Source organism: Ambystoma mexicanum, chromosome 6p (genome assembly GCF_040938575.1).
Source record: "Ambystoma mexicanum isolate Mex_15411 chromosome 6p, UKY_AmexF1_1, whole genome shotgun sequence".
NCBI classification, from domain to species: domain Eukaryota; kingdom Metazoa; phylum Chordata; class Amphibia; order Caudata; family Ambystomatidae; genus Ambystoma; species Ambystoma mexicanum.
In genome coordinates, this window is record NC_090935.1 from 638,265,158 (window position 1) to 639,418,590 (window position 1,153,433).

At 46.2% G+C, this 1,153,433-nt stretch overlaps 2 protein-coding genes across 5 annotated transcripts; one reads left to right on the forward strand and one right to left on the reverse strand.

Annotated features, from left to right (window-relative positions):
* Positions 1-165,181: 165,181 nt before the first annotated feature.
* UTP15 (UTP15 small subunit processome component) lies at positions 165,182-605,358 on the reverse strand. Its single transcript, XM_069627496.1, has 13 exons — positions 605,230-605,358; positions 564,316-564,497; positions 525,641-525,733; positions 525,382-525,566; positions 493,779-493,957; positions 470,409-470,534; positions 424,033-424,168; positions 369,460-369,544; positions 295,067-295,225; positions 278,109-278,210; positions 224,519-224,652; positions 182,601-182,659; positions 165,182-165,853 (listed from the first exon to the last, which is right to left on the reverse strand). The coding sequence occupies exons 2-13, from the start codon at positions 564,403-564,405 to the stop codon at positions 165,621-165,623; spliced, it is 1,581 nt and encodes a 526-aa protein (XP_069483597.1). The 5' UTR covers positions 564,406-564,497; positions 605,230-605,358; the 3' UTR covers positions 165,182-165,620.
* Positions 605,325-859,047, forward strand: ANKRA2 (ankyrin repeat family A member 2). Of its 4 annotated transcripts, none has more exons than XM_069627498.1 (11): positions 605,325-605,455; positions 661,973-662,072; positions 662,401-662,492; positions 729,014-729,388; positions 752,192-752,350; positions 777,928-777,993; positions 792,982-793,079; positions 804,469-804,594; positions 854,067-854,133; positions 854,238-854,318; positions 858,115-859,047. In XM_069627498.1, the coding sequence occupies exons 4-11, from the start codon at positions 729,103-729,105 to the stop codon at positions 858,168-858,170; spliced, it is 939 nt and encodes a 312-aa protein (XP_069483599.1). In that variant the 5' UTR covers positions 605,325-605,455; positions 661,973-662,072; positions 662,401-662,492; positions 729,014-729,102; the 3' UTR covers positions 858,171-859,047. The 4 variants fall into 4 exon arrangements, with proteins under 4 accessions (XP_069483599.1, XP_069483598.1, XP_069483601.1 ...); XM_069627497.1 differs by having other exon boundaries at positions 662,404-662,492; XM_069627500.1 differs by having other exon boundaries at positions 662,404-662,488.
* Positions 859,048-1,153,433: the final 294,386 nt, after the last annotated feature.

Here is a 1,153,433-nt window from a genome sequence, read left to right on the forward strand (position 1 = left end):
TGCATGTTGAATATCTGAGCACCAAGTCTTGTTTTTGTCACATATGTCAGGTATAGGAATCGGGGATTCTAGTTCTTTCAGTATAGTGACCAGTTCTTTCATACTTGAGTTGAAGTTAGCAATACGTTTGGTATATGAATTTCGTTTTGCCAGGCAAATTTCATTTTTGTAGTGCATAGAGATAGTGGTTACTTTGCCTTTGTTCTCAGTGGAGGGGTAAAAAGTCTCCAGGTGGTTTCACACTTCCTTTTCAAGATACGTAGGTCTTTTAATTGTGAAGTGAACCATTTGTTTAAATGGGATTTTGGTTTACTTGCTCTCAATTTAAGTGGGGCAATATTATCCAGTGTAGTAAGCATGATTTTATTGTATTCATGGACCAGAGTACTCGGGTCTAGGTTGTCAGATAAAGAGTTTAAGGTTGGAATCATAGCCGGGATCACTTTGTCCACTGTGATATTCTTTTTGTTTCTAGTTAAGTAGGGTGGCGCTGTTTGTGGGACTGTGGAAGGAGGTCTAGTGGTGAACAGTGTAAAGGACACAAGTGAATGGTCTGTCCATAGTTGTGGCGTGATGGCGGTAATGGTAGCCATACAGTTATGATCAGCTACTCAGTCTAGAGTTCTACCTTTGATGTGGGTTGGTTTGTTAACTTTTTGTGATAGTCCTAATGCAGTAAGAATATTGTCTATTTCAGAGGCATGCTTGTCAGCTGGATCATTAAAGCCTAGATTAAATTCGTCTAGTGGTACTAGTTGGGTGGTCGTTTTGAGGTTGTTGCCTAGAATGGTGTGCATATCCTCCTCAAATGTCCCAACGGGGCCAGGGGGTCTGTAAAGTAGATGGATGGTGAGTGACTGGGAGTTATTTAGGGGAATTTTGCCAGTGAGGATTTCAGATGATTGCAATGTTTGTGGGGGTGGGGGGCTCGTCTCAGTGATAGACTTGCTCTGGAAATAATGGTGATTCCTCCACCTCGGTTTCCATCTCTATCTTGCCTACATATTGTGTAGCCGTCTGGGATGGCTAACATGAGTGAGGGTCCTGCAGTGTTATGTAGCCAGGACTCCGTTATGACAAGGAAGTCCAGGTTTCCTTCTGTTATTAGGTCAGCGATATCCGTCGCGTGGGCAACGAGAGATCTCGCATTTAGGAGTGCTCCTTTAAGGGAATGTGCTTCCGTTTTGGCGATATCATTGCGAGGCGTAGGTAGGTTACAGTCAGTTAGCTTGGTAATGTCGGTCGTAATCTGACTAGCATTGGCACAGGGCACAGAGGAAGACATATGTTGGTTGGTAGAATTAAACTTCATGCTGGCATGATAATTCGTTTTTTTGTTTATCGGAGGTAGGAGTCTAGTGTTTTGGGCAGCTCGTAGCTCAGGGGTGAGAAATAGTGATTTGGGCAGCTTGTGACTCACAGGGAAGAGAAACAGTGATCTGGGCAGCTTGTGACTCACAGGGAAGAGAAATAGTGATCTGGGCAGCTTGTGACTCACAGGGAAGAGAAATAGTGATCTGGGCAGCGTGTTACTCACAGGGAAGAGAAATAGTGATCTGGACAGTTTGTGACTCACAGGGAAGAGAAATCGTGATTTGGACAGCTTGTGACTCATAGGGAAGAGAAACAGTGATCTGGGCAGCTTGTGACTCAGGGAAGGGAAATAGTGGTCTGGGCAGCTTGTGACTCACAGGGAAGAGAAATAGTGATCTGGGCAGCTTGTGACTCACTGGGAAGAGAAATAGTGATCTGGGCAGCTTGTGACTGACAGGGAAAAGAAATAGTGATCTGGGCAGCTTGTGACTCACTGGGAAGAGAAACAGTGATTTGGGCAGCTTGTGACTCACAGGGAACAGAAATAGTGATCTGGGCAGCTTGTGACTCACAGGGAAGTGAAATAGTGATCTGGGCAGCTTCTGACTCAAAGGGAAGAGAAATAGTGATACAGGCAGCTTTCACACCTAGAAATCCTTTTGGTAGGAACATTCGGGAGAGCATGCATTTCAGAAATGCAAATGTGTCATATTCACAACTCCTTGTAAACTAGTGCCCTTTTATGTTTTGTTTAATTTCCCTTGTATGTTAACAGCAAGTCACCACCACAGTAGTCTGATGGCAACCTAGACTCGTACTTTTGTACAAAGTGTTTAAGAAATGAAAACTCTCTTTGGCTCAGCAGTTATTAGACTTTTAAGCCTTTCCCAATGCCATGGTCCTTGACAGCCAGGTCATTGCCCAGCAATCTTTTCTCTGGCAGGAACACGTTCGTACACAGAAACTACCAAAAAATGATCCCACAATTACACGGAGCGCCAACAGGCTGATAAGAAATGACTCCGACCCCGTGGAATGTGGCACTTATTCCGTGATAAGTGGAGCCCTGTGCGCATGACACCTGGCTTTGAAACTGATCTCATGCTCCAGTGGTGATATGATCCGAGCTGTGTTGGCCAGGACGGCTGCTGCTGCACTATCTGGAGCCATGCCTCCCACACCTTTGGGTAGTTGTAAGTAGATTTAACTGCGAGAAGGATACATTGAACACCAACAGGATACGAGAGAATTGAACACCAGCACGATAGGAGAGAATTGCGACAAAGCAAAGGATTTGTGTCACACTTAAGCTTGAAGAAGCTGGATTTACTGATCACTCCCACTTGCGGCTTCGTGGAGAGTCCTGGAACCAGAAGAAACCTCTCCCCCATTGATCCATTACTTGGGGAAGAGAGGCGAGGCAAGCCCCAGAAATCTCTGGCCAAAATGTCTCTGTTGTAGCTACTTGTCTGGTGCTGGAAGAGTTGCCTGGATTAATGCATGGTTTCATGCCAGACTGTTTGTTTCTTTCCATTCAATTACCTTCTCCACGTGCCACATGACTGTTTCTGCAGAGTCCACTAACCCAATCCATACTGAGGTGCGTCTCAGGGACCTCAGCTTCCATGCAGAGCAACAGACCAGGTCTGCGAGGTGGTGGCTATAAAGATTGAACAAATGGGGTGATGCACAGGGCAGAGTCCTGTGGCACCCCAAAAAAAAATCGCATCTGTTTAGACTTAAAATGGCGGCATAGGAAAGGGCAGTGTCCTATGCAACATGCAGGCCATCAGCCAGCGAAGTGCAAGCCTTGGAGTGTGACAAACCAAAATGATTGTGTTGTTGCCAATGAGGTTTCCCTTCTGCATTCACAGCAGCATTAGCATTTCGGAAAACCTGCAATGGAGTTCAGACATGGAGTTTACATGCCCCTGGGAGATGCAATCTGACTATTCCTGCAGATTGGTTTAATTAACACGGTTTCTGCTCTGATATTCTGCACCAGAAGGAACCTAACAAAAGCGTGGAAACCAATTTAGAAGTGACGGTTGTCATGTGCGATTATGGTGGCTACCATTTCAGATCTCAACACGCGCATGCAAGCATAGCAGACATCGCTGCATTCACTGGGTGCATGCAGCGGAGGATAGGCAATCCTCGCGACATGCCTGCGGCGAGTATGGAGCGGGATCAGAATCAGTGGAGGAACCCTACTGCGGGGGTACAGAATCAGTCGGGGACTTTTCCCCAATGTCTCCAAGCACATCAGAATAAAGCCCTCCGGTAGGCTTTTCTGTGGTGCTCACTCGATGGCACTTTGCTTGGGGACATTTGCCTTGTGCTGTTATGTGCTGTCATGTGTCTATGTTTGCTGTGCTTAAGAAATGTATATAGGTCCATCTACAGGCTGCCTCCTAAAGTATTTTGGAAGGCTAGATTTATTGAATGCACACAGTGTTGCATGTCACTCAGACACACCTTTGGGGTACTTCTCCTAAGATCAATACGACAATAAATAGAATCACCAAATAGCCGAAAGAAGAAACAAGACCATGCATTCATATCGTGTGCAAATGCAGGTGATTTTGGAAGGGTGGCCAGGTGTGCCAGGTGACCTTTTCTTGGAGGGGCATAAATATGCCCCATGAATGTGTGCAAGCGAGGAAGATGAAGCCAACCAAGGTGCCCTCTGGGGAGTGCTCCCCAGGGAAACGAGGTGCATTTTACAGCACACTTAAAAAAAAACTTTGCAATTGGTTTTGCAGAGTAACATATGACAAACAAGCCAATAGATGGCAGGTTCACAAGAGTACAAAGGAGAATGATCCAACATGTTGTCTTAGTACCTCTGCACACAATAGATGCCAGAATTCTCCCAGCGCAAGAAGACATTGTCATGCTGGCGGTGCCCACAACATATGCCAATATTCTGCCAGTGTAATATTTACATGCTACCTGTGCCAATATATGTCAATATTCCCATGTAAGAGCACACTAAGGTTGGCTTTGCCCGTAATGCCAGTGATATCTCTATGCCGCTGTATAGAAACATGCCCATCCATGCTGTGCCACTGTAGGCCATTAAAGCATGTAAGGACATTCGCGTTGGCTTGGCCGATAATGCCAGTGATATTGTATATCCACTGTATATAACCATGTGAATGCAGCTCTAGCACCATAGGCCAGAATCTCCATCTAAGACACCTCAGGTTGTCTTTGTATATGATGTCAGTAAGTTGCCATGGCATGCTACTTTAAGAAAACCTGTTCATCCTGGTGTGCACCAATAAGCGCCTTCCGCCATAGGGGCCTGACACCAGATGCTCTCTTCACAATCGCCCAATCCTCTCTGTCTGTTCATCACATCCCGCCGCCTCTACATACCTTTGTATTGGCTAAAACGCACTCACGCATTCTAAACTCCTCTGATGAATCTTCCCATACATTGGACTTCGGTCCCCCAAGGGTGTTCATTTACAGCGCTTTGAGGACATACCAATGTAAAAAGGTGCTATACAAATGACAAATTATTTCAAAAAAGGTAGCAGGCGCTCCTCTCCAGAAAGAACATGGCATGATAACCTGCTCTGAGATGAGAGTTTGCAGCACACGCTTTTTGCTCACTGTACCTTTCACAGATGGGAAATATCCATTTGCATATCAATCTTTGTCCCGCCCACATGGGCAGTCCAGCACCGAAATGCTATGGCAATTCCTCTCTGAACAAGAGTACCGACAGCAACCCCATACACGTGTTTCAGCCTTGTTGGGCCTCATCAGTGAGGTCAAGCTGTGCTTCTCTGAGCACAGTGAGCAGGGAGTCCACGTCTGGTTGCCCCCAGGTAACTCAGGGTGACCAACCCCAAGTTCCTTGCACATATTTGTGCTGAAAACTCTCATCTCAGAACAGGTTATCATGCCATGTTCTTTCTGGAGGGGAGCGCCTGCTACCTTTTTTCAAATGACAAATTACATTGCATTACATCACACTCCCCGCACAGACTCAATCACACTCGAATCACACTCATACACACGTGCGCTCACAGGTCAGCTGTTGCTTCACTCGCCCCTCTTCCTACTCTGAATCAGGCTGGGAATCTGGGCGCGGGGTCCGGATAGCCTCCAACAAGAACATGAGACAAGCAGGAAGGGGTGAAGAGACAATGGTTTCCCTTCATGGGCCGGGTTTCCAGTGCCCATTCAGGGACATACTGTCGGTCAGGCAAGGTCTCCCCAGTGCCATTAAGAGTGCTGCACATGAGCCACTGTCAGGGCACTGATAGCCTCCGGCCTTCGCCTATGTGCCGCATTTGGCAGACCTTAGGAACACCACTTTTCTTTACATTTTCAATAAATCTATGTATTTTTAGATTTGTTGCAAATGCAAAGACTGCATGAGGCAAATGATATATTTTCTCCCCAGTTAGCGTTTGGGAAAATTAGGGTGGGTGGAGCCCTAGGGTGGGTGGAGCCCTAGCACCCCATAAAGATGAGCCACCAAGTGTCGTGCATTCCTTTTCTGTGTATGTCTGTTCAACATAAGTCATTCTAAACTTGTGTTAGTCAGAAGCGTATTTGCAGAAGCTTCAGCAGTTTAATTCTGCAGAAGTCTTGTGATGGGGGTGTCTAGTAGGAAAGATTTCAATGTTTGTAGTTACGAGTCTGCCATCTTGTGTCATCAGGAGTGTTGAGAGCCAGCATGGTCCCTGGATGTGAAGGACAATCATTTAGAGCCTGGGCCCCGCCCACGGTCTGCTGGCCAGTAATGCTGAATGGCAGTCAGAGAGTCAATGGTAGGGGCTGACAGGGTCTAACTCCATGTGGCTTGTCTCAGAGATTACAATGGTCTCCTGGTGGTCTCCTGTCACGGTTCTATGTGATCTGATCGAAAACATTTAATCGAAGAAGAATACATTGCAAAATGTTCTTTTGACAGGTTGATTTAGCCGTATTTATATGCTAGGGGTCGGGTGGAGACCACCGCAGCCTGCCCCCTTAACCCATCTACATTAATTATTTCCCTAAACCTGCTCCTCACATATATATGACGTAATGGACTGCAGCAAAAACTCCCGTTCCCTCATGTCAGTCTGGGTGAGGCTAGACAGAACGGTTTATAGTGAAAAGAGCGAAAATAAAATCTCGAAAAAAAAGGTTGAAAAAAAAATCTCGAAAAAAAAAAAGTTGCATTTTTTTTCAATACGTTTTTTTTTCGAAATGGGGGGGGTCCCCCCTAACCCCCCTTTTTCATTTTTTTTTTATTTTATCCCTTTTTTTTCACTTACCTGACCCCAAAAATATATATAAATAAATAAATAATAAATTCGACCTTTTTTTTCGAGATTTTTGTTTCGAGATTATTGACATTCGAGATTTTTTTTCGACCTTTTGACTGACCACCAGAGAGTACAGGTGTGACATCACCAGTGAGTAATTGTGGCCATAATATTTGTTTTCTTAACTTCAATTCGCCATCTGAAATGTGCCCCACAATCGTTGCTGGCCGCTACATTCGGTGAGCAAGCCGGAAGTGATATATGCAGGCTCCTTGCTGGGATTGGTATAGAAAAAGCTGTGAATTCACATTTTGCAACTACCTCTATTTTGCTCAATCCATCTACTCACGTGTGGCTGTCATGAAGTGGCGTGATGTCCCCGGGATTATACATGGCAGACACCACCTCATCTACACAACCTCTTTGCTTCTCACACAGGCACTTCCTATTGCTAGAACGGAAAGTGCGTATCCAGTTATTGATGTCACGATATGTCGAAAATACCCAACCAGACATCGCTGTTGCTGTTTGACCTTTATTCGACTGTGAAGTTTTTAGGTATAAAACACATCCACATGTAAATACACATTAACAATTGATTACATTGTTCATAAAAACCAAAACATGTTAAAATCACAATTAATAAAATATAGATCAGTATGGAAAGGAACCAGTCCTTGCTCAACTCAATATTACTAAAAGACTAGTACAAGAGTTCTCTTGCAATTCCTAGGGATGCTTTGTGTGTGCTTGTGTTGGTAAGCATGGCTGTGAGTGGCATCTTTCTCCTTAACCATGCTCGATAAATCTATCGCAGTGCAAAACGAACAACATTCAGGTTGGAGGTAGATTTACGAAAACCAAGGGAATCCGTGCTAGAGTTACCCAAGTTTACGATTCCCACTGGTAAATGTTAAATGTTGGAACTGGTTCAGCCGTGGCTTTCCTTTTAGACATGATGGCATATCTGTCAAGTAATACTCACGGTTATAAGGTATGAGTTATGCCTCTGTAACTACTGTTCTCCAGCATGGGTCTGGAATGGATTCACATGCTCATGAATTTTCCCCATCATCAGGCTGAGAATCCTTAGTAAAAGAAAAAACAGTTTCACTTTAAAATTGCATTTGTTCTCTAAACCAATCACTGTCCTCTGGGTCATACTGCCCCCAACCAATGACAGTCCTCTACCTAAGCTCCACCCCTGGTGGCCATCTTCAGATTTGGTAAGCACGTAAAGTGGCATTATGAACCAAGAAGAGCCACAGTGGGGAAGGAGGGAGGGTTTGCATGTGAATCCATGCCAGACTCATGCTGGAGAACAATTGTTAAAGGTAAGTAGCTTAAACCTTCTCCAGCATGGGGTCTGACATGGATTCACATGCTTATGAATAACTATTACACAGCAGTACATATACCCAACCACGGGAGATGGCAAGGCTCAACATAAGCAATAACACTCACCTCTGGAACAGACTCACCGCAACTGAACAGGTTGCGTAGCACCGGTTGACCGACTCAGGACTCCTCCCTGGAATCCCTGTCAATGCAGTAGAATCTCATGAAGGTGTGTGTGGACCTCCACATAGCAGTCCTGCAGATGTCGAGCAGGGGCACACCAGAGAGAAACGTTGTCATCGCTGCAATAGCTCTTGTGGAATAGGCTCTCGGCTGTCTTGCAAGAGGTCTATTAACCAGCCAATGACAGTGCATGATGCAGTCGGAGAGCCACCTGGAGATGGAAGCCTTCCACAAAGCCTTTCCGTGATTCACACGGCCAAAATTGACAAACAGCTGAAAAGTCATCTGAAAGTTCTTCGTGCCTGCCACATAAAACATCAGGGCACGAGGAATGTTCAGCGAATGTTAGGCCCTCTCCGCCAGAGATGACAGATTCGGGAAGAAGACAGGTAACATCAAAGGCTTGTTGAGGTGGAACTCTGATGGTACCATCGGCATAAAGGCAGGGTATGTATGCAGTACCACCCTTGAAGCATGGAAGGATAAGTATGGCTGTTTGCAAGACAGGGCCTGGATCTCCTCGACTAGTCAAAGTAATCGCCAGGAGGAAAGCTGTCTTCCACGATAGAAACCAGAGCAATGAGTATCATCTTGCAGTGACATCGCCTGCGTGTGTTGATCACTCATAGCAGGAGTGGTAATGGAGGGAAAGCATATAGGAACAGTTCCCCCAAGGGAACGAGAATGCATCACCCATGCTCCTCGGCTGAGGGAACCTCTGGCAAATCTCTGCCACTTGGAATTCACCACCACCGCGAAAAGATCGATCTTAGGTTGACCCCATTCGTGGAATAGAAGATCCACCTGTTCCTGGCGAAGCTCCCAATCGTGGCAAGAATGTAGTTCCCTGCTGAGCGAGTCCGCAATGGTATTCTTGATGCTCACCAGGTGTAAGGGGACAAGAAACATGTCCTGAGGAATGGCCCAGTGCCACAGATCCTGGGCCTCCCTGGAGAGAGCCAAAGAGCGCTTCCCGCCCTGCTTCCTGATGTAGAACATTGTGATGGTGTTGTCTGCGAAGATCCTCACCACCTTGCCCCTCATCGACAGCAGGAAGGACTTGAGGGCCCAGAAGACAGCCAATAGCTCCAGGATGTTTATGTGAAGGGCCTTTTCTTCTGGTAGCCAGAGTCCTCTGGTATACAACTGTCCGGAATGAGCTCCCCAACCTTCCATGGAAGCATCCGTGGTGACTGTCTCCTGATAAGTAGGGACTTGCAATGGGGCCCCTTGTGTGAGGTGACAGTGTACATCCCATCACTGTACTGCTCATCGGGACTCCTCATATAGGGTGATCTTGTCCGTCCAGGATCCTGAGACTTGCACCCATCTCGCATCCAGAAACTCCTGGAGATGCCTCATCTGTAGTCTGCAACGGTGGACGAGGTTGATGCAGGAAAACATTACATCATGCTCAACAGAGACATGACAGCTTGCACAATAGCCGACTGCACCAACAACTGGCCACGCACCTTCCCTAGGATGGCTACCACCCTCTCTTCTGAGGGAGGTGCCAGGAAAGCCACCGCATTGAGTCGTGCCCCCAGAAACAGCACGATCTGTGATGGCTCCAAGCAGGACTTTGTCCATATTTCGCACAGATTTTGAAGAGGCATCTCTCCACCTTGGTCATGGTGGAAAAGGCACGAGGTAGGCCCAAGTCTGGGCCTTCTGATCAAGATCCTCGATGAAGCTTGATCTTCACTGACAACTGGTCGAACGATGAATTCAAAATTGTTTTTTAAAAAACTGACTGTTCAAAAAATTTGAAATATAAGGAAAAAGCTCAGAGAGCACTAAGAGAACTCCCAACAGTGAAGGGTGCAATAAAAATTCTGAAGACGGCCACCACGGGTGGAGATTAGGGAGAGGACTGTCATTGTTTGGGAGCAGTATGACCCAGAGGACAGTGATTGGTTTAGAGGAGAAATACAGTTTTAAAGTGAAAGCAAAACTGTTTTGTCTTTTTCCCAAGGATTTCCTGATGACGAGGAATATTCATGAGCATATGAATCCATGTCGGACCCCATGCTGGAGAAAGGGGTTTACTAACAAGTAACTAAATATTAACATTGGGCAAGGACTATAAAAGGACTAAAATAAAAAACACAGTTTATGACATTTAAAATCGAATATGAAATTGCTACTATAATTACCATATATAAGTAGACCAATACGTGCACCAATAAACAAGACTTTTCTTTTCTCCTCTTCCTTCCCTCTCCCCCTCCCATGCTGATTCTCCATCTGTCACTGCGACTGAGGCCTGGTCCCTTCAAAGTCATACAGGGGCCAGACCACCCCCTACCAGTCTCCCAAGCATCCTTTGCTAGCACTTGTCCTCAGGCTCCCTTCCCCCGGACTAGCCCAACCTGGTCCTCCCTGTCCACTGCACTCCTCCGCCCTCCCCCAATGCCCTGGCACTTGCTGCCTTGGCCAACCCAGCACTTGACGGACCCCACCCTTGTGGGTACCTCAAACCTGCACTTCTCCCTCTACCCCCTCCCCCTGCTCTTACCACCTTGTCATTGCACGGTTGGATTGTCACAAGCCAATATAACCGTTTTTGTGGTCTGTGCGATGAAAGAAAGAGGAGGGAAGGCAAGGGGAAGAGGGGTAGAGCGGGAAGGGTCAGTGAGATGAACATTTACAGGGCTCAACACATAAAAACATACGGGTGAGTGATAGTGATGGTTGTGATGAACATATAGGACCTGATTCATGGAATTCTTTTGCACGATGCAAAGTGACTGCACTTCCAACAAACACCCTACAAAAGTACTCTTTGCACCCCACTAAATGGGCCTAATTCCTAGTGCAAAGAGTACTTTGCAGTGCAAAGTGATTCTGCACTGCATAAATACACTTTGCTACGCTCTGTGAATCAGGGTGTTTGGTAGAGCAAAGTCACGTTGCACCAGTGCAAAGATCGTGCAAAAAAATTCCATGAATCAGGGCCATCCTTTTCAATGTTTTGAGCCAGAAGAAAATGTACTCAAAATAAGAGACAAGAGCTTCCCTTATTGGCCAGCAGGACTTTCCTGGTGGCCATTATTAGTATGGTGATGGTGTAAGTCATGTTGTGTATCCGCGATAGCCTTGAGGTGTCTTTAAAAGTGCCTAGAATTGATAACCAGATAATCGTTTTCGATTCCTTCCTTATTTGACTTGATTTTGTTATTTGTATTGTGCATATTTACTCCCCCAAGGGGGGGAAAAGGCGGACAGAAAAAACTGTATCTAGTTGCAAGTGGTATTCAAGGTACAAAACAGTATTATAAGAAATTATTGGAAGTTTTTCTGAAATGTAAAATGTTTAATCAATTTTGCAGAGAACAATCAGAAGTGAGTTCAAATGCTGCTACCCATCATAGAGAAACACTTATCGCCTCTGTGCAGAAAGTGAGATGATAGTACAACTAAAAGTGAAAGGTGTTTTATTATTATTAGGCTATTTATTGAGCGCAGACCTAGCTTTGGGAGGCAAAACAGTGTTTTACAATTGTAGGGTGAAGAACACGGTTAGGGAGCAGAGAAACAAGGGAGTGGAGATCTAATAACAGGGGAGCGAGGGCAATTGTCAGCAATGGGGTCTACAAGTAACCAGGGGAGGAAATAGTGGGGATCATATAACCCAGTCTCAGGGATGGTGGGGGAGTTGATGGTGTATGGACCTAGGTGCTAGGGGGGGGCATTTCTTGAAGAGGAGGGTCTTGTGCCCATTCCTGAACTGTAGAAGTGAGGGGGCACGTCGAATGTTGATGGGGAGGAGGTTCCGGAGTCTTGGGGCGTAGAAAGAGTCAACCTGCCTTCTGTTTTTTTCCTACCTGCACCGGCGGATTTCAAGTCTACACATGTCCTTACTTCTGAGAGATTGTAGGCCTGCGGAGATGCTGAGTTTCTCAGTGAGGTAGCTAGGGGGCTTCAAAGGTGTTGACCAGAAGACTGGAATGACCATGGGCCTCATTACACGTTAGGTGGTAGGGGGTTAATGGGGCCATTAGAGCTGCCGGCACCGTTAACCCCCTACCACCTCATTATGAGGTCTGCTCGCGGGACCCGCTAAGGACGCCTGGTAAAACCAGGCATCCTTAGCGGGTCCCGCGAGCAGACCAGGATGCTAACAACAGGCCCGTCATTAATGGGCCTGTTGTTAGCATCATCCCCATTCCCATTGAGCCCTATGGGGACAGAAATGGGAATGGGGATGTACCGGGTCCGCGTTCCCTGAATGGGGAAATACCAGGCCCTCCAAGTTCGGAATGGCCCGGTATTTCCCCATTCAGGGAACCCGGACCCGGTACCCGGAAGGGGGTAGCCATGCCGCAATAAGCGGCATAGCTACCTCCTTCCTCGCAATGAGGCCCCATGTAGGGAGATAAGGTACAGGTGGGAGCAGAGCCATGGAGGAACTTAAAAACAAGACAGAGAATCCTAAAAGGAATTATCTGTTGTACCGGCAGCCAGTGAAGTGCTTTGCGATGGGAGGAAATTGATGCACATTTTGGCATTTTGGGCTTTTAGTAAACAATAAATATGTTTTACCGGAAACCCTGTGAACATAGTGTTACAATAATCCAATTTAGAGTTAACCAGTGAGCCAACAACTACTGACCAATCGTTCACTGGAATAAGAGGAAGGATTGGTCACAAAAGTATGAGGTGGTAGTAGATGTTTTTCGCTGACCTGAAAATTGCAATCCCGTTTGGATTGCCAGATACAGCCAAGGTTTTTAACCTCATTAATATAAGATGTTGGAAGTTCAAACAAGGTAGGGAAGTTCGACTGCAACATATTGGACATCATCCAGCTTTTTATTTCCATTGCAATTAGAAATGTGTCCAAGAGAATCAAAGGAATTTTTTACATGCACATAAATCTGCATGTCGTCTGCATAAGAGTGGTTCTGTAAATCAAATTTTGAGAAGATGTTCAGAAGTGGCTGAATATAAATATTTAACAATCAAGGTGACAAAGAAGCACCCTGCAAGGTACTGGTAATGGCCTGGAAGAGCAAGTTCCGATCTTAACCTGTTGGGTTTGCTCGGATTGAAAAGAAATCAACCATTTTATGCAATATTCAGACACATTAGCAACTTCCGCATGACTGGACTTTAGAATGTTGACATTGATGGCTTCGAATGCCACAGAGAGTTTGAGTAGGACCAACAAAGTAAGATCAACCTCTATGGCTGGTTGTAGAATATCCTCCCAGGCGCTCACAAGTGCTGTTTCAGTTCCATGATATGGCCTGAAACCTGATTGGGAGGGATCAAAAAAAGGCAGTGTTCTTCCATAAAATGTAATCGGACAGTAACCACCTTCTTCAGAATCTTTGCAGGCCATGTCAGGCCAGCAATAGGGAGATAGTTCTGGAGCATATTATGGTCCAATGAGGGTTTCTTTAGAAAAAGTGTTAAGATTGATCCTTTAAGTTCTTTGGGAGCCACTCCTTGGGAATCAGAGGAGTTAACAAAGCAGGTGATGAATTCTCTTAACTCAGTAGCCAGACGTTGGGCGAGGCAAGCAAGTAAGTAATCATAATTATGATTTGTGGGTTTTAGTGTCGTAATTAAAGTATCTCATCAGAAGTGACTGGAGCAAACTTAAAAGTATGGGCAAAAGCAGATGTCGTGGGGTTTGTTTCAGATAAAGAGATTTGAGAGGTATGAGCATCAATGTTATTTCGAATCATAAAGAAAAATTCTTTAAACTCATTTGCCAGTTGAGGAGCAGGTGGTAAAGATGACAATATACATGATGGGTTAGATAACGTTGAAAGGTTCTCTGGGCTTATTGATCGCCATGTTGATGTGATCTTGCAAAAAGCTTGACTTAGCAGAGAAAATTGATTTTTTTGTAAATATTGAGGGCAGGATTGTTTTCGTTTTTTCAACACAACTTTTCTTTTTTTTGGTAATCCTGTTTAAGGAAATGAAGGGAGATATAGTATCACATATTAACTGCTGCGTGACCAGAGGGGGTTATGGTTAAGTCACAGAAAATCACACGTTTTTTATGCCATTGCATTAACAATTAGATTATTGTTATTATGTATCAACAATTATTATTCTCAACATAGCAGTCAATCACAACCATGATCAATCTTTTGATACCTTTATTTGAGGAGCAAAGGTAAGTAGGGCATGGAAGGTTTTACCTAGATGTGTTCCAGTGGGAAAAAGAGATAAAATAGTGCCGGTAGGTGAAAGGCAATAAAGGGGGATGGGTTGGCCCAGATAAAGGATTTCAGTTTTTGGGGGTGTTGAGGCATAAAGAGTTGTTTATAATCCAGTGATTCATTCTAGATAGAAAGTGTTAGAGGAAACCACTGTCTTGGTGGGGTTTAACCAGATGATATGAAAGTCTAAAAAAGGAAATATAGTAAGGGCAAATCAGGTCAACGACTGGCTTGAGAAAAACAATATAAAGACAATGCAAGTGAACAGAGCCCTGGAGCCTGGCAGAATTCAGGAGGGAGGGCCTGGAGAGGAACGGGTCAGATCAAACTTGGCATTCTCTATCGAAGGAACAGAGGACTGTCACTGGGCATCAAGTGAACCCCTAAGGCGACTGAAAGGTAAAGTAGGATGAGTCCCGCTGGCTTGCCTTTGTCCACTGAGAGCAGCAGTTTGTCCTTCATAAAGAGCAGAGGAGAGCTGGTTCCCTTAGTAGTCAATGTTCATTATAATACAACAGCTGTTGAGTAGCCATGTTCCCCCCGATTTTCGGGATAAATAGAGCACTCTCGACAGGGCAAACAGTGGATTTGAATATGCCCTTGGCCCATTTTCAGATAGATATCCTGTGTTGTATATTAGAAAAGTTTCTCCACCTTATCTCCCACCTGTTAAAAAACAAATTTAAATAAAAACAATACAACGTAGTCTTTACGATGGGGGAGATTCAGGTTTTCTGAGCTGAGAGCTTGTAACCAGAACCGCCAAGCTGGGCCCTGGCGTCACAATGTTATCTTTGCTGCCGTCTGCAGGACCAGGCTGAAGTTGCTCATATTATGCCCTCGTTTGTGGACAGCCTTGATGATGTCTGAGGGGGTTGTGTGGTCGAAAGAAGATTCCAGGGCAGAAGCAAGGTGCTGAGATGCCTCTGAGTTCCGATGATGGGACATGTTGATTTTTATTGATTAATAAGTTTATCGGCCAGCTCCTGGGAGGCAAGAGAGACTGGGGGCATTTTAGGTGGGGAGGGCAGTTCTATACCGATTTTAAGAAAAACCAAAAATCAAATTGCAGGAAGATGAGGCCAGTAGCATTTAGAGCACTAATAGAACGCTGTGAAAATATATCCTGTTCCTCTTCATCAGTGGCATCTCATGATCATTAACGCGCAGACTTAAAAACTTCAAGAACACACTGAAAATCACGGGTCGTTGAAAGTTATTTCTCCCATAGAATATGGTTGGTACTCACTTTCAGCGACGTCATTTATGGGGTCGCCAGAGGTCGCAACTGCGACCTCTGAGGTCTCCCTTGCGACCTCTAAGAAAAAAAAGAAACATTTTTTATTTTTATAATGCATGCTCCTGGGCTGTGGCCAGCCCCATGTGGCTCTTTACTTCTGGAGTGGCTGGCTCTCATGTACAGGCCGTTTTAAAAAAAAAAATAAGAACAGGAGTGCCACAAGTGTAACACTTTCAGCATTGACCCTAAATAAGAAAGAATAGGAATACCAAATAATGTGTCTTTCTGGAATTCTATACAATAATTGCTAGACTCATTAAAGGTTTATTTCAGGCACACTTCAGGGGGTGAGTCACTGATTTAGTCTGTTCTTAAACGCCGCAACTCAGCCTTTCATCCTTCTGAGGTTGATAAATGAGTACAAACACAGGTTGGGTGATATTGGGTGTATATTTTTTCTATATAAAGCGCTTAAGCGTAAGTGCTATATAATAACACATCATTATCATTTGGTCATGGGTGTCTGCTTGCATTCACAGTAATTTGGTAATATGGTCCTATACACACTGATCTTAACGATACATATGGCGATCCATCGATCCATTCTTGTATGAAATGTACATCACATTATAGTGATATTGTAACCATATTTTTCGTAATGTACAATGCTATGTGATACAAGTGCGTGAAGTTATTATAGTATTTATTGTTACACTGTGGTTTTTATGTTGTGTAACTTGCCTAAAACGAATGCAAATAATATTTAAAATCAAAATAAGGCAAGTCCAACAGGCAAGTGTTATTGGGTTGCATACAGTAAAACAGAAAAATGTGATCATTCAAAGCACCTTACATAATGCATAAAGCCAAGAAATTAAAAGGTGTGTTCTCCCGCCCCTGTCAGAGTCCACCCCCCCGCCGCACATCCTGGATAAAAGTATTACCTGGGGGGCCAGGCCAGTGACAGTCTCCTAACTCACTGAGAGTTTACCTGCCTCTCCTCCACTCCACGAGTAACTGCTAATATAGCCCCTTGACTACCCACTCCTACCCCATGTATGTATATATATATACATACATGGGGTAGTAGTGGGTCTCTCCTCTCTCTCTCTCTCTCTCTCTCTCTCTCTCTCTCTCTTTCTCTTTCTTTCTTTCTTTCTTTCTTTCTTTCTTTCTTTCTTTCTCTCTCTCTCTCTCTCTCTTTCTCTTTCTTTCTCTCTCTCTCTCACTCTCTCTCTCTCGATACATAAGGCGCTATATAAATGACAAGTAACATAACATAGCTTACAGCAATGGAATATTAACTGCTGCAGGGAAATAGACAAAGTTGGCCGTCAATGTGGCACGGTGAACAAACAAAATTGGAACCTGCTTCATCAACCAAACAGCAGCACAATCACTTCGACGTGCAGCTGCCCAGCTGGCCCTGGCCCAGTGTGGGCCTCTGGAGGAAACCTGGACCCTGGGGTATGGTACGCCCTCAGTCCCAGCTGCCCAGCCTCTGGAAGAAATCCGGCCCCTAGGCAGGGCTCAGGTCGCGGGAACATGTCATATTATGTGGTCTTGTACCATGCACTGCTGCCACTTGCGTGGTCTCTTGGCGCACTGGCAGATCTGCAATGGACGGAGGGTTGGGGGTGGTGTTAGTGGGATTAGAGCAAGAGAGCTTTGATGTGCTGTTGGCAGCTTCAGTTCAGAAAAAGCGGTCACTGAGCGTTGGTGTGTTTTTGGTTGGTAGCCGTCACGTGGTGTTGGGTTATGAGTGTGCATGGGTGCTTTGTGTGTGCTTGTGTTTGGTTTTATGTTGGATTTAGTGAAATGTGTGTGGTAGAGGTAGGGTTGTGTTTAGTTTGAGGGTGAGTATGCAGGGTATTGAGTTTTTAGTAGGGTTGTGAATTTCCTACCCCAATAAAAATCATTCCGAGGGCGGCACATTTCCTACCTCCAAAATCCATCAAGTATAACACATTTACAACCCCCAAAATACATCTAAATTCTGCCCACAGATAACTACCAATAATTCTATCAAGGGGGTGAAGCAGGTAATCTATACAGGCTAATAATATGATGGTGGTAATGTAGAAGTGGCAGGGTTTGATTGAGTGCACTAGTGACTGTGTTCTCTGTCCGTGCCAACTTCCCTTAGTTGTAGCTGCAGGATGCTTTGTTGGTTGTCCATGGTCGAACAGGGACAGCCATGCACATGAGCTGCCCAGAAAGGAGGTGCCCTTTGCCTCTTGCCCCCAGCCGGCAGCTCAGGTGGGGCGGCCCTGAGTTCCTTAGCTCAGAAGGCAGTTTTCGAGGGAGGCCAGCCACTCACGGGGAGGGTAAGTGGGAAGAGTGCAGGCAGAGGGAATGGTGGGGGTCTGGGAAGGAATCTGGGAATCTGGGTATGGAGAGCGTATGAGGAAAGGCAGGGTTGTTCTTAGTTAGGATTGTTAAAGAGCCCTGTTTTTAACAATTTTCTGAAGTTGAGATGGTACTCTGTCGTTCGTATTTCCTTTGGGAGTGAGTTCCAGTGCTATGTTGCTATTCAGGAGAATTCTGATCTTCCAAATTTTTGTTTTGAGTATTGTTTTGGTTCAATGACGATGTTGCTGGATCTTGGTGTTTGTGTCGGTTTGTAGATGGTAACTTTTTCCTGTATGAACCCTGCTCCTTGGCCGTGTATTGCTTTGTGTGTTATGCACACTGTTTTGAAGAAGATACGCTTTTTAACTGCCAACAATGCAGCGTTCTTATTGCCGGTGTTATGTGATCTCTTCCGATATTAGTCTTGCCACTGCGTTCTGTACCCGTTATAGCTTCCTCAGCAGGTAATCTGGCATTCCCAGGTAGATGCTGTTGGCGCAGTCAATTCTTGACATTACAAGAGAAATGATGGCAAGTGTTCTGTGTGTGAAAGGGAGTATCTTCTTCTTAATTGTGTGCAGGTAGAAGAAGCATTTCTCAACTATCGCAGGAGGATTCCCAGGTTTTGATTACCTTTGGTTGTCTTCAGACATTTTCCCAGCTCGGACGGGCATGGAAAGTGTTGGTTGTTTGCCAAGTCATTGGGTGTGATCATGATTTCAGTTTTGCTCTGGTTGAGTTTAAGGCTGTTGGTCTTCATCCATTGGTTTAGTTCCTTGAAACAGTAGGTTAGTGTTGCATTTTCCTCCTCACTGGTGTTGATTTTGTAGATGATTTGGGTGTTGTCTGCATAGTTGTTGCAGGTGAGGCCACGTCTTTTGATGAGGTTTATTAGAGGTGTCATGTAGATATTAAAGAGTAATGGTGATAGTGACATGCCCTGTGGGACTCCACAAGTCGTTTTTTAAGCTGTTGATTTGACTGGTGTTAAGCCACGTTGTTTTGGTTCTTCCTGTTACAAATGATTTGATTTGAAGGCCTGTGCACTGTTTCTGTTTCTAGTGGGAGGTTGATGAGACTGCAATAGTATTCTGAGGTGTTTTCTGGGAGAGGATGGTTTTGTAGACGTTTGCTGGGCAAGGATCTGCTAGGGAGCCTACCTATTAGCTATTGCTCACCAAGCTGTTGAATGCATCTGTTGTGATTGGTGCTGGGGAGGTTTAGTCTGGTCATTGGTTCTGGTGTCGGCTGACTGGGTTGCTAATTGGAGTTATTTAGCCTGCTTGGTATGATTTTCTTAATGTTGGTGATTTTGTTCCCGAGATGATTGGCGAGTTGTTGCACATAGATGGGTTTTTCATCTCATTTATGATGCTGAACATTTCTTTTTGGGCGTTCCCTGCTCTTACGATCTGTTTGTTATAGTATTTTTTTGTTGATTTTAATATTTCTGTTTTGTATAATCTGATCTGCCTTGGATATGTTTTTTTTGTGTTGGTCATAGGTTTTTCTCCATTCTTGTTTTAGTTTCCTGTTTGTTTTTTCATTGCTATGAGGTGGGGCGTGAACCATCTTGCCATTGTTTTCTTACGTGAGGGGATGAAGGGTTTTTCCAGTGGAATCTCATCAATTGTTTCCATGATCACTTTATGATCGTGTCTGTTCTTTCTTCCATGCTCGTTGCGTCTAGGGTGGTGGGTGACAGTTTTGTGGCTACTACTTTGGCTTTTAGGTCCATACTGTTGATGCTTATCCAATTTCTTTTCCAGGTTGGAGGATTATTAGCAGGATGGTTGGGTGTTCTAGATGGAGAATGTACCTATGAAGGGTACAATAAGGTGATCACTCTAGAGGATTTGCATTGGTGGTGGTGAATCTAGTCTAGTCTTGGGAGGATAGCTTAGTGGCAACGTGCTCGCCTTGGAAGCAAGACGACGCAGAGCAAGACAGGTTTGATCCCTGGGTCTGCGCTTAGAAACCTCTGGGTATTAAGCGCATTACAAATAACCAATTACAATTACAATCTAGCGTTTGGCCTGCTGTGTGTGTCGCTCCTTTTACAATTTGCAGTAGTTACATTGTTGCTTGTTGATTGGTTAAGATTTTGGGTGAGTTTATGTTCTCTTCCTCGAACCAGATGTTGACATCTCCAAGAATGATTAGGTAGCCTTGCTTAATGGCCAACTTGGTGACTGCTTTCACCAAGGTGTCTACAAATGTAGCATCATAGTTCAGTGGTCTGTAGATGAGTACAAACGTAAGATTTGTTTGAGGGTCTGAAGCTAGGTTTAGGATGAGTGATTTGCAGTTTGTGATGTTTAATGTTTGAGCTATTGTTATTTTTTGATGGTCCTTATAAGTCCTCCTCCTCTTTTTCCGTCTCTATTCGATTGCTTGATTTTGAAGTTGTGGGGTAGTCAGTTGTGCACTATGACCTTGAACTTTTGGGTCAGCCAGGTTTCAGTGAGGAATAGGATGTTTATCCCTCTGTCGCGTAACAGATCGTAGATTGTGAGCTTTGACATTGATCTGCCGTTGATAAGGCTGCAGTATATCTGTTTGGTCTTTTGCTGTGTCCTTTGGTGTTCATGTTGGTGTTCGTTGATGCCATCGTTTGCGTGTTTTGGTCTGCAGAGTTTCTTTCTTCATTGAGTAGTTTGGTTAGGTTCTGGATTGGGTGATGTCTTCATGCTGGTGGACGGTGTCTGGCCACTTTTTTCAGGGGGCGCCCTCCATTCCAATTTTGTGTTTTCAATTAATACATTTTTTAAAGTAAGAATTTGCTCCTTCCACTTGTTAAAACAGCACCTTGTCCGAATCGAGGTAGCACGGGTCAGAGGCAAGAAACTCAACTGCGAGATCTAAAGAATATCTGTGCAGATCGGCATGAACTCGGCATATTGATTTTCTGCTCTACAATCTACAGCACACGTTTTCTTACACATTTTAAGATATAAAAGGTGTGCACCTTTCTATTTAGCAGGCAAGGTTTTAAGAAATCATGCTCTTTTGGGAAATGCTTATTTGTCCTGTGGACTTTCTTGAGTTGGGAAAGACACCTTAAAATGAAATATGCAAATGTCTTTCAATTTACGTTCACTGCATGTGAAGTACCCCCAATCTTTTTAGGACTCAAACCCTATCCTGTGTAGCATTCACCCTCCGCCCCCCACACCCACCCCCACCCTCACCCCCTCATCCCCTCATTGGCCCAGTGTGTGGTGTCTGGATTTCGGTAATTCCTTTGTGTGCACCTTCTGTATCTCTTTGAGAAATCTGAACCTACCAAGCAGAAAGAAGCAGCAGTGACCATTTCCAGGCTTTATTTTATTTATTTATTTATTTATTTAGGCATTTGTAAAGCGCACCTAACCCTAACATTCTTTAGAAAGGTACATACAGATTAAAGGCATTGAAATTGCTGCGGATTGGGGTTGGCTACCTTTGTGAAGTTGGTTGGATACATTTCCTAAACGTTCTCTTTGGCTACTGTGTTCAATGCCCCTCTTTTAATATACAGGTGCAGATGTATTAAGTAGTCGAGGGCATATCCAGTATATTAGTCTGGCAAGCATGGTATTGTTCTTTACATTGTCTGATATCGTCAGTGGTACTCGTACACACATCTACTCGGTGTCGGTGGGCGTCTTGTTTTGTGCCTGGAGCTAAACGTGTGCACAGGCACTCCGCCTTGGGAAATGTTGTTTCAGTTCCCAGTGAAGTGTTTGTTCGCCGGTGAACTCCTTTCCCGCACTTCCTGTTGAAGTTCTCCGCGCTTTGCGACGGCGTGGCTGTTTCGACATTGTTTTTGCGCGGTGCAGTAAGTGGCTTTTAGCTAATTACGCGACTGTCCGAAATCATAGGGCTGAGGCAAACATGGCATTTTTTGATGAAATCTCTGTTTCCTTGGACTGTCCCGTGAATGCTTCGGATTGCACATAACACTCACAGCTGTCTGCTGTATTTACACACAGAATGCCCAAAGGGTTTACGGAAGCCCTGGTAGCGCAAATGCGCAATGCCCTTGCGGGGTCACTGGCCCCTTCATTTTCAAGTCATTGTTTTGCATTGAATTTCCTTCTATTGTCTCAGTGCGAGTTCAAGAAAGCAGATGTGCAATCTCGCGAGGCGACCTGACGTCACCGCGGGTAGTTCCGAACAATGAAGTGACTCACACTATCGCCAACTATGTCACAGCTGCAGGTTTCTCGTCGCCTGCGGCATCTGACAGGAAACACTTTAGGAGTGACAGGTGGTCTTCAAGGATGTGTGAAGGATTTCAATCCACTGTGCTTATGTTACAAAAAACATAAACATATTAAACCTCAGTTCTTTCAAAGAACAAAACGTAGCAATCGTTGGATAAGAGGCTAGTCTGAATCCCTTAAAAGGGCAAGGGTGGTGCTGTAGGGCCATTCCTTGAAGGTTGGGTGCTTCTTTCCTAAGAAACCAGTGCTTCAGTACCAGAGTCTCTGGCATCATACGCAATTCCTCATTTGCTGTCTGGTAGAGCGGAGACTGCCGCTCATAATCCACATTTGGAAGCATTACTCTGCTCGGTACCAGTAGGGCTTTAAGTGGGCTGGGGCTAGGCGGGCCAAGCCCCGGCAGCCTCCAAAATCTCGTTTTGAGGCGGGGCCCTGCCAGGTCTCATTAGTCTCCCCTGGCAGCCCAGCCACTACATGACAAGGATTTTTTTCTAAAGCCTGAATCTCTCTTGTGTGCGAGAGCTTCAGGCTTCAGAAAAAAATGCCTTTCATCCATAATTGTGGCGCTGCATGGTGCCTCCAAGTTACAAAGACTGATGATGCTCCTTGCAATGCCCATTTCTATGAAGTCATTTCTGTTGGTGCAATCCATGTGCAGATTAGGAGGTTTATATGTATGTTGCCCTACAGCGCCTGGACAGAGCTCTAATAGATGAGTTTCCTGCATCTGTTATGATTCTGCAGTTTTATTTATTTGTGTTATGTGTTAAAATGCCATCTACCACTAATCTTATCAAAAAAGTAGATTGGGGCAGGGTTGGGCTGTTTGTGGACGCGAATGAGACCATATCCCCACCCCCAGTCTTTCAATGCTGGATACTCCCCCGGTGCTCTGTGGCTGAGCACAGGGCAGACTAGGTCTCGTATCTGTCCTGTGCACAGCCACAGAGCACATTACATTACCCTCCGTTATATTTGCTTAAGTTATACAAAGCGCTTTTCGTGGCGTTGCTTACCAGTGACTTTAAAGGGCTGAGACTGGCCGCATTCCGTGATCCAGCTACACATCTGATGCCGGATCTCAGATCCGGCAAGAGCTGGCCCATTGGCCAGTGCTGGTCATATGCACTCTGCTACCGGACTCAGAATAGGGGAACAAGTCCTCTGAAGTTTGTCCTGGGAATTCGTATATTGTGATTCCTGATGAGGGAGCAGAATCTTTTCTAGAGACTCCTTTAATGCCCCTGTTTCCAGCAAGTTGTTCCCTAGTACTGGAAATCTCTCGACCGCCTTCTTTTTTTTTGGGGGGTGGAGGGGAAATTATCTTGTTTGCAGCCCCTTTGGTGCCCAGTGTCCCTTGCTTCCCCACTTCCTGATTCCCGATCCCTCCCGCCTCCCAGACCACCCACCACCCCTGATTGGTGAATATCTCTGTGCTCTGCAGGCCTAGACACCAGCAACAGCCTCTGCTCACCTCGTTTGCTTCTCTAAAGCAAGGTGAGAGCATCCTAGGCACGCTGCTCCATTGGGCATAATTTCTAGTGGTTGTTTTGGTAAATAGTCTTGTATGCAGCCCCTTTGTGCCCAGTGTCCCTCACTTCCCCACTTCCTGATTCCCGGTCCCTCCCACCGCCCCTGATTGGTGCTTCCACCTGTCATAACTGACCCTCCCAGGGCAGCCCCCTGCCCGTTCAGCCCCTGCGGCTAAGGACCCCAAGGTAAAGGGCGGCTCCTTTAGAGGCGGCACCATATCGTGTCTGCAGGTTTCAGCAGGGGAAGCCAGCAGCCAGCCATCAACCAGCAGCGACAATTAAGGTAAGAGTGGCTAGGATGGGGTAGAGCAATCATTCTTCCCTGGAACCCCTAACCACTTTGCTAACTATCCAAACACTTTAAATGTTAGCCTACGTCACACCTTAGGGAACTGTTCAGACTGACTACTATCAAATCCGCTCTCGCAGCATTGATTCATATCTAGAAAGTGCCTACTTTGGAAGTGCTATAAGTTATTGGCCTATGCAGCACACTTAGAAACTGTTTTTGCAACACTGTTTCACCTCTGGAAAGTACACACTGTGAAATTACTGTGAGTTCCTGTAAGTGAATTACCTGCCCACGCTACTCACCGACAATTTGTTCCCGCTACATGGATTGTCATGTAGAAAGCGCCCACTGTGATAGTAAGAAACTCTGCCCCTATCATACACTAAGATTTCTGTCCTCGTTTGACTGACTCACTCCTTGAAAGCCACTCTGATTCACATCTAAATAGTGCCCACTGAGAAAATACTCTGATTTACTCACTTAGAATTGCTCCTGTTAGCTTAAACTGCAGCTAGAAAGTGCCCCCCTCAGATTTTACTTTGTTTTATTCTGCCTGTCCCACACACTTAGAAATTGGTATAAGGGGCTGATATTACTGTGATTGATTCGTTCCACACTCTTTTTCTCTTGCTGCATTGATCCTCATCTAGAAAGTGCTGTCTGTGACTTTGATTTGTTCCTGTTAGTCTGATTTGCATCTAGAAAGTGCCCTCTGAGCTATTACTGTGTTTTATTCTGCCTGAATTATTACTGTGCTCTATTCTGCCTGCCCCACACATTTAGAAATGTGCTCTTGCTGCATTGATTCATCTAGAATCTGCCCTCTGTGGCTGTCCCACACACTTGGAATTCTTCCTGTTAGCCTAATTTGCACCTAGAAAGTGCCCCCTGAGCTATTACTGTGTTTTATTCTGCCTGAATTATTACTGTGCTCTATTTTGCCTGTTCCCCACACATATAACTGTTCCTCTTAGCCTGATTCAGATCTAGAAGTGCCCTCTGAGATTTCACAGTGATTTATTTGTATTTGTTCCACACACTTAGAGATTTGCTCTTGCTGCATTGATTCTCATCTAGAAGGTGGCCGCCTCTAGGTCTTAGAATTGTTCATGTTGGCCTGATTAGCATCCAAAGTGCCCCCTGAAATATTACTGTGTTTTATTCTGCCTGTCCCACCACTTAAAATTGTTCCTGTTAGCTTGATTAACATCTAAAAGTAACCTCTGAGATATTACTGTGATTTAGTTGTGCCACACACTTAGAAATGTGCTCTTGCTGCATTGATTCTCGTCTAAAAAGTGCCTCTGTGAATTAGAAATTGTTCCCGGTAGCTTGACTCACATCTTGAATAATACTGTGATCTATTTACCTGCGCTGCTCACTTAGAACTGCTCCTGTTGGCTTTATCCACACCTAGAAAGTGCCCACTGCGATTGATGTACTTCTAGAAAGTGCACACTGTGATGTTTCTGTGATTTAGTTGCCCCTGCGGCTCACTTAGAACTTCCTACTGCTACCCTCTTTGGCCCGCTCCCACTGCCCCGGTGACCAGTATCTAGACCCAGATTGTACATCTTGGGCCTACACATCTACTGTTACTAGATCATCAACCTCCAAGTACTGCACTGATGTCCCCCAAGATGAAGATCCCTACTCTTGATATACCCCCTCCCCCGACCGTCCTGATCCTTAGCCTCCCCGCTCCATACCCACCCTCCATCCCTCTCGGCACATGGCCCGTGCTCTAGCACCCAACTTCACGACCCCCCCTCTATTCCCCACATGATCACAAACCACGTCCACTCCCCCTGTACTTCAATACACCCAGTGTCATGGTGCATGCTTCAAAACCCCTGGAACTGATGGGCCCACCCCAGTCACTGGCACCCATAAGGGCTTATCTAGCCCCAAAGGAGTGTCCTAGAACCTCCTGGACTCAGTCATGGCGCCTTTGGCGCCAGGCTCATAATATGTGTTGAACTGCTTGGGACTACTTACTCAGCCTAGTGAGGCTGACCCTTTCTGCATAACCAGGGTGTGGCTGAGGGACTACTTTACCTGAAGGGCAGGGTGTGGTAAAGGGACTACTTTACCTGGAACTACTTGCAAGGCTATTTAAGCCACACCCTGCAGGCAGAACACGCTTCGCGTTATTCTGCACTCCTGCAGCGTAACACTCAACGTGTCTGCTCAGTCCTCGAACTTCTACAGCCACGCCTGATCGGAGATTCCAATCCATCAGTACCTGAGAGAAGAAAGAGAAGAAAATAGGAGTTAGTACAGCAACGAAGGCCTTACCTGCAGTACTTCATCCAATAGGTCGCGCCTTCAGCTGATCTCCGAACCGCCGCCCTTGCAGAGAAGAAGGTATCCACACCTGTATCCAATACTCACCCGGGGTTGTCATTCTTCCAGAATACGTTGGGGCGCAGTGGCGACTGCTTTCATAGGGCGGGGGGGCGCTGACCCCTCTAACTTCCCAAGAAGTTGTGCTTGGTGCAGCACAATAGATTCAGAAGTTATTTTCTCTTCTGAATCTGTTCTGCTCAATTTGTGAATGAGCACTGCAGCGCAACGATTCATAAAACAATTATTATTTACACACTCTCTGACACTGTGTGTGTTGCCTTACCTGCGTCTCTTCATCATGGCATGGGTGGCTGCCACAGGGGCGCGTCCCGTTTTATGCAGATTGTTTCTGCAGTAAAGTGCATGGAGCTCGTAGCTTCACACACTCTACTTAACAGCAGCAAATTAGGAGGCTGGCGGGGCGCTAGATGGGTGGCCCCGCCAGCATTAATATGTGCGCAAACAGCGCATCTCCTGATCATCTCTGACCTTGCTTACAGTTAGTCAAGACAGGTCACATAGCAACAGAAATGTCATTGGCTGTTTGCCAGCCACTGACATTTCAGTGTGGGTGGGGTGATGGGCGGATGGTGCGTACATGCCATACTGCCGCCTTCACTTTGTCTTGGGAATCGATTGGTGACGGAGGTGTTAGAGCTGGCCAGCCGGAGAACAGCAGGCCTGCCATTTGGCAACTCCAGGCTCCATGGACCGCTGGTAAGTAAAAAGTTAACTTTAATTATTCCCAAGGTGGGGACAGACTGCTCCAGAACCGTCCAGTGCTCTGCCCTGGGAAATGAAATGCAGGGACAGAGCAGGGCCTAGTTGGAGGACTGGAGACGACGCCGTCATGGTGTAGTCCCGACGAGTCGTCCAACTAGGCCCTTTGGCTCCAGTTTCTAGGCCAGGCACGCAGGCTGGGTAGGCCCTGCATAGCCTGGCTAGCACTTGGGTTGGGTGAGAATCGGAGAGGAGAGCCCAGCCGGGGCATCGATGCAGGGCCTACCTGGGCTGGCCTGCTGTGGGAGCATGAGTGAATGGAATGCCCCTCGAGTCTAGACCCAGCTTACAGTAGCAGAGGAATATAATGTATTGCTCGTTCCGCCAGACTATTCAGTAAATAATTTATGAGGCCAGCGGCGATCAACTGTCTGCCTATTCCTCACACAGATGCTCACCTTCTGGTGAGTTATACTCATGTTGCCAAGCACAAGTGGGTGTATTGAGAGAAGGTTACCAATGAAGTAGGCTGTTCTGAACTTTCAGGTGCTGCCCCAACACCCTGAGCTGTAACATTGGTCCGTGTGTCTTCAGGTGTGCATAAGCTTGTTGTAATAGTGGTGAACCCGGTAGTCCCGGTGGGGTCCAGAGATGTATTTGCAATTGCCACATGTTCACAGATTTAAGGCAATGGAAAACAAAGAAACGGGTTTAGCGCCAGACAGCATGACCATGTATGGCATGTGAGCGACCGTTTTTTGTGCAGGGGTATGCTGGCCACCATAGATGTGTTTCTGTGCAGTGTAGTGGGCAGCACCATCTACTGAACAAAAATCCATGGTTACTGCAGCGCTCCCTGTGGTGACGAACAACTGTTATGACAACTCGCTGTTCGTCATGCGTCACCGACAGCTCCACTGCACGATTTTTTAAAATGCCATCTAATTTATTATTTATAATAAATGAGATGGCCTTTTGAAAACCGTGCAGTGCGGCCCACGCCATATAGCTGGCCTGATGCAGCCTTAGCTCGCAACTCTCGCTCCCTGTGTTGTGGGTTATGCAAAGTGTGAGAGAGAGAGAGAGAGAGAGAGGGAGAGAGAGAGAGAGAGAGAGAGAAAGAGAGAGACAGAGAGCGAGAGAGAGAGAGAGGGCAATGAAGTATTAAGGTGCAGTAAAAAGTAGTGGAAAGAGTTGTGGTAACATTTCCCCTGCTTTCTAGTCCATCTATCAGTCTACCCCGTCTCTTGCTCCTCTTCCTATCCCTTCTCCCCTCCTGTGATTTCTCTCCCTTTCTTGTGTACTTAATCATTGCCTATTGCACTCTTTCCTTCCCTCCCTCTGTTTTTCTCTTCTCCCACAAGTCCCACGGCCACCTCTCCCCGTGGCTACCCCGTCTTCTATTCCCCTGTCCATAAATTCAGCGCATTTGTGTTTTATTGGCCCTGACAAGGCATCAGAGGTAATGCCAAAGTGAATGCATCAGGTCCCTGGAAGGAACAAAGAATCGTTTGCAGTCTCCATGCATTGCATGCCAACCTTGTGGGTCGTGTGTGTGTAACCTAAGCTCATTGAAAGAGACACTTTCGTCCTGGCTCCAAAATCGTGTTCACTTCTTGAAGCAGAATTTAATACACCACTTTGCTGACCAGCCTCGTGCATGTAGGCCACTACTGGGGTAATTTGGCGCAGTAAGCACCCCGTATTTGCATATAGTATTTCCTGTAAGTACCTCACCTTTTGGTAGTTGTCCTTGGCACCACAGGCCTTATAGGCATTGTAAAGGGAGCATTTATTGTTTTTTACGTTTTGGTTGCCTGATTAAGAAAATGATGAGCCTGATGAAGCTGCTTTACCTGGAGTGCACTGCTGGCTCGTATTCATTTGTTGATTCTTATAAAGTATGCCAGCCCGTGCACTAGTGGGTCCTCCAGTAAGGCACTTCTCACCATGAGAGAACATCAAACTGTGTGGGGTCAGGGGAGGCACAGTTCGATGGAGTGAAGCTGCAAGTGCCAACATCTGCTTGTAGCCTGGTAACCTGGGAGCAATTTATCATGAGTGGTCTCCATTTCTTTTGAAAGCAAGCATTGGCAAGGCCAACAGTCTGGGCTTTTGTGTAGGCATGGGAAAGACACTTTCCAGGCACTTTCATAGTAGCATTAACTGCCTGTTGATGGTAGTAGGTGCAACATGGTGCAAGTAATTGGGATTCTAATACCAGTGTCAGGCAAATGGACCAGCTATTCTCAAATACAAGCTGCTGTAAAATACACCATCACACTTGCACATGTAAGAATAATGCACCCCCATTAGTATGTAAAACCTAATGCTTTTTATATCATATTGCTGTGGGTTTGGACAGTAAATTGCACATTTTGGAATCCATTTTTCAAAACTTCTCGCACAGGGGTAGAAGCCCCCTGCACCGCTCTTGCTGTGGGTTGGGCGCGCTCGCTCGCTTCCAATTTCCCACCGACAAATTTATGCCCACCACCTTTCAAAGTCATCAGCCGCCACTGTTGGGGCGGTTCTTCTCATCGCCGTCCTGGAGCCGTGCCGCGCCTACAAAGAAAATAAAGAAACAGCAGGTTAGTCACGCACGAAAAAGAACAGTTATTCAGACATCCAGCGCCACTCACTCATGGTAATACTCACCTGAAGGAAATCTGCTCAGCATTTTAGGAAGAGTCATTCTTCATCCCAAATCCGCACGAGACCGCGCCTGAAAGAAAAGACAAAACACGTTTAAAACTTGGGCAACAAGGACTTTAAGCACCTATACCAAGCATCCATTGGCATAGAGACTTACCTGCTTAATCCAGCTATTCCAGACTCAGCCACAGCCACGCTGGATCAGTGAAGTAACTAGGTCCAAGCAAAGACTGTGCTTACTGCGCCCCTGTTAGAGATTGCAGGACGGAGAGCCTACCCCACAAAACTCCAATGTGAGACAGAAGAGGACAAGGGCATCAGGAGGTGAAAGGAGGTGGCACCAAGCCAGCCCCACTCAGTAGCTAATATCTTGTTTCGACCTTGCAGACAAACACCTCCTGGGGTGATATCAATGGAGAAGACGCGAGCAAGCATCATCATTCAAGCAGTGCCATACCAGTACAGACATCATTCGTGAAGCTATGTGCTACGCCCCCGTGGAGACCAGGTGAGCGTGACACCCAGACGCTGGGCGCCCACTCTCTTACCATCATCCCTCGTCCAGCTCTAAAATCAGAGCAGCACTCTGGCATGCCAAACAACTGACCCCTCAAGTGCTTAACCCCCTTTTCCCATCCCAGCCTAACACATTGACTCCCACTCTCCCTCTGACATCTATTGAGAACATCCTAATACACCCGCCAATAAGCCTCACCCTCCATCGAACTCCCAAGCCATCGGAGCGCTCTGGCGTTCCATACAACGCAAACCCAGCTCCACTTCCACTCCATCCTTATGCCCTCTGAGGAACTCCCCTCCCTCTCTACCAACCTCCCATGCTGCCCACTCCCTCCCCCTTAGCCCACTTGGGAACACACCACTCCCTCCAACCAACCTCCCATACCAACCCTCCAGCACCCATTACCCCTACTCAACCCCTGCCAAAAACCACCCCCTTTATATCTCTTTCCCTCTCTGAAAGTAGCGCATCTCACCCTTGCTAGAACGATAGCCTCATCTCCCTCCCTCTCTGAATCCCCACCCTCTCTCACACCCTTAGGGCACCAAATCACACGAAATGCAGAAAAAGCGACTGGTCCTCTCCCTCGACCCTCTACTCCTCACCACTTCTGCATCAGCCCTCCCTCCCAGCCTCTCTCCCCCATCCTGTGCACTCCCTCTCCCCCAGTTTCCACCCCCTTTCTCTTGACTTCTCACCCTGTACACCTAAAGGTTTGCCCACCTGAACCCCCTCACACCATCCGACCCATCCACCACCACCCCAACCCCCCTTGATCCTCCCCTCGTCTCTCACATTCCTACCTCAGCCTGCCTACTCTTCCCCCACCCCATCGACGTAACCCTCCCAGCAGACACCCAAGCACCACAGGCACCCAGCCCCTCGCATACCCCTCCTTAACCTGTCTCAACACCCCTGATTGTTCCTACTACTCCCACCACCCCACCGTCATGTCCCTCAAGCGCCCACTCTGATGAGCACCACAAAACCCACATCCCCCACGAAGTCACTTGCATCCTTTTTAACAGCACTCAATAGCAAGAAACAGACACAGCATTTTTGACCTCCTATCCTCTGACAAGCCGGACCTCATTTTTATCACCAAAACCTTGTTGTCTGACGACTTTGCCCCTGTAGCACACAAAGCCTTTCCCCCTGGCTACTCACTCATCGCCCACAAAAGACCCTCTGGAGGTGGCTGAGTGGCAGTCCTCTTCAATCGTCATTCCTCCGTCTGACTCATGGAATCCCAGTCACGCACTGCCTCCTGTGAATCCCTTCTAGTAAAACTATCTCTACCACTGACTTTTACTGACAATTTCCTCCTCAGCTACATGTCCCCTGGATACGACAGACATTTTGCCAGCAACCTCTATGCTTCAATAGCTACCATTCAAGTATATCACCCCCCTCTTACACTCCTAGGAGACTTTAATATCTGGTTTGATATCCCCTCTAACCCATGACTCGTCCGCTGGTTGATAGTCTTGATGCACTCAACCTCTCCCATCATACGACTGACCCATCCCACTTAGGTGGGCATACCCTTGATGCAATTTTCAGCTCCCATGACCTGATTAACTTATCCCTTCCCAAACCACTCATCTGGCCTGGCCACTATGCCATTCCTTTCTCTATCCACACCCCTGCCCCTCCCACTACAGCCCCCCAGACTCCCTGTGATCTCAAATGCTGGAACAAATTCAAGATCCTTCCCAACCTAGCCGAAGCCCTGCTTCTTCGCCCCCTGCAACGCTCCCCCAGATAGAGCCTTAACCATAGACTCCTTCAACTCCTGGCTTAATGACTCACTAATACCTGTCACCCGCATGCGCCCCACTTCCTCACGCAATGGACGTCCCCAAAATGGTTCACGCCTCTCCTGAGGAATGCCAAAAAACAAAATAATGCTCTTGAATGCAAATGGTGAGCATCCAAAACCAATCTCAGCAGATCCATGTTCGCCCGGCACCACCGTAACTAGCTGAAATCCAAAAGGCCAAAAAATCCTATTACAATAAACTAATTCTCAACTGTGACAACCACAGCAAAGAACTCCACAGGATCATATCAGAATTCATCAAACCCACTTGCTCCTCTACCCATTCCACCCCACACAATCACTCTGCGACTCCCTCTCCCTACAGTTATACAACACCGCTCTTGACAGGATGACATCCCTTAACAACAAACTGTCCTCCCCACACCCCATCACTGACCCCTCATGATCCCATTGTCCTGACACCCAATTTCCCTACCTTGGAAACCTTCAAACCCATCTCCAGAGATGAGTTCCTTGGCTTGCTATCAGCCAGCAAGCCCTATGGGTCAACCCTCGACCCCTGCCCAGCCTCTGTCCTGAAAGAAATATTCTCATCTACCTGCGCAGGACATAAGCATGTACCCCTCTATGTACACCTTTCTGTAAATGTAACTAAGTTTCTATGCAAATGTAACTAAGTTTCCATGGGACAGCGCCACGATGCCCGAGGGCTGCCTGCGCGCTTTATAAATGCAAATAAATAAAAATAAACCAGGAAACAGTACAAAAGACAATGGATGAAGTCATGTCATTAGGCTATGGATAACAATGTCAACACCTTTCTGAGGAACTGTGACATGAAAAACATGACTTGTCTATGGATTCATGTAAACACTTTCGGTTTATTGTATCCTACCTAAACGGGGGTGAGCATGTTTGCATCTTGCAGAATGAATCCATCAAGCACTATGTTGGCAGGGTAGCCAGGATTGTGTAACAAGTGGGGCCTGGAGCTGATGGAGTAGGGCCCATGCTAAGGGGAGTCCACAGAGGGAACGGGGCTTGTTCTGCTCCTGTACGAATGCGCAGGAACGACCAATCATACATTTTACAGTGCATTTTATGTGATAAGTTAGGTAAAAAGGGACACACTTTCCAATCGGTTTAGTAGGTTGAGACATGAAACAAAAGCCCATTAGATGCCAAGTCACCAACAATGCACAGCAGAATGTACCAATGCCCACTATATGCCAGTACTCTGCAAGTGTAAAAAGCATTTTCATACTAATTATGTCCATTCTGGCGCATCTAATATAAAAGTATCGCTATGTAAGAACATGCTCTTGTGGGCTTTGCCTCAATGCCAACAAAACAAAACGTCATGCCACAGTAAGAAAACATGCCCTCGCTAGCTACACAAATCTCCCATCCCCACATAAGAACCCTCATCATGTTGTCTTTGCCCCTTAACGCCAGTAAAATATGTCATACCAGGATAAGAAAACATTGCCTTGTGGGCTGAACCAATGCCCCCCCAATCTAAAAACACTTATGTTGACTTTGACCTTAACATGAGTAAAGGAAACATGACACAGTAAGGAAACATGGCAGCACCTCGCCCATGTAAGCACATGATTTTGGCTTTGCCCTCAATGCAAGTACAAAATTACACGCCACAGTAGTACCCAGCCAGTCCCACTGTACTGCCCTCCCCCCACACCAAACCCTCCTTCACATAACACTTTAGTTGACTTTGCCAACAAATTGGCACTAAATCTTTTCTCTCTCTCTCTCTCTCTCTCTCTCTCTCTCTGTCTGTCTCTCTCTCTCTCTCTCTCAGAATAAATAATCTAATTTACTGCGAAACTAGCCACATCCAGCAACAACTTCAAAAACATCTGCGTGCACGTTTATTTAAATAGCGGCCATTTTAGGTTGCCACAACAAGAGTTATAGCCCACTATCTTTGGAAGCGCGTTCTTGTCCAAATTAGCTCTAGATCCTTTGAAGAACCTTTTTCTGGGAGGATTTATGAGTTTTAGAGGTTGAATAGACTATACATTTGAGCACTATGATTGCTATGGATTATTTCACATCTTGAGAAGTGCCCAATTCTTCTTCTTATTCTTTGTCTGTTTGCAGGCATTTAGTCTGTCTTGGACTGAATTTCTCTAGACCATGTGTTGGCTGTCAATACAGCATTGATTTGTCATTATGGTGAGATGGCGTGGATTCTACAAGTGGGAAACAATGAACTGGATCAGCTAATCGTGTCATGTCCCTGTACATTGGGAGGGTCCACTTATCAAGCCCGAAATCATCAAACACGAGGGAAGATTAGTTAGGTAAGATTCTTTGTAATCCGATCGGACTGCCTTCGGATTGATCAGGTGAGTCATGACCCAATTCGTAAATATTCTGATAATTTGATTTTGGCGTATTGTATTGCAGGTACAATTATTGACCAGGTAACACCAATATTTTGATGTGCCTGGGTAATTGTCTACCTGCTTTAGGGCATTATTCCGCAGCGATAGACAATCTTTGCAATTTAGCCATCCAGCACCACAGGAGGGGTCACTGGCGTGTACTATGTACTGTAAGCATGGCATTGGAAGTATAGTGTTTAATGATATTTGGCACAGACAAACCAGACATGCCTCCGAACTTTAGTGGCCAATCAATGGTAGTTTTGAAATCCCTCGTATTGAGTATATAGAGTCAATTCTATTAAAGAAAAAGGCTAGACCTGCAGCATTCGATGTTTTGCAGAATTGGAAAAAAGAAGCATTACAGCAATTTAAGAGTAGGGAAAAACATGCGCGCCGTCATAAGACGAACCCTGAAAAAGCATTATTGTAGTATGGCCAAGCTAAACCGTCTGAGTCAGCTAGGAATATGGATAGGGCTTCTCACATGCTATTCAGAAAATCTATCCTTTTAAAGATTTCCATGTTTCTGATGAATTAATTGACAAATTGTTAAATGAACGAAGGCCTGCCACTGCGCCACCTCCGTATGTTCCTCTTCCTGCTGTTGTGCCTCTTCCTGCTGTTATTCCTGCTCTGCCTGTTGTTCCTGCTCCTCCTAATGTTCCTCTTCCTCCAGTTGTTGTTTTTCCACCTGTTCCTCTACCTCTTCCTATTGCACCAGTAACAGTACCTCCATTGAATTTGCCTGCTCCCCCTCTCCCAAGTGGTCTTGTACCGCTTGTCGTCGATCAGGGTGTGGGGTCAAGGGTTGTCACTCGTAATACTGTATCTCCAGAAAAGAAACATGAATTGATTGCATGGGCTAAGCATTGTATAGAGAGAGCTGATCAAACTAATGTTTTTGCCACACTTTCTAATATGGATAATTTTCCTGAGAAAAATGTTTTCATTGAAGGTTTAGGGATTCATTTATGTGTAATGTGGGGCAAATTAAATAATACAGATCTCCCGCAAGGTTTAAAGGATCTAAACACTTTAGCGTTTTCAAGAGACACTGTGGAGAAAGTAAATGAGCATGTCGAGAGGTTATTTGAGTATAGAAAGGAGTTGGAAAGGTTACAGAATGAGGATGACAATGGGGAAAGTATGTATGTACAGAAACGGTTCTTCCTTGTCGAAAATCGATATCTGAGGAAGCATGAATTTGTGCGAAAGACGCACTTAGATGGATTTCAGATAGGTCGATAACTCCAGTTAAGATATATGACACATACAGTCAGTATACGCCAAAAATACAGAGGAAAGTAATACAGGTAATGGTAGAGTACCTACAGGATGATTGTGTGAAGCGAAAGATTAGTTGTCCCACAGAGTTATTGAGTATTTATAAGAGAGCTTTTTCACTTGACACTTCTTCAACTGCTTTAGCGCTCGATTTAGCTCTGCTGCTTAGTAAGCGTTCGGAGTTGCCTACTTCTCAGTTGCCTATGAGAGAGGTTCCTCCGACATTTGTCCCAAAGTTTGTGATTGCGGCCGATGCTGCAGCGGGTATAGTTGCTGTGAACATTCCTGCACATTATGTATCACAGTTTGTTCACGTCCCGTTCTCAAGACAGGAAGTGAATACTATTAGACAATCTATTCCTGATGTTAGGAAAAATCCGACAGGATTCTATAAAGAAATAGAGTCTGTCTTTCAGTCCTCAGTATTCACCCTAGGTGATATTGATTTGTTATTTCCTGTACTCCTCCCCGTAGGTTTGTGGAAACAAGTTAGGACTATAGACAACGTACCAGGGTTGGGAGATACATGGGCCAACATAACTATACTCGATGGAGAAAAGCCAGCTGGTGAGAGACCGCCCCAGGTGATACTAACTTTGCCTGATAGAATCATTGCAAAATTGAAGACTATAATTCCCGAAAAGAGGATTATCTGGGACAAGCTTACGGCCTGTGTCCAAGGGAAGTCTGAGGGTGCTACCGAGTTTTTTAATCGGTTCAAACAGGTATTCTTGGATTTCAGCGGACAAAACTTAGGCACAGAGTCTGGGAAATATTATTTGTGGACAAATTTGTGCGTAGATTGCTGCCTGACATCCAGTCACAAATTATGTCTTCTGAGAGCGCTTGGCATGCGAAGTCCCAATCAGAAGTACTGCACATGGCTCAGTACTACGAGAATCGTGTCAACAATGAAAAAGATAGAGTTGAGAAGCGAAAAGTTGATTTAAAGACTAAAGTATTATTACAGCAAATTGTTAGAGGCCCCAGAGGGGGTAGTTCGCAGATTAGAGGTCAGTATGTTCCACAAGGGAATGTGCCCTTGGGTCCTGTGAACATTAAGCAGTGTGCCTATTGTCGACAAGAGGGTCATTGGCGTGCACAATGGCCCGTCCTTCAACAGAGGTCGAATAACACATTTGGAAATATGGGTAGACGATCCATAGGTCGCCCGGGTGTTGGGGGGCCCTGGTAGAGGTCAGTTTACACAGGATCCTAGAGCAACCTTTTTCACAGGATAATCACACTCCGAGTGTGAATACTAGAAACATATTTGATCATCCTTCTGCTGCAAATCTATCTGAAGAGCTTCCTTTTGATGACATTCTGTTTCGTTAGGATTGCCCGAAGCAGGGTTTGGAACCTACACCTATTCCCATCAATCAGAAAGGCCCCTACGTTGAAATGGTAGTGGGAAATAGGAAACATCTGTTTTTGATAGATACTGGAGCACAGAAGTGTTCCATTGATCATTCTCGGGTTCAAAACATTCCACTGTCAGGGCAAACCAATGTTTCTGTAGGGTTTTCTGGCACACCAGTTGTTTGTCCAGTTTCTTCGCCGGTACCTATTTCTTTGGGTCCCTTTACAGACCACTGTCCATTTCTGTTGACTTCGAATTGTGGAGAGAATTTGCTGGGGTTGAATCTATTGAAAGAATTAAATGCAGTAATTCATTGTTCTTCTGACGGAGTGTGTTTGACGATTTCACAACAGCAACTTTCTGTCTCTCAATTCTTAACCAGACCTTTGCCGCCAGAATTCATTGATGTACCAGAGAGCTTATGGCCAATTGACGACAATGATGTCGGTGTTTTACAGATTGAGCCTGTTAAGATAGTCTTGAAACATGGAATTGAGCTGCCACGCAATCCACAGTATAAGATTTCAGTTGAGGGCGAGCGAGCTTTGAAGTGCATTGTTTCTGATTTTGTGCATCGCGGGGTGATTGAGGACGTTTCAGGTAGTTTGTGCAACAGTCCGATTTTACCCGTGTACAAAAAAGGCGATAATGCAATTCCATTCCGTTTCATAATTGATTTACGTGCCATTAATAAAGTCGTCGCTCCGCAATTTCCAATTGTCCCTGATGTGACGACAATATTGACCATGATTCCAGCTACAGCTACTTACTTTAGCGTTGTGGATCTGAAGAATGCTTTCTTTAGTATTCCTATACACAAGGACAGTAGATACTTGTTCGCGTTCATCTTAGGGGGACACTCGTTCACATTTACTCGTGCACCTCAAGGTTACACAGAGAGTCCTAGCATCTACAGTAGGGCTTTGAAAGAACAGCTTGATACTCTTGAATTGTCCTCTACTTGTACATTGCTTCAGTATGTTGATGACTTGCTTTTAGCTGCAGACTCCGAAAGTGCCTGTAAGGAGGGCACTGTGTTGTTGCTTATTCATCTAGCTAAACATGGTCACAAAGCTTCGCTTAAAAAGTTTCAATATTGTTGCCAGGAGGTCGCCTATTTAGGCTATCTCCTGTCAAAGGAGGGAAGAAGATTGACACCTGAAAGAATAAAACACATTTCTGGCATGTCTGTCCCAAATACACAGAAGGAAGTTAGAGCCTTGATAGGTATGTATTCTTACTGTAGGTTGTGGATCCCAAACCTCTCACTAGCGATTAAACCGATGTTGGCTTTGATAAAGAAGGGCATTTCTTCGCCATTGCCGTGGAACACGGAGCACCAGCAATCATTTGATTTGCTCAAGACTGCATTATGCTCGGCACCAGTTTTGGGCACACCAAACTATGAAAAGGCCTTTGTGTTGTTTGTGCATGAATGTAATGGATGTGCTTTGGCTATATTAACGCAGGAGCATGGAGGGAAGAATAGGCCATGTGGTTACTTTTCTTCCGCCCTTGATCCTGCAGCATGCGCTTTGCCAAGATGTTTGCGAGCTGTCGCTGCTGCGTCTGTAAAACAGAGTGAGGGAATGGTCCTAGGCCATGATCTAACCCTGATGGTGCCTCACTCTGTAGATGTTCTACTAAACAGAACCCAAACACAACACCTCACTTCCGCACCGTTGACGAGATATGAATTGATCTTGTTTGCTCCTCACATCCAAATTAAGAGGTGTTGTGTTCTTAATCCGGCTGAACTCCTACCTTTCCCGCAAGGTACTGTTTGCGGCGACGAAGAGTCACATGACTGTCTGTATACTACCGAACAAGAGACAAAGGGTAGAATTGATCTAAAAGACGCTCCTTTGAACAATCCGCAAGGAAAGCTGTTTTGTGATGGCTCCTGCTTCAAACTTCCGGATGGTACATCCACAGCTGCTTATGCAATCACCACATTAAGCACGGTCGTGGAAACCAAGAGAATCACGCATAACTCCACGCAGGCCGCAGAGATTATAGCATTGATCCGAGCTTGTAAACTTTCCGAAGGGCTTACAGTAAACATATATACTGATAGTCAGTATGCCTTTGGGGTGGTTCACAACTTTGGGAGACTTTGGTCAGAGAGAGGGTTCTTAACTTCACATGGCACAAAGATCCAACATGGCTCCCTAATAGTACAACTGCTCTCAGCGCTTGCGCTCCCTGCTCAGTTAGCTGTCATAAAATGTGCAGCACATCGAAAGATTACAGATGATATAGGAAAAGGGAATGCTTTCGCTGATCAGATAGCTAGACAAACTGCCACCGATCTCTTTACGGAGATGTATGTTTCAAGGGAGACTGTAAATGCCTATGAAATGGATGAGGGTGTTGGGTCTGTACGGGATATCCAAGCCGATGCCACGTTAGAAGAATCCAAGAGGTGGGCTGAAGGCTTGGGGAAACTCGATGTTGATGGGTGTTGGGTGGACATAGTTGAAGGGAAATTGCTACTCCCTGACGCTTATGTGATGATGATGGTCGTCATGGCCCATGGTCCTATGCAAATATGTGCCCAGAAATTTACGAAAATGTTAGAGAAAGTTTGGGCAAATGACAAAATTTCGAAAATTGCCCAGCGCTATGTTCAGGACTGCATGATTTGCCTACAACACAATGTGGGAAAGGGGACATCAACTCCAAGGGGAAGTTTTGGGCCACCTTCTGTCCCCTTCTAATTCATTCACTTCGATTTTATTGAAATGGAACAGTGCAACAATATGAAGTATGTATTAGTTGTCATCTGTGCTTTTAGTAAATGGGTCGAGGCTTTCCCTGTCAAAGATGCTACAGCCATGACTACTGCGAAAACCATGTTAAAGGAGTATTTTCGTCGGTTCGGGCTACCAAGAGTCATCTGGTCGGACAATGGCCCACATTTTGTCGCTGCTGTAATTATGCAGATATGTGCACCATTACAGATCGACAAACGGTTCCATTCGGCCAGACACGCTCAGAGCGCCGGACTAGTAGAAAGATACAATGGTATCATCAAGAACAAGTTCGCTAAGACGTGTGCCGGCACTAAATTAAAATGGCCGGACGCCTTACCGATCGTGTTATTAGCCATGCGTACAGCCCCTCAAACTAAGACTGGGCTCGCTCTCCATTTGAGGTGGTAATGGGGAGACCTGCCAATATCTGGAATCTTCCTAAAGGTAGATCTTGAAAAATGTTGAAAATGTACTTCTTTCAGATTATTGCAGCCAGTTGACTAAAAACCTGTATTTGATTTATCACCAGGTGCGTGAGGCTTTACCCTGTGTGATACGAGGGCCCGGGCCACAGAATACGGCCTGGGGACTGGGTGCTCATCAAGGCATTTGTGCGTTCTTCCTGCCTTGCACCTCGTTGGCGGGGCCCATTCCAGGTCCTGTTGGTCACACAAACGGTGGTGCGTGTCTCAGGCAGAAAGAATTGAATCCATGCAACGCATGTCAAGAGACTTCCTCACCCAGTGCCACACGATACAGAAGAAACAGAACCCCTCGCTAACGCTGCAACCAACGATCCAAAGCAGTAAATAGCACTGAGAGTGCATCAGAGAATCTTTCTGAGCCTGTGAGGCTTGGGGAACCTGCCATTCTGTCTCCACACACTCCAAAAGTTTTGCTTCCGGAAACTGTTGTTTCAAATTCTGCATCTTAACTTGCTCCTGATACGTTGCTCCCAACGGGAAGTGACGACACATTGTTTCCGGATTCATCAGTACCGGGAAAAGCAAGGTACAATCTGCGTCCAAGGAAATAGAATTATGCCATGGTTTTGCTGTGCATTTGAAGAAGGAAAAGAATCATCGAGGGCTTGTTTTTGCCCAAATTTGAGAAAGGGGATTCTCTTGGCTAGGGTTGCGGAAGGACTAAGAAGTCGCGCGGCTGGGAGGTCACCAGCTAACTGGGGTTTGTCGTTTGAAGACTACAATGCCTGCCACCGCTACCGCTCGTATGGGACTTGTAAATGATCGTGTGACCAGCCGGGATAATGGACAAAGCATCTGGGCCCCGAAAACGTATTGCTGTGTTTTTATAATAATATTTGGTTTTATAATAGTCACTGTCTTAGGCTTATGGTACATTGAGGAAACTCATCCTTTAGAGTCCTTGTTACCGACTGAAAATGTACCCATTTTTCCTACTCCCTTCGTACATTTGCATACTCTGTCCCTTAGGGACTCCCAGCATAGACAAAGGTACCATAACAATACTCTGTTACTAATCATGAATGCTACGCATGCCATTTTTAATAGGTCCAACTGTTGGGTCTGTTCACATTTACCGCAACATAAGGATAAGGGGTTAGGTTGGTATATTGATCCTTTACCTTTGACAACTGCTTGTTATGCTTCTCTTGGAGCACTGTTCTTTGGCCGATGGAACGATAGCATCTCGGGGAACTTTGATGGTACTAATTTGAATAATTTTGAGAAACGTGTTCTGACTCCCCTGGGATGCTCGCTTTTCGTAAATAGGAGTAAGCTCGATGTTGCTTCTATTAGGCCTCTGATAGACTGTCTCGTCCCTTTCAATCTTTGATTTCCTTAAAGAGGGCTCTGATAGGCAATAAGGATGCCATGCCTCTTTCTTACACTGTTAACCATAGCCCCGATTCAGTTTCTTTCTGCATACAGAGGAATGGTACTCAGTCAAACTGAGATTTCAAAGGTTGTGCGTTGCAAATTTGACTGGGGAAGACAGACCTTTGTATGTAGGCTAACCTATCTACTTTGTTTGCGGTAATGTAGCATTTCCACGGTTACCCAGGGATTGGCAGGGAACCTGTTATTTGGGGATCCTGTTACCTGGGGTGTTCATAGCTAGTACCGTAGAGGTTTCAAAGGCTCGTCCACGGCGGGACGAGAATGGTGACACTCCAGCACAGGTCTTGGGAGATGTAGCAAAATCATTTGTGGCATTTTGGGGGCAGATAGCGAATTCCGAAGATATCAGAAGACTAGCGAGAGTACTGGAGAGAATCATCAACCGGACCACGGACATACTCTATAATATGACATTAGAACAGAAAGTGATAAGACTAGTAGCGCTCCAGAACTGGATGGCATTAGATGTCATTCTGGCTGAACGTGGTGGAGTGTGTAAATTAGTGGGGTCCGCTTACTGTGTTTTCGTGCCAGATTCCTCCCCAACTATCTTCAAAGCAATGTAGAATCTGCACGTCCTTAGTTCAGAAGTGCATGTTCCCGAGGGAAACTGGGATCTTAGCGCTTGGTTCTGGGACTTGTTGCGATCTTGGGGTTGGAAGGTACTTTTGGTCTTATTGATCACTTTGGGAATACTGTTGTTTCTTTGTTGTTGTATCCAGTGTTTACCTAGGATATGTGCAATGCTAGGGGGATGTTGCGCACAAGCAATAGGTACAATAGGACATAAAGTGTATGCCCCAGATAAAACTTACAAGGAATATGTGTTAAAAGAAATTTTAGCTATTGATCTGATGGCAATAGATATTTCTGACAGCGATTCAGGGTGCATGAACGATGATGCATGGAGTTGTTTGCAAGGAGATCAGAAGTAGTTTAGCACTTGGCATAGGCCAAAAGGAGGGTTTGTCAAACGGGAAATTATATCGTACCTCCTATTGCAATGAATATATGTATATTGGCCTACGCCAAGCTGCTTATAAGCCACTTGCGAAGAAGCCCGTGTTACAAGGTCCTGACCTTAGAATCAATGTAAGCCACCATTTTAGGTCAATCCACCATTTTAGGTTCTCTCCCTGTGAGTTAAAATGGAGGACGATGTCATTCCGAAATACAACATGGCCGTCTTGACCTCTGTGTGCAATTAATATGTAACTTGCTTGCAGGCCACTTGTTGGGGTTGTGAACTGAGACCTTGTCCTTCGCTGACCTGTGTGTAAAGGATTGCTCATGCCAATGAAACTAATCCGCGAGCATATGTTAAGAACAATGTATGCAAATACTGAACTGAGAACACTTGTTTAACTACATTGTATTAATGTTTGAAAAGACCTTTATGAGAAATCCTAAAATACACTGTTACCGTGTAGACTTGTTGGCGAATGTATTAAAGACAAAACCCTATGCATATGGATGCGTGAACTCGCATGAACCCTAGATCAGTAATGTATTAGAGGAATATTAACCCGCAGTAGGGTTGGACATCATGTTCGCAAACGTATATAAAGCGGGACTATTCTAATGTACAGCCCCACTCCCTGAGCACACTGAACCACGCTGGAGTACGTTGTGTTGTACTGAGGGCCGATAGCTATCCGTTACTTTTGTCCTTTGAAACTGTTCAGTATAAAATAAAAGATCTTTGTATGTTCCTTTGTAACCCGTGTTCGGTGTATTTCCTTTTGGGGTACTCAGCCTTGATATTTTCGCTTTGTTTTCACAATCCAGGATGAGGCGCCAACCATTGCTCTTCTTAGGAACCAAAAATCAAAGAGAAAACCAGCCCTTGCCTCACTCTGCCGAGGGTGCCAGTTGTACAGGGTATTTCGCTATAAGCTGATTATACTCCTTAAGCAGGAGAGGGGCCAAAAGGCACCTAGGGGCTGGAGGGAGGGTGGTGGGAAGGGCATTGTGCAAAAGGGAGGCAGTAACCCAGAGTTACTACCTGCAAGGCCAAAGCATAGGTAGTGATTGGAAGAATACAGAGTATAAATCAGACAGAGGCAAATAACTTTGGGACTACGCTGGGGAAGTTCCAGGGCAGCATCTTAAATATTGGAGGCAGAGAGAGAACCTGCCAGTTTCGAATCACCTGGGAGAGGATTGCTGAAGGAAACATGGATGTGTGCCAACCGATGGTAGAGAGAAGCCTGAGTGCAGCTTCTGGCGCGTGGCGTTGGAGGGGAGAGGAGATGCAAGAGACTGAGGTGGATGTAAGGCGTCCTGAACCAGAGCGAGTGACAAGTAGTGGTGTGACCACAAGCAAGTCATGGTGGGAATGAAGGTCAGTGAACAGCGCTGATACCACTTCCATTAAGGTATCATGCAGTGAACCGACCGAAGGAGGAATGAAGAAATTAGAAGGCAACCTGACAACCAAAGGAGAGGGAGCCAGTCTGTTAGAAACCCCAGTGACGTTATCTCTGAACAATCCAGGTAACGGGGAGAGCAGGAGACCGAAGATCATTATTAGAAAGCTCATACTCGTCTCAGTCGAGATAAAGTATCAAGAGTACCTAAGAAGACTGAGAATCCTTACTGGAATGCTCATACTCATCTCAGTCGAGACAAAGTAGCAAGAGCACATGAGAAGAGTGAAAATCATTACTGGAATGTTCATGCTCACCCCAGTCAAGATAAACTACCAAGAGTACATGAGGAGAGTGAGAATCATTACTTGAACGCTCTTAGTCACCCTGAAAGAGCTAAAGTGAGAAGAGCTCATGAATAGAAGGAGAATCAGTACTGGAATCCTCAAACTCGGCCCAGTCAAGATAAAGAGTGGACATTGAGAAAAAGGAAAATCTTGAATCGGAATAAAATTGCCCATTGGAAGGAAAGGGGTAATCCGAAATAGAAATATGCAACAAGAGAGCAAGAAGGACAGGAGGAGTAATCAAGTGAAAGAGACGGATGAGAAATTGAAGAACCCAGCATCTGATGTGATGTCATAAAAGTAGTTACCAAGAACTATCTAAGGCTACTTTATTGAACTGGACTTGGTGAAAAACCACTTTACAGGAGAAGGGAGTAATTCTCCTGTGCTTCTGTTTTCGCATAGTGGTAGGATTAGGATAGGTTTGTTTGGAAAGTGGACTGAACTTGATTTGGACTCTCAATGATGAGCACCTTAGTTAGCTTTGTTAGGTAGGGAACACCCTTAGCATAGGGAGATTTAGCAGTTCTAACCTTTCACGTAATAAACAGAAACAGTGAGATAAAAAAATCAGAGTCCATGTTCTTCTTCTGACCCGCCATATATGGTGTCAGCAATGGGATTACGATAACCTGATATCCTCATCATAGTTTCCACAGAACCTAAAAACAATAACATTAAGTTGGGCCTGAATCTTTATATCCTGAATCCCGAAACAATTCTAACATTTTTACTCCCCAAGGGCAATGGATACTGCGGAAAGACAAGGCTGCTCCTAGTCTAGGCTTCCACATTGACATTCCTCCCGGTTTTAAGGTTTATGTGATTTCACAGGGCAAACCTTGGTGGAAAAATGGATGAATGGTTCTTTCTATTTTTCACTATGAAGAATTCCAACTCATCCTCCTGAATGATTCCAGTGAACCTACTGAAATTCAGAGGGGAAAATTGCTAGCACATCTTCCAAACAAAGTCCTCAGACCAGAACCATTGGGTCACAAAACCAGTGGAGAGGTATAGAAAATATGGTCCGGCTGGGTCTTAGAGAACCCCTCCCCCCGAGAGAAATAAATATTCACTTATTTACATAACGACGAAAACAATCCAAACACAGTCTCGCACAACAGCACATGACAACTACCGAGTGAAAAATCACACCGACGCTCAGCGAACAGTGTAAACTGAACTGAAGCTGCCAACTGCACATCACAGCTCTCTTGCGCTTTTTCCATCTCTGTCCTATAAACCTACCCTACCCTCTTCTTTTACAGATCTACCAGGGGTCCACTTCGGAGGTGATAGTGCGCAGTATAAATATCGTTTAACATAACATAACAGGTGTTATATCCCAACGAAATTGACATAGAACCCAACATCTCCCTAAAGAATATAGGAACAGAAACTAAGAGTCTTTTTTCCTCCGTTCTATATGTTCAAAAATACACAAGTTCCCACTTTGAGAAGAAAGGATCCATGCATATCTCTCTTTAAAAATAAGCAACTCCAAAATCAAATAAAGAATCAACATCTATATGCGGGAAGCCAAACCATTTATAAAGTCCCCACCACTGTTTACCATTAAAGAGCTTGGGCCCAGCATGTTGCTGGGAGTAAGGGATGTGCCGTTCACCAGTGACAACTATCTTTTGGCTGGGAACGGTCCTTTAAAGGAACGGTACATTGTATTCATGGAGATGTTCAAGATTATCCTTTTACTCCAATATTGGTGATCATTTTGGGAGAAACCTACAATGAGAGGCAGACACAAATTTGAGGTATTCTTAAAGTCAGACACTTTTGGTAAACAGAAATGGGCTGTAAAAACGCCTCTCTAGCCCTATCCTAAAGAAGAATTTCCCTACCTAGAAAACTAAAAACTAAAGATCTGTCTGTGTCAAGTATTCAGCAATTTAAAAACTGTCCTCTGCCCAAAACATTCTAATCTGACCCTCACACTAGAAGCAAAACAACAAAGGGTGCAATGGAATGTCTTTTGACTTGATGTTAGTTCATAACGCAACAAAAATATATATGGGTATATTCAACAAAAAGTGTTTTCCAAGGAGAAATCCTTGGATCCAGAGGGTGGTTCCCTTCCCCTGGACTTTTAGGTAGGATGGCAAAAGAGTTTATTTCCAACAATAGTTTCTTTATGTCACAAAAGTGCTTCGTTATCCAACAGTTCCTTTGTTTCAAAAAGTGTCTTTTTAACCAACAGTTCCTTTGTGTCTTTGTACTGGAATCACAAAGCTCTTTGCTCAAACAATAAATTCCACAACAGTCTCCCATTAGCTTTTCTTGTAACTTTGGCAGATTACCTGGTATGCTCCTCTGCCAGGAAGCGTCTAATGGGCTTTTCAGATCTCCTGGTATGTTCCCATGCCAGATTTCTTCTCATAATGTTAGAGTCATTTCACAATGTCCAGTGCCTGGTGTATCTGCCTGCTAGGACTTCTTCCATGTGCTTTTTGGATCCCCGGGTATACCCTTCCAGGTATCTTGACACAATGTCAGAATCTTTATACCACTTTGGCGGATTGCCTGTCATACTGCCCTGCCAGGAATCCTTCTATGGGGATTTCAGATGCCCTGGTTTACTCCCCTGCCAGGTATCTTCCCCCAAATGTTAACTGCCTGGTGTACTCTTCTTGCTAGGACTTATTATTAGTTTCACTGTTCTTTTCACTATTCCACAGTAGCATATACATTGCCTATGGTAAGACTTGCTTCAGTTTCCCCCCACATTGGCATCTCATGCATCTTTACTTGCTTGGGGTTTGTTGCTCCACTTTGTCTTATTGGTACTCAAACATTCCTCTTATTGGGTATTGAATTGTCATTGGGTTGTGTCTGCATGTAAACCTCTTTTGAGCAGTGTCCATATTAGCAATCTCATTCCATTCATTCATTTGGTTGCATGCATGTCAGTATGCCCCGGGTCCGCAATGACTTTGGGCAGACTCAATGGTCGTTTACAGTGTCTCCAACTCTTGGCATGCCTCTGCAGTGAAGCTTCCTCCTTGGGTCGGCTTCTTACACAGTACAGGTTCCCCCCCCCCCCCAGCGTTTCCTGCAGCTCCGCGTTCACTCACCGGCTTTCCTCTGTGGCCTGGACCATAGAACGCTGTCACCACGACTGTACCTCCAGGAACTCCATTGAGGCTCCCAGTGCTTCCACGGTCCTTCAGGTGTGCATGCTGCACCTCTCCTTCCTTCACGCCACGCTATGTGTGACTCGCGTTCAGGAGCCATTGCATGGATTTGCACGTCTTCTTTTGCACTACTTTCTCCTGCACATTCTTTCTCTCCCGTTCTGCCTGTCCCATTAGAGCAGATGGCATTTTCAAATGTCCCGTGCACTTTAGGCCAACACAACACAAGCCTGCACGTTAGACTTTGGGCTTCTCTTAGTTTGCATAAACTCCTTCCTCCTCTTAATCATCTCAGTACCTGAGGATTTATGGGAGTTGAAGTCCATAGATGTTATTGGATTTCTTGAATGGTGTGTGAGAAACCTAAGGGTGTCCTCACGCCTACTCCCCTTGAATCCTCTTCTCAAGTGGCCAGGGAAAGACCATTGCTTTTGGATCCTGAGCCTGGGGTTGGAGAAGCGAGTAAGGATCACATGAGTGGAGTGTCCTTGGGGATGGGAGTGGAATTCCCACAAACAAGACATGGTATCTCATTTCCCTACTGATGACCAATCCATCCCTCTCATGACCTTTATGGGCTACTGTAAAACCTCTCCCTTCATTCCCCCACATTTAACCTCGGAAAGTACTGGGACGAGGAAGAGGAGAGACAGAGTAATGAACACTAAATCTTCCCATCCTGTTACCGGGACGAGGAAGATGCCTGCATAGTATTGAGAGAGTCAGGCATGTCCCCTTAATTATAGTCAGGCATGTCCCCTTAATTATAGTCATGCAAGCCCATTTGAGCATCCACACCTGCAACCTGTGAAGTGGTTGCAGGTGTATAAAGAGAGAGCCAGAGAACAGCAGGCAGAGCAACAGGGAGGCCTGTGGGGAAGAGACCAGCAAGGTACCCTTGTCCAACAGAGGCAGCCATGGTGGGAACTGTGGAGGAGCCAGTACGCTGACGAGCAGCCCAGAGAACCTGTAAAGCCTGAGGCGAGTTGGGCCTTTGGGCTGTCACAGGTGCATGAGCCTCCTTGTGGAGGAACCTGCAGCTGCAGCTGTGAGCTAGCAGGAGAAAGAAGGACACTATCTGTGTCCAGGCCAAGGTAGTGCAGCTACCACAGTGTGCAAGATGGCACCCGGTGTGTGAGCGGGGCTCGCAGAAGCTGGTCTGCCGACCTACGAAGCAGAAAGGAAGCAGCAGGAGTCAGGGCCATTTTAACAATTTTGGGGGGTCCGGCACAGACAGCCTTGGGCCCCCCGCCACCGAAAACCCATGTTGCCCCCCTAAACCCATGTCCTACTCCCACCCCCCTCCAAACCCATGTCGCCCCCTTCGACACGACACCCATGCCCCCTCCACATCTCGAGACTAATTCAACAGATACTCCACTAAGCTTTAAATGGATTATCTGGTTTATAGTTAATATTTCAAATTCAATTATTTCGAATGCAAAAATGTCGAAAACATTAAGTCGAATTTTTTTTTTCGAATGTTTAATTTTTATTTTTTTTATTTTTTTTTAATGGGGGGCTCCCCCACCCCAAATCCCCGTTTTTTTTACACTTTATTTTACTTACCAAAACCCCGAAAAAACGTATTAAATAATTAAAAAAAATTACATTCAACATTTTTTTTTCCCGACATAATATTTTCAACATTTTTGCTTTTGAAAAAATGTGTTCCACATACTGACTGGACACCGGATTATCTAGTTGTTATTAAAATATAAACATTATACCTCTGTGATCTGTTTCCCCAAGAGGATTATATATTAAGGACATTTCATTTTGTTTTTGTTTCGAATAATATATTTTGTAAGAAAATAAAGGAAAAGGATTTTAAGCAAGCATTTAAACATTATTTCCAAGGCCTCTTTGGCTCCTAGTCCACCCCTGACAGCATCATAAAGCAGCAAACCCTGTGTTCGGCTTCAAGGTGTCACAAACCCTTCCGCATATCCAAGCAAAGCAGCGAGAGGCCTTCCTCATCCACTTGAATTCAGCGGCAAACAGGCCCCCCCAAACCACCCCCGGTGGCACTGACAGCATAAGAAGCGCTGGCAAGACCTGGAGAGGTGGATACACCGTCTGTTCACTATTAGGCTTGTCTACCCACAGGAGGTGGCTTTCCACCACTGGAGCTGTGGCCATGGGAAGGAAACCCATTAATGTCATCGATAAGGCAGGAATTGAGGGACTTGGAGACGTGAAAGCAGGGAGTGAGGGTCAGTGCTTTACAGAACACCCACATCACTGAAAGACATATGGGTGCCTGCCTCCATATATTGGCAGACATGGTAGAAACCCCACATTGTTTCCGTGGGTTTACCGTCCACTGTATATTAGCAATTATTTGAATGTCTTAACAATTATCCTGCTGAAACTTGCATCTAACCAGTTGGTGCTGTAACTGTTTAGAAAACGTTCTTTTCATGAGGAAATCAAATAGAAAACTTATCAAACAGTCCACAAGTGTGTACACATTTACATAACCAGCACCAACACCTCAGCTGCTCCTACCAGCGGTGGGCATAGTGCTGCGGCATGCATTCCGACTGCACTACAGCATATAGTGAGAGAAAGCTCAGGGGCCACAACAACTTGCCTGTGAGGCTGACACCCCAGGGAAAGGGTAAATATGCAATGCTGGACAAGCCAGTGGATTGCACCGTGGAGTGGGGCAAGGAGCTGCAGCCAGAATTTGACTCTGATGTTGACGCTTACCTTCAGCACATGCTTGAATGCCCGTTAAACGAAGGAGGACATTTGTGTTCCCACAAAAAAAAGCCAGCCACATGCAATTCAGAATACAGAGGATTGCCTCAGACCTGTGGAGCCAGAAGTGGCAATTGTGCCTCATAAGAAACAGTATGTGCCTGTTAATGGCCAGGGGTGGTGCACAATGAGCCTGGGACTCTTCAGAACAGGGCCAGCTACAATATTGGTCTCTATTGTGTGAAAAATGTATAATATATCATCAAGGAACAACATGAGCTTAAAGAGCAAAAGACAATGATATGTGCCATAGCATTCCATCAATTGTATCCCAGCATCTTCAGCTGGCACTCCCTGTGATCATGGCATTGCCACCCCTTACACACTTCTGTATCATCCCAGTGCTGCCTATACTCTCCTTGACACCCACTGGCATGCCTATTGCTTCTTTCATGTCCCCCTCCATGCCACCTATCCCCTTGATTGACAGGTCCACCAGTGGCAGTTCCCACGCACCGTCACAACCCTGTGTACTGGATATCTACATACCAGTAAACCCCACACCTTTTCAACCTCTTGTCCTGGTTAATCTCTGCGGCAGCACAGATCCATTGCACCCACCTCATAGTGCACCAATGCCCATTTGCCAATGTGAGATATTACCCCCAGAGAATGAGCAGTACATTGTTAGCAGTTTCAAATGTACCACCCCGGGTGAGATGATCAGTGATGTGTTCAAGCACCTGAACAGTTTTGCATTTGGTATAACATTGATGGGCTGGAAACCAAGGCAATTTCAGGACCACAATACTCTGATTTGTGCATGTGCGATTTACTGGGGATCACACACCGAACTCATTCTTGCCGATGCACCACCAAAATGAATGGTAACATCTGTGGCCCCACTGCCCTGCTTCCTCCCCCACCGCATTTAGTAAAACAAGTATCTCTCACATCCTCATCAAGCCAACACCTAATGACGCTACCCTACAAACCACAAGACTACCCACCTTATATAGAAACGCCCCCTGATGAATACAGATTAATTAATGTATTCATGCATTCCTTTATATACTTATTTAATTATGCTTTCCTGTTGAATTAATATCTGCAAACAAAGATGCCAAAAAAAAGCTGCTCTTTACAGGGGGGTGACAAACCTGCAGAACATAAAATAAACGTCACATCAATAAACAGTGCTAATCTTCAGGGAGTGAGTTGCTAGTTTATGCTGACGTAACCATACCAACAGAAATGAGGGCATGGTTTGCATCCGGCGGCACACAATATTTTTCAGAGTTCAGACTACAACGCCCATAATCCTACACATTAACTGTGCTGGGTAGGGATTTGGGAGATTTTGTCTAACCAATTAGAAAACAAACAGCTTTTCAGATACTTCAGAGACTCCCATGAAAAGACCCCTCGCCCCCCTCCATAACCTATGGCTGCGTCAGGGACAGAATAAAGGATTCATTTTGGAAGAATATGGCTGCTCTGTGTTCATTTATCAATTAGAAAGGCGATTGGAATTGTGCACACGATTCGAAATGAACGGAAGAACAAATGCATCTTTTTCAAAGCAACTGAAAGGTGTGAGCCCCTGTTTCCGGGCATGTACACGAGTATGCGATGGATAAAGACAAATTGACTATGACATGGGTTATTTTCCCAGATAAGCCGCATGTGAGAAACCTTCTGTGGAGCAGATGCATTTGACAACTGCCTGCATTTGCTGCGTCACCCAGATGCTTTACTCTGCCTTTTCCCTGTTCAAAAGGCAGGTTTTGCATGTATGAAATCAGAGGTACGTTTTCAGTGTCGGTGCATAAAGGCTCCTGCCTCACTGCCACAGCTGACCACAGATGAGATCCTCAAGAGGTCCCATACACAGGACCTCGTGGCGCAACGGTAGCACGTCTGACTCCAGATCAGAAGGTTGCGTGTTCAAATCACGTCGGGATCAAGTGAGTCTCCATTTTAAATCCTGTGGTCGGTTTGCCAAATACTGCGCAGAGAACGCGCAGAGTTAATCCTTAACTGTTTGATAAACCTATGTGTTCACCCAGAGAAGGACCCCCAGTGTCCGGCGGTTGATGTTTTGTTGTGCACTTGGGGCAATCCTGCTGCACACAGTGGCGGCGGAAAGGAGGGGGTTCACAGTGCCGCTAACAGCCCTGTTACATGTTGAGGGAACTTGGTGTGATGTTAGGGCACATTGTGGCCTGCACAGAAAACAGCCCCACCCAAACTCATGCCAACAGGGGCATGTTGACACGCATACCCTTAGGGTAAGCGCTGGGTGTACAGAAATGCACTTTACAAATAAGACGCTTTTAGCTGTTAAATGTGTTTGGGAAGCAGAGGAACCTGCTGCTATTAATACTGGACACTGCGCCCGCCGCCTTTGTGGGCCATCTCTGTTCTCGGCATCTGAGGTGGCTCTATAATGGGGTGAAGAGCCAGCATCAAACAAAATGGAAGATGAAGAAAACTAATGCATTCCTGGGTGGGCCTGAACCACCAACAGTCCGCCACAGAAACGGCGGATAACATCTTCTATGAGGACATGTCACAGTCTAATGGCAGAGTCCTGGTCAACACTGCACCATTGCCAACCTACCTGAGACAGAGAGAGCTGAGCAGCAGACAATCATTCTTCTTCTAGTCTCTCACCGTCCTTCATCAATGTCACGAGCCTCCACAGCACGCGTTGCTGCCTGCTGGCTTGGCTTCGGAAGATAAGGGAGGCTGGAAAGCTGCGCAGAAGTGCACTGCGTACTCCAGCCCAGCCTGCACTGGCATGTGCCTTATTCCCGGGGGCTGGGGGAGGAGGGGAACGCACAAGCAAGAGTTTTTGTCAACAACTCTTGCTCGTGGTCCTGCGTCGTCCTCCTCCCCTCTCCCCCACTGTTGTTGTACAGTGAATCAATCATGCCATGACATGGGGAATAGAAACCACAGCGTCGGCTCGCACCTGCTGCTTGCAAACTTCAGACATAGTCTGAAGTTTGCAAGCATCAGTGCACAGACATGATGGACAAAGGACACACAAATTGGGGGATAAAGGGCACTAAATCCCCCCACTTAAGATTGTGGGGGGGATTTGTCCCCCCATACCACCCATGTCCTACGCCCATGGGGGGGCACTCCAGGGCCACCAGGATGGGGGCCAGGGGCACGTGCCCCTTTTGCCCCCTCATAGAGTTGTCCCTGGCAGGAGTTGCTGAGGGCAGGTGGGTGTCAGGGAAAGGCATTCGACAGCCAGAGCGCTCCTAGTGTGCTGCGAATAGGTAATGAATTACTGAACTGAATGGAAACTTGAAATTAAGCATACTGAATGCATATTGAATACCAAACTCACTACAAACGTGAAATTAAGCATATTGAATATCTGTTGAATACTGAACCAAATGAAACCTTACAATTAAGCTTATTGAATACGGATTTGAGTAAAACGTTATGGGCAAAGTAAATAGCAGAGGACAGTCAAAGGGAAAGTACCCATAAGAAAACAACCTATGAAAAAGAGCACATGTGTGAAAGAGTGCCATAGAAAGGTGGGACATGACCTAGAACACCACAAAGCGAACTTTATGAGAAAATGCAGTGCGGCAAGGTCAAAGACTGGCAAGACATGTGCGACACATTATGGCTGAGCCAAGAGGCTAACCAGGAGAAGCCAGAGTAGCGCAAACACTGCACATAAAGCAAAGAGGCCAACAAAGAGAAACTAAGGGAACGTGTCTTTGCACACAGGGACAAGCATAGAGGAACCTGTGTGGGCTGAAAAGCCTAGGGATCCTGGTCGCGTGACCTGTGATGGTTGGACCGTGTTGGTCTGACAACTGCACCTAGACCAGTGAGCCCTGAATTTTTTTTGTGAAATAAACCAAGGAGAACTACATGTGAACTGGTGATGCAATCCAAAAGGAGGATCAGGTTGACCTTCAGTTGCGTTAAACTTTTTGAAAAGACTGAAACAAGAACAAGTGTCCAAGTTAAAGTCTTGGGGAATGGAACCCTGAGACTTGAGGAACTTCAAATATTGTCTGGAGAACGAAGCCTCAAGACCCTTTTATTTTGAACTGTATTGCTTGGAACTTGGGGAAGAGAACCCCGAGGATTGTGTGGAACTGTATTGCCTTTAACAAGGGAAAGTTAATTTTGAGACTTTTGTAGAACTTTCTTGAACTTGGGGAAGGGAAGCTGAAAAGGAAGCTGGGAGATGGAAGTAGATCAGAACTTTGTGTTAATCATCATTGCTATCATTATTAACATCCCTACACAGTGGTTAGCTTTAGTTGTGAGGGCAAGGATACGCTTTAGAAACAGACAGACTTTTAAGTTTAACTGTTTGACTCAGACGTTCCTTAGTTTTGTTCAGGTAGGGAAATCCCATCTTAGCATAGGGCAAGCTAGGCCTTCTACCATCCTGGCATTTGATTAAATAAAGTAGTTTATTCTGAATTCTGAATCTGTTGTCTGTGTCTTGGTTCATGATGTCTTCACAGGTGTTGTTCAAATGTTTCATATAAAGACATATCACAAACAGGTGATGTTATATGTATGTTGTGAATGTTTGAGTCATAGATGAGGTTTTGTCTGGAGTGACATAGAGGAATGGTTTTCTGATTTTTACAGTGAGAGGGAATCATTAGGTGACAACAAGCTATTGAGAGCTCGGGTATTATAGAGCTTTTTCAGGGAAAAGCGGGGGAATACTGTGTCTCATCCGATGGTGTCCCCCCCATGTGATCCTGCCTCATGATCAGGTAGTGGCTGCTGTCCCGGGCCACATTTATATTTATTCATTGGGTATTTATGAAGGGACTATACAGTAAATGGTCTTTCTAGGTGCCACAAGACAAAAAAGGGGGTGGGTGGGACAGGGAAGAAAACAACAATGATGGTCCTACTAGGCCTTGTGTCATTTGGATTGTGCAAGTGCAGTAACAAGAAGTGCAGGGGGGAATGTTGGCCGGGTGGAAGGCATAATGCTATGGGAAGGGAAGTGTGGGGCAGGGTGGAGGCATACAAGTGAAGAGGGGGTGTAGGGAGGGGAAGAAGAGGGCCCCTGGGGTAAGGCAAGTGCTAAGGAAAGGCCAAGTGGGCAAGTGCCAGGGGATGCAGAGAGTACAGGGAGTGAGGACCACATGCTAAATGTGAGGATGGGGGTGGACCAGGCTTGATAGGGATGCACATCCCACCAGGCTAGTCAGGGAAAGGAGGCCAGGACGGGCAAGTGCACGTTAGGGGGGGGGGTCCTGGAGTAGACTGGACGAGGAGGGCCTGGTGCCCTGTAGGACTCAGAAGGGACCAGACAGCCAATCAATGTGGAAAATGGGGGGAGAGGGAGGGAAGAAGAGAAAAGGAGGGTTTTGAGAAGCTTCCAGAACTTAAGGAGATCCGGGTCAAGCCTGAGCGGGGCAGGAAGGTGAAAGGGAGGCATCATAAGTGAGACACTGATACAAGAGTTACAAGTTTCAAAACCTTTATTAAAATTCTTGGGGTTTGGAAAAACTCCTACTTTGCCCTATAGCTATGATGGGAGTAGACTCTACCATCAAATAATAAAAAAAACCACAGTCCTAATCAGTCTTTGTCAAATCAAAATGGCCTATACTAACAAAACCTAATACCTTTCCTATCTCTTATACAAAAAGTGTAAAAAAGGGGAATGTGAATGCAAAGGAAAGTCAGTGTTATAACAAAGGATCAAGGTGGCTGAGTCAGCTCTCCTCCCCACGTTGGAAAGCACAGAGTAAGGCAGCCCCCACAAACAGGGTGATGAACTCTGGCTCAAGTTATCAAGAAAAGGCAGTTCGAAAACATGGGTGAGGCCCAATTGGCCTTCCACGTTAAAGTCACTTATTCTGGTTTTCTAAAAGTTCTTTCACAGTACAACAAAAGTTCACAAAGGTCTCCCTCTGTCAGGCTCGGACCTCGTAATCACAGCTTTATTCACATTTGTTAGGGGTTCCCTTCCCATAACTTATTTCATGTTTCCGTTCTCAATCAATCGGGCTCTGACCCTTCACTGATGTCCAAGACTTTCGAATGTGCAAGGCTTTTACCATAGACTTCCGCAGGACCACTTTGACTTTCACTTCAGCTCTCCTTTATGTTATTTGCCCCAGTGTCTCTTGGTCTTTGTAGTTCCATACCACAATCATAAAAGTTCAAAGAAATCTTCCCCTTAAAGCAATCAACTTTTAACATCCCTTTCGTTGGGGGTAATCTTGACCATTGCGAATTTCAAAGTTTGTTCTCTCTGCCGCTTTATAACAAGACATCAAACATTTCGCGGAGACTTTCGAGCAGGCTATTTCTTTTTGCCAGACCACTCCGCTACTCTGAATCACTGGCTTCACAATTATTGGTAACTTAAAAGTTCACTATTGGTTTGCTTTCTTTCGTGTCTCATCAGCATGTGTGCAAACTTCGACACTGTTGTGGCTTCAATTTTTCCTAGATACAAACCAGCCTTTCATGTCTTTCACTAACTCAACAGTTGTGTGCATTCCTATCTCATCTCTGTGGCTTTGATTCACAAGTCAAGGTTGATACCACAGGCTTTGCCTCACCTCCCCGACTCTGTCGTTCACCTGTGAGGGTCACTGGCATCTTTGAAACACAATGCAGGTTTATTCTTCTCAGCGATTTGGCATTCTTCATGTATCCCTCACAGTTTCCCGAAGGCAATGACCTCCTGCAGGATCTTCAGGGTTTCCCTATCCTTCGCTGGTCCCCCGATCGGTCTTCCTGCTCCAATGGGTTCGCCTTCGCCCTGGAAGATCTGCTCCGTCTCATGTCTCACCTTGCTCCGAGTGTGTCTCTATGTTCTGCCTTTTATCCATGTGGAGGAGCTGATGGGTATCAGATATATGTGATTAAGGTCAAGTATCTGACTTTGCCTGACATGATTATTGGGACATGTCCAATGAGATATGTAAGTGTTAGCCTCTTTTCTCTCATTCATCCTCTTCCTTGGCCTAGTGTTTGTGTAGAAACAGGGTCTGGGGGGTTGGAACGTGGGAGAATCCTATAAAATAGGATGGGGTATGGGCACGGGAAATGGGGTATACCACGTCTCACCATCGGTTGCCTCACCACCACTCCTGAAAGATTCCTGACCCAGGTGATCCTTCCGCAGTGGTCCACCCCCAGGGTCTGGATTCAAAGGCAATGGCCATGCCATGGCCACCTGAGAGCGATCCCCTGGGACTGGTAAGTGTGACACCTTTTGGTTTCTCAAAGAGGCCATTCCACAGTGAGGCTCCTGCTGAAGAGACAGATCTAACCCCCACACTTTGATTGGAAAAGCATCCGATCTGCAGAGAGTTGGAGCTGGGAGACCGAAGGGCTCTAGCAGGGAGGTATTTAGGGAGAGAGAGTTGGATGTAGTGAGGTCCTTGCAGCCACCGGGAGCCAGTAGAGAGATTTAAGGGCTGGAGAGTTGCTCACTGGGCTTGAGACCACAGATAACTCTTGCATTCCTATTCTGGATTAGTTGAAGGGGCGAAAGTAGGATGCAGGCAGATTGAGGAAGTGGGCCTTCTTGTCAACGTCCGCAATGTGAGGAGAGCAGGAGAGAAAGGAGTCAAAGATGACGCCAAGGTTTTTAGCCTCACAAGAGAGGTTTTTAGCCTCACAAGAGGGGGAGGGGGCCCATGGAGGGCGGCCTGAGAGTAGGAGGGAAAGACGGAGCATGCGTCCCAATGAGAAGGAAATCAGTCTTACTGGCATTAAGGCAGAGATTGTTAGCAACGCACCATGCCTAAAAGCAGTCAGTCAGGAATGAGCGGGTAAGAAGAGGAGGCAGTGGAGGGAAGCTTGAAGGAGAGCTGGGTGTCATCCGCATAACACTGGAAGTGAGAAGAGAAGGTGGAAATCAAGTGGGCAAGGTAGATGTTGAAGAGCCACAGCAAGAGGGTAGAGCCCTCTGGTATCCCGCAGGTGGAGTGTGTGGTGGACAGAGAGGAAAGGGCACAGTTGAACCTGGGAAGGTCGGTCAGATAGAAAGGAGGACAACCAGTATAGTGCCAGGTCCATGATGTGATGGGTACCACAGAGATGGTTTATAAGGGTGGCATGATTGACCTATTCAAAGGCAGAGGAAAGATCGAGAAGGATGAGAACAGAAGGAGAGTTGGAGTCGAGATTTGAGAGCAAGTCTTCATGGGTGTTCAGGAGAGCAGTTTCTGTGCCTCTGGCTGCTCCGAAGCCAGACTCGTGGTGACAGCCAACAGATTCAGTGTGGTGGATCAGTTGGGAGATGAATAAGAGTTTGCCCAGAAAGGGGTTAATGGAGATAGGGCGGTAGTTAGCTGGACAGGGAGGGTCGGCAGAAGGCATTTTTAGGAGAGGGTGCACAAGGGAGTGCTTAAGGGGTAGAGGGAAGGAGCCAGTGGCAAAGGAGTGATTGCAGAATTCAGCCAAGCTGGAGCAAGAGAGGCAATGTTGTCCTTGATCATTCTGGAGGAGAAGGGGAGCACCTGTTTGGAGGAGACTTTCATAGAGAGGATTTGTTTACAGACCTCATCTGGTGCTATTGGTGAGAAGGAGAGTAGGAGGGAAGGGGAGAGGGGGAACAAGGAAGACCTGAGAGCGGGTGAGGGAGGAGGTAGGGGAGTATAGGAGAGCGAGTACAGGATGTCCTGAGTTTTGGTTGTGAAGTGGGAGGCAAGTGCAGTGCAGAGGGCCTGGGATGGAAGAAAAGAAGTGGAGACTGCAAAGGATTGGCCAGTTACTTGCAGATTTTGAACAGTGCAGCCCTGTTTTTGGTGCGCTCAGAGATGCAGGCTTGGATATGGGCCCTCTTCTTGCCGATGGAGAGTCTGTATTGCCTTTGGAACAGGCAACAGGCCAGTCTGTCAGTGGATGTGCTTGAATCCAGCCAAGGCTAGTTCGGAGTTATACCAGGTGTTGCGCTTGGAGGCAGGCTTCATGCGGATCCTCATGACAGTGGCAAGGATGTACAGGGTGTTGAAGATGGAGAGGTAAAGGCTAACAAGGGTTAGAAAGGGCTGTATCAGTGTGAGAGTCAGTGACTGGACTGGGATGGGGAACGAAAGTGGTGGCAAAAGCAGCAACTGATACTCACTTCATCGGTCAAATGACGAAGGAGCCTGGCAGTGCGGGCAGAGGCTTAGCCGGGGGACCCAAGAGATCCAGATGAGAGGACAGGAGAGCATGGTCAGACCAGGAGAGAGGTGTAGTGAGAGGGTTGAAGATGGGGATGTCTGCTGAAATGAGCGCATCCAGAGCATATGGGGGGGCTACAGCCGGGGAATCAGTGATGGCTCCAACAAATTAATCACACAACTGTTATCTCTAACCTAACTGAAGATGTAATTCTGGGTAACGATGTCCCACAAGTCCATCAGTGGCTTGCCGAAATCGCCCAAAAAAATGAATCCCCTATTTTTAGATTTTGAAATAAGGCCAAAACCTACAATAATAAAATCAGTGGCAGAAACAGATTTCCCTGAAGAACTGATAACACTGATTTTCCAACTTTTGGTGAACGACTAGTCAATGATAGATACCATCTCAAGAGCCTCCTATTCTCCCCAACATTCCTGGGAATCATCTATCAGTCACCCGGAAGGACCCATCTGGAAGGGGGAAATAAGAAAATCTAGAACACCAGAAAACATAACTATATCTGATCACTGGTATAAAGCCAAGAATAATGAATCTGAGGAAGAAGGGGTAGCCAGTAAACTAAGGTAAATGGTATTTGACTAATCGAGGGATTCCATCACTTCTCCCCATGGGAGAGCCTTTCCCTGTGAGACTAGGGAGGTAGGTCCGCTAAGTAATACCCTCCCTAGGGGTAGATGCAAGTGGGACCTCACCGGGAGAGACTCCCCCTCTGGGGACAAGGTCTCCGATTCTTATGAGGATCTTCCTGAGCAACATATCACTAACCCACATTCATAAACATCTAATGGAAGAAGATTTGAAGAACAAACTAGAATCTGTTTCAGCCAAACAATCTGAACCTATGAAGGAACACTTATATGATACTGAGACGAAAAAAAACAATTGGAAGAATACAGAGTATAAATCAGACAGAGAAGAATGACTTTGTGACTACACCAGGGAAGTCCCAGGGCAGCATCATAAATCTTGGAGGCGGAGAAAGAACCTGCCAGTTTTGAAACACCTGGGAGAGGAATGCTGAAGGAAACATGGACGTGCGGCGTCCGATGGTAGAGAGAAGCCTGAGTGCAGCTTCCAACGCGTGGCATTGGAGGGGAGTGGAGATGCAAGAGACTGAGGTGGATGCAAGGCGTCCTGAACCAGAGCGAGTGACAAGTGGTGGTGTGACCACAAGCAAGTTGTGGTGGAAATGGAGGTCCGTAAACAACGCTGATACCACTTCCATTAAAGTATTGTGCAGCGAACCGACCGAAGGAGGAATAAGAAATAAAGAAATTAGAAGGCAACCTGACAACCGAAGGAGAGGGACCCAGTCTGTTAGAAACCCCAGTGATGTTATCTCTGAACAATCCACGTAACAGGGAGTGTAGGAGACTCAGGAAGAGGACCTAAGATAATTGTTGGAACCCTCATACTCATTTCAGTCAAGACAAAGTATCAAGAGTACCTGAGGAGAGTGAGAATCATTACTGGAACACTCATGCTCATCCCACTCGAGACAAACTATCAAGAGTATATGAGGAGTGAGAGAATCAGAACTGGGGCATTCATACTTGTTCCAGTAGATATAAAGTGCTAAGAGTTAACGGAGGGAGTGAGAATCAATACTGGAAACCCATGCCAATCAAGATAAAGAGTGGACATTGAGAAAAGGGAAAATCTTGAATTTGAATACAGAGAAAGGATTAACATTGCCCCTTGGAAAGAAAGGGGTACTCCCAAGTAGAATAAGACCAGAAGAGAACAAGAAGGATAGAAAGAGTAATCAAGTGAAAGATGGAGGAAACATTGAAGAACCTAGTATCTGAACTGTGTGATTTGATAAAAGTAGTTACAAGATAACCCACCGCACAGGAGACGGGAGTCACTCTCCTCTGCTTCTGTTGTTCTAATAGTGGTAGGACTAGGGTAGGTCAGTTTGAACAGTACACTGAAATTAAGGGCTTCCCTCCTGTCTTTTCCCTGTGACCTCCACCCAGAAGGATGGCCCCCTCGTCCACCGTGGGACCCGGAATGCTGCTTCTTCAATCACTGCAGCATCGAATGAGGCCATGCCAAGATGGCCGCCAAGCTTTCTTCTTTGTTTGCACCGTCCTCGGTGCTTGGAGGCACGTCCCCGTTTCCTGCCTCCTGATTGGCCCCTGCCCTCATCAAATGCAGAGACCCGGCCTAGCCGTGAGGCGAAGCCGGGTCCGCGCATTTAAGGGCAGCGCTTAAGGGCTCCCTCCTGTCTTTTCCCTGCCCTTTCCATGAACTTGCCTGCAGCCTACCCTCCTGGTCACCCAGCGTTCTTCTACACCTAATGCAGGGTCCCGGCGCTAAGGTAAGGAGTGCACGTACCTCTGCTTCCTCCTTGTTCCGTGTCTACATTCTTTACTTTATCCCCCCTGGTCTTCTCCACCACCTTCATCTACCACTTGATTCTACAGTAAAACCCAGCACCCAAGTGAACTTGACTATGCAGCATCACTTGTTGCACCATCGTTGACTCTTTTTCACCGCCCTCCACCTCCAGTTGACTCTTGCTTCAGCCTGTCCACCTGCCATTGGACCCTACCCTCAGTGCCACAACAAACATTCTCGACTTTGGCACATGTTCTTGCACGCCTTTCATCTTCTGTGAACCGATCATCTACAGTCTCTAATTCCACCTCAGTGGAATCTTGTAACTCATCATTGTTAAATACTGTTTGAAATTGTCTATGCACTTTATCATTCTATACCGCACTCCTGCCCTCCATGACATTGGGGGATTACCTGTACCTCATGCATGTTTCACCCTTCCTCAATTCGAACGCACTGCAAATGTTTGGTCCATTATCTATGCATGTTTCCACTGTTTGCATTCACTGTCTTTAACTTACCTTGAATTGCTACCTCTATATAACTCGTCCCTGTACACCTGTTCTGATCCATCTACCCCCCCCCTTTTTTGCCCTATTGCCTCTTTCCCTCTCCCCTCCGGTCGTCTGCCACCCTCCTGCACTGCGTAAATTGTCATCAGACATAGTAATGTTACTGCTTGCTTTGTTCTCCATTACCTCCTGCCTTACTTGTTTTTTGCATTTGCACTATCAGAAATGTCGACAGACCTATTACGATAGTTATTTTTCACATTCTTTATTGCTTCAAGGACTTTTGCTGAATGTAACTGTATTTTCCTATGTTCCCTCCCTCCTTGAAGCGCTTTGAAACACTTTGTGTATAGGCGCTATATAAATAAACAATCATAATCATAAAAAACTTGATTCAGACTCTCACTGACAACTGACGAGCACCTTAGTAAGCATTGTTAGGTAGGGAAACCCCTTAGCATAGGAGTTAGGAGTTTTCACCTTTCATTTAAGAAACAAAAACAGGGAGATGAAAAATCAGAGTCCGTCTTCTTCTTCTGAACCACCACACTGGCCTGCAGCTTCCTGGTCATCCAACAATAAGACATTGAAGTCCTCCATCTCCTCAGCTGGGAGAATCTATGCCATCTCAGAGAAAAGACTCAAGGGACCAAAAGAGTATTTGGTCAATGCGCAGGATACATGGAGTGCCCACATAACAAGACTGCTTGAAGTAATCCCCATGCAATCCCAAGCGTCCAATCTCTTGCTCTTCTTGTGCATAGGCGGCAATGAGAAAGAGATGTTTTTGAGGCTTGCCGTATCTGCCTATGCCACCAAACTCTCTGGGGAAGGATTCATGGAGAAAAAAGCTATATCTGAAGGTGCAGGGTGATGCTCTTTCACAAGACGCCAGTACAAAATGGGGATTAACACTGGCTTCTCCCAGGCCATCAACACTGAGGTTTCCACAGCCGGGCTGAAAGGTGGTAGAGTTCCTGCCTTTAGACCCTCATCGAGGAGATTGGTCAGTTAAAACTGAATAATGGGCCTGGTAGGTGCTGTAAACCCCAGCATGTCCACTACCTTCGGCATCATGTTTTGGAAAAAACATGAGATATTATCGGAGCCAACGCAGGAAGGATGTCCATCTCCGTGGGGGTGGGAGGAGGTGAAGGTGGTGTGCAGCCAGCTGGTCTCCTGTAGGCCTTGCATCAGATCCACAAAGTCCTCTCCCTCACCTTAACATTCATCTGCAAAGTCCTTGGCTGCACAGAATAATTGGGATTAACCCGAACACAATAGGATCACCCTCCTCATCCGAGTTGACTGACATCTTTGACCAATATGCTAATTGCAAACGGTCATACTCTTGCGGGTTAGTGGGCACTGGTGCCAATCAACACAGAAACAAGAGGGACAGACACAGAGAGCTCAAAGTCTGATCCACAAGGTGCTGAGCCAGAGGTGTGGCTCCCAGGACTGTTTACAAGCATAACAGTGCAGTTGCAGTTGAGAGAGGGATGCCAGCAGGCTGCGTCAAGTACAGTAAGTCCTCTGGACACCACTGGCGCCAGGGCGAAAGATGCTGGCACCAGGCACCTGGTGAAAATAAGCATTTTCAGCTGGAGCTCCACCCATAAGTCTGAAGTAGAGGATTTGGTGAAAAATAGTAAATGTGGTGCCAGAGCCAAAGCCTCCACTAGCACGCTCTGAATGCTCACAAGGCCTAGTAGGTTAGGTCTTTATCTTCCAGTGTATTCATTGGTTTTTCTCCCATGTTCCCTTCGTATTGCCCTGTGGGGGCTTTGAAACACAATTTATTTGTTGTATAAGCACCTAATAAATGCCCAATAATTAAAATGAAGAGGCCCTTGACCTGGAGTGACAACTCCTTTTCTTTGAGAAAGAATGGTGCTTAGAGGTGTCGCTTGGGGGGAGAGACCCCAATCCAATGCTTCTTGTCCTTCTGGACAAGAGGGTGATCATTTTTCTCCACCGCCTTCCATTGCTTTGAGCCCAGGCAGGGTTGGATTGGGAACGAAAAGAGGCCCTGGAAATCATTTTCAAAGAGGCCCCAGATTACATATGTTCAGCAAACCCAACCCTTTTCCTATGAGAAAATGTGGAAATAAAATAGGTTACCAGACAAAAGAGGCCCAGGGTGCAGACTGCAGAAGCCTACCAGGAAATCTCCAGAGTCCCTTATAAACCTGTCCACCCCTGAGCCCAGGGACTTGGAAAGGGTTCTTTTGAGGCTCTTATTGTAAAGGGTGAATCATTTTGTAGAATTCTCCCCAAGTGCCTTGGGATTGATGTTCTTGTCCCAAACAGTACAAGCTGTCTATCATAATCTGCACTGGGCCTGAAGCTCAGGTTTTGCAGGAGTTAAGCAGTGTGCAGCACAAGAATTAGCTAAGTGGCATTCCATAGACTACAGAGTGCCAGAAAATAGGTGGTCATGGGGCACGTTGGCTTCTTACACACTGGCCCCCCATTTCATGTCTGATGTGGGGCGAGCATCAGCACTGGGTGGAGGCTTGTTTGCCCGCTGGTGGGAACAAAGTTTTCGACGACAGATGGTGCTGGCGAGAAATATCAAACATTATGAAACTCTGGGAAAAAGAGATCGATTAGAAATCCCTGCTATTAGTTTTAGCTAAAACACCACATATAAGCTGCAACTATTGTATTGGAGTGACACTAAGTGGAAGATGGGATATGAGCAGCTTGTGGGTGCTGCTTGGCTTTTTACCTCCATCCCCCCATTGCCTGCACATGGCCATACCAATCCCTATGGCCATTCCTACCCACTTCCTGCCCCTCTCCGCCCAAAACACATCATCCTGGGATCTCTTTGAGCTAGCTTTATCAAGCTGTAACACCAGTCTTTGTGCTGTAAGTGTTTGCTAGTGTTATTTCAAAGCAGTCTACTGAGAGTTAATGGCTTAAGTGGAGATGTAAATGGGCTAGTTGTGTAATAATTATCTCCTAACTCCAGCCACTTGATTTATAAGCAGTATATAGTTCCTTGTGCTTACACTGTGAACAGTGTTGGCTTGTGTATAGGCACTGCCATTACATACCCAGGTACTTAAACCATTTTGCAGCTGCTACCCTTAATAGCCAGTTAGTACCATTCTGACAGTGCTTGGCAAATTTCTATCCCATGCCTACACAAAAGCTACAACTGTTAATGTTGGTTTTCTGGACATTTGTGAAGGTGCTTAACTAGCAAATAGTGCATCTTCATGCCAAGCTCAATACATGAAATCAGTAGCATGTGCAGCGACCAGGGACGCATGAGCGCTTCCCCTGGAATAGGGGTCTCATTATAGTTGGAACTTTATAAAGAGAAGAACAATCTTCATCTGACAATCGGAGAGATCCATTGGGAAATGAATCCCCAGAGGCCAACTGGAGAACTCGGTTTTGTGAGGAATTAAATGTGTACATTTCTGTAGCTGTTCTCCTTTTGCAACTGGTAATTACGTAAATGTTGGAATATATATATATATATATATATATATATATATATATATATATATATATATATATATATATATATATATATATGTGTGCTCCTTGGACGTATGTGAAGTAGCCCGAGTTGGTGCCCTGAAAATAAATTAGCTAGTCAGTCACACCCCTAAAATGTCACTGATGGCATCATGGTCTCGACAGTATGTACATACATTTTGGATTTTGGAGGGATAACACCCGACTTGCACTTCATGATGGAGGCAGCAACCCAACACACGCTAGAGAGGTGTTTGAAGGCTGCTTGCCTGCACACGAGCCACATGCAAAGTGAAACAAGTTTACCGGAGGATCCAACAGCCTTTGCACGAATGAGAAGACATTAAAGCTTTCTCCACAGCTAAATTGCAGAAGTAACTTAAAAAAGTGGAAACTAAGAATTGAATGTATTTAATCTACAAGCAGGCAAACACTGTATGTAAAATGAACTTGTATAAAGGCTGCACAAGGATACTGGGAGTCATAGGTTTAAAAAAAAGACTTGTGTAAAACATGCAAAGAACAAGTTACTTTCTTACCTGGTAACGTTCTTTCGATGGGATGGTCCGACGACGTATTCCATATCTATGACAGGTAATGTCCACAGCTGTGCTGCTTCGGAAAATCTTTGGCGTCTGCGTCCTGCGTCGATGACGTCGATGCGCCGTCCCCGAGGACCTCCTCCGACGGCCGACGTCACCCGATGTGATAAGTAGGACGCACAACGCCCATAGCCTCAGTTATAGTTTTTTCCCAGAACGTGTGCCACCAACTTTCTGCCAGTCAGACACACAAGGCCTTGCGAAACGCAAGCTGCAATCGCAAAAGAAATTCTGCAGCGGGGAAGGCAGGGAGGGAGCGATATGGAATACGTCGTCGGACCGTCCCATCGAAAGAACGTTACCAGATAAGAAAGTAACTTGTTCTTCGAGGGGATTGGGTCCTCCGACGTATTCCATATCTATGACAGACTCCCAAAGCAGTACCAAGCAAGGAGAAGAGAAAGAATTTAGAATACAAATTTAGCATGCCCAATCAAATTGCGGAATAGAGAACTGCCTTGCCAAAGGCCAGATCTTGCCCTCTGATGGAATCAAGGGAATAGTGACGTACAAAAGTATGTACTGAAGCCCAGGTGGCTGCATTACAGATGTGACGAATAGGAACTCCCCTCTGCAGGGCAGTAGACGCAGCCACTCCTCTGGTAGAATAGGCCCGCAAGCCAGCCGGAGGGTCCTTACCCGCCAAGCGGTAACACTCGGAGATAGCTAAAATAATCCAACGAGACAGTCTGTTTCATCACAGCTTGTCCCAAACGCTTCCCAGCGTAACCAATGAAAAGTTGATTGTCCACTCTGACCCAGGACATGCGCGAAATATGAAAGCTCTATGCTCTCCGAGGATGAAGCCTATGGAGCCTCTCCTCTTCCTTACCAGAATGTGGAGGAGGATAGAACGCCGGAAGAACAACCTTCTGGCTCAAATGAAAATCCGAAACCACCTTCGGAAGAAAAGAAGGACGAACTCTAAGGACAACCCTGTCCTTGTGAAACACAGTGAAGGGTGACTTAACTGAAAGTGCCTGTAACTCACTCACTCTGCGAGCGGAAGTAACCGCAACCAAAAACACAGTTTTCAGAGTCAACAGCCTCAAAGGGCAAGAATGTAAAGGCTCAAACGGAGCACCCATAAAAAATTTAAGAACAAGGTTCAAATCCCAACCTGGCACCAAAAAAGGTGACGGAGGGAACACATTAGTGAGCCCTTTCAAAAACTGCAAAATTAAAGGAATCTTAAAATAGGCACACTCTTCAGACTAGTGCTTAAATATGGACAGCGCCGCCAGGTAACCTTTAATGGTCCCCACTTGCAAGCCCCTGTGGGCCAAAGAAAGCAAAAAAGACAAAACCATGGGAATGTCGTATTCAAAAGGATCCACATTCTGAACTCTGCACCAGTCGCAGGACTTTCTCCAACGGCAACGGTACAGAGACTTTGTTGCCAGCAGCCTGGCCGAGAGCAACACCTCCATCACGTCTTCAGGGAGGTCCCAATCCTTATACCTCAACCTTTCAGAAGCCAAGCGTGAAGATTGAGGGATCTGACCTCTGGATGGAGAACCTGACCCCCCTCCCGTGAGAGAAGATCGTCCTGGTAAGGAAGACGACGTGGAGAGCAGATGGACAAGTCTAGAAGGTCCGGGTACCACGTCCTCCGGGCCCATGCCGGAGCAATGAGGATCATCCGTGAACCGAAAGCTCCTTTTGGAGGAAATTCCCGCGAGCAAAACCTTTCACACTTCCGGTTGACACTGGAGGCGAAGAGATCCACTTGAGGGGTCCCCCAAAGGGCAAAGATCTCCAGGAGAATCTCCTGAGCCAGCTCCCACTCGTGAGAGATCGTGCTCTGCCTGCTCAGAGCGTCCGCCATCTCGTTGTCTCCGGCTAGATGAACTACCGAGATCGAAACTTCCTGCTGGATGGCCCAGAACTCGAGCTGCATCGCCTCCCTGCACAGCGGAAGTGACCCTGCCCCCCCTTTTTGTTGAGGTAGTGCATGGCCACCATGTTGTCCGTCAGAATCAGGACACTCTTCCCCAGCACAGTCGGTAGAAAAGCCTTCAGGGCTAGCCTGACGGCCCTCAGCTCCAACAAATTGATATGGAGTCTGGACTCCGACGGAGACCAGCGACCACTGACTGCCAACTCGTTGGCATGAGCTCCCCATCCCATGAGCGATGCGTCCGTCACGATCGTCACCTCCGGCCAGGGCAGCCAAAATGGGGCCCCCTTCATCAGATTGCCCTCGACGGCCCAGCACAGAAGGTCCCGGGCTACCGAGGGCGGCACCTGAACAGGGTCCGACAGCCTGCCGGAGGACTGAGACCACTGGAGCTTGAGTGCCCACTGCAAAGACCTCATCTGCAGACGAGCCTCTGGCACCAGAAGAATGCAGGATGCCATGAGGCCGAGCAGTCTCAAGAACTCGGACGCTGGGAGATTCTGGGCAAACTGAAACTTGTGCACCATCTGCTGAATGTGAAGAGCCATCACCTGAGGAGGAAAACACTGCCCCAGGGAAATGTCGAGCACTTCTCCGATGTACTGGAGCCGCTGCGTTGGTGTCAAATGGGACTTCTTTAAATTGAGGGAGAAGCCCAGCCTGTGAAGGGAGTGGCAGGTGACGGACAGATGATCCAAGACTTGCTCGGGAGAGCTCCCCCTGATCAACCAATCGTCCAGGTAGGGGTAGACGTGAATCCCCCCTTTCCTGAGATGCGCTGCCACCACCACCATGAGCTTGGTGAAAAACCTTGGGGCGGAGGTCAATCCGAACGGCAGGACCCGAAACTGAAAGTGCGAGTCGCCAACCGCGAACCTCAGGTACTTCTTGTGCTTGGGATGGATCGGCACATGGAAGTAAGCATCCTTGAGGTCGAGACACACCAACCAGTCCTGAAGTTGAAGGGCCTGGAGGACTTGAGAAAGAGTCACCATCTTGAACTTGTCCTTCCTGAGAAGTTTGTTCAAACCGCGCAAGTCCATGATGGGTCTCAATCCCCCGTCTTTCTTTGAAATAAAAAAATAAGGGGAATACCATCCCTTGTTCCTCTCTGCTACAGGCACCAGTTCTATGGCGCCTTTCTCCAGCAGGGCTTGAATTTCCTGCGCAAGGAGCGGATCCGGACTCTTCAAAGAGAGGTTCCCTGGTGGATTGTCGTGAGGCCTCTGCCGAAAAGGAAGACAGTAGCCGTGGGTTATGATCTCCAGAACCCACACATCCGAAGTAATGGCTTGCCACTCTACAAGATGCTGCGCCAGCCTTCCCCCAACCGGCGAACCATGGGACCTGGCCTCATGACTGAGTGGTAGCGGCTGCGGCGTTGCCTGAGGGCAAAGAGGCAACTGCCCGAGCGGCCTTGGCACCTCGAGTACCTTTGTTTCCACCTCTGGCACTCTTACGATGGCCTCTTTGACTGCTAGCTCCTCTCACTTTACTGAAGGACGAGTAATAGCGAAAGGAACCTCCCCTCCATTGCTGTCCCCTAGGACGAAAAGGCGGAGGTTGGCGAACTGCAGCACCCAACGATTTCGCTGCAGCTTTGGAGGTCTGCAACCTCTCAAGTCTCTCGTCAGCCTTGCTGCCAAAAAGGTGTTCACCGTCAAAAGGCAGGTTGAGGAGCCGGGACTGCACATCAGGAGCGAACCCAGACTTCCGCAACCACGCAAACCTGCGCATTACGGTGCTCGCCGCCATGGACAGGCTGACACAATCCGCCAAGTCCAAACCCGACTGAACGGCCTCACACATAGCATCCTTGCCATACTGAACCATAGCAAGGAAACCATCCCGTTCGTCCCCTTCGGGAATATGATCAGCCACTAATGCAACACAGTTCCACAGAGTGTGCGTGAAACGAGACAAGGCACATATGGAGTTGGCCGCCTGAAGCGCCATAACCCCGAAGAAAACACTTTCTTCGCCCAGCCGTCAAAACGTTTGTCGTCCCTATCCGGAGGGATGGTAGGATACGACGCCTGCTTTGCCGGGGCCGTAGCCGACTGCACCACCAAACTCTCTGGGGTGGGGTGCCTAGACAAGTAGCAGGGGTCGCTACTGGCTGGACGGTATTTTTGCGACAAAGACTTGCCCACTGCCGGGAGACTCTCCGGAGCAGTCCAAGCCGCCGCCACCCTTCTCTGCAGAGCCATATGAAAAGGCAAAACCGGGTCAGTGGGTGGACCGAGATCAAGGATGTCCGTGAGATCATCCTGAACGAACTCCCCTGGGGGAGCTGACCAACCCAAGTACTCGGTAACCCGAGACATAAGGCGCCGATATGAAGAATCGGCATGATTGCCAGGCTCCGGCCGACAAAACTCCACCTCCGGAGAGGTGTCCAGTCCACTGGCATCATGCAGCGACTGCCTCAGGTCATCAAACTGGCTATGGCCCGAGATAAGGTCATCTGGAACCGCAACCGGAACCAGGCCGCCATCATAACCTTCATCACCCTCTGAAATGTACTCCAGGCGGGGAGAGGAAGACCTCTGCGGACCAAAGCAGTGCCGGACCTCAGCCAAAGCCTTTCTAGGGGCAAACCCCGTGCCACGGGGCCCCTCCGACACCACCGCCTCGAAAGGTGCCGGCGTCGACAGAAAAGGCATCGAGGGCGCCGAACGAGTCGGCGCCTGCGTCGACAGAAAAGGCGTAGACGTCGAGCGAATCGGCGTCGATGACAGCTGCAGCGCCGTCAGCATCGGCGGCATCGACAAAGTCCTCGAAGCCGGAGCTCCGAGCGTGTCTCTCGACAACCTGGGCACCGACGACGTCGACGATGACCCCCTCGAAGACGGAACCTCGAGAGAAATCGTCGACGACCTCGGCGCCTGTCATGATCTCTGCTTCCAAAAGGTCAGGGTTTTCCCAACACCCTTGGAAGCAGATCCATAACCCAGGTTCCGAGTGCAAACCAGTCCCAATTGGGACCTTTTGGACCCAGTCCAGGCGCCAGTGGCACCAGGCTCATAAATATGCCCAGTCCCAGCGCTGGAAGCGCCGGGCTCATAATGCTTGGGTGGACTTACCTGCAGCAGACCATGCTGCTTACTTGCCTGCCAGTTGAGCCTCTGATCCTCTTCTGTTTGGAACTACTTTTCCTGTTGGGTGGGGCAGGAGCCACTCCCTAGATTCAGAACACTGGAACTCTTCTGGAAAGCAGGAACTCTTTTCATACCTAGGCGTGGCTGTGGAAGGAGACACCTAAGCACTACAGGAGGCTATTTAAACCACACCCGATGGATGAATCTTGCTTTGCGTTATTCTGCATCCTCTGCAGCAGAACGCTCATTGTGTCTTCTGCATCTGATCCTGGGCCTAAGGAAAAAGGCTTACCATCCTGAATCCAGTCTTCAGCAACACCTATAAAGACAAGAAAGAACAGGTTAGCATTACGGTCTTCAGTGACAGCTCTTCACTTACCTGGTCCATCGGCTGTCACCAACGCCTCGCGCTGCATTCTGGCATCTGAAAGACAAAGGCATACCTACTCTCCGTGCGCTCCGGAGGTCTTCACACTGCATTCCGGCATCTGAAAGACAAAAGCTTACCAACTCTTCGCACGCTCCGGAGGCCTTCGGCGCTGCATCCCGCATCTGAAAGACAAAACAAGGTGCGTTTAAAGACATTGGGGAACTTTAATACTCACGTGCCATTACTCCTTTCCACATCTAACCCAGTGGGTATTCCGGCACCCTGCAGCCGCTCCGAACTTGTACCTGCAAAATAAAAAGACAGTTAGAGCGCATTGTGAAGCAGGCACCAAGCGCTTACTTACGTGCTTCCAGGCGCTTCTATTCATCACACGGGCTCCATCTTCAACTCACTTCAGCCCGTCATCCGCCATCGCCGGAACCCTGCAAAACAACAGACATCATTACTAAAGACTTTAAAGACACTAGGATTACTCGAAACTTACCGTTCGTGCAGTAAACGACGGACAGCAGTCCTCTGAAGTCAAGAGGCCTGCTCCCCTTATCCAGTGAAGAAACTGGTTACAGCACCCTGCCCCGAGGCAGATGGAGAGCACGGCGTTCACTTACCTAAGGTGAGAGCGTTAACCTTTGGGGTTCTACAGGAGAAGAGAAAGGGAAGAAGAGAGAGACATTCAATAACCCAGTTCCTTAATACCATATTTTCTATCTGCAGACATCTTACCCTTCGAGTCAGACATACAGTGCACAGAGGTCCAGCCCAAAGAGCCAGCCGTGTGTTACACATCACCTTTGAAGATACGGTATACGCCCAGTCAAGACCGGCGCCTCTACGGGAATCAGGTGAGCGTTACAGAACGCAAAGCCTAACACAAAACTCCCGTCCAGGCGCTATGGAAACCTCGAAAACCGACCAGCTGGCCCAGTTACTTGGGGAACTAAGGGCAGAAGTGCATGCAGCCCGTCAGGAAACGAACGCTCTAAGAAGGGAACTGATTATTTCCAAGGAGCGAACAGATGATCTCGCTAGACAATTGCTACAGTCACAAGCCGGACAGACCCCGTTACCCGCATCTGGGGGAAATCTTCCTTCTACATCCTCTATGAATCCAGTGCAGATCAACCTACCTGGGAATGTACCTCTGGCTCCGCCCGAACGATTTTCTGGTGACCCAAAGAGGTTTGCAGTATTTATCAATCAGTGCCGGTTGCATTTCTTATGCCGGCCAGCAGCCTTTCCAACTGATCAAGCTAAAGTAGCTTTCGTGCTTTCGTACCTTAGTGGCAATGCGGCAGACTGGTCGATCCCTCTAGTAAATCAAGATGATCCGGTCCTCCATGATTTTCAAGCTTTTCAGCTCAGTATGGAAAAACTGTTCGCAAGACATTCACAGGGGCAGGCCTTGGACAATGAGCTTCTTTCGTTGCGACAAGGTAATCAAGACCTTTTGGCTTATATTGCGTCTTTCAACAGACTGATAGTGGAAACTCAATGGCCTGAGGACAAAAGGATTACGCTGTTTTATAGAGGTCTACGTGGAGAGCTCAAAGATGTGTTAGCCCAAGTAGTGAATCCCCCACAAGATTGTTCGGACTATATAGACTTAGTCGTTCAAATAGATCACAGACTGCAGAACAGGAAGGCCGATCGTTCCAAGTTTGATGCTCGAGTATTTTCCAAACCGCCAACTCCTTCCAAAGGAGTAGACTCCGGGGAACCCATGCAAATAGGGGGTCTGAAAGGTCCTCTAACACAAAAGTAGCGGGAAAGGAGAAAACAGTTGCAATTATGCCTCTATTGCAGAAAATCAGGGCACTTTCTTCGAGACTGTCCGGTGAAACCTGCCAAGAAGGCAGTAGGAGCTGCAGTTACCAAAGTTACAAATTCTGAGCAGGGAAACGACCTCGCCCGACAAGAATAGAGGTCCTCTTGCCGAGCGTGAAAACCAGTTCCGTGACCTCGCATTTCGTGATACCTATGGTCCTCATTAGCCCTGATAATCCGGATCGATTACATGCAATTGAAGCTTACGTCGACAGCGGTGCCATCGGCAATTATGTGGATCATGAAACGGTTTTGAGGATGAATCTAACTCTTTTTCCCAAGGCTGTAAAGGACGTCATTACTACGGTGGATGGTACGGAGATAGCCTCCGGGCCAGTAACGCATACCACTCAAGAGGTGACGCTAGTAAGTCAAGATGGACACCATGAAAAGATCGTGTTCGATGTGATCAAGGCCCCTCAGTTTCAGATTATTCTAGGAATACCTTGGTTAGAGAAACACAATCCTCTGATCGATTGGCGAGCAAGAACGGTCCAGTTTCCAGAATGTGTCTCTACTTGTCACCCTCCACCTGGTGTTGCACTGGCAGCAATTTCTTCAGAGACTCCCCAATTACCTCCCGAATACCTAGAATACCAAGATGTTTTCCGGAAGGATCAGGCTAACTCTCTACCTCCTCATAGGTCTTATGACTGCCAGATAGACCTGATACCTGGATCTACTCCTCCTTGTAGTAGAATTTATGCCCTCACCGAGCCTGAGAACCTTCACCTTCGACAATACCTGGATCAATACCTGGCAAATGGGTTTATTCGTCCTTCCAAGTCCCCTGCTTCTTCAGCTTTGTTCTTCGTTCCAAAAAAGGAAGGAGACCTTAGAACTTGTATAGATTATCGCTCCCTGAACCAGATCACCGTTAAGAATAGATATCCGTTACCTTTGATCCCTGAACTCCTGGACCAAGTCAGAAAAGCATGCATATATACAAAGCTGGATCTTAGAGGAGCTTACCACTTTGTACGAGTAAAAGAGGGCGATGAATGGAAGACGGCCTTCCGCACCAAGTATGGGCTATTTGAATATCAGGTCATGCCCTTCGGACTTTGCAATGCCCCGGCCGCCTTTCAATATTTTATGAACGATGTCCTCAGAGAGCTCATAGATGTGTGTGTTGTTGTTTACATTGACGACATCCTCGTTTATTCTTCATCGGAATCTGAACATCGAAAACACGTGAAAATGGTCCTCGAAAGATTGCATCAACACAAACTTTTCGCTAAGTTGGAAAAATGTGTTTTCAACGTGACTGAAGTTGAATTCTTGGGATTCATATTATCACCTGGCGGAGTGCGTATGGATTCAAAGAAGGTCGATGCAGTTCTCAAATGGCCATCACCATCCTCCGTAAAAGGTGTGCAAAGCATGTTAGGCCTCGCTAATTTTTACCGCAGGTTTATCCCCGAATTCTCTCGAATAGTCCAGCCCATCACTGCCTTGTTAAAGAAAAACAAACGTTTTGAATGGTCTACCGAGGCGGAACAAGCTTTCCAGGATTTGAAGACTAAATTTATCTCTGCACCAATCTTAAAACACCCTCGCCCCGAACTCCCCTACATCGTGGAAACTGATGCTTCAAGCCTTGCCATGGGGGCAGTTCTATCACAAAAGGACCCGGTAACCAATCAGTTGCATCCCGTGGCATTTTGGTCCCGTAAATTCTCGCCTCCTGAAATCAATTACACGATTACTGACAAGGAACTTCTGGCTATCAAGTCTGCCTTTAAGGCTTGGCGGCATTATCTGCTGGGGGCCCGACACACCGTTACTGTGATTACGGATCACCGAAACCTGCAATATTTGAAAACCGCAAAAGCCCAATCCTCTAGACAACTCCGTTGGGCATTATTCTTTGCCGAGTTTGACTTCATAATTACCTATCGACCTGGTACAAAGAACGGTAAAGCTGATGCCCTTTCTCGGATGGGAGTGGAAGAACACTTGATCAACCCTAAACCTGTACCAATCATTCCCGAACAAAGAATTCTGGGTGTAATCGCCACAGAATCCATAGAGGAAGTTAAGGATAAAGCCAGGCAACTTGTAACTCCAGCAGACATACAGAATTGGCATCTGCAGGGAAAGGACTTTGCAGTAAAGGACAACTTATTGTATTTCCAAGAACGATTATACCTACCCAGCACAGATTTACAGAAAAAAGTAATCTCTTGTTATCACGATTCTTTAATGGAAGGACATCCCGGTATGGCCAAGACCTCAGAAAAGATCAAGCGCTACTTCTGGTGGCCGTCTTGGAAAAAAGATATCAGAGACTTTATAATGTCCTGTGGAGTATGCGCCCAAAACAAGAGTCAAAAGGAAAGACCAGCAGGCCTCTTACGCCCTATTGACATCCCACCTCGCCCTTGGCATACGCTTTCTATGGACTTCATCACCGATCTACCTCCATGCTCCGGATACAATACGATTCTAGTAATCGTGGACTTATTCTCCAAGATGGCGCATTTCATTCCGCTCAAAGGCTTGCCAACAGCAGCAACTCTGGCCCGAGAATTTCTCGAAAACATCATCCGACTGCACGGTTTTCCTTCGGTTCTAATTTCGGATCGAGATAGTCAATTTATTTCTCATTTTTGGCGAAGTTGCTGTCGGTCGGCTCAAATTGATGTGAGACTATCGACCAGTCACCACCCTCAGACCGACGGACAAACCGAGAGGACCAATCAAACTCTGGAACAGTATTTACGCTGCACGCTGCAACAAACGGAAAAAACTTGGAAAGACATCCTTTGGATAGCCGAATATGCCTACAATAACTCTGTCCATTCGGGAACTGGGAAAACCCCGTTTTTTCTTTTGAACGGCAGTCACCCTCGAACCTCGGAGTTGGATCCCCTCCAAGATCTTGAAACACCAGCAGTAGACTACCTGCATTCTACAATCACCCAAGCCTTTAAGGAAGCTGTTTCTCACCTTCAAAGGGCAAAAGAACAATACAAGAAAGGAGCAGATCAACATCGGAAGGAAGCCCCTCAATATCAAGTAGGGGATCAAGTCTGGTTATCCACCAAATATCTACCTCTAAAAGGGCCACGCACATTCAACCCAAGATACCTTGGTCCCTATTCCATCACTACCATAGTAAACCCAGTAGCGGTCAAGTTGGACTTGCCCCCGCACATGAAGATACATCTGGTCTTCCACGTCTCTCTATTAAAACCTGTGCAACCTCATAACCCGACTAACTAAATCTCCAAAACCTATCCTAGTTGATGGAGAACTCGAGTTTAAAGTCAAAAGCATTCTGGACTCCAAGATCTCCAAATCTAAACTATTTTACCTAATTGACTGGAAAGGCTACGGCCCCCAAGAGAGATCCTGGGAACCTGCTGAATATGTCCACGCTCCTCGCCTAATCAAAAGATTTCACCGAACATTTCCTGACAAGCCAAAACCCCCGGAGAAGCCCGGTTTGGGAGGGGCCTTGAGGGGGGGTACTGTCATGATCTCTGCTTCCAAAAGGTCAGGGTTTTCCCAACTCCCTTGGAAGCAGATCCATAACCCAGGTTCCGAGTGCCAACCAGTCCCAATTGGGACCTTTTGGACCCAGTCCTGGCGCCAGTGGCACCAGGCTCATAAATATGCCCAGTCCCAGCGCTGGAAGCGCCGGGCTCATAATGCTTGGGTGGACTTACCTGCAGCAGACCATGCTGCTTACTTGCCTGCCAGTTGAGCCTCTGATCCTCTTCTGTTTGGAACTACTTTTCCTGTTGGGTGGGGCAGGAGCCACTCCCTAGATTCAGAACACTGGAACTCTTCTGGAAAGCAGGAACTCTTTTCTTACCTAGGCGTGGCTGTGGAAGGAGACACCTAAGCACTACAGGAGGCTATTTAAACCACACCCGATGGATGAATCTTGCTTTGCGTTATTCTGCATCCTCTGCAGCAGAACGCTCATCGTGTCTTCTGCATCTGATCCTGGGCCTAAGGAAAAAGGCTTACCATCCTGAATCCAGTCTTCAGCAACACCTATAAAGACAAGAAAGAACAGGTTAGCATTACGGTCTTCAGTGACAGCTCTTCACTTACCTGGTCCATCGGCTGTCACCAACGCCTCGCGCTGCATTCCGGCATCTGAAAGACAAAGGCTTACCTACTCTTCGTGCGCTCCGGAGGTCTTCACACTGCATTCCGGCATCTGAAAGACAAAAGCTTACCAACTCTTCGCACGCTCCGGAGGCCTTCGGCGCTGCATCCCGCATCTGAAAGACAAAACAACGTGCGTTTAAAGACATTGGGGAACTTTAATACTCACGTGCCATTACTCCTTTCCACATCTAACCCAGTGGGTATTCCGGCACCCTGCAGCCGCTCCGAACTTGTACCTGCAAAATAAAAAGACAGTTAGAGCGCATCGTGAAGCAGGCAACAAGCGCTTACTTACGTGCTTCCAGGCGCTTCTATTCATCACACGGGCTCCATCTTCAACTCACTTCAGCCCGTCATCCGCCATCGCCGGAACCCTGCAAAACAAGAGACATCATTACTAAAGACTTTAAAGACACTAGGATTACTCGAAACTTACCGTTCGTGCAGTAAACGACGGACAGCAGTCCTCTGAAGTCAAGAGGCCTGCTCCCCTTATCCAGTGAAGAAACTGGTTACAGCACCCTGCCCCGAGGCAGATGGAGAGCACGGCGTTCACTTACCTAAGGTGAGAGCGTTAACCTTTGGGGTTCTACAGGAGAAGAGAAAAGGAAGAAGAGAGAGACATTCAATAACCCAGTTCCTTAATCCCATATTTTCTATCTGCAGACATCTTACCCTTCGAGTCAGACATACAGTGCACAGAGGTCCAGCCCAAAGAGCCAGCCGTGTGTTACACATCACCTTTGAAGATACGGTATACGCCCAGTCACGACCGGCGCCTCTACGGGAATCAGGTGAGCGTTACAGCGCCACAGGTGTCGACGTCTTCTTTGAAGACGGCACAGGATCACGCGGTCTCGAGCGCGTCGAGGACCGGGACCTGGAACGGGCATGGCGAGAACGGCTACCCTTGTCCGAGCGGGACCTCTCCTGCGAGCCGTGCCGACCACCCAAGCCCGAAGGCGTACGGGCGGTGTCTCTCGACCGGTGCCGACCGACCCCACTCAGAGGCGCGGACGGACCAGTGCCCTGCGATTTCAGAATCGCTAGCATCTGCTTCCCGAAGGAAGCCCATTCCTCCGGTGTCGCTTGCATGGAGGGATAAGCGACCCGCCGACGGGCGGAGTCCTCGGAAGAGGACGGAGAAGGCGACCTATGCCGGCGCTTCCTGGAATGCCTAGAAGAGGCGGAGGAGTGGCGAGACCGACTCCTGGAAGGAGACCCACCGGACTTCCGACGACGATGCGGAGAGTCACCCGTCGAGTCATCGGTCGAAAGCCCCGCAGACCTCGACTTCCGGGGCTTAGACACCCGGCCTACCGACAGCTTCTTCTTGCGTTCCCGCAAGGCCTTTGCAGTTAGCAACTGGCAGTCGACACATTCGTCCGTATCGTGGGCCTCCCCGAGGCACCAGAGGCAGGCGTCGTGCAAGTCCGTGACCGACATCTTGGACCCACAGTCCCCGCAGTTCTTGAAGCCCGGACGCGGGGTCGAAGATGAGAAAGACATCGCCACGAAGAGGTCTTCACAACCAACCGAACAGGTTCAACGAACCGAGAATAGAAAACAGCAACTCCAACGAGTCGAGGCGTACCGAGATTCACGAAGCGAACACGTTCGCGGAAAAAACGGAACTGAGGCTATGGGCATTGTGCGTCCTACTTATCACATCGGGTGACGTCGGCCGTCGGAGGAGGTCCTCGGGGACGGCGCATCGACGTCATCGACGCAGGACGCAGACGCCAAAGATTTTCCGAAGCAGCACTGCTGTGGACATTACCTGTCATAGATATGGAATACGTCGGAGGACCCAATCCCCTCGAATCAACATTTAGATATAGCCCACATGAGATTTCCGAACAGAAGGGTAGTAACCCATTGAAATTAAATGACCCACGATATTAAAAAAAAAATAATAATAAAGAAATGTCTACTAGTTTTATGTAGGCTCATCTGGGATTGGGTCTGAAAGTCAATTGCCCTGCCAGATTCCCAATTTAGCACTGGCCTCTACAGGCTCAGTGTGTATTGACCCACTTTACACTGTCTAGATGGAGACAAGGTCCTGGAGCTATATTTTTCCTTGAACTCTGGAGGGGAAGTTGGGGAATGGGGTAGGTGCTACTAGTGGAAGGGTTTGTGTTGGGGGGAGGGCTCAGGTCACCTTATAGGGAAAGGTGCTTCAGCAAGCCAACCTTTCCAATTGAGCGCATGCTGGGAATTCTGGGTAACACCTTATTGGTGTCCAGGATTAGCTCTCCCAATAGGCAGTGATTCCCACTTTTTCCATTCCCTTTCGGAAAACATTTGTCACAAGGAGGGAGGACCTGACACACCTTGCACACAAAACAAAATTCTGTATAACCAGTTTTAATCCGAGAACATCAGTATCAATAAAAGGAAGTTGCCAACCAACTGTCTACCTTGTCAGACTTGGTGCGCAGTGCATATTGGCCAATCGCCAATCTCAGTAGGGATATTTCACCAACTTCTTCTGGTCTGCTCTTCGTGGAGCTTTGGCTACTCCCAACGGTTTACCAGGAACCTTGTATTCCCGCCAACTCTAGTTGTAGCGACAGGACAGGATAAAAAACACCTGCAATGAAGAATGTTTCCCGCTACCGGATTGTGAAAGAACTTCATATTTGTGCATTGTGCATCCCAGTAGCCTGTAGTGTCAAACCTATTCCTGTGCATTATATGCGAAAGGGAGGGAAAGAGGGTTAGCTTTTGACTCTCTTTGCCTCCCTTTTGCTAATCAACTTACCCTCTAGAGTCAGGCCCCCCCTTCAACAAAAAAGAGGGTTCCCCTTTGCCTTACTTATCTCCTGCCATATGTACTGCGTCCTAATAGCATTGAGCCAACTGCTCAGCATATTGCATTGCTTATGCCTACATTAATCCATATAACTGCTTCCTTCACGCAGACTTTTCATACTGTCCAGACCGCGATCTCTATATCTGTTCTTAACCGAGATTGTTCCTACTTATTAGGTTTTCGGTACAGTTTCAATCCCTCAGTCCACCTACCAGCACACTACTGTAATCATTAGCCACTCCACACAGGCCTTTACACGCTGTGCCAATGCTGCGTCCATACCGCGCTACACGCACCCTGCCAGAGCGCCCGCTCCAACGCAAACACACGCCTCGCCTAGCGTCTGTGCACGCCCTTCTCACACCAAGGAGCCACCTAGCAACAGGTCTGGGCACTCACTCCCTAGAGGCTCCACCTTAAGCTACACTGCTCATTCTATCATCAGCTGTATCCTCACATGTCACAGTGCTACACAACATCAAACTCTCACTACTAGTGCCAACAACATCAGTCTATACGAAACCACGCTTGTTCACCCAGAAGTCATGACCACCTACAACACAGTTTGCTCAAGGGGTACATTTATCTTTCTTAACACAGGCCTTGACCGGTTATACTGCCCCAGACATCACCCCCTGCCTTGCCCCACACCATTCCTTCCCAGCACACCAGCCTATCGAACCACACCACACCGCCACATCCAAACCTTGCCTCTACTAGGCATAGCACGCCGCACACGCCTCTCCACCAGAACCACACATAACATCACCCTAACGAGACCCACCACTGCATCCATAAGAAACGCCAGACTCTCAGCACGCACTCATCACAAGTACCCCTACACCAAAATCCAGCATGTATCTCCACGTTCCAATGCGATAGCAATGCTTAAACCTCTTGTGATGCAGGATGAGCCTGACACCATCACCCAGCGGATCACCACCAACTACGAGACCCCGCAAAAAACATCCAACTTCAGAGAAATCCACCCTCAGGCCAACTTGACCCTAACCCCTAGCTCTCCCAAAACTAGCCAGCCCCTATCAGGAACTCTACTAAATGTAAGATCCCTTGGCGCCCATGCCATTGATATACATGATAGCATACTGGAATTCAAATTAGACTTTTTAGTGCTCACTGAAACAGGGCTACATACAGCCTCAGGTCCACAGACCTCCCGAGTAAATCCTACTCAGAGAAGACTGCCAAGATGCCATAGGCAGTGGGGTGGCAATCATCTTCAAAACCTCACTCCAATTCATGGAATGTAAAATGGAATCTCTACCAGGCTACAATCTCCTCTCACTTAAACTAGCCATTAGCCCTAAGGTAACAATCAATGTCCTAATAGTATATAGAGCGCCAAGCACCTCAAATAATCCTGACATAGACCTACCCCTATTAATCACAACTGTTCTCTAACCCAAAACTAAATACATCCTCCTAGGAGACCTCAATTTAGGCTACAATGACCCAATGGACAATAAAGCCACAGCATTCCACAATGCATTTCTAGAAATGCAATTTACGCAAATTGTGAATGCTCCTACCCACTCAAAAGGTAGAATCCTTGATTGGATACTCATCCTGAATACCGCAGTATCTATAGTAAACCTCATCAAGATGCCATGGACTGACCACTGTTTAATCAAATTCAACATAAACGTAGCCACCGACCCAATAACAAAAAAATGTACCCCTGTACCCATACTGGTCAGAAACTCACATAAACCCACTCCTGAGAATCTAAATCTTCTTCTTAACAACCTGCTCCACTCCAAATCGATAGATAATGTTAATCCGGACAGCATCTCAGATCACTACCTCCAGTGCCTGAATACAGCTATAAATTAAGTAGCCCCTCTCAAAACCAAGCTGGCCAAGCCCAAACGCAGTTCCCCCTGGTTCAATGACGAACTCATAGAACTCAGAAGGAAAAAAAAGAGCCTTAGAACATTTATCTAGGAAAAACCATTCCTCAGAACTCCAAATCAAACTCCAACAACTATCCAAAGCCTACAAACTCAGAGTACTTTCCCATAAAGCTAACTCACTTAACCAACATATCTGTCACGACCCTCACCCAAAACCCCCTCTGACAAACCCATTGGCCAGGTGGAGTCAGGACTCGGGCCTCTAGAGCCTGGCATCCTCTTCAAAAGCCCTCATGGGGCCAGTCCTGGCGCCTATGGCGCCAGGCTCATACACCATGAAAAAACAATGTGCTTGGGAACTACTTTATTGTATTGTCAGCCAACATGGAGGCATCCACATAACTTGGTTCCTAAGAACCAAGCTATGCGGTCTAGTGTTTTGGGTGTGGTAGCTAGGGACTACTTTACCTGGACTATTTTGTTGGGGCTATTTAAACCACACCCGAGCAAGACAACACGCTTCGCGTTACTTTGCAGCTTGCAACGTGACGCTCACGGTGTCCAGCTATTCCCTCGAACCTCAGAGAAGCAGAATCTGCCTGCAGTCTTCATCTTTAAACACTCGCAGCTACTGAGAACAGCTTCCTCGAATCTGCACGCCTCCCGGACAGAACGACCTGAAAGAGGAAGATAGAGGCAACATTAAAGAAAGCAGTAGAGACATTTACAAATTAAGAACTGCTCAAAAGGCTTACCTGGCTGGTCGCCTCTCGGCTGGCACCACTCCGGACATTCCACTCGCGCTGAAGAACAACGCGACCTACATGGAAGGAAAACACAGGTTAGCAAAGGCAAGACTTTGCAGCGCTGCGCATAGCGCTTACTTACCGCATCATAGCGCTCTTAATGCGACATCATTTACCAGCGGGGGTCAACCAAGCCAGTTCGCCGCGCTGAAGCTCTGCATACCTAAGGGAGAAAAAAAGAGACATTTTAAACAAAGAAAGGCAAGCAGGATAGCAACAAAACTAACAGCAATAAGACCTACCTGAACAATATCAAACGGGCCGGCGTCAGTGAAGTAACTAGACCGCACTCGCCGATGAAAGACAGCGCGCCCCTGCAAAGAAGACAGGACGGAGAGCACGCCTAATTCTACCACAAGGTGAGGAGAGGGCCCCAGAGGGACTGAAATCATACGGGGGTGGAGGGAGGATACTTACCCCAGTCGGTCAGTCTTGAACACAGTCCTCCTGTAATTTCAGGCAGAACCTTCCCCGCAGACCACATCAGGGCAAAGCTGAGAAGCATACCAGCGAGTAACCCGGCTGGGTGGCGTCCCTGTGGATACCAGGTGAGCGTAACAATATCTCTAACACGGCTTCTAATACTAAATAACAATGTACTATGATCAGAGAACTTGAATCCCCCAACGTACCCACCTTCCCAGTCATCACTGGTAAAGCCTGGTGTACCACTATTCAGGATGCTCTTTCCTCTAAAGTGAATACACTCCAAAACAAAATAGCCTCGCAAAAAAAAGCTTTTAGAGCTTACAGCCAATCCGCCTCACCCACCAGGCAGTTACGAGGTCTGATGTACACGAATTCCAATTAGCCCAAGTCACCAATGACCAGGTTCTCAAAAAAATAGCATCACTTAAACCTTCCAACTGCAATGGCGACAGTTTCCCTGCTAAAATAGTTAAAGACTGCGCCACCACCCTAGCACCTATCATTACCAAATTTGTTAATGCGTCTTTTAACTCTAGTGAAATCCCATGATCCATAAAAGTAGCGTGGATTACACCCTTACTTAAAACACCTTCATTAGACCCTAAAATCCCTACCAAACCCACCTAGAAGAAAAACACCTACTAGGGGACAGACAATCAGGTTTCCGTCCTAGACATAGTACCAAGACAGCCCTTCTGGACCTAAAAAATCAGATGGACTCCTTCAGGGACTCTGGTAGACTTTGTATCCTACTACTTCCAGACCTCTCCACGGCCTTTGATTTAGTCGACCATGACAAATTATGCTAAACCCTAACCACCAACTTCCACTTCTCCAAGAAAGCTACTACTTGGATAAAATCCTTCCTCTCTGAATGCACCTTGAGAGTCACCGTAGGTGACGAAGCAGCTGATCCCATCCCAGTACCACTGGGAGTACCGCAAGAATCCTGTCTCTCCCCCACACTCTACAACTCCTACACAAAGTTACTCTTCACGGCTCTAGATGCCATGGGAGTAATTTACATAAATTTCGCTGATGACACACAAATACTTATACCTATTACAGGTAACCTCGAACAGGACACGGCATGTATTAACAAAATCTACTCTCCTATCCAAAACTGGATGGCCAACAACAGTCTCTACCTCAATGGAGAAAAAACAGAGATCCTCATAGTCGGCTACCCAGCCGCCTCAGCAAGCTTCACCCTGAATACACATCCATAGTTATAGACGGTACCCCTATCACCATATCTCACAAAGTCAAAACTCTAGGAGTATACCTTGACTCCAGTCTCACTATGAATAAACATATTAGTGCAGTTGCCTCTTCCAGGGCAGACACAGCCAAACTTATCACATTAAACGGGCCTCTCCTCTCCGCAGAAAACTGCCTCTCACTTGCCAGAGCCCTGATCTTAACAAAGATAGACTACTGCAATATCCTCCTATTAGGCACCTCAAAAAAGAATTTAAACAAATTGCAACAAATTGCAACTCCTCCAAAATAAAGCCATCAGAGCAGCACGGGGCATTAACACAAGAGAACACATATCTCAACACAGAAGAGAAGCTCACTGGCTTCCAGTACAAGCAAGAATACTCCACAAAACTCTCACTATCACCCATAAATGCATCTCAGATAACGCCCCCATCTACCTCTGCCAAAGCATCTCACGCAAAACCACAGCCAGAACACTCCGATCCGCCAACACACACCTCCAAATCGCACGCTTCACTACCTCCAGATGGATCTATGTGATCACTGCGATGGCCGAAAATGCCGACTCTTTTTTTTAACCCTTTACAACACATATATATGCTGGGGGAGACCCCCCGCAGCCCTCCAATATTACCATTATACTCAAAACCCCCACATATATATATGGTGTAAGGGAGGGGTTAAACAGAAGAAAAAAAGTGGGCATTTTCGGCCGTCGCAGTTCCCAGGTCGACATTTTTGTACGATTCCCCTCCAGATCAGGTAATGCCAGCTTCCCCATAGCAGTCCCGCGCATTTGGAACTCACTTCCCACCCACCTAAGCAACAAAACCTCCTTCCGAAATTCAAGAAGCTACTAAAAACCTGGTTGTTTAACAAATTCTAACATCGCAATACCAATCCACTTCTTAACTTGCACACCCAATGCCTCCCTAGCCTTTATGCCTCTGACTTATTCAAGTACCTCACTTTGTCAACATGTGTAACCAACTTGTTTTTTCGTATACCTATGTAACTGCTCAAGATGCCTAAAATGATTGTAACCTACGCTGTGATACCTAAGGGTTTCTGCGTATAACCAAATGTAATTAAAATAAATAAATGAAAAATAAAATAAATAAAAATAAAGTCATTTCATTTAGATGGGATGATATAGCTAGCATTCTTTGGGCATCTGCTTAACTTGTGGATCACACAGAGAGCTTGACAACTTTAGAGAGAAACATACTTCACAGCAGCCAATTTACATTGTGGTGATATGCAAGGCCCCGATTGGAAGCCTGCAAATCATCATGAATGACGGCAGTACGCCTCGCGATACCGGCTAGCACGGGTTCCACTCTGTTTCGAATGGCATGATGCGCAGGCATTGCGGTGACGGTTTGTGTGGAAACCTCCGACACCTGCAGATGGGTCCGGCCTGGGGCATGCCGGCAGGTGCATACTGGTGCAGGCGCAGGCTCAGGGGCGGGATTTGGCACAGGCACCTCCACAGCGATCTGCACTGCCTCCAAGCCCCTGAGTCTGGACTGCACCAGTCACACCCACCATCACCCCTGCCAGGCCCCAAGGGCTGGGCTGATACGGCCTCCTCCTCCTCCTCCTTCTACTCCTCCTGCTCCTCCTCCGCCAACCTGGATGACTCCCCAGTGTCTTCCGCAGTGGATTGCCCCTGTGTGAGCTCACCTGTCCTCCCCGCTGCCAAGGAGGCCACGTCCACCTTTGCCCTCTTGGACCTCCCCTCAGCAGCTGTGGCTGATGTTATAGACGCGGCACCAGTCTCCTCGCTCCCCGATGATGTTGACCTACTCGATGACAATGGCATTGACATCCTATTCATCACAGAAACATGGCTAGACGACAACTACAAAATCACAATCCAAAGCTGCCTTCCAACCAACTTCAAATGCCTTCAAATAGGAAAAACACAAAAGGAGGAGGCATCGCAATAGCTTTCAAAGGACACCTGAAAATAAAAACAGACAAACCGCTCAACATCCTCAACTGTGAAACCATGGTAATACACCTAACAGCGATCCCAAAAACCAACATCACATTCATCCTGGTGTACAGACCACCGACATACGATGCAACCTTTGTCGACAACTTCATAGAAAAGATTGCCAACATAGCTATCAAGCACGAACATCTAATCATCCTGGGGGACTTCAACATCTGGTTTGAAGACAGTCACGGCAACTCCCAAAACTCACTGATTGGACAACTTATGACCATGAAACTATGACAGCTAGTCGAAGGGTCAACACACTCAGCAGGACACACCCTCAACGCAATTTTCCCCAAGGAAAATCTCATCACCACGGCACCGCCGATACAAATACTGTGGGGCGACCATCTCATCATCCCATTTGTGATCACTCTACCAACTCAAGTCTAAATCAAACCCCCTAAACTCACAACCACCACAAAAAGAAACTGGAAACACATCAAAGAAAGCAACCTATTTGAACAACTGTAGATGACCAAACCCTCAACTACAGAACTAGAGCTAGCTGACCTAGATGGGAAATCGGAGCTACTACACAAATGGATTACAGATACAATTGACAAGATCGCCCTGGAAAAACCATTCCCCCCATCAACAAAAAAAAAGAGCACTGGCAAAATTGTTCACACCACTACTAAACACCATGAAAAAGGAAAACAAAAAGATAGAACTGGAATGGAGGAAAGAATACAACACAGCCAAAAAAAACACTGTTCCAGAAACAAATCCGTGCATACAAGAAGGAAATTAAAAAGGCAAAGAGAAGGCATTATGATGACAGGATCACCAATGCCACCAACACACAAAAAGAAATGTTCAATATCATTAAAGAGAAGAGAAACCCACCAGACTGTGACAACACCCCAACCCCCTCAGAGAAACTATGCAACGACCTGGCAGACCACTTCTAGAAAAGAAATCAATGACATCTGACAAACCATACAAAACAGACCAACCAATCGCAACATACAACCACATGAACCTAACACAGAACCACAGCACAAACTCCAAAACTTTCCCGAAATATCAGCCGAGGCATTCACCATGCTGGTAAAACACAGCAAGAAGGCAGGATCACCCGTGGATCCCTGTCGCCGGACATCTACAAATCAATCCTTGCACAAGGAACCCCAGCAGAATATTACAGAAACCTTCTAAATCTATCACTAGCAACCGGAACTGCACCAAGGACCTTCAAATCAGCATATATCAAACCACTTTTAAAAAACACAAGTGGCGACGTAGAAGACCTCTCCAACTACAGGCCAATTTCAAACATTCCCTACCCAGCCACAACTCCTGGAAACCTAGGTATACAAAATAACCCAAGAACACGTAGAAAAACACCACCTGTTAGACCAAGCTCAAGTCAGTTTCAGACCCGCAAGAGGAACAGAAACAGCACTACTATCCATCTGGGACGACCTAAAAACTAACGCAGACTCAAACACAACCTCAGCCCTTATTCTGCTCGACCTCTCCGCAGCCTTCGACACAGTTAGCCATGACACCCTAACCAAAAGACTAGAAGACATAGGCATAACAGACACAGCACTACACTGGACTAAATAATTCCTTGCAGACAGAACAGAAACCGTATGGATTAAACCCTTCAAATCCACCCCACGAGTTAACGACTGTGTAGTGCCACAAGGAGCCTCACTATCACCACTCTACTTCAACATCTACCAGACTCCAGCTATCAGAATGTTTACAAAATACAACATTACATGCTACAACTACGCAGATGACACTCAAATCATCTACAAAATCGAAGACACCCAAGCCAATCACTCAACCCTAATCGAATGTCTAAAAGAAGTCTTCAACTGGATGAATGCCAACAATCTGAAAATCAACCCAGGAAAGACAGAAATCATGATCATATCCAAAAACCAAGAAAACAAAATCCCCATCCCGTGGCCAACGGAAATGGGAACTGCACCATCACCATCTAAGGTAGTAAAAAATCTGGGAGTCCTGATGGACAACACCCTAACCTTAGAACCACAAATAAATGCAATCATCAGGAAATGCTTCTTCCTCCTCCACATGGCAGGAAGGATCCTACCTTTCCTCTCCTCTCCAAGAATCGACTATGCAAACAGCATTTACCTCGGAATACCAGAATACCTCCTGAAGAAACTACAGCAGATCCAAAATGCAGCAGCCAGACTACTCCTCAAACTATCCAGAAGAGACCACATCACTCCTGCCCTAAAACATTACACTGGCTCCCAGTAAAACATTGCATCACCTTCAAAACAATGTGCATAACATAAAAGGCATTTAGCGGACAAAGAGCAGCATTCCTACAAAAGAAAATAACAATCTACAAGCCAAAGAGACTCCTCAGGTCAAGCAGCGATATCCACCTGGAACAAAAACCATACCTTAAGAAAAAACCTGGAGGCACCTCCTTCTCCCACCTAGCCGCAAAAACCTGGAACAACATCCCAAAGGAAATAAGAAACACCAATGACCACCTACAATTCAGAAAATTACTAAAAACCTGGCTCTTGAATACCACAGATTCAAAGTGAAAAACGAAACAGAACGGAAAAAGGATGACATGGACAACACCCAGAACCGACCAGAGAAACTCCGACCACAATTAGATAGGTAACGCCAAGTCAATAGAACACAAACGACACGCACAAGGACAGAATCAGCATACCCAGCCAATCCCAGCCAACATCCTCACTCACCCCATAATTACTACCAGATACCACACTGTTATAGAGTTGTCAGAATGTTAGCAATCACCACACTAGAACTAAGTTGTGGACATTAGCATGTACACTGGCCGTATGAGTGGGAAAGGAAGGCAGGTAAGGTTATGAAGGAAGTTGATAGAAGGGTAGGCCAGGTGTGAAAGGGCCTGCGAGTACCTGACAAACCCAGATCAGGACAGAGGTGCAGAAATGCTCCCACACCCCATCCCATCTGGGGAGACTACGCAAACCCAGCGCCTCACTTCGAGACAGAAATGCCAACTAACCAATCCACTAACAATTTCCCCCTCTGCATACACCTCTAAAAAATCTAAACCAAACACTACCACAACCTACAGCACAACAAACTGCACAAACTTCACTACACTGCAACAACAAAACAAAACACACAGACTCACACAACAGTACACAACGACTACCAGCCGCAAACACCCCAAGCCCAGCCAATGGACCCACCGGGCTGAGGCCGCCAACAGCACATCACTGCTCTCTTGCACTTTTCCAGCTCCCTCTCCCTTCAGAGCCGCCAGAGCGCCAGGGGACCACTCAGGTGGTGATAGTGCGTGTTACAAATATCCTTTAACATTAACATTCCAGGGTGCATGACTGGGCCTTGCGTCTCTGCCCGGTGGGGGCATCCTTGCTGCCTTGCTCCACAGCACCTTCTCTGCCCTCTTCTTCCAATGCCACAGTGGATAAGGAGACATTGAACACAAACCTCAGGGTACTGTACCTATGTGTGTTTGGCACAAAAAATATCCACATGATCTACACTGCCAAAGCTCGCAACCATCACCACCCTCCACAACACATAGGTACATGCAATGTTCATACATGCACATACATGTCTGTCCCTCACAACAGACAGTCACATCCTTGGACATGCCACTGTCACCACCTATAAATTGTGCATGCAACAAACACACATGCATCATGGGACATACTCATGTCATGCACACACATCACCTCACAGTCCTGAGCCAGTGCAGGCAGTCACATCTCAGACACATACACATGTACACCATGCCTGTTCATGATGTTGATGACAACACCCATGTGTCACACCTCTCACACGGGCACGTCTCAGACACATGTGAGAAACCACATGCACATTTTAATAGGCTGCAGTACAACACACTTGTTAATGTGAAAGGATATTTGTACTGCACACTATCACCACCAGAGTGGTCCCCTGGCGCTCTGGCGGCTCTTAAAAACGGGAGAAGGGGGGTGAGCTAGTGGGAATAAGCTGGGAAAGTGCAAGAGAGCAGTGATGTGCTGTTGGCAGCCTCAGCCCGGTGGGTCCATTGGCTGGGCTTGGGGTGTTTTACGGTCAGTAGTCGTTGTGTGCTTTTGTGCAAGTCTATGTGTGGTTTGTTTTGTTGTTGCAGTGTAGTGAAGTTTGTGTGGATTGCTGTGTTTAGGTTTGTGGTTGTCTTTGGTTAGAGTATGAGAGGTGTATGCAGAGGGATGAAGTTGTTAATGGATTGTTTAGGTATTGCTGTCCTTACAATTGTGTCTAGGTGTGATGTTTGCTATCATTCACTATTTCATCTGAGTGTGGCACTTGCTAATCTTCAATACTCTGGCCCTCATTACAAGTCCGGCGCTGGACCATGGTGCTGTTAGCACCATGGTCCATGCCGGACTCCGGCATGGTGGATGGCGGAATTAATGCCCCATTCCAAGGTGAGTGGGGTGGTAATTCCCCATAGGGCATAATGGGAATGGGGAAAGGCGCTAAGTACGGTGCCGCAAATTGCGGCACCGTACTTAGCACCAAGGTCACTTTGCGGCATGGGTTTTAACGCCTGCAAAAAGCAGGCGTTAAAACCCGGGACCTCTTAATCAGGCATTAAGAGTTAACGGCGCCGACGGCGCCGTTAAACCCTTAACACCTGACTTGTAATGAGGGCCTCTGTCTAGATGTGAGGCAGGCCAGTGATCACGATTCTATCCAAGTGTGGCACATGTCATCATCCACAGTTTCATCTAAGTGTGGCGTATGCCAACACTCACACTTCTATCTAGATGTGAAGCCAGCTAAGTTAAGAATTCCATCTAAGTGTGGCACATGTGTTACAGATGCTAGAGTTAAGAATTCCATCTCAGTGTGGCACATCCTAACATTCACAATCTTGTCTAGATGTGACGGAAGCTAAAGTTAACAGTTCCATCTAAGTGTGGCACATGCTAACATTCACATTTCTATCTAGATGCGATTCCAGATAAAGTTAAGAGTTCCATCTAAGTGTGTTACATGCTAACATTCACAATCCTGTCTAGATGTGACGGAAGCTAAAGTTAAGAATTCCATCTAAGTGTGGCACATGCTAACATTCACAATCCTGTCTAGATGTGAAGTAAGCTAAAGTTAAGAATTCCATCTGAGTGTGGCACATGCTAACATTCACAATCATGTCTAGATGTGACAGAAGCTAAAGTTAAGAATTCCATCTGAGTGTGGTACATGCTAACATTCACAATCCTGTCTAGATGTGACGGAAGCTAAAGTTAAGAATTCCATCTGAGTGTGCCACATGCTAACATTGTTGCACCTGTCTAAAAGGTGACGCCGGGTAGTCTTGAGCAATCTCTATATGTGTGGTACAAGTGAACATTGGTTAGTACGCTAGTGTGTAGTGGAATCCCACACTTACACTTCATCCAAGAATGGATTTAAGCTGGTGGTCATTAATTTCTCTAGGTATTCAAGGTGCAATTCTATGGCAGTTTACGCTATGGAAGGTAAGGTAGAGTGGCGAGGGCTTTCTGGAGTACAGTGATTGCTCTACGCCCCACCCATGCCATACTCACAGCTAAAGTAACACCGCTGGAATCACGCATGCTTCATTGTAGATACATGCAGCACTGTCAGGGACATTCACACAGGCATCCGTACAAGAGGCATACTTGCTGTAAGGCCAAGGTGCACATTCCCACCATTCATCAACATGCACCTGCACAGTGAATGACAGCAACGCATGGACACTCACCTGACAACTCCAGATGGCGCTGCAAATCGCTGACTTGGGTGTACAGCACCGGGTAAAACATCTCTAGGACCCGCATGTCAGTGTTGCTCAACCGGCCCCGGCGCCCCCCCATGGTTTTCCCCAGCCCGGAGGAAGCACCAGGCCTTGAACTGGTCCTAGATCAGCGTCCGTCCTTCCTTGCCGACTTGCGTTGGTCTGTGGAAGAGGGCATCATAATGCCCCAGGACATGCTCCACCAGGATGTCAACTTCCCTGGCTGAGAAGCTGACAGCCCCCTGCCTTGCTGCCACAGGGTTGCCACTAACCTATGAAGATGTTAGTTGAGACATGGCAACCCTTGTGCCAGGTGTGGGTGGGCAAGGTGGTCCTGGGGCTGGGCTGTGGAGCGGTGGTCTGGCACGTTGGGAGTCTTCTGGATCAGCTGAGGTGGTTACAGATCCGACGACAGGAGCACTGGCAATGGCTGTAGAGCAGGCACTCAAATTGCAGGGCATGTGGGCAGTAGGCACACACAGTGGACAGGCAGCAGCAGATGGATCTTAGGAGGCAGCTCAGGGCAGTAGGAGGCAGGTAAATTGGCTTGTAGGCAGGAGCGCGTGGGTCTTCCGTGTCATTCGTGTGGGCAGCCGGAAACATAGTGACGGTTACTTTGTGTGTGCAAAATCAGTGCATACACGTGAAATCAGAGGAAAGGACCTAATCGCGTAAATTATGTGACATGCGCTGGCCGTTGGGCATTGCCGTTCAGAATCGGGATGAAGGTGTACGTAGGATAACATTACAATGTACATGCAATTTGTATGATTTGATATATGATATGATATAAGGCATTTATAACGCGCCTATACACAAGTGTTTCAAGGCGCGACGAGGCCAGGGAGGGGGAACAAAGGGAGGACAGACAGCGATCCTACTAGGCCAGGTGCCATTTAGATCGGGCAGGTGCATGGGATGGGAGAAGGGAAAGTGCAGGAGGAGGGGGAAGGGACAGTGCAGTACCACGGAAAATTATCACAAAAATCAGTAACGGCCAGCAGGTGGCAAGCGCAAAGGTAAGTGCAGGAATCAGGTGTCAAGTGCTGGTGGTGGGACTGTAGGGATACAGGAACAGTCCCAAGTGCTGGGGTTGCCAGGCAGGCAGTGCAGGTGTGTGAGACTTGCGGGGAAGGGACCTGGGCCCGGGATCATCAGAGGGTGGCCAGGTAGCCAGTACAGTTTCAGCCAGGAGGTCAGCAGGGGAAAGGAGGAGAAAAAGCAGAAGCGAAGAGGAAGGTTTTGAGGTGCTTACGGAACCGGAGATGGTTCTCCTCAAGTAGCGCACGGACGTGTGGACTTCGGAGTATTTTGGGGTGCCACACAAATTGTTCACTACTGTAACAGTGCATACTTTTTTGTTGAGGGAGTTGCCTCTGTGCACCTGCGCATGTATTTTCTTTTTTCTTCTCAGGCTAACGTGAGTTGCATACGCATTATTCATACTCTGAGTGTCCCAGTGTATCGTGTACCCCCATTCTCAACATCAGAGTAGCTTACCTGGGCTTCACGTACACATTTTTCATGTGGGTGGGTGCCACAGCATACCGCGTAACACATTTTATTTTCAGGTGAGCTATCAAGGGGTCGCGCACACACATTTCTGATATTCTGGGTGCTTGTGAGTTAAGCGTCCCGTTAATATTTTCACTAGGGGTGATATTGAGCCTTGCTGGAGCATAGTAGTATGTTCAACATCACGTACCCGGCCCCCTCACAGAAATTGCCCAGGACAATTGCTTGCTGCTCCTCCCTTTGTACAACTACATCAGTACCATGAGGGGGAAAGTGTAACGCTCACCTGATTCCCGTAGAGGCGCCGGTCTTGACTGGGCGTATACCGTATCTTCAAAGGTGATGTGTAACACACGGCTGGCTCTTTGGGCTGGACCTCTGTGCACTGTATGTCTGACTCGAAGGGTAAGATGTCTGCAGATAGAAAATATGGGATTAATGAACTGGGTTATTGAATGTCTCTCTCTTCTTCCCTTTCTCTTCTCCTGTAGAACCCCAAAGGTTAACGCTCTCACCTTAGGTAAGTGAACGCCGTGCTCTCCATCTGCCTCGAGGCAGGGTGCTGTAACCAGTTTCTTCACTGGATAAGGGGAGCAGGCCTCTTGACTTCAGAGGACTGCTGTCCGTCGTTTACTGCATGAACGGTAAGTTTTGAGTAATTCTAATGTCTTTAAAGTCCTTAGTAATGATGTCTCTTGTTTTGCAGGGTTCCGGCGATGGCGGATGACGGGCTGAAGTGAGTTGAAGATGGAGCCCGTGTGATGAATAGAAGCGCCTGGAAGCATGTAAGTAAGCGCTTGTTGCTTGCTTCACGATGCGCTCTAACTGTCTTTTTATTTTGCAGGTACAAGTTCGGAGCGGCTGCAGGGTGCCGGAATACCCACTGGGTTAGATGTGGAAAGGAGTAATGGCACGTGAGTATTAAAGTTCCCCAATGTCTTTAAACGCACCTTGTTTTGTCTTTCAGATGCGGGATGCAGCGCCGAAGGCCTCCGGAGTTTGCGAAGAGTTGGTAAGCTTTTGTCTTTCAGATGCCGGAATGCAGTGTGAAGACCTCCGGAGCGCACGAAGAGTAGGTAAGCCTTTGTCTTTCAGATGCCGGAATGCAGCGTGAGGCGTTGGTGACAGCCGATGGACCAGGTAATTGAAGAGCTGTCACTGAAGACCGTAATGCTAACCTGTTCTTTCTTGCCTTTATAGGTGTTGCTGAAGACTGGATTCAGGATGGTAAGCCTTTTTCCTTAGGCCCAGGATCAGATGCAGAAGACACGATGAGCGTTCTGCTGCTGAGGATGCAGAATAACGCAAAGCAAGATTCATCCATCGGGTGTGGTTTAAATAGCCTCCTGTAGTGCTTAGGTGTCTCCTTCCACAGCCACGCCTAGGTAAGAAAAGAGTTCCTGCTTTCCAGAAGAGTTCCAGTGTTCTGAATCTAGGGAGTGGCTCCTGCCCCACCCAACAGGAAAAGTAGTTCCAAACAGAAGAGGATCAGAGGCTCAACTGGCAGGCAAGTAAGCAGCATGGTCTGCTGCAGGTAAGTCCACCCAAGCATTATGAGCCCGGCGCTTCCAGCGCTGGGACTGGGCATATTTATGAGCCTGGTGCCACTGGCGCCAGGACTGGGTCCAAAAGGTCCCAATTGGGACTGGTTGGCACTCGGAACCTGGGTTATGGATCTGCTTCCAAGGGAGTTGGGAAAGCCCTGACCTTTTGGAAGCAGAGATCATGACAGTACCCTCCCTCAAGGCCCCTCCCAAACCGGGCTTCTCCGGGGGTTTTGGCTTGTCAGGAAATGTTCGGTGAAATCTTTTGATTAGGCGAGGAGCGTGGACATATTCAGCAGGTTCTCAGGATCTCTCTTGGGGGCCGTAGCCTTTCCAGTCAATTAGGTAAAATAGTTTAGATTTGGAGATCTTGGAGTCCAGAATGCTTTTGACTTCAAACTCGAGTTCTCCATCAACTAGGAAAGGTTTTGGAGATTTGGTTAGTCGGGTTTGAGGTTGCACGGGTTTAAATAGAGAGACGTGGAAGACCGAATGTATCTTCATGTGCGGGGGCAAGTCCAACTTGACCGCTACTGGGTTTACTATGGTAGTGATGGAATAGGGACCAAGGTATCTTGGGTTGAATGTGCGTGGCCCTTTTAGAGGTAGATATTTGGTGGATAACCAGACTTGATCCCCTACTTGATATTGAGGGGCTTCCTTCCGATGTTGATCTGCTCCTTTCTTGTATTGTTCTTTAGCCCTTTGAAGGTGAGAAACAGCTTCCTTGAAGGCTTGGGTGATTGTAGAATGCAGGTAGTCTACTGCTGGTGTTTCAAGATCTTGGAGGGGATCCAACTCCGAGGTTGACTGCCGTACAAAAGAAAAAACGGGGTTTTCCCAGTTCCCGAATGGACAGAGTTATTGTAGGCATATTCGGCTATCCAAAGGATGTCTTTCCAAGTTTTTTCAGTTTGTTGCAGCATGCAGCGTAAATACTGTTCCAGAGTTTGATTGGTCCTCTCGGTTTGTCCGTCGGTCTGAGGGTGGTGACTGGTCGATAGTCTCACATCAATTTGAGCTGGCCGACAGCAACTTCGCCAAAAATGAGAAATAAATTGACTACCTCGATCCGAAATTAGAACCGAAGGAAAACCGTGCAGTCGGACGATGTTTTCGAGAAATTCTCGGGCCAGAGTTGCTGCTGTTGGCAAGCCTTTGAACGGAATGAAATGCGCCATCTTGGAGAATAAGTCCACGATTACTAGAATCGTATTGTATCCGGAGCATGGAGGTAGATCGGTGATGAAGTCCATAGAAAGCGTATGCCAAGGGCGAGGTGGGATGTCAATACGGCGTAAGAGGCTTGCTGGTCTTTCCTTTTGACTCTTGTTTTGGGCGCATACTCCACAGGACATTATAAAGTCTCTGATATCTTTTTTCCAAGACGGCCACCAGAAGTAGCGCTTGATCTTTTCTGAGGTCTTGGCCATACCGGGATGTCCTTCCATTAAAGAATCGTGATAACAAGAGATTACTTTTTTCTGTAAATCTGTGCTGGGTAGGTATAATCGTTCTTGGAAATACAATAAGTTGTCCTTTACTGCAAAGTCCTTTCCCTGCAGATGCCAATTCTGTATGTCTGCTGGAGTTACAAGTTGCCTGGATTTATCCTTAACTTCCTCTATGGATTCTGTGGTGATTACACCCAGAATTCTTTGTTCGGGAATGATTGGTACAGGTTTAGGGTTGATCAAGTGTTCTTCCACTCCCATCCGAGAAAGGGCATCAGCTTTACCGTTCTTTGTACCAGGTCGATAGGTAATTATGAAGTCAAACTCGGCAAAGAATAATGCCCAACGGAGTTGTCTAGAGGATTGGGCTTTTGCGGTTTTCAAATATTGCAGGTTTCGGTGATCCGTAATCACAGTAACGGTGTGTCGGGCCCCCAGCAGATAATGCCGCCAAGCCTTAAAGGTAGACTTGATAGCCAGAAGTTCCTTGTCAGTAATCGTGTAATTGATTTCAGGAGGCGAGAATTTGCGGGACCAAAATGCCACAGGATGCAACTGATTGGTTACCGGGTCCTTTTGTGATAGAATGGCCCCCATGGCAAGGCTTGAAGCATCAGTTTCCACGATGTAGGGGAGTTCGGGGCGAGGGTGTTTTAAGATTGGTGCAGAGATAAATTTAGTCTTCAAATCCTGGAAAGCTTGTTCCGCCTCGGTAGACCATTCAAAACGTTTGTTTTTCTTTAACAAGGCAGTGATGGGCTGGACTATTCGAGAGAATTCGGGGATAAACCTGCGGTAAAAGTTAGCGAAGCCTAACATGCTTTGCACACCTTTTACGGAGGATGGTGATGGCCATTTGAGAACTGCATTGACCTTCTTTGAATCCATACGCACTCCGCCAGGTGATAATATGAATCCCAAGAATTCAACTTCAGTCACGTTGAAAACACATTTTTCCAACTTAGCGAAAAGTTTGTGTTGACGCAATCTTTCGAGGACCATTTTCACGTGTTTCCGATGTTCAGATTCCGATGAAGAATAAACGAGGATGTCGTCAATGTAAACAACAACACACACATCTATGAGCTCTCTGAGGACATCGTTCATAAAATATTGAAAGGCGGCCGGGGCATTGCAAAGTCCGAAGGGCATGACCTGGTATTCAAATAGCCCATACTTGGTGCGGAAGGCCGTCTTCCATTCATCGCCCTCTTTTACTCGTACAAAGTGGTAAGCTCCTCTAAGATCCAGCTTTGTATATATGCATGCTTTTCTGACTTGGTCCAGGAGTTCAGGGATCAAAGGTAACGGATATCTATTCTTAACGGTAATCTGGTTCAGGGAGCGATAATCTATACGAGTTCTAAGGTCTCCTTCCTTTTTTGGAACGAAGAACAAAGCTGAAGAAGCAGGGGACTTGGAAGGACGAATAAACCCATTTGCCAGGTATTGATCCAGGTATTGTCGAAGGTGAAGTTTCTCAGGCTCGGTGAGGGCATAAATTCTACTACAAGGAGGAGTAGATCCAGGTATCAGGTCTATCTGGCAGTCATAAGACCTATGAGGAGGTAGAGAGTTAGCCTGATCCTTCCGGAAAACATCTTGGTATTCTAGGTATTCGGGAGGTAACTGGGGAGTCTCTGAAGAAATTGCTGCCAGTGCAACACCAGGTGGAGGGTGACAAGTAGAGACACATTCTGGAAACTGGACCGTTCTTGCTCGCCAATCGATCAGAGGATTGTGTTTCTCTAACCAAGGTATTCCTAGAATAATCTGAAACTGAGGGGCCTTGATCACATCGAACACGATCTTCTCATGGGGTCCATCTTGACTTACTAGCGTCACTTCTTGAGTGGTATGCGTTACTGGCCCGGAGGCTATCTCCGTACCATCCACCGTAGTAATGACGTCCTTTACAGCCTTGGGACAAAGAGTTAGATTCATCCTCAAAACCATTTCATGATCCACATAATTGCCGATGGCACCGCTGTCGACGTAAGCTTCAATTGCATGTAATCGATCCGGATTATCAGGGCTAATGAGGACCATAGGTATCACGAAATGCGAGGTCACGGAACTGGTTTTCACGCTCGGCAAGAGGACCTCTATTCTTGTCGGGCAAGGTCATTTCCCTGCTCAGAGTTTGTAACTTTGGTAACTGCAGCTCCTACTGCCTTCTTGGCAGGTTTCACCGGACAGTCTCGAAGAAAGTGCCCTGAGTTTCCGCAATAGAGGCATAATTGCAACTGTTTTCTCCTTTCCCGCTCCTTTTGTGTTAGAGGACCTTTCAGACCCCCTATTTGCATGGGTTCCCCGGAGTCTACTCCTTTGGAAGGAGTTGGCGGTTTGGAAAATACTCGAGCATCAAACTTGGAACGATCGGCCTTCCTGTTCTGCAGTCTGTGATCTATTTGAACGACTAAGTCTATATAGTCCGAACAATCTTGTGGGGGATTCACTACTTGGGCTAACACACCTTTGAGCTCTCCACATAGACCTCTATAAATAGCGTAATCCTTTTGTCCTCAGGCCATTGAGTTTCCACTATCAGTCTGTTGAAAGACGCAATATAAGCCAAAAGGTCTTGATTACCTTGTCGCAACGAAAGAAGCTCATTGTCCAAGGCCTGCCCCTGTGAATGTCTAGCGAACAGTTTTTCCATACTGAGCTGAAAAGCTTGAAAATCATGGAGGACCGGATCATCTTGATTTACTAGAGGGATCGACCAGTCTGCCGCATTGCCACTAAGGTACGAAAGCACGAAAGCTACTTTAGCTTGATCAGTTGGAAAGGCTGCTGGCCGGCATAAGAAATGCAACCGGCACTGATTGATAAATACTGCAAACCTCTTTGGGTCACCAGAAAATCGTTCGGGCGGAGCCAGAGGTACATTCCCAGGTAGGTTGATCTGCACTGGATTCATAGAGGATGTAGAAGGAAGATTTCCCCCAGATGCGGGTAACGGGGTCTGTCCGGCTTGTGACTGTAGCAATTGTCTAGCGAGATCACCTGTTCGCTCCTTGGAAATAATCAGTTCCCTTCTTAAAGCGTTCGTTTCCTGACGGGCTGCATGCACTTCTGCCCTTAGTTCCCCAAGTAACTGGGCTAGCTGGTCGGTATCCGAGGTTTCCATAGCGCATGGACGGGAGTTTTGTGGTAGGCTTTGCGTTCTGTAACGCTCACCTGATTCCCGTAGAGGCGCCGGTCTTGACTGGGCGTATACCGTATCTTCAAAGGTGATGTGTAACACACGGCTGGCTCTTTGGGCTGGACCTCTGTGCACTGTATGTCTGACTCGAAGGGTAAGATGCCTGCAGATAGAAAATATGGGATTAATGAACTGGGTTATTGAATGTCTCTCTCTTCTTCCCTTTCTCTTCTCCTGTAGAACCCCAAAGGTTAACGCTCTCACCTTAGGTAAGTGAACGCCGTGCTCTCCATCTGCCTCGAGGCAGGGTGCTGTAACCAGTTTCTTCACTGGATAAGGGGAGCAGGCCTCTTGACTTCAGAGGACTGCTGTCCGTCGTTTACTGCACGAACGGTAAGTTTCGAGTAATTCTAATGTCTTTAAAGTCTTTAGTAATGATGTCTCTTGTTTTGCAGGGTTCCGGCGATGGCGGATGACGGGCTGAAGTGAGTTGAAGATGGAGCCCGTGTGATGAATAGAAGCGCCTGGAAGCACGTAAGTAAGCGCTTGTTGCTTGCTTCACGATGCGCTCGAACTGTCTTTTTATTTTGCAGGTACAAGTTCGGAGCGGCTGCAGGGTGCCGGAATACCCACTGGGTTAGATGTGGAAAGGAGTAATGGCACGTGAGTATTAAAGTTCCCCAATGTCCTTAAACGCACCTTGTTTTGTCTTTCAGATGCGGGATGCAGCGCCCAAGGCCTCCGGAGCGTGCGAAGAGTTGGTAAGCTTTTGTCTTTCAGATGCCGGAATGCAGTGAAGTGAAGAGCTGTCACTGAAGACCGTAATGCTAACCTGTTCTTTCTTGTCTTTATAGGTGTTGCTGAAGACTGGATTCAGGATGGTAAGCCTTTTTCCTTAGGCCCAGGATCAGATGCAGAAGACACGATGAGCGTTCTGCTGCTGAGGATGCAGAATAACGCAAAGCAAGATTCATCCATCGGGTGTGGTTTAAATAGCCTCCTGTAGTGCTTAGGTGTCTCCTTCCACGGCCACGCCTAGGTAAGAAAAGAGTTCCTGCTTTCCAGAAGAGTTCCAGTGTTCTGAATCTAGGGGGTGGCTCCTGCCCCACCCAACAGGAAAAGTAGTTCCAAACAGAGGAGGATCAGAGGCTCAACTGGCAGGCAAGTAAGCAGCATGGTCTGCTGCAGGTAAGTCCACCCAAGCATTATGATCCCGGCGCTTCCAGCGCTGGGACTGGGCATATTTATGAGCCTGGTGCCACTGGCGCCAGGACTGGGTCCAAAAGGTCCCAAATGGGACTGGTTGGCACTCGGAACCTGGGTTATGGATCTGCTTCCAAGGGAGTTGGGAAAACCCTGACCTTTTGGAAGCAGAGATCATGACAGAAAGGCACAAGAGGGAACAGTGGCCGCGGTGGCCGAGGTGTCCAGGTTCGGGACATGCAGGGAGCGGTATGCTCCCCACCCAACAGGGTCAGGGAGCTGCAGGTGATCCCGACGTCCCCAGCACCCAGGGTCCGGGAGATGCAGGGGCAGCTGCAGTCCCCACCACCCAGGCTCAGGGACCACCAACCATGCCTTTAGTGGTCGTGGCCCAGGTCCATGGAGACGCAGAAGAAGATGTTGTCCGTGCGTCAAAGGGGAAGGGACATTCCCACAAAATCCATGTCCCCAGCACCCAGGGTCCAGGAGATGCAGAGGCAGCTGCAGTCCCCACCACCCAGGCTCAGGGACCACCAGCCATGCCTGTAGTGGTCATGGCCCAGGTCCACAGAGACGCAGGGGCAGATGTCTGTGCATCAAAGGGGAAGGGACGAGCAGTGAAAGGACCAGGCACCAGCACTCAGGGTCCATGAGCTGCAAGGGCAGTTGCAGTCCCCACCACCCAGGCTCAGGGACCAGCAGCCATGTCTGTTGTGGTCACGACCCAGGTCCACAGTGACGCACGGGAAGATGTTGTCTGTGCATCAAAGGGAAAGGGACATGCAGTGAAAGGACCAGGCACCAGCACCCAGGTACGGCTACCTGCAGGGGCTACTACTGTCCCAGCATCAGTGGGTGTTGCCATAGCCCAGGCCACTAGTGCTCCAGCCCCTACTGACCCAAGTGGTCCCAGCCACACAGGGTCTGCACCACCTTCCAAGAAGGCAAAGCGTGCAGTAGCGGAACCGGCTCAATCCCAATGCACAGCACAGGAGATCGCCACGTCGAGGAAGAGGAGCTTCAATGATGAAGAAATCCAGATCCTCGTGGAGTACGTGTGCATACACTTCCGTGACATGCTCACGCAGGCAGGGAGCACACATACGCCTGCTCAGCGTATGGTCCACTGGCAGCAGGTCACGGATTGCATCAACGCCTTGGGCAATGAGAGGCGCACCGCTTGTGAGCTCATGAAGCGGTGAAATGACATCCTCCATCGAACCAAACAGAAGCTGGGTGCCAACTTCGTTACTCTGGTGACTGGAGGTGGGTCACCACATGAAGAGACCGTCAGTGAGTTGATTGATGTGGAGCAGATCCAAGGCGTGGGAGGCCTGCCAAATTATTAGGAAATGACTGGTGAGTGATGAAGTGTGTGCAACCTGAAAAGTAGATTGTATCAATTGTTATGATTGTGCAGCACTTCTACCTGCATTTCTATGACTCGCATGGGCGAACCATGTCATGGTGTACTGACCCGCACTTGGTGTCGAGCAGACTGCATACTACCAATGTGCTGCACACCTTGATTCTCCTCATCACCACACCTGCTCCATCCTTTCCCGTCACTCTCTGGCCGACCTCTCTTGGCCCTCTTCCTGCTCCCACCTGTGATGCTGGATACCTTGGATTAATCTTCCACTCAACACTCTCCTTATCTCCTCACATCTCTGACGTCTCTGTGAGGTCACACTACCAGCTGCACCTCATGAAAGGTATTCATCCTTTCCTCTCCTTCCCCAGCAGCTCACTGTCTCCAGGGCACTTATTCTCTCTGGGCTGGGCTACTGCTACAGCTTCTTTCTTGATTTGACTGCATCAACTCTCTGCCTTCTACACCTCATCCAGAACAGGACTGCAACAATTGTCCTTGTTCTCAAGCCCAGGTATCGTATCTCTCCAGGACTGTGATCTTGGCACTGGCTCCCAGTGGCTACGATGATTAAGTTCAAAACACTCTGCATTGTCCACAAGGCCTTCTGGGTCCTGGGTCCGCAATACCTTAAACTCTATCTTCCTAAATATCTTCCTTATCAAGCTCTCCAATCATCCCTCTCCTACTCCCTCAGGGTCAGTCGCTTCTCGCAGCAACAAGTTGTTGTTTGATGTCTTTCTTCGGCTGTGGCCTCCCTCTGGAACAGTCTCTCTACCTCCCTGAAACTTGAGGGGGAGCTTTTACGGTTCTGGAAGCACATCTGATTCTTCCTCTTGGGTTGTGCTTTCTCTCCTCCTCTCCCTTTGCTGTACTCCTGGCTGAATCTGAAACTGCACTGGTCACCTGTCCACCATCTGATCACCTGACCGGTCCTCTCCCCCGCCAGTTGCACCCATGCACTGCCTCCCTGGCATCCCCCGCACTTGTGGACTGTTTTCTGCATCCCTACAGCAGCACTTGACACCTGATATCTGCACTTTCCCTTCCACTGCCACCACCTGCGCGAATTTCACGTAGTGCTTATGTAGTAATGTTTATTTTACTGCCATTCCCATGTACTGCACTGCCCCCTCCAACCCCCCACCCACCCCAAGTCTCCCCTTCTCCCTTCTCCTGCACTTGAGCAATCTCAATGTCACATGGCCTCATGAGGTCAGTGTGTGGCTTCACTCTATTCACCCTCCCTTGCCTCGTCCCACCTTGTAACACTTATGTATATGCACTTAATGAATCAAATATCATGTCATGTAACATAAGTTCTACATGGCTTTGGGACAGTGGTCATCAAGAACTGTCTCATGTAAATAGACAGTTCTGGCATGCTTAGACAATGTGGCATCTGGGTATTTACATCAGTGATGTTTGTGACTGAACCATGCCAATCAAGCGCTTGTGTCTGAAGCAGGTACTATACACCATGCACTGCATGTGTTGTTGAGTCCATCCACACATGTCCATGGGTGGTTTCAAGCTTCCCATACCTTCCATTTACACTGGCAGCAGGTGGGTGAATGTGCCATGAGTGACATAGCATGTTGATGTGTTGCAGGCCACCACTGTGATACCTATGTGTGTGGCTATGCTATTTACATGGCTCTTCATGTCTTTTTGTGTCCATGTGCAGGTGATGAGGCATTGGATGATGCAGAGGAGGAGGTTGAGGAGGGACGGGATCCTGAGCCGCCACAGAGCAACAGTGGAGGACATGTTGTGGCAGCCCATGATACTGCACTGGTGGTGCAGCCCATCCATGGCTTGACTCAGTATGAGTCCACCTCTGATGAATCCAGTAGCTCTGGTGGTGAACTGGCTGGCTGTTCCTCTATGCTGTTGCCGTTGAATGCATCAAGTGTTGTGCCTGTTGTAGCCCATGTGTCTGCAGGGGGTAACGTCCCCTCACATGTCCAGTCAGTGTTCTCACGTCCGTCTGTGGTGGTTACGGCTGCAGGGCCACGCTCCACTGTATTTTTCCTGGTCCTGGAACAGCTGAGCAAGGGAGGAATGCAGGCCTGCAGCCACAGACAGCGGCATCACATCAAGGGCCATGCTCCCTTGGGTCAGGCAGTCGTGGGGCCCGCACATGCGGTGGCCGTGTTGCGGCTGGCGATACAGTGTGTGAGCAGTCCATGTATAGTGTTGCACGACAACAGGGTGCTTCCTATGATATGTTGACTCAGGCCATGGATAGGGTGGCCGATTCCATGATCCCCCCAGCAACACAGGCAGAGCACCGGCTGCAGGCATTGCACTCCAGATGCCGCTCACACAGGATGCACATGGGGAAGCAACAGGAGCAGATGGGCCGACCTGAGGTCTCTGCAGGCATCCCTGTTTGCAGAGGGTCGGGCCCACAGGGAAGCAGTGAATCAAGTGTTTCTGGCCCTCAGAGCTACACTGGAAGTGCTAGAGGCAGCCCGCAGTGCACAGTATGAACAGCAGATGCAACTGTTGACTCGTACAATCTCAGAAGAACTCTGTACATCCCGTGAGGTGTTGCATGGGGACCATCAAGTCCTCATGTTGCAGATGCACTCCTCAGTCCCACCTGGCCGCTGCCATGGAGGACCAGGCCAGGGCTATAGGGGGTGAGCCTCCCTTACCACTACCACCTTCAGATGCTACACAGCAACAGCCCTCCAAGTCCATGATAGCCGTGCAGCCCATTAAGCACGGAGGGCTTTTTTTCTCTACATCCACACATGTGGGTGTTGACGTGCACCCTGCCCCTCCACTCTCCTGGGTCACTCCCCGACCCCCGGTCCAACATGGACATTCATTTGTTTTTTATTTCCTTGCTTTTCCCCTTGAGGACCTTGGTTACTTTACTGCCTATTTTACCCTAGTTGTGCATCTGTTTATCCTTTGTTCATAGTTCGTCTACTGGGGTTCAGAGCAGCCAATCTGTGCACCTTCCCTTCCCTTGTCTTACCTGTGGTCTCTTGTGAATTTATGTAACAGTGTGTTGCCTTCGGTTCCCTCAAAGGGCTTCCGCTATAGGTTCCAGCTGGGCCCATACCAGCTTGTCTCATGTTAGTACACTCCTTGTTTGTGCCTTAGGGTCCAGACACAGAAGCTACTCCTGTTACCCCTTTCCATGGGCTTGCACGGAGTTGTGCCTGTAAAAGTAACTTGCACAGTGGCATTGGGCTTCCCTTATATCTGTGGGCAGTCTCGAGTCCAACCTGTGTATACACCTCTAGTGGGATTCCTCATTGTTTGTCCAGTGCATGGTTCCCATCCCTTTTTTTTCTACTTTGAGATCCATCCTTTGTTCCTGTTCTGTCATTATTTACCTTGCACATCTCCATTCTTGTTTGACTTCCTGGTCTATGTGCATACCTGAACCCTTACATTGGCAGAGGCACACAAAACCTATATGTGTGCCCTGTGCAACTTACAACACTTTGAGGCACTTGTGCAATTATGATGAGTCACCTTCAGACAGATTCACTGTTAGGTCCAATGTTTATGGTATGTTGTACTGGAAATGACTGTTCCTGTCAACATTATTATGGATATGTATGAGCGTGTGTTATTTCTGAACTTGTTCAATGCATCGTTCAGCGATTTGTGACAGTAGTGTGTTGTATTAGACATTTATGTATCTGGTTTGACATTGTATGGCATGGCGTTTCAATTATTTTACATGACGTGTGGGAGGGTTTATGTGACACACCGGCAATTAGATGTGTACTTGGTGTTAGTGGCTACTGCCTCTTCTATGTGTTCCTTTTTTACACACCAAATTGAATTAGTATTAGTTCTAAGGGATGTACACAATGTAGCACTTCCAAGGACACATTCTCAGGGTGGTTTGGTGGACACAGATGATTGTCCCTTTGTCATCATTGAATGGTGCCTGGTATGTGCCAGGGCTGTGTGCACTCCACAAGGGTTGGATTTTACGTGGAGAATTGTGCCACAAGCTGGGTACGGGCAGCCTCGCCATGTGCCATTTCCCCTACCATGCGCAGGCATGTGGTTGGGGATGTGGGGGCACCACCGTGTACACTGGTACGCCACGCCGTGTTGCAACATTGTGCAGGACACATGCTGCCACAATGATTCTGCACACTACTGGTGGGGCATATAGCAGCTCACCACCAGAGTGGTCAAGGGAGTGAAAGCGTGACTTGAGCACTCCCAATGTGCGCTCCACTATGGCCTGAGTTGCAATAAGGGCTGCATTGTCTCTTACCTGGGGTGGTGTGGCAGGGTTTTGTATTGGCGTCATAATGTAGGTGTTCAGAGGGTAGGCACTGTCCCCTGCAGAGGTGAAAATGTTTGTCATTGGTGTGTATGTGTGTGTGTGAGACATGCATGCATGTGCACAGGCATTTGTACTCACCAATGAGCCATGTGTTGCCATGCCTCCCAGCTTCCAGGGCCTGGTGTAGGGGTGACATTCTGCATATGAAGATCATGGGTGGACCATGGAGAGTTTGCATATACAGAAGTAATGATCCCCTTGGCATCACATACAATACTGCACGTTACGGAATGGCAGTGCTTGCGATTGATGTACTCTGTGGCCCTAGGTGGACGTAGAGCCACATGGATGGAATCAATTGCACCAAGCACTTTAGGGAAGTGTGCCATCCCATAAAAATCCAGGACCACGGCCTGCCTTTCTGCAGGTTCTCTGGGCATGTAGATGTGCCTGTGGACTAAGGGGCGTGCACCTGGTGTAGGCAGCGTGACTGCGTGGGCTGTGAAATGCCCCCAACCATGGCAGTTGTCCGCTGAAATGACCCAGTGGCCAAAGAATGCATAACATGGAGCACCTTTTGTAAGGGGCTCACTCCTTGGGAGCACAGGGTGGGTGATGTAAGGTCATCCTCCCACTCCGTGACCAGGTCTAATATGATAAACCTATACCTGGCATAGACCTGGTCATCAGGCATCCCAAAAAGGCTGGTCCTAGGTAGAAAAATGCAGGCCCGGGCCATTCTCCTCCTCCTGCGGTGTCCCATGATCACTGCTGCGAAATGGTACATTCATCATAACTGTATACGCGCATTTGTTGTTCGCGCAGCCTTTTTATAGTTTTGTTTTAGTGCACAGTGCCGCTTTCACGTGGCATACGTGTTTCCAGATTTGCACGTCTTTTTCCACGCACCGGAGAGTCCTGTTTAATTCCATGAATACAGGTTTTAAGCACCAGCATGGGCGTTGCAAGGAGTTTACTGTGGTACTTCCCTCGTTACGCCCACATTTTCGCTTGTTGTTCCCCATTCCACGTGTTCCGCCCCCTTTTTAGGTGACTGTGCAGTAATGAAGGCCCCTTCCCTATGAGTCTCGCGCAAGGCGTTCGTAGTGTCGCAGTGACGTGTTGGACCCGTGCAGATTCCTCGCAAGTCCCATTTAAGCCCACGCATTGTGTTCCATGAATACACAAACTGGCGCATGCATGCGTTTTCGCGCACAGCACCCCCTTTTTCGGCACTAATAATTCCATGATTCGGGCCCCTAGTGTATCATTGTGGCAAAGTTATCGTATCTTTTTTCAATTTCTTCAAATATGGGTTGGTGTTTTGCTTTATTAGGATGTTAAGATAAAACCCCAAAGAATTCTGATTGGACTTTTCTAAACTGTGGAGCACAGATAGGCTTATGGTAATATACTGGGCCCACCAGGATGTCCGACCCAGCTCAAGTCTTATTACTCTTATAGGAACTGAGACTGGATTCTAAAACCGATACTGGAAGTCTGAGTACCTGGTTTAGAATCTTTCCTTCTAATACGTCAAAGAACTTTCTGCTTGAGATGTTCATGAGCTCACACCCATAGAGCACAATGGGCGACAATTTCGCTTTGGAGAACTCAATTAGTGGAGCCACAGAATAGGCACATAGTTTACCCTTTACCATTTTCAGCAATGACAAGCAGGAGGCGATCTTATCATCAATTCGAAGCCTGTCAATTTCGCTTTGTTTTTTTTGGGCAATATCATAGCCCGGGTACAAAATTGAATCAACTCGCTTGATTGGCGAGTTGTTCAGTTCCCACGTGTGCTCCCTGCCTTTCTTTTTTAGTAGAACTGACCATTGCATAGGATTTTGAAGTGCTTATTTGCAATGAGTTTTCTTTCAGATATTTCTCTAGCCCATTCAATTGTCGCTGGAGACACGCAGGGGTATAATCCATTAAGAGGATGTCATTGTTAAATGCAATGCAGCTCAGTTTCAATCCTGACCACATCGGTACATAACCTCCCCACTCTTTTCTGGCCTCCCACAGGTCGGCCAGATAGAAGTTAAAAAGAGTGGGGGCCAGCACACAGCCGTAGGGTATACATTGGTTCAATGTAATTTCACCTGAAAGTTCCCCACGATATTCAGTCTCACCCTTGTGGAATTGTTTGAATATAGGAGTTGAAGCAATGCCAACAAGGAAGGGTCTATATCCCATTTCAGCAATTTGGACCACAACTTGGAGATGTCAACGTTATCAAACGCAAATGTTAAATCAATTGCTGCAAAAAATAAGGAGCACCCTGATCCAACATCTGACAGACAAGCTTTCAATGTTAGCCCACTGATTATTGTGCACACACCCTTCCTATACCCAGCCTTCAGCGGGCTGAGTAAATTGATCTTTTTCTCCCACAACCTTAAATCGCTCAATATTAGATTAGATATTTTTTTTGATGAATTGTCAAGGAGTGAGATTGGTCTATAATAGGATGGTTGTGCAACGTTTACCTTTTTAAAGATTGTGACCAGTATTGATTCTGTCCAAGATGTTAGGCACTTGTTGTCTGATGTTATATGTTTAAACAAATGGGATAAAATGTCCACCCAAAGGACCGGATTGTCCTTAAATATTCCATTGGTTATGCCATCAGGTCCGCTTGCTCTGGTGTTTTTTAACTGGTCAATTATAATTTCTATGTCTAGATGATCAAAGGTAAGGAATAATGGTTTGCGACTTTTATCATACACTACGACAGCTGCGATTGAGTCTGCATTATATTTGCTGGAAAAATAGTCTACCCAGTCACACACACTTACTCCACTCGATTGAGCGACTGCCTGTCGGTGAATTTTATTATTCATTTCCCACCAAATCGCTTGTGTGTCTTTTTTGACTATTTTATTCAGCAAATCTTGATTGGTCTTTATATATTTGCATATTTTGTACAGTTTACATTAACTCTGATGACATCATATTAAGATCTTTTTGTTGTTGGTCTTTCTCATCCTTCTTCATATCAATACGTCTAGCTATTTCTCTGAGAGATTTTCGTACCAAATGTTTGTGGATTTGGATAGTGCTATCATAACTCTGTTTTATTTGGTAAAATGGGGTGTGTGTTTGTTTTTGCATTATCCTACCCTTTGGCTTTTTTAATCTTTCCAATAGTTTTGTAAAGTTCTCAGGGGACGTATGTTAGCATTTGTCAATATAACTCAGGGTGTTCCACCACTCCAACAGGTGTAGATTGACATCACCTGGATTTGGGAGATGTTGGAGCACCCTGTTTCCAGAATTAGACACCACCACTGTTTTTTCGTACTTCAACAATCTGGTATTAGTGAAACTTTCCACAATCAATGCTATTTGGAGAATTGAATGATCACTAGTATTTGTTATGATGATTTCAAGGTGTCCAATGTGCTGTTGCTCAACGTTTCAAATAAAATTATAATCGATAGCTGATGATGCAAAGGTGTTAGACCATGTGGGTGTGTCTTTAAGGGCACCCCCATTTAATAAATTGGTTTGTATAAAGGCCCACCGTGAGAGAAATTGTGACCATACGCTTCCGTTATTTGTTCTTCTTGCCTTATAAACAGTAGGCAATGCTCTCCTATCTTCATCCAAATCCTCCTATTCAAACTCTCCAACCAGACACCGACAATTAAAGTCTCCCACATCTACTTTTGGGTATACCATTAACCAATCAACCAATATATCCTCAATCTCATTCAAGGAGGGAGAGAGAGGAGGGGAGGGAGGGGGAGAGGGGGGGAGAGGGGGGGAGAGAGAGAGAGAGAGAGAGAGAGAGAGAGAGAGAGAGAGAGAGAGAGAGAGAGAGAGAGAGAGAGAGAGAGAGAGAGAGAGGTTCAGTGGATTAAAATATACATTAATGGAGCTGGTGGATGCTTCCTTCTGTCCATGATCTTTGTGGTTAAGATAGAATTACTATTTGTTTCCAATCACGCCTACCACGCTAGAAACGTTTATAGCTGTGATAAGCCCACCTTTGGGCCTACCTCTGGTACCCTTGTTCGCTAACTTTGACACAATAGTAAAGCCATCCCATACAGGTAGAAACGTTAGCCATGTTTCCTGCAGGAGAACAAGATTGAATTTGTCCCATACCACGTTAGTTTCTCTATTCAAAAAGGAATTGTGACCCCTTGAGTTCCAACAAAAGATGTTCCATGTTTTAAGTGAAATCTGGTCGACTTCGACCTGTGAAGGGTAAAACTGAGGGGGAGCCAACCCCAATTCAATTCTTCATAGTTACAGTCAGTATCATACTTGTTATCGGAGTCGAAATGACGTGTGATTGTTATTGTTGGTTTGACTGGAAACAAATTATGTCCATCTACTTGATGTGTGTAGTAACATTCAAAACTTTCAAGTAAAATAGCTTCCTGTTGATCAATGTGTGGTTTTCTACCATTTATTAATGGAAATGTACAGCACATTTCCCCAAATGATTATGATCAAACAAATGAACAAACTTGATGTCTGCTGATGAGATTGAATTGAGCTGGTGGATGGACATTAGGAGTGCTAACAATCTGCTTATGCTAAGCCGAATTTTATAACCGCTGTCCCATATGGATTCGACGATTTGAAAGTATTTGTTTCCTTTTTGAAAAAGACTTTCTGACCTTTCATCATGTTGTAACTTTTTCTTTAAAGAGCCAACATCTTGAGCTGATTCATCTTCCTCCTTAGCATAATAACCCTGATACCTTGGCCGTTCATTGACATGGGTTTCTTTTTTGTAAAATCAATTAAGGGGGACTGACTTCTTAAATGGGTTGAATCTGTTTTGTTGACTATCAGTGTTACTTTTCTTTTCCTTTCTTCCCAACTCTGAGGAACCGCAGTTTGTGGTATCGGTACTCGTTTGGGTGAACTGCCCATTTGATTCTTCAGTACACATTCAGTAGCGGGGTTTAAAGACATTATGTGGACTTTATCTTTCATGGGAACTATAAGTTCTGCTTTGGTTTTATGTGGATTCTTGTCCGTTTTAGTCATTGCAAATTAAAACCTCATCAGTAGTGCTTATAATATCACTAGAATTAGCCTCACCTCTTCTTTTATGTTAAGAGGTCTGCTTTTCTACCCGCAGCATGTTGCGTAGAAACTTGCGAGACCCCTTATTAGAGGTTTTGTGTTCGCCTCTCATATTTTTTGTTTCAGTTTCTTGTTGATTTCCTCTTTCAAATTAGTTTTTGCGCTTTTGAGGTCGATAGAAGGTTTATCTAATGAAGAGATGTTGCTCTGGCTTTCATCTATTGATGCTTTGTGGTACTCTTCTTTTCCTGAATTGCTGTTAACTCCTGATCTTTTGTTGGAAGATTACTTGGGTGGTTAACAATTTTCTCGCTTGTTTGAGATTCATGTAGAGAAGGTTCTTTAGTCAGAAGTAATCTTATTTCATTCAGGGATTGTGTATTAAGTCATACTTCGTGTACCACAGTATCATAGAGGCGGATGAATGACTGCAAAACCATGCTGAGGGCAGCCAAAGAGGAAGTTCTGCCTTCTGTTGACTCGCTGATTGAGTTATTTCCTTGAAAAAGCAGTGAGGAGTGATCACATGACATTATTGAGTCATCTATTCCTGGGTTCTCAGGTCATAGTGATTCTGCGAATTCAGCAGTTGAAGTATCCTTAGATTTGAAAAGTCTTGGTGACATACTCAATCTGTCACGCAGGCCCTCAATCGTCTGTATCTCATTCTCCAGACTCACACATGCTTAAAAGAGTGTGGCATTTGCTTGATGTTCAATTTCTGTTAGAATGTGACCAGAAATTTCGGTCTCAAGATTCTGCGTGCAGGAGGCAATTGATTGTGTTTCGTTTATTACTGTTATCTGACACTGTACCCCCCCCCCCCCCATCCTTGATCACTTGACTGAACAGTTTGAGAGGTTGAGGGGTAAAGAATGCAGAAATCTTTCCTAGTTTCTTTTTGCCCAAAGATTTGGTGTGGTTTATCTCATTACTTTCTACGAGATCACCCACCAGAGCAGAGTCAGCCCTCCGGAGCACATTGCGTTTCATTCTTCCAGACATACTTATTGTAGTTTATTCTCATACTTATTGTAGTTTATTCAGAGGATCAAAAGGGACTAGCCCCGCAATCTAGTCCGGACTCTGCGTTACTAATTGGTAATTGGTGGGCAAGTTTAATTGTGGCTGCTGGGGTTTTGATTCCTAATACAACTCGCTCTTTCCTTGTCGGCTTTTTAATTCCTGATTGTATGGAGGGCGGAGAAAAAGGTAAAGAGAATGTGACCAGCCACATGCACTCACCGTTTACCACGGGAGGCTAACTGACGTCTCTTCCTCCTATGATAACACTCACCCTGATGCCATGCGCTGTTCGCCTGCTCGGACTGTGCTCCACTCTACCCAACTCCGAGGACTTGGGGAATGTTTTTCACACAGCGCTCCACCTCTCAAAAGGATAGCTAGTGTAGACAGACCACTTGCATAGCTGACTGCAGGGACTGCACTCCACTCTACTCTACCCCACTCCACTCTGCAGACTTGGGGAATGTTTTTCACACAGCGCTCCACCTCTCAAAAGGATAGCAAGTGTAGACAGACAACTTGCATAGCTGACAAATAGTTGTCTTACTCTATGACCTATGGCACTTTAGAATCTTACTTCCTGCCCCCCTCTCCTTTCTGCTAAACCACTGGCATTCTGGAGCACTGAGCTAACACCCTAAAATTCCAGAGACGTATGTCTCTTCCCTAACACCTGGTCAACACAACCTCCCCTGGTTGCTTGTAGTTCACTTGCTAACAATTGCCCGCAACCCCACTCCCCGATAGTAGCTCCTGCTGCTTTGCATCTCTGCTTGTCTAACCTTGTACTTTCCCCTGTGACTTGTAAAGCACTTTGTTGCTTCCCCAAGCTAGGTCTGATTTGTGGGCAGGGATTGCTTAAATTAATGTTCTTGTGGTTGGGCCTGTTTCCCATTGATATGATATATGTCATTTATAACACACCTGTACACAAATGTTTGTAGGCGCAACAAGACAAGGGGGGAGACAGAGGGAGGACAAGACAAACAATCTTACTAGGCCTTGTGTCATTCAGATCGTGCAAGTGCGACATTGCAAAAGTGCAGGGGGAAGGGAGTGGGGGAGGTGCCAGGGAGAGGGAAAAGGGAAGTGCAATCAGGGAAGCATTGCTCTGAGAATGTAGCCAGGCAGTGCGGCTCTGAGTAAGTGCAAGGATGCAAGGATGCAGGGGGCAGTTACAGCCCCTAAATGTGCGGTGGGCCTGAAGGCAGTGCAGGGGCGATTGATCACAGAGGAACCTGGTACCCAGTGAGACTCTGGGGGTAGCCAAGCAACCAGACGCTGCAGAAGACAGGTAGGTCAGCAGGGAAGAGAGAGAGAAAGCAGAGGAGAAAAGGAAGGTCTTGGGCCGCTTCCAGAACTTAAGGTGGTCCGGCTCAAATTTGAGAGGGGCAGGGAGCCCATTCCAGAGCAAGGCACCTGCAGAGGCGAGAGATCTACCCCCCACTCTCTGCCTGGAGAAGCGTCTGACCCTCAGAGAGTTCGAGGTAGCTGAGCGAAGGGCTCGAGAAGGAAGGTATTTTGGAAGAGAGAGTTTGATGTAGTGCGGACCACAGCCCCAGAAAGCCTTGTGGACGATGCAGAGGGTTTTGAACTTGATCCTTGCAGCCACTGGGAGCCAGTTGAGAGATTTCAGGGTTGGAGAGATATAGTACCTGGGCTCGAGGCCAAGGATCAGTCTCGCAGTCCTGTTCTGGATTAGTTGCAGAGAGTAGCGGAAGGCAAATAGAGAACCTGGGCTCTGGAGACAATGAGCTTCTCGGGGAAAGTAAGAAAAGGAAGAATCTGTGATGTCAGGAGAGAAGGAGAGAGTAGAACTGAAGATGACACCAAGGTTTTTTGCCTCACAGGAAGTCGAAGGAAGAAGGCCCACGAAGGGCGGCTAGAGTGAGAGGGAAATCAGGAGCAGGGGTCCCAATGAGTAGGATCTCCGTCATACTGGCATTCAGGCAGAGATCGTTGGAGGTGTGCCAATCCTGAATCGCAGATAGACATTCAGGAATGAGAGAGAGAGAAGAGGAGGCTGAGGGGAGCCTGAAACAGAGCTGAGTCTCATCCGCATAACACAAACTTAGAGGAGAAGGTAGATATCAGGTGGGTCAAAGGGGCCAGTTAGACATTGAAGAGCCATAATGAAAGGATAGAGCCCTGGGGAACTCCACATGTGGAGAGAGACTTGGTGGAGAGAAAGGACCCAAGTTGGACCTGGGAGGGTCGGTCCAGGAGGAAGGCGGTCAACCACTCCAGGGCCTGATCCGTGATGCACACAGTGAGCAAAAAGCAATGGCTGCAGACTCTCGAAGTGGGAAAAAAAACACAGAACCGGTTATCATGCCATGTTCTTCCTAGAGAGGGGCATCTGCTACCTTTTTTAATTTGATTGGTTTTGAAACACAAGGGTTATATGTACAAGTACATTCATGTTGCCTTCACATAGGTACATCGATATGTTGTTGAGATTAAACAAGAGTAATGCTACTAACCGCATTAAACCTCCTCCCCCTTATGAATTAAGTGTTTCTACTCCCTCCCTCCCTCCCTGCCCTCCCCAAGACGGTCTGGCGAGTTTGTCCATTTTGTCGGTGACAGTTTAGTCTGTGCTTTGCGCAAGATGGGATGTTGGTCTCGGTTGGCTTGCATGTGTTCGTTGGGTGCGTCAGGCCTGATTACCTCTATGCTGTTTGGTGGTGGCCGAGTCTCATACTCATGTTTTGTTTATGGCGGTTCTGGATCTTCTGGCGTTGTTCGTCTTTGGCTTGGGATGTATATATTGGCGAAGTCACACCAGGTTTCTTCGTGGCGGGCTGCCTTTCCATGGAGGGCTGCGGTGATTTTCTCCATCGTGTATATGTTTGTTGCAATGGCAGTCCATTCCTTTTTGACTGGGAGGCGTGGAGATTTCCATTTGATGACCAGACCGGCCCTTGCGGCAAGTAGAAGTGGGGATGCCAGTCCCTTTATTCTAGTTAGTTTGTCTTCTTCTTCCAGGCCAAATAAAGTCAGGAGGGGAGATGGTTCCCGCTCAATGCCGTCTATTTCTTTGATCCATCCAAGCACTTCCTTCCAGTATATACAGACTTTGGGACAGTCCCACCACAGGTGCCAATAGTTAGCCTCCGCTCCACATTGTCTCCAGCTTTTAGGGCTGTTAGTCTGGTACATTTTCGATAGTCTGTGGGGATTGTACTGCCATCATAGAAGTATTTTTATGGCATGTAGTTTATATTGTGCGGCGATGGATATTCGGGACGGAGTTTTGCAGATTGTATCCCATGCCTGTTGATCAAATTCTCTGTTGAAGTCCTTTTCCCATTTCTCTTTGAGGCAGTGGTTCAGATTTTGGTCTTTGGTGATCAGGGCACTGTACATGCGTGCGATCAGGCCTTTGTTCGTGGAGGTTGTATCGAGGGTTTTCTCAAAGGGAGCGAGTTCTCTCTATCTTGGTTTTCCACTCCCGTCTGGTTAGGACTCCCTTCAAGTGGAGATAAAGAAAAGTCGGGATAGGACGCAGTTGGAGGGCGTCTTCCAGGTCTGTGATTGATATGAATTTGTCGACTCTCCATAGTTGTCCGACGCTTTCGAGTCCTGCATCAAACCAGGTTTGATATCTAGGATGCTCCGGGATTTCCTCTCTGACCCCTGGGGCCCAGAAATGGCTCAAGGGGGATGGCCATGTGGTCACTCCCACCATCCCTTTTCCCTCCTTCCATATATTCCATATGGTTCCCAGTATAGGGTGGTTTCGCAATTTTCGTGTGAGTTGTGGTCTGGGGACCCAAAGCCATTCCGATAGCGTCACAGGGGTCAGGTTATCGTTGTCCAGTTGGACCCACTGCAGGTCTTTCCTGTCTCTGAGGTGGGGGATAAGGACTCTCAACTGCGCGGCCTGATAATATTGTTCGATGCCGGGGAGGCCTACCCCCCCTTGATCCTTTGGTAATTTGAGAGTTTCGTAGGGTATTCTAGGCTTCTTTCTTTCCCACAAGAATACAGTTAATGCCCTTTACACCTGTTTGAAAAATTCTTCTCGGACTGTGACGGGAAGTACTTGGAAAGGGTATAGGAAGCGTGGGAGACTAACCATCTTAATGGCGTTCAGGCGTCCCATCCATGAGATCGTAAGGGGTTGCCATTTTGCGAGGTCTGCTTTAAGGGCGGCGAGGAGTTGGGGGTAGTTGGACTTGTATATATCGGCGAGGTCTCTCGTCAAGTTGACGCCCAGGTATCGGAGTGTGGGACCTCCAATGATGAGGCCGAGTTGTTCGAATGCTGCTCTTTGGCTGGTGGTAGGTCCTGTAACGGGAAGAGGATTAATTTAGCTCTATTAATTTTGAAGCCCGACAGGGCGCCGTATTGCTCAATGAGGTAGATTACTTTGGGGGTTGATGTCATCGGGTTCTGCAAATGGAGTAGGATATCATCTGCATACAAGGCCAACTTATATTCTTTTCCGCTCACGTGAAGCCCTTCAACGCCTTTGTTAGCTCTAAGCATTTGCGCCAGTGGTTCCAATGATAGCGGAAATAGTATTGCTGAGAGGGGGCACCCTTGTCGCGTTCCTCTGCTTAAGGTAAACCAGCGAGAGTATTGGGAGTTTACAGCTACAGAAGCTCGGGTGAGGGGTATACAGCTTTGATTACGCGTCGGAGAGTGGGGACGAGACCTATTTTCTTAAATGTAGCTTCCAAGAAGCACCATTCGACCCCATTGAATGCTTTTTCTGCATCAATTGAGAATAGTGCCGGTGAGTTTGGCATTTTCTTGGCTTCGTGTATGAGGTGGAGGGTCTTGCGGGTTGAGTCGGCACCCTGTCTTCCAAGTATGAATCCCACCTGGTCGTCGTGGATTATAGCGGGCATGTGCGTCTCCAGTCGTACAGTGAGGACCCTTGTGTAGATTTTGGCATCTGTGTTTAAGAGGGAGATAGGGTAGTAAGAGGTGCATTGGGTGGGGTCTTTTCCTTCTTTCGGGATGACCGTGATCAGTGCGTCAGAGACGGATGCTGGGGCGGTGCCAGTTTGGAGGATATGATTGAAGAGCTCGACCATTACTGGGAGGAGGGTGTCGCTGAAGGTTTTGTAGAATCCTGCTGTGTAACCATAATTTCCGGGGGCCTTCCCTGTTGGGAGTCTTTTGATTGCATCTGCTATTTCTTCGCCCGTGATGGGGGCGTCAAGAGCTTGTGCTGTGTCTCGGGATAGGCTTGGGATGGTTATCGTGTTCATGTATTCTGCGATTGCACTCTCGTCTGTCGGGGTGTCCGAGGTGTACAAGTTCTCATGGAAGTTAGCAAAGGCTTTGGGAATGTCGCTGGGGTGGTCCCCGTGGGATTCTGTTTCATAGTGTATAGTTGACACCCATCTCTCTTTGCGTTGCCCACGAGGTCTGGCAGCGAGGAGCGCGTCGGCTTTATCCCCTTTCTTGTATTGTTTCTGTTTTAGGTATTGGAGTTTGCGGATGATCTGGTCTGTTTCCAGCTGCCGCAGTTCCTCTCTCTTGCTGGCGGCCTCCTCTATTTTCCAGCATCTGTTAGAACCGGGAGATTGAGCGCTGCGGTCTAATTGGGTTACTTAGCCTGTTTTCTATGAGTTGGCACTCTCCTTTACCTGCTGCTCCTTCTTGGATTAGTGCTCCTCTCCAAGTGGCTTTCCCCACCTCCCATACCGTGTTTATCGAGACTTCGCCTGTGTTATTGAGCTCAAAGTATTGGTCGATCTACTTCTCAAGATATTCACGAAATACCGGGTCTTTCCAGAGCGTTTCGTTACAGCGCCACTTTGAACTTCTGTGGGGGAGTGCCATACGACTGAGGGTAACCGTGACCATGTTGTGATCTGACCATGTTATAGGAGATATATCGAATGCAGACATCGCCTCCGTTAGCTCTGTTGTGAGATATAGATAATCGATTCCGGTGTATGTGGCGTGTAGCGTTGAGTAAAATGTGAACGTCGTTTCTTGCGGGTTCATGTGGCGCCAAGCATCTGTTAGTTTGTAGGGGTCCATCATATGGACTATCACTGAGCGGCCAGTCTCTGGCAGGGTGTTCGCCAGTGGGTTTCCGGCTTGTCTGTCCAGGGTTGGGTCGACCCACATGTTGAGGTCACCTCCCAAGATGACTTCGCCCTCTGCTTCAACCATGACTTTAGGACCATGTGTTGTAGGAACCTGGATTGGCCAGAGTTGGGTGCATATATAGAGGCGAGTGTGATGGCGGCGCCCTGTATCTTACCAACGAGCACCAGCGCTCTGCCACTTACATCTGCCCAGGTTTTCTGGACTTCGAATTGTATCCTTTTTGTGATCAGGATGCCGATGCCAGCTTTTCTGAGCAGGCTCGAGACCCAATGTTCAGTGCCTGTCCGGGGGTTTAAGATCCTTCTTTCTTCCCCTTTAATGTATTTGTTTTCTTGTAAGAGGAGTATGTCGAGCTTTGCCCTTTTGAATTCTCTGACCACGAGTGACCGTTTGGTGGGGGAATTAAGTCCCTTGACATTCAGTGTCCCTATTTTGATTGTGGTTGGCCTGTCGCTTACCTTGTCGTTATTTGCCATTGCTGTGTGCTCTTGGTTTATCTGCCAGGTCCCATCTTTTGTCACTGGTTGCCACCGAGATCGGAGTGTTCCGTTGAGTGTGCTGGACCGTCTTGGCTTTGGTGTCTTTATTTTTCCCTCCCCCCCTCCCCTTAGGGGAATACAACACAGTATCCCCTGCCCTCTGTTCCTTTTGTTCATCTTTCCCCCTATCATCAAGGGCTTGCATGTTGACTTGGTGGCGTCCGATTCGGACTGGGTGAAAACTGTCAGTCTTGTGTAGGACCACCGGTGGGAACCATTACCGCACGGTCCATTTCTCACATAAAAACCAATTATAACATTTTGAGCTGCCCTCTCTCCCCCTTCCCAACTTTTATCACTCCACAAAAATGTATAGGAACAAAAAAAAGATATTTTGATACATGCAGTTTGAGGTCCATCGTGAGGCGGCTGTGCCGTTCCTCCCCTTGCAAGGGGTCTCATCTGCAAGTCTGGACCCGTGCTGAACACGTATGGTTTGCCTGGATCATATCGGATTGCCCCTGTTACAACACTGGGTCTTGGGCCTTGGGAAGATGTGTTCATTTGTCGCTTTCTGGAGTGTTGTTGCCCCTTCTGTACTTTCTTGAGCCTTTCACTCTTTTTCTCCTTGGTCCCTGAAGTTCCCACCGCTGACTATTCCGTTTGGGCCCTTCACGTTCTCTTTCCTTTGGCCCCGTTCAGAGAAGTTCGGCGATGCAGTCGCAGATTTCCTCTTCGGATCGCAGCTGGATTCTTCTGCTTACGTGTTCGAAGGTGAGGGAGAAAGGGTAGCCCCATCTATATCGGGTGCCCTGATCTTTGAGCCATTTTGTGAGTGGGCTGGATAGGAGTCTCAGCGCTAGGGTGAGCGAGGATAGGTCCTGGAAGATGGTTATCTGGGCACCTCCAAGGTTAAGGGGGCCTCCAGATCTAGCCTTCTCTAGTATCCTGGCTCTGTCTTGGTATCAATGAAATCTTGTGAGGACTGATCTTGGCCGGCCGGGCGGGCCACCGGCTCTGTGTATTCTCTCTGTTTAGGCTCATCGATATCCTTGTCTGCCGTCAAGATCTTGATAATGTCATGGATGTTTTTTTTGTAGGTCTTCCTCCGATTCACCTTCATGTTCTGGAATACCAAAACAGCGTAGGTTGTTTCTCCTCTCGCGATTTTCTTCATCCATTTTTAGTCAAAATTCCTCCTCTCTCTTCTCAATCTCTCATATTCTAAGGTCCATTTGGGTTTCAAGAGTGTCTATGGAGGCTTGATTATTCTCGACATTCTCAACCCCTTCTAGCCTTTCTTCGATGTTGTCCATTCTCTGTGCTATTTTATCTATTTTGTCGCCTAGATTGGCTCCCATATTTTTTATCTCGTGGAGCAAGGCTGCAATGTGGCAGCTGCACCTGTTTCTGTGGATTCCATGGTCTCTATGATCCCGATGTCGGGGGTTGGTGGGGTTGGAGTGTAGGCGTATCCCGCCAGTTTTGCCCTAATGTCTATGGGGTGGTCACTGCAGCATATGAGGCACACGCCCCTGAGTCGGTGGCCCAACCCTCTGCACCTCGGTGCTCGCAGGTGTCTTCAGGATGATTTCCGTAAGGGATGCGGTCCGGGTTCTCCATGCTCCTAGGCGGCGGAAGGGAAATGCGTAGGGCATGATGGTTTAGTGAGCTCACTAATTGTTCTCTTAGTTGCGGCGGGCTGGTTCTTGAGTCTGCCGGATCCCTGCGTGAGCGTCTCTGTCCTGCGGGGGTTGGGGGCTAGTGTTCGTGCCAGGTGACCTTGTGCTTCTTGTTGGTTGCAGCTTTGTTTAGGGCCAATGCCACTTTTCGGTTAAAGAGTGTGGAAATGGGGTGGCGCGCTTTCTTCTGCAGTTGCTATGGGTCCTTCAGTGTGGTCCGATGTCCAAATATGTGGGTCGTGGGGAGGGTGACCCTGGGTTCCCTTTTTGGGCAGGTAGCTCGCTTGGGTCTGCTTCGGGGTATCAGTTGGACGCACTTCAGCCCCTGTTGAACGTGTTGCCTGAGTAAAAGGCTGGGCGCCTGGGCCTCTGTGGGGCTTTGTGTAATGAAGTGGGCTGTTGCTCCTGGTTATTTCTAGGGACTGTGCAATGAGGTGCACCACAAAGCATGCAAATGGAGTCTTCGGGCTCTGTTGTATTTTACACCGGTACCTGGCCAGGAGAAGGGAAGGGAGTGGGCCAAAGTCTAATGTTTGTGCTTAGTGCATTCGGGTGCTAACTGAAGGAAGTTGAGATTCACTAGTCAGGTTGAAGCCTGGTGACATCCATTAGCACCCTGTGATGTGCTGGAGATTGTAACGGGGTGACTTGCAGGCTCACTTTCTACCTGTGGTTGGCCTAGGTGCACGGTGTTCAACGGGCGTAGTATTTGCTCAAATATGAGCGTTTAGGGTCTCAGAGTTTAATGCTTGTTTCTTCTTTTTTTTTTCCTTCCCCTTCTTCTTTCCCTACCCTCCTTCCTTCTCCTCTAACTTTTTTTTTTTTTTTTAAACTTTATTTTAATGGCGGAGTCTTGGAGGGCCCTGGGGTCTTTTGGACATGCGCGCCCCTCCTCTGCCTCCTCGCGTTCTCCAGAAGGCGGGGGGAGGGAGGCGTCGGTGCGTTGGTGTGCAGACTGCAGGACAGAGGGGGCCCCCTTGCCAGGGGTTCAGTGGCAGTGTGCGGTGATTGCACGCACACCGCAGCTTCGTGGGCAGTGGGTGGGGGGCCGCCTACCTTTCCCCTTCGGCAGGCGTGTTCCGTGTCTCCAGCCGGTGTGTAGCACTGCGCTGATTGTAAGCGTAGTTTCTCCTGCATTCACAACGGAGGGGGAGGTTGACTGCACGGGGGGAGAGGCAGACCAGGCTTCACTTCGCTCCGCAGGTCCGGGGCCCACCTCCGACAGTTGCACGGGTTTCCCAGGGCTCAAGTGCACTTTGGAGCTGTTGCACGCAGGCTCTTCTCCAAAGACGGGCCTTTGTTGCATGGCACCCCTGCAAGGGGCCATGGTATCGTCCAGTGTGCTGTGGCATGGTCACATGGTTACCCATGTGACCATCTTAATAAAAGGTCCGAGCCGCTTCCGGCTCGGCAGTCGAGACCAGCGAGACTCCGTGGTGTGTGTGTTCTTTGTGTCAGCGCCATGGCGGCGCCCCACCACGTGTGCTGGGCCCAGGGAAGGGGCCCAGCTCCAGGACGGTGCCCCTGCCGGGCAACGCCGTCCGGACGGTGCCCCTGCTGGGCAACGCCGTCCATGTGTGTCTCCCTGGCCCTGTGAGTCGGGCCAGGGTGGCGACCCCGGCCTGGGTGCCCCCAGAGCCGGGGCCGCGGTAAGCCGATTGCCAGCCGGCCATGTGTGGAGCTCCGGTGTCCCGGAGCGGGTGGGATGAGCCCCCACCCCCAACCGAGGCGGCGTGACCGCCGCACATGTGTGTCCCTCGTCGGGTGCCACCCGACCCGAGCATGGGGCTGCCCGGTGGTCCGGAGCAGCCCCCAACAATGGCGACGAGGCGAGGGGCCCCGCGTGCCCCCAAGAAATTTTGGTGCGGGCCCATTTCCAACGGGGCCCGCGCAGGAGAATTGGCGTGGCGGGCCCAACACCAGCTGGGCCCGCGAAAAAGGAGGATGGCGTGCTGCCTGCCCGTCCCCTGAGGTTGTCGGGTGAAGCCCGCGGCATCGCCGCGTGGAGGAAGCGGCTGCAGGGAGGAGGCGATCCCCCGCCCCCCCCCCCGAGGAAGGATGGCGAACTACCCGCCCGTCCCCCGCGGGAGACGGAACAAGTCGGCAGCTGCGCCGCAAAAGAAAGAAGGAAATGTGGCCCCGGGAGAGATGTGGCGGCTGCGGCAGGAGTAAGGAGGTGAGTCGCCGCCCCCCCCCCCCCCGCCGGGAAAGAGCGGCGAGGTTCGCTGTAAGGAAACAACGGAGGCCCGTGGTGGGTTTCCCATTGCGGAGGAGGGGGGGGCGGTGCCTGAACGACCCGGGCCCGCAGCGGTGAAAAATGGAAAAAAAAATGTGATGAGGCGGGCCCACCACCACTGGGCCCGCAAGGACAATGGGGCGCTCGCTCCGAGGAGCGGGCAGAGTGGATGCCCAGCGGCCCTTCCCGAAACACAGAGGTGAGCTGCCTGCCCCTCCCCCACGTGCAAGCTGCCGGAAAGTAAATGAAAACACTGGAGCCCCTGCTACGGCCTGAAGCCAGACAAGGGAATGCTGCATTGACCACGTGAGTTGCGGCTGCCCCCATCGGCCCGCGATAGAGGAACACATGAGGCGGGCCCAAAACCAACTGGGCCCGCGCAAAAAAAAAAAAAAAAAAAAAAAAGAGAAAAAGGCGATGATGCAGGCCCAAAGAAAAATTCCAAGGATGCAGGCCCAAACCAAACGGGGTTTGCTGATGGATCAAAGGAGGCACTGCCCCTCCCTCAGCAGCGACACGGAGGGGAGCTGCCTGCCCTCACCCCAACAGAAGCCGGGCCCATCCCAATCCGGGCCCACAATGGAAAAAGAGGGGTGTGGATGCGGGCCCACCACGGACTGGGCCTGCAATGGAAAGGAGAAAGGGGACAAAGGCAGCGGGCCCAACACCAGCTGGGCTCGCAAGGACACGGGCTCTGAGGGGTGTTGCCCCCATACAAATGGACCTAGCCGATGTGGCCCCTGGGCCTCCCCAGGTGCGGCTTTGCCGGTTTTTGACTTTGCTGTGACTGTTCTATACGAGTGCTGGTGAGGATGCAAGCTGGTTTCCGGCGACTCCACGAGTATGGGAGGTGGGCATCATAACTGACGTCCCCCTGTAGACTGTGAGCCCGTAGACACGAGTTTGCTTAAAATGGCCCAGGGAGTGGGAAATGTTGGGTGGTGCACACCTGTAGACTCGGAGTGCTTTATGTGGTGCCAGTAGCCCCCAGTGGTACTGTTTAGTGACATGAGAGCCACTCACCCAGGTTAATAAAGGGTGTGCAAAGTAGTAGAGTGGCTCAAATAGTAGTAGTTGTGGTTAGGTGGGGATTTTGGGGTTTTTCGTTTTGTTGTTATGAAAAAGGAGGAGTGTTGCATGGCACCCCTGCAAGGGGCCATGGTATCGTCCAGTGTGCTGTGGCATGGTCACATGGTTACCCATGTGACCATCTTAATAAAAGGTCCGAGCCGCTTCCGGCTCGGCAGTCGAGACCAGCGAGACTCCGTGGTGTGTGTGTTCTTTGTGTCAGCGCCATGGCGGCGCCCCACCACGTGTGCTGGGCCCAGGGAAGGGGCCCAGCTCCAGGACGGTGCCCCTGCCGGGCAACGCCGTCCGGACGGTGCCCCTGCCGGGCAACGCCGTCCATGTGTGTCTCCCTGGCCCTGTGAGTCGGGCCAGGGTGGCGACCCCGGCCTGGGTGCCCCCAGAGCCGGGGCCGCGGTAAGCCGGTTGCCAGCCGGCCATGTGTGGAGCTCCGGTGTCCCGGAGCGGGTGGGATGAGCCCCCACCCCCAACCGAGGCGGCGTGACCGCCGCACATGTGTGTCCCTCGTCGGGTGCCACCCGACCCGAGCATGGGGCTGCCCGGTGGTCCGGAGCAGCCCCCAACAGCCTTCAGGAGTTCGATTTCGATCAGATTTTTTTACCAGTGTGGGGTGTGGGGGGGATCTTCCGCCAGCTTCTGGTCGGTTTTGGGTTTGGCGGGGTCACAAGATGAGGGCTCAAGTCACATCAAGGACCTACGGCCACGGAGCTCACAAGGAGTTAGAACTCATCCATGCTCCCCCTGGTGGCCAACCCCTGCTACCTTTTTTGTATTGTTTATAAATAACCTATAAATAAATCTTACACCACTCCTCATTTACATGACACCATTTCCTCTTTCAACTCATCAACAACTCAAGCCTTGCATGCTTTCACTATCCAGACAATGCCAAAGTCAGCTACAAACGTACAGACAACTAATACTATAAACTAAACTTTGGCACTTGCCTCACAGTAGTTGACACATGGATGATAAATTGACAAAGTTAACCTAACCAAAACGAGGACCTGCTGCATCACCCAGGCTTAAAGAAATAGGAGCCTGCCAACAATAATCAACAACTATGGACAGTCCCCTCACATAAACCGGAGGTAAAATCCATCATAACAATATTCCTCAAACTATGTATCAACTGTAGCATCAGGCCAGATCTATCTAGGAGGAGTGATCCACTACAAAAACACTGGTATCTCATGGAGTGCTTGCGGTGTGTCACGAAGTGTGTTCCGTGCAGCCAAATAAGAAGGCTACTTTGGGTGATTGAAGTCTCATCACTGTCTATCCAGGAGGAGTGATCTACTACAAAAACCCCAGTATTGAGTGGAGCATGCGTGGTGAGTAAAACAAGCTCTTAACTATTAACATATTGTGGTTGGTGATCTTCTGAAACACCTCGGAAAGCTGTAGCCTTAGAAACAAACGGCACTAAATCCGCATATTGTCTAGACCTGTTGAGTGTATTTAATGTGCCGGGGAAACCAGCAAGTATAACTTGCAAGGCAAAAGACCACCCCAGGTCTATGAAAAAGACAACAGCTGGTGGAAAAAAAGGGGGAGAAACTTTAAGCAGATGTGTACCAGAATTCCCCCCCCATGGCATTGTGTACAGGGGAAACCCCATGGGCACGAATTAAAGGGGAAAATGACATCCTTCTTTCCTATTGAAGTGCAAACAATAACCGCAGCTAGAACATCAGATGGTACATCAACAGGATACATCAACGGGATGAGAGTATGTGAATCCTACTATGGTGAGTGGTGGTGAACAGGACCAGTCTAAATTATCTGCAGTAGATAACAACTGGAGTTGTATTATTCGCTCCAAAGAAGTGCAGCTGCTGCAGGTGATAATCTCTGTCCTGAAGGTACTATTAAAACCACACAAGCAACGGTAGAAGCATTGAGGACCTCCGAGCCAACACCCGTTCCTATTGTGATCAGAGATTATCAGCGTCGCCTAATCTAGATGTAGAAAGTGAGCAGAATGAAAGCTATGCTTATACCAATGATCCCAACATGCCGATGCTCACAATTTGCACTGAAAATCTTATTGAAACTTTGTGGGAAAATTGGTTATGTCAAGGAACTGGGGAACCAAATTACCATTGCTGAGCACCAGATTGAAGGAACCTCTGGTGTGATGGATCCTCCAGTGGCAGGGGAATCCCATCAGGTACCTGGTAATAAAATAGTGCAACCAGATGGAACCTCGACCATCAATCTGGTACATAGTGACCCTGATAAATCATGTGAAAGCTCTACTGCTGAGCTGGTTTTGAAAGGGAAGCAGCGACGTACGCTGAGACAGCAGAAATCTAAATGTAAAGAACAGACTGAGACAGAGATCCATCCTTTAGAAAGTACTGTCCACATCTCTAGCATAAATAAAGCATCTAAGAAGGCACGAAAAAGAGTGACACGTAGGAAAAAAGGCCATCTAGAGCAGAAGGCACTCTGACTAGTTATGTTATGTTAAAGGTACTTATATAGCACACCGTCACCAATGGTATTGGTCCCCAGGCGCTCTGGCGGATCTGTAAAGGAGGAGGAGGGCGGGGAGGGTTAGTCGGGTGGAGAGTGAGAGAAGTGGCGTGCTGTTGGCCGCTTCAGTTCGGTATACACCATGCACTGAGCTTTAGTGCGAGCATCGGATGAGACCTTGTGTGCTATAGGTGTTGTTTATGTGTTGTTTGTGTGTTGGTGATGCAGTGTGGTAAAGTGCGTACGGATTGCTGGGTGAGAGATGGTTGTGTGAGTATTGGGTGGGTTGATTATGCAGAGATTTGGAAGTTGGGTCTGTATCCTGGTTCTAATACTTCTTGTTCTTTTTGAGCTATATTCCTGTGGGTGAGGAAGTTGCTGATTCCTTATAGGCCGTCTGACTGTAGTGTCTGATGGTGTTGCGGGCACCCAACTGTATCCAGATTAGTACTGTATTGTGCGATAGGTATGTCTGATTTGTCTCCCTCCTGTGTGGGAGCTGAGGTTGGGTACTCCCTGTTCCCTTGCGATCTATTGTGACATTAGTCTGTAGGAATTTGGAGTGTGTCAGGGCCAGGGTGTAGTTAATGAAACATCCTGGTAATTCCGTCTTGGTCAGCCTATGTTTTCAGTCTTTAGTTTCCTCCTGTTGTGGCTATCTCTCAGTTAGTCGTTCAGTATGTTGTGGAGTGTCTTGCTTGAAAGCTTATTGTTTGGTATTTGCTTGTGTGTGATGGAGCAGCGCGTTCCCAGCTGCATCCTGATGAGCATTGTATAGTCTGGTTGGGTGTGTATTTATCATTTTCTTGTTTCAGAGCTGAGGGATGGGTGCTCCCTATTCCCTCGCTATCTATCCGGACAAGGGTCTGTTGGAACATGGCTTTGGTTTGGGCCATGGTGCTATTGATGATTCGTCCTGGTACTTCTGTCTTGCCCTTGCTACGTATTTGGTCTTTTGGTTAGTCGTTCAGTTTGTCATGGGATATCTTCCTTAAAAATTTTACCCAATTGATTGCTTAGTGTGGATTGGGATCTGTCTCTTTGTTCATCGTTGTTTTAGTTGTGTGTGTGTGTCCTTGTGGGCGGTCTTCTAGTTATGAAGTGAAGAGCCAGGTTTTAAGTAGTTTCCTGAATAGTAGGTGGTTTCTTGTGTTGCGTATGCACTTCGGTAGGTCGTTCCATGTTTTTGGTGTCTGGTGAGAGAAGGAGGATCCTCAGAGTTTTCTTTTATTGTAGGGTTTCGGTTGCAGGCGGATGTTGTTGCTTGATGTGAGCATTCTTGTCGTTTGATGTAGTTGCAGTTTGTCTCTCAGGAACTCAGCGCCTTAGTTGTGTACTGCTCTGTGCGTGATGCACATGGTTTTGAATTTTATTTGTTGTTTTATTGGTAGGCAATGTAGTGTTTTTAGTGCAGGTGTGATGGGTTCTCTTCTGGGCAGTTTTAGAAGTAATCTGGCTGCCGCATTTTGTATGCATTGTAGTTTTTTTAGAAGTCGTTCGGGCATACCCAAGTATAGGCTATTGGCGTAGTCTACTCTGGACATGACGAGAGCGATGATGGTGGTTGTTTTGTTTGCAAATGATAGGAATGGTAGGATCCTCTTTGCCGCTCCCAGAGTAAAGAAGCATTTCTTGAGTAGCACGTTTACTTGTGGCTCTAGGGTGAGATTATTGTCCATCAGGACCCCAGGTTTTTTACAGTCTGCAAAGGTGCTGGGGTTGTCCCGAGATCCCTTGGGCAAGGGATGAGGTGGTTTTCTCCTTCATCTTTTTTGACCATCATTATTTCTGTGTTGATTTTGAGGTAGTTTGCATTCATCCAGTTGAATACATCACAGAGGCAGTTTTCTAGTGTCGAATAATAGGAAAGAAATTCTCTCTAATCAAACTTGCGAGATATGGATTTCTGATTATTCACAGGTGTTTATTAGGATTTGCTGACGCGTGTGTCGACAAAGGTAATTTTCAAGGCTAATCATAAAAGGCTGTTTGTCATCCCAAGTGTGTGCACAATGGCAGGTGTGATACAGTTATTACATCAAGAAGAGAGAAAGGTTGGCAAACAGAAGTGACTGTGTGCAAGACTGGTGCATAAAAGTGGTGATGGGGTAACAAGTAGGGCAGGGCATACAGCGAGGGAGGAAGGGGAGAAAGCAAGATATATATTACATTAGTTGAAGCATCCCCAGTGGGGGGCAGCCGCATTTGGGAGTGGATATAGTCGGCTAATAAAGGCTTACCAAGAAAGATGTGGTAAGACTCAAACGCGCCTTAAGGTCAGCAGGGGGAGGCCCATGCAGTAATATCTGTGGGTAATCCACAGTTCACGGGAGAGGTAGAGCCTGCGAGGGACAAAATGTGGTTTGACAATTTAAAACAATGGTTTTATTCACAGGAAATAACATGGAGCTGGCATGATGTCTGGTAAGGAGCCATGGCAGTGGTGAAGCATGCGTTGAATGAGGCAAAATGGGCGAGGACACCTGGTTGTAAAAGCAGCATGTCTTTGGAGGGAGTGTCTGAAGGCATTGCTGCGTGAAAACATATGTGGCTGTCTAAGCAGCATGCTGTTGGAGGGAGTGCGGTCCTAACATAACCTGTTAACATAAGTAGTAACGGTCAAGCCCTAACGAGGACATCTATTGCCCATTTATGGACAGGTGCTGTCTGTACCGAATCAAGAATGTATCAATTTGGAGGCGTGTAGGTCAGAGTCCTTAGTTGTGTTAAGGTGTCTGAGGGCAGAAGGTTGCTGTGACGTTCGTGAGTCGAGCGCAAGTCTAATGCAGAGGCGCTGTAATACTATGAGGGACAGTGCCCAATGTTGGGCAGGTATAGGCGGCATTTGTAATTAAGGAGCCAGTCCCACTAAGGAACAAGGTTGGTGAGGAGGAGCGCCCTTGCAGTGAATAAGACGGCACTGCAGCCCTCACCATGCTGAGTGTGCATAAAATGTGTTCGTAATCATGTGTGCACAATCAAGGAACTCAATTAAAACATCCGATCGTATATTCGTGAGGGTCACAGGGACTCGTGAGTGAAGGAGAGAAAATAGTTATCTAGTCACGGCAATACAAATATTAAAACCTGACTGCAGAACTGGAGGCAAGCCGCCTTAACTGAATGTTACCCGTACCAGTGGTCTCGTTTGGTTGCACTGGTTACAGTGTCGGTCGTCATTTTAACACCAGAGTTAAATAAGACGCAAATACTTTAGGCTTAATGACGTGGCAGGCAGCTATTCGGCACTATGGATTGGTCTAGGTTAATCAAGGGCTATGTGTTCAGGGTGCGCTGGTACCTCATTTTAGGTGGTGGAATAAAAATCATACACTGTTAATTAAGAGAGTTCAAAGTTGCATTCATGATGCAGTACCATGCGGGGAGTCACCCCTACATCTAGCCATTGTAATATAGAGGGGAATTGTGTTAAGTGTGTACCCATACAGGGGATGTTGTATGAAAGAGTCATCCTACTGTTTAGTAAGTAGGAAGAGTCATCCTACTGTATAATAAGGCTGGCCGGAGGAGAATGAGCTCCTGGGATCTCAAGGTTGAATTTTTTGAAGAAGAGTGGTATCTGGGAGGGATCCTTATGTATCGCTATTACAGGGGCGTGGATGGAGGGAGCAATTTCCCCCATGAATAGATTAGGTGTATTCAAGGGCCCGATATGTTGGATGCCAGTGATAGTACTGAGGACCAAGTAGTGCCCAATAAAGGGCTCTTCTTTGCTCCGACGAGAAGCATGAACTATACAGACGCTCACATAGATGTATTCAAATACAGACAGAAACTGAGACTAAGAGTTTTTTGCTTAAAATAAATTACATACATCAGAATCTAAGCACCAAAGCACTTGACAAACTTAAAAATGAGTATCACATTATAATAAAGGAAGCCGATAAGGGTGGGAATATTGTCATGGACAGGCAGGACTAAATCAAGATGGCACACAGCCAATTGGGCTCAACAGAATGCTACGAACCACTGCTAGCCAATCCTATCAAGACCATCAGAAGTGAGGTGAAAATCATAATTAACAAATGGCATAGATTGGTATTCCTGAGCGATGAAGACGCCCCTTTTTTGGTGGTTGACCACGCCTGTATGCCAACCAATCTTCCTGCCTAAGTGCATAAGGAGAACAATGTAATTCCAGAAGGCAGGCCAATAGTTAGTGCAATGGGATGGGTTATGAAACTAATAGCCCAGTATATTAACACCATCATTCAGAGAGATGTCACCAAGACCCCCACGTACATACGGGATACCATGTATATCTTGCAAGTCTTACAGGGCTTGAATTGGCATCCCCAATACATGCTCATATCCATGGACGTACAACGCTCTTTATACTTATTTCAACCATGACCTACCGTTGGAGTTGATAGATTTTACCTACCCAATGAGTCTGCGTACTTCTCGTCTGGAGATGCTGAAAAATTACTCCTTTTCACTTTCCAATAATGTGTTCCTGTTCTATGGAACACACTACAGGCAGAAGAAGGTGGTAGCTATGGGGGCCACTTATGCCCCAGCGGTAGCTAACCTCTTTATGAGCAACTTTGAGAAAGTACATGCTCTATTCAACTTCAAACACAAGAACATTGTAAAATGGTACCGCTACATTGACATCCTAATTTTGTCTGGCACAGAAGAACCACCCTTTGGGCCTCATTATGGGTCTGGCGGCAACCGTGCTGGTAAAACTGGTAATGAATTACTGGCGCCTGACTTTCCGGTGCCACCGGGCTATTCCAAGTCCGGTGGCCGGGAAGTCAGGGGACAAAGGAGCACCGGCACCATTAACTACGGTGCCGGTGCTCCAGTGAGAACTCTGCGAGAGGGTGCCGTCCCACCCGGCAGGTCCGACCCTGACACACAAAGAACATGCTTACACAGTTCTGTAGAGGACAGATACATATACATACTGTCAAAAGCCTTTATTGCAACTAACCATATGGAACAGAAAGGCTGATAACAATGTAAATAGGATATGTGATCATGTTAAAGGTTGAAAATCATTTAACCAATAAAACATTAAAAAAAACATGGAACTACAGGATCGTATAAGGAACCTGGAAGAGCCAAAATACTAATACATTAATTTTCTTTTTTTAACCTCTGTTTATTCTCTTTTACAATTAAACATGCAATGTTACATGTAAACCAAGAGAAAAACAAACTAAGTACGAAACTAATCGGGATGCTAATAACTTATAAGAAGAATAGCACAATATAGACGCCATTATAGCATAACTATAGTAAAATTACATGAAGCCACAGGCCTCAGAAAGAAAAGCGGAATTAGGCTGCACGAAGCACCAGGCCAGGGCTCACAGCCAAGGTCGGGGACAAGTAGAACATTCCTAAGCCTCAAACAAGGAGCCACCTGTAAAATAGCAGAATAAATCCTCACTAATTGCAGACCAGAAAGTTCTATCTTGCGGTCTTCACCCACGTGGTGCAGCAGAGCTGAACACTGGCCATTTACTTGTGGTGGGAAGATGAGCAGTTCCCAGAGAAGCAGCCACAAAGTGATACATGTGTTGTTTTACAATGTTGCAACCCGGCAGGCACACTCAAGGCAAAGCGGTTATACTGATGTCAACAACGGGGACACATTGTCTTTCTCATCACCTTGAGAAGGTGCATGGAACGCTGAGAACAGAGCTGGGTCCCAGGCCTGGGGAGACCAGCTCCAGCCAATCGGGGGTGGATGGCAAAGGGCAAGGGCCAATGGTAATCCTGCAACAATGTAATCGATAGTTTCTGGGGAAGGTTCAGGCAAGCCACCTGACATGAGCGGGCCAGTTAGCCAACATCTATAGGTGCCTGTTATAGGTAATACCACCCCAACCACCCAATCATACATGTTTTTGGGGAAGAGCCCGATTTGTGAAGTCAGACCTCGACAAAAGTCCCTGACATTGGCTCAGGAGCTGTGATTGCTGGAGAATTCTGTTTTTCCTGTATGATCCGTGTCTGTTATGGAAAATAAAGAACAGTTCTAACCTGCTCTTGGCCTAGTCCTCCGTCTGTATACCGGGGGAGTGTTCATTGAACAGAAGAACAAGTTACTTTCTTAGCTGGTAACGTTCTTTCGATGGGATGGTCCGACGACGTATTCCATATCTATGACAGGTAATCACCACAGCTGTGCTGCTTCGGAAACTTTTTTCGGCGTCTGCATCGATGACGTCCATGCGCCGTCGTCGAGGACCTCCTCCGACGTCATCCGATGTGATAAGTAGGACGCACGACGCCCGCAGCCTCAGTTGTAGTTTTTTCCCCCCAGAACGTGTGACATCAGTCAACTTCCAGTCAGACACAAATCCTTGCGGAACGTAAGCTGCAATCGCAAAAGAAATTCTGCAGCGGGGAAGGCAGGGAGGGAGCGATATGGAATACGTCGTCGGACCATCCCATCGAAAGAACGTTACCAGGTAAGAAAGTAACTTGTTCTTCGAGGGGATTGGGTCCTCCGACGTATTCCATATCTATGACAGACTCCCAAAGCAGTACCAGAGCAAGGAGGAGGGAAAGAATTTAGAATCAAAATTTAGAATTGCCAATCAAATAGCAGAGCAAAGGACCGCCTTGCCAAAGGCCAGATCCTGTCCCCGGATGGAATCGAGGGAATAGTGACGTACAAATGTATGTACAGAAGCCCAGGTGGCTGCATCAAAGATGTTGCGAATAGGAACACCCCTCTGCAGGGCAGTAGATGCAGCCATACCCCTGGTAGAATGGGCCCGCAAGCCAGCCGGCGGGTCCTTACCCGCCAAGCGGTAACACTCCGAGATGGCCAAAATAATCCAGCGAGACAAAGTCTGTTTCGTCACAGCCTGTCCCAAACGCTTTCCAGCGTAACCAATAAAGAGTTGATCGTCCACTCTGACCCGGGACATGCGTGAAACATAAAAGCTTAAAGCTCTCCTAGGATCAAGCCTATGGAGCCTCTCCTCTTCCTTACCAGGATGCGGAGGAGGATAGAATGCCGGAAGAACAACCTTCTGGGCCAAATGAAATTCCGAAACCACCTTCGGAAGAAAAGAAGGACGAACTCTAAGGACAACCCTGTCCTTATGAAATTCAGTTAAGCCACCCACCCTTCACTGTAAGTGCCTGTAACTCACTCACTCTGCGAGCGGAAGTAACCGCAACCAGAAACACAGTTTTCAGAGTTAACAGCCTCAAAGGGCAAGAATGCAAAGGCTCAAACGGAGCACCCATAAGAAACTTAAGAACAAGGTTTAAATCCCAACCGGGCACCAGGAACGGTGACGGAGGGAACACATTAGTGATTCCCTTCAGAAACTGTGAAATTAAAGGGATTTTAAAGTAGGAACACTCTTCAGACGAGCGCTTAAAGATGGACAGCGCCGCCAGGTAACCTTTAATGGTACCCACTTGCAAGCCCCTGTGGGCCAAAGAAAGTAAAAAGGACAGAACCATGGGGATGTCACATGCAAATGGATCCACATTCTGAACTCTGCACCAGTCGCAGAACTTACGCCAACGGCAACGGTACAGAGACTTTGTTGCTGGCCTTCGGGCCGACAGCAACACCTCCATCACGTCTTCAGGGAGGTCCCAATCCTTATACCTCAACCTTTCAGAAGCCAAGCGTGAAGGTTGAGGGATCTGAACTCTGGATGGAGAACCTGACCCCCCCCTCCCGTGAGGGCAGATCATCTCGGTAGGGAAGACGACGTGGAGGGCAGATGGACAAGTCGAGAAGGTCCGGGTACCACGTCCTCCGAGCCCACGCCGGAGCAATGAGGATCATCCGGGAACCGAACTTCCGTAACCTCCGCAGCACTTGCGGGATGACGGGGACTGGAGGAAATGCGTACAGCAGCGGGAATGACCACTCCACCACGAACGCGTCTCCTAAGGCTCCTTTTGGAGGAAATTCCTGCGAGCAGAACCTCTCACACTTCCGGTTGACACTGGAGGCGAAGAGATCCACTTGAGGGGTTCCCCAAAGAGCGAGGATCTCCAGGAGAATCTCCTGAGCCAACTCCCACTCGTGAGAGATCGTGCTCTGCCTGCTCAGAGCGTCCGCCGTCACGTTTTCGTCTCCGGCCAGATTAACTGCCGAGATCGAAACTTCCTGCTGGATGGCCCAGAACTCGAGCTGCATCTCCTCCCTGCACAGAGGAAGTAACCCTGCCCCCCCCCTTTTTGTTGAGGTAGTGCATGGCCACTGTGTTGTCCGTCAGGATCAGGACATTCTTTCCTCGCACAGTCGGCAGAAAAGCCTTCAGGGCTAGCCTGACGGCCCTCAGCTCCAACAGATTGATATGGAGTCTGGACTCCGACGGAGACCAACGACCGCTGACTGTCAGCCCGTTGGCATGAGCTCCCCATCCCGTGAGGGATGCATCCGTCACGATCGTCACCTCCGGCCAGGGAAGCCAAAATGGAGCCCCCTTCATCAAGTTGCCTTCGACGGCCCACCACAGAAGGTCCCGGGCGACCGAGGGCGGCACCTGAACCGGGTCCGACATCCTGCCGGAGGACTGCGACCATTGCATCTTGAGTGCCCACTGCAAAGATCTCATCCGCAGGCGAGCCTCTGGCACCAGAAGAATGCAGGATGCCACGAGGCCGAGCAACCTCAAGAACTCGAACGCTGGAAGCGTCTGGGCATGCTGAAACTTGTGCACCATCTGCTGAATGTGAAGAGCCCTCATCTGGGGAGGAAAACACTGCCCTAGGGAAGTGTCGAGCACTACTCCGATGTACTGGAGCCGCTGTGTTGGCGTCAAATGAGACTTCTTTAAATTGAGGGAGAAGCCCAGCCTGTGAAGGGAGTGGCAGGTGACGGACATATGATCCAGGACTTGCTCAGGAGAGCTCCCCCTGATCAACCAATCGTCCAGGTAGGGGCAGACGTGAACCCCCCTTGCCTGAGATGCGCTGCCACCACCACCATGAGCTTGGTGAAAACCCTCGGGGTGGAGGTCAATCCGAATGGCAGGACCCGAAACTGAAAGTGCGAGTCGCCAACCGCGAACCTCAGGTACTTCTTGTGCTTGGGATGGATCGGCACATGGAAGTAAGCATCCTTGAGGTCGAGAGACACCAACCAGTCCTGAAGCTGAAGGGCCTGGAGGACTTGAGAGAGAGTAACCATCTTGAACTTGTCCTTCCTGAGGAGTTTGTTCAAACCGCACAAGTCCATGATGGGTCTCAAACCCCCGTCTTTCTTCGAAATCAAAAAATAAGGGGAATACCATCCCTTGTTCCTCTCTGCTACAGGCACCAGTTCTATAGCGTCTTACTCCAGCAGGGCTTGAATTTCCTGCGCAAGGAGCGGATCCGGACTCTGCAAAGAGAGGTTCCCCGGTGGATTGTCGCGAGGCCTGTGCCGAAAAGGAAGACAGTAGCCGTGGGTTATGATCTCCAGAACCCACACATCTGAAGTAATGGCATGCCACTCTACAAGATGCTGCGCCAGCCTTCCCCCAACCGGCGAACCATGGGACATGGCCTCATGACTAAGTGGTAGCGGCTGCGGCGTTACCCGAGGGCAAAGAGGCAACTGCCCGAGCGGCCTTGGCACCACGGGTACCCTGTCGTCAACCTCTGGTACCCTTGCGTTGGCCTCTTTGACTGCCAGCTCCTCTCGCTTTACTGAAGGACGAGTAATAGCGAAAGGAACCACCCCTCCATTGCTGTCCCCTAGGACGAAAAGGCGGAGGTTGGCGAACTGCAGCGCCCAATGACTTCGCTGCAGCTTTTGAGGTCTGCAACCTCTCAAGGCTCTCGTCAGCCTTGCTGCCAAAAAGCTGTTCACCGTCAAAGGGCATGTTGAGGAGCCGGGACTGCACATCAGGAGCAAACCCGACTTCCGCAACCACGCAAACCTGCGTATCACATGGACCTGCTGACACATTCAGCCATGTCCAAACCCGACTGAACGGACTTGCACATGGCATCCTTACCATCCTGGACCATAGCAAGGAAACCATCCCGCTCGTCCCCTTCGGGAATATGTTCCACCGCTAATGCAACACAGTTCCACAGAGTGTGTGAGAAACGAGACAAGGCACAAATGGAGTTGGCCGCCTGAAGCACCATACCACCAGAAGAAAACACTTTCTTCGCCCAGCCATCAAAACGTTTGTCGTCCCTATCAGGAGGGATGGTAGGGTACGACGCATGCTTTGCCGGGGCCGTGGCCGCCTGCACCACCAAACTCTCCGGAGTGGGGTGCCTGGTCAAGTAGCAGGGGTCGCTACTGGCTGGACGGTATTTTCGCGACAAGGACCTGCCCACCGCAGGGAGACTCTCCGGAGCAGTCCAAGCCGCCGCCGCCGCCACCCTTCTCTGTAGAGCCATATGAAACGGCAGTACCGGGTCAGTTGGGGGACCAACATCAAGGATGTCCGTGAGATCATCCTGCACAAACTCCCCTGGGGGAGCAGACCAACCCAAGTACTCGGAAACCCTAGCCATAAGGCGCTGGTACGAGGAATCGGCATGAGAGCCAGGCTCAGGCCTACAAAACTCCACCTCCGGAGAGGTGTCCAGTCCACTGGCATCATGCAGTGACTGCCTCAAATCGTCAAACTGACTATGGCCCGAGACAATTTCATCTAGAACCTGACTAGGAACCAGGCCATCAGAATCCTCATCCACCTCCGAAATATATTCCAGGTGGCGAAAAGAAGGCACCCGAGAGTGCTTGCTCTTAACCAGAGCCTTCCTAGGGGGTTCCCCCGTGCCACGGGGTACCTCCGACACCCCGGCGTCGAGGGCGTCGAGAGAACAGGCATCGGCGCCGAGAGAACAGGCATCGGCGCCGAGAGGATTGGTGTCGACGTCTAGTAAATCGGCGTCAACATCAGATGCAGCGCCGCCAGCATCGATGGCGTCGACACAGTCCTCGAAGCCGGAGCTCCGAGCGTGTCCTTCGACGACCTGAGCGTCGACGGCTTCGACGACTTCCTCTGAGCCTCGAGAGAGAGCCTGTTGACGCCCTCGACGCTTCAGACGTCGATGTCTTCCTCGAAGACATCACAGGTGCACACGGTCTCGAACGCGTCGAGGACCGGGACCTGGAACGGGTACGTCGAGAACGAGTCCCCTTGTCCGAACGGGACCTGTCCCGTGACTCGTGCCGACCACTCTTGCGAGCGGTGTCTCTCGACCTCTCACTACCGACCCCACTCAGGGTCCGGACGGCTAAGTACCCTGCGACTCGAGAATCGCCAGCATTTTCTTCCCGAAAGAAGCCCATTCCTCCGGCTTCGCACGGCTGGTGGGGTAAGCGACGTGCCGGGCAGAGTCCTCAGAAGAGGACCTGGAAGACGACCGCTGTCGGCGCTTCCGAGAATGCCTCGAAGAGGCCGAGGAGTGGCGAGACCGACTCCTAGAAGGAGACCCACGAGACTTCCGACGATGACGCAGAGTCTCTCCTCTCGAATCATCCGTCGAAAGCCCCGCAGACTTCGACTTCCGGGGCTTGGACACCCGACCTACCGACAACAACTTCTTCCGTTCACGTAAGGCTTTGGACGTGAGCGACTGGCAGTCGATACAGTCATCCGTGTCGTGGGCCTCCCCGAAGCACCAGAGGCAGGCGTCGTGCGAGTCCGTCACCGACATCTTGGACCCACACTCCCCGCACTTCTTGAAGCCCGGACGCGGGGTCGAAGACGAAGTAGAAGACATCTTCACACGAAGGAGATTCTCACAAAAACGAACAGGTTCGAAGAACAGATCTCCAAAGAGTCGAGGCGTTAACCGAGATTCACGAAGTAACACGTTCGCGGAAAAAACGGAACTGAGGCTACGGGCGTTGTGCGTCCTACTTAACACATCGGATGACGTCAGACGTCGGAGGAGGTCCTCGACGACGGCGCATCGACGCAGAAAAAAGTTTCCGGAGCAGCACTGCTGTGGTGATTACCTGTCATAGATATGGAATACGTCGGAGGACCAATCCCCTCGAAAATGCAGTGTGAACCCCGGTACTCTCTGGTATACCTAATACAACATATCAGGACAGTGGATACACCTAAATTATTCATGGGGGCAATTTCTCCCTCCATCCACTTCCCTGTAAGAGTGACACAAGGTTCCCTCCCAGTTCCCACTCCTTGCCTCTCCAACAAACTGAACCTTGAGCTCCCAGGGGCTCACACTCCTCAGTCCAGTCTTATTATACAGTAGGATGCTGCTTCATACAACATTGCACCATATGGGTACGCACTTAACACAATTCCCCTGCATCTTACAATGGAAAGCCCTAGGGCCCGCCCCCCCCCATGGTTCTGCCTCATGAATGCAACTTTGAACTCTCTTAACTACCAATGTGTGGTTAATTGTTTTATTCCACCCGAATTGACGTACCTGAGCACATAGCCCATGATTAACATGGACCAATCCAGAGTGCATGCACCGCCAGCGAATAGCTGCCTGCCACGTCATTAAGCCTTGCACATTTGCGGCTTATTTAAATCTGGTGTCAAAATGGAGACCAACAGAGTAACCAGTGCGACCAGCAGACAACCAGTAAGAATAACATTCAGGTAAGGAGGCTTGCCTCTGGTTCTACAGTCGTGTTTTAATATTTGTATTGCCGTGACTAGATGATACCCATTTGCTCTTCTTCACTCACGGGTCGCTATGACTCTCACGAATATGTGATTGGATGTTATAATTGAGTTCCTTGATTATGCACACATCATTAGGAACGCACTGTATGCACACTTGGCACAGGGAGGGCTGCAGCGCTGATCTTATTCACTGCCTCAGCGCTCCTTCACCAACCCAGTTCCTTAGTGGGAGGCCGGTTCCTTAACTACAAATCCCGCCTGTACACACCCAGCACTGGGCTCTGCCCCTCATTGTATTACAGCGCCTCTGCATTAGACTTGCGCTCGACTTACAAACCTCACAGCAACCTTCCGCCCTGAGACACCCAAGGGCTCTGGCCTACACGCCTCCAAATTGATACATTCTTAATTCGGTACAGACACGGCACCTTTACATAGATGGGCAACATTTATTTTGTTTTTATAGAGGGCTAAATGCCCAGGGACCTCAGGGTGCACACAAAGGGACAAACAAAAGTAGAGCCAGGCAGGAAGAGAGCAAGTACAAGTTAATGTCCTTGTTAGGGCTTGACCCTTACTACTCATGTTAACACACTAAGTTAGGATGGCACTCCCTCGAACAGCATGCTGTTTAGACAACTGCATGTGTTTTCATGCAACAATGCCTTCAGACACTCCCTCCAAAGATATGCTGCTTTTACATCCTCATGCTCCTTCACCCACTTTGCCCCGTTCAACACATGCTTCACCACCGCCATGGCTCCTTACCAGACACCATGACAACTCCATGTTATTTCCTGTGAATAAAACCAGTGTTGTACATTGTCAAACCACATTTTTCCCTAGCAGGCTCTACCTCTATCGTGAACTGTGGATTACCCACCAGATATTACTACAGGGGCCTCAATCTACCGACCATAAGACGCGTTTAAGAGTCTTACCACATCTTTCTTGCTAAACCTTTATCAGCCGACTATATATCAACCCCCAAAGCCGGCTGTCCCCCACCCAGGGTTGCTTCAACCAAAGTAACCTAATATATATCTTGCTTTATCCCTTCCTCCCTCGCTGTATTCCCTGTCCTACTTGTTACCCCATCACCAATCCTGCACACATTCACTTCAGTTACCCAACCTTTCTCGCTTCTTGATGTAATAACTGCATCACACCTGCCATTGTGCACACACTTGGGATTAAACAAACATGGGTGATAAACGCTGATTTAACTGTATTGACGTTTATGATTAGCCTTGAAAATGACCTTGGCAAATTCTAATAAACACCTGTGAATAATCAGAAATTCAGATCTCGTGAGTTTTATTAGAGAGAAATGCTCTCCTGGCATCGTGAAGTGTCTAGCGCGAATATGGCTTGTCTCACAATACTTCAAATTATCGACCAGGGACAGTGGGGCATCGTCCTTAGTAAACCACATTCACACACAGCAGCACACGAAACAATCTCACCTGGAAGGGCTTTGGTCCCGCAGTTCTACTGCTCCCAATTATCACTACAAGCCGCTTTGTATTTACAGTTAGGTACCGGAGAGTGGGAAATGGTAAGAAATGGTTGAATCGCTGAGACCTTTTGCAGACACTACAGCTGATACCGCAATTCAGAGTATTGGATACTTGAGACTTTGATTTTGTCGAGCCAGTGGATAGTGAAAATAATTTAACACAAACTCACTGCTTTAACACAGATACAATTGCTATGATTCGAGTATACAAAAATAAGTTTTAACCTTGGGTAATGAGCTGGATGCTAAGTTGGTAATGATGGCTGACCCCAAATGTGGGAAGGCACTGGAAGTCCTCCAAATTGTGACAAATAATGGGGGGTGGGGGAATCAGGGGAGTAAGAGTGACAAAGGAGGCCTCCAGTGGGGACACCCCAGAGGTAATTCAATGGCTCCAGGGGCTTGTGCCTGCCAATTCATTAAACGAATCATGATCATGCAGAATAATGACCTGGAATACACAAGGGTTTAGCCACCTGTTGAGCCCCAAATGCTCCTCAAGGAAGGTTGTAGTGAATTACATTTTTCTGTTGGAAGTAGGCTGGCTCACCACACCAATTCATGTAGATGGGTTTCAGATACATCAGGGATATGACACACAAAACAAAAAGGATCAAAAGGAATACTGAGCGGAGGCTTAATTATTGGGGTGAAGAGCAGTATGAAATCTAGTAGGATTGTGATAGCGCAAGCAACGGAGAACGTATTGGCTGTTGAAATCCGCACAACAGAGTAGACTGTTAATAATTAATATGTATGACCCCCCCCACCCCCGGTGGAAACACTGATGAAATATTTGCATGCAGACCTGTAATGCTGAGTGACTTGTCTATGGGCAATGAAGAGGAATTGATAATGCTGGTAGGAGACTTGAACGCTGGATGTGTCTGTAAGGATGAAATCTATGAGAGACAATGTTAACAAGGGAAAAGTACTATGATTCAAGCAAAGGGAAACAAGCAGAGTAGTAATGCTAAATGGTAGATCGAAAGGGGATCAACCTGGAAAGTTCACATGGGAAAGTGGGAAAAAGAAAGCTACCCTGGTCTATGCCTATGTTAGTATGGCGCTTCTGCCCTTGTTTCACTGTTTGAGGGCTAATATAAACCCAAACAGTGATCATTCCTTGTTAACCATACACACTAAGCTGCCTGCTGACATTGAGGATGCTGGGAAGATTGGCGATGTGCAAGCTAATGGAAAAGGGAATCGCATTAGTTGGACACCTAAATGTATCAGTAAGGTGACTGAATATAGGAGTAATTTTAGAGACACGGATTTACATTTGTTAGAGGAAATGTCGGCTAACGAAATTGAGGAATGGCTGAACAAACGGTCATCCTCAATGGCATTGAATTAAGGAAGTTATGCCATTAACGCGGGAAGGCGGGGTCAGAAAATATTTGATAAAAAGATGAGGGATAGGAAGAGTAATGCAGAGGGAAATGAGACAAGTATGGCATAGCGCCCTTGATACTGGACTCAAGATGTCACCAGCAAGGGTAATTAAAAATACCGACATGACAAAATGGTCTGCGCTTAACGTCAGATGGCAAGATATGATGTCAATATTAAAAGGTGGGGTTACCTGAAACCTTTGGAAGCTATTGGGCACCAATAAAGGGACCAAGGCTAGTCAGGTGATACATCTGAAAGACTTGGGGTAAACATATTAAGGAATGCTTCACTTCCGATGGTTGTACTTTGCGAAATGTTGGTCCTTGCAGGGACGTTCTAGACCTTGCCCTAGATAAAGATGATATTGAAATTAAGATTCAGGGCTGAAAAGGGTCACAAGCTCCAGGGTCAAATGGCCTGGCTAATTTGGTCCTGAAAAGTAATCCTGAGATGTGGGCCAAAATATTGTTAGTATTGTTCCTGGAGAATGTGTAATGAAGGGATTATACCTAGGACGTGGCAGCATGCAATATTGATACTGATATATAAAAAAGGTCTGCACACTTTACCCTTCAATTATGGGCTTTTATCCATGTTAATTGTGACTGGTAAGATATTTGCCACTTTACTTCTAAGAAAGTTGGAAGGTTGAGTAAATACTGCACTACTCGACCCCTTTCAAACAGGACTTAGAGCAGGACCCTCCACCATGCGCAATCTATGGTTGATAGATACCTTGATTTCATTTATTCTTTGAGCATTTGTTAGGCGCCTATACAACAAATGGTGTTTCAAGGCAACGTGGGGAGGGAACAAGGGGAGTAAATAACAATGGCAACAGCAAATATACAATTGTGGTCTTACTAGGCCTTGTGACATTCGGAAGTGCAGTGCAGAGAAATGCGGGATATAGGGAAGGGAGGGGGCAGGGGGATAAGGTAAGGGCAAGTATTGGTGGGAGCCCAGGAGGGAAGTGCCAAGGAGCGAGGACACTGGCTAAGTGCTAGGGCAGAGGAATCCCAATGGTGGGATGTACAGTCGCCAGGCAGGTAGCTCGCAAGGGCAGTGCTGGGGGGATGGGCGGGTGTTGGTGTCGACTGGGTAGAAGCCCTGGTAACCTGTGACATTCATGAAGGACCAGGCCGCTAGTCTCAGGGGCTGTGTCGGGGTTAACAGGGGAGGGAGAGGGGAAGATGTAGAGCAAAGCAGAGTTGAGAAGTTTCCGGAAATTGAGGCGGTCCGGCTAAGGTCTGAGAGGGGCAGGGAAGCTGTTCCAAAGAGAGGCACTAGCCGAGGAGAGAGACCTGCACCCCCCCCACTCTTTGCTTGGAGAAGCATTTGATAAGCAGAGTTAGAGGAGCAGAGGGCTCTAGCAGGTAAGTATTTTGGGAAAGAAAGTTGGAGATAGCGTGGTCCCAGGCTCCATAAAGCCTTGTGGATGATGCAGAGGGTCTTCAATTTGGTCCTTGCAGCCACAGGGAGCCAGTGGAAAGAATTTAGGGCTGGAGAAATATGGTCCCTGGGCTTGAGGCCAAGGATAAGCCTTGCAGCCCAATTCTGGATTAGCTGAAGTAAGCATAAGGAGCAAAGGGAGAGATTGAGGAGGAAGCTGTTGTAGTAGTCCAGCCTGGAGAGGACCAGAGCTCTGGTGACATTGAGCTTCTGGGAAAAGCTGAATAAAGAGAGAATGCCTCTAAGGAGGTGAAGTGGGCCTACTTGGCATGTGGGATGTATTGACCCACTTTTGCTCTGCCACACGGCATCCCTATGTCTGATGGTGCCAGAAACATCAAAATGGCCGCAAAACCCTTGTGCGCGCCAAAACCTTTGAAAATCGCGCTTTGCAACACGAAAAGATGGCTGCCAAATCAACCATGCAGGTTGTCAGTGGTGGAACAGAGATCTCACTCCTGAAACATGTCACTGGGCTGCCCAACAAGTAAAAAAAAAAAAAATGGGAGCACAGAGGGAAAAGCAGTGCTTTGCTGAAAGAAATCCAAAATCTTGCTTTTAAATCCTTTTTCTTGGTTGCTGAATCTACAGAATGCAGGTATAAAACACTCTCAAACAGCCAATATTATTGCTGGGTGTTACAATTCATTTAGATGAAGAAATCATGGTGATATTACAATGTCCTGAAAAGCTGAATTTGTCATAAAAACATCCACAGCTAATGTTGCCTGCCAGTGGAATCTGTCAAAATCTAGGCGCAGTACTCTCGGTCACCTGCATGACAGCTGTCAGAAGCCTGCATTAAAACTGTAAACTTATACAACTGAAATCTAATGTCTGAAAGCTAAGTGACCTGTTATTGAGAGTAACCTAGGTAGTAACTGTTTAATCCCATGGTTTAGAATCTGGAATCAGTGTTCTAGCTGCTCGTTTTGAAATTACAAGTTTATTTTAAACCAAGAAAAAATTGCAACAGAAATAACTTTTGGGTTTAAGTCTGACTCAAAGCCACTAAACCAGTATAACAGCTTCCCCCACAGAGGCCAGGCCTCTCTCTCCACCAGGAAATCACACCTATGTGATAATTATGGGGTTGGGGAAGAAGACAATGGACTTCCTCCAGTCAAAGGAAGTGTGAAGGGTCGTAACTTGGCCTGGGCCCAGGAGGAAATGGGAGGAGACCGCTTCTGAGCTGCAGGGAGAAGAAGGAGGTGGAGACAAACAGCCACCTGTGGCTGGACATTCACAAAAACATTTTGTTTAAATACATATAACTTACTATGTAAAATTGTGAAAATTATAGAAATAACAGCATTGTTACTGTGATTTCTGGATGCACGGGTGAAGAGATGCCAGAACTGTGTGGCATGTTCTAGGAAGAAATGTCAGAAAAAGTGATATTACACACAATGTATTTTTGATAGAAGCATGACATTTCATACACTTATGCCCATATTTAATGCGCACATTTGTGGAAATTTGCTCCGAAATTGGACATTATGTTCCGGACAAAAAGGGCAACATTCTGTGAAAAACAGACACACGATCTTACAGCGACGAGGTTTGGAGGACTATCTGCTACACAAAACATGTAATCTATTTATGTTATTGCTATAGAGTTTGCACATTTGTAAATATGTATTGTACCAAAAGTAGATTTTGTGATCACGAGGCGAGGGGTGGACTCTAGGCCTTGTAAAACCACATCATCATGATGACAAACTGTTTTTCTCCTCCTATCAAGGGAGAGAGGAGACCCTGACCAATCCCTAGCAAGAGGGGTACGCTTAGGATAACACAGCACACACACCCCTTTATCATAAGCATAAATAGAGACAGCTCAGGCTCACAAACACACACAGATTCACCACCTAATCGATTGCTGGCAGAGCACACTGGAGCAGAACCATCCATCTTCCTTGCTACAGACTCCAGAAACCTGGAAAGCAGAAAGACCCATCATATAGCTGAACCATTTTCAGCTAGGCCTTAAAAGAACCAGAACCCACCCTAGAAACCTAAGGGGAACCAAAGAAACAGTCGGGCTGTGCTGTACTGCTGAAAAGAATGATCACCAGAACCAAAAGATCCGATCCAGTCCGTGTCGTGCTGCAACCAGAACCATTGCAGACCCGATCCAGTCCCGTGCTGTGAACAGACCCAGTCCAATCCGGTGTGCCCAGCTGCCAAACTCTGACCAGAATCCCCGACGGTTCAGTTTGAAACCCAAATAGTGAGTATCTATAGATAAGACTGTGTCACTAGCATATGTACTGCCCATAGCAATCCCTGTATTAAATCCATCCTCTCTTGTATTCAGAACCGGTAGCGTTAGGAGTATTTTTGAATTGTCAGAGCTTTTCTTGCGCTAAATTACTCATTTGTTTTCTAAAATCATAAATCATTAGTGTTGTGAGTAAATAAATTGAATTCCAGAACGAAAGTGAGTATCCACCACAGGAAGGGACCCTGGCCAGGACTGTGGAGATTCATGTGTGGCATTCTCTTTTTCTATAGTCATAATCTAGTACAAGAAATCCCATTTGTCTTTTAAAAGTGCATTTCTGTTTTCCCATTCTTGCGCCTTTCTGAAAAAAATGAGCTCCACTAAAACATCTATAACTTCCTCAGTTTTTATGCTAGAAACAAAAAATAAAACAACATCTGCTTGTAGCTAACATCCACAGCTTTAATTTGCATCCAAAACCGCATTCCAAATCCATATAGTTCTCCCGTAATGGCAGAACCCCAAATCCACCAAGAGGAAATCGACCCACTATAAGCCAACAAGAGCACTCCACCCAAGCAAATTGCCTTTAGCAATAGCACCAAACGTCAACAAGAAACGTCACAATAGCTCTTCATTGTCACTTTTGGCTACCAGGCACTGGAACAAAATTGCAAGGTCTTTACACAAAGATAAGCTACCTACCCTTTAGAAGATCGTTTGAAAATAGACTATTCACAATACTTCAGCAGGCAGATTAAAAGAACACCCTTAAAGATCAGATCAAACAGAAGCTTACCGGACAAACCTCTATCAATCTGGAAAACAAACTGACACACCCCAAAACGGGAGCCCTTAGGACATCTTACAACACAGATGAGAATCAAGGACCTGAATTCAAAACTACAGGGACAACAATCCTGAAAAGCATGAAGCAACTGAGGCGGGACACTTGAGTTAGTTCCAACAGGAAATACCTCACACCTGTGCAGAAGACCAGAACCTCGGTTTGGTCTTAAAATACACGCCAGAACAAGTAGAGCAACATGAATAAAAACCCATGCATGGATCACAGAGTGGAACTCAAACAGTTCAGTCTGGTTCTAAGACACCACCTTTCTTTGAAAGGGGCAGGTCTTTCTGGACCCTATTTGTTGCTTGAGCCATGGTCACATTGCCTCCTGCGATGGCGAGATGGCCTCCGGTGGTGTTTGGACCCATCATTTCCTTAGAAGTCTGATGGTCTGGTCTATGCAAGAGCCAACTGTATAGTTCCCCAAACCTACTCTCCGATGCTCAATTGCACCACTTGGGTAGGTATTATCCCCTGTGGGTAACTGTGGGTAGGATTTTCTCCTCCATACCTGAAAAATCACTTCTAAGAAATATGGGGTCAAACTTAAGGTCTGCTTCTGCCACTATTGACTGAAGCCCAAGTCACTTGTCATTTTCACATGTCGTTTCATTCTTCTGGGTCTTGGAGATCAATCGCACTGCCCCCTTTGCGATTTCTAGGGGATTATTGCCAATGATGCACCTTTTCTATCAGGCTCTGCCTGGTACCAATAAGCTTTTGAGTCGAACGCTTAAACAGGCGCTCTTGTGACTTCTTGGGGCCTCAAACTGACATCCAACTCACTGGGGTTCACTGGAAACAACATTATCCTGGTACAAACACCATAGTTCACACCCTTCACATCCTACTCTTTTTTTCCTCCTCATTCTGCTATCCCATAGCCTCCTCTAACTACTCCTCCTCTTTAAATCCTCCTCTTAACACTTCTGTCCTTCTCCTCCGAGCTCTCCTGTCACTCTCTAACACCAGCTGTTAATAATGATGTCCTCTCTCCCACAAATTCAGTGGAATTCTGGCTCAGGGCCAGGACAGGTGAGTGCACTGGAGTAATGGAGAGGGGGCGGTGTTGATGCAGCGTCCACACGGTGGGAAATGGGTTGGAGAGGGATTCCCCATTGAAATTGGGGAGACGAGAAAAGAAATGGTGACTTTGCAGGGCAGTCCTCTGCAATGTTGTGCTTATAAATGCAGGCTTTTGACCTAGATCCTAATCTTTAACAACAGGAATCCTTTCAATGTCTCAAAACCATGGGACAACATTTCAAGATGCAAACTAATCAGACATAAAAAGTCACTCACCGCCTCAATACTACACATACACAAAGCACACTATTTCTTACTCACCAAGAGTCAACTTCACTAGCCAGTGACTAGTGCAGGTTTTGAACCCGGTCATCACTACCTCTTCCTTCCCCAATCAACAGACTTAGTTTCAATCTACTTGCACCTATATACCATATACATGAATCCCTGCACCTCCCCTTCCCAATGCACGTACTACAGTTCTATTCCGGATTTCCCCCACCACATTAACATGAATGGGGCAGCTGAGAACTCCCAGCTTGTCCCGCAACATCTTTCGCTGCATCAAATAATATCCTCTTTCCAGAAACGAGGCTCACCCAGTGGCCTATGACAGAAAGCTAATAGATCTTGTGTTTCCCTTTAGATGCAAACGTAACTCACCATAGCGACTACTGTATTCCTAGTCCAAAATCCACTTGCCTCCATACTTATGGGCGTTTACGAGAAAGAGGGATGTGACCAGAGTGTAAGCACAGCAGCGCACACTTCCCCTTTTTGATTTGTGTATTGGTTATTTGTAATGCGCGCTATACAGCAAATTTGTGTTTCAAGGCACATCAAGACAGGGTGATGGAAAAGGAAGTATAAAACAAAAACATGTTCTTAAAAGGTCTTGAAGCATTCGGAACGTGCAAGTGCTGAAGCATGAGAGCTGGGGAGAAGGGGACGACGGGCGAAGTGAAGGGGTGGAGAGAAGGGAAGAAATTAACTTAATGCTCTGACTAGGTCGTGAGACATTTTAGAATGAGCAAGTGCCGAGACAAAAAAGAGGGAGGGGAGTGCAGGAGGGTCAGGGGGGTGAGAGGTACAGTACATGTGACAATTAAAAGCGCTGGAACAAGTGGTAAACTGCAATAAGGAAAACCAGACATACAATTGTGGATAACTTATCAGAGTTACTGCAGACTAGAAAAGCCTCAACTCAGGGAATGAGGGGCTACATCAGGCATGCAAACAGCAATTAGACTAAGCAGGATAGACTGTCTACAGGCTGGAAAAGCCTTGCCTCAGGGAATGAGGGGCTACATCAAGCAGGCTAAAAAGAAACCAGGTTTCAAAGTCAACTTAGTGGTGGCAGGTAAGTCATTGCAAACACAGCAAGGTTCCAATGTCAATCCGTGGTTGCAGGCAAGTCAGTGCACAGCAACAGCGCAGGTACAAAGACCATGAAGGGGTAAGGTGAGCGGAGCAGACCCAAACAAGCGATGAAGGGGTGAAGGTAGACAGAACAAGCACAACACAGGGCAGTGAGCTGAGGTGAAAGGGAGAGGTGGGTAAATAGCCAGAAGAAGCACAGGCTGCAAGTTAAATACCAGGGGTGCAGATAAGCAAGAAGGAGAAACTGCAAGTCAGATAACTGGTTGTAGATCAGAGAGAAGAGGGGCACAGGGGTAACAAACAACATGAAGAACAGAAGGCAGAGAAGGGGGGAATCAAGGAAAGTGGTGGAAAGGTCAGATAAATGGATGCAGGTAGGTGCAACATTGCACAGCCCAGGAGGCGATGTATCAACCAGATGGTAAACAGCTGAAATGACAGTGAGGTAAGTGGGGTGGAGGGGTAGTGAAGAACAAGATTGGGAGAGACAGACAACATTGGGGTGTAAGGAACAGAAGAGTGCAGGATAGGGTGATAGAAGGGCAGCAATTGAGCAGGGGAGCAAAAAGCTGCAGACGAGGGAGTGGAATCACCAATAGAAGGAACTAGACAGTGGAAACAATACATGCACCGTAATAGAAGATGGTTACGGAGAGCGAGTATAGAGGAGGGAGATGAGATTTAAAGAGCGCTAGTGCAAGAACGAGGGGAGAGGAGGCGGCAGGGGAAGGGGTGTCGGCAAGGATCAAGTAGATCGAGGAACGGGGAGCACAACTGCAACAAGCTGCACCCGGCAGTGGTGAGAGTGAGGGGTGGGAGGGGGAAAAAGTGAGGGGATTGAGGAAGAATGTTAAGAAGGGCACAGGCCAAAACAGGGATAGGCAAGAGTGGGATGGGCATCATGAGAGGGGGCAAAAGGAGAGAGGAGAGCAACAAAAAACAGGGGGCAGTAGAAAGCATCAGTTAGAATGGAAAGATAGGAGTGAGCAAGGGGATAAGAAGAGAAAAACATGGTAAAAAGGGAGGAAGAGGCCTCCTTACCTTAAGCATGCAAAACAGCGGTGCAGCGCACAGCTAAAAGAGGGACTAGATGTAGATGAGGTGGCGAAGGCAGGGACACAGGAACAAGGCGGGTAAGAGGACTGGCACCATTGCACTGACAGCACCCGGACAGGCCCAGACAGGTTCTTTTAAGCACCCTTAGATGGGCCATATGAGGGGGCTGGCTTTGCGTGCCGGCTCCCAGTCTTCTTAGTAATTTCAAGCAGTCCAGCCCAATCCGATCACAGCAGAGGCAGGTTGCATAGCCGCGAGGATGATCCGGCTGCATCGGTAGCCATGTTGGAAGGTCTGCGCACCATCAGTGTAAAAGGAGCCTGGCAGGGTTCATGGGCAGCCCTATGTAGTAATCGCGTGGAGGTGGCTGCATGCATTGCCACGCCCTCAACACCACCGCACAAGCTCCAAACCTCCATCCCGGAGTTACGTTATCCATTGATAAGACCGGAAGGACAAAATAATAAGGGTAATTACAAAACACCACCTTGTCTCTGTGAACGGTAACTTACGTTTCCTCCGAAGACAGGCCCTGTAACCTACTAACCCATGGGCTGATGTTCTTGCCACCAGAAAAACAGTATTCCAGGAAACAAGCTGCACATCCACAGAGAACATAGGCTCAAAGGGTTTATGGGCCAATTAGGTCAAGACTGTTTAAATCCCATGCTGGATTGGCCTGTGCAATAGAGGGAACAGGTGAGACAGCCCCACAAAGTGGCATTTAATGATCGGATTAATAACAATTACTTTTTTTGTGGAAAAAGTAGGCATCCAGAGCCACCAGGTAGGTTTTACATGAGAACACCTACCTCACTGATAGGACTTGGAGTCCCATGAAAACCCTAGGCATTCCAGTCTGAGTTGGTACCACTGTAGATTTTGTGATGTTACTAGAAAGCCTCAATGAGAACATGAGGTTCAATAGAGCTTGAAGAAACATATCAACTGATCTGGCGAGAATCCCCCAACAAGCCAGTCCTCTAAATATAGGTAGAGGTGAATTCTGCTCAAGCAAAGGTAGGCAGACAGTGTGGCCATCAGCTTCGTTAAGAACCTCAGGATTAAGGAGAGGCCGAAAAAACCTTGTACTGGTAATGGCAGTTTCCTACGGGGAAACTGAGTAAGCGCTGATAAGAGGGACAAATCGCCAGGTCATCTGGCTGCAAAGAAGTCTGAATAATTACTGGGGTAATCATCTTGAACCTTTCTTGGGGTAAGAAAAGTTTGTAAGGGGAGTAGCCAGCCTTGTTCTTTTCTGGGACAGCAAAGAACCTCAAACAGAAGTCTGACAGAGATTGTGGGAATAGAGCATGCTCCTCTAAGGGCTTTTTGGATCTCGTTCTGCAAGAGTTCTGAACCTTATGGGCGTGGTGTAGATCTCAACCATCTAGTCACAGATGTTTTAAGGACCTGGGCAGGGATGGCTGTGAGAAGCCACCTCTGGGAGAAGGGCAAGGTGGTTTCTTGTGGTAGGTACTGGGGACATAGCAGTCCGATTTCATCTGTCGAGAAAACCTCTAAACCCTCCTGTGTACATAGATGGAAAGGGCTGCCTCTGCTGACCTGTCGAACCAGACTTTGTCTATGCATTTAAAGATTTTGAAGTCTGTGTGTTCATTGTTCTCTTATTAAGCTCCTCATCAGTGTCTGTGCTGAAGAGCTTGACCCCATTAAAGGACGTTCCAGATGACTTTCTTGGACATCAGCCTGAAACCTGCTGGCCCTTAACAGAGCCCGACGACCCAGAGCTGCTCCAACAGCCATGCTCAGTCTGCCCTGAACGGGAACCCACCTCTGTAGCAAAGATTGATAATCACCCAGCTCTTTACAAAACTTCCAATTTGCTGCTGCCATCACAGTGTCTGAGTTTGCTTACCTCAATTTGATCAATTCTGCCAGCACTGTGCAGAACTCTATTGTTCGTTCCTACCTACCTAGCGGGCTTTGCGATGAGGAAGAGGATGCGGAAGCTCCAGCTTTCCCAAACAGCGTCGCTATTGCAACAATGGAAGCTGACCCATTAAACAGAGTTTCTCACCTGGTAGACAGCTATAGTGAATGTCCACCTTCTTGGCTACTGGCGGAAACAGACAGTGGGTTTTTCAACAGCTTGATTGCCTTACCTGCCACATTCAGTTAATTTATTGTTTGCATGTTATCGTTTGCTTGTCAAAGCGCTCACAGGTGAGGGAGGGAGCAAGGGTGGGGAAATACATTAAAACACAATATTTAAGACCAGTGGTGGGTGGGGGGAGCGGGAAGGGAGAGGGACAAACCTACTATGCCTCGTGGGTATTCAGAACGTGCAAGTGCAGCAAGGAAGAGGGAAGAGGGGGGTAAGTGCTGGGGAGTTCGAGTTCATGGGTGAGTCACAGATGAAGTGCTAGGAATGTTGAGTGCTACACGAACAGGGGCAGCGGGAGGTGTAAGCGCAAACCTTCAGAGCAGAGGGTGTGCAGATGCAAGCGCTGTGGATAGAGAGGAGCTGGGTAGAATTGGTGTGGGAGGTCAGGGCCTCGAGGATGCATAAGGGCCAAGGACACTGATTCAGCAACAGTGGGATCAGCAGAGGAGGGGGGGGAGGAGGAGGTAAAGAGGAAAGTCTTAAGGAGCTTCTGGAATTTGAGAAGATCCTGCTCAAGGTGCGGGGGTGCTGGAGGGGGGATATTACAAAGGTGGGAGCCCGCTGAGGAAAGTGATCGACCCCCTGCCCTCTATTTAGCAAAACGCATTACACACAGAGTTGGTGCCAGAGGTACGTAGTGGTCTAGAGTGAAAGTATTTAGTGAGATAAAGTTGAAGATAAGATGGTGTGGTTCCCGGGCCCAGACAGCCTTGTGGATCCCCGGGTCCACGCTTAGAAACCTCTGAGTATTAAGCGTGTTATAAATAACCTATCATATGTAGAGGGATTCAAATTTAATCCGTGCAGCAACTGGGAGCCAGTGAAGACTTTAGTGCAGGAGAGATGCAGTCCCTGGGTTTAAGGCTAAGGATAAGTCTTGTTGCCCTACTCTGGATTAGCTGGAGAGGTCTCAGAGTGGAAGATGGTAGATTCAGGAGGAGGCTGTTGCAGTAGTCAAGCCTAGAGAGAACCAGGGCTTGGGTCACATTGAGCCTCTGAGGGAAAGTGAGAAAATGTAACATTCCTTTGAGAAGGAATATCTGAAAGTGGGACTTCTTGCCAATGTCCCGAGTGTAAGGGAGGAAGGAGAGAGGAGTCGAAGAGGACTCCAAGGTTTCTGGCTTCAGTTGAAGGCGCAGGGGGAGAGATCCCAAGTAGGAAGGCAAGAGTGAGGAGAAGGAGGTTGCAGGGGTCCCGATGGGAAGGATCTCAGTTTTACCGGCTTTGAGGCAGAGATCATTGGAGGCGCACCAGGACTGGATAGCAGATAGGCAGTCAGGGATGATGGAGGCTGCAAGATGGTCAGCAGGCAATTTGAAAAAGAGCTGTGTGTCGTCTGCGTAACACAGGCAGTTAGAGAAGAAAGAGGAGATGAGGCCTGCAAGGAGAGCAAGGTAGATTTTGAAAGAGCCAGGGGTAAAGAATAGAGCCCTGGGGACACCACAGGTGAAGAAGGAAGTAGGAGAGGAGAAGGTGCCCAGGATGACTTTGGAAGAGTGGTCAGTTAGGAAGGAGGTCATTCAGTCCAGGGTCCGCTCCGTGTTACCAAGGGTGTTGTGGAGCCTTTGTATGAGGATGAAGTGGTTGACTATCTGAAATGCAGAGGAGAGATTGAGAAGGATGAGGCAGCCAGGAAGTTGGAATCCAGGGATTTGAGCAGTTCTTCACTGGTGTTCAGAAGAATAAGTTACTTACCAACTGGTAACGTTCTTTCGAATGGATGTTCCTCCAACGTATTCCACATCTTTGACATGTTATGTCCACAGTGTGCTGCTTCAGATATTTTTCGGCAGAGGGTGTCCTGCCCCGATGGCGTCGGGTCGGAGTCCCTCGAAGGCCTCCGTCGAGGGTGACATCGGAGGTTATAAGTAGCACGCACGGCGCCCGTAGCCTCAGTTAATTCTTTTTCCCCTCCACAACATGCAACATACTCGTACACAATGCCTGCTTGACTGCACATAGCCTTGAGGGAACGCAAGCTGGAATAGCAGAGGAAATCCTTCAGAGGGGCAGGCTGGGAGGGCGATGTGGAATAGGTTGGAGGGACATCCAGTCAAAAGAATGTTACCAGTTGGTAAGTAACTTGTTCTTCGAATGGATTGTGTCCTTTAACGTTTTCCACATCTTTGACAGACTCCCAAAGCAGAATTAGTTATCGGAGGAGGGTGAAGAATTCAGATATACCCAATCAGATGGCAGAATAAAGCACTGCTTTACCAAAGGCCATATCTTGACCATGGAAAGTATCCAGAGAGTAATGCTTGACAAAAGTGTGGATGGAAGATAACATTGCAGCATCACAAATGTTCTTAATAGGAACTCCCCATTGCAGAGCTGTGGAAGTAGCCATGCCCTTGGCGGAATGAGCTCACAAACCCTCAGGAGTGTCCTTGCCAGCCAATCTGTAACATTCAGTAATGGTGAGGATAATCCGCCTGGACAAGGTCTGTTTGGTACCAGCCTGGCCCAAACGGTGTCCAGTATACCCCACAAAAAGCTGGCCATCCACTCTGACCCTGGACATCCTAGAAATATAAAAGCTCAAAGCTCTCCTAGGGTCCACCTATGGAGTCTCTCCTCTTCGTTACCAGGATGAGGAGGATGATAGAAAGCAGGAAGTACCACCTTCTGGCTCAAATGCAACTCAGACACTACCTTAGGTATGAAGGACGGATGTACTCGCAGTACAACCCTATCCTTGTGGAAGACAGTAAAGGGTGGCTTAGATGAAAGTGCCTGCAACTCACTCACTCTGCGAGCAGATGTAATTGCAATCAAGAAACCGTCTTAAAGGTCAACAGTCTCAAGGGGCAAGAGCGCAAAGCTTCAAACGGAGCACCCATCAGGAATCTTAAGACTAAATTTAGATCCCAAACCGGCACCTGAAAAGGGGACAGCGGGAACACATTAGTAAGGCCCTTCAGAAACTGGGAAATCAAAGGAATCTTAAAATAAGAACATTCTTCAGACGAGCGCTTGAAAATAGACAGCGCTGCCAGGCAACCTTTAATGGTACCCACTTGAAGACCCTTGTGGGCCAAAAAGCAGGAAACGAACGAACCATGGTAATGGTACACTGAAAAGGATCCACATGCACCAGTCACAAAACTTACGCCAACGGTACCGGGATTTGGTTGCCGGCCGCCTGGCCGAAAGCAACTCCTCCATCACGTCATACGGGTGGTCCCAATCCTTATATCTCAACCTTTCAGAAACCAAGCATGAAGGTTGAGAGTCTTGACCTCTGGATGGAGAACCCGACCTCACTCGCACGAGAGTAGATCCTCTCTGTGGGGAAGGCATTGTGGAGGTTAGATGGGCCTTTCCAGAAGTTCCGGGTACCACACTGTCCTGGCCCAATCCGGAGTAATTAAGATCATGTGGGACCCGAACCTCTGCAACCTCCTTAGAACCGGAGGAATGACGGGGACCGGAGGAAACTCAAGTGGGAATGATCAATCCACGACGAATGCGTACTCTCAGAGGAAACTCCCTTGAGCAAAATCTTTCGCACTTCCGGTTTGGCACCAGTCGCAAACAGATCCACTTGAGGGGTTCCCCAAAGGGCAAAGATCTCCAGAAGGACTTCCTGAGCCAATCCCACTCGTGGGAGACCATGCTCTTCCTGCTCAAAGCATCCGTCGCTGCATTCTCCTCTGCGGCTAGATGAACTGCTGAGAGGGAGATTCCCTGCTGTATCGCCCAGAACCAGAGCTGCATCGCCTTTCTGCACAACAGGAGTGACCCTACCCCCCCTTTTTCTGTTGAGGTAATGCATGGCCACTCTGTTGTCCGTCATGATGAGGACACTCTTCCCTCGCACAGATGGCAGAAAAGCCTTCAGGGCTAGCCTGACAGCCCTCAGCTCCAAAAGATGTATGTGGAGTCTGGACTCCGACAGAGACCAATGTCTGCTGGTGGTCAGCTCGTTGGTGTGAGCCCCCCATCCTGTGAGGGAAGCATCCTTCACTACTGTCGCCTGCGGCCACAGTTGCCAAAAACAGTTCCCCCTTCATCAGATTCCCGTCACTGGCCCACCATAGAAGATCCTTTGAGACCCTGAGCGGAATCTGAATGGGATCTGATAGATTGCATGAGCGCTGCGACCACTGCGTCTTGAGAGCCCATTGAAGGGATCTCATCTGCAGTCTGGCCTCTTGCACCAGAAAAGGGCAGGATGCCATGAGGCCGAGCAACCTTAAGAATTCGAAAGCAGGAAGACTCTGGGCATGTTGAAATTTGTTGACCATCTGTACAATGTGGTGATCCCTGACCTTGGGAGGCGAGTACTTCTCCAAGGATGTATCCAATACAGCGCCAATGTACTGGAGCTGTTAGGACGGTGTCAAATGCGACTTCTTGAAATTGAGGGAGAAGCCCAACTTGTGAAGGGAGCAGCAGGTGAGAGCGAGATGATCCAAAGCTTGTTCGGCAGAACGCGCCCGGATCAGCCAGTCGTCCAGGTAGGGGTAGACGTGAACCCCACTCTCCTGAGATACGCTGCCACCACCACCATGAGCTTGGTGAAGACTCTCGGGGCAGAGGTCAATCCGAATGGCAGGACCCGAAGCTGAAAGTGCGAGTTGCCAGCCGCAAACCTCAGGTATCTACTGTGCTTTGGATGGATAGGCACATGAAAATAAGCATTGTGTAGGTCCAGAGACACCAAGCAATCCTGAAGTCGAAGGGCCTGAAGGACCTGAGAAAGAGTGACCATCTTGAACTTGTCCTTCCTGAGGAACTTGTTCAAGCAACGCAAGTCCAAGATGGGTCTTAGTCCTCCGTCTTTCTTGGGAATAAAAAAAAATATGGGTAACACCAGCTCTAGTTCCTCTCCGCCACAGGCACCAGTTCTATAGCGCCTTTTTCTAGCCGGGTCAATATTTCCTGTGCAAGGAGCGGATCCGGAATCTTCAAAGAGCTTCACCGGTGGTTTGCTGTGAGGCCGACGTAGTAATGGTAGGCAGTAGCCATGGGCTATTGTTTCCAGAACCCACGCATCTGAAGTAATGGCTCGCCACTCTTCGAGATGCTGAGACAGTCTGGCCCCAACCGGATAACAATGGGACCTGGCCTCAGAGCTGTTTCGGAGCGGCTGGGGCAGCGCCTGAAGGCAAAGAGGCAGTTGCTTAAGCGGCTTTGGCACCTTTTCCCTGTCCACCATGGGTATTTGTACGGTGTCCCCTCTGGCTGGTTGCCCCTCTCGCTCTACCAAAGGAGGAATATTAACGAAAGGAACCCCCCCCCCCTTCACTGCTGTCCCCTAGGATGAAAAGGCGGAGGTTGACGCACAGCTGCACCCAAAGATTTAGCAGCTGCTTTGGAGGTCTGCAACCTCTCAAGGCTCTCCTCAGCCTTGCTGCCAAACAGATGAGAACTGTCAAAGGGCATGTTGAGAAGACGGGCCTGCCCATTCAGAGCAAAACCAGACTTCCGCAACCACGCAAACCTGCGTATCACGGTGCTCGCAGCCATGGAATGGCTACCACTATCAGCCGTGTCCAACCCCGACTGAAGGGATTCACACATGGCATCCTTGCCATCCCACACGATAGCAAGAAACCCGTTCCTTTCTTCCCCTTCGGGAATATGCTCAGCCGCAAGAGAGAATTCCACAGAGTGTGCAAAGATTTTGCCAAGGCACAGGTGGAGTTGGCTGATTTCAGTGCCATACTCTCCCAGCTGAAAATACATTGTGTGCCCAACCATCGAAGCAGTTGTCGTCCCTATGAGGAGGGATGGTAGGGTACACAGCCTGCCTCGATGTGGCCGTGGCCACCTGATCCACCAAACTCTCAGGGGTGGGGTGAGTGGAAAGGTAGCCAGGGTCGCTACTGGATGGGCGATATTTTTAAGTAAAGGACTTTTTGACCGCCGGAAGAATCTCCGGGGTCTGCCAATAGCAGCCAACCTTTTCTGTAACACCATGTGGAAAGGCAGCACTGGGTCAGTGGATGGACCCCGATCTAAAATATCAGTCAGGTCATCCTGATCAAATTCAACTGGAGGGCTGGACCACCCTAGGTACTCTGTAACCCTCGACATCAACGTCCTATAGCATGAGCCCCAGGCTCTGGCCTACCAAACTCCATCTCAGGAGAAATGTCGAGCCATTGGCATAATGTAAAGATTGACACAGATCTTCAAGCCGACTATCCTCACAGGCCATGTCAGGCTCATCAGGAGTCTCACCAGGAACAACAAAAGGTTCCAACTCCACCTCAGACCTCTCCTCATCCTCATCCTCATCGATATCTTGCAGAGAATGAAAGAACTCCCTCCCAGGCACAGGAGCAGACCTGGACTCAAGGACAGACCTCACACACTGAGACACAGCCTTTCTCAGAGGATTCACATCCACAGGGGCCTCCAATGGCAAATGCCGGCCAATTGGCCCCGAAGGCGTCAACGGCTTCGTCAAGGGCGCTGAAGGCTCTGAGGGACAGATCGAAGGCAAAGCCTCTACAGGCATAGTCGATGGACAGGGCACCAACGGAGTCGACGCCGGGCTCAACCCCATCCCAGACTTCGACGGTCTCGCCGGGGAAGAGGACCGCGACCTGGAACGTCTCTGGAGATCAACCTGAGCCTTGTTCGAACGGGACCTCTCCGATTCCCGAAGTTTATCGCGCCGACCGCACAGGCCCAGAGGAGCGCGAACATCAGACCGAGACCATTCCTTGCCAGCTTCCACCGAAGGCACAGACGGAAGGCCTCGAGATTAAAAAATCTCCAGAATTTTCTCCCTGAAGGCCTCCCATTCCTGTGGAGTGGAGGATTTCGTGGGACAAGCCACTTTTCTCGCAAAGCCATCATCCGACGGGGAAGGCAACCGGTGACGCCGCTTCTGGGAGTGCCTCCACGAGGACGAGTGGCGGGAACCACTTCGGGACCGAGATCCCCTGGACTCCCTCCGATAGGGAGAGTCACCCCTCGAGTCATCGGTGGAAAGACCCGCCCAAAAGACTGCTGATTTACGGGGCTTGGACACCCGACCTACCTGCAATTTACTCTTACGCTCCCGCAAGGCCTTGGCAGTCAACGACTGGCACTTTGAGCAGTCGTCCGTATCGTGGTTCTCGCCCAGACACCACAAGCAGATACGGTGAGGGTCTGTGATGGACATTTTGGACTTACAGTCCCGGCATTTTCTAAAGCTGGACCGCGGGGTGGAAAAAGAAGACATCGAAGAAGATAAAACAAGGACCCCAGAGTTCTCGAAGCAAACACGTTTGCGGAAAAAACAGAACTGAGGCTACGGGCGCCGTGCATGCTACTTATAACCTCCGATGAGGTCACCCTCGATGGAGGCCTTCGAGGGAAATCGACCCAGGACGACCACTGCCGAAAAATTTCAGAAGCAGCACAGCTGTGGACATAACATGTAAAAAATGTGGAATACGTTGGAGGACACAATCCTTTCAAAGAGCAGTTTCCATGCCTCTGGATGCTCGGAATCCAGATTGATGGTTGTGGAGACGACTGACAAGTTCAGTGTGAGAGTTGAGTTGGGACAGGGCCAACTTCTCCAGCAGTTTCCCCAGGTAGGGGGTGATGGAGAGAAGGTGCTAGCTGGCTGGACAGTTAGGGTCTGCTGACAGTTTTTTAAGGAGGGGGATACACAAGGGAGTGCTTGAGGGAGGAGGGAAAAGAACCAGTAGCAAAGGAGTGGTTACAGAGGTCAGTGAGTGCAGAGGCAAGAGAGCCAATGTTGTCCTTGATGGTTCAGGATGAGCAAGGGGAAACGTGCTTGCAAGAGACCCTCATGGAGCCGACAACTCTGGTGACTTCTTCCGGTGAGACCGGGGCAAAGGAGGAGAAGGGTGAGTGGCCAAGGAAGGCAAGGGGGTGAGGGATGGGTTGGGAGATTGAGTGACAAGGCTGTTCAGGATGTCCCGAGTTTCAGTGGCAAAGTGTGAGGCCAGTGCATTGCAGAGAGCCTGGGAAGGAGAAGGGGAGGAGGAGACTGCAGAAGGGTTGGCTAGTTCGCTGCAGATCTTGAAAAGTTCAGCTGTGTCATTGGATGCGCTGTAGACCCGCCACTGTATGTGGGCTCTTTTCTTTGCACGGATGGCGAGTCTGTATTGCCTTTCGAACATGCAGCAGGCCAGTTTGTCAGAGGATGAGCCTAAGGTTAGCCACTTCTGTTCTGATGCAAGTTCGGTGTCGTACAGGGTGTTATGCTTAGAGGCAGGTTTCAGACGGATCCTCATGACTGGGGCAAGAATGTCAAGAGTATTGGTGATGGAAAGATGGAGGTTGCTGAGGGCAGAGTCAGAGGTGGAGTCAGAGGTGGGTGGAGGCAAAGGCAGTCACTCGTTTCATCGGGCGGTTGTTAGTGAAAGAGGTTGGTGGGACTTTTGGGGGGGGCGTATGAGGGCATCCATAGTGTGTCCAGCCGAGTGGGTTGGTCCGGAACGGAGAGGGAAAGCGAGGCGCAGAGGTCAGTTTATAGAATGGATGCAGAGCCAGAGGAGTCCAGTTGAATGTTGAAATCACCCAGGAGGAGGAGGTTAGAGGTGGACGAAAGTAAGGAAGAGCAGAAGTTAGCTCATCCAGAGAGGAATAGGGTGGATGGCGCCCCGAGGCCAGTAGATGGTAGCAATGGTCAGGGTGGAGATGGGAGAGATGACCAACTTGCAAACCAGGCTTTCAAAGGAATAATAGGGCTGGGTAGGTAAGATGGAAGCAGGAACCCACTTGGGGGAAGATTAAAGGGATGGTCCAGTAAAAAAATGTATTTAAAAAATAGATAGGCAACATAAACAAAAAAATACTAGCACTTTTTTTTTAAAAAACTTCCTATGTAAAATTTTGAGCTATTCAAGCTCAAAATTCGCAAAAGCAAGCACATGGGCGCATCCATTTTGTGAAATGGATGCCCGCCTGTGCTGGTTTTTGCTTTTGCGGCACTAATGAAGGAAAAGCCAGCCAGGTGTAGTAAACAAAAGCTACCGCTGGGTGGCTTTTCCTTCATTGGTGCTGTACGCAGAGGACGGGGACCGGAGACCAGAGCAGGAAAGCTGCAGCCGAATCTCGGTAAGTGCTATTTATTTTTTTTTTTTTAAATAAGCACTAGCTGTGTTTTTTTTTCTAAGTTTTCCAGGCTGGAGTAGCCCGGAAAACTTAGAAATAAAACCGCAGCTTTAAAAACGTATTTATGTTTGCGGTCGCTTTTGAAGCGACCGCAAACATAAATACAACGTTGTGTTTGAAAACGCTGCTGTTTTTCTTTCCAAGTTTCTCAGGCTCCTCCGGCTCGGAGGAGCCCGAGATACTCGGAAAGAAAAACCGCAGTGTTTTCAAACACAACCGCGTTGTGTTTCTGCCTGCTGTGGCTATCACTTTGGGTCTCCGGTGCTCCCCCAGGGAGCTCAAAATTTTACATAGGAAGTTTTAAAAAAAAAAAGTGCTAGTATTTTTTTTTTTATGTTGCCTATCTATTTTTTAAATAAATTTTTTTACTGGACTATCCCTTTAAGGCAGACCTCCCCGCATGTGCGGAGAGGTTGAGGCTTGGAGATTATTTTGAAGCCGTCGGGGAGGAGAGAGTCCAAGGCAGTGACATAGCTGGCCCTGAACCAAGTCTTGGTAAGAGCGAGAATGTCGAGTTCAATGTCTTAAAGACAAAGGCGACAAATGTCACAGGAGTGTTTGTCGGCTGAACAGGCATTAAGAGTCGCCAGGTGGACGAGGTCTGTGCCTTTGAAGTTGAAAGTATGTACCAGATTTGTCTACCGATTTAAACGACAGTAAAGAGAACAGGATGCCTTGATCTGACTGAAATATCTCAGGTATACTGCATCATGACCGAAATCCTGCCCCGAAATGCCTTGCCAGACATGGGCACCTCCTCAGTGTTTCTTTAGAGACATTGACATCACCCTGATAATCTTCTAGCAACCTAGGTGGCAATGGCGGTAATGGTGGAGGAGGTCCCTTTGGCAATAGAGGCTGTAGAAGCATTGACAGAGAAGTTGAAGGTAAAAGACGTGGGAAAGGAGGTAAACACCTAAAGGGTTGGTGGTAAACGCACCAAAGGGTCTGATCAGGGGATATAACACAAGACCGAAGTTGCTCCCGATGCCAGAGAGACAGATGCTTGAGGCTCACCTCAGTAGTTGTAGACTGGGGTGCATAACTGGCAAGAGCACTTCAGCATAAGGCCTTTGAAATTCTGCCTCATTGGGTTGGAATGCATGAGGTCTATCAATCTCTCGGAGAAGCGATCTTCCCTCAAGGCGTGGTCATGTCCCGAGCTTGTGGAAGGCCCTGAGGAGCCACTAGCCTTGTAGCCTCGGACACTGGGAGACCAGCCCACTATAAGTAAGAAGGGGCAGATGAACCAGCAATCCTGTCAGAGCTTGCTGGTCCTGTGGTTTCAGACACTGCTGGAGCGCCATCACCCGGTGAGTGGCCCCAGTCTGAACCAGATACCGTTACCACTGGGAGCGTATAGCATTGTATCCCACAGCTGTGGGACAGTGATGTGCAACCCTTGGAGGATCGGTGCGCCGAACTTGCAGCAAACAGAGACCCCTACATTCCCATGGGTGGAAGACTCAGTAACGAGCACAGTATGGGCCTTGGGAAAAGTCCCAGTACAAGGAAAATTGCCCTCTGGGACAGTACCCCTGGTACAAGCCCTGACAGACAGAAGTCCCTTCAGACCGAGGTTTGGCAAAAGATCCCGAAGGATGCTCTGTGCCAGTACCAATATCCTTGGCAGAACACTGCAGGAGCAGTGACTAGCTGTGACAGGCCCAGGGTGGGCCCTCCTGGCCAAGTCCACTCCTGGGAAAGAGTTGCTTGGTTGGGATACCGAAGAGATGAAAGGCTTACTTATCTCCTTCAAAGCCACATTTCTTGGGGCGATCCAGAGAATGGGCCTTGCAGATCTCCTCCCAGCATGTCAGCCAGTGCTTTAGTGACTTCTGTGAAAGTGTGTCACAGAGCGCACAGGTATCCCAGCAGTGAAGAGGACCCAAGCACGCTAAACGCAGAATGTGAGTGGTCTACTGCTACGAATGACCTGTGAAACCCTGTGCACATTGAAAAACCTGATTTACTCGGCATAAACGGAGAAGGAACTGAAGTCAGTTTGGGGAAAAAGAATCCAAGGAAAGGATACCGCAGGGAAGTGACAAGCTGAGGAAAGGAAAACTGTCAGGTGTCTAACACAGAGAAAGGGACTGAAGGTTCTGGGTGTGTGTAGGGTGGAGACTAGGGTGTGGTTGTGCTCCATGCGTGCACCCGCCTCTGTGCGCAAAGTTTTTGAAGGGGGAAGCATGAGTTGCTGTGCGCTCCACTAGAACTTCCATAAGTATTGAGGAATAAGGACAGGAAAAAGGAGTAATATACCAAAGAATCACTACCACAAACCACATAGAATCAAACCAGCACTGGGTTACTTCTGGCCCAAGCCCTTACCACCACCACCACCACAGGTTTCACATCAGCCTCCTCCCTTTATCCCCACTAATCCCCCCCTCTATTTGCAGAACCAAATGTCATGAAACCAACAGAAAAGCAGACCGGGTCTGCCCAGGACAACTTTACACATAAGGTGGTATGTAGCACCTCCCCCCATGGAAAACATGCCAGTCAGGCATTAAGACAAGCTACACAAGCAACACCTTGTAACTAGATGTTAGCCTGATTCACTTGTACATCTTGCACTCCATTACAACAGAACTTTACTTTATCCCTCTGGGGTCACAGCCACTCACCCGCATTCATCTGCAATAATCATTGCTCAACCTCACCCACCCTAACACACATCACCACCTCAAATAGAATGCAACAGAGTCCTAGGAACAAATTCCAACCAGTTGTACACATAACCAGTCTTTCATTCTCTTCTGACCATCACAGCACCCATTCTCTCATCTGATTTCCATGGGCTGCTATCAGGGACCTAGCTGCTCCTTACCGACCTTTGTGCTGGCTATAAAATGCACACACGCATTTTAGAATCCTTCCTTCATATCTTGGACCAAGGTCCTCCAAAGGGCATTCAGCCCCCACAGCGCTTCAAGGCCATACCAATGGCAGTAGGCGCTATACAAATGCAATATCATAACATAAAACATTGGCCTTAAACTGTTCCTCTCGGTTTTGCTTGTACATACGATTAAGGAACCCGTTCAAATCAATGAGCAATTTTACTTTTTCATCCTACTAATTATTTTGCAAGTCATACCCACAATATCTGAAAACAATTCTCGGGCCAACAGAGCAAAGACCAAGATTTATCAAGAGCGCATTATGAAAAATACTTAATTTTCCAATTAGCTTGAGAAAAAGAAGCTACGGGCAACATAATTCTGGTAAATCCATGGTGGTTTATCGGTGTCCCTTGCATAAGGACAAGTACAAAAATTATCAGCAATAACATTTGTAGCAGGGCAGCTTGGGAAAGTGAATGTAAATATAAAATTGACATTTGAAACAATTAATTCACATTAATGACATATGCATACTTACCAGACTTGCAAAATATATTTCAAAAGTTCTAACAAAAATATATTTAGCATAAAACCCATTAAATTCAGTATAGCACCAACATGTCATAAAACTGGGGGTGGGGTTTAGTCCGTTTTGTTTTTAAGTTTTGTCATTGAATGAGTAATAATTAAAAGTCACTTCACATCACATCTTGCAAAGGATAGTTGTCTAGACTGCACATTTTGTGAAAAGGATCAGTGTGGAAAAGTAGTTCTTCACAGCAGATCAACGATTGTTCAACCAGAGTGGTGCAGAATCAAATATCCATACTAGACTCGTGCTGTGGTTGGTCTTTAGAAATGTCACTGGATTTGGGCTGTAGCACAAGTGTATCTTTTTTCGTTGTCATGGTTGCAAACAGTGTATCCATCATCCCTAAAACCTCCATCAGTTCTTCCTGAAAATCCATTTCTTTTTCGATGAGATCTTGTAGCCTTAAAAACTGTTTATCAATGACTGATGACTTTCCAACAACAGGCAAGTAGATATCTAAGATTCAAAAAATGAAATAAATGAAAATCACAACATGCTCATTTACACACCTTCTACTGACTTTCTATGCAGTAAAGATAGCTCTGTAAAAGGTTATGTTTGGAATCAATATTTCACAATGCACAGTAAATCATGAAAAGCATTCTACAGACGGAGGAAATGGGCATTGGCGCAAGAATGTGTCCAGACTTACAATTAAAGAAACCTTCATAAAGAGGAGGTGGACGGCAGGATCGGAACAAGACTAGACTTGGATTGGATGAAAACTGTGCACAGTAACTGGCAGAGAGTGTGGATGAATAGCTCTACACATAGAGAACATTGCCTCTAATCAGGGGCTGCCACATAGACAAAGGTTTGAATCTCCACCAGACCGACTCTGGTCTTCATCCTTCTGAGGTTGCCAACAGAGTACCACAAATGTGGGCTATAAGAATGGTTATTGAACCACCTGTTAACAAGTAGACAAACTGATTAACACTAGTGTGTGGTGCAATAAAAACACCAATTATTGTTACTATGGTGTGCAGGGTAGCAGAAATCAGACTGAAAACAAATGTAAGAGTAAGAATGGAAAGAAAAATCAGAAACCAAGATGGAGGGAATGGAGATGGGTTGGTAGTAGAGATGCATTTGAAACTGGGGAACTCGTGGCTTACAGCTAGGTTAAAATGGTACACTAACGTGGTTATCGGCTGGTACTGGGAGGCTGATGGGACACTGCAAGGGATAGGATTGACTGGGTGATTGACAGTCAAATCAGACAAATCTGGTTTATCATAACAAAGCTAATGCATTGATATCTACTATTCACGGTACAAAGTAGTTATTAGTTGCCATGGTGTTGTGATTACAAAGCCTCTGTCATAATCAATTAGTGGAAAGAACCAACAACAGTTTTTACTGCTAATTATGTGCCTATTTCAACCAAAGATGATCTTATGGAAGACTTGACCAAATTGGGCATATAATTTCTAGTCAACCTCCACAGAGTGGATTTTGTAATGCAAACATCCATACCCTATCCGATTCATTCCTTCAGACTAACGATTGGTTCAGGGTTAAATTATGAAGGCAGTGTGCCTCTATTAAATGTTCTCGCCCTGGGCTCGCTTTTGTTTTGCTCTGTATATAATCTCTGGATATCCAGGGCAGAATATTACAGGTCCCCTATTCTTTATGTATACATGGTAGAAAACAAAAGATCTATCTTCAATAAGGAAGCACATCAGAAAACGACTTTTCTTCAATAAAACTCAATTTCAAAAACCTGCGCTTATATCATTCTTCTGAAAGAGCATGGGCATGTCTGAGATGGGGATGAAATGTCCAGCCAGACAATATATTTCTCAAATAAGAATTGATATAGGGCATATGTACAAAGGATGCCCAAAACAACTCACAAAAGGATCTTCACCAAGATGAGGAGCAAGGATGGATATTTTCTCCAAGATGTGGGTAGTTCCTTTGACACTATTGTTTTTGTAAAATGTCCATCAGTGAAGCGTCTAAACAAAATGTCTTTATAGGTTTGGGACTGGGTTCCCCCTTAGGCCTCACATGCACGATTTCCACAAGTTTTCCAGGAGTTTTGTCAGTCTCATTCTCAGGTCTTAGGGTTTCCTGCCCCCTTCGTATGGCTGACAAGTAGGTCCATCGCAGGTCTGCAGATTTTGGTGGTCCACCTTGAGGAGAAAAGGCAGAACCAGAGTTTCTGCTCCAGAAGAGCGGCTGGGGAGAGGTGGGTGTTAGGCAAGAATTGATGTAGTAACACTGTGTGAGACTACACAACACTTGTCCACTTGGTATTAGGTAACCTACCTTTTGGTATAGGGCTGTACTATACAAGGTGGTAGTGTGTCTGAACAGTCAGGCCTATCTCAAGAGGGGTAAATGTGAGCTGTACAGCTGCAGCAATGAAATTAGCAAATAACAGTAGCCAAGTAACACTTACAACCAAGGTTTCAGTTATAAATAGTTATTTAATTAACATCACATTTTAAATAAGCGTTCTTTAAGAAGGGCGAGATATGCAACAATCAAATAAAACTTTAAATTACTTTTCCAGAATCAGCATAAGTTTAGTGGATACTCTTTAGAGATCCTTTTTACACACTTCCTACACCCCGAGGTGACTTAATTCACAAGGACAGCAATGGCATTTATCTATCACTAGTACACTTTGCAGATTCTGAGGTTGCAGAAAGGAAATGTTAAAGAAAAGAAAAAGGTTAAACAGGTTCTCAGGGCATGCGAGTATACTTTAATCTTCCAATGAAGTCTAGACAAAACCTTTCCCAGCAATAACAGTCTAAACACAAGTGATCACCTCTGAGGTGTTAGGCAAAAACTGATGTAGTAACCCTGTGGGAGACTACACTACCCTTGTCCTCTTGGTATTAGGTAACCCACCTATTGTTATAGGCCTGTACTACACAAGTTGGTAGTGTGACTGATGTTGGGAAGGAGCTAGCGCCTTCCTTCATTCCCAAGCGATTTTGAATTAGGCAAGACTTATTTTAACTGTTTCTAAGCACTACAAGAGACCAGGGGGAGGAGGGGCACTAAAGAGGATGCAGTTATTTAAATATAAGGTGCAAATAACTATTAGCTGAATAAATTGGTAAATGTAAAATTCTATTTAGTTTTTCTCAAAGCACAGTAGAAGCAGGCTCTCGGTCAAAAGGAATGTGGCCCACGCTAAAAATAGACTACAGGCATTGCTGTGGTGTTCGCTAGCTCTGGCAGGCCAGCACGTAACTCAGCAGCTGTTTGCCGTCTGTCAAAAAGCCCAGGCAGACTAAGAGGCTCATGTACACAATACAGAATTATGGAAAACAAGGTTTTGAGGAGATTATAAGACCAGATAAAAAAGATCAGTCGAATGAATGAAATATGGAGAGCATGACAGGAAAATATTTTTATATATAAAAGTTAATAATGTAGCAAAATGATGCAAAACCAGAGCTACAGTGTATTCTTGCATATGCTAGCAGTATGTTCTAAAACAGACATCGCCGGCCATGAAGGAAGGAAGACTGCAGCACCCTTTGTAGGGAAGAAGGACCGTTTTTGGATGGAGCCATGCCCATATCCAGAGATGCCACTACAGCAAGTTGTTATCCTTGCAAGATAGACTCTTGGCCGTAATTCCCTAGGGAGGTGAACTTTAATCTGGTGTGAGAGTGATTAGGGGTACCCATATAATTAAGGGGTACACCTGTAATTAGGGCCTACCTTACACTGAGCAGCAGGCCCATCTCAAGAGGGGTAAATGTGAATGTAGAGCTGTTGCAATGAAATCCACCAATACAAGTAGCTAAGTGACACTTCTAATCAAGGTTTTTGATACCAATATTTATTTATTTTAAATAAGCATTCCTTAAAAAGGGCAATATATGTAGCAATCAAATACACTAAGATACTTTTCCAGAATCTTTAGAGATGCTGCTTACACACTTCCTACATCCTGAGGTGACTTCACTACCTAGGACAGTAATGGCATTTATATATCACTAGTACACTTGGTAGAATCTGAGATTTGTGGAAAGGAAAGGTTAGAGGAAGGAAAAAAGGTTAACCAGGTTCTCAGAGCATGTGAGCACTTTAAATCTTCCAATGAAGTCTAGATAAAAACCTTTCCCAGCAATATTAGTTTAAAACCAATTTATCACCTATGAGGGACAGTAAGTACCAGAGTCTGCAGGGAACCAGGACAGCCAAAGTCAATTGGAGGAAAGTCTATGGAGCTGAGGCACTTCTTAGATAGCAAAGTCTTGCACAAAGTTAGAGAGTTTGTTGAAGAAAAAAATCAATATAGGGTCACAAGCTGTTACACTTATGAAGGGTAGAGCTGAAATAAACTCTAGCAAAGCAGCTATTGTGAAGAGCATGCTACTGACACTGAGGTAAGTACCCCAAGTCAGAACAGTACATTTGCTTAGAAGAAGAGGGTCCAGCTGGCTTCTGTCTGGTTGCAACTATGCAGATCCTGGGTTCCTCAGCCTCAGTCAAGGGGACAACAGTGGGGATGTCTGGGGACTCTGCGGAAGCAATTTGGAGGTCATCGGCAGCTACATGCTCTTTATGGATCAGCAGCACTTTGGGATTTCAGCGCGCGGTAAACAGTACCACCATGGATCTTGAATGCCGGTTAGTCTTCCTTCACTTCTTAAGTCCTGCACTCTGGTGAGGGGACTCTAGCTCTGGTCGTCCTGCTTCTGGAGGGTCCTTAGGAGACTCCCGGAGCTTCTGGCCTGATTGCAGACATTGCACTCAATTACGGAATTCTCGACACCTGGCACTCGGTTTCTGCAGCAGCAAAGAAGTACAGCCAGTTTGGGAAGATGGTCCAGCAGAGTTCGCCTCTGGGTTAGTTGGTCCCACTAACCCAAGGTAAGTCGTCCCTTCTGGAGCTTCTCTTGTCGATCAGAAAAAGGAGTTTCAGCACAGCAGCAGGGCTTCCCCGGGCAATACAAAAGTCCAGGTGGATACAACAAGCTTTGTTCATGGTTTCCTTGTCTGGTGTTCTTTCCAGTGGTCGACTCTGCCTCTAGTCCCATAACCCTCACCTTTTAAGCAGGTTTATCCCATTCATGCACAGCCTAGGCTGTCCATCGCACGCATTTTTGGATTATTCCATTCACTTGGGGTTGTTGTCCAGGAGGATTCCAAGGTTATTTACAGCTTTGGATGGTGTTGGTGGGTTTCCCAGTTGTCGGTCATGGAATGAGTTGGTTGTTTCCTCTGTCTTCTGGTGTAATCATTGTTGGGTACGATTTTGATAGCAATGATAAACCTTCCTGACCTGTGTCAACCCCAGAACATTTTGCTTTACTGGTAGATTTTTCCTTATACCGCAGTGAGTGGGAACCTTTTTCCACACTCAGCCTTTTACTCTTTTTTTATGGGTGTCATTTTTAAAACTCTAAACAGTGTCTCTTTAATTTTATCCTCTGACTACTTTTGACACATATTGCCTATTGTTACTGGGTTGACCTTGGGGCTCCCATTTGAACTTTCTCTGGCTATCCTTGTGAGAACTACAGTTCCCAAGGGTAGAAAGGATCTTTGGATCCCTTTTATATTTTATTTAGGTGTGACTAGCAATCAACACCTAATGTGGAGTGATGGGAGATACTGGCCATCCCCTTTCTCATTCTAAATGTAACATTTATGTTACAAGGACAGACGTACCTTTAATGACTTGTGGCAGTGAACCTTTTTATTAATTTGGTGCACCTTTACCACAGGCTGTTTCCATAGCCCCAGTAAAGGCACCCATGGGTGCTCATTTTACCAAAATGGCCCCGGTCTTCTTTTTTTTGCCATTTTAGCGTTCCTTGTCATTTCTTGCTCCTTCCCCTGACATCCAGGGTGGAAAAATCCTCTGTGTTAACTGTAATCCTGTTGATTCCATAACCAGGCTCCAGAGTGTCTGAAGAAGTGAGGGAGGAGTCCAAAGCTCTGCAGTCCTTCAGCCGGACTGTAAGAATCCAGTTCAAATTGTCCTGAAAGTACTGCCAAACCCCCAAGTTTGAAAGTTGCATGGTTGTTTGATTGGCTGGGTTCCTGCATAAAAGTCTGCTCCTGGAAGCTAAAGAGGTAGTTGACCTCTGGAACCGAAACCGAAGAGGATGATGCAGAAAATGCAGCTGAGACAATTTCCAGCAAACAGAGAGCATGCTGCGTAACCGGAGCCTGTGGTTACCCTTCCTTCCAATCGAACTGGGGACTCTGAAAACGACGACCCTGGACCAGAGCCTGCTGAGACCCACTAGACTCAAGACAACCTGCATTTTGAGCCATACCGCATCATGTTGCGCCCTTGCAGGGCTGCAATACCCTAATACCCTGGGGACCTAGAGCCATTGTGCGGTGCACGGTCTTCCAAACTCCGAATCTTGCTGAAACTTTGTGGGCATCCTGATGGACTTCCAGAGAAGTGAATCGAGTCCAAAAAGGCCCCTCACCAGAGTGCTGGACCTTGCAAACGACGAGAATCTGACCACAAATATTCTGTCTTCTTCTGGCTCTTGAAAGGGCGCCAAATCCACAGAGCTGCATTCAGCCGTGAAGACTCTTGCCTGGAGCCTTCTGCGTCAATCTTTGCTGAAAAAGCCCATCCAGGGTCCTGTCTTCTGTCTTCATGATACGGAATGAAGCGTCTGGGTTTTTGGCTGCAGATCCTGAAGTCCTCCTGTTGCAAACTATTCTTCTGTGTTGAAGTACTGTGTTGGCTTGCGCATTACATTACATAAGTCTCTTGTGATTCCTGTGTAGTCCGGGGGTGTTTCCTGTGAATGGGAGTCCTCTCGTCCAGTTCAACCAGGCCCCTGCTGGAATCCTTTTATGGTGTTTTATCTGAAGTCCAAGGAGCCTCAACTAACTTTGAAAGTAGAATACTTACTTGTTTGAACAGTCTTCCTCTGGAACTCTTTACTGCAACTGAGCCCTATCTCACCATGCCTACAGCTGGCTTCTAGACCACTGGGGCCCTATTCGGCCTCTGAGATACCTCATGCAATAGAATGGCTGGATACTTAAAGGGGTCTGAATTGAAAAGTAAAACAAGTGTTGAAAAGTGTACTTTGTGAAAGATTTAGTTGGTAACTGTAGCTCAGAGTGAACAGTTAAAAAAGTGCTTACCTTGAAAGTGTTCTGCCACTTGTAAAAGTATATGTAAAGTCATTACTTACCTTAGATATGTTTTGTCATTCTGAAAAGTATATATATGTTTTACCTACTGGAAGAGCTGTGTGCCATTCTGAATAAGTGTACTCAAAGTCTTACTTTCCTTAGAAACTGTCTAGCCATTCTAAAAGAAAGTAGATAGCAGGTTAATTTACTCACCTGTGAATTGGGTACCCCACTACCCAAAAGTAATGCTGTTGGTTCCAATTTACGGTTTATGTTAGGATATAAATGTATGCGTGTCGCCCATTAAGTTTTGCCTACCCTAACTTGCCGTTAGCCTGTCCAGAATAAGTCTGCCTTAGGTTATACTTACCTCTAAGTTGCTGATAGCTACTTCTGAAAAGTGTATAGGTTTTACTTGCCTTCGGTTAGTTGTGTGCCATCCTAAAACAAGTTAAAGAGTTATTGCTTGCCTTAATCTGTGTTGAACTGATCTAAAAATCAAACTGTAATAGTATATTACAACATTAGGTTTTACCTGCCTAGATTAGCTTTGTGCCATTCTTGAAATTCTTTGTGTTCTTAGGTGTAGCTAACCTTTGTCTGCCTTGAACCATCCCGACGGAAATAGTGTAATAAGTTTTTACTGATCTTAGGCTGTTTCACTGAGCTAAAAAGTAGATGTAATTGTAGATTACCCCATAAGGTCCAACTCCCCTAGTATAACTATGTGGTATCCTGAATCAGAGTTCTAGGTTTTTACTATTGCTGGAATAAGTGTTGACTATTCAGAAAAGTACATTGTCCAGTTGGTTTACTGAGCGATTTCTTGCTGACCGTCATGGTACAAATGCTAGGCTCTAACACCCTTGTATTACTGAAAGTAATATAAAAGTAACTATTGATTCGACTTCCCTATAACTACTGGTAGGTATTCTAAATAAGGTTGTATGCTTTGGTCTGTGTACCTTCAAGCATAGTTGTATGTTTTTATAAATGTGTTTATGACTATGCCCAGTACTCACTCCAAGACTTAACTTGACCTACTTCTATTTAAAATAAACATTTCGTTTTTATAATACTTCTGGTTGTCAGTGTTTCTATTGAACCCTTGGTGTCCTACAGGTTCTATGTACTTTCCTACAACCCTCTGTCCCGCCGAAGAGAAGTCTGGCTGCTCTGTCTACGTTACCATATACTCAGGTGGAACAGCCTTATACTAAGAGTGGAGTCTTGTACTGTCAGTTGAACTTCAGAAAAACTGCCCTAACAATCATGATTTCATTTTTGTCGGGGTTGATTTTTAGTTTGGTATTGTTCATCCGTTGCTAGAGCTCCTTGAGACATAAAACAGCCAGCACAGTACATAACATAATACAACACAAAATATATATTATATATATTTGACAAAATGTGAGGCAAAATAATAAATATGGTGAGGATGGAGGTGCAATCAATCGATGGTGCTAATCCGCCCAGTCATGGAAGACTAGGTAGGCCAACTAGTGTACTGTAAGTCACATATTATACAAAACTTTATGTTTTACACATTTTGAGACTGAACTAAGAATCTCTAAAGCAAAAAATGTCAGTGACAAAGAATAAGATTTCATTCAAATGTCAGCAAGTATCTTAAATAGGGATTTAAATCAAGAATATGTTCATATTGTGCCACTGTCCACACCACACATTAGCACAATTGTTTAATTTTAAATATATGATGAATGTGTCAGAATTGATCATATTGATGTATTGGGAAACTAGAAGATGTGTTGCATTTCTCAAGCAGAAAATGGTGATAGGTTTCTTAACAGATGAGTAAGCGACACTGCGAAACCAGACGGCAAACTCAAAATAAAAGTATCGTATTCAGACTTCTAATTTATTTTTATTTATTTTGTACATTTGTAGGCGTGCACAAAACCCCCAGTTATCTAGGCGCCAGTTGCGAAGGAGGGGAGGCGGGAGGTACCAGTTAGAGATGGAAACAAGCTACATGAGAGTCACATCTTAGTTAAAGAGCAAGGTTTTGAGGTGTTTCTTGAAGACATGGTTGATTTCGCAGGTAAGGTGGTAATTTGTTCCAGAGCGCTGGGGCACGAGCTAGGAAACTGGCGCCGCATGTACGTTTCCTGTTGTAGCGAAGTGTGAGGAGGCAGTGTTTCTAGGTGGATCTGGTGCGTCTGGTAGATAAGTGTTTTTTGATGGTGTCCGCGAGGTATTGGGGAGCCTCGTTGGAAATACATTTGTAGGTGATAGTGTCTTGAATTTAATTCTGCCCATAACTGGGAGCCAATAGGCTGGTTATATGGCTTCTGAGATGTGGGCATGTCTTTCAATGCCAAGTGCTGCCCACAGAGCATTGTTTTGGATGGTTTGGAGTTTGTGCAGATTTTTTCTGAGGTTCCAAACAGTAAGGCATTGCAATAATCCAGTTTGGATCCTATGAGGGCTCATGCAATTTCCAGTCGATTCTAGGACGAGAGGAAAGGCTTGCTGGCATTGATTAGTTTGATTGTGTACCCTGAGGAGGCAGCAATGTGGTTGACCTGACAGGTCGTGGTCAGAGGGGAGTCAAGGAAGACGCCAAGGGTTTTGACGGACGTTACTACTGAAATCTTGTGGCCGTAATAATGAAGGTTTTGTAGTCCTGGTGTAATCTGGACAGGCGTGATGCTGTGCCAAGGATGAGGATCTCAGTTTTATCATCGTTGAGACATAAGCTGTGTGCTGCCATCCAGGACTGGATGGTTTCGTAGATGGCATTGATGTGACAGGCGTCTGTGGGGTAGTGTCCAGAGAGGAGTATGAGGATTTGTGCATCGTCCGCATAGTTAGTGTATGAGATGCCGACAGCATCTAGATGGTCAGAGGGGTTTGGTATGGAACAAGTTACTTACCTGTAACTGTTGTTCTCCAGCATGGGTCTGGCATGGATTCACATGCTCATGAATATTCCCCGTCGTCAGGCCGGGAATCCTCGGTATAGAAAAAATCAGTATCAGTTTCGTTTCTGATCTGTCTTTCTTAGTAGTAACCAATCACTGGTCTCTGGGTCCTACTGCCCCCAGCCAATGACTGCCCTCTCCCTAAGCCCCGCCTCTGGCAGCCATCCTCAGATTTGGTAGCACGTAAAGTGGCAGTATGACCAAGTGAAGAGCCGCAGAGGGGTAGGCGGGAGGGTTCGCATGTGAATCCATGCCAGACCCATGCTGGAGAACAACAGTTACAGGTAATTAACTTGTTCCTTCTCCAGCATGGGGTCCGGCATGGATTCACATGCTCATGAATAACAGAATACATAGCAGTACACACATGCACAACCACGGGAGGTGGCAAGGCTCAACATTATATATTAGCACTCAATCACGGTCTATGGAGAAGAATTTATGTTGTACCTATTACATATGTATATTTAGTACACCATATACCTTTAACAGCACTTGCTGGGGGCCGTCACTCTACAGAGAGATATGGGACCCCCAGTCTAGAGGAAAAAATATAAATAACGGTAACTAATTCCGCTTCGTACAAAAAGGTCCTTGCATATAAATAACGGTAACTAATTCCGCTTCGTACAATAAGGTCCTTGCATATAAACACAATAAAACAGACCTATACTTCAGTCCAGCTCATACTTTAATAAGGTCGACCGGTTTCATAACCACACTTGTTTAGGTCATCTTCTTCAGGACATATAGTTTATGAAACCGGTCGACCTTATTAAAGTATGAGCTGGACTCATGCTTTCTTATGATCTATGTCACAAAACAACTCGACATAATCAATGAGAATTTAATGTGACCTGAAGTATAGGTCTGTGTTATTGTGTTTATATGCAAGGACCTTATTGGTTAGGATCCTTAGGTGTGTTAGATCAGCAAGAGGTGTCAGATCTTTATAGGTGCTAGCATTACGTTGTTTAAATAAAATTAAACAATATACAACGTGCTGCATAGAAAGCCCTAAAAAAATCTAGTACCGGGCATTATCTAATGTAAAATGCCCCATTTTTTCCTACAATTTTTCTAAATTTGTTCTTATGAATTATTGTTGTTAAAACACTAAGTCTGATTTTTAATAAATGTATTTTTTCTTTTTGTACGAAGCGGAATTAGTTACCGTTATTTATATTTTTTCCTCTAGACTGGGGGTCCCATATCTCTCTGTAGAGTGACGGCCCCCAGCAAGTGCTGTTAAAGGTATATGGTGTACTAAATATACATATGTAATAGGTACAACATAAATTCTTCTCCATAGACCGTGATTGAGTGCTAATATGTATTATGAATACACGGTAGGAATGTAAATTTGACTTTTTTAGAGGTCATCAAATACAAAAAAACCCTTTGTGTTTCAAGGCTCAACATTAAGCATTACATAAACTCAACATTAAGCAACTCTTACCTCCTCACCAGGCTCACCTTAAGCGAACAGGTTGCGCAGCACTGCTTGGCTGACCCTGGACTCCTCACTGGAGTCCCGATCGACGCAGTAGAATCATGTGAAGGTGTGCGTCGACCTCCACATCGCAGCCCTGCAGATGTCCAGCAGGGGCACACCAGACAGGAACGCCGTGGTAGCAGCGATCGCTCTGGTCGAATGGGCTCTCGGACGGCCGGGCAGCGGTCGGTTTGCCAACCGGTGACAGTGCATGATGCAGCCGGAGAGCCATCTGGAAATGGAAGTCTTCGAGAGAGCCTTCCCTTGATTCACAGTCCCAAAGGTCACAAACAGCTGTGATGTCTTCCGAAAACTCTTCGTGCGGTCCATGTAGAACTTCAGCGCTCTAGCTACATCCAGCGAGGCAAAGTCCTTTCAGCCGGCGATGAAGGAGACGGGAAGAAAACTGGCAACACCAAGGGTTCATTGAGGTGTAAGTCCGACGGCACCTTGGGCATGAAGGAGGGTTGCGTCCTCAGCACCACCCTCGTGTCGTGAAACGTCAAGTATGGCGGCTTGCAAGATAGGGCCTGGATCGCTCCCACTCGTCGTGCGGAGGTGATGGCCACGAGAAACGCTGTCTTCCACGACAGAAACTTCAACGGTGCCGAATGCATAGTCTCAAATGGGCCCCCCCCCCATGAGCCTGGTCAGCACCACGTTGAGCTCCCACTCCGGGGCAGGGGCCTTCACTGGCGGGAATGATCGGAACAATCCTTTCATAAATTCCTTCACCAGTCGATGAGACCACAAGAACGCCCGTCCCATAGTTCTGGTGTATCGTGAGATGGCGGCCAGATATATCTTGATGGAGGCGTGAGCTAATCCAGCCTTGGCCAATGACAGTAGGTACGGCAATACTTGAGGGGCCGGAATCCGCAGAGGATTAATCTTCTGTGCACGGAACCAGACAGAGAATCTCTTCCATTTAGGTCCGTAGCACTTGAGAGTTGAGGACGCCCTGGCCTTTGCAAGAACCTCTCTGCAGTCGGCCGGGATGTCGTACCCTCCAAACTCTAGCGCTGCAGGAGCCAGGCCTGCAAGTTCATCGACTCCGGGTTGTGGTGAAGAATGGCGCCTCCTTCTCTGGAGAGAAGATCTGCGTCCGTCGGCAGTTTGACTGGTGTGGACGTTGACAAGTCCAGAAGGTCCGGGAACCAGATCGGTCTCGGCCACGCCGGTGCAACGAGGATCATCCTGCACCGGGACCTCTTCAGCTGGTTGATGAGCCGGAGCAGCAACGGCAGCGGAGGGAACGCATACAGAAATAGGCCGTCCCAGGGGAACGAGAAAGCATGGCCCATGCTCCTCGGCTGGGGGAACCTGCTGGTGAACCTCCGGCACTTGGAATTCGTCGGCACCGCAAAGAGATCGATCTGGGATTCGCCCCATCGTCGGAAGAGTCGATCCACTTGATCCTGGCGTAGTTCCCACTCGTGGCATGAGCGCCGCTCTCTGCTGAGTGTGAGTCGGCGATGGTGTTTTTTATCCCTACCAGATAAAAGGCACCAGAAACATCCCTTGGGCGACGGCCCAATGCCACAGATCCTGGGCTTCCTTGGATAGGGCAGAGGATCTGGTTCCGCCCTGCTTCCGGATGTAGAACATCGTGGTGGTGATGTCGGTGAAGATCCTCACCACCTTGCTCTTGAGGGACGGAAGAAGAGACCTGAGGGCCCAGAACACTGCGCGGAGCTCCAAGATGTTGATGTGGAGCGACTTCTCCTCCGGGAGCCAAAGGCCTCTCGCGTGAAGATCTCCGGAGTGCGCTCCCAAACCTTCCAGGGAGGCATCTGCCATCACCTGGTGAGCTGGGGTCTGAAAGTCCGTGCCGGCCGACAGATGAGAGCGGGTACCCCACCACTGGATCGCCTGACGGAATGTCTCGTTGAGAGGGATCCTGTCCTTGAAGCTGCCCGTCGACTGGACCCAGCAGGCGTCGAGAAACTCTTGTAAGGGGCGCATCCGAAGCCTGCAAAGGCGCACCAGATAAATGCAGGAGGACATCATCCCGAGGAGGGACTTGATAGATCTTACCCTGGCCATGTCCGTGGCCAGCAGACGCTGCACCTTGCCCAGAATGGTCCTGGTCCTTTCCTCCGACGGCGAGGCCAGCCGCGCCACTGTGTCAAGCTTGGCTCCCTGAAACAGGGCGACTTGCGATGGAACCAGGTGGGATTTTGGAAAGTTGATGGAGAATCCCAGGTCCATGAGCAGCTGGATGGTCTTCGCAGTGTGCTCCACGGCAAGCTCCCTTGCCCGGATGAGCCAGTCGTCCAGGTAGGGGTAGACTTGGATCCCCTGTAGGCGCAGCCGCGCCGCCACCAGTGCGAGGCACTTGGTGAACACCCTGGGTGCTGACTTCAATCCGAGCAGGAGGGCCTTGAACTGGTAGTGCCGCACTTGGACCACGTACCTGAGGAACTTTCGGTGTCATTTTAGAGTGGGGATGTGGAAGTACGCATCCTCCAAGTCCCAATGACAAGAAATCGCCCTCCTCCAGCTGTCCCAGCACGTGCTGGAGGGTGACCATCCGGAACTTCTGTGCCTTGATGTACTTGTTCAGTCGTCGCAGGTCCAGGATGGGGCGCCATCCTCCTTTCTTTTTTACGAGGAAGTACCTTGAGTAAACTCCGGAGCCCCGAAGCCTCTTTGGGACGAGCTCAATGGCACCTTTCTTGAGCATCGCCCTTACTTCCAACAGTAGTTGAGGGACGTGATTTTCCTTCCTGGCCACAGGTGGAACGCGAGGGCACTTCTTCTGGAACTCAAGGGTGTGCCCTTGGGCCAGGGCGTCCAGCACCCAACTGTCGGTGGAGATGGACTCCCACACGCTGACTAACCTCGCCAGCCGGCCTCCCACCGGGGTGCTTCGGCAGGGACCCGACCCTACGGTCGGTTCAATCTTGTTTGGAGGCTGCCTTGCCTCCTTGACCGCCCTGTCGACGACGGGCACCACCTGACTTGCCGTGTCCCCTGTAGGCTTCCTGGGATGAAGATCTTGGCGCTTGGCGGTACGTGGAGGAGCCACTGCCGGATCCCTTGGAGGCACCTTGTCTGCCTCCAGAGCTCCGAAAGGACAGCCGTCGTCGTTGGAGCACTCCCAGTGCCCGGGCAGTCTCCGTGTCTGTCTTGATGGCCTGAAGGGACTCATCAACCGCCTTCCCAAACAGGTTGTTCCTGTCGAAGGGCATGTCCAAAACCTTGGTTTGTACGTCCTGGCGGAAATCCGTCGCCTTGAGCCATCCTCACCGTCTCAGGCATACGCCATTGCCCAACTTACGGAAACCGGTGTCGGCAATGTCCGCTGCCACTGTGATGGCGTGATCCGAAGCAATCTCACCTTCCTGTAGGATTTCAAGGGCCTCCGCCCTTTTGGCGTCCGGAAGGAAGTCCAACAGAGGGGCGATTTTGAACCACAACTCCCTTGAGGAACCTCGTCGGCGACACCGTCGCTCTCGTCGTCGCCCTTGTCGGGATCCCTCCCGATGGGCTGGGCCTCTTCCACGACTTTGATGAGCTCTTCTTCAGAGGTCGTGTCCATATCCACGATGGCCACCTGCCCCTCCCCCACCTTTTCCAACGAGGACTTCGTGGGGGTCTTCTCAATGAGCCTGAAAGACGACTCCCTCCGCGGTGGCAGGGAGACTCTGGGTCCTGAGGTCGCCTCCACTGGCGTAGCCTCCACAGGCTGAGCCAGGGCCGCTGCGACATCCTCAATCGAGGTCTTAGCAGGGTGAATTAAGGTCATCGTCACCTTCTGTACGCCTGGGGCCTACACCTTGGGGGGAGGGTCCGAGCCTCGCTCCCCCTCTGCCGGAATCTTCGAGATCGACCGGGGCCTCTCCAGAAGCTTCGCCGGGTTCTCTGACTTCCTCTTACCCGAGCCAGAGCGTTGGCTCGTGGTTGATGGCGCTGGGGAGGATGCGCCCTGCCTGGCAGCCAAGGAGCCCGACCGTTCGGCGCTCCCAGTGTTCGCGGTGTTTGGCCTTTTGTTGGGCCCCCGTCGCCGGGGCGCCCTCACAGGACTTAGAAGACCGCTCAGACTTTTTTCTTCTTCTCGCCTGACGGGCTCTTCCCTTCCAGCCAGTTGGCGAGACGGAGGTGGCGATCCTTCATTTTCCGCTCCGACATGTTCCCACAAAACGCACAGTCCTTCTCCGTGTGCGTCTTGTCCTCATGGAGGCAGTAGAGGCATAACGAATGCTCGTCCTCCTTGAAAACATTCTGAAGCTGGCATCCAGGGCAGGTCCTGAACAGCTTCCGGGGGGTCGAGCTTCCTTTCTCCTGGGCCATGTCCGGGGTAGGCCTCTGAACTTCTGGAATCCTCCAAAAGCGTAACTCGATGAAATCTTCACCCTTGAGGGGCGTAGAAAACTCCAAAACGGATCCCCGTTGATCGGATGTAGAAATGGTGGAGCTTGAGGCTCTATTTAACCAAAAAATGAGAAAAATCTCCTAAAAAAAGTGCGAAAACGCAGCAAAAGCTCGAGAGCTACAGCACGAGGACTCCCAACACTTGAACGTGCAGTAAAAATCTGAGGATGGCTGCCAGAGGCGGGGCTTAGGGAGAGGGCAGTCATTGGCTGGGGGCAGTATGACCCAGAGACCAGTGATTGGTTACTACTAAGAAAGACAGATCAGAAATGAAACGGATACTGATTTTTTCTATACCGTGGATTCCCGGCCTGCCGACGGGGAATATTCATGAGCATGTGAATCCATGCCAGACCCCATGCTGGAGAAACACGTTATACAAAGTGGGCGATACACAAGAGCCTTTGGGGAAGCCACGAGCTGTGGGAGAGGGAGGGCAGTGGACTCTCCTGCAAAGACACAGGTAGATCTGTTGGCTAGGAAAGGTGCAATCCATTTGGTAGCCTCTGGTGAGAAGTGTGCAGAGGTAGATAGTTGGCACAGGATGTCGTGGTCAACCAGCTCAAAGGACAGAGAGAGTAGTAAGAGGAGAGGGAGCCCTGGTCGATGACTACATCGAGTTGGTTTTTTAGGTCTAAGTGGGCCATTTCTGTGCCATGTTTGGGGCGGAAGCCCGATTGCCTGGAACCCAGGACATGGTGTGCTTCTAAGAAGGATTGGATTTGTAAATAAGCGACTGTCCATAATTGTGAGCAAGAAAGGGACTGTGGTGATTGGGCGGTAGTTAGTGGGGGTGGCTGGGTCGAAGGAGGAGGAGAGAGCCAGGATTCTTTGAGTGAGCTCGAGAAGGTGCAGGAGACAAGGGAGGTGTTAATAATGGCGGCAATGAGCAGAAGTAGGGGTTCTGCGCACTCCTCAACTAAAGAGGCTGGACAGGTGTCATCCTTACAACTGGAAGGCTTGAGACCTTTCGACTATGTTAGCTAGGTTGGCTATGTCCACTGGTTGGAAGTGGAAGGGCGGCATGCTGGGCGCAGCATTAGGTGTGTGGAGGTTAGTCGTGGGTTGAGGGGCCTGCATTAGGAGGGCTTATTGTTTGAGTTTTCTTTTATCTTAAAGCTTTGCGATTTTGGCCATGAGCGTGTTTTGGATATGGTTGCACCAAGCATCATCCTTGAGGATGGAGGTGGGTGGGGAGATGGGGGTCTCTAGTTCTCTATATTGACACCATTTGGAAGATCAGCTCAAAACACACGGGTGCCCAGCGCATGCAAGTCACACTACTCACCAATTATCAGATCTGCAACGTTGATCAGGACTGGGGCAAATCTTGGGTCCACAGCATGCCTAAGGGATAGCAGACTATTAGCAATGTGTTGAAGTAAAGGTAAAATCATGTTTGGAAATGAATGAATGAAAACTTAAACACTCAAAACAAATGTCTACCACGCTGAACAAGTGACTTCTTCCAATAGCTCAGAGTGAAGCAGAGAAGATGATTAAGTAATTTAAAAGAACTATAAAAACAAATTAGAACCGTGAAAGAATTGTTATTCAAATATTTCAAATATGCCCTACCAATGCAATTATTACATTGATAAAAGGACTGAACAACTATTACTAAATTACAAGACAATCAACTTTTTGGGCTGGAGATCTATGCTAATTACATGGTAAAATGAAGATAAAAATGTTAGGGAGATTTAGGAAATGCAAGAAAAAAAACCTTCCTGTAATGCAAAAGTAGATCATGGCTGTTAGGTAAGAATTTGTCCAGTCCAACTGGTGTGGGACTACACAAGATGTATTTCTTGGTAGTAGGTAACCCACCTTTTAATATAGGCCTGTACTACACAAGTTGGTAGTGTGACTGAGCAGCCAGGCTTATTTTATGGAGGATAATGTGAGCTTGAGAGCTGTACAATGAAATCAGTAAACACAAGTATCCAAGTAAACACTTACACACTTAAAGTTATAATTAATTATTTAAACACAAAGATCTTTAAAGCATTATTTAAAAAGCAGCAATTCTTTGTAACATTAATCCCAAGTTAGGATTAAAAAAAAAAGAGAACAATGAAGCAGGTGAGTAATTCATTCATATGTTTCACATGTTCCAGCACTCAGAGGTGATATCAGTATAACAGTTATATTGTGAACACCTTTGTAGTATTGAGTTATTTAAGGAAGGAAAGGTTAAGGTTAGATCAGAAAAGACTGATAGGTTATAAAACCAGTGAGATTCTCCAAAAGGGATGCAGGCAGTCATTTATACCAGCATTAAAGTTTTCAACATTGAAAACCGGTAAGGGAATAAGCATTGCCAAAGTCAATAGGTTCAGAAGGAAGCCTTTAGGGAACCAGAACAGCCCAAGTAACTGGACAAGTAAGAAGTTACTTACCTGTAACTGTTGTTCTCCAGCATGGGGTCTGGCATGGATTCATATGCTCATGAATATTCCCCGTCGTCAGGCTGGGAATCCTCGGTAACATAATAAAGAAATCAGTTTCATTTCTGAACTGTATTTTTTAACAACCAATCACTGGGCTCTGGGTCATACTGCCCCTAGCCAATGACTGCCCTCTACCTAAGCCCCTCTTCTGGCAGAAATATTCAGATTTGGTAGAACGTAAAGTGGCAGTAGGACCAAGTGAATCCATGCCAGACCTATGCATGCTGGAGAACAACAGTTACAGGTAAGTAACTTGTTCCTTCTCCTGCATGGGGTCTGGCATGGATTCACATGCTCATGAATAAAGAATACATAGCAGTACACACATGCACAACCACGGGAGGTGGCAAGGCTCAACATAAACATCTCTTACCTCCTCACCAGGCTCACCTTCAAGTGAACAGGTTGCACAGCACTGCTTGGCCGCCTCTGGACTCCCCCCCTGGAATCTCGTCAAGGTGAGTAGCAGCCCTGCAGATGTCCAGCAGGGGCACACCAGACAGGAACGCCATAGGCGCAGCGCTCGCTCTGGTCGAATGGGCTCTTGGACGGCCAAGCAACGGTCGGTTTGCCAACCTGTGACAATAGGTGATGCAGCCGGAGAGCCACTTGGAAATGGAAGCCTTGGAGAGGGCCTTCCCATGGTTCACATGTTCAAAGTTCACAAAAAGTTGAGGCGTCTTCCGAAAATTCTTTGTGCGGTCCACCTAGAACTTCAGCGCTCTAGCCCAAAGTCCTTTCCGCCAGCGACAAAGGTGTCTGAAAAAACATAGGTAACAGCAGGGGCTTGTTTAGAGGAAAGTCCGACGACACCTGGGCATGAAGGAGGGGTGCGTCCGCAGCACCACCCTTGTGTCGTGAAAAGTCAAGTAAGGTGGTTTACAGGACAAGGCCTGGATGTCACCCACCCGTCGCGCAGAGATGATGCTCACGAGGAACATGGTCTTCCATGGCAAGAACTTCAGTGGAACTGTCTGCATAGGTTCGAATCGAGGGCCCATGAGCATAGTCAGTACCACATTGAGTTCCAACGCCGGGCCTGGAGCCTTCACCGGCGGGAACGAACAGAACAGTCCTTTGACAAACTCCTTAACCAGACAGTGTTACCATAACGATGACCATCCTGGAGATCTGGTGTAGCAGAAGATAGCCACCAGATGAACCTTGATGGAGGCATGGGCCAGTCCAGCTTTGGCCAACAACAACAAATACGGTAGCACCTGCAGAGCCGTGACTTGTAGAGGGTCGATATTCTGTGCATGGCACCAAATGGCGAACCTCTTCCATTTATGTCCGTAGCATTTCAGAGTAGACGATGCTCTGGCCTTGGCAAGCACCTCCTTGCAGTCCACTGGGAGATCGTAACCCGCAAACTCTAACACTGCAGGAGCCAGACCTTCAGGTTCAGCAATTATGGGTCGTGGTGCAGAATTGCGCCTCCTTTCCTGGCGAGAAGACCTGTGACCACTGGAAGCTTGACTGGAGGGGATGCTGACATGCTGAGAAGGTGCGAGTACCAGATCTGCCTCGGCCATGCTGGTGCGACTAGGATCATCCTGCACCGGGACTGAGTTGATTGATGAGTCGAAGAAGCAACGGAGGAACGCATACAGAAACAGGCCATCCCAGAGGAATGAGAATGCGTCCCCCATGCACTCCGGCTGGGGAAACCTGCTGGCGAACCTCCGGCACTTGGTGTTCGTTGCCATCGCAAACAGATCGATCTGGGGATTGCCCCATCTGCGGAACAGGTGGTCCACTTGGTCCTGCCGAAGCTCCCATTCGTGGCAAGAGCGAAGCTCCCTCCTGAGGGAGTTGGCAACAGTGTTCTTTACTCTTGCCAAATGAAACGGAATGAGGAACATCCCCTGGGCGATGGCCCAGTGCCATAGGCCCTGAGCCTCCTTGGATCTGGTCCCGCCCTGTTTCCAGATGTAAAACATCATGGTGGTATTTTCTGTGAAGACCCGCACCACCTTGACTGAATGACTTGAGTGCCCAAAACAATGCCCGTAATTCCAGAATGTTGATGTGCAACGTCTCTTCTCTGGCATGAAGACTTCCGGTTTGAGCTCCCCATCCCTCCAGGGAGGCATCCGTCGTGAGAGTCTCCTGGTGTGGTGGGGTCTGGAAACCTGCGCCTCCTGACAGATGAGAGTGCACTCCCCACCACCTTATCGCTCGATGGAAGACCTCGTCAAGCATGATCCTGTCCTGGAAACTTCCTGACACTTCGATCCAACAGGCGTCGAGGAACTTCTGCAGAGTCGGATGAGGTAGATGCACAATGACATCATGCCGAGCAGAGACTTGATGGTCCTCACCGTGGCGATCTTCAGTGCTAACAGCCGTTGCACCTTGCCCAGAATGGCCGCAATGCTCTCCTTCGATGGCGCCGCCGGGCATGACACTGTCGAGGCGGGACCCCGGGAACAGCACATCCTGCGATTGCGTCAAGCAGGACTTTGCGTAGTTCACTAAGACCTCCAGATCCGTCAGAAAGCAAACGGTCCTTGCGGCGTGTTCAACAGCGACTTCCCTTGATCTGGCCCGGATGAGCCAATCGTCCAAGTAGGGGTAGACGTGAATCCCTTGCAGTCGTAGATAGGCCGCCACCGGGGCCAGACACTCCATGAAGACCCTATGTGCTGATTTCGGCCCAAAGGGGAGGTCCTTGAATTGGTAATGCACCCCTTGTGAATGGGGATGTGGAAGTATGCATCCTCCAGGTCCAGAGAAGACAGAAAGTCCCCCTCTCCCAGCTGTCCGAGGACGTGTTGAAGAGGGACCATGCAGAACTTCTAAGACTATGTATTTGTTCAGCCGTCGCAAGTCGAGAATGGGCCTCCAGCCCCCGGTCTTCTTTCGTACGACGAAGTACCTTGAGTATACTCCAGAGCCCCGGAGCCGCTTTGAACCAGCTCCATCGCCCCTTTCTTTAGCATGGCCCGAACCTCCAACAGCAGTTGAGGGATGTGGTTTTCCTGCCGGGCCACCAGTGGTATTCGGGGACACCAACGTTGAAATTCTAAAGTGTGTCAGCGGGCGAGAGCATCCTGCACCCAAAGGTCGATGGAGATGGTTTCCACACGCTGACAAAATTTGCCAGCTGGTCTCCCACCAGGGTGCAGGGGTCGGGGCCCGTCGTCCCGGCCGGTTCATTCCTGCTTGGAGGTAGACGGGCCGCCTTGCAGTCCCCGACGACAATGACGTCGTCCTCAGAAGTTCTTGGAGCGGCCCCTGTTCTCCTAGGACGAGGAACGGGGGGGTTGATGGTAAGCAGAGGATCCTCTGTCAAAACCCTTGGAGGGGAGGGTAGATTTTCCTCCTGAAGAGGAGTCTCTGTGTCCGCTTTGATGGCCTGAAGAGACTCATCCACAGCTTTCCCAAAGAGGTTGTCCCCGTCGAAGTACATGTCCAAAACCCTTGTCTGGTCCTCCTGGCGAAAATTGGTGGCCTTGAGCCAACCAGAGTGGTGAAGGCAAACGCTGTTGTCTATTTGGCGGAAACCTGCGTCTGCGATGCCCATGGCCACTGTGATGGCGTGGTCCGACGCCATCTCACCTTCCTGCAGAATCTCCAAAGCTTCTGCCCTCATCATAGGGAAGAAAATCCAGCAGAGGAGCGAGCTTGAACCACATCTCCTGGTCGTAACACGCCACGATGACAAGGGCGTTGGAGGCCTTGATGGTCGTCGCAGCAGAGTAGATCACACGCCTTCCCATCGCATCCAGCTTCTTCCCCTCGCTGTCCGTCAGGAGGGGTGGACTGAGCCGAAGACAGAGCCAGACGACTTCTTCCTGGCCGCAGCGAGACCACTGAATCTGGCGATGGTTGTGCCTGCAAGCACTTGGGTGCAGAGTGACACCCTGTACTTTTTCTCCAGGCGGTCCCTCTTCGCCGTAGCCGTCGAGGGGTTCTTCATGAGTTCCAAGCCTTCATCCCAAATGGCATCCAAGAGAGGGACTGTAAGGATGGTCTTCCTCTTTGCTTCTCGTCGTTGATATAAGAATCCCTCCTCCTCCTCCTCCGGCACAAGCTGAAAAAGCTTTGACGCCCTGGAGATCATAGCATGGAACGATCCAATGCCGTCCGGAGAGGATGATCTGGGCAGAGTCGGGGGTGGACCCCCATCCTGCAGTCGTCGTCCGAGCCCATCATCGTCACAGAGTCCGGATCCATCTCGTTCCTTGGAGGGAGAGAGGGTGGAACGGGGTGACAAGGAGGCAGATGGTGTGTCTTCCTCTTCTTAGCCGGAGGTTCCCCTGTCTCCAACGGGGACATCGCCACCGGGGCCGCGGAAGGAGCCATGGGGGGGAGGAACCGGCATCCTCCTCTGAATCTCGGATACCAGGTGTGCAAAGTAGAAAGAATGTCCGCCGGGGGGGCTTAGGAGTAGGGACTGGACCCTCCTCGTCCTGAGCCCCTCTGTCGCCTTCCTCGACAGTATCCTCGCCGTCATTGCCTCCATTGTCATCCTCGTCGGTACCTTCGTCGTAGGGCGTGATCCCGACCTCTCCCTCGTTGCGATTGCCTTCCTGGATGGTCTGAAGATAAGTGAGCTCCTCCGAGGAGATGTCCGTGCTGTGGAGAGCCTCCGCGCCCCCCCACCCTTTCTTTGCGTCCAGCGATGACGGTCTCGGGGAGATGACCGGCATCTTCTTCCCCGGGGTCTTCTCGATGGGCTGGAATGAACACTCCCTGCTGGCAGGGAGAGACACTCTCGCCTTCGGAAGTGTGCACTGTGGGTCTGCCTCAGCCGCCTTCAAAAGGGACGCCACCACCACCTCGATAGAAGGAGGAACCATTGCCGGGTGTACCTGGGCCTTCACGGTCAGGACCGGTCCCTTGTCCTGCTTGGCCTTAGCGGTCAATCCGGATGCCTTGTCCTGCTTGGCATTCTCCTTAAGTGGAGGGTTGGAGCCCTGATCCCCCTTGGCCTTCCCCAGCAGGGGAAGGCCGGCTTTGGACTTCTCCTTAGCCGTCTCTGGGGCCACCCTGAGCTTGCCCGGAACTTCCTCTTGGACGAAGATCATGAGCGTTGGCTGGTGACTGAAGATGTTGGATGCGCCCTGGCCAATGAGGAGCCGTTCGCAAAGGTGCTCCTGGTGGCAGCGTACTTGGGGTGCTTGGCCTTTTGTTGGACCCCCGCGGGAGGGGCGCCCTTCAAAAGACTTAGAAGTCTGCTCGGACTTCTTGTATCTGGGAAAGGCATACTCCTGGGACCCACCCAGTGTAGAGGCCTTAGCCTGTAGCCACTCCTTCAGCCGTCTATGCCGATCCATCATCGTACGAGCCGCGAGTTCACGGCAAAAAGCACAATCTTCCTCCTTGTGCGTCGGGTACAGGCAGTAAAGGCACTGGGAATATTTATCCTCCATACAGACATTCCGCAGACCGCAGTCGGAACAATTCTTGGAGAGAGGGAGAATCCTCCTTCTCGTCCGGCATGGTCAACGCAGTGTATGGCTTGAAGAATTTTCTGGAAGCCTCCACGAAGAAACTCGACGAAATTCGCCCTTGAGGGGCATTGAAGAATCCGAAAAACGGGTCCCTGTGTTACGCTCACCTGGTCTCTGCGGGGACGTTGGGGCACGGTTGGAGCCCCCCCAGGAGCGGACTCCCTTGGATCGCTTTTCTCCCCCAACTGCAGCGGTATCGAGGACCTGGGGTGCTGCTATTGTTCCTGAGAGAAGATGAGAGGTGGTGAGCATAGAATGGTGGTGCAGTGATTCCCCTCGACCCTTTTGTGCCCAAATGTAGTGCGCAAGAGTTTGCCCATGCAAGCTCACCTGTTTTGATGTAAGGATGGGCTCTCTGTCCTGCTTTCCTTCAGCAGGGGCACTGTGGATGGAGCTAGTTGCTTCACTGGTCCTGAGTGTGGAGGTCCAGACCGGCTGCGACCATTCGTCTTGAAGGTAGGTTTATTACTATGATTATTGTCCGTATCCTTTGTGATAATTTTCCCCAATGATTATTGTCCGTAACCATATGTTGTCCTTTCTCTGCCTAGGTATGGAGATGGCCCATAAGGGCAGGAGGATGAAAAAAGTCAAAAGGTCTATCGCGGAGGACATACTGGTGGTAAGTAGACTGTTCCAGAAACTGTGCCAACTTCGTGAGTTGCGCTGCTGAACGTGTTATAGTCTATGCGATTGTTCACCTAGTGTTTTCTTATTCCCTTTGTAGGTGCAGCTGGTCGGTGTTAGCTGGTGAGCGGTTTCCGGACTCCAGCAGGCTGCCGGAGATGAAGATCCGCATGGATTCTGCGCCGGAAGATGGCCCTGTGTTGATGGGAGTTCGGGACAGGTAAGGATGCTAGGCGGCACCCGCGGAGGACACGAGAAGACTGGTAAATTGAGTGCGGCTGTTGCAGAGTAGGAAGCAGTAGCAGTGCTCCTTCAAGCGATGGCGAGGCTGACTCAGGTAAGATGCGCCCGGGGACTCGAGAGTTGGAAGCAGGTAGCAGGAATTCCAGTGATGGCGTGGCCTCAAGGTAAGATGTGCACGGCGGCTGCAGATGGGAAGCAGATGGCAGTGCTTCTAGCGATGGCGTGGGCTTCAAGGTGAGATACGTGTGCGGCGGAAGCAGATGGCAGTGCTTCTAGCGATGACATGGCCGATTCCAGGTAAGATGCTGGAGGGTTCTAGAGACTGGAGATGCAGGTGCTGAACCAGGTAAGAGTCTTCTGGATGGCGGTAAGCGTTACGCTGCTCTAGCAGACTAACGCGAAGCGCCAGCATGCGGGTGGGGCCGGCTTATATAGCCTGGCCCCAGCCACTCCCCTTAGGCCCCGCCTTGTGGCCCCCACCTTGCCACTCCTCCTGTCTTCTGCACGTGCCTTCCCTGTATTGGTAGGGCCCCACCCGGCCTAGATGCACAGGCTTTCTGTATTCTGTGTGCAGAGCACACTTTGTAATGAGCTTGGTGCCATATGCGCCAAGACTGGGTCCATTGGGACCCTGCAGGTGGTGAAGTAATGGTCCTTGACCAGTGGCCATGACACCCCATTAGTCGGAAGGTTGATCGATGGAGCACAGAGTAACATAGTAAAAGCACGAGAGCTAAGCACAAGGACTCCCAACACTTGAACGTGGCTGCCAGAGGAGGGGCTTGGGTAGAGGACATTCATTGGCTAGGGGCAGTATGACCCAGAGCACAGTGATTGGTTGTTAGGAAATACAGTTCAGAAATTTAACATTTTTTGTGGTTTTGGCGCCTTTTTCTCAGCGTCAAAGCAGATCGAAAAGCTCCAATTAGGATTTCCTTGATCCCTCGGTCCCGACTCTTGTGAGGGCACTCTGGACACAGATGTCTTGCTTCTGTAGGGTCCTCTGAAGATCTGGCCGGATTTGGACTTCGGAAGACAATGCACTCACAGATGGTTGAGATACCCCGGGTACTGGGATTCTGCAGCCTTGGAAAGTCGCAGCAAGTCAGGGGCTGCACCAAAAAAAGAGTTTGTCTTAACACTAATTGAACCCACCAGCATAAGGGAGGAAGTCGTCCTTTTAAGGGTCTTCCCTGTTGATTCAGAAACGGGTCAGCAAAGCTGCAGGGATTCACCAGTCCAGGAGGGTGCTGCTGGCATCTTCTCTCGTCTTCTGCTTCGGATGTTCCCCTCCAGTGGTCGACTCTGCTCTTAGTCCCAACAACCTTGCTTTTTATGCATGTTCCCATTCATTCACATCCCTAGGCTGTCAATCACACAACAGGGTGGCTGTCCTCCAGTACAGCCAGCCGGCCAATTGGAAATGGTTTCACTCAGGCACACCTAGAGACAAAGGACAGGGAGGTTTCGGGACCCTCCCTCACTTCCTGCCTTTCCAGACACACTGGAGCCTGGGCGGGCTTCAGGGCTGAAGCCCACCAAAGGCAAAAGACACTGAGGACTGAAACCTGATGCAAACAACAGAGTAAAAGCCCAGAAGAAACTAACAAGAAATGGCGAAAGAACAGGGGCCATTTTGTGAAAATTGTCACTCTTTGGTGCAGCATTGCAGCTGAGGTGTCAGTGTTACGCTCACCTGGTATCCACGGGGACGCCACCCAGCCAGTTGGTCGCTGGTATCCTCTCAATGATTCCCTGGGATGATTCTCGTGGAAGTTATGCCTGGAAATACAGGAGGACTGTGTTTAGGACTGGCCGACCAAGGTAAGTTTTCCCCCCACCTCCCGTGTGACTTCAGCCCCTCTGGGCCCTCTTCTCACCTTGTGGTATAAGTTGGCGTGCTCTCCGTCCTGCTTGCTGGGCAGGGGTGCGTTGACTTTCGTGGGCGTGTGCGGTCCAGTTACTTCACTGAAGGCGGCCCAAGTAATGTCTTTCAGGTAGGTCTTATTGCTGTTTATGAGTTGTTATTCTTGCATGCCTTTCTCTGTTTGATGTCTTTATCTCCCTTAGGTGTGCAGAGCGTCCACGTGGCGAACTGGCTAAGCTGGGCCTCGCCGGTAAACGATGGCGCACAATAAGCGCTATGACACAGTAATTAAGTGCTTTGCGCAGTAATGTCTTGTCTTCGCTGACCTGTGTTTTCTCCTTTTTTCATAGGTTGCGGTGTGCTCCCAGCGTGTGTGGTTTTCCGGAGCGATGCCGGCCGAAAGGCGATCAGCCAGGTAAGTCTTTTAAGCAATTCGTGGTTGAAATGTCTCCGATATCTCCTTTAATTATGTCTTTTCTTCCTTTTTCAGGTCCTTTGGTCCGGGCGAATGTAACGCTCACCTGGTTCCCACGGGGGCGCTGATCTAGTCTGGATTACTGCGGCCTCTTCTAGCGTGATGGGCAGGACCCGGAACACCGATTGGACAGGACCTCCAAATCGCGCTTCCTTGGCCCGTAGGAATATCCTTCTGCAGATGAGAAAGGGGATTAACAGTCTGCAGAATGGTGTGCTAGCTCCCCCCTCTCTATTCCTCCAAACCCGGTTTAAGCTCACCTTATGGTTTGGGAGGTTGAACTCTCCATCCTGCTTCTGGTGCAGGGGCGCGAGTTCGTCCAGTTACTTCACTGGTTTTCAGAAAGTCGCTGGCAAAATCCACTTGACTTTCCTGAGCGATGCGCCGTAAGTATGAAAGTTCAAAGTTCAAGTGAGGCCCCCTTTATGCTGTCTTTCTCACCTGTGATCTGTCCTTTATTTCAGGTGCAGAATGAAGGCGATGCGTCGAGGGGTTAACCTGCCGAGGTGAGTAGTAATGAGGGCGATCCCTCTAGATGTCCTTATCATTCCTCTGAAATGTCTCTAGTCCTTTCCCCATAGGGGCCGGGGTACGGTACCTGCCAACGGGGCGGCGCCGACCCGAAATGTGGAAGAAAAGCCGGTAAGTATTATGGCTGTTAATCAGGCTTTCCTTCTGTGTGTCCTTCTGCTCACCTTTTGTTTCTTCCTCTCTCCCCTAGGTGCAGAGATGTGGCGTCCGATGCGGACAGCCGCGATGGAGCCGGGAGATGTCTCGAGGACAGGACAGGTGAGTGAAGCGTGGCGCTGCAGCGAGCAACACAATGCTTTTAAATTGAAGTCTTCCTTCAGGGATGCTGGCGAGAAGATTCTGGATGCAGGTAAGAAGCTTGAAATAATCATTGGTTTTCACCTTTCTCTTCTCTTCCTTCCTTGCAGGTCTTCCAGGTTCAAGACAGGCGTGGCTGTAGTCCAGGAGCAGGAGCAGACACGGTGAGCGTTAAGCTGCAGGAAGCAGAACAACGCGAAGCATGAGCTGCTGTCTGGGCGTGGCTTAAATAGCCTCCAAAGAAGTCCCAGGTATGTATCCTTCCCCAACTAGGTATGTATCCTTCCCTGGCCACGCCCAAGTGAAAAAATAGTCCCTATGAAAAAATAGTCCCTTTCAGGTCTCGGGGAGGCCTGAAGCATGCAGCATGGTCTGCATCAGGTAAGTGCACAAAACACCTCCCTTTATGAGCCTGGCGCCTATGGCGCCAGGACTGATGACCAACATGAGCCTGGCGCCAGGACTGAGTCCAAAGAGTCCCTTATAAGAGGCCGCTGGGTTTTTACCCGAGGGCATGATGCCTGCTTCCAGGGGTGCTGGGCCTAGCCTGATGCTCCGGGGGTAGGCATCATGACAGCGAAGCGCAGATCCAACAGAGCTACTCTGGAGCTGCGAGCAGTGCAGGATGGAGATCGCACGTAAGATGCTGCTGCTAACTATGTTCTTTTGTCTTTCTGCAGGTTGTGATTTCCCAGGCTTGTGAGTAAGCTGTACACGGTGAGCGCCACATTGCTAGCTGCAAAGTAACACGAAGCGTGTTGTCTTTTTAGGGTGTGGTTTAAATAGCGTCTGCAAAGTAGTCCAGCTAAAGTAGTCCCTAGGCCACCACACCCAAAACACTATACCGCATAGCTTGGTTCTTAGGAATCAAGCTATGTGGATGCCTCCATGTTGGATGAAAGCCTAAATAATGTAGTTCCCTGAGCAGATGGCTTTCACTATGCATGAGCCTGGCGCCAAAGGGGCCAGGACTGGCCCCAAGAGGTACTGCAGCGTGGATGCCAGGCCTTATTTGAGATCCGAGTCCCGATTCCACCTGGCCAATGAGCTTGCCAGTGGGGATCAGGGCTGAGGGTCGTGACAGTCAGCCTGTAGATACATGTCACTAGGTAGTACAAAAGAAGAAACCACTGCCACAAGCCATTCAAGTAAGTTCATGTAACAAAATGTTACATGAGGAATGGGTTAAAGCACTCCACATAGGGTGGTGTGTGCTGGACCCATGAAGAAAAGGTGCGTCAGACAGAGGTCATCTTACTATTCTTGGGAACAGTAGTTCACCAAGAAAATGTAGTTCAACATTAAGAGAAGTCCAAGAGACTGATCAGTGGCACTGCACAAAAGGTGTTGTGATTCACAATGCAAAAGCAGATGCCTATGGAGTTTACCAGACTTCATAAAACAGTAAGGAACATAGAAAATCATATCCAGGAAAACACATGAGTGAAAAAAAGGACCCGCTCGGGAGTAAAAATTAAAAAGCCCCGAGTCCAGCAAAAGAGCTGGGGGTTTCCAAGGATAAACGGAATTGGCACAGAAATGAAAATTCTCCTTAACGGTTTCAGCTGAGTTGCATGCCAGTGCCACTCGGTAGCAATGCCTGGAAGTTCACAGCCACAGAGCAAAGCACTATGGATTTCCAGACATTAAATGACATGCTCATTGTTGGTACAGTTTTTCTGTAGTCCAACTAAGGGCTTAGTAATACCATACAACCGAGACAGTACAAAACTCGGTGACATGTGATTTTAACAAATTAAATTATAATGAATGCTGTAATGTCAAAAGTCTTACAATGAAAATATAAAGAATTTTTTATTTTTGTTATTTTGTGGGGTCCCCCACCATGCCCCCTATATCACTATGCTTTTAAACCCACTCCAACCCCTCCACACCCGTTTTAACCCTTTACCCCACCCCATATACATTTTAAACAAAAAAAATGATATTTTTTCGTTATAACATTTTTGTTATTACAGCATGCTCTGTAATGTATTTGTTCAAATCAGTGCATACCCAAAACTCCATTCTTAGAATAAGAAGTATTATAAAACAAAGGTTTATAGAGTTAGGCCAACTTAAGTCTTGGGAGTAATTACTTTGTCATAGAGTCAAACACATTATAAAAACACTTCACAATACTTGAAGGTACACATATCAAAGCATAAACCTTCTTTAGAAAGCTACAGTATTTCTAGGCAGGTCAGACCTTAAACATAATTTGTATATGACACACCTATTCATGGGGAGTAAAACCATAAGTTACTTTCTGAATACTTAGCGTAATACAAGGGTAGTAGACCCTAGCAGTTGTGCAGTGACACTCAGTTAAAGAATCACTTAGTAAACCGACCTGCAAGTATACCTTTTGTTTTTTATAGTGGAAGACGCATTCTGGGGACAGTAACTTATAACCATTTCAGGATAATGGCACAGTTATACTAGGTAATTTTAGGCTGGCACGGGTGTTAAGTAAAACCCATATACTTCTTAAAGGAGCAACTTAAAGGTAGGTATAAACCAAAGTGTTTTAGAATCGGTATAAAACAGACCAGGAAAAGCAACTCAGTTGGTGAAGTTACACAGTAATATTCTAAAAGAAATAATTAAGTGGTGCCAACAGCATTACTTTTGGGAAAAAGGCACAACAAATTCACAGGTGAGTAAAACAACCTGGCATAGACTTTTCAGAATGGCACAACACACGTTCAAGGTAAGTAAGAACGTTTTTAACTGCTCAATCTAAGTTACAGCTACCTACCACAAGTAAGCTTTTAACCACTTGTTATCTTTTCTAGGCAACAGGCCCAATCCTTAGAAATTCTTTCCCTTATTTTTGGAGATTGGATTCTCGTCACTTGCAAGGTCTAGCACTCTGGTGAGGGGACTGTTCGGACTCAATTCACGTCTGTGAAGGTCAAGCAGAATGCCACCAAAGTTTCAGCTCGATTAGGAATTCGGAAGACTGTGCAACGCATAATGGCTTGAGTTGCCAGGGTACTGCGGTATTGCAGCCCCGCAAGGTCGCAGCACGATGTGGGATGGCTCAAAATGCAGGTCTCCATGAGTCTAGTCGATCTCACCAGGGTCTGGGTCGGTGTCGTCGTTTTCGGAGTCCACAGGTCGCATGCAAAGAAGGGTAACCGCAGACTCTGGTTATACAGCAGGCTCTCCTGTCGCTGGAAATCTCAGCTGTGCTTTCTTTATCTTCCTCTTCGGATTCAGGTCCAGTGGTCGACTATCTCTTCAGCTTCCAAGATCAGACTTTTATGCAGGAACCCAGCCAATCAAACAGAAGTGCAACATTCAAACTTGGGGAGTTGGCAGTCCTTTCAGGACAGCCAGCCTCCCATTTGGAACTGGATTCTCGCAGTCAGGATGTGTTAGGGAAGATTTGGTGTAGTACCCTTTGTGTGCACTACAACAACCTTGACCTCCTGGCAATAGGAATCCAACTTTTGGTATAAGTCTGAACTACACAGGATGGTAGTGTGGCTGAGCAGCCAGGCTTCTCTCAAGAGGGGTCAATGTGAGCAGTAGGGTGGTTACACAGAGATTCACAGTGACAAGTATCCAAATAAACACTTACACCCAAGGTTTCTTGATTAAACAATTACTAATTTATTTAACAGTCAGTTGGAATAAGCCTTCTTCAGAAGGGGCAATGTAATAGTAACACACAAATACACTCCAAAATACACATTCTTAGTTTCTCTAAATCAGCAAGTACCCATATGGGATGGCACACACACTTCCTACACCCCCAAGGGACAAATATCTAACACTGTGGACATTAATATATCACTGGAACATTTAGAGCAATACGGAGATAGTTGTCAAAGAAAAGGGTTATTAGAATCAAACAAGCAATCACACAAATATTCTGAAGCAGGTAAGTAATTTTGAAACCCCCAATGCAAGGTAAATTAACCCTTTCCTGGAAGGAAGGTAAAACACACAGTCAGAGGGAAGAAGAGTCATTCAGGGAGCCAGGACAGCCAATGTCAATTGAACAAGAGTCTAGGTGAGCTGAAGCACTTCTTGCAGGTAAGTAAAAATCTTACACAATGTTTTAGAAGTCTTTGTCGAAAAATCAATGTAGGGCCACATGCTGTTTAGGCTTGTGAGGAGTAGAAGATGCAAGCAACTCTACAAAAGCAACCAAACCAAGTTTCAGCTGAGAACAAGTAAGGCTACACAACAAGAGGTAAGTCCCCTTAGTTTACAGTACCATTGGTTAGAAGAAATGGTTCAGCTGGCTTCTGTTCCTGTGCAGCTCTGCAGATCCTTTTGTTCCTGTGCCTCAGTCGTGGGGACAAGAGGGGAGACTTCTGGGGACTCCTGCACTGCAATGGGACGGTCAGCAGCAGCAAAGGGCAAACTTCAATTCAGCAGCACTTCGCGGTTTCGGCTCCTCGCGTCTCAGCAAATAGCACCACTGTGGGTTCTCGGATAGCACTCTGGACTTTTTTTGCATCTGGGGTCCAGCACTCTTGAGGTGGCTCAGGCTTGGTCAGTCCTGCTTCCTGGGAGTCCAGAGGATCTTCCTGGAGCTCGGGTCTGACTTAAAAGTGATGCACTTGATTTGGTTTTCCTCTCCCTGGCACTTCGGTTCCAGCAGCAGCAGCAGCAGTGGAAGTACAGCCGGCTTCGAGAGGATGTCCAAACGGGTTCACTTTGGAGTCGATTGGTCCCACCAACTCAAGGGGAGAAGTCGTCCTTGCACGGCTTCTCTAGTCGAGGCAAATTCAGAGCTTCAGCGCACAGCAGCAGGGCTTCACCGAGCAAACCACCGGTCCAGGAGTTGCAGCAGGCGTCTCTTCCAAGTTCTTCTTTGGATTCCTTCGTCCGGTGGTCGACTCTGCCTTCCAAGCCAAAAAGCCTCGCCTTTTATGCAGGTTTCTCCCATTCATTTCAGCATAGCTGTCAATTACAGAGGGGGTGGCGGTCCTTGCCGGACAGCCAGCCAGCCAATCACCTTTGGGTGCATTCCTGTAACCAATAGGATCACTTCCTGCCCCTGCCAGACACTCTGGAGCCAGAGGCGGGCTTCACTCGTGAATCCCACCAAAGACAAAACGAACAAAGGGACCAGAGTAAATCTCAAGAAGACCTTTCCAGCAAGAAATGGCAAAAAAAGAATACCGGGCGATTTTGACAAAATGGGCACCCATGGGTGCTGTACTGCAGCTGTGAACGCAGCCCGCGGTAAAAACACACCACGGTAGTTAAAAGTAAACCACTGCCACCAGCCATTAATTGTACAAAGGGTAACATAAAAATGTTACATGAGAAACTAGACAAAGGGGATACTAAGTAACCCCTCCAGCAACCTGCAAGATAGAGAGTGCTGGGTTTAGAAAGTTACAAATGTAAGTAAAGTCAATTTCACTTCACTGCTCTTGGAACCAGTAGTTTATCCAAGAGAAGGTATTTAAATCTTTGGGAAATCTAAAAGACTTCCCTGTAGCACTACACTCAAGTTGCTGTGTGCTACAATGTAAAAGATGATGCCTATGAAGTTTGTCAGACTCCAAAAACCAAAACAAACAGTGTTCAAATCACATATAAATACATGAGAGAGTGGGGAAAAAGGTCTCAATCTCCAGGTTAAAATATAAAAAGTCCTAGAGTCCAGCAAAAGTGCTGGGGGTCTCTAAGGTAGAAAAGAATTAGCACATTTCTGAGAATTCTCCCTACCAGGCTGGAAAACAAAGGGCTGCAGAGGTTTGGACTCCTTCCTTGCTTCCTGCCTTCACAGACACTCTGGAGCCCGGGTTGGCTTCACCGAGGACTCCTGGCGAAGATAAAAATCACACAAAGGACTTTCCCGGCCTGGAGGTTAGGGCAAACACCAAGAAGGGACAAGAAGTGCAGAAATGGTAAAAAAAGAAGACTGGGGCCATTTTGGTAAAACGGTCACCCAGGTGTGCCTTTACCACAGCTATGAAAACAGCCCACAGTAAAGGTGCACCAAATTTGTCAAAAGGTTCACTGCCACCAGCCATTTAAGGTAAGCTTGTCCCTGTAACAGAATTGTTACAGTGCTAGTGAGTAAGGGGATACATTGCATCTCCCAGCACTTAAGGTGGGATGTGCTGGTTTTCACCTGACAAAATGTAGAGGGGATAGAAATATCCTTTCTACCCTTGGGAACTGTAGTTCTCACAAGGTTAGTCATAGAAACTAAAAGGGGAGCCATAAGGGCAGACCCGTAACAATAAATCGATATATACCAAGAGTTGTCAAAAGGGATCAAATTAAAAAAGGACACTATGGAAAGTCTTACAAATGACACCCATAAAAAGAGTAAAAGGATCTGAGAGTGTGTAAAAAGGTTCCCACTCACTAAGGTAAAGGGAAAAATAATCTACCAGTCGAGCAAAAAGTTCTGGGGTTCTTGCAAGCGAGGAAGATTTAGCTCTAAAGTTAAAATCTTACCCAACACTCATCTTTCAGCTCCATATTAAATAAATGCATTATCCTATACAGCAGGACTATTTTACATTCGCTATGTATTAAATGACACTGACATAGTGTACAATTAGATGAAAACAATCTTGAGTAAAAACGCGAGAGTTTAATGTCACGACTTATGGTCCTTGGCGCTGTGGCCCTGCACTAAAGGCGGCAGGCGGCACTGTTAACTGATATGACTTGTTACCTTAAGTCGCTTATTCTACTCTCTTGATAAAATCAGGCAATTGTCACTGTAGTTCATTATTTCTATGTTCGGCAGAGACATACTTAAATTATGCCATGATGCGAGGCCGGTAATCTTGGTTAAAACAAACCTGTTCCCCACACATCACTTAAGGGGCAGATCACATATTGCCTTGAAGCATAGGCACCCAGACATCAGCCCAAATAGCCATATTAGATCAAACTTAGAACAACCAGCGATATGACGGTTGCCCTTGAATGCTTCAAAAGATACCAAGGCTACGGAATAACCTATTACTGGCTAGAAACTCATTTTTTTGCATTCACCCTTTTGCAGGTGTTCTTGCTCATTGACAGTGAGCACAAAGCAATAGGTACTAGGAAAGAGGTAGGCAAAACTCGGTGTCTATTTTAAGAGACTTTACAACAGTGCTGTCCAACAGCAGGCCTCGGGGGAGGGCGTGCCCCTGATGGGTTTATAGGATTTCCCTCATTAATATTCATGAGAAAAAATGTGCATACTTTCAGAACAGTTGTATGCAAATGTATCCCATGAATATTAATGATGGGTATCCTGAAATCAGACCTAGACTGGCCCTGGAGCTGGACAACCATGCTTTGCAAGGTTATTTGTCCAGCCAAAGTTTCTGCACTACGATGTACACGTTCAAACAGTGGTTCAAACAGAGGCGATGGCAACATGAACGCAAGGCCTTCCATGTTGCTGCCATACAAATGTGCTGCAAGGAGTACTCCCAGGAAGGCAGCATCCAATGCGTGTTACCTGGTGGTGCATGACATGAGTAGGCAACTATATATTCTATATACTGTAAAAGAAATATATGAATATAGTTATGCTATGGACCGTCCCTTCACTATACAATATAAATAACGCCGTGCTCCGCAGGGTTTTAAAACTCTGCTTGCTAGCCCTTGAATACCACAAACCCACCCACCTCAGCATCCCATATCCATGAGGCCTCGTCTAAATATTTGTATGTATACTATGCCATATATATGTCCATATTTATGTCCATAGGCGTCCCGGGTAGCGAGTGGGGCAATTACCCTCCCTACCCCCACACATCTAGCCAAGGATACTTAAAGGTGCTCCTCTGACCAGCCGGGAATCACTTTTTAACAATCCCTTTGCAAAGCTTTCCTTTATTTTGGCCTGAAGCAGACATCACGGGAATAGATGGACCATGAATACCACTGGGGTGGGGGCCAAAGTGAAACACGTTCCTCAAACCTAAATCCACACGTTCGGTTCTACTTCTTCTTTGGAGTATGTCAATCCAAAGTACAGGTTTAAAGCGGTTACTGGCTTGTCAAGCTGCTTAATCTAAATTAAATACTCCCATTATGCTAACAGAAGGTATTAGGAAATTGGGTTCTGGGTGCAGACTTTTGATTTTCACAATGAGGGGAGTCTTTCCATCACCCCGAATATCATCAAGTGTCCAGGCCAGTACTTCCTCTTGTCAAAAAGAGGATTTTAAAGCACATTTTCTTAGAAGCAATAGCAAAAAGCCATATGTTTTACAGGCAGCTGGAAACGTATGAAATATTCAGCAACATTCACTGAACCTCCTGAGCTACCTTGGTGGCTGTTAGGCAGAATTCTCAAAAATGTGCTAATTCCCCCACCTTAGAGACCCCCAGCAACTTTGCTGGATTTTGAGGACTTGATTTGTTTTACCTGGAGAAAGTGTGACCCTTTTTTTCCTCACTCATATTTTGATGTGTCTTTTACCCGTGTGTTCTTTGATTATGGAGTTTTAGACAACTCCATAGGCATCATCTTTTCGGTTGTGTCACACAGCACCCTCAGTGCAGTGACACAGGGAAGCCTTACAGGCTCTACCAACTTCCCTGAGAAAGTAAAGTTAAATTGACTTTAGTAGTCTTTTTAAATTCCTAGACCCCAGCACCCCCTGTCCTACAACAGAGTGCTGGAGGGGGTTACCTAATGTCCCCTGTGTCTAGAAACTCGTGTAGCAGTCAAATGCTACCCTTTCCTCTTCAAATGGCTGGTGGCAGTGGTTTTACAATAAACTACCATGATTTTACCCGACCGCGAACACCGGTAGCATTACATCAACGGGAGCCATGTTTTTCAAGATGGCGTCTGAGCCCCCTTTGTTTAAACAGGTCCAGGTCGTCTTTTTTTGCCATTTATTTTTGAAAAGGTCCTTCTAGAGTTTGTCTCTGCACGCCAAACCAGGCTTGGTCCCTTTGTTCCATCGGAGGTGCACAAAACTCCCTGTGCTTAGTCTCCTAGGAGACCGGAGTGCACTATGGCGTGATTGCCTGGCTGACTGTCCGGCAAAGACAGCCACCCTGCTGGGTGAGTGGCAGCTAGGCTGGAATGAATGGGAGGAAACTGGATAAAAGGCAAGTCTCTCGGCTTGGAAGGCAGAGTCGACCACTGGAACGAAAGAACCGAAGACGAGTTGAAGAAGACGACTGCTTCAACTCCTGGACCGTTGGTTTGCCTGGTGAAGCTCAGCTGCAGGTCCGAATAGCTAAGTTCATCTCGACAGAAGCCCTTCAAGGATGACTTCTCCCTTCCCTTTGAGTTGGTGGGACCAATCGACTCAACACTAAGCCACCTGGACACCGTCTCGGAGCTGGCTGTTTTTTCCTCAGAGTGCTGCAGGAAACCGAATAAACAGGCAGAAGGATACCAGCTTGAGTGATTGACTACAGCTACCAGGAATCGAAGAATTGCCAGCTTTTGTGACCAGTCCCCATGCAGTGCAGGAGTCCCCAGACGTCCTCCCTCTTGTCCCCACGACTGAGGCCCAGGAGCACATGTCTTCTGCTGCCCTTTTTCTTCGTTGTCAGGTATTGTGAATTGAGACTGAGTACTTACCTCTCGCGGTGAAAGAGCATACAACTTTCCAAACTAGCAGGCCTAATCAGCTTGTGACCCCACAAATAATAATTCTTGTTGCAAAATATTTCCAATAACTTTTACAAAGACTTTAACGCTTGATTACCAGAACCGCTTTTACCTATCCAAGACTTTTAGCCCATAGACTTTGGCCAAACCTATTGAATTGAATTGACTCTTTATGAACTCAAAGTATCTGCACTGTTTTAAAGTATTGTGATTCTTTCATGTTCTGAACCTATTTCTTTTTGCTACTCCTTCAAAGTATTCTAAATGCCATTTTGCTCCCACTTCAAAGTAGTGTGAATGTCTCAGAACTTTACTGAGTATAGTATTGAAGTGTATTTGTGTATGCTCTTTAAACTGCCTCCTTCTAGTGAATGTTGAATACATTTGTAAGTGTTTAACTAAGAAACCTTGAGTAAGAGTCTATTTGAACACCTGTGATTGTAGACATCTGTGTAACATCATTTACTCCTCACATTCACTCTTGAGATAAGCCTGGCTGCTCAGCTCCGCTACCACAAACTGTGTAGTACAGACTTATACCAAAGGTTGGCTTTGCTTACACCTGTAGACTTCGCTGTGTGTAGTTGTCCCAAAGGGTACTGCACACAAACCCTGCCTAACACAAGGATCTGCTCGGCCGTGACCCATAGAGGGGTAATCTTCTGAGACCGGCACCATGTAGCGAAACGCTTCTACTTGTGACCGTAGAGCTTCAAAGGAGACGACGCTCTGGCCTTTGGCAAGGACCTCCCTACAGTCCGCAGGCAACTCATATCCTCTAAACTCTAGGGCTGCAGGAGCCAAGCCCTCAGGTTCAGTGATCCTGTGTCGTGGTGAAGGACTGCACCTCCCTTCTCTGGCGAGAAGATCCGGAACCACTGGCAGCTTGACCGGAGGCGACACGGACAGGCTGAGAAGGTTTGGGGACAAAATCTGCATCGGCCACGCCAGGGCGATGAGTATCATCCTGCATTGGCACCGTCTAAGTGTGTTGATGACTCGTAGCAGAAGAGGCAATGGAGGAAACACATACAGAAACAGGCCTTCCCAGGGGAAGGAGAACGCAACCCCCAGACTCCTCGGTTGGTAGAATTGGTTGACACACTTCTGGCATTTGAAGTTCGATGCCATCGCAAACAGATCCAGCTGGGGCCTTCCCCACTTGACGAAGATGCGGTCCACCTGGCCCTGCCTAATTTAACACTCGTGGCAGGAGCGCAATTTCCTGCGGAGGGAGTCAGCAATGGTGTTCTTGACTCCTGCCAGGTGAAGAGGAATGAGGAACATCTCTTGTCCGACGGCCCAGTGCCACAAGTCCTGCGCTTCCTTGGAGAGCGCTGGGGATCAAGTGCCCCCTTTTTTCTGATGTAGAACAATGTGGTGGTGTTGTCCGTGAAGATCCTCACCACCTTTATCTTCAGAGATGGAAGGGATGACTTGAGGGCCCAAAACACAGCACATAGCTCTAGGATATTGATATGGAGATCATTTTCTTCTGGCAGCCACAGGCCTCTGGCGTGCAGGCGTCCGGTGTGGGCTCCCCAGCCTTCCAGGGAAGCATCCTTGGTGACCGTCTCCTGTTATGGGGGGTTTTGAAACCCTGTGCTCCAGGCGATGTTGGGGTGGATGCTGCACCACTGTATCATCGGACGGAACTCCTCGCTGAGTGGGATCTTGTCCGTGAAGCTTCTGGACGGACACCTGTATCCAGCGAGAGTCCAGGAACTCCTCAAGAAGTTACATCTGTAACCTGCAGAGCTGGATAAGGTAGATGCAAGACATCATGCCGAACAACGACTTGATGGTTCGCACCGTGGTGGTCTTCATAGACAACAGTCGCTGTAACTTCCCCGGAATGGCCGCTACACTCTCCTCCGAGGGTGATGCCAGGCAGGAGACCGTATTGAGTCTGGCACCTAAGAACAGTGTGTTCTGCGATGGTGTCAAGCAGGACTTTGGATAGTTGATGGATATCCCAGATCCATCAGCAGCTGGACAGTCGCCTTCGTGTGTCCGATGGCCAACTCTCGCAAGCGGGCCCGGATGAGTCAGTCTTCGAGGTACGGGTACACGTGTGTAGCCCGTAGACGCAGATGGGCCACCACTGGTGCCAGGCACTACGTGAACACCTTGGGGGCCGACTTCAAGCCGAAAGGACAGGCCTTTAACTGGTAGTGCTGTCCCTGCACCACAAAGCGTAGAAACGTTCAGTGTTTCTTGTTAATGGGGACGTGGAAGTTGGTGTCCTCCAGGTCCAGCGATGTCAATTAGTCTCCTTTTTCCAGTTGGCCGAGCGCGTGCTGCAACGTGACCATCCTGAACTTTTGGGACTTGAGGTACTTGTTCAGATGTTGCAGGTCTATAATGGGCTTCCAGCCCCCGGTCTTCTTTTTGACTAAAAAGTATCTGGTATAGACTCCAGAACCCCGTAGTTGCTGGGGAACTAGCTCTATCTCCCTTTCTCGCAGCATGGCCCGCACCTCCTCCAAGAGCTGAGGGATGTGCTGCTCCTGCCGGGCCACCGGCGGGATCTGTGGACAGGTGTGCTGAAACGCTAGGATATGTCCTTGGGTAAGAGCATCCAACACCCATCGGTCGGTGATCTTTTCCCATTCGCTGACGAACCTACTCAGCAGGCCTCCCACCGGGGGCATGGGTGGGGGCCTGAAGTCCTGGCCGGTTCAGGCTTGCTTCAGCGTCCTGCCTTGCGGGAGACGGCGGCGCGGTCCTCCTCCACCGTAGGCCTGGGAACGGACCCTGTAGGCTTCCTGAGTCGTGGATCTGGAAGGCTGATGGTTCGATGAGGAAAAACCTTTTCCCTACCTGCTCGACTTCCCTCTGGAGGAGCGAAAAGAAGAGCGATGCTGCTGGAGTGTGCCCATGGAACGGGCCATCTCCGTATCCCCTTTGATGGCCTCTAGGAACTAGTCCACGACCTTCTCAAAAAGGTTATCTTTGTCGAAAGGCTAGTCCAGTACCTTCACCTGGACTTCCTGGCAGAAACCTGGCCTTCATCCAGCCTTGGCACCGAAGGCAGACACTGTTCCCCATCTGCTGGAACCCCGTGCCTGCAATGTCCAGCGCCACTGATGGCGTGATCGGATGCTATCGTCCCCCCTCCTAGAAGAGAGCGATTGCCTCTATCCTCTTGTCATTGGGGAGGAACTCCCAAATCGGACCCAGCTTGTACCACAGCTCCTTGTTGTACCTAGCAAGGATCGCATGTGCTTTAGCTGCCTTGATGGTGGATGCCGCAGTGTAAATCACCTTTCTTCCCATGGTGTTCATTTTCTTCCCCTTGCTGTCCAGAGGGACTGAAGACGAGGATGCGTTAGCGGACTGTTTCCTTGCAGCCGCCGAAACCACCCAATCCGGCGATGGTTGTGACCTCAGGCATTTGGGTGCGGATTCCAGTACTCTGTACTTCTTCTCCAGAATATCCTGCCGGAGCCGTGCAAGGGTTCTTCAAGATGGCCAGGCCCTCCCTTCTGGACACGTTGTCCAGAAGAGGCACCGCCATGATTGTCTTCCACTTGGCCTCGTGTCCCTGGTACAATAAACCCTCCTTATTGGTTTCTTCGGGCACAAGCTGGAATAGCTCAGAGGCTCTGGCGATCATGGAATGGAAAGACTACACCTCATCCGGTGGGGTGCCCTTGGCTGCGGAGACACTCTGCAAAAATGTTGTTATGGCCGCTCCGACCCCGAACCCGTACCAGTGTCTGGGTCTGTGTTTGGTAAGAATTGGTGTAGTAACACTGTGTGAGACTACACAACCCTTATCTGCTTGGTATTAGGTAACCCACCTTTTGGTACAGGTCTGTACTCACAAGTTGTTAGTGTGACTGAGCAGCCAGGCCCAACCCAAGAGGGGTTTAATTTGAGCTGTAGTGCTGTAGCAATGAAATTCGCAAATACAAGTAGCCAAGTACACCTACACAAGGTTTCAGTTATGAATAGTTATTTAACATCAATTTTTAAATAAGCGTTCTTCTAAAAGGGCAAGGTATGTAACAATCAAATATACATTAGAATACTTTTCCAGAACCAGCACAAGTTAGTGGATACTTTTGAATATGCTTTTACACACTTCCTACACACGGAGGTGACTTAATTCACAAGGACAGTAATTGCATTTATATATCACTAGTTATACTTTGCAGATTCTGAGGCTTGGAAAAAGGAAAGGTTAGAGGAAGGAAAAGGTTCAGCAGGTTCTCAGGGCATTCCAATGAAGTCTAGACAAGCCTGTCCCAGCAAGACAGTCTAAAAACAAGTTACCACCTTTAAGGGACAAATTTCAAAGTCAATGGACTAGAAGAGTCTGCAGGGAGCCAGGACAGCCAAAGTCAATTGGAGCACAGTCTATGAAGCTAAGGCACGTCTTAGTTAATAAAAGCCTTGCACAAAGTTGGAGAGTTTTGTAGAAATCGCTTGTAGGGTCACAAGCTGTTACACTTGTGAAAAGCAGAGTTTTAATCAACGCCAACAAAATAAACCAATGCAAGTCTCAACTGAGAAAAGCACAGCTAAAGGTACTGAAGTAAGTACCCCAAGTCTAAACAGTACCTCTGGTTTGAAGAAGAGTGGTCCAGCTGGATTCTGTCCTGTTGCAGCAATGCAGATCGTGGGTTCCTGGGCCTCAGTCGTGGGGACAAGAGGGAGGACATCTGCAGGACTCCTGCGGCAGCAATTTGGAGGTCGTCAGTAGCTACGGGCTCTTTCGGATCAGCTGCACTTTGCGGTTTCAGTGTGGATCTCAGATACCGGTTGGGCTTCCTTCACTCCTCGAGTCCTGCACTCTGGTGAGGGGACTCTAGCTCTAGTTGTCCTGCTTCTGCAGGGTCCTTAGAAGACTACTGGAGCTTATGACTGGATTGCAGATTGCGGATTTCTCTACCACTGGCACTCGGTCCTTGCAGCAGCGAAGAGGTACAGCCAATCAGGGAAGATGGTCCAGTGGAGTTTGTCTCTGAGTTAGTTGGTCCCACTAACCCAAGGGAAGAAGTTGTCCCTTCTGGAGCTTCTCTTGTCGATTCAGAAAAAAAAGCTTCTGCACAGCAGCAGGGCTTCACTGGGCAATTCGAAAGTCCTGGAGGATGCGTCGTTCACAGTTTCTTCGTTGGGTGTTTCTCCCAGTGGTCAACTCTGCCTCTAGTCCCAAAATCCTCGCCTTTCAAGCAGGTTTCTCCCATTCATGCACAGCTTAGGCTGTCAAACAGCAGGGTGGCTGTCCTCAAAGGACAGTCAGCCAGCCAATCAATCAAATAAATTTATTTGTATAGCGCTCTATCACTCAAGGCATCATGGCGCTCAAACAAAAGATAGTCAGGATAGATGTAAACGAATCCCAGGTGTAAAAGGGGGTATGTATTTCTGAGCTTTATCTAAAGAGAAACATTTTGAGATGCTTTTTAAAGGATGGGAAATCCTAAATTCTTCTCAAATTTTCAGGCAACGAATTCCAAAGCCTGGGGCCGGCCACTGAGAAGGCCCGGCCACCGAAAGGTTTTCCTGTACTTGGGTATCTGGAGGGGTGCTGCTGAATTTGAGGATCTCAAAGAACACAGCTGCCTTTATCTAACCAGTTTCTCCTAGATGGCTTAGCATCCATTTCCAACTAGTGCACGGAGCATAATTCAGTGCCTTAAATTGTACCCGAGCTTCTACAGTGAGCCAATGGAGAGGTTATCTAGCCTTCGTCACTCCTGCTCTGGCTGGGAAGTGGGTAACCAAACACACTGCTGCGTTTTGTAGCACCTGCAGGCGCTGAATAATAAAGGCAGGCTGTGCCAGGTAAACAGCATTACAAAAATCCCATTAACACAAGCTGCCACTACTTGAGCATGAAACACATCTGAAATAAACAGGAGGACTTTCTTTAGCTGTTTGAGCTTAACAAAGCCTGCACCATACAATGAGTTAACCTGCGCCTTCATAGACGGGGATTCTGAAAGCTTTACACCTAAATTGCGAACTGTCTTGGAAGGCTTAGGTAATGGGCCCAATGATGCTGGCCAAAAAGCATGGGCCCATCCATCAGCAGCCCCTGGCGGGCCCGAGATCAGAATCTGTCTTCCCGCCATTCAACTTGAGCCAATTTAACTCCATCCAGACGGACGGCTTCCAGGCAGTTTTTTAGCTCATCTCTTACATCGCCTTGCTTAGTGTCTAGTCTAAACAACATCTGTGTGTCATCTGCATATGAGAAGACTAAAACCAAACAGATAAATCAAGATCAGCAAAGGGTGAATATAAAAATTGAAAAGCAGGGGGAGAAAGAGCCAAACCCTGCGGAACACTGCAGGAGACCGAAACCGGAGAGGAGCGGTAGGGGTGAAGGGAAACCATCTGCGAGGGAGAGGTCAAGAAAGCATGAAACCAATCCAGTGCTGCCCCAGCAAACCCAGCCTCGCCATCAATATTCCATGATCAATGGTATCGAAAGCGGCCGACATGTCCAAAAGAATGAGACCTGTCGTGCCGCCTTCATCCCTGATCATGATCCAATACCCATACCACAACTGATTCGGTTCCCATCAAGGGGCGAAAGCCCATTTGGAATCGATATAAGATCTCTTGACTTTCCAAGAAAGTTCTGTGGGATGCATTGACCCACTAGGCTCTGCCCTGCGACATCACACTGTGTGCTGCTTTCACCAGAAACAACATGGCCACCAAAAAGCCATATGCGCGCTAAAAACCTCTGAGAAGTGCGCAGGGAAACTGGAAAAATAGGCTGCCAATCTACTTTGCCTGTGTCAGTGGTAGAACAGGAGACCACACTGCCAAAACCGGTCATCGGGCTGCCCACAGAGTGAAATGGAACTACCTGAAAAGGCAGTGTTTCATTGCTAGGAAAACCCAGAAGTGCTCTAAAATCAGTTTTTTCCTTGGCTGTTGAAATTGCAAAATAATGGTTCCCAAACATCAGAAAACATCAAAAATCCTTGTTGGGTGTTAACCATCACCTTATTTAAGGAATTCCCATAAGCACAATGTCAGGTGAAGCAGATTTCATCACAAGAATATCCACATTTAAAAAAAAAAGGCTTGCCTGGACAAATCTGTCAGAATATGGGCACAGTACCGCCACCTGCCTGTATCAAAGCTGTCATTTACTTAAACTGTGAGTTTAGACTTGTACATTAAGATCAAATTGTGTAAAAGAAGTGACTTGCCATCAAAGGCAATATAGGTTGCTACTATTCAATCTTTATGTTTTAAAAAGATTGGAATTAGAGATCTGTGTGTCTACTTGTTGAAAATGGAAGGTTTATTTTAGCAAAGATAATTTTAAACAAAGTGTTTTAAAGTGAACTGATGCTAGCCATAGAACCTCAAAGGCAAATTCCACAGCGTGTTCCAAACAAAGGTGCATTCCTTTTGCTCTCTGCCCAGGAACTCTGATGCTAATGAAGAGGAGGAGATTTTGCTCTGCTTCTCTGGGGAGAGACAATAGGCTTCCTGGACTGAAAGTGAATGCAAATTGAAGTGTCAACAGAAACTACTGCCAACAGGAAGAGAGGCCTTGATTGCTCTTGGCCCAGCAAAACCATGGAGGCAGGACCAGATGTATCTGTAAACCACAAGAAAGTATCTTTTTAAAAAGACTCAGAACTGTGCAAAATTTGTAAAAATCTGCAAAATATAGGTTAACATGAAAATTATGCTCACAGTTTGAAACTACTCTGAACTCTGTTCAGAGACAGGACTACAGAAATTGTAATTTTGGAGCAATTGTGATGATGCTATAAATATGAAACTTCACAGGATTATGTCCAGATGTCATGCGCAGATAGGTAGAACAATGTGGACAAATCTGACATTGGGTACCCAACCAAAAGCGCAAAAAACTGTCAAATCTGAACTAAAGCTCTCACTAAGATGGGACTCGGACAGATACTTGCCCTACTAAATCCGTGATGTAAATATGTATTGCGAACAAGTTGGTTGTATTGTAAATATGATTTATATGAAAAATAGATTTACTGTGCAGAAACAAAGGGGAGGTACTCCCTGGGTTGTAAAATACAGCATCATCATGAGGCTAGATTTCCTTCTCAAATCAGGAGAGGGTAAATACTCTAACCAATAGGATTCCTAGAGGGTGTGCCTTGTATAATTCAGCCTACCCACCCCTTAGGGAAATACATAAATAGGGACAGCTTAGGACCTACAAACACACAGATTCACCCATCAACTGATTACTGGCGAAGCACTTTGCAGGAGAAACCCATATCCAAGACTCCAGAACTTTGAAAGCAGAGAGGCCCAATTCCAAAGCTGAACCCTTCTCAGCTTGGCCTTTAAAATCTTGAAACCTGATTTTACCCCCAGACTTCCAAGGGGAACAACCAAAAAGAACCGCCTGGCTGTGTTGGTTCTGCTTTCTCGCTAAGAACTCTTGCTAGAATCCAGAGATCCAAACCTGTAGAGCAGAGCTGTAACCAGATAGCTGCAACCCAGAACCAACCCGTCAGATCCAGTCCAGAGGCCGTGCAGTGTCCAGAGTGCCGTGCTGAGTGCAGAACCAAGCGCCCTGAATCCTGTCCGGTGGGCTAGCAGAATTCCAGCCCAGAAATCTTTGACCAGATCCTTGACGGGTCTATTCCAAACAGTAGTTGTGAGTATCTATAGCATAGAATTGTCCCTAGCCAGTATTTTTCCTTAAGTAATCCTATCCAAACCATTCTACCCTATCCAGAACTGCATTTTAGAACCTCTTTTGTTTTCTTGAATCTTTCTCTCATCGGTATGGTCCTTTGATAATAGTAGTGATAATATCATCTTTGCGCTAATATAGTTGCTGAAGAAAGGCAAGCGTCTCGTCAGGTAGAAACCATCCGGAGATGTTGCTGGATTGGTGGCTGTGCTGTCGTGTAGCTTGTGGCTTCATAGACTCCTTAGTGTAAAGAAAATCCTGTTTGTAATTCAACATCTTTCATTTAAAAATCTTGACTCTTTCTGAGAAAAACTTACCTCTGCTAAAACCTTCATAACTCCCATACCGTATATGCTAGAAACGGAATTTAAGTGTCAAATTGAAGCCAACATGCTCAGCTTTCCAACGAATCCTTCTAGTCATTCCGCAGTCGCATTTCTCGCGCGCGGAAAAGTTTGCTGCAAATTTTACATTTGGCTAAATTTCATCACGTGTAAAACTACTGTTCTTTGCATCTGACCTCAGAAGTTAGTTTTCAACATGCTAGTTATTCAATCATCATCGCTAGTGTTTATCTGGAACTATAAAAAGCGTCTCCCACTAGTTTTGAATCCAATTTAGTAAATGAAATCCATTTTTCAGTGTTTTTCCCATTCACTCCAAGCCACATTCAAAAGCATTTGACCTGTTTGAAATCATTCCTGTTTCTCTCTATGCTTGCTGGGGGAAATTGGGATTGAACTGTATTTGTTGAATTCTGTATTTCCTGAAACCTGTGTTCTCTCCTTCCATATCTTTATCTTGCATATTGGGGGGATTGAGTAGTGTGCAGGGGGGAAAAAGTGACATTGTATTTGACTGAACCCACACAAAGTATTTTTCTATGCTGCATTATTTTTCCTATCCATACTCCTGATTAAAGAGATTGTTGATTGTAGCATCACCCCAATGGTGATCATTGTATAAATATTAAATAGTGTGATATATATATATATAGTGAAATCCATCAAATAAATCTTAATTTTGCAAAACAGCCTGCTTCCTGGTTCAGTGCGACCGGGGGGATTCAAAGAGATGTGTGATATAAGGGTACATCATTCAGAAATAAAAGAACATAGACACAAATATATAATTAAGTGTTCCAGCTGTGCATCACACGCTAGGCATTGACTTAGGTGGAGTGCCGGGTTGAAATCACTTACAGTTCGCAATTGGGGGGTCACTACTGCTTCCAAAACCTTCATAGGAAAGGGCAAGAGTGAAATAGGCCGATACGTAGCCAAAATAGAAGGATCAAGTGATGGCTTTTTCAGCAATGGAACAACGAAAGCCTCTTTAAGCTTAGACGGAACTACGCCCCAGCCAGTGTGTCATAAAACTCCATAGGCGCTGCTTTAAACAGTCTCATTGGAATGGGATCTAAGGGTGACGCCGATTTAAGATGTGCAACTATCTTAATTAGCTCCTCCTTGTTCGCTAAGGCGAAGTCGGAAAAAACAGTCCTCTGCCTTTTTTCTAGCCGACAGACTAGGGATAACACTTTCAATGTTCGCATGATGTAAATCGCTTGGGTTTCCCTTATCAAAAATTCCCTTCCTAATCTCCTCAATTTTACTACTAAAGAAGGTAGAGAGCTCATCACACAAAGATTGTGAGGTGACTATCTGTGCATTACTATCCGGTTTAGTAAATTTGTTAATGATCTTGCATAATGTTTTTGGGACGTTCACTGCTGCTTGGATTGAATCGTCAAAATAAATAGACTTGGCCATTTGTGAAGCCCTATGGTAGATCACGTGCTGCTGTTTATACCTTTGTTAGGCAGAAACCTGTGCAGTTCCTTTAGGGACCACTGCAAAAGACTTAGGACTACAGGTGTTGGCAGTAAACCCAATTGGTAGCAGTCTGTACCACCCAGATTTACCTGGTAGCTGTGGCTGAGCAGCCAGACTTCTCTCAAGAAGAGTTAGACAGTATATAAAGTATACAAAATATGTACAGAGGTACAGTAGCACAAGCAAACACTGACCAGAGCTTGGGTATAAAAGTATATAATTATTTATTTAAAAAAAACCACTTGTAAAATACACTAACACTAATATGGCAAGCAAGTTCAAACACAGTCACTATCAATATATATACATCCCGGATTACTTATTGAACAAGTCTTAGTTAAAACACCACTTATTTGCAGACAGGTGAGCGCTTAACCTAAGATGGATCTCCAATAAGTTAGTTAAAAAGGGAGGGAAAAAGGTAGAATTAGGACAGCAAGTCAGAGAAAGGCAGAGTCTACTGTTAGAGCAAGAAAGTTCATAGGCCAGGCCCACTCTTGGAGAGAGAAAGGCGGAATGTGTCCAAGATCACACAGTTCAATAGTACTTTAAAAAGTCTTTACAGATAGTTCAAAAAGGTTTGGATCAGTTCAGGAAAAGTTAGTTAGCATGTCCCAAGTCATCCCAGGATAGAGAGTCAAGGATTTACGGGACACCTTGAACAGTCTGTTGCAAGGGAGACCAGGCGGGACACAGTACCTGAAATGGTGAGAAAGCTCCAGCGGGGGCAGTTGTTCCTGGCAGCCGGTGCAATTCGGTGCTTTGTCCAGGGGAAGAGAATATCTCGACGTGGAGGAAAGCTGGAGGTCGTTGCCCTGCCAGGGAAGAAACCAGCCGCGGAGTGTCCCGGTTAACGGGTACTACCCTTTTATTTGCGGCAGTGGTGAAGCGTGGCTATCCGGCCGCCAGGGTGCTTGGCACGGGCGATTCGACCACGAGATGATCCAGGAAGGTGAAAAGAGGGCGAACTGGTCCCCACCAGTTCAGAGGAAGACTACTCTCCGGGATGAAGATCTTCTCTGTCGTTGGTGAGACGGTTCAGCAGGGCTCCACCGGTGGTGTCGTCATTGCAGGTCGGCTCAGCTTCTCCCTCTTTGGATTCTTTGGTCCTGTGGCGACTTCTGAAGTTCCAGACCCCAAAGCCCTGCTTTTATTCAGAAAACCCCCATTCATCAGTCCTAGCTGTCACTCAAACATGATAAGTGGTGAGCCGGGGGGCTCATCGCAAGAGTCTGACTTGAGTTGCCGAGGCAACTCAGTCCAGGGTGCCTAAACCCCCCTCCCACACATCCTGTAGACCCAGACAGAGTGGCACCACTTTTGGAGGCTTCTGTGCAGAAGCCCGCCAAAGAGTGGAACAAAGGGCTCCACTTGGGTTGGAGTTACAGAGGCGAACACAAACGCCATTTTAAAACCGAGTCCTGGCAAAAAGACCCAACCGGGGAATAAATATTAAATAAATAACCCAGCGGTATCTTTAACATTGCACCAAAAAAGTGGTGCGTTTAAAATGAATGGGAAAATCCCATAGGAAATATCCCGGTGGAATATTTCGCGTGGTAACCACTGCCACCAGCCAGAAACTCGACGAGGAGGGACTGCACAGTGCCCCCTCGAAAAACAGACCCAGCGGCAATCTAATAACCCCTACCAGTACTTCCACAATATGATGGTTTGTACTGGTTCTGTTCACAATTTAAGACTAGTAAAGTCAATGGTGCCTTTACATGCCCTGGGAGACAGCAGTCAGTCCCAGGGTATGGAGTCTATGTTTGGGGGTCACTATGACACCCCTGTGTTACTGCACTGAGGGTGCTTTGTAACACTTACCAAAAATACATGAAGCCCTATGGAGTAAAAGACCCCATAGCCCATAAAACACATTACAAAGTCAAAGGATATCCCAAATCATGTCTAAGAGTGGGAGAAAGAGTCTCACTCTTAGCAGGAGAAATCCCAAAAATCCAGCAAAGCTGCTGGGGGAGTCACTAGGTTTGGGAAATTAGCCTATACAGCGAATTCTCCCTAAAGACCTTTGACGAAGATGAGCCTCGTATCATTTCCTCCATTCCCGTTCTTCCTGCCATACCTCCAGGCGTAATGCCCGGAGTATACCAGGAGGCACAGTAAGAAGGCGGCTTCTTCGTCAGTTTTAAAGGGGACAGTTTGTCTGCTACAGACGCCAGACCGTTGACCAACCTAACTATGGCCGTGGATAGGGGGCCTAACTTGTCCTTTTCATCAGCCTTCTGCTGGATAACTTTATGAAGGACCGTAGAGGGTTCCACTCTGGCCCAGTTTCGTCCCAACCACAAACTATTATGGTGAAGAGGCTGTTTCGCAGCTCCTACAGTAATTATAAATGGCACAACCAGATGATTCGACCACGTAAGCGGAAGACTGGGAAACACCTCTAACAAAGCCCCTTGGGCAAATATCAAATCCAGGGTATGGCCCTTCGTATGGATGGGACCAACCACATGCTGTGTCAATTTTAGTTGCTTCATGGCTCCAAGCAGAGCCCCATGAGCTTGATCCAGTTCTGTTTCAGCCCATAAATTAAAATCCCCAAGTACAACCACATTTTTGTACTGCAGGGTTAAGTTAAATGCATCACCAAGAAAGGGGAGATTCATTGCCGGGGTGCGATAAACCAATACAAAATGACAAACCCAGGACGCATTTACCACCACTCTTACCACTAGGCATTCCATTTCAGATTCCATGGGGGTTTGTAACAACGTACACTCATATTGCGCATTGTATATCACTGCAACCCCTCCTCCTGTTTGGCTGACCTGGCAACTTTTAGCAAGGCGTAATTTATATTGCATCAGAACCTGTGGCATCAGTGAACCAAGTCTCTGTGACAAATACCAGATCCGGGCAGTGATCCTCTAATAGGGAGAACATCTCCAACCTATGTGCCACAAGGGAGTGTGCGTTAAGCCATGCAAATAGCGGCGAGGGGGCAAGAAACAACTCATGCCTGGTTTCCTGCCAGCCCGAAGGAAATACTGTACCTAGTGGCGCTAAGGTGAGTAGCTTGCTGCAAGACATGTGCAGCTTTCCAGTATGCGGTGCCCAGACGAGCACAGAAAGGCCGAACTTTGGCCTGACTTCGGGCTGCACTCAGTTACTGCACTCCCGGCGAGGGTCCTTAAATAGGGAAATCATTGAATTGTATTGACTAGCCCCTGAGGAGGCTGAAGAAGGTAAGCGAAAACGAGAAGATACTCACGTGCAGAAAAGTGTGCAGGAATGAAAGTAAAGACAACTGGGAAATGTAGTGCCCGGAAAAAACACCAGTTTACACAAGTCCAGGTAAACTTGAAGCCGAAAAAACGGCATACAAGGAAACAAAATAAGACAGAGAATTCAAAACAAAATAGATCAGGACTGGTTGCATTAATGCACTCCTAGAGACAAAGGACAGGAGAGTTTCAGGAACCTCCCTCATATCCTGCCTTTCCAGACACACTGGAGCCAGAGGCGGGCTTCAGGGGTGAAGCCCGCCAAAGGCAAAACAAACAAAGGGCTCAAACCTGGCTTGGCGTGCTGAGTAAAACCCAAGAAAGATCAAACAGACAGAAAATGCAAAAAAAGAAGACGGGCCATTTTGACAGGAATTGTCACCCATGGGAGCTGTACAGCAGCCGAGGATATAGCCTGCGGTAGAAAAGCACAAGGGAATAGTTTCTTACCTGTAACTCCATTTCTCCAGCATTGGTATCTTTCATGGATTCACATGCTTAGAATATTCCCCGTCGACAGACTGGGAACCCTCGGTAAGCTTATAAAGCCTTTTCCCCTAGGAAAACGTTCGACACTTGTGTCCTATCTACGTCATTTTGGGCCGCGCACGCACGCCCCACTAGGACGTAGTGGTATAAATGCCCCGCCCCCGCGGCTCCCTTCAGATTTCGACCCCTCCAAAGTGGAACAGGGTGAAACAAAAACTACAAGATGATTGCATTTTGGGGAGGCCGGAGGGCGCATGTGAATCCATGAAAGATACCAATGCTGGAGAAATGGAGTTACAGGTAAGAAATTATTCCCTTCTCCAGCATTGGATCTTTCATGGATTCACATGTTTAGAATAGAATGCACAGCAGTGAACTTGAAACAATGGAGGAGGTGTAAATGCAATCCAGCACCCACCCCATCCTGCAAAAGGCGAATCATGATCACATAAGATTTGAAATTAACAACATGCCACAGTACTGCACCGAGTAATATTCATATAAGCCAAAAAAGCATACATAAAACACACACGTTCATCTCTATGCGTATATTCGTACATATATATATTCGTACATATATATATATATATATATATATATATATATATATATATATATATATATATGACAATGCATTACTTACCGTAAAAGCATTTCTGATGGTTGTATCTGCTTAGATTCACATGCTGTGCATAGGTCCGACATCCAGTGGTCACTGCGGAGTATTGCATTTTGTTTAAAAGATGTCGCAAGACTGCTCGTCCCATTTGTATCTCGTCCGCATGCTGTCGTTCGAGGCAGTAGTGGCGGGTGAATGTATGGGGCACTGACCATGCTGCCGCCCTGCAAATGTCTGTCAGTGGAACCCCCGCCCACAACGCTGTCGACGACAAAGTCGCCCTGGTCGAGTGAGCTCTCGGACGTCCTTGTAGCGGTTTACCTGCTTTTGAGTGACAGAAGGCAATCGTCGACGAGACCCATCGGGCCAGTCCTTGTTTTGAAATTGCCTTCCCCTTTGTCCGAAGGCCCATATGCAACGAAGAGTTGCTGCGTAAATCGAAGTTGTTGAGTTCGATGAAGGTAACATTTTAGAGCTCTCTTGACATCCAGGGTATGCAAGACCTTTTCCGCAGCTGATGAGGGAGTCGCGAAGAAGGTGGGCAGGACAATGGATGAATGTTTAAGTCATAGGAACTTTCGGGATAAAACGAGGACTTGTTGACAAGATCACTGTCTTTGAAAAATCTGAGATATGGAGGGTCTATGACCAATGCCTGCAACTCTGAGATCTGTCTAGCCGATGTTATGGCTATTAGAAAAGCCACTTTCCATGATAAAAACTTCGACGACATGGCCATTGGCTCAAAGGGTGGTTTCAATAACCCTGCAAGTACCATGTTAAGGCTCCACGTCGGTGGAAAACGCTTAACCGGGGGAAACGTCCGGAATAAACCTCTCATGAAGTGTTTCACTAACCTGTCCCTAAACAAGGGCGTTGATTTCCTCCCTCTTGTGAACCTAGAGATGGCCGCCAGGTGAACCTTTAGTGATGAAAAAGACAAACTACTCTTCGCCAAATGTAGATACGGGAGAAGCTGTTCCGGAGTAACCCTCAGAGGTTCCACTCCTGCCTGTCCTTGGCAACACGTACAGAATCTCCTCCACTTCCACCTGTAGGACTTGTTGTTGGACGGGGCCCGCGCAGCCTGTAATATCTTCCGACAGTCCGAGGGAATGTTCAAGGCACCAAATTCTGAAAAGTCAGGAGCCAAGCTGTGAGGTTAAGGCTGCTCGGGTTGTGATGCCACACCGTTTCTTCGTCCCAGGACAAGAGGTTGGGCACCTTCGGGAACGTTATCGGGTGATCCGCTGACAGATGAAGCAGGTCGGAAAACCATGGTTGCCTCGGCCAACACTGCGCTATCAAGATGACTCGGCACCTGTACCTGCGTATCCACTGCAGAGTTCTCTGTATCAGAGGGAACGGAGGGAAGGCGTAGAGGAACTTGCCCATCCACGGGAAGGAAAACGCTTCTCCCACCGAATCTTCCTGTGACCACCTGCTGGCGTACATCTCGCACTTCTTGTTCGCCTTCGTGGCGAAGAGATCCAGCGGAGGTCGCCCCCATTTCTCGAAGACCTTCGACAATTGATCGTTGTCCATTTCCCACTCGTGAATCTGGTCCATATTTCTGCTGAGCGAGTCCGCCTGTTCGTTCCTCACTCCTGGAAGGTGATGAGCTACAATGGATATATCGTGTTTTAGATCCCAGTGCCACACCTTCTGAGCCTCGATGGAGAGGGTTCTGGATTGCGTGCCGCCTTGCTTCCTTAAGTAAAACATTGCTGTGGTGTTGTCTGTTAAAACTCTCACTGTGGATCCCCTGATGTGAGGCAGGAACGCCCTCAGGGCCCAGCGGACCACTCTCAATTCCAGAACGTTGATGTGCAGGAGAGATTCCTTCTGAGACCAACAGCCTTGTGTCTGCAGAGTGCCCATGTGCGCTCCCCAGCCAGTTAGGGAACGCGTCCGTCACCACGGTGAACCGGAACTCCGGCTCCCGTAGGGGTACTCCTTTGGAAATATTCTGAACTCTCTTCCACCACCGAAGAGTTGATAGGAGCTTGTCGTCGTCGACGGTCAGCCGGTCTGACCAGAGGCCCTGAGCCTGCGTCCAACGATCCGCCAAAAACTGTTGCAGTGGCCTCATGAAAAGGCGGCAGTTGGGCACCAGAGGAATGCAGGACGCCATAGCTCCCAGGATTGATGTATATTTTCTCACCGACAGTCTGGAATTGATTTTCAACTGACTTGCCAATTGACTGAGCCTGGTGATCCTGTCGAGGGATGGTCTGACTAACCCCAACTGGGTCTCGAACTGTGCACCCAGAAACACCAAGCTTTTTGACAGCGTTAACAAGGATTTTTCGAAGTTTATCGCAAACCCCAATTGTTGCAAGAGGCTCATGGTGTCCTGTAGACTCCTGTGCGTCGACGCCGGGGAGGACCCCCTCACCAACCAGTCGTCGAGATACGGGTATACATGGTGGCCTTGCCTTCTCAGCCAGGCTGCCACCGGAGCCAGGCATTTCGTGAATGTTCTGGGGGAAGATTTTAGTCCAAAGGGAAGAACTGTGAACTGGTAGTGAGTCCGCCCTACCACAAACCTTACGTACTTCTTGTGTCGCCGACACATCGGTGTGTGGAAGTACGCATCCTGCAGGTCCAAAGGCGCCAGAAAATACCCTTCTTGAACTGACCTGATCACCTCCTGGAGCGTGAGCATCTTGAACTTTATGTTTTTCAACGACTTGTTTAGCTCGCACAGGTCTAGGATGGGACGCCACTTTCCATTTGGCTTTTTCACCACAAAGTATCGGGAATAAACCCCTTGACCCCTTTGTGATGACGGGACCAGTTCTATAGCCCCTTTTTGTAGCATAAGTGCTACTTCCTGCAGCAACACGCTCAGATGGGATTGAGCTACACACGCCGGTGGAATATGCGGAGGGTTGCTCTTGAATTGCAGGGAATGTCCGTATTTTACAGTGTCCAACAACCATTGATCTGTTATTAGCTCCCATTCGTTGATGTAACATGATACTCTGCCCCACAGAACGTTCCGATGCCTGTCATTGCTGGTCCTTGCTCTGTTTATCCCTCGTCGACGAGTAACCTGCTCTATTCTTGAGGGCTTTGTAGTCACGGCGGCGTTTAGCCGTTTGCGAAGCTCGCCTGTATCCCTGTGAGGAATATGCTGGCCTACCGAAGGGTCGGTCCCTCGATGCTCCTCTGAAGGGACGAAAAGACCGGAAACTCCGACCACCCTGGAGGGCCCCCAAGGAACGCGCCGTGTCCGAGTCCTCCTTCATGCCCTTCAGGGCTTTGTCGACCTTCTCGCTGAAGAGGAGGTCTCCTTCAAAAGGCATATCCAGTACCTTGTACTGCACCTCCGGTCGAAAGTTGGTGCATTTTAGCCATGCCGGTCGTCGGAGAACTACGCCGTTGTTCACCTGCTTAAACCCCGACTCCGCAAGGTCTACTGCAATGTTTATGGCATGATTTAAAGCCTCCTCACCTTCCCTGACCAGCAACATAGCTGCTTTACGATGTTCATCTGGAAGGCGTTCGAGTATAGGCGCCAACCGATGCCACATCTCCCTGTCGTATCTAGCAACAATGGCGAGAGAATTGGCCACCTTCACTGTGGTATCACCTACCGACAGGACTTTTTTGCCGAAAGCATCCTGCCGTCTAGCATCACTTTCCGGGGGGGTCGTACACTTGTGTTGAGCCCTTGCCTTTCTCGCCGCCGATACCACAGAGTCAGGTGTTGGTTGTGAGGAAAGGCACTTGGGATAGAGTCCGGGGCTTTGAATTTTTTCTCTAGGCGACCCTGCATCGCTGGCTCTGAGAAAGGGTGACGCATAGTTTGAAGACCTTCCTTCCACACATGATCCAGGATGGGCACTGAAAACACTGACCTTCTCCTTTTACCCATGTGGTCAAAAAGAAAACAGTCCTTTTCTTCTTCTTGGGCCAGCCCGAATTCCGTGCAAGCCCTGGCCATCATGTTGTGAAATGACCAGATATCGTCTGGGGGAGACGGCTGAGCCGGGCTCCTCGGGGTTTCCAATTCTGCATCGACTCCCAGGTCGGATCGCTGGAGGGGGAAAGGGAGACCACCAACGACGCTCTGCTGCCTGATTCTGAATCCAACAGTTCCCCTTCCTCGTGGCGTGGGGCCAAGAGATTTGCTTCCGGAGGCTCTGCCGCGGGGGTTGAAGGTGGTGGGCGGCGAGACGGACCCGGGTCGTCGACGACCGACCTGGCCGGAGTTGTTTGAGGCAGTCTGTCATCCAGTGTCCTCAGCAGCGTTTGCAGCGTGGACAAGACCTCCAATGATAAAACTGATTGCGGATTGAGCAGGGGGGCAGAACCCGGAATGCTCCCGGAGAAAGGTGTGGTAACTTGTAACCCAAGGTCTGCAGGGGCAACTATCCTTTCACCCTCGTCTCCCGAGGACACCGACAAGGCCTCTTGCTGTAGAAGTTTGTCCGGCAAAATTGTGTCATAGACCTCTGGACGCCAGGCCTCTTGCGGGATATCCGTCGATGAAGCAATAGTTGGCCCCGTCCTCGCCGCCTGCAATCCAGGAATGGTTGATGTCAACTGCATCAGCGGCAGAGAAATAGTTGACGACTGCCCAACCATCGACGACGGTGGTGGTGGTGGTCGCGCAGGCTTATGCGTTGCTCCCGCCTTTTCTGAACTCGACCTGCGTTTCTCTGTCTCTCGACTCAAGGTCGATCTAAGACGATTGCCCGAGGAGGATTTAGATTTTTCTTTGTCTTTCTTCGCTGAGGATGAGGACGAAGAGGCCTTCTTCGAAGAAGAGTCCCTGGAATGGCCTACCGACGATTCCTTGTCCACCGGTCACGATTTCTTTACCGGGGGTTCCGATGACGATGAGTGGCGCGGGGCCCCTGAAGATTTTGACACCGAGGCCGCGCTGCATGTGGAGCCCACTTCCGAAGGCGGGTATGCCCCTGCTCTGTCTTTCAACCATGCAGCAAGTCTGCGACTCCGATCCTCAAGAGTCTTCTAGGAGAAGCCCTTACATATGTCGCACTTGTCAGCCGAGTGATGAGGGTGCAGACAGTAAATGCAGTCCGTATGTCCGTCCCCCTCGTACACCTTCTTTAGTCCGCACAGGCGGAACAGTGCTTTTCCCGACATTAGGAGAAAAACCGCAACAGCACAACCTAACCAAGTAGAAAATACACGAGATGTTCCCACTTTGGAGACGGTTGAAATCTGAAGGGAGCCGAGGGGGCGGGGCATTTATACCACTACGTCCTAGTGGGGCGTGCGTGCGCGGCCCAAAACGACGTAGATAGGACACAAAAGTGTCAAACGTTTTCCTATGGGAAAAGGCTTTATAAGCTTACCGAGGGTTCCCAGTCTGTCGACGGGAATATTCTAAGCATGTGAATCCATGAAAGATCCAATGCTGGAGAATGGTAGGAACATTAACCCACTACCACGAGCCATTTAAAGTAGTGAGGGTAACAAAATGTTTTACATGAGAGAGTAGGATAAGGGGTTACTAAGTAGCCCCTTCAGCCCCCAACAAAGTAAAGTCAATTTCACTTCAATATTCTTGAGAACAGTAGTTCACACAAGAAAAGGTATTTAAACCTTATGAGAAATGTAAAGGATTTCTCTGTGACACTGCACTGAAGGTGCTGTGTGTCACCATACAAAAAGTAGATGCCTATGGTGTTTGTAAGACACCAAAAACAGAGGAAACGTATAATCCAAATCAGGTCAAAACACACAAGGAAGTGAGAACAAGGTCTCACTCACTCACTCACTCACTCACTCACTCACTCACTCACTCACTCACTCACTCACTCACGGGTCCAAATTTAAAAGTCCTAAAGTCCAGGAATTACCACAGCAATGAGAATTCTGCCTAACAGTCTGCTGGGGGAGAGAGCCTGATGCAGATGTGGAGGCTGAAATGGGGGCGTCGGGTGACTCTTCCTCTTCTTCGCTGGCGGCTGATCGGAGGCCTGAGGGACCACTGCAACCGGGCCCTGTTGTATCCTCTTCTGGATTTGTGGCATCAAGGTGTGGAGAGTCGACAAGATGTACAGAGACACATCCCTTGGCTGAGTTGGCATGATCGGAAACACTAGGTCCTGCGCTGCCGTCGTCCTCTTCCAAGTGCTGCTGGCATCTCGACTTCTGCTTTGGATTCCCTGTTCCAGTGGTTGACACTGCTTGTGGTCCCAAAATCCTCACCTTTTATACTGGATCCCAGTCATTCACACTCTCAGAGCTGTCAATCACTTGAGGAGACCCCCAACAGTACCTTACAGTTAATTGTCTTTCTCCACATGGCCAGCACTAGCCACAGGCTTCTAGGTGCTTTACTGAAAATGAGGCAGGCTGTAGTTTGCAAGAAATTTGCAGATCCGTGTTTGTGGTTAGTTAGAATGTGCCTTAAACTTTGAAGTTGGAAAAGCCAAAGTTACCCAGTGCCAGTGTGTTATGACAATGTTGTCTTGTCCTGCCGGTGCAAGTATATGATTGACCGCTCAAAATAATGCTGATGAACGCTTGGTGTGTTATTATTCTGGACGTGTCATTTGGGGGCCTGAACTGGAGCGCATAAGGATGGCAGGTCTTCAGTCTCTTGTGTATAGCTTAAGTGTAATTAAAACCTGCATAATGTAAATAAAGCCACTTGAAAAGGCTCACAGCTAGTAGGTGTCTGGAATACACCAATCCGCTTTGAAATTACTACACAGTGCTGATCTACCATCTGGTGGTGGCACAGAGGTGCTTCAGGCAAGTTGGTGAATCAATGAGGCAGAGGCAGAAAGAACTTCCAAATACACAAGTTACTATAATGAGTAAACTCTTACCTTAACAAGAAACCAAGAAGTAAACTGAGCTGTTTTTCATCCCGCCCTGCAAGTGCATTTTTTAGAGTACCCCGGCGGTTCAATTCCTGCATTACTGCCACTGTCACTTCTGGCGTCCTCACTCGTACGTTGGGCTGTAAAATGAGAAAACATCAAACAATGCAGGGAAGAATGACATATTGCAGCTTCATATTCATGTATCCACACAGATATCTTGGAGGTGGAGGGGAGGGGGATTCGACCACCACAGCAGGCTGGTAACACGTTTTAATAACCAGACACTGTTTTGGATTGATACTTTAAGTCTGCGCTTGAAACAGAACTAAAGTTGACAATCTCTCTGCTAATGGATGCACTCATGTTGCAACAACTAGTAATAAAACTACCAAAAATTATCACTTTTGTTTCTTGCCTCAAATCCATACAATCTATTTGTCGTCCGTGTGAACATTCTGTAACCATATTTTTCTTATTCTCAAAAAACATGCAGATTAGCCACATTACTTACTAGCGTCTTCCTCTGCTCGTGTATAGATGTGGCTTTGTACATTAGTCTCACAGGCAAGGCATGGAGTAGTGTACAGATGGGACAATAACAAACCACCAAAACAAACACAGACATGTTCACAACAGAATAACTGGGATACACATACATCACGCTAGGGAGTGAGACAGTTGCATGGAAAGCGTTCTAGTGGTAGGAGCTGTACAAGGGTCAAGAGGGTCCATCAGAGTCTAGCAGGCTTCAGAAAAGGGACACTGCAAGCGTGTGCTACAGCACACAGAATGCAGCAGCTAGAATGTAGTGGGACCAAGTTACTTACCTTTAACTCCTGTTCTCCAGCATCGCTATCCTTCATGGATTTGCATGCTCATGAATATTCCTCGCCATTAGGCTGGGAATCCTCAGTGATATTAAAGCAGTTTTGTTTTAAAGCTTTAAACTGCTTGGCACTTATATAGCCTATTGCCTGTTACTTTGGGTCAGACTGCCCCGGCCAATGACATAAGTCCTCCCTAGCTCTGCCTCTGGTGGCCATCTTCAGATTTGCCCATGCACGTAATGTGGCATTAGGAACCAAGAAGAGCCAGAGGGGTAGGAGGGAGGGTTGCACGTGAATCCATGAACGATATCAATGCTAAATAGGAGTTACAGGTGAGTAACTTGTTCCTTCTTCAGCATTCGATTTTTATGGATTCACATGCGCATGAAAAAGATTATACAGCAGTACATATACATAACCAATGGGAGGTGGTACAGCTCTCCAGAAGCAATGAGAACTCATCACTGGAACACTCACCTCAAAAAAATAGGTAACGAAGCACTGCCTGGCCGTGATGGGATTCCTTCCTGGAATCCCTGTCAATGCAGTAAAATCTTGTGATGGTGTGGGTAGACCTCCACATAGTCGCCCTGCAGATGTCAAGCAGAGGAACACCAGACGGGAACACAGAAGTAGAAGCCAAAACTCTGATGGGATGCGACTTTTGTCTGCCTGGCAGAGGCATGTTTGCATGCCGATGACAATATGAGATGCAGCCAGATAGCCACCTGGAAATGGAAGCTTTCCTTTTTCAACAGGTCCAAATGTCATAAAAACATGTGAAGTTCTGTGAAAACCTTTTGTGCGAGCAATATAAAACTTCAAGCCTCAGGCAACATCAAGCGAGTGCAATGTTATCTCAGCAGGAGAGGTAGGAGAGCCAAAGAAGACGGGCAGAACCAGTGGTTCATTTAGGTGGAAAGCTAACAGAACTTTCAGCATGGAGGAGGGATGCATGCATAGCACCACCCTGGACTGGTGAAAAGTCAAATATGGACGCTCGCAGGATAGAGCTTGTAGTTCTCCAACAGGTCTGGCAAACTTCAACAGAGCCCAGTGCAGGGGCTCAAATGGAGGACCCATTCACTTGGAGAGGACCACAATGAGCTCCCACCCTGTGCTGGGGCCTTTACCATAGGGAATGCCCGGAACAGACCCTTGAGGAACTCCTTAACCAGTCTGTGTGACCAAATGGAGGCCTGCTAGCTGTTAAGAGTATAGTGAGATATAGCCTCAAGATGGAGTTTAACAGCTGCGTGTGTGAGCTCTGCCTTCGCTCACGACAGAAGATATGGCAGGATTTGATTAGCGAATCGAACTGCTGCGTAGGACATCATACAGAAAAATGCTTCCACCTGTGCTTGTAGCAGTATAGAGTAGAAGGCGCTCTAACCTTCGCTAGAATCCTTTTGCATACTAATGGTAATGTGAACTGCCCAAATTCTAGGGCTGTAGGAGCCAAGCCGTCAACTTCAGGGAGGCTGGGTTGCGATGCTGAACAGATACTCCGTCGCTGGAGAAGAGGTTCAGTAGAGGAGGTCATTTGACCAAACGGGCCACTGACCGATGCAGGAGTTTGGAGTACCAAATCTGACGTGACCATGCCTGAGCAATGATGATCATCTTGCAGTGACTCCATAGCCGATGGGCAAAGGCCAAGGGACAAGACCTGAGGAACTCTACGCAGCTCTGCTGCGAGAGCCACCATCCAGCGACATGAATTCTGCAGCTTCCCTGCATCGAGGACCACTGGAGCATTCCCCCGTAAGAAGATCAGCTGCCCCTTTAAGGTACCACTGATTCAAAATGCTGTTCATGCAAACATATCTGCACCAACCCACCTGGGTTCACTTAGTTGTGCCCTAATTAATGCCCAGTCACTACCAGTTCATGCTCTTGACATTCACGACCTCATCACAAATGGAAACTTAGATCTTTTAGTAATTACTGAGACCTGGCTCCATGAAGCTTCAGGACCAGCCCTAGCCCTCCCCACCATCTTCAGGTAAGACCGCCCCATTCTAAAAGGTGGTGGGGTAGACCTCATTGCAAAAGAGTCAATTGCAATCAGAAAGGTCCAAGGTGAACTAGGCTTTAACAGCGACTATCTGCTCGTGAAAGTCTGCCCATCACTCAACTGCACTATCACCCTCCACATTCTGTACCGTTCCCCTGGACCCGCTACAGACTTTCAGGAATCCCTCTTACATGCCATTTCAGAGGACCTTAATAAACGACCAAATCAATCCTCCTGTGAGACCTCAACTTGGACCGGAATATCCTTCCGACTCACAAGCAGCCACCCTCAACAAAGCCCTCTCCACCTTAGGTTTTAAACAAGCAGTCACTAATCCTACCCACATAAAAGGTTGCACCCTGGATTGGATTGCCTACCACAATTGCAATCCTTCCATCACCCCTATTCCCTGGTATGATCACTACGCCATCCATTTTGAACTTAAACTTAACAAGGGGCCCATGACATACCAGCCCCCTCTACCACCTGCACGTGCTAGGAGCTCCCGCCTTCTCACCAAAGAGAGACTCCTACCTCACCTACTTGTGCCGGCCCTTCAACCACCCTTCTCAAAATACCTGGATACTTTGGCCGCCAACTACATCTCTACCATCTCCCAAGCAGTAGACGCCACAGCTCTGCTCACCTTCAGGAAGGCCAAAAGTACCAAACACACTAATTCCTGGTTCTCACCTGAACTCCCTGAACTACGAGCCAAGAAAAGAATAGTACTCTCCTCCTAGCTAGCCAATCCTAATGACTCCACTAAACTAAAGTTCAAAACGTCATCAAAAGAATACAAAAATGCCATTATTAAAGCAAAATCAAAATCATTTAACACCAGGATCTCAAACTCCAAGTCTGGATCTAAAGAGATTATTTGCCATCTTTAGAGAACTGGAATCGATAGCTCCCACTCTGCCCACCCTCTTTAAAGACAAGGAATGGTGTAATAGTGTCCAGGAAGCCATGTTGGACAAGCTGAATCTGCGGCAAAATGAAATCATTGATCACCAACAAGCTCTGGGAAAACATCTCTACCGTCCCTTGTAAACCCCCCACTGACGTTCCCTCTCTTCCTTTAAGGAAATGAGCGAGCTAGAAGTGGCAGCACTCCTCAAATCTATCAAACCCTCGAATTGTAAAGGAGATACTTGCCCAGCCCAGCTGATCAAAGAGCGCAACCACCCGGACACCATTCATCACAGCCTTTATCAATGCCTCTTTCACAACTGGCCATGTCCCTGCCTGCCTTAAAGAAGCCTGGGTACACCCACTCTTAAAAAAACAGCACTTGACCCAAACATCCAAACAAATTACTGGCCCATTGCTACGGTCCCCTTTTTACTCAAAAATCTGGACAAAGCAGTTTACCTGCAGGTACACAAATTTCAGTCCAACAACTTGCTGGGTCTCAGGCAGTCCGGCTTCCGCCCAGCCATGGGACCGAAACCACACTACTGGACTTAAAAAAAAAAAAAAGAGATCGATTACCTCAGGGACGCGGGAAAACCTGCTCTCCTCCTGTTCCTCCACCTGTCTGCAGCATTTGACATGGTGGACCATGATACACTCTGCCATCACCTCTCCTCTGCTACTAACTTCTCACCTAAAGCTACAGCCTGGGTCACAATTTCTCCAAGAAAGAGTGATGAAAGTCTTTTCAGATCAAGCATGTGCTAATCCTAATTCCAGTAAGTGTGGGGTCCCTCAAGGATCCTGCATCTCACCTACCCTTTACAACGTACTCATGAGGCCTCTCTAACTTCCTGGACGCGCGTGGCATCACATATACCAACTATGTTGATGACACGCAGAACCTCATCACCCTTACGGGTGACTACAAAGCTGACAGCAAAACTCTTAATTCCATCTACTCAGAGATTCAAACCTGAATGGCGGACAATTGGCTGTGCCTCAATGGCAAAAAAACTGAGATCTTACTTATAGGTTTACCAGGAACTTTCAAGAAATTTGACTTAAAGTACAACTCATTCTCAGTTGATAACACTCCCATCATGGTATCACATGCTGTGAACATCTTGGGGGTCTATCTTGACTCAAAACTCTCAATGAACAGACAAGTGAACGCCATCTCATCTGCCGCCGCAGAAACAAAACAAAATTGCCTTACCATAGTCAGAGCAATAATCGGGACTAGGCTGGACTATTGCAATGCTCTTCTGGCTGGCACTTCCTCATAAAATATTATAAAACTTCAGGCGGTCCAAAACAAAGCACTTAGAGCAGCCACCAGCATTTCCAAATATGACCACATTTCAGTTACCAAAAAACGTGTCCACTGGCTCCCCGTCATGGAACGCATCTTGTTAAAAACCCTTGCACTCACCCACAAATGTCTGCATGACAGTGCTCCCCTTTACCTCTCACAAAGGATTTCCAAAACCTCCTCAAATAGACCTACCAGAACGGCCTACTTAAATAGGATTACCATCCCTAAGACCCTCAGAGTGAGGGCAGGAGGAGCCAGCCTTCCGGTCATTGCAGCATCCAACTGGAACACCCTCCCTCCTCACGTAAGAAATATGGACTCGTACACAACATTTAGGAAATCTGTCAAAACATTTTTGTTTGTATACTGCATCATCTGAACACTTTCTGTAACTAACTAACTTCCTGTATATGCATGACTGCTGTACCAAGCTAGGCCTCCACTCATTGTAACCACGAGCTAAGCCTAAATACTGAAACTAAGACATATTCTTGCAACAGCGCTTCTATGTCCGTGGACTGTAGCGCGCTTTACAAATTCAAATAAATAATAAATACAAATTAGTGTATTTAGCACTCGTGGTAGAGGTGGAATTGGAGGGAATGCATAGAGGAATAGGTCCTCTCTTAGGGCGAATTTCTTTTTCTGTGCCAATTCCCTTTAACCTTAGAGACACCCCCCGCCCCCAGCTATTTTGCTGGACTCAGGGCTTTTTAATTTTAACTCCTGAGGGAGTGGGACTTTTTCCTCACTCATGTGATTTTTCTGACTTGGATTTTTGTGTTTCTTACTGTTTAATGGCGTCTGGTAAACTCCATAGGCATCTGCCTTTTTCACTGTGACAGAGCACCTTTTGTACAGTGCCACTGAAATGTCCCTTGGACTTTTCTTAATGTTGAACTACATTTTCTTGGGTGAACTCCTGTTCCCAAGAATAGGAAGACCCCTGTCTTACTTACCTTTTGTTTTGTGGGTCCAGCACACACCACCCTCTGGAGTGCTGGGGGGTTACATAGTAACTCCTTTGTTTATTTATTTGGATTTATAAAGCGCACAGTGGCCCTGGGGCATTGTGGCGCTGTTACAGAGGATTCACTTGCATACATCCCGCCTCTCATGTAACATTCGGTTACACTAACTTGAATGGCTGGTGGCAGTGGTTTCTTTTTTACTAACTTGTGCCATGTATCTGCAGGCCGATTCCTCAGCTGCAGTATAGCACCCAAGGGTGACCATTTTCCCCAAATGGCCCGTTGTCTTTTTTCACCATTTGTCAGTTAGCTCCTTCTGGGCTTTTACTCTGTTTGAATCGGGTTTGTGTCCTTTGTGCATTTTGCCTTTGGCGGGCTTCAGCCCTGAAGCCCGTACACGCTCCAGTAGGTCTGGAAAGGCAGTAAGTGAGGGAGGGTCCCGAAACGTCCATGTCCTTTATCTCTAGGTGTGTGAGTGAAACCAGTTCTGATTGGCCGGCTGGCTGTCCAGAAGAACAGCTTCCCTGCTGGGTGATTGACAGTCTAGTGCTGTGAATGAGTGGGAACTTGCTTAAAAGGTGAGATTTTTGGACTTGAGGCAGTCGACCACTGGAGGACAAAATCCGATGAAGACATGAAGAGACGCCAGCAGCACCCTCCTGAACCGTGAAATGTTCAGTGAAGCCCTGCAGCTGTGCTGACCCCATTTTGGTTTCGACTGGGTAGACCCGTACGGGACGACTTCCTCCCTTGGGCTGGTGGGACCAACTAGCATTAAGACAGGCTTCATTTTGACGCAACCACCCACTTGCAGCGACTTTGCAAGGCTACAAAATCCCAATGCCCGGGGACCGCTGCCCATCATTGAGTGCATTGTCCTCGGAAGTGCAAATCCGGCCAAAACTTTGTGGGCATCCAGAGGACCCCACGGAAGCAGGACATCTTCACCCAGAGTCCCCTCACAAGAGTCCAGGACCGAGGGATCAAGTAACTTCTAACCGGAGCTGTTCGTTCTTCTTTGGCACTGAGAAAAAGGTGCCCATAACACAAAAGGCTGCTGAATCAAGGAGAATCCATTGCTGCAGAGCCACTCTCTCTCTCTAGTGCTGCCACAGAAGCGCACCAGATAGCCTCCCTTTCATTACCACGACCAAGGACCAGGAACAAGGGTCTGCTACACTGGAACAGGAAGGCATCCAGCTGGAACTAATTCTTCAGTTTAAAAGGTAATGTGGGGCTTGTGGTGCACCAACCTCTTGCCAATTGTGGCGATTCCTAGCTTAGGGAGTGCCATTTAGAGTTGACCTCAACTCACTTGCACTGGCCTTTCAGCTTGTGCTTCTTTAAGGTGCCTCCTCTTGAGCTACTGTAATTTTCTATTTGAACTACTGACTTTTCTAAAACATTTTCTAAGAAGAGAGCATCTTTGAACTAGCCCACTGCCTTTGGATGTCCTGGCTCCCTACAAGGCCTCCTTCTGAACCCATTGGCTTTTAAAAAAAAGAAATTATTTGATTTAGTGGACAGATTTTCAACTTTTCAAATACAAAACAAAATTAATATATCACAAATATGGACAAAAGAGAAAAGAAATCTTGATTAACAGTTACAATTATTAAAATTATCATCATACTCATACATAAATAAATATTCAAGAAAACTTAAATGAAGAGAACCAAAAGGGGTTCAAAATGAAAAAGTCTCAGATTTCCAACTCAAACAAGATTTCTTAGTTTTTTTCCTAAATACATTCAAGTTACAATTAAACATAATGTCTACAATTTCAAATGTTAAAACTTATCCTTACATTCATTCATAACTGACTATCTACAATAACAAATGAAACGACAAAGTTAAAATGCATATCTTTCTGGACTAAGAATCTATGCCATTACACAGTTTAATCAAATGACGACCAAGATGACATTATCTTTTACTCATCAAGGACAAGGTCAGGTAGAATCATGTCCAGGAATTGGACAATTGTCATTTATATTGTTATTCTTGGATTATATAACATTTGCCATTTTTGATACTGGCTTAGATGGTTCTGAAGCAATAGCTTACCCTTGAAGCATTTGCTTCGTGCACTGCTCACTGCATTACAATCAACTAATAGATGTTGTAAGGTTTCAGTTTGATTTATGTTCAAACAGTAGCAGCAGTAGTTTTGCTCATTAGAAATGATTCTCCTTCTGCACAGTGCATCGCAAGTGTTCCACATATTTAACCTAAATCTCAAGTACCTTCAGCGAAGGACAGGGCAAGGGTACTTTACAAGATAATTTGCTGTCACCCCATATCTCTTGGTACCAAACAGAAATAAGTCAAAATCTTTATGTAATAAACACCTCGTTATTTTTTCTGCCCAGTCGTACTGAAATATTTTTATCTTTGCCCGATCAGAGTTTGTGATAAGTAGATGAATTGTCACAGTTGAATCAGCTAATGCATTTAAAATGTGTTTACGCCATTTATAGGGAAATTTATTTTTGGATGTGAGCAGATTGTGAGCTATGACCTGCAAGATGGACGGTTTATCTAAGCCAACCAACGCCTTCCGCAAAAAGGCACATTGTTTCCATATTATGTGTGAATAGAGTGATGAGAGACCTAATTCGTAGCAAATCAACGCTAGGGGGGTGTCATTTGGCAATTGCAGCACTTGTTTACAATACACCGATTCTATGTTGTCCCAAAATATATGATCTTTCGGTTCACTAGCTTCTAGACCATATAGTAAAATTGGAGTCACTTTCATTTTATAAAACATAATGGCATGTTTCAAAGAGAATTTACCAAACATTTTAGTGAGTATCTTAGTTTGAGACACTAAAGATTGTAATTTACTTTTGACTTCACATATGTACTGTATTGTAGATTTCCTATATTGAATTAACACACCTAAATATTTATACTGGTGTACGTTGTCAAGTTTACACTGTTGCAAATACCAATTGTGATTATGTATCTTGGATTTCTGATTGCTTTTACAAATCACCATCTGTGTTTTGCTAGTGTTGATGTTTAAATGATTAGCTTGAGCATATTTGCCAAGTTGTTCCAGCATGTTTTGTAGTCCCATCGGTGTTTGCGACAAGAGGACCAAATCATCAGCGTATAATACGGGACCTGTTGTGTTCCAATTTTGGGAGGATCACCCAAACAATTTGTCAAATAATCACCTATGTCTAATATATAGAAATTAAACAAGAAAGAGGCTAAGGCACAGCCTTGCTTTAGACCCCTATGGGTGACAATGATAGGTGATAACTTGCCATCTAAAGAGATATGTACGCGCATCAACGTGTTCGTATGGAGTAACTTTATTAATGCTAACAGAGATGGAGGGCAGTTGTGCTTTTTTAGTTTAGACAGTAGCACAGTTCGATCAATTGAGTCGAACGCGGCTCTGAAGTCAACAAAGCCCAAGTACAAGGACTGACAAGGCAAATATGTTGGGAATCGCGCCCAATCCCCTGACAAAGCCCGATTGAAAGGGGTCTAATAGTGGTCCTTTTTCTGACCATGTATTTAGTTGTTTGAGAATTATCCCACAAAAGATTTTTACTGGAGCATCCAGTGATGATATAGGGCGATAGCTGTCGGGCAATTGTCAATCGCCTTTTTTGTAAACTGGGACAGTTATGATTTGGGTCCATGTTAGAGGTAACTTTTTACTGTGATTAACAGCTGAAAGGATGTTAAATAATATGGAGGCCCAGAGTTCTGGATGCATTTGCATGACATAATTAGATAAGCCATCAGGGCCAACTGCTTTTGATTTACTAGCAGTTTTAATGAGGTGAAGAATCTCAGATTCATTGAACGTGAGCCAAAAAGAAATTGGTATATTTATGGTGTCTGAATTTAAGCTGTTTACAGGAACTGCATAAAGTTGACCAAAATGTGTAGTCCAGAGGTGTGTACTGACAGCTGTAGTCTGGGCGCTAATTTGGTGAATGCCCAAGGCTTGATTCATTACTGCCCACATGTTGGCGATGTTTTACTGGCGAGAGTGCTTAACATATTTGCTCCATCTCTCTGATACAATAACATTCTATGCCCCTTTACCCAGTTCCTATAGTTGTGTACTTTTTTCGATAAAACAGCTCTGACGGCAGGAGGATGCACAGCAAGTTTTCTTAGTTCAGCACGATATATGTTTTTTTTGGTTCGTATCATGTTATCAAATGTGTTCAAGTGATTTTGCCGCTTACTAGTACAAAATTTTGTTTGTTGAAAAGCCTGGATCGCATTACTATATACAATACCAACACTTTCTAGTGTATTACCAACGCTCAAATTTGACTTCATCAAAAGTTGTTTGAAATGTACTAAGGCATCCTCCTCTGACCATCAGAGACTGTTTCCACCTGCATTCACTACTAGACATCCCTACTTAAATACCCTCTTGGTAGGAGAGCGAGCCAACTGGGCGCTCCATTGAGTTGTTAGCATATTGTGATTGCTGGTATCAGAAGGAGTGACACTGAATTCTTGCACAGCCGGCCACAATGCTATATTTACATAGATATAATCGATAACTGATGGTATGTCTGAGGCAAAAGCACCATTAAGGACATGTAAACCTCTATAATTGACTAAACACTTCCATCGCAGGAGTCTCTTATTGAGGAGCCCACGTACATTGTCCATGCACTTTAGATTTAGATCACCAGCAAGTACAAGAAACCTGTTATGCTGATCTTCAGCAACCATATCTAGCAAGTTATTCAGATCTTTAAAAAAACACTCATCACTCAATGCAGCAGGATTCCAATACACACTCAGAATGGCATAATCATCAGTAAGAGTCTTAACTTTGACCAATAACAAATTCATTTGGGGCTGCCCAAAACTTAGAGGTGGGACCAAGGTTCATTTTGACCGCAGTGATGAGGCCTGACGTGGGTCTTCCTACTAATGATATCATGGCAGGATTCAGATGTACTTCAAAGTCTACCCAAATGGGGGGGAACGGTTAACCAAGTCTCTTGGAGGAGTACTAGATCATATTTATTTAACTGATGTTGATCACTGTTCAAGAGAGGTTTAAAACCTCTTGTGTTCCAACTGACGAGGGATATTACATGTTGGTTTGTAGATAGATCTAGTTAATTTTGCTGCGTCTTATTCTGGCAATTGTAAGACTTGTTTGAAGGGGTGTTTGACACTTTTGGTAACTATGAAATTTGGTTTATAAAATTGAGCTGGATTTTGCTGAGAGGAAACCATCTGTGTTCGTTGGTCAATGCTCAGCTCAAATCCCAATTTGAATAATGATTCTTTGGCTTGCCAGATAAGTTCTGTACCACTCTAGATTGCATACAAAGCCTCACTGCACTTAAGTTCCGCTTATCAACAAATTCAACTAATGCCAAATCAGCAGAGACAATATCTTCTGGTTGTTGAATATCTGAGAAGATTGCCATTACGGCTCTTCGATTTAAATCGTATTGAGATGGGGATGGTTTGCATGCTAGAATTAATGAGTGCAAACCAAACATTTTTTGTTAATGACTGGGCCTCCTTTTTCCACATTCTTGCTCTTGGGAATTTCTGTTTCAACCAATTGTTTTTTTAGGGAGTCAGTGAACTGTAGATTTCCAAGTGCATTCTCAATGAAGCGAATGACTGTACCAGAAAGATCGTTCATAGATGAGACGACATTGGTTCTCATGGCTGAGGACTGAACTGGGAAACATTCACTAATGGAGGGGACCACAGTTCTTACTTATGCATTTGCTGGAGTATTATGAGCCCCTTGGGGGATTGAAGATGTTCCAACAGCACCTGACTCTAAAGACAAGCCCTGCATAGTGCATGCTTTGCTATCTGGAGGAGAGGACCAGGGGCTGCCGATCTAGGCTGCATATGCTCACATGACTTTTTATACAACTCGATTTGAGGTTGAGCATATCCAGACATATAGGCATCAACAGCTTTTCTAATTTCAGCTCTATGTTGGTTTTCACTTAGCACATTCATTGCTTTAGTTTTATTTAGTAGTGCCTTGTACCTGACTGTTAAGAGTCCAAGATGCGACCAATTGTAACAGCACCAACTGCATTTCGTTGTGTTATTTCTTTCAAAAGGTCATCCAAGGGAGAATAATTCAAAGCTTGAGCTGGTTGGAAGCCTGAAAGGCTCATTTTCTTTTTGGCATGCATTTGAAAGGAATTTGTTTTTTGATCGCCTGAGAGGCAATCATGTTTTTCTTTGGAAGCGAAAGTGTCTTAAAACATTTTTTGTTAACGCCGCTCCCGTGTGTTTTGAGATGGTTTTGTTTTTTGAAAGTTTTGAAGCAGGATTTCTTTTTCTCTCCTGTTTATTTCTGCATTTGGGCAGGGGACAGAACTTGTACAAGTGCGTCGATAGGCACACAATTGGAAATTCCACTCAGATTTGTTAACTGACCCATTTCTGGCCTATTCTTTGCTCTATGTGCAGAGAGTGTGCCACTGAAAAACAGTCGAATATCCATGTTAAGTGACCCCCCCCCTTGTACCCTTACCTCTAACCAGTGTTGAATTGAGTTATGCTAGAGTTTGAGCAGAGTTGGCTGAGCTCACTGCAGGTGGGGGATAGAGAGGCTGAGCGGCATATGCCCGATTTAAATGAAAGTATCTTCATGGTATAGGATCCACTCTCGATTGTGAGCGCGCAAATTGGATCGAGAGGAAGTTGCCAGGAAATATTCTCCGCCCCTCTGCCGCGGCGACGAGGCTAAGAGGTACTTCCTGGTACTTCCCTCGGTGCGCGCGGGAATCAGGTTAAATAGGCAGTGCCTGTAAAGGGGGCGTGGCTTCTGATCGCAACACTGTATAAACACAAGGAAACGAATATTACTATATATTCCTTCCGGTATAGTGATTCAAAGTTAAAATGTCACGGTCAGTTACCGTTGGTCCAAGAAAAGACATAGTAAATGCAGCAAAAGAAACAGAGTCCACAATCTGACGTGTAGTCCAACAATCAGCGTGCTGAGGCTAAGAGGTACTGCCTGGTACTTCCCTCTGTGCTTTGGCAGTGCTTGTTCCCTTACTGGTTTTAATTGTTGAACACTATTAATGCTGGGATAAAAGACTGCCTATATCCCTCTGGGAGAACCTAACTGTTTTTCAAAATACCAAGTATGTTCAGATCCAACTATAACTTTCCCCTCCTGATAATTCAATATTGCAATGGTGATCACAAGTAAGTGCTATTACTGACCTCAAGTGACATCACTAAATGTGCTGGAATATGTATAGCATATTAAAAGTTACTCACCTGCTTTATTGCTCTTGTTGAATTGAATCCTAACAATGCGATTAATGTTATTAGCAGTTGCTGCTCTTTAAAGATTGTCTAATTATCCTTGTGTATAAATAAATATGTATACTATAACGAAGTGTGTGTTTACATGGATACCTGGATTTACTGATTTCACTGTACAGCTCACATTACCCTTCTTAAGATAAGCCCGTTGCTCAGTCACGCTACCAACTTGTGTAGTACAGACCTATATTAAAAGGTGTGTTACCTAATGCCCAGAGATAAGTCTTGGCAAGTCCCACACCAGTTGCACTCTACAAATTCTTACCCAACACCCTCCCAATGGATCGAGAAGACGTCCCCTAGGCTTCTCACTTGAGGATATCGGCTGGCAAACTGGGGGTACTTGGAGTTGGCCACTGTGGTGAACAAGTATATCTGTGGGTGACCTCACTACAAGAAGAGAAGAAGAATCTGGCTCTGATGACGCTCCCATTCATGGCAGGATCGTAGCTCCCTGCTGAGGGAGTCCACTATGGTATTGTGACAGTATGGGAGAGCGGGTCCCCACCCTGCTTTGCGATATAGAAGATGGTGGTTGTGTTGTCTTTGAAGATCAGAACCACCTTGCCTTGGAGTTTGGGTTTGAAGCACTAGAAGGCCCAGAACACTGCTCGGAGCTCCAAGACATTTATGTGTAGTGTCTTTTCTTTTGGCTGCCAGGGTCCTCGGTCGTGGTGTTGGCCCGTGTGGGTTCCCCATCCCTCCAGGGAGGAATCGGTTGAGAGCGTGGCCTGGTGTGTCGAGTGGGGAAAGGGAGCACCCAGCGTGAGGTGATTGCGATGATTTCACCAATGTAAAGTTCAGCAGAATGCTGAATTGAGTGGGATCTTGTGGTTCCAGGAGGCTGCCACCTGGCATCTAGAAATTCCTGGAGAGGCCTCATAACCGCAAGAAGCAAAGTAATCGTGAAGCTAGCTACATGCTTTAATAGTTATAGTGCGGCAAGCGCCAAAATATACATATATACTTCAAGAGCACTTTATGAATGAATAGTTCCACTACGTACTTAAGCAGAAGTGAACAAGAGTCAGAAGGCCTCAATGTTCAAGTGTGTCGCAGCAAAGAAATCAAGAATTTAACAGATTGAAGCGCAGCTAGGGCAGACCATGCCAGGAGAGGCAAGTACTTATCAGGATGGAATTGGCTGACATTGGATACAATTAAGGAGAGAAGAACAGAGGATCTTGTTCAAGAAAGGTTAAGATAAACAGACGTCAGAGGACTGGTAGAATTTATCTAATACACGAAAAGACTTGATTTCATGGTGTCCAGTCGCGTGATGGGAGGGTGAAATCCTCACACCTAGGCACGAGAAGCCAGCTGTACCAATACTCCTTAAAACATTTCAGAGCACTGTGCAGACTCAAGGCCAATCGTCAAAGAACTAATTGACACATGACCACTGAGATGAGTGATTGTAGCATAATTGGTGGGAAGCAGGTGCAGAGACGAGCTCATTTGCAGCTGGCTGTTCTTTCTGCGTGCTGCTAGACGTAGGTGGAAAAGAATGAATGGAGTTGAAGACAACCAAATCATAGTGGACCGTGTAATTAAGGGTCCTATAGTGTGTGGAGCCAATGGCACATTGTAATTTTAGTGACGTTTATAGTGGCCATTTTGAAGGGAGGGCTTAGTTGCCCCACCTGATGTTAGTTGTCCAATCTCCTCACCCCGTTACCATATACAGATATAATCCCTATATTTAGTCACTTCCTAAAACCAATTAAACCTCCTGTTAGGGTTTGTCACGTAGAATGACGTTAGTGCATACGCAGGTCACACGCAAGTGATGATGGTTTTTTGCTATAAGAGTTATGTTTTTTCTAAAAAGTCGAGAGAGAAGATCGAGTGATTGCTGATGTTTGTTGTACTCCCCGTTTTATTAACCTGTTAATAAAACAGACTACCTTTGCCAAACTATTGAGTTGTCTTATTTATTGATGCACGAGTATGAATCTGCATCCCCATCTATCTCAATGGTAATGCTCCTCATCTTAAAGGACTGTTTTGGAAGACATCCAGGTCAGACTGTTCAGTTTGCCGCAGAGCTAGCAGCTGCAAGGGGGTGAGTCGTCCAGGTATGGGTAGAAGTAAATGCCTTCACGGTGGAGATGAGCCACCACCAGAGCTAGGCATTTTGACAAGACTATTGGCGCTGACTTTAGGCTGAAAGGCAAAGCTTTGAACTGGTAATGGTCATCTTGCGAAGTGAAGGAAGAGTCTGCGTTTGCAGTCGATGGGTATGTAGAAGTATGCATCCTCTTTAGAAGGGAGGAAACTCCCCCCGCTGCCCCCCCGTTCCAGCTGGTCGAGCACCTGCTGTAGCGTGGCCATGCAAAACTTGTGATTTTAGGAAATTGTTGAGTTGCCTGAGGTCCAAGATTCATATTCTTCCAAAAATTCATAATATGCTTAATCCCCCAGGCAGACCGATTGTGTCTCTCTGTGGGTCCATCTTGGAACCTTTGGGTAAATTTATTGATTATTTTCTCAAACCTTTGGCTGCCGAAACTCCTACTTTTTTGTCAGATACTACTGATGCCATTGTCCACCTGGAAGGCCTTCCCTTTGACCCTGCTAATAATTTGTTTATTACTTTAGACGTGGAATCGTTATATTCAAATATCCCACAGTCTGAGTCGTTGCCAATTATGAAATTTTCCCTGGACCTTCGAAGTGATCCGCAGCTGGTTCCTAGTGAATTTATTGTAGATTTGCTAGAAATTGCCCTAACTAAAAATTACTTTAGGCTCAAAGATAGTTTTTACTTACAAGTCAAGGGAACCGCAATGGGCGCAGCCTTTGCTCCCAATTACGTGACCCTCTTTATGTGGGCCTTTGAAAAGGTCTCCATTTTTGATGATTCCAACCCTTACCAGCAATCCATCATTTTTTATAAGAGATATATAGACGATATCATCATTATTTGGGACAAAACTAAGGGAAACCACGATCAATTTTTGACATGGATTGATTCCCAAAATGACCATCTACGGTTCACTATGTCTACCAGCAGTACGTCTATTTCCTTTTTGGATCTCCAACTAAAAACAAAGGATGGAATAATTACAACAGACTTGTATCGTAAAACTACTGACCGTAATACGATCTTACATTTTGAGAGTTTTCATCCCCAATCCCTAAGGGAAAGCATCCCCTATGGACAATTCCTCAGGGCTAGACGGAATTGTACCGACAAGAAGGACTTTGTGACACAATCCAACACTATAGAGGATAGACTTTCCAAGAGAGGGTATCCTCGGCATATATTGCGGCAGTCACGTAAAAGGGCACGTTACCAACACCGTGAGGTACTATTGGCCAAAAACACTCGTGCAAATTCGAACCACTCACGCATGGTCTGCACTATGATTTACAGCACATACCATGCAGAGATTAAGAAGGCTATAGGCAGACATTGGCATCTGCTCCAAATTAATATAGCAGACCTTGAGCGTCCGATGTATGCCTTCAAAAAGGGAAAGAACCTCAAGAGGCGGACAGGTCGCATGTCACCAAGGCACCATTAACTATCACTCGAATGTGGGGCATGGAGAAGGTCACTGTCCACTACCCGTGTGGGCAGTGTTGCCAGTGCGGATTTACTATGGCTACCAACACCGTCACCATTAACCACAAGCCTTGGAAATTGAGGGGCCACACCACATGTAATTCCAAGAATGTGGTCTATGTTATAACGTGCCCTTGTATGAAGTCCTATATAGGTAAGACATCGAGACCTATAAAATTGAGGATTTCAGAGCACAGATCCCGAATTAGAATGCATAATTTGTCTTCGCCCTTAGTGGGGCATTTTATTCAGTATCAACATAGTTGTAAGGACTTACAATGGTGGTGCCTAGAGCGTGTCTTAGGGCCTGACCAATATGCTACGGCTAATAGACTTGCCTCACGCGAACACTGGTGGATATATAATACTCAAAGCCATATTTCCGGATTAAACGCTCAGGAGGAATGGCAATCAGTGTTCAACAGGACTCCCAGATACTAATGTTGACAGGGGATTTTGCGTTGGCTGGGAGATCCTGCACAGTGCCCACGTATACTTAATTAGAAGGCAATCTCATCCACCTAGATACAATGAATCTTTCATGATGTGAGATAGGTCCTTCTGGTTATGTGACATTACTTGTCAGCCTGTCATATATATATTTGCTACCTTGTTGCGTTTTGAATCCCTGAGGGTGTATTCCATCAATTGACAGCCTGACTCTCTTGGCTGTTATTCTATAACGTGAACTTATTCCACCACTTATATGGTACAATTCTTATTGACTGTGCCGCGGCTACGTCATGTTGTTGCTTTCAATTATTATTTTTTACATTTATATTTGATATGTATTTTACATATATGGTATTCCAATTGGGAGGGGCTTCGTTTCCCATTGCACTTTTAGGATATAAATGGTTCCCTTCTCTTTTCCTTTTTGCTTTTTTGGATTCATTATCTTTTTTTACATCTTGTTTTATATGTAGCTAAATTTGCCACTTTGGATACTCCTGTTTCACTGCACATAAACCTTTGGAGACATTCTTATGTGTGATTTTATACCCTTACATCTAGGTCTAATTCATAGAGACCCCGTCTATGGCACGGCCTGATTAATACTTCCTGGACTTATCGACAGGATTCCGGGACCAGCCTAATTGGTTGAGACTATGGTAAATATCTTTTCTCCCACATTGTTTTTCAGACCTCATGACGCAATTGAGCTATGGTTAACAGGTTGGGGCCTTTGGGATTCACTCACAGATCATCCACTTTTATATGTCTATTTTTCACATTGTTGATGTAACTTAAAATTTCTATTTTTTTTCCTCTGTGTTTACATTTTAGGTGTGTTTTATACATTGTGAAATGTTTAACCTTGTTCTCTAAATATATTGTGTAAATTAAGACACAGATGAATTTCAAAGAATTATGACGCCTACGGGAATGCCACGTCCTGATGAAGATGGATATCGTCGGCTTTTGAGTTAGACGCGTTGTCTCCATCGAAACTACTATCTGTTAATTGTGCCAGGTCTATTGTACTGTATGTCACATTGTTCCTGTCCTGACACAAGAGTAGTTGAAGCATAGCATCACTTGGCTAATTTTAGCGTTTTTTTCAATGTTTATGTGTTCATTATATTGTGCAATGCTGTAACTAACCATTGTGGTTGGCTGCATGATCCTTTAGTGACTAGATTGCCCTTTGTTGATTTATTTTTTGGCCCTTTTGCCTTCAGATCTGAATAGGCGATTGTGGTTTCCCTTATCGAGTGACTTTCTTCGCTCGCACGGGAAAACCCTTTTTGGGATCAATCTAGTAGCATCTAGGTCTACTGTGATTTATTTCTTTGACTTTTTCACTTACAGCCAACAGTGAAACTAGCACTCAGTCACTTTACACGATGCACTTTATGATTGATACATTAATGTTGTCACTTTGCGTATTTTTTGTACAGAACTTCAGATGATTTAATACTTATTTTAACAAGTACAAATTCTAAATAAATACAGTATTTTTAACGATTGTTTCGTTCTTAGTGGATTGATCTGTGTTGTGATCCTTGGGGGTCCTCCCCCGTTTTGGTGGCCATTTAGCAGCCTGTTTGAGTATCTTCAATTCATTCCGCTGGCTGGTTTTTCATTTATATTGATCGCTGCTTCCCCTCTGCCAGCGAAGTAGGGGAAACCCACCTCTTTGTTTTGAGGTCCAAGATGGGTCGCCATCCACCAGACTTTTTTCGCAATAACAAGCATCTGCAGTACACTCCCGAGTCCCAGAGATGCAATTCAACTGCTTGTATAGCCCCCTTTTTTAGTAGGGATCGACATTCCTGCAAGAGGGGGCAAATGTAGTTCCTTTTTTCTGTATTGGAGGGATGGATGGAGATTTGCCTAGAAATTCCTTATCTTATCACTTACCTAGCCTGCTGCCTTAAACACAGCACTTGCTACTTGCTGGCTGCACTACCACTGTTTATTGCCTCCATTTTCTATTTATTTTTATTATTATCTGCTCTCCTCTGCTCCACACTTTCCACTCTCCCCCTTCCATGCACTTTTTCCCTTTTCCCATTCCCATGCACTTGCGCGTTCTCAATGTCACTGGGCCTAGTAAGATCGTTGTGTTCTCCCCTGTCCCCCTCCCTTGCCTAGTCGCGCTCTGAAACACTTGTGTACGAGCGCAATACAAATAAAATATCATATCATGTAACAGTAATATATTAATGCCAACAGCATCCTAGTTATTTAAGTCACTTGAGGGTGTAGGAAGTGTCTGTATGCCATCCCCAATGGGAATTACTGAATCTAAAGAAACCTAAGAGTGTGGATTTTTTTAAGTTTATTTGAGTGTTGCTTTTATATTGCTCCCTTCCGAAGACGGCTTGCTTAAATGATAAAAAAAATATATTAATTTATTTACTTATCAAGAAACCTTGAGCATCACTGTTTATTTGAATACTTGTCACTGTGAATCTCTGTGCAACTGCATTACTGCTCACATTGATCCCTCTTGAGATGAGCTTGGCTGCTCAGCCACACTACCAACCTGTGTAGTTCAGACTTATACCAAAGGTTGGGTCCTATTGCCAGGAGGTTGAGGTTGTTGTAGTGCTCCCCACGGGTACTACCCCAAATCTCTACCTAACACTGGTGGCAAGCGGTGAGGATCTATTGCAGAGTGGTTACATTGAGAAATTGCTCAGATTTTAATTCAACTAAAAACCTTCACAAGGCTAAGCTCCACTAGGAAAGCAATTGTAACGTGCCAAGTATGGACTACTTCTAGCAGGAAGCCCTGATAATTTTACCAGTACATCAACTTAAGGAAAATGTAAAGTCAGGAATCTCCCTGTTAAAAGGAAAGAAAAAAGAATTGATTACAAGATTGATGGAAAGTCAAGGTTTGGGTAGTAAGCCTGTAACACCTACTAACCCAGGAAATGTGGAAAATGATAATGAGGATGTTGATTCAGAGAGTCTAACTCTAATGTCATAGAAGAGTCAGAGGAGGGAGAGGAGTCTCAGGAAGAGACCCCCTCTAGGCCCCAAACTGCCCTTTTCCTTCAGCCTATTTCCACCAGAAACCTGCAAGGTTCATCAGTGAGTCCAGAGTTTGTGTCTCTTGAAAAAAGGAGACTTGAGCTAGAATTCAAAAGATTACAAATCCAAGCTGAAAACAAACATCAAGACATCAAGCTCAGGGAACTAGAAATGCAGCATGCTCTTGAAATGAAGAAACTGTCTCTTGAAAACATTTCTATGCCAGAGTCCTCAAAGTCTTTCAGTCCAAAGAGGCAGCGAGTATGTATGATGTGAAACTTGATATTTTGGATTGGTTGGGTGCCTTTGAGTATAATCATGGGATTCGGGGTCTTACAGGGAATCAGTTAATTCCTTGCTTTTTGTCTAGGCTCCCCCAGGTTGCACAGGATGCTGTAACAGAGTTGGGGGAAAGATTGGAGTATGAGAATGTGAAGCTGGCTTTAATAGCTAGGTTTGGGAAAACTCCTTCCCAGTACCTTAAGAGGTTTAGGACCCTCAAAAAGACTGATGGTACCCCTTGGCCTACCTGGGTGTGTGAGTGTTTGAAAAACTTTGGTTGGATTAAGGGTTACAGAGTAACTACTTTTGAAGGAATGAGGAATCTGTTTTTGTTGGAGTCTATTTTTGATGGCTGCTCTCGTGAGCTGAGACAGCACTTGGCTGATTCTAAGGAAATTGATCTCAAGAAGTTAGCAAAGGCTGCTGACTTGTGGGTTGCCAACAGGGCCACTCACAAGGATGCCGGGGCCACTCCCAAGAAGGATGAGGGGAAGCAACACACAAAAGATGACAGAGAATTCTAAAACCCCCCATCCAAAAGAGAGCCACAAACATAAGAAGGGTAAACAGCATTGGAAACCAGGTCAGTCTAGTGAAACCTCTGGTGCTAAACCAGAGGGAGGTCAGCAGAGGCCCCCATTTGTCAAACATTTGGAAAATGTTATGCATGTGGGTCAACTGGCCATGTGAAAGGGGATGATCCCAAATGAAAGGGTAAACCTTCAGAGGTCCACACTGCCACCTGAGCCTTCATCCCAGAGGAAGAAGTTCATATGGCAAGTGGAAACTCATCTACTGGCTGAAGACCCCACTGGAGTCTCTGCCAGTGTTTCTTTAGTGTCCCTGGGTCTGTGGGAACAGCAGAATGTAGATGTGTATAACTCTATACCAGATAACACAAAATAAGATTACAAGGACAGTGTACTTGTGAATGGTCAGGAAACCCCTGCCATTAGAGACACTGAGGCCAGCATCACAGTGGTGGATGAAACTTTTTTCAAACCTGAGGATGTTGCTAATGCACCCAAAAGGACCCACTAAGCTTGCTGGAGGCCCTATCTAGATGGTTCCAAGACTACCAGCTCTGATCCAGTGCAACAATGTAACTGTATGAATACCTGTCAGTGTACAAAATGAGGTGCCTGGGAGAGTCCGGTTGGGGAATGACTTAAAAGCTCTTGGAATTGTATCAAGCACCCCCAGGCCTCCCAGAAAAAGGAAGCAGACTAGGAAGTCCAGAGAGCAGTCTTTGACTGAATCTCAATGGGAAGTTACTGAGGCAACTTTAACTCCCAGACCACAGGAAATACAACCTTCTGAATCCCGGAAGAAAGAGACAAAGGGGAAAACTAAAGTCTCAGGAAAACAGAAAAGTAGCACTCCTGTGCACAAAACCAGAACATTCCCGAGAGGACAGTCCCAAGTCACACATGTGACCCCTACACCAGCTGAGGCCGAGCGTGAGGTTCAACTAGAGGATGGTGAATCAGCTACTTAGGAATCAGAGCTGGAAGAATCCCTTCCCCCCGTTGGAGATCTGGATCCTAAGGACCACCCTGAGCTGCAAGCTTTGCTTGCAGAAGGTGGCCCCTGTAGGGCAGACTTAAGCAGAGGTCAAAGAGAGTGTCCTACTGTTGAAGGACTTCGCCAACAAGCAGCTTCCCAGCTGGAAGGTCAAGAGCCAGGGAAGCACAGGCTGTACCGGGAGGATGGCCTCCTCTACAGTGAGCCTATTGAGACTACCCCAGGGGACAACAGAAGGCATGTGGTGCCTCAGGAGGTAAGACCTCAGTTTCTACAGTTAACTCATGAGATTCCTGTAGCTGGTCACTTAAGCTCAAGGAGAGGCTTTCTCTTTATTTCTACTGCCCTAAAATGGGGTCAGATGTAGATAATTACTGTAGAAGCTGTCACACTTGTCAGACATCTGGCAAGAAAGGATCCAAGAATGTGGCACCCTTGGTGCCTCTCCCAGTGATGGGAGTCCCTTTTGAGAGGGTAGGGATTGAAGTTGTTGGTCCCTTAGACCCTCCCACATCTTCAGGCAACCGATTTATATTGGTTGTGGTGGACCATGCCACCAGATATCCTGAAGCCATACCTAAGATGACGGTTACTGGTCAGGCAGTGGCTAAGACCTTGCTTGGTATTTTTACCAGGGTTGGTTTTCCTAAGGAAGTTACCTCAGACACAGGGACCAATTTTATGTCCCACTACATGCAGACCATGTGGAAAAACTGGAGTGACCCACAAGTTCTCAACAGCCTACCATCCCCAAACCAATGAATTGGTGGAGAGGTTTAACAGAACCATGAAGAAGATGATAGGTGCTTTAGAGGAGACCCTTAGAAGAAAGTGGGACCTTCTACTGCCATGCCTACTCTTTTCTTATAGAGAAGTCCCTCAAGAAGGGGTTGGCTTCAGCTCCTTTGAGCTTCTCTATGGTCATCTGGTTAGAGGTCCATTGGCCCTAATCAAGGAGGGGTTGTAGAGTGCTCCTTCCCACAAGCCAGTGAGGGTCATGTGTTAGGTCTCCGAAGGAGAATGACACATGATGACAGAAGCTTCAGATAACTTCAAAGCAGGTCAGGCTCTGGTGAATCATTGGCATGACCAGAAGGCTAACATGGTTGAGTTTACTCAAGACCAGCTGGTTTATAGTCAGTCTCGAAACAAACATTTCGAAAACAAAAGCTGTGACATGCTATGTTTAACATGCAAAGTGCATTTCTGTCTAAACTAATCCGTCGACAATAGTCATGGATTGGTTTCAATTGAAATGCACTTTTACATGTTAAAAGTAGCATTTCAATGCTTTTTTTTTTGGTAACGTTGAAACGTTAGATGGAGCTGTCCAGTGCTGTCATTTCAGCACTGGACAGCTCCATTTAACGTTTCAAGGTTTTAGTGTATATTGAGGGGGGTTCCCCCCAGTTCCCCCAAACCCCATGCCACCCTCCCACCCCCAAACCTAACCCAAGCCCCAACCCTAACCTGAACCCAAGTTTCGAAAGGCAAACTTTCGAAAAAAATTTAAAACAAATTTTCATTCGAAAGAATTGCATTTCGAAAAAAATAAATCGAAAGTTTGCCTTTCGAAACTTTTGTATTCGAAAAAATGACTCGACACCGACCAGCTAGTTCTAGTTATGGTACCTACAAGGCAGAGGGCCTTATAGGACAAATGGATTGGACCCTTTAAGGTTATGGGCAAACATTGGAGAGGTAAATTGTTTGGTGGACCTAAGGAGGCCCCCAGGGTCTTTTTCACCAACCGACTAAAGGCCTATGTCTCTATACTAGAACTGGGAGCTTTTCTTCTAGCTTCTGCTGCTCAGGAGGAGGAGAGTGAGCCTCTACCTGACCCCACCTCAGGGGACAACCTTTAGATGGAAAGATAGGAGTTAATCTCTCTTCTGATCTATCTGACACTGGAACAACAGGCAGAGTGCAAATCTTTGTTAAATCAGTTTGCCCCTCTGTTTTCTCAGACACCAGGCTTGGCCCCTTGGGGCCAGCATGATATCCTCACTGGTGACTGTCTACCTGTCAATAGCAGGGGTTACAGGATGCCAGACCATTTAGGGACCCACGTAAAGGAAGTGGTCAAGAAGATGCTTGATCTTGGGGTAATTGAGCCATCTACAAGTCCACGGGCTAGTTCTTTTGTACTAGTACCAAAGGCACGATACAAGGAATTGAGATTCTGTGTGGATTACAGAGCTCTTAAGGCAGTCACCAAGACTGATGCCCATCATTTACTTAGGACAGATGACCCCATGGATGAACTTGGTTCATCCAAGTTCCTCAGTACATTTGACCTAACTTCAGGCTATTGGCAAATGGCTCCGACAGACCATGCCAAGGAGAAAACTGCATTTTCATCTCCCGGAGGCCTCTACCAGTTTAAGGTTATGCCTTTTGGATTAAAGAATGCATCTGCTACATTCCAAAGGATGGTAAATCATGTTCTGAATGGGATGGAGGACCTCTGCACAGCATACTTGGATGATACTGCAGTGTTCAGCCCTACTTGGAAAGAACACAATATGTTTGTCAATACCACCTGGGATATGTTTTGCAGGCTGTTGAGTAGGCGAATCTGACCATAAAGGCAAGTCAATGTCAAATTGGTTAGAGTAAAGTGGTCTACCTTGGACATGAGCAAGGAGGAGGTGAAATCAGTCCATTGCCTAGCATGGTACACGCTGTACAATACTGGGCCACCCCTACTACTCAAACCCAAGTGAGAGCCTTTTTAGGTCTCACAGGTTTCTATAGGAACTTCAAAGAGAACTATGGGGGGGCATAGCTTCTCCCTTAAATGTGACCTCTTCACCCAAATTCCTCAAAAAGGTCAAGTGGAATGAGGAGTGCACTAAGGCATTTGAAGGACTTAAGAAAGCCCTTTGTCAAGCTCCAGGCTTAAGAGCTCCTGACTACAACCAGTCCTTTATTGTACAAACAGATGCTTCCAATTCAGGTATAGGTGCAGTTCTGAGTCAGCTTGGTGAGAAAGGCAGTGAATGTGAATGTTTTGCCATTGTGTGGTCTTTGAAAACGTTTAGTCATACTTATGGATCTACTTTTGTAATTCAAACAGACCACCAACCCTTGAGATGGTTAATGCAGATGAAGGGGGAAAATCCTAAATTGTTAAGATGGTCAGCCTAGAGGGGTATGATTTTAACCATAGAACACAGGTCAGGGTGTAATCACCAAAATGCTGATGGTCTCTGCAGAAAGTATGACCGGCTGGAGTAGAGAGATTCATCCAGGGGTGGATTAAATCCTCCTGTCCCTTTGTTGGAGGTGGGGGGAGGGGGAGTGTTAGGGAGAATTCTAGAAATGTACTAATTCCTCTCTACCTTAGGGACCCCCAGCACTTTGTCTGGACTCCAGGACTTTTTAATTTTGAACCTGGAGAGAGTGAAACCTTTTTCCCCACTCTCTCATGTATTTTTCTGATTGTTAACTCTGTGTTTCCATATGTTTTTGGAGTTTGACTAACTCCATAGGCATCTTTTGCATTGCGTCGCACAGCACCATTAGTGCAGTGACAGAGGGAAGTCTTTCAGATTTCCCAAGGTTTAAATACCTTACTCTTGGATTAACTACTTTTTCCAAGAGCAGTAAAGTGAAATTGACTTAACTTACATTGTAACTTTCTAGACCCAGCACACACTAACTTACAATAGGGTGCTGGAGGGATTACTTAGTAGCCCCTTTGTCAAGCTTCTCAGGTAACATTTTTTTAATGTTACCCTTAACACAATTAACGGCTGGTGGCAGTGGTTACTTTTTACTACCGTGTTGTGTCTTTACCGCGGGCTGCGTTCGCAGCTACAGTAAAGCACCCATGGATGTAATTTTTGTCAAAATGGCCCCGGTCTTCTTTTTTCACCATTTCTTGTTGTTTTGGTCCTTCTTGAGATTTATTCTGCACGCCAAACCAGGTTTGGTCCCTTTGTTTTGTCTTGGGCAGGCTTCATGAGTGCAACCCGCCTCTGGCTCCAGAGAGTCTGGTGGGGGCAGGAAGTGAGGGAGGTGCCCGAATCTCTCTGTGCTTAGTCTCCCAGGAGACAGGAATGCACTCCCAGGTGATTGGCCGGCTGGCTGTCTGGCAAGTACAGCCACCCTGCTGGGTGATTGACAGCTAGGCTGGAATCAATGGGAAAAACCTGCATAAAAGGTGAGGCTTTTTGGCTGGACAGAAGAGTCAACCACTGGACAAAGGAATCCGAAAAAGAACTGGAAGAAGACGCCTCCTGCAACTCCTGGAGCGTTGGTTTGCCTGGTGAAGCACTGCTGCTGTGCTGAAGCTCCAAGTTCGCCTCAACAGAGAAGCACTGCAAAGACGACTTCTCCCCTTGAGTTGGTGGGACCAATCAACTTCCAAATAAGCCACCTGGACATCCGTCTCAGAGCTAGTTGAATTTCCACAGAGTTCTGATGGAAACCGTATAGCCAGGGAGAGGAACAGCCATTTTTGTGCATTGCTTTAAGTTGGCCAAGAGACTCCAGGAAGATCCTCCGGACTCCCAGGAAGCAGGACTGGTCGAGCCTGAGCCCCCTCAACAGAGTACGGGACCCCAGATGCAAGGACCATCTTGACAGCCAGAAACTGTGGTGTTGCTGCTTGCGGTAGACGCAAGGAGCTGAAACACCAAAGAGCCACTGATTTGAAGTTTCAGTTGCGGTCGGTGGCCATTCCATTGTGGTGCAGTAGTCCCCAGGAGTCCTTCCTCTTGTCCCCACGACTGAGGGCCAGGAACAAGCAGGACCTGCAGAGCTGCACAGGAACCAGGATCACCAGCTGCATCTTTTCTTCAAACCAAAGGTACTGTAAAGTCTGAGAGAACTTACCTCTCCCTGTAGATTTGCTTGTAGCTTCAAATTCACAAGTCTCCCGGCTTGTGACCCTACATTTGATACTTTCTGCTTCAAATAACTTTTAAAACATTGTGCAAAGACTTTTTACTCACCTTCAGGAAGTGCTCCAGTTACCAAGGCTTTTGCCCATTGACATTGGGTTAGCCTAGTTCCCCGAGAGCTCCTCTGTTGTGGTGTTGCACCCATCCTTCTAGGAAGGGATTAAACTATTCTGCATTGGGGGGGTTCAAAAGTATCAGCCTTGTTTGCTAAATGCATTTGAGATCTCTTGTTTATTCTGTTGAACCTTTCTTTTGACATTCTCTCTGCCTACACTAGATGTAACAGTAATATATTAATGCCAACAGCATCCTAGTTATTTAAGTCACCCGAGGGTGTAGGAAGTGTCTATATGGCATCCCCAATGGGAATTACTGAATCCAAAGAAACCTAAGAGTGTGGATTTGTGAAGTGTACTTAAGTGTGCTTTTATATTGCTCCTTTTTGAAGAAGGCTTGTTTAAATGACTGGTAAATAAATAAATAATAGTTTTACCAAGAAACCTGGAGTATCAATGTTTATTTGAATACTTGTCACTCTGAATCTCTGTGTAACCACCCTACTGCTCACATTGGCCCCTCTTGAGATAAGCCTGGCTGCTCAGCCACACTACCAACCTGTGTAGTTCAGGCTTATACCAAAGGTTAGTCCTATTGCCAGGAGGCTGAGTTTGTTGTAGTGCACCCTAAGGGTACTACCCCAAATCTCTCCCTAACAAAATCTAAGATGGGACCCAGTTTATAGCACAATTCCCTGCTGTATCGTGAGAGAATGGCTAAAATATTGGCTGCCTTAATGGTGGAGGCGGCCGTGGTAATCACCAGCTTTCCAAAAGTATCCAGATGCTGTCCTTCCTAGTCTGGGGACACCATGCATGGAGAAAGTTGGTCGACTGATCTCTTCCCTGCCACAGCGGACACTACAGAGTCAGGGCATGACTGAGCGTGAAGATACTTGGGTGCAGTATCCAGAACTTTATATTTCTTCTCCAGGCGATCCTTTTTTGGAGGAGCAGAGAATGGATTTTTCATAACCAACAAACCATCCTCCCAGATCAAGCATACGGGTGGCCATGACTGATTTCCTGGAGGCTTCACGCCTCCGAAACTCAAAGCCTTCCCTTAGTCTGCTCTTCCGAAACAAGATCAAAGAGATTCACCGAACGTGTTAATGCGTGAAAAGAACCTCTCTCGTCTGGTGGTAAATCTCGGGAAGGCGGATCAGGGGTCTCCCCATCCGCTGGCACCTGGTCATCATACTGATCTGTAGTATGCGTATGTTGGAAAGTGCCTTTGTCCGGACCGGTATCCGCGATAATGAGGGCCGCCACTGGGACAGAGAACAACTGAGGCATTGGCGGAGGAGGCCGAGGTGGTGGAGCTGTTGCTGTCCTGATGTGCGGGCAACGCTGGAGGAATCCCCTTCTAGAGGCATCTTGAGGTGCTGGAGGAGGTAGACGGTGCTGCAATTCTGTGACCGAAGTTTGTAAATCAGACAGGATCTACAGTGACAAATCCGTGGGTGCCGGTGGTGTTCCCAAGGGAACTGTAAACACAGTAGAGGGTGGAACGATTGGGTCAGGTGACCTTTCCACTTCCTCCTGGTCGGAGAATAAAACCTCCAGGGGCTGTTCTTCAGATATGCTACCCTCTTGCAGATGTTTGTAGCCTGTATACCTCCATACCTCATGGTGAAGGCATTGAAGCAGTTGAATGGCTACTTCTTAATACAACAAATCTCAGAGGTGAAGCTGAATTTATCATTGAACTATTGAACATTATACTCTACAATAGTTATTTCCGTTTTTTGGGCAAATACTATTTGCAAACGTCAGGAACCTCCATGGGGTCTTCCATGGCTCCAATGTATGCTAACACCTTCATGTTCAAATTTGAAAGTGACTTTGTACTAGACCATCCTAAATGGTGACCAAACCTATTGATTTGGAAACGTATTATTGACGACATTTTTGGAATCTGGTGTGGAACCCATGATGAACTAAAATCTTTTTTTACAAACCTTAATTCGGTCCACTCAAGAATCTAAGTTCACTATTGAAATTGGGAACCCATTTCTCCATTTCCTAGATGTTAACTTGAAGATTGAAAATGGTAATATCACGACTAATATTTACCACAAACCTACAGATGCTAACAATCTACTACATTTCTCAAGTTTCCACCCGAAGGCCATGTTACAAAGTCTCCCATACAGCCAGATCCTGAGACTCAAAAGAATCATTTCAGAACCGGAAGGACTTGACACTGAGTGTTCTACACTTATTGAAAAATTTAAACAAAGAGGTTACCCAGACACAGTATTAAATGAGGCAAAGAATAGATCATTTAACGTGTCAAGATCAGACTTATTGAAACTTAACCCTCTGGATAAAGATATCCCTTTACTATTCATATCCAAATTCTCTCGTCAGAGTTTCCAAATCAGTAAAAGCATCAAGAAACATTGGACAATATTACATAACGATGCATCACTTTTGAGTTTGTTTCCTAAAGCACCAATGATGTGTTTTAAAAGAGGTAAACACCTGAGGGATAAACTAATTAAAGCAGAAAGACCACTTAAAGAAAACCAGCAATTCTTGACTACCCAGAAGAAAGGTACTTACCCATGCCTTAACTGTACACACTGCAATAACACCACAAGGGGGAAATATGCTTTCCCATCCCCAAACAGGCAAGAAAATTAAAATACACGATTTTTCCACCTGTTTGACAACAGGGGTTATCTATACTATACTATCAAGTGCCTGTGTGGTAAACTCTACGTAGGCCAAACTACTAGACCAGCCAAGGAACGTTGGCCAGAACATAAATCCAACATACGATGTAATAGCCAACGATCACCGGTGGCAAGACATTTTATACAATTGCTCAAATTAGATTCCAGATTCTTGAGGTTGTAAAAAAAAACCAAAGAGGATTATCACTCAATGCTCCTGAGGAGAGAACTGTTCTGGATAAACTACTTGGACACTGTATATCCAAAAGGTCTTAACGAAGAACATTCACTCAATTGTTTCCTATAAGATATCTATCTTTTGAAAAAGGTTTTGAATTTGATTGTGAATCTGTAACATCTTATTGACTTTAAACCTTTCATGTGATTTTATTCTGGGTACTCTACAGTACTGAACCATGGAGTTTTATTTTATTAACATCTCTCGTCATGCAATATTATCAATATTGTGAATTGTTTACCTCTCTGCATTGCTGACTAGACTATACTTTACAAATTATGTATTCATCCATTTGAATCAAATAATATATGGATAAAAATACCTTTGTTGAATATCTGTTTGTATTTAACAATCCTTGTACCTACTTAGATCATGTTCCACAGATACATTGTAAAATAAAGTTTATTTATTGGAATATACACCAGTCCATATACTGGGAAAGGTGTTTTCGCCAGCTAGCTATCTCTTGCAAAATCTCTTTGCCATTAGCTTGTGTGACGTTAGACCCTGTGACACCAGTGACCGCCAGACCCTAATATAGACCATCCTTACGACTTATTTTAGACTATCTGTAGTGGTTCTCTCTAATTTCACATCTGTCGCATCTGTTTAGTTCAGATCATCTTTTTTCATCCACTCGTTACTTTCAGTACTTCCCAATTTATATAAAAAAAAATGTAACATTTTTTTTCCGAGTTTTGTTGATTTCTACTTATTTCGATTGTTTTTGAATTTATAACCCTCTAGGATTACTCCGGAGCTTACAGCATTATTGTCCTACAGAGTGCGTTCTATCAGGATGCACATCCGTTCGTTTACTTTTTCTACACAGTCTATCGTGGCCGCCATGTTACCACTCGATAGACACGGTCTGTCCTTCCTTTAGTTTTTGCAGTCCGTCTTTTCTCATTGGATCGCACGGCTCACGTGGAACACATTGCCCTCTTTTAAAATGGCGATTCACGTCGTCATGGTAACGGTGGCCCATGCTTCCGCGTTTACTGTTATACGGCTTTCTCGATCCTACAGGTAGGATCTATCGTAGTCAGTATAGAACGATCAGGATTCTAGGGGCTCCCACCTAGCTCTATTCCTATTACCTCTCTTTTTTACCCCATAACCATGGTTTTCCTGGTTCGATTTGCGGATGACTGCATGACACGCTAGATCTAATTTTTTTGTACTATTTAGGTACATTTAAATTACATTTATTTTTTCTTCACAATCTTTCTTTATCTACCCCGTTTTCATCTTTCCGTATCTATGACTATACTTTACATTTTCGTCCACTATATGTTATTGTAGATCCTGGTTATCTGAATTATTTCGCTCTAGACACACTACGCGGACGATCGCCCACAACCATTGGTGACTACCTAATACCTCCTCATCTAACTGGACTCTTACACTACACGAGAACAGCGTAAGTCATATGTATTTGGTTGAAAGATCCATTTTATAAAGTCCTTGCCTTGTACCTGCCTAGAGATCTTTCACCCCCCCCCCCGTGTTTGGGATGATTTAGTTATCTGTACATACACGATTACGTTAACCAACTTTTGACACTAATTGGCATTTTTTTATACGTTTTTACTACGTTTTACACGATTGATACCAGTGTCCTATCTATTTCAAATATTCCTTTCCAGATTGAACTATCTCCATTAAATACTGATCGATTGGTCACCATCATTCATTCTTTGAAGCAGCCTCCTGCATTCAAGATACGCACTACGCCTTGTTTTCTTTGGGGCATTGAAATTGCGCTCACATCATTCTACTTCATCAGGTAATTCTTTTTTTTTTTCCAACACTTTATTAGTTTTCTCATAAACAACAATAGTAAGAGAAACAATGTTTCACAGACAGTATAAGCATGAAATATACAAACTGACAAAAGTATCTTAAACAGTTCATTTCAAGCTGAAAACCAACCATAGTGAAACAACCATCAAAAAGAACCACAACCACACCAGACAAGACAAGACAAGACAAGACAAAAAAAAAAAAAAGGAACCCCACTCTCTACACCTCGAATACCATTACCGCCAAACAATGCCATCTCCCCATCAGCCATACAAGGCCATAAAAGGACCCCACAATCTCAAATAATCTTCATCCTTATCTTTATTATGGAATGAAACCTTGTCATACTGCGCCAACACATGTAATTCTGTCAGCCACTCATCAACATTAGGTTTCTTCCTTGATTTCCAAACCCTGAGAATCAACTTAATAGCCACCATAATGGCCCTATCAATCCAGCAAGAATGTCTCGCAATTCGACCACTCCTATCTTTACGGGAAAGTAAGATGACATTCACTGCCGACCTCCGCAAAATCACATCAAAAATCAAATCAATTTTATCAATCACTGCCGTCCAAAAGTCCAGCACTCTCGGGCAATCCCACAGTAAATGCACTAAAGTACCTCTATCCCTGTTACAACTCCAACACAAATCATCCGGTCGGAGCCCCAATCTAAACATCCTAACAGGTGTCCAATACACCTTCCCAATAATTTTTTGTCGAATTAACCGTAAGCCCATATCAGGACCCAAATGCAAATTAACCTTTAGAATGCATTTCCAATCCAACTCAGAAATCTCATCCAGAACATCATCAGACCAAGTATTTCTCAATCTAGACCATGCCTCCCGAAGTTTCTCATTAATAGGCATAAATTGCATATAAGTACGCACTCCATATTCCGGACCTTCCAATAAGGTAGCAATCTCCGGTTTATTTCCAATAGACCCATCAGCCAAAACCAATCTACAAGTTATCAAATTTTCAAAAGCCAAGTATCTATTCAATTCACTTCGCCTCAAACCATACCTGTTCACTAATGCCTCAAAACTCAATAACCTATCCCCATCCAATACATCTGCCAATTTCAGGATACCCTTATTAATCCAACTAGGCCAACTCAAACATTTATTATCAATCTGCAAAGCAGCATTGTACCATATAGAAGCATCTCTACTGAATCCATAACTCATATCATTATCCCGAAACCACTCCCCAATTACTTGTCTAGTAGCCACAACCGGGCACAACTTCAATATCTTAAATCGGCAATTTATCCATACTATATATGGATCTCAAGTCAAAGGGAGCACAAACACCCCTTTCCATACGCAACCAAATTGGTTCATTCACCGCTCTATCCCTAAAGTAATATGAGCTTTTTTTAAGTACAAACGCTTTATAGTATTTCATCAAGTCAGGGAATCCAAAACCTCCATCTTCAACTTTTTGCACTAGCATGTATTTCGGAATCCGAGGCCTCTTACCAGAACCCCACAAGAAAGAAGAAAATAGTTTCTCAATCTTAAGTAACTGCTTCTTATACAACAACAACGGGATGGATTGAATAACATACAAGATTTTTGGCAAAAGAACCATCTTAATTGCATTGATCTTTGCCCACAGGTTCAGAGTCAATTTCTCCCATCTCCTAATTAACAATGACATTTGCGCTTGCACCAAATTCAGATTATATTGCTGTAATTTCTTCAAGTCCCCAAAAATATGAATTCCTAGATATTTAACCCCCTCTGGAGACCATTTACAATTCCATGTGTTCAAAACCGTATTCACACGCCGACCAGACAAAGGAAAAACCTCAGTCTTGTCCCAATTCACCTTGTGTCCTGACAATTCACCCACTTCTTGAAACATTGATTTTATTACATCTCCACACACTTCCGGATTCGATAACATAAGGAGCATATCATCAGCATACGATAGAACTTTCACTTCAACCTTCCCAACATTAATACCCTTAATAATCTCACATAGTCTGAGATAAGTAACAAGAGGTTCCAACGCCAAATCAAACAAAAAAGGTGACAACGGACAGCCTTGCCTCGTGCCCCTTAACAACTGAAATGGATCTGAAATCACCCCATTAACCAACACCCGGGCCTTAACATCATTATGAATACAATCTACCATCCTCATAAAAATCGGGCCAAAACCCATTTTCAGTAAAGTGAATTCTAGAAATGTCCAGTTTACCCTATCAAAGGCTTTTTCAGCATCAAAAAAACCTATGACTTCATTTGTGTCCTTCCCAAATCGGTCATCAACCACATTTAACACGGTTCGAATATTGTCATAACCATATCTCCCTGGAATAAAACCCACCTGTGACCCATCAACCAGATCTCTCATACAAAAACCCAATCTGTTAGCCCAAATTTTTGTGAAAATTTTAAGGTCCACATTTAGCATTGAGATAGGCCTATAATTCCCACATCTAGTGTGATCTTTATTAGGTTTTGGGATCACCACAATCATTGCCTCTTTCATGGAATCACACATCATACCCGATACTACAAAATCATTATAAAGGTCACACAACACAGGTGCCAACTGAACATCAAATTTTTTATAAAATTCTGAGACAATACCATCTGGACCCGGCGATTTTCCATCATTCATTTGCGATATAGCCAAACTAACCTCAGCAACCTCGATTGCAGCATCAAGAGAGGTACGTTGTTCCCGAGTCAGGCTTGAGAGTAAAATTTTCTCAAAAAATGTGTCCAGTCTATCAGAAGTCGGGTCACAATCTTCTCCATACAATGCCTCATAATAACCCTTGAAGTAACTACATATATCGCCATTTCTATTTAAAGTAACCCCCCCCATCAGTTTGGATAGAAGAGACACATAAATCAGACACCATCTCCCTAAGCTTATACGCCAGTAGTTTGCCATTACGATCACCCGATTCCCAGGACTTCTGTTTCGAATAAAACAAACTCTTACTTGCCAAGTTTTGAATGTGGGTCTCCAATTCCGCCTCCAACTTACGCAATTTCAGTTTGGATTGTCTTGAACCGTTAGTAGCACAGACTCTCTGCAAATTTTTAATCTCTTCCTCCAAATCACCAATCAAACTTTGTTTTTTTTTCTTCACATGGGCAGCTCTACTAATCAATTCACCCCTCAAAACCGCCTTAAAACAGTCCCAAACAGACTTAATACTGGCCGAGTCTAAATTTTCATTAAAGTAATGACCAATGAAAGCCTCCAAGCCCTCTACAACCAAATTATCTTTCAGCATTTCAGCTTGCATCTTCCACCTCCTCGTCTTAGTACTCTTACTATCCAAAATCAACTGGAGGTCCAACAGAGCATGATCTGAGATACCTCTCTCTAGTATGTTTGTTGAGATTGTTTGATCACTCAAAGCCATACTAATAAAGAAGTAATCAATTCTGGAGAAAGAATCATGAACAGGCGAATGAAAGGAAAACTCTTCTTCACCACGATGAAGTTCCCTCCATATATCAATAAGATTGTATTTGAACACAAATGTCCTGAGTTCCTCACTAATCCTCTCATTATAATACCTACACTCTGATCTACGATCTATTTTACTATCCATCACTAGATTAAAGTCACCACCCAACACTAATGAATCACCCTCCATACCATCCAACAAAAGGCTCAATTGATCAAGAAAAGATACAGCTGGCGAGCATGGCGCATACACAGATCCAAATGTCATTTTTTTCCCATCAAGGAGCACATCAAGTAACATGATTCTACCTTCCCCATCCATAACTGTCTTTTCAATCTTAAACAACAAGCCTTTCCTAAACAAGATACTTACCCCTCTAGATTTAGAATCATAACAATTCGAGACCGCTCTAGAATATTTCGAGTTGGCCAAGTATTTTTCAGTTTGTTCGTCCAGATGAGTCTCTTGAAGAAAGACTACATCAGCACCACTCCTCCACAATCTTGCTAGAACCTTGCGTCTTTTCACAACATTCCCAATCCCCTTAACATTCCAAGAAACAAAAGTTAACGCAACCATAACTCCCAAATTAGAACAGTATCATAGGAGCAGTAACCATCAAGATCAGAGGCAGAGTTCCAAAAAATAAAAACAAAGTGCATAGACACAACAACAACAAAACATTTAAACGAACAAACAGATAGAAAGTACAAGCTTTGCACAAAAAACCAGTCCGATAAGCAGCGGACCTAACACATGTCATATTATATACATCGAGTAAACCATTCTGAACCATACCCACCAGAGACGAATCTCCAACCCAAACCTTATATAAAGTAATTCACAACAATATTCCACCCCCCGAAATCAATCCAGCTCATGTGAATTCCCTTTTTACCACCCCCCCCCCCCCACCCTAATCAGGTAAAAAACACATTCTCAGAATATTCCCAGAATTAAATACTGCAAGCCCGTCATGACCCCACAACCCAACACACTAATCCCTATCAACTAATCATCACAAACACCTAAGAGATCTAATCCGAACACCGCCTCCCCAAAAAAAAAAAACCTCAGTACACCATATATATACACAATTCCCCAACCGCAAAACTCAGAGCCCATACAAAGGCAACTACTAATACCCCATAAACCCACTAAACCATTCCCCATTTAAACCCCACAGTCAACATGAGTCAAGTGGTCAATGAAATCAATATGTCAGCCTGCAAAAATCTCAGTACCATACCCCCATCCCCCTAGGAGACCGGATACGAGGGTGTGAAAAGAGAACAGTTTCCAAGTAGACCCAGAGAACACAAAGCATTCAACCCATATTTAATTTGACTCAAGAATCCCTCATAACAGTTTCCGGGCCCCAAAAAAATCAAGACTACCCCCGCCCCTATTAACGGAACAAAATATAGAAAGAGAGGGAAGAGGGAATGAGTGTAAGCAGCAGGAAGTCATAGGAACACCTCCATAAAACCATAAAAAGAACCATAGAGCGCTGAAGATGTATGCCTCCAAGAACCTCTCGTATTCAAATGAAAGTTATGTGCTACCCCTTTCCTGAAAATATCTGCAACCATATAACTCATCCCTCAGGGGTACTGCAGTAGCAATAAAGTCTATAAGGGATGACATTTCAACATTCCCCCACCCCTTCAAAAGATCAACAACCCACATGTACCCCATATACAGCAGCATCCCAGAGATAAAACAGCAGGGAATATCACAACTGTGGAATTTTGATGAAATGTATAGTGCAACTAGTCATAACCACTTAAAGAAATAACTCGGGGCCCTTGAACATTCTTGTTCAAAAATTTTTTTTTTTCATATATGCAAACCAGAAAAACCAGAAAAACAACCAGATGCTATCATCAGTCCCATATCCAGTCTCCCAGCCGCAGCTCCAGTGCACAGCTCCAAAGTCCCATAATCCAGAACATTCCTCAAATCCAACACGTTCGTATTGGGTGGTGCATTACAGCTCTGCCTGAATGCTAGTTAAATTCCTCCATACCACCTTAAGTCTTGTGAGAGTCTCCCTCCTTCCGATGTGACCCCGGTCCCTGCAATGATGTTCAGCAGAAGTCAGGCGTGTGCAATCCTTTCCAGTGAAAGGTGATCCAATGAATCTCCCCTGAGCATCAGATTCTTGTTCCATTATACCCCAGCTCAGCCAAAATAAGACCACATAATAAAGCACTTCCATGAAGCGAGGGCAACGAGGTAATTGATGACAGCATATGCGTACATGCACACCATGAAGGGGGCTCTCAGGGAATTGCGGTGCATCCATTGTCATTATAGGCAAGTTACACAGCACGATTAAATGAAGCAAAAGCATTTGAGGGACACGTACGCTCTCAAGTTATGCTATGAGCATGAAGTACAAGTTCGTTCATTTGGGAGACAGCCACGGGATGTATGAGCCGACGCAACCCCCCGTAACAATGTTATGGAAATGTCACAGGCTTACCAAGTTGCGGAGAGGAAAAACGGGGGCTCCACATAACGCGAGCCGGGACGAGGTTGCGCAAACTGAAGCACACTGGGAGGATCCATGTGAGTGGCTGAAGCACTGATCATGACGGGCTATAGGCCGCAGGGTGATCCAGCCGAGTTCCGCTCCCATTGCACCATCCCGATCATGATCGGCTGAACCAGGAAGTACAATCCATGTCAGCCACGTTACGTCGTACGTAACGAAAATAGAACAAGGTGCCTTACTCTAAATTCACCATCCGGGAAAGCAAACCCCACTCTTATTCCGGGAAAAGGTATAAGTAAATAACATTCGAAACCGTTGTAAATAACGGAATACAGGCGGCGGCCATTTTTATCCACTAAAAACAACAGCAAAGTAATAAAACTAGTAAAATATTATTTTAAAAAAAGAAATACGTGCAGTTAAGCATCTGTCATCACCACAGGCTAATGTGTGTCAGATCGACCCTTTCTCCTCCTCAGTCTCTCCCTGGCCCCCAGACCAGATGAAGTGCCTTCCATTGGGTCCAAATCTAAGCCAGTTAGGAAATTCTCAGCCAGTTTGCTCTCATTAAATGAGTGCAGTCGACCATCTACCACAATCTTCAGGATTGCTGGATAAACCATGTAGTATTTTAGGTTCTTCTCACGTGCTTCAATCTTAGCCCCAATAAAAGTTTTCCGTTTATCCATGATATCCTTACTCAGGTCTATGAACACCATTATTTTGTTTCCACCCCAGGCAAGATCCTTCAGTTCCCGGGCTTTCCTCAGCACCAACTCTTTGACAGGGAATCTCAGGAATTTAACAATAATATGTCTTGGCCGCTCACCCAGTGCTGGTTTAGGTCCCAGAGACCGGTGGGCCCTCTCCAGCTCCAATGAAACAGCTGTATCAATATTTAACAACTTGGGTAAGGTCTTATTTAGAAAATCAATGATGTTATTTCCTTCTGCTTTTTCTGGAAAACCGGCAAAACGAAGATTATTCCTCCGTGAAAGATTTTCTTGCTCTGAGAGCTTCTGAGTAATCCTCTCGTTGTCCATCTTCAATTCCCTTATCTGGTCCATCAGTTTTAAAGTTTTTTCATCAACCACATTCAAGTGATCTTCAACTGAATCCACTCTTTTGGCCACTGTGGAAAACTTCTCTTCAGACTTTAAAAGGGCCGTCTTTATTTCTCCAATGTCCAGTGTCATTTTGCTCAGCATCTCAAAGAGTTTGTCCTCTCTTGTCTCACCAGAAGTATTCGTCTCATCACCTTTCTGCCGTTTAGCATCCGGAGTAGCAGGGGTTGACATCCTTTCACGAGTTATTATTATAGTAATCACAGTATAATATCAGGGAGCATGAAAAAGGTTAGGTACAGGAGCACAGCAATCAAGCTGCCATCCCTGGAGCTGACAGTTCTAGAATCAGGTAATTCTGACTTACTATTTCTATTTTTCTCCACACTGGATATTTGGGAAGGCGGACGGGGACTCCTATTGGATCTCTCGCCACTTAAGCGGCATGCTCCTCTCTAGGGGCGTCCATTTGGGAACTATTGATTTGACTGGTCTTTTTGAACCATTATGGTCCCTATAAACTTTATGAAACACAAATTGATGTGGATGTAAATATATTAACATTGTGTTGATTGTAACCTTAGAAACAGTTACTTTTTTGTTATTTAGAAATTCTTCAACCTTTTAGGAATCACTCTTCAACCTTTTAGGAATCACTGTATAATACTCTTGGTCAAACTCTGTTTTTGGTAATATGTATATTTGTTTATAGTCTGTTTATGCCTAAGAAGAAGAGGAGGAGGAGTCCATCCTCGAAACGCGTCGCCAATTGAAAGACTACTGGCAACATTTCCTCAATTTATTTTCTCTCTCTGTAACAACATTGTGATTATTTTTGTCTTTGTATCCAATGCACAATCTAATCCAAAAGAAAATATATACACTTATGTGTTTTTACAAAATTGGTTTTGGTTGAATTTCATTATTTATTCATGGACATTATTACCTTAATGTTATAGTAGTTGGTTTAGCCAACACATAATAGTGTGCAGGGGACGGGAGGGTTCAAAAGCTTGAATCTACTCTTTCTTTATTTACACTTTATGAATGACTCAGTTATTCTAGGTAGGTAAAACCTAAGGAAGACTTATTCTGTGCAGGCTAACAGCAACTCAGGGGAAGCAAGACCCAGTTGGGAAATGTATACACCTATTCTCTGAAAGAAATAGTGAAGTCAACAGCATTACTTTTGGGAAGAGGCACAACGAATCACAGGGGAGTGAAATAACCTTCCATCTACTTTCTGTTAGAATTGCGAAAGAGTTTCCAAGGAAAAAAAGATGTTACATATACTTTTCAGAATGGCAGAACCTTTTAAAGATAAGTAGAAACTTACCAACTGATGACGTTCTTTCGACTGGATGTTCCTCCAACGCATTCCACATCTTTGACAAGTAATGTCCACAGCTGTGCACTTCGGAAACTTTATCGGCAGAGGGCGTCCTGCTTCGATGGCATCGGGTCCATGTCCCTCGAGGACCTCCGTCGAGGACGACGTCGCAGGATGTTATAAATAGGACGCACAGCGCCCGTAGCGTCAGTTTAAGTTTTTTCCCCAGAACGTGTGGCACCAGTCTGATGCCTGCTGGACTGCACTTAGCCTTGAGGATTCGGAAGCTGCAATCGCATAGGAAATTCTCCTGAGGGGTAGGCTGCGAGGGCGATGTGGAATGCGTTGGAAGAACATCCAGTCGAAAGAAGGTTACCAGTTGGTAAGTAACTACTTCTTTGAATGGATTGCGTCTTCCAACGCATTCCACATCTTTGACAGACTCCCAAAGCAGTACCAGTAAATGGGAGGAGGGAAAATCATTTTTAGAGACCCAATTAGATTGCGGAATAAAGAACCGCCTTCCCAAAGGCCATATCCGGACCATGGATTGTATTCAGGGAATCATTTTTTACAAAACGTATGGATTGAAGCCTAAGTAGTGGCATCACAAATATTCCTAATAGGAACACCCTGATGGAGGGCGGTGGAAGTAGCCATGTCTCTAGTGGAATGAGCTCTCAACCCTTCCGGAGGGTCCTTACCCGCCAACCAGTAACACTCTGTAATGGTGAGGATAATCCACCTGGACATGGTCTGTTTGGTAACAGCCTGGCCCAATCGGTGTCCCGCATAACCTACAAAGAGTTGATCGTCCACTCTGATCCTAGAAATGTAAAAGCAAAGAGCACTCCTAGGATCCGACCGATGGAGACGCTCCTCTTCCTTACCAGGATGAGGAGAAGGGTAGAAAGATGGAAGAACCACCTTTTGACTCAAATGATATTCAGAGACTACCATAGGTAGAAAAGAGGGACGTACCCGCAGTACAACTCTGTCCTTGTGAAACACAGTAAAGGGTGGCTTAGATGAAAGTGTCCGCAACCAAGAACACATTCTTGAAGGACAGTAATCTCAAAGGACAAGAGTGCAAAGGTTCAAACAGAGCACCCATGAGGAACTTCAAAACCAAGTTCAAATCCTAAACCGGCACCTGGAAAGGTGATGGCGGAAATACATTAGTCAGTCCTTTAAGAAACTGGGAAATCAAAGGAATCTTAAAGTAAGAACATTCTTCAGACGCGCGCTTAAAGATAGACAGAGCCTCCAGGTAACCTTTACCCACTTGAAGCCTATGGGCCAAAGAAAGCAAGAAAGACAAAACCATAGGAATGGAGCACTGAAAATGATCAACATTGTGATCCTTGCACCAGTCGCAGACCTTATGCCAACGGTACAGGGATTTTGCTGCAGGCTGTCTGGCCGAAAGCAACACCTCACCTCCATCAAGTCATCCGGGAGGTCCCAATCCTTATACCGCAACCTTTCAGATACCAAGCGTGAAGGTTGACAGTCTTGACCTCTGGATGGAGCACCAGAACCCTCGTGCCCCCCCTTGCGCGAGAGCAGATACTCTCGGTGGGGGCGTGGAGGGCAGATGGCCATTTCCAGAAGGTCCAGGTACCACGCTCTCCTGGCCCAATCCAGAGCAATGAGGATCAAATGGGAACCGAACCTCCATAACCTCTGCAACACTTGAGGAATGACGTGGACTGGAGGAAACGCGCACAGCAGTGGGAATGACCAAACCACCACAAACGTGTCTCCTAAGGCTCCTCTTAGAGGAAATTCCCTTGAGCAGAATCTCTCGCACTTCCGGTTGACACTGGTGGCAAAGAGATCTACTTGCGGGGTTCTCCAAAGGGCAAAGATCTCCTGAAGGACTTCCTGAGCCAACTTCCACTCGTGGGAGACCGTGCTCGGCCTGCTCAGAGCGTCCACCGCCGCATCGTCATCTCCGGCCAAATGCAGAGATCGAAATTTCCTGCTGGATGGCCCAGAACCAGAGGTGTATTGCCTCTCTGCACAACGTAAGTGACCCTACACCCCCCCACCCTTTTTGTTGAAGTAATGCATGGCCATTGTGTTGTCCGTCATGATCAGGACACTCTTCCCCCGTACAGAGGGCAGAAACGCCTTAAGGGCAAGCCCGATGGCCCTCAGCTCTAACAAACTGATGTGGAGTCTGGACTGGCGGTCAAGTCGTTGGCATGAGCGCCCCATCCTATGAGGGAAGCATCCATCACTACCGTCACCTCTGGCCATGGTTGCCAAAACTGTTCCCCACCTCATCAGGTTCCCTTTGTTGGCCCACCAGAGAAGATTCTGGGAGCCAGAGAGTGGAATCTGAACTGGATCCGACATCTTTCCGGAGAACTGTGACCATTGCATCTTGAGCGCCCACTGCAGGGATCTCATCCGCAGCCTGGCCTCTAGCACCAGAAAAATGCAGGATGCGATGAGGCCAAGCAGCCTTAACAATTCAAAAGCCGGGAGACTCTGGGCACCTTGAAACTTGTCCACCATCTGCACAATGTAATGAGCCCTTACCTTGGGAGGCAAACACTTCCCCGATGTACTGGAGCTGTTGGGATGGTGTCAGGTGCGACTTCTTGAAATTCAGGGAAAAGCCCAGCATGTGGAGGGCACGGCAGGTGACACCAAGATGATCCAACACTAGTTTGGGAGAGCGTGCCCAGATCAGCCAGTCGTCCACGTAGGGGTAGAATTGAATCCCCCTTGCCTGACGTACGCTGCCACCACTATGAGCTTGGTTAAGACCCTTGGGGGGGAGGTCAATCCGAATGGCAGGACCCGAAACCGAAAGTGCGAGATGGACCAGCCACAAACCTCAGGTACTTTCTGTGTGTGGGATGGATCGGCACATGAAAGTAAGCATCCTTGAGGTCCAGAGACACCAACCAATCCTGAAGTTGAAGGGCCTGGAGGACTTGTGACCATCTTCAACTTGTCCTTCCTGAGAAGTTTGTTCAACCAACGCAAGTCCATGATGGGTCTCAATCCCCCATCTTTCTTTGGGATCAGAAAATAAGGGGAATACCATCCCTTGTTCCCCTCCGCTACAGGCACCAGTTCTATAGCACCTTTCTCCAGCAGGTACAAAATTTCCTGCGCAAGGGGCGGATCTGGAAGCTTCAAAGAGTTTCCAGGGTGGATTGTCGTGAGGCCCCTGTAGGAAGGGAAGGCAGTAGCCGCGGGCAATGGTATCCAGAACCCACGCATCTGAAGTAATGGCCCGCCATTCTTCGAGATGCTGAGACAGTCTGCCCCCAACCGGAGAATCATGGAACACAGCCTCACGAATGTTTGGAAGCGGCTGCGGCAGTGCCCGAAGGCAAAGAGGCAGCTACCTGAGAGGCTTTGGCAACACGATTTCCCCGACCACCACGGGTACTTTTTCACTGGCCCCTTGGACTGGCGGCCCCTCTCGTTCTACCAAAAGAGGAGTAGAAAGGAACCTCCCCTCCACTGCTGTGCCCTAGGACGAAAAGGCAGAGGTTGACGCATCGCGGCGCTTTAAGATTTCACTGCAGCTTTTGAGTTTTGCAACCTCTCAAGGCTCTCGTCAGCCTTGCTGCCAAATAGATGTGCGCCATCAAAGGGCATGTTCAGAAGACGGCTTTGCACATCCGGAGCAAACCCTGACTTCCACAACCACGCAAATCTGCGTATAACGGTGCTCGCAGCCATGGACCGGCTCCCACTGTCAGCCGTATCCAAACCCGACTGAAGGGCCTCACACATGGCATCCTTGCCATCTTGCACGATAGCAAGGAAACCATCCCTTTCTTCCCCTTCGGGAATACGCTGAGGCACAAAACATACGCTCAGACGCAAAAGATACACACATCCACAGAGTGTGTGTAAACTTTGCCAAGGCACATGTGGAGTTGGCCGATTTCAAGGCCATGCTCCCAGCAGAAACCATCTTCCGCGCCCAAGCGTTGAAGCGCTTGTTGTCCCTATCCGGAGGGATGGAAGGGTACGCCGCCTGCCTCAAAGTGGCCGTAGCCGCCTGAACCACCAAACTCTCAGGAGTGGGGTGAGCAGATAAATAGCTGGGGTCGCTAACTGAAGGGCAGTATTTTTTGGTCAAGGACTTAACAGCCGGAAGAGAATCTGAGGACTGCCAAGCAACTGTCACCCTTTTCTGTAAGGAAGGATGAAAAGGCAAAACCGGGTCAGATGACGGACCCTGATCTAAAATGTCCGTCAGATCCTCCTGCACAAAGTCTTCAGGAGAACTGGACCAGCCCAGATACTCCGAGACCCATGACATAAGCCTTCTGTATGAAGACTCTGCATAAGCCCCATGCTCAGGTCTACCAAAGTCCACTTCCGGGGAAGTGTCCAACCCACTGGCATCATGGAGGGACTGTCTCAACTCCTCCAACTGACTGTCACCAGAAAATTGTGGAGCCCCATCCAGTACACCAGGGTCCTCAAACTCAGACCTCTCCTCTTCGTAAATGACCCACGAACGAAAGCAAGGCCGAAACAAACTACTAAATTTCAGTTTAGACCTATAACAATCGAAGAGATGAAGAAAACGCTCTCTAACATCAGAAAATGTACTTTCACCTAAATATTAGAAAACCAGACATTTATGCTCCCTTCCTTAGAAAAATGGTAAACGCATATTTCCGGGATCAATCAGTACCTACTATAATTAAAACAGTCACGGTTACCCCATTGCCAAAGAAACCTGAACTAGACCAACACGATCCTGCAAATCTAAGACCTATTACAAATTGCAACTTCCTGTTGAAAATATTAGATAAAGTAGCCACTGAACAACTCCAGAACTATGTAGACGAGAACAACCTGCTGCACCCCCAACAGTCGGGCTTTGGACAGGCCACAGCACCGAATCAGCCTTACTAGATCTGCAGACCGAGATGCTAGGTATATTGGACAAGGGCAAATCAGGTCTCCTGATATTACTGGACCTCTCGGCAGCCTTTGATCTGCTCAATCACAAGAGGCTCCATGAGGCCCTAGAACTCTCAGGAAACTGCTCACTAGAGGCAACAGAATGGATATCATCATTTCTACAAGACAGACAATCCAGGATTGTCTGGGGAAATAAGGCCTCGGGAACCAAACCAGTGGACTGTGGAGTCCCGCAGGGAGCTAGTTTCTCTCCCCTACTGTTTAACCTGTAAATGCAATGCCTATGTACCATGCTAACTCAACTGGGAATATTCTTGACTAATTTAGCTGGCGATACTCAATTGGTATTCGAGCTTAGTGGAGACTATAATCAAGACAGTGAAAAACTTATGACTATATACAACATCATTGAGGGCTGGATGAAAGACAACTGGATGTGTTTGAATGGGACCAAAACGGAACTAATGATCTTTGGATCCACACACGCCAGGAAATAACTAACTCCTTCATACTCCGCGTTCAGTTTAAAAAATGCCCTAATTCCAATATCCGAGAAAGTAAAGACACTGGGACTCTACTTACAAGCCTCACTAGGAGCATAGGCCCATACAGCATATTTAAAAAGGAACTGTCAGTACCACCAAAAACTCCTGAGAAAAATTAGACCCTTGCTCAACCATAAAAACAGCATTACCATAGCCAGAGCAACTATACTGTCAAGATTGGCCTAGGGCAACTCCTTGCTTCTGGGAGCGAATATGAAATGCCTGAAGCAATGGCAGGTAATTCAGAATAATGCCGTTAGGACAATCACGGGTAGGCCAAGGAGGGAACACATCACAGGCGATAGGAAAGATCTACACTGGCTGGTCATGGAGGAGAGAATTACTTTTAAATCCCTCACAATGGTCCACCGATGCTTGTATGGCAAAGCCCCAGCATACTTGAAAAAACACTTCAAGTGGCATGAACCATCTAGAAATTTAAGATCCTCCAACAAAGGTCTTCTCCAGACAACCCCAGCTAAAAAGCAAAACGGCCTGGGCAAGGCCTTTCCAAACAGAAGCATCCATAAATGGAATGAACTGCCCGTATCCTTGAAATTAGAAACCAACTACATACTCTTCAGAAAAAAGTTAAAGACCCTACTCTTTAAATAAACTGGACTAGCAACCTCTCTCAGCTCCCCATGATGCGATCTTGTGTGTCTATTCTTGTCCCGTTTTTGTAATCACTGTCCTGTCTTTTTGGAATGCGCTCCGATGCCTGCGGGCTTTAGCGCTATATAGATAAATAAATAAGTCAGCCAGAGGGAGGGCAAACCCAGGTCTGGTGACAGAAGAGGGCTTGGAGTCCACAATTGGTCTCACAGACTTCGACTTATCCTTCCTCGGAGGATCCACAATGCCCGGGAACTCCCCAAAGGCGTCGAAGGCTTCGACGTTGAGTGTCGTGAACCTCACTGTCGGGTGCGCCGACGGCGCCATGGGCTTGTATGAGGGTAAAGCGTTGATGTCCGAGTCGGACAGACACGGCGCCGATTGAGTCGATGCCGGCCTCGAGCCCACCATAGGTAGCTGTGGTCTTGCTGGGGACGAGGACCGAGACCTAGAGACACGTCTCTTGCAAACCTTCGATTCCTTGTCCGTGCGGGACCTCGATGGCTCCCGATGTGTGTTGCATCGCGAACCCGAGCCCGAAGGCATGCGAGCCATGGAACAAGACGGTTCCTGTCCGGCTTCGTCAGAAGGCGCGACCGGACTTGTGTCCTGCGATTGAAAAATCGCCATCATGGATTTCTTAAACACCGCCCATTCCTCCAAAGTCGAGGACTTTGTAGGGCACGTAACCTTCCTCGAGGCACCATCCTCCGAAGAGGACAGGGAAGGCGACCGGTGACAGCGCTTCCTCAAGTGCCAGGACGAGGAAGACGAGTGGCGGGAACCACTCCGGGACCGAGATCCCCGGGATTCATTCCGAAGCAGAGTCGCCCCTCGAGTCGTCGGTGGAAACCCCCTTGGACTTGGAAGTCCGGGACTTAACGGGCTTCGAGCCCCAACCTACCTGGAGCTTCCCCTTTTGCTCCCGCAAGGCCTTAGCAGTCTGAGACTGGCATTTCGAGCAGTTGTCGATGTCGTGAAACTCGCCGAGGTACCACAAACAAATGAGGTGGGGGTCGGGGAGCAACATCTTAGACTTGCAGTCCCAGCAGGTCTTGAAGCCGGACCGCAGAGTCGGAGGGGTCGAAGAGAAAGACATCTTCAGTGACGAAAAAACACACGAGGCGCGCCGAGTCTCAAAAAGTTAACACGTTTGGGGAAAAAACAGAACTGAGGCTATGGACGCCGTGCGTCCTATTTATAACATCCTGTGACGTCATCCTTGACTGAGGCCCTCGAGGAACATGGACCCGACGTCATTGACGCAGGACGCCCTCTGCCGAAAAAGTTTCCGAAGTGCACAGCTGTGGACATTACATGTCAAAGATGAGGAATGCGTTGGAGGCCACAATCCATTCGAAATAACTTTTGTAACTGTTCACTCTCAGAGTTACAGTTACCAACCAACTTCTTTTGCAAGTAAGTAACTTTTCAACACTTTTTCTCTTTTCTAGGCAAAAGGCCCAATCCTTAGAAGTCTTTCCCTTATTCTTGGAGCAGGAGTGTTCTGTGTGGCAGAAGGTGGGTTACTAGGTTCTTAAGTAGCAAAAGTCAGAGTTCCTAAGGAAGACTGTTAGAACAAGTAAGATCTTTACTTTTAGAATTTGTTGAGGGTCCAGGGATTTAACAGAAGACATGCTAGGAGGATCCCAGCAGTGGCCGTGGGTAAACTGGTTGAGAGACCTCCCAATCGCATAAAACACCCCAAAAGTACACAGGAATAACAAGCGACTTAAGGTAAGTAAATACCCAATAAGGATTTTGCAGCACGAGGACTTCAGGATTTACAGCCAAGGACTTTTGCAGCAAGGATCACAGGGAAGGCTGTAGGCAAGGTTTTCCTTGTGGCTGGATTTGGAGCCTTTTTCTGGAGCACAGTAGAAGACAGAATATCGTGGGTCAGATTCTCGTAGTTTGCAAGGTCCATCACTCTGGTGAGGGGACTTTTTGGACTGGAATCATACCTCTGGAGACCCAGTAGGATGCCCACAAATTTTCAGCCAGATTTGGAAGACTGTGCACAGCACAATGGCTTGAGGTCCCAGGGTATTTGGGTATTGCAGCCCCACAAGGTCGCAGTACAGCGTAGGATGGCTCAAAATGCAGGTCTTCTTGAGTCTAGTGGGTCTAGTGGGTCTCACCAGGCTCTGGGGCATCATTTTCGGAGTCCACAGGTTGATTGGAAGGAAGGGTAACAGCAGGCTTGAGTTACACAGCAGGCTCTCCTGTCTCTGGAAATAGTTTCAGCCATGAACTCTTAATCTTCCTCTTTGGTTTTGGTTCCAGTGATCGACTACCTCTTCAGCTTCCCAGGATCAGACTTTTATGCAGGAACCCAACCAATCACAGAGTCTTGCAACATTCAAACTTGGGGGGTTGGCAGTTCTTTCAAGACAGCCAGCCTTCCCCTTTGAACTCGATTCTCGTAGTCAGGCTGGAAGACAAAGGGCTGCAGAGGTTTGGGCTGCTCCATTGCTTCTTGCCTTCACAGACAATCTGGAGCTTGGGCGAGGAGTCTCCAGAGAACTCCTGCCGAAGATAAAAATTACACAAAAGAATTTCCCGCCCTGGAGGTCAAGGGAAGGAACAAGAAAGAACATGAAATACTAAAATGGCAAAAAAAGAAGACAAGGGCCATTTGGGTAAAATGAGCACCCATGCGTCCCTTTAGTCGGGCTGTGTAAAGGTGTACCGAATTAATAAAAAGGTTCACTGCCACCAGCCTTTAAAGGTAAGTTTGTCCTTGTAACAAATGTTACATTTACAATGAGAAAGGGGATACTCAGTATCTCCCCACACTCCACATAAGGTGGGGTGCTGGTCTCCCATAATAAAATGCAAAAGGGATCAAAGATCCTTTCTACCCCTGAGAACTGCAGTTCTCACAACAAGAGGAAGTTTAAAGGGGAGCCCCTAGGGCAATCCAGCAACAACAGGCACTTATTGGCAAAAAGTTGTTAAAGAGGATTGTAAATGTTTATCTGTAAAGCGCTTATACACAAGTGAAGTGCTTCAAAGCGCTTCAAGGAGGGGAGAGAACAAGGGAATACAGTTGTCATTCTTAGGCCTTGAAGTTTTCGAATGATCTTTTAAAAGAGACTATGGAGTCTTAAAAGGGACACCCATAAAAAGAGTAAAATATTCTGTGAGTGTGGAAAATGTTTCCCACTCACAGAGGTACTAGGAAAAATAATCCACCAGTAAAACCCAGGTCAGGAGGATTTATCATTACTATGAAAATCATGAGATCATTACTGTGCTTCATCCCCTCTCCTAGTGAGACCCCCCCCCAGCACTTTTTGCTGGACTTCTGGACCTTTTTCTTTTAACCCTTTAAGTGCCAAGGACCTGTTCCACCTGTGGGAACGCGGAAGGTATGACATCTGTTGTTGGAGACGTGTTTCGGTGAGTGGACAGAGGGAAATGTCTCTGAAAATGGCTAGAAATAAAAATTCTCAGACCTTTCACTCTTGCCAACCACCGAAACACACCACCACCAACACATGGCCTACCTTCACATGTAAGGTACATTGGGACACCTGTGGGAACGCAGGACGGTAGGCCATGTGTTGTTGGCGGCGTGTTTCGGTGGGTGAGCAAAGTTAAATGTGTGGAAAAATTGGGGGTTTTTCGCCACATTTTGGACTTTGCCTGGGATTCTGGGTAATAAATTCTGGGCCGGTTTGCGCAAGTCAGACCTCTGCGGTTTCCCACGGGTGTCCTCTTTTCGGAAATGCATGAGGTTCCCCATTTTCCTTGGTGGCTTGGACACCCAAGGCCCATATCTGTATGGTGTGCCCGTCTGGAAAAATCGTGAAATTCAGCTGTCGGAAAAGGTAGGTGCACCCACACATGTGAGGTACCGTTTTCATCGGGACATGTGTGGGGAAAGCGGGAAGGTATGACATTTGTTGTGTTTGTGTGGTTTTCATAACGTTTCTACCCATTTGCTGGTGCTCTTTGTCACACAACTCTTTCATTTCCCAAATGTGCCCTACATTTAGTCACTGCTTTAGGCACCATACACTTCTGTAACCTGCACAAGTCGCCTACCCTTGAAAAGTTCTGCCTGTGCTCTTTCAAAAAATGTATGCTTGCCGTTCCTCACCACATTGGTTTTCTTGATTCACACATGCTAACTACGTCTGTTCGGGCCGCAAGCATAAAACTCCTGTGTACCATGGCTCAGTGTTTGGCTTGTGGTATTGCTTATTTTGTGAAACACTACACAAAATGCGTGCTTTCCTAACTGCAAGAGTCAGGGGAATGTAGCGGAGCATTGTTTTTCTCAAAATTCATAGAAGCCATTACTGTACCAAGCCAGCCATGTCCACCACATACCTTCTTTTCAGTCATTTTCCCGCTTGTTCCCCAAACTATGGCATTTTCCCTTATCTAGTTTTTGTCCAACCTGTGCAAATCACCCCTTCCTAAACTTGGAATTTTGTCTACTTTTAAGAAATGTATTCTTTTCTGTCCTCCAATTCGGCTTTCCTACGCTTTTCTTCCATTCCGTCCACGCATGTCCAATTGGCAAAAATGGCCAAAATCGCCTACCTCTCACAAAAAGGTTGATAACCACATCAAAATAATTTTATTTCGTTTCCACTCAACCTGTTCTTGAAAGCCAGGAAATTGGGGAATTCAGCAGAGCAAACCATTTGTTCTTAGCTCTTACAAGGAAAAAGCCACAGGCTTCTTTGTACATCATTTTATTGGCATTTTTTGAAAAATGCCAACATTATCTCCCTTATTGGTTATTTTCTCTCATCCCCCTACAGCAACCTAGGATTCCTGGGTGGCGTTACGACCACCGACACGCGGGAAAAAAGGGGCCACATTTGGCTGAGATATCTCATGTAACAAAAAAAAAAGTTACAATGTCATCCGGAACCAATGCAGGAACCTCACCTTTCTCAGACCCCTCATCCACCTCAGAAATATAATCCAGAGGCTGGAAAGAGGTTACAGAAAAAGGCACAAAGACATGTTTAGCCTTAGCCATCGCCTTTCTGGGGGGTGCCACCGTTCCACGGCTACCTCCGACAAGGCTGCCTCGAAAGGCGTCGAGAGCAACGATGGAATGGGCATCGACGTCGAACGCGGCGCTGACAGCTTTGACGGCGTCGACACAGGCCTCGAGGGCGGAGTCTCGAGCGTGTCTCTCGACAGCCTGGGCTCCGATGGCGTCGACGACTTCCTCGGAGGTGGGGACTCAAGAGAGTCCGTCGACGACCTTGGCGCCGCCGATGTCTTCCTCGAAGACTTCACAGTGTCTCGCGGTCTCGATGGGGTCGAGGACCGGGACCTGGAACGGGCATGCCTAGAGCGACCATCCTTGTCTGACCGGGACTTCTAAGGCGCCCGGTGGTTGTGACGACTGCTCGAGCCCGAAGGCGGACGAGCGGTGTCTCTAGCGCGGCCTCGACCGGCGTCCTCAGACGGCGCGGCCAGACCGGAGCCCTGCGATTGAAAAATTGCCAACATCTCCTCTAAATCCTCGGAAGAGGATGGGGAAGGCGACCTGTGACGGCACTTCCTGGAGTGCCTCGAAGAGACAGAGGAATGGCAGGACCGACTCCCAGACCGAGAACCCCCGGACTCACGACAACGATGCAGAGAGTCTCCCCTCGAATCGTCCGTCGAAAGACCAGTGGAACGCGACTTCCAGGGCTTGGCCACATTACCGACAGACAGCTTCTTCTTACGCTCCCGCAAGGCCTTCGAAGTGAACGATTGGCAGTCGACACAGTCGTCCGTATCATGGTGCTCCCAGAGGCAAGCGTTGTGCGTATCCGTCAGGGACATCTTGGACCCGCACACCCGACACTTCTTAAACCCGGACCGCGGGGTGGAAGAAGCAGAAAGTCATATTCGATAGCAATGAAGAAATAGGTTTGAAGAACCGAAAGAACAGGATTCAGTAGAATCGAGGCGCGCCAAGATCACCGAAGCGAACACTTTTGCAGAAAAAACAGAACTGAGGCTACGGGCGTCGTGCATCCTAATTATAACATCCAGCGACGTCGGCTCGATGGAAGCCCTCAAGGACGGCGTATCGACGTCATTGACGCAGGACGCAGATGCCGAAAGATCTTCCGAAGCAGCACAGCTGTGGTGATTACTGTCATAGATATGGAATACGTCGGAGGACCCAATCCCCTCGAAAATGTATTTAAACAATAAGAGAAGTCCAATGGACTAAGTGGCACAGCACCTAAGGTGCCGTGTGTCACTATGCAAAAGCAGATGCCTATGGAGTTTACCAGACTCCATAAAACAGTAAAACACAAATATCACAGTCTGGAAAAATACATGAGGGGGTGAGCAAAAGGTCCCACTCACTCAGGAGCAAAAAATCACAAGCCCTAAATACAGCAAAAGAGCTGGGGGTCTCTAAGGTTAAAAAGGGAATTGGCACACAAATGAACATTCTCCCAAACAGCTTTGTGCCATTCCTGAAAAGTGTTCATTCAGGTGTAGCTGACCTTGGTTTGCATGGAGCATTCCAAAAATAGTGTAAAGAGTTCTTGCTCATCTTAGACTGTGTTCCACTGAGCTGAAAAGTCTGACTTACCTAAAAACCGTTAGGTGTTCTAAAGGTGGTATGTGCTTTGATCTGTGTATTTAAAGCATAGTGTTGTGTTTTTAGATTGTGTTTATATGCTTTATGATAGTACTTACCCAAGAATCTCTTGATTTGCTTGTATGTAAAATAAACCCTTATGCTGGTGGGATTCAGGCTAGCAGCCACTTGTGTGCCATCCCCCCTGGACATGATATTGGCCGATTTTGCATACCGTATAAGCGAGGACAGTCTTTTTCACTGGTGTGATGGCTTTTGGCGGTTGGGGAAGTGCTGGTGTACGGCATATGCATTTACCATAGCAGCGGCCGGCTCTACTCTGCTACTTTCCACAGGGTGACCGTTCACTCAGTTGTGTCTCCCGTCTCTGCTGTGAATGCCAATGCAGTGAATCCTGCAATGGTCGATTTGAATGCTGGGAGCAAGGCGTATATCAGGAATCCTCACACCACAGTCACAGGGGGCCTGCAAACGGTAAAGACCGGGAACAGAGATGCTGCAGACACAGCAGCCTAGAGGGCAAGGTCTGTGCCATCTCACCCAGAGCACAACGTAAAGGGAGGAAGAAGGATGTACATTTGACAGCTTCAATTAATAGCGAGGCTTCAAAAAAGATGCCAGCATTTTTTTTAACAGCATAAAATTAAAAAGTGCAACTCTTACTTCAAGGACCGTGTCTAGAGCCTTGGAAACCTGGAAGCTTTTCAAAAGTTTGTCATACTTCTTCAAGTGTTCTTTTACCGGTCTGCTAACAAAGATGTCATCCTGGAATAAAAAATAAAAAAAAAAGTAAAGGAGGGCAGATTTAAACTTCCATAACATCGAACAATGGAAAGTGCCATGCACATCTATGTTGCCTTTTCTGTAGAAGATCACAAATTGTTGCTGAGAAAATGGCTGGTGTAAATATAATATATACATTTTATATAAATATGTGTAAGTGCTTCTTTGCTGTGCCCGTCTAACTAAGATTCAGAGTACTTACCTGCAGCTCACATCTTCCTCTTAAAGTAAGCCTGGCTGCTCTGCCACACTACCAAGGTCCTGAGCTAGTACAGACTTCTACTAAGAGTTGGGTATCTACACACCACTGGGATAGCTTACTAAAGTTGTACTGCCAGTAGGACTTTAGAAGAACTTGCCTAACACTAATTTTACCAAAATACATCACCCTCTCCCTTTTTCGCCATTTTAGTGTTCCTTGTTTTTTCTTGTGCCTTCTCCTGACATCCAGGGCAGGAAATTCCCTTGTGTGATTTTTATCTTCGGCAGGAAAATCCTGCGGATTCCCCCACCAAAGTTCTAGAGGCAGGAAGCGAGGGAGGAGTCCAAAACTCTACAGTCCTTTGTCTTCCAGCCTGAGTGTGAGAATCCAGTTCAAACTGGGAGATTGGCTGTCCTGAAAGGATTGCCAACACCCCCCCCCCCCAGCCCCAAGTTTGAATATTGCAAGGCTGTTTGATTGGCTGGGTTCCTGCATAAAAGTCTGATCCTGGGAGCTGAAGAGGAAGTCGACCACTGGAACCAAAACCAAAAAGGAAGATGAAGAAACCGCAGCTGTGACCATTTCCAGCGACCGGGGAGCCTGCTGTGTAACCGGACCCTGCAGTAGCTAAGTAACTTTAGAGTGAAAATGTATCATAAGAAAGCAACGTATCATTTTATAAATTGAAATTGATCGCATCAATTTTAAAGCCATAATTCCATAATGGGCAAGTGATTGGACCAGTTAAAATCCAGCACGTTACCTTACTCTTACAGGTTTGTTTTGAAAGACCAGACCACTGATAAAAGCAAGCATTGGCAATGCCAATGGTCTGGGCTCTTGTGTAGGCATGGGAAAGGCACTGGCCTAATGCTCATACACAAGCCAAAACCGTTGGCTTTGCCAATGCTGGTCTCTTCTAAATCGAGTTGTTGAAGGGTGACTTGGTTGACATTTTTATTACACAATTTGCACGTTTACTGCCCCAATTAAGTCATTAACTCTCAGAAGACTTCTTTGACAAAACACTGGCAGGCATTTCGAATGCAAAGTTTGATAGTAAACTCGATTAAAGCTACTGCAAAGAGATCCCAGGAGGAGGTGTTTTGGGCAGGGAGGGCGAGGAAGTGCGTGGGAATGGCCATATCGATTAGCATGGCCATGGCCAGTCAATGGGTGGCCAAATAACCAAACACCTGCAAGCACGGTGTCGCTCCTCATATGCCACCTAATAGCCCAAACTAAAAATGACTGTGGACACGTCAAAAGTGATGGGAAGGGACAAGCCATATTGCATGCACATGATCAGAAGGTAGCTTTATTTCCCCCAGAAGCTGCTTACCATTGATAGGATCACAGTAAATTATCTAGAACAGATAAGTCTTCTCTTCGCAGCGAAAGGTGTTTCTGTGTCCAACTGGAGCAGCTGTGCCTCGTTTCCATATGAATGGCTCAAGCCCTTGCTAGGGAGATTTATCCTTTTTATGCTTCATCCCCTCTCCTAGTGAGATCCTCAGCATTTTTTGCTGGACTTCTGGACCTTTTTCTTTCTATCCTAATGAGTGGAGCCCTTTTCCACCCATTCATTCTGATTTGCTCTGACATTTGGAACTCAGCACTCTATTTTTTTACTTTCTTATGGGGTCTACTTTCTTCCATACCTCTTTTAAGGCATCTGTGTTTTAATTTTGCAGCACACAGCTCCTTGTGGGCAGTGTTGCTGGGATCCCTTTGGGTTCTCCTTGGCGATTATGTTCCTATGCTTAAGTAACTACTGTTCTTAAGGATGACAATGCATTACTTACCGTAAAAGCATTTCTGATGGTTGTATCTGCTTAGATTCACATGCTGTGCATAGTCGGACATCCAGTGGTCACTGCGGAGTATTGCATTTTGTTTTTCGTAGTCGAAAAGAGGACGTCGACAAGGCGCGTCTAATACCATCCCTATAGTGACGTGCAGTGTACCCACAATCCCTCACACGTCGAGGTCCCTCTGTTTGTATTTTTTCTGCTCTGAGGGAGCCTTCTATACGTGAGTGAGTACAGAAAAGCGAGAGAGATGTAGAAAGATGTCCATGTTCCTTCCATCCGAGCGGGGAGGAAGGGTGCGCGCATGTGAATCTAAGCAGATACAACCATCAGAAATGCTTTTACGGTAAGTAATGCATTGTCTTCTGATGTTTGTTAATCTGCTTAGAATCACATGCTGTGCATAGACTAGCGAGCAGTACCCGGAGTTGGAGGTGGGTTGTGAGAAGGAACAGTAGAGAAAAGATGTAATAATACTGCTTGTCCCACCTGGGAATCAGATCTAGAGTGAGCATCTAGACAGTAGTGTGTTTTGTAAAGGTGTGTACAGAACTCCAGATTGCCGCTTTGCAAATGGACTCAAGGGGAACGTTTGCAATGAATGCTATGGATGCCCCAGTACCTCGAGTAGAGTGTGCTCTTGGCTTGAAGGGTAGTTCTCTCTTAGCAAGAGTGTAACAGAGAGTGATGCATTGAGCAATCCATCTAGATATAGTGGACTTTGAGACTGCATATCCTTCTCTTCCTGCTGCCACCGAGACAAAGAACTGATTAGACTTTCTCAGTGGCCTAGTTCTTTCCATATAAAACATGACAGCTCTATACACATCGAGTGTATGCAGGCTTTTTTCTCCCAAATTGGAAGGGTTTTGAAAGAACGTTGGTAGTTCTATTGACTGGTTGACATGGAATTTCGATATGAATTTCGGTGCAAACCTTGGGTGTGTGCGTAGAACCACCTTATGTTTGTGAACTGTTACGAAGGGGTCTAGAATAGAAAGAGCATGTAGTTCACTTACTCTCCTAATGGAGGTGATAGCTATTAGGAAAGCAGTCTAAAGTGTGAGGTCCTTGAGAGTTGCCTTGTACATGGGTTTAAAGGGTGAGCCCATGAGCCTGGTAAGTACCACATTAAGGTCCCAGCTGGGAGCTGGGTTTGCTATCGGAGGGTGTATTCTCTTTACCCCCTCCATGAAGGCTTTGATAACTGGGACTTTCCACCATGACACCTTAAGTTGAGAGGTGGTGTATGCAGAAAGTGCCGCTAGATGGACTTTAATAGAATTGAACACTAGACCTGAGTCCAGTAAATGGGTCAGGTACAGGACAATTTGTGTGGGAGAGCAGTGGACTGGGTTGATGCTCTTACCTCTACACCAGATGACAAATCTTTTCCACTTGCTAGAATAGGAGTGGAGAGTGTTGTGTTTTCTAGCTTCTTTGAGAATGTCCATGCATCTCTGAGGGAGTTGTAAATGGCCAAATTCTATGACCTCATGAGCCAGGCTGCTAAGTTCTAGTTCTGTGGGCATGGGTGTAGTGTCTTGCCCTTGTCCTGTGACAGCAAGTTGTACGGGCAGGGCAGTTTCACTGGTGGGGACAGGGACATCTCCATCAGGTGCACAAACCATGGTTGGCGGGCCCACATTGGGGCTATCAGTATCATGGTGACTGGTTCCTGGTGCATCTTGTGCACTATCTTGTTCAGCAGAGGAGTCAGGGGGAAAAGCGTAAACAAATTTCCCTGACCATGGTATCCAGAGACCGTTCCCCTTGGAGCGGTTCTGTGGGTATCTGGAGGCTTAATCTAGGCATTGTGAGTTCTCCAGAGTTGCGAACAGGTCTATTTCTGGGAAGCCCTATTGTGTGAAGACGTCGAAGACGATGTCTTCGTGTAACCGCCATTTGTACTCTGAAGGCAGAGGGAAGTCTCTGCTGAGTTCGTCTGCTAGCAGATTGAGTTCCCCTGGTACATGTTGTGACAATAGGAACATGTTGTGTCTGAGAGCCCACTTCCAGATGTTCTGGGACAGCTTGGACAGTCCTGGAGAGTGAGTGCCCCCTAGCTTGTTGAGGTAGTACATGGCTGTGGTGCTGTCCGTGAGGACCATCACTGTCTTCCCTTGTAGGTGTGTCTGGAAGGCTTTTAGTGTCTTGAACACCGCAAGTAGCTCTAATAAGTTTATGTGTTTGGACGCTACGCTCGGAGTCCAGACTCCGTGAGCAGTCTGATGGGATAGGTGAGCCCCCCCATCCTGCGAGGGATGCATCTGTGGTTAGAGTGGCTTCCACTGCGGGGGTGGCGAATGGTTTCCCCATTACCAGGTTTTCCTTCGACCACCACCGTAGCGAGAGAACCAAGGCCTGCGAGACCACCACTAGATCGTCCCATTGTCCACTGGCCTGACACCACTGGCTGTTGAGCCACTCTAGCATTGGGCGCATGCGCAGGCGCGCGTGAGGTACCAAATAAATACATGACACCATCATTCCTAGCAAGCACATTGCTTTGCGTACCGTCACCTCTCGACCGGCCACATATTGAGGGATCTGAAACAGCATATTTTGGACCCTCTCGTTGGAGGGGAAGACGAGGCCGTCCTTTGTTCGAATTAGAGCCCATATGAATTGTTTGATTTGGCTGGGGTCTAAGCTGGACTTCTTCTCGTTGATGGAGAAGCCCAGTTGGAACAAAAGGTCTACTGTCTTCTGGGTGTTTGAGAAGCATGTCTCGTAGGACTCCCCTGTTATGAGCCAATCGTCGAGGTAAGGGTATACTGGTATGGACAACCTGCGCAGGTGGGCCGCTGCCAGTACCTTCGTGAATACCCTCGGTGCAGACGCTATGCCGAAGGGTAGCACTCTGAACTGTTAGTGTGTGCCCTCTATCATGAACCTGAGGTATTTTCTGTGCGCTGGCAACATCAAAATATGAAAGTATGCCTCTTTCATGTCTAGTGTTGTCATGTAGTCCCCCTGAGATAGCAGGGGAATTACCTCCTGTAATGTTACCATATGAAATTTTTGTGGTTTTACAAATTTGTTCGCTGGGCGCAGATCTAGTACAGGGTGCATGGTTAGGTCCTTTTTGGGTACAAGGAAGTACACTGAATAAATACCTTCCATTACCTGAGATAGGGGCACAACCTCTATTGCTCCTTTCTGTAGCAGCTGTTCTACCTCTTGCAGGAGGATGACAAGGTGTTCTGGTGACAGGTGGCGTCCCCTTGGAGGTCTGTAGGTGGCTGACCGATTGAACTCTATACACTACCCGTGGGCTACGGTTGACAATACCCACCGGTCTGATGTTATTCCCTCCCATGCTGAAAGGAACGATGTTATCCGGCCCCCAACCGGAGACGCATGGGAGGGGACCCGAACCGTCGGGTCATTTGTTGTTACTTGCCGGGGTGCCTCTGGGGCTGGAGCCCCGGCCTCTGCCCTTGCCACGGCGTTGTCCTCTTTGGTTATACTGGTTACTGGTACCCTGATTAGAGGGCCAGTTGCCTGCAGTGTAATGCTGTTGCTGGCCACGAAAAAAACGCTTGTTCCCAAATCCCCGCCTGTTTGGAGGCTTTGAGATTTGGTCTAAGGTCTTTATGGTGTCGAATTCTTTCTTCGCATTTTCCAGTGCGTCGTCCACTGCCCTTCCAAAGAGATTTGACTCTTCTATTGGCTTATTAATGAGTGATGCCTGCGTTTCTGCCTTGAAACCGGAATTGCGAAGCCAGATGTGATGCTTCAGCAGAATTCCCTGCACCAAAGAACGCCCAGAAGTTTCTGCCGCATCAAGAGTGTTCTTAATGATGCTCTGGTTGACCAGAGCTCCTTCTGTAACTGTAGATAATAAGCGAGTTCTTAGAGGTTTGGGGGCTTCTTCGATGTCCTGCTTAAGCTTTCCCCATTGAGCATCAGCATAGCTTGCCAACAATGTATTATTATTGGCAATCCTAATTGAAAACGCTGCCGAGGCGGAAATTCTTTTGCCCAAGGCATAGAGCTTTTTCCCCTTCTTTATCTGGGGGTGCCTCGCTGGTTGACAGTGGAACCCCAGCCCTCTTCCTTGTGTTAGTCACCACTGAGGAGTCCGGGGCTGAGTGACCCCTGATATATAATGGGTCTGACTGAGAGGGTGAGAACAATTTCTCGATTCTTGGATTGACCCCTCTTACCAGTGCGGGGGTGGACAGCGATGGGGTGAGTCGTCTTTTAACCGAGGCGAGGATAGGAATAGTTCGACGAAATCAGTATCTGTGGTGACCTCCCCAGTTTCAACTTCGAAATGCGGTGCTGCCTTCCTCAGTAGCACACTGAAGGTGGACTGATCGTCTACTGGAGATGGGTTCCTGACCGGTGTGGTCTGAGGAGAAGAAATGTCTATAATGTCGGGGTCTGTACACCCTGATGGCGACTGCCAGGGCTGTAAGCCACCTTCACCTGGGTCCTCCTCGTAGCCCTCCTCACCTATGTTAGTGTCATCATGAAAACCTTCTCCCTCTTGTTGGTCTTCATTATTCACAAACTCATCCTCTTCCTGGAAGTGAGAGTCCTCTTCAGTGAGGTTGTAAGAGTTCATGTCTTCCTGTAGGGGGTTAAAGAGCTTCGGGTATTTAGCCCATGGCCCCTCCTGGAGTACCTCCCTTGGCCTCTTGGGTGTCCTATTTTCTGGGACGGCCATGAACCTGTCTAGTTTGTCCATACATGACTGGAACCTCTCTACAGTCCAGTAAGGTAGGCCAGAGTGGTCTGGGAGTGAAAAGGGAGTTCCCTCACCCTGTTGTTGCTTAGTTCTATCCCATAGCGTCGAAGATAGAGTCCCTTCGCCTTCTCAGAAACCCTCTTGCTGGCTAGGGTCTTCTGTCGACGGTGGGAGCTGTCCCAACCTACCCTCCGGCGTCCTCTGCGTTTCTTTGGCCTTGTGAGCGGTTTTCGACGTGTCACCCGCCGTCCGTCTCTGGCTGTCTTTAGAAGCTATACGCGCGAGGTTTTCGGCGATCAGCTTCTCCGGCGAGGGATCGGCCGCTGGCGCGCTAGACAAGGAACAAGTTACTTACCTGTAACTGTTGTTCTCCAGCATGGGTCTGGCATGGATTCACATGCTCATGAATATTCCCCGTCGTCAGGCTGGGACCCCTTGGTAAAGAAAAAACCAGTATCAGTTTCGTTTCTGATCTGTCTTTCGTAGTAGTAACCAATCACTGATCTCTGGGTCATACTGCCCCCAGCCAATGACTGCCCTCTACCTAAGCCCCGCCTCTGGCAGCCATCTTCAGATTTGGTAGCACGTGAAGTGGCAGTATGACCAAGTGAAGAGCCGCAGAGGGGTAGGCGGGAGGGTTCGCATGTGAATCCATGCCAGACCCATGCTGGAGAACAACAGTTACAGGTAAGTAACTTGTTCCTTCTCCAGCATGGGGTCTGGCATGGATTCACATGCTCATGAATAAAGAATACATACAGTGCACACATGCACAACCACGGGAGGTGGCAAAGGCTCAACATTAAGCATCACATCAAACTCAACATTAAGCAAATCTTACCTCCTCACCAGGCTCACCTTAGGCGAACAGGTTGCGCAGCACTGCTTGGCCGACCCTGGAATCCTCCCTGGAATCCCGATCGACTCAGTAGAATTTCGTGAAGGTGTGAGTCGACCTCCACGTAGCAGCCCTGCAGATGTCCAGCAAGGGCACACCAGATAGGAACGCCGTGGTAGCTGCGTTCGCTCTGGTGGAATGGGCTCTCGGACGGCCAGGCAGGGCTCGGTTTGCCAACCGATGACAGTACATGATACAGCCGGAGAGCCATCTGGAAATGGAAGCCTTCGGGAGAGCCTTCCCCTGATTGACAGGTCCAAAGTTCACAAAGAGTTGTGACGTCTTCCGAAAACCCTTCGTGCGGTCCACGTAGAACTTCAGCGCTCTAGCCACATCCAGCGAGTGCAAAGTCCTTTCAGCCGGCGACGGGAAGAAAACAGGCAACACCAAGGGTTCGTTGAGGTGGAAGCCCGACGGCACCTTGGGCATGAAGGAGGGGTGCGTCCTGAGCACTACCCTTGTGTCATGAAAAGTCAAGTACGGGGCCTTGCAGGAAAGGGCCTGGATCTCTCCCACCCGTCGTGCGGAGGTGATGGCCACAAGAAACGCTGTTTTCCACGACAAGAACTTCAACGGAGCCGAGTGCAGAGGCTCGAACGGAGGTCCCATGAGCTTGGTCAGCACCACGTTGAGCTCCCACGCCGGGGCCGGAGCCTTCACCGGCGGGAACGATCTGAACAGTCCCTTCATGAACTCTTTCACCAGACGATGAGACCACAAAGACGTCCGCCCCGTGGTTCTGGTGTATCGGGAGATCGCAGCAAGATGAATCTTGATGGACGCGTGCGCCAGTCCAGCTTTGGCCAGCGTCAGTAGGTACGGCAGTACTTGGGGAGCCGTAATCCGCAGAGGGTTAATCTTCTGTGCGTGGCACCAGACAGAGAACCTCTTCCATTTGTGTCCGTAGCATTTAAGAGTTGAGGACGCCCTGGCCTTTGCAAGAACCTCTCTGCAGTCGGCCGGTATGTCGTATCCTCCAAACTCTAACGCTGCAGGAGCCAGGCCTGCAAGTTCAGCGACTTTGGGTCGTGATGGAGGATGGCGCCTCCTTCCCTGGAGAGCAGATCCGCGTCCACTGGCAGCTTGATTGACGGGGACGCTGACAAGTCCAGAAGGTCCGGGAACCATATCTGCCTCGGCCACGCAGGTGCGACGAGGATCATCCTGCACCGTGACCTCTTCAGCTGGTTGATGAGCCGGATCAGCAATGGCAATGGAGGGAACGCGTATAGAAACAGGCCTTCCCAGGGGAACGAGAAAGCATCGCCCATGCTCCTCGGCTGGGGAAACCTGCTGGCGAACCTCCGGCACTTGGAGTTCGTCGCCGTCGCGAACAGATCGATCTGGGGTGTGCCCCACCGTCGGAAGAGGCGGTCCACTAGATCCTGTCGTAGTTCCCACTCGTGGCACGAGCGCAGCTCCCTGCTGAGCGAGTCGGCGATGGTGTTTTTTATCCCTGCCAGATGAAACGGACCAGAAACATCCTTTGGGCGACGGCCCAATGCCACAGATCCTGCGCCTGCCTGGACAGGGCTGGGGACCTGGTTCCGCCCTGTTTCCTGATGTAGAACATGGTGGTGGTGTTGTCGGGGAAGATCCTCACCACCTTGCCCTTGAGGGACGGAAGGAAGGACCTGAGGGCCCAAAACACTGCACGGAGCTCCAGGACGTTGATATGGAGGGACTTCTCCGTCGGGAGCCAAAGGCCTCTCGCGTGCAGATTTTCGGTGTGCGCTCCCCACCCTTCCAGGGAGGCATCCGTGGTCACTGTCTCCTGGTTGCCGGGGGTCTGGAAGTCCATGCCCGCTGTCAGATGTGGGCGGGTGCCCCACCACCGGATCACTCGTCGGAAACTCTCGTCGAGTGTGATCCTCTCCTCGAAGCTGCCCGTCGTCTGGATACAGCGCGCGTCCAGGAACTCCTGCAACGGGCGCATCCAGAGCCTGCACAGGGGGATGAGGTAAATGCAAGAAGACATCATTCCGAGGAGGGACTTGATGGACCTCACTCTGGCCGCATCCGCAACCAGCATCCGCTGCACCTTGCCCAGAATGGCCCTCGTCCTTTCCTCCGACGGAGAGGCCAGAAGCGACACTGTGTCGAGCTTCGCTCCCAGAAACAGTGCGTCTTGCGCGGGCACCAGGTGGGACTTGGCGTAGTTTATGGAGAATCCCAGGTCCGTGAGAAGTTGGACGGTCCTTGCCGTGTGCTCCACGGCGAGCTCCCTCGTCTTGGCTCGGATGAGCCAGTCGTCCAGGTAGGGGTAGACGTGGATCCCCTCTTGGCGCAGCTGCGCCGCCACCGGTGCGAGGCACTTGGTGAACACCCTGGGTGCCAACCTTAGTCCGAAGGGAAGGGCTCTGAACTGATAGTGACGCCCTTGGACCACGAACCTGAGAAACTTTCGGTGTCCCTTTAGGATGGGAATATGGAAGTAGGCATCCTCCAAATTCAACGACAGGAAATCGCCCTCCTCCAGCTGACCCAGGACGTGTTGGAGGGTGACCATCCGGAACTTCTGTGCCTTGATGAATTTGTTCAGTCGTCGTAGGTCCAGGATGGGATGCCATCCTCCCGTCTTCTTCTTCACGAGGAAGTATCTTGAGTAAACTCCGGAGCCCCGAAGCCTCTTTGGGACGAGCTCGATGGCGCCCTTCCTGAGCATCGCCTTTACCTCCAAGAGAAGTTGAGGGACGTGATGTTCTTTCCTGGCCACAGGGGGGGAAGCGCGGGCACCTTTTTTGAAACTCAAGCGCGTGACCCTGGGCTAGGGCGTCCAGCACCCAACGGTCGGTGGAGATGGACTCCCACACGCTGACGAAGCTCGCCAGCCGGCCTCCCACCGGGGTGCTTCGGTGGGGGCCCGACCCCACGGCCGGTTCAGTCCTGTTTCGACAAGGCTTTGCCGCCTTGACCTCCTTGGCGACGACGGCGGGGTCCGCCTGACTTGCCTCGTCCCCTGTAAGCTTCCTGCGACGACGAACGGGCCGCTTGACGGTAGGTGGAAAATCCGCCGCCGGAACCTTTGGAGGCACCCTGTTTGCCTCTGCCGCTCCGAAAGGGCGGCCGCCGTTGCTGGAGAACCCCAAGAGCCCGGGCCGTCTCTGTGTCTGCTTTGATGGCTTGAAGGGAATCGTCCACTGTTTTCCCAAACAGGTTGTTTCCATCGAACGGCTTGTCCAAGACTCTGGTCTGCACGTCTTGACGGAAGTCAGTAGCCTTGAGCCATCCACGCCGCCTAAGGCACACGCCGTTGCCCAACTGGCGAAATCCAGTGTCAGCGATGTCCGTCGCAATCGTAATGGCGTGGTCCGACGCCACCTCTCCTTTATGCAAGATCTCTAGGGCATCCGCCCTCTTGTCGTCCGGTAGGAAGTCCAGCAGGGGGGCCAGTTTGTACCACAGCTCCCTGTCGTAGCGGGCTACGATAACCAAGGCGTTGGCCGCCTTAATCGTCGTCGCTGCAGACGAGATGACCCTGCGTCCCATCGTATCCAATTTCTTTCCCTCGCCGTCCGGCGGGGAAGTCGACGTAGAGGCCGCACCCCCCCCGCTTTCTTCCTGGCTGCCGCGGAGACGACGGAGTCCGGGGTCGGCTGTGCCCGGAGGCACAAGGGGGCCGCGTCCGGGACCCGGTACTTCTTCTCGTACCGATCCCTTCTAGCCGGCGTCGTGGATGGGTTCTTGAGGAGGGTGAGGCCCTCATCCCAAATATCGTCCAGTAGAGGCACGGAGAGGACCGTCTTCCTCTTGGCCTCGCGCCGTTGATAAAGGAAACCTTCCTTCTTCTCTTCCGGGCAGAGCTGGAAGTGCTCGGATGCCCTGGCGATCATGGAGTGAAACGATCCAATCTCGTCGGGCGGGGAAACCCGGGTGGGAGGTGACGATGGCAGATCCTCGTCGTAAACCTCGTCCGTACCCGTCGCGGCTGTGTCAGTCCCCGTATCATCCCCACGAGTCGTGGACGGGGAGGAGGGCTGAACAGGGCGCGATGGCTGAAAAGGAGGTGGAGGATGAATCCTTCTCTTAGGGGGCGGGCTCCCAGAAGGGCCTGGCTCCGGGTCCCGCGTCGGGAGCGGTTCCTCTGCTGGTGGCAACGGCAGTCTCGTCCTTATCTCCGAGCATAAGGACTGTATAGCCAACAAAATGGCCGCCGAGTTGTCTTGCGGCGCTGGTTGAGGGGAGTCCGACGGGCGGTCAGGGGCCCCGTCAGCACCCTCGACGTTATCGTCGTCTCCTATGTCGGGATCCCTCCCGACGGGCTGGTCTTCTTCCACGCCAACGCCGTGGCTTAAGACCTCGATCAGCTCTTCCTCAGAGGTTGAGGCCGAATCCATGACGACCTCCTGCCCCCCCTTTTTCTTCTCCGTCGGAGGTTTCACAGGGGTCCTGTCGATGGGCATAAAAGAGGACTCCCTCCGCGGTGGCAGGGAGACTCTGAGCCCCGAGGTCGCCACCACTGGTGTTGCCTCCACAGGCTGAGCCAGGGCCGCCGCGACTGTCTCGATAGAGGCCTTGGCCGGATGGATTAAGGCTTTCACCACCTTAGGTGCGCTCACTGCCTTCTCCTTGGGGGGAGGGACACTGCCTCGCTCTCCCTCCGATGGGGCCTTCGAGCTCGACCGGGGCCTCTCCAGGAGCTTCGCCGGGTGCTCGGCCTTCCTCTTACCCGAACCAGAGCGTTGGCTCGTGGTTGATGGTGCCGGGGAGGATGCGCCCTGCCTGGCGCCCATAGAGCCCAACCGTTCGGCGCTCCTGGTGCCAGCGGACTCGCAGTGCTTGGCCTTGTGTTGGACGCCCGTCGCCGGGGCGTCCTCAAAGGTCTTAGAAGACTTCTCGGATTTCTTCTTCTCGCCTGACGGGCTCTTCCCTTCCAGCCAGTTGGCGAGACGTTGATGGCGGTCCTTCATGGTCCGCTCCGACATATTGCCGCAAAACGCACAGTCCTTCTCCACGTGCGTCTTGTCCTCATGTAGGCAGTAAAGACAAAAGGAGTGTTCGTCCTCCTTAAAGACATTCTGAAGCTGGCATCCAGGGCAGACCCTGAACAGCTTTCCGGGCGTCGAGCTTCCCTTCTCCTGGGCCATGTCCGAGATGGGCCTGAGAAACTTCTGGAGTCCTCCAAAAGCATGGCTCGACGAAATCTTCACCCTTGAGGGGCGTAGACGAATCCGACACGGGTCCCCGTTGATCGGATGAGGAAACGGTGGAGCTTGAGGCTCTTTTTGACCGAAAAATCAAAGTTTTTGAGAAAAAACGTGAAAAAAATAGCACTAACGCTCGAGAGCAATAGCACGAGGATCCCAACACTTGAACGTGTGGTAAAAATCCGAAGATGGCTGCCAGAGGCGGGGCTTAGGTAGAGGGCAGTCATTGGCTGTGGTCAGTATGACGCAGAGATCAGTGATTGGTTACTACTACGAAAGACAGATCAGAAACGAAACTGATACTGGTTTTTTCTTTACCGAGGATTCCCAGCCTGACGACGGGGAATATTCATGAGCATGTGAATCCATGCCAGACCCCATACTGGAGAATGCCGAGTCTTTACTGGCAACGTATGCAATCTTGCGAGGCGCGTCGCCTGAGGGTTTGGGGTTAGCGTCCTTATTTACAGAAAGCCCAGTCGCCGGTCGCGGAAGCGGTGGCGGGGAGGGCTTGCGACCCTTACGGTCGGCGGAAGACGCTGGTGGGCCCGACGCCTCCGTTGACGCTATGGCTGCCTTCGTCTTTGACGAATGCGTGCCATGGGGTATGTGCTTATGTGTTTTTCTGTGTCCGTCCTTGTCGCCGGGGTGTTCATCCCCATAAGCGGGGCGTGAGCCGGGCTTGTCGGGGCCGGACGACGAGGAGCGGGAAACGCTCCTTCGAGAGGTCTACAACCTCCGTTGCGGAGGCCGTGTAATCACTGTCCTCGTCACATTCGGCGGCGGCAGCAGCTGGCGAGGAGTCCGACCTAGACATCGCATAGGCTGCCCACCTTTTGACCCTGCGGTCCTTTAAAGTTTTGGGTTTAAGTAATTTACAGGCCGCACAGCCGTCCTCTTTGTGATCGAGGGGCAAGCAACGGTTACACCGTTTGTGCTGGTCCTTCCAGGTAAACTTGCCCTTGCAACGCGGGCAAAACCTAAAGGGCGTCCTCTCCATAGCTGAGGGCATGAAATGTGATTACAACCTCGAAAGAGAGGGAGGGGAAAGAGAATGGCATTCTCAGAGTGTTAAAGAAATGACCACCAACCCCACTCTCCCTACTGTATTAGGCCGGCGAGGCCCGGCCAAGTGTTTGGCAGCGCCGAAGGATCTCCTCCGCTCGTCCCTCCGTCGAAGATCTTGCTCGGCGGAGAACAGCTTGGCAGCTACGTCAAGGAAGGGATCTATGTGATAGTTAATAGCAAAACGACCAAGTGTCGAGGAAATGATTTTGCAATGTCTCTCGAGGAGCTCCGCATAAAGGCGACCAATAACTGGGCGTAAAAAAACAATCTGAGGGACCTCGACACGTGAGGGATTGTGGGTACACTGCACGTCACTATAGGGATAGTATTACAGACACGCCTTGTCGACGTCCCCTTTTCGACTACGAAAAACAAAATGCAATACTCCGCAGTGACCACTGGATGTCGGACTATGCACAGCATGTGATTCTAAGCAGATGAACAAACATCAGAAAGAGGAATACCTTGTATCCTTCCTAAAACGTTATACTGCGCGTGATTAGCACATGCCACCTTATGGGGAGTGTTAAGGGAATACCTAGTATCCCCCCCCCCTTCCCTCAGCTCCTGTGACTGTTTAGTCACAGACCACATTCTAGTTATAAAGGAGTGTTGTGAACCCCTACTGAGAACGAACATGGATCAAATACCCTGTTTCATGGAATTTCTTCCACTCCGGAGGGTCTACAACCATGTTTTAGCTCACTGCACCCTTCACAGAGGAGACAAAATCCATAGTCCAGCACCGAAATGCTAGGCACATGTCATCTGAACAAGAGTACCATCAGCAACCACAGACACGTGTTTTTGCCTAGTCGGGTCTCATCAGTGAGGTGAAGCTGAGCCTCCTTAAGAGACAGTGAGCAAGGGGTCCATGTCTGGATTACCCTGTGTCTGGACACCTTCTGAGAAAAAGGCGCCAAAACCGCAGACTGACCAAAGAAGCTGAAGAAATCTGTGACAAGGGTCCCCTCTTGAGACTGCTGCTGACACCTCCCAGTCGGAGACTGTCCTCATCACCAGACCGAGGAATTCGGAGACCGGGTCAGTTGCTGCTGCACAGAGATTCCAGCCACACAATTATTTTTCTAACCTAAGGTACTGTGGGGTGAAAAGGTATTGCTTACCTTAAACCAAGAAGTCAGTACAGGGTGCTGGGAGTGCACAAAGCGGTATCTGGGGTGTCCACTCTCACATCTGATCAAGGCTGCCAGCTTGTGTCCCTTTTGAGAGTCCTTTAACGGTATCGGGTAATATTATCGCCACCAAAAATATCGCCGTACATATGGTCGTCGGGAACGGCCATAGGCGATATTTTTGGTGGGGATAATTTATGGGGTAAATGGATGGGTGGGTTGCGGTGGTGTCCCCCGCTCCCTTTTAAAATATATGGGGGTTGCGGGGGTGTCCCCCGCAGGTTCCATATCGCCGCAGAAATATGGCGAAATGTTTGTACAGCGATATTTTTGCGGCGATATTATCACATGGAACCCCTTTAACAGGGTCTCCAACGTTGCGTTAATCCTTCTAGTATCTTATCCTGGAGACTGAAAGTTTCCAAAGGAACTTTTGCTGTTCTGCTCCATCTTAAGACTTTGAGCCCTTTCTGAACTGACTTTTACATAGAGTTAGGGACCAAGGGACCAGACTTTACAAGCGTTAGTTTGCTCCAAAACCGCCTCTAGAATGTTAAGCTCTGCTACTGTACGACTAATCAACCCTTTTCCTTCGCAAAAAACATAATCTTATGTGGTTTTGCTAACTAAATACAATTACTGTATATTTTTGTCTGTGATCGAGTGCACGGTATTACTGATAATACTGTAGAACTCTCATTAGTAGTGTCAAATTCTGTAACAACTGTAACCGCAAGCAACTATAAACTAAGCAGTGGCCTTTGAAAAGTATGTACAAGTAATCCTACATGTGTTGGTTAAGTTAAGTATTTTAAGGCATTTCTTGTGTAAATAAAATTACTATATAATTTAATGCAAGTTTATTGGTTTAAGTGTTTCTTTGGACTACTGCACTTAATGGGTTCAGTGTACTTACCTACAACTCACATCTTCCTCTTATGATAAGCTTGACTGCTCTGTCACTCTACCAAGGTTCCATGAGTGGTACAGACTGATACTAAGAGTTGGGACCTGTATATCATTGGGATAGTTTTATGAAGTCTTACCTCAAGTGGACTTTAGGAAAACTCCTCTAACAGCCCTGAAACACCCCCCCTTGGGCATGACCTTCACTAAGGCAGGCTGCATATAGGACGAGCATGCAAGTATGTTCCTGGCACAGAATGAGGCTTCAATGCATTCATTTAAATAAGTAAAAGAAAGCAGTAGCATCATCAAACCCCAGTCTGATGCTCTAAAAAAACAGACGGACAAGTTAGAATTTTCCAAAGCCCTCTGATGCAATGGCCGGGATACTTCCACAAATTGGTTCCACCATGCTTCCACCAACATACACACTTCAAAAATAAATTAAAATGTTATTTGAAAGAATCCCTTAAACACTAGCTGGTTAGGCCAATCCAGCACACTGGAACCTCGTCACCTACTTGTCCACTCGGTCTTCCTTACCCTCAACCGCAAGAAATCGTACTAGAGACCTGATGCACGCCCCTTTCCCTGACAGTACACAGGGTCACACTAGTGTAAACTCTGCTTAACCAAAAGTAGACTAACTCTGAAGATGTGACAAACATGACATTTTTATCTCCGGTTTTGTCAGTAACAGGTCTCTGCAATTCACAATTCTGGTTTCTGGATGTACAGTGCAATAAAGTGTCAAGGAGCCACTTATTCCACACTCAAAAACATACGACAGATCAGCCAGTGCCACAAATCCTTCTGTTAGTATGATCGGCAGATTAGATTGTCATAAAACAAATTGAGCAAGGATGGAGAGTTAGACACTTTTGAAATTAAACAGGAGGCTTCTTGGGTCTGGACTGCATCCTTGTGCAGGTCGCATTTCAGGTATCAATTGCTTCTCAACTGGTACTTACCTGTTTAGGCATGTAGTCTTTCCCTTTCACAAAGATACGATATGCTGGCCGCCTCTGCCGCTTCCCCTTAGGAACTCCTTCCTTTTTCTCCTCGTGCTTTCGATGTTTTACATTTAACACACTATTGGTTAGTCCCACTACAATCATTTCATCCTCAGGCTGAAATCAAAAGAAATAGGCAAGTCAGAATAAATATGACCATCTGTTTTTGTCTGGTGTTAACAATTAAAAGTGGCCAACAGACCCTTTTTAGGTTTTCCAAATAAATGCGTTATCCCAGTAAATTGTGCCCACCTGCTTCAGAAAAGGAAGATCTTTAAGCAGACTACTTTTAGGAGGATGTTCCTATACCATACGTTTCCGGTTCAGGAAGATCAACCCATAACTAGATTTGCAGCGTTTGTCTGAATATGCCCAACTCTCCAGGTGTAAACGTGGCAGAGCAGTCCAGGCTAAGCTCTCAATAGAGGAGCAGTGTGGTAAGAAGGTTAAGAGAAGAAACATGTAATAAACACACAATACGACAATGCCCATTATTATACAAGTGTAACATTATCAGCTTTAACAGAAATGGAGATCCAGTATGTTCCAGGGAAATCGTTTTTTAGCAAGCCTTTTTGTTGTGATTTCTGGAAAAGTAAGTTGTTCATTCTTAACTCCCCAAACAAGATTCAGGATTAGCATTTTTTGAATTGAAGAAATGCTTTTAAAGGGTAAAATGTCAATGTTACGGAGTTTTACACAAGTTGCTGTCTGTGACAGAACTTGGAAAAGCCCACCTTAGGCGAACAGGGCTACACACCTTAGTTTAGGCCTGAACCACACTGAGGTTTGGTAGAATGGCAAGCAACCAGGCCTATTCTAAGGAGGGAGGAAGGCTGTAATGAGGTGCAAAGAGCCTACAATTAGTCCAAGAAAACACGAATACAATTTGAATTTATATAAAAACAGACATTATATACACTAAGGCAGAGGTGATAATTCACAAGTCAAGTAAGTACTTTAAAACAGAAAGAGAATATAACATCACTTTGGAGTATTCTTAGATAATAAAACACAGTTGTAGTAACTTTAGAATAGCATGAATGATGACAAATCAGTTAGTGAAACCATCCGAAACATATGTGCAGACTGTTGCAAACGTTAACTTTTGTCCAGCCTATCTTAATGAGTCCAGCCCCATCTTATTTGAATCTGTGTGTTCAGCTGGGTTACTGGGCCGCCAGGGGTGGGGAAGCAAAGGCAGGAAAGCAGGGTAAAAGGTCCAGAGTGGCAGAGTTCCGCAGGAGTCTCGTCCAGTATTGCAGGTAAGTAAAGTTCATTTTTCAGAGGCAAGGTAATCGGCGTGTTACCTTGTAGCTTTGCCCCAAGGACCAGTGTCCTAAGGCAGACTTCGTGTACAATGGGTAGTCCACACCAATGTAACTATGAGAGACCTGGAGGGGTGTTTGATAAAGGAATCTCAGCCGCCAGGGTCACAGGATCAAGCAAACAACCCACAGGTATATTGCACGAGGGGTAGGACAGTACCTTTAGTTGAACAAATAGTTGCTGCACGATGGTTCCAGCGGTGAGACAATAGCAAACCCAGTCACTGGATTCTCGGTCTTGGTGACAGAAGAAAGGGACTTAAGTGGATCTGGTGACAGCTCTCGTGAAGACGGACACCCAGCAAAGGAACTTCCCGATTCTGGCTTGTTGGCGCCTTTTTCAGGCTCGGCTGAAGGATGGTTGTAGTGGCGGGTTACTCTTCTAGGTCCTAGTCTCGAGTGAGAGGACTTTCGGGAGCTGGATCGGGCTACTGTAGGCTTTGGATGATGCCCACAAAGTTTCAGGCAAAACCATGCATCAGGAGACTATATACAGCTATGCAGCCGAGGTCCAAGGGTATTGGCGAATTGCAGGCCGTGAAGGTTGCAGCTCCCTTGTGTCCCCTACCACAGCTGCGAAGACAGCAGGTGATAAACGTTCGCACAAAGTTGTGCAAAAGATACACTACCACCAGCCTAAACAGATAGACCTGTCACAGTAACCAAAACGTTACTGGAGAGTCGAGAAAAGGTATACATTGGATCCCCTCAGCACTCCACGTAAGGTAGAGTGTGCCGATCTAGCAAAATAAAAGACAGGTAGGCAACAACACATAAGCCGCACCAACAGCACACGAGGACTGACATCGATCCGATACTCGCACCAAAGCTCAGCACCCGGTGTATACCGAGTTGAAGCTGCCAACAGAACGCCACTCCTCTCACTATCCTTACTAACCCATCCCACCTTCTCATTTACAGATCCGCCAGAGCACCTGGGGACCAACTCCGTTGGTGACGGTGCGCGGTCAAATACCTTTAACATTTAACATAAAAAGGATTGCCCTGCCTTGGTAAATTTAAGAGTTTGCCAAGTAAAGTAAAAACAATCACGGGGAAGCTCGAGGAGCCTTCAGCAACCCTATGCAGAAGGCGCTATGTGCTGCTTTTGTATATTTTAAATGCCTTTCAAATTGGAAGCATGACTCCACAAAGAAATACCAAAAAAAAAAAAAAGGTAAAGCGTTCGTATGATCAGAGTAAAATAATGAGTGAATGTGGAAATCAGTAAAAAAAAAAAAAAAAAAAAAAAAAACACTCCATTAGTCCAGCTAAAAGTGCTGGGAGACTCACAGGTGGAGAACATTTTGCACAAGATGGAAATCTAACAGTCAATAATAAAGTACTGCGGTTATGCAATTGCTGAGCAGTCAATGTTTTGAGAGAGTCAGCACAAGCCATGGTTATGTTTGGCCGTTCTAATGGTTACCCATCATGCAATGTTAACCAATGAAAAAATGGCAAAGAGAAAGGCTCTGATTTGAAGAAGAAAAAAGGACGGTCAAAAGTCACGGTCCAGCAGCAGAGGTGCAGGGTGTGCAGGTGGAGCAACACAGCCACAGAGAATGACAGGACTACAGGCAACATCACTGAAGCCAGGAGAAAATAAACTTGATTTTGGGGTGCAATTGAACTACGTCAGTAGCATTGGTTGCAGCCTCAGTGGCCAAAGTGGTCCAGGCAGTGCCCTAGTAGTTCAAGAAAAGTGGGATGCTGTCTTGGACAGTCGTAGGTCAAACTCTACCTGGCAGTCCTTTGCAGAAATATTGTTGCCCAAGATGGAGGTAATCCGTGTGGGGGCTTAGAAGTGCTGTTCAATGGAACCCAGAGGGAGGGAACTCAGCTGAGCCAAGTGGCAGGAGCATTGATGCAGTTCCCTCCTGCTGTGTGGAGTGTGATCTGGAGTGGAAGGAGCAGAGAAGTACGTCACCACTGGTTTGTAGGTTCAGGAGCAGATTGTTTGCTTCTTCCAGCTGCTTCCGGAGAAGTGCCAGCAAATGAAAAAAGGTATGATGAATGCTCATTTTCTTTGGAGTAGGATACAGATCCAGCCTCGCCTCCAATCAGGCCCACTGTACTGTACTATCCAAATATTTGGCAGTCACCATTGGGAAGATCGCCACATCAAACCTTGCCGGTGAATATGATGTTAATTCAACAATGAATCCCAGACAAACTTTCATACAACCGTTCATATCAGATCATGGCTACTCTGAGCTCAGTAAGAGAAGTCTTATGTTCTAGGCTGGGTAATGGGACTGGGGAGACTAAGGTACCTGCGGGCTGACACTTGATCCATGATACACTCACTGGAAGAGAAACTGAGAATTCCTCTGGCTGTAAAGGACAACAGAACAGACAATCCCATGGCAAGGCGCTAGAGTCCAACAGGATGGTAGGGACCACCAAAGCGGTGGTCAACCTTCATGACAATGAGGGTTCAGCGAAGGGAAGGAAGTGACAGAGATAATCCCTCATTAGAGAATAGGTGCCAACTACTTCACCACAGAATACACTGCAGCAAAGTGCAGGAAAATGCTCCAAACAGCAGAAACTACATCATTACTAACGTGACCAATACTGTATTTATGTCATTTGTTAGAACAGTTTCTCCAGTCCAACAAAGGGCTTAGTAAAACCATACAATTGAGACAGTACAAGACTCCACTCTTAGTATAAGGCTGTACCACCTGAGTATATGGTAGCGTAAACAGAGCAGACCGGCTTATCTTAGGAGGGAGAGAGGGCTGTTGGAATGTACAAAGAACTTGTAGTATACCAAGGGTTAAACAGAAACACTTACAACCAGAAAGTAGTATAAACAATTAAAGGTTTATTATAAATATAGTTAGGCCAAGTTATGTCTTGGGGTAAGTACTTTGTCATAGAGGCATAGACACATTATAAAAACACAACACAATGCTTACAGGTACATAGAACAAAGCATTAATCTTGTTCAGAATACTTTACAGTAATTCTAGGAAGGTCAGGCCTTACAATACACATTTAGTATAGGACATGCCTATAACAAGGGTTGTAGACCCTAGCAGTTGTGCAGTGACACTCATTTAAAGAATCACTTAGGGCCTCATCACGAGTTGGGCGCTAACCCTGGCAGTTTTACCGCTGGGACTATTAGCCCTACCACCAAACCCCCGGCGCTATTAGCGTCAGATCACGGGTTTGGCGGAATGGGCCCAATGGGAAATGTTTGGTGCCATTACCGCCGGCGGTTTTACCACTGGCGGTAATAGCGCTAAAATCGGCAAAATTGCGGCAGATTTTAAATCCGCCAAGCCTATGATTTGGGGGGCCTTAAATGCGGCAGTAATAGCGCTACCAAAGCATTTAAGGGTTACCGCCAAACTCGTGATGAGGCAGTTAGTGTTAGGGAGAAGAACAAGTTACTTCTTACCTGGTAACGTTCTTTCGATGGGATGTTCCTCCGACGTATTCCTTAGCTTTGATAATTCGTCTCCAGCTTGCTGGCCTCGGAAATTTTTTTCTCAGTAGAGGGCGCTGCGCATCGACATCCGTCGAGTTGGTGTCCCTCGACAGCCACCGTATCGGCGCCGACATCACCATGCCCATAAATAGCCACGCGTAGCGTCCGTTGCTGAGTTCCGTTTTGCAGCATAAGATAAGTCATGCCTGAATTACCTTGAAGGAGCGTAAGCTGCAACCACAAGGGAAGTATTACTGCGGGGATGGATGGGAGGGGCGATAAGGAATATGTCGGAGGAACATCCCATCGAAAGAACATTACCAGGTAAGAAGTAACTTGTTCTTCGAAGGGATTGTGTCCTCCGACGTATTCCTTATCTTTGATAGACTTCCATAGCAGTGGTGTGTAATTGGAGGTGGGAGTAAAAACACCATATTTCCCTTTAGGAATGAACAGAATGTAAAACTGCTTTGCCAAACCTAGTCTCTTGACTAGAGGAGGAATCCAGGTTGTAAAATCTTGTGAAGGTATGTGCAGACGACCATGTGGCAGCCGCACATATGTCTCGAACCGGAACCCCTCTTTGGAGGGCCGAAGAGGCAGCGATACCCCTGGTTGAATGAGCCCTAAGATTTTGAGGAGGCTCTTTCCCTGCTAGTTTAACATTCCCGAATGGCCAAAATAATCCATCTGGAAATGGTCCGTTTTGTTTTCGGTAGTCCCAATTTGTGCCCTGAGTAACCTACGAACAGTTGGTCTGCTTGCCTAATCCTAGCAAGTCTGCTGATGTAAAAGCTTAAAGCCCCCCCTTGGGTCCAGCCTGTGTAGCTTTTCTTCCTCTTTCCCCGGATGGGGAGGAGGATAGAATGAAGTTAAGGTAATTTTCTGAGTGATGTGGAATTCAGAAGCCACCTTTGGGAGGAAATTAGGCAATTAGGCTTCACCTGTAGGACAACTTTGTCTTTATGAAAAATTGTATGAGGGGGTTTACAAGATAGAGCTTGTAATTCGCTCACCCTTCTAGCAGATGTTAGTGCCACTAATAAGACAGTTTTAAGGGTGAGAAATCTTAGTGAACAAGAGTGGAGTGGTTCGAAAGGAGTACCCATCAGGAAATTTAAGACTAAATTTAAGTCCCATAAGGGAACTTGGAATGGTCTTGGAGGATAGACATTAGTTAATCCCTTTAGAAATTTTATTACTAAGGGTAATTTGAAATACGATGGCTCCTCTGCTGTGCGCTTGAAGATCGATAGCGCTGCAAGATAGCCCTTGATAGTGCCAACTTGAAGGCCTGAATTTGCCAAATAGAGTAGAAAGGATAACACCGTTGGTGTACCACATGAAAAGGGGTCAATATTCTCTTCTCTACACCAGCTGCAAAATGTGTTCCAACGGCAGCGGTATAAAGACTTTGTTGCTGGCCTTCTGGCCGAAAGCAACACCTCCATGACGTCATCAGGGAGGTCCCAATCCTTGTATCTCAACCTTTCAGAAGCCAAGCGTGAAGGTTGAGGGTTCTGATGTCTGGATGGAGAACCTGACCTCCCTTTTGTAAGAGAAGATTCTCCTTGAGTGGAAGGCGAATTGGAGGGCAGATGGACACGTCCAGAAGGTCCGGGTACCACGTTCTCCTGGCCCAGTCTGGTGCAATTAGGATCATGGTCCTCCGGAATCTTCTCAACCTCTTGATCATTTGAGGAATGACAGGGACTGGTGGAAACACGTACAGGAGTGGAAACTCCCAGTCCACTACGAACGCGTCCCCTAGAGCTCCTCTCGGGGGAAATTCCCTTGAACAAAACAGATCGCACTTCCTGTTGGTACTGGTGGCGAACAGATCCACTTGAGGGGTTCCCCAAAGGGCGAAGATCTCCTGAAGGACTTCCTGAGCTAGTTCCCACTCGTGGGAGACTGTGCCCTGCCTGCTCAGAGCGTCTGCTGTCAAGTTTTTCTCTCCGGCTAGGTGAACTGCCGATAGAGAGATTCCTTCTTGGATTGCCCAAAACCAGAGCTGCATCGCCTCTCTGCACAGGGGCAGTGATCCTACGCCTCCTCTTTTGTAGAGGTAGTGCATGGCCACTGTGTTGTCCGTCATTATCAGGACATTTTTCCCCTGTACAGATGGCAGAAAAGCCTTCAGCGCTAGTCTGATTGCTCTCAGCTCTAACAGGTTGATATGTAGTCTGGACTCCGATGGAGACCAACGACCGCTGATGGTCAAGTCTTTGGTATGGGCTCCCCACCCCGTGAGTGAGACATCTGTGACTACTGTTATCTCCGGCCATGGTTGCCAAAACAGTTCTCCTTTCAAGATGTTCTCCTGGCAAGCCCACCACTGAAGGGCTCGAGCCACCTTGTTTGGAACCTGAAGGAGGTCTGTCAATCTCCCTGAGAATTGCGACCACTGAGTTCTCAGTGCCCACTGAAGAGATCTCATTCTCAGGCGAGCCTCTGGCACAAGGAAGATGCAGGATGCCATGAGGCCTAGCAACCTCAAAAAGTCAAAGGCTGGGAGACATTGGGCATTTTGAAACTTGGTGACCATCTGCAGAATATCTTGAGCCCTAACCTTTGGTGGCGAGGCTTTTCCCAGGGAAGTGTCCAGGACTGCTCCAATGAACTGGAGTCTCTGTGATGGTATCATCTGTGACTTCTTTAAATTGAGGGAGAAGCCCAGTTTGTGAAGGAAGTGGCAGACATAATCTAGCTGGATCTGAGCTTGTTCCGAAGATACAGCCCTGATCAGCCAATCGTCCAGGTAGGGGTAGACGTGAATCCCTCCCCTCCTTAGACTTGCCGCCAATACCGACATTAACTTGGTGAAGACCCTCGGGGCGGAGGTCAGCCCAAATGGCACAACTCGAAATTGATAATGAGAGCCGCCAACTGCGAACCTTAGGTATTTCCTATGTTTGAGATGGATTGGCACATGGAAATAAGTATCCTGGAGGTCCAGAGATACCAGCCAGTCCTGGAGCTGGAGGGCCTGAAGGATCTGAGAGAGAGTTACCATCTTGAACTTGTCCTTCCTGAGGAACTTGTTCAATTCTCGTAAGTCCAAGATAGGTCTAAGTCCTCCAACTTTCTTCGGTATGAGAAAGTAGGGGGGGGGGGGGGGGAGTACCAGCCCTTGTTCCTCTCCGCTAAAGGTACCGGTTCTATGGCATATTTCTCTAGCAGGTCTACAATTTCCTGCAAGAGGAGCGGATCTGGAACTTTCAGAGAGCTGTTCCCCGGTGGATGACTCTGAGGGATGTGTAGAAAAGGCAGGCAGTAACCTTGGGCAACTTTCTCCAATGCCCAAGCATCTGACTTAATAGCCTGCCATTCCGTCAGATGTTGAGTTAACCTGCCCCCTACTGGTGTCTTGTAAGGAGAGTCCTCAGAGCGGTTTGGAGGCGGCTGATGCAGATGCCAAGGGTAAAGAGGCACCTGCTGCGGCTTTTGTATTTTTTAACCCGTCCACCTCGGGTGAATTTTTTCTGACCCCTTTGAACCGGCTGTCCTCTGCCTCTTCCGAATGTGGAATAGAAGCGAAAGGACTTACCTCTCCAAGAGGTTCCTAAGGGGCGATATGGTGTCTGACGGATTGCAGCTCCCAGGGATTTTGCTGCTGCCTTTGATGTTTGAAGCTTTTGTAAACTGTCATCCGCCTTCTTACCAAAAAAAGAAGAGCCTTCAAAGGGCATATTCAAGAGTCTGCTTTGCACATCTGGAGCAAAACCAGACTTTCGCAACCAAGCAAATCTCCGGGTTGTTGTACTTGCTGCCATGGCCCTGCTGATGCTGTCAGCAGAATCGATGCCAGTTTGAAGGGATTCACACATTGCGTCTTTACCATCCTTAATGATGTTAAGAAACGCTTCCCTTTCTTCTCCCTCCGGGAGGCAGTCAGCCGCCGATGAAGCACACGCCCAAAGTGTGTGGCTGAACCTTGTGAGCGTACAAGTAGCATTGATGGATTTCAACGCCATGCTACATGCAGAAAATACTTTTTTGGCCATAGAGTCATATCTCTTGTCATCCCTGGCCTGTGGAACAGTAGGGTAAGCCGATTTACTACCTGATGAAGTTGCTGCCTGAACAACCAGACTCTCCAGAGTTGGGTGTTTGGATAAATATTAAGGGTCAGCAGTAGACACCCTATACTTGGCTGATCATTTTTTGTTAACCGCCGGGATAACCTCAGGGGTTCCCCAGTTTGCCAATATTTTCCTTTGTAATGCCGCATGAAATGGCACCACAGGATCCTCCTGTGGACCTTTAACCAAAATGTCTGTGAGGTCGTCTTGCTGAAAAGCAGGTGAGGGTGTAGACCACCCCATAAACTCTATTATTCCTGCCATCAAGGTTCTATAAGGGGTTTCAGCATGTTCACCTGGGTCTGGTTTGGCAAATTCCACTTCTGGGGAAGTGTCCAACCCACTTGCTTCATGTAAGGATTCTTGGGAGGTCCTTAAACCTACCTTCCTCAGAGGTAAATTCCTCTGGTACAGGAGTTGTAGATCCCTGCAACTCAAAAGGTCTCTCCTGATCCAAATTCTCCCCTTCTTCATAAATAGATGCTAAGGCTCTGGAATGATCAGATCTTGGAAATGGTATAAATCCCATTTCCAGAGCAGAAGGGGCCAAATTCGTCATAATTGGCTGAGAAAACGTCGACGCGGACGTTAAAGGCTTCGAAACCATCGAAAAAGGCGTCGAGAAAGTTGGTAGAGGCCGCGAGGAACTCGAGAGTATCGGAATTCTACTCGAGGTTGTCGACGACATTCTCGTGATCGAGGCTCTGGGTATGGCCACTGGCTGTGAGGTGGCCGTGGGTTTGTCCTTTCTCGGCGTCGAAGACGGCGTCGAATCGACAGACCTGTGCATCGAAGAACCCTTCGATAAGGCCGTCGAAGACGCAGATCTATGCGTCGAAGACGCGTCCTTGCCGTACTCGAGGGTTTGTGACGCTCTCGAGTAACTTCTTTCGCCGGGTGCTGCGACTCGCGGCGTTTTGATTTTTCGGGTCTTTCACCCAGGGTATCACCCTCAGCAGTCTTCGAGGGGGTCGAGGCCGCTTTCTCAAAGACGCTAAGCATCTTTTTCCTGAATTCCTCCCACTCAGCCTGAGAGCTATGTTTTGTGGAGCAGGAGACCCTTTTCGGGGAAACGGAAGAAGAAGACGACGAGGTAGGAGATCTTCGACGTCTCTTTTTTTTAATGCTTAGATCTCGAAGAGTGATGGGAACTGCTTCGTGACCTAGAACGAGAATGTCTTTTGTGATGGCGAGGAGACGAATGTCTCGACTCCGCCGAGGAAACTTTTGAAGAAGTTTTAACTGCCTTACCTCTTTCGAGCTTCCCCTTACGCTCCTTCAAGGCTTTCGCCGTCATGGACATGCAGTCCTCGCACTCCGAACAATGGTGCTCGACTCCCAGGCACCACAAACAGATCCTGTGAGGATTCTTTCCACAATCTCGACATTTTTTGAAGCCGGACCGTGGAGTCGTCGGTTCAGATGAGGAAGCCATCAAGTACGAGTCGGTATTCGAGTAATAATGAAGTATATTTAACTGAAGAACAGAGCAACGATATTCCGAGGCACCACAAAGCGCGGAGAAACGGAACTGAGCAACGGACGCTGCGCGTGGCTATATATGGGCATGGTGACGTCGGCGCCGATACGGTGGCTGTCGAGGGACACCAACTTGACGGACGTCGATGTGCAGCGCCCTCTACTGGGAAAAACATTTCTGAGGCCAGCAAGCTGGAGACGAATTATCAAAGATAAGGAATACGTCGGAGGACACAATCCCTTTGAAAGTTCATTTCTCTGTCAATTCCTTTTAGCCTTAGAGACCCCCCCTCAGCTCTTTTTCTGGACTCGGGGCTTTTCAATTTTTACTCCCGAGTGAGTGGGGCCTTTTTCTCACTCATGTGTTTTCCAGACTATGATTTTCTATGTTCCTTGCTGTTTTATTGAGTCTGGTAAACTCCATAGGCATCTGCTTTTGCATAGTGACACACAGCACCTTTTGTGCAGTGCCACTGAGAAGTCACTGGGGCTTCTCTTAATGTTTAACTACCTTTTATTGGGTGAACTATTGTTACCAACAATAGTAAGATGACCCCTGTCTTACTTACCTTTAGTTTATGGGTCCAGCGCCCACCGCCCTATGTGGAGTGCTGGGGGGGTTACCTAGTAATTCTTTTAACCGATTCCTCATAACATTTTGTTACACTAACCTACTTGAATGGCTGGTGGCAGTGGTTTCTTTTTTACTACCTAGTGACATGTATCTGCAGGCTGATAACTCAGCTGCAGTGCTGCACCAAAGGGTAACCATTTTTCCAAAATGGCCCCTGCCTTCTTTTTTGGCCATTTCTTGCAAGTTAGTTTCTTCTGGGCTTTTACTCTGTTTGCATCAGGTTTGCGTCCTTTGTGCGAATTGCCTTTGACGGGCTTCAGCCCTGTAGCCTATCCAGGCTCCAGTGTGTCTGGAAAGGAAGGAAGTGAGGGAGGGTCCCATAACTTCCCTGTCATTTGTTTCTAGGTGTGCCTCAGTGAAACCACTTCCTTCTTGCCGGCTGGCTGTCCTCAAAGGCCAGCCATCCTGCTGTGTGATTGACAACTTAGCGCTGTGAATTATTGGGAACTCGCATAAAAAGCGAGGTTTTGGGGATCAAGAGCAGAGTCGACAACTGTAGGACAACATCCAAAGCAGAAGATGAGAGAAGACCCCAGCAGCAACCTCCTGGACCGCAAAGTGCCCGGTGAAGCCCTACAGCTGTGCTGACTCCGTTTTCGAATCGACAGGGAAGACCTGTAAAGGATGACTTCCTCCCTAGGGCTGGTGGGACCAACTAGCCTCAATACAAATTATTTTGGCGCAACCCTGACTTGCTGCGACTTTCCAAGGCTGCAGAAGCCCAATACCCGGGGTACCTCGACCACTTGTGAGTGCATGTCTTCCGAAGAACGATTCCGGCAAAATCTTTGTAGGCATCCAGAGGACCCTACAGAAGCAAAAAATCTGCGTCCAGAGTCCACTCACCAGAGTCCAGGACTGAGGGATCAAGGAAATCCCAACTGCAGCTTTTCGTTCTACGTTGGAGCTGAATAAAAGGCGCCAAAATCACAAAAAGCTGCTGAATCAATGGAAATCCATTGCTGCCAAGTCCCTCTCGAGTGCTCCTGCAGAAGCCCGCCAGACGTCCTTCCTTTCGTCAACACGACCCAGGAAAAGGACCAAGGGTCTACTGCATTGCATGGTGAAGGCATCCAGCTGGGACAATTTCTTAATTTGCAAAGTACTGCAGGGCTTGGGATGCATTATTATTTTGTTATTGGAGGTGCTTTCTATCTTTGGGAGTGCGATTTAACCCTACCCTAAGTTGACTCCCACTTAACTGCACTGGTCTTACAGCTTGTGCTTTCTAAAGGAGACACCTCTTGAGTTGCTGTGATTTCTATTTTGAACACGGACTATTTAAGAAAAACTTTCTAAGAAGAGAATTCAAACTATTACTTTGTCAATTGACTTTGGCTGTTGTGGATCCCTAAAGGCCTCCTTCTGAACTTATGGGCTTTGGCAATGCGTGTTCCCTTAGAGGTTTTAAATGTTGAACACTTTAATGCTGGGATAATTGACTGCCTACATCCCTTTGGGAGAATCTAACTATTCCGATAACCTATCTGTCTGTTCTGATCTAACCCCAACCTTTCCTTCCTTGAGAAACTCAATATTGCAAAGGTGAGACTATATAAATGCTATACTGACCTCAAATGACATCTGGAACATGTGTAACATGAATGAATTACTCACCTGCTTTATTGTTCACTTTTTTAATTGAATACTAACATGGGATTAATGTTACAACTAATTTCTGCCTTTTAAAGAATGCTTTAAATATCTATGTATAACTAAATAATTTATCATAAATTTAAGTGCATACTCGTTTGGTTTACTGATTTCATTGTACAGCTCACATTACCCTTCTTAAGATGAGCCAGGCTGCTCAGTCATACTACTAACTTGTGAAGTACAGGCCTATATTAAAAGGTGGGTTACCTAATACCAGGAGAAGTCTTGTGTAGTCCCACACCAGTTGAACTGCACACATTCTTACCCAAAACTTAGTTAATCAACCTGCAAGTATACTTTTCTGAATAGTGGAACACTCATTCAAGGAACAGTAGAAACATATAACCACATTCAGGATAACACACAAGTTAAACTAGGCGAGTACGACCTTTTGGTGTACTATAAAATTACAGTTGCTTTTCAGCTCAGTGGAACACAGACTAAGGTAAGCATGAACTCTTTACCCAAATGTAGGATTGCACCAGGTAAACCAAGGTCAACCTACAGAACACTTTAGGAATGGCACACAGCTATTCTAGGCAGGTAAAACCTAATGATGTACTATACTATTACAGTTACTTTTCAGGTCAGTGCAACACAGACTACGGTAAGCAATAACTAACTTATTTTAGGATGGCACACAACTATTCAAGGTAAGTAAACCCCATATACGTTTTAAAGGAGCAACCAGCAACCTAAAGGTAGAAATGAACCCAAGACTGATTTAGAATCTGTATAAAACAGACCAGGGAAATCAAAACCCAGCGGGTGAACGTACACTCTAATATTCTGAAAGAAATAGTTAAGTGAAGCTAACAGCATTACTTTTGGAGAAGAGGCACAACCAACTCACAGGTGGGTAAAATAACCTTGCATATACTTTTCAGATTGGCAGAACACATTCAAGGTAAGTAAGAACTTTTGTAACTGCTCCCTCTCAGAGTCACAGTTACCAATCAAATCATTTACAAGTAGGTACACTTTTAAACACTTGTTCTCTTTTCTAGGCAACAGGCCCAATCCTTAGAAAGTCTTTCCCTTATTCCTTTAGCATGAGTGTTCTCAGTGGCAAAAGTGGGGGGTCACTGGGTCTCTAGTGTCCAACAGGCAGTTCAGGATAGGCACAGAAGTATAAAAAGTCAGAGTTCCTTAGGAAGACTGTTCGAACAGGTAAGTATTACACTTTAGAGAGGTTGAAAGGGTCCAGGGACCTCTGAGAAGACACTCTAGGAGGATCCCAGCAGTGGGCCTGGGTGAACCTGATGAGGACTCCCAATCACAAGAAACACCCAAATGTTACACAGGAATCACAAAGGCTTAAGGTAAATACCCCAGCCAATACAGTACCTTAGCACAGATTGCAGCAGGGGACACTTGAGGATCTGCAGCCAAAAACCCAACCAATGGATTCCTTGGTCAGCAAGACAGGAGTTTGGAAGGGATTTTGCAGCAAGGATCAATGGGGAAGGCTCCAGGCAAGGGTTTCGTCACTTGCAAGGTCCAGCCCTCTGGTGAGGGGACTTTCCGGACCTGTATCGTGACTCTGGCGATTCAGTAGGATGCCCACGAAGTTTCAGCGAGATTCAGAAGACTGTGCACCGCACAATGGCTTGAGGTTCCAGGGTATTGGGGTAATGCAGCCACGCAAGGTCGCAGCACAGCGTGGGATGGCTCAAAATGCAGGTCCTGTTGAGTCTAGTGGGTCTCACCAGGCGCTCGGTCAGGGTCGTAATTTTCAGAGTCCCAAGGTGGATTGGAAGGAAGGGCTACAGCAGGCTTGCTCCAGTTACACAGCAGGCTCTCCGGTCGCTGGAAATCGTCTCAGCTGTGGTTTCTTCCTCTTCGGTTTTGGTTCCAGTGGTCGATTACTTCTTCTGCTTTCAAGATCAGACTTTTATGCAGGAACCCAGCCAATCAAACAGCCTTGCATCATTCAAACTTGGGAGAGGAGGGGGTGGTTGTCAGTCCTTTCAGGAAAGCCACCCTTCCAGTGTGAACTGGATTTTCTCAGTCAGGCTGGAAGACAAGTGGCTGATGAGTTTTGGACTCCTTCCTCGCTTCCTGCCTTCACAGACACTCTGGAGCCTTGGCGGGGTTAATCTAGGTGTCCCGCCAGAGATAAAAATCCACACAAAGGACTTTCCTGCCCTGGAGGGCAGGGGAAAGACCAAGAAGGGACAAGAAGCATGAAAATGGGCACAAAAAAAGACTGGGGCCATTTTGGTCAAATCTGGGAAAGCAAAACCAAATAATACACTTTAAGAAGAATACAGTTATTCAAGGTAGGTAAACCCTATTGTTAAGCGTTTACACTCATTCAGTTAAGTATAATAAAACAGTACTGACAATACTTTTTAGAGGGGGGAAACACCATTCAAAGTAACTAAAATAACGAATATACTTTATAAAGGAGCAACCAGCAACTTAAAAGGTAAGTATAAACTCCAGGACACTTCGCAACTTATTTTTTTAAAAAATGTTTTCTTTTTTTATTTATTTTGTATATTAATCAAATTTGATTTTTGCAAAAGAAGTTACAAATCTGTTCAGTCTCTAAGGTCTTTCCATGTCTTAAGAAAGAAGTCTTATGAAAAGTGAGAAGAGTTCAGAAGAAATTCTAAAGAAATTCAAACGAAGTCCAGGCATTAAAATGCATTGTCTGTGCTCCCTGAGTGTCTGCCGACTGATTTATTAGGAGGAGAGACTTTTCTATATGTTGCAAGAGTTTGTAGGTGGCCACCAACCACGAAGTTTTGTCTCATCATCATGCGAGACCAACATAGGTCTTCATCACTCAAATACCAAGTCTGAGAATAGGTGTTTCATGTAGTGAGCTCTCATAGTTGAGGTGCCTGAACAAGAAAGAAGGAGAAGACGGATCGACTCCACCAGTTCTGGTGAGTTGCAAAATCAGCTTCCTGTGAAGGTCGCCTGCCCTCGAATGGTCAAAATTTCATTTTTGTGTAATAAGTTGAACCTTGCTCTCAATAGAAGATTCCTTGCCCGTTTTGATGGAAACTGCTTTAAAAAAAGGTTGAGTCTCGTTCAGTTTCCTCGGATTTTGCAGTAGGTGACGCTAACTTGTTTGCAGCAGCTAATTCTCCTGTCACGATCCAGTCAAGCTCTTCGATCTTATTTAGAACTTTCACCGGATTTGTTTTCAGGGTTTCTTCGTCCATCCCCACCTCTTGTAAAGTCTCCAGGTTTTGTTTTGTCCACTGGTTCAGCATCTTGCATCCTACACGCATGATTTCTTGTAAGGGTGTTGCATTTAACAGTGGCCGCGAGTGATAAGAGGTTTAGCTCTTTCCTGATGTAGGCTATCGCAGTACTGTTTGGCATGCCCAACACCTTTCTCCAAAATTTGGCCTCCAATCTTGGCCACAGCGTCTTGGGGATGTTTGGCATCGCCTCGGCCCCGTAGGTCAATGTTGGCACACTACTTTCATCTCATAGAAGTTTAACACAGGGATCAATGAAAAACGGCAATTTTTTTGTCGATAGGACGTCCTTGGGCCGCTAGTTTTCCAGTTTTTTCATTCAAAAACGTTTGCATGGCTTGCTCGTTTTTGGTGTTATCGAGTGTGACTCCAAGGTATTTAAACTTAAATACTTTTTCAATTGCTTTCCCATCAAGACTCAATGTGATGTTTTCCTTTCTTTTTGTGCCTTTATACAAAATAATAAATTTAGTTTTGTCTTTGTTGATCTCCAAGTTGTTTGCTGAGATGTAATTCTGTAGGCTTCTGAGCAGGTGTTGCAAACCTATCGATGTATAGTCGAGGAGAATCAAGTCGTCGGCGTATAAGAGTCTGTTTATGGGTGTTCTGCCCATCTTGGGAGGAAAACAACGTACCTATGTGTCTGTATCTTTGATATCTCCTATAAAGGCCAAAAACAGTGCTTGCGCCAACGGGCAACCCTGCTTAACTCCTCTATGGGTGAAGATTTCTGTTGATAGTAAGCCTTGTTGATCCAGTCGCACCCGCATGTTAGTGCCTGAGTATAAGGCTTTGATTGGTGCCAGTATTGAGGCGGGACAGTTCCACCTCTCTAGTTTGTTCCAGAGCAGTGACCTGTCTACACGGTCAAATGCTTGTGCAAGGTCCACAAAGACGATTAGTGTTTGCGGACCACCTTCAAGGACCTTGTTTTTTAAAATGTTTTAGCGTCAGGATGTTGGCTGCTGTTCCTTTATTTTTCTTAAACCCTGTTTGTAGGAAGTCCTCGCACAGCGCCCCTTGTTCTACTTATCTTGTTTTGTTTGCGATGGTCCCTTTGTATCTTCTCTTTTCTTTAGTTATCATGCCAATTATCAGTGGTAGCGTAAGGTTGAGGCGTTTGCGCTGTGCCGCTCGATGAGGTCGGTTCATTCACCTCTCTAGTTGATTCGGTCAGGTCATAGCCCATTTTCAGCAAGCTTTTAATTTTGTTTCTTAGCTGTCGCTGTACTGTCGAACTAATGTACAAGTGAGCTGTTTCTTTCCGTTTCCTTTGGCTGGGGTCCACAATGAGTAGGTCTTCTGTTCTTATTCGTTGAAGGTTTGGAATGTAACTGAAACTGGCTAAGATCGAGCTTCGATTTAAAATGTCGTCATTATGTTCCTCAATTTGCTCCAACTTTAGGATCCATCTGGCTAAATATTTTTTCTTTGTTACTTTGTTATAAATGAACAAGTTACTTTCTTACCTGGTAACGTTCTTTCGATGGGATGGTCCGACAACGTATTCCATATCTATGACAGGTAATGTCCACATCTGTGCTGCTTTGGAAAATCTTTGGCGTCTGCGTCCTGCGTCGATGACGTCAATGCGCCGTCCCCGAGGACCTCCTCCGACGGCCGACGTCACCCGATGTGATAAGTAGGACGCATAACGCCCATAGCCTCAGTTATAGTTTTTTTCCAGAACGTGTGCCACCAGATTTCTGCCAGTCAGACACACAAGGCCTTGCGGAACGCAAGCTGCATTCGCAAAAGAAATTCTGCAGCGGGGAAGGCAGGGAGGGAGCGATATAGAATATGTCGTCGGACCATCCCATCGAAAGAACGTTACCAGGTAAGAAAGTAACTTGTTCTTCGAGGGGATTGGGTCCTCTGACGTATTCCATATCTATGACAGACTCCCAAAGCAGTACCAAGCAAGGAGGTGGGAAAGAATTTAGAATACAAATTTAGCATGCCCAATCAAATTGCGGAATAGAGAACTGCCTTGCCAAAGGCCAGATCTTGCCCCCTGATGGAATCAAGGGAATAGTGACGTACAAAAGTATGTACTGAAGCCCAGGTGGCTGCATCACAGATGTGACGAATAGGAACTCCCCTCTGCAGGGCAGTAGACGCAGCCACTTCTCTGGTAGAATGGGCCCACAAGCTAGCCGGAGGGTCCTTACCCGCCAAGCGGTAACACTCGGAGATAGCTAAAATAATCCAGCGAGACAAAGTCTGTTTCGTCACAGCTTGTCCCAAACGCTTTCTAGCGTAACCAATGAAAAGTTGATCGGGACTCTGACCCGGGACATGCGCGAGATATAAAAGCTTAACGCTCTCCTAGAATCAAGCCTATGGAGCCTCTCCTCTTCGTTACCAGGATGTGGAGGAGGATAGAACGCCGGAAGAACAACCTTCTGGCTCAAATGAAATTCCGAAACCACCTTCGGAAGAAAAGGAGGACGAACTCTAAGGACAACCCTGTCCTTATGAAACACAGTGAAGGGTGGCTTAACTGAAAGTGCCTGTAACTCACTCGCTCTGCGAGCGGAAATAACCGCAACCAAAAACACAGTTTTCAGAGTCAACAGCCTCAAAGGGCAAGAATGTAAAGGCTCAAACGGAGCACCCATAAGAAACTTAAGAACAAGGTTCAGATCCCAACCTGGCACCAAAAAAGGTGACGGAGGGAACACATTAGTGAGCCCTTTCAATAACTCCGAAATTAAAGGAATCTTAAAATAGGAACATTCTTCAGACGAGCGCTTAAAATATGGACAGCGCCGCCAGGTAACCTTTAATGGTCCCCACTTGCAAGCCCCTGTGGGCCAAAGAAAGCAAAAAAGACAAAACCATGGGAATGTCGCATTCAAAAGGATCCACATTCTGAACTCTGCACCAGTCGCAGAACTTTCTCCAACGGCAACGGTACAGAGACATTGTTGCCGGCCGCCTGGCCGAGAGCAACACCTCCATCACGTCTTCAGGGAGGTCCCTTATACCTCAACCTTTCAGAAACCAAGCGTGAAGATTGAGGGATCTGACCTCTGGATGGAGAACCTGACCCCCCCCCCTCCCGTGAGAGCAGATCGTCTCGGTAGGGAAGACGACGTGGAGGGCAGATGGACAAGTCTAGAAGGTCCGGGTACCACGTCCTCCGGGCCCACGCTGGAGCAATGAGGATCATCCGGGAACCGAACCTCCGTAACCTCCGCAACACTTGCGGGATGACGGGGACTGGAGGAAACGCATACAGCAGTGGGAATGACCACTCCACCACAAACGTGTCTCCTAAGGCTCCTTTTGGAGGAAATTCCCACGAGCAGAACCTTTCGCACTTCCGGTTGAAACTGGAGGCGAAGAGATCCACTTGAGGAGTCCCCCAAAGGGCGAAGATCTCCAGGAGAATCTCCTGAGCCAGCTCCCACTCGTGAGAGACCGTGCTGTGCCTGCTCAGAGCGTCCGCCATCTCGTTGTCGTCTCCGGCCAGATGAACTGCCGAGATCGAAACTTCCTGCTGGATGGCCCAGAACTCTAGCTGCATCGCCTCCCTGCACAGCGGAAGTCACCCTGCCCCCCCCCCCCACCCCCCACCCCCCTTTTTGTTGAGGTAGTGCATGGCCACCATGTTGTCCGTCAGAATCAGGACACTCTTCCCGTGCACAGTCGGCAGAAAAGCCTTCAGGGCTAGCCTGACGGCCCTCAGCTCCAACAGATTGATATGGAGTCTGGACTCCGACGGAGACCAACGACCGCTGACTGTCAGCTCGTTGGCATGAGCTCCCCATCCCGTGAGGGATGCGTCCGTCACGATCGTCACCTCCGGCCAGGGCAGCCAAAATGGGGCCCCCTTCATCAGATTGCCCTCGACGGCCCACCACAGAAGGTCCCGAGCTACCGAGGGCGGCACCTGAACAGGGTCCGACAGCCTGCCGGAGGACTGAGACCACTGGAGCTTGAGTGCCCACTGCAAAGATCTCATCCGAAGACGAGCCTCTGGCACCAGAAGAATGTAGGATGCCATGAGGCCGAGCAGTCTCAAGAACTCGGACGCTGGGAGATTCTGGGCAAACAAACTTGCGCACCATCTGCTGAATGTGAAGAGCCCTCACCTGAGGAGGAAAACACTGCCCCAGGGACGTGTCGAGCACTGCTCCGATGTACTGGAGCCACTGCGTTGGTGTCAAATGGGACTTCTTTAAATTGAGGGAGAAGCCCAGCCTGTGAAGGGAGTGGCAGGTGACGGACAGATGATCCAGGACTTGCTCGGGAGAGCTCCCCCTGATCAACAAATCGTCCAGGTAGGGGTAGACGTGAATCCCCCTTTCCTGAGATGCGCTGCCACCACCACCATGAGCTTGGTGAAAACCCTCGGGGCGGATGTCAATCCGAACGGCAGGACCCGAAACTGAAAGTGCGAGTCGCCAACCGCGCACCTCAGGTACTTCTTGTGCTTGGGATGCATCGGCACATGGAAGTAAGCATCCTTGAGGTCGAGAGACACCAACCAGTCCTGAAGTTTAAGGGCCTGGAGGACTTGAGAGAGAGTAACCATCTTGAACTTGTCCTTCCTGAGGAGTTTGTTCAAACCGCGCAAGTCCATGATGGGCCTCAATCCCCCATCTTTCTTTGAAATCAAAAATTAAGGGGAATACCATCCCTTGTTCCTCTCCGCTACAGGCACCAGTTCTATGGCGCCTTTATCCAGCAGGGCTTGAATTTCCTGCGCAAGGAGCGGATCCGGACTCTTCAAAGAGAGGTTCCCTGGTGGATTGTCGTGAGGCCTCTGCCGAAAAGGAAGACAGTAGCCGTGGGTTATGATCTCCAGAACCCACACATCCAAAGTAATGGCTTGCCACTCTACAAGATGCTGCGCCAGCCTTCCCCCAACCGGCGAACCATGGGACCAGGCCTCATGACTGAGTGGTAGCGGCTGCGGCGTTGCCTGAGGGCAAAGAGGCAACTGCCCGAGCGGCCTTGGCACCTAGAGTACCTCCGTTTCCACCTCTGGCACTCTTACGATGGCATCTTTGACTGCTAGCTCCTCTCGCTTTGCTGAAGGACGAGTAATAGCGAAAGGAACCTCCCCTCCATTGCTGTCCCCTAGGACGAAAAGGCAGAGGTTGGCGAACTGCAGCACCCAACGATTTTGCTGCAGCTTTGGAGGTCTGCCACCTCTCAAGGCTCTCGTCAGCCTTGCTGCCAAAAAGGTGTTCACCGTCAAAAGGCATGTTGAAGAGCTGGGACTGCACATCAGGAGCGAACCCAGACTTCCGCAACCACGCAAACCTGCGCATTACGGTGCTCGCCGCCATGGACCGGCTGACACAATCCGCCAAGTCCAAACCCGACTGAACGGCCTCATACATAGCATCCTTGCCATCCTGAACCACAGCCAGGAAACCATCTCGTTCGTCCCCTTCGGGAATATGATCAGCCGCTAATGCAACACAGTTCCACAAAGTGTGTGTGAAAAGAGACAAGGCACATATGGAGTTGGCCGCCTGAAGCGCCATACCCCCCCGAAGAAAACACTTTCGTCTCCCAGCCGTCAAAACGTTTGTCGTCCCTATCCGGAGGGATGGTAGGATACGACACCTGCTTTGCCGGGGCTGTAGCCGCCTGCACCACCAAACTCTCTGGTGGTGGGGTGCCTAAACAAGTAGCAGGGTCGCTACTGGCTGGATGGTATTTTCGTGACAAAGACTTGCCCACTGCCGGGAGACTCTCCGGAGCAGTCCAAGCCGCCGCTGCCCGTCTCTGCAGAGCCATATGAAAAGGCAAAACTGGGTCAGTGGTTGGACCGAGATCAAGGATGTCCGTGAGATCATCCTGAACGAACTCCCCTGGGGGAGCTGACCAACCCAAGTACTCGGTAACCCGAGACATAAGGCGCCGATATGACGAATCGGCATGAGTGCCAGGCTCCGGCCGACAAAACTCCACCTCCAGAGAGGTGTCCAGTCCACTGGCATCATGCAGTGACTGCCTCAGGTCATCAAACTGACTATGGCCCGAGATAAGGTCATCTGGAACCGTAACCGGAACCAGGCCGCCATCAGAGCCTTCATCACCCTCTGAAATGTACTCCAGGCGGGGAGAGGAAGACCTCTGCGGACCAAAGCAGTGCCGTACCTTAGCCATAGCCTTTTTAGGGGCAAACCCTGAGCCACGGGGCCCCTCCGACACGAAAGGCGTCGAGGGCGCCGAACAAGTCGGCGCCGGCGTCGACAGAAAAGGCATCGAGGGCGCCGAACGAGTCGGCGCCGGCGTCAGCTGCAACGCCTCCAGCATCTGCGGCGTCGACACAGTCCTCGAAGCCAGAGCTCCGAGCGAGTCTCGACAACCTGGGCGCCAACGACCCCCTCGAAGACGGAACCTCGAGAGAAATAGTCGACAACCTCGGCGCCACAGGCGTCGACGTCTTCTTCGAAGACGGCACAGGATCACGCGGTCTCGAGCGCGTCGAGGACCGGCACCTGGAACGGGCATGGCGAGAACGGCTACCCTTGTCCGAGCGGGACCTCTCCCGCGAGCCGTGCCGAACAACCAAGCCCGAAGGCGTACGGGCGGTGTCTCTCGACCGGTGCTGACCGACCACACTCGGAGGCGCAGACGGACCGGTGCCCTGCGATTCCAGAATCGCTAGCATCTGCTTCCCGAAGGAAGCCCATTCCTCCGGTGTTGCTTGCATGGAGGGATAAGCGACCCGCCGACGGGCGGAGTCCTCGGAAGAGGACGGGGAAGGCGACCTATGCCGGCGCTTCCTGGAATGCCTAGAAGAGACGGAGGAGTGGCGAGACAGACTCCTGGAAAGAGACCCACCGGACTTCCTACGACGACGCAGAGAGTCACCCCTCGAGTCATCGGTCGAAAGCCCCACAGACCTCGACTTCCGGGGCTTAGACACCCGGCCTACCGACAGCTTCTTCTTTTGTTCCCGCAAGGCCTTCGCAGTGAGCGACTGGCAGTCGACACAGTCGTCCGTATCGTGGGCCTCCCCGAGGCACCAGAGGCAGGTGTCGTGCGAGTCCGTGACCGACATCTTGGATCCACAGTCCCTGCAGTTCTTGAAGCCCGGACGCGGGGTTGAAGACAAGAAAGATATCGCCACAAACAGGTCTTCACAACAAACCCAACAGGTTCAACGAACCGAGAATAGAAAACAGCAACTCCAACGAGCCGAGGCGTACCGAGATTCACGAAGCGAACACGTTCGCGGAAAAAACGGAACTGAGGCTATGGGCGTCGTGCGTCCTACTTATCACATCGGGTGACGTCGGCCGAAGCAGCACAGCTGTGGACATTACCTGTCAGATATGGAATACGTCGGAGGACCCAATCCCCTCGAATGCTGTTATTGTGATGTAGTGAGGTTTGGTCGAGCTATTTTGTACCTCTCTATGAGTTTTGCTTCTTTTGTTGCAATCTAGGTACTGCAAACAAGATTTGTCGGAGTTCTCAAGCGATATTCTTGAGTTTTTCCTCCGGTATTGCCCCAGGTCAAATTCTCTTGGATCCTTCCGTTGCCTAGGGCATTCCACACGGTTGCTTGAAGTGTTCATATTAGAACGACTCTCCTTTAGTTCACGAGCCTCAAGTTCCCGCAAGTCATTTCTGTTTACTTTTTTCTTCTGGTTATTCCTGGTCTGGCTGTTGATCTGACTTACTTGGTCTTTCGATGACCTTGTCTTATTTGCTGTGCTCTGTTCGGAGGAGTGCAAGGCTTTCCTAAGTTCGTGCTATGTCGTTCCATGCCCCGTCCTGGCGAGTTTTTGCTTGGCCTCCTCCTTTTTGATTCGTTTGTCGTTGTTTCGCATGCATCGTTTGTTTTTGCCTTGTTTCTTTCGTTAGCCCGGATTGGGCTATCGATCGACCTTACTTGTGCTTTCCGTGACCATTGATCATTTGTTGCCCTTTGTACTGGGGACTGAGGCTCATCAAATTGCACACTTATGTTCATCAGCTCGTCCCTCTCCAAGAAGTCTTCAATTGTTTTCGGTGAGTGAGAATCCAATGAAGTTAGCTGCGCTGGAGAAGTTTCTTCTCATGCACATTTCTGTTTTGGCTTTGCGCCGTTCGCCGCTTCTCTTGGGCCTTTAGATGGGACCTTTCAGGGGCGATTTAGAATAAAGACTGGTTCCAGTGTCTTCGAGTTAGTAGGTTCGTCTATTCTCACCGAAGGTAGCTTCTCATTCCTTTTTATTGTGGTTTCTCTTTAGAGATATGTGTTAAGTCGATCGTGATCGACGTTTGACTCTTGTTTCTTTTGTAGCCGCCAAGTTAGGCCGATGGTTCTATGCTGCCAACGTTAGTGGAGATGGTCGTTCTTGTGCCTTCGGCTGAGTCTTTTCCTTGTTGTCAAGGGCCATAAATATAGGCTTCCAGAAAAGCTATTTTACCAGACATTGTAGCCTGAATCGATGTATGGTCTTTTAGGGAGTCACTAATCCTTTCATGAAATTTCATGAAGGGAGCTAGTACTATTGTTAGAGCCGACATTATAGATAACATGTCCAGTTTCTTTGATGGCGTGGCCCCCAGGTTTTGATCTAGGGTGTGGTGGCGTCTCCCTTTTGGGGGAGAATCCACCCAGAGTGAGCGCGGTGCTGGGCATTGGAGGCTAGTTCTTTGTGGTTCCAGTGAGTTTGTTCTTCGACTGACTGCCACGTTTAAGGGGTCCCAGAGAGCCAATTGGCTATGTGCTCTCAGGGCAATTATTTTTCTAGGAAGTGAGTTGTCACTTCTTCGAGGTCTGGTATTCTGCAGAGGCTCGCTGGCAGCAGCTCGTCCTGTCTCTCCCTGGTCGATTGGTGTGCCTGTCCTTTCCAATTGGGTGGCTGCTAGTGTGCCCCAGCCTCCCGGAGACTGGGGTTGAGTAGGCTTGTCTTCCCTCAGTGCACATACAGGCAGGACGTCATCCTGAGAACTACCAATGATCCGTGCTTGTGATGGCGTGTTTATGACCATTGAGTCCTTTGGGATAGGGCTTGTACTCAGCTGCGGTTCTTCCAACACTCTTGGCTCTACTTGGGGTGAGTGCAGCTCCATTAGACCTGTCGTTCCAGTGGAAGGACTAGGGCTGTTAGGCGTGCAGTCTCTTGGGGGTTCCGATGTGTTAGGGCTCTGGGTGTTTTTTTTCTGTATCCTTCAGTGTAGGCACTGCAACATTTGAGATGAGCTCAACCGAGTTTGGGGGATGCCCATCTAGTCGACGCTGCTTGGACACTGGCAAGCAGTCGTTCGGGGCCTCCAGGATTTCTATGTCCGTTACTTCCTCTCTGTAGCTGTTTTTGACCTTGGGTCTGAGGTTGAACTAGTTCCTTAGGTTGCTGCACCCGCTAGGAGCTCTATTGCTCCTGTTTTCCCTTTGGGGTTTTGTTTTTTTGTTTCCAGTTACTGGTTGAATTTTTACTTTGTGGCTCTGGTTACAGGGCTTGGTTTTCTTTTTGGCCCCTTTACGAATGTTTATGCAGGCTGTTGTTGGGGGCGTCTGGCCTTACTAAGTCTGCGTTTCTTTGTCTTTTTTTGTGGTTCAATGTGGTGTTTTCAGTGCATGAGGGCAGACCTTCCAGGTTTTTGTCCGCGTTATGCGGCGAACACTGGGCAGAGTAAAGACTCTGCTGTGCAACTTGTGGCTCGAGGGTGGGGCCCTATTTTTGCCTGAGCAAGTCACCGCAGACTAGGCGAGCCGCACACCCATCTTGCTCGGCCTCAGCCACGGCGCTCGTCTGGGCCCTGGCCCCCAGTGCCACCATCTGTTCCCCAGGCCACCGGAGACCGAAGGCGCCCCCACCCCAACAGGCCCCCAGGCCGCTCCCCCGTGGGGGCCGCCGGCGCCTCCACAAGTCCACTCAGCGAGCCTGCGGGTCCGCCCGACTCCGCACCAGCCGGAGCCTCCACCAACGCTCCAGATGGCGGCCCCCTCCGGGGATCGACGCCGGAGAGCTCAAGGGCGGAGAGCCCCAATCGGGCACAGCCGGGAAGGCACAGTCTGAGGGGCCAGCCAGCACCTCTGCCAAGTCCTCCCGAGACTCCCTCCAACACGGGGGCAAGTCTCCACAGGTTAGTGGCGACGAACAGTTGGTCATTTTCAGTTGGCAGGGGCATAATGTTACCTTTAAGAAAAGACGTGGAGGCCAGATGCACGCCTTTCTTCAATGATGTAGTTGTGTCGGGCCGTTTTTTCTCCGTTGTTGGCTTTGAGCGGGCACTTCGCAGCCGACGGTCTTCCTCCTCGTCCGGGTCTGAACAATGGGAGAAGCGTCCATTGTGACCCGTGCAGCCCGGCCAGCCCTGCCTGCCAGGACTGTCACTCTCCATCGCTCCGCGGTTGCAGGCGGTATCAGTACTGTGGGTCCACCCACCAGTACTTTGCTGGAAGACAGACTCCAGCAAGGGAAGCAGAGTGTAGAGTAGCAGAAAGCGATCTGTGAAGCAGGAGCAGGACTGTCACTCTCCGTCAATTTGCAACTTATTCTATTATAGAGATACAGTTACAACACTAACTTCTTTAGCAAGTAAGTAGTTTTCACACTTGTTAAAATTTTCAAGAAAGAAGCCTTATCTTTTAAAGTCCTTCCCTAGTCTATAGCATGAGTTTCCTCAGAGGCATAAGAGGGACCCTACTGGTCTACGAGTCAGCTGTAGGCAGGTCAGGATAGGATTCCGTTGTTGGAAAGTCAGTGTTCCAGAGGATCTCTCTTCAGACAAGTATTCACTTTAAAGTTAGTTGAAAATGTTCAGCTACTTCCCAGAAAGCTCCCTATATACGTTCCAGCATTAGGCCTGGGCGAATAGTATGGGAAAACTCAAACACTCGAATCACCCACTCAGCCTCAAAGGACTCGCACAAGACTTAAGGTAAGAAGTGCCCAGGCCAACACAGTACCTCAGCAGAAAAGAAGAGCTTCTGAGTGGATGCTTTTAGGATGCAGCAGCACAGGATCCGGTCCCTCGACTCTTGGTCTGGAGACAAAAGAAACAGCAGCAGTAGCCAGACGAGACTTCCAACAAAGGATTCTTAAAGGCTTCTCGTGGCTCTGTGGTTTTGGCACACTTTTACAGGAACCAGATTAAGAACTAATATCACTGGTGAGGGGACTTCAGGGATTCGAATCATGGCTGTGAAGGATCAGCAGGAGTCCACAAAGTGTCAGCAGGAATCGGACTTCAGAAGACGCTGCACTGTACCCAGACTCAATGTCCCCTGGTATTGGCAGTTTGCAGTCCAGCATGGTCACAGAATTGGTGCAGTCGCACGGTGTGAGACTACACAACACTTATCTGCTTGGTATTAGATAAGCCACCTTTTGGTATAGGTCTGTACTACTCAGGTGGGTAGTGTGACTGAGAAGTCAGGCCTATCTCAAAAGGGGTAAATGTGAGCTGTAGCAATGAAATTCATAAATACAAGTAGCCAGGTAACACCTACCCTCAAGGTTTCTGTTATAAATGTATTTAATTAACATCAGTTTTTAAATAAGCGTTCTTTAAAAACGCAATTCACGTAACAATGTAAATATACTTTAAAAATACGTTTCAGAATCAAAATAAGTTAATGGATAATCTTTGGATATGCTTCTTGCACAATTCCGACACCCTGAGGTGACTTCAATCACAAGGACAGGAATGGTATTTATAGATCACATTAGTTATACCTTGCCGATTCTGAGGTTGCAGAAAGGAAAGCTTTAAGGAAGGAAAAAGGTTAAACAGGTTCTCAGTATATGTGAGGACACCTAAATCTTAAATCTAGACAAGCCTTTCCCAGCAATAACAGTCTAAAAAGAGTTACCACCTATGAGGGACAAACAATATCAAAGTCAATGGACTAGAAGAGTCTGCAGGGAACCAGGACAGCCAAAGTCGATATGAAACTGTCTATGGAGCTGAGGCACTTCTTAGAATCAAAGTCGTGCAAATAGTTTGTTAGAAAATGACTTTTAGGGTCACAAGCTGTTAAGCCTGTGAAAGGAGAGTTGGAATCAACTCTAAAAGTAAGCCACTGCACTTCCCAACTGAGAAAAGCAGAGATAAAAGACAATGAGGTAAGTAACCCAAGTATGAACAGTACATCTGGTTTGAAGAGTGGTCCAGCTGGATTCTGTCCTGTTACAGTGGTGCAGACCCAGTGTTCCTGAGCCTCAGTCATGGGGAAAAGAGGGAGGACGTCTGGAGGGCTCCTGCGGCGGTAGTTGGGAGGTCGTCAGCAGCTACGGGCTCTTTTCGTTTCAGCGGCACTACGCAGTTTCAGCGTTTAGTAAACAGCACTGTTGCAGATCTCGGTTACCGGTTGGGCTTCCTTCACTCCTTGGGTCCTCTACTATGGTGAGGGGACTCTAGCTCTGGTCGTCCTGCTTCTGGAGGGACCTTATGAGACTCCTGGAGCTTCTGGCCATATTTCAGACGTTGCACTCGACAACGATTTCTCGACCCCTTACGCTCGGTTCTTGCAGCACTGAAAAATTACAGCCAGTCGGGGAAGATGGTCCAGTGGAGGGCGTCTCAGAATTAGTTGGCCCCAATGACTCAAGGGAAGAAGTCGTCCCTTCCGGAGCTTCTCTGTAGAATTGAAAAGGAGTTTCAGCACAGCAGCAGGGCTTCACCAGGTAATTCAAAGGTCCAGGAGGATGCAGCAAGCTTCGTTCATGGTTTCTTCGTCTGGTATTTCTCCTAGTGGTCGACTGCCTCTAGTACCAAAACCCTTGCCTTTTAAGCAGGTTTCTCCCATTCATGCGCAGCCTAGGCTGTCAATCACCCAGCCAGCTAATCAGGACTGGTTTCATTCAGGCACTCCTAGAGACCAAGGACAGGGGAGTTTTGGGAACCTCCCTCACTTCCTGCCTTTCCAGACACACTGGAGCCCAGAGACAGGCTTCAGAGCTGAAGCCCGCCAAAGGCAAAAGGAACAAAGGGCTCAAACCTAGCTCAAGGCACAGAGTTAAACCCAAGAAAGAACTCACAAACAGAAAATGGCAAAAAAAGGAGACCAGTGCCATTTTGAGAAAATGGTAACCCATAGGTGCTGTACTGCAGCTGAGGATTCAGCCTGCGGTAGAAAAGCACAACGGTAGGAAAATTAAACCACTGCCACCAGTCATTTAAAGTAGGGAGGGTAACATAGAAATGTTACATGAGAATGTAGGATAAGGGGCAACTAGGTAACCACCCCCACACCCCCTAGCACTCCACATATGATGGTGTGTGCTGGACCTACAAAGAGAAAATTTAAGTAAAGTCAATTTCCCTTTACTATTCTTGGGAACTGTAGTTCACACACAAACAGGTAGTTAAACCTTATGAAATCTAAAGGATTTCTCTGTGACACTGCTCCGAGGTACTGTGTGTCACCATACAAAAAGTAGATGCCTATGGAGTTTGTCAGAGACTCCAATAACAGTGAAAGCACATAATCCAAATCAGGCCAAAACACATGAGAGAGTGAGCGAACAAGTCTCACTCCAGGGTAAAATATTAAAAAGTCCTAAAGTCCATCAAAAGAGCTGGGGGTCTCTAAGGATGAAAGGAATTCGCACAGAAATTAGAATTCTCCGTAACAGCATGTCGAGGGATGGCTCGTTTTGCAGGTCTCCCCGAGACTAGTGGATCTCACCAGCCTCTGGGTAGGAGTTGTATTTGGTACCCTGAGGTCGATAGGAAAGAAAGGTTACATCAAACTCCGGTTAGACAGCAGGCTCTCCATTCGCTGGAAATCGTTACAACAGTCTTTTCTTCATCTTCCTCTTTGGATTCAGCTCCAGTGGTCGCCTTGTCAGCAGCTTCCAGGATCGGCTGGCTGCCCCAATCAGGACAGCCAGTTCCCCAGTATGAACTGGTTCCTTTTAGGCAAGACCACGTTCTGCAGAGTTTTGGACTCAATTCCTGCCTTCACAGACACTTTGGAGCCTCGGCAGATAATGCAAAGTGTTCCAGTCAAAGACAAAACTTCAACCACTATCTTTCCCGTCTAGGATGGCAGAAGACGACGCAAGATACAAGAAAACAAGAAATGGCGAAAAAAGAAGGAGCCCACCATTCTAGCAGAATGGTGACCCTCCTGTGCATTACCGGGGCTGATTTGACAACCTGCGAATAATATGGACTAAAAGCCACTATGGTATAACCACTGCCACCAGTCATTCAAAGCATTTTGTAATTGTAACAAAGGTTTTACCACGATAGCGAGAAAGGGGATACATTGCATCTCCCCAGCACTCCACATAAGGTGTGGTGTGCCGGTCTCACAGTCGAAGTAAAAGGGATGGGAATCCCACTTTACTCTTAGGAACAGTAGTTCACCCAAGATATTAAGAGATCCATACACACACTATGGCGTGGCATAAAAAGGTCACCCATTAAGAGAGCAAAAGACTAGGTGAGAGAAAAAAAAAAAAAGACTCCCATTCACCTGGTTACAAGGGAAAAAAAAAATCACCAAGTCCAGCCAAAGGTTCTGGGGTTGACACAGGTCAGAAAGATTTATCACATTTATGTAAATCTTACCGAACAAGAACTCAAAACAGCTTTGCGGCTGATGCCGGCCCCACCGCTGCTGCCGAATGCTGTCCCTTCCGGAGCAAACAAAAGGTCTCTAACCTTGCCTGGGTCTTGGGGGGGATGCGGCCTTCTCCCAAACGGCACAAACCGCCAAAAGCCTCTTACCCGAGAGGCGAAACTAAAGGATGGCTTTGTCAGTTGTTGGACAGCCAGGCCCAGCGACTTCGCAGCTAATTTGGTGTCCTTGACTTTTCTAAGGACTCATCAGCCTTCGGACCGAACAGATGCTCGCCATCAAAGGCAATGGCGTGCAGATAGGCCTGCTGACACATCATTGTAGCTGACACCATAGCCCTGTCCAGACAATCTACAAAGTCCAGGCCCGATTGCAAGCTTTGGTAGACTACCTCCTTGCCGTCATCTACCAAGTGCAGTAAACCTTCCAGCATTTCCCCTTACGGATGTGTTCTGCTGTTTTCTTAATCGTCCTCCAAAGGCCGCGAGTGTACTTGGCAAAGGCGCACAAAGCATTCACTACCTTGAGAGCTATGCTACCAGAAGAAAATACCTTCTTGGCTAAGGCATCGTATTTCTTCGAGTATCAGTTGGTAAGTCTGAGGTCAATGTGGACGTCGTGGCTGCCTGGACCACTAAACCCTCAAGCGTAGGGTAAGTCGACGAATATACAGGATCTCCCCTCGCAGGCTTTTATTTTTTCATCAACCCTGAGTCCACCGGAGGTGTACAGTTTCAGGTAGGATTTTCATATTCAAGTTAAATCTTCCTGACGTGTCTCAACCCCAGAATGCTTTTCTTTGACTAGGTAAGTATTTTAACTTGACCCTAGGTGAAGGGGAATCTTTTTCCTCTCTCACCTAGTCTTTTACACTTTTTATGGGTTTATAGTTTCCTATAACTTTTGAGCTTACGCTAGGTTACCCCTTTGGGTTTCCCTGTTAATTTCCCTTTAAAATACTTTGGTGAACTACTGTTCCCAAGGAGGAAAGAGGGATTTTCATCCCCCTTCACATTTTATATAGTGAGCCAGCACACACCCACCTTTTGTTGAGTGCTGGTCGAATTGTTACAACTGCAAGTTTTCTCGAATGGCTGGTGGCAGTGGTTTTACCTTAATGACTAGAATTTTTTTTAAAATTCTTTAATCAAACCAGTGAGCGTGTACATATTCAGCCAAAGGAATTCTTCTCACACCTCAAAATATTACCGGTACCTCCCATGCATTTTGCATTTCCAAACAAAATTAGAACAATAAACCCTGCTATAATCCCCCCCCCCCCCCACCCCCACCTTCACTCCCCTAGACAGATGGGTATTCTCAAATTACTGCGTAAGAGTCATTGTTCGGGTCAGGCAACTTTTGTTCCCTTGACCATGGCAGGCTCTGGTGGGATCTAGAGGCAGGGGGACACATCCTCTCAGCCGGAGCGACAACTCACTCCATGTATGCCTTCCTGTGGGGGAAGTCGGTGCCGCTCCTGACCACTGTTTACAAATGTTTTTCTCCAAGAAGGTCACCCTTCCCGCAATAAAAGGTAAAGCCCCTGTGATATTTTCCATTTTAAAAAATGTCCCCAGCTTTCCGGGCCTACTGTTTTTCAGTAGGGAGGTTTGCACTTTTCCACCTCATGGTGAGACAAACCCTTGCTGCCAGCGACAAGGAGTGCGGCATGTGCGGCATACATCTCCATTCCCCTCCCACTTCCTCTAGCCCAAACAATGATGTGAATGGACTTCTGGGTCTTTCAATACCATCCAGGTCTTTCACCCACCCCAACACCTCCTTACAAAAAGTCTGCACCCTTGGGCAGGCCCCACCACATATCCCAATAATTGGCTTTCCCACCACAACCCCTCCAGCACGTTGGGCAAGATCCCGATACATTTTGGAGAGTCAGACCTGGTCGTACCGCCGGCTATAGAGCAGCTTCAGACCATGCAACTTGTACAGGCAAGAGACTGATGTTCTATGGGCACCACTGCACAATTGCCGCCATTCCTTCTCCTGAAGCTCCCCTCCCAAGTCGGTGTCCCACCTCTTCTTCAGGGCATCCTCTCTCATCCTTTGGGCTTCTATCAAAGCACCATAGATCCCAGAGATCAAACCTTTAGCCTGTACTGCTGTACTCAAAATGTTCTCTAACGGTGTGAAGTCCCTCTGTAGGCTTTCCTTCCATTTATCTGACAGCAGGATCCCTTTTAATTGCAAATACTGGAACACTGACAATGCTCCCATTCCCAGACCCTCCGCCAACCCTTCCAGTGGCACGCAGACGTTCCCCTTCAGCATCTGTCCCACCCTCTCCAAGGCCGCCTAAAAGCACTTTTGGAAGTGCAATGGTGGTTGTATATCGTCCCTAACTGGCAGTGCCCAAATATGACTTAATGGAGATGGCTAGGTGATAACTCCCCTCATCTCCCGTTTGGTCCACCAGAGTTCCAGAGGCGACCCAGTATCCTGTGGTCAAGCACTTTCCGCGGCATTGCCGCTTTAGGGGCACTCCACCATTCGCTCAGTGTCACTGGTTGCAAGAGATGGTTCTCCAACCCAACCCACTGTTTATTTCTATCTTCCCGCAAGTGCGGAACCAAGGATCTAAATTGGGCTGCGCAAAAATAGGCATACATATCTGGGAGATTAACTCCCCCTTCACTCTTGAGTCTTACCAGAGTGGAATAGGCTACTCTTTGCTTCTTACCCTCCGAGAGGAACCGATTGATTCTACGTTTAATGTCTAGGATGTGGTCACCTGGCATGGCTATGGGCAATATTTGGTAGAAGTGTAGCACCCTGGGGAGTAACGTCGTCTTGACAGCATTAAACGTCCCAACAAAGACATTGTTAACCCCACCCCTCTATCTAAATCCGCAAAGAGGCTTTCCAGGAGCGGGGGAAAGGTTGCCGCATAGAGGTCTTTTGTGTCCTTGGTGATAGTTATTCCCAGATATTTAAATGCCACCCGTTCTATTGGGATTCCCAACTCTTGCAGCGCTCCCTCATATTCTACTTCCGTCTTGCAATATGGGAAAAGGATCGACTTTTCTGTGTTAACTTTAAGGCCCTCTGACTGCCTGCATTCTCTAATCAACCATAACACCTCCAGAACTGAAGTGGCTGGGTTCCCCATGTACAAGAGCATATCGTCAGCATACATCTCTATTTTGTGGGTTCTCCCGGCGCCCCCCCTACTCAAATTCCTACTATGCCCGGCCCGGTCCTTATGTTGCTGAGTGGTTCCACCGAGAGCGCGTAGAGGAGTGGCGAGAGCGGGCAGGCCTGCTTTGTACAACTGCACAGGCAAATTACCTGGATACCCATTAACTGTCACCCTTGCCTTTGGTGCCCTATATATCGCGTGCACTCCCCTCAGGAACGCCACCCTAAAGCCATATTCCTTCAGTACCGCAAAAAGGAACCCCCACTACACCCTATCAAAAGCTTTCCCTCCATCCATTCTTGAGTGCTCCATGATATTTAAGGTTTTGTGTATTTAAGGTTTTGCGCACTGCGTCTCCCTTCTACCTCCCCATAACAAAGCAGACTTGACCTGGATGTATCAGCTAGGGCAGAATCCCCTCCAGACGAGTGGCAAGAGTCCTGGTGTACACTTTCTCATCGGTATTCAAAAGGGAAATGGGTCAGTACGATTTACAACTCCCACGGTCTCTGCCTTCTTTTTTCGGATTACTGCTATAATGGCCTTATGTTAGGTAAAGATTTGGGGTACCACCCTTTCGGGGGGGGACTACAACAACCTTAGCCTCCTGGCAATAGGACCCAGCCTTTAGTACAAGTCTGAAATACACAGGTTGGTAGTTGGCTGAGCAGCCAGGCTTATCTCAAGAGGTGTCAATGTGAGCAGTAATGCAGTTACACAGATTCACAGTGATAAGTAGTCAAATAAACACTGATACTCAAGGTTTCTTGAGAGAACAATTATTAATTTATTTACCAGTAATTTCAATAAGCCTTCTTCAGAAAGGAGCAATATAAAAGCAACACTTAAATACACTTAAAAAAGCCACACTCTTTGGCTTCTTTAGATTCAGTAATTCCCATTGGGGATGGCATACAGACACTTCCTACACCCTCAGGTGACTTAAATAACTAGGATGCTGTTGGCATTAATATATTACGGTTACATCTAGAGTAGAATAAACAAGAGATCTCAAATGCACTTAGCAAACAAGGCAGATACTTTTGAACCCCCCACCCCTTCCTGTAAGGAGATGTGTAACGCAACAACAGAGGAGAGAAGGACTCTTCAGGGAACTCGGCTAAGCCAATGGGCAAAAGTCTTGGTAACTGAAGCACTTCTTGAAGGTAAGCAAAAAGTCACAATGTTTTTAGAGTTTACTAAAGAATAAGAATCAAATATAGGGCCACAAGCCGGGAGAATTGTGAAGTAGAAGCTACAAGCAAATCTACAGTGAGAGGTAAGTTCTCTCAGACTTTACAGTACCTTTGGGTTGAAGAAAAGATGCAGCTGGTGATCCTGGTTACTGTGCAGCTCTGCAGATCCTGCTGTTCCTGGGCCTCAGTCATGGGGACATGAGGGAGGACTTCTGGGGACTGCTGCACCACAACGGGATGGTCACTGACCGCAAATGGCAAAATTCAAATCAGTGGCTCTTCGGTGTTTCAGCTCCTCGCGTCTACCGCAAGCACCACTGCGGCTTCTAGCTGTTGAGATGGGTGTTCCTTGCATCTGGGGTCCCGCACTCTGTTGGGGAGGTGGTGGGGGGGTATAAGGCTTGGTCAGTCCTGCTTCCTGGGAGCCTGGAGGATCTTCCTGGAGTCTCTTGGCCAATTTAAAGCAACGCACACAAACAGGTGTTCCTCTCCCTGGCTATACGGTTTCCAGCAGCACTCTGTGGCAATTCAGCTAGCTTCGAGGCGGATGTCCAGGTGGCTTACTTGGGAGTGGATTGGTCCCACCAACTCAAGGGGAGAAGTCGTCTTTGCAGGGCTTCTCTGTCGAAGCGAACTTGGGAGCTTCAGCACAGCAGCAGGGCTTCACCAGGCAAACCAATGGTCCAGGAGTTGCAGCAGGCGTCTTCTTCCAGTTCTTCTTCGGATTCCTTCGTCCAGTGGTCGACTCTGCCCAGTGGAGTAACTCTGCTGAAAATGTTGGGGGGGACATGACACCTGAAGAAAAGTTGCCCCAGCAAAATGAACGGGGACAAAATGGTGTGCCATGAAAGTTGGGGTGGGAGGGGTGGGGGAGACAAACAACCCTGTCCCTCCCCTAAAATTACACCCATGACTCTGCCTTCCAGCCAAAAAACCTTGCCTTTTGTGCAGGTTTCTCCCATTCAATCCACCCTAGCTGCCAATCACCCAGCAGGGTGGCTGTCCTTGCCAGACAGCCAGCCGGCCAATCACCTAGGAGTGCATTCCTTTCTCCAGGAGACCAAGCACAGGGAGTTTCGGGCACCTCCCTCACTTCCTGCCCCCACCAGACTCTCTGGAGCCAGAGGCGGGTTTCGCTTGTAAAGCCCGCCAAAGACAAAACTAACAAAGGGACCAAACCTGGTTTGGCACGCAGAGTAAATCTCAAGGACGACCAAACAACAAGAAATGGAAAAAAGAAGACCAGGCTATTTTGACAAAAATGGCACCCATGGGTGCTTTACTGTAGCTGTGAACACAGCCCGTGGTAAAGACATGATACGGTAGTAAAAAGTAACCACTGCCACCAGCCATTAATTGTGTTAAGGGCAACATATAAAATGTTACATGAGAAGCTAGACAAAGGGGCTACTAAGTAATCCCCCCAGCACCCTATTGTAAGATAGTGTGTGCTGGGTGTAGAAAGTTACAATGTAAGTAAAGTCAATTTCACTTCACTACCCTTGGAAATGCAGTTAATCCAAAAGGAAGGTATTTAAACCTTGGGAAATCTGAACACAGTGCAAAAAAGATGCCTATGGAGCTTGCCAGACTCCAAAACCATAAGGAAACACAGAGTTAACAATCAGGAAAATACATGAGGGAATGGGAAAAAAGGTCTCACTCTTTCCAGGTTCAATATTACAAAGTCCTAGAGTCCAGCAAAAGTGCTGGGGTCTCTGAGGTAGAGAGGAATTAGCACATTTCTGAGAATTCTCCCCAACACCTTGTCAAAGGATGGTGTGGCTACTCCCCCTGTTCTGATGTGGTTAAACAGCTCCACCATGGGCAGAGATAAACAACCGCCCAACCGCTTGTAAAACCCCACTGTAAAACCATCTTCTGGGGACCCACCAGCTGGTAGCTGACCGATAGCTGCCAGCACCTCAACCCATTTAATGGGGGATGCCAAAAATGCCCTCTTCACTACATTAAGTGTTGTCAGCCCTGTCTGTTTCAAATACTGTTCCAACTCCTGATAGTCACCCCCTACTCTGGCATACAGCTGTTGCTAGAATTTCACAAAGTCTTCCATGATCCCCTTCAGATCAGTCACCCATTGATTCCCTTCCCACTGGATGTGTTCTACTCATCTTTCAGCTCTCTGAGCATCATGCTGCCAACGAGTCTGCCTCATCTCCCTTCTCATAGAACGTGTGTTTCAGAAATGTCAGATTCCTAACCATTTCCCCCACATCCAGCACCCACAGTTCCTCCCGTTTCAGTTTTATTGCTTCTAAACTCCCTTCCTCCACTCCCCTTGCCTCATGCATTTGCCTTTCCAATTCAACAATAGTCCTACAGAGATCCTTCTCCCGTAGCCTGCACCCCATCTTTCTTCTAGCCTCCTCGCTTATCACCAGCCCCCGACAGGTGGCTTCCCCAGCCTCCCACACTGTGCCTATTCCCACCTCTCCGTTACCATTTTCCTTGAAATAGTTTTCAAATGGCTGTATTGTGCTCCTGGGGGAAGACCAAATCCCTCCATAAGTAATCATTGCAACGCCATCTAGCTTCCCTTCTATTCATCCCGCCAGGTCTATCTCCATGGTGACATATCGTGGTCCAACCAACCCACAGGGCGAATGAGGCACCGAGTGACCCTAGCCATGTGTTCCTTCTCTATTAGCAGTTAGTCTATCCTTGTGAAGGATTTATGCACCCCAGAAAAGAATGTGAAGCCCCTTTGGTCTGGAAGTAGTGCCGCCCAGACATTCCCTAGGCCCTTTCCGGCCTTCTGAAACCCACCTGACTCTCCCTGCCCGCTCCCGCATTCAGCCCACTGTTAGCAAGCCTGTCAGCGCACACGCGTCTGCCCATGAATTGAAAACTCCTCCATTTATAAACATCCCTTTCGCCACAGCGTTCAACGTTCAACGCTTCCTCATTGTAGGCTTTCTGGCACTGATTTGGAGTATGCACCGCTACAAAGAGCACCCACACCTCCTGCAGGAGCCACTGCACCATCAACAACCTCCCTTCCAGTAGGGTCCTCTCTTCGGTTTGGAGCAGGCGAAGTCGCCTATGGATCACAATCCCCACCCCTTTTGTGCTACCCCGAGGCCTAGAAAACCTTGCTAATGCCCCTTTCTCGCAAAGGCCTCTCCTCCCCTGCCTTCAATCTCGTCTCCTGAACAAAGAGAGCATCCAAAACAGCCTTCCTAAATTCCTGTCCCACCAGGGATTGCTCAGTGGGGTAATTGAGCCCCTTCACATTCAGGGTGGGCACCCGCAGCATATTGCCCCCATTCTCACAGAAGTTATCCCCTCCATCTACCTGCCGCTGGTCCTCCAGTCGTGCCCTTCTGCCTCTGCCCCTCCTCACAATTTGCCACTTCCTTCACTCTTATCCTATTATTCTTCCGTTCCCATTTGTCCAAACCCCCCTGCCCTTGTTGAAACATAACTTTTCGATCCACCTCCATCATTGAACATAGAACTAATCAACAAAGGAAGACAACCTCTGGGAACTGAGGGCCACCAGTGGGATGCTCCCACCCACTGAAAGTTCAGAAGAAGTTACCAGATCACTTCTCACTTTATGTATCCAGGCAGCAACACAGATTCAACAGTTCAACAGCTAGTCCCCACCTCCCATCATGATGGTTTTGTTGGTGAAAGGCCACAGAGTTTCACGTACTTCCTGCTGATCTTGCTCCTCTTACGCCTCAAGGGGCCGCCAAACAATGTCGCCTCCCCTGGAGGTCGAGGACCATGGGGACCTTCCAGTTTCTCTGCACCCCCCCTCCTCCGTTCGGTACCTCAACACCTGCTCTGCTTCCCTGGCCATGGTGACTCGGTAGTCCTCGACGTCCTTCTCGAAAAGCAAAGTGAAGGGGTAGGCCCATCAATACCGAATTCCTTTCTCGGTCAGCCATCTCGTCAGCGGGCGGCAGTCTCTTCTCCGCCCCAACATCAGACTAGATAAGTCTTGAAATATTCGTACCTTGGACCCCAAGTACTCCACTTCCTGCAGCAGAACCTCTGTTTTCTCTGTGTATCGGAGGAACTTTACCACAATGGTGCGGGAGCCGCCACTAAATACTCTGCCCCCCCGTGAGCCCTTTCAATCTGCACCGTTTTTCCACCCTCCTTTCTAAACAGGAGGTCCACTATGTCCTGAATTTTCCTTTCCACTTGAGCAGTGTTTAGCCATCCCTCTGCCAGCCCAATTAAACGCAGGTTTTATCTACGCTCCCTGTTCTCCATGTCATCGAGCTTCAGGGCCATGTCTTCCTCCCACAGTTCAATGTCAGACATTCTCGCATCCAGCCTCATCTCTATTAAGTCAGCATTCAGCTGGTTATGCTCCAGTCACTCCACCTTCTCAATTTTCTCACCTTTCCCCCCTTAAGTCTGTGATCGACGTCTAAATGTCTGTATGACGAGCCTTTATCTCTGCCATGACCCCTGCTATGTCCTCCTTGATTGAGGCTCCGTCCATGGTGCCTCTTGGGATGGGTTTAGTCCCTTCTGTTCCACTCGCCTGGCTCCGAAAATGCTGCAGCGCTGCCAGCGATGATGCTAGGGCTCCCTTAGTGATCCACACCTACCTCACTCGTACCTTTGACTCATGGTACCTTTGGACTCATTCGAAAATCCTGAAGGATATGAAATCCTACTAACCAAATTTACTCTTAACCACAAAATCACTATCAACTTAGTAGTTACCTATAGGTCGCCCAGTTCCAACACAACCAGAAATAGACATACCACTCCTACTAGCACCCTTCATCAAACCCTAGACCAAATGTGTCATTCTTGGAGACCTAAACCTAGGTGTCAATGACCGGTCAGACCATAAAGCCAAAGCCCTCCATGCAGCCCTCAAAGACATGCACTTCAATGAATTGGTCATTTCACCCACACATATAAAAAGGGAGAATATTAGACTGGATATTATCACTCAACACCGACATAACTATTGACTCCATCACACCAGTAGTCTGGTCAGACCATTATAGTATACATTTCACCCTCAACTGTAATGATATCCATACTCCTACGATCACAGCCATAGACACATACGAAACCAGGAACAACCGCAAACTCACCCCTGACAATTTGAACCCCCTATTAAGCAGAACCCTCACAACTACAATGATCACCAGTGATAACCCAAGTACTTTAGCAAAGACCTATCATACTTGCCTCACAGAAGCAATAGACTCACTAGCACCCATCATAACCAAAACACGCTGCCAAACTAAAAAATCATCTTTCTGGTTTAAAGATGAATTACTAACACTCAGAAGAACCAAGGGTGTCCTCGAACACGCATACAAAAAATCCCCCTCCACAGACACTGCAAATGCTTTCAACGTAGCCAATAAAGCGTACAAAACAGCTATCATATCGCACAAAGCAAATGCGTTTAATCTCTGCATCTGCAACGCAGCCTCAGATTCCAAAGAACTGTTCTCTATCCTAAGAAAACTGGAGAACCCTATTCCACCACCCAGCCAAACTAACATCACTAAAGAATGGTGCACTACCATTCAAGATGCCCTATCCTCTAAAATCCAATTGCTGCAAAAGAAAATAAACAATAAGAGAAATAATCACCAGTAAAAATAATGAACCCACCGCACCTCGAGCACCTTACGACTCTACTATACCCTTGTTCGACTCCACACCAGTAACTCAAGAACAAGTGAGTTCTACCATGGCCAAGCTGACAGCATCTAACTTTAAGGGTGACAATTTCCCAGCACACCTAGTCAAAGAGTGCGCCACCTCTCTCACCCCCATCATCACCAATTTCATCAACGCCTCCTTCAGCACCAATCTAGTCCCAGCCAGCATCAAAGCAGCCTGGGTCACACCACTGATAAAACTACCCTGTACCCCACTATACCCACTAATTATCGCCCAATAACCACCGTCCCATTTCTACTCAAGATTATTGATAAAATAGCCTACTCACAAATTCAAACACACATTGAACAGCACCAACCCCTAGGAGCTCGCCAATCGGGCTTCAGGTCTAACCATAGTACAGAAACGGCACTTCTAGACTTGAAATCTCAAATGGATACCATTAGGGATTCAGGGAAGCTATGTATGCTACCATTACTAGACCTGTCAGCAGTGTTTGTTCTTGTAGACCATGACAAACTCTGCACCTCTCTAACCAACGATTTTAACTTTTCAAACAACGCCACCCTCTGGGTCAAATCTTTCCTCTCTGAACGCACCTCAAGAGTCTCCATAGGTAGAGTAGCAGCAGATCCTATAGCAGTACTTCTAGGGGTACCACAAGGCTCCTGCCTCTCACCAACATTATACAACACCTACACCCAACTCCTCTTTGCAGCACTAGACGAAATGGGTGTCTTCTACACTAACTTTGCAGAGGACACCCAGATCCTCGTCCCCATCACTGGGATCTATGACCAAGATACCCTAACGATTAATAGAGTCTACTGCGTTATTCAAAATTGGATGGCCCGAAAGAGTGTATGTCTTAACAATGAGAAGACTGAAATTCACATTGTGGGCTCTGTCGCTAAAATAGCCTCTCTCCAGGTACACTATTCAGCAATCAACATAGGCGTCCATCTAGATGCCAACCTCTGATATGGCCAAACATATCTCAGCACTCTCCTCATCCACGTCATACACATCTAAACTCATCACATTAAGCTGCCAATTTCTAACACCCACTAACTTCATCACTCTAGCAAGAGCACGAATACTTGCGAAGTTGGATTATTGCAATGCGCTACCGTTAGGAACTTCAAACAACAACCTTGTCAAACTCCAATTTATGCAAAACAAAGCACGTTGTGCTGCCCTAGGCATAAAAAAAGCTGATCACATCACTAACATTAGGAGATAAGCACGTTGGCTGCCCATCAAGGCAAGAATACTATTCAAAATACTATGCGTTACTCACAAATGTCTTGCCAGCAAAGCACCCATCTACCTCAACAATGCCATTAAGAAAAAGAAACCCACCCGGGTGCTAAGATCCAATAACGACCAACTCCTGGAAATCCCCCCCGCTTTAAATATGCCAGAGCAGGAGGAAGCAGCTTCCAAGTCCCCGCCCCTAAACCCTGGAACTCACTCTCTGTTCATATTAGAAAGGAAGACTCTTTACCCAAATTAAAAAAAAAGTTTAAAAACCTGGCTCTTTAATAAATTCTAGTCTGAATATGGAAGCATCTCTTTCCCTTGTCTTATTTAGCCTCAGCCCTGCAGTAATATCGCACTATACGTATATACTCCCCTATCTATTTCTCTTCCTGCAACCTTCTCACTATGTAACTATATCCATTTTCCTTCTCATAATAATGTCTCTGAATAACCATGTAAATGTAACTATGTATATTCCATTGCCAATGTAACCACGCCGTGATACCCCAGGGTCTGGGCGTGTAATAAATGTAATAAAATCAAAATAAAAAATAAAAAGGGTGGCAGAGCTCCTTTCACACCCCACTTTCGTTCTGCATCATTCGGGGGCCCCCAAATCGTCTGTTGCTCCTGGTGCCCGTCTTCCACTCCGGGCACACTGGTCGTCGCGTTGCAGATCTATTGCGGTATGCGCAGCGTATTCTTCACCCACTTGCCCTTCTGCGCTGCCACTGCCTGCTCCTCTGTGGTGATGTGCCTGCCCCTTTACTCTCCCCAGTCCTGTGCCACCACCACCTACTCCGGCAGCCTGCTCCCAGCCCCCCAGCTTCTTTTTTGCCTCTTGTCGGATTCCTCCAAGGGAGAGTGGCTGCCTTTGGCTGGCTGGCTCCTCCCTTCCTTGCAGCCTGGTAGGGGTTGTGCGTGGTCTCAGAGGCATTTCTCAGGACAGCCGGCCATGAGTGTCACTGCCGTAGCTCCCACCCCCCGCCGCCCCTTCCGGGTAGGCCACGTGCCAGCCTTACACACCTCATCCGCGCCACCCAGACTTCCTGTCAGGTGCACCTCTTCACTGCTCAGACCGTGCTTACTTCCTGAAATGCTCCTCATAGGGGCTGACCAACAGAGTCTCTCTTCCGGGGGTCAATCTCTGAACCTGCTTCTCCTACCCGCACCTACAAGGGATACAGGCTTGAATGTCACCCCGCTCGAAGGCAATTCATCCCCCGGGGTTTTGCTGATCAGGTCCCCCTTCTCCTGTACAACTGCAAGGCTGTCCTCCCCGCAGCATCTCCGATTTATACGCTCCAGTGTCTAGGTCACTGCAGCCAGAGCCGCCTGCGCTCGTTCTGCCTCACGCGGTCGCTCGCTTCGCTGTTGGGTGCCACTGCACTTCATTCCTCCCAATGTTCAGCTTTGGCATAGCTCTCAACCATTTGTCTCGCAAAGGCGGGTGAAATCACCAGATTTTGTTTTTGGCGGGTGAGACGCCCATTGAAATGAATGGGCGTGCAGGAGGCTTGGCGGGTGAGGCAGCCCTTTGCAAGGCGGGTGACACCCGCCAAAAGCGGGTGAGTTGAGAGCTATGGCTTTGGGGAGGTTGGGTCGCCCATTTTTTACAGCCCCCTTCGGGTCCTGAGATAATTTTCGCTCGCAATCCGCACGGGCCAGCTCCCTTGCTGCTCCGTAGGCCAGTCACCCCCCTCCTCTGTATAAGGCATCCTTTCCCGCCTGCGCCTCTCCACAGGCCGCTCACGCCAGCGACCTCTCATGCAGGCTGTAGCTTTTAAACTTTTGTAATTTTCACCCTTGCCAACTTCCACATCTAGACTGCTACCGCTGCCCCAGCTTCTTATGCCGTGTCGTTAACTTCAATCGCTCTATATCATCCCTTTGTCACCAGCGAGCAGCAGTCTCAATCTTTAGGCGGCCATCGCTGCCGGAGCCCTGTGCTGGTCTCTGACATGTACTCCTTTTTACTCGCAGGCTGTTAAATTCAACCTCAGTAATGCACAGTCCTTTTTTCGCTATTTCCTGCTGGCTTGTAGTTTGAGGTCTTCTCCTGCCATTCTAGGTGGGAACGACCTAAGTGGGAGTTTTGTCTTCGGCAGGAATACTTAGTATTCCCTGCCAAGTCTCCAGAGTGTCTGAGAAGGTAGAAAACGAGGGAGGGGTACAAAACTCTGCACCCCTTTGTCTTTCACCTTGCCTGAAAGAAGCCCATTCTCAATGTGGTGCTGGCTGTCCTGACTGGACAGCCAGACTGCCCCTTTCTGTAAAAGGCAGGGAGAAATTGCTGACATTGTGCTGTAGCTTCCATTAACTACTAAAAAACCTGGAAGCTGCTAACAAGTCGACCGCTGGCACTGAACTCGAAGAGGAAGATGAAGAAACGACAGCTGTAGCGATTTGCTGCGACGGGAGAGCCTACTGTAACCCTTCCTTCCAATCAACTTGGGGAAACGAAAAGGACGACCCGACCCAGATGATATCTACTAGACTCAAGTAGACCTGCATTTTGAGCCATCCCACGTCGTGCTGCGATCTTGCGGGCTGCAATACCCCAATACCCTGGGACCTTGAGCTATCATGTGGTCCATGATCTTCCAAATCAAGCTGAAACTCCTTCTCCTGACTGTCCAGAGACACGATTAAGTCCTTGAAGTCCCTTCACCCGATTGCTGGACTGGAGTAGAGCGGGGAATCCGAACAGTGATAATTCAGTCTTCTCTTGGCTCCTGAAAAGGGTGCCAAAACCACAGACCCACGTACAGCCGCATAGAAACTCTTGCATGGAGCCGAACGCTGTTGATCCCTGCTGCGGAATCCCAACCACTCTTCAGTCTTCATGACAGGGAATTAATCGACCAGGTTTTTGTCTGCAGATCCTGAAGTCTTCCTTCTGCAAACTCCTGTGCAGAGGTACTGTGTTGGCTAGGGTATATACTTACCATAAACCTTTGTGATTCCTGTGTAGCTTTGGGGTGTTTCTTGTGATTGGGAGCCTCTCACCCAGGCCCACTGCTGAAATCCTCCAGGGCGTCTTAACCAAAGCCCCTGGACCATGTTGCTTCAATGTGTTGCAAAGGGTCTGCCGGCGCTCTGGTCGTCGTCTTCTTCGGTTACTTCAGCTTCCAGTGGTTGACTTGGTTTTCATTCCAGAAGCCTCGCCTTTTATACAGTTCCAGCAAACAATCTGCTGCAATCTCTCTCAGCATTTTACAGAAAGGGTCGTTTGGCTATCCAATCAGGACAGCCAGGCCCCCTGTGGGAGCTGGTTCTATTCAAGAACTCTGGCAGACAAAGGACAGGGGGGTGGAAGACTCCTCCCCCACGTCCTGCCTGCCCAGACACTCTGGAGCCTAGGTAGGGATACCCAAGGGTTACACACACAGACACACACACCCCCCACCCACCCACCCACCGACCGACCGCCCCCCCCCCCACTCCCCCACTTCCCACACCCCCTTTCCCTCCCCTCCCCCAGAATGGTAGTAAGGCTAACCAAGAGCAACCACGCTAGTAATGGTGAAAAAAGGAGAGGCCCAAATTGGTGCCAATCTCTCAAACTATCAATCAGGGTATTTATAATGTGCACTATCGCCAAAGGCATCGTGGCGCAGTAGGCCACCCACAGGGAGACACAGCTCTTACTCAAATAGGTGGGTTTTAAGGTCAGGCCTAAAGCGATCAATGTCAGTAGTTAGCCGCAGGGCTAACGGTAAAGAATTCCAGAGTTTTGGCCCTGCGACCGAGAAAGCTCGGACACCCATTCGCTCGTTGCTACAACTTGGAATGCCCAACAATGCTGCAAAACTTTTGGGAGAGATACCAAGTATCGCTAAGAAGGGTCGGATTGGTTGTTTTCCCAGGTCGCATGGAGGGAAAGGGTCATAAAAGGCTTGCGTTACACAGCAGGCATCTCCGGTCGCTGGAATCAGCTACAGCCATCTTCTCTTCTTCCTCATCGGTTTCAGCTTCAATGGTCGACTTGTCTTTAGCTTCCAGAATTGGACAGATATACAGGAACCCACACACAACTTCTGCAAACTCTCCCTGCAGTTTAGTGAAAGGGGCGGGTGGCTGTCCAATCAGAACAGCCAGCCTCCCCAGTTGGAACTGGTTTCACCCAGGCACACCAGAAGAGAATGGGCTGCAGTTTCAGACTCCTCCCTCACTTCCTGCCTCCATAAACACTGTGGGGCCTAGGCGGGCTACACAAAGGGTTCCCGCCGAAGTGAAAACTTCAACTAAGACCTCCCCAACCCAGGAACGGCAGGAGAAGGACCAAGAAGGACCAAGAAAGGACAAGCACACCAAAAATGGCAAAAAAAAGAAAGCAGCCACAATTCTAGCAGAATGGCGTGACCCTTCTGTGCATTACCGCGGCTGCTTTGACAGCCGGTGTGTAATATTAACACAAAAGTCATTAAGTATGTCCACTGCCACCAGCCATACTAGTAAGCTTGGACAGTAACAGAAATGTTACTGGAGCAGCGAAAAAGGGGATACTATGAATTCCCTTCAGAACTCCACATAAGGTGGGGTGTGCAGATCTCACAAAAGGAATTGTAAAAAGGATACAAATTATCCTTCTACCCATGGGAACAGTAGTTTGCACACAGAACCGAAGAGAAACCCCAGCAACACTGAACAGAAAGTGATGTGTGCTGCAACAGGAAAAGGCATGAGCCCAAAGGTTACAGCAAACTATAAATTTCAAAAATAAAGTATGGAGAGACATAAAAAGGTCCCCCATAAAAAGACTAAAAGAAGGGGTGAGTGGGTGAAAAAAGATTCCCCGTCACCCAGGAAGATAAACAAATAATCCCCAAGTCCAGCAAAAAAGTTCTGGGGGTCTCACAGGTGAGGACAATTTAGCAAAGAAATGAAAATCTAAGATTCATTGTGTACCTCTGGCCCCACTCTCACTCTCCTGAGACTAAGCCTGGACCACTCTCCAAGCTTACCTTGATTGGGTTTGGCTAACCTCTCAGAATTCCCCTGTTCACTATAACTAGGGTGGGCTCCTAAAATCATATTCTAGAAATGTCATCTTAACAGTTACCATGTGTCACATCAAAAGTACTTGCAGAAGCAGATGAGAAGCTGCAACATTCCATTTAAAGAGATGGAATACCAGCATGCTCCAGGTGGTTAGCAGGTACTGCAGCATTAACAATGTTAGGAGCCACTTTCAAGTCTTGGAATATGCCTGAAATCTCGCCAGTCATCAACCTAAGCCAGTCAGAGTGGGAGCAGGACCATTGGCACCAAAAATATTTCTAACATACCACTGTGTAAAGGTGGGAGAAATTTCTCAGCCTCGGAAAGAATGAAGACAGTGGGTAGGAAAACGGAAAAAAAGATAACTGCTGAACCAAAAACCAAGATTACAAAGAAAAACATGGTTTGGCAAATTGTCAGCCTAAACGGCGAACATCTGAAATAACCTTCTCTTACTCTGCTCTTGACGCACAAGACCACATTCTCCACCTATGCATTCAGCACCAGGAGGAACTAAGATTGTTAATCGGGCTTAAAATTCGAGTTTCCAACAGATCATGCATGTATATTGGTTGCTTAGCAGTTGTAGAGTAATTGCGTGCCCTACTTGTACAAAGGTCGAAAGCAGGGCTGTGTTAGACTGGATTCCTATCCTCTGGCCTGGTGAACAGGTGTATAGAGGCCAACCTAATTTGTGAACAGGGACAACTCAGGGAGCTCTAGCCCAAGCAATCCAGGTAGTATGGAGAGTGGCCAATGCTAAGTCACAGAAATGTGAGTCTAGTAAAGGGTCCACAATGAGCCCACAAGGTAAGTAATCAAGTATTCTTTAATTTATTTAGTATTTATAATGCACCTATACATAATGTTTTTCGGGCACAACAAGACAAGAGGGTGGAGAAAGGAAAGAAAACAAAAACAATCCTACTGGGCATTGTGACATTCGGAATGTGCAATTGCAGTAAGAGAAGTGCAGGCGGGGTGGGGGGGGGGGGGGGGGGGGAAGGGGAGGAGTGCCAGTCAGGGCAGAAGGGCCCGTGAGAAAAACTGAGTGCCTGGGGAAACCAGGTGGACAGAGCCAGGGGAAAGCAAAGAGTGCAGGGGAAGGAAGGCCCACAAGCTATGTGCGAGGAAAAGGGCTGGAAGGGCTACAAGGGTGCAGGTGGAGGGGGGGTTCAGGGAGACCAAGTGCAGGGTTAGACTGTAATGGGGTGGGGCTGGTTCCCTGAAGACTCTGAAGGAACCAGGCAGCCAGTCAAGAGACAGACATGACATTAGCGGGGGAGAGAGATGAAGAAGAGAAGAGGAGGGTCTTGAGAAGCTTCCGAAACTTAGATATGGCTCAAGTCTGAGAGTGGCAAGGAGGCCATTCCAGAGTGAGGTACCTGCGGAGGAGAGAGATCTACCCATCCACACTCTGCTTGAAAAGCGTCTGATCTGCAGAGAGTTAGACCTAGATGAAGGAAGGGCTCTAGCAGAGAGGTAATTAAGGAGAGGGAGTTGGATGTAGTGGGGTCCCAGGCCTTGTGGATTATGCAGAGGGTCTTGAGCTTGATCCTGGCAGCAACCGGGAGGCGATGGAGGGATTTGAGGGCTGGAGATATGCAGTCCCTGGGCTTGAGGCCAAGGATAAATCTTGCAGTCCTATTCTGGATTAGTTGAAGGAGGCGAAGGGAGGAGTTTGGCAGATTGAGGAACAGGCTGTTGCAGTAGTCCAGTTTGGAGAGGACCAGAGCTCTGGAGACATTGGGTTTCTGTGGGAAGGTGAGGAAAGGGAGAATGCCTCTGAGGAGGTGCAGCTGAAAGTAGGCCTCTTGTGATGTGAGGAGAGCAGGAGAGAGAGGAGTCGAAGATGACACTACGTTTTTTGGTCTCACAGGCGGGTGAAGGGAGGGGGCCCGTGGTGGGTGGCCAGAGTGTGGGAGGTACAGAGGGAGCAGGGGTCCTGATACGAAGGATCTCTGTCTTACTGGCATTAAGGCAGAGATTGTTAGCAGAGCACCTGAATAGCAGACAGGCAGTCAGGAATGAGAGAGGAAGAGTAGGAGGCGAAGAGTGAAGCTTGGAGGAGAGCTGCATGTCATCTGCATAACACAAAGTTAGGAGAGAAGGTGCAGATCAAGTGGGCTAGAGGAGTCAGGTAAATGTTGAACAGTTGAGACGAGAGGATAGAACCCTGAGGGACTCCTCAGGTGGAGAGTGAGATGGTGGAGAAAAAAAGGCCCAGTTGAAGGTCGGTCCAAGAGGAAGGATGTCAACCAGTCCAGAGCCAGTTCCGTGATGCCAAGGGTATACCAGAGACGATTTATCAGGGTGGCATGATTGACCATATCAAAGGCAGAAGAAAAGGTCAAGAAGGATTAGAACGAAAGTAGAGCTGGAGTCGAGTTTAGAGAGCAGGTCTTCACAGGTGTTCAGGAAAGCAGACTGGTGGTCGTGGAGACAACCAACAGATTCCGTGTGGTGGATAAGCTGGGAGATGGCCAGCTTCTACAAGACTTTGCGCAGGAAGGGGATAATGGAAATAGAACGGTAGTTAGCCGAACAAGGAGGGACGGCAGAAGGATTTTTGAGGAGAGGTTGCACAAGGGAGAGCTTGAGGAGCGAGGGGAAGGATCCAGTGGCAAAGGAGTGATCACAGAAATAGGCCAAGGCTGGAGCAAGGGAGACAATGTTGTCCTCAAAAGTTCTGGAGGAGCAGGGGTGCACCTAGTTGGATGAGACCTCCATAGAGCAGACTTGTCTAGAAACCTCATCAGGTATTACGGGAGAAAAGGAGGAGTGGTGGGCAGAGGGGGGCCAAGGGAGGCCTGAGAGTGGGTGAGGGGGGAAAAGGGTGAGGAGTAGAGGAGAGTGAGGACAAGGTGTCTTGAGTTTTAGAAAGTGAGAGGTCAGAGAAGTGCAGAGTGCCAGGGAAGGAAGAGGTGAAGTGGAGACTGCAGTAGGGTTAGCGAGTTCCTTGCAGATTTTGAAAAGTTCAGCTGTGTTTTTAGTGGCCACAGAGATGCAGGCTTGGATTAAGGCCCTCTTCTACGAGCAGATTGAGTCTGTAATGCCTTTGGAGCAGGCAGCAGGCCAGTTTGTATGGGGATGTGCTCGAGGCCTACCACTTCTGCTCAGCCGCTCGGCACTTGCGTTTCTGTCCAGGGGAACTGCAGATGGTGGCCAGAGTCAGAAAGACACCAAGCCTGCAGACAAGGCATTTGAAAGAGGATTAGGCCTGAGTGGGTATGATAGTAGCAGGGACCTGCTTAGGGAAGATCAGAGCAACTCTGCCCTGGGTCGGTAAGGCCTGGGCTTAGAGTATCTTGTAGCCCCCATGGAGGAGAGTGTCAAAACTAGTGACAGAGCTGGCAGTGAACCACATCTTGGTGAGAGCACGGACGTCTAGGTCGAGGTTTTCAAGGAGGTGGCAGATGTCAGAGGAGTGTTTGAAGGCAGAGCAAGAGTTGAGGGTAACTAAGTGGAGCAGGTTGCCACTTTTGAAGGTTTTTCCGAGGAGAGGTACAGGAGTGTGGTACACCCGTCGGAGGTGGCAATTGGGTGGCAGAAGGAGGAGAGGGGAGGAAGTTGATGAGATGGAAGACACCTATCAACAAGGAGGAGGTTGGGCTGGGAGCCTTGGACCATGACAGTGCCATTTCGGTAGACATTAATGTAGACCCTAGAGGACACGAAGGATGCCAAAAGTACCTCTCAGCGGGTGCCACCTTGAATGGGAGGGGAGGAGAAAGGGGAAAGCACAGAGACCACAAGGGGAATCAATAGGTCTGGCAAAGGAATGACAAAGAGGATGTCATTGAGATTCTGCCTGGAAGAAACATTGACATAGGTGTCAGCGATGGGTAGGCCTATATTGGAGACCAGGAGATCCTTCTTCCACTTTTTCCTTCCGGATTTAGAGTTGGTGATAGAATAGCCATTTGAGAAGATAGGGGAGATTGAGAGCACCATAGAGGGAGAATGCGGAGAGGAGGAAGGGGCAAGGGGCAGGGTAGGAGAGGGGGCAGGCGGAGGCAGGAATTTCAGAGCAAGACACCAACTACAACCAACAGCAATGACACAACTAGAGCCAAGTGTCAGCGAAGGAAGAAAGGCCTAAGTAACAATCTAGAAGAAGTGCAAGACCTAGAAGCGAGTTATCAGGACAGAAGGAAAAACCTAGATAGAGGAAAGAGGGGAAAAACCCAATTTCTTAAATCCAGGAGCAATGCAAGAACACACATTCGACTTTCCTGAATAATGGTGTAGCACATACGACCAGATTCTTTACTGATTTTTTCAATGATTGAGCCACTACAAGGTTAGCCACTTTTTACACTACAAGGGTCTTTCAGGGCTGTCTTTAGCAACTGGTGGGTGTCTGCGTTGAAGGACTGCATTTAATATTCCTCTGCCAGTATCGCCCATGTTTCTGTCATGTGCATAAGGGTTCCAACACATCAGCAGGATTAGCTGTTCCCATATGTTTGGTCGACCATGCCATGATCTTGGAGTGAATTTAGTTTACTGCATTCAAACTGCAGGTATTATCAAAATACACTTTGACAAGTAGTTATAAAAATACTCTATGAATTTATGGCCAAGCAAACACTATACAAATGACTAAGCAAGTAATAATATCACACAACACTCATAATAAAATACATATATACAGCCATTGTAGCCAGTGCAAAAAAAACAATACCCGCAGCATCACACAATACTGAAAGGAGAGCTATGGTTAGCTTTGCAATGGATGTCCTCAAGATTACAACCCTAACTTCAGAAGCCCAACCCTAAACTGACTGGGGCCTTGTGCCCTAAAAGTTCAAAAAGTTCCAAGTCGTTTGTTTCGAGAGCTGGGAAAAAGTTAGGAGGAGGGTCTTGTGGATGGGAAAACGGTTCCAAGTGTCAGGTAAGTATCTATTCTAGAAAACAAAACTATCCCCAGCTTTCGGGGGGCTTTCAGCAACAAGTATGTGTTAGGATTTTTTTTCTCAAGTCCAACTAAGGGCTTCTCAAAACAACAGACAGTACAAAACTCGACTCTTAGTAGAAGGCTGTACCACCCGAGTATTTGGTATTGTAGACGGAGCAGCCAGGCATATCTGAGGAGGGAGAGAGGGCTGTGGGAAAGCACACAGAATCTGTAGCATACAAATGGTTCAAAAGAAACGCTTACACCCAGAAGTATTCTAAAACGGTTTATTATAAATACAAGTAGGCCAAGGTAAATTTTGGTACGCAAGTACTTTGTCATAGAGACAGTATAAAAACAGAACACAATGCTTAAGGTACACAGACCAAAGCATAGACCTTGTTCAGAATAACTTGCAGTAATTCTAGCAAAGTCAGACCTAATCATACATTTAGAATAGAACACACCTACTCCTCGAGGTGTTGGGGGGGGTGTAAACCCATAAGTTACTTTTAGATTACTTAGAGTGAATCAAGGGTAGAAGACCCTGTCAGTCATGCAGTGACACTCAGTTAAAGAAATCACTTAGTAAGCCTACCCTGTTACCAGGATACTTTTCTGAATGGTGGAACACAAATTCATGGAACAGTATAAACCCAACTACATTCAGAAACACACTCGGAGTTAGGTACGTTTTTCAAAAGAAAAACTGGTGTGGGACTTAAGATGTATGTCTTGGTATTAGGGACCCAACCTTAGTATAGGCCTGTACTACACAAGTCGGTAGAGTGGCTGAGCAGCCAGGCATATCTTAGGAGGAAGTTATGTAGAGCGGTACAATGAAATCAGTTCACAAAGGTATCCAAGTAAACACAAAGTTATATTAAAATATATGTATTTATATATACAAAAGGCATACAAGCAAATCTAAAATGCAGCAACTACAAATAACATTTAATGTGAAATAGAATCAATTAATATAAGAAACAATAATGCAGGTGAGTAACTTTTTCTATGCTTTACATATCCAGCACACACAGTGACGTCAATTAAGATCAGTATCAGCACTTCTATAGATCACCTTTGCAAAATTGAGACAGGAGGGAAAGTTTCAAAGTTAGGCAGAACACAACTAGCAACTATTGATAACAAGTACACTCTCCCAGAGGGCTATAGGCAGTTTGTTTTCTAGCAATAAAAGTGTTAACAATTAAAACCTATGGAGGAACCAGCATGGCCAAAGCCAATAGGATCAAGAAGAGGGCCCTTCGGGAAGGAAACCAGGACAGCCAAAGTCAAATGGACAGTTCTGATGATCTTCAGAGGAAACACAGGAGCTGAAGGGGAGCCTACCTGATAGTGTAAGGCCCGCAAAGGGGAGTTTATGTCAACTATAAATTGAAGAAAACCGTACTTCCCAAGCCAGGAAGCACCGAAAATAGCACAAGTTAATTACAACCGAAGCCCCACAGTACCTTGAAAGTGAAAATTGTAGCTGGCTTCCTTCTAGATGCAACGTTGCAGACACCGATTCATGCTCCTTGATTGTGATGACGAAAGGGGGGACCTTTGGCAGGACTCTGCGGCAGCATTCAGGAAAAGGGGTCAGTAGCAATGATGCAGCGGCTCTTTGTGGTTTTGACACCTTTTTCTTAGCGCCAAGGAGAAATGAATATCGCTGGTTGGATTCTCTTTGATTACTCAGTCCTGATCTCTGGTGAGGGGACCTTTGGTGAAGAATTCCTGCCTCTGGAGGTCCACACCGAAGCCTGCAAGGTTTCAGCCGGGTTCGATCATCAGAAGACTATGCACTCTATAATGGGTATTGGGATTCTGCAGCCCAGGAAAGTTGTAGCAAGTCGGGGATGGCCCAAAATGCAGAAGGTCTTGAGGCTAGTTGGTCCCACCAGCCTAAGGGAGGAAGTCGTCCTTGGTGGGTCTTCCCCATGTATGTGAAAACGGGGTCAGCACAGCTGAAAGGCTTCACCAGTGCTTTTGCAGTCTTGGAAGGTGCTGCTGGCGTCTTTGCTCGTCTACTGTTTCGGATTCCTTGTTCCAATGGTCGACTCTGCCTGTGGTCCCAAAATCCTCATCTTTTATGCTGGATCCCAGTCATTCACACACTCAGAGCTGTCAATCACCTGAGAGTTGCTTCAGCCAGGCATACCTACAGACAGACAAAAGGCAGTGACGTTTTGGGCTCCTCCGTCACTTCTCGCCTTCCCAAACACACTGGAGCCTGGGCGTGCTTCAGGGCTTAAGACCGCCAAAAGCAAAACTCACAAAGAACTCAAATCTACTTTAAAGGATAGAAGAAAACCCCAGAAGGAACCGACGAATTAAAAATGGCGAAAAAGGAAGACAGGCCTTTTTGAGAAAATGGTCAACCATAGGTGCTGTACTGCAGCTGAGAAATCAGCCTGCTAGTAAACTGCACAAAAGGTAGTAAAAGGTAACCACTGCCACCAGCCATTGAAGGTAGTTAGTTGTAACAAAATGTTACATGAGGAGTGGGAGAAGGAGTTACAATGTAGCCCCCTCAGCATCCTACATAGGGAAGTGTGTGCTGGACCCACAAAAAAGTAATCTTACTATTCCTGGGAATTGTAGTTCTCACAAGAAAATGTATTTAAACAGAGAAGTCCAAGGGACATTTCAGTAACACTGTATATAGGGTGTTGGGTGCCATTAAGCAAAAAGCAGTTCCCTGTATTAAATATATGGAGTTTACCAGACTCCAGTAATAGAAATCCCAGTCAAAGAAAAAGAAGGAGTGGCAAAAGGTTTCACTCACTCAGGAGTGCTGGGGGGTGACCTAGTCGCCCCTTATCCTAAATTCTCAAGTAAAGACACTGAGGTAAGTACCCCAAGTCTGAACAGTACCTCTGGTTTGAAGAAGAGTGGTCCAGCTAGATTTGGTTCTGTTGTGGGGACAAGAGGGAGAACGTCTGGAGGACTCCTGCGGCAGCAATTTGTAGGCAGCTACGGGCTAATTTCGTATCCACTGCACTTCGCGGTTTCAGTGCGCAGTAAACAGCACTACCGCAGATCTTGGATACCGGTTGGGCTTCCTTGAGTCCTTCAATCTTGTGAGGGGACTCTAGCTCTGGTCGTCCTGCTTCTGGAGGGTCCTTAGGAGACTCCTGGAGCTTCCGGTCAGATTGCAGACGATGAACTAGACTATGGATTTCTCAATCCCTGGCACCGGTTCCTGCAGCAGCAAAGAAGTACAGCCAGTCGGGGAAGATGGACCAGTGGAGTTCCTCTCGGGGTTAGTTGGTCCCACTAACCCAAGGGAAGAAGTTGTCCCTTCCAGAGCTTCTCTTCTCGATCAAAAAAAGGAGTTTCAGCACAGCAGCAGGGCATCACCGGGCAATTCAAAGGTCCAGGAGGATGCAGCAAGGTTTGTTTACGGTTTCTTCATCTGGTGTTCTTCCCAGTCGACTGACTATTGCCAAAGCCCTCACCTTTTAAGCAGGTTTTTCCCATTCATGCACAGCCTAGGCTGTCAATCGCACAGCAGGCAGCCAGCCAGCCAGGACTGGTTGCATTCAGGCACTCCTAGAGACAAAGGTCAGTGGAGTTTCGGGAACCTCCCTCACTTCCTGCCCTTCCAGACACAATGGAGCCAGAGGTGGGTTTCAGGACTGAAGCCCGCCAAAGGCAAAACAAAAAAAGGGCTCAAACCTGGCGCAAAGCACAGAGTGAAACCCAAGAAAGACCTCACAAACAGAAAATGCAGAAGAAAGACTAGGGGACATTTTGACAAAATGGTCACCCATGAGTGCTATACTACAGCCGAGGCTTCAGCCTGCAGTAGAAAAGCACAATGGTAGGAACATTAAAACACTGCCACCAGCCATTTAGAGTAGTGAGGGTAACAAACAATGTTACATGAGTAGGTAGTATCCTCCCCAGCACTCCACATAAGATGGTGCGTGCTGGACCTAAAAAGAGAAAAGGGTAAGTAAAGTCAATTTCACTTTACTATTCTTGGGAACATTAGTTCACACAAGAAAAGGTATTTAAACCTTATGAGAAATCAAAAGGATTACTCTGGGACACTGTACTGAAGGCGCTGTGTATCACCATACAAAAAGTAGATGCTGATGGCGTTTATCAGACTCCAAAAACAGTGGAAACACAACATCCAAATCAGGTCAAAACACATGGGAGAGTGAAAAAAAGGTTTCACTTACTCCAGGGTTAAAATTATAAAGTCCTAAAGTCCAGCAAAAGAGCTCAGGGTCTCTAAGGTTGAAGGGAATTAGTACAGAAAAGAGAATTCTCCCTAGCAACTTAATGTTGTAATTTACAATTACAGTTGCTATTCAGATCAGTGGAATACAGTCTGTTAGGTACAAATTAGTGCAGTCCAACTGGTGTGGGACTACACAAGACTTATCTCTTGGTATTAGGTAACTCACCTTTTAATATAAGCCTGTACTACACAAGTTGGTAGTGTCAATGAGAAGCCAGGCTTTTCTTAAGAGGGTTAATGTGGGCTGTAGAGCTGTTCAATGAAATCAGTCTATACAAGTCTATACAAGTATCCAATTAAACAATTAAAGTTATATAATGCATTATTTATTTATACACAAATATATTTAACAAATTCTTTTAAAGGCAGTAATTAGCTGTAACATTAATCCCAAATTAGGATTCAATTCAAAAAGTGAACAATAAAGCAGGTGAGTAATTCATCCATTTGTTACACATGTTCCTTTAAGGAAGGAAAGGTTAGGGTTAGATCAGAACAGACTGGTAAGTTATAAGAACAGTTAGACTCTCCCAACGGGATGCAGGCAGTCTATTATGCCAGCAATGAAGTGTTTAACATTTAAAACATGTAAGGGAACAAGTATTGCAAAAGCCAATAGGTTCAGAAGGAGGCCTTTATGGGGCCAAAGTCAATGAGCAAAGTCAAAGTTCTCAGGCTCTTCTTCTTAGAAAATATTTCTTAAATAGTCAGTGTTCAAAAGAGAAATCATAGCAACTCAAGAGGAGTCACCTTTAGAAAGCACAAGCTGTAAGGCCAATGCAGGTAAGTTGAGGTCAGCTTAATGTAGGGTTAAATCACCCTCCCAAAGCTAGGAAGCACCCCAAATGGCAAAAGTATAATGTACCCCAAGCACCACAGTACCTTTGAAATGATTAAGTTGTCCCAGCTGGATGCCTTCAAGATGTAATGCAGTAGACCCGTGTTCCTGGTCCTTAGTCGTGGTTAAGAAAGGGAGGACGTCTGGCGGGCTCCTGCGGCAGCACTCGAGAGAGCAGCTCGGCAGCAGTGGATTTCCATAGATCCAGCGGTTCTTTGTGGTTTTGGTGCCTTTTTCTCAGCACCAAAGAAGAACGAAAACCTCTGGTTAGTATTTCCTCGATTCCCCCGGTCCTGGACTCTGTTGAGGGGACTGTGGATACAGATTTCATGCTTCCGTAGGGTCCTCTGGATGCCCACAAAGATCAGGCCAGATTCGGAACTTCGGAAGACAATGCATTGACAGGTGGTTGAGGTACCGTGGGTATTGGGATTCTGCAGCCTTGGAAAGTCACAGCAAGTCGGGAGTTGAGCCAAAATAGAGGTTGTCTGAGGATAGTAGTTCCCACCAGCTTAGTGGAGGAAGTCGCCCTTTATGGGTCTTCCCTGTCAATTTGAAAATGGGTTCACTGGGCACTTTGTGGTCCAGGAGTGTGCTGCTGGCGTCTTCTGCTTCAGATGTTGATCTCCAGTCATCGACTCTGCTCTTGTTCCCAAAACCCTTGCTTTTCATGTAAGTTCCCATTCATTTACAGCCCTAGGCAGTCAATCACACAGCAGGGTAGCTTGTCCTCCAGGTGGTACATTATTTTTTTTTTTTGTTGTTTTTTTTATTTGCTCCCCCAAGCCCTGTTTTTCTATTATTTTAACCCCATACCCACACCTTTAAACGCTTACACCACTACCATATATATATTTAATATTCTGGTATTTTTTCGGTATTATGGTTCTCGTTAAAACGGAACTGTTTTGTTTTCAGTAAAATGACTGGATACCAAGGTGCTGTGTGCCACAATTCAAAAGCAGATGCATATGGAGTTTACCAGACTCCATAAAACAGTAGAAAATACCACCCCTTCAGCTGAGGGTACACCACCACAATCTAACCAAGGAAGGCACTTTTTAGAACAAATAAAACGCTACCAGAAAGGCACACGCCAAACTGGCAAACATGTACGTTTTCAAAACCAAACAGCCCAAAATACTCCAATACGGAACACCAGCACAAGGGCAGGAGGAGGAGGGGGGGGGGGAGAGAGGAGGACCAGATTTAAACAGACAACCAACAGGCATTCTAACGAGAACAGGATCCAAACAGGGGAACACATTTAGTGGTTAATTTATCGGATAAGGTTCTTACCACTCAGGAGGAAGAAGTCCTTAACAAAGGGCTATCTTTCTGTCCAACAACCTCGTCTGATTTAGTCAATTTTCAGATTGACCTTTTTAAGTTCACATGCAAGCTTAAACTTAAGAAATATTTTGCCACCCAGGTTAAGCAATACAAACCGAAAGACATTCCTACTATACCTAGTACCTTATCTATCACAGATATTGATAACATACATGTATTAACCAAGCTAGCCTCAGATCTGGATCGTGAATTAACAGAGACCTATCATGACCTTGGGATCTACTATACCAATCTCCCTGTTTACGAAGTCAAATCAAAGTCCAAATTTACACCTCAATTGGCCAAAGAGAATATCATCGAAACATTTCATCTATCAGTAACCAAAGATATTCACAAACATATGGATAAAGGCAATAAGCCTTCTAAACTGATATCCGAGTCCAACCTCAACAAAATGGAAAGGGAGGCCCCTGACAATCTATGTAAGGACACCTATACGTGAAGCAGATAAGGGGGGAAATATTGTGTTACTTAATGAGAATGATAACATTTATATGGGTCACACCCACCTCCAGACACCAGGGTGTTACCGGCAACTGCAGAGTAATCCCACTGTTACCATCACACATAATCTATACCTTCTGATTGATCACTGGCACAGCAGAGGGAACATCATCGATGATGAACGAATACACAATCCTGTGATGCCAGTGATGTATTTTTTACCAAAAATCCACAAACCTTATAACATGCTACCAGAAGTAAGGCCCATAATGAGTGGGATAGGGTGGATTACGGAAGGACTCTCCACCTATATCAACAATATCCTTAAAGAACATGTACTTAAAACATCTACTTGCCTTAAAGATAGCTCTCACGTGCTTCAGTTTTTAGCTTCTATGGATTCGAAAGCTGACTATTTGCTGGCCACTATGGACGTAACAGCCTTATATACGTCTATCAGCCATGAGTTAGCTATACGTACCATTGATTATGTATTTAGAAATCATTCTGCTTCCTTTTTTACACATGTGAATATGCTGAAAGATTTTCTAAAGTTTACTCTAGACAACAATGTCTTCATTTTTGATTAATCTTACTTTTCTCAAATGAAGGGAGTGGCATGGGAGCCAAGTATGCAACCTCCCTGGCCAACCTTTTCATGTATAACTACGAGGAACACCACATCTTTACTAACAATGCATTCCTAGACAAATTGGTGCTCTGGAAGCGCTATATAGACGATGTACTAATCTGGAAAGGTACACCTGATGAATTTGTCATCTTTGGAAAACACTTAAATGAGAACGATTTTGGTATTAAACTGACAGGAGAAAGCAGCAATTCTTCTATTAACTTTCTTGATCTTACAATGTACATCTTGCAAGGTCAGATTGAAACCAGGACCTTTAGGAAACCCACTGAGGTTAATAGCACACTACATGCCACAAGCTGCCATAGGAAATCTACAGTTATGAATATTCCAGCAGGAGAATTTCATCGAGCACGACGTGACTGTAGCACGGATGCAAGCTATGCACATGAGTCCACCATTTTGACTAACAGGCTCAAAAACAGGGGTTACCCAATTTAAGCCATTACGTTGGCTCGAAACAAAATTGACAAAAAAGATAGGAGAGAATTGTTACAAACCAACTCGAAGGGTGGGCCCTCAAAACAACGAGGACATCATAACACAATTTTCTGCTAATGCACATGAACTGTATTAAATAACTTAATAACTGTTAACTGTATTAAATATTGTTAATCGCCACTGGAATCTTTTGAAACTTGACAAAAACATTCTTCCATATGCCAGTGAGAAACCCTCATTTGTATTCACCAGAGAAAAAACTCTTAAAAATAAATGGTGTCCCTCATTTGTCCACAACTCAAAGCCCGATGGCTCGGACTGGATGAAACCAATGAGGGGTTTCTCCAAATGTGGCAGTTGCACACTTTGCAAGTATGCACACCCAGCTTGTAAGGATTTCACCAATCATTTGGGTTTTAAAACAGTAATCACGGGCTTCATTAACTGCAGAACTAAATATGTTGTCTACGCAATTGTGTGTGTGTGTAGGTCAAAAGATCTATGTGGGGTGTCCCATCAGACAGTTACGTATTAGGATAAGGGAACACTTATCGAGTCTCAAAAAACAAGACCATCTGCTACCTCTGGCTTGACATTGGCAGGAATGCCACCAAATGGACAATGTGGATGATATCCGATTTGTTGGATTAAAGAAAGCCACCATGGGCAAAAGAGGTGGTGATCTCAAGTTGAAACTGAGACAAATGGAGTCTAAAATAATCTGTAACTTGCACTGTGTACTTCACGGATTAAACACAGATCATGAGATGAATGTTTTTTTGAATAGATTTGGTGATTGTAACCACAACAGATATTATATGAACTTTGGTAACCGGGTACTGCATTGATGGTTACCCGCTGCACGACACCAGCCCTGCCATTTCTGTGCTAATTTCTGACTCAATTTACCAGCCGCCACCTAGCTCTTCTGTGATTTTCCACATTTGCGATGCTAGCTATCTAGCCCTTCTTCTATGGCTATGATATACTTTAAGTATCATTCTGAACAGAATTTCTCTCATTGTACTTTACTTTTGCTTCTGATTTTCATAATGGATCAACCATTCTATTTTGGCAGATTATCACGAGTATTTATCCCCACCTATGATTATTCTGCCCCTGTGACCGTTATACCCTACCACAACTGACCACCCTTCTGTATCGGTAGTTCCTTGCTCAGAATCGTCTAGAACAGGACGAACCTGCAATGTACTCTGACCTGCACATGTCGCCATTGCATGCACCTGTTCCCCCCCCCCCCCATCTCATATACTTTAGTCCGACTGACACACTCGTCCATCGTTTGACATAATTTTATGATCTTTGACCAGGGTTCCCAATAGACTTGCCACTCCCTTTGATCGCTCTTTAATATATTTCACTTACTCATAATTACTAAACCCTTGCTGACATGCAAATCAGTAGCACTCTTACTCCTTTTTCTAAGGTATCTAAATTGGGTGATATATTCTGCCACTTCACCTCGATACAGCATTTATTTGAGACTGCTCAGCCTTATTGTTTACATTCTGACAACACAATCGCGTCTCGCCGTTCTGCCATTAGCGCGAGCATCCAGTTCAGTTAATATACGCGCTTTCATCCCATATATATGCTTATTCAAGGTACGGACACGCTGTTTTCATTCTATTTAGTTTGATTTAGCGTGCAGCCTCCAATACTAAACTTTTAATTTACCTTCATCCTGTCCTCTTGTTAATTCTGAATGGCTACATTTATTCTATAATCCTTAGGTATTAATACCTCATATTGATCCATCTTCTGAAACATCTGATGGAATTCAATTAAGTTATTTTATCGCCTCCATGGGGCTATCCTAGAATACCTAATAGGTAAGCTCCTTATATCATTTATGGGCCTCATTCCCCAAGTCATGTGTCTTGTTAATATTTACCTCGTATAACTGCCCATCAGCTTCCAAACACTGTTCGGTATTCTCAACCCAGTTTTACTTTGCAGACATTTTTCAAGAAGTTTCACACTTGCAATCTTGCAAGTGTTCAAATCCATGCTCTTAAGGGATTTATCCCTATAATTTCTTGGTGAGTGCATATATTACAACACTCACACTAGGTTATTTGTCTGACTATAATGGGGTTACTCTTAATTCCACCAGTTCTCTCTCAACTGAGTAAACTTTATCTATTTGGAGTGGCAACCTTTCAGGTTTTTTTTTTTTTTGAATCACCAGTGCATGGCATACTCAATGTAATTCATTTCAGAACTTGCATCTCATGGGTTTTTGCACAGACTATTTGGGAATACGCATTAATGACGATGTAAATTAGAAATTGAAGAATCATAGTAACTTCTGTAAGCAATGACCCGATGCTAAGTTTACCGCCCCGTCTTCTCCCCCCATCTGCTCTCTGTACCCATCTGACTGTTGGGCTATCAACTTGAAATTGGGTATGCATACCCGTGCTGTATATTTAATTACATATGAATATGAAATTGAATGAACATGTACAATTCTTGGTCATCAATATGTTTTCACTCATGGTTTGCTTTATGATTTGTTTTTTGTCACGCTTATAATTTTGCTATGTTTTGCGGTTTTTTCTTTGTCATTACTTTTTCATTAACAATTGTTACAGCCTTGAGGACGACCCTTTAGTCGGAACACGTGTCGGCTAGAAACACAATACAAATCTCCATTCATAAATCTGGATGGCTGTTTTTCGAACACTGAATGATATTGTGACTTGAAAATTAGAACTTAGTGTTCCTTGCGCAGTAGCACTATAGCACTACACACCTACCACTTCTATGAACATAGAAAATCAGTCAGGAAAACACATGGGTCAGTGAGAAAAAAGGCCCCACTCACTCGGGAGTTAAAAATTAAAAAGCCCAGAATCCAGCAAAAGAGTTGGGGGTCTCTAAGGTTGAAGGGAATTGACACAGAAATAAATATTCTCCCCAACAGACTAAAATAAGCAATAACTCTCTACACTCTTAGGATTGCACAAAGCAGCAAGGTCAGCTAAACCCACAATACACTTATTAAGAATGGCACACAGCTATTCAGGGTAGGTAAACCCCAAGGCAGACATTCTGGACAGGCTATACCGCAAGTCAGGGCAAGCAAAATCCAGTTGGTGAACTTCTACATTCAATTCTTAACAGAAATAGAAAAGTGAAGCCAACAATATTACTTTTGGGACGAGCAGCCTCCAATTCACAGGTAAGTAAAATAACCTTATATACTTAATGGAATGGCAGAAAACATTCCAAGGTAAGTAAGAACTTTTGTATCTGTTCATATTTCATAGTGACAGTTACCAAACCAACTCTTTCACAAGCAAGTACTTTTAAACACTTCTATTTCAAGGCAAAAGGTCCAACCGTTATAAGCCCTTCCCTATTCTTGAACAATGAGTGTACTCAGTGGCAGGGGGGGGTTCAGTAGTGCTCTAGTGGGCAACAGACAGGTTAGGATAGGCGCAGATGTAGGAAAAGTCAGATTTCTGGAGGAAGTCTCTTCAAAACAAGTTAGCAGTTCACTTTAGAGCAAATTATGTTCCAGGGACTTCAGAGAATACATTGTAGAGGGATCCCAGCATTGAGCCTGGGTAAACAGGATGAGAGGACTCCCAATCACACGAATCAACAACAAAGCATTACAGGAATCACAAGGCTTAAGTTAAGTAATACCCCAGCCAACACAGTACCTCCGCACAGAAGAGGAGTTTGCGGCAGGACAACTTCAAGATCTACAGCTGAAAACCCAGTCCTTGAATTCCTTGTCGTGGTGACTGAAGAAAGGACACTGGAAGGGTATTTGCATCAGGGATCAACAGGGAAGTTTCCAGGAAAGAGCTTCTTCACGGTTGGATGCGGCTCTGAGGTGTTGGTGCCCTTTTTAAGAGCCAGGAGAAGACTGAATATTGCTAGTCAGATTATCGTACCTGATCGGGTCCAGCACTCTGGTGAGGGAACTTCAAGGACTCAAATCCGGTCTCTGGAAATCCAGCAGGATGCCCCCAGAGATTCAGCAAGATCCATAATTCTTAAGACCATGCACTGCACAATGGCTCGAGGTCCCAGGGTATTCGAGTATTGCAACCCCGGCAAGGTCGCAGCAAGTCATGGGATGGCTCAAAATGCAGGTCTTCTTGAGCCTAGTGGATCTCACCAGGTTCTTGGTCAGGGACGTCTCTTTGGGTAAACAGCAGGCTCCGGTTACACAGCAGGCTCTCCGGTCGCTGGAAATCGTCTCAGCTGACTTTTCTTCATCTACCTCAACGGATTTGGTTCCAGTGGTCGACTATCTCTTCAGGCTCCAGGATCAGACTTTTATCCAGGAACCCAGCCAATCAAACAGGCGTGCAACATTCAAATCTGAGGGGGTGGCAGTCCTTTCAGGACAGCCAACCTCCCAGTTAGAATTTCATCCAAGCAGGCAGGCTGGAAGACAAAGGGTTGCACATTTCTGCCCTAGAGAGTAGGGGAAGGACCAAGAAAGGTTAAGTAGCGGAGGAAATTGCAAGAAAAAAAGACCGGGCCATTTAGGGAAAATGGGCACCCATGGGTGCCTTTACTGCAGTTGTGGAAACAGCCTGAGGGTAAGGTGCAAATTAGTAAAAAGTTCACTGCCACTAGCCAATTATGTTAAACGTTTCACAGTAACATAAATGTTACAGCTGTAGGTATAAAGGGGATACACAATCTCCAAACACTCCACATAAGGTGGGGTGTGCTGGCCTCACCAAATAACAGATAGAGAGGATACAAATATCCTTCTACCCTTGGGAACTCTAGTTCACACAAGGTAAGCCAGCGAAATAAAAAAAGGGGAGCCCAAAGGGCAGCCCAGAAACACTGCACAGAACGTGCTGTGTGCTGCAACAATAAAATGTAGATGCTAAAAAGTTGTCAAAAAGGATAGAATCAAAAGGCCACTATGGAGAGTCTTAAAAATGACACCCAAGAACAGAGCAAAAAAAAGTGCGTGTGCAAAATGGCTCCCAATCACCGGGGAACAAGGAAAAATAATCCACCAGTCCCGCAAAAAATGTTCTGGGGGGTCACACAAATTATGTTATGTTATTGAGCATTTGTATAGCGCCTTTTGCCATTGGTATGATCTCAAAGTGCTGTGGGTTGAAAGCCCTCGGGGATCGAAGTCCAGGTCAGTGGAGAAAGTAATTAGCGCGTGTGCGCACTCACTATATGTGTGCAGCTAGGCTGCCAGTATTCGGTAGCTGCAGTTCAAGGTCAGTGGAGGTGTGGGCGTTACCAGGCAACATGGGCACAGCTAGGCCAAATTCTTCATAGGGAGCTGAATTTTAGTGGAGTCAGGGTTATATATGAGATTATGTGTGAAGCTAGTCCGAATTTTTCTGTGGGTATAGCAGTGTTCTAGAGAGCATTGAGGGTGTCCCCCGTTCTCCTTGGGCTCAGTAACAGGGGTCTGGGATGTCCCCATCTTACCATTACGGTAAGCGGGGATAAGATTTAAAAAAAAAAAAAAGGGACCCTGCAGAGTCAGCACGCCCCCACATAAGTGGGAGGAGCTGATGCTGCAGGGGTTCAAGGATGACAGCGGCGCACACAGGAGTGCGCTGCAGTAAAGGTAATAGGTGGGGGGATTGTGGTTTTAGGGAACGTGGGCCGGGGCAGGCAGCCAGAAGTTATCCATCTGATCACTGCGCCGTAATTGCAGTCGACATTTGTCTGCGGAATTACTGGCGGCGCAGTGATCACATAGATCCTCTTGAGATGGGCGTGGCTGCTCTGTCACACTACCAACTTGTGTAGTACAGACCTATACCAAAAGGTGGGATATCTACTACCAAGCAGATAAGGGTTGTGTAGTCTCACACAGTGTGACTGCATCAATTCTTACCCAACACTGGTGGTAGGCAGTGGGATTGGCGTAGCGTGGTTTCATTGACTATTTGTTATACTTGTGCCCAACTAGACCAGCCACAAGGCTAAGCTCCACCAAAAAGTTAAGCAACTGTAACATGCCACATATGGATAACTTTAACGAGTCAGCGCTGACTTGCCTGACAGTAGAACAACTGAAAGATGTGTAGACCCAGGGGCCCGTCTCTGAAAGGAAATAAATGTGAATCGATTGTAAGGTTGTACGGTTATACGGTACTCCCGCCGAAGACAAAACGAACAAAGGGACCAAACCTGGTTTGGCGCGCAGAGTAAATTTCAAGAAGGACCTTTCCACAAATAAATGGCGAAAAAAGAAGACCAGGGATATTTTGACGAAAATAGCACCCAAGGGTGCTATACTGCAGTTACGAACGCAGCCCGCGGTAAAGACAGGACACGGTAGTAAAAAGTAAACCACTGCCACCAGCCATTAATCGCAGAAAGGGTCACATAAAAACTTTACATGAGAAGCTAGACAAAGGGGCTGCTAAGTAACACCTCCAGCACCCGATTGTAAGATAGTGTGTGCTGGGTCTAGAACGTTACAAATGTAAGTAAAGTCAATTTCACTTTACTGCTCTTGGAAACAGTAGTTTATCCAAGAGAAGGTATTTAAACCTTTCGAAAATCTGAAAGACTTGCCTGTGTCACTGCACTGAAGGTGCTGTGAGTCACAATGTAAAAAGATGCCAATGGAGTATGTCAGACTCCAAAAACCATAAGAAACACAGAGTTCAAATCACATACAAATACATGAGAGAGTGGGAAAAAGGGTCTCACTCTCTCCAGGTAAAAATGAAAAAGTCCTAGAGTCCAGCAAAAGTGCTGGGGGACTGTAAGGTAGAGAGGAATTAGCACATTTCAGAGAATTCTCCCTAACATTCTGCGACCGGCACCAGGTCGCAAAGCGCTTCCATTTGTGGCCGTAGCACTTCAACGTCGACAACGCCCTGGCCTTGGCGAGTACTTCTCTGCAGTCCACCAGAAGCTCGTACCCACCAAACTCTAATGCTGCAGGAGCCAGGCCTTCAGGTTCAGCAACCCCGAATCGTGGTGCAGAATTGTGCCTCCTTCCCTGGTGAGGAGATCCGTAACGACTACCAGCTTGACTGGAGAGGATGTTGACATGCTGAGAAGGTCTGGGTACCAGAACGGCCTCGGCCACGCCGGTGCGACAAGGATCATCCTGCACCGGTACCGTCTGGGTTGACTGATGACTCGAAGTAACAGTGGGAACGCGTACAGAAACAGGCCTTCCCATGGGAAGGATAATGCATCCCCCCCATGCTCCTCCGGCACTTGGTGTTCGTCGCCATTGCAAACAGGTCGACCCTGGGATTGACCCACTTGAGGAACAGGCTGTCCACTTGATCCTGCCGCAGCTCCCACTCGTGGCAAGAGTTCCCTGCTGAGAGAGTCGGTGACGGTGTTCTTTACGCCTGCCAGGCGGAATGGGATGAGGAACATCCCCTGGCGACGACCCAGTGCCACAAATCCTGTGCCTCCTTGGAGAGCGCTGGGGATCTGGTGCCACCCTGCTTCCAGATCTAAAACATTGTGGTGGTATTGTCTGTGAAGACCCTCATCACTTGCCCTTGAGGGATGGTAGAAATGACCGTAGGGCCCAAAACAGCCCGTAGTTCCAGCACGTTGATATGCAGTGTCTTCTCTTCTGGCTGCCACAGGCCTCATGTGAAGACGTCCGGTGTGGGCTCTCTAGCCTTCCAGAGAAGCGTCCGTCGTGACCGTCTCTTGGTATGGGTGGGATCTGAAAGTGCATGCCCCGGCGATGTTGGAGCGCAAGCCACACCACCTTATCTCTCGACGGAACTCCTCGTCGAGCGCAAGTCTGTCCTGAAAACCTCCAGACCCCTGGACCCAAGGGGCATCGAGGAACTCCTGGAGTGGACGCACGTGCATTCTGCTGAGCCGAATCAGGTATATGCATGACATGTCAAGCAGCGACTTGATGGTCCGCACTGTGGTGATCTTCAGGGCCAAGCGCCGTTGCACTCTAGCCAGGATGGCCGATACTCTCTCCACCGACAGGGCTGCCAGGCAAGCCACTGTGTCGAGTCTGGATCCCAGGAAAAGGGCGTCCTGCGATGGAGTCAAGCAGGACTTTGCATAATTCACTGAGCACCCCAGGTTCGTCAGCAGCCGGACGGTCCACGCCGTGTGGTCGACAGAGATGTCCTTTGACTTGGCCCGAATGATAAGGGTACACATGGATCCCCTGTAGTCGCAAATGGGCCACCACCGAAGCCAGGCATTTGGTGAAGACTCTGGGCGCAGACTACAGTCTGAAGGGGAGCGCCTTGAATTGGTAATGCTGCCCTTGGACGATGAAACGCAGGAACTTGCAATGCTTTTGTGTGTATGGGGACGTGGAAGTAAGCGTCCTCTAGACCCAACGACGACAGAAAGTCTCCCTGCTCCAGTTGGCCGAGCACGTGTTGCAGCCTGACCATCCAGGACTTTATGTGCTTGTTGAGTCGTCGGAGGTCGAGAATAGGCTTCCAGCCCTCTGTCTTCTTTCTTACAAGAAAGTATCTGGAGTAGACTCCAGAGCCCCAGAGCCGCCATGGGACGAGCTCGATCGCCCGCCCCTCTTTTTTTTTTTTTTAACATGGCCTGGACCTCTGGGACATGATGCTCCTGCCGGGCCACCGGTGGAATACGAGGACACTTTCATTGAAATTCCAGGGTGTGCCGTGGGCGAGAGCATCCAGCACCCAACGATCGGTGGAGATGGTCTCCCTCACGCTGACTAAGTTCGCCAGCCGGACTCCCACCGGGGTGCATGGGTGGGGGCCAGACATCCTGGCCCGTTCAATCTTGCTTGAAGGTTGAAGGGTCGCCTTGCAGGCCTTGACGGCAGCGTCCGCCCCCGAAGGCCTTGGAGAGACCCCTGTTGGCTTCTTGGGTCAAGGAGTGGGAGGGTTGGCAACAAGAGGATAAGCCCTGCTGAAACCCTTCGATGACTTGAAATACTTCCCACCTGAGGAACAAAAGGACATTCGACGTTGCTGTAAGGTGCCCAGGGCACATGCCGTCTCTGTGTCAATCTTGATGCCTGGAGCGCTTCATCCACCACTTTCCCGAACAGGTTGTCCCCGTCTAAGGGCATGTCCGGGACCCTCGTCTGGACCTCCTGTCTAAAGTTGGTGGCTCTGAGCCAGCCATGGCGGCAAAGGCAGACTCTGTTCTCCATCTGGCGGAAACCTGTATCCGCAATGTCCAGGGCCACTGTGATGGCGTGGTCCGACGCCACCACTACTCCTTGCAGGATCTCCAATGCCTCAACCCCGCTTGTCATCGGGGAGGAAATCCTGCAATGGGGCCAACTTATACCAACGTTCCTGGTCCTATCTGGCCACGATCGCGAGGGCGTTGGCAGCCTTTATCGTCATCGCAGCAGAGTAGATAACCTTTCTACCCATGGAATCCAATTTCTTCACCTCGTTGTCCGGTGGGGTGGAAGAAGAATATGCCAAACTCGACTATTTCTTCCTGGCTGCCACCGAGACCACCGAGTTCGGTGACGGTTGATACCTTAAGCACTTTGGTGCAGAGTCCGGCACACTGTACTTTTTCTCTAGCTGGTCCCTCTTTGCTGGGGCTGTCGAAGGGTTCTTCAGCAGGGCCAGCCGCTCATCCCAAATGTTGTCCAGGAGTGGGACCGAAAGGATGGTTCTCCTCTTCGCCTCCTGGCGCTGATATAAGAAGCCTTACTTCTTTTCCTCTGGCGTGAGTTGGAAAAAGCCCCGATGCCCGGGCGATCATTGAATGGAAGGATGCTACTTCGTCCGGCGGAGAAGCCCTGGGCTGAGGTGAGGTGGGGGGGGGGGGGACTCCCATCCTGCCGTCATTATCCGTGCCAGTTGTCGCCGTGTCTGACTCAGTCGCCTTCGGGGAAGAGGGTGGCATGGAGGTGTGGGATGCCTCCTACTCTTCTTGGCCGGTGGTTCCCCCGGTGTCAATTAGGTGGCCGGAGCCAGTTCCGCGGGAGGAGTGGGCGGTGGGCCCGTCGGCATTCTCCTCTGTATCTCTGACACCAGCGTGTGGAGGGTCGAAAAGATGTCCAGTGAAAGATCTTTCCATGGCGCCTGCGGTGCAGGCACGCTGGGCCCAGGGCCCTCATCATCTCGGAGACGGGAGCAGAGGGGCCGGGCCCTTCGTCATACCCATTGACGGTAACGCCGTCTACATCACCGTTGTTGTCATCGTCCCCATTGTCGGTGTGGACGGAAAGGATCCCATCCTCATCGGAAGAAGAAATGTCAGTTCCTTGGAGACCTTCACCACCCGCCCCACCCCCCCCTCTTTCTTCGGGTCCTAAGGGGTGAGTCTCGGGCTGAAGTCCGGCATCCCCTTCTCCAGAGTCTTCTCAACTGGCTTGCTCGAAACCTCTCTCCTGGGAGCAAGACACACCCTGGCTGTCGTCTGGGTACCCTCAACCAAGCCAGCCCCTATGACCTTTGTTAGGAAGAATTTTCATAAATGTGCTAATCCCTCTCTACCTTAGAGACCCCCAGCTCTTTTGCAGACCTTTGGGACTTTGAACTTTTAATTCTGTTGTTTTTCTGTGTTTATTTTCTTTGATTATGGAGTTTTAGATAACTCCATAGGCATCATCTTTTCATTGTTGTGTCACACAGCACCTTTAGTGCAGTGGCACAAGGATTCCCTTTGGACTTCCCGAGGTTTAAATACCTTCTCTGGGATGAACTACTGTTCCCCAGAGAATGTAAAGTTAAATTGACTTTACTAGTCTTTTTAAATTCATAGACCCAGCACGCATTATCTTCCTATAGAGAGCTGGAGGGGTTACTTAGTATCCCCTAGGTCTAAACACTTTTGTAGCTGTCAAAAGCTACCCTTTCCTATTGAAATGGCTGGTGGCAGTGGGTTTATAACAAACTATCATGATTTTTCCCGACCGCGTACAACGGTAGCTAAAAATCAGGGCAGCCATGTTTTTCAATATTGCGCCCAAGACCCCTCTGTAAAAACAGACTCATCTTTTTTCGCCGTTTCTTTGTGGAAAGGTCCTTCTGGTGTTTAACTCTGCACGCCAAACAAGGTTTGGTCCCTTTGTTTGTGAGCCTTTGGCGGTCTTCAGGATTGAAGTCCGCCCCTGGAGTCCGAATGTCTGGGGTGGGTAGGAAGTGAGGGAGGTGCCCGAAACTCCCTGTGCTTCGTCTCCTAGGGGACCCAAATGCACTCTGATGTGATTGGCTGGCTGACTGTCCGGCAAGGACAGCCACCCTGCTGGGTGAGTGACAGCTAGGCTCGAATGAATGGGAGAAAACTGTTTAAAAGGCGAGTCTCCAGGACTGGAAAACAGAGTCGACCTCTGGAACGAAAGAACCGAAGACAAGCTGGAAGAGGACGGCTGCTGCAACCACTGGACTGTTGGTTTGCCCGGTGATGCCCTGCTGCAAATTCAAATTGCCAGAACTCCATTCGACAGAGAAGCTCCTTAAAGGACGGCTTCTTCCTTTGAGTTGGTGGGACCAATCAGCTCAGAAGACACCTGGATACCATTCTAAATGCTGGTTAAGGTTTAACCAGGGAGAGGGAAACCAGTTTGTGTCTTGAAGCAACAGCTATTTGAACTGAAGTCCCCCGACGTCCTCCCTCTTGTCCCCACCACAGGCTCAGGAACAGCGAGATCGGCAGGAACTGCCAGGAACCAACGTCTTCAGCTGCATCTTTTTTTCTTCATATTAAGGTACTGTGCCATCTGGTTGAGAGATCCTAACTCTCGCGGTAAAAGTTTGTGAAACTTTCCCAACTTGCAGGCCTAATCAGCTTGTGACCCAGCATATCATTCTTTTCTGTCTTAACTACTTCTGAGAACTTTTACAAAGACTTCTCCGTTTTTTACCACAGCTGATCTGTCCTATCCAAGAACACTAGACTATTGACTTTGGCCTGGCCTATTGAATTGAACTGACCCTCCTGGTACCCTGAACCTTTGCCTAACAGAAGTGTTTTCTAATCCATTGTACAAATCTATGTCTTTCTATTCCCATTGAAAGTAATTCAAGTGCCATTTAGCTCCTTTTTCAGGGGAGTGCAAACTGTCCCTACAACTTACAGTTTGTTACTGTAGTGTATTGGTGTTTTATATTAAGTTGAGTTCTACTATTGAATGTTTTCTAAAAGATTGTATAAATAAATGTATAAGTATTTTTTACCAAGAAACCTTGAGTATAAGTATCTACTTGAACCACTGTGATTGTGATACTTCTGTGTAACTTCATTTACTGCTCACATTCCCTCTTGGGATAAGCCTGGCTGCTCAGCTTGCTACCAAAGAGTGTGTGGTACAGACTTATACCAAAGGTTGGTTTTTGCTTACACCGGTAGTCCTAATTGTGTGTGGTGTTCCCAGAGGGTACTGCATGCAATTCTGCCTAACAACCTTCGAGAGTGACACCACAACCAACTCGAGGGAGGATGTTGATTTGGCCTGGTGTACCTGGGCCTTGACAGAGAGGCCGGCTCCCTTGTCTTGCTTGGCCTTTTTCACGGCCGGGTCGGAGACCTTGTCCTGCTTGGCCTTCTCCTTCGAGGCCTGGTCAGACCCCTTGTCTGGCTTGGCCTTCTCTTTCATGGGTTGGTTGGACAAAGTACCCTGCTTGGCCTTCTCCTCTTTGGCCTTCTCTGGAGTCTCTCTCAGCTTCCCCGGGGTAGCAGACTTCCTCTTGGACGAGGAGCCAGAGTGGTGTCTGGAGACCAATGCAGACGGAGCGCCCTGACCGGCGCGGGACCCGCACCAGCGGTGACCCTGTTGGAAGCAGATTTGCGGTGCTTGGCCTTGTGTTGGGCCCCCATGGGTGGGGTGCCCTAACAGGACTAAGCAGCCCGCTCAGTTTTGGATCCGGGAGAGGCATGCCCCTGAGAAGCACCTGGGGTAGAGGCCTTGGCCTTCAGCCACGTCTCCAACCATTGGTGTTGATCCTTCATCATGCGCTTAAAAAAGCCACGGCAAATCACACAATCTTATTCTTTGTGCGTGGGGTGGAGACAATGCAGACACTGGGAATGCTTGTCCTGCGTGAACACATTCAACAAACCGCAGTCGGAGTAAAGCTTGAAGAGGGAAGCGCCGTCCTTCTCATCCGACCTTATCCACGCAGTGTAGGCCTGAAGAACTTCCGGAAGCTTCCAAGAAGAACACACTATGAATTATGCCATTGAGGATGTCTGCTAATCGGAAGGATAATCGATTGGGCACATGACTGATAATTAGAGTTATCCTATCAAAAAGTGAAAAACCGCAGAAAAGCTTGAAGAGCGAAACGCGAGGACTCCCAACATTTGAACATGCGGTAAAAATCTGAAGATGGATGCATGGGGAGGGGCTTAGGTAGAGGGCAGTCATTTGTTGGGGGCAGTATGACCCAGAGCTCAGTGATTGGTTTATAGGAGAAAGACAGCTCAGAAACTAAACTGAAACAGTTTTTTCTTTTACCGAGGATTCCCAGCCTGACGACGGGGAATATTCATGAGCATGTGAATCCACGCGAGTCCCGTGGAGACTGGAGAAGAAGGGCTAACAAATAGCAACCATGCTAGAAATGGATAAAACAGAAAGAAGCCACCAAGTTGGTACTTGGGTGACCTTATTGTGCACAACCGGGACTATGTATACAGTCTGCGGTAATGAACAGCACAACATTTGGTACAACACGTCCACTGCCACTAGCCATAACTAGAAGGTCGTCAGTGTGACTACAAAGTCACAGAAGCAGAGAGAAGGGGGATACTAGGTGTCTCCTTAGCACTCCACATAAGGCGGTGTGTGCTAATCTCTCACTCTCATAGTATAAAGTTTTAGGAGGGATACAAATTATCCCTCTATCCTTAAGAACTGTAGTTATTCGATGATAAAGAATCTCAAAGAAGAATCCAAAGGGTTCCCAGCAACACTGCCCATAAGTAGCTGTGTGCTGCAAAAGTAAAACCCAGATGCCTTTAAAAGATATACGAAGGAAAGTAGACTCCATAGTAAAGGTAAAACAGAGAACAGAGTTCCAAAAGTCAGAATAAATAAGAATGAATGAGTGGAAAGGGCTCCACTCATTCAGAATAGAAGGAAAAAGTTCCACAAGTCCAGCAAAACATGCTGGGGTTCTCACTAGGAGAGTGGATGAATAAATCTCACAAAGACAATGCAGGACCATAAAAGAAATGTCCTGACCGGGCGAGGCAGGAAGAAGGCCACAGGGCAAGATGGACAAAAGCACAAGCAAAAGCCCAGTGGCACGGCCATGTTGGGACACTATCCACAGTTAGTAGCCAAACATGGTAAGGCTAAAGAAAGGTATTGCAAGAATAGTCACACTGCAACTGCTGCCACCAGCTTGTCTTTAGGCACATTTAAAGTAACTGAAAGATCCCTTTGAGTGTAGTCAAGGGTCATAACAAAGGAAACCCCATAGCACTGCATCGTAAGATGCATTGTGCAATCATAAACAGTTAACCAAAAAAATAGATAATGTATAAAGAAAATGGAAACAGTTTCCCAGTACCGACAGCCTTAAGGACTGGTTGGTTTCCCCTTAACAATGAACGAAACTGCAGTGGAGTGAAGGCTTCACTTCACTGGGAGAAGTTAGGTCAGAGCACCAAAACAAAAGCAAAATGTTTGGGGGTTCATAGAAATTGAGGGAAGTTGCTAAAAAGAGAAATCGTTCACTGCGTGATGGAGACCCAGTGAGTACCTGTCACAGCTAAAGGTTTACTCCAAGTGTTTGCATTCCAGAAAATGTTACCAGCTTCAGCCCTTTACATGTAGGTAGCTCTTATGAATCAGTGAACTTCAAGACAATACGACTGTATCCATAGTTTATACAGCACGCACATATCCCCCAATGTCCTAAAACAAATAAATCACTGGAAATGCTGTTTCCTACATACTCACTGCCAGTGCAAGACTCAATATCGATGCTGCATAGTCAAAGCTGTGAACTACTTTATAGTTTGTTGTACTGTAGATCTTCACGTGCCTGTAAAACATACAAGACTTTCAATTAGCCCAAAGTAACATTAATTGTACTTTACATGTCAGTTTCAAACTATTGTGTAAGAAAAGTAGGGACTTTCAAGTCTTTAGTTCTCCTTGGCCCTAGAGTCATTGGCAAGGGGCTCTCCAAAGAAGACAGAGCCAGTTGGATTTCAGCAGCCACCATGACTTTCCACGTGGACTTCAAGTACTCTTCCCACATGATTCAAAGCTCATCTACAAGTGCAACGGTAGTCACAATTGCGTTACTGGTCTCGTTACCCTGGAAAGCAAACGCGTGACTTGGAAGCTGAAGCACGAGCTCACAAGCATTGGTATCTTCCATAGATTCACATGTGGCCCACCCGTCAACCCAACATGAGGCCCGTGTGTTACAAGAATCTGATGATGGCCTGCAGGGTGAGCAAAGGGGGAAGGAGTGCCTTTTAGGTATAAGGGCAAATGGCCCTAAATGATTCTAACAGAGCACTAAAATAAGTGCAGTTTTCTTGTGTATACAATTGGAACTGCTTCATTAATGTACCGTGGATTCCCAGCCTGATGTCAGTGAATACCCAAAGCATGATAATCTATGGAAGAACCAATGCTGGAGAATAATTTTTATTAATTACTTAAACTTAAAGAAAAATAAGTGACATTTCCTGACATGAGAGAATGGCAAATTGCTCCCAGGGTTGTCTCATTAGTTTTAGCATAACAGAGCAAATGTGCAAAGCCTTTTCAGTACATTGGAGATGGGGCAGAGGTCAGGACTGTGGACAGCTGAAATCCACACGGTTGCCATCTGTCAATTACCCATAACCAAAAAAGTGATGTGTGAAACGTTATGAATGAATCTCTTTGGCATTGCTCTGCCCCACCTTTCACAGCTTTTTTTTTTTTAAGTCTGACTGCACCAATGCACAAGGGGACCAGCCATGTGTAGGTCAGTCTTGGTCCTGCCACCAGTGGGAGCAGTCTAACAGAACTGCTAGTCCACCTCCCCTGTTCCGCCCAACACACCAAGACCAGACATGTTTCGGCCTTGTTGGGCCTTACTAGTAAGGTGCAGGAAAGCAAGGAACCTACGTTTTTGCAAATCCGTCTCACTTCATGTCACAGTTTAGACAATCTATAACTAGAAGATGGGATTGGTCGAAGGTTATGAAATAATCTAAACCACTGCCATTGCTCTGGGTAACCTTCCACACTATCGTTTCTCTGCCCGTATGCAACATTGCAGCTGATTAGCCATCAGCGCCTGATTTTACACCAACAATTCAGCTGAAAAGCAGAAGGCTACTCATGCAAGTTGTGACAAACTGACTTCCACCCTGCAGGAATACAGGCATGAGCAGAGGCCAAAGTGCCTGCTCAGCCCTCACACTTCTACAAACCAACACAATCACAAAGGTAAAACGGGCACAGTTAAGAGATATACCCATTTCCAGCCAAAGGCGAAACACACACATGCAGGCATAACCCTCTCAGGATGGTAGGAGAAGGGCTGACAAAAACAAGCAAGCTAGTAATGGCGAAAAAAGAAAGGAACCACCAAGTTGGTACTTGGGTGCCCCTATTGTGCATAACCGGGGCTATGGACATAACCTGCGGTATAAAAATCACACAATAGTTAGTATAACACGTCCACTGCCACTAGTTATAACTAGAAAGTTGCTTATGTGACGAAAAAGTCACATGAGCAGAGAGAAGGGGGATACTATGTATCCCTTTGGCACGCCACTGAAGTTATGTCTGCCAATATCTCAGACTATAACGTTTCAGGAGAGATACAAAGTATCTCTCTATGCTTATGAACTGTAGTTACTCTAGGATGTTGAAGACTTCCAATGGGGTCCCAGCAACTCTGCCCTTAAGGAGCTATGTGCTGAAAAAGTAAATTACATATTCCTTAAAAGAGATCTGGAGGAAAGTAGACTTCATAGGACAGTAAAACACAGAAGAGAGTTCCAAAAGACAGAGCCCATATGAATGAATGAGTGGAAAAAGGCTCTACTCATTCAGGCTTGAATGAAAAGGGTCCAGAAGTGCTGGGGGTCTCACTAGGAGAGGGGATGATGCACACAAACTATAACTCTCCCTAACAGAGGCATGTCTTGTTCCAGCCGCAGATTCACCCCCAATGGTCCCTGTGGATGGTTAGGGGACAGAGCTTGCCTGTCTTCGAACACTTGCCTTCACCTCACAACGGGAGGACTCTAGAAAGTACTGCTCTCCCAGCAGGGCCCAAAAGAAATCTTCAAGTGGTGGGGTCCAAAAGAGGATTCCAAGAGGATTCAAATGAGTGGTGGAAGATCCCGTCATGATGCATGCCTCCAGACATCCGGATCAGGCCAGCCTTCCCCAGTTGCAGGCTCCCATGGGGACCTTTAAGGCCCCAAAATGTTGTCAGAAGCCTTCCTGGAGCCAGTCCTGACGCCTTCGGCGCCAGGCTCATTATTTAATCATGTGAACAAGGATTCAGTGAACATGGAGGCACACATAGCCCATTCTGGAGGAACTGAGCCATGCAGTCTAGCTTCCAGGGTGTGGCTGGCCTCAGGATCCACGGACCATCAGCACCTGTTGGAGAAAAGGAAAGAACAAGCAGAAGAACAGCGGTTGTGTTCTTACCTAAGAGGCAAGTCCTCCGACTCCATCGGAACAGCCTTCTCTTCTGCCGTTCCCGAGAACCACTGCACCTGCAGAAAAAGACACAAGAAGGGAGAGCGAATACTCACCCGGAGGCGACAGTCTTCGAGCATTGCATCAAAGCGGTTCACGCAAACGCTGCTCCGGAGTCACACCGCACCTGCAGAAAGAGAAAACGAAACATCAGGTTAGTCGCGCAAAGGAAAAAACCATTTATAAATCTTGACGCTGCGCTCTCGCGCTAACACTCCAAAACCACACCTACAAAGGAATAAGCACAATAGTGAAAACTTTGGCAACAAAAGAACACTTAAGCAAAACTGATATCATTAACCGATTGGTACAAAGACTTACCTACGGGAGTCACAGCTGGTCTGGATTCCTCTACATGCCGCAGGATCAGTGACGCAATTAGATCCAGTGAAAAGCCTATGAACATTAAGGCGCTCCTGCATTCAGACGCAGGCCGGAGAGTCCGCCATTTAAACACCTAAGGTGAGACATAAGCACAGAGGGAAGCACTAGGCGAGTAAGGGAGGTGAGAGTCTTGCCTATCCAACGCAGCAGGTTAACATCTCTGTTCAACATTCTAGGCAAACGCCCACTCGTGAGAGAAGTAATGAGACAGAGAAAGACACGTGCAGACGTTCATCGCTCAGCTTCGTGCGACGCCCCCGTGGAGACCAGGTGAGCGTAACAGAACTCCGAGCCGAGGTGCACTCTGCTCGACAAAAAACAAATGCTCTAAGAAGAGAACTGATTGTGAATAAGGATCGCACGGATGAACTAACCAGACAATTACTTCAATCGCAGGCTGGGCTAACACCGTTACCAGGAATGGGGTCATCAGTCACAGCTCCGTCAAGTAACATTGTACAGGTGGTTCTTCCGGGGGCCGTACCTTTAGCTCCACCTGAACACTTCGCTGGAGACCCAAAAAGGTATGCGATTTTCATGAACCAGTGGCGCCTTCATTTCCTATGTAGGCCTGGAGCCTTTCCAAACGACCAATCAAAGGTGGCCTTTGTGCCTTCATATCTCAGTGGCAGCGCTGCGGATTGGTTGGTACCACTAGTTAATCAGGATGACCCTTTTCTACAGGACTTTCAGAGGTTTCAACAAGATATGGGGAAGTTGTTTGCCCGGCACACCCAAGGCCAAGCACTAGACAATTAACTCCTGTCTTTGCATCAAGGGAACCAAGATCTGTTAACGTATACCGCAACTTTCAACAGATTGATAGTGGAAACTGGTTGGCCCGAAGACAAGAGAACAACACTGTTCCATCATGGTTTGAGAGGTGAGCTAAAAGATGTTTGGGCTCACGTGGTAAATCCTCCAAGAGACTGTGCGGAATACATCGACTTGGTGGTGCAACTAGACCACAGGCTGCAGAATTGAAGAGCTGACCAAGCTAGAATGGAAAATCAGGTTTATGTGCGCACTAAAGAAAACGTTTCCAAACCCACCGACATGTCCGAACCTATGCAGTTTGGAGGAGTTCGGGGTCCATTATCTAAGACCGAAAGAGACAAAAGGAGACGACGACAGCGGCCATTTCCTCTGAGAGTGTCCAGTGAAACCACCCACGAAGGTAGTTGGGGTCGCTGACAAGGTTGAGGCAGAACCGGAGATGGAAAACTTCCATGCCCGACAAGCGTAGAGGTCCGTTTGTCGAGCGAAAAGAAAGATCCTCGCACCTAGCCTTGTCAATAATTCTTATCAGTCACCAATAACCGTCTTACATGCATGTGGTCAGAGCATACATTGACAGCAGAGCCATTGGCAACTATATGGATCAAGAATTAGCTTCAAGGATGAATCTTCCTTTTTGCAAGAAGGCAACAACCGATTTGGTCACCACTGTCGACGGAACAGAGACATCCTCAGGTCCTGTAACGCATTCAATGACAGATGACACTTTCGTGCCAAGATGGGCATCGGGAAGCCATTGTGTTCAAACTAATCAAGGCTCCACAATTCCAAATAATTCTGGGAATGCCGTGGTTAGAAAACACATAATCCTCGCATTGACTGGCGTGCTAAGAGATTGACTTTCTCCGACGAGTGTGCTCACACATGCTATAGGGTGGGAGAATCCTTGACTAAAGAGGTGGCAACAGACATGAGTCTAACAAACCGACTACCCCAGGAGTACCAAGATTTCAGGATGTCTTCCAGAAAGACCAAGCCAACACTCTGCCGCCACATAGACCATATGACTGCCAGATCAACCTTATACCTGGCGCACAGATTCCATGCGGTCAAATTTATTCTCTCACTGAGCTTGAAAACCTCCATCTAAAAAAGTATCTAGACCAATATCTAGCCAACGGCTTCATTCGTCCATCAAAGTCCCCGGCGGCCTCGCCCTTATTCTTTGTACCTAAAAAGGAAGGAGATTTAAGGACTTGCATTGACTTCCGCACATTGAACCAAGTGACTGTAAAAAATCGGTACCCCTTGCCTCTAATCCCTGAGCTGCTGGATCAAGTGAAAGACGCTCGGATTTATGCTAAGTTAGATCTCAGAGGGGCATATCATCTTGTACAAGTCAAAAATGGAGATGATTGGAAAACCGCCTTTCGTACCAAATATGGGCTATTGGAATACCAGGTGATGCCCTTTGGGCTTTGTAACGCCCCGGCGGCGTTTCAATACTTCATGAATGACGTCCTACGAGAACTAATTGATGGTTGCGTCTTAGTGTACATTGACAACATTTTGGTGTACTCCTCTTAGTAGCAAGACCATGTGAAACACGTCCGTGCTGTCCTTGAGAAACTTCGGCAACACAAGTTATATGCTTAATTAGAAAAATACGTCTGACATGTCACCGAAGTTGAGTTTCTTGGATTTGTCCTAACACCTCGTGGTGTTCGTATGGATTCGCGTAAGGGAGATGCCATCCTCCATTGGCCCTCTCGAACTTCAATCAAAGGAGTCCAGAGTATGCTCGGCTTTGCAAACTTCTATCGCTGGTTTATCCCAGGTTTTTCGCCACTTGTGCATCCCATCACGTCCTTACTGAGAAAGAATAAACGCTTTCAATGGTCGGATGAAGCGGAAAGAGCCTTCCAGGACTTTTAAGAAAAATTTACCTCAGCCCCGATCCTGAAACATCCTCAGCCAGATCTCCCCTATGTGGTAGAAACCGACGCTTCCAGTTTGGCAATGGGGGCAGACCTCTCTCAAAAGGACCCTGAGATGGGTCAACTTCACCCAGTGGCCTTTTGGTCACGGAAATTCACAGCACCAGAATTAAATTACGCCGTGACAGACAAGGAACTTTTGGCCATCAATGCAGCTTTTAAAGCCTGGTGGCATTATCTCCTAGGAGCAAGACACTGTCACAGTGATCACAGATCATCGCAATCTGCAATACCTAAAGACGGCAAAGGCCTAGTCATCTCGCCAACTGCGGTGGGCCCTGTTCTTTGCTGAATATGATTTCGTGATTACATACTGACCCGGTTGTCGGAACGGAAAAGCTGATGCTCTGTCCCGCATCGGCGTAGATGAAGCATACACAATCCCAGATCCAGTATCCATAATCCCGGGAGGAAGAATCGTGGGAATTACGACATCTCTGACCTTGGATGACATCCACAAGAAAATTCTGCATCTCATTGATGCAAAGACCTTGCAAGATTGGCCTACCAAAAGCAGTCATGGACCACCTGCCATATTTTTGGGGACGCCTTTATCTACCCAGTAAGGAACTTCAGGAACAGGTCATCTCAAATTACCATGAATCACTAGTGGAAGGTCATCCTGGAATTGCTAAAACTGTAGCCAAGATCAAAAGGAATTTTTGTTGGCCAATGTGGCGTAAAGACATCATGCAATTCGTGCCATCATGTGGTATTTGTGCACAGAACAAAGCTCAAAAGAAAAGACCACCAGGTCTATTACAACCTCTGGACGTTCCACCGACACCCTGGCATACGCTGTCTCTCGATTTTATCACCGACTTACCTCCTTGCAATGGATTCAATACCATTTTAGTGGTAGTAGACTTGTTTTCCAAAATGGCTCACTTCATTCCACTAAAAGGAATACCTACAGCATCCATCCTGGCAAAGGAATTCCAAAAAAAGATTGTGCAAATACATGGGTTCCCTTCCGTCCTGATTTCAGATCATGGCAGCCAATTCATCTCACATTTTTGGAAAAAATGTTGCGCGTTAGCCCATATCGATGTAAGACTTTCCACTAGTCACCACCCTCAAACCGATGGTCAGACTGAGAGAACCAACCAAACAATGGAACGGTACCCAAGATGCATGTTACACAGTACGGGAGGTAATTGGAAAGATGCTTTATGGATAACCGAGTATGCCTATAACAATTCTTTACACTTAAGCACTGGGCAGAGTCCGTTCTATACGATTTATGGGATACATCCACAAACCTCCAACTTAGACCCACCTCAACTTTTGGAAATGCCAGCCGTAAGGAGTCTGCACGATACCATCACACAAACCTTCAAAAAGGCGGCGGAACATCTAAAACAAGCTAAAGAAAAACACAAAAGATTTGCAGACCAACATAGGAGTGAAGCTCCGAAGTATCAGATTGGGGATGAAGTCTGGTTGGCCTCGAAACACATACCAGCAAAAGGAACTCACACTTTCAATCCCAGATATTTAGGACTGTACACCATTAAAGCCATTATCAATCCAGTGGCAGTGAAATTGGAGTTACCTCCACATATGCAAGTTCATCCCATGTTTCACGTCTCACTTTTAAAACCTGTGCAACCAGGAACTCGAGTAACAAAACCACCAAAGCCAATCATGGTCGACGGGGAACCTGAATTTGAAGTTAAGGATATTTTGCACTCCAAGGTTATCAAATCAAAACTATTCTATCTAGTTGACTGGAAAGGCTATGGACCACAAGAAAGAACATGGGAGCCTAGTAACCACATTCATGCACCACGCTTAGTAAAAAGGTTCCATCGAAATCAATCAAGCAAGCCTGGACCAGATGGAGAACCCACCCTGAGGGGGGCCTTGGCGGGGGGGTGCGGGGAGTGCTGTCATGATGCATGCCTCCAGACGTCAGGATCAGGCCAGCCTTCCCCAGTTGCAGGCTCCTATGGGGACCTTTAAGGCCCCAAAACATTGTCAGACGCCTTCCTGGAGCAAATCAGGTGAACAAGGATTCAGTGAACATGGAGGCACACATAGCCCAGTCTGGAGGAACTGAGCCATGCAGTCTAGCTTCCAGGGTGTGGCAGAACTCGGGACTACTTTACCTGGGACTATTTGAGCAAGGCTATATAAACCACACCCAGAGGACAGAACACACTTCGCGTTATTCTGCACTCCTGCAGCGTAACGCTCACCGTGTCTGCCCAGCTCCTGTTTACCCGGTCTTCAGCCAAGCCTCAGGATCCACGGACCATCAGCACCTGTTAAAGGAAAGAGAACGAGCAGAAGAACAGCGGTTGTGTCCTTACCTAAGAGAAGCAGTCGTCCGACTCCATCCGCCTTCTCCTCCGACGTTCACGGGAACCACCGCACCTGCAGAAAAAGACACAAGGGAGATCGAATACTCACCCGGAGGCGACAGTCTTCCAGCATTCCATCAAAGCGGTTCATGCAATCGCTGCTCCGGAGTCACACCGCACCTGCAGAAAGAGAAAACGAAACATCAGGTTAGTGGCGCAAAGGAAAAAAAACATTTCTAAATACATCTCGACGCCGCGCTCTCGCGCTAACACTCACCTGCAGAAATACTGCGCAGCGTCGCAGTGAGGGGCCCAATTCTTCATCTGGCACCTCCAAAACCACACCTATAAAGGAATAAGCACAATAGTGAACACTTAAGCAAAACTGATACCAAGAACCGATTGGTACAAAGACTTACCTACGGAGTCACAGCTGGTCTGGATTCCTCTATAGGCCGCAGGATCAGTGACGCAACTAGATCCAGTGAAAAGCCTATGAACATTAATGCGCCCCTGCATTCAGACGCAGGACGGAGAGTCCACCATTAAAACACTGAAGGTGAGACATAAGCACAGAGGGAAGCGCTAGGAGGGAAAGGGAGCTGGGAGTCTCGCCTATCCAACGCAGCAGGTTAACATCTCCGTTCAACATTCTAGGCAAACGCCTACTCGTGAGAGGAGTAGTGCGACAGAGAAAGACACGTGCAGACATTCATCGCTCAGCTTCGTGCGACGCCCCCGTGGAGACCAGGTGAACGTAACAGATCTCTTCTTTTAAAAGTAAATGTCTGCAGGTGATTGGACTAAAGTTAGCCTGCCTTAGTGGCACAATTCCTGTTCTTGAAAGATGTGGACTTTGCCCTTCTGACATCACACCCAAAGTGCTTTGTGCTACAGGAAGTAGAGGGCACAGAAAAGGGGGTGGTGGGACTGGCTACACTAACCCCACCCCCTTACACTTCTCAATAGAATTGAAGGCCTTTAGAAATGTATCACCCTGGTGTGAGGCCCAGCTAGGGACGTTGATTGATCAAAATGCTAGAGGCAGCGAAAGTGACATCACACACCTGACATCGTAGAAAGTGATGTCACATGGCCTTTGACCCAGGTGGAATCAGTTCCTCTTTAACCCCAGTAATATCACTAAGTGGCTTGAGGGAATACAAAAAATACACAAACATTTTAAAATACCAAATCGGTACTAAAGAAGACAAGTATATTTTAGATTTTCAAATTTTAACAAGGGTGCTGCCTTAAAATGCCATGGGCGGGGTCACAATATGACCAAACAGATATGCCACTTCAGCATTGCATGGCCAGTTACTTCCATAGTATGGCAATTATAGCTGCATGTCGGCTAAGGTGTTGTCATTATATAAGTAGAGCCCTACATTGCCAGTTGTTGCGATAAAACAGTATCCAGAAATCCAATAGATGCAAGGCGCCACAGTCGACAGGAGCATTAATGCTTTAATGATAATGCTTTGTTATTTATACAGCAAGCACTTTCACAAAAGCGCTATACAAAGCAGTTGTTTGCATACAATTATTCCAACCGAAGGTGGTACTCATTTATCAACTTTGGAATGATGAAAGGCTGAGTTGGCCTTGGACGGGTTTCAAACAAGTGACCTGCAGATCACACAAAGATCGCTGGTGCAAGCGCTCCACCCGTTGAGCTGTCTTACCAATGTGCCATTAAAAATGCAATGCCATAATAAGATAACATGTCAAAATTGGCTGCACAATGTGGTCCAGACAGCCAATACTACTTATGTTTGCTGTAGCAGTGATCATGCACAGTAATAAATGCCATGCCACAGTAAAACATATCTGGACCGGCTGTGCCAATAGGCCAATCTAACCATGTAATAAAGATTTACTTTATCATAGATGCCTAGAAAAATATACAATACCACCGTAAGGAAATTCTAGACTGGCTGCACCCAAATGCCAGTCTAGACAGGTAACACTTACCATTCTTACTTTAGCATATATTGCTAATATGGATTTCTCGAATCTGACCTGGACGACAGATTTTAGGAGGCCAACCTAGTTATAGTGAACAGGGGGACTCAAGTTAGCCAAAATCCAATCAAGGTAGCAATGGAGAATAGTCAAAGCTATTCTCAGTAGAGTGAGAGTGGGGTCAGGGGTCCACAATGAGTCCACACAGTGAAGCACAAAATAATTCAATTTAGACCGGAATGAACAAAAATACTATATTTATTCTAGGCCCAAAAAACACACAAAAAAAATTAAACAAGGTATGTTATGTTATATGGCATTTGTATAGCACCTCGAAACATTGTGGGGATAAACACTCTTCTGAAGGCCATAGTGAAGGATTTCTAAAATGCGTGTGTGTTTTTATTTATTTTTATTTACAGGGCGCTGGTCACAGTCCTGGAGGCATAGTGGCGACAACAGTAACAAACACAAAAAAAAGCAGATTCACATAAAATCAGAGGTCAGATCCCGCATCAGCAGAACAGCAAAGTCTTAGTCCAGCTTTAAAAACTCCCATGGATTGACACAAACTCAGATCTACGGGAAGAGCATTCCATATTCTTGGTGCCGCAAAATGAAAGCCCTTTGCTACTACATCAAGTTTAGCACGAGGAGTTTGAAGAAGACCCACTTTGTTGGATCTCCATGTTCTTCGGGGCGGTAACCAGGAGATGTGATTAGATACGTATGCCGGACTGACTCCGAACAGGCATTTATGAATAATGCACAGTAAACGAAAGGGTATCCTACTGGCCATGGGAAGCCAGTGCAATGCTCTCCTCGCTACGGAAACAGGATCACTCCTTTTCAGTTCTTCGACTGCTCTCACCGCATTATTTTGCGTGATCTGGAGACGCATAATATCTCCTTCACCTATTCCATGTAGCAGGCTAGAGACATAATCTAGTTTAGCTTCAATGATTGCCCTTGCAATTGTTGTCCGATTGTCATGCGACAGAAATTGCCTAAGTTGTTGTTAGGCAAGAATTGATGTAGTAACACTGGGTGAGACTACACAACACTTGTCTACTTGGTATTACGTAACCCACCTTTTGGAATAGGGCTGTACTACACAAGTTGATAGTGTGACTGAGCAGCCAGGCCTATCTGAATAGGGGTAAACGTGAGCTGTAAAACTGCAGCAATGAAATTCGCAAATACAAGTACCCAAGTACTTAAGGTTTCAGTTATAGTTATTTCATTATTTAACATCAATTTGTAAATAAGAGTTCTTTAAAAAGTGCAAGATATGTAACAATCAAATATACTTTAAAATACTTTTCCAGAATCAGCACAAGTTTAGTGGATACTCTTTAGAGATGCTTGTTACACACTTCCTACACTCGCAGGTGACTTCATTCACAAGGACAGTAATGGCATTTATATATCACTAGTACACTTTGCAGATTCTGAGGTTGCAGAAAGGAAAGGTTAAAGGAAGGAAAAAGGTTCAACAGGGTCTCAGGACATGAAAGTATACTTCAATCTTCCAATGAAGTCTAGACAAAACTTTTCCCAGCAATAACAGTCTAAAAACAAGTTATCAGCTCTGAGGGACAGAACATGTCAATGGACTAGAAGAGTCTGCAGGGAGCCAGGACAGCCAAAGTCAATTGGAGCACAGTCTATGGAGCTGAGGCACTTCATAGTTAATAAAAGTCATGCACAAAGTTAAAGAGTTTTTTTTACAAGCTGTTACACTTGTGAAAAGCAGAGTTGGAATCAAATCTAAGGTAAGCCAATGCAGGTCTCATCTGAGAAAAGCACAGCTCAAAAAGACACTGAGGTAACTACTAAAGGGTAAACGGAAGAGTGGTCCAGCTGGATTCTGTCCTTTTGCAGCGATGCAGATCCTGGGTTCCTGAGCCTCAGTCATGGGGACAAAAGGGAGGACGTCTGGAGGACTCCTGCAGCAGTAATTTGGATCAGCAGCACTTTGAGGTTTCAGCACGCGGTAAACAGCACCACCGCAGATCTTGATACCGGTTGGGCTTCCTTCACTCCTTGGGTCCTGCACTCTGGTGAGGGTACTCGAGCTCTGGTCGTCCTACTTCTGGAGGGTCCTTAGAAGAGTCCTGGAGCTTCTGGTCGGATTGCAGACATTGCACTAGACTACGGATTTCTTGACCCCTGGCACTCGGTTCCTGCAGCAGCAAAGAAGTACAGTCAGTCGGGGAAGATGGTCCAGTGGAGTTTGTCTCGGGGTTAGTTGGTCCCACTAACACAAGGGAAGAAGTCGTCCCTTCCGAAGCTTCTCTTGTTGATCAGAAAAAGGATTTTCAGCACAGCAGCAGGGCTTCACCAGGCAATTCAAAGGTCCAGGAAGAGGCAGCAAGCTTCGTTCACGGTTTCTTCGTCAGGTCTTTCTCCCAGTGGTGGACTCTGCATCTAGTCCCCAAAATGCTTGCCTTTAAGCAGGCTTCTCCCATTCATGCCCAGCCTAGGCTGTCAATCACACAGCAGGGTGGCTGTCCTGAAAGGACAGCCAGCCAATAAGGAATGGTTGCATTCAGGCATTTCTAGTGACAAAGGACAGAGGAGTTTCAGGATTCTCCCACACATCCTGTCTTTTCAGACACAATGGAGCCAGGGGCGGGCCTCAGGGCTGAAGCCCGCCAAAGGCAAGACAGACAAAGGTCTCAAATATGTTTCGACGCACAGAGTAAAACCCAAGAAAGACCTCACAAACAGGAAATGGCGAAAAAATAAGACTGGGGCCATTTTGACAAAATGGTCACCCATGGGTGCTGTACTGCCGCTGAGGGTTCAGTCTGGGGTAGAAAAGCACAATGGTAGGAACAATTAAACCACAGCCACTTAAAGTAGTGTGGGTAACAAAAAATGTTACATGAGAAAATAGGATAAGGGGATACTATGTAACGCCCCAGCACTCCACAGGGGTTGTGGTGGACCTACAAAGTAAAAAGATAAGTAAGATCAATTTCACCTTACTATTCTTGGGAACGGTAGTTCAACCAAGGAAAGGTATTTAAACCTTATGAGAAATCCAAGGGACTTCTCAGCGACACTGCACTGAGGGTGATGTGTGTCACTATACAAAAAGCAGATGCCTATGGAATTTGTCAGATTCCAAAAACAGTGAAAACTTGAAATCCTAGTCAGGGAAAAACAAGAGGGAGTGAGAAAAAGGTCCCACTTACTGAGAAATTACAATTGAAAAGTCCTAGGTCCAGCAAAAGAGGGGGAGGGGTGTGTGTGCGTGAGTGTATGTATGTATGTAGGATACATTACTAACCGCAATCGTATTTCTGATGCTTGTATCTGCTTAGATTCACATGCTGTGTATAGGCCGATATCTAGTGGAAGCTGCAGAGTATTACAGTTTGTTTTTCAAAACTCAAAAAGGGACGTCGAACAGGGCATGCCAGTAATACTATCCCTAGTATGACGTCCCCTGTACCGATGATCCCTCACGCGTGTAGGACCCTCAGATTGGATTTATTCTGACATGAGATGATATGAGGAGTAGCGCGAGTACAGAGAATCCAAGCAGATAAGATGGATAAGACTACAAGCATCAATGCGCCTTCTCTCAGAGGGGAGGAAGGGCAGGCGCATGTGAATCTAAGCAGAGACAAGCATCAGAAATACGATTACGGTGAGTAATGTATCCCTTTCCGAGGCTTGTGGAATCTGCTTAGATCACATGCTGTGCATAGATTAGCGAGCAGTGTTAGAAGAAGGAGGTGGGATGTGAGAAGGGTCATGAGCAAACAAATGTCATAGAACCGCTTGTCCCACTTGTGTATCTGTCTTGGAATGAGCGTCAATGCAGTAGTGCGGAGTAAAGGTGTGAATAGAGCTCCATGTAGCTTCTTTGAAAATACTGTCTAATGGGACATTTGCAATGAAAGCCAGAGTGGCTCTAGTACCTCTTGTAGAGTGGGCTCTTGGAGTAAAAGGCAGTGTTTTGTCTGAAAGGGAATAGCACAGTTGGATATATCTGACTATCCACTTAGAGATGGCATTTTTAGAGACGCAATCTCCTTCTCTGCCTGGCGCTATGGAGACGTACAGTTGATCTGTTTTCCTTAGCGGTCTGGTCTTGTCTACGTAGTAGAGGACCGTTTTCCTCACATCTAGTGTGAAGTTCACCTCAGCAGAGCTTTTGGGTTCCTGGAAGAAAGCCAGTAGCTCAATAGACTGGTTAACATGGAATTTGGGAATTAACTTAGGTGGGAACCTAGGGTGAGTGCATAAAACCAGTTTGTCCTATGTATAGCAAAGAAAGGATCTTGCACTGACAGAGCTTGGATTTCACTGACCCTTCTTATAGAAATAATGGCTACTAAGAAGGCCGTTTTGTAAGTCAGGTGTTTGAGACTAGACTCATGCATGGGCTCAAAGGGTGGTCCCATGAGCTTAGCAAGTACCGCATTAAGGTCCCAACCTGGTGGTGGGTTAGAAATTGGAGGGTGAAGTCTCTTTACCCCTTCCATAAATGCTTTAACAACTGCCACCTTCCACCATGACACCTTGTTATGGGAAGTGGTGTAGGCTGATAAAGCTGCCAGGTGTACTTTTAGTGAGTTAAACACGAACCCTGTATCCAGTAGGTGGAGCATATAGGTGACCACATTAGAAGGAGTACAATCAACGGGGTCGATTTGCTTATTCTGGCACCAAATAAAACATTGTTTCCATTTATCATAGTAACAGTGCCTCGTGTCGGTTTTCTTGACTCTTTCAAGATATCCATACATCTCTGAGGTAACTTGAGATGTCCGAACTCTATGACTTCAGGAGCCATGCTGCGAAGTTCATCGAGTTGGGCTAAGGATGCACTGTTAGTCCCTCGTGCTGGGAGAGTAGGTTGTACTGGCACAGGAGTTGGATGGGGCAGCACACCGCCAGTTTGCGTAGGTGTGGATACCATGGTTGTCTCTCCCACATGGAAGCAACCACGATGAGCGTCATCGGTTCCCTGTGGATCTTGTTCACCACTTTCCTCATCAGAGGGGTTGGTGGAAAAGCATAGGCAAATATCCCTGACCAATTCATCCATAGGGCGTTCCCCTTGGAGCCTGGCTGGGGGAACCTGGATGCGAAGTCTGGGCATTGCCCGTTTTCGCTTGTGGTGAATAGGTCTATAGTGGGGAAACCCCACTGAGAGAAGAGGTCTCCTACGACCTCTTCGTGTAGACGCCACTCGTGTTCCTCTGGGAGGGGGATCTCTGCGCAGAGCATCTGCTAGCGAGTTCAGTTCCCCTGGAACATGTTGGGATGACGGGTAAATCTTCCGTTTGAGTGCCCATTTCCAGATTTTCTGGGCAAGCTTGGACAGATTGGGAGAACGAGTGCCCCCTTGTTTAAGTAAAACATTGCAGTCGTGCTGTCTGTTAGGATCTGCACTGATTGGTTGGATAGGAGGAGTTTGAATGCCCGAGGCGCTCTGAAAACTGCCAGAAGTTCCAGCATATTTATGTGGTTCTGAGCCACTGTGCGAGACCAGAGACCCTGAGCTGTATGGTGAAGGTAGTGAGCTCCCCACCCTGCCATGGAGCCATCTGTTGTGACAACGGCCTGTATCTCTGGATCGTAGAAGGGATTCTCTCTTGTCCAGCAGCGAAGACTCTGTACTAGTGTTGGCGAAACGACTACTAGATCGTCCCACTGACCACTCGCCTGAGAACACTGTTTCGCAAACCATTTCTGCATGGGTCGCATGCGCAGGCACGCGTGGGGAACCAGGTAAATGCAAGATGCCTAGCAAACCCATAGCTTTGCACACCCTTATCTGGCCACCGGCCTGATATTGAGGAATTTGCAGCAACACATTTTGAATTATTTCCTCTGATGGAAAGGCTAACCCCTCTTATTTAGGACAGCTTCTAAGAACAGTTTTTGAGGTGCCGGGCACCAGGCTTGACTTTTTCTTGTTGATTGAGAAGCCCACTTGGAAAAAGAGGTTGATAGTTCTTTGGATGTTTACTCTGCAAATTCAGGGGGCGGGGGGGACTCCTCTGTGATGAGCCAGTCGTCCAGGTAAGGGTACACTGGGATTGCCACCCTACATAGGTGCGCCGCCACCAATGCCAGTAACGTGGTGAATACCCTTGGAGCTGAGGCTATTCTGAAGGGCAGCAACTTGCATTGTTAGTGCTGGTTGTGCATCTTGAAACGCAAGAATCTTCTGTGCGCTGGGAACATTGAAATATGAAAATAGGCATCTTTCATTTCCAATGTTGCTATGTAATCCCCCTTTTTTAGTAGAGGGATTACCTCTTGTAGTGTAGTCATGCAGAATTTTTGTGGCTTGACAAACTTGTCTGCAGGGCGCAAATCTAATACTGGGCGCATTGTCAGATTTTTTTTTGGCACAAGGAAGTAGGTAGAATAAATAACCCTGGTTGATCGGGACGACTTCTATGGTGTCCTTTGCTAGCAGAACGGCGATCTCCTCGAGGAGGATCTTCTGATGTTCCAGCGCCCATGCATCCCCTACTGGGATGCATGGGCGGGAACCTGAAGCGGAACGTAACTGCTTGTTGGGTGGGGTACCGCCTCTGGCGGGGCTGCCTTTTCCCCTAGCGCGACCCCTGTGTTGCCTTCTGGAGTAGCCCTGTGAGGATTGGGATCGATTGTTACCCCATGAGGTTCCCCGATTTTGGTAATAGTTTTAAACTTTGGCCCCGAAAACGGCAAAAATTGTTGTTACCCTTATTTATTGGTGAGTTGGCCAAGAGATTTCAGGGTCTCGTACTCATCCTTTGTAGTCTTTAAAGCTTCCCCTACTCCCTTGCCGAATTGTACATTCGGCTCCACCGGCATATCTATCAGGGTTGCTTGGGTTTCAGGTTTGAACCCTGACTGCCTTAGCCAAGCGTGATGTTTTATGACGGTGCCTTCCGCAATTAACCTCCCAGCATTATCTGCTGCATCAAAGTTTGTTTTTAGCATGCAGCCTGATACAGACCCAACATCTGCTGCCAATCGAGCCAACTGGCTCTTTAAGGGTTCGGGTGCGGAGGATACCAAATCAGATGCCTCCTCCCACTGATGGCAATTGTAGCTTGCCAAAAGGGTGGCACTGTTGGCAATTCATGCCCGATAGGCTGAAGTGGAGGCAACCTTTCTACCCAGAGCATATATTCGTTTACTTTCCTTATCAGGAGGTGCTTCCGAAAAAAGCAATCTGTGTACCTGCCCTCTTTCTGGTGGTTGTTACGACCAGGGAATCAGGCTTTAATTGGCCTCTAATGTACAGGGGATCGGAGGGTGCGGCACGCAACAATTTCTTGACTCGTGGATTAACCGCTCAAGTGAGATTTGGAGTTTGCAGCGAGGGATCAATTCTACGCTGGATGGATTTTAACAGAGGGATAGCTTGAGGCGGGTATATGTACGAAAAGGTGGGAAAGAAGCCTGTATGATCACCCCCCTCTCTCCCTACTGTACAGGGCCGTAGCCAGAGGCCTTCCAAGGCCCGAAGTCCGTCATGGCAGTCCTCAACGGCTGACTTCCTCGATCTTCACTTGCGTCGATCTTCGGCGTACGGTAGAAGTGAAAGTATTAACGGTAATTGTTCACTATAAACGGCTAAGCGCTGAAGGAACGCCGCAACATGTGTCCAACTAGTATGGTGGAAAAAAACCATCTGAGGGTCCTACACGCGTGAGGGATCATGGGTACAGGGGACGTCACACTAGGGATAATATTTCTGTCACGCCCTGTTCGACGTCCCTTTCGAGTTTCGAAAAACAAACCAATACTCTGCAGCTTCCACTAGATGTCGGCCTATGCACAGCATGTGATCTAAGCAGATTCCACAAGCCTCAGAAAAATATAATATAATATATATACACATATAGTAAGATTTGGGGTAGTACTCTTAGGGTGCACTACAACCACCTCAGCCTCCTGGCAATAGGGACCCAACCTTTGGTATAAGTCTGAACTGCACAGGTTGGTAGTGTGGCTAAGCACCCAGGCTTATCTCAAGAGAGGTCAATGTGAGAAGTAATGCAGTTACACAGAGATTCAAAGTGACAAGTATTCAAATAAACACTGATACTCAAGGTTTCTTGATAAAACAATTATTGATTTATTTACCAGTCATTTAAACAAGCCTTCAGAAGGGAGCAATACTCAAATACACTTAAAAAAAAATCAACACTCTTAATGTTAAAGGGCATTTGTACCGCGCACTATCACCACCGGAGTGGTCCCCTGGCAGCTCTGAAAAAGGAAGGGGTGGGGGCTAGTGGGAGGAAGCTGGAAAAGTGCAAGAGAGCAGTGATGTGCCGTTGGCGGCCTCAGCCCGGTGGGTCCATTGGCTGGGCCTGGGGTGTTTGCGGCCGGTAGTCATTGTGTACTGTTAAACGAGCCTATGTGTGTTTTTGTTTTGTTGTTGCAATGTAGTGAGGTTTGTGTGGTTTGTTGTGCTGTAGGTTTGTGGTTGTGTTTTGTTTGGAGTTTGAGAGGTGTATGCAGAGGGGGAAAATTGTTAGTGCAATTGGTTAGTTGGCATCTTTATCTTGAATTGAGGCTCCGGGCTTCTATAGTCTCCCCAGGTGGGGTTCGGGAGCACCCTTGCGCCTCAGTCCTGATATGGGTCCATCCGGCCTTCAAGGTCCCTTTCACATCTGGTCTCCTCCTCTCCCATCCTCCCTTGCGGCCCTACCTGTCTTCCCTTCCCACTCGTACGGCAAGTTTCTTTCAATTTAGTGATTCCCATTGGGGTTGGCATACACACACTTCCTACATCCTCAGGTGACTTAATTAACTAGGATGTTGTTGGCATTAATATATTACTGTTACATCTAGAGTAGGCAGAGAGAATGTAAAAAGAAATATTCAACAGAATAAACAAGAGATCTCAAATGCACTTCACAAACAAGGCAGATACTTTTAACCCCCCCCCCCCCCAATGCAGAGTAGTTTAACCCCTTACTGGAAGGATAGGTGTAACAACAACAGAGGAGAGAAGGCCTCTTCAGGGAACTAAGCTAAGCCAATGTCAATGAGCAAAAAAGTCTTGGTAACTGAAGCACTTCTTGAAGGTGATTAAAGTAATTGCACAATGTTTTAAAGTTCTTTGAAGAAGAATCAAATGTAGAGCCACAAGCCGGGAGACTTGTGAAGTAGAAGCTACAAGCAAATCTACAGTGAGAGGTAAGTTCTCTCAGACTTTACAGTACCTTTGGTTTGAAGAAAAGATGCAGCTGGTGATCCTGGTTCCTGTGCAGCTCTGCAGATCCTGCTGTTCCTGTGACTCAGTCGTGGGGACAAGAGGGAGAACTTCTGGGGACTACTGCACCACAACGAGATGTCGCCGACCACAGCCAGCAAACTTCGAATCAGCGGCTCTTCTGTGTTTCAGCTCCTCGCGTCTACCGCAAACAGCACCACCGCGGTTTCCCGCTGTCGAGATGGGCTTCCCTAGCATCTGGGTTCCCACACTCTGTTGAGGTGGCTCAGGCTCGATCAGTCCTGCTTCCTGGGAGTCCGGAGGATCTTCCTGGAGTCTCTTGGACAACTTAAAGCAACGCACACAAACTGGTGTTCCTCTTCCTGGCTATACGGTTTCCAGCAGCACTCTGTGGAAAATCAACCAGCTCCGAGACGGATGTCCAGGTGGCTTACTTGGGAGTGGATTGGTCCAACCAACTCAAGGGGAGAAGTTGTCTTTTCAGGGCTTCTCTGTCGAGGCGAACGTGGAGCTTCAGCACAGCAGCAGGGCTTCCCCGGGCAAACCAATGGTCCAGGAGTTGCAGCAGGTGCCTTCTTCCAGTTCTTTTTCGGATTCTTCGTCCAGTGGTCGACTCTGCCTTCCAGCCAAAAAGTCTCGCCTTTTATGCAGGTTTCTCGCATTCATTCCAGCCTAGCTGCCAATCTGCCAGCAGGGTGTCTGTACTTTGCAGACAGCCAGTCGGCCAATAACCTAGGAGTGCATTTCTGTCTCCTAAGAGACTAAGCCCAGGCAGTTTGGGCACCTCCCTCACTTCCTGCCCCCACCAGACTCTCTGGAGCCAGAGGCAGGTTTCACTCGTGAAGCCCGCCAAAGACAAAACAAACAAAGGGACCAAACCTAGTTTGGCGCAAAGAGTAAAGCTCAAGAAGGAACAAAACAACAAGAAATGTCGAAAAAAGACAACCAGGGCCATTTTGACAAAAATGGCACCCATCTGTGCTTTACTGTAGCTGGGAACGCAGCCCTCGGTAAAGACACGACACAGTAGTAAAAAGTAACCACTGCCACCAGCCATTAATTGTGTAAAGGGTAACATAAAAAATGTTACATGAGAAGCTAGATAAAGGGGGTACTAAGTAATCCTTCCAGCACCCTATAGTAAGATAGTGTGTGCTGGGTCTAGAGAGTTACAATGTAAGTAAGACAATGCATTACTTACCGTAAAAGCATTTCTGATGGTTGTATCTGCTTAGATTCACATGCTGTGCATAGGTCCGACATCCAGTGGTCACTGCGGAGTATTGCATTTTGTTTTTCGTAGTCGAAAAGGGGACGTCGACAAGGCGTGTCTGTAACACTATCCCTATAGTGACGTGCGTTGTACCCACAATCCCTCACGCGTCGAGGTCCCTCTGTTTGTATTTTTCTGCCCTGAGGGAGCCTTATAGACGTGAGTGAGTACAGAAAAGAGAGATATAAAGGAAGTCTATGTTCCTTCCATCCGAGCGGGGAGGAAGGGTGGGCGCATGTGAATCTAAGCAGATACAACCATCAGAAATGCTTTTACGGTAAGTAATGCATTGTCTTCTGATGTTTGTTAATCTGCTTAGAATCACATGCTGTGCATAGACTAGCGAGCAGTACCCGGAGTTGGCGGTGGGTTATGAGAAGGAACAGTAGAGAAAAGATGTCTTAATACTGCCTGTCCCACCTGGGAGTCAGATCTAGAGTGTGCATCTAGACAGTAGTGTTTTGTAAAGGTGTGCACAGAACTCCAGGTAGCCGCTTTGCAGATGGACTCAAGGGGAACATTTGCAATGAATGCTATGGAAGCCCCAGTGCCTCGAGTGGAATGTGCTCTTGGCTTGAAGGGTAGTTCTCTCTTAGCAAGAGTGTAACAGAGAGTGATGCATTGAACAATCCATCTAGATATAGTGGATTTTGAGACCGCATCTCCTTCTCTTCCTGCTGCCACCGAGATAAAGAACTGATTAGTCTTTCTCAGTGGTCTGGTTCTTTCCATGTAGAACATGACAGCTCTGCGTACATCTAGTGTATGCAGACTTTTTTCTCCCGAGCTGGAAGGGTTTTGAAAGAACGTTGGTAGTTCTATAGTTTGGTTTACATGAAATTTTGAGATGAATTTAGGTGCAAACCTTGGGTGTGTGCGTAGAACCACTTTATTTTTGTGAACTGTTACGAAGGGGTCTAGTACAGAAAGAGCCTGTAGTTCACTTACTCTCCTAATGGAGGTGATAGCTATTAGGAAAGCAGTCTTAAGGGTGATATCTTTAAGAGTTGCCTTGTGCATGGGTTCGAAGGGAGGGCCCATGAGTCTGGAAAGTACCACATTTAAGTCCCATCCGGGAGCTGGGTTAGCTATCGGAGGGTGTATCCTCTTTACCCCCTCCATGAAGGCTTTGATAACTGGTATCTTCCACCACGACACTTTAAGTTGGGAAGTGGTGTATGCAGAAAGTGCCGCTAGGTGGACTTTAATGGAATTGAACGCTAAACCTGAATCCAGTAAATGGGTCAAGTATAGAATAATGTCAGTAGGAGAGCAGTCAACTGGGTTGATGCTAGTACCTCTACACCAGATAACGAATCTTTTCCATTTGCTAGAATAGCAGTGTCGAGTATTAGGTTTTCTGGCTTCCCTGAGGATGTCCATACATCTCTGTGGGAGTTGTAAATGTCCAAATTCTATGATCTCAGGAGCCAGGCTGCTAAGTTCATGGTCTGAGGGCATGGATGCAGTGTCCTGCCCTTGTCTTGTGACAGCATGTTGTACGGGCAGGGAAGTTTCACTGGGGGAGATAGGGACATCTCCATCAAGTGAGCGAACCAAGGTTGCCGTGCCCACATTGGGGCCACTAGTATCATGGTAACCTGCTCCTGGTGCATCTTGTGCACCACTTTGTTGAGAAGGGGAGTCGGGGGAAAGGCGTAAACAAATTTCCCTGACCATTGAATCGACAGACCGTTCCCCTTGGGCTGGTTCTGGGGGTACCTGGAGGCGTAACTTTGGCATTGTGAGTTCTCCAGGGTTGCGAACAGGTCTATTTCCGGGAATCCCCATTGCGTGAAGATGTCTAAGACGATGTCTTCGTGCAATTGCCATTCGTACTCTTCGGGCAGGGGGAAGTCTCTGCTGAGTTTGTCTGCTAGCAGATTGAGTTCCCCTGGTACATGTTGTGCTAGTAGGAACATGTTGTGTTTGAGAGCCCACTTCCATATATTCTGGGACAGCTTGGACAGTCCTGGAGAGTGAGTGCCCCCTTGCTTGTTGAGGTAGTACATGGCTGTGGTGCTGTCTGTGAGGACCATCACTGTCTTTCCTTGTAAGTGTTCCTGAAAGGCTTTCAGTGCTTTGAACACCGCTAGTAGTTCCAGCAGGTTTATATGCTTGGATGCTAAACTCGGAGTCCACACTCCGTGTGCCGTCTGTTGGGATAGGTGAGCCCCCCATCCTGTAAGGGATTCGTCTGTGGTTAGAGTGGCTTCCACTGCGGGTGTGGCAAAAGTTTTCCCTAATAACAGGTTTTCTTTTGTCCACCACCGTAGCGAGAGAACCAAGGCCTGCGAGACCACCACTAGATCGTCCCATTGTCCGCTGGCCTGACACCACTGGCTGTAGAGCCACTCTTGCATTGGGCGCATGCGCAGGCGCGCGTGAGGTACCAAATAAATACATGACGCCATCATCCCTAGCAAGCGCATTGCTTTGCGTACCGTCACCTCTTGGCCTGCTACATAATGGGGAATTTGAAACAGCATGTTTTGGACCCTCTCGTTGGAGGGGAATACGAGGCCGTCCCTTGTTCGAATTAGAGCCCCTAGGAATTGTTTGGTTTGGCTGGGGTCTAAGCTGGACTTCTTTTCGTTGATGGAGAAGCCCAGTCGGGACAAAAGGTCTACGGTCTTTTGGGTATTGGAGAAGCATGTTCCGTAAGAATCCCCTGTTATGAGCCAGTCGTCGAGGTAAGGGTATACCGGGATGGATAATCTGCGCAGGTGGGCCGCTGCCACTGCCAGTACTTTCGTGAATACCCTTGGTGCAGATGCTATCCCGAAGGGTAGTACTCTGAACTGGTAGTGTTTGTCCTCTATTTTGAACCTGAGGTATTTTCTGTGCGATGTCAACATTAAAATATGAAAGTATGCATCTTTCATGTCCAGTGTTGTCATGTAATCCCCTTGTGATAACAGTGGGATTACCTCCTGTAAGGTCACCATACGAAACTTTTGGGGTTTGACAAATATGTTCGCTGGGCGCAGATCTAATACAGGGCGCATGGTTAAGTCCTTTTTGGGTACAAGGAAGTACACTGAATAAATACCTTCTGTTACCTGTGATAGGGGGACGGGCTCTATAGCTTCTTTCTTCAGTAGTTCTTCCACCTCTTGAAGAAGAATGGAGAGGTGTTGCGGTGTCATGCGCCGGTTCCGTGGGGGTTTGTACTTCGGGGAACCGTTGAACTCGATGCAGTATCCGTGGGCTATGGTGGATAATACCCAACGGTCTGACGTGATTCCCTCCCATGCTGAAAGGAACGATGTTAGCCGGCCCCCGACCGGTGATGCATGGGAGGGGACCCGAATTTTCGGGTCATTTGCTGGTATTGGGCGTGGAACCTCTGGGGCTGGAGCCACGACCTCTTCCTTTGCCACAGCGTTGGCCTCTTTGACTGAACTGGGTGTTACCCTGGTTGGTGGGCCAGTTGGAGCCAGAGTAATATTGTTGTTGTTGGTTCTGCTGCTGTCTTTGGCCACGAAAGGAGCGTTTATTACCATAGCCTCGCCTGTTAGGGGGCCTAGAAATTTGATCAAGAGTCTTGATGGTATCAAACTCTTTTTTAGCATGTTCTAGGGCCTCATCTACTGCTTTCCCAAACAGATGCGTCTGTTCAATGGGTTTATTTATGAGGGAGGCTTGGGTTTCGGGCTTAAAACCTGAATTGCGTAGCCAAACGTGGCGCTTGAGAAGTATTCCCTGCACTAGGGAGCGGCCAGCCGTCTCAGCGGCATCTAGGGAGTTCTTAACGATGCCCTGGTTTACCAGTGTGCCCTCTGATATTATAGCTAGCAGGCGAGAACGCAGAGGTTCAGGTGCTTCCTCTGCTTCGCTGCGCAGCTTGTTCCACTGTGCATCTGCATAGCTAGCTAAAAGTGAGTTGTTATTAGCAATTCTAGTAGAGAAGGCGGCGGAGGTCGTGATTCTCTTCCCCAGTGCGTAGAGTTTTTTGCCTTCTTTGTCTGGAGGTGCTTCACTAGTGGATAGTGGCACCCCTGCTCTTTTTCTTGTGTTGGTAACCACAAGGGAGTCCGGAATAGAGTGTCCTCTGATGTATAAAGGGTCAGAGGATGAAGGGCTGAAGAGCTTTTCTATTCTAGGGTTGACCCCTCTTACTAAAGCTGGGTTAGTAAGGGAAGGAGAAATTCTTCTTTTAATAGAAGCCATTAGTGGAATAGATTGGCTAACAGGGGCTTTTTCTTTGATGACTTTTTTTACAAAGTCAATGTCTGGAAGAGTTTCCCCTGTATCAATCTCAAAATGCGCTGCTGCCTTGCGCAATAGTGCATTGAGGGAAGGTTGGTCATCTATGGGAGAGGAGTTCCCATGTGAATCCTTGAGAGGAGAAGGGAGAAAGGCATCAGGGTCTGAATGTACTGATGGGGATTGCCAAGGCTGCACTGACGGTGAATGCCAGGGCTGCGAGGTAGCTGTATCCTCTTCAAACCCTGTAGGAGTGGTGTAAGGATCTTCTTCGAACCCCTCTTCCTCAAGTTCTACCTCTTCTTCTCCACCCAAACACTCCTCATCTTCTTGGAGGTATTGCTCCTCCTCAGTGAGGTCAACCAGCCTAGGAATCTTGACTCTAGGGTCATCCTGTGGCCATTCTCTTTGTCTTTTGTGAGTGGGTGGGTCTTGGTTTCCTAGAAACCTTTCCATTTTCTCCATGCAAGAATGGAGTCTTTCAAGGGTCTCATGGGGTACCCCTGAATAGTCTAGAGGGGGGAAATTAGTGTTTTCGCCTTCGAATCGTTTCGAACGCTCCCACAACGTCGACGAGAGGTTCCCGTCTCCTTCTGAAAAGCCTTCAGGTAGTTCGGAAGCGTCCTTTGGAGAAAGGGGCAGTTCCTGGCTACTTTTGTGTTTTTTCGACGCGGTATTCGACGTTTGTTTCGTCGTCCGCGTACGTTCGTCTTCGGCGACAATTCTCGCTAGGCTCTCGGCCACGATTTTGTCCGTCGAGGGCTTTGGTGTCGACGTTGTGTGCGTTGCGCGTTGTACCTCGACGGTCGCTCTATGGAGCGTTGCGTCGGATGTTTTTGGGGTAGCGCCCGTGTTAGATGGAAGCCCAATCGCTGGTCGCGGCTGCGTTTGCGGGTGGGGCTTGTGACCTTTACGGTCTGCGGTAGACGCCGGAGTGCCCTGCGTCCCCTTCGGCGCTGATGGATCCTTCGTTCTCGACGAAGAAGAGCCGTGGGTAATGTGTTTAGCCTTATGGGGTTTGTGTGCGTCCTTGTCGCCGGGGTGTTCATCCCCATAAGCAGGGCGTGAGCCGAGCCCGTCGGGGCCGGGGACGGACGACGAGGAGCGGGAGCGCTCCTTCTGGGGGTTCATGACTTCCGTAACGGACGTCGAGTTATCGCACTCCTCGTCACTTTCAGTAACAGCGGCAGCGGGTGAGGAAACTGACTTCGACATCGCGTAGTCCGCCCACCTCTTAACCCTACGTTCTTTAAGAGTCCTGGGTTTTAAGAGCTTGCAGGCTGCGCAGCTGTTCTCTATGTGATCGAGGGGTAAGCAACGATTACAGAGCTTGTGCGTGGGCAAAACTTAAATGGTGTCCTCTCCATAGCTGAGGCAATAATAGCTGGCGATAACAACCCCAAGGGAAAGAAAAGGGAGAAAGAAAGACATTCTCAAAGAGAAGAGACAAAGTTCTAACCCCCACTCTCCCTACTGTAAGTTGGCCGTCGAGGCCATGCCACGTGTTCGGCAGCGCCGAAGGATCTCCTCCGCTCTTCCTCTCCGTCGAAAATAGTTCGGCGGAGAAACAGCTTCACAGCTAACGTCGAGGGGGAGGGATCGTTACCAGTATATTAAGTTATGACAAAAGGACCGAGGTCCGTGGTAAGTATAGCAATGTCTCTCTAGGAGCTCCGCGAAAGGCGACCAGAAACTGGGCGGAAAAAAACAATCTGAGGGACCTCGACGCGTGAGGGATTGTGGGTACAACGCACGTCACTATAGGGATAGTGTTACAGACACGCCTTGTCGACGTCCCCTTTTCGACTACGAAAAACAAAATGCAATACTCCGCAGTGACCACTGGATGTCGGACCTATGCACAGCATGTGATTTTAAGCAGATTAACAAACATCATTAACAAACATCAGAAAGTCAATTTCACTGGATCATGCAGTGTTATGCAAACACCTAGTATCAGCCGCCCATTTCTTGAGTGATGCTATAGCCTGGTTACAATCCTTCCTAGCCAACCATAAGATGAGTCTCTTCTCCCCCTCAGCGTCCGCATACCCAATCCAAAACACCTGTGGTGTGCCACAAGGTTAATGCGTCTCACCAACAATGTATAACATCTTTACCAAGCCACTCTTCGATAAACTCGACAGGCTGGGTACCACATACACCAACTATGCTGATGACACCCAGATCCTCATACCCCTTTCGGGCAACTTTGTCGAAGACACAGCTCTGGTAAATAGGATATACCTCCTAATTCAGGCATAGATGGCCTCACATGGCCTCTGCCTGAATGACGACAAAACCTGAGATTCTGATTCTGGGTTCCGACTCTGTTAACCTGAAAAAACTTAGCCCCAGCTATGCTGCATTCAACATTGACGGCAACGTAATCAAAGTAGTAACTGAGGTAAAAACATTAGGTGATCTTGACTCTACCTTATCACTCAAAAAACAAGTTAGCGTCATGGCCTCATCAGCTTATACCTGTAAACTGATCAGGGCCTGTAGACCCTTTCTATCCAAAGCTAGTTGTATCACGCTCGCTAATGCGCTAATAATGTCTAAGCTACACTACTGTAATGCCCTATACGTAGGAGCTAACAGACACATCCTAAATAAAATGCAAATCTTACAAAACAATGCTTTGAGAGCAGCTCTGAACATATTCCTCATAGAGCATATATCCAACATCCGAAGAGACCAGCAATGGCTAGAAATTAGCGACAGGATACTCCTTAAAACAGTATCTCTCATCTTCAAATGCCTTAATAATGCAGCACCCCGTTACCTTTCTGCCAGACTGACCAGAAGAACCTCAACTCGCCACACCAGATTATCCAACCAACATTGCCTAGAAGCGCCCAGATTTAGGCTTTCAAAAACTGGTGGAGCCAGTTTCCCAGTGAAAGCTGCCCTCTCTTGGAATGCACTTCCCACCTGCACTTAGAGCGGAACAGCAATATTTCAGATTTAGATGCAATCTGCTAAATTGGCTTCGAACCAAGGACATCTAATGTTGCCCGACCACTACCTATCTGTGCCTCGGACTTCTGGACGACTCCTTTGATTCTAAATGTATCACTCTGCTGACTTTATTACTGTATATATCCTGTATATTTTACCCCTGTACCCACAATTGTGTTTATTCATGTTGCAACTAAGCTTCAAATATCCTTGTAACTGCTGCGCCCAGCTACCTGAGGGTTTGGTGCGCATAACCAAATAAACAAACAAACTTTACTGCTCTTGGAAACAGTAGTTAATCCAAGACAAAGGTATTTAAACCTTGGGAAATCTGAAAGACTTCCCTGGGTCACTGCACTAAAGGTGGTGTGTGACAATGCAAAAAGATGCCTATGGAGTTTGTCAGACTCCAAAAACACATGGAAACACAGAGTTAATAATCAGAAAAACACATGAGTGGGAAAACGTTCTCTCTCTACAGGTTCAAAATTAGAAAAGTCCTAGAGTCCAGCAAAAGTGCTGGGGGTCTCTAAGGTAGAGAGGAATTAGCACATTTCTGAGAATTCTCCCTAACAATGTGTGCGTGCATGCATGTGCGTGTTCGCTATGTCAGAGTACTCTTGGAAAAGGAGGGTGTGTTAGCTGCTAAGGATGGCAGCGAATGTGGGGGGTGAGGAGCAGAATCCTTTGTGTGGGGTTAAGGTGGAATGACGGCAGTGAATTTTGAAGTGTATAGGGGGTTCAGACGGTTTGCTGGGATCTGAATAGATTTCCCAATCGTGTTTCCAATTGGGTAGCAGGGTGGGGGGGGGGGGGTTGGTGACATTCTTTATGGGAGGCTGGTGGTTAGAGTTGAGAAGGGAGTGGTGCCTAATGGGAGTGCTTGGAGGGCAATTTTGCAGGTTGAGGGGAGATTTCACCGAGTTAGGTGGCTTGGGAGAGGTGGCAAGGGTGTAGGTATGGGGGATGTCTTGGTTCTGGATGTGAAGGAGGGGGAGGCATGTTCAATAGAAAAGGCATGGGAGGGTTTCATGTGTTAAAATCACAGCAAAAATGGCAGTGAATACAAAATATCGCGTTGTTTTGACGCTGCAATCCATGTAAAGGATGCGGGGGACACCCCAGGAACCCCCGGACTCATACCATTTAAGGGGAGCGGGGGACATCCCCGCTCCCCTTAAATGGTGTAATGGGGTACACCTTTAACGGGTCAAACCACTGCATTTTTGCCGCAATTTCTTTTACATGCAATATTTTTGACGCGATTTTATCACTGCATACCCACGGGAGGCACTGTTCTTTGGGAGTTTAGGGGGAGCTGAGGCATGAGTGTAAGGGTTGGAGGGGCTGCTGAACAGGAGGTGGTAGCAACGATTGCATGTGGAGTGTACAGAGAAACAAAGTGCGGATCAGAGTGCGGTGCTTGTAGTGCTGGAGAGCGCGTGGGCGTGGTGGTTGAGTGGTCCAGGGAGGGGAGGGACTGGGGTAGGAAAGGCTGCTGGGAAGTGTGAGAAACCAGAAGGTGTCTCACCTGCTAGTCCCCGGGGGTGTCTCTCAGGTGGCCAGGGCACGGCCATCGCCTTTGGATCAAGACCCTGGGGGTGGACCAGTGCGGGAGGATCACCTGGGTGAGGGGTCTTTGGGGAGTGGGATACCTGATGGTGAGAAGCGGTATCTTTTCCCTGCAACACCTTTACCCTATCCTACCCAGTAGGATATATGGAAACTCTACCCCCACCCCTCTTTTCCTGCACAAACACTTTCACACGGACAGCCCACTCTGGGAGAAAACAGACTCACACCCGAGCCGTGTACCTGACATGTCCCACTACTATGGTCAGACAATTAATGGTAATCATTCACACCTGACGTCCATTAAACTTCTCCATATGGATAAAGGACGGAGCAGAATAGCAGACTCTGAGTGAGGCAAAGTACACGAAGGAACATCAATTTCGAGACGGCAGCTGAAGGAGGGACGAAAGACGGCAAAACAAGAAGGGTGCACAGGGAGGAGAAAGCCTTGACCTTTCTGGTGGAAAACTTATTTTCTAGACACCTTTGGATTTCAGAGAATAAGGCCAGGAAACCAAACTGAAGAATCCTTTTTTTTGTGTCAGAGATTCCAGGGGCCCTCCTGCATGGCTGATAGAGTAGGAGAGAAGCATCACCCACCGTTGTACCGTCCTTGGCTCCAAGATCAACACAGCTGGTGAGCTACGGAAACCGATGCAAGACCGGTACGTGTTCAAGTCAAGGTTGCAAGCTGCAATACAAAGAGCAAGAATAAAGATTGTGGAAGGCGTGTGATGAAAGACTCAAGGACAGCCTAATGGCTGATGGATGTTTGAACTTTAGCAAAGAAAATACAATATTCGTGACAGAGTGGTCCGGCACCGCAAGCGTGCTTAATCGAGGGTCTCTAAGATATTCAGCCAAGAAGTGGCATAAACAAAAGTAAAAGATAAAGAATAAGGAATGGTGTTAATCGAAGTGGTCCTGCGACGGTTTAAGCAAAACCCATCGCACAATCAAAAGTTTTTGATTTTTGATACAAAGGGATCTGAGCCGTGAACAGGGGAACAGTGTGGCTGCATTGAGACTCTGCGGCCAGCTCTTATCTGGAGTATCCCCTCCGAGTATTCAAACTCGGAGGAGTTAGCCAGAATTGGATTGCTCAGGGGCCCCGTTATGTTATAGATTTCCTTATAAAGTGCAGCACGGCCAAAGGCCTCAGTGTGCTAAAGGGGTAGGCATATCACGGAACAGCATCAGAGTCAGTAGAATCAGAATAAAAAAGTGGACTTCGTCATTAGTACTAAAAAAGAATGTTTTAATGGATTTCCTAAACCCAGAAAGACAGGAGGCATTGCGAAAAGATGCTGGTATAGCATTCCAGAGAGTAGGGGCCTGAACAGAAAAGCAACAGCATCCATAACGTTAGTTTATACCGAACATAAAGCCTGGCGTTATCAGATGATCACAGATTGCGACTAATGGAGGATTTAGTCACCCTGTTGGCTAGGTAAATAGGAGCTTGGTTGGAGAGACATTTATATTACAGGGCGAGTATTTTTTGAGAAATACAATGATCATTGTCTATGTGGCCTAGAGTGTCCGACTCCTATCCATTTCAAACCAGCTCCAAATGCACAGCTCCTCGTGCTGGACTTCAGGCTGAGCCTGCGGAAGAGCATGAGCACATATGTCCTTCCCTACAACCAAACAGGACGATTCGGGCCAAACAAGGCCAGTTCATCACAAAGAAAGGGCTTAAACAACAAGGTAGCCATTTTGCATACTACATGGGGAAAAAGGCACTCAAATTGTGAAAAATAAAGGTGCAGAGCAGTGCACGAGTATAATATGACATGCATTACACCGTAATAGCATTTCTGATGATTGTATCTGCTTAGATTTACATGCTGTGCATATGGTCTGACATTCAGTGGTAACCGCAGAGTATTGCATCTCATCTTTCGAGACGTCGGCATAGGCATGCCTATAACACTATCCCTAAAGTGACGTGTAGTGTACCCAAAATCCCTCACGCGCCGAGGCCCCCTCCGATTGTATTTTTTCTGCCATGAGGGAGCCTAAGGCTAATGTGAGTGAGTACTTAAAAGGGAGAAAGTAGAAAGACGTCCATGTTCCTTCCACACGAGCGGGGAGCTAGGGTGGGCGCATGTGGATCTAAGCAGATACAATCATCAGAAATGCTATTATGGTAAGTAATGCACGTCTTCTGATGCTTGTTAATCTGCTTAGAATCACATGCTGTGCATAGACTAGCGAGCAGTGCCCAAAGTTGGAGGTGGGTTGTTAGAAGGAACAGTAGTGAAAAGATGTCTTAATTCTGCTAGTCCCACCTGAGAATCAGAGCTAGAATGAGTGTCTAGGCAATAGTGTTTTTAAAGGTGTGTACAGAACTCCAGGTTGCCGTCTTGCAAATGGACTCTAGGGGAACATTTGCAATGAATGCTATGGAAGCCCCAGTGCCTCGACTAGAGTGTGCTCTAGGCTTGAAGGGCAGTTCTCTCTTAGCAAGAGTGTTAACAGAGTGTGATGCATTTAACAATCCATCTTGAGATTGCTGATAGAGAGCGTATCCCCTTCTCTACCAGCTACCACTGAAATGAAAAATTGGTTGGTCTTTCTCAGTGGTTTAGTTCTTTCCAGATGAAACATGACTGCCCTGCGCACATCTAGTGTGTGTAGGCTTCTTTCTGCCACTTTAGTGGGGTTCTGGAAGGAAGTAGGTAGTTCAATTGATTGGTTCACATGGAACTATGAAATAAATGTAGGTGCAAATCGAGGATGAGTGCCCAGAACCACCTTCTCCCTGTGGACTTTAACAAAAGAGTCTAGGACTGAAAGGGCCTGTAGTTCACTAACCCTTCTAATAAATGTGATCGCCACTAAAATGGCTGTCTTGTAAGTAAGGTCTTTGAGATTTGCCTTATGCATAGGTTCAAAAGGAGACCCCATAAGTCTGGCCAATACCACATTTAGGTCCCATTCGGGACCAGGGTTTGAAATGGGGGGATGAATTCTTTTAGCCCCTTCCATGAACCTTTAGGGAAACCAATCCTGAGTCTAATAAGTGAGTCAGGTACAACACAATGTGGGTAGGAGAGCTGTCAATGGGAGTGACGCCCTTGGCATTGCACCAGATAAAGCGTTTCCATTTACTAGAATAGCAATATCGGGTGTTAGGTTTTCTATCTTCCCTAAGTAGGTCTATGCATCTCTGAAGGAGTTGAATGTGTCCGAACTCTATGACCTCAGGAGTCAGGCCGCTAAGTTCAGAGTTTGTGGGCACGGGTGCAATGTTTCTCCTCTGCCCTGAGATAACATGTTGTACGGGCAGGGCAGTTTCATAGGAGGGGACAGGGACATCTCCATCAGATGAGAGAACAGGGGCTTGCGGGCCCACATGGGGGCCACAAATAATATGGTGACTGGTTCCTTGTGCACAATCTTGTTGAGTAGGGGAGTCGAGGGAGGGGGGGGTGGACCGTAGACACATTTTCCTGACAATGTTGTCCAGAGCCCGTTCCCCTTGGAGCGGTTCTGGGGGTACCTGCAGGCGTAGTCTTTGTTAGGGAGAATTCTCAAAAATGTGCTTATTCCCTTCACCTTAGAGACCCCCCAGCAACTTTGCTGGATTTTGAGGACTTGATTTTTTTTACCGGGGGGGGGGCATGACCCTTCCCCTCCTCCCCACACTCTTATCTATTTTGATATGTGGTTTACCTTTGTGTTTCCTTTGGTTAACCCTCAGTGCAGTGACACAGGGAAGCCTTTCAGGCTTTCACAAGGTTTAAATACCTTCTCTGGGATACACTACTGTTTCCTTTGGGAAAAGGCACAACCAAATCACAGATGAGAAATATACACTTACATCTACTTTCTGTTAGAATGACAAAACAGTTTCTAAGGAAAGAAAGATGTTTCATATACTTTTCAGAATAGTGCAACACACGTTCAAGTTAAGACATTTCTTAAATGTTCACTCTGAGTTAGTTACCAATCAACTCTTTTTCAAGTAAGTAGCTTTTAAATTCCCTTTTCTAGGCAAAAGGCCCAAATTAAAAAAACTATGCATAGCCTACAAAATTACACGCATAAAAAGAGTAAAAGATTCTGTTAGTGTGGAAAAAGGTTCCCACTCACAGAGGTAAGGGGAAAAATATCTACCAGTAAAGCAAAATGTTCTGGGGTTGACACAGGTCAGGAAGATTTGTCATTACTATGAAAATCCTACCTAACGCTCGTCCCTCCCAGACTAAGGAACAGGAGGATCTAATCCTCACCAGGATGGAGCTCATGTTTCAGGTCGGTTAAAATGTTTGCCGAGTCCACCAGCAATCCTTTTGTAACCCTTGCTCTGATACTTTAATATTAGTTATCATTTACAACTATATGACCTACAAGTATTATTGGGCACTTTGCTCTTGTCTAATGTATAGGAGATCTGATTTAACAGTCCCTCGGGAGTTGCGACAATTTCTGAACCTACAATAGGCTTTATAAGGGGGTTCTTGTGCAGAAATCCCTTATATCTAGAGAGGTCTCCATGATTCCTCACCACCTCCCTCACGAGAGCAAGTTGGGTCTCAGGTATTTTAGTTGCAGGGGTTGTGGCAAAGCATTGTACATGCTTCCTCTTAGATCTGGTTTTACCTTGGCAAGGGGTTTCCCTTCTAACACTAGGATTTACAAGGGGGCCTTCCGCAGAAGATCCCACAGTGTCAAGGTGTTTAGCCCTGCACTTATCTTTTCTGGATTTCCACCAGCTTTGAGGTTTACCAGTCCTCAAAAGCCTAGATAGGTTTACAACTTGTCTATCCACCCCTTCCTCAGAAGCATGTGGGTCAAATACTTTATAATTGGAACTGAAAAGGTGGAGCATGGCTTAGGCTCCCATTTCCCCAATATTCTAGATTTAGATGTGCCTTTGTTAGAGGTTTCCCTGCTAACATTAAGCCTTACAGTAGGAACCGCTAATGAGGATGCCACAGGTTTAGAGTTGTCTCTTGAAACAGAGACCCTAGCCTTGTTGGAACACCTATCCATCTCTCCTGTAGGAGTAGTTGGAGTCAAAGACTTTTTATTAGAAGCCCTAGTATGAAATCTATTACGTTTCTTATAACTCATTTTGGTTTTCAGTTTTTCAGGCCTGGAAGTTCTGGGTACTCTGAACTAAAGGAGAAAACTTAATTCCTACATTGGGTCAAGGAAGCTCCTTGTGCTCTTAGGTTTGTTAAAAACACCTAAGGTTTTTTTTTTACATCCATCTGGATCACCTCCACTGTAAGTGTGTTTTCAGGTGTATCCATGTTTAGAGTTTTAGGAACCATTTCCTCTAAGTGGGTTTTCAAGTGGTTCAGCCACTACAAGTTTAACTGAAGGGGCCTTTACCCTAAAGGACATACACCACACAGGGTGTGTGACATGAACACCAAGGTTCCTGTCAGCCCTAGGAATTGCCTCCACAGCAGTGGGTCAAGAGTCCAGGTTTTGAGATTCAATGACCCCCTCCACTGCCTGAGGTTTCAGAGGGACTTGCTACCTCAGGCTCAGCTGTAGGCAGAGTCACAGACTCTGACAAAGTTTTTACTCAGTGTTATATTATTATTTTCTTTAATGTGATATAGTTTAGTACAGAAGTACAAACTTTACACATAATAACCATACAAAAGAAAAGAGAAATAAATATACAAAGGAAGAAGAAAATCATCTTAAAATCCACTTAACATACCATATTCTATGTGCAAATCTAAATAAATGAATAAGTAAAATAAAATAGGATAAAATAAATAAATAAATAAATAGAGACCATACAGCCCCCTACGCATAATTGACGTTGTGTTCAAACAACAACTCTTATCGTAACTATAACCATTAGCATAGACGGCACAAGCACGGTCTCTACTACATTAATCCAAGGGACCATCTGGGACTACGTTTTATACAGACCTTAACATCCCGCCAGACCTGAAATAGTGCCATGTGTAATTTAGGGTTGCGGGTGTTGACACACTGTGTCCAGAATTCTGTTTGTTCAATGTATTCTTTATTATGAACAAATCCGCCCAGATGATTAGTGCGGCTAACTCTCGTCCCAGTGCACAATGTAAAAACATGTCGTGCAGTTTCAGGTTCCTCAGAGAGATCACATACTCTACAGAACCTATCTGTTTTAACTAGACCCTTCTCCTGACCCCTGGCAGCCAATAATGGTAGATGATTAATGCGAAGGAGTAGGAGAAAACGCCTCAGTTCATCCGACGGGCTTAGATTTAAATATGGCTGTGGCTTCATAAAGCTGTAGAGGACATATGTGATAAAGTTATAGGTTTTCAGGCCTTCAAGGTGGGCATAGTTGCACTGCCAATCCCATAGCCTGAGTCGATACCCAAACTTATTGAACAGACATTCATTCTCACAACCCCACTCCGGTTGCCATCCCACTTCCTCACATAATTTAGTCAGCTGGAATTCATAGCTTTCCAACTTGCCTATTTCCATATCCTTACTAATGCACCCCAGAAGGTCATTTGTCGGTACATTCTTAAGGCGAATATAGAATTCCACCCGCTTTTTTAGCACCATGGCCCTGAGAGAACTAATTCCCAGTTCAAGTCTGATCACGGCCATAGGTATGCATTGGGGGAGACCCAAAATTTTCTTCCAAAAGATACCCTCTACAAGCTGTAACCATCCCAGGTTCATATTGTAGAGAGGATCTAGACCATAGGTAACCATCGGGGCCAAGCATTGGATATACAATTGGCGAGCCGCCCATATCGAGAACCCACTACGTTCTCGCGTAAATTTATAAATAAGTGCTGTCAATTGTGCAGTTTTCCGCAGTTGAATACAGGTGGAGTAGTTGCCCTTATAATCAAACTCTACACCTAAATATTTGTAGCTAAGGGTGTAGTCAATTTCTGTCACCCCAATCGTCATGCGAGGTCTAGCGACTCTCCCTGCCGAGAACAAAAACAGATTTGTTTTATTGGTGTTGATCACAAGTTCGTTAGTCTCGGCATAGGTCCATAATTGCTTTGCAGATCTTACGAGTCCACTAAAGGTGTGGTCTAAGATCACCAGATCATCGGCATATGCAAGCATGGGGCAATGGCTAGAGCCGATTTTGGGGGGACAGTTGTTGACTCCCTGTAGGCAATCTGGTGCATCAGACACAAATACGTTGTACAAAGTAGGGGCTGTGACACACCCCTGCTTCACCCCTCTGGTCTGGGGTATGGGATTAGTCATTGTCCCGCAGTTATCCAGACGCACCTGCACCGTGTTATCCGTATGAAGAAGTTCTAGGTAATACAATAGAGTTTCAGGGCAGCCAAATCTCCTGAGCTTCTCCCACAAGAGAGATCGGTTCACTGAGTCAAAAGCGGCCCTGAAATCTATAAAGAGTGCATATATTGGCGGATTAGAGTGTCTCAAGGCTTTAGTTCTAAGTGCATTCATTATGAACAGATTATGGGTGGTAGAGTAGCCTGCCCTAAAGCCACTTTGGAATTTGTCCAGAATGCCAACACTTGCCACCCATTTTACGAGTTCGCTGAGTATGAAGGCAGCAAACATCTTTCCAGTTCAGTCCAACATGGATAATAGCCAGTAATTTTCGGGTCCCGTTCTATTACCTTTTTTGAACACAGGAATAAGGATTGCTGCCTGCCAAGATGGTGGTATTTGACCCTCCTGGAGAATTTTCCTAAACAGTATATTAAGCAGGCATGCCCAGAAGGGGGGATTTTCCTTCAGCACCACATTTGAGAGACCATTCGGACCCGGCGCACGGGAGGGATTAAGTTCTTCAATTCTGCTTTGGATTTCTTTAGTGGAGGTCACAAAAGGGGGAGCCCTAGGTTTCCTCCTCATTGTGTTACTAGTGTTAATATCAGCCTCACCATTGCGTTTTTCCAGGAAAGAAATCCAATCATTCTGGGCTATGGGATTAACCATATTTGATGATTTCTGCCCCTTGGCCTCCCCCAAAACTGACCAGATGTTCCGGGTATTTCTGCTACATAGTGTGCTAACCGTGTGTTGCCAATTAGCCAACTTTCTCGCTCTCTTATGTATTTTCAGCCACCACCAATATTCCTTTTTCAGTTTCCTTGTCATTATGGCAGCGGCCGTTCTAGATAGCGGGCCGTCTCTGGTCCAACGTATATCTCTTCTCAATTTTCGCTTTCTATCTCTAATGGCCCTGTCATAATTAACCTCTTTCGGGATCTTCCCCACCATCGTGCGCGCCTTACGGGCGCCATGCTCACACGAAAAATCACTAATCCATTTTTCAATTTGCATTGGTGACATACAATTGAGTTGGTCAATCATTTCTGGGCCCCATTTTGCAGTAGCCCTAGAGGCATTTGCTATATTCTTATCCGACCAGGAGATGCGATTTAAGGAGTGATTACAAGACAGTTGTCCCAGGTTTACCTCCGCCCCCCTGGGGACAGACACTCCCATAGTCAGGATCAGAGGATCGTGGTCACTCCATTCACTTTCTTTTACCAACATATCATGCACAATTGAGGCAACCTCCCCACTAGTGAAGATGTAATCAAGAGTACTCCCCGATCTTCCGTTACTCCAAGTATTCTTGCCAGGCCTATCACTCTGAGTCCGACCATTAATTATCTCCAGGTCCCAGCAGCCAAAGAATCCCAACCAGCCCTCCCCCTCCTTGTCAGTGGACGGGAGGTCCCAGAGACTATTCCTGGACAAATAGGGATTATTGCCGGTACCTCCAGCACAATTTATATGGCAATTTAGGTCCCCGGCAATAATGGCAAGAAACTTTTCATTGGTCGTTCTCCATTCAGCAAGGAGATCATGGAGAGTATCTTGAATAAGTTCTCTTGTCCTTGCTCCTGGTGGATTATAAATGTTAACAAGTAGCATTCTTTCGCTTGAGGTTCTTATATTAAGCGTCACTTCCGCAGCACAAATATAGTCACAGTTAGGAACTGGAATCTGTCTGCTCGAAATCTTGTTCCTCACTGCAATGGATAAGCCCCCAAACGAACGCCCCCTTTCTCCCTTCTTCGCCAAAGTGTGATATGTCCTGTATCCATCCATATCTGTGGCAGATGTCAGCCAAGTTTCTTGCAGTAGAATGATTGGATGTTCATTTATAAGAGCCAGCAAGCCCTTGTCAGAAAGGAGGTGTTGGTGGCCATGAGTGTTCCAGCTCAGCATAGAGTAATCTCATGGCTGCTGCAACACCATGGGCAATGAGTCCGCTAGCCATTTCAGAGTCTTCTGGATATCAGCTAATTGGACCTTCTCGGTGGGTGGTTGAGGGGGTATACCCGCCTTGTTTTTAGGTACCATATAGTCCTTGCTGGGGAGGGATGGATCTTCCTTCTCTTTGTTCGCATCAACCTCCACGCCAATCTGTTTTAGGGATTTCTTGTGCGTCCGAATTAGCTGCGCCGAGGCTAGAACACAGCAGTGGAGGGCTGAGACATTAGGGTTACACACCTCCAATGGTTCGACAAAGAGGAAATCTTCCGAGCGTATTACACGCAACTGAGGAATTAAGTGCAGTTTGGCCAGAACTTCAGTTCTTGTCAACCATAAATCTCTTTTTTTCTGGTTCAGGTTTTTAATCATGCAGATTTTACTTGCTTGAATATCCTCTTGTTCTTCAGATTCGTCTATGGGAGGGGATGTAAAGAACTCTTCCCCCTTGCTTTCCTCATTTCGCCCAGGCGACGAGCATTTAGTGGATTCTCCAATAATGCTAATCGCCATTACGGAATCCGTGTCCTCCTGGGCCGCACTCTCAGCTTCTTGTACTGGGTCTGGGATAATCCAGCCAGATAGGGATCCCACCCCTTTTCTGGCACGTTTCTTCGCTTTCCGACCCCTTTTTTAACTTTTTTTTGTACGAGCCGCCGGCGGGATGGTAGGGAGAGGCAATTTCTACTGCGGCGTTTTTAGCCGCGTCCCGCTTCTGATGTCTGCGTTGCTTTTTGGTCAGAGGGACGACCGTATCGGCTTCCTCAGGCTCTACAGGATTTACTTTATCCCTTGGGTCCGTAGGGATTGAGACTTCCTCTATTACAGACGGAGTTGGTGGGGCTAGATCTAAACTCCCCAAGGGGTTTGATAGGCTAAGCTGAATAATGGTGTTTGTGTGGATCCTCCCACACAGCTTTAGTAAACTTTTCAGCGCAAATTGTACTGATGCCATAGAAGCCTGCAGCTCACTTATTGCCCTGCCATTGGAGTCTTCCGTCAACCCCTTACGCTCCTCGTCCGTATGCTCCAGCTCTTCTGGGTCGATGAAGAGGCTAGGGGATGCCGATAGTCGGCCCAATGTTGGCTCTACTGGGGATGTAGGGATGGGCTGAATGGGAAGGATGCCAGATAAGTCGGAGATCGAATTATCCGTGTGCTTGGGGTTAGAAGTCACACTGTCTTTTTGATGCTCCTCTTGGGCAGGCCTCAGAACCTGCGCTTCCACCATAATTGGGCTTTTCCCAGCGTGAACAGGCTGTTTGTTTAAAGTTGCCATTGATTTTTGAATCGATAGACAGAGATCCAACAATGAATTGTTGTCTATGTCTTGGTAGTTGGTGGAATCTAGCACCCCACTGCCATTGTGTGGGGGGTAGAGAGTCTCTTTTTCAGGTTCCACCATATCCCCCCCCATAATGGGTTTAGGTACTCCATTCCCAAACATGGCCGGGATGGTTCCTTTTCCTGGTGGGCCACAATCTCCGTTAGCGGAAGCCTTTTTTGTTGACTTTAAAAGTTGTTTCTCCCCTTTTTCCCCATTGCCTTTACGCAGATTGTATCTTGCGTTCCCCGTTTTGGATTTAGCCATTGTTACCGGGCGCACCTTAATATACAGTGGGGATACCGTAAGTGATACCCCGTAGACAGATACTTTGTAAGGTGTCGCTGGACAGCCAGAGAGAGTAACAGCCCACAATATGTAGTGAAGCCTCAAGCTGAATCAGAGAGGGGGAATGCCCTCCACATTCTCCCTGCCAGGACGCTGCCTCGGTGTCAACAAACAGTGTTTACCTTACCGCTCTTCAAATATCCCTTTAACAAGTCCACGCCCAGGTCCTAGGATATTGTCCACCGCAGTCCACAAGTGACCACAAAGGACCACTTGTCCTCCCACTTCTCCGCGCGCACTCCGCGCTGGAAATGGTGTTTTGAAGAGTCTGCTGCTGCTCGCTGGTGCAAAGCTCCGCCTCCAAATAATGGTAACTGTGAAAATACTCCAAATGCACCACGAAAGCACCACAAAGGACCACTTGTCCTCCCACTTCTCTTCTCAGTGTTATATGTTGAACAGGAACACTAAGTTCTTGTCAACTGGGTGAACCACACACTCTAGGTGAGTTTACAAGAGGTTCTTTCACCTCTATGTTAACTGAAGGTGGGGTCACACCAGTGACCAGATTAATGGCAATACACCATATTAGGGATGGGACAGAAACATTAAAGTTTTTGTCTACCTTATGAACCACTTCCACAATTTGTGGATTTTCAAGAGGCTCAGTCACCTTAGCAACAGCTAAAGGTGGGGTCAGAGGAATGACCTCTAGCTTTGTGGGCTTAGGGGCTTGGTCCCTATTTGAGGTTATGGGTGCTACACCCAAGTGCCCTTCAGAGTGGCAGCTAATACCTTTTATCTCTTAGAAGGGGGTCTCGCGAGGGCACCTCTCTTACTTCAAGGTTAAGAGCCCCAACCGTTTTACAAGGGGGCTCAGCTGAGCCAAAGTCTGCAGCTTTTCTGCTATACTCAGTATTAACAGATTTCCTAAGGGATGAGGAGATGGCATTTTTAGACCTACCTTTATTCTTAGAGTCCCTTAAGGGGTTTAGGCATTGAGAAGCTTTCTTCTTATATCTATTTATGAGAGCTTCTTTTACCCTATCCCAGTTACTTTGTTCCATTTCATGGAAATCCAAGATCACTAGGTAGTCTCTCTTGGGAAGCCTAAAAAGAACCCAGGGTATTCCATCACTCTCACACAGACCAAACTTTTACAAGTGAGGTCAAAAGTTTTCAGCCATACAACAATGTTACACTTCATGTCATATTGACTCAACAATTCTGGAATCCTGGAAGCTGCAGACGCAGAAGACCATGAAAAAGAACAGGGGTGCAGAAACCTGTTTTCTACAGATTGGCTATACTTTTCCCACTTTCCCTGATCTTCAAACTGTGTTTCCATAGGAGTTGCCTTTTATAAAGTTCCAGAGTCATTTCAGAAGTCATGGTAGGGAGTAAGGTAGAGGGGGGGAGAAGGAGAAGACGGGTGTGGGAGGGGGGTAAACTACCATCCTCCTTATCAGAATCCTTATATTCCTCCTCAGAGGAGTTTGGGCAGCTGTCTGAACCCTCATCACCCTCACTCTCAGCAATATTGTTAGAAGTGGACATAGGTTCACTGGAGCCATTCTTATGGTCCCACAACCTTCGTATTAAATCAAGCTTACTTCCTTTACAATTGAGGCTTGTCTCTTTACACATTGTGAACAATCTTTTCATTGCAACATTAGAGTAGTCCTCAGGCCTAAAGCAGGCAATGGTGTTGGTTCTTGTGTTAAATACAATAAGTACACTTTACTTTGGCTAAACCAAACCTACTGGATGGTTTCCTTTAGACACAAAGTATATCACAAGGCATAAATTAGTTTTCCGAAATTGATTAGCAGAGTTTGCTAATAAAAAGTTTCTTGATTAGCAAACGCGTCCATTTGATTAGCAATGTTGTACTAATATTTTTTAATGTCCCCAGAAGTTATTTGGATCCAAAACATAAATGAGCATCAATACAGCATTTTTGTGTACCTCTGAAGATAGATATTAGTGAGATGAATCAGGCCTTGAAAATTCTTGAATTCCACTAGACCTGCAGGTTAAGTAATTTAGTTCACCTACTCGACCTAAAAAAAAAATGCACTCGACCCATAGCGACTGGGGGACTAAATAATCTAAATGCGCTTTCTGCAAAATGGTGCACGTCACCACAAACCCACTTTATTTGACACGCTGCTGCCACCCAAACGCCAGCTATGCACAGTGAAACCTATTTCACATTTACTGAAAAAAAAGTTCATGTTCCATAAAAGTTCCAAAAATCCCATGCAAATAGTACTCGCCTTTCATAAATCTACTGGACTATGAGAGTGGGTGAGTGGACTTGCAAGCTCTGGCTGAGTGTCTGTAAATGTTTAGCTGCATGAATGGACACAAATAAATAGGATAAAAAATATGATAAAAAAAACAGTTTGGCCAGCTCTCTCCCTGAGGTGCTAATATATATTATGCAATCATAATCATAGATCAGTGAGCTCTGGAGGCTAACTACAGTGTGTGGTATTGCAGTAGATGTTTTGATGTACAGTCTGGATGGAACTTTTGTTAATTCTTTTGCGTAAACATCTAGTTAGCCTTGTGTATTCATTATGTCAGAGAAAGGCCAAGCAGAGTAGATGGCTTAGCAGGAAGAGAACTGGTCAAACGAGGTGGAATACTGTAGTTTGCTGCCATCTTGCTGTCAGGGTGACTGGTATATAACCGCTCATGTGTTGAGCACTGATATTTAGATACATTAACCTAAACGTTACTGTACGCGATGGAGACAATTCAGTGTTAGGGAGAATTCTCTGTAAAGGTTAATTTCCCAAACCTAGTGAGTCCCCCGGCAGCTTTGCTGGATTTTTGGGGTTTATTTTTTTTTCTCCTGCTAAGAGTGAGACTCTTTTTCTCCCACTCTTAGACATGATTTGAGGTGTTCCTTTGACTTTGTATGTGTTCTATGGGCTATGGGGTCCTTTACCCCATAGGGCTTCATGTGTTTTTGATATATGGGTTACACAGCACCCTCCGTGCAGTAACCCAGGGGTGTTGTAGCGACCCCCAAACAGACTCCATACCCTGGGACTGACTACTGTCTCCCAGGGCATGTAAAGTCACATTTAGCTTTACTAGTCTTAAATTGTTAACAGAACCAGTACAAACCATCATATTGTGGACGTACTGGTTGGGGCAATTCGATTGCCCCGGGGTCTGTTGTTCGAGGGGGCACTGTCCAGTCCCCCCGACTGAGTTTTGGCTGGTGGCAGTGGATACTACTTTTCGACCGCAAATATATTCCTATGGGATTTTCCCATTGTTCGAGGCTACCACTTTTTAAAATAGCCTCGAACATACTGCCGGTTTATTAAATTCATATAAATTCACCGGTTGGTATTTTTTGCCGAAACTTGGTTCCTTCTGTGACTCCAACCCAAGTCGAGCCCTTTGTTCCTCTTTTTGGCAGGCTTCTCCACAGAAGCCTCCAAAATTGGTGCCACTCTGACTGGGTACCACAGGAGGTGTGGGAGGGGGTTTAGGCACCCTGGACTGAGTTGCCCCTGCAACTCAAGTCGCACTCTTGGGTGATTGGCCCAAGTGGTGAGCCGCCCGGCTCCCCACTTAGCATGTTTGAGTGACAGCTAGGCTGAATGAATGGGGGTTTTCTGCATAAAAGCAGGGCTTTGGGGACTGGAAATTCAGAAGTCGCCACAGGACCTAAAGAATCCGAGGAGGGAGAAGCCGAGCCAACCTGCAACAACGACATCACCGGTGGAGCCCTGCTGAACCGTCTCACCACTTTTCCCGACGACAGAGGAGATCTCCAGTCCAGAGAGTCTTCTTCCTTTGACTGGTGGGGATAACCAGTTTGCCCGTCTTTTCGCCTTCCTGGACCATCTCGTGGCCGCCTTGCCTGTGCCAAGCACCACAGCAACCAGAATACCACGTTTTACCACTACCGCGAAAAAAAGGGTAGTACCTTGTAACCGGAAAACTCTGCGGCTGGTTTCTTCCCTGGCAGTGCAACGACCTTCATCTTTCCTCCAAGTCGAGACCTCCTCTTCCTCTGGACGAAACACCGACTTGCACCCGCTGCCAGGACCCCAATGGAGCGTTCTTCCCATTTCAGGTACTGTGTCCCGCCTGGCTTCCCTTGCGACAGATCGTTCGGGGTGCCAGTAAATCCTCGACTTTCTAACCTGGGTTAGCCTGGGGCCTGTTAACTAACTTTTCCTGACTTGATCTCAATCTTTTGTGAATTATCTACAAAGACTCTTTGGGCCTAGCCCCACTGTGTGATTCTGGACACATTTTGCCTGCTCTCTCGAAGAGTGGGCCTGGCATTTGAACTTCCTTGCTCTCCAGTAGACTTTGCCTAACCTGCCTCACTGTGGTTCTTTGAAAAGTATTGAAATTGTGTGCTTCCATAACTCTGCCTTTTTTCCTCCCTTTTTATATAACTGAGTGCCATCTTAGGTTAAGCGCTCACCTCTGTCCGAAAATAAGTGGTGTTTCTCACTAAGGCTTGTCTAATAAGTAATTAGGGTTGTATATATACAATAGTGACTGTGTGTTGAATTTACTTACCTCTTTTTGTGCTAGCGTAATTTACAAGTGTGTCTTTAAATAAATAATTATATACTTTTACACCAAAGCTCTGGTCAGTGTTTGCTTGTGCTACTGTATCCCTGTACCTATTGTGTATACTCTATATACTGCCTAACTCATCTTGAGAGAAGTCTTACTGCTCAGCCACAGCTACAAGGTAAATCTGGGTGGTACAGACTGCTACCAATTGGGTTTACTGCCAACCACCTGTAGTCCTAAATCTTTTGCAGTGGTCCCTAAGGGGACTGCACAGGTTTCTGCCTAACATGCAGTGTTTTACAGAATCAATACTGTAGTTCTGCATTATGCAACAACTTAAATTGTTAGGAATGGAATTGCTTCACTGTTTAATAAAGTTACGCATTCTGGTCTTTGCCAAAGATATATATCGATGCCAAAGAGGATATAGTTAGCTTAATAAAAGTATCATCCAGATTACTTCTGGTTTTCAATTATTTGAAAAAGAAAATATTCTTGCCTAGCACTACCACACAGGCGTTTGGCACTTAAGAGTGAAGGAGATGATTATTATTGCACTCTCTCTTCATTAGCCCTTTCAAACATGCAATGAACAGAGAAGAGGGCGAAGAGATCGAGAGAGGAATTCAGGGTGAACAGTGATTTATTCAACAGGGTAACTTAAATAGCTAACTTTGCTATACAAGTGTCAATTTTATTTGCAAACCTACATAATTGCATAGCAAATTGCTATGCAACACTGCTTACTTTATGCCTTGTATCACCAATCACTGATGCAATCCACATTTATCCCAGCACATGCCAACAGTGTTAAGTAAGAATTGGTGCAATCACACTGTGTGAGCCAACACAACCCTAATCTGCTTGGTATTAGGTAACCCACCTTTTGGTATAGGTCTTTAATACACAAGTTGGTGGCCATGCCCATCTCAAGAGGGGTAAATGTGAGCTGTAGCAATGAAATTCGTAAATAGAGGTAACCAAGTAGCACTTCACTCAAGGTTTCTGTTATAAATAGTTATTTATTTAACATCAATTTTTAAATAAGCATTAGTTAAAAAGGCAATTCATGTTACAAGGTAAATATACATTCAAATACTTTTCAGGGGGCGCACGCATGGACACAGCCTGAGCGTGTCTCTCTGGTCCAGACAGCCTGAAAACGTGGTCTGAGCCCCCACTAGGACCCCACCCCCTGGACGGTGGCTGCCAAGATTAGGTGGTCCCTGACATCTCTGTCCACACTCCGGTCCAACAACGGAGCGGATCGATGCAGGGGAAGCGGAGAAAACAACGCAGCGACTGTCAGCGAGAAAGTCAAAGTAATTCTGCAGACAGGATAAACAGTAATGTTGGCCCGGACCGCCACGAGAACATCATGGGGACTCAAGCAGCGAGGAGGCCCTAAAGGAGTGGAGGGTGCATTCTGACATCCCCCAACCCCAGCAGCGGGCGGACCCAGATGGGGATGAAAAGCAGAGAGGAGAGTACAGCGTCCCTCATCAATGTATGGAGGCGAGAGGAGCAGCGGGGGAGCACCAGTGCACGTGAAGAGGCTGAGGAAGTCCCCGACTATACAGGGCATAGTGAAAGGCCCTCTCCGGCACGGGACAGACATTGGTGGAGGCTGGGACGCCTAGTGGCAGGGGGCGGAGAGTGTCGGCCCACGCAGCAGGGCTATTGTGCTCCAGTGTTCTGAGGTGGAAGGCCACGTGTAGCCCGTGCAGGGGAGCAACTAGGTGAGGGGGGGGGCCCCGGGTTTAAGCCTGGGGCATGTGACTGCCAGGGAAAGTCCCCCTCCCCCCACATAGGAGGAACTATAACAGAGGGCAGAGGCATTCGGGGCAGAAGGCTACATACCTAATGATGGAGCAGACAGGAGGGTGAGGCCAAGTATTCCCAGGAAAGGAGTATACACAGAAGCCAGTTGGGACACTGTGATGGGGAGAGCCCCCAGGCGGAGAGAAGGAGAAGTGGGAAGAGTGCCCACCGCACGGTGCCCACCCTGTCTGTTCCCCTACTCCTCAGGGCAAGAAGCGCAGAGGGCCGGAGCTGGCGGCCCCCCCGGCAGGGCAGTGTCAGGAGGCCCAATAGTAGAAGGAGGAGCGGGGTACGAGGGAGCCCCCAGAGGAGATCCGGGGGACCCCACTGTTGAGGTGACCAAGAGGAGCACCGTATTAACAGGGACCAGAGCTGGAGGGGCGCCCCAGATCCAGGAAGCAGGTGTGTACTGATCGCAGTGAGAGCCCAAGCACAGTGCCATCTGGAAGGGGAGGAGGCACTGCTCCCGGCCCAGAGGAGACAGGGACAACACGAGAAGAGACTAGAGCGAGTTAAAAGGACATAGGGTGCTGGGAGACGCCACCAGGGCCCTGCGAGGAGTAAGGCAGCGAAGTAAGGAGAGGACACCACCCTGGTAGGCCGGAAGGACTGGAGAGTGCGCCGTGAGACCCGAGGTGAGGTGGGACTAAAGAACCCCCCCTAGGCACTGCACCCCAGGAGATAGAAGACCGGTAAGCAGGGAAAGAGGAGGAGTACAAGGAGAGGTGAGGGGCCACGGCTGAGCACTGTGAATAGGGCCCAGGGGAGATTGAGACCTGGGGCAGCCATCAAGGCCCCACTGAACTAAAGGCAAATTGGGAGCAGCCGGCCCTGCAAATCACTAAAAAGAAAGACTACCCCAGGGACAGGTGGGATTGGCGCAGGACACAGATGGAGAGGTGAGGCCCCCCTCAGATGGAAGATGGGCGTGTGCCCACCTAAGGTCTGGCGCAGGAGTCTGCCAGGGGATAGCAAGGGGGTGAAGCTGCCACAACAAGGACACCCGAGGGAGAACCACAGAGCCTCTGCGCAATAGCAGGGGGGGGGGCAAATACAGAAAGAAGAGCAAGGTCTAGTCCTGCCCGCCCGAACGAGGGGTGTTGTGCGTGGGCCGGGAGTAGAAAAGTCCATCACCAAAACAGATTAACGCATCGTAAAAGAGCATTGCTGACAGGCTGCTGAGGAGGCTACTGAGAGCACAGGGAGCCTGGAGCTAAATGCGCTGGAAAATCGCCCTGGAGAGGTTCCAATTTCAAACCCCCGAAGCCGGTGCACCCCAGACCCAGCCCACCCAGGCCAGAGTCATGGAGGAGGACTCTGTCTACCAAGAAGGACATAGCCGCCCTGTTGGAGGAAATCAGGGGGATATGCTCAGCACTGGGCCTCAGACTAGATAATAAAGACAAGAGAATGGACTCCATCGATGAGGGTTAACAGCCTGGAGAACAACGTCACTTGACACGCTGGAAACACAGATGGACATGAGGCTCTCGGAACTGGAAAGGGGGGAGACCGAAGTGAAATTAAAAATGTACGACTTTGAAAACGGGGAACCAAGAAACAACCTATGTTTTTTCGGGTTCCCAGAAAGAGGGAGAAACCGAGGGGGATATGAAGAGGTCAATCATGTAGGTACTGAGAATCCTGTTCGGTTCAGATGCGATCGACAAGCCCACGATAGTCACAGCACACCGAGCGGGGGGACATAGAACTGTGTTGGCGAGGTAACACTACTTCCCTGAAAAGGTGAAGATACTTGAAAAGGCGAGGAAGGCGGGTCCAGTCACTTATGGGTCTGCAAAGGTGGCTATCCACCAGGGACTGTCAGCCTTTACGTTGGCTAGAAGGAAGCAATGCAGCCCCCTGACGAAATGGCTCATTGACAAGGGAGTGAGATACCGATGGGTCTTTCCCTTTTCAATATCCTTTGAACACGAGGGCTACTCTTACAGACTGATAACGGAAGATGACATTCAAAGGGTGATCACTGAACTCATGGGGGACACTCGGCCCCTCCCAAGGGGCCCAGGCCAAGTGACGGAAGGAGCATGCAGCAGTGACCAACTGAAGGACAGACGGAAGATGCCTAAGTCTCGGAAATTCAGAAAACTCAATACTCCCCCAGGGGGAAGGGGAAACAGATGAGTTTACTGGGGAAAGGTATCCCTGGGAGTTTTCTGCTTTGTAAGGAATGAGTGGTGGGGCCTATGGGGCAGAATGTCAGAGGAGGAAGAGAGGTGTGCCGAGTAGGGGTGGAAGGTGACTGGAGGTATCTGGAGATGGGCGCGGCTCAGGGAAAAGTGCTCGAGTTATAGCGGGTCCTGGCTACAGGAGGTCCACTGGTGATTGATTCAGTCTAGGGTGACGGATCTGGGCGGGGTTCAATGCCGAGGGGGGAGGCATGGGGGCGAAGGGGAAGGAGGAGTTGGGTGTTTTTTACAAAGTTCAGTGTGCAAGGTTGCATGGTTTGGTAAAGGTTTCATGGGCTCCGGAGACGGAAGCCCATCGAGGGAAATGTCTCGGGGGAGGGGGATGTTGTGTGGTGGTCCAACGGTGGAGCAATGTCTGGATCGGGTGAGATGAGAGTCGGCTCCCTCAATATGCAAGGCCTCAACTCGCCAAATAAGAGATCGATGGTGCTCCATGAATTTAAGCGGGCAAAGTTAGACTTGATGTGGATTTAGGAAACGCGTTGGCATTGGGGCAAAGAGCCCTGACTGCGATCCCAGGGGGTGGGAAAAGTGATCATGGCCTCTGATGTGAAGAAACGGCAGGGGGTGGCGATCCTGTTTTGTTGTGGAGTCGGTTCTCACTGATACCACTGGGAGATACGTGTTCTTAAAGGGTTTGTGGCGTAACAGCCCCCTCACACTGCTTTCAGTCTACGCTCCAAATGTGGCTCAAGGTGACATTTAGGAAGGGGTCCCGGACAAACTGATTGAGTTTGCGGAGTGTCAGTTGATGGTTGGCAGGGACTTCAATATGGAACTAGACCCGGAGGAGGATTGCAGGAGGATTGGGGAGGGGCTGGTAGTGAGGGCAGGGGTGTTGGAATGTCTTGGCCAAATAAATGAGGTTTTGGGCCCGGTTGACTCCCTTACAGCCCCCACGGAAGGGGATAGGCCGTTCACTTTCTAATCGACCGCCCACAATTCATTCTCTCGCATTGACCCGATCCTGGTGGATGAAACCCTGAAAGCGCAGGTTTTGGAGTCTCAGATCACTCCAATTCCATGGTCTGATCAAGATATGGTTGTGGGCTCGCTCAACATGGGGTGGGGAGGTGATTTGGGGGGAGGGGGGGGGGAGCTGGCGATGTAACGATTTCCAACTAAAAGATAGGGAGGTACAACAGGAGCTGCTCGCGGAAATCAAAGAATATTTTTCTCATAATGATACAGGGGAAGTGAGAATCCAATCTGTGTGGGAGGGCTTCAAGGCAACGATCCGGGGGGTACTGATTAGGATAGGCTCCAAAAAGAAAAAAAGAGAGGGAAAGGAAGATGAGCAAACTACGGCATAAGATAGCGCATATACAGCCAGGAGGGGGTGCAGCAAAACTATATCTCTCCGCCAGAATCAAAGGAGCGCCGACGCTATAAAACACAGTTGAAGGCCATTAGGATATAAGACACGGAAAATAAGCTCCTGTCCCTGAAACAGATATACCATGAGAAGGGGGATAAAGTGGACAAGATTCTGGTTGGAGATTGAGGGAAGAGAGGAAGCAGAGAATGATGGGGCTATAAGGGCAGGAGGAAGGTGGGACTGTTTTCGACCCCAGGGGCATTGGGAAAGATTTCACTAAGTACTATAGCAACCTCTATGAGTCGGAATGGAAGGGAGAGGAGTCAAACATAAATGCTTTGAGGGGTCTACCCATTCCGGGGCTCTCCCAGGATGGAATGGAGAAACTTGAATGCCCCATGTGTGTGGAGGAAGTCTTAATGGCTATTAAGGGTATGAAGGCAGGGACAGCCCCGGGGGAAGATTGGTTCACCATTAAGTTCTATAAGCTGTTCAGGTCCCTCTTGGCCCCATGCTTAGTGAAGGTGTACAACGCATGTCTGCAGGGGGAACCCCTTCCCTCGACGATGTTGTTGCAAACAATAATAGCCATCCCGAAAGAGGGGAAGGTAGAGGGGAAAATGCCAAAATTGGTATAGAGACCAGGTGGGCTTCATCAGAAGGAGACAGGGCTCAGACAATATTCAAAAGATTATATAAATTTGATTCATGGTGCACAGGAGGGTGACCTGGACACCCGTCTGGTATCGCTCGACTCCAAGAAGGCTTTCAACTGAGTGGAATGGCCCTTCATGCTGAAGGTCCTGTAGAGGATGGGGTTCGGACCGAACTTCCTGAGATGGGTAGCTGAGCTCTATAATAAACCTAGAGCTAGAGTCAGTGTTAATGGGGGACTCTGATTTTCACGCTGACCAGAGGAAGAAGACAGGTGTGCTTTTATCCCTGCTATTTTACTCCTTAACGATGGAGCCACTGGCGATTGCGATCCGTTCTAATGGGCTGATTAGGGGCATAGTGTCATGATCTCTGCTTCCAAAAGGTCAGGGTTTTCCCAACTCCCTTGGAAGCAGATCCATAACCCAGGTTCCGAGTGCCAACCAGTCCCAATTGGGACCTTTTGGACCCAGTCCTGGCGCCAGTGGCACCAGGCTCATAAATATGCCCAGTCCCAGCGCTGGAAGCGCCAGGCTCATAATGCTTGGGTGGACTTACCTGCAGCAGACCATGCTGCTTACTTGCCTGCCAGTTGAGCCTCTGATCCTCTTCTGTTTGGAACTACTTTTCCTTTTGGGTGGGGCAGGAGCCACTCCCTAGGTTCAGAACACTGGAACTCTTCTGGAAAGCAGGAACTCTTTTCTTACCTAGGCGTGGCTGTGGAAGGAGACACCTAAGCACTACAGGAGGCTATTTAAACCACACCCGATGGATGAATCTTGCTTTTCGTTATTCTGCATCCTCTGCAGCAGAACGCTCATCGTGTCTTCTGCATCTGATCCTGGGCCTAAGGAAAAGGGCTTACCATCCTGAATCCAGTCTTCAGCAACACCTATAAAGACAAGAAAGAACAGGTTAGCATTACGATCTTCAGTGACAGCTCTTCACTTACCTGGTCCATCGGCTGTCACCAACGCCTCGCGCTGCATTCCGGCATCTGAAAGACAAAGGCTTACCTACTCTTCGTGCGCTCCGGAGGTCTTCACACTGCATTCCGGCATCTGAAAGACAAAAGCTTACCAACTCTTCGCACGCTCCGGAGGCCTTCGGCGCTGCATCCCGCATCTGAAAGACAAAACAAGGTGCGTTTAAAGACATTGGGGAACTTTAATACTCACGTGTCATTACTCCTTTCCACATCTAACCCAGTGGGTATTCCGGCACCCTGCAGCCGCTCCGAACTTGTACCTGCAAAATAAAAAGACAGTTAGAGCGCATCGTGAAGCAGGCAACAAGCGCTTACTTACGTGCTTCCAGGCGCTTCTATTCATCACACGGGCTCCATCTTCAACTCACTTCAGCCCGTCATCCGCCATCGCCGGAACCCTGCAAAACAAGAGACATCATTACTAAAGACTTTAAAAACATTAGAATTACTCGAAACTTACCGTTCGTGCAGTAAACGACGGACAGCAGTCCTCTGAAGTCAAGAGGCCTGCTCCCCTTATCCAGTGAAGAAACTGGTTACAGCACCCTGCCCCGAGGCAGATGGAGAGCACGGCGTTCACTTACCTAAGGTGAGAGCGTTAACCTTTGGGGTTCTACAGGAGAAGAGAAAGGGAAGCAGAGAGAGACATTCAATAACCCAGTTCATTAATCCCATATTTTCTATCTGCAGACATCTTACCCTTTGAGTCAGACATACAGTGCACAGAGGTCCAGCCCAAAGAGCCAGCCGTGTGTTACACATCACCTTTGAAGATCCGGTATACGCCCAGTCAAGACCGGTGCCTCTACGGGAATCAGGTGAGCGTTACACATAGGCACTGGGGAGATAGAGTGCACGCTATCGCCTTTTGCGGATGACATACTGGGATATCTCACCAATGTCCAGCATTCACTTCCAGCGCTCATGACGCAGATTACAGAATATGGCAGCCTCTCTGGGCTAAAAATTAACGAAGGGAAATCATTCATTATGCCGATTCTTAAGCACAGCCCATGCTCGATTCCAAGAAGTGATACCAGGGAATGAGAGTTGATGACAAGGGCTTAAGGTACCTGGGCATTCAAGTGACTAGGGACTTGGAGGAGATGATGTCAGCTAACTATGACTCATTCCGTATATGGCTGACGGCAGATCTGAAAAGGACCCTCTTATAATGACTTGGTATAGACGAATGACAACTATTATTGCTTTCCTTAGTTTGTGTACTGAAAAGCAACTGTAATTGAAGATTACACAAAAGGGTTTACTTACCTTGAGTAGAACTGTTATCTGAAAAGAAGTTATAGGTTTTTACTGTACCTAGAATAAATGTTCGATTATTCACAAAAAGTATACTGTGCAGTTGGTTTACCAAGTGATTTCTTGCCGAGCGTCACGGTACAACCGCTAGGGTCTACTACTCTTATATTACTGAAAGTAACCTAAAATGTAACTATTGGTCCGACATCCCTAGAACTCTTGTTAGGTGTCCCAAATAATGTTTTATGCTTTGGTCTGTGTACCTTCAAGCATAGTATTGTGTTTTTCTATAATGTTTTTATATGATCTGCGATGGTACTTATTTCCCCCAAGATTTATCTGGGTCTACTTGTAGTTAAACCATTTTATTTTTTTTTTTTACACTATATAGTGTTTGTGTTTCTGTGGACCATTTTTATTACAATTGCTTTGTACTGATTCTGCAGCCCTCTATCCTTCCTAAGATAGTTGGACTTCAGAAAAACTGTCCTAACAGTTGGTGGTGATTGGGTCAATGATACCTTCCTAGGCCTACCTTAGTGTATCAGGATTGATTGAGTGAGTTACTTATCTGACCTTTCTTGATCTTTTTGAACATTTAATCATGACCACTGGCATCACTATCACATAGTAAACCTACCTGACAAGTATAACTTTGGAACTGGTGACTTTAGGGCATAAGGCGCCACAAAATCACAGGGCTGGATTTACTAAGTGTTAGAGAACCGTTTCATGGTTACTCTGTGATTCCGCATCCGATTACTTACCTGTCGTACACTGGTTATTCAATCAAATGCTTTCCATCTTCTCCTAACGGTGAATCTGTATATCCATTGTATAGCAAGTGTGTGACAATATTTACCTAGAGGTTTCCTTTGCTTAGTGTGTATTTTAAAGGCCTAATACATCATTGTTTATTTGTGTACTTACTTGTCTAACTGAAATTATTGGTGTTCTTCTGTGTGGACTCATCATAGCCCTAGACCACTCTCTGACACTCCCTCGTATGTCTAAGACTTACCGCTCTGCAACCTACCTTCATTGAATTTGGCTAGATTTTAATGGCTCTGGCTTTCACCGCAATAGGATGGCCTCCCAAAATCCACCCCCAGGACTGATTTTAGAAATCCATTTTAACACTACACAAAAGGTAAATTGGGGGTCAGGGATCCACTACTTTGGCAGCCAGGTTAAAATGCCAAAAAGGGGCAGCACAACCAAATCAGCCAGCAAATATGCTGGGGGTCTCACAGAATGAGGCTGTAAAGCAGAAACGAGGAAATACATTCCCAACAGTTGCAGAAATCAATTTTCACAGATAAAGCTGACATTCCACCTGGTAAGCCAAACCGACTCGTACAATTAGAAAAAAAGTATGCTTTGTATTGATTTTGAGGTTTTTAAAAACCAGTGATGGAGAGAAAAAAGAAATCAAATGTCTAGCCAGTTCTATTGTTTGTTCTAAACATGCAAAAGCAATTGCTGTTTCGTAAAAAGAAGAACTGTAATACATGGAATGAAGGAATACATTAAGAATACTCACCTATCCAGTGAGCCAGACAGCAACCTATGCCCTGAACTGCTTAGGCACAGACTGGTTACAGTTTTATGATGATTCCGCAGTGAAACTAGCAATTGACCTCCCCTTAGCATGTCCCAGATCTTAACATATCGACCACCTGTACGGCAGAAAAAGAGAAAACAATATTTACTGTTATAAATGTATAAAGAATTTAAGAGCCATTCGGACTATACTGGCTGATTTACTATCCCACTTCCCTGCCCAAATGTCTCCAGATTTACCCTCACTTAGCCACTTCCATTGATCCAATGTGTGCACCGCAGGGATTTCTTAACTTTTTTTTTTAAACACTGGTTCTCCTAAGAGCATTAAGGATGCTAGGCCTTATTTAAGATTTGAGAACGTGAGCTAAAAAATTGGCAATTAAAAAAAAAAAAAAACACAAACCGTCGTATACTAAATATGTAACATAGAATGTCAATGGCAAACAATATCAAATCATTATATGTTCACTTCATGAAATAGAGACAACCAATGGTACCCTACACACCAGACAACAAAAAGTAAAGGGTATGTGTTAGGGAGATATATCAGTTGTATTCTTAATCCCCTCTCCTAGTGACACCCCCAGCCGTCTTTGCTGAACTTCTGGAACTTTTTCTTTCTCTCCTGAATGAGGGGAGCCTTTTTCCCCCTCATGCATACTTATTTGATTCTTGACTTCTGGAACTCTGTTCTTTTTATTTAAATTTATTCTATGAAGTCTTGCTTTCCTCCATATCTCTTTAACCCCGTAAGAGCTAAGGACGAGGTATCTTGTCCTCAGCACTACGTTTGCAGTGCGGACGACGAGATACCTCGTCCTTTTTAGCACTATAGTTTGTGCGATTGATGCAAAGCAATGATCCTCCTCGTGGCCCAAGGGTTGGATTTCCTTCAGTTTCACGTCAGCGTGCATAATGCGTGCTGACCTGACACTTTAAATTTCACCGCCGCAGCTATTTCTGGCTGCGGCGGTGAAATGGAAGGTAGGTGCCTCCCTCGATCGCCGGCATGTCTCCCATATCGGGTGACCACTACCTCCCCCCCCACCAAGTGCTGAGGCTGTCCCTGGGAGCCCCAGCAGGGACCCCATTCGTTCCCCAAGGGAATTTCTGTAATGCAGCCCAGCCTGAGCTCCAGGATGGTCATGGGTAATGTCCCTCATGTGGGTTGACCGTCCACAAGCCTAGCAGCGGTTCCAGGGTGCCCCTGCAGGGTCCCAGTCCTTTCCCAGAGAGAAAAGCTGTAACGCAGGCCAGCCAGGATTCTAGGATGGTCGGAGGTGATGTCTCCGGCCTTGGGCACCCGTTTCCCATGTGGGTCGAACATGCCACCCCTCCCCCCAGTACAGCAGCAGTTCAGCGAGCCCCGGCAAGGTCCCCATTCTTCCCTGGAGGGAAAAGCTGTAACACAGCCAAGCCAGAGATCCAGGCTGGGCTTGGGGATGGTCGACCCACATAGAGTGCCGAAGGCCTGAGACATCCCCCACTACCACCCTGGAGCTCTGGCTGGGTTGTGTTACAGCTTATCCCTCTGGGAATGGACGGGGACCATGTCGAGGCTCTGTGGAACAGCCGCTGGGCTTGTGGACGGTCAACCCACATGAGGGGACAGCCGCCCAAGGCCAGAGATATCACCCACAACCATCTTGGAGCTCTGGCTGGGCTACATTACAGAATTTCCCCTGGGTAACGGATGAGGACCCTGCCGGGGCTCCCTTGGACAGCCGCTGCACTTGGGGATGTTTGCCCCATGTGGGAGACAGCCACCCAAGGCCAGGGACATAACCCCATACTATTCTGAAGCTCTGGCTGGTCTGCGTTACAGTTTCTCCCTCTGGGAAAGGTCGGGGAGAACTCATGTAATAGACAAGGGAAGAACTGGATAACAAAAGGATTCTACCTTGAAAAGTATAACAAGTGTTTAAAAGTTACTTACTTTTAAAAGAGTTGGTTGGTAACTAACTCTCAAGTGAGCAGTTATCAAAGTTCTTACTTGCCTTGTGTGTTGTGCCATTCTGAAAGGTATATGCAAGGTTATTTTACTCGCCTGTGAATTGGTTGTGCCTCTTCCTAAAAGTAATGCTGTTGGCTTCACTTCACTATTTCTTTCAGAGTATTAGTGTGCAAGTTCACCAACTGCGTTTTGCTTTCCCAGTTCTTTATTATACAGATTCTAAAACAGTCTTAGGTTTATACCTACCTTTAAGTTGCTGGTAGCTCCTTTAAAAAGTATATGGGTTTTACGTACCTTGAATAGCTGTGCACCATCCTAAAATAAGTTAAAGAGTTATTGCTTAGCGTAGTCTGTGTTCCACTGACCTGAGAAGCAACTGTAATAGTATATTACAGCACTAGGTGTTACCTGCCTAGAATAGCTGTGTGCCATTCTTAAAAAGTGTTCTGTAGGTAAAACTGACCTTGTTCTGCCTGGTGCAATCCTAAATTATTATAGAGAGTTCTTGCTTATCTTAGTCTGTGTTCCACTGAGCAGAAAAGCAACTGTAACTGTATATAACGCCAAAAGGTCTTACTCACATAACATAGTATAACTGTGTTATCCTGAATGTGGTTATAGGTTTGAACTGTTCCTTGAACTGGTGCTCCACTAGTCAGAAAGTATACTTTCAGGTTGGTTTACTAAGTGATTTCTAAACAGAGTGACACTGCACAACTGCCAGGGTCTACTACCATTGTATTACTGAACGTAATTAGAAAGTAACTTCTGGTTTTACTCCCCATGAATAGGTGTGTCCTATACTAAATGGGTTTGATAAGGTCTGACGTGCCTAGAAATACTGTTAGTTTTCTAAACAAGGTTTATGCTTTGGTCTGTGTACTTTAAAGCATTGTGTTGTGTTTGTATGGGATACATTACTCACCGTAATTGTATTTCCGGTGCTTGTATTTGCTCAGATTCACATGCTTTGCATAGTCCGACATCTAGTGGAAGTTGCAGAGTATTACAAGATGTGTTTTCAAAACTCGAAAACGGAAATCGACAGGGCGTGTTCAGTAATACTATCCCTAGTGTAACATGTACTGTACCCATGGTCATTCAGCCGTCGAGGTCCCTCAGATTGTTTGTTTCTGACATGAGGATGCATGAAGTGTAGCGCAAGTACAGAAGTGATAAAGCAGAAACAGTGAGAAACCAGAAAACATCTATGTGCCTTCTACTCCAGTAGGGTGGGTGCGTGCGAATCTAAGCAGATACAAACACCAGAAATATGATTACGGTGACTGATGTATTCCTTTCCGGAGATTGTGGATCTGCTTAGATCACATGCTCTGCATACATTAGCGAGCAGTATCTGGAGAAGGAGGTGGGAAGTTAGAAGGTACAGCAGAAAAGAGATGTTTTAGGGACCGCTTGTCACACCTGTCAATGTGTGTCAAAGCAACAATGCTGTGTGAAAGTATGGATGGAGCTCCATGCAGCCTTGCAGATGGCGTCCAGAGGGACATTTGCAACAAAAGCGGTTAGGGAGAATTCTCCGAAATGTGCCAATTCCTCTCTACCTTAGAGACCGCCAGCACTGTTGCTGGACTCTAGAACTTTTTAATTTTTAACCTGGAGAGAGCGAGACATTTTTCCCACTCATGTATTTTTTCTGTGATTTAAACTCTGTGTTTCTTGTGGTTTTTGGAGTTGGACAAACTCCATATGCATCATTTTGCATTGTGTCACACAGCATCTTTAGTGCAAGTCTTTTAGATTTACCAAGGTTTAGACATCTTACTCTTGGATGAACTACTGTTTCGAAGAGCAGTAAAGTGAAATTGACTTTACTTACATTGTAACTTTCAAGACCCAGCACACCCTTGCTTACAATAGTGTGCTAAAGGGGTTACTTAGTAGCCCCTTTGTCTAACTTTTCATGTAAACATTTTTATGTTACCCTTTACACAATGAATAGCTGGTGGCAGTAGTTACTTTTTATTACCGTGATGGGTTTTTACCGCGGGCTGCGTTCGCAGCAGCAGTGAAGCACTCATGGGTGCCATTTTTGTCAAAATGGCCCTGGTCGTTTTTTTTCACAATTTCTTGTTGTTTAGGTCCTTCTCGAGATTTACTCTGCGCGCCAAACCAGGTTTGAGCCCTTTGTTTGTTTTGTCTTTGGCTGGCTTCACGAGTGAAACCCGCCTCTGGCTCCAGTATGTCTGGTAGGGGGGCAGGAAGTGAGGGAGGTGCCCGAAAGTCCCTGTGCTTAGTCTCATAGGAGACAGGAATGCACTCTTAGGTGATTGGCCAGCTGGCAGTCCAGCAAGGACAGCCACCCTACTGGGTGACTGACAGCTAGGCTAGAATGAATGGGAGTAAGTTGCATAAAAGGCGAGGCTTTTTGGGTTGAAAGGCAGAGTCGACCACTGGACTGTTAGACAACGTTTGTATGCAGTACCCTCTGGGACCACTACACACAAATAGGACTACAGGTGTAAGAAAACCAACCTTTGCTATAAGCCTGTCCTACACAGTTTTGGTAGCGTGTGGAGCAGCCACGTTTATCTCAAGAGGGGAATGTGAGCAGTAATGATGTTACACGGAGGTCTACAATCACAGGTGTTCAAATAAACTCTTACACTCAAGGTTTCTTGAATAAACACATTAATTTATTTATCAGTCAGTTATAAAACATTCAATAGAAGGCAATCACATAGTAACATAAATATGCTTCAATACTGTACACTCAGTTTCTGAATGAGACAAGACCCTTTTGGGATGCCCCACAGACCCAACCTACACCCACAGGTGACTTTAGTAACAAGGGTGCGGGGGACATTGATCTCTTACTGTTGGCATTCAGAATACTTTTCAAGAGGAGTAAAAGGCAAAGATTATCAGAACATAAAAAACTACAATTATTCTTTGACAGTGCAAATACTTTGAGTTCACCAGAAGAGTCAATTCAATTCACTTCAATAGGATAGGCCAAAGTCAATGGGCTAAAGTCTTGGATAGGATAAAGCGGTTCTGGAAAGTAAACGAAAAAGTCTCTGCACAAGTTCTCAGAAGTAGTTTGTAAAAAAGAAGAATCCTATGTGGGGTCACAAGCTGATTAGGCCTGCGAGTTGCAAAAGTTTCAAGCACTTTCACCGTGAGAGGTAAGTTCTTTCAGTCTTGTTTTACAGTACCTTACAAAGAAGCAAATTAATCAGCTGATGACTTCTGTTCCTGGCAGTTCCTGCAGATCTCGCTGTTCCTGGGCCTCAGTCATGGGGACGAGAGGGAGGACGTCGGAGGACTTCTACACTGCACTGGGACAGCCAGAAGCTTGCAACCGGCAAACTTCAATTTCAGTGGCTGTTTCGCGTTTCAGCTACCGAACTGGTAACAACGCTGGTCCTGGCTGTCAAGGTGGACTGTTCTTGCTTCTGAGGTCCCGCACTCGGCTGAGGGGTGTCAGGCTCGGTCAGTCCGACGTCGTGGGAGTCAATAAGATCTTCCAAATGCTTTAGGTCAGCTTAAAAGTAACACAGACTGGTGTCCCTCTCCCTGGTTCTACGGTTTCCTGCAGCAACACTGAGGAAATACAAACAGCTTTGAGAGGAGTGTCCAGGTGGCTTACTTTAGAGTTGATTGGTCCCACCAACTCAAAGGGAGAAGTCGCCCTTGCAGGGGCTTCTCTGTCGATTGGAACTTTGCAAGTAGGCACTGCAGCAGGGCTTCACTGGGCAAACCAATGGTCCAGGAGTTGCAGCAGGCATCCTCATCAAGCTGGTCTTCAGTTCCTTCGTACAGTGGTCAACTCTGCCTTCCAAGCCAAAAGACTTGCCTTTTATTCAGTTCTCTCCCATTCATTCCAGCCTAGCTGCCACTCACCCAGCAGGGTGGCTGTCCTTGTCGGACAGTCAGCCGGCCAATCATCACAGAGTGCATTGGGGTATCCTAGGAGACCAAACACACGGAGTTTCGGGCACCTCCCACACTTCCTGTCTACCCCATGGAGCCAGAGGCGGGTTTCACTCCAGAAGCCCACCAAAGGCGAAATGAACAAAGAGACCAAACCTGGTTTGGTGTGCAGAAAAATACTTGAGAAGGACCTTCCCACAAAGAAATGGCGACAAAAGAAGACCGGGACTTGTTTTAACAAAGGGGGCTCAGACGCCATCTTGAAAAACATGGCTCCCATTGATTTAACGCTACCAGTGTTCACGGTCGGGTAAAATCACGGTAGTTTGTTGTAAAACCACTGTCACCAGACATTTGAAAAGGAAAGGGTAACATTTGACTGCTATATGAGTTTCTAGACCCAGTGGAAACTAGGTAACCCCTCCAGCACTCTGTTGTAGGACAGGGTGTGCTGGGTCGAGGAATTTAAAAAGACTAGTAAAGTTAATTTAACTTTCTCTGGGAAACAGTAGTTTATCCCAGAGATGGTATTTGCCTTGGGAGAGCCTGTAAAGCTTCCCTGTGTCACTGCACTGAGGTTGATGTGTGACGCAACCGAAAAAATGATGCCTATGGAGTTGTCTAAAACTCCATAATCAAAGAACACACAAGTAAAACACATCAAAATACATGAGAGTGGAGAAAAAAAAAGGGTCACACTCTTTCCAGGTAAAAAATCAAGTCCTCCAAATCCAGCAAAGTTGCTGGGGGTCTCTAAGGTGGAGGGCATTAGCACATTTTTGAGAATTCTCCCTAACACTCGTCCCCCCAGACTAAGGGACAGGAGGATTTCATCCACTCATGGATGAATCTAATTACTCCAGTCGCTCATGCATTCTGGAGACCATCAGCATTTTCGTGATTTCAGCCCGAGCTGTGTTCAATGGTAAAATCAAACCCCTGTAGGCTGATTGACCATCTTAACAATTTAGGATTTCCCATCTGCATTAACCATCTCAAGGGTTGGTGGTGTGTCTGAATCACAAAAGTCAATCCATACAAGTATGGTCTAAACTTCTTTAGAGACCACACAATGGCAAAACACTCACGTTCTATGGTAGCCCACCTTCAAGTTCCTTCAGCTTTCTGCTGATGGAGCAGATGGCATGTTCCAAACCCTTTGCATGCAGCTGACTGAGAACTGCACCTATACCTGTATTGGAAGCATCTGTTTGCACAATGAAGGTTTGGCTGTAGTGAGGAGCTCTTAAGACTGGAGTTTGACAAAGAGCTTTCTTAAGTCCTTCAAATGCTTGAGTGCACTCCTCATTCCACCTGACCTTCTTGGGGAATTTGGGTGAGGAGACCACATTCAAAGGAGAAGCTAGGGTCTCATAGTTCTCTATGAAGTTCCTATAATAACCAGTGAGGCCTAGGTAGGGTCGGCCTGATTTCACCTCCTCCTACCTCATGTCCAAGGTAGACGACCAATTTGACATTTGCTTGCCTTTATGGTCAGATGGGCCTGCTCAAGAGCCTGCAAAATATATCCTAAGTGGCCAATATGTTCTTACAAGTAGGGCTGAACACTGCAAAGTCATCCAAGTATGCCATGCAGAAGTCCTCTATCCCATTCAGAACTTGATTAACCATCCTTTGCAATGTTGCAAGTGCATTCTTTAGTCCAAAAGGCATTACCTTAAATTGGTAGAGGCTTGCTGGGGTCAAAAATGCAGTTTTCTCCCTGGCATGGTCTGTCAAAGCTATTTGCCAATAGCCTGAGGTTAGATCGAATGTACTTGGCTGAACCAAGTTTGTCCTGCAGTTCATCTGTCCTAGGTAAAGGATGGGCATCAGTCTTTGTGACTGCATTTAGAGCTCTATAGCCCACACTGAATCTCAACTCCTTGGATGCTGCCTTTGGCACTAGTACAACTGGACTAGACCATGGACTTGTAGGTAGCTCCATTACCCCGAGATCAAGCATCCTGTTGACCTATTCCTTTATGTGGGTTCTTACATGATCTGACATCCTGTAACCTCTGATTTTAACAGGTAAATAATAACCAGTGAGAATCTCATGCTGGCCCCAAGGGGTCAAGCCTGGTGATAGTGAAATCAGGGAGGCAAACTGATTTGACAGAGATTTGCACCTCCTGTTGTTCAAGTGTCAGATTAGAAGAGAGATCTAAAGGTTGTGGTTAGGGAGAATTTTCATAAATGTGCTAATTCCTTTCAACTTAGAGACCCCCAGCAACTTTGCTGGATTTTGAGGACTTGATTTTGTTACCTGGAAAGAGTGTGAGCCTTTTTTCCCACTCGCTCATGTAATTTGAGGTGTGTTTTACTCGTGTTCTTTGATTGTGGAGTTTTAAAATAACTCCATAGGAATCTTTTCATGTGTGTTACACAGCACCCTCAGTGCAGCGACACAGGGATGTCTTTTTAGACTTTCCAAAGGTTTAAATACCTTCTCTGGGATAAACTACTGTTTCCCAGAGAATGTAAGGTTAAATTGACTTTACTAGTGTTTTTAAATTCCTAGACCCAGCACACACCATCTTCCTATATAGTGCTGGAGGGGTTACCTAGTGTCCCATGTCTAAAAACTCATGGCAGTCAAATGATACCCTTTTCTATCGAAATGGCTGGAGGCAGTGGTTTTAGAACAAACTGCCATGATTTTTCCCGACCACGAACACCGGTAGCTAAAAATTGGGGGAGCCATGTTTTCAAGATGGCGCCTTAAGCCCCTTTGTTTAAACAGGACCCGGTCTTCTTTTTTTCCCCCCATTTATTTTTTGGAAAGGTCCTTCTAGTGTTTGTCTCTACGCGCCAAACCAGGTTTGGTCCCTTTGTTTCCATGCCTTTGGCGGGCTTTAGGACTGAAGATTGCCTCTGGCGCCTGAGTGTCTGGGGTGGGCAGGAAGTGAGGGAGGGGCCCGAAACTCACTGTGCTTAGTCTCCTAGGAGACCCAAATGCACTCTGGCGTGATTGGCTGGCTGACTGTCCGGCAAGGACAGCCACCCTGCTGGGTGAGTGGCAGCTATGCTGGAAAGAATGAGAGAAAACAGTTTAAAAGGAGATTCTCCAGGAATGGAAAGCAGAGTCGACCACTGGAACGAAAGAACCGAAGAACAGCTGGATGAGGACGGCTGCTGCAACTCCTGGACCATTGGTTTGCCCGGTGAAGCCCTGCTGCAGGTCCGAATTGCCAAGTTCATCTCGACAGTGAAGCCCCTTCAAGGACGACGTCTTCCCTTGAGTTAGTGGGACCAATCAACTCGTAAGCCACCTGGATACCATTCTCAAGGCTTGTTAGGATTAACCAGGGAGAGGGATACCAGCTTGTGTGCTTTAATCTACAGCTACTGGAACTGAAGTGACTCCATCTTGTTTGCTTTTTCGACGATCCCGTGCATTGCAGGAGTCCCCCGACATCCTCCCTCTTGTCCCCACAACTGAGGCTCAGGAACAGTGAGATCTGAAGGACCTGCCAGGAACCAACGTCTTAGTTGCATTTTGTTATTCTTACTAAGGTACTGTGCCAACCTGATTGAGAGAACGCCACTCTCGCAGTGAAAGTTTGTGAAACCTTCCCAACTTGCAGGCGTAATCAGCTTGTGACCCACATAAGATTCCTTTTCGCCTAAACTACTTGTAAGAACTTTCGCAAAGACTTTACCGTTTGATACCAGAACTGCTCTTTCCTATCCAGAACCCTAGCTTATTGACTTTGGCCGGGCCTATCGACTTGAATTGAACTCTTCTGGTGAACTGAAACTATTTGCATTGTCTAAAAAGTATATATGATCTATGTTACTTACCTTGTGCCTTTTGCTCCTTTCTAAGTAACTGAACTGTCATTTGGCTCCTATTTCAGGGGAGCTCAAACTGTCTCAAAACCTTAGAATTTTGTATTGAAGTGTATTGGTTTATAATATTAAGTTGCCTTCTTTTAGTGAAATGTTTTCTAAATGATTGTGTAATAAAAGTGTTTTACCAAGAAACCTTTGGTACAAGTGTTTACTTGAACCACTGTGATTGAAAGTCCTCTGTGTAACTACTTGTTCTGCTCCCATTCACTCTTGAGATAAGCCTGGATGTTCAGCTCGCTACCAAAAACTGTGCGATACAGACTTATACCAAAGGATGGTTTGGCTAACACCTGCAGTCCTAATTGTGTGTAGTGGTCCCAGAGGGTACTGCCTGTAATTCTGCCTAACAGTTGTCCCCTGAGGAGGTCAGGAAGAGGTTCACTCTCCTCCTCCTATTGAGCAGAGGCTAGAAGCAAAGCTCCTAATTCTGGTCTAGATACATAGGCTTTTAGACGGTTGGTGTGAAAGACCCTGGGGCCTCCTTAGGATTGCCCAAGTACACCAAATAATTGACTCGCCAAGTTTTCCCACAACCTTGAAGGGTCAAATCAAGTTGTCCTGAAAGGACCTCTGCCTTGAAAGGGCCTCTGCCTTGTAGGTACCCTAACTAGAACTTACTGGTCTTGAATAAATTCAACCACGTTGAACTTCTGGTCATGCCAATGCTTCACCAGAGCCTGACCTGCTTTCAAGTTATCATATTTGCATATCAGTCTTTGTCCCGTCCACACGGACAGTCCAGCACCGAAATGCTATGGCAATTCCTCTCTGAACGAGAGTAACAACAGCAACCCCATACACGTATTTCAGCCTTCTTGGGCCTCATCAGTGAGGTGAAGCTGTGCCTCTCTGAGCACAGTGAGCAGGGAGTCCACGTCTGGTTGCCACCAGAATTTATCGACATCAGACTCCAACTTAGGCCAGCAGAAATAAAGCAGAAATAAAGAGAAATCATTTCCTTGCTCTTCTTGAAGCTCAAGTGACCAGCCAAAGGAATCTTATGGGCTAACTGTAGGAACTGGTGTCTGATCTCCTAGGGCACTACAAGTCTTCTGTAGTCCCCTGGGATAGACTCTGTTGGTTCACTGTAGAAGAGGCCATCTTCCCAGTACAACCTGTGCTTCCATGGCTCTTGCCCGTCCAACTGGGAAGCTGCCTGTTGGCGAAGGCCTTCAAGAGTAGGACACGCTTTGACCTCTGCTGAAGATTACCCTACAGGGGCCACCTTCTGCCAGTAAAGACTACTGCTCAGGATGGTCTTTAGGATCCAGATCTCCAACAGGGGGAAGGTCTTCCCCTCCAGCTCTGAATCTTCAGCAGCTGATTCAACCTCTTCTGGTTGTTTCTCACATTCAGCATCAGCTGGTGGAGTAGTCACAGGTGTGACTTTGGACAGTCCTCTCAGGGATGCCCTTGTTGGTTGCACATGAGTGCTCTCTGACTTTTTCCTTGACACATTGGTTCTCCCCTTTGTCTCTTTCTTCTTGGAAATGGCAGTTATTAGTTCCTGTGGACTAGGTGTTATAGATTCCTCTTTAACAACCTCTGGAGAGTCATATAAGATACTCTCTCTGGCCTTCCTTGTCTGCTCCTGTTTCCTTTTACTGGGAGGCGTGGGGGTGCTTGATACAACTCCAAGAGTTTTTAAGTCATTCCCCAACAGGCCTCTCCCAGGCACCTCACTTTGTACACTAACCGGTATCTTGACAGTCATGTTGTTGCACCCGATGAGAGCTGGTAGTCTTGGAAGCATTTGGATAGGGCCCCCAGCGAGTTTAGTGAGGCCTTTGGGTGCCTTAGCAACATCCTCAGGTGTGAACAAAGATTCATCCACCACTGTAATGCTGGCCCCAGTGTCTCTAATGGCAGAGGTCTCCTGACCATTTACAAGTATACTGTCCTTGTAGTATTCTTTTGTGTTATCTGGAATAGAATTATAGACATCTAAATTCTGCTGTTCCCACAGATCCAGGGACACTAAATAATGGAATGCCCTTCCTACACATCTTAGAACTGACACCTCTTTCTGGTCGTTCAGAAAACAGTTAAGAACTCTACTCTTCAGATCAGACGGACTACAACAGAAGCTTGACCTTGGTCCAACACCTGTGAAACCTGTGTATTTAAATTGTATAAATGTATATATGTATATAAACCTGGTTTTCTTAATATGTAAAAATGCCTTCGAGTAAAATGATGCTAAAATCCAAAGAAATGTAACCATATCCTTAAGCTTGTAACAGCGCCTAGCTGCCTCTGGGTTTTTGTGCGCTTTATAAATGAATAAACAAATAAACACTGGCAGAGACTCCAATGGGGTCTTCAGCCAATATTTGAAAGTTTCCACTTGCCATATGTACTTCTCCTGGGGAAAAGGCTAAGGAGGCAGTGTGGACCCCTGAAGGTTTACCCTTGCATCTAGGATCCCCTTTCACGTGGTCAGTTGACCCACAAGCATAACATTTTCCAAATGTTTTGACAAATGGGGGCTTCTGCTGACCTCCCTCTGGTTTGGCACCAAAGGTTTCACTATCCTGATTCGGATTCCCATGTGGCTTACCCTTCTTATGTTTGTGATCCTCTTTTGGATGGGAGGTATTAGAATTCTCTTTGACATCTTTCTTGTGCTGTTTTCGCCTCATCCTTTTTATGAGTGGCCCCAGAGTCCTTGTGAGTAGCCCTGTTGGCAACCCACAGGTCAACAGCCTTTGATAGCTTCTTTGGATCAAATTCATTGGAGTCAGCCAAGTGCCGTCTCAGCTCAGGAGACCAGCATCAAAAATAGAATCCAACCAAAATAGATTTATTTTTTATTGATTTAGCTGACATATCAACTTTTCAATATCAATACAAAATACAACATATGCACATATATGAAAGTAAACACTGTACTTCATGATTAAAAAGGTTGCATAAACTTCAAAATGGAGCAACGCATATGCACAAAATTAGGAGCCAAACTTAAGAGCTTTTAGAAAATTCACAGAAGCTAACTGAATAGACATTTTACCAGCACATAAAATATAAGGCCATCGTAAATCCATTTCCAAGGAGCCCAAGTAAGAACAATGGTCTCTAAAATAAATGTGTTGCAACTCTTAATGCGGGACAAAGTGAAATAAGAGGCTCAAGTGACTCAGGTATGTCTCTATTCGCACAAAAGCGTCAAAAATTAATTTGTATGTCAATTTTGCGTCTCGCTTGAATATCCCGCGTGGGCCACAGGTTGAAGCATAGCCTTAGGATGGCACTTCGCATAGCCGAAGAGGGAGATTTTACCAGATACGGTTCCATACTTTTCATGCGTTTGGGATAGAAAATTTGGTCACCATGATTCTTGTATTTTAGACATCTGGTCTGGGTCGTAATCCAGTCATGGCGGTATAACATATGTTTTGCTTTATCTGGGTTTGTGACCAAGATTTCTATAGTAATTTCAGCTCTGGCTAAAGCAAGGTGAACTCCTCTCATCCATTTTTGTACAAAAACATGAGAGGTGGAAAACGAGTATGACGACAAAATTTGTAAGATGTTAAAACAATCAGTTGAAATCAAGCATTTCCAAAAAAAGAGCGCAAAGGCGCCACAAATAGACAGCATGGAGCGAGACTAGGCCAAGTTAATGGCGAAGACATGAGGCTGGGATACATTGTGGCAGGGAGAGAATACCTCTACAGAATTTTGCTTCCAATTGTCAAATAAGGAATGAGGCCAGCTCAGCTGTGTTTCGAGGCCGTAAACAATACATGGAATGGCTTTCTGATTCCAGTAAGATAAAGCAGGGTTCAGTGTGAATTTGCCATAACAATTTAAGATCATCTTGGTTTGTGATATGGCAGTGGCTAGTTTTTGCTCCACGCTATATACTTGGCCTACAGCATGTTGTCTATCCTCAAAAGACATACCCAAATACGTGTAACTAGGAACAATCAACAGTTTGGTTTCTTTAACGGACCATGTGAATTTATTATGAGTTGGTTTAAATCAATGTAAGTACCGAATGCGGCCATTAGTTTTTGCAGACCTATTGGTGTTTTTGCAATAAGAACTAGGTTGTCAGCATAAATTAATGTTTTGATGGCAGATCCATTTAACATTGGGGAGTCAGAATCTACAGCAGCAAAAGTCTGGCTAACATCATAGATGACATAGTTAAAGATTGCAGAAGCGAGTAGACACGCTTGTTTGAGGCTCCTGGCATTAGGAATTGGAGAAGATAGTAAACCATCTAGGTTCAGACGGATGCGAATAGAAGTTTGGGAATGTAAGGCATAGATGATTTCATGTATAGGGTGGCAGGGCAGAGGTCTCTCTCCAACTTCGACATCAGCATTACCCGGGATATTGAGTCGAAGGCGGCATGTAGATCTATGAATGCAAAGTAGACCAAATGTTTGGATATGTGGCACTGAGCTTTTATAAAATTGACCGGCTGTCGTCCATGCATTGAAATCACAGCGTATAAGTTTGGCAAATAACTAGCCCGGGGCATCCAACAAGGTGATCGGCCTGTAATTCTGCGGCAGGGTACAGTCACCTTTTTTGTAGATTGGAACAATGATTGATGTTTTCCATGATCGGGGTATCTCTTTGGATTGAACAACTTGTTTGAATATTTTGTCCAAAACCAAAGCCCATGATCTTGGATTGGATTTGAACATTACATTGTGAAGTCCATAGATTTCTCATTCCTTCAAAAGTTTTAACTCTGTAACCTTTTACCCAACCATCTAGGTTTTTCAAACATTCACACACCCAGGTAGCCCAAGGGGTAAGTACCATCATGCTTTTTGAGGGTCCTAAACCTCGTAAGGTACTGGGAAGGAGTTTTCCCAAATCTAGCTATCAAGGCTAGCTTCACATTTTCTACTCCAATCTATCAAGTTCCCCCACCTACATCACAGCATCAGTTGCACCCTGAGGGAGCCTAGACAAAAGCCAATGAATCAACTGATTCCCTGTAAAACCCTGAATCCCATAGTTATACTCAAAAGCAGCCAACCAATCCAAAATATCAAGCTTCACCTCATTCATACTCACAGCTTCCTTAGGCATGCAAGGTCTCTTAGGACTGGAAGACCTAGAAGATTCTGGGAGAGAACCATTTGTAAGAGACAATTTCTTCATTTCAAGAGCATGATGCATTTCCACGTTTACTTTCAGTTTGCATTTGGAGACTTTTGAACTCTAACTCAAGTCTCATTTTTTCAAGAGAGACACATTCTGGATTCAGTGCTGGACCTGGTAGGGTCCCTGTGGATAAAGGTTGAGGCCCAAGAGCTTGTTGAGGTGCAGAGGGGCTCACATCCTCAGACTTCTACGACTCTTCCGACCCTTCAATAACAGAGTTAGACTCCACATCATTATCATCCTCATCATTTTCCACATTTGCTGAAGGAGTAGGTGTAACAGACCTACCACTCAGACTTTGATAATTCAACAACCTTTCAGTCAATTCATTTTCCTTTCCGTTAACAGGAAGATTCCTGACCTTACACATATCTTTCAGTTGATCTACTGTAAGAATGACTAGTGCTTTCTGTCTGAAGTTATCGATATCAGGCATTGTCATGATTCCTGCCCCTCATGTCCCCAGCCCTCCAGGATTTCAGGCTGGGGCCAGGCCACGATCACCTATATGGCCCTCAAGGGCCTCTCCATCCCTCCAAAGACCCACTTGGAGTCAGACTTGGCACTTGTGGCACCAGACTCACTCACACTCACTCCCATAGAATAACATTGGGGATTGGAATTGTAGTGCATTGATGGGGACAAGATGGATGCCCCCACATATTTCGGTTCCCAGAACTGCATGTGTAGTCTAGTCTTTTGGGTGTGGTTCAGCCCAGAGACACCTTGGATACCCAGAGACTATTTAAGCCACGCCCAGGCTGAGAAACATGCTTTGTGTTTTCTGCACCTGCAGCGTGACACTCACTGTGTTCGGATCGGTCTCCAGTAGGCCTGCATCTTTCTTCTGCGCTCAGCTATTTCAAGAACAAGAACACAGTTAGGAACAGCCTTACCTTGCGGCGCTTCTGCCCATCATTCATCGCTTCTTCTGTTCTGCAGGCATCTTCGGCGGTGTTACACCCATCCCGGCACGCCGCTTCCTAAGGAAAAGGGAAAAGAACAGAAAAAAGGCATTAGTAAGCATTCAGCAAATCCTCGCTTATTTTTAAAGACTGTACGAGCTTCAAACGCTTAGCTGAATCCCAGCCGCTCTGGGGGAACTCTGTCTCCGGAACTTCTCATTCATCTTCAAGAGGGAAAAGACATTCCAGGTTAGCGTGGAAACATCTAGAGGCGCCGCATAATGCGCTTACTCACCGCATTTCTTCTTCATAGCCGGCATCCACGCTGAAAACGTTGCGGCACCTAAAAGACACAGAAAAAGAACTCAGTTCAATACAAATACAAAAGGGTCACATCGCGCTCTCACTCACCTTCAGCGCTACTCATCTCAGCAGCACGTCGCCATCCCGGACGCCAGCCATCATCTAAGGAAGGAAAGGAACGAAGTTAGACAACTGTTCAAAAGACTCATTCTACTTACCTGTCGGACTCTTGCCAGTGAAGTAACTAGGCAGCAACGAGCCTGCATCAACCAACACGCCCCCTGCGCTGAAAGCAGGATGGAGAGCACACTTTCCAAGAAAACAAGGTGAGCTGGGGATCAAAGGGAAGGGTTGGACCCCGGGGAAGAAGGGGTTCAAGCACACACAGAGAATAGGGAGTTAAACTCTACCAATCCTGTGTTTCAGGCCCAGTCTCCAGTCGAATAGACTCCAGGGAAGGGTTCGAGGTTACAAGAGGTCAGAACAGGCTGAATGACGTCCCCGTGGATGCCAGGTGAGCGTTACAGGCATAATTAAATTGCTTTCTAGTGGTGCTTAGCCTTGTGAAGGTTACTATTTGAACATACATAAAGCAGAACTCAATTTAACACCTACACACTTTATCCCACCGCCACCACCAGTGTTAGGCAAGGTTCGTGTGCAGTACCCTTTGGGACCACTACACACAACTAAGTCTACAGGTGTACGCAAAACCAACCTTTGGTATAGGTCTGTACTACACCGTTTTTGGTAGCGGAGCTGAGCAGCCAGGCCTCCAGAGGGAATGTGAGCAGTAAATGATGTTACACAGATGTCTACAATCACAGGTGTTCAAATAGACTCTTACTCAAGGTTTCTTAGTTAAACACTTATACATTTATTCAACAGTTGGTAAAAAACATTCACTAGAAGGAGGCTGTTAAAGATCATACACAAATACACTTCAATACTATAATTAGTAAAGTTCTGAGACATTCATACTACTTTGAAGTAGGAGCAAAATGGCATTTAGAATGCTTTGAAGGAAAAGCAAAAAGAAATAGGTGCAGAACATGAAAGAATCATAATACTTTAAAACAGTGCAGATACTTTTGAGTTTACCAGAAGAGTCAATTCAATTCAATAGGTTCGGCCAAAGTCAATGGGCTAAAAGTCTTGGATAGGTAAAAGCGGTTCTGGTAATCAAGCGTTAAAGTCTCTGTAAAATTTCTTAGAAGTAGATTGCAACAAGAAGAATTATTTGTGGGGTCACAAGCTGATTAGGCCTGCTAGTTGGGAAAGTAACACGCACTTTCACCGCAAGAGGCAAGTACTCAAAGTCTCAATTCACAGTACCTTACAACGAAGAAAAAGGGCAGCTGAAGACGTCTATTCCTGGCAGTTCCTGCAGATCTCGCTGTTCCTGAGCCTCAGTCGTGGGGACAAGAGGGAGGATGTCAGGGGACTTCTGCACTGCACGGGGACTGGTTCTAAAAGCTGGTAACCTGGCAATTCTTCTATTCCTGGTAGCTGTAGTCAACCACACAAGCTGGTATCCTTCTCCCTGGTTATTCGTTTTCCTACACCACTCTGAGGTAAATACAACCAGCTCCGAGACAGTGTCCAGGTGGGCTTAGTGTCGAGTTGATTGGTCCCACCAACTCAAAAGGGAGAAGTCATCCTTGAAGGGCTTCGACCGTCGAGATCAACTTAGCTATTCAGACCTGCAGCTGGGCTTCACCAGGCAAACCAACTGTCCAGGAGTTACAGCAGCTCGTCTTCGGTTCTTTCGTTCCAGTGGTCGACACTGCCTACCAAGCCAAGATCCTTGCCTTTTATCCAGTTTCCTCCCATACATCCCGGCCTAGCTGCCACTCTCACAGCAGGGTGGCTATCCTTGCCGGACATTCAGCCAGCCAATCACACCAGAGTGCATTTGGGTCTCCTACGACACTAAGCACAGGTAGTTTTGGGCACCTCCCTCACTTCCTGCCCACCGCAGACACTCAGGCACCAGAGGCGGTCTTCAGTCCTGAAGCCCGCCAAAGGTGAAGGAACAAAGTGACAAAACCTGGTTTGACGCGCAGACAAACTCTAGAAGGACCTTTCCAAAAAGAAATGGCGAAAAAAGAAGACCGGGACCGGTTTAAACAAAGGGGGCTCAGACGCCATCTTGAAAAACATGGCTCCGGTTGATTCAAAGCTACCAGTGTTTGCGGTCGGGTAAAATCATGGTAGTTCATTGTAAAACCACAGCCACCAGTCATTTGAAGAGGAAAGGGTAGCATTTGACTGCTACATCAGTTTTTAGACACAGGGGATACTAGGTAACCCCTCCAGCACTTTGTTGTAGGACAGGGTGTGCTGGGTCTAGGAATTTAAAAAGACTAGTAAAGTTAATTTAACTTTACTTTCTCTGGGAAACAGTAGTTTATCCCAGAGAAGGTATTTACCTTGGGAGAGCCTGTAAGGCTTCCCTGTGTCACTGCACAGGGTGCTGTGTGACACAACCGAAAAGATGATGCCTATGGAGTGTTTTAAAACTCCATAATGAAAGAGCACACAACTAAAACACACATCAAAATATGTGCGAGAGTGGGGGGGGGGGGAGAATAGTCACACTCTCTCCAGGTAAAAAATCAAGTCCTCAAAATCCAGCAAAGTTGCTGAAGGTCTCTAAGGTGGAGGGAATTAGCACATTTTTGAGAATTCTCCCTAATACTGCCAGGAACCGAAGTCATCAGCAGTATCTTTTTCTTCATTGTAAGGTACTGTAAAACAAGACAGAGAACTTAATTCTCACGAAAAAAGTGCTTGAAACCTTTGCAACTCACAAGTCTAATCAGTGTGTGGCCCAACATTCAATTCTTCTTTTTACAAACTACTTCTAAGAACTTGTGCAGAGACTTTTTGGTTTACTTACCAGAACCGCTTTATCCTATCCAAGACTTTAGCCCATTGACTTGGGCCTAGCCTATTGAATTTAATGACTCTTCTGGTGAACTCTAAAAGTATCTGCCTTGCCTAAGAATAATTGTGGTCTTTTATGTTCTAATAACCTATGCCTTTTACTCCTCTTGAAAAGTATTCTGAATGCCAACAATAAGATATTAAATGTTCCCAGCACCCTTGTTACTAAAGTCACATGTGGGTGTAGGTTGTGTCTGTGGGCCATCCCAAAACGGTCTTTTCTGATTCAAAAACTCAGTGTACAGTATTGAAGTATGAGAATGCATTACTTACCGTAAAAGCATTTCTGATGATTGTATCTGCTTAGATTCACATGCTGTGCATAGGTCCGACATCCAGTGGTCACTGCGGAGTATTGCATTTTGTTTTTCGTAGTCGAAAAGGGGACGTCGACAAGGCGTGTCTGAAACACTATCCCTATAGTGACGTGCGTTGTACCCACAATCCCTCACGCGTCGAGGTCCCTCTGTTTGTATTTTTTCTGCCCTGAGGGAGCCTTCTAGACGTGAGTGAGTACAGAAAAGAGAGAGATATATAAAGGAAGTCTATGTTCCTTCCATCCGAGCGGGGAGGAAGGGCGGGCGCATGTGAATCTAAGCAGATACAATCATCAGAAATGCTTTTACGGTAAGTAATGCATTCTCTTCTGATGTTTGTTAATCTGCTTAGAATCACATGCTGTGCATAGACTAGCGAGCAGTACCCGGAGTTGGCGGTGGGTTATGAGAAGGAACAGTAGAGAAAAGGTGTCGTAATACTGCCTGTCCCACCTGGGAGTCAGATCTAGAGTGTGTATCTAGACAGTAGTGTTTTGTAAAGGTGTGCACAGAACTCCAGGTAGCCGCTTTGCAGATGGACTCAAGGGGAACATTTGCAATGAATGCTATGGATGCCCCCGTGCCTCGAGTAGAGTGTGCTCTTGGCCTAAAGGGCAGTTCTCTCTTAGCAAGAGTATAGCAGAGAGTGATGCATTGAACAATCCATCTAGAAATAGTGGATTTTGAAACTGCATCTCCTTCTCTTCCTGCTGCCACCGAGACGAAGAACTGATTAGTCTTCCTCAGTGGTCTGGTTCTTTCCATGTAGAACATGACCGCTCTGCGTACATCTAGTGTGTGCAGAGTCCTTTCTCCCAAATTGGAAGGATTTTGAAAGAACGTTGGTAGTTCTATAGATTGGTTTACGTGGAATTTAGAAATAAATTTCGGAGCAAACCTAGGGTGAGTGCGTAGAACCACTTTATCTTTGTGAACTGTAACGAAGGGGTCTAGAATAGAAAGAGCCTGAAGTTCACTTACTCTCCTGATGGAGGTGATAGCTATTAAAAAAGCAGTCTTAAGCGTGAGGTGTTTAAGAGATGCTTTGTGCATGGGTTCGAATGGAGAGCCCATGAGTCTGGTAAGTACCACATTAAGGTCCCATCCGGGAGCTGGGTCAGCTATCGGAGGGTGTATTCTCTTGACTCCCTCCATGAAGGCCTTTATAACAGGGATCCTCCACCACGACACTTTGAGTTGGGAAGTGGTGTATGCAGAAAGTGCAGCTAGGTGGACTTTAATGGAGTTAAACACTAGACCTGAATCCAATAGGTGGGTCAGGTATAGGACCACATGTGTGGGAGAGCAGTCAATAGGGTTGATGCTTTTACTCCTGCACCAGATGACAAATCTTTTCCACTTGCTAGAATAGCAGTGGCGAGTGTTCGGTTTCCGGGCTTCCCTGAGGATGTCCATGCATCTTTGCGGGAGTTGTAGATGTCCGAACTCTATGATCTCAGGAGCCAAGCTGCTAAGTTCATGTTCTGGGGGCATGGATGCAGAGTCCTGCCTTTGTCCTGAGACAGCATGTTGTACGGGCAGGGGAGTTTTACTGGGGGGGATAGAGACATCTCCATCAAGTGAGCGAACCATGGTTGTCGTGCCCACATTGGGGCCACTAGTATCATGGTCACTTGTTCCTGGTGCATCTTGTGCACCACTTTGTTGAGAAGGGGAGTCGGGGGAAAAGCGTAAACAAATTTCCCTGACCATTGCATCGACAGACCGTTCCCCTTGGATTGGTTCTGGGGGTACCTGGAGGCGTAACTTAGGCATTGTGAGTTTTCCAGGGTTGCGAACAGGTCTATTTCTGGGAATCCCCATTGTGTGAAGACGTCGACGACGATGTCTTCGTGCAGGCGCCATTCGTACTCTTTGGGCAGGGGGAAATCTCTGCTGAGACTGTCTGCTAGCAGATTGAGTTCCCCGGGTACATGTAGTGATAGTAGGAACATGTCCTGTTTGAGAGCCCACTTCCATATATTCTGGGCCAGCTTGGACAGGCCTGGAGAGTGGGTGCCCCCTTGCTTGTTGATGTAGTACATGGCTGTGGTGCTGTCTGTAAGGACCATTACTGTTTTGCCTTGTAGGTGTTCCTGGAAGGCTCTTAGCGCCTTGAACACAGCTAGTAGCTCCAGTAGATTTATGTGTTTGGATGCTACGTTCGGAGTCCACACTCCGTGAGCAGTCTGATGGGATAGGTGCGCCCCCCATCCTGTGAGGGATGCGTCTGTGGTTAGAGTGGCTTCCGCCGCGGGTGTGGCAAAGGGTTTCCCTTTTTCCATGTTTTCCTTTGTCCACCACCGTAGCGAGAGAACTAAGGCCTGCGAGACCACAACTAGATCCTCCCATAGTCCGCTGGCCTGACACCACTGGCTGTTGAGCCACTCTTGCATTGGGCGCATGCGCAGGCGCGCGTGAGGTACCAAATAAATACACGACGCCATCATTCCTAGCAAGCGCATTGCTTTGCGTACCGTCACCTCTCGACCGGTTACATATTGAGGGATCTGAAACAGCATGTTTTGGACCCTCTCTCTGGAGGGGAAGACGAGGCCGTCCTTTGTTTGAATTAGAGCCCCTAGGAATTGCTTGATTTGACTGGGGTCTAAACTGGACTTCTTTTCGTTGATGGAGAAGCCCAACTGAAACAAAAGGTCTACTGTCTTTTGGGTATTGGAGAAGCATGTTTCGTAGGAATCCCCTGTTATGAGCCAGTCGTCGAGGTAAGGGTAAACTGGGATGGACAACCTGCGCAGGTGGGCCGCTGCCACTGCCAGCACCTTCGTGAATACCCTTGGTGCTGATGCTATGCCGAAGGGTAGCACTTTGAACTGGTAGTGTTTGCCCTCTATCATGAACCTGAGGTATTTTCTGTGCGCTGGCAACATTAAAATATGAAAGTATGCATCTTTCATGTCCAGTGTTGTCATGTAATCTCCCTGAGAAAGCAGTGGGATTACTTCCTGTAAGGTTACCATACGAAACTTTTGGGGTTTGATAAACTTGTTCGCTGGGCGCAGATCTAATACAGGGCGCATGGGTAGATCCTTTTTGGGTACAAGGAAGTACACTGAATAAATACCTTCCGTTACCTGAGATAGAGGCATGACCTCTATGGCTCCTTTTTCCAGTAGTTGTTGTACTTCTTGGAGAAGGATGGCAAGATGTTCCGGTGTCATGCGACGTCCCCTCGGGGGTCTGTAGGATGGGGAACTGTTGAATTCGATACAGTATCCGTGGGCTACGGTGGACAGTAACCAGCGGTCTGACGTTATCTCCTCCCATGCAGGAAGAAAGGATGTTATCCGGCCCCCGACCGGTGTTGCATGGGAGGGGACGCGAATCTTCGCGTCACTTGGAGTTGTTGGGGGCTTGGGAGCCTCTGGGGGTGGATCCCCGACCCCTCCCTTTGCCCCGGCGTTGGCCTCTTTGGCTGTACTGCCCACTATTGGTTTGGTAATTGGTGGCAGGGTATTGCTGATGTTGATTTTGTTGTTGGTGTTGGCGTTGGCCACGAAAAAAGCGTTTGTTGCCATAGCCGCGCCTGGTAGTGGGCTTAGAGATCTGGTCGAGAGTCTTGATAGTGTCGAACTCTTTTTTAGCCATCTCTAGGGCTTCATCTACCGCTTTTCCGAAGAGGTTAGCGTCCTCGACAGGTTTATTTATCAAAGACGCCTGTTTAAAGCCTGAGTTGCGCAGCCATACATGGCGCTTTAGGAGTATTCCTTGTACCAAGGAACGTCCTGCTGTTTCTGCCGCGTCCAGAGAGTTTTTAACAATGCTCTGGTTCACTTGGGTTCCTTCGCCAATAGTTGACAGTAGGCGCGTACGTAAAGGCTCCGGTGCTTCCTCGGCGTCTTTTCGCAGTTTGGCCCACTGCGCGTCTGCGTAGCTTGCAAGCAAGGAATTGTTGTTGGCAATTCTTGCTGAGAAGGCAGCCGAGGAAGTAACTCTTTTTGCAAGGGCATATAGCCTCTTGCCCTCCTTGTCAGGGGGTGCCTCACTGGTGGAAAGTGGTACCCCTGCCCTCTTTCTAGTATTAGAAACCACTAGGGAATCCGGAATGGAATGTCCCCTAATGTAGAGGGGGTCTGAGGGTGAAGGAGTGAAAAGTTTTTCAATCCGTGGATTGACCCCTCTGATCATAGCGGGAGTGGACAGCGAAGGTATGAACCTTCTATTCACTGAAGCGAGGAGTGGAATGGTCTGGCTGACCGGGGGTTTTTCTTTAATCACTCTTTCTACAAAGTCCAATTCTGGAGAGAGTTCCCCGGTGTCGAGTTCGAAATGCGCTACTGCTCTGCGCAACAGTGCATTGAACGTCGGCTGATCGTCAATTGGAGACGTGTTCCTAACTGGAGAATTGTCCGGAGGAGTTAGGTTTAGGACATCAGTGTCGGAATACACTGATGGTGATTGCCAGGGGTGTGAAGGTCCCTCTTCTGGGTTAACCCCGAAGCCTTCTTCTTCTTCTATAATGTCTGTTCTGTCTTCCAGACATTCCTCCTGGTTCTGTTCTTCATTGTCCATGAAATCATCTTCTTCCCCGAAGTATTGTTCCTCCCCAGTGAGGTCATATACATCTTGGAAGTCTGAGGCTGTGTCCTGCTGGGGATCGACTAGCCTCGGATTTTTGGCCCTGGGGTCCTCCTGAGGCCCTTCTCTAGTCCTCTTGGGAGTTTGAGAGGCCTGGGTGCTCATGAACCTTTCCATCCTCTCCATACAGAGGTGGAGTCTTTCCATTGTTTCATGGGGTACCCCAGAGCGGTCTGGCGGGGGAAACATAGGGTTATCTAACTCGAAATGGCTCGACCTCTCCCAAAGCGTCGAGGAAAGTGTCCCGTCGCCCTCCAAAAAACCTTCAGGTGTGTCGGGAGACTCCCTGACTGAAGGGGGTAGTCCCTGCTTCCCTTCGGGCTTTTTCGGCGTATCCTTTAACTTATGCGTAACGCTCGACGTAATCTTCGGCGTACGCTTTTGGGCGTCGGCTACAGCGATCCTTGCTAAGCTATCGGCGACTCGCTTGTCGGCGACTCGTTTGTCGGCGGAAGCTTGAGTTTTCGACGCTATGGGTATCGAACGCTCTACGGCGGTCTGCGCTTTCTGTTGATGCGCACCGGCCGATGGTTTGGTGGCAGCGCCCTTGTTTGCTGAAAGCCCAGTCGCAGGTCGCGGCTGCGGTTGCGAGAGGGGCTTCGAACCCGAACGGTCCGAGGAGGCCGCCGGTGGAACCTGCGTCTCCTTGGGCGCCGAAGGTCTTTTCGACTTCGTCGAAGAAGAGCCGTGGGTTGTGTGTTTATGTGGATCTTTGTGTGCGTCTGTGTCGCCGGGGTGTTCATCCCCATAAGCAGGGCGTGAGCCGAGCCCGTCGGGGCCGGGGACAGAGGACGAAGCGCGTAAGCGCTCCTTAGAGGGGGTTTCGACTTCCATAGCGGAGGTCGTGTTATCGCGTTCCTCGTCACTGTCGGTGGTAGCAGCGGCGGGTGAACCTTCGGCCTTCCACATCGCGTAGGCCGCCCACCTTTTAACCCTTCGGTCTTTTAGAGTTTTAGGCTTAAGAAGCCGACAAGCCGCGCACCCTTCCTCCCTGTGATCGAGGGGCAAGCAGCGGTTACACCGTGAGTGCTTGTCCTTCCAAGTGAATTTGCCTTTTCCATAGCCGAGGCAATAAATCGCGATAAACACCCCAAGGGAAAGGAAGGGGAAAGGGAAAGGCATTCTCAGAAAAGACCCAGAGATGTCCCACGACCCCACTCTCCCTACTGCATATGGCCTGCGAGGCCAGGCCACGTGTTCGGCAGCGCCGAAGGATTTCTTCCGCTCGACCCTCCGTCGAAGATTCTTTTCGGCGGAGAACAGCTTACAACTGCGTCGAGGGAGGGATTATTAATATTAGAGAAAAAACGACCAAAGGTCGAGGAGTTGCAATGTCTCTCGAGGAGCTCCGCGTGAAGGCGACCAGAAGCTGGGCGGAAAAAAACAATCTGAGGGACCTCGACGCGTGAGGGATTGTGGGTACAACGCACGTCACTATAGGGATAGTGTTTCAGACACGCCTTGTCGACGTCCCCTTTTCGACTACGAAAAACAAAATGCAATACTCCGCAGTGACCACTGGATGTCGGACCTATGCACAGCATGTGATTCTAAGCAGATTAACAAACATCAGAAATTTGTGTTACTATATGATTGCTCCCTTCTAATGATTGTTTTATAACTGACTGATAAATACATTAATAAGTGTTTATCCAAGAAACCTTGATTGTAAGAGTTTATTTGAACACTTGTAATTGTAAACCTCTGTGCAACATCACTACTGCTCACATTCCCCTCTTGAGATAAGCCAGGCTGCTCAACACGCTACCAAAACTGTAGTACAGACTTATACCAAAGGTTGGTTTGCTTACACCTGTGGTCATAGTTGTTTGTAGTGTTCCCAGAGGGTACTGCATACAAGCTTTGCCTAACAGTCTACAAGTACAACTTTAGTTAATCAAAGGCATCAGCCTGGAAGAGAACTCCACATTTGCGACAGACTTCGATGGCAGGAAAAACCAATCTGAGGGACCTTGACGCGTGAAGGACCATGGGTACAGTACACGTCACACTAGGGATAGTATATGATATAATATAATGTGGCATTTATAATGGGCCTGTACACAAGTATTGCTAGACATGCCCTGTCAACATCCATTTTCGAGTTTCGAAAATAAATCTTGCAATAATCTGCGACTTCCACTAAATGTCAGACTATGCAGAGCATGTGATCTAAGCAGATCCACAAGCTCCAGAGTATGTGTTTAGGACTATGACAAAGTACTTGCCCCCCCAAGACTTAACTTGGCCTAACTTGTATTTATAGTAAACCTTTATTTTGTATACTACTTCTGGTTGTCAGCATTTCTGTTGAACCCTTGGTATACTACAAGTTCTTTGTACCTTAATACAGCCCTCTCTCCCTCGTAAGATAAGCCTGGCTGGTCTGTCTATGCTACCATTTACTCAGGCGGTACATCCTTATACTAAGAGTGGAGTTTTGCACTGTCTCAGTTGAATGGTTTTACTAAGCACTTAGTTGGACTTCAGGAAAACTGTCCTAACAGGCAAACTTGAGAGACTGCCCCAATGAGAACAAGAAAAAATATAGAGTCTCAAAAGGAAAGAAGAGCCTCAAGACCAAAACTTCCGTCAAGAAGAGAGTTCCATTAAAAGAGAAACTCAAGGTCACTCCAGTGACTCCACCACCAGCTGAGGCTGAGTTGGTAACAGAGGAATCCCTGGAAGAACCATCTGCTGATGAATCATTGGTTGATGAGATTCAACCCTGTCTAAAGGATCTGGATGATATATGATATGATAGTTTATTTATATAGCGCCTATACACAATGTGTTTCAAAGCGCCTCAAGGCAAGGGAGGGAACAAGGGAAAATACAATGACATTCTAACAGGCCATGAACAGTAAGGATCTAGAGACGATTCTGAGCAGCAGACTTTGCTTGCAGAAGGTGGACCCTCTAGGGCAGACTTTGGTAAGGGACAAAAGGCATCCTCCTCTTGAAGGTCTGCGTCAGCAGGCAGCTTCCCAGAGTGAAGGGCTAGAACCTGGGAGGATGGCCATCTCTACATTGACCCTACGGAATCCATCCCAGGGGACCTCAAGAGACTGGTGGTACCCCCAGGAGATGAGAAAACCATTTCTGAAATTAGCCCAGGAGGTTCCTCTGACTGGTCATACGAGTTAAAAAACGACCAAAGAGAGACTCTCACTGTATTTCTACTAGTCCAAGATGGGTGCAGAAGTAGAAAAAGATTGCAGGAGTTGCCACACTTGCCAATTGTCTGGCAAAAGTGGCTCCAAGAATGTGGCACCCTTAGTGCCCCTCCCAGTTGTGAGAGTTCCTTTTGAGAAGGTAGGGATTGGCATTGTTGGCCCCCTAACCCTCCAATCTCCTCAAGCAACTAGTTTATACTGGTTGTAGTGGCAAATGACACTAGATAACCTGTGTTAGGGGAGTTTTCCTAAAGTCCACTTGAGGTAAGACTTCCTTAAACTATCCCTTGGCACACAGGTCCCCAACTCTTAGTATAAGTCTGTACAACTCAAGGAATCTTGGTAGAGTTGCAGAGCAGTCAGACTCATCATAGGAGGAAGATGTTAACTGTAGGTAAGTACACTGAATGCAGTAAATACAATAGTTCAAAGAAACACACATCAAATGTTATATTAAAATATACATTTATTGTATTTACACAAGGAAGGTGAATACTTAGCTCAATTAACCAACACACATAGGAATTCTTAAAACTACTTTTCAAAGGCCACTGCTTCAATGGTAGTTGCTCACGGTACAATTCTATATATATTTTTTTCAACTTTGTTTATTGGTATAACAACACATTCCCACAATCCTTTAACATACCCATTTGGAGTACCATCATTACAGAAACAAACAAACAAAACAAAAAAAATGGCTATGCATGTTTACATCTGCTTTCAATATCCCAGAGGACATTTGTCTAATGCACCTTTTTGAGTCCGATGAGAACCTAAGCCACACAGTACTTCAGCAGTGAAGAAGAGCTTCCACATGGATGCATTCACGATGCAGCAGCACAGGAACCGGTCTCTCAAATCTTGGTCGTGATGACGAAAGCACGGACACTGGATGGGAACTTGCAGCAGCAGACGACAGAAAAGGCTCCCAACAAAGGATTCTTCAGTGCTTCTCATGGCTCTGTGCATTTGGCGCCCTTTTCAAGGTACCAGATGAAGGACGGTCGTTGACTATCAGAATCGCCTCATTGTCTCGGTCCAGCACTCTGGTGAGGGGACTTCAAGGAGTGGAATCGTGTCTCTTGAGGTCCATCAGGAGTCCACAATGTGTCAGTAGGATTTGTTCTTCAGAATACGTTGCAATGCAATCGGGCTCAATATCCCATGGTATTGGCGGTTTGCAGCCCAGGAGGGTCAAAGCTTGTCGTAGGATGGCTCGAAATGCAGGTTGTCTCAGGACTGGTGGATCCCAACAGCCTCTGGATCGGAGTCATTATCTTCGGGATTCCACTGTCGAATCAAAGAAGGGGTCAGCACAGGCAGCAGTTACACAGTTGACATCTCCAGTCACTGGAGCTGTAGCTACAGCAGTCCTCTCCTCTTCATCGCATCTTCTGTTCCAGTGGTCGACTTGTCTTCAGCTCCAAGATTCAGGCCAGATATACAGAAACACACACACAATCATCTGAAAACTCTAAGTGCAGTTTACAGAAAGGGGCAGGGGCCGTCCAATCAGGACAGCCAATTCCTCAGTGGGGACTAGATTCTCTCAGGCACATCAGAAGACAACGGTGAGCGGAGTTTCAGACTCCTCCCTCACTTCCTGCCTTCACAGACACTCGAGTCTTGGCAGGCTACATAAAGGACTCCCGCTGAAGGCAAAATAACAACTAGGACCTCCCTCACCCAGGACAGCAGAAGGAGGACCAACAAAGAACAAGCACACTAAAAATAGCAAAATAAATACCATTTTAGCAGAGTAAAAAAAAAAAATCACAAAAGTTAAGTATGTTCACTGTCATCTGCCATAATAGCAGACTTGCCACTGTTACAGAAATGTTACAGGAGCAGAGAGTAAGGAGATACCATGCATCTCCGCAGCACTCCACATAAAGTGGGGTGTGTTGGTCTCACGATATAAAATGTAAAGGGGATGTAAATCCCTCTCTACCCTTGAGAACATGTGTTCTGCAAGGTAAGTCAAGATAAAATAAAGAGGGAAGCCCAAGGGGGAACTCAGCAACACTCCACAGAAAGTGCAGCATGCTGCAATATTAAAAATGTAGATGCCCAAAAAGTTATGGGAAAGGATAGATTCAAAAATAAATTATGGAGCGTTGTTAGCCAAGAATTGACTTAGTAACCCTGTGGGAGTCTACACAACACGTGTCCTCTTGGTATTAGGTAACCCACCTATTGGTAAAGGTCTGCACTACACAAGCTGGTAGTGTGACTGAGCAGCCAGATTTATCTCAAGAGGGGAAAATGTGAGCTGTATAGCTGTAGCATCGAAATTCACAAATACAAGTATTCAATTAACACTTACACTCAAGGTTTTCTAGTAAATAATGATTTAATGGTCAGTTTTGAATAAGCATTATTTAAAAAAGGCAATGTACAACAATATAAATATACTTCCAAATACTTTCTCAGAATCAAGTAAAGCAAGTAGATATTCTTTAGAGATGCTTCATACACACTTCCAACACCCTGAGGTGACTTCACTAACTAGGATAGTATTGGCATTTATATATCACTTTTGTACTTGGTAAATTCTGAGGTTGGCAGAAAGGAAAGGAAGGAAAAAGGTTAAACAGGTTCTCAGAGCATGTGAGCACTTTTAAATCTTCTAATGAAGTCTAGATAAAAACCTTTCCCAGCAATATTAGTTAAAAAACCAATGTATCACCTATGAGGGACAGTAAGAATCAAAGTCAATGGAATAGAAGAGTCTTCAGGGAGCCATGACAGCCAAAGTAAATTGGAGCAAAGTCTATAGAGCTGAGGCACTTCTTAGATAGCAAAATGTCTTGCACAAAGTTAGAGAGTTTGTTGAAGAAAATCACTGTTGGGCCACAAGCTGTTACACTTGTGAAAGTTAGAGCTACAGTCAACTCTAGAAAAGCAGCTACTGCAAATCTCAACTGAGAAGAGCAAGCGACAAACAATGAGGTAAGTACCCCAACGTCAGAACAGTACCTTTGGTTAGAAGAAGAGGATCCAGCTGGCTTCTGGTTGCAGTGATGCAGATCCTGTGTTCCTGGGCCTCAGTCGCGGGGACAAGAGGGAAGACGTCTGGAGGACTGTGCCACTGCAAATCAAAGGTTGGCGGCAGCTACGGGCCTTCTTCGGATCAGCGGCACTTCACGGTTTCAGCGCTCGGTAAATAGCACCACTGCAGATCTTGGACACCGGTTGAGCTTCCTTCAGTCCTTGAGTCCAGCACTCTGGTGAGGTGTTAGGTAAAGATTTGGGGTAGTACCCTTAGGGTGCACTAAAACAACATTAGCCTCCTGGCAATAGGACCCAACCTTTGGTATAAGTCTGAACTACACAGGTTGGTAGTGTGGCTGAGCAGCCAGGCTTATCTCAAGAGGGGTCAATGTGAGCAGTAGACCAGTTACACCAAGATTCACAATGACAAGTATTCAAACAAACACTTAAACTCAAGGTTTCTTGATAAAACAACATTTATTTACTGGTCATTTGTATAAGCCTTCCTTAGAAGGGAGCAATACTATTAACACAAAAATATCTCCCAAATACACACTCTTAGATTCTAAATCAGCAGACACCCGTTTGGTATGCACCACAGACAATTCCTACACCCTCAGGTGACCTTAATAGTTAGAATGCAGTGGGCATTGGCATATTACTGCTAGCATTTAGAATAGTACAGAATGGTGTCAAAACAAAGGTTAGTAGAATATACAAGAGATGACAAATATTTTAAGCAGGCAAATACTGTCAACCCTCTCCAATGTCAGAGGAGAGCAGAGTCTTTCAGTGAAAATAGGTTAGGCCAAAGTCAATAGGCAAAAGTCCATGTAGCTGAAGCACATCTTGCAGGTGAGTAAGAAAAGTCTTTGCACAGGGTTTTAGAATTTTTGGTGAAAAAGAGGAATCAATGTAGGCTGTTAGGCTTGTGAAGAGTAGAAACAAATTTACAGCAAGAGGCAAGTTCTCTTAAGACTTTACAGTACCTTTAGTTAGAAGAAAAGCAGCAGATGACTTCTGTTCCTGTGCAGCTCTGCAGATCCTTGTGTTACTGGGCTTCAGTCGTGGGGACAAGAGGGAGGACTTTCCTCACTTCCTGCCCCCACCAGACACCTTGGAGCCAGGAGGTGGGTTTCACTCGGGAAGGCCGCCAAAGACAAAACGAACAAAGGGACGAAACCTGGATTGGCGCGCAGAGTAAATCTCCAGAAGGGCCTTTCCACAAAGAAATGGCGAAAAAAGAAGACGACAGGGGCCATTTTGACAAAACTGGCACCCGTGGTGCTTTACGGTAGCTGCGAACGCAGCCCGCGGTAACGACACCACAGTTATAAAATGTAAACCACTGCCAGCAGCTATTCATCGGGGAAAGGGTAACAAAAATGTTACATGAGAAGTAAAAATGAAAAGTCCTAGAGTCCAGGAAAAGAGCTGGGGGTCTCTAAGGTAGAGAGGAATTAGCACATTTCTGAGAAATCTCCCTAACATGAGGTGACTCGAGCTTGGGTCGTCCTGCTTCAGGAGGGTCCTCATGAGACTCCTGGAGCTTTTGGCCGGCTTACAGATGTTGCACTCAACTACGGATTTCTCTACCCCTGGCACTCGGTTCCAGCAGTATCAAATAAGTACAGCCAGTTGGGAAGGTCTTCCAGAAAAGTTTGTCGCAGGGTTAGCTGGTTCCACTAACCCAAGGGAAGAAGTCATTACATCCGGAGCTTCTCTTGTCAATCAGAAAAAGGAGTTTCAGCACAGCAGCAGGGCTTCAACGGGTAGTTCAACGGTCCAGGAGGATGCAGCAAGCTTCGTTAATGGTTTCTTCGTCGGGTTGTTCTTCCCAGTGGGCGACTGTCTTCAGGTTTCTCCCATTCATGCACAGCCTAGCTGTCGCTCACACAGTAGGGTGGCTGTCCAATCAGGACTGGGTGCATTCAGGTAACCAAGGAGACAAAGGACAGGGGAGTTTCGGGCACCTCCCTCACTTCCTGCCCTTCCAGACACACTGGAGCCAGAGGCGGATTTCAGCACTGAAGCCCGCCAAAGACAAACCAACCACAAGAAATGGTTAAAAATAGAAGACCGGGCCATTTTGACAAAATGTTCCCTCATGGGTGCTATACTGCAGCCGAGGATTCAGCCTGCGGTAGAAAAGCACAATGGTAGGAAAACTAAACCACTGCCACCAGCCATTTAAAGTAGTGAGGGTAACATAAAAAATGTTACATGAGTAAGTAGGAAAAGGGGCTACGAAGTAACCCCACAGCACTCCACATTAGATGGGGTGTGCTGGACCTACAAAGAGAAAAAGTAAGTAAAGTCAATTTCACTTTACTATTCTTGTAGTTCACCCAAGAAAATGTATTTAAACCTTGAGAAATCTAAATGATTTCTCTGTGACACTGCACTCAAGGTGCCGTGGTCAGTAGATGCCTATGAGGTTTGTCGGACTCCAAAAACAAAGAAACAGATAATCCAAATCAGATCAAAATACACGGGAAAAGGGCATTCTCACTCCAGGGTTAAAATTTAAATGTCCTAAAGTCCAGCAAAAGAGCTGGGGGTCTCTAAGGTCGAAGGGAATACTCTGTAACAAGAAAATGACACCTATAAAAAGTGTAAAAGAAAGTGTGAGTGGTGAAACATTTTCCCACTCAAACAGGAACATAGAAAAAGAATACACAAGTCCAGCAAAAAGTGCTGGGGGTCTCGCATGTGAAGGTGATTTGGCATATGAATGAAAATTTCACTCAACACTCCCAAAAAGGAATAAAAGGTTAATTGGGCTACCAATGCAGTAAATCGGTTTGCACTCACAGAGAATCCAAATAGCTTCCTGCTCCCCCAAACCCAACTTGAGTTATTCACACAAGGCCACAAATGTGGTGCTTAAGAAGCACTGTCAAGAATAAGATGGGGAGGCTACATAGCCAGCTCCTTATGAATTAAAAGATTTCAAAATAATAATTTTATATTTGAACAAACTTTAAAAAAAAAAATAGGTGGTGCCCACCTTTTCCACACTTTGTATTTCGTGCTTAAGAAGCAGCCTTGGGATTAGAAGCCTTATGGGCAACCTAGGTCCATATACTTTTTAATGAGTGAAAAAGGGTTACAATGGCAGGGGGATTTCTGCTGACGTCCCTCTGACCACTAATAAGAGGTGCCACATCAAAAAACAGCAGGAAAGGCTAAAGCGTGGGTCTGGCATGGATTCACATGCGAACCCTCCCTCCTGCCCCTCTGCGGCTTTTCTTGGTCATACTGCCACTTTACGTGCTACCAAATCTGAAGATGGCTGCCAGAGGAGGGGCTAGGGAGAGTGCAGTCATTGGCTGGGGCAATCTGACCCAGAGCTCAGTGAATGGTTTATAGTTTGTAAGTGAAAGTGAAACCGTTTTTTCTTTTACCGAGAAGTCACGGCCTGACGACGGGCAATATTCATGAGCATGGGGTCTGGCATGGATTCACATGCTCCTGAATAAAGAATACATAGCAGTACATACATACACAACCATGTGATGTGGCAAAGCTCAAGAGAAGCAATTACTCTTACCTCTGGGACAGGCTCACCTTCAAGCAAACAGGTTGTGCAGCACTGCTTGGCCGACCCTGGACTCCTCTCTGGAATCCCTGTCGACGCAGTAGAATCTTGTGAAGGTGTGCGTAGACCTCCACGTAGCAACCCTGCGTATGTCCTGCAGGGGCACCCCAGACAGGAACGCTGTTGTTGCAGCGATCGCTCTGGTGAATGGGCTCTTGGAAGACCGGGCAGCGGTCGGCTTGCCAACCTGTGAAAGTGCGCGATACAGCCCAAGAGCCACCTGGAAACGGAAGCCTTGGACAAAGCTTTCCCATGGTTCCCAGGACCAAAGTTCACGAAAAGTTGAGACGTCTTCCAGAAACTCTTTGTGCGCGCCACATAGAACTTCAGAGCACGTGCCACCTCCACCAAGGGCAAAGTCCTTTCAGCCGGCGACGAAGAAGCTGGAAAAAACACAGGCAACAACAAAAGTTTGTTGCGGTGGAATTCCAACGTAACCTTTGACGTGAAGGAGGGGTGTGTCTGCAGCACCACCCTTGTGTCGTGAAGTCAAATAAGGCCGCTTGCAGGACATGGCCTGTATTTCACCTACTCTGCTGGCAGAGGTCATGGCCACAAGAAAAGCAGTTTTCCACAAAAGGAACAAGAGGGGCTTGATGCATAGGCTCGAAGGGGACCCCCCCCCCCCCATGAGCCTAGTTAGCACCACGTGGAGTTCCCACGCTGGGGAAGGCACCTTTACTGGTGGGAACGAACGTAATAGTCCTTTGAGAGACTAGACGGTAAAACCAAAAGAAGACCGTCCCAGAGACCTGGTGCAGCGGGAGAGAGCTGCCAGATGCACCTTCAGCAAGTACAGAAGGATCTGCGGAGGCGTGACCCTCAGAGGGTTGATCTTTTGTGTCCGGGACCACGTTGTGAAACGCTTCCACTTGTTCCTGTAGCACTTAAGAGTCGACGACGCTCTGGCACTGGCAAGGACCTCCCTACAATTCACCGGTAGCTTGTACCCACTGAATTCGTAGGCTGCAGAAGCCAAGCCTTCAGGTTCAACGATCCTGGTTCGTGATGGAGGATTGCACTGGCAGCTTGACTGGAGGTGACGTCGATAGGCTGAGAAGGTCCGGGTACCAAATCTGCTCGGCAACACCGGGGCGGTGAGTATCATCCTGGAACGGCACCCTTTGAGTTGATCGATGACTTGCAGCAGGAGAGGCAACAGCGGGAACGCATACAGAAATAGGCCTTCCCACAGGAAGGAAAACGCATCCCCCATGCTCCCCGGCTGGTGGAACCTCCTGGCGAATTTCTGGCATTTGAAGTTCATCCCCATCCCGAACAGATCGATCTGGGGTTTGCCCCACCTGAGGAAGAGGCTGTCCACTTGATCCTGCCGAAGCTCCCACTCGTGGTAAGAGTGCAGCACCGTGCTGAGGGAGTCGGCGATGGTGTTCTTGACTCCCGCCAGGTGAAAAGGAATGAGGAACATCACTTGGGCGACGGCCCAGTGCCACAAGTCCTGTGACTCTCTGGAGAGCGCTGCAGATCTGGTGGACCCCTGCTTCCTGATGTAGAACATTGTGGTGGTATTGTCCGTGAAGACCCTGACCACCTTGCTCTTGAGGGATGGAAGGGCCCAAAACACTGATCACAGTTCCAGAACATAGATGGAGATACCTCTCCTCTGGTAGCCAAAGGCCTCTGGTGTGGAGACGTCCGGTGTGGGCTCCGCAGCCCTCCAGGGAAGAGTCTGTGGTGATCGTCTCTGATATGCGGGGCTCTGGAAATCCGTGTCCCCAGAGATGTTGGAGCGCACGCCCCATCACCTTATCGCTCAACAAAACTCCTCGTCGGGAGCAATCCTGTCTGCAAAGCTTCTGGACACCTGGATCCACCGAGCGTCCAGGAATTCCTGAAGGGGTTGCATCCGCAACCTGCAGAGTCTGATCCGGTAAATACACAACAGCATCATGCTGAGCAGCGACTTGATGGTCTGCACCGTGGCGATCTTCAGTCCCAACAGCTGTTGCACCTTGCACAGTATGGCTGCTATTCTCTCTTCCGATGGAGCCGCCAGGCAGGAGACAGTGTTGAGCCTAGACCACAAGAATAGCACGTTCTGCGATGGAATCGAGCAGGATTTTGGATAGTTCACGGAGAACCCCAGATCCGTCAGCAGACGGACGGTCCTGTCCGTGTGTTCGACGTCTATTTCCCTTGACTTGGCATTGATGAGCCAGTCGTTGAGGTATGGGTACACATGTATCCTTTATAGACGTAGATGGGCCGCCACAAGTGCCAGGCACTTCGTAAACACCATGGGTGCCGACTTCAGTCCGAAGAGAACAGCCTTGAATTGGTAGCGTTTTCCCCGTATGACGAAGCGCACACACTTCTGATGCTTTTCGTGAATGGGGATATGGAAGTAAGTGTCTTCCAGATCCTGCCTACTTCCAGATCCAGCGACGTTAGGAAGTCTCCTTCCTCCAATTGGTCGAGCACGTGCTGCAACGTGACCATCGTGAATTTGTCAGACTTGAGGTACTTGTTTAGATGTTGCAGAACGAGAATGGGCCTCCAGCCCACGGTCTTCTTTCTTACTGTAAAGACTGGAGGGGGGTGTCTGTACTTCTGCTCTCTATATGGTAGAGGAGAGGCACAGAGGACCTCAGCCAAGATTCTCTATTATTGGTGACGTAGTCGAGCAATCAAGGCCTAGCTTCTCAGGAGGTGATGCGGGCTGGTTCTTAAGTACAGTGTAGTCCCCAAGTCCACACACTGTATTACTGAAAACACAGTCTTTATATAATTAATATTCAAGGTTATGTACCTTATCATAATAACTCACTTTGTACTTAGAAATCAACAATGGTAAATATATACAATTCTAAAGTGGTACCACCAATATTATCAGATCTCATGAAAGTGCATCAACTAAACGGTCAGAATGTCACACAGATCAATAACAAGGAAACCAGCAATACAGATGGGACGGAAAGCAAGATGGTTGAAACAATAGGCAGAATTCTGTCCCCTATCAATAGACACAGTTCTGTGTGGAGATATTCCCCCCCCCTCCCCACCTGGGCAACCTTTAAAATAAAGATATATCACAAGCCCGGTCCATATATTGCTCAATAGTCTTATTCTCTCCTATAATGTTTTTACCCCCCAATGTACTTGGTGGAGCAGAGTTCTTCGAAGAAGCGTCGATGGATCCTTCTTGAGTGACTCCCTTTAAAGCAGGAGTCGAGAGGTGTCTAAGAGGGGGAACTTGGCGTCGACGAGAAGTTAGAGGGTGCCGAGACCACGGCGTCAAACCAGGCGGTGCTTGTCGGCGACGTCCTGCGAGGATGAGGTGTGCGGGGCACCTCAGCGATTGATTGTTCAGGACCGCAAAGAGTTTCTGAAGAACTGTGGCCCAGCAAGGGCATCGAGTCGTCAAAGTCTTGGTGGCGGGAAACCCACTGGAGGATTCTCCTCGGCACGTCCGCGTCCTCGACTTTCTTTGGCAGGACAAAGCGGTCGACGGTGCGGACAAGGGAGTCCTTCGATTCAAATGTTCTTAGGCAAAGGAGCGGGCGGCACGGTGTCAAGTGGTCCCCGCGTCTGGGCAACACAACTTCGGCGGGCCTCCAGCGGTTACACAAACCTGCGAACCCTGGTCGACGGCAATGGACTTTGACAGCAGCGAACTCCAGGTGCTTCACTTTGTTCTCCTCAGCGGTCCCCGTCTCCGGTCGGCATCCTTTCGAGGGTCTGACTTCCAGGGAGCTTCGGCGAAGGTTAGCGGTGCTCGATGATCTCCCTCAGAGCACGGGAAGAGGGCGCCTTACCAGGTCCTCTCTCGGATCAGTCTCCGACGAATTTGCCAGCTTTCAGATCAGGCCGAAGCAAATTCAACAGCAAGTCTTCTTCCAGCTGGGCATCGAGGAACAGCAGTTCCAGTTACTCTTAAAGTGTAGACACAGCTTCTGAACAATTTCCAGTGGGGAGAGGTCCCCAGATATACTATTCTGCCTCTCATCCACACTGCTGGGTCACACTCAGCAGCCAATCATACAGAAGGGCATTCATGCAGTCATTCAGCCAACCAGGCATATAGTGCATTCAGGCCATACTCCTCCCTCTCAGACACTCACAACAAGGAATGTGGATTGGGACAAGTACCCAGCCATTCAACACTACCCACTGCATTCAGGCCAGTTTCGGGCAGGGCTGTCTCAGTCTTTGTCTCTCATACCAGAACCCAGACAGCCACAACAAGTGCATATTGGTCACACACTCCATTCACCCAGGTCTCACCCACAGGGTGTACGCACAACATACAGTCACTGGGAAGGCTCCAGCCAGTCTGGCCTGGACTTCACAACAACACCATATATGGAACTTCTACCCAACAGCCAGCCAGGGGGAAGGGACAGAGTCAGGGCTTCCCAGGACTTTGGGAAAACAAGTAACAGGCAATAGAAAGCAAGAGGCCACCGGGGCCATCTTGTTTTCAACTGATTCCAATGGCAGGGCCTGGGTAGCCCAAAATGGAGGATACTCGGAGCACCTGTCAAATTCAGCATGGAGCTGCCACCAGCCCATACCCTTCTCTGTGGGCCACCCACAGGTACCCAAAAACATACACTAGGGGCACAGGGTTGTACCCCCACCCATGGGTGCCATAGGGGTATCCCATGGGTCTGTACACCAAACCAAAAACAGGAAGAGCTGCACTGCCAGGAGTCCCGCATGGACTCCTGGGCAGAAAACAATACAGAACACAAATGAAAAAGGACTACAGGACAAGGACAGGGAGGCCCTGTCCCTCCAATGCATTTCCAGCATCACACTTACCAAGAAATATCTGCAGTAGACTCTGGAGCCCTGGAGTCACCTTTGAACCAGCTCTACCGCCCCATTTCCTATCATGGTCTGTACTTCCTGCAGGAGCCGAGGGATGTGCCGCTCCTTCTGGGCCACCGGTGCGATCCGATAACACTTCTGTTGGAATTCAAGAGTGTCCGTGAGCGAGAGCAGCCAGCACCCATCGGTTGGTGGAGATCTTTTCCCACTCGCTGGTGAACCTCGCCAAACGGCCATGGGTGGGGGCCCAACGTCCTGGCCGGAGCAGTCTTGCTTCGTGGCCTGCGGGCCGCCCTGAGAGCGACAACGGGGGCCACCTCCGAAAGCCTTGGAACGACTTCTGTAAATCTCCTGGCTCATGGAACGTGAAGGTTGGCGGTAAGAGGATGAACCCCCGCAGAAACCCCTCGACGATCTGCCGGATTTCCCTCCTAAGGCACGAAAGGAAGGACGATGCTGCTGAAGTGTGCCACAGGCCTTTGCCGTCTGTGTCAGTCTTGATGGCTTGCAATGATTTGTTGACAGCCTTCCCAACCAGATTGTCCCAGTTGAAAGGCATGTCCAGGACCCTCGTCTGAACATCCTGCCGAAAGTTGGTGACTTTCATCCAGCCACAATGGAGGCAGACACCGTTCTCCATCTGTCAGAACCGTGTGTCATTGATGTCTAGGGCCACGGTGATGGCATGGTCCAATGTCACCTTGCCCTCCAGCAGAATCTGCAGAGCATCGCCCCACTTGTCGTCAGGAAGAAATTCCAGCAGCTGGGCCATTTTATACCACAGCTCCCTGTCGTATCTGGCCAGGATCGTAAGAGCGTTCGCTGCTTTGACTGTCATTGCCGGCGAGTAGATCACTTTCATACCCACAGCACCCAACTTCTTCCCTCGCTGTCTGGCGGAATGGAGGCTGTCAATGAGGGATTTGAAGACTTCTTCCTCGCGGCAGCCGAGGCCACCGAGTCCTGGGAGGGCTGCAACCGCAGGCACTTGGGTGCAGACTCTGGCACCCTGTACTTCTTTTCCAGCCTGTCTCTTTTCGCGAGGCGTGATTCCTCATCAGCGTCAGGCCCTCATCCCAAACGTTGTCCAGGAGAGGCACCGCTAGAATGTTCTTCCTCTTGGCCTCTCGGCACTGGTAAAGGAAACCTTCCTTCTTGGTCTCTTCCGGCGTCAGCTGGAAGAGCTCAGACGCGCAAGCAACCATGGCGTGGAACTAACCCACTTTGCCTGGGGGAGACGCTCTCAGTGGCAGGGAAACGTCGCAATCATCGTCCATGTCAATCCCTGTATCCCTGGACGGGGAAAGGGGGGGTTATGTGAGGCGGTTGATGAGGCAGCGTGGGGTGCAGTTTCCTCTTCTTCTCTGGCGGTGCCTGGTGCCATCAGAGCAGGGGCCGGGGGTGCAGTGGTTATCCTCTTCTGGAACTCCGTCACCAGCATGTGGAGAGTTGGCAGCATGTCCAGCCATACGTCCCGGGGGGGGTTCCGGGGGGTAGGCTTGAAGGGCACAGCGCCCACATAGTCGTCCCCCTCGACGAATCTTCTGTAGTCGTCGTCCTCAGCGTTGCCGTCGGCATCGTTCCCCGGGTCCTACGGGACCGTGTGAACGCACACCATGTCCACTTCGTCCATAGATGAAATATCCATGCCCTGGAGCACTGTAGAGGCCCCCACTGCCCCCCTTTTTTGCATCCTGAGGGGTTCGGTGCCGGATCAGGGACGGCAACCTTTTCTCTAGTGTTTTCTCCACCGGCTTGGCCGAAGCCTCCCGCCTGGGAGGAAGGCCACTCTGGGCGCTGCAGGGTCCCCTGGCCCGGGTGAGCCCCTTTTGCTTTCGAGAGGGCAGCCGCCACCACCAGCTTGATCATCGAGGATGACTTTGCCTAGACTACCTGGGTCTTCGGGGGTAGGTCAGACACCTTACCGTGCACATTGGTCTTCTTCGACTTCTCCCTCAGTTTTTCCCGGGGTTAGCCAATTTCCTCTTCGAGGAGGAGCTGAGCGATGGCTTGTGATGGAGGCAGACAGTGAAGATGAGCACACCCTGCTCGTCCTGGGACCCGTTTGCGCGGTGACCCCGGCAGAAACAGACTTGCAGTGCTTGACCTTGTCTTGGGCCCCCTGCGGCTGAAGCGCCCTCAAAGGACTTGGGCGCCCACTCCTCAGACCGACCGGTCCTCGGTAAGGCATGCCCCTGCTTGCCACACGGGGTAGACTGCTTGGCGTTGAGCCACGCCACCAACTTACTTACTGTGCCGATCCTTAATGGTGAGTTTGGTGAACACCAGGCAAATTTCGCAATCCGCTTCTTTGTCGTCCGGATGGAGACAGAGGCACTGGGAGTGTTTGTCCACCACAAACACATTCCTCAATCCGCAGCTGGAGCAGAGCTTGAAGAGAGAACCTCGGTTCTTCTCCTCCGACATGGTCCGGCGTGCGGTGTAGGCCTGATGGCCTTCTGGAATCTTCGATGAAACTCTCAACAATTCTTGACCTTGAGGGCGATGAAAGACACCGACAAACGTATTCCTGCTTGCCGGTCAAAGGAACGAAAGAGCACACAGGCTCTATTTGACAAAAATAGGAACTTTTTAATGAAAAAGCGCGAAAACTTAGAAAAGCTAGGAGCAAAACACAAGGCCTCCCAACACTTGAACGTGCAGTAAAAATCTGAGGATGGCTCCCAGAGGAGGGGCTTAGGGAGAGGGCAGTCATTGGCTGGAGGCAATATGACCCAGAGATCAGCGATTGGTTTATCGGAGAAAGACAGTTTGTAAGAGAACGTGAAACTCTTTTACCGAGGATTCCCAGCCTGACGACAGGGAATATTCATGAACATGTGAATCCTTGCCAGACCCCATGCTGGAGAATGGCATTTCAAACACCTTTTAAACTGTAAAATAGCTAATGTTATATATTGTGTGCAATGTCCCTGTGGGCTCCGATATGTGGGCCAAACTACAAGACCAATACACAAAAGGATTGTGGAACATAGGTCCAAGATTAGATGTAGAACACTGACAGCCCTTATGGTCCCACATTTCACACAAAACCACATTCACAGGATGATATATACTGGTGGGTCCTCAAAGTGATCAATAACACACCCAATAGAAGTGCATCACTTAACCACAAAGAAGGGTGGTGGATACAAAAGTGTAACACACAGAGGGAAGGACTTAACAAGGCACACAGTGTAACCGGATATATATGAGGCAAGGCCAGTTACAGAATACAGCTTATACGGCCCATAACATTTACGGATCATTGAAGGACACCACATCATACCTGCCCTCTAGGGGCTTATGCAGCCACCAACAAGCGGTGCAAAGACCGATATAACATAGGTTTACATCTCTTGTATTGCGCACTAGGCAGCTCCCATCTGATGGGGGTCAAGATAACACTGCTCCTCCCCTGCTTTTCCTCCTCAACCTCGTCATCAAGATGCGAAGGCTGGTTACCTAGCAACCACACCACGATCCATTCAAGAGTCAGCACTCCGGCACCCCTACCTCAAGGCAAGGCCGGCCAGATACGCCCATAAGCTCCTCCCGTTTGTCTTCTCCTCCCCAACCTCGCAACTAAGACGCAAAGGCTGGTTACCTAGCAACGACACCTCAGAGACCCATCTTGGACCATGTGACCGTACCGTGGCCACGTATTCACGACAGTCACGCAGGATGGGTGCTCAAACAACCAGCAGATGACAACGCACCTACCCCTCGATATGGTTACCTTCACAAATGCCCAACGTCTGCCAAACAAATCCCTACATAAAGGCAGAGGCAGCCTATTCAATACTTTCCACCTGGACAAAGTCACCAACGCTGAATGACTTCTTCCCCGCACTGTTTCCAGGCCAGTTACACTACAGTCAGCATACTCCCCCTGCCGCAGCATACATCAAACCTGTGATAGAAGGCCCGGCACACCTCTATCATTATGCTAACTCTTAGCCCCTATATATTTGCCTTTGTCACATCGCTGATACAGAGACATAGACCCAGCCCGCCCTGCACAAGACGAGCTCCTCTAGATCAAGACTGCATAAGGTCTACAGGAACCTTGGCCACATTATAGATGATTGGCGCTTTTCATGCGAGTGCATAGGGGTCACAGACGACACGCAGGTCGGACACATCATAATCCACTGAGCCTGAGACTCCATAGAGGCGGCAGAACATCGCTCTGGAGTAGTGCAGTAGCACAATACCTCACCTAAGACCCGCCATGGGTAAGGATAGTATTAACTAACCCTAGTGTACAAGCTAACTAGAATGTCGCTGTATACATAGTTAAAATGTCCCCTCTTTGATCCACCTGCAGGTCCAATCAGCCACAGGGACTAAAGGTCAATATTGCCCACCGGACCCAGACATTTGATGAGGCCAGTTTTTTGGTCACTCAGCCCCCAGGATGACACAACAATCTAAGTCAGTACACCTAATCCATACCAGATATAGATATAGATATATAGATATATAGATATTCCCTCATTCATGTCTTTATGCAGGGGTCCCCCCCAAAAGAAATTGAACTGGGTCCTTAGGAAGGCAACAGTCAAGTCATAGACCGCTGCCGAAACGTCTCACTGTACCGACAGATAGGCCAACAGCCACCGACGCATAGTTAAAGGGGGCTGGGGAATAACAGCTAGACCCCCCCCCCCCAACAATGACCTTTTATTGACTATTGACGTAGAACTGTGTTAGGTAAGAATTGGTGTAGTAACACTGTGTGAGGCTATACAACGCTCATCTGCTTGGTATTAGGTAACCCACGTTTTGGTGCAGGTCTGTACTACACAAGTTGGTAGTGTGACTGAGCAGTCAAGGCCTATCTCAAGAGGGGTAAATGTGAGCTATAGAGCTGTAGCAATGCAATTCGCAAATACAAGTAGCCAAGTAACACTTATACTGAAGGTTTCAGTTATAAATTGTTATTTATTTAACATCAGTTTTAAATAAGCTTTAAGAAGGGCAATTTATGTAACAGTCAAAATATACTTTAATAATACTTTTCAGGATCAGCACAAGTTAGTGGATACACTTAAGAGATGCTTTTTACACACTTCCTACACCCTGAGGTGACTATTTGCAAGGACAGTAATTACACTGATCTATCACACTAGTTATACTTGCAGATTCTGAGGTTGCAAAAGGGAAAGGTTAAAGGAAGGAAACACGTTAAATAGGTTCTAAGGGCTTGTGAGTATACTTACACCTTGCAATGAAGTTTAGACAAGCCTTTCCCAGCAATAACAGTCTAAAACAAGTCACCACCTATGAGGGACAGCAATATCAAAGTCAATGGGCTAGAAGAGTCTGCAGGAAGCCAGGACAGCCAAAGTCAATTTGAACCCAGCCTATTGAGCCAAGGCACTTAGTTAATAAAAGTCTTGCACAAGGTTAGAGAGTTTGTAGAAATCACGTGTAGGGTCACAAGCTGTTATACTTGTGAAAAGCAGAGTTGGAATCAATGCTAAGGTAAGGCACTGCCAGTCTCAACAGAGAAAAGCAAAGCTCAAGACAATGAGGTAAGTATGCCAAGTCTAAACAGTACCTCGGGTTTGAAGAAGAGTGGTCCAGCTGGCTTCTGTCCTGTTGCAGTGATGCAGATCCTGGGTTCCTGAGCCTCTGTCGTTGGGACAAGAAGGAGGACGTCTGGAGGACTCCTGCGGCAGCAATTTGGAGGTCAGCGGCAGCTACAGGCTCTTTTCGGATCAGCTACATGTCACGGTTTCAGCGCTCAGTAAACAGCACCACTGCAGATCTCTAGTACTGTCTGGGCATCCTTCACTCATTGGGTCCTGCACTCTGGTGAGGGGACTCGAGCTCGGGTCATCCTGCTTCTGGAGTGTCCTTCGGAGACTCCTGGAGCTTCTGGCCAGATTGTCGACGTTGCACTCAACTACCGATTTCTCGACCCCTGGCACTCGGTTCTTGCAGCAACGAAGAAGTACAGCCAATCAGGGAAGATGGTCCAGTGGAGTTAGTCTCTGGGTTATTTGGTCCCACAAACCCAAAGGAAGAAGTTGTTTCTTCCAAAGCTTGTCAATCAGAAAGAGGAGTTTCAGCACAGCAGCAGGGCTTCACCGTTTCTTTGTTGGGCGTTTCTCCCAGTGGTCGGCTCTGCCTCTAGTCCCAAAAACCTCGCCTTTTAAGCAGTTTTCTCCCATTCATGTACAGCCTAGGCTGTCAATCACACAGCAGGGTGGCTGTCCTGCAAGGACAGCCACCCAGTCAATCAGGACTGGTTGCATTCATGCACTCCTAGAGAAAAAGGACAGGGGAGTTTCGGAACCTCCCTCACTTCCTGCCCTTCCAGACACACTGGAGCCAGAGCCCGCCAAAAGCAAAACGAACAAAGGGCTCAAACCTGGTTTGGCACACAGAGTAAAACCCAAGAAAAACCTCAAACACAGAAAATGGCGAAAAAAGAAGACCTGGGTCATTTTGACAGAAATGGTCACCCATGGGTGCTATACTGAAGCTGAGGATTCAGCATGTGGTAGAAAGCACAATGGCAGGAAAATTAAACCACTGTCACCAGCAATTTAAAGTAATGAGTAACAAATTGTTTTACAGGAGGGTGCAAGATAAGTGGCTACTAGGTAACCCCACAGCACTCCCCATAAGATGGGGTGTGCTGGACCCACAAAGAGAAAAGGTAAGTAAAGTCAATTTCACTTTACTATTCTTGGGAACGGTAGTTCACGCAAGAAAAGAGTATTTAAAGCGTATGATAAATGTAAAGGATTTCTCTGCAACACTGCACTGAAGGTGCTGTGTGTCACCATACAAAAAGTAGATGCCTATGGAGTTTGTCAGACTACAAAAACAGAGGAAACACATTATCCAAATCAGGTCATAAGAGTGAGTAAAAGGGCTCACTAACTCCAGGGTTAAAATGAAAAAGCCCTGAAGTCCAGCAAAAGAGCTGGGGGTCTCTAAGGTTGAAGGGAATTAACACAGAAATTAGAATTCTCCTTAACAACCTGCCACTTGATTAAATCGCTAATCAGCCTAGATAAATAGTGATCCAGACTTGGAATTGCTGACTGCCTAGTCTGAAGTAACAGATAGAAATATTACACGAGTTGAATAGACCATGTGCTAATGAAAAATCTAAGCAAAATAAGATTCTATGTTACGCACTTGTTTTGTTGCACATAGCTTTAAATGTTTTCTCTTTCTTTTTTCACTTTGATTATTCATTTGATTAAAAAGGAAAACAATTACTAAATAGATGTTGAAATTTGGATTATGTGTTCTAATCCATAAGCGTTCATTTTGAAAAGCCTCTATTTATGAAGGAGATCGCTGCACAGCAGCCCCTCTGTTTTCCACCGGTTCCTTGTCTTTTCACATTTATTTGCTTCACTGTCAATCCAGTAACGAGATGTTGCCTAAATAAGATAACAGATGTTGGGAGCCCTCCATGTAACCCCTAAAACAAAAATAAAAAACAGCAAAAGTCAAAACCCAAAGCCCTACACATTTCCCCAAAAATGTATTCAGTTTTAACAAGCTGTCCCCTCATTTCCTTATTGGATGACTTCCGCTGATAGAAGGCATGTGAGCACGATACGTGCGAGGTAGGTAAAGAGAAGAGTGGCGAAGTGGGGGCTGGGTGGGGATCGGAGTGAGTAGGCATGCTGGAAGACATTTCAAATGATTAATCAATGTGCAATTGTGTGAGCCCATTCTTTTGATTGGTGCCAAAGAAGCCCTTTCACAAAAAGAGTTAGAGGCTAAAATAATATAAATATATCAAGAGTCTGCAGATCCTGCCGACATTGGCAAACCTGGAAATTGTGGCAGGAGGAACAACTAATCTGATGGCTTGAGAAACCAATGCATTACATACCTGCAGACACTAGAAGGCCCCCGGAAGGGTACAGCAGAACACTTTCAACTGGTTGCCCATGCTCCATGGTCATGACACTTTTTTCTGCTCGCGCATCGAATACCTTCACAGTGTGATCGTATGAACCTGTCAAATTGCAACAGATATATTTGTTATGGTCTGTCCATAAGAGGGAATAGGACAATGCACAATCCAAACAAAAAAATAAAAAGTAATATTTCCAATATACTTGCAATACCAGGAAAGCACATTCTTTTTTGCAGCTTTCCCAGTCTACTTCAATGGGAATCTCAGTGTATTTGTGGATTGTTATGAGACACTATCCTTATTTCTGAAAGTCAGATCTTTTAAAACCTTGCAGTCTGGATCAGTGGACAAGGAGCAGAATTCCTACAAAACAAAATAATCTACACGCCAACAAGACTCAGGTCACGCAACGAAATCCTCCTGGAACTAAAAACCATACCTTAAGAAAAAACTTGGAGGCACCTCCTTCTACCTCTACCACTTAGCCGCAAAAACCTGGAACAACATCCCCAAAAAAAAAAATAAACACCAAAGATCACCTATAATTCAGAAAATTACTAAAAGCCTGGCTTTTCAACACCACAAACTCAAACTGAACACTGAAACAGAAAGGAAAACGGATGACTAAACTAGAGAGGACACTGGTAGAGTGGAACACAGGCGACACCATGGAGACGGAGTCAACAACCCCAGCCAATCCCATCCAACATCTTCACTCGCCCCTTTATTTGCTACCAGGTACCACAGTGTTGTGGAATTGTTGGGATATTGGCAATCACCACACTAGCTAAATTGTGGACATTGGCAGGTGCACTAGACGTATGAGTGGGAAGGGAGGATAGGTGGGGTTGTGAGGGAGGATGGTGGAGGTGGGAGCGATATGTGAAATGGACCTTGAATACCGGACGGGCCCAGATCAGGACAGAGGCGCAGGGGTGCTCCTACACCCCATCTGGGGAGATTACGCAAGCCCAACATGTCAATTCAGGATAGAGATGCCAACTAACCAATTCCACTAACAATTTCCCCCTCTGCATACACCTCTCAAACTCCAAACCAAACACAACCACAAACCTACAGCACAACAAACCGCACATACTTCACTACATTGCAACAACGAAACAAAAAAAAAAAAACACACAGACTCGCACAACAGTACACAACAACTACTGGCCGCAAACACCCCAGGCCCAGCCAACGGACCCACCGGGCTGAGGTCGCCAACAGCACATCACTGCTTTCTTGCACTTTTCCAGCTTCCTCCCACTAACTCACCCTCCCTTCCTCTTTCAGAGCGGCCAGAGTGCCAGGCGACCACTCTGGTGGTGATAGTGCGTGGTACAAAATGTCCTTTAACATAAACATTACCTCAGTTTTTGGAGCATGTTCTGGAGACTTATCATTTGTATGCTTCATCCCCTTTCCTAGTGAGACCCCCAACACTTCTTGCTCGACTTCTGGACCTTTATCTTTCTACCCTGAATGAGGGAGCCTTTTCCCCCTCACTCATTAAAGAATGCACCTGCCACATTCCAGAAAATGGTTAATCATGTTCTGAATGGGTTAGAGAACAATATTGCAGTGTTCAGCCCTACCTGGCAAAAACATCATTCACCTGGGATGTGTTGCAGGCCCTTCAGCATGCCAATCTGACCATCAAAACAAAGTACCAAGTTGGTCAGGGTAAAGTGGTCATGAGGTAGGATGAGGCGAGATTAAGCTCTTACCCAGCAAAGTACAGGCTGTACAAGGCTGGGTCACTCCAACTACTCAATCTCAAGTAAGAGCCTTCCTAGAATTTACTGGTCACCACAGCAACTTCATCGAGAACTATGGGACCATAGCTTTTCCCCCGAATACTGTATCCTCTACCAAGTACCCTAAAAAGGTCAAGTGGAATGAGGACTGTGAAAAATCCTTCCAGGGGCTGAAAGATGCCCTCTGTAAAGCTCTAGTGCTGAGAGCTCCAGATTATACTCTGGCCTTCTTAGTCCAGACTGATGCTTCCAACACAGTAATAGGAGCAGTCTTGAGTCAATTTGAAAGCAAAGTCAGGGAACACCCCATCTACTTTATTAGTAATAAACTAAAAGATAGGGAAACCAGGTGGGCCACAATTGAAAGTGAATGGTTTTTCTATTGTATGGGCATGGAAGAGGTTCAGGCTATACCTCTATGGAATTACTTTCAGGATTGAAACTGACAACAACCCTTAAGGTGGTTGATGAAGATGAAAGGAGAAAACCCAAAATTTGTCAGGTGGTCAATTATCCTTCAAGGCTTCGACTTCACTATTAAGCACAGGTCAGGTACCCAACATAAGAATGCTGATGGCCTCTCCAGAAAGTATGACCAACTGCAACCACAGATTAATCCAGGAGTGGATTGATCCTCCTGTCCCTTAGTCTGAAGGGGACGAGTGTTAGGGAGATTTATCATGTTTTATGCTTCATCCCCTCTCCTAGTGAGACCCCCCACACCCCAGCACTACTGTCTGCGAGAGTGTCTGAATGGAATCAGTTCCTAATGGGGGGCTGGCTGTCCTGATTGACAGTCACCCGCTCCGTTCTGTAAAATGCTGAGAGTTTGCAGAGGAGTGTGTGAGAAAACTGGATAAAAAGGCAAGGTTCCTGAGGTGAAAGGCAAGTCGACCACTGGAACTGAAGTAAATGAAGCTGAAGATGACCAGAGAAGCCTGCAGACTCTTCCAATCACTGTGAAGTGACCACTGCCGTCCTGACACCATTTTCTACTTGACAGAGGAGCTCCAAAGAGGACTCCTCCTTCCATTTGGCTGCTGGGACCAACCAGCCCTGAGATGAACTACAAATTGAGCCATCGCCCGAGGTGCTGTGCCTCGCCAGAACTGAAGACTGCAAATACCAAGAGACAACCAACCCATTTGCAGTTCCATGTATTTGAAAGGCCGAATCCGTCCAGAACTTTGGTGAGCTCCAGTTGGACCTCCAGAGGCCCGATCTGACTCAAAGTCCCCTCACCAGAGTAGAGGACTTCAGAAGCGAAAATCGACTGGACGAATACCGCATTAGGTGCCAAAGTGCAGACTGACCAAGGAGACTGAAGCAATCCGTGACAAGGGTCCTCTCTCGAGACTGCTGCCGAGACATCCAATTCAGAATCCCTCCTTTCATCAGCAGACCGAGGAATCAGGAGACCAGGTCAATCGCTGGTGCACAGAGGAGAATCCAGGTACGAACATTTCTTCTAGCCTAATGTACTGTAGGGTGAAAGGTATTTCTTGTAGAGTGAAAGGTACTTTGAACCGAGAAGTCACTCCAGAGTGACTGGAGTGCTTAAAGAGGTGTCCAATGTGTCCACTGTTCCTCTAACCAAGGATTGCCAGTCTGTGTCCCTTGGAGAGTACTCATGCAGGGTCCCCCACGTTGTGCTGATTTGCCAAGTAACTTATGCTAGAAACTGAAAGTAGCCTGAGTAACTTTTGCTATTCTGCTACTTCTTAATGATCCACCCCAAACGGACTGTTTTTGTTTAGTTAGGGATTGGACTTTTAAAGCGTTGGCGAGCCTGAAAGTTTCTCTAGAACGTGAAGCTCTGTCACTGAGTGATTAACCACCCCTTTTCCTTCCTAAAAGACTTTATCATATGTGGGTTTGATAACTAAATACAATGCCTGTATATCTTTGTCCTAACGTGAGTAAGCATTAGTACCGATGATATGGTAGAACTGTCATTAGTGTCAAACTAACAATTGTACCGCAGGCAATTGCCATTGAAGCAATGGCCTTTGAAAAGTATTAAGAATTCCTGTGTGTGTTGAATGATTAAACAACGTATTTAGACACCTTGCTTGTGTAAACAGATTAAATGTATATTTTAATTTAACATTTTGTGTGTGTTTCTTTGGGCTATTGCATTTACAGGGTTCAGTGTACTTACCTATGTTAGGTAAGAATTTGTAAAGTCCAACTGGTGTGGGACTTCACAAGGCTTATCTCTTGGTATTAGGCAGACCTAACTCTTAATATAGGCCTGTAGTAAACAAGTTGATAGAGCGACTGAGCAGCCAGGCTTATCATAGAAGGGGTAACGTGAGCAGCAGAGTAGCACAATGAAATCAGTAAACACGAGGCACCAAGTAAGACATGCATTACCCACTGTAATAGCATTTCGGATGATTGCATCTGCTTAGATTCACATGCTGTGCATATGGTCCGACATCCAGCGGTAACCATGGAGTATTGCATCTCGTCTTTCGGGGACCGAAAGGGGACGTCGGCATAGGTGTGTCTGTAACACTATCCCTATCGTGACGTGTAGTGTACCCAAAATCCCTCACACGCCGAGGCCCCTCCAATTGTATTTTTTCTGCCATGAGGGAGCCCAAGGCTATTGTGAGTGAGTACATGAAGAGAAAAAGTAGAAAGACGTCTATGTTCCTTCCACCCAGAGCGGGGAGGCAGGGAGGGCGCATGTGAATCTAAGCAGATACAATCATCAGAAATGCTATTACGGTGAGTAATGCACATCTTCTGATGCTTGTTAATCTGCTTAGAATCACATGCTGTGCATAGACTAGCAAGCAGTACCTGGAGTTGGAGGTGGGTTGTGAGAAGGAACAGTAGAGAAAAGATGTCTTAATACTGCTTGTCCCACCTGAGAGTCAGATCTAGAATGAGTGTCTAGGCAAAAGTGTTTTGCAAAGGTGTGTACAGAACTCCAGGTTGCCGCTTTGCAAATGGACTCTAGGGGAACATTTGCATTGAATGGGCAGTTCTCCCTTAGCAAGAGTGTAACACAGTATGATGCATTTGACAATCCACCTTGAGATAGCTGATTTAGAGACCGGACCCCCTTCTCTACCAGCTGCCACTGAAATGAAAAATTGGTTCATTTTCCTCACTGGTTTCGTTCTTTCCAGGTAGAACATGACTGCCCTGTGCACATCTAGTGTGTGCAGGCTTCCTTCGGCCATGCTTGTGGGATTCTGAAAGAAGATGGGTAGTTTGATCGATTGGTTCACATGGAACTTCGAGATGAATTTAGGCGCAAATCTGGGATGAGTGCGCAGAACTACCTTATCCCTGTGGACTGTAACAAAAGGGTCTAGGATAGAAAGGGCCCGTAGCTCGCTAACCCTTCTGATAGAAGTGATAGCCACTAGGAAGGCAGTCTTGTAAGTAAGGTCTTTTGACTTGCTTTATGCATTGGCTCAAAGGGAGATCCCATGAGTCTGGTTAAAACCACATTAAGATCCCATCCAGGAGCTAGGTGAGAAATGGGTGGCGAAGGGGGATGAATCCTCAACCCCTTCCATAAAGGCCTTAATAACCGGTATTTTCCACCATGACACTTTCTGCTGTGACGTGGTGTAGGCTGAGAGAGCAGCAAGATGAACCTTTAGGGAATTGTCCTGCATCTAACAAATGGGTTAAGTACAGTACAATATGCATGGGTGAGCAATCTATGGGATTGACGCCCTTGGTAGAACACCAGATGACAAAGCGTTTCCATTTACTGGAATAGCAATAGCGGGTGTTAGGTTTCCTAGCTTCCCTGAGTATGTCCATACATCTCTGAGGGAGCTGTAGCTGTCCAAACTCTATGACCTCAGGAGCCAGGCTAAGTTTAGAGTTTGGGGGCATGGGTGTAGGGTCTCCCCCCCTGTCCTGAGACATGTTGTATGGGCAGGGTAGTTTTACTGTCAAGGAGATGGACATTTCCATTAGATGAGCGAACAATGGTTGGCGGGCCCACATGGGGGCCACCAATATCATGGTGACTGGTTCCTGGTGCATCATGTGCACTATCTTGTTGAGAAGGGGAGTCAGGGGGAGGGCTGGGAGGGGAAGCATAGACAAAATTTCCCTAACCATGTTATCCAGAGTCTGTTCCCCTTGGAGTGGTTCTGGGGGTACCTGGAGGCATAGTCCCCTGAGTGGCAAACAGGTCGATCTCTTTAAAGACCCATTCTGCGAAGACGTTGGAAACAATGTCTTTGTGCAGGCGCCATTCGTACTCTACGGGCAGTGGGAAATCTCTGCTGAGCATGTCTGCCAGAAGATCGACTTCCCCTGGAACGTGTTGGGTCAACAGAAACATCTATTGTTCGAGAGCCCAAATCCAAATGTTTTGTCAGAACCAGAATGGTCTTCCCTTGTAGTTGAATCTGAAAGGTTTTTAGTGCCTTGAACACTGCTAATAGCTCTAGCAGATTTATATGGTTGGATGCTACTTGTGGTATATGAAGCAGGTGAGCCTCCCACCCCGTGAGAGATGCGTCTGTCATGAGAGTGGCTTCCACTGCGGGGTGGTGAAGGACTTCCCCCTTCAAGAAGTTTTCCCTCAACCACCACTGCAGAGGGAGAAAGAGGGCTGGCGAGACAACTACCAGATCTTCCCATTGTCCGCTGGCCTGATACCACTGGCTGTTGAGCCACTCTTGCATGGGATGCATGCGCAGGCGCGCATGTGGAACCAAGTATATGCATGACGCCATCATACCTAGCAGCCGTATGGCTTTGCGTACCGTCACCTCCCGACTGGCTACATATTGAGGGATCTGAAAAAGTATGGTCTGATCCCTCTCGTTGGAGGGGAAGACGAGGCCGTCCCTCGTCCGGATTAGAGCCCCCAGAAATTATTTCACTTGACTGGACACTAGACTGGACTTTTTTTCATTGATAGAGAATGTCCGACTGAACAGAAGATCTACGGTCTTCTGGGTGTTCAAAAAGCATGTGTCGTAAGAGTCCCCTGTTATGAGCCAGTCGTCGGGGTAAACCGGGACAGATTGCCACTACTGCCAGGACCTTTGTAAACACCCTTGGCGCTGAGGCAATGCCGAAGGGGAGCACCTTGAATTGGTAGTGCCTGTCCTCTATCATGAACCTTAGATATCTCCTGTGCGCTGGCAACATTGAAATATGAAAGTATGCATCTTTCATGTCCAATGTTGCCATGTGGTCCCCCCGTTTCAACAGTGGGATCACTTCCTGTAGCGTTACCATACAAAACCTTGGAGGTTTTATAAATTTGTTCGCTGGGCGCAGGTCTAGAACAGGACGCATGGTGAGGTTTTGGGTACAAGGAAGCACACTGAATAAATATGTTTGCCTGAAGAATAGGGATAGCTTCTATGGCTTCCTTTCCCAGAAGCGCTTCCACCTCTTGAATCAGCATCTGCAGATGGTCCGGTGAGAGGCGTTGTGAACGTGTAGTCTGAACTGTGGTGGTCGGGCGAATTCCATGCAGTACCCGTGGGCAACTGTCTTTATAACCCACTGGTCTGAAGTTATCCCCTCCCAACGCCCCCCGACCAGGGTGACATGGAAGGGGACCTGGATCCGTTGGTCATTTCTGACCAGAGGCTGCGGCTCCTCTGGGGTTGGGGCCTCTGCCGCATCGTTGACCCCTAGGTGGGTAGTTGGCAGGGCTTCCGGATGCTTGTCCAGAGTTCCAATTTCCCGTATTGTAGTTTTGACCTGCACGGGATTGGCCTCGAAAGGACCGACGACAACCTTTGGGGGGGAAGGCTTCCAAGTTATTTGTTGTTAGGCTCTTTTTTGGCCGTCTCCAGAGCATCGTCTACCGCTTTACAGAAGAGATTGGTCTCTCCTGTGGGATGGTTAATAAGAGCGGCCTGTGTATCAGGCTTGAATCCTGAGTTGCGGAGCCAAGCGTGCCCCTTGAGTAGTGTACGCCTTGGGCCAGGGACCCGTCTGCCGTCTCAGCAGTGTTCAGAGTGTTTTTTATTATATTTTGATTTACCAGCCTGCCTTCGGCCACAATGGTGAGTATTTTGGACCTAGCGGGTTCAGGACCTCCTGGAGACCTTCTTGTACAAGGTTCCATTGTGCGTCTTTATAACTGGCAAGCGGCATAGTATTCGGTATGCGTGTGGTGTATGCAGCTGCCGAGGTAACACGTTTACCTAAGGCGTACAACCTTTTAGATTCCTTTTCCGGAGGTGCCTTCCCTGTAGCAAGGGGTACCCCCGCCCGTTTCCGGGTGGTAGTGACTACCAAGGAGTCGAGGTGGCGTGGTCTTTGATATATTGAGGGTCAGTGGGAGATGGCTGAAATAGTTTTTCCACTCTTGGATTCACTGCCCAGGATTGTGCTGCCATGACCAGGGAGGGGGCCAACCTTCTTTTAACAGAGTTCAGGAGAGGAATGGCTTGGCTTGGCGTGGGAGGGGTTCTCTTTTAGGATGTCCGCCACAAAATCTTGTTCAGGTGCCGCCTCCTAGGTGGCGATTTTAAAGTGCTCTGCAGCCTTTCTTAAAATGGCATTGAAAGCCATTTGATCGTCCACAGGCAAGGCCTGATGGGCCAGAGTGGTGGCAGGGGAATCCAGGCATAGGACATCAGTGTCCTGATCTTGCTTAGGGAGCGTCCATGGCGCCGTCTCCACTTGCTGGGTCTCCTCCCAGTTGTCCATGGCATCCGCCTGGTCATCAGGGTAGTCTTGCAGAAAGGAAGGCTCTTCTTCCTCATCATAGATGTCTTGGTAAGTGTCCATTTGGACCACATCTTCATGGTGGACAGAAGCTGAAGGGTCTTGAGTGTCAAGATTTTCATGGGATTGTGAAGGCGACATCAAAAGAGGGTCTTCACGAGATCTCTTAGGGGAATGATGCTCCGAACGCGAGACAATCCTTTCTAGACGGTCCATGCATCCTTCAAACTTTTCCCTGGCCCACTTTGATGTGCCAGAACGGGCAAAAGGTGGAAAAACGTCACCTTCTCATTGGCGTCGAAGTTTATCCCCAAGGGTGTTGGACAGAGGATCCTGACTGTCCTCGTAGGTGTCGCAAGCACTGGGGTGCCATGACGTGTCTTTAGACTTGTCTACAGCACGCTCCATGCGTTCGCTGGCGTCTTAGGCGTCAGTCCAACCGCCGAAGTAATCCTTGCAATACTGTCCTCAATCTCTGCTGAATCGGTGTGAGTTAACGGGTCAGCGGTAGACCTACCGTGGAGCTAGAGGGCCTAGCGGTAAGATTTTTCGCCTGCGGAAAGGCGAGGAGGCCTAGGAGTAGGTTTCGGGCCTACTGGGGCCTTAGGGAGCGCCAGAGTGTTGGATGATCGCGCGTCAGCGTTTAAACTCGATTTAGAGGTAGCGTCCTTAGTTTTAGAGTGCCCAGTCGCAAGACGCTGCTGCGGATGCTGGGAAGGCTGCTGATCTACGGCGGTCCTGTTGGCGCTTTCACCTTTTTCGACGGAACCGTCAAAATCGGTGGTGGGGTTGTGTGTGTGGTTTCTGTATGCCCTTGTCGCTGGGCGTTTTCCCCGAAGCAAGACTTACGTCAGGCCTAGAGTGGTCGGGGACGGGTGTGGTGGACCTAGAAGTGTCCGCCTCACTTTCGGCAGGTGTGGCGGTGGGGGAAGAGGGTTCAGCCAGCGACATACCGTACGTGGCCCACCGCTTTACACGGCGCTCCTTAAGGGTCTTAGGCCGAAGGAGCTTACAAGCCGCACACCGCTTCTCGACGTGATCTAAGGGTAGACCAGAATTACACGTCCTGTGCTCGTCTTTCCACGGGTACCTGACCCTACACTTAGGGCAGAACCCAAATGGTGTCCTTTCCATAGCGAAAGGTATAGACAAAGATGACCAGACCTAGAGGGGGAAAGAGGAGAGAAATAACAAAAAATATAGCCACCTCCCCACTCTCCCTACACAGAGGGCCCGGCCACGTGGATGGCTCAGCCGCCGGATCTTAGGCAGCGAAATCCACCGCCGTAGAAACTTCCTGCAGTCTTCGCCGAAGTTGCTTGAATCGCCGAAGTGACTTATGGGGAAATAACCACAAAGTCGGTACAAAGATAATGTCTCTTATGAAGAGCTCCGCTATAGGGCGATCAGTTATCTGGGCGGAAAAAAACAATCTGAGGGACCTTGCACGCAAGGTATTTTGGGTACACTACACGTCACAATAGGGATAGTGTTACAGACATGCCTATGCCGACGTCCCCTTTCAGTCCCCGAAAGACAAGATGCAATACTCTGCGGTTACCACTGGATGTCGGACCATATGCACAGCATGTGATTCTAAGGAGATTAACAAGCATCAGAAACAGAGTTATATTACATTTTTTATTTTTATATACACAAGGCAAATTAAGCATTCTTTAAAAAGCAGCAACTAACAGTAATATTCAATGGAAGATGGAATTAATCTGAACAAGAATCAATACTGCAGGCGAGTAATTATTTTCTATGCAAACATGTACCATCACACGGAGTGACATCAAGCAAGTGCAGTATTAGGACTTACTTTTGTTCACCATTACAAAATGGAGACTGGGAGGGGAAAATGGTGAGTTAAAGTAGAAAACACTTTCAACTGGTTCAATCGTGCATTTCTCCCAGAGGGATGTAGGTGTTAGGCAAGAATTGGTGTAGTAACCCTGTGGGAGACTACACAACACTTGTCCTCTTGGTACTAGGTAACCCACCTTTTGGTATAGGCCTGTACTACATAAGTTGGTAGTGTGACTGAGCAGCCAGGCTTATCTCAAGAGGGGTAAATGTGAGCTGTAGACCTGTAGCAATGAAATCCACAAATACAAGTAGCCAAGTAACACTTACACTCAAGGTTTTTAAATAATTATTTATTTAAAACAGCAGTTTTTAAATAAGCATTCTTTAAAAGGGCAACGTAACAATCAAATATACTTTAAAAATCTTTTTTCCATAATAAACACAAAGCTAGAAGATACTCTTTAGAGATGCTTTTTACACACTTCCTACACCCTGATGTGACTTCACCAAGTAGGACAGTAATGGCATTTATATATCACTAGTACACTTTGTAGATTGTGAGGTTGGTAGAAAGGAAAGGTTAAGGAAGGAAAAAGGTTAAACAGGTTCTCGAGCACGTGAGCACTTAAATCTTCCAATGAAGTCTAGACAAAAACCTTTCCGAGCAAAAATAGTTAAAAACCAAGTTATCACCTCTGAGGGACAATAAATATCAAAGTCAAATGGACTAGAAGAGTCTGCAGGTAGCCAGGACAGTCAAAGTCAAAGTCAATTGGAACACAGTCTATGGAGCTGAGGCCCTTCTTAGATAGCAAAGTCTTGCACGTTAGAGAGTTTGTTGAAGAAAAATCATCTAGGGTCACAAGCCAATACACTTGTGAAGGGTAGAGCTGAAATCAACTCTAGCAAAGTAGCTACTGCAAAAGTCTCAACTGAGAAGTGCAAAGGTAAAGACACTGAAGTACCCCAAGTCGGAACACTCCCTTTGGTTAGAAGAAGAGTGGTCCAGCTGGCTTCTGTATGGTTGCAGTGATGCAGATCCTGGGTCTCAGTCGTGGGGACAAGAGTGAGGACGTCTGGAGGACTCCTGCGGTAGCAATTCTGAGGTCGTCGGCAGCTACGGGCTCTTTTCAGATCAGCAGCACTTCGCCGTTTTAGCGCTCGGTAAACAGCACCACCGTGGATCGTGGACACCAGTTGGGCTTCCTTCACTCTTGAGTTCTGCACTCTGGTGAGAGGACTCGAGCTCTGGTCGTCCTGCTTCTGGAGGGTCCTGGGGAGACTCCTGGAGCTTCTGGCTGGATTGCAGACATTGCACTCGACTACAGATTTCTCGACCCCTCGCACTCAGTTACTGCAGCAGCAAAGAGGTACAGCCAATCGGATAAGGGGGTCCAGTGGAATTCATCTCGGGGTTAGTCGTCCCACTAACCCAAGGAAAGAAGTTGTCTGTTCTGGAGCTTCTCTTGTCGATCAGAAAACGGAGTTTCAGCACAGCAGCAGGGCTTCACCGGGCAATTCAAAGGTCCAGGAGGATGGAGCAAGCTTCGTTCATGGTTTCTTCGACGGGTTGTTCTTCCCAGTGGTCGACTGTCTTCAGTCCCAAAACCCTCACCTTTTAAGCAGGTTTCTCCCATTCATGCACAGCCTAGCTGTCACTCAACCAGCAGGGTGGCTGTCCTGTAAGGACATTCAGCTAGTCAATCAGAACTGGGTGCATTCAGGCTTTCCTAAAGACAAAGGACAGGGGGGTTTCGGGAACATCCCTCACTTCCTGCCCTTCCAGACACACTGGAGCCAGAGGGGGGTTTCAGTCCTGAAGCCTGTCAAAGGTAAAACGAACAAAGGGCTCAAACCAGGCTTGGCGCGCAGAGTAAAACTCAAGAAAGACCTCACAACCAGAAAATGGCAAAAAAAGAAGACCGGGGCTATTTTGACAGAAAGGTCACCCATGGGTGCTATACTGCAGCTGAGGATTGAGCCTGCGGTAGAAAAGCACATGGGAGGAAAATTAAATCACTGCCACTAGCCATTTAAAGTAGGGACGATAACATATTAAATGTTACATGAGTAGGTAGGATAAGGGGCTACTAAGTAACCCCTGCTGCTCTCCACATAAGATGGTGTGTGCTGGACCTACACAGAGAAAAGGTAAGTAAAGTCAATTTCACTTTACTATTCTTGGGAACAGTAGTTCACGCAAGAAAAGGTATTTAAACCTTATGAGAAATCTAAAGGATTTCTCTGCAACACTGCCCTGTAGTGTGTCACCATACAAAAAGTAGATGCGTATAGAATTTGACAGACTCCAAAAACAAAGGAAACACATAATCCAAATCAAGTCAAAACACGAGAGAGTGAGAAAAAGGGCTCACTCAGTCGCGGGTTAAAATTATAAAGTCCTAAAGTCCAGCAAAAGAACTGGGGGTTTCTAAGGTGGGAGGAATTGAGCACTAAAATGAACATTCTCCCTAACAATAGGCAGTCTTTTATCCCAGCAATAATAGTGTCCATTAAAACGAACTGCAAGGGAGCAAGCACTGCCAAAGCCAATAGGGTTCAGAAAAGGAGCCTTTAGGAAACCAGGACAGCCAAAGTCAATGGGACAGTTCCAGTTCTGATGCAGCTTTTCTTAGAAGAAAGTTATCAAACAGTCAGGAGTTCTTTGAAAAATCATTGGAGCTCAAGGGGAGCCCACTTGATGGAGCACAAGCTGGAAGGCCTGCAAAGATGAGTTGAGGTCAACTCCAAAAGGGGTCAGAATAGTACTTCCCAAGCAAGTGAGCACTACAAAATGGCAGAGGTAGTTATACCCCAACCCCCACAGTAACTTAGAATTGAAGGCGGTTCTAGCTGGATGCCTTCCTGATGCTGTGAGGCCGACCCTTCCTGGTCCATGTTCGTGGGGACGAAAGGGAGGACCTCTGGCGGGCGTCTGTGGCAGCACTCTGGAGAGGGACTCTGCAGCAATGGATTCCATACGATTCAGCGGCTCTTTGTGGTTTTGGCACCTTTTTCTCAGCGTCAAGAGAAACGAATAGCTCCAGTTGGAGCTCCCTCGGTCCCTCAGTGCTGGACTCTGGTGAGGGGACTCTGGATGAGGAATTCCTGCTTCTGGAGGTTCTTGAAGGTGCGCCCACGAGGATTTGGCCGAATATATTTGTGTGAGGGAAAAATTTTCATTTGTGTAATTCCCCTTCAAACTTAGAGACCACCAGCTCTTTTGCTGGACTTGAAGACTTTTTAATTTTAACCCTAGAGTGAGTTAGCCCAGTGAGTCTGACAAACGCCACAGGCATCTACTTTTTGTATGGTGAACCACAGCACCGTCAGTGCAGTGTCACAGAGAAATCCTTTAGATTTCTCATAAAGTTTAAATACCTTTTCTTGTGTGAACTACTGTTTCCAAGAATAGTAAAGTGAAAATGAATAGTGACTCACCATAGTGACTAACTTACTCTTAGTCCATAGTCCCCTTTCCTCCATTCTGTACTGTATGGGCATCCTTTGTGACGGACGGGAGACAGAACCGTTTTCACCAGAAAAATCTTATTCGCCTTTAAATTTAGAAGGGGGCGCGGCCCTGGGAGCATGCGCTCGACTGACTCCGCCCACCAGCACCACTCCTCAGTCCCCATTGAGGGATCGACAATATACATCATTGCCTAATGATACCCATATTATTAGGGGGAGGATGGTGGGACGTATGGAAGAAAGGGGACTATGGACTAAGAGTATGTTAGTCACTATGGTGAGTAACTATTAATTACTCTTACATCCCGTCCCCTTTCCTCCATACTGTATGGGTGATTACAACTGAATGTAGCCCTAGGGTGGAGAGGAGACCCTCCTTAAGCAAACAGGTTTCTTAGAACCGCTTGCGTGAAAGCCGCATCTAACCAGTAGTGCTTGCAAAAAGCAGAGGGGGTGGCCCAGGTGGCACCCTGCTGATGACCTCCTGGTTCCCCTCGCACCCCACCCACCCCCACCTAGTTTCATGCTTAATACCCTCTCCTAGTGAGACCCCAGAACTTTATGCTGGACTTCTGGATCTTTTTCTTGTTCTCCTGAATGAGGGGAGCCTTTTTCCCCTCATACATTATTTCTTGCTCCGATCATGGGAACCCTGTTCTGTACGTTTTCATGCTTTCCTCCAAACCTTTTGTTAAAGGCATCTGGGTTTCACTCTTGTAGCACAAAGCACCCTATGTGCAGTGTTGCTGGGAACCCAACTACTGTTCTCAAGTTTCGAGGGATACTTTTTATCCTTCTTAGCTTTTCCTTTTGAGAGATCAGCCCACACACCACCCTATGTGGAGTGCTGAGGGGTAATCTAGTATGCCGCTTCCACTGCTGCTGTTACAGAAATTTTACAGTAACCACCCTATAGTTATGGCTGGTGGCAGTGGACGTGTTCTACCGACCTTTGTGCAATTTTCCACTGCAGGCTTTAGTCACAGCTGCGGCTATGCACTGGAGGGTCACCTTTGTTATGACATGGTGGCTCCTTTCTTTTATCGCCATTTTGTGTGGTTATTTCTTGGTCCTTCTACCATCCTGGGAGGGAAGAGTTCCTGATTTGAATTGGGTCTTCGGCGGGGACCCTTTGTGTAGCCTGCCGAGGCTCCACTGCGTCTGCAAGGGCAGGAAGCATCCCAAAACTCTGCTATTGATCTGATGATTTGCCTGAAAGGAACCAGTACCCACTGGGGGGCTGGCTGTCCAATAACCCACCCTTTCAGTAAACTGAAGGAAGTTTCCAGAGGGAGAGTGTGAAATCCTGATAAAAAAGGTGAGGTTCCTGAGTAAGAAGGCAAGTCGACCATTGGAACAGAAGATCCGAAGATGACCAGAGACACCTGCAGCCCCTTCCAGTAACCACAAAGAGACCACTGCTGTCTTGACCCCATTTTTGAATCGACAGAGGAACTTCGAAGATGACTCCTTCCTATGGCTGGTGAGACCAACTAGCCATAAGACGACCTGCAGAACGAGCCATCCCCCAACGTGCTGTGACCCTCCAGGGCTGCAAACTGCCAATACCAAGGGGACCTCCAACCCAATTGCAGTGCATTGTTTTCCCATGAACTAATCCTCCCAGGACTTTGATGAGCTCCAGTTGGACCTCCTGCGACAAGATCCCTCTCCTCAAAGTCCCCTCAACAGAGTGCAGGACCGAAAAACCGAGGTGGATTGACCAGGCGGTAAACGTTAATCCTTGGAGCTTGTAAAAGGGAGCCAAAACTGCAGACCGACGTAGAGTATGAAGAATTCCTTGCTGAGAGTTCTTTCTCTCGACTGCTGCTGCGACATCCCTTCCAGAGTCCCTCCTTTAATCACCACGACCAAGGAACAGGAGACCGGGTCCACTGCTGCTGCACTGTGTAAGAATCCAGCTGCATTTCCTTCAACGCTCCTAAGGTACTGTGGGGCACTCAAGCCATCTTGTCACTCCTCTGTTACTGGAGTGCTGTATCCGGTGTTTGGGTGTTCACCCATACCATTCTCCCATGCCTAATGCTTGTGCACCTATAGGGCGTACTTTCCAAGGTCCCTGATATCAAAAAAAGCATTCTACTGACTAATAATCAATGTATCCTACTTTACCTTCTCTGCTGCTGTGTCAGATCTGCATTTCCTCCAAACTGACTCTGAAGAACTCACAACTAGTTAGGAATGGACTGTTAAAGCCTTGTGGCCTATGAAAAGTATAAGTCTATGGAAGTATTGAACTGCTATTGTTAGTGCTAAATGACCCTTTTTATCCCTACAACTGAAAATTTTCTGAGCGACTATTGGTTTACTCACCAGATGTTAAATAGTACTTGCATACCTGAATATAACGTTGCCTTGTGTATATAAAATAAATGTCTATTTTACTGTAACTACACGTGTTTGATAGTTTCTTTGGGCCTATGTATTTACCGAGTTCATTGTACTTACTTACAGCTCACATCCTCCTCCTCCTAGGATAAGCCTGGCTGCTCTGCCAATCTACCAAACCTTTGGGTAGTACAGACTTCTACTAAGAGTTGGGGTCTGCACAGCAAAGGGATAGTTTATAGAGTCTCACCTGCTGGTAGACTTAAACTCCCCTAACAGTACTTTCAGTGCTTTCTGCGGAACCTACTGAATTTGGAGCATAAGGAGCAGAGATGGTCACTCTCTGCCTCACTCACAGTCTGGTGGGTGCCACCAATACTGCTACTGGTGGCTATGCCCAGCAAACCTTTCCCCTCCATGGACACAGCCAGCCTCATCATCATCATCATCCAGACCCCATCCTGAGTTTTGACCTTTCCCCGATTCATATGCCACTATCAGAAGGCAATTAAGTACCTCTATTAAGGACAATATGTTCATTTTTCAAACCCCTCACAATGCTTCTCTTCCTCCACACACCAGAGCTTGGGGTACAAAGCCTGCCACACTCTTGGGTACAAGCTTAAAAACTTCAAATATACATACATTGATAGTGAATAATTTTTCTGAAATTATATAAGACACATTTACAATTCCAATTAATCCTGCACAGGTCTGGAGCACAAACGACAAAAAATGTATCCAGCAATTTGCAATGTAGTCATTGGGAGGTTAATGTGGAGTATTCGACATACTGAAGAGTGTAATGTAAGGTCTTTATTGTAGCACACCAGTACTATGCCACATGCATACTTATTTTGTGTTAACTACTTACAGTTCTCAGTGGCTGCTCTTCTGTGACCTCTTCTTAAAGAAAGCAGAAGCAGCCTGCCACGCAGACAGGCAAACTCCTTGATTCTTAGTAGACATCCACCTCGGAGCAGCTCCAGAGGCCCCCACCGTGCCCCAAACTGCTTTCACAAACGGGCGTGAATGGCAGACTGCCACAGGTTGACGTCCAGGAAATTGGGATTAGCCTCGTGTTAGGAAAGATTTCTATTTTAGGCAACTTTCCCCTTCATATTCGATGGACCCCCAAACTTTTTGCTCTCGTTTTTTAACCTGTCCTGACGTGTCCAAGGGAAGGGAAGCTTTCAGCTTCATTTCTCTGGCCTTTTGCTCATTTGTCTTAAGAAACTGATTAGTCTTTCAGACTGTTAGTATTGGGAAACCATGTTTCCCATTTGTCTTTTTACCTGTTTTTGGTAACTTTTCTAGCAGTGCACACAGCATCTTACAATGCAGTGCGTGGGGATGCTTTTGCATCACCCTAGTCTTTTACACTGGAGATTTTTGGTTACTTTTTGTGTGCGTCTAGAGACAAGCCATGGCAGCAGTTACAGTTTTACCATTTTTGCAGTACTTTTAGTGTGCACATTCGGGTTCATCGCGCCTGGCTACTAAATGTGGCTAGTGCGGCGAGATTTTTCACTTGCTCTTAATGCCATATTGTTTCTTGCCATTCTTCCTGCCTTCTCAGGTCATAAAATCCCAAATATATGGTCATCCATTTGCCCGGGAAAGCTGTCGTCTCCAGGTGGTTGGCCATCATCCAATGATCAATGTTTGTGAGGCAGGATACGAGGTTGGGGTGTGGGTGTTAGGCAAAGTTTGTATGCAGTACCCTCTGGGACCACTACACACAACTATGACTACAGTTGTAAGCAAACCAATCTTTGGTAGAAGTCTGTACTACACAGTTTTGGTAGCGTGTTGAGCAGCCAGGCTTATCTCAAGAGGGGAATGTGAGCAGTAATGATGTTACACAGAGGTCTACAATCACAGGTGTTCAAATAAACTCTTACACTCAAGGTTTCTTGAATAAACACTTAATTTATCAGTCAGTTATAAAACATTCAGTATAAGGAGGAAATCATATAGTAACACAAATTTACTTCACTATTGTACACTCTAAGTTTCTGAATCAGACAAGACCCTTTTGGGATGCCCTACAGACACAACCTACACCCACTGGTGTTTTTAGTAACAAGGGTGCTAGGGACACCGATATCTTGCTGCTGGCATTCAGAATACTTTTCAAGAGGAGTAAAAGGCAAAAATTATCAGAACATAAAAGACTACAATTCTTTGACAGTGCAAAAACTTTGAGTTCACCAGAAGAGTAAATTCAATTCGAAGGACCACTACAAAGGACAGTGCGCCTGTCTTTGCCAGTCCACCCTCCTGAAGCAGCTACCGAGGGCAGGAGCCCCTGCTGCTGCAAGTGCTTACTCCTGGAGGAGCAGCCGCGTCACCCTGCATCCTCCACACATTGGGGGTAAGCTTTTCATCTTACTCTGCCTCCCCTGCACATGCCGTGCCATCCCACGCTGGCCTGATCTCCCGCTGTAGCATCATCGACGTGCCCGGTGCATCTGCAGGACTTGGATCTCCACGAGGAAGTCTAAAATGTGCGTTATTTTGTTTATTCGTTGCCTAGCAATGAACGCACTGCAGCCGATTGGCCGCACCAAAGCTCCAGTTCATACATCCGGCACCAGCACCAGAAGGCGTGAGCTGGGTCCGCATACAAAGGACCACTACAAAGGACAGTGCGCCTGTCTTTGCCTGGCATGCCGCGTCGCAGCCGCAAGCCCCTTTATGACTGACCGCCATCTGACCGTACTGTCTGCAACAGCGCCCCTCTGCGGTATGCCTCTCCAGCTCTCAGTGGCCTTCTGCCCATCCTGATATACCCGCCAACCCTGGTAAGGCACGGTGCCTAGTGCACCTCGTATATCTACATCTGCAAACAATGGTACTATGATTGCTATGTTTTTAGCCTCTATACCTACTTATGCTGGGCGTCTCTACTTAATTGATCTCTCACCTAGAAGCACCTATTGCCATATCTAGTCCTACTTGTGTACTCACCACTCATTACTTGTCTGCCTCCCTACTGTTGTCATGTGGTGGCATCTACACCTCGATACCCGACCACACACTCCTGCTTTGAGATTCCATGCCCAATCTCGTATGCCACTGATCGCGAACACCGCACCCGGGACTGTACGCCAGTCATTGCTTTTATGGATGATTAAGCTTCTGTTCACGGCGTCAGTCCCCATCAGCCGCCCTGCACACTGCCTAATTATCTTGCACGCTATATTAATTGCCTCAAAGTACTCGTCATTGTGCGGATCCTCATCAGCCCGACTGACCTACCTGTACACTGCCAATTGTCTTGATATATTATTTGCCCCAAAGTACTAGTCACTGTGCCGATCCTCATTAGCCTACCTGATCCACACTACCATGGTCACCTTCCACAAAGTTACCCTTGCCATGGCCTCCTTCCTCCCTCTATTATACACGATCACCCCAACTAACTTCCTCCTACCTCGCAAACCCAGCAATAAAAACATTGCAACAGATGACACCCTCACTAGGATTGCAGCCAGTCCTTCGCTCAGCCCTCTTGAATGGATACAGCGTTTCGCACTACCTCCCACCCCACTTATCCCTTGTCCCATCGATATTAGAAACATGCAATTAGGCTCTCGCTTCCCTAACCATAACATTTCTTTAAGGATGTTGAATCAACACATCCTGCCCACTCCTAAAAAGCGCCTCCCAACTACCTGCTCAGCAGCAGCGCCTGAGTTTCCAAAATCACCTGCCCCCACTTCCACCATCACAACTTTTCCACCAACTATTGCCCCATCATCTTCTACAAACCTGAGCACAGGAGGACCTAAAGCCACTCCTCTGCACCCACTATCAAAGGAGCACTTATCAATGCTCGATCACTAGTGGCCCACACCTTCGATATTGCTGACCTGATCACAGCCAACCGCCTGGACTTCCTGGCCATTACCGAAACTTGGCTCCATCAGGCAGCAGGCCCAGCAATCTCTTTAGCCCTGCCAGAGGGATATACTATTATTAGGGCTGACAGAAATTCAGGCAAAGGAGGGGGAGTGGCCTTCATTACAAAAACCCATCTGGACCTCAGAGCCACCTCCCAAACCAGCCTTCCTTCTGCAGAACTTTTATCGGTTAAAATCGCACTCTCACCCACCCAAACTATTCTTATGCATCTCATCTACCGTCCACCAGGCCCAATCTCTTCCTTTGATTAAGACATTACCAACCTCCTCTCCACCAACACCAAACTTGGCTCCCAAACCATCTTCCTGGGAGACCTCAACCTAGGTTTACAGGACCCTACCGACACACACCCTAGCTTTGGAAAACTCCATCACCCAACTGGGTTTCAAACACAGAATCACAGAACCGACACACAGCAAAAGCTGAATACTGGACTGGGTGTCTGACCTTAACTGTTCCATTACAATTCTCCAGAATTAACAAGTGGCCTGGTCTGACCACCACTTCATTTCGTGCTCTATCCAAGGAACCACCCCTCCCAGCATCACCCTCGCTCCCCCCACCCTATCCAGAAACTGACGGAACATCACAATTTCCAGTCTGCGGCCGCTTATCAATAACATCTTAGACTCGTCCAAGTACAAGAATCTAGACTCGGATAAGTTAGTCGACCTATATAATGTTACACTTGAATCAGCCTTAAACACTGCTGCACCTCTCAAACAAAAAAAATTCAAACCAATCGTCCACCTCAACAAGTAGTTCACGTCTGAATTAAAAATCCTAAGGAATACCAAAAGGACGGCAGAAACCGCATGTTCACTACAGCAGCTGCAACCTATAAAGCGGCCATCCTATTCACTAAAAAAAGAAGCATACAACACCAGAATCACAACGCCAAATCAAGTACCAAGGAGCTCTTTAGTATTACTAAAGGAACTAGAATCTCCAGCACCCCCTTCTTAGGACTGCACTAAGTGCATCCAAAATCCAGTAAGTCTTAGCTGATAAAATCACCTTATTACAAAATAAGATTGAAGCTAAAAAGAATAGCCCCTCAAGCTACCTTTGCCCTAAACCGGCGTTAGAGAAAAGACTCCTCTTTGCCCACCTTTTGCGTTCTCGTACGTGACCATCATCTGCCCAGCCTCCATCATTAAGGAAGGAGCTAAAGATCTGGACCCTTTAATCGCCACATTGATAAACTCGTCCTTCAAAACTAGTCAAGTACCCAACAATCTTAAGCAGGCCTGGGTCAACCTCACTTAAAAAAACCTAACCTAGACCCTAATATTCCAACAAATTACAGGCCTATCACTACCGTCCCCTTCATTTTAAAAATACTGGATAGAGTCGCATATCTGCAAATCAAGAAGCACTTATAAGAAAACAATTTATGAGGCCTTAGACAATCCGGCTTCAGGTCGAGACATGGAACGGAGACAGCTCTCCTGGACTTGAAAATCCAGATGGACGAGGCAAAGGACAAAGGCAAGCTGGCGATCCTCCTGCTCTTCGACTTGTCTGCGGCCTTCGACCTAGTCTACCACCAAATCCTAACTGGGCACCTTACCACAAAAGCAACCTTCTCCACCAATGAGTCAAATTGGATCAATTCCTTTCTCTCCAATCGAACCACCAGAGTTTTTTCACCCCCAGCAGACCCGAGCACTATACATTGTGGAGTCCCTCAAGGCTCTTGAGTGTCACCCACATTATATAATATATTTACGAAGCTCCTCTTCGATCGCCTGGACAACTTGGGTGTCGTCTACACTAACTATGCTGATGACACGCAAGTCCTCATCCAGCTCACTGGTTGCTATGATGAGGACTCGGAGCTACTGAACATCTACCTAGAAAACCAGGCCTGGATGGCCACCAAGAGTTTGTGCCTAAATGATGATAAAACTGAGCTCCTAATTGTCGGCACTCAGGCACGCCTGAACAAACTTGACCAGAGGTACATTTCCTTCACCATCGACGGAAACATGATTAAAGTCGCCAAGGAAATAAAAACCCTTGGTGTCCATCTCGATTCAACACTGTCCCTAAAGAAACAAGTCAGCTCTGTTGCGGCCGCCACAGCCTATACCAACAAGCTAATCTACAGGTGCATTTCCTACCTGTCTACTAACAGTTGCTTAACGCTCGCCAGAGCCTTAGCCTTGTCAAAAATCGATTACTGCAACACACTTTTCCTAGGCTCATCTGGACAACTCACTGAGATCAACACTCAACCTTCCTAGATCCAGCCACATTTGGCTATCAGTTTGTGATGGAATTACTCTTCGCACCTTGGCAATAACACATAAATGCCTTACGAACACAGCCCCCAAATACTTGTCACATTACCCCTTTTAAGATAAGCCGGATTGCTCAGCTACTCTACCGACTTGTGCAGCACAGGCCTATATTAAGAGTTGGGTCCCTAATACCAAGAGATGAGTGGGGCACACCAGCTGGACTTTACAAAATCTTACAGAACAATGTTCACACAGTTAACAAAATGTTTACCGTGCCTCTACTGAGAACGAACAAGGGATTCTCACATTTTTGGCAAAGGCTAGCATTTTTGCACAGATATTCAAAAGAAAATGTATATTAAAGTTAGGTAGCTCATAATGGGACACTCGTGGAAGTGGGCTCTTCCCCAGCAAGCTAAATGCCACTTTCACCTCACAAAATGAACGGCGACTCGTGTGCTTCCTGTTAACCTAGACAATTTAAAACAGCAAAGGGAAATCGTCTGCTATATTACACTCTAGGTGTTGCTATTGGGTCTGCAAGAAATGACTGCTTGGAACCCAAACAAAGCACTAGCATTCCCCTTTTCTTATCCAGTTTTTACTAATAAATACTAGTAGGAAATCCACAGATTTCGATCTGATGTTGTGTAAAAATTATTGAAAAGGAAAACAGGGTGCTTTAACTACATCTAGGATCCAAGGGATAATCCATGATGGTATTGCCATGCCAGTTCAGGGACTGTAAGGCTCTAGCAGACAACCTATCAAAGAAGATAAATCGATCTGCCTGTTCAAGGAAGGGATTCCATGGTTTTCGCTGTCCTGTCCTTCCAAAAAGGAGTGTAGCGTTAAATCATTGCAGGACAAATACATTCAATGCTGCAATGCCAAGATACTTCACTCAGCTGTCTAACAACCAGATAGTCCAGCAGAGTATTCTAATCGAGCACTAAGCCCCCAAACCACACAACATTGTATTGAAGTGGCTGCACGAAGACATATGTCGAGCATGATAGCGTAAATGCAGTGCTTCATCAGCTAAATAATAAAATATTAGGCAAGAATGTTAAAATATCACAAAAAAGCCTACATACCCGTCACAAAGAGATCTGCATTCAATTTGCTTGTACAGCCACACCGGACATAGTCAGTGTGTTCTTTGTAGGACACAATATCAGTAGAGTTTGGAATATCCCACAACTTGCACATGTAATCATCAGATCCAGAAAGGACTCGAAATTTATCTGAAGTGAAGCCCACAACATGCACAGCTCTGCAAAATAAAAACATGAAAAGGTTAAATGCAGGACAAGTTTCCATCCAAATCAAGTGAGACAGGACACATTTCTGCCGCTAACACCAGAATAGTGTAGGCAGCAAAAGCAGCTCATGAGTATGTGTTAGGGAGAATTCTCAGAAATGTGCCAATTGCTCTCTACCTTAGAGACCCCCATCTCTTTTGTAAGTCTAGAAACAACCCTAACCAAGTATAGAAGGTATATTATGTTGGCCGAAAACCAATTGCATCACATGACCAAAACCGCTAACGCAGAATCGTCAATAAAACCACAGCGCGTCCATCTTTTTTATTTTTTTAATCGTTTTAATTAACATCATAACATGTATTGTTGCACATTCTGAATATCTTAGGTAACCCCCTCCCTCCCTTCCCTTCCAGCACCCCAAGACCGCTCCTGTCTCCATTTAGTTCCGCCTTCGCTGGTAGTTCATTATGGACTGCCTGCATCTTCGTTTGAGGAGGCCTCCTCTCTTGGGTGAAATAGTGTCACTGTGAGGGCCACCCATTGTTGCAGATCTACACTAGTGTCCTGTTTCTGCTCACGCTGTGCGTTCTCCCAGGCCCCTGTTTCTGCTGCCGACCATTTCCGAAGATCCTCCCACCACAGTGTTACACTTGGGGTTTTTGGGCTTTTCCACCCCATTGCAATGCGCCTTTTGGCCAGGATGTACATCAGGTCCCTAAGCTTGTTTATAGGTTTGTTCTTCTTGTATCTGCCCAGTATGCACGCCTTTGGAGAATGTACGTCCAAGGTTATGTCCACTTCAGCCACCTTTGTCCCTATTTGCGTCCAAAAGGTTTGTAGTGTCTGACATCCCCAAAACATGTGGGTCATCCCTGCGCGGGGTTCTTTGCATTTGGGGCATTCTGTGACTCTCGCTCCCTTTAATTTAGAGATGACTTCAGGAGTGAGGTAGGCTCTGTTGATGATCTAAAACTGTATGAGTTGCAATCGGGGGTTTCTGGACACCTTCCACAGGGCGTCCATCTTGTAAAACATCCACCATTTGCTTTTTGTTTTTTTGCTTTTTGCTCTTCTGTCAAATGCTTTGCAAAACGTATTATATTCTGAAAATCTCACAAACGGTTCGAGGCCACAGCTTGCATGTTGAAAGATCAGCCCAGACAGGAATGCCAAACAGTACAGAAATACATTGTTTTCCTCCCTCACCAAGTCCTTGAAAGCAAGCAGAAACGGCATTTTATCAGCGGCCCAGGTGCCGGCCTGTCGCACTAAAGCTGTAGAAATAGGCAGTTAAAACATGAATTATACTTTTCTAGCGGTCCTCCTTCGCGGATCTTCCTTAGAACAGGCTGACCCCTAGTTCATGAATAGAAACTAGTAGATAAGGTGCTTTGGAATGTGTCTCTCTCGCGAACACGATATCCTTGCTGAACGAGTGCTTTATGTTCTTTATAACAAACTATGTCTGTTGCTAAATATAATAGATTGAGTAAGAAACTTGTCATAATTGTCAATCACTGAACCCTAGCTGAAGAAGATACATTATGGGCGGTTCTAATGTGCCTTGAAGGCTGTTTTATTATATATATGTAACGGTTTGTATGATGTTCGCTCTCTTGCGTCTCACGAGGTCTGGGTGACACACGTTGCAAGACGTTAGACCCAGTCGGCCGACTGAGCATATTTTGCAATAAACCATAGTACTTGGAAAATCGAACCTCGTGTCTGTCGTATCGCTGGTATATGGTGATTGTGCCTTAGTCTCCATATGCGGAGGGTCTTCAGGGCCTAGCACTTTTGCTGGACACTAGGACTCGAGACCCTTTTTCTCACTCCCTCATGTATTCTTATGTGATTTTAACTCTGTTCCTTTTGGTTTGTGTAGTCTGACGAACTCCATAGGCAGCTTTTGCATTGTGTCACACAGCACCTTCAGTGCAGTGGCACAGGGAAGTCTTTCAGATTTTCCAAAGGTTTAAATACCTTCCTCTTGGACAACTATTGTTTCCAAGAGCAGAAAAGTGAAATTGACTTTACTTCCTTTCTAGACCCAGCCCACACTATCTTACTATAGAGTGCTGGAGGGGATACTTAGTAGCCCCTTTGTCTAGCTTCTCATGTAAACATTTTTATGTTACCCTTTACACAATTAATGGCTAGTGGCAGTGGTTACTTTTTACTACTGTGTTGTGTTTTTACCGAGGGCTGCGTTCGCAGCCACGGTCAAGCACTCATGGGTGCCATTTTTGTCAAAATGGCCACGGTCACCATTTCTTGTTGTCTTGAGATGTACTCTGTGCGCCCAACCATGTTTGGTCCCTTTGTTCATTTTGTTTTGGCGGGATTCACAAGTGATGCCCGCCTTTGGCACCAGGGTGTCTGGTGGGGGCAGAAAGTGAGGGAGGTGCCCCAAACCCCCGGTGCTTAGTCTCCCAGGAGACAGGAATGCACTCAGAAGGTGATTGGCCGGCTAGCTGTCCGGCAAGGATAGCCACCCTGCTGGGCGATTGACAGCCAGGCTAGAATGAATGGGAGAAACCTGCATAAAAGGCAAGGCTTTTTGGCTTGGAAGGCAGAGTCGACCACTGGACGAAGAAATCCGAAGAAGAACTGGAATACCACCTCTGCTGCAACTCCCAGACTGTTGGTTTGCCCGGTGAAGCCCTGCTGCTGTGCTGAAGCTCCAAATTTGTATGGACAGAGAAGCCCCTGCAAGGACGAATTCTCCCCTTGAGTTAGTGGGACCAATCAACTCCAAAGTAAGCCACCTGGACATCCTTCTCTGAGCTGGTTGAATTTCCGCAGAGTTGCTGCTGCATCCGAATAGCCTGGGAGAGGAACACCAGTTTGTGCGCATTGCTTTTAAGTTGGCCAGGAGCTCCAGGAAGATCCTCTGGGCTCCCAGGAAGCAGGACTGACCGAGCCTGAGCCCCCTCAGAGTGCGGGACCCCAGATGCAAGGAAGGCCCACCTTGACAGCCAAGAACTGCGGTGTTGCTGATTACTGTAGACGCAAGGAGCTGAAACACCAAAGTGCCACTTGTTTGAAGATTGCCAGTTGCCATCAGTGAGCATCCCATTGTAGTACAGGAGTCCCCAGAAGTCGTCCTTCTTGTCCCCACGACTGAGGCCCAGGAACAACAGGATCTGTTCCAACAACAGGATCTGCAACGGAACAGAATTCATCTGCTGCATTTTTCTTCAACCTAAAAGGTACTGTAAAGTCTGAGAGAACTTACCTCCCTGTGTAGATTTGCTTATATGTCACAGGTCCCCCTGCTTGTGGCCCTACATTTGATTCATCTGTTTCACCAAAGACTTCTAAAAACATTGTGCAAAGACTTTTACTCACCTGCAAGAAGTACTTCAGCTACATAGACTTTTGCCCATTGACATTGGCTTGGTCTGGTTCCCTGAATGACTCTTTTCTCCTCTGTTATACATTGGGGGGTGGGGGGGAGGGGCCCAAAAGTATTTTGCCTGCTTAAAAGAATCATTGTGATTGCTCTTTTGACACTCTCAAAGCCTAATCTGAATGCAACAGTAATATGTACATGTCCAGTGTCCTAGATATTTAAGTCACTTGAGGGTGCAGGAAGTGTCTGTGTGCCATCCTCAATGGATCTTTAGTAATTGTGAGAAAACTAAGAGTGTATTTCTGAAGTGTGTTCAAGTGTTGCTTTTATATTGTTCCCTTCAGAAGAAGGCTTACTTAACTGGCTGGTAGATAAATTAATAATTGTATCAAGAAACCTTGAGTATTGTTTATTTGAATTCTTTTCACTGTGAATCTCTGTGTAACTCTCCTACTGCTCACATCGACCCCTCTTGAGATAAGTATCGCTGCTAGGCCACACTACCAACTTGTGTAGTTCAGATTTATACCAAAAGATGGGTCCCTATTGCCAGGAGGCCAAGTTTGTTGTAGTGCACCCCAAGGGTACTAACCCAAATCTCGACCTAACAGTATGACTAACAGGGGGCAACATTTTGCGGAATTGGAGATTCATGAGAGTGACCCAGTATGGGAGAAACTCAGCTCACTGGTGAGATTCCTATTCCTACACTGTGCAGCAAAGACCTGCTTTTAAATCAACAATCTGTTGACTTTCCAAACTATTTTAATGTTGTTACATATTTACCAACGTACCAAATAGTCACTCACCTCTAACAGAGAGCACAGTTGTCCAATCTGCTCCAGCTCTTTAATCATTCATGAAAACAACAACTCAGAATTAATGATGTCCCAGGTGTACATCCATTATTTGTCTAGGGGAAAACGAGCAGTATGAGCAGATGAGAAACTGCTCTTAAAAAATGAAGTACACTCATTGCTACCAGCTATGTTGGAGAGGTCTTTTGAAAAACACTTCTGGTTATAATCAGAACCTTAACAAAAGCAATGATTTGTTTTTGTCAGAAATATACAGAAAGGATGTCAACTGGCAACTTCATAAAATAAAATAAAATACTTTGGAATGTTTTTAAAATCAAGATTAACATCTCTGTGTCGGCTCTGAAAAATCACTTAAATGAAGAATCTTCATTATTTGTTAATTTAGCAAGAACATGCACATTGTATAGGCAGATCGCCTTGTGCTGTGGTATGTTGAAACAGTTTGCATTGTAATATGAAGGAAGCACAAATATGCTTACTTAATAAATACTTGAGCTATGCAACAGCATCCAATTTAAGATTGGGCTGTTGAGATTAAATAAGAGATTAACATAATTTAATAGTATATGCTAAACTGGGTCAGCACTTCATTGGTCGTCCTCAAGTCAGTGACTTCTATGGATGCTTGCAGACCAAATCCCAGCAGTTGACCACATTCTTGGTACAGAGTGCCAGCTTTTGTGACACCAGAGGATAACCTTAATCAATCAATCAATGCACAATTCAAGCATTTGGGTACCAGACAAACAGTTCTGGCTACCACAAACATGTTTGCCGAATGCTCCCAGGTAAAATCAGGAGATGTGGATTCCAGAAATACAACCCCTGGAATCACCCAAAGGTAACCCCACACATTCATGTGTAATATTCTATTAAGAGGTTGCATCAGAATAATCGCACAGCATTGTCATTCCCAGTCTCCACCCAATCACACTCCCGGGCAACCAAGGACAGTTGCCTGGCTATTGGATTTCACAGCACTACAGTCTCCATTTTGGGAACTTCCAGGAATAAAAGGCTTTGTGTGTCACAGTACTAACCAAGTGTCCTCAATGAGGTAGCCACCATCATAACGCGGCTAGAAAAATATATGGTTGGCGTCCTTGGCGAGTTACCAATGGGAAAATATTCAGGGCATAATGAAACACATGCAAAAAGTGAAGGGGAAATCACAAACATGAGCAAATGAGGACTTTCTTTTTTACAATGGCTGTTTGGGTATTACAACACCATTTCCAAAATGTAGTCCACCAATTCAGCATTTCCTACTAAACTGTAGATTTTTGTACCACATTGGAATGCTTGCGACTGGCCAATTTAATCTCCCTCCATTGTTATAGAAAACCTTAAACAGACTAGAAATTTGCAGAAGAAAATGGTGAGAGGGAGGGGGTGGAAGTCACTTGAAACTGCGACAGAAATGTAAAAACAAAAATAAGAGTTACTCATTAATTAACGGTTTCTTTTAGCACTTCAGCCCTGAGTCAGACGTCCAGTGACTGAACACAGAATGTCTGATAACACTATAACCGCTCAAATGTCTACGTGGCATGTCTCCATCATTCCAAGGTTACACCATTGTCGCCCCTAAACAGGTATCCTCCCCATTAAGCTGGTGCTCTGAGGCCCCACAGCTTCCTCCATGAAGGCCCATCTCAGCCTCAAAGAAGAAATACTCTACTTCTGTCCACTGTGGTGGGAAGATGATCTTGGCCGAGTTTGCAAAACCTGGATGGGGTCGGCAGCATGTGTAGATGGGGCGACAGGGTAAGTGGCCGGAGGTGGTGGCCCCAAGTGCAAGAGTCATACAGAGTAACTTTCGAGTTCATACAGGTGAAAAAAAAAAGGATGAGCTCAGTTTCCACAATAAGGTTAATAGAGCACCAAAAATTCAAGAAGCACGATGATGTATCAACAATAGGCTATTATCTGTTAAGATAGATTTCCAAAATCTGGCCTGGTGGACACATTTCAGGAGACCACCCTAGTTATAGTGAACAGAGGAACTTGAGAGGTTAGTAGAACCCAATAAAGATAAGCATGGAAAATGGTCAAGGCTTAGTCTCAGAAGAAAGTGAGTGGGGTCAGGTGTCCACAATGAGCCCAAACAGTGAAGCACACAGTAATTCCACTACATATTAGGCCCAGAACACACCAGTAAAATATAACAAGTAGTATTATCAAAAAATACTCAGCTATAAAACATATATACAGTCACCTTAGGTTTGTAGAAATGCATACAATAACTTATTTAACACAATGACGGCAAATAGTGATGCAGTAAGGAAGACCAGTTCACAAGAACAATACCCTAAATTTGGAAGTCCAATCCTTAGGTTGAATGGTGCCTTGTGCTCAAATGTCATACAGCTGGTGTGGGGACAAAGTTAGGAAAAGTTCTTTTGGTGGTGAACAACGTTCCAGAAGACTGGTCAACAATATTACAGGCAAGTAAGATTATTTTCCTATCCTTTAGAAAAGCTGGTAGAACAAACGTTCAAAAAGTGATGGAATGGATTAAACCAAAGTTTATTCTAAGGGTTATTATAGGGCAGAGAGGGGCGGCTGATCAGTACCAACCCCCACTGACTCAGATTGTCCAAAGGGACTAGGAGTCGCTGAAGGGAGGTTTTCCAGCCGTTAGATCCAGTGGAAGATGCCCAGGAGATGCAGGTGCAGAGGGGATTCTGGTCTTATCCAGCTGCTGAGTGCAAACTAGTGTGACAAAGAAATGCAGCAGGCACCGATGCATGGCTCTCCGGGACACTCTACCAGACAGGGGAAGGCTGGTTCCAGTGACAGTCATGGCAGATAGGTGACAGCAGGCATATCTCCAGTCGCGGTTGAAGACGACCTTGCAGGGCTGGTCGCTTGATGCTGGGAAGCTGAAACTTGGCATGAAGGCGACTTGTGGCACGAGCTGGCGACCACCGAAGTTCCAGATGAAAACAAGGAACAGTGATGCTTCTGTGGAGGTAGCACGCCTGAGAGCTAGCCGGTCCACGGCTGGAACTCGAGAAGGTGTCGCGAGCCTGGTTGGCCCCACCAGTCCAAGGGTTGAAGCACCACAGAGTGCCTTCACAGATAAGGTAGTCCAGTAGGGCCTTACTGTCAAAATGCAGGAGGGGTTGTCAGGCCTCTTCGGGAGTCGTACACAGATCAGTCGCTGCTCTTCTACACAGGATACTTGGCTCCAACACAGATTTGAAGAAATGACTGCAGGGGTCCTCTTGTCCCAAATCCTGGCTGCAAGCAGGTCTAAGCCTTACCATTGCTCTGCACCATTCAAACAGCCAGCAGTGGTCCAATACGGGACAACTGTGGGTTTCACTCGTGCATACACTCCAGACTCCTTGGCATCACAGATGTGGAGTGGGACCAGACTGTCCCCACCCACTTTCTGGGTCCACACACAAGTGGCATGCGGTATCCCACGCAAGCTGCAGCTCTCTCAGGTGAATGCGTGACCATATAAGGGATTTCCTGATCTGAGAAGGCAATAAGGAGGCCAAGAAACAACATGGCCAAAGAACAAGCGATAAATCTTGTGGCACAGCCCTTTTAGGGCACTAGCCATGTTTAGTAGCCAGACGTGGTAAACGCGAATGTAGAATCAAAGTACTGCAGAAAACGTAAAAATATAACTACTGCCACCAGCTTGTCTTTGGGAACATATACAAGTAAACACAAATCCAAAGACTAGGGTGATACGAAAGTATCCCCACTGCATCGTAAGATGCTGTTCACCGCTAAAAGGTTAACCAAACGGGTACAAGATAAAAAGAGAAACAGGTTCCCAGTACTGATCGTCTGAAGGATTGGTCAGTTTCCCTGTGACAAATGAGCAAAAGGCTAGGGAAGCAAAGCTGAAGGCTGCACTTCCCCGTATAAAGTCAGTCCAGGTCAAAAAACAAAAGCAAAAAGTGTGGGGGTTCAACTAATATGGAGGGAAAGTTGCCTAAAAGAGAAATCTTTCCTAACACCCGCCCCCACACCCCAGACTAGAGACAGGGGGGACCTAATCCATCCCTGGAAGGGTCTTCTGTTCAGTCGGTTATACATTCTGGACCGCCCATCAGCATTGTTATGTTGTGCACCTGCCCTATGCTCAATGGTGTAGTCAAAGCCTGAAGACTTAAGGACCACCCGAGTAAAATTTAGGATTCTCTCTCTACATGTTCATTAGCCACTTTAGGGCTTACGGTCAGTTTGCACATTGAAGTGAATCCCATAGAGGTGGGGTATCAGTTTCTGAAGGCTCCACACTATGGAAAAACATTCCTTTTCCAGTCGCACACCTGCGCTCTCGGTCCTTCAACTGGCGGCTAATAAAACATAACAAGTTCCCTGCCTTTCTCATCTAACAAAGGATGGCGCATATCCCACTGTCAGAGGCATCTGTCTACCAGAGACCTTTCATTGTGCAATCAGGTGCCCAGAGAACAGGGGCCTGACAAAGGGAATCCTTCAGGCCTTGAAAGGCCATCTCACACTCCTCAGACCAAGAAACCTTTTTAGATTTCTTTGGAGTAGTGGGGGCAGCCAGAGGGGCTGCTATGTTGCCATAAAGTTTCTGTGATACCCAGTGAGGCCTAGAAAAGCATCACCTGGCTATGGGTTGTGGGGGTTGCCCAGTCTTGCACAGCTTGAACTTTGCTGGGAAGAGGCTGAATCCTGCCCCCACCAACCTCATGTCCGAGGTAGGTCACTGAACCTTGACCAATCTGGCACCTGGTAGTCTTTATGGTCAGGTGAATAGCCTGTAATACAATCTCCAGGTGCCTCACATGTTCCTCCCAAGTGGGGCTGAAGACTGCTATATCATCCAGATATGCAATGCAGAAATCACCCAACTCATTCAGAACGTGGTTGACAGGATGTCTGTGATTTATTCAAAAATATTTTACCTAATGGATAAGTAACCAAATATATTTCACAGAAAAAACGAAATTAACTTTGTACTTTTTCTACATTTTCTTTTTAATAATGCAGTGGGAGAACCCCTGCAGCCCCCCTTTACCCCTCCCTACCCTAACTTATACCCTTACCCCACATCCCACCTTTTACACACCAAACATATACCACTTTACCTACCTTTTTTGGTGAAATAAATTCGGTCACTTCTCCGTTGTATTCAGTGATTTCTATAGTATCATGGTTGACTAGCCTTGGGAATGTGGCAGGTGCATTCTTCAACCGAAAGGGCATTACCCTGAACAGGTAAAGACCCTCAGGTGTTGAAAACGCAGTCTTCTCCTTAGCATTTTCTCTCAGGGATATTTGACAATACCCTGCAGTGAGGTCAAAGGTGCTAAGGTACTTAGCTGCATTTAGCTTGTCCACCAACCAAAGTATAAAGCCTGGAATTATGGAGAAGGGGGGAAACTTGCCTCTGCCAAGCTTTCACTTCACCTTGCTGTTGTAGAGTCAGTTGAGGAGACACTTTGCCACCCTCAATGAAGCCATAAGAAGGCTGCTCTGTGTTAGGACAGTTTTTCTATTATCCATGCCTTCATAAAAATCATACCTGAGGCAGTACATAAGCTCCACTCTTAGTATAAGGCTGTACCACCGGAGAATGTGGTAGCATGGACAGAGCAGCCAGGCTTAACTTACGAGGGAGCTAGGGCTGTAGCTTGGTACAAATAAATTGTAGCATAAATATGGTCCAAAGAAACACTGAAACACTATGTATTGTAAAAAATAAATGGTATATTTAAATAAAAGTAGGCCAAGATACATCTTGCAGAAATAAGTACTATAACCCATCATATAAACACAATCATAAAAACCAACTCAATACTTAGGGGATACAACCGAAAGTATAACCTTAATAATGGAGGATAGCACAAGGGAAACGTACTGGTCTTGGAACCAAGACCACGCAGAGCAACAGAGGTTTGAATCCTGAATCTGCACTTAGAAACCGAATTCCGGTATTAAGCGCGTTATAAAAAAACAATTAAATACATTAACCTACAACACATTTCGACTGGCAGTTAGCTATTCATAGGGAGTAAAACCAAGTTATAGATACCTTTTGAATGCAATCAGTAATTCACTGATAGTAGACCCTGTCAGTCATGCAGTGACTATCAGTTATGAAATCACATAATAAACCAACCTGGTTACAAGTATACTCCTTGCAATATTACTTTTTAGAGCTAGTAAAACAACCAATATACTTTCTGGAGGCGCCTTAAGCTACTCCATGATAAGTAAGAACACACAGTAACTACTTTAGACTGCACTAAGCAGTTTAAGGCAAGCAAACCTCAAATTAAACTTTAAGAAAGACACAATGGGCGTCATTATGAGGTTGGAGGTAGCCTTGCCGGTTTTACCGGCAAGGCTACCTCCAAACTCTCATCCGGGTCCGGCACCCGCGAATGGGCAATTACCGGGCTATTCCGGACCAGCCAGACCAGCCGGACCCGGTAATTGCCCTTTCGCAGGTGCCTAGCCCGGTACATCACCATTCCCATTGAGCCATTCCTGGGAATGTGGAGGGGTAGCACCGTTAACGGTACCGGCGCTACCATCATGTTCTGCTTGCGTGTGCTGGTACGGCCACAAGGTCAGACCTAGTGGCAGCAAGAGCACCCGCGAGCAGAACTCCAAGTATGGCAGTACGGTAGCAACGGTGCCGGTAGCGATACCGGCGTTGCTGTTGCCTTACCGCCATACTTGTAATGAGGCCCAATGTATTTCAAGATAAGTAATTGACGTAGGGTATTACAGCCCAGTGAGGTCGCAGCACGTCGTGCGATGGCTCACAATGCAGGTCTTCGAGACTAGTGGATCTCATCAAACTGGGTAGGGTTTGTTACTTTCGGACACCCAGGTCAATTGGAAGGAAGGGTTAGATCATTCTCTGGTTACACAGCAGGCTCTCCGGTCGCTGGAAATCGCTACAGACGTCTTTTCTTCATCTTCCTCTTCGGGTTCAGCTCCAGTTGTAGACTTGTCAGCAGCTTCGAGGATCAGTATTTATCAGGAACAACTTCTGAAATCTCTCCCTGCAGTTTACAGAAAGGGCTGTCTGGCTGTCCAATCAGCACAGCCAGCCCCACCATTGGGATGTGGTTCCTTTGAGGCAAGGTGGAAGACAAAGGGCAGCAGAGTGTTGGACTCCTCCCTCGCTTCCTGCCTTCTAAGACACTCTGGAGCCTGTGTGGGGAATAAAAAAGCATTCCTGCTGAAGACGAACCTTCCACCTAGGTCGTTCCCAGCTAGAATTGCTGGGGAAGACCTCAGAAACAACAAGGATACTTAAAAAATGGTGAAAAAGAAGGAACCCTCCATTCTACCAGAATGGTGACCCTTCTGTGCATTACTGATGCTGAATTAACAGCCTGCGTGTAATAAGACTAAATAGTCACCAAGTTAAAACCACTGCCACCAGCCATTCAAGTAAACTTGCAATTTTCACAAAAATGCTACAGGTAAGTAAGCAATGGGATACATTGTATCCCCCAGCACTCCACATAAGGTGGGTGTGCTGGCTCACTATATAAAATACAAAGGGGATGAAAATCCACCTTTACCACTTGGGAACAGTAGTTCACCCAAGTACATTAAACAGAAGGGGAAACCCAGCCTAAGCCTAAAAGTTATAGGAAACTATAACTCACTATACATTAGAGAGAGACATAAAAAGGTCTCCCATAAAAAAAAAAAAAAGAGTAAAGACTAGGTGAGAGGGGGAAAAAAAGATTCCCACTCACCCAGGGACAAGAGGAAATAATTCCCAAGTCCAAGCAAAATGTTCAGGGGTTGACACAGGTCAGGAAGATGTATTACTGAAATTAAAATCGTACCTACCACTCTGGGACAGGTTAGGGAGAGACTCCGATTCCTTTGTCTCCCGTTCCGAAACCAGGAGCAGGTCTCCTATTTCATCCCAAAGGACGAAATCCTTAAGCCTATTCATAGGGAACTCCACGAGAGCTTTTCTAGGTATTCCAAGGTCTACTGAATAGTTCACCCTGCCAATTCTTTAATTTCTTTAAGGCCCAGACCGTGAACTCATGATCAGGGTTTTCAACTGCACGCATGATAGAAGAAGCTCCCACTGCCTTCTTTGGGGGTGCACAGGGGCTCCAATCATACTGTGGAGAGTTCCAAAGAATCCCCCTTTCTCAGACCAACTGATTGTGGGTGAGAGGTGGATGATGCAGAAGTCACCTCATCTTCCTTCCAAAGGGCCTGGCTGAACCTGGACGTGAAGGTACTGCCTAAGTCAGGCACACATTCTTCATGGAATATACCACTGGTAAGCGTGTCCAGTAAAGCTATAGGACAGTCATTATCTAAGGTGGGCCAGCATACGGTTACCCGGTGGGGTGATCAGCAACAACTAAGGTAATCATATTAACTGAGGATGTACAGCGATTCAGAGGTCTAGCTAAGTTAGGCCCTGCCTCTTCGAAGGATGTCCCCGCTACTGTTAGTGGTGCTTGTGGATTTTGAATCCTTGTTCCACTTTTGTCAGAATGCTGAAAAGAAGTGTAACCCGTAGAGTGTTTTCCAGTGGGACCCCCTCTCCCCCATCATGGGCCTGCAGGATTGCATGGGTGACAACTCTGGAGTTATCTTGATATCAAGATACACTGCCAGGGAAACTTCATGCACCAACTGCAGGAGAAAGAGCCACACATCCCGAGGAACCACCAACCTCTTATGGTCTCCTCTAGTGGACTCTTTGGGCTTACGTACTAGTAACCCATCTTCCTGTTGGATTTTTTGCTTCAGAGGAGGCTCATCCTCCAACTGGAAGCAGACCTTTCTCCTCCATAGGCCTTTAAGTGAAGGTCTTTTCAGTTGGCCCTTATTAATCACTTACTTGGGGTACTCTTCTACAAGCAAGCTTGGTAATGCAGCAGGCCCATGGGAATAGAGAGTTTCTGGCAATGCCTCTTCCTCATCAGGTTCAGGGATTTGGCCAACAACCTCAGTTGTAGGTAGGGCAGGGGGAATATTACCCCCTTACTCTATGTTTTTCTCTCCTTTAAACTTAGGTTTCCCCTTTGGCTCAGGTGTTCCCTTAAACATGGCTAAGGCAGTCAGATTTTGAGACCTAGTGATTCAAAGGTCTGCAGAGTGTCTCTAAGGACCTACGTCTTGGAGTATGATCTCTGACAGAATTATTCTAGGAACTCTTCCCCTCACTCTGGGAAATGCTCTATCCACTACACTATTCACAGCTACAATAACAGGGACGTTGAGAGTGCCCTACAGTCAACCGAGTTGTTACCACTGGTTCTCTGGCAAGAGCCTCTGGGGTTTACCAATGTGAAATCTACCACAATTGGACTGGGCCCAGTGTTCCTAATAGACACTTGCATCTTCTACCAGTACACTAGCCTCAGAAAAATACATTTTAGGATTGATCAGGCACGGCAGCAGAAGTTCCAGCAATGTTCGGTTGTAAGGACAAAAACTCACTTCATATCCGATGTCTCTGTGATCATCTCATTTTCCTCATGAGAAAAGGCCAGATTCGCAGAGTGGACCCTAAGGTCTTACCTTTACATCTGGGGTCAACCCTCACATGGTCACTTGCTCCACAGGTTACACAAGACCCACTGGATCCATGAATGTAGGAAGGCTTAGAGTGTCCACTTTAATGCTTGGGATAGATCGCCCCACTACCATTTTCATGGTCATCTGAGTTATACCACTTATTAAACTGTTTGTGGCCCTTATGTAAATAGATTTCATCAGTAGTCCCGCCCTCTTCCCTTTTTTGCTTTTTCCCCTCCACATGCTTACCTGAAGCACGCTTGCCCTTATGCGACTGTAAAGGTGTTTCTGCCCTTAAATCCTATGAAAGGAGTCATTAGCAACCTGTAGGTAACCCTGAGATGGGGGACTTACACCTTACTGCACACCTGTCCAAAACGGAACCCAGGAGGTATAGACTGTGAAGGATTTGGTTGTGCCCTGGGGTTGATCAGCTCTGATGGCTGACCTTTGTGCATGAGAAACTGTATAAATAAAACAGACATAGCCTTATGTCATTTGAAATGCATGAGCAGATTTTATAAATAAATATGTATATATACACATTGGGCCCTCATAAATACATAAATAAATTGTAACATAAGATGAGGGGGGCGGGAGGGCGTGACGCTTGAACTTCAGACAAAGAATAACTAATCAAATAGCCTGAATTCCTGAATATTTGATATGGGGTGGTTTGGCGCTTGAATTTCAGACAGAGTAAATAGAGCCTACTTACACCACCATCTAGGCCCTGCTAACAGATGCCTCTGGGAATAAAACATAGGTTAGTGTGTATGACAGTAGCTTCTCATTTAAACCCGAATAGGTCAGCGCCTAGGCACACCTGCATTTACAACTGTTAAACACTTCGCCTGTGCCTTAACGTAAACATTTCTTACAGCACCTCATTAGTAGACATGAAACAGTGCGTCTAGCTATACAACTTGGAGAGTTTCATCTTTCTTTTCTTTCCTCCTCCGAGGTAACCCCTGGACATTACCACCGGCCTATAGGCAGCTGCAGTCTGCCACACGCACCACTCAAGATCACCACAGGACCAGACAAACCATATACAATTACATGCAAAAGAAACAGCGAACGGAAAAACTTTCTCTTCTGGAGACATCTAGCTCCTCCTTTTTGCTCATTCAATAATACCTTTCAAATATGAAACCCTGGCACCCCCGGCGCCTGTTCGTAAAACCCCGGCCATACTAGGCAGAGGGAGAAAATAAATGCATCCCCACTTTCACCAGTAAAACCGAGCACACTTCCGTCGGTACTGCGTTCACTTATTTAATACTCTGCCCGAATCGACGAAATAGTGCATATTACACTGGCATACAATACTCTTGCTGTGATACCATTGTCTTCTCCTGGGGGGAAAACCAGTAATGTAAGGGGGTAGGTTTATGGTTACTCTCCTCCACAGCCAGCATTTAACCTGACTCACACAGCTAAGGACATTTATTGGAGATGCACACTTTTGGTTAGGAATCCTACGCAAATAAACTTTGGTAGGAAGAATTACCAGCTGAGGTAAATCACTATGTATATGTGCGCAGTCCGTCCGTCACTGATGACAGAAACAGGCCCTTCACTCACTAGTAACAGGCCAAAACATGGCTCCTCTGTCAGATGTCGCCCGGGTGATTGTGTATGAGAATGCATTACTTACCGTAAAAGCATTTCTGATGGTTGTATCTGCTTAGATTCACATGCTGTGCATAGGTCCGACATCCAGTGGTCACTGCGGAGTATTGCATTTTGTTTTTCGTAGTCGAAAAGGGACGTCGACAAGGCGTGTCTGAAACACTATCCCTATAGTGACGTGCGTTGTACCCACAATCCCTCACGCGTCGAGGTCCCTCTGTTTGTATTTTTCTGCCCTGAGGGAGCCTTCTAGACGTGAGTGAGTACAGAAAAGAGAGAGATATAAAGGAAGTCTATGTTCCTTCCATCCGAGCGGGGAGGAAGGGTGGGCGCATGTGAATCTAAGCAGATACAACCATCAGAAATGCTTTTACGGTAAGTAATGCATTCTCTTCTGATGTTTGTTAATCTGCTTAGAATCACATGCTGTGCATAGACTAGCGAGCAGTACCCGGAGTTGGCGGTGGGTTATGAGAAGGAACAGTAGAGAAAAGGTGTCGTAATACTGCCTGTCCCACCTGGGAGTCAGATCTAGAGTGTGCATCTAGACAGTAGTGTTTTGTAAAGGTGTGCACAGAACTCCAGGTAACCGCTTTGCAGATGGACTCAAGGGGAACATTTGCAATGAATGCTATGGATGCCCCCGTGCCTTGAGTAGAGTGTGCTCTTGGCCTAAAGGGCAGTTCTCTCTTAGCAAGAGTATAGCAGAGAGTGATGCATTGAACAATCCATCTAGAAATAGTGGATTTTGAAACCGCATCTCCTTCTCTTCCTGCTGCCACCGAGACGAAGAACTGATTAGTCTTCCTCGGTGGTCTGGTTCTTTCCATGTAGAACATGACCGCTCTGCGTACATCTAGTGTGTGCAGAGTCCTTTCTCCCAAGTTGGAAGGATTTTGAAAGAACGTTGGTAGTTCTATAGATTGGTTTACGTGGAATTTAGAAATAAATTTCGGAGCAAACCTAGGGTGAGTGCGTAGAACCACCTCATCTCTGTGAACTGTAACGAAGGGGTCTAGAATAGAAAGAGCCTGAAGTTCACTTACTCTCCTGATGGAGGTGATAGCTATTAAAAAAGCAGTCTTAAGAGTGAGGTGTTTAAGAGATGCTTTGTGCATGGGTTCGAATGGAGAGCCCATGAGTCTGGTAAGTACCACATTAAGGTCCCATCCGGGAGCTGGGTCAGCTATCAGGGGGTGTATTCTTTTTACTCCCTCCATGAAGGCCTTTATAACAGGTATCCTCCACCACGACACTTTGAGTTGGGAAGTGGTGTATGCAGAAAGTGCCGCTAGGTGGACTTTAATGGAGTTAAACACTAGACCTGAATCCAGTAGGTGGGTCAGGTATAGGACAACATGTGTGGGAGAGCAGTCAATAGGGTTGATGCTTTTACTCTTGCACCAGATGACAAATCTTTTCCACTTGCTAGAATAGCAGTGGCGAGTGTTAGGTTTTCTGGCTTCCCTGAGGATGTCCATGCATCTTTGCGGGAGCTGTAGATGTCCGAACTCTATGATTTCAGGAGCCAAGCTGCTAAGTTCATGTTCTGGGGGCATGGATGCAGAGTCCTGCCCTTGTCCTGAGACAGCATGTTGTACGGGCAGGGGAGTTTTACTGGGGGAGATAGAGACATCTCCATCAAGTGAGCGAACCATGGTTGTCGGGCCCACATTGGGGCCACTAGTATCATGGTTACTTGTTCCTGGTGCATCTTGTGCACCACTCTGTTGAGAAGGGGAGTCGGGGGAAAAGCGTAAACAAATTTCCCTGACCATTGCATCGACAGACCGTTCCCCTTGGATTGGTTCTGGGGGTACCTGGAGGCGTAACTTAGGCATTGTGAGTTCTCCAGGGTTGCGAACATGTCTATCTCTGGGAATCCCCATTGTGTGAAGACGTCGAAGACGATGTCTTCGTGCAGGCGCCATTCGTACTCTTCGGGCAGGGGGAAATCTCTGCTGAGTCTGTCTGCCAGCAGATTGAGTTCCCCGGGTACATGTAGTGACAGTAGGAACATGTCCTGTTTGAGAGCCCACTTCCATATATTCTGGGCCAGTTTGGACAGGCCTGGAGAGTGGGTGCCCCCCTGCTTGTTGATGTAGTACATGGCTGTAGTACTGTCTGTAAGGACCATTACTGTCTTGCCTTGTAGGTGTTCCTGGAAGGCTTTTAGCGCCTTGAACACAGCTAGTAGCTCCAGTAGATTTATGTGTTTGGATGCTACGTTCGGAGTCCACACTCCGTGAGCAGTCTGATGGGATAGGTGCGCCCCCCATCCTGTGAGGGATGCGTCTGTGGTTAGAGTGGATTCCGCCGCGTGTGTGGCAAAGGGTTTCCCTTTTTCCATGTTTTCCTTTGTCCACCACCGTAGCGAGAGAACCAAGGCGTGCGAGACCACTACTAGATCCTCCCATAGTCCGCTGGCCTGACACCACTGGCTGTTGAGCCACTCTTGCATTGGGCGCATGCGCAGGCGCGCGTGAGGTACCAAATAAATACACGACGCCATCATGCCTAGCAAGCGCATTGCTTTGCGTACCGTCACCTCTCGACCGGTCACATATTGAGGGTTCTGAAACAGCATGTTTTGAACCCTCTCTTTGGAGGGGAAGACGAGGCCGTCCTTTGTTTGAATTAGAGCCCCTAAGAATTGCTTGATTTGACTGGGGTCTAAACTGGACTTCTTTTCGTTGATGGAGAAGCCCAACTGGAACAAAAGGTCTACCGTCTTTTGGGTATTGGAGAAGCATGTTTCGTAAGAATCCCCTGTTATGAGCCAGTCGTCGAGGTAAGGGTAAACTGGGATGGACAACCTGCGCAGGTGGGCCGCTGCCACTGCCAGCACTTTCGTGAATACCCTTGGTGCCGATGCTATGCCGAAGGGTAGCACTTTGAACTGGTAGTGTTTGCCCTCTATCATGAACCTGAGGTATCTTCTGTGCGCTGGCAACATTAAAATATGAAAGTATGCATCTTTCATGTCCAATGTTGTCATGTAATCTCCCTGAGAAAGCAGTGGGATCACTTCCTGTAAGGTTACCATACGAAACTTTTGGGGTTTGATAAACTTGTTCGCTGGGCGCAGATCTAATACAGGGCGCATGGTTAGGTCCTTTTTGGGTACAAGGAAGTACACTGAATAAATACCTTCCGTTACCTGAGATAGAGGCACGACCTCTATGGCTCCTTTTTCCAGCAGTTGTTGTACTTCTTGGAGAAGGATGGCAAGATGTTCCAGTGTCATGCGACGTCCCCTCGGGGGTTTGTAGGATGGGGAACTGTTGAATTCGATACAGTATCCGTGGGCTACGGTGGAAAGTACCCAACGGTCTGACGTTATCTCCTCCCATGCAGGAAGAAAGGATGTTATCCGGCCCCCGACCGGTGTTGCATGGGAGGGGACGCGAATCTTCGCGTCACTTGGAGTTGTTGGGGGCTTGGGAGCCTCTGGGGGTGGATCCCCGACCTCTCCCTTTACCCCGGCGTTGGCCTCTTTGGCTGTACTGCCCACTATTGGTCTGGTAATTGGTGGCAGGGTATTGTTGATGCTGACTTTGTTGTTGTTGTTGTTGGCGTTGGCCACGAAAAAAGCGTTTGTTGCCATAGCCGCGTCTGGTAGTGGGCTTAGAGATTAGGTCAAGAGTCTTGATCGTATCGAACTCTTTTTTAGCCATCTCTAGAGCTTCATCCACCGCTTTTCCGAAGAGGTTAGAGTCTTCCACAGGTTTATTTATTAAAGACGCCTGTGTCTCTGGTTTAAACCCTGAGTTGCGCAGCCATACATGGCGTTTTAGGAGTATTCCCTGCACCAGGGAACGTCCCGCTGTTTCTGCCGCGTCCAGAGTTTTTTACAATGCTCTGGTTCACCTGGGTTCCTTCGCCAATAGTTGAAAGTAGGCGTGTACGTAAAGGCTCCGGTGCTTCCTCGGCGTCCTTGCGCAGTTTGGCCCACTGCGCGTCTGCATAGCTAGCAAGCAAAGAATTGTTGTTCGCAATTCTTGCTGAGAAGGCAGCCGAGGAAGTTACTCTTTTTGCAAGGGCATATAGCCTTTTGCCCTTCTTGTCAGGGGGTGTCTCACTGGTGGAAAGTGGTACCCCTGCCCTCTTTCTAGTATTAGATACTACTAGGGAATCCGGAATGGAATGTCCCCTAATGTACAGCGGGTCTGAGGGTGAAGGAGTGAAAAGTTTTTCAATTCTCGGATTGACCCCTCTGATCAATGCGGGAGTGGCCAGCGAAGGGATGATTCTTCTCTTCACTGAAGCTAGGAGGGGAATGGTCTGGCTGACCGGGGGTTTCTCTTTAATTACTCTTTCCACAAAGTCTAATTCTGGAGAGAGCTCCCCAGTGTCCAGTTCGAAATGCGCTGCTGCTCTGCGCAACAGGGCATTGAAAGTGGGCTGATCGTCAATTGGAGACGTGATCCTAACCGGTGAATTGTCAGGAGGATTTAGGTTTAGGACATCAGTGTCGGAATATACTGATGGGGATTGCCAGGGGTGCGAAGGTCCTTCTTCTGGATCTTCTCCGAAGCCTTCCTCTATAATGTCTGGCCTGTCTTCCAGACATTCCTCCTGGTTCTGTCTTTCATCGTCCATGAAATTATCCTCTTCCTCCAAGTATTGTTCCTCCCCAGTGAGGTCGTATACGTTATGGAAGTCTGAGGCTGTGTCCTGCTGGGGATCGACTAGCCTTGGATTTTTGGCCCTGGGGTCCTCCTGAGGCCCTTCTCTAGTCCTCTTGGGAGTTTGAGAGGTCTGGGTATTAATAAACCTTTCCATCCTCTCCATACAGAGGTGGAGTCTTTCCATGGTTTCATGGGGTACCCCAGAGCGGTCTGGCGGGGGAAAAATAGAGTCATCTAGCTGGAAACGGCTCGACCTCTCCCAAAGCGTCGAGGAAAGTGTCCCGTCGCCCTCCGAAAAACCTTCAGGTGTGCTGGGTGACCCCCCGACTGAAGGGGGTAGTCCCTGCCTTCCTTCGGTTTTTTTCGGCGTGTCTTTCGACTTGTGCATAGCGCTCGACGTGTCCTTCGGCGTACGCTTCTGGGCGTCGGCTACAGCAATCCTCGCCAAGCTCTCGGCGACTTGTCGTTTGTCGGCGGAAGCTTGCGTTTTCGACGCTAGGGGTGTCGATCGTTCTACGGCGGTATGCGCCTTTTGTTGATGCGCGCCGGCCGATGGTTTGGGGGTGGCGCCCTTATTTGCCGAAAGCCCAGTCGCTGGTCGCGGCTGCGGTTGCGAGAGGGGCTTCGAACCCGAACGGTCCGAGGAGGCCGCCGGTGGAACCTGCGTCTCCTTGGGCGCTGAAGCTCTTTTCGTCTTAGACGAAGAAGAGCCGAGGGTTGTGTGCTTAAGTGAGTTTTTGTGTGCGTCAATGTCGCCGGGGTGTTCATCCCCATAAGCAGGGCGTGAGCCGAGCCGTCGGGGCCGGGGACAGACGACAAAGCGCGCGAGCGCTCCTTAGAGGGGTTTTCGACTTCCGTAGCGGAGGTCGTGTTATCGCGTTCCTCGTCACTGTCGGTGGTAGCAGCGGCGGGTGAACCTTCGGCCTTCCACATCGCGTAGGCCGCCCACCTTTTAACCCTACGGTCTTTAAGAGTTTTAGGCTTCAGAAGCCGACAAGCCGCGCAACCTTCCTCCCTGTGATCGAGGGGCAAGCAGCGGTTACACCGTGAATGCTTGTCCTTCCAAGTAAATTTTCCCTTGCAAAGCGGGCAAAACCTAAAGGGTGTCCTCTCCATAGCCGAGGCAATAAATCGCGATAACCACCCCAAGGGAAAGGAAGGGGAAAGTGAAAGGCATTCTCAGAAAAGACCCAGAGATGTCCCACGACCCCACTCTCCCTACTGTATATGGCCTGCGAGGCCAGGCCACGTGTTCGGCAACGCCGAAGGATTTCCTCCGCTCGACCCTCCGTCGAAGATCTTGCTCGGCGGAGAACAGCTTCACAACTGCGTCGAGGGAGGGATTATTTAATATTAATGAGAAAACGACCAAAGGTCTAGGAGTTGCAATGTCTCTCGAGGAGCTCCGCGTGAAGGCGACCAGAAGCTGGGCGGAAAAAAACAATCTGAGGGACCTCGACGCGTGAGGGATTGTGGGTACAACGCACGTCACTATAGGGATAGTGTTTCAGACACGCCTTGTCGACGTCCCTTTTCGACTACGAAAAACAAAATGCAATACTCCGCAGTGACCACTGGATGTCGGACCTATGCACAGCATGTGATTCTAAGCAGATTAACAAACATCAGAAATCTCCATACAAGGTAAATAATCCGCTTAAGGACCTTGACAGCCCTTCTTACCTTCACCGGGGGCGGTGGGCGCGACAGAAAACACCCAGGGCTTACCACTCATTCCGTTTAGTCAGCCCCTACACTTGACTGACACCCGCTGCCAGCAAGGGTACATACATTAAGTGGGAGGCCAGCCTTTCCTACTCTGGCCTATTCCTTCGTCTCTGCACTGATAGCCCAGTCAGTGTGCTGTGGGGTTCTGTTTCTTTGCTCAATCTTGTCGTTGTCATGCTCTGTGCCGGACCCTACAGCCTGCCTGCTACACCCATCGCCGAATTGGCAACACAGGTCACGATAACGGCCTCGAAGAAGCTGGAGGTGGGCCTTGTCAGGAAAAACTCCCCAGGGCTGAGGTAACCCCTCTACACCTCTCCCACACATACACCTAGTACCCTTAGGGTGCACTACAACAAACTCAGCCTCCTGGCAATACGGATCCAACCTTTGGTACAAGACTGAACTACACAGGTTGGTAGTGTGGCCTAGCAGCCAGGCATATCTCAAGAGGGGACAATGTGAGCAGTAGGAGAGTTAAACAGAGATTCACAGTGACAAGTATTCAAACAAACCCTGATACTCAAGGTTTCTTGATAAAACAATTATTTATTTATTTACCAGTCAGTTAGTCAAACCTTCTTCAGAAGGGAGCAATATATAAGCAACACTTAAACACACTTCAGAAGTACACATTCTTAGGTTTCTCAGAATCAGTAAAGACCCACTGGGAATGGCACACAGACACTTCCTACACCCTCAGGTGACTTAAATATCTAGGACACTGTGGACATTAATATATTCTGTTGCATTGAGAGTAGACTTTGAGAGTGTCAAACGAAAGTTATTAGAACAAACAAGAGATCACAAATATTCTTAAAGCAGGCAAATACTTTTGGACCCCCCCCAATGTATAACAAAGGAGAGAAGAGTCATTCAGGGAACCAGGCTAACCCAAAGTCAATGGGCAAGTGTCTATGTGGCTGAAGCACTTCTTGCAGGTGAGTAAAAGTCTTTGCACAATGTTTTTAGAAGTCTTTGGTGAAACAGATGAATCAAATGTAGGGCCACAAGCCGGGAGACTTGTGAAGTAGAAGCAAATCTACACAGAGAGGTAAGTTCTCTCAGACTTTACAGTACCTTTTGGTTGAAGAAAAATGCCACAGATGATTTCTGTTCCTGTGCAGCTCTGCAGATCCTGTTGTTCCTGGGCCTTAGTCGCGGGGATAAGAAGGACGACTTCTGGGGACTCCTGCACTACAACGGGACGGTCACTGATGGCAACCGGCAAACTTCAAACAAGTGGCACTTCTGCAACACGTGGTTCTTGGCTGTCGAGGTGGGCCTTCCTTGCATCTGGGTTCCACACTCTGTTAAGGGGGCTCAGGCTCGGTCAGTCCTGCTTCTGGAGTTCTTGGCCAACTTAAAAGCAACGCACTGGTGTTCCTCTTCCTGGCTATTCGGTTCCAGCAACAACTGCAATGGAAATTCAACCAGCTCCGAGAAGAATGTCCAGGTGGCTTACTTTGAAGTTGATTGGTCACACCAACTCGAGGGGAGAAGTAGTCCTTGCAGCACTCCACTGTTGATACAAATTTGTAGCTTCAGGACAGCAGCAGGGCCTCACCGGGCAAACCAACAGTCCAGGAGTTTCAGCAGGCGTACTCTTCAAGTTCTTCTTTGGATTCCTTCGTCCAGTGGTCGACTCTGCCTTCCAAGCCAAAAAGCCTTGGCTTTTATGCAGGTTTCTCCCATTCATTCCAGCCTGGCTGTCAATCACCCAGCAGGGTGGCTGTCCTTACCGGACAGCCAGCCGGCCAATCACCTTGGAGTGCATTCCTGTCTCCTCGGAGACTACACGCAGGGATTATCAGGCACCTTCCTCACTTCCTGCCCCCACCAGACACCCTAGAGCCAGAGGTGGGCTTCACTTGTGAACCCAACAATGAAAACAAACAAAGGGACCAAACCTGATTTGGCACAGACAGTAAATCTCAAGAAGGACCTAAACAACAAGAAATTGTGAAAAAAGACTGGGTCATTTTGACAAAAATGGCACCCATGGGTGCTTCATTGTGGCTGCGAACGCAGTCTGCTGTAAAAACATCACACAGTAAGTAAACAGAAACCACTGCCACCAGCCATTAATTGTGAAAAGGGTAACATTAAAAAATGTTACATGAGAAGCTAGACAAAGAGGCTAAGTATCCCCGCCAGCACTCTATGGTAAGATAGTGTGTGCTGGGTCTAGAGAGTTAAAACGTAAGTAAAGTCAATTTCATGTTACTGCTCTTGGAAACAGTAGTTGTCCAAGAAAAAGGTATTGAAACCTTTGGGAAATCTAAAAGACTTCCCGGTGCCACTGCACTGAAGTTGCAGTGTGACAATACAAAAAAGATGCCTATGGAGTTTCTCAGACTCCAAAAGCCAAAAGAAACAAAAAACAAATAGAATTAAAAGTACAAAGCCTCAAAGTTCAGCAAAAGAGCTGGGGTTGTCTAAGGTAGAGAGGAATTGGCACATTTCTGAGAATTCCCTCTAGCAAAGGGTTACACGACACTGTGGGAAACCCAAAGATCAGCACCAATGGCCAGCTTCTTAGGATCTAACCTTAGAATCTGCCAAATGCTGCTTAAACTCAGGGGAACAAGAGGCAAAATTATGTTCCAGTATGACCAGATTTATCATGACTCCAAAAGGGGTTAATTTATGGCCTTCTACCCAGCCACTCAGGTTTTTCAAGGAATCTGTAACAAAAGACACCCAAGCATTAACCTGTTTCTTGTATTCTGTGAACCTCTAAATATTGGGCAGGAGTTAGCAAACTTTAAGAGGAGAGCCTTGCTTCAATTTGTCAAATCCTTTCTCAGCTTTTGACATTTCCATAATATGGCACTTCAGTCAAAATTGGGTAGTCTGCTGAGCAACCATGCAATCTTGTGAGACTCGCCTACTTCCTGCACCTACCAAGCATACTCAAAAGTTGTAAGCAAGCCTATGATGTAATTCTTCTCATCCTACATAGTGAGCAGATCCTTAGGATATCTAGGATGAGAAGAGGATCCAGAACCACTTCCAGACCCTGTGGAGGAGCCTTGAGACTCTTGTATTCAGGCTAGCTCCAACTGAGGATGCGCCCCCCCATCCTTTCGTTTCTCAACCCACTCAAATTCCAGCTTAGCCATTTTGAAATCCCGGTATGTGCTGAGCTGAGCGTCTTTCAATCTCCCACATGACCTCATCCTCAGAAGCTGTCAGGGAAACATTGGTAGACTTTTCTTCTTCTTGTGCCCTTTCAATAATGGCAGTTACCACAAGTCAATTGCTACTGCTAGGGTATGCCCCAGCACCTACAGTATCACTATTGCTAGATAAAGGAACAATCCTAGACTCCTGATGGTCAAACAATCTCTGTACAAAATCAGCTTCGTTTCCAGAGGATGGCAATCCTCTACACACACTTTTTTAAAGAAGTGTGTATTTTAAGTGCAGCAAGAGTAGACATAGTGGCCAGGAAGAAGGACAAAGTACAACATGGCCAAAGAAGAAGCAAATATCTCATGACAACCATTTTAGGGCAGTAGCCACGTTTAGTAGAGACACGCTGGAAACACAAATGTGCACACTAAAAATAATGCAAAAACTGTAAAAATGTAATGGCTGACACGAGCTTGCCTTTAGGCACATATAAAAGCAACCGAAAATCCCAAGTGTAAAAAGCTAGAGTGATATAAAAGTATCCCCATTGCACCGAAGAGTAAGGTGCTGCGTGCAATGAAAGAACAAGAATAAAAAAGGGAAACAAAGTCTTCCCAGTACTGATAGTCTGAAGGACTGATCCGTTTCCCCATGACAGTGCGCAAAAAGGCAAGGGAGGTGGAACTGAAGGCATTACGTCCCTGAAAAATGCCAGGACAAGATGAGAACAGAGCCAAACAAACGGGTTTCCATTAACTATTGAGAGAAAGTTGCAAAAAGAAAACCTCTTTTCCAACAATAACCATCTCGGTCATGCATACTGCCATCAGAGCAATATTGAATGCACTATACCCATTGGTTTTATTGTATTTTAGGCACAGAGAAAAAATGGTGATGAAGTTCCAAATCGATGTTGGTCATGTTAAAATAAAAAAATAGGGTATGAGGCTTTTATTAGCTCCACTTTAAGGAAGTAATATATCAAATTAAAAATAGGGATCAATTGGGAATAATCAAGCACAATTTGATTGTTCACATCAGTTCATACCCTGAGCAGACCCAGGAGCAATCCAATACAGGGGTTGGTCATACAAACTAGTCGTGACTAGTAGGCAACATTGCAAACAAATGTTTTAAAAGCAAATGGACAACACCATTGAGAAATTGTAAAGTGTTATTGCAAATTGATTTGATGCTATTGAATTAGAGATATTCAGCATTGAACATCAGTGATTTGGAATGTATTAAGTACATATACTGTTTATGAAATCATAGCAAATAACAAGAGATGTATGCACAAGCACTTTATGAAAAGCTGATACTTTAGATAGTATCAGCGTCGTAGCGGCAAAAGTATGCCACAAAAACATATATGCACTTTCATACAAATGTTCTTTGTAATAAATTAAGAAATTTAAATTGAATAAGGTGTTTTCCCTATGTTTGTAGTCTAAACAGTGGATATATATTTTTGGTAGGATATTGTGACATTTTACTATGTAATGTATGCTTCCATTCACTTGGACAATTATTTCCTTATGATGTTACAGTTCCCAGGTCCATGTGCTTTTATGGATAATCACACTTTGTGATAGAAAAACAGCTGGAAGCGCAGGAAGACTTTCAGTAGGTCGGTAGACCAGCCACTTGTAAGTTGCAAGAACAAAGCAGCAAGAGAGAAGGAGGGGGCAGGAGACAGCCGAAATATCCCTGTACAAGGGGTATGGCTAAGTCCAGCCAGCCAATCACTAAAAGGGGCTTGGGCCAAAGGGTACATTGACCAACCATTCTGGTTGATCAATGGAACTAACACTTAGTCAAAGCCACGCCCAAAGGAAGTGAGCAGGAGAGTCCAGGGACCTATATTGGCCGAAACCAGTTAGTCCCAATATGGATTCTGCCATTGTGGGCTCACAAAGAGCCCAGGTGGTCAGAACGGCCATTTTGCTTTCACCTCATATTTACAGAGACTTGCCAAATCTCTTGTAGCTGAACGCAGGATATATACAGAAGTAGATGGCATGGGACTCTTTCATTGTCCTGTGTTGACCATACACACAAGGCATTCCCGGTGCACGACAAATGGGGCTGTGAATGTGAAGAGTGACCAGGGCACATAAAAGTGAGATGCGGCACCACAAGAAAAGGTCTGTTGTTGGTGTGGGAGGGTGGGGGCATCAGTGAAGTGTTTGGTCAATATGGTTTTGGAACATTGGGTCGGCAGAGTGAAGGAGCAGTGCGCCAAACCCCCAATAAGCCTCAGAGGGAAGTAAAGAGTGGGTTTTTGTATGTAGAGGACACCAAGGATATTGGAGCTGGCAGGTTCAGGGAAGGAGATTGCTGGGGAGTTTTACTAACGTCCACCTGTGGTAGCACTATAGAAGACTCGCACTTTGGGGCACAGGGCTACAACTCTTAGTACAGGCCTGATCAACACAAATATGTTGGTAGCAATGATTGAGCAGCCAGGCTTATCCTAGGCGGTAGAAGGGCTGTAGTGAGTACAAAGACCTTTGAGCACACTTATAGTCAAGGAAACACACAGTGCAGTTCTATAAAAATATGGTTATTTATTACACACACTAACTTCAAAGTAATTCAGGTAAGTAAATATAGTTAACACAGACAGATATGTACACTAAATATTTGCTGTTGCAATAATCGTTTCAAACAGTACACTTTTAGATGATAATCCGGTAATTACAAGAGTAGTTTCAGGTTAGCAAATCTTACATTTACCAACAATTACTGAATTAGCAATACTGGTAGGTTAACAAATTTAGGAAAGCCTTATCTTTAGAAGTCCAACCCTATCTAGGGAATTAGAGTCTCAAAGGTCAGATTGGGACAGTGGGGATCAAGTAACCCTTGGGCGGCAGAACAAAGAAAGCCAGATGCTGTCAAAAGATGTCAAATGCACGGGTGATGCTTTTCGTAGAAAGTAACACATTTTGATTCAAAGGGTTCAGGGGGACTAAGTAGGCCACCTGAAGGATTTCAGGCCCTAGGACGGATGTCCTTGGAAACGGGAGAACATAGTTGGGTCGCCCACCCCAACGTGACTCAAGAAGCTCCGGAGGATCGAACAGCAACAATAAAAACTGCCTAGGTAAGTACCCACGAGTTAGACAGTGGGCCTCATTTTGAACCTGCCAGTCCGGTAACAAGGGTGCTTGTAAGCTTACTGGCACCGTTGTTTCCCATACCGGCATATTACAGGTCTGCCTGCCAGAGCCGCAATGCACGGCAGGTCTGACCTTGCCGGGCACAGCGGACACGGCAGACAGACCGGTCACGAAAGCACCGGCACCGTTAGCAACAGTACCGGTGATTCCGTGTCCCTACTCTCTATGGGACTCTATGGGAATGGGGACTTACATTTTACTGGCGCCTGACTTTCCGGACCGCCAGGGTTGTAATCTCCCAATGGCACTAGGAAGTCAGGTGCCGGTAAATATTTACGGGTCCGGCGGCAACCCACCGGTATCACTGGCAGGGTTACTGCCAGACCCGTAATGAGGCCCAGTATCTTCTATGATAAAGAATGTTCGGGTATCTGGCCTTGGCGGCTGGATGATTAACTTTTGGCGGGAGCAGACAGGCAGACTCCGTCACAGGGAAGCCCAGCAGACCATCTTCATGGCACTTGGTTGTTAAAGATCAACACAGGCTTTGTAGCAGTGATGGTTATCACCTGGCAGTCTTTCGTCCTTCTGTCGGTCCTCGACTCTTCTGAGGAAACTTCTACGATCAGCATGCAGTCTCTGTAGGCTCACAAAGATGCTCACAGGTTTGCAGCCAGAACTGCACTCGACGAGACGATGCACTGCAGCAAAGCCAGAGGTCCCAGGGTATTTGCAGGCCTGGAAGGTCGCAGCGCTACGTGCAATGGTTCAAACTGCAGATGTTCCCGAAACTGGTTAGGCCCATCAGTCGAAGCAAGACGGTCGCCTGGTCTGGATCTTCCCCGTCACTCAGAAGAAAGGGCTGGAGCTGCAGCGGTCACTTAGCTTGGCGATCGCTGGAGAATGCTGCAGACATCCATCTACTTCCTTCTTCAGAATGTTTCTGCCAGTGGTCGACTCTGCATGCAACATTCAAACTTTGGGTGGTGGCTGTCCCTTGAGGACAGCCAGGCACCCACTTAGAACTGGATCGTAGCAGACACACTGGAGGACAAAGAACTAAGGAGTTTCGGTGTCCTCCCAGCTTCCGGTCGAATAGTCCACCAAAATGCTGGGTGACTCACTAAGTGGGGAGAATTACACACAAGATGGAAATTCTACCTAAAATAGGGGCTGCAGAAATGGGAATCAGCAAGGGGTAGTCAGTGAGTGTAAATCAGCAGCAGACAGCATAATCAGAGAAGACTTATTGGGTAAGACGCATATTAGGGAAGACAAACCGATCCCAATTGAACTCTTTTCTATGTATTCCCCTGTAGGGAATGCATACACCCAACTGTTCTCCCACAGACTACATAAAAGTATACCTTTGTCCAACAGTGCATCAAAATTCTGTGAACATATAATCACAAAAGTCCTCCTATGGACAGTGACTGGATCCATCATTAATTATGGAGATGTGGCCACCATAACTGGACTCTATTCTCAATATGAAACCTCTCCAATGATATGTACAGGGACAGCATCATACGTTGTCATCCGAGTTAAACCTTTGACATTGTACCCAAACATTCACCTGGCTAGCCTAAGTGCCTTGCATATTTGTCATAAATACATGCACTGTGCTTTATCAACTCTGAGATGCCACCTCCAATTGAGGTATTCATAAATCCCCCACAGCTTTTTTTCCATTCCCTAAAGGTCATCAGCAAATAGGAATATTTCCTTTTCAGCACTTGTTAACATAACTAAAAAAGGAATTGAAATGGCCCTTTACCCATCACTGAGGGACAAAAATAGTTACAATTGCTATGTCATCAAAGTGAACTATTAACAAGGTATATCAGCATACATAAGTTATTACTGACCTCCTCTTAGCCAATTAGAATGTTAGGAATACAGACAATAACTGTTAGCATTAACTGCAATCAAGACATTCTGACTTTAGAACCAGCCATGGCATTCCCATGCATTACATCTTGGAAAACAACAGAAGGCATTTTCATAAATTCAAGAAGCAGCAATGCAATTTCCTGCAAGATTTCTTTCAACAGAGCACTCCCAACTAATGTAACACTACAATGTTAAAGCTAAAACATGGAACAATGTTTTCACATTTGTATGGGAAAATTGGTGTAATTATTATGATTAGGGGATTTAGGGAGCATGGACATAGCTTTGGGGAGCAACAGAGTCCTTTACAAGTCATAGGGAAGGCAGAGATACAAGGGAGGGTGGCACCAACAATGAGGGATCACAGGCTATTTAGCAGCAAGGGGTCTACTAGCATCCAGAGGTGGCAACAGGAGTGGGGGGTGGGAGGGGCGAGAACTCCAGTCTCAGGTTGGGTGGGAAGTGGAAGGTGTGTGGGCCTAGGTGTTAGCGTTAAACCATTCCTTGAAGAGGAGGGTCTTGAACTGTTCACTTAAACATTGAAACTAAAGCAAGCTCATGCCAATACTGTTCCAAATTCCACTGAGTTTAGAAATTAAAATGCTTACCTTCCGAAGAAAAGTTGTTTAAATATAAAAAAATGAAACTGCATTTAATTTACAAACCCATGGGTGCATAACTCATTATTCATCTAACATATTTTACTACACTACCACAACTCTTCAAAACCTTTATTGCTAACAACACTGTAGGCTAATGAAATTGTACACCTTGAGGGGGTGGGGTGGGGGACGGGGTTCAGTGTGGGTCATTATCACTTTCGTTAATGGACCTTTCCCAACCTAATATCCTCGATTTTGCCTTGGGCCATAACTTGGGAAAATGTCATTTTTGCAGGATAATGACCGCTCCCCCAGTTTATAAGGCTATTGGGATCAGACGTAAACTGAATCAGGTACTACAAACTAACTCAAGGTGGTTCTAGTGACATGGAGCAGGGCCTCAGAAGACAAATATGGTCCTCTGCAGAAGCAGGGATGCCTCAATGGATTATTTTCAATCAAGAAGACTACACGATCTGAGGTACAAGAGAGATTTTCTTATTTGAGGTCCAGAGACTTGATTGAATTTTATGAACATTTTGGAGAAGAAGTTGGATCCTAAGTTGGATCCTAAGTCGCATTGGGAAGGGGCCTCACCAGCAAGAACAAGATTGGTAATCAGCTGATGAGAGCATTGTTGAGTCCCTTATTGAGTCTACCACTGGAGTTGCCATAAAAGGTACAACTTGCCTAGGGAGTGAACGAGGTGCAGATTCCAAAAAGGGTGAGATTGTGCCCAATAAACTCTGCAAAAAGTCCAAAATACAAACTTCACAAGATGGAGGCTCAGGACAGAAATATTCATATCCCTTCAAATATAGACGAGAAATAGAAAAGGATGTCTAGTTCAAGTTGGTAATACAATATTGCATGGTTCATACAACCGGTGAATAGTTATAAAAAAAAACAAGATTTGCAGATACTAGTATTTGCTTTGATCCACAGACTGAAGCTATCCATGGTCAACTAGTTTCCTTACTTGTTATGTCCATCAAACTGTCTTAGTGCTGCCTTTCCATTCATATCAAACAGTCGTACTACGCCATCCTCACTCCCGGCAACAAGCAGTTGTCCATCACTCCTGTATGTGCCACAATATGCAGTGTCTTTAAATCGGGAGAACGTTTTTATTGGCTCCTGAGAGTACCGACCGTAGATATGGATCTGTAACAAGGAAGACTGTTATTTTCTTGTCTAAGAAAATATTACAGCTAAATAAACGTGGCTTTTCAACTTACTCGTGTGGATGCAGTCACAGCATAGTTGTATGGAGGAAGTGGGGAGAAATCTATGTTGGTCACTGCACCAAATTCCTTTATTTGAACAGGCGTCTAAAAATAGGGAATACAAGGGTAACAGGGGATTACAAAGAGAAAAATGCACAATACATTATACAAATAGAGTTCATTGATGTGTGAAGCGTTGTATTTCTTTTTGTAGCTTTTTCCATCACTTCAATGGGACCCCCAGCAAATTAGCTACCTGTTCGATTACCATGATCTAATTTTGGTGACGGAGGAGTTTTTAAACCTCACTCAGTGGCTGAACTCACTTCATTTTGGGGCACTCTTCAGTCTTTATTGCCAGTCGTGGGTGTTGAGATGGATTTCCAAAATCAACCCTTGGGGTGTATTTTGGGAGGCCAGCCTATTATAGTGAAATAGGAGTATTGTCTAGCCAAACTCAATCAAGGTAGGTAGCAGAGCGGTAAGGCTTATAATTAGGAGGGCGTGTGAGAGTGGTCTAGGGCTACAATGAGGCCACACAGATCAACAATAATTCTAGTTAGACATGTTAGTACACAAATATTACATTATTCGTTAGGCCTTTAAATACCCGAGCAAGAAACCGTCTAGGCAAATATTGTCACACAATTACTATAAAATATATATTAATCCTTAGGAGAAGATAGAAAGCATTTGATTCAATAACCAGATTAAAACAGGTAAGTACTCAGATGGATATAGAGCAACTCTAAAACCGTTTCCTAGCACTTATTAAGTCCAGCTCTAAAATGGTTTTTGACTGTTAGGGGAATTTTCCTAAAGTCCTACTGGTAGTAGGACTTTAGTAAGCTATCCCAGTGGTTTGTAGATCTCCAACTCTTAGTATCAGTATGTACTACCTCAGGACCTTGGTAGAGTGGCAGAGCAATCAGGCTTATTTTAAGAGGAAGATGTGAGCTGTGGGCAAGTACACTGAACCTTAGTTAAGCATGCACAGCAAAGAAACTGACACTTATAATTTATATAAAATTATAAATGCACCAGAATCACTTTAAATACTTTAGATGTTAACACTAGAACACTTCAAAAGACACTTTCACTTTTGTGTTTGTGCGCCGTTACATTTGTAGCAACGTTAGAAAGGGAAAAGACAATGTTATCGTATTAGCAGTTATTACGTGCACCTGTGGTTTCTAACTGTTTATACAGTAATACATTTACTCTGCAAACAAAGTTACTTTAAGGGAGGAAAATGGTTAGTTAGTGTAACATTAGCTTGATTCAAGTTTCTCGAGAGAGTTTCTTCACACAGCAAGTCTTTCAAGTTAAAAACAAATGCAACCATAGATGGAGGCAGTTTGGAGAGGGCTCAAAGTCTTGACAAGCAGCAGAATACGAAGAGTTCCAGAGGATTTCGCCCAGTCTCTAGTGTTATAGAAGCAGCAAGTTAACAACTAACAAGGGAAACCTGTAAAAGGACTCCAAGGGACACAAGCAGCAGCTTGAGTCGGAGGTAGGAGGGGGTGATCCTGGACAACTCTAGGTGCACTCCAAAGCTCTGGAGCGACTTCTTTGATTCAGGTAAGCAATACCTTTTTCCCCACAGTACCTTAGGTTAGATGAAAATGTTCATGCTGGATGTTGCAGCTCCGGACCAGACCTCTGGAATCCTTGGTCTGATGACTGAAGGCAGGACAATGGACGGGATCTCTCAGCAGCAGTCTCGAGGGAGGACCTGTGGCAGGACTTTCAGTAACTTCTTGGTTCACTATGCGGTTTTGGTGCCTTTTCTGCAGCACCAACAAAGGACACGGATCGTCCGGTCCATTTTCTTTGCTTCTTGCAGTCCTACACACTGGTGAGGGGGATCTGGGCGAGTTGGATCCATCTCTGGATTCAAGAAAAGCTTTGGACGGATGCCTTTCCACAACAATGCACTCGAAATGGGCGGCAGGTCTCCTGGTATTGGGGTTACGCAGCTCTGGAAACTCAAAAGACCTTGGGAGATGGCTCAAATTAAAGTTTGTCTTGGCACTAGTTGTTCCCATCAGCCCAAGGGAAGGAGTCCTCTTTGGAGCTTCTCTGTAGCATAGAAAACCATAGAAAATGGAATCAGGACAGCAGTGGTCGCTTCACAGTGTTGCAAAGGGTCTGCTGGCGTCTATGGTCGTCTTCTTCGGTTAATTCAGCTTCCAGTGGTCGACTTGCTTTTCACTCCAGAAGCCTCACTTTTATACAGTTCCAGCACACACTCCTCTGCAATCTCTCTCAGCATTTTACAGAAAGGGGCGTTTGGCAGTCCAATCAGGACAGCCAGACCCCCTTTCGGAGCTGGTCCTATTCAGGTACTCTGGCAGACAAAGGACAGAGGGGTGGAAGACTCCTCCCCCACTTCCTGCCTGCTCAGACACTCTGGAGCCTAGGCGGGGATACCCAAGGGTTCCCGCCAAGCTAAAACAAACACACTGACCCCACCCCCCTCCCCCCGCTCCCAGAATGATAGAAGAAGGGCTAACAAAGAAGAGCCATGCTAGTAATGGCGAAAAAAAGAAGGGAGGCCGCAAGTTGGTACTTGGGTGCCCCAATTGTGCACTACCGATGCTATGGACATAGACTGCGGAATAAAAATGACATAATAGTTGGTAGAACGCGTCCACCGCCACGAGCCATAACTAGGAGATTGTCCATGTGATTAAAGTCACAGGAGTAGAGAGAAGGGGAATACTAGGTAGCCCTTTAGCAATCCACTGAAGGTGGTGTGCCAATCTCTCAGACTATAGAGTTTTGGGAGAGATACTCTGTAGTTACTTGAGGATATAGAAAAAGAATCTTAAAGGAGGACCCTAAGGGTCCCTAGTAACACTACCCATAAGGAGCTGTGCACTGCAGCAGTAAAAACACAGGCAGACTCCATAGTACAGATAGAATACAAAGAATAGAGTTCCAAAAGAGAGCCCACAAGAATGGATGAGTGGAAAAAGGCTCCACTCATTCAGGATTCAGAGAAAAAGGTCCAGAAGTCCAGCAGAAAGTGCTGGGGGTCTCACTAGGAGAGGGGATGAAGCAGAACAATTATAAATCTCCCTAACAGGGACTTGTGCCCTAAAGTCACTAGTTCCAGAGTTATACTTTTCAGGTCGGTTTTTTGTGCGATTTCAACGATCCTAGTGGTTATCACTCAAGTTCAAAAAGGTTTGAAAAGTTCAGGTAAGTAACACCAAACCCCAAAGTCAGGAAAGAGAAGGATGGGGACATTACTTTATGCCCATGCAACCCTATGGGGTCAAAGGAAACTGGTATGTTAACTTACCCCCTGACTCAGATTTCTCCAGAGACCAGTGCTGAGGTTCTGGAATCCGTTGGGGACAATCATGCAACTGTTTACCATCTTACTGGTTATTCTCTATATGGCACAGGTTGGATCAGGCCTACCGGTTTCAGTGGTTTGTACTGATTTTACCACTTCATTCAGGGCCAAAATAACAGCACAGTGAAATGTGCTGTTCCACATTTACTTGCAGCATACACTTAAGTACCCCACCTGTAGATGGAAAGAAACGGGGAAATCAGAAAAAAGACGCATCATTTTTGTTTAGTATGTGTGTATGTGTCTATACATCTCTTAGTGACGTTTTGGGTTGCAATAGGGCATGAAGGTTCTTACCCTTATTTTTTCAATCCTGCATATGTCGGTCCATTTGGACGGGACATCTCTAGTTTGCTTCAATTCGGACGTCTTCATTCAAACGTTCCGAAAAACCTAGAGTATTCAAGAAGGAACAAGTTACTTACCTGTAACTATTGTTCTCAAGCATGGGTCTGGCATGGATTCACATGCTCATGAATATTCCCCGTCGTCAGGCTGGGAATCCTCAGTAAAGAAAAAATCAGTATCAGTTTCGTTTCTGATCTGTCTTTCTTGTAGTAACCAATCACTGATCTCTGGGTCATACTGCCCCCAGCCAATGACTACCCTCTCCCTAAGCCCCGCCTCTGGCAGCCATCCTCAGATTTGGTAGCATGCCAAGTGGCAGTATGACCAAGTGAAGAGCCGCAGAAGGGCAGGTGGGAGGGTTCGCATGTGAATCCATGCCAGACCCATGCTGGAGAACAACAGTTACAGGTAAGTAACTTGTTCCTTCACCGGCATGGGGTCTGGCATGGATTCACATGCTCATGAATAAAAAAATACATAGCAGTATACACATGCACAACCACGGGAGATGGCAAAGGCTCAACATTAAGCATTACATCCAAAACTCAACATGAAGCAATTCTTACCTCCTCACCAGGCTCACCTTAGGCGAACAGGTTGCGCAGCACTGCTTGGCCGACCCTGGAGTCCCGATCGATTCAGTAGAATCTTGTGAAGATGTGCGTCGACCTCCATGTAGCAGCCCTGCAGATGTCCAGCAGGGGCACACCAGACAGGAACGCTGTGATAGCAGTTATCGCTCCGGTCGAATGGGCTCTCGGACGGCCGGGCAGCGGTCGGTTTGCCAACCGGTGACAGTGCATGATGCAGCCGGAGAGCCATCTGGAAATGGAAGCCTTCGAGAGAGCCTTCCCTTGGTTCACAGACCCAAAGTTCACAAACAGTTGTGACGTCTTCCGAAAACTCTTTGTGCGGTCCACCTAGAACTTCAGCGCTCTAGCTACATCCAGCGAGTGCAAAGTCCTCTCGGCCCGCGTCGAAGGCGACGGGAAGAAAACTGGTAACACCAAGGGCTCGTTGAGGTGGAAGTCCGACGGCACCTTGGGCATAAAGGAGGGGTGCGTCCTCAGCACCACCCTCGTTTCATGAAAAGTCAAGTATGGAGGCTTGCAAGATAGGGCCTGGATCTCTCCCACTCGTCGTGCGGAGGTGATGGCCACGAGTTACGCCGTCTTCCATGACAGGAACTTCAAAGGCGCCGAATGCATAGGCTCGAATGGGGCCCCGCCCATGAGCCTGGTCAGCACCACATTAAGCTCCCACGCCGGGTCAGGAGCCTTCACCGGCGGGAATGATCGGAATAGTCCCTTCATGAATTCCTTCACCAGGCGATGAGACCACAAGGACGCCCGTCCCGTAGTCCTGGTATATCGGAAGATGGCAGCCAGATGTATTTTGATGGAGGCGTGAGCCAGTCCAGCTTTGGTCAGCAACAGTAGGTACGGCAGTACTTGAGGGGCCGTAATCCGCAGAGCGTTAATCTTCTGTGCACGGCACCAGACAGAGAACCTCTTCCATTTATGACCGTAACACTAGAGAGTTGAGGACGCCCTGGCTTTCGCAAGAACCTCTCTGCAATCAGCCGGGATATCGTACTCTCCAAACTCTAGTGCTGCAGGAGCCAGGCCTGCAAGTTCAGCGACTGTGGGTCGTGATGGAGAATGGCGCCTCCTTCTCTGGATAGAAGAACCTTGTCCGCCGGCAGCTTGACTGGTAGGGACGTTGACAAGTCCAGAAGGTCCGGGAACCAGATCTGCCTCGGCCACGCCGGTGCTACGAGGATCATCCTGCACCTGGACTTCTTGAGCTGGTTGATGAGGCGGAGCAGCAACGGCAACGGAGGGAACGCGTATAGAAACAGGCCGTCCCAGGGGAACGAGAAAGCATCGCCCATGCTCCTCGGCTGTGGGAACCTGCTGGCGAACCTCTGGCACTTGGAGTTCGTCGCCGTCGCGAACAGGTCGATCTGGGGTTTGCCCCATCGTTGGAAGAGCCGATCCACTTGATCCTGTCGCAGTTCCCACTCGTGGCACAAGCGCAGCTCCCTGCTGAGTGAGTCGGCGATGGTGTTTTTTATTCCTGCCAAGTGGAAGGGAACCAGAAACATCCCCTGGGCGACAGCCCAGTGCCACAGATCCTGGGCCTCCTGGGATAGGGCTGGGGATCTGGTGCCCCCTTGCTTCCGTATGTAGAACATTGTGGTGGTGTTGTCGGTGAAGATCCTCACCACTTTGTCCTTGAGGGACGGAAGGAACGACTTGAGAGCCCAGAACACTGCTCGGAGCTCCAGAATGTTGATGTGGAGACCTCTCCTCCGGGAGCCAAAGGCCTCTTGCGTGGAGATCTCCGGTGTGGGCCCCCCAAACCTCCAGAGAGGTGTCCGTCGTCACCGTCTCCTGAAACGCTGAGGTTTGAAAGTCTGTGCCTGTAGTGAGGTGAGCACGGGTGCCCCACCATAGGATTGCCCGAAGGAACTCCTCGTCGAGAGGGATCCTGTCCTCGAAGCTGCCCGTCTCCTGAAACCAGCGGGCGTCGAGGAACTCCTGTAGCGGACGCATCCAAAGTCTGCAAAGGGGTACAAGGTTGAAGCATGAGGACATCATCCCGAGAAGGGACTTGTTGGACCTCACCCTGGCCACGTCCATGGCTAAAAGGTGCCGCACCTTGCCCAGGATGGTCTTGGTCCTCTCCTCCGAAGGGGAGGCCAATTGCCCCACTGTATTGAGCTTCGCTCCCAGAAACAGTGCTACTTGCGATGGAAGCAGGTGGGATTTGGGGTGGTTGTTGGCGAACCCCAGCTCCGTGAGTAACTGGATGGTCCTCGCCGTATGTTCGACGGCGAGTTCCCTTGTCCTTGCCCGGATTAGCCAGTCGTCCAGGTAGGGGTAGACGTGGATCCCCTGCAGGCGCAGCCACTGGTGCCAGGCACTTGGTGAAAACCCTGGGTGCCGACTTTAATCCGAACGGTAGGGCTCTGAATTGGTAGTGGCATCCCTGAACCACGAACCTGAGGAACTTCCTGTGCCTTTTTAGAATGGGGATGTGGAAGTAAGCATCCTCCAGGTCCAACGACGATAGGAAGTCGCCTTCCTCCAGCTGTCCCAGCAAGTGCTGGAGGGTGACCATCCTGAATTTCTGCGCCTTGATGTATTTGTTTAACCGACGCAGGTCCAGGATGGGGCGCCAACCGCCCGTCTTCTTTCTGACGAGGAAGTACCTTGAGTACACTCCGTAGCCCCGGAGCCTCCTGGGGACCAGCTCGATGGCACCTTTCTTGAGCATTGCCTTCACCTCCAACAGCAGTTGAGGGATGTGATTCTCCTTCCTGGCCACGGGAGGAATGCAAGGGCACTTCTTTTGGAATTCCAGCGAGTGCCCGTTGGCCAGGGTGTCCAACACCCAACGGTCGGTGGAGATGGACTCCCACACGCCGACGAACTTCGTCAGCCAGCCTCCCACCGGGGTGCTCGGTGGGGGCCCGACAACACGCCCGGGTCAGTCTTGCTTGGAGGCGGCCTTGGCCTCCTTGGCGACGACAGCGGGATCCCCTTGCTTGCCGCGACCTCTGTGGGCCTCCTGGGAAGAGGAGCGGGCCGCCTGGTGGTAAGTGGAGGAGCCACCGCTGGATCCTTTGGAGGCACCCTGTCTGCCTCCAGAGCTCCGAAAGGGCCGTCGCTGTTGAAGCACCCCAAGGGCCCGGGCCGTCTCCGAGTCGGTCTTGATGGCCTGTAGAGACTCGTCCACCGCCTTACCAAAAAGGTTGTTGCCGTCGAACGGCATTTCCAACACTCTGGTCTGGACGTCCTGGCGAAAGTCTGTCGCCTTGAGCCATCCTCGTCGTCGGAGGCAAACTCTGTTGCCCAGTTGGCGAAATCCGGTATCGGCAATGTCCGTTGCCACCGTTATGGCGTGATCCGACACCACCTCGCCTTCCTGCAGAATTTCTAGGGCCTCCGCCCTCTTGTCATCAGGCAGGAAGTCTAGCAGGGGAGCTATCTTGAACCAGATCGCCCTGTCGTAGCGGGCCATGATCGCTTAGGCATTGGCCGCCTTAATCGTCGTTGCCGCCGACGAGATGACTTGTCGTCCCATAGAGTCCAACTTCTTGCCCTCGCTGTACGGCGGGGAAGTGGAAGGTGAAGCCGCCGCACCCGGTGCCTTCTTCTTAGCCGCTGCTGAGACGACAGAGTCCGGCTTGGGTTGGGCCCTGAAGCACAATGGGGCGGCATCGGGGACTCGGTACTTCTTCTCGTACCTGTCCCTCTTGGCGGGTGTCGTGGAAGGGTTCTTGAGGACAGAAAGCCCCTCGTCCCAGATGTCGTCGAGCAAAGGCACCGCAAGGACCGTCTTCCTCTTGGCCTCTCGTCGTTGGTACAGAAACCCCTCCTTTTTCTGTTCTTCAGGGCAGAGCTGGAACAGCCAATTTCGTCGGCTGGAGGGGTGATGATGGGATGTCCGCTGTGTCATCGCCGCCGTCATCGTCTGTCCCCATCGCTGTATTCGTCGCCGTATCCTCTCTAGGGTTCGGCGAGGGGGATGAGGGGTCCACCGGCCTCGCAGGCACGAAGGGCGGAGCAGGGTGGACTCTCCTCTGCTTGTTCGGAGGGCTTCCCGACGGGCCTGGTTCTGGATCCTCCGTCGGGGTCCGTGGTAATCTCGTCCTTATCTCTGTACATAAGGATTGGATTGCCAACAAAATGGCCGCCGAGCTATCCTGGGGCTCGGGTAATGGCTGCGACGGACGGGATGGCCGCTCCACTGGGCCCTCTTCGTCGTCATTGTCGCCATCTTCGATCACGTCAGCAGGTAACGCCCCCTGGGATCGAACCTTCTCGAACCTCTCGTTGAGGCCTATGGACCTTTCGTTGGGGCCCTTCACGGTTTCCACCAGCTCCTCGTCAGAGGCTGATTCCCAGTCTGTAATGGCCACCGGACCCCGCCCCTCTTTTTCCGCCGGGGACTTCACGGGGGTCTTAATGATGGACTGGAAAGAGGATTCCCTCCACAGTGGCAGTGATACTCTGGGCCCAGAGGCCGTTTCCACTGGCGTAGTCTCAGCCGGCTTTGCCAGGGTCGCAGAGACCACTTCGTTAGAGGCCTTTGCCAGCTGGATCAAAGCCCTCCCCCACCTTAGGTGCATCCTGGGCCTTTGCCTTGGGGGGAGGGTCAGCGCCTCGCTCCCCCTTCGAGATCGACCGGGTCCGCTCCAGCGGCTTACCCGGGTCCTCGGACTTCCTCTTCCCCGAACCAGAGCGCTGGCTCATGGTCGAACGTGCCGGGGAAGTAGCGCCCTGCCTGGCAGCCGAAGAGCCCAACCTTTCGGCGCACCCGGTGCCTGCGGACTCCCGGTGCTTGGCCTTCTGTTGGGCCCCCGTCGCCGGGGCGCCCTCACAGGACTTAGAAGCCCGCTCAGACTTTTTCTTCACCTTCTCACCTGCTGTGCCCTCCTCCAGCCAGGCGGCGAGGCGGGAACGGCGATCTTGTTTGGTCTGTTCCAAAAGGTTCTTGCAGAACGCACAGTCCTTCTCCACGTGCGTCTTGTCCTCATGAAGGCAGTAGACACATTGCGAATGCTCATCCTCCTTGAAAACGTTTTGCAATCCGCATCCAGGGCAGCACCTGAACAGCTTGGATCTCGGTGTCGAGCTTCCCTTGTCCTGGGCCATGTCCGTTGAGGTAGGCCGCAGATCTTCCGGAATCCTCCAAGAAGTGTAAACTCGACAAAAACTTCACCCTTGAGGGAAGTAGAAGAATTCGGAAACGGGTCCCCGTTGTCTGAAGTAGAAAAGGTGGAGCTTGAGGCTCGATTAAACCGAAAAAATGAGAAAATCTCCTGAAAAAGCGTGAAAACACAGCAAAAAACTCGAGAGCTAAAGCACGAGGACTCCCAACAATTGAGCGTGCGGTAAAAATCTGAGGATGGCTGCCAGAGGCTGAGCTTAGGGAGAGAGCAGTCATTGGCTGGGGGCAGTATGACCCAGAGGATCAGTGATTGGTTACTACTAAGAAAGACAGATCAGAAACGAAACCGATACTGATTTTTTCTTTACCGAGGATTCCCAGTCTGACGACGGGGAATATTCCTGAGCATGTGAATCCATGCCAGACCCCATGCTGGAGAAACGACTAGGTCTCTAGGTTTGTTAGCGGCGGGATATCATCTCAGTCATAATTACTTTGTTAATTTCCTAAGTTAAGTGCTTCATTGGTGAGTCTGGTCAAATGAACACGACTCCATAGATCTTTACCAGTTCAACTTTTTTGAGGGGAGTGTTCTATCACAAAGAAAGCACTCCCTTGTTGGTTATGCCGCAGCTCTGCATTTACTTCTCTGACCATACGGGCTGCATGAGGTCTCCTTTTTCACTTTGGCCGGTCTGTTGCAAGAGCTGCAGACCGGCATCTAAAGTTTATTTTTATTAATGTGTGACACTTGCGCGTATGCGCATGTTTGAGTGTCGACAGGCGATCCGTTGTTCCATCGGGCACCATCTTGCAGTGTATTACATAACTACTGGCTAAATAATGTAGCCAAAACGGGAAGCGCTATGAACTAAGCACATTCAGCAAGACCGTGCTTGTTCTATCTAGATTTTAAATCAGGCAAGAATGTGAGTGAATGGACACTTAATGACGTGGTTACAGAACTGTTGATGTTTTTAGATCCGTTTTTTTATGATTCCTTCCCAGATTGAGTAACTTTCGCCAAAGTGCTACAGATTGTCAGAAATTTGCAATTCTAAGTTTATGAATAGACAAACTGAATATTTAAATGAAGCATTCATCGATTAAAAAAAAAAACATTTGACAAGTTTCAGATTTTTTTAAATTTGAGTTTGAAAATCAATATCAAGTGCTTGCACCCTCGGATGACTGTTTTTTTATCTCTCTGGCCCTCAAAAAGGAGCAGCGCAGATTCATCTGGGTTGCACGTCTGTGTCAGGGCCAGTTCGTCCTATAATGGTGGATCACTCCCGACTGACAGACTACTATCTTGTTCATAAAGTGGCAAGTGTTTGCCAACTAGTAGGTTCATTTAGACCTGTAATGTCAGATTTTAAACGGAAAATCCATAATTGCTCCCTTCGAAAAAGTGAACTATGAAGATTCCCTCCCCTTCTAGGGATGGACACTTTTTCGATGATAGTCCAGCTAAAATCAGTCGAACCATTGTACAAAATGCTCTACCATCGGTGCTGTTCGTTTTTTTGTGCGAATGCATGAGCGATGTTCCGCTAGTCTGGTTTTTATTGGATGTGTAGTCATGCCCACATATCGCTTTAGACACGGGCAGGTGATAAGGTAGATAACATTATTACTGTTGCAATTCGTAAAAGTTTTTAGTCCACGGGTAGTGCCATCCGATATCAAGAGTACTTTATACAAAAAATAAGTTAGTGAGAGACCCTGAAGCACAGAGTGGATTGGGACATCCTGAAAAATATGTAAAACCAATAGTATCCACTATGCTAGAACAAATGATTCCAGCTAATGTGTATCCAAAAAGATATCACAATTATTTTAAGCCTCAATAGATGCTGAAAACAGACCTTGTTAGTAAACAAATTTAATGGAGCATTTTGAGTTGCAAAAACAAATTTTGTAGAACATTTTTAAAAAGACATTGTAGGTTAGAAAAGAGAAACAAGATCAAGGATGGCAAACAAATATTGAATCAAATTACAATAAAGAATGCAGCGTTCAAATCTTGAAGTAAAAAAGAAATCAAACAACATTAAGAGATAAGTCAAATGACAAGCAGCGAATGCATCGAAGTTGGATCATAGCTAAGAGAAACAAAAGGAAAAAGAGGAAAAGCTACGGCCTCTATTAGTGTTCAAAAAATTCCAGTGTCCAATTTTTGTTTGTGTTAAACTCAAAAGTTTATGCATTTGTCATGATGCCTACCCCCGGGGACTCAGACCAAGTCCAGCAACCCCGGAAGCAGGCATCAAGTTATCCCAAGCAAGCCCAACAACCCCTGCTAGGGGCTATTTGGGTGCAGTCCTGGCGCCTATGGCACCAGGCTCACATGGAGAGTCAGTCCTGGCGCCATAGGCGCCAGGCTCATAGATTAAGACTTACCTGATGCAGACCATGCTGCAAGAGCTCCAAGCCAAAAAAGGCTTGGAAGGGACTTAACCTAGGGACTACCTGGGACTACTTTGGAGGCTATTTAAACCATGCCCGAAGAGCAGCACACGCTTCGCGTTATTCTGCATCCAGCAGCGTAACGCTCACCGTGCCTGCAAATCTGCATCCAGCCTTCTGCCACGCCCGCCTCGAGTTTGGAGCTCCTAGGAAAAGGGAGAAAGAAGGAGAAAAGGTTAGAACAAGAGTAATACCTTTGATCCTTACCCGAATTCCCGATCCATCGCACCTTCGAGCTGGAAGAAAGAAGTTATTTTATGCGCGTCGCTTCGCCTGCTGCAGCGCCGCGCTGAACTCACCGGCCTTCGCAGCATCTTCACATTCTACCGCATCCTCCTGCATGTTCCCGCCGCACTCCGGCACCTAAGGAGAAACAAAAGGACAGCAAGGTGAAACAAAGGGATCAACAAGGGGAACCCTCCTCACCACAATAGACTTACCCGATTTTACCGCCAGAGGTATTATTCCCCGAGACTTCATACTTTCTCTCAGCGCCTGAATAAGGGAGAAAGCAACAGGTTACATATTGACATTATTTTATCGAACTGTGTTGGATAATACAAATCCTTACCAGAATATTACCGGTTGCCATGAGGAAATCTTCACTAGGGTCAAGCTGCAACCTGCAAGGAATCGGACAAGAGTGAAAGTCAGGCATTTGAACCCTTACGAACTACATACTTATGGCGTTTTGCCGTGAATCTCGGAGTCAATATTGTTCTGGAACTCACCAATTCCTTCGAGCCAGTGAAGCAACTGGTTACCTACGCGCCCCTGCGCTCAATGCAGGATCGAGAGCTGATCTTTTCAAACCATCAGAGGTGAGACTATAAGAGGGGACATCACATGTGATCAGTGGGGAGAACAGCGGGGGTGGGGGAATTTACGCTCAACTCCACGGGTGGGTAATTCCCTTTCTCCATTTGCAGAAGAATATTCCTACGGGCCAAGCAAACGACGTTAGGTGGGCCAGTACAGTCTGTCATCTCGGCCCTACGCGTCACATTGGTGGAGACCGCAGCTGTCCAGTTCAGATCGACGCCTCTGTGGGAGCCAGGTGAGCGTAACAGTATTGCAGGTCTGCCGACTTGCTAATGTCAAGAGAAAATCCAAGAACAGAAACAGTCTGCAAAGGGACTCAGTTTAGATATAACATCCCTATCCAATGTAGAATTTAAACAACGAGAAGTCTAAAAAACTGTACAATGTTTTTGTTGACATAATGTCACGTTACGGCGAAAGTGCCCCCTGCTGGGCAAGATATTTTGATCGAAGCCTTCATCAGGGCAGAAAAGAGAAGAACTTTACCCTGTGTGGAGGCAGACACACAAAAAATTATTTTTAGGAATGTTTTCAGAAACTAATGGGCTAGAATGAATCTCATATTCGGATTGCAATTGTACAAAAACAAGTGAGAACAGGGTCCTTAGCCTGGTCAGTAGCAAGGACTGGTTAAGTGCTCATTCGGCAAGGGCTGGGGTCCCCCACTGATTCAAGGGGCGCACCACGGACTTGAAGGCAGACAGGTTCAGCTCCCACAACACGCGTAGTGGTTCATAATTAATAAATCAAAACCAAGGTTGGTCTAATGTGGTGTGTCACAAAGTCAAACAAAATTCCTAAATTCCAAAATTGAAAGCTATTTGGCCGGTTCTTGTGTTAACCACCAAAAATACAGAAATCCAAATGTAAAGCCATTTGGCCGATTCTTATGCTAGCCAACATTGTTTCTACAAACCTCTTGTTGAGGAAACCACGACTTTATTTCAGGTTGCCATTATTAAAAGGAACGTTAAAAGGGCAATGGTACCTTGATTTTAGGAGTCCTCGGGGCTAAGTACGGCGAGATGCGCAGTTTGTAGCAGCTGGGTATTCTGAAAGTGAAAGTCCCACCTTGCCGTTTCCTCAGAATGCAGAGCTCGTGTCTGCTTCCATGTTTCCTAATGTGGGAGAAGGGGAACTCGCTGTAAGGTCGGAAATTGACCTGTAGTTAACAGGGCACATGTCAGTCTCGTGCAAACTTTATTGAAGGGCAAGAAATACACCATGTACCTAACATAATAACTCGTGTCAGAGTCTTGTTCTGCTGGTCTTCTGTGCGGCGTCCTCGCTTCACGTCTGGGGCGATCTGAAACAGACCGTCACTCCAAGAGCTGAGTCGCGGTATGCAGAAGCGTAGACGCTCCTGCTGGAGGTGTGTCTAGCAGGCATGCATCTGATTGGGCAAGATGGCCTGGCTAGCCTCCAAGCGCTGCCGCATGTCGATTGGTGCGAGGCCGCCTCAATCACTGCAACAAGGCAAAAAACAAAAAGGTAAAACAAGCAGTGCTCTACCTAAAGGAAATTCGCGTGTGGTAAGCTGCTCGAGTCATACTCTGCATTGCTCCCTGACCAAGGTAGAACATTTTGTTCACTGCCACAATGTTGTGCAGCTACATGAGTGGTAGATGGATGTAGTTAGGGCTCCATATCTGGAGCGGAGCATTTATCTAGTGCTACATGTGTTCGCTTGTGAGGGAGAGCGAAAAGTGAAAGTAAACATACCCTAATTGAACATACCCTAATTGGTGAATATGCATGTCTGGTGGAAATATATTCAAGAATAGTATTAAAAATATAATGAGTGAATGGAGGTGGTGAAATCTGTATTATTAACACCTCACTTACAGGGTACTAGGGCCCTGAATGTCTGTGAGTTAGTATGCAATATGAGGTTGCTCTGCGTGGGGAGGTAAACCATGAGCCATTAGGAAGTAACTGGCCCCTGGGCAACAGACGTGTTACTCCTATTCTGTGTGGGTTGCTGTGGGTGATGCCTATTAGATGTGTGTTTGGGCATATTCTTCTCCTAGCACAAGAAGGAGAAAGAGTGTAGAAAGAGTGTAGATCATAATGGTATGCACACACGGAGTGTTGTGAATACCATGGTGACAGGGTTAAGAATAACCTGAGGTGGCAGTGAGAGAACACAGAAATGTGACTCCAAGCAGAGAAGAGGCACAATGGCTCATGTTCATATTAAAAAGGTAGAAATTCTTCATTCAAACCATGAGTATGAGTAGAGAGTCTATGGATCCATCTTGCTTCCTTTTGCTGCAGACAGTGTGGTATGTTTGAGGATTCTTTTATCACATCTAGAATCCACCATTTTATGTCGTTGGGAGTGTGATGTTTCTCCATAAAATGGCTCACAAGGGGTGCCGATGTATTTTTGCACCTTATCCGAGAGCGGTGCTCCAAAATTCTGATGTTGACGGGCCTACTCATCTGACCAACATATCGTAGACCGCAAGGGCATTTGATACAGTAGATGACTTGTTTAGTTTTGCAATTTGTCAAAACGTTCAAACACCAGGTCCTTGTCCCAATATTGAATTCTTTCATTTTGGAAGTAAACTAACAAACTGAACATGATCCGCAAGGAAAGTGCCCTACGGTGCTCCTAAGATCCCAGAGACCTGTTCTTGGTGCTGGCTTCTTAAATTTGGAGTGTACGAGAGTGTCTCGTATATTCTTAGCTCTTTTAAAAGCCAATCTTGGTACTGGTGAGTCTGGCTGGCTCAGTTTTACAATAGGCCAGTATTTACAGATACTTTTTTTATTTGAAAAGTGTGGGGTCCATGTGCGATGACACAGGACATTTTTTGGTGTTCGAAATTATGTTTAGGAGCAGTGTTTTGGGTCAATAGAATTTCTCGGTCAGTGAATCTTGCTCTTTACTTGTCTCCAGAGATAAGTTTCTTCGGATAGCCTCTTTCCGTTAAACAGTTGGCAAGATCATCAAATGGTTGATGAAAGTCACAAAGATTGGTACAATTTCTCCTGATGCAGAGAAATTGTCCATATGGCAAATTTTCTCTCAGATGTCGAGGACGACTGCTAGAGAAATGTAATAAAGTGTTTCTAGCAGTTTTGCGATAGAGGCAGCATTTCAAGCTGCCACTGTCATGTTTGACCTTTAGATCTAAAAAATAGCAATTTCTTCATTGCTTTGTTCCATAGTAAACTGAATGTTGCTGTCAATATTGTTAAGCCAGATCAAAAAGAGATCAAGATCAGTTTCAGAACTACTCCATATGAAGAGGATATCATCGATGTAGCGTCTCCAATTTGAAATGCAGTTCTTATATGGGTTGTTGTCACACAAAATATTTTTGGATTCAAAGGTAGACATATACAGAATCGCAAAGCACGGAGCAAATGTTGCACCCATTGCGGTTCCCTTGGTCTGTAAATAAAATTGCAATTGAACTAAAAGAAGTTCTTACATAGAGCTAGTGTCATTAGTTCCAGAATAAAATTGGGAGGGATCCGATCTTGTTGGTCCCGATGGGTGAGTATTTGATATATGCAGTTGATGGCCTGGTGTTGGGGGATACTTGTGTACAATGATTTTATGTCCATTGTCACAAGTTTTTGGGTCTGGGGGTCGAAAGGTACATTTTCAAATATTTGTATAGTATGTGTAGTGTCATGTAAATAGGTAGCCGTTTTGACACTTCAAGGTTTCAGAAATAGGTCAATAAATGTGCATACTGGTTCCAAAATGGAACCACAGCACAAGACAAAAGGTCTTCCCAGTGGTTTTTCGAGATTTTTGTGAATTTTAGGTAGGGCATACAGTGATGGTGTCCAAACTTGGCTTGTAGTCCGAAATTTGTGTTCCTCGTCACTGATCCATTGTCGTTCATAAGCATATTGTGCTGCCTTTTCTATTTCAGATTTTATTTCACTGGCGGGATCTTTTCTAAGTTTTTTTGTAACTCTCTTGATCTTGTAATAGATCATTCATCATTGTAAGATATTGGTCACTGGACATAATCACTATCCCACCGCCTTGATCGGCTGGTTATATCACAATTTTTGGATTTTTTGAAAGTTCAATCAGGGCTTTGTGTTCAGCTCTGGAAAGATTGTGTTTAAAAGGTTTTACTTCCTCCTTTAGTTTTTCAAGGTCCTTAAGGATACATTTTATTATTTCTTTTGGGACTTCATTGTCTTGGGGTCTGAAAGTAGACGGGATGTTCAAACCAGAATCCATGTCTAAGGTCTTTCCTGGGATGCCCTCAAAGAAAGCTTTCAGACAAATTGTCCTGAAAAAAACACAAATTTCCATTTCAGTTGAAAACCAGTCAGTCATTTGAGAAGGCACGAATGATAAACCTTTGATTAAAACTGAAATTTGTGAGGGTGTCAAGTCCACCTTAGCTAAATTGAAAATAAGAATTTCTTTGGATTTCATTCTCACCGCGTCTTCTGACGTCTCCTCCCCTGTGACTGGCGTTGCGTGGGGGCGTACTGCGGGAAACATGGTTGCCCCCAATATGGTACTCCCTGCACTCCTCTGCCTAAAAAATGGGGGCAGAGTGAGGGTGGGAAATTGGCAAACTGTGGTTGTTTGTTGTACCTCAACTGGTCATCTGAGCTACTACTGCTTGAGTTGGAGAAAGATACACATAAACGTCGCCCTTTGTTTTGTGGTTGTGATGCTGTTTGTTTTTTAGCAGTTTTTGCAAATTCAGCTGTGGTATAATTTTCCAGTTTGAAATCCTGGATGTCTTTATTCAATTTTTTAGTCTTTTTTGCAATGGTTGATGTTTTGAAATCGTCAAATAGTTTGTTAGTTTCTCTCAGTTTTTCTTTGGTATTGGTAATGGCCTGATTTTCAACAACTGTTTCTCTTCTACGTCCAATTCTTTTTGAATCTCAATGCTTAAACATTGAGCTGTGGTGATAGTCAGTACCATAAGGTCACAACTGCATTTGATTGCGATATGACTGAATGTGGTAGTGTACTCCCTGTCTGTAAGAAAAAGACAGGGCTCATTCCTGACGATTAAGCCTGTCGGAATGAAATCTGCTCGTAAGTATTCACGTAAAAAAATGACCGTGTAAATCAGTGCGAGAATTCTTCTTTTTAAGTTTGAGCAGATCCTCACTGCACGTTGTTTGAACTACCCCCGGATTTGACCTACTTTGGTCAAAAATGAAAGGTCCTTTTATAATGTCTGACGTTTTTTCTAATGAGTAGCTGAAAGTTTGACTTTCTGCCATAGCCAATTTGGAGAGAGGAACCCGAGAACCCAACCCCCCCGCCCCCAAGTTCCCCCTGTGCGCCTTGTCTCAGAGGGGACCAATCAATGCAAAAAACCCATACAATCACAACAAAAAAAAAACAAAAAAAGAACGGGTTTGATTTTATACATTTTAAAAAAATAAAAGGTAATGCCTCCCTTAGCAAACCGGTTGCTGTAAACTTCATACAAAAAATAAGTTAGGGAGAGTCCCTGAAGCATAGAGGGGACTGGGATATTCAAGAAAATATGTAAAACCAATAGTATCCACTATGCTAGAACAAATTTATAATAAGTTTAAATGATTCCAGCTAATGTGTATCCAAAAAGATATCGCTATTATTTTAAGGTTCTATAAATGCTGAATACAGACCTGGTTATTACATTTAATGGAGCATTTTGAGTTGCAAAAACACATTTTGTAGAACATTTTTAAAAAGACATTGTAGGTTAGAAAAGAGAAACAAGATCAAGGATGACAAACAAATATTGAATCAAATTACAATAAAGAATGCAGTGTTCAAATCAAAATAACTGAGTACTGCAGGGATTTTCTCATTATGTACTGTCAGTTTTCCATGCTGTTCAAGTGTTGTATCTCTTGGAATGTTTTGAGCTCTTTTTCGTGCCCGTTTGATCGTCCACTTTGGATAGCCACGGCACAGTAGTTTTTAGGCCAGATGGCCTGATTGTTTCTCAATCTGCCAGACTGGAGCAGTTTCTCCGATATCTTAGGACTGCCCGAAAGGAAGGTTATTCCTCAGGCTCGCTGGATGGTAACTGTAATGCATTTCGATCAGTTGGCTTGTTATAAACTAGAGTTGCGGCTTCGCCATGCCTCATTTCCAGGTTGAGATCCAGGAAATGAATAGAAGTTCTACTATGGGTCTAAGAAAAGGTCAGAAAGTTGTTTTGTTTGTTCAGCCAGGTCATGAACAATATCAAGTCTTCCTCATTGCCCGTGAAGATCATGATGACATTGTCAACGTATCTTGACCATAAATCAATTCTAGTGGTCCAGAAGTTGGTGTTGCTGTAAATTGTCTTTTCCTCGAACTCTGCCACATAAAGTGATTTGGGTATCAGAATTAATAACAGGCTGACCTGGGATGATTATGTTATTAAACAAGCCAAAATGAGAAAGATTTTTTCTCCTTTCCGACATGCCATTATGTTGGACTGCGTAGGATTTAACAGGAACAGCTCAGGTAAGCATCTGTCTACCTTCTACGGTTTAGAACCGAGGATCGCGCAGATATACGCATGTGAAACCTCACTTATTCTTGGGCACTAAAGCAAATCTCATGCGTCTTCTGCATAGATGGCTAGGGATACAACTCCTTCTCTAAATGAAGCTGGGTTTGCTTTATCAAACATCTTCTGTGTTTTCCTTAATCTTTACATATAAAGCTGAATGTATGTGTGTGCATGTTTGTTCAGCTCTAAAATCCACACCGTTGAACCCACTGCTACCAACTATACATGGATTCCTCATTTGTCAGGGGAAAGATTGCAGTCTATGTTTGGATGCAAAATATTTACTCCGTAGACACCCTCAATTACTGATGCGCACCCCGATTCACTACAGTAGGTACTAGAAGGAGGCAACATTTGGAAAAGAGTCTGAAGCAAAATGTGATATGTAGGTTATTCCTTTAAAATGTATTACTATTGTATACAGTTAAAAGTGTTTATTAAAGTATTTTTAAAGGGAATTAAAAGAAATATTTGGCAAGGTTACAGTTTACTTAAGTTCATTCACGAGAAGAGAGCACAATCTTTCTTGGAGATGATCTCGAATGTGCTGAAGCCATTAAGTAACTGAAGCATGCCGCACAAAAAATGAACATCACTTGGAAAAGCTCCATTTGATGCAAAGCGAAAATCATATCAAGGGATTCTAAAACACAACAAACAGCAGCACGTCTTGCCAACCAGAGGACAAGAGCAACTTTCTCCAGGGCAAATGAAATGCCAGAGCAAACCTAAGCAAGACTTGCTGACATGAGGACAAGAGCAACATCCTTCAGGGCACATGAGGCACCAGAGCAAACTGAAGCAGGATTTGCCGGCAAGAGGACAAGAACAACATTCTCCAGGGCACATGATACACCACTCTATCAGGGCACGGGCAACACTGAGTAACCCAGCTAGTGAGTATATACATCAGGTCAGTTTTAACCCCACACAATGAACCCATGAGTAGGATTGACACATTTTGATCCTACAGTTCTTTTTTATATGCTGATGATCATCAGTTTGTTATATTTCTCGTGCATCCAATTTGATGAACTTCATTTTACGCAAAGTGTATGTTAATTTATGTATCTGGCCATTATATTTGTGAGCGACTAGCTTGCCTACTGGACATGGGTGATTACTTAAATGTTGTGCAAGGTAAACTGTGGAAACAGGTCCTGAGTCTTTCTACTGCAATACCAAATTGCATTATTAGGCATGAACTTTGCCTCAATTCGCTCACGGCCCGCTATACCTGGCGTCTGCTGGCTACCTAGTCTAAGATCCTCCGCACACCGCAGTAATATCATGGATACCGGAATATGTAATGCCTTGCTGTCAGAGCGTTTTTTTCCCCTCAGGCGTTGGGAGTAAGAAGACCCCTTTTAAAGTCACTGACATTCATGAAGATGAAAGCTCCTATAAACCCCAGAGTGATAATAAAGAGGAGTCGTTTAATATTACCACTTTAGACCTTGAAACCCCTAATTCCTCTGTAAAGCCAAATCCTTCATTGAATCTTTAAAATACTCCTATAGGGAATATAAATAAGGAAAGAAATTAACTTGGTTTTGATAATTCAATTAGAAATCAGATTTTTACATTGTGAACTAAGTCCCACAATTCCCAAAGTGCTGGGACGAAGAGGAGGGCTGCAGAGGCACAAGACTGCAAGTTGCAGCCTATTAGGAGTAATGACCCACACCTGAGGGAGACTGGGAGGCATAAAAAGCCAATACCAGGGGACCTCCGACATTTTATTTGTGAGGTCCACCGCCTAACAGCCTCTACATGGATCTGCTCAGTATTACTAAGGAATCCACCATTTTTTTCTGTCAATTTCTTTTGTTAAAAGAATGCAGGTCACTGATCCGTATTGGTGGCAAGGAAGAGGAACTAGTTCAGCGACCAGGTTATGTAAAGGCTGAACTGTACAAATTAGACTGGGTGGAAACAGTGGATGCAATTTACCTGTACACTATGTATGCTGAACATGCCACATTTGTTCATAAAATAGAATTTAGCCCCGGTTTTTGCAGTGGTTACCCTGCAACAGATTTTGTGGCATCTACCTATGTTTTTGCATCAACTAGTTTCAGTCTAAAGAACATATTATTCACTGGAAAGGCCATGAGACTCAATTTGATAAGATCTATTGTAGGTTCTGTGATAGTACGGATGACCAGGAAATCCTTAAACATTGGGTCACTGCCTGTCCGTACTTTTGGGAAAATAGAGAAAGAGGTTTCAAACAAAATGCTCCAAGGGAATAGGATTTCTCTATTGACCTTTTCTGGTCTCGGTTAATGTGGGGCCACAATATATCGCTCATTTTATCTTTGTATCAATTTTTAATATGCGTTTCTGTTCTTATACAGTGAGGATTGTTTTTTGTAAGGTGGCTTGTCTAACCAATATCGCAAAGAAAGAAAATAATAAAGGAGGCAGAATTAACTAGATCACAGACGGCTGTCTGACTGCCAGCACCCTATAGATACCATCGGGAAATAAGAGTTTCAGGATACAATTAAAAACACCAATATATCGGAAAATATACTGCTAAAACAATACTGCATGAAAAAAAGAGATATAGAATACCTTGGCAAGAAATTGCAGATTGGCCCTGCAAAATATCCTGTTACTGTTATATGGTTCACAAAAGACTTTTCACTTGAGAGATCAACTTTTAAAAACTCAGACAAATGGTTAAGGAAAAGCCCGATACTTTACGGGGGAGGATAGAATGCAGAAAAATTAGGATTCCACCTATAGTAAAGTACAAACTTTCAATGTTCCCCCTTTTGTCCTAAAAGTCCTTCTTCAAAAGCCTAGAGAAACTAATGGAAAAAATGCATATGAAATAATGGACCAAGAATTGGCATTATTAAACTCAGACGTCAAAGGCACTTGGCAGGGCTACATTTCGCAAACCTTAAGCAATAAGAATTTCTTTTGAAAAGGAGACATGTATACTTCTGGTTCAACTGTTCCCCAAAGTGCCACTGGATTGGTTAGACCTGGAAAGAGCAATTCATTTAATTTGATATTCTTATCTTCATTGTTTAAGAAAACAAAAACACTTTCCACATAATTGAGGAAACCATAAGAATATGCAGGAAACTAGAACACAAACTGCAAGAATCAAGTTATAGCAGTGTGTGGAACCACTCAAACCTTTAAATTAAACAGAAAGCCATCCGTTGGTCAAGTGGCTAACCAAACATGTGTCTAGTGGCTGAATTCTTTAGGATTAACACAACCCTCCCCCACCCTCTACTCTGCATGTCCACACAAGATTAAAGCGTAACTGGTTGTAACAGCGCCTTGACGCCTATGGGTTTAGTGCGCTTTATAAATGTAAAAATAAAATGAATACAAATAAATTATTGCTTGGATGCCTACAAACACAAACTTCAAAACACTGATTAGTACACTACTACCACATAACCAAATCGCTAACTTTCCCTGGCCTATAACCCCACCTCATCAACACCCCATAAACATCCCATGCAGCTTTTTACATCTAGAAGCGGGGTTGGGGGTGAGATTGCCAGATATACATAATGGGAAAATCTAGGAAACAGATACAGGGGTTTCCATCGCTGAATCCCAATAGCACAAAGTTTGGTAACAAACAATCAAAATGTATGTTTCAGCATCATTGTCACAAAAGATCTTTAATCTTAACAAATCTTTCTGGATTCCAGTGAAATGCGCACTTCGAACATATGCTGCAGGGCTTGCAAAATCGACTCACACAGTTGAGGAAAATGTATGAAGGATGAGTACCATTTCTAGGGTTCTCAACCTTTCTGGCCATCATGGGGGTATTTGAAACTTGTATTTTAGATTAGCTGCAAACAAACTTTGTTTGCGGTAAATGGAAAATATATGTTTCACTGTACATGGCTGGTCACAGTGTGGCGGCATATCGCTACATATGAAGTGTGCTTCTGATGACAAGCACCATTTTACGGTAAATTATTTGTGACCCATCAACATGGGGAGAGTGAATTCTTCTTATGTAGGGTATGTACACTAAGGTTCTTGACTGCAGGTCTAGTGTGATTTTCTCAAAGAACGTCTGAGGCCTGATGCTGGCAAATCTTGCACTGGCACACTCATGCACCCAATGCATGAATGCGACACTATAAATGCATTCTGGACGCAGATTTGTGGCAGTATGCAGCAACTCCTGGGATTCTCGCATCTGCACTCCAGCTGCATGCTTCAGTGTGCATCCCTCTTAAAGAGAAAGACTCAATGTTTCGATAGTGACTGTAAACATGAGCTCAATCATAGGCAACTAGAAAAGTGAAGACAAACTCCATTATGCTAGATGGAGAACAGAAATTGTTTAGGGCATGAGATGCCCAAAAAACATCTTTAACAGTCACTCCATCCCTTTCCAAACAGAGCAGTTTATGGTTTCCCTTTGGAATTGTAAATGAACAAAGTAGCATGGACTCCTGGCATAAATATCACTTTTAGAATACTTTTTCGTCTTTTACTTCAACCCAACCCACATTCACACCCAACACTACACTAACCAGCTGGAATTGTATACCATGTCAAACTTTATGCCTGGACCATCTAGTGTCTTCCAAAACATAAGGACACCCTAATTTACTGCTCATACAGCTCCTTCTCATATCACTGCGAATTACCTATCTGAAAGAGCCATATTTTAACATCAATCTATGATCGCAGTGCCATTACATTCTGGCTTCATAATTGTTTTGTTAAGTGCACATTTTATTTTATTTTCCATTTTATTAAATATTCACTACTTTTTAGTAATACCCGATACGAAGAAAACTAGTTCAGCATTTGTGCTGTTTGTTCAATTGGCCAAACCTTTCAAAAATGTATAAAATTGTTATTACTGTTTGTTGTTTTATAATTCTGTTTTTATACAAAATTATTATGTAGCTCTATGACCTTCTGTTGATCTTATTTGATTATTTCTCAAAAACAAATTAAAGTGAAAACAAGAACAGGCTGTTCACAAGTTATCACAAAGCAGGGAATTTGAGCAAATAATTAATGGGATAGTGTGAGCACGCATTTCTTTTCTTGTATAATTTTAAGGTGAGGGTTAAGAAGCTGTATGCCACTTTGTGTAGCTATTACCCAACTGAAATAAGTCCAATAATTAGTATGACTGTTATTTTGTCGAATGGTTTAGTGGTTGTGTCTGGCTGTGCTAAGGTTTGCAAAATACGTCAGGCACTACACTCACTGCTACTGCTGATGCTGTCACTGCAACGTTTTTCAGAGGGGAGAAAGAACAAACATGCAGGTTCTTTACAAAGCTGCATGTAGTTTAGAAGATGGTGCTCTTTGTTTATACTGTCTTAAAGAAAAGAAACTTATGATCGGAAAAATTTATTTTTGTGCAGAAGAAAGTAGTGCATGTCCCCAACTAATCATATTGTGGTGTGAAACTACTATACTATGCCAAACACCACCATAGTCTTTTCACAGTACCGGTACATGGTCTGATTCTTTGGAGGACGAGGAAAGAAAAACAGGGCAATCCGTGGAGAAGAGAGAAGCATGAATAGTATAGGGACACACAGAACCAACACAGAATATACTATGAGACTATGAAAGAAGAAAGGGTGGGGGGTGTGAGAGAAAGAGAAAGAGTGAATGAAAGTGAATGAGAGTGAGTGAGGGTGAGCGAGCGAGAGAGAGAGCAAGAGAGTGAGAGCGAGAGAGAGCGAGAGAGCGTGTGTGAGAGAGAGCGAGATATGGCAGGCAGTGATTCGGGCACAATACTGCTCTAGAATAGTAAAAAGACTTGTGGTAACTAGCATTTTCCAGTGATGGTGGCTTTTGGTACCATAGAAGTGCTGGAATTAGTGGAAGCATAGCTGTGCAAAGGCCCAGAGATGTACTCGGGGATCCCGTGAAGTGGCCAAAATTGACAGGTCGAGTTTTTGTTAGGCACTTTATACAAATCACAGGTCTATAATCTGGGAATGCCAAGCCAACTGCCACAAGTGAGAGCCAATGATCAGCCGTCTAGAAAGTTGTATGTGTGAACCGCAATAGGAGGAAGAGAATAAGGAAGCATGAAGTAGAAACCACTCTAAGAGCTATTACATGCATGGTCTGCCCACGACTCTGACGCAAGTAGTGGAAAATGAGGAGATGATGAACTGGCATAATTTAACCGCTCTGCATGTTCCGCCCTGGGTCATACACTCACCAAAATTATAAAAAATGGTGCAATGTAAAAAGGACACACGTGGCCATTACATAATCATAAGAGCTGGTGTGAGACAGCCACATGTAAGAAATTCAAACAACTTGGAAAAGCTTCACTAACAATTGGTCCTTAGAAAATCATTTAAATTGAGGTTTGCCTACAAGCAAATGTGTACTCTATTACAGATGGTTAGGACTCAACTGATGTGAATCCTTTCACAAAGGCACCCAGAAGAGATGCATGACAAAATAAAAAAACACTGAACACTGGCTAGAAGGTCATTCTAACATTTCATGTACCTCAAAACTATGGGTTGCGCTTTGGTCCATGACAGTGGTCTATATATTGTAGTAGCAACTATTGGTCATAATGGTTGGCATCAGTGCATTGTACGGGGTCCAAATGGAAGTCAAAAGCATTCTGCAGAGCTAAGACAGATGGTGGTAGGGCAATATCTTAATTATTACTCCAGAAAATGCAAGCTTGCTAGCGGCATGCTGAAGGTTAAAATGACAGCAAATGTCAACAGCTCAACATAAGCGGATGTGCGCATCAACTGGAAAAGTAACTTCTTTATGATTCAATGGTTACTGGACCACAGGTGGCCTGTAACTGTGGTAGTGTCAGATCCTCACAGTGTCAACAGGCAGGAGGTATTTACAGCTTAATTCTGATGAGTAGCACCAACCGGAAGACCAAAATGTTGCTTAGGAAGCCTTTCTCTATGCCAATCTTCTTAAGTGGTGAACAATTTGTCACAGTATCTGCAGTGCCAACAAGTGAAATGGCTAATTGGAGCAAAATGTGATGCACTACGTTGGTCCAACAATTTACATCACGGCAAACACATTCTCCAAGCAAAACTTTCAAAACAGGGTAATTTAGGTTTATATCAAAATTGAGAAATCAAATGTTCACCATATTTGCCATTTGCAGAAAAAAGGTGCACTGCAATCTGCAAGTCTGAAAGCTGGATTTAAGGAACTGCTGATCACCTGAAGGTTTTGTTGTGGTTAAAAATGCCCAGGAAATCATTTTAGATGTGCAGCAACAGAAGAACAAGTTACTTACCAACTGTAACATTCTTTCAATTGGATGTTCCTCCCACGTATTCCTCATCTTAGATATTCGTCTTCCAGCTTGCTTCTTCGGAAACATTTTTTCACTATAGTGCGCTGTGCTCGAAGCCGAGGTGTTGAATATCCCTCGCGGGCCGCCGTCGACCATCAACGTCATCCATAGTATAAAGGGCTCGAGCTGCGCCAGTTTGCCTCAGTTCTGTTTTTACAATGTTATTTGCTGCATCAGTTGACCAGGCTTTATTGACCTTTGGCTCTGAAGGAGTTTAGAGTGCAACTGGCGTAAACTGTATGGTGGGGTACGATGGGAGGGTCCATGAGGAATACGTGGGAGGAACATCCAATCGAAAGAACGTTACAGTTGGTAAGTAACTCGTTTTTCGAATGGATTGTGTCCTCCCACGTATTCCTCATCTTAGATAGGCTCCCACAGCAGTATGAATTTGGAGGAGGGAGTATCAGATGGAAAAAGTAAGTCATGCACTGACTGTAGGACTGCTTTATCCAGACGTTGAATCCAGGCAAGAATGTTTCACAAAGGTATGCAAGGACGACCAAGTGGCCACTGCACAAATGTCTTGCATTGGGACACGCCTCTGAAGAGCCGTTGAAGTTGGCATGCCCCTAGTTGAATGAGCCCTTAGTCCATCTGGGGGCTCTTTTACAGCCAAGTTATAACAAAGGCAAACAGGAACACTTACCTGAAGTATAGTGGCTTAGTCGCAGCAGGACTGGACTACCACATGCAAGGGACCAGTGAAGGAACTCGGTACAGATCATACAAGCGCCCCTGCCAGAAGAAGCAGGAAGGAGCGCTCGCCAGAACTAATTAACAGGAGCAGCATCACCCATTACCACCAGTCACCACATAAGCGAAGAGGGCGAAGATGGACCCGAGCGACCTCACCCCCGGGAGGGCTGCAACCATGTCCCAACGCCTCTGCAGAGACCAGGTGCGCGTAACACTACCTCACAGGAGGTATCCAGGCCACGGGCCGTCTGGAGGCATTCATTTAAATCCGCTATTTTCGAATTAGGGTCTACTAATTCTTCTGGGACATCCCTAGTCCAAAGTTTTACTCCAGCTGGAGTAACATCCTTCTCGGAGGATTGTTCCTCAAAAATTCAAGACATAGATCTGAAGAAATCCTGTCTAGGCTGAGGGTGGCACACTTTTTCAACCGGCAGCACTCTTGGCTTCGACAAGGGAGCCGATTTTGGCGCCAGAATTAGCGATGGTCTCGATAGTGGCATCAAAGTCATCGAGGTCGGCTTCGAGAGCGCCTTTGAAAGATGCGTTGAAGTAGCCTTCGACATGGGCTTTTATGGTGGGTGGGTTCCCGACGCCATCTTGCCCAGTGTTACCTCTGATTTATGCACCAGTAGGTCTGATTTTATACTAGGTGTCTGGGATATATCCTCCGACAACACCCTCGACGATTTATCGTCGGATATCAGGCATCTGGTCTTTGACCTCCCTGTCACTTTTGGAGTGAGTAGGAGCATGGTCTCCACGTGGTTTTTTCAAGGGGGGTCAGGACTGCGTTCTCGAAAATGTTTAAAGGCATGGTCTAGTAAAATCTTTTATTGTCCCTACGGGTCGGCCATGTTTTTTTAAGCCTAAGTGGCTCGATTTTAGAAAACTTTCCTATGGACCTTACCCGGGTTTTCGTCCATTAAACGCACGCGAAAACAAGCACCAGGGAGCCGCCATTTTCTGATAATCCTATCTTTCCCCCCCCATCGCCCTGGCTGACCTGCTTTTGCGGCACTAAATAAATTCCCCCGCCCCTGAGCCTGTCATCAGCAGACTCGTACCGCCCATTTCCCAACGCCAAAGCACGTCTCGTGTCAACATTCGCTGCGCTTCAGCTAATGACGTGTCGCCAAGGAAATGGCAGGACGCCTCTTTGCTCAATAAGTATAAACAGACCGTTTCACAAGACACAGCAGCAGATTTTCGATTGCATTCCTCTCTCTGTGTTACTTTGCGTATTCTGTGACTCGTTTCAGTGCTCTGGTCAGCTACCTTCGCCGCTTGTAGCCCGTGTGAACACCTGTACCATCTCGGTAAATTATTTTACCCTGTTTACCACACAATGGCTACAATAATGCCCTACATGTACGAGCCCGAGTATACCGAGGAGGAACTACTGGAAAGGGAAGCACGCGAAAACGATGGGGATTCGGACGGCAATTGGCAGGACGAATCAACAGATGAAGAGCCTGGGCCTAGTCGAATGGACGGCGTCTCCACCTGGTGCACATGCAATCGGTGCGAGCTAATGCCAACTGAGGACGAGAACTGCTGCTGCCGAGAAAACCCGGGATGCCTGGCCTACATTTCGGAAGGCGAGCCACGACCGCAATGCATCACCAAGCTGCCAGACTTCAGGGCAGCCTGCCTCATACGGGCCGTGTTGAGAATAATGATGGTGCTTATGCACGAACTTCGCGCAACTGTTCGTCCTCGTAATCAGAGTAACGAGTAAGTATACTCTGCTTGTCATGCCACTCCTATTTCATGATCTTCTACTGTATCCAAAATTACATCTACATATCATTGTAACGCATGTAAGTCGTTCAATAGTGTGCATTGTCTAGATAGCATTTGTCCGTGCAGAATGCCATTAGTTACAAGAATTGTCATTGACAACAAACGTTTATTAAACTTATCTTGGTCATTTAAAAACAGTTTTTTTCATTCCTTTTCACAGGTGGTACAGGCTGGTGGCCTATCGTTCCTTTACATGGTGGCTCCACGGGAGGCTTGGACACCGCGTTCGAAGAGTGATACCCGCCTGTGCCGTTCGTGCCATTAGAGAAATGTTCCCGAGTGACAGCGGTCAGTACAGGGGATTTTCTCTCGCTGTGCTGCAACCTGACCTGTATAATCTTTAAAGTCTTGTATTTTTGTGTCATGAAAATAAGATACAAAATAAACCACCACATATATTTTAACAACGTTTGTTTCGATTTTTTAAATTAATCAAGTGTGTCTCCATTCAAGGATGGACGTCAGACATCTGTGCTCCGAATGGGTGAAGGTCTAGTCGCTGTGAAGCAGGGTGGTCACTATCTATCTAAACTAACATAACATATTCTCGATAATGCATGCACTAAATAACACTTGTTCAAAGTCTTTCAGTAGGTTATGTCTCTATAAAAGTCACACATATATCTATACTAACAATTACCATTGGATTATACAGGCCTTAGGGTCTTGACCACTATAATACACCGGTTGAGGTGTGGGTCTGTGCTCACAAGAATCTCCGGTGTGTGGCATTTGTTATTGATAAGCAACGATATACTATCATTGATATAAAGGCGATATACTATATATTGATATAAAGGCGGTTCGCGCCGGTGGATGCGCGCTGGCATGGGGGGCTGCCAGGGGTGCGAAAGGCCAAGGTGCCAAACTACATATACACTTCAAAAGGTGTCCCACGCCAAGGGGCCATTGTTCACATGGTCTCCTCAGACCCTATGTCTCCAGGCAGGCCTCCGCTGAGGCAGGCCGCCCCCCTGCAATCCACATAAGTGTGTCTCCATTCAGCAGTCTTCCTGTGCCTTATCTGCACGCCCCAGGCCCATCCATCCCACCCCCTGTATCAAAGGCGGTTCGCGCCAGTGGATGCGCGCTGGCATGGGGGGCTGTCAGGGGAGCGAAAGGCCAAGGTGCCAAACTACATGTACACTTCAAAAGGTGTCCCACGCCAAGGGGCCATTGTTCACATGGTCTCCTCAGACCCCGTGTCTCCAGGCAGGCCTCCCCTTGAAGCAGGCCGCCCCCCTAATACCACGACATACATACGTCATTCATTCACAAACACACCCCAGTTTCTAATACTTTAAAAACCACTCGATATGTCTCATGAGAACATCTTTGTGCTTTGCAAGTCAACTCCTGAACGTGCTACCTGGGAACCACTGAGATCTATGCTAATCTGCTCGTCGTCGTGCTATCCGTGAACTTCTGTGACCGCTTCGAGCATACCCATCAGTGCGCTACCTGTGGCCATCCACCTTTTCTCCCGCAACATACTGCTCTGCTTGCTGAATCCAACTGTTTGTTGGTCAAGGTAAGGCCATGTATCCTGGTCATATTTCGCAGATTTTTTAATTTCTATCTATTTGCGAGTAGAGTACCCAATAGGGCTATGTTCATTGGTCTCATTGCTATTGACTTGAATTTCCATTGCTATGCTAACAATAGATCTATTTATTTTCATCTGTGTCAATTGTAATCGAATTGCATCCTTCGGGGGTCCAGTCTATGATGTAAGCATGTTTCCTTCTCGTGCAATACAGAACATCCAAGGGATGAGTCACATGTTCAGTTTTTAGTCACATCATTTATACATTTCTGCAACTTATGCAAATACTAAGCCGCACATAATGAACTGGTATAGTTCCTGCGACCAAAACAAACCTTGCATTGATCATTGTATGATTCATTTACTTTTGTATCAAATCTTTATTCTTGAAGATTGTATAATAATGTCGATATTTACTTTTCAGATTTATCAACAATGCCTGCCTGTTCGATTAGTGGTTGCCCTTCGAAGACCCATGCCAAATCTGAAGTCACTACAATGCATGTATTCCCGAAAACTGTTGATCGAATAAAAGAATGGGTCAGACATTGCGGATATCCACTGGATGAGCTGGAAAGTAGAGTCCAACAAGTCTTACAGGACAAGAGGGGTGATCGATACCGCATCTGCAGCCGGCACTTTTCCTTGGACATGTACACAGCATCTTGGGTAACAAATAAGAATAAACTGCGAACGACACGGAAATTGCTCGAAAACGCTATTCCCACTCTATTCGTCCACATTCCGCCACCGGTGAGTCAAGTGTCCGGATTTAGCTTTAGGCCTTGCGGTAGTGTGTAGGTATCCGAACGGATTAATTGATATTGTAGGTGTTCTATCCCTTGTAATAATTTCGATATTGATATGATTGTATAGTTTTTTGAATAATGACATTTACCAATATATTCTTTTTCGATTTCATAACCCACAAACGCAATATATATATATATGGGAACAGGGAACTGTGCTGTATTGAGCATTTTACAAGTATTCTGTCGCCTTACATGGCTATTTTTAATATTGGCATTTCATTATCAATCATTAATTTACCTTTACAACTTCTTGACTATCCCTTGAATCTGAAGCAAGAACATTCTACATCCTTGACGTGGTCGCAGTTATCAACCACTTCTAGCGTGTATCAGGTAATCTTACTAGGCTAATCCGCTACAGACCTGTTTTATGCATGTCAAGTAATATTTTTATTTTATCGTGTAATCATTTTACCGAATGTTTGGTTAGTGCTTTCAAATTGATATACACCTTAGTTATCGTCCACTGGTGTTTGTTTTCGGTTATAATTAGTGTTATCCATACTAATGCAAGTACTGTCTTTCAGGGAGATGCTGAAGCGTCCGCCACATCTACAACATTTCTAGATGTTCTTCAACAGCAAGAGGTATGGATACTGACAGCTCCATCGAGCGTCATCATCAGAGCTGGAATTCTTGTCGTTTGATTGTTCTACACAATGTTTCATTCGTGGTTAGCCGTTGATATGTACCTGTGCTGTCGACCCCAGGTGTGTGTTATGTTTTCACGATTGTAATCCTCACTAATGCAAGTACTATGTTTCAGGCAGTTGATGGAGCATCAACCCCTGCACTTGATGCAGAGCCTCACATTCAAGTAATTCCAGGGGAAGTGGAAGCGGGACCTTGCGTATACGAATCGGCGCAACAGCTTTCGGAAGTGCGCACTACATTTGCAACATCCATAGATATTCTTCAGCAGCACGAGGTATGGATAATGACAGTTCCATCATGCTTGATCATATAACGTGATTCCATTTGCTATACTTTCTTCCCTATTAACGCAAGTGCTCTGTTTCAGGGAGACGACGAAGCTTCCACTACAATCACAACATCCAATTTAGATGATGCAGATGTAAATAAAATCGGAGAAATAAGTCGATTAAATGTGATCATATTTAGATTTTCCTTGATTCTTTTGGACAATGCATCATTTGCGGTTATCTCTTTATATGTACCTGTGCGTTCGACCCCAAGTGTGTGTTATATTTCCAATATTGAAAACCATACTAATCCAAGTACTGTGTTTCAGGGAGACGACGGAGCTTCCACCACAATCACAACATCTCATTTAGATGATGCAGATGTAAAGGAATCGTTGAAATAAGTCGATGAAATGTGATCATATTTAGATTTTCCTTGATTCTTTTGGACAATGCATCATTTGTGGTTATCTCTTTATATGTACCTGTGCCGTCGACCCCAAGTGTGTGTTGTGTTTCCAATATTGAAAAGCATACTAATGCAAGTACTGTGTTTCAGGGAGATGCCGATGCCTCCTCTCCAATACAACCATTCATGGCAGTCCATGCAGAGCCAGAGGTATGGATACTGACAGTTCCATCGAAATAGATCATCACTGGTCGAATACTTGTCGTTTGATTGTTGCACACAATGTTTAAATCGTATTTGGCTATTGAGATGTACCTGTGTGGTCGTCCTCACGTGTGTTTTATGCTAACAATATTTTGATACATAGTAATGAAAGTACTATGTTTCAGGGAGACGATGGAGCCTCATTCCGTGCTGTCTATGCGGATACAGAAAATATAGTCGTTGCAGCGCAAGAGGAAGGGAGGACATGCGGAAACGAATCGGAGCTACAGCGTGCAGATGTTGAAGGTCGAATCAAAAAAGTTGCAAAGAAAAAAAAACAAAAAAAGGTTAGTTACAAACAGTTCATAACTTTAAAAAAAAAGTTTGTGCTGGGGACTATTTTATGTTATTTTCCAGTCAATTCTACTACACTCCATCTTGTGTTTAAACTGAACATCTCTTTTCCAATCTCTCCTCCAGTTACCCGTGGGCGTCAGAACTATACACACACAGACAGTGAAGCGAATGAGAGATGTGGCTTGCCAGACAGTGTACACTATGGAGGAACTATTAATTGAGGCGAGGCGTGTTCAGGCTCGAGATGCTCATGTCCAATGGCCAGAACATGAATTAACTGTGTTTGGAGACTACAGCAAAGTTGCATTGGACCATAGCTACAGTGTGACCGCACCACCACAAGAAGATGTTATTGAATGTATTGAAGATAGCTCTGAAGTAGTTGCAGATCAATTTACACAATCTACACCCGCCAAAAATTTGCCACCAAAAAAACCTGTCGACATTGTTGTGTTCTCCCATCAATGTTGAAGTAATAGATGTCGAAATGACAGAGAATGAACCAGCCGCAGCATCCATAGACGTATCAGAACTTGATATCAGCGATATTGCTTTCCAATGTGTTGAAATCTCCACAACGTCACAGGCCGAAACAACGTTGACGCAGGATGACAGTCTAATGAAAGAGAGCAAATACATTGTATTCGACAGTTGTTTGATGGAAATTATAAGTATGCTGAAATGTGTGCATTCCATAAGAGGGAAAGTATGTGGGAAGCCATTGATTAATGTGACTCGTCAAATAAAGGCAGTAACGTCAAAATAAATGCCGCCTGTAGATTAAATCATAGGTTCTCATGGTCTGCACAACCGATACTGGGGAAACTGCCAGCAGGCAATCTACTGTGTGCAGCTGCATCACTTTTTAGTGGCTCCAGTTTTAGAAAGTTAGAGGCTTTCTTTCAGTTTGTGGGACTCCATTTCATTTCTAAAGCGCTGTACTACATATACCAACGTGATTATCTGTTTCCGGCTATTAGTGATGCTTGGAAAATTGAACAATTGTCTCTAGCAAGTACATTCGAAGGCAAACGATTCAGGCTAGCCGGCGATGCACAGTGTGACAGCCCTGGATTTTCTGCCAAGTACTGCACCTACCACTTTCAGGACATGGATAGTAAGAAAATTGTGAGTTCGGTGGTCGTGCAGGTAGCACAATGTACATCGTCAGTGGCCATGGAGAAACTAGGATTTATAAAGTCAGTGGAATATCTACAATCAAGGGGAATGCACATCGACCTCATAGCCACGGATAGACACGTTTCAATTGCCAAGACAATGAGAGAGCAGTTTCCACATATTAAATATCAATGTGACGTATGGCATCTTGCTAAATCAATCAATAAGAAAATCTCAGCTGCAGGGAAAAAAAAAAGGTTTTGAAAGTATTTTGCAGTGGTCACATTCTAATACCAACCATCTTTGGTGGAGCTCAAAAACTTGTGAGGGGTCCGTGGAAATACTACTTGAAAAATGGCCGTCACTGATGCACCACTGTACCAACATTCACCGCTGGACAGCAAATGAACATTTCCACCAATGTGAACATGGCCCTTTGCCCCCAGAGGAGGCACGGAAGAAGAAGTGGTTGATTCCATCTTCACCGACACACAAAACCATTGAGAAGATTGTTTTCGACAAAACTCTATCAAGAGATTTGAGAGGACTGACAGAATTCTGTCACACAGGAGATTTGGAGGTGTTCCACAATATGTGCCTAAAGTACAGGCCAAAGCGCTTGCATTTTAGCTTTCGGGGCATGAAACATCGCACTCTACTAGTGGTCTTGGCCCATAACAGCAATGTCGGACGTGAACAATCTAGGACTAGGGGTAAAGTAAGGATGTCTCGCTACACTAAGGTGTTTTCAAAACGAAGTAAGCAATGGGTGATCAAACCAATCTATGATGAAATGCAGTTCGACTTTGTGAAAGGCCTTATTGTTGCTGTGTTAGAGAAGCACAGATCTGGAATTTTGGACGTTTCTGTGCAGAGCAGTGATCCATTGCCACTGAACATTGCGACTGTGCCATGCCCACCCGAAGCACAGCTGATTGTGAAGTACAAATCCCGGTTTAAATAATTGCAATACGATTGTCTTTTTGTAAATAAATGTTATTGTACAGTGTACCTGTAAACCTAACCCCTACCTTCACCACCATGGGTGGCGAACAAGCTGGGTGTCATCTTTGAATTCTCTCTATTCACCTCACATATGTGTATGTATATATTTTTCTCATGTCTCATCTCATGTAAATGTAAATGCTGCGCACTGTTAACAGAGGGGAGGCTTGCATATTACAAATAATAAAACAAACAAACAAACAATAAATCTCAACTCCTGTGGTACTTTATACTTTCCCTGACCTTCCGCAAAAAATTAAATGTCTCAATTTGGGCTGCAAAGCTCGCAGACAACGGGGACAAAATTTGGGCACTTAGAACGCGCCAGCCAAGCGGGCTGTGGCATTTGGGAGAGAAGCCAGTTCGCATTTGCACATTGAGGCGCACTACATAGACGGATTCTAAACTTCAAGTTCTCACAGATGCCTATACTACGTGATGTTGCAAATAAAGACTGCGAAGGACAGCGCCCAGATGAGGCCCACAAGTCGCACTGGAAGTATAAGGGTCTATTGTTTTTTGACCTTGAGACAGGGACCATGCCGAAAGAACTATATTTGAAGGGAGTGCGCAATAACGTAAGAGACGATAAGGCAGAAAATTCAGAAACTAGACCGAGTTTCATTTTAGTTCAGTATAAGAAAAATCGTTGTCAAGAGCACGGTCCGTTTTACAGACTGCATTACGAAGAGACACAATGGAAATTTCAAATATAATGTAAGTAAATCTTTACACGCTTTTATACCGGAATGAAGATTTAATGAATGGATGCATGAATAAATGAATGAAGAGCTAGGAAAAGCAAGTAAAACGTGTTTGTAGTGGGCACATGGGCATGCAGGTCCACTGGTCTCACCGATCTCGGTCCTTGGCCCAGCCACTTTTCCCTGCACTGCCTACCTGCACTACGTGACTGTCTCTGTATCCTTCAGCCCCTTCTCCCGGCATTTACCTTGCACTTGCCACCAGCTGGCCCTATTATTTAATTTGTATTCAACTAACCATGTACAGCCCTTCCCCATGCGCGATCAGTAAGACACCTGGCCTAGTAGGATCGTTGTCTGTCTGCCCTTGTTCCCCACCTGCCTCGTCACGCCTAGAAACACTTGAGTATAGGCGCGTTACAAATGCCATATCATATATCATATCATTCCTCACGCATGTAGACTGTCGTTTATCATTGTGTGTTTGCCTCGACTTATCTCGTTACTTTTCGCATTGATTTTAGAGACAAACATACTCCATTGAATTATCCTTGCAAGCAAATAGTTTCTGATCGGCCGTAATAAATAAAATGAGTAATATTAATGAAGTTCGGCTAGCGAGACTAATTATAATTTTTTTGTTTTCATAACAGGTATTTGATCCCATTCTGCCAGACACCGGCGGATGGATTCTTCAGCAGACACCTACAGCTTCGTGTCAACAACTGGAGCACGATCACCATATTATGGGACGATCGCCAAGGGCCCACATGCCCTTACGCTGTACTAGTGTCTAGAAGCAACATATCAACCTTTAGGCTGGACTAGTGCCTAGTTGATGGAACAGCCTTGCGGTTCAACGTGCTTCCAAAGTGATTCTTTTTACGAAAATGAACACCCTGTGTACCATAAAGGAACAGCGCGTGACTCAAGATGAACCGGAACAGTTATTGCGGATACAGATAAAAGAAAATAAATGGCTTCCGGAGTCCATATGGCAATTGCTGAATATTCTCTAAACATTGAATGTCAAATAAATGTACTTTACCAAATGTACCGTGTTGCTGTTTCATTTTAAAGTACAGTTTCATATTCCGAATTGTGGCGCGCTGTATTGTGAGTTGATCTGTGTGGGTTTCCGGGTTCTGTGTGGAGTCGCGCAGAAGACGACTGGGCGCGTTTGCCTACGCAGCACAGTAACGTCACAGAGAGAGGCAGGGAATATGAATGTTTTGATAATGTCAGGCTCGGGGGCGGGGGAATTGATTTAGTGCCGCAAAAGCAGGTCAGCCAGGGCGATGGGGGAAAAGATAGGATTATCAGAAAACGGCGGCTCCCTGGTGCTTGTTTTCGCATGCGTTTAATGGACGAAAACTCGGGTAAGGTCCATAGGAAAGTTTTCTAAAATCGAGCCACTTAGGCTTAAAAAAACATGGCCGACCCGTAGGGACAATAAAAAATTTTACTAGACCATGCCTTTAACATGGGTGTGCGGAAAGCCTCCCATTTCTCAGAGGAATCATGTTTGGAAGGATAGGGGAGGACACTCGTGTCCGCCGACGAGGAGGAGGAAGAAGAAGGATATCGGTTTCACCTCTTCTTAGATCTTTTCAACTAAGACGAGGAAGATTTCCTCTATCAATCTCGATTTCCTCAACCTATGACGAAACTTCCCCTCCAAATCCCTCGATCCGTTTAGTTTTCTCAAAGAGGACTTTGAGGATTCCTTCCACACTGCTAGTTTACCTCTATGGTCCTTCAGAGCCTTGTTTGCCTGACAGGAACCACACTCGTCGACCCGATGGTCAGGGCACAAGCACCGACGGTGGGGGGGGGGGAATGGGTGGGGTGGAGGGGGCAACAGGGGTCAGTGATCGATTTTCTTCCTGCACTTCTGACATTTTTTTAAGCCAGTTTTAGGCGAGGAAGGATTCGACAAAGACATAATCGATTGAAGAACTGAGGCACTGTTCTCGTGTCACGAAGCAAGCTATCGGAAAAACGGAACTGAGGCTAACGGGTGCGGCTTGACCCCTTTATACTATGGATGGTGTTGATGGTCAACGGAGGCCCTCGAGGGGCATTCAACGCCTCGGCCTCAAGCACAGCACCCTTTAGTGAAAAACAAAATCCAAAGCAGCAAGCTGGAAGACGAATATCTAAGTTGAGGAATACGTGGGAGGGCACAATCCATTAGAAAATTAGCTTCACATTAGAGGTTTAAGTACAATCAGAAATCCGGGTTAAATGGAATGGATTCACATGATTTAAGTGTAGTTTCCATTTTTCATGATTCTCGATCTCATAATGCTTCATACATTACACTCCTCTGTACACTCCATGGCAGACAGAGGAAACTGGAACATTCCAAACATTGTAATACAAAGAAATCTCACAATACCCTTCAGAAAAAACACAGTGGGAAAGCATTCAAATTAAGTGTCTTCCTAGATGATAGGTCATCAGAACCCACCAAATCCATATGTGCTTTGCTTCAAGGATCATTGAAGTGTAGGGTAATCAAAGTGGAGCACTCTTTGGGGACAGTTTGTAACAAATACACCCATATTCCTCACCTTATAATTCTTCCAGTACAACGAATCTTGCGTAACTTTTTCTCCAAGCTTAGGAAGGGACTGAACCACTACTGGCTTGTAGTTTGCCATTTTGCAAATAAATAATTCCAACTGAGAAAAGTGTACTTCTTCAGTGGGAAGTGTGCTTGGAACAAAAACGTAGACAGTTTTCAATTAGATACCTGCAAAGAAAATAACATATTAGTACACCAATACACATAGAAAAGTTAAATTAAATGGCCATCAAAACAAGCAGCATGAACATACAGTTGAAACGGGATGGTAAACCCTCAGAAAAGCTAGTCAAGCGATGCAGATTTGTGAAACAGTATTCCAACTGGGAAAAGACTGGTGAGCTTTATGAGTAGAGGGTTTTTGTCTTGCTTTTGTAGAATAGACTACACATCTCAGCTAGATGACCATTTCAGATTTCATCGGACAAACCACACAATTAACCATATGCAAATCGGGACAATATCGAGTGTGGATTATTGCTTTTTGTGACAGTCACATTACCCTAGCCTCTTATGGGGAACGGGAGACTTTGGGCAGCAAGAGTGCCCACGAACATAAAGAAGGCAGGCAAGCCTCACCACAACTCTGCCACGCAGACACCTTGCGATAGAGAACAAAAGTGAGGTATATTGAACACCGGGAATGAAAACGCATTCAGACTCCCCATTCATGCACAAACAGTGCATCTCCCTCGTTGATCAATAAAAGCATAGTGAAAACGTGTCCACCTCTCTATTTAGCAACAAAGACTGTCAATAGAACACAAATCTAGCCTTTAAACCCAACTGCCGCTACCAATCAATAAGTATATACAAGAACCAGGTAGTACGAAAGAGCCACGGTTTCCTCAGTCGAGAAGAAGGGAAGTAGAAATGCAGACGTTGGCCATAGAGCTTTGGACCCATAGCGAGGAGAGAGACCCAGAGAGCTAATCAATTTAGATGGGCCAGAGGACTGGAGCAACTAAGGCGCCATAACACCTTTACAGTGAGAAGTGCACTATATCTTGTGCAGAGAGAAAGATACGAAGGGAGAGCCAGACTCTGAAAGGGAGCCAATGGGACAGGAGGGCAGGGGGAGGTGAGAGCCAGAGGGAGCTACCTGAAAGCCTGCAGTGGTCTCTCGTACAGTATAGATCACCAGTTGCAAAAGGAAGAGGAAAAGCCATATGCTGGCTGTGGGCTGAATCTCAGACCCTGGCGAGCGACCATAAAAGGAGAAGCCAGAGCCTACAGAGCACTCAAGCAGCCCAGGAGGTGGACTGCTTTCTGTTGGGTGATCAAAACATCAGCGGGGCAAGGGGGAAGAAATTCTTGCTGGCCAGAGTGATGATACTCTGGCAGTGGGGGTGACATTTCTACTGGTAAGGCATCCACAAAAGATGGGGATGGGGGAATGACACTTGCTGGTAGGGGGTTTTGCCACACTAAGGAATCTATTAAGGCAGCACATGCCTGAGGGGAGCCAATACGGGAACCTGAGATACAACAAAATGTGCTGGCTGCTACATCTGTGGGACTTTGAATATTAGATTAGGAAACAAGGAGTTGGAAACAGGTGCTTTAGCATAGGCCCCTGCACACAGTTTTAATTCCCCATTTTGACACCTTGTGTATACAGGTCTTTAATGGAAAACCCATCGGCCCTACGTGCATTCACCAGCTTAATACCGATTAGAGGTTGGGCAAAAGGACAGACTGGGACTTAATGAGAAGCTTTATCCTTTGTACCAGGGTGACCAGGAACACTCAGTTGAAATAAACCCCTCAACATTTTGTTTAGTTTCATCTTATTCACATTTGGTTAGCCCAAGCCAGTCGGGCCATTACATTTGTGTTGCTTTTATGGTCCCATACTGATACAGGAGTTCAACTAACCATAACCTGGAGGCAAGAACAAATAAACAGGTGATTAACTTTATTTTCCATCTTCCTAGCATTATGCTGATCTCGTACCATCCCATTTCCCTTCTGATTTATATGGTGAACTGAGCATTAAACATGCTGTTGGCAACTCAGCTGCAGGGAAATATCTGGAACACCCCCCCCCCACCTTAGAGACCCCCAGCTCTTTTGCTGAACTTTGGGACTCTGGACTTTTTAATTCTGTTTGGTTTGTTTTCTGTGTTTATTTCTTTTGGTTATGGAGTTTTAGACAACTCCATAGCACCATCTTTTTTGTGTGTGTCACACAGCACCCTCAGTGCAGTGACACAGGGATGTCTTTTAGACTTCCCACAGGTTTAAATACCATCTCTGGCATAAAACTACGGTTTCCCAAAGAATGTAAAGTGAAATTGACTTTACTAGCCTTTCCAAATTCTTAGACCCCAGCACCCACCGTCTTACAATGGAGTGCTGAAGGGGTTATCCCCTGTGTCTAAAATACGCATGTAGCAGTCAAATGCTACCCTTTCCTATTGAAAAGGCTGTTGACAGTGGTTTTACAACCAACTACCATGATTTTTCCCGACCGCGAACACCGGTAGCAAATAATTAGGGGAGCCATGTTTTTCAAGATGGAGCCTTAAGCCCCTTAAAAAAAACTGGTCCCGGTCTTCTTATTTCACCGTTTCTTTTTGGAAAGGTCCTTCTAGTGGTTGTCTCTGCACGCCAAACCCGGTTTGGTTCCTTTGTTTGTGTGCCTTTGGCGGGCTTCAGGACTGAAGACTGCCTCTGGCGTCCGAGTGTCTGGGGTGGGCAGGAAGTGAGGGAGGTGCCCAAAACTCCATGTGCTTAGTCTCCTAGGAGACCCAAATGCACTCGGACATGATTGGCTGGATGACTGTCCGGCAAGGACAGCCACCCTACTGGGTGAGTGACAGCTAGGCTGGAATGAATGGGAGAAAACTGTTTGAAAGGTGAGTCTCCAGGACTGGAGAGCAGAGTCGACCACTGGAACGAAAGAACCGAAGACGAGCTGGAAGAGGATGGCTGCTGCAACTCCTGGGCCATTGGTTTGCCCGGTGAAGCCCTGCAGCAGGTCCAAATTGCTAAACTCCATTCGACAGAGAAGCTGCCTCAAGGACGGCTTCTTCCTTTGAGTTGGTGGGACCATTCAACTCAGACACCTGGACACCATTCTCAAGGCTGGTTAGGATTAACCAGGGAGAGTGACACCAGCTTGTTTTCTTGAATCTACAGCTACTGGAACTGAAGCGACTCCATTTTGTTTGCTTTCTTCAACGATCCCGTGCAGTGCAGGAGTCCCCCGACATCCTCTCTCTTGTCCCCACGACCGAGGCTCAGGAACAGCGAGATCTGCAGGACCTGCCAGGAACCACGACTTCAGGAGCATTCGTTTCTTCATACAAAGATACTGTGCCAACCTGATGAAGAACGCCACTCTCGCAGTGAAAGTTCGTAAACCTTTCCCAACTCGACAGCTTGTGTCCCGACATATGATTCTTTTTCGCCTAAACTACTTCTAAAAACATTCGCAAAGACTTCACCGTTTGATACCAGAACTGCTCTTTCCTATCCAGAACACTAGACCATTGACTTTGGCCTGGCCTATTGACTTGAATTGAACTCTTCTGGTGAACTGAAACTATTTGCACTGCCTAGAAAGTATATGTGATCTATTCTTACTTTTGTCCTTTTTGCTCACTGCTAACTTATTGAAGTGCCATTTTGCTCCTATTTCAGGGGAACTCAAACTGTCTCAAAAGCTTACAGTTTCTTATTGAAGTGCATTTGTTTATATTATTAAGTTGCCTTCTTCTTGTGTAATGGATTAATAAGTGTTTTTACCAAGAAACCTCGAGTATAAGTGTTTACTTGAACCACTGTGAAAGTCCTCTGTGTAACTGCTTGTACTGCTCACATTCACTCTTGAGATAGGCCTGGCTGCTCAGCTCGCTACCAAAAACTGTGTGGTACAGATTTATACCAAAGTTTGGTTTGGCTAACACCTGCAGTCCTAATTGTGTGTAGTGGTCCCAGAGGGTACTGCCTAGATTTCTGCGTAACACCGTTTTTCACCGCATTTGGTGAAACAGCAGTTGTACTGCCTTTTCATTGCTTTTTTTGGAAGGGTGGGGCTGGTTTAAGGGTACATGTAAAATTGTTTATTACGGTGATGGAAAAGGGGCATGTGTGTCTGCCTACCAAAAAAAAAAGAAGTTGTGAAAAAACTAGCAAAAAAGCCAAAAGCAATCAGATGTCCCTGATCCGTTCGGACAACAGAAATTCAGTTGTACTCCGGGATTCAAATTGTGGGGAGGTGTAATTAACTAGTGGTTACCTGGTTGTAACCTAAAAGAGCCTGGTTAGCTGGACACAAACAGCTCCCAGGAATACTTTCGACATCCACAGATCACACTAAAATACCTGTGTGACACTTAGGTTTGAAGTTCCAAAATGTGACCCACAGCGAGTCTCCGGTCATTTTTAGTTTTTCACTCAGTTCATCAACCTCAGCCTCCTAGCCAGTCTCTACCCAGGACCAAACTAGCAATGTTCATTGATGCATGTCTACCTGGGAGCATCTAAGATTCCCTGGTTTTCAGTGTGCCCTAAAGGCAGCCTGTAGTCTCTTCTCGAGCAGGACACCTTACCCGACTCCTTGCGTTAGATCCCTGGTTGAGAGAAGCTCATTGTACTCTTAGTAGGCTGCACAGTGCTGCAGCCATTTTGTGATCAGAGTACAAAAGCATGTTCACTGGAGGTCCCCATTTAAATGCAACCTGACTTCGATATCTAGTGAGAACTTTTTACTTCACCTCCTTAGAGGTACTCTGCCTTGCCTTGCCTTGCCTTTCCTCTCCTTCCCATAAAAGCTCACTGTCTCCCAAGCTCTGGTTCTTTCCAGACTGGATTACTGTAACAGCCTCTTTCTAAATCTACCTGCCTCCACTCTCCGCCCTTTACAACTAATCCGGAACAGGACAGCAAGACTTGTCCTTGGCCTCAAGCCCTGGATTTCGCATCTCTCCAGCCTTGAAATCCCTTCATTGGCTCCCAGCGCATGCAAGGATTAAATTTAAAACCCTCTGCATTGTCCACAGGCTTTCTGGGGCCTGGGTCCAAAATACCTTCCACTATCCCTCTGTAAATACCTCCCCTCTCGAGCCCTTCGCTCCTCTACTTCTAAATCCCTCAGGGTTAGTCGTTTTGCAAAAAACAAGCTGGAGGTAGATCTCAGTCTTCGGCTGGTGCCTCCCTTTGGAACAGCCTCCCGGCCACCTTGAAACTTGAACAACATTTTTGGTTCCAGAAACTTCTCAAGACCTTCCTCTTTGCCTCTGCATTTGCCCCCCTTCTCCCTTGTTGATACGTTCCTTCTCTTGGCATCGTGAACCTGGCCACCCTCTTTTCTTTCAGTCCCAGGTACCTGCTCACCCTGCCACCCTCCTGCACGCCTGCACTGCCCCCAGGCCACCATCTGCACTAGGGTTCTGTATCTGTACCCATACAGTCCCCCTCCCACTTTTCTTCTGCACTTATCAGATATACCTTTCTGACTAACTTTCACCTGCCACTTGCTGGCTGCACTACTATGGTTTATAGCCCTTATTTATTATATTTCATATTTAGTTTTCTCCTCTGCCTCGCACTTTCCACTCCCCCCCTTTCCATACACTTTAACCCCCCCCCTTTTCCTTTTCCATGCACTTGCGCCTTCTTAAATGTCACTGGGCCTAATAAGATCGCCGTTTTTCTGTTTTTTCTCCCTTGTTCCCTTTCCTTTTTGCCTGGTCGCGCTCTGAAACACTTGTGTACGAGCGTGATATAAATAAAATATCATTTCATTGAAAAGATGAAGGCTCAGCTTCTTCACTCTACAATCTGATAGCAAAGTACTGCTGGAACCTGCGAACACTAGAACTCACTTCTGGATCGACCACGTTGGTTATCCCTCCACTTGACTCGGCGGGCACAACCGAGTCTTAGACCTTAAGACTCCAGGTCTCATCGGAATAGCACGTACAGCCACTTAGAGTCTTTACTCGTGTCTGGGGAGCCTACTCTCTGGCAACAAACCAGTAGTGGGTGGTGTCTAAGACTTACAACTGTCAAAGCATTATCTTACCTTTTTCAGAACCGCTGGGCTTCCACCTACCACTGCTATTGGCACCAAAGCAGCAATCTCGTCTGCAGGCTGCATCCACTTCCAGAACCAGATTCACCTATCTTGGGTCCAACAACATCCGTCAACGGTCTTTGCATCATTTTATGCAGCCAGGAACTCACCGCTTGCACACCATGTACCTTCGCAGCTAGAGAGTGAATTTCAAAGCTCAAAGGCTTGCCGCTGCACTTCGTCACAATGGACAGCATTGGGGCAATTAAAAAAAAAAAACAAAAAATTGATTAAAAAAGATTTTAAAAAAAACTAAAAAGAAAAAAAAAGGCCTCATCAAAAGGGGGTGGAAGCCACTCTCAGCCAGTGGTGGGAGGCCTACCAGGGAGAGATCCAGAGTCAGTCCAACTCCTTAAACCCCTCCCCACGCCCCATTGTGCTGAGATGTTAGACCACTATGTACCAGAAACATTCCAGTTTCTCTGTTAACTGAAAATCACCAGGCGTCCATCCACGAGCAAAAGGGATACCTGGGAACCCGACCGAGCATCAAGAGAATCACCTGCATGGGGAGAGAGAGCCCCACCGGAGAAAGAAAAGCCAGAAGCCCTCTGAGACCCCAGCGCAGCAAGAGGAAGAGAGTCCAAAACCTTAAATCAAACACGGCAGCACTGCGGTCTAGCCGAGCTGCCGAAAGTAGCAGATAAGATCACCCACTGACACAGCATCCCACTAGACCACTGGGGACACAGAACGGGGAAGACCCCACCTTTCCACCAGAGAGAGACTCCACAGAACAGGGTCCCAAAGCATGAGCATTGGCTTCTAGTGCTGCCAGCCACCATAAGGAGCAAAGCTGTGGAGCGAACGATTAAGGGAGAGGAGCCCACGGGACAAGCCAGTGGTCCCCTATACCACAAAGGGAAGTTGGGACAACTCTTCCCGAACTAACTTACCTGGAATGGGTCCCAAATATAAATATTGGCCCTACAGGGCCTCCATCATTGATGCACAGCAAACCCAAGCAGATAAATTGAGCAGGGCTTAGTACCCCTTCTTATGACATGCCGACACACACGTGCCCAGAGTTGGGTAGTCAGGTCCAGATTGGCCAGAGAGTGTCACCCAATCCCAGCAGAGGAAGGGTGATTTAAACAGAACAGCAATCGAAAAGTGCAAGTTTTTCAGGTGAGGTCTGAGGTGGAGGACAACCAAACACCAAGGAGGGAGCGGCGGCTTGAGGAGAAGGATGTTGGAGAAGGTGCAGTATTGGCTTAAGAGTGAGTAGCTCTGCATGCGTTGGAGTGAAAGGAGGGTGTTTGAATAGGGGTTGGAGGGAGGAGTGTCAGGTTTAGTGGTGTAGATGGAGATCGGGCTGTGTAGACGGCCGAGGGAGGGGCCGTGCGAGTTGCTGTGCAGACAGACAAGGGAGCAGTGAATAGAGAAGTAACATCAAAAGGATGGAGGCATAACTATGAGGAGTGAGAACATCCAAGGGGCAGAAAAGTGGTGGGAGGAAAGACACGCTAGACAAGAGGCAAGAGTAGAGGAGGGAGAGGCAAGAGTGTGTATGTAAGAAGAAGCCAGAATCATATAGTGTGATGTGAGGGGTCAGGAATGCGCAGCAGACAACCAGATAGAGTTTTTTCACAAGTAGACATTTTATTAATTTATAAGGGTTTGATAAACGCCTCACTTTCCCTAACCCATGAACATGTCCCTGCCTATAAAAAACTAAGTCTAAAGGAAAACACTAATATCTAAGGATATCTGTCCCTCACAGTTATATATACAACAAAATAATATAGCTATCATATAGCTGTTCAAATGCAACACATTAACAGTTATATGTAAACAAACTTTATAACCATGTATCATACCCAGGGTTGGATCCCCTTCTCCAGTATTAAGGCAACACAAAAACAACACAAAGTTCCTTTCAATAGCCAAGTTCTGTTTCAAACACAAAGTTCCTTCACTCCAAGTGAAAAACTCACGGTTTGTTGTATATATACAAGGTTTGAGATATAACTAGGTTTGTCACTCTTCAGTATAATTGTCAGAGGTTCCACAAGCTCTTGCTTAGTAAACCAAATTACCGTTTTCACACTTCCATTGAATATTTCAATATGACTTCTCTTTGAAGAACTACTTCACATTTCTTCTTCATAAACATCAATTCTTTGTCAGGATGGTTGTATCACAGTTCAACATAAACACATTAATGGACTTGCCACTTTTCTTTTCATCACAACCTTCCACCACAATGCAGTTCTCAATATCTTCTTGCTGGTCCACTAACCTGCCACAACTACCACCAATAATCCCTTTCCATGTATACTCGCATGCCAGATTGAAACTCCTACCACTACTACAAGCACTCTGTGGTGAGGCCTGCAGCAACTTTAGAAAAGCCTTTAGCTTTCAACATCAGATTCACAACTCCTTACAAAAGGACACTGCACCCATTGATGCAGTTTGTTCCACTGAATTGTTTGCCACATGCAAATCAGGTTTTGCTCCTCTCCCTCTTGATAATTTCTACAAGAAGGACTTCTTTCCTGCCACCTTGGGTTCCTAACTTCACACTAGGTATCTGCTGGTAATGTCTCTTACTCCCGTTTCTCTCCTTGAAAGCTGTCTCCCCTTTTATATACAATTGCCCCTGTTTGGGTTCGGCAATACTGGCTGTTATCTTCCCCTTCAGATAGTAGTCTCCTTTGTAGACTATTAAGAAAGCGGTATCCTTTGCTTTTCCAATGGCCTTTCTTTGGCTTCGGCAATGCTGGTTATCTTGCACAAATATTGCCTCCTCTCTATCTTGGCAACAAGGGGTAGTTCTTGTTCGCTTATTGGCCCCTTTTACTTATAGTCTTGTTTCAATATTCCTCCTGCTTTCCTTGGGTAATGATGGTCAGATTCTCCATTCAAAATTGCTCCCTCCTTACTTTGGCACAGGTGGTTACAGTCTCCTGAATATTGCCCCTCTTTACTTTGGCAATGACAGCTGCAAACTGTGTTCTCTCTCTCTCTCTTTCTCTCAATATAGATATTTTGCCAAAAATGCTTTCTCTCATTCATTCTGTATTCAAAAAGCTTGCCAACAGCCAGCGGTCTATCACACAGTGCCCCGGGGTCACCACAAAGACCAACTCACCGGTCTCTCCATGAGTGTCCGCACGACCCGCCGCAACAACAACTTCTTTTGACAGGACCAGAGCTTTTCACAGGACCAGTTGCACTCCTGTGGCACGCAGATTTCAGAAAGGGAGCCTTCCTTGCTCCCGGTGTACTCTGGTAGCAGCACTGCTTTCCGTTGCGCGACCTCTGCATGTCTGGTTCCTGGCTCCTACGACCCTCTCGTCACTGCAAACACAGTGGCGGCTCCGCCGTCTCCATTTCACAGCTTCTGCTGCTACCGCTACTGCTGGCCATTACTACTTCTCCTGCTTCAAATGGCATGCACCTGAAGGAGTCTTAAATATTGATAAGTCCCGCTCAGGTGTGGTCCATCAGAAACACTAGACTGCAGTTCTGTGCTTCCGAGGGCCTCTTACTCGTACCAGTACCTGGATCGTTATGGGACTTGAAGTCCTTAATGTTCTTGTTCCTCCTCTCCCCTCTCCCCCCCCCCATCTAAGGTTTAAATCTTAACCTTATTTAATTCATATGGGGAGGGTTTTAGAGGATTAATGGATGGTTCTTATTTTCATAGCTCAAACCTACAGGGGAAAATCACCTTTAGCAGAAGCAATGGTATTAAGGCTCTGATCCTTACATATTCACATATCCCATGTTGGCAATCATTTTCACTACTGACAACTTGGGCAATTAGGGGGAAGGGAAGCCTTACTCATAACAAGCCATTAGGTATTAGGGAATTATGGAAAGCTCATCCTCCGAAGAAGAATACTGCGTCCCTCCTAACAGAGTCATCCCATTACCCTGGTGGCCTTCTCCTCCCAGGTGATCCACCCAGCTAATACCGGTGTCCAGTCATTTGGTCGACTACAAACTGGTCGACTGCAATTTGGTCGACGTCATTTGGTCGAAAACCAAATGGTCGAATTTTTTTTTTTTTATTTATATATGTGTTTTGTGGGTTTTCGTGGTAAAAAAAAAAAAGAAAGAAAAAAAAGGGGGTTGGGGGGGGGACCCCCCCAAAAAAAAAAAAAAAAAAAAAGGGTAAAAAAAAAAAAAAAAATTCGACCATTTGGTTTTCGACCAAATTGATTCGACCAGTTGTCCAGTCGACCAATTGATTTCGACCAAATGACTGGCAACCGCTAATACCACCCCCAAAGTTAGGATCAGGTAGCGGCTGCTTTCCCCTGGCCACCTGGGAGGAGACTTTAGGCAAGGATTCTGTGAGGACTCTGCAGGATTGATCACATTGATTAGATCACCAACGACTGGAAAGAGTAGGGATATTGAACGTAAAAAGAAAAAGCATAAAAAGGAAGGCAAAGTAGCAAAATATGAAAAAACACTTGATGACTGGCTTAATAAGGAAGCACATACTTATATCTATAAATGTTTGATGACCCTTAGTAACAATTACTCCTTATACGAGACCTCTATCAAATTAACTAATGTCTATATGGCTCTGTAAGAACTGGAATCAGGTAACTTATCACAGGTGGTGTTAACTAGATCAGACAGAGAAAAGATGAAGTTGCTCTTAAAGTCAAGAGAAATTGACAAAAGCTATACATTTGATGATTATGCTTTTATCATCGAGAACCTCCTTGGAGAGGATGCCCCATTAAAACGCGACAAAATGTTTTCCCTTATGGATTTAATCCCTGCCTTGAGGGTAACAAAAGGAAGACATTGAAACAATAGCGTTTATTTCAGACCTTGACATTTACACCACAGGTGTTCACTTTACATCTGCATATATTCTTTAACTAATATTTGAGCATTCTGTTCACTTCTTGCACATGGGCTTTGAGATCCTTGGTACCCCCTCGAACGCAATTTCACGAAATAATGTAATTGTTGGGAATTCTGAGAAATTCTGAGCTCTAGTATAGGTATAAAAATACGTACTACGATTTTATAGAAAAGAAAAAAAAAGTGAACCTAAAGAGGAATGGGGTTGGCTGTCCACAATATAACCAACTAAGCCCCATGAGAGATCCTAGCCCAGAATGCTAATTTATTAATTCATCATCATCTTGGAATACCATGGGTAATACACATTTTATGAACAGGTCTGAACAGTAGCATTTATTCTGTGTTATAAAAGATTTTTCTTTACAACACCTGTCCCTCCATTGTTATGGACCACCCAAACGTTTTGCTTTCATTTTTTAATTTAACCAGTTTTTTCTGCAGTGCGGTGAAGCCTTCAGCTTGGTTTCCCTTAGTCTGGTTACATTGTTGCCACTTTTGATAACTTTGTATAATTGTGCAATGCTGTACACATTGTTTTGTCCTAGACTAACACCATTTATTTATTTTGTCATTTATATAGCGAACATAACCCAGAGGCATCTAGGCGCTTTTTTCCTTAAGTCGTCGGTTACAGAGGTTACTTGTAGCAAAAAGAGTTTACAGTCATTGCATAAATGTACATTTTACATAATTATGTCACATAGGTAGCAGAGTAAAGATTTAATAGTTCTTTTGTGTTGGTTTACAAGTCACTTGCTGAAGAGATAGTTACATACAAAACAAGAAGCAGTTGCATAGATTGTAGTTTACAGAGAATACAAGCTAGAATGTGTAAGTAATGGCGGATGGTTGTCTGTGATACAGTTACCCTTCAGTTAGTTACTAACTTGGGCGAACAGCTAGATTGTGAGGCCTTTACGGAATGACCATAAAGAGGGGTCTGTCCTCAGGCATGGAGTTCCAGTATTTGGCCGCAATCACTGGAAAGCTCTATCTGCCCACTTTTTGTCATCTGAACCTGGGGATGGCGACTTGGCCCTCGTAAATTGCGCGAGTGGGTCTGATGGACTGTGTTCGAGACTTGACTTACTAGGTAAGCTGGGGCTCTATTGTATAGAGATTTGTGAGTCAGTGAGAGGGTTTGAATTTGATCCGATCTCGGGCTGGAAGCCAGTGGATGTTACGTCTGGCTATGGAGGTGTGTCTGTGTTTTGGGAGGTTGAGAGCGGCTCTAATGGCATTGTTTTGCACAGTTTGTAATTTGTTAAAGTTTCGGGCATTGGTGCCTGCAAAGAGGGAGTTGCAGCAATCGATCCTTGATAGAATACTTGCTCTGGCTAAGGTGGTGCAGTGGTCTGTGGATAAAAAAGGTCTACTGGCTCTGATTAATTTGGAGGTGTAGGCTGCTGAGGAGGCTATGGCGTTAACTTGTCTGGTTAGGGTGAGTGAAGAGTCAATGTAAATACCTAAGGTTTTTACCTCTTTAGCTACAGTAATGAGGTTGCTGTCGATGTTGAAGGATTTGTATAGTTGGGGTAGTTTATTCAGTTTGGAATGGCTGCCGATGATGAGTAGTTCAGTTTTATCATCCTTGAGACAGAGCTTGTGTTGCGCCATCCAAGCTTGTACAGTGAGGTTGATTTTGTTTAGTAGGTTAGAGTCGGTGTCATAGGTTCCGGTGATTGATGAGAGTAATTGGGTGTCATCCGTGTAATTAGTATACGTGACACCCAGTTTATCTAGGAGGTCAATGAGTGGCTTCGTGAACACGTTATACAGAGTGTTTGTTTGTTTATTCATTTATAATGCACGCCAGACCCGAAGGTATCAGGGCGCAACAGTACAGAATATGCAAAGCTTAAGTTACAGGGTTACACAGTATGAAAAGCAGAGGTGTATATACATGGCAATAGTAGGTCAAATAAATAGATACATATGGGAAAGCGTACATTGATTGATTGATTTATTTGTACATGATAGACAAATGGATACATGTGTATATACAAGCAAGGTGCAGCAGGGAGTCCTTTGTACACTAGTGTGGAACTAAGTATCAAAAGAGTTCAGCCAGTTTATTAAGTTAGATCTGAATTTGAGGTAGGGCTGCTCTTCTCTTCTAAGATGTGGCAAGGAGTTCCAGAGTTGTGCCGCTCTGACTGGGAAGCTGCCGCCCCCGGCCTTAGACAACTTAAATCTCGGTATGATGAGGCTATTGGTATTGATTGTTCTCGAAGGTCTGGCGGAGATTCTCCTCTGGAATCTGTCCGTGAGATAACTAGCGGCTGCATTGTTCAGAGCTTTGTGAGTAAGGGATGCAACTTTTAAATTAATTTTATTTTGGGTGGAAAGCCAATTATTTTGGCGCCTTATGGAGCTGCAAGATCTTTTAGACACACTAAAAGCCGCTCTCAAGGCATTGTTTTGAAGGATTTGAATCCTATGGATAGTGGATTTGTTAGCACTGATGTATAAGGCATTACAATAATCTAGCCTAGATAGAATACGGGCTCTGGCCAAGATGATACAATTGTCGGCCGTGAAAAGGGTTTGCCTGTTCTGATGAGCTTACAGGTGTAGGCTGTGGCTGAGGCCATGGACTTCACCTGTTTAGCAAAAGAGAGGGTGGAGTCAAGGTAAAAGCCAAGTATCTTTAGTTCCTTGGCCACCTTAATGAGGTTACCATCAATTATGAATGAAGAGTAGTCTTGGCCTAATTTCTTGAGGTTGGGGTGGGTACCTAGGGTGATAAGCTCGGTTTTATCATCATTCAGGCATAGACTGTGGGTTGCCATCCATGCCTGGATGAGATATACTGTATTTACCAAGGCCAAATCCTTATTGTAATCCACAGAAAGTGGGAGGAGAATCTGAGTATCATCTGCGTAGTTAAGTGTAGGTGATACCAAGAAGGTCCAGATCATCAAAAAGGGGCTTAGTAAATATATTGTATAGATTGGGGGAGACACAAGAACCCTGTGGTACGCCGCAGGTAATAGGGATAGAGTCTGCCGCTGCTGATGGGGAGAACACCCTCAGGGTCCTGTCACTTAGGAAAGACTCAATCCACGCTATAGCCTCTTTGGAAAAGTGGGCGGCCAAATCTAGGTGGCTGCATAGGACCTTGTGGTTTACAAGGTCAAATGCAGCCGAGAGGTTGAGCAATAGGAGGGCTGTTTTCCCTTCATCTCATAGCTCATCAATTTGTGCCTTCAGATCAATAAGGGCAGTCTCAGTTCCATGTTGAGGTCGGAATCCTGATTGTTGTGCTCCTAATAGCTTATGCAGTTCTAAGATTTTTTTTATTTGATTGTAGGCGATCTTGTCCAGGATTTTTAACAGAAATGGAACTGTCGTGACAGGACGGTAATCTGTGGGTATGAGTGGATCTAGGGTTTGCTTGTTTAGCAGAGGCAGCACCCAGGATTGTTTGGTAGGGACAGTGCCAGATGCAAATGAAGCATTGATTAGTTTGGAGACAAATGGGGAAAGATCTCTTGCAGCATCTTTTATGAGCTGGGCTGGGCAGAGGTTGCCATGGCAATGGGATGGCTTGAATGAGAGGATAACTTTCTGTACCTCAAGAATGGAGGTTTTGGTGAACTTGAAGCAGGCTAAAGAGTCATGTTCCTTCAGAGGGGGGTCGGGAGTATTATTGTTGGCCTGAGGTAGGTGATTGAGTGTGGCTTTTATTTGGCCATTTTATTTTGAAGTGTAGTTACTTTATTGGATAGTGCCTGTTGTATATTTGAGCACCACGTTTTATCTTTGGTGCCGTTATCAGGAATAGTGATGAGGGATTCCAATTCCTTGACGATAGCTCTATTGTCTTCTGAAGGGTGTAGCCTCCACGAGGTCTCACAACTCCTCAAATGTTCCAATAGGGCCAGGAGGTCTGTAGATAAGATGGATTGTAAGTGTCTGGGAGTTAAGTAGTGGAAGTTTGGCTGTGAGCACTTCACATGAGTCGGTAACTAAGAAGGGTGTAATTCTCATGGCTAGGGTGGATTTTACGATGATGGCAATACCGCCACCTCGCGTCTTGTCTCAGTATGGTATAGCCATCAGGAATTGCTAATGAGAGTAGGGGTCCTGCTGCTTCATGCAACCAAGACTCTGTAATAGCAAGGAAGTGCAGGTTGTCTGCCACTATCAGGTCAGAGATATCAGTAGCGTGAGCAGTCAGAGATCTGGCATTTATTAGCGCTCCTTTGAGAGGGAGGGCCACTGCAGTGGCATGAATGCGAGTAGGTTTTATTTTGTGGTTAAGGGTCGGGTCCTCATGATATTGGGGTTAGTGACGTTTTCCTTCTGGCCATTAGTTCTTTTGTAGGCTGAGGGTAGGGATCTAGCAAGAGGTTAATAAAGTTCAGTTAGTCTCGATCAGAGTCTAGAATTTCTGGAGGCTAGGCTGCAAGGATTACTTAGATGCAGGCCTGGTAGACTCGATGCAGGGTGATCCATAGTGATTGGACTGTCTAGTAGTCTGTTGGCCAGATCTGGTCGGGCTCGCTCTTTAGTTGTTAGGTGGCTAACGCAAAGCGATAGGTGGGTGATTAGCAGCAGAGTTATCAGGGTGCAAAGACTGTAGACTATAATGCGCATGATGTAATGCATCTTTGGTTATGGCTTGCTATAAATTAAGAAATGCTCTAAATTAAGGTGCACATTGTGAATAGAGGCAATTAGTTAGACTAGACTGGTCTAGTGGACTTGTCTAGGTGGGGCGCGCAATGGTCGCTGCATCAGTTCTTAGGAAGAAAGGCTGGTTCCACTTTTGTCTGGATGGGGCACGCAATAATCACTAATGCGATTAATACAATTAACACATCGCTAGTTCCAGATTTGTCTAGATGAAGTAAACAGTAGCGCAATGACAGTTGCAATAGTTACGAATAGGCTGGGACCAACTATACAGTTGGATTGTAATTATAATCGAACATCTGGTGACTGATAGGCACACAACACGTGAGGCGAGGCAGTTAGGGGACTGCGGGTGTCGTGATATGAGCCCAAGCTAGATACTCGCTGAGAGGGGTGGAGACACTGTGGCATTACAAGAGAGTACTTGTAGTGAGCTTAAAGCATAAGGCACATTCAATGAGCAGCAGATGGCTGGTTCAAGACAGTTTACTGATGCACGCTAAGCGCGAATACTTGAGGGATGCATTAGACTAAAAGTAATAGTATTCATCCTCGTTTAGACACAGAATAGAAATGGACAGCAATGGTGCGGCTAGTGATCGTACTCGCGTAGTTTAACAGTCCAATGTTTAGCAGTCCGGCCAGACTTGGGGCATTTGAGATAATCTGCAGGTTGACGGTGGGCCCAGTGGGGGTAATAAGTCGGGTTAAAGGGCTGACAGGCTTAGGTGCTCCCGGTGCAAACAGGGGCAAAAAGGGCCTTTACTCTCGTGGGCCTTCACGCGAGAGGCCCGGCTTCCGCCTGCCAGCGGGCGTTTGCAAATTCAAATACAAACGTTGCTAGGAAACGTGTAAACAATACACAGGGCAGCCATTTCCAAGGGCTACTTGTCGTGGCTTCGAGGCGACGGCTCAAGGAAATGGATGTGAGTGGGGGGGACACAAGAGCCTTAGGGTATTCCACAAGAGACAGAGGCCGGTGCAGGTACTGCCAAAGTGGAGAAAACTAATTGTGTGGTTAGAAAGGAATGATTGGCACTGGTCGAGAAGTCACCAGCTAGGGCGAGGTGTTGGCATAGTATATTATGATTAACTAGGTCGAACGTTGCCAACAGGTCGAGTAGGAGGGGAATGGCTAAGTCCTCTTTTTCTTTTATTTAGTCCATTTGGATTTTGAGGTCTAAAAGCGCTGTTTCCGTTTCGTGGCCAGGGCTGAAACCTGACTGCCGGAGGCCTAGGAGATTGTTTGATTCAAGGAATGCTTGTATCTGTAGGTAAGCTACTCTGTCGAGTGTTTTCAGAAGAAAGTGAACCGTGGTGACAGGCCGGTAGCTAGTGGGAATATTAGGGTCAAGTGTGGGTTTATTGAGCAAGGGGAGTACCCAAGTTTCCTTCCGGTTATCTGGCACTTTGCTAGAAGGGAAGGAGTTATTGATTAGAGTTGTAATGAAGAGCGCAAGCTCATTGACGCAGTCTTTAATAAGGTTGTCATGACATATGTCACATTGGCATCTTGACAGCTTCAATCCTTTAATGATTTTTATGGTTTCGGCAGTGGATACAGGGGGAATTCAAATTTGTGGGCCGTAAATGGAGACAACGGTAGAGTTGGGTGGTGGGGTGTCTTGGGTAAGTTTTGCTTTTTTGATTTTGTTTTCTAGAAGGGTGATTTTGTCAGAGAGGGCTTTTTAGACGTTAGTGGTTAGGGAGAATGCTCATAAATGTGCCAATTCCCTCCACCTTAGAGACCCCCAGCAACTTTGCTGGATTTTGAGGACTTGATTTTTTACCTGGAGAGAGTGTGACCCTTTTTCCCCCCACTGTCTCATGTATTTTGATGTGTGTTTTACTCTTGTGTTCTTTGATTATGGAGTTTTTATAGACATCTTTTCGGTTGTGTCACACAGCACCCTCAGTGCAGTGACACAGGGAAGCCTTACAGGCTCTCCCAAGTTTTAAATACCTTCCCTGGGATAAGCTACTGTTTCCCAGAGAACGTAAAATTAAATTGACTTTAAATAGTCTTTTTAAATTCCTATACCCAGCACACCCGGTCTTACAACAGAGTGCTGGAGGGGTTACCTAGTATCCAATGTGTCTCCAAACTCATGTAGCATGCAATGTTACCCTTTTCTATCGAATTGGCTGGTGGCAGTGGTTTTGCAACAAACTCCCATGATTTTTTCCCCAACCGTGAAAACTGGTAGCTAAAAAGTACGGGAGCCATGTTTTTCAAGATGGCGTCTGAGCCCCCTTTGTTTAAACAGGTCCCGGTCTTCTTTTTTCACCATTTCTTTTTGGAAAGTTCCTTATTGAGTTTGTCTCTGCGCGCCAAACCAGGTTTGGTCCCTTTGTTTCATCGCCTTTGGTGGGCTTCAGTAATGAAGACTGTCTCTGGCGCCAGAGTGTCTGGGGTGGCCAGGAAGTGAGGGAGGGGCCCGAAACTCACTGTGCTTAAGTCTCCTAGGAGACCCGAATGCACTCTGGCACGATTGGCTGGCTGATTGTCGGCAAGGACAGCCATCCTGCTGGCTGAGTGGCAGCTAGGATAGAATGAATGGGAGGAAACTGGATAAAAGGCAAGTCTCTTGGCTTGGAAGGCAGAGTCGACCACTGGAATGAAAGAACTGAAGACGAGCTGAAGGAAGACGACTATTGCAACTCCTGGAGCGTTGGTTTGCCCGGTGAAGCCCTGCTGCAGGTCCGAATCGGTGAAACTCCTTTCGACAGAGAAGCCCCTTCAAGAACGACTTCTGCATTTGAGTTGGTGGGACCAATCAACTTGTACGCCACCTGGATACTGTTCTCAAGGCTGGTTAGGAATAAGGAGGGAGACAGACACCAGCTTGGGGGCTTTAAGGAACAGCTACCCGGAATAGACGTTTTGCCAGCTCGTGGACCCGTCCCCGTGCAGTGCAGGAGTCCCCGACGTCCTTCCTATTGTCCCCACGACTGAGGCTCAGGAACAGCGAGATCTGCAGAACTGCCAGGAACAATCATCTTCAACTGCAGCTTTTCTTCATTTAAAAAGGTACTGTGAAAACCTGATCGAGATAAATTATCTCACACAACTAAAGTTCGTACAACTTTTGCAACTTTTAGGCCTGATCAGCTTGTGACCCCTAATAGGATTCTTTTGTTCGCAAACTACTTTGGAGAACTTTTTCAGAGACTTTAGCATTTGAAAAACCAGAGCCGCTTTATCCTATCCAAGACTTTTAGCCCATTGACTTTGGCCTATCCTATTGAATTGCATGGACTCTTCTGGTGAACTGAAAGTATCTGCACTGCCTAAGATTACTTCTGTATATATTCTAATATAACCTTTGCCTTTTTACTCCCTTATTTAAGTAACCTGAATGCCATGTTTCCCCTACTTCAAAGTAGTGTAAATGCCTCAGAGCCTTATTGAGTACAGTACTGTAGTATATTTAAGTGTGATATTAACTGCCTCCTTCTAGTGAATATTTTGGAACGGACTGTAAAATAAATTAAAAAGTGTTTTACCAAGAAACCTTGAGTAAGAGTTTGAGAGATTGTAATTCTAGACCTGTGTGTAACATCATTTACTGCTCACATTCCCTCTTAAGATAAGCCTGGGTGATCTGCTCCCTACCAAAAATGTGTGATACAGTCTTATACTAAGGGTGGGTTTTTGTTTACACCTGTAGACAGAATTGGGTGTAATGGTCCCAGAGGCAAGTGCATGCAAATCTGGCTCATCAGTGCACCAGGGCTGATCCTTAGATCGGGTGATTCAAGCTCCTTAAGAACGGAAAAGAGCTCCCTGGTGCTCGATTGAGCACCCTCAATTCTCTGGTACGCCGAGGATTTTCTGGTTACTTTAGGTGTGCCTAAGGGACAAACTTGTGGCAGCAGTTACGTTTGCTATTTTTTGATGCATTTTACTTTAGCCATACCGCGTTTGGCTACCTACTGTGGCTAGTGTCCAAACATGGCCGTGCCACAAGGTTTTTCCATTTGTCCCTAGGTCTTTTCTCCAACCAGTCTCCCTGGCCTGGGAAAGCGAAGGCTTTTTTCGTGGGCTACTGCAGGGCCATGTGTGTGGTCCCAATCCACAAGCTGGTGAAGAGGAGGAGCCAAGTACCCACCCACTCCTGTTACCCCTCTTGTAGTAGTTACTGATTTGGTACCAACGTATGTGACAGCAGAGCAGAGCGTGGGCTCTGTCCAGTACCTATCAGAATGACAGCGCCTATTAATGTACCGATACCTAAGAGAACCTGGACAGTAAGAGATCCATTAAAGAAACCATATATACATTCAAGACAATATGATGACCAGTTGAATGAAATACCCGAAGAAGCAAAGCAGATTGAAGAGGGAAAATCGAGATCAAACTCCTGCCCCTGACCCCAGGCACATCGACAGACAGGACAGCAGGAAGAATAAGGAATACACTTATCATTTGAACCAGGCCCCAGCGCACCCATGGGTGACAAATATGCTGAAAGACACCCACTTCACCAACATTGCAACCTACATGCTACATTAGCCAATGCAGCAATACCAGAATCTACAAAACACAAGAATCCCTGTTTAAAGGCTTGCAGATGCCTATATGAATTAACCTGATCTAATTGCACAGTGTAAAGCCATGTTTCAGGAAAATCACAGCCAAGTGCATTTGTCTCACTTTTGTGCTGACTTTAGCAATGCTCCTCGCAAACCCAGGAGCAGCCAAGGTCTCACAGTAAGATAAGATTAATTTCTTTGAACGACTGAACTCTGACAGACAAACATTTTAATTCTTCACAAATATGAGTAAGCTACGGCAGAACATCCAGAGCCCAGTGGTTTTTTTTCTTCCTGGGAACGAAAGACATTTTCGCAAGACTCGCACACCATTTGAAACATAATTGTAACAAGATTGGCTCATCTCTGGCTAATGAACACAGAGCCCAGGGGCGAAAAGCCTGTTTCAGCTAAAGGTGATGGGTACAGATTCATACTGCAACAATTTTAGAATTAGGTAATGGGGGTGGCGCAGCTAAACCAACCCACTGACGCAAAAGTCCTAATGTCCAATTATCAGGCTTCCAATACGGGTTACATAGGTAACCTATCACTTAGCAGCCAATAGCAGGATGAGATAGAAGATATGATGACCAGAGAATGCTGACAAGCGACGAAACACTAAGAAACTATCAAGGATAAGTGATATCCTGGGATCAAGATGAAGAAGCTTTTGCCACAGACCTGATGAAGATATTTAGTCAGTGTAAACTTGTACAGATGCAAGTAACCGCAAGCGGCAGAGATTTTGTGAAGCTAGCTATATGCATTGAATAATTTTAGTGCGGCAAGCTACCTCAAAGAGCACTGAATGGATGTTTCCACTATGCATCATTTTGTGGGTCTTGCCACACATGTGCCCTTCGTTTGGTATTGCGGTTGTTTGTTAAACCAATGTCAATCCATTGTGTTCAATTATGTTAATTTTTGTTTGATTTGATTTTTTGAATTCTTATTTAACCATGTACTGAATTATCAGTCTCTGATGACGAGCGTCTTAGCTCGAAACACGTGTCAGGCTGTCCAATACTTCAATTAAAATTTACGCTAACTGCAGTTCTAATTGTGTTTTGTGCGCGGATATCGGGCAAACCACCCCTTGGTCTTCATTTTGTTAACACAGTATTTGAACAGATTAGCTTGTTGCTTGGTATATAACACAAGTTTTCTTCAGCATATCATCTGCAAGGGAATGGTGTATGTGAGAAGCTCAACGGCTTGTTAAAAGAAAGGATAGCCAAGTTGAAGCTTACTCTGAAAAAAAGGATAGTTGCACAGCCTTCCACTGGCATTGCATGCACTCAGAAACCAGCCTGGTTCTGACCATCATCCTACGCCACATTGACTGGCAGAAGAATGAGAACACCTTCAATGCCTCCGAACTAGAGCTAGATGTGATGCTCAGCCAAGTGCAGAAATACTAGGGTTGGAATTGCAAAACTACCTGAATTGTACGACATCTAGTTCTTCTGTAATTTCAGGACAGATGCGGGTGCAGGGCAGTACAGAACACAGAAGGAGATGCTCCAACAAACAAGCCTAAGGAATTATGTGTACCATGTTCATATCCTGGTGACTCACACATGGAAAAGGTGGAACGAGCCAAGATTCCACTGACCCTTTATAGTGGAGGACATAACGCCATCTACTGTCAAATTGCAGGATAGGCAAGCCTGGCTGTTCCTCGGTGACATCAAGTTATATACTGGAAAGACCCCTCTGCCCTCAACCCGTCACAAAGAGACTATAGACAATGGGAAAGAACCGCAGCACGTACAGACAAGGTCTATGATGAGAAAGAGGACGCATAACCAGAAAAGTGGTAAAAAATGGAGGAACTTTTGTTTATGAAATCGTGACTTAATTCTGGACATTCCCCTTTGAGCAAAGACATAAGGGAAAAAGGACATAATTCGAACATTCTGTGCATCATAGCTTCAGGGTGAAAAGAAGATTTGCATTTATAAAATCCACAATAGCTTGCTGACTTTGGACTGAGGCACACAAAGCCTTGACAGAAAGGATATGCCAGATTTTGACCATGGATATATGAATTGGAAGAGGATACAGTATCCAGATTCATTGAATACAGAGCTTTTGTTTGGACTTACTCATGGTGTCACACAATAGTGACGACACCAGGAATATACTAACCTACTTTGAGCTAGTGCTAAGATCCTAGCCGTCTTGGAAGGAAAGACTCACGAGGATAACCGAATACCTTCAAGATCCTGACAGCGAGAAGATAAGAAGATTGCTCACAGTGGTCATAGAACAATTTCTGTTACTACCGGAGCACAGTGAGGGCAAGACAAATATCCCTATCAGAAAAAGCAGCTCATAGACTGGTCAGTGTGGTATTCTTTCCTTTAATTGAAGACTTTCCAGATCTTGTTGGGAGACACGCTGATGTATTGATGTTTTTCTGTGACCCAGCAAACACTGAGGACTTAAGTGTGATCCTAAATGGCATCCGTATCCAGGTGGCAATGTACTCTGAGCGAAATCACCGAAGGGTGTAGAAACCTTAATTCGAGGGACAGATCGAGAAAGTGTTGACAAGGAATACACTTTCATTTCATGCTGACAAGGAAGCAACATGTCGTCTGGGTTGAAACAGATTCGCGTTATCGATTGGGAGCTGGTCTACGTGGTACATGAAATATAGACTCGCTGAATCTACTGCTTCATTTGAAACATTCGTTTTGAGAACCAGAACTGGTTCAGACGGGAGACAGTCGTTTTTCGTTGCCTAGCAAAGGAACATTTGATCCAGAACTATTGATCAGTGAGCCAAGGCAGCAGCTTCCAGAAGCAAGCGAGGATGCAGACACATTAAAACAAGCGTTTGCTTCCTTAGGTAATCGAGATGGGAAACCTGAGCAGCAACGTTGTGCTGCCTTAGGAGGAGCGACGTCCATATTGTCATAGATCCAGATGCTGCAAACTCACTTACAGATGTATTATCTATGCATGCATTATATTTATAATCATATTGCTATCATTGACGGTTAGGACAGCTTTTTTCATAGGTGCACAAAGTGTCCAGACTCCTGTGCACTCACCCGAGAGTATATTAAATGAATGCATATTACCTACAAGATTGCCCAGACCCTATATAGTAATTCCTGTTACAAGAAAGAATGACAGAGTGAATTAACTTGAAATGAATGTTGCGAGTACTGATACACACACTGCACTTGTTTTGACAAATGTGTTTCAACGCCGGAGAAGGGACGGCAAAGCAAACCAAACAAGGAGTTGATGAACGTTACACCTACACAGATAATGAGCACTAACACCCCTGGTGTAGTGTCAATCATTACAGAATCAACTTCCAGAAGATGGGGGGGGTTGTTCGAGCAAGTAATGAGAGGCTTCATGCCTAACGGAGTTGTGAGACAAAATGAACTTTCAAAGACACAAGGTACCTGCAGAAGCATCCCGTCTGCTGATGGATGTGGCTGAGAATCCTCCAGCCAGAAGAATTTACAAAGAAGTGCTTTGTGATATAGTGGTAGAAGCTCATGTGAAAAGGACAAGGTCCAAAAGAAATCCACGAGAAGACAATCACGACCTGAATGATTATTTGGACAGCACAGCACATTTTGGAAACAACATATGGTATCAACATATGAAAAAAGTTGGAAGACGGACATCAGATGAAGGATGCTTTGTATGTGCACTTCTGCCATACAGCATGGGAAATTCAAAAATCTTCATAGCTATCAAAATAGACGTCCAGATGGCACAATGTCTGTCGCATGTAGCAATGTGTAAGACCAGAGGTCAATTCATGGGTTGTGATGCCTATCTCAAATGGGCAACTGAACTGACAGATCCAGATGAAGACGATTATGTGCAAGATACAAAGACAAGAGACACCCAACAGACCAAGAATCATGTGATCAGATATGAAAAGCCTGGAGTGAAAGGAGCAGAAATCAGAAGAGAAGTGAACAAGAAACTGAATGTCACAGGAAAATGCGCAGATTATATATGCGCAGATTATATTCGAAAGTGAAAGAACAGAGGACAGATGCAGATCTGGGCATCAGTGCTTACTCCAGATGGCTGGGAAGAAGGAGTTTGCAGAGCATGGGTCGCAACTGGACATTACCAACCTGCCATTGACATAGCTCAAAACGGATGTAAGCCGTTATGGCCAAGGCTGGCTAAACTGCTGACATGGGTCAAAGATAAGGGAGGACTCTTACAGATGGTAGCATTCAAATGTTCTAAATTCTGTTTTAGAAGCAATGGAACAAGGAAAATGGGAGGGACCCGAAATTGTGACCGGATCTTTGATGTTCCAGGAATGGTCCGTGGAACAGCAGCCACTATTGGGCTTGTGGATCCCAGGCCTACATCAGACTGCCTAAGAATTGGGGAGGAATATGCAGACTGGTGAATGTTCCAGCACTGGTGATTCCGAAAAGTGATTTGAACATTGACAATTTAGCGAAAGCAGATGCACACCTGAGGAAGAAGAGATCTGTGGAGATGGTGAAGAGGATGAAGAGGGAGAATTACTTCGCTGCAAAATCGATAGAAGCCTTTGAAGCCATTCCATATGAACACAGACTGCTCGGCCAGACCTCTTCAGTATTCACGTTGATCTTTATACCAGCAATTCAGGTTGGAGCAAATACTAAATGGTTGCAGATTACCAGATGTGAGTTACTGCAAACCATTAACTCGAACATAAAAGGATTCAATGCAATCGGAGAAGAATTGAGAGCCATAAGACTAATGACACTCCAGAACTGATGTGTTCTAGATATGATCACAGCTATGGATGGAGGCGTTTGTGCAAAAATTGGAGAATCATGTTGCACATTTATACCTTCTCATGATGATGAGAATGGAACCTTGACAGAGGCCATAAACATTTTGACAAAAGTAGATGACGACAGCTGGTTTGGAGCACTTTTCTCATGGGTTACATAATGGATGGCAGACGCATTAAAGTTTCTTGGAGCCTCGTTGGTGACGATACTACTTGGATTCTGTATAATGATATGATAGGTTATTATAACGCGCTTAATACCCAGAGGTTTCTAAGCGCGAACCCGGCGATCGAACCTGTGGTGCTCAGTGTCGTCTTGCTTCCAAGGTGAGCACACTGCCCCTGAGCTATCCTCCAAGACTAATCATGATAATAACCTCACAATGCAAGAAAACAACCAAGAAAGCCACAGGGATGAATATCATGATTGATGTTGAGCCTGGGTGGAAGCCAAAAGACCTAACTGATGAAGAAATAAGAGACTTTGTGAATGCCAGCATTAATGCACCACAGGGAACAAAGTTTTTGTATCCAAAGGATCATAGAAGATATGTGGGAAGATGGATCTATTGCAGTCCAAGTAGAGAATATCAACTTATGACATGGAACAAAGATGAGCATGTAAAAACAGTAGGATGCCTGAAGGGAGCCATAAGATATGGACCCCTAAGAAGCATTTCTTCAGACCAGGATGCCTGGATACAAAGGATAAAGTGAGAGTGGTCGATTAATCGCCCAGAGGGGGGAGTGAAGAGGACGAGCCAAGAACCCCCACTCCGGTTAACCCTCTTGTAGTAGTTACTGATTTTGTACCAATGTATGTGACATAATCTGAACCGTAAAACAAGCAGAGAGCAAAGCGTGGGCCCTGTCCAATACCTATCAGAACGACAGCGCCATTAATGTACCGACACCTAAAAAAACCTGGACAGTAAGATATCCATTAAGGAAACCATATCTACATTCAAGACAATAGGATGACCATTTTGATGAAATACCAGAAGAAGCAAAGCAGATAATGAAAGAAGATGAATGGTAACGGCATAGGAAAAAATCGAACTGACGCCCAGATAGAAGATATGATGACCAGAGAATCCTGACAAGTGACGAAACACTAAGAAACTATAAAGGATAAGTGACATCTTGGGATCAAGATGAAGAAGCTTATGCCACAGACCTGATGAAGATATTTAGTCAGTTTAAACATGTACAGATGCAAGTAACCGCAAGCAGCAGAGATTTTGTGAAGCTAGCTATATGCTTTGAATAGTTTTAGTGCGGCAAGCACCAATGTTTACAACATATATACCTCAAAGAGCACTTCAGGTGTAAATGGATGTTTCCACTACATATATAAGCAGAAAATGAACAACGTTAGAAGGCCTCAATGGAGTGTGTCGCAGCAAACAAATAAGAATTAAGCAGAATGAAGCCCAGCTGAGGATTGCCGTGCCAAGGAGCCAAGGTCTTATCAGGCTGGAATGAACTGACATTGGATGCAATTAGGAAGAATAGAACAGAGGCTCCTGTTCAGAAAGGTCAGAATAGACGTCAGGGGACTGGTAGAATTAAATCAAACACACAAAATAGCACTAAGACGACTCAATTTCATGGTGTCCAGACAAGTGATGGAAGCAGGCTGGAAGGAGGAAACCCTCACACCTACGCATGGGAGCCCGCAATGCCCATACTCCTTAAGAATTCTCAGAGCACAGTGCAGACTCAAGGCCAACCTTCAAAGAACTAAGTGACACATGACCATTGAGGTGATGATTGATTGTTGCATAATTGGTGGAAGCTGGTGCAGAGAAAAGCTCACCCGCACCTGGCTGTTCTTTCTGCATGCTGCTAGACGTAGGTGGAGAAGTATGAATGGGGTTGAAGCCAACCCAATCATAGTGGACCACGTAATTAAGGGTCCTATAGTTGTAGAGTCAGTGGGACGTCGAACTTTTACTGATGGTCATAGTGGCCATTTTGAAGGGAGGGCTTAGTTGCCCCACCTGATGTTAGTTGTCCAATCCCCTCTCCCAGTTACCATATACAGATATAGTCCCTATATTAAGTTAACTTCCAAGAACCAATCAAACCTCCCGTTAGGTTTTTAAGTTTGCAACGTAGGATGCCGTTAGTGCATGCGTAAGTCACACGTAAGTGATGACGAAAAAGTCGTCATGTTTTTTATAAAGTCGAGAGAGTGAGAAGATTGAGCGACTGCTGATGGTCGTTGTACTCCCCATTTTATAAGCTTGAAACTGACTCACTTTAAGACAACTCAATAGTTTGGCAATTATTGATGCACAAGTATGAATCTGCATCCCCACCCATCTCAAGGGTAATGCTACTCATCTTAAAGGGCCGTTTCGACTAATTGGCAGACATCCAGGTCACTGGTTGCAGTGTGTCTGAATGGTATGCATGAGCTGTGCCACCAGTGGGCCTGATTGGAGCAACGCTGAGGTGCGTGCGTGTGTGCCAGACCTTTGACTAGTGGTAGTTAAGGCTCTTGATTTTTTAATAAGAAGATGACCCCTGCACCTATTCTTCAGCGATCCTGGAAGAAACCTGAAGGAGCCAAGTATCCTGTTCAGCTGCAAGACGTGCAAGGAGACCGTGGACCTGTTGGAATACCTTCTGCTGCTGGCCTGCAAGAGCCCCGTGTAGTAGGTGAGATTCAGAAGTCCTGCAAAGGTGCTTTGACCCTGGGAGTGGAGGGAACATCCATTCTCGACATCAGCTCTGAGTCCTGCGAAGACGAGCCCTCAGAAGTGCCCCTGCTGCAAGTGGCTGCCCAGCTCAGAGTTTGGGCTATAGTGCTGCACACGTTGCCATTCCATGTTGAGGGCTGGAACTTGGGGTGGGAGGTGATTAACAGCCTGTGCTACATCGCCGCAATATTTCGTGATTCCAGCAGCAGGGGGACCCAAAATAGGAGACAAAGTCCGACCGCGATAAATATGTCCCCAGGCTTCACCGCACTTTGGTGGCAATCATCCAAAACAGCTTTCCTTCATCCAGTGCTGTGCTGAGAGGAGGTCTGCACTGAATTCTTCTGAATTCTCCAACCTAAAGACCTTGCACCAGCATTTTTCACGGCTGGAGAAATGCAACTTCTGGGCATCCAGGATCGTAGCTTAAGGGGGGAAAATCAACCCTGGACGCTCTTCTAAGAAAAATTAAAGTATGGGGTGATTTGTAACAGTGCTTACCTGAACCCCTAACTCCCTGTTAAAAGTTTAGTAACTTTTAGAAACTTTTATAACAGTTTGGCTTTGCCATTGCTTGTTCATGCAAGCATCACAAAAGTAGGGGACACTAGGATAACTTGTTGTCTACCCCTTTGAACTCTTCATTGGACTCCAGAAGCCATTCACTAACTTTTTCCAATCTCACAAAACTGTGTGGATCTTTGGTGAACTTTTGGGTACAAGGCCCCATACATCTTAGGAATGGAGTTTTAAAGTTAGTGTTTCATCTCTGTAGTGCTGCATACTAATACTTTTCCTGGGGTCTGCTATGCATTTTGCCCTACTCTAATGATTGTATATGTATCTTTTATTCAGTGTTCTTTGACAAGATTACATGCTAGTAGTCATTTTTCATAAATGGGGGCAGGGGGAAAAGGGATGAAGAAAAACAAAAACAGTCCTACTAGGCCTTGTGTCATTCGGCTCGTGCAAGTGCAGTAACAAAAGTGCAGGGAAGAGGTGGGGTGGGGGGAGTGCCGGTCAGGGCGGAAGGGCCCACGGGTTATGCGAGTGGTGGACAAGTGCCAGGGGAATGCAGAGAGTGCATGGGGAAGAAGGTCCATGTGCTAAGTACAAGGGACGGGCTGGAAAGGCTCAAGGGAAGGGCAAGTGCAGATTTGGGAGAGGGGGTTCAACTGAGACAAAGTGCAGGGGTAGACTTGTTGAGAAGGGCATGGTGACCTGTAATAATCTGAAGGAACCAGTCAGCCAGTCAAGGGGGGCAGAGGGGCATTAGTGGAGGAAGAGAAAAGGAGGGTCTTGAGAAGCTTCCGGAACTTAATGAGATCTGGCTCAAGTCCGAGAAGGGTAGGGAGGCCATTCCAGAGGAAGGCACCTGCAGAGGAGAAGATCTACCCCCCACTCTCTGCTTGGAAAAGCATCTGCAGAGAGTTGGAGCTAGAAGACCCAATGGATCTAGCAGGAAGGTATTTACAGAGAGTTGGATGTAGCAGGGTCCCAGACCCCAGAAAGTCTTATGGATGATGCAGAGGGTCTTCAACTTGATTCTCACAGCAACCAGTGGAGAGATTTTAGGGCTGGAGAAATGCAGTCCCTGGGCTTGAGACTAAGGATAAATCTTGCAGTCTATTCTGGATTAGTTGAAGGGGGTGAAGGGAGGGGTTTGGCACACTGAGAAAGAGGCTGTTGCAGTAGTCCAGATTGTTAGCAGTGCATCATGGCTGAATAGCAGACAGTCAGGGATGAGAGAGAAGAGGAAGAGGCAGTGGAGGGAAACTTGAAGGAGAGCTGCGTGTCATAACACTAAGTTAGGAGAGAAGGCAGAGATCAAATGGGCAAAATAGATGTTGAAAAGCCAAGGCAAGAGGCTAGAGCTCAGAGGGACACCACAGGTGCAGAGTGAGATGGGGAAAGAGAAGGGGCCAGTAGAACCTGGAAAGGTCGATCAGAGGAAGGAGGTTAACCAGACAAGAGCCAGGTCTCTGATGCCAAGGGTATCGCAGAGCCGATTAATAACGGTGACATGACTGTCCATATCAAAGGCATAGGTAAGGTCAAGAAGGATGAGAACGGAGGGAGAGTTGGAATCGAGATTGGAGAGCAAGTCTTCAAAAGGTGTTCAGGAGGTTTCCGTGCCTCTGGCTGCTCTGAAACCAGACTGGTGCTCATGGAGACAACCAACAGATTCAGTGTGGTGGATATGCTGGGCGATGGCCAGCTTCTCCAAGAGTTTGCCCAGGAAGGAGGAAAGGGAGATATGTCGGTAGTTGACCAGACAGGAGGGGACGGCAGAAGGCTTTTTGAGGAGATGGTGCACAAGGGAGTGCTTGACGAGTAGTGGGAAGGATCCAGTGGCAAAGTAGTGATTGAAGAAATCAGCCAAGGCTGGGGCAAGGGATGCAATAATGGACTGGATAGTTCCAGTGGAGCTGGGAGCAGGGGAGCACCTGCTTGGATGAGACTTTCATGGAGCAAACTTGTCTAGAGACATCATCAGGTGCTAATGGAGAGAAAGAGGGTCTACTCACCTTTCTACCTTGAACTGGTTTGGCTACTGCTCCCAGATTTGTCCCTGTCACTAAATAAGGTTGGCCTTCTATAATCTGTCCACCAGGCCAGAGTACAGAAAATCAGTGCCAACACTCTGAACAACATTGCATTATTACAGGAGACTTGGCTTTGCACCCAGATTGATATTGATGGTTATAAGAGAGTCGCAAAATTGGTCCGCAAGGGCCCACATGGAACACAGTCTGGACATCCAATTAGTGCTTTAAAACATAATTGCACTCTAAGTGAATACATCCAACACATCGCCTGTCCACAAGTTCTTGCGGGTAGTCTTCATTTTCAAATTAAGATGGAAATCATAGAAGTTCTGGTCATAAATGTGTATGATCCCAGGGCAGGGAATTCATGGCACTAACGAATACCATCACTGATACTTTCTCTTACGGTAAAACTGAACCCATTATATTAATTGGAGAGGAGTTTAATGTAATGCCTTTTGTTCAGCCTCAGAAATTGATTTTTCTTACACAAAGATACAGAATATTCCTCAACCTAGAAAATGGGCACAATTTATGGAGGATCATGGGCACATAATGCTTAATTACAGGACTCCGGGGACATCATTGAGAAGCCCACTTGGGAAATGCAAAATATGTTCAATACAATAGAGTATATGTTAATGGTCCTAATTATGCTATGGCTGGGCGATATGGACCATAAGTCATATCTCGATATTTTTGGACTGAATGGTGATATAATAGATATATATGGCATACATTACTCACCGTAATCGGATTTCTGATGCTTGTATATGCTTAGATTCACATGCTATGCATAGGCCAACATCGAGTGCAAGCTGCGAAGTATTACAGTTGTTGTTTTCGAAACTGGAAAAGGGACGTCGACAGGGCCTACCAGTAATACCATCACTAGTGTGACGTCCACTGTACCCATGGTCCTTCACACGTGGAGGTCTCTCAGAGTGTTTTGTTCTGACATGAAGTGTAACGCGTGTACAGGTGTATCCAAGCAGAGAGATAAAAGAAACCTCATACAACATCTACGCACCTTCTCTCAGGGGAGGAAGGGTGGGCGCATGTGAATCTAAGCAGAACAAGCATCAGAAATACGATTACGGTGAGTAATGTATCCCTTCTGAGGCTTGTGGAATCTGCTTAGATCACATACTATGCATAGATTAGCGAGCAGCGTTTGGAGAAGGTGGTGGGTCATGAGAAGGAGCAGCGGCAAATATATGTTTTAGAACCTCTTGTCCCACCTGTGTATCTGCTTTGGAATGTGTGTCAATGCAGTAGTGCCGAGTGAAAGTGTGTACCGAGCTCCATGTAGCTCCTTTGCAAACGCTGCCTAAGGGGACATTTGCTATAAAAGCCAGAGTAGCTCCTGTGCGCCATGTGGAGTGAGCTCTTGGTGTAAAAGACAGTGTCTTGTTTGATAATGAATAGCATAGTTGTATACATATGGAGATGGCATTCTTGGAAATGCGGTCTCCTTCTCTGCCTGGTGCTGCAGAGACAAACAGCTGATCCATCTTTCTAAGCGGCCTGGTCGTTTACGTAGTAAAGGACCGCCCTCCTCACATCCAGTGTGTGGAGATTAACCTCAGCTGAGCTAGATGGATTCTTGCAGAAAGCCAGAAGCTCAAAGGATTGGTTTACGTGGAATTTTGAAATGAATTTAGGGGAGAACCTAGGGTGAGTACGTAAAAACAATTTATCCTTGTGGAAGATAAAGAAAGGGTCCTGCATTGACAATGCTTGCAATTCACTAACTCTTCTTATGGAAGTAATAGCCACTAAGGAAGTCTTGTACATCAGGTGTATAAAACTGCATAGGCTAGAATGGGGGCCCCATGAACTGCGCTATTACATTGAGATCCCATCCTGGCAGAGGGTTTGAAATTGGAGGGTAGAGTCTCTTTACTCCCTCCACTAATGCCTTAATGACTGCAACTTTCCGCCACGATACTTTACTTTGAGAGGTGGTATAAACTGAGTTAAGTACTAACCCTGAATCTAACAAGTGGAGCATATAATTTAGAATGTGTGAAGGAGTACATTCTATGGGGTTTATTTGTTTGACTGGCACCAAATTACAAATCTCCTCCACTTGTCAAAATAGCAGTGCCTAGGGTTTGGTTTTGTGCCTCCTTGAGGATATCCATATACCGCTGTGGTAGATTAAGGTGTCCGAACTCTATGACTTCAGGAGCCATGCTGCCAAGTTCATTGAGTGTGGTTGTGGGTTCATCGTTGGTCCCCCGCGTTGTGTTAACAGGTTGGTTAGGTACAGGAGCTTTATGGGATCGCACATCGCCAGTTTACACAGATGTGGATACTGCGGTTGTCTCGCCCACATAGGAGGAACTAGGATGAGCGTCATCTGTTCTCTGTGCATCTTGTTCACTATCCTGCTCATTAATTGTGTTGTGGAAGGGAAAGCCTAAGCAAATTTCCCTGACCAGTTCATCCATATGGCATTCCCCTTTGAGTCTGGCTGAGGAAACCTGGGCGCAAAGTCTGGCCATTGCTTGTTTTCTCCTGTAGTGAACAGGTCTAGGTTGGGGTAACCCCACTGAGAGAAGATGTGGTCTACGACACTGGAGTCTAGTTGCCACTCGTGTTCCTCTTGGAGGGGATCTCTTCTCAAAGAGTCTGCTAGAGTGTTGAGCACCCCGGAACGTGTTGGGAGGATAGAGACATCACCAGTCTAAGTGCCCATTTCCATATTTTCTGCGCCAACTTGGACAGTGTGACCCCCTGTTTGTTGATGTAGAACATGGCAGTTGTGCTGTCCGTTAGAAATTGAACCGCTTGGTTCGTCAGTTGTGTTTTTCGAAGGCTTGAATCGCTTTGAGTACTGCTAGTAGTTCCAGCAGGTTCTGTTCTATGACGTGAATCCACAGACCAAGTGCTGTGTGGTGCAGGTAATGAGCCCCCCACCCAGAGAGTAACGCGCCTGTCGTGTCAATCGCTTGTGCCGCGGGTTTGTGGAAGGCCTTTCCCTTTAACAGATTTTATCTTGACCACCAGTGTAGGTTTTGAACTAGTGTTGGTGAAACGACCACTAGATTGTCCCACTGACCACTTGCCTGAGACCATTGTTTCGCCAACCACTCCAGCATTGGTCGCATGTGCAGGCATGCTTGTGGGACTATATATATGCGCAATGCCATCATGCCTAGCAAACGCATTGCTTTGAGTGTGCTTATCTGGAGATCGGCTTGATACTGGGGTATTTGCCGAAGCATGTTTTGTACTCTTTCCAAGGATGGGAAGGCTAAGCCCGTTCTTGTATCTAGTACAGCTCCTAGAAACTGCTGTGATGTGTTTGGTACAAGACTTGACTTTTTCTGGTTTATCGAGAAGCCCAATTGGAATGGAAGATTTATGGTTCTTTGCGTGTTGTTTGCAAAGATGGGAGTTTCTCCTGGGATCAGCCAGTCATCCAGGAAGAGGTACACTGGGATAGCCATCCTGCGCAGGTGCGCCACCACAACTGTCAGCACCTTGGTGAATACCCTTGCAGCTGAAGCTATTCCGAAGGGTATCACCTTGAATTGGTAGTGCTGGTTTGCTAATTTGAACCGCAAGAGTCTTCTGTGTGCTGGGAGCATTGAAATATGAAAATAGGCATCTTTCATATCCAATGTTGCCATTTAATCCCCCCGCTTTAGCAGGGGAATTACCTCTTATAGCGTTGTCATGCAGAACTTTTGTGGCTTTACATAAGTGTTTGCAGGGTGCAAGTCTAACACTGGGCGTATGGTTAGATTTGATTTTGACACAAGGAAGTATGTTGAATAAATACCGTTGTTACCTTGTTGGCCTGCACGATCTCGAAGGCATCCTTGAGGAGCAGCGCGTTGACTTCTTCTATCGAGATGAGTTGTTCTTCTCTTGATGTCTTCCTGTGGCGTGGGGAGAGGTTTGATGGTGGGTTTTTTTTGGGAGCTCCATGCAATAACCTCCCGCTACTGTAGAAAACACCCACTTGTCCGTGGTTATACCCTCCCACGTGTGGGTGAAGTTTGAAATGTGTCCCCCAACTGGGGAGGCATGGGAGTGGACCTGTAGCGGGCAGTCGTCGTTCCTCCATCTCGAGAAGTGGAGGGTCTCTCCCGGGCCCCTGCACTGGTCTCTTAGATAACCCTGGGACGATTGACCCTGGTTATTGTTCCACGATTAATTCTGGTTTTGACTGTATCCGGAGCCTTTCTGGGGATTTTGACTGCAAAAGCGGTGAAAATAGTTTCTGCCTCTTTGCCCAGTTTGTTAATTTGTAAGTTGGTCAAGGGATTTGAGTGTATCAGACTCCTCTTTGGCAGATTTATAGCATCCTCAACCGCTTTGCCGAAAAGTACATTTGGTTCCACAGGCATGTTAAGCAACTTTGCCTGTGTGTCCAGTTTAAAGCCAGACTGGCGAAGCCAAGCATGGCGCTTGAGAATGGTTCCCTCTGCAATTACACGGCCTGCATTATCTGCATCGTCGAGGTTGTTTTTCAGCAAGCTGTTGGCAGTGGCTATGCCTTCCGCAGCCACAAGGGTGAGTTTGGATTTTAGAGGTTCTGGTGCAGATTTCGGTAAGGGCCGTGACTACGTCCCAATTTTGGCAGTCATAGCTCGCCAACAGTGCAGAATTGTTGGCGATCCTAGCTTGAAATGCTACTGAAGTTGCAACTTTGCATCCCATGTTATAAAGTTTCTTGCTCTCCTAATCTGGGGGAGCTTCAGAAGAGGCCAAAAGGTGTACCCGCCCTCTTTCAAGTAGTTGTGACAACTAGAGAATCCAGCTTACGTTGACCTCTGATATATAGGCTCATGCACTTCCCCTACGCTCTATAACCTTTTCACCCTACCACTATTCAATGATCAAGAAGAATTCGGCATAACATTCACATATTATGCCAATGATACACAAATTCTTCTTCCACTATCTGGTGACTATCGGCAGGACCTCAAAACTCTACAAAACACATATGCTATCATACAGGCCTGGATGGCAGCAAATGGCCTTTGTCTCAATAGGGAAAAAAAGAGATCTTACTGGTTGGCCCCAAAGAGACCCTACAAAAACTAGACAGCAACTACTGCAACTTCAAAATAGAGAACACTGTGATCACAGTCTTTGCCGCTGTAAAAACTCTGGGAGTTTTCCTGCACTCAACCTGGTCCATGGATAGACAAGTTAGCTACATCTCCTCCTAAACAGCACTTACAACTAAAATTATCAATGCTGTAAAATCCCACCTCTCTGCCAAGAACTGCCTCAACATTGCTAGAGCTACGATAGGCGCAGAATTGGACTATTGTAATGTCCTCCTACTCGGCACATGCACCAAAAACATGAACAGATTTCAAATTGCACAAAACAACGTGCTCAGAGCAGCTCTCAGTATCCCCAGGAGAGAACACATCTCTCAGGCAGGACAAGAGGCCCACTGGCTCCCAATCAAAGAGCGTATACTGTTCAAGACACTCACAGATGCCCATCACAATCAGCACCGCCCTACCTAGTGGAACAAATACACCAATCTCAAACAATCAGACCTAAACGTGACATATACTCACACCAATTCACAATTCCTGCTTTTAAGAGGGCCAAAACTGGTGGGTCCAGTTTCGAAGAATTAGCAACAAAATCCTGGGACTCACCACCACTCTAACTTAGAACAGAAACTTCTCTCATGGCTTTCAGAAAGGCTCTGAAAACCAAATTATTCAAGTAGACCGCACTTGCTCCGCTGCTCCCCTGTAACCTTGGAACATGAATACTGTATGTACCTAACCATTCAACCTGCACCTAAAATACTGTACCAAGTGAATATTCTGTAACAGCGCCTCGATGCCCGAGGGCAGTTTGTGCGCTTTATAAATTGAAATAAAAATAGGGGATCAGGTGGTGCCGGACGGAATAGTTTTTCTATCCGTGGGTTAACTGCCCTTGTCTGATTGGGCGTCTTAAGAGAGGGTTGGATCCTTCTTTGAACTGACTTTAAGATGGGTGTGAACTGGGTGGCAGCTTTTTTGTCTCTCAGGATATCTTCTACAAAATCTTTGTCCTGCTGGACCTCCTGAGTCTGAATACCAAAGTGCTCAGCTGCTTTGATTAGTAAGTCATTAAACAATAGCTAATTATCAACTGGAGAATTAGGCAGAGGTGAGTCTTGCGTAATGGGAGAAGAGATGGTGTAAACCTCTGACTCATCATCATCCCCATAGTACTGATATTTCTCTTGGTCCTCTTCAGTATCTGTATAGACATTATAAAGCTCAGCAGAAGTGCAAGACCTCTTTGCTGGAGGCTGGGATGAAGAGAGGGGCTAAGGAGTGGAAGGCAGGGTCTGAGAGCTTGAGGCTTGACCAGTGGGAGGTGTAACCTTGACATTTTCTAGAGCCTGAGGATTCTCTGCAAAAAAATCTGCAAAGAAAGTCATTCTAGACATCACCCTATCAATGTCCTCTGCTGGCCATTGGGCCGAGCTGGGAATGACCCCTGGATAAGGTGTAACAGGGGCTAGGGTTGTGGGGTCTTTGTTATGTAGCGCCTCACATAAGGGACCCTCATCCTTCTCTTGTGGTACAGTGTCCCTTTCTTCGGAAGGGGCAGGCTTTTCCTTATGAGGCTTGTCCCTATCATTAGGATGAGGAAGATTTTTTGGATTGAGAGGCTTTAAAGAGTCTTTCTGGGACATGTTTTTTTACCAGATGTGATAACCCTGAACCTTTAGGCTTCACTGCCGATTTCAACGATGTTCGGTTGAGAAAGGTTTATCGGCAGGGTCTTTTGTTTTATGGGGCCTGTCGCGAGGCGACCGAGACTTGGAGTGCCCAGAGCACAGGGACTCTACTGATCTTCCCCTAGACGCCGAATCTGGGTGTTTGTTCGGCAGAGCCGACACATCGCCACCGGGTGTGTGTTTAGTGTGGGAAAAGGGGAGTGCTCTTGCCGCTGGGTGCAGTCCCCACAACAGTAACGCTGGCCTGTCTCCCGGGGTCAGGGGCTAGCACTTGGGAACATTGCTGTTCCCTGTCGCCCTTGCCATCCGAAAAGACGGCCCTGCTGTCGTCACTGGAGGCTCCCTCCACGTCCATGGCGGCCTCGGTTGTATCAACACTTACCCTTGCTTCACATTATAGGCGCTTTAGGGTCTTTGTTCTGGCTAACTATCCTCATATATGGGCACAAACTGTATTTTCCAGGTCTATCCTGCTTGTCAATGTGGACGACCTGTTAAATGGGGTACAATTAAATGACATCCTGTCCTTCCAGACAGACTGGAGCCAGAAGCAGGCTTTAGGGCTGAAGCCCACCAAAGGCAAGACAAACAAAGGGCTCCAATCTGTTTCGACGCACAGAGTAAAACCCAAGAAAGACCTCACAAACAGAAAATAGCAAAAAAAAGAAGACCGGGGCCATTTTTGATAAAATGTTCACCCATGGGTGCTATACTGCAGCTGAAGGTTCAGCTCGCATAGAAAAGCACAATGGTAGTAACAATTAAACCACCGTCACCGGTCATTTAAAGTAAGGAGGGTAACATAAAAATGTTACATGAGAATGTAGTTTAAGGGGCTACTAGGTAACCCCCCCCCCCCAGCACTCCACATAAGACGGGGTGTGCTGGTCTCACAAAGAGAAAAGGTAAGTAAAGTCAACTTCACTTTACTATTCTTGGGAACAGTAGTTCACACAAGAAAAGGTATTTTAAACCTCATGAGAAATCTGAAGGATTTCTCAGTGACACAACACTGAAGGCACTGTGTGTCACCATACAAAAAACAGATGCCTATGGAGTTTGACAGTGAAAAAACACATAATCCAAATCAAGTCAAAACACACGATGGAGTGGCAAAAAGATCTCACTCACTCCAGGGTTAAAATTAAAAAGTCCTACAGTCCATTAAAAAAGCTGGGGTCTCTAAGGTTGAAGGCAATTAGCACAGAAATGAGAATTCTCCCAAACATGAATGCACCAATATTCACATGTACACCTTTATATAGTGTTCATGTTTGCTTTGCGCATAATTCAATAATCAACACCCATAACCAAAAGTACCTCCAGGATTAAAGAAAAACAAACGAAAAAAAAAAACTGGATCCAAAAAAGAAACAAGCAATAAACAAATGGAACCACAAAGTCCCATCACCCGAGGTTCAACTACCCACAACCTACCAAATACAAGCAACAACAAACCACAAAACGACAAAGACTAAACCCAAAAGACCAGGAAAAACACCAATCGAAAGAGGATGCCCACTAAGGAACACAACCCACACATCATGTCTCGCCACAAGGAAGACAAAGAAGCCAGAAAAGACAACAGAAATAATAACAAACCCCAAACCACTCGGGAAGGCAGCGACCAGCATGAACCCACAAACCAAAAAAGCTTGACAAACATCTGAGATAGGCCAAGGAGACATAAAAATAAAGCAAAGACAGACTGCAATGCTCGCTACCTGTCCACACATGACAACGCGGTAACCAAAAACAGCACAGCAACAACGAACCGACAGCCAACAAGCGCCACAAATACATACCCAACCAGGACACCAACGGAACACGACAACTAATAAGCCATCCCAGCCCGGTCTCCATAGTGTTCAGCATTCTGTGTTTACTGTATGTGGGTGCTGTGAAGTAAGGCAAGGCATTTTAACACCCACAGTGACCTGCTATCAAACAAAACAGAATTCATTTTTCGTTCCAGCTTAGGCACTTTCCTTCGTCCGTTGCTCTTTCACGAGCAAGTTAGGGTTTTCGGCTCTGCCCTAAACAAAACCGTGTTTACTAGCGAGCAAGGCCCATATCTAAAGCTTGGGAATTATTTGTAATTGGAGTTCAGCCCTGGCCTTGCTCCCTCTGGACCCCTCAGATTCCCCCATTCACATTATCTGCCTGGCGCCGGCATCTCGGGCTGCACTGTGTTTATGTAATTGAGACTGGGACAGTATTTCAGTGTGGAGCCAAGCCACAGGGTTCCATTCTATAAAACCTGCCTAAAAAGCCCCCTCCCGCGATCGCCAGCACCCTGACCAGTTCGAGGCAAAGCAAGCATGAACAATCGGCTGAAGCCACAGTAGCCCGGCGCTGGCTCTAAAGGGGGTTTAAAATCAAGGTGATATCGGGCACTTTACAGATGCCCGTAACTGGCCCTGGCATTAAAAAAAGTAGGATACTTCGCAGTCTGGGAATGTCCCTCTTAACACTTTCCGCAAATCAGGGAGTGGGCAATAAGCAGTTCACTCTTAGGGTCTGTTATTAGGGAAATGTCGAATGCAATTTCCTCCTTCAATTATAATTTTAAGTTCATGAAATGTCATAAGAAGAGCGGTGGAAAGAGGTTATGCTCTATATCCAACAGTGCAAACACCTTTACACTGCAAAACCATTCACCATCCTAAAATATGTTTCTTGGATTTTATGACTTGTCCGTGCACTCACTGGAAATGATTTACAAATTTAGTTTCCCCTTAAATGCACCCGTTTTGACTTTGGTATAAATTTAGTTTCCCCTTAAATGCACCCGTTTTGACTTTGGTATATTCTACAAAAGATGAATGCCTCCCAGAAAGTCCAGTTTGTGAGAAACATTACCCAATATTCAAACAATTATCAATTTGAAATAAAATATCTGGCAGGCACCAGTCTCGTATAAGGAGAACCTTCATTTTCCATTTACGATGCATTATTGCATACTTGCCAACCCTACTGATTTAGGCAGTAGGCTGCTGCTTTTTAAGTAGTCCTACCGCCTACAGATCTGGGTGACAGAACCTACTGCTTTTTACAGTGGCAGGTAATTCAGGTAAGTCTAAGGCAATTAATCGGTCTGTGCATTGGGGGGGGTAAGTGATACATCTGTGCAATGGGCTCAGATCAATCCACTGACCTGACAGTTACATGACTCTGCCCTGCCCTCTTGCCAGGATACACCGAAAGCAAGTTAAAGAGCGTACCACTATCACACACCATCTGCCTATAAGAGTGAGGAGGTTATCAGTCTCCATGTTGTTCCGTGTTCAACCGCCACTTCAGGAATACATATGTTTGTACTGCCCGGGCTGGTGCTACATAGCAGTTGCAAACATTGCCTACTGTTTGATTATTTTCTGTGAAGTTAGGTAATTGAATTTGGTGTTAACTCACCATTCTCACAATTATACATATGAGCATCTTTCCATGTTGTGCTTTTTGATAGGTTGTGGATTTTTGAATGCTCCAGTGGTGCCAACAATGTATGTTTTGTAATTTCCTGTGATGTCATTGCTATGCTAAGTATGATTTTTGAAACGTGAAAAAACCTACATCTTTTTGGTCACAGAATGTTGGAAAACATGTTATTGCCGTGATGAAAACAACCACATAATTAATCTACATATTCAGAAGTACAAATGCGAAAGGCGCGGTGCAGTAGCTACATTTCGACATTCCTAGTGTTTCGCCGTGAGCACCAGATGCACTAGAAACTGCCGTGCCTGAACTGTACCGTAAATAAGATTCGGAGCAGCTGCTGTGTCTACGCTACCAACAAAAACATGCTGCCCTGTGTAATTTCAAAACCAGGTGTTTAGAAAGTCACGTACTTCCAATGTTTAATGTCAAGATGTCATAAGTACAAACTACAGCTTCAACGTGTATTTCCAGAGGTTGCAAAAGGGCTCCTCTTAACAATATAACAAAGGGGTGAGACCGTCTAAGATAATGGATGCTAAAAGAAATGCATATCAAATTCAATTCAGAAGTTGGATCGCATGCACTCACCTCATGCTGCCGGGAACATGAGCGTTTCGTAAAGGGTAGTGTGTCTAGTTCCCATCCGAGAAACGGACCTTAGCCACTCTCCTCCTCCACTTCATCACGTGGGCCGCTCTGCATCACGTGGGTTTCAACGTTTACGTCGTCATCTTTTTTGCAAGAGCGCGAGAGATTCCTCATTGCAAAGCATAATTCGTATAGTTGATTATTTGGTGCTTGAATTTGTTTTATGGTAAGTCTTAAAAGTTATCTCATGTTGATTGTTACTTTAATTCATCGCGGAAATATTGGGGAGGGGGTATATCTATGCATTTTGGTGGTTTGTAATGTGCATCAGGGGTGAGATTTACTTAAAGTACAGGCGGATTCAGTTATTTTGGGGGGTTTCTCATCAGATGGGCGATTTGCCCGGGTGGGATGTGTTTTATTGAGTGGGGTTAGGCACAACGGTTCCTCCCTTCCCAATGAGACTGCACTGTACAGCTAACAGAAGAGCCTCCCCGCTGGAGAGGGGAAGGGGATTGGATGATTTGTTGTGTGCAGCAGATGGGGATATGTGTTTTATGCGGACACGTATTTGGGTACGAATTTCCAGCATAACATTTGGGGGGTGATTTGGCATTCCCCCGTGAGGGAAAGGGGTTGTTCATTTGCCCCTTTGTAATGTGTGGCAGAGAAGGCTATAGAGAGGCCTTATATTGTTTTCATTTTCAATGGTATATTTAAAGTCTGTATGAGACCTGATAGCATTGTGTGTTTGTTTAAAAGTTTGCCGATACTTTGTAAAATGCCTTTCCTGCGTCATGACGTGTTTTTGTTAAGTCGTCGTGACGTTTCACGTAGGATTTATATACGTGCTTAGGAAGAGAAATTGATTCATCATTCACGTAGGAAGGAGCGTTCAGATGTTTATTGTGTATGCCTCGTGAGAGCTGCAAAGCGCTAGGTATATTTAGGTACCGGTGGCTTCGTTTTTTTCTATTTTGATTTTGGTTGCAGCAACAGCGGTTCTTTGTGTGGCTTCTTGGCTGTCTTTATATAGTATTTGCTATCCCATACCGATCTAGTATCCCCTGGTCTTAGGCTGTGTTCGGCTCATCGCTAATTGGCTGCATTAAGTCTTAGCACCACCTCCGTAAGGCTGAGCACTGGCCCTCCTCTTCTGAGCTGTCGTAGACACATCAGAGCACAGAGGGAGCTGGCCACATTGTTGTAATAAACGCCGTTTATTCCGAGAGAAAGCTTTGCATTAAACTGCGAGCCTGCCCCCGAGGAAGCAGTTTATTTTATTTTTATTCGACACTTACATAGCGCACAAACCCTGAGGTATCTAGGTGCTTTAACTTAAAAATACGGGTTACAGTAAGTGCGTCAGGTTACAGAGAATGAAGCGTGGAAGGTACAACAGGTAATAGAGCATACGCCAAATGCACAAGAGAAGTACATGCTGAGGTCAACCATTGAGCCTGACCAGTTTTGCCAGGCGACAGCAGCACACCAATGCACAACCAATGAGCAAATACATGGTACCTACCCCATGTTGCAGGTATTAATTAGGGGGAACTCGCAGTCTTTGCAGAGTGGGATGAGGGGGAAGGATGGAAAGCTTTCTCTCAGAATAATAAACGATGTTTAATCTATACCCACAACGGAAGGAAGCTCGGCATTTCATAACTTGTCATTAAAATACGACGCTTCGACTGAGGACGCCACGAGTTACAGCTCATTAACTGCCTGATTCATGGAATTATTTGCGTGAAAAATGCAGATTTGTGCCCGAAAATGCCCATACTTCAAACGGATTTTCGGGCAGAAAGTTGTGCAAATCTGCGTTTTTCACGCAAATAATTGCATGAATCGGGCTCTAAATGTCGAGCTGTGCTCCGTCCTGGTAATGACAAGTTACAGGTCATAAAATGTTTATTGGGGCTCCCTATAGATTCTGTTCTAGTGGTGAAGAATATTCTATTGTCCAGTCGGGGGTGTATGCAGCATTGCAAGAGTGTGTGTGTGTGTGTGAGTGTGTGAGAGAGGGGAGGGTGGTTGCCACGATAAAAGTCCTGCTACTTTCCCCTCAAATGCAGTGCGTTTAATTCCATATGATCTCATTTGCGCCCACCCCTGCCCCAATCTACTTTTTTGGTAACATTACTAGTTCCATATGGCATTTTAACACAACAAAAAAATAAAACTGCAGAATCATTACAGATGCAGGGAACTCATCTATTAGTGCTCTGTCCAGGCACTCTGGGGCAGCACACATACAAACTTAATTTGTATATGGATTGCACCAACAGAAATGACTACTCAGAAAACGACATTGCAAGGACCATCATCAGTCTTGGCACTATAGAATAAGTTGCCATAAGTAAGTGGCAAATAATATTGTTGGGGAAAAAAACCTAAATTGCGCTGTTATATTTGGAGAAACTCAGCTTTTTCTTTTTTTAAAATAACAGTGTGATATATTAACACACATGCTTTGAAATGAATCACTTACAGAGCTGCAGATAAGACACTGTGTGATTACATGATCTGCCCAGGATCACACACTTTGGTTAAATGGTGAAACCAGGATTGCATTTCATGTGCTTAAATAATACTTTTATAGCAATGCCTCGGAAGCAAAGGACATTACATAAGAAACAACCCTTTCATAATTAACTTTACACTATATACATCATTATAGAAATATGTTGAACAATAAGAGGATAGCACGCCTTTACACAAGTGTTTCAAGGCGCGGCGAGGGGGTAACAAGACAGCGATCTTACTAGGACCAGTGACATTGAGATGGCGCAAGTACAGAGAAGGGGAAAGGGGAGAAGTTCCAGGGGAAGGGCAGGAGGAGCAAGTGCAAGACATAGGATCAAACATTGAAAAACAAGAATTGTGGCCAGCAGGTGGCAGTGCAGGGGTTAAGTGCAGGCAAGTAGGTGAGAGATAGGTGCAAGTATGGGGGGGGTTGTAGGTACAGCCCCAAGTGCAGGGTTGCCAGGGGGGCAGTGCAGGCGTACAACTGGAAGGGCAGGAACCTGGGCCTGTGGTTCAGAGGGTATCCAGGTTACCATTGCAGTATCAGACAGGAGAACAGCAAGGTAGCAGAAGAGAGCAGGCAGAAGCAAAGAGGAAAGTCTTGAGCTGCTTCCGGAACCAGAGATGTTTCAGAGAGGCAGGGAGGCTGTTCCAGAGGGAGGCGCCAGCCGAAGAGAGAGATCTGCCCCCAACTCGTTGCTTGGAAAAGCATCTGACCCTCAAGGAGTTGGCGGTGGAGGAGCGAAGTGCTCAAGTAGGTAGATACTTCAGAAGAAAAGCTGGAGATATTTTGGTCTCAGGCCCCAGTAGGCCTTGTGGACAATGCAAAGGGTCTTGGAACTTGATCTTTGCAGCCACTGGGAGCCAATTTCAGTGCCCGAGAGATACAATCCCTAGGCTTGAGGCTAAGGACAAGTCTTGCAGTCCTGTTTTGGATGAGTTGCAGAGTGTAGAGGCAGGCAGATTTAAAAGGAGGCTGTTACAGTAGTCAAGCCTAGAGAGCTCTGGATACAGTGAGCTTCTGGGGGAAGGAGAGGAAAGGAAGAATGGAGTTGGTAGTTCGACTTCTTAGAGACGTCGGACATATGAGGAGAAGAGAGAGGAGTCAAGGATATCCCCATGGGTCTTAGCCTCGGTGGTGTGAGCAGGAAGAGGCCCAAGGTAGGCCGGCCAGAGAGTGGCGGGAAAGAGGGGTGCGGGTTTGCCAATGAGGAAGATCTCCTCCGTGCTTGCATTCAAGCAGAGATCATTGGCGGCGCACCACTCCTGGATTGCAGTCAGACAATCCGGGGTGAGAGAGGGAGACTGAAGGCGATCTGGGTGTCATCTGCATAACACTGGAAATTGGAGCAGAGAGCAGCAATGTGGTGGGCAAGAGGTGCCAGGTATTGGTTGAACAGCCAGGGAGAGTGGTTACCCTGGTGGAGAGAGAGATAGAGGAGAAGAAGGACCTAAGTTAGACCTGGGAAGGTCGGTCAGAGAGGAAAGAAGTCAGCCAGGCCAGAACCTGCTCGGTGATACCCAGGTTATCACAGAGCCGGTTGAGATGGATGGCATGGTTGACCGTGTCAAAGGTAGAAGAGAGATCAAGTAGGATGAGGACAGAGGGGAGATTAGAATCAAGGTTAGAGAGCAGGTCTTCACAGATATTCAGGAGAGCATTTTCCGTGCTTCTGGCTGCTTTAAAGCCAGACTGATGGCCATGGAGACAACCAACAGATTCAGTGTGAAGATTACGCTGGGAGATGGCCAGCTTTTCCAGGAGTTTGCCCAGGAATGGAGTGATAGAGATCGGGCAATAATTAGCCCGAAGGGAGGGGTCGGCAGAGAGTTTTTTGAGAAGAGGTTGCACAGGAGAGTGCTTCAGGGGGTAGGGAATGGTCCCGGAGGCGAAAGAGTGGTTACAGAAGTCAGCCAGGGCTCGAGCGAGGTTGTCAATGTGGTCCTTGATGGTTTTGGAAGAATCTGTTTAGAAGAAGTTTTCATAGATCGGACTTGTCTTGAAACCTCATCAGGCGAGAAGAGAGGAAAGGCAGAGAAGGGAGTGGGGGTGGTCACAGGGCGGCCGGAGGAAGAGGAGAGAGTGGAGGGAGAGGCTGGAGAAGATTTCGTTTTATTCTCCCCATCCTGCATGCAAAGTCACAATGGCATCATGCAGAGTAATGTGAGCCTAACAAATCCCCCTTGGGTAAAGCCATAGTCATTATTTCATAAAGCCTGCAGCATTGTGCAACCTTCTCACTGCTGATCACTCCCACCCATGCACATTTCTAAAAGGACAAAAGTCCCTGCTAATAGTCCCCCGCCTCCCTCCCATTAGTGCCTAATGGCTCACATTGAAATGCTTTGTTGACACAGAGAAACTTGAGAGCCCTTCTGCTGCTGGCCGGAACTCTTTGGGACATTGTCCTGGCAGAGGTTTCGGAAAGAGTAAGGTGTAAGGAATTGCTCAGCACACATTATCCTGTCAGCGGGACATCTTTCCAGTTGGTCACCCTCATTAAGGTGCCGAACGGGTGAGGTGGCCCACTGACAAAAGTCCTGGTCAGGCTTGGGGGGGGGGGGGGTTGGGCAGTGTGCCCCATGCACCCCCCGCTCGGTACGCCACTGTGCCAGTTGTTCTCCAGCAGGTCAAGATATGAAGCTTCTCAGTCCCTGCTACCGCATCTGAGTTTTATGAACCATCCTTGTGCATTTCGCCCATCCTCCTGATTGAGGGGCTTTAACACACCACATAAAACTTACACCATTAAGTTTTGCACTTTTTTGGTCAAAATGTTATCTTCAAGAAAAAGCGTGAACAGTAATTTCAACAAAGTGATACATCCTCGTCATATACCGCCACAGATTCCTTACATAAATCAAGAAATGCAACCTTTCGAATACAATTTTCCATCAAAGATGCACAAATAGAAACAACCACAAAGAGCAATACATAAGGAAAGTCGGCAGGTACAAGGTGTGTCTGTGACAGACAGGAACATCGACAAGATGGAGCACATTGATATAACAAGCATTAGCAATGCCAAAAGTTTGGGCTTTTGTGTAGGCCTGGGAAAGGCACTTGCCAGGCACAGTCGTATTGGTATTAACTGCCCATTGATAGTTGCCGGTGCAAAATGGTGTGAGTACCTGGGCGTCTAAGCAGTGCCCGGCAAGGTCCTAATATTGTACACAAGCCAAAATGGTTGGCTTTGCCAATGCTTGTTCTTAACAGGACTTCGAAGAAAGAAACGCAGAGTGCTTATAAATCAAGTGGCTGAATGCAGATCTTGCTTCAGCATTTTTATTATACCAGTAGCGTGTTTACAACACCAATTAAGTCTGCAAGCTGTGTGGCCCTCCTCATATGCCGACACCTAAAGGGTTTCTGTCAAAGAGGCTGATACCTTAAAAGTAGGTATTGGGACAAGGAAGCGCAACATGGAGGTAATGTGCCTGAGGGAGATGTGTACAAATGAGCATTTCTACACTTAAAGTTGTCTTACTTAAATAAAGCACATAGTCTTGTTATTGTTAACATGATACTGTATTATTCTTCATAAAGCATCTATGCTGCTATGACACCCGGCTGGTCTGTATAGTGTAGTTCGCTCCACGAGCAGGAGAGCCCCATGGGAGCAACCACTTTGCCTGCCACTCTGCGCTTTTCTGTGCAGCGCCCTGCGACACCCCCACACTCCTCCCCGCACCACGAGCCGTGTGCCCTCGTGGCTTGGGACGGAGCGATGTGGGCAACACAGAGCGCGGCACTACAGTATGCTGTGCAGAAACATGGACACGGTAGACATATGTTGTGCTTCTCACCCCTTACAGCATCTGCAGGTAAGCCCTCAATTCAGAACACGAGTGGGATACTGCTTTGGTGCCTGCGTGCAGCAGGCACGCATTATGTTGCCTCCCGTAAACAATGGCCTGGGCTCACAGACCCTGAGTCAGGAGATAAGTGAGATGTTGTGCTGCTCCAAGTGCCACCTCTTCTCTCCTGCACGTCCTTTGGTCTCACGTCCTTAGTTCAGAAAATGTGCATGAGTGGCGTACTGTTCTGATGTATTGCTTTTTTGTGCAGCTCAATATAGAAGCCCTGCAAGATTATTTGCCAGCGAGTAGGATTGATACAGCCATCCCTTCGAAGCCCCACGGCCACAAGCTTGTTAAAGCATGTTAGCTGATTCTAGTGCAGTTCTTGGTGTAATCGCCTGGTTTAGCAAAATCTGCCATACCAGAGGATACTCTTAGAAAATGGAACAGTTCCTATTTCATGAACCTCCCGGCCGTGGAAGCTGTCAATGTTTTTAATGCTGTGAGGCCTCATTAGAATATGTTTCACCATGAAAATGTTTGAAATAAAAAAAAAAATATGTTCGCTACTCCTGTTCACATGCAGATCACTGTAGCAAGTGTATTAATCCTCTCCACAGCAAAATTACCAGTCTAGCTAGCTCACAGGCTGTGAATATCGTACATTTTTTAAGAAGGAGATGCATGCAGCAGGCACAGGCAGTATTTAAAAACAGATTATTTGGCATGCATATTAATGCTGTTCAAGGGTGCCCTAGTGATTGGTAGTTTTCCAGAGGTGGGATTATACTTATAAAAAGTGTTTATCCCTTCCATGATGATTTTCAAGATGCCACATTGGGTGTTGGAATGGTAAATGTTTGTCTTTCTCTCTCTCTCTACCTGTCTCCCTCACATAATCTTTGACAAAACACCCTCCATAAACTAAATGCACTCTTGCCACTTCAATAATACACCTTGACCATTAACCTCATATAATTTCAAGGTCTTTGATAGACCCTGAAAGTATAAAAGTCTCAGTCTAGAGGTGATCCTCAGATCTCTGTGGTGGGGCCTCAACCCACGGAACAACTTTACTGGCTCAACAGATGGCTATAGTCGGCCATGGTCCACAATCGCTGTCCATGATCGGCAAGACTTGACGATGATTGGCAATAGTTGGCCCTGATTGCGGATGGTGGGCCATGGTTGGCAATGATTCGTTTTGGGATAGGCAACCGTGGTTGATTTGGATGTTCGGCAATGGTCGCCTGCTGTCTGATCCTAAAAAAACGTTTGCTAATATGAATAATGCCAAATGCAAAACCTTTTAACTGCAGCTAATCAAGACAAAAGACAGTTCAGCCAAACAAAAGCCAGACTCTATATCTGCCTCTGTCAACCCTTATCTCCTAGTCATCATTTAGGGCATTCATTTTGGCTCGCATGCAGAGGGGAACTAAACCACCAACTCGTGGAGCCAAAACTTAAATATTCAACATTTAATCAGTACTCAAATAATTCTACTAAAATAAAAAGTCAAATAAAAAACAAATCAAATCAGAGATATAAAAGTAAGTTTGAGTCCCTGTAATATAGCCAAAGTTGTTAATGTCTCTGTTGCAGAGATATACTTGTATCCTATGGGTCAGAATTTCCCATTCCCAGTTAGATTGCACAAACGGTTAATATGCCTGCTCTAATTTGTCTTGTTACATGTACTGCACATACCTACCATTCTAAACAACGGAAGAGCTGTGACCCCTGTAGCCTACCCCCGAAAAATGGAAAGATATATTACGATTTGCTGATCATAAAACAAACATCCCTTCTTAGAAAGGCAGGTGGCTCGTTTCAACAAAAAAGGTGGTTCTTTCTAGCAGCACTCTGATGAAACCATTTTGCTGTTAACGTGTTTAACAAAATCAGATAATTTTTATGTGTCTGTCCCTCTGGGTATTAAGGAAGCACCAGCCTTAGGCATAGGCAACCTGGGCAGTTTCCCGGGACGCCACATTAACATAATTTACATGGGGCACACTAGCCTCTGCCACGCCAGCATGGAGGGGCCTTTAAAAAGCTCCTTTGTGCTGGCACGGCAGTGGCTGATGCACCTCATGTAAGATGAAAGGCTCCACTATTCTGGGCGGCAGCAGCGTCCAACATAAGTGAAAAGGTCCTCCCATCTGGGAGGACTTTTCACTTCAGTTGAGTGATGCTGCTACCCAGCATGGCAGAGTAGCTTTTCAAAGAGTGCGGATGCGTGGTTAAGGCACCCCATTTAAATTAAAAACGCCTGCTCTCGTGCTGGCACTGGGTGCTCCAGCACAGGAGCTGGGCTTATTTCGATTAATTAGGGCGCTGCTGCTACACCAGAATGGGACAACCTTTGAAAGACTGCCCATGCTGGTGTGGCAGCGGCACACTTTTTAAGTGATAAGCTCTCTGCTCCAACACAGCAGCTTGGAACTTTTCATTTACTATGACGTTGCTTCTACACCAGCACAGGATAGCTTTTGAAAGGCTTCCCTGAGCTTGTGTGGCAGCGGTGCCCTATCACCCACCAGGTACAGAGGGATGCTCTGCAGCACACCGGGCTTACAGCCACCCATCTGCCTCATTGGGTAGAGCTTGCTGATGTGGCACTTTGGAAGGTTCTGGACGAAACAGGGACTTGCCTATACTTCAGAAACCTGTTCCAGAATCAGAAGACACTGCTCTAGTATTTGTGTGAGTGAGTGGGTGCTGTGCATGGGGGATGCAGCCGCTTCACTGGTGTGCTGAAGAGGGACACATTGAAACAATCAGCAAGGGATCCTAGCATTCTCAATGTCCCAATACGAGTCTGTTTGGGTTTTAGCTGAAGACTGTGACGAGAGCCAGGCCTAGTTCTCAGCTGTCAAACCCTTGGAGGAAGCCACTTCCCAGGGTTATGATCAAGCTCAGTGGGACAACTTGTCAACTAACTGCCAACTAACCCTAGTTTTGGCAGAGCCTCAGTTTTTTGTGATTGCCCAGATACAATTCCCTTTCACACTTTCCCTTCAACATAAAAAGCATACAGTAGTCGCTCAGTGGTCGATGCTTGCACCCTATGCCTGTTTACCCACTGTGAGAAACCTGAAGGTGTCTCCCTGGCTAAACCCCAGGGATCTCTCCTCCAGGTGGCCAGGACACAGAGATCCAGTTCCTGGGGGTGGACTAGTGAGGGTGGATCACCTGGATGTGGGGGGGTGTCCTCAGGGAGTGGGATTGGGACACTGATGGGTGAGACGCGGCATCCCCCTTCCTGCAACACCTTTTCCCATCCTGTTCTGTAGGACATTCAAAAACACTGCCCCTCCCACTTTTCCAACACAAAACCTTTCACACAACCACCAAAGCCGTTTACCTGACTTGTCCTAATACCAGGGTCAGGCAATTGATCATAATCACACACACCTGATGGCCCTTTCCCTTCCCCACAGAGATAAAAGGTGGAGCAAGAGAGCACATTACGAGCAAGGCAGACCGCACGACGAGACAGCTATCCAGACCAGGCAGTTCAAGAGGAGGAGAAAGGCAGCAAACAAAGAGAGGCCGACTAGGAGAGACGCAAGCTTTCCCTTCTCGACAAAACCCTGCGAAACCTCTGCTCAAGGAATCGTAATACAGAGGACAATAGCCCAAGTGTCCTGCAGCAGATATCAAAGGTACACGCAGTGTATCGATGCTGATAAGCTGGAGCGAGCAAGACTCCTGCTATCGTGGTACAGGCCTTGACTCCAGTTGCGAGGAAAGCCAAGCAGTTCATCACAGCCAGTGAGTCGAAGGGGAAACCGATAAGAACCGGACTGAGGGGAATGAAAGTCAAAAAGTAGTTCAAAGAACTGTAAAATTGTAAAGGGGAGACCAGCTGCAGAAGGGGACCAGCACCACATGGGTGCTGCTTCGAGAAACTCTGGTCAATCCCCGTCAGACTGAAACTACAGATACCAGAAGGCCGTAGGAGAGCCGCCGAGTGGTCATACAGGAGGTCAAGCAAAATCCCCATACACTCGAAAGGCTTTGACCTAAGAACTATAAGAAAGCAAGGGAAGTAAATCCTGCAAACATTGAAAGTGAATGTGAATGTGAAGGTAGCTAGAGTGAACCCGGAAGAAGGATGCTGACGAAGAGGGGGCAAAGTCTAAAGTCCCAAGAAACAGTGTGTTGACATACATGAACCCGGTAGAGGGATGTCCACTATGAGCTGTTAGAAAAGACATTAAGATTTAGGAACCAAGAGAAAGCCATAGTGAACCCAGTGGATGTCGTGTTCAGGACTTTGACTCACCTGTTGAGGCATGGTGATCTTCTTTTTGTGGTTTCTCTCTTATACGTGAAGAACGGGTCTCGTGAAGGTACGGATGTGATTCCCCTGACGCCACTCTGCTGAGTGGTGAGTATGGTAATTCCAGGAAGTACACCAAATCCCAGGGGAGACACAGGAATCGGGAGGAATAATTGAGGCCGGGAAGAAAGACTGAAAGCCCAGGGAGGAAACAGTTGCGGTCTGAAGGCGGCTGCGGAAGAGGTAATGACACAGCAAGTGTCACGGACTCCAGGAAAGGAAGGGGGTACCTCAAGGGTAACAATACCGTAGAAGGACAATCCAGGAAACAAGAGGAAGAGGTTTCAGAATTGCACAGAGCGCAGAAACTACTGAGCGTTGAGACACACTGAACAGCAGGGGTGGGGCGCTTATCAAGTAAACGAGGAAGTCCCGGGAAGTAGACCACAGTTCCCAAACTGTATCCGCCATGTTGAGGGGTCCAGAAGTCTGCCGTGACACGGCGTCAGAGAGACCAAGATGCCCAGAGGGGGCGGTAACAGGGTTTCATGACAGTATGTCCCCTCCTGGGATTCGTTCCCCGCCTCCCCCACCCCCCTTTGCCTGGATGTATCCGGTGTCACCGTTGCAGCAATCGGTGGGCATTGATGTTGGAAATTGGCTCCCAGGTACGTTCACTTGGTGGATAACCTTTCCATTCCACTAGGTACTGTAAACGTCCTCTTCTGTATCTAGAATCACAAATAGAATCACAAATCCTGGGAACTTCGTACTCAATCTGGCCTTTGACCAAAAAGAGGAGGAGGTCGAGGTATGGTTTCAACAAGGATGTGTGAAAGACAGGGTGTATCCTATTCCATGTGGCGGGGAGACAAGAATTGAAAGGCCACAGGGTTGATAATTCTGGACAATGTGAAGGGTCCATAATATCGGGGTGCCAGTTTGTTTGGTCTCAAGTGTCTGGGAAAATACCGGGAGGATAGCCATACCTTGTCCCCTATGGCATAAAAAGGGGTAGACGTCTTTTGGTGTCCGCATACTTCTTTACATCTTTTCTGGCCATAGTCAGATGGTTCTTGACGTTTTGATGTGTTGCTACTAATTGTGCTGTCCAGGGGTCAACTGAAGGGACCAGACTTGACGGAGGCAAGACCGATGGAAGAACAGATGGATGAAAACCATGATTGCAAAAGAAAGGGCTGGTCTTGATCGCAGCATGGTCGGAATCGTTGTAGGCAAATTCAGCTATCGAGATCAAGACAGACCAATCGTCTTATACCCTGGAGGCGAAACATCGTAAATATTGTTCAAGGGTCTGGTTAACCCTTTCTGTAATGCCATTGGTTTGTGGATGGCAACCAGAGGACAAGGCTCCTTGGATACCCAATGTTTTACACAGATGCTTCCAAAACTTTGAGATATATTGAGGCCCATGGTCTGAAATAATCTTGGTTGGAAGTCCATGTAGACAGAAGATATGGGTCACAAAAATGCCAGCCATCTCTGGCGCCAAAGGTAATTTAGACAGTGGAGTGAAGTGGGCCATGTGAGAGAAGAGGTCTATGGTGACCATTATGGTGGTATGTCCCCTGGAGAGAGGTAGATCCACTATAAAGTCTGTTGCTATGGTTTCCCAGGGTCGGGATGGTAGATCCGGTTGGAGGAGAAGAGCATGCCAGTTTTCTATTGTCTATCTTATTTTGGTTACAGATGGCACATGCCCGGATGAATGCCTGAGCGTCCCTGATCATCATGGGCCACCAGAAGTTTCTCTGAATGGATAGAAGGGTGCACTTGATTCCACGATGCCCAGAATGGTAGGTGTCAAGGCACAGGTGTATTATCCTGTTTCTCAATATTTGTGTGGGTATGACTAGCCGCAAGCCTTTAAAGAGGTACCCATCCCTGGTGGTTAGATCCCATGGGTTGTTTTCTTGGTAGTCTTTCGAGAGGTCAGAAGTTGAGGTTTCTGTCCTGATTATATCCAAAAGAGTGTTAGCCTGGGCTATGAATACGGTGCTAGGAAAAATCCTGGGAAGGGCATGTGTTCTGGTGGGTAATCCGGTCGTCTGGATAGGGCATCCGCAACAACGTTGGATGTTCCAGGAATATGCTGAATGCGGAACTGATATTGGGCAAAGAAGAAGGCTCAGTGTGCCTGACGGCTGTTTCTGCACTCCATGGATTGAAGGACCTGCAGATTCCTATGGTCTGTTCGCACCAGCATTGGGTGTCTTGCACCCAGAAGGAGGTGGCGCCACTCCTTGAAGTCTTGATGGATGGCAAGTAGTTCCCAGGACTGAATAATGTCTCACTGGGAAGCAATGTCCAGGATAGGTATGCAATGGGGTGTTCTTGGTTATCTTCAGCTTCTTGTTTCAGGACTGCCCCTATTACATACTCCGAAGCATCAGTCTCCACTGGGAAGGGCTTAGTTGTGTCCGGTTGGGCTAGGATGGGTCCCTGTGTAAACTTCTCTTTCAGAGTTTGAAAGGCGGCTTCTTGTGTGGATGAACACCGAAAGGGCGTATCTTTCTTTAGCAGGGACACGATTGTCTGAACAATGGAGGAGAACGTAGGTATGAACTTTCTGTAGAAATTCGCAAGGCCCTGGAAGGATTGTATCTGTTTGACGAAACACGGGGCAGGCCAGGAAGTAATTAATGGCTTCAACCTTGGTTGGATCCATTGCCACCCCTTGGGGGCTCAGGATGAAGCCTAAGTAGCGTACCGAGCATACATGAAAAATACATTTCTTGGGTTTGGCTAACAAATGATGCTCTCGTAGTCTTTGTAGTACTAAGGAGACATGTTCCTGGTACAGGGCTGGATCGTTGAAATACACCAGTATGTAATCCAAGTAGATTATGACAAAAAGAAACAACATGTCAGAGAAAACCCAGTCCATGAAGCGATGGAAGACAGCAGGGGCATTGGCGAGACCAAAAGGCATAACCAGGTATTCGAAGTGTCCAAAGGGTGTTTGGAAGGCAGTCTTCCATTCATCGCCTTCCTTTATTCGGATCAGATGATAGGCACCTCGTAGGTCTAATTTGGTGACTATCACAGCACCTCGAAGGGCTTCCAGTATGTCCGAAATAAGTGGCAAGGGATAACGGTCTTTCTGGGTGCATTGGTTCAAACCCCTGTAGTCCAGGCAAGGTCGAAGTTCTTTGGTATCTTTTTTGGGCACGAAGAACAAGGAAGCTCCTGCTGGGGACTTGGAAGGACGGATAGTTCCATTGGTGAGGTTGGTGTCGAGATATTCTCGTAGGGCCATTTTCTCAAGTTCTGAAAGAATGAACATCCTACCAAAGGGAATAACTGCATCCTCTTCTGTGTCGATGCCACAATCTTCTGGTCTGTGAGGAGGCAAGGGTTGCACTATGGCTGATGAAAAGACGTCTGAGAACTGGTGGTAGACTTCCGGTACCTGATTGATATTGGACACAGTAAGTGGTTGGTGGCCTGATCTTCCCTTGTCTGTGGGTATGGGGGGGTTGAGCTTTCTGTGATAGACAATGTTATAGACAGAATTTGGATCCTAGAAACAGTGATCCAGCTCCCCAATTGATGAAGGGATTATGTCTTTGTAACCACAGCATGCCCAGGACCACTGGTTAGTGAGCCGCCTTTATGATATCAAATCGTATGTGTTCCTGGTGGTTGTGGATGGAGAGCAGAATTTCTGCGGTTTGCTGGGTAATGGGTCCGGAAGATGAGGGTGAACTGTGTATTCCTTCGACTGCTTGTATGTCGTCTTTGGGTTCTCTAGGGACCTTGTGCCTTTGGGCACACTCTACCCATAGCTCCGCAATCCACTAGAGCGAGGACTGAATGAAATCCTATCTTGGTGGAAGCTAGGGTCACTTGAAGAACCACTAAGGTACATCTTGAAGAAGGGTCCAGGGAAGGAGGGGTGGAACAGGTTCCTGTCTCCCGAAGCTGGGCTCCGTTCAGGATCGGGAGCTGGAGTTTCCCGAACGCCTAGGGGGAGCGATGGGACAATTTCTTACCAGGTGCTTGTCTGACGCACAATACATGCATAGACCACTGTCAAAACTGTGAGTCCTTTCTTGAGAAGTCAGGGGTCCTCGAATGGCACCCAGTTGCATGGGTTCAGGCTCAGTGGAAGATGTTGAGGGTGGTTCCCTGGAAACAAGATAAACTGGTGATGGTTTCTGTTGGGGACTCTGTGTTTTCTTCCTTTCTGCCTTTCTCTCCTGGATACGGAAATAAATCTGTAATGGCGGATCCAAAAGAGCTTGGAAGGACTCTGGCCGGCTACCCTGACTAGTTCATCCTTGACCTCTTCATTCAAACCGCAACGGAATAGGGTGAAACATGCTTCTGGAGACAAGTCAGCATCCTTGGCGAGCAGCTTGAATCGGGTAACGTAGGATAACATATCTTGGGTGCCTTGCTGAATCTCCAGCAGCTTCTCTTGAGCTGAATACACCTGGTCTGGGCGGTCGAACATGGCCTTGAAAGCCGCAATGAAACCATCATAGTTGTCCAACAATGGGTCCCCTGCGGAGACTAGAGGAGTAGCCCAGGCTAGGGCATTTCCCAAAAGGTGGGATATCGCAAAACCCACCTTGGCCCTGGAAGTGGAAAAATAATAAGGTTTACATGTGAAGTGGACCAGGCAGGAGTCCAGGAAGGGGCGAAGTGTCTTTGGAGCGTCGTCATACTTGTCCACTATGCCACCCACTGAGGCGCTTTCCTGGTAGGCCGAGTCTCGTGATAGCACAAGCTGTTTCAAGGCTTTATTTTCTGCCTTGAAGTTCTGGACCTCCGTGGATATCTCCTGTATACCCCGTAAGAGATCCTGGAGAGCGGGATCAGTTTTGGGCAAGGGATTAAGTTGTGGGCGTCTCAAACTGTTGTGTTCTGGACTTTGGCTCACTTGTTGAGGCTTTGGTAATCTTTTTTGTGGTTTCTGGTTTCTCCCTTTTTCGTGAAGAGCAGGTCTTGTGAAGGTACGGACGTGATTCTCTCGACGCCACTCTGTTGAGTAGTCAGTCGGGGCTCCAGCCCCGGGTGAGTATGGTTATTCCAGGAAGTACACCAAGGCACAGGGGAGACACAGTAATCGGGAGGAGTAATTGAGGCCGGGAAGAAAGACTGAAAGCCCAGAGAGGAAACGGTTGCAGTCCGAAGGCGACCCCGGAAGAGTTAATGACACGGCAAGTGTCACGGACTCCAGGAAGGGAAGGGGGTACTACAAGGGTAAAAATACCAGAGAAGGACCATCCAGGAAACGAGAGGAAAGAGGTTTCCGAATTGGACAGAGCACAGAAACTACTGAGCGTTGAGACACGCCGAACCGCGGGGGCGGGGCACTTATCAAGTGAACGAGGAAGTCCCGGGAACTAAACCGCAGTTCCCAAACTGTATCCGCCATGTTGAGGGGTCCGGAAGACTGCCGTGACATGGCGTTGGAGAGACCAAGATGCCCAGAGGGGGCGGTAACAGGGTTTCATGACAGTGGAGGGAGACTGAAAGCAAAGAGGGGTCTGCGCCCAGAAGAGGGGGACCCAGGAGTGAAGCCATCACCCGAGAAATATGTAGAACAGAACTTTGTGTTTTTGTTTTTGTAAACTGATCAGGCCCTCGGAAACAGGAGACTCAAACAACCACCGAAGGCCTTGATATCGATAGGAACTGTTTTAGGATCCAAGCCCGTAAGAGGGGATCCCGGAGTGGAAGTCATCACCCAAGACCCACTGAAAGGGAATGTATATTTGATTTGTGGAAAGCGATTGGTACCTGAAAAGGCAAGATACTTTTTGAAGGTAAAAGAGACTTGGCCATCGAGGCTCCTGATAAGCTAAAACGTATTATTATTATTATTATTATTATTATTAAAACAGAACTGTCGTCTCCTGCTGGGAGAGCTGGAGACTGTGCTGTGCTCCAAGATTCCCACCTTACCCAGTGCTCAAAACATGGGCAAGGAAATCCCAGGCTACCATATCCTGGCATATTATTTGTGAACACTTCTTTCTTTTCTTGAAAACTATCCCACACCCTTTTTGTATTAGTTGTAAGGTTTGATAATAGGTTTCTTAGTATAGGACCTTTTTCATTTGACACAGCGCCACTAGGACTGCCTTATTTATGTTTCATGGTCGACTCTTGCTCCCATCTAAGATTTTGGTTTAGATTAGGCATTTTTCCAACCTGCGTACAGTTTAATAAACGCCCTTGAACTGTAATCACTTGTGTCTGTCTTTACTGTTGCCACCTTGAGTTCCTTACACCGCCCTCCCCCCTTTTTCTATCTGCCCCCTCATCCACAGAACTTCCTGACAAGAGTTAATATCTGCCAACTAGATATGTGCCACCACACGTAGATAATGGCGCTATTGGTCTATAGGAGGCACATAGAGGGAGGGAGCCTTGCTATAAAGCTCTTTGCCAGACTTTGACAAATGCAGGGACACTTTAGGATCAAATTTGTTAAGAAATACAGCCGTTAGACCATCCAATACCAGAACTTTCGATGTGGGAAGCACTTCAATGGCATTAATTATATCTTTTTGCCGTTCTTGGGGTATTTAGGAGTATAGGGTGCTCTGATTTAACTTGCGCATAGTATATCGCATAGGTTTGCTTTGAGTTCCATAGAGAATTGTGTATTCTTCCTAGCATACAGTGTCTTGCAATAATTATGAAATATATTCACTATGTCACTCAGATCTGACATGAGTGTCCCTTCATCATTCAATTTGATCGCTATGTTTGTAGGCCCCCGTTCAGAACGCAAAACAAAAGAGGTGATTGCTGGAAGGTTTAAAGTTAATATTTACCTCTGGCATTGCTCTGGGCAACCCTCCAGACCATTGTTCTTGCCATTACAAAATGGGAAAGACCATATGCAAATCAGGCTTGGTCCTACCCCAAAAGGGGCAGTCCAGCCTGAACTACTAGGTCACATCACTACTGCACGAGACCACAAGCATCCCCAAACATGTTTTGGCCTTGTTGAGCCTCATCAGTGAGGAGTAGCTTGGTTATCTCGGCCCAGCAGTCACGGGACCCACGTCTGGGCATACCCGTACCACTCAGGGTGACTACAGCAAAACAAAAGAGGTGATGGCTCTTTCAGAACACAACAGTCAGGCTAGGAGGAGGCAGGTCTTCCGTCCTCTCCATATTTCGGGTCTGTATCTGGGCAGAAACGAATTTCACCTCCTTATCTGCCAGTGATCGGAATTGGTCCAGTTTAACTTGTATGGATGGAAGCAGGATGTTATTGCTGGACCTGTTCCATTTCAATCTCAAGCTGTCTGATCTCTACCTCGAGTTCCGTCAAACTCCTCCTTCTGGCCGTATGAACTCCATTCTCTATGCTTATGCAGCACAAAGATAAACCGTAAATGTCTTCCAGATAGACAGTCAGGGAGACCAAGCCGATATTAGTTTAACCCTTTAAGTGCCATGGGTATTTCTCCCCAGTGCCAGGGCCTTTTTTGGTGATTTCGGTATGTGGCCATTCAATGGGTTGTAACCTTTTTGTTACATGAGATATCTCGGCCAAATTTGGCTCCTTTTTTTCCCACATGTAGGCGGTCGTAACGCCATCCAGGAATCCTAGGTTGCTGTAGGGGGGGTGAGAGAAAATAAGCAAAAAGGGTGAAAAATTTGGGTTTTTTAAAAAAAATTCCAATAAAATGATGTACAAAGAAGCCTGTGGTTTTTTCCTTGTAAGAGCTAGGAACAAATGGTTTGCTGTGCTGAGTTCCCCAATTTCCTGGCTTTCAAGAACTGGTTGAGTCAAAATGGAAAAAAAACATTTTGATGTGGTTATCAACCGTTTTGTGAGAGGTAGGCGATTTTGGCCATTTTTGCCAATTGGACATGCATGGACGGAATGGAAGAAAAGGGCAGGAAAGCCGAATTGGAGGACAGAAAGGCATATATTTCTGAAAAGTAGACAAAATTCCAAGTTTAGGAAGGGGTGATTTGCGTAGGTCAGGCAACAACTAGGTAGGGGAAACTGCCATCGATTGGGGGAAAAGCGGGAAAATGACAGAAAAAAAAGGTATGTGTTGGACATGGTTGGCTTGGTACGGCAATGGCTTCTATGAATTTTGAGAAAAGCAATGCTCCGCTACATTCCCCCCACTCTTGCAGTTAGGAGAGCACACATTTTTTGTAGTGTTTTACAAAACAAGCAATACCACAAGCCAAACACTGAGCCATGGTACACAGGTGTTTTACGCTCACGGCCTGACCAGACGCATTTAGCATGTGTAAATCGGGAAAACCAATGTGGTGAGGAACGGCAAGCATACATTTTTTAAAAGGGCACAGGCAGACCTTTTCAAGGGTAGGTGACTTGTGCAGGTTACAAAAGTGTATGGTGGCTAAAGCAGCGACTAAATGTAGGTCACATTTGGGAAATGAAAGGGTTGTGAGGCACCAGCAAATGGGTCAAAACGTTATGAAAACCACAGAAACACAACACATGGCCTACCGTCCCGCGTTCCCACAGGTGTCCCGATTAAAACGGTACCTCACATGTGTGGGTGCACCTACCTGGCCGCCAATAGGAAAGCTTAAAACACAAGTAACCCCAAGTCTGTTTTCAGAGCGGAATCTCAGACATTCTGCTGACCGGCACAACATACAGATATGGGCCTCGGGTGTCCAAGCCACCAAGGAAAAAGGGGAACCCCATGCATTTCCGAAAAGAGGACACCCGTGGGAATCCGCAGAGGTATGATATGCCCAAATCGCCCCAGAAGTTATTGCCCAGACACCCCCGCAAAGTCCGAAATGTGGGGAAAGAAATGCATTTTCCTCACATTTCGCTCGGCTCACCCATCGGCGCACGCCCCCAACAACACATGGCCTACCGTCCCACGTTCCCACAGGTGACCCGATGAAAACGGTACCTCATGTGTGGGTGCACCTACCTGGGCGGGAAGGAATAAGGCTAAACCATTGCTATCCCCCCCAAAGGGTTTGGGGAGGCAACCTACAGATTTAGGCCTGGGGTTTTGCAGCCACCAAGAAAAACAGGGACCCCCATGCATTTCCGAAAAGATGACAACCGTGGGAATCCGCAGAGGTATGATTTGTGCACATCGCCCCAGAATTTATTACCCAGACAGCCCCCGCAAAGTCCAAAATGTGGGGGGGAAAAACACATTTTCCGCACATTTCGCTCGGCTCACCCATCGAAACACGCCCCCAACAGCACATGGCCTACCGTCCCGCGTTCCCACAGGTGTCCCGATGAAAACGGTACCTCACATGTGTGGGTGCACCTACCGGGGGTGCAAAAGGAAAAGGGTAACCCACTGTTCACCCCAAGCCTTTCACCACTGCCCATTGTGTTCATGTGGGCAACCTACAGATTTGGGCCTAGGGTGTCGAAGCCAGCAAGGAAAACGGGGAACCCCATGCATTTTCCAAAAGAGGACACCCCTGGGAATCCAGAGGTCTGCCTTGCGCAAATTGCCCCAGTTTTTATTAGCCACAATCCCCGACAAAGTGTGATATTTGGTGGGGAAAAAACACAATGTTCACTTTGTCTGGGGTTCTGGGTAATAAATTCTGGGCCGCTTCGCGCAAGTCAGACCTCTGCGCATTCCCACGGGTGTCCTCTTTTGGGAAATGCATGGGGTTCCCTGTTTTCCTTGCTGGCTTCGACACCCTAGGCCCAAATATGTAGGTTGCCCACATGAACAAATTGTGCTGTGGCGAAAGGCTTGGGGTTACCAGCGGGTTACCCTTTTCCTTTTGCGCCCCTTGTAGGTGCACCCACACATGTGAGGTAGCTCTTTCGTTGGGACACCTGTGGGAACACGAGAAGGTATGACATCTGTTGTTGGCGACGTGTTTCGGTGAGTGGACACAGGGAAATGTCTCTGAAATTGGCTGGAAATGAAGACAATTCTCAGACATTTCCCTCTGGCCACTCACCGAAACACACCGCCAACAACACATGGCCTACCTTCTCGCGTTCCCACAGGTGTCCCGATGAAAACGGTTCCTCACATGTGTGGGTGCACCTACCGGGGGCGCAAAAGGAAAAGGGTAACCCACTGGTAACCCCAAGCCTTTCGTCACTGCCCATTTTGTTCATGTGGGCAACCTACAGATTTGGGCCTAGGGTGTCGAAGCCAGCAAGGAAAACTGGGAACCCCACGGATTTTCCAAAAGAGGACACCCGTGGGAACCCACACATGGCCAAATTGGAGGGGCGGCCCATCTCATGTAGCCCTCCCCAGGGGCAGATAATGGGGGGGGGGCTGTCCTTCACTCCTCCCTGGGCTCAGGCGTCCGTTCCTAGGAGCAGATATCTGGTCCCAGGGAAGGCTGCATGACATGGCACCCACTCCATTGCGGTTGGGGGGGAGGGGGTCAATGCCCCATCCCATTAGAAACTTCCCAGACCCTTTGGGGTGCCCCACAGCCCCCCCTAAAAAGCGTTCCACCATTTTCCCTTTTTTCTTTGTTTACAAAACTTGCCCTGGTGCAGAGGGGCACACTGGTGTGCCAATCTGGCCCCGGGGTGCCCAAACCTTACTGCCCCACCCACTGGGGGGCCTGTCCCACCATTTGTGGCGGCCCTCTCCTCACCCACACCGAACGGAGGGGGGGCACATCATGCAGCCCTTCCTAGGAGGCTCAGGGAGGGCAGCATGAGGTGTCCCCCCCCCCCAGCAATTTGGGATGGGAGGAGAGGGCCACCACAAAAGGGGGGTCAGGACCCCCAATAGATGGGTCAGTAGGGTTTGGGCAGCCTGGGGGCAGATTGTCACACGAATGTGGCCATCTGCACCAAGCGAAGTTGGGTAAAAAAAAATATCATACAAATTCATAGGCTGCTTTTTAGGGGGCGCTGAGGGGCACCCTAAATTGGCATCGAATGATGTACTGCAATGGGGGGTGGCCCTCACCCCCCCACCCCAAATGGAGGGCCCCACCTCGTGCAACCCTCCCTAGGGGCAGATAGGGGGGGCCCCACCTCATGCATCCCTCCCTGGGGTCAGATGCCCCTTCCTCGGAGCAGATATCAGCCCCCAGGGAGGGTTGCATGAGGTGGGGCCCTCCATTTGGGGTGGGGGGGGTGAGGGCCACCCCCTGTTGCAGTACATCATTCGCTGCCAATTTATGGGGCCCCTCAGCCCCCCTAAAAAGCAGCCTATGAATTTGTATGATTTTTTTTGTTTACCCAACTTCGCTTGGTGCAGATGGCCACATTAGTGTGGCGATCTGCCCCCAGGGTGCCCAAACCCTACTGCCCCATCTATTGGGGGTCCTGCCCCACCTTTTGTGGTGGCCCTCTCCCCACCACCCCAAATGGAGGTGGGGTGTACCTCACGCAGCCGTTTGTAGGAGGCCCAGGGAGGCCTGCATGAGGTGCCCCTGCCACCCATTTGGGGTGGGGGGGAAGAGGGCCACCACAAAAGGTGGGGCAGGACCCCCAATAGATGGGGCAGTAGGGTTTGGGAACCCTGGGGGCAGATCGCCACACTAATGTGGCCATCTGCACCAAGCGAAGTTGGGTAAACAAAACAAATAATACAAATTCATAGGCTGCTTTTTAGGGGGGGCTGAGGGGCACCCTAAATTGGCAGCAAATGATGTACTGCAACGGGGGGGAGGCCCTCGCCCCCCACCCCAAATGGAGGGCCCCACCTCATGCAACCCTCACTGGGGGCTGATATCTGCTCCTAGGAAGGGGCATCCGACCCCAGGGAGGGATGCATGAGGTGCCCCCCCTATCTGCCCCCAGGGAGGGTTGCATGAGGTGGGGCCCTCCATTTGGGTTGGGGGGGTGAGGGCCACCCCCCGTTGCAGTACATCATTCGCTGCCAATTTAGGGTGCCCCTCAGCGCCCCCTAAAAAGTAGCCTATGAATTTGTATGATTATTTTTGTTTACCCAACTTCGTTTGGTGCAGATGGCCACATTAGTGTGGCAATCTGCCCCCAGGGTGCCCAAACCCTACTGCCCCATCTATTGGGGGTCCTGTCCCACCTTTTATGGTTGTCCTCTCCCCCCCCCCACCCCAAATGGGTGGAAGGGGCACCTCATGCAGGCCTCCCTGGGCTCCTACAAACGGCTGCGTGAGGTACACCCCACCTCCATTTGGGGTGGGGGGGACACACTAATGTGGCCATCTGCACCAAGCAAAGTTGGGTAAACAAAAAAAGGGCCACCCTAAATTGGCAGCGAATGATGTACTGCAACGGGGCGTGGCCCTCAACCCCCCCCACCCCAAATGGAGGGCCCCACCTCATGCAACCCTCCCTGGGGGCAGATGGGGGGGCACCTCATGCATCCCTCCCTGGGGTCAGATGCCCCTTCCTAGGAGCAAATATCTGCCCCCAGGGAGGGTTACAAGGGGTGCCCCCCTTCTACTTCGGTTGGGGGGGCATCCGCCCCCTTCATTCAGTAAAAAATCCATGGTGGCTAGTGGCCCCCACCCCCTTTTCCCATCATTTCCATTTTTTTTTTTACCATTCCCCTGGGGCAGATGGTCAGCCATCTGCCCCAGGGTTCACATGCATGTGCCCCCATGCTTTGGGGGCCGGGAGGAGGGAGGGGGCTGCTTACTTGAAGCAGCTCCCTCCCCCCCACCTCACAAACGGATCCATGGTGGTCTAGTAGGTTGCTGGTCACGGATCGAGCGCTCTGCGCCGATCCGTGACCAGCAATTCCTCAAATATGTGGTGTCCTTGGAAAGAGGAGAACCTCCCCTTTCCAAGGACACCAGTTTTTGCCAAATCCCTGGTGGTCTAGTGGGCCCCAGGCCCTAAGCCCACTCCCATCTCCCCTTCCCTCGATTTCCCCACCCACCCCCCCACCTTTTCACCCCTGGGGGCAATGATCATCTGCCCCCAGGGGTCTCTTGCGCTGTGGCCCCATACCTTGGGGGGGGGGGGCGCTTACCTAGTAAGCAGCCCCACCCTCCCCCTGTGTCACAAACGGATCTGTATTGATCCGGCGGCATTGCTGCCCGCAGACCGCGAGCCCTGTGCCCGATCCGCGGGCAGCAATGCCACACAATGGGTATCGTAAAGGGGAGAATCTCCCCTTTCCAACGATACCCGCCACGATCTCCGGCTTGAAATACAGCCGGAGATCGAGGCGGACAAAGAAGGTCTCCTACCTTCTCTCTTCCCCACAGCAACCGAAAATGGCCGCTGCGGGGAATTTACTTTCAGTTTCACGCCGACGTGCGTTACGCCGGCCGACACAAAACTGAAGGTAATCCAGCTCCCTGGCAGTGAGGGGGGACCTCCCCCTCACATAGCCCGGTGGTTGGATTACAGTTTTGCTCAAAACAAGGTGCCGAAAAGGACGAGCTATCTCGTCCTTGGCACTGCATGTGCACTGCCAAGGACGAGATACCTTGCCCTTGGCACTTAAAGGGTTAAAAAAGGTGTTAATGACCACGTTGATGTCACTTTTAAATGCTTCATCCGACAGTGCATGCAATTTAAAACGCCAGAGAAGTTGCTCAATTACATTCTCCTCAAGAAGAAATTTCAACATTAAGGGGGGGGGGTGTTCTGATAGTCCTAGGGAGGAGAGTACACTCCTGAGACCTCTAACAGTCCCCGATTGATTCCTTCAATCCGTGACTGCATATCATGGACTGAAGAGTAATATGAATATTCCCCATCACTTGGATGGAGTGTCCTCCACAAGTCTAAAAGCTCAAAATCATCCAAGCCCTTGTGAATTTCCTGTGCAGACAATGAAGGAGCTCTAGGAACCCTGTTGGAGCTACCTAGGCAGGTGCTTAAAATGGTGTTGAAATCTCCAGCCCACAGCCTATATAAACTGGGTATGAAGATGTTTAACACATTTACTTCTGTTTTTGCTGCCTGTGCTCATGTGAGGTGAAGGAGGAGCATTTAACCCTAACATGAGCGCGGCGTGTGGTGAAGTGGAGGCACAAGTGGTTATTGGTGGTTCGTGGTGGAGCGGCATGGAGGGGGTTACTCCAGTCACAAAGGTCTGCAAGTAAGTTATCGGCCGACCTTCGTTGGTAACACGGGTTTCCACACCCTTCTGCTCTTGGGTACTTCAACATGATACTGGACTCAGAGTGTTGAAAACCTTTAACCTGAAAGCGGGAAAGTGAAAGCTGGACTGTTGTAAAACTGTATGTGAATATATTTGCACTCCCCTCCAATTTTGCCTGTTTCTCTATGTCCAGCCGACCAAGTGGATATTTACTTATTCTGGCAATTAAAGGAGTGTGCCGAGCTAGAATCACTCCAGAGGCTTTGCTACTGGTTGACTATTGATTTGCCACTGAAGTCTGACGCTCTCCAACGCCTCTGACCGTTTCAAGTTTTGTGTTTACGAGAGAAGGGGGCAAAGAGGAGAGGTGGACTAAGGCTGCTCCTTGAGCCCTTGGGCGTTCCCTGTCCCCCCCTCTCTGGGCCTTTGGATGTTTCTCCTGAGGACTGGCTGCCGGTGGCCATCTGTGACCATGGGTGTTGTGGCTGCCTGTGGACCCGAACAGTCCTTACTAAGCTATCAATCCAGGGCAGCAGGTGGCTGTATTTGTCCCGTGGATCGTTGTGGTCCTCTGTGGCCAGCGGCCCATTTCCATTTGTTTCTTATGCATTGACACATGCCGGAAGGTCCGGCTGTATAGTCACCATTTAGATATTTATGTTTTAGCGGTCTTGCGTTTACTCTATTTAACCAATTTTATAACTGCTCAATTTGACTGTTCTTAGGTGCATTTCTATTGTAAAGTATTTTAAATAGCTTGTGCTGTTTTTACCTTTATTACCACCATGGTGAAAAGAAAAGCAAGGGATGATGGGAGACTGGGGCGCTGGCAAAAAGTGCAAAGAAAACCTAAACAAATGAAAACGGCCCGGGAGCTTGCCGGAGTTAAGCCCCATCTTTTGCAACGCTCCCTTGATTCGTATTTGGAAGACATGGCCAGCAAAATAGTGAATCGCATTACCGTTATGGGAAAAAGCCACATGAGATGCTGTTTCAGGATCAGGAGGGAATCCCAAAGTTAGCACCAGTGAAAGAAAATGGCCGTCTTGAGGGGATGGGGGGCCTTGGGGGGGCACAGTGGTTCAGGCAATGGCTCTACGGGAGCAGGTGCTTGGGGTGCGTATCCCTCAGGATCCTATCCACCCTGGTACGGAGGCAGATAAGAAGTGGAAGGGGAGGGGGTAGGACTAGGGATGGGAGAGAGGGTGGTAAGGAGGGGGGGTTAGTAACGGATCAATTGGTAAGTAGCCATATGGGTGGGAGCCCGGAGAGGGAACAGAGTCACAATCTTAATTCCTCCTCTGGAGGGTTTGGGGGGGGGATAATATCTGGCTGGAATCACTTGCAGATGTAAAGATCAAGCCCCTTCAGACCATTCTGGAGTCATTGTAGGCGTTTAAGTCTGGGTCAATGAACACACTGGCTATCCTGGATGACTCAAAAGTTCTAACAAAAAGAGTGGCAGAAATGGGTAGGGTTGGGGTTAGGGCAAAGCCAAATGGTAAGATACTCTCGGGGGGTGAGTGGTGAGCGTCCTGGCCCGGGCACTGAGGTTGGCGGGCCGGTAATGCCAGCAAAGAATAAGGAAGTAACCCCACAGTTAAGCTCAGTAACTGTGAATTCACATTTTGCGACGACTGGGAGGTCCAACTTAAGCTTTAGGACTTTGAGAGGGGACAATGGGGCTGATGTGCATATAGGAGTGCCAGAGAAAAGCATTTTGAATTTACCACCTGCAGCAGCCCCTCTTGTGGGGATTTTCATGGGTGCACCGGGGGGATTTGAATCCACTATTTCACTAATTAATAAAGCGACCCAATGGATCAACACCAACCTGATTGGACCGAGCATTGACCCAAGCCTTATATTAATGGCAAGAAGGGTAGGATGGGTAGGCCAAAAACCCAAATGTATGGAGGGGGACTGCATAGTGGTTTCTGTCTTGGATGCAACAATGGTTAGTTATTTGGTAAACTATCCAGAGGCCTTAAACCAAACGGCTACAGTCTCCCGTAGGTGGGTCTCTCTGGATCTTTCTGTGGTTGTACAGGTAGGGTGGCTGATTCAGGGAAAGCTTGAGCGAATTTGTTAGGAGGAGGGAAGCACAGAGTGACGCCCACGCACGGGGGTCTTTATATCCACCTCTTGGTCACAGATTCCCCTTGGGTTGGAGGTCCAACCCTTATTTAGAAAGATTGAACCCATAGAAGGGAGGGGCACATACTATTGGGGTTGAGCTAGCTAATCGGTATGAGGCCCTAACCTCCTGTGAAGATCTGCACCGACGTACAGCTGACCGGCCCAGCCCAGTCGACCAGGAGGGCAGAGGGGGGACAAATGTGATCTAAAACAGCCCATTTGGTGACTAGCTTGTTATCCTGGAGTATAGCCGGGGCCAGGGGGAAACTTGAAGGGGAAGCCACTTTGGAGTTTTTTTAAAACCCACAATGTCATTTTCCTGCAAGAGACCTGGGCCTTGGAAACCCCACTGTAAGATGGCTACACATCATACAGGATCTCAGCGAAAATAATGCTAGAAGATGTTAAGGAGATCTGGCCATTTTGATTAAGGCCTCTCTAACCTGTAGGGTTAGGGTAGTGGAGAATAACATGGACTACCTACAGGTGCTCCGTATTTCACCCTCTGGGGGGACCTGTTAATTTTGAACCTCTATAACAGCCCCCATAAGGCTGAGGCAGACAGGTTAGCCACGGTCAAGGTGTTTATTGATAAGTTATTTCTAAACAGGAGGAATTGTAATGAGCAAATCATATGGGGAGGAGATTTTAACCTCAAAATGGGTGTAGGTCTGCCAAGGATCTATTAGATCAGCTGGAGGAGTGGTCACTGAAATCCCCTTGCCCATGATGAAATATGGACGGGTGTGTGCAAAGAGTCTCCAAATGTATTTGTGGCTCATAGAATGGGGGCTGCACATGGTAAACGGACGCATAGCACCCGATATACCGGGTAACATTACCTTCAATAACCAACAAGGTTCGTCGACGATTGTATCTCCCTAGAATTGTGGGATAGGATTGTAGGTTTTGAAGTGCTGATGGATGGCAGTAGTGATCATCACCCAATCTGTCTGAAACTGAATGGTGTGGTGGGGGCGGGGGGTAGGCCCCCAAGACACCCTTGTGCGCTTGGTAAAACCAAAACTCCCCTCCGTTAGGAGAATTAAATGGGAAAGAATACGGGACTCCAACTACACTTACACACTTTGTCAGAGAACCTATCCCTTATCTATGATATTTTGGACAGCACTGCAACCCCAGGGCTGGTAATTGAACAGTTCACAAAGCTACAGGGGGCTTTGGCCAAGGGCTTTACGATACATTGTAAGAAGAACGTGAAGCCACATAAAAGAGAGTGGTTTGAAGAGGCCTGTACCAATGCCAAGAAAGCACTCCTAAGGGCCTTGAAAGCACTGATCAGCACGAGGAGGGAGATTACTCAGGTCAGAGTGAACTATCGTGGGGAGTTGGAGAATAAAAACTGAAATTGAAGAGGAAGCTTGGGAGGGCTTCTTGGATGCCTCAAGGTGCAATGACCAGAAAGCTTTTTGGGAATTTGTGAAAGGGGGCGCATCCACTGTTAAAATGGAGAGGTCTAGTGGTACTCATGTGGAAGAAGCAGCATGGGTAGGGTATTTTGGCAATGTTTGGTGGGGTTGAAGCGGAAAGCCTTGGGAGAAGGTACCCTCCACTACAATTTATGCTAGAGGATGTATCTCGGGCCATCACTCAACAGGCTCGTAATCGAGCACCGGGCCCTAATACAATCCCCTCAGACCTTTTTCAGGATCATTTGGATCTTTGGGCCCCTTTGTTGACCAATTTGTTCAATGCTTGCATGGATACGTGCTCATATCCACCCTCGTGGAAATCTGCTATTATTTTTCCCATCTTTAAGAATGGGGACCCAGCGAGGCCCATGTCCTACAGACATATTCCGTTACTGGACACCTCTTTTAAAATCTTCGGAAGGGTTTTGCTGGGGCATATTGAGTCCTGGTTATCAGAGAAGGTGGTCCTCTCTGATGTCGAGCTTGGCTTTCGTCCTGGTGTGGGTACTATGGAACAGAGCCTCAATCTATACCTACTTGTTTCCAACTCTGTTTTCTCTAGGGGGGAGGGAGTCTATCTTGCATTCATGGATCTGAGCACAACCTTCGACAAAGTGGATAGATCAAGGTTGTGGGCGGTACCCGGCGCCATGGGTTGTCCAGAGGCCATCCTCGTGGTGTTAGAAGAACTGCATAGGGAGAACAAGGCTTGTGTGCGCAGTGGTTCAGGGGTACACTGCACTGCATGCTTTAGGTTCTGGTGTGGTGTCCGGCAGGGGTGTGTCTTCGGCCTGATCCATTTCACCCTTTATATTAATGGGCTCCAACAGGCTCTGATGGACAGAGGGCTGATTATCCGTATCTGGAAGGGCAGGGCTTTTCCAGTCCTGGCATACGCAGATGGCACTATGCTAATTGCTAGGACTCCAGGCGCCCTCCAGTTGCTGATCTCCGCCTACGCAGCCTTTATGGCAAATCTGGGCCTCAAATTAACACCAAAAAGTCTGCAGTAATGGGATGCATGGGACGAACGAGGTCCGCGAAGATGCATCCAATGCTTTGCAATGGGAAGCTAATCCCCTGAGTCAAGGAATTAGAAGGTTAGATTCTCTGAGACAATCACGGTCATCAGCTAAGTTAAGTCAATGAAGTGGGAGGGATCTCTCGTTTTTTGTCCCGCTGCCAGGGACAACCGCTGGATGTTGTCTTAAAAATCTACTCTGCCCAGACAAAAGCAGTGACCTTATATGGAGCACCACTATGGGGTTTTCAGAAAGCCCCAGATATTCAAGTGAAGGAGAATACACTTTTCAGAAGGCTATTGGGTCTCCCGGGATCCACCCCTATATCTCTATTCATAGGGAACTGGGAATGGAACTCTCGGAGGACCAATGGGTCCTGGAACCAATGCCTTCTGGATAGGGCTTTGGGCAAATGAAAACACTACCCTATGCCACTTCATCATTAGGTCTTTAATGGCAATGGATAATTGGAGGGAAATCCTGTGGCTCCACTATATTGATGAAGATTTGTCCCGCGGAAACATTCAGGTACTTTCACCCCTAGATAACCTGGTGACCAAAGGCCGAATGAGATCCTATAAAAGCAGCCTGGGAGAAGCGTTTAAGATGAAAAAGGATTTCATGATGTACACAACCAATTCAGACAAAGCACATGCAGTGATCAGCCGGGTGAAGGAGATCCAGACCTATTTAATTTGGGGCTCTTCTAAGAGAGATCGCTGGCTGATCACCCGCGCTAGATTTGATTGCCTGCAGCTGAGGGGCACCACAGCTCAATTGAGTGGGTACCCTGATGTGGCGGGTAGCCCAGCGTGTGGTGCTGCTAGAGAGGACATGGTTCATCTTTTATTGTTCTGCCCAGCCTATAATAGTATCAGACGGTGAACCCTACTGTCGGGTCCTTGGGTCACCCAACATCCACACCTATAGGCCGGCAGTTCTGTTTCTTTTGACAGCAGATTCTGTCCTGACAGCTTGGGCACTACTATCATCTTTTGAAAGAGTCATGTTTCAAAGAAAGGGGCTGTTAATCCAAATGTTCAGAAAAGACTAGCCACCTACTGGAAAGCATGAAGGATTATTAGCCTCAATGAACTGGTGGTATTTTGTGGTTCTCTTTCCCTCCTCAGCAATTCATATGAATGTTTATAACCTATGAATGCACCATATTGGAATGAATCTGTATTGCATTCTACGAATTGTTTGCATTCTGTGTAATCATTAATCAAATGTGATTTGATTGGTATTTTTAATCTGGAATATTGTATTTTATAAAGAAGAGTGGGCAGTAATTTTATTTGTGTATTTGTACTTTGTATGTGTTTGATGGATTATTTGATCTGAATATACATATTGACTGACTGACATTTACCAAGCAGGAGCTTATGAAATGTATTGTAAACAATATTCGGGGCATATCTGTTGACAATGATCAAGGTAGTGTGGGCAAGTGTGCCTATAACTATCAATTAGCGGCCCTCCAAATCTTGCTCATGACTATGTACTTTGAATCTAAGGGAGCTATGATTTAAGATGAGGACACCATGTGAATTAGAAGAAAAGGATGTAAAAATCTAGAGGAGCCCTAAAGCCTAGCAAAGGACTTGGTGTCCTGGGGGCCTGAGTTTATTGCAGTAGGATCGTTTTCATCCTGTGCCGTTCACAGTAGGATTGTATCCTGTGGGCCTTTATAGGCTTATTGAGACCCTTAACATTCCAGCTTAATAGCAAGCATACATCCTGGAGGGGGGGATTGGGGTATTTAGTTAGAGGTGGTTTATGATGTGAAGTTAGTTGCACTAAAGAGGCTGTATGTTGTGGATAACCCTGTGCTGTGATCTGAAGTAATTTTAAGTTTCACCTTGCTCTCCGGGAGCCGAGCCGTTCCCTCCGCCAACCCCATTACCAGACCACAACACTAAGTAATAATACCAACCCATGCCATCAAACCCAAACATCGAGCAACTGCCCAAGGGCAACGTCGAGTCGCTCATCCATTCGCCCCCACTTTTAGGGGGGGAGCTCCAGAATACTCAGTTATGGACAAAAATTGACTTTGGCGTTATATCCTTAAGCAAATGCTGTGGGACGATACCCCATTAGGCATCCTTGTGATAAAGTCAAAGGTACAATGAAAGCAAAGAGTTCAACTGTTATATTTTGTGGACATTGGGGACACTATTCAACTTGCATCATTCAATTATACCCTTCTGTTGGGTGTCGAGGGCGCATTCCCATATTCTACTCTGTGAAAAACCTAGGGGCGTTTCACTGCCCAGTCCCTGGGGGTCCCTTACTCAGCTGGCCAGGAAAGGGCCATCGCTATTGGATCCCGACCCAGGGGGCAGACAAGAGAGGGAGGATCACCTGGGTAGGGGGTCCTCGGGAAGAGACACTCAAAGGCCAGACATGGTATCCCCCATTTCCTGACAGCTATCTACCCAATATTCTCTCTGCATTTATGGGATAGTACAACTCCCACAAATCCCATTCTCTCTCTGACAACCCGACTACTGAGACGTGGAAGAAGAAGACTGGGACTAGGAAGATCACCGCTAGTAAGATGCAATGGCTCTGTCCCACTAATGAGGCCAGGCAGGGTCAAGCACTCAGTCACAATTACACACACCTGAAACACATTGACAGCCAAACAGAGTATGAGAGGTGGAGCAAAGAAGCACACAGAGAACGACGAGGGGTCCGAGAAGGAACAGCTGAGCAAGGGCTGTTAGGAACCAGGCTGAGAAGAACAGAAGGCCGAGGTGCTAGCAGACTGCAGAGGAGAGAAAGCGAAAGCCAGGCAAGGGAGCCATGTTTCCAAGAAGCCGAAAGGGTTCTGAGAGGAAAGCCAAAAAGCTGGAGGTATCCTTTCTTTGATGTGCCTAAAGATTACTAGTTTCCCCGGAACAACGAGAGAATCTGGGATGGTCCGAGGGGCACGAGGCAGAGACCCTCACCCCAGACGTGAGAGCAGTGAAGGGCGCATTGAAAGCAATCACAGCTGGTGAATTCTTGGATGAAGGGAGAGCCCGGTTTTTGAAGACGTGAATGATAACAAAGTTGCAATCCAGGTTATGCGTATAACGGTAGGTGCGTGGAGGGAAAGACTCGCTTGTTAAGTAAAATGTAACGGAGTGGTCCTGCAGAACGAAACGCATTATCGAAAATCTGTGAACTGTGTAAGAATCTAACCAAGATGCATTGTGTCGAAGTGGTGATACATAGGCTTGAGTGAATCTATGCAGTTTCGAAAGTCTTCAACGTGAAAGTGAACCGACAACCAAGAAGGTTGGGGAAGGGAATCCTTTGATGTGAAATATAAATTGAAAGAAGTTAAAGCCATGAGAGGTCCAAACTTGGGTGAGGGAAGCCTGAGGGACCTGTTGAAAAACCTGTTGTGAATCTGTTTGAAGCCAAGAAAGGTCCATACTCGGGTAAAGGAAACCTGAGGGGCCTATGGTGAAAGGAGTTACCCTGAAAGTGAAGGGACAACCAAGAAGGTTGGGGGAGGGAAGTGAAATACTGATTGACAAATGGGCAGAAGATAAAACCCAGAGAGATCCGGACTAGGGTGAGGGAAGCCTGAAAAGATCAGACTTGGGTAGGGGAAACCTGAGGGCCTATGGTGAAAGAGCCATCCTGAAATATCGTTATACCAGAACTGGGTTACATTGAGCTGATGGTGAATCAGGCGAGGGAAGCCTGAAAGACTTGTGTGAACTATTTGAACTGTGTGAACTGGCCTCCCGAAAGGAACTCTTAAATAACCCCAGTGACTTGAACTTGGGGGCAGGGAGTTGTGAACCAACTGCATTGCCATTCTGACTTTCTTTTGATACAGTCTTTTTGTTTTGATACATTTCCCTACACTTAGTTATTGTAAAAGCGTGCGGGCAAGCATAGGTTTCTGACATAGACTTTTCTTTTTTTGACTGATTGACATTGACTGTTATTTTTCCTTTGATGGTCAAGACTACTCGAATTATAGATATAGGGCCAGTTACAAAGTCTCCAACCCCATTCAGAAATTATAAAGGTGTTGAAACCTGTATCTGTGTGTCTGTGTCTAACTCTTGGTACTATGCCTGCCTCACAACTCCCAGATCCTGCTCAACTCAGGGGCTCTGGTGTTTTAAAAGGCTGGGAGGGAGTCCAGATAAGAGTGTGCTTCCTTTTGGGCCAATAAACAAGTGTCACAATATTGCATATGTCGAGCCTTTGTCCCATAATTTGAGCTTTACAGAGGTGATTGATGGTCTGGTCTTTTAGATAGATTATGTAAATTCTAGGTAAAAGGAAATTCTTGATAGTTTAGTTTGCCTAATTTGCGGCCTCGTCGTAGACTCAGATCTCAATGTCTGTAGTTCAACAGTCTGACAATCATTGGGCGGGCATTTTGACCAGGTGGAGAATTACGACCGGCTACTCAATGTGCCCTAGCCACCAAGAACTGTGTACATAGTCAGGGGTCACAGAGCACTTCCCTAATGAACATCTCCATAAAGATTTCCATGTTACTCGCAGGAGTAGATTGGGTATGCTGACCATCCGTACATTATTCATTCTTTGCTTGGATCCCGTTCACCTCCTGTTACAGTGCTCTTATGACGTGGCTCACCTCAACTGCTGTCTTTCAGGAATCTTACTTGATGCTCTACCTCAGATATATGTCCGCTTTACTTCTCAATCCTTTGTTGAATTTACTGTTAACTGGGTGAAGCCCAATTTCATTTGGGTAAGGATGATATATGATATGATAGGTTATTTATAACACGCTTAATACCCAGAGGTTTCTAAGCGCAGACCCGGGATTCTAACCTGTGTTGCTCCATGTCGTCTTGCTTCCAAGGCAAGTACGTTGCCGCTGGGCTATCCTCCCGAGATGATGGACAATTCGGACTGGTCCCATTGCTGTGCATTGGCCGGAGCCTCGGGCATCGAGGATTCCAGTGCCACCACTGACCCATTATATTCTCCTGCTGAAATCTTGGAGGTGTGAGCCGTCTGTCTGGGTGCAGTAGGGAGGTCTTTATTTGAAAAGGACAATTTAGATTTTTTTTCTTATAGTCGTTGGCCATGTGAAAGACTAGGCCCGGTGGCTCCAATGACCTACATAGTGTTGAGGTCTGTTAAGCTCTTCTGGTGTGTTACCCTTAGCGCAGGAGCTTATTAAATGGGACCACTCATGCACAATAATCCCAGCCACTTTGCGTATAGGGGTGAGATGTTGGCGCTAACTAGTTGAGAGCAGGGGCTTGTAGCAGTTCTGGCGGTGGTGTGGCATCCCAACTTGAGGTTGATCTGCTCAGAAGGGATTGTAACGAATCTCGAGATTCAGTCACTTCTCCTAAGGGGGAGCATTTCCCTGGGAGGCTAGGGAGGTGAGCCCGCTACGCGATACCCTACCTAGGGGTAGAGGCAAGCAGGACTTCACTGGGAGAGACTCCCCTCTCGACTCTCCCCCACCCCCCTGGGGGACAAGGACTCCCGTTCCGCTACGGAACTCCCTGAGTTACTCACTCAGGGACCATTAACAGCTTCAAGGCTCAAGAAGGGCCAAGACGATCAAACCACTGTTTGTTATTGTGACCTAAGGTTTATGAATCAACCTTAAGAAACAAATGGTATTGGTACTGTGAAGAGGAAGAATGAGTGAGTGATGCTGATCACTCAGTGGAAAGAGAAAGAGGACTATAATCCTTTGCTGGGGAGGGCCCAGCCACGTGACATAAAAAGAGATGAAGGACTCCTATTGGAGAGTCATCACTGTGAAGGAGGAACACGGGAGCTTCAAACCTGCGTTTCAGTCACAGCTGATCGAATCCAGGCGGTCCTGTGAAGCCAACCAGCTGGCGTGCGAGTGATGCGCCGGGAGAGCTGGGAGCAGGAGAAGCAAGGGGAAGGAAACCCCAACCAAGAGAACCAGTCATGAGAGGTGGTGTGATCCTAGAAGACTGGACTGTGCAGTCTGCTAACTGCACCAAGGCCGCTGGCACTTGGGCACCACGGAGTGGCCAAGGAACGAGAGAGTCGGAAGAGAACAGGGAAGCCGTCCTGACCAGAAGAAGAGTTCCCATCCTGTGACCAGATCTGGTGACGTCAAACCCCTGGAGAGCAAGTAACTGGGACAGTCGGAGACCCGGGAGGGATTTTGGAGATGACAAGCATCAGAATCATACTCGTCCCAGTAGTATTGATGTGAGAAGACAAAGTGTGGATCATTACTGGTACAGTCCCACCCATCCCAGTAATAAAGAGAACTGGAAATTAAAGGTGAATGATTACTGGACCAAGCATACTCGTCTCAGTAAACTTAAAGGAGAAGAATTGAGTAAGAATCGTCATTGGCATAATCTTACTCGTCCCAGTGACAGCGGGAAGTATAAACCAAGTGATTACATGTGTTGGAAGAGACAGACTTTATGATAAGTGTGGCAAGATGCTGAGGAGGTGGACAAGAGTGTTATTGACTGGCTCAGCCAGGAAAGGAATGTGGCACTATATGCCAGGGCATAAAGAATATATTGAATAAAGAGGAAGAGAAAAGGCATTTCAGGAAAGAAAAGCCCAGTGCTGAAGTCACTGTTAAAGTCAAACCTTATGAAGTAGCGACTAGAAACTACTTAAAGATTAACTATTGAAGTGATTTTTGCTAAGAACATAATACAGGAAAAGGGAGTCATTCTCCTGTTCTCTCGTCGGTTTGGAATAGTCATAGGGACAGAGCAAATTAGAATTCAACAGAGGACAGTGATTATTTTTCGAGACTCAGCAACAACAGATGAACACCCGAGTTAGTTTGTTAGGTAGGCATAACACCTAGCTTAGGGCTAGCAGGGAGTTATCTTATTTTCCTTTTTCATTCAAAAATAAGTCATTAAAATGCCTGAATTAAATCTCACTCCTTCTGACTCGCCACATGATCCTCAAAGTAAACCAAACATAGATTCATCTGCAAGTTTTTAAAACCATATGGAGCATAACTGTTAAATACCATCCACCTTCCTTCTCTCCTGCATGACCATGTGTCCCCAAAGGAACCCTTGATGGATCTCGACTTCCTAGAAATGAGCAGAGTTGGGTAGTACTACTGAGGTTAACCACCATGTCCATCGTAGTCACCCCCAGCCCGCCAGCCGCTTGTAGGGGAGAGGCAGGCCACCAGGCATGGCCCCGTGGTTCCCATGCCGATGCGCGACAAACCCAATCGCTAAGCAGGTAATAGAGGTCCAGTCTACCTGCAAGGCTCCAACTCAGCAGGGCATCTATGGAGCTGGTCAAGGGAATAAAATGTGATTTGGAGCAATTCATTTGCTGGCTGAAATAGTCACCAAATCTTGCCATTGCCTGTGTAATTGGGGCTAGTTTAGGGGAAGAGTTCTTCACTTATGGTAAGATATCATCTGTATAAAATGAAATTATTTCTTTGTGGCCTACTAGGGTCAATCACCTATGTGAGGTAAAGTGGAGCAGACCGAGGTGGGATCCCTGCTTGGTACTGATCACAATGGGAAATGTGCACAAGAATGCCCAGAACCAAAAACTTTGTCTAGGGCAGGAGTAGAAAAAGAACATGGAGGCTGAGAAGTAATTCTCAGCCCCACATTTTACCCATGACAGTGAGTATGTACCATCAGGACCCAGAATCAATTGCTTTCTCTGAGTCAACAAATGCAGCAACCCCTGCATGATGAGTTTGAATGAGGATGTAGAACAGACAGGGAACATTCATGGTGCTGGATCCTCCAGGTATAAACCCTTACTTGGTCCCGGTGTGCAAAAATGTCAGCATACTTCAGCAGCCTGCCCACAAGAATATTGCGGGAAACGTTAGCATCTACATTAATCATTGATCAGGGTCTCTAAGGACCACATGCCTCGGGGGGTGGGAGAGGGAGCTAGGGGTCCACAGTTCGACTTTACTAGCAGTGCGATTGTCTCATGCCAGCCATCAGGACGTACACAAAACATGAGTCGCCTCACCCACAACAACAGGAGGTACAGAAATAGCAGGGGGTGCGCTTTTTAGAGACCACCATTGCACCTATTAATCTTGGTTCTTGGAAGGATGTCAATGCACAGTGAAAGGAGTATTCAGCTCTTCATGACATGGCAAACTGAGAGGCTTCCAGGGTATACTGAATGAGCTAATATCACCATTGTCATGTCTTCTACGAAACCACAATTCCCCTCTATCTCCCGTTTACCTTCACATACCTGACGGCAGCAGCTTGGTGATTATACCTGGCACACCCGGAAGAGGAGAAGCCTGAGCGGTCACCCGAGATCCTTGCGACCGTTCCCTCCCTGGCAATTACCATGGCGTCATTCAACGGTGTGCCGTGGACATCGATACTACCTGGTTCCGTGTCACGCGATCAGGGCGAGGCCAGTACCTGATATCAACACCAAACCCGTGACACGGAGCACGCGTCATGTGACTCGGGTCACATGACTCATCAGTGCAGTTTAAAAGGACCAAGTGAGCGCTCAAACAACGCTTCACAGCTGCTTCCTACTAGTACTGTTTGGCGCTTTACCTGGATATCTACGGTTACCTTGACTACGGACAGCCTCATGGATTCCTTGTCTTTTCCCTTGAACCATCATACTGTTTACAATTCCTGGAACTTCCGACTCTTGGCTTTGTTAACTGGTTTTGATCTGGATTCCCCCTGGACTTGTCGCAAACCGCTGGCTACTGACTCTGGATTGTTTACTGGACTGCTTACGCAACTACCCATTGTCATGCTGATCACTAGTCATTGCTGCAGGCTCAGGTGTTAAGCTTCCATTCAGAGGGCTACGGAAACTCTTCCGCCTTCTGCTGCCGCTGGTTATCCGCAGGCCACTACCCCTTTTTCCCACCCGGGGTAAGGTAGACATCCTGTCTTCCTCACTTAGGTAAGCCTTATTGTAGTTCCTCTCTGGTGCCCTGGTTACATTCTGTATTGCCTTATATTAACTCATTGTTTACCTTGTGGTCCGGGGTCCTTCCGGCGTTCCTCGTTCCAGGCTGACGGCACTCAACACCTGTGGCCTCAAAGATTGCACGGGCAGTTTCTTGCTATCTTCCCGTGCGGTACTTTGGGACAGAGGTTCCAATAATCTGCACGACCATCAAGATAAGACAACCATATATCAAATCACTGTTAGCGTATAGCTTTCTATGAAAGGACTAGAACACCTTGTTGATCTCTTCATGCAGAGCATTCTGCATATATAGCTGATGTAGTGGATATCCATGATAGAACCATTGGTCTTCATGAAGAAGCCATGCCAGACTCGTACCTTGATTTGACCCTCACAAAATCTCCTTGCCAAACCAGGTTAGCAAAGGAATTTGACCCATTTGATCTGCCACAGACCAGATATAGTCCAGGTTTGGTTGTAGAGAATGTACGAGAGCAGGGTCTCTGTTCTGGCATACTCATTATCAAGGGTCCAGAAGGAGGACAATTCATGCTTGACCATTTTGATAATCCTTCCTTCAACACCGTTGTATAATACCCATTGTGTACTCTTTAAATGTTTCCTAGAGTGTAACTAGTGTGACAAGGACAATAATTGGGCCTTATCAAAAGGTGGTCAGGAACCAATCTACCAGCACTTTCCTTTCCTCTTGCTCCTTCAGTTGATCCCTTTCTCATTCCATTTCATGTAGCTCTGTTCAACTCTTCACTTTCAAATGCTGTATTTCCTTCTTCCTTTAATCATCTATTTTAGTCATCCTCAAACATCCTTCCTCGGACCCTTCCTCTCCAGCTAACCTCTGTTCTATCTCTCTCTGCCTTTTCTCTCTAAACACCTGGAGCACATAGTTTACTTCCAGATCTCTCCTCATATCATTTCTAATGCACTTCTCTCCCCTAATCAATCAGGCTTACGACCTTTGCATTCCACGAAAACAGCTCCTCTTGCTGTCTCCAATGCTCTCCTTACTGCGTGATACTCTAAACTCTCTTTTCGTCTTGTCCTCCTTGATCACTCTGCTGCTTTCAACACTGTGGAACACTCCTACTCTTCTTTACTCTCACCACAATCTTGGTTTACTTGGTTCTGTCTTAAAATGGTTTGCTTATTATCTTTCAGCGGGTACCTTCTCTGTTTCCTGCCTCACCAATTTTCCCCTTCCTTTCCACTTATTTATAGTGTTCCGTCCTAGGCCCTTTTTCTTTTCTCCTTATACACGAGTCCTCTATATTTCATTATTTCCTCCTGTTGGATTCTCCCGTGATCTCTATGCAGATGACTCTCAAATCTTCCTTTCCTTTTTTTCAGACCTACAATTCAATCTCTCTGCCCGTCTTCTTGGCATCCAATCTTGGATGACATCCCATTATCTTCATCTGAATCCTTCTAAAATCGAGGTTATCTTCTTTCCTGCTTCAACCACCCCCCTCCACTCTTTCCCTCTTCTATCCCCTCCCCCTTCTATTGCTATATCTCCTACTGCCAGGACTTGGGTGTACTTTTGGAGTCTCATCTATCTTTTTCCCCACACATTTCTCCCATATCTCGCTCCTGCCATTATCAACTGTACTACATCCGCAAGTCTCACCCTTTTCTCACAACTCATGCTACTAAGCTTCTGCTTTCTTCTCTGGTATTCTCTCTACTTTTCTTTTGCTCATCCATTATCTTCGGTCTTCCTGCATAAAACTTGCCCCTCTTTGCTCAATCTTTAATTCTTCTATACATCTTCTCTTCTCTCTTTCTCCCTGGGACTACATTTGTCCCACTTTTCTGTCCCTACACTAGGTCTCCTTCAACTCTTGTATACTATATAATTTCATCTGTATACTTTTTTTTAAATGTCTCAATGATCGTGCGCCTCTATATCGTCTTTAATCTCACTCTATGCTCCTACTCGCGCGCTTAGATCTTCGTCTCAATTTCTCCTGTCAAATCTTTGCCCCCTCATGTGTACCCTCCAGATTCTGTTCCTTTTCCTTAAGTGCTCCAATGTTTTGGAATGCTCTTCTTTCTCTCTGTTCTATCTCTACCTTTCCTCAGTTTAAACTCTGACTCAAGCAGCGTCTTCTGTAATCCTGATTACCTTTCCCAGGCTTCATGCATTTATCATTTATTGTACCGTTTTGGCTGCTTGTGCAGCGCTTTGGTGTAAGGCACTTTAAAAATCGAATAAAATGCAAATACCAGGGTTGTCGCCAGAGCCAGTCCTACCCTTGAGGTGGATGGTGGCAGCAGAGGGGGACCCAATTCCTTCCCCTCCTTCTTGTGCCCACTTGTTTCTCTGTAGAGCCATGTTTCAAGCTGTGCCTCTGCATGCATATGCTCGCCAGTCTTCTCGTTCCATTTCAGATGCAGAGTCCACAATAGGGGAAGACCAGCCAGAGAACATAGAGACATGTGGATAAAAGGCAGCAAGATCAGAAGTGACTACCTATAATTCCAACGCTCCAGCGCCACTGAGACCTGATCACTGCAGTGGAGTGTTGAGAGACAGAGAAACTTCGGCTCCCACCCTGCAGATACGCAGAGCAGAAGCACAGCTCAGCCTTGCAGTGGCTTGAGCTTGCTGGTAGTCCGATCCACTAGACCATCATAGACTTGTAAGGGCAAAGGTCCCCAGACTTAATGGTACGGTCCCTGAAAATGAACGTTGCACTCCATCTTCCAGCACTGCCAGATCTCCCGGTGGCAAGTCTATGCAGAGAATGTCAGAGGGTTAGGACCCGCTTTAAAGCCTTTCCAGACACGCCCTGGAGGGGCAGGAAGCAATAGGATTTGGATAGGGACAGATGACCAGCCCATAGCATATATAAGTAGGGGACTGGAAATGGTAAGTGTGGTGAATCGGGTGAGGTCAGCGGAGGAGGTGGACAGCGACCAAAAGGCAGCAGAAGAAAGGAGGGAGCAGCGGATTGTGAAGGAGGGTTTTGGAGCAGGTGAGGCGTTGGCGTAGGAGTGTTAGTGGCTCTCTAGTATTAGTATGAATTTGTGTGAGCTACGTAGGTAGAAAAGACAGTACAAGGTGTGACTAGGAGAAGACTGATGTAGCCCGGGGCCCCAAGAGACCCGCCTACTAGGGGCTACATGCTTGTCCACTAAGGGACCCTTGGACGTGGTGGGTGTCGGCCTAGAAATGACAATGGGATCGGCGGCGTGCTTGGGGCCGCCCGGACTGAAGAGGAGCAGCCCAGTCTGGGCTGGGTGAGGGGGCATCCCAAACCAGGCTGCCCAGCCATGTCCCAGTCAGCCCACCTCGTTGCCGGTGAGGTGTGCCCCTACTAAAAGTTCTCCTGGACTGCATATGCTAGGAGTGACCCGGGAGTGGAAGAGGGGCGTGTCTGCTCCACACGGAGAGTGGAGCAGTGAAGAAAGTCACAGGCTGGCTCAATGGCCAGCCCGGATGAAGAGCGAGGCAGAAAGTCCCAGGCTGCTCCATCGCATAGCCTGGGTGAAGAAAAGTCCCGGTCTGCCACGACGCAACAGCCCGGATGACGACCAGTGATGAGACTGTGGGAGGATTAGCAGGGAGGAGAGTAGGAGGTAGGGAAACGAGACAGAGAAGCTCAGTGGTTCCTACGTCTGTTGCATTTGATGGTGAACAGTCGTCTGCTAGTGCCAATGGCCAGATTGAGGATGCGCCGCACCGAGCTACATCTCTGACTCTCTAATCAAGGTGCTTTCCATTCTGACCTGGCTCCAGCAGGATAGTCTGTGGTAGGCAGATCACAGGAGCCTCTGAATAGGCACTGCATTCCAGGATCTTCCTCATCCTCACCAGTTTACCATCACAACAGACCCTTCCCTACCAGGGTGGGGAGCAACCTTAAGAGATCTTCAAGTCCACGATACGTGGAACGAGGATGCACTCCCTCCTCCCCCCGCCCCTCCATCCTTGCATGCATTCTTGCCAGTGATGGATATCTCCAATATCCTTATACTGATGGACAACGTGGCAACCGTGTTCTACATCAACAAGCAGGGAGGCACCAAGTCGGGGAAACTGTGCTCCTCTGGCTGTGCACTTATGGGAGTGGGCACGGATTAAAAACATACTGCCACAATCAGCTCATCTAGCAGGAACAGACAATGTTCCTGCAGGCGAGCTAAGCAGGAGATCCTTCGCCAATTTCAAATGGGAGTTGAGCAAGCAAGTCTTCTGGGAGATCTTTACCTCCGGAGGTCTTTCTCCGGTGGATCTATTCATGATGGAACTGAACAAGTGTCTTCATTATGCCTCATGTCAGGTGAAAGGCAAACATTCCCTGGGAAATGCATTGCCAGTCTCACAGAACAACCAGTTTGCATATGCATTCCCCCTCTCCCTCCGATTCTGAAAGTTGCAGAAGTTCAGAGCCTCCAGTCATTGCAAACGTTTCCTAACAGCCCCCCATTGGCCACACAGGCATTGGTTCTCAGAGCTACTACTTATGGCAAGTGAACCACCTCTCCTTCTTGTCCTCATTCCGGACCTGCTTCACCAGCAGGGGGTGGGGGGAGTAATGGAGCTTTGCCCATGATCACTCACTTTGGCGCTTTCACACCTGAAACATTGATCTATGCTCACTTGGGATTATTGGACGACAACCTTGAAGTAATTGGACATACCAGAAGCCTTGTATGTGATCCCAGCAAAAAGGAAAAAGTTTCCTTTTTTGCCATTGGATGCTGGGAAAGTTATGGGATTGTCTACAGGCATCCATAGATGACATTCTTTCCTTCTTGACAAGTATTGTTCATTCTGGGCCTAGTCTCATCAGAGAGACAAATAGGTGTCCACAAGCTTGTGGAACACTCCCATCCCTGTACACCTAATTCTATTGTGATCCAATCAACATTTCAAACTGTCTGGCTAACTACTTATGGACGCCTATTATATTTAACTTTAGAGAAATAATTTCACTTCAGTAGTTTTCATATATCAACAATCTTGATTATTTATGTCCAAATATTTTTTTCAAACACAATATATTGTACACAATTGCTTTTCAAACCACCATAAACAAGACAATGATCAAGATTCTCAAATCAGTCATCCATGCATCATATAAATTGCTCTGTGTTTTGGGAATTGTTAAACTCGACTTAGTCGGATGAAATAACTATGGAGGTGAAATTATGTCTATAAAGTTAAATGTAACGGGCATCCATAAGTAATTAGCCAGACGGTTTGAAATCTTGATTGGATCACAATAAAATTAGGAATGTAGGGGACGGGAGTTTTCCAAAAGCTTGTGGACACTTGTTTGTCTCTCTAATTGGTAACACAACCTAGTGTCAGGGTTCTTTTTTCTCTCCTGCACCATCACTTATCTAAAGAAGAAACCTGCTCCAAATTAACACAAAGGATTGCTCCTTGACTATAGAAATTAGCACTCAAGTCTCATCAAACAGACTGTATCTGGTGGCTATCGGGGCATACCTCTCAAATAATGACAAGCTGGTATCCTTTGCCAATCCAGCCATCAAACGACACTTCGGGAGACACTACATTCTATTGTGAACTGAGATCTGAATATACTCTTGATAGCTCTCATGCACAAGACCTTCAAGCCAATCGCGCTATTTGATTTATGTCTGGTGACATGGAAAACTTCTTTTCTAGTGGCAATTACCTATCGGCGAACTTCAGGTTTCATCCAACGAGGAGCCCTACTTCTCCTTCAACAGAGACAAAGTGATCTTACTGACCAGATAAACCAAGAATGGTATTTTTCCCAAAACCTCAGATGGAAGCAGATACATTTCTCAATTGTTTGGAGGTTCGAAGGGCCTTGGGGCGTTTCTAGAGGGCTAGGCCTCACAGGTCCTCAGGCTGTATTTCACCTTTGGTGGGCTACATAAAGGTAGACCGTTGTCTAAAACCACTATAGCCAGATGATAGTCTCATGCATTTCTCACGCTTACCAAATGCAGGGCAAAATCCCTCCAAGACCTGCATGCCCACTTGACGAGAGCTAAGAACACAGCAGTAGCCTTCCAACGTCACATACCCTGGGAGGCCATATGCAAAGCAGAGATATGGGCTTCCCCTTCAGCTTTCTGTATACATGACACACTGGATTCAAGCTCCATGGTTCATGCCCGATCCAGACAAGCAGTCATAAGGAATATCTTTGCAACAGTATAGATGCCATCCTCTCTGGGTTACAGTAGTGTTTTATACTTCCCCCCCATTAAGGAGGAAAGAGGACGTGACGGAAGAGTAAGGAAAAGTTTCTCAAAGTAGCGACTACTGTACTCCTAGCCCAATGTCCCCTTAACTCCATCCACCCGCCCTCAATCCTCCTAAACTAGTCAAATAGGTCCTCCCAGTCCTTTCGGTGGGTAAGAGACTGAGGGGGGAAGAGCGCAGGAAGCAGTGCTTAAGGCGTGGTAGCACTACATGCACATGGCCCGCTCCACTCTCTAACTACTTAAAGGAGAAGAGCGCTTGAGCTCCGTCGCATTCCCGCTATGCGGGAACTCCCATAACTATGGAGGAAAGGGGACACTGACTAGAAGTACAGTAGTCCCTGCGGTGAGTAACTTTTCCTTTCTCTTTTTCTGGAGTACTCATCTGGGAATACCAATTATGATATGCTATTCAGTCCTGTATTATTTGGTTTCCCCTTAATTTCGAGGGTTAATGCTTTACAAATATACTTGATTTGGCCTTGAATAGGGGAGGTGAACAGTGGATGTGTTTGCATTAAACTCTCCTGCTTGGAGTCCTCTCATCCATGTTTGTGTGGATGCTAGCCAAGGCAGCTGATTCAGTGCTGTAATATTGGGTATCTCTTTGATTTCAAAGGTTAACATTTAACAAAATTCTGCTTGAAACTCCCTTGTATTTGGAGGAAGAGGCAGTAGAGTATTTCCCTGCACATTATTCTTCTTTCGAGTCCTGTCATCATTTTGTTGTTGGGATGCCAAATGTAGTAGCCAATATAGTGCCTTAATTAACCTGACAATACAGTAGCCGAGTTAAGAATTTAGCGGTACTGCTAGAGAGTATGCAGCATGCATTGCAAAAACATGGTTCCATGTTGAAAAATTAAATGATTTAACTAATAAAAAATAACAAAATAAAATCGAACCTCCTCCTTATCACCTGTTTTAATCCCTTACCCAACCCATCCCATCATATATACTGTTAACCAAAAATTCGAATTTCTTTCACTATTGATTTTTAGTTAAAGTTATTCATTATTTTCATTTCGGTATATTCACTGTATACCCAAACATATTTGTGCTGATTGCCTCCTTACTCAGTCAAGGCCCAAGCCCCATGGAAGCTTTGAGTACTCCCAGCAATTTTACATGGGGTTGCTAACATAATTAAGAATTCAGTGCAGCAATATTTAGTATCCCTTTGATTTTGAGGGTTAAAATGTAATGCAACACCAGATGATATGGCCTTGTATTGGAGACGTAAGTAGAGTAAGCGCCTGCATGATATTTTCTTTCTGGAGTCCTACCATCTAAGTTTATTGGGGATGCCAACTATAACGGCAAATTCAGTGCTGCAATATTTGCTATCCACTTGATTTCAACGGCAAACATTCATCGAAAACGCTGCTTGAACAGCTCTTGTATTGGGATGTGAATACACTATTTATCTGCACTCTGTTCTCCTTGTTGGAGTCCTCCTATCCTTTCCTCTTTTGGGAGGATGCCAAATATAATAGGTAATGTCCGAGCAGCCACCATCTGGAACTCACTTCCACTAACGACCCGTCGCATTGAGGACCACCTCGCCTTCAGGATGGCTCTCAAGACCTGGCTCTTCCCATCGGCAACGTAAACGTCTTAGTCGGATCATTCAGGCACGAACCATTCACCCATTCCTTCCCAGGAAACTGGAAGCATAGGGGAAGCAAATAGGGGCGACATAGCACTTCCTAACCGGACCTATATGATACGGCTGATACATATCATAAAGGCTGCGTAGGTGGAGAGCAGTACTTGGAGGGCCCTAGGAGTCTTGGCAATTAGCACAGTGCCATCTGTGTATGCCAGGACTGGAAAATCCCTGCCCCCCAGATATGGATAATCCACCCTCTGTCCACCAGAGCCTATAGAAGCCCGTTAATATTAAGGGTGAAATGGATCAGGGCCAAGACACACCCCTGCCGGACCCCTCACCTGACCCTAAAGCATGCAGTGCAGGGTACCCCCGAACCACTGCGCACACAAGCCTTGTTCTCTCTATGCAGTTCTTGTAACACCACCAAGATGGCCTCTGGGCAACTCATGGAGCCGAGCACCGCCGACAACCTTGATCTGTCCATTTTGTCGAAGGCCGTGCTCAGATCCATGAATGCAAGATACTCCCTCCCCCTATAGAAAACTGAGTTGGAAACAAGGAGGTATAGATTGAGGCTCTGTTCCATAGTACCCTCCCCAGGACGAAAGCCAAGCTGGACATCAGAGAGGACCACCCTCTCCCGATAACCAGGACTCAATATGCCCCAGCAGAACCCTTCCAAAGATTTTAAGAGGTGTCCAGTAACGAGATATGTCTTTAGGACATAGGGCTCACTGGGTGCCCTTTCTGAAAGATGGGAAAAATAATAGCAGGTTTCCACAAGGGTGGTTCTTAGCCTGTATCCATGCAAGCATTGAATACCTTGGTCAACAAAGAGGCCCAAAGATCCAAATGATTCTGAAAAAGGTCTGAGGGGGTCGTATCAGGGCCCGGTACTCGATTATGAGCCTTTTCAGTGATGACCTGAGATACATTCTCTAGCATAAACTGTAGTGGAGGGCACCTTCTCCCAAGGCTTTCCGCTTGAACCCCACCACCAAACGGATTGCAAAAATACCCCACCCATGCTGCTTCTTCCGCATGCGTACCACTAGACCTCTCCATTTTAACAGTGGATGGGCCCCCTTTCATAAATTCCCAAAAAGATTTCCGGTCATTTCACCTTGAGGCATCCAAGAAGCACTCTTAAGCTTCCTCTTCAATTTCAGTTTTTCTTCTCTTTAACTCACCATGATAATGCACTCTGGCCTGAGCAATCTCTCTCCTCGTGCCGATCAGTGTTTTCAAGGCTCTTTGGAGTGCTTTCTTGGCATTGGTACAGGCCTCCTCAAACCACTCTCTTTTATGTGGCTTCACGTACGTTCTTCTTACAATGTATCGTAAAGCCCTTGGCCAAAGCCCCCTGTAGCTTTGTGAACTGTTTAACTACCTGCCCAGGGGTTGCAGTACTATCCAAAATATGTTATGTTATGTTACTTGGCATTTATATAGCGCCTTATATATCATTGGTATGACCTCAAAGCGCTGGTAGGTTGAAAGCCCTCAGGAACCATAGTTCAAGTCAGTAGAGAGAGATTGTGTTGTATGGTGCATGGGTGCACCGGATATGTGTGCAGCTGGTGTAGTTGCATGAGAGCTGCTTTCTAGCGATAGGTGTGGTGCTGAAGGTATCAGTTGTATGTGTGCAGTCAGGTGGGTGGACACTCAGACTGGGTTCTGGCTGCGTTAGGCTTGAGGGACGCCTATGTGAACAGCTAGGCAGGAATGTGCTCAGCTAGCTGCGTTTTATTAAGGTAATGGGGTGTATTTGGGGTCGTATTTGTAAGTGATCAGCCAGGCCGAATTATCAGGGGTATAGCTGTGTTCTAGTTGAATGATGGTGTATAGTAGAGAATAAGCGTAGTGGTGTGATGTGGTGGTTATCTGTAGAAGCGCCTGAGGGCAAGGCACATGGACAGGACAGTGGGGACATACATAGCGACATACGGATGTATAGTGACAGGGTCGATACTGGTATATATGGGGATACAGATATAAACAGGGATACAGATATATAGGGTATGTAGGGGGATACAGATATAAACAGTGTACAGATATATAGCGTATGGAGGGGCAAACAGATATATGGCAACAGTTCGATCCACTCTGTCCAGTTCCATCCATACCATCTCCATACCATTCATTCTATCTGCTCCATAGACTCCATACACTCAATCCGTGCCATCTGTTCCATCCGTTACATCCATCCGTTACATCCATCCGTCCACTCCATCCGTTCTATCTGTTCCATCCGTTTCATCCACTCTATCCGTTCCATCCGCTCTATCCGTTCCATCCGCTCTATCCGTTCCATCCGCTCCATCCGCTCTATCTGTTCCATCTGCTATATCCGTTCCATCCACTTTGCCCGTTCCGTCCACTCTGTCCGTTCCATACATTCTGTCCGTTCCATTTACTCTATCCGTTCCATCCACTTTATCTGTATATCCATTCTATCTGTTCCATACATTCCGTTTGTTCATCTACTCTGTCTGATCCCTCCATTCTGTCGGTTCTACCCGCTCGGTCTGTTCAATCCACTCTGTTCCATCCGCATGTCAGTTCATCTACTCTTTCGATTTCATCCACTCTGTCCGTTCTGTCAACTCTGTTTCAACCACTTTATTTGCTCCATCCATTCTGATTTCTCCTTCTACTGTATTTGTTATATTTTTATCCAATCCATCCCTTTTACTTGTTCGATTTGTTCCGTTTGTTCCATCCGTTCTATCTGTTCATCCCACTCTACCCGATCCAACCACTCTAGCCGTTACATCCAACCGTTACATCCAACCTATCTATTCCATCTATTCCTTCCACTTCATCCAATTCTAATCGCTCCATCCATTTCCAGTTGATTTTATCCACTCAGTCGACTCCATCTGCTTCATGCGCACCATTCGCTCCATATGCTCACCTACTCCTTGCACTCAATCATCTCATTCCACTCATTCAACTTGTTCCGGTCATTCCACTCATTCGTTCAACCTACTCTGCACACTCCATACATTTTGTCCGATTCCAGCCAGCTCCGTCCACTCCATCTGATTCCGTCCACTCCACGCACTTCCATCCATTCATTCGATCCACTCCATATATTCCATACACTTCATCCAACTCCGTCCACACCATCCATTTATATCCACTCGTCTGGATACTATCTGCTCCATCCACTCCATTTGCTCCTTTATTCACTCCAATCTATCAACTGCGTCATTCCGTCCGCTCTATCCATCCCATCCATCCACTCTATTTCATCCTATCCTGTGGGTAGGGTCGGAGGTTTTGAACCCTGGGTAGACTAGTCTCATTGTGTGTTTCTTCATTGGGTTGCTGGGGGATTCAGACACGTCTTTAGGGTGATCGTTGGTGTTATGGGAAGAGACATGTTTTTAGTAATTTGCGGAATGACAGTCTTTCGGTGTGTCGGATGTGAGGTGGAAGCGAGTTTCATAGAGTGGGGGCCATGGCTGAGAACGAGGATCCTCCGATCCTGACAGAGTTGGTGGTTGAGATCACTAGAAGGAGGGAGGAGCTTGATCTCAGGGTGCGGGGTGGGAGGTAAGGTTTTAGCTTGTCTTGCAGGTATAGAGGGCCGGTCTTGTTTACTGCACGGTGAGTGATGCACAGGGTCTTGAAAGTGGCCCTTCATCCAACTGGGAGCCAGTGGAGTGTTCTGGGAGCTGGAGAGCTGTGGTCTCTTGGGGCCAATTTTGGCAGCAGCGTTTTGCGCTCTTTGCAATTTAATATGGTGGTATGCCCGTACTCCGAGGTAAAGGGAGTTAGCATAGTCCAGACTTGACATTACAATAGACATAACAGTGGCAAGCCTATTAGGAAAGGAGAGGTAGGGAAAAGTGCGTCTGAGAATTTTGAGATGTAATGGCAAGACTTAGAGACATTGTTGATTTGATGAGAGAGGGTTAGGTCAGAGTCCAGAGTGCATCCAAGGTTTTTTACTGTGGGGGGGTGGGTGGTTGGCCCATGGATGGGGACCAGGGTAGAGGGCGGGGAAGAAGCTCAGTGTTGCCACACACCATGATTTCAGTTTTAGTAGGGTTCAGGAGGAGGTGGTTTGAAGTCATCCAACGGTCGATGTCAAGGAGGCAGGCTGCAAGGTCGGGCTGGGAGTTTGGGTCTGAGTTTAGGAGTTTCAGGATGATTTGTGTATCGGCATAGATAGATCATAGATTCGGGATAGGTTCTCTGACAAAGTGTGTAAGTGTAGGTTGGAGTCCCGTATTCTTTCCAATTTAATTCTCCTAATCTAGGCGAGTTTTGGTTTTACCAAGCACACAAGGGTTTCCTGGAGGCCTACCCCCTAGCATGCCATTCAGTTTCAGACAAATTGGGTGACGGTCACTACTGCCATCCATCAGCACTTCAAAACCTACAATCTATCCCACAATTCTAGGGAGATAGAAAATAGTCAATCGTCGACAAACCTTGGTGATTATTGAAGGTAAAGGTACCTGGCATATTGGGTACTATGCATCCGTTTACCCTGCGCAGCCCCCATTCTATGAGCCATAAACACATTTGGAGGCCCTTTGCACACACCCATCCATTTTTCATCATGGGCAAGGGGATGTTCAGTGCCCAGTCCTCCAGCGGATCTAACAAATCCTTTGTCAGACCTACACCCATTTTGAGGTTCAAATCTCCCCATATGCATTGCTCATTACGATTCCTCCGGTTTAGAAATAACTCATCAATAAACACCTTGACCTTGGCTAACCTGTCTGCCTCAGCCTTATGGGGTCTGTTATAGAGGTTCAAAATTATTAACGGGTCCCCACCAGAGGGTAAAATACGGAGCACCTGTAGGTAGTCCATGTTAGTCTCCACTACCCTAACCCTACGGGTTAGGGAGGTCTTAATCAAAATGGCCAGACCTGCATAACATCTTCTTCCTTGTTTTCGTGTGGGAAAAGGGGGGGTAGTGCCTTGGAGTATCATATGTGGTAGGATGGGGAAAAGGTGTTGAAAGAACAGGGATACCGCATCTTACTTGTCGGTGTCCCACTCCCACAGGACCCCCCCCCCCACTCCATCCAGGTGATCCTCCCTCACTGGTCCACGGCGATGGCCTTGTCCTGGCCACCTGGATGGCAGATCCCCGGGGACAAGCTAGGGAGACACCTTCAGGTTTCTCACAGTACAGAATAACTACGTCTTTAAGTACTCCCGTCCTTTTTCTTCTGGGGATACCAAATAGAATAGCTGATACAGTATTCTAATATTTGTTATCCCATTGATTTTGAGGGGTAACATTTAACAAAGCACTGCTTGATCTATCCCTTGCATTGGGTAGGGGATTACATCATACGCCTACACTGTGACGCCTTCTGGAAGCCATCCCATCCTTTTTTCAAGGGGATACCAAATATAATAGCTGATATAGTGTTGTAATATTTGGTATCCCCTTGATGTTCAGGGGTACCATTTAACAAAGCACTGCTTGAACTATCCCTTGCATCTAGATGGTGAGTACATTGTCTACACTATGACTCCTTCTTTAAGGACTCCCTTCTTTTTTTCTGGGGATACCAAATATATAACTGATTTAGTGCTGTAATATTTGGAATCCCCTTCTTTTTGAAGGTTGACATTTAACAAAGCACTGCTTGAACAATCCCTTGGGGTTGGGAGTATATCATAAGGCTATGCTGCAAATCCTTCTGGAAGCCATCCCATCCTTTTTTCAAGGGGATACCAAATATAACCATTGATATAGCCTTATAATATTTGGTATCCCCTTGTTTTTGAGGGTTAGCATTAACAAAACACTGCTTAAACTATCCGTTGCATCGGGGCGATGAGAACATTGTTTGTGTACTGTGAGGAACTCATGGTGGCAACAGTAAAGACAGACACAAGTGATCACAGTTCAAGGGTGTTTATTAAACTGTAAATGCAGGATGGAAAAAATGCAGGGTGGAAAAACACCCAAGCTACACCTAAATCAAAGATGAGAGCAAGCGTCGACCATCAAATGAAAAATAAGGCAGTCCTTGTGGCATTCGTGTCAAAATAAAAAGGCCTAAACAAAAACCTATTACCAGTTCCTTGCAGCTTATTACAAAAAAAAGAGTGTGGGATAAGGGTTCAATAAAAGAAGTGTTCACAAATAATAAGTCGGGATGTGATTGCCAGGGGTCTCCTTTTCCCACGTTTCTAGCACTGAACAAGTTAGATTTCCCAATCACAGCACACACTCAAGCCTTCCCAGCACGTGTCGACAGTTCTGCATCAGCTATCAGGCTCTTCGATGGTTAAAGCCTCTTGCCCTTGAGGCCCTGATATTAAAAAACAAAGTTCAGTTCCACAAATACACCCCTGTGTCCCCCTCTTCTGGATACAGACCTTTCACAAATCCTGCATCTCCCTCACCGTGCTTGGAGCCTATCAAAGTTCCTTAATGATTTTAAGTTCAGTTCAACTAAATGGTTCCTTTCTCAATGAACTTTGGGTAATAACTTTTCACCACTGGAACTCCCTTGGTCGGGCTCCGACCCAAAATGACTAGCAGGACATTTCACTTCTCCTTGTCTTATAACATTTCCTGTTTCACAAATCTTAATGTAATTTCAAACAACCAGTGTGAGCGTCCGTTGATTGGGTTTCCCCTTTCCAATCTTTGCAACACACTGTTCACACTCTCACTTCACCAAACGGGACTCGTTCCCTTACCTTTCCAATCATCTGTCAGTCAAAAACTTCTGACGGTACAGAGGATTTTATAAGACCTCTGTATGACCACTTTGACTTCTTCCGCCTTCTCCCAAGGCCTTCTGGTTACAGTAGTTTTCTATCATTGGGTAATCGCCCAGAGATTCCAGTGTGAGCACCTACTTGGTGGCGTACTCCTATGTTGCTGGTTTTCCCCCTCATTCCTCAATAATTGTTATGCTTTCACAGTCCAGATTTAGCCCTTGGCTACTTTCATTTAACACAGTTCGGTTTATTATCAGTGCTTGACTCTACTCACCGGCTGTGATGAACCGCTGTGCTTTCTTCCTCCTTGGAGTCAAGGTTGGTACCACTAAGACAAGCGTTTCTCCCCGGCTTGGTAATCAGCGGAGGAGGGTCTGGTATACCGTTAAAATCTGTTTGAAAACATGCAGGCTATTGTTTGCAGGCTTAGGTTTCCTTCTTCTGAGGTTTCACAGGCATTGGTTAGACAGGGCAAGGTCGATCTCCTTGTCACCCCCTCGGTATGCGGCGTCTTTTGCCTCCTCTTGAACTGCCGTGCTGAGTCAGCTCTCACATTGTACAGTCTGCCTTGCTCGTCCTGTGCTCTTGTGCTCCACCTTTTATCCCTGTGCGGAAGGGAAAAGGCCTTTGGTGTGTGCGATTCTGGTCAATTGCCTGACTTTGCCTAACCCTTGTATTGGGACATGTCAGGTAAACGGCTCTGGTGTTAGTCTGTTGTCTTTCGTGTTGTGTGAAAGTGTTAGTGTGGGAAAGTGGCGGGGTAGTGCCTTGGAATATCCTATGTGGTAGGATGGGGAAAAGGTGTTAAAAGAAGGGGGATACTGCGTCTCGCCCATTGGTGTCCCACTCCCAAGGACACCCCCCCCCCCATTCAGGTGATCCTCCCTCACTAGTCCACCCCCAGGAACTGGATCCAATAGTGATGGCTGTGTCCTGGCCACCTGGATGACTGATCCCCGGGGACTAGCTAGGGAGACACCTTTTTGGGTTTTCCCACGGTACACAATAACTACTTCTTTAAGTACTCCCATCCTTTTTTTCTGGGGATACCAAATAGAGTAGCTGATTTAGTGTTGTAATATTTGGTATCTCCTTATATTTGAGGGTTAACACTTAACAAAGCAATGCTTGAACTATCCCTTGTATTGGGGAGGGGAGTACATCATAAGCCTACAATGTGACTCCCTCTAGAATCATCCCATCCTTTTTTTCAAGGGATCCCAAATATAACAGCTGTAGCGTTGTAATATGTGGTATGCCCTTGATTTCGAGGGGTAACATTTAACAAAGCACTTTTTTTGAAGGGGATACCAAATTTAATAGCTGTTTTAGTGCTTTAGTAATATAATATCACTTGATTTGACATTCAATTAGGAAGGGGAGTAGAGTATGTGTTTGGAGTAGACACATCCATTTTTGTTGGGATACCAAATACAATAGCTGATATAGTGTTGGAACATTTGGTATCCCCTTAATTTTGAGGGTTAACATTTAACATAATACTGCTTGAACTATCCCTTTAATTAGCAGGTGGGGGGGGCTCATTTCTGTGCATTGTGACTCCGGGCCAGCGCAAAGGGTGCTCGGGGCACCTAACACACAATTTATGTGGCAGGGATCACCCTGATGGCCGTGGTCACACGACAAGACAGCAGCTGCCGTGGGCTCCCAGACAGCAGCTGCTTTGCAATCACACAGAGGGCCAGTGGCTTGGAGGCACCCAGGTTACACATGCTGGTCTGGGGGCACCCAGACTAGCAGGGCCGCAGGCCTGTGATCACACAGGGTAGGCCTGCAGGCGCAACACAATGAGGCACGGAGGCAGAGTGCCATTATGTTTAGTCTGCCGCTGTTGTATTGCACGTGTGAGACGAGGCTCCTTTTTCCAATCAGTCATGAGATTGTCAAGGCACATCCTTAAAGGGGCAATACATGTTCTTAAAAACATCCACAAATACTCCCACTGGGCTGTACTTGTCACCACTGAGCAGCAGAGCACTAGCACTGTGTAGCTGTCTGAGAGACAACACTCAAACGTAACAGAACTCGCACTGAGCAGCATCTAGAGGCAGCAGGCACACCGAGTAGCACTCACAAGCAGCACTACAATGGGAATCGCTCACATTAAGCAACACTGACAGACAGTACACCCACTGGGCTGTACTCTCACCGCTTACCAGCAGAGCACTCACACTAAGTAGCTATCGGAGAGACAGAACTCACACTTAGCAGCACCCAGAGACAGCACTCGCACTTACCAGCACACCCAATTAGCAGTAATAAAACTGAACAGATCTCACTTGGAGAAATCACTCCCACTGAAGAGCACTACAAAGGGAAGCTTGCACAGCAACACAAAGCAGCAACTGCACTGACATTGGCTGGCATTCACAAAGGGCAAGGGTCAGACAACTTTTAGAGCAGCACTCAGAAAATACACAGAGACACCCCAAAAGGGGGGCAGGGAAGTACTGAGACATAGAGCAGCTGGGCTCCAACAATCTGCCGTGGGGCAGCCGTATATCATACAACACCGGCCCCCCCTGCCTTGTCACTCCTCTGGTCCATGGGACGGCTCTGGCCTGGTCCGAGATCCAGCATCGGATGTCTTGCCGGATCTGGGGGACCCGGCCTGCCTCAGCCATGACCAGGCTTTACCAAGCCGCCAGCTTTGCAGATGGTGGGGAGCTGGGGGCTTGGTGACCTAATCTTGGCGGTGCTCCTTTTCCCCAGCTCACTCGTGCATTTCCTGCCTCAGTTTGCTCATCTCGTTTGTTTTCTTCTGTCCTGAAAGGGACACCACGGATATCAATAGGCCATGATCATCAGTGTGGCGGGGATGGCGGATCACTGTTGAAAGCAGGCATTCTACATGTTCGAAACATTATTGTTGTTAAAATGTGCATTTTACACGCTCATTGGAAATGATCATTTCCAAACTCAAACGCTGGTGAAACTTGCGTTCACAAGTTTTCTTTCTTTTTTTCTTTCCACACCAATGCTCTGTAATGTGTGTGCCCCTTGCTTTGTGTTTTATCACAGGTTATATTTATTACGATGTTATGTTTATCAAACTGGTTAATCCCAAATGAATGTTTCCATTGTGCTGACAGCAGTTATTAGGAAATTAAACTGGGCTCATGGGTGGCAACTTTTGGCTTTCACTAAAGAGGCAGAAATACCTCAACCCATCCCTTGGCCACACATTTTATAACACTTCCCTTTTTATAAGTTTTGCATATATTTTTTGTTTTTATTGTTTTGGTTAAATTAAACCTTAAACACATCAAAAGAAACAACAGTATATCAATACACATAATAATATTTTACATATATAACGTCTCAGCAACGGTCTTGTCAACCTGCTGAGCTACCCCGTTAGCCATCTACTATAGAGCGAATCTATGCATCCCTTGATGTACTAAAATCACTGCATTACCAACAGTACTTTGGGTGCACCGCTGAATTCATGTATATCTTCCTGCTGTGGTTGCCAGGCCTTCGCCTGCATGGGGCACCACATGTTGCAGAGAAGCCAGGGGCCCTCGTGTCTGGCCGGGCAGCCGCGGCCATCTGCTGCTACATCAGCACTGTCACCGAACTGTAGTAAAAGCTACCTGGCAATTAATTGATGTTTCCGAAAGTTAGCTTAGTGAGTTAAGAACTACTGTGTTGGATTCTATGTAAGATATGTAGATGAATGATTGGAATGCCAGCAGGCTGGACTTCTCAACTATTGTAGGCACGGAATAGAAAGGGTAAATTATAACAAGCTAATGCTCTTTCTCTCGCTCTGTTATTGGTTGTCTCTGTGACTGAGTGTGACACACATTTTCAGGTATGTGCTCTGACTGCTCTCTGTTCTCTCTGCCAGCTGGGGTCGACTGGCGCCTAGGTAACTTTGGAGATTTCCCAGTAGGACCCTGCACCCTAGGTCCGTTTTGTGTTTGGTGGAGGATGTGTGCTGACTGGCAGAGTGTAGTGCGCAAATATTGGTACAGTCAATCTGGTACGTCTAATATTTTTTCATTGTACTTTTTCAATTGCAGGAACACAAATTGGCTCTATCATCCCATCTTGGACAGCAAAGTCCACAGCAGCAAAATGCACTATAAAAAATCTTGACAACTGTAGTAGGACTTGCCGACGGTAAGAATGTATTTTTTTTAAAACAACTGTATTTTGCTGTGGGTGTTGGTGGGGCAATTTTAAAGGTATAGTTGGGAGACAATCTGGGATTGCAAACCTATTTTTGAGACGGTTCCTTTCTCATGTCCAGTTTGGGGCGGTACTGAAAGTTCACGTCTCATGTGGGAGTTGCATTTACAGTGCACTGTGTACTCTCCACCAGGTTCCCAGCGTTACGTCCTGCTTACTAGCTGATGCCTAACACCGGAGCACCGCAGCTAATCTAATCTTGATTTTGAAGTCTCAGGTAGACCCATGTATCCTTGGCTAACTGTTGTTTTTGTTGCAGCAGCATCGCTCCAAGCGTCGGTGTGTCAACCTAACCACCTGTGTCCCAGCAAGAAAAATCCAGTGAAGCACTTAACCCAGTCACACAGGCCGGTAACAATTTCCTTTCCCTGTGTACCATTGGTTGAGTAGAAGTGCTGAAGTTTTATATCGGTCCTGTGCAATGTGCATCCAGTTGTGGTTTTTGCCACCAATCTGTGGCCTATTCCAGGACAACACTTAAAAAAAATTCAAGCTAGAACTTCACGATCTGAACAGGGAGTCTTCTGAAACTTGTATCAATGTGGTGTTTTTTTTAATCCAACCAGTATTTCTGACCTATTTTTGCTGAGTTTTTCTTTCCCCAAGCTGTTCACATGCCTTCTTTTGGGGACTTTAATTATTTTTCCCCCCAGCCTTTTCACGTGGTTCGTTTTAAATCTTTGCATGTGGTGTTTGCCATTTTGAATTTTTGAAAACTTGAAATGGTTTTTAAAAAATAACATGGCATACATTAAAGTGGGGGTTTGCAATGTTTTCACAGATTCGGGCTCCTTTTTTAGATGGATGATCGTTGGTACTAAGTGAAAAGATCTTTTTCACAGTACCAATGGAGGGGGGGGGTCGATTTTAGAAAGACTGCCCCATGACCGCACAGAGCGGTTTTGCTAAATTGAACTATCATACTTGCCAAACCCCTGCCGCACTCGAGTGCGTGCAGGGGCTGACAGGTGCTGTGAGCCCCAGCAGAGTCGTCGCAGGAGGCAGAGGTGAGTTTTGGACTGTGTGTGTGCGTGTGTCAGTGTATGTGGGTAGGATGTGTGTGTTGAGTGGGGAAATTGGGAGTTCGGGGGCGAGTTAATGAGCGGGTGGGGGAGGAGGGGGAGCAGTATGCAGCATTTTAAAGCCAATACAAAAACAGCCAAAAAAAAATCAGTCTTTTTTGTTTTGGGCTTTAAAATGCACAAATATCACATAGAACTGGATCATTTCGTAGTGCCCAAAGATGGTAGGAATTTCCAACGAAAAGCAGAAGGAGGGGTGGAAACGGACAAAAGAAATGCAAAAACATGGAAATATGTTGTTTATTATTTGGACTTTGGGTTCACATGGATCGCAGTTGCTGGACAAGTTAAGCTGCAGTGTGTGGTTTGTGGCGCTACATTAGCGAGCCTTAAGCCAACACAATTAAGGCAGCATTTGTAAACAAAACATGCCGATTCAGCAAAAAAGACCAGGGATTTATTTGTACGGCAGCTGCAAGGCATACAAAAGCAAAAAGACACTGTTAAAAATGCGGCCTCAGTACCTGCAAATGCTTTGGAAGCTTCTTACCATATTATCTGGGCAAAAACAAAAAGCCCTTTACAGATGCTGAGAAAGTAATTCTGCCAACAATTCTCGCTGTCAACCAGGTAATGCTCAGTGACGGTACAACAGAGAAATGCAAAAGTATTCCTATGTCTGAAACCACAATTTTCCGCCGCATCACTGACCTGTCCTCTGATATCAGTACAGAATTGATATCGTGCTTGAATCAGTCAGTTTGCCCTACAGTTGGATGAGGCCACTGACATTTCAGAAGAAGCACATTTGATTACTTTTGTGAGGTACTGCCGTGGAAAAGAAATATTGGAGAAATATTTTGTAAACCAATTCAGGGCAGAGCAACTGCATCTGTAGTCTTTGACATTAACTACTTCCTAAGTTCCCACTGCCTAAAGTGGGAGGCGTGTGTTTGTATTTGCATGGATGCTGCTCCTTCAATTTGTGGTGCTAGAGCTGGGTTAAAAGCAAAAGTGTTGGCAGTAGCTCCACATATATTGTGGACACACTGTGTGATCCCCGGGAACCATTGTCTTTGCGCAATATGGGGAATGGGCTGTCAGAGGTGCTGACTTCTGTTGTAAAGATTGTACATTTTATTAAGATGTACCGCACAAGAGCCCGTCTGTTTGCCACATTATATGCAGAAATGGGAGCTCAACATGATGCTTTGTTTCGCACGGAGGTCAGCTGGCTCTCCAGGGGGAAAGGTTTTAAATCGCATTTACGAACTCTGGAACAAATGGAACAAAGTGAGACACTTTCTCCTGGGTTTAGACAAGACGAAAGAAGAACCTCTGTGTGATTCACACTGGCATGTACTGTTAGCTTACTATGGCCACCTCTTTGAAAAGCTACATTTTCTAAACCTCTCCCTGCAAGGCACAGAAAAGAAACCACATCATTGGCTATGAACGCAAAAATATCAGCATTCAAGAAGAAGCTGGAGCTTTGGAGGAGGAGGGATGATGTCGGCATTCCGATGCGTTCCCATTATTAGCAGATGCTCCTGAGGAGACAGTATTATATTTTATGTGTTGCTGAAGTAACAGGAAACCATCTCAGAACCAATTGTAACCTCACTGACTGAGTGGTTAAGCCTTTCCTAGCAGACGTAGGGGGCCGCCTCCTAATACACCTTCAGGAGGCACTAATGGAGCTTCAAAGTGACCGCCTACTGGAGAGCCAATTCCAAAAAAGTTCTTTGGGTGGATTTTGGCAAAATGCAGAGTTTCCAATTTTATCAAAATGTACTGTTAGCTTTACCACGTACCTTTGCGAGATTGGATTCTCAGCACTTATCCCTAAAGACTAATCATCGGTCAAAGCTGGAAGAAAACCTGTAGTTGGCAAAAAATGAACCCAGTAGTGACAGGCTGGATGCTGAAAGACAGGGCCACCCTTCACACTAGTTCTCCAGTACGCCACTGTCCAACTTTCAAGTTACTGCATTGATGGTAATCCTGTTGTTGTACTTAAGAAACAAATTGTTACATGTCAAACGTTACTGTAGGAAATAAATATCCAACACTACATTTAGTCAAGTCCGCTGTAGCAAAACATTCTGAATGCTGTGTTTACAAATATTTGCCCTCTAATCTAATTTGAGTTATTGCAAGCAATGATTTTGAAAGAGTTTGGTGTTTGGCGCCCGCACCTCCATTTGGGGCACCATTCTACCCCCGCACCGGGCGATAACCGTTTGCAACCGATAAAAAATTTGGAGTCCATGTGTATAGAGGGGGCCCAAGGTAGCTACCTTTTTCTTAGGGGGGCTTGGATCAAAAAAGTTTGAAGACCACTGCTGAAAATGTTTTGTTTTTTTATTAAAAAAAAAAAAGGCAAAAAACTTACTTGCTGGCACCACTATAGGTTAACATATATTTTGATTGCTAGTTTTGGAAGAGCCCTTAGACCCTCCCCGGTCCCTAGGGGACACTGCACGTGCGGGCTTGAACCGCAGAATCTTAATGTACTAAACAAACCTCTGCAAAATCCCTGGTTGCTTTTTAAAGTGGTCCATTATCCACATGCTTGCTGTGCAACGTTGCTATGTGTACGGTACCTTGCATCTACAACTCGTACACAGGACCACACCTTCAGTTGGTAGGAACTAAATCATTCCAGTGCTTTACTGAGAAGGAAAGAGTTGCACAGGCGCAGCGATACTCAAGATTTGACTCGGTTGTCTGCTTAAGAACATTGCAGTGTCGCATAGCCCCTGTGAGAATGTGTCTATTGTATATAAAGGGCACAGTGCTTGTCATTTTCAATAAGTTACCAAGACAGCTGCATGCCGGTGCACAGACACCCGCTGGCATATATTTCCCGTGTGTGGGGATTGTTCATGTGTGGCTCGTGGGAAGCGTGTGTGACTTTCGCTGCATCTTCAATATTGATTCCTGCATTTCTGCTTCTTGTGTTACAGGGCGCTTTGGGCTTTACTTTACAAAAGCTCCAATTAGATTTGCTGTTGTGATTCTGCGCACAGAGAATGGTTGCAGATATTGGCCATCCAAGCTCACATAAGGCTCCTCTAACAGTGGACAGATGCCCCCTGTCTATTCATTTCTCTTAACAATGCTTGCAGCCTGATCATTGCTTTCACTTAAGCCATTGAACACCAGCCAACAAAAAAAAGTGGCATCCAGGAATTGTCCAATTATCCAGCAACTGAATTTGCATTAAAGGAGTTTCAACCCCCAACCCCCATCCCCAATTCCACCTCGATCAAGCTGGGGAAGATTGTTTAAAATATGTCCATCTATTTGAGATTTGTGTAATGTGAAAAGTGTACAGGACAGGTACTCTGTTAAGTTCAAAGTCAAAGCACCCCTAAAGAGGTTCTGTAAAGCTGCCCCCCTTAAAAAGCGAACTGTCTGGCATTCAAAGACTGTCATTTTGTATTGTAATGCTTTTGAATATTATTTTTTCACTGCTGGAAGTTACAGATTCTATACCCGTGAGGCAGAGCTTTTTACGCCATTTATTTTAAAGAAAATAGAGGGCTTGTTTACCCCTGTTTTCCATTGCCTTTTTCGGTTCACAGTAGGGCTAGTTGTGTCAGCCTTTATGCAAGGGGGACAGTGTTCTGATTTCCCCCATGACTCATGCTCTACTCCATCTACGTTTAGTTTGTTCAACACTTTGGGGACATCACTACATGATTTAATATACTCAGGATTACTGCATGTTCAAGTTATACTTTTGTCACATTCTCTATAGGTTGATGAGGTTCCCAGAGGGATTTTATTGCCCCTTCAATGCGGTTGTTTGTTCTAACCACTTGATCTCAGTAGTTAGTGTGCCTGTAAACTTTATTGAATGCTTGCTAGGGCTAGTGATACCTGTCATTAATTTTGAAAATATATTTTTTGATCATTGTTTATGATTATCTGGGGTGAATGCTTTTTATGGTTATGGTTGTTTTTTTTCTCTTTTTTTCTTGCTCTAATTTTGGGACCAGTTCATTCTCGTTGGATGCTGTGCAGCTTTGAGCTATTTTCTTGCTTTTCTGGATTTTTTCAGCAGCCTTGTGTATTAGAGGACTGACGCGGTAGCAGGAATTTTCAGACCTGGGCGTGAAAGGAGTGCTGTTAATTGCTTTTCTATTTGAAAGTGGGAGGCCGCTTTATTCCCTTAAGGGAGTGGTCTTCAAGCCTTTTTATGCTGAGCCCCCCCCCTTGAGTAAAATATAGTTTCTCCCCCCATCCCCACCACAAATGCTTATATTTTTAATTAAAAACAATCACCATACCATAATCCTTCAAGCCCCCCACCACCGGGCATCCTTCAGGCCCCAGCTGTTCAGCATACAGCGGCCACCTTTTCGTGGGTGGCGACTCCTTCCCAGTTCCACACAATGACTGTTCTACTGATAAGCCTGATCGCTTTCAAACCGTCGCCAAGTAGGGTGTAATTGCTCCTACTGGCTGCCCCTCTTTGGCTTTAGCGCTGCTGCTGCTCTAATGCCTCACAATGTTCCACACAAATAGGTCCATGCCTTCCTCAGATAAGTGCACCTGACCCTCAAAGTAATGTTATCTACATGTATCAGGCCGTGGCGCATGTGTGAGAAACCATGCCTCAGCAAAACGTACCCATGGCTTGCTTTACTGTTTTGCAGGATTTGTCCACTGCTATGAGCTCTGCACTAGTTCAGCTGTAGTGCATCATTTATGGTACAGTAGCAATGCTTATGGGGGGGAGGGGAGGACTTCTGACCCTTCTGGAGGATAGTGCCTGGCTCATATTAGCAAAGGCCACCTGCTAAGGTGTAATATTTACTTTTTGATCCCCCCAGTAAAGATCACTTTGGTCATGGGTTCTGTCCCTGCATACCCTCCTACTTCTGGTCCCTAGTATTTCCTGTACATGTTGCTGTCTGCAAGCTAGGACTCTCGGTGGTTGATGTTTACATTTAAGAAACTGAAACGGCTGATTGTCTTTTAAAAGACACAAACTAAATGACTGCAGCATTTCTGGTACAAGAGCTCTGCAGTTACGTATTGCCTCTCCAGAACACCCACCTCTGATTTGATTAGCAAGCAGGTGCAACTAGTTAAAGCCACAATGGGGAAAAGTCTTGGAGGAAGTTCCCAAGGACCAAGAGACTCTTCACTCACAAATCGGGACACATCAGGCAGGAACATCCATAGCAAGCCCACTATAAATTAATTGTTTTGGGTACAGACCTAGTTCACAAATACTTGGAGCATACTGAATTTACTTTATTTCTTCTTTTAGGCAAAAACTCAAATCGTGGCACTCTTTAATGTGCTTTTCGTTGATTTCCGACAATTCTCTGTGTATTTAAAAGGATGGGGAATTTGCACCTTTTGGCAATTCCTTGTGAAGTTAATTGTAAATGGCTGATAGAGGGTCTTGATGAAAGTAGAAGAGAAATATGTGAAGAAAAGGATTTCAAGGCAGTCGTGCTTTTCTAGTCGGGTAAACAATGTATTTTGTTTGTTCATCAATTTGATGTTTGGGGGAGGATGGTACATCTGTCGTCCCTACGTGGAGGAATTCCCTTTTTTCACACCTACAGGTGAATGCAGCACAATGCCTGCCACTCTTTTACAGCGTCTCTATCCTCTAGAGTAACTCTCAAAAGTATAGATGGCCTACTGATTTCTCTTATGTTATTGGCAAAGCGATATGGGTTGTACCCCCTCGGGGACCGTAGTCCAGGTCAGAGTATGTGTGCAGCTAGACTGAGTTGTGGATAACTGCATGGGGAGCGAGGGAAATCGCCAAGGAGCAAGAATAAGCAAAAATCAAGGGGACGGATAGGATCGTGCTTAAGTGGAGTCACTGGTGTACAGCTCGAGCAAAATGTTTGTTGTATTGGTAGTCAGATAATGAAGTTTCAACTTGCCTTTTTCCTAGCCGCAGGCAAGAAACAGTATTAAGCCACAGAAAACATTTGACGAAATAATAAAAAACCTATTGTGATGCAGAGGGACTAATTGAGGCTTTAAAAAGAAAGCTAGAGGGGAGGCCACCAGGGGGCGCACAGGCAATGGCTGCCTGATCGTACTGCTCCCGCCTCGACTGGGCTGAATAAGGGGATTGAGCCCCCCCGGACCCCCCCAGGCGGATCCAGCACGTCGGCGCAGTGAGGAGACACCCCCGGGCACCTATAGAGTGAAACAGCGACGCTCGGGACCCCGGGAGGCCCGAGAACGAGACCTGCGACGGCGCCCGGGGATGACCCAGGGTTGGGCCTCCGCAGCCGCGGCATAAGATTTCGGAGAGGACCCCCCGCGGGAGCCGCGCAGACATGGTGAGGAGCCCCCCCCCCGCCTCACCCAGCCGATTACTGATCCTCCAGCGCTCTCAGCCCCGGGAGCGGGGGCCACAGCAGGACGGGGGGTTCCCCCCGCTTCGTGAATCGGAGCCTCGCCCCTCCCCCCGGCCTCCGAGGCGCGCAGTGCAACGGGCTTGGCCAGGCGGGAGAAGGAAACACGCAGAGGGAGACAGCAGGACCCGCACCACAGCCAGAAGCCAGTCTCCTGTCGGCCGTGGGGGCGGAGGGATCCAGGTGGGGGTCAAGAAGCAGGCCCAAGCGCCAAGGGGAGCTCTCCCTCCCCTCCCCCCCACGGGGCAAGCACCAACAGGCCAGCGAGGCCCCAGCCGGGTCGCGGCGGGGCGCGTGCCTCTGGAGACTGGGGGGCAAGGACCACAGAACCAGTAGCCCGAACAGACCAGCGGACCGCGACGACTCGGAACGGGGTGTGAGGCCCCCACTGGAACGTGGTGGGAAGTGTGCCCGCCCAACAAAAACTCCCTCGGCAAAGTCACACCATAACAAAGTGGGGGCGAGCCTGGCCCCGGGACCCCCCCAAAACTCTTTGGGGCCCCCATCTGAGTACCCTAGGAAATAACCACGGGCCGTCCCAGAAGGGGGTGACCAGATGAACTGGCGGAAAACCTTGCAAGACTTTCGCTTTCAAGAGACGGCGAGCAGCAAGAGGAGCCCAAGCCCCTCCAGAGGTATGGCCCAGTCGGAGGCCCAGGCACCTTCCATGACGGCCATGGAAAAAGGTATCGCCTCCATATTGCAGGAAATTAGGGACATGCGATCCGACATCGCCCAGAAATTTGAAAAAATTGATCAAAGGGTGGACAAGGTCGAGGACAGGCTCCTGCAGGTGGAGACCTACCAATCATCATCAGCAACCCAGGAAATGGGGGTAGAGCTGAGGCTGGCGGCCTTGGAGAAAAGGGATGAGGAAAGGTCCAGACAGATGGACGACTTTGAAAATTGGGAAAGGAGGAACAATCTCAGAATTTTTGGGGTACCCGAGGTGGAAGGGGAAACGGAGAGAGACATCACCCGAACAGTGAGAGACATCATCACCCTTCTATTTTCCGAAGAAATGACCACGGAACCCACATTTGACAGGGTCCATAGAGCCGGGGGCAGGGCGGGTGGCCCTCGATCTATTCTGGTCCGGTTTCATTACTATTCTGAAAAAACAAAGGTGCTGGAGGAGGCCAGGAAGGCTCGGGAGATCACTTATAACAACGCTCAGATCACGATCTTCCAGGATCTCTCTGCCTACACCGTGGCCAAACGCAGGATGTGTCGCCCCCTAACGCTCCTGCTCAAGGAAAAGGGGATCCGCTTCCGCTGGGGCTATCCTTTCTCCCTGACCTTTGAGTATATGGGCCAGAGGTCGACTCTTATCACGGAAGATGACATACGAGGAGCCATCCAGGATTACGTAGAGGACTCGAATCCCCGGAGGGGCCCATCGGGGCCGGTGAGGGATACTCCGAGAGTCCCAGGCCCATCGAATGAGAGGAGAAGGAAAACGGGCACGAGAAAATACAGGAAAATTAACACTCCGTCGCCAGTTAAGGAGGGAGAGCGGAACGCTCCTGAGGACTGAAGGCTGGGGGGACCCGCCGAACATTGTCACGGGAAGTTACCAGTATCAGCGTCCCATGGACAGAAAGTAAGGGGGTATCATGAGGGGGATGTCGCCACAGGGCGGAAGGGGGGGCTCATAAGGACGAGCAGTGTATGGATGGGCTGGTGGTTCGGCCAATAGCCAGCGATGGCAGAACTAACTGGCTGGACGCCGGGGAGAGGGGATACGGGATTGCTGGGGTTGTTCAGTTGGGGGTCGGGTCTGGGGGGCAGTTGGGGAAATGTTTTAAGCCCACCAGGGGGGGAGGGGAAAGGGGAGAGGACAATACAATACTAAGGGAGATAGTGAGGAGGGGGGAGGTGAAGTGGTGGCCTGGAATCGTAGAACTTTTGGATAATGGCTGAAAGCCTGCCGTCCCTGGGTGTGGGATCCCTCAACGTCCGTGGTTTGAACACTCCCACAAAGAGGTCCCTGATCTGCAGGGAATTTAGAAGGGCAGGCCTCGACCTCCTCTTCGTGCAAGAGACTCCCTGGGCCCGGGGGAAGGAACCCAAAATGCGGGGTGGAGGAATAGGGGAAGTTCACTGTGCATCCCACAAGGGCAAGAAAAGAGGAGTGGCCATATTAATATCAAGGAACGTGGGTTTCGAGAAAGAGGCCATACTGAAAGATCCGGAAGGCCGCTACCTGTTGGTTCGGGGGTCGCTGCAGGGCGCCCCGCTAACTTTAGCTGTAGTATACAGTCCAAATGAAGGCCAAGCTCAATTCTGGGAAGAGGTGAGGGATAAACTTAAGCTCTTTGCCCAGGGCCCGATGGTGGTAGGGGGGGACTTCAATATGGTTCTGGACCCGTCCAGAGACAGGAAACGCATGGGCCCCCAGATCTCCAGGGCGGCTGACGAGACCATGGCAAGGAATTTCCAGAGGGTGAACTCAGAACTAGGCCTGGTGGACACGATACCCCCCCCCCCTCCCCGGGCAGGGCGTCCCCTCCTTCACATACTACTCGGCCATCCATACTTCCTTCTCAAGAATAGATTACATCTTAGTGGATGAAACCCTATACCCATCTATCACCGGCCATAGGGTGGACCCTATCCCCGGGTCGGACCATGACCTGGTCCGAGTCACCGTAGCAGGGGGATGGACCGGCGATCGCAGGGGTAGATGGAAATGCAATGACTCCTTGCTGAGGGATGAGGTCCAAGCGCAGGAGATATTGGACGCCATAACGGAATTCTTCGACCTCAACGACAATGGGGAGGTGGGCCCACACACCCTATGGGATGCATTTAAGGCTACCCTAAGGGGTGTTCTCATTAAGAAGGGAGCCCAGAATAAAAGAATTAGGGAAGCTCAAGAGAAGTCCCTGAGGGCAAAAATATCCCATCTCCAGCCGGGGGGGCCTCCCAACGGAGCCCTTAGATCGCGAACAAGTCAATGCCCTAGAGGACTACAGACTTCAGCTGAAGGACCTCCTCCTCCACAAAACAGAAAGGAGCCTCCAGCTGGTTAAGCAGAAATATTACGAAAAGGGGGACAGGGCAGATGGGATCCTAGCCTGGAAGTTGAGGGAGGTGCAGAGAAGTAGAATGGTGAGAGCCGTAAAGAATGAAGTGGGGTCAATAGGCCATGAAGCGGACCACATTGGAGAGGCCTTCCGCCAATATTATGAGAAATTGTACTCATCGGAATACACTGGGGGCGAGACCGAGATAGAAAGGTTTTTGGACTCTAGTCCCGGCCCTGACTAGTGAGATGTCAGTCGGGCTGGAGAGTCCAGTGCGGGAGGACGAGGTTGAAAAAGTGATTGGCGAGATGAAGGCGGGTACTTCCCCGGGGGAGGATGGCTTCTCTGTATACTTCTATAAAAGGTTTCGCTCGACCCTGGCCCCGCACCTAGTGAAGGTTTTCAACGCAGTCCTGGAGGGTGGCACTCTCCCGGACTCCATGATGGAAGCCATAATTGTAGTAGTACCAAAGGAAGGCAAGGACCCCACGGAGTGCTCCTCCTACCGCCCAATATCCCTATTAAATATCGATGTTAAAATCCTAGCTAAGGTAATCGGGAGGCGGAAGGAGGGGATACTGCCGAAATTGGTTCACGGAGATCAGGTAGGATTCATCAGAGGCAGGCAGGGCTCGGACAACATCCGGAAAACCATAAATCTGTTTCACTATGCTCAGAGGACCGATCTCGATGCAAGTGTCCTCTCACTAGATTCGGAAAAGGCCTTTGACAGGGTCGAGTGGAGGTACATGCAACTCCTCCTTCAGAAAATGGGCTTTGGGGTACATATCAGGGAATGGGCGGCAGCACTGTATAGAGCCCCACGGGCAAGAGTCCAAGTGAATGGCAGGCTGTCGGAATCCTTCGCCCTCTCCCGGGGAACGAGACAAGGATGCCCGCTTTCCCCCCTAATATACGTCCTAACGATGGAGCCTCTGGCCATAGCAGTCCGAGCACACCCGGACATCAAGGGGATCAGGAGAGGGGAGGTCGAATTCAAACTGTCCCTGTTTGCGGACGACATACTGGCCTATTTGGTAGACCCCGTCACATCGCTTCCCCCTCTCCTGTCTCTGATGACCAATTTCGGGCGTTTCTCGGGATTGAAGATCAACACATCCAAATCAGTTCTGCTTCCTATGCGGGTATGTGACCCGGGGCTAGATCCCTTGGGCAGGCTCAATGGTATAACAGTGGGGAAGGCCTCTATCCGGTACCTGGGCGTCATCCTTACCAGGGACCTATCCAACCTAGCCCCCGCCAACTACGATCCCGTTATGGCGGGAATCGCTGCCGACCTCAGGAGATGGGGCTCGATGGTACTCTCCTGGTACGGCCGCATGACGGCGGTAAAAATGAATATATTGCCGCGCTTACTGTATCTCTTCACTGCTCTCCCTACTAATGTCCCAGACCACACCTTCAGAGCGTTGCAGAATGCGGTAAGAGTTTGTGTGGCAGGGCAAGACCCAGAGGACCGCGAAGGCGGTCCTGACCTTACCGAGGGAGGAGGGAGGGTTCGGGTTCCCGGACTTCCAGTTGTACTTCCGCGCTGCCCAATTGCGCGTCCTCCTGGAGCACATGAAAGAGGGGATGGGAACTTACTGGTCTTACCTGGAAGACATGGATGCGCACCCCCTGAAAGTACGGGACCTTCTGTGGGCCCCCCGTAGGCTGATACCGAGTAGACTGAAGTCCCACCCTACATTGGCGGTGCTCTGGGCAATCTGGAAAGAGGGCCCCCAGACTGCACACTTGATGTCATGGCCACCCCCGATGACCTCACTCTGGGGACACCCCCTCAGATTGGGGAGCAGGGGGTTCCAAAAAGCTCAGACTTGGTCCGACTTGGGAATGGAATGGGCGGGTCAACTGTTTAAGGATGGGGATTTCCTATCATATGAGGAGTTAAGGGATGCTCTGGGGCAGGGGTCTCTCTCCATATTTGAATATCTCCGCCTGAAAGGTATCCTCTGTGATCAGTCATGGGTTCTGGACTTGAAAAGACAGCTGACCCCTTTTGAAAAATGTCTTGATTCTGCGACCTCTAGGAATGGTGCGGTATCTGGTATATACAAGATTCTTAATACCATCAACTTGGCAGAGAGGAGGGGGTTCCGTACTTTCTGGAACGACTTGGCAGGGGAAGAGATCTCGGAGGATGCCTGGTCGAGAATATTTAAAATAGGGTTCCACGGAAACCTATTCACGGCAGATATGGAACATAACTTTAAAATCTTACAAGGGTGGCATAGAGACCCGGTGAAGTTATCCAAGATGTTCTCAGGGGTGTCACCCGAATGCCCAAGAGGCTGTGGTCAACGAGGATCGAGGGGCCATATGTGGTGGCATTGCCCGAAGGTACAAACCTACTGGGAGAGGGTGAGGGGTTGGATCGCGGAAGTCTCGGAGGAACTGCTTCCCCAGAACCCCCTGACTATGCTGCTGGGTCTCCCCCCTGAGGACACGGACACGTATAGATACCCCAGAATGTGGGAAACCATGCTGAGAGCTGGGAGGGTAGCTTTGGCCCAGAAATGGAAGAGCCCGGAGACCCCCTCGAAGGAGGACTGGCTAAAGAAGGTGAAACAAATGTTCCTGATGGACAAATTGACGGCAATGGTAAACAACGACTCTAGCTCATTCCAAGCGAACTGGTATGGGGTGCGGGAGTCCTGGGGATGGGATGTTCACTGAAACCCGACGGGGGGTGGCGGATGAGGGGAGCAACAAGGAGCTTGAGGGAGGGTGGATCTCCATTGCCCGGGGAACGGTATTTGAACTACAGCCATGGAAAACTTCAGCGGCCACAACCACTTATAAACTCCGGTTATAAATAGACACTCAATGCGTCTCCCAGTCGTTTCATATGAAGAAGAAAAGAACTTTTGTTGCTATCTCCCACTTTTTCTTCCTTTCTTCTTTTGTTCTTTTCATTCTCGTTTGGGGGGGGGGGTGGAGAGGGGGTCACAGGCTGTACTGAATGTTTATGTGCCTTTAACCGAGCTTCGAGCCTGTTTGTTATATTATGAAAAATGCTAATAAAACCAAAGTTAAAAAAAAAAAAGAAAGCTAGAGGAGAAAAAGCAGCTATTGGTGGAATCTGGAGTGAACTACAAGAAGAAGATGCAGTGAAAAAAAACAAGAGAATTCTATTGTAAAAGCTGATTGGTGGAAACTGACTATTCCAAATCTTATTAATGGCTGTTCACAAAAGCTGGAAAAAACGAAGTCTTTAGTGTTCTTCATTCCTTCCTCAGAACCCGCCTCTTACTTCACATCGACAATTGAAAGACACAGCATTAAATCGACCGATATCTCTGTGTAATGTTGCAGTTCCCAAAGATGTTGCTGCGCAACAACTACAAAATATTGGACTATAAAGTAACAGTCAATTGTCTGCTACAAATGTTTTGTCTCTAATTTGACAAGCTCAACTCTATCACAACGTCTTCTCAACAGTGTGTCCTTGTTACAGTATTACGGTCATGCCTGTTTAGACAGTGAAGTGACACCTAGACGTTCCCACACACCTGCGCAATCATTAAGATTACGGTTTTAAAAAAACAATGGAATTGGTACATCCCCACAACCGAGTTTGGTTGCTTTGTCAGCCCCTGCTACTAATCGACAACTTAATTGTAGCTCACATGCTGCTCTGTGAACCTGAAGATGCAAGTGCTCTTGTGTGTAGAACTATATAGTTGATCTGGTGAATTTGTAGGTTGGGGCCAACTTGTAAATGGTACATGTTTTTCTGCTATTGATTGTGGGGGGTCAGCTAGTGTTTCTTGGATGTGGTGAATGGTTGAACTAATTGCTAGCTGCTCATAGTGATATTGGGTGAAGTGATCGGCAGTCTGTCATGCAGGTAGACCTTTAACGGATTCTGTTTAGGTCACTGAGGTTTGTATTTTAGTCAGTGATTTGTAATTGTGGGAGTTTTGGGTGTGATGCCTTGTTAGCTAGAGGTGAGAACTAACATGAGGGGGTTTACAGGTTGGTTTGTGACATTGTGGGCTGTATTTATAGTTTTGTTTATTAAATCAGCGAACCTTAGGTAATGACATTGAGTGCTCTAGCAAAGAAGGCAAAGATGGAAAGTAACAGCTGCAAATTCCCTTGAGGTTTTCCAGTACACTATCCATAAGTCTAACTAGACTCACCCTATAGTAATACCACCCGTCTTGCACACAAGCAGTCAAAAACATTTTCATAAATTGTTTGTAAGCAACATGAAGTGACTCTTCCTGAAGTTGTCTGCAATAGTCATTCACAATTTCAAACCCATCCTAAACTTATCATAGGGTCATCCTGGAGTAATCCCCGCCCATCCTGAAGTTGTCATGAAGTCATTCTAGAGTAATCCCCAACCATCCTGAAGTTGTCATGGGGTCACTGGAATGTTCAGAACTCATCCTGGAGTAGTTTCTGTGATAACTCTAGGGTCATCACATTTAAATATTTCGGCCTATACATATACTTCAGGATGGTTTCGGATGATCTCTCTGAACTAGCCATGGATGACTCTAGGATGGAGTCACCGGATGACTCCAGAATGATTCCAGGAAGATCTTCCACTTTGACTTGGGATACCTCGTTCCCCACACCTAACCCAGCCACTCCGCTGGCCCAGCCATTGCCTGTCCACCCTCATATTCCTACCCGCTCCTAAAATATTTTTTAGAACTTTTGTTTCACTCTTGAGACTTGTAAAGAGTTGTGAGAACCTCTGGTTCGGGCCAACACTGGACAACAAATCTAAATATGAGACCAGATTAACAGAGTGTTGTAATATCAAGCTGCACAACCAAAAATGAGGAAAACAGTTTGCTGGACAAATTGTTAAACAAAAACATTTCTCTGGACAAAATTAAACCCTACTTAGTTTTGATTGTTTAAGACTGTTACGACATAGATGCCTGCGAAAGCACTAGTTTCAATGTATTAATTAATATATTCAAAAATTCACAAGGAGTCAGTCAGCTCACCTGGCCTCTTGGCGCTCCCTTGGAAATTCCTCCATAACCACCCATGCAGCTTAATACATTGAGAATTGGTGGAAGATAAACACTGTTCGCCACAAGTACAATGCCTCTTTTTGACACTGAAGTGCTTTTTGTGCTCATCAATACTGAGGGGGAGAATGGGGCCGCTATTTGTATTTCTTCTCCATCTGAGGGTGTTGGAGCTTCAACAGAAGAAAAACATGTCTCTATGTCACTTTCCTGGCGGCCTCCTACATGTTAGTGGCAGGGAGCTAAAAAACAGGACTGCCCAGGAGAATGGAAGAAGTGACAATACTCCCAGGTACCTGGAAAAAGGTGCTGCTCAAAACTTTTCAATGAACAAGCACAGGGCAGTGCACGATCTAAGAAGCACTGACTGCCACAGCCCCAGTTCGCTGCCAGGTAGTCAGGTCACGTTGTATGAGGCTCTCCATCGGAGGCTGCCATCTTTCACCAAGAACGCTGCTGACCCCAGTCTCAATCTGAAGCCTTCATAGAAGCAGGCGACAAGACTGACAACCTGTAAACTGGCAGCCATCTTACAATTGAATTAAAACCTGCAGCAAACCGCAAGGGGGCAAGAAAGTTGCTGGGAAAATGACTGGGCACTGTATATAAAGTTTACAAAACCCTTTAAAAAAAAGAAAATATATATATATATTTTCTGAGGCTTGTGGAATCTGCTTAGATCACATGCTGTGCATAGGCCGATATCTAGTGGAAGCTGCAGAGTATTACAGTTGTCTTTGAAACTCGAAAAGGGACGTTCGACAGGGCATGCCAGTAATATTATCCCCAGTGTGATGTCCACTCTACCCATGGTCCTTCACGCGTCGAGGTCCCTCAGATTGTTTTTTTTCCGCCATCTTAGACGGACGCATATAGCAGAGTTCTCCTTTAGGCTTATCGCCATTTATTATGATCAATTAAAGATAGTTTATTCCTATTATCCTTTATATTCGCCGACTATCGAGACCATCAGACCCTGGTGAAGACAAAGAATGACTGTCGAAAGACTCCCTGCGACGGATCCATTCCGGCCTTGGAAGGCTGCTACAGGCTTTGGCCCACGCAGTAGGGAGAGAGGGACGGGGAGGACATTCTAGAATGTATACACCCTTACTCATACCCTACATTCGCCTAGCTGCCGTGATGTAACTTTATGGAAAGGACCCCCGTTAAATTGTGCAATAAGAAGTTCCTGTGGGTCGATAAACACCTTGTGTGTAACTTGTGTCTCCCACAAGACCACGTCGAGCGTGTAGACTCTTCAACCAAAGACATTGAAGGACCGCCTTACTGAACACTGGGCCCACCACGCCAGGCAGCTCGACGCCATGAAAGGGGAGGGTGCCTTCAGCGACGGCAGCAACGCTGCGGTATCCGAAGGAGACGGGGTTACTCCAGTTTCCCAAGCACAAGCCCCCGACAGACAGGCCGGCAGCCTTGTTATGGGGACGACGCCCGGCGGCAGAAGCGCCATCACTACATCCTCCACCAAACACACAACCCACGGCCGAGACTCGTCACACGTGTCGAGCAGACGGCAACGCACAGCGTCTAGGGAGAGGTCCATTGAATCGCTGTCCTCTGGGCACTCCAGATCGAGATCTCCACATGACAGGCCCCGGCCGTTGAAGGATGGTACAGACGTTGCGCGCAAAACCACTACCGGAAGACGACACTCCGGTTCAGCCCGCACCTGAAAATCGACGTTCTATGTCGACACAGGTACAAAGAGACCCTATACAGTTAGTCAAAAAACACGCTCGAGAGGACCAGGTTAAAGATAGGGAGTCTAAGAAAAAGTCCTCTAAGACCCCTCATAGGGATAAATCACAGGAGGTTAGGTCCACTCATAAAAGTAAGGGACCTTTAGTACAAGATTCACTGTCTTCCACCCTGAAGAAGACTCCTCCTTCTACCTTACTCCCTCCCACACCTGAAGATTTGGGGCTCCCTTCTCAACCATTGGTCATCCCTAGTTCTGCCCAATGGTCAGCTGAGGATATCGACAGGGTCACGAGGAGAATGTCCTTCATGGCAAACGTCTTTGAAAAGGACCCTGACTATTTTGCAAACTTCCACTACGCCCCCTCCCCCCACTACAGCACCCTCTGGGTCCCAAATCTCTGATCAACGCCCTACTAAGAGGTCTCGCCCCAAGAATCCAGTGCAAGACACAGTAATTGATCTCTATGACCCGCACTCCGATCATGAAAACCTCTCTATGCAAGAGACAGCAGACCCTTATTATGGGGATAATGAGGATGAGGAGGTTGCCCCCGAGGCAGAAATGTATGTCATGGACTCTCCTGTTAATCAGGACCCCCCTGTGGTGAACTCACCCATAGACAATCAACCTCTGCTAAATGAAGTGCTAGTCAAGGCGGCAGAGCATTTTCAAATAGCTACACAGGAAAACCAACAAGATGAGGATTTCATGGATGAAATCTTATGAGATAATGTTGTTACTCAGTTTATCCCTCTCCTCAAGTCTGTTTAGCGAGATTCAGCCCTCACTGTAAACTCCTAATCTTATGTGGGTATTGAACCCCCCGCATAGACAAACTGTTTAGACCCGCACCTTCGGACCCGTTCATTATACATCAGAGGTCAACTAAAGCCTGATTCATTAGTTGTTACCACAACGAGGAAGAGGGCTGGAACTCCCCTAGCTTCCTCTGTCATGACCCTTGCCCCTGGCCCTCACTGGCAAATCAGCCTTCCAATTAGGGCCAGGTCAAAGGCCTTAAAACCTCATCCAAGACACTCTTGGAGTCAGTCCTGGCGCCAGGCTCCTAACCATCATGAAGACCAACATTAGAATGGGACTATTTACTGGGGACTATTTAACTGGGGGGGGGGGTTCAGCCAACATGGAGGCACACACATAGCTCAGTTACAAGGAACTGAGCTATGCGGTCTAGTCTTTTGGGTGTGGCAGGCCTGGGACTACTTTACCTGGACTACTTTGGGTGTGGCAGGCCTGGGACTATTTTACCTGGACTACTTTACCTGAGACTATTTAAACCACACCCAAACAGCAGAACATGCTTTGCGTTATTCTGCTGTGGGCAGCGTAACGCTCACCGTGTCCAGTTCTTTGATGCCAGCTTACCTGAAACCAAGGGCCTGCTGAGAGAGAAAGAACACTACGAAACTTACCTGAACAGTATCCGGTCTTCAATTCATGGCTGACTTCAGTTCCACTCACCTGAAGGTACGAACTCCATCATCCGGCACCGCATTAGTAAGCGTTTACTCACGTTTCCTCCCGAATGAAGAAAGCCACACAATTCTTACCTTGGTCGTCCTCTCCTGGTCAGTATCATTGCTGGAACATTACGGCGCTCGGTGAGGAACATTGCAACCTGCAAGGAGAGAAAAGACCCTGGTTAGCAATATAAAAGGCGAAACAGCGCCAAGCATCGCGCATTACTTACCGGACAGCATCGCGCACACCGCGCTTTCGCGTACCGGCCCATGCTCCTCTTCAAACTGCATGACAACACCAAAATACCTTTCCATACCTAAAAGGAAAGAAGCAAGACATTATTATTCGAACTAAGAGGAACATAAGAACTGCATATAAAGACGGTAAAGCAGCAAACCTATGGAGTCGCAGCAGGCCTGGATTCCCACAGGGGGGCTTGCACCAGTCAAGTAACTTGGTCGCTGCTCACCCCCCACATCTACGCGCCCCTGCCACGAGGAGCAGGACGGAGAATCCACCTTTTACAATATTAAGGTGAGGAGAAGGGCAAAGGGGGAGGAAGGAGCCGAGGCCCAGGGAGGTGGGAAAACTTAAAGACAATCTGGTATTGAATCCAGCTCTCCTATATTTCAGACCCATCTTTAACCAGAGGCCTTACCAAGGGACCCGGAGACCGTTCGAGAGTGCAAATCATCCAACCAGGGCTGGGTGGCGTCCCCGTGGGTACCAGGTGAGCGTAACACCTCTGAGGCTCTGCCTTATAAGGAAAGCAAGAGGCTGTACACAATGGGGAGCAAGTTGGCCTCTTCCGCGGCATTCCAGACCAGGATAGCTAACAATTCTACCCTGTTAGGTAGCTACAACGGCCATAAATGGGATGAGATCTCGGCCTTACTGTCATCGGCCTCAGAACCTCTTAAAGGATAGTTCCGGGACTTTTTTTTTTACTGTCCCTACGGGTCGGCCATGTGTTTGTAAGCATAAATCGGTAGATCGTAGGAAACTTTCCTATGGACCTTACCCGACTTTTCGCCCATTATCGCACTCGAAATCAGCCTCCATTTTGTGATAATCCTATCATTCCGCCGCATCGACCTGGCTCACCTGCCTTTGCGGCACTAAATCAAATCCCCCGCGCCTGAAACAGACTTTATCAAAACATTCATATTCCCCGCCTCTATCCGTGACGTGACTGAGCTGCGTAGGCAAACGCGCCCAGGCGTCTTCTACGCGACTCCACACAGACCCCGGAAATCAACACAGATCAGCTCACAATACAGCGCACCACAATTCGGAATATGAAACTGTACTTTGAAATCAAACCGCAAGATTGTAAATGTGGTAAAGTACATTTATTTGACATCAAATGTTTAGAGAATATTCAGCGATTTGCATTTTTATTTGCTCATGTTCCAAAAAGTTCGTATTGAGGAACGCGATGGTCCTTTGCTGTACACAGGGTCTTAGAGCATCTCACAATACAGCGCCACAATTCGGAATGTGAAACCGTGGTTTAAAAGCAAACGGCAAGATTGTACATTTGGCAAAGTACGTTTATTGGACATCAAATGTTTAGAGAATATTCAGCGATTTGCATTTTTCTTTGCTCTCGATCCAAATTAGTTCGTCTTGAGGGAAGCGATGTTCGTGTGCAGTACACAGGGTGTTGGTTTACGATAAAAATAAGCTCTTCGGTCGCACTGATAATCGGATGGCTGTTCCAACAACGAGGCACTAGGCCACCACAACGGTAGGTATGTTGCATCTAACCGTTAGTACCGCGTAAGGGCATACTTGTACTTGGCGATCGTCCCATAAAATGGTCAGGGTGGTAACGTTGTTCACGCGGAGAAGCAACTGGCGGCTGTAGAAGCCGTCCGCCGGTGTCTGGTACTCGTGACACAGACAGTAGTGAATGATGTACCTAAAAACATAAAAAATGAAATTAGTCTCACCATCAGATCCTTATTAAAATCATAGCGAGGACAGCGCTACTGGGTGTACACAAGTGTTTAAAGGCGTGGCGAGGCAGGGAGGGGGGGGAGTGGAGTACAAGGTAAGTAGCATAAAATAATAAATAAATAGGGCCAGCTGGTGGCAAGTGCAAGGTAAGTGCAGAACAAGTGCTGGGAAGGGGGGGCTGTAGGATACTGAGACAGTCCCCCAGTGCAGGGGTTGACAGGGAGGCAGTGCAGGTGGAGAGTGGAAGGGCCCAGGACCGAGGTCGCAGACAGTGGACCAGTTGTAGCAGGGGAGAGGGAGAGAGAAAGCAGAAGCAAAGAGGAAGGTTTTGAGGTGCTTCAGTAAAAGCAGATGTTTCTCCTCAAGATAGTGCGCGGTAGAAAACAATATGCCACATAGAACGAACAAGTACAACTGAACCCGTCTTTAAAGCCACTGTATAGTAATGAAATTGCGGTATAAACTCATCAAAAGTTACTTACATTATATTTGCATTTTCCATTGTGTCTCTGTGTAGGGCAGACCCGAAACACCACTCCTTCTTTGCCGACGTTACTTCTTCTAATGAACGTGGCTCATCGTTTCGTTTCTGAAATTTTATTCATTATCTTTTCTTAGTCTTTCAGGATGGTCCCGGCCTGTCAAGGTCAAATCACAATAGAACCTTATATTGGGTCGTGGGCCTTTCCGCCACCCGAGCAAAACATCAAAGCAGCTGACCTTCACTTTGAGCGAGCACACATTTCTAGTTAGCTGCAGTTAGTGTAAGGGCATCTTGTCTGCGTGCCTTTTTTTTTATTGTCCCTATGGGTCGGCCATGTGTTTGTAATACGGAAACATTCTATAATTTTTGTAAAAATGATTTATATTACTGTTTGGTTTAATTGCAATGGGCCTGCAACATGAGGAGACTCGAGAGAACAGACAATCAAATTACAATCATTTAAACCGTGATGTGTATTTCTCAATGAGCTCTGCTTTAGGTGGACATGGAACAGAGGCAATGTTGGGTGGCAATGCAGTTGTCCCCTGCATAGGTTCGTTCACCACTCCATGTATGTGCCTATCGAGGACATCTACGATAAGTCTCTCAATAAACTCATATTGCATATCCTCAAACACTGGTTTGATCACCCATTGTTTACTTCTTTTAGTGAAGGCCTTATTGTAGCGAAGCGTCCCTAAAGTTCCGGTCGTCCTACTTTGTTGACGGCCAACATTATGGTTATGTGCCAAGACCGCTAGAAGAGTCCAATTTATCATGCCTTCCATGCCAAAATGCAATCTTTTGGGCCTGTACTTTAGGCACATATTGTGGAACACCTCCAAATCTCCTGTGTGGCAGAATTCCGTGAGTCCCCTCAAATCTCTTGTTATAGTTTTATCAAATACAATCTTTTCAATGGCCTTGTGAGTGGGTGATGAAGGAATCAACCACTTCTTCTTCCGTGCCTCCTCTGTGGACAAATGGCCATGTTCACATTTGTGGAAATGCTCATTTGTCGACCATCGATGTACGTTGCTACAGTGCAACATTACTGACCGCCATTTTTCCAGTAGAATTTCCAACGACCCTTCACATGTTTTTGAGCTCCACCAAAGATGGTTGCTGATTGACTTGGACCACTGTGAAATACCTTGCATATCTTTTTTTTTTCCTGCAGCCGACAATTTTTTATTGATTGTTTTTGCAAGATGCCATCCGTCAAATTGGTGATTTATATTTTTGTACTCTTCTCTCATTGTCTTGGCAATTGAAACGTGTCTGTCCGTGGCTATCAGGTCGATCACCATTCCCCGCGATTGTAGTTCTTGCAATGATGCTACAAAGCCAACTTTCTCCATGGCCACTGAGGATGTACTTTGTGACACCTGCACAACCACCGAACTCACAATTTTCTTACTTTCCATGTCCTGAAAGTGGTAGGTGCAGTACTTGGCTGAAAATCCTGGGCTGTCGCACTGTCCATCACCGGCTAGCCTGAAGCGTTTGCCCGCGAATGTACTTTCCATTGACATTTTTTCCATTCTCCAAGCTTCGCTGATGGCTGGAAATAGATAATCGGTTTGGTATTTGTAGAACTGACTTTTCGCAATGAAATGGATTCCCACAAACTGAAAGAAATACTGTAACTTTTTAAAACTTGAACCACTAAAAAGTGCGGCCGCTGCACAAAGTAGATTGCCTGCTGGCAGTTGCCCCAGCATGGGTTGTGCAGACCATGCGAACGGATGATATTGTGTACAGGTGGCATGTATTTTAAGGTTAGTGCCTCGAATTGCACGAGTCACATTAATCAATGGCTCCCCACATACTTCCCCACCAACCCAATGCCCACATTTCATCATCATAATAATATCCATCAAACAGCTATCGAATACAATGAATTTGGCCTCTTTCCTTATACTGTCACTCTGCATCCCAGCTGGTTCGGCCTGTAACGTTGAGGACATGTCACTCGCATGAAAGGTACAATCTCTGATATCGTCTTCCGCTATGCTGAGTGATATTGATGGTGTTTCATTGTCGTCCACTTCATTCTCTTCCATTGCAACATCTGTTCCTTGTCCGGAGATGGGAGAAAAAAACAATGTCTTCAACTTTCGCGCGCTCTTATTTTTTGCGGGTGTGGATTCTGTGAATTGATCTCCGACTGCATCCAAACTACCAGGAGGACATTCACTATCAATGGCTGGTGGTGGTATAGCTCCGTTGTCAATCACTTCATATTCTTCCCATTGGCACGATGCATCTCCAGTCTCAAGTCCCTGCCAAAAGGTTTGACAAGCAACATCTCTCGTTCGCTTCACTGTCTGTGTAGATCTAGTTCTTACACCCACTCGCAACTAGAGGACAGATTAGAAAAGGGATGTTCAGTTTAAACACAACTTACAGTATTGAACTATTGACAGTGAAAGACAACATAATATAGTGAACAGGACACTAACCTTCTTTTGCTTTCTTTTCTTTGAAACTTTCTTGCCTCGAACTTCAACATCTGGACGCTGTTGCTCCGACTCGTGTGTGCATGTCTCCACTTCCTCTTGCGCTGCAACGACTATATTTTCATGATAAGCACATCCATCACTCACTGAGGCTCCATCGACTCCCTGAAACATAGAACTTTCATTAGTATGTATAATAATATTGAAAACACAAAATGTACTTGGGGACCAATACCCATACGTACATCTCAATAGCAAAACACGAATTAACGCATTGTGTAGAACATTCAAACGACAATAGTTCACGCATTGTTGATCTAGTTAGATTGAACTGTCAAGATCCATACCTCGGGCTCCGCATAGACTTCCATTGATGATATTATTGAAGATGACGCTTCAGCAACTCCCTGAAACACAGTAATTGCATTAGTATGGTTTTCTATTTTGTTTAAAAGAACATAAACTTTCTGCAGGCGTCAACGGCTCATCTAAATAGACCTGCACAAATGATCAGTTGTCTAAAATAAATAATGGATATCTAAATATGATTCGATTTGCTCCATCATTGGAAGTGTCACCACCCAGAGATCTGCATCAACTACTAGGGGTGATGTTCTTGTTGAAGAAGCTCCGTCAGCTCCCTGAAACATAGTACTTGCGTTAATAAAGAAGGAAGTATAGCGGATGTAATCACGTCATTTGATCTCGCATGATTGATCTGTCAGTATCCATACCTCGAAATGCATAAGAACATCAAGGGACGCTGTAACTGCGGTGCACACTTCTGCAAGCTGTTGCGCCGACCCGTAACTGCATGCTCCCCCTTCTTCTTGGACTAATGCTCCATCGACTCCCTGAAACATAGGACTTTCATTAGTAATGAACACAATATTGAAAAAAGAAGACACATAGGAGGGCGACGACAGAAGGACATACCAATGGCTAAAAACGAAAGGAACATTGTGTGTAACAATCACGCTACAAGAATGCAAGATCTGATGATCTCCATCGATGGAACTGTCCGGAAACGTACCTCGAGCATCTGAGTGACATCTACGGTTGTCGTCAATGCGTTGGACTCCTCAGCATCTCCCTGAAAGACAGTACTTGCATTATTTTGGATAACAATAATTATAACTGAAAACAAAGACTAGAGGACGAGTACTGTGGTGTACCATTAGGTAAAATAATTACACGATCAATTAAAACTATTGATTTACATGCCTAAAACAAGTCAGTGTCAGAATAGCTAAGTAAGATTACCCGATAGGCGCTTGAAGTGGCTGATGACTGCAATAACGACACGGATGGAGAATCTTCCGCCTTCATATTGAGTGGATACATAAATGGGGAAATTATTGTTAGCTAATGCTACACACTACCGCAAGGCCGAGAGACAAATACGTAAACTTGACTCACCAGTGGAGGGATGTGGACGAATAGAGTGGGAATAGCGGTTGAGAGCAATTTTCGCCTCGCTCGCGGTGTTTTCTTCTTTATTAGCAATGATGTGGAGTACATGTCTGGGCTAAAGTGCCTGCTGCAGATGCGGTATCGATCACCCCTCTTGTCCGCAAAGACTTCTAGGACTCTACTTTCTAGCTCAGAGGCTGGATATCCGCAATATCGGACCCATTCTCTTATCTGATCTATTGTCTTAGGGAAAACATGCATTATAGTATCTTCAGATTTGTTATGGGTCTTCGAAGGGCAACCGCCAATGGAACAGGCAGGCATTATGGAAAGTTCTGAAAAGTAAAGATCAACAATTCTCTATGAATACCAATGTGTTAAAACATTAAATGACACATAAAAGGTTCAATGCAAGGTCCGTTTTGGTTCTTGGAACTATACACGTTATTCACATGCGGATAAGTATTTCAATAACTTTCAAAAAATAGAAAAAGTAATTTGACTAAACTCAGAACATGTGACTAGTTCCTTGCATGTACTGTCGTGAACGAAAAGAAAACATGGATGCAATTTGATGACTACTAGCAAATAGATATAAATTAAAAAATTGGACGCAAAATGATTATGGTACATGGACTTACCTTGACGAACAAACAGTTAGATGCAGGGATCAGAGTAGTTTCTTGTCGTAGAACAGGGAGCAGTTCACAGGTTGCAAACTGACGAGTTTGCTCAAAGTGGTCACGGAAGTTCACAGAGACGAAGAGCAGATAACCAGCACCTTCACGGGTTGACTAGCAAAGCGCAAAGAAGTTCTCATTAGAAATATGAAGTGGGTTATAAAGAATTCGAAACAGGGGTGTGTTTGTGAATGAATGACGTGTATATGTCGTGGCATTATGCGGATTGCAGGGGGGCGTCCAGCGTGAGGGGGGATGCTTGGCAGGAGACACGGGGTCTGGAGGTAGACATGGGAACAACAACCCATGCTCTATAGACCACTTTGAAGTGTACATGGTCTTTGGCACCTCTTGGCCTTTATCGCTCCCTGACAGCTCCACTTGCCAGCAGCGCAAGTACCCTGGTGCGAACTGCCTTTGATAGGGCGGGGGGTGGATCGGGGCGGTGGTCGTGCAGACAAGACACAGGAAGACTCGTGAATGGAGACACACTTATGTGGATTGCAGGGGGGCGTCCAGCGTGAGGGGGGATGCTTTGCAGGAGACACGGGGTCTGGAGGTAGACATGGGAACAACAACCCATGCTCTATAGACCACTTTGAAGTGTACATGGTCTTTGGCACCTCTTGGCCTTTATCGCTCCCTGACAGCTCCACTTGCCAGCAGCGCAAGTACCCTGGTGCGAACTGCCTTTGATAGGGCGGGGGGTGGATCGGGGCGGTGGTCGTGCAGACAAGACCCGTTTGCCGCAGGGCCTCACCAAGGAGAGGCCATCTAACTGAATGTAAGAGGATGGCTGCAGGATCTACTACATGGAAGGCAGGGGGGTGAGTTTATAAATACCTCACCCTCCCAGGAGAATATATGGGGGTCATCTCTGTACCCGGTGCCCAAAAAGAGGATTTATTATGATCAACCATATTTATTATTTACCTATAACCATGTTTTGTATCAATAAAATCCAACAGCTTTTTATTGCCAACGCTTGATGCCAACCCACAAAATAATATATGTATGACTGCTGCATATATGGGTTCAACGGTTATGTGGATTGAAGGTGTGCGGCCAGCGTGAGGGAGGATGCTGGCCGGAGACATGTGGTGTGACAAGACAAGGCACTGGAAGGCTATTCAACGGAGACACACTAGATTCATTTAAAAAATCAAAACAACCATTGTTAAAATATATGTTGGGCTTTATTTTAGATTTTAATTAAACATAAATAATAAACATTACACATTGTAAAGTTGAGGTTGCAGCACATCGAGGGAAAATCCGCGGTATTGTCCACTGTCACTGGGGAAATGTTGTCTAATGGCAAGTACCGCACAGGCAGGTATTACTCTCCGAACGCGGTGTCCGAGCCTCCCGTGAAGCCACCAAGTGAAGCAACGATAGGCCACCAGCCTGTACCACCTGTGAAAAAAAAAGATGCAAACTGTATTAAACTGACCAAACTTTCTTATCAATGTCGATTCAGGTAACACATGTCATTTTTCTTAGAAAAAAATTATATCTAGAAAATGCACTATATGGAACCAATTTACATGCGTTCGAATGATATGTAAATGTAATTTTATATGTGGGAGACGACCATGAAATAGTGGTGGCATCACTGACATCACAAACAGAGTATACTTACTCGTTACTCGGATTACGCGGACGAACAGTGCCACGAAGTTCGTGCATAAGCACCATCATCATCCTCAACACTGTCCGTGAGAGGCAGGCTTCCCTGAACTCTGGCAGCTCGGTGATGCATTGCGGACTTTGCTCGCCTTCCTGCAGACTTTGCTCGCTTTCCGAAATGTAGGCCAAGCACCCGGAATTTTCACGGCAGCAGCAGTTCTCCTCCTCAGTTGGCATTAGCTCGCACCGATTGCACGTGCACCAGGTGGAGACGCCGTCCATGCGACATGGTCCAGGCTCTTCATCCGTTGACTGGTCCTCCCAACTGCCGTCCGAATCCCCATCGTTTTCGCGTGCTTGCCTTTCCAGTAGTTCCTCCTCGGTGTACTCGGGCTTGTACATATACGGCATTATTGTGGCCATTGTGCGGTAAAGATAGTAAAATAATTTACAGAGATGGTACAGGTGTTCACACGGGCTACAAGCGGCGAAGGTAGCTGACCAGAGCACTGAAACGAGTCACAGAATACTCAAAGTAACACAGAGAGAGGAATGGAATCGAAAATCTGCTGCTGTATGTTGTGAAACGGTCTGTTTATACTTATTGGGGAAAGAGGCGTCCTGCCATTTCCATGGCAACACGTCAATAGCTGAGGCGCAGCGATTGTTGACACGAGACGTGCTTGAAATGGGCAGTACGCGTCTGCTGATGTCAGGCTCAGGGGCGGGGGATTTGATTTAGTGCCGCAAAGGCAGGTGAGCCAGGTCGATGCGGCGGAATGATAGGATTATCACAAAATGGAGGCTGATTTCGAGTGCGATAATGGGCGAAAAGTCGGGTAAGGTCCATAGGAAAGTTTCCTACAATCTACCGATTTATGCTTACAAACACATGGCCGACCCGTAGGGACAATAAAAAAAAAGTCCCGGAACTATCCTTTAAGTCTCAACTGGCCCAAGTGGCTGCAGAAGGTGGGGCAGTTTTTAGCTGCTTATTAAAAACCTATCTTGACGCCACGGATAACGCTGGCAGAATAATAGCAGACGGGACAATTATCAAGCGTCCCGCTTGGTTGCGCCAATCAGGTTTTAAACCAAAGACTTTTTGAACTGTACTCCGTCCATCAAACATGTTATTCGTGAGCCATGTTTCTTGTAGTAGTACAAATAAGAAACTCTGCAACATGGTAAATAATCCTTCTTCCTCATATAGGTGCGTGTGGCCTCTGGTATTCCAAGAGTATACTGAATCGATGTCATCGATGTGTTGAGGAGAAGTGTTGTTTAAAAGCCATTGGGAGCCATTTCCAATATCCTTGGTCTAAAGTTACCTCATCTTTATTTTTTGATTCGCCAGTTATTATAGAACTTCCGATGTCACATTCTAATGGAAGGGTTAATAGGTTACCTTGACCCTTTCCATTGTCATTGGACTTATTTACATTAACTAATTGGTTAGCGGTTTTTATCTCTACCACATGGTGTTTTTTTAGTATTGTTTTCTGTGTGTCTAGTATTCTTGCTTTTATGATTGATATATATGCCTCTCTACTTGTTTACCCCCATTTTCATTAGCTCATGTTCATGATCCAAAAAATATTTCAGAGTAGTTTCAGAATAGAAACTTACATTTGTTATGGATTTATTAGGTACTTCTACCTGATCCACTAACCTTATGTCATTTGAAGTAATTGCTCTAAGTACTACAATTGAGTGGAGCATATTTAAACCTGCTAATCTGTTAAGAGGCTTGGACCTTTCATCATTAAAAATTAGCTGTAATTGTATAACTGATCAAATTTACTTTTTCTTGTTTATCTGCTTGTTTGGACTCTTTTACCTTAAGAGCATTATCATTTATTAGGTTAGCTTTGTTTGATTTTATATCCCACATTTCAGATATCGTATTTTGGATTTGCGTGTTTTTGATCGGTCTTACAACAGAATCACTTTGACTTTTACTCAGTACAGAAATATCCTCAACCACAGAGTCATTGTTTTTCTCACTGGAGTGCATAAGCTGCGCATTGTTTATATGTGCAACGGGTTTTGCTTCTTTCGTTGAATCACTTTTGATTTTACACAGGTTTCAGCTACTTCATCTAGTTCTTTATTAGCTGGTACAATTTTTTGCACCTTAGTGTGTTTACGCAATTTGGACTTCTGACTATACAAAAATGCATGATTTACCTGTGGTTGCAGTTTTTTTTTTGTCAGTTACCTTGTCATCTGTTTTTTTTGGTTGCTATTTCACAATTTAATCGATTGTGTTCCTTCTTTATTACCTTTTTCGCTTACTTTTTGAACATCAATTTCGGACCTACTTGTACTACGTACACATACTTTTTTAGTTTGTGCTTTCATACTTTGAATTATCAATAATGATTTTACGTCCAATTTAGTTTCTAAACGTTCACATTTTGCTATTAATGTGTTAAGGAGATCTTTGAATGCATTAAACACATTGTTTGATGTCATGCTATCGTCATTATCAATTGTATTTTTCACCTCACTTGGATCAGCAACACCAATGATTCTTTCGCTTGACCCCATGTAGTTTGGGTTGGATTCAAATGCAAAAGACAATTTTGATACTTCATCCCAGTTCCATTTGCAACCTAATTGGGAGTCACTGGGCAATAAATGTAGATCAGATTTAGGTGAGCTTTTCATATTTATTTGGAGTGTTTGACAGCGGATCGGAAAATGAATGGCCCATCATGTTACCTTGGTATTCTAGATCATATTCTTCAAGGTCTTTACATGGAAGGTCTATCCCTTGTTCCATTGAAGCTAAGCCAGTCACATTATCTGGATGTATTAATGTGCTAGTTATAAGATTCCTAGATATACTTTCATTTGGTAGAGACCTACAATTTAATTCACTATTAATTTCCACTGCCCTAGTGTTCTTTTGTGGGCTCTTCTTAATGTTGATTTAGCATCTTTAGTACTGTCTTTAGTACTGTCCATCAGATGTGATTTTCTGCATATCGCGGGTTTCAAGTTTTCTGCATTACTTTCTTTTATACTTGCACATATATCACATCTTGGAACGCCAGTAGACCCAGCGCAGCTCATTTTATGCACATTATCAAATGGGACTGTGCTATGCAGCATTTCTTTCCATGCACTGCCACAAATTATATCATCTAATAATTTTGAGCTCGCAGAGTCTAACTCGCTAGTGAGGTCCATCACGAGGTCATTCGCAGCCATTTTAGATACTGCTGTAAGAATCTTCGGTAAATATTCCGTCAATTGTTTTCATGACATGGCATGCGTCTTAGACTGTGTAATTACCTTGGGTAAACATATTCTCTTCCCTCTTAGGACTTTTAGTGGACTTGTCTCATTCTTTGCACACGTTTTAGCACCCATTATATTGAGGGACACTTCTTTCAGCACAGTGTATGACTGAAAGTTCACAGATTGGGTAAACACAGTTATCACAATCATCCACAATTATCAAATTATCATGTTCTAGATGTCACATCACATATTTATATAATTAAACTTGCCTTATGTATTTAGTCCACCAAAAAGTTCAAATACAATTGGTTCGATCAGTCCACTATATTAATTCCTTTTCACTCTATTTGTATAGGACAATAATATACTCTATTTGTCAAACAACCTCATGTAAATGCTAATATCATATAGACTGTGAAATCACTCTGGGGGCGACACAGATAACTTCTCTCAATTACAAATGTATGTCTGCCACTTTAACATACTTAGAACGAGCGACCGTTCGCTCTAACCTTCAACAACACATACCGTCACGGTCAAGCTGGGCGCCTCCTGCTAACTGCTGAGGACACGTAACCTGCACATGTACTTACCAGTGATCCGTGACTATTGTAGATGTATCTCTTCTTTCGTTCTATACTGTTATGTGCTGTTGATACACGGTCCACTCAGCTCACCTCTTATGCTATTAATCTTTTCGACGAGCAAGCAAAATGACAGAGGACAGAATGGCCGGTTCTAATCTCAGGATGAGGATCAAATCCACGTGTATGAGCAGATATTATAAGCCGCGTTGCACGTTAAGCTGAACAGCTGATGCTGACCAGCTTAACAGCGGCTTTGAAAGCGGCTTTGCGGACGCGCACGTGCAGTCCCTTTTGGGGAATTCTGGGAATGTGGGCGGGGCAACCTAAAAAAATATATAAATACGATATTTAGAGTGTATATTTATAGAGGAAACCTCTAAATTATATTACAAGTGTCCAATAAGTCTCTGGGTTTTTTTGCTGCATACCAAGTAGTTCTTCCAATTGATCCTGGAAAATCCTGCAAATCCTTCAGAGAAACGTCACCGTAACAGCGACTTTGGAAGCAGCTTTGCAAAACGATAAAATTAAATGGATGATTACACCAATGTAGTGTTTTTGTCATCAATTATTGACAAATGGCTTGAAAATGAACCTATACAATTGTCTGTTTTGTTTTTGTTAATTTTTGCATTCGGTTTTTATCTACATGTTAGTGTACACCTTAGGATTTAAACGCTCCTCTGAGACAAAGGGGATTCTAAACATTTTGACAACCAGTAGTCTCCATTAAAACATTTTTTGTATCTTATTATACCATTTCTCTATTTCATAATTAGAAGTTTGGTCATTGTGCATGCGCAAGTATCTTTTTTTAATCTTAATTCACATAAATTATCTCCTTTTTCAATCTGTTTTTCACTCGGGTCATCCTGCAGAAACCGAATTTGCAGTTTCAAATTATATTTTTAAAACATGTCATAACCTTTCTTTGTACGTTTTTAGATCTTTCTGCTGCTTTTGAGACTGTCACTCACTCTGTGCATCTTTTTCTCTATCTTCACCTGGTATTGCTGCTTCTGGTTTGGCTTGGTTTTCTTCTTATCTTGAAAACCATTGCTTTTCTGTTTTTTTTTTTTTTTTGGAAAGTATCTGCTTCCTCCTCTAGTTCTTTATTTTATGGTGTTCGTCAAAGTTCTCTAGTCCTTTAACTTCACTAAATCGGTCTTCCATTTTCCAATCACATTTTCATGCTACCGATATCTCTACATCAGTTTTTGTCTGGTTGTGTCATCTATTGAACAGTGAATGGCTGGCAAGTATCTGTGTTTACATTTTTTGTATTCTTTCTTTCATGCGGCACCTCTCTTGTTATATTGCTTTCTAATTTCATTCCCACTGTTGAAAGTACCCCTTACTTCATCTACTTGAAATGCAGGAATTGTTTGATTTTTGTTTAAGTTGTCAGTATCATATTTTACAGGTTGCTAGTATTTCATTTATTTAATATCTCTCTGAGTTTATTGAGTGATATCAACCCAATTGGCAGTTCCATTAATCAAGGGAAGTTTTAATGCTGTCCAAGTGTCCCCTCTTGTTTTAGTTACTGTTAACTCCAAAGTTGTGCAACAGTTTCCCCCTTGATGTTCGTACCTGTTTGTACTGTTTCTAATGTAAGTTTGTTTAAGAAAACTGCTGATAGATCATTTGTTGATGTTTTGGTAATTGGATGTTCATCTAGAAAATGTAGAATGCTATTGGATTACATTTTGTATGTCTTGAATTTATGCTGGGAAAAAAAACTTTGTAGCAAAAGGATTACTGTGTTGACCCTGTATACAGATTTACATGCAGTCCTGACCTCTCCCCGTAACCAATATATAACATAGAGTAGAATTGAGTTTGGGAATGAAAGGTTTTCTTTATGAACGACCTAGAGCCGAAAATGAGTGTATATTACCAAAAAGCAAAAATGCAACTCAATAATTGTACAGTACGTCTAGAATAAGAAAATAAAGGCAGTTTTAATCAATAAATATTAAAAAGAACAATGAAAACACAATTCATACATTCAATCTAAATGACAAACAAAATTGACAGTAATCAAAAAGAAACCTACCAATTTGGATTTATGAACTGAAACATACAGAGCATACGCCATTGGATTGTTACAATAACTGTTGTTTAAACTGTTTGGGTATTACAACTGAGATATCTCTCCAAGGGATCGGAAACTAATTTATAGACCCGTCCAATCTTAATAATTTGTTCTAAGTTAGATCGAGAGGTGTCGCATCTACATTAATGTTAGAGGTTTCTTTTTGATTAATAACTGTCCAATTTTGTTTGTCATTTAGATTGAGTGTATGAATTGTGTTTTCTTATTCTAGACGTACTATACAATTATTGAGTTGCATTTATGTTGTTTTGTAATATACACTTGATTTCAGCCCTAGGTCGTTTACTGTTTGGAGATATCTTTTCATTCTGGATCTCAATTCTGTTTTATGTTGGTTTTATGCTGGTCACAAAAGTGAATCTTGTACTGTTTTGCTGTGTATTGTAAAACACCTTGGATAAAAGCACTATGAAATTAAAATACACTGATATGGAATTATATGCCTAAATACACATTGCTTGTAGTGTAGATGAATGCCTCATAAAGTATACATTTGTGTCTAGGCCTTATGTGCTTCATGCAACTTTGAGCTTAGTTTACAACTCAATGTGGGAGGTGCAAAGATCACCATTAGGCCCTTTAAGCAATACCACGAGGTATGGACCTCATCTGAATTTAACTAGGCCATTGAGATGTCTTCTTAAAGGTGTTTCAAAGTGCTCTTATTCATTTTTCATAGTTTTGTGTTCATTTTTCATAGTTTTGTTACCTTTTGATAGCATTTGTTTGGCTACAGCACACTACTTTTTCTTATTCCCAAGTTACTTTTTTTTTCTGCTTACCAGGCGATTCAGTTTGTGGGGGCTGATATCTGTTAATCTTCGATCTATGGTGGTAATAATTATATCCTCTGTTTTGTCATATGTCGCTTGATGTCGGTTGCCCCCTGTTTCTAAGAAGTCTAATGAGTGTTGTTGCTACCCCGTTTATGTTTCATAATTTATCTACCTTGGAAGGATGAAGGACAAAGTTGGTCTTGCTGGCATTTAAACCTGCATCATGTGGTCATGGGACCCCCGAAAACTGGTGCACACCGTTAACTCACTGAGCGATCGTGCCAACGATGAACAAGATTTGGTTCCAAATGGACTGATGCAAGTAATCCTACATGATATGCAGACAGCTATTATGAGTCTGTGTGCGTTCTGCCTAAATGTAATGATTTCAGAATAAACACCACCTTTACTCCCCTCTCACCCCCTTGCCCTTGTTTTGAATCCGATTGATTTTTATGTTTCCATAATTTAGACTTGCATACGTTGGTTTTGTGTAGTCAGCTAGTTGCATACTATGTCTATCTGTCAGGTGTCAACTAAGGCATTGACAGGATGCAACTGATTCTATCCTAATAGCATTGGATTGAATTGGTTTCAATAGACTGTTGCTGAATTTAATTTTTCACTTTTCCACAAGCTTGTTCTGTGATTCCTTTGCCCCCGTTTTTTAATAGAAAAGCAGAAGTACCATAGCTAACCATAGCGTTTTTTTTAGCATGTATTGCACATAAATATTTGTGATTTCCATCTTGAGTACTTGCTTTAGAATACTTGTAGTATCAGTAAACATCTCTGTGGTCTCTTGCATTCCAATTACACCTAATTTTACCCCAGAGCCACAGGCTACTATTTCTAGAGATTCAACAACGAGTCCGATGCTATTGACAGCATTCCTGTAAAAGGGTGTGCTTAATAATCTGCAAAAAGTAAAGGATGATGGAACATACCACTATTTGTATACTACTACTGTGAAATCTCTCATGTACTACTACTACTACTGAAAAATCTCTCCGCCTATAACCTCTACAGTTTCGAATTTTGCCACCTTGATTGCCGGTACAGTAAGGTCCCACCACATTTGAATTTTGCTACTGTTGGGGTTGCGCTACTATTGAATTTTGTTACTTTTGGGGTGACACTTCATTTGAATTTTGCTCAATACACCACCTTTGAATGTCGGTACTGTTGGGGTTACACCACATTTGAATTTCATTGCTGCTGGGTTGCCCCACTTTTGAATCTTTACAGCGCACCTTCTGGAGTTTGCCACATCCAAACCTCACCACCCTGCCACCCAACCTTTTGGACTCTTACTCAGAACCTCCCACTACTAATTCTGGAAGCCTTCAACCTCCTGAACACTACAACTGTGAAACTGTGGTTCCTGAGCACCATGAAGCTCTGAGACTAAGATACAACCACCAAAGAGAGACTTTCGATACTGTGAACCCGATACCACTACAAGGCCCCAACAAAGTGAACCACGTTAAGCCATGTGCCAATACAATGCACCATCACTACAGGGACTCATGACCAGGAACCCTAACAGTAAAGACTTACCAATCGGAGATCCTGCCATTGGGAGACCTCCATCACACGCTCCTAGCACTAAGAAGCCTAGATCACAGGAAAACCATACTGGGAAAACCCATGACAAGGGATAATGCGGCACCTGGAATACTCTCGTCAAAGGTAGTTTCCATCTACGATAGTTCCACCAGCTGGATACCTTGGCCCTTGGGACAGCTCTGTGACTGGAGAAGTTTGGTCCCTGGGAACAGCCCTGCTTTGGGAACAGTTCTGCCCTTGAAATAGCTCTGCCCTTGAAATATCCCAGTCCCTGGGGAAGCTCCCACCCAGGGAAAGCTCCCGCCCAGGGGATAGCTCCAGTCACTGGGATAGTCCCCGCCCATTGGATAGGTCCCACCCCTCTGATAGTTCCTGCCCCTCGGATAGGCCTCACTACAAGGATAAGGTTTCTGGGCCTGGCATAAGGTTTACACCAGGGATAAGACTTCCTCAAGAGAAAAAGCTAGCCCAAGGACCAGTTTAGCCCCCGTGATAGGTTTACCCACAGGACAACTTAACACCTGAAAGAAACAGTCCAGCCTTTTTGACAGATAGACCACTGGGACAGCGCTATAATATTCTACAAACTACACCTGTGACGCCTCCACTCCATGCTGGATAGCACAAACAGCCCAAGCGAAGAGCAAAAACTGTGCAAACAGACAATCCATCAGGGCAGAAACCTGAACATCCAACCATTTTTGGAAATAACCGAAACAAACAAGAAGCCCAACCCCCAAGCAACCAGCCCCAGGGTTCTAAATTGAGGGGAGCTATTTACCTCCTTCTTCTATCCTAGGAGAGCCTGGTTAGCTTGAAAACAGTAGCTACAAGGAGCTTCTTTCGGGTCCCCAGGTGAATTGTTTCATTACAAACACGCAAACGTGACATTAAATGTGAGTATTTGAGAATGCTAATAAAGAAGAATTACGACACATCTAGTACACTTTTAAACATAATTGAATAATGCATCAAGAATAAAAAAAAGTGTGCATCTCTTGTTAGTCTGCAAAATAAAGCCCTATTATCGTCTCGCCCCCCCTGGGCAAGCATGCTCCGGTCTCAGACAATCTCTGACAATCCCCTAGGGGAGGTGTATGTGGCGCCTATACCCCTCCCCCCCCAAACTCCATGTCTCAGGCCCCATGTGCACTGTGTTACTCCTAGATTACTTCTAGGATCATACCCATGTTGTACAGAACAAATAATACCGACACAATACCAACATACTCCTATCTTTCTACTGTGGACACAAATAACAAGACACAAAGAACAACAAATGAATCAATTCATTTATAACAATGGCATACATTTATTTGGGCACACCAAAGCATAATTCAGGCAATGCTAAAGCCAAGATCGAATTTGCACCTTCTATACTTCTGGTGCAAATTTACCATGCAATATCTATAAGCCTTTCAGGTTCCTAATGCATGTGTTTCTAATGCAGTCTAAAATACAAGCCTATCGTGCAAGCGTCAAACATCCAACAATCCTCTCCTTCATACAGAATCAAACCTCTCTTCAATCCACACCATGCTTCACACTCACTCTCTTTAAGACAATCCCTGTCTGATCTCCCCTTTCCGAAACTCAAAACTGTTTGTGTGAGTGTCTGGCCAACAACTAGATGGTGTCACATTCTAATCATGGGCATAATTCTGGGGAGAGGGGGGGGAACAGGGATGCATGTCCCACCCCCAATCTCCATGGCACACCATTCTGTCCCCACTCATTTGGCTCGGGCACCTCCCCTTCAGATGTCATGCCCTCTCCAACCCATCAGCAGAGTTACCCTTTCAAAATGTAATCAATCAGTTTGTCTGGCCATGAACCATACTTCCCATTTGCTTGTGTATCTCTCCAGCTCTGTATTTGTCAAGCCAGGTCTCTCCTCTTCCCGCTACTCTCTTCAGTCAGTCAGCCGTGGCAGGCCCCCAAGATCTGGTCACATGACTGCTTCTGCCAAGCTCTCTCTCATTCTCAGGATTGCATTCTCCATCCAAACTCCATCAGCAGCTAGCTCAAATGATTGGTTTCTAGCTGCATCCTCCATCAGACTCTCAGCAACTACCAAGAACTACAGCAACTACCTCGAACTAGCCACTCTCCTTTCTCTCCAGCTCTGGTTATAGTTTCCAATGACGCACCCATTTCTATGGTTACTTACATTCTAAGAATGTCTCTTTCTGTCTCAGCATTCTATATTCAGGCCGTGCCTGCCAGTCTGTGTTTTGCGTGTTCTTTCACTTCGTGTACTGTGTCAAAGAGTGTCAAAGTGACATTGAACATCGTATCTCTCTGCCTTGGCCTTCCGTGTCTGGTGCGAAAAACACCATCTAATTCCCTATATCTTCATTCACTTCCACTGTTGGGTCTGTCTGCATTACGAAATGCTCTCTTAGTGCTCGTTTTCAAAGCTACTCCTTGTGTGGAAAGGTTTCCCTCCTATCTCTCCATGTCGCTCCCTTCATGGTCCCAACCATCGTGTTGTCTCCGCGAAGCTCAGAAGCCTTGCTGATTAGGCTCCCTTCTCGGACAAGGGTTCATGTTATCTCTGTCTGCCAAGCAAATGTTTACAAATTCCTGGTACACTGTTAATTCATAACATCTTCGCGCTGAGCCCAGTGGCGCATGCAACTTGTGTGTGTCTCCATCAGAAATGGATTCAAATGCCAGCCTAATGCTTTCTAACGTTTACGCTATTCTTCTCGCAATGCAAGCACTAACATAATGCAAACTCATTCTAAGTGCACACCCAACATACATACATACATGTCAAACATATCTCTAAATGTGTAACTACAAAGCATAACAATCTGAATGGCTTTTCATTGCATTTCAAATATGCACTGTGTGTGTCATTTCCAAGCCTCATTCGTTCTGCTCTCCTGCAAACAATACGTTTCTCTCAGCCTAAGCGCTACAATGCATAATACAAAACATCATCTCTACATGTCATGCTGCAAATATACTGTGTCTCTAAAGTACACTTTAAAATATGGTGCAAGTGTCATTCTATTGCAAATGGCAAAGTGTCTATCATGTTTCTCTCCTAATGGCAAGCGCTATATTCTAATGCAAACGTATCATTCTAAAAGCAAACCCTTCATACAACAGGGCCTATTTCTCTCTTCAAATGTATACATGGCAATGGCTAATGCATACAGTGGCAATCTAATAATATGGATAGTTTCTACTTCAACACTATACTAATCAGAACTAAACTGAATGTATAATGGATATCTACCCATGATGCACCCATGCCTAAAGGGATAATACTGGGTAACAATAAGTAATGACTCTCTATTGGGTTTTATGATTCTCTAATGATAACAATTCCAGGCTCCTCATTTTATCTGATTCCACACTCTTGTGGAAGTTAGATTTGAGGTGTGCTTGGTATTGGCTCCTGGTTCCCCAATAGGCGCTCCTGCCTACTGGGTGATGCCTGACGCCCCGAAGCTGGTTTTTAGCTCCTGCTCATTGAATCTCAATTTCGAACCCTGAAGCCCACACCACATAATTTGATGCACCTGGAAAGACTGACCCACAAGAAATAGCCAAAACAGAACAAACCAATTGGTACAAGGCCAACCATCTCAAATCACCATGCCCGGGAACCAACGAATATCAAGAACTTGCATACCTACCAGCCCACCGGAAAAGATCCCCTTTGCTTGAACAAGACCAAAATCACTCTACTTATCGCGCTACCTATCAACCTACCACCCGCACAACCAACCGTAACGTAAGCACATAAGGGGGATCTCCGGAAACACAAAATATGCGAAATCCACATAAGCAAAATGAAAGACACAACCTCAACACACCGTTCGTCATAGAAAATTGGTATAACACAAAGAATCATCAATATGAGCAAACAGACAAATGAACGCCACTGCCAAAGGACAAACCCCAGAAAAAAAAAATATATACTGCAACCTAGTCAATGCTAGATCAATGTCAAAACACACAACATAAATAACTGCCAAGCGATGGAGGTACAGACATCCTATTCCTCACCAAAACCTGGCTAACTCAAAACATCAAGGTAACAGCACATGATTCCCTACCCAACAACTTCAAATTGAAACAAGCCAACTGAGAAGCAAAAAGAGGAGGAGGTCTCACTGTTGCATACAGTGATGAATCTGATGATGTCATCACTCCTTTCCTGGGGATAGCCTCTCCCCCTGTGGCCAGGGAACGCAGCCTCTACCGGCTATATGAGGGAGGACCACATGGGGGGAGGTGATATCATGGCATACCGCCCTTTCAAGCTGTTATGGCTTATTGTAAAAGTTCCCTCCAACTGCCCACAAAATCTGCTAAAGACCTCTTCCAGTATTATATAGAAAGAAAACCTAGGAAAGCCCAACATTTCCATATAAGAATACTGAGACAAGGAGGCTGAAGGGAGCAATACAGATCTACAATGACGCGAACTACAGAACGCACACTATAGTAGTTGCGAGCATTTGACAGGTTCTGGGAGATTTAAAAGGCGGAACCTGAATGAACACTGAGAGAGCTACCTGTGGGATCCGCATCCGCTCTAGAGACTGCTGAGCTGCTGTGGAGGAGTCCGTGAAGCCAACCGACTCAAGGCAGGAGGAAGGCTGCAGCAAACGGTGTGCCATGCTGGGAGCACACCAGAGGAAGAAGGCAAGTCTGGTTGGTGGCCGCAGGAAAAGTTGTGCAGCTCCTCAGCCACAGAAACACAGAGAGAGGCTCAACCACCAGGTGTGAGCTGTGAAGGATGGGGAAGCCGGTAAAGGAGAATGTTGTACCTGCAAACAGGAAGTGGAGAACAGAAGGAAACAGAAAGGCGCTACAGAAAGCCGGTGAGTCCTGTAAAGAGAGATTGGGCTACCGTGGTGCTTCGGCAACAATACCGAGGAACGCAAAATAATTGTGAATGAAAGAGAATCACTTTGGGAGGCAAAGCCGGGAGAGGTCCAAGGAGGAGCAGAAAACCCCTCACCTCGTGAACCTTTGCAAAACCATAACAGTTACAAGTCTGCAAGGGGAGGCAAAGCCCGAGCGAGGTCAAGGGAAAGAAGAAGAAAACCCATTGCCTCTTGAACATTTGCAAAACCATAATGGTTACGAGTATGGGACATATACCCATGGGGAGCAAAGCCCGAAAGAGGTTAAGGGGAGAGAAAGAAAGCCCTTTGCCACTGTGAACCTTTGCGAAACCACATGTTTATAAGTGTGTGTAAAGTGAACCACGTTGAAGGCTCAGGCAGAAGAGTGTACCAGGCAATCACAAGTATGTAAGTGTGTTTGTAAAGTGAAGCACGTTAGAAGAACCTGGCAGGGGAGTATATAGGGTATCCTGTATGGTTGGAACTTATACCTAAAACTATTTTGGAATACAAAGTGTTTTGTTATTAAACCCGGCCCGGCTGCTTCTACATCTGTTTACTACAGATTATCAAGAACAGAAGCAAGCTGCACAAAGGGCATATAACAAAATATAAACAAGCATGTTTGAGTGAAGCAGAGTTGGATAATTCTCCAATAAGGAATTGAATACAAACAGGCCTAAGATTAAAAGCATCGTTTAATACAGTCCCTGAAGAAGGTCTAGCACAGACCGAAATGCATTGGACAATATAATGCTTGATAAAGGCCTCAGACAAATGCAGATTTCTAAATAAAATATTTTTTGGTTACAACTAATTGAACTTATTATTATTTTTGAAGAATTCTTGGAAAATTTTGAACATTTACTTAAAGCAAATTAGTGAGATATTCACAAAGGTCCTTCCAGCAGACTGGTGCAATTTAACCAGTCGACAGCTTAACATTGTTATTAACAAAGAAACCTCCAAGGAAGCTTTGTGCTTTGAGAAATCTTGAACAGCAACCTGGGGAAAGGAGCCATATCCTGGAGCTTTGGACCTTATCCATTGGGATCCATTGGGAACTTTTCTGTTGAAGTGCATTTACATTTCTTTTGAACTTCAACATTTGTCCAACTTTCAAGACTAGGGACATTACCACTTTGCACATTAGATCTTCTTTAAAATATGAGGGCGAGGATAGGATTTCGGACACAGGAAATGTTTGCTTTAGACAGCTTGACATTGGACAGACCCATAATCTTTGGTTGAAGTAGGGAAATCTGTCCTAGAAGTAGGGACAGTGAGGCATTTCCAACGTCTTATCATTTAATAAGTCTGTACCCACAAATAAGACTCTGTGCACGTCTCATTTCTGGCTCCTCACAAATTCAAGGACCATCTAAAGATGACAACACCACCACCATTAAACATCCCAAACTGTGATCACTCCTCCTGCACCTGGCCTTAGATCACCAAACCTATCATTCCTACCTATCTACAAGCCACTGGCATGCAACCATACTTTCACTGTCACATTAAACATGATCACCTGATCATACTAGGAGATTTCAACAACTAGTTCGCAGAAGAAAACATTGATTCACTCAAAACTTAACAAATCAGCTAGCAACGATCCATCTTCAACTACTGGTGAAGGGAGCGACACACGCAGCAGGCCACACCCTAGATGCAATCTTCTGCAACAACAAACATCTGGTCCAATGCAAATCCTCTGGAGCGACCACCTTATAATAGCCTTTGTGATCCACCCGCCAACACAAATACTATCAAACCTCCCCAAAAATCCTCCAATTCAGAAAAGAAACTGGAAATCCAAAAACATTGCTGGCCTAAACACCAGACTTGAAGCCACAAAACTATCAGTCACTGTGTTAAACTCATCTAGCATCGAAAGAAAGAACTGAGACAATCAAAAAAAGAATCACGAAAACACTAGATGACATTGCACCAGAAAAATCATTCACCCCCTCACTAAAGAAAACAATGCCGAAATGGTTCACACCCCAGTTCAGAGCACTGAAGAAAACAAACAGGAAACTGGAACAAGAATGGAGAAAAAACTATAATCAACAGAATAAAATAACATATCAAAGACAGATACGACTATACAAAGCTGAAATACTGAAAGCAAAAAAGACACTACAGCTAATGGATCACAAACTTAAGCAACACTCAGAATGAGATGTTCAACATCATCAATGAGCTAAGCAACCCAACAGCATGCAACAACAAACCCACCCAATCACAGCAACAATGCTATGACCTTGCAGACCACTTCAAAAATTAAATCACAAAAATGCAGTGTGTTATTAACAGCATTCCTAAAAACACCAGCAAGCCCCCTAACCAGCCAATGCCAGAACCATCTACTAGACCAAACAACTACCCACCAATTTCGACAGAACAATTCAACAGCCTAGTTAGCAAAAACAACAGAGCCGCTCTCCAACAGACCCTACCCATCAGTCCTATACAAGACCATCCACACCCAGAAAACAACTACAGAATAATTTCTCAAACTCTTCAACCACTCACTAGCAACAGGAACTGTGCCACTAACCTTTAAATCGGCATACATCAAGTTACTCCTTCAAAGACCCATCGTGAAACACTGAAGACCTAACCAGCTACCACCCAATCTTAAACATCCCATACCCGGCGAAACCCCTAGAAAGCTATGTTTCCGAAGTCCTGGAACATGTAGAAAACAGTTAGATGCTAGGAGAGGGACAAGTCTGCGACAGACCCATGAAAGGTTCGGAAACAGCATTACTATCAATATGGGATGATCTAAAAACCAATGCAGACTGTCAAATCGTCACTAATACTACTTGATTTATCAGCAGCCTTCGACACAGTTCACCACGAAACACTCATCAAAAGACTTGAAGATACAGGAATCGGCAACACAGTGTTACTTGGGCTAAAATCCTTCATGTCGAAAAGAGCAGAACCAACTTGGCTAACCCCCTTGAACTTGAAGGCGAGCGTCCCCCAGATAGCACGATCCTCCCCACAATGAGAGACAGTAATGGACTCTCCCAAGATGGGAATAAGACTAGGACAAAGTGCGGGTGAGCTTAAATGGGAGTTTATCAATCAGAATAGGGCATGCAAAGGACTCTGCAAACTCCGAGAGCGCTCTGCCTGACAATAGCAAAGACAGGCGTATATATTTACAAAAAGCGTCACAAGAACCTACATGCTATAGGGGGCACAAGTTCGTGGGGATTGGGTGGCGACGACTAACTATAGGTGTTGCTGCGATGTGGTTTGCCGTGGTTGTAGGACGTCACTGGTTACCCTCGTGGGTTGGGCTGGGCCTGGCAGGTCAGCTGGGCTCATCCAGACGGTGGTGTTGTGTCAGCCGTGACCAGTGTCAGTGATGAACGTCTTTCCTGGCTTTCTGCCCTAAGCCACGCACACCGCAGTCATTCAACATTGCAATATTATCTTCTCCGGTAAATCTTCCAATAGGTTATTCTACAGGTTAATGCAACACAGGAGGAATGCACCTAGAGTGGGGTATTTTGGTGATACATCAATACATGGTTACCATCGTCCTGTTGACCGGGTATCATAGGTCGCGAGGTTGGGTCTCAGGGCATGGAACGGCCTGTACGTGTTATCATGTCTCGTTAGAAGTCATTATGAATGTGTTCCTGTAGTGTTGCCATAATATTGGGTGTCCTACTTTTACAGGGGCCATTAACCTAGGGTGAGCCGGTGGGTCGTGGAGCCTAAGAAAGGGCGCCTTTGGATCTGTGTTTTAAGGCCGGGGTTTACTGCTGGGTTGTAAATAATTCAGGTGGCAGGCCGTGGCCTTGGGTGCTGCGGGGGGGGAATGTGAATGTTTGAAGCGGCTCCAGCCGAATTGGGGGAGGTGGAGCAAAGCAGCACAGGCCTCTGCTTTTTCGTCTGGCAGGCTTCACTGGGAGGAAGGGGGAATGCCTTGCATGTGCTCACAAAGGTATTTTCCTCGTGTGTTGCAGTTTTAAGTGGAAGAAACATAATCATTCACATAATATACAATACTCATTGAGTCTTTTCAAAGCTTATGTTTTTGACATTGTTAGTGTCTTTCACATGGCCGTTTAAAACACGTTACCTATACGTTAAGTATTTAACAACCACAACATTTTGTTACATTTCTATACATGTGCGGTAAGTGAGGTAGTAGTAAGGTTGGTGGAGCACGCAGGAGCAACCCGCCAGTAAGACTGACGGCAGTGACACATAGTGAGCTTGGACATACATATGGTGCATTTTCGTGCACCCCTTGCATGAGCTCCCAATAGGGTTGCATTTGTCTTCCTTTGTGCTCTAGCAGCATTAGTTCAGTTATGGCATGGGACCTGGGGGTGCAGTCTTCTCGGCGAAACATACAACATGAAAAACCCCCCGGGACACTTTTACTATTTGCGCATAGCTACGGGGATGTGGGTACTTCATCCCGAATGTCATATAAGCACACATTCTGCCATCTTCATGGTGGTTTCAGGTTTTTAGTCAGAAAGGTCGTGGAGAGAAAGGTTTCATCACAGGTGGTTTGCTCATTAGTATTTGGGGACTCTGTTTTTGTCCGGGGACCATTTTACAGTTCTTTTCCACCTCGGCCCTGCTGGCCGGGTCATACTGGAAACAGCGATACACTGCAGAAGGTGAAATGTTACAGTGTTGGTATCTAACACTAGCTCATGTCCGTCTGTTCGTGGGAACGGGCTCTCGGCGGATCTGCCAGAGAGCTGCGGCCACAGGGATAAGTGAAACTCTCCGAGGGTGGGCGCCGCGCTGCGGTGCACAGGGCTCAAACCATCTTTATTTCACAAAATGGTTTCCAGGGCCTGGCTAAATTCAGCATGTTTGGTCAATGTCTTCAGCCAGTGGCCCACCCACCACCTGGGCCCTGGTGGCAGGGGGAACCCCTGACGAGCCATGGACTTCACAAGGGGGAGAGGATGCAGGGGAGGGAGGTCTCTTGGACCAATCCTCACATACATTTCCCCCCTTTCGTTACTTAAGTAACGAATACTTTAAATCCTCCAACCTCTTGCATTCTTCCTCTTCAGCTATAGCGTCATCCCATGCAGGGGTGCCTTTTATGGGCATCCATGCCCTGCACACTCCCCGCAGGCTTTTTCCTCTCCTAGCATATTCGTCCGGGGTGCAGGTCAAATATATACAACCACTGTCCCCTTCTAAGTCCACCCACACCTCCTCATACCATTCAAGTATACGGGGCTCTTTAATTGTAGTGTGCCATAGCTTATCTACTATATCCTTGTCGTGGTATATGGGCACCATCTGGAATCTTGACGTGTAATCTGCTCCTGTTTGTACCTGTACTTCCTGCATGGTTTGTATCGTACCACGGGCGTTGCCCATTGTCACCATCATCATTGCACCATTTGGTACTGCGTTAGCACAACATCGAAGACCCACCTGGCACATGCAATAAATAAAAAGGAGGAACACTACTGCCGGCATCAAAAATTTAACAGTCATTCCCAACCATGATGGGACCCAGGAGAAGATGTTGTCGAACCATGTGCTTTCTTCTGCTCCACCTTCCATTTTCATTCTTTCTCCTAGGTTATGTACTGCTTCGATCACATCGGACAAGGAACCATTATCCGCGTCTTCGGAAGGTACGAAAGTGCAGCAGGCACTTCCAATTTTTCGGCAAACACCTCCGTCCATTGCTGTCAACAGGTCCAAGACATACCTATTTTGCATGGTCATCAGCCGCAGTGCTCGCAGTTCCACCTTTATTACGTTAAACCCTTCTTCGGTGTCATTCGCCAGCTGGATCAGCTCCCAGCGTGTGATTTGGAGCCATTTTGCATTGGCTTGTGCCTGGATGCTAGGGATGAGTGAGGCAAAGAAAATTTCTGCAGAGCTAAATAATCGATATCTATCCGTGATCTGTGCCAGCAGCTCTGATGATGCTTTTGATATGTAGTTCGACGATCGTTTGTTTCGTGACAGCACCTCCTCCTTGTTACCGGAAGACAGTACATATACTTGTGACTCTGCAGTTGGCTGGGCCTCATTCTGCTGAGGTCTTTCTCGCATTCTCTTGCTCCCATCAATGTGGCTTTCCGGCATCACCATTAGTGCGGAGTGTAGGGTGGCCAATGAGCAGCTGCCACCCCAGGATTGTGGGAGGTGCAGGTATGCCTGGTTGCCACATACCCAATAAGTGTCCATGAGGGCCGCTGTCCCCTTCCTCATTTCTGGGAAGTGAGGGTCTTGTTGCAATTTTTGTTTACCCCCATAATGTTTTTCCCGTCTCCCTTCATACACAGTTCATAGTTTATTTCTTTCTGTAGCTTGAAGGGTTTTTCAATGGCCGTCACCCAAGTCAATGTTGAGATGTGCTCCTTCCAGACTGGTGTGCAAGTTTCTTCTATCCATTGCAGTTTCTCTGGTGCCACACCTCGCAGCGCTTCTGCTTTGCACATTATCTCTTCATCTTTCCACTTATTTTCTGAAAACAGTGTCCCTTGTATTATAAAAACTGGTTCCTCCAAACATATCACTCCTACCGCCTTTGGATAACATGTCTTTTCATTCTGCAGCATTTTAAAAGTTACCTCATGTGCCTGGAAGGTGTTCTTAATTCTGCACAACGTGAGATGAAGGAGACATTGGGCATCGACAAAAGGCAATTCTTTGGGTAGCAATACTTTGGGTGTACCTGAAGCATGTGGAATGAGGGAGCAGACATAACAGCTCTCATTTGTTGTTTGTTTAGCCGATGCACTCATGTCTGCATACCATTTATTTGTCTGGTGGGGGTGTCGTGGGTCTTCCATTTTGTCCAATCCCAACCCATAATATTCGTCATATTTCCTCCTCCCCGCCTCCCTTTTCCTTCTGTTATTTCTAAGATATTTCCCAGCTTCATGAGCGAGGAACAGTGTGGGCCCCCCTTTCTCCCCTTCGCCCCCCTTTTCCCAGTCATCATATAATGCTTCATATCTTGCTGTCATTTTTTCATTCTCTTTCTTCGTGCTATCTAACAGTGTGTTTTCTGTTGCGGGAGTGGGCACGCTGGTGGGGGTGTTGTATAACCATGATATAACAGAGGGGTTACGATCATTTAAACTATGGGCATTGTAATTAGATGCTTTTGGCGGGGAAGTTGTGCTGTTTCGCATTTTTTCCTGCAATCTTTCATTTGGCGAGATAGCAACATAAGGTGGTGTCGTGTAATACCCCCATACCAATTTAGATCGGTCCCATACCAAAAAATCACCTTCTTTAGTATTACAATTGCTGTTTCATTTGTCACATTAATCCCGTTATTCCCTCCCCCCTCGTTCATCTCGATAGAGATGTACGCTATAAACCCAATTCGTAACCAGGCCAAACAGTATTGTAAAAAATAATGTAATACATACAGACAATCCACACTCATACGAATATCTACATCTTTCAGCTAAAATCTCTCTATATCTAACAAATCTATCCGTTGCAGGCTGTCCGTTTGTTGCCATGGTAGTTCCTGTTTGAGATATAAAAGTGCATTAAGTGCATGCATGTTAAACATTTTTGTTGGCACTGTTTGTGCCAGGAGGTCATGGAAGGGAGATGGGTTGGGTTGGGGAGGGGGAAGGTAGAAAATATACAGAGAAGGGAGCAGACAATATACATATTTTTCACATTGTTATTTACACTTGAACACACTTTTTTTTTTTATCATTTTGTCTCGATCGATAACCTGTAATATAATGTCTTTCGTTAACGTTTTTATCTGTCCGTTACATTCCTCCATTCACTTGTTCGCGTTCACTCATCATTTTAATTTTTTTGTTTGCTGTTGTCTGTTCCTCCTCATCCACCTCTTCCTGTACACTATTATACGCCTTTCGCACATCTGTCAAATGTATCCAGTATTTGAGCCCCTTTACTTTTACAGCCGTAGGGGTACAAAATACCACTTCGTACGGTCCATGGAACCGTGGGGCATTCCACCGGCGCACAAAACTCCGGACAAAAACGAACTCTCCTGGCATTAATTGTCCCTGTACTTCGTGTTCTGCATGGGACACTGTCGCGCTTCCCTCTTCCCTTGTGAATGGTGGTGAGAGCTGCTTTGAAATTGCACGCGCTGCCCTAGTTAGCTTCTTCAGGTATTCTGTGAACTCATCTCCCAATATCGTGGCGCTTCTGTGTGCGTCTGAGTGTTGGCGTAGTGGGGAATGTGCAGTGTGCATCCGTCTCCCTATCACAATTTCGTGCAGAGACAGATGGTGGACGTTGCGCGGCTGATTCCACAGGTCAAACAGCGCAAGGGGCAAACAGTAGATCCAGTTTTTCTTTGCAGTCCGTTCATCTTTTCGACAATCCCATTACTTTGAGGATGATAAATCGAGCACAGTTTATGTTTTATCCCCAATAATGTGGTCACTTCTTTGAAGAGCTTGTTCACAAAGAGAGTGCCGTTGTCTGAGCGAATTACGTTGCAAATTCCCCAAAGCAGGAACACTTCTCTTACTAGGAACTTTGCAGCGCTTTTAGCATCAGGTCGTGCACATGGGCCTGCTTCCACCCACCTTGAAAATGGGCATACAACCACTATCATGTAGCGTGCCCCATTTCACCTTTCCCCCATATCTGCGTAGTCAATGTGCAGTTCTCTGAAGGGCCCTATGGGTTTTGCAATTGTTCCCCTGAGGGTTCGTAGCGTCATTCCATAGTTATATATCTGGCACGTTGTGCACTCCATTGTCAATCTGGATATGTGCTCCTGGAGACAGGGCAAGAACCAGTCTTCTTGTATCTCTGCTGCAATGTATTGTTTGGTGTTGTGCGCTGGAAAGTGTAATTGCTGAAATGCTATCTCCAACAGTTTGATGGGCATTACTACTTTTCCTGAGTTATTTTGGCGCCATAATAGATCTGTTGCCGATAGGCTACACCCTCTTTTTTCCCACACCATCTTTTCATCACCACTTGCCCCTTCCTGCAGCTCTAGTATTTGTGATATGGGCATGGCGTTGTATCATTCTGGGAGCTCTTCGCTCGTTTTGTGCTGTAATAGGTACTCGCCTGTTCCATGTTTTTCGAAATATGAAGCTTCCTTGGCAGCAGCGTCTGCTGCCTCGTTCCCTAAAGACACAACATCTTTGTTGGACGTATGTGCTTGGCACTTCACTATTGCTGCCACTGTTGGATCTTTTAGAGCCTCAATCAATTCCTTCAGTAGTTCTGCATGTTGCACTGGTGTCCCATCTGCCCTTCAGAACCCTCTCCGCCCCCACCTTGCTAGACCTCCATGTACTGTTGTCGTCATGTAATCTGAATCTGTATATATTGTTACTGCACAACCTTTAGCTGCATGTAATGCTTCTATTAGGGCAATAAGTTCTGCTGTTGGTGCTGAGAAATGTGATGGAAGGCGATACTGTTCTAGTACCTCATACTCACCTTCTTCTAACCTCACTACTGCCAGTCCCACATGTTTCTCTCCTGTGTCCATGTCAATCGATGCTGACCCATCCACAAAGTACACCTCCCCCTCGCTCAGGGCATTTTCGCACACCACCGTGTCCTCCCCTGTTTCCCCTGTGTAAGTTGCACAATTGTGTTCTTGCAGGTCCTCAAGTGTGCACGGTTCTGTGATGAATGTTGCCGGGTTTACTGTCCTGCACCGTACCACGTGGATATTGGCGCTGGACAATATTATTTCATAGGCAGTTGCTCGCTGTGTGGTCAGTGTACTTTTTGATATTTCAAGTATTGCAAATAAGGAGTGTTCCACGAACAACGTGACGGGGCACCCCATTACTATTGTGGCACTTTTCTCAATGGCGAACGCGGCGAGAGATTGCTCGCACGCGAAGTGGCCTTGCATCACTGCATCCAATGTGCCACTATAGTAAGCCAATGGTGTGTGTCCTAGGGAAGTCTTTTGTGTCAGTACAGCTGTCATAAGGGTTCCCTTACAATGTGAGAACAGGTAAAATGTGCACTCATAATCTGGATTGGCGAGTACTGGAGCACTCGAAATCAGCTCTTTTAGTAACTTAAATGAGTCGCTCATCTCTTCTGACCACTCTATTTTCCTGTTCTCTTGTTGGGCCTCCTTGAGTGCTTGCAGTAATGGTCTGGTGTAGGCTGCATAATCCAATATCCATGCTCTACAATAGTTACACATTCCCAAGAATGTCTGCATGTCCTTCACTGTTGTGGGTTCTCTTACTGACCTTATTGCTTCCACTCTGTCAGGGATGATTCTTTTCCCGTCTCTTGATATCAGCTGCCCCAGGTACAGCACCTCTGTCTGACAGTATTGTAGCTTTTCCTTGTCCACCTTGTACCCTTTATTCGCCAGCAGCGTCAGGAGTGTTACTGAGTCTTTTCTGCACGTCTCTTCATTCTGTGCGCAGACGAGCAAATCGTCTACGTACTGAATGATCGTGCTTTCAACTGATAAATTACCCAGGTCTTTGTGTAGTATACGGTTGACTATGCTTGGGCTTTCACAGTATCCCTGAGGTAATCTGCAATGTTCGTATCTCTTTCCCCCCCAATGTGAATGCTGTCAGGTATCTGCTCTCTTCTGCCAAGGGGATGGAGAAGAATGCATTTTTCAAATCAACCACTGTAAAATGTGATGCCGTTTTTGGGATGCTGCATAATATTGAAGCAGGGTTCGGGATTAGAGGGAACTCTTTCTGTATGACGTCATTTAGGGGACGTAAATCCTGGATCATCCTCCAAGCCCCTCCCTTTGCTTTTTTGATCAGATACAGGTGTTACATGGGGAGTTTGAAGGTACTATTATCCCCTGTGCTAGCAATGCATTTATTGTCTCTTTTATCCCTTCCTCAGCTTCACGGGACAATGGATATTGTTTCACTCGGGGCAGAATTGCCCCTTGTTTGAGCTTTATTACCACTGGTGTCACTCCATGCAACAACCCCACATCATGGGGGCCGGTTGTCCACAAATTGTTTGGCACCAGTCGCATGTCATCGTCAAAAAAGGACGGTGGCATTCCCACCACTGCCATCAACTGGACTGTAATGTGTCTAGTCTGAATCAAAATGTCACAGGGCATTGCTATTTCCATTATTATTTTGCCATCATTTTCCGCATCAGAAAAGAGATCCTCATCAGACAAGTCTCGTAGGGCAATGTTGGCATTGATGCACAGTACAGTGCGCCATTTGCACCCATCTATGTCCATCCCAATCACTGCAATCCTTTTTGCTGATACCTGTATAGCATGCAAGTCTAAGGATACCACTGACCCTGGTGCTATGTCTGGGTGCACTATTGGGCGGAAGACGAACTCTGCGGGTATTCTCCACTCTAACTTTTTTAGCTCAGGAACTACTTGGGCCAGCGTTTTTAAACCTTCGATGAACATTCTCTCGTCCACTGGCATGCCACGTATTTCCGGTGCCGTTGTCCGAGCCTGCACTACCAGCATTACGCGTAATGGGCATATTCCTGGTGTCGAACACACTATCCCACTTTCTGTGAATGATATTGTCATGTTAAGCTTGCTAAGAAGGTCCCTTCCGAGCAGGTTTATTGGCGATTGTTCATAATATAGTAAGGGTGTCTTTACCGTTTTACCCCCCACCGTCACATCCAAAGCTTCTGTGTAAGGAACTTCAATTACAGCCCCACAGAACCCCTGCATCTCTAACTTCCGGTTAGATAACGGAAACCGGCTCTCCCGAATACATGATTTCCCCGCTCCCGAATCCACCATGAATATGAACTGCTTGTCTCCTATCTGTGCCCCTACCAATGGTTCCTCCGCTGCATCGTAGGTTGTAGATAGTACAGGACACGCAAGTGTTCTCTGTGGGCTGTCCTATGCTGGTTGTCTCATGGTCCCTCCCTGGTTGAACACACTTCCTGAAACTACTGATACACCACTATAGGGGGCTGGTGCTTGGGCTCCATTTGCATTCGTTGCAAAAGGGTTGCCTGGGGCGTAGTGCATAGTGTCGTTGTTTTGTGGGTAATTCTGTGTTCTGTAGTGATGCACTTGCCTTTGCTCTGGGTACCCCTGCTCTTGTTCCCTTTGTTGTTGCCCCATTGGGAGACCATATGGAATTCCCGGGTGGGGGTTGCCATAGTGTTCTGTCTCTGGAAATCCGTTGTTTGTTCTACTCCTACACTCTCTGGAAAAGTGCCCCCACCTCCCGCAGTTCCAACAGCTTCCCTGCGCCCCTCTGGGACCTTGCCATCCATTTCCTCCCATTCCCCCGTACCCTTGTCCACCCCCTCTTCAACCCCTGTACCCACCTCGTCCCCCTCGAGGGGCCAACTCTTGCCAATGCGGACCTCCACTCTGCTCCTGCTCGTTCCACTGCCGTTGCCCTGCTCCTGCCCAATTCGTTGCCATCCTCCCCTGTATTGCTACCAGCCCCTCCTCCTCGTCTCCCTCCCTGCTGAGTGGGAGCGCGGCTACTGCTGCAGCGACCTTCACCAGCTTTGTTTGTACTAATTTTGCCTCGTCTGCCAATCTTTTCTGCGCTATATCCTTTTCCCTCTCTTTTATTCGTTTACAGTGGTGAACTATTATGCTCTGTATTTCGGGCCATCCTTTTGCTTCAATACCTGCTATTTTGTCAAGTGCTTTCTGCACCTCTGTAGGGAGCCCCCTCTTTATTATGAAGTAGAATAATGATGTTGAGTGATACCAGGGCGTGCCCGTTTCGGCTCTCCACATCTCTTGGACCCGAAAAATGTAATCCATAGCATCTTCCCTGTCGTTCATTGTACATTGCATTACTGACTGCAAATCTGGGGTGTCTGGAAACGTCTCTCTTAAGGCGTCCCACACCCTGGCACGTACTGTGTTAAAAGAGGCTCCATCATGGCGATCGCAGTCTAAAGTTACTCCCGGGAAGCCAGCCTTTCCCCATACTCTGTCAGCTTGATCCCCCACTGCTGATACTCGCAGACTCTTCACATCACCTATTGCTAGAGGTACCCGGGCTGTGTTTTTCTCGAATGCATATATCCACTTGCTTGCCTCCCCCTTCTTCCACCCCTCCTCAATGGTTTTATTCTCACTCTGCGCTCTTGATGTGGGTTCTGACCAAGCAGCATTAATCGCAGTCTGTTCACATATACCTTTTATTCTTGAGAGCTCATCTTTTGCTATAGAGAGCCTGGACTCTAGGTCTTCTGTTAGTTTCTCTATGTTCACTATTGGTGTACTTACCTGGTCTCGCTCTCTATGACTCTCATACGGTGGGGGTGCTGTTGGCCCTTGGGTGGTAGTGGTTGTTGTTGGGGGTACATATGTTGAGTCACTGTATCCTTCTGCGGGCACTGGCTTATTTAGTATTGGGTACAACCTAGTTATCTCTACCGGTGGCTCCCCTCCTGGCAACACCTTGTCATCATTTGGTATCAGTAATGGATTGTCAGTGGTAGATGGTAGATCAGTACCTAATTCCCTTTTCTTAGGCGGGGGTATTTCTTCAAACAATCTCCATAGGTCTAATATTTCTCTCCTATTATGTAGCTGCTTCCCCTTGTATTTCAAACAAATGCATGTAGCTGCCATATCTAGGACACTCTTGTCAAATGATTCCCCTTCGGGCCATATCTGGGGTAATCCTTCCCCCTTCAGCTCTGTGATCCACTGATCATGATATTTCTTAATGCGTTCAGCGTACCCAGGTAGATTCTTGCAAATATGTGATAAGGGTGTTTCTGCCCCCATAGTTCGTGGTTGCTCGATACTGATGTATTTTTATATATATATCTTTACATAAGTCTATCACCAAATTTATCTAAGTATTTGTGTATTACTGTGCGCGGGGACCTGCGTGTGTTTCTGCCACCTGTACAATACGAAAATGGCCGCGCACAGCCTCTATTCTGTACACTTTAGGGGGCACATACAAAAGCAAACCACCCTTCGTACACCATCAATATCTTCAGCAATGTTACCCAACAAGTCAAAAATAAACAATCACTTTACCACATTACACTCTTCTTTGTAAGATTTCTTCTGGTCACACTTACCATAACCACACCATAATTATGCATTTATGACCACCTCTACACATTCATCGCAACAAATATGTTCCGACACATACGATGCTTACACACCCATAGACAACACTCTATTCATAGCCCAGTTTGTACTCCCTTTCCTCCCTTGCCAGCTGTCCCTTTCTATCTTACTCTGATATGAATTTGTTTTCGAGTTTTGATATAAACTTGTCTTTCGAAGGGATTGTGTCCTCCGACGTATTCCTTATCTTAGATATCTCCTTCCAGCTCTGCTGGCCTCGGAAAATTTTTCTCTAGAGGGCGCTGCGCGTCAACGTCCTCCGAGTCGATGTCCCTCGACAGCCGCCGTATCGACGTCGACGTCATCCTGCCTATAAAGGCCGCCCGCAGCGTCCGTTGTTCAGTTCCGTTTTTCCGCGCTTACTCAGTGCCTCGGAATACCGTTGCTCAGTTTTGTCAGGTTAATCCTATTTACCTCGAGTTATTCGATACCGTACTCGATGGCTTTTTCGTCGGAACCAACAACTCCTCGATCCGGCTTCAAAAAATGCCGAGATTGTGGAAAAAAGATGTCGCTGAATGACCCTCACAGAGTTTCTGTGGTGTTTGGGAGCTGAACACCATTGTTCGGAGTGCGAGGACTGTATGTCCATGACAGCTAAGGCCCTGAAGGAGCGTAGGGGGAAGCTGGAGAAAGGTAAGACTTTTAAAGCTTCTTCTTTCTCTCCTCGTCACCATTCGCGCTCCAGGTCTCGGAGTGGGTCCCATCACTCCTCGAGATCGAAGCACTCGAAGAGGAGACGTCGAAGATCCCCTTCTCCGTCTTCCTCTTCCTCTGTTTCTCCAAAGAGAATCCCATGCCCCACAAAACATAGTTCCCGGGCTGAATGGGAGGAATTCCGCAAAAATATGATGAGCGTCTTCGAGAAAGCGGCCTAGACCCCCTCGAAGACTGCCGAGAGCGATGCTCTGGTCGAAAGACCCGAAGGTCAAAAACGCCGCGAGTCGCAGTACCCGGCGAAGGAAACCTCTCGAGCGCGTCTCGCACCCTCGAGTAGGACTATGACCTCAAAACCTTCATCGAAGGTTCCGTCGACGCCGTTGACGAAGGTTCCGTCGACGCCGAGGTCGGTGTCTTCGACGCCGTTGTCGAAGGGACCTTCGACATACGGGTCTGTCGACTCGACGCCAGCTTCGACACCGGCGTCGACGCCAAGAAAAGTCACGGTTACGACACACCCAGTGACTATCTCCAGGTCCTCGATGACGATGGCGTCGAGATTGTCGAGCAGAATCCCAATTCTGTCGAAGTCATCAAGGCCTCCGCCTTTGTTTTCGACGCCACGCTCGAAGCCTTCGGCGTCGACGACATCGACGTTTTCGAGGCCGATTATGACAAGTTCGGCACCCTCTGCCTTGGAAATGGGGTTTACACCCTTTATGAGTTCAGAACAATTGAGAACTATGTCCTCAATTATGGAAGAGGGTGAATTGTCTGAACAGGAAGACACATTTGAGTTGCAGGGACCTGTAACCCCAATTAGAGAGGAATTTTCCTCTGAAGAACGCAAATTAAAGGATCTTCATGATTCCTTACATGAGGCAAGTGGGTTAGACACTTCCCCTGAGGTGGAGTTTGCTAGGCCAGACCCGGGGGAGCATGCTGAAACCCCCTATAGAGCCTTAATGGCCAGGATCACAGAGTTTATGGGGTGGTCTGCACCTTCACAATCTTTCCAACAAGATGACCTCACGGATATTCTTGACAAAGGCCCACAGGAGGATCCTGTGGTGCCTTTTCATAAAGCTCTTCAGAGGAAGATTATGACGAACTGGGAAACCCCAGATGTCATCCCGGCAGTAAATAAAAAACTGTCTACAAAATACAGGGTATCTTCTACAGACCCAGAGTTTTTGTCAAAACACCCATCCCCAGAAAGTCTGGTGGTACAGGCAGCATCTTCTACTGATGTCAAGACGGCTTATCCTACCGTCCCGCAGGACAGGGACGATAAAAAATATGATGCTATGGCAAAGAAACTTTTTTCGGCATGTAGCATGGCGTTAAAATCTGTTAATGCTACTTGCACCCTTGCTAGATTCAGCCATACACTTTGGGAGTGTGCTTCTACAGCGGCTGACTGCATCCCGGAGGTAGAAGAAAGGGAGGCGTTCCTGAATATCATACAGGACGGTAAAGACGCTATGTGCGAATCCCTCCAGACGGGCATTGATTCAGCTGACAGTATTAGCAGAGCAATGGCGGCAAGTACAACAACCAGGAGATTCGCTTGGTTGAGAAAGTCTGGTTTTGCCCCAGATGTGCAAGCCAGACTTTTGAACATGCCATTCGATGGCTCTTCTTTGTTCGGGAAAAAGGCGGATGACAGTTTAGAGAAACTGCGAACTTCAAAAGCAGCAGCAAAATCCCTAGGCGCTGCAATCCGTCAGACACCTTTACGTCCCACAGGAACCTCTGCGAGGGGCAAGTCCTTTCGCTTCTACTCCGCATTCGGAAGAGGTAGAGGACGACCGGCTCAAAGGGGACAAAGAAGAACTACCCGAGGTGGACGGGGTAGATATTCAAAAGCCACAGCAACAGCAGGTGCCTCTTTACCATCGGCATCTGCATCAGCCGCCCCAAAACCACTCTGAGGACTTCCCTCACAGGACACCTGTAGGAGGCAGGTTGACTCAACATCTGGCGGAATGGCAGGCTATCACGTCAGATGCTTGGGCATTGGAAACAGTTGCCCAAGGTTACTGCCTGCCTTTCCTACGCATACCTCAGAGTCATCCACCGGGGATCAGCTCTCAAAAAGCTCCAGATCCGCTCCTCTTGCAGGAAATTTTGGACCTGCTAGAGAAAGGTGCCATAGAACCGGTACCTGTAGCGGAGAGGAACAAGGGCTGGTACTCCCCTTACTTTCTCATTCCAAAGAAAGACGGAGGACTGAGACCCATCTTGGACTTGCGGGAATTGAACAAATTCCTCAGGAAAGACAAATTCAAGATGGTCACTCTTTCTGAGATCCTCCAGGCCCTTCAGTTCCAGGACTGGTTGGTATCTCTGGACCTTCAGGACGCTTATTTCCATGTGCCTATCCATCTCAAACACAGGAAATACCTGAGGTTCGCAATTGGCAACTCTCATTATCAATTTCGAGTGCTGCCATTTGGGCTGACCTCCGCCCTGAGGGTCTTCACCAAGCTGATGTCGGTAGTGGCTGCAAGTCTAAGGAGGGAAGGGATTCACGTCTACCCCTACCTGGACGATTGGTTGATCAGGGCTGTATCTTCGGAACAAGCTCAGATCCAGCTAAATCACGTGTGCCACTCCCTTCACAAACTGGGCTTCTCCCTCAATTTAAAGAAGTCACAAATGATACCATCGCAGAGACTCCAGTTCATCGGAGCGATCCTGGACACTTCCCTGGGAAAAGCCTTGCCACCAGAGGTGAGGGCTCAAGATATTCTACAGATGGTTACCAAGTTCCAAAATGCCCAAAGTCTCCCAGCCTTTGACTTTTTGAGGTTGCTAGGCCTCATGGCATCCTGCATTTTCCTAGTGCCAGAGGCTCGCCTCAGAATGAGATCCCTCCAGTGGGCACTGAGGACTCTCAGGAAGAATGACAGATCTTCTTCAGGTTCCCGACAGTGTAGCTCGAGACCTTCAGTGGTGGGCCTGTCAGGAGAACATTCTGAAAGGAGAACAGTTTTGGCAACCCTGGCCAGAGATAACGGTAGTCACGGATGCCTCACTCAGAGGGTGGGGAGCCCACGCCAACGACTTGACCATCAGCGGTCGTTGGTCTCCATCGGAGTCCAGACTACAAATCAACCTGTTAGAGCTGAGAGCCATCAGACTTGCCAGCTGTACAAGGGAAAAATGTCCTGATAATGACGGACAACACGGTGGCCATGCATTACCTCAACAAAAGAGGAGGCGTAGGATCACTACCCCTGTGCAGAGAGGCGATGCAGCTCTGGTTTTGGGCAATCCAAGAAGGAATCTCTCTATCGGCAGTTCACCTAGCCGGAGAGAAGAACTTGACAGCGGACGCTCTGAGCAGGCAGAGTACAGTCTCCCACGAGTGGGAACTAGCTCAGGAAGTCCTTCAAGAGATCTTCGCCCTTTGGTGAACCCCTCAGGTGGATCTGTTCGCCACCAGCGTCAACAGGAAGTGCGATCTGTTCTGCTCAAGGGAATTTCCCCCGAGAGGAGCTCTGGGAGACGCGTTCATAGTGGACTGGGAGTTTCCGCTTCTGTACGCGTTCCCACAGGTCCCTGTCATTCCTCAAATGATCAGGAGGTTGAGAAGATTCCGGAGAACCATGATCCTAATTGCCCCAGATTGGGCCAGGAGAACATGGTACCCGGACCTTCTAGACTTGTCCATCTGCCCTCCAATTCGACTTCCACTCAGAGAGAACCTACTCTCACAGAAGGGAGGTCAGGTTCTCCATCCAGACATCAAAACCCTCAACCTTCACGCTTGGCTTCTGAAAGGCTGCGGTACAAGGATTGGGACCTCCCTGATGATGTTATGGAGGTGTTGCTTTCGGCAAGGAGGCCAGCAACAAAGTCTTTATACCGCTGCCGTTGGAACAGATTTTGCAGCTGGTGTAGAGAACAGAATATTGACCCCTTTTCATGTGGTACACCAATGGTTTTGTCCTTCCTACTATATTTGGCGAATTCAGGCCTTCAAGTTGGCACCATTAAGGGCTATCTCACAGCGCTATCCATTTTTAAGCGCACTGCGGAAGAACCATCCTATTTCAAGTTACCCTTGGTAATACAGTTTCTAAAGGGGTTAACCAATGTTTATCCCCCAAGACCATTCCAAGTTCCCCTGTGGGATTTAAACTTAGTCCTAACTTTCCTGATGGGCTCACCTTTCAAACCACTCCATTCTTGTTCGTTAAGATTCCTTACCCTTAAAACTGTTTTATTAATAGCACTTACATCTGCTAGAAGGGTGAGCGAATTACAAGCTCTTTCTTGTAAATCCCCTCATACAATCTTTCACAAAGACAAAGTTGTCCTGCAAGTGAAGCCTAATTTCCTCCCAAAGGTGGTTTCTGAATTCCATATCACTCAGAAGATTACCCTACCATCTTTCTATCCTCCTCCTCATCCGGGGAAAGAGGAAGAGAGGTTACACAGGCTAGACCCTAGAAGGGCTTTAAGTTTTTACTTCAGTAGACTAGCCAGGATAAGACAGGAAGGCCAGCTGTTTGTAGGTTACATAGGGCACAAGCTGGGGTTACCAATAACTAAGCAGACCATTTCCAGATGGATCATTCTAGCCATTCTGGAATGTTATAAACTGGCAGGGAAAGAGCCCCCTCAAAACCTTAGGGCTCATTCGACCAGAGGTATTGCAGCAAAGACATCTGTGCGGCCGCTACATGGTCGTCTATCCATACCTTTACACGATTTTACAATTTGGATTCCTCCTCCAGTCAAGAGACTAGGTTTGGAAGGGCTGTACTGCACTCTATTCATCAATAGAAGACAGCGTGAAGTCAGTACTCCCTCCTCCAATGATAGAATGCTGCTATGGGAGCCTATCTAAGATAAGGAATACGTTGGAGGACACAATCCCTTCGAAGAACAAGTTACTTATTACCTTGTAACGTTCTTTCGACGGGATGTTCCTCCGACGTATTCCTTATTGACCCTCCCTTCCATCCCCGCAGTTCTACTTCCCTTGTTGTTGCAGCTTACGCTCCTTCAGGGTGATTAGTTTAGTCCAGAAAGAATTATTGTGGGCTACAAAACGGAACTGAGCAACGGACGCTGCGCGCGGCCTTTATGGGCAGGATGACGTCGATACGGTGGCTGTCGAGGGACATAGACTCGGAGGACGTCGACGCACAGCGCCCTCTAGAGAAAAATTTTCCCAGGCCAGCAGAGCTGGAAGGAGATATCTAAGATAAGGAATACGTCGGAGGAAAATCCCGTCGAAAGAACGTTACAAGGTAAGAAGTAACTTGTTCTTCTACTTAGATTATCTCTTTGTTTGTACTAACCCTGTTTTTTCCCCGTAAACCCAAAGAGAAGAATAGAAAAAATAGCAGTCACTAATGTATTCACTGTGTCTTCCTTTACCAGACACCTTCTTCATCTATTCCCAGTACTAGTCAAGATAGCACTATGCGGCGCCGCCTTCTACCCCCTCGCTGAGCTAGGTTCCCGTCTCTTTATCTCTTTTCACCTCTTAATCCTAATGGCCATATGCAAAGAAAAAGCAAAGAAAGTCTAGAGTGGTCCTTAGTAGACCCAAAGTGTCCCCTTTCAACCAACCTCGTTCCCTGTCCTATATTTCCTCCCCTACTCCTTATGGTCGCTCGCACTTAATACTCACGTGCCCGTCTTGAACCGAAAGTCTCCCAAACTGGGTCCGTCCAGGCAGTGTTGCCGTACGCTCAACGGTCAGCCCCGGCTCCGGCGAGCGGTACTCAAAGGGGATTTTTCAACCAGGATCCCGTACCCTCTCTCTGTTGAGTGCGCACTTCTGAGCGTACCGGTCGCCGTTGGCGAGCAGCCTTCCGGAGCTGGCGCACTGTGCGTATCCCTTTTTGACCGGAGATTTTCATGCCAAAGGGGACGGTAGGGGTATATATATGTTAGCAGAAAATAATAATCACGTGTGGGTCACCACTGAAGGCCAGCGTCCCCCAGATAGCACAATCCTCCCCACAATGAGAGACAGTAATGGACTCTCCCAAGATGGGAATAAGACTAGGACAAAGTGCGGGTGAGCTTAAATGGGAGTTTATCAATCAGAATAGGGCATGCAAAGGACTCTGCAAACTCCGAGAGCGCTCTGCCTGACAATAGCAAAGACAGGCGTATATATTTACAAAAAGCGTCACAAGAACCTACATGCTATAGGGGGCACAAGTTCGTGGGGATTGGGTTGCGACGACTAACTATAGGTGTTGCTGCGATGTGGTTTGCCGTGGTTGGAGGACGTCACTGGTTACCCTCGTGGGTTGGGCTGGGCCTGGCAGGTCAGCTGGGCTCATCCGGACGGTGTTTTTGTGTCAGCCGTGACCAGTGTCAGTGATGAACGTTTTCCTGGCTTTCTGCCCTAAGGCCACGCACACCGAAGTCATTCAACATTGCAATATTATCTTCTCCGGTAAATCTTCCAATAGGTTATTCTACAGGTTAATGCAACACAGGAGGAATGCACCTAGAGTGGGGTCTTTTGGTGATACATCAATACATGGTTACCATCGTCCCGTTGACCGGGTATCATAGGTTGCGAGGTTGGGTCTCAGGGCATGGGACGGGCTGTCTGTGTTATCATGTCTCGTTAGAAGTCATTATGAATGTGTTCCTGTAGTGTTGCTATAATATTGGGTGTCCTACTTTTACAGGGGCCATTAACCTAGGGTGAGCCGGTGGGTCGTGGAGCCTAAGAAAGGGCGTCTTTGGATCTGTGTTTTAAGGCCGGGGTTTACTGCTGGGTTGTAAATAATTCAGGTGACATGCCGTGGCCTTGGGTGCTGCGGGGGGGAATGTGAATGTTTGAAGCCGCTCCAGCCGAATTGGGAGAGGTAGAGCAGAGCAGCACAGGCCTCTGCTTTTTCGTCTGGCAGGCTTCACTGGGAGGAAGGGGGAATGGCCTTGCATGTGCTCACAAAGGTATTTTCCTCGTGTGTTGCAGTTTTAAGTGGAAGAAACATAATCATTCACATAATATACAATACTCATTGAGTCTTTTCAAAGCTTATGTTTTTGACATTGTTAGTGTCTTTCACATGGCCGTTTCAAACACGTTACCTATACGTTAAGTATTTAACAACCACAACATTTTGTTACATTTCTGTACATGTGCGGTAAGTGAGGTAGTAGTAAGGTTGGTGGAGCACGCAGGAGCAACCCGCCAGTAAGACTGACGGCAGTGACACATAGTGAGCTTGGACATACATATGGTGCATTTTCATGCACCCCTTGCATGAGCTCCCAATAGGGTTGCATTTGTCTTCCTTTGTGCTCTAGCAGCATTAGTTCAGTTATGGCATGGGACCTGGGGGTGCAGTCTTCTCGGCGAAACATACAACATGAAAAAAAACCCGGGACACTTTTACTATTTGCGCATAGCTACGGGGATGTGGGTACTTCATCCCGAATGTCATATAAGCACACATTCTGCCATCTTCATGGTGGTTACAGGTTTTTAGTCAGAAAGGTCGTGGAGAGAAAGGTTTCATCACAGGTAGTTTGCTCATTAGTATTTGGGGACTCTGTTTTTGTCTGGGGACCATTTTACAGTTCTTTTCCACCCCGGCCCTGCTGGCCGGGTCATACTGGAAACAGCGATACACTGCGGAAGGTGAAATGTTACAGTGTTGGTATCTAACACTAGCTCATGTCCGTCTGTTCGTGGGAACGGGCTCTCAGCGGATCTGCCAGAGAGCTGCGGCCACAGGGATAAGTGAAACTCTCCGAGGGTGGGGGCCGCGCTGTGGTGCACAGGGCTCAAACCATCTTTATTTCACAAAATGGTTTCCAGGGCCTAGCTAATTTCAGCATGTTTGGTCAATGTCTTCAGCCAGTGGCCCACCCACCACCTCGGCCCTGGTGGCAGGGGGAACCCCTGATGAGCCATGGACTTCACAAGGGGGAGAGGATGCAGGGGAGGGGGGTCTCTTGGACCAATCCTCCCATACAAACTCAACTCCTGCAGAACAACTTAACTTGCAGAGTTTCACAAGGCTCATTCCTCTTACCACTACTATTTAACATGTACATGACCCCTCTCATCAACCTCATCAAAACAATTAAGCAGGCAACACACAAATCATCTACAAAATCAATGCTAAGAACAAAACACAACCCTTACCAACTTTTTCACAGAAATAAACCATTGGATGAGTACCAACAGCCTCAAACTCAACTCTGACAAATCAGAAAACATGATCGCGCCCACTGACCCACCGAACCATCGCCACATTCCATGGCCTACTGAATTTGGAAACCGATGAGAACAATCCAAAGTGTTCAAAAATCTCAGAATTCTAATGGACAATGACTTATCATTCGAATTGCAAGTCAACACACTAGTAAAGAAATGCTTCTTCCACCTACACACAATCAAATGGATACTTCCCTTTTTCGCTTTCCAACATCGAACACTTGCCATCATTTCTCTCATCATGTCAAAAATAGACTACGCCAACAGCATCTATCTCGGAATGCCAGACTACCTTATCAAAAATCTACAACAAACCTAGAACTCGGCAGCAAGACTACTCCTCAGACTCACTAAAAGAGAACACATCACACCAGCACTGAGAACCCTACATTAGCTACAGGTGAAACACATTTTCTTCAAAACACTCTGTATATTACACACGGCAATCCATGGCCAAGGAGTGAATTCATACAGGAAAACATGTCCATCTACAAACAAAACTGAATACTTAAGGTCCAGCAGTGATGGTCACCTTGCCCCTAAGCATCACGTAAAGTAGAGATTTCAGGGAACAGCATTCTCCTGCATAGCAGCGAGACTTTGGAACTCGCTCCCAAAGGAAACGCAAACAACAGAAGATCACCTAAAGTTCGGGAAATTGTTAACAGCATTTAACTCACCGAGCTAAATGGGAAACATCATCAAAGGGAAACTGTCAGCACATGACAATAAAAACACCAAACACAAATGCAACCTTATGAACCGAAACAGCACCCAAAGAAATAAAGCATTCTACTGCAAATCACCACAGAATAATATTAACTGGACTGATCAACATAACCACACACAAAAATTCACACTCCTCCTTCTAAAAACTGTCTAATACTCTGCATACTCTTCCTCAAACACTGAACAAATGGCACTCATACCTATGCCACAGAAAACAAAACCTAAAACCTCTACAAACTATCAGAGAAATCACCCCAGACACACTCAACGCCACATAACGTCTACCAACTAAAACCAATCAGCACACAGTGACAGTTTTTTTCCGAACTGAATCAACCAACAGCTCGTCAAAGCTCTTGTGCACTTTCCTTATCAATCCCACAAACTAAGCCCTCCCAACCCTCCTTCGTTTTCAGATCCGCCAGAGCACCTGGAGACCATGAAAATGGCAGCGATGCCCAGTATAAATCACAATAACAACATAACAAATGCGCCCACCAATAAAATGGATCCGTATGTTTCATACCCTTTGCTCTGAGGCTTCACCAGAGCATGGCACACATGTGTCTTGAACCGAGAGTCTCCGAAACTGGGTCCATCCAGGCAGTGTTGCTGTACGCTCAACGGTCGGCTCCGGCGAGCGGTACTCAAAGGGGATTTTTCAACGGGGATCCCGTACCCTCTCTCTGTTGAGTGCGCACTTCTGAGCGTACCGGTCGCCGTTGGCGAGCAGCCTTCCGGAGCTGGCCGTTTTAGGATTACATATAAGGATTGAAGACAAGTTTATCATAATTATGTGGCACGTAAAAATGGTTAAGCCACAAACACTGCTGTTTTTAAAATGAAAATGTATGTGTATTTCCCTTAAAATACTTCAGTCGACAATGAGACTTATTTGTCTGAACACATTATTTTATGCATGGGCTGTGTGTACTCTGAGCTTTTGTTTTAGATTCTCCACTTCTTTATGCGGTTAACAGAATTATTTGCATCTTATAACTTTGCTGTAAAAACCCATTGTTAACAACTATATGTGGCCGTGAGGATGGCTTAGGGGTAACACGTTTGGCTTGGAAGCAAGACAACGCATTGCAACACAGGTTTGAATCCCGGGCTTGTGCTTAGAAACTTGTCCCCGGTATTAAGCGCGTTATAAAAGAACAATTATAATTATATCCAATAAATAATGCAAAGTAACTTTATGATAGAACACTAAAAAGGTGTCACAGTAGCACATGGTTTGAGTAATGGACCCATTGTTGTCAGACTATGTTGTTTATGTTCTACCTGTGATGGATTAGAGCCCTTTATTTGCCCTTTCCTATTACTGGCTACATGCACTAAGATGTGCTTTTTGTGGAGTAATAACATTTTCTTTAGGATGTTGAAAATGGTAGAGAAATCCAAGTGGGTCTACACTGATGTTAATGAAAACGTATTGAATTCAGAATAGCATGAGCCAAAGAGTGGGGAGAAAAGATCCCACAACAGCAGAGGTGGGGTTCAATTCAAACTAGTTTCCCCACTAGCATGTTTTACTATCATTTGAACCAATTACAGCATGACTCAATATACAAAAACCTGTTGGACCCTTGTGTAGTATGAGTAATGTTACCACATGTTTATTTTAGTATTTACAGGGTTGAAAATAGCTGGGAGCTTTTTTAGCTCTTGGCCATAGCTTAGGAGAGCATGGTTAGCATGACACCACCAGCTACAAGAAGCTCCTGGTGACTGGTGCCTTGCACCCATACCTATTTGACATTCACTCTGTGTCTGTGAATTTCTAATAAAGGTGTATTAGGAAACCTCTAGAAGACGTCCAGCGCTTGATGGGTTACAGTTTGTATGTCATGTGAAAGTTAGATTATTCTGCAGGAGCTGCCGAGAGAAAAACATAGAAGAATAAGCAAGGTGGTATCACAGAAAAGAGATGGCCTCAGAGATTCAAATGTTGTGGCAATAAAGAAATGGCAACAATGATTGATAGAGTAACAGAAACAATCATAGTGGCAGTTATGGATGTACCAGCTAGGCAAAAATAGCTAATAACCAAATGACAGGTAGCTGCATGACAGAAGACCTGACAGGCAAGAAATGTAAAAGGAAAAAAAAAGGAATGCAATCGGGAATGGTAAGAGGCAAAATAATCAAGAGAAATAGTCAGCAGTAAAGTGAATGACAGAGCAACATAGCAATAGGGGCTTAAGGTGTGTGAATTGGTTTGTGAATGCCACAGTTTAGGAAAGAAAAGCACATTCCACCATCTTTCAGGCCCTTCAGAGTGCCCATCATGACGTGTGTATCGCTCAATGTAAAATCGCTCTGCAAAAATAAATTTGTTTTTCATTCAGTGCATTTCATTTAGTCTTCCGATGCGTTCATTTCTATTTTTAAGTTATCCATTAATTCAACATTCACCGTCCTGAGAACTCCTACATGAAACATTAAAAGCTCCCAGGCCATCATGAGTAGCTCCTGCTTAGAGGAAAATCCTGACATCCAGGAGCTACTTGCAGCCCCTGCTTCACAAACTCCAATTTCGACTCCTGCATTTACATATTTTACATATACACTACTACATTCACATTTTACAATTACATATTTTGCTTAGCTGGCATGCCTTGTGTACCAGGGTGTTTTAATTTATGTTTGTTGTTGAAAATGTATGATTTCCTGTAAATTGGTCAAACCCCTTGTTTTCTGTTGCAGATTATCTGGAGAGCCATACTGTTGGTCAAAAGAATGAAGTTTAAAGTATAGTAAACCATGAATAGACATTAATCGTAACACAAGAACTAATGGCGTCTTTTCCTAATCTGGACACTGGAGACCACTTAGTTGTGGAGGAGTGCATGAACTATGGCCTGTCAAGTATGCCGGACATTAAAGTGGAAGATGCCATGGACTCAAACTCGGGAGAAGGCCCAGCTCAGGGCATGGCCATGGGAATGAAATTTATTTTGCCCAATCGATTTGACATGAATGTTTGTTCTCGATTTGTCAAATCTCTGAATGAAGAAGATAGCAAAAATATTCAAGATCAAGTTAATTCAGATCTGGAGGTGGCATCGGTCCTCTTTAAAGGTTTGTAATTTTTGTGGTTCTGCTTTTTGACAGTTTTACTTCACTTTGTTGAGTTAAAGGCAAGGCTGTTTCTGTCTTGGAGGGCCCATGGAGTTTGCCGAATTCATAATGTATGTGGCAAAGGCCTGTTTTCTTTTTCAAACACTGTATGGTATGTAATGCAGTCTGTGTGATTTAATTTCCTTCTGTTGGAACCTAATATTATTTAATGTCCATATTTAGGTTTCATTTATTTGCTTGGTTTTCAGTTCATTCCGACTTCCATCTCTTAAAACCCACTACTACACACTTAGGGTTTTGTACTCCTTCGTTTTTGGACTGGACAGATAATGGAAATGTGATTCTTTGTATTAGCCTGCAAGTGTTTTATCCCATGCGGTAAGTGAGCCGGTCCTCCACTGATCAACAGATCAAGTTCGGAATTTAATTATTGTCTCAACAGCAGTAGAGTGATCAGTACCCCCTGTATTTGAGGATATCTTTGTGTTTCTTTAGTATTTATTTACCCATGTCATGACTTCCGTGGTGACAGGCCACACCAGATTTTCTGTGTTTAAAAAAAATAAAAAGACTTTTTAAATAAATGTTTCTATAAATGTTCATATTGGGAAGTCTGACTACCAAATAAATTATGATCATTTTAAATGACTGTACATTTGGAGAAGATGGGGGGGGGGAGGTGGTGTGGAAACATGACATCCCCAAAAGTGCCTAAGGGTATTAACATTGCTTAAAAATGAATAAGCCATGGTGGAAGCAAAACATAGACATCAATAAATACAAAAGAAATGTATGTGGAACGAAACAGTCTATAAATGTCCCTTCTTTCCACTACATGCACTTGTTAATCAGTGTGCAAGGTCGGTGACTATCCCAATGAACAGGTGTTTTGTGGTTGTGCTGGAACTCAGAGTTCAGGAAATAAATACATCATTCCGTAACATCTGTGCATCTGCCTCTTGTGGAGCCACTTACAAAGCTCACAGTCTGGAAGTATATTCTTCATCCACAGCAGGTAGATATGGCTGGGTTGTCAATATTATGTATGCAAGTCATAAAATAAGCAGTGTACGGTAGCAATTTGCTGTGCAATTTTGTAGGATTGCTAATTAAATTGACACTTGTGTGGCAAACCTAGCTATTTAAGTTACTGTTCAATGAAAGCACAGATCGTCCTGCATTCCTCACTAGCCTCCAGTGCTCTCTCCACCCTCTTTTCTATGTTCACTGCAAGTTCAAAAGGGCTAGTGGAGAGCCTGTGTGAGTATGCAAGCAATCATTTTATTTTTATTTTTCAAAAAATTGCAAACCCGATGTAATCTGGATAATGCCTTTATTAAGCTAACTGTATTCTGTCTGCCAAAGACAAGTATGTGTTAACTTTATTTTTTAAATCCATTCATTCAATTCCATTTATTTATTTTCATATTATTTTTTATTATTGTAAAGGTTCCTGAACAAATATAGAACCGCTGTTTCTTTGTACACAGTATAGAACAGTTACAAACTTAACCCAGCCGTCCTATTCATAACGTAAAAGAGGGCAAAAAAAAGGGGGGGAACAATAGAAAAAAGGGGGGGAAACTAAAACCATCCACAACACACAGATGTTAATGAGGGGTCAAATCAAGTAAACCTTAAGGCATATTTGTAGACAGTTAAGAATAAAGGTAATTAAACACACCCCAGATGTTCTCATATTCATGATGTTCATCTTTACCATGAAGTCACTTTCTCCCTTTTAGAGAGAAGCAACAAACTCAGCAGCCAATCAACACAATGGGCATTATCACTTTTCCAGAATTTCAGGATTTGTCTTTGGGAACCAATAATGCCCTGTATGCCCAGAAAAGGTTTTCCACTGTATAATACAATATCAAAAGGAAGTAAGCCCAATATGCCAACAAGCGGGTCTCCTGGAAGGGATAGGCCTAAAACCAAATTATTTCTGTAAAACACCATCCCAAAACAATTGAATTTTCCTACATAACCACAACATATGGAGGGTGGTGTCAACATCACTTCTGCAATTCCAGCAAACATCTTCACAGCATGATTTGCACGACCACATCTTCCACAGAGACTAGTACAAGTAGTGGTTAAACCGCTGCTGCGTATATTGTAGTCGTAGTTCTAAATCAACCTTATGTTTAGCTGATCCTGCACAAATGCGGTTCCACTCAATGTCTGACAACAAACATCCCAAATCTACATTCCAGTTTTTTCTATAACATTGTGATGCTAGCGTAAACTCTTGAGGCGTAATAAGTTTGTATAATGTGGAAGCTGATAGAGGCATTGTTTTAGATAAGTACAGGATCACAGGTGAGGAGTGCATTGTAGCATTTAATGGTGATAAAATGTTAGAAAATAGATCCCTCGGTACGTTATAATTTGTTAGACAATGCATAATTACAGTATTGCTACTGCAAAACACTACATTGCCTCCATGCTTTACAGTAAAGCGTAGGTTAGTGCATCTAAATATCATAGTGTCAACTATATTTCATTTTGTTTCGGAAGATGCATCTCATTGACGAGTGGACACTTTTGAAAATGTACATGATCAAACTGCCAAATGCTTTTGATGGCAACCTAGTTCTGTAACCTGTTGGTTACATGCAGCTTGCAACTGGTGCTCAACTCGCAAGCTGATCCTGTACTCCTTCACATTCTGTCTTATCGCGCTGTTGCTTTATACCAGCTACTCTGAAAATGAGATGGCCACTAACTACAATATTTCACCTAGTGATATGATATGATAGGTTTGTCCAGTTCTCTGCCCGCTACACCATCCACTATGCTTAGTCTCTTACTTTCCTCTTACATAATGAATACACTAAGCTAACTAGATGTTTACGAATAGCAGTGATCAAAAGTTCCATCAACTCTGTACATCTATAGATCTACTACACTACCATCACTATAGTTGGCCTCCAGAGCTTTCTTTGCTCTAGGATTATGATTTGTATTGGCACCTGCAGTAGGGAGAGCTGGCCAAACTGTTTTCAGAGCCTTTTTTTATCATATCTATTTGTGTCTATTCATGCAGTTGATGTTTTACAGAGACTCATCCAGGGATTGCAAAGTATTTTTTGCCCGCTCAGATAGTCCAGTATATTTTAAGAAGGGCCGGTACCATTTGCAAGGGATGTTTGAAACTATAACTTTACTTTGTTTGCAGTAAATGTCAAATGGATTTTTCTCTGTGCAGGGCTGGCCTCTGGGTGGCAGCAGTGCGCCAAACTAAAGTGGGATTGTGGTGACCTGCACCATTTTACAGAAAGCACATTTAAATTTGTTGCCATAGGTCTCTTCGTCCATTGGGTTAAGTTACTCGACCTGCAGGTCTTGTGGATTTTTTTAAGAACTTGCAAGTTCTGACTTATCTCACTAATGTCTTACTTCAGTGGTACACAAGACTGCTGCATTGTTGTTTGTCTGTATTTGTATGGTACAAGTAACTTCTTGTGGCATTCAAAATATTAGTACATCATTGCTAATCAAATGGGTTTGTTTGCTAATCAAGAAAATGTCAATTAGCAAACTCTGCTAATCAATTTTGGAAAACATATTTATGCCTTGGTATGTGATTTGAGTTACATAGAGTTGAGACTACTTCATCCAATTCTGCAGTTGTAGTAACTGCAGGAATCTCAGTGACATGTTTGCTTTTAACAGTTTGTCAGGCATATTGAATTATGTCATCTTGATGTGGATAATGACACTCCTTGTCAGCCCTACAGATTGGACGCTTTTGCCACTTTTGCTCCCAAAAAAACAACATAGGGTGTATAAATACCCCCAACAAAAATAAGCAACATGTAGAATTTTGCACCTCAACCCGTGTTTTCTATTTGTGATTCCCATAATGATGCGTTTTAATCACATTTATAATTGTGTTCTATTTGTTGTTACTGTGCGTAATTTTGCAATATAAAAAGCACCATCTTGTTTGCTTTTTGGAATTTATAATGGCTCAATGTTAGGTAAAGATGCTAGGGCCGCTAGGCATAATAGTTGGTGTTTACTGTGCACAATTTTATGAACTGGTTTAGAGAGATTCATTATGGAAACCTAATGTGTCTATTCGTCTGTTATGTACACAAACATGTGATGAATGGAAAGCTTGGCACTACTGTAGGAAGCTTTCTTTTAATTTTTTTATTTTTGTCTGTCTGCGTCGTTAAATTGAGAGACTAGCTATACACAAGCCAGTCTTACTCCTCCCATCAACAACAGATGTCGTGCCCAAACTGATATGCCACTCTTCGTGGGAATACAAGCAACATCATCCTTGCAAGCATAACTTTATTAACCCTAACGGACTTAGTGACATTGTGTTCAATGGTTTTATGAATCTTTGCTGAATTTTCTTTAACCAACTTTGAGGCATCTGAGGGCATCCTCACTTCTTTCCCCAACATCTCCTCCCAGGTGGCCAGGGAACAGCCGTCGCTATCAGATCCTGACCCTGGGGCTGGATATGCGAGGGAGGATCAACTGGTTTGAGGAGACTTGGGGAGTGTGGATGAGGTACCATTGGGTGAGACACAGTATCCCCCATTTCCCTTTTCTAATGACTCCCAGTAAACGCCAGTCAGGTACTTGGATGAGGAAGCGACAAACCAGAGCCAAACGTCCTCTCTTTATTGACTCTTACACGAACACCGGGGAGTCCACACCGGATTTATGATTAATTCACCCCCAATTGCGACTGTCATCCTCAGGGATTTTGTGAGAGTTCAGTCTTACCTGGACCCTGTATTATCACCAGTAGTTGAGTCTCTTCTACATCGTATTTAACAAGGGTCACACGATACACACAGGAGCCATCATTTATTGTCTCTCCGCCATTTCCTCTTCCGTCCTGATGAAGGCTGCCAAACCTAAAGCACCTCAGATGTGCAATAGTGGCCGAAACACACCTGTGTCGACAATTCTTTCCACAGTGTCAAACGTAAACACTGTCACTTCAAACCTGTTTGAATCAGCCAATGTTACAATGAATTGTCTCCCAATAGACGAAATGGGACCCATCTGTTCAGTACAACATGTTTTGTGAAAAATGTTTGTTTTTTCCTGTATGTGCATTGATCTCTTTGCCGATTCCATCAGATCATATATGTATAATGTTTTGTTGTCTCCTGTGTAACTAGGATGATTTTTCTGTACTAGGCAACTCATTTTGTTATGACTAAACACATCTAGAAACTCTTTATGAGTAAACCATTTTATTAAACATCTCTGAGTCACGAGAGTTGTTCATCCATTCGATACGCCCTGAATTGTGTACATAATCACTCTTACGCACACAGACATCACTTTGGTACTGGGACAAGGAAGAGGTATCACACACTGAAAAAAGACTGTTTGACAAGGAGCGGTCTAGTCTTTCCAAAACCTTAATTGATGCCTAGAACTTTCAAATGCAGCCTCAATGGCAAGAAGACGACTTGTTCCTCATTGGGAAACGGGACGAGACGCAGAGACCTAGAGAAACTGCAGCAATAGAGGAGCGGAAACCGGAGAGAAGCCGGGTCGAGATTCGGGAATATGCTGGGTGAAGTGGAACCAGCGCTGTGGAATGCTGCGGGGATGCTGGGAGCAGAGCGAAGCTCCCTGGGCTTAAGCAGCTGCAGACCAGTGAAGACAGTGCTTACCGGCACTCCAAGGAAGGCAGCAGGGTGATGCGAAGCCCTTCGGAAGGGAACCCGAGGCCGTGGAAAGGTGGTGAGAAGCAGCGAGAGCCGAAGGAGGTTTTCCAGCGCCGTACCAGAGCCGATAGACACGCGACTGTAAACCAATGAGTTTGCCCAGAAGGCAGGGGGACCCTGGGGTGTGTCAATTGCACAATGGAAGCTAAGAAAACTTGAATACATTAAGGGCCTGATTCACAGAATGTTTACCTATGGCATTGCGCCATTATAAAACATTTTCATGAATCAGGCCCTTTAAGTCAGAGTAAAGGGGACCGAGAACTGTTAAAGAGGGAAATCTAAAGAATCCATTAAATTGAATAAAGAAAGAGTTCAATAAGCATTGTCTAGAGCTAAATGAACTTTGCCAAGAGGCAAACAAGCATTGCCGAAAGTGTATCAGATGTATTACTGAAAGAAATTAATGGTTGTGTAAAGAAAACCTATGTGCAAGAGAAAAGTACAATGAAACCTGGCAAAGGGTGTCAGATGCTTTGGTCAAGAGAATTGAAATTGTGAATAAGCTTCCTAGCAGAAGAGTGTACTGGGAAGATTATGATGGCTTGTGCAAAATAACTGAAACAGTGATCAAGTTTCCTAGCAGGAGAGTGCACTGGGAAGCTTATAATGGTATTTGCAAGCAAAAGCTACTAAATAAGTGAACGGTGGCAACACAAGCATTGATAAAGCATCAAGAGGGTGTGAAATCAGAATAAGTGAAGTGGGTCCCAGGCTCTTTCTTGATCAGTCTCCCTTGCGCTGCCTCCGGGCCTACCAGGCACTTAGGGGCTGTAACTGTTATGTAGGAATTGGTGCAGTCACACTGTGTGAGACTAAGCAACACTTATCTGCTTCGTATTAGGTAACCCACCTTTTGGTTTAGGTCTGTACTACACAAGAACATCAGAAGATATATGGTGGAATCGTTTGATTGCTGGGGAAAACACAAAATGGACCATGGCAACGGCGAAGCTGCTTGAAATTGCTCTTAAAAAGATCAAATCTCGACCAAACTCATTGGACTAATATTTTGTGTAACTGCTTTTCAAAACTTCTGGTGAACTCATGCTGACGTTTGCCACTTTCTCCATGACCTACTTGTTCTTCCTTTTCCTCACCTTCTGTGTTTTCTTCTTCTTTTTCCTCTGTTTGTTTTGTCTTCTTTTTTTCTTCTTCTTCATTATCTTCATTGATTTCGTCGAGATCTTGTAAAAATCTTATTTTGATTATACACAAGTAAATAAAAAAATACATTAAAAAAATCAGTTTTAAATAAGCATTCTTTAAAAAGGTAATTTGTTCTAACAATTCAAATATACTTTAAAAATACTTATCAGAATCAAAACATGTTAGTGGATAATCTTTGGATATGCTTCATATCTAATTTCAACACCCTGTGGTGACTTCAATCAAAAGGACAGTAATGGCATTTATATATCACACTAGTTCTACTTTGCAGATTCTGAGTTTGCAGAAAGGAAAGGTTAGGGAAATAAAAAGGTTTGAACAGTTCTCAGCACATGTGAGAACAACTAAAATCCTCCAATGAAGTCTAGATAAGCCTTTCCAGCAGTACCAGTATACAGCAAGCTACCACCTATGAGGGACAAACGGTATCAAAGTCAATGGACCAGAAGAGTCTTCAGGGAGCCATAACAGCCAAAGTCAATTGGGACACAGTCTATGGATCTGATGCACTACTTGGATCAAGTCTTGCACACAGTTAAGAGTTTCAGAAAATCACTTGTAGGGTCACAAGCTGTTAAGCCTGTGAGAAGGGAGTTGAAATCAACTCTAAAAAGGTAAGCCAATGCAATTCCCCAGTGAGAAGAAGGCGACTAAAGGCAATAAGGTAAGTACCCCAAGCCTAAACAAGCCTAAACAGTACCTAAGGTTTGGAGAAGAGAACTCGAGGACTTACACCCTGCCAAGAACAAGCCACAGGGATCATTTTCCCCTTTATTTACAAACACAATGGGCACCTGCATGGCGTGCCCTTGCTATAACGGCGCATACTGCTTGCAATGACAACCCTTAATTTCACAGAACAATGTGACCAAGGTAGAAAAATAATTTCCCTCTACACTCCCGCCCCTAACCCCCCACACCCCTCCTCCCAGCCCCCTTGCATTCAACTGCCGGCCCTTCGCCCAGCAAGGGCCCCAGACACCACATTCCGTTTGTCAAGAACCTCCAAGTCCAGCAGGGTGGTGCTGGACAGAGGAACTCTCCATGTTGCTCTACAAGCAAAGGATATCTAAGTGAAAAACGGCCCAGCTGTCTTCCTTGGTCTGAACCAGGAACATTTTTTAATTGAGGCATGGAAGTACATGAGGGGTATTGTGCATGTTGGGGTAGAGGTGGGACATGGATAAGAAGATAAAAAATGGAAGGGTTCCTGGAATAAAGGTAGGTTACCTCCCAAGTAAGTACTGTGATAAGGAAGAGGAATGTGGAGGTAATGCTCCCGACCAGCGCAGAGAACATGAGAAGAAGTCAGAAACCAATTAGAGCATTAAAAAGCATCACAAAAACAGTTAAAATGATGACATGATGATTGCCCATAAAGAAAAGAGCATGTCTTGTAAAACTATATGATAATGCAAATAGTCTTTGTATTAAAAGGTAATTCCTTAATGATGTGACTCAGAACTGTAGGTGAATTTCTAGGTGGCATTGTAGACTGAGTGACTTGGCTCAAAGGGCCTATCTTACTTTCACATTTCAGGTCAAAGGGATTTTTAATCACACCATAACTTTCTTGGTGTATTGTATATATGCCCTATGCTCCAGCCAAAAGGCTGTCAGGACTATACTCCACTCACGATCATCCCTAATAAGGGTAAAACCAGGTATGCATTGGTCCTGGCAGCCTTGCAAAATGTGTGTCTTGAATTTATTAAGCAATGTATAAAGTAGCACTGCCCTGTAAGACGAAGACAATTTCCTGGAGAAAAAGGCTCTCATTTTGGTCTGATTTGCATACGCACAATGCCTGGTTGATGTGTCTCAGAACTGCAGGTGAACTCTAGAAAAGGGCTACTAGGTGGCGTTGTGGAATGTGTGATTTGGCTCCAATGAACTATCCTACTTTCAGACTTGATAAAGAATTCACAATATGTTTCTCTTACTACTTCGTGGTACGGCTAGTCATGGTGAGTGAAAACATACCAGAGAATGTCGGAAATTAGGGGTTGCATAGGAACGGCAAAGGGGGTGGCAGTTTGTGTGACGTGCAAAATTAAAAAATCAAGAGAGAGTGATTTGCTTTCCTTTTGCATTTGAAAACAATTGTTAAAAATATTTAGATGCAGTCCTAGTTTAAAAATAAAAAGGTGCTGTATACTATAATTATTGGAGCATCAAAGCTGATTTTGCAAACCTCGCAGCAATATTCTCTGACCCCTCCTCAGCTAGGTAGTAGCAGAGCCCGCCCTCAAGGAGGCATGATAAACTTTGGTTCTTATCAATAATGGTAGTATATCAGAAGTTAAAGTAGTGTAACAAAGAGGGGGCAGTTAATAGTGGATGGTGTGTTTTTAGAAAAAGGAGAAGTAGCTGAGCCTGCACCTACTCGGGCCCTATATTTCAGAAAAGTCACATTTTCAAAATGAAAGATCACTGAGGCCAGGTTAGGAGTAGGTAGGTATTCTTGGTGTGGAATTGGAATGGGTGAAAATGTTGGAAAAACGCACTTAATAGAAGCACAGCAAGCAAAGATGTAACCATGGCCTTACCATTTAACTATTGCTTTATAATTTTGTAGACATCCGAGATAATAATTCCATCTAGTATACATTAAATGTTCTCTATTGCAGACAGAATTATTTGTTCAACTTTCTTCCTAAGATAGTTTAACCGAAAACCGTAAAATGCTTTTACAATCAGTTTGTTTGATTGTGGGCATGCTTATACAACAAAGGAATGAATGGTCACAGAAGAAGACCAAGGCTTAAGAGCCATCGTTGTGTGCCGCACACCCTAGTACCCACAAGGGGTTAATTTGCTTCAAAATATTTGTGATATCTTCACTGGTATCTTGATTTCAGATAGAAAAAATGTGTTCAAACAAAATTATGCAAAATATTTCATCTTTAATCCAATAGAATGAACCAGACTGTGGTTCTCAAGTTCATAGTAAAGAGCAAGAATAGGCCTATGCATTTCAGACCATTGGTCCTTCATCAGGGCCTTATGCCCTGGCTTGCCAACAAAAATCCTTGTAATACAAAATTTCGAAAATCAATCAATACCATCATTATGTCAGAAACCAAATATAGATACATCGTGTCATTATTCCATTGAACGACCCATGATTGTTGGCAATTACAATGGTCACACCTTCTTTCATACGCAGGGTATGCTGGTGGAATAAGGAAGGCTTTGCGCACTTTCCAGAGAGAGGCAAATGCATATGGAATGTACATGGTGAGAGCAGCGCTATGGGAGAGTAGCAACCCATCACTGAGCTATATAGCGTACCGGCCCTTAAGAATAGCAGCAGCGAGTGAATTGAGAGGTTAACATGGTAACCAGTTTGCGGATCAGGATTCAAACGTTCCTCGGCCCACACCAGATCCTGAAACTCTTGTTTTAAAATGTTCTTTAAGGGGTGCGTACTTATTCGTGCCCTCGATGTGGAGATACTTCGTCCTCCTTTAGTAGACAAGTGGCAGAGATGCCTTAAAATACCAATTTTGCCGGTGCGTTAGTAGCATTTCTAAGTGACCTCTTGGAGTGAAGCCAGGTTCCTCTTTTCAGCTATGTTTTCTGGGGTTGCTAACTGACCAAAAAGGCGACAGGACATTAACAAGGATTTTTTTGTGCTTGACCATTGTATTGGCCAAGCACTTGATTTCTTTACGATGGGAAACGCTCATAGCCTCAAGAAAGAGACCTGGGTAAATGAGTTGACAAAGTGGGCGGTTGCTCCATTTGGCTTACGTTTCTTGATTCTCTGGACCACTCCTCTGACCTTAGACCAGTGAATGCACTCTCCCAGATAATTGTATAGCTTACCGTAGGCACTTAATGTGTGGCAATTGAATGAGAACTCTATCCTTGGGGCATGCTTACAAGGAGGAATATACATCCCTTGCGTTGGCAGTGATTATTGTAATGAAATGCCAATAAATTAATAAATCCCTGTCATTAATTAGTTTATTCTTGTGATGACTACAAGCCATCAATGTCCCTATATGCTCCCTATACCACTTTGCTTTGTCAAATGCGGTAACTGGGTGGTGACTGAATAAAGCGTATATATATGTTTGATCTTGTACACATTTCACATGAATGAATTTGCAAGGCACACCGGACTGGGTACAGTAGGCACGTTGGGAAATGTAGGGTTAATACAATTAGCACTTTATATAGCCTTTAGTGTTTGTACAACAATACATGCAAATATAAAGCTGCCACTCGGGAAGGCAAAGCCGGCAACGTTCATTTGGCTTACCATCTCAGTTTAGTGAAATTGAGGCCACGCTCACTGTGGTATGTAAACAACACTCTCGTACGCTTGAAACAGGCAGATGGAAGATATTAGTAATGAGGCAAGGCAAAAGCCATCCCATTGATTTATGCGTGTGTACACTGTTTAGAAAAAGTACACAATAAACTAGTTGCTTTGCCAATTCTCAAACATTATGAACTCGGTTTTAAAATGTATCATTAATTGTGCACATGACAAGATACGAGATTACAAAATATGTTTTCATGCTGGCAGTCCATGATGCACATTCTTGCCAGAGTTGATAAGGAGCAAGGAGCAATGGTTTAAACCAAGCATATATAGCCTGGACACTAGTGATAAGATATTGCAAATTAAAATAATGACGGTTTGCCATTTGTTTTAAATAACCACTGTGCGCAGCGATCATGCTCACATTCCAGAACACATAATCGCTCACATTCCAAAACATATAATAGCAATAAGAGATTATAGATTATATTTTGTATTTGATAGTCCAAAACACATGCACCCTTTAACTCTGTCTGGAGCTGCAAGCTGCTGTGAACTGCTGTAATCTTAAACGTAATCCTCTGCACACCATCAGATCTTCTAAGGATCTCTAGCATGTATTTTAGACTATCAGATGAAAACAAATCTGTAATGTCTTAACATGACTTTATGTTTTGGAATGTACGCCTGTTTACTGAAAATAGTGTTCATTAAAAACAAATGACAAACCATTATTTTAATTTGCATATCTAGGATAGAGGCTTAGTTCAAAGCATCGCTTCTTATTAACTCTGACAACCAATGTGCATCATGGACTGCCAGAATGAAAACATATTTTATAATGTTGTTTCCCATGTGCACACTGAATAATCAATCTTAAAATCTATTTTATCATGTTTGGGAACTTGGCAATTGTGAGGGGTCAGAAGTTAGAGATGGGCACAAAGTGATAGCGTTTTCAACATCTGACCTCTTTATTAAAAGAAAGGGGTTGGATAAAGGTCTCTCTGTCCCTATCCTAAAGAAAGTTTCCCTGCCTAGGAAACTAAAACTAAAGATCATTCTGTGCCTTGTCGTCAAAATCATTTAAACTGTCCTTGTGTACAAAACATATCTGACCCTCACGTTACAATGAACAACTAAGAAGTGTAAGGAAAAAGTGTCCTATGTTTAACCAAAATGTTCAAAGGTGAAACAAATAAATAAACCCAGCAAAAATGCTTTCTCCTAAAGAGAATTCCTTGGATCAAAAGTGTAGTTTCCCTTCCCCTGGATTATTCCAGGAAGGATGGCAAAATTGTCTTTTCCCAAATAATGTTTCTTTAAGGAGGGCAAGAATGTCTCTTCCATGTAACAGTTTCTCAAGGTTAGCAAAAGTATCTCTTTTACACAACTGCTTTAAGGGTGGCAGTGTCCCTTTTACCCAATTGCTTCATAGATGACTTCCTGGCCATTGCCAGGAATTCTTCAATAGTTTCCTCAGATCCCCTGGTATACTCTCCTGTCGGGTATCTTTGTACAATTTCTCTTTCTTTCTTATGCTTTGAGCGGACTCCCTGGTATACTCTCCTGCCAGGTATTCCCTTCTGGGTTCTATAGATCCCCTGTAGTAGTCTCCTGCCATGTATCTTTTCCCCAAATGACTCACTGCCTGATGTATCCCATTTATCAGGTCTTCTTTCAGTGTTCTCTTTATTTCCTAGTATAGCACAGCTGTACTCCTCTACTGTCTATACTTCATTGACTCTGGATTTAACTTGTCCTAAGCTTCCCCATATGGACATCTCGCGTATGAAGACTTGTTGAAGTTGTTTTTTAACTTCTTCACTAGTACTTATTTTCTTATGGCAATGCTTGATCCAACTTTCCCCATATGAACTTGTCATATATGGAGACTTACGCAAATCTTGTCTTTCAGCTTCTTCATTAACATTCATCTGTTTATAATCACGTTTACTCCAGCTTTCCCGATATTAACATTTCGGGCATAAGAGATTGTACAAATTCAGTCTTTGAAATGTACTTGGTCGATGCGCCCCGGGGTTCCCACTATCTCTGGGCCAACTCTCTGGTGTCTCATAGCATCTCCGATCTCTTGCATGTCGGTGCGGTAAAGTCTCAATGCGAGAATGGCGTCTCCCGCTTGGCAGACCCACTTTCAGCTCTTCCCACGGTCTTGTATTCACTCGTCAGTAAAGTGGCTGCTTTTTGGTTCGACTGCATCCTGCACAGCTTCTCCTCTGCTGACGGTCCCCTTGTGGCTTTTCCTTGGAGCTTGCCACGCTCCTCTGGGTCTCTCGCAACTCTGGTGCGAAGTGCTGATAAGGGGCAGCTTGGGACCCACCTGCCTGCTTCAACACGATCTGCTCCCTTGTGTCTCCCTTCAGTTGCGGTTCTGCCTCTTGCCTCGTCAAAGCTGCGTCTCCTCTCTCCAACTTATGATTGCCAGTGAAAACCATCTTTAAATATCCCGCACAGCTGATTCACTTTGCAACAACTAATCTGTATGTTTGCTTGGGATTTCCTTCAATCCACATTAACTCATTCTCCCTCTTCCTCGTCTCAGTACCTGAGACACTATGTGGGTTGGAGTCCATAGGATTAACGGGACTTCTAAGGATATTTTCATCAGGGACAGGAGATGTGATTTGTGTGTTATGTACATATGAGGTATGAATGGCATCCAGTCTAGATTGGTTGTTAGGAAAGGTTTGAGTTTTATAACTGGAGGGATTTGTATAGTGACAGCATGCCATAAGGAATATAGGAATTATAAGGTCCTCCTTATTTAAAAAGGAAGAATACAGCTTTTCTTTGGATGGAGTCGCCACATCTCTTCAACAACCATCTCCTCCCATGTGATTCTCCCCCATAATACCGCCCCCATGGGCAGGACCAGGTAGCGGCTGCCCTCCCCTGGCAACATGTGAGGAGATTTTAGGCTGGGGATCAATGATGACTCCGCAGGATTCATCACACAATACAACTTGTCTCTTATGTAGTTTTTCTAAAATCACGTACATACACGTAAATTAACATGATGTCTTTTGCCTTTCCAAATTATTAAAATCTTCAGTCTGCCTTTTTCAAATGTATGAGGATGTTGTTTAAATACCTCAGTGAATGTGGCCTTGATTTCTCTGAGCTGAGATGGGAAACCAAATTAATGTTGCAGATCCTATCTCCCTGAGTGGCATCTTTATATTTATATGTACAGTTCTACTACCACTAAGGGCTATAAAAAAGTGCTAATTATATTAACCCTCTTTCCCAATGGGCCTACTGTACCCGATGGGCCTTGATAATTCATTCATGTGAAATGCGTACAAGATTGCGCATTAACACTTTATTCAGTCACTATCCAGATACTCCCTATACCACTTAAATGTGTCAAAGGTGGTATGTGGCGGCATCAATGACTTGTATCCAACACAAGAATTGACTAGTTAATGATATCCCTTTATGCTCTAATCAAAGAAGATATAGGGTAGACATTTTGTTGACATTTCAGATGTACTAAGAATTGCATCAACGGGTGGACAGAAAAGTATATGTGCAAAGGTAGATGGAATGTGGAAAGCCAATTAGGAAAGCTAAAGTGTTATAACTGGGGAAATAAAATCCCAAATCTGTGAAACAAGAGCCACTCCTTCTCCAGCTATGTCCTAGAAAGGATGCATGCATGGTTGGGTTTGCAGGCAATGGTAAAATGGTGGGGGGTTATTAAACCTTAAGGAATGAGGCAATGGCAATGAGGCACATCATAGGTTCCATTGGTTGTGGGCTACTATCAACTCTGTTCTGTCACATGCTAGAATCAAAAGGCACCAGAGATCTGTAAAAAGTCTGATATTGTGAAACCCAACAAAATTGGGAGCAAGGAGGGGGCTAGCAATTTAGCCAGCAGTGGTGGGTACATTTATTTTATTATTTTAAAAGGAATACATTGAGAAATTCTTGAAACCATAGACTGGCGGATCTACAGCAGCAAGCCTTCGCAAGGGAGGAAGTTGTGCATGACAAGTCCTCGTCATGTTCCTCCACCAGGTACCTAAAGTATAGTCTTGTCTGTTTTCGGGCTGATAACCCAAATGGCGTGAACAATGTGATTTGTGAAATAGAAATATTCTCCACCATGGGGTCTGGCATGGATTCACATGCTCATTCCCTGTCGTCAGGCTGGGAATCCTCGGTAAAGAAAAAATCAGTATCAGTTTGTTTCTGATCTGTCTTTCTTAGTAGTAACCAATCACTGGTCTCTGGGTCTTACTGCCCCCAGCCAATGACTGCCCTCTCCCTAAGCCCCGCCCCTGGCAGCCATCCTCAGATTTTTACCGCACGTTCAAGTGTTGTGAGTCCTCGTGCTATAGCTCTCAAGCTTTTACTGCATTTTGCGTTTTTTGAAGGAGTTTATCTCATTTTTTTTCGGTCAATCGAGCCTCAAGCTCTTCTACTTCCGATCAACGGGGACCCGTTTCAGAATTTTCTATGCCCCTCAACGGTGAAGTTTTCATTTTACACTTCTTGGAAGATTCCGGAAGATCTGAGGCCTACCTCGTGGACATGGCTCAGGACAAGGGAAGCTCGACACCCGGATCCAAGCTGTTCAGGAACTTCCCTGGATGCGGATTACAGAATGTTTTTAGGGAGGACGAGCATTCGAGATGTCTCTACTGCCTTCACGAAGATAAGACGCATGTGGGAAAGGACTGTGCATTTTGCAAGAACCTGTTGGAACGGCTATGAGGGATCGTCGGTCCCGCCTCGCCAGCTGGCTGGAGAAGGGCCCAGCAGGTGAGAAGAAGTCTGAGCGGTCTTCTAAGTCCTGTGAGGGCGCCCCGGTGACTGGGGCCAAAAGAAGGCAAAGCACCGCGAGTCTGCGGGCACCGGGAGCGCCGAAGGGTCGGGCTAATCGGCTGCCAGGCAGGGCGCACTTTCACTAACGCCATTGACCACGAGCCAACGCTCTGGCTCGAGGAAGAGAAAATCCGTACCCGGCTAAGCTTCTGGAGAGGCCCCGGTCGATCTCTGTGGAGGCTAACCCAGTGGAGGCGACCTCAGGGCCCAGAGACTCCCTGCCGCCACAGAGGGAATCCTCTTTTCAGCCCATCGATAAGACCCCCGTGAAGACCCCGGTGGAAAAAGAGGGGGGGCATGGCCGTCACAGACACAGATACAGTCTCTGAGGAGGAGCTGGTTGAGATTGTGCAGGGCCTCAACAAAGGTCGAGGAGGTCCGGCCCCACGGGCTGAACCCCCGAGGAGGCGGACGAAGAGAGCGACGGTGTTGCCGACGAGACTCCCATGGAGGAGGAGAAACCATCGCGCCGGTCGCAGCCCGAGCCTCAGGACAATTCGGTGGCCATTTTGATGGCAATCCAAACCTTATGCACAGAGATAAGGACGAGATTGCCCCTCGCTCCAACGGATGACCCAACAGAGCCGGGCCCATCGGTAAGCCCTCCGAACAAGCGAAGGAGAGTTCATCCTCCCCTGCCTTTCCAGCCCTCGCGGCCTGCTCAGCCTTCATCTCCTTCCCCTGTCCCGGGGGATGACACAGAACGGATACGGCCACGACGGGGACAGATGACGACGGGTGTGTTGACGGGACGGGCCTTCATCACCACTCCCTCGGGCCTCCCCGCCCGACGAAATTGGCTCCTTCCATGCCATGATTGCCAGGGCATCCGAGCTTTTTCAGCTCTGCCCCGAGGAACAGAAGAAGGAAGGTTTTCTCTATCAGCAGCGTGAGGCCAAGAGGAAGATGGTCCTCGCGGTACCATTGATTGACAACATCTGGGAGGAGGGATTTGCTCCCCTGAAGAACCCGTCCACGACGCCTGCCAAGAGGGATCGGTACGAGAAGATGTACCGGGTCCCCGATTCCGTCCCTTTGTGCCTTAGGGCACAGCCAACCCCGGATTCGGTCGTCTCGGCGGCGGCCAAGAAGAAGGCGGCGGGGGCGTCATCCTCAACTTCGACCTCCCCACCTGACAGCGAGGGAAAGAAGCTGGACGCCATGAGACGGCGAGTCATCTCGTCTGCGGCGACGACAATTAAGGCGGCCAATGCCCTAGCGCTACGACAGGGAGCTGTGGTACAAGATCGCTCCCCTGCCGGACTTCCTACCGGACACCAAGAGGTCGGAGGCCCTGGAGATCCTGCAGGAAGGTCAGGTGGCGTCGGACCACGCCATAACGGTGGCCATGGATATCGCTGACACCGGATTCCGCCAGTTGGGCAACAGTGTTTGCCTTATACGGCGGGGATGGCTCCTGGCAACTGATTTCCGCCAGGACGTGCAAACCAGAGTTTTGGACATGCCCTTCGATGGGAACAACCTGTTTGGGAAAACAGTAGATGAGTCACTTAAGGCCATCAAGACCGACACGGAGACGGCTCAGGCCTTGGGAGTGTTGCAGCGACGACGGCCGCCCTTTCGGAGCACCAGAGGCAGACAGGGTGCCTCCAAGGAATACGGCGGCGGCTCCTCGACGTACCGCCAGGCGGCCCGCTCCTCGTCGCAGGAGGCCTACAGAGGACGCGGCAAGTCAGGAGGATCTCATCGCCAAGGTGGCAAGGCCACCTCCAAGCAGGAATGAACCGGCCGTAGCGTCGGGCACCCACCTGAGCACCCCGGTGGGAGGCCAGCTGGCGAAGTTCGTCAGCGTGTGGGAGTACATCTCCACCGACCGTTGGGTGCTGGGTGCCCTGGCCCACGGGCACACTCTCGAACTTCTAAAGAAGTGCCCCCGCATTCCTCCCGTGGCCAGGAAGGAAAATCCCGTCCCTCAACTGCTGTTAGAAGTAAGGGCGATGCTCAAGAAGGGTGCCATCGAGCTCATCCCCAAGAGGCTCCGGGGCTCCGGAGTATACTCAAGGTACTTCCTCGTCAGAAAGAAGACAGGCTGTTGGCGCCTCATCCTGGACCTGCAGCGGTTAAACAAGTACATCAAGGCGCAAAAGTTCAGGATGGTCACCCTCCAGCACGTGCTGGGACATCTAGAGGAGGGCGACTTCCTATTGTCGCTGGACTTGGAGGATGCTTACTTTCACATCCCCATTCTAAAAGGACACCGAAAGTTTCTCAGATTCGTAGTCCAGGGGCGGCACTACCAATTCAAGGCCCTGCCGTTCGGGCTGAAGTCGGCGCTCAGGGTGTTTACCAAGTGCCTCGCACCAGTGGCGGCGCGGCTGCGCCTGCGGGGGATTCACGTCTACCCATACCTGGACAATTGGCTCGTCCGTGCAAGGACAAGAGAACTCGCCGTCGAACACACAGCGGAGACCGTCCAACTTCTCACGGACCTGGGATTCTCCATCAACTACTCGAAATCCCACCTGGTCCCGTCGCAGGTCGCACTGTTTCTGAGAGCCAATCTCGATAGAGTGGCACGATTGGCCTCGCTGTCGTAAGGAAAGGACGAAGACCATCTTGGGCAAGGTGCAGCGCCTGCTGGCCACGGATGTGGCCAGGGTGAGATCCATCAAGTCCCTGCTCGGAATGATGTCCTCATGCATCTACCTGGTGTGCCTGTGCAGGGTACGGATGCGTCCTCTACAGAATTCCGCGACGCCCGTTGGATACAAGCGACGGGCAGCTTTGAAGACAGGATCCCGCTCAACGAGGCTTTCCGCCAAGCGATCCGATGGTGGGGCACCCCCGCGCATCTCGCGGCGGGCAAGGACTTTCAGACCCCGGTACATCAGGAGACGGTGATGACGGACGCCTCCCTGGAGGGATGGGGAGCGCACATCGGAGATCTGCATGCGAGAGGCCTTTGGCTCCCGGAGGAGAGGTCACTCCACATTAACATCCTGGAGTTACGACTAGTGTTCTGGGCCCTCAGGTCGTTTCTCCCGTCCCTCAAGGGCAAGGTGGTGAGGGTTTTCACCGACAACACCACCACGATGTTCTACATCCAGAAGCAGGGAGGCACCAGATCCCCAGCCCTGTCCAAGGAGGCCCAGGATCTGTGGCACTGGGCCGTCGCCCAGGGGATGTTTCTGGGCCCTTCCATCTAGCAGGAATAAAGAACGTCATCGCCGGCTCACTCAGCAGGGAGCTGCGCTTGTGCCACGAGTGGGAGCTGCGTCAGGATCAAGTGGATCGGCTTTTCCAACGATGGGGCAAACCCCAGATCGACCTGTTTGCGACGGCAACAAACTCCAAGTGCCAGATGTTCGCCAGCAGGTTTCCCCAGCCGAGGAGCATGGGCGATGCTTTCTCGTTCCCCTGGGACGGCCTGTTCCTGTATGCGTTCCTGTATGCGTTCCCTCCGTTGCCGTTGCTGCTCCGACTCATCAACCAACTCAAGAGGTCCTGGTGCAGGATGATCCTCGTCGCAGCGGCGTGGCCGAGACACATCTGGTTCCCGAACCATCTGGACTTGTCAGCGTCCCCCCTCCAGTCAGACTGTCGACGGACGCAGATCTTCTCTCCAGAGAGGGAGGCACCATCCTCCATCACGACCCAGAGTCGCTGAACTTGCAGGCCTGGCTCCTGCAGCACTAGAGTTTGGAGGGTACGATATCCCGGCGTACTGCAAGGAGGTACTTGCAAAGGCCAGGGCGTCCTCAACTCTGAAGTGCTATGGACACAAGTGGAAGAGGTTCTCTGTCTGGTGCCGTGCACAGAAGATTAACCCTCTGCGAATTACGGCCCCTCAAGTGCTGCCGTATCTGCTGTCCCTGGCCAAGGCGGTGCTAGCTCACGCTTCCATCAAGATCCATCTTGCAGCGATTTCCCGTTACACCATGGTATCATCGCCTGGTGAAGGGACTGTTCCCATCGTTCCTGCCGGTGAAGGCTCCGGCCCCGGCGTGGGAGCTCAACGTGGTGCTGACCAGGCTCATGGGGCCGCCATTCGAGCCTCTGCATTCGGCACCGTTGAAATTTCTGTTGTGGAAAACAGCGTTCCTTGTGGCCATCACCTCTGCACGATGAGGGGGAGAGATCCAGGCCCTATCCTGCAAGCCCCCATACTTGACTTTCCACGAGACGAGGGTGGTGCTGAGTACGCACCCCTCCTTCATGCCCAAGGTGCCGTCGGACTTCCACCTCAACGAGCCCTTGGTGTTTGCCAATTTTCTTCCCGTCGCCTTCGTCGCGGGCCGAGATGACGTGGACCGCACAAAGAGTTTTCGGAAGACGTTGCAGCTTTTTGTGAACTTTGGACCTGTGAACCAAGGGAAGGCTCTCTCGAAGGCTTCCATTTCCAGATGGCTCTCCGGCTGCATCATGCACTGTCATCGGTTGGCAAACCGACCGTTGCCCGGCCGTCCGAGAGCCCATTCGACCAGAGCGATCGCTGCTACTAGGGCGTTCTTGTCTGGTGTGCCCCTGCTGGAAATCTGCAGGGCTGCTACGTGGAGGTCGACGCACACCTTCACGAAATTCTACTGCATCGACCTGGATTCCAGGGAGGAGTCCAGAGTCGGCCAAGCAGTGCTGCGCAACCTGTTGGCCTGAAGGTGGGCCTGGTGAGGAGGTAAGAGTTGCTTAATGTTGAGTTTATGTAATGCTTAATGTTGAGCCTTGCCACCTCCCGTGGTTGTGCATGTGTGTACTGCTATGTATTCTTATATTCATGAGCATGTGAATCCATGCCAGACCCCATGCTGGAGAAGGAACAAGTTACTTACCTGTAACTGTTGTTCTCCAGCATGGGTCTGGCATGGATTCACATGCGAACCCTCCATCCTTTCCCCTCTGCGGCTCTTCACTTGGTCATACTGCCACTTTAAGTGCTACCAAATCTGAGGATGGCTGCCAGGGGCGGGGCTTAGGGAGAGGGCTCTCATTGGCTGGGTGCAGTATGACCCAGAGACCAGTTATTGGTTACTACTAAGAAAGACAGATCAGAAACAAAACTGATACTGATTTTTTTTCTTTACCGAGGATTCCCAGCCTGACGATGGGGAATGAGCATGTGAATCCATGCCAGACCCATGCTGGAGAACAACAGTTACAGGTAAGTAACTTGTTCCTTAGAAGAATGGGTAAATGGGTGTTGGTGTATGTTCAGTGCAGCTAAGTGCAAACACAAGAAAAATTTTGTTTCGGTAATAGATTACAGTACCAGTTAAATGAAGTGTACACATACAAAATGTGCACATTTTTAAGTGAAGTCTATACTAGCTATATAGTTTTGGGCATCCACCCTAGATTTCTTTTTACTCTAAGTACTTTTATCGTAGCTTCATGTTACCCTCCCTAGAGAAGCTAAGCAAGGCGTCTCAACAATCTATTCCTTGACTTTCACCATGACTCTTCTTTTCAAATGTCTCCATAGTACTGTCTTTCCCTGTCAAGAGTCTCATCTTGAGCCAGTCCTTCTTTTTTTATTTTAGTCATGTTCCCCAGTGCTCCTGATAAGATTTTGAAGTGGAAGTATATTTACTCCCTAATTTAAAGTTGGCAGTAAAATGATTTTTTAGGTAGTAATAATGTAAGTTCAATTCTCAATGAGAGCATTTTATAAACGAGTACAAATATGTTTTAACTGAAAAACGGACATATTTATGTAATATTTCTTTCTTTACACCTAGTTATTCATGCACATTAAAATATGTTTACTTCTTCTAATCAGGCAGTTAAAATAGTCATTTCTTCCTGTGGCACAACGTGCACTTTTTGTCCAAAAATATCCATGGAGCTGTGAGGGTGAAAGCAGGCGCGTGATTTTCTACATGTATTTTTCCTATTTTTTGTTGTGGGTATTTTTACTCTGTGGTATGTTTTGGGAGTATTTGCCAATTTCTGATGAGTAAAAGTAGCTAATACACCTATTATCTGTAGGGATGATTGTCCCATTGTCTATTTAACCAGGCAGGGTATCTTGTATGTTGGTTAGCCATTATAAATGTATGTTATGACCTTACTTTTGTATAACGACACCGTCAACTAACCCTAGTATATTCATTGGCACATCCTTCAATGTGGTTATTTTCTTAAAGTATACCAGCATACATTCAAAGTTGCCCTCTGATTGATCACATATCCAGTATGCACTTGTGGACAAAACGGGTAATTTCTGATTGTATGTTTTCTGTTGGATAAACATTTCTAACACAAAACATATGAGTGTATAAATACTGCTGAGCAATACTGTTGAGGAGATGTGTGCTCAGGGCTTATCAAGCAAAAGAAGGATTTTAGTATTTACATACCATACGACCACCAATTGTATTCACTTTACCTGCTTGAAGTATTATGAGGTTTTAAATGTTGAACATTTGTCCAAAAAGTCAATGTAATCGAAATGGCTTCAATCAGAAATCTGTAGACTTGGTTTTGTTGCCATTGTTTTAATGCCTTCTCTCTCACCTATACAGATGGTCCTGTCCCAGGTTACTTCAAATAATCAAATGGTTTCTTGTGAGGGTGACCGGAAAGACTATTTTCTTTTTTATTGATCCTTTTGCAAGTGCACATGAATTATAAAACTGTATCGCTTACATCTTAAGGTTTTCTGACTAGGGACATATTGTGAAGTAACAGGACCTATTTCCTGAATATTGTAAATATTTTTTAATTTATGATGCTTCCTCAAATTAATTTGGAGTTGTTAATTTTAAACATTTTCTTAAGGCTCCTATAACTTGTGTTTTTCCTTTGTTTCTTTCACATTTCACTCAGCTGAATGCAATATCCATACCTCTCCTTCCCCCGGGGTTCAGGTCAGACACGTGTACACTCCTTCAGCAGCAAAACATTTCTCACCCATCAAACAGTCAACTACTTTAACCAACAAGCACAGAGGAAACGAGATTTCTACAACACCCCTTCTAGTAAACTGTAAGTATTCCACTCCATTGCTTTTAAGTTCATTTTTAGAGTACAGAACATTATTCAACCTGGCTTGTTTTTTGGGCTCCATGCCACCCAGTCCAATCGGTCATAGATACTTTTTATATTCCTCAAAATTAGTTTCAATTTGCAGTCCTCCTTTTTCACAATCTGCATGGGCCTCCACGATTTCTGGTTTTAAGGGAGCCCTGTCAACTCTTTTCAGTCAGCTCTCATGTAATTATCAGTGATGCTGCATTCTAACTTATTAGTTGAAACTGTCTAGCTTGTGCTTTCTAGTGACTTAGCCCCGTCAACTCTTTTCAGTCAGCTCTCATGTAATTGTCAGTGATGCTGCATTCTTACTTATTAGTTGAAACTTTCTAGCTTGTGCTTTCTGGTGACTTTAGCAATCTAGACTACAGAGTTGGGCAAGTTAATATGAAACGTGTTGAATTAAGAAATTAACTTTGGTCCACAATGCCAGTACTTGGTGATGACGTCCGCTACAGTGGGCATTATTGCTATTCCCACCCTCTGGCCAACCCCAGGGGTGCTAAAACATATTTGAAAAAAGCCACAGTGAGCATGTGTGAACCGTTGAGCCAATGTGTGAAAAAATGACTGCCTGGATATGGAATGGTTTTCGAGTGGAGCTCCTTTTTGCTTTACCATAAACACTGCAGGGGCAGTGCTGGTGTGCCATGAGAGTAAGGTATGAATAGTTGGGGCCTAGCGTGCAGCATCACAATAGGTGAATGGAGGTAAGGAGAGCTGCGGAAGCTGGAAAGTAGGTCGGAAGTGGAGGCAATGTACAGAATGGAGGGTCTGTGGGAGGTGATGGTGGCCTACAAGGTGGCATGCAGGTAGTTCCAGCCCACATTTCTTGCACTTTGATTGGTCAGATGTCATGTCTCTGGCGCTAATAGCAATAAATCCCATGTCTAGAAGCAATGCGAGTGTTAAATGGAAATCAACATGGTTTTACTAAGGTGAAGACTATTAGATTTTATTTTGATCATGAAACTAATCATTTAATTAAGAGAAAAGGAGTTGATGGGGCCGCCTTTAATTTCAGCAAATCCTTCGGCAACCGTTCACATTGACTCATTGGAAAGCTTAAGGTTCTCAATCGTGGTCCCAGTAAGGAGAACTGTGCTACAAAAAGGGCATTTACAGAAACAATGGGAGTCAGAGAGTCCACTATATTACAAAGAAAATGTTGTATATACACATTCAAAAATATTGTGGTTCAGTGTCCTTATTAGCTTTATTACTAAGGGTAATCCAGACGTGGACTCCTTGGTCTCTGTTCCCAGTGAGACATTGCACCAAGGCCGCACCTCTGTGACGCCCAACAAGGCAGCAAAGTGTCTGGGTTTGTTGCTGGTAGCTTTGTTCACTGTGTAATTGTCCATTATTTCAGTGCTGGATTATTATTGTGAGTGAGTTCAGGCTGATATGTAGATAGATGTTACTCCTCTGGTAATTCCCAGTTAGCCGAAATGTTATCATAAACCCCTTGGGTGGGCACCATCCCATAGAACAGGTGTTTTGGCTTTGTTAGTTCTCAGTAGAGGGGTTCTCGCATTTTTGGCAAATCTTTTATCAACACGATTACAGAAGAAATCAAGTGGGAAGCAAAGTGTTAGTCTGCAGCATACTGTGCAGACTACTTGCTGTTTTTCTTGCTCCAGTGTTTCCTCGCGGTCTACCCTGCTAACAGGCTCTGCCTGCTACTTCATGTTTAATACCGGCTCCCACCTCGAAGCAGAACACGAAGCGGGAAGCAAAGTGTTACAGTCTGCAGATTGAAGGCTGTGGGCTGCGAGGAGGCCATATTGTATCATCAGCTTTGGAACTCCAGATAAATGTGAGATCGAGCACGTGCAATGCAGCAATTGTGAACTGTAAGCGGCACCCCCTAAATTGACTCCACACGTCTGAGACCTGAGGACAAGTCTAAGAACGAGCGTGAGTGGCGCCGCAATAGCAAATGGTAAGCAGCAATTTCATAATCGGCTGCACACGTGTTTATATATACTGCTGAGCGCTATTCAAAACATTGTCAATATATTGTCCAACATAGGCATTTATTCGAGGAGACTATGGGGAACAGTGTTTTTCTTTACTGAAAACTCTGAACTGGCTTTCCTGAAAACTGCAAACCGTTGATGTATACAAAAAATATACTCTTCCCCCAGAGACTGTTGGGACATTGTTCCTTTTGATCTGGGCTAACTACCGTTAGCTTGTGTGTGGATAAGCTTGGGTTAGTGCACAAGTGTTTTTTATTAACCAAAGACTGTTGGAACTTACATCCCTTTGATCTGGACTTATCACACTCTACTACTACTGTACTACTACAAACGATTAACAACTGCACTAGGACTCTTCTGTAGTTGTATCACAACTAAAAGTAAAATTTAAGTACCGCCTGTAGCTCTGTCTCTTTATGTCATTATGCAAGCTGATCTGCCAAGCCAGTCGCGCCATGAGCCAATACTGGACCATGCACCAACCTTAGAAGAGACTGTACTGAATGAGACTGTTTCCTCGCTTTGTGATCATGCACTAAAAACACCACAGGTCTCAACATCATTATGTCGGTTTTCCAACACAGAGCTGTCTGACCAAGCGGTCTGTGGATCAATCCCGGCTGACCATCTATTCCCTCAACTAATCCTAAGCATGGGTGATCAGTTCAATCTTGCCATACCAACAAATAGGGATAAAATAACATTAAGCCACAAAAATCAAGAAATGTGTCAGACCAATAACATTACAATCAACAAATCTTTGGCCTCATTTAAAACTCTGAAAGTGAAAGCAGCCCTTCGACCCATTTTGGGCCAGTGTTATTTGGATCATTATTTTGTAAAAGAGCGCAACAAGTACCGAAGTGAAAGTACTACCTGTGGCCCGACGAAAAGGCATGCTAGATGATTCAGTCATGGCTGCACAAGAAAATATTGTCGGGCATAAAGATCTAACCAATATTAGCATAATTTAATTTGCAGATCAACTCCAAGAACATGAAGAACAGACGGTTTGAGAATGCTAAGAGTGTGATACAACAAACCTGTGATGCATCAGTACACGGCTCGCCATCGCACCTCACAAACTTAATTGACAAATATTCCATCAGTAATGATCTGGAGGGCCACGCTCAGATTGATATTGATCACTCATTGGCTGAGGAGGAACGACATGACAATCCAGTTCTCCATCACACACTTAAGGAAGCTGATGAGATAATCCGTCTGACCCATCCAACGGTCTCAGCTCTTACATGGTCCTGAGCTCCTTTGTATCTCTCGGTGACAATATTTGGGCTGAGGTGAAATAAACAAACTTCGTGACGATGGAAGTACATTCTAAACTTAATCTCATTGGATCTGAACTTCGTTTTTGACCTACAGGAGCCGACATAGGCATCTCGACGGCACTCCAAAGTGATCTCCCTACCAAAACTGTGAGTAATTAAGAGATAATTGAAATAATAGAAATCTCAGATACTACCATTTCTACAGTCCTTGATAAAATCCGTGGCACTACTCACTCCCCTGTGTCTCAGGCAGGGCAAATAAAGAAATGTTTTTCCCCACAAACCAATACAAAGGACAATGCAATGATTGCCTTAATGGGAGAGCAGTGTAAATTACTGCAAGCAGAACGTGCTGAGGATGAGGTCTTGTCGGGACTGACTGAGGCTACTGAAGAACCTACTGTGAATGCTCCATCGCAAGGAAAATCGCATAACCCCATTAAAAAAAAATCCTTGCAACGAAAACAACCCCAGAACAACATCAGACTTCATTACAAACCGTTCTTTAAGCCCAACATGTCCCCTCTCATTGAAGAGTGTGCCCAATCTGTGACTGGAGAAGATCAGAACTAAAACAACGGTCTGCAATATACAGACTGATCCGCTGCCTACTGATTATTATGCGCCTCTAGAAACAATTGGAAAGAATGTGGTTTCTGGCACACATTCGACCATGTGCATGAGTGCAAGTACATATGAGGCGGGCCGAGGGTCGGTCCGTAGGGGGGATGGGTCTGATCTCGGGCATCGTGCCCACGCACAGGGACTCCCTGCCATAATGGAGACATCTCTACCGCTTCCCTCTACTATGCCATTGAAAAACCGGGTTGGGGAGGGTGAGGAAAGTCAAGTGATGCCTTCCAGGCAATACTTTAATGCTGGTTGCCTGGATGGTGATGTGGGGAACGTGCCCGGTATAAGAGACTCCCTTATGAGATCAATTTGCTCAACAAAAAATGAAATGTAAAAAACAGATCAGATTTCACCAAATACACACCAACGAACACCGGTTTTGTCATCGGAACTATTCATAATTGAAACACATATAGTGAGATAATTACCCTCGAATATGTATCCCTCGGTGTCTTCTGGTGTAGTGATCTACTAAAGCGATTGCATGCACCAACTAGCTATGCTTCACGGGAGCACTTCTGCTGGGGGGGGTCTCACGCCAAACGGGCAAATATAGCATCCTAAAACATGCCAGAGGGGCAGAAACGGAGGAGGGTGAGTGGATGTAAAGTACCAATAGGGGGCGAATGCATGTTACTAAAGGCAGCAAGAAAGATTTAAGATGACATCAGCATTGGGTAAAGATATGCCGGCTTGCCTTAATAGATCAAACATTCTCTTGATCTTTGCAGAAACTCCTGCTCTTGGTTTAATAAGCTCCTCTGACATCGACAGAGTGGCCTTCCCGGATAGGGCACATCCGGACACATGCATTCTTTATCCGAATTCCCCCCTACTTAAGGAACTTGTTCTCTCTCAACAAACACACCTCCTAGATTCAGGCTTTGAAGTCAGCCCCATAAAGTTGGAGGAAGGGGGTTTGTCAGGTTTTAGAGGGAATTTGCGAATTGTTGTGCACCCTAATGGTAACGAGATCAGTAGATCTGGAATGGCTGAAGATCAGATGTATAAGAGCAGCATAGACTGGGCTGCAGTTACATCAACTCTGTGGTGTAAACCAGTCCCTTAGACAATCAAATTGAGTGGGAACGGGGCTCAGAAACATACATGTATCTGTTAAATGTTGGGATACCTGTGGGAGCAGATTTATTTACCAACTCAGAGTGTCTATCGACGCTAAGAGAGGGAAATTGCATATGTTTATAGGAGACCTGGCTGACCTCAACACCTGTCCTTGATGGTTTCCAAATATTCACCCAAGCAGCTAAACCAAGCAAGGGTGGAAAACCATTGGGGGGGGGCTTGCTGATTGCTATAGAGAGTGCATTAGGCCTGATTGGGTCCCTGTCTGATAAACCTCCTTTTGGTACAATGGGTGTAGAGCTTTCCACCTTGGAAAATAAATGTAAGATATTGCTTATTAACATCTATTGGCATAAGGGAATCTCAGAGATCAATTGCTTCGTGAAAGCAGTGTGTGAATGCATTGACGAATGAACTACTAGATGCCCAAATGCTAAAACAATGGTGGTGGGTGATTTTAATGCCAATTGCTCATTTCAAGATAAGATCTTGACTGCAAAAAATGAAGCTGGAAGATCTTGGTCTGGGGTCCCTAGGCCTATACCCTCTTCTTCATAGCTCCTTGACTACATTTATGTTGATGATTGCCTGCTTAATCGCTGTGTCTCATACTCGCTGTTCAAAAATGCTTGGAGTGATCACTGCATACTGCCAGCAGTATTTGATATTATAATAGCCAATAGAGAACACAGAACAGAAACTAACATCACAGCTTCATTTAGAGGCAATGCAGTTCGCTGGTCAGATTCCAATATTGATATCTTGAGTTATAGCTTGGGGGTAATTATGAATTCAACCACCATGAATTAGAAAATCAACAACTTCAACGTGACAGGTATTCAGAGGTTCATTGATGTATTGATCTCGGGTGTGCTATTCCACCTAAGCACCAAGCGTCATAAATTGATCAGACCACAGCATTGCTATAGTAGAGACTTGGCTATCAAAAAAACCAACATGAGAAAGGAGATAAGACATATTAAAATCGATAACACAGATGCACCTACTGCTGTAGACCTTATCAAAAAAGCCAAGCAAAAGTATAAGAACTTCTGCAAGTCTATTAAGATCCTGCTTTTACAGCATGACACAGACTATGATGGGGATCCTGATAAACTCTACAGTGGGTGCCTTTTGGTCACTCATTAATGGTCAAGACCCCATCTATGCGATAATTGACTTAGACCCCATTTTAGAATCTGAGTGGATAACCTTTTTTGAGAACAGATTTGGGAATCCAAAAAGTAATACCACGATTAACTCTGCTTTACATCCAGTAAAAAACACGGATAAGTGGACGCCTGAATTAGAAATCTCTACCATTCATGCCCTACTGAAAAATGTAAGAAATCTTGTGCAGCAGGGCCTAATGGCCTGACTAATAATGCTCTAAAAGCCGAACAACCGAAATGGGCACAAGTACTCTATCTGGAATTTACTGATGTCATTGTTACAGGAATAACACCTACTTCCTGGAGCAATGCTCATGTGATTCCCATCTTTAATTGTGGCAGCAGGTCAGACCCAAAATACTGTAAACCAATCTCTTTGATGCCGATTTGTAAAATCTTTTCGGCATTTCTGCTGACCCACCTGGATCAATGGGCATTGTTACATCATCCTCAAAATCAGCTGCAGACAGGGTACCCTAAAGGCCTCTCTACTAATCTTAATGGCCTCACAGTTAAGTGTATCCAAGAAGCTTCTTGGAAGATGCCTAAAGGTTGTACATTTATGGCATCAGTTTACCTATCAGCTGCATTCGATACGGTTGATCAGAACAGGCTCTGAGCCAAACAGGCTGGGTGGGGTATACCGATGGGGCTTCTCAGGCTCCTAAGTGGAGTCTATAACAACTGTGGTATTCAGGTAAGGCTGAACCAAAAAGGTGATCTTAGCAAAACAATCAGCTCATATAAGGGGGTCAAACAAGGCTGCTTTCTGACTCCATGGTTGTTCAACCAATATATGTCTGATGTGGAGATCTGCTTGACCGATCGTGGCTTAATACCCCCAAAGGTAGGATCGGCGAAAATATCATGGCTGGCCTATGCGGATGATGTCTTGTTATTCGATCAAACAAAGGTTGGTCTACATAGACTATTAAATTAATTTGCTGGGTACGCCAGGGATAATCGTCTCACAATTAACTCCAAGAAAACTAAAATACTTGCGTATAGGAGGAAAGGCTTGAAAAACAGCTGCATTAGTTGAAACATCGAAGGGACGCTGATTAAAAACTAGTTGAAGGTCGTGTACCTGGGGTTCTATTTTGGGGCTCATAAAGGGCACAAAACGGGGCTAGACGTTCTGCTCCATAAAGCTGCACAGCTACAGAACCAAATCATTAAAATAGTTTGTAAGTTTGGTCGATTTTCGATTAAACCTGCCATTATGTTTCTCGAAGGGAAAATAGTCCCCAAAATAATCTATGGCCTGGAGTTGCAAGAAGAAACAACAATCAACTCATTAGACTGTTTGGAGGGCAAATTGTGGAGAAAAATGCTTGCCGTACGGAACGCAGTACCCCTGGCAGCAATAAGGTATGAACTTGGGGCCATCTCTTTAAAGAAAAACACGGGTTGAGTGGCATTTATTAACATTATTTTCAACACTCATGGGTCCCCGACCTAACTCCCTATATCAGACGGTTGGGGTTTCCTTTGTTATGTCACAAAAGTCCAAAACCTAATTATCAGGAGCTTTTTCGAACTAGATGTGAAACCATTCTGTGTAGAGTTGGTTCTGATCTTGAGACCTTTATCAGTAATCCCCTGGAGACAAAACGATCTTCGCTGGATCATGATTGGATAATGACAACATATAACTTCCACTCTTATACATCAATGAGCCATCTGGCCCATGAGCACTAACAACAAGGAACTCTCTCTATAATACTGACACAATTCCCAAACCGTTATTTAGATGGTTGTTACTAAGGTTGTGATGGAATCTGCTTTTGATCAAGGAAATACTGTTTAGGAGAGGTCAAATTTTAGAAAATTAGATAGGGTGCAGATTTTGCCGTCGTGTCCAGAAACTTCTAAACATCTGGTGCTAGACTGCGTTGCGCTAACAGCGTGTAGAGACAAATACCTGTTACCTCTCTCAAAACATGCAGGACAGATAACGTTTGGAAACAATGCCTAAATATACAAAATGTGTGCAACGGTTTGGCCCTTGCAGGCTTTATAAAAATGCTTAACATTCTGTAAACATTTTAAAGAATGTAGATAAGAAAGCCCTATGCATGGTTTTGTTAGGCCTGACCAAAAAAACTTGAAATGGGAAATCTTATGTACATAAGTTCATAAGTTTTATTCTTCTTTTCTTCCTTTCTGTCTCAGCATTATTATTAATTCTTTAACCTAATTCAGAGTGTTTTAGAATGAGGAAAATCAGTTTACATTTGAGAATATGCATATTGGACTGTATTCAAGTGTTTGTGATGAATTGAGTTATTTTTTATTTTCTTTAATTGTTTTCTTTTTTCTGCTGTTCTTTTATACTTCCTGTTCGTTTTTTACTGTAAAACATTTTGTAAAGGTTTACTTTAAACCAAATACAAATAAAATAAAAAAAGAAGCAATCAAGAGAGTCCATTAATATGAGAAATTGTTTGCTAATCTAGAGTTTCAGTACTTTTGTAAAAACCACATTAAAGAGCGGTCTCAAAAATTTTTCAGGTAAGCCTCTATTGAGGTGGGTGCAAAAGGAAATCAAATATTTGCTAATTTTTCTATTTGTTGGCTCCTCTTTTCATAAAAGAACCGAAATTGTACTAAGACATGTCACAAACACTATTTATCTTGGGTCTGCCCGTATTTACATCCGTTAAGAGGTCTGCCCCTATTTGAAGTAACCACGGGGAGGCAGGTGGCAGTGGTTTGTCATCGTCTTTATTATATAAAAATTAGGTAAAAGACAACGGGCCCCACAAACAACGATGCTCAAAACTCAACAGCTATCTTCCACTGTCCTTACTCAGAACCCTACACGCATTCCAACATTCTACACTCCACCTTCCAACATTACATCATCAACAACTCATGCAGATGCTACTATAACAACAAGTGAGGTAAGATCTAAAACTATGCAAATTATTCATAAGGCCCACAGGTAATGGAGAACATGGTGTTCCCAATGTTTTCATAAATATCACTTGAAACCCCTGAAAAGAAGCCAAAGGTCACACCATGTCTCCCGCGACTCTGGCAGGGCAGGTTGTATTCTTTTCCTTTTAGCAGTTTTGCAATCTGAGGTTGTACCCATGCTTCTCCCTGATAGGGGAAAGCTTGGCAGCAAGGAGGCTGGCCTATCCTTCTGTGCAACAAAGCTGCTGGTTAGTAATACATAGTCAGCCAGGGCCATCCCGAGAAGATATTGGTCCTTTTTCTGCTACAATCTAGAATGGTTGCCTCAGTGTTCTGTAACCTTCCAAAGGACTATCTGTCTATCATTGCATGGGTGTGGAATTTCATTGACCCATCTCCCATGACAAATTCTTTATCAGTACAAAAGATTTTCATAAAAGGCTAAGTAGACAGTAGTTCGTGTGGATTTCTTTTACTTTCAATTCACACTGTGTGTGGATTTCACTTTGGTTCAAGAGTAATATTGCCATACTGGGAGGGGTGGACGTTGGAGGCTTGCTGCCCCATTGTGAAAAGATTACAGAAACATTCTCTACAACTCCCTAATCTTTATTTGCTCAGCATTAAAGAAAAAGTTGCTTCTCATACTTTTTCTCTATGAATTGTCAGTACAACCTTTCCACAGCTCATTGCGATGCCTTACAAGTGTGTTTTCTATGAAGCATCACTTACATTTCTTTGTACTTATAACTGTGACCCACTTGTGGTCGCCGTTGCCATCTTGTGGTAATGGACAGTCACACACAGGATGCTAAAATTGCCAGCCCTGCGGGACATGGTCAGGGTCCAGACCCTGTCAGAGGGGAGCAGGGACCCCGCTCAATTTGGGGTAGGCGAACTGCCAGGGCGTTGCCAGAGTCTGATCTAACCCAGCTGATGCAAAATTGCATAACAAACTGGTTATCCCAAGCCGAGCGGCACATACCATTCAACTCAAGATGAACAGAACACAACCCCACATCAGGAGACAGACCCCCATGTGAGCAGGGGCAGGGCATATAGGTGGAAGAAGACTGAACAAGCACAAGCAGCAGATAGATTGTGGCGGAGACCATAAAGGGGGCAAGGGCCAAGCTGACATTTTGAAACTTCTGAGACCTAGTCTCAAACCCTGGGGTGGGAAACCTAGCAAGTGATTAGGCACACAGGACATGTAACAGGGGAAGCCAATGTGAATCAATAGGATCAGTAAAATGGAAGCGGCTCGACTACAAATTCTCAGCCAGGCCAGACCAAGTCAAGAGTGTTCGGGGGAAGTAGTGCTCAGAGTTGGAGGACCAATACACCAGGCAGTGGAGAACAGTGGTGGTGGCACAATGGCTGTGTTTTGATAGGGTGCAGGTAAGGTATTGCATCTGAGGTCGAGAGAGAGTGGTAACAGTTGGGATAGTGTAGTGTCGAATGGTGTATGGATGTGACATGGTGCATGGTAGGAGAGGAAGGGTTAGTGAGAGAGAGTTGGATTATTGGTAGTGGGGGGATGGTGGCAGTGTTAAAGGGGAGGAGACTGGAGAGTAGGTGGGAAGTAGTAGAGAGAGCGAAATAGAGGAGTCAGAATTGTGGTGAGATCAGGATACAGAGGGAGAAGAGTAAGATGTGAGATTGGGACATGAAGAGCGCAAGAGAGTAGGGAGTAGAGAGATCAGTACATGGAGGGAGTGTGTGTCAGGTCCAGTTAAGGTTTTCCTGCAAGAGTGAAGCTGGCCCACCAGCCCCCCCACCAAGTCTGCCTGCCCAACAGTCTCTAGACAGATAAAACTACCGAGCTGGCAAACCCAAGGGGAAAGAGGAATGGAGAAAATAAAAAAAACAGATCTTTTCTGGCACTCTGTAGTCCTCTAGGATTGGACTGGAGAATTCAGTGTCTGTGATGATCTAAAAAATAATGACAATTACTCTCTGCTCAGACTCTGATTACAATTGTATTACAATTAACTCTGTCTCCCACTTCCCTAAATACCTGCTGCCTATGCTCTTTAGTTGATAGGCTCTTTACTAAAGTTGCTGTAGCTATCTTGAAAGTCTTTAGTCTTTTCAGTGCTTGAGAACTTGAAAACTGTTAGTTACTTAAATATCCTCCCTTGAATACGGAGGATTAACCTGTCCCAGTTCCACACTGACACACTCACATATTTATAGACAATTTACAGTATTGACACAGCAGCATGTTACTTTGGCTCTGCTACGGCTTTCACATGAAACCTTGAGTCCTGAATCACTGCTGTGTCAGCTCGCGTTGAAAAACAATTCTGGCGTTACTGTTCTTCCGACTCAGCAGAGAGTCTGAGATGCTTCACTGGCAATATCCTGTCACACCTTCGCTACTCCTTCTATGCGGAACTGTATTTATTTAAATCTGGCAAACTTGTTAACTGCTGGTTTTCCGGGACACTGGATCACCTGTAAGACCTTAAGACCTTGTTCTCGTGAATATTTACTTCAGCGAGACGCGATGCGTGGCACGCACGCCACGTTCAAAGGTTCTTTTCTCTAACCTGCCAGCCGGCGAGATGCGCATACCGAACAGAACGCGGACGAAAATGATAAGTTGTTAGTAAATCCTGTGTGAACTTTTGTTATTAGTTTCTCACTAACTACTGAGACCGCACGCCTAGTTAGTGCTTTATACACGATTTAAAATACAATTAGTCTGTCCTTCACGCTTGCGCATGCCACCTGCTTTCAGTGTTTTGTTACTTCAGTTCACCTAACATGTTTCCTAATTTACAATATAATGTTTTCTCATGCAAATTGCTTTTGAAGTGTTCAATAAACTTTTCCTCAAAACGTTTAACTTGAATCAACTTTTCAATTGCTTGAACTTTTGAACTTAGCTTTCTTCATCTGTTTCCTCTGCTTAGGGAAGTGACGCTTGCTTCACTGTAGTTTTCTGTAGTTCTTCAGACTCTTAATCAACTTCTTAGGTATTTCTGGGGAGATTTAATTACTTATTTTCAGAACTATGGAAACTGCGATCTGTCGCTTAGGAAACTCAAATGAAAGGCAGTTTAGAACTCCCAGTGGAATTCCAAACTACCTCACAACCAATCTCCTCCAATCACTGCTGCGAAGCTGAGCCTCCATCTTACCCTGGGGAAACAAAGGCTTCCTGAAGGACATGTTAAGGGAACATTTCATACGCCCAATCACTGACTTCCCTCCATCCCCCAGCATCTAAATCCACTTCCATACACTAACTAGATCATCCTACTGATCACCCCTCCTGCACCTGTAATTAAAGTGTTTTAGTCATGTACATTTAAATGAAAGCCTAAATGGATCTTTTAGGTGTGTGCCATTGTATGGAAGCCTGGCAATGTACCATGGGATCCTGACAGAGTGGTTTAGAATGAGAGCAGAATGAATTGAGCCGAGAGAATAGGGAGTTCAATATGGAGACAGAGATAGAGAGGTATCGTAAGGAGAGGCTAGAGGTGTACGTGAGCAAGAGAAAACTGGGGTGACAAAACATTTGAAAACTGACCAGGAAAGGGAAAGAATCCGAAAACCAGGTACCCCTGAGGAACTCCTAGAGGGAGATGGTTAGGAAGGCCACATTCTTTACATAGAAGGATTTCTAGACCTGACTAGGCGTCGCCAATCATTAACTATAACCTCTAGGAGATCTTCTAGGGAAGTAGGGATGCTAAGGTGCAGGGACCCTATTTGGATGTCGAGATACGATGTAGGGAACCTCTTAGTGTGGCCATCCAAAAGATTTTCCGGAGCACATTGTTTAAATTAATTAATAAAATCCTTGAAACGTTCCACCTGGATGTTGGATTTTTATGGCTACCCGTAATGCCTGGCTTCACAGACTGGAGCAAACTCCCCTTATTGGATACAGACATCACACTGGTGATGTGTGTCCAGCTGAGTTTAAATACTTTAAACCTATTTACACAATTAAATGTTGCCATGCAAATGTGGAAGAAGCTCTGCCTTAGAATGCATTCAACATAGCCTTTCGAATGGATTGTTTCCTCCCACGTATTCCTCATCTTTAATATTCGATATCCAGCTTCAGCTGCTTTGGAGTAATATTTTCGGCAGAGTGCTCTGTGCTTCGATGCAGGCGACTCAATGTCCCTCGAGGGCCTCCGTCTCAAGGGCGATGTTAGCGAAGGTATATACAGCATGCAGAGCACCCGTTGGTTTCAGTTCAGTTTTTCCGACTAAGCGTACGCTTGGAGAAACTACGGTGTGCTTCTATTGTTCAATTTGCGATGTCTTCTTCCTGAACACCTACTACCCCGAAGACCAGGTTCAAGAAGTGTCAGGACTGCAGCTACAAGATGTCGATAACCGACCCACATAGAGTATGTTTGTGGTGTCTCGGTGTGGAACACAAGGCCTCGGACTCCTCCAAATGTCAGTCGATGACCGGAAAGGCTCTGAAGGAGCGAAAGGGGAAATTGGCAGTAGGCAGAAACCCCAAAAAATCCCCATCGACTAACCCTTCGTATTGCATTTAAGTGTCAAAAGTGATATATCAATGTCCACAGTGTCCTAGCAATTGAAGTCACCTCAGGGTGTAGGAAGTGTATGTGTGCCATCCCAAAATGGTTTCTACTTACTTAACTTAAATCTGAGAAAGTGTTTATTTGAGGTGTATTTTATAGTTACACCTTGCCCTTTCTAAAGAAAGTTTATTTTAAAACTGAATGTTCAATAAATACTTATTTTACTAGACAACCGTGAGTATAAGTGTTATTTGGATACTTGTAACTGTGAATCTCTATGTTGCATCTCCACAGCTCACAATTATCCGTTTTGAGATAAGTCTGGCTTCTCAGTCACATTACCAACTTGTGTAGTACAGACCTATACCAATAGTTTGGTATCTATTGCCAAGAGGACAAGACTGGTGTAGTCTCCCTTAGGGTTACTACATACAATCTTGCCTAACACTGGTGGCAGACGGTGAGGATTTGTGTAGAGTTGTTACATTGAGGATTTTGCTGTGCTTGTGTTCAACTAAACCACCAGAAGGCTAAGCTCCATCAGAAAGTAAAAATCAATTGTAACATGCCAAATATGGATAACTTCAGTCGGGAAGCCCTGATCAGTCTTAACATTAGATCAACTGAAAGAAATGTGTAAAGTCAGGAGTCTTGCTGTGAAAGGAAAGAAAAATGAATACCTGAATGAATGGTACCCAACAAGACTTTGTGGAGGACATTCTCAAGGAGAAACCCCTCTCAAGCCAAGCCTTTTCCCTCCTAAATTCTGTTAAAAAGAAGATTGGCCCCCTGCTTGGTCACGCCAGCTCAGACCCAGGCAGTGAACCCAAGAGTGGAAAAACTATTTCGTCCAGCTCCTTCGGACCCTCAATATATTAAAGGCCACGCCACCCCCGACACCTTGGTAGTCACTACCACCCGGAAATGGGCTGGGGTACCCCTTGCTATGGGTGAGGCACCTCCGAATAAGGAATCCAAAAGGTTGTATGCCCTAGGTAAGCGGGTTACCTCGGCAGCTGTCTTCTCCACACACATAGCGAATAACACCATTCTGTTTTCCATTTATGCAGACGCACAATGGAACCTTGTACAAGAAGGTTTCCAGGAGGTTCCTGAACCCGTTGGGTCCAGGCGTCTCACCATCGTAGCCGAGGGCAGGCACGTAAATCGGAATATAATCAAGAACACTTTGGATACTGCTGAAACAGCAGGCAGGTCGCTGGCCCAGGGCACTCTACTCAAGCGACATGCTTGGCTTCGCAACTCTGGGTTCAAGCCTGAAACACAGACCGCTCTTATCAACAAATCCATAGAAGAGACCAATCTCTTCGGGAAAGCGGTCGACGATGCCCTGGAGAAGGCCAAGAAAGAGCATGAGACTCTTAAGTCCTTGCAACAAGTAACTCAGAAAAATTCCCCCAAAGGGGAGGCGGTTCTCGTCGGTCCTTTCGAGGGCAGTCCTGTGCATGTCAGAACAACTACAGCACAGTAAAGTATAACTCTGGACAAACATCAGGAAGCCCCGCCTACTACCCATCTAGGGGTCAGCAACGCGGCAAAGGCAGCGGCCGCAATCCCAGTGGAGCCGCAGACTCTGGTCAGAAATGACCAACAGATCCAGGTCCCCTCCCATGTCACTCTGTTCGGGGGCGTTCAACATCTTTCCTCACAGCATGGGAGTGGATAACTTCAGACCAGTGGGTTATAAAGACAGTCGCCCATGGGTACTGCGTGAAATTTGGCCGACCACCACAGTTCAGACCACCACGCTCACGATGCCTCTCGCCGGACCATCTGCAGATCCTGAATCCAGAGGTGGAAGCACTGCTGGGAAAGGACGCCATAGAAGCCGTCCCTATTCTTCAGGTTAACCTGGGTATTTATTCAGTGTACTTCCTTGTACCCAAAAAGGACCTCACCATGCGCCCTGTTCTAGACCTGCGTCAAGCAAATACATTTATAAAACCTCAAAAGTTTTGTATGGTAACACTACAGGAGGTGATCCCACTGTTGAAACAGGGGACCACATGGCAACATTGGACAAGAAAGATTCATACTTTCATATTTCAATGTTACCAGCGCACAGGAAATACCTAAGGTTCACGATAGAGGATGGGCATTACCAATTCAAGGTGCTCCCCTTCGGCATCGCCTCGGCGCCAAGGGTGTTTACAAAAGTCCTGGCAGTAGTGGCAGCACATCTGCGCAGACTATCCGCCCCGGTTTACCCTTACCTTGACGACTGGCTTATAACAGGGGACTCCTACGACACATGCTTTTTGAACACAACACCCAGAAGACCGGAGACCTTCTGTTCAGTCTGGCATTCTCTATCAACAAGAAAAAATCCAGTCAATTCCCCAGTCAAGTAAAACAATTTCTGGGGGCCCTAATCCGGACGAAGGACGGCCTCGTCTTCCCCTCCAACGAGAGGGTTCAGAAAAGCTTTTCAGATCGCTCAATATGTAGCCAGTCAAGGGGTGACGGTACGCAATGCCATGTGCTTGCTAGGTATGATGGCGTCATGCATATACTTGGTTCCCCACGTGCGGCTGCATATGCGTCCCATGCAAGAGTGGCTCAACATCCAGTGGCGACAGGCCAGCAGACAATGGGAAGATCTGGTAGTTGTCTCGCCAGCCCATCTCTGCAGTGGTGGTCGAGGGTAAACCTCTTAAAGGGGAATCCTTCACCACCCCTGCAGTGGAAGCCACTCTCACGACAGACGCATCTCTTACAGGGTGGTAGATCACCTGCTTCAGCAGACAGCGTATGGAGTGTGGGCCCCACAAGTAGCATCCAACCAAATACATCTGCTAGAGCTATTAGCGGTGTTCAAAGCACTGAAAGCCTTTCAGACGCAACTGTAAGGGAAGACAGTGCTGGTTCTGATGGACAGCACCACAGCCATGTATTATCTAAACAAACAAGGGGGCACACACTCTCCAGGGCTATCCAAGCTGTCCCAAAACATTTTGGATGTGGGCTCTCAAACACAAGATGTTTCTGTTGTCCCAACATGTTCCAGGGGATCTCAATCTACTGTCGGACGTTTCCGACTGCCCATAGAATGCGAATGGCGTCTGCACGAAGACATTGTGTCCAACGTCTTTGCAGAATGGGGCTTTCCAAAAACTCTGAATTTAGCAGCCTGGCTCCTGAGGTCATAGAGTTTGGACACCTTCAACTCCCTCAGAGATGCATGGACAGTCTCAGGGAAGTTAGGAAACCTAACACCCGCTATTGCTATTCCAGCAAATGGAAACGGTTTGTCATATGGTGTAATACCAAGGGCGTGATTCCCATCGATTGCGCACCCACACACTTTGTGCTGTACCTAACCCATTCGTTAGACACAGGACTGGTCTTCAATTCCCTAAAGGTTCATTTTGCTGCTCCCTCAGCCTACACCACATCCCAACAGAAGGTGTTGTGGTGGAAGATACCGGTGATTAAAGATTTTAATGTAAGGGGATAAGAGGATTCACCCTCCCCATCCCTCCACCCCCATTTCTCACCCAGCTCCTGGATGGGATCTTAATGTGGTTTTAACCAGACTCATGGGATCTCCCTTTGAGCCCATGCATAAAGCAAGTCTAAAAGACCTTACTTACAAGACGGCCTTCCTAGTGGCTATCACAAGAAGGGTTAGCGAACTACAGGCCCTTTCGATTGGATTGTGTCCTCCCACATATTCCTCATCTTAGATATATCCTTACCTTTTAGGTTTCGCCTCGGAAAATGTTTTCTCTTGTCCAGCAGAGGGCGCTCCACTCGAGGCCGCGGCGTCGATGTCCCTCGGCGGCATCCGTCGAGTATCGACGTCATCCCTCATATAAAAGCCTCGAGCGCGCCTGTTGGCCTCAGTTCCGTTTTTCCATTAGCTTTGCTTCGGATTGAGTAAAACGGCGCTTCAGTACGAACCCTTCCATGCCGAAGACAGGCTTTAAAAAATGCCTAAGATGTGGAAAGAAAATGTCTTTGACTGATCCACATAAGAACTGTCTATGGTGCCTCGGCCCCGACCATCGAACGGAAGACTGTGGTTCGTGCCAGTCGATGACCCACAAAGCCCTAAAAGAGCGTAGAGGTAAAATGGTGATGGGGGAGGGTGTTTCGAAGCCTACTTTAAAAAAGAAAGACTCGGACGAGTCTTCAAAATCTCATCGTAAAAGACATTCGAAGTAGAAGTAGATCGAGGAAATCTTCTTCTTCGTCTTCGAAGAAGTCGAAGAAAAGACGGCATCGATCTCCCTCATCCTCTTCGACATCTTCGGAAGAGGTTATAACATGCCCATCCAAACATGATTCTCCAGGAAATGAGAAGCCTTTCGAGTATCCATGTTAAACATTTTTGAGAACGCGGCCCAGACCCCCTCAAAAATAGCTAAGGAAGACCATGCTCCTACTCACGAAAAAGGTGACAGAGGAAGGTCCAAAACAAGAAAGGCTCATAAAAAGATGTTGAGAACGTCATCAAGGGATTCTTCTCGATCACCTCGTTAAGACACATCCTTCGGTGCATAAATCGAAGGCCGAGGGAAACAAAATGGCGTCAAAAGATCATACGCAGTCGACAACTCACTCGAAGGAAGCTACGTCGAGCTCGCGCTCGAAGACCGCAAAGGTTCCTTCGACGGTTTCCACAGCTTCTTCGATGATTACATCGAGATCGTCGAAAGTTCCTTCGACGATATCAAAGGAAGTGGTTAAGACTACGGCGCCATCAACGCTTTCGTCGACGCCCAAGCCTCAATTGAAGGAAAGACCTGTAATGCCTGAAAAGGTTTTTCAACCTGAGAGTCGACATGAGTTTTTCAGGACCATGTCATCCATATATGAGGGAGACTCATCAGAACAAGAGGAAGTGACCTCTGCTGGTGTTAGATATGGTACAAGACCTGTCTCAGAGGAATTAATTGATCCTCAATCAAGAATTAAAGACTTGCAAGAATGTTTGCAAACAGCAAGTGGCCTGGATACTTCTCCAGAGTATGAATCTGACAAACCAGACCCATCAGAACAAGTGGATACGAGTTATAGAAGACTCATGGGCAGAGTTACAGAATTTATGGGGTGGGGTAGGAGTTCACCTGTCAGTCATGATGATGACATGACAGATATATTATCTGGAACACCCCAACATGACCCCATTTTACCCTTTCACATTGCATTACAAAGAAGGGTCAATTCTGCATGGGAACATCCTGAAGCCATAGGGGCTGTGAATAGAAAGTTTGTGGCAAAGTATAGACCTTGTACATCTGATCTGGAATACATCAGTAAACATCCGTCTCCGGAAAGCTTAGTAGTACAGACAGCCACTTCCACAAAAAAATGCTACATACCCTACAATCCCTCCAGATAGGGACGATAAAAAAGTGGATGCATGGTCCAGGAAAATCTTTACATCGTGCAGTATGGCTTTGAAGTCTACCAATGTAACCTGTACTTTAGCAAGGTTCTCTTATACCCTGTGGGACTGTGTGTCAGCAGCAGCTGAACACATCCCAGAAGGCGAAGAGCGTGATGGCTTTCTAGCTATTATAAGGGATGGAAAGGAGGCTTCGGGAGAATGCCTTCAATCAGGACTGGACACAGCTGACAGCATCTGCAGGTCCATGGCGACTAGCACAGTGCTACGCAGATTTGTGTGGCTAAGAAAATCTGGGTTTGCTCCTGATGTGCAATCCAGACTTCTTAATATGCCCTTTGATGGCTCGAGGTTGTTCGGTAGCAAAGCAGATGAAAGTTTGGAGAAGCTACAGACTTCCAAAGCGGCAGCAAAATCTCTAAGTGCCGCTATAAGACAACCTCAGCAATGCCCCTACACAGGCTCCTCTTCCTGGAGGGGTCGTCCTTTTCGTTATTATTCCTCAATTGGAAGAGGAAGAGGTCTGGCCAATCAAAGAGGTCAAAGAAAATTTCCTCGGGGCATCTGTACCATCAGCCGCTGCTGCAGCTGCCGCAAAACCACTCTGAGGTTTTGACCCACAAGACCCCGGTGGGAGGCAGGATCTCACAGCATCTGAAAGAATGGCGGGGCATTACTTCAGATGCTTGGGCACTGGAAACAGTATCCCAAGGTTACTGCCTTCCTTTTCTAAAGAAACCTCAGAACCATCCTCCGGAATACAACTCTGCCAAGCATCCGGATCCGCTCCTGTTGCAGGAAGTTTTAACCCTACTACAGAAAGGTGCAATAGAACATGTACCTGTAGCGTAGAGGAACAAGGGTTGGTATTCCCCATACTTCCTTATTCCAAAGAAAGACGGAGGACTGAGACCCATCTTGGACTTGAGAAACTTGAACAAGTTCCTAAGGAATGACAAATTCAAGATGGTCACACTTTCTCAGATCTTTCAGGCTCTCCAACTCCAGGACTGGTTGGTATCATTGGACCTTCAGGATGCTTATTTTCATGTGCCAATACATCTCAAGCACAGAAAGTACCTGAGGTTGGCGATTGGCAATTCTCACTATCAGTTTCGAGTTCTGCCATTCAGGTTGACCTCCGCCCCAAGAGTTTTCACCAAGTTGATGGCGGTGGTGAGAGCGAGTCTCAGAAGAGGGGGGATTCATGTCTACCCCTATCTGGACGATTGGATGATCAGAGCACGTTCTCCAGAACAAGCCCTGGATCACCTGTCCTAGACTTGTCACTTCCTTCACAAAATAGGTTTTTCTCTGAATTTAAAAAAGTAAAACATGATAGCATCACGAAAACTCCAATTTATAGGAGCAGTCCTGAATACCTGTTCGGGCAAAGCCTTGCCTCCCGAAGAGAGAGCTTGCCACATTCTGCAGATGGTGACAAAGTTTCAGAATGCTCAGCATCTTCCGGCCTTCGATTGTCTCAGGTTGCTCGGTCTGATGGCATCCTGCTTTTCCTGGTGCCAGAAGCCAGATTGAGAATGAGATCTCTTCAATGGGCTCTCAGAACTCAATGGTCCCAGTTCTCAGGGGAAATGTCACATCTACTGCAAGACCCAGCCCAAGTAGCACAGGATCTTCAATGGTGGGCTTGCAGACGACATATCCTCAGAGGAGAATCTTTTTGGCAACCATTGCCGGAGATAACAGTAGTGACAGACGCCTCACTCACCGAGTGGGGAGCCCACATCAACGATCTGACAATCGGCAGACGTTGGTCTCCATGGGAGTCCAAACTACATATTAATCTTCTGGAGTTGAGGGCAATCAGACTAGCACTGAAGGCCTTTCTGCCCTCTGTACGGGGAAAGAATGTTCGGATAATGACGGACAACACAGTGGCCATGTACTATCTCAACAAGAGAGGAGGAGTAGGGTCACTACCATTGTGCAGAGAGGTGATTCAACTCTGGTTCTGGGCAATACGAGAAGGGATCTCTCTATCGGCAATTCATCTAGCTGGAGAGCGAAACACAACAGCGGATGCTCTGAGCAGGCAGAGCACAGTCTCTCACGAGTGGGAGATAGCTCCGGAAGTCATTCAAGAGATCTTCCCCCTTTGGGGAACCCCTCAAGTGGATCTGTTCGCGACCGGGGTCAACCAGAAGTGCGAACTGTACTGCTCAAGGGAATTTCCCCCGAGAGGAGCTCTGGGGGACGCGTTCGTGGTGGAATGGGAGTTCCCACTACTGTACGCGTTTCCTCCAATCCCTGTGATCCCTCAAGTAATCAGGAGGTTGAGAAAGTTCAGGAAGACCATGATCCTAATTGCTCCGGATTGGGCCAGGAGAACGTGGTACCCGGACCTTCTCGACATGTCCATCTGCCCTCCAATACGTTTTCCAAGAAGAGGGATTCTTCTCTCGCGACAGGAAGGTCATGTTCTCCATCCGGAGGTCAACACACTCAACCTTCACGCATGGCTTCTGAAAAGCTGAGATACAAGGATTGGGACCTTCCGGATGACATGATGGAGATTTTGCTTTCGGCCAGAAGGCCAGCAACTAAGTCCCTGTATCGGTGTTGTTGGAACAAGTTCAGTAGCTGGTGCAGAGAAAAGAATGTGGACCCTTTTCAGTGTAATATCCCCACAATTTTATCTTTTCTGTTACATTTGGCCAATCTGGGGCTTCAGGTTGGGACAATAAAGGGATATTTAGCAGCACTTTCCAACTTTAAGCGCTCTTCTGAAGAAGAATCTTACTTTAAAATACCTTTGATAATTCAATTCCTAAAAGGTCTAAATAATGTTTTTCCCGCAATACCTTTCCAGGTTCCAGTGTGGGATCTAAATCTAGTTTTAAAATTTCACACATGTATTCCATTTGAGCCCTTACATTCTTGCCCTTTAAGGCTCCTTACTTTAAAAACAATTCTTCTTGTAGCATTGACATCAGCCCGCAGGGTAAGTGAGTTAGTTGCAGGCGCTTTCGAGCGGACCTCCTCACACCATCTTTTATAAGGACAAAGTAGTTCTTAGCGTTAAACCTTCTTTTCTGCCAAAAATTGTTTCGGATTTTCATCTGTCACAAAAGTTAACTTTGCCTACATTTTACCCTCCTCCTCATGCAAGCAAGGAAGAGGAAAGACTTCATAGACTAGATCCCAGGAGAGCTCTTAGTTTTTACATCTCAGGATTTGCAAAGATTTGCCAGTGTGATCAACTTTTTGTGGGATACACTGGACGTAAACTGGGCCTTCCGGTAACGAAACAAACTTCATCCAGATGGATAATCTTAGCCATACCAGAATGTTATAGATTGGCAGGAAAAGAACCGCCTGATGGACTAAGAGCTCATTCGACCAGGGGCATGGCAACTTCTACAGCATTAAAAAGGGGTGTCCCTGTGCAAGATATTTGTGCAGCAGCCACATGGTCCTCTATGCACACCTTTATAAAACATTATGCATTGGACTCGACGTCTTCTCAAGGGGGTCTGTTTGGAAAATCTGTACTACATTCTGTACATGATTAGAAAAGGATACTGTACTCCCACCTCCAAGACTAAACTGCTTTGGGAGTCTATCTAAAATGAGGAATACGTGGGAGGACACAATCCATTCGAAGAGCAAGTTACCAACTGTAACGTTCTTTCGATTGGATGTTCCTCCCACGTATTCCTCATCGACCCTCCCATCCTAACCCCATAGTACAGTTTACGTGTATTACACTCTAAACTCTTTTAGGGCTTGGGTCAAAAGAGGCATACCTAAAACGGAGTAAGATCCATGAACTATATTATATGAAAAAACAGACTGAGGCCAACGGGCGCGCTCGAGGCTTTTATACGAGGGATGACGTCGATACTCGACGGATGCCCCCGAGGGACATCGTCGCCGCGGCCTCGAGTGGAGCGCCCTCTGCTGCTGGACAAGAGAAAAACATTTCCGAGGCGAAACCTAAAGGTAAGGATATATCTAAGATGAGGAATACGTGGGAGGAACATCCAGTCAAAAGAACGTTACAGTTGGTAAGTAACTTGTTCTTCTGTTCTAGACCCTTTTGTTACAATCCACAGGGATAAGGTAATTCTGCGCACTCATCCCAGATTTGCGCCTAAATTCATCTCGAAGTTCCATGTGAACCAATCGATCGAATTACCCACCTTTTTCCAGAATCCCACTAGCATGGCCGAAAGAAGCCTACACATACTAGATGTGCGCAGGGCAGCCATGCTTTACCTGGAAAGAACGAAACCACTGAGGAAAACAAACCAGTTTTTCGTTTCAGTGGCAGCTGGTAGAGAAGGTAGATCCTGTCTCTAAATCAGCAATCTCAAGGTGGATTGTCAAATGCATCACACTGTGTTTCTCTCTTGCTAAGAGAGAACTGCCCTTCAAGCCTAGAGCACACTCTACTCGAGGCACTGGGGCCTCCATAGCATTCATTGCAAATGTTGCCCTTGAGTCCATTTGCAAAGCTGCAACCTGGAGTTCTGTACACACCTTTACAAAACACTATTGCCTAGACACTCCTTCTAGATCTGACTCTCAGGTGGGACAAGCAGTATTAAAACATCTTTTCTCTAATGTTCCTTCTCACATCCCACCTCCAACTCCGGGTACTGCTTGCTAGTCTATGCACACCATGTGATTCTAAGCAGATTAGCAAGCATGAGAAGACATGCATTACTCACCGTAATAGCATTTCTGATGATTATATCTGCTTAGATTCACATGCGCTCTCCCTGCCTCCCCGCTCGGGGTGGAAGGAACATAGACGTCTTTCTACTTTCTCTCTTCATGTACTCACTCACAATATCCTTGGGCTCCCTCATGGCAGATAAAATACAATCAGAGGGACCTCGGCCTGTGAGGGATTTTGGATGCACGTTAGGGATAGTGTTACAGACATACCTATGCCGACGTCCCCTTTCGGCCCCCGAAAGACAAGATGCAATACTCTGAGGTTACCACTGGATGTCGGACCATATGCACAGCATGTGAATCTAAGCAGATACAATCATCAGAAATGCTATTATGGTGAGTAAGGCATGTCTTATCGGACCCACCTCCTCCACTCCTGTATGACTTATTTTGTTGAGGGATGGCCCTGTCATGCTCATAGCTGGCCTTGCAGCATCTGTCAGTAATTCCCTTTCTAATTTATTGTGAGAGCTGCCACAAACCGTGATAAGCCCTCCAAAAAATGTCATCTTTGCACATATTTCTTTTAAGGTAGATCTGACTTCCTGTATCTCATAACGCAATGTGTCATATCCTGCGTCCATTGAGTTTAAAATGCGTGATAGTACCAGGAATGAAAAGGCATCCACTACTTGTTCTGCTGGGTATGTATTAGACTGATTAGTAACTGGTTCAGAATATGCCTGCCCATCCTGCTGCGTGTTTCTTAACGGGCAGCCTGGCTCTTTAACTAGGCCTGTGGATTTCTTCATCAATATTGGTGACGATTCTACTGAGTAGTTTAGAGAAATTCTATGCAATGACACCTCCTCCCTACCATCCCACGCCAGAGACTCCATCGATCGCAAGTCCAGAGAGAGGCCCACTCTCTTGGCAGGTCCTGCGATATAATAGGCGCCATGATGGACGTGTCAGAAATTAAGTCCTTATATGGACAATTGGCCAGGTCCTCTGGATCAATATGCTCCAAAGAGCAAGAGGACCCCAATAGGTCAAACTTAACAGGATTCAGCCGCTTCCGTTCATCCCTAGCCGCTACATTCCGCACCACACTTTGCAGCGGCATAGTATTTTTTACATATGTGGTCAGACCCTCCATCGAGGGATTCACGTTTCCTACCCCTGCCACCACCGTGGCTATTGTTCGGCCAACCACTACGTTTTTACAGTTCTTTAAGGTGGTGATAGCATCTGTCTCTTCCGTGTGCTGTCTTCTCACATTATGAGCAGAAAAGCCTCCTACTTGGCTTGTTGGCAGCATATTTTTCTCCATTTGCTCCCTTTACTCCTCAGTACATATACCATAGGTATGTCCAAACAGTCCAGTACGATTGCACGATATACATGGGAGGTCACTTACTCGTGTACGATGCCTTGCCTTCACCAGCCTACCACCAGTCTGCAAAATCACTTCCACTCCCTTGCCCTGCGCGCCCTCTCTACTGTGGGCAGGGTTTTAAGGATCCCACTTCAGGTAGGTTACACAGTAGAGCACCGATCAGCCAGACCCGCTCAACAGTTCAAAGAGCAGATCCGACCAGCACCTCTGACAGACTGCAGACTCACTTCCTCACTACCACACAAGGATTATTTTTGCATTATGGATTACAATTGCCAAATTGCAAACCACAATTACAAAGACCTCACAAGGTCCTTAAGTTATACTCCTGAAAACGGCTTTTAAATAGTAAGTAAAACTTGGATAAAGAAGCTGCTTTTACATGTACATTTGTTGTATTCCGTACCTCATATTTTGCATTACGAGTCTTAAAAGTTTTTCGTCTTTAATCAACAGAAAGATGGTGTTTCTGTATTTGACATGTTTCATTTTTCTGTTTTTGCAGCGCTTTCGGTGCACCAATTGGCAGCTCAAGGTGAAATGCTTTATCTGGCCAGCCGTATAGAACAGGGTGAGATTAATAAGTGTTTTTAACCACAAAAGGTTTGACACATGGTAAAAATGTCCTAAGCTGCCTTCGCCCATAAAGCAATTGCTCGACAATGCAGTGATATCCAATTACTTGTAGCGTAAAGGTTTAAGGTGTAACCAGCCTAATTTTCTTTTCATTGTACAAAACAACACAGTCACACAAAATATAGTTTTATTACATATTTACAGATTAAACTTGTGTGTGCTTTGACTACTTGGTGTTTCTTGAACTATTCCCTAAAAAATTATAAAACAACTTTGACTATAGGACTCCCATTTGACAATCCCGTGTGATGTTATACCACAACTAGCATTACTGTGACCCACAGCAGAGGCTATCACGGGTATGGTGTGATGCACAGTTTTTTAACCATTATTTAACTAATGGCAATTGAAAAAACGAAAAAAGTGCCCCGCAAGCGTGCAGTCCATGGAGAGAGGTGGAAGTCAGGGTTTCCATGGTGAAGCAAGGCGAGGCCATGGTAGATGAGGATGGCGGGGCGCTGCCATTTTGTAATCTATTTATATGGACGGTGACGTCCTCGCTGTAAGATACTCAAGGTGGCAACAGTAAAGACAGACCCAAGTGATCACAGTTCAAGGTTGTTAAACTGCAAACGTGGGTGAGATAAACGCCTAATCAAAACTTAAATCTAAAATTGGAGCAAGCTTCGACCAGCAAATAAAAAATAATGCAGTCCTTGTGACGTCTTGTCAAATCAAAAAGGGCCTATACTTAAAAAAAAAAAAACTATTGACAAACCTTACAACTACATACAAAAGAGTGTGGGAAAGGATTCATAAGAAAGAAAAGTGTTCACAAATAATATGTCAGGATGCAGTAGTCGGGGTCTCCGTTCCCCACGTTTTGAGCACAGGATGAGATGGGACCTTGGAGCACAGCACACTTCTCGAGCTTCCCCAGCATGAGATGACAATTCTATTCTTAACTTAACAGGAGCCTTGATGGCCAAGTCTCTTTACTACAAAAAGTGTCTTGCCTTTGAGGATCGGAAAATAACAAACCAAAAGGTTCCTTTCATGTGGTAGTTAGGGTGATAATGGTTCACCCCTGGTGAGCGTAATGTCCAATTTGGTTTGGGGAGGATTTCCGTGTCTCTCCTGTTCCTTTGCAGTGTCTTCTCACTCCAGATACGTTTTCTGTTGGCCCCGCATTTTCCTGGGATCTGTTTCGGGTCGGCGGGTCGAGTGTTGGGTGTCTCATTTCTGTTTGGCAAGGAAATTCCCTATCCATTCCCTGTCTGTTCTTGATACGTCCTTCTGGCTCCGGTGCAGGTTTTCTTTGTTGCTCCCAGGTGCATTCGGGGAGCTGTTGTCTGGAAACAGAAAGGAGAACACTGACCAGAAAAAGTGCTGGGAGCCGTGGTTTGACAGTGTGGCACCTTTGGTAGTATGCATTGCATATGAGGGGGTAACTGGGACTAGGCGCTCCCAACTCCATCTCCCCACTTCAGGGAGGAGTCCATGTACCCCCTTGCTTCCCTTACAGGGCGATGAGCCTGACCTGGTCGCAAGCAGAATAAGACAAACTAATTAATAACGCAAAATGGCTACTTGTACCATGCCATTCTACAACTGTGATCAAAAAGGCCCAACCACTGTATCAAAAGCCTTGTTGGCATCTCAAGCAAGTGCTGCATATTGGGCAATGTAAGAGTTAAGTTAATAATATCACAAAAGGTCATACTGTTAACTATGACCTCCCCTTTTACAAACCCTGTTTGAGCAGTTCTAGTAAGTGTAGACTGTGACAAGATTATTCTATTAACCAAGATTTAGGGTTAGTTTTACAATTAGAATTGTTTTAAAGATATAGGGCAATCATATTTGGCTATTTCAAGAAGATTACCTAGTTTCATAAGTAAAGCTAACATAGTTTTAGTAAAGGCACAACAATAAAACCTTACATGAATTAAATGGGATTAATGCTGGCAAAGGTTAGCAAATGGGCAAATTTAGACACAAAAATGGTTTGCGGACCTTCTGTCCCCTGAGCTTTACTGTTCGTGGTGTCTGGTTTTGTGAGCATCTAGATGTGTGCATTTATTCTGTTATGTCATGTTAGTAGTCTTTTATACTGCGCCAATCACCACTTTAATGGTCTTGCGACGCAGAAACATTGTCAGTGTAGTAGGTGTATTTTTCCCTCGGTAGGGTTTGTCGGACTGTAGTCTGTGGAGAGAAAAGAAAAGGGCGAAGGTAAGGTGGTTGGAGCAGCGGGGTAGGGACGAAGGAAGCTTGCCAATTCGGTTGAGATAGAGGGAATGGTATTGTGTAAGTAGGGATGAACGTTCTTGAGAAAGGAATCCATCGATTGGGTTTTTGACTGCAAATCCTGAAGTCTTCCTGCTGCAACTCTTCTTCTGTGCTGAGGTATTGTTTTGGCTGCGGTATTTACTTACCGTAAGCCTGTGTGATTTCTGTAAAGCTTTTGGGGTGTTTTCTGTGATTGGGAGTCCTCTCATCCAGTTCAACCAGGCCCACTGCTGGAATCCTCCTAGGGTGTCTTCTCCGAAGTCCCTAGACTCTAACTAACTATAAAGTGAACTACTTACTTGTTTTAACAGTCTTCCACAGGAACTCTTGACATTTGCCTGCAACAAAACCATATTTCACCTTGCCTACAGCTGGCACCTAGACCACCAGGGTTCCTCTTCTGCCTCTGAGTGAACTCCTGCAATAGACTACGGAGGACTGGATAAGTAAAGGATTCAGTCTTGAAAAGTATAACAAGTGTTTGAAAGTACTTACTTGGGAAAGAGTTAGTTGGTGACTGCAACTCTGAAAGTGAACAGTTACACAAGTTCTTACTTAACCGTGAAAGTGCATTGTGCCTTTCTGGAAAGTATACATTAGGTTAATGTGCTCACCTGTGAATTGGTTGTGCCTCTTTCCCAAAAGTAATGCTGTTGGCTGCACTACGTATTTCTTTCAGAGAATGGGTGTATAAGTTCCCCAACTGGGTCTTGCCTCCCCTAACCTGCTGTATAGCCTGTTTAGAATAAATCTGGATTGTGATTTGCCTACCTAGGATAACTTTGAGTCATTCATAAAGTGTAACATTGGGTTTTGCTTTCCCTGGTCTATTTTATACAGATGCTAAAACAGTCCTAGGTCTATACGAACCTTTAAGTTGCTGATAGCCCCTTTAAAAAGTATTTCCGATGCTTGTTATGATATGATATATGATATGATATGGCATTTGTAACGTGCCTATACACAAGTGTTTCAAGGCGCGACGAGGCAGGGAGGGGGAACAAGGGGAGACGGACAACGATCCTACTAGGCCAGGTGTCATTCAGATCGCGCAAGTGCATGGGTAGGGGGGACGGAAAAGTGCAAGGGGAAAGGGAGAGGGGAAAGTGCAGTTCAGGGTTAGTAACGAACAAGATAAATAATAAGGGCCAGCTGGTGGCAAGTGCAAGGTAAGTGCAGACAAGTTTAGGGAGGAGGGGCTGTAGAGATACAGAGACAGTCCCGCAGTGCAGGGGTTGCCAGGAAGGCAGTGCAGGGGAGAGTGGCTGGGCCAAGGACCGAGATTGGTGAGTGGCCCAGTTGCTGATTCAGTACAGTTTCAGTGATTTAGCAGGGGAGAGGGGGAGAGAAAGCAGAAGCAAAGAGGAAGGTTTTGAGGTGCTTCCGGAACCGGAGATGGTTCTCCTCAAGTTTCAGGGAGTCAGGAAGGCTGTTACAGAGGGAGGCCCCTGCTGCGGAGAGAGATCTCCCCGCAACTCGTTGCTTGGAGAAGCGGCTGAGCCTGAGGGAGTTGGAGGCGGATGAACGAAGTGCTCGAGAAGGAAGATATTTAGGAAGGGAGAGTTGAAGGTATTTTGACCCCAGGCCCCAGAAGGCCTTGTAGACAATGCAGATGGTTTTGAACTTAATCCTCGCAGCCACAGGGAGCCAGTGTAGCGATTTCAGTCCTGGAGAGATACGGTCCCAGGGCTTGAGGCCAAGGACAAGTCTCGCAGTCCTGTTCTGGATGAGTTGCAGAGGGCGGAGAGTAGAGGCATGCAGAGTTTGGTAGAGGCTGTTACAGTAGTCCAGCTTCGATCGAACCAGGGCTCTGGAGACAGTGTGCTTCTGGGGGAAGGAGAGGAAAGGAAGGATACCTCTGAGGAGATGCAGCTGGTAATGTGACTTCTTAGAAACGTCAGAAATGTGAGGAGAGAAGGAGAGTGTGGAGTCGAAGATGACCCTGATAATCTGCTTAGAATCACATGCTGCGCATATGGTCCGACATCCAGTGGTAACCGCAGAGTATTGCATCTTGTCTTTCAGGGACGTCGGCATAGGCGTGTCTGTAACCCTATCGTGACATGTAGTGTACCCAAAATCCCTCACACGCCGATGTCCCTCAGATTGTTTTTTTCCACCCAGATAACTGGTCGCCCTATAGCAGAGCTCTTACATAAGAGACATTGTTTATCATAAACCGACTTGTTGGTTATTCCCCGTTAAGGCACTTCGACGGCAGGAAGAACTTTGAGGAAGACGCCGGGGGACTTGTCTATGGCAGTGGATTTCGGCGCCTAATATCTGGTGGCTGAGGCATCCACGTGGCCTGGCCCTCTGGCCAGTCTTCACATTAGGGACAGTGGGGTCAGTGTGGCCATATTTTTGATATGTCTTTCCTCTTTTTCCCCCTCTTTACCCTCTAGGTCTGGTCATTTTTCCCTTTCGCTATGGAAAGGACTCCTTTTAGGTTCTGCCCAAAGTGTAGGGTCAGATACCCGTGGAAGGACGAGCACAGGACGTGCAACTCCTGTCTCCCCTTAGATCACGACGAGAAGCGGTGTGCGGCTTGTAAACCCCTTCTGCCTAAGGCCCTTAAGGAGCGCTGTGTAAAGGGATGAGCCATGTACGGTATGTCGCGAGCCGAACCCTCTTCCCCCATCGCCACACCCGCCGAAAGTGATGGGGGCACCTCCGATTACCAAACATCCGTTGTGGATGTGCTAGATCTCGAGGCAGACACTTCTATGTCCGCCACGCCCGTCCTCGACCCTTCAAGGCCTGACACTAGTCTCGCTTCAGGGACAACACCCGGCGACAGGGGCATACAAAGAATGCATTGCACTAAACACACAACCCCTCCTCCTATTTCGACGGGGACGTCAAAAAAGGTTAAAGCGCCAGCAGGGCCGTTGAAAATTTGGGCGTTCAGATAAACAGCCTTCCCCGCATCCGCAGCAGCGTTTTTTGCGACTGGGCATTCCAAAACAAACAAGGGCGCTACCCCTAAATCAGGTTTACAGGTCGAAGCGTGGAATTTCGATGCTCCGACGGTCCCAAAAGGCCCGGTAGGCCCAAAAATGACAACTAGGTCTCAAGGCGAAAAACCGACCGCTAGTCCCACTAATGCCGCGGTAGTCGGTAAATCTACCGATAGACCTTCGGACCCACTAACTCATGCCGATTCGGCGGTAATTGAACACAGTATCGCAAGAATTACTTCAGCGGTTGGGCTTATACCTATTCAGTCGAAACACATGGGGAAGGCCGCAGACAAATCTATAGATACGCCAGGGCGCCCCGATTCTCGCGAGACCTATGAGGACAGTCAAGAGCCTCTTTCCAACACCCTAAGTGACACATTTCGGCATCAAAGGCCAGAAGACGACGTTTTTCCACCCGTAGGCCCTTCTGGTTCCTCTAAGTGGACAAGGGAGAAACTTGAAGGGTGTATGGATCGTCTTGAAAAAACTATCAATTTTTCTGAACATCCTTCCCCGAAAAGATCTTGTGGAAAACCTAATCTTAAATCTTCTTCACATTTCCAAGCAGATAAGCCCTCTGTCCCTGTCCATCATGAAGACATCGTTCAGATGGATACTTATCAGGACATTTACAGTGAAGATGAAGAACCTTCCTTCCTGCAGGGCTACAATGAGGACCAGGCGGATAGCACAGACAATTGGGAAGAAACCCAGCAAATGGGGACGGACCCATGGAGGCTCCCCCAACAAGATCAGGACACTGATGTTCTGTGCCTGGATTCTCCTCCGTTCACCCCGGCTCGCCAGGCCTCGCCTGTAGACAACCAAATGGCCTTCAATGCCATGTTAAGGAAGGCAGCTGATCACTTTCAAATCACTACTCAAGAGGCGGTACCTGAGCAGGACTTTGTAGAAGACATTCTCAAGGAGAAACACCCCTCAATCTAAGCCATTCCCCTCCTTAATTCTGTTAAAAGAAGATTGGCCCCCTCCCTGTTGTTGCCAGCTCAGACCCGGGCAGTGAACCCAAGAGTAGAAAAATTATTTTGGCCAGCTCCTTCAGACCCTCAATACATTAAAGGGCACACCACCCCTGATTCCCTGGTTGTGACTACCACCCGGAAACGAGCAGGAGTACCCCTTGTTAGGGGGGAGGCGCCTCCGGATAGAGAATCCAAGAGATGCGGCAAAGCCAGAGGTAGAGGTCCCAACCCTAGAGGAGCCGCAGCCGCAGAAATGACCATAAGATCCAGGTCCCCTCCCATGTCACCCCGGTCGGGGGGGCGCTTAACATCTTTCCTCGCGGCATGGGAGGGGATAACTTCAGACCAGTGGGTCATAAAGACGGTCGCCCAAGGGTACAGCGTGGAATTCGCTCGACCTCCATAATTCAGACCACTGCACTCACGGCACCTCTCACCGGACCATCTGCAGATCCTGAATCAAGGGGTGAAAGCACTGCTGGTAAAGGACGCCATAGAAGCTGTCCCTATTCTTCAGGTAAACAAGGGTTATTTATTCAGTGTACTTCCTTGTACCCAAAACGGCCCTCACCATGCACCTTGTTCTAGACCTGCACCCAGCAAACAAGTTCATAAAACCTCAAAAGTTTCGCATGGTAACGCTACAGGAGGTGATCCCACTGTTGAAACAGGAGGACTACATGGCAACATTGGACATGAAAGATGCATACTTTCATATTTCAATGTTGCCAGCGCACAGGAAATATCTAAGGTTCATGATAGAGGACAGGCATTACCAATTGAAAGTGCTCCCCTTTGGCATCGCCTCAGCGCCAAGGGTGTTTACCAAAGTCCTGGCAATAGCAGCAGCACACTTGCACAGACTATCCGTCCGGGTTTACCCTTACCTCGACGACTGGCTCATAACAGGGGACTGGTACGACACATGTTTTTTGAACACCCAAAAGACCGTAGACCTTCTGTTCAGTCTGGGTTTCTCTAGCAACGAGAAAAAAGCCAGTTTAGTCCCGAGTCAAATAAAACAATTTCTGGAAGCTCTAATCCGGACGAAAGACGACCTTGTCTTCCCCTCCAACGAGAGGGTTCAGAACATGCTTTTTCAGATCCCTCAATATGTAGCCAGTCGGGAGGTGACGGTGTGCAAAGCCATGCGTTTGCTAGGAATGATGGGGTCATGCATATGCTTGGTTCCCCACACGCGGCTGCACATGCGTCCCATGCAAGAGAACCTCAACAGCCAGTGGTGTCAGGCCAGCAGACAATGGGAAGATCTGGTAGTTGTCTCGCCAGCCCTTGTTCTCTCTCTGCAGTGGTGGTCAAGGGAAATCCTTCTGAAGGGGAAAACCTTCACCATCCCTGCATTGGAAGCCACTCACGACAGACACATCTCTCACGGGGTGGGGGGCTCACCTGCTTCAGCAGACAGCGCATGGGGTGTGTTCCCCACAAGTAGCGTCCAACCATATAAACTTACAGGAGCCATTAGCGGTGTTAAAGGCATTACAGGCTTTTCAGATGCAACTACAAGGGAAGGCAGTGCTGATTCTAACAGACAGCACTACAGCCATGTATTACCTGAACAAACAGGGGGGCACTCACTCTTCAGGGCTATCCAAGCTGTCCCAAAACATTTGGATGTGGGCTCTCAAACACAAGATGTTTCTGTTATCCCAACATGTTCCAGGGGAACTCAATCTTCTGGCAGACGTGCTCAGCAGAGATTTCCCTCTGCCCATAGAATACGAATGGCATCTGCACGAAATCATTGTGTCCAACGTCTTCGCAGAATGGGACTTCCCAGAGATCAACCTGTTTTCGACTCGGGAGAACGCCCAATGCCAAGACTGTGCCTCCAGTTACCCCCAGAACCGCTCCAAGGGGGAACGGTCTCTGGATAACATGTCCAGGGAAATTTGTCTACGCTTTTCCCCCCCGACTCCCCTTCTCAACAAGATAGTGCACAAGATGCACCAGGAACCAGTTACCATGATACTGGTGGCCCCCATGTGGGCCTGCCAACCCTGGTATGCTTATCTAATGGAAATGTCCCCTCCCCACCAGTAAAACTACCCTGCCCGTGCAACATGTTTTCTCAGGACAGGGGGGGACACCCTACACCCATGCCCACAAACTCTGAACTTCGCAGCCTGGCTCCTGATGTCATAGAGTGTGGACACCTACAGCTCCCTCAGAGGTGCATGGACATACTCAGGGAAGCTAGAAAACCTAACACCCGTTATTGCTATTCCAGCAAATGGAAACGTTTTGTTATCTGATGTAATAACAACGGCGTCAATCCCATCGATTGCTCACCCACACGCATTGTGCTGTACCTAACCCATTTGTTGGACACAGGGTTGGTCTTCAATTCCCTGAAGGTTCCTCTGGCTGCTCTTTCAGCCTAAACCACATCACAACAAAGGTGTTGTGGTGGAAGATACCGGTGATTAAGGCCTTCATGGAAAGGAGGATTTATCCTCCCATTTCTCACCCAGCTCCTGGGTGGGATCTAAATGTGGTTTTAAACAGGCTCATGGGATCTCCCTTTGAGCCAATGCATAAAACAAGTCTAAAAGACTTGACTTATAAGACGGCCTTCCTAGTGGCTATCACTTCTATCAGAAGGGTTAGCGAACTACAGACCCTTTCTGTGCTAGACCCCTTTGTTACAGTCCACAGGGATAAGGTAGTTCTGCGCACTCATCCGAGATTCGCACCTAAATTTATCTCGAAGTTCCATGTGAACCAATCGATTGAACTACCTTCCTTTTTCCAGAATCCCACTAGCATGGCCGAAAGAAGCCTACGCACATTCTAGAAGAATTTTTCACTAACCGCATAACCCAGGTTGGGTGTAACGGAGAGCGGCTGCGTGACTAAGTTGGCCAAACCTAGTCTTTTGCTTCACATTACTTTGGAGTCAGGGTGTCTCCAGACTCTTCACAGCCAGCTCCTGTAAAATATTTTTTACTGTTTTAAGTCTATTTTGCTTATTTTTACCTTGCTTCAAGCATAATTATCTTGTGGTGCCCACTTCTCCTTTTTCAGTCATGTTCTACCTGGAAAGAACGGAACCACTGAGGAAAACAAACCAGTTTTTCATGTCAGTGGCAGCTGGTAGAGAGGGGATCCTGTCTCTAAATCAGCTATCTCAAGGTGGATTGTCAAATGCATCACACTATGTTACACTCTTGCTAAGGGAGAACTGCCCTTCAAGCCTAGAGCACATTCCACTCGGGGCACTATGGCATCCATAGTATTCACTTTGCAAATGTTCCCCTAGAGTCCACTTGCAAAGCGGCAACCTGGAGTTCTGTACACACCATTACAAAACACTATTGCCTAGACACTCATTCTAGGTTGATTCTCAGGTGGGACAAGCAGTACTAAGACATCTTTTCTCTACTGTTCTTTCTCACAACCCACCTCCAACTCCGGGTACTGCTTGCTAGTCTATGCACAGCATGTGATTCTAAGCAGATTAACAAGCATCAGAAGACATGCATTACTTATCATAATAGCATTTCTGATGATTGTATCTGCTTAGATTCACATGCGCCCTTCCTACCTCCCCGCTCGGGGTGGAAGGAACATAGACATCTTACTACTTTCTCTCTTTATGTACTCGCTCACTATAGCCTTGGGATCCCTCATGGCAGAAAAAATACAATCGGAGGGACCTCTGCACGTGAAGGACTTTGGGTACACTACACGTCACCATAGGGATAGTGTTGCAGACAAGCCTGTGCCGACATCCCCTTTCGGTCCCCTAAAGACAAGATGCAATACTCTGCGGTTACCACTGGATGTCGGACCATATGCACAGCATGTGAATCTAAGCAGATACAATCATCAGAAATGCTATTATGGTAAGTGTACGTCATAGGTTTTACTTACCATGAGTTAAATAAGAGTTATTGCTTAACTTGGTCTGTGTTCCACTGATCTGATCTGAAAAGCAACTGTAATAGTATATTACAACATTAGGTTTTACCTGCCTAGAATAGCTGTGTGCCATTCTTAAAGTGTTCTTTAGGTGTCACTGACCTTGGTCTGTCTGGTGCAATCCTAAATTAGTGTAAAGAGTTCTTGGTGATCTTAGACTGTGTTCCACTGAGGAGCTGAAAACAACTGTAATTGTACATTACACCAAAAAGGTCTTACTCACCTAGTATAACTGTTGTCCTCAAAGTAGTTATAGGTATATACTGTTCCTTGAATCTGTGTTCCACTATTAAAAAAAAAGTATCCTGGTAACCGGGTTGGTTGATTGTGATTTCTTTGCTGAGTATCAGAGTAATCAAAAAGTAACTTTGTTTTACTCCCAATGAATAGGTATAGCTTATACCAAATGTGTTTGATAAGGTCTGACTTACCTAGAAATACAGTTAGTTGTCTAAATAAGGTCTATGCTTTGGTCTGTGTACTTTAACGCATATTGTTGTGTTTATATGTTCTGTTATGGTACTTATTTCCCCCAAGATTTATCTGGGCCTACTTGTATTTAAATAAACCCTTTATTTTTACAATGCACAGTGTTTCAGTATTTCCTTGCACCATTGTTAGAGAATTCTAACAATAATAATAATAATAGGACGACTTCTCCCTTTGAGTTGGTGGGACCAATCAACTCCAAAGTAAGCCACCTGGATACTCATCTCAAAGCTGGTTGTATTTCCTCAGAGTTGCTGCAGGAAACCGTAGGACAAGGGAGTGGGACACCAGTTTGTGTGTGTTATTTTTAAGCTGGCCTAAAGCGTTTGGAAGATCCTCCGGACTCCCACGACGTCAGACTGACCGAGCCTGACCCCTCTCAGTTGAGAGCGGGACCCCAGAAGCAAGGACAGTCCACCTTGACAGCCAGGACCAGCTTTGTGACCAATGCGGTAGCTGAAACGCGAAACAGCCACTGACTTTGAAGTTACCAGTTGCGAGCTGGGATCGTCCCAGTGCAGTGCAGGAGTCCCCCGACGTCCTCCCTCTTGTCCCCACGACTGATGCCCAGGAACAGCGAGATCTGCTGGAACTGCCAGGAACAGAAGTCTCCAGCTGCATATTTTTCTTCATTGTAAGGTACTGTAAAAATACTCTTGAGAGAACTTACCTCTACAGTGATAGTGCGTCAAACTTTCGCAACTTGCAGGTCTAATCAGCTTGTGACCCAACATATGATTCCTCATTTTTCAAACTACTTCCAAGAACTTGTGCAGAGACTTTTTCGTTTGCTTACAAGAACCGCTTTATCCTATCCAAGACTTTAGCCCATTGACGTTGGCCTAGCCTATTGAATTGAATTGTCTCTTCGGGTGCACTTTCAAAGTCCTTGCCCTATCTAAAGTAATTGTGGTCTTTCATGTTTTATTAATCTATGCCTTTTACTCCTCTTGCAAAGTCTTCTGAATGATAACAGTAAGGTATTAATGTCCCCAGCACCTTTGTTACCAAAAGGGCCTTTTCTGATTCAGAAGCTTAGAGTGTACAGTATTAAAGTATATTTGTGTGATATTATTGGTGTTGCCTCCTTCTAGTGAATGTGTTATAACTGACTGCGAAATAAACAATTGTTTATACAAGAAACCTTGAGTGTAAGAGTCTATTTCAACAATTGTAACTGGAAACCTCTGTGTAACATCACTACTGCTCACATTCCCCTCGTGAGATAAGCCTGCCTGCTCAATACGCCTAGCAAGATAACACAAGTTATAGGGACCCTGCAAAGGACTCCCTAATAGGACACAAGCTGTGAAGCCTGGGCCAGAGGTATGGGTGGACACTCAAGTACCTTGTAACGCACCCCAGTCACACTGGAGCGACTCTTCGGCTTAAGATAAGTTCTACATTTAGCCCCACAGTACCTTAGGTGAGAAGAAGCAAACGTAGTTGGATATTCTCCTTTGCAGCAGCAACAGACCCGGTCTCCTGATTCCTCTATCTAGTGATGAAAGGAAGGACTCTGAATGGGATGGCACAGCAGCAGTCACAAGAGGGGACCCTCAGCACCGATTTCATTGGTCTCCCACGTCTGTCTGCGGTTTTGTCACCTTTTTATCAGCTCGGACAAAGGACGGTTATTCGCCCGGTCGATCTTCCTCGGTTCTTCAGTCCTGCACTCTGATGAGGCGACTTGGATGAGTGGGATCATGCTTCTGGAGGTGCAACTGGAGCGCCCCAAAGTTCTGGGCAGATTTGTCCATGGCAAGACGTTGCACTGCAAAAGGGTCAGACGGCTCCTGGTATTTGCGGTTTGCGGCCCTGGAAGGTCACAGCACCTCGCGAGATGGCTCGATTTGTAGTTCATCTTGGGTCTGGTTGGTCCTCCAGCCAAAGGGAAGGAGTCATCCTCTTCGGACCTCCTCTTAGATAGGAATACGGGCGCAGGACAGCAGTGGTTGCTTCACGGTTACTGGAAGGGTCTCCAGGCATCTCTGGTCATCTTCAGCTTTGGATCTTCTGTTCCAGTGGTCGACTTGCCTTCTACCTCCGGAACCTCACCTTATATTTGGAATTCCCACTCCTCTGCAAACTCTCCCAGCAGTTTACAGAAAGGGGCGGGTGGGACCTGGTTCCATTCAGGCACTCTGGCAGACAAAGGACAGCAGAGTGTTAAACTCCTCCCCTGCTTTCTGCCTTCACAGACACACTGGAGCCTAGGCGGGGACACCCAAGGGTTCCCGCCGAAGGCAAAACACAAATACAGACCTCCCCCTCTCAGAATGGTAGAAGAAGGGTTAACAAAGGACATCCACACGAGAAATGGCAAAATAAGAAAGGAACCACCATGTTAGAACATAAGTGACCCTATTGCGCATAACCGAGATTGTGAATACAGTCTGCGGTATAAAATAGCACAATAGTTGGTAGAACACGTCCACTGCCACCAGCTATAACAGTAGGGTTATCACTGTGACTAGAAAGTCACAGGAGCAGAGAGAAGGGGGATACTAGGTATCCCCTTTGCACTTTCCATAAGGTGTTGTGTGCTAATCTCTCATAATATAACGTTTTACGAACAATACAAAGTATCCCTCTTTCCTTAAGAACTGTAGTTCTTAGGGAAAAATAAAGAATCCCCATGGAGAACCCGAAGGGTTCCCAGCAACACTGTGTGCTGCAAAAGTTATACACAGATGCCTTAAAGAGATATGGCGGAAATCAGACTCCATAGAATAAGGTAATACAAAAAGAACAGTTCCCAAAAGTCAGAGCAAATAAGAATGGGTGAGGGGGGAAAAGGCTCCACTCATTCAGGATAGAAAGATAAAGGTCCAGAAGTTCAGCAAAAGGTGCTGGGGGTGTCACTGGCAGAGGGGATGACACATACAAATGATAAATCTCCCTAACAGTCTGCTGCAGTGTTTCTTTGTCATATAAGACTAACAACACTATTTATTTTTCCGCAGACAATCCTAGTACATTCTGTTTTGGCTTTAAGTACTCGTACCACCATACACTTTAGTTTTAAATCTAAGGAGAGAACTGCTATATACGTTTCCAATTTGTTGATATCTCTAACTAGTTTGATGGTTGATTTATCTAAATTTTTTCTTTTTATGCGATACATAAGATATATAAAGTATGATCTGATTGCTTAAGAAATCTTCAGAAGTATCCCAATTGTCATCAGTTGAGGTATGCTCTTGCTCATTTATCGAGAAACATTTTGTGAATTTGTGTACAGATTTAAAAGGTCGTTCTTTAAAAGTTTACAGTTTAATTAGCATCTGTTACTCCTCTCAGGCATGATTGTTAACCATGTGGGGCTAATGCAGTGAAGTTAACCCCAGAAAAGAAAATGTGCAAGAATATATTACACTAATTCATCATCCTGAGGAAGGCCTTGTATGTGTTGTCATTGATATATCTGTAGATATATGTTCTATCCAAAATTGAATCCATCACTTGCTTGAAATTTCCACAAATACCCATGTGTGGTAAATCCGAGGACAGAAATCTGAACTTTGTTATTTTCAGAAAACAGGGTTATGACAAGTTAGACCATACATTTTGTATACAGAGTATATTATGAAATCTCATCTGCCCTTATAGAGGTATTATCCAAATGTAATCCGTGGGATCCAGTGCTCGAGACCGGGTCCCCGCAGAAGCCCAGCCATCCTCCCACCCACATCCCTCGTTTATGTGAGGTCTCCTCTCTCCAACATCTGTGGAACCTTGGAAGCAGTGGATTTCATATGCTGGAATCTTTCTAAAGATCAGTGCAGTCTTCACTAGTAAGTTGTGCTTTCTACCATGGCCACCGCCATGCCGACCATTTAGAAGCTAGGGCCCAGCTTTGATTAGGCACTCGAGACAATGTGACAAGGACCCAGTGCTGGCCCTCCTGCTTTGTTCATTCATCACTGTTTAATGTCTCTGCAGAATTGGTATCAATCTGCTCACTCCACCCCCACAGCCCCTGCTCACCTGGGCTCCGCCTTGCATCGTCTCCTCCAATATCTGTGGCAACCTGGAAGCAGAGGTTCCCTGTGTTGAAATATGCCCAACAATCACTGCACTCTTCATTAGGTGTAGCTGCCCCTTCGGTCGTGGTTTATCCCATTCAGACAATGTAGTAGCTGAGGCTCAAGAAAATGTGAAAAGGCATTTTTATTTATCTGGCATCCTCGGTTGGCAGATAAAGCTCTTGCTGTATATTTTTCTCTCATATGCTTTGTCTTTAAGCTAACATGCTTTTGCATATTTAAGAGATTACTAGCATACATCTGCATATTTTATTTTATACAGAAAATGTTATCAACGTTATTGATGAAGAAGGCTTTACTCCTCTGATGTGGGCTGCTGCTCATGGACAGATCGCTATTGTGGAATTTCTGCTTCAGAACGTAAGGACAACTGACACATTCACCGGTTTCGTTAACTTACATTTTCTTTTGTGGTCAGTGATATATTTCTCATCAGTGAACATACTGCAACAGATCATCAATTTTCTGACAGTGTCTTTAGGCTTTAATCAATTAAGCATATTGGCTTTTTCTGGAATCCAATTATCCCAGCTGTTTACAATCCACTTCATTACAGTGTAATCGTCTAAGAAGTTTGTTGGTAAATAGAATTTACAATTCCATGATATTCCATCCCAGCTATTATATTGTTTATATTTCCTCATTTTCTATTTGATACTGTTTATTTCATCTAAAAACAATGTGGAAAGTTTTGCATTCATTTGTAGGACAGACCATCTGAAAGCAGTCCGGAATATAACTTTGTAATTACTTGAAAAACTCTCAAAAGATAATTCTCCAATTTCTTCAATTAACAGTGCACAGTTCCCTGTATTGCTCAATTCTCTCTCTCTGCCACAAAAAACACAGCTTCGTGGCAACGTGCTCCTTTAGGTCTATCTTGTGAGGATTACATAATAATGAAGTTGCTGTTGCCCTTAAAGGCAGTACAGAATGCTGTAACATAGTAAGAAAACATGTCTTTGCTGGCTACACAAATTCCCCCCATGTAAGAAAAATCATCATGTGGACTTAGTCTTTAAAGCCAATGTTGAATGGCATGCGATAGGACAACAGGTCTTTGCTGGCTATAGAAGTGTCCTGCTTCTCTCAACCTGAGACCACTCAAGTTGACTTTGTCCGTGTGTCTTAAATGCAATGCTCAAGTAACTACCCCCCTCCCAAACATGCATGTATGTGCACGTTCATTTCCATTCATACACGAGCAGCCATGGACCCTTAGAGCCCTTCCCTTGTATGCATTCAAACATTCACTCTGATTAAAAAACAAAACATAAGAAATTCACTTGCATTCATTTCCTCATTCCTCACTCTCATATTCACCTGCAATTCATTCACTCACACATTCATCAATCATTTGCATTAATTCATGTGCACATTCAAAAGCATTACACCCTCACACATGTACATACTGCACTCTATGATATGCACACGCAATTATACAATCACAAACAAATGCACACAGGCATACGTGCAAATTTTCTTTCTTTTCTTTGAAATTAATAAAATGCTTACCTGCTTGCTGTCTCGGCTCCTGCTTACTCCACGGCTGCACCTTAAGGCCCTCCCTGCACATCTTATAGGCAGGAGGCAGGGATTGGGTCAATCAAACACAGCTTCCTGCTTCCTAATGCCTGGAGAGCAAAGCAGAGCAGCAATAACTAGCCACCCCAGGCCCTCTTAATCCACAGGGAGGTGCAGGATCGCCCGCTGGGCATTTTGAGGGTGCTGTATCCCAGTCATCATAACCAGTGGGCCATGTAAGCCTGAGGAAGCAAAACACCCTGGCCTTGCATAATGCATTGCCCATGCGCAGCTGGGTTACTTCACCCAAGTGGAAACGCAGCCATCCCAGTAGATCTCCCTCAGCTGCATGCTGTAGCTGAGGGAGCACTCGGGTTTTCACAGGGCTCCCGCTTCAGCGCCTCCATAATGGGGGTGGGTCATGTGATGAATCCTGCTGAGTCATCACTAAACCCCAGCCTAAAGTCTCCTCCCATTTGGCCAGGGAAAGGCAGACGCTACCTGACCCTAACCTAGGGGTTGGTAACAAGCGGGAGGATCACATGGGAGGAGATGGCTACCAGGGGAAAGTGGTGACTCCTCTGGGAGAGACGTGGTATCTTCCTCTTAATATGAGATTTCCCCAATACCATAATGGCATTGTATAAATCCCTCCTATGAAACTACCCAGAGACCATGTTATGAAAAGTCATCTAACAAACACAAGACGTGTACCTTGGGGGTTAAGAAATTAAATAAAATATCCTCTAATTGTCACGATCATGTATTAAATGGAGGTCCTAGCCCCAAAATTAAAACACAAACCCTTTTCACAACATTCCCTAACTCTACAACTCTCATCTCACACAGCAATCCAAACTAAATAAACATCAAACACCCAAACCATTATGGGCTTTAGGATCCATAATGCCCTTGGTACTGGGACTAGGAAGAGGAACCCCGAGTTAGTAAGGATCAACAATGCCATTAACCAGAATGTGCGTTCTTGTTGTTTTAGACCAAAACACCTGAGCGGGATATTTAAAATCAGGAATGAGTGTCAGGTGACAGGCGAAGCTAGACGAGGAGGAGATGCTGAAGGAGTAGTTGAGGCAGAGGAAGACCAGAGTGCTGTGCGCCGCAGAAGATGAAGGGAGAACACCAGCTGATGCCGACGCGAGACGTGAAGGTCTGCCACATTGCAGAGTAAGCGCAGCGGGAAGCAGTGTCGGGAAGAGAAGCCCTGCCGAGAGGGAGATACGCTCCTAACCCAACCTGCAGTGCTTTGGTGTGCAGGAGGCAGCAGAGGGTCTACAGAGCTCGCAGAGCTCTGGGAAGCAACCGTGCAACCGCTGAAGACATGAGAGTGCTGGTGGGAGACAGGAGGAACAGAGATGCCAAAGAAGACCGGTGACGGTTCCTAACGCTGACCCCGGACGCTCCAAACAGGAGATTTTACAGAAACCCACAATTTTGAATACCGAACAAGTAAAGTAGTACAAAGGTGACAAGGGCGCCACTCCCCTTATTTGGGACATCAATTGGGGGAAACTTGTAATCCACATTGTCAGCAGCCAAGAGGCTGCAAAGGAGTAAAATTAAGGAGACAAGGGCACCACTCCCCTTATTTGGGACACCAATTGGGGGAAACTTGTAATCCACATTGTCAGCAGCCAAGATGCTGCAAAGGAGTAATATTAAGGCGACAAGGGTGCAACTCCCCTTATATGACACACCAATTGGGGGAAACTTGTAGAAAACATGTGACCCGCAAGGTCAACGGCCAAGAGCCTTCAAAGGAGTAATACTAAGACAGCAAGGGTGCAATTCGCTTTTTTTTGGGACACCAACTAAGAGAAACCTGTAGCCTGCATTGCCAACCGCCAAGAGGCTGCAAAGGAGTAGTACAAAGGCAGCAGGGGCGTGACTCCCCTTATATGGGACACCAACTGGGGGGAGACCTGTAACCCACATTACCAAGATTCAAGAGACTATAAGGAGAGAGAGCCATTGTTCAACGCTCCACACTTAAGATACTGGTGTGGAACAGATATTGCCAAGAAGAACAACCATAATTGTAGGCGATTTACATCATGGCAGGAGAGTACACCAGGAACTAAGATGTTGTTCTGAAGCAGTATAATTGTGGCAAAGAGATTTAATGAAAAGTTAACATTATTTAATTTGAAGAACAAGTGTGGCATTACCAGAAGTAGTTGCTGTGCTATCCTGACAAAAGTAGTCCATTTGAAGAAAGGTGATATGCTGATAATTGCTTTATATCCTATGCAAACCAATTACCTTGATTCATGAACTTGTTTTGAGAGACATTTTTGCTTTACCAAAAAGGATATTGGGAAGGATGCCAATTGCATTGATTTGTGGAACAATGTTTATGAAAGAGATATTTACTTTATCAAGTGGAAAGTTTTTATTGAAAGAAAATAACTTCTGTGATGAACTGAACAGAACTTTATTGAATCAGAACTTATTCCTGCATTGATCCAGGGAAAGGGAATTCAACCCTGGTCACAAGGAGTACTTTCAAGAACCTATATGTTTCATTGTGTTGAATTCAAGACAGCCAAATAGTCCTTGTGTTATTTTGTTGTATGTATTAGTGTGAGGATCAGAGACATGTGGACAATAGGTTGTCTTTCTTTAGTTTAGTTTGCTAGGTAGGGACATCCTCATTAGCATATGGAAAGATAGGCGTTCATCTCACGCTTTTTAACTTAATAAATTGCGAACCTTGAGAAAACGTTAACTCTGTGCCCATCTCGCAATTCTGACCCCTCACAGTCGGTACCACGATGCTTATTATGACAAGATGCCCCTGGAGAAACACCCCCTCACTCGAACCTGCGCAGCCATTTGCTGGGTGTGACTGTTTGCCATTCATGGTGATAATAAATCCCCAATATGATGGGTGCCTAGTACATGGGGCAAAGGGAGAAACTGCCCCTGTTCTTGAGCAACAGGGACAGGAACATCACTTTGCCCCATGGAGATCTTCGTGAAATTATGATGAAGAATTTGTTCTTCATACACTGTAGTATTTTCTGTTCAAGCTGAATACACTATTGGGTTTTAGCCGCTGCCACTCACTAGCCTACAAAGCTTTGTTGATAGGGTACAGGATGCAAAGGACAAACATGGACACCACTATGCAGGTAGCTCCTTAAGTGACCAGCAATTCATTAAATAAATCTCTTAACAGCATCATATTGTGAATGGTTAGGTAATTAGGACTATGATGGGAAAGTTGAAACTGAAAGCCCCAGCATAGCTTCTGTTATCTGCTAAATGTGTGCCTAGTTCGAAGACCATTGAAGAGACTCATAAAATAAAGCTCCCGTTCAAAGCTTCGTTTATACACGTCTACTAGTTTGACATGCAAAAAAGGGGTTTGCTTTTATATGCATGATAAATGTTATTAACATTGTGCATAACAATCACCATATGATGATGACCTATTGTGTTTCTTTAGTGTTGAAAATTTAAATGGTGTAAAACATTGGAGATTTGTCAGGCTTCAATTATTTTTCATTCGGGGACTTGTAGTGTTCCATTCAGGATGTGGACAAATTAAAAATACAATGATACTCCTGACTTCATACGTTTCTATAAGGGTTTACATATTGTCAGGTTGCTTTGCTATTTGAGTTGTGTGTTTTACAAGTGAATGTTATCATTGTAGTTTATGAAAGACAAAATGTAAATAGTTTATACCAGCGATGGCTCAAAAAGCATTACGGGCAATTTCAACAGGCAGAATGCACATGTTAGAACAAAGCCGGCATGAATATGTTTTTTACACTGGCAAAGCTCTGGCATATATTGCGGGCAAAGGCATCCTGGACATGTGCAGGGAGATGGTCCAGTGCATTGTTGGTGACCTGCCACCTATTGGAGTTTTTTCATGTTTCTATATAAAACAGACTGTAAAACTGTGTGTATTTTTACTCCATTTTTCACAGATAGTGTGCTTTAAATTGCACCATTTTAACCCATCATATGGAAATAGGTCTCTGGTTTGGGAAGGAGAGAGAACTGCCTGGAACTTCCCTTGGTTGGTTGGGGCTCCCTTGCCGCATTCACGCTCATGGGAAAAGTTTGCCTCCCTCCAATTGAAAAACTCACCAGCACCCGCTGCTGAAAAAGAAATGCTGGCAGATGAGAAATGCACACTCTCATATATACATATACTGTCAATTATCCAACAAATGTTAACATACAGGGGGTTTAGAGATTAACACATAGTTAACTTTAGCGAGAGCGTGGACACAACAACTCAAATCACTTATTAATCCTGACCAGAAGGCTGCAATTACAGACATTTTCTTTGAAGCAAAATAATGCGATGTCTAGTATAAGGAATTGAGCAGTTATGCACAGGTGGAGAGCTCTTCTGGGGGCAAATGGCGAGCCCCCTCCGCGGACTGGCTCAGACTGCTCAAAAACGTGTTCCTACTTTGCATATACAGTAGACCTTATGCATGAAAGTTTTAAGGCTGTGTTCGTCCTTCTTATCTTAGGCACCTCACACAGCTATGTAGATGTGTTAATTATTTTTGCCAGTGGCAAATGAGGTATTTGCGATTGATGCATTAAGCGGCAGACATTGATTATGTTGATTTCAGCGTTTGCCTGTTGATTTCTGTCAATCCACCCCTCCCCCCCAGCGTCATTTGCTTCTAGGGGATCTGACCCATCAGCCCACCCTCCCTTTGAGGAGGTCAGGGTAGACCCTTAGGGTGGAACAGATCCCCATTTCCTACCTGGCACCGCCCATGTCTCCTTTCCTGTAGCATACCAGGGTTCTTCCTAACACTTTATTTAACCCCGTCCCTTATCTACACTCATTTCTACTCCCCTACTTAATTTATCACTTACTTATTTTATTTTTTATTTATTTGTGTTTAGCCAAACTCAGGCTTTTACAAGGTCTGGAAAGATTTCAAAAGTTCAGTTGTAGTTGTAGTTAAAATGATTGTTAAAGTTTAGGCTTTACATGCACATCGTCACTTACAGTGCATTCATTTTTTGAAAAGCGATGTTCACAATCTTTACCTCCGCAATTGTCCATCTGGTATTTTCTCCAGAGATGAGGCGAGCCCACCAAACTTTCTCTTCACCTAAGTCGTTGGCAGAAAACAAAGGTAGAAAATATGCACGCCTCGCGTCTCGTGTTGCTGGACACGACATCATCAGGTGTTTTATAGATTCCAGTTTATGGTCTTCTGGACACAATCTACATTCGTTAGAGGTAGATTGAGATCTTCTTTTTAAAATTTCCTGGGTCGGAAGAAGGTTAAGCCGCATTCGCATGAATGTTTCTTAGTTTTTTATCCGGAAATAACTTAACGTATTCCACCAACACTTTGCGTTTCCTTGCTATAAGAGGCAAGTGGGCCAACGATTTGATGGTTGCAGTTTTATCTAAGGTCGTTATCCAGTCCAGGTCTTCGAGTTTTTGCTTTACTCTAATTGGATTAGATTTCAGCTCTTCCTCTGAGCATGCAATTAATTCAAGAATTGATTTTTTTTTTCTTTCACCCAGGGATTTAGCATGCAACACGTGCCTTTTGAGATCTCTTCAGCCATCCATCTGTATACTTTGGGGCTGTTCAGCAGCAGCGTCTGCCTATACAGTTGTATGCTGATGTGATCTACCATGGCTGATATTGAGAGCAGCCCCAGTTCGTAGCGGATGGCTTCGATGGATGTACAATTAGGCAGTTTCAATACCGATCTCCACAAAAAACCTTCTAACTTGTTCCAAATGGTCTTAGGGATGGCCGGACTGGCATCCATTCCATATATTAAAGCTGGGATGACTTTCGATTTGTAGTATTGGATGGCCGGCATCAGTGAAAATCTTCCAAATCTTTTGTCAATTAGTCGCGTTTGGACTGACAAATTGCGAACTTTGTCACAGAGAACCTGTTGCATGTGTGCATCAACTTTGGAACAGTTAATCGTGACCCCAAGATATTTAAATTCGGATACTTGTTTGATTTTAAAGTCTTCCAAAAACCAGGTGGATTTCATGGTTTTTTTTGGCGCTTTTTCTAGGATCAGAATTTTCGTTTTTTCTTTATTTATGTCTAAGTTATTCTGTTCGATGTACTGGACCAGGTTATTTAGCTGCCTCTGAAGACCCACAGGGGTCTGGTTCAACAGAATAAGATCATCCACATAATGTAGGCGTGGCACTTCGTTGTTCCCAAGTTTGGGAGGAATGGCCCGTACTGTGGAAGCAAAATCCTGATAATCGCCCAGGTATGCAGTAAACAGTGCTGGAGCCAAAGGGCAACCTTGCTTCACTCCTCGATTCGATGGAATTTGCTCTGAAAGGACACCTTGACAATTTAGCCGGACTGGCATGGACATGCCTGAGTGCAAGGCGATAAGAGGGCCCAGTATTGGCTCTGGACAATTCCAACTTCTTTGTTGCTTCCATAGCTTCCCTCGGTCAACCCGGTCAAAGGCCTGTGTGAGAGCCACGAAAGCCAGATACACTCTTGGGGCCCCTATCATGATCTTGCTCTCAACGATGTTCAGTATCATGTTAACCGAGGTACTCATGTTCTTCCGAAAACCTGTTTGAAAGTGATCTGTGCAGGAATGCGCACCCGGCCCAAGCTTGTAATTTTCCAAGAAGCAATGTCGCATAGATTTTACCAATAATATCCAAGAGGGCTATGGGGCGGTAGTTGGTTGGGTAATCTCGCAGGCCTTTCTTGAAGATTGGAACAATCACTGCCATAGTCCAAGACAGTGGAATGGATTTTCCCTCGTTAAAGCAACAAAATATCTGGCTCACTAGCACTGATCGTTCTGCCGGGTAATGTTTGATGTCTATATTCGTAAGCCCATCAGGGCCGGGTGCTCTGGACGATTTTAACTTCTTGATGACATTACAAATATTGTCTTTATCAGAGACATCTACCCATGGGATGGTATTGGGGTTGTGATCTGTTTGATTGTCGTCACTAGGAGCTCTGAAGAGTGCAGTGAAGTGCAATGCCCATTTAGTTTCCGTAACTGAATTTGTCAAGGCTTCGTTCGTCTGATTGATCGATGGTCGAATCAAGTTCCAAAATACTTTAGTGTTCTTACTGCTCAGTGTTTTGAGCATACTTTCAGCGTCTTGCTGGTATAGTGTCACACGAATCCCTCTCAGCCATGCTTTGTAGGATCTGGTCTCAGCAGCCAGAATTGTTCTAGTTTCCCCTGAGCTGTTTTTCATGGCAGTCCTTTGCAGTTTTCTTAGCTGTCGTCTCTTTTCCACAAGCAATTTATTGTAAACGTGGATCATTGAGGACGCGTGGTTGGTCTTGCTCATCTGTTTGCTATGTATTTGAGAAGAAGAGGTTGGTAGTTCACTTTGATAGTCGGTTCTTCCAGAGCGATAGATCTTGTTTGTTGGTTGTACTTTCTGGTAATGTCCAGTACATCTTTCGCCGATAGTCTTAAGCGAATTTGCTGCTGATTCAACTCAACTTCCACGTTCCACAGTTGTTTTGAACGTGCCTGGCGCTCCAGCAGATTGATAAAAGATTGTGGTCATTCCCTTCCGTTTTTTGTACCTTGAAGTTCGTTATTAGAGGTACCAAGTTGTGCGACACAAAGATATAGTCCAATGTCGCTGTTGAGGCATCGCGTTCCCATGTTGGGATTTGGGGCCCGTTGTCCAGGATTATTGCAACGTTATGGAAATTGCGGGAGTTCATCACATCTAGCCATGCTGCGCCTCTATCTTCCGCGCCAGTTCTTTGCGTGGTCTGTGTGAAGGGTTCTATTGTTGTGACACACTTGGCGTTTACGTCACCACATATGATTATGTTGGGTTGCAGATAGTCCACGAGAAGTTTATTGATCAAATCTGTGACTGATGAGCAAAAATCGATAGTCGTGGTGCGCTGGGGGTTCCAGTATAGTGTCACAATCGCCAAAGAAGACCTCACTGTCGAGTACCTCTGCCCTTCTCTCTGTTTTCCCAAGACAAGAGAACTGCCATTTATCACTTACATAGTATTAACTATTATTACAAATAACTAAAGCTATGAATATACACCCCAACATATCCACACAAATATACATTTAAATACATAAAACACAATACACAAATATATATTATATTACATGGCGATGGATGCTGCAGTCAGACACAGTCTTTGCAGTACCTGTGGTGCTGTCCTGGTGGATGGGGGTCTGCCCCATTCTGGAAAACGGGGCTGGCTCACCCCATTAATGCCACCCTCTCACTTATCTTCTAGCAGCACCCTTCCCTGGGGGTGCTGCCGACGTCGCCAATGCGCCCCATGGTGCTTGTGACCGTCTTTGTGGCGGCACCAGGCCTTGTGGGGCTATCCCACTCATCACTGGATAGGCCCGTCCCCTCTGGCAGCACACACGCTGCCCAGGCCTGTGGCAGCTACCGGATCGCACCTGTCATATGTGATCCAGTTAAAATTAAGTCATTGGGCCCTGAGGAGCCGCTTGAGGCTACAACCCACCCGAGAGCTGAGCTATACGGTTTCCTTTCCCTTCTCTCTCTCTCTCAACTTTTAACAACTTTTCTCAGGAATCTTCACTCCCCTGTCTAGCCCACTCCTGGGGAGGAGATCTTTTTCCACTGCTCTTTTAATTTCTTTTTTCTGTACTCTATATTCTATTCGGACTCATGGTGGGCTGGATGGTATAATCCAGGTAAGTGCATGTACATAAAACACATACCCTACATTAAATAAAATATTATTCTCTACACCCTGGTGGCCGTGTCTTTATTTGTAGATTTCCTTCAGGGGCAGGCCTGTATCCCTACCTATCCACGCCCAATCTCGACCACGGGCTGTATTTACATATTAAGGATCTGTCTGGACAGACAGCACATCGCCGCGTGTTTCTAGGGCAGGCTCCTGATACACTGGACGTTTGGGACAGAGGTAGTTTTCTGATATTCTCATTTTATTTAACAAGGTGAGACATGGTCCTTTCATTCCTTGGGATTTTAGTCTTTATCTTTTATCCTTGCCAAGTTAGGCACTTTGAGTCCTGCAAGTGTTGTAAGACTGCTATTGGAGCTTACAGGATTTCAAGGAAGAGGTTTTTTTGTATTGAAATAAAATCAGCAATTTTTTGGAGATGCTCCTTTTTTCCTGCCAGTTTAGTACTCGTACACTACTTGGGACTTGATTGTTGTGTTTTCTGTTTTATAACCAAATCTGTTTGTACCTATAGCCACATCTGGTGTTAAAATGTTGGTAAGGAAAGGAGTGCATTGGTGGCAGTTACTCCAGGATACGTGAACTGCAGACACTTTTTGTTTAAAAGCCTTAAACAGTGTTGAAGAACAGTACAAAATAATGCTCAGAATGCTTTCCACCTACCCCCAAAGTTCTGTACACTTTTTATTGGAACGTGACGAGAACATTATGTTGTCAACATTTTTCAAACCTCTGAATAAGATTTTTATCTGGATTGTTCCAGGTTTCTCCCCGAGCAAAGCAGCAGCACAGATGCCAATTTCTCTCTGGATGATGCGAGACATTTGCAAATGCTACTCAATGGGACCAATCTCCTATTGTGTGCAAGCTCGCTTCTGCTGTTATATGTGCCATAGATGTCATCTGCCAGGCATAAACTTGGGCAACTGTGCATATATTTTGTGCAGTTGGATGTGAGCCTGGCAGCAGATGCACAATTAAGCCAAGCAGTGCTAGCGTTCAGGTTAGTTTGATTCTGTACACATTGCTGCTTCCTCCCTCCTTCCACAAATTCTTTGAAATCTAAATTGCAAGTCTGAGGAAGGGATGACTGGATGTAGAAGTAGAGCATGTTACTCACCAAAGTGACTTGTACTATTAGTCATAGCCTTTCTCCCTCCAGATAACCACTCGCCTGCCGCCATCTCTGTCAACTCTGAAAATGCCTCACCGTACTGGCAGAGGGCACAAGGAACTGTGGAAGAGAATACGATAGGTGTGGAGATAAGGCCAGGGTGCAGGTGGCATACCGCATGTACCTGGGGCTTGGTTTAAATTGTTGCATGCTGCTGCAGAAAATGAGTGTACCCCATATATATGACACAGATATCCCATGAGTTGGAGGAATGGAGACTAGGGCTATGCGTACAGCCACAATGGGGAGTCATTTTTACTTATTTAATTATAATTGTCTAGGGGTGCAGCCTCCAAGGTGAACAACACATTAATTCACTGAACTTCTCCCCCAATAGGGTGCAGACCCGCAAGTTCTTGGAAAAGGACGAGAAAGTGCATTGTCGCTTGCTTGTAGTAAAGGATACACCGATATCGTCAAGATGCTGATTGATTGTGGAGTTGATGTAAATGAATATGATTGGGTAAGTCCATTTCTAACTGAGGCAGATGTTTTAACAAAGTTATTGAGGCCTTATTCCCTTAATGAATCACTCCTTCTTAAGGTGCCTGAGAAAAAATTCATGCTCTGGAAGCACTCTCCTCAAATCTTGCATGGATTTCAAAATAAACCTTCAGCTTTTTTTGTCATATCCACACTGGTCTGAACACTAATCACTTTTACATGTTTCTGGCAGAATGTAACATCAGAATCTCACTGGCCTTCTATACAGTCCTAATAGATAATTCCTGTCGCCCCATGCTGCATTCTGTCTGTGCCCCAACATACACACTTTCAGTGTCATGATGGCATTCAAGTAACTTGTAACAGTTCTGTTTTTAATAGATATGGTTAGTTTGGAAGCACTTGCTGTGCATTCCATCTCGCACCCAACACTAATTCCTTTTAAGGAATATTCTTCAGATGAGTTTCCTCACTTCTGAGATTATGTTTGACCTTTGGCAAGTTGATGTATCATTTCCCATGCTCGAAATGGACAAAATGTACTGTAGTAGCTATTCCTTCTTCCCCTTTGTGGGGTCTGGGCGAGGTTGGTCATAAAGGCGGAGCTATGTGTAGATTAATATGGGGTGCCCTGGTTGTTGGATGCTGGGTGCTTTGCATAAAATCATAGTGCATTTTAAGAACATAAGAATGACCACCTATTTTACAAATATGTATGTGATAGTAAATCAAGCATCGAATAATTCGGAGAATGTATGCACACTGTGCATGGTGCTAATTGCATCTGTCCCAATACTCGCCCAAATATTAACTGCAAACTGCAAGCCATATACACTTCTTTGGACCACTTCAGCATCACTTTTCATTACAGCTTTTACATCATTTGTACATAGATGCAATTTTGTGATTTTCCTGGAGCTGCATTTGAACTTAAAACATCACACAGATAGATAAATTGCAGTCGGGGGCAATGTGCTTCCACAACATGGGGGAATTGGGCCACAGACCTCCATGGAATGGTGCTCCAGCGAGACATTTTTTTTCCATATAACAGGTCTGACTTATTCGGCCGAAATCCTCCTCTGAACAATTCATACCATGTCATTGAGTGACATTCACAAAGACATTTCAGATGGCTTTTTGACACTCTTTCAAATAAAGCTGTTATAATGTAATATTTTGTTGCATATTACAGAAATATACCTTTGACTTGAGCACCTTACAAAACAAGGCAAGCTATGACTTGAAACCTGCGTGCCAGAAAGATTTTGACTGTTATATAGGGCAATGGTGACCACAAAAGAGTCCAGACACCACAATGCGGTAAAACGGAATTCGGTACACAAAAGAACCACTCCTCAGTAATTCAAACAAAGAATCTGCAGAGTCTTTCCTCCCAGTAGCAGCTGTTGAAAAGGTCTCCATCAAAATTTCACAAGTCTTTTTGGGGTTACTTCCCTGGCACACATTCTCTTCCTTGCTTGTCCGAAGGGTATCGTCCTTGTATTCATCTTTCATTTGTGTTAGGATACGATCACTTCAATTCCGTCTTGCAAGATCTATGGACATTGGTTTGTCTCTGCCACCAGTTGCAATAATAGGTGGAATTTTGCTTCATGCGGTAGTCTGAGCCACCCAGACATTCCAGCACTAGTTTCTACAGATGGGCTTTCAAGCATCTTATCACCTCCTCTTCTCCTCTTCCTGAGGTCATGATGTCTACCTTTTTTCCTAACTATCCTGAGCCTGGCCATTCTTGACACCATGCCATGTAAATTCCTCCTCCTATCGCTGGCTGAACTCCTTCAGAGCCTTTCCTCTATTCCCTACATTAGGTGATGCTTACCTTCTCCTTTCTGTTCTTTCTAGATAATTCTAAATGTTTTCCCTGCTTCTCAGCTTTCCCCGTAGACTCCCTCTAACTTCAACTTGTTCATCTCCTCTTGTCAGCACCTGTTCTCCTCCTGCCACTAAATGTTGCTTTCCTCCTGCAATCACTGCCTGTTCTACCTTCCTCCCCCCTCGCCTCAAGTCTTCTTCTCTCTTCCTCTAATATTTCTCCCAGCTCTCCATTGAATCGACAACCCATCCCAATCTCTACTCTCGCATCACTTTGTATTTGTATTTTGTTTATTCGTATAGCGCGCCTTGCCCAAGGGCATTTGGGTGCAAATCTTCAGGTTACATCTTTTCTGCTCTTGAGCACGGTGAGTGTTGCCTCTACTTTGTGAGCCCAAATTTGTACATTTTGTGCAGGCCCTAGGCCCTTAATCCACCCCTTTGCAGCACGATTCCCACCCCGCACCCTCTTCCTGTTTCCCCGTTCCTCCCAACCCGCCCCCCCTGCTCTCATTGGTCCCCAGGACCGTGTGTTTGAGTCTATCGACTCGTTCACCTCCACCGACTCCTTTTCTGCTCTTGAGCACGGTGAGTGTTGCCTCTACTTTGTGAGCCCAAATTTGTAAATTTTGCGCAGGCCCGAGGCCCTTAATCCACCCCTTTGCAGCACAATTCCCACCCCGCGCCCGCTTCCTGTTTCCCCTTCCCTCCCGCCTCCCGACCCGCCCCCCCCTGCTCTCATTGGTCCCTAGGACCGTGTCTCCAAGGCAAAGGGCGGCTCCTACAGAGGCGGCTCCAGATCGTATCTACAGGTATCCGCAGGGGAAGCATGAAGCCAGTAGCCTGCCGTCAACCAGCACCGACCAAAAAGTGAGTGTGACAAGGGGGGGACTGAAGCAATTGCTTCACGCCAGTGAAGGCGAGCGTCCCCCAGATAGCACGATCCTCCCCACAATGAGAGACAATAATGGACTCTCCCAGGATGGGAATAAGGCCAGGACAAGTGCGAGTGAGCTTAAATGGGAGTTTATCAATCAGAATAGGGCATGCAAAGAACTCTGCAAACTCCGAGAGCGCTCTGTCTGACAATAGCAAAGACAGGCGTATATATTTACAGAATGCGTCATAAGAACCTACATGCTATAGGGGGCACAAGTTAGTGGGGATTGGGTGACGACGACTAACTATAGGTGTTGCTGCGATGTGGTTTGCCGTGGCTGGAGGACGTCACTGGTTACCCTCGTGGGTTGGGCTGGGCCTGGCAGGTCAGCTGGGCTCATCCGGACGGTGTTGTTGTACCAGCCGTGACCAGTGTCGGTGATGAATGTCTTTCCTGGCTTTCTGCCCTAGGGCCACGCACACCGCAGTCATTCAACATTGCAATATTATCTTCCCTGGTAAATCTTCCAATAGGTTATTCTACAGGTTAATGCAACACAGGAGGAATGCACCTAGAGTGGGGTCTTTTGGCGATGCATCAATACATGGTTACCATCGTCCTGTTGACCGGGTATCATAGGTCGCGAGGTTGGGTCTCAGGGCCTGGGACAGGCGGTCCGCGTTATCATGTCTCGTTAGAAGTCATTATGGATATGTTCCTGTAGTGTTGCCATAATATTGGGTGTCCTAATTTTACAGGGGCCATTAACCTAAGGTGAGCCGGTGGGTCGTGGAGCCTAAGAAAGGGCGCCTCTGGATCTGTGTTTTTAGGCCAGGGTTTACTGCTGGGTTGTAAATAATTCAGGTGGCAGGCCGTGGCCTTGGGCGCTGCGGGGGAATGTGAATGTTTGAAGCGGCTCCAGCCGAATTGGGGGAGGTGGAGCAGAGCAGCACAGGCCTCTGCTTTTTCGTCTGGCAGGCTTCACTGGGGGGAAGGGGGAATGGCCTTGCATGTGCTCACAAAGGTATTTTCCTCGTGTGTTGCAGATTTAGGTGGAAGAGACATAAACATTCACATAATATACAATCCTCATTGAGTCTTTTCAAAGCTCACGTTTTTGACATTGTTAGTACCTTTCATATGGCCAATTCGAACACATTACTTATACGCTAAGTATTTAACAACCACAACAATTTGTTACATGTCTACACATGTGCGGTAAGTGAGGTAGTAGTAAGGTTGGTGGAGCGTGCAGGAACAACCCGCCAATAAGACTGACGGCAGTGACACATGGTGAGCTTGGACATACATATGGTGCATTTTCATGCACCCCTTACGTGAGCTCCCAATAGGGTTGCATTTGTCTTCCCTTGCACTCTAGCAGCATTAGTTCAGTTATGGCATGGGACCTTGGGGTGCAGGCTTCTTGGTAAAACACAGAACATGAAAAAAAACCCGGGACACTTTTACTGTTTGCGCATAGCTACAGGGATGTGGGTGCTTCATCCCTAATATCATATAAGCACACATTCTGCCATTTTTATGGAGGTTACAGGTTTTTTAGTCAGAGAGGTCGTGGAGAGAAGTTTCATCACAGGTGGTTTGCTCATTAGTATCTGGGGACTCTGCTTTTGTCAGGGGACCATTTTACAGTTCTTTCCCACCCTGGCCCTGCTGGCCGGGTAATACTGGAAACAGTGATACACTGCGGAAGGTGAAATGTTACAGTGTTGGTATCTAACACTAGCTCATGTCCGTCTGTTCGTGGGAACGGGCTCTCAGCGGATCTGCCAGAGAGCTGCGGCCACAGGGATAATTGAAACTCTCCAAGGGTGGGGGCCGCGCTGCGGTGAACAGGGCTCAAACCATCTTTATTTCACAAAATGGTTTCCGGGGCCTAGCTAAATTCAGCAGGTTTGGTCATTGTCTTCAGCCAGTGGCCCACCCACCACCTGGGCCCTGGTGGCAGGGGGGACCCCTGACGAGACATGGACTTCACCGGGGGGAGAGGATGGAGGGGAGGGAGGTCTCTTGGACCAATCCTCCCATACATTTGCCCCTTTCGTTACTTAAATAACAAATACTTTAAATCCTCCAACCTCCTGCACTCTTCCTCGTCAGCTATAGCGTCATCCCATGCAGGGGTGCCTTTTATGGGCATCCATGCCCTGCACACCCCTCGCAGGCTTTCGCCTCTCCTAGCCTATTCATCTGGGGTGCAGGTCAGGTATATACAACCACTCTCCCCTTCTAAGTCCACCCACACCTCCTCATACCATTCAAGTATATGGGGCTCTTTAATTGTAGTGTGCCATAACTTATCTACTATATCCTTGTCGTGATACATGGGCACCATTTAGAATCTTGACGTGTAATCTGTTCCTGTTTGTACCTGTACTTCCTGCATAGTTTTTATCGTACCGCGGGCGTTGCCCATTGTTACCATCATCATTGCACCATTCGGTACTGCGTTAGCACAACATCGAAGACCCACCTGGCACAGGCAAAAAATAAAAAGGAGGAACACTACAGCCGGCATCAAAAATTTAACAGTCATTCCCAGCCACGATGGGACCCAGGAGAAGATGTTGTCGAACCATGTACTTTCTTCTGCTCCACCTCCCATTTTCATTCTTTCTCCTAGGTTATGTACTGCTTCGATCACATGGGACAAGGAACCGTTATCTGCGTCTTCGGAAGGTACGAAAGTGCAGCAGGCACTTCCAATTTTTCGGCAAACGCCTCTGTCCATTGCTGTTAACAGGTCCAAGACACACCTATTTTGCATGGTCATTAGCCGCAGTGCTCGCAGTTCCACTTTTATTACGTTAAACCCTTCTTCAGTGTCATTTGCCAGCTGGATCAGCTCCCAGCGTGTGATTTGGAGCCACTTTGCATTGGCTCGCGCCTGATGCTTGGGGTGAGTGAGGCAAAGAAAGTTTCTGCAGAGCTGAATAATCGATATCTATCCGGGATCTGTGCCAGCAGTTCTGATGATGCTTTTGATATGTAGTTCGATGATCGTTTGTTTCGGGACAGCACCTCCTCCTTGTTCCTGGAAGACAGGACATATATTTGTGACTCTGCAGTTGGCTGGGCCTCATTCTGCTGAGGTTTTTCTTGCGTTTTCTTGCTCCCATCAATGTGGCTTTCCGGGATCACCATTAGTGCGGAGTGTAGGGTGGCCAATGAGCAGCTGCCACCCCAGGATTGTGGAAGGTGTAGGTATGCCTGATTGCCACATACCCAATAAGTGTCCATGAGGGCTGCTGTCCCCTTTCTCATATCTGGGATGGTGAGGGTCTTGTTACAATTTTTGTTTACCCCCATGATGGTTTTCCCGTCTCCCTTGAAACACAGTTCATAGTTTATTTCTTTCTGTAGCTTGAAGGGTTTTGCAATGGCCGTTACGACAGTCAATTTTGAGATGTGTTCCTTCCATACTGGTGTGCATGTCTCTTCTATCCATTGGAGTTTCTCTGGTGCCACACCTCGCAGTGCTTCAGCCTTGCACATTATCTCTTCGTCTTTCCACTTATTTTCTGAAAAAAGTGTCCTTTGTATTATAAAAAAATGGCTCCTCCAAACATACCACTCCTACCGCCTTCGGATAACAGGTCTTCTCATTCTGCAGCATTTTAAAAGTCACCTCATGTGCCTGGAAGTTGTTCTTAATTCTGCACAACGTGAGATGAAGGAGACACTGGGCATCGACAATAGGCAACTCTTTGGGTAACAATACTTTAGGTGTACCTGAAGCATGGGGAATGAGGGAGCAGACATAACAGCTCTCATTTGTTGTTTGCTTAGCCGTTGCACTCATGTCTGCATACCATTTATTTGTCTGGTGGGGGTGTCGTGGGTCTTCCATTTTGTCCAATTCCCAACCCATAATATTCATCATATTTCCTCCTCCCCGCCTCCCTTTTCCGTTCTTTTTCTAAGGTATTTCCCAGCTTCATGGGCGATGGACAGTGTGGGCCCCCCTTTCTCCCTCTCGCCCCCCCTTGCCCAGTCATCATATAACGCTGCATATTTCACTGTCATTTTTTCATTCTCTTCCTACTATCTAGCAGTGTGTTTTCTGTTGCGGGAGTGGGCACGCAGTGGGGGTGTTGTATAACCATGATATAACAGAGGGGTTACGATCATTTAAACTATGGGCATTGTAATTAGATACTTTTGGCGGGGAAGTTGTACTGTTTCGCATTTTTTCCTGCAAGCTTTCATTTGGCGAGATAGCAACATTGGGTGGTGTCGTGTAATACCTCCATACCAGTTTAGATCCGTCCCATACCAAAAAATCACCTTCTTTAGTATTTACAATTGCTGTTTCATTTGTCACATTAATCCCGTTAATCCCATGAACGCTATAAACCAATACGTAACCAGGCCAAACAATATTGTAAAAAATAATGTAATGCATACAGACAGTCCACACTCGTACGAATATATACATCTCAGCTAAAAATTCTCTATATCTAATAAATCTATCCGTTGCAGGCTGCCCGTTAGTTGCCATGGTAGTTCCTGTTTGAGATATAAAAGTGCATTAAGTGCATGTATGTAAACATTTTTGTTAGCACTACCAGTGCCAAGCGGTCATGGAAGGGAGATGGGTTTGGGTAAGGGAGGGGTGTTGGGATATACAGAGAAGGGAGCAGACAATATACATATTCTTCACATTATTATTTACACTTAAATCGTTTTTTTAAATTATTTTTTTAATCATTTATCTTTATCAATAACCTGTAATATAATGTTTCTCGTTAACAATTTTATTTGGCAGTTACACTCCTCCATTCACATGTTCACTCATCATTTTCATTAGTATTGTTTGCTGTTGTCTGTGCCTCCTCATCCACCTCTTCCTGCACACTATTATATGCCTTTCGCACATCCGTCAAATGTATCCAGTATTTGAGCCCCTTTACTTTTACAGCCGTTGCACTCATGTCTGCATACCATTTATTTGTCTGGTGGGGTACAAAATACCACTTCGTATGGTCCGTGGAACCGTGGGGCATTCCACCGGCGCACAAAGCTCCGGACATAAATGAACTCTCCTGGCATTAATTGTCCCTGTACTTCATGTTCTACATGGGATCCTGTTGTGTTTCCTTCTTCCCTTGTGAATGGTGGAGAGAGCTGCTTTGAGATTGCGCACGCTGCCCTAGTTAGCTTCTTCGGATATTCTGTGAACTCATCTCCTAATACCGTGGCGCTTCTGTGTGCGTCTGATTGCTGCCGTAGTGGGGAATGTGCAGTGTGCACCCGTCTCCCTGTCACGATTTCGTGCGGGGACAAATGGTGGTCCTTGCTCAGCTGATTCCTCAGCTCAAACAGCGCAAGGGGCAAACAGTAGATCCAGTTTTTCTTTAATGAAAAGCACAATTTTGACAGTCTCCCTTTTAACAGTCCGTTCATCTTTTCTACAATGCCATTACTTTGAGGATGATAAATTGAGCACAATTTATGTTTTATTCCCAATAATGTGGTCACTTCTTTGAAGAGCTCGTTCACAAAGTGAGTGCCGTTGTCTGAGCGAATTACGTCACAAATTCCCCAACGCGGGAACACTTCCCTTACTAGGAACTTTGCAGCGCTTTTAGCATCAGGTCGTACACATGGGCCTGCTTCCACCCACCTCGAAAATGGGCATACAAACACTATCATGTAGCGTGCCCCATTACACCTTTCCTCCTATATCCGCGTAGTCAATGTGCAGTTCTCTGAAGGGCCCTTTCGGTTTTAGAATTGTTCCCCTGAGTGTGCGTAGCGTCATTCCAGAGTTATATATCTGGCACGTTGTGCACTCCATTGTCAATCTCGATATGTGCTCCTGGAGACAGGGCACGAACCAGTCTTCTTGTATCTCTGCTGCAATGTGTTGTTTGGTGTTGTGTGCCTTAAAAGTGTAATTGCTGAAATGCTATCTCTAATAGTTTGACCGGCATTACTACTTTCCCTGAGTTATTCTGTCGCCGTAGTAAGTCTGTTGCCGATTGGCTGCACCCTCGTTTTTCCCACACCATCTTTTCATCACCACTTGCCCCTTCCTGCAGCTCTAGTATTTGTGATATGGGCATGGCATTGTATCCTTCTGGGAGCTCTTCGCTTGTCTTGTGCTGTAACATGTACTCACCTGTTTCATGTTTTTCAAAGTACGAGGCTTCCTTGGCAGCAGCGTCCGCTGCCGCATTCCCCAAAGACACAACGTCTGTGTTGGACGTATGTGCTTGGCACTTCACTATTGCTACCACTGTTGGATCTTTTAGGGCCTCAATCAACTCCTTCAGTAGTTCTGCATGTTGCACTGGGTTCCCATCTGCTCTTCGAAACCCTCTCCTCCCCCATCTTGCTAGACCTCCATGTACTGTTGTCGTCATGTAAGCTGAATCTGTATATATTGTTACTGCACAACCTTTAGCTGCATGTAATGCTTCTATTAGGGCAATAAGTTCAGCTGTTTGTGCTGAGAAATGTGATGGAAGGCGATACTGTACTAGTATCTCATACTCACCTTCTTCTAACCTCACCACTGCCAATCCCACATGTTTCTCTCCTGTGTCCATGTCAATCGATGCTGACCCATCCACAAAGTACACCTCTCCCTCAGGGCATTCTCGCACACCACCGTGTCCTCCCCTGTTTCCCCTGTGTAAGTTGCACAATTGTGTTCTTGCATGTCCTCTAGTGTGCATGGTTCTGTGATGAATGTTGCCGGGTTTACTGTCCTGCATCGTACCACGTGGATATTGGCGCTGGACAATATAATTTCATAGGCAGTTGCTCGTGTGTGGTCAGTGTACTTTTTGATCTTTCAAGTATCGCAATTAATGAGTGTTCTACGAACAACGTGACAGGGCACCCCATTACTATTGTGGCACTTTTCTCAATGGCGAACGCGGCGGCGGCGAGAGATTGCTCGCACGCGAAATGTCCTTGCATCACTGCATCCAATGTGCCACTATAGTAAGCCAATGGTTTGTGTCCTAGGGACGTCTTTTGTGTCAGTACAGCTGTCATAAGGGTTCCCTTACAGTGTGAGAACAGGTAAAATTTGCGTTCATAATCTGGATTGGCGAGTACTGGAGCACTCGAAATCAACTCTTTTAGTGACTTAAATGAGTCGCTCATCTCTTCTGACCATTCTATTTTCCTGTTCTCTTGTTGGGCCTCCTTGAGTGCTTGCAGTAATGGTCTGGTGTAGGCTGCATAATCTAATATCCATGCTCTACAATAGTTACACATTCCCAAGAATTTCTGCATCTCTTTCACTGTTGTGGGTTCTCTGGCTGACCTTATTGCTTCCACGTGGTATGGGATGATTCTTTTTCCGTCCTTTGATATCAGCTGCCCCAGGTACAGTACCTACTTCTGACAGTATTGTAGCTTTTCCTTGTCCACTTTGTACCCTTTATTCGCCAGCAGCGTCAGGAGTGTTACTGAGTCTTTTCAGCACGTTCCTTCATTCTGCACGCAGACGAGCAAATCGTCTACGTACTGAATGATTGTGCTTTCAACTGATAAATTACCCAGGTCTTCCTGTAGTATGCGGTTGAATATGCTTGGGCTTTCACAGTACCCCTGTGGTAATCTGCAATGTTCGTATCTCTTTCCCCCTAATGTGAAGGCTGTCAGGTATCTGCTTTCTTCTGCCAAGGGGATGTAGAAGAATGCATTTTTCAAATCGACCACTGTGAAATGTGATGCCGTTTTTGGGATGCTGCATAATATTGAAGCAGGGTTTGGGACCAAAGGGAACTCTTTCTGTATGACGTCATTTAGGGGGCGTAAATCCTGGATCATCCTCCATGCCCCTCCCTTTGCTTTTTTGATCGGGTAGATGCACGTGTTACATGGGGAGTTTGAAGGCACTATTATCCCCTGTGCTAATAATGCATTTATCGTCTCTTTTATCCCTTCCTCAGCTTCACGGGACAATGGATATTGCTTCACTTGGGGCAGAATTGCCCCTTGTTTGAGCTTTATTACCACTGGTGTCACTCCATGCAACAACCCTACATCATGGGGGCCTGTTGTCCACAAATTGTCTGGCACCAGTCGCATGTCATCGTCGAAAAACGACGGTGGCGTTCCCACCACTGCCATCAACTGGACGGGAATTTGTCTAGTCTGAATCAAAATGTCACAGGGCATCGTTATTTCCATTATTATTTCGCCATCATTTTCTGAATCAGAAAAGAGATCCTCATCAGATAAGTCCCGTAGGACAATATTGGCGTTGATGCACAGTACAGTGCGCCATTCACACCCATCTATGTCCATCCCAATCACTGCAATCCTTTTTTCTGATACCTGTACAGCATGCAAGTCTAAGGATACCACTGACCCTGGTGCTATGTCTGGGCCCACTATTGGGCGGAAGACAAACTCTGCGGGTATTCTCCACTCTTTTTTTAGCTCAGGAACTACTTGGGCCAGTGTTTTTAAACCTTCAATGAACATTCTTTCGTCCACTGGCAGGCCACGCATTTCTGGTGCAGTTGTTCGAGCCTGTACTACCAGCATTACGCGTAATGGGCATATTCCTGGTGTCGAACACACTATTCCTCTTTCTGTGAATGATATTGTCATGTTAAGCTTGCTAAGAAGGTCCCTTTTGAGCAGGTTTATTGGCGATTGTTCATAATATAGTAAGGGTGTTTTTACCGTTTTGCCCCCCACTGTCACATCCAAAGCTTCTGTGTAAGGAACTTCAATTATAGCCCCAGAGAACCCCTGCGTCTCTAACTTCCGGTTAGATAACAGAAACCGGCCCTCCCTAATACATGATTTCTCCGCTCCCGAATCCACCATGAATATGAACTGCTTGTCTCCTATCTGCGCCCCTACCAATGGTTCCTCTGCTGCATCGTAGGTTGTAGATAGAACAGGACACGCAAGTGTTCTCTGTGGGCTGTCCTATGCTGGTTGTCTCATTGCCCCCCCCCCCCGGTTGAACACACTCCCTGAAACTACTGATACATCACTATAGGGGGCTGGTGCTGGGGCTCCATTTGCTGTCGTTGCAAAATGGTTACCTGGGGTGTAGTACATAGTGTTGTTGTTCTGTGGGTGATTCTGTGTTCTGTAGCGATGTCGTTGCCTTTGCTCTGGGTACCCCTGCGCTGGTTCCCTTTGTTGTTGTCCCATTGGGAGACCATATGGGCTCCCGGGGTGAGGGTGGCCATACTGTTCTACCTCTGGAAATCCGTTGTTTGTTCTACTCCTGCACTCTCTGGAAAAGTACCCCCACCTCCTGCAGTTCCAACAACTTCCCTGCGCACCTCTGGGACCTTGCCATCCGTTTCCTCCCATAACCCCATACCCTTGTCCACCCCCTCTTCGACCCCTGTACCCACCCCGTCCCCCTCGAGGGGCCCACTCTTGCCACTGCGGACTTCCACTCTGCTCCTGTTCGTTCCACTGCCGTTGTCCTGCTCCTGCCCAACTCGTTGCCATCCTCCCTTGTATTGCTACCAGCCCCTCCTCCTCCTCGTCTCCCTCCCTGCTGTGTGGGAGCGCGGCTACTGCTGCAGCGACCTTCACCAGTTTTGTTTGTACTCATTTTGCCTTGTCTGCCAATCTTTTCTGTGCTATCTCCTTTTCCCTCTCTTTTATTCGTTTACAGTGGTGTACTATTATGCTCTGTATTTCGGGCCATCCTTTTGCTTCAATACCTACTATTTTGTCAAGTGCTTTTTGCACTTCTTTTGGGAGCCCCCTCTTTATTATGAAGTAGAATAATGATGTTGATTGATACCAGGGCATGCCTGTTTCTGCTGTCCACAACTCTTGGACCCGAAAAATGTAATCCATAGCATCTTCCCCGTCATTCATTGTACATTGCATTACTGACTGCAAATCTGGGGTATCTGGAAACGTCTTTCGTAAGGCGTCCCATACCCTGGCGCGTACTGTGTTGAAAGAGGCGCCATCATGGCAATCGCAGTCTAAAGTTACTCCCGGGAAGCCAGCCTTTACCCATACTCTGTCAGCTTTATCCCCAACTGCTGATACTAGCAGACTCTTCACATCGCCTATTGCTAGAGGTACCCCGGCTGTGTGTTCTCGAATGCATATATCCACTTGCTTGCCCCTCCTGATAGCGGGCGCAATAACTTTAACAAATTGGTCTTATCCATCTGAGCCCAGGGTATGTAATGCGGCCTCCCTCCTCCGCTGTGTATTAGTGGGAGTTGTAACCTCCACTTTGTCGTTGTATCTGCACTCACCTTGGTTCCGTTTTTTTCCCAGTGGTGCCATTTTCCCCAACCTATTCCTTAGTCGTCCCATCCACTCTTCGTCCATGGTTCTCCCTGAACATGCGCCATCCAACCCCTCGCTTCCCCCTCCCATTGCCATGCTTAGCCTTTCACTTTCCTCTAAATATTCTCCTATATCACACAGTAGCTCCTCTCTACCTCCTGTAGTCCTTATCTCATCATCAGTGCACCCCTCTCTTCCCTCTAGTTCAATTATTCGGGCTGGCTCTTGTATCCTAAACAATATCTCTCCTTTTTTCCACCCTTCTTCAATTGTTTTATTCTCACTCTGCGCTCTTGATGTGGGCTCTGACCTAGCAGTATTGATTGCAGTCTGATCACATATGCTTTTTATTCTCGAGAGCTCATCTTTTGCTATAGAGAGCCTGGACTCTAGGTCTACTGTTAATTTCTCCATCTTTACTATTGGTGTACTTACCTGGTCTCGCTCTCTATGACTCTCATATGGTGGGGGTGCTGTTGGCCCTTGAGTGGTAGTGGTTGTTGTTGGGGGTACATATGTTGGGTCACTGTATCCTTCTGCGGGCACTGGCTTATTTAGTATTGGGTACAACCTAGTTATCTCTACCGGTGGCTCCCCCTCTTACAACACCTTGTCATCTTTTGGTATCAGTAATGGATTGTCCGTGGTAGATGGCAGATCAGTACCTAATTCCCTTTTCTTAAGCGGGGGTATTTCTTCAAACAACCTCCTTAGGTCTAATATTTCTCTCCTATTATGCAGCTGCTTCCCCTTGTATTTCAAACGAATGCATGTAGCTACCATATCTAGGACACTCTTGTCAAACGATCCCCCTTCGGGCCATATCTGAGGTAATCCTTCTCCCTTCAGCTCTGTGATGTACTGATCATGATATTTCTTAATACGTTCAGCGTACCCAGGTAGACTCTTACAAATATGTGATAAGGGTGTTTCTGCCCCCATACTTTGTGATTGCCCGATACTGATGTATGTCTATATATATATCTTAATATAGATGTATCACCATATGAGTCTACGCATTTGTGTCTTACTGGGTGTGGGGACCTGCGTGTTTTTCCGCCACCTGTACAGTATGAGAATGGCTGCGGACAGCCTCTATTCTATACACTTTAGGGGGCACATACAAGAGCAAACCATCAATAACTTCAACATTTCTACCCAACAAGTCAAAGAAATAAACACTCACTTTACCACATTACACTCTTCTTTGTGATATTTCTTCTGGTCACACTTACCATAAACACACCATAATTATGCATTTCTGACCACCTTCACACACTCATTATCACAAATATGTTCTGACACATACGATGCTTACACACCCATAGGCAACACTCTATTCATAGCCCAGTTTGTCCTCCCTTTCCAGCTGTCCCTTTCCGTTTTACTCTATGTATTTGTCTCCTAGTTTTGATATACACTTGTCTTTCCTACTTAGATTATATCTTTGTTCGTACTAACCCTGTTTATTTTCCCATACACCCAAAGAGAAGAATAGAAAAAATAGCAGTCACTAATGTATTCTCCGTGTCTTCCTTTACCAGACACCTTTTATCTCATTTTCCAATATATTCCCAGTACTAGTCAAGATAGCACTATGCGGCGCCGCCTTCTACCCCCTCGCGGAGCTAGGTTCCCGTCTCTTTATCTCTTTTCACCTCTTAATCCTATTGGCCATATGCAAAGAAAAAGCAAAGAAAGTTTAGAGTGGTCCTTAGTAGACCCAAAGTGTCCCCTTTCAACCAGCCTCGTTCCCTGTCCTATATTTCCTCCCCTACTCCCTTTGCGGTCGCTCGCACTCAATACTCACATGCCCGTCTTGAACCGAGAGTCTCCGAAACTGGGTCCGTCCAGGCAGTGTTGCCCTACGCTCAACGGTCAGCCCCGTCTCCGGCGAGCGGTACTCAAAGGGGATTTTTCAACCGGGATCCCGTACCCTCTCTCTGTTGAGTGCGCACTTCTGAGCGTACCGGTCGCCGTTGGCGGGCAGCCTTCCGGAGCCGGCGCACCGTGCGTATCCCTTTTCGACCGGAGATTTTCGTGCCAAAGGGGACGGTAGGGATATATATATTTTAGCAGGAAAATAATAATCATGCTTTCGGGGTCACCACTGAAGGCGAGTGTCCCCCAGATAGCACGATCCTCCCCACAATGAGAGACAATAATGGACTCTCCCAGGATGGGAATAAGGCCAGGACAAGTGCGGGTGAGCTTAAATGGGAGTTTATCAATCAGAATAGGGCATGCAAAGAACTCTGCAAACTCCGAGAGCGCTCTGTCTGACAATAGCAAAGACAGGTGTATATATTTACAGAATGCGTCATAAGAACCTACATGCTATAGGGGGCACAAGTTAGTGGGGATTGGCTGACGACGACTAACTATAGGTGTTTCTGTGATGTGGTTTGCCGTGGCTGGAGGACGTCACTGGTTACCCTCGTGGGTTGGGCTGGGCCTGGCAGGTCAGCTGGGCTCATCCGGACGGTGTTGTTGTGCCAGCCGTGACCAGTGTCAGTGATGAATGTCTTTCCTGGCTTTCTGCCCTAGGGCCACGCACACCGCAGTCATTTAACATTGCAATATTATCTTCCCTGGTAAATCTTCCAATAGGTTATTCTCCAGGTTAATGCAACACAGGAGGAATGCACCTAGAGTGGGGTCTTTTGGCGATACATCAATACATGGTTACCATCGTCCTGTTGACCGGGTATCATAGGTCGCGAGGTTGGGTCTCAGGGCATGGGACAGGCGGTCCGCGTTATCATGTCTCGTTAGAAGTCATTATGAATGTGTTCCTGTAGTGTTGCCATAATATTGGGTGTCCTAATTTTACAGGGGCCATTAACCTAAGGTGAGCCAGTGGGTCGTGGAGCCTAAGAAAGGGCGCCTCTGGATCTGTGTTTTTAGGCCGGGGTTTACTGCTGGGTTGGAAATAATTCAGGTGGCAGGCCGTGGCCTTGGGCGCTGCGGGGGAATGTGAATGTTTGAAGCGGCTCCAGCCGAATTGGGGGAGGTGGAGCAGAGCAGCACAGGCCTCTGCTTTTTCGTCTGGCAGACTTCACTGGGGGAAGGGGGAATGGCCTTGCATGAGCTCACAAAGGTATTTTCCTCGTGCGTTGCAGATTTAGGTGGAAGAGACATAAACATTCACATAATATACAATCCTCATTGAGTCTTTTCAAAGCTCACGTTTTTGACATTGTTAGTACCTTTCATATGGCCAATTCGAACACATTACTTATACGCTATGTATTTAACAACCACAACATTTTGTTATATGTCTATACATGTGCTGTAAGTGAGGTAGTAGTAAGGTTGGTGGAGCGCGCAGGAACAACCCGCCAATAAGACTGACGGCAGTGACACATGGTGAGCTTGGACATACATATGGTGCATTTTCATGCACCCCTTACGTGAGCTCCCAATAGGGTTGCATTTGTCTTCCCTTGCACTCTAGCAGCATTAGTTCAGTTATGGCATGGGACCTTGGGGTGCAGGCTTCTTGGTAAAACACAGAACATGAAAAAAAACCCAGGACACTTTTACTGTTTGCGCATAGCTACAGGGATGTGGGTGCTTCATCCCTAATATCATATAAGCATACATTCTGCCATTTTTATGGAGGCTACAGGTTTTTTAGTCAGAGAGGTCGTGGAGAGAAAAGTTTCATCACAGGTGGTTTGCTCATTAGTATTTGGGGACTCTGTTTTTGTCAGGGGACCATTTTACAGTTCTTTTCCACCCCGGCCCAGCTGGCCGGGACATACTGGAAACAGCGATACACTGTGGAAGGTGAAATGTTAGTGTTGGTATTTAACACTAGCTCATGTCCGTCTGTTCGTGGGAACGGGCTCTCAGCGGATCTGCCAGAGAGCTGCGGCCACAGGGATAATTGAAACTCTCCAAGGGTGGGGGCCGCGCTGCGGTGCACAGGTCTCAAACCATCTTTATTTCTCAAAATGGTTTCCAGGGCCTAGCTAAATTCAGCAGGTTTGGTCAATGTCTTCAGCCAGTGGCCCACCCACCACCTGGGCCCTGGTAGCAGGGGGGACCCCTGACAACCCATGGACTTCACCGGAGGGAGAGGATGCAGGGGGGAGGTCTCTTGGACCAATCCTCCCATGCAGCAGAAAGCACTACCACCCTTTCTTAAAAGTTTAAAAGTCTAAAAGCATTTACTGTGTAACGTCACTCATTCACATACTAAGGTGAAACGATCATTTGTACCCTAATGACTTCACTATATTGATCCTTGCTCCTAGACTGCACTCCCAACATCATTGAGTGTGCCCCAATAGCGTCACTGTGTTAAATTGGAATCTAGAAAGTATGCCTAATAGCGTTACTGTGTTAAAGTTGAATTTAGAAAGTGTGACCTAATAGCGTCACTGTGTTAAATTGGAATCTAGAAAGTATGCCTAATAGCGTTACTGTTTAAAGTTGAATTTAGAATGTGTTCCCAACACTTTTGAGTATGCCCTAACAGCGTCAGTGTTAAAGCTGAATTTAGAAAGTATGCCTAATAGCGTCACTGTGTCAAAGTTTGAACTTAGCAAGTGTGCCCTAACAGCGTCGCTGTGTTAGAGTAGAACTTTGAAGATATCACCAACATCATTGAGTGTGCCCTAATAGTGTCACTGTGTTAAAGTTTGAACTTAGAAAGTGTGCCTAATAGCGTCACTGTGTTAAAGTTGAATCTAGAAAATATGCCTAATAGCGTCACTGTGTTGAAGTTGAATCTAGAAAGTATGCCTAATAGCGTTACTGTGTTAAAGTTGAATTTAGAAAGTATGCCTAATAGCGTCACTGTGTCAAAGTTTGAACTTAGAAAGTGTGCCCTAACAGCGTCGCTGTGTTAGAGTAGAACTTTGAAGATATCACCAACATCATTGAGTGTGCCCTAATAGTGTCACTGTGTTAAAGCTGAATTTAGAAGTGTGCCTAATAGCGTCACTGTGTTAAAGTTTGAACTTAGAAAGTGTGCCTAATAGCGTCACTGTGTTAAAGTTGAATCTAGAAAATATGCCTAATAGCGTCACTGTGTCAAAGTTTGAACTTAGAAAGTGTGCCCTAACAGCGTCGCTGTGTTAGAGTAGAACTTTGAAGATATCACCAACATCATTGAGTGTGCCCTAATAGTGTCACTGTGTTAAAGCTGAATTTAGAAGTGTGCCTAATAGCGTCACTGTGTTAAAGTTTGAACTTAGAAAGTGTGCCTAATAGCGTCACTGTGTTAAAGTTGAATCTAGAAAATATGCCTAATAGCGTCACTGTGTTGAAGTTGAATCTAGAAAGTATGCCTAATAGCGTTACTGTGTTAAAGTTGAATTTAGAAAGTATGCCTAATAGCATCACTGTGTTGAATCTAGAAAGTATGCCTAATAGCGTTACTGTGTTAAAGTTGAATTTAGAAAGTGTTCCCAACACTTGAGTATGCCCTAACAGCGTCACTGTGTTAGAGTAGAACTTTGAAGATATCCCAACATCACTTGAGTGTGCCCTAATAGCGTCACTGTGTTAAAGCTGAATTTAGAAAGTATGCCTAATAGCGTCACTGTGTTAAAACAGAATGAGGATTCTCAGAGATTGACTTGTTTGCAACTCTGGAGAACTCACAATATCAAGATTACACCTCCAGGTTCCTTCAGAACCAATCCAAGGGGAACGATTTCTGGATAACATGGTCAGGGAAATTTGTTTACGCTTTTCCCCCTGATTCCCCTACTCAACACGATTGTGCACAAGATGTACCAGGAACCAGTCACCATGATATTGGTGGCCCGAATGTGGGCACGCCAACCCTGGTTCTCCCATCTGATGGAGATGTCTCTCTCTCCTCCGAAGAAACTACCTTACCCATACAACATGCCATCTCAGGACAAAGGGGAAACACTTCATCCATGCCCGCAGACTCTCAACTTAACGGCCTGGCTCCTGAAATCATAGAGTTTGGGCATCTCCAACTTCCGCAGAGATTCATGGATATACTTAAGGAGGCAAGGAAACCTACCACTCGACATTCCTACTCCATTAAATGGAAGCGCTTTGTCATCTGGTGCAATTCCAAGAGCATCAATCCCATTGACTCATATTGTTTTATACCTGACTCACCTACTGGACTCAGGTCTAGTGTTCAATTCCCTGAAGGTCCACTTAACTGCAGTTTCGGCCTATACCACGTCCCAACAAAAGGTGTTGTGGTGGAAGATCCCAGTAATTAAAGCTTTCATGGAAGGGGTTAAGAGAATTCACCCCCCTGTTTCTAACCCAGCTCCCGGATGGGACCTAAATGTGGTATTAACCAGATTTATGGGATCTCTCTTTGAACCTATACACAAGGCAAGCCTCAAAGCACTCACTTACAAGACCGCTTTCCTAGTGGCACTCACTTTGATACAGAGAGTAAGTGAACTACAGGCCCTTTAAATTCTGGACCCTTGCGTTACAATTCAGAGATAAGGTGGTTCTGCGCACTCACCCACGGTTTGCACCGAAATTCATTTCTAAGTTTCACGTGAACCAGTCTATAGAACTACCCACTTTCTTCCAGAACCCCACTAACGTGGCAGAGAGAAGCCTACACACACTGGATGTGCAGGGCAGTTATGTACTATCTGGAGAAAACTAAACCACTAAGGAAAACAAACCAGTTTTTCGTATTACTGGCAGATAGTAGAGAAGGGGACTCTGGTCCTCACTACGAGGCTGGCGGTAGCCGTGCCTGTAGTACAGGCATGTCTGCCGCCGGTATCCATTTTTTTCCGGCACCCGCGAATGGGCAATTACTGGGTCATGCCGAGTTTGCCGATACCGGTAATTGCCCATTTGCGGGTACCGTTAATGAGGGACTCCCCATCCCCACTCAGAGTAGTGCCGGTGCATCTGACGTGCTGTGATTCTCAGGTGGGACAAGCAGTAATAAGACATCTTTTCACTACTGTTCCTCAGGCCCGGCTCCAGCAGGGGGGTCAGGGGAGCCAGGCCCCCCCAGAGCCAGCCTCTGCCCCCCCCCTAGAAAGGAGGCCATGTCAGTGATGTTTATGACCACCAGGTAGCCGAGGGAGTGGGGGGTGAATGTCACTCTTAACCACGGGTGCACAACATGGGGCCCAAGTGCGGCCCAGCATGTTGATTTTCCCGCAAGCAGCTACAGCCGTCCTCTATTAGGAAAGTCTTTTTTGACTTGCCAATGGGAAATGCTGACCCTCTATTGGTGGACTGCATTTACTACGTGGCTCTTACGAGTCGCGTAGTGCATGGGCTATACCAACAGAGGGCCAGCACTATGGCTGGCATGGTATGGAATGTTGTCGGAAGGCATTTCAGCCTTGCCACGCCAGCTGCAGCGCAAGCACATCCACAGTGCTGGTAAGTGGGGGCGCTCTCATGTTCTTTATCGGTGTTTGTGTGCTGGGAGTTTGGAGTGTGTGCAGGGGAGTATCCAGCATTGCAACAGTGTGTCGGGTGAAGCGCAAAAAAATTCCTGCTACTTTCCCCCCCAAATGCAGTGTGCGCAGTTCCATACATACAGCCTCATTCACGCAGCTTCCCCTCCCATCAACTTTTGTTTGGTAACATTAGTGGCAGATGGCATTTTAACACCTACACTTGCATATGGATTGCACCAACAGAAGGGGCCTCACAGAAAAGGACTTTGCAAGGAGCATCATCAGTTTTTAGTACTTGCAGGTACAATGGAAGTGACTTTAGAAAAGGTTGCCATAAGTAAGCCAAGTGGCACATAACTTTGTGGTGCAAAATGCCTAAATTGCACTGTTATTATATAACAACTCTATAGTCATTAGGATTTGTTTTTCTTAATGACTTTATAACAGCATGATATGCTAACATAAACTATGAAGTGAATCACTGCAGATAAGGCACAGTGCGATTACATGATTTGCCAAGGATCACACACTTTGGTTCGTAGTGAAACCGGGATGCAGACAGAGTCATTTCTTGATGCCAATTCTATTTAGCTCACTGTCTTTGTGAAAAGGCTCTTGCGCTGATGAAATCCACTGGTCACTCTGTTGTTTGGGGGTGTGTGGGCATAGTGTTTGGTTGGGGGTGGTGGCCATGGGACATAGTGTGGGAGTGCAGGTCATGGGACACAGTTTTTAGTTGTGGGATTGTGGCCATGGGGTATAGTGTTTGGTTGGGGGGTGGGGGCCATTGGTCATAGTGTTTGGTTGGGGTGGGGGCCATGGGGCATAGTGTTTGGTTGGGGGTGGGACCAATGTGGCAAAGTTTGGTTGGAGTGGTGGTGGCCATGGGGCATAGTGTGGGGGTGCGGGCCATGGGGCACCGTTTTTAATTGTGGGATTGTGGCCATGGGGCATAGTGTTTGTTTGGGGGTGGGGGCCTTGGGGCATAGTGTCTGGTTGGGGGTGGTAGCCATGGGGCATAGTGTTTGGTTGTGGGTGGTGGCCATGGGGCATAGTGTGGGGTGCAGGTCATGGGACACAGTTTTTAGTTGTGGGATTGTGGCCATGGGGTATAGTGTTTGGTTGGAGGGTGGGGGCCATTGGTCATAGTTTGGTTGGGGGGTGGGGGCCATTGGGCATAGTGTTTGGTTGGGGGTGGGACCAATGTGGCAAAGTTTGGTTGGAGTGGTGGTGGCCATGGGGCATAGTGTGGGGGTGCGGGCCATGGGGCACAGTTTTTAATTGTGGGATTGTGGCCATGGGGCATAGTGTTTGTTTGGGGGTGGGGGCCTTGGGGCATAGTGTCTGGTTGGGGGTGGTAGCCATGGGGCATAGTGTTTGGTTGTGGGTGGTGGCCATGGGGCATAGTGTGGGGTGCGGGTCATGGGGCACAGTTTTTAGTTGTGGGATTGTGGCCATGAGGCATAGTGTTCAGTTGGGGGTGGGGGCCATGGGGCATAGTGTTTGGTTGGGGGTGGGGGCCATGTAGCAGAGTTTAGTTGGAGGGGTGGTGGCCATGGGGCATAGTGTGGGGGTGGTGGCCATGGGGCATAGTGTGGGGGTGCGGGCCATTGGGCACAGTTTTTAGTTGTGGGATTGTGGCCATGAGGCATAGTATTCAGTTGGGGGTCGGGCCATGGGGTATAGTGTCTGGTTGGGGTGTGGGAGCCATGGGGCATAGTGTTTAGTTGGGGGCCATGTGGCACAGTTTGGTTCAGGGGGTGGTGGCCATGGGGCATAGTGTGGGGGTGTGGGCCATGAGGCATAGTTTTTAGATGTGGGATTATGGCCATGGGGCATAGTGTTTGCTTGGGGGCGGGGGCCATGGGGCATAGTGTTTGGTTGAGGGGTGGTGGCCATGGGGCATAGTGTCTGGTTGCGGTGTGGGGGCCATTGGGCATAGTGTTTGGTTGGAAGGTGGGGGCTATGGGGCTTAGTGTCACATGCAAGAGTGAACCAAATCATAAAGCTAAATTAGGCACAGTTAAGAGATGTACCTCCTTTGCCTTTTGTGGAAACCTGACACAACGAAGGCCATATGACCAACTCAAACAGCAAAGTATAGCAGTCCAAATAGCAGTACAAAATAATGAGATTGTGCCTTGCAAATCTAAAGCGGCATAATGCGTGAAATGTTTGAGCACAGTGTTTTTTCTCCTGAATGATTTGTCTACTTTGTCCACTATTGCCAATATATCCTTATGAAAGAAATGAATTATAAAAATGGAAAATCTGTAGTACAAAATGTACGTTTGAAATACACAAATACCGGCACACCTAAACATTTATTTTTTTCCATATGATTAATAATATTTGAGGGTTCTCCCGCATTTAGTTTTCGGCCCACTATAGGCAGCATGTAGGGTACATTCGGCCCTCTGGCAAAATTAGTTGTACACCCCTGCTCTAAACATTCAGCAGCAACCTCAGAGACATCATTCTGAGAGGCTGAATTGCAGGAGGCCTGGCCAGGATTTGTTTTCTTACCCTAGACAATCATTTATGCCCCACAGCCATGAAAGTACAAACGACCAGGGAGATGGAGGGCCATTCACACCTCTAAGTTAGGTAGCACACTTATTCAAGCAGGCTGCCTACAAACATTTTCTGAAACCTAAAATCACAATTTTGGTTCCGTAATTTAAAGTATGTTTTTTTGTGGGAATATAGTGGTTTTTCACATCATGCTTAATAAAATGGTTAACTATATCAAACAATAAATGACAGGTAAAGTTGCTTTAACACAGATCTCTGCAAAAGGTGCGTCAACTGACGGGGGGGGGGCCTTACAAATTACATTCAAAGTATATATTCTGCTGCATTAACTACTTGAGTATAATTGAAAAGATAAGGTTGGTAGTAACAAAAATGTAATTCTGGTGGGGAGTGTAGTAAAATCAAAAAGTGATAGATGAAAATCAATGTTTGAATTAAATTAAACATTATCACTACCGTTGCCTGCACAATATTCCATGCCATCATTCTGTAGTATGTCTGTGCGATTAGAGAAGGGGACAAGCCATTAGCAAATGACCTTTGGTGCTGCCACCGAAAGGTGCAGTTCAATCTCAATTGCTAGGTAGTGTTGCATCTGCACTGGAACACAAGCAACCACATGAATTTGTAGGCCCTGTGGTTTAGCAGTTTTGGAAGGGCTTCTGACATTAGTGACAGGGCTAAGGCTGATATGTAAACAATGCAATGGATGGCTGGCCAGAGCAATGACAGTGGTTCTAATTGATTCAGAGACTTTTTACCTATTAGTTACAAACAGAACTCATGCTGGGGAACACAGATTCAGTGGCAATAAACTGTCAGGAGAAACACACATTCTCTGGGCGTGTCTGGTCATTTACCCACATAATGCCTCACCACCAAAACATAACCTTTGCAGAGCTCTTTGAGCAAGCTCTATCACAAAGTAACAACAAACGTGTTACTGTACAGGGCCTGCCATTGTTATTTCTAAGCATTCTTTTGAGTATTTAATTACTTAATTGCCTCTGTAAATGAGCTCCTGTTGTAGTAAAATTCTCTTAATGTGTGTCTTCAGCAAGTTGATTTTATAAGCAATATATTTGTCAATGCCTCTGACTTGCACTGAAGTCCTGTCTTAAACAGGCAATCACAAAGCCAGCAGTTTTGCCTTGCTTATAGGTATTAGAAGACATTTGCCAGGCAGTGCCATCATATGCCCAGTTACTGGCAGCATTTTCCAGCTGTTCCCATCTTATGGCCAGGTGGTACCCTTATGGCAGTACCTGGCACATGCCTATCCATGCCTAATCGAAAGCCCAAGCTGTTGGCTAGGCCAATGCATGTTGCCTTGAGTTAGTCTCCCTAAGTGAACGTGTATATACCCAGATGTGGGTGTCTTGCATGCTATGCCTAGGGAATCAAGCTGCACCTCACTGAGCTGGTCCAACAAGGCCCTACCTGAAAATGATAAGGCTAGGTTGGCAAGTATTGACCAATTTCAGATCTTCTCATGCATACTTACCAGTGGGGCTCTGACCTAAATAGAATGTATCTTTGTTTGGAAGCGGTCTACTCTGCCAGAACGTTTCATGATTCAAACTGATAAGTACTGACTTGATAACCTCATTCTGTTTGAGTAAATTTACAGAGTTTGCATGCAAACAGAACAGGTCATGTGTTTTGTGGGATTTGTTTGGAAAGTATGATGTAAATCTTGGGTGCTGGGTGTTTAGGCAGTGCCAGAAATGAAACATGAACACCCCTAAAATAGCAAAAAAGAATAGAGTTTTCTATAATGTTACGGACAAAGAATAAAAAGTGTACATCTTTTATACCTAAAAAGCAGTTTTTAAAAATTTTCTAAAGAGTTCAATCAGAGGTGGATTTAACATTTGGAGAAGGGACAAATGCCAATGCCAACCCCCCGCATCTCCCCGCTCTACTCCCTCCCCTCGAATAAGAACAGCAGGGCTAAACAGCCCTACCAGTGAGATCTTATCTTTTTAACGTGTCTCAGAGGCAGATTATTTACAACAGGAAGTGATTAGAGATGGGAAAAGGTAAAAAGATAGTGACCATTTCTGTGGCACTTTAAAAAAAGTTATATAGGATTTTAAGAAGGTATTTAAGTGTGATTGCTGGGTGATTAGTAATTAAGGGGATACAGAACAAGCTGTGTGAAACAATAACTTTTTTCATGCATTTCATTTCACTTTTTTTGTCTGTATGAGATTTTGTGTAGGTTCTCATTAATTGCTATGCTGGAGCTTGTAGGCTTCCATTCAGGATGGGGAAAATAAAGCTACAGTCATAGGGGATAATTTCCAGGTCAAGCGGGGTCGAAGAAGTGGCGCTAAATGCATTTAGCTCCACTTTTTATGAGCTGCAGGATTTTGTATGATTTGACAGGTGAGGTTGGAGAGCAGAACTGACTTAACAAGGTCCCCCTGCCAAAACCGATTGGTGTTCCACCAGCATTTATTTTTATGTTGGCGGAAAGCCAATGGATTTCTATGGGATCTGCCTGACGTTTACACCAGGTATAAGCGGGCATAGTCCAAAGGAATACGATCTGGATGGCTCCCACAATCGTTAATTGTGGAAGTGATTTACACTTTCCAGACACGTAGTAGTAAAGTAAGGAGCAAAGGCAATTTTCGCCTGTGTTTTACTCTTTACTTTTCCAGTACTTGGTGGAAACAATTAAAATGAATGAATGTGCAAACAGGAGAATAACGCTCTGTGCAATATAGGATTCAAAACAAAATGCCACCCTTAATCGTTTCATCAACATGATGAATACATTGTGAGGTTGGTTTATCATGTGACTTGTGCATTTCTAAAGTAATCTGTATAACATTTAGTATTATTTTAGGTATACAAAGCCAAACTTCAACACATATGTGTACCAACTTGAGCTCGGAAGATGTGCGATCAAGTATCTAAATTTCAGGCTAGACTCAAATTATGGCTTTACCACTTGATCAAAGTGTGTGATCCTTGGCATATTTTTAATTTCACTATGCCTTACCTTTTAAAATTAGGTGCCCCTAGAAGTGATTCAGTTCGCATTATAAGCTATTCCAAAAAGCCTCACTCATGGTTTAATAGATGGACAGCAAAGGCATTAGGACACACACACACGCACATCTAACTTTGAAAATGTCTGGGCCACATTTATTGAACAAAATGGTTTCATTCAATAGCAAATCAAAGTAAACACATCAAATAAAGAGTCATCATGGACAATTGCATTTATAACCAGTGTGTAAACAGTATGTACCAGACAATGATGTACAGGGGCACACCCCACCAGGAGCGATAACAGGAGGCCACAAACCCCTCAAACAGCACCGTCTGCCTCCTGATGCAGCCCTTACAGCCCTAGCACCCCCTTGCACACTCAACTCAATTAAATAACATTTTGTGTTTAAAATGTAATTTTGGACATGAACCATTGATAGGAGACATTCAGAATGGGACTACTGTAGTGTTTCAGTTGGAAAGGAGGGGCAGGGAGGTTGTGGAATGGGTGTGTGAAGGGAGGATTGTATACACATGTGTATGTTATTGGAGGATATGTAGTTGTGCTCGAAATATTCTTAAGATCAAAAGACTACCTGTGTTGATTGTACATGGTATGTTCTGTTCTTGAAATTAAAAGAAGTTTGAAAAAAAAATGTAATTTTGTAGGAAACAAAATCTGCTATACCTTGCTTCAGTATTCTGGGGGGGCTCTATCTTTCACAACAAGATGGAGGGAGCACAAGCATCTCCTCCGGGGCATGCTGGGAGTAGCCACAGTGCTCAGGAAGGTATTGTTGGGCAGACACCATCTGAGATGGTGCAAAGACTGGGGGCCTCACTGCTCAGCCCTCTCAGAGGAGGAAAAGGAGGCATCACCCTCAATTCTCCAAAGCCAGGCAAGGAAAGGCATGCTGGGTGCTGGTGTGAATAGGTGGGAAGGGAGGTAAATGGGAGCGGTGGTTAGGGCAGCTAAGGGAAGGTGACTGGATGGTGAAAGGTGAAGGAGGATCAGATATAACAAAAAGGGGAGAGCAGATGGGAAGGGAAGATAGGTAGATTGATGTTGCAACACTGTTTTCCTTGCTTCTCTTTTGTAATGTACTGTTTTTTATAGAGGGGTGCAAACATATTTTTGCAGATCCGGGAAGAAATGTTTTGCTGGATCACGGATCTAGGAAATCTGGATCAACGCCAGCACTTTGTTTAGGGTACTCCTAGACCCACACCCAATGGAATGTGGGCCCCCCTGATCACAACACTGGCTCACCCAGATGAAAATTCCTGGAGCCGGGCCTGCTGTTCCTTCTCATATCCCACCTCCAACTCTGGGTACTGCTCGCTAGTCTATGCACGGCATGCGATTCTAAGCAGATTCACAAGCATCAGAAGACATGCATTACTTACCGTAATAGCATTTCTGATAATTGTATCTGCTTAGATTCACATGCGCCCACCCTTCCTCCCCACTCTGATGGAAGGAATGTAGACATCTTACTACTTCTCTCTTTTCTGTACTCACGATAGTCATAAGGCTCCCTCACGGCACAAAAAATACAATCGGGGGGACCTCGACACGTGAGGGTTTCTGGGTACACTACACGTCACATTAGGGATAGTGTTGCAAGCACGCTCATGTCAACGTCCCCTTTCGATCCTCGAAAGACGAGATGCAATACTTTGCGGTTACCACTAGATGTCGGACTATATGCACAACAAGTGAATCTAAGCAGATACAATCATCAGAAATGCTATTACGGTAAGTAATGCATGTCATCACCTGACTCTGCTTATGAAACTGGGCACTTTAGACTTGGAGGAGCCTTAAACAACTCCTGATATCGTCTGTTATACTCACCTTCACCCCGCACATTTCATTGTTCCTTGTAGGCGGCCCATGCAGAGTCAAGTACCCATAAACAGAAGACCCTATACATCTTGTGGGGAAGGGGATGAGTGTAATAGAATGCCAGGGGGGTGGATCTAACAGCCAAGCTGAACCAGTGGAGCATAACGAGTGGATGGAGCATCGGCCTGAGGGGAGGGTTCAAATATACAAATGCGGGTTTTGAGCCTCCTTCTCCAAGCGCTAGGTATCATGGAGGCTTTATAAACGGTGTATGCCTACAGTTCTTGAAGCAAGAAGTTGCAATAAACGAGCTACATAAGATCTACATTAGAGAACAGAGAATCCAGAACCTCTTTGTTTTGGAAAAGAAGCTTGGATGTAATGAAGATTACCCCTGCCTTGGCGCAGGGAGTCTTCATTATATTAGACACAGAGACAAGCATTATGCTTACTCGTCTTTTAATTCTACTCTTCAGCAGATTTAAATCTTCAAACTTTTCTTTAATAAAAATGTTTTTATTTTATTTTCTTTTTTTTAAAAAACAGAAAACACTTTCAGACTTCATTTTGCATGAACCCCAGTGTCTATGGTCGTCCACATGTCCATATTCAGTCCCATGAGGCACTTCCTGCCTAGGTGTTTTCCTCTTATTTTGATGCCTTCCAACCAACTCTTCTTTTGATGCCTTCCAACCAACCGACATCATGATCTACCCTAAAAAGACTCAGAACGGAAAAACCCAACATGGCGTCTTAACGGTCCATCCAATTGGTGCGCTTACACCTGAAGTACTCTCATGGCCAACCTTGGCAACTCTGACTCTGCTCTCACTTTATCCTCCAACTCTCAGCCCATCTTCTGGTCATCTCCTGTCAGAGAAGACATACATTAGGGAGGGCTACACAACGCAAAAAAACAAAAATACCAATGCCATACTTCATCACATTATTTGTTCTTCTTGCCTGGCGTCGCTGGGCGGGAAAATGCTTGCCTCTGTGTCTTTAATAAAATCAAGACTCCCTGCGCCAAGGCAGGGGTAATCTTTATTCTATGTCAAGCCCGAAGGCGAGCATTATGCTTGTTCAAAGCTATCTAACACAGCCGCTGCTGCGCTCGCTATAGGCTTTAAAGTAAAAGGTCCTAAACGTGGCGTAGTTGAACCAATCCGCAGCTTTTAATATGTCTTGAATACTCGCACAGCCTCCGAACGCTTTGGAAGCCATGGCTCCTCTTACTCAAAGCGCCCTGAATCTAGACACATCTACGACTGCTAGAGACATGATTTCTTGCACCCAATGAGCTATGGTTGCTACCGCTTCTGCTTTAAACGGCTTTCTGCGCACGATGAGCAGCTGCAGTACGCCTGCTGATCACATTTCTTCTGTTCTCGCTTTGTATTCTTTGATACAGTTTACTACGCATAACTTGAGTTGCTCCTGGAAGTAGTGGTACGAGGTAACTGATGAGTGGCCCTTAGTCCTCATGGCTAACATAGAGCTTTAACATCTGACACTTTTCTACATGCTACTAAACACATCAGCATCGCTAGCTTACCCGACAACTACTGGTCCGATAAATCTTTATTACGCGGCCAGTCCAGGAATAGCTGCAATACTGCAGAAAAGTCCCATAATTGCACATATTTAGGAATGGGTGGCCCACTGGCTTTCACCCCCCGCATCAGTCTACTACTTCCCGGTGTTCCCCTATAGGGACTCCTAACGGATCATGTCCAGCCGAGATAGCTGACCTGTAAACTCCTACAGTTCGGAACACTTTCCCTTCTTTGGCTAAGGCTAGAAAATGAAGTACTTGTACTAAAGAGGCAGAAACGGGATGAAGGTGTCGTTGACTGCACCATAGGCTCCATCTCCCCCAAGTCTCTTAGTAACTTTTGAGCGTAGAGAGGGCCCAGGATTGCTTGATAAATTCGGCAGCCAAGTCCGAAATGCCTAGCAAACTCCATCTGCTCCCGATACCCTGCATGTGATCAAAGGTAGTTAGCCGCTCTTCATCAGAGGATGATAGTTCCCTGGCGTATCCTCCAGGAGATCCTCTCTGAGAGAGAGGACTCGTGGAAAATCTGTGGAATGTTCCATCAGAATTGGTAACCACGCTTTCGATTTCCAGTTCGGGGCTATCACTACTACCTCTGCTTTCTCTATCCTGACCTTCGCCAGAACTCTCGCTAACATCACTTAAGGGGAAAAAGTGTAGTGCACTGTGCCCGAACACGTTTGCAGAAAAGCATCCGCCCCTTGGTCCCTTAGGTTCAGTCTCTAGCTGAAAAATCTGGGTAATTGTTTGTTCAATCTGGACGCAAATAGGTTGTGTCCAGGGGACCCCAGAGGGCTGCTATCTGTGCAAACACCTCCTTGTGCAGCATCCAGTCGCTGTAGTCATGGCAATAGTGAGAATTCCAATCTACTACCGCGTTCTGGACGCACAGAAGGTACTCCGCTGTCAAGGAAATCTTGCGATCGAGGCAATAGTGCCACAGGTCCTTGGTTAGTTCTACTAGCTTGCCTCATCGCGTCCCTCCTAGGTGATTGATAAATCAAACTGCAGAGATGTTGTCCATCCTTAGGAGGATGCAACACTCCGCTCTTTCCTTGGTAAAAGCTTTTATTGCAAAAAAGTGTGGCAATTGTTGTGGAGGGCTAGCTCCTTTTGGGACCATCTGCTGCCTGTCTCCCAGTGGCCGCACCTCGCTCCCCAGGCTGCTCTGCTGGCGTTGAACTCCATGATGAACTCTGGGATGTCTCTGAATATGGCTCGCCCATTCCAGGCTTCCATGTTCTGAAGCCACCATTCTAGCTCTGACCTTCCTTCTTGGTCTAGAGGTACTAGTTGGTGATATCCCAGACCCTCTTGCAGGTGACAGATCTTCAGTCTCTGCAGGGCTCTGTAGTGGAGAGGCCCTGGAAAGCCGGACATTTCTTGCAAGGGCTCAAAGAGATCTCATTTCCTTCGCTAGCATCGCTCTGAGGTCCTTTATCACTCTCATCTTGGGTCCTAGTAGCTCCAACGTTGCCTTTGTGGTGTTTACTATGAAACCTAGACACTCTAGGTTTTGTTTGGGAATGAGCTCCGATTTCTCCTGATTTATCAGGAAGCCTAGGAAAGAGAGAAGTTAGGACGCCCACTGCTTCTGTTCGATGAAGGCTTTCCTGTCACCCGCAAGCATCAGAATGTCATCTAAGTAGACCATAATCCGGATCCCTCTCTCTTTCAGGGCTGCCGCTACTGGCCTCATGATCTTTGTGAAGGCCCACAGAGCTGAGGCCAGTCCGAAGGAAGGCATTTGAATTGCCATATTTACTCGTTCCATAGGAAGCCGCCTGCAGTGTTCTCTGGCGATTGGAATCGTCAGGTAGGCATCTTTCAGGTCCAGCCTCAGTAACCAATCCCCTTTGCGGAGGATGTCCTGGAGGAGGAGCACTACTTCCATTCTGAAGTGCCTGTAGACCAGCCACCAGTTCAACTCCTTTAGGTTTATAACTAGTCTCATCTTTTCCTTCCTGTGAACAAGGAACATGTTGCTTGTGAAAACATCTCTCGCAGTACTGCGTTCTATTGCGGTTTTGCTTGCTAACAAGCTCAGTTCCCTCTCTATGAGCTTGCTCTCCCTGCGCGCCATTGCCAAGTGCTTTGGCTTTGCTCGCTGCAATGGCGGCGCACCAAACTCTAGGTGGAAACCCGTCATTGCCTGCTGCAGCCATGCATCGCTTGAAAGCATCTGACAATGTTTTTAAAACAGGTGTCCTGCCCCCTACGGGGGGTAGGTTATGGCTTTTCTCACCTGTTGGTGTGTTTGGGTAGCGGCATTAACCGCAGACTCTGCGTCCCCTGTTGCGCCCGCGTGCAGGGAAGAACCGGTCTTGTTTCCGGGATTCCCAGTAGTGTGCCCTCGAGGTCTTCTGTGAGTGGAAGAGACCAGACGCACAACCTCTGTTACGGCTGGTCCCGGCAAAAACTCTTGAGGGAATATATTTTTGATGGAGGTTTGGGCTTTTTCGAGGGCTGCGTGCGTGCCCACAAACCTCCCCATCACTTTCACAAAGGCTTTGCTAAATAGCAACCCTTGGGCGGTCTCCCCTGCCTCGTAGGACGCTTAATCCCCAGTTTGAAATCTATTTCCAACAGAAGGGTTCTTCTCCTCTCGGAGGAGAGAGCGCAATTTGCATTTCCTAGGAGGCACACAGCTCTTTGTGCCGAGTTGGCTAGGACATCCAGGTCTGCCGGTTCTCCAGTGTCCCTGGCTCTCTTCGCTAAGTCCGTTATCTTAGCTATAGGGCCGGCCAAGTCCAGGACTTTCTCCTGGCAGCCCTTCCAGGCTCAGTCCATGCCCTTTCTCAAATCCCTGGCAGCTTTGGAGATGAATGTGGTCATCTTTGGGTCTAACTCTAGGATCTCCGCCACTTTCCCGGGTAGCTCCAGCCTGGGACATTCTGAGCGCATTCGTAGTCTCGCCTCCTTTTCGATGGGCTTGCGTAGCCTTTGAGACATTTATTTATTTATCATTTTTATAGCTCCGCAGGCATCAGAGCGCATTACATAAAGACAAGGACAACACGAAAGTGATGGGACAGCGGATCAGGATTACTGATCCTGGGTAGATTACTTTAAATGGTCTTTAATAATTATACAGGTTCTTTATTTGAACAGCAGTGTCTTCAGTTTCTTCCTAAAGGATAGGTAGTTAGATTCTAGCCTTAAGTTGTTTGGGAGTTCATTTCACTTTGATGTCACTTTGGTAGGGAAGGCACACCCAAGTCCATTGGCTTTTTTGGAGTGAGTTACTTTCCCAAACCCTTGCGTCTTGGATCTTAAGGTGAGGCAAGGTTTGTATGTGGTTTTTTAGGTAGACGGGGACGGATCCAAATATGTATGGGGTCATGTTGTTTGATCTTGGATGCACTTTTGACTCGGGGTCATACATATCCATCCACTCTTCTTTGGGCTCCTTCAAATGCTTCTCCTTGTGTTTTCTTTTCCCGCTCTTTGACTTTTGGGTAGATTTATAGTCAGAATCTGTGGACTCTGATGAGGAGTCATCATCCCCTGTGTTTTGCGCCTCTGCAGAAGGAGGTAGGAGTCTTCACACGGTCGTCCGCAGTAAGAAAGTGTCTTTCGGCTTGCTTCTCGAAAGTGTCGACAATCTCAGGAGGCTTTCTTTTACCCCCCTTGCCATGACCCTGGGGAGTTGGTGAGCCTTTCCATTTACGGGTCTGTTCTCTCCCCTTTACATGTTGCCTTGCTAGCAGGCTGTTCAGAGGACGTGCTGCTGGTTGCTTCAGAACCTTTTTTCTTCCTAAAGCCATCCACAAACAGATACTCCAGGGCTTCTAGCCTATCTTGGAGTGAGCGTACCACTTGTGATACTGCATCGACCAAAGAATCTCCTAAGACTCATTTAAAACTAAGAGTTAGGTCTGATTCTTCCTCTGAGAACACTTGCTCTTGGCTTCCGACACTCCCTTCATCATATTCCATTGTCAAAGTGTGCCTGAGTGCCTGAACAGGGCAGGCTGAGTGGAACGTCCTCTTGGGAGGTAGGGATGGGCAGGCCTGTTGTGGGATGTAGCCGTCCAACTGTAAAGGGGACAGCTGCCCTGCCCAGATTATAAAAGACGCAGCCAGAGATATATCCCCTTTCATCTCCAAACTCATAAACCTATCATTCTCCACTAATTCAGTCCCTAGCAACCTGACACAATCTTGGGTTCTCCCTCTTCTAAAAAAAAAAAAAAAAAAATCACTTGACCCGCCCATACCCACTTATTATAGACCCATCACCACAGTCTAATTCTTGCTAAAAATCCATGCCTGCTTGCAAATTCAGGATTATTTAGAGACTAACCAACTGTTAGGAACTCACCAATCTGGCTTTAGACATCAATATGCAACAGAAACTGCCCTTGTTGACCTCAAAAGTCAGATTGATGAAATCAAAGATAAAGGTAACGCTGCCATCCTACTCCTTTTAGACCTATCAGCAGCCTTCGACCTGGTCGATCACAAAATCCTCTGCAACCACCTATCCTCTGCTGCTCACTTCTCCTCCTCTGCTGTCATGTGGATACAATCTTTACTGGATAATAGAGCCATGAGGGTCTTCTCACCAGTAGCGGCAGCTGACCCTATCCCCATCACATGTGGCGTCCCTCAAGGCTCATGCGTCTTGGCCACTTTGTATAATATATTTACAAACCCACTCTTTGACAAACTGGACCATCTGGGTGTCACCTACACCAATTACGCAGATGACACCCAGATACTCCTCACCCTTTCAGGTAATTACAATGCTAACGTCATCAGGATTAACTAAATCTTCACTATCATTCAGGCATGGATGGCCACACACGGCCTCTGCTTGAATGATGAGGAAACTGAACTTCTCCTTGTCGGCTCACCTAACAACCTACGAAAACGTATCCCTAATTATAGCAGCATCATCATTGATGGTAACACCATTCCTATTGTTAAAAATGTGAAAACCCTTGCGTTTTATTTCGATGCCAACACTAACCTGACCAAACAAATGAACATGACTGCATCAGCCACTGCCTACACCGGTAAGCTGATCCGGGCCTGCAGACCTTTTCTGTCCTCCAGTAGCTGCCTCACGCTGGCCAGGGCTCTGATACAATCCAAACTGGACTACTGTAACATACATAGGCACCAACCAATCCATAATTAACAAACTCCAGGTACTCTAAAACAACGCACTAAGAGCAGCATTAAATATCCCCATGCGTGAGCATATCTCCACCACCAGAAAATCGTGTAAATGGCTTTACATACAACAAAAAATCGACCTAAAATCCATCTGTCTCACATACAAAGCCTTAAACCATCTAGCCCCTCCTTATCTCACTAACAAATTTACCCTGAAACCTGTTGCCAGAACTACCAGATCATCCAACACACTTTGCCTTACGGTGCCCAGATACACCTTAAGAAGAGCGGGAGGATCCAGCTACACGGTCCTTGCCTCCCAACTTTGGAACACCATCCCATTCAACATAAAGTCCACCGAGTCCTTTCAGTCATTTAGGAAACAGGTCATCAGTTGGTTACTGAACAAATAGTAGCATTTACCCTTTTTTCTCTCTTCTATGTCTGATGAAACGGCCTACCTTGTAATCGTGTTCTTATACATAAACTGCATATTTGTATAATTGTAAACTGAATCTATTGTACTATGTGACCATGTGCCCTTTTACCTCTGGGTCCGGAGCGCTTTATAAATAAATAAAACAAACAAAACAAACAAATAAACAAACTTCTGGCTTTGGATGCTGCAAGGACCTACTTACAAATCCTCCAAGCTGTTAGGTCTTAGCCCTTTAGTGTGAAGAATGAGGGGCCTTGAAAGTGTGAAGTTACCCTCCTGAGCTCCTGCAGCTATTGGGTGCAGTGTGTATGAGAGAACGCTCCCTTATCTTAATTTTGCATGTTATCAGGAGAAAATTGGCTGCGTATCTCCCTCGCAGCGTTCACCAGCGTTCACCAGTAGTTTAGAGGATGGCACCTACTGCATGCCGTGTCCTTGCGTGCCGGCCCCTCTGCGCGCTGGGTTTGTAACTGCTCCTGGTGCTCGCGGGATGCTAAGCTTAAAGGCAACGCTTTTAAATAAATTACATACATGAAAACACAGCCGTAGCCCTAGCGTGAGTTCGATACTCACGGGCCTAGCTGCGCGTCCGTGTCACATTATGGACATTTCACAGCGTGCCGCTTGACTTCGCTACGAGCGAGGAGCTGCGTGCACAATGTCTAAATGCTTGCCTGCAAAGACGAACAAAAGAGGAACGCTTGCCCGTGTAGGCTTGTCAGTCGGTGTTCTAATAAGGCTCCACTCGGATTCACAGCTAGCAAAGAGCTCCTGGGCGCCCTGCTATATTATTAAACACCTTGATCATTATTATAGCACTGACTCCTATGTAAAGGGGGGAGTTTCATACTGCATTAAGCGCATTACAGGAGACACATGAACATGCAACTTATCTCTGAGAAGAGCAGAAAAGGAAGAGGAAAGGACCTAGGCAGGAAGTGGCTCATGGGACTGAATATTTATTTGGATTTGTATAGCACACTACAGCCCGGGGGCATCGAGGCGCTGTCACAGGCAAATGAACGTGAGCTTGATTAAGGGTTACAAAAAAGCTGCCCAAAGTTTCTTAGTTACAAGAATTTGCAAACAGTTATCAAGAGGCAAAAACAGGAGACAGCTGACCCCAGAGTTGCGACAGGCTTGGGGGTCCAGCTAAACCATGGGGTGCCAGGTGCAGGTTGAACTGGAGGCATACAAATAGGAAGGTTTGATTGCTTTTCGGAAGGCAACGTGCGACTCAATGAGCCTGACGTGTGGCGGTAGAGCATTCCAGTGGGATACCGCGAGGGAGGGGAAACTCGTACCGCCTGCACGCACTCTTCGAGTTTTAGGCAGGGAGATCCTGTTGGCGTAGGCAGTCCTGGTGGGCCTGGTTGAGGTGGACTTAGCTATTCTTTGGACCAGGTAGGGGGGTGCCAGTGCATGAGGGTAAGGGTTTTAAAAACAATTCTCTCTTTTACTGGGAGCCAATGAACTTCCTTGCGCACCTGGGAGATGTGGTCCCTCTTGGAGATCCCAGTGGCGGCCCTGAAGGCATTATTTTGTACCAATTGCAGTTTGGCAATATTCTTACTGGAGGTCCCTACAAAGAGAGAGTTGCAGTAATCCAAACGTGACCTAATTATTATGGACATGTGGACTACCAGAGACACTGGTTCATGGGAAATGAAGTCTGAAAGTGTTTTGTTTTCAAAAGCAAAAATAAATAATATATATATTTTATTCAAGAAACGTTTGAAGATTTTAATCTGCTGAAGGGTAGTGTTAGGTAAAGATTTTGGGTAGTACCCTTTCGGGTGCACTACAACAACCTTAGCCACCTGGTAATAGGAACCCAACCATTGGTATACGTCTGTACTACACAGGTTGGTAGTGTGTATGAGCAGCCAGGCTTATCTCAAGAGGGGTTAATGTGAGTAATAGGGTAGTTACACACAGATTCACAGTGACAAGTATCCAAATAAACACTTACACTCAAGGTTTCTTGATTAAACAATTATTAATTTAACAGTCAGTTTGAATAAGCCTTCTTCAGAAGGGCCAATAACAGTAACACACAAATACGCTGCAAAATACATTCTTAGTTTCTAAATCAGCAAATACCCATTTTGGATGGCACACAGACACTTCCTACACCCTCAGGTCACTTAAATAGCTAGGAAACTGTGGACATTAATATATTACTGTAGACATTTAGAATAATACTGAGAAGTGTCTCAAAGAAAAGGGTTATTTAGAATAAACAAGAGATCGCGCAAATATTCCGAAGCAGGTAAGTACTTTTCTAAACCCCCCCACTGCAAAGTAACTTAACCCTTTCCTGGATGGAAGGCAAAACACACTATCAAAGAGGAGAAGAGTCATTCAGGGAGCCAGGCCAATGTCAATGTCAACTGGGCAAAAGTGTAGTTGAGCCGAAGCAATTCTTGCATGTAAGTAAGTGTCTTGCACAATGTTTTAGAAGTCTTTGTAGAAAATACAGAATCAATGTAGGGCCACAAGCAACAAATGACGCGCTCTTTGTTATTCCTTCTTCAGTAGCTAACCGAATATCCTCAGATATCACCCCTTTTTTTACTAAATTTGTTAATCTCTCACATCTGGGGTAGTACCAGCGACTCTGAAGAAATCTGCGGTTATGCCGTTGCTGAAGAAGAACAACTTAGATCCTTAAAACTTTCAAAACTACAAACTACAGGACTGTCGTGGCCAGCTAAAATCCTGGGAAAAAATTTGACGACCCAGCTGCAGGGACATGTAGATCAAGAGAACCTGTTGGATCCATTGTTATCTCGTTTCCGACCAGGTTTCGGGACAGAGACAGTATTATTGACAGTATGGGACGATTTTCTGGAGACGGCGGACCAGGGGGGCCTGTCCCTGCTGGTCATGCTGGATCTGTCTGCCGCATTTGATACAGTGGACCATGGAACGCTACTTAAACGCTTGAGAGAAGTAGGTGGAGTGGGGGAAGTAGCCCTTCAATGGTTTTAATCATTTCTCTCAAAAAGAAAACAAAGAGTTCGACTCAGAGATTTCCTGTCGGACTCTGTATTATTAAATTGTGGAGTTCCACTTGGATCTTCTCTCTCCCCGCTGGTTTTCAATTTATATGTCAAACTACTCATGGACATCCTGAGGAAGCATGGCATACACTTCCACTCTTATGCAGATGATACCCAGGTGTTCAAGAGGATACATAATTTAGAGGAGACATATGAAAAAGTGGAACAGTGTTTGCAGGAAATTCAGACCTGGATGTGTGCCAATCAGTTATTGCTGAATGCCAGCAAAACGGAAGTGGCTCTATTTGCCTCAAAATACCAGGCAGCATTTTACTCATGACTCCTGCTGAAACATATCTTGCCTTTCATTGCGAATGAGGATAAAGCGGTGGTCATTGGTACTATGGTTAATTCTAGACTAGCCTATGGAAATGCACTACTGTCGGGTATACCAGCTTATCAGCTATGCAGACTGCAGGTGGTTCAAAAAGCAGCATTCCGGTTAGTATGTAGGGAAAATAAAATCGGCCCCAATCTCTAATTTAAGGAGAGCCTTACACTGGTTGGCAATAAAGCAGAGAATTGAGTTTAAGGTTATTTGCTTGGTCTAGCAGGTCCAGGATATCTACCAGACAAAATTAAGAAGTATTTTCCCACCCGACAGCTGCGTTCAGCAGATAATAATCTGCTTCAGATACCACGCTGTAGGTATGTGAACAAAGGGGACCGCAGGTTCGGAGTGTAGGGCCCAAGAGCATGGAACAAACTACCTAGAAAAATCAGGGAGATTACAACTCTCCCGGCATTCCGTAGGGCATTGAAGACCCACTTGTTCTGCTGGAGTACTGGACCCTGAGTTGTTCTATACCTATATCTCCTTTGTCTTTACATAATGAATTGGATTAAAGCACGTCTCTAATTGAAAATGATACATCTGCGCCCAATCACGGTTTAATTTGTCCAGTGCGTGTTACAAATAGACAAAAAAAATATATAATCAAGTCAAGCTGTTAGACTTGTGACTAGTAGAAGATGCAAGCAACTTCCTGGAGCTCTTGGCCATCTTAAAAGCAACGCACACAAACTGGTGTTCCTCTCCCTGGCTCTTCGGTTCCAGCAGCGACTGCAGTGGAAATACAACCAGCTCCGAGAGGATGTCCAGGTGGCTTACTTTGGAATTGATTGGTCCCACCAACTCAAGGGGAGAAGTCGTCCTTGCAGGGCTTCCCTAGTCGTGGCGAATTTGGAGCTTCAGCACTGCAGCAGGACTTCACCGGGCAAACCAACGGTCCAGGAGTTGCAGCAGGCTTCTCATCCAAGTTCTTCTTTGGATTCCTTCGTCATGTGATCGACTCTGCCTTCCAAACCAAAAAGCCTCGGCTTTTATGCAGGTTTCTCCTATTCATTCCAGCCTAGCTGCCAGTCAACAGCAGGGTGGCTGTCCTTGGCGGACAGCCAGCCGTCCAATCCCCTTTGGGTGCATTTCTGTAACCAAGGGGATTAAGCATGGGTAGTTTCAGGCACCTCCCTCACTTTCTGCCCCTGCCAGACATACGGGAGCCAGCGGCGGGCTTCACTAGTGAATCCCTCCAAAGACAAAACTAACAAAGGGACCAAACCTGGTTTGGCGCACAGAGTAAATCTCAAGAAGGACCTTCCCATAAAGGAATGGCAAAAATAGAAGACCGGGGCTATTTTGACAAAATGGGAACACATGGGTGCTTTACTGCAGCTGCGAACGCAGCCCGTGGTAAAAACACACATCAGTAGTAAAAAAAAGTAAACCACTGCCACCAGCCATTAATCATAGAAAGTGTAACATAAAAATGTTACATGAGAAGCTAGACAAAGGGGCTACTTTGTAACCCCTCCAGCACCCTATGGTAAGATAGTGTGTGCTGGGTCTAGAAAATTACAATTGTAAGTAAAGTCAATTTCACTTTACTGCTCTTGGAAACAGTAGTTTATCCAAGAGAAGGTATTTAAACCTTTGGGAAATCTGGAAGACTTCCCTATAGCTCTACACTGAAGGTGCTTTGTGCTACAATGTAAAGATGATGCCTATGGAGTTTGTCAGACTCCAAAAACCAAAAGAAACACACAGTCCAAATCACATTAAAATACATGAGAGAGTGGGGAAAAAGGGTCTCGCTCTCGCCAGGTAAAAATGAAAAAGTCCTAGAGTCCAGCAAAAGTGCTGGGGGTCTCTAAGGTATAGAGGAATTAGCACATTTCTGAGAATTCTCCCTAACAAGTAGAATTAAAGAAGACTAAGCATAATGCTCGCCTCCGGGTTTACCGTAGAATTAGTACCTTGATAGGGTGATCACAGGAAGCTAAACCACCGTCTAGAGCAAAATGGCCTCTAAAAAAAAAGCTGCTTCCCCGAGAGAAAGATGGAGCCAAAAAAATAAGCTGTTAGATTCCAACTATGACAGTAGGCAAATTAAATTAGTAAGGGAGCAGACCTATGTGATGAATCTGACAACGTCGTCACACCTTTCCCTGGAATAGCCTCTCCCCATGTGGCCAAGGAAAGGCCAAAACTACCGGATCCTGACCCTGGCAGTGGTTCTATGTAGAAGGATCACATGGAGGAGGCAACCCTATGGGGGAGGGAGATGTCGATAGATCAGACGCGGTATGTCCCCTACCCCTTACCGTTAGGGATACTCCAGGCCTTAATGGCTGTGTGTGAAATCGTACCACATAGTCCCCTTGACTCCAACACTACATTGACATGCCCCTAGAGTGAGACGACAAAGAAGAGTTGTAGGAGGGAAGGAATCACAAACTCCAGCCATTAGTCTAGCTGTTGAACTGTTGTGATTGGCTCCCGGAAAGCAAACTTCCAGCAGCTGGAGTTCAAAAGAGATGCAGGTGAAACAAGAAGAGATGTGTCTCTCCCAAACTGTGGCTTGGGGTCAGAATGTGTACGGAACAGCAGGTATGCAGCAAGGCGAGGAATCGGACGTGGCGGTCTCTATGAGGAGGACGGGAGATCGGGAGAGTCGTGAAAGTGGAGCAGCAGGGGCACCCAGAGAGAGAGACCCAGATGGCGAGAGAACCGAAGAGTTACGCGATACACCGAAGAGAAGAACCGCTGTGCAGTACAGCATCTGAGGAGGACACAGAATCCGCCAACAGTAACCAGTGAGCCTCCAAAGAGATACAGGGCACCAGGGCGTTTGGTAGAATTTACTGCTCCCGCAATTAAGCCACGGGGACTCGAGAGCAAAGTGAAATGAGGAAGGGGAGGCAAAGGGAGTTAAATGAATGCCTAATTAAACCTCTTAATTTGCAAACTCTAAGAAGGCAAAAAGGGCGCTATTCTCCATTTATGAAACATCAGCTTGGGTAACATTGCCAACAGCGCAGAGACTATAACAAAGAGATAAAAGGGTAACAAGGGCGCAATTCTCCTTTCCTGAGACGCCAGTTGCCACTAACAGAAGAGACCAACTGTAATAGTAGGAGTGTTTCTTCCTGACAGGAGAGTGAACCAGAAAAGGACCACTTGTAGATAGTCTTGGCAGGTGAGTATTCCATGAAAGAAGCAGTTACTTTGAAGAAATTTGGTTGTGGTAAAAAGGTGTTGTGGAAAGACATTTGGTAACTTTATCATTCTGACAAACTGTTGCTGTGCTATCCTGACAAAGGTATTCCTTTGGAAGAATAATTGTGATATACTGATATTTGCTTTGCATTCTGAGAAAGGCATTGTGTGGAGAAAAACAATTGCTTTGGTTTATGAACAAGTGTTTGTGCCAGAGACATTTACTTTAGCAAGTGGAAGGATGCAATTGATGGAAAAGACATTGTGTGCTGAACAGAACTTTGTTGAATCAGAACTTTCCCAAGGGTATTCCTGAATTGATCCAGGGGAAGGGAGCTCATCCCTGGTCACAAGGAGTACTTTCTAAAGACTATGTTTTGGAACTTTTGCACAGTTTTGTTGAACTGAAGATAGGCAATTATTCCTTGTACATTTTTGTTATATGTATTAGTGTGAGGGTCAGCGGCTTTTTGGACACCAAGTCATCTTTCTTTAGATTTAGTTTGCTAGGTAGGGACATTCTCAATAGGATAGGGAAAGATAGGCATTTATCGCAAGCCTTTTTATTTTAATAAATGGCAAATGTTGAGAAAACTACACTTTTGTGTCGGTCTCGCATTTCTGACTCCTCACACCTACCGCTCATGGGGCGGTGGGCAGAAAAACTGCCAAACATTCTGCTTGCTTAAGTAAGGCTACTGTGTGGCCCTGGCTGACTGGGATCAGGCTACAAAGGGGCCATTGTTGCAAGCTATATATACGTTCTCGGTAAGCATGGATATATGTTTCTAGGCTGCTAGGCCTGACAGACAGAAAGGGCTGCAGAATGGACTGTTGGCACATGTATCAGAAATGTTCATGTTTTATTCACTGTTTGGTAAATGGAGGAGAGAAGACTCCCCGTGGCTTGCTTGTAGCTTTGAGCCTGATTAAGCTAATGCAGATGCACAATTAACTAGGATTTCCACTAACCGTTCAACCTACTCACAACCTGGCTGTAGGAGTCTGATCATCTTAAAGCTTCAGCAAAAATGTAACCGTAAGCATTACTCTGGTAATTTGTAGTGTCAGTCTGCCTTTGTGATACAATGACTACTGCTCTACTGGGGTACAGGTATGAGTAGTGCTAAAGCACCTATGCCACCCCACTCTTTTAATAAACCAGCATTGATCCCAATTATTAAGGTGAAACGGACACAGCCCGATAGGTATATCTCCTTCACCTCTTTTGGTAACGTGGGCTGAGGGCAAGGTATATTGTTTGGTTCTATGTCATTTTATTGAAAACATTTTCAGATAGGTCATTTATAACAAAATAATATTGAATAAATCACTGACTGTTGGTTTTTATTTTATCTGGGGGGGGGGTTCATCCCAAGCCCGCCATTTGCCTATGTTTTTTACCCCACTCCAAACCCCTCCCTTCCTGTTTTAACCCCTTACTCCACGCCATATATATATATTTTATTACAAAATTCATTGTTTTATCAATGTTATTGTTTCGTTATAAATTACCTGGCACAGTAGCAACCTCAACAACAATAGTATGGTGGTACCACCCTAAAAGACTGCCCAACCAAGGTTTGTGAAAATAAGATCTTTAAAACAGCAAAAATGTGCACAACTAATAAAACCACTACTGGTTCACCCCTGTAAGGGAAAAAGCAGCAAAAGCACTATTTTCAATCGATGTGCACTCTGGGTCGGTAAATGGGGTTGCTTGAGTAAATATTTTATCAGGGAAATGTCAGTGTATGGACCTGCCTTTCAAAATGTAACAAAGAGTGGGTCAAAAATCACTAAGGTCGTAAAAGGCTCGACCAGGTGGACAGGGCCTCTTAAAATATCTTGTGTTCTTGTCTTTTGGGCGCAAAATAACTGAGCCATGCTTTTTGCATCGAACCAGAAGTCTGGGCGCTTTTTTCACCAAGACAGGATCAAGTCTGGGAGTGGAGTCGATGGGTTCCATCGATGCAGTGTTTTTAAGCAGCAGCGATGTCTTGCGGTTTTAAGACCCTGGGGAAGGCAGGTAATGTTGGGCCACGGCGCTGGAAGGCTTGGGCCTCGGACTCGGAAAACAGTGACTTGCCTTTGGTGGCAAGCTTGCTCAACACAGCGTTGGGGTACTGCAGCAGTGTCAGCTTGGTGCTCGAAGAAGCTTGGGATTCAGCATCCCCAACTTGACACCAATGCCTGAAGACTTGGCTGGTCTCAGATGCAGCGATTGCAGAGCTTCAGTGAAACTCTGAGATGTGGAGAAGGTTGAGGATTACTCTGGCAGTTCCCTTGCAGCAGCTTGGACAGTGTAGAAGGTGCCCAGACCGCTGTCAACGCTGTTTGGAGATGCAGGGAGAGCTGTGGGTTGCTTTCTTGGCTCTGTGGTTGCTGGGAGACCCAGTCTTAGGGTCTAAGAGGAAAGGTGTGACAAATTGACTTCTGCCCTGCAGGAGTAAAAGGTTGAGCAGAAGCTAATGCGCTTACTCATCCATCGCACTTCTACAACCAAGAGCCAACACAATCTTAAAGTTAAAACAGGCACAGTCAAGAGAGATACCTTCTTCACCTTTTATGGTAACAAAATGCTATTCTCTTAAGAGGGGTGTGACTGTGGTCAGTAGCAACCCAAACATCAAAGTATAACCAAAATGTCCAATCAAAGGTTCTATAAAACTATATAATTTAATTAAACACACCATACACAATAATAACTAACTAGAAAACACTGTAAAAACCCAACCCTATTGAAGGAACACATAATATACAAAGACAGAACAGATGCAGCACTCGGGGTAATGAGACAGGAAAGAAGAGGGCAATTAAAAGATACAAAAATGGTACTTCTTGATCTTACAAAAGGGTTTGAAATTACCTATACAGTCTCTAGGGCCAAAAGATCGGCCAAAGGCGCAGATGTCAATCAGTATTACCTTGTGTAGGTAAGTTGGCGGTTCGACGTCCAATGAAATCTTTTCAAGCGATGATCCAAAGATGATTCAAAGACGTGGTGGGAGGCCCCTTATTTTATAGGTAAAAGTCTGCAGGTGATTGGACTAAAGCTGGTCTGCCTTAGTGGTCCAATCACTGTTCTTGAAAGAAGTGGACTTCGCCCTTCTGACATCACACCCAACGTACTTTGATCTAGAGGGATAGTGGATGGGGACTGGAAGGAGTGAGAAAGGTAGAGAGAAACAAGGTGGTGGAAGTCTTCCTCCACTGTACATAGCCCTCCTGCCTTCTACTCTAACCCCACTCCCTTCCCTTCTCACTAGGATCAAATAAAATGCAGCACCCTGGTATGAGGCTACTCCCTTTGACTGGGTGTGCTCCTTTGATGCCTGGGCCCAGAACAGTTGCTTGCTGTGCGGCTGTCTCAAAAATGCATGGCCATTCAGGTTCCTGTCCTTGTCATTTTGCAGGCTCAACCTATCTGGCCAGAAGAAACATCACCTTCCACAGCTGAGCTAGCTCACGGGAGCGGACATGTGCGATATCAAATTGGATACAGCTGCAAAGATCATAAGTAGTGCCATGCACCATGCCTTAACTCTATTTATTTTTTTAGAGCCACCAGCTTGATCTACTTATGACCATCATACGCTTGGTACAGGGGTGCATATCTCAGATGCAGCCTTTGCGCTGCCGAAACTTGGCTGTCATATCAGCTGTTAAATGGGCAACTGAGGCCTCTGAACCCACTCTGTGCCACTAGTAGAGCAGGTGCTGCCAATTGGGCTACTGATGCAGCAAGGCACAGATGCACGCTATGCCCTTGGCACTGATCTTATGAAAGGGGAATATGATCAGCAGATTACCTTTTCAGACATTGAATTACCCCCATCATTTTATTAATTCATAGAAATCAAACTACCAGGGCTTTCACACCCTTGCCCTTTCATCACATACAGGGAGTTCTTTCTCTTTGCAACCAGGAAGGTTTGTAGAGGGTACTTGGGGGGGGGGGGGGGGGGTGTTTCTGTCTCCTCGGTTGGCAGTGGCCTAGGAACCAGTGCCTCAGTTTCAGTAGGCCTTGCCCAAACAGAGGTTTCAACTCACATTTGCCTCTAGGATGAGTGGGAGAAAAAAGCTTTCATCTTCCGTGAGCCTTCACCTCTGTTGGAGGACTTTGGAATGCGTTGCATCCACAACCGGGTTCCAGGTGAATCCTTCTTGTCTTGAAGTTCCAAGAGGAATCAACTAAGTGGTGGTTCTCCCTGACCCCTGTGAAGGCATCATGAAGCAAGGCACAGACAACAGATTAAAACTTCAAATGAAATACTTTTATTAACTTAAATGTCACATTGGTGTAAGGCCTAACTTGCCCTATGCTAAGGTGGGATTTCTCTACCTAAAGAAACTAAGGATAGTCTGAGTCAGTAAGCTCAACATAAAAGTCTGTCTGTATCCAAAACCTATACTTGCCCTCACAACTAAAGCTAAACAATGTGTAGGGATGTCAACAACAAAACTAAGTAGTGTTTAAAAATAAGGTTATGAGCTTCTTCCATATCTTGGCTTACTTTCTAGCTCCTCTTCCCCAAGTTCAAGACAGTTCCACAAAGTCTTGGGGTTCTCCTCCCCAGAAAGACAACACAGTACCAAGAGTGTCTTGAGTTTCCCTTCCTCACGGCAACCACACATTCTTGGGGGTTCCTTTCCCCCAAAAAGACAAGACAGCTCTGAAATGGCACCAGGGTTTCCATCCCCGAAGGCAAAGCAGATCCACCAAATCTGAGTTCTCTTCCCCAAGAAAGCAACACAGTTCCAATAGGGCCTCAAGGTTTTCTTCCTCAAGGCAACAACAAAGTTTACATGGTGTTAGGTTTCCCGTCCCCAAGAGAGCTTGTCCAGCTTGCCAGCTCACATTTAGTGTCAGTCTCTTAATATTCAACACCAGTTCCAGGTCAATTGTACACTCCTTCTGATTCCTTAGTAGTTTACACAAATTACTCTCTTCTGCTTTCACTTCAGCAACCTCTTTCATATGTACTTGTATTTTCCTTGGCTTTTACAGACAGATTATCCTCGTTCTAGGCGCAGTTGTCAGACCACACGGTCCACCCATTGGAGGTCACACAACCGATAACCCAATTTTCACTGCTCTTTGTTTCGTTTCACATTCACTTTGGTTTCTACTTGCTAGTTTCTTGGTTTTGCCACAATGTGTTTTTTCATACAGTTCACTCTGTGGCGCTCACTTTCCTGTACCACATTTCTTTCACACTGTTCAGTAATGTTCATTACTTGCTTTTTACTGTTTATTATGCGTGCTTCACACATGCTTTCTTTCCATTCATAAGCTTTCCTTTAGTTCTGTATTCAATAATTCTTAATTCATGAAACTTTAGTCTCTATAGCTCTATTTGCTCATATAACCCCTTACTTTGGGTTCACTCTTGCTTGCATATCTATTTTCGTTCATCCGGCAATAAAATTTGCTTAGCCATAGCCCCAGGAGTGCCCCGGTACAAGTGTTCCCTTCTGTTCACTCGCCCGTCCCTGGCTGCTCCTCCGGGCTTCTTTTTTTTACTTGCTTTCCATTTCATGTTTATGCAGTGTTGCGAGCCGCGCTCACACTTGGGAGGTCTCTCTGTGGGTTGCCGGCAGTTTCGCTCATCACCCGCAGACGCTGCCACTAACTTGCAGCACTAGGATCTCTTCCGTGTCCCACATGACCATGGAGGCTCCAACCGCTGTGACCCTCTCATGGCCCGCTCGGGCCTCAGCGTCACAGTCTCTCCTGGGTATCCCCGGGCATCCTTGCCTCCAGGCCTGTCCCTCCTAGGCAGCCTCCTTCTCGACAGGATCTCTCTCTTTGCAGACCTGAAATACCCGGCTGGCTTCTCTCCTGCTGGTCTCTCCGTCCTGATGGTCGGCTCCACCTTTTATGCACCTGAAACCACTTAAAAGCTTGCAGGTGTGAGTCCTCAAGCCTGTTTGCCTGACCATAGTTACTGGTGTAATCTGGACATGCCTAACCCTTACACCAGCCTTGAGGCCTCTTCCTCGTCTCAGTACCAGATTTGTGAAATTACATGTTAGTGTGTAGCACTCCTAGTCACTTCTTCCTCGTCCCAGTACTAGAGTGGTATGAATGAGGGGAATGTGATTGAGAACAGCCTGTAAAGGCAGGGGGGAGTGTAAGGTTGGTTATCACAGGGAAAAGGGGAATAGCATGCCTCTCTCCCAGACATCCTCCTATTCAACCTCCTTCTAATGTTACTATATTGATAGCCTCTTCTAGGGTCATCCTGGAAGGAAGAAAAGGGTAAAGGGTAACGATATCCCATAAAGGCTGATGGGACTGAAGGTTCATTGTGCAATAGAAAAGGGGAATACTGCGTCTTACCCAAGGATATTTCACTTTCATTCCCCAAGTCCCCTCTACCCAGGTGATCCTCCCTCGCATATCCATCCCCAGAGCCGGGATCCAAAGGCAATGGCCCTTCTCTGGCTACCTGAGCAGAGAATATTGGGGAGAAAGAACTGTGGATGCCCTCAGGTTCCGCACATCCCCTTTAAATAGGCAAAATGCTACAGCGGTTTGGTCCAGAGCAAACCTGTTGTCAATGGTTCAATCCAGGCTGCTGTAACAAGTGTCCTTTGCTTGCTGATGTCATAGCCAGAGTGCCTTATCTGCAGGATGTGCGGGTGGGGCAGGATGTTTAGGGAGTGCTAGTATAATCCAAGATGGGGCGACTCCTCTTTGGTATGAACCTCTCTTTTGGGTTACTCTAACTTCCACCATCCGCTGTCTGCATACATCAAAAGTACTCCAGTAATCGGCACCCTTGTGTGAGATGGCCATCATCATGACAAGTCTGGCTATGAAGCACCGGGTTCCTAGGGGACCACCTGGGGCAGGTTCCTGGTCCCTGAAGGAAGGTGTCAACTCAGATCAGAAAAAACTTCCTGGGCCTACACTTGGGCCAGACAGCTAATGTACCCGCAGTCCCGCCATGGATGAGTCACATCATCAAGCTGACATCCAATCCTTGTGACTGTATAATTGGGTAACCCAAGTAGTCACCATGTCATAACTACAGCAAAACAAAAGAGGTGATGGCTGGAAGGTTTTGAATTAATCTTAACCTCTGGCATTGCTCTGGGCAACCCTCCAGACCATCCTTCTTCGTCTGCCAAGCCATTACAAAAGGGAAAAGACCATATGGAAATCAGGTAATTGCTGCGAGGAAGGGTAAAACAGGAGTATTGCCCTGCATAGCCCCTCATGTCAATAAACAGGCTGGTCTTTCCTACTTTACAGCACTTATAAATATTGATACAGATCTATGTCGAAGGAAATGTGCTTGCCTTACTTGTGGTTCCTGATCATGGGTACTTTCATCCGATTCATTAATGACCTAACCAATATTCCCTTTCAGAGAAACTATTGGATACGTATTTAGTTCCCAATTCAACAGAGGGTCTGGGTTGGTGCAGAGTATTCTGCCTGTTAAAGGGCTCATTGAGTTAAATGGGCATGGCAGCCAATTCTCTATACAGTCTCGGCAGAAGTGTTAAAGAAAGCAGAATGTTTTCTGCATGTGTGTTTTTGGCTTTCTTAAATAATTAAATGTAAACATTTAAAAGTGTTCCATGGTCCCGCAGCACATGCTTGGGTATCCTACTGAAAATCAATCTCATGAAGTTATCAGAAGGCATGCTATGCCCTTTCATACATATTTGACACGTGCATCCATTTTTGCCCTCCTTAGTGCCAAAGATTCTTGTCTTTACGACTGGCTATTATTGTGTTCACAGATGCATTTCTTTTGCAATTGATAAAAAACATTCACCTTATGAAGTCATGCTATAAATTTACAACATGTCCCTGATATTACAAATTCATACATGGTATTCCATTATTCACTTTCAGTAATATTCTAAGCATATTTCTGCTTTTTACCATTTTTCTATGGGTAATTTTTCATCGCATTGCATTTGAAATCCATGCTGCTCTATGGCTCCTAAATTTCTAAGTTGTTGCTATGAATTCAGTAGGCATTAGTCCGTATATGTATTTCTTGTGTTTTGCAGAACGGTGGGACTCCTCTGCTGTATGCTGTTCATGGAAATCATGTGAAGTGTGTCCGAATGCTTTTAGGTAAGGAAGAGTGTGTATCTAATGACTGCTGAGATGAACATTGTCTTCGTCTCCAGGACCTTGTTAGGTAAATGCTCTTAGATTTTTATTTTCCTCCCTTTTAGAAAATGGTGCCGATCCTACCATTGAGACAGATTCCGGATACAATTCCATGGATTTGGCTGTAGCATTGGGTCACAGAAGTGGTGAGTGTTCAAAATGCATTACCGAAGCGCTAGACAATCTTGCATATCTTCCCAAAGATTTCTGCCTATTGTGAGGAACCAGGAATGAGACACGGACACAGAGTACTCCTGGTGATCGATTATACACTTAGATTTAAATAATAAAGGGTTTGGAAAATGCCTCAATGTCCCTAATCTAGAAGGTTTTTCCCTACCTCAACCAGAGACAAAGGGCCTGTCCTGTGTCAAGATGTCCAAAGCAAAAATGTCCTGTGTCCGAAATCCCATCCTAGCCCTCTCAATTTAAAAGTAACTCTAAAGTATTAAGGGTGTTGTCTTTGGCTGGAAAAGTGCACATATGTTCAAGTTCTACAAAAAGGTACAAATCCAACAAAATGTTCACAGTTCCAGTGAATGTCTCCCTTCCCCAGGTTTCTCTCCAACAAAACAAAAGTTCAAAATAATAACCAAGTTCTTTGTAGCCGAAGAGCCCCTCCTCTTGGTGTTGCAATTCACTCCAGGGGAAATGACTCCCTTCCCCACAGGTCTTTGCCACATTCAACGCAATTCACAATCCTAAGGGCATGAATCTGTTCCCAGCGCGTCCGCTCCCGATGGCCGCCATAGAAAGGGAAAACGGGCTCCGTTTTCCCTTTCCCGGCGGCCATTTTCTTGGTCGTTTTTTTTTCTGACCAGAAACGCTGCAGCGTTTCGGGACAAAATAAATGCTTTTAGTGCCCCGGTCACACAGATCTTGCGGGCCGGGGTACTAATAGCAATATACCCCTCGCGGCGGGGGCATTATCTGGGTCGGTAATGCCCCCGCCGCTCGGGGCATATTGCTTAATATTTGATTTGTTCCTAACCTGCTGTTAACGTGCCATTTTAATTTAACCACAGTACATTGCCCTTTAGCCCTGGGGGAGCAGCTATAACAGGTGTTATTGTCCCTTACTGTTGCTATGAGTCCTTTGGTTCTCCTCGGGCCCTTAACTCTGTTGTGAGTCGGTAACACCTTTTTCCAGGATGGAATGCATCAATGACCTTTGAAGACCAGGCTCTTCCATGCACTGAGACTTAATGCATTGAGCTGCCACCTGTGTATTTGCGCATCAGTGTGCTGGGCATCAGCTTCAGGTTGGACACTCTGTATGATCAAGCAATGCTGAGAAGCATATTTTGCAACCTCTGGATTTCTTAAGTCTTAGTTACAATTCCCTTACTTCCGATCGGAGAGAAGATTTTGAAGTTATGTTTTGTTATGGATTCCTTCTTCCCATAGATTCCTCATTTTAGGAGTATATTTTCCTGTAATAGTCTGGCTTCTTCATTCTTTTCAGCCACCATTGGGCACACTGTATCTCAGTATATGCTACGCACAGTATCGCTGGCACCCATGACTCTGGATGTGATGTCATGGGTGGTATTTATGGGGCCAGCTGTGCCCCATTACCCCAGCTCCTTTTTACTGCACTCTTTTATGCTGCTTTGGAAAGCCACTACTTCTCCTTATGGCAACCTTTGAACTGTGTCCTTTTTAATCACCCTCCGTAGGCCTCTGGCTTTAAGGACTGCTGGAATTGCATCGGGCAAGTGTTGATGTATTATCCCCCTAATGTTTGCCTTTGCTGGCTGTGGGTCGACCATGACACAGAGGATTGCAGCTCTTTCCAGTCCATGAACACGAAGAACCTGCGGGAGCATGCAGCAAAGTTTTTCAATGCCCCTCACAAGGACGCAATGTAGACCGAGTCTGAGTTCCCAGGTTCAGAGTCATCTTCTTTGAGTTTCCTGGTTTCGGTGATCTCCAGACTCTTATTGTCAAACGCCATTACCTCACCTTCTCAAAGGAGAAAAGGACTTTGAGGCTGAAGCCGTCCTTCCTTCCCAAGGTTGTCAGACTTTCTCATGTTACTTGAAATTTGAGGAGAACCATCTTCGGTTCTGGAAGCACCTCAGGACCTTCCTCTTCGCTTCATCTTTTGCTTCTCTTCTCCCCAGCTGATTTGTTTTCTCTCTCGGCAAGTGCACCTGGCCACCCTCTGTTAACTAGGGCCCAAGTACCTGCTCATCATGCCAGCCTCAAGCACTGCCTCCGGGCTACCCCTTGCACTGGGAACTGTATTTGTACCCAGACAGTCCCGCTCCCACTTTTCTTCTGCAGTTATCAGTTATACCCTATCCGACTAATCTAGTACTTGCCACTTGCTGGCTGCAGTACTGCTGCTTATTGCTTTTATTTATTTATTTATTTTACTTAATATTTATTCTTTTCTTTCCTCTGTTCCTCACTTTCCACTTCTCCCCCCTCCATGCACTTTCCCCCTTTTCCATGCACTTGCACGCTCTCAATGTCACTGGGCCTAGTACGATCATTGTTTTTGTTCTCTCTTGTTCGCCCCCCCTCCCCCTTATCTGGTCGCGCTCTGAAACACTTGTGTATGAGCGCGATATAAATAAAATATAATTTCATGTTACAGCCTATCCATGTTCCCATCTTCTAACTTTAGCCTCATCTGTCTAAAACAAAGGAAATCTTTCATCATCTGGACCCTATGAGGGCTTTCAACTACTATGTTTCTCGAATGGGAAATATCTTGAAGGTTGACCAGCCATTTGTTAGATTTGCTGGTGCTTGGGCTAGCCAGGGGGTTATTAAGCAAACTCTGTCCAGGTGGATCATACTTTTCATTTCAAATGCTACAATCTGGCTGGGAAAGCGTCGTCTGAGGGTCTCGGGCACCATTCAACCAGCAGCCTGCCTTGAAGAGAGTTCCTTTTGTAGGCATCTGGCAGGTGCTAAGTGGGCTTCTATGCACACGTTCGCCAAACATTATTGCCTGGTCTCCTTGTCCGGTCATGACACTCGCTTTGGGTAATCAGTGCTTTAGAATGTCCTGGTTTAGTTGAGGGGTCATCAATCTCCTGTCAGGTTCTGTACTGCTTTCGGAGTCTTTCTAAGATCAGGACTCTGTGGGAGTACTTTCTGATGGATTTTTCCTGCCATCGACAATTTCCTGCCTCCCAACCTGCTCCTCTTACAGAGGTTCCTAACCTGCACTTCTGTGGTTCCTTAGTAGCTTAGATTAGGCGAAAACTGTGCATCACTGAGGTCATGGGGCACAGCTGTCTCTATATATACCACCCAGGACACCACATCCAGAAAGAATCATGGGTGCCAACAATGCAGATGCAGAACCGCAGCACGCCCCCTGGTTGTTGAAAAGAAAACATCTGAAGCCAGACTGATGCTCTATAATACATTTCTAAGCTGAGGAATCTGTGGGAGGAAAGACTAATCCATCAAAAAGATCATTACTGAAGGTAAGTAATTTGGTCTACTCACTATAGCTATAGCAGACCTTCATGTAGACAACTCCCCCATTATGTCCACTCCAAGTATATTGAAAGAGAAAATGAATGTTCGGTTTGGTCGGTCATGGGTGGTGGAACGGTGTGTCAGGTCTGTTAGGTGGAAAGGTTGCAATGCACAAATGCACCTAGATGTCCTCCAGTCTACCTTACTTTTAGTGACGTCCCATTAGAGGGATCTGACAGTAGTAATAATACAATTAGTAGAATGAGGAACCACGAGTTGAGTAAGATGTTGCTTTTTCCTTACAGAACTGTGTAGCAGCTTCCCTTGGACTAATATCTTGCCATGCCGTTGTGTCCAGATAAACTATGATAAAGATGGTCGAGGAGGGCATCATTCATAATTTAAAGCATTGTATTGTTATGCAGCTGTGACTGTGTTCATGTGCTCGAACCACTGTATTGATGGCTGAACTCTAACCACATTGTCGTTTTACTTCAGTTCAACAGGTCATTGAAATGCATATGTTATGGCTTCTTCAGAGAATCAAGGAATAGCGAGAACGGCTGCATGGAAAAAAATCAAAGGAGATACGTTTCGGCTCAGCAAAGTTGAAGTCCTCTTAGTTTTAAAGTTACTTCAGTGAAAGTATGTGCTGTTTTAAAATCAGTTTATATAGTGTTCTGTCACTATTCAGTAACGTGCACCCATTCCCTCTTTGTAAATGTGCGTCAATACAAACCTTTTATAAAATAAGAAGCCAGCATTTGACTGAAAATTGTGTTTGGGAAAGACGCGGTTGAAATGCACTTGAAGAGGAGTTGAGAGTGATTTCGGAGACGTAGATTTCCTCTGCTGTTATATGTTTTACATTGAGGCAAACCCTCTCTACGTTCAGTGGCAATGGCAATATCTTGCGGCAAGTTGGAAGGTGGCTACTCGCCAATCCCGCCCAATTCAAAAGGCTGTAACGCCGACTTGATGCCCCACTGTGAGTGAAGTTCTTTTTTAAAGCAGTGCATGGTATGTCATGTATAGATATTCCATGGTGGCACGGGAAAAACCGCAAAAATACAGCTCATCGAAACAGCGTAGGTATTGAGTTATCCATCATTTCATTTGAAAGAAATGATACTGTTGGGTTTGAAAGTGTTTGTGGGACCTTCATTGTGCCCCGAACATTCTAATAACAATGGAAAGCGTTCCTGTATTTTAAGTCTGTGCAAGTTCCCTGATATCCCATCATCCGTTTAGCCAGAGTCCTTGTGAAAAACTCAGCTGAGCAGCCATAGACTGGTGAGGCCTGCAAGGTGAAGCTTTAATGTGGATCCTTAAAGAGAAACTTGCCTCCTGTGGTTAAGAAGCATCAGAAGTTAGAAATATTGGGAAGATTTATTTTTAACATGGGTTAAACAATGAATATATATATATATATATATATATATATATATATATATATATATATATATATATATATATATATACACACACACACACTCAATCTCGCCTTTCACTTCATCTCAGCAGCTAGCGTAGAGTTAGATGAGCCCCCACATGCAGAGTTAGATGAGTCCCCACGCCAGCTGTTAACCAAGACTTTGCAGCTGCCTCATCACTGGTCTCTTAGGACAAGGGGGATATTGTTGAGGAAGTGCAGTGACTGAGAGTTGAGGAAAGTGAAGATGGAAAGAACTGTAGCAACATTTTATAAGCAAGAAAGCCAAGAGTCGAAGTGCAAGGGAAACTGGGACTGATGCCATAAATACTGTCCAGAGTGCAAGAAACAACGCTGAAGACTGCAAACACGAGGACTAACTAGAAGGATGGGGTGACTAGTCTAGAACAAAGCAATGCGACCTATTATGAGGGGTGAGCACAGGCTGGATCCTAACGAGGATGCAGTAAAATCCTGATTGCTAGAGGACTTGCCATGTAAACAGTAGGAAGCAAAAGATAACCAACCATGTTGGAGGGCAAAATGTGCTCCGATGTACCATACAGCCTACTTACCCGTAAAGGAGGCCAACTTCAGGGTGCAAAAAGTGTCAAAAGGGCGATCAGTGTAAGCCAAGATACCATGCATAGCATTCCACTCGAACGAGTCTGAGACTATGCGATGCAAAGGGTAAAAAGGAAGCGCAAAGAGGCGCCACGCAGAATCCGGCACATGATAGGCTGACAATGTGACGTGAAGAGATGGAGGGCCACTGCACAATAGCGGCCACTTAAACCAAACAAGACATGTTACCCAAATTGTTGGCAGGAAAGTATTTTTCTCAGTGATCTATACACCTTTCATCCAACACCTTCTCAGATTAGTGTCTGAAAACAGGTCTATTAAAGCCTCCCTACTCTTACCACCGGTCTCCACCCAGCGCCTTGTTCGGCTGTCATGAAAGACTGCCATAGTAGGCGCCCCACAGCTTGTCACAAATGTGTATTGTCTTTTGAAGAGCAGTTTACATAGTCTTAAGGCCTAGTGGTGCACAGCTCCTGTATGAAACAATGGCATTGCTTTTGATATATTTATGTGCCACGTTTTATAACAACAGATGTCCGTATTAAACTTTAATACTGGGTGGCCCTTTTAATTGGTGCGTTCAAAACCTCTTTGGTTTAGAGTTTTGTTATTTATTTATTTTTGCAAAATGTGGGTTTCTACTATTGTATGTAGGATCTAAAGTGGCACTCTGCATGATGATTACTTGGATTATGTGCAATAGTAAATGTTATTTCTGTAGGCTACTGTCCTATTCGTTAGGCTTTGTTGCGCTTTTTGTGGATCTACTTTACAGACATGTACTAATGTGTGCACAAACTGTGTGTTTTACTGTTAAGTATCATTGGTTTGAAATGCCTTTTTCTATGAGCAGATGGTATCTCTTTGAAACACGTTTGTGTGCACCCCACCCCTCTTTTTGTGGGGGGTGGATTGGGATCTTATGTTCTTGGGGTACTCAACGTTGCGCTTTTCAGATCCCAGCTTTGTGACTGGCCCACTCTGGCCCTTGAGTCCATGTGTTTACTCTTTTGGTTTGGGTGTGCAATACTTCTGTGCCTGTTTTCACAAAATGCCATCGGCCACACAGAGTTCTGCCCCAAATGTAAAGCTATTCTGTCTTATGTATGGAAACATACAAATATACAAAGCACTTAACTCAAATGGACAACACGCAGAATTATCTATTAAATATTATCTGTTGCAATGGAGTAAACCGAGGAACAGGGAAATAAAGCAACTATGTCCAGTGTCAGCAGGAGCCAATACCTTGTCAGGCGGATACTTGAAGTGCAGTGCCGTGCCCTAAGTGTACAGTGTGTGTGTGCGTGTACATACCATGTCTATGTGCATTGTATATAGTATATTAATGCTGGCAAGTTTGAGTGAAATCTATTTATTATAGGTACTGTAAGAAATAGACGTGAATTCTGATGTGGGTTTTATTGATTTCATTTTAATCAACTTGTGAAAGAAAATAAGGGAAATATTTAGTACATATTTTGCATGATGACTCATGCATAATTTAAAAGTGTTTTTTTTATTTATTTGTATTCCTCGTTGATGTCCCTATTTGACCTGCTAATAAAGCCTGTTCAAACTGCAAGTGTCAACTTTCTTATTCCAACATTTGTATTGCTACAAACTGTTTTCTTCGTGTGTTCTTTGTTTGATGCATGCATAACATTTCTTAAACGTAAATGTTCAACAGCATCGTTATTTTGTTTTTATCGCTCATTATTAACTAATTTCATATTCCAAGTATCACGCATACTTATTTTTTGACAAAAACATAGAAATCTGTTTTATTCACTATAGTCTGAGATTGCCATGCCTCTCTTTTATCTATAGGCACCGTTGATCAGAACATACTTACTATAAAAATGTGTTCAATTGCTTAATGCCTCACATAGCTACAAAGGGCCAGATTCTCAAAATAGTTTTCTTGCGCAAGTCAAGATTTGTTATGCTAATTGATATTTGTATATTGCCTACTGCCATTGTTATGGCTTCGAAGCCCTGTCGAGTGGAAGACCCTTCATAAGACCGTTGTCTGTGCAAACATGAACATATAATAGCATTACATTGGTTGTGAACAGAAATTAGAATTTGGGGGACTATTCAATCACGAGCGGAGATGGCTAGTCTTGAGACATTCTAAAAGCCATGCCAAGCAGTGTTCAAGTGTAGAAAGGGCAACTATGCCAGTGACTGACAGCTGCACCACATTTTTCTTGAGACTTGCAGCAGATAATTTGCAGCACCTTGGTCCATAAGTAGGGCATGGGAATATGAGACATCTGCAGGATGGTGAAGAGCAGTGTGTTGTCGGTGACAGATTGGGATTTTGGGGGTGAGGGATACAGTGGCCTTTCCAATAAGGCTGCAATCTTGAGTTTGCAATCTCTCTTGCCCCTTGCTGGCTAAGGATCTCTTGGGGGGAGAAAGGAGGATTTCTTTACTTCTGCCAAAGCTAAATGATGGGACAAGGGCATGAATAGCTATGCTTCATTCATCGAGATTTTAAGGGCTGTCCTTCCAAGGGTGGGGGTGGGCTATCATGGATCAGCATATGCACAAAGTGGGAGCTCCTCCCCACAGCGAGTCTCCTAGAACCTGAAGCGTACAACCTCCTTCAACAGCTATTTACACTACAGAAGAGAGGAAGGAAGACAGAGATTACATGGCTTTCTCTCCGCCGAGGTACGTGGGATGTTAACGGAATTGTGCTCTTACATGTACAACTTTTAAACAATTTAGTCTGATGTCTTAGGACAGTGTCAGAGAAGGCAGCTGAAAGTAGCCCACATTCATTCAAAGACTAGGTAACTGATGTGTGTTCTGTCTGTGACGAAAAAAGCAATGATAAATTGCCCTCCCTCTGTCTCGTGCTATACTAACTGAGAATTGTAAACTGGGGATGTGCAATAGGGGTTGTGTGGATTGGATCAGCCAATTTGTAAATGCCTGTGCTAATCTGCAAACTGTGTCCAGGGTTATAGAATGCTGCCTTTAAGATCTCTGTTAGTCTACTCTGCCCAGTGTGGAGACCTATGGACACATGCACATGTGCAACACAAAGAAGCAGCATGCAGGTCCCTGGGGAAAAACAGCATTTCCGTGGATAGGATCAGCCATTTTGTGAATGCCTACGCTACTTTGTAAGCTCGGTATAGGGTTGTTGAATGCTGCTGTAGGAGCTTTAACCTAATATGTGTATAGACATACACACACACTGGGATTTGTGAGGCACTGACATCATAAGATCGGGTACTTGCACTGTTTTCCAGCTGTTGCCATGTTATTGTCCGGTCCATTGTAGCAGTGCTTGGGGCAGCTTCTATTCCTTAATTTGTAGCTGTGTCTAGCATGTTGTAATATCAGCATTTGTATTGTATAGGTCCTGCCAGAGTTATTTTTCAGCAGTCTTCTGAGAGTTTGTACCTTAATTGTGCATGTACATGAGTTCCTGTTTTTACTAAAATAAGACATGTGTGTGCTCTTAATGCATTCAAGTCCTCTTGAAAGCAAGTACTAGCAAAGGCTTTAATTTAGGCTCTAGGCTTTTGTATAGGTAAAGATGAGGCACCAATATCGGGTGACTGGGCATTTTTACCGTTTTAGTGTGAATATGCTGCAGCCTCAGGCCCCTGTGAGCAGGCGTGCTCTTACCTGGAGCTGCCTTTCCACCAGGCCCAAGACTGACACTGCTGCTGCCTACCATTTTCCCTTCCCACATCCATGCGGCCCGGCACACTTGCGCAGCATCGCCTGCTGCCGCCTTCAACTGAAGACCCGCCCACCCCCAGTGTTACAAAGGAGCCTCAGGAAACTTCAGGTAAGTGGCAAATCTCTTTATTAGTAAGAGAGTTGTGTACAGCGACCTCACAGCTCATCATCACCTGCCAACTGAACTCCCTGGAACCTCTACACTCCTCACACTCCAGCGGTTCCAGGTTCTATGGATACATTACCCAGAGCTGTGAATGCATACCCCTAACACCTCCTTTCCTTCCATCAAACACACCCAGCATTCCCCCTCCTCATAACCGCCATCCTCTTTGTTACACACCCCCCCACCTTTGATCATGACCGACACACCCAAATCCTTGACAACCTCTATTTCCTTGGAAAATGTAGATCCTTCTTTTTTCACTTTAACAAGCAATTTCAATTTAATAACATCACCTGGTTTTACACTCGGATTCCTACACTTTTTTTAATCAACTCTTCCATTTGATTTCCCTCCACTCTCGCAAATCCCTTCTCTAACCTTGACCACATCGACACTCTAACACCATGATCTGCCCATCCAACCTGGACACAAATGAGTGTTGGGCTTCCTGCCCCTCAACAACTGAAATGCTGACACCCTTGTCACCCTGTGTGGTGCCAGCCTGTATTGAAATATCCTTACCATGACCGTCGAAATCCAATCCACACCTGTGGCCACTGAAATTCTTATGAAATCCATAAGAGTGAAATTAAATCTTTCTACACACCCATTTCCTTGTGGGTGATACAGGATTTGGATAACCTATCAATGACCACCAACAAGTACATATCTCTAGTTCCCTTGATATTGAACAGGCCCAACAAATCTAGTGCTATCTCATCCCACAGTACCTTGGGTGTCTCTCACACCTTCATAGGCCTGCACACCTGATGTCCTGTGTCACCTACCACACAGTCTGCATACTCCTTGGCCATACTCTTCACCTCACTGTCCACACCAGGCAACCAAAACTCAGCCCTTATCAACGCTTTGGTCCTAGCCAGGCCCAAATGTCCTCTATGTCCCAAGTACATGATAGCATTCCTCATCTCCCCGGGACCACCAGCCGATGGCCTCTACACAAATACCCTCCATGCACATGCAACTAATCTCACACTCACCTGTAAGCCTTGACCTTCTCATCACCACAATCATTCGAATTCATCTGTACCAACTCCAAAATAGTCTGATAAACTTCATCACCTGAACATGCGTTGTCCCATTTCACCTACTTTGTTTTATTGAACCCGAAAAATGCATGCAATTTCATCTTCATTTTCAGTATCCTCTTCACCCACCAGAGGATGTGTCACTGCTGACCTGGACAAAGCATCAGGCATCACATTGTTCTTCCCCTGAACATGCTCCACTTGAAATTGCAAGCCCTGTAGACTACTGTCATGGCCACAGGCCCCAGAACACAAAAGCCACACCATCTAGTGATGGGGGCAATGGGTCACTTGACTCACTTATGGGACCTATAAACACAGGGGCCCTGGCTGGACTCATTCCTCGCACCGCTCATATAGAGATATGAGCAGGAACACTTTATTTCAGTGCAGGAGTGCTTTTATTTTACAAGAACTTTCCAGGAGCTGATAGCCTTTATTCCAGAGAACATCTTCATGTGCTGACTCATTGGGTGTGGCTCCCTAGGCCTGGTCTTCATGTGCTGACTCATCGGGTGTGGCAGGGTGTGGCAGGCAGGCTGCACCTGGTGGGCGTGGCTTCAGAAGCTCAGCTATATAAGCTGCTCCATCCTAAAGGCCGGTGCGTTGCGTTACTGTGCACTCACGTGAAACGTGATGCTCACCGCCGCTTGGACCAGTTTACTTACCTTTGAAACCAGGCATTCTCCTGCATACTCACCTCCAGGAGACTCATCTCCTGACATCCAGTGGTCTTGATCCCGACACCGCAGCACCTCACTCTGCATCCACGAACTCGGACCCTGTGAAGAAGAAGAAAGACAAGGTTAGAACATCCTCACTAGGGCCGCGCCGCATTTTAACCCTGCGCGCCCTCTAGTTAACAACTTACCAGCTACTGTACCGCTGCAGCTTCGTTCCTCATTCCCTCTGGCTGTCGCCTCGAGCTCTGCAGCTTCTGCCAGGCCGGCAACATCACCTGCAAGGGAAGAAAGCAAAAGAGCAAACATCAAAAGTGGAACGGGCAGCAATACAAGACAACAAACTTTACAATACAACAAGAACAGACGAGGAAAGACAAAGGCAAACAGGAACACTTACCTGAAGTATAGTGGCTTAGTCGGAGCAGGACTGTACTACCATGTGCAAGAGACCGGTGAAGGAACTCGGTCCAGTTCATACAAGCGCCCCTGCCAGAAGCAGCAGGACGGAGTGCTCGCCAAAACTAATCAACAGGTGAGCTTTCCAGGGACAGCGCATCCCACGGGTACCACGGTTTGGGAGAAGGGGTCTGGATGGGGATCAGGCGCACAAGCTGGCATACTTGCGCCCCCCATTCTCCACGCAGGAGCAGTCCCGAGCAGCATCATCTATTACCACCAGTCACCACATAAGCGCAGAGGGCGAAGTCGGACCTGAGCGACCTCATCCCCGGGAGGGCTGCAACCGTGCCCCAACGCCTCTGCACAGACCAGGTGAGCATAACAGAATGCGAAGCCTCTTTGAATCTCTGCCTAGGTGGCCGGATTACTGGGAGAGTTACGGGCTGAAGTTCATGCTTCACGACAGGAAACCAATGCCCTAAGGAGGCAGGAAACCAATGCCCTAAGGAGGCATCTAATTGTGAACCGGGAGCAGACAGATGAACTAGCAAGGCAAATGCTCCAGACAGGCCAGGTCCCATTGCCGGGGTATGCCCCTCCTGCCGCGCCTCCACAGCCCACGCCAGTACAGGTGGTTCTTCCAGGGGGGGTTCCCCTGGCCCCACCAGAACGCTTGATAGGCAATCCAAATAAGTATGCCATCTTTATGAATCAATGTCGCCTACATTTCGTGTGCAGACCTGGGGCATTCCCCAACGATCCAACGAGAGTGGCATTTGGACTCTGATATTTGGGAGGTCGTGCAGCAGACTGGTGAATACCCTTGGTAAACCAGGATGATCCTTTGCTTCGAGACGCCGGAGGTTTCCAACATGAAATGGAGATACTATTTGCACGGCATACTCCCGGGCTTGCTCTGGACAATTAACTGTTATCACTATGGCAGGGTAATCAAGACCTACTAACATATATCACTTCCTTCAATCGTCTGATAGCACAAACTAACTGGCCAGAGGAGAAAAGAACTACGCTCTTTGACCAAGGCTTGCGAGGGGAACTTAAGAACGTATTAGCCCGAGTAGTAAATCCCCCAGAAAGATGTGCTGAATACCTCGACCTGACCGTGCAGCTCAATCACAGATTGCAGGATCGGCAGATGGATCGGGCGAAGGCCGAGGGGCAGTCGGTCTACGTACGACCCCGTGAGAATCCCAACCAAATCACACAATCAGTCCGAGCCAATGCAAATCGGAGGTTTGCGGAGCCTACTCCCCAAGGCAGAAAGGGAGAAAAGGAGACAGCAGCAGCTTTGTTTGTACTGTGGTAAGGCAGGTCACTATCTCCGAGAATGGCCGGTGAAACCACCCAGGAAAGCAGTTAGAGCAACTGACAAGGGTGAAGAAGAAGAAGAACAGGACTCTGGAAATGCCCAGCAAGCGGAGGGGTCCACTTGTCGAGCGGTGAAAAGGAACTTATACAGACCTCACATCTAGTCATCCCTGTGCTCCTGGTAAACCACAAGCAACCGTCGAAAATACATGCCTTGGGGGCATACATTGACAGTGGGGCTGTGGGAAATTACATCGACCAAGATAGGCCTTCCTCTCCAACAGAAGCAGGTTTCGGAAAACGTCACAGCAGTTGATTGATCTCAGCTATCATCCGGCCCAGTGACGCATTACACCGAGAAGGTCACGCTTCTGTGTCAGGACGGTCACCATCGGTGCTCCTCAGTTCCAGATGATATTGGGAATGCCCTGGCTGGAGACCCACAATCCCAGGATTGACTGGCGTAAACAAGTTCTGACCTTTCCCCAAGACTGTGCCGACAACTGTTATAGCAAGGGATTCTCATTAAAAGGTCTTACCAACCCAGGTTCGTCGAAGAAAGAAACAATACTGGGCCTCACCATTTCACTACCACCTGAATACCTGGATTACCAAGATGTCTTTCAAAAAGAGCAAGCGAACACCCTACCTCCGCACAGACCATATGACTGCCAAATTGATCTGGTACCTGGAGCTCAAGTTTCCTGCATCCGGATTTACGCCCTAATCGAAAAGTAAAACCAGCATCTAAAAACCTACCTAAATCAGTATCTGGCAAATGGCTTCATTCGTCCGTCCAAGTCCCCTGCATCCTCGCCCCTCTTTTATGTGCCTAAGAAGAAGGGAGACCTAAGAACTTGCATCGACTACAGAGCACGGTAAAAAAACGGTTACTGCTCATCCCCGAGCACTTGGATCAAGTTAAAAACGCTCAGATATATGCAAAACTAGATTTACGAGGGGCCTACCATCTAGTAAGAGTCAAAAAAGGATACGAGTGGAAGACGGTCTTTTGCATGAGATATGGCCTTTATGAATATCAGTTTATGCCCTTTGGACTATGTAATGCCCCGGTGGCGTACCAATTTTTCATGAATGACATGCTCCGCGAACTGTTGGACATCTGCGCTCTTGTCTATAATGATGACATTCTTATCTATTCGACCACCAAGGAGGACCACGTCAACCATGTCCGGGCAGTTTTGGAGAAACTGTGGCAACACCGGCTATATGCCAAATTGGAGGAATGCTTCTTTCATGTGACAGAGGTAGAATTCCTCGGCTTTATTCTCACACCACGGGGCGTACGCATGGACATGTGCAAGGTAGACGCTATCCTTAACTAGCCCTCACTGACATCCATAAAGGGAGTACAGAGTGTACTCGGGTTCGCCAACTTTTATCGCTGGTTCATTCCTGGGTTCTCCCAGATCATCAACTCAATCACCTCTTTACTACGGAAAAATAAACAATTTAATTGGTCCGCAGAGAAAGCCTTCCAGGAGCTAAAACAAGCATTACCACAGCACCAATTCTACGACATCCTCGACCAGAACTACCATACATGGTCGAAACTGATTCTTCCAACATAGCCATGGAGCAGTCCTGTCACAACGAGACCCCAAAACAGGTCAGTTGCATCCTGGAGCATTCTGGTCTCGCAAGTTTTCAGCCCCTGAATTGAATTATGCAATCAGTGATAAAGAACTGATAGCAATTAAGGCAGCGTTCAAAGCCTGGAGACATTATCTTCTTGGAGCTAGACATAGTCACTGTTGTCACGGATCATCGCAATTTACAATATATGAAGACCGGTAAAGCGCAATCATCACGCCAACTCCGCCTTGCTCTCTTTGCGGAATAAGACTTCATCATCACCTATAGACCCAGAGTATGCATGGGAAAAGCGGGTGCATGGCCTCGGGGTCATGCGGGTGAGGCTGCTTTCTAAATCGCGCATCTGCCGGCTCTCATTCACAGTTTCTGGCTGCTGCAATGAATTTTAGTCTGGTGTGATCGTGTCCAAGGACTGCAGGCACTGAAGCGTGCGGACGGGCACTCTTTGCAGGCATCTTTTGGTCCCGGTGAGTTCGTTCGTGGCCGCTGAGGTGTGCGCATGAGTGAGGGAGAAGAGGCATTCACTACACCAGACCCCGAGGCCATCATCCCGGAAGGACGAATCCAAGGCATGATTGCAGCAACCACCACTCTAGACAACTTACAATCTGACCTGCAACACTTGATGAGTCCACCAGCGCAACAGGAATGGCTAGGGGAGGGAGACCGGTATATGATCGTGGACAACCTACCATACTACCAAGGACGATTGTACATACCGGATAAGAAATGACAGAATCAAATCATTGCAAACTATCATGATTCATTAGTAGAAGGGCATCTGGGAATAGCCAAAAAACAAGCTAAAATAAAGAAAAATTACTGGTGGTCAACTTGGCAAAAGGACATTGTCCAGTTCATCGCAACCTGTGGCACCAATGCACAACACAAGTCCCAAAAACAAAGTCCTGCAGGTCTGCTATGTCCTTTAGAAGTACCCCCAGCACCTTAGCATACGCTATCAATGGATTTTATTACAGACCTTCCCTCCTGTAACGGATACAATACCATCTTAATCGTCGTAGATCTGTTTTCCAAAATGGCCCACTTTATTCCCCTGAAAGGTCTCCCAACTGCTTCTACTCTGGCTACTATGTTTTTGGAACAGATTGTCCGGCTACACGGGTTCATCAGACCGAGGAACTTTGTTTGTCTCTGCATTCTGGAAAAGGTGTTGTAAACATTGCCAAAATTTACCTCCAGTTATCTACAAGCCATCACCCCAAACCGATGGCTAGACCGAAAGGACTAACCAGACGCTCGAGCAATACATAAGGTGTATGCTGCAACAAACCGAGGATACCTGGAAGAACATACTTTGATTAGCATAATACGCATATAACAACTCTATTCACACCAGTATGGGACAAAGCCCATTCTACAAAGTGTATGGTCGACATCCACGGACATCCGTTTTCGACCCACTTGAATCATTAGAAATGCCTGCTGTAACGACTTTACACTAAACCATCACCCAGGTTTTTAAGGAAGCAGCAGAGCATCTTGCCAGAGACAAAGAGAAACGGAAGCAGTTTGCGGATCGACACCAAAGGGAAGCTCCCAACTACCAAGTAAGAGACCAGGTTTGGTTAGAATCCAAAGACACCCCCCTGAAAGGACCATGGGCGTTCCGTCCCAGATATCTGGGACCCTACACTATCAAGGCTGTGATCAACCCTGCAGCCATGAAATTAGAATTACCGGCCCACATACGGATCCACCAGGTGTTTCATGTCTCCCTCCTAAAACCATTGAGACCAGGTACGTGGATCGATACTCCACAGGATCCCGAAATAGTTGAAGGAGAACCAGAATACAAAGTTAAAAGGATCCTAGACTCTAATATGGTCTGGTCCAAGTTATACTACCTTATAGACTGGAAAGGTTATGGACCCCAAGATCAGACCTGGCGACCCAGTGAGCATGTCCACGCTCCACGATTAATCAGTCAGTTCCACCGCAATAACCCCACTAAACCAGGGCCAGGGGGGAAACCACCCATGAGGGGGGCCTTGAGGGGGAGTGCTGTCATGGTGACAGGCCCCAGAACACAAAAACCACACCATCTAGTGATAGGGGAAATGGGTCTCGTGACTCACTTATGTCCCTTTTGGGACGTATAAACACAGGGGCCCTGGCTGGACTCAGTCCTGGCGCCCTTGGCGCCAGGCTCATATAAAGATGTGAGCAGGAGCACTTTATTTCAGTGTAGAAGTGCTTTTACTTTATTTCAGTGCAGGAGTGCTTTTATTTTACAATAACTTTCCAGCAGCTGAAAGCCTTTATTCTGGAGAACATCCTCATGTGCTGACTCATCAGGTGTGGCTTCCTAGGCCTGGTTTTCATGTGCTGTCTTATCGGGTGTGGCAGATAGGCTGAACCTGGTGGCTGTGGCTTCAGAAGCTCAGCTATATAAGCTGCTCCATCCTTAAGGCTGGTGCTTCATGTTACTGTACACTCGTGTGCAACGTGACGTTCACCGCCGCTTGTACCAGTTTACTTACCTTTGAAACCAGGCGTTCTGCATACTTACCTCCAGGAAACCGGTGCTTCATCTGCAGACTCATCTCCTGACATCCAGTGGTCTTGATCCCAACGCCGCAGCACGCACTCCGCACCCACAAATTCGGACCCTGTGAAGAAGAAGAAAGACAAGGTTACAACATCCGCCCTAGGGCCGCGCCGCATTTTAACCGTGCGCGCCCGCTAGTTAACAATTTACCAGCTACTGTACCGCTGCAGCTTCGTTCCTCATTCCCTCTGGCTGTCGCCTTGAGCTCCGCAGCCTCTGCCGGGCCGGCAACATCACCTGTAAGGGAAGCAAGCAAAAGAGCCAACATAAAACGTGGAACGGACAGCAATACAAGACAACAAACTTTACAATATAACAAAAACAGACGAAGAAAGACAAAGGCAAACAGGAACACTTACCTGAGATATAGTGGCTCAGTCGCAGCAGGACTGGACTACCACGTGCAAGGGACCAGTGAAGGAACTCGGTCCAGATCATACAAGCGCCCCTGCCAGAATCAGCAGGACGCAGTGCTCGCCAAAACTAATCAACAGTTGAGCTTTCCAGGGACAGCGCATCCCACGGGTACAACCGGTTTGGGAGAAGGGGTCTGGAAGGGGATCAGGCGCACAAGCTGGCATACGAACGCCCCCTATTCTCCACGCAGGAGCAGTCCCGAGCAGCATCACCTATTACCACCAGTCACCACATAAGCGCAGAGAGCGAAGTCGGACCCGAGCGACCTCACTCCGGGAGGGCTGCAACCGCGCCCCAATGCCTCCGCAGAGACCAGGTGAGCGTAACAACTACTCCACCATTTCATGATTCTTCGTGACACTCCTTCCAAACCTCCTCTATTGCATATGCTTACAAGGGGTTTATGATCTCTGCTGACGTTGAAATCTCACCCCCCACAAATACATCCTGAATTTGTTGATTGCCCACACACATGCCAGCACCTACCTTTCTACTACAGAATATCTTCTTTCAGCCTCCTTGAGTATTCTTGAGGCAAACGCAATAGTCAGCAGTTCACCACCATCCACTTGCACCATCCACTTGCATAAGTGCTTCCCCAAGACCAAATTAACTTGCGTCTGTGTAAATCACTGTCTTCCTTACTTCCATGAAACCAGCAAACAGCTGATCTATACAGTCTTTGACACAATCAATTAATTTGGCACGCTCAACATCCCAATCAATCACCACACCTTTTTTTTGTGGGCCGCCTCATGTTTGGTCTTGGCTGCATCCTTTAACAAACTTTCTGCAGAATTCTACTAAACCTCAGAATGTTGTCACATCACTCTTACTCTTGTGCTCAGGAATCTTCTTAATCGCCTCAACTGTGTCAGGCTTCGGTTTGACGCCTTGTCTGTAATCTCATCTAGATATGTAACTTTGTCAGCTCTGAATGTACGTTTTTCCATAGCTATCATCAAGCCAACTTTCTTCAAAATCTCAAGCACCCTCTTCAGCCGACCATCATGCTCCTCCATTGATGCACCACACACCAAGACATCATCATGATAGACCAATACCCCCACTTAATCCCCCAACAATTTATGCATGACATTTTGGAATACACTTGCCGCCAAGACAAGCCCGAACAGCATCTTTCTGTGCCTAAATAATCCAATAGGTATTATGAAAGGTGTCAAATCCATTAAATCTTCATGAAGCTCAATTTGATGGTATGCCGCTGTCAAGTCTAAAATAGAAAAGAGATGTGCACCAACCACTCTTGCCAATAAGTCATCTATTCTCGGAAGCAGACACTTTTCAGCCACCACATTGCCATTCAAGCTTCTGAGGTCAATACAAAGTCTTACAGTGCCATTCGACTTCCGTACAACAGGAATTGGGCCGACTTTCTCAACTATCCCTTTTTTCTCCATCCTTTTAATCTCTGCCTACACTTCTTTATGCAAGGCTAAAAGTACCATTCTCAATTTTGCTGACACAGATACCACCCCTTGCTTGAGTCGTATCCAATGAACAAAACCTCTGAGACAACCTAGTTTCTTTTCAAAGACTTCCGTAAACCAAGAAGACACATCCATACTCTTGTGCTTTTCTCCATTGTCCTGAACCATGAAGACCTGTTCTGGATGACAAGGATCTAACTTGATGGCAAGTTCAGCTTAGTAACCCAATGAAAGTCATTCACCTACTTTCCTTGCCACATATACTACACCAAATGCTCTCCTCTTCCTTTGAATTGTAATTCAGCTGAGAACTGGCCTATTGTATCAATGGAACAATCACCATAAGCATTTGCTTTGACCTCTGGCTCCTCTAAGATGCAGCATTTGAACTCCTCTCTTCACACCTGTACCATCACAAGGATATAGTTTGCCTCACTATCAACATGGGTACCTGAACCCCATTCACAGAGACCATGGTTTGGCTTTTATCTCTTCACCTTTCCTGATACTGCTTGAACAGAATAGATACTTCTCTTCCCATTTCCTCCTTCTATACCTCCCGTATCTGTCCATAAACTCTGAAATGTTTGCAGCACCGGGCAAGATGTCTTCTCTGGTCACTCTCACGACAAACTATGTGCACCGCCACACAATCCTTGTCATTTGCTGGGTGATTGCCACTTCCACATCAGTAACATCTTCTGCCCTGCATGTTCCTTGCTTCCACTTTGGGTGGACCCCAAGGAAGGCCTAGTGCTATTGGCCCCCTGTGCCATCAAACCACCCTCTTAGGAGCCATCTTTCCCTTTCTGGTCACCCCTCTTTCCATTTTCAGCCCATTGTTTCTGAGCTGCCTTGGTGATCTTGTTGAACATTCCATCCTCCACCACTGTCTTGTAACCATCGCCACCTTTCTCTGAGTGTAATATCCTGATACACAATTCATTGTGCTCAATGTTCTTCACAATCTAATTCACCCCAATCTTTGTAAAACCGTGCCTCCAATCCGCCCATCTTACTTTGGGCTCAACAGGTAATGGCAAGAAAAATACTGATCGTGGCACATTAACCATAATTCCCAATCAAGCAGTCAATGCAACTCCCAAGAAGAAAGAAGGGGGGGGGGGGGGGGGAAGAAACAAATTGCTATTATGACTCGGCCACCAAGCACTGAGACCAACTCAGCAGTTCAAAATCTGAGCAGCCCATATGAGCATCCACTCCAAGTACTGAGACGAGGAGGAGTAAAGGCATGCAGTACACATGTTCAGCCACACACACCAGTACGAAGAAGAATCTGGTGGAGTAGTGCTGATCACTACTGTGAGAGCCAACCGACAAGATGGCTGCATGCTCACTCATGCCTTAGGGTGCTTTCTTCTAACACACCACAATGCGTCAGAGCCTCCTGTCTCGCAGCAGGCCAGCGCCGGCGCACACCTCAGCGGCCGCGAGCGAACTCACCGGGACCAAAAGATGCCTGCAAAGAGTGCCCGTCCGCACGCTTCAGTGCCTGCAGTCCTTGGACACGATCACACCAGACTAAAATTCATTGCAGCAGCCAGAAACTGTGAATGAGAGCCGGCAGATGCGCGATTTAGAAAGCAGCCTCACCAGCACAGGGACCTGTGCCTGGACCTTCGGGGTGCTCACCACCACCTCAGGAACATCAAAGGAGTTAAAACCCAGCCAGAGGTCGCTGCCCCAAGCAACTCGTCACCAGTTGTTACGAAGAAGCCTCAGGACACTTTAGGGAAGTGGCACAGCACTTTATTAGTAAGAGAGTCATGTACAGCGACCTCACAGTTCGCCATCACAAGCCAACTGAGCTCCCTGGAACCTCTACACACTGCAGGGGTTCCAGGTTCTATGGTTATATGACCCAGAGCTGTGAATGCATACCCCTAACGACCAGCCTAGCCGGAAGCAGTCATCAGTGGGACTGCATCACCCGCCTTCAGGCGAGGCCCAGGCAAAGTCCCTCCTTCGCTGTCTGCTGCTTACGCATGCAGCGTGGCTCTCTTAACTCATTTCTCTCCTAGCTATGCAACCACCTTCGGTCACCCTCTTCTTACCTGCAATGATACTTTTTGAGCTTCTCTATCCTTCCTTTACTCACCTGATGAATAATACCATCTGCAGCTCTGAAGGACTTCCACTGACATCCTCTGCCTATCTACTTACAACAGTCAGGACTACCATGCACATCTTCCTTCATCAAACAGTTCATACACGTTCTACTTCCTTTCTCCAATCTAATCTATCTGAACACTATTTACTCACCACCACTGCCCCCCCTATCTCTCTTGCCCTATTGAATGCGTGGCCAATTTGCATCAAGACCCATTCCATTCTTGACATTTTCTTCTGTCTAGAGCTACAATTCTTGTGCATAACTGTCTCTCTTCTTGACTCCTTAATTCCTGCTACTCTTTTTTTTTTCAACCAGTTTCACATCTCTTGTCTTGCTGCAAGAGATGGAGAAGTAGGCATTCTATATCGCTCTTCTTGGCTCCTCTCGCCATCCCCACTAAATCCTCCCCTTTTTTCCACATTTGAATATCACTACTCTATCTTTTCTCACCCAATGTTTCTGGCTGTCCTTACCATTTATCACCCTCCTGGACCAGTCACCTTGTTCTGTGAAGATTTAGACTCCTTACTTTCCCTCATCCTTCCTACTGATGTACCTCTTATTGTTTTTGGCAACTTCAGTCTTCACCTTTCAACCATGCATGCCTCTATTCCTTTGCTGTCTATTCTAAACTCGTACTACCTTACTCAAATCTCAATACTACCCTTCCATCGAGCTGGCTTTTCTCTTGATCTCACTTTTCTACTATACTTTATTTATCCCCAGTATTAGCTACTCCATCTATTATTCTGACCACTTCTCTCATCGTCTGTTAATCTACCTATTCCTTCTGTTCCCTCCTTCTTCCCTTTCATTTTCCTTTGGTGAAAACTCCATTCTTTTGATCCCTCTGTTTTTACAGCTACAATCTTGTTCCCTTCCATCTCTAACAGAACTTCTACCCAGGATGCGGATACAGCGGCAAGTACATTCTCATCCTCTCTCCAAACTACTCTAGATCATCTCTATCCTTCTGTTCCTCTCTCCCCCTCCCATAAACCTCCACAGCCCTGGCTCACCACTTCTATCCCTTCTCGCCAATCCTTACGGCGTTCTGAAAGATGCTGGAAGAAGACGCGATCCCTTACAGATCTTAACATACTATCATTTCTTCACACCTCCTCTAACTCTTCTTTGCTGGCCGCCAAGTGTCAATATTGTGCTGATAATCTTCTCACGCTTTCTCCTCACCCTCAACGACTTTTTCAAGTTCTTAGCCACACTCTCACTCCTCCTCCCCTTTGCCCCTCTCTCACTTCTTCACTTTCAGCCTCTAACCTTGCTAATTTCTTTACGTCTAAAGTAAATCTTCGGGTCTCTTGCGTACCTTGCTCTCCTTCAGCCCATGTTGACGCTTACTTTCCCTCTCCTTCTTTAGTAATCTCTCCTTTGTCCAAGGTCGCCACTTATCTTGCTTAAGCCCATCCTACAGAAGCTTCTTTTGACCCTCTGCTTTGATACCTATGATCTATCCTCTACTTTTCCCCTATTTAACCCTGATACTCAACACTTCTCAAACTTCTGCTACATTTCCTAAAGTTTTCAAACCCACTTCTATTCTCCCCATCCTGAAAAAAACTCTTGATCCCTTACGTACCTTCAATGTCCGTCCTTTCTCTTTACACCCATTTCTATCTTAACTACTTTAATGCATTGTCTACGTTCAAGCATCTGCTTCTAGTTTCTGTCTACATCACTTGACATAGACTGCTCTCCTATAAGTCACCAACTCCTTACTATACTTTCACTACGCCAAGCAGTCTTCCCTTCTTGTCTTCCTCGATATGTCTGCAGCATTTGTCACTGTAGACCACTCTGTTTTTCTTTCTACTCTCTCCCTCTTGACTGGTTTCACTCTGATCTCTCCCACTTCGCTTACTCGGTTTCTTGGGCTAACTCTATTTCTCAAATTAATTTTCCTTCTTCAGTATGGTGTATCCCAAGGTTCTGTGTTTGGCATCTTTATTCTCTCTGTACACTATTCCTCTTACCGCTATAATTACGTCTTTCCGTCTTTGTCATCACTTCTATGCCGATGACACAAATCTTCTCCTTCTCCCTTCTCCTCCCTAAGTGTATCTCGTCTCTCTCTGGCTGTCTACTAGCAGTGGATGTTGGCTAACTACCTTCACCTTAATCCTACCAAAACAGAGGTTCTGTTCTTTCCCTCTTCCTCTATTCCGCCCCATTCCTCCACCTTCTATACCTGTTCCTCCTGCCAATCTACCTTTACCTTCATCTTCTAGAAATTTTAGTATTCTTTTTGATTATTCTATCTTTCTCGACTCATAAATCTTTTACTGCTTGCACTGGTCACTACCAGCTTTATAACAGCAGGAAAGCACATCCCGCCCTCTCCTTCCATGTGGCTAAACTCCTGCTTACTTGCCTTGTTTTTTCCAGATTATATTATTGTTCTTCTTTGTTACTGGGTCTTCATGCCTTTCAACTGGCCACTTATTTTCCATTTACAACTCCTCAATATGCCTCCTTCTTGGCCTATCGCCTCATCACTCTATTTCGTCTGCCCTGTCCTCACTTCCAAGGCTTTCGTTTGAAGCCTGTCTCATTTTTCATTTCCTTGGTGTTGTATTCAAATCTTTACATGGCTTAGCTCCTCTGTATCATTCTGTTCTTATCTTTCTGTTCTTGTGTCTCCCTCTTGCGCACTTTGTTTGAAATCTCAGATTCTTCTTTCTGTCCCTCGTCATCTACCTTCCCACTTTCGCTCCTTTTTGCTTCATGCTCCAAGACACTGGAACACCCTCGCGTTTTCTATTTGTTCTCTCTACTCCTTTTCTCTCTTCAAGCACTTTCGAAAGACCATCTAGTTTCCACCTCTACCACCTAACCATTTTCCATACTTGACACTATTTACGCGTTATTTTTGTAACGTTTTTTAAGCTTGTTAAAGTGCTTTGGCATAAAGCGCTATACAAATAAAATAAATACAAATATCACACCCACTCCCCATACCCCAAATTCCTTGCAGCCGAGATTACTAGGCTCCCAACGAGGTAGTGCCTTGAAGTGCAGAAGCTAAAGGCCCCAGAGGACAGCAAAAAACAAGCAACCAATAAGAACAAGACAAGAAAGAAATAGGATAAGTTTCAGTAAAACCATTTATTGCTAAGAACTGTCCACAATGTCCCTGGGCAGAAGGCAAGCCCGAGATTCTAAATAACCAGAAACATTTTTACAATGAACTACTCACCCGGGAAAGGAGCCATGGCACATTTGAAGGCTGCAAGGAAGCCCTTGGAACTACAATTTTTGTTTGAAGTCCCCAGACCTATCCTGGCAGGTTTTAGTTGCAATGTCTGCCATCCTCATTTAGTATTCTGCTACAGCATTGTTCTAGTTCCCAAATAAACCACCTTTGACTTTCATTTTCTGTGTTTGTCTGATCATTGTTCCCACTCACCTAGGTGACACCACCTCCTCCTGATATTTCAACTCTCCCCACTCTTTCCACCAACCACTGATGTTACTACCTCCTCCAGCCTTTGCCATGTTCCTCCAGCTGGCTCCTTCTCCCCCTTTCACCTGCAGCAGCCTCCCCTCTTCCACAGCCCTTGCAACATTCTGCAAACTCCTCCAACTGTCAGCCACAACTTCCTCCCAACAACCTACACCTGACAACTTGGGCTGGCTGTCGTTATATTGTTTCCTCCTCTGCCGAGGATGGGCCTTGGTCAGAGGGTCTGCACCTCTTGAGTACTGATTGAATAAGGGCTCTCCCTGAGCACCCATGTGACTACATTTGGCCACCTGCGCCATCTTGGATTTCAGAATTGGTGTTCTGACTCTCCACAGAGAAGCCTGCATGGTGCTGATGCCTGTGGTGTTTCTAGCATACGATTGTAGACTTGCAGGATGAGCCCTCTTTTATTCGATCCAGTATGGGCACTGTGTGAAAGGGATCCAACTACCTCGCTTTGTGTGCTTTCCGGCACTCCGTGTGAGAGTCTCTGCACATGAAAAGTCATGGATTTGAAACACAGTATATTCTGAATCAGTGTTCAGGTTCATTGCTATGACCAGTGAACTTCAACGCCATTCTCTTCATTGAGCAATGCAAAATAGAAACACTTGTGCTATATTTGCTACCTCTATTGAAGACACAGAATGGTTCCCCCTTAAAGGGACAACCTTTCCCTTTCCATTTTGGAGATTAGGGTCCTGCTAAATTGCGATTTAAGCTCTCTCTCCATTCGAGAGAGAGCCTTTCCACAAGCACACACAGTATTATTATAGCCCAGGTCTGAGGCCAGGGCTAACTTTCCCGGATTGTTCAATGGAATGGTCTGGGCTTGGACCCTTGTGAGGCCTTGGGTTTGAGGCAATATGACTGTCCCCTGCTAAGGAGTGGGGATCGTGGTAGTGTGACCGGTGGATTCTCCCCTTACTTCTCCTGCGACCATTATACATTGGCCCCTTGCCCCCACACCTGCTTCCTCAACAGTCCCCAGAATTAGGCGCAGGACTTTGTCATAGTATGTAAATCCGACATTTTAAGAACACAAAAAGGGAGTGTCTGTCAATAGTGGGCAAAAATGCTCTAATACTCCTATTAAAAAAAGTAGAGCAAATAATTTGCTTCAAGAAATTCCCATCCCCATTTTCTCCAAGCACATTATGCAGCAAGTCACTGCATACCCAAATTAAGGGAAACATCTTATATTAAACACAAAACTCTACCTACCGCAATGTGAAGGCATTTTTAACTGTATAGCGATTTCCAAAATGACTGACCCAGTGGGTCAGTCATGCTGCTGCTGCATCAACCATAGGAAGGAAAGAATATACTGAAGGAGAGTGTCTATCTTTGAACAGATTGATGAGGTCATGTTGAGGCATGGTTTCTTCCCCAGGTTAACACTGGATATGCTAACACACATGGAAGGTAGCTTTACTGCACCTACCATATGCCGGCTAGCAAAGCTGTACTATTCAGACTTGAATGCTGTTTCCAAAGAACTACTGCCTTAATAGCTGGCTATTACAGCAGACCTCCGTCACAATCCCTAAACCAGGGGCATTACATCTATATGCCCCATGATGCACGTAGAAGGGCTGCTATCCTGTGGATGTTCTAGGACATAGCACGGTTCCCTGGTGTTTGTGTGGTGCCATTGATTCCAGCTATGAGGCTCTTAGGCCCACTATGACCCCAGACCACCTGAAATAGAATAGAAGACATTCCATGAATGTACTGATGGATTGTGATACTAGTTACACCATCACAATTGTGAATGCAAACTACCCATGATCTGCACATAACTGTTATACTTACTCATAGTGCAACTGAGGCAAGGCAGTTTGCCGATACATGGTTACTTGGTATGTCATGACATTCTACTTTCCATGCACGCCTATGTGCATGTGATAGGACACATCACAGGATACCTCGCTATTCCACAGGTGACTGTGGTAACCCCCTTATGGGAAACCAGCTTGGAGCCTAGTGGATAAAGGGCGGCAACGTTAAAACACTGCACACATGAAATCCCATAGTGCGTTCATGTAGAACACTGTAGTCCTGCTTCAGGTTTCTAGACCATTATGGCTGAATCCTACTGAATGATCCTTTCACAGGATATATGTAAGCACACATTGTTAATCACTTGAACATGAATACTGATTTAGGACATAGCTCCATGGTTTGCTTGGATGGTGGGCACCCCAACCCAAAATGTGAATGTTTTCGCCCTGTGAGGGTCATCTAAAAAAGAACCCTGGCAATGTCACTTGCTTTCTGCGGCATAGGCTTTGCCCCTTTCTGGAGCCAGCTTCTCCTGCATCAGTGCCACCAATGGACTTCATGTCTGGGTTGGCTAAACCTGGGCACTTTGTGTTGCGAAAGACACTTGGCCTCATTCCGAGTGTGCCAATCTGGAAATAACGGTGCCGGTAGCAGCGTACCAGCGCCGTTTTCCGGACCAGCACATTCAGGGTCACAAGTGCAGAAACACTGTCACCGCAAAGTGACACCCACGGTGCGGACCCGGTAGCACCGGTACCGTAAACAGCAGAAAGAGTTGCCGGATGTCCCTGAATTACTGGCACAGCTGTAGTACGGGCACATTTAGAGTCCCGCCTACATGGAAACACCACCATAAAAATGGCGATGACCACCGCACCTGTAATACCGGCACCACAGACCAGGTGCTAAACAGTGCCAGGTGAGCAGCAACCGGCCCCAGGTGTACGAAACCAGCACAGCTGCACACCAGTGACCACTGTGAATGCAGAAAAGGCCCACACCCAACCCACCTCCCAACACAACCATGCTGGCAAACGGGCCACAGGTGTACAAAATTAACCCAGCTGCACACCATGGACCACTGGCAATGCACAAAAGGAGGACACCCAACCCACCACCTAACACGGCCATGCTGGCATTTGCTATAGCAGCAATTGGGCTGGGGAACCTGCAAGGAACTATTGAGGATGAAGCAGATGAAAGGCAGAGGAGGTGGCGTAGGCGCAGGAGGCAAATGAGGAACCAGTTGGCCATGCCTAACCTCAATGTCCAGTGGTAGCGCCCCGCAGGCAGCCAGCAATACCCTGCATCAGGGCCTCGCCCTGGAACTGACCCCCAGCCAAATACACACCCTGTACCGGCTTGACGGGGAGACCATAATATCAATAGTAACCCTCATTAATGACAACATACAGACTGCAATCCCCCCCTTGCTGAAGGTAGTGTTGGTACTGCACTTCCTTGCAACTGGCACATACCAGCATGCCGTGGGTGAGCTGCACGGGATGTTGCAACTCTGTTTTTCCAGAGTCTTGTTCCAGGTGCCGGATGCACTGCTGCGCCATGTGGCAGACCACATCGCCCTACCCCGAACCCCTGCCCAGGTTAATGCCACCAAAGTGGCCTTCCATGCCCTTGCAGGCATGTCCAATTGCACAGGTGTGTTAGATTGCACCCATGTGGAGTTGGTGGCCAGACATGCCATTGAGGCAGTGTATATAAAATGCAAACTATTCCACTCCCTCAACGTGCAACTGGTGTGTGATGCTGAACACCTCATCACCCATTGCTGTGCAAGTTTTCTGGGATCCACAAATGACTCTATAGTGTTGCAGAACTCCACTTGCCAGGGTTCATGGCACGTCACATCAGAGAGCGCACCTGGCTGTCGGGTGAGGAGACTGACCAATGTATGAACCCTGTGCATTGTGTGGTGGGGGTAAATAGGAACTCACCAGAGTGTACCTGGCTGTTGGGTGAGTAGACTGACCAATGCATGACCCCTGTGTATTGTGGGTGGGGGGGTGTAAATAGGCACTCACCAGAGTAGACCTGGCTTACCGCTGCATGAGGTCCATGACAGGTTGCTATGTCACAGGCATCCATGTACCGGCACATCGAAAGTCCCCCTAACCATGGAGTCCCACGCTACGCAATGGTGACATGTACTTGGGAGTACTGTCACCAATGAGAAAGTAGTAGGTGCTCCCCTGTGCACACTGCCTACTGGGCCTGCTGAACACGGCAGTGGCTGGCCTCTTGCGCGTTGCGGGTGCGGAATGCCGGTTGTTGGCCCCATACAAGACATGAGGCTCCTAGTAGGCACACAAACACCCTTGTTTACATTGAAAGGGATAAAAGATGTAGTAGCATCGAAGGCCATATCATGACTGCAGACAGTGAGCAGGCCAAACAGTTTCAGATGGAATGAATGACCAAACATTAGAATATTGAAATTTTGTCATATGCCACATAGTAAAAATCCACTGGGTCATCTGTGGCATGTACCATGTTGTGTGCTAATTTAAATTCCGGAAATGTGTACATGCTCTCATAGCTGACATGAAATGTACACCACAAACATTCAGTCACCATTCTGTCACGCCCATGCAGGTGATGCCAGATACCCCCTTACACCATGGCTGATGACACCCGCTAGATGCCCACAGAACAACCATGAGGAGGCCTACAACCAGGCAGACATCCGTACACGTGGCATCATAGAACAGACGTTTGGACTGCTCAAGGCCAGGTTCCGCTGCCTCAGGAGATCCGGCGGGGCACTGATGTATAGCCCCATCAAGGTTGGCAAAATTGTCCTGGCATGTGCTATGCTGCACAATATGTGTATTTGATGGAACATTGCAATGCCCCCTGACATGGACCCTGCAGATGAGGAGGATGGGGATGAGGACGATGTAGGGATGGCAGTACGACCCCGGCGAGATTCCATGGATGGTCAACATGCATGTGATGCACTAATTCAAATTTTTTTTTAACAATCCTCACAAGCACATGGTGCACAATTTCTGACATGTAATTTCTAACACTTCAATTAAATAATTAATACTCACCCAGAAAAAGAATGTCCAGTCATGATTGATTTGCACAACTCAGTGTATTATGATGAAGACAATTGAAAACAGGTGCATCAACAATACCCTCCCCAACGTACCCTCCCAGGCCCCAACTATCTATCCCAACTATGGACCCCTCACCCCCCAACATGCCCTCTCAGCTCCCACCACCCAACTGTTCACATGTGGAGCAAGTGTCCATGGTTCGGCACTACTTTCGCCCATGCTTGGTGGCATATTTGTCCTTCTGAGAAGAGTCAGACATGCGCATAGATGTCCTCTTGGGGCTGCCTGCCTGGGAGCTTGTAGGTGTGTTGCTGGTGGAGGGCACTGGCGTGTTTTCAGCCGGTAATCGGGACATGATAGCCTGTGGGGCCAGTGCCATTGTCTATGGACTGTCAGACTGCACACTATTGCCCTTACGGACCCTCCGAGACATGACAGTGACACAAGAAGACTGGCCAATGGCATGGGCAACCCGCCGCCCAGTTGCCTGATGCTCTCCCTCTGAAGGCATGACTCTTCTAAGTGCTGCTGCACCAGTGCGGTTAGTGTGTCCTGTCGCACCTTCACGCGTTGGATACGTGGATTCATCTCCTGTAGTGAGGGGGTGGGCGAGCGCACAGGACTTCTGGGGCGCATGGGGCTGAATGTGCCCAAAACCGCTGGGATGTGCTCTGTGTCCTCGTCGGTGTTATGGCCTCTGTCGACAGCCCCATCGCCATCACTTCTGTCTGTGGCATATGACTCGGGTGGCTGGGATGGTGGTGGTGGTGCATGTCCCTGTGGGATTCTACTTGGGGCTGCCTGTGTGACGGGGCAGCAGGGTGATCAGGCAGAGGGGCTGCCTGTGTAACTGGGACAGCAGGTGGATCAGGCAGAGGGGCTGCCTGCTTGGCGGTGGCAGCATGGGTGTCTGCCGGCTCTGCCTGGTGTACCATTGCAGTTGTCACTCCCATGATGGCTGAGGTGCTTGCAACAGAGGTTGAGGGACGGTCACATCCACGGTCCCTTGATGTGTGTGCTTGACCGCCGTCCGTGTCAGATGATGTTCCTGTGGGTGAATGAAAGGCATGATGTTAGGGAACTGACTGGCTGAGTATTGTACAATGACATGCACAATGGTCATCGTGCTACATTACATTGTGGGGTCAGTCACTGCTGCATGATATGTCTAACTCATGCATGTGTTGCGTAGACTCAGCTGCAAGCACTGTGCAGGCACCACATGTGACACAGCTGTGCTCGGTATGCTGCCATGTACACCCACATTGGGTAGTGCCATGCGTGTCTGCCCGTGTGCTGATATTTGGGATGTGTTGCGAGGTTGTGGGGGGGGTGTGTGCCTGGAGTCGATGTTTGACCTGGTTGCATGGCCAGGATGTGTGGTGGGGACATATGAGGAACATGGACTCCCCAATCAGTGTGTGCCCATGTGTATGTGCAAGTGAGGGCGTACCAGTATTGTGATGTGATGTGCTGGCAGTGGCAGCACGGCAGACGCACATGCAATACTTGTGACCAGGATGCACAGTATCGCCTTTGTAGATTGTTTTCTTCTATTGTCATTTGAGCCTGGTGAAGAGGTGTTCATCAGTGTTTGCATGTGCAGGTTGGGGGGGCATGGGTGTGTGGCCTACGCCATAGCCCTGCTGTACATGTAGCTGTGTATGGGTGTGCGTGCTGAAGTGTGCAGGTGACACTGTGCATCATTATGGACCCAGTATTAACCATTCCAGTGCTACCAGCAATTTGCTGCTGGAGCCATTGACAATGTACATGTGCTGACTTCACAGTGCATCTGGACTAATCAAAGTCCAGGGTCCAGGGCCCAGGAAGTCAGGTGGCAGGATGTTCTTGATTCAAATTCACATTGAGTCGCATGCGGTCCCATGGGAGTGGGCAGGCAGGGGCAGTGGCAACGTTGTTGACAGTGGCAGTGCTTCCATGGCAACTCAGCCTGCCAGGACTGCAGCACCCACCACGGACAGGCCTGTTGGGCGCTGCAGCCCTGGCTGCCACTGTAATGGGGCATCATCATGTGTTTGCTGGTCCTGTCACGTGTGGCGGTATACTTACAGCCACCATAGTGTGAGTTCACACGCAGTCATGTGTGGTGCATTGTCATTTGGTTGTGTATGGGGCATGCTGGGGAGGGCAGGGCATATAACTTGCTTTGCATTCAATTCATTGTGGGGGGCATGGGAGTGCTGGGTCTGGTCGGGGTGGTGTGGCCAATGCTATGGGCATTTATGTGCATTTATGGTAGGGGGGCATGATAAGCTTGTGTGAGCCTTATATTTGTTCAGTTTCTGTACTCACCAGCCTCGACAGGTGTCCCAGCTCCTGCCTCTGCTGCGCCAACTCCCTCTATGCCTTCCAAATGCATCACACTGCTGCACTTGTCCTGCCAGGGAAGTAGCTTCAGGGGTGAGGGTGTTCCGCCACCTGTAGCTTTGCATTTGGGCTGTGGGCAGCCAGAAGGTTGCGCACCCTAAGCCGGAGGTCATCTCACCGCTTGTGGCAGTCTTTCCCAGTCCTTGCTGTCACCCCCACAGCTATCACCTTCTGGGCTGCTTCTGCCCAGATTTCCTTGCATCAGAGCTGTGCGCTGCGGCGCTGGTCTGCAGAGAATAGCTCAGCTCCCCTGCATTGTCCACTATGTGAACCACCACCATGGTGAGCTCTGCCTCACCGAAGCGTGGCTTCCACTGGCAGGTTTGGGGAATTCTTGATGACATGTCCCTGGATGTGTTGTGGCAGTCAGTAAGGCGCGATGGCTTCAGAAACAGGGAGATTGCAGTAGATTGTGATGTTTGCAATGGCCGCCGGACTCTTTCCGGTTCCGTCAATCACGTTATTTCCGGCTCCATGTACGTGATGTCGCTAGGTCCAGCCTGCAAGCAGTGGAGGCGGATGCAGAGCCAACATTGGTGACGGTACATCCGTCTACACCGGTGTTACCGTGATGGCGGTGTCACCGGTTCAGCTGATAAGGGATGCGCGCGACTGACAACCCGTAATCCTACCTTGTTTCCGGCACCACACGGGGGCGGACCCAGTAGAACCCCCATTATGGTAACACTGGATTTTTACCACCAGACTCGGAATGAGGCCCACTGTCTGTCGAACTGTTGCTGGATGATGTGACCATAGCTGCCACATAGCCCTCCAGGGCCTCTGAGATTTATTTTAATTTTACTGTGCATTGGTTAGGCACTTGTACTTGGTGGATGATAGGTTCCCAGAATGATACTGCATCATTTCTCTGACCTGCCCCATTGCATTATGGTGCGGTACGCTCCTAAATTACCCAAGCTACTCCACAAGGTCCAGTCTTGCCGCCCTGACCTCCGCTACTAGGGCCTACCCTGTAGATGGATCCTCACTAGATACACACTGGAAACCCTTTGTCAATGTCACTTGGGTGGAGGTGTGCTGGATCCAGAGATCGGGACCTGATATTACTGCTACTCATTCTCCCAGTCACCTTACGGAGCAGCTCAGTGTTAGCTGTCGGTGTATCAGTTGTGGTCTACATTGGCATCCCCAGTCAACGTACCTTGATGTTGGTGAGGCAAAATGGACATGTCCACCTGTATGAGCTCCTCCATTCTTTCATCCCTCTAGTGGTTGCAGGTCCTCATATGGTGTCCTGTGGTGCAGCATCTGTTTGAGAGAAGAAAGGGATAATGGTATATTTTTGGCCATGTCTGGATCTCCTAATTAATTACACATTTTTAAATTGTTACACATTTCATTGTTTCCGGGTAGGTGAGCTGCTTTTCCTAACTTCACCTGGCATGCAGCCGCATAGTCACAGCACAAGCCACAGTGGGATAGTTGACCCTCAGACTCTGGACTCATCTGCCTCTGTGGCCGTATGCCTAGTGATACATATGTGCTCTTGGTTACACGGACACAGTATTCACACAAAACGGACACTCCGCATCCACTCTGTCTGTGGCGAACTGTAATGCTGTTGTGATAAATGCAGGGGAATTGACATGGCTACTGGTTGTGGGTGCATACATGAGGCACACACCATAACATCACTGCTGTCCGCCAGTGGACCAATGTGCACCATGTGCGGGTCCAGGGTGCCACTTGCAGACGCACAGTACTGGCTTGACCTGCCATTTATTGGTGTACGCATGCTTTTAAGGGAGGATTTGTTATCTGTACATCCTGGCTGCCAACCTTATAGCACCCTGTCTATCACACAGCAAATGATGGCGAAGGACAGTGAATGTAGCCCAATGCCAGGGACGGTCCCAGTATGGATCCTCCCCACTGCGGCCCCCTCTGTGAGTGTCAGAGTGCTTTGGGGGGCTGGTCCACTGCCTGTGTCAATTTCAAGGAATCTGCCAGGCTCTCCTTTGTTTACCTTTTTTACATAACCCAGCACCGATTGATAGCTTTGGTGGTGTGATTGGCTTCACAGACACAGCATTAATATTTGTCTAAAGCTCCATCCAAAGAGCATTCTGGACTGTGATGCTTGAGCGTTGCCCATGGATGTGGAAGTGAATCCCTTTGCATTCCTCCATGCATGCTGTGATGAGTTATTAGTCCTGTATCCCTTTGCATCTTCCTGGCCACCATGGCCTTGCTCTTCAGCCGTTGTCCTGCACCTGAGCACTTTCCAGCTCCCATAATGATCCACAGGGGATCCACTGTTTTTGGGGTCTGCTTCCTGCTTTTGCAGGGTTTTGAGGGTTAATGTGAATGCCTTTGATGCATCTGAAGCGACGCACACATTTTTTGCACACTACGCTTCATGTGACGACATTTGCATGGAAAACTTGCTGATCTGATGGAGGCGCAGCAAACATGCGCATCTAATCAGTTCTGCCATCAGACGTGCTTTTTCTACATGCATGTTTTGGCCAAGTTTTGCACAGCACACATTGTTTGTAGACTTCACTCAGAATACATGCAACGCAATGAGATGAATGATCACACATGCACCTTTGTGCAATTGTGGATCTCGTTGAGCTATGCATATATTTGCGAATGAGGCTCATAGTGTTCAATGTTGATGTAAGGATGTACATTTATGAACCCCCCCTTCTTTCGATTACTGTTTCACACATGCATTCCATTTCCAAGTAACACATTGTCATCCATACAATGTATGCAGTAGTGGTTCCATGCATGGTTCACAGTTCCTTTTTTCTCCTCGATTTAATTTTATCTTCTGGTCGCATTGCCCTGTCCCAGTCTTGGTCAGGGTATCACTTTGTCCTGGAGGTATAGAGAACACAATTTGGTGTGGAATAGCAGGCTGTACTGACGTCAACTGCATACTCTGTCAGGGCTAAGAGAACTACACCTCATCAGCATGTCTAGGTTCTGGACGTGTCTGTTCATAGCAGCTGGCAGGTCTGGAGGTTGCCTCGGAAGGTCCTCTTTAATTGTCCCATGAGTAGTGGACCAGCCCCAGATACAGTATCTGCATTTCACTCTGGAGCTGGTTTTCCAGCAGTACAATCAAAGGGATAATCTCCCTTAACCTGAATCTCAATCCAGCTCCTCAAATCAGGAGGTCTCAAAGTTTGTGATTTCTCACTGGTCACGATGCACATTTGGTAGCCTCTGGGTAACCTTTTTTCACATTTGCTCGGTCTTTCCTCAAAGAGAGCGAAATTATATAAGTGATGCGGCAAAATAAACACAGGTATGATTTGCACTTTCCTGTATGGGATCTTTTCCAAATGGATATGTTTGAATTCTTCCATACAGACAGGAATGCTTGCATAACACCTAGCCCTTCATTTGCCCAGCAACTCATTAAGATAGCATGGTCCCTCCCCTAGAAAGGCATAACCTGTAAGAAGCCTGCACAACCTCTTTAGGTATCAGGTCTCCAAGTGCCTGTGAAGGAAGGGTCTCAGAATACCATACAGTTGATGGATTTTATTCAGTATTGCTTTGTTCCACGCAGCATGTAGATTGATCTGAAACACAGAGGCCATATTATAAACAAATACCCTTTCTTCTGCCGACTGATATCTTTAGACATCTTGTGGTGAATTTAATTTCATTTGTCAAGCACATATTCTCCTCGAATGGGAATGAAACCAAGCAGACTGGACTGTGTCTAGGCACCACCCTTACAGAAAGAGCAATATTGTATAGAAATGAGAATAGACTGTTACACATAAAGATAGGGTTTCAGATGTTTTCGAAATGGCAGTTATGAGTCCTTAGTTCTGAGATCAATAGGGAGTGAGTTTCATAAGCTTGGGCCCGGAACCGAGAAGACAGGTACTACTAGAAGGTGTTGATCGGGGGATCGCAATGATCGTGCTGGGCAATAGCGTATGAGTTTTGTTGTGATAGTGCGCGGTACAAATGATCTTTAACATTAGATAGGTAGGAGCGAGCCAATGTAAGCTTTTAAAAACAAGACGGACGATCCTAAAATGATTCTCAGCTGTACAAGAAGCCAATGAAGGGCCTTCCAATGGAATGAAATAAGTGAGAATTTAGGGGCTTGACACAAAAGTTTCAAAGCAGCATTTCAGGCCTTTTGTAACTGTGCAAGTTGCTTTGAGTGAGTCATTGTCAGGATAGCATTGCAATAGTGAAGGTTAGAATTTATTAATGAACCGACCATTAGAGGTTGGTCTGCTTCTGGGATAAAAGAACAAATTGGTCATAAAAGTCTGAGGCAGAAATAAATAGACTTAACTATTTCCCCTACGTGGTGGTCACAACCATATTGGATTGCCAAATGCAGCTGAAGTTCATTATCTGGTGGGCAAATGGTGTGGAAAAGACAAAAAGCAACTGGATTACTCAATGGTAGAGTAGATTTCTGAACTCTGCTCTGATGGACAGATGTTCAGGAGGCCACCTTTGTCAGTGAAACAGGGAACACTCTGTGAAATTAGCCAGGACATTTCAAGGTGGGCTGGAGAGCAGTCAAGGCTAAGGCTCAGGAGTAGTGGGGGTGATATGAGGTATTGGATGAACACACACAGTAAGACACAAGAATTATCCTTAGACAGTAGTATATAAAAATATACAATGTATTAGGCCTTTAACAAAACACAAGTTAATAATGAAAACCACAGTAATAATATTGCTAAAACACACACACTAAGAAAACGTATCTACAGTCACTTTCGGATAATGCAATAATGTGCAGATTCCAGCCAAACCATGCAAGGCGGGAAAACACACAATCTTTAACACATTGGCCAACTCCAGAAATGGATATCCCTGACTTAAGAAGTCCAGCCCTACAAAGATTGGAGCCTTATACTCAATGTTATGTTTGTGCGTAAAAGTACTTAGTAGCATACAGGACACAAAGGAAAAACTTCAATGGGGAGGAACAGTTAGAAGAGGACACATGAGTGTGAGGAATTTCGTTCCTAAAGTCGGGGGCGGATCTTCTGCAGAGAGCAAAGGTGTCCCCAATTTTCGGACGACCACGGGAAGCAAGAGCCACCCAAGTCGAAGGGCCACAAGGGATCCTTCGTGCGTAAAAGGGATTGGATGAGCTAGGGCCCACCAGTAAGTGGGTTTACTACTCACCGCCCTTAGCTCACTCTGGGGTCAAACTTGGCAGGTTTGACGAAGGTCGACTGGACTACAATATCCCATCCTTGTTTGGGCTCCAAAGTGCACAGGTGCTGCAGGTACGGATGCAGGTCCAAGTTACATCTGGGACTGGCTCTTGCATCTCGATTGCAGGACGATGAAGACACTTATGCAGCTGGTCTCTGGGCACTTGTAGAAAGGTGGGAAAGTCGCCAGACGTGACCGCCACTGTCGCACAGTGACGCAGGAGCACCCAAATCTTGTGGACTGACACACCCGGCCCAAATCAGTAGGGACGACGAGATTTGGCAAGAAGGTGACTTACAGTACGAACTAGGGTTCTCCCAAAGCTAGAGCCAAAACTCGATGTTAAAACACTCCAGCATGGGTGCCAAGGGGAGCTAGTCAATCCAATGGAGAGCCCAGGGACACCTCAGAGAGAGCTTGTTTGCAGGGCACCAAGGAGGAGCTGAGAACGGTTGGTTCCAACACTCAAAAGGGTTAAAGCACCTTAGTAGGTCTTCTGAGATCGAGCGCAAAGCATGGCTCTACCAGGACAACAGTGGTTCAGGGTGCCAAACCTTCTCTGTGCAGTTTCGGACAGTCCTTGAATCTGCTTAGCTACTTTGGATACTTGGCTCCATGTAGAGGTCGATTCGGACCTCAGGGTGATCTTTGGGTCTGCACTCGGAGCCCCTCCTCATATCCAAAAGTCCAGTGAGTGCTTGCACCCCAGCTGGCCAATGAGGAGATCTGCCCTACTCATGCATGCTGGCAGTGGTCCAATCAGGGACCACTGCAGTTCTCATGCCCTCGTGCACACCAGACATCCTGGCACCAGGAGTGTGGTTGGGGCCAGACAGTCTCAGCCCTCTTCCTGGTTACCTTCATACGTGACATGCATTAGTCCGTGAAAAGTGCTGGCTTTCGCGGGTGAATGCATGCACAAATAATGACTCTCTGGGTCACGAAGAGCAAGGGGAAGGCCATCGGACAAAATGGCCAAAGGAGAAGACAGACCTCGTGGCACAGCCTTGACGGACACTAGCCACAGTCATGAGCCAAACGCGGTAAGCTCGGTATGGCTCAGCAAAGTGTATGCATTTAATTTTTTATTTAACTGGTTTTTTATAATGTGTCTAATACCATACTTGAGTTTGGTTTCTAAGTGCAGATCCGGGTGTTTGAACCTCTGTTGCTCGGCATGGTCTTGCTTCCAATCCCAGCACATTGCCCCCGTGCTATCCTCTGTTCACAAAGTATGTAAAGATACCTGAAAATGCTTCTGCTGCCACCAGTCTATTCCTCGGCACATTGTCCAGTCACCAGGAAATCCTTAAGGGATGTCAAAGGCCCATAACAACCCAAGTACACCAGTGCACGGTACAGTAATGTACTTTGCGCATCTGAAATACAGTTGCCAAAAGTGGCAAACAATGTTTCCCAGTACTGACTGTCAGAAGGACAAGTGAATTTCCCCAGAACGATGAGCGAAAGCCCAGTGCAGTGCAGCAGAAGGCTTCGCTCCACTGGCCGAAAGTCAGGACAGGAGTTTAAAACAAAGCAAAAGGTTGGGGGGTCCACAAATAGAGAGGTAAAACAGCAGTAAATTACATTTTACCTAACACTTAAGATATACTTCGAACCAAATAGAATAACCTCTGTTTTAGAAGGGTTTAGTTGCAATTTGCTAGATGCCACCCAGCTTCTAATTTCTGCTGTGCAATACGCTGGAAAGAATCAGACGAGTCTTTTATGGCTGGTAAATCTGCGTAACGTCTGCATATGAATGGTAGTGTAGCTCAAACCTTGAAAAGATATGCATGAGCAATTAAACATGGATCTTAAACAGTAGCGGGGACAAGGAGGAGCCTTGAGAGACACCACATAACAAAGGGATTAAGCCGGAATAATATGGTCCAATCCAAACGCTTTGGGTTCTCTCAGATAAGAATGAATTGAACCATTTTAGGGAGTTCTGAGACTCATGAGCGACTTCGATAAATCTAGATCGTTACATTTTGAAGTCAACAGTGTGGAAAGCTACCGAGAGTTCAAGGATAACCAGCATGGTAAAATCACCCTCATCTGCAGATGTCAAATGATCATCCCACACAGTAACAAGGGCCGTTTCCCTTCAGTATAATGGCCTAAAGCCAGACTGAAAAGGATCCAAGAGTTGGCTTTCTTCCACACATTTTTGCATCTATAAAGTAACTGCCTTTAACTATTTTTTTCTGGCCATACGAGGCCAGCAATATGATGATAGTTTTGCAGTATATTGTGATCTAGGGAAGCTTTTTTCAGCAAGGGTATTAAAATTGAGGCTTTCAACTACTTGGGGAACTGACCCTTGAGTAATCCAAGAATTGACAAAACAAGTAATAAAAGCGCTTTATGCCCTAATCTGGTACCGAAAAGGTAGACTGGGAAGTGATTGTGATTATAGTTGGTAGGTTGCAATGTTGTGATTACTAATGATAATTCCTCGAAGGAAACTGGCGCAAACTCAAAGATGCAAGAAGGGTTAACTACCATGGGAGTTTCTTCAGATGGATGGGTTTTAGACGTTACTGGTGGGGCATCAATATTATTTCTGATCTGGCTAACTTAATTCAGAAAAAAATAATTGAAGTCATTTGCCAGTTGTAGAGTAGGAGATGATTTTGAAGATATACATAGAGGATTACAAAATCTTTTTAAGACTTCACAAAGTTCTTTAGGCTTATTGCGGGCGAGGTTGATATAATTCCATAGAAGGCTATATTTAGCCAATTAGATAGCCTTTTTATAGGTCATGAGAGCAATTTGTGCTGCATAATAGGAAGCATGGTCTTTCTTTTTTTATTCTTTTTTGTGATAGTCCTGCTTGAGCACCCAAAGGGAGGCAGAGTACCACTTATTAGACTTATTTTTGGTTTGTCTGGTTTTAAGAAGGGCCATATTGTTGCATATTTTACGCAGCTTGAACATATTTGATTGTTGGACATAACCGGTCCTGCTCAGTGATTCTGTTAAATTCCTTAATACTACGTGAAACATAACAAGTAGAATGGCCAGGTTTGGCAGCTGTAGGGAGGTCCTGTTGGATCGTAAAGAAGAATCACAGAAGGATCAGACCAAGAGATCAGTATAGTATTAAGGTAACTATTTCGTGGGACTTTGCATAGTAATAAATCAAGATAGTGCCCCTGACAGTGGGAGGCTGATGAAAAATCGATAATACGTTATGTATATGAAGTAGTTAATAATAAGTTATATGGAATTATTAAATTTGTCAAAAGAAATTCATCCAGTTTATCTAAAAACGGATCCACAGAACCTGGGGTCGATAGCAGAGAAACTGTTAAGAGAATGACTGAAAGATTAGTGTAAGTTAAAAGAACAGATCAGAGACAATTCATCCCAGGTCTGAGATCAAAATTGGTTAATGACGGTTAAGAGTTAAAAAAGAACCGCAGCCCTTCCCTTTCTGGGTTTCATGTTTGACCCACTTAATTTTTGGCAATCGGACGGAACAAGTGAGTACAGCATAGAGTTAATAAGTCCTGCATGAATTTTGCCATGTTGGTAGTTCAAAACCGCTGTGATGGATAAAGGTATAATTATGCTTTTCAATGCCAGGGTGCGCAGGGTAAAGGAATTGTTAATTATTGTTTAGGGATAATAGTGTTTTCTTCATATACATTCTCGCATTGACAACAACACTAATAAGAGGTGGGAAGGAGGGAAATCTTATGTTGTGTCATGGAAATGCGGGACCGGACGAGCATTATGACTCATTGACCGTCGAACTGACCTGAACAGGCCGAAAATGTTAACAAGATATGTGAAATACGCGCCTCACATTTTTCAGGCACAAGGCAGGGAAGACAGAATTCCGTAGCCCTGTAAAGTGTGCACGCATTCCTGATGTCATAGGTGCCGACTTCTGATTTTCAGTATGGGGTGACTTTTTGTGTGTGTGCAACTGAATCCTTAACCCATAATGTTGTAAGAGTATCAAGATTTGCACCAACAGTTGTTACCACCTTAAAGTAGTTGGTCAAAACATTGGATTCTGTTTTAAGGACCCTAAACGAGCATAGCATATTCCTTCGTGTTTCATTCAGGAGAATAGTGTAAACAAAGCATTCCAAATGTAAATACAATGCCTGCAAATGTGTTTTCCATACAGTTGCCCTCCTATTAACTTCATCCATAACAGTGCTCATGTTCAAACGTTTCAGTATATCAGAGTGACAATTTAAAATTAAAATCGAGACAATTGAGCTTATGACATTGTGGACCTTGAATAGGTTGTTCAATCTCCTTAGTGAAGAGAATGATCTTTCTGCTGAAGATATTGTTACTGGTACAGCTGGTAGTAATCTTTGCCCATCCTGCCCATTCTACACTTCTCCATTTACGTACTGCTCACCCTACAGGCCATATCCAGGTCACCGTTCAGCCCCATTACCGCCCATTACCGCCCAGCACTACGCACTGACCATTCCTACAATGTGCATAACCGTACCTCATGAGCCACCCCCCCACTCAACATGTCAGATCCCAATCCTTATTTAAACTTGCCGGCTCTCTGGCTACCACTTCACCACCAAACCCACCCCTAACCAACCTTGCCCTACTTTCATTAGGAACTCCAGGCTCTGCTCACGTCTGTACCACATACCAGGCATCCAATCCACCACTCTCAATAACTTAACCTCACCCTTCAGTCACAACAATGTGCCTGACACAGCCTCACTGGACCCCACTGCGAGTTCTCACTCCTCCCCGTCGCAGGCTTATACAGTCGCCACTAAACCCCTTCTATCTCAACCGTCCAAACTGACCCCGCCCAACCTACCTAGTCAACCATGTGCTACCTCTGTCAGAAACCTTAGATTAGCATCCAGATGTCACCGCTAGACCTATCACCTGAATAACACCTCTACTGACAAAATTACTAACCCTAGCATGATTATCACCACTGCTCCACCGGCTCCTAAAACTGACACGGCTCTGCCCACATATAAACCCAACGCTGCCACTAAACTCAAAGGTGCACTCATTAATGCACGCTCTGTGCCCGCGCATGCATTAGACATTGCGATCTCATCTCCCATGAAAATCTTGACTTTCTTGCAATCACTGAAACGTGGCTGCACGCGGCCTCAGATCCTGCCTTGACCTTGGCCATCACCAACAACTATTCCATCATCAGGTGCGACAGGGATACTCCGCAAACTAAGGGGGCGGTTTAGCCTTCATATTTAAGAGTTCACTTAATCTCAGAGTTGTCAACAGCCTGCAGTTGCCATCAGCAGAACTCCTCTCTGTTAAAATACCGATCTCACCCAATCATACCGCTTCAATACATCTCATATACAGGCCACCGGGACTTACCTACTCCTTCGTGGAGGACATCTCATCTATCCTAGCTACCAGCACCAAGCCTAACTCTCAATTCATATTGCTGGGTGACTTTAACCTAGAATACCTAGACACTAATGATGCGAAAGCCATTGACTTGGCTAGGGCTCTGGCTGACTTCGGCCTTACCCAACATATTAGAGAACCTACCCATATCAAGGGGCACACCCTTGACTGGGTCTCTGACATGAACTGTGCGCTCAACATAACCTATATTTCTCCATGTGTTTGGTCTGATCACCACATAATACTGTTTTCCATTAATTTCTGCCCACCCATTGACAAACCTAACCTTGCCCCGCCCACCTATACACGCAACAAGAAGGATATCTCGGCTAAGAAATTACTCCCACTTATCCTCCCCTTACTGAACTCCGCTACATCTACGTGCTCGGACCCTAGTGTCCTAGTAGATTACAACCGTGTCATGTTAAAAGCTCTCAACACCATTGCCCCTCTTAAACTGCGCAAACAAAAACCCTGTAACCACCTTAATTCTTGGTTCACCTCTCATCTACGTGAACTGCACAAAGAAAAAAGAAAAGCTGAGGCCCATTGGAAAAGCTCACCCTCGCTAGTGAATAAAAACAACCTCACCACAGCTTCCTTTACTTACAAAGAAGCTATCCTATCAGCTAAAAAAGAAGTGTATAACAATAGGATCATACAAGCACAATCTAACACCAAGGAACTCTTTAGGATCCTCAAGGAACTTGAGTCTCCAGTTGCCCCTCTTGATACGTGCACCCCTGACACTGAGTGGTGCTCCAACATTCAAATGCACTATTAGACAAAATTGCCTTGCTACAAGCCAAAATTAATACCAAAAAAAGCCACCTTTCAGACTCAGCGGGTTACCCCTCATCCTACAAACCCTCCCCCCACCTAAGCACTCCTTCAAACCTTTTAGCTTCACACCCCTTTCCATTAAGGAAGTTGAAAATATAATTTTGAAGCTCAAGCCTTCCAATTGCCAAGGAGATGCTTGCCCTGCTCCGGTCATAAAGGAAGCTGCACATGATCTCGCCCCATTCATTACCTCTTTCATTAATGCCTCCTTCAAATCGGGCTCTGTACCTAACAACCTCAAGGATGGGTGGGTCATCCCTCTTATCAAAAAACCTAATCTAGATCCTAGCAACCCGGCTAACTACAGGCCCATCACCACGGTGCCTTACCTACTTACAATTCTGGACCGAGCAGCTTATCTCCAAATACAGGACTATCTTGATACTAACAACTTATTAGGGCTCAGACAATCCGGCTTCCGTACCAGGCACGGCACGGAGACTTCACTGATTGATCTGAAAACCCAAATCGAGGACCTGAAAGACAAGGGCAAACAAGCACTTTTGCTCCTCCTAGATCTTTCAGCTGCCTTTGATTTGGTCGATCATCAAATCCTCTCTCATTATCTCAAGATTGCTGCTCACTTCTCTGACGCAGCAATATCCTGGATCAGCTCTTTCCTGGCAAACAGATCCATGAGGGTCTTCTCCCCCCTAGCTGCAGCTGACCCGGCACATGTCCCATGTGGACTCCCTCAAGGCTCTTGTGTATCTCCCCTGCTCTATAACGTGTTTACTAAACTGCTCTTTGATATATTGGACTATCTGGGTGTCTCCTACACCAATTATGCGGATGACACCCGCATAATTGGTGTAACTCATCCCTATCACTTGCGATTATGTAACTGATGTCAAAGCACTAAATTCAGTCTATACCGTCATCCAGCCTGGATGGCTCATCATGGGCTCTGCCTTAATGATGAAAAAACTGAGTTACTCATCCTAGGCTCTCAGTCCAAACTTGCTATACTAGACTCCAAATACAAATCTTTCATTATCAATGGTAACATTATCAAAGTCACTAATGTCACCAAAACACTTGGTATTTACCTAGACTCCACTCTTTCTCTCAACAGACAAACCAATTCAGTTACCTCAGCGTCTGCCTATACTTGTAAACTGATCACAGCGTGCCGTCCCTTCTTGACAACGGGCAACTGTTTAATCCTTGCTAGAACTCTCATCATGTCCAAAATCGACTATTGCAACGCCCTCTACCTAGGGACGAGTCAAAGAAATCTAGATAAACTTCAGGTCACTCAGAACAATGCCATATGGGCAGCTCTCAATGTCCCCAGGCGCTCCCACATCTCATCCACCAGACGCAACCTGCATTGGCTACCCATTATTCACTGCATCTCCCTCAAAGCACTCACCCTAACTCACAAAGCCCAGAATAACACAGCACCTGCCTACTTGTCCACGCGCTTTACACAACACACTGCAACCAGACCCTTGCGCTCGGCACAGGCTCACACTCTAACTATTCCCAGTTTCAAGATGCAGACAGCCAAAGGCTCGAGCTTCCCAGTCCTAGCGGCCAAGCTGTGGAACTCTCTACCTAATGCTCTCAGAAATGTTCCTGCCTTCCAATCCGTCAAAAATAAAACCAAACTGTGGCTTCATGAACAGGATGCCCTGGCCACCCCACTGTAATCTAGGCATCTGTTAGCGGTAATCTGGCTGCACACTGTATATACTGTATACGCTGGTCTGTTCTGCTTTCCGTTGCAATGTCTTATCCTTGCTGTAGATATGTATAAAATGCAACGTACCTATTACTGCAACCTGTAACTGCCTTCTAAACATGCGCCCAGATGCCCCTGGGCAGGGTGCGCACTATAAATAAACTAAATACAAATAAATACAAATAATCGCACAGCTTTGGCAAATTCTGGCACCAGAACATGTATTGTTTGATCTGCTTCTAATGTATCCTTTTCATTTCCAAAAATAGAATGGTCTGCTCCTTCCACAAAGCGTTTTGCCTTCTTCCGTGGCATCTCTGCTTCTTGAGCATTTACTCTTCCTGAATTGTCTGTTGCATTTTCCCAGAAAGTGTCTAAGTGTTGCCTGCAACTTTCCAATGTCACAAGATACACTTCTTTTAGTTATATAAGGCCATTGCAGATTAGCTGAATTCTCCTGCAAATGCATCGGTGCTGTGTGTTTAATAAAATGGTACAAGTCCCTATTTCATTCTGCCCATGTTGGTTATCCAGGGCTTTCTAAGACAGACTTAGTAAAAGAAAGTAAAAGAAAAGTGACCAAGAACGATGCATTTATAAATGGTGCCTAATAAGTATAAAAGTGATACTGAAGGTATGCCTCCACAAAGGGCATGTGAACAATAAGGCTAGCAATACTCTCTGCATGAAACCATGAGTTGGACCACTGAGGTGTCCCCTTTCAATGAGGGATAGCTACTCTATGGGAGCTGCAGTTTCTAACTCGTTTCCAGAATCTTTTAGATTCCTTGTTCCAAAGGGGCAGAAAGTGAGGTTATAAAACAGCAGATATCTTGGCTAGATATGTTATGTTATGTTACTTTGCATTTATTTAGCGCCTTATGTACCATTGGTATGGTCAGAAGGCGCTGGTAGGGTGAACGCCCTTGGGAACCGAAGTTCAAGTCAGTAGAGAGAGTAGAGAGAGTCAAAGGTGCGTGTGAGCACCGGATATGCGTGCAGCTGGTGTGGCATTCGTGTAATAGCTGCTTCTTAGCGGTAGGTGTGGTGGTTGAGAGATCAAGAGTATATGTTTGTTCTGGCAGGATTTATCCAGACCGATTGTGGCTGCGTTAGGCCTGAGGAGAACGCCTGGCTGGGGGTGTGTCTAACCAGCAGTGTCTAGTTAGAGTGATGGGGAGTATGTGGCAGATGTTGGTATGAGAACAGCTATACCGAATGGTGTCATAGTATCTCTGTGTTCTAGTTGAATGGAGGTGTAAAGAAGTGAGTAAGCATGGTGATGTGATTTGATGGGTTACATGCTCTTTCAAACGTTCCATGCACTCCAAACCATTCCATGTAAGTCGCGCCATTCTATGTGCTCCAATCCGTTCCATGCACTCCAGTCCGCTCCATGCACTCCAGTCCACTCTATGCACTCCAGTCCGCTCCTTGCACTCCAGTCCGCTCCATGCACTCCAGTCTGCTCCATGCACACCAGTCTGCTCCACGCACTCCAGTCTGCTCCACGCACTCGAGTCCGCTCCACCCACTCCAGTCCGCTCCACACACTCCAGTCTGCTCCACGCACTCCAGTCCGCTCCACCCACTCCAGTCCGCTCCACACACACCAGTCTGCTCCACGCACTCCAGTCTGCTCCACGCACTCCAGTCCGCTCCATGCACCCCAGTCCGCTGCACGCACCCCAGTCCGCTCCACGCACTCCAGTCCTTTCCACGCACTCCAGTCCACTCCACGCACTCCAATCCATTCCATGCCCTCCAATCCGTTCCACGCACTCAATCCGTTCCACGCGCTTGAATCCGTTCCATGCATTCGAATCTGTTCTATGTACTCCGATCCGTTCCGTGTATTCTAAGTTGTTTTATGCACTCCATCCACGTATTTCACCCGTGACATCCACATACTTTCCGGTACCTTTCACATATTACACCAATACCTTTCACATATTACACCAATACCTTCCACATACTTCATCCGTTCCATCCACATATTTCACACGTTCCATCCACATACGTGACCCGTTCTATTCACATACATCACTCGTTCTATCCACATACGTCACCCATTCCATCCACATACTTCACCCGTTCCGTCCGCTCTACGCACTCAACGGCTCTGCGCACTCATCCGCTCTACACACTCATTCACTCTAGGCACTCATCCGCTCTAGGCACTCATCAGCTCCACATGCTCTACACAATCATCTGTTCTACGCACTCATCTGCTCTACGCACTCATCCGCTCTAGGCACTCATCTGCTCTAGGCACTCATCTGCTCTAGGCACTCATCCGCTCTAGGCACTCATCCGCTCTAGGCACTCGTCCGCTCTAGGCTCTCGTCAGCTCAAGGCACACGTTTGCTTTATGCCCACGCACGCTCTACTCCCTCACCCGCACTACTCCCTCACCCGCTCTATGCACTCACCCGCTCTATGCACTCACCCGCTCTACGCACTCACCCGCTTTTACGCACCCCTCCACTCTTACGGACCCATCCGCTCTTACGCACTCGTCTGCTCCATATACTCGTCCTCTCTACCCACTAGTCTGTTCTACACATTCATCCACTCTACACACTCCTCCGTTCTTACACAGTCCGCCGCCCTACACACTCCTCCGCTCTGCACACTCTTCCGCTCTGCACACTCTTCCTCTCTGCGCACTCTTCCTCTCTGCGCACTCTTCCGCTCTGCGCACTCTTCCGCTCTGCGCACTCTTCTGCTCTGCGCACCCATCCGCTTCACGCACTCAACCGCTCCACGCACACAACCTCTCCACGCACTCATCCGCTCCCCTCACTCATCCGCTCCCGTCACTCATCACTCATCCGCTTTATGCACTTGTTCTTTCCACGCACTCATCTACTATATGCACTCATTTGCTCTACAAAGTCGTTCGCTCATACGCACTCATCCGCTCTATACACTCATCCGCTATGTTGTGTTGACACCGAATGTTCAAAAAACATGCAACAATGAATTTGTCTCTTGGAGTGCCTCAGATTGTACCTTAATTGTTGATTAATCAATTGCCGATTGCAGTAGAACCAATAGGTTGAAGTGTTTGTCAGAAAAATGTAAATCCTCCTGCATAAATTGGATGAAATTACCTCTGTGCCAGAGGCAGATTTAACAGTCGGATAAGTAACAAATGCTCAAGTCTACCCCTCCCTCGTCCTCTCTCGCCTCAAAGACAAACAGCCAAGGCTGCACAAGGTCTCCCAGTAAAGCCTTATCTTTTTAACACATCTCAGCAGCAGACTACTTAACAACGAGAAGTAATTAGTGATTGGAATAGGTAATTGGCAGCGACTATTACTGTGCTATATTCTTTCCTTAGAATTAAGTATAACTTGTGGGGTGATTCGAAATTGAGGGGGTCCAGAAGAACCTACAAGCTGTGTGCCATGCATTTCATTTCCGTGTGTGACTGTAGGAGACTTTTTGTAGATTAATAATTTGCATGCTGGCACTTGTAGGTTTACATTCAAGATTTGTAAAATAAATGCAATAAATAAAATGCAGCTCGCCCCATTGGCTTTCTAACAGCCAATACATCAGCCGGCAGGCGGAGCCGGCCAATGCACGAAGGCCTGCACTGAGGCCTCTCACCTGCCCCTGCCTGGATTCAGTTCATCTCCACGATCGGGAGGAGTAGGAGCCCCTCCAAACACTGCTGGAGCAGTGCAACGCCTGGGGTGAAGCAGGAGCTTCCCCCCACCATTTCTGAGGTAGGCCCGTTGGCCCTCATTCATATTTTTTGAAAGCACCAAAAATCGGAAAAGTGCTTATTTAAATGCGCTCGCCTGCACGATTGCGGGAAATCCTCTCCTCGCTACCAGAGCGGTTGCCACACCGCGTGGCACCAACAAAGTTATCCATTTTTAGCAGCGTGCACAACGCTCCAACATGGCCGCCCATTAGGGTTATCCTGCCAGCCCTCCCCACTCCAGACCTGTGGCTGCAGCTCGCCCCATTGGCTTTCTAACAGCCAATACATCAGCCGGCAGGCGGAGCCGGCCAATGCACAAAGGCATGCACTAAGGCCACTCACCTGTCCCTGCCTGTCCAAGCCTTACAAGCCGTCGGCCGGACACGCTGCACAACGGCCCCCCTCCTAATGACGATCCATACAAAAAGGTACTTTTATTTCATTGAGGCTGGTACATTTCCTACCTACCTCACTCACAATGTATACTCCCTCAACCACCTGGCTCCCACGCTGCACCGACTACCTGCGTCCTCCCCCACCTCAGCACCTATATCCTGTTATGTACAATCGCCTGTCTATACTAGGGTGAATCTACTCCTTTTGCTTCCTTAAACTCTACTGTCTCAACGGCCTAGCCTGAAAATCGCACATTTGCATTGCTGCCTATGTTTAACTGTGCTCATGACCACTACGACCGAGCATTTTATGCTCCCAGCTTGAATATCGAATTTAGGTATTGTTGTATGCAGTACTGTGTCTATGCCACTACTACCTAGCATTTTATGCTCCCAGCTTGAATATCGAATTTAGGTATTGTTGTATGCTGTACTGTGCCTATGCCACTACTACCTAGCATTTTATGCTCCCAGCTTGAATATCGAATTTAGGTATTGGTGCATGCTGTACTGTGCCTATGCCACTACTACCTATGTCTGCCTAAACTTACTGCCTCTGCTCCCTCAATATATCTAGTCACCCGGAACCTACAGTTCCCTTCATTACTCCACCTGCACTAGCCATGCACACTAATTATTGTGACCGCTTTGAATGCCATTCAGCATATGCCTCTACTTCACAGCCTGACTCCAGATGCAACTTTGACTGTGCACTCTGCATTTTGCTGTACTTTCACTACTTGATTCCTCCTCGTTGCTAATTCGAATCTAGGTGACCTTTTATTATGCATTTTGTACTAGTGCCTTTCTGGCTCCCAATGCAAAATTCGAATCTAGGTGACCTTTTGTTATGCATTTTGTACTAGTGCCTTTCTGGCTCCCAATGCAAAATTCGAATCTAGGTGACCTTTTATTATGCATTTTGTACTAGTGCCTTTCTGGCTCCCAATGCAAAATTCGAATCTAAGTGACCTTTTGTTATGCATTTTGTACTAGTGCCTTTATGGCTCCCACTGCAAAATTCGAATCTAGGTGACCTTCTGTTATGCATTTTGTACTAGTGCCTTTCTGGCTCCCACTGCAAAATTCGAATCTAGGTGACCTTTTGTTATGCATTTTGTACTAGTGCCTTTATGGCTCCCACTGCAAAATTCGAATCTAGGTGACCTTTTGTTATGCATTTTGTACTGGTGCCTTTCTGGCTCCCAATGCTAACTACTACCCTACCACGTGTGGTATCTGCTTAGCCCTCACTGTATAACACCTGTCCTCCTACTACTAGAACAGCCAGACCCACTCTGCCACTTATGCATACCGAGTCCCAGGCCTACCTAGTTAAAGTTGAACTGGCCCACTGCTCACCTCTAACATGCCAGGCCGCCGCATCCTCTATATCCTTATGAGACCTATCATCCTTCAGCTGCTCATTATCTTAGTAGCCTACACTAAAGCTACCCTTCTAGCTGAGAGGAAATCACACCCTCATACCTCCACCAACATGACACCCAAGCCTAGTATTCCTGCCCATCCCAACTACCAGTTTACAGGAGAATATACCATGATCCCCTGTACTACGTACATCAGAGATCTTAAATTACGTAACAGACTCCCTAAAATGTACGAGCCGCTTACCAGATCGCTACCACCTTCCAACAAGAAAACCAATTGTCACCACACCACGACATCCACTAGCGCCAAAAGGCCCACTACTCCTCCCACCTGTAGCATCTCTGATACTCAGACTCCCACACTTATCTCCAAGGCATTAGCCCCTAATAGCCCTACTTCATGCACAACCATAACCAAAGAAGACAACCTACCCTTAAAAGGAGCTCTCCTCAACGCTAGGTCATTGGTGGCCCATGCTATCAACATAGCCAACCTAATTACAGAAGACAGCCTAGACTTCCTAGCGATAACCAAATCATGGTTACACAAGGCCACAGGATCTGCACTCACGTTAGCCATCCCAGAAGGATACACTATTCTCAGACAAGACAGAGATGGCTCCCGAGGCGGCGGAATAGCTATCATATCTAGAGAGAGTTTATCGCTGAGACTAGTAGCCCCACATGACCTGCAATCATGCAAATCCCTCTCTGTCAAGCTACCACTAAAGAACTCCCAATCCCTCACCATGCATATAGTTTACAGACCCCCTGGTCCCATTGGGACCTTTGAAGAGGATCTGCATAATCTAATTGCTTGTAATCTCAAACCCACCTCCCAAGTACTGTTGCTTGGAGACTTTAACCTAGGCCTGAATGATCCTTCTGACAATCATGCTGTGCAAATAGTAAATTCCCTCAATGCATTAGGATTAACCCAAAAGGTGAACGCTCCCACCCACATTAAGGGTAGAACCCTGGACTGGGTAGCCTACTACAACTGTACAGCTACCATTACCTCTATCTCTACCCTATCTTGGACGGACCTTTTCCTCGTGTCCTTGACACTCTCCACTACCAGACAAAAACTCATGGCTTCCCAAGAAGCACCACCCTCTCTAACCACGCTAAAAAAGAATATAACAGTGGACAGTGTGATCCCTAATATTCTACCCACCCTAAATTCTCTGGCAGACAACCTGGACCCAAGTACGTTGGTGCATGAATACAACAAGATCATGCTCTCTACCTTGGACAAAGTCACCCCTCTCAAACTGAGAGCTAGCAAACCTAAACTACATCTCAACAAGTGGTTTACTCCTCAGTTAAAAGACCTGCGACTATTAAAAAGAAAATGTGAAACTGATTGGCGCCTTTGCCCTTCCCACGAAAACAAAAAGAAGCTAGCGGCCACTGCATCACATTATAAAAAAGAAATCTGCCATGCTAAAAGAAACTCCTACAATGAACGGATAGCTAAGTCCAACTCCAGTATGAAAGAATTATTCTCAATCCTAAAAGAGCTAGAGTCCCCTATCTCTCCCCTGATATCTGCCTTAAAGACAAGAATTGGTGCTCAGAGATGCAACTAGCACTAACCAATAAAATCAACACCCTCCAAACTAAAATAAAAAACAAAAAAGACTCTCTGAACTTATCTCAACCAACCAACCACCACCCCCTACCTAATGCAAATATCTCTGATCCTAATACCACATTCTGCTTCACCAAAATTACTATCCTCGTGATGGAAAAAACTATCCTCTCTCTCAAACCATCTAACTGTAAAGGTGATATCTGCCCAGCGCATATCATAAAAGAGGCTGCGAGAGACCTCTCCCCTTTCATCTCCAAACTGATCAACGCCTCCTTCGCTTCCGGCACCGTCCGAGCCAATTTGAAACAATCTTGGGTACTTCCGCTTCTCAAGAAGCAAACCTTAGACCCACTTATCGCTACCAATTACCGCCCCATCACAACAGTACCATTTCTTCTTAGAATTTTGGATAAAATTGCATATTTGCAGATCCAAAAACACCTCGAACAGCGCAAACTCCTAGGGGTCCGTCAATCAGGATTCCGACCTTTACACGGGACGGAAACTGCACTGATAGACCTGAAGACACAAATCGATGAGCGGAGAGACCAAGGGAAAACAGCATTATTACTGCTACTCGAACTCTCTCAGCTGCATTCGACTTGGTTGATCATAAAATCCTCTGTAGGCATCTTGATACAGCAGCCCACTTTTCTAGAGGTGCTGTTAAATGGATAGAATCTTTCTTGAGCGACAGAACCAGCAGAGTATTCTCTCCCTCTGCAGCTGCAGACCCTACCCCTATCATGTGTGGAGTCCCTCAGGGTTCTTGTGTGTCCCCCACTCTCTACAATATATTCACCAAGCCACTGTTCGATGATCTGGACCTTCTGGGTGTCACCTACACTAACTGCGCAGATGACACTCAGATTCTCCTCCCGCTTTCCGGGGATCATGGCAAGGACCTGGCGCTGATGAATAGAATTTATCTCATCATTCAGGCATGGATGGCCACTCACGGCCTATGCCTAAATGATGACAAGACAGAGCTGATAATCCTTGGCTCCCCATCCAACATCTCCAAACTAGGACATGAATATGCCTCTCATCATTGACGGTAGTAATACCATCGTCTCCAAGGAGGTAAAAACTCTTGCTTTCTACCTGGATGCAACAATGTCCTTTACCAAACAACTAAATTATCTGGCCTCTACCACAGCCTGTACCTGTAAGCTGATTAGAGCAGGCAGGCCCTTCCTTTCCAACGACAGTTGCCTTATACTGGCCAGATCATTAATTCTATCAAGATTAGATTACTGCAACGCCTTCTACAGCTGTGCTAATAAAACCATTATCCAAAAACTCCAAATATTACAAAAGAATGCCATTAGAGCTGCACTAGGCATCAACAAAAGAGTGCATATCTCTGCCATCAGACGTCATCATAAATGGCTATCGACCCACAATAAAATACAACTAAAAATCGCCTCTTTGACACAAAAAGCTCTACACAACGTGGCACCGAGCTACCTTACTGACAGAATATCCAGAAGAACTTCTAGTAGACCGTCCAGAACCATTAATACTAATTGTCTGGTAGTACCCAGATACAAATTGTCTAAGATTGGCGGCATCAGCTTCCCCGTGAAGGCCGCCAAACGTTGGAACTCCCTGCCACACCAGCTGAGAGCCGACCTCCCCTAATCTCTCTTCAGACAGAACCTCATTATTCACCTCAACCTGAATGAGAATTAGTTTGCCCTGAAACTATGGTACGTCAGCACGACCTACTGCTAGATTGTAAATTGTGTATAGTTCCAACTACCTACATGTAAATTATTCTGCCTCTACGTGCAACTTAAGTCTTGTATATTGTATTATATTGTATTATTTCAGATGTAATGTTGACATATCGTATTTTGTCTGTATATTTGTAACATATGTAAGCTTTGCATATCCGTCTGCACCCTGCTACTCCTGGGTCTGGTGTGCCTTATAAATGCAATAAACAAACAAACAAAGCTATATTCACAGGGGGTTCTTTTCCAAGTCATGCAAAGTGGCAAAAGTGGCAAAGCTTTTTACGCCTGTAGGATTTTGTTGTGGCAGGTGAAGTTAATTTGTCTTTCCTGCCAAGTTCCCCCTGACAAATCCACTTGGTTTTCCACCAGCATGCATTTTTATGCTGGCTGAATACCAATAGATTGCTATGCAATCCACCTGACCTTTACACCTAGTAAAAGCAGACAGATTTCAAAGGAATCCATTGTAGATGGTTCCCACAGTTGTTAATAATGGTAGGCATTCACGCCTTTCGAGACAGATAATGGAAAAGTGAAGAGTAATGGCTGTTTCACCTGTGTTTTACTTTTACACTACATGGTGGAAATAATTAAAATTGCAACAAATTCCCCGTTGCCGCCCACAAGTGCAAACAGAAGTGGTTCCCTTTGTGCAATTTAGGACTAAAAACAAAATTACTCCATACTTTTTTTTTTATCAACATGTTTCTAAAATTATATATATATGACAAACATGAAATACCTGTAATTGTCTTTCTGATGCTTGTATCAGTTTATAATCACAAGTTTTGTATAGGCCAAGATCTAGTGGTTAGTGCAGAGTATTACATCACTTGTTTTCAAAATCGAAAAGGAATTTTGACAAGGCATGTTTGTAATACTATCCCGTGGTCCTTCACGTCAAGGTCCTTAGTTTGTTTGGTTTCTGACCTGAGGTAGCATGAAGTCTGTAGTCATATATAAGAGAAGAGAAGTGAAGAAGGTCCAAGTTGTCTATGTACCTTCTACTCCCAACGAGGGTGTACGCATGTGAATCGAAGCAGATACAAATATCAGGAAGACAATTACAGGTATGTAATATTTGTTTTCTGAAGCTTGTGGATCTGCTTAGAATCACATGCTTTTCATAGACTAGAGCAGTAATTGTAATTGGTTATTTATAACACGCTTAAACCCAGAGGATCGAACCTGTGTTGCGCCGCGTCGTGTTGCTTCCAAGGGAGCGCTTTTTCCCTGAGCTATCCTCCCGAGACTCCTACCTAATACCAGGAGAAGGTGGTGGGTTGCCAGAAGGAACAGAGGAAAATGGATGTCTTAACAATGCCTGTCCTACTTGAGTCTCCCCTAGCTTGTGTTTTCACACACTGATGTTGGGTGAGCGTGTAAACTGAGTTTAGTTGGGTGAGCGTGTGAACTGAGTTTATGTAGCTGCTTTGGATATTGCTTCTAAGGGTACATTTGCATTGAAGGCTAGAGTGGCCTGTGTAAATCGTAATTCTTTGTTGGATAGCTTGTAACATTGACGTATGCTTTTTACAATCCTTTTAGAAATGGCTGCTTTGGAGACAGGATCACCTTCTGCCCCTTCATCTAAGGAAACAAAGAACTGGTCTGTTTTATGATTGGTTTCCTCTTATTGCGATAGTACATGACAGCTCTCCTAACATCAAGTGCATGGAGGACTCTCTCCCCAGAATTTTGTGGATCTTGAAAAAAATGCAGGTAGTTCAATAGATTGGTTGACATGGAATCTAGAAATGAAGTTAAGTGCGAAACATGGGTGTGTTCTTAGGGTCACCTTGTTTTTATGTATTGTGCCAAAGGGCTCTGAAACTGATGATGCTTGGAGCTCGCTTTCTCTTCTTATCGAGGTGATGGCTATAAGAAAAGCAGTTTTGTAAAGGACACCTCTGAGACTTGCCTTATGCATGGGTGGGAAAGGGGCGGGGCCATGAGTTTACCTAAAATAATCTTTCAATCCCATGCTGGGGGTGAATTTGCAATCAGGGCATATATTCTTTCTATCCCTTCCATGAATGCTTTCATAACTGGGATATTCCACCATTAAACCTTACTTTGAGATGTTGTGAATGCAAAAAGTGTAGTTAAATGTACTTTCAAGGAATTGAACACTAGACCAGAATCATACGTGTAGTGGATAGTTCACTATGTTAGGTGAATAGGCAATGGGATTCACATTAGACTTTCTACACCATACTACAAATCACTTCCATTTGTTAAAGTAGCAGTGTCTAGTGTACGTGCCTCCTTTTAATATTTCTGTGCATCTGGTAGGTAAATTAAGATGTCCGAACTCTGACTTCAGGAGCCAAGCTGCTAAATTGGTTATCAGAGGATGTGGAGGAAGGGTTACCTTTTGTGCTGAGATAACATTTTGTAAGGGTTGATTAGTTTCATTGGTGGGCACACAGACGTCTTGAGTAGATGAGAGTACCATGTGTGACGTGCCCACATTGGAGTCACGAGGATCATCGTTAAGTGCCATGATGCATCTTGTGGATTACTCTGTTCAAGAGTGGGGTCAGAGGAAAAGTGTATGCAAATATCCCTGACCAACTGATCCATGGTGCTTTCCCCTTGCATTCCCTCTGGGGGAACCTAGAGGCATAGGTGTGTGGGGAGGACACGCCCTAGCAGAGGCAGTGAGTCCTGGGCATGGCAACCCAACAAGGCACAAATGAAGACCTGCTGGAGGCAGGTCTTTGTATTGGGTTATGATTCACCGCCCACTGGCAGGCAGTATTTTGATTCCAAAAGGGTTTGCTGTCATTGGGAAGGGGCACAACACACTTAGAGGGTTCATGATTTCCAAACATAGATGGCCTGAGCCCCACCAACCAGCGGTGGTACAGCCGGCTGATCGGTTCCACTTAGCCTTCTGTAATCAAATGGACAGTGCATAGGTCTGTTTTGCATTCTTTGTAATAGTCTTGTGAATTCCTTTTTCATTTATTATTGGGGTTATGGGAGGGCAGGTGCAGGTTGGACAATCTTGTTTTTATTCCTGCACAGCTACCTTTTTTTCGACAAAAGGAAATGTAGCCAGTTTCTCATACAATTCCAGTTCGTATGTCGAGGATGCCGTCTCAAGATGGGTATGTTATGACTACATTATTTTGCTATACTTTATTTTATGAGAATTGTGCTGTTCCTGTGTTTTGCTGTGGGTATTGTACGAAATTATCAAGGACAAAAATTCTGAAGCCCAAAAGTCTGACCCCTATTTGTTTGAATATATTTATGTCGGGGGAGGGATAAAGTTAATAAAAATGTATAGGGGTAAGGTGGAGGGGCTGTGGGAGATCTCCCCCCCCCATATATATATATATATATATATATATATATATATATATATATATATATATATATATATATATATATATGCGAACAAATGGGAAATAAAAAAAAACAGACTTTTGGGACTCAGAGTTTTGGATTTGGCCATTTCACGTAGATCCTTTGCCTTGGACTCAGGCAGTGATAGCTGCAATATCATCTTAGGGATTTCTCCCAGGATGGTGAGAGTCACATCCATTTGATGGCTGGTTTGAAAAAGAATTAGAGAGGGCAACCATCACTTCTTCCCCACGTCAAACCATGCATCAGGAACTGGCCTGCCAGATGCAAGCTTATTAATCCTGGTAAAGACATCTGTATGTATACAATCATCACATAACCACTCATCCCGTAGATCCTGGCTGACCCCCAGCCCTGAGGAGGACCCTTCCAATAGTCAAAAAGTGCTGTTCCACATTACCTGCAAGAACTTCTCTGCCTCCACCATATCCCCCGCCCCCACCTACCTGTGCAAAGTATGCTTATACAGTCAATATTACAAACATTTCACATAAAATGGATCATATATTGTTGTGAGGACATCCGACTCTGGCCAGAGGAAGTGCAAGAGTGTAACAAAAGCTTCAATGCACTTTGACAAACTTGTACCACAACCCAGGTTCTGAGTTATTGAAATCATAAAGTTTAAACAAAGAAAAGAAGATAATACGCCTCATTCGCCATTCGCATTAGTTTGCAATGGCCTAAGGCAAGCTATGACCTCCAGAAAGGTGGGTCAGAAGAGGAATCATCCAATCGTAGTACAGTAAGTACCAAATGAAAGGCATGTACACACACGTCCATACAAAAATCACATTAAACACAGTATGCACCAAAAACACTACCAGCTCACCCCTGCAAGTTAAAAGAACAGTATGGACACACTGAATATCCCAATCGGCAGCATGGATGGGTGGGAGGGGTAAAGCGGTAGCTATGCGAAAAACTAGCTAATAACCAGTAAAGGCAAAAACACGAACTGAACTAAGTTTGGAATGGAAGAGTTTCAGAGTGCTTGTCTCAAGAGGGAATGTCGCAAACCAAATTATTTCTGGAAATATGTGGAGCGAATCTAAGGGAATTTACATATTGTTCCCATTGTGCATTTTTTAGTCTTTTGTTGTTCTGCTTTCATTAGGGCATGTTATGTTTTGTTATCATCCCTCTCCCATGCACTTGCACGATCCGAATGACACAAGGCCTAGTAAGATCGTTATTTTGTCCTCCCTTGTTTCCTCCTCCTTGTCTTGTCGAGCCTAGAAACACTTGTGTACTGGTGCATTATAAATGCCATCTGATATCATACCTGGTCTGTGTTGCTATCTGTATATAGAAAGACTACATAGTTCATGCATTTTAGTTGTATAAAAGAAGACAGTTTACAGTTCATACAGTTTTTATTTAGATCACAAGGAAGGGAGCTGGGTAGCATTCTGTCTTATGCAGAAGTGGAATTGTGGAATGGGGAACAAGGAATGGGAGAGAGTTGGGAAAGAGATAGAGGCTGTAAGGAGAAGCCAGTGGGGCGATTGGTAATCGCTGAATAAAGGAGTTGATTTACGTGGAGTCAAGGTACATCATTTCAGAAGCTGTCATCGTATCCTGGAGGAAAGAAAACATGTAATAATAGTGATATATATATAAACAAATTATTTGGAGTGGACAAAAAGTCCCTTCACAGCACCTTCATTTCACCCCCTCCCTCCCTCCCATTTCAGCGATGCTGTTACGTCCAGCATTTCTTTTCCAGTCATTTTTCTGATATTCGCAGTTATAAAATTACACAATCCTGCGGCTGTCTGCAGTCCTTACTGGAAAGAGGCATCTGGGACTACCCTCCATGCAGTAACCGGGACCGACACTGCTTAGCTTCAAAGATAGGAAGGGGCTGGCCCCTTCCGGCCATGTTACCTTATAAATGAGCACTAGTTACAAGAACACTTAGAGCAACATGGCCTGAGGGGGCCGGCCCCTTCCTTGCTTTGAAGCTAAGCAGGGTCAGTCCAGGTTACTGCACGGATGAGAGACAGTGTACAGTCACACATGCTGTGTGTTTTCTTACTTTTAAATATCTCATAACACACTAAGAAAATACACACTAAGAAAACACACAGCATCTGCATTATTTTTTTACAAACCGTTCTACTGTAAGTCCTTGAAATAATTGTACTCTACAGGTCAAGTGGCCATGAGGCCCACATGAAAAAAGCAGCCATCTCTGCTAATAGTTGGACAATTGCAAATCCAGCTTGCACGTGCATGGCAAACTAGAATAACCTTGTGTTTTATTTATGTGTGTGTATATATATATATATATATGTATATATATATATATATGCCCCAATCTGGTTTAAATATCTTCTATGTTCCCAGTGCTCTTTTGCTGAATTGCATTCTGATATTTGTAGTATCCCAATCAAGATGGGGGGAATAATGCCACAGATGTACACTTTTTGCCTAGCATAGTTCTATAACGATTTATATATTTGAGTAACACTAAGGTATGTGTTCTTTTCAAGTTATCTTTATAAAGCACAGCATTGTTGAAAGCCAATCATGGGGTGAGGAGGGGAAATAATCAGAGGGCAAGTAAGACGTAAGTATTTGCACAGGATGTGGCAAGAGAGTTTGCAATCCTGGACACTGGTGCAGTTGTTTCCCCCTGATTGTGGATGCTTTTCAGGGCACAAGTAAAGGAAACATGTGGGTGTACAAAGTAACTTTTTTTCAGAGGGCGATTTGTTTTCTATTTTTTCTAGGTTGGCAAGCTAGTTCAAGCATTTGGCTACCAGGGTTTTACTCAGGTTGTCGTGTTTCCAGTGCAGACGCTTACCCATGAAGCCACAAGCACTTGTCTCCTATTGGGATTTTGTTTTCCGGGGATATTTGACTACAGATTGCTGGGTTTAAAAGGCAAGCTCCTTTTTTACTTTGACAGCATATATATTGGAATATTTCCTCTCTCAGATTATTTTTCTGGTGGTGTGGGATGTTTTTACCCATGCATCCGAGCCCTACCAGAAAAACTGTGCATTACTGGCATTGAAAACATCATGATGGCCAGAGCTTCCCAGAAAATGCACAGGGAAATGCATGAAGAATAGGCTGCCACCCATTTTTGCCGATGTTATGGGCACAGAAGGGCACTGCCTAAAACCACCATTGGGCTACACACAGTAGCCTGAAACCATTGCAAAAGGGGCAATGCTGATTGCCAAAAGCAACCCACAACTATTGGGAATTCATTTCTTCAATGGGCACAAAATTATTTTACTGCAGAACCACACCAGTGCCATGTGCTGAACCTGGATAATATACTTCCATGTAAAATCTCTTGTTTGGAATGCTTTCATTCAAGACTGATCCAAAAAATGGACGCAGTACCGATAAATAACTCAAGGCGCGCTAGCAGTCTAAACTCTGACAGGAGAACTGCTACTTCAGAAGCCAATCCGCCTTCTGTGACAACAGAGACATCAAAAGACTGCATTTAATTAAAAACTTAACCACTTGCTGTTCCCAGAGACAATCTGATTTGATTAACAGGCCAAAAGGCTGGGAAACCTCTCACCTCCAGAGATTCACACTAGGAGTTAGAATCTCACATGACCTCTTGATTGATAGAAGGCAGACTGGCTGGCAGCCTCCTGGAGACCACACAATAGGCTCTTGCACTTGAATAGAATATGTTGATTTTGACTGTTTCCTGTCAACAAAGACCTGCCGGCCAGGAGACACATGTGATCACTGACCCACCCAAGTCTTGGAGGCGGACTCCAACACTCTGAGAACTGAATTGGAAGCAAAATATATATTTTACAGAAACACTGATAACTCTTGGTAACCGGATGACAGAAATGTGAAATGTGGGGAACCTTAAAATGGAAACTTTGCCTACAATTCAAGCCCAAACTCCAATTTGTGTGATGTTCTGGGGCAAAACCCCACTATTTATTGATATTGTAGACACTGTGTTTAAGCTAGCGACCTGGAAAGTTACTGAGATATGTGTAGTAGGAGGGTGTACATTTGTATACATTTTAATGAAAAACCAATATTGCAAAACCAGTTAAAAAGCGCAAAATGTTGCCATTTCTGAATGCAAGCCCCCAGGAAGAGCAGAGTTTGAACAGAGTATACCTCATGTGATATGTGATGGGTGCATGTAATTTTAAACAACTGTGTATCTGTGCAATATGTATTTGAATCAAATATAGATTTGTGGGCAAACTGACCAGTGGAGGATCCTCTGACCCATAAAACCTAGCATCACTCTGACTCACATTTCCTTCCCCCAATCATGGGAGAGGGGAGAATTGGGCCAATGACAAGTGAAGGGGCAGGTTTAGTTATGACCAACGCACACACCCACTTTCCAAAACACATAAAAAGAGACTGCTGGGACAGGTAGAGACATTCAATTCCATTTGCTGCGGAGCATGCTGACCGACGACTTCACATCCAGAGATCCAGACTTCAAATCCATCGATCTCCAGAACCTGTAGCAGTACCCAGAAAGCAGTGTTACATCCAGAATCCAGAGAGGCTAGACCAGCAGAGCAGAGCTAACCCAGATCACTGTGAAGTGCCGAGACCAGAACCGGAGTCCAGTCCAAAACCTGACCAGATCCGTGGCGAGGCCTATTTCAAGTTTATATTGTGAGTACCTAGCAGAACTGTGCAGAACCAATCTCTTAGTTAAAATAATCCAATCCAAACTATTTTAACCTAAGTAGAACTGCCTCCTAGAAATCGTATCATCTGTCATTTTTAAAGCTGCACAACTGTCACTTGTCAATTCTGCAGCTGCAAAGCTGTCACCTGTCATTTTGAGTTTACTTTAAATCCGAAAAACTACCTTTATTTAATCGTCCGCATCTCTGGAACCGTTTGGGCTAGGAACTTGGTTTAACTTTCCTCTGAAAGCTTAGAATCTCTGCTTTCCAACAAGCCCGGAACCGACTTGCTACTCCTTATACTTTTGCGAATTTTGCCACGATTTGCGATTTGGTTAAAAATCCAGCCACGTGTAACCCTCAGCAGTCATTTCTTTCCTTGCTAAAAATTTGTTTGCCTCTTAATCACCATCTCTGAATCATTGCTAAAGTGAGCCTGAACTCATCCCAAGTATCTCTCACTCACCCTGAACCTCCTAAAGGGAATTAAAAGCATTTTCAGCATATTTCTCACTTCATTGCCACCACATTCAAAGCACTTGGGCCTGTGTTTTAAAACTCATACCTGTTTTCTCTAAGCTTGCTGGTGTGGGAATTGAATTTCGTATTGTCTTTGATTGCATTCCTGAGAACTGTGTGCTCCTCTTTCCATCTCCTTCCATTTTTTACATTGCATAGGGGAGGGGGGTGAATTGCCAGAGAAAAAGTGATTATTTTATCTTTTGCTAAAATCATATCAAGTATTTCTGTACTGCATTTTATTCCTCATTGCTTTTCCCTTGAAATCATAAAAGTAGTTTTGCTACTTTATCCATCCCATACTTATTCCTCATTGATTGTAAAGAAGTGTGCTAGTGCCAGATTACCCATTGTTGATCAACATCATATGTCTAAGTGTACTATCAGATATTAATTTATTATAAAGTGTGATATATATATATATTGTTTAAATTCTCAAATAAACCTTTTAAACTTGCAAAACAGAACTACTTCTTGGCTCAGTGGGGTCAGGGGGATTCTAAGAGAGGGGTGTTATATAGGGGTAGTCATCCAGAACTCATGAACTGGACCTAAAGATATATCAATAAGGGTTTCCATTCAGTATCCCAGACGAGGCATTGACTTAGCTGTAGTGTTGAATTGAATCTTCTTACATATTGGGGGCTCGAGCCGGACGTCTGGGTTAGACCTATCACTTGTGCAGCTTAATACAGTGTGCTAACTGACGGGATACATACATCCGGTCGGATCACCACGCTGTTTTACGCTGTAAAGCACTCTTCAAAGGGACACTCTAAGGAAAAGGTCTGTTTTGCAAAAATAAAATACTAATTTCTGTAAGTCAGGACAGAGATCAATCTCTAGAATGACGACCTTGGTAGACATGAAAATAGCGAGGGAGCACCTCTTACATAAGCTATTTGTGAGAGGTGAGTGGACTCACCAGGACCAAACAGTCTGGTTGCAGGCCATCGCGCAACAGGTCACTGAAACAGGGTCAGACAGATGGAGAGATCAGGGTCCATTACATGTGGCCCTGAGTGAACTATATATGGCTCCTAAAGCCAAAGATGAACACAATAAGATTGCCAGGATAGCGGCATACCTGTACCTATATATGGGAGACATGCAGGATAAATGTACTGAAAGCCAAGATCTGGCAAACAGGCGACAGATGGCGTTAGAGAAGGTCCAATCTGACCTGGTCTCTTCTGAGCAGAGGCTGCAGAGGAGCCAGGAGTTAGAAAATGATAGTAGGCAGTATATCATTAAAATAAAAGAGGATATGGACATCCTGCAACAGGAAAAGGCTGACCAGGATACCAGATTTCTGGCCTTGCAAAAGGAGTACCAAGAAGGTTTGGACTCCCTACTACAGAGCCAGAAAAAGCTGGAGCAACAATTAGATTTCAATAGGGTATGTGCTGAGCAGGTAGTCACCCTGCAAAGCCACCTAGATAGGGAAAAGGCAGAAAACAATAAATTGATTCTGAAAGACCTGGATACCCAGGCAGAGTTTGATCAGGAGCGCCAGAGAGCTGGTGCCTTCCAAAGGCAAAGGGACAACCTGGCGGCACAGATGCAGACTCTTAGTCAGGAAAGGGACACCTTAGGCCAGGAAGTCTGCCATTTAAAAAGGAAAATGGAAGAAAATCACCTGGCCCTCCAGGGACTGGGTGACCTCCAAAAAGAACACCAGAACTTGTTAGAGCACACCAGGAGGGTGGAGGAGGCTCTGGCAAGAAAGGAGCAGGCCAGTAGGGAAGGGACTCGGGAGGTAACCCTCCTGCAGCAAAGACTGGCCCAGTACTCCAGGACCAATCAGGAGGCACAGAGAGAAAATGAGGCTCTCTGTCAGCACAATGATAGGCTCCAACAACAGGTAGCGATGCAGGAGAGACTGATAGAGTCTAGTAAGGCCTTAACTGAGGAACTGAAAGTGCAGGGGCGGATAGAGACCAGGTTCGCTGGGAGAGGGAGACTCCTGAGCATAACCTCAGGAGCCCTAGTACCAGAGGCCTTCATATCTCTCAGTCCCTGGGCTCTGCCACCCCCATGTCCCCTCGCGCACATGAGCCCAGGGCCACGGGGTTGGCAGATTACTATCCAACCAGAAGTATGGGGCTCATAGGCCAGTACCTCCCAGGAATGGAGGGGCGGGCATCCGGGTATGGGCACCCAAGCACAGTGCAATTTAGTGGGGAACCCCAGGAGAGTAGGCCCACTGAGGGCATCCTGAAAACTTCTGCCCAGTTAGGTCAGTGGGGGGGTACCCATCAAATCCTGGCAGCAAGGAGGAATCTGAAGACTCCTCTGAACGGCGCAGGACGCAGGAGACCAGGTCCCCACATTCTGCCAGCCATTCCCAGAATCCGGGAAAACCTGGAAGATCAGACAGGAACCTCTGGGAGCAGTGCCTCTGAGTCAGAGGATGAATGGACCAGGGTTACCCGAACCAAAAAGGCCAATAAGGCAAAAAGGGCCTTGCTTAAGGACCCATTGAAGCAAATAAAGGCGATAAGGAGTGTCATCACGCCTTATCATAAGAATGCCAAGTATTCCGTTTGGGAACACTTGGAGCTCTATGAGCAAATGATGGAGACTTTCCATTTGAAGGACAGCAATAGCTGCATCCAGTACGTCAAATGGACATTCTCCCCAGAATACTCCAGTTTCTTTGCAGGGCTGGAGGACCAAAATCATTTAAGATGGTCCACCTATAAGGCGGCCATCTTGAAACATTTTTCTGTTCACAGAAATCCTCAAGAGGCTCGCAAGGCAGCCTACAATTTGCAATGTGGGGAGGATCAGGCCCCACAAGAGTTTGTGCAAGAATTAAAGCGTGCTTTTGCGCAGACCACCAGAAGGGTGCGCACAGACAGCAAAGAGTTTGTCAATACATTTTTCCATGCTCTCCCTAAATATATAATGACCCAGCTCGTGAGAGATTTTCATGAGAAAAGATCTTTAGACTGGGTCATTGAACAGGCTACCCGGATCTATGAGGTGCAGAAGCCTATCGAAAATAAAAATAACGCGCCGAAAAACCCCAAAACCAACAGCACCCCTGCTGCTGCCAAGGTGGCAGAGGTAAAGGTTGCCCCCGTTTTGGATTTGGAGATGGGGGGCCTAAAAACCTGCCTGCACCAAATAATTCACAGCCCAGAAGGCCCTCGGGCCAGTCACAGACAGGGAGTCGAGGAGGTAGTCCCACAAATGGGGTCCCCCGCTCCCCTGACTATGTAAGTCCCCGCTATAAGGGAAACCGACCAATCCTGGGTTATGTGTGGACTCCTCCAGCCCAAGGGGGGGATCCAGCCAAGCACCTAACCCAGGGAACTTCCCTCCCAACTTCCCACAGGAGGGCAGAAATTCTCCAAATCCTGGGCAGAACTTTTTCCCCAGGTATCCACCCAATTTCCCGCCCCAAAATCATCCATCCTTCTTTCCCCAATTCCCTGAGCCCAGACAACCTAATCCGGGAGAGGGGAGGCCAAGGGTGGAGGTGTACCAAAATCTTCCCAACCAGGGGTACTACCAGAGAAGGGATAGCTACCCTTCCCGGGATCAGCCCAGGGGAGAAAATAGAGCCCCGTATCAGCCTGAGCGGGTTTCACAACTTGAGCACCAGGTCCAAAATATGGCACGGGATCTGGGTCACATACTGAGGGCTCAACAAAACCCTCAGATGAGCATGCCACCGCAGAATGCCCCAAACTCTGGACCTGGTGCTCCAGAACAATGATGGGGGCAGCACCCCGATAACCCACCGGTTCCCAGGGAGGAGGCACAAGGGGAAGGGGGGTGTAAAGCCTTGGAGGAAGCTTCCTTCCCAACTTGTAAACAGCCCCTGGAAAACCAAGAACCGGAAACAAAATCTCCTGCCCCTGAAAGCCTGCCTCCCAAGGAGCAGAGGGGGGGTAGGAGAAACAAAGGACCCAAACAGAGCCACTTTGTGGAGGAGGTGCAGATCTTCCAATTTGAGGGAGAGGGATCCTCAGAGGATCCTGGGGAAAGGATCTTCTCCTTTAGAGATGGGGGAACTCCTCCCAAGGAAAAATGGGTCCCAAGGGAGGCCAATTCAGACTGGGGAGATGTGGAGACTGAGCTACCGCCGCCCATCATCTCATCCCAGAACCGACAACACCAAAATCCCCTGGTTCAAACCCATCCTGGTAACTGCTTCCAAAAAGGAGGGGCGGCCCAGAACCGGAACCAGGGGAACCCACAATGGCTCTGATCTCCAGTTGCCAACTTTTTCTTTCAGATTCCCAAGACTCTCCACATAATTCTGCCCAAATCTCTTCTCTAGCAATGTCCAAAACCAGAAAGTTAGCCCACCAGTTGTCCAAAAATGTGCATTATCTGTGCCCCCTTGAGGAGAAGGAGGGAAGATACTATGCCCCGGTACAAGTACAGGGGCAGGGTACAATTTTGGCACTGGTGGACACTGGATCCCAAGCTACCCTTCTGTCCAAAAGGGCCTTTGAGGAACTAAATGCCAGAAGGGGGGAGAATTACCATATTCCTCTCACCTCTCTTCCTGGACAACTGCAGAAATTTGACGGGAAGGAAATTCCCGTTGAGGGGACTGCAGACTTGGACATTAAAATTGGGCGACACAAGGTGAAACACCCGGTCATAGTAGTGACTCCAGAGGGCACCCCTTGTTTACTAGGGAATGACCTCCTGAGAAGGTTGTCACCCCTAATAGATTGTGTAAACAAGGTCCTCTGGACCCAGACTAGCCGACCAATAAAATTAAAACAGAGTGTCAACCATGTTAGTTTAAACAGCACCTGCCACATGGTTGAACAAAAATCTAACCAAGTAGAATTTCACTTCCAGAACAACCAAACTCCAGACGTGACAGTAATAGCAGTAGGACAACAGACTGGTGATGGGGGGTCCTCTCTATTTCTGAAAATCAACCTTCCTTCCAGTTTAAGGTGGTATTCCACACTGGAAGGAAACACCCTGAAATTCTTTACTAATCCACAATCAGAAACTCCCACTCCTATGGTCCAGAAAGATGTGAAATCAGCTCAGGGCCTGGCTGATATTCAGCAAATTGGAGAGCAGTTGTTCATCCCTGTTCAGTTAAATGATGGGAAGGAATCTGTTCTCGCTCGAGTGTGTGTGAACAACGGTAAGAGCTTCATCAGCGAAGCCATGTTCCACCAACTCCCAAAAGATCCAGCCATTCCCACATTCAAACTGATAGACAAATGGGAAATGGACCTGGAAGCACCCAATTCCAAACATCTCCTGCCAAGCAGGTGTATGCTCAAAATCTCCATTGGCAACAAGAGCATAGTCCATAATTGTTGGGTCGTGCGAGACGTCACTGCCGCCTTTTTCTTAGGCAATGACATTCTCAATCGCTTTGCCATTAGTTTGGGACCTAATAAACTTCAAAGCTTGGTCCCGATTAGCGGATAATCCCATGGGCTTTGATGATCCAGAAAAAGCATTCAGGTCAGCTCAATTGCTACCTTATGCAGTTGAAATTCAGATCAAAGAGGAAGTCACCATCCCGGAAAGGACCCGACAATTCTCCCTGGAAGTGAAAGTTAAAAGAGGACAAGAATTGCAAAACCCTGATGCTTATATTCATCTAAATGCTTCTCTCCAACAGCAAGGGTTAGGGGTAAACCCACCACCATTAGTCAACATAGAACATGACACCATTCCAATAGAGGTGGATAACAGCGACTTAAAGAGTATTACTCTATCCGCAGGCACCATTATTGGAATGGCGGTTGATGACCGACATTTTTCCATTGATCTAGGAAATGAACTGTTAGGACCAATCCCCAAGGACTGTTTTGACGGTGATGACAACACAACTCCAGACAGGATTTTCACCCGGCATGGGGGGAACTTCCTGGTGTACACTTCTTGCCCCTATGGTAAGGAAGATGTGACTTGTGACTTCAGGAGGGATGAGGTGATTTTCCAGGTCCATGAGGGATGTCTTTCCCACCTGAGGCCTCCATTCCAAATCAGCACTCTGACCAGGGACTTCTCCACCCAGCTGGAGGAGGCCGCTGAGAAATCCAAACCAGAAGTCTTTCCAGGCTTCAGGCAGATGGTGGAAGAGAGAGTCAACTTAGCTGATGCCTGTGTGACTCTGGAACAAAAGCAAAAGTTGAAACAAGTTTTCTTGGATTTCCAAGATCTCTTTGCGGTAGACTCATATGACTGTGGTCGCACCGACATCCACACCACAACAATTCCCACGGACCCTGGAATGACTCCAGTGTTTGTGAAGCAATATCGTTTGCCTCTCGCATCCAAGGAGTCCCTTACTGAAATAATTAAGAACCTTGAGTCCCGGGGAATAATTCGTCCAATACACAGCACCTTCAATAATCCGGTGCTGGGAATATTGAAGCCAAACGGCCAGTGGAGACTCTGCGCCGACCTCAGGGAGCTCAACAAACGGGTCCATACTTCCCGATGGCCTCTGCCCTACATTGACCAAGGGCTACATGGACCAGGGGTCACAGGTATTCACTGCAATAGACCTGACCAATGGATACTGGACTGTGCCTGTCAGTAGGGAGGACCAATACAAGCTGGCTTTTACCTTTTGGGGGCCAGCAGTACACATGGACCCAGACTCCCTTCGGATACCTCAACTCCGGCAATGAATTCAACATTTTCCTACACAAGGCCATGCCCGACCTGGGTGCAAGGGGTAACCTGGTTTATGTAGATGATGTCCTCATCAAAATTTCATCTGTGGAGGAACACATAGCGGAGATCCGTTATGTTCTGACCCAGTTGAGGGCCGCCGGAGCAAAACTTTCCTTTCAGAAAGCACAGTGGTGTAGAACCCGTGTTAATTTCTTGGGGCATGAGATTACTCCTCAGGGTCTCTGTCCCCAGGAAAAGGAAGCACTTCAGAAACTGAAAGACCCCACAACTCTGCGGGAACTAAGGAGCCTCCTTGGACTGACTAATTACAGCAGAAAGTTCATTGAGGGCTACGCAGAGATCACCAGACCCCTGATTCATCTCCTGAAGGGGGGGTCAAGTGGGAATGGGGTCCTGAACAAGCCGAGGCAGTAAGACAACTCAAAAGAAGCCTCTCACAAGCGCCCTGCCTAGCTTACCCTGTCAGAAACAAGGAGTTCTTCCTGGAGACAGGGTTCTCTAATACGTGCTTGACGGCAGTATTATACCAAAAGCATGAAAAGCTCCATAAAGTAATCTCCTATGCGAGCAAAACTTTATCCTCTGTGGAGGAAAAATTCAACGATTGTGAGAAGGCACTCCTGGCAACGGTGTGGGCATTGAAGAATTAGCGCCCGTTTATCCAGGGGGAACACATCATAGTGGAGACTCCACACCAGCCTCTGCAATATCTCCAAAGTGACAGAATCCGGGCCGGAAATGTGAGTAATTCCGGAATTACTTCCTGGATTCTGTCAATGCAAGGCTTTCCTGTGGAGGTCAGATATGGCCAAAACAAGAAGAGTCCCCTCGCGCAAGGTCTGGCTGACTTGCATGATTGTGCCAGAGAAAACTGTCTCGAGGACGAAAGTCTAAAAATCAAGGAAACACGGAGGCATACCTTAATTCCCCACACAAAGTCTTTGAAGAAGACAAGTGTGAGGGAATGCCCACTGTCTATGTGGATGGATGCTCTTACCATGTTGACAACGACGGGGAGAAAGAACTGGTGGCTGGCGTAGGGAATGCATGGGTGAAGGAGTTCCCAGAACCCTCCGCTGGATACAAAATTGGCCCCCGAAGTAGTCAGGTGGCAGAATTGATGGCTGTGCATCAGGCCATCCTCACTGCTGTCCAGCATCAACTCCACGAACTGGTCATAATCACAGATTCGGATTATGTACGGAACGGGTTCGTGGAGCACCTGGTCAACTGGAAAACCAGAGGCATGTTATGCGCTAATAACAAACCCCTGAAACATGGGAAGTTAATCCAAAACATTGATGATCTGGTCACATCGAATGGGATGACCATCTACTGGAAAAAGATCAAGGGTCATTCCAAAGTAGAGGGACCAGACAAAACTGGAAATGACTTAGCTGATCAGCTGGCCAAAACTGGGGCCATCCAAGGGGATCTAATCGAAATAGAGTCCCTGTTGGGGGAAAGCCAGGTCACTGCTATCACTAGGTCCCAGACAAATGCTCACAATGATCTTTCAACTGCCCAATGGAGCAAGGAGACCCCTGATGCTGATTTGATTACAGCTCAGAAGGGGGATCCAATTATTGGTCAGTTTTACCAACACCTTGAGGACCCTGAGAACTTCCCCCTGACGGATACCGATTACATAGGGAAAGAGGACCTAAGAGTGTTGATGAAATGTCCAAAAATGTTCCGAATCCAAGACGGTTTGTTGGTAAGGAAATCCCAAGCTGGCCATGATCAGTGGGTAGTTCCTACCTCATTCCGAAGCCTGATGTTAAGTCACGCCCATGATGCGGCCACCGCCGGTCATAGGGGGTTTAACATAACACTGGAAATCTTAAGAGAGGTTCAATACTGGCCACACATGGGGCAGGACCTCGACCAATACTTGAAGGGGTGTCTTGTGTGTGCACAATTTCAGCCATCATCCCTCACACACCGTGCGCCTCTCCAAAAGAGGGGGATGACACTGCCATGGTCAGATTTGAAAATCGACTTTGTAGGCCCTGTGATTCGCTCGTCTCGAGGAAACAAGTACATGTTGACTGTTACATGCTTGTTTACCAAGTGGGTGGAATGTCTACCAGCCCCAAACTGCAAGGCAGAAACAGCAGCTGCCCTGATGATTAACCACATCTTTTCCCGTTTTGGTCTACCTCAAAGGATTGAGTCAGACAGGGGTAGCCACTTCACCAGTGAAGTAATGACAAAGATGTGGGAGATACTGGGGGTCAAAAGGAAGTTACATATTGCTTACAGGCCAGCTTCTTCTGGAGCAGTGGAGAGATATAACCGAACCATTGTGAGCATCTTAAAAAAGTTTGTGGCAGATTCTGGGCCAAGTTGGGATATCCGATTACCTCTGGTCCTAATGGCCATCAGATCTACCCCTTGATCTGCAACCAAAATGTCACCATTCGAGTTGATGACTGGGCGCAAGATGGTGCTTCCTCAGCATTTGCTCTACAGGACCCAAGAGCAGACACTGATAAATGCCTCCACAACTCATGAGTATGTGGAGAATTTAAGGAAACACCTCCAACATGCTTTTGCGTATGCTCAGCGGAATCTAGAAAGATCAGCTGATAGCATGAAGACCCACTATGACCTGAAAACTTCCCGGAAGGAATATCAGGTGGGAGACCGGGTCTATCTATACAATTTCCAAAGAAACCAGGCCAGACAGCGCAAATTTTTGCCTACATGGAAGGGACCCTTTGAGATTATAGACAAGATCTCCCCTATGGCCTACAAGATCTGCATCCCCAAAGGCGGTTTGGCAGAGGGGGAAGACAAGTGGGTCCACATAAACCAGTTGAAGTGTTGCCATCCCAGGCACACTTTGCAGCAACTGGAGGAGTCCTCTGTAATCCCAGAGGGTACCGCTCCAGAGTAATTCAATTCCAACCCTAAAATATCCTACATATAGCCTATCAAATTCTGTGTTTCTCAAGTTTATGTGTTCCTGTCTCTTAATTTAAAAAAATGTGCATGTTCATATCTGTTGAGTTCTAAAATATATATGCCACCCCACTATATCAATGGTGGGGGAGAAATGTCCATTAATAGGTATTGCCGCTCTTCCTTTGTCGTCCTAGGAGAAAGAAAACCTGGAGACTGGCCAAGGAGGACGATCCGGAGACCGGGAGCAGAGACCCGAGGGGCCCGGGGTACCGCCCAATCTTCCCATCAAGACCGAAATGCATGAAGAATAGGCTGCCACCCATTTTTGCCGATGTTATGGGCACAGAAGGGCACTGCCTAAAACCACCATTGGGCTACACATAGTAGCCTGAAACCATTGCAAAAGGGGCAATGCTGATTGCCAAAAGCAACCCACAACTATTGGGAATTCATTTCTTCAATGGGCACAAAATTATTTTACTGCAGAACCACACCAGTGCCATGTGCTGAACCGGGATAATATACTTCCATGTAAAATCTCTTGTTTGGAATGCTTTCATTCAAGACTGATCCAAAAAATGGACGCAGTACCGATAAATACCTCAAGGCGCGCTAGCAGTCTAAACTCTGACAGGAGAACTGCTACTTCAGAAGCCAATCCGCCTTCTGTGACAACTGAGAAATCAAAAGACTGCATTTAATTAAACACTTAACCACTTGCTGTTCCCAGAGACAATCTGATTTGATTAACAGGCCAAAAGGCTGGGAAACCTCTCACCTCCAGAGATTCACACCAGGAGTTAGAATCTCACATGACCTCTTGATTGATAGAAGGCAGACTGGCTGGCAGCCTCCTGGAGACCACACAATAGGCTCTTGCACTTGAATAGAATATGTTGATTTTGACTGTTTCCTGTCAACAAAGACCTGCCGGCCAGGAGACACATGTGATCACGGACCCACCCAAGTCTTGGAGGCGGACTCCAACACTCTGAGAACTGAATTGAAAGCAAAATATATATTTTACAGAAACACTGATAACTCTTGGTAACCGGATGACAGAAATGTGAAATGTGGGGAACCTTAAAATGGAAACTTAGCCTACAATTCAAGCCCAAACTCCAATTTGTGTGATGTTCTGGGGCAAAACCCCACCATTTATTGATATTGTAGACACTGTGTTTAAGCTAGCGACCTGGAAAGTTACTGAGATATGTGTAGTAGGAGGGTGTACATTTGTATACATTTTAATGAAAAACCAATATTGCAAAACCAGTTAAAAAGCGCAAAATGTTGCCATTTCTGAATGCAAGCCCCCAGGAAGAGCAGAGTTTGAACAGAGTATACCTCATGTGATATGTGATGGGTGCATGTAATTTTAAACAACTGTGTATCTGTGCAATATGTATTTGAATCAAATATAGATTTGTGGGCAAACTGACCAGTGGAGGATCCTCTGACCCATAAAACCTGCAGCATCACTCTGACTCACATTTCCTTCCCCCAATCATGGGAGAGGGGAGAATTGGGCCAATGACAAGTGAAGGGGCAGGTTTAGTTATGACCAACGCACACACCCATTTTCCAAAACACATAAAAAGAGGCTGCTGGGACAGGTAGAGACATTCAATTCCATTTGCTGCGGAGCATGCTGACCGACGACTTCACATCCAGAGATCCAGACTTCAAATCCATCGATCTCCAGAACCTGTAGCAGTACCCAGAAAGCAGTGTTACATCCAGAATCCAGAGAGGCTAGACCAGCAGAGCAGAGCTAACCCAGATCACTGTGAAGTGCCGAGACCAGAACCGGAGTCCAGTCCAAAACCTGACCAGATCCGTGGCGAGGCCTATTTCAAGTTTATATTGTGAGTACCTAGCAGAACTGTGCAGAACCAATCTCTTAGGTTAAAATAGTTTGGATTGGATTATTTTAACTAAGTAGAACTGCCTCCTAGAAATCGTATCATCTGTCATTTTTAAAGCTGCACAACTGTCACTTGTCAATTCTGCAGCTGCAAAGCTGTCACCTGTCATTTTGAGTTTTTCTTTAAATCCGAAAAACTACCTTTATTTAATCGTCCGCATCTCTGGAACCGTTTGGGCTAGGAACTTGGTTTAACTTTCCTCTGAAAGCTTAGAATCTCTGCTTTCCAACAAGCCTAGAACCGACTCCTTATACTTTTGCCGTAATCACGATTCACGCACTCGCGAATTTTGCCACGATTTGCGATTTGGTTAAAAATCCAGCCACGTGTATCCCTCAGCAGTCATTTCTTTCCTTGCTAAACATTTGTTTGCCTCTTAATCACCATCTCTGAATCATTGCTAAAGTGAGCCTGAACTCATCCCAAGTATCTCTCACTCACCCTGAACCTCCTAAAGGGAATTAAAAGCATTTTCAGCATATTTCTCACTTCATTGCCACCACATTCAAAGCACTTGGGCCTGTGTTTTAAAACTCATACCTGTTTTCTCTAAGCTTGCTGGTGTGGGAATTGAATTTCGTATTGTCTTTGATTGCATTCCTGAGAACTGTGTGCTCCCCTTTCCATCTCCTTCCATTTCTTACATTGCATAGGGGGGGGGGTGAATTGCCAGAGAAAAAGTGATTATTTTATCTTTTGCTAAAATCATATCAAGTATTTCTGTACTGCATTTTATTCCTCATTGCTTTTCCCTTGAAATCATAAAAGTAGTTTTGCTACTTTATCCATCCCATACTAACTCCTCATTGATGGTAAAGAAGTGTGCTAGTGCCAGATTACCCATTGTTGATCAACATCATATGTCTAAGTGTACTATCAGATATTAATTTATTATAAAGTGTGATATATATATTGTTTAAATTCTCAAATAAACCTTTTAAACTTGCAAAACAGAACTACTTCTTGGCTCAGTGGGGTCACGGGGATTCTAAGAGAGGGGTGTTATATAGGGGTAGTCATCCAGAACTCATGAACTGGACCTAAAGATATATCAATAAGGGTTTCCATTCAGTATCCCAGACTAGGCATTGACTTAGCTGTAGTGTTGAATTGAATCTTCTTACATATTGGGGGCTCGAGCCGGACGTCTGGGTTAGACCTATCACTTGTGCAGCTTAATACAGTGTGCTAACTGACGGGATACATACATCCGGTCGGATCACCACGCTGTTTTACGCTGTAAAGCACTCTTCAAAGGGACACTCTAAGGAAAAGGTCTGTTTTGCAAAAATAAAATACTAATTTCTGTAAGTCAGGACAGAGATCAATCTCTAGAATGACGACCTTGGTAGACATGAAAATAGCAAGGGAGCACCTCTTACATAAGCTATTTGTGAGAGGTGAGTGGACTCACCAGGACCAAACGGTCTGGTTGCAGGCCATCGCACAACAGGTCACTGAAACAGGGTCAGACAGATGGAGAGATCAGGGTCCATTACATGTGGCCCTGAGTGAACTATATATGGCTCCTAAAGCCAAAGATGAACACAATAAGATTGCCAGGATAGCGGCATACCTGTACCTATATATGGGAGACATGCAGAATAAATGTACTGAAAGCCAAGATCTGGCAAATAGGCGACAGATGGCGTTAGAGAAGGTCCAATGTGACCTGGTCCCTTCTGAGATATATCAATAAGGGTTTCCATTCAGTATCCCAGACTAGGCATTGACTTAGCTGTAGTGTTGAATTGAATCTTCTTACAGTGTTCATTACTTTTTTTAAAGTCCAATACTATTTTGTCTTGCTCACTTTCTTCTAAGGGAAAGGTAAATTGAACTACATTTGTATAGTTCACTTAAAGATATATGTTCACTTACTGTGCGTATATATTTATGGATGCCAGCTTTTGATTTTCGCAATCGGGTCAAAAGTGCATGGGCATATTTTATTCTTGCAGCCGGTAATTTTTCTCTTTTCCATACTGCTTAAATGCAGTTAGTTGGGGTTCTGCGATGAATCACAACAGTCACCAAGAGACCGGCCATAAAACAAGGGGCTTGTAGCCCGCTGCTTAACCAAAATGTATGATCCTCGGCATATAATTAAATCTCACTGCGGATTGCCTAAAATAATTGTGAGTTCTCAAAGCCTGGTTGCATTTGGGTGGATTTCGAGGTTAACCTCTCAAACCTGGGCATATGTTATTCTTGGAGCCAGTCATATGAGAGATTACCCTATGTATGCATGCAATGAAACAATAAAAGAATATTGTGTGTTTACAATGGAAAAAAAAACAGCTATCTGGGATTGTTTGAAGGGGTCACATGTGAAAACACTGATAAACACAGATCCAGATTTTTGAAAACACTGGAAAACAAACCAGAAGTTAAAAAACAACAACACTGAAAACCGGAAACCCTAATCATAATTGTACCTGTGGCTATGGCAAAAAAGTCATTTAAAAAAGGGTTTTAATTAAGGTGTATTTGACGTAAATAGGAAAAATGAATTGATAGTAACTTTTGACTTGTACGATGAATTTGATTGATGTGCAGACTGCAAACTTTGGTAAAGATCAGTTAATAAAATTAAAAGGTTATTAAGAAAACAAACAACAACAAAAAACACAGTTTCGGACTACTCCCCATTCATTTTCCTATAGACAAAAAGGGCCAATTTTTGCACGACCGCACAGCCAAAACTGCTGCAGGTGTGTTAAAATATATAGTGGGAATGACCAAAGTGGGTACGGCCCATTTGTGTTTTCAAATGTACAGTGGCACAGAAAAAGAAGTATGGAATACCAAAACCCTGGAAATTCAAGGAAAAAACATTAGCTAAAGTGCACAAAAGGTGAGTAAACATAACGCAACAAAAACCATTAAAATTCAGCGCATTGAGTAACTGAGGACTGGTTTAAATTGGTGCATGTCTGTTGCAAAGCCCAAGAGCACATTACAAGAGAAGGAATTTACAATGCCATACAAAATGGTATTATGGGACATATGGGATTATGAGGGAGATCAACGGGACCGTGCCAAAGGCCATGGCTTGTGGTCTGGTAGTGTGTAATAATGAGATCTTGGCTAGAGATTACACTGAGATTGGTGTAGGAACAGGAACGTCTTTACTTACCTTCCAGTCTCAGGTACAAGGCATAGGTATACATTTTGGGAACATCAGGTAAGTTACATGGGGATAACATCCACCAGCATCCTCTCTATATCCCCATCTTCCAACTGACCTCACAGAACCACTCAGAACATAACATTCTCACACTCTCCCAGCTACTTGATGGATAAAATAAAAAGAAAAACTTCCAGCAGACCGACAAGAACTACCAACTCTAACTGCCGGGTAGTACCTAGATTTAAACTTGCCAAAATTGGCGGTATTAGTTTCCCTGTGTTAGCTGTTAAATGGTGGAATGCCTTGCCACATAACCTGAGAGTAGACCAACCCTTCTCACATTTCAGAAGGAATTTCATCAAACACATCAACTCCAATATCGTGTAATGCACCGCTAGATACCTTTGTTGTGCTAGCATATCTGGACTGTATATATGTATTATTAGATTTATACCACAAATGTATATAACTATATTAACACTCTATATAACTCATTGTTTCGTTTGATATTAGTGCCATAAACCACTGGTTATATCTGCATTAGTGTTAAGCATGTACAAACCTTTTTCTCTGTCTCACTGTAAATTATGTAAGTTTGTAAATTCCTGTAACATTTTAAGCCTTGCATATTCTTTCTGTTGCGCCCGGTTACCCTTGGGTCTGGCGCGCATTACAAATAAATAAACAAACAAACAAACACACAGCATTCCATGTTAGTCACTCCTAGCAGTCCATGCATACAGGGCAGGGTGCATGGAAATGCAAGACAAAGATAGTGTTCTAAAATATACACTGGCCGTAACCAAAGGCGTGAAAAGAAATCTATTGAATAACAAAACCCTTGAAATTCAATGAAATAGCTTTATTTAAGGAACAGTTAAGGTGAGACACTTAACACAACAAAACCCTTGAAATTCAGCTAAATCCACCTTAACCGTGTGCCCCCTGTTTCACAGCCTATGACCACAATGATGACATATGCATTATGTATGGGACAAACCACATATAGTAGTCAATCTAACAGGCCCAAAACCCTGGAGCAAGTGTGGCTGTTCCTTCTGCGTCCACAAACTGTTATCCTCCGGTGTTATCCATGTCTTTGTTCCTGGATGAATGTTGTTTCCTCACATATGAAGACGTCCTAAAGGAAAGGACCTTTTCTGTGACGATTAGCTTCAGTCTTCCCTACACATGAAGACACTCTGACGTCAGTAGGCTTCACAAAGGAAGGGACCTATTTTCCGTTGCGCTCACCTCAGAGATGCATGTTTCAAACAAATTAACCACAGGTGAGCCGTGTAACTGTAGGGTCAGTACGGTGCCATTTTAGCCCATGAGATAAAATATATATTAAATATATGTCATATTAATTCTTAAGAAAACTGTATATCCGTGCAAACAATGGAACAATTAAAAATGACATTGGGATGTGGAAGTTGAAAGGGAGAGGCAATTCTTACATAGGAGAAATCGGTTGGATGACCTTCAAACATTTCAGGGCTTCATTAGGATACTCTGTGCTTTTAATACCTTTTATTGCATACCATTTTTTAATTTGTGAGGTTTCACAAAAAAAAAAGCTTGAATGCTTCTGTCTTTTGCCATCGCCTTGGCATCGCCAAAGGCCTTCCTTCTGTCTACCAGCGGAAATATGGTGATAGGGTTATTTTGATAAACAACCATGTCCTTTTCTCTGGATGCTCTCAGGATCTTTTGTGCTGATGTTATAAGAACCAAAATAATCTGTCGAGGTCTACTTGACTGTGGGTTCCATCCCCCAACCCTGTAAGCGAAGTCAGTATCCGATTAGTTGAATAGTCCATCACCATATAGTTTAGTTATTATGCACACTAAGGAATCATTCATATTTTTCTCTTCTTCCTTATTTTCTTCCAAGCCCATTAATCGAAGATTATGACTTCTGTTTTTCCTCTCCAAATCCAATGTTTTCTCTTGTATTCTGAACATCTCACTTCTCAAGTAATTATAGGCTGTGAAGCTTCCTTTTATCTCTGTTGCCAGCCCACTTGTGTTCTTTTCAACCTTGATCCACTTTTGCGGCCCATCAAAGAGGCCTTCATATCCCCTACATCCTATGTCAACAACAGTAGTAGGCCATAAGTCTCCTCTGGGCCTGACATGTCCTCCAGTGATTGAGGTTGTACTTGCTACAGCTTCTTGGGAGTAGGGTTCTGAGCAGCATTGTCAAGCTTCTTTTTGCTATTGGAAGTACTAATTGTATCCTTGTTATTATCTGTACGCTGGGGATGCAGGAGCTGTATCTCTAAGCCACTGCCTTGTTGTGTTCTTGTCAATAGTGTTCCTATTGTGACTTAATAGGGCTGGTTGTAATTGTCTTTCAAGAAGTTCCTTGCTTTTATGACAAAACTGTCAAATTAAAGCAAATAATGATGATGAGTTCCTTGTTTTTATGCCTCACCATGCATGTATTGCTTGTGATATAATAGCTAGAAGGCTGTTCTATCCTTACATTTGTTAGGGAGCTACATCTAGCGTGCGACTTTGCCACCTTCCAGTCTCTGATATCACGTGCCCATGGTACGCAGAGGGAAACCATAATCCCCATGCTCTCCTGTACCTCAGTGTTATTGTATTGTCACGCACAAGCAATACGCCAGTGCTGCAGTTTGAATGATATGAATCCTTGACTGTCAGTGATTTCAAATGTAGCTTCTCAATGCCAAATGTTGGCAAAGTAAGGCCTCTTCCATCGACTGCCATGGCGGTGGTAAACAATCCACATTAATCTTCATGGTAAGACCCTGGATGCCACTTTACAGGTACCAGCCACTGTACCCAATACTCAGAGAAGTTTGTTTGTTTATTAACTTGTAATGCGCACCGGACCCTTAGGTATCTGGGTGCCACAGCATACAAGGTTACTTCAAGCTTAGTTACAGAGTTACAGAATGAAGTTAGATACATACATGGAGTCAATACATAATCAGCAAGTCTAGCTGGTGAATATACATAATATACATTAATATACATAGGGATGGAACCAAGAGGGAGCATTAAATCAGATAATCGCAAATGCAATGTACATTGTTAAACAAGGTGGTCATTAGAGTGTAGCTAAGTGAGAATGTTACGTCTGAAGCTGTAGTAGGATTGATCTTTTCAGAGGTCAAGTGGGAGTGCGTTCCAGTACTGGGCCGCCTTAATGGGGAAGCTACTTCCGCCTGATTCTTTTAGTCTAAATCTCAGTATTGAGAGACAGTGGGAGTTGGCAGCTCTGGTGGGACGTGTTGATGTTCTTCTGACTATTCTTTCCGCAAGGTAAGGTGGGGCTGCATTATTAAGGCACTTAAAGGTTAGCAAAGCTGTTTTAAGTGAAATTCTGTCTCTAATTTTTAGCCAGTGATGTTCTTTTCTCATATTGGATATATGTTCTCTGGTGGGAAGGTTCAAGGCCATTCTCAAGGCATTGTTTTGCAATATCTGAATTTTGTCTGTGATATATTTATTGGCTCCTAAGTACAGGGCATTGCAATAATCTAATCTGGAGAGTATGAGGGCATTGGCGAGGATAATACAACTAGCTTGAGTTAGGAAGGCTCTGCATGCTCTAATAATTCTGCAGGTATAGGCAGTTGAAGTTGCAAAAGAATTTACCTGTTTCTTCAGGGTTAAGGTAGAGTCAAGGTAAAAGCCTAGCATTTTCACTTCTTTAGCTACTGTAATTATGTTGCCATCAATGTTAAATACGGAGTAGTCAGGGTTGAGTTTTTTTAGGTTGGCAACGGAGCCGAGGAGCAGGATCTCTGTTTTCTCGTCCTTCAGGCAGAGGCCATGTGTTGCCATCCATGCCTGAATGATAAGGTATATTTTGTTTACCAAGGCCGTATCGGAGACAGAATAGCCCGAAAGGGGAATGAGGATCTGGGTGTTGTCTGCATAGTTAGTGTAGGTGACACCCAGTCTGTCCAATTTGTCAAATAAGGGCTTGGTAAAGATATTATACATAGTTGGCGAGATGCAAGAACCTTGGGGCACACCGCATGCTGTTTTAATAGGATCCGCTGATGCCGATGTGGAGAAAACTCTCATTGTTCTATTGTCTAGAAATGACTGGACCCAAGCTGTAGCCTCTCTTGAAAAGTGGGGCGCCGATACCAAGTGTTCACACAGGACTGCATGGTCCACCAAGTGAAAGGCTGCCGACAGGTCAAGGAGGAGCAGCATGGCAGTATGTCCCTAGTCATTGAGTTCGTCAATCTGTGTTTTGAGATCTATTAAGGCAGTCTCTGTGCCATGTTGTGGTCTAAAACCAGATTGGCAGGAGTTTAGGAGATGATTAGTTTCAAGATAATGCTGGATTTGTAAGTAGGCCACTCTGTCTATTATCTTGAGGAGGAAGGGGACCGTGGTGATTGGCCTGTAGTTAGTGGGGATAGAGGGGTCAAGGGTTTGTTTCTTGAGAAGAGGAAAAACCAATGACTCTTTTAAGTTACTTTGGACGGTGTTAGTGGAGGAGGAGACGTTGATCAGTTTAGTAATAAAGGGGGCTAAGTCCCTTGCAGCATCCTTAATTAGTTGGGCCGGGCAGCTATCGCCCTTAGAGTTAGATGGCTTTAAAGATGCAATAACTCAATGTTTTCCAAGTACCAATTCGTTTTTACTGTGCTCGCCATTTTGCTGCTGTTCTTCTGGGCAACATGCACTCCATTCCGGCTGTGCACACCTGTTCCACTGTGCAGCTTCACATACCCTCTACTCAGGCTGTGGGCACAATCGTGGAAATAGTATAATCAGCCTCTACAGCAGTGAGCACGATTGGCCCAACACCATTGGGCTAATTAGGCTCCACCCCCACCGAAATTCTGGGCCATTTGTATAGTGCCTGCTGACCTTCAGAACAGCCATGAGCAGGACGATAAGTAGACAAGTCCAAGTGTAGTGCTGCACCTGCTCCGCCTTATGCCTCGCCCTGCGTCATCACACTGTTGTTGAATGTCGAATGGCATGGGGGCACACAGAGGCAATGGGAGCATGCTACGAGTCAGTAGCTCTCCCTTCAGCTCCTGCCTCATCAAGTGCATGCCACCAGGTGTCAGAGATCTGATTTCCTTAACTTAATAAATACCAGCAACTTCTGTTTTCCTTAACTTAATAAATACCAGCAACTTCAGTCAAGGAGTGGAATTTGTATTGAGCAGTGCAAATGTATGAGTGTTTTTACGAAGGCAACAAAGGTGGGATATTGAGGCCATGCAGCAATCTCTCCCTCAAGAACAACACCTGAGGAATATTAGAAACATGTGGAGAGACAGAAGCAACTGCACCACTAAAGAAAAAACAATAAAGAATCGAAATCAACCTGCAAGGAGTTGCTCCAGCACCTACTTTCCTACAAACCCCAGGTGAGCCACCCATCCCTAGGGCCCAATGGAAGTATCCATTTCGCAACTATCTATAAGTAATAGATGGCAAAGAATAAATGCACTTGGCACAGAGGGCCAAAGACATTTTGAAATTGCAGATGTAGCAACAAATAGATGGCTCACAATACGATAATGTGTATCCAATACAGGTGATACACAAACACCCCGCGATAGACCCCAGTCGAGGTCAATCTATCTGTGCAGTCTAGGGAAGACCCAACTATGTAAGTAACAAAAAGAGACAGATAGATATCATAATCCGAAAATTACTCATATATGGTGACAGGCCCTTATCTTATCCCACTGTAAATCCTGAAAAAAATGGACCCAGTAGACCTAAAAGTAAAAAGTCAAAAATCTATTTATTTTGTCAATATGACATATATTAACCATTAAAACTCTTAATCGATAACAACCAACAAGACACAAAGAAAATCATATACCCGTATACTAGAATCACACCTCAATAACAATACATACACATAAACAATTTATCATACAGACACAATTTTACAAGAATGATGACTCAATCCAAATAATGTGTCCCAATTTCATAGTCCCAACATGTTTCTGTTCATTGCACCACGTTGGTAGAACATTCATTAGGGGATGTCCTTTAAAAGTTGGTGATTTTATTCCAAATCTTTCTGCAGTGTAGGAAACACTAAGAAAATGAAACCATAAGGAGAAGAAAAGATACCATATCACCAAATTGTCTATTAATGCTATAATTGCATCTATACACACCATAACACTAAGAGATTAAAGCATCATGGTGAACATCTGTGACGCACACAGACCAAAATGTTTATATATGTAGAAATACCTGCTAACTATGCATGATACTCCTGCCGTATTGTAGTATTAATTACACAATTCCATTTCATTTAGAATCCAATAACTCTCAAATGCTTCCAAATAGCACACAAGCCTCACTGTCAACAGAAACATTAGAAAGCGCTAGTCACAATGCTATTTCTTCCAACGAGAGTCCACCATTACACTCCCACCAACAGCCACTAGTCAACAACCAAAATAACCACTCCTACTTTGTAATGACTCATCAGTAGCCCAAGCTGTTCACATCTTTTTCATGGTTGGTGTTTCTTTGATGCATTTCTTTTCTTCTGGGCTGAGACATCCAATGTGCAATCTAAAGGCTATAAAGCATACAGTACATTGCTATTTAGCCTTTCCCATGCACACGTCTTTAATTGGTCGTGAGATGCCTGTTAAAGTATCATTAACTATGTACCCAACTAATTTCAAAGCATTGTAAGATCGCTAACACACCTGTGGAAGTGCCCTGGGGTTAATTAATGGACTTTGCTACGAGATAATGTTGCCTTGATAATATTTGCTGTGGTATAAGCGTAGTAGTGCAGGCATCCACTTACAACTCACCTTACAAAGGCTTCATGAACGCTTCTGCACCGACCACAGAAAAATTTGCGCGATCAGAACGCTGTTTCCCATGTCTTATTTAAATGTGTGCTGTCACACCAAACACAAAGAACAGACTAGTTTTTGCTGTCAAACACTGCCGGCAGCCGTGTTGGTTTCCCTAATCTCGTACCATGTAGGTACTGTAGAATGGTGTGGTTCCGACCCCTTAAGTCCATATTGCGCAATATTATACTGTGACACATGTGGCTGAGTAATCAAACAGTGCCATTAAATATACTAAGTGAGTTAACCAGCATCGCCAATAAATCAGAATTAGAGGATTAAGGTCTAAGCCAAATGATACACAGCATCTGGTCGAATATTAAGATATTCAAACCATGCAATGATTCTCTAAGTAACACACATAGTGTACAACTCCTATTCAAATGTTCGACACATATTCAGAGTCCAAAGATATATTTTATTACAATATTGAGAGTCATACGGAAACTGAATCATTAACATTTGCACACATGTTATAATAGAAGCACCAATCTTTTGACCAGTTGACCATAAACAGCCCAGCTACATCATCCAAAATGCATAAGCACTAACCAGAGAACCACACCATTAAACAGGGGGTCACATGATGCCATTCTATTTCCTCATTTAAGCCCGTTAAATGGCTTTGAATTTCAAATATCATTTTTTGTTCAAAATTTTACAATTAGTGTACTCTTTGTTCTGGCCATGGCTCTTTTTAAGGATAACCCAAGGAAAGTCTTTGTGGGTGTGTCCATTCTCCAAGAAATATTTTACCATGGGTGCCAAAACTATTTTTCCTTTGATGCAGCTGCGGTGTTCAATCAATCTGGTCTTCCACTTTCTGTTGGTTTTGCCCACATAGTGTAGACCGCAAGGACATGTAATCATATGCACAACATTGTCATTGTTGCAGTTTGTCATTTCTTTGAAAAACCATTTTTCATTTCGACCAATATCGACCTCATGCATTTTCTTTGTGTACTTACGCATCATGCACTGACCACAAGGAAAATGACCTATTACGGGGGGCATTATTGAACATCACAAGAATATTTTCTGATGGACATATGGTACGCTGAGCAGTACGTAAACAAAATCGTGCTGCATCCGAATGCCAAACTCAGGAAGCATAAAGTGTGCTCAGTTCCCTTGACTGCATGAAAGGAACTCAGAAACTGCTAGATGAACTGCTTGAACAAGGCAGCATTGAGCCAGTAGAAACCACAGAGTGGCTGAGGCCCCTAGTCCTAAGAAACAAGGGAGCGCCAAATTGCGCATGTGCGTCAATCTCTGCAACCTGAATACGGCCATCATGACAGACTCGTACCTGCTGCTGAACATTACTGATCTACTCCTGCTAGTGCAAGAATGTTCACCAACCTCAATCTTAGCAACGCATATGACCCAATTCGCTTATATGAGTACTCCAAGCATCTCACAGCAATCATTACCCTTGAACGCGCGTTCCAGTATACCTGGATGCCATTCAGATTATCTTGTGCAGCAGCAGTTTTCCGAAGGTTAGTCGCAAATTTACTCAAGAACATATTCCATGTGGTGTTTTTTGCAAGATGACATTTTAGTCTATGATCGAGACATAGATTTGCACTGTTTCAATCTGTCTCCTGTCCTCTGGACGCTTGAGGAAAGCGGGCAGACATTGAGAAGAGAAAAGTGCATTTCAAGAAAGCCGGATGAGGAGGACCTGGGATACACCATTTCTGCTGCAGGAATACGCCCTAAAATATCCTTGATAGAAGCCATCAGGAAGGAACCTGACCCTACCACAAAGGAACAACTATACTCATTCATGGGCCTTTCTGAGTATTATTCCAAGTTGGTAGAAGCATTTTCAGCAAAAACCGAGCAACTCAGAGCACTTTCTCTGAAAAACACACAGTATGAATGGTCACCAGCATGCAAACATGCCTTCAACACCATCAAAGCAGACATACTCAATGCGCCTATGCTCCATCCTTTCATGCCAGACAGCCACATTTTTACCACTCACACCAATGCATATGGATTGGGTGCCACCCTGATGCAAAATGGAAGAGGTGACTACTGTATCGTTGCATTTGCCTCCAGGGCACCACCTGATCCAGAAAATGATTACTCTGTGATTGAATAGGAGATACTAGCATGTGCAAGGGTTATGGAACATTTTAGGAATTTGTTATGGGGAAGACCGTTCACACTTTGCACGGATCACAGGCCCCTCATCCACATCCTGACTCAGGGAGGCACCAACAAAATGACGTCAATACTCAAGAGTTTAACTTCAAGGTCCAATATGTTGCAGGTTGGCAGAACTCGCAGGGTGACAGTCTAACTAGGCTACTGCTACCAAGTAATCCCAACAGTGATTGGGAGGACAACCCTATCCAGCAGATTGGGAAATTTGCTAAAACAGGTCGGCAGTCTGAAAGGAACCTTCCACAGAGTCCATGTCCATACAGCAAAGTGCATTCAGAGCTCACCGAAGAAGAGGACCTGTTGTGCAGAAACAAGCCAATTCCACCGGACACACTCATCAACAAGGTCCTCATTCTATCTCAGGGAGGCCACTTGGGAAGCACCCCATCGAAACGCAGGTTAAGAGAGTGCTACTGGTGGCCAGTAATGCACACGGACATGGAAAGACATGTATAATCGTTTTCTGCTTGCACATAAGGTGACAAACGCCTCATGACTCAAACACCTCCCATGAGGTCAGTCCAAAGGACAGGTAACACATGGAAAAAGATAGTCATTGATTTAATTGGTTCAATGGATGAAGAACATTGATTTGCATTGGTGCTCATAGAGTAGGCGTTCAAGTGGATTGAGGATGAAATCTTACCATGGCTTACCACATAAGCGGCTATAAGAACTGTTATTTAAGTATTCAGAAGGCAAAGATGTCCTGGAGAGCTGGTCTTGGATAACTGTGTACAGTTTGTCTCGAAGGACATTAGATTTTCTGAAAATAAACAACATACAACACCTTAGATCAGCTCTCTGCTGTCACCCAACAGGAAACAACCAGGTTAAAAGAGCAAAGCGAATGATAAAGGAAACAATACAACAAGCTAGAGCTAGCCACACAGACTGTAATGAAACAGGTCAGAAAACAATCTTGGTCCATAGGGTCATGATCAAATTCACCACAGGAATCACACCATTTCAGATGATGAGGGGGGAAAGGGTAACACCAAAAGAAATCCAGCCTGGACAAAGCCCAGAGGTGAGACCCAAGAGCTAGACATTATGAAAATTCAGAGTAAGGTGTCCAAGATTTAGCAGCATTGGAGAGAGCTATTCGGCAGCCCTGACACTCATAGACTAATCAATGTTGGGGATCTCATCAAATTAAGAATGCCCCAAAATGACAAGATGAGGGTGGCAAGAAATGGAACATGGCCAGAGTGGCAGTATGTCAACGAAGCATAAAGAGTGGTGCTGGAACAGCGAACCTACAAGAGCAGCACAATGATGATGACCAGTCGAAACGACCACACATAATGGGGCACAGCTTGAGGATGGAGAGGTTAAGCAAGCAGCTGACCACGAACAGCATGACGCAAGAAGATATGCAGGAGAAGAGAGGAGAACAATAGATCCACAACCTTCTACTGATAGACGGAGAAGAAGGAGATGCATAGCAGAACGGTTCCGTCAGTATGAACAATTAGTTATTAGTAACAATTGCGGATGATGCTTTGACGCACCCGCTCCTCCTTGTGCCTGTTCCTTGTCATCACGCCATTGGTGTCACAGCGACGCGTGGAGCTGCACGGGCGTGGCGCGAGGCAAACAGAGGCACAGGGAGCAGGCTCTGAACTGGTTGCTCAATCTGCAGTTCCTGACTCATCAAGTACATGGCAGGTGTCTGCGATCTGAATAAATACCAGCAACATCAAGCAAAGATTCGACTCTACTGAGCAGTGCAAACGTAGGAGTATTTTTTACAGGAAGGCTGCATAAATGCTTTCCTTTTGTTCTCAGAAGGGCCGTTCTTAGGTGTGAATTGTCACCCAACAGGCACAGCAGTGGGGGTATTTCCAACAGATAGACCCCCGCCCCCTCACAGCACCAATTAACTGGCAATTCTGTGTCTGCTTCCATGACAAAAGGCCTGATTTACAAACGCGTTTTCCAATGAGAAAAACGCTTCCTAAATCTGGGCCAATGTGTGTAAAACAGAAAAGCTACCTTTTAAAGCTTAGTTTATACCCATGATGTTTACTAGCTTGACATGCACAAAACATGGGTTTGCTTTTATGTGGATATCAAATGTTCCTAACATCATGTATTACAGCTAGCTGGAAGTTTATAACATATGCCAGGTGATTTGGAATGTTTATTAAGACGAAGTGTAAAAAGCATGTGTAAAATGTCTATGTAAACTTTTACGCATGATTTTTTTTGCTGTCGTATACTATCATTTATTTGTATGGCTGAGAAAGGGCACGGAACAAAATGGCCTTTTCTGCAACCTCTATCCTCTCCTTCATACAAAGGCACAGCCATTTACACCAGAATTATATGTTCATGCTAGTGCAAATGCTTTGGGTTCGTATGGACTCTGACGGCTTTTTACACCAGCTAAAAACAGGCAGATTACGAAGGAATTCATTGCAATTCCTGCTATGCATACATGGCAAGTGGCATTTCCACTACAAAGTGAACAAAGGTGTATATGCGATTGCGCCCGAATTTACACGTTTGTTTTGCACTTAATTGTGCACATGACTACAACTACAGGAGACCAGTTTGCTCATTAGAGAAAATGTGATAGGTGTACTCCAATAAACTACATATTAAAATAAAAGGACGTCACCCCCTCCCCCTCCCCCCACCTCCCAGTATTTATTACATTACTGAAAGCACACTGTTGTGTATTCCTGTGGGTAAACGGGAATGGGGCACCATACAAGTACATTTTCTCCACCCACACAGTCTCATAAGGTATCCCCTCCCCAACCATGTGATGCGTTATCCCCCTCCTCCCCCCATCCCTCCCCGAAGTTACGGTTTCGTTGCGCCCCTGGTGAGCACGCACGGGAGAGCAGAGCTCCTGACTGCTGTTTCCAATGTTTAAAAGACTGCAGCTACATGGTATACAGAAGCACCCCATGGTGCAGCCTTGCACCACTTCAATGTAGGACTAACTGCTCTTTTCAAGAAGAGTTCTGAGCATGTGGGCCCCCGGCTGAACACCCCACCCGACCCCCACTAACTTCAGCTGCTACCTGAATGGTCTGCTGGCAGAGGCAAACCATGCTACCGTCTAAGGGCTGCCCCTACCATTTATGCATCCTTCTAATGTATGCCTTTAACCCCCATCTGGTGTACAGCACTCCGTTGATTTCTGAAGCTAAGTTCACGCCAAATAACTAGCCAAAATAACATACATTCATAGAGAGCATGTTACTTGCTCATTATATTTCTCGCTGTCATAACTCCATCCCTTTTTAACGTTAATAACGTTTACATTTGTGTGAAAGAATGAATAGTTTAGGCATCCCTCATCTGGCTCAGTGCACTACCAGCTAGTGTTGCAGGCTCGTGGGCAGCCTGGTTGCTGGGACAGCCAATTAAACAGAGCAGGAATCCGGAAGGAGTCGCCCTGAGCGACATGACTCCATTCGGCGCCCATAAAACCAGTCAAGGCTCACTGAGCACCATTGTGCCAATAACCTCCAGTCTTTCCAAGGACGCTCTGGCCCAAGCAGTGTTTATCTAACTGCTGTGCAATCTCTCGGTGTGGGCACTGACTGCCCACTAAGCATTTTATTTCCAGTCTCAGATGGAAGAAAAAGCAGCAGGATCGAGCTGGCGACTTCTTTATTTTTTTTTATTTTCTTTTTTTAATTTTATTATAGTTTGTTACAAACTTTTTAAGAGAAAGAACAGAAGAAAGGAATAAGACCAAAACGCTGAGGTTCATTATCTTGTTGTGATCATATTAGAATATTTTAGACTTTACTCCTTCATGTCTGCAGACATTTAGTTCAACAACATCTTGTTGACTTGATCCAAGTAAAACGTTAGAGCAAATGTTCGTTTTTTGATGGTTCCTTCTGACACCAAAACCCACCAGTCGTTCCCACATAGAGACAGTCTTTTTGCAGGTTCTGGCCCAAGATGTTTTGTACTCAGTGTTTTTAGCCTTACACAGAATAAGGTTAAATGTTTAAATGTTTCATTAGCGTCTGTGTTCAATTGCGTTAGTGTCTCTTCACATCATTCCGCCAGGTTATTGTCGCGTTTATCGATATGAGACCTAGCTCATACCTCATGCAAGCAGTTGGCTTTCCCCTTGGTAGATGTAGAATTTTCTGCCAGAACACGTTTTCGCAACTAGTCCATGTCAAGTGTGAGCATCCCAATGGCGCTCCAACTCCATGAATCAGAGCTGGCACTGCCGTCGTTTTATAGAAGTCAACAACAGTTTTCAATGGGAACTTGCCACATTTTTTTGTTTATTATGGCACCTTGTGCGGTTAGTTATTTACATTTCGCCTTGATCTTCTGTGCCATTGGTTCATCATTAATGTTGGTGTTAATAGTCATGCCCAGAGTCTGATCTATACGCTTTAAGGTTTCTTTAAGGTTTCTTTCCCCAGCTTCCACTGGTATTGTTTATTCTGAGCCCCTTTTTTCCTTTGAGGTTCTGCAGCACTAAGATTTCAGAATTAGCAGGGTTTATCTTTAGGCCATTTGCATCGACCGACTTGTCCAAGGCAGACAATTACTAAACAAGGACTAAATCGTCTGCATATAATAACCAACTCAGATGATTTCCGTAGAGTTTTGGAGAAAACGAATTCACACTTCCCAATGTTGCTCCAATGTGAGCTATGAACAAATTGAATAATATGGAGGCCAGAGGACACCCCTGTTTCACACGTCTGAACGTTTTTATGGGGGGAGGACAGGGTTCCTTTTTGGTCAAGGTAAATTTTTATCTCTGTTTCGGAGTATAGTTCTTTAATCGCCATGATTAAACTTACTGGACACTTCCAATATCTTAGCTTTGTCCATATGAGTTCTCTGTCGACACTATCGAAGGCGTGGGCTAAGTCAACGAAAGCAAGGTAGATTTTTGTACCTTGTTTGATTGCTTCCATTTTAAGAAAATTGATCACCAGTAAATTTAGCCCACAACCTACGCCCTTACCAAATCCCGTTTGTCGCGGATCAAAAGTGCCAAACATTTGGATCCATGTTGTTAGGTGACATTGCAGTTGTGTGGTGAAGATTTTTCCTACAACGTCTAGGAGAGCAATTGGCCGATAGTTTTTAGGCTCTAATCTTATGCCCTTTTTAAATATGGGCCCAGCAATAGCGCTTTTCCATGACTTCGGTATCACACGATCTTTCAGAATTATCCTAAACAGTGTGTTGCAGAATTTGGCCCATTCTTCCGGATTTTGTTTGAACATTTTGTTGGTTAACCCATCCGGGCCCAGGGCCCTGAAGGAACTTATTCAAATGATGTTCTTCAAGATGTCCTCTTTTGTAATACAAATGTCCCACTGTTCAAGACAAGGGAGCCAGGGTTCTTCAATGGCCCCTTTCTTCATAAACAGGTTGGTAAAATGAGCAATCCATTGCGCCTCAGAAACCATATTACACTTCATAGATTGCTGAGGGACCTATGTGTCTTTAAGGATTGGCCAGAACTCTCTCGAGTTTTTTTCGGGCTAAAGTATCCAACATCATTTCTGCATTCCGCTGTTCTATTATAATTTTGTGGGAAGTCAGGCAATTTTTTTGTATTCAATTTTGGCTTTTTTCTTCTCTGCAAACCGATTTACGTTGTTTGTCTTCATGAGTACTCTAATGCTTTTCCTGAGTTCTCATTTCGTTTTCACAATTTCCATGTCATACAAATGCCGCTTTTTGAACCTTGTTTTCCCTGTTCCTCGGGTAATTTCAGTAAATTGTCCTAATAGGGCACAGTAGTTAGTTTTATAACGATTTTTTTTGTAGAGCTCTCGTGATCTTGTTCACCTTATTAGAGTCCATTCTCAATCTATTCCTACCTGGTTCCACATTCACGGGTTGGTTCCATGTCGCTAAGTTTGACATTGCTGTTTCAAGCAGACTAATTTTCACGAGATTGTAATCACTCTGAGTCGTATTAATAACATGACGTTTACTGATTTTCTGTGCAATTTGTTCTGATGCAAAGAAGTAATCAAGGACAGATTTTTGGTTGTCTCTTGTTCATTTGGCCTTTGGGGGAATGTGTCCCACTGTGTTTACAGTTTTGAGGGACATCTCCCTGGCCTCCATTTCTTCTAGCCATGTGGCTCTGGTTTGAGGTAGGTGTGTCGTTTTTTCCACTTTATTTTTTTTTGGACAGATTCCAACATTACACACTCCATATTTAAATCTTCACAGAGAATAATGTTTGGTCTTAACTCTGTGGCCATGATGTTGTCAATTATCTCACATATGTTGTCTATAAATGTCATTGCTCCGGCTGCCTGGTGTTGCCAATACACATTTATAATGTGCAGCTTTTGCTCCATTTCTTTGATGTGGGTCGATAAGTCGATTGTGGTTATTTGAATATATGGAGAATGATTGTGAGTATTCAGTATCCGGCAGCCACTTTTTTTCTTGATTAGAGTGACTAGGCCTGCCATCGGATGACCCTTGTCCTTTTTTGTGGCAGGGTTTATGGCTATGTTGAGAGCCAGGTCTCTTGAAGACATTGGGCCTCACTATAAATTTGCTGGGTGGGAACTACGGTACCGGTAAGCTTGCCGGTATCGTAGTTCCCGGACCGGAAAACTACGAGTTGTGCTCGCAGGTGCCTTTCTGCCCACCAGGTCGGACCTGGCGGGCATAAAGGCACCCCCGAGCATAGCATGTCGGATGCACCTGCACCGTTATAAACGGTGCCGGTGCATCTGACCTCCCGATTCCCGTTCAGCCCTATGGGGCGGAATGGGAATGGGGAGCATCTTTTTTCCGGTGCCCGCAAATGGGCAATTACCGGGTCCGGCAGGGCCGTAATGACCCGGTAATTGCCCATTCATGGGTGCTTGAATAAAAAATAACACCGGCAGCAGCCGTGCCTGTAATACAGGCATGGCTACCGCTGATGTCATAATGAGGCACATAATATGTCTAAAGATCTAAGCATTTGCGATGTATTATGAAACAGGTGGGCGAATCCCTGAGTGTTCCAGGAGCCAATCTAAATCAATGTTTTTACTGATTTTAATGGACATTAGTTGTGATTGTTGCTATTCAGGGCTCTTGCAATCCAGCTGCAGTTGTCATCCACTTTGTTTCCATTAGTGTTGTCTTGTTTGACCTTAGTCGATTTCACATCATTTTTGTTGGTTGAAAATGTGATTTTTCTTTGCTTTTGCATGATCGGGGCTTCCACTTGTGGACTATGGTTTGTCACCTCTGAGTTCTTCATCAGGTGGGCCTGCTTTCTCTCATCATTACCCATGGAAGCGCTGTTTTGTAAGGTTCTTCCTGTTTTGGCATTTAAGTCAAAAATGTGCTGATCAGGCCGAGATGGCTTGGCTTGGTTTTCAGGCTCTTTGTCAGCTACGATAACTTCCAATATGTCAAATCCCAGTGGGTTTATGTCAGACATAGCCTTGAGAATCTTGTCACTTACTGTTCTTGAGTATATGTGTTGAAACACAATTGTACGTTGTTTCTTCTATGAATTCAACTGTTTTGATGTCGTTTGAGGAGATCATTCTCAAGTGTGGTATATGATGGAATAGATGCAGCACATTTTTCCTATTTAGGATGAGTCCATCATTGATTGGTAGTATACGTTCAAGCAGTAGGCAATACTTTGAGCCAGTCTTTTGCTTTTTGCTTGTTTTTATGTGTGTTGTAGAATGTGCGATTCGTTTATCAACCCTGCACTCCTTGTCAGTCTCATTTTTGACTCTGCTTTTCACTTGTTTTATCTCAGTGTAGTAACATGTGGGGGGTTGTTTCAGATAATTTTCACTTTCTCGAGACTTAAAGCTCGGTCGTCGCTGTGGTAGCAAATTTTCCACTAAGTTTGTTTTCTTTGCTTCTATGATTGCTCTCTTTTCAGCAATCGTTCAAAAGTCATCTGCGTCTTGATTATGATGGTTCACGGCTTCTTCTCTGGTTGCCTTAGGATCCTGTGTCATAATTATTGTACATACTCTCTTTGTAAATTTGTTCTTCTGTTCCTGCATAGATTCATTTAAAGATCGGTCCTGGTCTTCTTCCGAATCAATACATATGATTTTTCTCCCAGTTTGGTCAGTACATACTTCTTGACTTTCATCCTCTGTGTCTGTATCATATGTAGATAGATTTAACATCTCTGTCATGAGGCCTTGTTTCGGAGCGTCTAGAATTTGTGCATTCAAAGTCTTTTTTGATTCTTTCTGTTTCGACTGAGATGTCAAGACCACAGGCTCACCACTCGCAGTTGTTTCCTGCAAAGCAGAGGTCTTTCCGTTGTCTGTCAATGATATACGATAAATTCACTGTAGACAGTAGCTCTGTCTCGCAAGGGAGCGATATTACATGTGGGCTCACTTCCTTTGCAGTCTCATCTGGGAGTCGGGGTGTAATTTGGTCTTTATGTGTTAGGATGTTGCCTACCTTGTTTTTTGATGCTTGCACCCTAATTTCATTTGTTTCACTCCTTTCATTACTGTCACGATGTTCAGTGGGCGAGCTTAATAAATGTGGCAAATTCAAGGCGCCGCCACTCAGACTAAACACGGGGCTGTAATGAGTTGTCATTCTTTGCATGTGATTATGAGTTTTTTCTCTTTGCAACTCATTGATAGTATCGCCACAAGCCTTGCTTACAGTACCATTCAACACCATGTAATTCAACATTTCCCCGGAACAGACGCCGGGCTCAAGGGCCTCACTACTCTTGCGTAGCTTGTTGTTTGACTCGACTGCGCGCCACGCCAGCACACAAAGCTTGGGAAGCTTAGGGGATATTACACTGGCTACCACCCGACTTATTTTCAGTTTGTATTGAGGGCACATTTCAGAGCTCAAAGACGGCGTTTTGGCATAATGTGTCTTATGCATTCCATGAATTGAGTCGATTTTACAATTGCCCTTGAGCGCCGCCTGCTCCGCGTCATAGGACATAGGTCTGAGCGCACCTGGCGTTTGACACGTAAGAGGCATGGAATCACAGCACATTTCCTTTTGACGTGCATCGTCTTTTTTTTATTAGCTATTAGCCGTATGTTTTACTAATATGGTGCGTGGCTTGCCCTGCAGGGACTTCAAGTTGTTCAACGCTTGCTCATAGTTCAAGCCCACCCTTAGATCTCTTATGCCCCTCCCATTTACTTTATCGCTTCGCTCTGTGGTCATCAAGTGGGGCAAGACAGAGTTACATCTCCGTAGCTTCATCCTCGTCTGCGGGGAGGGAGCATAGTCGTTGGGGTTGTTGGACACGGCTCATGGCTGTTCCCTGGGGCATCGATAGTGCTCAGCGACACCCGCGGCACCCAAGGAACACAAAGAACACTCCTCGCACTCTGCGTCCAGAGGAGAGGTTTTAAGCAGGGCTCCTCCTCTTCTCCAATGAACAAGGCAAAACACTCCTCCAGCAGTTTCACACACAAAAGCCAGCAGCAAAAGGGTCCTGAACACAAAGAACACTCCTCGCATTCCGCGATGCTGCGTGTCCAGAGGATAGGTTTTAAGCATGGCTACTCCTCATCTCCAATGAACAAGGAAAAAACACTCCTCCAGCAGTTTCACACACATCCCGCAACAAAAGGGTCCTGAACACAAAGAACACTCCTCGGACTCTGCCGCCGACGTCATGAATGGTAATACACCAGGTGCATTTGGCAAACATTGGTACTTTCTGAACCTCTAAGCTTTATGCTAAATGTTCAATCACCCACTTATGCTTTATAGTTTTAAAGGTGCAGCCAATAGGAAAGTGATAACCATTGCATCTGTCCACAACAGATGTGCAAATAACCATGAGCAAATATGTGAATATATGCAAATAACTAGAGATCTTCCCTAGTTCAGATGTACTCTTCATCTGCTTTAGGGTGGCAGCAAGTATAGTAATGTGATGCCAAGTAGTATTATACTGGACCTCTGCCATTTTGATGACCTTTTTTGCGTGTGTCTGCAAAATTAGAGTGGGGCGTTAGTGTGGCAAAAAAAAGGGTATGTGCTGGTATGGTTGTTTGTGGTTTGTGGCTTTTACACGTGAATACTTGGTTATATAGATTTTAACGCGTGGTGAACCCAAGGTGTATTAGATGACAGCATTGGCACTGGCATGTAGAGTGTGTGTGATAGAATTGATGATATAGGGGGCTGTGCAATTAACTCTCTACCACTCCCCCGAGGTTAATTAATGTGGGGGTCCAAAATGCATAGGCTGAAGTGTGTGGGGGTGTTTTTTTGTGTGCAAAGTCTAAGGGTGCGAGTATACAGAGAGTTTAGTCATTAGGAGAGTGAAGAGTAGTGTTGGGGTTCCTGGGAAGTGCTGCTACGGAAGGTTTAGTGCTGTTTGGTTTTCAGTCAGCTGGAAGCAGGGGTTTAGTCACGCAGTATGGAATCATCAGAAGCGCTTCTTGCTGTTCTTGGTTATATCTTATGACGGTAGGGTGTGATAGAACTAAAGATGTAGCGGGCTGGGCAACAGAGGCATGTCCAGGGTGTGGGCTGGGGTGGCACGCGTGCGCCACCCCTGGAATTTGATTGGCAACACCAGGTGCCACCCCATTATCCTAAACTATGATCATTATCTGTGTGTGCGCTCGTACTTCATGCCACCCCTGTACAAGTGAGTGCCCCACTTGGGCCACCCCAGTCAAAAGAGTCTGGACACATCACTGCTGGGCAATGACATCTCTGCCACTCTCCTGGGGATAATTAATCTGGTGGGGGGGGGGGGGTGTTGATGTCTTAAGACCTACAGTAAAATATTGAGTAGACTGACTCAACTGAGTCTGAACCCCTGACCTTTCTTGATTTAAATGTAGTGCCCAAACATGTTGCTTGTGCTGGCAGGACTGACCCGAAGAGCTTCCATCTCTCTTTCATCTGGTTTGGTGCTCTGATTGGTCCTTGCTCTGGTCAGTCTTTGGGTCCATGTACGTCATAGCTATTTATGTTAATCTTCAAGCGGTTTACCCTCTGGGGGTGGCCAGTGGCACCCCCAAACATTTTTCATAGGGGTGGCTGACATTTTTCATAGGGGTGGCCTGTCGCTAACGCAGGCAAAGTTTCATTCATTGCCGTGGGCGATGGGGCAGTGTTTTTGTAAGGGTGGCTGTGGCCCCCCTTGGCGGAACCTCTTGGGGCTGCATGTGCACATTAGTTCATTTGGTTGTTTCTGGAGGGTCTCTGATTCCAAGTCTGAGGTGGCTATTAGGTTAAGAGGTTCTGATTAGTATGGTCCTGGAGGGTACCTTGCTAGTTTGTGAGTGATGGAACAGCCAGGTTTTGAGGGATGTTCTTATCACAAGGTGATCTTCTGTGCAAGAGTTAAGAGTCCCAACACAGTGCTTCTTTTGAAACCTCTATAGGATTATTTCTGTGCATCTAGAGCAAACACTATGTATGACAGTTCACCAAAAGTGCCAGATGGATGGATAATGCACAGTTTCAATGAGAGAAGACGTGATCTAGTGGCTAATTAGCTGGCTATGGAACTCGGCAACCTGCCATTTAAGCCCAGCTTTGGCATATGACCAAAAGATGCCCGATTCTGTGTGACTCACATTATCATCCTTTTACAAATTGTAAATGTGTTCAGTAAATATGCATTGTGCTGTCTAGTGTTCTAAACGCGTGTTATCTGGTCGCTAACAGACCCTACACAGCATAGTGAGCGATGCAGAGCATACCATGCCATGCTCGAGATGCTCTTGTGCCAATAAGCGATCTTGTAAAGTGCTCTGTGGCTCCTTAGAGCTAGGTCAGCGACATATATGTTATGCAACATTTGTATAGTGCCTACCGGGCATTGCTCTGGCCGTGAAACCCTTTGGATTAACTGAGAATTCGGTCAGCCATATCTTGAACATTACATGATAACTCTACATTACATTGCAGAACAATAACAGCTGTTTTGAAAAATAAAATGACTGCTAGTGTAACATTACATTTAAAGGTTATTATGAATTTGGTAGGGAGCACTGTGTGTTTCATTATATCATTGAATTAGTGATTGCTGGCAGGAGAACTAAATTTGAGTTGTGTGACTCTACTGGCTATTATTGGGCTCTTCCCTGAAAGGTTGAGTGGGGAAAATAAGGCGAGTCCTGACTATCTCTGCTGAAGCAACTGACTGGAGTATTCCTTACAGCTGTCATTGCTCTGATTTCACAGGGTTAGCCCCTTGTCTGAGAGCTTGGTTGCACATAGCTCAGAGTTCATGCGCTACATGATTGTCAATACATAACATTGTGATATGCTTGATGTTTGTATAGTGCTTTATGCCACACTAAGGCCACCTTAGTTATTAGAACTCCTAAAAAGTGTTCTTTCTATAAACATAACAATCTTAACTTGGTAGCCTCACATATTGTCTTCCTATATACATACATCCTCTATAATCTGCTATTGTCTTTGCCCTATACCTCTTCTCCAAGATCTCTAAAGTCAGGGATACTCTCATCACCCTCTTCTCCCCCATCGCTATCACTTCCTGCCTGTATCCCTTGTTTCCAGCTTCTTCTAAAGGACATGCTCCTATCCTGACAATAGCCAACCCTTCTTTCACCTCTGTTGACCCGTCTGCCCCACAGGGGTCGAGAAGCTTGACCCACTTACCTGTTTCTGTCTCCCTTTCCTCTTTAACTTTTCTTTTGCTACCTTCTGTGCCTGCTTCAAGAAAGGTACTGTCCTACCAATCCTAAAGAAGCTTTTGACTAACCCCAACAATCCTGCTGACCAATGTCCTGCATCTCTTTTTCCTCACTATTCTAAAATCTTAGAAATACTTTTCTTGAACTGATTCTCCACCTACATTGACTCAAATGACCACTGTGATCCCCCACCCGGTCCAGACTTCACAGCTGGCAATCCACTATAATAGCATTCACCTATATCTCCAATTTTCTGACAAGTTCTCACCCTCATAAACTCTTCTCTTCCTAATCCTTCTGCACCACCCTGCTGCCTTTGAAACTGTTGATGAGCCCCTATTACCTTAGGATCCTTGATGACCTTCATATCCAGGATACCATTAATGGATGAATTGATTTCTACCTTACTCAACGTTCCTACACCATCCCATGGAACACAGCCATCTCTGATCCAACTTCCATCGATGTTTGGGTCGACCAAGTCTTCCGTCCTTGCCTCCTTTCCCTTCACCCTTTAGACCTCCTCCCTCGGACAACCTACCTCTTTGTTTAGGTTCTCCCAGCACCTCTTTGTGGATGACACTGGAATCTTTCGCTCTTTCCCTGGACTCACTTCCGATCTCTCCACGCGCATTTCTGAATTCTTTTAGTAATCCACCACTGGATGACACTTTAGGGTCTTATGCTTAACTCCTTAAAAACTGAGGACATATAGCTCCCAGCATCCACCGCTCCATCTCTCCTTCTCTCACCTATGCTATTTCCCCTTCATCCACTCTCTTCCTCGCCTTAGGCACAGAAACTTGAGGTCCTTTTAGAGAGCAATCTCAATCTACACCACATTATTACTGCTGCCTCTGCTGACATCAGGATCAACCTACATAACATTAAAAAAGATGTGCTCTCTCCTCACCTACAATTCCACCAAATCCCTCATAATAACTTTGCTACTCAGTTGCCTTGACATCTGTGCTAGCCTTTTCCTCTGCTTCCCATCTACTCCTTCTCCATGCTTGCCAAATACTTACTGTCACCACAGGCACCCTCCATAATCTTCCCCGCTCTTCTCTGAAATTCCCCACATTTTATGCATGCCAGTTTGCTGTCTATAACCAAATGCCCCTTTTAAAAATGTGTATTGCTGGGCTACAAACCCAGTCAGGGATGTGCCTCCAACCCCCATTACTACTTTCCTGAATGCACTATTCCCCCAACGTCAAAAGCACCACTACCATCCACTCCTTGAAATCTGCCCTGAAGCTCCATCTTCTAAACCTGGAAGGGTTGCACTCACTAGTATCCTGTCAAACCAATCCCCCTCCCTGATTAGTCTGCCACTAGATGCACTGAATATAGTACCCTGTACATTTCCAGTCCTCTCGGACCGCTTTCTATCATTTATGTTGTCTATGGTCTATGTATCATGCATCACCCAACACCAACTGTTCAGTTTCTCAATATCGTAAAAAGAAGGCAGTTAGTACAGCATTTCTCTGTATACCATTGTTACAGTTGGAAGCATTTCTGGTAGATACACCATGTTACCTAAATAGATACTTTGACAGGGCCACGGGTCTGACCCTGTCAGGAGGTACTTGACACCCCTCCTGATTAGGGACATGGGGGCTACCTGGCCACACGCCTGGTACAGCCATGTCTCAGAGGCAGGCAGTAGGAGTTGGGAAACGGGCCCAGTCCTTGACCCCCGCTCCCCTAATTATTAATAATATTAATGACCATACCACCCTCTATTGAATGATGCCTCAAAGTACTGTTTTGAGCCAGTGTTCTCTCTTTTCTGTTTCAGAACCGCAGGTCCTAGAATGCATCTGTGAGCACCTAAGAAAACTCAGTCAGAAGCCAGGGGAACAGAATCGCCAACACAAATAGAATGGATTGGAATTTCGTTTATCAACCAGAGATGGGACACCCAACACCAGACTCTTTAACTGCAGACAGGTGAATGGAGGGAAAACAAAAATAACTGGGAGTAAGGAAAGGCTGCAGGGGAACAGGAGAGGCACAGGCACCTTCCCCAAACGGAATTGGAAGCAAATCTCACTGGTACCTGATGGAAGCCACATGGGAAATGAGCAGCATGTGCTGCTTCTCTGCAAACAGAGACTGAAAATGGGGCGGGTTTAGTTGTTTTTAAAGCCGGGCACGTGTGTTGTTGGCCCTTGAGTAGAGGGCCAAGTCTTTAAGCAAGCAGAACAGGAAGACCAGGCTATTTTCAGGTGCCGCCAAGGTATAATCAAAGGACAGTGTGAGAAACCTGACAGTGTCTCATCCGCTAGTCCCCGGGGATCTGTTATCCAGGTGGCCTGGACACAGCCATTGCTTTTGGATCCAGTTCCTGGGGGTGGACCAGTGCGGGAGGATTGTCTGGATGAGGGATCCTTGTGGAGTGGAAATGGGACACCGGAGGGTGAGACACGGTATCCTCTTCCCAATAACACCTTTTCCCCAGTCTACCGGGATACCTAGGAATTCACCTCCACCCCTTTTCCAACCCAAACACTTTCTCACAGACAGTTCACTGTGGTGACAACGGACTAACACCAGAGCTGTGTACCTGACATGTCCCAACACCATGGACAGGCAATTACAGATTATTACACATATCTGACTTCATCACACTTCCCCACACGGATAAAAGGCGGAGTACGAAAGCACAATCTGAGCGAGGCAAACCACACATGGAAACAGCAGTTCCAAGATGGCAGTTTAGTACAAGGAAGAAGATGGCGAGTCCAGTGAGAGTCACAAGGAAGGAAGTGAAATACCTGTGACCTCTTAAGACCGTTATTTTCATGAGCCTTGGAAAGTAAGAAGCCGAAGACCATCAACTAAGGCTATTCAAACCTGCACAGTGTGTCGGAGTTACCCGGGGCTCTCCCGCCTCGATAACCAACGCAGGGAGGAGCGACTGCCGCCATGGTACTGTCCTTGGCTCCTACAACAAAGCAGCATCAGAAAAGACAGCACAGCTGGTGAGTCGGCGAGACTGATACCAAACCAGCTTGTGTTTTGAACCAAGTTTGCAAGCGGAAACATTGTACAAAGAGAACAGTGTGTGAGGCATTTGCAAAGAGTGATGCAGATATCATTGGAAAGCAAAAGAAGTAATGGAACTTTGTGATTGAATTTTTGGAGGCAACGGATGATACCATACACAGAGTGGTCCAGCACCACGGCGGCGCTCAGTCAAAGGTCTCTGTTAGGTATCCACCTGATGCTAACTGTGAGAAAAAGGAATACTGAGATCGAAGTGGTCATGTAGCGGGTCTTGCTAAATCCGGTGCACATTCGAAAGTCTTTGATAGTATAAAGTGCAACACAATTGGTGCAATCCCGGCTGAGAGAGACTAATTGAGTAAAAGAAATGGATCTGAGCCTGGCTGTGGGGGGATCCGGGGTAAACCGTGAGTCACCAGAGAAATATCTGAACATAGTTGAAAGGGATCTGAGCCCGGATGAGGGAGATCCAGGGCGAGCCCCAAAATTGAACACTGGTAAAAAGGAAAAGAACGTCTGCGTGTTGTTTATGTGTGCACCAGGCCTTCTGAATCAAGACACTTGCAAGAAGCAAAGAGACTTGGACATACGAGGTCCTGAACTGTGAAAATAGAACTGTATCCTTGTGCTGCAGAAACCAGAGTGTGTGCTTTGCTCGAGTGAACCGCCTTGTCCCGTGCTGAAAACGTGGCACAGGGAGGCCAATGGCCCAAACATCCTGGTTTATCATTTTGTGAAAACTTCTTGCTTTTTCATGACCTTCACCCCACACTATTTGTAAATTATTAGTAATGATTGGGAACAGGTTTTTTAGTATAGACCCCTTTTGATTTGACAAGACTACACTAGGACTGCATTCTTTATTATTTGATGTCATAGCTTGCTTCGATCTGTAGATTTAGATTTAGATATGCGTTTATCTCACCCTTGTGAAAGTACAATAAACACCCTTGAACTGTGGTCACTTGTCTGTCTTACTGTTGATACCATGCCTTCCTTACAACAGAAGCAAGCAAATGTAGGCAGTGACATTCAGTTGTCACAATTTTGGGCCCGGGGCAATACTTTCTTCGCACAAGGACTTCAAAGGGAGCCAACAAAAGGTAGGTACACAGAGGTAGGGAAAGAGCATTGTAGGAGTAGAAATAGGGCTCCCCAAGGGGGTGCCGACAAACCTGAGGGTCATGCCCCCATTACACATTTGGGATCCAAGGATTTTCCCTAGGCACTTTTCTAAGCATAAACGGAACAACAACGCTACACACTGCAATACATTTGCTGTGTCCCTTTTGGAGGCAGGTTCTGCAAAAAAGAATGATTTTGTGTCCTTGACACGAGGGAGCACAATATTGGCTATTTTTGGTGTCCCTCACACTGGGAAGAAGTACATTGATATCCTGCAATCTCGAGAGAATGTGATCGGTGAGCAGCGAAGTACCTGAAGGCGGGAATGTTGGTGAGCAGAACCCCAGACAGCAAGCTACTGTCTTGGGTGAGAACAGCCGAGACGGAATTTGCCACAGAATGGGTTCAGAATAGCCTACAGAGAGACGCTGACATACCAGAACAAGCCGCAACATAAGATTGCTTGTCAAGCTTGTTTCAGGAGAGCGATGACCCCTGTTCAGAAGCATCAGGCGAAGACGAGGCGCCAGAGTCCAAGAAGCCACAGATAAACAGAAGAAAGCAGCGACAGCGAAATTGTCATCAAGCAGAACTGCGCAGCTTAAGGCAGCAGACAAGCAGATTTCAGGTACATCATCAGAAGAATTTCAAAACATTTTTTTATAGGTTCCTGTGCTCCTCTTACACTGCACGGGGAAAAATATATTAAAAAAGAGAAAACAGAATAGAGCAAGCAACATCAAGGAAGGCTTTAATTCCTCTACTACTGAAGAGAAAAGTGAGGAACAAGACATAACCAGTAGCAGCGAGGAAGTGGAGCAGACACATTTAAAAGCTTGGGTGAAAAGGAAAGATCAGTAAAACCTGGAAAGGAAGAAAAAGCAGCAACAAGGGCTGTTAAAAACTAAGTACGGAAGACACTCAGTAGGGAAGGACATGCAGAGAAAAATGAATATAACACTGGCATGGCACATAGACAAGAAAGTTAAGAGAAAGAGATAGATGAAGCAATTTATAGAAAAGTTGAGAATTTGAAAAATTAGAAAATTTGAAAATAGAGGATTTGTCATCAATAAGGAGGATCAGAAAGAAAGAAGAAAAAAACACTGATCGATGCAGAATTTTCAGAACTAGCAATCTACCTTCCACCTCTTGGCAACAATCCTTTTGGAAAAATTCCCAGAAGAACAGTGTTCTCTCATGGCAAAGAAGAGTAGAATACTGAAAGTACACAAAACGTTTGGGGGGTTAGCGGTGCTTGGCTTAACTATGACAGTGAGTTTAGAATGCTGAAGGAAAGCTTCTGAGCTTCCTATGACAAAAAGGTGAGCTTAAGATCGTTTTCCTGATCTGGGATCGGAGGAAGAAGACGCAAACCTCTATATATTTAATGTGCTGAAAAGCAAGCTAACTCCCCTTCCTAAACAAAATAAACACATTTCATAATTTGCCCAAGCACTACGAAAGTAACCAGCAGCATAATAAAACAAATTATTCCTTCGGGAGGAAACAGTTCGGGAACCAGAGATTTTACCCCTGGTTTAATGCACAGTTTAATTTCCCTCAGCAGGGCGGGCATAATAGCAACCACTCAATAATATGTTGGAAATTCGAGAAATGGTTTTGCAAATGGGGAAGCGAGTGCAGATTACTCCATCAATGTAGCAAGTGCGGCGGCAGACACAGTCCTGTTACATGTACTAAAGGTATCTCATTACTAAACAGCGAAGAGCCAGCTGAGGTTAAACATCTCTGAATGGGCTTTTGCATTAGGTAGGTCACCAATAAAACTGGATGCCATGGAAAAATGGCTCCAGGAATTTCCAGATAAAAGGGTGCGAAAATTAATGAGCAGGGCTTTAAACATGGTTTTACCATCCTGTACCATGGCCCTAGCTCATCGGACATTCACAGAAACATGAAATCATTAGTAGCAGATCCGCTGGTGGTAAGAAGAAAAATCCAAAAAAAACCTACATTGGGGAGACTAAGTGGCCCATTTGAACAAATCCCTTTATATAAATGTATGTGTTCTCCCTTGGGCATAGTGCCCAAAAAAGAGAAAGGAGAATTTAGATTCATCCGCCATTGAGTCCACCCAGCTGCTAGGCCCATGAACAATGGGATATCACACATAGAGGCATCAGAGTCATACCCTAGCTTTCAGGAGGCCTCCGAAATAGTCAGAAAGTCAGGCAGGAAATCGCTGCTAGCAAAACTAGATATACAGTGCGCTTTTAGGTTACTACCGGTGGACACGAGCTTGCATCCCTGGCTGTGTTTTGACTTCAAACGTACATTCTATTTTGATAAGTGCTTGCCCATGGTTTACTCAGTATCATGTGCATACTTTGAACGCTTCCGTTCATTCCTGCAATAGACATTTAAGAGGATCCTACCAGAAGCATTGGTAGTACATTACCTAGACAATTTTCTTTTCATAGGATCAGAAGGGTGTGAAAGTTATGGGAAGGCAATGCAAACATTTAAGGAACTCACCCACAAGTGGGGCATCCCGTTAGTGGGGGAGAACACTGGGCCCAACACACACACTGTCATTTCTGTATATCGAAATCGACACACTCAAAGGAGAATGTTGGATTCTTACGGACAAAGTGGATGATATCTTAGACACAATTGCTTCCCTTAAAAATAAGCAGAAAGCTATAGTGGCCGATTTGCAGTCATTATCAGGAAAATTGGATTTTGCATCCAGGATAGTGCCACAAGGGTGCACCTTTCAAAGAAGCATTGAGCTTAAGCTTAAGGGTGCAACACAAAAGCATCACCACACCCGCTTGGGGAAGAATGTCAAAAGGGACTAATCGGTCTGGGAAGAATTCCTAAAGAAATTCAATGGCTCTATAACATGGAGAACGCCGACAAATGAAAAGGATAAGAGGGTGCTGTACATGGATGCAGCAGGCAGCAAAGGCTTTGGGGCGATTTTGGGTTTGACATTTGGCCTGACAAGGGCTTGACGAAAAACATTACTCTGCTGGAGATCTTTCTGGTATGATTAGCTCTCAGAATATGGGGTGAGTGGCTGAGGAACAAGCAAGTAGCCACATGGTCTGCTAATTTGGCAGTAGTCGAGGTGATCAATAAAGGTTCCACGTCATGCCAGCATGTACTGAAGTTATTTAGGGCCATAACGGTGGCTACACCAAACGCTAAGATTGAATTCAGAGCCAGTCATATCGCCGGAAAGGAAAATGACCTTCCTCATTCCTGGTCTTCTTTGGAGTGGGAGACATTCAGGATATTAAATCCAGTAGTAGAACAAAACATGGCGCCCATACCAGAGGAAGTATGGAAAGTTCTGATGCAATAAATATGGAGCAGAAATACAACATGCTGACCAATAAGATGGCCAGGCACTCTAAAGTAAAAACGCAAGAAATGGAATCCGGAGAAGGTGCAAGAAATTCCGCTGGATTATTCATGGATTTGGCACAAAAAGTGCTGGCTCCTAAAACGGCCAGGCTTTACAGTAAGTGCCTTGAAACATTTATGAGAACAACAAGATTGTGAAAAATTGAATATACCATTGAAAATTATGTGACACATTTTTTGGAGTGGCCATTTCTGCAAAATGGGAGGAAATCATGGGTGCTGTCACATTTAACTGCAGTGTCATATTTTGTTAAATTAACAGGGAGGGTAGACCCCACACAGGCTGATTAAATATGCACTCAAAGGATGGGCCAGGTTAGAAGGAACAAAAACAGGCAAAAGACATCCATTAAACTTCGAGAAACTGCTGAGATTATTGGGTAGAATTTGCACCAGCAAGTATGAGATGACTTTGTTAAGAACAGCTTTTACATTAGCATATTTCGGGGCATTCATGGTCAGCAAGCTGATATCACAGAACACAGCAGCCGACGATGGGCTTGCACGGGCTGACGTAAGGATAGATTTACATAATTGGGTACTCCCTATTTTTTGGTATCGGGGTCGATCTTGAACAGATAGGGAGAATAATAAATCAAAAGAAGGCCCCAAGATCGACTAACCCTCTCTTTTGTCCCCAAGTGGACAACAGGACAGGGACACGTTTATCTGCTTATTAATTTTGTAAATGGACAAAATCTCTCAAACATTTTCCAAATACTCACAGTATTTGCAGTTTTATTAAGACCTTTAAGACAATTTTATTTAAAAACACATACAAAACATGTGATCACTTATGTCATAAACATAAAACATAAAACAGATCCCTTCTGTAGGGTAATACATACAAATGGGTTCTTCTATACACCATAGGTTAGACATAATTTCAGAAAAAACATTTCTAAAAGAGAACATCTTTGTTGGGGTACATAAGTGACATTCAGGTATGCCCCTCTATTTTTTTATTATTAAGTTAGTGAGGGACAAACAGTGAGGTGATCTTGGTTAACACTTATCCTCACTACACTTGATATTATGTTGTTTAGTCACAGTCACAAAAGATACAATTATGGAAACCAATATTCGGGTATTCTGAACGAGATTCAGGAAGCTGAGTGTTAGTGCTCCCATTTAAGTCGACATATGTTTCGGCCTTTATGAGACATACTGCACTATCTCGAGTGCTGTCGGTCTGGTGGATGTTAAGGCCATCTTCAGGACAAAAGGTTTTTCTATGAGAATTCAATTCTTCCCCCAATAATCAAGTCTTCGATTTCAATCTACAACATGAATACATAAATCACTATTACTAAGTTGACAAAGTTAAACCATTTAAGAAAGCTTTTTACAAAGATGACGTCTTAGGTATCAGCAAAGGTACCAACACGTTCACTGACCTGGTGCCCAAACACACCAAATTGGAAACTTGAGCTTTTCAGAGAAAGGCAACTTTTCTCTTGAAGCCTGACTTGTCAGGTGCCAGTGGCTACCAGTTAAACAATAGAAGATTAAGTTATAGTTCTCTATTAATTGGAGGAAGATTGTTTTTTTTATCACAGACAGTATGTTCTTATAATTCTCACCTTACATGAGATTCAATTCCACAAGGATTTGGTATCAAGAATCATCATTGTTCATGTTTCCTGCAGGGCTTTTCTTATACACGTTTGCTCCTTCATTCAAGTAGTGTTCTCCTTGTAGATAGATCGGATTGGGTCACTATACAAAGGAAACAACGGATACTTTCAACATGTATCTTTTTCTAAATATTCTGTGTTTATCCGTCTACTTGCAGACGTTTCCACATGCCAGCTTTATAGTGGCGGATAATGATATACTGGGGGGCTTGTGTTTCTACTTCAATATGCCTCTCCCGTGGCGTTAGCTGCAACTCTATTTATACTCAGGTGTTCCGTTTTGCCATTCAAGATTTTAAATCTTTTAAATATGTCTACCCCCAATTATGAGTGCTAAGTTATTTTTATATATAAAAGGGCTAGCTAATTTACTTACCATTCGTTGATGCCTGTTTTCATACGCATCTATCCACTTTGACTGTTCTTCTTACTTCGGTTTTGCTCTTTCGTAGCGTTGGACCTTTGCCGTACAAGGTTTGGTCTTTTCAGATACATGCGGTCACGTGATATCGTAAACAGACACCACGTGATCAATACGTTATTTTTATACTTATTTTCTCACTAGCCTCCTGGTATTTTTATTTTGTACTGTTGTACATGCTATTCCGTAAGTGACTGGTTTTTCTTGTCATTCAAAAGCACACAAAATCTGTCATAGTGAATTCCTGATTATGTGTGACGTTTGCACATTTTGTCACGTGACTGGCCACGATGCTTGGGAAATACCATACATCATGGTCTATACGTGCATGGTTATCGGTATTTTAAGCAGTATTCTAGCTCTTAATAAACATGTATTTTTTCTGGTTATCATCATCATGCCAAAATGACATGATGTTTTTAATGGAAAAAGTATTATTTTGCAGGGTATACCTAGTTTACAGGTATTGCATAATATACCATCTATGCCACGCCATGTATTTCTCTTGTCTGATCAACTAGCCCTTTCTCAATCCGCTTGATTCGAGGTGACAGGTATGGTACTTGGTCTATTTTATATAAATCACAAAATAGAGATAATAAACATGGTTGTAACAATACTTATTAATACAAATTTTATTCATCACCCAAAGGCCATGCACCCAAAACCAAATGTATACGTAGTGAAGTTACAAGCCACAATCGGTGCGATACGGTGTGGTGGTTCTGGGCAGGAGCTAGAGTCTTGGGTGCATGGCCAAAGGCCATGCACCCAACAACAAACTTATAAGCACTCAAGTTATAAGCCAACATGGGTTTTATATAGTGCAGTGGTTGTGGGCAGGACGTAGACTTTTGGGTGCATGGCTGCAGGCCGTAGGCCATACACCCAAGTGTGTAGACCCTGCCCACAACCACTGCAGCATATGACATTCATACAGCACACCTAGAGTCCTGGGTGCAAATTGAGTACATGCTACAGTTAAGTTAAAATGTTTCATTCTATGGGTGTGCTAATGATTTATAAGCGACCATGGGTGCAATATGCTGCAGTGGTTGTGGCCAGGGCCTAGAGTCTTGGCTGCATGGCCGTAGGCCATACTTCCAAGACTCTAGGTCCTGGCCAAAACCACCGCAGCATATCACAGCAATGGATAAACCTGTAGTATTGCTTAACGGTCAGATGGTTGTGGGGAGCGTGTACAGTCTTGGGTGCATGGCCAAAGGCCATGCACCCAAGAACAAAGTTATAGGCACTGCCACTATGGGTTTTATATACTGCACACCCATACATTGAAATATCCATGGCCTTACACCCATGACTCTAGCCTCTGGCCACAACTACTGCAGCATATTACAGCTATAGGTACACCCGTAGTATCAAACATCATTCAGGTGGTTGTGGGGAGGGCCTAGCGTCCAAAACCAAATGTATACATCACGAAGTTAGAAGCCACAATGGGTGCGATATGCTGTGGTGGTTCTGGCCAGGACCGAGAGTCATGCACCCAAGACTGAAGTCATAAGCAGTGAGGTTATAAGTCAGCATGGGTGTGCTGTGGGGCGGTGGTTGTGTGCACGACCTACAGTCTTAGGTGCATGGCTGCAGACCATGCACCCAAGAGTAAACTTATAAGTAGTGAAATTATAAGCACCATGGTTTTAATATGCTGCGATGGTTGTGGGTAGGACCTATAGTCTTGGTTGCTTGGCCGCAGGGTGTAGGTGGTAGGTTATACATCCAAGATGCTAGGCCCTGCCTACAGCCACTGCACCATATTACTGCCATAGATTAGACGTATAGATTTGAATATGTATGACATGTGTGTAATTATACTTACTGTTTACTTTGTTGAGATTCCATATATTTCTTACATGACTTTAGTACTTGGCGGAAATATCCTTTTTTAATTTCTGTGTTAAAAGAGCATGTTAGTGTTTGTATTTTATAAAGACTTATTACATTGTACAATAGACATTTTATTTAGTTTACAAACCAGTGTACTGTGCATTTTGCTCAGTTTCTGTGTTTGTTTTTCAAATCCTTGGGTCTGGGGGAAATAAAATCCTTGTCGGATTAAAAAAAACCTTTCTTTTCTATGCTACAAACTATTTCTTTGTTTTCTTTGAGTGTTTACTTGTTGTTTCTGATTAATGTTATGTCTGTTCGATTGTTGCAGATTTTTAAAAACAGTTAGATACCTGTTGGCGTATTCTAACTTTGCATTTTTTGTTACAGATCTGTGGTATTCATTTATCTGTGTGGTTGTTATACACTCTTGGGCAGTTAGATACCTGTTGGCGTATTCTAACTGTTTATAGTCTTTTACTTGAATTTTTGTTAATGTAATGTTGAAGTACACATTAGTTATTACATTTTGGCTTTAAGAAGATTAAATACAGATTTGTAAGATTAGCTGGCAATCTCTGCTTTAGAGTAATGGTGCTATCATTACATTCGAACCATCCACATTTCTTTTTAATGTATGCAGTGTAGTGACCTGCATTGGTTGTAGCTCCTGCATGGTAGATTATACCTATTATTGTAAAGGTTTTCTTCCCAAGTGACACTTGACCGTGTGTGAATCCAGTCAGCTTGCAGTTGTTTTTGGTACCATCTGCATTGCAACGTAGAAGCATAAGTATTATGTAGTTACTATGTGTTTGTATCAGAAGGTGGAGCGATTATCTGAATTGCACATAGTACATAATCTGCCATGGTTTGCCTTCTGTACAAGTTGCTGAAATTGAATGGATTCACAATTAGGTATGGATACATACACAAATCGCTCATTTGGGATTTGTTCCTGTATCACATTGTTACAGAGAGTGCATTTATGTTTCCACATGTTTGAAATCTGGAAGATTTAATTTATGGGTATGTTTTTGTTTTCCAGTACTTGTAGTAAGTACATTAGAAATTCTTGTGGATCTTCTTGTGAGTTTATAGTGAATCTCATCATTCCAGCACAGTAGTCCAATTCTTGTCTTATTCCGTGAACACTGTACGTGTTGTCAGGATTGTTTGTTACGTTTCTATGAAGGACTAACATTTGCAAACACAATTGGTCTGTACTGTGTAAGTAAATGTTGTTAACAACTGGTGGCAATTGAAATAGAATATTCATTGCTACATTTGCATAGCAATTTACACCAGTTTCATTTTCAAATTTGAATGGACCAGCTAGTTCTGTCTCTGAGTGATTTTTACGGAGTTTCTGTTCCATCTTTGAATAAGTACCTGATTTACTTTCCCTAATAGGTTCTTCTTTGCTTGTGGTAATTGATTAATTGATGAAGTTTTAGCTTCTTTTGTTTTCTTTGAAGGATTTGCCGTCATATTCTGTTGCATTTCTGTTTGAATTAGTTTTCTTTTACCACATTTTACTTTTTCTGGAACAGGATATGATTTCACATGGGGGGTGTACAGTGAACGCAGTCTATTGTATTCTAAAATGCAAGGAATATCAGCCTTCAGTTTACTTGCATCAAAGTTGATTAGAAATAGACCATCAAGTGTACGTAAGCGTGATAATGCTACATAGCTCATGCCTTCTTTAAAGACTGTGTTTCCTATATCTATCAATGCTTTGTCTAGGGTAAGACCGTGGGATTTATGAATGGTGATTGCATATGCAAGAGTTAGAGAAAATTGTTCTCTACGTACATACACGTCTTTGAAGAGAAGGAATCGAGCAGTTGAGCGCCCTATCATTTTCACTTCTGAAAGTTTGTCAAAGTGAATATTGACAAACTAATGTTGTTGTCACGTGGGTATGTTTGAAAGCCAACAACTGTACCCAGTGCCCCATTAACTAGCCCTTGCTCCACGTCAAGGTTACGTTTAAGCATTACTCTACAATTTAAGGATAATTTTAATATTTTTTACAAGCCAGCTGTGTTGGAGATTGAAGTTTCTAAGGTATTTAGTCTTGTTGTGGCTTGCTCACACATGGGTAGTGTCATACCATGTACGTCTAGTTTGTCTGTGGCGCAAATTTCCAATATTGGTTGCATTTCTTTTTTTAACATTGTTTCATTGAATTTGAAACAGCTTGCAAGAGTTGGCATTAAGGCCATACAATTGACATTTCTGTGCACTAATTGTTCCATAACATCAGTAGCACATGCGTTATCGCCATAAAGTGCATGAAAGTGCCGGTTTTTCAATATTGCTTGTGCTTCTTGAGATAGTACGCCAATTCTAATACTTTTTAAAATGTTGGCGTAATTGAGATCTGCAGATTGCTGCATGTTTTCTGTTAATTCTCTGTATTGGAAATGTTGCCAAAGGTTGGCATTTCCTATGCTGCCAACAGTTATATGGCAATGTTTGTGTCCTAAGGTTTTAAAAATAGGTTCACCTTTCACTTGTGTCAATTGTAGAAGATCTCCAAAACGATAATGTGTTTACCTGCAAAGAGTTCTTCGTAGTTTGTTTTAAGTACTTCTTGCAATCTGAGGTGAATCAAAGCCAACATTAGGTTGGAGACCATGCTCACTTCATCTATTTGTAGCATTTTCATTTGTTTTAATACTCTGCGTAGTTCCATTGCAGCTTCTGCATAAAGTTTGTAATAGTCTAATTTGTTTTGGTGCTCTACTGGAAGGAGTAGTAATCGGTGTAAAGTGACACCGCCTATGTTGTAGGCAGCTAAACCTGTGGGGACAGTTACAACAGCTGACAGTTTGTTGTTTGTCAATTGTTGAAGGAACTTGCTGATGATTTTGATTAAGAATGTTTTCCTGACCCAGCTTCACCACTGATGTACAGCAGTATAGGATTGTAATTTTGGCAGGTACATTCTTTATTTTCGTGTTCTACACCATGTGCAATTTGTTTTGTTACTTCTTCAAAAATGGTGCGCTGATCTTTGTTAAGTTTTGCTTGTAGGACAGTTAAGTCTCCTATATCTTCTTCATAGTGACACATGGTGTTTTCCACTTCTGTCATAGCTAATTCTGCCTCATTTGCTATTAGTGGCTGTCCTAGCGGTTCTTGGCTTCCTGTTACAGAAGGTTGACTACTGTCAGAAGTGTCCTTATCTAGTTGGGCCTGCAGTTCTTCTCCGTGTTGCTGTTCATTGTGCAACATTGTTTTGTACTGCGTAAAGTTCACATCGGTGATAGCGCTTTCATTTGCTTTGAAAGCATCTTCATTGCAGGCATAGTTATCTAGTATCTCTTCCTCTTTTCTCCACGGTTTAAAATGTTGTAGCAGAGACATGTAATATACTTCTTTCTGTTGAGGAGTTTTCAATGACAATTTGACATGATTAATTAAGCTTCGTTTGGTAAGTTTCACTAAGCTGCCTTCACAATCTGTCACTCTATATCTACCTTTGGTTTCATCGGGTTTTATATTATTTTTGTATGCACAGTTTTGAGCTATGTGGTATAGACACATGCTTTCCAAAGTGCTACCCCTGTTCGGATAGTATGTGTTTGGTAAAATGTTTTTTAAAATGTCTTGGCTGTTGGGATCATTTCTGGCAATTGTTTCCATGTCCTCATATGATTTCAGAACTCTTTTTCTAGATGTAGCAGAACCAAGACTTAGCCATACTATGTTGTCTGATTTCGATTTTCCATACAAAGTAGTACCAGTTAAATGATCTGCCGCTACATAGGTGCCACATTCTCTATGAGAGAGCATTTTTATGCCTAGGCTGTACAATTTCTGAGATAGTGAAGCTCTGTTTTTTATGCTTTTGTTAAGTAGGCTGTAACATATCGTCCAACTTCAGTGGAATTGTCTGCACATCTATGTTTGCATTCCATAAGAGGGCAATGATTGCATTGTAATCATTGATATATTTTGATTCTTCTGTTCTTTTTATGTAATACGTGTTCTTAGGTGATTTACCTTTAACACTATGTCGAACTGAAGACATGAAGTTGTTCACTTCACCTATTTCTGTAACTGGTCTAGGGAAACCAAAGCAGCATTTGGTGTAGTATTTCCCTTTGCTTTTGTATTTGCGACGACAATATTTGCCACATTTGTGTCTTTGAAATTGTAAAATCTGTCCATGCAGGTCACTATGTGTCCGTTGTGAAGAGATTTCACAAGTGACATATTTTTGGATGAACTGCAAAACAGTGGCATCACTGTCGTGACCAAATTTAGGTGCACCTTTGATCCATAAAAGCATGTGAATATGTGGTGCTCCTCTCACTTGGTATTCTTTTCTCCAAAAGAAGTGTTGCACTTCTCCGAGGAGAGGAACAGTTTTATTACAAATAAAGTGTTGCATAGCAATGAAACGATGATGGAAATATTGTGACACATTAACTGGATCTAGAGAGCAACGTTCTCCAGGTGTTAGTATATCTATGTTGGTTTTGTTGTTGCTTGATATGCGTAGGAACTCATGTAAATCTTCCCATGCATACTCTGCATAACTTAGTGTAACAAACCAAGTCGGTGGTCCAAGGTTTCTGATCATACAACGTACGTCTCCGTGCCATCGGAACCAGTATTCTTTTGTACCACGCATGTTTGCAAACAGATTTGTCATACTTGATTGTAAAACCTCATCCTTTTCTTGTACTTTTTGTATTAATTGCATAGCTGACATATTTTGAAAGTGGGTTCCAGATTTCAAAATGTGTGCAACTCAGTAACATAGGGTTGCTAGTTCACTTTCAAAGAGTAGGTGGAATATGTATTACACATTTTGTCTAAATCTGGGATCTTGAGAATACATTCGTAATGAGCGGTATTCTGATGCCGTAACCTGAGTGGGTCTATCATCGTATCTTCCGCCTTTGCCAGTAGGAAATAGCAGTGGAAAAGCACGTGCTTCTATACTTTTTTCCCATATGCTCATTGGTGACCCTTTGGTTTGTCGCATTTGGTAAGTTTCGAGTGCATCATCTATGCTTTCATTGGAATACAATGGATGAATTGTGTAATGGTCCAAAAGAGTGGATACTGCAGCAGGATCCAGAAGTTCAAATTGACCAGTTTCTGTTGACTCTTGAATTATTTCAGTTGCTTCCCTTAAGCTTTCTTCAATATTTATTTCTTCAATAATAAATTCGTTATTCTCTTTCAGATATTGCAAGGCTTGTCTAATTTTATGTAAATCCACCAGTTGTTGCCAAATTGTTTTGTCTTTTGTTGGTACACCATTTACCAAGACAATTAAAGAATGCTCTATTTGACGTTGCACTCCTAGAGTGTGTTCATTTTCTGTCAGATCTAATGGCAAATAAACTACTTTGCGACAAATGCCTTTCACCAATTCAGAGGGAGGTAATTTTGCTGTTTTTGGTTGAAGGTGTATTGTTGCTTGAAATGGGTGAACTGTTTGAATTATGATGTTCTCATACAAATTGAGTTGTTGCAGGGGTTTTGGTAGTGGGAACAATTCAAAATTTTTTGTGATAGCACATGAAGGAGTTTGGTTGTTGTCCAGTTTTGTAGTGCAGTAACTGCAACATATTAGGGGTTCACTTATTTGGTATTTGTTTTCTGCTAAAAGGTAGCGAGCTAATTCAAACCATTTGGAATCTTCATTGTCTTCTATTTTGTATGTTACGTCTATAGTTTTTGTGTTCCTTTTGTAAAACGTTCTGCGGCGACAGACACACACATGGTTTGGTACTTCAGCTGATGCACTTTTAAATTTTAGTATTTCTTTTTTGTATGTGTGTAATAGAAGGTTGCTATGTGCATAATTGTTGCTAGTCTGTTCTAAAACTATTGACTTTTGTAAGTGGCTTTCACTTCCAAAGTATTTTCTCTGGATACGGTTGATTTCTTCTTGTATGTATTTGGGTGCACCATGTAGAAGAGTGTTATTTAAATTGGCTAATTCTAAAGCTGGACTTTTAGCATAGTACACTTTATACAGTATATTTCTTACATTTGAATGATGTAGTGATATCCTTTTGATATCATGGAAGGTGCTTTTGCAAATAGGTCCTGAAATGCAGGCTAATGAATGTCCTTGTAGTCCTGTGTATTTGCGCACTGAACAGATATCCATATTTTGCAGCACTTTCATTTTGATTTTGTCTTTACCTTTCACATACTGATTGAGGAACTTACGTAAAGATTTGAAAGATTTGTTAGGAATGTCACACATTGACGTGCACGGCCGTTTGTATACTGGATGGTCTGGTTCAGTCGAATGGAGAGGTAATTCTGAGTTTTCAGGGGATACTTTTGTAAGCAGTGTTTCTTGTTCCATGATGGTATTATTGATTTTTTCATATCCTCGTCCACTGCTATGGATGGCAATTGTGTTTGTTTGATTTTGTTTGTATGCTTCTTCATTAAAATATGGTTCTGTGGTTGTTGTGTGACTCCATTCACCTCCACAAATATTTAAGAAGTTATTTTTGTTGACATTCCGTTTATTGATAAGTTTCTTTTGTAGTTTAGTACTTAGTTTTGTTAGTGGTTTCATCCTATTTAACACTAAAATAAATAACTTCCTTTTGAGAAGGATTGCACTGTCTACGAGAGCTTGTAGGATTAATTTTCTACCTTAGGGTTTAAGGGTTGAGGATGATTTCGGTCCTCTTCTTATTAGATTCTGAAGGACTCTGTAGCGAAACAGTTTTGCTAAAATACTTTTTTTTATTATGGGTTCTTGTTACGGTATCAGGATTAATAGCAGCATTGTTAGCAGTACTGTGAGACGATTTTTTGTAAAGCGTTTTATGTTTCGTGCCACATTTTGATAGAGGAGGCAAAGTTTCGGTAGTTGAAGCTTCCTTTGTTTTGCTAAACGACTGTATTAGCTGTTTTGTTCCAACGTTCTCTCCAAACTCTGCTACAGATGGATGCTTACTTTGGACACTTTTATTTTCATTTGCTCTATTTCTGCATTCCTTTCTATGGACTTGCTTTTTGGTAGGCATTCTTTGGGCTCTGTTGAAAAAAACAAGGCATGGTTTGGTCTGTTGTACAATGTATGTGTGCTGTGTGCATGCGTGCATGAGTTTGATTGGGAAGCTGTTTGTGGTGGTGTGTGAATGTGCATTGGGCAGTTACAATGAGTTGGGAAGGCTATTTTTCTGTTTCTTATTACTACACTGTGCTTCAGATGTGAGTAGAAAGTGAGCTAGTGGTGAGGAGAAGCATTAATAGTAAACATAATGGTTTAAAATTGAAACAGCTATTTGTTTTCTAGTACTAACATTGTAAGGCTTCTGTATGTTATTTATGTTCCAAAAACACAGGGATTTGTGAGCCATTCTGCCTGTTATTCTTTCTTTAATAAATGGGGATTTGTGCGTAGAATGGTTCAGAAATCAATGTTTGTTTTCGTGCGCAAATTACATAAAGAACCCACACAGTCTGTTTGAGTAACAGTAAGAATATAAAGGTAGTACTGTACTTACTCTTTTTTGCGAAATGACCAGGTTTCTTCGGATATGTCGTTTGCAGTGTAGATGCTGTTGATTTTCAGGAGAGTAGTATTCACTGCAATTGTAAAAAGAAGAAGTTAGTAACTTTGTGTGTTTAAAGCAGTGATGTTGCTGTACACGTTAATTTTGCATCTTTCGTCAGAGTATTCTCCTTTGATATCTCAACACAGTGCATATGTGCATTTCACTTCACTATGTGCTTCCTTTATTTGTTATTTGCAGTATGTTAGTTGAACCTGATTCGCAAATGAGTACAATTTTTAGTTTATGAAAATGTCTTGTTTTTTTAAGCTGTGTTGTCGATAGCAGAGATGTTTGTAAGTGATAGGACATTATAGTAGATGGGAAAAATGTCACTACTTTCATATTATAAGTACGAATCCGAAAAATCGGGAGACCCTCAGAGGAAGATGTCACCACAGCAATCGGGAACATTTATTTTTCTCATACGATTGGAAGTAGCATTAATTTAGGCGGTACACAGTAAAAAATTGTGACTTTTTCTAATGGAAAATTGAGTTTTGTGCTAAATCGGGAGGGTTGTTACGTATGTATAGGTTATGCAGGAAACAGTAAGAAGTAGTGCGGTTTGTCAATGAAAAATCAGAAGTCTTGCACTTAAAGGGGGAGCGTTGGTATGAATTGGCTATGCAGATTTAGTGGCACTAATTTGTTTAAATGAAATCATAAGGGTTGCACATGTTCTCTGATTAAAATATGCATACCTGTACTCTGTACTCATGCATGTGCGCATGCATGGAGCTGTACGTAGAAATCCGCGACACTTGCACAGTAGTTTTTGAAGTAGGTGCTTTCCAATGATATGCGACTTGCATTCGGAGTGATCAATAGTACATTTGAAGTGTGAAATTTTGATGACGGAGTTAGATGTAGAGATGTTGAATGTGATTGGTGGATGGTTGTGTGACTGCTTAGTTGTGTCCAATGAGGGAATGGATTCGCGAGTGATGTGGAAACGGTAGAAGGACTGGCTAAAAGTTACGTTCCGCACGTAGACAGCACTTGACGCGGGTAGGGGGTGCCACATACGGGGTTCTACATCAAATCCAGCATGAAAAGGGGACTGTAGGCATCAGCCAATCAGATGTTCACATTGTTCTTTTGTGTCAAAAGACGGTGCGTGTACTGAAGATGGCAGAGGTGGAGACAGTCAGGGTTTTGGTGCTTGGAGATATTTTTGTCCATGGTTTACAGCACTATTCCGAAAGTAGGTATGTGGCACACAATTTCAATGTGAGAGGAGTGGAGGTAGTGTGGAGCGCTGAGACTGATTGCAATGTTGCGGCAATTCTCCAAATTTGCAGAGACATGCGTAGGATGACCAGTCCCCATGTGGTACTTTTGCACTACGGTGCTTGCCATTTGGGCTACGTGAGTTCACATACTTTGTTAGAAGATTTGGAACAGTTGGTGCAAGCAGTCATTAACTTCTTTCCAACTGCAAACGTAATTTTTTCTGGCTTACTCCCTAGAGGAAAATGCGACAACAGTTCTGTTTTCTGTCCTGATCAAAGTATAGGGAGGTGTAACATCAATCGCAGCATGCGTGCTTTCATGTTACGCGCTGGTATGTTTTTTTGCAGCCACGAGAACATTGTTCCCAGTAATGCGGCTTATTTTGAAGCAGATGGTGTTGCGTTATCTTCTTTGGGAAATGCCATTTTCTTTTGGAATGTAAGGCTTGCTTTGGAGAAGGTTCTGTAATGATTGTAGGAGTAAAGTAAGAAGAAAAAATATTTTAAAAAAACAAAATAACAGGTGTCTGTAAGGCATCTGCCCAAAAAACAAAAAAAAATGGCTCTTTTCAGAGCCCACCTTAGAGGGGATAAGGGGAATAATATTTGAATGTACAGTCATCACGCTCTGATCCTCTACGTGTCCGCGGACATGGCGGTAGTCTACAGGCAGCACGTATTACCAACAGGGTTTCTGGGGTGGAGACGCATGCAAATGAGAATGTGCGAAGGTAGGGATTGGTCAGTAAAGTTCAGTGGGTGTGTTCTGAACGGAGAAATTGACAGGCCGATTCATGGAATTAATGTGTGCAGAAAATCGCAGCGCAAGCATGAAAATCGCAGCGCAAGCGTGAAAATCACAGTGCAAGCGTGCCAAAGCCACGCACATCGATTCATGGAAGTCCGTGCGCGTGTAAATCCTGGGATGTGCGCTAAAATCATGGGTGGTGCACGCGGGCGCACATGTCATCAAACGGTGTGCGTTACGCGCACCGCGAAAACGCACATAGCGCAGCGCACACAACAAAAGTGGGCAGACCACGGGGCGTAACACGCTGAATGGGGAACAACGCGTGAAAATGTGGCCATTATGGGGGAAGTACAGGAGGTAAATGCTCGCAACGCCCGCACGCGCCCCTACAACACGTATTCATGGAAACGAACAGGGGAAACACGTGCTCCAAAAAAGACGCGCTAATCCGGAAACACGTACGCCAACAGGAAGCAGGCGTACGCGGCCTCATGCAGCATAAAAGTGCACGCAAACAACAAACAAGCTCAGACGCTACAATGAATATACCGTTGCTCGCAGCAGTGGTCGTGGGACACCGCAGGAGGAAGAGGAGGATAGCCAGGCCCCAAATTTTTACACCCAGGACCAGCCTTTTTGGGATGCCTGATGACCAGGTGTATGGGAGGTACAGGTTTCCACCACACATAATACTCGACCTGGTGAGTGAGTGGGAGGATGACCTCACATCACCCACCCTGTGCTCCCTTGGAAAAGGTGCTCAATGTATTGCACTTCTTGGCCACTGGTTCATTTCAGTGGACAAGTACCATAGTGGGGGGGGGGTGTCACAGGCCATGCAGTCACGCTGCCTACACCAGGTGTTGGCCATCATGACTGCACGCTCATCAGTCCGCAGGCACATATACATGCCCAGAACACCTGCAGAAAGGCAGGCTGCCGTCCAGGACTTTTACGGGGTGGCACACTTCCCAAAAGTGCTTGGTGCCATTGATTGCACCCATGTGGCTCTACGTCCACCCAGGGCAACTGAGCACATCTATAGAAACCGCAAGCACTGGCATTCCATCAATGTGCAGTTAGTATGTGATGCCAAGGGAATCATCACCTCAGTATATGCCTACTATCCAGGATCCACCCATGATAGTTTCATTTTCAGAATGTCACCCCTAAACCGGGACCTAGAAGCTGGGCGGCATGGCGATACATGGCTGCTTGGTGAGTATAAATGCCTCTGCACATGCATGCATGTCAGATACTGAGTAATGTCACAACCCCACTAATGATACCCATCATCACCTCCCCAGGGGACAGTGCCTACCCTCTGAGCACCCACATGATGACGCCAATTCGGAACCCCACCACACCACCTGAGGTAAGATACAGCACAGCCCATATTGCAACCCGGGGCATAGCGGAGCGCACATTCGGAGTGCTCAAGTCACGTTTTCGCTCCCTTGACCGCTCTGGTGGGCAGCTGCTATACGCGCCCCCTGTAGTGTGCAGGATCATAGTGGCAGCATGTGTCCTGCACAACGTTGCAACCCGCCGGGGCCCGCCGGTGGACATGGTGGTGCCCCCACATCCCCAACCACATGCACGGCCACCGCGCATGGGAGGTGAAAGGGCACGTGGTGAGGCAGCCCGTACACAGCTGGTGGCTAATTACTTCACCTAAAATCCTACCCCTGTGGAGTGCACACAGCCCTGGCACATACTAGCTGATGATGACATAAGGGACAGTCACCTGTCACAACCATACCAGCCTGAGATTGGTCACCTGGAAGTGTTACATTGTGTGCATCCCTACCTACTTAAAGACAACCAATGCTGTGTGACAAAAAAACACATTGATGCTGCATGAATGACTACCCCCTTGAAAAATACAACATGAAAATAGTGCCAAGTCACCTAACCCCTCCCCATCTCAGCTACTCAACAGACCATGGCATGTCATGCAATGTGAAAGCAACAAAATGAATGCACAAAACATGACACAAGTGTCACAAAGTACACTGTTCCAAATGTGAACAGGCCACAGACAATATGCTCCCAGTAATCAATAAGAAACAGCACTCATGAACAAATACTTACCAGCAACACAGCACAGCAACACAGGATTAAACAGTGTCAAAATACGACAGTACAAAATCAAAGTAGTGCAAGTCTCATAACCTGACTAAGGCAGCACATCGACCCCTTCCAACTGCAGAGTGTTGCTGTAAGGCAAATGTGTCAGTGTACTGCATACAACATGAACTGCATCTGCAAAGGAGACGGCCTTGTGAAGACATGAAGAAGGTACATGTGAATAAGGAGAAAGTCATGGATGCACAAACACATATCAATACACCATGCAGTGTTCAATTCAACAACAATCCCCACTAGGGATGTACACACAGTTTTGACTACAGACTGCCCACACAGCTCATGGGAGTCCAATGCCACTGTGTAAGTTACTGTCACTTGGTCACAACCTTTGCAAGCCCATGGAAAGGGGAATCAGGAGGGGTGTGTGTGTCAGGAACCCAGGCATCTAACCCAAAGACAGGGCAAGCCTGCATGTGCTCAGCTGGAATACACAGTAGATGCCCACGGGAGCCACACAAGGCAACACACTGTAAATTAAAAAAAAAACAAATGGCCACGTGTGGACCGGGGGTGGGGAGGGAACCCAGGAGTTTCGAGGAAGGACAGGGTGCACACCAACACCCACATGCATGGAAGTTGCAAAAAACAAATACCTCCATGGGCTCATGGCCTGCACGGTTACGCTATTGTGGGAGAACTGCTGTCTCTCTCTTCACCCTCTGCTGCTACATCAGGAGGTGGCTGTGCTATGGAAGGCAGCCCACGCAAAGCCCTGGTATGGTCCTCCATGTCAGCAAGCATGCGGTCATGGAAGGTTTCGTTCTGGAGGATGATGGTGCAGAGATCCCCATGCAGCACCTCATGGGTAGCCTGCATTTCTACCCATATGGCCTCGTGTGATGCCCAGATCTCCGCACGGGTTGCCTGGAGCTCTGCTGAGAGTGAACGTGTGAGCTGCTCCAGCTGCTGTTCTGAACTAAAATTTTGGGAAGCCTCAAGTTCACCCAGAGTCTCCCTGAGGAAATGGAGTTCTAACCTCAGGGCTTCCCTGTGGCCCTGTGACTCTGCATATATGGCTTTGCGCAGAGCCTCCAGTGCCACCCTTCGGTCCCTGTTGGATGCCAACATGTCTTCCCTGTGTGATTAGCAAATGGAGTCTGTTGCCTGCTGTTGTTGCTCCATCTGCCTTTCAGGGGGGAGAATTGAAGTGGCCACCCTATCCATTGCCTGAGCCATCATTTCAACCGATGCTCCCTGTTGTGCTGCTATACTGTACATGGAGTTTTCCCATACAGTATTGCCTGGTGGCGTACGGCCACTGCGTCGGCGGGCACCACACCTGTTTGGGGCAAGGCGAGCTGCACCTTGCTGTGCTGGCACTGCCTGAGGCTGCAGGACTGCATTCCCCCTCTGATTTGCTGGCCCAGGAACAGGATCAGAAGTTGTGGAGCGTGACCCTGCATCCGTAACCACCAAAGGCGGAGTTACCAACACTGACATCCCCATCGAGGGGTCTCCCCCTGGTGCAGGTGGGTTGGACAGAACAGCATCCCTCCCAGTAACACTCACCGGCGACGCCACATATGTCTCACTGTCCGATTCAGCACCTGAATCATAGAGGTCTGGGGAGGTGCACCCAGAGACACCCATGGACAGTATGGTCTGCAGCAGGATTGTCCCACATGCATGGAAGTTGCAAAAAAAAATACCTCCATGGGCTCATGGCCTGCACGGCTACGCTATTGTGGGAGAACTGCTGTCTCTCTCGTCACCCTCTGCTGCTACATCAGGAGGTGGCTGTGCTATGGAAGGCAGCCCACGCAAAGCCCTGGTATGGTCCTCCATGGCAGCAAGCATGCGCGCATGGAAGGTTTCGTTCTGGAGGATGATGGTGCGGAGATCCCCATGCAGCACCTCATGGGTAGCCTGCATTTCTACCCGTATGGCCTCGTGTGATGCCCGGATCTCCACACGGGTTGCCTGGAGCTCTGCTGAGAGTGAACGTGTGAGCTGCTCCAGCTGCTGTTCTGAACTAAAATTTCGGGAAGCCTCAAGTTCACTCAGAGTCTCCTTGAGGAAATGGAGTTCTAACCTCAGGGCTTCCCTGTGACCCTGTGACTCTGCAGATATGGCTTTGCGCAGAGTCTCCAGTGCCGCCCTTCGGTCCCTGTTGGATGCCAACATGTCTTCCCTGTGTGATTGGCAAATGGAGTCTGTTGCCTGCTGTTGTTGCTCCATCTGCCTTTCTAGGGGAGAATGGAAGTGGCCACCCTATCCATTGCCTGAGCCATCATTTCAACCGATGCTCCCTGTTGTGCTGCTATACTGTACATGGAGTTTTCCCATACAGTATTGCCTGGTGGCGTACGGCCACCGCGTCGGCGGGCACCACACCTGTTTGGGGCAAGGCGATCTGCACCTTGCTGTGCTGGCACTGCCTGAGGCTGCAGGACTGCATTCCCCCTCTGATCTGCTGGCCCAGGAACAGGATCAGATGTTGTGGAGCGTGACCCTGCATCCGTAACCACCAAAGGCGGAGTTACCAACACTGACATCCCCATCGAGGGGTCTCCCCCTGGTGCAGGTGGGTTGGACAGAACAGCATACCTCCCAGTAACACTCACCTGCGACGCCACATATGTCTCACTGTCCGATTCAGCACCTGAATCATAGAGGTCTGGGGAGGTGCACCCAGAGACACCCATGGACAGTATGGTCTGCAGCAGGATTGGGTTTTCACCCACCACCATCCCACGTCCTCCACTAGTGCCCGGTTGTGGCTGAGATTCCTCCTGGGTCTGCACCATCTCCTCCACCTCAACAGCATCAAGTGCCTCATCACCTGCAAAAACATGAAAGACAAGAAATGGAAACAGGCATGAGCACCATAGCACACACATAAGCCGGAGATTCATTACATGAATTACACATGTCCCACATGACTATAACCCTGGCATGCATGCACTGTCAATGAGTTTGAAGGGGAGGCAGAAAGCAGACACTGAGGACTCCAAGATGGAAAAGCAACACATTTGATGCATGTTGGATAGCACTGGCATCACACATTAGCCTTTGAGTGGCATGTCCAATACACATACATGACACATGCCAGCACACAGATGGCATGTAGCATAGCCATGGTACCTTTGACAAGTACAGCCACATGTTAGTGAATGAGTACTGTCACCCATCCATGTGAGATGGACATGATGAGATGAAAAATGCAAAATAGTGTGACAAAATACGCATGTGCCACACACTGCAACACATCCAGTGTACAATTATACAGTGATGGCAGGCAGATGGATCCATCAATGGTTGGTCACTTCAACATGACAGGAAACAACAATCATGTTCCACATTCAAACAGGCCGCAAAAAGTAATGTGAGCAGGCACTTACTCAATTACCCTGAATGGTCAAATCATTCCCATAACATGGTAATAAATGTGGGAGATTGTGGGGTGTAATCTATGACAGAAGCATGTCACATATGTGGCATTAGGGCAGAAAAATGTGTTGCCAAAATGGGAGGATTGAAACAATCAGGCTGAATGAACACCTGCCAAGTACATTCTAAGTACTGTTGGCTGTGGACTCGGACTGGTCTGCGCTGTTCCCTGGATTTTCTCTGCAGCGCCGCCTTTGCTCTGCCTTTGCTCTGCCTTTGCTCTGCACTGGACTATTCCCTGCCTCTGGACGCCGTGTGTACGGCTCGGAGCTTTTCGAACGCCTGGAGGACGTCCTACTGTGATACACACAGTTTGCCTGGCCCCCGTTCGTGAAAAGGAGGCTCCGCCCCCCTGTGTCGAGTGACGCCCAGGAAGCCTTGATAACATCAGCCTCCTCGCGCACCCGCGCCGCGCACCTGCCAAGTACATTCTAAGTACTGTTGGCTGTGGACTCGGACTGGTCTGCGCTGTTCCCTGGATTTTCTCTGCAGCGCCGCCTTTGCTCTGCACTGGACTATTCCCTGCCTCTGGACGCCGTGTGTACGGCTCGGAGCTTTTCGAATGCCTGGAGGACGTCCTACTGTGATACACACAGTTTGCCTGGCCCCCGTTCGTGAAAAGGAGGTGACTGACTATTATGACCTAACTTGTCCCTGCCCACTGAACTGCCCATTGAACTGCCTATTCCATCTACCTTTAATCGATTTGCTCTCTGGGAAAGGGCCCTTCCTTGTTACATTCTTTCAATTGTGTTCCCCGCCTTGTAAAGTCCCGGAGGTGTGGTTAACGTTCTTTCTCTGTGTTTCTTCTTCTTAGGCTCCGCCCCCCTGTGTCGAGTGACGCCCAGGAAGCCTTGATAACATCAGCCTCCTCGCGCACCCGCGCCGCGCACCTGCCAAGTACATTCTAAGTACTGTTGGCTGTTCGCGGTTCGCGGGAGCGCGGAGGAGGTTCTTAGGCTTCCGTTAGTGTCCTGTTTGACCTAGAGGCACGAGCGGTTTGTCATTCATCGTCCACAGTTTATTGTAAATTATTTGGATATTTCTGTTATATTTTTGGTTATTGTGGCCCAATCACCCAAGTTTTGGGGAGTCCCACCGTCCGGGGGGGTACAGTGAGTGGTGCTCCGGGTGGGGTGCCTTCAACATTGGGTCCACAATTCAAACAAATGTGCATTACTCTTGTTATTACTCCAACATGTTACTTTTATGTGTCTAGAGGCCATGTTTACTCTTTTGGTAACTTGCCTTGTAAACCTATAGAGGCCTCGTCTTGAAGTGCGGACTTGTGCCATTATACCACTGTTATTTGGCATTATCTTTTGCCTTGGCAAAAAAGGGACGGGCCTTACAGCTTGGTTTTGGGGTGTGTGCCGCTCCTGAGTATGAGTCCGATACTAAGAAGTGGTAGTAAAATCGGCTCTCCCGTGCAAGACCTCGCCCCAGAGGTTATTACCAATCCGCTAATCCCTCCTCTTCTTCAGTACTCGGCAGCCTCCGCTCCTTTGCTACCTAGGCCTAGCCTCCCTATAGAGAGAGGCGTGGGACGGGGTCAGGCGGGATATATGGACCTCGCCATAGCAGCCGCACCATCTTTGACCAGCTCCCCATCACTGCATGGTCCGTCTCCGGCATTGGCTGTGCCAACTTTTTCAGTCCATGACGCTAACGTCTATGTTGGTGATGAGGGCGAGGTGTTCAATCATGGGCTTGACGTAGATTGCTCCTCTACACAAGGCCTCCGAGGCCTTTATTGTCTCACAGGCACATCTATCTTGGCACCCACGATTGTCAGCGAACTAAGTAAAAGAGTGCGGCTCTCCTTGGGCCCTTCGTCTCCTGCGTCATCCGCTTTTCCATTCCGTGAACAAGTACACTTTCATATTCCCCCAGTAACTATCAGTGAAATAAATGGCGACCATGGGATGGCTCCACCGACTTTTTCACATAGGGTCTTGGAAGGGGGTGTCGCCACTCCATATGACAACACATCTTTTGGCACTGAGACGGCAGCAGGGCCTTTGTTTGTAGAAGGCGCGGTTCCATTTTCCCTGGTGAATGAAGAGGCAGATGTCTCTGCTCCAAAGGGAGCAGTTAGATCGGCCTCTACCCCAGAGGAATACTGCTCACACTCGCAGTTAAACGAACCCTTCAATTTTCCAGTCATTTCACGCATTCTCAATTTACTGGATAAGGGACACGAGCTGACACATTGCACTCTAAGGGAGATGCAATCTTCATTTTCTCTTATGAAAGACAAGATAGCCAGACTGGAAGGCTTTATCCTAGCTGAAGAGCACTCTAGATCCTTCTATCTGGCCCATTTTGAAAAATTGTTGGAGAGTGTCCCACATAGAGCACCCCAGCTCCTAACTCCTATTACGACTTACACTCAGGGCTCCCAGACTGAGCCGGGAATGGGCTCCATAGTTGTCCCACAGACTTCTTACTCTCAGGTAGTGTCAGGGTCCAATCCACTGATGACGTTACATGCCAACTCGGAGGCCATTGATTTGGTGGAGGTTCTTAAACTCCAGCACGAACGTCTACTACAGGTGGAACAGCTTCTCTATAAGCTAGCTGCCACCAAACAGCTCTTGGATCCAGAAGACCCCCCAAGAGAGGGATCCAAAGTTACTCAAGGTCTTGCTACTCCCTCTGATAGTCCCTCCGCCCTGACTGACATCATTGAGGCTCCGCCCAGTCCTGCATTGTTGGCAGTAGACTTGGGCTCGGACTTGGAGGAAGGACCCGTGGTGCATGAAGGAAGACACTTTGTTTCGCGTAAAGCGAGAAAGTCCTTCCTAAGAGCCCAAAAACGTCTAAACCTTACTAAGGCTGGCTTAAAGAAAGCTAGCATCTACATACCACCTCCGGTTCGTGCTTTAACGATCCCCGAACCTATAGCAACCTTGGGTACGGGGACCAGCCACGATGATTCTGGCCTAACCCTCTGCGACCTTGACGAAGAAAGTAGGAAACATCTTCAGGTTGCAGCGTTGAAAGCTGGGAACACACAGATCGCCTCTCGTGGCCCCCAAGGAACTTCCACGGTCAAGCTCCAATCACAGTTACATTCTTTTTTTCCCAACATCCAACCCAGAAAGGCGAGCTCGACGTTGCTAGCCGAGGCCTCAGTCACCCCTGTTCTGAGTCCAAGTTGTGCTCCCCCCCAGTTGGAAACCGTTTTGGTTGGGACGGATGCAGTTACCATTCCCCTAGCCCCCTATGGTGCTGTAAGTGTAGATCTTGGTCGTCCTCCTTCTCCTTTAGAAGTACCTTGGGTCTCGGCGTCTCCCAACGTGGAGGTGATGCATCTCCCGCCCTCAGCGGTAGGAAAATCTCTTCCAGCTGTCCTGTCCTTCTCGCACACACCAAAGGACATGAAATTAATCCTTGGTTGGTCGAGCAATCCAGAGTCAAACGGCCCTGCTCGTATAAACAGGTCATTTTTGATGAACTCATTCTTTCAAATTCCAGCCCTTAGGAACCTTTCATCTAAAGATCTCGATTGGGTTAAATTGGCAACCCATAACAATCATAGAGCCCTGTGCAGAGTCCAATCGCAGATTATTACCAAAATGCTGTTGGACTTTGCTGAGGACTTCCATTCCATCGGTCTGACTCCATGCCTATTTTCGGACATGGATAGTGCATGGGCCTATCTTGACTGGGTAGCTCCCACCTTGCCAGTATGTCCTGTGGGGCAGGGTACAGACTCATCTGACTCTCAGGTTACGCAACTAGCCCTCCAATTAGCATCGCTAACCCAAGCATTGAGTGGGCTAGCTTGGCTGGAACCCCTGATAAAAACAGCTGCAGCCATCAAAGGGCCTACTCCAGGCTCATAACTGTCCAGACTGACCATTGCATCCTGGAATTGTTGTGGCCTGGGCAATTTGGTTGCATGGCACAAGCGGGTTGCCCCTGATCGGAAACCCGACATCTTATTTTTGCAGGAAACGATGAGCCTATCCGAGCTTTATCTCGATGGGTACTCTAGTTTCTCGGTCCCAGCCAGTCGCATTCTTACAGGCCGTCCTTCGGGCGGTATTGCTGTCCTTATCAAAAATGGTCTAAAAGCAGTGGCCTCCATTCTTGATACTTCGAAATCTTGCGTCTTAGTGGAGCTGTTGTTTGAACCCGCCGAGGTTGTCCCTTTGCTTTTAATGTCGCTGTATTGGAACCCCAAGTCTGTTTCTTTTCCCCTGCTCGTGGATGATCTCGACAGGATGTTGGGTCATGCTGCAGTCTCGTGTCCCTATCATGAAATTGTGATTGGAGGCGATTTAAACTCATACCTTCAGTTCTCTCACTCACTAGGATCTCTTTCTTCCCTTTCCTCCTACGCCCAACAAGCTGTTCATAGAGGGTACCATTTGTTAAGATTCTTTGAAAAATGGGGTATCTACCCAATTCAATTTGCACCTAACCCTTCACATATTTCATGGTCACGGGGCAACCTTTCATCCCTTATTGACTACTTCCTTGCATCCAAAGTGTGTTCCGGGTTGCTTGAACCAGTCTTAATCCTAGACTTGGGTCTGAGCGACCACCACATGCTGTGTTCAATACTTCAGATGAGGTGTGAGGTCTATAGTCCTTCACCTCCAGTCTCTTTGGCGGTTCCCGACAGAAACACCATCTCTGTCAATTGGAATCCGGCCGTGTGTAGGAAATTGGTGTTTTTGGTGAATAGAGATCTCATACCAAACTATGACGACCTTATGTCGCAGGGGAATATCAAAAAAATCAACGACAGAAACATCAACATGATTCAGCTTCACCTACTTTCCTTAGCGAAGGACGCCTTGGCTAAAGGCAGCCCATTGGATGCCAACCCAAACCTGAATCAGATAGCAATATTAAAAAAGCAAAAAAATCGGGATCTGGCTACTTTAAGAAAAAAGGCCCTCAGCCCTCTCACCTACCATCGGGAAAAAAACCATATCATTGGGTGCTTTAAGCACCATACTAAGTCTCTTTTTCAGGCTGCCTTCACTCTCGCGAATCAACATATGATTAGCTTGCTTTGCAAAAAAAAAAACTCGAGAGATATGGGCAATCTTAAGAAACCCCTCAGGTAAGGTGGACACTCGATCTGTGGCGATTATCTCGGGCTCCGAATGGGAGAAGTATTTCTCTCAAAAATATGCCTTGCCTACCACTCATGCCACTACTGAGAGTACAGACACGTGTTTGTCCATGCCGCAAGTCTGTCCTTGGGCCAAAAAAGACATCATATGGGCGATTTCCCAATTGCAGTTCTCCAAAGCAGCCGGTCCTGATGGGCTTCCTCCCTGCGTTCTAAAAGATGACCCTTACTTTTGGGCCAGTTACCTTCTTCCTTGCTACCAGCTAATCTACTTAACTGGTAAGATCCCGGAATCATGGCTGACTGCCATAATCATTCCAATACATAAAAAGGGTGTGCTAAACAACCCCTTAAATTTCAGGCCCATTGCCCTTATAGATACTGCTGCGAAAATGTTTGCACGTCTGCTTCTATCAGAATTGGAAGGCTGCATACATGAGCTATCAATTCTTTCCAAAGCACAGGTCGGTTTCCGCAGAGCAATGGGCACCCAACTAAATGCTACGATCCTAGCCCATCTTCTTCGGAATGCACATACCAAAACTAATGGAACTATATATATGGCAGCCTTGGACCTCTCGGCTGCATTTGATAACGTACTCCGTACCCGGCTTTGGCAAAAGATGCTGGCCTATGGCATACCATCTCCACTAGTTGCATTAATTGCAGCCTTACACCAGAAGACTTCTTACCGAGTCCGCATTAATGCGGAAGGGCTATTGTCTAACAACATACCCACATACATAGGTGTTAAACAGGGCTGCAACTTGGCAGCAGTCCTGTTTAATCTTTACCTTGCCGACATCGACGAGATCTGGCAAGGTTCTAACTCTTTTCCGGTCATACTGGGTTCTATGCGGCTGCATTGGCTAGCATTCGCTGATGATATTATAATATTTGATAGAGTGCCGTTTGGACTCCAAAACAAATTAAATCTGTTTGGAGAATATTGTAAGCTCAACAATATGACTATTAACTCACTTAAATCGCATATATTGGTTTTCACTGCTAAAAAAAAGCTTCCGAGATTCAACTTTACAATTAATGCTCAGGTGATCTTGAGAAAAGAGGAGATGAAGTATTTGGGCTATCATTTATCGAATGGGATGTCAGTTAACATGTGGCGCTCAGTATTGATTGCAAAGTTTAACCCCCTTCTGGCCCAAATGAGAATCATTTTCACCAAATATTGTCGTTACTCTCTCCTGCCTTTGATACATTACTACACCATGAAGATAGAGCCCACCCTCCTCTATGCAGTAGACATCTGCCTTTTGAACTTGGGGCCCCTCCTGAACATCCTACAGGGTAAACTTTGGAAGAACATTTTGGGGCTGCCCGGATACCTACCGAACGCCATAATTATTCATGAATTGGGTCTATATCCACTAGAAGACAGACTTATTTGGCGGATGGTATCTGTGTTTTCTAAAATGATCTCCCCCCCCCCAAATTCTCTCTATGAGGACTTTCAGGAAATGTTAGCCGGAACGTGTCCTATTTCGCTCACCATTGTGAAAGATAAAATACAAGCGGTTTTAACTTCTTTGAATATGACGCAGGATGATCTGGTAAATAACCCTGCCAAAGTCAAAAGGCGTTTTTTCAAAAATTCTTGGGCTCACAATTGTGATCGAATTGGACGCTACTCTTCCTTCACTATATATGCCACCTTTAGACATGCAGTCGCACCTCGGCTGCCTTATATCCTGTCTTTCCCAGACAAAGGAGCAAGAAGGCATTATATGCGCTTCCGCATGGACCTCATCCAGACGGGTGCCCGCATTAGAAATTGGAACGGCTATAGGGCATTGGCAAAATGGGAGGGATGCAGATTTTGCCTAAACACATCTGAGCCTGAAACCCTGACACATCTCTTCATGCACTGTAATTTCTTTCTCAGGCATAGACAACGTTGCTTGGCCGCATATCTTACTTCGTTCTCTCTGTTTGAATGCCACCTAGTATGGCTGCGATGTATGCAGGGAAATTCTAATTCCATCATATTAGCAACCGTTAGACTCGTTGCAATAATAGAAGAACATTTGTTGTTACTCAATAGGACCTTCTGGAGAGGGTAAACCTTTAAACCTTTGAGATTTTGCATATTCAATAACTATTGGTACTTGCCATTTGTTAGAGGCAAGACCTAAGTTGGTAGAGGCCTGCGACGCCTATTAGCACCATCCTGTTGGGTAGGTTAGGTTAGGTTAGGATTGATATTTGGTATCGTAGACCCCCCTTGTGATTTTGTGATTCTGTGATTCTGTGATTCTGTGATTCTGTGATCCTGTGATTCGGTGATGCCATGTTTATGTGATCTTGTGACTTTGTGAGTCGGTGATTTCGGGGATCCTTGTTGATGCATTAGGAAATGTTTTAACGTTCCAACGTTCCAATGATTTTAGTATTGTTTGGTTGTGTAATTATTTGTGTTATTGCGTTTGTTTTATGAGATTTTATATGTTTTATATGTGTTATATATAATTTGTAAAGGTGTAAATTTAATTTTGCTACCAAAACAAACAAATAAATAAAAAAAAAAAAAAAAAAAGAACACTGAAAATTCCGGACAATGTTGTTGCAAGATGACATTTCAAGGGCAACTGCAGTAATGTGGTGCTAATTGGCCACTGTGGTCAGAAGGGATACTGTCATACCCAAATGCAAGGCCGGTGAATGGTTTGCAGGAAGCACATGGGTGACCCATACCACTCATGAGTACACACCCTCACCTGGCACTCAATCATAACACATCACCCAAGCAACATACACATGGATTACGCACGGGCACTCACCGGACAATGCTTCATAATCTGGTAGGTCTCCCACACCTTGGATCTGTTCCTCTGTGATGAAGGTTCCAGCAACAGACTCATGTTCATTGAGTTGGTCGTCCTCTGGTGGAGACCCACCGCCAGTCACCAGAGTAGAGGCATGCTTGGAAGCCAGCTTGTTCTTTGCTCTGCGTTTCAGGTAATTCCACCGCTTGTAGCAATCATCAGCTGTGCGCCTCACAAATCCAAGGGCACTAATGTGGTCCGCGATGGTCTGCCAGTGGGCCCTAGGTTGAGCAGGCGTAGTCTTGCAGCCTGCAGTCACCACTATTTCACGGCTATGTGCCAACACACAGGCCACAAGTGCATCAAGTTCGACGTCATTGAAGCTAGGCTTCCTAGACGTGCCAGAGTGTGTAGCCGTGTCTGGGGTCTCAGCCTGTAGTGCAAGAGCACCCTTCTTCTTCTTGTAAGGTGGTGCGGATCCTGAGTGGCTTACGCCACTCTGGTCAGTAGGGGCAGAAGCACAGGTGGACTGGGTACTTGAAGCCTGTAAAGGCACAATGACCAAAGGTCTTGGTGCAGGCATTGGCTGCAGGGTGATGGTGGCATGGCCAGCGTCGGTGTGATGGACCTGGACCGACACTGTCCCAGCTGGGAGACTCGGAGCTGGGGTGGATTGAGCTGCAGCTGCTGCTGCAGCCTCCCCACCCTGGCTACTTGGGGCAGCAGATGACATTGCTGCCTCAGATCCACGTGGCCTGGTGACAGCAACTTTCACCGCCACACGTGGCTTAGACTTGGTGACCTGGAAGTCAGCCTGGGAGTCATCCTGTGCCAGTTCAGTTGACAAAATGGGCCGGTCCAACAAGGGCTGAGCTGGGATGGTGTCAGCTACGTTTCCCACAACCGTTGGGGGGGGGGCATAGGTGGCCCCGATTGGTCCTCCACACACTGGGCTCTAGGAGCACCCTGCAAATCCTGGCCACGTCCCCTACCGTGACCACCACGCCCACCTCTTTGAGATCGGCCACCTTTCCCTCCCTTACTGCTTGGTCGCCTCCCAACCATGGCAATGATGTTGTTGTGCATATGGGAGTTGCAGTAAACAATTGTCCTGGGCAATTGGGGTGAAAGAGGTAGGGTGCTAGATGGAATTCGTACCCTAGAGCTCTAGCAAGGCTGTCTGTGACCCCTGGGGGAAGATGACGGGTCACGCAATGCACAGGCATCCCTAAAACAAAAGTACAGGTGCACGCAACCTCTGGTAGACCACGTGCATGGAATAATGAATCTGCACTACGCTGTGGCACCCAGAAACACAAAAATAAGCGTACACGTGTTACACGCAGCCTACAATGAGCTCTGAAGGGGTACGTGACACACGGGGGCAACCACAGTTGGAAAATGTGTGTGCGACTCACCGTCTGCCTCGAAAAAGAACGTGGAAAAGACGCACGTGTGCGCGTTGACAACACCCCCGCCAAAAGAAGAAAAGAACGCAGTCTGAGGAAACAGGGAGTACGAACTGGAAACGTTGTGAAGTCATTGCGTGTGAACCGACAAGAAGTACAAGAATCACCCGCTCGCTCTCCACGAAAAGCACGTACAAGAAAATAGCGTCATAATCGTACCTTTTAAGCCAGCCCACACGTGCAACGTCACTTACGCGCTTACGCGCTAAGGCCCTTTCCTCCAATAGCACGGTGACGTGCAGTTATCTCACGTGCTGTCTCACTATGCACCCGTGTTGTGGGGAACGCCCGCGCGTGTAACGTCACTTACGCGCTTATGCGCTAAGGGCCTTTCCTCAGATTTCACGCTGACGTGCACTTTTTTCACTTGCAAAATCACTCCGTATCAAGCTGGCCACGCAAAAACACACGGAAGACCACACTCCTGCCCAGAAGGCCATATTCCTGCCCCTCGCTCCCACCTGCCATCTGCTGCTGCCTGCCTGCTGCCTACGTGCCCTGCTATTTGGTGCCTGCACGTCAGCCAGGGGTGCAGTTGCTGTGACCACCCCTGCCGTGACTGAAGACTCCTGACTGGGATACCATCGCTCCACAGCCCAGCCCCAGGAACCAGTTGCCCACCCACACCTGCCTCTGGGGTTGCCATGTAGGACACTACACCATCTGGCACCACTGGCAACCCCCAGACAGAGAGCAGAGGGCCACCAGCTTCAGTGCCAGTGAAGTTGGTGTCCTGAGGGAGCAAGTCCTGGGGCAGTATGATGCCCTCTTTGTAAGTTTGCGTGCCGACAAAAAAGGACGGAAGAGGATCTGGATGGACATCGTGACTGCCATCAACGAGGAGGGGGTGGCAGTCTGCGAGATCAAACATGCCCGGAAGCGCTGGGAGGACTTCAGGTCCAGGACCCTCAACAAGGCCCGGCGCCTCTTGAAGGCAGCGGATGCCAAGGGGTGCCGGGTCCACCTGACCGACAACCAGATGTGGGTCCTGGAACGCATACACCCAGCGCTCCACGTCCAGGTCCTTGAGGGGCAGACCCATCTGGAGTCAAGCGGTAAGTGTACATGCATACTGATCGGACGCTGTGCGTGTTATGGTGTGCCAGGAGTGTGCAGGTTGCACATATGTCTTTGTAGGGACATGTATGGCTGTGTATGTACAGGGACGTGAACCTGCCACATGTGATTCCTATCAAGTGTGAGACACATCGATGGTGTATGTGTTGGTAAGCATGCTGTGCAAATGTATGTGTGGGTGCACACATGTAATGAATTATGAGTATGTACTGTGGCATGGTTGTGGTGTCACACATGGATGCTGGTTCATGCTGCATGTATCTGCACTATGCACATGCGCATGTGGGTGTATTTGACAAGTGTGCAACTGTGATGCAACATGGATGCATGTGACACTGACATGTAGAAGGCTGAATGCGAGATGTGACATGGATGGCGATCTCATCACTGCGACAGTTGGTGGAGATGTACACATGCATGTAAGTCTGGTGTCATGTGTGCATGTGTAATGCACTCCCCGTGTTTTATGTGACATCAGGCTCACCTTCGGCTGCTCGTGCTGTTGTTTGTGTATGGACGGTGCTGCCTGGTGCAAGATTCGTGTTGATTTGCTCATGTGTGTGAGTTGAAATGACATGTATGTTGGGGAGTGTGATGCCATGTCTGTAGTTTTACACTGCCACTCATGTGCAACTGTCATGTGTGTATCAGTCCATTGTACAGTGCCCTGATGCCTGTGTTCTATCTCTCCCTGTATGCAGCATCAACTGATGAAGAGGGCGGAGAGGGTGCTGTGGAGCAAAGTGGCAGGGATCACACCACCAGCCAGAGAGGCAATGCCCTGCTCCACTCCCATATTGTCATCTCGTCGGGGAGTGAGGAGTCTGGTGCCGCGTCCCAGGCCGCAGCTGCCGAGGGTATGTCCAAGAGGCGGAGGTCGGAGGTGGACTCTTCGGCAGCAGAAGAGGTAGCTGAGACCTCATAGGGTCTGACGGAGGAAGATGGCATGGAGTCATCCAGGTTGATGGGGGGTTTGGTGGAGGAGGAGGCCGTGGAAGGGACACACACGGGGTCTGGAGGTAGGGATTTCACTGGTGCTAATGGTGCAGTGCAAGGGCAGGAACGGGAGGCAGCACAGGCCGTCGCGGAGGTGCCTGTGTATAATCCTGTCCCCGATCCTGTGACTGCATCATCCTGCACCAGCAGGGATACCTACGTCCAGACCCGTTTTCAGGGAGGGATGAGCGCACAACAACTGGCCTTCCTCTCCCTGCGGACGTGGCAATCCGGGACCGGGTTGAGCCTGTCCTGGTTGGGATGGCATTGCGTCAACGGGGCATGCGAGGTGACCTGCAGTGTTTTCATGAAGACACTGCACGTCATCTCGGATGCCTTGTTGACCACGTTGACCTACTGGGACGGGTCACCAGGGCTGGATTCCTCCGTATGCTGGACCTTATTCCGACCCCCTCCTCACCTGATCCCCTATGCGCCAGTCGTCCTCCATGCCATCTTCCCACCCATGTATCACCTGAGTACCCTGTGGAGCTGCCTCTGACCCAGCGGCCAGGCTGGTCGAGGACACATCCCTGCCACAGTCGGGAGTCGGACGTCCAGCAGGGGTGGCCACCACGACAACTGCACCCCAGCCGGAGGAGGACGTGCAGGCAGCAAGAGCCAGGGCACAGGCACAGCAGCAGCAGCAGCAACGAGGTGGGAGCGATGATGGCTCGGGGCCATCAACATTGGAGATACAGGCATTGGCCACAAGGCAGGAGGAACCAGGATTGGAAGTGTCTTCCGTGTGGCAGCGGTTGGGCCAGGCCATAGGTGCGGAGCAGCGGCGGGCAGAAGAGGCATGGCTCACAATGGTCAGGGCGGAGAACTCCATGCGGAGGACACTGAGGCGGGCCGAGTGCCTCGATGCTATTCGCAGGGAGTTGGAGTCCAACCTGGCATCATCCCTGCGAACCCTCAGGGCCATGGAAGAGGACCGCCTCCAGGACATTGAGCAGGAGTTTGATGATGCCGTGGCCCGGGACATCGGAAAGTGAGCCTTCAGACTAGCCTCCCGCCATTGTAAATACTTTTTAGTGTTAGGTTTCCTTTTTGTTTTGCTTTATTTGGGGGTGAATGGACTATGCCCCACAATTTTGTATATAGTTCTTTTCTTAGGTAGTTTTTTGGATAGGTTTCATTTCTTTCGTTGAGCTCATGGACCCTGGATGAACTCGGTGTACATAGTTGAACAGTGGATCATGTGAGGATTTTATTTTATTAATCACCATGGATCAATGGATTTTTCAATTTACGTTTCCTTTGGATTTCATTTGGTGGACCGTGAGATTGGACACATGTTTTTTTTTCATCACTTTGGATTGGTTCTTCATATGTATTTTTATTCTGTTTCGGACATACATTTCATTTCATCGTTTGAAATATGTTTTATGCTTTCATTTCATTTCATTCATTTTGTTAATAATACATTTTTGTTTCTTACTTCCATGTGTGGTATTCGCTCATTGGGTTACTGCATGTGAAAAAGTGGATTTAGACAATCACTTGCACCCAGTGTGTGTGTGTGAGGGACATGTTTTGATGTACATAGTTCACTTTGGTTTTGTGTCATGGAATAGCCATTTCAGTGTGAGGTGGATTGGGGACTTGATTGCCTCTCAAGACTGGGGTGGCGTGCTGTGGGAGTTTGGTGCACATGAGGCCCATGATTGTGCATCTTTATGACGTGTTGGGAGGGACATGAGTCAGGGCCTGCTGGCAGGTGCCCGTCAATGCTGGGTGGGTGGGGGTGCTGAGGGACATGAGTCGGGGCCTGCTGGCAGGTGCCCGTCAATGGTGGGTGGGGTGCTGAGGGACATGAGTCGGGGCCTGCTGGCAGGTGCCCGTCAATGCTGGGTGGGTGGGGGGTGCTGAGGGACATGAGTCGGTGATCACTAGTGCACGGTGACATGTGGGCTGGCTGGGGGGCAAGCCCATGGTGAATGGGCTGCCTGCGGGACATGACCAGGGGTACAGGGTAGTCCCCTGTGGTGTGGGCTGCCTGCACGGGCTGGGGAGGGGGTCGAGGGCACACCTGGGAGGACCCACACTGGCAATTCATGTGTGTAACACCCCGCGCACCCCAAGGATACACGTACCCCGTTCAGACAGCGAAATCATGTGTGAAACTTCCCGCGCACCCCCAAAATACACGTACCCCGCTCGCACAGGACCGATCGCGTGTGAAACTTCCTGCACACCCCAGAAATACACGTACCCCGCTCACACAGGGCCGATCACGTGTGAAACTTCCCGTGTACCCCTGAAATACACGTACCCCGCTCGCACACGGCCGATCGCGTGTGAAAGTTCACGCGCACCTGCGAAATACACATACCCCGCTCGCACATGGCCGATCACATGTGAAACTTCCCGCGCACCCCTTAAATACACGTACCCCGCTCGCACACGGCCGATCGCATGTGAAAGTTCATGCGCACCCCCGAAATACACGTACCCCGCTCGCACAGGGCCAATCGCGTGTGAAAGTTCCTGCACACCCCCGAAATACATGTACCCGCTCGCACAGGGCCAATCGCGTGTGAAAGTTCCTGCACACCCCCGAAATACACGTACCCCGCTCGCACAGAGCCGATCACGTGTGAAACTTCCCGCACACCCCAGAAATACACGTACCCCGCTCGCACAGGGCTGATCGCGTGTGAAACTTCCCGCGCACCCCCGAACTACACGTACCCCGCTCGCACACGGCCGATCGCGTGTGAAAGTTCACGCGCACCCCCGAAATACACGTACCCCGCTCGCACAGGGCCAATCGCGTGTGAAACTTCCCGCGCACCCCAGAAATACACATACCCCGCTCGCACAGGGACAATCGCATGTGAAAATTGCTGCACACCCCCGAAAAACACGTACCCCGCTCGCACAGGGCCAATCGCATGCGAAACTTCCCACGCACCCCTGAAATACACGTACCCCGCTTGTACACGGTCGATCGTGTGTGAAAGTTCATGTGCACCCTGAAATACACGTACCCCGCTCGCACAGGGCCAATCGCGTGTGAAACTTCCTGCACACCCCAGAAATACACATACCCCGCTTGCACAGGGACAATCGCATGTGAAAATTGCTTCACACCCCCGAAATACACGTACCCCGCTCGCACAGGGCCAATCACGTGCAAAACTTCCCACGCACCCCAGAAAGACACGTACCCCGCTCGCACAGGGCTGATCGCATGTGAAACTTCCTGTGTACCCCAGAAATACACATACCCCGCTCGCCCAGGGCTGATCGCGTGTGAAACTTCCCGCGCACCCCAGAAATACACTTACCCCACTCGCACAGGGCCAATCGCGTGTGAAACTTTCCCCACACAGCGGGGTACGTGTATTCGGAGGGGCGAGCGGGGAGTTTTACAGACATTTTCGTTGTTGGGGTGCTGTATGCTGGTCCACTGGCCTGTGCACCATGTACGGGATTTGTGCGCTGTTCATGGCGCACGGGGAGGGATTGGGGGCGTAACTGGCGCTGCTTCAGGGTCGCTGCACTACTCTGCGCCACAGCTGGTTATGGATGATGAAATCCATGAATATGCTGTGCGTGGAAATTGATTTTGGCAAACTCGGCTGGCGCAGACTGCCGCACGCGCACACTGTGCGCCAGCCACGTGCGCCACTTGTGCGCTGAATTCTATGAATTACCCCTTAGTGAGAACGTCTTTTCTCTGACAGGAAACCAGACAGCCATGGCTCTGTGTGCTCGAAAACAGATTATCTGGATTTTGGGAGACTCATGGATACATTGGTTGAAGGTGCACGCGGAAAGTTGCGGTCTATTTGCAGATCTTAGATTTTCTCATGTGGAAGTGCAGTGGCGTGGAGTGCGTGGAATGAAGTGGCTGGACTTGGTACCTTTCTGTGCTACTTTACAGACAAAGCGTCATCCTGATATAATTATCATTCATTGCGGAGGACAGTTTAGGCCATGTCTCTAGAATTTCTTTGCAATTTGCAATGAACAAAGGACTTGCGAAGGTCATGGACATGTTTCCAAATTGCAAAATAGTTTTTTCCCGTATTGCACAAAGACAAATATGGCTGCGTTCTTCTGCATTTGGTCCACAAATGGAGAAAGCGAGGCGCAATGTCAATAAGGCTGTTTGTGCCTTTCTAAGAGGTGTTGGCATGTCCTCATTCCACAATGAAAACATTTTGTTTCAAAGCACTTTCATTTTTCACAGAGATGGAGTCCATCTCACATATGCTGGCAATCAGATTTTTCTTCGCAATGTACAAAATGCATTGCAACCTTTTTTGTATTCATAGTCATCTATTTGGCAATCCGTTTGTTCCAATCCACAGTTTTTGAATCACACAAAACACCACTGAAAGGCTGTTTTCAGAGCCACCACTTACTCCCAGCGAAAAGTGCATTGGTTTTGCTCCGCTTTCACCCTCCATTTTTGTGCGTCGCACAACTGTCCGTGGACTTTTTGAAAAATGCGCGGTGGCCTACACAGGTCACTTGATAGTTCTATTTTTAAACTGAAAAAGGCGGCTCTGAAAAGAGCCTTTTTTTGAAATCTTTGTTGTTTTCCAGTTTATTGCTTTTCAGCACATGACACACTAGGAGAGGAGGGTAAAGGAGGGTAAGGAAGGGACACCAACCACAGGGATAAGAAAGGGCAGGTGGAGAGAGAAAGATTCAGGGTATGCTTTACTTAGGTAGGGAGCAGTTCTTCTGGTGCTCCGTGACCGTAGTCTCAATAGCACTTCGAAGACTCTCCCCCATGCAGAGTACTGCTTCGCAGTACATACACAATACTGTGACCCTCGCAAGGTAAGGGTCAACAGCATCGCAAATGGCCTGTGATGCAGCTGGAGGTATGCGCTCCCTCACAGGAGTGTCTCTTGTGGTGAGAGGATCGGACACGGAGGATGCTGTGGAGGAACTCAATCTACTACGTTCTTCACATGGTACCACCTTGCGAATGTCTGCACTGTGGTACGAAGTTAGGTGTCGCTTCATGGTTGTCGTACCAAAGCTGTACGCACCAGGTCTCCTGCGACTCAGCACCAAGTTGCACTGCTTACACATGACCTGGTTCGCACGTTCTTTTGGTACATTTCCAAAAAATGGTAAACAACCGCCACACCCACGACTCCCGGCGAGTGCTTGTAGTGCGGAGTTCCTCCACCTCATTCTCTTCTTCCTCTTCTTCCTCGCTCTCTACATCCTCACCCGTATTTCCCTCTGCAGGCCCTTGGGGAGGTGGTGGCGGTGGAGGGTTTGGGGGTGGTGCTGAGGCTAATGAAGCAACAGCAGCCATGGATGCCATAAGGATTAGTCGGCTAATGTTCGCTACAGCAGTGAAGGCAGCACAACTCAATTTGCTATAGCCAAAAGCACAATGAAGATGAGCTCGGGGTGTGGCCATTTATAGTGGTGGAGGGGTGCGGCTCGTGCCCATATTGATCACTCAAAAGCGTTGCAAACATTCTAAACAATACGTTGAAAGGTAGGGCCATTGTATGGGACATGTGAAATGGTGATTTTATACTGTAAAATTATTTCACATGTTTGCATAAGTTCTTTTGAAATGTTGCAGAAGCAGACAAACTGTGCAAATTAGTCCACATGCTCAGCATGGGTGCGGTCACATGATGACGTCGTAAACACATCCGCGAAGTAAATGGGTGGACAGCAAATGCAGATTAACGGACGTGCGTATGCGTGCGGGTGTTCTACGGACAGTGTTCGAGTCCTGAAGCTAATTAAAAGTGTGACACAAGTGACACGGACAGTTACGGACAGGCGCGATGTTCGTAGTACTTATGGGTGTGGTGCGCATGTGCGTACATGATCTGCTGGCTGTACGGCCAGGTACAGTGTCCTTAGGACACCTCCATTTTGTTTGACTACAGACATGCCAGCCACCGCACCTGTTCTACGGACAGTTCCATTTTGGCTGCAGACGGTACGGACAGGTATAGTGTCCTTAGGACACTCCCATTTTGTTCATTTACAGACATCCCGGACACCTGGTGTGTTCTAAGAAAATATTTTATTTTGTTTGTGAGCAGTACAGAGAGGTATAATGTCCTTAGGACGCCCCATTCTGTTCATTTACGGACAACTTGAACAGCTGGTGCATTCTAAGATCAGTTCCATCTTGGTTGCGATTGGTACGGGTAGGTGTACTGCCCTTAGAACATCCATATTCTATTGCTTACGGCCAGCCCGAACAGGCGTGCTGTCTGCGGACATTTTAACTCTTTTTAAAACATTTTTTTGCCCCAAACGATTCCACTACAACAAACATAAAAAAATTTCAATACACACACACACATCAATCAAGAGAAATACAGGGGGAAGCAGATACTGAAACAAATATAGGGGAATTAGGGTTTAACACAGGCTGGTTGTGAGGGGATGAATTGTGAGGGGGTGAAGGGATGGATGTTTCATCAAAACGTTTATTTTCTTCTTGAAGGTTTGGGGATGGGTCACTAGGAAATGGAGAAGGGGGCAGGTACAGGTGATATTGTATTTTTCCTCTCACATATTCCTCCACAAATTGCCTTAAACTGTTAAAATTGTCATTTAGTATGTCCATTTTCACTTCTATCCGTTTCAGCCTGTCTTGCTCTTTGTCCTTTGTTGGAGTTTCTTCTTTTTTTACCTGGTCTGTTAAAAAAATATGTATATATGTTAAATGCCCATAAAATACTGACCTTTAATTTCCTTATGCAGAGTAGTGTGTACCATTATTATCGCTATCTTCCGACATTTCCCCAATTGGAAAATTCTCCTCCAGCCACTCCAAAGTACTGCACATTTCTGTGTCAAAATTTTTTCTACCCCTCATACAAAAAAAGTACACACACATATAAGAAAAATGAAGTTGACTTACTATTTTGCTGTAATTTGTCTTCGTTGTACTGTGTGCATCTACTGTCGCTCCTGGCTGCACAGTTTCTGTGAGGTAATTACATTGGAGGCATACCTTTTTCTGTTATGGTATAATCCATTTCATTCTACATGGTCATTAAATGCATGGATAATGTTTCAGACGTTTAGGTTCAATTGGTTATTTATTAGTACTCATAATGTCTTTATGTGTTCTTTTTCAAAGTTGTGCATTTTTCATACAACACAATAGTACAATTTCAGATACCCCCTGACTGTTTGGGTAGTGTTGATCTCGTCCGCGCCCTTCCGCAGACAGGCGCTCAGTCCCTGCCTTTCAAATATCATTAGCGAGGGGGTTCAGTATGTTCTATGTTACATGTATATAAAGTAAGGATATTATAGTACATATCTCCCGAAATCACATGATGAAAGTGTATATTCAGTAAAAAAAAACTTGGTTAACGAGATGTTATGATTAAGTTCCCCTTCTAAAAACCTGTGAAATTCAGTAAAAAAAACTTTGTTAAAGGGACGTTATGGTTAAGTTGCCCTACTAAAAACCCGTAGAATTCACTAACTTTGTTAAGGGGACGTTATGATTAAGTTGCGCTACTAAAAACCTGTGAAATTCACTAAAAAAAACTTTATAAACGTGACATTATGGTTCAAAGTAAAACCGAAAACCCCCCTGAAATTCGCCAGTTATGGTAGGCTAAGCAACCATAACTGCCCGCACCACTGTGCACTGCTAACATGACATGAAAGATGGCATCACAAATGTCATTGATGACATCACTGATGACATCACATGTGTAGCCCCTTTGTTTTTGTTCACTGCCATATCTAGGCCAGGTGGGTGTATTTACCGACAGTCAGAAAGTAAACTTTCAAAAGGTATCACATTTATAGATATTGCTATTCTCACAAGTTCGTACAATACTTTCCTTATAATTTAATCGCATCTTATGATGTACATATATACGGGAAGAAGCAGGCCTGAAACACAGCAATCATTTTTGTGCGTGGATACAATAATGTAGATTATACACAATTGGTAATGATACTGCGTCTTGTATGCTTACTTTACTCTCCATATATAAGCCCCATATTTGTATGCATTGTAGTCTATTTATGTTTTGTGTGTTTTCGTAGAAATATGTGGTAAGTGATGCATTATTAGCAACTTAGTACATGTTTCACAGACCAAAAAAATGTGATACAGAAACATTCACCGTTTTATTATACAACTTTGGAAAGTACAAACATAGCACCTCTGTGGTGTATGCTGCAGCCAATACCTACATTTCTGTATGAGTAGGTTCCTGTACTAGAAAGAACACTGCAATGGAATTTTCGTTAGAACACTACATTGTGTGATGAAGTATGTAGTTTATTACACATGTCCCCATAATCCCTGATACTTTTTTGCTAAAATTACATTCACAACACCTCGTCTGAAAAGTAAATGCACATGTGATGTAATCAGTGATGTCATCAATGACATTTGTGATGCCATCTTTCATGTCCTGAGTGTTAGTGTTAGCAGTGCACAGTGGTGCGGGCAGTTATGGTTGCTTAGCCTACCATAACTGGCGAATTTTAGGGTTTTTTCGGTTTTACTTTGAACCATAATGTCACGTTTATAAAGTTTCTTTAGTGAATTTCACAGGTTTTTAGTAGCGCATATATAAATATATATATATATATATGTATATATATATATATATCTATACAAATTTTAGGCGTTATTGTAGCTTTTTCTAAAATATGTTTTTATTATTATCGTCATGCTAATGTGACATGTTGCTTTTGGAAATTCCAAAAATGTCCCAACCCATACTTTTGATGGGTAGCGTACCATCCATCAACGGACACTATTTTTATAAAGGACCTTCTTAGTGTGGGTGTATGGTTTCACAGAGCCACCGTACATGCTACACATATGTATTTTTGTTTTTCCAGTAGCAGGTTTTGTGCAAAGTTCTTCTATATTTGTGTTCTAAATCTCCTTCTAATTTGGTCACACAGTTTTGGTAAGTCACTTTTGTAGTGACTGATGTTCCTTTCATCATATGTGATTTTTTCTTACAAAGCACACGTAGAAACTGGTAAAAGCACATGCGTCTTGTGTATATCCTCGCTGGAATAGGGCTTGAATGGTGTTGTATATGATATTAAATAAACAAATTACATTCTACTGCTATGTTCGGTCCATTTTTGACAGTATCCATATCGTAGATCCATTTTTGTTCCATTTCTTGTTTAATCACCTGTATTACACACCATAAGATGTCTGTGAACTTGTGCTGTTTCTGTATTTAGTGGGCTACAAGTGGTTTGTTGTCTACTTTGTTTTTTTATGCATGATTTATGTTCACATATCCTTTGCTGGATTTGTCGCTTAGTTTTGCCGATATAAACCAAATTACATAGGCATATTATGGCATAAACAGCCCGTTGTGTCAGGCAGTTGGTGAAAGTGGTAAGTTGTATTTCCCTTCCTTTCAAAGTGATGGTTTTCATATCTATTGTCTGTCCACAGACGGAACATTTACCACATCTGTGGTGTCCAACTACCGGTGAGAGACCCCATAGGGGCAATTGTCCCTGTTTTGTATTCTTGTTAACAGGATATGTGTGAACCAATGCATCTCTCAAATTCCTTTGTCTTTTAAAGGCAAAACGAGGAGTGGATGGATTGAAGTCTTCTGTCTTTATCATATTCCAATTTTTCAGGTTGACTTTTCTGAGGGAGTTGCTTATAGGACTGAACGTACTCCTGCATGTGATTTTGTCCAAGTTGTTGGTCTTGGTAGGATTTAAGCAATTATCTCTATTAGTATGTTGACCTCTTTTATAAGCTTGCTGTATGGTTTCCCTTGCGTATCCCCGATCTTTATGTTATGTTATGTTATGTTATGTTATTGTGCTTAAACCGCGCCAAAGCCCATAGGCATCCAGGCGCCGAGAGAACAGAATATAGTGAGCAAAATGATTACCGCGGAGGTTTGCACTAACACTAATTAAAAAGGTACGTTTTTAATTGTTTTCGGAAGGCAAGAAGATCTTCTGTCTTACGCAGGGATGCAGGAAGTGCATTCCATGCCTTAGCTCCCTGAGTGTGGAAAGGCCTTCCAGAACCTCGGGAGTGTTTCACCCGGTGCTGTACCAAACAATAGCCTTCAGCCGACCTAAGATTCCTTTTAGGCTGGTAGATACCAATGACATCCTTTAGGTAAGCAGGAGAATTTCCAAAGATGCATTTATGACATATTGTCATCAGTTTAAATTGAATTCTGCTTTCCACGGGAAGCCAGTGCAATTTCTTCCTGGTCGCAGTAGTGGGTTCAGAACGTCTCATTTCAAAAATAATGCGGATAGCTTTATTTTGGATTTTTGTAGATCTTGAATTTGGGCTTTACCTGCACCGCCTAGAAGGGCATTACATTCGTCTACCCATGGTAAGATGACAGCTCTCACGAGTTTAATACGGTTTTCAACCGAGACTATTGGTGCGACCTGCCTGAGCACTTTAAGATGATAGTTGGTGCTAGTGCTAATTGCTGCAACATGGACTTCACAGTCCAAACTGGTTTCCATGAAAGTGCCCAAGGTTTTAACTTTCTGCACAACGTTAATAAGACTGCCGTCAATCCTGAAGCCCATATACTCCTGGCCCAACTTGATTTGTGCCCGACGTGGGCCAAAAATCATGAGCTCGGTTTTTGTGACATTCAGGCACAGCCAATTCGTGGACATCCACTGTTTTATCAGTTGATAAACCGCATTTACTGTGAATTGATCTGTATCATAATCGCCAGTGATGTTGAGGACCAACTGGAAGTCGTCAGCATAGTTACAAAAGAAGGTTTGAAAAAGATCTAATTCGTAGCAGAGTGGATAAATGTAAATATTGAATAACAATGGGGAAAGGCATGCCCCCTGGGGCACTCCACACATTATAGTTTGTGGCCCAGAGGCACTGTCCCCCCAGTGCACCTGTGACCGACGACCCTCCAAAAAGGCTCTCAACCAAACTATAGCATGATCGGAGAGGCCCCCAACAGTCTGCATTCTTTCAAGTAAAATGTTATGATCTAGCAAGTCAAAGGCTGCTGATAAATCCAACAACATCAGCAGCCCTGACTTGCTATCTTCCAGCCTGGAAAACATATAGGTCTGTAGGTCCAGAAGAGCACTCTTTGTGCCATGGTAACATCTGAAACCCGACTGCTTGGCATGCAAAATGCCTGCCATCTGAACATGGACCTGAAGCTGGATAGTTGCTATCTTATCTATAAGCTTAAGGAAGAACAAAGTGTTGGTGATTGGTCTAAGGTTTGCTGCATCAGTGGGATCAAGGCCCATTTTTTTTTAGTAGCTGTGTGACTGCTACGTCCTTTATAGATTGAGGAATGACACCTGTTCGAAAGGAAGCATTGGCAAATCTACAAAGAAAAGGCGCAAAGAGTTCCTTATGTTCCAAAATAAATTTGGATGGAAGCAGTTCGCCCGGACAATTGATAGGATGCATAGACTTGAGAATTTTCAAGTCTAGTTATTAAGGCTTTCCCATGGTGTTTATACGCTTCCATTTGTATGCAATTTCTGCGAATCCGCATGAATTGTCCAATGGGAAGACTTTCTTTTAGGCTCTGTGGATGGAAATGTCCATATTCTAGGAGCATATTTTTGTCTGTCGGTTTCTTGTAGAGGATGGATTCTAAAGTGCCCTGGCTAGTTTTCATAATCTCTAGGTCTAGGAAGGGTACTTTATGCTCATTATGTTCCATGGTGAATTTTATGAATGGGTTCTGTCCATTCAACCAGATTTGGAAAGATGTTAGTTGAGTGATTGAACCCCTCCAGACCATACAGATATCATCAATATATCTACAATCGAATTTATTGCGGAAACTATAGGTCACCCAGGTGGTGTTTGGGGATCCTTATGAATTTTTGGAAGGATGTAGAAAGCTGAAATTGTGGGGTGATTGTTGACTAAAAACGTTTTTTCATCCATATCGATCCAGCCTTCATCTGCATATTTCATTAGACTCTCTATTTATTCTTTTAACCTATTTGTTGGGTCTTTTTCTAGTTTCCGATAGAACAAGGGCTCATTAAGATGTTTTAGAACTTCTTTTTCATAGGCAGATGTTTCCCATAGTACTATTCCCCCGCCCTTGTCTGCGGGTTTGATGACAAACATCTCATTCTGTTTCGGACTGTTTAAGGCTAATCTTTCCATTTTTGAAAGATTGTCTTTGCAGTTGTTTTTAGTTCTTAATAGGCCTTGTGTTTCAGACATAATTCTATTTTCAAAGGCTAAAATCGCTGAAAAAATATTTTAGTCATATCAGCCGAAAGAATGTGTGCAATTCCACCTCTGTCTCAAAATTGTTCGCTCTTGTGGTGGGGACAAATGTTAGACCTTTTGTCAGGATTCTAAATTCTGCTTCAGACAGATTATATTTTGTCAGGTTATATATAGGGACTACCAGTTCTGGGGTGGTCCGTACCAGTTCCTGGTTTGCATTCTGCGGGGGCCTTGTTATTTGTTGCGGCTCTTTTTCCCTTGTCCCCGAAAAAACTCTGGTGGTTGTTGTCAAGTAGTCATGCATGCTATATTAGAAGAGCCTGTATCTGAGCCGCTACTAGTTGAGCTGTTCGAGGTGTTTGAGAAATTCACATGTTTTCTTCTATTGCCTGCCTTGCCACCTTTCCCTTGGCTCTGTTTATTGAAGTCATCATGATAAGAGTCAATCAGGTATGGGTATGTTTTTGTTTCTTTGTATTGTTCTAAATCTTTTTTCAATTTCCAATTTTTTTTGTCTAATGTAAGCTTCTTAAATTTGCTAATTTCTTCTTCGATTTTAGCCAAATTGTCTTTTATATCCTTAATTATATCGTCCTGTTTTATTTTTGTTTCTAGCAACTCAATCTCTTCTTTTGACGTAAGGATAGCCAGCGATAGCATGACAATATTGCTGAGAAGGTCAAACAGGGAAAAGTAGGTTGATTTACCTGTACTGTATTGAAGATCCCCGGCATTGCCCAATATGCATTACAAGGGTGTTTTTGAAATTAAGCCCTACCTGCCCCCCGAAGGCAAGCCCCTCCTCATACATAGGGGCAACAAGTCCCTTGGTAGATTTCAATTTCAGGCCATCCTAAAGAAAGCGGTTATATTAGCCGTCTGGGACCCACCCGAGTATGGGACACACTCCTTCTGCATCGGAGCGGCCACATCAGCCTGGTTGCGGCCACATCAGCCTGGTTGCAAGAGGAACACCATTCAGGAAAAGATCTAATATAGATTCTTTTCATCCACAGATCGCACCCCTCCACCCCCCACAGGTCCGCTGGGATAGTTGTCCATTCATTGATCACAAGAGCAGGCAAGTGGCTGAAATCCACAAGCCCAGGCCCACGTTTCAACAACACCACAGTCACATGGTGGGGAATACCAGGAATGCATTGGGATGATTTAAACGACAGGCTGTCTGATCTAATTGGTTTAAGCGATTCCCCCAGAGTACCTGGTCATACACTTAGGTGGGACCGACCTGGCGAACATGGGGAGGAGATGGCTAATTGGGGAGATTTGTATGTCACTGAGCAACATCGCTCACTGCTGGAAAGAGACTGAAATATTCATGTCCGAATTAAAACCAAGATGGCTCTGGAATGGAGTCAACTCAGACAAGGTGGTAGAAGTATCCAGGAGAAAATTGAATATGACATTAGCGAAATTCTGCAAGGGCATTGTATTGAACTTCATTAGACATGTTAGAATAGCTTTGGATAACCCGGACCTGTTCCAACCGGATGGGGGTCACCTGTCTAACACAGGCATAGAAATTTTTGTTGGTAACGTTTTTGAGGCCTTGGCAGCTAAGGGTTGTGATTAAGGTGGCTTTTGGGGGGGAATCTGAGCAACCATGGACCCACTCAGGTGTGGTGGCACAGGACAGGGCAGAGGAAGCCCACCTGTGAATAAGGGATTGCCAGCCAAGAAAATTAAGAAAATGATAAGACTCATGTAAGACCAGGTCCCGCTTGCTGAATGCTAAAGGGACCTGGGTGAGAAAACCAGAGTGATAACCGGATAATAAGTATACCGGCATGGGCTGGAATCTAGCTCTGGGAATTGTAATCGGCTGGAGGGAGGTGGCTTTACTCTTTCTGACCACGTTGCAAAAAGCACCTGCAGTTTGATCATGCCTACTTTTGTGTTGTAAAAAAATAAAGCCTGCAGCCAAATGTTCTCCACCAAGAAGTGGTGTATATGGCTTTATTTCACTGGGTCACATTATGTCTCTGATTAGCTTCTGTTCTTGGCCCCGGAGTGGCCAGAGGCCATGGAGGTATAGGGGCCAAGCCTGTAAGCGAGCAAGACAGGAAGACCAGGCTATTTTCAGCCATCACCAGGCATGATCAAAGGACAGAAGCAAGCAAGTGTAGGCAGTGACATTCATGTGTCACAATTCTGGGATGGGGCAATACCTTTTCATGCAAGGACTTCGGTGTTGGAGAAGAGCACAGGAAGAGTAGAAATAGAGCTCCAGGCGGGGGGCGTCAAAAAGTCCAGGAGTCGCGCCCCTCAATGCACATTTGGCGTCCACAGGCTTTGCCCCGAGGTGTTTTTCTAGGCATAATAAAACGACAGAGCTACACACCGCAATTCATTTGCTAAATGTGCCCCTCACAGAGGCAGGATGTGCAAAAAACAAAAATGTTCCCAACCGCCCACTCCAAATAATAGTAAATAGAAAAATGAATAAGGAAGTTATGGTGATTAAAGATGTATTAACTGTGCCCCTGACGGAGGCAAATTGTGCAAGAAGGAAAAATTGAATTGGTGATGGGAAAGATAACTGTGGCCCACACAGTGGCAGGTTGTATAAGCGAAAGCATTAACTGTGCCCCTCGCGGAGGCAGGTTGTGAGGTAAAAGCATTAACTGCATCCCTCATGGAGGCAGGCTGGGAAGCAAACAATGACTTCGAAGAGATGCTGATGGATCAGAGACAACAAGCAAAATGTCACAGGAGAAAGAACAGCAGCGTGGCGGCACGAGTCTTAGCAGAGGAAACCCACCTGCGAATTAGGGAGTGCCAGCCAAGAAAATGAAGGCAATGATAAGACTCATATAAGACCAGGTTCTGCGTTCTGAATGCTGAAGTGGACCTGGGCGAAAAAAAACAGAGCATTAACTGGATAATAAACAGACCGGCATGGACTGGAATCTAGCTCTGGGAATTGTAATGGTCTGGCGGGAGTTGGGCATACTCTTTCTGACCACGATGCCTAAAAGCACCTACAGTTTGATCATGCCTACATTTGTGTTGTAAACAATTAAGCCTGTGGCCAAATGTTTTCCACCAAGAAGTGGTGCATATGTTTTTGTTCATATTATGTCTCTGCTTAGCTTGTGTAACCGAGCCCCTGGGGAAAAGACAGGCACCGATTGGCCAACAGAGTCAGGTGAGTGCTGGAACTCATGGAAGCAGGGTAGGCGGAACAAGGAAAAGAGCACTATAAAAAGGCAGGGAATTGAATTCATAGTGTGGTAGCAGGCGTGAGGCCAAGAGGTGAGGAAGTGGACTGAGAGACCAGGGGGAGGACATGCTGGGGAGTGGAGCGATGAAGAGCTGGTGGCAGAGTTGGAGCATAGAGCAGATGAGGTATGGATTGTGAGAGAGAGTGGTGCCATTTCTATGCAGTGTGAGAAGGGTGTGTGCATGAGGTGAGTGATAAATAGGGAAGGAAAGAGAGATGGGGAAGTGTAGAGGGAATTAGAGAGGGAGTGAAAGTGAGAGAGAGTGTATGGTAGGAGAATGTGGAGAGTGCAAGGCGGTAGTGGAAGTAGTGGTTAGGGCGGAGTGAAGCAGGAGGAGAGGCAAGATTGTTGTAGGCGATATGCCGAGAGAAGGTGGTAAGATGAGGGTATAGAGGTGAAGGTAGGGGAATATGTGTAGGAGAGTGGATAGGAGAGTGAGACGGAGAGTGAGAGGAGAGTCTAGAGGGGAGAAGAGAGTAGAATTGAGAGGGGAGTAGAGTGGAGAGGGATGAGAAAAGAATTGTCGACCTCAGAGGTACAGAGGAGACAGAGTGGGAAGACAACCGGAGGGAGTGAGACAAGATGGGAGAGGGAGAGACAGTAGAATAGAGGGAGTAATAGGATCAGGGAGAGCATAGATCTCATATTGGAACCTTTTCCCAGCAAGCCATTTTGGCAACCTTGTGGAGTGTATGGCTAGGGCATCATTAGAAAATACCAGAGGGAGCCAAACAGATAAGGCTATTGTCGTCAACCACTAACAGCTAAGTCTAGGTAGTAGGTGTTACCGATCTCTAGTGGCAGACATGGTGAATAGAGAGGTGGGAAACCCACAGGAGGACGAGAGAGGGACACCCCAAGTTTACCCACCTCCCTTCTCCAGCTCTGGTGCATATGATATGATATTTTATTTATATCGCGCTCATACACAAGCAAAGGGAGGGAAACAAAAATCGACTTAAACACCATCTGTCTCACATACAAAGCCTTAAACCAGCTAGCACCACCTTATCTCACCAACAAATTCACCCTGAAATCTGCTACCAGACTCACTAGATCCTCTAATACATTATGCCTAACAGTGCCCAGATTTACCCTAAAAAGAGCTGGAGGATCCAGCTTCACGGTCCTTGCCTTCCAACTTTGGAACACCCTACCACTTAACATCAAATCCATCGAATCCTTTGAGTCTTTTAGAAAACAGGTTATTAGATGGTTACTGGATAAAAACTAGCATTTACCATCTTCTCTCTCCCATGCCTGACGACACAGCCTATTCTTTAATTGTGCTCTTTACCTGCAAACTGTTTAATGCATATTTGTAAACTGTATATAATGTACTATGTAAACTGTATATAAAGTACTATCGAACCGTGTCCCAAAGTGCCCTTTTACCTCTGGGTCTGGAGCGCTATATAAATAAATAAAAAAAACAAACAAACAAACAAAAACAACAATCTTACTAGGCTCAGTGACATTAAGAACATGCAAGTGCAAGGAAAATAGGAAAGTGTGTGAAAGGGGGAGAAGTGGAAAGTGTGGAACAGAGGAGAGAACAGAATAAATAATACGTGCAATTAATAAATAAATAAAGGCAGTGAAAAGTGGTAGTGCAGCCAGCAAGTAGCAAGTGCATGATTAGCCAGATTGGGTATATCTGATACGTGCAGAAGAAGAGTGGGGGGCTCTATGGGTACAGATATAGACCCCAGTGCAAGGGGTGGCCAGGAGGGAGGCAGGGTGCGCAGGTACCTGGGCCCAAAGGACAGAGGGTGGCCAGGTGCACGGTGCCGAGAGAGAAAAACAGATCAGCATGGGAGAAGAGGGTCAAAGGCAGAAGCGAAGAGGAAGGTCTTGAGGTGCTTCCGGAACAGGAAATGGTTCTCCACAAGTTTCAAGGTGGCTGAAGGCTGTTCCAAAGGGTGGAACCATTTGAAGACAGAGATCTGCCCACAGATCGTTTTTTTTAAAAACGACTCACCATGAGGGAGTTAGAAGTATAGGAGCAAAGGGCTTGAGAGTGGAGGTATTTACAGAGGGATAGTTGAAGGTATTTTTTTGGACCCAGGTCCCAGAAAGCCTTGTGGAAATGCCAGTATTCCCTCTATAAGAACATACTTTTGTTTTTCTTGTGCATAATGCCAGCAATGATACTATAAGAACACATGTCCAAGCTGTCTAAGCATAAGAACATAATCCTGTTGGCTTTGCCATTAGAAATGCCATGACACAATAATGTTAATGTTAATGTTAATGTTAAAGGTCATTTGTACCGCGCATTATCACCACCGGAGTGGTCCCCTGGCGCTCTGGCGGCTCTGAAAGAGGGAGGGAGGGGTGGGTTAGTGGGTGGAGGCTGGAAAAGTGCAAGATTGCAGTGATGTGCTGTTGGCAGCCTCAGCCCAGTGGTTCCGTCGGCTGGGCCTGGGGTGTATGCGGCCGGTAGTCGTTGTGTGCTGATGTGCGAGTCTATGTGTGTTTTTTGTTTTGTTGTTGCAGTGTAGTGAAGTTCGAGCGGTTTGCTGTGCTGGAGGTTTGTAGTTGTGTTTGGTTTGGAGTTTGAGAGTTTGAGAGGTGTATGCAGAGAAGGAAATTGTTAGTGGTATTGGTTAGTTGGTATCTCTATCCTGGATTGAATCGGTTGGGCTCAAGTAATCTTACACGACGGGATGCTTGTGCACCCTGTGCCTCAGGAGGTGCGTGCCCGTTTTTGCATTCAAGGCCGTTTGAGGATTTAGCTGTCCCCTCCGCCCGCTCCCTTAATAACTTTGCATGCTCCTCACCCCCACCCACATGACTAGCGCACCTGCTAGTGTCTATACTTCGGATTGTGTCGTGATTGGTGGTATCTCGTCCGTTCCACAACCCCGTGGTATCTAGTTGTGGCTGTACGGGCGGTGGGGGATGGTAAGGGTTGGCTGGAGTTGTTGCCTCCGTCTCCCTAGGTCTCGCAGGTGGACCCCTGTGTCCAACGTCAGCCCTACTGGTGCTCAGAGTACTTCTGTAGGTTCTAGGGGCTTGTCAATGTCTTTTTCTGTTGAGTCATTTGTCTTATTGTTGTTTCGGTTTTAGTCTCTGGTGTTGAAGAGCCAGGTTTTTAGTAATTTTCTGAATTTAAGGTGATCTTTAGTGTTCCTTATTACTTTTGGGATGTTGTTCCAGGTTTTCGCGGCTAAGTGGTAGAAAGCGGTGCCTCCGAGTTTCTTCTTAATGTAAGGTTTTTGTTCCAGTCGGATTTCGTTGGTTGACCTGAGCGGTCTCGTTGGCTTGTAGATTGTTATTTTCTTTTGTAGGAATTCTGCTCCTTGTCCGCTGATTGCCCTGTGCGTTATGCACATTGTTTTGAAGATGATACGTTGTTTTACTGGGAGCCAGTGTAGTGTTTTTAGGGCCGGGATGATGTGGTCTCTTCTGGATAGTTTGAGGAGTAGTCTGGCTGCTGTGTTTTGGATCCGTTGTAGCTTCTTCAGTAGGTATTCCAGTATACCGAGGTAGAGGCTGTTTGCATAGTCGATACTTGACATGATGAGGCCGACGATAGTGAGTGTTTTGTGTGTGAAGGAGAGGAAAGGTAGTATTTTCCTTGCTGTGTGAGGAGGAAGAAGCATTTCTTGTTGCGTTTATTTGTGGTTCTAAGGTTAGGCTGTTGTCCATCAGGACTCCAGATTTTTTACTACCTTAGATGGTGATGGTGCGGATCCCATTTCCGTTGGCCACGGGATGGTGGTTTCCTTCTCTTGGTCTTTGGCTTATGATCATGATTTCTGTTTTTCCTGGGTTGATTTTCAGGTTGTTGGCATTCATCCAGTTGAGGACTTCTTTTAGACAGTCGGTTAAGTTTGAATGATCTGCTTGGGTGTCTTCGATCTTGTAGATGATTTGAGTGTCATCTGCGTAGTTGTAGCATTTGATGTTGTGTTTCTTGAAGATTCCGATTACTGGGGTTTGGTAGATGTTGAAGTACAGTGGTGATAGAGAGGATCCTTGAGGTACTCCACAGTCGTTGACTCGTGGGGTGGATTTGAAGGGTTTGATCCAAACGGTTTCAGTTCTGTCTGCTAGGAATGATTTAGTCCAGCGTAGCGCTGTGTCTGTTATGCCTATGTCTTCTAGTCTTTTGGTTAGGGTGTCATGGCTAACTGTGTCGAAGGCTGCGGAGAGGTCGAGCAGAATAAGGGCAGATGTTGAGTTGGAGTCTGCGTTTGTTTTTAGGTCATCCCAGATGGATAGTAGTGCTGTTTCTGTACCTCTAGTGGGTCTGAAGCCGACTTGAGCTTGGTCTAGGAGGTGGTGGTCTTCAACATATTTTTGGGTTTGTTACGTAGGTTTCGAGGAGTTTGGCTGTGTAGGGGATGTTGGAGATTGGTATGTAGTTGGAGAGATCATCTACGTTCCTGCTTGTGTTTTTCAGAAGTAGTTTGATGTAAGCCGATTTGAAGATCCTTGGTACGGTTCCTGTTGCCAGTGATAGATTTAGAAGGTTTCTGAAGTATTCTGCTGGTGTTCCTTGTGCGAGGATTGATTTGTAGATGTCCGGGGGACAGGGATCCATCGGTGAGCCTGCTTTCTTGCTGTGTTTTACCAGCATTGCGAATGCCTCTGCTGATATTTCAGGGTAGTTATTGAGTTTGTGCTGCGGTTCTGATTTAGGTTAGTTTGGTTGTATGTCGCTGCTGGTTGGCCTCTGTTGGATGGTTTGTCGGATGTCATTGATTTTCTTTTTGAAGTGGTCTGCAAGGTTGTTGCATAGTTTCTCCGAGGGGGTTGGGGTGTTGTCACAGCCTGGTGGGTTTCTCATTTCTTTAATGATGCGGAACATTTCTTTTTGTGTGTTGGTGGCATTTGTGATTCTGTCATCATAATGCCTTCTCTTTGCCTTTTGAATTTCCTTCTTGTATGCGCGAATTTGCTTCTGAAACATTGTTTTTTTGTCTGGGTTGTAGTCTTTCCTCCATTCCATTTCCATCTTTTATGAATAAAATCTAACACGTAATACCACGTAATGACACTTATGTTTGCTTTATCATACATGTCCTATAAAACTGTCATGCCACAGTAAGAAACCGCTAGAGTGGCTGCATCAAAATGGCAGTCTAGCCGCCTAGTAATACATAACATGCTTGCTTTATCATAAATTCCCAGTAATACATGTCATGCCACAGTAAGAAACGGCTAGAGTGGCTGCATCAAAATGCCAGTCTAGCCGCGTAGTAATACATAACATGCTTGCTTTATCATAAATGCCCAGTAAAAACTGCCATGCCAGAGGCAGAAAATGAAACCAGACTGGCTGCAGCAATGCAGTTCAGTCTAGCCACGTAATTGTAATTGTTTATTTGTAAAGCGCTTATACACAAGTGAAGTGCTTCAAAGTTCAGCACTTAGCATTATTACATGGCTAGACTGGACTGCATTGCTGCAGCCAGTCTGGTTACGGTTTATACCTCTGGCATGGCATTTTCATTCCTGGACATCATTGTTAAAACAAATATGATTTCGTGTTTACTTTAACATTGATGCCCAGTAAAAAAAACAGCACCCTTGCCCTTGCATCCCCAAATCAGAGGCCCCCTCACCGTGCTGGCGAGCGGGCCACTTGATTCATTCTCAAATTGCCCAGGCACCAGAACCATGAGCGCTGCTTAATGTACTGGTGAGCAGACTTTTGATTTTGTGAATCAAAGCAGCGGTTCTTTGATTTAATCAATCAAAACAGAGACATGCTCACCAGTGGGAATCCAAAGAGCGAGCCTTTGATTTAATGCATCCACTCACCTGTGGGACTTTGCTTTGATTAATTAAATCAAAGAAGTCGGCTCACCAGCACAGTGAGCACTGCTCGCCGTGCTGGTGAGCAGGTCTCTACTCTGATTTCACCACAAATCAGAGGGCCACTCAAAAGCACGGTGAGCAGTGCTCACCATGCTGGTGAGTGGCTCTCTGATTTGGGGGCATCCACTCCCTGAAATCGCTGATTTAGGGGTATGGTGGGAGGGTTTCCTTTTTGTCACGCATTTATACACATTCACTCACGGAGCCAGACACATCGGACACTCACTTGTGGTGAGTCGGAAGCAGAATACGGACTCTCTGAGGACATATTGAACTCTTATTTATTTTAAAAACCTACCTCTACCTAACCCTTGGGTGTTCCCTGCCTACTTTACTAAGGTGCTCATCTGTCAGTCGCGAATGTCCAAAGTAACAAGTCCACTATCCAAAAATACCCTTAATGACTCTACCACTAAGAGAAACTAATATAAGACAGGAGAATGGGTGTCTTCTTCTAAGGATGCTGCTAGTACCAGTCTTTAATATATGATCCGCAAATAGTCTCTTGTGACCTATAGAATCAACCTCTGCAATTCCACATGTGAAATGCTGAACTTTCTCTCTGTGTCTTGAATGGCTTTTGGCACCCCCTTAGTCGGCCTAAGGTTTGTTATTTGGTTTCTGTCTTTCAGCTCAGGGCTGCACCTTTCTTTCTCTTCAATACTAAATTGTGCTTATACAGGATGACACTTTATTTTCCTCCTTCCCCAGGGGATTTTCTTACATTGATTCTCTTTCTTATTGTCGAATTTGTCCTTAGACTTTTTCCTGAAGTCATAGCTTTCGTATTTAGTTGGTCTACCAGTTAACTCTGTTTGACTTCTTCCATTGCAATCAGTTAACTTTGTCTGGCCCGGCTTTTCTTTTACTTCATAATCTCTGTCTCCCTTTGGTTTTAAAGTTAACTCTGCGTCATATTTTGTACTGTGGTTGAGTTAACAGACACTTATAATGATTTTCTCTTTCTTCACACTCCGTATATCCTTTTGGCTTTAAAGTTAAGCCTGTTTCATATTTGGTACTTTGATGAATTAACTCAGTGCTATTATGATTTCCTCTTTCTTTGCACTTCTTATATTCTTTTGGCTTTAAAGTTAACTCTCTTTCATATTTGGTACTGTGACAAATTAACTCGTGTTCCAATGATTCCCTTTAGTGTTCCCGCACCTCCCAGTCTCCCTGTTACCTTCCCTCTTAAGGAGAACATATTCGGAAGGTCTTAGTCTGGGGGGTCAATCTCTCTCTGTGTCTCAGGGATGCCATCTTCTTCCTGATGTTCGTGTCCTTGTTCTCTCTCTCTCTCTGTCTCTCTCTCGTCTCTTCCTGATGACTGACTGGCTTCACAGACACACTGTGTTCCTTTGTGCTTGGTGGTATCGGCAACATTCATTGGACCATCGGTCCACCACAGGTTCTTCCCCATGGTCTTGCCACCACCTATGCTTGGGCGTTTGCCCAGTGGGTTTTTTGGTCCATGGGTTTGCAGTGCATTTGATTTCCCATGCAACCTTTGCAGGCGAGTTTGAAACTCACTGTTCTCAGCATCTCGTTCTTCTCTTGCGTGTCGTAGCTTGGGGCCTCCCACAGCCTGTGTTGGCCATCATCTCGCTCCTCTCCTCTTCAGATTCATGTCCTCTAACATACTCATCCCAGTGCAGTGGATGTTTTCATTTAAAGGGAAAGTACCTTTATTTACAGGATAATGATATCCTTTTGGATGTTCCTCGTCCCAGTCATGATAGTCCAAATTCTCACGGGAACAGGGGTCCTTGTCCCCCAAAAGGGGAGTCTCTCCCGCTTAGGTCTCACTTACCTCTACCTTTAGAGAATGTATTTCAGAATGGGCTCACCTCGCTAGCCTCACAGGAAGGGGCTCACCCTGGGGAGAAGGGACACATTCATTCAATTTGTCACAACACATGCACCCACACAACATTCTATCATTCAATCACCCAAATATACAATAATTCATCACACAAGCAGCCACGCACACATAAAAAAAATGTCTTCCCTCCAGGCACCCAGTCCTGAATCCACTCCGCCAGGTCTGATGACAGCTGGCTTCGCACAACACCAATTGGAAGCACAGAGCGCTTCCTGGTTCCTGCACACGTGCACAGGAGCTGGAGCATCCACATGATTTTTTCCCAAAAGCTCTGTACGTGTAGGGAGGCGCAGGAGCACCCCCTCGCACATTCAGAGTGGCAGTACCGTAGCCTGCATTCCCAATGGACCATGCAAGGCTGGGGAAGCAAAACGCCCCAGCCTTGCATGGCCCATTGGTCATTCGTGCAGGGGTACAAACTGTCTCCCTTTGACAGTTTAGGAAGCCAGTCTGGCAGCGCTCCCTCAGCTGCTTATTGGGCAGAATGGGGGATTGATGTTAGGACAATTCATTGTATATAACACTCAAGATAAACAAAGTGGTGGTAAGAACATATGCATAGCATAATTATACAGACAATCATATGTGACATGCAGCATCCTGTTCTCTCATCACCCTTTCCTATAATCATGCCTCCTCCACCATTACCCATTTGAGCCACAGGTAGAAACCTTGGTATCTGTCGAAGTTTCCCCAGAACCGAGACCTAACTTTTCTATCCGTTCATCTCCTCCAGAAATGTCACCATCCCTCTACTGTTCCGGATACATCAGATTATTCGAAACTAGATCTACGTGCACACCCACATCTAGGCAGATCAGTGGCCAATCCATTGAATCCTTTGAAAAATGCTGAATCTGTTTTGCAGTCAAAAAGCCTCTACACCTCATAATCAATTGAAATATGGAATTGAACATTACCTTTCTCGTGTGTGAACATCAATTAGCCTATTCTCCCAAAGTTAACTCCTGACACCATTCCGCCATACAACTCACTTTACCTTGCAGCCCATATTCCAATGACAACAATGTCAACAAACTGTACACACGTGACACTCTCTTGGGGACATCCGAGATCAGTAATTTAATGTAATTGAGACACTGGGGCTTTTTCGGTGTCTCTAGAAAAAGTTCCCCACACACAGACCATTTCTTCTGATAAGCCCTACGTTATCCCCTTTATAAGCCATAGTTGGGCCACAGTGCACTGAAATTCAGTAGCCACCCATCATGAAAGATGTTGCTCCACCTTGTACAGTTGGACTTCAGCATGTCCCAATTCTACTGTCTATCCAATAAATAAACGAGTGCAAAACAAGTCAGTATTTGAGCCCACCAGAAAACTCTGCAGCCACAATTGTGTAGGCCGGTTCTGGATAGTGTTGTGATTGCCATGGGAAATCTAGTCCTGTCCCTACATCACTCTGTAACAACCCTATCACAGGTGTGCTCTTACACATCCCGCTCACCATATCCGATTGCCCATATATATTTGGCTCATTCTATGGCAGTTTATAGCATACTCAATGTGTGAAACACAATAATAATGTTCAGGCTTGGGAATCTCTACCCAGCCTTAAGTATTGCAAGAGCAATTCTCTCTACTGTTCCAGTCTGAATAAAAGAGTTCAGAATACTTTCTAAGTTGTAAAAGCTTTTGTTAGGAAGCTGCATGTATGTCCCTGTAATAGGTACAGCAGTTGGGGAAGAATTATCATTTTATTAATTGCTCTCCAACTCATGATTGACAATAGTATAGGTTCCAAAACCCCACCAATCATCTAATTCCATCGTTTTAAGAGCACACTGTCTCATAGCATATCCTCATCACTGCAGCCTATAGGTATCCCAAGGTACTGTGAAAATCCTAGGGGTATTCTCCCATTTAAACCCAGAGAGTCCTCGTTTCAGGTGGCCAGGAAAGGGTCCTAGCTCTTGGATCCCATACCTGGAGGTGGGCGAGCGAGGGAGGATCACCTGGATAGGGGAGTTCGGGGTTGTCCTTGAGGGAATACTCTAGGTGAGACACGGTATCGCAATAAAAGAACAAGGGAAAGAAAAGAAGCTTTTTTGGGATATATGGGTTCCATCATCCATTACCAAGACCTCATTAACCCCAATATAAAAGAGAACAAAAGACAAGTAATACAGAAACATGGTCTGAAGGAAAGTATTCATTTATCACCCCCTACTCTAGACCACACAGAATATTCTCAAGTTCCACGTATGTATAATGCTGTGATAGGAATACAAAACAACCTACAGAGAGTGAAAACTACTCCTTAAAACAAAAACCAAGTTAGAGTGTTTTCCCATATCCCCTGTCAGTCACCTGTCATTATTTCCATAAACAAATCCGACCCACAACCACCTTTTAACTCCCCCTCAACATTGCCAGATAACACTGGGACAAAGAAGAGGCATCTAGGAGCAATAGAGATTACCCATAGGAACAATATGGGTAAAGTAAGGGAAACCTACTGCAAAGAAAACAACTACTGTCCCACTGATGGAATCATGTAGAGTCAGGAATGTGCAATTACCCATTCATACCTGACTCCACTTGACTATGTGTTCAACTATAAAAGGCGTGACTTCTCACAACTGAATGAGTGAGTAGGAGAGCAAGCAGGAGAACGAGTTGGGAGGAGAGCCGAGATGCCAGAATTGCCCAGGACCAGAGGCCAAACGCCAAGATGCTGAGCAACTTCTGTGCAAACGGGCAGAAGCGTGGCGAAGGAGCCAAGAATGGTCCGTGTATGGGAGCCGAGAGTTGTGCTGGTGCCCCACAGAACCTATGTCTGTGAATGCTTGTTCCCTGAGCCAGTGAGAAAGCCCAGGAGTGTCCGAGGGGCAGGTGGTGAGACCCTGACCTCGGAACCAAGAGCTGGTGTGAAGGGGCAGCGCTGAAGTCAGCCCGGTGAGTCGGAAAGCATTGCAGAGCTGGGTTGTGAATAGCGTGATACAAGGTAACACCACAAACGCGTACGTAAGTGGACAGTGTTTGAATGGGCGTTCGTTTGAAGCTGATGGGAAGCTTTCAACAAAGATGCAAGTAACAGTGTAACAGTGTAAGCGCGAGACGCGCATGTGTGTTGGACAATGAAACAAGATGAATGCAAGAGGCACGAAGGAACGGACAGTATAAAAAGGGTATGAGGGACCGAAAAAGAAAGAAGCAAGTGCAAGAGTGCACAAAAGCATGAAAGAAGCCTGCAAGAAGCACAATCAAGATACAGAATAAAGGTCAGTGCAAGTGTGCACGGAAAAGGCAAAGGAACATAAGAAAATGGTGGAAGAAGCACCTGAAGATAAAAAGCATAAAAAGGAACAGTACCTAAATGATTTTATTTGTATTTATTTTATACCTTTATTTCAGCGCACACAGGCGCTAGTTACAGAAAGTGCATGTTACATTAGTGAAGTGCAAGAAGGCGCATATTGGTTACATGTACAAATAGGTGAAAAAGCAACATTAGTATGGGTCCACTGATTGGGAAAGCCTCACCTCATAGTCCTGTGAGCTATATCAAATATGCAGGTATAAGTAGGTAAAGAGCGACATAAGTAAGGGCACACAAATTGATCAAGCTTCACCTCATGGTGCGTTGGGCTACATCAAATGTGCAGGTAGAAATAGGTTAAAAGCGACATTAGTTTGGGTGCACAAATTGGGTAAGCCTCACTTCATGGTATGGGGAGCTACATCAAATGATCAGATAGAAATAGGTAAAAAGCGACATTAGTGTGGGTGCACAAGTTGGGAAAGCCTCACATCACGGTACGAGGGGCTACATCAAATATGCTGGTATAAGTAGGTAAAAAGCAACATTAGTAAGGGTGCATACATTGGGAAAGCCTTACCTCATGGTATGGGGCGGCAACATCAAATGTGCAGGTAGAAATAGGTAAAAAGTGACATTAGTGTGGGTGCACAGATTGGGAAATCCTTGCCTCAGGGTGTGGTGAGCTATATCAAACATGCAGGTATACGTAGGAAAAGAACGACATAAGTAAGGGCACACACATTGGGAAAGCCTCACCTCATGGTGTGGTGGGCTACATCAAATATGCAGGTACAAGTAGGTAAAAAGCGACAATAGTATGGGCTTACAAATTGGGAAAGCCTCACCTCATGGTATGAGGGCTACATCAAATGTGCAGGTAGAAATAAGTAAAAAGCGACATTAGTGTGTGTGCACACGTTGGGAAAGTCACACCTCCTGGCTACATCAAATATGCATTTATAAGTAGGTAAAAAGCGACAATAGTATGGGCTTACAAATTGGGAAAGCCTTACCTCATAGTATGGGGGGCTACATCAAATGCACAAGTAGAAATAGGTAAAAAGCGACATTAGTGTGTGTGCACACGTTGGGAAAGTCACACCTCCTGGCTACATCAAATATGCAGTTATAAGTAGGTAAAAAGCGACAATAGTATGGGCTTACAAATTGGGAAAGCCTTACCTCATAGTATGGGGGGGCTACATCAAATGCACAAGTAGAAATAGGTAAAAAGCGACATTAGTGGGGGCGCACAAATTGGGAAAGCCTCACTTCATGGTACGAGGGGCTACATCAAAAATGCTGTTATAAGTAGGTAAAAGCGACATTAGTAAGGGCGCATACACTGGGAAAGCCTTACCTCATGGAATGGGGGGCTACATAAATGTGCAAGTAGAAATAGGTAAAAAGCGACATGAGTGTGGGTGCACAAGTTGGGAAAGCCTCACCTCAAGGCACGGGGGGCTGTAGCTGGTGGGCAGGCAGGAATGGTGACTAAGATGCCTGTGAATTGTTGAGCAGCTTGGGCTATACCTAATAATACAGGAGGCAGCAGATGTAGTGTACTGTGAACAACAATAGACATCAAGAAGATGGCATCTTGCAGAAGCGTTATTGTGCAGTGCATGTTATCAGAATAACGTCCGAGAGACACATGAATCGAGGGAAGTAAGGTTGAGACCAAAGTTTGTAGGTGGGTGAAGCCGGTGGGATAATAGCTCTGGTTGGTCAGTGGACAGACATGGAGGTGGACAGGCTGCAAGGGTGTAGAAACCCTTACTTGGTGTGGTGCAACCCATGCGGTCTGGCATTACACACATCACTAACTTCAGCAGCAAGATGTGGAGTCTTACAACGATGGGTAGGTAAAGTGAACGAGGACAAGGATCAACGGAGATGGAAGGTCTAGGAGGTGCCAGACGTGCCCAGATACGCCCAGACAGGGGATTCACAGGACTTTTAGAGGGGGCCCTTGGAGGGAGGCGGTGTCGCTTTCCGGCTCCCGGATCAGGAATCACAAGACCCGGGCCACAGCCAATCCGCAGACTGCAGAGGTGGGTTGAAGGTGGTGAGTAGGTCTCTGCAGCCTAATGCTACACCAGCAGCCATGATTGAATGAGCCGACCGCTACCAATATTATAGTGCAAGCTCAGCAAGGGCTCAGCGGCAGCTCCACTTCAGGGGCATGATGCTCTTCTTCCTGGGGTGATGTTGCAGTGAGCCCAGACAGGGGGTTCACAGGACCCGTAGAGGGGGCCGGCGTCACGCGCCGGCTAAGAGATCGGGAATCACAAGACCCGGGCCACAGCCAATCCGCAGACTGCGGAGGCAGGCTGAAGACAGTGAATAGGTCTCTTCAGCCTCAACGCTGCACTGACGGCCATGACGTAATGAGCCAACCACTACCAACAACCCAGAAAGGGCTCAGCAGCAGCTTGCACACTGAATTCCCACCTGTGTATACTTCCATGTATTTCCAATGGAAATAGGTCCAACATTTCCTAAGGTACCTGTAGAATAGCTATTAACCCATACTCCTCCATTGCCTTCAGTGTCTCTGGAAAGCAACAAATGGGATCCTGCATATGCAGCAATACACATCGATCTAAGATATAAAAATGTATATGGATTCTTGGAAAACACATAATTGAGGTAGTCTCCGAATGTAATTCTTTGGGACGGGAGATTTGGCTTGTGCACTACATGCGCAGTCCATCTCCTGTAATACATTTTTTTCCCAACATATCTTTTTATTAAGATTTTCATCAGTATACAAACAAAACATAAAATAATCAGGATTAAGGAGGAAAGAAAATGGGGTGTGGGAGGACCTGGGGAGGAGTCTAGGCAATAGTACTTCATCAGTATGGATGCTCATTACAACGGGGACCTGAAGTCTATAATTTCTGCTGTGATACCTGTGGGGCTGGGGTTGATTGGCGTAGTGGTGAGTGTTAAGGATTTCAATCAGGCAATACACCCGGGTCTCAGCCTAGCATGCAATGCACAAATGAAATACCTATTTTATTGTGTCTATAGGTTCAATATTCTGAGTGATATACCACTCATATCAAACCCCTCAAAATACCCCCAGGTGTCATGCCGTTTGCAAGGAGATTCCCTTGGAGTCTGAGAAGCCAATGGCAACTCCGCCGCCATTGATTGTTCCATTTTTTTCCCCATTTCCTTTTGCTACGCTCTAGTCTTTTCCCGGCCTCTTCCTGGTTTCGCTCTTAACCACGCCTCTTTGTTTTGCCCGGCGCATTGCAACTGAAGCTTTCTTGCTCCATTTCGCAAGCGCTCGCTCTCCAGTTTTCTTGCTTGCTGCTTGGCCGGTCTTTTGCCGGTTCTATTCCCTTTCTGCCTTCTTTCTTAGCTTTTCTCCTTCTGGTGCCCTTTCCCTCCTTGGTCCTACGCTATTTCCTCGTCTCCACGCGTCCTAGCGTTCCGTAGTATTTTTTCTCCCTTCGTCTATCTGCTCATTTCCTCCATTCCCATTCCCTCTCTCCGCCTCCTGTTTTTGTTGTTTCCCGGTGCCTCGGTCCTCCTTTTTTGTGCTTACCTTCTTCCGTGCTTACCTGTTTCCTTACCCTTTCTTTACGGGTCTATCATCCTTCCTCCGTTCTGACCTCTTACTTTCTCTGTCTTTCTTCCTTTTCGGTCTCCGCTTCCATTCTTCCTCTTCCCGGTCTACCGCCGCTCTTCCGGCATTCCACTCTTACCTTTTCCCCTCCCAGCTAGGCATTCACGTGATCCTCTGCAACCCGGAACATCCTCTCCTTCGGATACCTGGAAAAGCAACTTGTCTGGTTAACCTTGCTCCACAACAAGATCCAAATACAAAAGAGAGGTTTTTTTAGCATACGCTTTTTTCCTCTCCTACGGCTTCTGCGGAAAGGGTGTCCCTTGTTTCCCTGGTTTAACTAGGGGGAACAGGGTGGCTTCTAACCGCGGAAGACCATATCTCTTCTCAAAAAAGAAATCCACAAGAAAAAAGGGGCGAAGACGCGAGGAGTTTACAGAAGAATCAGGTGAGGAGGAGTGGGTTCTGCATAAAGACAATTCTGATTCCGACGAATTGAGTGATCAGCCTGACATTCATGATAGATTGCAAAGCCCAAATGATCCTACAATGGCTACAGCTGAACAGATACAGGAGTTGCTAACTGCGGTACATAATCTCACACAGGAACTACAAACTGTCAAGGTAGAGAACGCGGCCCTAAAGCAATGTATTGATAACCAAGAAAGAGCACGTACAGAATTACCCCCTATGCCTTTGGGATCGGGTAAATACAACGGCTCTCCACAGAAGTTCAAAGAATTAATGGAGGCATGTATAATACATTTTACTTTCAGACCCCAGACATATGCCTCCGATAATGCCCGCATAGGGTTTCTCATCTCCAACCTTACTGGAAATGCACTGGCATGGGCTACCCCATTAGTAACCAGTGCTAGCCCACTGCTACAAGACTATAGTGGTTTTACGGCACAATTTAAAGAAGCCTTTGAAAGACAAGAAACAGCCTTGATAGCCAGTGAGCAGTTGCTTGACATCCGTCAGGGTAACTCAGATTTGCTATCCTACATTTCCCGTTTTAAGAGGGTCGCCTCTGATACCGGGTGGCAAGAGGTGGCTCAATACACCATTTTCCGTCGTGGCCTCAGAGAAGAACTGAAAGATGAATTGGCACGCGTGCCCAGACCTGCAACCTTGTCGGAATTGTGGTCTACCGTTCTCTAATTGGATTTCTGCCTTTCTGAGTGACGTTCAGAAAAACGAAGAGGTCGATTCACACCTATTTCCTCTGAGCCTTGTCTACCCACTGCCTCCTCCACCCATCAAACCAAGGATGAACCCATGCAGATAGGTACCACCCGGGGGCCCCTTTCGTCTGATGAACGAAGGAGAAGAAAGGACAATAATTTGTGTCTGTATTGTGGTTCTAACCAGCACCTGTTACGTGACTGTCCAGAAGTACCTCCACGACGGTCGGGAAACGCCCCACCTCGGAACTAGTGGGGACAAGTTACCGAGGGGGATTTCCTGGTCCCTACGTCTCAATGTCGATAACATTCATCTCATCCACAGAGGACACTCGTCTCATGGTTCTGGAAGTTCAGTTCACCCTTCATCAAAGAACTTATGATGTCCTAGCTTTACTGGACTGTGGTGCAGCAGGATGTTTCATGGACATCATGTGGGCAAACCAATCTGGCATAGAACGACTAGAGAAAGATGAAGACCAGAAGGTGGAAGGAGTTGATGGCAAGCCCTTAAGTTCTGGTCTGATTACCCATACCACTATGCCCATGACTAGGAAGTTGCTTCAACATACAGAGACTATCCAGTTTGACCTAATAAGAGCTGCCCATTTTCTGGTCATACTAGGGGTATCATTGGTACGCAAACACAATCCTACCATAAACTGGAAAACCAATCAGATGTCTTTTTCTTCTGATTTCTGTTCGAGGAAATGTCCCCCGGAGACCAGCTACGCCACTGTCCAAGCCATCTCTGAATCCTGTCCAACATCTGTTACCTTGGGAATTCATACCATTCCCATCGACCTGGCTCAGTATAGTGAAGTTTTCCAAGACCAAGAAGTCCAAGAATTACCTCCACACAGACCTGAGGACTGCGCCATTGATCTGGTCCCAGAGGCCCTAGTTCCGTTTGGGCGAATGTTCTCCCTTTCTCTGAAGGAAAAAGAAGTCCTCAAGAAATACCTTGACTCCAATCTCCAAAACAGTCTCATTCAACCTTCACGTTCTCCTGCTGGGGCATCCTTGTTTTTTGTGCCCAAAAAAGATTCTGTAGAATTAAGACCCTGCATCGACTACCGAGGTCTGAACAGCATCACCATTAGAGATCGGTACCCGATGCTGTTGATTAAGGATATATTAGAAGCCGTACAAGGGGCCACTGTATTCTCCACGATCGACCTTCGACGAGCCTACCATTTGCTACGCATTTGATCCGGAGATGAATGGAAGACTGCCTTTAGGACCCCCTTCAGCCACTTCGAGTATAGGGTGATGCCGTTCGGTCTGGTAAACGCTCCATCGGTTTTCTAGCGATTTATGGACCGTACCTTTTCTGACTTGTTGTATAACTGTACCATCATCTACTTGGACGACATTCTAGTGTTCTCCAAATCCCCGGAATTACATGCACAACATCTCCATCAGGTTGTCCAAAGACTTAAAGATGCCCACCTAAAGGCTAATCCAGACAAGTGTGTTTTCCAGGTAGCTAAGGTTCCTTATCTTGGGTTTATCTTGTCTGCCGAGGGAATTCAGATGGACCCTCGGAAGGTAGAAGCCATCTTACAGTGGCAAGTCCGACTTCGGTAAAGGAAGTGCAAAGATTCCTTGGGCTAGCCAATTTTTATCGCAAATTCATTTCAGATTTCTCCAACAAGGTATTGCCCATTACCTGTTTGTTAAAGAAATCTTCTTCTCCCTTTCTTTGGTCCAATGAAGCAGAGGACGCCTTTCACCAACTTAAAACTGCCTTTTGTTCGGCCCCAGTTCTACGTCAACCAGATCAAGACCTCCCATTTATAGTAGAAACTGACGCTTCATCTGCAGCTTTGGGAGCAGCATTGCTACAAGAACATGATGGAGTTGAATTTCCAGTAGCCTATGTGTCAAAGACTCTAACCCTTAGCCAACGGAACTATTCCGTGATAGAGAAGGAGCTGCTCGCGATGAAGGTGGCATGTTAAGAGTGGCGACATCTCTTACAAGGGGCTTCTTTCCCCTTTGAACTGCGCACGGACCACAAAAATCTAAAGGTCATACAAAATATGGAGTGTATAAATTCACAACAAGCCCGATGGGCCCATTTTTTTCCCAATATGACTTTGTGCTTACTTACTTACCTGGAACCCAAAATTTGCTTGCTGATGCATTATCCAGAAGACCCTCTCCAGAACGTCTGCCCGATCAACATCTAAACCTCATGTTGCCTCAGAAAAAGGTGATATGTACTGTTAATGCCTTTCTAGAAGGGGTACGCAAAGCCACTGCCAACCTGGACAAACCCCCTTTGGTTAGGGCTTCAGAGGATCTCTTCTTCCAGGATGGCGTATATCTTTGCAAAGGACGTCTATTTCTTCCAGACTCCACCTCCCGTTTACAGGTCTTAAAATGGTGTCACGATGACCAAGTAGCTGGATGTATTAAGAACACTCTGGATTTACTCAGACGTCATTTTTGGTGGTCAGGAATGGAAAAGACAGTAGATGAGTATGTTTCGACCTGTCCCATCTGCTCCAGATCTAAGTACAGCACTCAGAAACCGGTTGGATATCTACAACTAGAAGAGCCACCTAGGAGACCATGGAGAATAATTTCCACCGATTTTGTAGTTGACTTACCTCCTTCGGATGGTTGCACCTGCATCATGGTAACCGTGGACTGTTTTTCAAAGATGGCACATTTTACCCCCTTGGCAGGACTGCCAACAGCAGCCGAAATGGCTTCTATTTTTGCCAAGGAAATATTCCGGTTACATGGAATTCCAGACAAGATTATATCTGACAGAGGTACTCATTATACCTCCCGCTTTTGGAAAGAGCTCTGTAAGAGGCTTGGAATTGAAAGGGCTATGTCCTCAGGGTTCCATCCGCACACTAATGGTCAGACAGAATGGATAAACGCTCTACTGGAGCAGTATCTTCGTTGTTTTACCAATTCTCAACAAGATGATTGGGTGGCCCTGTTACCTACAGCCGAGTTTGCTTACAACAACTCCACTCGTAGTGCCAGCAAACTAAGTCCCTTATTTTGTACTTATGGCTTTCATCCCCGTTTCTTGCCAATCAGAACCTTTCCTCCTGGGGATATACCTTCTGTCGACGCTTTGCTTAGCAGTAGTTCTGAGGCACATAAGACTGCTTATACTAGTCTGCAAGACAGTAAGATCCGCTATAGTACCTCCAGCAATCCACAGCGCCTTCCTTCTCCCCAATGGCAAAAGGGGACTCAAGTCTGGTTATCTACAAAGTACCTTCCGCGCTGGTTGCATTCGTCCAAACTAACACCGTGCTATCATAGTCCTTATACCATCTTGGAAAGGATAAACCCAGTGGCCTATCGACTTCTGTTGCCCAACTACATGAAGCGTATTCATCCGGTCTTTCATTCCTCTCTTTTGAAAGAATATCGGGAAGACCCCTACAAGTGAAGAATACCGAAAGGTCAGAAACCCAAAGACTTACCACCTGACGAATATGAAGTAGCAGCCATCCGGGACTCCAGATATAAGGGAGGCAGACTGGAATATCTCATTCATTGGAAAGGCTAGCCGCATTCGGATGATTCTTGGGAACCTGTTTCTCATATCCATTCACCTCAGTTGGTGCGGATATTTCACAGACTTCAGCCCGGCAAGCCGGTGGGGGGGTGTCCCATGGAAGGGGGCATACTGTCATGCCCTTTGCAAGGAGATTCCCTTGGAGTCTGAGAAGCCAATGGCAACTCCGCCGCCATTGATTGTTCAATTTTTTTCCCCATTTCCTTTTGCTACGCTCTAGTCTTTTCCCGGCCTCTTCCTGGTTTCGCTCTTAACCACGCCTCTTTGTTTTACCCGGTGCGTTGCAACTGAAGCTTTCTCGCTCCGTTTCGCAAGCGCTCGCTCTCCAGTTTTCTTGCTTGCTGCTTGGCTGGTCTTTTGCCGGTTCTATTCCCTTTCTGCCTTCTTTCTTAGCTTTTCTCCTTCTGGTGCCCTTTCCCTCCTTGGTCCTATGCTATTTCCTCGTCTCCACGCGTCCTAGCGTTCCATAGTAGCTCATTTCCTCCATTCCCGTTCCCTCTCTCCTCGTCCTGTTTTTGTTGTTTCCCGGTGCCTCGGTCATCCTCTTTTGTGCTTACCTTCTTCTGTGCTTACCTGTTTCCTTACCCTTTCTTTACCGGTCTATCATCCTTCCTCTGTTCTGACCTCTTACTTTCTCTCTCTTTCTTCTTTTTCGGTCTCCGCTTCCATTCTTCCTCTTCCAGTCTACCGCCGCTCTTCCGGCATTCCACTCTTACCTTTTCCCCTCCCAGCTAGGCATTCACATGATCCTCTGCGGTCTCTGCGATCCTCTGCAACCCGGAACACCCTCTCCTTCGGATACCTGGAAAAGCAACTTGTCTGGTTAACCTTGCTCCACAACAAGATCGAAATACAAAAGAGAGTTTTTTTTTAGCATACGCTTTTTTCCTCTCCTATGGCTTCTGCGGAAAGGGTGTCCCTTGTTTCCCTGGTTTAACTAGGGGGAACAGGGTGGCTTCTAACCGCGGAAGACCATATCTCTTCTCAAAAAAGAAATACAGAAGAAAAAAGGGGCGAAGACGCGAGGAGTTTACAGAAGAATCAGGTGAGGAGGAGTGGGTTCTGCATGAAGACAATTCTGGTTCCGACGAATTGAGTGATCAGCCTGACATTCATGATACCAGGTCACCATGGACCAGGAATCAGGCTTGTTGGTAAAGGTATTATTTATTTATTTATTTATTTATTTATTTATTTAGCAAAATTGCAAATTCCTGCCTAAATTTCACTATGTGATTTTTAAGAAAACGGGTGAAATACCTGGTGGATACCACGTTTTTCTTTATGGGAATTACTTTATTTAATCCAAATCGCTTATGACTTATGTTAAAGAAAAACAAAATGTGATAAGGTTGGTGCTAACACTAAGAATTACAGACAGCGTTGCAAGAATGGTTCAGACAATATTATAGGTTCTTAAGTTAAAGATGGGATAGGTTATAGATTGAGATAGGCAAGGCAATATATTCTATGGTTCACTATGATTCCTATTGATACTTACAGGTTCTGGTCATCCCGGATTGGATATATAGACAACAGGGCACTTCTGGCAGGATAGGTCAGCTGAGCAGTTCTGGTCAATTGGACTGGCATCTCAGACTGGACTGGAATGGATTGGCCCTTCTTGTTACTTGACACTGTAGATCAGCAGGATGGCGAGTTTCAGCAGGCAAGCATTAGTGGCAGCAAGCCAGACTGGATCAAAATTATTTCCCTTAAATTTTGGGATGATTTCAGGATTTGAGCCTAGCTAAAGAAGAGTTCAGCAATACTGAGGCCTTGGCTTGGTAAAGAAATATGGAATCAGGAACAAGATGTAGAATTCAGGAACAGGGCGTCACGCGGAAATCAGGATGGAGTCAGAAATCTGTGTCTTTCTGTGTGTTTTGAGGTTCCCTTATTTATCCTACCAAATGACATCACTAAGTTTATGGTAGGGGCAGACTTACAACTCACACCCACAAGGCTATGATTGGTCAAAGGCACAGTTTCCGCCTTGCTTTTTGCTAGTTGGATGGCAGAACATGTTGTCATATTTTATGATGTGACTTGGGATCCTCCCACAGTTATTTGGACCAAAATGTACCTTTCCCACAAATACATCTTTAGATAATTATGCCCTCTAATAAAATCGGACACATACATTACATATTTTGTGGGTTACATTTACATCCAACTCCCAAGGCAGTAGGACCTGTTGTTGTCGTTCTCTTGAATTTGAGCAATTTTAATCATAAAGGTCTGGCCTAACAGTTCCTAATTCGGTACATATATGTGCAATCACCCCTAGAACATGGGTACACAATATTAGATTTGCAGCATTAATAGTCTCTGCGCAATTAGTCTTTTTGTGTAACTTTTGTTCCTTACGCAGTAAGAAATCCTACCAAGTCTTCATATGTCTATCATAAAATTAGATTTCAATGTATGTACTTTTCATTCCTTTACTTATTTTTCCTGCAAAATTAAATGTCATGAAGTTCTGTGGCAAAATAAGCAATTTAAACTCAAAAACACAGTTCTGTTTTTTTTTCTTACTTTCCAAGTGTGAGCAAATGGCCAGTTCTTTGAAGTTCAATGAGAAGCCTCTCCCAGAATCCTGCCCCTCCTCTGGAAGGATGAGTGTCCCAGCCTTCTATTGTCTTTGCCTGAGGCAAAGACGAATGTCTAATGAGATCCTTTGTTATGAGTATGCGAGGCCTCCCAGCAGCAATTAGGCCTTCCTGCCAGCAGTGAATTGTCAACCTTTCCCAGGCTGAGGACTGTCAAGCAGAATTGTTTTTTTTTAAATAGTTAATTAACTCCAAGATGGGTTATTTTAAGTTTCACCTACATCTTTTATTAAAACATATAAAAATGAACACAGTTTATAGGTGGATCATTACAACAGCAATCCTTTGACATTTCTTAAAGAATTAGGCCTTTCAACAAAAACATGCTTTCAAAACAGGCGATTTTACACTTTCTTCATGGAAAAACACATTAATCTGAGATATTTTAAATCCGATTTTCCTATGCAACACACACACATTTGATTCAAGGTCTTCCCTTGAGTGCTAGGATTGTTTGCTGTCTGGATACATGTATCCAGCCTTTGTTTAAAGTTTTTGTCTGCACAGCTGATTTTGTTACATGTTGCAATTTTAGCTGCATTTTTCCCTGTGGAACTGAAAACAATGTTCCTAGGCTACCTTTTCCTTAGATACATTTCATAAAGCTGTCGGTCAATGAGGCCCGGTTCCTCTGAGCCACGTGGATGATCCTGACATTTCAGTACCCTTTTACTCTTAATGATTCAATGGAAATAAATTAATCTAGCGCCATAAACAGCACTTTTGAAGGTTGCAAAAGCTAGCATTTTAAAACGCATTTTCAGTTGTCAGCACAATTCTGCTGCTTTGTTCCATATTGAATGTAACAGAGCCCACTGGCATGCTCTTACAGTGATAACTCTGTTTTCACCCCCCCCTGACTGTGTGTGGCAGGGTGTGCAGCTTTTTCCTGGTTTTGACCCAAACACAGTTTTGAATATTTTGGTGCACAATGGAGTCAGCGAATCCATTTTAGGCTGTTTCTTTCACCATTTGTAGAGTGATGCACTGGGGCACATTGGAATGGGTCAAAATATCCCACATGAGACAGAAATTCCTTTCTATAGTCCTGTGACTTCAGGGCTTCTGGAGGTGCGCAGTAGAACCAGTTCCGTGGATGTCTCTTAGTCGTATTTTCAACCCAGCGGAGGGACGGAGGTTGTCTGGTCACGCCCGGAAATTGCTCTGTGCACTCTAGGAAAGGTGCCGAGATTTTGTAGAATTTGCTCCTGTTTCCATTGCGGAGGGCTGCGATTTTGTCTGCGACTGCTATATCCCAGCATTTTGCCCACCATATGGGAATAGCCGGGCCTTCAGGAGGTTTCCTCTGTCTGGCCAAGGAGATTTCTGCTGCTGTGAGTAGGTGAGAACATAGTTCCGCTAGGCAGCCAGTCATTGGGAATGGCCTTTCTCCTGTGCCCCCTAGTAGGAAAATCCCTGGGTCCCATGGGATCTTCAGGCCTGTGATTAGTTTAATTTGTTCCAATACGGCTTTCCAGAATTGTGTTGCATTAGGGAATGTCCATAGGAGGTGAAACAGGGTTCCTGTGGCTGCGCAGCCTCTCAAGCATTGTGATGAGATTGTTGGGTTGCTTTTATTTAGAATTTCCGGCGTCAGGTAACACCTGTAACACATTTGTTTGTGATGCATTTATTTCAAGCTTTTGTGCATTCGTGTCCAAATTTGGCCCCATTCCTCTGGATCCAATTCTTTTCCCATGTCTGTTTCCCATTTCTGAATATCATTTTCCTTTTTGTTGGGATAAGTTTTGTCCAGGAGCTTATAGGGTTGATATTTTGCCTTTCGGGGCGCTGGCTTTTAAAGGTGCGTTCTAATGCTGTGAGGTCTCTGCTCCCATATGCTTTTATACTGCTGTGGGATAGCCAGTGCCTAAGCTGCATATAGCAGAATTGTTCTGTTTCTGGTAATTGGAATTTTGTTTTGCATGCTTCAAATGTTAGCAGGGCACGGCCGGCAAAGAAGTCCGCTATCTGTTTTAAGCCACCCTCTCTCCACTTACCAAATCGATTTAGGCGGATACCCAGGGTAAATTCTGGATTATTCCAGATTGGAAACAGGGGACCCACAGTGCTTTTCCAGCCCCATCCGCGGGATGCCTTTTTTCCAGCTATCCACTGTGTTTCTGGTGGCAGTTAATGGGCCTGAGTTGGGAGGATACCGGGGCCTTGTGATATGCAGGAGTGCGGCTGGCTCGTACTGGCTCCAGTCCTCTTCCATCTTCTTCCAGCGAGGTTGGTTCGTGGTCGATTGCCGTACAAAGGCATGTGACAGCTGTGCTGTGAGGCAGTATTGGGCAATGTCTGGAACTCCCATACCACCCGTTCCCGCTCAATGGAGCATAATCCGCTTAGCTATCCCTGTAAAGCATTCTTAAAATTAACCCATTCGCACGCCGGATGAACCCTGGGGTATGAATGGGGGCAGGCATGGACGGTGACAGTGACGGTCCATGGCCCTTGCTGAGACCTTTGCTTCACTCAGGCCTGCCTATTCCCAGGCCAGCGGGCCGTTACCGGCCATGTCCACACATTGACGCGGGGGCGATTTTCATAGTAGACAATGGGCCTCATTACAAGAATGGAGGTAGCCATGGAGCTATTAGCTCCATGGCTTCCTCCGTTCCGGGCTCCATTACCGGGTTCCTGCAATGGGGACTTACCGGGTTACTCCGACATAGGAGGACCCAGTAATTCCTCCTTGCAGGAACCCATCCCCATTCCCATTTGAGCCCCCATAGGGCTGAATGGGAATGGGGAGGGAGGTAATAACGGGTAGATTACATCTGGCCCGTTATTGCCTCCCTCTTCCCCTCGTGGGACCCGGAAAAGCACGCCTGGTTTTACCAGGTGTGCAATCCGGGTCCCGCGATGGGAAGCTCGTAATCGGCGCTCCCGGAATGAAGGGTGCCGGTCCCGTACCAGCCACCTTCATTACGGGAGCGCCAGCCTTATAATGAGGCCCAATGTTTAGTATTATTCCGTTTGTAAATTCAGCGATAATGGGTGCCTGAATAAGAATGCTGAAAGGACCAAACTGTATCACACAAACATGTATATATATTTTGAGTACCCTTATTCAAATTAATTATGAATTGGAATAATTCATCATCGAGTTTTAGAAACAGTGGAAATGAAAACAGATCCGTTTGGGGAAATTCTTATGGTGGGCCTGAACAATGGGTTGATTTTAGATTTGTAGCATTTTAAGGCAATTATTGGGATATCGGATAATGTGTATAAACAGTATACATTTCTTGGATTTTCTTACTTTTTTCTTTGTAAATACAAGTTCGGATATTTATTTGTATGTAAGAACTAATGTTAAAGGTTTACTGTCACTATACCACTATAATAATAGAATAAAAATGGTTTACTGTCACTAAAACACTAATAATTGAATAAACCCACATTCCTTCCTTCCTCATGTAGTCTTGTTAGATATGTATGCTAGTCAACTTTACACTGGGCTCTGCTACCTTCTCATATTTCCTCTTAAGCACCAATAGCTTGCTGTTTTTGGTTCTTGTACGCTCCACCTTTTCCATCTTCTGCTATAATTTCACCAAAGAGCCCTTGCCCCCTTAGTCATGGCAACACATTCCCCCATGACCGCTCTGTTCAAAGCCTCTCATGCAATTAACACACATCCTTCTTCAAGCTGATTATGCTCCCTAAAGTTATTCACCTTCTCCCTCAGGGCTTGTCTGCACTAGTCATGCAATAGTTCCATGTTCATACATCAGGGGGAAGCCTACTATCAGCTGGCAAGCACTGCATGACAATCTTAAAAGAGAATGATCCAATAACCTTACCCCAATACTCCAAGCCAGTCACCTAGCACATCAAATTACCACTCAACAACACCATGGCCCTCGTTATGAGGTTGGTGGTAACCCTGTAACACTGATTCCGCAACCAGGATATCAAAAGTGGCGGCAGAATGGTAAATCCCCATTCACATGGAGTCCTATAGGACACCATGGGAATGGGAACACTGAAGCACCGGCACTGTAGCTAACGGTGCCGGGGGTTCAGTGAGAGACATTCTGGTAGGAGCTTGATTTCCCAGCAGGTGAGGCCCCTATTGGTATTCTCAGCACATGAGCAGTCAGACTCCCTTGTTTCAGGACCGTCATACTCATAATGATGCCTCATGTCTCTGTGAACACCACGTACACTTAAAAGTAATGTGAGTGTTCACTCCAGCTGTGATAATGGGTATGCCCCTCGTATAGGAGGCCATACAATCCCATCTCTTCAACCAGCACTTTAAAATCAGCTACACTTTGTTTGGATTGATTGAGGCATTTGGTTAAGACTCAGGTAGCCCCCTCTAACAAAATGCTGTCTGCACTTGCCACACCATCACATTTGCCATTGTACTAAAGAATCCCTCATCAGTTACATTGGGTTCTAAGAACTGAGTCGACTTATTCCTATTCAACAGTCCATGAACTAAGGGGTCATGCTTGGCACTGACCAGAGTGGATGTAGTTTCTTGGAGTTCTGGCCGACACCCTGTAAATCCTGTGGTATCCTGTTTTGCACCATGATGGTCATAAATTGTTGGGGGAGCTGTAACCCCTGGACTTCCTTGGGGTTGGTGAGGCAGTGTAGCGGTGGACTCGTGCCACAACCAAAAGGGGTACACGCCGATGCCTCATGACCACCATTTTGAGAGCTTCTCAGTGGATGGAGCAGGCTTGGAGTGACCGGTGCGCCGCGGCCTGCATTGCCTGCTGGGAGCGGTCGAGCCCAGGCCCTAATACTGTGCTGAGTGTGTTGTGGAGCTGGAGGTGAGCTTGGCCATGTGAGCCCCTTCATTGTGAACCCTGCAGCCCAGAGGACCTCATCGGAGGCCACGCGGTGTGTGTCGCTCCCAATGGGTCGGGGTGTGCGGCAGCCGTCTCAGTGTCGCTTGCTGGCTCTGGTGGATCCTGGAGTCTGGGGCACAGTGGGCCATTCTGTGGATTGACTGTCGCTTGCTAGCCCTCGTTGGGTATGACCCTGTCCTGAGCTGGGTGACTCCGCCCATGTGATACACAGATGATTGGGTATTTGGCTTGCCCTATGTGGTGCTGGTAATACTTGGCACTCTGCTCTGTGTGCTGGAGCTAGTAGGAGGAGTGCCTGCACATATATGCTGTGGCTACTATGATGTGGCACAAAAGTGGAAAGGCGATGCATATCGCATGCTGTTGCCTCACGTTTGTGGCTGGTCCATCGGTGCACAGTGCTAGTCGAAATTGTCACATAGTCAAAGTCCAGCAACAGAAGATGGACTGTTTTGTAGGGAGTAAGGGGAGGCAGTCCAGGCAGCAACTGGATGACGCTCCTAACTTGTCCCAAACACAGGTACCATTACTATGGAGCAGCTGATGGATGCCATTAAGGACTCTCGCTCCTCCCTGGAGGGGCAAACGGCGGACGTGGATGTATCACTGATCCGAGCGGATCTAAAGAAGGTTAATGAGAGGGGGACACAGATTGAACAGCGACAGTGACATGGAAGATTTGGTGTCTGTTCTGCAAGCCAGGATACATGTACTGGCTAAAGCTACAATAACTCTGGAGGACAGAGTGGTGGACACAGAGGGCTGCTCAGGAAGGTCCAATGTATGTCTTCTTGGAATTACTGAGTGGGAGCAGGGGCAGAGCATGGAATTGTCATTTCTAAATGGTTTTCTATAGAAAGGGCTCACAGAATCCCCCGGAAGAGACCTCTTGCGGGGGCACCCCCAGTGCAATAACCTCCAATTTCTGATAATTTCCAGGACCAAGATGCAACGCTCTAGGATGCCTGACGACGAGCTGCATATGAGATAGGCAATTCTAAGACCCTAATCTTTCCGTTAGCGGAAATCCTATCACAGTGTGAAAAGGAAGCCGAGAGATCTCTTTTTCAAACAAATTATATTTTATCTGGCCATGCTGAGGGTGCTGGCCCAATAAGAGGTCTTTCTTCTTTAACAACCTTAAATAGGCCTGGGATTGACTGGAGGTGTTGGAACATGGTAGTTCCGAAGCTGGACATAAGCAGGTTGTCTCCCACGATGCGAGCCCCAGCTGCACCCCTCTGCATATATCTGGATCGGGTGCAGCTGGTGCAACCTTCCCACCGATGGATGAAACGAATGACGATCAGTCCTGAAATGGTTGATTTTCCTTAATGACATTGCGTGTCTTGTCACAATTGATTGCAGGGTGGGCCACAGCTACAATGTGGCAATGATGAGAAGTTTAAATCGATTGAGGACTCTGTAAGATATGGTACCAGTTTGTATGATGTTGCACAAAGGTGAACTATATATTATTGTGGGGCAATGAGAAGTGTACGGGGGAGGAGACGATTGTTTACAAGTGCCGTATAGACGGGGTTTCCCTCCCTGTAGTCTGGTTCGGCCTACCTATGAGTTTCTTCTCTCCTGGCTTAGAGCGGCTAGCTTGATGAAGCAGCTTTGGGTATGGAGGAGGACGCCATTAAGATGTGTTGCGATGAGCCTGTTGCCCTCTGGTAGGGGCTATGAATAGTGCATCTGGGAGTTGGGGTACCGGATTCAGGGAGGGATGAATGGAGGAGGAGGAGGAAATGTGGTATTTGTTTCTGTTCACAGTTGAATTTGCAATGTTGACAATGTGGCGATTCGGCTCCCATGTGAGGATGATGGGGGGGACTTTCCCTCCCATGAGTAACCTTGCAACATGACTACACTAACCAAAATTAGCTGGAATGTGTGGGCTGTTGAGGCAAGATGGAGTAAGGAGACTGATAACGTGTTTTAATTTTTGGTTACAAACTTGTATTAACTAAGGTAAGAAACATATCTCTCCCTACCTCTAGAGTGGGAGGGGTTCCCTTCCTCAAACCAGAACAACCCGGGTGCTGGTCAGGATGCAAGTCAACCAAAAATGTATAAACTGTCCTCTGTCCCAAACCAACTACTCTATACCTGTCACTACAAAAGTAAATCATGAAGTGTTCAATAAAGTTCTTCTTTAAACACCAGGAGAATTAGTCATTTCACCTGTTGAAGTATAACAATCTCTGTTTTCTTGAATAGCCACCTCTTGCAATAGGGTCTGATTTACCAACTGTCCCAGGGCCAGGAGAATGACTCCCTTTACCTGGTCTGCTTGTACAAGTTCTTGCAACTTTTTTTTGCCGTTCTTCTCATAAGCCTTACAAAGTTTCTTTAGTTCCTTTCGATGAACTTTTAAACAACAATGTCCAGGCCTTAAAATTACTTGTATCCAATTAGCTACTTCGATGAGGTTGATTACTCCAGAGTGCTTCTTAACTCTTGCTGAAGCCCCTAATGGGCCTGCCATGGCCCCTGTTACCTTTCTCTTGGATCAACCACACCGCTTGTTCTTCCTCTGGTCTTGGACATGGCCGACCTGCTTGGTCTTTGTTCTCTGCTCCCTGCCACTCCGTGCTCACTCTACGGGGTGTTTGGTCTTTTGGTTCTGGCTGAGTTGCAGGACCGAGCAGTCCACCTCAGCAAGGTCATGCCACTGACATCCTTCTTCCAACTGCTGGTAGCCTCGACACTCTGGGGTGCCCTGCCGACCTGGATGCAGCGTAATCTTCACAGGGGACCACCATCTGCAGCTTTCCTTGATTTTCCCAGGTTTGAACTTTCCAGGGTTTCCAGCGTTCAAGCCGGCTTCCTCCTCTCTCAGTCCTTTCTCTCCCTTTATATTCTAAAGCTGGCTCCTCCCCAGCAGACTGTCAAAGTCTTTCTTTGCATTCCAGGTAGTCATCTTCATGCCTTCTTGGGGCTTCTTCTTCTCAGTAGGGTCTAGCTTTAACCTAGGAGTAATCACTCCTTTGATCTTATTCTTCCCAGTATTACTAGACTTTACATCTGAGACATTAGTAACTTTACAATAACACACAGCAGAATCCTCTAGAGAATAAATGGAAGGAGTAAAAAATGTTAAGGTGTCAGGGGGCAACGGTTTAGGGAGGTCTGTCACCAGACGGGAGTCCTTGTCCCCATGGGGGTGTCTCTTCCTATGCGGTCCCCCTGCGCTTTACCACCCGTATGGGGATTACTGGGCAGGGGCCTCGCCTCCCTATCCTCATAGAAAAGGGCTCCCTTATGGGGAGAAGTGAAGAGACCTGGTGAATCCTCACAGTATACACTTATCAATTGAAATGGAGAAGGATACACTCATTCTTGGCTTAAAGTGGATATAGTGGTTCTACAGGAAACACATCTTGTGGAAGCCGAACTGGTAAAGCTGAAAGGACAGGCGGTTGTTACCTCATTTTTGTCCTACACATGAGGTGTGCTCATTTGGGTTAGGAAGGAGGTGCCATTTTGACTAAGCTGTGTATATAGCACGACAACATGAAGAGAGTGATGGCGTTAGACATTTGGCCTGGCTAGTGAGGAGGAAGGATGCTTAACATTCCTGTGAGGGCATCTGGGAGCCAGAGGGTAGGTCGGTTACGGATCAGCATGGTATCTGTGATGTGTTCCCGAATTGTTATACAGAGCTATATGCCCCATGTGACTCCTTTAATGATATCTCTGTGACTGCATGTTCAGAGGAAGCAGGTTTGTGGATCCTGATTGAAGAACAGGACAAGCACCTTGGGGCCCCAATAGTATTGCAGGATGTGGAATGGGAAATTGATAACCTTGACTTGGGTAAGACCCCTGGAGTAGATGGGATGCCGGGGGAATGGTATAGGACCTGTAAGACCTTGCTCACCCCTTAACTGCTGGAGGTCTTTACAGAACTGTGGACCTTTGGTAGGCTCCCTGGTCCCATGATGGATTATTTGGTGGTGGTTTTCCCTAAGGTGGGTAGGGATCACAGTGAATGTGGTTCATATAGACCTCTGTCTATGATCAACATGGATGTCAAAATATTGTGTAAGATACTTGCAGGGCACGTGTTGTTAGTGATGGGGGGCTTTTTACATCTGGATCAGATGGGATTTATTCCAGTTAATAGTACTGTACATAACCTGAGGATACTTTTCTTCATCGTGGATATGTACAGGGATGCTGAGGAGGACATCGCATTGCTTACTTCGTATAAAACATTTGATTCTGTAGATTGGAACTTTCAATAGATGGTTTTGGAGAAAGTCAAATTGGGCACGAGATTCATTAATTGGGTGTGACTCTTGTAAGAAGCACCTACCTCTAGGATGCAAGGTTGTCTCCTCTCATAGCATGATATGATATGATGTGATGTGGCATTTATAACACGCCTGTACACAAGTGTTTCTAGGCACGACAAGACAGGGAGGGGGAAACAAAAAAGGAGGACAAAAACAACAATCTTACTAGGTCTTGTATCATTCAGATTGTGCAGATTGTGCAAGAGCAGGGAAAGGGGGAGGGGAGAAGTGCAAGGGGGTAGGGTGAAGAAGGAGAAGTGTGGGACAAAGGAGAAAAAACAAGAGTGCAACTAGCGGGTGGCAATAAGTGCAAGGGAGGGGACTGTAGGGTTACAGATACAGACCACAAGTGCAGGGGAACCAGGGGGCAGTGCAGGATTGCAGCTGGACAGGCAGGGACCTGGGCCTGAGTTCAGAGGGTGACAAGGTGACCAGTGCATGGATGGAACGGGCAGGTGATCAGCAGGGGAGAGGAAGGAAGAGAGAACGCAGAAGCAAAGAGAAAGGTCTTGAGTTGCTTCTATAACCGGAGATGGCTCTGCTCAAGTTTCAGAGAGGCTGTTCCAGAGGGAGGCCCCAGCCAAAGAAAGAAATCTGCACCCAACTCTTTGCTTGGAGAAGCGCCTGACCCTCAGAGAGTTGGAGGTGGAAGAACGGAGAGCTTGAGAAGGCAGATATTTAGGAAGAGAGAGTTGGAGGTAGTGTGGTCCCCGGCCCCCGAAAGCCTTGTGGACAATGCAAAGTTTCTTGAACTTGTTCCTTGCTGCCACTGGGAGCCAGTGCAGAGATTTCAGAGCAGGAGCGATACGATCTCTGGGCTTGAGGCAAAGGACAAGTCTCACAGTTCTGTTGTGAATGAGTTGAAGAGGACGGAGAGTAGAGGCAGGGAGATTTAGAGAGAGGCTGTTGCAGTAGTCCAGCCTAGAGAGAACCAGAGCTCTGGAGAAAGTGAGCTTCTGGGGGAATGTGAGGAAGGGAAGACGACCTCTGAGGAGGTGCAGCTGGTAATTTGACTTCTTGGAGACATTGGAGATGTGAGGAAAGAATGAGAGTGTGGAGTCAAAGATGTCCCTGAGGTTCTAAGCCTCACATGTAAGAGGGCCCAGGGAGGGCGGCCAGAGAGTGAGAGAAAAGGCGAGAGCTGGTGTTCTGATGAGGAGGATCTGAGTCTTACCTGCATTAAGGCTGAGAGTATTGGTGGCACACCACTTCTGGATTGCAGGGAGACAGTCTGGAATGAAAGAAAGATTGGGGGCAGCTCAGGGAAGCCTGAAGGAGAGCTGAGTGTCATCCACATAGCACTAGAAGTTGGAACAGAGTGCGGCTATGCAGTGGGAAAGAGGTGCCAGGTATTGGTTGAACAGCCAGGGAGAGAGATTATACACCTGGGGAACACCACAGGTAGAGAGATAGAGGAGAGGAAGGACCCAAATTGGACCTGGGAGGGTCGATCAGTGAGAAAGGAGGTCAGTCATGCCAGGGCCTGATCAGTGATACCAAGGTTATCACAAAGCCGGTTGAGCAGGATGGCATGATTGACCGTATCAAAAGCAGAGGACAGATCAAGGAGAATGAGGACAGAAGGAAGGTTAGAACCGAGGTTTAAGAGCAGGCCTTCACGGATGTTCAGAAGAGCAGTTTCCGTGCTTCTGTCAGCACTAAAGCCAAGCTGATGGTCATGAAGACAACCAACAGATTCAGTGTGAAGGTTAAGCTGAGAGATAGCCAGCTTTTCCAGGAGTTTTCCCAGGAAAGGAGTGATGGAGATCGGGCAGTAGTTGGCCGGACAGGAGGGATGTAGAGTTTGCAGGGGTACACGTCAGGGGTGCCCGCTATACCCCATGATTTTTGCAGTGGGCATTAAACATTTAAGCAGAGTAATTCGAAAAAAAAGCATGAAGCATTTGGTCTATCGTTTGGTGGAACGAGGCACTGCATGTCTATGTGCAGACAATGTTTTATTGTATGTTAGGGATCCGGTTCAGAATATAGAATCTGTTCTCGTCTCAGTGAATGAGTTCAGAGTCTCATCCTGGCTGGTGATTAATTGTGCTAACTTTAACATTTATACGATAACAGAGGTGGTGGGTCATCACCTGGCACTCTTCCGAATGGAGGTTATTACTGATGGTTTCAAGTATCTTGAGATTAAGATCAGTGCAGATGGGGAATGGGTCTACCAACAGAATGTGGACCACGGATGATAGCAAAGTCACAGAATTTTGGGCTAGATTTCTGCCATCAGCAATGTGTCTTTGGCAAAGATTATCGCTCTGCCAAAAATGTTCTTCCAACAGGTAATGCCGAAGACAGTTCCAGGTGAATACTGTAAGGGTGCAGAAGTAAGGCTCTGACTCAATGGTGGAATATTTCTGGGTACAGACTTTTATTATTCAAGAAAGGGTTGGAATAAAAGGCCTCTCTATCCCTAAAGCTAAGAGGGAGTATTCCTGCATCAAAGAAAACTAGTGTTATCGTCAGGATGTCCAAAACTAAAACACCTGTCAGTGTTGTGTCTCAAAAGCCTACCTCTGTCCCTTAAACAAAACTACTTAAATCAGCTGTGGAAGGCTGATCTCTTCCCAAAGTAAAGTGTTCTTGATAGTTCCAACACACAGAAAAGTTACCAGTCTTTCGTGGAAAAGGTGATGAAATAAACAATGTTCATTAGTATAGGAGTCCAAGGTTAGGGTTGTGTTCCTTTCCCCTATGCTTCTTCTACGTTCAATCCCTTTTGGGCTTCTGTGCCTGTATCCTTTTAGGTAAATGTCACAATTATGTAATCCATAAACTTGGCACACTTCCCTACCAAGCATAGGATTCCTTTTTACTTTCAGGGTTCTTGACCCTCTCGTTCTCAAACTCGTATGTGGGTGTAGGTCCCGGATTTCGAAAGATGTGAACAGCTTGGTTTACTCTTCTGCGAAGCCGTTGTCCTTTTATGGACTATCTCTCTTTCTCTTAGACGGTTCCAGACCCTCTTGTTCCTCGTTTCTTCAGGCCTTTGCCTTTCACATGGGTGCAGGTCCCAGACTCGCAATGTAGGGTTGTACTTACTTGGTTTACTCCCCTGCCAAGCATAATCGCTTTCCCTTGTTTGCTCTTTCTTCAAAAAGGGTTCCAGATCTTCTTATTTTTGGCTTCTCATATGGGTACGGTTCCCAGACTTGCACTTTGTTGTTTTATCTGTTTGTTACACTCTCCTGCCAAACAAACAATTCTTCTCTCTTGGTTGCTCTTGGGGTACCAGACACTTCTTTCTCCCTCTGACTTTCAAAAGCGTTTATTCTCAGGGTCCCAAACCCTTGTGTCTCCCTCTGACTTTCAAAGGGGTTTATTCTCAGGGTCCCAGACCCTTCTGTCTCCCTCTGACTTTAAAAGCAGTGCAGGTTCTAGATTCTCAGTAACTTCTTAGGGTCCCAGACCCTCTTGGTCCAAGCTCTTGCTTGACCCCCTTGCTTCCCCAGACTTCCAACGCCTCTCGTGTAACCTGTGTACCTATCAGCTTCTTCATTGTAGGTACCAGCATTTATCGAGTAGCTGCGTTGTTCCTTGAGGCTCCAGTAGTTTTTGAGTGAGCGGCAGGATCTGCAGCGGCTCTGTGGACCTCTGACTTCACCCAGATGTGCATTCCTCCTCACGGATGCTTTGCCAGGGCATGGGGGTGACCACAGGTTCATTTCGGCAGCAGCGCGAGCGGCCCTTCCAGCATGGACCAGGTTTGCGTTCTCCTTTTCCTCCGTCCACGGCTTCCCATTTGGCTCTCGTCCGCTTGCCCAGTGCACTGCTCCCACAGATCCTCCTTGGAGAATTGTTTTCCTTTTGTATCCCAGCTGAGCTTATTTTAATCTCCTGTGCTGGTTTGTTGCTTTCGTTTGGGCAAATGACATCCTGTAAGAAGCTAGACTGCTCACCTTGACCCTTCAAAATGAATCCCGGACTCTCGGTCATCTTCTTCTTCACAGAACATAATTTCAAGCCTGATGTAAAGTACCTAGTTGGTGTTTTAGTCCTGTCAAGAATAGTAGTCTGACTTCTTTTATAAAGAACATATTGGCTCTGAATAGGGGTGACAGGGGGACTTTCTACTGGAGAATTGATTGGTGATAGTGAGGCAGGGACATACCCCATCTCCTGAGAATGGCTGTCTCCATTCCCATAGGGGGCTTCCTTCCCCATGGGATCCTTCCTCAGTGCACCACCTCCAGGGGGATATGCACTGTGGACGCACCGCCCTGGCCCCGGCCCCATGGGAAAGGTCTTCCCCTAGAGGAGAAAGTACGGCATCCTCAGATTTGTTACTTACTTTTCCCCTTATGCTGCTGGTTTCCTCATCTCCAAGTGTAAATCAGAACAAAAAGTCTACATTGCCCTGCTCCTTACCTTTCCAGGGTTCCACACGAAAACAATAGGGTTGGAAATCAAGAAACCAGTGCATAATCCCAGAGTTTGTGTCTTTTAAAATCAAAAAATGTAAACTGTTCTTATTAGCATATTCAGTGCGGTGGCTACAGCAACAGAATTACATGACATAATTTCTGTAGTGCATGTTCAACTTAAAACAGTACCCTCCATACAATACCAAACTAGTAACTGTCAAATCATGTATTAACGACTCTTTCTATAGTAACTATAGTCAAATGGCAATATAATGACTTGAACAGTCCAGTGTAGTCATTCTGATGTGTGCAGCACATCCGAGGGGGAAAACATTTACTGTGTCAGTGCATTCCTTGATGCCACATCTGCACTAACCTCCCTCAGTCCCCTATACACTGATCTATGCTAGACAGCAGATTTAGCCATCGACCATCTCTGAAAGTCATGTCACCATGCATCAACGCTGGGGCCCCCTGCTGACTTCCAGGCTGTTGTGATTCTGCTCTTGGCTAGCATGCTCAATAGAGCTTTCATTTTTGTGAGGTATGCAACTCCTCGCTTGTTGGGAACAACCCCAGTAAACAGACCACATGGAGCCATGCATGCATAGCTTTACCGCCTCTGGACGCTCTATTCGGAATCCCCAACCAGAACTCCTGTATCACAGGTCAAGACCAAAACATTTGGATAATGTCTGCCTTTAAGACTGTGCATCTGGGATAGCTCTGTTTCTCTGCGCCTTGGAACAGGGATATGTTATGAGGGGTCATTTATGCCCTATGTGTGACGTATAACTGCGTGAGCTTAAACCTGGAATTTCTGGAGACGTTCTTTGTGTAAAGGAGTATTCGTGCCCATTCAGTATTTGAGAACCTCAAGTCCAAATCAGTTTCCCACTTAGCCTGTACCCCAAGGTCTGATGTAAGATCATAAAGTCTGGTGATCACATGGCCACCTTCTGACATGTTGTACATTGCCGCTAACACTGGGTTGCTGTCCATTTCACCCGGGATTACAGTTCATCTGTTCTGAATTTCTCGTATTAAGCTCATATATGAAATGATATGATATGGCATTTATAACGCGCCTATACACAAGTATTTCAAGGCGTGACGTGGCAAGGGAGGGGGAACAGAGGGAAGACACAGACAACGATCCTACTAGGCCAGGTGTCATTCAGCTCGCACAAGTGCAGGGAAAGGGGGAAGAAGAAAAGTGCAGAGTGGGAGGGGGATGGGGACAGTGCACTACATGGGAAGAAATTGAATAAATAAAACAATATGAGAACTAGGGCCAGCTGGTGGCAACTGCAAGTTCAAGTGTCGAATGCTGGTGGGGGACTGTAGGGATACAGAAAACAGCCCCAAGTGCGGGGGTTGTCAGGGAGGCATGTAGGTGTGTAACTGGTGGGGGAGGGGACCTGGGCCCCAGATCAGAGGGTGGCCAGGTAACCAGTACAGTTTAGCCAGGAATTCAGCAGGGGAGAGGAGGAGAGAAAGCAGAAGCAACGAGGAAGGTTTTGAGGTGCTTCCAGAACCGGAGATGGTTCGCCTCAAGTTTCAGGGAGGCAGGGAGGCTGTTCCAGAGGGAGGCCTCAGGCGAGGAAAGAGATCTACCACCAACCTGTTGCTTGGAGAAGCGACTGACCCTGAGGGAGTTGGAGGCGGATGAGCGAAGAGCTTGAGAATGAAGATATTTAGGAAGAGAGCGTAGTAGGCCTTGTGGACAATGCAGATGGTTTTGAACTTAATCCTTGCAGCCCCTCGGAGCCAGTGAAGAGATTTCAGTCCTGGAGAGATACGATCCCTGGGCTTGAGGCTAAGGACAAGTCTTGCAGTCCTGTTCTACATTAGTTGTAGATCTCGCAGTAGGAATAGGCCCCTATGCATGCCAAACCATTGTTGAAGTGCAGCAAACTCAGTTAGCTTGCCATCCTGAAGCAAGTCTTCTAGTGTAGCCGCTCCATTGACTTCCCAATATTTCCTGATGCCTGTACACAGCTTGAAGGTTTAGCCAATACCATGACATGGGGTATGTGAGGGGAGAAGGGGTCCTCAACACTCAAAGTCTTCCAGATGCTATACCACAGCATCCTGCCCAGTGCGAGGAGAGGCAGAATCTGGGTGAGTTGGGCCTCTTGTATCCACAGCACCTCTTTCAAACAATATTGTCAAACTGAGGGCTGCAAAAGTGTCACGGCTGCAAAATGGCCAATTTGGTAGCGCTGGAAACTCTGGAAGCCATTACGGCTTGCCGCAACGTCTTTGTCGAGGTGGAATTGCAGGTCTAGTTGTTTTCAAGATGGCGCCGGCTGGGTTCAGCGTCCTATTTTAGTTCTTCGGTGTTGCCAGCCCGGAGCATCACAACGCGCGACTTCCTCCTGATTGAGGTGACTCAGTTCCGTACCTTCACCACCACTGTGTATTTTTGGTAATACCTGCCGTTGCTTTGCTCTGCTTCTCTTTTCTTTTTGTTTTTTGTCTTCCTGGATCTCCATGTATATTCCCTTCATGTACCTATGTAAATTTGCCCTCGTGATTCCTGGATTACTACTCCTACTCGTTCTATGTTTTTTTTCTTTTCCCTAATTTGTATTCATTCTTTGTTCTGGACATCATTTTGTTTTTTTTGCACTACTGTATATTCTACTTGTTTTGGAAATTGTGTAACTGTCATGATGCCTACCCCGGGGACCCTGACCAAGTCCAGCAACCCCGGAAGCAAGCATCAAGTTACCCCCAAGCAAGCCCAACAACCTCCGCTAGGGGCTATTTGAGTGCAGTCCTGGTGCCTATGGCGCCAGGCTCATATGGAGAGTCAGTCCTGGAGCCATAGGTGCCAGGCTCATAGATTAAAACTTACCTGATGCAGACCATGCTGCAAACTTACCTGATGCAGACCATGCTACAAGAGCTCCAAGCCAAACGAGGCTTGGAAGGGACTATTTTACCTAGGGACTATTTTTTTACTCGGGTGGGGCTGGGGAAGAATACTTACCTGGGACTACTTTGGAGGCTATTTAAACCACACCCGAAGAGCAGCACACGCTTCGCGTTATTCTGCATCCAGCAGCGTAACGCTCACCGTGCCTGCAAGCCTGCATCCAGTCTTCTGCCACGCCCGCCTCGAGTTTGGAGCTCCTAGAAAAAGGGAGAAAGAAGGACAAAAGGTTAGAACAAGAGCAATACCTTTGATCCTTACCTGAATTCCCGATCCATCGCGCCTTCGAGCTGGAAGAATGAAGTTATTTTATGCGAGTCGCCTCGCCTGCTGCAGCGCCGCGCTGAACTCACCGGCCTTCGCAGCATCTTCACATTTCACTGCATCCTCCTGCATGTTACCGCCACACTCCGGCACCTAAGGAGAAGACAAGAACAGGAAGGTGAGCCAAGGGAACACACAGAGGAATACCCCCCATAGACTTACCTGATTTTACCACCAAGGTACTATTCTTCTTCACAGGTTGGCGCAGCTTCCACTGCATCCTAGCCGAACCCTGGCTCCTAAGTGGAAACAAAAGGACAGCAAGGTGAAACAAGGGACTAACAAGGGGAACCCTCCTCACCACAAAAGAATTACCTGATTTTACCGCCAGAGGCATTATTCCCCGAGACTTTATACTTTCTCTCAGCTCCTGAATAAGGGAGAAAGCAACAGGTTACATATGGACATTATTTTATCGAACTGTGTTGGATAATACACATCCTTACCAGAACATTACCGGTTGCCACGAGGAACTCTTCAGTAGGGTCAAGCTGCAACCTGCAAGGAATCGGACAAGAGTGAAACTCAGGCATTTGAACTCTTACGAACGAACTACATACTTACGGTGTCTTGCCGGGAATATCGGAGTCAATATTGTCCTGGAACTCACCAATTCCTTCGAGCCAGTGAAGCAACTGGTTATCTACGCGCCCCTGCGCTCAATGCAGGATGGAGAGCTCATCTTTTCAAATCATCAGGTGAGACTATAAGAGGGAAACTCCAAGGTGATCAGTGGGGAGAACAGCGGGGTGGGGGGATTAACGCTCAACTCCACAGGTGGTTAATTCCCTTTCTCCACTTGCAGAAGAATATTCCTACGGGCCAAGCAAACAAAGCTAGGTGGGCCAGTCCAGTCCGTCATCTAGGCCCTACGCGTCACATTGGTGGAGACCGCAGCAGTCCAGTCCAGATCGACGCCTCTGTGAGAGCCAGGTGAGCGTAACAGTAACTTGCCATACTGCCGGATCTTCTCAACTTCCAGCTGGTGTTTTTAGGCCTTTGGCTTTTCCCCTTTTTTGTGGGTTTCGGGCAGAACTCCACCTTGGTTTACCTGAGGATACTTGTTTATTGGGATAGCAAGGTGGCGAACATACAGGATCGCGCATACCTATTCACCGGACAACGCAACTGCCCGCAAGAAGTAATCCAAATCTTCTGGAACTTGTAGATCCCAGGTACCTGAACCACTTACTGAAGCTTATTCGGAGAAAACGTGTTGTGTCCAATGATGAATCATCAGCCAGCCATCCCATTACAAATTGCAGCTCCCCAGTGAGAAAGTAAAGCTCAACATGGGGTATTCTAATTCCACCATTCTCGTAGGTTCTTTGAAGTGTGCTCAAGGCCCTTCTCTTTCTGTTCTCTCCCCATATAAACTCTAATTATGGAATCCAGGCCATTAAAAAACCTCCTGGATATGCTAAAGGGAAAATTAAAAAAGTGGTATAGAAGATGAGGGAGAACCACCATTTTTAAGAGGGCTGCCCTGCCCATCAACGGCAGAGGGATTTTCGCCCAGAAATCCATAGATCTCACCACCTGGTCAAGAGCATCTTGCATATTGCGTTCATGCAAGTTCTTGGAGTCGTGCCATATGTTTACTCCCAGATATCTAAAAGTATCAACCGACCATTTCAGTTGAAAATAGGAAGTTTATTGTGACTCAGCCCCCTCAGGCCCACAAGCGTCAACAGGCTTGATTTGTCGCTGCTAATAATTATGCTTGAGAGCTCAGTAAAGCGATCTAGCACGTCCAACCTGTGCTGTCAATTAACCTCTGGGTGGCCGCGCATAGATCAGCATGTCATCGGCGTACATGGATACCACATGCGTTACTCCAGCTATAGGGATGCCAGCATCCACATACTCTGCCCTCAGGAATGCTGGAAGTGGCTCCAGGGTGAGGATAAATGGCATTGAGGACAGCAGGCATCCATGTTTGGTGCCTTTTTTCAACTCCCATCCCATGGAGATTTAACTCTGGCCATTGGGTTAGCATAGACAAACTTCGCCCATTTCATAAATTCTGTCCCGATATTGAACTTTTGTAAGGTGGTGTACAGCCAGTCCCATCTAAATGTGTCGAACACCTTAATGGCATCTCACAAGGACACTACACAGGGCTCCTCAAGAGACATGACCCTGTCAATAATGTGGTGCATCCTCCTCAAGTTCCAGGAGGTATTCCTGCCTGCGATGTAGCCAGTCTGGTCTGGGTGTATCAGAATACCTTTTACATTTTTTAAACCTATTTGAATGGAGGGCCATAAGGATTTTACAATTCTGATTGACCATCAATAAGGGTCTGAAGGTGCCGCAATCTATCAGGGGTTTATTGGGCTTAGGCATGCGTACAATAATGGACTTCCTCAGGCTTGGAGGAAGTAAACCCACTTCATATGCCTAGGTGCCAATTCTCTGGCAAATTCTTTATAGAATTCACCCGGTAGCCCATCTGCTCCAGGAACTTTGCCCGAAGTCAGTGACATAATGATAGACTTCAATTCATCAACTGAGAATGGGGCATCAAAGGCATCAGGTAGCTCTCTAACTAGGTGAGGCAAATTAATCAGGTACAGCGCCTTATTGAGATCCTATTCGCAACAGCCGTTGTCTATGGAATACAGGAAACTATAGTATCTAAAGAAAGTGTCATTGATCTCACTCTGAGCTCACCAAGTGACACTACACTCTTTCATTTATGGTATTTACCGTTTCCCTTTTGTCTCCTCTTTGGAGAGGATGCTAGCAACCTCCCAGGTTTATCCCCTTCTTCATGCAGTTTCTCGGTGCACGTGGCATAGTCAAACTTGCCTAGCTTGTCTCAGTAGCGATGCATTTCTGTTTCAGCTCTGTTAGGTTTCTGACAACCGCCCCCTTCTTCAAATGACTATGTTCAGCAGCCTCAATTTCCGCCTCAGTCCTGCAGAGGGTGAGCATAAATCCTTCCTGATACCGCCCATCTTGACTATTGATTCTCCTCTAGTCACTGATTTTAAAAGCGTCCCACAGCGTACACAATCTCCCACACTACCAGTGTTGGTTTCAGAATAACCTGTTATCACATCTCTAATATGTTCCCTAAAAGTCTTGTCTGTAATGCTTCGAATCCCAGGCTCCATGTGAGAATTATTGGTCTACCAGTTGTTTTCTGCCACATAACCAAAAGTGGGGAGTGGTCCGAGAGGACTCTAGCCTTATAGTTAGCAGCAATGAATTTGCCTAAAGTCTCACTTCCCATAAACACATAGTCAATGTGTGTGTATTACCGCGTGAGGGACGGAAAAGTGTGAATATCCTTGGGTGTCCCTGTTTAAGGACTCCAAACGTCAACCAAACAAAGGTGGCGTAGCAAAGTGCTCAGGGTCTTGGCAGGCAGTGCACATCTCATATGCTTAGTGTCGGATCTGTCCATGGTCAGGTTCAGTGTACAATTGAAATCCCCACCCCATATCCACAAGCTACCCCTGTAAGAGGACAATCTGGGGTGCACAGAGTTGGAGAAGCAGCAGTGTCGTGGTTGGGTGCATATGTATTCATTATGCATATTTCTTTGTTTTCGAGGAAGCCAGGAACCAACACCATCCTGCCCTCATCATCTTTTTTTGTCTGCAGTACTTTAAAGGGCACAGACAGCATTATCCATATGAGTATACCCCTGGCATATGCAGAGTAGATGGAGCCAAAGACCACCCCCATTTCTTAGCAATTGCATTTTGCCTTTCAGCGGTGTAACATAGCGACCTCAACCTTTATTCTACGCAAATAAGCCAGCACTATATTCCTCTTAATAAAACTATGGAGGCCACACACATTTCAGGTGACTGCTCTCACAATGCTAACCATGAGGTGCGGATTGCAGGCGAGAAACCCCCTCGCGGGGAGCCTTCTCACTGCATCGCCTGTCCCAAAGCCTAGACATGTGACCGCCCCCCTGCACAGGCCCAATGGGCGCAGTCTGAATAATGGGCATTACCAGCATTTCTGTGTCAATTGACAAAACATCGTTGATAGAGCTCGGCGGGCGTAAAAGACAAATTGTACAAAACAAGCAGAGAAAAAAGATTAATGAAAGGAATAGAAGAGAATACATTCTCTCAAACCACATAACAATAGCCCAACATCACACAACATATGTAGCCTCAGCCTCTTCTGCCACACACCTTCCTACTATCACTCAAGGTGGCGTGCTGCAGCGAACACCATCAAACTGGTGTCTGATAAGTGAACCTGTGTAGGGGTGCGACAGCAGCAGTCAGACTGCCTGGCAGAGTCCAGAGTCTGAACCATGCACGAACTCCAATCTCCTGCAACCAGCAAATTCTTGATGCCATTTGTAGCATTGTTCCAATGTCACTTCTATCGCACAACTTTAGAGTGTGTGTAATCAATTGATCCTCCTCGTTGGGAGTGGTGCAGTTCCTTTCGTATCCATCCAGTGTGCGCCTAAGTCGTGTCCTCAAAGAAATACGACTTGCCGTTGTATAGCACTTTGAGCCTGGTCGGGTATATCAGCATGTACCGCAGGTTTGTCATATGTAGTCCTTCCTTAGTGGAATTAAACATAGCCCTGCATCTTTGTACTTGCAATGTATAGTCCGGGAAGGTGGGGGTTTCTTGGTCAGGGATCTAGGCACGCTTTCCACCGTAAAGCCATGTTATAGAGTGCTTGGGCCCACTTCTTGTAATAGTAACAGAGGGGACAGGTCTGAACAATGTTTTTTTACCTCAACATATACCCCAGGCAAGTAAAAGAGGTTCAAAATGTGAGTCTGAGTCTTAGCGGCTCCTAAGTGTCCAGCTGTAAAATGGGCGTGTGCAATCTCAAGAACCATTCTCCAAATGCTGCGTGGGAGGGTTGGGCAAGAGGGTTTTTTCCAAAATACCTTAAGCTACTTTGTCCCCGGGCTTAATATGATAATAATATGATTGCAATTATTTTGTAGTAGTATTTTGACATCCCCTCTAAAATCTGGGTTTATTACACCAGCCATTACATCAAGGCCATGCTTCCATGCCAGACCTGATTTTGAGATCAACCTGATATAGGTCCCGAAGGGGGGATCAATACTGAATCGGTTGGTATCAATTGTATTTTGCCATGTTCTAGGACTATTTCCATGCTAATGGAGGGATCAAATATTATTAATTCTTTAGTGGTGATTGAGGGGGTACTGTCATGCTCAGTAAGTTTGGTAAAAGTAAGGGTCCCCCAGTTTGTATCAACCAGGTCAGATCCCACTCCTGACATCTTATATAAGAGGTCAGAAGTAAGGCTCAGACTCAATGGTGGCATATATTTGGGTACAGCGTTTTATTAATTAAGAAAGGGTTGGAAAAAGGCCTCTCTATCTCTAAAGCTACAAGGGGATGGATTCCCTACCTCAAAGAAAACTAGTGAAATTGTCAGGATGTCCAAAACCAAAAAGTTGGTCAGTGTTTGTGTCTCAAAAGCCTACCTCTGTCCCTGACAATAACAACTTAAACCAACTTTGTTAGACTTATCTCTTCCCAAAGTAAATTGTTCATAATAGATCCCGCAAACAGAAAAATTCCCCGTCTTTCGGCCCAAATGTGATGAAATAAGCAATGTTCATAAGTATAGGACTCCAATGCTAGGCTTGTGCTCTTTTCCCATAGACTTCTTCTATTTTCAATCCCTTTTGGGCTTCTGAGCCCATATCCTTTTAGCTAAATGTCACAATTATTTTATCCCATCAACCTGGCACACTACCCTACCAAGCATATGATTATTTATATTTTACTTCCAGTGTCCTTGATCCCCTTGTTCTAATCCTCTTATATGGGTGCGGGTCACAGACTCGCAAAGATGTGAACAGCTTGATTTACTCTTTTGTCAAGCCGTTGTCCTCTCATGGACTGTCTCTCTTTCTTTTACAGGTTCCCAGACCCTCTTGTTCCTTTTCAGGCATTTGCCTTTCACGTGGGTGCGGGTCCCAGGCTCGCAATATAGGGTTGTACTTGATTGGTTTACTCCCCTGCCAAGCATACAACTTTCCCTTGTTTGCTCTTTCTTCAAATAGGGTCCCAAACCCTCTTATTCTTGGCTTCTCATGTGGGTGCAGGTCCCAGACTCGCACTTCGTTGTCATTTCTGTTTGGTTCACTCTCCTGCCAAACCTACGCATCTTCACTCTTGGTTGATCTCAGGGTCCCAGGCCCTTCTGTCTCCCTCTGACTTTGAAAGGGGTGCAGGTCCCATACTCGCAGTCACTTCTCAGTGTCCCAGACCCTCTTGTTCCAACTTCTTGCTTCACACACTTGCTCTCCCGAACCTACAATGCCTCTCGTGTAACCCGCGTACCTGTCAGCGTCTTCGTTGTAGGTACCAGCATTTACCGAGCAGCAGCATTGTTCTTCAAGGCTCTGGTAGTGTCCAGGGGAGTTGCAGGATCTGCAGAGGCTCTGAAGACCTCTGATTCTGCCAGGTAGCACATCTCTCCTCAAGGATGCCTCGCCAGGGCCTGGGGTGCCCAGAGGTTCATTTCGGCAGTTTGTGTTTTCCTTTTCCTCTGTCCACGGCTTCCCATTTGGCTCTTGTCTGCTCGTCCAGTGCACGGCTCCCACAGTTCCTCCTCCTCAGACCATTTTACTATTGCATCCCAGCTGAGTTTATTTTAAACTCCTGTGCTGGTTTATTGCTTTCGTTTGGGCCAATGACATCCCGTGAGAAGCTAGACCACTCACGTTGATCCTTTAATGTGATGCTTGGACTCTCGGTTATCTTCTTCTTCACAGTACATCTTTTCAAGCCTGAGGTAAAGTTCTTAGTTGGTATTTCAGTCCTGTCAACTCTATTAGTCTGACTTATTTGACAATAGAACATATTGGCTCTGGATAGAGGGAGGGAGGACTTAATACTGGAGAAGGGGTTGGTGGTAGTGAGGCAGGGGCATACCGTGTCTCCTGAGAAAACTTGTCCCCAATTCCAAAGGGGACTTCCTTCCCCATGTGATCCTCCCTTGGCGCAACACCCCTAAGGGGATTATTGCACTGTGGATGAACCGCCGTGGCCCTATGGCAAAGGACTCTCCCTAAAGGGGAAGGGATGACGTCCTCAGATTCGTAGCAATATTTTTGCAAATTGTATGTGATACTGGGTCAGCTATTGTGGAACAGTGAGACACTGAAAATTGCTCTGACGACTTTGTAACTTCCGACCAGGAAGAGGGGGCTGCCAGGTTTTAAAGCTAATTAATGGGCTTCCACCTTGCAGCACCTTGTGGATTGGTTCACATACCCACAGAAGGATGCTATTACTATTACGATTGTGACTATGTGTAAGCCGTTGAATATGTTTAACATATTAGGGATGGATGAGGACCTTAAATCTCTCCCTTTGCCTGTGGTCATGCTTGTCTGGGTGTGGTGACATGCAACTGGACTACTGCAGCAGAAACTGCCCTTCCTACTGGAACCAAATATTTTTTGTGGTAGAATGATTTAAGCCTGAAAGGGGGCTAGAACTGTGTGAAGGCCCAACATTGGTTGAGGTGAAACGGTTGAGGAGCTATATATGGGAGATAAAGCAAACATGTACCGCAAGTTCTGTAGAAAGCATGGTCATATTCGCCTCAACTTCCTAGAGTTTGCTAAGTTGATGGAAGATATTAGGGGTGTTTGGCAGGGGTTCCCGCTACGGCCCACTGAGCACTCTGTTAATGTGACACTATACCAGCTTTTGGATGGGGGTGAATGGAATGATTTACACAACTGAAATAGCTAATAGGAGTGTTACTCCATGCAAAGTTGGTGCCCAGGTATACCCATCTCAAATGGATATAATACAATTATATCATGCATGCATACGTCATCCCGGTTGTGGTCACCAAAATGGCATTGGAAGCGGACGCGAAATGCTGGCAATGTCGAAGGGCAATTGGTTCCTATTTACACATATGGTGGGAATGTGCAACAGTCCAAACATTTTTTAATCAGGTGCTAAACAGACTAGCAGAATTTACTAGGCTGCAAATCCAAGGTCAGTGAATTTCTGCTTACTGGGCCTGATCGTTAGTGGTAGGGGGAAACAGAGTAAAATGTTGGCTCTGGTTCTCTCTCCAGGGTTTATCCTAGCCAAGCACAGGATTGCAATAACATGGAATGCCTCTAGGGCACCACGCCTGAGCTACTGGTTGAATGACTTTATGAAATGTTTCAAACCTGAGATATCTATTATGGATAGGATGAGTGGGTGTGACTCGGTGACAGACCATTACAGCACCTGGCATGGGGTATGGGATTTATTAAAGGCTCCTTCTGACCTGAGGCACCCTGAGCTGCTTTGATGGATGTAGCACTGTGAAATGTCTATCATTTTACACACTTTCTGAAGAAGATGGGATGTCTGGGTCTCACACAGACCATGGAATACCACCTAAACTGTATAATGGCTTTGCACAGCTGAAGAGGAAATGCTATGTGTTAATGTCCCGAACTCCAGCTTGAATGATAAATAAATTAATGGGTGTGACCTATACGGCTGTTATCAATGTAACTAACTATTGTGTATATGATTAAGTAGTTGGATTAGGATTGGATGTATGAACCTGTGATTTGATGTAATTGCTCTGTTTGAGTTATGGAAAATCAATAAAATAATAAAATAATAATAGCCAACGAACTAAGACAAAGCTACCCATAGCATGGTAATGCATTGAGCATTTGAAAAGGGACCATGCAGCACTTTGGTAGATTTTGAAGCATACACCTGGAGCCACAAGTATTTATTTGGTGTCAACCATCCTCTGTTGTCAGCTGGGTTTCCTGCATTTTTATTCTTTGCAAGAAGGCTTTAACCAAAACATTGGTATTCACCTTTAGTGATGAGTTCATGTTTTTCCCCTGCATACAGACCCGCACGCACCCCTTCGGCCAGTCTCAATATCACCTGCTTATATTCTGCATTCGATCTAGTGCTAATCTGTAGTTCTATACCATGTGTCTCTAGCAACTGTAATTAATTTCACCCAATCCTAGTAGTCCATGCTCAGCTGGAGCAAAGTCTGCAGTTACACTATCTTTCATCTCCCCACCAAAAATATCCCTCCCGTATGCACCCCCCTTACCACACTCTCCAGGTTTCTTGCTATCCCTCACCTTACCATGGGACAGGTAGCTGGGCTGAGGTTGTGAGTATCCAACAGCCTTCCCAGAGAAATATATCAAGACACCCATCTTAAATAAAATGACAAAACCGTTCAACGTTTAAGCATGCATTTTTATCTATTTTAAGAGTGAACTTCAGCCAAACCTCCCACCATCAATTGCCATTTCTGATAATACACATATTGCTAGCTTCAATTAGCTTATATCATAAAAATCAACAAACCAGTGCTTCCCCCTTCTTTGCAGCTTCTGCTTTCCATTTTTTGACCCTCTTGATCCCTTCTTAATTCCATATTTTCGATTAACTAAGAGACATTTCATTATTCATTAAAACAATTACATCATTGTGTCTTCTTCTTATGACATCACTTTGCACCTGTAAGATTTCCTTTACAGTTCTTCCATGTTCAGTGGTGTCTGCAAATCTCCTACCACTTTAGTTTGAGGGTACATTTGATACAGTTGTCTGAGTGCATATCGTCTCTCATACACCCGATGCAATATTGAAATGATACCTGGTGTCATGCACACTATCTTCTTGTCCTTCATCCATTATGTCAGAGGTGAGGGGGTGGGGTCTATAAATGACGTACATGTCTGCTTCTCTACATTACCCCCTCTGGTTGAGTCCTCAACCACTTCATCCTCAATCTTCTTCATTTTTTCTCCACAGAATGACTTCTTTAGGATCCATATCTCAGTCACCCCCCTCAGGTCACCTGCATTCTTTATGTGTTCATCCGCAAACCAGGTCATATGGCAGCACTCCCCAGTTGGTTGGCAGAACACCTTCATAGTTCTTATGACTCTTGGGGTAATAAATCTTTGTTCCTGCGGTGTCAGAGGACTTTCTCTCAGGTGCTCAGGGGTGGTGTTTCGGTCTGTTTGCACGCGTCAGCCACAGCATTCACATCGCTCATTATCTTCATCCTAATTGATTTCTTTGCTGTCCTCTTACACTGTCCTATGATGATTCTTATAAGACAGAATCCCAGCAACACTAACACTAGTATTGCTCCAAGTAGTTTGAAGGCGTTTGCCAGCCAGGTTGGAACCCATGAAAACAGGGATGAAAACCGATCTTCATCCTCTGTATCGTCTACTTCTTTCACCATCTTCGTATGCAGGGTTGACAGCATAGTTATTGCTTCTGTCAGGGTTCCATTTTGTCCATTGTTGGCAGGTGCGTATGTGGAGCAGGAAGGCCTGATCTTGGTGCACACACCTTCTTCCATTGCTGTAATTAAGTCCAGGACATACTAGTCCTTGAGGGCCATGAGCTAGATAATCTTTCGTCCTTCTCTGATCGCATTAAATCGTTTTATTGTCGTGTTGATCACTTGTAGCAACTCCCACCCAGTAATTTGTAACCACTTGGCGTTTACTGTAGTTTGAATTCCTGGCATGAATATAGCTGGACATTTCACAGCCATTCTGTTGAAACAATGTATGCTCATCTGGAATGTCATAATAGGCTTCTATTGATTTTGCAGAGAAGTAATCCTCCCTCTTTTGTCGACTAAGGTTAAGAAATCTTTTCTTTCTCTGGTGTATATCCATTTTAGGAAAGTCAGTGATCTGTAGGTCGCTTTGTGGTACTACTAGGGCTGGTATGTTCATCAGTACTGATGAACAAACTCCTCCCCATTCTAGTAGCAACTTTATATATTCTCTTGATCCACAGGCCAAGTAGTGGTCCATGAGTACTGTTGTTCCTCACTTCATGCCTGGTATGTCAACAACACAACCCCACAAGATTTTCTCCAAATTGTATTGTGCCCATATTTCTTAAGTATAGGGATGCATTCTTCAGGGGTAATATCTGCAATGGTCCCCTCTCATCGTCGACCCACATTAATAACCTTGTGATCATAGGCCATCGGTCCTTGAATTCTTTTTCTGCATTCACCCCAACTGCTTCCCATTGTCCTAACAATGGCAATGCCTTGCATATGATCAGTCCATTGGTCCATCCCTTAGGAGGAAGGACTGTTCCTTTGATTTGTAGTTGACCTCTTTCACAGCATTCTGGTACTTCTTTCCCATCCTTATACCTGCATTGTAACATACGATTTTCCTGATCCATTTATACCAGGCTGCTTGTATTTTATTATTCGATTCATTGCACCTGGTAACACCATGAAAGCAATGAGAGGGGTAATACCACAGCCTTCAGATCCTTTCAGAGAACTCCACATTGACTTTGTTGACATGATACAGAAGTGTAATAATTTCAGGTATTTGATTGTAGTTGTATGTCCATTTTCTGGATGGCTTGAGGTTGGTCCCTACATGCACCCTGATGCAAAATCGTCAGCTACATTTTTGGTGAGGGAGGTATTTCCACGGTGGGGAATATGTGAGGTCCTGAGATCAGATAATGGGCCCCATTATTTTAATGCATTCTTTGCCGAGATTACATCCCTTCTGAATATCAAGAACAGGTTGAGCACAGTTGTGCTTAATCTATCACCCACAAGCCAACGGTATAGTGGAAAAGCGTAATGGTTTGCTTAAAATGCAGTTGTAGTAAATTGCAAAAAGGTTTGTTGTGCCGTCTTTCATTGGCCCTGTTTTGCTTATGAAATAAGCCAGGGAAATATCACCACCTCAGTCCTCAAGAGGTGGTGATGGGGCATAGATTGTATACACCACTCTCACCCACACACACAGGTTCAGGCACACATAAGTCAGCAGAGATTCTTGGAGAAGAGTTTGGGGAATATCTTCAGGCCTTAACTAAGAGCGTTAAGATTGTGTCTTCACAGTTTACAGCATCACATCAGCAAGCAACGGGAAAAGACAGCAAGGAACGAGAAGATCGACAGCAACCATTGCTACTTCCCGGGTACTCGGTCTATACGCGTTCCTTTGCTTACAGCTGGAATGAACAGTGTTTCAATGGGCCTCATGAAGTGATCTTCGCTACACCACCTGCAGTCAAGGTGAAGGGCAACAAAACTTGGATCCATTACTACAACAGCCTCTTCCTAAATCTTCCTTTATCCTGTCTTGACTCCCCTTCAACTAATCCAGAATAGGACTGCAAGACTTATCGTTGGCCTCAAGCCCAGGGGCCACATCTCTCCAGCCCTAAAATCTCTCCACTGGCTCCTGGTTGATGTTAGGATCAAATTCTAGACCATCTGCATCATCCACATGTTTTTTTAGGGCCTTAGACCTCGCTACATCCAACTCTTTCTCCTTAAATACCTTCCTGCTAGAGACCTTCAGTCTTCTATTTCCAACTCTCTGCAAATCAGATGCTTCGCTAAGCAGAGAGTAGGGGTAGATCCCCCTCCTCTGCAGGAGCCTCCCTGTCCCTCTCAGGTTTGATCCGGATCTCCTTTAGTTCCAGAAGCTCCTCAAGACCCTCCTTTTCTCTTCTTCCTTCCCTCTACCCCTCCCCTGCGAACACCCCATCTGCCACAGTGACAGGGTGCCTCGTTCCCTCTGAGTTCTATAGGGCACCAGCCCACTGTCCCTGTTACCCCGCTCTTTGCTCCTCACACTTAGCATGTGGACCCACACCACCTGCACCCCATGCATCTAGCCCCTGTTGCCCTCTACCCTCCACCCCCACTTCACTTGCACTCTATCCTATTTACCCTGCCTTTCCCTTCCCACCCTAGCATTTAGCATTCACGCTGACTGGCACTTCACCCACCCCCTCTCTCTCGCAGATCTTGTGACTGCACTTGCACAATCCGAATGTCACAATGCCTAGTAGGACCGTTATTGTTATCTTCTCTCTTGGCCCCTAACCCCATTTTCTGTCTTATTGTACCTTGAAAAACCATTTGTTGTATAGGATTGGCACCTTACAAATACCAATACATAAATAAATAAAATAAATAAACATAAAGATAAAACGCCTTATTAACCCTATTGTTAAATAGGAGTTCCCTTCCTATCAAACTAAACTGAGCTGCTCGTCCATATTCAAAAGAAAAATAGTCCTCCATCCAAACCTATCCACTAAACTGACCCTACCACTTCTGCGCAGAGTGCACTGCCCCCAGTGTTGGTCACAAGGATATTTCTGAGGTGTGACAGGAATTTGTTGTGGTTCTGGTTTCAGCAATTTAACAGTTCTCCTTATTTCGCAGTTCTTGTATCAAAGTTCCTCAAGTTTCCCAAATTCAACAACAAAACATCTTCAGTTCCAGCAAAAACAAAATGCTCAACTTTCTTTAGATGGAGGGAAATTTCTCTGATCCCTCTCCACCACTTGGGTCAGTCTCATCCCCACTTGGTTCAGATATTGGATGCCTCTGTGCTCTTCTAGTATCTGTTCTTCGCTTTGCTTATTGGGCCCGTCTGGCTCGCTTGGGTTTCTCTGTCGCAATAACCCACTTAGTTCTCTGGGTTATCGGTAACCCCTCTGTTCTCATGGCTCTTAGCTCTTATGGGTTTATGTGACCCATGTGGAGGTTTATTCAATTCAGAGTTCTCAGGATTCCGTAACCCTTGTCATTTTCTCATTTAATCTCTCTCTCTCTGAGCCTCTGTGTCACTGCCCAAGGCTCCTTTCCCAGGGATCGCCTCACCTGGATCTTCACTGTGGCTGAGTACCTTCTGCCTCCTTCTCCGGTCCTTTGGAGGTTTCTCTTCTTCCCCTTCCTTCTTTAGAGGTCCTTTTCCCTTCTTACGTTCAAAGAGATAGGGGCGGTCTCCTCCCGAGGCCACTTTGACCGTTAATAAAACAAACAGTCAAGTGAACCCTGGGGAGCCCGCTCCTTCAAACAGGGAAAAAGCCTGAAAGGCAGAAAAAACCCTGTGTAGCTGCAGATGACGATGGCCGGGTAGATTAGAAGGTCCAGAGGCAGGTGAGGACTTTCTACAATGATCTTGGTTGTAACTCCAAAGGATAGCGGCACTGATGCGGGGCCTTTCTGGAAGAAGGAGCCCGGGAAGGAGGGGTAAGGAAGAGTTGCGGAGGAGGACTTCCGCAATACACACGGAAGCAGACAAAGAAGGGTAAGCACGGGAATAGTACTACCGGAGAAACAGGTAAGATCAGAGAGAGCCAGAAGTCAGAACGAGAAAGAGCACAAGAGAGAATGAGTGAGAGAGAGAGTGAGAGAGCGCGAGTGAGTCTGAGTGAGGGAGAGTGAGAGAGAATGAGTGAGCTTGAGTGCGAGAGAGTGAGAGAGCGAGAGAAAGGAGATGCAGTGAAAGTAACCCCGAGCGGGTGGGAGCCGACACGTCGGAACCCGGCCGCCGGGGAAGGCAGGTCTGCGGCAGCACGAAGCAGATGGCAGAAACAGAACTAGACAAAGCCAGAAAACGTAAACAGAGTGATATGCAAGGAAGGCAAAGGAAGAGAACCAAGATCCGGCGAGCAGGATAGGGCAGCAGAGGAAATATATCGCAGCAAAAGGGGAAATGCTGGGACGGGAGGAAATCTAGGAAGGCACTGGTAAGGAACAAAACGAAAGTCAGCGAAAGCGAGTTGCAACGCGACTCGCAGGGGGCGTGGCTTCCATATATGCCCGTAGCAAAAAAAAAGGCTATACCGCTAACAGACAAGCCGTAGAGTCCTAATAGCGCCTCCATCTTGCCCATAGCTTCCATGGCCGCATCGGTGTGACAGTATGCCCTCTCCTTATCCCTTCTCCTCCAGGTTTCCCTGGGTGAAGGCGATGGAACAGTCTAAGTAGACGTGGGGCGTGAATGTTACGTCTGGGTTCCCAAGATCGCTCTGCAGCAGAGTACCCTTTCCAGTGGACCAAATACTGTGCAGTGCCATGTCTGTAGCGGGAATCCATCAGCCTCTCTACCTCATACTCTTCAGGGTCAGGATCTTCGATCCTTGAAGAGGAGAGTCCACGACGACTCATGGGATCTGGATGATGAGTCTTCAGAAGAGAGGTATAAAATACAGGGTGAATCTTCTTCAGATTAGGTGGTAGTCGTAAGCGAAAAGCGACAGGGTTCACCTGAGACAAAATAGGAAACGGACCTATGAAGCGGGCCGAGAATTTCCCTGGGTGAACCCAACGTGGAAGATATTTGGTTGATAACCACACCTTAGTTCCTACTGTCCACCTGGGATTAGGTGATCTCTTCTTATCGGCGTATTTCTTGTAGCGAATCCTACTAGCCTCCAACTTCTGCACTGCCTCCTTTTGGATGGAACGAAGCTCATGAAGGCGTTGATCAACCGAGGGCACTGTAGTAGGAGGTACCCCAAAAAGAGGTATGTGTCTCGGATGATACCCGTAGGTAAAGAAGAAGGGACTACATCCTGTAGCGGAATGTTGGGTATTGTTGTAGGTGAATTCGGCCAATGCTAGATAAGACTGCCACATGTCCTGTTCCTGATGGCAGAAACAGCGGAGATATTGTTCGAGGGTGGCATTTAAACGTTCTGTTTGGCCGTTGCTCTGGGGATGGTAACCAGAGGATAAAGCTCTCTTTATTCCCAACGAGCTACATAACGCTGACCAAAATCGAGAGGTGAATTGAGTCCCCCTGTCAGACACAACGGTCCGGGGCAGGCCATGTAATCTCACCACATCTCTTAGAAATACTTCGGCCGCAGCAGGAGCAGAAGGCAGACCAGGCAAGGGAGAAAAATGTGCCATCTTGCTCAGGGTGTCTACAGTCACCATGATAGCTGTGTACCCATTAGAGGGGGGAAGATCTACAATAAAATCAGTAGAAACATGTTCCCAGGGTTGAGACAGTAGAGGTTCCTGTTGGAGCAGGCCTAAAGGTCGGTGAGTGGTTTGCTTGTTGGCGGCACATACTGGACAATCCGTCACATATGCCCTAATGTCCTTTGTCATTGTTGGCCACCAGAAATCTCTAGAAGCCAAATGTAGAGTTGCCCCTTGGCCCTTATGCCTAGCCGAAGGAAGGTCGTGGCACCAATACAGGGCTTGAGGTTGAAGTTCCTTAGACGGTAGAAACAGTGCGCCCTGATGAAAGTACAACATATCCCTCTTAACAAGGAGTGGTTGGTACTCCGATGACACTTCGGAACGACTGGTAGCAACCTCTACATCATGCAAGAAGGAGCTAATCATTCCCAGGATTCTCTTGCCCACAAGTATTTCATCCTGGCCCTGATTCTCTTGGTACTCCAGGCTCCGAGAAAGAGCATCCGCTAAGGCATTGTCCTTTCCGGGAAGGGAAGTTATTTCAAAATCAAATTGGGAAAAGAAATAGGCCCAACGAGCATGTCGGGAGTTCCGACACTCCATCTGCTGTAAAACCTTCAAATTCCGGTGGTCTGTACGGACCAGAAAAGGATGGGCAGCTCCCTGTAATAAATGTCTCCATTCAATGCAGGCCTGGCGGATCGCCAGTAGTTCTCGTTCCAAAACTGAGTAATTCCTTTCATTTGGTGTGAGCGACCTAGAATAATATGCAACCGGATGTTCCATTCCATCCTTGCCAGCCTGCAGGGGGGCGGCTCCAATTGCTCCTCCTGAGGCGTCCGTCTCGACCACAAAGGGGAGAGATTGGTTAGGTTGCACTAGAATGGGAGCAGTTGTAAAGGTCTTCTTGAGTAACTGGAAGGCTTGGCCAGCTTCATAATCCCATTCAAACTTCTGACCCTTCTTAAGAAGACGAGTGATGGGCAATACTATGTCAGAGAAATTAGAGATGAATCGTCTATAAAAGTTGGACAGACCCAGAAACCTCTGTATCTCCTTAGGACTCCTAGGAGTAGGCCATCTAAGGACTGCCCGTAGCTTTTTGCGATCCATCTGTACCCCCTCCTTTGAGAGGATGAACCCTAAATATGACACAGAGGCAGCCTCGAAGACGCACTTCTCTGGCTTAACCAGGAGCTGATTATCCCATAACCTTTGGAGGACCTGAGTGACATGCCTTTGATGTTCTGAAAGGGAAGAAGAAAAGACCAGGATATCGTCCAGATAGACCACTACAGAGGCATATAACAAGTCCGATAGAATCTTATCAACAAAACGCTGGAATACAGCAGGGGCGTTCACCAGACCGAAGGGCATGACTCTATATTCAAAATGTCCCAGAGGAGTCCGAAAGGCGGTCTTCCACTCATCCCCCTTCCTGATTCTCAGCAAGTGGTAGGCTCCCCGGAGATCTAGCTTGGTGAATATCGAAGCTCCTTCAACCGCCTCAAGTACCTCCTTTATAAGGGGCATAGGGTATCTATCTCGAATAGTCAAGCTGTTCAATCCCCGGTAATCTATACACGGCCTGAGTTCTGTGGTGCCCTTCTTGGGAATGAAGAACATTGAGGCCCCTGCTGGAGAATGAGATTCTTGGATCAAGCCATTTTGTAGATTGGCATCTAGATATTCTTTCAGTGCCCTTCTTTCCGGGAGGGACATCGGATACATACGCCCGAAAGGAACCGATGCTTCGGGCTTCAGATCGATAGCACAGTCCTCTGCTCGATGTGGGGGTAGAGTACGGGGTAGTTTATCTTCAAAAATCTCGGCGTACTGCTGGTAATACGGAGGAATCATCTGAACAACCGCCGAGGAGGTTGGAATTGCGACTCCCCTCCCCTCAACAGGAGATGCCAGGGGTAGACACAAAGCCGAGCAAAACGGCAACAAAAAGCTGACAGTGTTGGCAGACCAGTCAATCCTGGGATTATGTTTGCGTAACCAAGGTATGCCCAGGATGACAGGGAAGTGAGCAGCTCCAATTACATCAAAGGTAATCTGTTCTTGGTGCTGAAACAAAGACATGGTGGCTGGACCGGTCTCCTGGATGGTGGGTCCGGATGAGAGAGGAGCTCCGTCTACACCCTCTACTGGCAAAGGACAATCCTTTTGATGTAGGGGAATAGCTTGTTCTTGCGCCCACTGAATATCGATAAAGTTTCCTGCGGCCCCGCAGTCCAACATAGCCAAGGTTTCTAATGAAGCGACTGATTCAAAAATAAGATGAACTGTAAATACCATAAGTCTTTGGTCCTCTCCCGACACGTCCTGTTGTCTAGAATTGCAGGGATTCTTCAGCTCCGCCCGGTTCCTTTCCCTGCTCAAGACCGGGGAGATGCGTTTCCCGAACGTCTCAGGGGTACCTCAGGGCAACTCCGAAGCAAATGCTTCGAGGATCCGCAGTACATGCACAGACCCTGATCTCTGCGTCTCTTTCGTTCCTCAGGAGTCAACGGACCTCTAGTTGTTCCAATTTGCATAGGCTCTTCTGTCTGTGGTCTGGTAGGGGTATTTGCCGTGGGGTTTCCTATAGACTGATGAAGTCTAAACCTCCTTCTTTCAGACCTTCGCTCGTGCAATCTGTATTCCAACTGCAGAGACATCGTGACCAAATCCTGGAAGGCAGCAGGACGTGCCATCCGAGCAAGCTCGTCCTTGAGTTCATCATGTAAGCCTCGTCGGAAGAGGGTCTGCTGTACAGAATCCGGCCACCCTGCCTCTGTCGCCAATTTCATAAATGTGGAAGCATAAGTCTGGACATCTTGGTGTCCTTGACGGAGGTCTAGGAGGGCTTCGTAGGAAGAATATTGGACTTCCGGTATTTCAAACCTGGCACGCATCAATTGAGTGAACTGAGTGTAGTCATTAACCGCAGGATTTGCCTGAGCTATCAGTGGAGTAGCCCAAGCCAAGGCATTACCCACAAGGTTGGAGACCAGAAACCCTACCCTGGCTCTGTCAAGTTCATAAGCTTTAGGTCGAAACGTAAAGTATATCATACAGGCATCCAAAAATTCTTTCAAGAGTTGAGGACTGCCATCATATTTCCCAAAGGAGAATGTCAGTGGTGGTAAATCGCCTCGGAAATCTTCTCGAGCCGCTACCTGTTGACGTAGGTTGATATTCTCTGTTCTGAGGCTCTGAACCTCTGCCTGAAGGCCTTGGATCGCTGTCACCATCTCCTGGTATTGCTCCAAGGAGGCCATGGTAGCTGTTAGGCGTTGCAAACTGTCACTGCCCAAGGCTCCTTTCCCAGGGATCGCCTCACCTGGATCTTCACTGTGGCTGAGTACCTTCTGCCTCCTTCTCCGGTCCTTTGGAGGTTTCTCTTCTTCCCCTTCCTTCTTTAGAGGTCCTTTTCCCTTCTTACGTTCAAAGAGATAGGGGCGGTCTCCTCCCGAGGCCACTTTGACCGTTAATAAAACAAACAGTCAAGTGAACCCTGGGGAGCCCGCTCCTTCAAACAGGGAAAAAGCCTGAAAGGCAGAAAAAACCCTGTGTAGCTGCAGATGACGATGGCCGGGTAGATTAGAAGGTCCAGAGGCAGGTGAGGACTTTCTACAATGATCTTGGTTGTAACTCCAAAGGATAGCGGCACTGATGCGGGGCCTTTCTGGAAGAAGGAGCCCGGGAAGGAGGGGTAAGGAAGAGTCGCTGAGGAGGACTTCTGCAATACACACAGAAGCGGACAAAGAAGGGTAAGCACGGGAATAGTACTACCGGAGAAACAGGTAAGATCAGAGAGAGCTAGAAGTCAGAACGAGAAAGAGCACAAGAGAGAATGAGTGAGAGAGAGAGTGAGAGAGCGCGAGTGAGTCTGAGTGAGGGAGAGTGAGAGAGAATGAGTGAGCTTGAGTGTGAGAGAGTGAGAGAGCGAGAGAAAGGAGATGCAGTGAAAGTAACCCCGAGCGGGTGGGAGCCGACACGTCGGAACCCGGCCGCCGGGGAAGGCAGGTCTGCGGCAGTGCGAAGCAGATGGCAGAAACAGAACTAGACAAAGCCAGAAAACATAAACAGAGTGATATGCAAGGAAGGCAAAGGAAGAGAACCAAGATCCGGCGAGCAGGATAGGGCAGCAGAGGAAATATATCGCAGCAAAAGGGGAAATGCTGGGACGGGAGGAAATCTAGGAAGGCACTGGTAAGGAACAAAACGAAAGTCAGCGAAAGCGAGTTGCAACGCGACTCGCAGGGGGCGTGGCTTCCATATATGCCTGTAGCAAAAAAAAAGGCTAGACCGCTAACAGACAAGCCGTAGAGTCCTAATAGCGCCTCCATCTTGCCCATAGCTTCCATGGCCGCATCGGTGTGACACTCTGTTACCTTGCTATGGGGTTAGGGCCCACTTGCTCTTTCCTCTCTCTGTCACCTTCCGATCTGGCCAACCTTCATACCTTCTTCATTGCAGGGTCTTCTCAAGTGAGTGTGTGTTTCTTCAGTAGCAGTGTGGTTCTCCATGGCTTGCCACTCTTCCCGACTGGATACAAGTGGTTTTCGGATTCCACTCACCTCTGTGCTCTCTCGGCCTTCTGCTCGCTTGTTGAGAGCAGAGGACTCGCTCAGTTCCTTGTTTCAGTGTCAGCGGGCACCTGGCCTACCACGTCCTCTGCGTGCTCTCATCTCCAAGTAAGCCTCATTTTGGGTGGCCTTAGTGTCAGCAACACTTAGAAGGGAAGAGTTTTCGACACTCTCCCCCGAACCACAGAAGCCGAATGGATTCGACCCTCCCACGTGGTTGGCACAGGCACCTGATTTACGAACCCAGGGTACCACTTGGCAGCCAAGGGGGGGGAGAGTGATTAGGGAGGGGTTGTGGATATGGTGGGGGTAAGTAGGAAAACCGTAAAGAGGTAGAGGGAAAACCTAGTTTGGATAGGTATGGGGGAAGCAGTGGGTAAAAACCTAACCTACATAATGTTAGGCAGAATCCTGTGCAGTTCCCTTGGGCACCACTGCAAGAAGATTAAGCCTACAGGAGTAAGCAGTAAACCCAATTGGTAGCAGTCTGTACCACCCAGATTTACCTGGTAGCTGTGGCTGAGCAGTCAGACGTCCCTCAAGAAGAGTTAGGCAGTATACAGAGGATACACAATAGGGCTAAAAACACAGTAGAGCAACACTGACCAGAGCCTTTTATCAAAAGTATATAATTATTTATTTAACACACTTTAGAAAATACAGTAGCGCTATAAATCAAAAGCAAGTTCCAACACAATCAGAAAAGTATTCACACCTCCCTTAGCAATTACAGACAAGTCTAAGTCAAAACACCACTTTTTGTCAAAACAGAGATGAGCGCGTAACTTAGATGGCACTCCAATAATTAGGTTAAAGGGAGAGAAAAAGGCAGGTCCTAAAAATAAAACAGTTCCCAACACTTTTAAGAGACAAAATCAAGTTAGTGAAGGCGGGGTATACTGAAGTGCCAAAGTTCATAGGTCAGACCCACTTTGAATGGAGCAAGGCGAAATGTGCCCAAGATCACACCGTTTAGCAATGCATTCAGGTCTTGGTAGAAATGTTCAAAATAGGTTAGGGTGATCCAAAAGACAAAGTTAGAAGGTCTGGGGGCCAACCCAGTTGGAAAGCCAAGGATTTAAGGGTCACCTTTAGCAATCCAAAGAAAGGGAGGCCAGGCAGATCACAGTACCTTAAAGAGTGAGGAAGCTCCAGCGGTAGCAGTTGTTCCTGGCAGTGGGTGCAGTTCGAGGTTTCAACCAGGGGAAGAGAGGATTTTGTCGAGGAGGAAACTTGGAGTCGTTGCACTGCCCAGGGAAGAAACCAGCCACGGAGTTCGTCGGTTAAAAGGTGCGTTCCTGGTATTCACGGTCACAGTGGTGAAACTTGGCCGGCCGCCGGGGTGCTTGGCACGGGCAATTCGACCAAGAGATGTCCTGGAAGGCAAAATGGCGAACTGGTTGATCCCAGCAGCTCAGAGGAAGAAGACTCTTTCAGCAGAAGATCTTCTCTTGTCGTCGGGAAAGTGGTGAGGTTGTTGCAGCAGGGCTCCACCGGTATTGTCATTGTTGAAGATGGCTCAGCTTTCTTAGGTCTTGTGGCGACTTCTGAAGTTCCAGTCCCAAAAGCCCTGCTTTTATGTAGAAAAAAACCCCATTCAACAGCCTAGCTGTCACTCAAATATGCTAAGTGGTGAGCCGGGCGGCTCACCACTGGCCCAATCAGAACAGAGTGCGACTTGGGTTGCTAAGGCAATGCAGTCCAGGGTGCCAATTCCCCCACCCACACATCCTGTGGAACCCAGACAGAGGGGCACCAGTTGGAGGGCTTCTGTGGAGAAGCCTGCCAAAAAGTTGAACAAAGGGCCCGACCTTGGTTGGAGTTACAGAGACGGACACGGCCATTTTAGAAAAGAGTTCTGGCAAAAGGGCCCAACCAGTGATTTAATATTAAATAAATAAACCGGCGGTATCTTTAACATTGCTCCGAAAAGTAGTGCGTTTAAAATCAATGGGAAAATCCCACAGGAAATATTCCAGAGGAATATTTTGCGTGGTAACCACTGCCACCAGCCAGAAGCTCAACAAGGGGGGGCTGGACAGTGCCCCCTTGGAAACAGACCCAGGGGCAAGCTAATTAACCCCTTCCAGTACTTCCACAATATGATGGTTTGCACTGGTTCTGTTCACAATTTTAGACTAGTAAAGTCAATGGTGACTTTACATGCCCTGGGAGACAGTAGTCAGTCCCAGGGTATGGAGTCTATGTTTGGGGGTCACTATGACACCCCTGGGTTACTGCACTGAGGGTGCTGTGTAACACATACACAAAAACAGATGATACCCTATGGAGTAAAAAAAAAACATAGCCCATAAGCACACAAAAAGTCAAAGACATACCTCAAATCATGCTTAAGAGTGGGAGGGAAAGAGGCTCACTCTTAGCAGGAGAAAAAAACAAACCCCAAAAATCCAGAAAAGCTGCTGGGGGGCTCACTAGGTTTGGAAAATTAGCCTTATAAGAGAATTCTCCCTAACACTCGCCCCCCCCCAGACTAAGGGACAGGAGGATTGAATCCACACCTGGATGAATCTCATACCTCTAGTCGGTTACAAACATCCTAGAGAGACCATCAGCATTTTGGTGGTGACACCCTGACCTGTGCTCAATCGTTAAATCAAACCCCTGGAGGCAGATTGACCATCTAAATAGTTTTGGGTTTTCCCCTTTTATTTGCATTAACAATCTCAAGGGTTGGTGGTCAGTCTGAATAACAAAAGTAGGACCATACAAGTATGGCCTAAACTTCCTCAGAGCCCACACAATAGCAAAACACTCTCTTTCAATGATTGCCCACCTTGTCTCAGGTTCCTTCAGTTTTCTACTGATGAAGCAAATGGGGTGCTCCCTACTTTTCCCATCCAGTTCACTAAGGACTGCACCTATACCTGCATTTGAAGCATCTGTATGTACAATGAAAGTTTGGTGGTAGTCAGGAGCTCTTAGCACTGGAGCTTGACAAAGGGCTTTCTTCAGGTTTTCAAAGGCCTGATTGCACTCCTCATTCCATCTGACCTTTTTAGGGAACTTAGGAGAGGAGATCACATTCAGTGGAGAAGCTATGGTCCCATAGTTCTCTATGAAATTCCTGTAGTATGCAGTGAGACCTAAGAAGGCTCTCACCTGGGTCTGAGTAGTAGGTGTTGTCCAATTTTGCACAGCTTCAATCTTGCTGGGCAAAGGCTTTATTTCTCCACCTCCTACCTCATGTCCAAGGTCCAAGGTAGACCACTTTACTCTGTCCAATCTGGCATTTACTTGCCTTTATGGTCAGATTGGCCTTCTCAAGAGCCTGCAAAACATGTCCCAGGTGGTCAACATGCTCTTCCCAGGTTTGGCTGAACACTGCAATGTCATCCAAGTATGCCATGCAGAAGTCCTCCATCCCAGTCAGAACCTGATTTACCATCCTTTGGAATGTAGCAGGTGCATTTTTCAGTCCAAAAGTCATAACCTTAAATTGGTATAAGCCAACTGGGGTAAATGCAGTTTTCTCCTTGGCATGGTCTGCCAGGGCTAATTGCCAATAGCCTGACGTCAGATCAAATGTGCTGAGGTACTTGGCTGAACCAAGTCTATCCACCAACTCATCTGTCCTTGGCAAAGGATGGGCATCTGTCTTGGTGACCGCACTAAGAGCTCTATAGTCCACACATAATCTCAATTCTTTGGATCCTGCCTTTGGTACTAACACAACTGGGCTAGACCATGGACTAGTAGAGGGCTCTATTACCCTGATGTCCAGCATCTTGCAGACCTCTCCTTTGATGTGGGCTCTTACATTCTCTGACATTCTGTACCCTCTGCTTTTTACTGGCAGACAGTCACCAGTGAGTATATCATGCTGGCCCCAAGGGGTCAAGCCTGGTGAAAGTGAGAACAGGGAGACAAACTGATAACATAGATTTGCACCCCTCTTGTTGCTCAGGTGTCAGATTTGAAGAGAGATTAACTCCTTCAATCTTTTCATCCAAAGGTAAGCCTCTGAGGAGATCAGGGAGAGGTTCACTCTCTTCTTCCTCTTCTGATGAAGCTAGACGCAAAGCTCCTACTTCAGGTCTAGAGACATACGCTTTTAGTCTGTTGGTGTGGAAGACTCTGGGAGCCTCCTTGGGATTGCCCACGTCCACCAAATAGTTCACCTCTCCAAGTTTTCCCACAACCTTGAAGGGTCCCATCCATTTGTCTTGCAAGGCCCTCTGCCTTGTTGGTATCATAACGAGAACTAGATGGTCTTGAATGAGCTCAACCATGTTAGCCTTTTGATCATGCCAGACCAAAGCTTGACTAGCCTTCAGGTTATCACTAGCTTGGGCTATCATCTGTGACATTCTCCTCCGGAGTCCTATCACGTAGTCAGTCACTCTGACTGGCTTGGGGGTAGGATCACTCTCCAACCCCTCCTTAATCAGGGCCAATGGACCTCTGACTGGATGGCCATAAAGAGGTTCAAAGGGACTGTAACCTACTCCCTCCTGAGGGACTTCTCTATAAGCAAAGAGAAGGCATGGCAGTAGAAGATCCCACTATCTCTTAAGGGGTTCTTCTAAAGCACCTATCATGCTCTTCATGGTCCTATTAAACCTTTCAACCAATCCATTTGTCTGAGGGTGGTAGGCGGTCGAGAACATGTAGGCAACTCCGCAGTTTATCCACATGGCTTTCATGTAGTGGGGCATACAATTTGACCCCCTGTCAGAGATTACCTCCTTAGGAAACACAACCCTGGTAAAAATCCCAAGGAGGGCCTTAGCCACAGCTTGCGCTGTAACAGTCCTCATAGGAATTGCCTCAGGGTACCTAGTAGCATGGTCTACTACAACAAGGATAAACCTGTTGCCTGAGGAGGTTGAAGGATCAAGGGGACCAACAATGTTGATCCCTACACTCTCAAATGGGACTCCCACTACTGGGAGAGGCACTAAAGGTGCCACATTCTTGGAACCACTCTTACCAGAAGTTTGGCAGGTGTGGCAGCTCTTGCAGAACTTATCTACCTCAGCCCCCATTTTTTGGCCAATAAAAGTAGAGAGAGAGCCTTTCCTTGGTCTTCTTGAAACTCAAGTGAGCAGCCAAAGGAATCTCATGGACTAGTTGCAAGAACTGGAGTCTGTTTGCTTGAGGCACTACAAGCCTCTTGTAGTCTCCAGGTGCAGACTCAGTCGGTTCACTGTAGAAGAGGACATCTTCCCAGTGTAACCTATACTTTCCAGGCTCTTGCCCATCAGCATGAGAAGCTGCCTGGTGGCGAAGACCTTCCAGAGTTGGACATTCTCTTTGTCCCTTACTGAAGTCTGCCCTGTTGGGTCCACCTTCTGCCAGTAAGGTCTGCAGCTCAGGATGGTCATCAGGATCCAGATCTTCAATAAGTTCTTGGCCTTCTACTAGCTCTGTCTCTTCAGAGTCTAGTTCAACCACACAGGGTTGTACCTCCCTCTCAGCCTCAGCTGGAGTTACAGGTGTAACTTTGGACAACCTAGGGGAAGTCCTAGTTGGAAGCACTGGAGTGCTTGCTGCTGGTTTCCTTCTAGAAGTCTTGGGTTTCCCCTTTGCTTCTGATTGCTCAGATGTAGCAGTAAGTAGCTCTAGTGGAGTAGGAGTTCTTTCTTTTTTTATCATCTCCTTGGGAGAACCTCTCATGGTTCTCTCCCTTGCAGGTCTGGTTAGCTCCTGTAACCTTTTACTAGGAGGTCTGGGGGTGTGTGACACTACTCCATTTACCAACAGAACCCTTCCTGGTTCCTCAAATTGTACACTGACAGGTATCTTCACAGCCATATTGTTGCACTGGATGAGAACTGGTAACTGGGGAAGCATCTGCACAGGCCCTCCAGCTAACTTGGTGAGGCATTTGGGTGCCTTAGCAACATCCTCTGCCTTGAAAAAAGATTCATCCACCACAGTTATGCTGGCCCCAGTGTCCCTAATGGCAGGAGTCTCCTGACCATTCACCTGGACACTGTCCTTTTAATATTCTTTATTATTATCTGGGATAGAATTATATATATCTAAATTCTGTTGTTCCCACAACCCCAGGGACACTAAAGAAACACTGGCTGAGACTCCTGTGGGTTCATCAGCCAGTAATAGAAAGTTTCCACTGGCCATTTGTACTTCCTCCTCTGGAGCGAAGGCTAAGGAGACAGTGTGGACCCCTGAAGGTTTACCCTTACATCTGGGATCCCCTTTCACATGGTCAGTAGCCTTACAAACATAGCATGTTCCAAATGCCTTCAACAATGGTGGCTTGTTCTGACCTCCTTCTGGTCTGGGACCAGAAGGTACACTAGCCTTATTTGGTTTCCCATGTGGCTTACCCTTATGGTGCTGTTTGGGGCCCTCTTTTGAATTGGAATTATTGGAATTATCTTTGGAGTCCTTTTTAGGGTGTTTCCCCTCATCCTTTTTCTGAGTTACCCCAGAATCCTTGTGAGTAGCCCTGTTGGCAACCCACAAGTCAACAGCCTTAGCTAGCTTCTTGGAATCTATTTCCTTTGAATCAGCCAAGTGCTGCCTGAGCTCAGGAAAGCAGGCATCATAAATTGACTCGAACATAACAAGATTTTTCATTCCTTCATAAGTGTTCACTCAGTAACCCTTAATCCATCCCTCTAAGTTCTTCAAAATTTCACTCACCCAGGTAGCCCAAGGGTTACCATCATGATTTTCGAGGGTCCTAAACCTCTTAAGGTACTGGGAAGGGGTCTTCCCAAATCTAGCTATTAAAGCTAGCTTCACACATTCATAGTCCATCCTATCCACCTCCCCCAACTCCATTACCACATCAGATGCAACAGGGGGGAGCCTAGAGAACAACCAAGGAAGCAGCTGATTCCTTGTGATGTCCTGGAGCCCATGATTATACTCAAACATAGCCAACCAATCTAACACATCCAACTTAGGTTCATACATACCCACAATCTCTTTAGGCATCCGGGGTCTTTTGGGACTGGAACTCCTAGAGGATCCGGGGAGAGAAGCATTTTCCACAGACAATTTCTTAATCTGTAGCTCATGTTTGAGCTCCATTTCTCTGAGCCTTAGTTATTGGTACTTTTGTTCAGATTGGGCACTAATTCTTTTGAACTCTAATTTAAGTCTAATCTTTTATAGTTCAATGAATGCAGGACTTAATGTGGGACCTGCCAATGGTCCAGTAGACATAGCTTGAGGTGCTAAAGCAGGCAGAGGGCCAGTGGGGGAAGTTACATTGGTCTCACCTTCCTCTTCCAACTCTATAACATTACTATCAAAACTTTGATCCAATTTAACCCCATTACTGTTGGTTACATTTGCTGGGGAGGTAGGCTCATCTGAACCACTACCCAGACTTTGGTTTTCTAACAATCTTTCTATCAATTCCATTTTCTTGCCTTTTACAGGAAGATCCTTATGTCTACAAAGGACTCTTAAACAATCAGCAGTTTTTGCAGAAAGGGACTCCTGGCTGTAAATTCCCATGTTAGAAAATAACTTTTCTTAGTGCTAAGGGAAATTAGCCTTATAAGCCTTATTAGCCTTATAAGAGAATTCTCCCTAACACATAAACACCTAGACATACTATTCCTGACTGCCTATTGAACTATAAGACTCCTGTACTATATGGGCTTAATCAACTCCCTGTTTTCTTCATGATCTAGTTACATACAGCATACTACATGGAAACATAAAAACATGAGGCATAAGGACATGTAGCAGCAAGCTGAATGAAACAAAGAAGGGAAAGTTTCCCGGATGAATAGTCAAAACACATGGCCCTGGGGGCAGGCAGAAGCAACATACACAGCACATCACTTCCCAGCCTGAACAATGTTGCACCAAGCTTGCTGAGTAGGAATTACACGTGTTATCTAATCACACGTTTCCAAAACTTAACGGAGGGTTTCCCATCCGCTTCTCATGACCATAGCTGTGGGTAAATCATATGCCATTCCAAAGACTACATTCTTAACTATAATGAACGCTATTCGACCCACTTCGTCTGGAGTAATGGAGACAAAACACTATTGCAGTCTTTCTTTTTTTTTTATCAAAGATTTTATAGGTTTTCAAGGTTAAAACAACATTACATTCATCTCTCTACATTCCAGGGAGGGGACACCGGAGGGGCTGGGGGGGGCGGAGAGGAGGAAGAGAGGGAAGAGGGGGGGGGCAAATGCCAGGGAAGGGTAGTGATGGGGAGAGAGCAAAACAATCAAAAGAAGAAACAATAAGAATGACAAACTCAGCTTCAGGGACCATGGTCCGACAGACCGTCGAATTTGACATAGGATGACTTCATGACATAGGGTGAACTTAACAGAGTCAATATTTCCCTTTCGGTGGGCCTCACACAGTCTTAGCAGCTACAGGGTCGCCCTTGTCCTTCAGCTATCCTCCTCCCATCTTCTTCATATTTTCCCCGCCTTTTGCGGGCAACCTCTTGCTTTGTACACCCTGTGCTCCATTACAGCACATATGTCCACGTCTGTGACCCACTGGTCATAGCTGGGTGTGCGCTCCGAGCCCACAGTTGTGCAATGTTCCGCCTAAGGACTGCAAGCGCAGTTGACCACAGCAGTTTCTCATATCGGGATAAGTCAGATTCTCCGGAGACCCCCAGAAGCAATTGTTTCGGGCACCTCTGTATCGTCTTTCCCAGAACGCTAGACAGTTTGTCGCAGCATTTCTGCCAGAGCAGCTGAATATTACTACACTCCCACAGGATATGAAAAAAGGTACCTTCCTCTCGCTTGCAGCGTAGGCACTTTGCGTCCGCAGCCCTGCCCTAACGGAAGAGGGCCACTCTCGGGTAGTAGGTGCAATGCAGGATCTTCAACTGGACGAGTCGGAGCCTCGAGGAGATGGTTGTTTCACGCGGGTACATCAGGGCCTCTGTCCAGTCCTCCAGAAGGAGTGCACCCACGTCTTGCTCCCACTTTGATTTCAGACTAGATAGTTCCGGTGTCGCGAAGGAGGTTATCACAGTGTACATGGTGGAGGTGACCTTCCGCTCTACCCGATCCAGGACTATGTTTTGTTCAAGCGGGGAGCTTTCCGGCAGGTCTTGTGTGATCTGTCGATGGGTCCTCCAAGCATGATTCAGCTGCATATGGTGGAACCTCTCTGTGTCCGGCAGGGAGAACCTCTCTTGCATTATCTCGAATGTTGCCAGGTTGTCCTCATGTACCACATCCCCAACGCTAGAAATTCCACACTGGGTCCACCCGGGCCATCTCGGTAGTTTCCGTATTTCGGAAGGTTGCAATTGTTCCACAACGGTTGGGCCAGTGTTGTTTTCCCACCCCACCCCAAGTATCGAAGTGCTTCCTTCCAAACTCTCGTTATGTGCGATGCCATATCAGATTTCGGAGGGCGATCCAAGTCTCTATAGAGGTGCTCTATTGGCTTATTTGTAGTGTTACAGTGGAAGCCCTTGATGTGTGGGAGGCTCCCGTCGCCGTGAAGCATATTGTTTACCACCTCCATCTGGCTGGCCCAGTAATATGATTGCAGCCTGGGCAGCCCGATCCCCCTTCCCAGACGGACCTCTGAAGGGTGGCAAGAGCAATTCTTGGGTGGCCTCCTTTCCAAAGCAGTTTCCGGAGGGTGCATTCGATTTTGTGGAAGTCCCGATGGTGGATGTACAGTGGTGCGTTTTGAGGATGTATAGGAATTTAGGGAGGGCAATCATTTTGAACAAAGCTGCCCTACCCATCAGCATCAGTGGCAAGGAGATCCAGTGGCGAGTGTCATCTGCAAATCTTGCTACCAAGGAGGAGAGGTTTAAGGCTGTATATTCAGTAAGGTGCGTCGTGATGTGTATCCCCAGGTATTTGAACTGTTCCTTCTCGATCTGGTAGGGGCCGGTCGCAGACTCCCCAATGAGGTGTCCCGTATAGGGAAGAGGATGAATTCGGACCAGTTCTCGCGTAATCCACAGACTGCCTCATATTGGCCCAGCAGTTGCATAACTCTGGGGCAAGAAGTGTTTGGGTCCTTTAGGTAGATGAGTAGGTCATCCGCATAGAGGGATATTCTGTCTTCCCAGGTCTCGGACCACCAGAAGCCCTCCCAGGTTAGATCGTTTCGCAGCAGGATCACCAGGGGTTCGATCGCAATAGCGAAAATCATGGCCGATAGTGGGCAGCCCTGCCTTGTACCCCTTCCCAGACCGAACAGTTCTGATCGCCAGCTGTTGACCCTGGTCCTAGCAACCGGGGATTCATACAGCAGCCGCACCCAACTCATGAAGTTCTCACCGAAGCCCATGCAACGCATTATTGTCCAGACAGCCTCCCATCTCACCAAATCAAAGGCCTTTTCCAAGTCAATTGCTAACAGGACTAGTGGCCCCTGTATGCTGTTGGCTCTTTCCAAAGCTGAGAATAGTCTGCGGAGGTTCATGCAAGTTGATCTTTGTGGCATGAAGCTGCACTGGTCCGGGTGAATCAGGGAGGGAATTACCTCTTGTAGGCGGTCCGCTAAAAGCTTTGCCAGTATTTTAGTCTCAGAGTTGATGAGTGAAATGGGCCTGTACGAGCTACATCTTTCCGGGTGCTTGTCCGGCTTGGGTATCACTACTATCGTTGCTTCTCGGAGATCTGGAGTGAGAATGCCCTTTTCACGTGCATGGAGGTACATTTGCAGTAGCTGGGGGGCTATCACGTTGGTACCCACCCTTCGCCATAGCTCCACCGGTAAGCCATTTGGACCAGGGGTCTTACCGGTCTGGAGACCAGAAATGGCGGCTAGGATCTCATCCTCAGTGATCTCCCGCTCCAACCGTTGCCGCTGTGCCTCATTTAGGGTAGGGGTTTCAATTCAGTCCATAATCGTAGCGCCCATTAGGGTTGTGGATTCACTGTATAACTCTGCGTAATATTCTGCGAAGCCCTGGGTTATTTCCTGGTCTGACACCCTTGCGTTTGATCCATACGCTTCGAGCCTCCGGACATGGCTGCGTCCCTGCTCCTTCCTTTCCAGCCATGCTAGCATCTTGCCGGCCTTTTCGCCTGTTTCATAGATCCTTGGTCTCATAGCAGTGTGCGCTTGGTGAGCGTTGTCCATCGCTATGCTTTGCAATCTTTTTTGTGCTAGTAGCAACGTCCGATTAGAGGCCGGCATATTTTCTTTTACGTGCCCCTCCTCTGCCTGTTTGACATGAAGCTCCGCTTCAAGAATCTTGCTCATGTGCTGCCTCTTTTTGGCCGCCAAATCATGATATTAGTTTGCCTATTAGCACCGTTTTATAGGCTTCCCATAGCATTTCAGGGTTCGTTGCCGTCTGTGTGTTGAGCTCAAAGTATGTGTTGGTGGTCTCCTGTAGTCTGTCCACCAGCTCAGGATCTTCCAGATAGTAACTGTTCAGGCGCCAACATGGCAGTGGCATCCTCCGGGACGTTATGGGTAACATTTCTAGCGGAGAGTGGTCAGAGATGCCTCTAGGCAGCATTTTTATTTCCTGTGCCTTATATAGGTCAGTTGCAGGAGTGAAGAAGTAATCTAATCTGGAGAGCGAGGCATGGGCCCCCGAGTGGAAAGAGTACACTCTAGTGTCTGGGTGAAGTTCCCTCCATACATCGCACAGGCCGAGTGCGTTGGCGAACGTGGCAAGCCTAGTGGGGACATTGGGGTTCCTGTTCCGTATGTGCGATCTATCCAGGGTTACATTCATGACTTCATTGAAGTCACCACCTAGTATCATGCCGTTGGCGGTATCATTAGCGATTAGCGGGGTAATGTCAGTGAGCAGTGGTTCTAGAAGGGTCAGTGGTGCATAGATAGCTATCAGTGCGATGGATTGCCCCCATAAGTCGCCCATCACATATATGTATCTGCCGCCTGTATCATGGGTCATCGTGTAGAGGTGGAGGGGGAGGCTTTTGTGTACTAAGATCATGATGCCTCTTGAGCCCATCGTGAAGCCCGAGTGGAATGTCAGCTTATAATTTGTACGCCTAAATAGGGTACATTCTGTACCTGCGAGATGTGTCTCGGATAGGAACACTATATCAGCCCCCTGTCTGTTCAGAAATTGGCGCACCAGGCGGCGCTTGATTGCATTGCCCAGGCCATTGACGTTCCACGACATGAGCCTCAGTGTTCTGAGAGCATCGACATTACTACGATACTCTGCCATGTGAGCCTGTGTTGGTAGCTGCCCTGATTGTCACCGGCAGCGTTATGCGCCTGTTGGAAATATGCCGTGGTGTACTGGGTGTCTAGTCAAATGCTCGACAGACAAATGGTCGACACAATTTGGTCGACAGGTCAAATGGTCCAATTTTTTAAAAATTTATATATATATTTTTTAGGTTTTCGTTTAGGGAAAAAAAGGGTTTTTTTAGCAAAAAAAAAGGCGGTTGGGAGGGGGACCCCCCAAAAAATAAAAAAATGTGAAAAAACAAACAAAAATAAATTCGACCATTAGACCTGTCGACCTTTTGGTGTCGACCATTTGTCCTGTCGACCATTTATTTTCGACCAAATGACCTAGAACCGGTGTACTGGCATCCTTTCTGGTCATGTTCCCCTATTAGTTCGACTGGTCCCCAATGAAGCTGTGGTTAACAAACCCAGAACCCCCCACCCCATACTCCTCCCAACTAGAAGCATCGGTCACCTGAACAAAGAATCTATGGTGTCAACTGGACACCTAACATGCACTGAACTTGATATCAAATAAAAGTGGCCAGGGGGAAGGTAATACTCCTCTAAAGGTGGTCCCCAAGGGAGTTCATGTGTGTACTACGCATGGAATTTGTTGCACTCTCGGGGGGGGTTCTCCTTTTGCTGTAGGGCTTGGGGCATATCGTGGCCGCTACAGGTGGGTATGTGCTGCCTATCATTGTGTGTGTGTGTGTGTACTGTGGGAAGATCTATGGTCTGACTTGGGTATCTCAGTGTGGCCACAGGATATTTACAGCCGTGGTGAGGGGGGGGGTTATCACCCCCCCAAGTCTTCCGGTGGTTCCTGCGGTGGTGGTCGTCAGGGGTTCTCGCCGTTGGTCTGGCGGAGGTCTTTGATTTCTTCCCCTATTTTCGCAGGGGGCGGACCAATCTCCCTCTATGTTTTGCTCGGCCCAGCGCCAAGCTTCCTTAGGATCACTAAAATGGACTGTTGTGCCTTTGTGATAAATCTTGAGTTGTGCAGAGAAGAGCAGGCCATACTTCACTCCCATCGTGTGTAGTTGCCTTTTCAGGGAGTCGAAGGATTGCCTTGCCCTTTGCATTTCCCTCGTGTAATCCGGGAAAAAGCCGATTTTGGAGCCATTGAACGTGACAGCTCCTTTAGCGTGCGCATGTTGCAGTAGGGTGTCGCGTTCTCTGTAATTTAAGAATCTTGCTATAACAGTTCGTGGGGGGGCACCAGGCGGTGGTCTGCCCGTGGGTATTCTGTGTGCCCTCTCTATGGAAAAAAACTTGGAAAAGGCATCAGGCTCGTACAGGTCGGAAAGCCATTGTTCTAGAAAAAGTTCCATACAGGCGCCCTCTGCCTTTTCGGGTATACCCAGGATGCGCACATTGTTGCGTCTGGACCTGCCCTCTCCCTCCTCAATTCTGTCTTCCAGCACCTTCAATTTGGATGTTGTGTTATGGAGCTGCTGTTGCATGGAGTTCATCCTGTCCTCCGTGTTGGAAATGCGCTGCTCAGCCTCCCCGGTGCGTGCCGTTAGTTTTTGGAGGTCATGCCTGAGGAGGGAAACATCCATACTTATTCCGTCCATTTTCTGCTCCATGGACGTGCGGGAGTCGGTTATGGCGGCCATGATGTCTTTCAGTGAGATTCCCTGGTCCGTCTCCATGTCATCTGAGGATTGCGGGTGGAGGTCAGTGGGCTGGGGTGGAGGAATGGTGTACTGATCCATTCTGCTCTGGGCATGAAGCTTCCTCGGCCTATCCTTCCCCATGGCGCCAAGTCCACCTTATACGCTATATGGACCAATGTGGGCGCCCGTCCAGCCAGCTTTTGCCTGAGCACTACGCTTCCCGGTGTGCCTCCTGTCTCTTTTACCTTTTTGGTAAGTCACTCCTTTTGTTGATGCTGCCGGGGTATGTCCTTGCTGTGCTTCTACTCGTGGGCCGACGCAGCTCTGCGCCTCTAGGGAGCCTCCCTCAGAGCCCTTCACCGTCGCCCGCTGCCCAGCCGCAGCCCGCCTTCCGGGGCAAGGCGTATCCCCCGCTGCGGGCACGCAGGTCCCCGCACAGGCCCATGGGTCTGCGCGTATGTCACTGGATCAGCTGCACCCGCAGGAGCGGAAAGGCAGAAGGGCCTCTCTCCGGGCCTCCCCACTCGCCTGCCATCGGGGGGCAGGGCTCCCACGGGTGCACGGCCCTCTCTCCCTTCGCTGGCCCTCTTGGCATCCCGGCCAGGGACGTTCTAGTCCGATGCTCCGGCCGGACCCCCCCGAAGGACGGGAGCCGGCGCAGGAGGCCCTGACTCCACTCCTCGGCAGATTCTCCCGCCGCTCTCTTGTCTGTGCTGACCTGCGAGAGCGTGCCCGCTGATCGGGACCTCTCCGGGACCCCACTGGGTCCGCACCTTTCTTCCACCATGATCGACCAGTCTGTTGCGGGCTGGACATTGCCTCAGTGCGGCCTCGCTGAACACGCACAGGACGTTCAGCTGTGTGTGCCCGTGGCCATTTTAAAGGCGGGCTAGATGCTGTCACCACAGAACTTCACACGGTCGTCTCCGGTGAATCCGACCGCGGTTTTCTTAGATCTTCACTCCGGGGGTGCCCAAGGATGTTCACCGTCACATCGGGGTATTTCCAGCTCTTGTTACCCCCGAAAACGGGCTTTTTTTATAACAGGATGTTAGTGCGGCCGCGGGAGCCGAGCAGACGCACGTCTACTGCATCCCGCGGTTAGCCACCCTATTGCAGTCTTTCAAATGTAATCTATACGACCTGATGCTAAACTTGTAACATGCCGGAAATCCCTTTGTTAATGCAGTCGGAGCGCCGACCCTAGCTTTTACAATCATGCACACAAGTACTTAGCTTTTGCTCTGGGAGCCCCGCGGGACTAACCGGACTGATGAAGTAGCATGTAGTCAGGGACCCTGAATGATCACCGCTGCATCGCCCACCGTCCCCGGTCCCTCCTCCTGCAGACCTTTGGCATGTGGAGAAAACATGCAGAGAATCTTCCTCGTCTCACCTGGAAACGCCTGTGCCCCAAAAAAAAAAAAGTCTGCACCTGGGCCGTGCCATATCCTGCTAATAAGCTGCCAACAATCACTGTCAGCTGGATACGTGCGCGCACAGTGAACCTACAATTGGTCCCAGAGGCTGCTGGGATTTGAAGTTCACAGGCTGTTTTCCATTCTAAATAGCCTGCTTATACTGCAAACCTCTACTACCAGGTCAACTGCAACACCCCACGTCTGCCGCAGCCCTAATTTCTGACACTTAGCTTCTCTGGCTCAGTACGTCACTGTATCAGGAAGGCGGTGTGGTGTCTCCCTTCTGTGTTGGCCGCTCACTGCGCCACACTCCACTGTTCAATGTGGCTCCACCCCTCACAGACGTATTCACATCGGAGGCTTGCCTCTGCGTATGGTTTCTCCTCCTCACTCAAGAGTTGTTGTTCATTTATTCTTGCTCCTGTAATGAGAGGGGTCCTATTGTTCACCACAGATTGTTGAACAGGTTTAAAGTTCAGCATTACTTTGAGCCAAACGCATAGAGGCATTGTCAGTATAATCTTGAGCCAAACACATAGATGTATTGTCAGCATTACTTACTCCCATGTAGACAGATAATATCTTGTGTATACGGAGTTCCCCATGGTAATGTTAGTCCTCGTCCCCTCGCGGGCAGATACTCTCAGTGAGGTCCTGCTTTCCCAAACCCAAAGGTAGGATTCCGTTTAGCAGGCTCACACCTCTAGCCTCAAAGGTGGAGGCTCCCGATGGAAGAATGGATGAAGTCTCCAGATTCGTCACACTTTTTACTCCATTTTTCACATAAAGTATGCTTTATAATGCACCATTTTAACTCTTTATTCAAAATATTTTTGCGGGGAAAGCCTCCTGAACTCCCATTGGTCACTGCACATTTGTGCCAAATATTTATGTCCCTCTCATTAAAAAATTCACCAGCCACCACTGGGCAACATTGAAACCCACAAACCCTGCATACTAAATAAAAAATATATAAATAAATAAAAAATACTAAATGGGGAAGGAAGAACGCCGTGTTTTTCAATGCATTAGGTTCCTAAAGTGAGTGGCACCCATCCTTTTGTTGGTTGCCCTGTTGCCAACACTGTTCGATTTCGGTGTTACTGCATTGCTTTGTGGATTCCCTTGGATATGGTGACTCTGGATTGTCATCACCTTTTTTTATATACTTTTCTCCATGCCATCTTGCTTCTTTTGAATTCCCTTGAATTTGGTGGCTCTGACTATGTCTTGTCTGTTGCTGACCTGCTTTTCAATATGCCATTTTGCTGCTTTTAGACTCCTTTGGATTCTGTGACTCTGGCTTTTGTCTTCTTTGTTGCGAACCTGATTTTCTCCATTTCTCCATGCCACATTGCTGATTGGGAATGCTTAGGATTTTGTGATTTGTTTGGACTTGGAGAAATAGCCAACCTCCGTCTCATGGAACTATTCTATTCTAAATACCTCATGCTGTTCTCGGACCAGAATGGTTACAAGAGTTTCTGTGTGACATCATGGCCCCAGCGTGTTCTTGACCTTGGAACGTCTTTGCTGGTAGGTGGAACTCTGTAGATGTATCCAAACCTGGCTCCTTTTCTAAAGGTAGGAAAGAGGGATATGGGTGGAGGTCAAGGGCTAAAGGTTGTGTCTTCTCCTGTAACCACTTATCAACATTTCCTTTTCAGCCTGGCTAAGAACCCTCCTGCCTTTGTGCTCGAGCCCTGAACCCCAGAGTACTATTAGCTCTTTGTGGTTGTGCTCTTGGGAGGAAAGAGTCCTGTGTTGGGTAATCTTTGCATACTGCACAGCCTAAGGTCCTGGAAGAATCAAAAGTGTACATGCACAGAAATCAGGCACATTGTGATGTCTTTCATGAGAATGATCTTTTTCTGAAAGACGGGTTCCCTCTGGAGACCTAAAGACTTCATAATTATTCTTGAATAAGACAAATGTTACTTATTCTATCAATTTAGATAATTACCTAAATTAATTTATAACCAGTCTCTAAGAACCACCCAATTTACAATATATGTTAATGCAAAATAATTTCATTTTATTAGTATCATAATAATTCACAGCACCCATCATGGTGATTAAACAAATCACATTCTCTCTCTTCATTCATACCTCATAATCAACAGGGAAATACTGTAAAAACATACACTGAATTTGGGTGTACAGATTTGTAGTAAAACAAATGAGTGTCGTATAATTGGGGTGATATGGTACTATATATAGTCCATTTAAAAAAAAAAAGAATTATGATGAAACATCCAAGTTTCACTTACTCGGCAGATATCTGCTAAGGTACCCTTGGTGCAACTGATGAGCAATCACTTATGGAAAGTAGTATAATATTATGTCTGCTAGTGTAGAGAGGATTCTCGCTACACCAAAATAGAAGAGAAATATTGGCTTGAATGGTTTATATGTGTGGAGTAACCAATGGACTATGCCTCAATGGGGATAAAGCTGAGCTCCTCATAGTAGGCACCATCAAAACGCTCAACAAGCTAGACAAACAGTACAATTCCTTCAGCAGTGACAACTCCCAAATTCCGGTCTCAGCGGCAGTCAAAACACTGGGGGTGTACCTAGACCCGACGCTCTCAATGCCATGACAAGTCAGCGCCATTGCTACCTCAGCGGACTTCACGGCAAAACTAATAAATGCGGTAAAACCGTATTTACCTGCTGCTAACTGCCTCTCCATCGCATAGCCACCATTGGAGCCAAATTAGACTATTGTAATGTTCTATTTGTGGCACGTGCACAAACAATCTGAACCGACTCCAAGTGATTCAAAATAATGCACTCAGGGCTGCCCTAAGTATCCCCAAAAGAGACCACATCACCAAAGCCAGACAAAAAGCACATGGTTGCCAGTCAAAGAATAAATACTCTTCAAGACGCTGTCATTAACACACACATGTCTCTCACTCACAGCCCCCCCCTATCTGACAGAGAAAACCACCAGAGCAACATCAGCCAGACCCATAAGGTCACACCACGCCAACCAGTTAAAAACCCCTACCATCAAAAGGGCCAAAGCAGGAGGGGCCTGCTTCACTTTCCTTGCCCCTAGAACACCCCCCCACTACCCTTCAAAACGAGGCATCAAATCCAGCCTTCCGCAAATTTCTCAAAACTGAAATATTCAACGAGCTCACCCCAAAATGATCTTGTCCTCAGGTCTCTCTAATCGCACAGGAGGAAATGGGCTCTAAAAAGGACGTTATGTGTGTCTTACGTTAGTCTACTGTATATGTACACTGTATTCTCTCACCTGTCTGTCCATGGTTCAATGTAACTATGAACCACAGACAGGTGCCTATGTCACTTCTGTGCAACCAAGTAAGCACTGCTGTAACAGCGCAACAATGCCCCCAGCCGCTTTGTGCGCTTTACAAATTTAAACAAATAAATAAATAAATATATGCCAACACTAAGTGGGCTTGCTTATCGCTTTAAAAATTAAAACGGGTAAGCTCATTTTGGTGTGTAGGAGGCCATGCAAATTGATCTATTAGGTCCATGGGCCTCACCTTTATCACAGATTGATGAAAAATAGTTTTATCTCACTCTCAACGTGAAGGCTCCTATAGCAATTGACCAATTTGGTGTCTATTGTTTTGGCCTTTGCAGCCAGAGATTCTTCTCCATTTTCTCAAACAGCCCAGAGGCGTGAGACTTCTGGACCTAATAGATCTAACTTGAATTGCTTCCCCCCTAAAATGAACGGATTCCATGATATTTATGTCCACCATAAACAGCAATCCATGGCAGACTGCAACCTGAAGTTGACAAAAGTGCCAATCAGTGTGTCCCTGCACGATTACAGGTAGAGCAATATTTTGAGAAGTTTCCACAGCTGAACTATGAAGAGCTCTGCCCAGGGAACGTCATGCTCTATTGCCTTTGATCACATCACTGACAATGTATTTGTTCTCTTCACACAATGTTTACTAAATGTCATTATGTTTAATACATATTTGATCAGCCTCATAGAACAGGTTGATGAAAATTGACCGTTTGCTTGCTAAGTCAATGTCATTATTTACGTTGTTTACGTTGTTCATTCTGTGATGCACCGCTTGGTAAATCCCCTGGATCATTAACAGCCAAGTAGAAATCTGATCTCTGCAGATACTGCTCTGCAGGTCTCAATAAGAAAGGATCTGCTTGTCAGCACTCTAGTGCCGCACCAATTAACCATATCAAAGAATCTAGTTACAACAATGCACACTTGGGAGCTTGCTAAGTATTTAACTTTACTCTACCCCGGTTCCACCCATGTGCAAGGAATGAAAGAGGAGGCACTGCTCTGGTAGACTAAAAAGGCAAATTGGTCGGGTTCTGAAATAAGGCATATTCTACATCCTACTTGTAGTTGTAGGTTAGAAGAGGGAAGGACCGAATGAGGAGTTGGTAGGTAAATATCAAGATAAGTATGAATTGTTTGGTGTTTTACATGTCGATCAAAAGACTGGTTTTAGTAAAATGGTTTTAGAAAATTAGATTTGTGAAACACTTGAGCTATTTGAATTGTCAAAATGTGATTACTTCCAAAACGAAATATGATGGTATATTTTTTGGTGGGGGCATGGAATAGTGGTAGACTTGTGCCACAAATTATTTTACTTCATAGAGAGAAGTGAGTTTGAAAATCAAATTTGGACGAGCACATTTGACGCAGAGCAACAGATGTTCAAATCCACGCTTAGAAACCGAACTCGGTGTAAAAAAACAATAAAATAAAAATAAATAGAAGGATCATGCATCTTGATCCTTAATTTCCCACACATATGTTATCCAGGAACTTTTAGGCTGTAATGAGCAATATCTGTGTATTAAATCATTTATCATTTGGTCACTTCAACTCTTTCCCTGTTACACTAGCAGCTGAATAGTTTTAACTACATCTTTCACTGCATTAATGCTGCCTAATAAATACTGGCACAGAGCTGCTAATATACCGTACAGTGATACCCCCTTTAAGTCCAATAATTGATTTATGTTGCTAGCTGTTCCTATATAACCCCCTGCATACTTTAACAGTGAACATATAATTCATGAATTGTGCCTTAGTAGTGTTTGAATTGTCCCATAAGTCATTAGGTGTCCATAAGTAGCTAACGTATTGGAATAATACCATTCAAAAGCTTTCCCCACACAGTTGATGAATTAGTGGCTTGTTTGGCGTATGGGATGGAGGACTCTGTGAGGAACTTCCCCCGCTGAGGCAACATCAAGGGAAATCACCCTACCAAACACAACCACCCAAGCAACTGATGATCTTATCTGCTTACCTCCGTTATTCAAGCAATTGGAGACCAATGTGTATTTCCACACAAAGACATTGAAGGAAACACTGTCCTCTTTTAACCCCACAATGGCTGCAGCTGATAACCATTAACAGGCTGGCATCTCAGAGGGATTAGGACATATTAGGCTGGCGTTTGGTGAGTGCTGGCCATCCTTTGACCACTGCATGACAAGGAGCAAGTCGCCACTGGTTTTTATTCCTGCCACGTGGTACACATCCATGTGGTTCCCAACCAAGTCCAGTCACATAACACCTTTACCCATGGCCTATGGTCAGGCTTTATCGACCTGGGAAACATGCCCCCATCTCCTCCCTAGCCTTTCAGACCTGAAAACAACCATGCTAGCTCCCACATATGGTTTGGTCCCATTCAGCTTTGAAGGGCAGAAATATAGGGCATTAACACCGTCAGTGAGGCAGGGTAGCATAACCACTGGGAAGCTAATTGACCACTGTGCCTTCCAGAATCTACCAGACTCAGTGTGCCCATTGCCCTATTTCCTGCTCAATGCAGCGTGACTAGTACACATATCTGACAGAGCCCGGCACGGCTCCTCCTTCAGCCTCAAGGGGAACTCTGAAGGACAAGGAGACTATCCCATACACTGCTGCTGTATTTCTCCTTTGCAGCCTATTGGCATGGCAACCACCACATCACTTTTTCATCAAATTATCACATTCCTCAATGGAGCAAGTCAACTTCTTGCTAGACCTCCTCTCCTGTAGTCTCCTGCCCCTATAGGTTTTCCATTATCCTCCACCACCACCTTTGACCTCTTCCATTGATAGAGAAGAAACCCTCTGGCCTAACAACTTTAATAATAACTCTGGCAAACACATAGAGAGCGGCAGCATACTTATCCTTATTGTCTTTTTTCACAGTACAATTAGCAAGAGCTCAACAGTGATTTGCTGGCTGCTGAAGGCCAGCCAAAAGTCAATGGAGTGCATACCTTTTGGTTTCTTTTCTTTGAAAAGTTATGACATTTAGCACTTTGCAAAGAGCAAAGATTAACAAAAAAAGGAAACTGTAACACATTGCTTCTACTGTGGCAGAATCAGTCTACTTTCTTAATTGACGACAATACAAAATAGATGCAACTTGTGGTTGCAGCCAATATTATGTTAATATTAAAATAAAAGTATGTCTTGTTGCAAAGAATGTTTCCATATTTAGAAAATGTCTACAGATTATTGTTCAACTGGTTCAGTCAATCCTATCACTTATAATTGTACTTAACATTCATTACCCAAAAGCTCTTTTGATGTCTAATTAACCGCATTTAATGGAGTATAGATGCATAGCTTAGACTGTTTAAAGCACTACAAATATAATATTAATGTTAATGTTAAAGGTATTTGTACTGCTCACCATCACCACTGGAGTGGTCCCCAGGTGCTCTGGCGGATCTGTAAAGGAGAGTGTGAATAAAGGAGGGAGTGGGATGGACAAGAAGGGGTTTGGTAGGGTGTAGTGGGAATAGCAAAGTGAGAGAGAGGTGTGATGTCCTGTTGGAAGCTTCAGTTCAGTTTGCACAGTTCGCTGAGCTTAAGTGCGGTTTTCGAGTCTGTGCTAGTTCCCATGTGCTGTTGTGCAAGCTTATGTGTTGTTAGTCTGTTGTTGCAGTGTGGTGAAGTGAGTGGGATTACTGTGCCAAGACGTGGTTGTGTGAGCTTCTGTACGAGAAGTGTATGTGGAAAGTTGAGAATTGGGTTAGCAGTTTTTCCTTACCGTTTTGTCTTTGCGTTTCTGTGATCAACATCTATGATTATCCTGTTTGTTTGGAATTGTAGTTTGTCCACCTAGTTGACAGGCCTGTTGAGGAGTGGCAGTTTTCCTCTGTGTTACTCTAGTCATATTCCCCCACCCTGGATTGGGGATTTTAGGTTAGGGGATTCTGGTCCCTCCCTGACCTTCTTACGTGGTTCATCTTACCTACCTATGTTCCACTGTGGAGGTATGTGGACATGGGTGGTTGGGGCGTCCCCCGGGTTCCTGGTAAGGGAGGATAAATTTAAGGGTCATGGGGCCTTATTACGAGTCCGGCGGTAACCAAGCCGGAAAAAACAGCAGGTTACCGCCGGACTCGTATTACCATTCCGCCTCCGTGACTCCCAGAATTACCGGGGCATTATGACCCCTGTGACCTGGGAATTCTGGAGGCGGAATTCTGTTAGTCCCCATTCCCATGGAGTCCGATAGGACTCCATGGGGATGGGGACCATGGAAACACTGGTTCCGTCTTTGACGGAGCCGGTGTTTCCATGTCCGCCTGCAGTCGGGTGGTGTTAAACCCGCCAGGTCAGACCTGGCGGGAGTGACACCTCCCGCCTGCAGTACTCTCAATCAGCCAGTCTGGAAAGAACGGTGGTGGCGGTTTTACCACCACCGTTCTTTCCCGACCGGCAGGGTCGTAATGAGGCCCATGGTTTCCTCCCTGTGATTCTTGTTTCCCATTGGGTCTATGCTTCCTAGTAATTTCCTCATGTTTCTGGGGCAAAGAGCCAAGTTTTGATTAGTTTCCTGAATTCCAAATGATCCTTTGTGTTGTGTTTGTTTTTTGGTAGATGAGTCCAGGTTTTTGCTGCCAGGTGAGAGAAGGATGATCCTCCAAATTTTCTTTTACTGAATGGTTTTGGTTCTAAGTGAATGTCGCTGCTTGATCTGAGAGGTCAGATGGTAGACGTTTATTTCCTCCTTTAGGAACTCTGCTCCTTGGCCGTGGATTTCTCTGTGTGTTATGCACATTGTTTTGAACTTTATTCGCTGTTTTATTGATAGCCAGTGTAGCAGTTTCAGCGCTGGGGTAATGTGTTATCTTCGTAGTATTTTGCGCAGGAGTATGGCTGCAGCATTTAGGATGTGCTGAAGTTATATATAGAGTAAACAATAAAATTATTTCTTTGAACTGTACGCCATGACATATGGATACTATTAGTTAATACATTATTAATGAATTTATACTGCAAATTACTGCAAATTACAGTTATGCACATTAATATAGTAGTGACTGAACTTACTATGAATCAATTAATCTCCGTGCCTATTTTATATACACACACACACACACACACACACACACACACACACACATACACACACTCACACACACTCTCTCACTATTTGAAAATGTATGTAGTTCACCAGAATCATTTGGCCAATATTGCATCATCCTAGTGCAGTGGTCTGCAAACATTGGATCTCAAAATGTTTGGAGCTACAACCCCCACCACTCCTAGCCAGCATAGTCACTGTTGAGGGATCACCAGAATCGTAGTCCAAACATCTGGAGAGCCACAGGTTGCAGGCCCCTTTCCTAGGGGATACCGAATGGTTTAATCCACGAAATGTCTTTGCCAGATACAGTTGCAGAAATACATATTGTATTATTGAGATGCTTTGTGTCTTAGCTGGTAGCATATACAATTAAGCTCATATCTTTAGGCTGGTATCAGCATCTATAGAGTTCTGATTTGTTGGTATTTTATTTATTGCATTTATGTAACACCCAGACCAGGGGTTATCACAGTGTTTGTGCATAAATTAGTTATGCATTCTCCATTAGGTGAGTGTATGACACTTTCCAGATCACATCCTTATAAATGGATCATGACAGGAGACTGACAGGTGTCATCATTTGAATTGAGAAATGTCCTACTATGCTTCATAAAGGGTCATATAGGTGTCACTATATTAAAAAGGAGGCATTCACCCAAAGGTGATCTGGTGGAGACTAAGGCGTAGTCAATTCCACTTCTGAAAAAAGGAGCAGTTATTCTGTTTTAAACAAACTATAAAGAACGTTTCATAAAAGAATAAAAGATAGTCACGTTCAAAGAGTTAAGAAAGTGTTCATCGGGGATGAAAACTGCAGGTCCTCATGTGGAGTCCAATTGTATGCCAGCAACTCGCTCACCTTGCACAGAGTTTACGTGAGAGGTCAGACATGGCTGATGGTAGGTGCAAGTGATCACTCTGTGGATCCAGTAAGGAGTTAGGTACATAGTAAGCAGGGTGTTCTGATTGAGGCTGCAGAGAAAGTTAAGCAGGAGATAGAAATATGGTACCAACATTTGTAAGGGGTATCATTAGGCATTGTTGTATTGAATTTGAATAAATTATACTCTGATGGCCCATTTACTCACAACCATGTGCTGGAGTAGTGTGTGACAAAATCATGCGTGGCTAAAGTAGGTCGAAGTACAAGATCATACATTCAGCATGGAAGGCATGACAGGGAATCCATGCAAGGAAGCAGGTTGTCTTTCAAAACTTCCACGGCAGGATGCAGGCGAAGATTCTATGGATGAGGAAATGAGTGTGGAGTTGGTGTAAATGTTGGATGCTGATTTCAATGCTTCATTAAATAAAAAGGAATAGGTAGAGGGAGGGGCGAGAGATGAATAGCTGATGAGGACAAGGGCATTTTTTTTTAATGAGACTTAGTGTAAGGAGGAGAAGGTTCAAGGTGAGGAGGATGGATAGATGTATTGCTCTCATTTTTCATTTGCAACCAAGGTATAACCTTGTCCTGTGGGATTAATTAGAACATTTGCCCCTACGATTATAGCTCCTTTGCCAACATTCACAATATATCTCTGCATTAATGCACTGCCACCCATCAAATTAAGAAGTCATTCTGAGATCAATTTCAAAGAAACCTCTTTTACAACCCTCAGAGCCTTATTCTGTATTTTTTTATTTGGTGCTGCAGTTAAAATTCACTTTTCACATTTCTATATATAATGAGAAAACTTCATATATTACAATAAAACTTCACCAAAACATATTAAAAGAATACACTCAGGTATACTCTATTTAAATGTGTTCATATCAGTACAAATCCTTATGACACTACGTTCTCTAATTTCTGTTTTCTATTGTGCCACATCTTAAACAGTTCCATATTCCTATGATTATTTCCTGCTAACAAACAAATATGCAAAACAAATTAGATCTCATATCATTAACTTTATGTAAGGATTCCCCCAGGTACCTCATGTATGGTGATCCCAGCATTTTACACTGGGTCAAGAAGTGTCTGTTGGTTTTCTGTGAGGGTTTTACACCTGCATAATCGACACCATCTATCTTCCTTCAGTATACAAGTTCTAGGGCCAGTTATTGCCTGTGGTGGGATTTGGTTGAGATAAAACTGTACAGGGACACAATATGCTCAAGGAAGTCAGGCCAAGCTCTATTCTTAGAGCCTCAATGCATACACAGAAAGTTCCAGGAGTCTCCTCCAGATTTTACCCGCTAATATTTTTAACCAAAGCACCTCAGTCATAAGGGTAGATATCAGCCCATACATGATAGCCAGGACTATGCTCTGTTTATAGATCAACAGTACTCCCTCTATACTATGCCCAACCGTATCTCCAGAAAAAGCCCTCAGTGTGGCAGTATGAGCAGCTGTGCTTCTTTCCATAGCCTCAAAAATGGCCCCATATCTATTGTCTGATCTTGTCAGTAATCCAAGATATTTATATACTGGAACCATATTAGACACTCCCCAGGATCCACTGATTACCATAGCCTGAGTCTTATCTATGTTGATGATTAGCTAATTTTCTGTGGCATACTTTGTAAGCTCTTTGAATACACATCTAACCTCTATCAAAGTGTGGGCCATTAGGACCAAATCGTCGGCATATGATAGGCAGTGGATCTGCTGAGTACCACTTTTGGTTGGAAAACATTGGATTGCTGCTAACCTTGCTGGTAACTCAGCCAGGCAGAGATTGAATAGCATGGGCACAATGATGCACACTTGTTTTAGTCCTTTACCAGTCGGGATCCTTGATGTACAGGTGTCCATGCTATTCAATCTCACCTGGACTCTTGTCCCTTCGTGAAGCTGCTGTATCATTTCCAGGACTTGTGCTGCTATGTCCCAATTTCTTAATCCACAGTGAGCCTCTGACCACTGTGTCAAAAGTGGACTTAAAGTCCACGAACAGCAGATATAAGCAGGGATTTCCTTTCTTTCTCTCCTCAGCAATCATTTGGTTCAGCGTTAGAATGTTATCAGATGTGGAGCAGCCAGCTCTGAATCCCATCTTTTTATGTCTCTCAAAATCAAGGATGCGTATATTTTTCCAGCTACATCGAGCATTGATAAAAGTCGATAGTTCATTGGACACTGCAATCCTTGTTTTTTTAGGTACGTACAAATACTGCCCTTCTCCAGGATTCTGGGTTGAGTCCCTCCATATTCACATGAGAAAACAAAACCAACAAAATATCCACCCAGACATGGTTCCTAGTCATCGCTATACTAGCCAGGCCCTCTGGCACTGGTGTGTGCGAATTTCTGAGCTTGCGGATTGAAATTTCAATATCCACCCTGACAAAGCTAATATCAATACTTTGGATCTTCCTTTGTTGATGAGCAACCCCCAATCCCCTGTATGTTTTTCTAATGTGGTTTGTCCGGATTACTTCTGAGATCGGGGTTGTGACAATGCTAGATTGAGGTCTTTTCATTTCATTGAATGTTTTCGCAAGTTGCTTAGGGTCACCTCTTTTTAGGTGGCTAAGCATTTGCTGTCAGTGTGCATTTTTTTATAGAGAGACGCCATCATTTTAACTAGCTGCAGGAGTTATTTTTTTACCTTTATATCAGCACCATTCCCTTCGCAGCCACAGGCTCACTTCTTATTATTGCTCTTAAAACATGTCTCAGCTCATTTTTTGCATCGCTGTGGGATGCAGTAACCCACTTATGCTCTGCCCTGCGGCATCACTGTGTGCTGATGGTGCCAGAAATGTCAAAATGGCCACAAAACCCTTGTGCGCGCCAAAACCTATGAAAATGGCGCTCTACAAAGCAAAGAAAGATGGCTGCCAAATCTACCATGCATGTTGTCGGTGGTGGAACATAGAGCGCACTCCTGAAACATGTCACTGGGCTTCACAACAAGTAAAAATGGAGACTGCATCAAAAGCATTGTTTTGCTGAAGAAATCCAAAATCGTGCATTTAAATCCTTTTTCTTGGTTGCTGAAACTGCAGAATGCCGGTACAAAACACCCACAAACATCCAATATTCTTGCTGAGTGTCACAATTTACTGAATTCAAGAAATCATTGTGAAATTGCAGTATCCCGAAAAGCTGAATTTGTCATAAAAACATCCACAGCCAAAGTGCCTGCCTGTGGGATCTGTCAAAATCTGGGCGCAGTACTCTCAGCCGCCTGAATGACTGTTTTCAAAAGCCTGCATTAAAACTGTAAACTTGTGCCACTGAAATCTGATGTCTGAAATCTAAGTGACCTGTTATTAAGAGTAACCTAGGTTATAACTATTTAAATCCCATGGTTTAGGGGCTGGAATAAGTGTTCTAGCTGCTTGTTTGAAAATTGCAAGTTGGTTTTAAACCAAGAAAATAATGTAACAAAATGACATTTAAATTGAGCCTGCCTAAAAACAATCAAACAATTCCACAGATTCCCCCCATGGAGGCCAAGAAATCACACCTCTGTGAGGATTAGATCATGGGAAGGCTGAAAGGATATGCAGATTGTGAAGAGTCATAAATGGCCCCTCCCAGAAGGAAGGGGGCAGAGATTGCTTCTGAGCTGGCAGAAGGAGAAGGAGGCGGGGACAGACAACCATTTTTTATTCACAAGGACAAAAGTACATTTTTAAAAGGACTGATAAATGACTGTGTAAAATTGTAAAAATTATAGAAATAACAGCATTGTTAATGTGATTTCTGGATGCATGGTCTAAGAGATGCCAGAACTCTGTGAGATGTTCAGGGAAGTAGTAGTGGAAAATATGGTTTTACTCCAAATGTAATTATGTCAAAAGCATGAAACTTCATACGCTTATGTCCATATACAGTGCGCACATTTGTGGAAATTTGCTCTGAAATTGGACCATGTGTTGCGGACAAAAAGGGAGGAATTCTGTCAAAAGCAGACCCAAGATCCTACAGTTAAGGGGCTTGGAATAGTATCTGCTCCACAAAATATGTGATATATGTATGTTATTCTTAGAAAGGTTGCACATTTGTAAATATGTATTGTACTAAAAGTGGATTTTATGTTCAAAGGAACAAGGGGAGGATTCTCTGACTCATAAACCCACATCATCATGATGACACCCTGTTTTCTCCTCCAATCAAGGGAGAGAGGAGACTCTAGCCAATAGTCTGCCTAGGGGGCGCGCTTAGGATAATCCAGCACACACACCCCTTTACCATATGCATAAATAGAGAAAGCTGAGGACTAAGAAGGTCACACAGATTCACCCACTATCCTGATCATGGCAAAGCACCCTGAAGCAGATCCATCCATATTCCTTGTTACAGATTACAGAAACTTGGCAAGCAGAAAGGCCCATTCCATTAGTTGAACCATTTTCAACTAGGCCTTGAATTTCCAGAACCAGAAAGAATCCCACCAAACCTAAGGGGAACAAAAGAAACAGCTGTGCTGTGCTGTAACTGCTTTCCAGCTAAAAGAATTATTACCAGAACCAAAAGATCCAATCCAGTTGTGCTGTGCTGTGACCAGAGAACCAGGGCAGATTAAACCCAATCCTGTGCTGTGGTGGGCCGTGCTGTGCCATGCTGTGCCGAGCCTGCCCAGTCCTGTCGTGCGGTGACCAGGGCGCCTTACTGATTGCAGACCCAGTCCAGTCTGGTGGGCCAAGCAGTCTATCCTTGACCAGAATCCCTGACGGTACCGTTTGAAACCCATATAGTGAGTATCTATAGATAGGACTGTGTCACAAGCCTATGTACTGTCCATAGTAATCCCTGTCTTAAACCCATCCTCTCTTATATTCAGAACTGCATTGTTAGAAATATTTTTGAATTGCCTGAACTCTCTATATTTTCTGTGCTCTCTTCTTCGGTACTAGTATTGTTAAATATCTTTGCACTCATATATTTCATCTGAAGAAGGCACGCTCCTCAGGAGGCAGTCGCCCGGATCCAGTGGCACCCTGGTCCAGCGGCTGTGCTTCCGTGTGGTATTTGCTTCTTCATAGTCATCCCCTAGTGTAAAGAAATCCTGTTTGTCTTTTGAAAGCGCATACCTGTTTTCCCTTTCTTGTGCCTATCTCAGAAAAATGACCTCCACTAAAACGTCCATAACCTTCTCAATTTCTATGCTAGAAACAAGATTTCAACTTCTGCTTGTAGCTAACATCCGCAGCTTTCCAGTGAACCATATATTTCTCCCGCAATCATGATTATTGCATGCTTTAAAGTTTGCTGGGAATGTTCTTTTTTGGCAAAACATTACACGTGTAAAACAGCTTTTGATTGCACCCGACCTCAATTTTAAGTTTACACATTGCTTATTAGTGTCAAATCATTGCTAGTGTTTGTCTGCAACTATCCAAAGTGGCTCCCATTAGAATGTAAACAATTTCAGCAATTTAGCCCATATTTAGTGTTTTACCCATTTCATTCTCAGATAACTTTCAAAACCATTCTGACAGTTTGCCAATCAATTCTGTTTCTCTCTTGTGTTGCTGGGGGGAAATTGGGATTGACACTTTTGTTTGAATTCTACATTCCTGAATACCTGCTCTATCTCCTCCTTTCTCTTTACATTGCTTGTTGGGGGGTTGAGAGGGGTGTGCAGGGGGAAATAGTAACCATGCTGCTATTTGATCTGAACATACAAAAAAAGTATTATTTCTGTGCTGAATTGTTTTGCTCATTATTACTCCTTGTGATTAAAGAGATTGCTTAGTGTGACATCATTATTGTATACCCATTAAACATAGTGTGATTATACTGTGAATACATAAATAAATATTTTAACTTTGCAAACCAGCCTGATTCCTGGTTCAGTGTGACCGGGGGGGGGGGGGGGTTCCAAGAGAGGGGCGTGATACAAGTGGTACATCGTTCAGAATAAAAGAACTTTTAGACACAAAATAAATAAGGATTTCAATTGTGCATTACATGATAGGCATTGACTTAGGTGAAGTGCCGGATTGAAATCACTTACAGATTGGGGGCTCGTCACAATATTTCTGAATTAGACATACCACTTGTGACAGTCTAATACAACGTGCTAACTGACAGGGTACATAAACCCTGTTGGGCTACCACACTGTGCTACACTGTGAAAACACCCTTTAATAGAAATGCTCTAAGGAGTTTGGCCTGTTTTGCAAAAATAAAATAACTCCTGTAAGTCCGAAAGGAAATTAATATTTCTGGAATGGCGACCCCAGTAGAAATTAATATGGCAAAAGAACACCTACTGCACAAATTATTTGTCAGGGGTGAATGGACAGAGCAGGATCAGAATGTTTGGTGTCAGGAAATCAAAGAACAAGCCACTGCCACAGTACTAGATAGCTGGCAGGATCAGGGTCCTTTACACATGGCCCTTAGTGAATTGTATGTGGCCCCAAAGGTAAAAGAAGAGCAAAGCAAAATTGCCAAAATAGCTACATATCTGTATCTACACATTGGAGCAATACAGGAAAAATATGCCGAAAACCTAAATATGGCAAACAGGCAAGTACAATCATTAGAAAAAACCCAAACTGATTTGGACTCTGCAGAGCAAAGGCTACAAAAGAGCCAAGAATCTCAGAGAATGAAACCAGACAGTACCTGATAAAAGTAAAAGGAGATCTGGATATCCTGCAGCAAGAGAAGGTAGAGCAGGATACTGGCACTGCAAAAAGAGTGTCAAGAAAGTTTGGACTCTCTACTACGGAGCCAACAAAAGCTAGAACAGCAATTGAACTATAATAGAGCCTGCACAGGGCAGATAATTGCTGTGGAAAATCAGATTGATGAGATAAAAGAGGAAAATAACACATTAATTATCAAAGACCTTGACTCCCAGACAGAATTTGATGAAGAGCGCCAGAAAGCTGGTGCACTCAAAAAACAAAGGGACAACCTGGCTGCACAGAGGGGTACTCTAATTCAGGAAGGGAAACCTTAGGCCAGGAGGTCAGTTATTTAAAAACCAAGATGGAAGAAAATCACCTGGCCCTTCAGGGACTGGGTGAGCTCAAAAGGGACTACAAAAAACTGTTAGAGCATCTCAGGAGGGTGGAAGATGCTCTAGCAAAGAATGACCAGGCCAGTAAGGACAGGACTCAGGAGGTAACCCTCCTGCAGTAAAAATTGGCCCAATACTCCAAAATTACACAGGATGCACAGAGAAACAATGAGGCTCTCTGTGAGAAAAATGGCAGGGCCATAGACAGGTAGCTATGCAGGAACAACTAATAGAGACTAGTAAGGCCCTGATAGAAGAACAAAATGATCAGGTTCTTGCATATCAACATGGAGTAAGGGCTGAGCGAGATGAGGTCCGCTGGGAGAGGGAAACACCTGAGCATAACCTCAGGAACCCTGGTACCAGAGACTTTCATCTCTTCAACTCTATGGACTCTGCCACCCCCATGTCCACTGGCGCACATGAGCCAAAGGCCACTGGGATGGTAGACCGCAACCCAATGAGGAATATGGGGCTTATAGGTCAGCGCCTCCCGGAAATGGAAGGGCGGGCATCTATGTATGGGTTCCCAAGCAATAGGGCCATCTTTTCTGGTCAGGGAGATTCCAGTGAGGGGAGAATCAGAGAAATAGATCCTCAGAAATATCACTTATCCAGAGATCAGACGGTAAAATTTTGTGGGGAATTCCATGAGGGTAGGCCCACTAAGAGTATATTAAAAACCTCTCCCCAGCTAGGACAGTAGGGGGGTACTCATCCAATCCTGGGAGCAAGGATGAGTCAGAAGACTATTCTGAGCCCCACAGGACCCAAGGAACTAGGCCCCCACATTCTGCCAGCCATTCCCAAGCTCGCAGAATCCGGAGGAGAGCCTAGAAAACCAGACAGCCACCTCGGGTAGGAGTGCCTCTGAGTCAGAGCGTGCGTGGACCAGGGTGACCAGAACTAAGAAAGCCAACAAAGTCAAGAGGGCCTTGCTCAAGGATCCCCTCAAACAAATAAAAGCCATTAGGAGCGTCATCACGCCCTATCACAAGAATGCAAAATATTCAGTTTGGGATGCTCCTTCAGCTATTTGAACAGATGATGGACACTTTCCATCTGAAGGACAGCCAAAGTTGTATTCAGTACGTGAAGTGGACCTTTTCTCCTGAGTACTCCAACTTCTTTGCGGGGCTGGAGGATCAGAATCATTCCAGATGGTCCACCTAAATGGGGCGGCCATCCTGAAACATTTTTCCGCTCACAGGAATCCTGAAGAGGCTCGCAAGGCAGCCTATAACTTACAATGTGGGGAAGACCAGGCTCCCCAAGAATTTGTTCAGGAGTTGAAACGCGCCTTTGCACAGACCACTAGAAGGGTGCGGACTGACAGCAAAGAATTTGTAAACACTTTCTTTCACGCTCTCCCTAAGTATATTATGACCCAGCTAGTGAGGGACTTTCATGAGAAAAGATCACTGGACTGGGTCATTGAACAAGCAACGTGCATCTATGAGGTGCAGAAGCCGTTGGAAAACAAAAATAGTCCCAAAAGCCCCAAAACAACCAACACCCCTGCTGCTGCTAAAGTGGCAGAGGTGAAGGGTGCCTCCATTTTAGATCTGGAGATGGGGGGCTTAAAAACCTTCCCACACAGAATCCAAACAACCCCAAACCCAGAAGGCCCTTGGGCCAATCACAAACAGGGAGCCATGGAGGTAACCCCACCAATGGGACCCCTAACTCCCCTGACTACATCAGCCCACTCTACAAGGGGAATAGGCCCATCCTGAGTTATGTGTGGACTCCTCCAGCCCAAGGGGGGGAGGAATCCAACCAGACAGCAGGAAACCCAGGGAACTTCCCTCCTCACTTTCCCCAGAGGGCAGTAATCCCCCAAATACCGGACACAATTTCTTTCCTAGGTACCCGCAAAATTTCAACCCCCAAAACAACCCATACTTCTTTCCCCACTTTCCTGAGCCCAGACAGCCCAATCCGGGAGAGGGGAGGCCAAGGCTAGAGGAGTACCCAAACTTCCCTAACCCGGGGTATTTTGTGAGAAGGGATAGCTACCCTTCCCGGGATCAACCCAGGGGAGACATGAGGACCCCGTACCAGCCAGAGCGGGTGTCCCAACAAGAGCGCCTAGTCCAGAATATGGCACAGGATCTGGGTCACATGCTGAGAGCACAACAGAACCCCCAGATGAGCATGTCTGCTCAGAATGCCTCAAATCCAGGATCTGTGCCCCAGAGCAATGACAGGGGAAGAACCCCAACAACCCACCGGTTCCCAGGGAGGAGGCACAAGGGGAAGGAGGGTGTAAAGCCTTGGAAGAAGCTTCCTTCCCCACTTGTGGAAAGCCCCTGGAAACCCAGGAACCAGGACCAAAATCTCCTGCCCCCAAAAGTCTGCAACCCAAGGAGCAGAGGGCGGGTAGGAGAAACAAAGAGCCCAAAAAGACCAATTTTGAGGAGGAGGTACACATATTCCAGTTTGAAGGAGAGGGATCCACAGAGGTTCCTGGGAAAAGGATCTTCTCTTTCAGAGATGGGGGAACTCCTCCCAAAGAAAAATGGGTCCCAAAGGATCCAAATCCAGACTGGGTAGATGTGGGGACTGAGTTAGCACCACCCATCATTAGTACCCAGAATCACCAGAAGGAAAATCCCCTGGTTCAAACCCATGCTGGTGACTGCCTCCATAAAGGGGGAGGGAGCCCAGAATCAGAACCAGGGAAACCCAATACCTCTCCCATATCTAGCTGTCACCTTTTTCTTTCAGATTCCCAAGACACCAAACAGAATCCTGACCAAATCACCTTTCTGTCAGTATCCAAAACCAAGAAACTAACCCACCAGTTGTCCAAAAATGTACATTATCTTTGCCCCCTTGAGGAAAAGGTGGGAAGATTCTATGCCCCGGTCCAAATACAGGGGCAATGTACAATTTTGGCACTGGTGGACACTGGATCCTAAACTACCCTTCTGTCAAAAAGGGCCTTTGATCAACTGAATTCGGGAAGGGTGGAGAAATACCAAATTCCTCTCTTCCCTCTTCCTGGACAACTTCAGAACTTCAATGGGAAGGAAATTCCTGTCGAGGGGACTGCGGATTTGGACATTAAAATTGGGCGACACAAGGTGAAGCACCCGGTCATAGTTGTGACTCCATGGGGAACACCTTGTTTACTATGGAATGACACCCTGCGTAGGTTATCTCCCCTCATAGATTGTGTAAACAAGGTCCTCTGGTCCCAGACTAACCGACCAATTAAATTAAAACAGAGTGCCAACCATGTTAGTTTAAACGGCACATGCCACATGGTTGGACAAAAACCTGACCAAATAGAATTTCACTTCCAGAATAATCAAATCCCAGACTTGACAGTAATTGCAGTAGGACAAAACACTGGTGATGGGGAGCCCTCTCTATTTCTGAAAATCAACCTTCCTTCCAGTCTAAGGTGGCATTCCACACTGGAAGGAAACACTCTGAAATTCTTTACAAATTCACAATCAGAAAAACCCACTCCTATAGTCCAGAAAGATGAGAAACCAGCTCAAAGCTTGGCTGATATTCAGAAAATTGGAGAACAGTTCTTCATCCCTATTCAGTTAAATGAAGGGAAGGACTCTGTTTTCGTCCCGAGTGTGTGTGAACAACGGTAAGAGCTTCATCAGCAAAGCCATGTTCTGCAAACTCCCAAAAGATCCAGCCATTCCCACATTTAAACTGTTAGACAAATGGGAAATGGACCTGGAAACACCCAATTCCAAACATCTCCTGCCTAGCAGGTGTATTCTCAGAATTTCCATAGGCAACAAGAGCATAGTCCATAATAGTTGGGTCGTGCGAGATGTCCCTGCTGCATTTTACTTCGGCAGTGACATTCTCAATCGCTTTGCCATTAGTTTGGATCTAATAAACTTCAAAGCTTTGTCCCGATTAGCGGGTAATCCCATGGACTTTGATGGCCCAGAGAAAGCATTTAGGTCAGCTCAACTGCTGCCTTATGCAGTTGAAATTTCAGATTGGAGAGGAAGTCACCATCCCAGAAAGGATCGACAATTCTCACTAGAAGTAAAAATTAAAAGAGGACAGAAACTGAAAAACCCTGACGCCTATAATCATCTTAATGTCCATTTCCAACAGCAAGGGTTGGGGGTAAACCCAACACCACTAGTCAATATAGAACACTACACCATTCCAATAAAGGTGGATATCACTCTGGCTGCAGGCACCAGTATTGGAATGGGGGTTGATGAGTGACATTTTTCCATAGATTTAGGTAATGAACTGTTAGGACCAATCCCCAAGGACTGTTTTGACAGTGAGAGCAACAATGACGCAACACCAGACAGGATCTTCACCCGACATGGGGGGAATTTCCTGGTGTACTCTTCCTGCTCTTATGGCAAGGAAGATGTGACCTTTGACTTCAGGAGGGATGAGGTAATTTTCCAAGTCCAGGAGGACTGCCTTCCCCACCTGATGCCACCAGTCCAAATCAACACTTTGATCAGGGACTTCTCCACCCAGCTGGAGGAGGCCGCTGAGATAGCAAAACCGGACGTCTTTCAGGGCTTCAGGCAGATGGTTGAAGAGAGAGTCAACCTAGCTATTGCCTGTGAGACTCTGGAGCAAAAGCAACATTGAAAAAAGTTTTCTTAGATTTTCAAGATCTCTTTGCGGTGGACTCATATGACTGTGGTCGCACCGACATCCACACAACAACAATTCCCACGGACCCTGGCATGACTCCAGTGTTTGTGAAACAATATTACTCGCCTCTCGCATCAATGGAGTCCCTTACTGAAATAATTAAGAACCTTGAGACCCGTGGATAATTCGTCCAGTCCACAGTACTTTCAATAATCCGGTGCTGGGGAAACGGCCAGTGGAAACTCTGTGCTGACCTTAGGGAGCTCAACAAACGGGTCCATACTTCCCGATGGCCTCTTCCCTGCATTGACCAAGGGCTGGCCCAGATCCAGGGGTCAAAAGTATTCACTGCCATTGACCTGACCAATGGGTACTGGACTGTACCTGTCAGTAGAGAGGACCAATACAAGCTGGCTTTCACCTTTGGGGGGCAGCAATGCACATGGACCCAGTCTCCCTTCGGATACATCAACTCTGACAATGAATTCAACATTTTTCTACGCAAGGCCATGCCCAACCTGGGTGGAAGGGGTAACCTGGATTATGTAGATGATGTTCTAGTCAAAAGCCCAACTCTGGAGGAACACATAGCGGAGATCCGTTATGTTCTGACACAGTTGAGGGCTGCTGGAGCAAAACTTTCCTTTCAAAAGGCACAGTGGTTCAGAACCCGTGTCAATTTCTTGGGGCATGAGATAACTCCTCAGCGTCTCTGTCCCCAGGAAAAGAAAGTGGAAGCACTTCAGAAATTAAAAGACCCCACAACTCTGCGTGAACTAAGGAGCCTCCTTTGACTAACTAATTACAGCAGAAAGTTCATTGAGGATTATGCAGAGATCACAAGACCCCTGATCCATCTTTTGAAGGGGGGGTCAAGTGGGAGTGGGGTCCAAAACAAGCCGAGGCAGTAAGACATCTCAAAAGAAGCCTCTCACAAGCACCTTGCCTAGCGTACCCTGTCAAAAACAAGGAGTTCTTCTTGGAGACAAGGTTCTCAATTACATGCTTGACTGCAGTATCAAAAGCATGACAAGGTCAATAAAGTAATCTCCTATGCGAGTAAAACGTTATCCTCTGTGGAGGAAAAATTCAATGGCTGTGAGAAGGCACTCCTGGCAACGGTGTGGGCATTGAAGAATTACCGCCCGTTTATCCAGGGGGAAGACATCATAGTGGAGACTCCTAACCTTTGCAATATCTTCAGAGTGACAGAATCCGGGCCGGAAATGTGAGTAATTCCCGAATTACTTCCTGGATTCCCTTCGCGCATGGTCTGGCTGACTTGCATGATTGTGCCAGGGAAAGAAAGGACGAAAGTCTTAAAATAAAGGACAACATGGAGGCATACCTTAATTCCCCACACAAAGTCTATGAAGAAGACCAGTGTGAGGGAATGCCCACTGTCTATGTGGATGGATGTTCCTACCATGTGAAGCCCTGAGGTGGAAAGGGCTGTGGAAGCAAAGCTGTTTGCTGTTTGGCGAGCGGCGAGTAATGGCGTCTACTCAGTCCCCTGTGCTAAGGACCCGGGCACAGAGGCGGCGTGACGGCGCTGCGGCTCCTGATGAGACAAAGGCTACTTGCCGACCTTCTCGTTCACAGAAAGTAAGTTGCTACCATTCATGCACTTCTGAACCTGAGTCTGTTGAGTATAATGAAGGTCTTATTCAAGCACACGAAGCTCAGGATTGTGAAAACGCTACGAGGAACATTGCTAACCTACCCCCTCTCTGTGACAACGTGTTTGTCAATATATGTAGCATGTATGATGCTAGCGCAGATGCTTTCACAGGTTGCGCCATTACTCACGGGCGGCGTGGGGGGGACGACGATTGCCGTGCGTTGGACGACGGCGAGCCCCTGCAGGCGCTTGAGGGATCGGGATGTTGCGGGGTTCTTGAGGCCCCGCTGAAGCCCCTCGACAGCGACAGCGATGAACCGACTGGACTTTGCCGTGGCGGAGCTCTCATCCCGGCTCTCAATGTAGGGCGTGTCTGTTTGGACGCCGCTCCCGCGAGCGATGACGCCGTGGGGCAGGGTTTCGGAGCGTGTGTGTTTTCGAGCTCGCGCGGCAGAGTTATTTCAGACTCAATCACAGCTCGAGTCCTCAGCGACGATGGAGCAGCGCCCTCTAGCAGCGAATTCACGGCAGTCCAGGAACTTGACCAAGAGAAGGAGCTGATTACTGTCGTAAATCAGTCCGCTGGGCCTCGGCCGTCCACCCATTCTTTTTCTAGCTTACCTTGCGATGACGTGGGACCCATTCCAAATGACTCTTGCACAAGGATTACTGCGAGTTCTCCAGTAAGCGTAACCACGAATCTGACCACAGTGGGTTCGCACGATGAATTCGTATATACGAACGCGACCAACTTTAGCAAGCAACATAACATTTTTAACACAAGTCTGCACGGCTGCGACCAAAACCGCGTACTTAATCTGGAGAGCGGTATAACGGATGAGCCAGAGGCACGCAATTCAATGCTCGCAAGAAGAGATTCCCTTGGGGTAGTGAACAACGTCCTTCAGAACTTAACGCGCTTGAACAAAATGTGCGCCAGTAAGACACCCAAAGAGCCGAACCTTTCAGCCGAATCGAAAGTAAAATCTGCAGCAAAACGCAATAACAGCCAACTGTCGGGAGCAACTTCTGACATATGGCCTGACTCGTGTTACAAACGGTTAAAATCAACTGAGCAGTCCTTAAATGCCGATTTGAGGCACGAGACTTCTGAATTATATTTGACTTCCCAAAAAAGACTTGCCACCTCTAAATGGAAGTCCCATGGAGCCATTGATGAATCCGATGGCAACGACCACTCCTCACATAACGACTCTATGGATTCTTCACTAATGGAACGCCCATTTCCGAAAATTCGTCGTGAGAAGGAGCTTCATGTGGCCAGACCTTCTGAGCCACAACCTAATTCATCTGGTATAACTCTGCCGACGATGCCTTCAACAACGGAATTACAAGCTCTCTTTATGGCCTCTTCGTCGATTTCATTGGCCCCGTTCATGAAACTGTACGAAAACATACATGAAGCCACTAAGGACTTAACAACGGTGGTCGCAATGATGAGCTCAAAACTAACTCAGATAGAAAAAACTTGCGACCGCTCGTATGTCGAGCAACACGAGTGCCTTAAAAGACTGGAAGGAGCGTTTGTCTTGTTAAATGAGAGCAAGAAAACCGACTCTTCTGACAAAAGACTGTTCGCCGAAGTGGCTCGAGAGACCCTTGCCCTATTTAAACACGACACTAAAATTGTAGGGAGGCGGTTGTCTGAAGAGTGCCTATGTAGCAAGTTCTCTAGCACGAAAGTCAAACCTCAGGCTGAACAAGCCCTTACTGAAGCATCAATACAACAGCACTCCCTATTGGACGCTGTCTCTAACCAATATCCTCTTTGCCCTCAGTTGTCACAAGCAACGCATAATACCCTAGCGGAAGTGGATCCAGTTTCGACCCCTGTAAAGGCCTTTGTAGTCCCTCATGACTCAGGGCTCCCGACTGTTTTATCTACCTCAACCACTGGTTCTTGCCTAGTGACAAGTTTGCCTGTAACAAACAGTGTCAATTTGTCCTTTAACACAGTATTTGAGCAGTTTAGAGGCGCTGCCAATAAGGCCTCTGTTGACCCCCAAACGGCCTCTCCTTCGGGTATTGGTACTATAACTGAAACAACAGCTGAAGCTGCGAGTATCTCCGCAAATGAAGGTTTACCTAAGGTTTTTTCCATTTTTACACGATCCTCCAATGCCACAAGGAACTTGGCGACTTCGCCTTTAAAACCAAACCACGCTGTAACCAGCAAGAAACCGAAGAACCAAAAGACAAAGAAAAACATCTCAAACGGATCTCAGAAATTTTTACGAAATATAAAAATGGTACAGGCTCTTTCTAGTGACTCGGCTAAAACTTCAACGGCTCAAGCCCCTGTATCGAGTAACGCCCTAATATCACAAAAAAGTGCCCTTTTGATTTCAGCTAAACAATCTCAAATAAAGAATATCACGCCGTCTGAGGATGGCTTGACTGAAATCCTGGACTTCTCAACCTATGACGATCCAGAACTCGTAGAGCTAGATTCTGTTTCATCTACAAGCTTGGATGTGCCCCAAATCACCGCGCCATTATCTAAAGTTGTTTCGTCTCAAGGTTTGGAGATGCCTGCATAATTATTGGATAAAGTTGCTTCAAATCCTGTAATAACGAATCAGCCGTGCCCCAAGGAGGTTATTGGTAAAAATTCTACACTTAAACACAAGTCTTATGAAAGACATTGTGAATTGATTGAAGCTTGTGATAATTCGATCACCATGTGTCCGCCAGCAGTTAGTCCTGTGTTTATGACCATGGCCGATAAACGGAATTTTTGCATAGCTCAGGCGCAAATCAGCAGACCAGGGGGATCCTTGACATTGTCATGCCCCTTGATCAAAATAGACAAAAATAAGGAGCCCGAAAAATTTCAACTGGAATGTGTTGAGAATGATCTTATAGAAAGCAAGCGAAGGAGATTAAAAGAATTGGTGGTTGAGAGACGTCCTCAAATTTCACACGATAAGGGCCGAAATTCAGCACCGAATAAAGTCCGTATATACAAACTGGCAATTGAGAGCTTGGAACCAATCGCGAACCTGATCTTGAATCGAAGAATGGTCCTTCAATTACTTCACCTTGTACCAAGCCTACGTACAATTTCCTCGAATGACATAAAAGTCGTGGAGTTCCCAGCTGAGGGCACGAATGACAAGGTGTTGCTTCACTTTACATCGAACCTTCTGATTACGTCAATTTTAGAAGAAAATGTGGCATTGTTTTCATTAGGTTTCGATGTTTATAATCTGAACGACTCTGATGAACCACGACAAAACTAGTGGAATTTCCAACAATGGAAAGGATGTTCCTTCGTCTGCCGCCGCAGCACCAATACCGTCGAAAGAAGTGCCAACAAGGTCTCTGGAAGGGTCGTTTCACTCGACAAATACCGGCACCCAAAGTCTCAAGCAAGCACCATGCCGGCTAAGGACCCCTCTTTTGCCATCTAGCGAGGTTACCTCTAAAAGGGACGGCTCCGATGCTCAGATAAGAATAACAATTAAAAGAAAGGATTCTCTCTATGGAACTTCTAATGAGCGTCTGCACTCGATAACACCTGCAGCTGAAAACCTAGAATGGAATTGGATTGCTGGGGCTCTAAATGTGAAGAAGAGCCAATAATGCCAGGACCTTAAAGCCCCTACCATCTGCTCTGTTGCCTCCTGGAATACTCGAGGGTTCTTGCACCTGTTTAACACACCTTGGTTAGAAAACCTCCAACTTGTGTGTCTACAGGAAACTTGGCTAAGCGAGCTCCCACTCATAACGGACTTTGAGTCGGTATTAAATCCGGCCATAAAAGCTAGGTTGGGCCGCCCTATGTCAGGGCTCCTAACGATGGTCAGAAGAACTTCTGGCTGGAGTGTCACAAAGTCCGTTAATCATTCTCCATATATTCAGGAAACCATCATTGAGAAGTCAGGGAGACGGAACTTGCAGAAGGACATGATTATAATCCTGAACGTATATTGGAACCACCTACGCGCCGGTAAAATGGAGTTCATCGACCAGATAACCGGTGTAATTGATCATCTGATGGAACACTTTGTCTCTCCAAAGATTCTTTTGTGCGGTGATCTAAACATCGATCTATGTAAGGATCCACAGTTAGTTCATAACTCACTGGCACATGCTTGGGCATCTGAAATGAAGTTACGTAACTTTCAGATGCTGAATGGCAACACGTGCGGCGACTTACCATCTAGGCAAACATGGCATCGCAAGGACTCATCCTCAACAATCGATTATATGTTCGCATCCGAAGCCTTGCATCCGAGGATCCAATCATTGAGGATTTGTGAAAAAGACCAGAGCGACCACAACATGTTGCTCATGGAATTTGTATCAACCAGCACCATTCAAAGGCCAAAATGGACTCACAACCTCGTGGTCGAATCTAATAGGGTTCGCCTAAGACTAGAGGAGAGCGAAGTTAAGGGGGTGATGCTCCAGTATTGTCATCTGAGCGCAGATCTGGAATATGAACATCTCCTGTCACAATTTAAAACGGTAAAAGTGGGTTCCAAAAACCCCAACATGGCCCGTGTCCACCGCTTTGATTTCGAGATATTGACGCAAAAACGAATGATGCGCACTACCATAAGGAGAGCTAAGGCTCTTGACAGGACTACTTGTAAACAAGAAACAAAGGCGGCAAAGCAAAAATACAAAAATTGGCTGAAAACGCACAAATATATACAAGTGCAAAATGATGCAGAACAGATGTTAAACACCCTGAAAAATAAAAACACGAGCGATTTTTGGAGAATCATTAACAACTTTCAGGCTCCTCAACTGGCTCTACAGTCCAGCATGGTTTCCGAAGAAACCTGGATTAATCATTTCGAAGCCTTATATAAAGCTAAAATCCCTGAGATTACCACTTTGGGTCCGACCGTGACACCATGGAATCTGACATTTCCAAGAGAAGAGATTGTGTCTATCATTAATAAAGCAAAAAAATCAAGAGCTCCTGGACCGGACAGGCTTTCCAATTTCACGATCAAACAACAGCCTGAGCTATGGGCATCCATATGCGTATCCCTATTTGATAGGATTTGCAAATCTCAAAAAACTCCGAAATCCTGGAAATCTGCTGTGATTGTCCCAATATTCAAGAAAGGAGACAGAACTTGCCCAAAGAACTATCGTCCTGTGGCTTTACTCGACAGTTTGGGGAAAATCTATGCCACAATGTTACAACACAAACTGGTGAAATGGGCAATCGAGTCTAACCACATAGACAAAAGGCAATCAGGCTTCGTAAAGCAAGTGGGCTGTTCTCTAAACTTGTTAGCTCTAAATCTGTTGAAAATGGAAGCATTAAAATCTAAATCTAAGATCTACTTGGCCTTTATCGACTTCTCTTGCGCCTTCGACACCATCGACAGAGCCGGCTTGTGGGCAAAACTGCAAAGTTGGGGATGTCCAGTCGATTTAATGGCAGCAATACGCGAATTGCACTCTGAAACCTCCATAAAAATCCGGCTGGATCAATCTGGAAACGTAACAACACCTATCAAGACCTATAAAGGGGTGAAGCAAGGTTGTCCCTTAGCAGCTGCAATATTCAGTTTATTTATATCCGATATTGGACTGGCATTCGACGAAGTAAGATCCTTTCCGCCGAAGATTGGAAAGACCTGCGTAAACTGGCTGCTATATGCCGACGATCTTGTTATTATGGATCAAACTCCCATAGGTCTACAGAGGAAACTGAATTCAGTAGCACAATATGTTGCATCAAACCATTTGGTAATAAATACAAGGAAATGCGAAATGATGGTGTTAAAAAATCTTAACAGTGGAAGACAAAATACGAAAAGCCATCCAAGATGGTACTTGGGTAGGGAGGCTATTCAGACAACCCTGAACGTAAAATACCTTGGAATGTTACTAAATTCATCAGTCAACGACGGCCCATGGTTGTCTGAAAATAAACGTAAATGCAAACAATTGGCCAGTCAAGCCGTCATCATATGGAACAAATATGGGAAATTTTCACTAAAACCGGTTCTTGCCTTTTATCACCAGAAGGTAATCCCAGTATTATTATATGGCGCAGAAAACGCCTTGGGCTGTAGTTCTGACACATGGTCTTCGCTGGAGCACTGCTTTTGGTCGAAGGTACTGGCGTTGCCTAGGGGGATTGCAACAGCTTGTGTGAGGTACGAACTTTCACTTATCTCGTTACACGCAAGGGTTTGCTGGGCCCTAATAAGCTTATTTCGGAAATCACGCCAGCGTGAACACATTCCACAATTTGATATCTTTCACGACCCATCTCCGGCAAACAACAGCATGTTATCACTATGGTCGAAAAGATGTGAAGATATCTTAAGAAATCATGGGATTAGTATGGACCAGCTGCATAATGACCCGAACGCTGCCAAATTAAAAATCTGGCGCGCAGACTGGGACCAAACTTGTACGCAACGCAGCACAGCTTCCATGATGAAGGACATCCCGCTCGAGACAAGGCCTTTTAACGTCTTACAACGTTACATTGAATTATTTCCAGACCCACAGGCTCGAAGAGTGTTCATGCTGATGCGGCTGAATGCATTTAAAACCAGTGAACGGCTGGTGTCTTGGCGTTCAAATAAAGTTGAATCCTTGATGTGTAGATTATGTACCAAAGACAAGGAAACCCTAAAGCATTTGGTCCTATTTTGCACTAATTTCCGCTCTGAAAGGACAATCCATCTGGGCCCTTGGGGAGCAAACTACCCCTCCCGTTGTGCAGACGATTGGTGGGCCCACATGTTTCAAGGATGCGACAGGAAGCTGATATTACCATTAACTCGATTTCTGCTGGTAATTGAAAATCGACTGAACTCATTGTCAATTGAAGCTCAAGGAGGCCAATGTCTTGCATAGTTGTATGTGACCTTGGTAGGGGTATTGCTAAGTGATCCTAAGGGATGGCTAAGGGAGTGTTAACGGACAGTTATTTTCCTGATGAAGTGTTGTATTGTGTGTTTGTTTGTAAAACATTCTCTTTTTCTTTTTTTTAAAGGTTTGTAATAAACCGATAACAATAAAAAAAAAAAAAAAAGAAATTGTTGCCGGCGTAGGGAATGCATGGGTGAATGATGCCCCAGAACCCTCTGCTGAGTACAAAATCGGTCCCCGAAGTAGTCAAGTGGCAGAGTTGATGGCTGTGCATCAAGCCATCCTCACTGCTGTCCAACATCAACTCCACGTACTGGTCATAATCACAGATTTTGATTATGTACGGAACAGGTTCGTGGAGCACCTGGTTAACTGGAAAACCAGAGGCATGCTATGTGCTAATAACAAACCATTGAAACATGGAAAATCAATCCAAAATATTGAGGATCTGGTCACCTCGAATGGGATGACCATCTACTGGAAAAAGATCAAGGGTCATTCTAAAGTAGAGGGACCAGACAAAACTGGAAATGACCTAGCTGATCACACGGCCAAAACCAGAGCCATACAAGGGGATCTACTTGAGATCGAGTCCCTGTAGGGGGAAATCCAGGTCACTGCTATCACTAGGTCCCAGACAAATGCTCACAAAGAACTCTCAACTGCCCAATGGAGTAAGCAGACCCCAGATGCTGATTTGATTTACGGCTCAAAAAGGGGATCCAATAATTGGTAAGTTTTATCAACACATTGAGGAACATGAGAACTTTCCCCTGACGGATACCGATTACATTGGGAAAGAGGACCTCAGAGTGTTGATGAATGTCCAAAAATGTTCTGAATCCAAGACAGTTTGTTGGTAAGGAGATCCATAGCTGGCCATGACCAGTGGGTGGTCCCCACCTCATTCCGAAGCCTGATGCTAAGTCACGCCCATGATGCGGCCACAGCTGGTCATCCGGGTTTTCACACCACACTAGAAATCTTGCGAGAGGTTGCATACTGGCCACACATGGGGCAGGACCTCGACCAATACTTGAAGGGGTGTCTTGTGTGTGCACAATTTCAGCCAACATCACTCACACACCATGCTCCCCTCCAAAAGAGGGGGATGACACTGCCTTGGTCAGATTTACAAGTCGATTTTATTGGGCCCGTGATTCGCTCCTCTAGGGGGAACAAGTACATGTTGACTGTGACATGCTTGTTCACTAAATGGGTGGAATGTCTCCCGGCCCCAAATTGCAAGGCAGAAACAGCAGCTGCCCCAATGATCAACCATATCTTCTCGTGTTTTGGATTACCCCAAAGGATTGAGTCAGACCGAGGTAGTCACTTCACTAGCGAATGATGACAAAGATGTGAGAGATACTTGGGGTCAAAAGGAAACTACACATTGCCTACCGGCCAACCTCTAGTGATGGAGTTGAGAGATACAACAAGACAATTGTGAGCATATTAAAAACGTTTGTGGCAGATTCTGGGCCAAGTTGGGAATTTCAACTACCTCTTGTCCTGATGGCCATCAGATCTACCCCTTCTTCTGCAACAAAAATGTCACTGTTTGAGCTGATGACTGGATGAAGGATGGTGCTTCCCCAGCATTTGCTCTACAGAACCCAAGAGCAGACCTTGATAAATGCCTCCACAACTCATTAGTATGTTGAGAATTTGAGGAAACACCTTCAACATGCTTTTGCCTATGCTCAGCGGAATCTAGAAAGATCTGCAGACAGTATGAAGACCCGCTATGACCTTAAGACAACTAGAAAAGAATACCAAGTAGGAGACTGGGTCTACTTGTACAATTTCCAAAGAAACCAGGCCAAACAGCGCAAATTTCTTCCTAGCTGGCGGGGTCCTTTTGAAATTGTAGACAGAATCTCACCGGTGACCTACAAAATCCGTATCCCCAAAGGCAATTTGGCAGAAGGGGAAGATAAGTGGGTCCACATCAACCAGCTGAAGTGTTGCCATCCTAGGCATACTCTGCAGCAACTAGAGGAGCCATCTGGAAACCTAGAGGGGGACCTTCCGGATCCCCAGAAAATTACAACTTTTAAAAACCATTCCACCTGTTAAAATCAGTAGTAATTACAGACGGGAAAGAGTGTCAATTGTCTGTCAAATGTATGCATCTACCCCACTACATGAATAGTGGTGGAGAAATGTCCATAACCTTGTTCTGTTCTGTCATCATAGTACTGGAACCAAGGATTCTAAGTACAAAGGAGGACCACTCGGGGACCAGAAGGAAAGACCCAAGGGGCCCGGGGTATCGCTCCATAGTCCCAACTGGAACCGGCGAGGAGAACCCGTCGATCCAGCACCGATGGGAGAAGCAGACACATTTTTCTACTTGGACCAAAAAGAAAAACTGAACATCCCAATCTCCCGACTTCCCCTTGACGGGCGGTCAAATTTCAAGTTGTTAGGGGGAGCTTTGTGGGATGTATCAACCCACTTATGCTCTGCCCTGTGGCATCACTGTGTGCTGATGGTGCCAGAAATGTCAAAATGGCCACAAAATGCTTGTGCGTGCCAAAACCTATGAAAATGGCGCTCTATAAAGCACCAAAAGATGGCTGCCAAATCTACCATGCATGTTGTCAGTGGTGGAACATAGAGCGCACTCCTGAAACATGTCACTGGGCTTCACAACAAGTAAAAATGGAGACTGCATGAAAAGCAGTGTTTTGCTGAAGAAATCCAAAATCTTGCATTTAAATCCTTTTTCGTGGTTACTGAAACTGCAGAATGCCAGTACAAAACACCCACAAACATCCAATATTCTTGCTGGGTGTCGCAATTTACTGAATTAAAGAAATCATTGTGAAATTGCAGTATCCCGAAAAGCTGAATTTGTCATAAAAACATCCACAGCCAAAGTGCCTGCCTGTGGGATCTGTCAAAATCAGGGCGCAGTACTCTCAGCGTCCTGAATGACTGTTTTCAAAAGCCTGCATTAAAACTGTAAACTTGTGCCACTGAAATCTAATGTCTGAAATCTGAGTGACCTGTTATTAAGAGTAACCTAGGTTGTAACTATTTAAATCCCATGGTTTAGGGGCAGGAATAAGTGTTCTAGCTGCTTGTTTGAAAATTGCAAGTTGGTTTTAAACCAAGAAAATAATGTAACAAAATGACATTTAAATTGAGCCTGCCTAAAAACAATCAAACCAGTTCCACAGCTTCCCCCCATGGAGGGCAGGAAATCACACCTCTGTGAGGATTAGATCAGGGGAAGAGGACAATGAACTTCCTCTGGCTGAAAGGATATGCAGAGTGTGAAGAGTCATAAATGCCCTCTCCCAGAAGGAAGGGGGCAGAGATTGCTTCTGAGCTGGCAGAAGGAGAAGGAGGCGGGGACAGACAACCATTTGTTGATTCACAAGGACAAAAGTACATTTTTAAAAGGACTGATAAATGACTGTGTAAAATTGTACAAATTATAGAACAGCATTGTTAATGTGATTTCTGGATGCACGGTGTAAGAGACGCCAGAACTCTGTGAGATGTTCGGGGAAGTAGTAGTGGAAAATGTGGTCTTACTCCAAATGTAATTATGTCAAAAGCATGAAACTTCACACGCTTATGCCCATAAACAATGCGCACATGTGTGGAAATTTGCTCTGAAATTGGACCATGTGTTCCGGACAAAAAGGGCAGAATTCTGTCAAAAGCAGACCCAAGATCCTACACCGACGGGGCTTGGAAGAGTATCTGCTCCACAAAATATGTGATCTATGTATGTTATTCTTAGAAAGGTTGCACATTTGTAAATATGTATTGTACTAAAAGTGGATTTTCTTATGTTCAAAGGAACAGGGGGAGGATTTTCTGACTCATAAACCCACATCATCTTGGTGACACCCTGTTTTCTCCTCCAATCAAGGGAGAGAGGAGACTCTAGCCAATAGTCTGCCTAGGGGGCACGCTTAAGATAATCCAGCACACACACCCCTTTACCATATGCATAAATAGAGAAAGCTGAGGACTTAGAAGGTCATACAGATTCACCCACTATCCTGTTCCTGGCGAAGCACACTGAAGCAGATCCATCCATATTCCTTGTTCCAGATTCCAGAAACTTGGCAAGCAGAAAGGCCCATATTCCATTAGTTGAACCATTTTCAACTAGGCCTTGAGTTTCCAGAACCAGAAAGAATCCCACCAAACATAAGGGTAACAAAAGAAACAGCCGGGCTGTGCTGTAACTGCTTTCCTGCTAAAATAATTATTACCAGAACCAAAAGATCCAATCCAGTTGTGCCGTGCTGTGACCAGAGAACCAGGGCAGATTAAACCCAATCCTGTGCCATGCTAGGCCGTGCTGGGCTGTGCTGTGCCGATCCTGTCCAGTCCTGTCGTGCGGTGACCAGGGCGCCTTGCTGATTGCAGACCCAGTCCAGTCCGGTGTACCCAGCAGTCTGTCCCTGACCAGAATCCCTGACGGTTCCATTTGAAACCCGTATAGTGAGTATCTATAGATAGGACTGTGTCACTAGCATATGTACTGTCCATAGTAATCCCTGTCTTAATCCCATCCTCTTTTATATTCAGAACTGCATTGTTAGAAATATTTTTGAATTGCCTGAACTCTCTATATTATCCCTACTATCTCCTTTGGTACTAGTATTGTTAAATATCTTTGCGCTCATATATTTCATCTGAAGAAGGCAAGCTCCTCGGCAGGCAGTCGCCCAGATCCAGTGGTGCCCTGGTCCAGCGGCTGTGCTTCCGTGTGGTATTTGCTTCTTCATAGTCATCCATTAGTGTAAAGAAATCCTGTTTGTCTTTTGAAAGCGCATCCCTGTTTTTCCTTTCTTGCGCCTATCTCAGAAAAACGACCTCCACTAAAGCGTCCATAACTTTCTCAATTTTTATGCTAGAAACACAAGATTTCAACTTCTGCTTGTAGCTAACATCGACAGCTTTCCATAGAACCAAAAACGCATTCCAGATCCGTATAGTTCTCCTGCGATCAGGATCATCGCGTGCTTTAAAGTTTGCTGGTAATTTTCGTTTTTGGCAAAACATTACGCGTGTAAAACAGCTTTTGATTGCACCTGACCTCAATTTTAAGTTTACACATTGCTTATTAGTGTCAAATCATTGCTAGTGTTTGTCTGCAAGTATCCAAAGTGGCTCCCATTAGAATGTAAACAATTTCAGCAATGTAGCCATATTTAGTGTTTTACCCATTTCATTCTCAGATAACTTTCAAAACCATTCTGACAGTTTGCCAATCAATTCTGTTTCTCTCTTGTGTTGCTGGGGGAAAATTGGGATTGACACTTTTGTTTGATTTCTGCATGCCTGAATACCTGCTCTCTCCTCCTATCTCTTTACATTGCTTGTTGGGGGGTTGAGAGGGGTGTGCAGGGGGAAATAGTAAGCATACTGCTATTTGATCTGAACATACAAAAGAAGTATTATTTCTGTGCTCAATTGTTTTGCTCATTATTACTCCTTGTGATTAAAGAGATTGCTTAGTGTGACATCACCCCATTGGTGATTATTGTATACCCATTAAACATAGTGTGATTATATTGTGAATCCATAAATAAATATTTTAACTTTGCAAACCAGCCTGATTCCTGGTTTATTGTGACCGGGCGGAGGGGGGGTTCCAAGAGAGGGGCGTGATATAAGTGGTACATCGTTCAGAATAAAATAACTTTTAGACACAAAAAAAAAAATGGATTTCAGTTGTGCATTACACGCTACGCATTGACTTAGGTGAAGTGCCGGATTGAAATCACTTACGTCGCGAATGGTATGATCATAAACACCTGCTTTCTGTTTATCTGCATGGTGTACGTAAGCCTTTCCAACCACTGTGACTTTATTTGCGCAGTGGGAAAGCCATTTAATAATTGCAGCCGCACAGTATGGGGGTTTACTACACAATATATTCTCCCAGTCTACCATAACTACCCATCTCATTGGCTCCAGATTTTTTTGAGACCACTTAATCCGGTCATTCTGAGATCAATTTGAAAGAAACCTCTGTTATATCCTTCAGAGCCTTCCAAATAATTCTGTAATATATTCCTTCTTTGGACATCAAACCTTTAGAATGCGCGGTGATGGTGGTTCGGAAAGATTTCTACTTTGGCAACTTTCCCTCCATATTTCTGTGAATCCCCAAACGTTTGCTTTTGTTTTTAAAACTGGCCTGACGTTTTACAGGGAAGTCAAGTCTTCAGCTTCACTCCTCTGGCCTTTTGCTCGTTTAGTTATCGAGAAGCTGATCCGTCCTTCAGATTATCAGTACTGGGAAACTATGATTCCCTTTTGTCTTCTTATCTTTTACCTTTTGATAGTTTTTTTAACAGTTCACACAGCATTTTACAATGAAGTGCATTTAGGATACTTTTGTATTGTCCTACTCTCTTACAGTCTCTTACAGTTGGGATTTTTGACAACTTGTGCATTATTTTGGGGAGCACATTTGCGTTGACCACGTTTGGCTACTAAACGTGGTGAGTGCCCCAAAATACCTGCTCTTTGGCCATATTGTTGTTTGGCCTTCTTCCTGCATTCTCAGGTCAGAAAATCCCATATATCCCATATAAGGTCATGTACTTGCCTGGGAAAGCTGATGCTTTTGCAGGCTAGTGATGCCTTTGTGTGTGCTTGGCCCAGGAAGAGGTGGGAATGTGTGGTCCCACTCCACATCCATGGTGTGTGGCATGAGTCAAACCCACATTGGTCCCTGATTGGACCACTGCTGGCTGTTTGTATGGTGCAGGTCCTTACCATTGGTGGGCTTGGAATTGCTTCCAGCCAGGATTTCAGATAAGAAGAGGACTCCTGCAGCCATTTCTTCAGCTCAGCGTTGGAGCCAAGTATCCTGTGTAGACGAGCAGCCAACTGTTAAAAACTGTGGATGACTCCTGAAGAGGCCCAGCATCCCCTCTCTGCGTTTGGCCCGATGAAGCCCTGCTGGACTGCCTGATCTGCGAAGGCCCTGAGTGGTGCCGCAACCCTAAAACTGGTGGGACCATCCAGTCTCAACATGTTCTAGAGGTTCCCGCTGTCCTGAGCCTTCATAAGTATCCCTGGACCACCTGGTGGACTGACCAGTGACCCCCAGTCGACCCATCTAGTCATCTTGGAAATTCGGCATCAGGGGCTAAGTAAACACATTTGTATCCCCCTGTTCTCCTTAGAATAAACCTTAGAATAAACTTTGGTTTTTCCGTTCCATCTCTTTTTGATCATCGTGTTTAAAAGCTGCTGTACCTGAAAGATAGGAACATCATTTTTCCTACGGGTAACCTTGTTGGATATCTCTCTGTAACATATCAGCAACACAAGATCCCTACTTACAACTACTTTCCTAGGAAGCTTTGAGACTTTAGGTTACAAGGCTCCACTCAGGGATTGGATTAATAAAGTTAGGGTATATTTCTTGTGACTTGGCACCATTCTAGTGCATCCTTCTTTTTGCTCTATATTTTATTGAATGCATTCCTAAGAACCTATATATGTTTTATAATTGAGTGTTGTGTAAAATATCACCTGCTTGCTTCATAACCTAGTATTTTTTTGGGTCTAGAATAAATATAGTATTTTTATACTTAACTTATTTTGTGCTTTACCGTGTGGACTCATTGTGGTCCCCTGACACCACACACACTCTCCTGGGAATAGCCTGGACTGCTCCCCACGCTTACCTTTATTGGGTTTTGGCTAACATCTCAGAGTCACCCTCTTCACTATAACTAGGGTGGCCTCCTGAATTCTGTCCACCAAGCCAGATTCTAGAATTCCATCTCCATAATGATACAACTGGGGCTTTTGATGAGTCATCCACGTCAAAGCTGCAAGTATTAGAGTACAATGCACAGTGGTAGCACAAGACTAGATGGGCACCCACTGGCCCAAGCCAAATATTGAGAAACCTATGGTAGTGAATTTGACTGTAGACATCTGGAGCCTATGTGTCTGTCCTAACAGGTTGCGGGACTGTAATACCTCAGTCGATCGAGTAAAAGATCTTGGCTCCAAGTTCGATGCTGCCCTCTATTTAACTTCCTTGATTAAATCCCTGGGCGTCACATGTATTCCACCTGCAAATTCCTCAGAACACTTTTACATTTCATACCCAGGAAGCCAGATTGATAGCTGTTAAGCTGCCTATAGTGTCAAGGGTGCATTATGTAAATAGCCCCTTATGAGGAGCATCCAAACAATATGTATCGTCAAGTCCAGGTTAAGGATTATAGCATGTTTCATAATATTTCTACTCAACCTCCAGGTCTCCATTGGATCTCAGTTGAGTAGAGGGTTTAAATCATGGTCCTGTGTGTGATATATCAAATATGGTATATCTCATGACAGATGGATAGATTGATTTATAGATACATTTAGTCCATGAGGGTCATTGAGTGTGAGATATGACACACAGAGGAGTAAGAAAAATATATAGAAGGAAGAATGTGGTCGTGGATTTGGAGCTGGTTGAATGAAACTGTGCAGCATGCTCTACACACTATAAGACTCACCACAAATGTTTCAAAATACCATAACACGGGCAATGTCCTTTTGGCCTTCTAACCTTCCCTCTCTATGTGCTATCAAACTGCTCTTCATACCAAGCAATGTTTCTACACTGATCTGTTTAACTCTTTCTCTTCTTTCCGGGTCATCTTTTTCAGATTCTCAACCACATTCTTTCCCCTTGACCCCCTGGCCCTTCTATCTCTTTGTCCCTTTTGTCCTCTGATTTTGCTTCTTATTTCTCTTCCAAAGTTATTCTTCTCTGCTCATCTATCACCTTCATCCTTGCCCTCTACCCTCTTTTGTCTCATCCTGAACCTTCTTCTCCTCTCCTGACCTCTTTTCTTCCTCTCTCTACCTCTGATATTTCTTCTTTTCTTTATAAAGCCCATCCTATAGCTGCTCCCTCGGATCCTCTCCCCTTTTCTCTTATTCCTAAGGTCTGTCCCTATCGTTTTCCATACCTGGCCTCTCTTGTTAATCTTTCTCTTCTGTCCTCTATTTTTGCCTCTTTGTTTAAACAGGCTACACTTCCTATACTTAGGAAACCTTCCTTGGACTCTTCCAATCCTTCTATCACACAATCTCACTCTCTCTAAATTACTGGAGTGTATCATCTTTTTTCAAGTTTCTTCCCATATTACCACAGCTTCTTTTCTCCCTCTGCATCAATCTGGCTCAACGGAAACTGTTCTTCTTTCTGTCTGCAGCTCACTCCTTTCCGCCTGTTATTCTACGCAATATTCTTTCTTGGTTTTACTCGACTAGTCAGCTGCATTTGACACTATTGATCACTCTCTTCTTCTTCGCTCTCGCTCTCTCTCTTGGTTTTCATGGTTCAGGGATTAATTAGTTCCACTTTTATCCCACTACTTGCACTTATTCTGTTCCTGGGCTGGTCTCACTTCCTCTGCTCTCCCTCTTCACTATGAGGTGCATCAGGACTCCATCTTAGTGCCTCAGCTTTTCTCATGTTTCTCTCATCTCTTCATTTGGCCTCCCTCACCCTTTCTATGCAGACAATAAACAGCTCTTTCTTTCCTTTTCCCAACTTTTCCCCTCCATTCACTCAACTCTTATTTCTTGTCTGCTCGCTATTCAGTCTTGGATGATGGCTCACTACCTCCATCTAAACCCATCCAAGACTGAAGTTCTTTTCTTTTCTGCCTCCACTGTGCCCTCTCCTCTGTCCCCCTCCCTCTATTTCCTTTCCCCCTATTTCTCTCCTTATTTCTCCTTTCTGCCTGGAATCTTTGTATCATTCTTGGCTCCTTTTTTATATTTTCTTCTCACATCTCTGCCCTTGTCTGGTCCTGTCTCTTCCATCTTTTCAATATTTGTAGGGCAAGGCCTTTTCTTTCATTCAATGCTACTAAAATGTGTGTATTCCCTCTTGTTTGTTGTCACCTTTTTATTGTTCTTCCCCCCTTCTTGGTCTCCCTGCTGCTTATCCTTCCCGCCTTCTCTTTTCTTTATCTTCACGTTACCCTATCTCCCCTGCACTCGGTTCACTTCAGGTGCTCCCGTTTGAGTCGTGCTTGTTATTCAACTTTCTCTGTCTGGTCTTTGAATGTCTTCATGGTCTCGCACCCCACTCCCTGTCTCTTTTCCCTTATTTCCTTCTTGCTCCCTTCACTCTAAATGCCTTTTCTTAGTCACTGTTCCTCTTCTTCCCTGTCTTAAATCTCGTTTCCTTTCCTTTTCTTTGTTGACCCCCAAACATTGGAATTTTGTATAAAAGTTTATAAAAAACCATAAACAAAAATAAAATAAAAAAAGTTTATTATCAATCACAATTAGTCATTTACGTTGTCAGTTGATTTCGTGGTTTCATCAGTTTGCTTGTCCATTCAAAAGATAAACTGACTGGTCGTGGAGTATCTAAGCCGAAAACCTTAGTTTGCCAGCACAGACTGGTCATACTCCTCCAATATTATATTGTGGTTAAATAATTAGATTTGGTTATGGGGTGATTTTTGATGTCTGACACAAACTTCATTGACAACAGAAAGGGAGGGAGTATATGCATGTTAAATATTGTTATCTATTATTACAGATCTTAAAATTATCAGGAATCCTGACTTCACCTCTACAAATATAACATTATTAATATTATTATATGAGATTATAAGGAAATATTTGTTCAGTCCTTGTAAAATGTTGGATGTCCTTAAGTAATATAATTTAGTGAGTTAATCAAACAAGGTGAATTAATGGTGCGTTATTCCCCTTTTCTCTGGATTTCAGAGCTTAGTCCACGAATACACTTACACATGGTTTTGTGGGAGCAGGGATTGTGGACAGACACACTTTCAGGCAGATGTAGATTAAAGAGTAGGTGTAGTATGTACATATCTTTCCTTACTGTCACCAGACCCTGCCACGAGATACAGCCTGCGTTCGCACCAGCTTCCGGAATGCAGGAGATGTGCCACAGCGCAAGTGAGAACACTAACAGGGTTTCAAACGACAACCGATATGCTGTAGCTGCCAGTTGGTGGGGCTCTACATCCAATCTACTTTCCCATGCATAGTAATATTTATATGTAAAATATAAATATTAATAAAATACATCAAAGCCATCATACCTTTTTATTTTTCCTTTCCGACCACTACAAGTGGCGACGAGGATAGTCCTGAGCCCCACTGCCTCCTCCGGTTCAGCTTGCCGTGGAGCGTCGCATCGGGCTCTGCATCAGCCCTAGCACTGCTGTCGCCGCTCCGCTCACAGCTCGTTTCCTGAATCATTTGGAAACATTTGCCGCTCCGTTCATGTGAACGTAGTAGCGGACGACTCAAGCAAACAAGTAAGTCGGCGCTTTGCCATCAGCCAAACTACCGTCTCTTTCCAACCTTCCGCCTCACTGCACTTTCTCCATCTGTTTCCGGCTTTCCTTCCCCTCTGCCTCCTCTTACATGCTACGTAATACGTGATGTAGTAGCGCCTTATATTTTCCAGACAGCATATAGGAGGTGAGAGCAAACTCACAGAGCAATATAAACAGCACAGCACAATTATTATCACAATTGTTCAGGAAGAAAAAGGAGAACAACGCCATAATATAGCTCAAAACAAATTTTGCGCTCAGTACAGGAACCATTTACAATACTGAAATCTATTCCCATATACTCTTGTCACATAGAATTCAAAACTACTCCAGCATGTCTTTCAATAGCGTTCCCCCACCCATGTTTTTCTTGTCAGAGGTGGGAGAGCCGGCTACTCCATGGAAAAGATGGATCAAGTCCTTTGAACATTTTGCAGGCGTTGTGTGTGGTCAGAACTGTAGTGTGGAGAAAAGAAAGTCACTATTATTACACTGTCTCGGCCCTGCTGGACAAGAAAAATTTGAAGACTTACCTGATTTGCCTCCTGAGGAAGGTGCTAACTTGAATGAATATGAACGCTCTGTAAGAAAAATGAGCAAACATTATGAAAAGAAAATAAGCACTATTCCTGAACGTTATACATTTGGCAAAAGAGTACAGGAAGAGGGAGAAAGTGTCGAACAATACATAACTGAATTGCGGAAATTGGCTAGAACATGTAATTTTAAAGCACAGTTGGATGAGAGGCTGCGTGACCAGTTCATGTTGGAGTGCAGGAGTAGTACAGTAAGAGAAAGGCTTTGGGCTGAAGATGACCCACCTCTGGACACTGTTCTATGTGTGGCCAAGGAGGGTGAACACACTGAGAGATGTGTTCAAGAATTGGAAAACAGAATGCATACTGTGGAAATTAAAGATGATGTCCCGAAAACTAATATCACGGTAACGAATACTAATGGAAATAATGAATCAATAGCTCAAGTGGCAGAAATAACAAGTGGGAGAGGCAGGTTGGAAAGGACTCGCAGACCACCATGGAATGAGGACAAGAAGAGCAAGGAACTTCCAGAGTATTTGCAAGGAAGAGAAGCCCACGCAGGCAAAGAAACAGTCCAAGGAGGAGGAACACTGGCAGGTGTTTCAGATGTGATGGTACAGATCACTGGGCAGACAACCCGGAATGCCCAGCCCTAAAAATTATTTGTGGTAAATGCAAAGGCAAAAGACACTATGCCAGATGTTGTAGAGTACAGAACACCTCTATGAATTGTATAGGCAACAATAACCATAGCGATGGAGATGAGGAAGAATGTGTATTTGTCGTAACAGATGAAGAGAATGAGGAAGAAATGGAGAGTCCGCAGTATGTGTGGACGGAGTAAACATGCATATGATGATTGATTCTGGTGCCAAATACACTCTCATACCACAGACAATGTGGGACAGGAACAGACATGAATACCTTCATGAAAATGACATAAGGCCCAGAGCCTATGGGAGAGTTAAAATAGATATCGTCGGGTGGTTTTGGAGTACGCTAAAATTCAAAAATAGAAAAGCGAATGGAAAGGTATACATCACGAAAGCTAGCAGGACACCCCTATTGAGTTGGACCCATCAAAGTAAACTCAAGGTAAAATTGGGGCGCTGTTGCGCACGACTGGAAATGGCCGCTCGTGTGTAAGCTCCGGCGAGGACGAGGGCCGTAATGCCGAGATATCCGTCGATATAGTCCGGTTCTTCACGACAAACCCCAGAGACGTGTGGCAGGGTATACAGAACCGCCCGGCGGGGTTTCAGGACCCGGGCTGGTGTAGGGCCGAAGCGGCGGCCACACCACCGACACACGCGCCGAAGGACGGGGCAGCCTGAGGCGCGGCCCGGAAAGGTGGGAGGAGCCTGGCCCCAATCTACGCGAGCAGCGGCCGGGAAACAACCGACAGAGCCGCTTGGCAGACGCGCCGCGTATGATCCGAAAGACGAGGAGTAGTGGAGAACTCCTCCTGATGCCACCGGCTGCGCCCAGATAGACACGAGAAGAGGACCGCGGGCGCTGCAGCGGGGCTGACATACTAGCACCCGCACTGGGAAACAGCGAACCCCGAGCAAGGTGCACACGCTCCCACGGAGGGGGTTCGAGGACGTTCTCGAGCCTGTTGGAACCAGGCGGACATCTCAGAGCCCTGCAGCGGCTGCCTGGGGAACTTGCAAGGTAGGCGGACAATTGTAGGAAGCCGGGCCCCCCCTGGCGGGTACCCCATCTGGCGACAGCCACTCCGGTGAGCGCACCGAGGCGCTGGGAGGTGGTGATAGTCACAGCCCTGTGGCTGGTCCCTGGGCCCCGCGCTGGACTGGGTCCTCCCAAACTACGCATTAAGCTGGGCAAGGCCATATGGGCAGGAACTGAAGGAACACTGAACTGTGCCCTGATCCCGGGACATGGGAATAGCAGCCTTGGCGAACAGACAGGAGGGGGCTTAGGAAAACACATTGAAACGGCGGAGGTCTCATGATATAAAACACTTCCTGATTCACCCCATGTGCGAGGCCTACGGCAATTTCGCCCGCGAAGAACTGTATAGTTAATGCATTGATTAAGCGATACCACCGTCAGTAAAGGGCCCCCGAAATACTGAGTACTGTGCCGAGGAAAGATTAGACATTGCTCACGCCAACCCCTCGGGAAACATAGGGCACCCTCTGACCACAGTGCAAATCCCAAGGCGATTACTTGTTGGAGTTCGCTGACCCGGGGCTTCTGACAGGGAGGAAATAAGAACGATGCCCAAAGGTTTTGGACCAAAGAAGGGAACAGGAGCCATTGACAGATATACAACGACAATGCGGAAGGAGTCCGAGCGGACGTTAACAGAGGAGGTTTCCCCCTTGGAACAAATGGCTCCTCCACCACCGATGATGGACCCCCAGGCGGTCTTTTTAGCTATGCAACAGGGCTTCTCCTCCTTAAACGAAAAACTCGATGGAATAACAGCGAACGTTGCCACTATCAGATCACAGCTGGATAAAACTACATCACGAATGACCGAAGCAGAGACGAGGATATCTGGCGCGGAAGATGCACTTGAGACCTTGAAGACCACAGTTTCCACGATGGCAATCGAACTGGGAACAGTAAAAGCTAAATGCGAGGATTTGGAGGCTAGATCCCGGCGAAATAATATCCGCATTATCGGAATACCGGAGGAAGCAATAAAAGGATCCATGGAAAAGGCAGTGGAGGACCTTCTTCGCAATCTTCTGGGGGACCCTGGATGGTCGGCAATGTTCATTGTAGAACGTGCACATAGATCGCTCGCCCCAAAACCGAAACCGGGTGCATACCCTAGGCCTATAATAGCGAGACTGATAAATTATCGTGACAGAGACTTAATCCTGAAGGCTGCTAGAGAAAAGCAAGAGTTGAGATGGGAAACCAGCGTTATCCGCATCTTCCCAGACTTCACGCTGGCGGTTCAGCAAGAGAGAAAGCAGTTCATAGAGGTCAAGAAACTACTCCGGGCCCGTCAGGTACAATATGCAATGCTCTACCCGGCAAGATTGAAAATCCAGCATCAAAACAAAACATATTTCTTCACGTTCCCAGATGAGGCGGCAAATTTCATTGAAACCCATATACCCGAGCCAACCGCACAAAAGACGAATGGAAATGTCCCCTGAACTAGAGGGTTATCCGACAACAAGCACGTCAATGGAGAACATTAGACTCATGTAATAGCAGGGCCCCCTCCAAGGGAGCCGGAAGTAATAGGGAAGAAATATCGACCATTGCAAATCACGAAGATCGGAGAAAGTCCCGCATGTGTCATCATCAGTGAGAGCAACATGAAGAACCTGGACTGAGTTAACGAAACGAAAAGGCATGGGCACTTGCACTCGCCACAGTTCCCCCTGTAGCAGGTGCACAATACGTGGGATGGGAGGGGGTGGGGAAACATTGAAGTACATAGTTGGAGTTCGGGGAACTATGAGGGAGGGGGGAGGGTGTGGAAAGGTTTTGCGGGAATTGGTTCTGCATTGGGAAGTTTAAGAACAAAAAGCACGTTGGTTCATAGCACTTTGGTTCTAGAGCACGCACTACACATACACCATCAAACACATGGCCACACCTGTGTTATAGATAATGGCTGAACACGACACAGGCACTATTAAAATGCTGAGCTGGAATGTTAGAGGTTTGGGGGCTCGAGTCAAGAGGAGGAAAATATTTGCCTATGTCAACAGACAGAACCCTAAAATCATCTTCCTGCAGGAAACACACATAGGGCCTGAGTACGCGGGTCCATTGGTTGCACATTGGGGGACGCATCAGTACTACACCAAATATTCCAAAAGGGCTAGAGGGGTGGCCATTTTAATTCACAAAGCCCTCCCGTTTACTTGCAGCACCGCCGATTGTGACCCTGAAGGAAGATACGTACTACTTCATGGCACCCTAGGTGACAAAGAGGTGGTCCTATTAAATGTATATGGCCCCAATATAGACGATGCAGAGTTCTATACAACATTATTTGGAAAACTTGCATCTTATCCCACGGCCAGATTGTTAATCGGGGGGGATTTTAACACGATTCTTGACACACATCTAGATCGTACCTCAACACAACAGAGGGCATTGTCGAGAGCGGCGCAGAATATACTCACCCACATGGCTGACCTGAATGTGAAGGATGTATGGAGGGTGTTAAACCCGCTGAAAAGGGAATATACATATTACTCCACTGTACATGACATGCATTCTCGAATTGATCTATGGCTGGTAGATGATGAGGTGTTAACATGGACTGAGAACGTACACATCTATCCCAGAACATATTCTGATCACTCCCCGATACAGATAACGCTGTGCATTCCAGATGCTAAAGTGGGGAGAGCACCATGGAAATTCAAACCGGCGGCCCTACAAGACCTGGTGTACAAAACTGCACTGACAAGATACATACAGGATTATTTTGACATAAATGAGAATTCAGTAGCTAGCCAGGCCATATTGTGGCAGGCGTTTAAAGTCTGTATTCGTGGTAACTCAATCTCCACAGAGGCGGGAGTCCTCAAAGATATCAGGGGAAGATTGGCGCGCCTGGAAACACACATAGCCTCTCTTCAATCGTTATATGCACACACATCATCCGCACAACTGAGCTTGGAGATTAAGCTAAAATTAGACGAATACAAGGAAGAGGCGGACCGTGAGATCCGATATTTCGACAGGCCAAGAGCTGCCCGCAGATACGGGGAAAGTGAGCGCCCAGGTAGACTATTAGCCAGAACAATAAGGGGTGAGGGGGGCCATGCAACAATACCATGCATAACGCTAAAGGACGGCACAGTTACCACCGACAATGCTAGAGTACAGGAGGTGTTCTATGAATACTATAAGGCATTGTACTCCCCTCAATGTAATGCAACGGAAGAGGAGATTGATGAATATCTCTCCCGCATACCAACAACATTATTAGCAGATGTTACTAGAGAATCACTTGAGAATCCGATAACGGAGGCAGAGATAGCAGAAGCTATAAAAGCCTTGCCTAACGGTAAGGCCCCAGGGACGGATGGCCTCGGAGCAGAATTTTATAAGGAATTCAGTTCTATCTTGGTTCCTAGGCTACACGCCGTCTGGGTAGAGGCCTTAGACAAAGGGGAATTACCTGAGACCACCAGGGAGGCGGTGATTACACTATTACTCAAACCAGGTAAACCACCAGAGGAATGCGGCTCGTATAGACCCCTGTCATTAATTAATACGGATGCGAAGATTTTTGCGAAAATACTGGCAACCCGATTATCATCACTTATGCCCCATATGGTCCACCAAGACCAAGCGGGGTTTATCCTGGGCAGATCCACGGCAACGAATATTAGGAGATGTTACAATATATTGTCCAAATTAGCCCCCGAAACACAGGGAGTGGCAGTGTCTCTTGATATGCATAAAGCATTCGATACAGTTTATTGGCCCTTTCTATTCGGGGTTATTAGAAATTATGGGTTTGGCCCTTATATCATGAAGTGGATACGGGTACTATATGCGCATCCCTACGCCAAGATTAGAGTCAACGGCACTCTGACGGAGATATTAGAATTATTCGGTGGAACCAGGCAGGGATGCCCTCTATCGCCACTGCTGTTTGCCCTGGTGATAGAGCCACTAGCGGATATACTGCGGTCACGCTACAGCACATTTGGTCTGAGGGTAGAGGGTAGACTCCATATCATCAATCTTTATGCTGACGACATCTTGTTGTACTTACGGGATCCAGATCGTACGCTAGCCAAAATTCTCGCTGAAGTTAATAAATTTGGAGACTTCTCGGGCCTGCGTCTTAACCGATCCAAATCGGAGATCTTCCCGCTTACAAAAAATACCGTGGTACCTAATGATCTACATGGCCTCATTTGGAGCCCTGTGCATATCAAATACCTGGGGGCACACATAGCCAGAACAGCACAATTGACACGGGCCTTGAACTATAGCGCGCTGGCGGACGCATTATGTATTAAGATAAAGCGTTGGGACGCTCTACCAATCTCGATGATGGGAAGAATAGCCCTTATTAAGATGATAGTGTTACCAAAACTGTTTTATTTGTTTAGCACTGTGCCGGTTTGGCCGGGCCGAGCCCTGTTTACAAGGATGAGTGGTGCGTGTATCTCCTTTGTGTGGGGGGGGGCACCCCAGGCTGAGCTGGAGGTTGTTAACAAACACATACACCAGAGGGGGGCTAACAGCACCTGACCTAGAGTTATATTACTTACCAGCACAGGCGCACTACGCAGCGCAATGGGCCGCTGTCTTCATCGATCCAGGTACCCCATCGCTAGGCACAACTGAACAAGAGGCAATTACCGCACTACACCAAATGACCACAACATCACACACACATCATAACTCCATAGACCCCACTAAGGTGACGGTTACGGCCTGGGTCAAGCTGGCAGACATACATGGTAAAGACAGGCTATATCATCCGAGTATGCCGATTTGGGGAGATCCTCGGACACCATTTACTCTAGACGGGGAAGTGGCCACACACTGGTCTTCCAAAGGTATATCCCAGTGGGGACAACTATTCTCAGGAAAGCTCTTTGTAAAATGGGAAGACATCCAGGAAACGGTGGGAAGGTCCAACTGTTATAAAAAACAATATATGAGGGTGAAATCAACGATGGGAAAATTACTCCCCACCTTTCCCAATGAACCGGAGATTAATATGGGATTAGGGTATATGTTCACAGGGGGGACACAGAAAATCACAGCCTCAGCACTGTACAAAGTTATAATGCAAACACGCCCGATACCTGAAAGCGCATCCAAAGCCAAATGGGAACAGGATCTCGAACAGCAAATCGATGATCACGAGTGGGCTAAGATCTGTGAACTCACTAAACATATATCCTGCAACGCCAGGTATAGGCTAATACACTACAAAATAGTACACCGCACCCACTACACCCCAGCTAAGCTCAGATTAATTTACCCCGCTCTGTCGGGGGAATGCCCAAGATGCGGGGCTGAAGACGCGAACATTCATCATATGCTATGGGCATGTATAAAATTAGGCGAATACTGGAAGGAGGTGTGTGCAGCTCTAGACGAAATGGCAGATCAACCAGTAGAATGGTTACCACGGTTATGTTTATTGGGCGTGACAGGGAAAATGGACCCAACCTGGCGAAAGCTGCTAAACCTTGGCTTATTGATTGCAAAGAGAGTGATACTTATGAGGTGGAAAAGTGCAACCCCCCCGACGAAGGCAGATTGGGACAACGACATGCTATGGACTAAAGATACAGAAGAACTGTATATTGATTCGGTGCTGCCCTCCTCAAAACCGAGGAATATATGGGCCAGGTATAAGCAATATTTAACAGACAAGGTGGAGAGTGAAAATACCGAAATTATGGTACCATGATATGTATGCATGTAATGTGCTAAATATGCTGTATGATTTGTATGTGCTTACCTCGTGCAACGTTAAATAAAGTTGTTAAAAAAAAAAAAAAAAAACTCAAGGTAAAATTGGATGCCAGTGCCAGTGAGTCAGTATTGAATATTGAAAGTAATGCAATGAAATCTGAGATGAGCATGAAGACCAAGGACAATGATGAAGTAATGCAAGGTGTTTTTAGGAATGAAATTGGATGTCTATGTGGTTTTGCACATGAAATCAAGATGAAACCAGGCTATACCCCTGTAGCATAAAAATGACGCAACATTCCTCTCTCCATGAGGGAAGAAGTAAAGAAAGAAATTAAAAATTTGGAAGACCAAGGTGTCATAGAAAGTATAGATGCCAGCGAGTGGGTGTCACGGGTTAGTTGTTCTCAGAAAAAAATCTGGGAAATTAAGAATATGTGTGGACATGCGGGTACTCAATAAGTGTGTGGTTCCTGAAAGACACCCACTTCCTAATATTCAAGAAATTGTGTCCACTATAGGTCCTTCGAGACATTTTTCCACTCTTGATTTAACTTCTGCATACCACCAAGTGAAATTTCACAAGGACTCTAGAAGTATGCCAGCGTTTATTACACGGGATGGATTGTATCAATATAAAAGATTACCTTTTGGGTTAATATCTGCTGCCTCTGTCTTTCAAAAGATTATGCACAAACTGTTTGAAGGGACCAAGGCATTATTTGCTTTCAGGATGACATCCTGGTACATGCCATCGATCAGAGATTACATGATAAAAGACTACGATATGCTTGCAGAAAGTTGTATGAGGCGGGCATGACCTTAAGTAGAGAAAAATGCAACATTGATCGTCATGAATTTGAATATTTGGGACACACAATTTCAGCCAAAGGCATACGGCCAAAGAAACAGTTAGTGGATGCTATAAAGAACATGCCAAGACCCAAATTTAAAGAAGAAGTGCGTACCTTCATTGGTATGGCGGAATACTACTCGAAATTCATACGGGATTTTGCCACCCACACCATTCCGCTCCATGAGCTTTTAAAGAAGAACATTTTTGAATGGAATGTGGAGTGTGAAGAGGAGTTCGGATGGATCAAGCTGGAATTGAGCAGGGTGCCATCTCTGAAGAATTTCAGGAGTGGCAAGAAAACCATGATTACCACAAATGCCAGTAATGTGGGTCTTGGACCGGTTGTCACACAGGAGGTTGATGGGAAGGAATTGTTGAATGCTTTCGCATCTAGACTATTGAAAGGCGCATAAAAATCTTATGCTGCCATAGAAAAGGAAACTTTAGCCATCAAGTGGGCAGCGGAAAAGTTCAGAAATTTCATTTGGGGTGCGGAAGTGGAATTCCGCACAGATCACAAACCGTTGGTCCATGTCATCAAGAACAAAGGTTGGGATAATGTGTCCAATCGTATAAGAAGATGGTTGATACTTTTACAGGAGTATAATTGAACAGTGAGATATGTACCAGGCATAGGAAATCATGCAGCTGATTGTTTATCACGCCTTACCAACATCTCTGAGATGGACGATGGTAAAGAAACAGGGTCTGAAGTTGTTTTGAATATCGAAGCTCTTTCTATATCAGAAAAAGAATGGGAACAGGCAGAAGAGTCATAGTGTAGACTCTTTAAACAAAATTAAATATGAAGAGAGTAATCTCACAGACTATTGGAGAGTTGCAAATGAACTCAAGATAGAGAATAACAGAGTTATGAGGAGCGACAGAATTATCCCACCTGCGAGTTTACGCCAAAGAATCATCGATTTGGGTCATAAGGGTCACCAAGGAATAATGACGATGAAGCAAAGGATACGTGATGATTTCTGGTGGCCAGGATGTGATTTACAAATCGAAGGGCCATACGAGATTGTATCCTTTGCAATGAAAGTGATAGAGTTTGTATGAATGTGAGATATCCCATGGTAGTGACAGACATTCCAGGAAAAATCTGGGATGATCTCGGTATGGATATATTAGTCCCTATTTTCAGTGATGTCAAACAACAGTATTGTCTAGTAGTCATTGACCTTTTAACTAGGTGGGTGGAGATTTTGTTTAAGCCATGTATGACTGCAAAGATGGTTGTTGAATTCCTATCTGAAATTTGCGGAAGGGAAGGATTACCAAAAAGTATACTGACAGATAATGGAGTTCAATTCCGCTCAAAAGAAAGGCAGAATTTCTGCGCTGAGAATTCTATTATACACAAAAGAAGTGCCATATATCACCCACAGACCAATGAGGTGGTTGAGCGTTTCAACATGGTACTGAAAAACGCCATACGATGGGCATGGGCAAATGGTTTGAAATGGGAGGGAGCTGTGAGGCAGAAAATCATTGCTCACCGTTTCACCCCACATTGTACAACAGGGTTATCCCCATTTGAATTGAGTAGAGGTCGCAAGGCAAACACCAATTTGACCCCCATCAAACTTTTCCCTGTCTGGAGGGATGGACCGTGCAAATGGTCAAAACCAGTTGGTGTGGTTGAAGTTTTCAGGCATGCAGTAAGGGTCGAGGATGGAAGGATCTGGAACATGGAGAGGGTGTGTGTGGTAAAAATCACATGGAGTAAGTACACCAAATTATAATGTACATGGAGATCTAAAAATTGTGGGTAGTGGTGAGGGTGCTTGAGATAATGATGAGTGTGTCAGAGATGTGGTGCATGAGAAGAGTTTGTCAAAAAATGTCCTTGCCAAAACCTAAACCAGATTCTTCAAGCAAGTCAAAGGGAGGAAGGATCATTCGCAATCCTGACCATATGAAAGATTTTGTGTGGGGACATGGAGTATGTGCAAAGACCGCAATGTAGACTCTTGGTGATCAGTGGGAAAGCTAAGGAGGGGAGATGTGTAGTATGTACATATCTTTCCTTATTGCCACCAGACCCTGCCACGAGATACAGCCTGCGTGAGCACCAGCTTCTGGAATGCAGGAAACGTGGCACAACACGAGTGAGAACACTAACAGGGTTTCAAACGACAACCGATATGCTGTAGCTGCCAGTTGGTGGGGCTCTACATCCAATCTACTTTCCCATGCATAGTAATATCTATATGTATAATATAACTATTAATAAAATACATCAAAGCCATCATACATCAATACATATATTTGTCCTTTCCGACCACTACAGTAGGGCAGAATCTGTAAATGTGAGTAAACAAAGGACCAAGGATGATGTTGTTTGCTGCAGAGATGACACAAGCTATAACTAAATTGTGCTGCATAGTACAGAGTCAATGGCTATGCACTTAATGGAAACGTGCAAATTGTGATGTTATGCAATTGACCAGGGTTGGACTGCCCTATCAGGAACGCTGGAGATTTCCCGGTAGGCCTCTGCACCCTGGCCCTCTTTTGTGTGATAACCTATTTTATTTCCAAATGTTCTCATATGAAAAGGATTAGACTTGCTGTAAATGCGTAGTATGGGGCCACTTTCAACATTATTTCGATGGATTCTTTTGGTTCCAAGTCCACCCCTGTAATTGACCCACCTTGTCACTGGTCCAAAGGATGGATCGTGTTGGGATTCCCAAGTTACTCCCAAAAGGATAATGGTTTCTATGTGCTTCTTATATGTGATCTTCCTTGTGTGGGACTGGAAGGTACATAGTTTTCAGAGTCAGGGCTCACCAAATGAACAAGAGATGAAAGCAGATGTAAATGTTCTGGGGTTTTCCAGTGCTGACATGGCCAACAGATGTTGTCCTCATCATCACTCTGGGCTTTGTGATGCTGGAGTCCCAACTGGCGTCTGTTTTGCTAAGACTGCAACACATGAGGATGCTCCAAAATGAAAAACTGGTTTTGTGTATTTCTTCAAGAAAATATATTGAAAGTATGTAATAATTTTCAAATCTGATATACTACTCAAAGAAGTTCAACGCAAATCTCATCAGTATTTCCTTCATTCTTTATTCCTCTTGCTCAACATGTTTCAGGGATAATCACCCCTTCTTCAGGAGCTGAATTAAACACAAAACAATGATTTAGTTTTCTAAATGTTCCATCTTTAGCTAGTAACTTTCTACACCATTCTCCATAAGTGACAATACTATTGTGTGCCAAGGGTTCACTTTCTATAGTTATATGGGGTCAGAGTCACCAGCCAGAGTATGCTTAGAAGGTGTCCAAATTGTAAAGGATTCCATTGTGCCCTCTTATTATTGTTTGGATGGGATGGACTGCCTCATACACAAGTACTGCCCCATAGACAAGTACAGGGTCGAGGAAGAATAGGGCTAGGAGTAATGACGATTACCAATAAGTAATCAAGGCATTAAACACAAGTAGTGGCATAACACCATTGAGTCGACTGTGCCCCCTATCCCCCTGAAATCTTGGGCTATGTTAACTCTACCTGGCTGATCTTCAGAGCAGTTGCCGGACCGAACAGGACACAGATGTTAAATTGCACCTGAGTTTCACTGTTAACAAGGGCCCAGCAATTACTAACGGAAAGCATTTCACTGTTAGTACCTGCATTCAAATGGCAATTTTTTTAGGCAATTTAAATTGTGATGTGGGTTTAGTACTTGCATGCCACTGGAGTGATTGTAAGGGTAGAGAGGGAACAGGAGACTGCTCATTCTCACAGCAGTCCATAAGTGGGTGCTTTCAGACTTAAAGGAGAGAGTTAACTGGTTGTAACATTGAAGCTGCACTAGAATAGTCTAATTAAAATGCGTAAAGGAGTTGGATACCCCAGCCAAATAGGTTTGCCCCTCCCCCACTGCCCGTGAAGTTTGCGCCTCTCCCAACATTTGAAGGATTATCCCCCGAAATGTAGGTATTGTTGTGCCCTGAACGCGCGCGCACGCACACACACACACACACACACACACACACACACACACACACACACACACACACACACACACACACACACACACACACACACACCCCCCCACACCACCCCCCCTCTGTTCCCCCCCTCCCCTCCTCCCAGCCGTCCATACATATAAGTGTGCACTCTTTCACCATACAGGCAACAGGCACATCCAAGCAGCCACCCGTACCTTTATGTGTGCACCCTTTCACCATACAGGCACACACACCTAGGCACCCACCCATATATTTAAGTGTGCACCCTTTCACCATACACTCACAGGCAGCCACCTATACATTTACGTGTGCACCCTTTCACTGTACATGCACACGCACACGCATGCACACACCCACCCACCCATACATTTGTGTGAACCCTTTCACCATACACTCACACAGGCAGCCACCTAGACATTTAAGTGTACACCCTTTCAAAATACACTCACACATGTACACGTCATGGGGTTGAGGGGAGCCCTATTACTTCAAAAAGAAATTGTTTCTTTTTGGAGTCATTCTGACTTCATAAAGAAATTATTTCTGTTAAGGACCGAACCATAATGGGAATAATTTCTTTATGAAGGCAGAGCGACTTCAAAAATAAACTATTTATTTTTGAAGTCATAGGGCTCCTCCATCCCAAGACATGGAGGCCTCCAGCCTAGGGTCTTCCATGTCATGGGGTGGGGGGAGCCCTGGGACTTCAAAAAGAAAGTTTCTTTTTGTAGTCACTCTGCCTTCATAAAGACATTAGTTTTGTTACAGAAATAATGTCTTCATGAATGCAGAGTGAATTCAAAAATAAACATTAAAAAAAAAGAATGTTGAAAAAATATTTATTTTCTTTTTTTTTCTCCAAGTGTGGCCCCCTCCCAGGACATGATGATAGATATTACAAGCCTTGCTGTTCATTCGTTTATCAACTGGTCTCTGTGGCACAATCAGTTAACTCGTGTGCCTGGTACCCATAAGGTTGGGGGTTCGAGCTTAGCCTTCCATGGCAAAATTCTGTGTGTGTTTTAATGTATACTTACTTTGTGATTGTTGTCCCTTTGGGGTGACAACAAATGGGGATGGGTTATCCAAGGCCCAATTCCGGGGGTGTCCCGAGGCAAAACCCTAACAACCACTCAGGATCTCCAAAGACTTGGACTTCCGACTGGCTGTCCTTTATGTACAGTCATATTCAACTCATTGCTCCATGGAGGCTGTTGGACATTTGCCAAAATAAGAGTGGGGACAATGGCCACATCAGTGGAAGTTATCTGGGAAGCAAGATAACATGGCAAGAGCACATATATGGCAAGAAGAACGTATATGGAAAGAGAAAATAAATTAAGTGTTTTAAAAACAATATTTGCAACCACTTCTATTGGAGTCATAATCACAAATGTTTGCATCAGTGTTGGGAAATGGGCTGAATGTGGAAACGCTACCATGTTTGCAAAACAATATTCCATTGTAGGATGTTAAGTTGGGTTCCTGGCCAATCACGACACTGACACCAGTGTAGGAACAGGAAACATCTTTACTGAGTTCCAGCTCCGGGTACAGGGCACAGGAATACATTTATGCCACATGAGGTAAGTTGCATGGACACACATCCACCGGCACCCTCTCTCAGTCAACACATCTTCTCAACTGACTTCCACAGAACCATTCAGAGCATAACATTCTCACACACAGCATTCCATGTCAGTCACTCCTAGCATTCAATGCATACAGGGCAGGGTGTAGGGAAAGACAAGACACAACATAGCTTCCCTGTTAAACAACACAAGACAATACCCATGTAGCAAGAGCATACTTGCACATGCAACTGCAGCACATAACTTCCAAAACAAATCCTTGCAACGACGCACAGTGGCGTCGCCAGGAATCAAATTTAGGAGGGGCACACAGGGGGCCAAAGACAAAAGTAGGGGGGGCACAGACAAAAGTGGGGGGAGAACATGGTCAATGCTCATTTTAGGTAGGGGGGCAAAGGGGGGGCACAGGGTTTCACAGGGGGGGCGATGGCCCCACCAGCACTCCCCCTAGCGACACCACTGACGCACCCACACAAACCTTGAAACCCTCCTCAGCTAGTGTGACAAATCGGCACCATACAATACCTCTCCCTTTCCTCCATGTTCATCTCTACTGAACATCCGTTGCCTTTGAATGTCAACGTTCTATGGCGTCATCATTTTGTTATACACTCAGAGGTGGAAAGAGCGCCACGGCCGGTGACCCTCGGTGCAGCTGGCAACCGAGGATGCATGGCTCACCAAAACCCACAGTGCCCCAGCGAGCACGAATTACTCTAACCACTGCTCCTCTTTACCAACTCGGCTCCAGGCCACTGGCTGCAGCTCTGGGAAGTGTGCTGCCACCAAGTGCACACTGATCAATAGGAGCCAACCTCCATCAGGCTCCTGCAACATGATGTCCCCACCATCAGACAGCTGGTAAGCAGAATGTACACTTTGCTCTCTTTCAGTGGGCTGTACCGTGTTCGGCCCTGAGTGGCACTCAAAACCAATTCTTCACCAGTTCCTGTGCTGCCTCACGCAGGAAAGTCACTTTTAGGTGCATCTGTAATCACTTCGCCTTGCAGCGCTCACTAGTGCCACTTGAAACTCTCACTGGCACCCCTGCTCAGACCCTGGACAGTTCGTTCTGCCCCCTCACAGCAATTCTCACTGCTTGCCACCTCCGCTCAGCTGCCACTTGCAAAACTGCTCTGTCTGACTCTCGCAGACCCGATAGGTCCTTAGCCCCGCAATATCTGTCTGCCCCTTGCAGACCTGATAGGCCTTTGGCCCCGCAATGTCTCTGTCTGGCTCTTAGAGACCCAATAGTCCCTTAGCCCTGCAATGTCTCTATCTGCCCCTTGCACACCCAGTAGGCCCCCAGGACCTGGCCCTGCATCCTCACATCAATGGCTGGCCCTCACGGACCCAACTGCAGCCAGCAGTGCTCCTACCTCAAGGGAGGATCTTTTCTTGTTTGAGGAGGTGGTGGATGTCCATTTGCCTTCCCAGGTGCTGTCCCCCCAGCACAGCCAGCATCCTCGTCCCCATTGTTAAGCTGGACTCCTGACACCCGTGTAGGAACAGGAAACATCTTTACTAAGTTTCAGCTCCGGGTACAGGGTACAATAATACATTTAGGCTACATCAGGTAAGTTACTAGGACAGACATCCGCAGGCATCTTCTCTCAGTCAACCCATCTTCTCAACTGCACATTCACAGAACCATTCAGAACATAACATTCTCACACACAGCATTCCATGTCAGTCACTGCTAGCATTAAATGCATACAGGGCAGGATGCAGGGAAAGACAGACACAACATAGGATCATTCTTTTTTGGAACAGCGATCACAGTATGTTAATATATCATTCAGTTGCTGAATGTGAATGTGCACGCACTGTAGAAGAGAGGGCTGGCATCCATAGGGTGCTGTTACACTGAAAAACATCTTACGGGACATTTTGATGTAGGCAGAGTGGTAAATTCCAAAGCATGCATTTTTCATGCATTTCCTGCACAGGGCACTGCAGGGAGCACAAGGACTGCATCTCTGTCCCCCATCTGCAACATGCAAAGCATTCCCATCTAAAAACCCAGCAGAATCCATTGGGATTCCTATAAACGATGCCTGCAGTGCACAGACCCTGCTGGCAGCATTTGCGATAGTTTCACTGTATAGGTGCATATCTGGTTTTTTGCTCAGAATATACAAATATTCATGTAAACAATCAACACAGCATGGAGAAGTCTGCTTACAAGTAGGTGTGCATGTAAGGTGCCCCTCACTGTGCAATATATGAGGGACCTATGTGATTACTGCACAAAATGGAAAGGTCAATTTATTTGTACTCCCTTTTCACTGCATATATATGTGGGGACCTCCCCCCATGCATCCCCAACACTTCCTCCCACATTCATTATTTACTTTACCCATCCCCCACATATATTTGGCGTGAAAGGGCAATGTCGAAATTCGAAATGCTCGTTTGCGCAGTAATTGTATGATCCTTATTTGAGCACAATCAAACTGAGCCCTCTGATATCCTTGATAAGGATGCATTGGTGAATGTCTGGGGCATAAAGCCATGTTTTGTGAAATCTTTTCTTTTAGCAGTACATTTTGACAGTCTTCCGTTTCTTTAAAATGTGTGTCAAACGAAACCTGGTGTAATTGTGCTCAAGTATGAACAGTTTGTGAACTTGAAAGTTGGCGCTATTGTTGCTACTTACTTTGCAAGTGCAGAATTGAGTAAAAAGGGGATTCTATAGTGCATGACATGTGAAGGCAGTGATTTGGGATTCTGGCAGCTCAGTGGATGCTCAGAAGTACTAGGGTTTAGAGTGGGGGTATAGAGGGTGCTTGGAAGGAACAGAGAGGGTAGTGGTGAGGTGGGTGAGGGTAGAGAGGGTGGGGTTAAGGTGGGTGGATGCGGGTAGAGAGAGTGGGGTGTACGGTGGATGGGTTGTGGTAGAGAGAGTGAGAGATCGGTGGGTGGGAGTAGAGAGGGAGGGGGTAGGTTGGGTTGGTGTGCATTGAGTGGGTGCGGGTAGGTTGGGTGGTGGTAAAGAGGTTTGGGGTAGGGTGGGCAGATGTAGAGAGGGGGAGGGTATGGTGGGTGGGTGTGGGTAAAAAGAGTGGGAGTACGGTTGTTCTGGGGGATCAGGTGGGTGGGGGTAGAGTGGGTGGGGGCAGGTTGGGTAGAGGTGAGTGAGTGGGTGGGGGTAGAGAGATTTGGGGTAGGTGGGTGATGACAGTTTGTTGGGGAAAAAAACAGGAGGACTTGTCAAAAGTAGTCCAAAATAGCCCAGACAAAATCCAACTAGCACGTTGTAGTATGCATATATTATAATAATGGAATGTAATACTAATGGAATGTCCTGTGGGCATTGGAACCTGAAGAACCTCCATGTTCCATTTGTGGCAGTTAGACAGGACTTCTACATAGGAGCCTGAACTAGAAGGATGTATTCCCTTTTCCTCCTCCTTAACCCTTCTGCTGTAACAAGAAGAAATTAAGAGTACATTTCCTTTTGTACTGACATCTTACCATAGCCAGTAAGATGGATCAGCAGGTTAAACACTTGTTGCTCGGATCTGTGTTTGATTTGCAGGTCGCAGGTTCGAATCCCAGCAAGGCCAACTTAGCCTTTTATCTTTCCGAGGTCAATAAAGGAGTACCAATTGCGATTGGGTAATAATAGTAATGTATGTAAATATTTCCTATGTAACGCACGTTAGATTAAAGTGCTATACAAAAAACAATAATTATTATTACTACAGCTTATGGTCTACACGTGGCTCCTACCTGTTGTCTCCCGTGCTTGCATACTTCATACACATAATGGTTGCGGGGTTGGTGGGGGTAGAGATAGTGGCCGTGTGTAGAAGGGCAGTCTCAGGGGGACCAAAAAAGCAGATATGCTGTCAAAAGTAGCCTAAACATAGCACAAATATCTGCTAAATAGCCCAATATGAAATCACTGCACAACTGTGAAATGGAAAGCCAGGCACCGACTTTCTTCTTACAAAGCTGCTTATTGGGGCAAATATTGTTACGGAACTTAACAGCACACCAATGGAACTCCCTTCCAATGGAGCTCCAGAACCCAGGAATCTTATTGGGCCTTCTGCAAAGCCCCGAAAATCTGTCTCTTCACTTAACCACTGAGGAGCCACTGACAATCCCCCAATTCCTTTGGGACCACTGTCTGTCTTTTGTAATGTCTCTAAGCTCTGTACAAATGTAACTGGTATGCAACAGCGGCCTGATGCCCGAGGGCTTAGGCGCTCTACAAATGGAAACAATAAATAAATACACTTCTCATTGAGTAGTACGGCAGATTAGGTTTGGAAAAGAGATTTTAGTGATTTGGTAGTCTTATTGCCGGTTACGATGCCAACCAGATATCCTTAGTTCAGAACCCCATTCCCTCTCTCTCTAGTGTAACAATGGGTTCTGCAATTTTGTGCCACAAGCTCCACAAAAATTCACCAAAAAACTAAAATGGTCTTCAAACCTGTGGTGGCAGACCTCGCTCATAAATTGTTAAGAGGCTGCAGAATTGTCTTGATACATTTCAATTTGCTGCGATGAACAGAATGAAATTTGATGTTTTTAACATATAAATAGATTGTGCATACAGCACAGCATCAATGGGTCGCGACCTTTATGCGTTGTAGGTCACTGACAAAGGAGAAACCAACGGCATACCAGACATAAAGGTCCTTGCTATTTTTGAAGAACTTAGTGACATTCTTTCGAAAAGATAATGATAGCAAGATGATTCCAACAAGATGGCGCTTGAAGCCGAAAGCACCATTTAATGATGCTAGCTAGCCTACGGGTATGTGCTTGCATTAACCCTTGACCTGATGAATGACAGACAGGCTCTTTTTGAGATAGCATGATAAAAATGTACCCCCCAAAAAAAATTGAGGGGAGCCATATACAAGCGTGTAAAGTCAATTTATTGCAGTGTAGCCTGTCCTCCAAAATGCTGTGCAGTGGTGTGTTAATTCTCTTTTTCAACTACCCTCACAAGTTGGTGTGTCTTCAGTTTTTCAATCGAATACTTGATAGTCCCTCAGACTATACTGTTATAGCAGTGTAGTTTTGCCTTACTCTTTTTTTTAATAACTGTGTTTATTGATTTTTTTGCAACATAAACCAACAAAACATAACCTTACCCTTGAGGAAGAATGAATCCAGAATAGAGTAAGGGGTAAAATGTACTGTCTCCAATGTAGTTGAGAACAGACCACATCTTGTGGCCTGGTTGTGCATTTACAGACTTTTTTCATTGCCTCGGAACACTCTTACTTTATGTTCTATCTTAACTTTGTCACACAATCAACAAAGGGCTTGCCATTATATGCTTATAAAACAATTTCTATAGCAAAATAGAATAGCCTTAGCCTTAGAAGTGTTCCCACCTCCAATCCCCAATGCTTGCAATGCAAGTAATTTGCTGCTGATAATATTTGTGGTCTTCCTTCATGGTAATGCAGGTTTTGATGTCGTTGGCATACTTCAAAACCAAAATGGGTATAATATGTATCAGGGGCACTATTGCTGCTGTGGCCTAGAAGCCAATGGAACTCCTGTATCTCATCCCTTTTAGTCGGCCACTCTCAATAGGTTTCAATCTCTCCTGTCCTTTCTTTCTGCCATCTTCTCACCTGTGGTGTTCCCCAGTGCTCCTCTCTTTATCCCATTTTCTTTAGCCTTCACACATCTTTTGACTCACCCTCTATATGTATGCTGATGATCCCCAGCTCCTCAATCATTTAGACAGGGCTCTGGGTGCCGGTGTCTCCCAGTTCCAGTACTGCATGCTGGTTATTTCTCATTGGATGAGTAAAAGCTCTCTCATGCTCAACTCAGATAAGGCTGAGGTTAGTGTCTTCAGTGATTCTACTAACATGTGGACTCCTCGGCTCTGGCCACTTCTCTCTGGAATTATCTGACCCTTGAGATCCTCCTGTGCTCCACCTACCTTCACTTCTGGCACAAGCCTAGGTCCTCGCTCTTTTAGCAAGCTTCGAACAGCTACCCTTTCTACTGTTCCCTATCTTCAGAACTTCCAGCCTGAGGTGTCAAGCAATCACATTGTGGTCTAAGCGCATGATACACAAAGTAATAAATAGAGCTAGGAACATGATATAAATGCCAAACCGGTCTGGAAAGCTGAGCAACCTTGTCTGGACCCACTGACCAACACAACAGAAGGTGCTGATAAGTTTCCAAACATGACTACTTGGATTCTTTCAAGGAAGAAGTATGGGAACTGCAGTGCAGCAGGATGAGGAACACCAGTAACAAACAATGCTTCATGTTATCAAGCACTGTAGACAGGGAAAATGAACATGAAGTATATCCTAAATGTTAGTGATTTATTTAATGAAAAATACTAAGATTTTGAAACTCAAGTCTGAGCAGGGGTGGTGGAGGGATCTGTGAGAAACCAAAGGATGTCTCACCCGCTAGTCCTCGGGGACTTGTAACCCAGGTGCCAGGACACGGCCATCGCTTTTGGATCCAGTTCCTGGGGGTGGATCAGTGTGGGAGGATCACCTTGGTGGGGGTCTTCCGGGAGTGGGGGTGAGGTCGCTGATGGTGAGGCATGGTATTCCCCCTTATTTTGTTTATCCAACCCATCCTATGTTTTAGGATGCTCTGAGGTCCCTAACCCCCCTTTTTACACAAACACTGGGAAGAGGGTGACTGAGAGTAACAAGATCAACGTACACACAACGTACCGGGCATGTCTGGCTAATCGGGTCAGGCAAAGTCAGGCACTTGATGCTAAGTGCATACACCTGATACCAATTAGCTCTCCTCACACTAATAAAAGGCAGCCCCCAAAGACACACTGAGAGCAAGGTGGAACACGAGTATGGGCGGGGAGTCGAGGTCAAGCCCCCTCCTTCTCCCCAGAGGGCCACACATTACTTTCTAGTATCTCATTACTGAATGACTCTAATGAACTCCTATGATTTTCTTCATAGTGAATTGTGAATCGCGAATTGTGAATCATAAAAACCAAGAAGAGACGCACACAGTCAGTGAGTTGGCAAAGCGACCTGAAAGACCGGTGTGTGTTGAATGTCTGAAGTAGCAACAGCATATCGCAAGTGGAGGCTGCGCGCATGTCTGTGAAACGTGAGGAAAAGCAGACCTATGAATACTTTGAAGTAAAAGGCAGCTGCGAAGACAGTGATACTAAATAACAGAGTGGTCCGGTGAAAGGCAGTAGCCCACTCAAATGTCTGCATGAAAAGTGAATTGTTTAAAGCGATAAGACGTATGAACAGCAAAAGTGAAATAAAGAAGTAAACTCCCAGAGAAGGGGTAAAGTGAAAGTTGAACTGTGAACATTTAGTCAAAGTGGTCCTGATTTAGAAATCACACACATTCAAAAGTCTTCAACATCTGAAAGAGGCCCGAGTTGACAGAGGGAGACCCAAAGTGAGATAAGCTTGGGGAAGGGAGCCCCCTTGCAAGTTTGTGTTGAATTACATTCGAAAGGGGTCCGAGTTTGACAGAGTGAGACCTGAAGTGAGATAAGCTTGGTGAAGGGAGCCCCCTGGCTTTTTTTGTGTTGAACTTTATTTTGAGAGGTCTGAGCACGGCAGAGGGGGACCTTTGTGAACTGTTTTGCTGAAACATTATTTTTGAAGTCAAAGAAAAGTGACTAAAACGTGGAAGGCCTCGATCCACGTGTTGGAACTGCTTATTGTGTTTGAAGCTGAGCCAGAGTGTGTCATCCTGCCTACAGGGATAGCCTTACTGTGTGAGGTCTAATTTGGGGAGGGGAGCTGGTTCAACCACATTTATTCATTTGAACACTGTTTTTTCCTTTTGCAAACATTTCTCCTTTTTACACTTTTTTGTACAAGAGATAGGGCAGGCATTAATTTTTGTTAGCATAGGCCATTTTGATTTGACAGACTCCACTAGGACTGCATTATTTATTATTTGATGGACGAGACTACTCCCATATTAGTTACAGGGAAAAGTAGGAGTTTCTCCAAACCCAACAATTTTAATAAAGGCTTTACAAATTGTACCTATTGTGTCATACATGTGATGCCAGGCCTCCCATACAGATCCCACTCATGTTGATTTGACATTTCTGATCCTGATGATAACTTGGGATACCATGTGTCCAGCAACTTTCTTTCTTCATCAGTGATACAATTCTGCAGTACTCAATGGAATGCAGTTATGTTGATACTCAGTTGGTGCCTCAAGTGGAAGAATCAACTATCCAAAGCAATGAAAAAGGAGACTAATGTAATTATAAATTAGAATTTAAGTCTGAATAAAAGTGGGCATTGATGCAGAATTCCTGTTGTTGTCTTCTTAAATAGAGAAATGGGGCTACACAATCCTAAAACATGATTTGTGACCAGGTGCACAGGAAGGATGGATTTGTTATCTGATATATTGTTTATCCATTTCTTAAATTGCTCTTAATGAGACAAATTAGCGCAAAAGAACTTAAATGCAGAATAAAACGTGGCTGCCACAGAATGCAGACATTTAATGAGGACTAAGTGAGAATCATGACAAAATCTGAAGAGAGAGGCATTGATATTAAAACCCTGAAGTTGTCCCAGTCTACATTAGCCAAGACACCATTGATGCCTGCATAAATGCCCTCCTTATTCCATAACCGGGCCAAAGCCCAAGAAACCAAGAAGCTTGTTATTTAAGGTTATTCCCCAATTGACTAATAAAGAATACCTTTCCCAAAATTGGTGATTGTCTGGCCAAGTTTATATCAGGAGAATACACCTTTGTAAACATTCGGTACTAAGCATGATTTTAATTAACTGTCAAATAATGATTCATTTAATCTAATTCAATCATTATTTTACAGTTAATTAAAAACATCCTTGGAACCAAATATGTGGGACTAATAGATATAAACCTTTGTAAATATTTGGTGCTGTAAAATAATGATTAATGTAATCTAAATTAATAATTATTTTACAGTTAATTAAAAAACATCCTTGGTATCAAATATTTACAAAGGTTTATATCTATTAGTCACAAAGGCATATGAAAATGAATTAATCAGAAGGGCAGCCGTGCCTGTAGTGTACTTGTAAAAATGCAAACAAATACAGTCTATTAGTAAAATGCCAATCTTTAATTTGCCACAAAGTTAAACACATCCAAGCATTTGAACATTGTGTTTGACTGCTTGTTGTCCATAAAGCAGGTTACCAGAAGAGACATGCAGAGTCCTGAAGAACTGCAATGCAGGGAATGTGTAATTGCTGTGTCTATAAAGGCGAGCAAACATTGGCTTCTCCCACAATGATCCCTGGTTTAGACATTGATTGATCTCCTTCTTTTGGGGAGGAGAGCATGTGTTTAGAAACTATTATTCGTCTAATGTATTAGGACACTGACACAAATGCGCACACCCATGTGTGTTTAAGGTCCCTATACATACCTGGGTCAGTTGCCGCTTTCTTACTATTGCCAAACAAGTTTCAGCGCACCTCAGTGTACAGTATGGAACGCCCACACTGCGGCCACGCTTCCGCCGCCTGTGGATCATTGTTTGCTGAACCCAGTTCTGTGTTCTTTGAGATTTTCCGGATCTGTGACAAATTGCTTTCAAATTTGAGCTTTATTTGTCCCTTACATGATGTCATTGAATGTATTTTTTTTAATTTGGATCATTAGGAAAATAGTTCCATGCATTCCACGTTCTGAGCGTTCTATGGTAATTTCGACCATAGTTGCCTCCAGGTTGGAGTACTGGGGTCGACTCTCACTCATATCTTCTAGACTTTTGCAGTGGATACACTGCATTTAGCAACATAATCGATGTTGGTGGTTAGGGTAGATTTTCATTTTTATGCATAATCTCCTCCACATGTGAGTCTCTCAGCATTTTTTGCTGGACTTCTGGATTTTTGGTCTGTTCCAGTGAGTGAGAACCTTTTTCCACACTCTCTCATTCTTTTACCCTATCTTTTGGGATACTTTGTATTTATTTTTATACATTTTTCTTAGAGTTATACATTCCTCCAGGTTTTATGGCATCTGTCTTTCGACTTATGCATCACACAGTACTCTCTTTGCAGTGTTGCTGGAAGCCCTTTGGGCTTCCCTTTTCATTTTTTGTTATAGGAATGTATTTGTATCCTTCCTCTCTTTTCCGATTGTGAGAGCACACCCCACGTTATGGGGAGTGTTGAGGAGCTACATAGTATCCCCTTTCTCACTACTCCTGTAATGTTTTGGTTACAGTGACAGGCTAACCAGAATGGCTGGTGGCAATGGTTTTAGCCTACCTACTTTTCTGCAGTTTTTACTTCCAGGATGTACTTACAGCCGCGATAGTACACAGAAGGGTCACCATTGACCCAAAATGGTAGCTGTATTTTTTTTGCCCTTTCATGTTTGCTTGTGCCTTTCCTTCTTATGCCATGCTGGTTGGGGGAGGTCCTTGTTTGACTTTTGTCTTCGGCCGGAATCCTTTGTGAAGCCTGGCAAGGCTCCAGTGTGTCTGTGAGTACAGGAAATGGGGGAGGACTCCGAAATGCTGCTGTTCTTTGTCATCTGTTGTGCCTGTCTGGAACCAAGTCCAACTGGGGGGCTGGCTGTCACTACCTAGAGTTGCATTGGTGCATGGGTGCTGATTGGCTGGGTTCCTGCATAAAAGGCATTGATCCTGAGGCAGAAGACAAGCTGACCCCTGGAACAGAAGAATCGATGAGGAAGAAGAGGAGCCATGTCTGCAGCCACATCCAGATGACTGGAGATGACCTCTGTGTAATTGTTGCCGCTCAACCCCTTCTCCCAAGTGTCAGGAGAACACTGACGAGGATGACTCTCCCTCTGAAACTGGTGGGACCAATCAGTCTTGAGACGACCTGCATTTTGAGCCATCCCAATGATGAGCTGTGACTTTCATGGGTTGCACACTGCTAATACCCATGGACTTGTGGCCACTGTGCAGTGCATCATCTTCCGAACATCAAATCCTCCTGAAACTTTGGTGAACTCCTTCTGAACCTCCAGAGGCAAGATTCCACTCCTCGAAGTCCCCTCACTACAGTGCCTGACCGAGTGAGCGAGATTAATCAACCGGGCAGTAATCGTTCTTCGCTGGCGCTTCCCTAAAGGCTCAAAAATCACAGAACCCCAAATAATCCTTTGCTGGAAGTCTCTTCACTCGACTGCTGCTGCGAGATCCACTCCAGTGTCCCTTCTTTCATCTGCCTGACCAAGAATCTGGTGACCGGGTCTGCTGCTGCTGCATTGTGGGGGCATCTTGCTCACCTCTTCCTCACTACTAAGGTACTGTGAGACTCTTGGTAGAACTTACCTAGAGCTGAATTGCTGCTGCTGTGTTGCTGGAATGCTGATTTGTGTGTTTGGAAGTTTGCCCAAGCACGTTTGTGTGCCTACAGGACTTCTAAAGTGTTAGGCCTCTGTGAAATGATTGCAAAGTATTTACTTACCATATGTTGGTTTTGTTTCATTTATCTCAACTGAAACAGTTATTACAAAAGTATTTTACTTACCTTTAAATTGCATACTGCCATTCTATAAAGTATTACCAAGTGGTTTACTTACTGTGAATAATGCATTGGTTGTTCTAAGTTAATTATTGTGCATTATGGTACTTATCTTGCTGAACAATTACCTTGGTGTGTATATAAAATAAACCACTATTTTTATATACCTTTGGTGTGTCAGTGTTTCCTTGGCCTATGTGAATACTCTAAGTTCTTTGTACTGCCTACAGCCCTTTCTCCCTCCTAAGATAAGCCTGGCTGCTCAGCCATTTCTACCAACATACGTGTGTGATACAGGCCTATACTAAGAGTTGGGGCCCTATGTCCCAAGTGTGAGTCTCCATAAATCCTACCATTGGTGGACTTTTATAAAACTCCAAAACATGTGGGCCCTGGGCTCTCATTTCTTACACTCTCGCAGCCTGCTTTTTTGACCTAGCAAGCATTGGATTCAATTTAACATGTTCCACTGTCAAATATCCTGTGTTTCATCCCTTTTCATCCCTTTTCTTTGCAACGAGAAAATACTTATTTCCCAGGAAATACCAGGATATATATTTTGTATTGATTTACAATAATAGTTTGAACAGAAGTGCTAAAAATTATTAACAACCTAAGGCCCAGAAAACTGGGAACATAAGCTGGATACAATACAGAGTGACAGTATAACGGGCTACAGCAAATTAGCATGTTATATATAGGCGAGAGCGAGCTATGGGTTCATGGCCGGTGATGATGGATTTCCCTACAGAAGAAAGGAAGTGCTTCTTAAGCCAGATCTTGAAGTCCTGCCCAGTGGTTGGATACTTGATTTCATGGGCAGGGGGTTCCAGAGGTCGGGAGCAAGGAGGGTACATGAGCACAAACAGCAGGCAGCAGAGGCTGGAAGGGGGACTGAGAGATTGAGTAGGACTTGAGAAGTAGAGTGCGAGAAGGAGAGTACAGGGAGTATTCTAGGTAGGGGTATGACTGTCCATTGATCCATTTTCGGACTGCGCATAGGAATTCGAAGACGAGCCGGTGTTTCATGGAACAACGCTACACATGGGGGTTATGCATGAAGGTGGAGAAGGAACGTTGCAATTTTTGATGGCAACGTTTAGTACATTGTTAAGAGGAAAGACTATGTGGAAGCTTCATGACAAGGCTGGAGCAGTGGCCCGACCTGCTGAGGAAAAGAGCAAAGATCAGTGTTTATGTCGAGGGAAAGCTCAGGGTGAGTTTTGTGGATGTTTAGCAGGCTTCCCCTAGATCCTTGGCAGCAGATGCAATGCGAAGCTGGTGGTTAAGGCCACTATCAAAGAGAACCTTGTCGGATGGGCGGAGGAGCTATGGGAAAAGATATGGAAGAGAGAGATAGTTTGAGCAGGTAGGAAGATGGCTGCTGTTTTGGAGAAATTGAGCATCACAGAGTGAAGTGCGTCCAGTGGCGGGTGGTGGAGAGACATATGCAGTGATTTCAGCTACTTTTGTGCACGCAGGAGGGCAGGCCAGTGGTGTCAGGGGGACAGGTGGTGGGCAGGGGATCATTTAGGAGGTCAAAGTGGGTAGCATCTGGAAGCCCTGTGTCTGCCTTTGGTACCTCCAGTCTGGCCCTTGCAAGCCCTGGGCTAGAGGTTGCCGGGGTCGTGTCAGGGGCGGAAATGCAACAGACGCGACACTCTGTAAGAGCTGCACCTACTCTGCAGATCTTCTTGGGCCTCATGAAGCCCTTTTGTTTTATCTACAGGAACCTTTATTCTTAACGAAGAACATGTCGTATTGTCACTCTCCGGGACCCCCAGAAGACAATCCCATGCTGCTTTCCTTCCATGCTATCCACCTGGCTCCTCCTTTTCCAGATTTCCTGGGTGCATAAGGGGCGGCGCAATCAGCCAGACACGCCCTTTACTTGGGGCTGACTCCATCACATGGCCTCTATTACAGGCCTGAAATTTGGGAATCCCTCCCGCCCTCACCTTAAAGTAATAGTTCTTGAAATAATTTTAAATTGCATTCATGATTTTTCTTTTCTCATGAGTGGCAGATGGCTGAATGGTGGAGTTGCTTGGCGATCCAAAGCACACATTAGACACTACCATAACAAATAACATGGCTGCATTCACATACCATGGGGGCGTAGCAGAGGCACGTAGATTGGCCTCAGGAAGTGCGCAAGTGCATTCCAGCCCTAGAAGGGAGTGAAACCACTGACCAACAATGGGTCAGGCAGGCCAGGTCATAAAAAAATATATACAAGAAGTAATATATTCCATAGTGACCCTGAACACATTTTCCGGTTCACCCGGAAGCAGTTGACAGTGGGGAAAATCTGCAAAATTTCTGAGACGTATCACCACATTTTCCTGTTCACCCGGAAGCAATTGACAGTGTAAGTGTGGAAAATCAGCTTAATTTCTGAGACGTATCATTGCTGATTATGGCTGTATTGCCTGCAAATTAACTCGGAATATAATTATTAAAGCCGGCAGCCTTTTAATATCTAATCATCTTTCAGAGAGGAAATTTTTAACGAAACAAAAACAGCAAAAAAAATACAGATTTCTTTTTTCTTTTTCTATTTGGGTGTCCCCCTCACGCATCCTGTTTCCCCATGTGTTTAAGCCCACCCCAGTCCCCTCCCCACCCGTTTTAATCCCTTACCCCAAACCCAATGTTTCAACACAAATTCTGTGTTTTTTTTGCCGTTTTAGTTTCGTAAAAAATTCCCGCTTTGTAATTGTTTCGGCTGAAATCACTAGATACTCTAATGATCAATGGGTCGTTGCCATCCTACTTGCATTGCTTTTATCGATTGTGGTGGTAGTCTTTCGGTTCTCACTGATACTGCAATACAAGTTTCTTATATAAAAGAATCCGGAGGTGCGTGTCTATCTTAACGATGTGACTAAATATTAAATGCTTTACAGAAGGCACGTTTAAAGTAGCTGATGTGTTTACAGCAGTGCATACCGAAGTCAAATGTGAAGCCAAGTAGACCTTGCGGGTAGGGCCCTTTGGCAGGGCTGGAATCTATTGTCCTTGAACAGATGAACACGAAAGGGAGTGTCTCACAGGCAGAACTCAGTGTGGAAATCAGGACCGTGACAGCTATGCAGACCCCCACAGACAGTATGACGGCAAAATTACAGAAAACACATCCATGCCGGTATATTTCTCATAGAAAACATCCATGCTGGTATATTTCTCATAGAAAACATCCATGCCGGTTTATTTCTCATAGAAAACATCCATGCCGGTATATCTCTCATAGAACACATCCATGCCGGTATATTTCTCACGGTATATTTCTCATAGAACACATCCATGCCGGTATATCTCTCATAGAAAACATCCATGCCGGTATATTTCTCATAGAACACATCCATGCCGGTATATCTCTCATAGAAAACATCCATGCCGGTATATTTCTCATAGAAAACATCCATGCCGGTATATCTCTCATAGAAAACATCCATGCCGGTATATCTCTCATAGAAAACATCCATGCCGGTATATTTCTCATAGAACACATCCATGCCGGTATATCTCTCATAGAACACATCCATGCCGGTATATCTCTCATAGAACACATCCATGCCGGTATATCTCTCATAGAACACATCCATGCCGGTATATTTCTCACGGTATATTTCTCATAGAACACATCCATGCCGGTATATTTCTCATAGAAAAATATTTCGTGACACTTGCTCAGAGTGTTGATGGTGCATTTGAATTTATTTGATCTTTTCTTAGACCATATGTTCATTTGCCATTGTTTTCTCTTTTTAGCTTTTAATTCATAGGTGTTTCTTTAGTGACATCTAGTGGAACAAAATACTATCACTATGGATACTGGTAAATGGATGTGTATGAATGCACTGCTGCGTTAGGGATGTTTTATTAATCCCTCCTTTTGTTTGTTTCTGACATTGTGGTTTGCTGAAAATGGACATCCTGTCTCTGCCTTAGTTGCAACTGGTTGCCTTTACTGTCAGTGTATTGGAAGGAGTACCACATGGCCCAGACTGGAAATTACAGTGTTGTTTAAAGGGTGCACTTTATTGATAATCACATCTAAAGGTGTGAACTGTATTGCTGTCCTTTAGTCATCAGACGCATTGATTTTTTTTTTTTTGCTTAGCTGAATGTCATATCAGAATGGTCTCCTGAGGCAGCATTGCAAGTTAAGAGAGCAGAGACTGTTAATGGTATTAGTTAACCTGGCTAAAAATGCAACTCTTGTTATCGATGGATGCATTTTATTAGTAAGCATTTTATTAGCAGTCACAAAGCACTCAATCAATAAACATCTTATTTATGGTGATTATACCAGGCTTAATATGTCATTAGTGTGGCATTTGGAGGTTCATGTGGCATGTCATAGCAACACATGCACATGTCGGGTTAACCCTTACAGTTCCTATAACAGTCTTATAATGGCATATGTGGGCCTGTGCAGCTGCATTTGGCATATGACATCAACCAGGGGCACCTCGTCCATACTGGGTGATGCCTCAGTGCCGACCCACCCATTATAGACGAGCCAAGCCAGTCCAGAGAAAACACTGAGTGCTCCCTCAGCTGCAGTAAGGAAATGCATACGCTGAGCTTCAAACTTTCAAAGTGAAATGTGGTTTCCATTGACTGTTTTGGCTCCCCAGTGTGCATGCCTAATGAGCCATTCAAGCCATGCAAGGCTGCTTCCCCAGCCTTGCACTGTCCAATCGGGACGCGGGCTGGAGACTAACTGCTGGTCTGAATGAGAACATATTCAGACAGCTTGGGACAGTCATTTGGGAGCAATCCGGCTCTTCAATGCATGTGAAGTAAAGCAACAGGAAGCTCTCCCTGCTTCCTGGTTCCTGTTTTGTTGTGTGAGGGATCCAGAGGACCTTCATTCCAGGTGGCAACAGTCTGAGCGAAGTCCAGACTGTGGCTGCAGGTAAGGAGCATTTTTAAAAGTATGAATATATGTGCTTATGTATACTTGTACGAATGTTTGAATGAGCAAGTGTATGTGTGGGCATGCAAATGCTTGTATAAATGAGTGAGTGCGCAGTGCATGGGTGTGAGTGTACGGTGTAGGGGTGTACATGTGAATGAGCAAGTGTGTTGTGTACGGCTGTGCAGGTGAACGAGCGAGTGTATGGTAGCACAGTGAATGAGCAAGTGAATGCTGTGTAAATGTGTGTACTAATATTTGTGCCTGGTCATGGGGTGCAGATTTGGGAGTTAGAGGAAAGAGGTGAAGGGAGAATCAGGATAAATATTTTTAATGTGGCATGGCATTTCATTTTCTACTAGGCATCAAAGGTAAAGCAAACATGATAAGTGTTATTAACATAACATGCGTATTTGTAAAGCACCCTCGATGGGGCATCTTGGCGCTAATAACAGATGTTTATTGTTACCCAACTTAATGGTACTAATTTTATTGACCTCAGAAGATGAAGGGCTTAGTGGACCTGCCAGGATTCGAACCTGTGGCCATGAGGTCAAACACAGGTCCCTATAGTGGATGCATTAGTCCTCTGTGCCACAGAACCAGTTATTACGTGTCTAGACTGCCCTACATTGGCAAACAAATTACTCATGTTCTTTTGGAAGAATTATTCTTTATTTGTGGCTTGGTCAGGCTTAGTTTCATTTTTATCTTCAGATCATATTTTAAAACACACCTCTTCTTGGGATTGGGATTACTCATTTAGCTGCCTTCCGTGTCTAAAAACCTGTTTAGAAGTGAAAATTGCATTTTGCAAGAAAACCCTAACCACTAGGTTCTGATTCATTGTTAAAGGGGCACTTTATTGAGAATAAATAATTGCCCATATAATTATATTATGGTACATGTATGTGTTTTCATTTGATAGATTTGATACATTATCTTTCTGTGTGCAAGCTAATATTGTATCAGTTCTGAACAAAAAGTAAACTGCACTCATTTTGCCACACCCCCAGTCATCAATATGGCACTCTCAACATGAATTCCTCATAATAGAAGGGACCCTCTTTGACCACCCGACATTCCCCCCTTTAGTTAATAATTTAACTAACAAATCATGACCATTTTCTTGGGGAACATCTCTACATCCATATCTCACCGCTCCAATGATTCAACCTGACTCGTGCCCCCACCACTTCCGCAATCTACCCCCTCTTTTCACAAGCACACCAATGTGGTGGGGGAAACAAAACAGCCTCAGTTTCAGTACTCGTATGGGATGAAGTAGTGGTGGCCCTAGTCTTGGACAGAGTTACAATCACCATGGCTGCACCTGTTGGTACCTGGGCAGAGTAGCAACTTAAAACTTACTAGCAGGAACAAAAAAGAATAAGTAAAAAGACAGAAATAGGCATCAAAATCTTTACACCAAGGCTCAACCAGGAAGGTACCCATGCAAACAAAGAGTATATCCATGAGTAGTTGCTGATCCCAGCCTCAGTTTCCATGACCTCTTTCAGTTTATGCAGAGCAGTGATAGTTCTGGCGAGCATGACATTCTCTGTGTCATTTAGAGGCACAAATGTACAGCAGGACTCCCTATT

What these genes read in the sequence shown, in the direction of transcription:
- UTP15 (XM_069627496.1), bottom strand. Translation starts at nt 564,405, where the DNA reads ATGGCAAACTACAAGCCAGTAGTGGTTCAGTCCCTTCCTAAGCTTGGA. An exon ending in TGTACTGGAAGAATTATAAG is followed by an intron (nt 525,734 to 564,315) that starts GTGAGGAATATG and finishes CCCTATTTTTAG; the next exon opens with ACGCCTGTTCAAATAAAGGA. An exon ending in CTCTAGACACGGTCCTTGAA is followed by an intron (nt 224,653 to 278,108) that starts GTAAGAGTTGCA and finishes CTCATTTTACAG; the next exon opens with CCCAACGTACGAGTGAGGAC.
- ANKRA2 (XM_069627498.1), top strand. Translation starts at nt 729,103, where the DNA reads ATGGCGTCTTTTCCTAATCTGGACACTGGAGACCACTTAGTTGTGGAG. An exon ending in AACACCCCTTCTAGTAAACT is followed by an intron (nt 752,351 to 777,927) that starts GTAAGTATTCCA and finishes CTGTTTTTGCAG; the next exon opens with CGCTTTCGGTGCACCAATTG. An exon ending in AGCATTGGGTCACAGAAGTG is followed by an intron (nt 854,319 to 858,114) that starts GTGAGTGTTCAA and finishes GTTTTACTTCAG; the next exon opens with TTCAACAGGTCATTGAAATG.